Here is a 1,045,181-nt window from a genome sequence, read left to right on the forward strand (position 1 = left end):
AAAAAAAAAGTATCCAAACAGTTGGGCGCCCATTCCTTTTTTAAAGGAATTTTTATCTCATCTACAGATAAATCTGTTATAAATAATCCCATTTTTAAGGTTAGTACATGTAGGCTACTTAGTAGGAAGGGTTTAGTGTCAAACTTCAGAATTTTGGACCAATTTGAATAAACTTTTCTTGCCATTATTTAAAGGACATACGAGGGGGTATCCAAAAGTTTTTGACATCACCCAGAAGGAAAAGAGCTATATTGATGAAATTTTGTCAGTGTAATCACTGGTCCTTATGTACATTATGGTCCAAATTAAAATGGTCTCATAAGTATGTTTAATTTTTTACAGGTGGCGCTATGATGGGCAATAGGCGCATAACCTTTTCATGATAAGATCCTCCACTTTTTTGAGTTTCTTCACTGTGGCCGCATCATCCGTAAATGATTGACGTCCACTTCTTGGCTCATCTGTAAGGGACATGCGGCCAGTTTGGAAATTCCTCTTTCAAAAAGCAACAGTGCCATATGATGGGCAATCATCACCGCAGTTTCATTTCATCATAGATTTTCTGAGCATTGTAGGCCTAACCCTCCAAATGCAGGAACTTAATCAATCTGCGTGCCTCAATTTTCACCATCTTACAGGTTATGCGCCTACTGCCCATCTAGCCCCACCTGTAAAGAAAGTAAACATACTTAGGAGACCATTTTTAGACCATAATGTACATAAGGACCAGTGATTACACTGACAAAATTTCATCAATATAGCTCTTTTCCTTCTGTGTGATGTCAAAAACTTTTGGATACCCCTCGTACATATTGCTCGGACAACATCATTGGCTAGCTAATATTACGAGGACAATGAAAAAATGACTCCTTTTTTGAGAAAATAAGTTGTTTAAAATTGATATTCCGCAAAAACAAACTGTAAGCAGTAAGTTACTTATAGAACAAGACAGATTTGACCTAGAAACTACAGTGATGTAAAAATATGAAAATGGCCAGCTTTGAGAGAATGGACTGTCAACACTCTCAATGCACAGAACTATACAGTTTTTGTTATCAGAAAAAACTCTTGAATCAATAATAGGGTACCTGCAGGGAATATGGGACCATTAAGGACGTTTAGCTTATTTGCATAAAAACTAAAGAAGATATGCCCACAAGAGATTGTTATGATGAACAACCTGTCCTTTAAGATTAATAAAACAGGCAATGTTACCTTGTTTTTATGTTTGTTTGGACGCTATGACGTCAAAATGACGTCATCGTCAAGTGTCCCCATTACCTGCATGTGCAGGTAATATGGGACACTGTGTTATCTCTATGGTGAAAATCAAAAAGTTCAGAAAATCACTCTTTTGTTCTAAAAACATTTTTGTTACATGATTTTGAATGTTAAATGCAAATTTCTACAAGAAAATTCAATTTTCTAAATAGTTTTGCTTTTCGCATTGACAATGCACACAATTTCCTATGTGTCCCATATTACCTGCACCCATTCAGTTGAAAATCAGAGAAAATAATCATTTATAAAGGAAAGTGCCACTTGTCAGTGGAATTTTACCTGCTGATAAGCTTAACCCATCACCTAAAGATCATAAAATGACAAATGCCCCCTCAGTACCAGAGTTTTTGGATACACAATCATAAAATGTGACGTCATTGATTTTATATCAGGCCAAAAAAACGACATAATTTTTTGGGCAATTTCACTCTTTTTGGCATTGATTTCCAAGAGTTTGATACACAGACTCCAAAACTGCATTTCTAGAAGCACAATTGATGTCTCTAAACACTTAACAAATCAACTTAAAGTGTTTACCTTCTCTAAGCTACTTTTTGTTAAAATGAAAACAGGTGTCCCATACTGTCCCATATTACCTGCAGCTACCCTAATATTATTCTCTTCGAATGGAGTTAAACTTGTTTTTGCAATAGATATGTGAAAATTGTGATAACATCTACAAATTATTAACACTGCAAGAATCAAAGTACATGTAGATGGAAAAAATCGCCCCTCCCCCCTATACAGACCTCAACAATTTCAGGGCCCCCCTTTTTGACATGAAAATTATGGGTCAACCCCATAGAAAAGCATATAAACTCAATTTTTCCAGGAAAATGTGTGGTCATTTTTTTCAGAGCCCCCCCCCTTAGGAGGGTCAACAATTTTAAGCCCCCCTTTTTGCATCAGGCCCCCTAACAAGTGTTTGTGAACGCCTGAACGGTCCCTAGGCTAATCCCCGGGCTAATCACTGTACATAGCATGCCAAAAATGTTTTAAAAAACTCTGACCATTCGTGTTAAATTTAAACGAAATTTTTTACTATTGGTATACCAAATTTCTTGAAAAATTGATATAGTGAGGGGTCTACTTTCGTATTCTCAGCGGCACCCTGCTGCTTTCCCCTTCCCAAACTGGGAAAGTGTCTCAATTTTCCTGCCCAAACCAAATTTGAGTACCCCACTTTACGCCCAAGACTAAAATTGAAATTGTTACGATCTGGTATCGCCCATCACTATTTTGGACAGATCGTGTCATCGTGAACAGAATTTCACCACAGTTTGCAACTTATGTCATATTCAATACATAATTTGCACATTTTGTCAAGGTAAGACTAGAATATACAAACCTAAGAAACTGTCTATCGCATTGCTGTATATGCTGAAAACTAAAACTTGATGTAAACACCATTCGAATCTTCATCCACGTCGTAATGTCACGCTGCAAGGCTGCCGAATTTTGAACCCATTCACGCTTCCGTAGGCGAGGCAGCTGGCAGTACTTGGTACTTGGTACTTGGTGGTTGTCCTCTCTAGTACTCCGCAAGGAAGTCTGACGAAGAGGCCCTGGATGAGTGGCGCTAAATCTTGCTTCTAAATTGGTTGTGGTTGGGGGCGCTAATAACTTCCTGCGATAATTTGTTCCACTTTCTCACTGTTCTTGGCAAAAATGACTGAGTGAATGTAAATGTTGGTTTTTGCTGTTATTTCATTGAACTGTGTGTTGTTACCCCTGGGTTGGATGACATCCGGTTTGAACTGTGTGTTGTTACCCCTGGGTTGGATGACATCCGGTTTAATATGAACAATGTTGTTGATGATTTTATAGAAATAAGTGAGTTGGTTTGATTCTATATCCAGGCTGGACTAGACTCGCTTGCCAGTCCTATATACGCCGTACCTATGTATATTAAGGACTGGCTTATGCCATTTTGGATGTCTATGGGAAATACACACTTAACGATTTGCGCCGGTTAGAAACTTGAAAAAAAATCTTTAAAATTTCATCAATGTATATAAAAGTGGTACCAACCTTATTGTGCTTGCTAATTTAAGACTCGGTTGAAACAAAATTAAGGATCGAATGCATTTTAGTGTCCAAAAGGCAAAATTATCGTCAAAGTTCTGTCGAAATCGGCACCCTTGCGAAGGGTTCAGAATTGAATCGGGAACGAAAATATCCGATTTTTGCGATCAAAAACACAAAATTACAACTTTAAACATACTATTGGCAAAAGACATTATTACCAAACAATATAGAATAGAAAATTTGACATCATTTTCTCAAAATATTGAAAAAATTTGCTCACTAGACATCGAAAAAGTACGCAATCCAATTCCCGTTCAAACGCGTGGGGAACTGGAAAGTGCATAATCGTGACTAGGCTGGACACATCACACTACCGTGTGATGTGTCCAGTTCGTCGCCGAACTTACATATAAGATGGAGAGCTTAGCATAACGGCCTGCCTATTTACGCTTCCTGAAAACACTCTTGCACATAACATACAAAACCACAAATTCACTAACTTCAACTTGCACTACCGACACCATGAAAAATATTTTAATTATTACCGATCCTTCAGAATACTTGCAAATATTGGCAGTTTCATAAAATCCTGCTGCTGAAAATCGTAAATTCCACAATCTTCTGTCAGATCCAGGTCAGTAATCACAGGTGGGCGAATCTACCAGCGTGACAAGACCAGAGATAATAAAAAGGATGAGAGGCCACGCCGCACAAATAGCTAGCCTGATTGGCAAGCGCCGTCAGCTGGCCAGATCTTCTACGGTCGTGTATGAGTAGAGACCATAGAGCCCTATATAGGGCTCTGTGGAAGAAACGGTTCCTAATTTTGAAGCCATGGATAATATATTCATTTATACGAGAACCATATTTTTGTACCAATCACAGAACAGAATTTCACTTACTCACAGCTGTCAATCATTCTTGTGAAACGAAGCTCCGCCTAGTATCAAGGTCTTCTTCTGCGCATTGGTTGTGCGCATTAACTAGCCTCCAGCACAAATCCTGTGCACACGATCAGGTTGGATGGGCGGTTTACGCCTGGTTTACACAACAGGAACTGCGATGCATCCTAAACTGGCTCGCTTCCGTGTATTCGCATTGCATGGTGGGTAATCGCCTGCCAATTTGCGTAGCTCCACGTTCACAACAGTTTAAAATCAACACAGGTAAATCCATATAAAAATTAACATGGACACAAAATTGACATAGCTTATGTTATTCAAATGATAAAATAATAAAATGTAATATTATCATGATAGATGCACGTTTTATTAAAACTTGAAAAGATTATTAAGTCCAATAATTTGTTTGTGTTAGCTTGCACGAGTCACAAAATGGCGACCCATCACGCATTTTCTGCATGTGCCGACATTAGTAACTCATAGTGACTGTCCTCAAACTAGCGCCAGTGTGTCTCAGGCCTGATAACGACCCCAGGTAATTTTATGCAGAAAGTTTTCTTGCGAACAGCTGCAGGTGACAATTAAACAATGAACACGGCTTGTTTATGTACATGCGTGGCGAGGGTTGTACGTCAGCTGACGTGTTTTGGACATGTTCCGGCGTAAAAAAGTGTCGTTTTTCTTCATGAAAAATACCAGCGATGACCAGTTTTTTGTGGGCTATTTGATTTACAGGTATGTCGGTTCGTCATAGGGTAGAAATGATAGCTGTACAATTTGTATTTAACATACAGTTTAACATAGGCCTAAACATTTATGGGCACAAATCGACCTTCCGTATTATGCACAAGTATGTGGAAGTGGCAGGCATAGTTTGATTCCCTCCTGTCTTCAAGGGACGTCCATCCCAGGTCAAATAACATTTTGGAGACACTACTCTTCCTCTTGAAGTCTCCGCAAACAAAGCGGGCAGCTCGTCGCTGGACTCTTTCCAGAGACGAAGTGTTCTTAGAAGTATATGGGTTCCATGCAACACTCCCATACTCAAGGTGAGGTCTCACCAGTGTTGAGTATAATTTCTCTTTGACTGTTTTTGATGCTGGGTAGAAGTTACGCATAATGAAATTGAGAATGCGTGTAGCTTTGAAGGCTGCATGTTCAGTCTGGCGGTTCCAGCTCAAATTATTCTGGATGATGATGCCAAGATATGTGATTTCAGATTTCTCTTCCAAGTTGACACCTTGCATGGTGTAGTTCGTCTTCCCTGGGTTTCTCTTTCTGGAGATTCTCATGATGTTACATTTACTGGGATTAAATTTCATCCCCCAGGTATCTGCCCAGTCTGCGAGGGTGTCCAGATCTTGCCCGAGATCATTATATTGTTCAAAATTGCTCAATCCATCGTCTGTTATCAATGGCCAGGATTACGTATGGACTTTTCAATCAGTGTTATTTGGAAAGCAAGGTCGAATCATGGAATGTGAAATATCGAGTGTACATTCTGTAGGTATGCTAGGTGAATTCAAATTTGCCATCAAACCATTGAAACTGCATCATTTTATATATCAAATTAAAGCCCTTGAGTAAACAAAGCCAAAACTGAAAACCTTTTTTTTTCATAGCACTTTCCGTAGCAAAGTTACATCTTGTCAAAGATTGACTTTCATCAAAAAGATTCAGCTAGCAAAATTCCCCAAAACGGCATTTCGGGGTGTTTCTAGATCTTATTCTTGGTCTCATATTATGATAGCAGCTTTTTTTAATGGAACTGCTATCAAAATCCCTCTAAAATTCCATGAGCGATTGTCTTATCACCATAAAAAATCATATATTTGGGTCAAGTGAAGTACTTATAGAAAACATATTTATGTAGGTTTCCTTCTTCGGCCAGTTGTTTTAAATTTCTATGTAAATATGCATTGACATTTTCGGCGAATTTGGCTGACTAGCAAATGTGTTAACTAAGGTTTGCCTCGGATACCTACATTCTGTCATGTAGGTAACTATTAGCCCGAAAGCGAAACATCATCATGATGGCCCTGTTCCTTCCTCACTAGGGCCATGAGTGCCATACGTACGTAAAAACGGGGCACCGTGAACTCACGTCGCGGTGATGACGTCACACTGACGGCATCTATTTATAGGAAGAAAACACAGCAACGATATTAAACAGTCACACTCACAAGTTAGGTATGCTAGGTGTCGGTGAATTCAAATTTGCCATCAAACTGCATCATTTTATACATCAAATTAAAGCCCTTGAGTAAACAAAGCCAAAACTGAAAACCTTTTTTTCATAGCACTTTCCGTAGCAAAGTTACATCTTGTCAAAGATTGACTTTCATCACAAAGATTCAGCTAGCAAAATTCCCCAAAACGGCATTTTGGGGGTGTTTCTAGATCTTAGTCTCATTATGATTGCAGCTTTTTTTAATGGAACTGAGTATCAAAATCCCTCTAAAATTCCATGTGCGATTGTCTTGTCACCATAAAAAATCATATATTTGGGTCAAGTGAAGTATAGAAAACATATTTATGTAGGTTTCCTTGACCAGCCTGTTCTTTTAAATTTCTATGTAAAATATGTATTGAGTTCTAGGCGAATTTGTTTGATTAGCAAATGTGTTAACTAAGGTTTGCCTGGCATACCTACACAAGTCTGGTCTTTTACATCCTCAAATGTGCTCAAGATATGAACATGCACCAAATATGTTTTGCGTTTAAGTCTCATCTTCACGTGAGGAATGGTAGGAAGTGGTATTTTATGTGTACCCTGGACCTAGTCCGAATAATCAGACCCAGAACAAAATATTAATTTCTGACATGATCGTGTACTGGGTCTGAACTGTTTCCATATGAAATCTTGATGGCAAATTGGACAATAGAAGCACATGGTTCTACGTGACAGCTTTTTAATCCCTATTCAGGTTACGTGAATCACGCTATTGTGGACCATCCTTCTGATACTTGAGTGTTTGGACAAGTGGAACAGTTTTTTGTCTACCTCTCTGTTTGTAAACAAACCAGGAGGTCGAAATCGTCCTCCTCGCCGAATACGAAAGTCAGCGTAATAGTACGGCACTGCCCTGGACCAGATATGCTCAGGAGTCTCAGACCTTCGTACAGAGAAGGCCAGTGGAAATCGTAGTGACGGAGGTGTGAGTACCTCGGGCTATGTGCCAGGCAACACATTTGCTAGTCAGTAGGTATGAGAGGGAAACGTCAGTTAACACATTTGCTAGTCAGCCAAAATGGCCTAAAACCCCCCAATATTTTTCTTGCCCCCCCCCCCCCCCACTTTTGAGGCCAAACCCCCCAAATCATGTAAATTTCCACTAGGATGGTGTAGTTGCCATATGCATATCCCAGAGAAGTGGAAATGCGGCTCAATGCCAGGGCCTGGAAATGGCTAACTGACAGAATATGACTGGGGATGGCAATCTGTTCCAAAATAGTATGAAGAAAGAAGGAATAACGGTAGGTGTTGACCCTCGGTTGTATGGCTTGGTAGCTCAAGATTTTGGATGCTCTACCCTTACAAACAGTTGGTACATGTAGTACCATTGAAGGAAAAGAATATTAACCAGCCCATGAGGCCATGATGTATCTAGAACATTGTACTCTTGTTGAGTAGACGTCTGGTAGCTAGGGAGTCCCACTTGAAATCGTTAACACCAATAATGCATTGAAAATGAAGTAATTGTAATTTGTATAGTAAATACAATGAATGATAGTTTTGCTTTTCTGTTCTTGTTGTAGCTAGCATTGTGCAACTGAGCTATTAAAAACCATCATGCCTCCCAAAAAGAAGGTAGTAGAAGAGAAGAAGCCAGGCCTTATGGGTCGAGTTGGCACCTCACTTAAGTGTGGAATTGTGGGATTGCCAAATGTTGGGTGAGTAAGCATTTTTTTTTTCTGGCTTTGTACATGTAATCAAACAGCACAATTAAGGGGTGGGGTATGAACGTTTGGACAGTATTTATTGTGGGACAATAGAGCACATCAGGCATATCGAATTGCATTCTGAATACGAAGAATGTCCTGATGATATCAAATAATTTTGATTTTTTGAAATTCGCAATGTAATACACATTTTATGGTAAATGATTAAAAATTGATATATTTGATATTTAACAGTACGGTACTCGAAGTAAACTTTATAAATCTGATGATTTATTCTTAAAGTGTATGTAGGTGGGATAAAAAGCCGACGATCACTTGAAAATTTTGACCTTTCGTATTGAAGATATGAATTTTTTTCCCAAAACACACAAAAAAATTAGGTCTTTTGGGGAACAAAATCCATATCTTCAATATGAAAGGTCAAAATTTTCAATTGATCGTCGATTTTTCCTCCCAGCTACATACACTTTAAGAATACATCATTAGATTTATCAAATTTACTTCGAGGACTGTTATAAAATGTGAAAAATATCAAATTTTAATAATTTGTCATAAAATTTGTATTATAACGTGAATTTCAAAAAATGAAAATTTGTATTCAGAATGCAATTCGATATGTCTAATGTGCTCTCATGTCTCACAAAAAATACTGTCAAAACGCTCATTTCAGATCCCTTAAGGTGATAAATTAAACTTTTTACCATTTTTTTTTCAAATCGTGGTGCTGACACATGTCAACAGTCTCAACACCCAACCTGACTGCAACAATTTCACTCTAAGACAGCCAAATTTTATGGAAAAGCACAATTTCTCTCCAAACCCCTGAAACTTCCTGAAATGAGTTTCCTGGATTACATACTTTTTCCAGGCCTATGCAGGTGTGTTGCATTTGACATAACAGGGCCAAAGATGTGAATAACAATGTATATTCATACATGAATTCCTCCCCCACCTGAAATGGATCAATAGTGTTGCTCCTTAAGGGCGTACTACACCCATATATTGGTTTGATTGGTCTAAATAAATATTTTTTCATTTATAGCTAGGCGATATATGCACGGATCATGTGAAATAAAAAAAAAATATGAAAAAAAGAAGAAAAAAAGTGCTTTTAAACAATTGTAGTAAGTCATTTTAGCCCTATATATATTTTGTTTACTGTATCCTAGTTACTCAGATGCGTGTTTCATAACAAACCATGATTTATTCTATTCAGCATGTTCAAGTAGGGTACATGAATAGAATACATTAAATCCTTTGTTATACTCTCTATAGAAAATCTAGTGGTGCATGCAAAATATATAAACACTTACACAATGGATGTATAGTCATTAGTCAATAATATTATAATGTGTTGTTAGGAGAAGAAAAGGCTATTAGGTCACCGTATGTCAGGTTATAGGTCAATTGGTTCAGGTCAAATTTAAGCATCAATTTTGAATACACATGTGAGAGTTTGTGATATCATAATGAGGAATAATTTTGATATTCTGTCTTTAACTGGATATATATCGAGAAGTGCAAGGTGGATATACTAATATACCTTGGGATGTAAATGGTGAGTACAATTAAGAATGCCTAGTTGAGATGGATTTCACAAATAAATATAAAATAGTTACTAAAATCACAAAAGCTAAGCTTACGGAAAACTACCCAATATGGTGGTATAGGTGACAAGAAATACCATTTTTTTCAACATTGCTGTAGTATGGTTGTGGTAACCTGTTACCTGTGGCTTAATTAAGTTTCAGTGAAATAATGTCGCAAGTTAAAAATACAAAATATAGCTCAACATTGAAAATAGAAGCATTTTAACCAGTTCCTTTTTGATAGTTGTGGAGCACCAAGTTCATGAAGTCATAAAAGAAATCAGGAACCACTTATTCCCATTTTACATATCAACTTTATTTCCCTAATGTGTTAGCAACACATATCCAAAATTTTAACGAAATCCGTTGATAGTAAGCTTTCCAAAATATAGTGAATTTAAATCATCAGTGATGTACCACCTTTTGGCTTCTACTTTTAAAAGCATGTAAGCTACGTTGATACCGATGCCACCAATAAAACGAGAAGATTTGCCCTTCATTTTGCATACCACTTTGTCCAATTTTTTTTGTAATTTCTTCACAAAATGCAAAAAATGCAAAAAAAAAATCAATGGGTGTAGTACCCCCTTAAGGGAAAATAACATATTATCGATATCAACAACTGTCTTGAATTATGAGCACCCCTGAAATGGTCAAAGTCATTTCAAGGGGTATCGGAATAAACTGTATGTCCACATTGCCATGAAATTACACAAATCTTAAGTGGCTATTTTGACTGCTGTTGTTAGCTAAGATGTTTAAGTTGACCTATGAAATATTTGCTATAGACCCCCAGGTAAATTAGAGATAATAACAAGATTTGTTTTTATTACTTTGTTATTTTGTTATCCAGGAAATCAACTTTCTTCAATGTGTTAACCAAAAGTCAAGCATCAGCTGAAAACTTTCCATTCTGCACAATTGGTAAACTATCAACTTACTTCTCTTGTTTTTGACTTTACACTTGTCTTAAGGACTGGCACTTTGGCCAGACTCAAACTTACACAAATGTAGTTGCAATCAATTTAATTATTTAAAAGTTCAAGAGCGTGTTCATAATTCAAAATCCATCATTTCAATGATGACTGGACAGACTGGGTCATCGTAATTCATTTGAAATAAATACATAGCCTACACATGAATCAGATTGCCGATGTATTGCACAACTTATTTATAAATTGCATGTGATGCAATCAGACATATCTTATCATAAAGATATGGCTGTCATTAAAAACAACCAAGAAAAAGTTACGGAGAACTTCAGTTTTAATCAAATCGATCACATATGTCAGTTTCAATCAAATTTAAGCTAAAGTTCCAATTTAAAACAAATTGCAGGCATTGAACTTTAACATCACTTTTCCATTGCTAATATATGTTTTGTTTCTCTTTTTCTTTTTCCTTTTCATATCTCTGCTGTGTACATTCTGCTGCTGCTGATGACAGATCCTAATGAAAATAAGTATTTTTTTATTATTATTGATTTTGTTGGTGTTGTTCTTGATATCTTTTATTAATTTAATTTTGTTTTGTTATATATGTGAAAGTTTAAACTCACTTTTATTATTCCCTACATTGTATATTTTGGAGAAACCCTTCTCCGTCATCAGTGGGTGGTAGCTGAATGTTGACTGGTTGATCCTCTACCCAATCTGGGCATTGTGATATGTCCTAGTTTAGGTTGGGCTTGGTTTCCTTCTTCATGAAAAAAGCCTCACTCACTTTGCACTGAACAACTTTGTTCTGTGTCCTGTATATCTGTTGTGTTATGCAATAGCTGAGGTCAAGGTCTTAGCCAGCCATGCGTCCACCCGTCTTAAGACGGGCTAATCTAATTTTAGACGGGTGGATTTAATGGATTTTACAGATGTGATTACTCTAAAACAGATGATTTTAAGGTTATATGAACTTGAAAATAATTCAGAGTGACATGTAAAGGCCAAATCAGGACATATATTTGACCCCAGTGACCCTTCCATGGGTATAGACAGACAAGTTGTTTTATATTTGAAGGTCAAATTTTGGTATCTGCTTGGACAGGTGGTTTCTGATTTCTGGCTAAGACTCTGGCTGAGGTGTTACTCGCCTTTCTGGCAGTATGTTCCGTCTCTCACCCAGGGTCCAGCTACCACCCGCCGATGGCAGAGAAGGCTTACTCCAAAATATATGGAACAGAAAAGTGACCGTTGAAGACTTACAGGTTTTAAACTTTTACATGTCTATTACCAACACGTATAAGAGCATTCATTCCAGACTAATTATTTTTGTTGCTGTTTGGTGTAGTTGTTGAATTTATTGTCAGTTATGTGCCTGTATAATAGCCATTTCAATGTTGACAACAACAAAAGGTTATAAATGATTATTATCTTTCTTGTTTACCAACTACATGTACCAAATTTATGGTCACAAAATAGTCTTTCCTCAGTCTGAGTTGTCAAGTTCATCTCTTTTGCTTCATTATAACAAAATTTCTTGGTGTAGTCAATATTTTGCTTTGCTTGATCTTCTCACATTATTTGTAAATAGATATTTCATATAAATATTCTGCTTCCTTTCCTATATACGTAGAGTCCCAGTTCCGGATGAGAGATTTGAATATTTATGTGAGGAGTACAAACCAGCAAGGTATGTATAACCTGAATGGCTGTATTAATCACATCAGCAAGGGTACTACACCTGGCCAATTTGTGCCTATTTTTGCATTTTCTCAAAAATTATAGCGCATTAGTGACAAGTAAGATATGTATGTTATAGGGGCAAGGACTACAACTACTGCACTGAAAATTCAGCAACTCAAGGCAAGTAGTTATTGATTTATTGATCAAATATTGGGTTTCCCTCATTTTTGACTGTAACTCCACAACTTTTGTCTGTGCTGAAATAAAATTTCCAGTGCAGTAGTTGTAGTCCTTGCCCCTATAATATACATATCTTACTTGTCCCCAATGCGCTATAATTTTTGAGAAAAATACAAAAATAGGCACAAAATTGGGCAGGGGTGTAGTACCCCCTTAAAGGTATATCCCGTCATGCTAAATGCAGTTCCATATGACTGTATTCGTCCAAGTATAGTCCCACCTCTTTTTTAGATGAAAAATTTCCAAAATTGGGGTGTGGGATTATACTCAAATTTGTAAAAAAATCAGATTTGGAGTGTCCCTGGAGCTAGAGCTAAATGCGGGATCATTCATGGTTGACCTAAAAAAATTTAAAAAAAAAAACATTTTGTGGCTTCAATATGTAAAGTTATAATTTGTATTCATGTCATAGTCTATTAAGGAATCGGATAGCAACGTTTGCACAGTATTTTTGTGGGACCTGAGAGCACATCAGACATATCGAATTGCATTCTGAATACGAGGAATGTCCTGATAGATGTAGAATATAATACGGTTAATACCAGTGTTCAGTTCCACATGAACATCAGGGCACTAATTAGTAGTTACCAGATTTTCATCATGTTACAAAAATAAACTTATTTCATATGCATTATTACAATAATAACTCAACTTTCACAAGTATTGAATCAGTTGATCAGATTGTTTCACATATGGTAACTGTAACATAATATACACATTTACTTCATCTATATACCTGTTTCATGTGTGTATTTGTATTTGATTTACATGTACAGCAAGGTACCAGCCTTTCTGCATGTGACTGACATAGCTGGACTTGTCCAGGGAGCCCATGAAGGACAGGGACTCGGCAATGCTTTTCTTTCACACATCAGGGCGTGTGATGCCATGTTCCATTTATCAAGTAAATATTCTGATTCACAAGTAACACATTGGAAAGGGGTAATTATGGGAAAGGGCATTATTCTAGCCAAAGTGCATTCAAGAAAAGTCTCAAAACACACCTTTTTAATTTAACTTAATTTGTTTGTGACTTTTTATCATGGACACAATAACGGGGAATGCTTTTCTTTGTTTTCGCATGTACACAGATGGTTCACTGTGTTGTAAAAACTTGTGTTCCAAATAAATCTCAGTGATATTAAATTAAGCCATAAGAGCAATGTATGATGTTAATTTCCTTCCCTTCCTTTCCTTCAATTATACTTGAGCCTTGGATCATGCAAATGCTCAAACTGTTCCTGTTCCATGCACCCATACTGTGATAGTACACCTGGACATACATACAGTGTCCCAATCCCCCGTGTTTCTGCCTTCTGCTTGTTGGTAGGTATTATCAGAGCCAGATAAAAAAAACTAGTTTGTGTGTGACGATCAACTCCTCACAGCCCATGATTGGTTAGTAGCGTGTAAAGGGAATGTTGATTCATCTGGTGCCTTCATCAGAGAAAGGAATCGCAGAAAATAGTGAAAAATGTTGCAAAACGCAACTTTTTCTAGGCATTGTTGAAATGGTGCCTTCAGAAAAGGAAGTTACCTATTACCAAGACTTAGACAGTTTGTATGTTTGAAGGTGCACAATTAACCATATTAGTAAGGCACACTGTTTTACCGCTGCATTCAGAAATTTCAATCATCACAACAAATCGTAAACAAGTTTCCGAGTTTGATTGACAGATGACGTCAGACACAAACTACACTCTGATCAGCTCGTAATAGGTGGGACTCATAACATCGTGGATTGATATAGAATGATGTACACACAGCTGGGCGCAGCACCTACGCGAACTGCGCTTTGCGTATTGCGTGAATGATGCACGCTTTTATGAATTTACGTGAGCATAAGTTAGGACTTTATTGACTCACGCAGTAACAAAAACCGAATTATTCCGCCTATTACGAGCTGATCATAGTATAGTGTTTTTAATTCAGTCTCAGATTATAGGTACTTGTATGCTACAGTAGTTGTGACCTAACACTTGCTTGCATTTTGCCAATTTTCAGGGGCATTTGAAGATGATGATGTGACTCACGTGGAGGGAGATGTTAATCCAGTACGTGACATGGGTATTATCTTTGAGGAGTTGAGGCTCAAAGATTTGGAGTATCTGCTAGCCAGGGTAGATGACTTAGACAAGAAAGTCACCAGAGGTGGAGACAAGAAAATGAAGCCAGAATATGTAAGTGATGTGTTGTTTTCAGACCTACAGGCAATTTTTCACGGCCGTCAATCATGTGACTACTTTACCCATTGCTTGGGTGTACAAGCAAACATGGCAGAACATAGATAGATTGGAAATTCGAATGTATGTGTGCTGTAAAAAGGACAGCTATTTTTGTTGCCATGATCAATCAACAGCTATTTGAAGCACCTTATTCAGACCTGCCAACTGTCCCTCATTTTGAGGCACTGTCCCTCATTTGGGGTTTACCAAAGTGAAAATGAGGGACAGTCCTGTTTTCTGAAGATTTCAGTGATGCCAAATTTAAATGAAAGAACAGCAGAAAATGATGAAAATGTCACTTTAAAATTTGCTATAGCATTCTCTTTAGTCTATTGTGATAAATTCAGACCTGCAAAACCTTCTCTGAATTCTGAAAGTATTGCACACCTCAAGTCTTTGAATTTGACAGTACCTGGTTTGTGTACATACAAGGTTTTGGTCTCAATGTCCCTCCTTCTGACTTCGGTAGGTTGGCAGGTCTGCTTATTTATTATTTTTAAATGCACTCCAGGCTTGGTGCTCAGCAAATACATGTAGTTCTGAAGGGTTTTGAAAATGACTGAACTCCTTTTAAAAGAGAAAGAAAGTGCACAAAGTGCTGAAGGAAAATATCGTCAGCCTGCTACAACAATTGCCAAAGTCATGTTTTGTAATTTTGAGAACAAAGTACAAAATATGGTTCAAGCATGCATTTAAACATATTTATTCACCAATCTTTGCACAAGAACAAATGATAATGAGATCAATTAAAGGGAATAATTAAAAATAATAATTAGGGTGATTACGTAACTGATGCATGCTTGAACCATATTTTGTAAAAATGACTTGGGCAATTATTGAAGCAGGGTGACAATACCCTCCTTGATTGGTTCAAAAAAAGACAAAAATATTCATTTTGGCCAATTGGCAGATAGTTCTCATGGGGTTAATACCAGCGTAATGTCATCATTACATTAATTTATGTTGTTTTTAATATTTCAGGACACAATTACAAAAGTACTTAAGTTTGTCCAAGAAGAGAAGAAGCCTATACGCCACCATGAATGGAACAATAACGAGGTGAGAAAATCCATGTCTTACAATCTTTGTTGTAGAAATAGTTTGCTTTTGGGCCAAGTTTAAAATTGCATCGTGCACACTATCCCAAGAACAAAGACGAATGTTACTCTTAATGTTTGATTGAGGAGGTCGGGCAGTATTACATATTTGATATTTTCCATGTTAAAATGGTCAAGTATGTGCTTAAAGTTAGTCAGAAACATGCATTTGCATAACATTGGGCAATGTTTGCATGAACCCTCTACCCTCATCGAATATTGGGAAATATTTATCCCAGGATTTACGCTATAATGCATTTCCCCCAATCTGTTATGTATTTTCTCTATTCAAGCTGAAAGTAGTTTTTAATATTATTTTTCTTCCCATTTGATAACACAGCTAGAGATCTTAAATAAGCACCTGTTGATAACAGCCAAACCAATGATCTATCTAGTGAATCTATCAGAAAGAGATTACATTAGGAAAAAGAACAAATGGTACGTACTTTATGTCATTGTATCTGTAATGAGTTTATTCAGGGTTCTTGCGGTCCTTGAAAGTCCTTGAATTTGAAAATACCTTTTCAAGGCCTTGAAAGTCCTGGAAATTTGCACAAGCTCCTTGAAAGTCCTTGAAAATTGTAATTTTACCTAACAAGGTGCAGGAACCCTGTTTATTTCACAAATCTTTCTAAGCAATAATGTGGAATTTGCATTAAAATAGATTTTTCTGTTGTCCCCAAATATTGTTAGTTTAAACTGTCAGTTATGTCCTCTTTTAATGATGGGCTGAACAATTGAGGTGAAACAGAAAATTGTTATTTCATTCCAGCGCCTATATCGTCCAGTATGTACGTCATTTACGCGTGCACAAGATATTTCAGCCATCACTAATATTGCGATTGGTGAACATTGTGAATAAAAACCGGACTCCCCTGTTAATTATAAAAACTCTAAAACTTTTACTGTAATTAAAGCAATTCAAGCTTAGGCCTGTATTGTAGTACACCTTTGGGCATAACAATCATGCAAAAAGTAGAAATTCAAGAGGGCGTGTCATTGGAGCAAATCACACATGGCTTTATATACATTAGTGGGTATTACAATCATGAAAAAGTTGAAATTCAAGAAAATGGAGGGTATTGCTGTGAACAAATTTCACATAAAAAGGTGTGGTAGCTGTAGCAGCTTTACCATGTGTCAATCTTAATTCTTATCAACTTCTTTATGAATGCACTTCATAATTAGTTATTACTTGAAGTATGGTATGCCTTTTTCAAGGTATTGTAAAGTGTTGGTCTAATCCACAGTTCTATGTGACCTGCCATTGAACAGAGACATCTACACATAATGTTGGGATTACGATTTGACCAAATTTGATAGTAGATATTGGTTGAATGTGCCTGTACCAAGTTGTTATAAGAAGAAGTAACAGATGTGATCATCATAACATAGTGTTATTGTTTATTCTCGTGTAGGTTGGTGAAGATCAAGGAATGGGTTGACACAAACGACCCCGGTGCTACTCTTATACCATTCAGCGCTGCATATGAACTCAAAGTATTTGATATGGATGATGAAGAGAAGAAAAAATTCTTTGAAGAAACCAAATCTTCCAGGTACAGTTTGCAACAAATTATATATTTTTGTCTCACCAGATAAGAAAGAGACTCTATAGTCACCATTTCTATCTCTATGTGTAATTGTGTATTTAGGGGTGTGTATGCATGTTGTGCTAATTTTGGTAAAAAATATGCCATACCAAAAGTATCACTACTAGTGAAATCAAACTTAGTAGCAATGATCATTGGGGTGAGTGACTTACTACACAAGATAGCATGAAAATATCGGCATTTTTGAAACATCTTGGTTGAAAAAAGTGGTGGGGGGCGTTTATTTGAGGGGGGCGACTATTTGACGAAATACGGTATGCACAAATACTAAAAAACTTGGAAGGAATAGATTATTACAAGGTTGGTCAAAAATACTTCCCATTTGAAGGGACAGGTGGAGGATCAAAGGTCACCCAGGGATCATCAACACAATATATATGAAATTTATGAAATGGCTCTGATTGGGCAAATTCTTGCTGGTAATAAATTATAAGGTGGGTTATATGTGTTAAAACAACAACCAGAGATCCTCCCAAGGACAAAGGGTGTTTTTTTTTCAATTTTGGAATTCTTGGGTGTAGGCGAGTAATTTGATATTTGATGTTAAAGTGAAATTGAGCAATTTAAATTTTGGACCACTTTATAACCCATAACCCTATGTGGTCATTTGGGGGTCATTTCAAAATGGTCAAGGTGTGCCATGGTAGAATCACACAAATTGTGTAGGTCTCAGAGATATAGGAAACACCAAAAACACAATAGTCATTTCCATGCACCTGTATATTATGAGTCAATAATGCTTAAATTGTTGATTATTATTCCAAGTAATTTAGCGAGAGCAGGTGATACATAAAAATGGTTTGAAAACTGCCTTGATATTATTTGTATGAATACTCAACTAATTTTCTTTATATTATTTTCCCCAGTGCCTTGGAGAAAATCATAGTGACTGGTTACAAAGGGCTTCAGCTTCAGTACTTCTTTACAGTGGGCAAGGATGAAGTCAAAGCATGGACAATACAGGTATGTATGTCCCCCTCATTATTAGGGCCTATTTTGTTTACAAAAAGTCAATACACAGGGATGTAAATCTTCTGGAAATTTGGCCATAAATAAAAATTCGGAAATGTAAAAAAAATAAAAAATAAAAAGAGCCGAAAAAACTTTTTAGGAGGGGGTGATACCTGCAGCGTATTCCCCTGACAAACCCCCTAAATGTTCCATTCTGCGCGCAAGCCCATGTCCACCTGTCCAAGGACCAGATGGATTTTCAGGAAATGGATATGTTGCCCATTTATATCCCTGAATACATCAAAATAATTGGAGCCCGTTAGTTTAGCATGACTCATTTCTAATATAACATTGGATCCACTGAAATGATCGCAAATGTTTTAAGATTCATTGCCTGAAACTGTAAATAGTGTATACTTGCAAATGTAAATAACACCTAATGTTAGAGCTGAGAAACATTCACTATTTAAGTTTAGATATTCTGTGAGTCGGTAGCACGCAAGGCTCCCGCTGGACGCGAATTCTTGCGTCCAGACGCATTTTTGCATTGCTGGACGCAATGTTCAACAAATTTCATCATCCCGTTGCGTTCAGTCGGACGCAAGTTGATTCAGCCCAAAAATTAGTGATTATAAGCTTACCAACTTCATCATCATAAAAATTGTGAAAATTACGTTGACTGATCACTCCTAATTCTCCTAATAAAGCTTAATTAATATTAATAACCAATGGACCAATCAGTAAACGAGTTATTGACCTTTTAACCACTCCCATTTTGCAACACTTCCGGGTTGAGGTCACCAGTCAATGAATGAAAATTCTTACGGCAGTGAAACGTGATAAGCTTTTGAAAATACAACTTTCTAAACTATCGTACATTGTCAGCAAGTTTGCATTCACGTAATTTGTTATTGACAATAATATTTGTACACAAATCTTTAAAATCTCATCAGGAATCTGAAAGGAAATAATCAAATATTTGCATCAAACTGCGATGCAATACCGGGAATCGGGGGCTTTGTAAAATTGTATTCCCTGTTGCCCAACACATTAACATACATGTACGGACGCACAAAATTTTTGTGGGACGCACATTTCCCGACCAGGTTTTACAGTTGTGCGTCCGATCGGACGCAGAGTTTTTGAAGGCTAGCGGGAGCCTTGGTAGCACATCACTTCTGGTTGATGATGTGACTCACGGTTGAGTGAAACAAGTCCTCGATTCGATTTGTTGTTGATGATTGCTGTTGTCGGTGTTGTGTACATTTGTGTACCCGCTAGCCACCGTCACAGCCGGTTACTGTCATTCATAACAAACCGTGAGCCACATGCAGTTTGGGCCCGAGACTAGAAATAGCCCAGATGTCGGACCGAAAGAATAAATTTGTAACAACTTAACCTAAAACAATGGAAGTGATGTATAGTTTCAATTAATGTGCTACATATGAAGAGCTTATTTCCAAACCGTGTTAAGTCCACAAGATTCACTTTGAAGAAAATCAGGAATTTTCTTTATGGCAATGAAATAATGGTCGATTTATATAAAATTACTGTGAAGTGAAGGTGACATATATAGGACCATAAATACATGTTAAGTTAAAATCTAGAGACTTTTGATTTTTTTTAATGAATTAATTTATTTTAAAAATAGCATGGACTTAACACGTTTTGACACAAAATGCAATTTCTGGCATGGACTTAACACATTTTGACACAAAACATAGCATCTGTAACACAGAACTAACCATATTTTTCTCAAACTAGTCTTAAAAGATAACAAATTTATTATAAACATACAAAATGTGATTCTCTCTACTATAAAACACAATTTTGCCACAAAACATTTTGCATCTAGAACCCCCTCCTCGAAACCATTTTTTACCAAAATTTGATGTTTAAAATAGTTCAAAATTCAAAACTGAGTTGTATTGCATTTCTCAGAATTGAATAAACATCATTTCACTGACAATAAGTGATGACCCGAAATACCCACTTGTTTTATCACATTATCACAATTCCCCCCTCCCTCATACTGCCACCCTAATCTCATATTGACAGCCGTAAGTTTTTAAGTCTTTTTAAAGACAAAAAAGTCTTTAAGTCCTAAGTTTTTTTTTATACCTTTAACTTTAAAATAATACCTTGAATTTAGTAGCACATTTTGATAATCATACAAAATAATAATATCAAAAACTAACTCTACCACCATCCTCTAACATTAATTCTACCATCACAACCTCTCCCTCTCCCCCTTCCCACCCTTTTCATGTCTTTCTGGGGGTATCTATCAAATATTTAAGAAATCCCATACAAACTAGGCCTACTATTAAAAAAAAACCAACAGCAACAACTTTTTATGCAGACCAAATTCAGGTATACTAGTCTCAGGACCAAACAAGAACGAAGACGCAAAGCAAGGCAATGTTATCAATAGAACTTAACGATTGACTATTGGAAGCCCTATGCCGTGCTACTTGCCTACAAGCTGCCCACAAGGGCATTGTTCGTGGATGGACTTAACACAGTTTGCTACCAAACTGGATTGGACTTAACACGTTTTGGGAAAAAATCGATACTTTGTGTGTCAATATTTTGGGACTTGACTAATTTTGGAAAAAAACACACACATTGCTGGATAGCCCTAGTTACTCATTACCCATTTTCATCAAAATCTCAATTTTGAAGGTGGGTGGACTTAACACGGTTTGGAAATAAGCTCTTCATATATTGTGTACATTACAGAAAGGAATGAAGGCTCCTCAAGCTGCAGGCAAGATCCATGGTGACTTTGAGAAAGGATTCATTATGGCGGAGGTCATGAAATATGTTGATTTTAAAGAACATGAAGGCAATGAAACAGCTGTAAAGGTATGTTGTATTGGGCTGTTATTGAGAGGGGGATAGTGGGTAGGGTGAGTTTGAGGGGGAGACAGGAAGATGGATGAAAAGAGGAGTTGACACTTCTCCAAGGCTAAAAATTTTTTTGTTTGTCCTCCATCCACTGCCCACAGTAAATTTTGAAAACTGGAAAATAGTTTATTTGTAGGCCTACCAAAGAACACCTATCCTGATTTGCAAAATTCCAGGAAAAGGTTTTTTTGTTTCAAAAATTTTCACATTTTGTGATATATTTGAGTTGTTAAAACTGTTTGTTCACAACTTGCCCCATTTATACCTTATTAGGTTTCATTGGTAAGTGTGAAAGTGTAAATCCACCAGTATTACCCCATAAAAGTTGTGAGCCAAACAATATCCCCCTTATTTCTGGGCCTAATGAAATGAATGTGATTAAATCCGAGACGAATATAACTAAGAGATATGAAGCAATGCGCAGCCCTATTGTTATCACATATTAATCATATTTCAAGGTTTTCAACAGCAGCTTCTACCCGCAACTAAATGTGAGTCAATTTGTGCATCAATATGCAGCTTTATGGATAAATGTAAAAATATCTAATCTTCTGATAGTTAGTATTTGTAATTTGGTTTGTGCATTCAGTTACATGTAGTTCTTTTTACACGACCGGCGAATACTGTAAACAACTTTCTGACCCCAGTGTATTGAACCCGGAAGTAAAGCTGTGTAATTGATTTGAGCGTGCGCAGTAAGCAGGCAAGAGTAGAGCTAGTGTGATTTGCATAACAATATCCGTGGGAGACTTGGATGGCTGCATAAGGTATGAATGAATGGGGCTTCGTATATCTTTAGTTATATTCGTCTCTGATTAAATCAAGTACTTGATTGATGAAATTGAATGATTAAGTTAGTGGCTGATGGAATGATTGTTTATTTTGATAGCATGATTGAATTAATTTCGTTCTCTTTCTCCATCTTGATTTCAGAGTGCAGGCAAGTACAGGCAACAGGGAAGAAACTATATAGTAGATGATGGTGATATCATCTTATTCAAATTCAATGCTGGAGCTGGGCTAAGTGAGAAAAAGAAGTAGACTATAAAATGATTTTTATGAATGAAATAATTTATGAAGTATTTTCGCAAGGTGGAGTGATGCCCGGGGGGGGGGGTCTTCGAAAAATTTTGTACGGGGGTGTGCCACACAGACTTTCGGATGCTGACTTTCTCTATACCTACTTTTTGCTGTTTTTGCTACCCATCAGTATACCAATTTTTGTCTCGCCTGAACTTTGTTCAGGATGGGACTTAGTAATCACTATTTCTGTCTGTCCGTGTGTGTGGATGGATGTGTGTGTGGATGTATGTATGTATGTATGTATGTGTGTCCGTCCGGAGCTGTATCTGGGGAACCGTAAGACTTATGGCGACGCTACTTGGTGGGAGGAAGGGTATCCAAGTTTGCTCCGTAACCGTATGTTTTCGGTGAAAAATATGCAAATTAACATAGCTAATTTGCATAATTATAATGCGAAAATCAGCGCAAATTGATAGCGGAGTTTGTGGACAGACTATCTCAAGATCCGTCGGGCGCATGGTAACGAAACCTGGTGACAGGAATGATACACACCTGCTGATCACCTGATTAGTTTTTCGGCATTTAGTTGTTAATTTGCATAATTTATGCGGAACGATTCTACAAATATGGTTGGAAATCTGAAGAAATCCGCCTTATGGAGCTGTATCTGGGGATCCGTAAGATCCATAAGCCCTATGATGATGAAACGTGGTAGGGGGTAGTATGACCAGAGGATCTCAACCCGATTCGATTTTCAGCGCAAAATATGGTAATTAAGTACCTAATTTGCATAATTTATGCATAAAATGCAAAAACCTATTTTCTCGGAGACTAGGGTGCATACGTTCTTCAAACTTGGTGGGTGGGTGCATCTTCACCCCAGACAGAACAAGTTTGTATTAGTTAGTGCGCGTCAAGGTCACCTGAGGTCATCCAGGGGTCATCTGAGGTCAAATGACTAAAACTGTCGTATGGGCACGAAACTTGGTGGGTACGGTCAACATAACGTGGTAGGGGTAGTATGACCAGAGGATCTCAACCCGATTTGATTTTCACGCAAACTATGGTAATTAAGTACCTAAGTTGCATAATTTATGCGTATTTGATGCGTATCAAGCAAAAAAACCTTGTGAACAGCTTATCTGGAGATCCGTATGGGGTACAGTGACGTAACTTGGTGAGGAGTAGTGGGGCCAGAGGTTCTTGACCTGATTAGATTTTGAGCGTAAATTATGGTATTAAGTACCTAATTTGCATAATATATGCGTAATAAGCAAAATACCTTGTGAACAGATTATCTGGAGATCCGTATGGGGTACAGTGACGTAACTTGGCAGGGAGTTGCGTGGCCAGTGGTACTCGACCTAATTAGATTTTCAGCGCAACATACTTTATCCAATTTCGTGAGGTCAAAGGTCACATACAAGGTCAAAGGTCACATACAAGGTCAAAGGTCAACTGAGGTCACCAAATCTTTTAATAACTAATTTTCAACTGTGCATCACATATCCAACTAACAGCTTGATCGATCATGTAATTAAGGAAATATGACGACTTTAAGATAGTCGCTTTCCATGTAAAGTATAGCAAAGTAGCACTTTCAATGAGTGATAACTCGTAAAGGAAGCATCTTTCTGTTTTGATTTATTTCATGAAATAGTTCTTTGGTATTGCCAAATTTTATTTTTCAGCGCAACACTTTATCCAATTTTGTGAGGTCAAAGGTCACATACAAGGTCAAAGGTCAACTGAGGTCACCAAATCTTTTAATAATTAATTTTGAACTGTGCATCACATATCCAAATAACAGCTTGATCGATCATGTAATTAAGGAAATATGACGACTTTAAGATAGTCGCTTTCCATGTAAAGTATAGCAAAGTAGCACTTTCAATGAGTGATAACTCGTAAAGGAAGCATCTTTCTGTTTTGATTTATTTCATGAAATAGTTCTTTGGTATTGCCAAATTTGATTTTTCAGCGGAACATACTTTATCCAATTTCGTGAGGTCAAAGGTCACATACAAGGTCAAAGGTCAACTGAGGTCACCAAATCTTTTAATAATTAATTTTCAACTGTGCATCACATATCCAATTAACAGCTTGATCGGTCATGTAATTAAGGAAATATGAGGACTTTAAGATAGTCGCTTTCCATGTAAACTATAGCAAAGTAGCACTTTCAATGAGTGATAACTCGTAAAGGAAGCATCTTTCTGTTTTGATTTATTACTTTGATGAAATAGTTCTTTGGTTTTGCCAAATTTTTGGAAGGTCATTACGGGGTCATCCGAGGTCACTCAGGGGTCATCTGAGGTCAAGTTATTAAAAACTGTCGTATGGGCATGAAACTTGATGGGTACAGTCAACATTTCAAGCCAAATTTTTGGAAGTTCATTTTGGGGTCACCAGGGGTCATCTGAGGTCAAATTAGTAGAAACTGTCATATGGGCATGAAACTTGGTGGGTACAGTCAACATTTAAAGCCAAATTTTTGGAAGGTCATTTTGGGGTCACCAGGGGTCATCTGAGGTCAAATTAGTGAAAACTGTCGTATGGGCATGAAACTTGGTGGGTACAGTCAACATTTAAAGCCAAATTTTAGAAGGTCATTTCAGGGCCACCTGGGGTCATCTGAGGTCATATTAGTAAAAACTGTTGCATGGGCATGAAACTTGGTGGGTACAGTACAGTTACCATCAGCCAGATAATCGTGCCCAGCCGATAACAGCCAAATTCATTTACCTCTCTACCAACAGTTATCGCAAAAGCAGGCGGTCACAAAAGCAGGCGGTCACAAAAGCAGGCGAGACTCGTGGTTCGAGAACCGCCTTGTTAAAAAAAAGCACCCAAATTTGCCATAATTGGGCGCTTTAATGGCATTTTTGCCCAAATGCGCCCAATTGGGCGCATTGGTATCCACTGAAACCCCACCCATCGATATACCAAAATCGCTGAAAAGGTACCCCAAAACCGTGGCACATCCCGTATACCTTCAACCAGGAAGGACCCCGGGAGTGATGGTTAAGGCAGTCAGAGTTCTAATCAGATTATTGTCCACTGGTCCATAGTGTGAATAAGATCCAAATGCTGCTACCTGATAAAGGGCCACACAATAAAAGCCACTGAATATTGTTGAAATTGAAAACAAAGCAAAATAAAATATTGCAGACCCCACCTAGGTTTCATTATCATTGAGGTATAGGACTTTTTATTTTTTTGGAGAAGAGCAGGTAGGGCAACCACTTGATTATATTTCTACATGTTCATACTACATACTCTGAAAACTTTAGAAAATTCGTACGAGGGCAGTTTTTTTAAAATCACATTTTTGTTCCTAAAATGGGGGTTATAGCGCCCTCAACGGGCACTCTCTCCATAGGGCTACATGTAAAGACCAGTTATAGACAAATGGCCCTAAAATAAAATGGCCTTGTTCAATGTTCATCTTTCCTCAAATTTTACATATGATGTAGATTTAACATCTGGAATGTAATGCAGGTGGTGTCGTTGCTGCTCTTCTAAATTCATTTTTAAAATGTCCGCCCCAGACCAAGGTGACCCCCCCCCCAAAAAAAAGATAACAAGCATAATTAAATTGGAAACAAGTGGTCTCTCATGAATAGTCATATTTAATTGCAAGTATTGCAACGAAAGTTGGTCATAGCTGCACTCCTTGAACGTTAACGCAATGGTGGTATTCACTACCCATATCTTCAGATGACCTACATGGGACCACCATCCCTATTTTTGTATTATATCAAATGCAATATTATTTGAAATGATTTTCATTTAGGTAGTTTTATTTTATTTGATCATGGGAATGCCTTTTTTGTTGGTTTACCATTTTGTTTGAAACACTTTCTTTTACTTATTCTTATTCAAAATCAGAACTGATGAGGCCAAAAACTGGGCCAATTTTGAATCTACCAATGTGATTGCACTCAACAGTAGTATAGCTGTAGTCTGGTGAAAAAATATAGTGGCAAATGCAAGTCAACTCAATTTGAAATTCATTGATTGTAAATAAGTGCTTAGGGCCATCAAAAGGACGTAATTCTACTGTGGTGTTGTAGCATGCATGTGTACTCTACCTAATCCCTTTTGCAGCGTGTTTGTACAGAGCAACATTTTTTTCTGATTTGGCATAAATAATAACTAGATCTTCATTGTGACGTGTGCACATTCAGTCTGTCTCTCACTTGACTCCATCAGGAGTGTTGGGATGTAACAAACCAGAGCCAGAATACAATTCAATTCAACGTATAGTTTATTCACATATGCTTTGCCATCTTACATAGCAACAAGGCACATGATAACAATCAGGCCTGTATGCAGGATTTCATTTGGGGGTGCTGATTTTGAAAAAGTGGACCTTTTTCCATGGGGGGGGCAATTTGGTAAAAAGTGGACAAAATTTTGACCTTTTTTGTCCAAAAAAGCATTAAAAACCTGGGACTTTTTATATACTTTTCCAAATTTGGGGGGGCACCCCCCTGCATCTGGGCCTGATAACAATATAATAGTAAATGAATAATAAATAAGATACAGTAGCATAAATGAAAACACAATATACTTTGTAAGATTGCATTTTAAGCAGGTACACTCAATATGAGGTAGATAATACACTATTATTAATACAAAATGTATTTTATATCAGTATATGTAAATGAAAAATAAACAAGTGAAAAATAAATACATTTAGACAGGTACCATCAATATGAGTTGAATATAAGTGAAATATAAATATCAACAGTAATAATATTATTTTAGGGGTTCATTCATAAAATGGTTGTTTATGCCCCATTTTCCCTACCCCGCGATAGCACATCCGGGACACCAGGCATTAACAATGTTTATGCCCGGCTCTCGACCAGTCATGCACGCTGTTATATAGCGCCTATGTATGAAATATTAATAATAATATGTTAAAATATGTTGTTCTATATTAACATTCTACATGTAGGTTATTGTACAATTTGTATATTGTTAAATACATTCGGGTTTAGATAGTATGAATAGCATGGTAAGTTGTGTTTGTTGTGTAAGGGAAAAACTCGACCGGCGGTTGAACCACCTCATTGTTTAGAACAATAGACCTTTTCATACTGAGTAATTCCGATAAAACCCGAAGCATGAAATAATTTCCCCTGTCGCGCGCGTCTAAAAGTACCTCTTCAGCATCATGTACAGTGCGAAGTTCCAATGTGTAACAGGCATCATAACTACGATGAACTTTCGATGGTCAATTTAGGGACGAGAGAGGTACTTTTGCCAAGGATACTCAACGTGCAATTAAGCGTGTGGTGGTAGCGTTGTGTAAGAGACTGACTATGCAGAGGATGTTTAAAGACATTCCCACAACCCAATGGGGTTTCTGACCTTGTATGTCTGGCTTTTGTACACGTGTGGTATAGTTGATCATGCCTTGCATTGGGATTGTGTGCAAATATCTGGTGTTTTCATCCTATTATTTAACATTCAAAACATCGAGACTTAGGAATAAAATTAATGCAGCGGGACAATATGAATGTTTCCTGTAAGAAAATCAAATATCGTTCCTAAGTCTCAACTATTAGCTCGTTGGCTGCAGTTTTAAAATTACCATTTTGTGTGTGTGGCAATGGGGACTTTGCCTTTAAAATTAGGTTATATTGATCAAATTTCCCAATCATAGTGCATTGTAGGAATGCCTTTAAGCCTCCTCTGCTGACTATGGAAGAGGTGATGAACGTAAACAAACACGTTCTGTAAAAAAAATTTAACTGACGAAAAATGACGGACATTATCCATTTCTTTCCATTAGTATCTTATTGTGAAAAACCAAGTAGCTGAGGTGTTAGCTTAATATGCTAGGTAAATATTTCTCATAATGACCCCATGTTCACATTGGCTTAATAAGCTGTATTTTCGCATAAAAGGGTGTCGTAATTCATGACATTTCTTGTCTGCCAGTTTGGGTACAATTTGACCCCCTAGCTTACTAAATAAATATCGCGGTTTTCCGAACTTTTCCGATCTTGATATGAAAAGGTCTATATAAAAGGTTTTAATCCTAGTCTATTAAAGGGCTCAAAAAACTTTTTGTGTGTTTTGCACTGTTGACAAGGCAACATTTTTCTGCTGCAGCAAAAAGCAGCAATAAAACATCACAATGATGAACTAATCCCTGATTGAAGCTAATCATTACAGAGAATAACCAAAAACCATCGCTGACAACTTCAATGCAGAATGCAGTGTTATGTCTCGTAACAAAAAAACCTGTGGAAAAATGTCTGTCTATATACTAGCCCCACGAATAAAGGATACCACCCATTGCATAAATCCTAACCCTTATGCATATCTCAAAACCAAAATCTCAATTCTGGCCCTCATATTTGTGTTCATCTCTATCCTAACACAGAATGTAAAGCCAAAAAAAAAAAAAAAAGGTTTGTCTCAAAGCTCACAAGTTGATTGAAAACAAATGCGAAATGCAATTTTTTTTTTTTTTTATTCCCGACTTTTTTATGGTATTTTGAGAAAAAAAAAAAAATTTCAGGAATTTTTCTGGAAAAAAAAAAAAATTTGAAATAAAAAAAATTTTCCGCATTTCTTTTTTGTCAAATCGTGCGATTTTACAAATGCGCGCGCGAGCTTTGAGACAAACGTGTTTTTTTTTTGCCTAACCAATAGACCCTTTTTAGCGACTGATCAGAAATCTTCGGAAATTAAATGAGAAAAATATCATGTATGGGATAACAAAAACATCACTACTAATCACACACTGGTTAAATGAGCATGTGCCGTGATATGATTGTTCACTCATACTTGATGCAGTGCATTGAACGCGGTGCCCACTCGCCTCGCTGCATGCATTCAAATCGCCAGAGAGGTCTATTATAGCATACCTACTGAAAAGGTCTATGGCACACCCACCAGGGTGTAAAGAGGTGACTTGGACAACACCTCCCCTCCCCATCTACTAAAACCAATGCATGTGGTATATATCTTTCAGGTCTGTTGTAAGACCAAAATTCAGCACATTATGGGCCAAATTTGTGTAAAAATGGCAAATTGTGTGTACTTTGCAATTATTGGCCTATTATAAATGATGATGATTTTGAGAGTGGATTAGGGGTAACTGTATGTATGACCTTGCAATTTATGGGGGAGGGATGCTCTCCGATGCCACTTTAAAAGTTTAAGCCTGGATTCAGATTTTTTTTTAATTTCAAATTTGATCTATTTTCAGCCCATTTTGGGATGCTTTACCCCAAATTTATGCCATGATGACAGGATTTTTTACCAGTTTCAGGGTTTTTTGAGGTAATACTTGTGTAACGGTAATGTGGCATCTCTGTAGAGACCCCTCCCAAGAAAATTGAGACGACTTAACATCTAAGCTTGGTATAGTGATCCCTGATACTCTTGCCAAGATTTAGCAGGGTTTGCATTTAATCGGCACATTATTACTGGGATAAACAATGTAATGAGAGCTGTATAAAGACTTTGAATAGTGTGAAGACATGTACAATCTGCAATTAATATGAATGAGACTTCCATGTTTTGTTTTTACAACTTCTTTTTATGATTGCTAAGTATGAGATAAAGCATAGTGGTGTATCTTTCAATATGCTGATAATAAAATCATGCGAGGTAAATTATGACAAGTTACTTCTGTGTGTGTATTTTAGTATATACATGTACTTAAGGTTTGACACTATTTTAAGGGCTGGGGTATGAACGTTTGGACAGTATTTATTGTGGGACATTAGAGCACATCAGACGTGTCGAATTGCATTCTGAATACTGAAGAATGTCTTTCTGATATCAAATAATTTTGATTTTTTGAAATTGCAATGTAATACACATTTTATTGCAAATGATTAAAAATTGATATTTTTGATATTTAACAGTACTCGAAGTAAACTTTATAAATCTGATGATTTATACTTAAAGTGTATGTGGGTGGGATGAAAAGCCGATGATCAATTGAAAATTTGTATTATATCGTGAATTTCAAAAATTGAAAATTACTTGATATCAGAAAGACATTCTTCGTATTCAGAATGCAATTCGATATGTCTGATGTGCTCTCATGTCCCACAAAAAATACTGTCAAAACGTTCATTCCAGATCCCTTAAAGTGATGCGATTTGGTAGTTGACAGCATCTTGCGAATGGTAGTCAGCTTTGGCAAAAATCGCATTGCTCATTTCCTAGCGAGCGTGTAGAAGAATTCAAATATCACAGATAATACTTTTGTAGGTCCTGTGGTTCTTGAGTTATATTGTAGGAGGGCTGAAACGCCTGCAACACTTACATAAACGTGTACATAACTCATTAACAACGATAAATCAAGCAAGGTTTGAAAGTATATGGTTTGTAGAATGAACTTTTGCAAAACATTAAGGTGTTATTTTTCAATAATATATTGATTTACATAATGAAAATCAATATTTTTTGGCTCCGACCAACAGTACCTTGTCTACCCTTAAGGTGCTACTACACCCCTTTATAAATTTGTGACTAATTTTTCATTTTGTGACTAATTTTTCACTGGTAACAAAAGTTATCAGTGACTCAAGATGATAAGAAAAGAGGTACCGCTAGAATGTACCTCATTTCTTAACATCTATATAATAATACTGGTAGTCTGTGACTCTGTGCCTCTGTCTGTGACTCTGTCTGTCTGTCCGCCTATTTTCTCGGAGACTAAGGGTGCATACGTTCCTCAAACTTGGTGGGTGGGTGCAGCTTGACCCCACACAGAACAAGTTTGTATTGGTTAGTGGGTCAAGGTCACCCGAGGTCATCCAGGGTCAAATTAGTAAAAACTGTTTTTCTAAGAGACCGGGGGTCGCATGTTCCTCAAACTTGATGGGTGGGTGCGTCTTGACCCGGGACAGAACAAGTTTGTATTGGTTAGTGGGTCAAGGTCACCAGAGGTCATCTAGGGGTCAAATTAGTAAAAACTGTCATATGGGCATGCAACTTGGTGGGTAGGTGCATCTTGACCTAAGACGGAATAAGTTTGTATTGGTTAGTGGGTCAAGGTCACCCAGGGGTCATCTGAGGTCAAATTAGTAAAAACTGTTTTCCGCCTATTTTCTTTGAGACTAGGGGTCACACGTTCCTCAAACTTGGTGGGTGGGTGCATCTGGACCTCAGACAGAACAAGTTTGTTTCGGTAAGTGGGCCAAGATCACCCGAGGTCATCCAGGGGTCATCTGAGGTCAAATTAGTAACAACTGTCGTATGGGCTTGAAACTTGGTGGGTACAGTCAACTTTTAGAGTCACATTTTTGACGGGTCATTTTGGGGTCATCCAAGGTCAAATTACTAAAACTGTCGTATGGGCATGAAACGTGGTGGGTACAGTCAATATTTAGAGACAAATTTTGGAAGGTCATTTCGAGGTCACAAGGGGTCATCTGAGGTCAAATGAGTAAAAACTGTCCTATGGGCATAAAACTTGGGTGGGTACAGTCACCATCAGCCAGGTAATCGCGACAGCCGAGAACCGCCAAATACGGGTAACCGCCTAGTATATAATGAACTACTTGTCTTGAATAACTGAAATTTCAGTGAAGTAATTGGATTCTTTTAAATCCTTGCCCCTATAATATACATAACTTTTACCATTGTGTAGTTATTTTTTGAGAAAAATGCGAAATTAGTCACAAAATTTATCAGGCGGTGTAGTACCACCTTAAATGGGAAATAATTCCAAATAGGTGAATTTTGTACTGACTTGATTGTCAAAATAGTTAAAATATTGAAGGTCACAGAATGACAGAAACATGGAAATTACTATTAATAGTGTATGAGCCACACCCCAATGGGGTACACTACACAAAAATGCATGATAGCAATTGAATCAGAATAGCTTACAACTATAGCTTACAACTCAACAACGGTATGTCACAGATTGGTCAAACTGTACTTTTTCTGAATCCTTGTGAAAACAAAATTTAAGCAAGTATAAAATTTACCCCTGTGTTGACCTTTAATTGACCCCTATGCTCATACCCAGATTAATGGCAAACAAGCAGATTATGATAACTGAGGACCCTGGGGATGTTTTCATATTAGCCCATGTACTACCAGTGGCAGCGCCACGGGGGGCATGAGGGGCAAATTCCCCCAGTCAGAACTATTGTCCCCTGTTTCACCCCAGTAAAAACCTAAAATTATGAAAATTTCACCTTTTGTGGTAATTTTGCACAAAATTTGTTGATTTTGCCTCCCCCTGAAATTCACTTTTCCCCCTCGAAAAAAATTCCTGGCGCTGCCACTGTGTACTACACTACAAGATTCCTATTGGGCCCACCTGCACAGGTGCTTTGCCGTTAGGTTAAGGTACAATGATGTACTTGGACAGTACCAGGGAGTACCAATGTACCACTGCTGGTGGGTCCTGTACAGAATAGCATTGGTACTTTGTGTGCACTAGAATATGTACCTTTGTGACGGTGTACCTGCGCAGGCTGCCGCAATAAGAATCTTGTAGTGTATATACAGTCCCCAAATTGTGTGTGTGGCTGGTTTATAGTTGTAGCTTTTCAAAATTGTTGCAATTTTTCATGTGTTTTGTCTGATTAGCATGAAAAAGCTTGAAAACTGGGTACACTGAAATTACTGAATGATTGTAGAGTGGCAAAGAATATGGGCTACAAATCAAAGGTCATGCTTAATTTGTGTTAAGTATTTGATTGCCTCACTTGAGCAGTTTATATCACATTGTAAAACAGCATACCTGTATTTGCAAATTGATTCCAAGTTTCAAGCCATTTGGATCCAAATTTATAGCCATTTGGATCCTATTTTGTGCTTACAGATTGGTGGGAAATGCATTGGGTGTTCAATTTTTATGATCAGGTGTGGTTGTGAGTTTTGACTGAAATCAAATTTTGGCCGAAAAAAATCACTTTTGACCAAAAATTGAATTTGACCAAAAATCACATTTGATTTCTGACTTGCAAGATTTTGAAAAAAAGCAGGGGTGGTTTTTTTTGTACTTAGTTCAAAAAACATTCTGAAAACATAATGATAAAATTAGTTGGATTTATCAGCAACAACAAAATCACCAATTTGTTTAAATATTAAAGAATTAGAGGTGTACACCACACGATTAGCTCCGATTACACCCCACCTCCACAAGTGGTGACCCTGTTGGCGACCAAAAAGGTATATTAGTTTTCAATAATGTTCCCCTGAATTTTCCGCCCATTTTTTATTAATATTTCTTCTTGTCCCCCCCTTCTGCCCCCCTTTTTCTTCTTGCTGTTGCTGCCCCTTCATATTATCCTGGGGCTCGCGCCCCCACAGCCCCCTCCCAAAAAAAAAATATGTGCATGGACACAGTAACACCCATAAAGAGCTTTTATGGGCTATCATTTTCTTCGGAAGGGGGAGTCCCAAGATATACAGGGGTCATACATTTTTGGAAAGAAAAATAGGGGGGTCATACACCGTAAGGGTGGGGCACCAGTAAAAGGGGGTCTTTTGGAGCTGCGAACAAGTAAAATGGGGACTTTTGGAGCTGCAAACAGTCAAAATCAAGGGTATTGCTTGGCTTTTTGGTGAAAATTGCCTGAAAAAAACACAGAAATATGAGGAATGAGCAATTTAGAATGAGTTTTTTAGAGCTGAAATTGTCTAAATCATGTGGCGTAGCTGCAGGGGGGGCAATTGCCTATTTGGGCCCGCCCCCTAGTGCCAAAAGAGGAAAAAGGAGGAGAAAGAAAAAAGAGGGGAGAAGAGGGCAGAGAGATGGAGAATCCATACGATATGCAATACCATACGATTATTATCAATAAGCGTTAAGCCTGGCAAAAAATGTCTATTTGAGCCCCCGTCCCCTCCCCCCCCCCCCAAGTGCAGGGAAATTTGGTGGATTTCGGCCCCCGCCGCATACAGGCTTGCCCCCCCCCCCAAATCCCAGCTACGCCGCTGTCTAAATCAAGGGTCTTTCGGAGCTCTATTTTGGTCAAATATAAGGGGATCTTTCGGTGCTGCGAAATCCAAAAAGGGGGGTCTTTCAGGGGGAACATACCCGTATGGTCATTTGTGTTAAAGTGCCCCCCTCCGGGGTCATACAATTTTATTGACGCCGACTTTTTGTAAATTTGGGACCCCTTCCGAAGAAAATGATAGCCCCCCTAATTAATAGGTGACACCACACAATGACACGGCAATGACACTACCTCGTCCCATCAGTCTCTGAAAGTCTGATTGTACCCACAACACCACGTGTACACCAACAAAATAAACACCTTCCCCACCCCATACTCCCTCCCCTTGGGCTTGGTTATTTATTTCTTTACTGACGTGCCCCGCCTGTTCCAGTGGTCCATGTCAGAATTCTAGGGCAAAGGCCACCGCCTCCTATTCAATAGTGCCCATACAGCGATCCATTGAAAGAACTGGGTTGTTTACAAAATGGGCAGGGCAATGGGCTGGGCCAAAATATAACTGGACACTCACATCCGTGCTTGTATTCAGAAGACACAAAACAGTCAAGTGTCATATGTACATGCTGAGACGAAAAGACTCATCGAGGGTCTCATCAGTGATTTTTTGTTTGTTGAGATATTTAATTTAATTTATATGAACTTGAATAAAAGGTCAATATATTTAAATACGGGAAGCAAGGGCCTATTTATTCGAATGTTGTTGCCAACTACTTGCACCAAAAATACTAGCCCGGACGGACAATTTTCCCAAAATCATGTTCATATTTTTATTTATTCCGATCAGATTTTTTTTTCTTTCTTTTTTTCTTAACTAAGCTTCCCCGGATCACTTCTTTTTTTTCCGGTCTATGCTTTCTTCCATGCTCAGATCTACATATGTTTCTGCGTCTTCTGTTATTTATACTTCCATGGTTCAGCTTGGCAATCTCGACCTCGGTTTCTAGCTTTGTGCAGACCGAAATGTGAATATTAAAATGTGATGTGATCAGAAATATTTATTATTGTCTGACCATTTTCATTGGCTGCCCGCGATGCGTCTTTCTTGAATTATAATATTTCTTAGGAATCATCAAAGAAAAGACGACGTGCCCGTTAACCCACTTGTAATCGAGATGAGTTATTGTATAATTGATTGTTTGTTGACAAACTAAATCCGTCAATTGATATCGTTTCAAGACCCTCCATGTTCACCAATATATTTTGTTTTACAAGTAAATGAATTGAAATAACGTGAAAACAACTCGTGTAAGTCGTGTTGTCTGAATGAATTTCAAAAAATCATAAAAGATTAGTCTATTTCTGTTGTAAAACATTTTTACGAGCACAAAAATGAATTTTGGGTCGTCTTGAAACCAATGCGGCAAGCCTTTGATGTATGACCTGCTTGACGCCCCTGTCAATTATAAAACATCTGAAGAAGCCGATTGCCGGACAACGTTGCTGTTTTTGTGGATTTTCATACAAAATGTAGTTCTGAAATATGTTCTCATTAACATCTATAATCATATTTGTCCAATAAGAAAAAGTAAATAACGTATTTATTGGTATTGGATGTATTAGAATATTAAAATATGTTGACTATTTTATGAAAATGAGTCTTTTTGTGTCAATGCGTAGTGATATGTTTTGCTAATGAGTGTGAATGGGCCGATTGGAGGCGCAGCTGTCCTTGTGGAGGCCGAGCTGCTATGATTTTTATTCATGTCTGGGCAGGGCATTTTCATCGCCCGAAAAATCGTTCTACACCTAAAATACTGCCCAAGATGGCCAAAGCTGCCATCAACAGGCAAAAACCGAATATATTCAACCCTCTAGCATGTCCCAGGTAAGTGTAGAATCATTTTTGTTGCCTCTTTTATGGTATATTCTGTAATTTACATGCCGTTGTACACACATGTCTGGTACTGGTTCGTGATTTCGTTCACAACTTCCTTACGTTACGTTGAGCCATGTTTTTGATATCATCACACCCACTTGTCTAACCTCAAATCCCGCCCCTTTTGCAGGACAATCAGCCATCTCCTCTAGCTCTACTGGCCGCTACTTGTAGTAAAATAGGATCATCACCTGAAGATACCGCTCACACCACTACAACTCATACTACAGCCGTACAATTAGTTGGACAAAATCAGTTAGTCGCTGCGAACGGGATCGCTGCGAACGGGATCATCGCAGCCCTGCCGGGACAACAACAACAATACCAAACCATTTCTGCCCTACCAGTACAAATAGCCACCGCGCTGGACGGGAACATTCAATATTCGCCGGTTCAAGCGGCAAACATAGTGACCAACGTGAACGGTCAGCAAGTCTTTCAACCAGCCCAGGTTGTCGCCAACGCTGGGTTGAACTTGCAGTACAACGTTCTCCCCCAGTTTCAGTTAGACGCAGATGGGAACATCGTTGCTGCCACACAGATTCCTGCGAGTGCAAGTCAAACAAATCAACAACAATTCATTCAAGCTGCAGCAGCTCCAGTGATTTCCACCGGAAACGTAGTCAATTTTGGCGGTCTTGCTCTTCAGCCTGGTGGTCAGCTTGTCCAGCAGAATGGTCAAGTCGTTCAACTTGCAGGCAATGGATCCCAGGCATACGCAGTGCAGCTTGCTCCAACAGCAGTTGTGTCCATGGCCAACTCTGGTGGAGATCAGACCACTCCAACTCAAGTTTACAGTATTGTACCATCCACACAAGCACAACCTATCCAAATGGTACAACAACCAACAAGTGGAAATGATTCAGGTAAGAAAACCATTTTACACATTCTCACAACAGCAACTTTTTTATTATTATTATTTTTTTGGGGGGGTATGTTAAAAAGTCCCTGGTCTAGTGAAATCTCAAATATCAGGGCAGCCAGCACTCAAACTCCTTGTTTCCATAGAAGCTGGAGGGGAATTTTTTTAACACAAATGACCTATGTTCCCCCGGAAAGTCCCCTTTTTGGATTTTGCAGCTCCGAAAGACCCCCCCCTAAATTTGGCCAAAATAGAGCTCCGAAAGACCCTTAATTGTTAAAGTTCCAGTTCTTAAAAGGATCCCTTAATCATTTCACCGAATAGGCACCTTACCAAAGAATCGCCCTCCCACTAAAAATTTATGATGTGCCCCTAAGTTAAGCCCCTGCCCCCACCCCGGGGTTTCCATCCTGGGAAGATATGTGCATATTGTCATCATTATTTGAGGCATAGTTCTTATTCTCGGCACTATGGTATTGAAGAATAGAACAGCCAGTGCAAGGAATGAGATGGGGGGAAAAAACATCCTATCCTGCATTTGGGAAGAAGCCATCTCCCAATGCAACAATGAGCGTGTTTGGGAGTTGACTTGTAAATTGGGAGGCTTGGTCAAGCACATTACTGGGAATATTGTTACTGGGAATATTGACATGAAATTGCCATTTTTGAAGGAACATATTGTTGAAAATGGGATCTAGTATAATAAATGCTTCTCCATGTGCTGGTCAAGTTTGGGCCAAACATGAAATGGTAAGTGAAACATATATTTGGGAGAAAATTACAGCTGTACACTTGTATGTGGCATGTTTTGGTACTCCATGGGGAAAGTTAGTTAGTATGATCTTCCGAGCATAATAGTAGCCTACATAATACAACCATTAATTTGATTATTATTTTATCTTTTTTGATCGTCATGAACTCATGATACTGTTTTAATTTTCGTAAAGTTGCAGGCCAGAGCGCTAGTAACGTGACTCCCGATGCCATGCAAACACAGACCTACAACATGGTGACTATCAATGGCCAGACTGTGTTACAGGCAGTACCCCAGCAGATATTCACAGCAGGATCTCAGATGGTCCCTGTGGCTATCCAGCAAGCACAACAGGTGCAACAGCAGCAGATACAGCCTCAACAGATTCAACAACAGCAGCAACAGCAAAGGCAACAGACCATTGTACAGCAACAGCAGGCCCAACAAACAATGCAGGTTCAGCAACCACAGCAGATGCAGATACAACAGGTACGGTATATAACTATAAATTTTAACGCTAAACATAGTTTTTAAGGTATCGGAAAGGAAGGAAGGAACAAAAAAGGAGAGAAGATGAACAAAGAAGCCGGAACTTGAACCTTGGACCCCTTGGGTGCCAAGCACAAGATCACCGACCGGTAGCCACAGAGGTTTTGCTGGCCCGGTCAGCAATTCCATATATGAAAAGCTCAATGAGCTGATGGCATCACATGCATGCGCAGTGGTTTTCTTCGTAAGATTTTACAGAGTTAGGATTAATATAGTCGGGCAGAACTGTCTTTAAATGACTAGAAGTTAGGTAGGTAGGTAGGACAAAAATATTATTGTTCATTTTGTTTTTACATGTATGTGTAGGGGCAAACTGCTCCCCTTTGGCAATCATTCAATCAGAGAATTCCAAGGTCACAATTTACATGTGCAAATGATTGTGAAATGTCTCATCTTGCATTTTACTAACAACTTAAATAAGGGTTTATCTTTCACTACCTAGTATGTTTGGTCACTGAACAGATTCACCAGGTTTGTAGATAAATAGATTAAAACAATTTCATGTAAACAAAACAAAATTTTACTATTTTGATGGTTTCGCTTTTCATGGACGAAAAGTAATGTTTGGTCACCCTAGAACTGGCTTCGTTCTTGGATTGTGAATTTAATGCATTATATCCTCTGCTCTGCTAACTGGCCAGTATTATATTGATATTGCAGGTTCAACAACAGCAGACAGTTGTATCTGGTCAGCAGCAGACAATTCAACCTCAACAAGTCTACACATCGGTAGCATCCCTGCAACAAGGGCAACAAACTACGCTGATACATCAAGGACAGCAACAACAGCAGCAGCACCAACAACAACAGAATGCGGTATTGCAGCAACAACAACAAAATGTGGTGCAACATCAGCAAACTCAACAGCAGAATGTGGTACAAACTCAAGTACAGCCACAGCCAGTTATGATCCAGCCGGCACAGCAGCAGCAACAGCAAGGTTTTGCTGTGCAGCAAGTACCGCAGACATTCACCCTGCAGCAACCCGGCGGTGGACAACAGACTTTTATGGTGCAAGCTGCGCAGACCATTCCAGCAGGGTCGGTTAATAATATCATGGTACAGCAACAGCAGCAGCAGCAACAGCAAAGTGCAGCTGCTGTTCAGACTTTGCAGCAAGGGCAGACGGCTATAATAGGAGGAAACCAATACATCATTCGGAGTGCAGGCCCAGGACTTCCCATGCAGGCAGTACCGGTTCAGAGTGCCACGCAGTCGTCACAGCAGATTATTGCAGCGGCAGCATCGGCAAGTTCGATTGCAGGAGCTGTACCTAATGCTGCGACGGTTGCTAATACAGGTAACAACCAGCAACTGACTGCCATTGCCATAGCACCTGCAACAGGTAAGTGATGTCTGTCTGTCGGAGTTTGTCTCCAAGTTACCAAGGTTTACTCCCAATTTAATTCCAGAAAAATACAAAATATTAGCCTATTTTGCTGCTTTTGCAAAATAAAACATTGCTAAATCCTAATCCATTAGTTAGTTGTAACTGGCAATAAAAGTCACAATTTATATTTGGAAAATTAGGGCCAAAAATATATGTTTTTAATGTGTTTTTCGTGACAATCAAGCCCAAAGACTTGAACTAAGACTTATTTCAGGTGGTGCATTCTTCTTTGTGGAAAATGCATTTTCTAATATATTTTATTTAACCAGTTATTATCAAAATTAACATAAAATATTAAATTTATGAGCAAACTCGGAGCTACAAATTTTGCATGAATTAAATAATATTGACATTATAATAAAAGATCAGTTACTTCCGGTATTGGATCATCAGCTGTTGTAATTGTAAATGTGTGCATAATGTGCTTTTGCTTTGACCACAGAGATTGAATTCTTGCAGCTGTGAAATTTGCTTTGATGATATTAAAATCTGCAGTCAACAGTCCCATTATTTCAAAATTGAACTTGGCTCGCTTTCATTTTTTGTCAGTTGGTTATTTGTAATACATGTATGTCCAAATTTAGAAAATCAAAGCTCAATTGTAAGGGGCATACAATGATACATTGTATCATATGTATACATGTACTGTGTATAATGCGTAGCGTACCTGTTTTCCACTAAGGATTGTTGATTTCATGGTACATTAATTATGTAGTTATATGGAAATAGCTTCAGAATGGGGTTCTTTCCTAGGAAAGAGGAACAAGGAAACGCTGGGTTGATTACCAGATTCCATTTAACCGTTACTATTATATGCAACATGCAGGCTTCACAGCATATGAAACAATGCTAACAATAGTATGAGTCGAGGAAAGACACAGCAGCGCAAACGCCGCAAAGGTCTATCCCATTATGCTTTGTGGACCATTCTATAACTGCACTTGCCATAAAAAAATGTACACGAAATCCCTCACTTCAACTTTCAATTACTCTCTTAAAATCAGGGGTGCTTAGACTTTTGTTTGAAAAAATATCACCTCTAAGTTACTGTGAATATATCCATAGCTATCAATATGCGGTAGCTACTAATTTTTTGTACATGTTTACAGTATACATTTGCTATGGAACTGGCAGATAGTTACACTGCGATGCATGATGGGATACTCCCTTCAGCTGCCGTGGAGGGATGATACTAGTTCAACTGTATAATGAAAATGTGTTTTTATTGATGTCATATTTTTCAGGTGTTCAACAGGTTGATGATGATGAAAGCAAGAAATGGCATGTTGTTGGTACAAATGATTCCTCTAATATTGTGACAAGTACACAGCAGTATGGAGGAGGCATGAGTGGATCAGATGAAACTACTCAAGCTCAGCCTGGGAAGAGATTAAGGAGGGTGGCCTGCACGTGTCCTAATTGCAAGGATGGAGACAGGTAAGCAGGGGTAGCACTAGGTTTTAAAACCAGGGGTTCTCAGAACCCCTGAACCCCCTGAAAGTGTTAAAAATATGCGCTCAAATCCTAAAATGAGGGGTTCTCTAGTTAAGTATTGAATGCCCGTTTCAATATATCAGTATCAGATTTTGTGATTTTGGTTATGTATGATGTGTAAATAGTTAAGGCCTGGCAAAAACACGATCTCCCTTTCACACCGCGATTCTCGCTATTAACCAACTATCTTTTATAGAAAATTCCCACGCAGTGTAGCCCTACTTGCTATGAAAATGTTGCTTTATGCAATAAAAGTTCGCCGAATTCCATAAAATGCAGTTCCACTTCGGCAAAGTGCAGAATTCAACAGCATTGCAAGTCACATGGACGAGTGAAAAAGCCATGATTTACTCAATAAAAAATGACATTTCATTGCAAATGAGTTCAAGTTTAGGCCAAATATCATGATATTTATTGAATTACTGGAGTATTTTGACTATAAAACATAATTCAAGGGCAAATTTTTGTCACTTTTTTCTTCTACGGCCTCAGATTTCACCGCTGGCATATCTCTACACACCACCCTTGAAGCATTTCTTACCGATCCCTAGAATTAGAAATTATCAACTCATGTACGTGTCGTCATTCAATACTGCAATAAAACTCATCCGTGATTCTAGACAATATCACAATCTGTGTTAAATTACGCTGGCGGTGTGTATTTTATTTTTATTTCTAAATTATGTTACAATGCTACGGCGACTTCACTTCAACATTTATGTTATTGCATTTTATGTTACATAATTTCTGGACAGGTCGTAAATATTGGAGATCGAAGCTTTTATTTTTCTTTCACATGTTTTCATTTTTCTGCGCGCATGAGAACCCCTGAACTAGTATGCAAAAATGAATAGATGTGCTCAAACTTTAAAATATGCGCTGTACGCGCAGAAACGCAGGTTAGCGCGACCCCTGCAGGTAAGAAATACTGATCTGCAAGAGTCATAAAAACTTTTTTTTAATCTGTGATCTTGGCTCACATTTAACTCAAGTAAGGGAAGGGTTGTGACCAAAAATTGAAGGTACATCCAGGCAAGATGTGTCAGGCCTGGAAATTGTATACACATGTACAAGCTTACATATTGTGCAATTCATTATTTTGGAGGAGGTAGCTTTGTAAGGCAGAGTAGCAATGGCTTAATGTAGGGTGGCCACAATGCTAGCTATTGTGTGTACCCCTGCCTACATTATACACAAATGTATGGTGGAAATGTAACAGATTTGGCAGCAGTTGGAATACTTTTGGGCATATTGAATTCCATATAATTTGTCTCTTAGTAACTTCTGTGCAAACCCGACTACCTAATTAAATAGAAAATATTCTGCTCGTAATGAAGGTGAATATAGCATTTTGTACGGTCACACATAAAAAGTTACGCACAAAATAATTTTTGTCATCAAATAAAACTATTTTCCCAAAGATATACAATTATGCTATATTGAGTTTTACAATCTAGACCCTCAGAGCAAACTCCTGTGCAAAAATCAGATAATTTGGTTGTGTAGTTTAGGAAATACATGCCTTTGAAGGTCATAATTGGCACATAATAGCGCCCTCAATGGTGAAAATCACACATATTTACCTTAAAAGTCCTGGCAAAAGAGTTATTTTTGTGATTTCAGCCATTTTAAAAATGTTGTAAAGAAGCAAATATAGCAATTATGACCCTGGATTTTTAATATTTGCATAAATGAACATTAAATAAACAAAAACAATACATCTCATGCCTTCTTTGGCTTTAATCTCATAATTATCGCTCCGTGAATATGCAAATTTATGACAAAATCAGGATTTTCCTAAAAATGGGGTAAAAATTGCCAATTTTGTGAATCTTTAAAAGGCTGTATCTTCGCAACGGATTGTCCGATTGAGTTGATGCAAAAGGTGTTTTAAATCATTTTGCTGAAGGAACAATCCTGACAGAAAAAGTAATTCCAGGGGTGGGTTTGAAATTTTCATGTGACCACCCTACTTAATGATATTCCTCGTGATTATAGTAATTTCTAATTTGAATTATATGAGACGATAGATGCACGACAGCGGCTAAAAACAATACCTTTATTCTAATTCTTAAACTCTTCAATTCAAATAAAAATATAAGTATTACAAAATTTAATCAAATCAAATCCTACAATTTACAAGGAATTACCTTGGGGTTTAATACGAACAGTCCCGTTGTTGCTATGCGGTTCAAGTAGCGACGCGCATTGCATCGATGCACACATGCTGACCCGTGTTATATGATGTATCGGGTCATATCACACGGGTATGAACCAATAAGATTGCAGGAACGTTCTCAAGTGTCTAAGAATGTACAACAACTCACCACATGAATCACATTTTTTTGCATTTCTCTGTCCAGAAAAATTTAAATCCAGCTACATGTATGTTGTTGTCATTTTAATGGGCCCATTTTCAAAAGTTGAATCAGTTCAATATTATGTGTTGAAAACAGAGAGCTAATAGTTGCATTCTTCATTGTTTTGTTATCCATTATTTTAGGAATGCCGAGGCAGGTAAGAAGAAGCAGCACATATGTCACATCCAGGGATGCGGCAAGGTGTACGGTAAAACATCCCATTTGAGAGCTCATCTGAGGTGGCACACAGGAGAGAGGCCATTTGTTTGCAGCTGGTTATTCTGTGGTAAAAGGTTTACAAGGTCAGATGAATTACAGAGGCACAGGAGGACACATACTGGTATGTAGATTATATCCTATTCGCTGTAGAAATGACGTAATAATCGGATTAACTACCATAGCAATAGATGAATACAATTTTTGACTATATGGCCCTGCACTACAAGCAGGTTCCACTCATCACCTGTGTATGTCTGCAATCATAGATTGAATACAATACTGCATGATCAGCATGATATGGTTCAATGCATAGGTACCACGTGAACATTATAGTGCAGGGCGATATATATAGTCAAATATTGTATTCATCTATCGCTATGGTAGCCTTACGTCACTTCTACAGCGAATTATATGTGGATAGGATCCTGGGTTTTTCTGCTGGAAGTCAGTTTGACAGACATTCCTTCCTACAATACAAGCTGCGCACTGCATAAGAAAGGAGATGGGTTAACGCTAAAGTTGCATCTATTGTTACGCAATATACGCCTATTACCTTGTGGTTAGGAATTTCGATCAAGCTAACTTCCGAAAGAGATACCCAGGTTTGAGGATGCCACAAATCTTTTAACCCGTATCTTAAAGTTGGAAAGTACCAGTTGTAACTTGATGATGGGGTTTGATTTGGTGCATTATTGTAACCAAATAACTGGAAGCAAGTCACCACTGACATTTTGCAGTTTAAAAGTGGGAAAGGACTGAAATCCTAGTTCTCAAACTTGTATTCTTTCAAAGGGTTTGAATGTGGGATTGAAATATCTTTTGTTAAAGGAAGCAGGCCTCAAAGAACTGATATTATGATTCAATCGGCTAATCAGAACCCCACTTCAGTGTTTATATTGTGTATGCACTAAAGTTGCAACAAAGTGCCAAACTTGTAATACAGAATTTAAATATTCATAACGGGGAAGTACTGTGACACCAAAAAGATTTCACAAAAAAGCAATGCTTGACATGCATGTTTATTGTTAGCTTGATACCCTCAATGTCAAGAAAGGTAAATAAACATTACGTACTTGGCGAAAAAGTTTAGGAATCCCTGCAAAAAAGGGAATGCTGAATGCACAGGTCAACAGATTTGACTAGAGTCAATAAAGGAAGAAATGTGGAACGATTTAAAATATAATCTAATGATGTGACCACTTATCTAATTTTTTCTTCCAGGTGAGAAAAAATTTGCATGTCCCGAGTGTGGTAAGAGGTTTATGCGAAGTGATCATCTGTCAAAACACATCAAAACGCACACAACAAAAACAAGACCCAATGGCAACGGCGGCAAGGTGGTTGTGACGACAGCAGATCTCGACGGCGAAATGAGCAGCTCTGACAACCAGGTGGGTCTGGACGAGAACAGTGGTGATATTGATGCATCGCTGGTTGCCATGACGGTCATAGAGGGTAATACCCTGCCAGTCAAGATCAGGGGAATGTCAACTGATGGTAACTAGTTAGCGTATAATAAATGTGTGCAAATGTGACAAATAAATTTTGATTATGGAGAAGAAGAAAAAAGGTAATATATTTATGTGTCTGTACCTGTTTACCAATAGGGTTTAGGCATTGTATGTACTGAAATAATGAAATAGTTTATCACTTGATGAAGTGTATTTACTGTTTTGCATTCTGCTAAGTGATGTACTTGAATGTTGGTATTTGCAAAACAGGAAGAGACAAGCAACTGAGATGTATTGAAAACATTGTGATAGATTGTTTGATTGATACGGTGATTCACAATTGACTTTTTCAGTAAATCCCTTAATTCCTTGCGTTAGACCCAAGATGTCGTCATTTGACGTCCCGTCAACTTGCCATGTGCAGTAGCGATTTTCACTAAACGATGTGCACGCATCGGCTTGGTGTCAAGTGACGACATCGGAGGACTAACCGCAAGGAAGTGTGAGATGTAACGAAAAGGTCAATACAGTGTTGTAACTTAAGTGTGATTTTATCACAGTTAACATCTTCAAAGTGAAATGGACTGTGCTGTCACCAACACCTCTTAAAAGACATTCCATCTGAGTAAGTGTTGTAATAACATCTCTGGCACAATGTCAACCACACTTCACTACATTTTAAATCAAGTATGTCAGAAGAGAACTTGACAACTTCAATTAAAAAAATTGAACATCGTCACTGGACGGCAAAAATCTCATGTACTTTTTGCCCTTGAATATGGATGAAGCAAAGCATGAATCAATACAAGGCTTTATCCATTTTCAAGGGCCGAAAGTAAATATGAGATGTTTCCTGCATGTACTTTTGGCCCTTGAACATGGATAAAGCAACCTCTTCAATATAAAGTCTACACCTACAAGGCTTTTAGCCATGTTCAAGGGCCAAAAGTACTTATGAGGGTTTCCCGCCCTGTGACGACATGAAAGTTGAACTATCATCTTTAGCAATTCAACACTGATCATTTTGCAGAAGCACAACATTACATGTATGGTATATTTTTTCCTGTTGCCTAGCTTTGTTTGCACAATAAAAGTATAATTGTCAGCTGCTGTTGCCAAAGAGCATTGTTATTACAAGGTAAATTGAATTCAAGTCCCTTATTACATACAAATTTATATTAGGGGATGAAATCCAAACTCAACCGCCGGTTTTGTCCGGTTTCCATTGTTCTAACTATGGGAACCGGCTGTCAAACGCTGGTCGAGTTTTGATTTCATCCCTAAGAACGTTTCATTGATAAGTTTGTTACCTGCATACAGTATTTTCACTTGGCAGTTCAGAAACTTGGGACATTTGAAATTTAACAAGTTTTGGCTATTTAAAACAAAAATGTCTTCCCAATTTAAACTGAAATTATTAGACCCAAAGAGTACCCACTCAAAATTGCCCTGTGTATATGTTGTGGTATATGTGACCATCCAGCACAACTGAGCCCTGAAGTTGCCAATCATCATTTTTGAGATATTCAACCAAAATATTCTGCTTGAAATTAGCTTTAAAATGATGTATATCATGTCTATAGTACTTGACATTTACTTGACAATCCGGGCTCGGTTGTGGTGGATGGTCACATATTTGCCTTATTGGTTTGTCACTCATGGGGTGTAAAATAGTGTACAGTACATATACCTCTGTGTGCATTTTTTGGCACAACTTGTTACATGCAGATTGCAAACAATATGGCACTTTGAATCTATTTGCACATGATGAAATAGTCCAGAGGTACATTATTTTGTCTCCACATGAGCAACACACAAACGTGATGTAGTAGGTACTCTTGGTTTTACCTCGTTGGTATTTACACGTAATTAATTACCTTTAAAATTTGTTGGAATGAAATGTTAAGTCTTAATCTTATATACGTCCAAATAAAGGAGAAATTTTAATTCTCACGACGATCAGCGGTCAGTTTGTAATCCATGGTGGCTGCCATATTGATACCTGATGTATTTTTTATTATGCTGTAACGGTACCCGATTTTGAAACCAGCGAAATCCGTACACAAGCCTCGTCCCTCGTGAACTTGGGTGACACAAAGTGAATACTACCAAAGTTCAGATTCAACATTCGTTCAAAAGAAAACGCGACAATTTTTACCCATAAAACTACAGAAGAACATAAAAAAATGTATTTTAAGTAATATTTATGATCAACAATGTCTTTTGCGAAACGAAAAGTGTAAAAACAGCACTAAAACTAAAATTCGCTGTGGGGTTCGCAAATGCCACACAGCAACACACGCTCGCCGAAGGTAGCAGAGGGTCTGTGTGAAAGGTTACACTACCGCTTGTGGCAGAAAGGATTCGCAAGCAGCTATCATGGCGGCTTCCTTGAATCGCAGAAACGAAGGATTAATTTTCTTTGTTAGGAATATTCCGAAATTCATATAGACCGTCTGGTATGTTTAATTTAGGAGTATATAACTATATTAGCCATTGATTAGTTTATGGAACATATTTCCTTTAAGCTTGAAAATGATTCACTGGAAAGTTGTGTGAAAATCATCTGGTTAGAGCAATACTCAAAACATCACAACAGGGAAAATCAAAATGTAATTTTGTTATAAATCCTAATTGACCATTTCTGTATTATCCTGAAAGCCTTCGTAAATGAAGCCAGAACTATTAACTGCTCAGTGCCAAAAGTGGGTTAGTGTAATAGCTGCCCTGCGAACATTTGACAATTTACACAGTATATATTGTAATCATCTGCACATGCCAGCTATTGCACTTACCCACCTGGCACTGAGCAGTCGCTATGTCATTGTTTCATTGTTGATGCACAGATGATTATTATTACAAAGGATTCTGGGAGGGGAATTGGTTACTGATACTGTTAGTGTTTACAATATAAGTATACAATTTTAAGTACCGGTATATATAATAAGGGAATCCTTTACATTACATTCATACTCTCTTAGCGAGAACCAATCAGAGCAAGTGTTAGAAAAATCCAAACCATGCATTGATTGTGTCTAATTGCACTCGCATTACTACGCGCCAATTAGTGCTTTCAAGGCTGCTGCTCGCTCTCGTAGGCTTGATTCATTTTTCGGGCAGGTTGATGCATTTATATTTGGTTCTATTTTCCAATATTTTTAGTGACAATTTTGTTATAAAAACAGCAAATATCACATGTTTTTTCTTCTTGTGTATGAATAGGTTAATGAACTTGTAATGTATTACTTGTTGCTGGAGAAATTAGACGCATCAACATCGGCGTGCGTGCATTATTTTGTCTAATTTCTCGAGCAACAAGTAATACGCGTTCATTAACCTATAAATAAGGTGCTAATAATAATATAAAGCGCAATATTTTGCTGCCTGATATTTGTTGATGGGTACTCTGTGTTGCTATATTTTACCTCTTACTGGTTCAAAAGGTACAAAATGTGTTCAGTAATTGCTTGAATATGTTGCTACCCTCAGTGTTATTTGAGAATAACCATCAGTGTTATTTTCAGGTGCTTTAACTTATTATATTGCTCATTACTGGCATAAGGCCTGTATCAAAATGTTTGACACAATGTAACCTACAGTCCACCTAATTTTTGACTGCTCAGTGCCAGAAGTGGGTAAGTGCAATAGCTGCCCTGTGCACATTTGGCAATTTACACACAGTCTATTATACTCATCTTCACATGGCAGCTATTGCAATTCCCCGCATCTGGTACTGAGCAGTCGATTTGTAGATGAATGTTACAAAATGTCACAAATTGTGTTTGCTCATGAATGTAGATTAATATAGCACCGTAAATGCAGATTTCCCTTCGTCAACAATGTCACAATCATAATGTTACGTTTTAAATTGCATTCATGTTCCAATATAGTAATATAATTATTTTGATACAAACTGAATTATTATTACAATGAAATTGAAAAACAAATGATCATAATAATTATGAAAGATGAGTAACTTGTTACTATTTAAAGGGTTATTCTTAAATAGCTGATCAAGATAAGTAGCTGAATGATGCTGATCATGATATTACATTAATTTCAAAGAATTTTATCACAAAAAGCTGATTGCATTGTTGCAAGAAATATTTTATTTTATCAAATTATTTGAAAAAGTCAACTCAAGTTTTGATTACATTATTTTGTCAGCTGTTTTTTGTTATTACCATTAAATCAACAGGTCAGAGTCAAAAGGCTGTAAGTACTAAAACGATATAGTAATGATACAGGCGTTTTTGTACTTCGGGCCTTCTGGCTCTCACACATTTCGTGCATACTGTTGCACCGTCTTATAGGGCTTAACATTTTCGCAGATTACAGTTATTGTGGCTGTAGCTTGATTATGGCTATACAATTATAAGGTGCCTGGTTTTGCAAGGATTATTTTGGTACCAAAATCTCATTTTGGTCAAAATACAAAGGGTCTTTTGGCTCTGACCCCTCAAAATTGACCATGCAGAATATAATAGAGTATAAAGGACACCAAACACAGCCACAGACTGCTACAGACTGTCCATCCACAGTCACAAGTCCCTGTGCTTTGTATGCTATGAAATCTCGCATATTCATGAGGGCCGATCATTCATTTGTGTGTGTCAAACAATCATGCTAGCATTGCATGCCTTAGCGTATATACACGATAAGAGCGTTGCGCATTGTTTACGTGAAATGCGGTGTGTGCGCATAGCAGTTTTGTTAGTCGCACTTCGTGGAATGATCAGCCCTCATTATCAGCTGATGCCGAGACTTTTGACTGGTTGTGGTTAGTCCAGTAGTCTGTAACACCAAAGCTGTGTTACATCAGGGACGGTGTATGAACACACGGTCCCTGGTTACATGTTTCTCTGCAACAGGAGGGCCTTTTCATCAGGTCAAGTTGATGGGGTAACCTTTCCCTCAGATAATTCCAGAGATTGGATCTGTGGAATTCAGTTGCTTGGGAAAAGCTATGGCAGCATATGCTGTGCTATTAGTTATTGCCAACTGTGGAAGCTAGATCCCCATTTCTGCTTCATGAATGTGCACAATTTTAGCAAAGATGTTTCAAATAAAAATATGTTATTAATGTTTGCCAGTTCTGTGAAAGCTAATCACCACACTTTCCACTTCATGCATGAATGTGCAGATTTTAGCAAAGAAGGCATTTCGAATAACACTTCTTCAGAAAGGCTTTCACCCCCCGGCACTCAACACAAACGACCATACGGGTATGCTCCCTGAAAGACCCCCTTTTGGGTTTTCAGCAGTCTCGAAAAGACCCTATATTTGACCAAAATAAAGTCTCGAAAAGACCCTTGATTTTGCTCATTCCTCATATTTCTTGTTTTGCAGGCAATTTTAACCAAAAAGCCAAGAAAGACCCTTGATTTTGACTTTTCGCAGCTCCAAAAGACCCCATTTTACTTGTTCACAGCCCGGTTCGCAGCTCCGAAAGACCCCCTTTTACCGGTACGCCGTCAGCTCCCAAAGACCCACCACCTCAAAATTCCGGGGGAGCATACCCACCAAAATTTTTTGATGTGCCCCCCCAGGCTTTCACCAAAAACACTACCTTTAAAATATATTCAACCAATCAATATGTGGTGATTAGAATGCTTTTTTTACTACACAGTGGACAATCATGTACCACATTACTTCTACTTGATGTAGCGCATTGAACATGGTGTCCAGTAAGAGCAAAGCAGTGATGAACAACCATACCATGCCACGTTTGTCGTATGTGCTGTGGCCAGTATGTGATTGATTGGTTGTGGTGTTGTTTAGAATTCAAAACTTGACCGGCAGTTGACAGCCGGTTCCGTGCGGTTTCTATTGTTCTAAACAATGGGAACCGGCAGTCAACTGCCAGTTTTGATTTCATGATTTGATTTTCTGAACTAATTTGAAGATTTCAGATCAGGTACTGAAAAGGATTAGTGTAGAAATCCTAGGATGCCAAACCTCCTTGCAGGCATTATTTTTGCATTTTTGTTTTTTTACCTAGCAGCTAATATATTTTTATTGCAAATTTGTACAGTACAAACAACTTAAATTATTTTCTTTTTTATCTACAGCTGTATGTATTGTAAATGAATATTGTAAATACCCTCCTGCTTTAATTTGCTTAGATTTTGTACAATAAATACCGTCAATAATGTGTAGAAGCTATACATATGATATTAACCCCCTCACTGCTATATGTATGTGTTTTGAATATACCATGTCATGGTAAATAAAACAAGTCAATATGAACAACATAAATGTGTGGAAGTTGTTTTTGTTTCCATGTGGAAGATCTGTGTGAAGTTTAGTGTCAAAGATTAAATTGTTTGACTTGATTACTGGGGATTACTTTGCATATTTTGATGGTGACACAAGCAGGTGGAATTTATTTCCATCATCATTTTGTGCATCTGAACTCTTGCTTCAAATCGTCTTCATTGGTCTCCTCTCGAGTGATGTCAGTGTGTGTAGTATTCAATTGCTTTGCGTTGACTCTTAAGAACTGGCGTGTTTACGCCTATCAAAAGCAGTACATCATAAAGTACTGACATTGCTCTCTCAAGGAAGCCAAATGGACCATAGATATGTGCATTTATCAGCCAACAGAGAAACAGGCCTGGTATTTCATTAAATATGGACCATTTCCATAATTGGCACCTTTCTGACGTATGCGGACAAGGTCAAGAATGGTAGCATGTGATTTCTTGACCTTATAGTATGTGATATCAATGTTCACCCCATCAACTGTAGGTCCCAATTACATGAATGGTCTATGTAGATGTCCCATATTTGCAAGTTGCCAGCTATGAACTTCAAACCAGAGCTACTTTTTGTCCCAAACTAAAATGCAACAAGCATTTCCACTATAGCTATCCACAAATAATGAGGTGGTACGAACAGGGAACGACCCAACAAATTGATGCACATAAACCATAACTAGTTTCATTTCATATCCAACTCCAGTCTGTAACAAAACATGAAGTGGGTCAAAATAAAGTTTTTAGGACAATATTGATTGTTCCCTTCATGCCTATGGATTGTAAATTCATGATTGCCAAGACAGAATGATGCATTTTTCAAATCATGTGGCCAACTCAAGTTACCTTTTGCTATAACAGCTTATAACATGTCATGAATTGCATACATGATTTTCAGTGTTGATAGCTGAAGAATTTTGACACTGGGCTAATCTAGCCAAGATGTGCTGATATTCACCATGTAACAGCATCAGGTATTCACTCCCACAAAAGAAACTATCATCAACTGCTATTATAGGCAAAATATCTAATTCTCAACCTTCTACGTACTGTTGCATCAGCATGCTTTTCATGGAACAACACGGTCGCGCAATCCAAGATCGTGATTGGTCAATTCTCAAAAGCTCTGCTTCCTCCGAAAGTGTGTGGTCTTTGCATAGTACGCTCAACTCAAATATCTGTGCATACCCAAGTTGGCTCTCATTATTAAGAATTAGATATTTTGCCTACAGCTGAATTTATTGTGGAAAAACAGGCTACATTTCTTTTTTCATTATGCAAAATATTTTCTGACTTGATAAAAAAAACAAGGCTTGACAACATTTCAGTTCATAGTTATATTTATTTCAAGTAAATAAATTGACATAATAATGTAAAAACTACTTGGAAATAGATGTACATTGTATTTCTCAAAATATCAGTCTTCCAGAAGACTATACAGAAATGCCCCCAAAGATCACTACTTCCTTGAAACTTTCAAAGATCAACCATTAACAGGATGTTTGATGTCAGTCTAATAAGGCAAAAACAAAAGTTGTACTGCCTGTTAAGCTCCAAAATCAAAGGTTTTTCCCCTCATTGTTTTGGAAATTGGAATACTGGTATTTAATATTGGGATTTAGACAGTGGCATAGCGTCATAGGGGCACGAGGGGGGGGTATGTTACCCCCCAATCGATTGCAAAATTAAAAAAATCCCATAGGAAAATTGCCAAAAATGACCTTATGCCCCCAATCAGACCCGGTGCCCCCCCCCCAATCATGGTCGGTGCCCCCCCCCCCCAATCGGATGACCCACGCTACGCCACTGGGTTTACAACACTACAAAGGGTGTTTTTGACTGATTGGTACTGGACTTTCAGCTAGGTACAAATAACCATATGACATCTTAGGTACTCAAAAATATAGTCTAGTCAACAATATCCTTTTTAAAACAGATTTTTGTCCATGGATCACTAACCCACAAATCACCCTGACCCACAAGTTTTTTAAAGCTCCCTACATGCTTAATCATCGATGGACAAGAACCAGCATCATTAATTTTGGGCAAATCCTTGTATTTGCTGAACAAAATAAGTAAATATGATGATTTAAAAAGGACACTATTGGTAAAACTTCATAACTAAAAGTTCCAATTTGGATATATCCTTGCACGTAAGCAAAGGAAACAAAACTAGCTCTAGTACCAGTCTTACAGAAACACCCTGTACTGATTTGAGATGTAAGATTGACTGCAAGTACCCCCTCAATCAATATTAAGCTCTGCAGATACTTGGTTGAACACACCGCCATCACATGAGGTGTAGTTTCCATTGCTATCTGTATGTTGCATACGTAAGTTATACACTACAAGATCATTCTGTGACAAAATGTGTCAAATGTTTTTGTAGCAGCTTAAGTCCTATTTTCAGTTTTTGTAGCAGCTGTAAATCCTATTTGCTTAATAGTGGGTATAGATGAACTTGATGTCCACATACGTGTACAAGCTACCATCCAGGGATTCAGATTCAATGGGGACTTAATTCAGTATCATAGTTATGTTACTATCACTATGTCAACAGGATCACACACATGAGTAATGAACCACAATCGAAATGATCACCACACAAAGTATGGCACTCGAAGGCATACCAAAATAGCGTGATACGGTAACCAAGAGAATTACGTAACCACTTTGATGCTGAATTCTCACAACGATTCCCCTTGGTTTGCAATTCTCCTAAAATCAAACCCAATGCACATTCAGCAAGTACAGACAATCAATGAATTCTTGCTTGATTCTTGCCAAATCGGTTTGTGTTTGTGAGAATCAATTTGAATTTACATAAAGCAAGACAAAATTGAGTCTCTGCATCCATGTCTCTCCCATCTATGCGCCCATCGATGAAATTGAGTCCTTGCATCCATCCACATGTCTCTACCATCTATGTGCCAATCAATTTTCCAGTCTTGGAAGCCGAATTGCTACTATAACTCCATCTTTTGATCTGTGAAAAGATAATAAGAACATTCAAAATTTGCATTGTACAAGTCATACATTATTTAATACAATGAGACTTTACTTCACTATATGATATTGATATGGTGTTGCATTTCAAGTACTGTTGCACTGGTTCATATATTTTGTACCTTAAAAAAACTAAACTAAAACTGGCCTAAATTGCTCATTGATTTGCAGCCAATGATAATTCAAACACTTATGAAGATGGAAATTATGCCAAGAACTGAAATACAGTAATAAGCTTTATTTTCTACAGATTGATTTTGATTTTTAACTAAAACATCATGGATTTGCTTCCTGGAGCTTTGCCCAGGCAAATTTCTCTAAATTTTGAACGTTTTAATGTCAAGCTCTGTGAATTTGCTGTAGTCTAAGGGGGCAGTCACTATTTACACCAGGGGGGGGGATGGAGGTTCGCAGCTCCGAAAGACCCCCTTTTACCGGTACGCCGTCAGCTCCCAAAGACACACCACCTCAAAATTCCGGGGGAGCATACCCACCAAAATTGTTTGATGTGCCCCCCCCAGGCTTTCACCAAAAACACTACCTTTAAAATATATTCAACCAATCAATATGTGGTGATTAGAATGCTTTTTTTACTACACAGTGGACAATCATGTACCACATTACTTCTACTTGATGTAGCGCATTGAACATGGTGTCCAGTAAGAGCAAAGCAGTGATGAACAACCATACCATGCCACGTTTGTCGTATGTGCTGTGGCCAGTATGTGATTGATTGGTTGTGGTGTTGTTTAGAATTCAAAACTTGACCGGCAGTTGACAGCCGGTTCCGGCGGTTTCTATTGTTCTAAACAATGGGAACCGGCAGTCAACTGCCAGTTTTGATTTCATGATTTGATTTTCTGAACTAATTTGAAGATTTCAGATCAGGTACTGAAAAGGATTAGTGTAGAAATCCTAGGATGCCAAACCTCCTTGCAGGCATTATTTTTGCATTTTTGTTTTTTTACCTAGCAGCTAATATATTTTTATTGCAAATTTGTACAGTACAAACAACTTAAATTATTTTCTTTTGTATCTACAGCTGTATGTATTGTAAATGAATATTGTAAATACCCTCCTGCTTTAATTTGCTTAGATTTTGTACAATAAATACCGTCAATAATGTGTAGAAGCTATACATATGATATTAACCCCACTCACTGCTATATGTATGTGTTTTGAATATACCATGTCATGGTAAATAAAACAAGTCAATATGAACAACATAAATGTGTGGAAGTTGTTTTTGTTTCCATGTGGAAGATCTGTGTGAAGTTTAGTGTCAAAGATTAAATTGTTTGACTTGATTACTGGGGATTACTTTGCATATTTTGATGGTGACACAAGCAGGTGGAATTTATTTCCATCATCATTTTGTGCATCTGAACTCTTGCTTCAAATCGTCTTCATTGGTCTCCTCTCGAGTGATGTCAGTGTGTGTAGTATTCAATTGCTTGCGTTGACTCTTAAGAACTGGCGTGTTTACGCTCTATCAAAAGCAGTACATCGCAAAGTACTGACATTGCTCTCTCAAGGAAGCCAAATGGACCATAGATATGTGCATTTATCAGCCAACAGAGAAACAGGCCTGGTATTTCATTAAATATGGACCATTTCCATAATTGGCACCTTTCTGACGTGCGGACAAGGTCAAGAATGGTAGCATGTGATTTCTTGACCTTATAGTATGTGATATCAATGTTCACCCCATCAACTGTAGGTCCCAATTACATGAATGGTCTATGTAGATGTCCCATATTTGCAAGTTGCCAGCTATGAACTTCAAACCAGAGCTACTTTTTGTCCCAAACTAAAATGCAACAAGCATTTCCACTCTAGCTATCCACAAATAATGAGGTGGTACAAACAGGGAACCCCCCGAAAGATTGATGCACATAAACCGCAACTAGTTTAATTTCATAGCCGACTCCAGCCTGTAACAAAACAGGAAGTGGGTCAAAATAACATGTTTTTAGGACATAATTGATTGTTCCCTATGGATTGCAAATATTCATTATTACCAAGACAGAATGATGCATTTTTCAAATCATGTGGCCAAGTTACGTTACCTTTTGCTGTAACATCTCATAAATTGTATACATGATTTTCACTTTGGGCTACATGTAGCTAAGATGTGCTGCAAATTCACCATGTAGTAGCATCAGTTTTTTCACTCTCGCAAAATAACTAGATCGTCAACTCCTATTATCAACAAAATATCCAATTCTTGATCATGAGAGGATGTACCTTCTGCATCTGCATACTTTCCATGGAACAACACGATCACACGACCTAAGATCATTATTGGTCAATTTTCAAAAGCTGTGCTTGCTCCGTAAGCTTGTGGGCTTTGTGTATTAAATATCTGTGCGTACCCAAGTTGGCTCTCGGATCGAGAATTAGATATTTTGCCTATAGCTGAATTTATTGTGGAAAACAGGCTTTTTCATCATGCAAAATGGTTTTCACTGACAAACAAGGCTTGACAACATTTCAGTTCATAGTTATATTTATTTCAAGTAAATAAATTGACATAATAATGTAAAAACTAATGGAAAATAGATGGACATCTCAAAATATCAGTTCCCCAGAAATGACCACCAAAGGTCAATGATACTTTCTTTCAACTACCAACATGATATTGATGTCCATCATATAAAGTTTGATATCTGTCTCATAAGGCAAAAAAAAAAAAGTTGTACTGCCCTTACAGCTCTAAAATCAGAGGTCAATCCCCTAAAGAATTTTCACATTGGGCCTCATCTAGCCAAGATGTGCTGCAATTCCCCCAGCAAGTTCTCTGCAAAATATGACGTTAACAATGCTTTATATGGTTTGACATGCTGGAAAACAGGAAAACATGTGGATTTTACACTAAAAATGGGCAAAAACAGTATCCTTTTTAAAACATCAAATTTGCTTATGGCTTAGAAAATACAGCATTACCCCCAAAATGCATGCAAAAGATTTTTGTCCATGGATCACTAACCCACAAATCACCCGGACCCAGTTTTAAAAGCTCACTACATAATGCTTTATCATCCATGGGCAAAAACCAGCATCATTTTGGGCAAATCCCTGTATTTCTTGAACAAAATAAGTAAATTTGATGGTTTGAAAAGGATACTATTGGTAAAATCTCATACTTGAAGTTTCTGAGTTCCAATTTGGATATATCCTTGCAAGTAAGCAGAGGAAACCAAACTAGCTCTGATACCAATCTTTCAGAAACACCCTGTACTGGTTTAAGATGTAAAATTGACTGCAAGTACCCCCTCAATCAATGTTAAGCTCTGCAGATACTTGGTTGCACACACCGCCATCAGACGAGGTGCAGTTTCCGTTGCCTTTTGTATGTAACCCTGCACATAAGTTACACAATACAAGTTCATTCTGTGAGAAAATGTGCAAATTTTTTTTTTGTAGCAGCTGTATGTCCTATTTGCTTTATAGTGTGTATAGATGGACTTGATGTCTACATCCATGTACAATCTACCATCCAGGGATTCAGATTCAATATGAAATGGGGACTCAATTCTTACAATGATTCTGGTATAAGCTTGGTTTGCAAAAAACAAAATTCATTCTCCTAAATTCAAACCCAGTGGACATTCAGCAAGTACACAAAATCAATGAATTCTTACTTGATTCTCACCAGATCGGTTTGTACTTGGGTGAATCAATTTTAATTTACGTAAAATGCGACAAAATTAAGTCTCTGCATCCACATGTCTCAACCATCTATGTGCCCATCAATAAAATAGAGTCCCTGCATCCACATGTCTCTATACCATTTTTCACTCCGAGGTAGCTTTTTCGTGTGCTGGTGTTTTTGCGCAGCACGCCAGCACTTTGGGCTTAACGCTAGCAATTTAAAGTTGCGCCCAATGAAATTTGCATTGATGTTACTGCCACATCAGGGTGGAAAATGGTATACCATCTATGTGCCCATCGATGAAATAGAGTCTCTGCATACACATGTCTCAACCATCTATGTGCCCATCAATGAAATTGAGTCCTTGCATCCACATGTCTCTACCATCTATGTGCCCATCAATTTTTCGAGTCCTGGAAGCTGAATCAATATTATAACTCCATCTTTTGATCTGTGAAAAGATAACAAAAACATTATCAAAAAAATGTGCATAGTACAAAAACTTTAAAACTGGCCTAAATTGATTTGCAGCCAATATTAATGCAAGCACTATATTTTGGTTCATCTCAAGTTTGGTAGTGACGTATGTGCGTATTTTGCTCGCCTCAGTATCGAATCGTGCGCGGCAAGTTAAACACGCTGAGTGTACACACACACGTACAGAGGCGGTTTGTTGGCACGCCTGCAGCGCAACCGCGAAAAAGCATTGACGTCACTTCCGAACTTGAGGTGAACCAAATTATAATAAAGATATAAAATATGCTAAGAACTAAATTACAGTAATTCTGTTACATTTTCTACAGATTTATTTGGATTTCTATAAATAATTAATTTCAACACATCATGGACTTGTTTCCTGGAGCTTGGCCCATGCAACCTTCTCTAAATTTTCCTAAGTTTTTATGTCAAGCTCTGTGAATTTGCTCTAGTCTATATGCAAATACCAACAGCATAAGAATGTGAAAATATCAAATTTGCACATTAACTATATCATGCTTACAAACAAGTGTAGGATTTAGTATCAAGCAGGTTGTAAATTTCATCTATCAGTGCAGTGTGTGTTTTTAACCATAAAATTTATAATATTAATTTTGTTACCTTTGTATACATGCTTTTAATGATTGTAAAGTACTTAGATATGTTATGTGACTACAACAATGACATTTTGCAATATATAAGAATTAAATGTTATTAATATAACATTTTTGGCATATCATTGTATTTTGTGCCACATTGTGTTATATCAAGTGCAAAATTTTGCGCATTAGCTCTCTGCAGGAAACCAAAAAGAACATACACAAGCTAACTTACCACTTTGTTCCAGAAGTTTGCCTTTCCATGTCTTCTCAAGATTAGTTACAAATGTCTCAAATACTTCAACACTAAGACGCATGCTAGTTTTCTTGTAATCTGGGTAGTAAATGAAAGAACATTTAGATAAATACACATCCTGCTTATCAGTCAGAATAGTAATATGATTATTTCATTGATTTCATAAAACAGCATCAGCAGGGTGCTGTTTTAAGTAAAAGAGATCTAGTATGAAACAGTTAAGTTCAAGAACATTTCCTGTGTACATCTGAATTCAACAAAGTTCATATTACAATTACTGCATGTGACTATGGTCAAAACTCATGAATATTAAGTAGCTGATTAACATATTTTTGTTTTAAGTCACGCTTGACGTAACTGAAAGATTGGAAAGATTTTAGCCAATAAAAAAGCATTTGTGATGCTGTTATTGGCAGATGGTTTGTTTTTGAAAAAAGACCCAAGTGGAATCATACTGGCAGTGCAGGAGTCTATACAAGAAAGGAGGGACACATGATTAAGCTGGCAAATATGACCTATGACCTGTATAATTAGCTTACCACTGAGTCTCTTCTTGTTTGGAGGTTGGTTCTCATCATTGCTTGCAGTGTGTGTTCTATCGTACTCATCAATTTCTCTGCATAATTGACTGAAAAAAGAATACATATCTGGAATTTATGAAATATTTGTATCATTCGATGCTCAACATTATATGGGTGACAAGTAATAATTGTTCTTGAAATAATTTCAACTTTTGCTCATGATTTCTTCAAATTTCCAATGTTCTCATACCCAGTGTGCTTGGATTGGATAGACAGAGGCAGAGATGGCTAAAATGCAGATTACTTATATTATACATCGCCTGCTAATAAACTACAAATGAGCACATCAGACAATGTCACAAGAAAGAAGCACCAGCCATTATCAAGTCTAATAAAAGCAGCACTTTCAACTCGCAAATTATAGATATCAGGCAAACAAGTGTTTAATTCCTGTGTCATAGCTTTAAGTTTATTTGGAATATCCACTTGTCTCTGATAATAAGTTGGATAAAATTGCATACATGCAAATAATATAAGGCAATAGATAATAATTGGCTCTTGACCAATAGAGGTTTATATCATATCAGTAGAACATTATTTTCAGCCATCTGGTGGGTGAATCAATATAATATCTTCAACTACTAAAGAAAATCACATGATAACCTAGAGAAGATTACACAGATTCCCACCCATGACAATATTGGGAATGCAATCATATCGATTTACCAGCGAGATGGTGAAAGGCTGACAACCTCTACAGGATTAAAAAAAGTATTCACATATCTACAAAATGATAAAGCACAACTCTTCTTTAGACCAACCAATCATCAATATCCTGCTTAAATACATTACATAATCAATCACCCACCTGATATCAGGTACAATCATTGGATCAAAGTCATCGGCATTATTAGGATCAATAGGTACACACACTCTTCCAGTCTTTGGATGGATACAGAATGGACTCTTGAGTAAATGGTTGACTCCTGTGCTCACGTTGACATCAAGGCGAGGGTAGCAGTACTGAAACATCACTTCTGTTACTAGATGTTTGCACTTTGCAGCGTGACCCTTGAAAGATAAAAAATAACATCTTGTATGGTTTATGAATATCAATCAGGGCTACAAGAAAAATTCTGAAAAATATAGGAATTTTGAAGAAAATAATATAGGATTGAAGAAGAAAATTATTAGTATAATACATGATGTTTAGGATTTTTACAGCCATATTTTAATCTTTTCATACTTCATCATCATCGCATGCCAGTATATACCATAAAAACTCGATAGTTAGCATATGTGCTTACTATCGAGCGCTTTTGAAAACATGAAATTGTACTAAAGTCTGTCGCTTTACCAACTGAGCTAATAGGGTTCCACATTGCAGGTTTACTTAATTGTTCGTATAACTATGTGTATCGAAAGATTTGCTCAAAACCCTTTACACTTTTGTGGATGGAGCTCTTCATGTTTGCATGTTTTAAAAGTGCTCGATAGTACGCATATATGCTAACTATCAAGTTTTTATGGTATTCTTTGTAAAATTGTTTGTTTCTTTGTTAGGGTAAAACAAAAGATAACTTGACTAATTACCCTGTTCAGTTCTGAAGTCACCCAATTCTTAAATCGCTCCCATTTCTGTTCTGGTGTCCTCTTGTCCGGTTTTGACAACTCTTCATCAAGAATTTCTTTCAGCTGTAAATAATCTATTAAGGAATTCTCAACTACCTTAGTTCATACCAGTTAATCCAACGAAAGGAAAAAAACGATTGAATCTAGTACCCAAACTGTGGGTCGCGACCCTTTTGGCAAGAGGCTAGTTATATCGTTGACCATACTGTGATGCACCATTAGCAATCCTTGTATACTGCCTTCTTTTGATTACTTATTACGGTGTTATCATCGGATCTCCATTAAAAATTGATATGCTGCCCTCTATTATGTAAAGCATTGATCCTTTATCGATTTAAATTTGGTCAAATTGATCCAAACTTATAAAACATATATTCGAAATTGGAATATTTTCATCTGTGTTTTACCAAAAAGGATATTTTCATCTGGAACCAATGATAAAGTTTGTCTCTTTCTTCCTTGCTTCCCACAAGTCCTTGGTTTATCAGAGCATATTGCTTAAAGTACTCTTCAACTATTCCTTGTGCTCGCCTGCAAATAAAAAAATGGAAGTATAAATTGAATATGACTGACTAAGTAGATTAAGTATACGAGGCATATTCATATCTTTGTATATACTTGGTCACTTTACAAGGTGCTATACCCCATTCGAATAATTGGCACCTTCCTAACATTGATTGGGTTAACATCGATATCACATACCGGTACTATAAAACAACAAAAGCAAAGTCAAGAAGTTTCACTACTCTATAATACATAATATCGAACCGATGCTCACCCCTTCAACTGCAGGTATGTACACTACCAATTATTATAAGCATCGTCTATTATACAACTTGGATAGCTCACATAATAAACTAAGGTTTACAGATGTATGTTATGTGATCTGACTTGACAACAAACAAGTTGTGATGTGAATAAAGGAGCAATCCAATGCCAAGGCAAAGTCCATTTGCTCACTATCCAAAAGTTATCAACAAAATTTATTTTCCAAAACATGCCTAATCAATTTTATATGACTGATTCATTTGCCCTTTAAATTTTCAGCTAAGTTACGAGTTTGATGTAAATGGTATCAAGCGTAGTTACTAAACTGGCCAAATCTATCTTGAATGATGTTTACCATATATCAAAACAATTGCCACCCTCCTACTCATCTCATAACATATTGCTTTTGTAATAATCATATAAAGATAAACTTACTCTATCGATGGATGCAACTGCTGTGGTAGATTGACTTTTTTAGTTTGGTTTTCACCACCCTATGGAACAGAAACAAATTGAGAATCTATCTGCATAATAAATAGAAGTTGAGTGGTATACTTATATGAAATACCATGTCTAAAATTTGTGATAGTACCGTATTCGCCCGAGTATAGTCCCACTCGAAAAAATTCCAGAAATTGTACAAAAAAAAATTTTAAGTTTTTTTTTCGGTTTTGGAGTGTCCCTGGACCTAGACCTAGATGCTAGGATCATTCATGGTTGACCTAAAAAAATTTAAAAAATAAAAATTTCAAGATGTTTTGTATTTTTAATATGAAAATTGATAATTTGTATTCATGTCATACTCTATTAATGATTTCAAGATGCATTCAAATTCAATGCATTTTGAAATCATTAATAGAGTATGACATGAATACAAATTATCAATTTTCATATTAAAAATAAAACATCTTGAATTTTTTTTAGGTCAACCATGAATGATCCTAGCATCTAGGTGTAGGTCCAAGGACACTCCAAAACCAAAAAAAAAACCTAAAAACTGGTTTTGAAATTCGAGTATAATCCCCCCCCCCCCCCCAATTGTGAACAAATTTCACCTAAAAAACGGGTGGGACTATACTCGGACCAATACGGTAATTTGTCTTGATTGTGTAATGAATACTAAGTACTGTGGAAGGATCACCCTGAGAATGAAGATTAAGCCACCAACATCGGGCCCCCTAAGTCCAGAGACAAATTTGAAGTCTAATCCACAATGAGAGAATATACAGTTTAAGGAACTTTTCCCAGGCCTCCTTCACAGAGTAATTATAATGGAGTGCTCATCTTATTATGGGTGAAATAAGGCACTGAAAGTGACTACGCTGGTGTACAAATATTGACTGCTATGAAGGGCATGGTTAAAATTATAGGCCTGCGATATGTAAAAAGCATGCTATGATCCGAGGCGCTTTCATTATATGGTTTGAGATCAAGAAGGGCCTATCATTTTATCTGTGCCTCTCATACAAAGCAGCCATTATTTGTTTTATATACTGTACTACCAGTTGTAGATAAAGATTCACAACTAAGATTCTTGTCATTCGACAGCATTGGGCATAACAACAGCTTGAAGTAATAATGGATGTACGCCTTCTCGAGGAAGCCAAATGGACTAGTTGTACATTTTGAGCTTTGCTAAGGAGTTTCACTTAGGGATTCAATCATGTTTCACCGTTGTTCATCACCGTTTAACAACGATGCGGACGCCGTCTGCGTGGTTTACCACGCAGACGCGCCGGACGCAGTTGTTAAACTGTGATGAACAACGGTAGCAGTGAAACATGATTGAATCGATTTCAACAACGTAAAAGAAGCTAAATATCGTATAATTCACAATTATTTTACGAGGAATGTCAGTTCATCATTGCCACTCAGCCTTACAAAAGCTTCGATGATTTTTCTTTTGATATCAGCAATAAAACTACAAAATAAAACGGCAATGTTTAGCCGCTACCTGAAAAATACTGAATTCAACTTGTAATAGCTGGCATACGCACAAAGCTTCCAGGCATGACGAATTTTACGCGCTCTCGCGTATCGCGTAGTTTCGCTCGCGTTCGCGTATATGCTACATTAAAAGTGTGGGTTCATCACGGTTTAACAACGGTTGGCTCCTGTACAAAGGTATAGGAAGAGTTGTTGAAATAAAGACACTCATTACAGAAAACTAAAATGATCATACACTGGTCTAAACACAGTTCAAATGCAAGTGGATAGAACAGTTTAAAAACATGAGTTCTGTTTTACATTTATCTTGATCCCAGGACCAACAAACCATCTAAAATCTTTAAGGTTTAAAAAAATATATAAACACAAAGAGTGCTTTTCTATTACCACTGGAAACATACCTTGACTAGACTGAGATACTCAGCAACAGCAGTACGTGCAGCCTGTGATAGCTTCCTTGCTGATTCATCAGCAATCCAACAATGTACACCACGTCTACCTGAGTACACCCATAGTAAGTGTTCAAAACCAAAGTCATCTGAAATGAAAAACACATGAGTGAGAAGAAACATACACAACCAGATTCCTATTGTGGCCAAGTCACTAGGTACTTGCTGGTACTGTATAGTACCAGAAGATAACCAGTGCAGTACCACTGCTGGTGGGTCCTGTGCAGTAGAAGTATATGTTTGTACTCTGTGTGCACCAGTCAGGTACCCAACAAAGAGCGCACTACCTCATTGGCAATCGCTCAGTGATGGAGTATAAATTCAGCTTTACATTTCTATCAAGACATGAATCAGTTTTCCTTCTAATGTTCATTAGTAAAAACTCACCTCTTAATGCAGTATCCATGACTTTGATAGCTATGGTCATCAATGGCCAACATTTATTGCATATATCGGCACCTCTGAAAATGATAGTACAAAGAAAATTATTTTCAAAATCAAATGATTGGAATAGTTGAGCTTATGGGTATTCCCCAGTGCGTATGATCAGCTTGATAACTGAAAATCTAAATTGACATTTTTCCCATGCCTTCAATATATGGAAACATTGAATAGTCCAGTGGGTATGGGAGTATGGGACATCATAGAACAAAGAGGTTTTAGTTTCAGTACAAAGTAAACAATATGCAACACACAACAAATTCCTGAATTCTAGTGCATTGTTTGCGGGATTGTTTGTAAGTATTGTGCTCCAAAATAACATTGAATACACAAGTACACACACCCCAAAACACTACTTACTGGCAGCATGTCCTCACTTCGTCGTAATCTGTCATATCAATATCAAAGACAAGTTCCTTCTCTTGCGCTTGAAATGCGGTAGCTTTAACTGTCTTGTGGTCTTTTGGCTGCAAGAAAAATTTGTAAATTATACTTTTTTAAGGATGATGATTCAAAGCAAGTTCAGTTTCATGATTACCGTATTCAAGTATATTAGCGATAGCCACGTGTCAATTTCTCTGATATACCATGGTTGATTTAATTAAGTCTTTAGATGTCCTAGATTTCAATGCATTGCACTTTTTAACATGATGTACCGTACAAAATGTAAATACATCCACTTTGGTTGTTGTTTATAAAGCCTGGTTTTTTTCCAAGCAACTGCTCTCACATGATATAATTAAAGTCTCATTCAGTGATTTAGTGCACCAGAACACTCAAAAAATTCAAAACGGTAACAAACGGCAAACATGAAAGCGAACTGATAAAGACAAGATGAAGCATAGTATTACTACCATTTTTTTCCTAATCGCAGGACAAGGCTGTCAAATTCGACATGATTCAGCACTAACGGAAGATACTAAGTGGATAATTTACATGTACATATTTTATGCAATAGACATGAGACAAAATCTTATTTTTATACAGAAAATCTCTAAATAGGCGTACCAGTGCAGTACCATCAATTCTTACCATGAAATTGGCTAAGGAAAGACAAAAATTCAATTTTGATCAGAATTTAAGCCTGGAATACATATATCTGGGTCTCTGTGGATTGCTCTACCTCCCATAAAACACAATGATTAGCTAAAATAAAATCACAGGTTGGACTTCAGCCATTTCCACAAGAAACATCAGAGCTAACAACATCAGCTGATGACGAAAAAGTTCCTCAAGAGTGCTCCTACTAAGCGAAATGACCCCTTACGGTACTGTTGAAGTCTAATTTTAAATTATTCTTTTTTTATTACCACAACGTTTGAATCTGCAATAAAAAAAAAACATATTTGTACCTTGTGAGTGAAAACTGCACCAATATCAATCTTGTAAGGACATCGCTTCTGAATTTCCTTTTCCATTTCTTGTTGATCGGCAAATGATTGGTATCGGATGTAAATATCATCTTTCAGTGTGAAAGAGAATTCGCGATTATGGAAGTATGATTTGGTCACTGGAAAAACAAAGATAATGCATTCATAATCATATGAAATGATGAATAAGTTACCAACATGCTATAGGCCGTATAAAATTAATGTTTTGGTTCTCGTCCAGAGGATTTTCATGAATTGATGAGGGAGGGAGGTGTTTGTTTTTTTTTGTTTTTGTTTTTTTCAATGTAAAATTAGCATTGTCAGTAGTTTTCGGTCTTCTCCAACAGTGCTCGAGGAAGCGATGAGGCCCTTTTTTTTTTTTTTCAAATGTGAGATTCTGAGGATAAACCCCTAGAGTACCACAAAAAGACTTGGAAGTGATGCTTGTTCTCTAATAAACTTATTTATATGTATGAAGATTTCATAAATCATTCAAGTCTAAAAAATTGAAAATCTAAAAAAAAAAAAAAATCTGACAAATCCCAGAAATTGAGGAGGAGGGGACGAGAACCAAAATATTAATTTTACACGGCCATATATATACTGATGTCTTAATTTTAAATTGAATAGGCGACCACAAAAATCTCCTGTTCTACGGGTGGACGAATGGGCCTTCCAAGAAGGATGGATCGGTTAAGCCTCAAATCTGTACAAACATTTTGCAATTTTTTGAAATAACAACAAAAAGGGTACGCTGTGTACGAAATAACAACAAAAAGGGTATGCTGGGTACGCTGTGTACCATGTACATTTTTCTGTAAAAATAACTACAGCAGAGAGGAGGGTACTGTTACAAAAATCTTGGCTGAACTAGAGTGGCAACCATTAGAGACCCAACGAAAGATCAAGAAAGTATCCATGCTTTACATTTTACAAGATCCGGCATGGGCTAGTCGACATTTCACTGGGAAGTCGCCTTGTTCACCAAACCAGAGAAACCAGGGGGCACAACAAAAAGTTTCGCCAGATCCGTTACAAAACAAGACGCTATGGGTATACATTTTTTCCATCTACCATCCCTATATGGAACAACTTGTCTGCAGCAACTGTAAATGCCGCTACCATTGAAGCCTTCAAGAACCAAGTCAACAAAGAATTATGCAACTAAAAAATTTTCAATTTAACCTGCACGTCCATCCAAGTCATGCTCTTTACAGGTTGGCGATGTTGCCTCTAAAATAGTCCGAATAATCAGACCCAGAACAAAATATTAATTTCTGACATGATCGTGTACTGGGTCTGAACTGTTTCCATATGAAATCTTGAATGGCAAATTGGACAATAGAAGCACATGGTTCTACGTGACAGCTTTTTAATCCCTATTCAGGTTACGTGAATCACGCTATTGTGGACCATCCTTCTGATACTTGAGTGTTTGGACAAGCGGAGCGGTTTTTGTCTACCTCTCTGTTTGTAAACAAACCAGGAGGTCGAAATCGTCCTCCTCGCCGAATACGAAAGTCAGCGTAAGCTAATTCTGTTGGTCGGACATCCGGGCTATCTCTAGTCTCGGGCCCAAACTGCATGTGGCTCACGGTTTGTTGTGAACAACAGAAACCGGCTGTGAAGGAGGCTACATAGCGATGTTGCTGGAGTGACCCTCAATTTCGGAGAAAACGACACTCGACCATTGAATTTAATTTTAAGTCTGTCAGTATATAAACAGTAAAACAAGTAAGTTTCTTCCACTCTGAAGACTTAGAAACGGTTGTTTGATTCCACTGACTATTTGCGATCGAAATTTACATAACACCAATGACAGAAATCATCAACAAAAATCGAATGTTTTCACTCGACCGTGAGTCGCATCATCAACCGGAAGTGACGTGGCACGGACCGACAGAATAGTACGGCACTACCTCTACAAGAGGAGATTCTGCTGACGACGACAGATACAGATATTAGATGTACGCTCTCAAAACAAGAAAATGTAAGTGCCGTTCTTCTTTTCAGATTGAGATTCTTTGCTTGGCAAAAACTGTGTAACTTAACCAGTGACATTCATGGCAATCATGCATTGACTAAATTACTATTTTGTATTATTAAAAATTAAGCTTATCCAATATCTCGACTCGAACTACACCATGACTACTTTTAATTACTAAACTAAAACTGTACGCTTACCACCACCATAATTTAGCCATCGATAATACAACGCATATGGAAATAATCGTCTGTAATAAACTGGCAAAAGATCGGGTAATTCATCTTGACTGTAAGTTGATTTTCATCAACACTGACATTGTTTTGATTCTGCACTTCAGTCGCCATTTCTAAAATATGGCGCGAAAATATCTAGGATTTAACGCCAGAGGGCAGTACAATCGTGTCTTATCATGTCAGGCGGTGGAGGCCAGATGCGGTGTGTACTAGATTTTAATAGGAATCAGAAAATTAGAATGCATGAATTGAAATTAAACTTCATACAAGTCACAGCATGTGAAAAACACCTTCAACTTTCATGTTTTTAGGAAACAGGCCTATTATAAATAAATGTATGAACAAACATGTAGGCCTATAATTGTGACTGAGTTTGCACAAATGGAGTAGCTCCTTGGAAAGGGGGGGGGTCAAAAAAGTTTTATAGGCCTATGTCTAAAGAGGGGGGTCTGTCTGTCTGTCTGTCTGTCTGTCTTGCTTTGACGTATTCATTGTTTAGTTTTGGAGATATGGCCGAAACAAAGGTCAACGACGCGACCGTTGCATTGGGGTTAAATTTTTCCATCGTGGTTAAAAATACACTTTTTAGAAAGAAAATCCATGCAAGGATTCCAACTTAGCCTAGGCCAGGTGGTGGCCGCATTGCATTCTCTAAATTCAGTAAATTTTCATCGTCAACCGTGTAATTGAATGGGATTATTTTGAAATTTTAAAACGCTTGAAATATCACAAACAAATAGGCCTATGTTGATAAATAATATAAATACAAGCTAAAACCGTTGGGGTTGAACCCCACAAAACTAACCGACTATTGAAAAATGCCATACTATACGGCCGGGCGGTTTCACAAGTTGCCGGCTCGATCATGTCATCCGCCGCCTGGCCTAGGCCTATACTAATTCTACGGTGTACCATAAGGGACACGCAAACTTAAAAAATAATTTTTGCAAACTTAAAATAACTTTTTACAATCTCAAAATAATAATCTTTACAAACTCAAATAATTTTTACAAACTCAAATAATATTTTACAAACTCAAATAATTTTTCACAAACTCAAATAATTTTTGCATTTATTATGCACTGAGCACCTGGGCGGCGAAGCCCAGACGCATAATTTTTTTTTCTGCAAAAAGTAACGGAACGCGAAATTTTATTAAATCCTAACCCTATCACTTACCCTAACCCTAACACTTTAACCCTATAGCCCTATTATAGGCCTAACCCTAACCATTTCCTGACTCATATGGGTTATAAAATGTTTGCGTCCTGTATACGCGTTAATATGGTTGCAGAAAAAGATCCCCCTGAGCTGAAAGGCGAAACAAGCGACCCAGAAAGTGTTCATGAGTACACCTCCACCCCGGGTCACATCAAAAATTTTGGTGGGTAAAAAAATGGGTAGGCCTATGTTCCTTCCGGAATTTTGAGGTCGGTGGGTCTTTGGGAGCCTGCGGCGCACCGGTTAAAGGGGGTCTTTTGAAGTTGTGAACAAGTAAAAATGGGGACTTTTGGAGCTGCGAACAATCAAAATCAAGGGTCTCTCCGGGGGGTCTCTCTTGGCTTTCTGGTTGAAAATTGCCTGAAACTGAAATGAACCAGAAAATGAGGAATGAGCACTAGGGTCGTTCAGAGCTCTATTTTGGTCAAATATAGGGGGTCTTTCGGGGCGGCGAAACCCAAAAAGGGGGGTCTTTCTGGGGGGGCATACCCGTATGGTCATTTGTGTTAAGTGCCCCCCCCTTAGTTTAGCCAACTTCACCCCTGCCCTCCCCGTCGATGGATTATAACATGTGCTTCGTGGCGCTTATGGCGTGCCATATATTTTTGCTGTGACCATTAGATTCGTCGACTTTTTATAGGGTAGAATCTTTGAAGTTTCACGTGCTTGTAAAAACACGTGCTTTTGATGGGAAGAATCAACAACTAAAATATTTATTCGGTTGACGATTATATACTCTCAGTTGAAAAAATTCTACTCTTTCCCCATTAAAACACTAAATGTTAATAGTTGTTACCTAAGATGAAACAATATATATTTTTATAATTAAAACAACCAACATTGGTAATGTTTTGATTTCATTAATTCCCCTCAACGCAGTCTATAATCTGCACAATAATGGCATATTCCTACGGCACGTGTACAGAACGTATGTTTTTGTTTTGCCCTTTACACTAACGAATGTACTGTACATTGATTGTACATGTACATGGTTGACCTAAATATAGAATGAACTCACGTTTTGGTGACCGATCGGACACACGAGTAAATAAGAAATGGTCAGCATATTCAAACAGTGGATGTCAGATCAATGGGCGAACGAAATTTGATAGGAATTTTGATATCTTTTTGAAGAGCAGCAATCACAGGTTTGTCTCTGTTATTGTAACAACTAAAACATAGAATTTGTGGTAAAGATTTGCACCGTGACTTCATCAAGTTGTTGGAAATCTTCCAAATCTTCCAAAACATCTCACGATTTGAGACTCATCCAGGCCTTGCATCCAGGCATTGCTACTTGTCCCGGGCTTCTTGTTTCCTGCAACTGCAAGCACGTTCTGGAACTTCTGGTCCCGGGCTTCTGGTAAGTACGTCGATGCATTTTACCGTGCATCCACTCTCTCAGTTGCACTTTTCTTGTATATTTGTAGCTTTCGTATTCCTCCACCGGCCTGACCTTCTTCACTAGTTCACCTCGTAAACTTGTATGGCTCAAAATTCGGACCGCAGATAGTATCAGTTTGTGAATGAGGACAATGTATAAGTTCCTTAACGCTGTGGCGTAGCCAGCACTTTTTCACTTTTTAAATTTGGTCAGAAATACAAAAAAGTCTTAAATGTCGGGGCGGTCACCATCCCACAGGGGGGGGCAAGACTTTTCACAGCTCCCCTTGGCTACGCCACAGGTTCCTTGTACTACTTCTTCACTATGGCTGTTGACGTCACTTTGCACATTTAATCCACCATTAAATACATCCTAGTTTAGCTAGCTTAACCCTAACCCTACCCGTGTTTTTTTGGCTATCGGAAGGGAAAGAAGGAGCGAAAAGGAGAGAAGATGAAGAAGAAAGTCACTTGGCACCCCGGGATTGAACCTCGGACCCCTCGCATGCCACGCATGAAGATCCCCAGCATGTAGCTACCGGGTAGCTACACAGGTGACGTTAGCCCGGCCAACAATTCCCTGGGTATACATGTATATGACTTGGTCTGATTGCATCATCAAGTCCCGAGGAATGCATGCACGCAGAGTGGTTTTAATAGTGAGCTTTAGTGAGTCCTAGTTGGGTTAGGGTTAAGGAGGCATATAGGAAAAACATGCATGGTCACTAACCCTAACCCTACCCATGGTTTTTGGCTATCGGAAGGGAAAGAAGGAGCGAAAAAGGAGAGAAGATGAAGAAGAAAGTCACTTGGCACCCCGAGATTCAAACCTCGGACCCCTCGCATGCCACGCAGAAGATCCCCAGCATGTAGCTACACAGGTGGCGTTGGCCCGCCAGCGATTCCCTGGGTATATATGACTTGGTCTGATTGCGTCATCAAGTCCCGTGGAATGCATGCATGCACGCAGAGTGGTTTTAATAGTGAGCTTTAGTGAGTCCTAGTTGGGTTAGGGTTATAAGGATTTTAGGGGTCGTGAATTCTCAGAATGGTCTGCCAAAAATCACTTCTGGTTTTATCAATCCCAAAGCTGGCCAATGAAACTTACAAGAGCTGCACTTTGTACTACTTAACTCTGACATGCACCATTGAAAGAAAGGAAAAGAAAGTGGCAGGCTAGCTGTCTTAGAGGGAAAAATAGCAGAAAACAAGTTCAGTTCTATTTACAGTCAACAATGTAAGATATTATTCAATGGACACATGTCTTGATTGTCTGATTGATAATAAATGGTGAGAAACCACAGGGAAATGCATGGTTGAGAAAAGTTCATCGAACAACGAACATCCATGCAGAAAAGTGTTGAATCTGAATTAGAACTGCTCCGGGGAACTGCTCTCATGAAGATGGAGAGCTATTATCCAGATTCATCCATGCAGTAAGACCAGGATCTAGGGACTGCAGAAGGGTCCCTGCAAGGTCCAGGGACACTTAATTTGGGGCATGAAGTCATGGATGAGTGAATTCATGGTTTCAGACCATTTTGGTATGGTTTTGATGTATATCAACATTTTGAAAGAACTTTTGAATCATTTTAGGATTCTGAGGTAGTATAGTCTGTATACCTTTCTCGAGTCAGTAATTAAGATATTGTTTTTTATTGTATCTCTAAATGTTATAATAAGTGAGAAGTATATGAAAGTATACATTTTCAGAAAGGAAATGATGCAAGGAATCCAACTAGCATTTAACAGCTACTACGGCGAATTGAAGTCCTTTTATTCACAATCTCAGATTTTATGACAACAACATATAAAATAAACTATTACGGTACCTGGTAGGCCTAATATATAAAAGCCTTGATTTTGCAGGGTATCCTGTTAGTTTATTAATGTACTGATGTACATTACAATAAAAAAAGTAAAGATTATTTTTAATGAAATAACACATGATTTACCCTAGAACCCAATTTATTTATTTATTCTATTTTTGTGGTTTAATATTTGCATTTAATTGATGTCACCACAGTAGCAAATTAGCAATGCATCAGCGGGGGATGATCAGCCTTGTAAATGAACTGAAGTGGCACCAAAACACTCAATATCCAATAGGGCAAATATGATGAACAACAGAGGCTGCGCTAGCTGTCATGATGATAAAAAGAAGTTCAATTTGCATCCAGCCATTGATCATCAAGCCAGCCAGCATAGTTACCATTGCATCATTATACTTTGTTATAAATTTGTTAGGATTCTCTGGCTATATATCCTGCATGGAAACTAGCTCATAATCCCCAAGCAGCTATAGCTCTAGAGCGCCAAAAGGTCAGCGTGTGCTCTACTTTTCTGGTTTTATCAATCCCAAAGCTGGCCAATGAAACTTACAAGAGCTGCACTTTGTACTACTTAACTCTGACATGCACCATTGAAAGAAAGGAAAAGAAAGTTGCAGGCTAGCTGTCTTAGAGGGAAAAATAGCAGAAAACAAGTTCAGTTCTATTTACAGTCAACAATGTAAGATATTATTCAATGGACACATGTCTTGATTGTCTGATTGATAATAAATGGTGAGAAACCACAGGAAATGCATGGTTGAGAAAAGTTCATCGAACAACGAACATCCATGCAGAAAAGTGTTGAATCTGAATTAGAACTGCTCCGGGGAACTGCTCTCATGAAGATGGAGAGCTATTATCCAGATTCATCCATGCAGTAAGACCAGGATCTAGGGACTGTAAAGGGTCCCTACACAGTCCAGGGACACTTAATTTGGGGCATAAAGTCATGGATGAGTGAATTCATGGTTTTCGACCATTTTGGTATGGTTTTGATGTATATCAACATTTTGAAAGAACTTTTGAATCATTTTAGGATCCTGAGATAATAGTCCACAGGTACACCTTTCACGAGTCAGTAATTAAGATATTGTTTTTTATTGTATCTCTAAATGTAATAACGAGAAGTATATAAAAGTATACATTTTCAGAAAGGAAATGATGCAAGGAATCCAACTACTATGGTGAATTGAAGTCCTTTTATTCACAATCTCAAATTTTATGACAACAACACATAAAATAAAGCCTTGATTATTGCAGGGTATTATGTTAGTTTTATTTAAAATGTACATTACAGTCGAAAAAGTAAAGATTATTTTTAAGGGGGTACTACACCCATTGATTTTTTTTTGCATTTTTTGCATTTTGTGAAGAAATTACAAAAAAAATTGGACAAAATGGTATGCAAAATGAAGGGCAAATCTTCTCGTTTTATTGGTGGCATCGGTATCAACGTAGCTTACATGCTTTTAAAAGTAGAAGCCAAAAGGTGGTACATCACTGATGATTTAAATTCACTTCATTTTGGAAAGCTTAATATCAACGGATTTCGTTAAAATTTTGGATATGTGTTGCTAACACGTTAGGGAAATAAAGTTGATATGTAAAATGGGAATAAGTGGTTCCTGATTTCTTTAATGACTTCATGAACTTGGTGCTCCACAACTATCAAAAAAGGAACTGGTTAAAATGCTTCTATTTTCAATGTTGAGCTATATTTTGTATTTTTAACTTGCGACATTATTTCACTGAAACTTAATTAAGCCATAGGTAACAGGTTACCACAACCATACTACAGCAATGTTGAAAAAAATTGTATTTCTTGTCACCTATACCACCATATTGGGTAGTTTTCCGTAAGCTTAGCTTTTGTGATTTTGGTAACTATTTTATATTTATTTGTGAAATCCATCTCAACTAGGCATTCTAAATTGTACTCACCATTTACATCCCAAGGTATATTAGTATATCCACCTTGCACTTCTCGATATATATCCAGTTAAAGACAGAATATCAAAATTATTCCTCATTATGATACATTTTGTATCACAGACTCTCACATGTGTATTCAAAATTGATGCTTAAATTTGACCTGAACCAATTGACCTATAACCTGACATACGGTGACCTAATAGCCTTTTCTTCTCCTAACAACACATCAATAACAACATCAATATCAAATTGACTAATGACTATGCATCTATTGTGTAAGTGTTTATTTAATTTATTCAGTGTTATATATTTTGCAAGCACCACTAGATTTTCTATAGAGAGTATAACAAAGGATTTAATGTATTCTATTCATGTACCCTACTTGAACATGTTGAAAAGAATAAATTATGGTTTGTTATGAAACACGCATCTGAGTTACCAGGATACGGTAAACAAAAAATATATAGGGCTAAAATGACTTACTATACAATGGTTTAAAAACACCTTTTTTATTTATTTGTTTTTATTTTTTTTTTATTTCACATGATCCGTGCATATATCGCCTCGCTATAAATGAAAAAATATTTTTTTAGACCAATCAAACCAATATATGGGTGTAGTACGCCCTTAATGAAATAAAACATGATTTACTCTAGAACCCAATTTATTTTATTTTTTCTTGGTTTAATATTTGCATTTAATTGATGTCACCGCAGTAGCAAAGCATCAGCCTTGTAAACAATGGTAAATGAACTGAAGTGGCACCAAAACACTCAATATCCAATAGGGCAAATATGATGAACAACAGAGGCTGTGCGAGCTGTCATGATGATAAAAAGGAGTTCAATTTGCATCCAGCCATCGATCAGCAGCCAGTCAGCATTGCATCATTATACTTTGTTGTAAATTTGTTAGGATTCTCTGACTATTATATCCTGGATGCAAACTAGCTCATAATCCCCAAGCAGCTATAGCTCTAGAGCGCTAAAAGGTCAGCGTGTGCTCTACTTTTCTGGTTTTATCAATCCCAAAGCTGGCCAATGAAACTTACAAGAGCTGCACTTTGTACTACTTAACTCTGACATGCACCATTGAAAGAAAGGAAAAGAAAGTGGCAGGCTAGCTGTCTTAGAGGGAAAAGTTAGCAGAAAACAAGTTCAATTCTATTTACAGTCAACAATGTAAGATATTGTTCAATGGACATGTCTTGATTGTCTGATTGGTAATAAATGGTGAGAAACCAGAGGGGAAATGCATGGTTGAGAAAAGTTCACCAAATGCAGAAAAAGTGTTGAATCTGAATTAGAACTGCTCTATCCGGGGAACTGCTGATACTGCTCTCATGAAGATGGAGAGCTAATTCCATATTCATCCATGCAGTAAGACCAGGATCTAGGGACTGCATAAGGGTCCCTACAAGGTCCAGAGACACTTAATTTGGGGAGTGAAGTCATGGGAGAATGAATTCATAGATTTATTCCATTTTGGTGTAGTTTTGATGTATCTCAACATTTTGAATGATCATTTTATAGGATCCTGATTAGGTAGTAGATGCATGCAGATGTGTATGTACTTATCATATGAATATCCAGAGTGATGAAGTTGTCATCCGTGCTGCCTGAGACATTAGGTTACAGGTGGATCAGTAGCTGGACCAGGACTGCCTTTGATGACATCTCACCCTCTGTCCTCATTTGCAGCTTTTATACCAAAAATGTTGTGACTGTCTTGAAGGAGATCTTATGCACTATGTATTGTTGGAACCCTATAACATCTGAACTGCCAGTGACATGGCACCATAGGGGAAGGGTGACACATGCCCCCTGTGTGCCCCCCCGATTTGAAAATTTAGAAAATCCCACAGGAATATTGTCAAAAAATGACTTGTCCGTCCCCCAGGCCCGGTGCCCCCTCATCATTTTGGTGCCCCCATAGCATGACTCATGCTACGCCATGGTGGGCTGCTGTACTTGTCTTACTAAAACTAACAGAACTTGCAAATACTGAAGGCCTGTTGCATTAGAATTGAATTTTCAGTGAAAAAAGAATTGGCGATGGAAATAGGAAAAATCATTCACGTCATTGTACCACATGGAACATGTTATTTTCACAATAAATAAAACAAAATTGCATCAGTAAGTGCATCATAAAAACAAGAATCTGATGAGATTAGTGAAATTAGGCAACATGGAACTGGATCCTGGGCATCAAACCCTGGGAGGGGGCAGGGGGAACGTGTCCCCTACTTTTACTCACTTTTTGACAATTTTGGCCGATTATCTCCACCCCCACACATTTCAAGCCGGTTTGGCGCTAATAACCTGGATGATGGCCGTTTGAGTCATAATAGCTTTATACACAATTTAAATTTCTTTTATACTTTCGATCGCTGGGATCACTGAATGGGACTTTGTAAATTAAAAAGTATGAAACTTTGAAAGTTTGATATATAATAATATTGTTTATCTACATGTATGCTTTTATATAATTATCTGAAAGTGTGCTTGGATTACTAACCCATGGCTTCAAAAGTTTCAATTTTTGCACATCATCCAGTCAGTGGCCAAAGGCAAAAGACTTCTCACAGGCGGACAAGGACTCGCTCGGGGAGGCATGGGGACACTTCCCCCTTTAAGCTGACCCCCTTGGCTATGCCATTTTCCATCACATCCAATTTGTTTGGGAACAATTGGATTAAAAATAAACCCTTTTGTTCCATTTATTTTATGCATGTGGAAAAACCTTTAAATGGAATCAAACTTCAAAGTAAAATATTCTTTGGGAAAAAAATGCCTGCAAACAAAATAGAATGCCATGCAGGCATGATGATCAATCCAGAGTGGCAGTACAGTGGCATAGCATCATAGGGGCACGGGTGGTGTGGGGGTTGAACGGGGTGGGGTGGCACATGCCCCCAATGATCCCCAATCGATTGCAAAATTTAGAAAATCCCATTGGAAAATTGCCAAAAAATGGCTTGAAGTTGTGCCCTCCCCATTAGACCCGGTGCTCCACAATAATGGTCGGTGTCCCCCATGATGACCCATCACGCTACACCACTGTGACAGCACCATGGGAGAGCATCTAGCAGGGATGTGAGAGTTCCTCTTTTCAGCTGATTTCCTCTTTTTTTGTTACCAAAATTTACGTGTTTTTCTTTTATTTTCAGCCCATATTTGGCGTTTTTACCCTGATTTTACGCTGTTTTTAGTGATTTTCCTCGTTTTTGGTCTGTGGCCTCTCACACCCCTGATCTAGGGAAAATTCCCCCAGGCAGAACTCTTGACCCCATTCCCAGGTTGTTGATTATTACCCCCCCCCTGATTTCCCCCCCCAACAAATTTCTGGTGTCGCCACTGGTTCAATCTAATATTCACTTCAGCATGTTTGTTCTAATTTAGCAAATTGCCTCCTGAACCACATGTATATGATTCATGATGTTTGGGTTCTTGTGCAGTCTAGAAGATTACATAATTGAGTTATTTTCGATTCTGACAATTACTAAGATAGGAAGCGATGTCACTCGCGCACAGCTCCTGGGATTGCTCTTTTTAATTTCCTTGGAGAAAGAGGCAGATTATTTGGTGGGAGTTGAATTCCCCACCCATGCCAATTGATCTTTTGATTCACCAATTAAGTTGTTGGCATCGTACATAATCAGGCGGCCATATAATGTGGCAGACTACATAGTCTTCAGATTACAGCTTCTCCTTAGCAATATCAGCACGCCAAGACTTCCCCCACTAGAGTTGAACCCTTATAAGTCCAACTTGTGAGATTCTTTTTTCAGATTGTGTAATAATATTGTATTGTGTAGTACCTGGTTGAATGCGTGCCTTGTGGTAACTCTGTAGACCAATTGATGACCAGCCTGGAGAGTCAGTTGCACTGGTTTATCATGAAAAAGGTTGGTAAGGGATATGTTTATACTCTTTACATGATGCATCATATATGATGCGATGCCATATCAGGCAAAATGAGTCACAACACAGGCATGTACGCGCTTGTACATAGGAATATTTGTGGGGGAGGGGTGCAGAACTTCCCAAATGGAGACCTTAAGTTGCCCCTCAACAAATCACTTCCATGCAAAAAGTGGACTGAAACTAACAGTTTAATTTCAGGGGTTGTTTTGTTAATTTTTCATCTAATGTTGACCTTCTTGTTGTACATTTTTACCCCCAAAAGTGGGCTTTTTCCAGAGGTTCTTTTATGACAACCCCCTCCTGCATATGGGCCGAAGTTGGTCCAACAGGATATTGTGTTCATTTTATCGTTACAATGTAGGCTGATATAACATTACAGTACAGTTTGGGCCCTAAAACAAGAAAATTTGAACACTACATCTAAAGTAATATTGTTGGTCATTCTGCACCAGTGGTGAGGGAACTCATTGGGGTGGAGGTGGGAGCAGCTCTAAAGTCTCAAGAGTCCTGGAACTTGCTGGACAGAAAGTATTAGTACATGTATGTATCTAATGAATATTCTGCATCGATTGACACAATTGTGCACCTTTAGGGCCCATTCATGTGCAGTTTGGAATTTTCAGTACAGTTTGGGCCCTAAAACAAGAAAATTTGAACACTTATAGTAATTTGTTGGTCATTCTGCACCAGTGGTGAAGGAACTCATTGGGTTGGAGGTGGGAAAGCAGCTCTAAGTCTCAAGAGTCCTGGAACTTGCTGAATGGAAAGAATATGTATCCATGAATATTCTGCATTAATTGACACAATTGTGCACCTTTAGGGGCCCATCCACAACATGTGAAGTTTGGAATTTTCTGTATCCTGGACTATGCGGTAATCTTAATTAGATGACCAGTCATGGTTAAAAGTTGATGTCGATATATCTTCTTCCTTCATTTTGTAGATCAGACATATGCAATTTTACCAAATTATTAATATTTGACTTTTAGGGGAGATACTAAGGAACCAATATGGTAGCAAATAGTGAAGTCAAGTTTGAATGAATGTGACCCCCATTCGTGAAGAGCTAGCATAGATAGTGACTCTTTTAATAGTGGTAATCAGGTTGGACTATAGCAAAGCTCCACCAAGAGCTAGATTCTTAGTAGAATTAGGTCAGTATCATGATATCTAATATGGCCAGGGCTGCCATAAGTAGGCCAGGTACATCGGCAGGGCACGTGTGAGGTGGCGGTCGGGCGCTGGCTGTGTAAGCAGGCGGGTACATAGGTAGGTAGGTGGATAGAGAGGCAACCAAGCCCAGCCAGGCTAAACACAAGTTACCTACTCTAGGCTAGGAGTAAAAAGTTACATCCTTACTGGTGAGCTATACAGGTATTGCCATAGCCATATTTCGGCACGATTTTTGACAGACAAACGGCTCCAATTATTCTAATGTGGTTCTTGAGGCATAGCTCGGTATCATCTTAATTAAAGGAGCGAGGGAGGAAGAGCTAGGAGCTGAAAGTAGATTTTGACATTCGATATAAGGAGGAGATTGCACTTTTGGGGGAACTCAACTGGGATTGTTTGGAACTTTTCGATTGTGCATAAAGGACTTTGTTTTTCGACTAATTAAAATTACAAGGTAAGATATTTAAATTGTATTTACTGTGTAAACCAGCTCAGTTTATCAGTGCATGCTCTATCATGAACAATACCACAAGGTTTGTCATCAAAAATGTTTGTTTGTTGTTTTTACAGAACCAAAAAGAAATCTTAATCCTCATTAGGGTCGCTATAGAGAATCCAAAAGGAATTCAAATCCAGAAAAACTTTTATCATGTAACTTTGTGGCAGAGATCCATGCATGGGACTAGTTATCCTGTACCAATTGAAGCTCTAAATAGGTGGATGGTGTCCTCCAAAGACCCTTATTTTTCAATTTTGATTTGTCGCTAAGTTAAAGCCCCTTATTTTTCCATTTGAACATCAACTTTCATATCACTGATTTTGTTACTAATTTTGAAAAATCAAACCAAAGCTATAATTATTAGGAATTGAGGCCATTTAGAACTAGAAATTCAATGTTTGAGGCTTCTTTAGGAATCGGTGTTTTGTCTCTCACCCAAAGACCCCATTTAAATAAGGGTAATGTTCTCAATTCTCACTCAACGCCCCCACCTAAATTTAGATCTAAGTGGACCATCCCTCACTCAATGACCCCATATATTTGTTACATTTGCTCTTACTCCATATTTTTACACCTTGCTCTCACCAAATGCCCAAAGGTAGGAGAGGACAAATGGTAAATGGTAATGTAATGAGTTTGATCACACTTCAACAACGCGGTTGCCGCCTTGCTTGCGTTCAAGATACCGGTACTCATCATTAACTCATGAATATAAACAAAATACAGACATCAATTTTCAGTATCCTGAATCAAGGAAGCAAAAAGTTAAAACAAAATAACACACAATCAAGCCTCAAAATAAGCAGATCTGGACTAAGAGCCACACATTTGGAAAAGGCAGCTCCTGGTCCTGTGCTTACATCCAGTGAACCAGGAGCCATTTTTAAAGAGCTAAGAGTCATTAAAATTTGAATTGTACACATTAAATACAAAACCTGCTTTAACAACCAGGCTCTATTTTTTTTTAATGTAGTAGAGCCTGGCTCATATGATTTTGGTCATGATAGACTCGGAGCCAAAATGTTTGACCATTGGGTAAATGGCACATGCCCCCCACTTTTGTTGGTCATTCGGGGGAAATCAGTCATTCCGCTCGTTTACACTCCTAATCAGACTCCATTCGGGGGAACTGAACAACCTGCCCCCCCCCACTTTCAATGTGCTGCGCACGCCACTGTAAATGGCTCCTGGGTGCCTGCTTATTTTGAGGCTTGCACACAATCATGGACCAGCCCACACAGTATGCTTATTGTTAAGAAAGCTTGATCATTTTGCTTGAGCCTTGTCCCAGTGGCGTAGCATGCTGTACTGGGGGCAGGGGCAGCACATCTCCCAATCGAAAATTGAGAGAATCCCATAGGAAAATTGCAGAAAATTGGCTTGTGCCTGCCCAATCAGGTTCCCCCCTCATGGTCACTGGTCAGTGCCCCCCTCCCCCAATATGATGCCCCCCCCCAATATGATGACTCATACCACACCACTGCCTCACACCCATTAGGACCCAAGTGTGTGCCATCCTGATCCTGGACTGACAGGTTAAACAGACACACAGATAGTTAATGTATGTGAAATTACAAACTGGAACACCAACTTTTAATGTGAGTACCGGGTATAGAATATATGAGCAAGAAGGAGTGGCATGATAGGTAGGTGTAAATTATTGCAAGAGTTGGCTGATCTGTAATTAATATATGCCTTTATACGGTTGTAGCATTTCATTGTAGTGTTACCTATAAAAATGAAGGATTTATATATTATTGGAATCAAAATCTAATGTGAAAATTTCAGGTAATATTAAGAATTGGCAACTTGGGACACTCTGTATAACATATCATATTTTATGCATCAATAATCAATCAATCAATCAAATTTTGAAGTTAAAAAAGAACAATTGCACCTTATTTTGGTACCAGTGATGGTAACTCCTTAAAAAATTGGTAGCCTGCCTCAGTTCATTAAAACATGGTAAGTACACTTGAAGTGACCCCATTAAATGTTATTATTGATCAAGTTTTCTGCTTTCCCTGTGTTATCCACATCCTGGCTTTTGATTGTTAACACATTTTTTATTAATACATGAACTGATATAATCACAGAAACCGAGATGAGATAAAGTGAACAAAAATTACTAAAGTCTGCATCCTGAATAGAAGAGAATGACCTAGTTTTAGTTTCCTCATGTTTTGCCATTTTAGTTTCCACACACATATTGCCATATTATTTTTAATAGCAGGGGGTGTTTCATTATACTATGGCCCAATTTCATGCTTGCTCTTCTTCTTCGTTTCTCAGCAATTGTAACAAAATTCACAATGAGGTTGATCATTGAATGGGCTGCTGTGTTTAAATATCTTGCATGCATGGATGTGCCCTGATTCACTTTGTATATAATGGCAAAGTAAACATTTCAGTCACTATCAGTTAATTTTCAATTGTGACCCACATTTCTGACCTGTATTTATATCACTCTCACTACAAACACATATAGAGCAAGGAACTAGGTTGCAAATTGGGTGCGAAATGATGTCAACCTGGCAACCTGCTTACTTTTTCATTCTGGCCAAAACAAGCAGAAAACTAGGTCACCATAGAACACACTGTGATGTGTGTACAGTGCTCAGTTTGCGGCACGTGCATGTTAAATGTGTCAGAGGACGCAGCCGAAAAGGTTGCCGTTTTTTGTCCCTCTTGTTTGGTTAGCTTGTATCACTCAGGAGCCGCTGTCAAACTGGCAAGGAGCAGCAAGGAATTGGCAGGTAAGCTGATGATCACTTCATTTTTCTCAAATTTTATGTCAAATTGGTTTTAGGTTACTTTTTTTCAGCAAATCAATAATATTAGTTATACTAGTTTGGGTTTTTTTCTGCAAACATGTTTCTAACATGAATTCAGATGTGAAGAAAATTGTGTCACAGGCAGACATACTGGGTGTCTGTATCAGTTTGGTATCAAATCATGCAGCGATGATCATCGACCAAGTCTGAGCTGGTGTAATTAATTGATCTGTCATCGTTATAGGACAGTAAAATGGAATTAAATTGCAGGAAAATGATGCTATATAGCAACAAGAACTAGGTTAATCTATTAATCTACTTTTCTGGAACCAGATCTAGTGAAATTCAAAGAAATATCATTGTTTTGTTTGTATGCTGCTGGAAATGAGTCAAGATAGGTGCTTAATTTCTTAAATTGTTTGTTTAGATTTATCAAGTTTATGCTCTTTTACCGCAACAGTTCTGTATTATTTGTGTTTTTTAGATATTAAAGCGATATCCTACAAGGATTTTTTTAATATATGTTTCTTTTTAGGTCTATATTAGGAATTTACTCAATTTACTTCCAAGGATCAAATTTTCTATGTGGGAAGTTATTTCCCTATTTTATCAGACATGTTAACATTATTTTCAAGATGAAAAGTGTAAAAATTGTGAAAAATTATTTAGAAATTATGGTTGACTCCCGGGGGTTGACTGTGAGTGCCACAGATATATGCAGCAACAATTTGTTTTTACAATACAGGTATTACAACCCAAATCTTGCAATGAATATATGTACTTGTATTTGATTTTAAGAAGTTTATAATTTTCAGGAATGCACGTAATACACTCGGTCAAGCTCTATTTAACACAATATTTGAGTGACCTGTAGCGGCCTGGTTTTCGTTGTTTGTTGGCTGCCCAATATATTGATTCAAATTCAAGAAAAACCAGGTCTTACTCATTGGACTACCATGATAACCCACATAAGTGCAAGTTAACTTCCCTTGACTTACTTTTCACAAAACTATTGTGAAATTTACTTTTGGTATCTTGTCACTTGACAGTGTGGTTAATAACCCATTCGACCTTATAAAAATAACCTTGCTTTTATACAAAAGTTTGCACTTTGTGTGCAACTTGTAAAAATATATGCTTGTGTATGAGTTGAAAATGTAGTTTTATTATGGCAACTAAGGCCAAAAAAAAAGGTTTGTCTCAAAGCTCGCGCGCGCATTTGTAAAATCACACGATTTGACAAAAAAGAAATGCAGAAATTTTTTTTTATTTCAAAAAAAAAAATTTTTAAGTTTTTTCCAGAAAAATTGGGCAAAAATCAGACTTTTTTCTCAAAATACCATAAAAAAAGTCAGGAATAAAAAAAGAAATTTAAAAAAAATGGCATTTCGCATATGTTTTCAAACCACTCGTGAGCTTTGAGACAAACCTTTTTTTTTTTGGCCTGAGCAAATTTTAAAAAGCTTCAAAACACATGACTGGATGTTCACAAGAATATTAATAACTTTCCACACACCACAGTTAATTAGTGATGTACTAATAATAGACACAATGTGGTCAGCCTGAAAGTCCACAAATTCTGAGGAGACCATTTCTAAAATTTAGGATGAATGGGGGAGGGGCACCAAGCAGGCAAATTCAAAGCTTGAAAGCGTACCATTTTACTAAGCATTCCTTGATTGTGTCTTTATTCAACCTGCCCTGTTTATGTTGTATTAAAAAATGCTACTATTCTGATTTTTACTGATTGTAATATGCTTTGATGACTAAAATGCAAAAGGCAAGACCTTAGGTGTTGTATTTTGACAAAATCTTGAAATTTTAAAATAAATCTTTGTATCCCATGATTAAATCAGTCAATAAGACTCACTACATACATTTGTGATTTAGGTGATTATGGAAAGAAATATTTATATTAAAAATACATATTCAAACTATTTTTATTTTGGTTTATTCTACCTCATTAGTGTGGGTCAAAATTAAACATATCTCATTTATCATTTTGTGAGGGACAAATATCAATTTGTCAGAAAGCTTACAATAATGTTTCAATAAATTATAATGATTTTTTTAATTAAAGATTTCGTTGAATTTCCTGAATTTACCATATTTTCAAGGAAATGGAATCCTGCTTCAGTTGCAGATGTATGGTTTTCCTAGCTGTATTTAATTAAATATATTGGTGCTTCTTGCATGTTCTGTTCAGTTATTTTTGACCAGTCTAAACTATTTTTTATGGTTTTCTAGATTTTGGGGCAAGTAATTATTTATTTAAATAAATTAAAAGTTAGGGGACTTTGCTTTGATTTTCAAAGAATTGTTGATTTGCAACAGGAAAAGTTTTCAAGATGTTTAACCCCCTGAGCACTACCTGCCAACCTATCATTGCCTAAGATTGGTCAATTACATGATATCTTCTCTTTAATCACCAATCAGAATGGAGCTTTGCAAATAATTCACCCCATTTTTTTTTTGCATTGTGAAATTATTCTAACAGTGTTACTGATTGGGCCAATTGATAATGTAAACTTCTTTTTGGCCAATCGGCAGGTAGTTCTCATGGGGTTAAAAATGTGTCAAAGTAAGTGCTCATCATGGCATATTCGTAGAAAAGATAATAGTCTGCAGGTGATTGGCTTTAAAACAATTCTGCATTACTAAACAGCATTTATAGCCTTTCACAATCCCATATATAATCAGTCCGGTCCACTTTTAGGGTCTTACAGCCAGCCACCCCAGCCCAAAACACAGATAATCATCAGGGAAACTTTTAAGGCAGTCAATTTATTTATGCCATTAGTACTAGTTCAAAAAGAAGCAAATTTCAAAATTGTGAAAGTAAGTAAGCTTATTTTTGTTAGCTTTTGTTTACCAGTACCTTTTGTGTACATTGAGAGAAATGACTGGATTATACTTCTTATTTTGACCTATATTTGAATGTATATATTTTTATTATCGATCAAATTTACATTGTCATTATATATCACCGTTATAATTGTCTGTCACACGCCAGATGTGTGAATTCCACAAATCTAATTAGTTGACCGTCCATCCTCCTAGATTCTATCTAATCCCCTGCCCTAGATAAAATGAAACACTATGGACAACAATAGCCTCATCCCAATGGCTTAGTCCAATAACCTCAATTACATAATCATAGTGCAAAATTTGACCTCAAGTTGCAGAGTATGAGTTTTTGTACCCAAATTTTCAAAGGTCATTCAATGAATGTACAAATGTATTGGGTTTAAGAACTGTGCCCCTGATAGATGAGCATGTTGTGGATCCTAGTGACGATGCAATCATATGTCATCGTTCCCCTCAATCATGACATCTATTTGTACTATAGTTATACTGAGAAATAAAATTAAAATACTATTCCTCGTATCTGCACATCCTTGTTTATACATACTCCGTGTCTGAGCCTTCATCAATGAAGTTGACACTATTTCGGAAGAAGAGAAGAAGAAGAAGAAGAAGAAGACATAATTTCCTGGGAGAGGAAACCTCATTTGTTGAATTTTTCACTTCTGTCTAGTCTTTGTAATTAATACAGGTTCAACTTTAAAAGTGTGATATTTCATTCTAGATCAATGTGTCACTGCTCTTTCCACCCACTTTCAAAAAGTTTTCTTTTTATAATCCCAAAACTGTAGGAATAAGAGTTAAGGAACAAAAATGAGTTGGAGTCACTGAAGTGTGAAATATTATTCTTCAAAATAAAACCCGGGGACTTTGAGTTGTATAAATAGGCCGATCATCCCATCCCGCATCTACCTCTGCCTCACTGAAATAGGCTATTCCATTAAAAATCCACCCCTGTGGAAGATTGTGGAAATATCTTCCACAGAGGGAGTATGTTTTTCAAATGTAATTGGTCAGGGTAATCATTTTGATACACATACTCCCACTGTATTATGGCTTTACCTATACCTTCCACAACTGGAGTGAGTATTTCAAATGTAAGCTATTCTATTCAAAACTCATACTCCCCCTGTGGATGATATTTCCAAAATCTTCCACAGGGGTTGTATATTTTAAATGGAAAAGCCCAATGAGGCTTGCATGGTGCTAATTCAAGAAGTAGGTCATAGGTATATGATGTCAGACTTATCCAGTCTATAATAAGGACCCAAATGTCACTATGTTACTCCCTACTGACATACATTCTGCCCAAGACTTTATTGTGATAGAGCTGGTATCATTAGAAATGGACTTCTGGCTGCCCTCTTGATCATGTTGATAGGATTGCAAGTGGCTGTTCCAGTTGAATTCAATACACCCCCTATGGAAGACATGACCTTAATCTCCCACACAGAGGGTGTGAATTTTAAATGGAGTTACCTGAATGGGTGACTCCATTTGAAAGCTACACCCCCTGTGTGGGAGAATAAGGTTGTGTCTTCTGTAGGGGGTGTATGGATTTCAACTGGAATAGCCCAATATATTAACCCGCAGGAGGAAATTGTGCAGAAAAAACATGTAAAAGTATCATATTTACCGGCATATATTTGTAATCGGACATTTACATAACCCCATTTCAGAGATCTGTTTGAAAAGTGCAGTTTGATTTAACAAATATGCATACTGTACTGGTACATACATGTATGTATTTTGAGGTTTTCTTGATATTTTTGTAAAGAGGAACAAGTGTTGAGGATGATTGTGGAAGGGCTGCAGGGATGCATTAACCTTCAGGCTGCTAAGAGACTTCACTGCATGTATAATTGTGATGACTGCCAACTCAACCATGATGAGTTTTTATTATTTAATTGTACTGACTGACAAGGGAGTATGAATTTAATGCAGTCATGAAATCTAACTGTCAAATATCATCAAAGAGTATAATAGTTATCAGGAGACCCATTTGATTTGCAATCATTATAGGGTCATCTGAATCAGATGAATAATTTCAGTTTGACTAAAGACACAATATAGTTATCATGTAAGTGACCAATGGTAGTAAAGGTTTACTTTAAAATCTCTATCCAGTAGATTGTGTAGGTATCACAAAAGGGGACATGCCCCCACTTTTGCAGCAGCGTAGCCAGCTTTTTAGTGTGAGGGGGGTGGCAAAGCCAAATTTTGATCGTCATCTGTCAATTTTTCATCCCATTTTTGCCATTTTAATGACACTTTTTTCTTTGCCATCCCCATTTTTATCCCTGAAAATTTCTGTGGGGGAAAAATTGCCCCCTCGCCCTGGCTACACCACTGCACTTTTGTCAGTCAATCAGGGGACCCAGTCAGGGGGAGAGGATATTATGAGGCTACCAATGTGTAAAGGATTTGGGGGGATGGAGACCCTTGCACGGTTGCACCTCACGCCAAACCAAGAACTCCAAACCTGTGAATGCAATAGGTAGATATCCAAATTGAACTACAATGTCATCATTCCATTTATTAAAGCAGAGGAATAAATAAACAAAAATATATCAGGAAAAATGCAAACTTAACTTTAAATGCTAAAATTGTATAATAATTATATTAGCAAATAGGCCAACATTTACTGTTTGTTAACTCCAGAATAATTTCATTTCAGTGACCAATATTGAACATGATGAATATCGGCATGAATGTTCAATGAAACAAATAAATGTTTCACATGGTTAAGTGATTCTCGAGTTTAACTCTCTTCACGCGGGAGTCGAATGCAGACGACAAGTTTTAAAAAAAATTCAAAAATGTCAGAAATTTTCATGACCATATTTGGAATCAGTATGAAAAATGCATTAAAATGAGTACAAACAAGCCTAGTATTGATTCAGTAGTTCTTAAGATAGCTCTTGATATTTTGAGAAAATATTTCAAAACTTGAACTTTCCATTGAAGCGCATGGCTAGCACGCAGAGCTTTAATATTTATTGCTCATGGTTTCACATGGTTAAGTGATTCTTGAGTTTAATATTTACTGCTCATGGTTTAAAAGGGAATATATCCAAATCAGAGCCCAGAGTTGAGCTAGGATGCGGTGTTTAGAAGTAGGTCATAGGGCAGTGCATCAAACAGGCAGCGGCAGACATGGTAGTTGGATAACAACCTATATTTGTCTGCACTTCCACATTTCATATCTTGGGTTTTGATAGAATGAAGACTGACTAGTTAAGTTGCAGAGCAAGTTAGGAAATAATATACTAGAATAGAAAAAAGTGTGTTTCTAGTCATGGTGATGTGTGCCAGCAATTAGGTTAGGACCACTCTCTATAGACCCATTACCTGCCATTCCTGCCAATAATAGATTGAAGTTAGAAAGATGAGAACTTTATTTTCTTCAGTTCTGAATAAGATCAGGATTTTTACATTAGAGGAGAACTAGAAGTGAATATTAAAAAAGGTGTTTGTTCTTGAGAGAGATGAATGCAATTGATTTTGGTTACTTTTGAGTGAAGTCAACAATCTAATTCTAGGAAAAGGTGTGGACAATGATGCGTGTTACACTTTTGAACTGTCATACTCGTACTGTAATCATGTATGCGTGTTTAATATGAAGGCAACATCCAATCCCTGCATCCAATGGGGAAATAGAATAGTTCAACCTAAATGTATCTTAGAAGCATACAACTTTTTTTTTAGAGGGACAAGTTTACAAAACCTCATTTCCTTTTATAATGTTTTGTTTGGTTTGTTGAGAGTTGTAAAAAGCTCCTTCCTTGAAGAATCCTGGCATTTACTGTTTAATAGAGAGATGTGAAATATTTTTGGAAATGTGGACCATAAGCTATATGGTTGATCCATTGATTATCCTTTTCTGGTGCATTGTAGGATAGAAAAGGGGTAAAATTAGCTATCAATTTCCCCCCTTTTCTATCCCACAATGCACCAGAAAAGGTAATCAATGGATCAGCAATATAGCCTATCCTCTAAAACTTAAAAAGTTTTTATTTGAATTTGATTGATGTAGCAACTACTAGCAAGTAGCTAATTTAAGGGTGGTAGGAAAATACAATATGCAGATCAGATCATTCCTAACATGATCCAGTTGACAAGAATAGGGAGAGGAGTCTTACAAGATATTCAGGTTTAAGATTTTGATGAGGAATTTCTCATTGTGTGTAGCGTTGTGATATCTTGAACTTATAAATTAAAATATAATTTGATCACTGAGACTGCCCTAGTTTGATTTAGTTTCTTACTATTAGGTTACTAATGTTATCTCCTACCTTGGAATTTGTCCCAATATATCTTTCCTTTCCTTTTATAGACAGATAGATGGGACCTGCACAGATTAATTCAAAATGTGAAAAGTGTGTCACATTTTCAGAGTTAGTTTGTGACAGGCAGTTGCTTGACAGCAAGCTCCTCTCTGATTGGTTCAGTCTGGAGTTTGTCATAAGCAAGTTCCCATCTGATTGGTTCAACCTGGAGTCTGTCATACACAGGAATCAGTTCAGCCCACCTTTCCTGTACAGATGTGCTGCTGGTGTTTGTGTATGAATAAACATATGTTGGGATGGGTGTAAACGTGACCTACATTAGCATACACACAGTGAGATCGTGGACACACCTGCAACCGTGGACGTCCACGGTTGCTGGCTATAATCGGGACAATGCAAATGATATAAAAATGTGACCCATCACATAAAAACCGACCACTTCATGGCTGGCTTCATTGGCAGATAACAATGAAAGAAGATGAGAAAATTTAAAGAAAATAAACTAAAAGACATTTGAGCTTGCATTTCCTTATAAAACATTTTTACTAGATCTGATTTCAACAAGTAAGGTGTCATTTTAAACCTAAAAAACAGCAGTTCATCGTGTTTGTTTCTTTGGTTAGATAGGATTAAATCATATGCAGAATGTGGTCCTCGCTTGCAGGTACATTGTACATGTATTAGGGTGTGTGTGTGTGCGATGCACATATATTTTGTATGTGGAGCTCTAGCATGTGTGGGGATTAGGGTTTTTCCCTAATTGGCTATGTCAGAAAAAAAGGAGAACATATGTTGGAAAAATCAATATTGAAAGAGCAATCATGACCAGTGATTATAAGCTGAAATATTGCAAATGTGACCTACTTAATTTCGCACTCATTCCAGCAATATATCCCTAACCCTATTGAAACTCACAGGCTAACGCTCACTATAAAAAGCACTGCGCATGCATGCATTCTGTGATGCCATGATGCAATCAGCGTAAGTCATACCAGGGAATCATTGGCCAGGCCAGCGTAACCCCCATGGCTACAGGCCGGTGATCTTCCTCGTGGCATGCAAGGGGTCGGAGGTTCGAATCCTGGGGTACCAAGTGACCTTTTTGTTCAATTTCTCTCCTTTTTTGTTTCTTCTTTCCCTTCTAATAGCAAAAAAAGCATGGATATGGGTTAGGGATACAGTACCTTTCAAGTATCAATAGTGAATTTTAAGTTTCAATACACTGGTATAAATCATCTTTGGTTTGGGGTTGTAAAAGTATGAAATAGTTATACATGTACATTTGTATTGGAGCACATCCACAATGTGAGGGGACCCCTTAACTAGAAACCCTCTTGGTCACAGTGCCTTCAGCTGTAGAAGATTATCAAAATTTAACATTTTTCATCAGCATAGTAATACTCAGTGGCTTAGCATCATAGGGGCATGGGAGGCATGTGCCCCCCCCCCCCCCACCAATGATCTGGAATTTTAGAAAATCCCATAGGAAAACTGCCTCAATCAGACCCGTGCCCTCCCCCAAAAAAAAAATCATGGTCAGCGCCGCCCCCCCATTATGGTGACCCACGCTACTCCACTGGTAATACTGTAAACTGTTAGGAAAACTTTTTTTAATAAGGAGTTTTGGAACTTTTCAGCTTTATCACTGCAGCAGGCCATTGTGACTCTGCTCAGCAATGTAGTTAATGTAACTGAACAGTTTAGTTGCCCAACTTTTGAGATGTCATATTGGTATTGAGTTCAGACATAAAATTTTTTTTTTTAATTATAAAAAGTCCAGAAAATATGTAGGACTGTGGATGAAAACCAACAGCAAAATCTCTTTAACTACAAACAGGTCAGATCAATTTTGCCAGAAAATGTCAAATGGATTGTGACAATTGTCCTTCCCCATACTGATCTCCTCATGTTTATTTCATAAATCATTATTGAAAGTAAAGTAAATAAATTGTTGCCCTTTTCCCCTCATCATGTATGGAAGTCAAAAGGAGTGATTTGTTTTCACTAAGTGAAATTAACCATGGATCTCAGTGGCAACACTGCCAATGCCTGCTGCCTGATAGCTAGCCCGCCTACCCACATGCAGCGCACCTAAGAAATGTAGGTCTGTGTCAGGTTTGCTTTGCAACATCCAGAGGCGCAGCAGAACTGGGTCAAGTCATGGTGCTTTTGCTCATAGTGACTTGAGCTATGGTGAGAGAGAGGGAGAGAGAGAGAAGGAGAGCAAGAGAGATGGGAGCTAGAGAGAGAGTCAGGCAATGGTGTCAGGCTTCTCAAGAGCTTCAGAGGAAGTGGGCATTGATTGAATTTGAAGAAGTGGGATGGTGCTTGAAATAAATGGGCAGAAATGAGGCAATACCGACCCCAGGGATATCGGATCCCGGCTTGGTTGACTGGCTAGACTAAGTTCAAGTCTCTGCCTGGTTATCAGGTTGTCCATTTCAGATGAGGTGTGATAGAATTCCCATTGGGCTAATAAAGAAAATGGCCACTTATGTAGGATGGTATAAGGTGCTTCCTTGCTGACTACTGAAGATCGCAAATAATCTAGCAGTAGCTTTGTGGCAGTTAGTAACTCTGTGTTAAGGTAGAATGGATCAATTCAATCTTGCCAGGCAAGTGCTGTGTAATTGTGACCCATTTTCTAGCAAATATGCCAGCTGTCGGTCTAAGAATTCACTAAAATAAACACAATTCTTATATCATTTTCGAACCTTTTTGTTTCAAAAATGTAAATACAAGAAAATGACATTCATATCCTTACTCCTTATCCTCTTTATATGATAAGATATGTATTTTTTGACGAAAGTGGAAGAGCAGCGAATGAATTATATACTTTCTCAATCCCTTAAAACCATCGAAATGTTTGTAAAAATCACACATAGGTCAGGACTTTATGTCAACAAAGCCGCAGGCATCAAACTTGAGTGCTGGTAAGTGAGAGCCAAAATAGTCACCAAGATTGTCTGTGAGCAGTCTACCTATTTATTAGTGGATGAAAGTGTCTGTCATGTGCAAGCGAGATTATGGTTATGAATTGAGGGGCATTTAAACATGCTTTAATGTTACCTCCCTAAAGGCTAAGCCACTTCTCTTTTTAGTCTGCAGAACCGTAAAACCCTTGTCAGCTACTCCTGTGAACAAAGTGTGCACCCATGTTTTCATGCCACAAACAATGGCAGAGTACAAGCATTTTCACCCAGGAGTTTGCCCTTTTTTGCCGGCTGAAATTCAACAAGAATGTTATTTGCTGTGTACGAACTAATTCAGGTGATAAAAGTGCAATGCGTATTTACATCAAATACGATGAGGATCTCTTTTATTCAAGTATGCTGTAAAAAAAGTATGACCTGTATTTCTCCTCCTTTCTTTTCTTTAGTTTCGATTTCAGAAATAGTTTTCATCTATATTCCTTTTGATTTGTTTATGTAGTATCCGATTCCATGTTGGCTTGGATTATTGGAAGAAGTTTAATACATGACTGCAGGATTTTGGAGTTTGTACATGATAGTGATTGAGCGCTTCATTGTAGATCATTGATGTACATGATTATATATATGTCAGGTCACAGTAATGACAAACATTGCTCAAGTTGTTACCCAGACCATGTAGACAAACAACAAAATACTAGTCTCTACCACAGTCTCGCTGCATGATCAGAACAACATGCCATATTGTTTCTCCAGATAAGGCTAGGTATTTAGGTCGGCGAGCACTCCACGTTCTGCTTCGCTTTTCTTGTGTTAGTAATAATGAGAATCAGATTTTGTGAGAGTAAAATAAAAGATGACTTCAGAATGAATGTTGCATGCGGTACATAAAAATGGAGTCGAATTACAAGTAGGGCAATTATCCCCAGAAGAGTGAATACACAGGGTTTTATTACATTACCATTAATGTTGCAGACTTCCTCGTACATGTAGGTCAGAACAAGATCAAGTTTTTAATGTTTAAATCAGGAAATATGAAGAGAAAAAATGAGCAAGCCGCTGCTTGGAATATGTGGACCAACGGTGTTATTAATTTTTTAAATGCTGCATGGCAGGAGGATCTAAAGAAAAGTCTTATGCACAGAATAGTATCCAGGTTATAGTCTAAGGCTCTTTTGCGGTAGACTTTTTTTGTAGATATAGTGCGCTTTTCTTCTAGCTAGTGATGTCCACACAGTCTGAGGCAAATCTTGTGCAAGGCAGATTGTGAATATTAATGACATGCACTATTATACTGATCGACTTCAAGGAATCCTAACACTTTACACTATTCTTGCATGTATTCTGCGCTAATCCTAAACCTTAGCCCTAACCGTAAAGCTCTGCACACTTCCCCTCCAAAGGATGGAATACTATCATGGTTTGGTATAAAATTCAAACCTTAACCTAAACCATAAAACCTTTTAGTGGACAACTGACACTTTGTTTTCTTCAAAATCCTGCCTCTTGAAGCAGCTCATGGGTGATGGCACTGAACTTTGGGTCTAATGGGCTCATCTCTGTGTTCATTGCGGGCCTGGCCATAACACATCAAAAGGTCCGACTAAGTCACGATCGAAGGAGTGGCATGCATTAGCGACATCTTTGCTTGAATTAAATTGCCATTTTCTTTGCTTTATCTCAGTTGTCGGGCTCAAAATTAAAAGGGGACATATCTGACATTAAAACTAACATTTTATGCGGGAAAAGAAACCCAATCTATTTTTATGGAAATTTTACAGTATGGCTTTAATGAGGACGTCATATATTGCATGCAACAGAAAAATGTTACAACATTATGTGTGGGGGTGGAAAAGGATTGATGTCACCCCAAGCCAGGTTTACCTGAAATATTGAACCAAAATATTAAGTTCTTATCAGTGAGTGCCACAAGCTGAAAGTGATACTAAAAATCTTAGATTATGGGGAGTCAACCCATATCATATTGCATGTTAATGTATGAGCAACAGATCACTTTATCTAGGACACCAAATTGTTGCTGAAAGCGATCATGTTGGGAGGGCTGTAAAGGGAAATGTGTGAAATGAAACAATCACAACTTGTTTTTGTGGATTGTATGGGAGACTAAGTGAAAAATAACATTAAGATCATCATTTTGGGGTTTTATACAGGGACTGTCTTTTGGAATTTGCAGGGGAGCATTAAATAGCTCTTCTGGAGCTGTTTAGAGCATTTACAATAGAATGCAAGGAGAGAATGGTCAACTAAGCAGCCCTCGAATTAAGGATCTGAAGGGGCATGGCAACTTTTTTAGGGCAAGTTGATAATTGCCTTTTCACTGAAAAGGGAAGGCAGCACGGCAGTTTGTAATATTTCAACAGGGCATCATGGCAACTGTTTAAAATTTGAGAAGGGCACCAAGGCAATTTCTCAAAAGCAAAGAAAACACACACAAACAGTCTGATAGATGATTTTATAATGAAGTGGCAGGGCTGGGGCACCGACGGCAACTTCATTAGAGGGCACGGCAAGTGACTGCCCTCGGTAAAGGACATATTTTGAGGGCATTACAGCATGCAGTGGGGATGGGCACCCACGGCATTATGCCATGGGTTAATTCGAGGGCTGCAACTAAGGAGAGCTAAAAATCACTCTCAGATTTAAGGAGAGCAGTAGAGAACCTCTCATTGTCATGTATTCTTGATGTTTTAACTTAAATGTCTATTTTCATTTATACATGTATGTAAATATGTATGTATGTTCAAGATCCATGCTCAGCCATCAAATAATTGAAAAACATGTACCCAGCCCTAGTTTTTTCTCAACCAAATCTGTAACTGATTATGTATGCACTTCCTATCCACAGACAACATCATGTGCTTCATATAAATATTTGATTCAACTTTCTGGTTCCAGATAAGTTTCCTCCAGGCTCAAACTAAACTTGCTCATCAAAAAGCAGTGCAGCAGCTTGTTTTAACACATTATTCAGAATGTAGTCCCTCCAGTCTAATGATAGGAGATAAACTAAACATGTTTGACATTATTCTGCATAATTTGCACATAGTTTTACATAAACGATACTAGTGGTGTGGCAAAGTGACCAATCTCTAGGCGGCTTTCTCTTTACTTTGAGTAGAGCGGCTGGCTCACTGGCTAGAAGTATTGGCATTTGCCTTACAAGCTCACAAGATTTCATTGTCGGCATATAATGTCTTGCCCTCTACGTTTCCTGCCCTAGTTATATGACATTCAAGCCAGATGACCTACTTTTTTCACCAACAAGCCTTTTGGCTGCGAGTGCTAACTATACCCTCAATATCCCCATGGGTTATTTTTGTTTACGGCCATCATTTCTATAAAGCAAGACTTCCCTTATGGCCAGATAGGAGGATTTTGCTTTTATGAAATTGGAAATCAATTTGATTGTTTGTTGATTTGTTTCTTTGTTGCTATGATTTTGATTTGTTTTGTCAGCTCCTCCCTTCCTTCTTCTTTTTCCTTTAGGAATGATGGGCATGAATTAAGCTGATGAATTTGTCACCAATCACAATTTGTCCACTTATTGGCGCATTTATATAACAGCTAACACTGAAATGAGATTTCTGAAAAAGTAAAAAAAAAAAGGAATAAGAAAAGTAGGCCTATCTTTGACCCTCTTTTTGGCTTTCCTGAGTCATGGCTTAGTTAGTCATGGTATGTTACCAGTTTTGTAGATTAAAACATCATGCTTACTAAAAGCAGACTGTCTTTTTGCCATGTTTGCTGTGGACAATTTGAGCTAATTTGATCACATCAATTTTTCATTTGTTTGTTTATAAAGATCAGAAAGAAATAAGAAATAATTAAAATTTTCAGTAGTAAATCATGGGAAAAAACTTAAAACAAATTAGGATAAAAACTTGTGCCTTCCTAAATACCTTCAGGTCATCTGTGATGTTGATTGTGGTCACTCTACAACCAAAGTCAAGTTGTGTTGTGCTTATACGGATTTATCATTAACATAAAACCGTGATTGTCCTGTAGATTATCGGCAAAGAAGCCTTTAATCTAGCGGTATTTGCCACTCATTTTGGGTGGCAATTGTAAATGAGTTGAGAACCCGAGGACTTAGCTGCTACTAGATGTGTGAATTGGGTTGCTAGATGACATACATTTTCAGCACACACTGTCACACATGGGTTGCATATTGATTGAACTCTCTGTCAGTTGTATGGCTATTTGTAGCCATCATCTGTGGCGTGTTGCACCTGTGTGTTTTTTTGTGGGGGGCAGTGGCGTAGCCAGGGTGGAATGGGAAATGCTGTCCCCTGTGTGAAATCTTGCCCCTGTTCCCTCCCCTCTTGCTCCCTGTGGGATGCTGGCCACCCTGATATGTAAGATTTTGATTCCTTAGGGGGGGTACTTTTTATCCCATTTTTGACCATTGTCATCAAATTTTGCCCTTACCCCCCCCCCTGAAAGTTGCCTTGCTGCCCCTTTGCCCCCCTCCCCTTTGCCCACCCTCTAAAACGTCCTGGCTATGCCACTGGTGTGAAGGTGGGTATGTGGGACAGTGGCACAGCCAGCACTTTTTTAGAGGGTGGGCAAAGGGGGGCAAGGCAACTTTCATGGCAGCAAACTTTTACCAAAATGGGCTAAAAGGTACCAAAAAAGCCTCAAAATCTTAAATATCAGGGCACCCAGCATCCCACAGGGGGGCAAGACTTCTCATGGGGGGGCAGCTGCCCTTGCCCCCTTGGCTATGCCACTGGAGGGGTAGGGAGGACAGTTGTTTTATAGGTTTGTGCCCGGGGGTTTGTGATGTTTCCCTGGTACTACATGTATTTATGCATAGGCCATAGTATTTTCACATTATGCATGGATAGCTTGGATCAACTTTTGCCTGTAAGAAAATATAGCCAGCCAGACTCATTTTGTTGAGAATTTATCAAAAAACTTGGCCATATTTTGATACACTACATTAAATATACATCAACTAGGTGTGTCTGGCAGAGTAGGCAAAGATTGATAAAGGATCAAGGGATCAGGTAAACCAGAGTTGGCCTAAAATTGTGCAAGTTTGACATAGGCCCTACATGTCATCTGTGGTATTAGGAATAAGTAGGACAAAGTTGATAGGTCTCCTTTATCAGACCTTCATTGATTGGGTGATGTCTCAAAATATATAGATCGCCACATGTGGGCACTGTATCTCAATTAGAATACCACGTAATGTAGGACAAAGTTGGAATAGGTCCTTATATTATGTAGGCCTTAGTTATAATAATTGTTCCAAAATGTAGATCTCCGTGGGCATTGTTTTTCAATTAGGCGGATTCACTGAGAAGTCATCATTCATCAGCGGGATGATATTTCACCTGTCCTGGTCGATGTAGTTTGATGAATTGATCTAATCATCTTTGTCAGTATTAGTTCCCATTTCAACTCATCAACTGGAAACCGAGTATATTTCTTATATATTTGAGATGTGAATGTGATGATTATGATAAATTTGTCTGGTTTTATTGTCTGTTGATCATGTTTGTGACCCTATTTTTGTACTTCAGGTTGTATGGGATTTCACTATAATAGCTTGCAGATATTTTCATGTTTGCAAGTTACAAAAGTGCATGGAATGGAATGATCCAGGCCTAGAAAATATGTTAAATATGGTTTTTTTCCCAGCAAAAGATATAAATTTCCTTCCAAATTTAATAGCAGGATTTTTCACCATTTCTTACATGTATGTGTCTTTTTATCCAAAAAAGTAAAATTTCCCTCCAAATGACCAAATTTCCGACAAGGAGATTGCCGGAAGAAGGCCTGGAAATCACATGGTTGACTTTGTGTAGTCAAGGTCTGAGGGTGGCACACTAAATGGGTATTTTAACATTGTACTATAACTTAAAGCAGTGGCAGCACTCAGGGTGATATTCCCCTTAACTATTGTAGGCATTTCCCCTGATGCCCCGCTGAATATAAAATCATTAAAATGAGAAAATCTCTCAAGTCACAGTCAGTTTCAATGCAGAGAAATGCAATTTCCCAACCAATTTCTGCCAGCAAATTCGTTTACCACTTATTTTATATCACTATAAATGGCCAATCAATTTGCTGCTGCTGATGGCTTCATTTTCAGGTATGATAGCTCCGTCATTTTGGTCACAGATAAATGGGACTCACTTCATGAATAGTTTAGTATGAAATTCAAATTGCCAACAACTAAAAGGCATGGTGGGTTATGTAATATATTGCTCCATCTATGATTTATGAAACTCATATTTGCTGCAAACTGTATACAGGTATAGCAGCATCATCAAGTGATTGACCAAAATGAGTCACTCGTCGTGCAAACCCTATTTCTTTTAATTTTGAAGCATTTTTGTCAAAAATGATAAGTTACAATATTCTGAAACAACCATCAAAATTGGAGCAAAGGTTACTAAGATAAAACTATTTTTACATTGTTTAACGGTAATCAAATACAAAAGAATTTGCCCTCTTCTTTTGGCTCTAACTCAAAATGACTTTATCCGACATGCGCCTCATTTTCCCGTGGTCTTGTCACATATATTGACCTACTTCCATGATGAGGAAGACACTGATGAGACTACAAGAAACCATTCATGAAATTGAAGTCAATCAAGTGTCATCAATTGGTTTCAATCATCACACTATTTAGTTCATTATGTATTGACTTGCAATGTAGCACTAGGGGCACATTACACCGGTGATGGATAAAGTAATATATCAACAGCAACACAACTCAAACTGATCTGAGTAAAAGAGTCACGGTTTCAAAGTGTTAAAGAAATGTCCCCCTTTTCAAATCAAATCCAGCCAGCAGTGGCGTAGCAAAAGGGGCAGCTTTGAGAAGTCTTAACCCCTTCCCCCCTCTCCTTGGATGCTAGCCACCCTGATATTTAAGATTTTCAGGGTTTAGTACTTTATAACCCATTTTCATCAAAGTTTTCCCCCTGGATATTTGTCTTTGCACCCCCCCCAAAAAAGTTCTGACAACCCCACTGCCAACCAGAAGCATAACCTTAAGTCTTTTAACAACAAGAATCAGAGGGAGGGTAGACAACAGATAGTGATCAGGCCCGTAACCAGGGGGCTGGTTACGGGCCTGAGAGTGATTAGATATAGAGTATGAATCAACAGTTGGTATTTTGATAAATGTTTGGGTTTTTTCCTCCAAATTGTAGCCTTACAGAAATTACAGCTACCGGTACTTTGAATATTAGCAAAAATCAAATGTGCAAAATAATAAATTGAGGCTATTCTTCTTCCAAAATAACATTGCTAGTTTTGAATATAGAAAAAAGTACAACCACTATTGTACAGAAATCACAATATCCTACCTCCAAAGTGGAATTGTCATATTACATTGTTCTGTTGAAATGGGTCAATATTTCACCTCCTATTTATTAGGAACTTGTTCCATCCTTGTGCACCATTTGTCACACAAGTTTGAAAATAATGTGATACTCAAGTATTTGCCATGTAACAGGATTAATTTCCATGGCAAAAAGGTTTTTGAATGTATTGCCCTGCACTATAAGTAGGCTGCACTTATTGCCTGTCATTTCTTTGTATGTGTGCAATCATAGATTGAATACAATACCGCTCTTTTCAAAGACACTAATCATACAGGTGCGAGTGAAACGTACAGGGACTCTGCATAAATGTGAAATTTCCATAGAATTACTATCCTTCCAGGTCTTTATGCCTATTCTTTGATAATCATTGGTGCAATGCAGAGTTACAGTCTAGTGCAGGGCAATATAATTTATTCAAAAATTGTTTTCACCTATCGCTATGGTAATGAATCCTGTTACATCAGTACTTATATGGTGAATTATAGCAAAATATTGGCAAGTTTTTGTATTCTAGTAACCATGGTAACTTAGTGATCATTTTTGTTTATTTTACAAATTCAAAAGAAAACACACAAAAAGTATTGTTGAGACCATGACCATACGGGAACGTTCTTCTAAAATGGACACTTTACTCTTTGCCATCCCCATTTTATCCCTGAAAGATTTCGGAGGGATTCAGCTGGAGGAGAAGCAGGACAGTTTGCAAATGAATTGTCACCTTTTACTGAATTGATTGACTTGTTGCTTTGTTTCAAAAAGATGATAAAATTTTAATATCAAGTCTGTTTTTGTTTTGTCCTTTTCTTGCTGCAGGTTATCAACTGAGATATAAATATTCATCATCATGAGCGTCTTGACAGCACTTAATGGTTACGCAGTGCTGTGCCGTGTCTGCGGGGACAAAGCATCAGGATTTCACTATGGGGTACATGCGTGCGAAGGATGTAAGGTGAGCGAGCTATATTACCGTCGTTTTTTGAAGATCCTGTACTTGCATTAAGTACAAGGCTGGAAATGTGGCATGTCTGGTTACTCTCAGTTGATAGGGTTGCCAAACTTGCGATTTTGTAGCTCAATTTGGTGACTTTTGACGATGTCCCCACAAATTTTGACATTTTCCTGTCCCATAGAAACCAAAATAGGGTGACACTATATAACATTGGCTCCCACAACCTTATGTAATTTCCTGTCTGATAGAAACCAATGGTTAAGAGAAAAATTGAGCGACTTTTTTTCGATTATTTGACCCGCAGTTCAGACTGCATTTTTTTGGCAACCCTGTCAGTTGATAGGTGTGTTTAGAAGAAGGTAGAAAACAAGATATTTTTTGCACGGTTCTTCGATGTTTAGTAGGGCACTATGCGGGGTCAAGTGAAAGCATCACTAGATACTCTCTGTCACAAAGATCTGGGTGAGAATCTTGAACCTTGGTAATTGGCCGCTATTCCGCGATCATATCAGCACATTATGTAATCTGAAACTAGCATATCTCTTGACTTTTAAAGGTACATATACATGTTTCATCCAGGTGTTGAACCTGTTTTTGACAGTATTGTATTTCACAAGCAGCAATGGAAAACATTAGTTATTTAATCGAGAATTCACAAGAGCTGCCTGTATAAAAAATAAAACAATTGAACGATAATAATTGGAATTTTATGTCTTTTTACACAGAATGGTTATGGTTGTAATTGTGAAGCTATCCAAAAATAGATAAAACAATCTATCTAAAGTTTTATAGCATTACTGCATTAGATCATTAAAAAGACAGCTGAGAATGAATCAGGAATTCAGAAAATAAATTAGCACATTAGGCAATGAAATAAAACCCTGTTCTATGGGCAGACAGACTTGCCAGAAAGAGTTGGTCCGTCAGGATTTTTTTTCTTCTTTCTTGACAGATTAAATGAACCTAAAAAATCGGAAAAAGCTTGAAATTGTCTTTTTAATTTCAGTCCAAATCAATTTTTCAGCCAAAAAATGGCTGTTTTTAATTGCATACATATAATTTTTTTTAAAAGTTTTGTTTTTCGTCACCTTATAAAGGATTGTAATCAATCCAGCATTTCCTTAAATTAACAACCCCTACTCAGGACAAAATGCCTTCCTTCCTTCCTTTTCTATGATCTCTATGTCCTCCAGGTAGTTATTAAGAAAAGGGAGTGATAAATATATATAACATTATATTGCATCTATTTGCAACTCTCCCTGTCAATAATATAGAGGCTTTGTTTACACGACCAAGAGCCCTGTTTCTTTCCAATTGCTAATTTGCGAGAGAAAAGGAGGTCACATAACTAGGACAGGTTCAAACGCATGCGGCTAAGCGAAATCTTGTAAAGCCTCATTTGGCGCTGCTATATTGATGAATTTCACTCACACTTTGGCTAGAAATTATAGACTCACTACTTGTAACCAGGCATCTTTGTTAATACGTGGAGAATGTACAGGGTGATCTGTAAATAACACGGGAAAGAGTTTGAGTAGGAAATTGGTTAAGAGGAAGTGGGTTAATAGAAAGGGAGGATAAGTGTTCAAGTGGGCGCTTTGTATTACCCTTTTCCCATTCTTAACCCTCGCACTGCAATTAGAGAGTGAATTCACAATGGGAAAACATGTTAGGCCTATATTAAATGTGTGAAACATTCCAGATGTAATTTTGAAAAATGTTTCAAAACAGTATTGTGCAGAGATTGTGTTCAGGTGATGATGCACAGAATGGCTGTTGCTTCAGTGGTGTTTAGCATTTGTGACATTTGATATGAATCAGTACCTCCAACCTCCATACAACTAACCCCCCTAAAAAAAAATGTTTCTAGTCACAAATGAAGAGTGCAAAAAAATTGTCCTTTTTGTTTTTAACAAAATCCAGGATTTTGAAAAAGTGGATTTTTTTTCAGAATTTAGACCATTTTTGACCAAAAAAAGGCATAAAAACCTCTATTTGTTTCACCCGCTACATTCGCAAATGGGATTCTTTGGACCTTTGGTAATTTTTTTTTGGGGGGGGGTGTCTGGTTACGGGAGTGGATGCTGGCCACCCTGATATTGAAGATGTTTAGACTTTTTTTTGTACTTTTTTCATTTTAGCCCATTTTGGTCAAATTTGCCGCCTTGAAAGTTGCCTTGCCCCCCCCTTGCCCACCCTCTGACAAAGTACTGGCTATACCACGGGTAACAAAGCATAAAAAAGTGCATTAATAAGTAGGCCTAACGGTGACCGAGCTGTCAGACACAACTTTGCATGAGTTCATTCATGAGCAGGAAAGACAAACATCCTTGACTGATTTGTTGTATTAATTGATCTATGAACAGACTAAACAAATTCACAATTAGGTCACTGTAACCATTGCAAAGTATAAATATTACTAAAATGTAACTTGTGATTTTGAGGTGAAGGTTCATTTTGTCATTGTGGCAAACAATTTCCTGTGACATCTCTGAACTGGGTGGGGTCTCTCCGTGACACGCTAGGAGGGTCTTTAATGTAGATGATTGTAGAGATAAATTATGTCTTCTCAATGACAGAAATTGTCTTGAGTATGTTGAGTAAAAAAAATTTCAACGCTTATACTTTTGATTGCAAATACAAGCAACTGTCATAGATATTTCATTGACAAAAAGGTTATTCCTTCATGTAATTTTACACAAAATGATGGTTAGGGTTAGTTTAGGGTAAGGATTAGGATTAGGGTTATGATTAGGATTAGGGTAAGGGTTAGGATTAGCTTACCCAAAATAATTACTTGAAGGATCAATCAAGAAAAAAGACATATTTAGGTAACAGAAGTGTCAAAAGTTCTGACTTAAGTGTCACTTTAAGTTTACCTTTAAAGAGCCTGCCCTTCTTCCTGGGAATCCTGCCCTATTTGAAATGGTTAGTTATATAGTGCCAAATGCCTAGAGACCAATGTGGATATGGTCTAATTGGTCCCGAGTAGTTTTTCAATTGCCAATATAAAATGTATAGGCCTGTAGGCCCTAAAGTAAATGGGGCTAGGCATAGACCTGATGTGTTAAAATGTACACACAAAAACTAGGACTGTGTCTATGACAATAGGTCTGTTACCCAGTTTCGCTTTCAAAATTAGTCACAAGTGACAATACCATGTTTTCATGAACAAACAATTTGGGTTAACAGCACTATAGTGTAGTGACCCATTTAACTCAAAATCATGTCAAATTTGCTATCACAATGTTCACTTCTCAGTTGCCATTCTAGATTCAGGCTGTGCACATAGTTTGCATGTGGCCTAATTAACCTTTTAGATGCTGTACAACAAGACCATATTGTATGTGGAAAAGTGACGTGGTTAAAATGGGATTAAAATGAGGTTAACGATGATGTGGGTGATATAATTAATTGCAACTAGAATTTGATTGTTATAACTGTAAAATGGCATGTCATGTGGGCGTGATGTGATGACTTTTAAGGTCTCTATTATAATGAGCTAATGAGGCATGACAAATGTGTTAACGCATATTTGTTAGGGTTTTTAAAAACCAGGTCATCGTTTTATTAAACTAAACCATGTCACCCATGACCTACCTGTACTGCTTTGCATTGTGTGAGACTTGTGAGGTTCAAAAAACATATCGCAAAATGACAAATTGCATTCTTTGAATGGAAAATAACTATATATATAGCATGATTGTGCTCAGTTTTGTTACGGTGTCCAATGCAATTATGAAATTTGAAAAATTACTTTTTAATTACATTTCAGAATCAATGTTGTATTCAATATCAGAGTAGAAAAGGCTGTATTCACTGAGAGAAATGTCAGTCATCAGATTCTAAATTTCTTCTTTTTTTTTTTTTGATATCCTTTGGCAAAATCATTGTATGATGATGATGCAAATGATTGACTGACACCAAAAAGTAGGCCAATAAGTTGTGATGAAACATCTGTTTAAATTTATACATAATACATTGTGTGTGCACTAGATGTTGCATCGAATTATGAACTTAACACTGTAAATTTTCTATCGCTTATCAATCTGGCGCCTATCAAATGTTGTTTGAATGAAAGATGCTAAGAAATCATGTTGATTGTATAAATGACGTGCATGAGTAACAGAATTAACGGTTGGTGGAAAGCGGTTGCGCCCTACATCACTCGGAGCAGACGACATCCCAGCAAGTAGTAACTATTGTTATCCGGGGATAATTTAATCAGCCTACATTTTACTCCACCTAAGAGTAGATTTGGCAAAATCGTCATCATCTCCTCGAGATTGACACTCGATACGAGACACATGATTTCTTCCTTTAATTCTATCAGGCAGCAACTGTTGTTAACATCTCACCGGTATACTGCCGTTTTGAGATTTTACCGGTGACGTCGGGAAGGTGTTAATCTAGGCAAAGGTGGAGCAAATGACCTATATTCCTATGTTTCAAAACCATATGGTGGCCGGGCTAGACAATGTACTATCATTGAGCGTCATCATGCAACATAAGAACGCCTTTGATGCAGCACTAGGCTGCATGTCTTGCCAATTATACAGGGGTTTTAATGGGTTGGGTACTTGTTCTGCACATCATCTTCAAATTATTGAGGGCTGCGTTGGGTAAGGTACGTGGTGTGCTAAAGCAGGCTGCGTTCATTGCACGGTGTGGAGTTTCAACTCTAAGAGTGATTTCCCTTTGAAGAGGAATTTACACATTGCTTGTTGATAATGCCCTACTTACATGACTAGGGGAATTTATTTACTGGTTCTTAAAATAAAATGGAAAAGTGTATAATCATCCTCATGGAGAGAAAAGATTTCAATTAGATAAAATCAATAATGGAAGGTTTCAAGTTTGGAAATGTATTTAAATGTGATGTTTTAATAATTGCATATATTAAACAGCACCCGTCATGTCCGAGGGAAAAAATGATGCCCCCATTATACTTCAAAATGGACCCGGTACTGATGTTGGAGTCAACATTTGAGTTCTCCAATTATATTTCCCAGACATTGATGGCATGTAATCCAAGTCAATTAAATTAGTTGTCAAAGTTACAATTAAACAATTACAAAAGCATGTTCTATCATTGTGCATGTGATATGTACAGCACGCATCCTCATCAAGAGGACTCATGATAACTGATGGAGTTGTATGTCCTTCTCTCGACCTTTGATGTCCTTTCTGTTGAAATATGATCAATAAACATGGTATTGAGATATGATCAATAAACATGGTATTGAAATATGATCAATAAACATGATGAAAAGGACATTAAAAGGTCGGGAGGACATGCAGCTCCATCAGCTCATCATTGGAGTCCTCCTGATGACGATGTTGTACATCAAAATATTGAGGTAAAATATCTTGTTTTTAATAAAAGTTTAAGAAGTCATATCACACTGTTACGAACTGATAAGATCGCTGGACCTTTGTCAAGTGTTTAAGAATATTAAGCAGATAAAAGAAAAAACAAACAAAACAAAGGTATTATGCAAATGTATTCAGGCCCGTATGCAGCAGGGGGTGCGGCGACAACCCCCTCCCAAATTTGCAAAAGTATATAAAAAAAGTCCCAAAATGTCACAATTTGCAAGCGTAGCATGCAAAACAATCTGGTTATTTTATGCTTTTTTGGTCAAAAAAGTTCAAATTTTGGGAAGAAAGTCCACTTTTCACAAAATTGCCCCCCCCTTGGAAAAAGGTCCACTTTTTCAAAATCAGCACCCTCCCTCCCCCCAAAAAAATCCTGCATATGGGCCTGAATGTATTATTCCCTGTATTATCTCTATATCTCAAAAGTACACATAACTTTGTGTTGTATGTTTGAAATCATGAAATGACATGTTTGCATTGTAAAGGAAGCTTGAAGAAAATGACAGGTTCTCCATCCAGCCACATGATACCTGAGCCTACTGCATAGTTCCCGACTTAGCATTTGTATAAACATTAATGTCAAAACAATAACTTGGGATGAAACGGAGATTCCTATAAAATCTCCTGCAAAGCCAGGGCAAATGCTAAATATAATATAAACATGTTCCTGCGGCATGGCTTAAATTATATCCTACTTCTAAAAATTGCCCAACATTTTTTTTATTTTCTCTGCAGGGATTTTTCCGTCAGTAGCATTCAGCATAATGTCAAGTATCGTGTGTGTAATAAGGGTGATGAGTGCCTCATCATGCGCATCAATAGGAATCGATGTCAGTATTGTCGGCTCAGAAAATGCCTGGCTGTCGGCATGTCAAAGGATGGTAAGTACAACAAGGACAGCTGACTGTAAACACATTAGTAAACAATACATCCCAGAGTCCGTCCACTAAAATTGGATCCGGTATAATTTAATAAAACGTTTTGCTTTTGATCTGAAACAATTTCATTTGTTAACAACATGAAAAAGATATGTCTCCCATCCACCAGTCATTTATGGATGGGGAGTTTTGCTCCTGAAATGGGCAAAATTCTGAATTAAATTAAATTTATAGCTGTTGCAAAAGTTTATTTGACTCAGAAATATACCATATTCCTAAAATGAAGTTCATTTAAACTCATTAGATCCTCAGTAGACTGCTGAAGCTCAGTTAATTGAAATGGATGGACAATTGCATTCAAATGACAGACGGGTATCATTTTCTAGCTAAAACCCCATATTAATGAGACCTGTACCCAGAAAATGAGCAGAAAGTTGCCAGAGATTCTATATATAGGGGATTATACATAAAACAATTACAAATCAGTAAAAAAAGAAATGAAATATCCACTTTTGAACACCAAGTGAGAAATAAACACTGACATATCCTATCATTTTAAAGCAAATGATCTTGAGAATATAAATTTGGCCATAATTTGGAAATAAAATTTTCCTCTCATTTCATGGGAACAGGAACATTTAGCAATTGATATGGTCCTTGAAACTTGATTTCCTATTTCACATCCCCCACACACGTAATATGAAATTGTCACACGTGTGTTATGAAATTCCACCCGCATTTGTTAACTAAGAATCTTAAAAAATTCATTATTTGGTCAAATTGTACTTTAGAATATTCTTTCTAAATATATTAGTGTTCTCCAAAGTGAGAACTGGTTGCAAAATCATTTTGGAAACAGGGAATAAACAATTCAGTCTCTGGTGATTTGGGCTTACATTTGTACATGTGTGGGTGGTGCCAAAAGGATTAATTTTTGTGAGAAATGGAAATCGCCAAAATAATGAATAATGAAAAACTTGCAAGCCTTATGAGCTGGAAAGTGACGGGGAAACAGCAAAGTTTCAAGGGCCTAATGATGGAAAAACATCATTATAAATGATGATTGATGTAGCATTGATGATGGCTGTGAGGAAGGGTAAAAAAAATCCAACTTTCAACTCAATTCTTACTGTTAAAATGAACCAAATACATCCAGAGACAGCTTGACTCCTATGTCATTATGGTCCCATTGCAAACTACATAAAAGCATTCTCTTCCCTTCATAATTTTGTATTGATATCATATTTTGAATCACTGTGTAGAGTTTTCTTCATAGTTCCTGAATTGGTTAAAAACAAGTATCCAATCAAACACTCTATCCTGTCAATGACTTCTCTTGTTTTAATGTGTTTCTGTGATCAAACTAGTCATGACTTTGCACATTTTTGATATGATGACAATGTCGGATGTGTCATGACTTAAACATATAGATTCCTTCATATGCTGAGTATTTTAACCCCATGTACCAACCATCATCAGCATCTAAGAACTATTTTGATTGGTTACAAAGATACCGATATCATATATTGAACTAGAGATATGGTAAGAAAGGGGATTAAGCTTCAATGTGCTAAGAGATCTAAATGCTCTATATTGATTGGTTAATCGGATGATGATATCATATAATTAACCAATCAGAGACACTGTAAGAAAGACAGTAGTGCACATGGGGATAAACAGGGCTGCAATACTATGTGTACCTGTGTGCTACTTTTGATGTACCTCAGGGGTACCAGCTGTGGTACTAAGCATGTTTGCAGATACATGTACTGCATTGTCATAGGTGACACTATTGGGTGTGTCAAGAGTAGAGAACAGTTTACCTTTACACATCAAGTACCTCATATAAATGGAATCTGACTGTCTATTTTCTAGTCAATAATCTTCAAACTATCACACCCTGTTTTTATTCTTTCTTTTAATGACAGCGGTGAGACTGGGCAGATGTCCCAAAAAATGCAAGCCACAGGGTACACCAATTCCATCTCCACCCAGATCACCATCCAGTGACAGCAATTGCAGTATAGAGGACTGTCAGATGAAAATGGAACAACTCATATTAAGTATACATGAAGCACAGAAGAAAACTCTATGGGATGGTGGAGTCTTTGATAGCTGGAATGAGAACTTCCTCTCTCAGGTACGGTGGCTAACTTTAGTGCTTTTAGTGCAGTGCAGTCAGTGACTTGAACGCATCAAGACAACTGTTTAGCGCACATATCTTTATAGCATCTTTAAATGTTTGTATGTGCAAGCCAGTGAATGCTCACTATCTGAAGCTGCGCCCAATGAACATTTCACTGCTGTCAGTTACTGCACTTGAATAAAAGCATTTGTCATATAGAACTGAATATGTCACATTAAAATGGACCAATTTGACATGAACTTGTATTTCATTTTACCAGTGATTCTTGACAACTCACCTGCACTTGCATCTTGTTGGATCATTATTTTAGTAATAATGATGGCACAGCATTACTGTATAGTGGAAAATTGACATAATGTTTTTATTTTTGTGCTTTTTGTGGCTAAGTAAAGTTAAAATATTTTCTACCTAAGAAATATAAGAAATTGCAAACCTGCTCCAAACAGTTCATGACTTTGACCAAAAGGTTGTGGGTGTGAACCTCAAATGTGCCATCATGTCGCTCACTTTGGTAAGGCTCTTCTTCATATCCTCTGTTGTTTTGAGGTGGTATCTCATAATTGCGTGGGGAGTAGGAGTGGTGGCCTCTCCTGCAAAAACTATTGGTTCATGTACTAAGGAAACCAGAAGGTTACTGTGAATGTTGAGCATAATTGTTTATTGTATTAAAAATAATATCTTTTGGTAGTCTCCCTTGATGTACAACCATGTGAAATCTTTGCATTTCCATTTAGCCTAGCTGCAATGGATACAGTATTGATTTCAATGGTTTCTATATAGTGCCAGATCTGACTTCAACCATCCATGTTGACTGAAGTTTAAACTGCAGTAATAATTGTAAATGAAGTCACAGAATTATTAGTTATGTTTTTCTTCTTTCATTTTCTTTACTTTCTTCAGATTGATGGGAACAACAACAGCATGGCGGATCGCTCACGGATAATCAGCGACATCATAAGAAACAACTTCACTCCTGCCATTACTCGTATTATAAGCTTTGCGAAAATGATCCCCGGTTTTCTAGCCCTGGACAAAGACGACCAAATCACGCTACTCAAAGCAAGCTCATTAGAAGTGCTCCTGGTGCGACTCGCTCACGTAATAAACGTTAGGGAGCGAAAATTTGCAGCATTTGCACATTACCAGGCTATGTTCAACCCTAATGAAGTACAGCCAACACCCTTGTATGAGATAGCGACAGAGGTCGTGAACTTTGCTGGCAAGTTGAAGCCACTACAGCTCACCAATTGTGAGGTTGCTCTGTTCTCTGCAGCCATCATTCTCTGTGGAGGTAAGAATAGATGATGTGTTAAGTAGGTCTTTATTGCAATGGGCTATTCCATTTAAAATCCACACAAGATTTTAGAAATGTCTGCCACATGGGGAGTATGAATTTCAAATGGAATGAACACATTAGGCAGCTCCATTTGAATTTCATAAATCCTCTGAGAAAGATTCAACCTGAATCTTCCCCTCTTCCCCTGAGGGAGAGTGAGTTTCAAATGGAACTGCTAATGTGTTAATTTCATTTAAAATTCATACTCCCCCTGTAGAGGATATTTTCAAAGTCTTCCACAGGGGTGGTGTGGATTTCAAATGGAATAGCCCAACAGTAGAATAAATGATAGAAAATGAGCGCAAGTTATTGCCCCGTCAGAGTTATTGCTTTCAAACAAGTAAAATTGTTGTCAACAATTGCTTTTTTCTTGCAAACCTACACTATAGATCATGATTTTTGACGATCTATGCACACAAAAGAGATTGAAGCATAAGAATTGTGATGGCTATATAATTATGGATTCAGGCATGAATATTTGCAGGCTTTTGCCTGAATTCAGGCAGTTTTGTTGTTTTGTTTTGGGTCTTTTAATGCCGATTTCATACGCTTTTTCATGCAGTTTTCAAAAAAGCCATTCTCATGCCTGTGGATTTCAACAACGGTAGCTTTCTTTTAGAAACACATTCCATAAAACATTGATGTCCAGGTGAATAGTTAAGTCAGAGAAAACATCTGTCATTTTGCTTGGCTATTTAAACATAGATCACTCTGATCTCGTGATTCAGTCTGTGTAGCAGGTCTTCGTTTACTTTAAGCCAACTTAAGATCAATAATTCAGTATTATAAGAACTGGCCAGGTACCTTTGTGGTCTATGCATGTATAAATCAGCATCAGTGGGCAGAAAAAGGCAAAATAGGAAAGCAAAAAAACAAAAAAGTGTATGTGCAAACGTAAGAAATTTTTTTCAATATAAAAGCTGATAACTTTGCAACCAAGTATGCTAGGATGCAAGGTTTTCAGCAATAACACACTTGATAACCATGAAAGGTGATGATGACAATAATGACCCTTTTTTAGTAGGATTATTAAATAACCAAATGGGCTGCATGTTTTGAGAGCTTGCACATTCGATCTATTTCAAATAATATAGGAGTGAGGATCATAGCTTTGCATTATACTATGCATTGGAATGTCATATGGGGACTTAAGCTTTGGCAAGAAGAAAACCTGATATTTTAGAACCCTCCCCCACCCCATCCAAAGTTCCAAAATGTGAGAGAAAATGACAAAAATCCTTTTCATACGAAAAAGGTCCCCTTTTTTGAAGTCCCGCCCCCCCCCCCAAAAAAAAACCACAATAATGATATTAAATCCTGCATAAATGGGCCTGCATATGCAAGAATCTCCCTGGGGATTTTCCCCAAGATTGTGTATCATGACCCAATTATCACTAGTGTTTGTACGTTAGTCATTCTATTGACTTGCAAGTCATGACTGGTGTTCAGATAGTATCTAGTCTATAGCAGGATATTTTTGCAATCTTAATTTTCCATAATTTTATATTTTTTTGAACAGTTTTGAGGTTTCTGTTTTGCTTATGACATTAAAGCCTGAAGGTTAAACATATTTTCTCTGGCTTATAAATTTGCAGTTCTAACATTAAACGCAAAAGTGCAAAAATAAAAACTGTGTAAAAATCTCGACCTATACAGAATAGTGTCATTATAGGGCGGGATTTTCACCCCAGCTGTCTTGTCTGTCTGTCTGGATTGAAGATGACGGCATCAATGTGTTGTCACAAAGTTTATTTGGATCAAACATATGTCAGGGAATGTAATGAGGACATCACTTTGTCAATTTTAATAATATCAGTAATGGGAAGACCCGAAGATCTCGAAGTATGGCTAGTGGTCAGGCTTCCTAAGCCACAGGCTAGCCCTACCAATGTGGAGTACATTTCATTGATTTATCTTTCTAGGTGTACGATGTGAAATTGTAAGCACTGGTATATAATATGACGAATTGGATTTAAGCCTGATGGCTTAGGAAGCCTGTCCACTAGCCATGCTTTGAGAAACCTGCCCATAAAGGCAACTGGTGCATTTCACATAATACACTACTTAAAAATGTTCAACTCCAACATTATGTCTAGTCCTACTAGGCGCTGATTAGCCCTACTAGGCATATTCTTTATACTATGGCCTCTAAAATTGAATATCACCCCAGAACTGCACCGACCCAGAAAAAGGCCTTTATCTAGGTCAGGATGCAGTAACCATAATCTAGATATTTTCTGGAATGTGGTACTAATGAGGGTGAAAGATTTATAGAGTACATGATGAGCTTCATCATGCTTATTTGTGTACATCCATAATTCCATATCAAAACGATGCACTTGTCGGCTGCTACATGTGTCTCTTGTTACTTAATAGCTAGGAATAAATACCAGACTCATCCCAAGTGGAGGTCAATTCAAATCATCTCAAAGTCACATGGTTTAAGAAAACAGAGAACAGTCCTTAACCATGAGACTTCAGGGATGATTTGAATAGATTTCCACTTGAAATGAGTCTGGTATGTACTTCTAGATAAGTAGATATTATGTGACATGAGACACATGTAGCAGCCGACAAGTGCATCGTTTTGATATAGATGTAGACATTTATAATTGCTATTCACATACATGATTGTAATATCTTGTGTATTTCTTGATCTCATTCCAGACCGCCCGGGTCTTAAGTGCCCTGGACCTATTGAGACACTTCAACTTCAAGTCGTCCAAGCTCTGCATTCACAGATTGCCCTTAACCATCCAGATGACCGCTCCGCATTCCCTCAACTCTTGACCAAACTAGCCGATGTGCGACAGTTCAGCATCGTCAACTCAGATCGCATGCTTAATGTACTAGATAGAAGCTAAGTTGTAGGTGTTTTAGGTCCAGTTTCTCAAAGATTTTGCTAAGTATATTGTATGTGCTGTAACCCATCATAAGTCTTCAAACCACACACTACTATGGATTTGCAAACTTCTTGTGTGTTAGCTTGTGTTCAAGCATTACTGTAAAAGTGGGCATTTTAGTGCGTGTAATTTTTCACGCTTTGCTAATTAACACTGTGTATACTTTCAGTCATCTGGGATTTGATCAATTAGTGGATAATTAAATCTGGTCAACCAGAAAAACTCACATTTGGTCAGATGGAATCACCGGCGTTTGCCAAAACCTTTGGCCTTCTGGAGTGGATGATTTAGGGTCATCCGAGGTCAATCGATGAGGAAGTTGCTTGATGACCCGATCAACCATGTGACAGATTCACTCTAACGCCCCGCTCCTGTTGGTGTGGTTGTTCGCTTGCATTACCCACACTGCTTCTTTGACTCCCGTTCGCATTCAACGGGTTCACGATCCAAAATGACAACGCCGCCAGTTGGTACGAACGGGAGTCAAAGAAGCAGTGTGGGTACGAGGCGAACAACCGCCACTCAACAGGAGCGGGCGTTAGAGTGAATCTGTCACATGGTTGGGATCGGGTCCTCAAGCAACTTCCTCATCGATTGACCCCGGTCGGCCCTAAATCATCCACCCAGCTGAAGGCCAAAGGTTTTGGCCGAAACGTCGGTGATTCCATCTGACCAAAATGTGAGTTTTTCTGGTTGACCAGATTTAATTATCCACTAATTAATTTGCTAATTAACCTTTTTCAGTAAATCCCACAAGCCTTTGCGAGTAGACCTGCGATGTCATCAGTTGATGTCACGCCAATGCACACATCGTTTAGCAAACAACGTTTCTGCACATTTCAAAGCCATGAAGTGCACAGTAACTATGTGCACATCGGTGTGACGACATCACAGGTCTACCCGCAAAGAATCATGGGATTTACTGATAAGGTCAATTTGAACTGTTTCGCTTGTTCTGAAATTTGCAGATGCTAAGCTTCAATACATTGAACTATAGAGGGCCTACACAAATATATTCACACATTGCAATTTTCGCGATAGCTGCTTGGAATTCAAAAACAAATACTGTAAAAATTCAATAGTTAGCATATGTGCTTACTATCGAGTGCTTTTAAAACATGCAAACATGTGTAAAGGGTTTTGAGCAAATCATCGATACACATAGTTATATATGAACAAGTAAACCTGCAAATGTGTGGCTCAACCCCATTAGCTCAGTTGGTAAAGCACCGGACTTTGGTACAATTTTATGTTTTCAAAAGCCCTCAATAGTAAGCACATATATGCTAACTATCAAGTTTTTACGGTATAGCACACAAATTTTCCACTTTAAACAGTATTTTATTTGATGAGTTGCAAGTCTGAAATCGGTGCCTGTACACAGACAGGGTTTGTACTAATGTATCATTATTGTTCAAATAAAAACAAATCGGAGATAATTATATATTGTTATTATGATATATTTGTGAAATAAGTTGTTTTTGACCAAATGTTTTGTTTGCGTTATGAAATCATGAATCCATAGTTTTAATAGTTTTGTTTGTTGCGTGCAGATTTATTCACGTGCTAAGGACATCGTATCTACACAAAATATATTGTTATTATGATATATTTGTGAAATAAGTTGTTTTTGACCAAATGTTTTGTCATCATTATGAAATCATGAATCCATAGTTTTAATAGTTTTGTTTGTTGCGTGCAGATTTATTCACATGCTAAGGACATCTTATCTAAACAAAAGAACTGTACACCAATTAACTGTATTTGGTAAACTCTAGTCATTAAATGTTTAAAAGAGACCCTTAATGACTGTTATCATAATTATTGTTGATGTGTTTTTCCTGTAATATGACCTTCAATTGTGTTGATTTCACTGGTGCCTCCCCTTGATATAGAATGGGTGTTTTGATGTCGGAATGTGATTTATATACCACGTGTAAGAGGCAAACACAAATTAAAGACCAGTCCCAAACATTAATTAGGATATGGCCTCTTTTCATTACATAGTAGAAGATGATTCCAGGTAAACATGAAAATCCAAGGCCTTATTAGGCTTCCCAGTATAATCAGTGCATTTTACAATGATTTGACAATTTTAGGAGATGCCCTTAATTGTATGCGCTACAAATTGATGTGGCAGTTTATCATACTTCTCATCAGCGTTCGAAATAGGGCCGGTCAGCCGGCCATTGGCCTGTAACTTTTTGGCCTGGCCGGTAACTTTTCTGACTGGCATCTAGTTGCCGACCCGGCTGGCCGGTAACATTTTATGGTCAAGCCCGGCTGGCCTGTAACTTTTGAGGCATATTTCGAACACTGCTTCTCATGTCCTTAATCCAGTGAAAGAAAGAACAAATTCAATCATTTATGGAAGAAAGTGTTATATTATCAATCAATTTTGATCCACGATTGTTGTTTTTTTCATCCAATCCATCACCATTTCGTGTAAGCCTCTTTGTTAAAATTGATGATTTTCACCTTATTGTATTTGGATCCAATATACACCAGGCACAAAAAGAAACTCGTCAGTTATATTCATCCTTGCTGTTCAATAATTTGATAATTTTGGATTATTCTGAAATATACATTTTGTTAATTGGACTTTTCTGTCTCATTTGACACCCTGTTCATGAACATTGAGCAAGAATTGACCAAGATATGCGCCTCCAAACTCTCAAACCCCAAAATGAAAAGTTGCAATTTTAACGATTCAATTGTGCCTGTTACACTGTGTGTTTTATTGATTGGCCCGTGGTGCTTGTGTGCAATACAACGATGCGTTCCCATTGAAAATCGTTGAAAATGCAACTTTTGATTTTGTGGTTTGAGGCTTTGGAGGCAAATATCTTGGTCAATTATTGTTCGTTTTCAACGAACAGGGTGTCAAATTAGAAAGCAAAGTCCAATTAACAAAATGTATATTTCAAAATAATCCAAAATTATCAAGTTTTTGAACAGCAAGGATGAATATAACTGACGAGTTTCTTTTTGTGCCTGGTGTAGTTTGATAGCACCATTGTTTTGTAATGTAGGTGAATTCAACTTTTTGATGGTAGCACCAGATGACTGTATTTCTTTTGTTTGCTCATCCATGCACCTCTAACTTATTCATACGTGGCATAGGCCTATATAGTCCAGACATTTTGCCTCCCTGAGACAGTATTATGTGCCATCAAAGGTGGTGCATCTGTAGGATACAGTCACTTTTGCGCTGCATTGCGCGCTACTAATGCACTGCCTTTTGTGCAAGATGTTTAATGAGTGAATCCATTTGAATGTTTTATTCAGGAATGAAACAAAACAATTGAATTCTAATAACATATAGATGAATGATAATAAAGTATCATAATTAACGAGTCTATGATGTATTCTTTCTAATTAACACCCGTGGGCATTAATTAATTAAGTTAATTAAAAGTCTTTCTTTCTTACAATGATAATTCCTAAATTGAAAACATAGCTAGTACTATCTGGCAGTGCTCCACAAACAGTCAGCATTTATGGAAGTTTGGTTGAAAAAAATATGGGATCATTTATTAGAGGGAGGCTTAGGGAATATATGCTGCGAATAAGCAAAATCAGTCGGAACTTGGAAATATTACATTTTCAGTTTTTTTATAAGATAGTAAAAAACATTTACAAAGCTGGATTTTGCAGAAAAGCCCATTGAAATTGAACAAAAGGTACTGATTTTGCTTGATCGCATCACATATGGTGTATTATTATTTGCTGTTTATGGTATACCGTCATTGAAACTATGTATGTAACATCTACAAAATTACATCCTATACTAAATTAGATGGTAAAAACCACAAGGGATGACATGGTGATTGTATAACCCCAATATTTTGTGACAATGGTGTATATTTGTTGGTGCCAGTATTTCAGTGGAAGACACAAGTAAGAAATGAACCTGCACTCAAACTTTGTAGTTCTCTTAATCAATGTTTCTTATGTTTAAATGGTGGAAGCAAGCAACAAATATTGAATGTTTATGAGAGCATGCAATGGTAGGAATATTCTTACAAGGTGAAATATGGACTGTTCCAGTCAACAAGGCTTTGCGAAGTTGAATGGAACCGTCCATATTATAGTTTATACCGAATGAAAATATTCTTTCCATTGAACGAATAAAAACATTGAATATTTGTTTTATATAACTCATTTATAAATTCCTTTTCTTCTACTTAATTGTAGGGAAACAAAATATATTTTAAAATATATATTTAAAATATATTTATTTTAGAAGCAACTGAACACGGCACGTGCTATACGTTCACATTTTAAATCGTCTTTGTGCAGCTGATGCTAAAAATAGCAAAAATAATCAATAATAATTGGCCAATCAAATGACAAGCATCTTTGTATGAGTTATATAAATGAAAATGCAGAATCATATCATTTTACTGTGACAAATATTTTGGTAATGCTGTTTGAATAATTGGTATTCAAAATTGTATATTTTAAGTGTTCACAAAACAAAACAGACTTGGACAAAAATAACAATGAACAAAAACAGTGTAAATATATATAAAACAATGAGCAGTTTGTGTGGCAATTATGTAGTAGCTATAAATGTAATGGATAGAATTTTTGAAGAAAAAATGTTTTGCTTCTTGTATTTATGTTCTGATGTTTTCAGTTTTGGAGGGACCATCCACTATTGGCTGTTATGTTTCATGTCATTTTTGATAACTTTGATATCACAAGAATATGAGGGACAAGACTTGGGACATAAAAAAGCGCAGTGATTTATAGTGCACAGGCACAACGCCTAGACGTTGATCCACAAGCCTCAGCACACTTTACAACTGCCATATTCTCAATGCCCCGGGCATTGTATTTTCCAAACGGGGAGAGTGTTAATTAGAGCTTTTTTACAATGATAACATCACTATAGTTCCATCTGGCAGTGCTCCACAAACAATAAGGAATTTCTACAATACTGCAAGCACCCAAGCACTGTCGATTACTATGGTGGATATTGTGAAATTGGCCATTGTATGTTCGAATGTATGGGTACTGTATGGTATTTGACAGCATTTATGGAGCAGTTTGGTTGAAAAAATGGTGGGGCATTTATTAGAGGGAGCTTTAATTTGAGGGAATATGGTGTATCAGAAGCCTTCAGGCTGTTAACTAAGATTAAGTGGCACAACTAAGGAAGCAATTTAAAACAAAATGGACTGGAAACATAAAAATGAAAGGGAAAAATGATCTTTTATGTTTGTAAACAAAACTGTTAACTTTTCAATGCATGTTGGTATAAGAAATTAGTAATACATGTTACCTTAAAAATTGTTAGGTGGTAAGCAAACTGGTTTGGAAGCTTTGTTACTTATTTGTTTTGACCAACAAGAAACTATTATATAGGAGGATTATGTACTCCGCAATGTTAAAATTGGTTCCCATGTGCTTGGTTGCTAATCTTTGTTTTTAAGTAGTGTTGGCTGAACCCGGTCCCGATTCAGATCTAAAAGGTAATTATACATCTCTGATAATAAAGGGTCAGCAGTCTATTTTTAGTAACACTTTTGCTAATGGTAGTGCTGTTTTGCCCATCTTAAAAAAGGAAGTTGACAATCTATTTTAAGTTACATGGCTATCTGAAAAATTACTGTAAATCACAATCGATAGTGCCGCTAATGCATACAATTTCATGAAGTTAATAGATGACGAGTGCTTTCTCACTTATAGATGTGAGCTATTAACTTAAGCTTTTAACTAAGACAGAATATTTGTATTTCTAAATTTTTTGCTGTATTTTAGTGTGGTTTTCATTTAACTGAGGGTTTCATCGATCTGTAAGTGGATCAGTGGCTTGATCCCAATTTTCCTTGATCCCAATTCAAGGACCGACTCAGCCCAATTTCTTACTTGCCGATCTGAATCAGCCAACACTAGGTTTAAGTGAATCTTCCCCAAAGTTTTGATGCCATTAAAATAGCTTGTAATTTAATCTTACTCACAGAGTAATCTTACTCATAGAGTAATATTGTAAGAGTCATCCTGCTCCTTTGAAATTCCTTACTGACCAATTATATATTAAATGGGCTATTCCATTAAAATCCACACTACCTCTGTGAAAGATTTCAGAAATATCTGCCACAGGGGGAGTATGAATTTCAAGTGGAATAGCACATTAGGCAGCTCCATTTGAATTTCATGCACCCTCTGAGAAAGATTCAATCTGAATCTTCACCTGAGGGAGAGTGAGTTTCAAATGGAACTGCTAATGTGTTAATTCCATTTGAAATTCATCCTCCCTCTGTGGAAGATATTTCTAAAATCTTCCACAGGGGTAGTGTGGATTTTAAATGGAATAGCCCAATCGAAACCACGCAAGAAGCACAATACTTCAACATTTCTCTCCATCACTCAGCATACTATAATTTGTAAAAGTTCTATATTTTGTAAATACAATTATAAATATATATAAATATATATATATGTGTGTGTGTACATTTTTGTATAAAGTCACAAAATGTAATTTTTTTATTTATATTACACCAAATGAGATTTATTAAAATTTAAAGCTTTATTAAAGCATGTTAAGTATTTACCCATAACTAAAAATGCCTTGGCATAAGTCAAACCATAATGCAGAGCACCATGTTAGCCCCACCAATTATTACTACATTTGACATAATTAGTACACCAGGAGGGCATGTAGGGCAAATTCCCCTCCCCCAGGCAAAAATCATATCAAGGGGGACGGCTATAGAGTAAAACAGTCATAGAGCAATTGAAAAGATCTGCATTGAAATTGGTGGTTTTGTGATGCTAGTTTTGGCAATTAAAAGGTCAATTAAAAAATAGGGATATTGTTCCTTTTTTACTTCTTCTTTCTTTTTAAAAATCTGGTGTGAAAATGATTTGAACTATCCTGGAAATATAGAGGTTTTTATGAATGTTGAGAATGATCATGATCATGTGTCTCAACTTTAAGAGTTAATTGACCCACCCGGTGCTACCTGAGGTCAAAGACCCTGTGGTTACGTCATTAGCGCCAATCCGGTTTGAAATGGGGGGCAATCGGCCTGAATTGTCAAAAAGTAGCTGAAAAGAGCAAAAAATGGGTCATTTTGCCAAAAGGTGGGGGCCCGTCTCGCTGTCCCCCCGGATTGATGCCCATGGGTTACGTACTACATTCTCTCATCAAATCAAATCCAGGAAGTAACATTGAATTACAATGGTGCAGCTCCATACCTTAAATATATAATTGTAATCAAAGAAACAAAGCAAAAATGTTTCACTTCAGTACAGTAAACTAAGATCTATACCAGTCACAAGTCGTCTGCAAGATGTCAACCCTAGAGAAGTGCAGAACAGCTTTAAACAAATGTGATACATCAAGCAATGGTCTGATGTCGATCAAAATCAAAATTCAGCTTTCAATATTATTACATGAGCCATTCTCAGAGCTTTATTTTGTTGAAAACTCCATCATAATTTAAAGTTTGTTCGGCTTATATAAGGCAGAAAAAATAAGAATTATAACATTGTGTATAGATATATAATGGCATGCACGCAGTTGGATGCAATGCTTGCGCTAGTTTTGCTTTGCATAATGTGTGACTGGCGCACGTTTATGTGAATTTACACAAGGGTGAGTTGGGACTTAATTGACTCGAGCAGTAACAAAAGCGGAATAATTTCAGCCTTATATAAGCCAAACAAACTTTAGGCTAATGCGGTTACAGAGATATGGCCATTAATAATAGTATTGCCCAGAACAATAAAATACAAAGGAAGCGGAATGCTATTAATATTCCGGACATCTCATTTTGCTTGATTGAATCACATATTCAATGTCATGCAATGTTCCTGTATTACATAGAAATTGCTTTTATATAAAATCTCAAACTTTCATAATGTAATTTTTTTTTTCATGGAAAAACGGTAGTTAATAGAGTTATTTTTGGCAAATATTACCAAACTGCTGCTGCTCTTGAAATAGGGCTGCAAGTTGTGACTAATTTAGTTCGAAAATAACCGAGTGAAGCATTTATGTCATATAACAAATGAAAATGTATACTTGTATTGCTTATTTTGTCAGTTTATTTCTTGTTCTATGTATTATAAAATGATGTAATGAATAAATGCAACATCAATATAATTTGAAAAGCAATCCAGGCTTGTCGGTTTTATTTGTGCAATAATCACTGTGTTGTGGGGCGACCTCCACGTATAAATGCCCCCCCCTTACAAGGAAATTATCTATGCCTGCGTGCAACGGGCATAGATATTGTATTCGTTAGGCGCTTAGTTTTCTCCTTCTTCGCTTTCTTCTCCTTCTCCTTAAGACCAGTCCTTTGCACCCCTCTAGCTTAAGAACTAAAGTAGCCTCGGGGCCCGTACTTGGTATAATGATGGCCCATGACCCCTAGAAATTTCCTGGGGTAGCCTCGACCCCAGAGGTCAAAGGTCATGGGCTACAAGGGGCAATATGTGTAAAATTTGAAGCATCTCTAGCTCAAGAACTGTAGCGCCTCTGGGTTCATACTTAGTATAATGATGGCCTATGACCCCTAGAAATAAATTATGGTGGCCACGACCCCAGAGGTCAAAGGTCACAGGCTACAGGGAGCAATATGTGTAAACTTTTAAAACAGCTATTGCTCAAGAACTATAGCGCCCTCAGGGTTCATACTTGGTACAACGATGGTCCATGACCCTTAGATATTTTCTGCAGTAACATCGACCCCAGAGGTCAAAGGTCATGGGCTACAGGGGGCAATATGTGTAAAATTTCAAATAACTCTAGCTCTGGAACTACAGCGCCCCCAGCGTTCATACTTAGTACAATGATGACCCATGACCCTTAGATATTTTCTGCAGTAACATCGACCCCAGAGGTCAAAAGTCATGGGCTACAGGGAGCAATATGTGTAAAATTTCAAACATCTCCAGCTCAAGAACTACAGCGCCCTCAGGGTTCATACTTGGTACAATGATGGCCCATAACCCTAGATGTATTCTGTGGTAGCCGCAACCCCAGAGGGTAAAGTTCAAAGGCTTTAAACTGCAAATTAGGTACTAACTATTAACACAGTGTAGCTTAATAGGCCGCATTTTGTTAGCTACCTGTATTTGCAATGATAACGGCCTGAATCGTACGTCAAGGAAACTGATCACTTGACAAAAACTCCCTTAAAAGGGAATGTGTAGGCATTTTGATTTTGGTTCCTTGATAGGTTGTCATGATGGGACAAGGAGTGTGGTTGGTTAAGGGGTGGGGTATAAGAGAAAGTGTGGTCAAGTCTGGTGGTGTTTAAGAGAGAGTGAGGGTCTGATGGGGTATAAGAGAGAGTGAAGGCTTAGTAGTGTATTAGAGAGAGTGTGGGCCAGTCTGGTGGTGTTTTAGAGAGATTGATGGTCTAATGGGGTATAAGAGAGAGTGAAGGCTTGGCAGGGTATAAGAGAGAGTGTGGGCCAGTCTGGTGGTGTTTTAGAGAGAGTGAGTATAGTGGAGTATAAGAGAGAGTGAAGGCTTGGTGGGGTATTAGAGAGAGTATGGGTCAGCCTGGTGGTGTTTTAGAGTGAGTGAGTTTCTGGTGGAGTATACATGTAAGAGAGAGTGAGGGTCTGGTGGGGTATCAGAGAGAGCGGTGGTCCAGTCTGGGGGTGTTTTAGAGAGAGTGAGGGTCTGGTGGGGTATAAATGAGAGTGAGGGCTTGGTAGGGTATTAGAGAGAGTGTGGGCCAGTCTAGTGTTATGAGCATTACATGTATATCAAATGAAAGTTTAAAACAAGGGGTTTCACATGGTGCTCACCAAGTTTTCGTTTGTGAATAGGGGAAGGGGGTTAGGTGTGGTCATCACGGGCATAGATATTCGTGTTTGGTCAAACACAACTGTGGTTTCTAGTTTGGCTTTGTATTTCTTTGTTTTTTAATTTTCAACCCTCCCCTGTGAAATTTAATATACACTGGTGGTGTCAAGTGAGGTTTTTGATATGAAACCAGATACTCAAGATGTATCATGGCTGGGTAAACTATACTGTGTCTGGTCTTAAGTTGAGAGTAACACCATGTTGGATTTCACAGTGGCAGATTCGAGCAGTGGCGTAGATTTCTTTTTGACATTGGGGGGGTGGGGCTGGAAAAAATTTCTTGAAATAGCTTTTTGTTGACATAAGTTTATTGTACAAATGCGCGCAAACATTTTTGACATAATGAAGCTAAAGTGGTGAAGTGTGATGCAAAAGTGGAATAAATTTGCACGAAGCACGAAAAAATTGGCACTTTTTAGGCTAAAATGACCAAATACTGGGATTAATTTGGTTAGAAACTCTCATACAGGCATCAACATTGGGTGTCTGGGTGATTCCCTATCAAAATATTGGGGGGATTTATCCCCCATCCCCCGGATCTACACCTATGGATTGCACCGATTAGAATCTGCCATTGCAAAATCCAACATGGGATTACTCTCAACTGGCCCATACAATCATCCCCCCCCCAATGTTGACACCTGTACGTGGGTTTCTCTGACCAAATTAACCTCATATTTGGCCATTTTAGCCGAAAAAGTGCTAATTTTTGTGTGCATTAATTCCACTCTCATACCATATTTCACCAGTTCAGCTTCAATATGGCAAAATCTTTTTGTCGCCAAAAAGGTGATGGATTCACTATGCTTCAAGAATTTTTTTCCAACCACACCCTCCATGTCAAAAACAAACCTATGCCACTGAACTTGAGACAAGACTTGATCCACAGACCAGTAGCCAAGGCATTTGGGCTCACCTTATTTTTTTGACCATTTGCCAAATACATTTAAGTCCACTTTGTTGTGTGCGAGTTGTTAAATTGGTCAGCCACTAGCTATTATCATACCCAGGCAGGCCCACAGAATGAAGCAATTAAGAATTTCACCTCGCTATTTCTCTTTCTTTTTATTTTCCTTGCTTTCTTTTCATAATTCGAGGGGGCAGAGCCAAAAGGCCCTAAATGCATTTTTGGCCAAAATGAGATTTTGGTACCAAAATAATCCTTAAAACATTGAGCATGCACCTTATGATTGTACACCATAAACAAGTTCTAGCCACAGAAACTGTTATCAGCGGAAATGTAAAGCCATAAGTGCAACACTATGCATGAAATGTGTGAGAGGCAAGAAGACCTGAGTACAAAAACATACTGTTGTTTTTGTACTTGGGGCCTTTTGGCTCTGACCCTTCGATTTACTTTTTTTTATTTACTCCTCAAAAATGATGATACAACTGCCTCACTTGCTTGGCGCCAAATTTGTAGCTTTGGCCCAAGAATTATGTATAGCTATGAGCTGTCTATAGATACCATGCATATTTGCATTAGCTATTGTGAGTGTTTTCTTGATTAGTGTCCTCCAGATTTTCTCCTGGATTGATCAGCTCTATGCAGTAGCTTAAATGTTTTCCTCGTAGTCTGCTGTAGCTGTTGTCAAATTTCACAAAATCTGAAAAGAAAAAAAAAAAAAAAAGATTTTGTAAGATATATTGTGGTGTGAATGGAGAATAATTGTACTAAATTAACTTGGTTCCATGAAAAGGAACTTAATTTGCATGTGTGTGATAGCCCAAGTTTGTATTTTGGTGTAACTGGAGGATAATTATACTAAAATTAACTTTGTTCCATGAAAATGAAATTAATGTGCATACCCCAAGTTCATATTGTGTTATAAATGGAGAATAATCGTACTAAATTAACTTTGTTCCACGAAAAGGAAATTAATGTGCATGTGTAGCCCCAAGTTTGTACACATGCACAAACAATATGTGACCCAATCTGATCCATTCAGGAAATTTCGAAAAGTCGGAATATTCGAAAATTGAATTACTAGTCTAAAGCTCAATACATACAATTACTGATGTTGAATCCCCAGATCACTTGAATACTTGGTTGCAATATGATGAACCTTTTATTTGTCCATTTTCGTATGTTTTTTATTGGGGGGTTTTTCTCCTCCCTTTTTGGCTATTATCTCAGTTTCATTATTGCCGACTTTAGCCTGATTGGACCAGATCTGGTCACATATAAGGCAAAAAAGTATGTCTCTGAAGAAAATGGGAAAAGCATGCAGTAGGGAAAAAGCATGCAGTAGGGAAAAAGCATGCAGTAGGGAAAAGCATGCAGTAGGGAAAAAGCATGCAGTAGGGAAAAGCATGCAGTAGGGAAAAGCATGCAGTAGGGAAAAAGCATGCAGTGGGGAAAAAGCATGCAGTAGGGAAAAGCATGCAGTAGGGAAAAAGCATGCAGTAGGGAAAAGCATGCAGTAGGGAAAAAGCATGCACTAAGGAAAAAGCATGCAGTAGGGAAAAGCATGCAGTAGGGAAAAAGCATGCAGTAGGGAAAAGGCATGCAGTAAGGAAAAGGCATGCAGTAGGGAAAAAGTATGCAGAAGAATTTCTTGAAGTTGTAGTGTAGGGTATATTTTGAATATATCGCACATAGCCTAGAAACAGCCCAATTGAAAAGTGGGGTTTCTTTCACTTTATCTTGTTATTTCGGATTAAAATCGACAGAAACCTATCCTACCAGTTATTACTAGTAATATTATTTCAGCATTTTGAGTAAAGAATAACAAAATTAAAATTTGATGGAAATCTATGGCATTAAGAACACCTACATGTTCCTGGTTGCTCCAAAGTAATGTGCCCATCCTCCGGGACCATCTGACAATTATATCGCTGTTTCTCCAAAATCTCATCTATACTTCCATCATCATTTTGCTTCCAAACTGAGAACCCTAGATCATAATGTTTAGTGCGAAACTCATATCTGCAAAGCAAAAAAATTGATAAAACAATGCTTGAACTTATGGGAATAAAGAAACCTTTCCCTTTATAAGTTGAAATTATCATCTGATGTACGCCTAAATAAGTTAATATATATGTCATGCATGCACTCCCACACACACTCACTTCTACAGGCGTTCGCCTCCAATTGTGGACAAAGTTTAGGACTATGCAAATGCGGACATCTGAAACCGCATTCAATCAACAAACCAAGGACGTTTTTCACCATTTTTTGTGTATATGTGTATGAGATGCAATTTTACCTAGCAACTGCGGACGGTATATAATAAGGCAGGGTCACGTGACACAAAAGTTCGGACGCTCTGACAGGCTGTATATCAATCTTCTGTCACAGTTCCATAACAGGGATTAAAGAGTGAAGTGAAAGCAGCAGGCGGAGTTGGGTGTATGAGGCTATTATTGTCCAAGTGTCCAATATTCCAATATAGTTTGTTTATTTCTTTATCATGTAGGCCTACTTGTACACGAAATTAGGGTCAGGGTTAGGATTAGGGTTATGAGTAGCATTAGGGTTAGGGTTTGGGTTCGGGAGGGAAATCATTTACATGAAGTATCAGCTTAGAATTTGTTTTCGTTTTTTTTTTTTTTTTTTTTTTTAAGTTATTAAGCATATATAAAGATCTTATAAAACGATTTTGAACCAATTTTTTTTCTTGAGAAAAAGGCAGTTTTGTGATTTTTCTTCCATAGATGACAATGTTAAAACTATTTTTGCTGTTATCCGTTTGTCAAAATGGAAACTCGGATGGCTTTCAAAATACAATACCACGTGCCACGGATATGATGATTGATATAAAAAGTTTGAAATTTACCATCAAAATCCGTAATAGTTTTCATTTTATACCAAGAGAGATTTTCCAATTCAGAACAAAATATTTGAGCCTCATTTTACTTAAAAATGTCATTTTTAAGTTGTTGAAATTCAAAACGGAAACAAATTTCGCTCCTTCAGGTTGCAAGAGATACGATGTGCATAGAAATGATCAAAGAGTGTGCTTTTATAGCACTTTGGAGAAAATCATTTTTCCAAATTAATGCAGATATCCCGTTTTGGCGCTTGTGTAGGGCCTATACATTTTAAAACATTGAATATGGATAAACTAATGATTGATTATCAATAATCGATAATTGATTATCGATAATCGATAATCAATAATCAATTATCGATTACCCTCACCCCCCCCAGGAGATCATCCTTAGCAATTCCTAGTTTTGTCGGTTGCGGAGGCCGATACATTTTTCAACAATGAATATGGATAAATTAGTGATTGAGTATCGATAAATGATAATTGGTTATCGATAATCAATAATCAATTATCGATTATCAATTCCCCTCACCCCCCCCATGCCCAGAAGGAGATCATCCTTAGCGATTCCTAGTTTTGTCGGTTGCGGAGGCCTATACATTTTTCAACAATGAATATGGATAAATTAATGATTGATTATCGATAAATGATAATTGATTATCGATAATCGATAATCAATAATCAATTATCGATTATCAATTCCCCTCACCCCCCCATGCCCAGAAGGAGATCATCCTTAGCGATTCCTAGTTTTGTCGGTTGCGGAGGCCTATACATTTTTTAACAATGAATATGGATAAACTAATGATTGATTATGGATAATTAATCATCGATAATCGATAATCGATAGTCAATAATCAATTATCGACTATCGATTCCGCCTCACCCACCCACGCCCCCCCCTCCTACCCAGAAGCAAATCATTCTTAGCGATTCCTTGATCATCATTTGCGTGTTTGGGTTTAACTGAACGCTTATAACTGATTGATCATTGATTATCGATTATCGACTATCTGTAATTATATATTCTCCCCCACCGCACCAACTCTAGCACTACTTTACAATGGCATCTACTAGCGTGGTGGGAAAAGCTTCTGATTATGAAGTTGGGGGGGGGGGCAGACCGTGGGCTATTCCAGAAATTAACGGCACCTACCCTAAAGAAGACATGGGATTCCCAATAAGTTTGCGCTTTCCCATGTCTTCTTTAGGGGTAAAAAGCCGTCCTCAGCAATTGCTACCACCAACATGCGAGGGGGGTATACCCCCCCCCCCCAAACCCACACACACACATTTGAACATGAGAGTCCGTGATCATTATTTTTAGAATCCAATTAAATATTCATAGCTGATTGATCATTGATTATCGGTTATCGACTATCGATTAACACCATCTCAAACGCTGCTTACCAGCGTGCTAAGGTAAGACTGTGATGAAATCCGTAGGCATGATACTCTATGCACTACTGCTGGCTATGATCTGACCTCATTGTTTACGAGGTCAGATCTTAAAAAATATTAAGATTTTCCCATGTCTTCTTTACGGGGGTGAGCCAAAAATATCTGGATGCGCCCATTTAATGCACGATAGAGGTCGTATCTCGCAAATGCATTATACATGCAATTGTGGTCGTTTGCAGACCTCCAAAACCGAGGACATCAGTCCCCTTTGCAGAGTGGTCCAGTTTAAATGTAAAATATCATGTGCATGTCCTTGTTTGTCGGTAAACACACCTCCACACAAAACCCACAGGCACCCCTACACACCCTAACATATACCGATGGGGGTATGTTCAACCACTTTTTGTTCTTTTCAGCAGTTAGGCTAAACACCCCCCCCACACACACACACACACACACACCCACACCCCCACACACTTTTCAAGACATATTGATGCCCCCACACACTTTTCAGGATGTTGCTGGTGCATATACCTTAGTATGGTTCCTGGGTTGCATACATGATACTGTAACTTGAGTGAGCTGCCTCTAGATATGTCATGGGTAATACAGTGTTTACTACTTAGTTCCTTTGTTGTCATATAGTAACTTGATGGGACTTTGGTACCATGGCCCTCTCCTATCTGTGGGTGATAAAGTAAACATGTATTGATTGATTGATTGATTGATTGATTGATTGATTGATTGATTGATTGATTGATTGATTGATTGATTGATTGATTGATTGATAATATGCCTTACACATCCATATGCATAGCAAGTACTACTGTTTGCAAAGACCTTTTGCACTGGCCAACCAATCATGAAATTCCACACCCACGCAGATTTTAAAGCAATCCAAATACTAATATTGATTATTATATCAGCCTTCTGAGTAATACAATAAATCTGCATATTGCATATGTCTACAAAGTACCTGGATGACTAAACTCAACCCAGAAAGTATCGAAATGATTATAGATGGTCAGATATATCGGAAACTGGAATATATAGCAAAAACTTATTTAATGTATATAAAGCGCAGCTTTCTCCTGTGCATTTTGATACCTCTTTTGTTGCTCTACAATATCATTTGGTCGAGTTATGGGCGCTTGAGTGGCTTCAAGTCGGATTTTGAAAGTTGCACTTAGCCCCTATTCAAGCCAAATGCATTGTACGTACTGTACACACGCAGCCATTGTACTGTACACACGCATAAACAGTATGAGGCGGAGGTGCTTGGCAGTTTAATATTCAGGCAGAAGGAACCACACCCGATATTAACTGATATGAAAGTGAACATTACAACAACAGTTTCAAGAGACATTTGTAAAAACCATTAAATCACATGAGTTTAAAACTGAAAATGACAATGTGTGTATAATGATATCTGAGTGTTTTGGTATTGTTGTAAGTGCAACTTTCAAATCTGGACCTCACTACATTAAACTGACCGGTGTTTTATTGTTTTCTGGGCTATCGATAAATGAGGTGTCAAAATGCGCAGAAATAAATTCTGCTTCCAACGCATTTTACAGATTTGTAATACAATAGTCCATTTTTGAATAATGGACATTATTTAAGGGGGGTTAATTACTTTTTTTTGAGATGTTTATCTGACCATCTATAATCGTTTTGATACTTTCTGGGTTGAGTTTACCATATTTACAAAAAATATTGCATCAGCAGTACTTGATAGAAACATATTGCACTTATCTGCAACTTGTACAATATTCTTGTATCACACTCAAAGCCACTCAATATTATTAACATATCCTGGTGCTCTATATTTTATTCATCTCCAAAGAATATCAAATTTATCAAAATAGAGATTCTTGACAAAATGATTGATATACATATGTAAATGACGGATGAACTTAGACAGTCCCGTGTTACAAACATGTGACAAGTAATTGCTTGCATTTATAACTTTGTATTTTTGGCATTTTAATATCATCTATGAACATTATGTGGTGTGATCAAGCAAAATCAGTCTAAAGTCGGGCATATTCTATTTTCAGTTTTTTTGCACAATTGTATAATTTTGCAGAAAACCCCATTGAAATTGAACATTTAGTTCCAAAGATATATTGAAGTGTTTCCAAAACAATTGCAACAAAAGAAATCATTGTCTTTGTTTGGCTATATCTGAAAATTAACTTCTTTTTTTTTAAATTTGTTTATTGTCTCATTTCAGGGTTTTGTTTGTTTGTCTGATTTTGTTTTTCTTTTGTGGTAAGTATTGCTTCAAAGCTAAAGACCTTTTGTTTACAATGGTTCTTTTTCATTTAACAATTAGGCTATTTCTTTTATTCAAAAAAACTTCCTCTTTCGTGAGAAACAAACAAATTAATTACTCTTGTACTGAGAATGAGTAAGGCCACGTGAAAAAAATGTGTTATGCTTCTTTTTCTTTGAACAAGGCATTTTAATTTTAACTGTGTATTTTGTTCATTATAAAACTAAGGTGATTTACTCACGCTTAAAAAAAAAATGTTTAGCTTCATTTTTCTTTGAATACATGCATAAATAATGTTGATTTCAACTGTTAGGTTTGTTCATTATGAAAAGAAGGTGATTTACTCACATTTAAAAAAATAACAACATGTTTAGCTTTTTTTTCTATGAACAAGTGCATTAGGTATGTTGATTTTAACTGTGAATTTTGTTCTTTATGAAACGAAGGTGATTAAATCACATTTTAGTGACATTTCACCCTGGGGTTTCACCACTACACTAATGGTTTCATCCAGGGATAATGCAAGCTCAAAATGTTAAAGGGTCCAATTGACTTTTATGCACATTTTAAGCCCTACAAAACACAAATTTAAGGGACTAATGACAATTTTAAGGGGTCCAAAGTTCTGAACTTTGAAAATGGTCAAATACTCCATAAGTTTTTTGTGTCATAATTGGTTCCTTTTTGTATCAGCAATGACAAAATTTTATTATGAGCAACTCGGCAAGGGATTTATATAATTTAAGCTTCTGTGCATCGTAAAATTTAAAGGGTCCATGCAGTTTTGATCGGACTAATTGGTTAATTTCAACTTGTAATTTAAGTGGTCCAAACCATCCAAAACAAAAAAATAAAGGGGTCCCAGGACGTGTAGATGCGCAAGAATGTGACCTGGCTTCACAAGACTGATAAATTCATCATCACATATATCTGCTATTACTGATCATGTGGCCTCTAGAAATCACTCCCATCAATTGGGAGGACTCTAAAGTCATTGATAGTGATGCTGATAAGACTACCTTTCCTTTCCTTTCCTTTCTAGTACTTCCTATAGCAGCTCATTTGAGCTAAACTGGAAGTCCTCTGGAACTTAGAGGAGGTGATTATACAGAGATCAGAACCGGGGATGGTCCCCCTTCTCTTTTCGAAAAGCTCTGACACTTAACGTGCACAGGATTTGGCTCTTCCTGTACACAGGACCAACAGCTTTACGTGACTTTCCGAACCACAAGACACCGTTCATACACTACATATATCTGCATGTGCTACGTAGTGTATGGGGGCGAGAAGGAATTCTACAATTATATTCTATACTGCTTTGAAGCAGAGACTGCTTCACACTTTCAGAGAAAATATCTCTGATACACTACCTCACAGCCGGCTGAAAGAAGCCTTTTGGATCCGCAGCCATCCACATGCAGGAAAGGACATGACACTTTGAACAAGGATGAGGGAGCCTACTACACATTCAACAACTTAACCAACTCATCACACCCTCTAAAGTGCTTCCTGATGTGATGAGTCAATAGTCTGGTGAAACATTACTTAAACATGAGTAAATCACCTTTGTTTTTAGTTGGAATTGTTCATAATGAAAAAAATTCACAACATGTATCCAGCCTTTTTGAAAAGGAAGGAGGCCTTTTTTACAATGCAAAAATGGCCATTTTATTAGTGTAACTGAAACTTGAAGAGGAGAAGGCTATTATAAAATGATTAACACCAAACCTGCTTTAAAATGCTTATTTGGCTATTCCAATTAAAATCCACACTACCCCCATAGATTTTGGAAATATCTTCCACAGGGGGAGTATGAATTTCAAATGTAATTGGCCAGGGTTGATCATTTTGAAAATCCCCCTGTATTAATAGGTTTGCACATATCATCCAGTGAGTATTTCAAATGGATGTTACCCAATTGTCTATTCTAATTGAAACACATACTCCCACTGTGGAAGACTTTAGCTAAATCTTCCACAGGGGTAGTATGGATTTTAAATGGAATAGCCAATTGGACAGAAGAAAATCTATTGCCAATCCAATATGATAATAACTTCTGAAACATTTTTTACAAAAAAGTTATGTCTGAAATAAAAGAAAAAAAGCAGGATCCCAAAAGAAGTGGGTGAGGATGCTAAACATGGTTTTCTTTTAGTTGGCCTAGTTTGGTTTGCTACATCCCTGGCTCTCATGTCAAATGGGTTATTCTATTTAAAATTCACCCTCCCCCTGTGGAAGATTTTGGAAATATTTTCTACAGGAGTGTGGATTTTAAATGGAATGAGCATATTAACCAACTCTATTTGAAACCCACACTCCCTCTGTGGACGAATCAGGTTGAATCTTTTTTAGAGGGTGTATGAATTTCAAATAGAGATGCCTAATGTGTTCATTCTGTTTAAAATTCATACTCCCCCTGTGGAAGATTTTTCAAAAATCTTCCACAGGGGTAGTGTGGATTTTAAATGGAATAGTGCAATACAATACTTACAATATGCAGACATTTAGGATCACCATCAGGGCCAGTTTGAGTTCCTCCCCAGTGTACAGGTAGCTGATCAGCATCAATATACTGTAAAATTTCTTCTTTCCAATTACCTGCAAGTTTGAATCACAAAATATATCAGCCCAAAACATTACACTACAAAATGAGCGTACTTTATCATTATCACAATAGGCATGATAATAGGCATTGGGCTCTTCCATTTAAACTCCACACTACCCCTGTGGAAGATTTAGCTAAAGTCTTCCACAGAGGGAGTATGAGTTTCAAATAGAATAGACAACTGGGTAGCTTCCATTTGAAATACTCACTCCAGTTGTGGAAGATAAAGCTAAAACCATAATAGAGGGGAGTATGAGTTTCAAAATGATTAACCCTGACCAATTACATTTGAAAAACATACTCCCCCTATGGAACATATTTCCAAAATCTTCTACAGGTGTAGTGTGGATTTCAACTGGAACAGCCCATTTCATACACCATCACAAAATTTTAACAATCTAGTCGCCAAAAGGCCCGGCACCCCAATATTACAAATTTTCCGGAGCCTCTGGAGAGTGAACACTGATCTGATCTAAAAAAGTGGTGGCACCAGGAATCTCCTTTTTATGGGGGAGTGATTGGGCAAAGTCATTTTCGGGGGCAAATCAACCAATTCTGGGCAAAATCGCTGCAAAAATTGGAAAAATTGGAGTGATTGGGCAAAGTCATTTTCAGGGGGGCAAATCAACCAATTCTGGGCAAAATCGCTGCAAAAATTGGAAAAATTCGTAATTTTGAGTTTTTACTGGAGGAACTGGGGGAAAGAGTTCTGACTGGGGGTATTTGCCCGTCCATGCCCTCCCTCCCATGGTGCCTACTGCTGTCCACAAACATTAATGTGATAACTTTTTTTAAACAAACAAGCACAGGTCTAATATATAATAAGTCTGACTTACCACTTAATACTTTAAGTTTTTGCCTTACTTCTTCCTTGAGTATGAACTTAGCCAAGGGGTATATATGATGAAATATTCCAGGTACGTTAACCAATAAACATGTCTTCATTGTTTCAGGGTAATTTTGTTCGAAATCTGCTGAAGCCTTCAATTTAAAAGAAGCACACAAACAGGTTAATTATAAAATAATTACGAACAAAGAAATCACAAATTGGTTGAATTTTGTTTGTTTGTTTTTATGTTTTTAAATGGTGTGGGTATTCACTGTTGCACATACATGCACTCCATGCCACCCTTACCCCACACATGCGGCAACATACCAACCCATATCTCTCTGTAACCCCTCTCCATCCATACCCCCAATCACACATCCACCATGAGGGTACGGTGGCTCAGTGGTTACGGCCTTGGACTCATAATCTAAGAGCTTGCTTGATGTGCATGGGTTCGAGTCCCCGTCCCACCACCGTGTTGCGCCCTTGGACAAGGCGCTTTGCCTCGCTTGCCTCACCCCACCCAGGTGCAATGGGAAGCTGTTAGGGGTTGTCACAGTTGTTGTGCTGATGAACCCTGCACCAATATTGCAGGCTACAAACATATTCTAATGACGGCGGAATAAATGTGAAGCGCTTTGAGGCTGTTTATGGCATAAAGCGCTATATAAATATCTACATTTATTTTTTTATGACCATCACCACCCCCTACACACCTCCACACACATATGCACCCCAACCCACCCACATATGCAAACAGGCTTTTCATACGCCATCCCAAACAATCTACACCTGCATGTATTACTACTATACTCTAGTCCACACCATCTCACCCAACACCACCATTACTCACAGAAAAAAGCATACCTACGCCGCTGCAGAAAGTTGTTGGTAAACTTGCATGCTGATTGTAAGTATTTTGTATTCATGTACCGTATTCATTCCAATAAGCGCCCATACCCCAATAAGCGCCCACCCAGGGTATTTTCAATTTGCTAAAGGGTACCATTAATGTTGAAGTGACTGATAGACGTTGATACAGTGAAATAGCTTGAGGATATTGAAGTCCTGTGTAAACTTGCAATACATTTACTGCATCAGAAAAGCTACTAGAACGGGACCCTATTATAACATAGGTAGGCCTAAATACGTCTCTAATAAAAGGCTCTTACGAAAAAATTAGGTAAACCAGGTTAAAAATAAGTGCCCACCCAAAATGACATTGTAAAGTTCCCCTGGGCGCTTATTGGAATGAATGCGGTATATGCATTTAATCACAATTTAAATCACTAAAGGGTACTTACTGATTTTTGATATTCGAGTCCCGGTCGCCACAAAAAGTGTGGTCCCATACCCTCTAAGTCTGCTATCATGGTAATTTGTTCAACTCGTCGACCAAGCTAGGCATTAAAGAGAAATACGATATACTAAGTATATATATTATATAAAATATTATATTATATTATTATGTTTTTCATACCACTAGATAATACTTTGCTATAATAAAGAAAAGTTATCAATAACCAGCATGATCAGTTATATATATGATCAATACCAAAAGGCAATGCTCCTATCAGCCAGGTGCATCGGCAGATATAGCTATATAATGTCATCAATGTCAACATTATTATTATATAAGCAGTAGGTATAGTTATTTATCAATGTCATCATCAGCTGTAGATAACACCTCAATGCTGTCATCAATAGTAGGCTTAAATAGCTATGTCATCAATGCCAACATCAGCAGTAGATGTCATCAATACTGACATCAGCAGTATAGATAGCTATGTCATCAATACCAACATCGGCAGTAGATGTCATCAATACTGACATCAGCAGTATAGATAGCTATGTCATCATTACCAACATCGGCAGTAGATGTCATCAATACTGACATCAGCAGTAGATAGCTATGTCATCAATGCCAACATCGGCAGTAGATATAGCTATGTCATCAATGCCAACATCAGCAGTAGATAGCTATGTCATCAATGTTAATATCAACAATAGATAGCTATGTCATCAATGCCAACATCACCAGTAGATAGCTATGTCATCAATGCCAACATCAGCAGTAGATAGCTGTGCCATCAATATCAATATCAGCAGTAGATATCTATGTCATCAATGTCAATATCAGCAGTAGATAGCTATGTCATCAATGCCAACATCAGCATTAGCTAGCTGTCATTAATGCCAACATCAGCAGTGGATAGCTATTTCATTAATGCCAACATCAGTAGTAGATAGCTATGTCGTCAATGCAAATATCAGGGATATGTCATCAATGCCGACATCGGCAGTAGATAGCTATGTCATCAATGCCAACATCACCAGTAGATAGCTATGTCATTAATACCAACATCAGCAGTAGATGTAGCTATGTCATCGATACCAACATCAGCAGTAGATAACTATGTCATCAATGCCAACATTAGCAGTATATACCGATGTCATCAATGTCAACATCAGCAGTAGATAGCTGTCATTAATGCCAACATCAGCAGTGGATAGCTATTTCATTAATGCCAACATCAGTAGTAGATAGCTATGTCATCAATGCCAGCATCAGCAGTAGATAGCTATGTAATCAACGCCCACATCAGCAGTAGATAGCTATGTCATCAATACCAACATCAGCAGTATATAGCGATGTCATCAATGCCAACATCATCAGTAGATAGCTATGTCATCAATGCCAACATCATCAGTAGATAGCTATATAATCAACACCAACATCAGCAGTAGATATCTATGTCATCAATGCCAACATCACCAGTAGATAGCTATGTCATGAATACCAACATCAGCAGTAGATGTAGCTATGTCATCAATACCAACATCAGCAGTATATACCTATGTCATCAATGTCAACATCAGCAGTATATAGCTGTCATCAACCCCAACATCAACAGTAGATAGCTATGTCATCAATACCAACATCAGCAGTAGATAGCTATGTCATCAATACCAACATCAGTATAGTAGATAGCTATGTCATCAATGCCAACATCAGCAGTAGATAGCTATGTCGTCAATGCAAATATCAGCAGTTGATAGCTATGTCATCAATGCCAACATCAGCAGTAGATAGATATGTCATCAATACCAACATCAGCAGTAGCTAGCTATCAGCAGTAGATAGATATGTCACCAATTCCAACATCAGCAGTAGATAGATATGTCATCAATGCCAACATCATCAATAGATAGCTATATCATCAACATCAGCAGTAGATAGCTATGTCATCAATACCAACATCGGCAGTAGATAGCTATGTCATCAATACCAACATCAGCAGTAGATAGATATGTCACCAATGCCAACATCAGCAGTAGATAGCTATGTCATCAATGCCAACATCATCAGTAGATAGCTATATCATCAACATCAGCAGTAGATAGCTATGTCATCAACATCAGCAGTAGATAGCTATGTCATCAATGTCAGCATCAGCAGTAGATAGCTATGTCATCAACACCAACATCAGCAGTAGATAGCTATGTCATCAATACCAACATCAGCAGTAGATAGCTACGGTATGTCATCAATACCAACATCAGCAGTATATAGCTATGGCATCAATGCCAACATCAGCAGTAGATAGCTATGTCATCAATACCAGCATCAGCAGTATAGCTATGTCATCAATGCCAACATCGGCAGTAGATAGCTATGTTATCAATGCCAATATCAGCACTAGATAGCTATGTCATCAACGCCAACATCACTCAGTAGATAGCTATGTCACCAATGCCAACATCACCAGTATAGTCATTTCATCAGTATAGTAGATAGTTATGTTACCAATTATAACATCAGCAGTTAGACATCAACTTCTTACTGCAAACTGAAGCAAATTAATGTAGACTATCTATACAATCATGACAACCAAACATGTTCAATGTCGTAGTATTTTGTGTTTACTTGTATGCATCGTGTTATAATCTATTTCCTATATTATGTCATAATGTAAAACTCGAATAGGTTATAACGGACGGCTTAAACATGTTAAATGCTAATTTCATTTGCTTCAAATGATATATGATTTAATGTATTGTTACACATTTTTACTGACCCTTTAAACTCTTTGAATGGTACAAACCTTTAAGAAAAACATTTCTATGGCCTTTATTAAAACTCAACTTGTTCCTTGTTAAACATGTGTACTTTGATCAGCTCGTAATCGGCGGAAATTATTAGACTTTTACCACTACTCCTAAAAAGTAGATCCACGATATAGGTTGATCTGCCTGGTCTATATTTTTCTTATTAAAGAACGTAGACAAAATATATGACTTCAATTTATAATTTGTAGTCCTTCTGGTGAGATGTCACAAGACAATTCTCGAAACAAAATATATTGATATTAATCCGCGATGTTATAAGGCCCGCCGATTACGAGTTGATGAACTGTTAGTACGTAGTAATGTTCTAGCCATTGCCGAATAAAATAATACCTCGAATGAGCAATTTAGATAGAGCTACTAGAGTAACAGTTGACGGACGAAGGAGTGGCTCAAAACAGATTGCAAGAAGAATGAGAGAAGCGGCTAAATGAATCCGAAACTTACTATAATTATAAGTATGAAGTTAGGAATTAAATCAAAATTCTGGACTTACTATTTTTAACAAAGCTACGTTGCGTGTGATACCATCACACTTCATCAGGCAACTGACCCGCTAAAAATAGTAAGTCCAGTATTTTGATTTAATTCCTAACTTCATATAGGCCTAATACAACTGGATGACTGAAAACATTCATCACTAAGTATGTTTTGAAATGTGTGAAACCTAAATATGGAAAATGTTAACTTGAGAGGACAAATATATTGGTACCAAAAGCGCGTGTAGCGCGCATAAATTTGGTATGTTCTTGTTCTTTTGGTATTTTCTTGTTAAAAACTTGTTTGACCCCTTCTATAAGAAGCAAAAACTTTTTGACCCCCTTTTTGGAGACCTAAACCTTTTGCGCCCCCCCCAGTATTTATGAACACTCCCTTAAATGTTTCCTTTCTTCCTGGAATGCTGCTGAAGTTAGTATGCATGCGGTGTAGAATAATATTCATGTAGGCCTATTCCCCGGTTTTTGGGTGGGTGCGGCGTGCCGCACCCACCCTGTATTCTCTGACTATTGACCTACTTTTTCACATGCCGCAGTGTTGAGAAAATATTCGTGCCGGTTATATCCCAAACACCCACAGAGGTGATAGTTTACGGCGAGTTTTGTAATTATTACTTGATTTTGATATGTAAGTAATACGATAAAGTCGTCATAGGCAGTAATGTGTTTGTATTAAAAGAAATAACAAAAATAATTATTTAAGTAATAGAAATACTATTTGGAAATTGCAGCAAGATTTGCAGATGTTTTTATTTGAACAGTACCAGTTCACCAGTTTTGCTAGTTTTCCTTATCTTTGGGCTAAATTAATAGCATCGTGAAGGTCATATATATCATTTTATACTGACAGCTTCAGCATGTAGGCCTATACTCTGGTTGCTCTACCAAAAAGGAATTACTATCAAACCCACAAATTTATCCAATTACCCCCTGCTGATGCCCAATTATAGAGCTATCAAAATGGTGTAAAAATATCCCATAATACCATTATTACATAACAATTTTCTATCTTTTGGCTTGTCTACTGTGGTTTATCATTGGGGTGCCCTAGTCTAGCCTTGAGTGAATTTGGCTGAAGGGGATAATTACATTTGAACTAGTAATTGGTCCTGGATAAACATCCCTTTTCATAGAGCAAGAGGACTATACTTAAATACAGCTTGTATGTGCATTGTGTTCAGTGTGTACATAGGCTATTTACTTTTCAAATCTAGTGACAAATAGTGCTTGTATAAGGTATTATAGACAAATTATTGCATGTGCACCAGTAGAAATATGAATGAATATTTTATTCCCTGGATTATTTTTGTTGGGAGAAAATAATGATATAGTTTGACGCTTTGAAATACAGTTATGTTAATCATAATAAAGTTACAAAGTTCAAAAATAATATCGAAATATTGTAAAATCAAACATTTCCCCTCATAAGTTGCAATACAACATATTGAGGAAATTGATATGACAGATTTTTAAACTTTGATATGGAAAGATACCCCAGCCCTGTTGTCTCACCAGAGAAGATGAGCAGAATGCTTTCTATCTGATGATAAAAAAAAACTCTAGGTATGATTACGAAAATGTTTTAAATAACTATTATCTACAAAAGTTTTATAACCATGTTTTATATAAAATGTTAACATAAAACGTCTTGTGTTATGACGTGAAGGGTTAATATAAAAACATGGAAAATCTGTTCCAACTGACCAGCAGAGAACAAAGGATAAGCAATAGATCAAATTAAAATCAGGGGAAAATATGACACAACCTCCAATGGGGAATAACAAACGTATAAACGTATAAAGTTAAAAACTCTTTTAACTTTGTTTTATACGTTTTGTGTTATTCCCTATTGGAAATCGATGTTGTGTCATATTTCCTGTTTTTAATTGTGAACTTGACTTACTCATTCTTTCATTTCTCTTGACAATTTTTCATTTGCCCACCCTATTCCTTTTAAAGGAATTTTTATTAGATTTAAGTGCAACTTGGTCAGCTGGCATCCCAGCATACACAAAAATGTTTTCAAAACGTTTAAAACATGTTATAGTTTGGGTTTTGATTTAGATAAAATCGTTTTAATAACATTAAATGTTGGGTTATATAAAGGTCATACAAACGTTTTAAAACGTTTTGTATGAAAACACACTACAGCAATATTTAAAAAATGTTTTTAAAATGTTAGTATGTTTTTGAATGTTATGAAAACGTTTTATACCCTATATGTTCTTTATATAACCCGACATTTAAATGTTTTCTGGCAATTTTTTCTAACCTTTTGCGAATGATATCGAAAACGTTTTGTGTTTGCTGGGATGTTATCAATTCAATTTGACCTTTTCATACACAAGGAGTAGGCCAGGATGCTTTGAACGACCGATTTTAGCAATTGCGACTGCGTCATTTGCACAGCCCGGTCTAATCAGGACTCATGCGTGTCTCCGCATAAATGGAGGATTAGCGCCTGGATAGTGATCGTTTAAACAAATAAGGAACTCTGGATGTAGCCTCCAACGTGTTGATTTCACACGTGTTTTTACGAGTACTGAACCATATGAACGCTGCACGCGATAACAAAATTACGTAAAAATTGGATAAAAGCTACGCATGATACACTACTCACATGGTACGTCCACACGCGACGTTGACATGAAGTCAACGTGAGTGTTTGTCAAGTCTTGACAATTATTAAATTTACCATCACGGATATCGTTGATGTTGTCATAATATGTGGACGGAACAGTAGGGGAGGAAGAGAAGGAGAAGGAGAGGAATAAAAATAAGACTGAGAGGAGGAGGAAGAGAAGTTGAGAGTTATTTTCAAACAACAAGATTTATTTGCAGGTCAGACTGACGTACATAGTCAACTTGCCCCTTAATAGCGTGTATCAGTTTTCTATCAAACAATCATAAACTGATTTTCTTATTATATACATGTATGTAAATTTGTTTTATAACATCTACTATAAATGGATTATGTGCAGTGCAATAACTTTTGTTGTTATAATATTTATAGTGTATTTAATGTGAATAAAAGGCATTTTGCCTGACATACTATGTCAAAAGATAAAAAAACGCAGAGAAATGTTTACAGAACGTTAAACACAGAGAAAACAGAACGCTATGTGCGTATAGAGGCTTATTATAATTATGTAAATGTTACTCCAGAACAGTGTAGGGCTTATTTACCAAATTATGTAAAAAAAAGTAATTAGTAAAATTAACTAACGTTTATATAATTTGGTATATATTACTGTGAAATATACCAAATTATATAAACTTATGGCATAGATATGAACTGGTAAATTTGACTTAATTATTATTATGAGGTTCTATAAACATATACAATACATGCTGTTGTCTTTTTAAAGGCGTGACAAATATTTATTGTCAAATTAGTTGTAAAAATAAATATCTATACTGCTAATGTCGGTGTTGGTGACATAACTATCTACCGGGATACTGGTAACATATGGCTATCTACTGCTGATGTTGGCATTGATGACATAGCCATCTACTGCTGGTGGTGGCATTGATGACACAGCTATCTACTGCTGGTGGTGACATTGATAACATAGCTATATACTGCTGATGTTGGCATTGATGACATGCAGCTATCTACTGCTGGTGGTGGCATTGATGACACAGCTATCGCCTGCTGATGTTAGCATTGATGACATAGCTATCTACTGCTGATGTTGGCATTGATACTGCTGATGTTGGCATTGATGACATAGCTATCTACTGCTGATGTTGGCATTGATGACATAGCTATCTACTGCTGACGTTGGCATTGGTAACATGACTATCTACTGCTGATGTTGGCATTGATGACATAGCTATCTACTGCTGATGTTGGCATTGATGACATAGCTATCTACTGGTGATGTTGGCATTGATGACATACCCAGCAAACATAAAACGTTTTCGACATTATTCGCAAAAGGTTATAAAAGGTTGTCAGAAAACGTTTAAATGTCGGGTTATATAAAGGGTATATTAAGAGTATAAAACGTTTTTATAACCTTACAAAACATTTTTTGATAATCTACTGCTCAGCAAACAAAAATGTTTTACAGAAAACGTTTAAATGTCAGGTTATATAAAAGGTATAAAAACGTTTTAATAACATTCCAAAAACATTCTTGAAAACTTGATACAAAACATTCTAAACAGAATGTTATTTTGGGAGTTGAAAAAATATTTTGCGAAAAATGTTTGCCCAAAATATTTGCAATAACGTTAAAAAAACGTTTTGATGACCTTTATATAACCCGACATTTAAATGTTATTAAAAGGTTTTGAAAAAACATTTTAAGAACATTTCTGTGTTTGCTGGGTTAAAATATTTTAACATAATGTTATTTAGGTATTGACAAAATATTTGGCAACAATGTTTGCAAAAATAGTTTAAAATAACATTTTTTGAAAACATTAGAAAAATATTGTTGTAGTGTGTTTTCATACAAAACGTTTTAAAACGTTATCATGACCTTTATATAACCCGACATTTTAATGTTATTAAAACGTTTTACCTAAACCAAAAGCCAAAATATAACTTATTTAAAACGTTTTTAAAACGTTTTGTGTGTTTGCTGGGTAGCTATCTACTGCTGGTGGCGGCATTGATAACATAGCTATCTACTGATGGTGTTGGCATTGGTAACATGACTATCTACTGCTGATGTTGACATTGATAACATAGCTATTTACTGCTGATGTTGACATTGATAACATAGCTATCTACTGCTGATGTTGGCATTGATGACATAGCTATCTACTGCTGATGTTGACATTGATAACATAGCTATTTACTGCTGATGTTGACATTGAGAACATAGCTATCTACTGCTGATGTTGGTATTGATAACATAGCTATCTACTGCTGATGTTGACATTGATGACATAGCTATCTACTGCTGATGTTGGCAATGATAACATAGCTATCTACTGATGATGTTGGCATTGATAACATAGCTATCTACTGCTGTTGGCATTGATAACATAGCTATCTACTGCTGATGTTGACATTGATAACATAGCTATATACTGCTGATGTTGGCATTGATAACATAGCTATCTACTGCTGTTGGCATTGATAACATAGCTATATACTGCTGATGTTGACATTGATAACATAGCTATATACTGCTGATGTTGGCATTGATGACATAGCTATCTACTGCTGGTGGTGGCATTGATAACATAGCTATCTACTGCTGGTGGTGGCATTGATAACATAGCTATATACTGCTGATGTTAGCATTGATGACATATCTACTGCTGGTGGTGGCATTGATAACATAGCTATCTACTGCTGATGTTGGCATTGATAACATAGCTATCTACTGCTGGTGGTGGCATTGATAACATAGCTATCTACTGCTGATGTTGGCATTGATGACATAGCTATATACTGCTGATATTGGCATTGATGACATAGCCATCTACTGCTGATATTGGCATTGATGACATAGCCATCTACTGCTGATGTTGGCATTGATAACATAGCTATTTACTGCTGATATTGGCATTGATGACATAGCCATCTACTGGTGATGTTGGCATTGATGACATAGCTATCTACTGCTGATGTTGGCATTGATAACATAGCTATCTACTGCTGATGTTGGCATTGATAAAATAGCTATCTACTGCTGGTGGTGGCATTGATAACATAGCTATATACTGTTGATGTTGACATTGATAACATAGCTATCTACTGGTGATGTTGGCATTGATAACATAGCTATCTACTGATGATGTTGGCATTGGTAACATGACTATCTACTGCTGATGTTGGCATTGATGACATAGCTATCCACTGGTGATGTTGGCATTGATAACATAGCTATCTACTGCTGATGTTGGCATTGATGACATAGCTATCTACTGCTGGTGGTGGCATTGATGACATAGCTATCCACTGCTGATGTTGGCATTGGTAACATGACTATCTACTGCTGATGTTGACATTGATAACAGCTATTTACTGCTGATGTTGACATTGATAACATAGCTATCTACTGCTGGTGGTGGCATTGATAACATAGCTATATACTGCTGATGTTGACATTGATAACATAGCTATATACTGCTGATGTTGGCATTGATGACATATCTATCTACTGCTGGTGGTGGCATTGATAACATAGCTATCTACTGATGATGTTGGCATTGGTAACATGACTATCTACTGCTGATGTTGGCATTGATGACATAGCTATCTACTGCTGATATTGGCATTGATAACATAGCTATCTACTGGTGATGTTGGCATTGATAACATAGCTATCTACTGCTGATGTTGACATTGATGACATAGCTATCTACTGCTGGTGGTGGCATTGATGACATAGCTATCTACTGCTGATGTTGGCATTGATAACATAGCTATCCACTGCTGATGTTGGCATTGGTAACATGACTATCTACTGCTGATGTTGACATTGATAACAGCTATTTACTGCTGATGTTGACATTGATAACATAGCTATCTACTGCTGGTGGTGGCATTGATAACATAGCTATATACTGCTGATGTTGACATTGATAACATAGCTATATACTGCTGATGTTGGCATTGATGACATAGCTATCTACTGGTGGTGGTGGCATTGATAACATAGCTATCTACTGCTGGTGGTGGCATTGATAACATAGCTATATACTGCTGATGTTAGCATTGATGACATATCTACTGCTGGTGGTGGCATTGATAACATAGCTATCTACTGCTGATGTTGGCATTGATAACATAGCTATCTACTGCTGATGTTGGCATTGATAACATAGCTATCTACTGCTGATGTTGGCATTGATAACATAGCTATCTACTGCTGGTGGTGGCATTGATAACATAGCTATCTACTGCTGATGTTGGCATTGATGACATAGCTATATACTGCTGATATTGGCATTGATGACATAGCCATCTACTGCTGATATTGGCATTGATGACATAGCCATCTACTGCTGATGTTGGCATTGATAACATAGCTATTTACTGCTGATATTGGCATTGATGACATAGCCATCTACTGGTGATGTTGGCATTGATGACATAGCTATCTACTGCTGATGTTGGCATTGATAACATACCGTAAACGTTCGCCTAATGGCGCTCTGGAGTTCATGGAAATGAGAGAGCGCCATCCCTGTAAAAGCCGACTATTATCACTGAGCATTAAGGGTACGTGTAGTTAAAGGGTGAAACCTATCGACACATACAATTATGAACAAGATCGAACAAACTTGTTCATGATAATGCGGTAATCATTCACCTGATACGTTGTGGCCCAGCGAGCAGAGCATTAGACTATAGTGCGAGGATAAAGATAACTTGTGGAGAAGATGGTTCGAATCTCATGCAGTAATTTCTGACAGATGTCTGTCAATGTTTTTTTTTCTGATTTGAGGAAATTTTATTTTCTATTTTCTTGATTTTATCTTTAACATTGTTTATATGATTTTATTATTTTATCTTGTATTGTCTTTTTTTCATGTTTCATTTTAGAGTAACTCAATCCATTCAATCAAATGTTGTAATGAACCTATTTGATTGTATAAGCATTTTGTTATGTGTGTGAGACGAACTGTCGCGTGCGACAAGTCTTTCAATTCGCGTGAGTGTCCTTGCCTATGCATCAGTGGTCATAAGAGGTATATCATTTTATTCGAAAGGGGGGGGTCCCAAATATACGGGGGTCATAAAGTCTTGGAAAGAATAATAGGATGGGGTCATCAAATGTTTTATGACCAAAATTAGGGAGTCACACGATGACCATAGAAAGTGTGTTGTTTTATTCAAAAAGACTGATTTCAATACCATTTTGGGGTTTGGGATCATAAAATTTTTGTTGCCGAAATAGGGGGTGCGCAATTTTATTGACGCAGACTTTTTGTAAATTTGGGACCCCCCTTTCGAAAAAAATGATAGCCCTCTAAGAGGATTCAAAAGATAACCTCTGCCCCAATAATCCCTAGCTATATTTGTTTGAAACTGTTCCACGGAGGATGTATCATAATAGGCTCAGTCTTCAAATGATATAATGAGTGAACGAACAAAATCATACAACGACCAACTGAATAGAGGCTGTGCATATGACGTATCATCCCGTAAATACTACTCAAATGCATTCAACAAAAGCATGATTGCATCTACCGCGACAGTTCGTCTCACACACATAACAAAACGCACTACGATCAAATAGGTTGATGACAACATTTGATTGAATGGACTGCACTATGGGGGCTATTCCTGTAAACCGGTTCAAATCCTTTGTTTGGAGCCAATCGATAAACGCAAGGCTATCATTGAATACTGGCTAGGATTCCACAACACAATAAGGCGCTTTGGAAGGCACACCATACCCTAATGGCTTTCCATATTATGTGCACTCAACAACTATTCAGTATCGAAGCCCGGTATTGAAGTTACGTAATGTTACTATGTCAACGGGATCACGCGCTTAAGTAATGAACCACGATCGAAAGAATCAAAAAAAAAAAAGGCACACCACTCCACGCCATACATAAATTCTCCCAGTCACATTTCCTCAATATGAAATTTAAAAAAGTAAAATTTAAATTTTGCTTCCTTTAAAATTTGGCAGAGGGGTTCGAACTCACGGCGCCGCTTATAATGCTCTATGAGCCTAGCGCCTTAGACCACTCGACCACTTGTCTTCATGGAATTCATTTGAAACTTATTTGAAGATATAATCGCAACTTCAATATAGGCATACCACGTGACAAGCAAAAGCAGAAAACGTACCATATTTTGGAATTTTATTTGCCTAAATACATTAATGTGTATTAATAGCGCTCAATTGTTGTTAATCCGACCATAAACATGATAAATGCGCGTCTATATGGACAATACATGATATCGATTTTGACACGTGCTCTCACGGTGTCAGTACATTTCCATGGTCAGTAAAATACTATAGAGGAACCTACCATTTTTCTTGTATACACGTTCGATGTTTTTATCAATTACATAAAAATTCCATTTTAGACCCCAAATGTTTTTTCAGGAAATAAAAGATTAGATTACCATAAAAACGAAACAGTAATCTTTTGCCGGGTCTAATGTAATATTCACATAGGATTTTCAACGTTTTTTCTATCCTTATTCTTGCTCAATTAAAAAAATTTTTTGGCGTATATAAAATTGAAATAAAATTCTCTGCCTCTTAAACGGCATCAAATGCGCCATAATTGGGTATCACGAATCGTTATATATGATGTGCAGTTAATATTCATATTTTCTTTTATACAGAGGATGCTTCAGTTTTGACAGGAAAAATTTTTTCTTGAAAACCCTCTCACTCGGTTATTTTAAAAGGTAACCACGCTTCCCTAGAATGTGCAATAAATTAGCATTAAAATTTTTCTTATTCTAACAGCAAGCGTTTCTAGAATGTATTTTGGCGAAATGTGGTGTGCAAAAAAGGCATACCAAAATAGCGTGATCGTAATGATCGCCATACAAACAGTGCTTGGTTCCGATACCATCACGGAGTTACGTAACTACTTCGTGGTCTGATGATCAATGGTCTGATCTACTTGGGTTCGATCCTTTTAAGAAAAGAAAAAAATAGCTGATCATTTATAATGCATAAATGAATAAAGTAATGTAGTTACACAATTTGAAACATTGAGGCCGTTCTATTTTTTAAAGGTCATTTAACTGTTAAATGTAGTGGAATATATCACGCATTGCTAGGTAGCAGGTGGAGCAAATTTTGTCGACGGTTTTTGTTGCCGTTTGTTCGCAGTGCCTATTTATCTTTTTAAAAAATAAGAAAATTAAAATTAAATTTAAAAAAAATTCACAATACTCGTTCGTAAAATGGGGACAAAATCCAAAAACATTTCTTGACCCTTCTTCACATAAAAGTGGGAGCAGAAATCAAGATTCGAACAAGTATCATTCACCATTCAAGGCACCCTCTACCGACTGAGCTAACGGGTCAGACAATAGAAGGGTGTAATTTTGAACTGAAGAATATTAAAAAATATGAAGAAATTACAATGTTATAAAAAGATTTACCAAAATAAGTTAGGTATAACGTATTAATCGATTTACAAATTAAGTCCAATGGCACTTTGAGAAAGAATACCTGAAGAAACCCCAAAACATTTGCTGCTCTAGCAACTAACCTAGTGACCTAAAGTATTGGGTCATGTCACGATATTTTTCTGAGGCATTATGTCCAGGTTGCTCAATTTAACATACACGTATCCTTAATGCTGTTGAGATTTTACAAGGATGGCGCTCTCACATTTCTAAGAATCCAAAAGCGCCATTAGGCGAACGTTTACGGTAGCTATCTACTGCTGATATTGGCATTGATGACATAGCTATCTACTGCTGATGTTGGCATTGATGACATAGCTATATACTGCTGATATTGGCATTGATGACATAGCCATCTACTGCTGATATTGGCATTGATGACATAGCCATCTACTGCTGATGTTGGCATTGATAACATAGCTATTTACTGCTGATATTGGCATTGATGACATAGCCATCTACTGGTGATGTTGGCATTGATGACATAGCTATCTACTGCTGATGTTGGCATTGATAACATAGCTATCTACTGCTGGTGGTGGCATTGATAACATAGCTATATACTGTTGATATTGACATTGATAACATAGCTATCTACTGTTGGTGGTGGCATTGATGACATAGCTATCTACTGCTGATGTTGGCATTGATAACATAGCTATCCACTGCTGATGTTGGCATTGGTAACATGACTATCTACTGCTGATGTTGACATTGATAACAGCTATTTACTGCTGATGTTGACATTGATAAGCTATCTACTGCTGGTGGTGGCATTGATAACATAGCTATATACTGCTGATGTTGACATTGATAACATAGCTATATACTGCTGATGTTGGCATTGATGACATAGCTATCTACTGGTGGTGGTGGCATTGATAACATAGCTATCTACTGCTGGTGGTGGCATTGATAACATAGCTATATACTGCTGATGTTAGCATTGATGACATATCTACTGCTGGTGGTGGCATTGATAACATAGCTATCTACTGCTGATGTTGGCATTGATAACATAGCTATCTACTGCTGATGTTGGCATTGATAACATAGCTATCTACTGCTGGTGGTGGCATTGATAACATAGCTATCTACTGCTGATGTTGGCATTGATGACATAGCTATATACTGCTGATATTGGCATTGATGACATAGCCATCTACTGCTGATATTGGCATTGATGACATAGCCATCTACTGCTGATGTTGGCATTGATAACATAGCTATTTACTGCTGATATTGGCATTGATGACATAGCCATCTACTGGTGATGTTGGCATTGATGACATAGCTATCTACTGCTGATGTTGGCATTGATAACATAGCTATCTACTGCCAATGTTGGCATTGATGACATAGCTATCTACTGCCAATGTTGGCATTGATGACATAGCTATCTACTGCCAATGTTGGCATTGATGACATAGCTATCTACTGCTGATGTTGGCATTGAAAACATAGCTATCTACTCAGTGGCGTAGCTGCCGGGGGGCAGGGGGGCAATTGCCCCCCCTGGCAAAATTTGCCTATTTGGGCCCCGCCCTAGTGCCAGGAGAGAGAGGGGAGAGAGGGAGAAGAGGGGCAGAGAGATGGAGAATCCATACGATATGCAATACCATACGATTATTATCAATAAGCCTGGCAAAAATTGTCTATTTGGGCCCCCGCCCCCCCCCCCCCCCAAGTGCAGGGAAATTTAGTGGATTTGGGCCCCCGCCCCATACAGGCCCCCCCCCCCCCTTGGAAAAAATCCCAGCTACGCCGCTGTATCTACTACTGCTGATGTTGGCATTGATAACATAGCTATCTACTGCTGATGTTGGCATTGATAACATAGCTATCTACTGCTGATGTTGGCATTGATAACATAGCTATCCACGGTGAAAAGATAAGTGAAAGGAAAAGCAATGGACAAAGGCGAAAGAAGAGAGAGAAAGGGTGAAGGGAAAATTGCACTTAAGTGAGTACACTCTTGCCGCAAAGCCGGGTTGATCGTAAGATCAGCAGTCGCTACTCAACCACTTAATATAATGTTATTTGAGTGCAAAAGATGTGTCAAAACCATAGGCCAATACATGTTAATTTTTATCAAGTAAATATCAGAGATGCGGCGGCCGCTTTGGCGTCTGGTTTGCACATCTGTTCACCCTTTGTTTGTATAAAACAATATGCCTAATGGCAATAATATTGCAGAAATGCACCAAAATTATTGGCTTTAATTAGGGCTTTATAGTTCTTTATTTAAAAAAAAATCCAACTTTTGAGGGGGTACATACACGGCACACGTCACACACCCATGTGTAACATAATCGCCGCCCGTGTCGCGTGTCGCTTCGCGGCCTTAGGGACGCACCATTAGACTTCAAGGGGGGCTAGGAAGTTTTGAAAAGACATTGATAACAATTTCATAGCCACTGCTACAGTCTTGGACAAAAGAATATTTTGTTTTCATTTTCCTTTTGGCAACATATAAACATACGTAATGTCGTTTATTTGCTCTCAGATGAAAGCTAAAATAGTGTTCAATGATTTACATAACACAATGTGAAAATTAAATAGGCCTAGCTTTACGTAAAGTGCTTCCTAAGGAAGTCCATTTAAATGGAATAACCAAACATTGGCGACATTCTTTACGAATGAAAATTTAATGCAATATCTAGTAAGATCTGAACAAAATGGTAACACTGATGTTGGCATTAGCTTTCTACTGCTGACGTTGCCATTGATGACATAACAATCTATTATAGGCATATACTGGTGATGTTGACATTGATTATAATCTATGTTGACATTAATGACTCTACTATACTATAAATAATGTCAGCATTTGTGACATAAATATTATACTGCTGATGGTGGCATTGATAACAGCAAAAACAAAAACGTTATTGACGTGTTATAAACACGTTTTGGCTTTGTTCAAAACATTTTAACAATATTCAAAAGTAGGGTTAAATAAAAGTCATAAAAACATCTTTTTAAACATTTTCAAAAAGTTTTTGGAACGTTATTTATACCGTTTATATAACACGACAATATTATTTTTTTGTTTTTTTAATAGGTATATACTGCTGGTATGATTTTGACATTGATGACATATATAATTTAGCTATATCTACGCTGATGTTGGTATTGATGACATAGCTATCTACTGCTGATGTTGGCATTGATAACATAGCTATATACTGCTGATGTTGGCATTGATGACATAGATATCTACTGCTGGTGGTGGCATTGATGACATAGCTATCTACTGCTGGTGGTGGCATTGATAACATAGCTATATACTGCTGATGTTAGCATTGATGACATAGCTCTGATGTTGAAATTGATATAACATAGCTATCTACTGCTGATATAGACATTGATGACATAGCTATCTAGTCTACTTCTGATGTTAACATTGATTAACATGGCTATCTGATGTTGGCATTGATGACATAGCTATCTACTGCTGATGTTGGCATTGATGACATAGCCATCTACTGCTGATGTTGGCATTGATGACATAGCTATCTACTGCTGATGTTGTCATTGGCATAGCTACCTACCGCTGATACTGGCATTGATAACCAAAACTATTTACTTCCGATGTTGGCATTGATAACACTGCTAATGTTGGTGTTTGTAACATAATTATTATGAATTATGAATTATGCAGCTAATTTACTAGCAAATGTAACCATTTGAACATACCTTTTTAGATTGTTCCTCAAGCACCACCTTGATTTTTTCCATGTTCCAAATGCTATGCCGCATAAGATCACTCCCTTTAACTGAGTACAACAAACCTGGAAGTAACACATAGGACCCTAACTTTTAGTTCTTCCTTATGTGAAAACAAAATAAGTATAGCTACCAGATAGATGATAGCTACTATTAGAGCTTAAAGGTTGAAGGTCAATGCGATATTTCAAATTAAGAGAGGTGGATTAATTGAAACAAGAAACCATTTTTTTCACTGACTATCAATTGTGTTCAAACAGAGGCGCGTACTGACCGGGCGACAGTGGCAACTGGTCGTCTCCCCATGGTTGCCCGGCTCGAAATTGACCTTTTCGGTAAATCCCATAACCCTTTGCGAGTACACCTGAGAACTCGTCATTTGACGTCACGGCGACTTGCAATGCGCAGTAACGATGTTCGATAAACGATGTGCGCATCGGCGTGACGCGAAATGACGATTTCTCAGGTGTACTCGCAAAGGCTTATGGGATTTACCGAAAAGGTCAATTATGAGAAAAAAATGACCAAAAGTTGTAATGTTCATCTTCCTTTGGCCCAATTTTAGGCCATTGTCTTAATTTTGACCAATGTTAACGTTAAAATTGCCCATTTTTGCGCGCGTTTGTCCCGATAAAGTCAGCATACATAGTGTAGCCGGTCAGTAGGACGATTTGACCCCCCACCGGGGCTCGGTGGCCTCGGTACGCCCCTGTGCTCAAAATTTGATATATGCATATGGCCGAGCGGGTTAAGAAAGTATGACAATTGCATGATATGAGAACATGTGAGTAAACATTTCTTCTTAATTATTCTGCATTGTAGGTCTAGGCCTACCCTTAATTCCCGCACTATAGACCTACGCTCAATTCCCCGTGTTGTCATTAATACACTGTATAGGCCTATATATTTCGAAACAAACTTCATTATACGTGTAGTTCCTAGCTCGAATATCATTTTTCTTTTTTGTATTTCCTAATTATTTTGACATGGTGAATAAAATACCTTTCCAATCCCGATGTCCAGCTGGATCCAGAAGAACGGGATCTCCATCTTTATCATATCCTACAATGCCGCCTCCATAGTACATATCTAGAACCTTGCAAATTAAAAAAGCGCAGTTATTTATAGTGTGCTATACACACAGGCTAGGTACAGCGCCCCCGGGACAGCGCCTAGACGTTGATCCACAAGCCTCAGCACACTTTAATAAACCATTTAACAATAACTCGGAGACTTTGCAGCTTCAAGAGCGCACACCCTAGACATTCCACAATGGACCTTCGCAACCAGAATTAGCTCCCCGAGTTTTGTACGGGTTACAACGAGACAACTAAGTTCATTGTCCAGAGGAATTTCAAGCTAACTCAATTTTTCCACGCCGGAGAGCATACTAAACTACCGCGAGGGTTCGAACCCGCAACCTCTCGCATCATAGTCGAACGCCTATCGATTGAGCTAACTTGACTCCTAATTATTCATGTAGGCCTATATGTTATCTAATGTTTATTTGTCTAAGTTTTTAAAAATAATCACGTTGGATATAATATGTCAATGCTCAGAGGAAAAAACGGTCGCAAAAAGACAGAAAATAATGATAATAACTAAAAATAAAAGGATCATACATTGTTCTCACCTTAGGCGGTGTGTAATCTTGTAGTACAGCGTCTACTTTCCACCTCCTTTGCCATTCTAAATTCTGATGATACAAAATGAATGCAAGGTACTTTATAATCTTCTTTTTTTTTTTCGTATAGGATTTATCCCGGTGTTCTTTAAAAACATTTGTACGGGGATGTGCCACGCAGACTTTCGGACACTGGCTTTCTCTAGCCTATACCAACTTTTTGCTGATTTTGCATCCCATCAGTATACCAAATTTTCACCAAAATACACTCAAACAGCACCCAAATTGCCCAAATGTGCCTAATCGTGCGGCGCATTGGTCTTCACTGAAAACCCACCCATATACCAAATCGCTGAAGAGGAATCACCCCGTACACCTTCAACGATAAACGGTGGAGTCCCTCCGTGGATTGACCAATCACCGGTTTCGACAAGTTTTAGATACTTCTATTACTGGTGTACAGGGGGTTCTTCGATATTTCCATTTTCCATTTATTATGAAATGTGCATTAATGCGCATGTGAATGACCTTTTGAAGAAATGAAACTAGCTTGCTTCCCTCCCCCCCCCCTCCCTCCGTCCCTTCCTAACGAAATTTGTTTCGTTCCTGTCTTTATTATTATCCCGGGGGCCACTCACATAATTGGTCTGTACGCATGCGTGACCAAAAAACAAGGAAAAGGGGTGTTTTTTTTTAGGCAAGGCGAGTTAGGCGAGTTACGCGAGTGACGCATTTAGGGTCTAAAAAACACTGATTTTCAAGAATAAGGGTAGTTTTCTGAAACTGAACAACTTGTTTAGGGTACCTTTTCACATTTTTGGTAAATTACGAGTCCGAAAAGGGTACATTTTTTCTTTTTTATTAGCCAAAAAACTCATTAGGAGTTAAATTCTATATTAAATTACCTTATTAAGGGGCTAAATTTGCTCGTAGGGTAAAACTCGTTTAGGGGGTGTTTGAAAACAATTTGGTCACGCATGCGTATAATGTCATATTTGATTATTATTAATCATTTGGTTTGTTGGCCCTACCTTGCGAAACATATCCGATGATTTCTTCGTGTCGAAATTCCTCGCTATAAATTAATAAAACCAAAAAGGAAGATTAACAATGTCGATGTAAGCATGGAAATACCGGTAGTAGATAATCTTATCTACTATTTCCATGATGCAAGTACGTTTAAAACATGAAAATGGTTAAGCATAGACCTATTTATACTTTAGTGGTATATTTTGGATACAGAATGCAAATGTTTATAACTGTTTAAAATTCCAATCGCATTTCAAAGTTCCGACATGTATGTTTACAGAAGTATATTATTTATTTCTAACCTCGCAAAAACTGCAGCAACACCGCATCTTCGTGATGAGTCTCCAAAACATCATGTAAAAGTTCCTTAAACTATTATGTAACAGTAAAGAAAACAATCATTAGTTCAGTCCACACTACATAAACAATGCACTACAAATTAATTGATTGATTGATTGATTGATTGATGGATGGATGGATGGATCGATTGATTAATTGATTGATTGATTGATTGATTGATGAATGTTTTAATGTTGGTGTTTGTTTGTTTGTTGTGTACAGCTAGGGTGTGTCAAAATGATTGTACCCATCAGTTTCCAGTGATTTATATGGACAAGACTGCCACATAAAAATGCAACATAGGAGCTACCTTATTTATGAATGTTATGAAAGGTCTTAAAACTATCAATCCTGCCAGAAGATCCATATCGTCATTTTGAAGAAGCAGGCTTGACAATAAACACCAAAAAACTGATGGGAATAAACACTTTGATACAGCCTGTATGGTATAATATGCACTTTGCTTTTTCAATTCTTGGATTTCTTGTCTTTGTATAATTTCTGTTGCAATATTGGTTGGTTGGTTGATTGAATCTCACCTGCTGTAGCTGTTGCTGCTGATGTAAACTCAAGTTGCCTAATCGGCCGCTCATTCTGTCAATGATTAAATGCCGAGTTGTTCAGAAAACGGATGATGTTGACGCTCACGGTCCAATAGGCCTACCTGATATCATTGGAAACTATGTTAAATTATGTTATCGATCATCATCGTCATCTTCATCATCATCTTCAATCTTCATCATCTTCAATCTTCATCATCATCATCATCTTCATAAATAGTTCCAAATAAACAAGGCCCTTGCCTTGTCCATGCTATTAAACCCAGTCGTTTTATTTAGGGGAGCAGAAAACCATAGAGTCTATGAGAAAACACAAAATTTTTGTTTTATGATCTTTGACATTCTTTTGTCACGAGCAACAAGCAACAAGCATCGAGCTATTCAACAAGTCTTTCAATTTGAGTGTCCTTGACACTGAATGCTTGTCATGAAAAATTAAAAAGATACTCCTCTGCCCTAATACTCTAATAATCCCAAGTTATTGTCTAAAAACCTCGGAAGATGTATCAATAAATATAAAAAAATCTGTCTTCAAATGATAAACATATTACAATGTAACTATATAGCATATATAGGCCCTATTTAAAACTGATACGAGTTCCCCATCGTAATCTATCTATTCTACACAGCAAAAAGAAATAGAACATTACATAAATTATACTTACACTTACATATTCGACAATCTATACATGCATGATACGTAGCAGACGTATACTAACTAAACGTATTATAAGCTTACTCACTACTCAGTGAATCTCTGGTAAGTCAGCTGATCAGTATTGCTTGTGTGCCTGTAATACATGTACACATTAGTTGCTTAATGGTTTCCTGTAAGTCAGGCCTACTATGTAATACTGATGACAGAATATGATGCGAATCAAGTGCTTTTTCGTATTTACTTGAAAGCCCATTTCACAAAAATAATTCATACAAGGCTGCACTGATCTTCCATTCTTTTATCATTCATGTATTCATTGTATAAATATAGGCATGATATAGGTCTTTCAGGTCTATAAATAACACAGACCTCTGACCTCGAGCTATATATAATATTGATTCATGCTTTCTTATTTCTCAGTGGCTGTGATCAGGTGGTACGATCATAGTGCGATAAAATATACACTCGCCGCATTCTTTGCAACTCATATTTTCATAGCAAATCATATCTACATAAAAATACGACCACCAAATTACTATATGGTGTTGTTATACAGTTTGACTAAATTCTTTAAGTTTATTCCACAAAAAACTTGGTACAGTACAATTCTCAACCCCGTACTCAACACTGGATAACGGGAACGCGAAATTAATTTAGGACAAAAATTCATAACATTGGGTATACAATTATGCGTTTGGCTGATGTACATGTATGTTAACAACATAGGGGCCTATCATCAGCAGTGAGCGGTTATCGGCAGCAGTCGCAGTGAGGGGAGGGGGTACTGGTGTTCAGTGAGCTTAATGAAAATAATAGCTTAATGAACCCTGCAAACACAAAAAGTTTTCGACATTATTCGCAGCAAAGGTTAAAGATCCATTCAGTGATCCCAGCGCAAGTGTAAAAATTAAAAATTGTTTATAAATTGCTTAAAAGTGAAGGATATTAGTCATTCACATTGTCATTTGATGTTTCTGAAATTGGCCAAAAAAACGACAGCAGTATTGACGAAGTTGAAGCTAGGTAATCTATATAGGCCTACTGTCAGTATATAAATTACATGTGCCATTTAAATGCCTTAATTATTTTGTCTTAAAATTTCGGCTGAACCACTAGCAGGCTATGTTAGCACATCTATGACAATGCCAAAATATAAAGGGTATAAAACATTCTCATAACATTCAAAAACATTTTTTGAAAACTTATTGCAAAATATTCGAACATTGACGAAATATTTGGCAGAAAATGTTTACAAAAAATTTACAATATAATTTTAACAACATTTTAAAAACATTGTTGTACTGTGATTTAAACGTTTTCATAACCCTTAGGCCAAAAAAAAAAAAAGGTTTGTCTCAAGCTCACGAGAAATTTAAAAACAAATGCGAAATGCGATTTTTTTTTTTTTATTCCCTACTTTTTTTCATGGTATTTTGAGAAAAAAGTCTGATTTTCGCCGATTTTTTTGAAAAAACTATAAAAAATTTTTTTTTTTTGAAATAAAAAAAATTTCCGCATTTGTTTTTTGTCAAATCGTGGGATTTTACAAACGCGCGCGCAAGCTTTGAGACGAACCTTTTTTTTTGGCCTTATAACTCGACATTTAATGAGTTATTTTTTCCAATGTTCGCCTGATGTTCGTGATTATCCTAGTGTACTATCTTGTAATCCTCAATCACGCGAGTTCATCATAGCCGCTAATTATGTTGTCAATGTCAACGTCACGGTCAGGCAGCAGCAATGCTATCAGCAGTAGACAGTTAGGTGACTGGGATTATGTTATACAGATAGGCCTAGTAGTGATATGCCTATGCCCAGATAGTGTTACTATTATTATTATTATTATTATTATTATTATTATTCAAGGTTTATTACAACAATGCATATGGCAGCCAAAAGGCTGAATTACATACATGCTACAAAGAAATTGGCAACAACAAAACACAAAATATATCTTACATCAGCATGAAATCCAAAACGAAATCACATACAAACTAAATATAACTGCAAACAAGCTAGCAAGAAATTATTGACCTGCTCCTGAAGCATCCTTGTTCCACAGCTGAACCATGTATGGGATGGGACTACGCGCGTATCTTTGAGTGCGCACCTTGGGTAAAGACAGGTGGTTAGCGTTACGCAACACCAGCACTTATCAACAATACCAACAACAGCAGTTGTTAAATCAATATAGCGTCTCAGTGCAATGATAGGTGTCAACATCGGTGTCACCGTAGCTTTATATTGTACATGTTGTATCATCACTTCCAACATAAAGCAGAGTTGCTTACCTAGGCCTATGTTATCACTACAACGTCAGCAGAAGATTTTGTTTATCCAATACCAACATTAGTAGATAAATATATCGTAAATGCAGCAGCAAATAATAGTGCCATTAATCATGTTAATACCAGCAACAGCAGTAAACTTGGTAAATCAATACAGATACATGTGTCCGCAAGACCAATGTCTGCAGGAGATAGCTGAGACTCAGACAGCTATGTCATCAATACCAACACCAGCAGTAGATATATAGCTATGTCATCAATGCCAAACATCAGCAGTTAGATAGCCAAGTTACCCGGGGGGTCACTCCCATTGTGGCCTGTACACCATCCGCGATAATCAACTTTTGAAAAGCACGCTAAACAAGGATTTAACCCTTGGCTAAAACGACACCCTAAACCGGGATTTCATTCCTAACATCAAATTTCATACCCTAAATTTCATTTCCGCGTATTTAGCAATTGCAATTTTGCTACCCTTTTTCCAATTTTTCATGTTTTGACACCCTAAACGCGATACGCGCGTATCGTGCCTACCCACGAAAAACGACCCTTTTACGCGTTTTCATTATCGCGGATGGTGTACAGGCCACAATGGGAGTGACCCCCGGGCCAAGTTATCAATGCCAACATCAGCAGTAGATAGTTAAGTCAGCAATGTCAACATCAGCAGTAGATAGCCATGTCATCAATACCAACATCAGCAAATGATAGCTATGTCATCAATGCCAACATCACCAGTAGATAGCTATGTCATCAATACCAACATCAGCAAATGATAGCTATGTCATCAATGCCAACATCACCAGTAGATAGCTGTTAATAATGCCTGCATCAACAGTATATAGCTATGTCATTAATACCAACATCAGCAGTACTAGCTATGTCATCAATGCCAACATCAGCAGTAGATAGCTATGTCATCAATGCCAACATCAGCAGTACTAGCTATGTCATCAATGCCAACATCAGCAGTAGATACCTATGTCATTAATTTTTTTTTAATCTTTTATTTTATTTGCTTCGTTGATTTCATCACATTATATATTTACATAACTCATTTGTTCTCACTTAACTAATTTCTGACTTTGCTAATTTCTACAATTTTTACTACATAAGCTTTCTGATTCTTAATTCAGAATGTAATAGACTGATCAAATCGGGATATTTCCGTAACGATATTTACTAATTGACAGTTTACTAACACTTATTATTTTATTGATTGTAGTATTACATTTTCCTGCATGGTAGTAACCAAAGATAACATCTGCTTGTGTGGTTTTAATTTTAACATTGTAGTGTTGCAAAATTATTTTGTCCACTTCGCTCCATATCTTTTATTTTGTTTGCAACCAAAAAAAAGTGTTCAATATAATCTACTTCGTTACAAATTTCACATACATTACTTTGTTCTTTTCCTATTTTGTTAAGAAAGACTTTTGTTGCATAAATATTACTGGTTATTTTCCAATTCAATGTCATTAGCCTAGGTTCTTTTGTTGGCAGAATATTTTTCCAAATTTTGCTCCAATTGAATTTCATATTTTTGAATTTATTTTCCCAAAAGGTTTGACATATTGGTTTAGTCGAAATCTTTGATAACATAGCTTTCCTATATAATTGTGTGGTGCAATTCATTAATGCAACAAAAGTTTTTCCATCATAAAAGTATATGTCCTTGTTAATAGCATTCTGCTGTTTATTTTTGCATGTCTTTAAAATTGCTTGTTTTAGAGCTAAATATTGTATACAAACACTGGCTGGCTGTGGAAACCTACTTTTGATTTCGTCTAGTGAATGAAAAAGACACCGTTTTGATCATACAAGTCTGAAATACATATTATACCTCTTTTAGCCCATTCCTTGTAATAAAAGTCTTACCTCTGCTAATTATACAAATATTGTTCCAAATAACTTCATCTCCCCAGTTTTGCACTTGGTTTTTGTCTTGAGTACTTTTTGTTGACAACCATACCTTGATTAGATTTCGGTAAAACATGGGCATCTCATTTATTATATATCTTACAACTGCATTGATATTTTCAAAATTACAGTTGCACTTAAAAATATGTACGCCTAACTGGGTTTTATTAATAATAATATATATAAAGGAATATTTTTCCACGTGCTGATTTCTGACGATGCCAACTTTTTTATCCATAACAACTTCAATGAGTCCAGAAATATTTTAAAATTGAACATTTTTTTTTTTTTTTTTTCGTACTCGTTTACTAGTGTTGTTCTTTTAACCTTTTCCGAACCTCCCCATACAAACTTAAAAAACATACTATTTACTTTATTTACAAAACATTGTGGTAAGTCTATTATTGAACCTATATATGAAAATTTTGATGCCATCAAATTTTTTACTATGAGTATTTTACCAACCATTGATAGGTTTCTCATTGTCCAAGCTCTTATGGACTTTTCTATTGAGACCATTTTCGGTTCCCAATTTGCAGACAACTCTTCAATATTAATTGATGGGTTAACTACTACTCCTAATAATTTGACACTGTTATTTGGTTCGAATTTCCAATTGATGTCACCGACCTTCTTTTTCAAACTTTTGCTTGCGCCAATCCAAACTGCGTCACTTTTGGTTTTATTAAGATGTAGACCTGAAATTTCTGTAAAACGGTCAAGGATTTCTATAACTCTATGTATTGACTTTTCATCCCTCACAAAGATTGTAGTGTCGTCGGCAAATTGAGTTATTTTAACTTCACCTTCCCCATAGTCTTTAAGGGGTAATTCAATACCCCGTATATCATTTGTTTGTCTTATCTTACTAGACATAATTTCTGACGCTATAAGAAATAATAAAGGAGATAAATTACAACCTTGTCTTAAACCTTCTTCTTGAAAGAAGAAATTTGACAAATGACCATTGTGTAATATACAACTTACAGTGTTCTTAAACATAGTGGTTATCCATTTTTTCAATTGCATACCAAAATTTAATTTCTCAAGTGCAAATAAAATCAAATCTCTGTTTATCGTATCGAATGCTTTTCGAAAATCAATGCAAATCATAGCCCCTTTTACATTTTCCTTTTCTGTATATCTCAAAACATCTTCAACAAGGCGTATGTTTAAAGCTGCACCACGTTTTCTTAAAAAGCCATTTTGGTCTGTGTTAATTACGTTGGGTAAAACCTGATTTATTCTTGAGGCGAGCACTTTTGCTGCAATCTTGTAATCTATATTCAGTAATGTTATCGGTCTCCAATTATCCAATTTGTTTCTATTAAGTCCCTTCCCTTTGTGAATTAATATAATAATACCTCTTTTATGCGATGCTGCGAGTTCGCCAGCTTCATGTGCTTCATTAAACGAATTTACAATCAATTGTCCTACCACTCTCCAGTGACATTAAAAAATTCTGAAGTTAATCCATCAATCCCGGGGCTCTTACAATTGGCCATTGTTTTAAGAGCCTTTTCACATTCATCATTAGTAAGTAAACTCTCACATGACTCTTTATCTTCCTCAGATAACTGTTCAGAGTTCATATTTTCAACGAAATTATCAAACATAAGTTTTGTCGTTTGCCCCCTTTTTTTGTACAATTCTTTGTAATAATCAACTTGCACTTTAATAATGTCTTCCTGATTACTTACATCATTTCCACCTGTATCAGTCAGATAAGTGATAGTTTTATTACTTACATTTCTTTTTCAAGATTCATAAAATATTTTGTACATCTTTCCCCTTCTTCTGTCCATTTTGCTTTGCTTCTTATGATAAGTCCCTTCATGTGATGGTGATACAGTAATTCATATTCTAGTTTTACCTTGTCATATTCATGTACAAAACAATCATTATTTGGATCATCAGTTATCTTTTCAAATAACAGTTTCATTTTCTTCTCCAAATTTCTCATTTTAACTTCTTTATCTTTTTTACTACCTTTTGCAAAGTTAATAGAAAAAGTTCTTATTCTATTTTTGCAAAGATCCCACAATTGTCTGGCATTCAATATATTTTGACATTCCTGTGTAGTACCATTAACAAGTTTTTCTATACCCTCATTATATTCTTGGTCTTGCAGTAGGCTATTATTTAGCTTCCAGTAACCAAGCCCTCTTTCTTGTTTTTGTAAAAGTAATTCCATTTCTACCGCCATATGGTCCGACCCAAAGCCCGGTATAATATCAATTTTTTCTGCATAGCTTTCAAAAGTACACGGTATCAACCAATAATCTAAAGTTGATTTAACCTTTGATGATTTTCTGCTCCATGTAAACCTTTTTTATTTCCGTTTTTTCTTCTCCATATATCGATGAGATTTAAAGTTTCAAAAATCTCTTTAATTTGTTTACACACTCGGATTTATAATATGAGTTGCTTCCAGTACCTAACATATCAAGATCTGGGTCAAATACAGTATTAAAATCCCCGCCTAATACATTGTGCTCGTTTAGTCCCCTCCATGCTTCAAAATACTTTGCTTAAGAAACTCAAAGAACCTCTTTCTGACTTGCAGCTCATTTGGAGCATATATATTCCATATATTAAGATTAACATTATCCATTTCAACTTTGACTCGAGAAGTCTTCCTCATTATCTGCAAAAACTGATTTGCCTCAATATTACTTTGTGGATTTATAAGAGTAAGTACACCTTTACTTCTATTTGTTCCATAGTTACCAAATATTTGACCTTCCCACTCTTTTGACCATTCAGAAATGTCATTTGTATTACAGTATACTTCTTGTAATATGGCAATATCATATTTATTACGCTTTAACCAGTCAAAGACAATAGCACGCTTTTTCTTGTTCCGAAGTCCCGATACATTAAAGCTAATTAAGAAAAGACGCTCCATGATCATTGGTGGTTATTCGTCTCGCACATAATGTCTTCATTTGAAGATAGGACACATATACATAATACAATTCTTTTTTTTTTTTTTTTTTTTTTTTTTCCATCAACTGGTCTAACTGTTTTATGGAGGGTCCTCATATGGTGTTTCATCCGAGGATGCCGACTTCATGGATTCATACTCTGACATACTGGCATACGGCGATGCATGTTCTGTTACATTTGGTGACGCTTGGCGTCCTTTCTTCTTTTCTTTTTGATCTCTTGGTGAAGTAGATATTTTTCTCTTCTTCTTGTCTTTCTTCTTTTGGCTGCTTCTGCTTTCCGCGTGACTAGTATCTTGGGCGAGATTGGAGCCGGCTCCTTGCAAATGCGACCTAATGTCCGTTTGTTTTGTCAGCGTTTTGATTTGTTTCTCAGTCTCAGGTACAGGGTCTCTCTGATCAGTTTTTCTTCATTGCGATTTTGTCTAGGTTCAGATTGACTTTTCTGCGGTGATGCGGCTGATATTAACAAATCTTCTACTTTTTTTAGGATCTCTGGTGATGTGGGGCCTGATGCTGGTTGAATGCATTTGTCCAACAGTTCATGCAGGATCCTATGTCATTAATACCAACATCATACCGCCATGTCAGCAGTAGACAGATAACCAACATCAGCATAGCAGTAGATATCTATGTCATCATACCAACATCAGCAGTAGATAGCTATGTCATCAATGCCAACATCAGCAGTAGATAGATATGTCATCAATACCAACATCAGCAGTAGATAGCTATGTCATCAATGCCAACATCAGCAGTACTAGCTATGTCATCAATGCCAACATCAGCAGTAGATACCTATGTCATTAATACCAACATCAGCCATGTCAGCAGTAGACAGATAACCAACATCAGCATAGCAGTAGATATCTATGTCATCATACCAACATCAGCAGTAGATAGCTATGTCATCAATGCCAACATCAGCAGTAGATAGATATGTCATCAATACCAACATCAGCAGTAGATATCTATGTCATCATACCAACATCAGCAGTAGATAGCTATGTCATCAATGCCAACATCAGCAGTAGATAGATATGTCATCAATACCAACATCAGCAGTAGATATCTATGTCATCATACCAACATCAGCAGTAGATATCTATGTCATCATACCAACATCAGCAGTAGATAGCTATGTCATCATACCAACATCAGCAGTAGATAGATGTCATCAATGCCAACATCAGCAGTAGATACATATGTCATCAATGCCAACATCAGCAGTAGATAGCTATGTCATCAATACCAACAGCAGTAGATAGCTACTTCATCAATACCAACATCAGCAGTAGATAGATATGTCATCAATACCAACATCAGCAGTAGATATCTATGTCATCATACCAACATCAGCAGTAGATATCTATGTCATCATACCAACATCAGCAGTAGATAGCTATGTCATCATACCAACATCAGCAGTAGATACATATGTCATCAATGCCAACATCAGCAGTAGATAGCTATGCCATCAATGCCAACATCAGCAGTAGATAGCTATGTTATCAATACCAACATCAGCAGTAGATAGCTATGTTATCAATACCAACATCAGCAGTAGATAGCTATGTCATCAATACCAACAGCAGTAGATAGCTACTTCATCAATACCAACATCAGCAGTAGATAGATATGTCATCAATACCAACATCAGCAGTAGATATCTATGTCATCATACCAACATCAGCAGTAGATATCTATGTCATCATACCAACATCAGCAGTATATATCTATGTCATCATACCAACATCAGCAGTAGATAGCTATGTCATCAATACCAACATCAGCAGTAGATAGCTATGTCATCAATACCAACATCAGCAGTAGATACATATGTCATCAATGCCAACATCAGCAGTATATACCTATGTCATTAAGGCCAACATCAGCAATATATAGCTATGTCATCAATGCCAACATCAGCAGTAGATAGCTATGTCATCAATACCAACAGCAGTAGATAGCTATGTTATCAATGCCAACATCAGCAGTAGATAGCTATGTTATCAATGCCAACATCAGCAGTAGATAGCTATGTTATCAATGCCAACATCAGCAATAGATACCTATGTCATCAATGCCAACATCAGCAATAGATAGCTATGTCATCAATGCCAACATCAGCAGTAGATAGCTATGTCATCAATACCAACAGCAGTAGATAGCTATGTTATCAATGCCAACATCAGCAGTAGATCGCTATGTTATCAATGCCAACATCAGCAGTAGGTAACTATGTTAGCAATGCCATCATCATCAGTAGATAGCTATGTCATCAATGCTAACATCAGCAGTAGATAGCTATGTCATCAATGCCAACATCAGCAGTACTATGTCATCAATGCCAACAGCAGTAGATAGCTATGTTATCAATGCAAACAGCAGTAGATAGCTATGTTATCAATGTCAACATCACCAGTAGATAGCTATGTTATCAATGCCAACATCGGCAGTAGATAGCCGTTATCAATGTCAACATCAGCAGTAGATAGCTGACATCAATGCCAACATCAGCGATAGCTATGTCATCAATGCCAACATCAGCAGTAGATAGTTATGTCATCAATGCCAACAGCAGTAGATAGCTATGTTATCAATGTCAACATCAGCAGTAGATAGCTATGTTATCAATGCCAACATCAGCAGTAGATAGCTATGTTATCAATACCAACATCAGCAGTAGATAGCTATGTTATCAATGCCAACATCAGCAGTAGATAGCTGTGTTATCAATGCCAACGTCAGCAGTAGATAGCTATGTTATCAATGCCAACATCAGCAATAGATAGCTATGTTATTACTGCCACTATCAATAGTAGATAGCTATGTCATCAATACCAACATCAGTAGTCATAGTAGTAGATATGCCATCAATGCCAACATCAGCAGTAAATATAGAACTAGCTATACTATACCAACATCATCATTATGTAGTTATGATCAATGCCAACGTCAGCAGTCACAGTGAGATTGTTCTCAAGATCAGCTAAACTTTTTCTTGGTCTCAAGTCTCTGACTTGCTGGTCTTGGTCTTCGATGCCGGCTCAATACCAGCAAAATTGCACAATCTAATTAATCATCTTTGACAGCCAGCCCAAACTTTCACTTGCGATTTAATTCTTTGCAGTAATTAACCTAAAACAAAACCCACAAGAACAGCAGTAGATACATATGTCATCAATGCCAACATCAGCAGTATATACCTATGTCATTAAGGCCAACATCAGCAATATATAGCTATGTCATCAATGCCAACATCAGCAGTAGATAGCTATGTCATCAATACCAACAGCAGTAGATAGCTATGTTATCAATGCCAACATCAGCAGTAGATAGCTATGTTATCAATGCCAACATCAGCAGTAGATAGCTATGTTATCAATGCCAACATCAGCAATAGATACCTATGTCATCAATGCCAACATCAGCAATAGATAGCTATGTCATCAATGCCAACATCAGCAGTAGATAGCTATGTCATCAATACCAACAGCAGTAGATAGCTATGTTATCAATGCCAACATCAGCAGTAGATCGCTATGTTATCAATGCCAACATCAGCAGTAGGTAACTATGTTAGCAATGCCATCATCATCAGTAGATAGCTATGTCATCAATGCTAACATCAGCAGTAGATAGCTATGTCATCAATGCCAACATCAGCAGTACTATGTCATCAATGACAACAGCAGTAGATAGCTATGTTATCAATGCAAACAGCAGTAGATAGCTATGTTATCAATGTCAACATCACCAGTAGATAGCTATGTCATCAATGCCAACATCAGCAGTAGATAGTTATGTCATCAATGCCAACAGCAGTAGATAGCTATGTTATCAATGTCAACATCAGCAGTAGATAGCTATGTTATCAATGCCAACATCAGCAGTAGATAGCTATGTTATCAATACCAACATCAGCAGTAGATAGCTATGTTATCAATGCCAACATCAGCAGTAGATAGCTGTGTTATCAATGCCAACGTCAGCAGTAGATAGCTATGTTATCAATGCCAACATCAGCAATAGATAGCTATGTTATTACTGCCACTATCAATAGTAGATAGCTATGTCATCAATACCAACATCAGTAGTCATAGTAGTAGATATGCCATCAATGCCAACATCAGCAGTAAATATAGAACTAGCTATACTATACCAACATCATCATTATGTAGTTATGATCAATGCCAACGTCAGCAGTCACAGTGAGATTGTTCTCAAGATCAGCTAAACTTTTTCTTGGTCTCAAGTCTCTGACTTGCTGGTCTTGGTCTTCGATGCCGGCTCAATACCAGCAAAATTGCACAATCTAATTAATCATCTTTGACAGCCAGCCCAAACTTTCACTTGCGATTTAATTCTTTGCAGTAATTAACCTAAAACAAAACCCACAAGAACATTTTTATTCTTTATTCTTACCTTTCCCATTTATTTCATGAAAAATGATTTGTTTTCATTTTTCTCAATATTGTAACTCCATCTCCACAATCAATCACTTACAGGATCAAATTTGGTAGGCAACACACTCTTTAAAACCAGAGGCCCATGAAGTGAATCACATAATTGATATCCAAGGTTATAAACTTTTTCACTGTAAAAAGCTACCAGTATTATATTAATTCACAAAATGCAATTATATCATTTTGAACACCTGTTGAAAATAATTATTATTGATTTTTAATTTTTTAATTTTACAAAAGGATTTTCCTTTTAATTACTCCATGCATGGCTCATCAGTCGCTGAGATATTAATAGAAAAATAGACATTACATCCAAGCCTGGTCTCAGTCTCGGAGCTACTGGTCTCAAGCTAAGACCAGACAGTCTCAAACTGCCCAGTTTCGGTGTTTTCTTGGATAGGCTGGTATTGACTACAACTCTTGATAGATAGCTAGATAATATTATCACTAGCAACATCAGTAGTAGATGGATGTCATAGAGCCTTTCATGGAAATACATACAACATTAGCCCATTTATATAGTAAGATACAAAAGACAAGGCAGGTTACAGGCATGAGAATGGCTTTTTTGAAAACTGTCTGAAAAAGTGTGTGAATTCAGGCTTAAAAGGCCCAAAACAGGCTGCAAAAAAAAAAAAAATAATGCGCAAGTTTGGACAACAAAACTGCCTGAATTCAGGCAAAGGCTTAAAAATTCTCATGCCTGAGGTTAATGGCATTGTGCCCACGTCTCTGATTCGTGTTTTGTGGTAAAATGCTGGTAAATGGGCTCCTGCATCATTTGTTCCACTGGTAATCATTTTAAATGACATTCAATGACATGCTATTATGTTTTACAAGGTTCACATTTATTAAATATTCAATACAAAACACATCAGACACAGATACATAACAGTATTAAAGTTTCACATTGCATTTATACAAATGAAGGAAACATTTATACAATCTTTGTATACATAAATAAAAATGTCAAAATACTATGCTGTGCATCATGACTGTTGTATTTCCATTTATTTTATTTTTGTCAATCAGAAATGCTAGGGATTTAACAAAGCTGCGGCTGTTATTTGTCTACGTAACTGGAATTCAATCTGGGAATAACATGTTCCACCATATTTTGCCTCGTATCTGACTTGCTACCTGCTATAGTTTATTTAGCTTCCTTGAGAGAGTGACGTCAGTACTTTGACACAGTTCCTTCGCATGTATAAACACGCCAGTGATTTAATATCACATGCACTGGATCACGCATTAGTGTCACTCTCTCAAATATACCAAATAGACTATAGACTTGCATGTACTTCTTAATTGTCACTGACCCACAAACAAAAAAGGTGTGCATTGGCCAGAGCAGCCCTGTATCCGATACTGCAAATTTCAAAGCCAACACATATTTAAGATAACTAATTGGTCCACAGGTATAGAAAATGTGGAATGAATTTTTGGCAAGGTGACAGCATTTTTGGGAGTTAAACTTAAGAGTAATATCTTACAGAAGTTTAAATGACTCATTTTGAATTTATTGAAATAATGACTTTTTCTGCCTACAACAGATAATGATGGAGTTACCAAAGATAAGACCATTGAAATCACAATAATTAGATTATGAGTCAAATTTCATACCAAGGAACCCAGACATGATTGCTACTAACAGGCAACTATATTTTGAACTCAGTTGGAATGTCTTCACATTAAAAGTTCACAAGGCTGTTTGAACTTGACTGAAAACACATAACAGCCCACTGTTACTTCCATATTTAATTATTAAAAGATCCAAGGTGTCATTTGACACATTTTCCTTCAGAAGTGCCCAAGTTGGTACTTCTTGCTGACACACACAAAGAAATAGATCAAAATAATAAAATTTAGTGACAATTTTCAGTTTGTCTCATCATATCAGTGTGTTTTCGAATTCAAGTCCAGCCCAGTTTAGACTATGTCTGTTTCTTCTCAGACTTGAACTCAAGACCCCCTTGCTCCAATGGTCTCATTTAGGAATGCAACAGTGATTAGGGCAAATAAAGAAACAAGTTTGTTTCCAGTAGCTCGCGCGCATTGTTTTCTGGGAGCAGTTTTTTGCACATTGCTTTAAAAAAAATTATATTTGTGTTCAAAAATCATCAAAAACAGAAGAAAAAGAAACAAGCTGGATATCAATGGTGTTATTTATGTGTTTTTGGGTTTTTTTCTTGTATTTTTTTTAAAATACTACATTGTGCATTGCAGTTTTTGTATTCACTTTTCAGACCTGCTACAAACTTGTTTCTTTTTTTGGCTTTATAAACAATATATACATACAGCAATCAAGGTTGCTAAACATAGTACTGTATATTACAAAAAGTGACTTGTCACTTTAACAGGTTTTTGGCTGGAAATGAATACAATGTGCATACAATATTCTCCTGGAAGTTAGATTAGGCCAGCAGCATTCTGTAGTAAATGTCTATACCGATTGGAGCAACTCTTTTGTCACCGGTCAGGTATGTATGTGAACAACAGTGAACAATACAAAATGGGATGTGAAAAATAGCGTCCTCTACTATCAGAGCACGTTTTTGAACACATGGTCGATTCACCTTTTAAGACATGACACTGTCCTCAACTTTGCAATCTGAGTGTCGCCCAGTGGCGCCGCCACAAATTTTTTCGGAGGGGGGGGCATTGGTTTTTTCTTTAGGGTGGGGCAAAATCAACCAATTTTGCGCAAAATTGCCACAAAAAAAACTGGGGCAAAAGAAAAATATTGGGGGAAATGCCCCTTGCCCTCCCCAACCCGTAGTACCGCCACTGGTGTCGCCTCTCATATTTAGTGCCCTCAGGTTGGATCCAGTATAAATAATATATTTTATGCGCAATAGGACAAGTCATCACAAACTGCATATTACTACATTTAGTACTACTTTTCCTTATACGTCATCATTTATCACTGGTGGATATCACAAAAAGTTACAAAGCATCATCACAACTGCTTAGTGCCATAAGTGGTAAGTGCAATAACTGCCATGTGTAGCTGCCATGCATAGATGAGTACAATATGATGTGTGTAAATTGCCAAATGTTGACAGGGCAGCTATTACGCTTACCCACTGGCACTGAGCAGTCGATAATTCCTCAACCCATTGCAATCCATGGGATTTCATATTAAAGGGCATTTCGTGATCCACAGCCTCATCCCCACTTTTCTCAAAAAAAGTTGAGATTTTTATATCACTGGAATACTCTGGCTACATAATGTTTATGTACAAAATATTTCTTGCAGATTAATTCATTTAGCAAAGATATCGCTGAAATTTGAATTTCGTTCTGGTGCACCAGAACGAAATTACAACGTATTGTCTATGGAGCAGTGTAATACACATAATCATGCATAACTCGCATACGCATAATCGGAATCAACTGAAATTTTGGGAATATGCTTTTTTCGTGGATATGTACTGAAAAATGTCATAAAAAGAGGATGCTAGGATCACGAAATACTCCTTTAAGACTTAAGATGGATTTGGACACACATTGGGGTACTGGACTTTATGATGCGTCGCAACTCTCTCTTCTTTACCCTTTCCTCCATTTTCATTCTTTATCTCTATTCTGGATAAATTGAGCATGTAATATGTTATCAAATATACTTAGAGCCAACCGCTTGCAATTTCAATGCCTTTGGCTCAGAAGCAGAAGTGGAAACTTTTGCCAATTTTCTCATGAACATTTTTTAAATGTTCTCGAAACATTTACTGTAAAACACTTTAATTTCGCTGGGTACTTTATTTCATAATCGCTTATACTCACGCCATTTTCGCGAGTACTTAATTTCGCGAATCCAGGATTTTGTATTTCACGTCAAAGTTTACAAATTCTTATTCTCTGCATGGCCAGAAGCTTAAGTGAAAATTAGCCTTACTTTGTTGGGTATTTCTGCCTTACCTTCCCTAAATTGAATGTTGGGATATCTCTCAAATGAAATATGGCCATTTTTTGCAGGAAATTACATGCAAGTTATGATAAAATTACGAAATACTTTTGCCCAATCAACCAACGCCATTATTATAGCCCATCATGGGGGCGGCCATTTTGTTTCACAAACTTTCATTTCTGTCTCATAATATTTTATTAAAATTACTTCTAAACAATTTAAAATATCTTTTTAAATCATAGAAACAAATGAAAATAATATTTTGGAGCATTGTTTAGTGCGTTATAACGTGAGAAAACAAAGTTCAAAACAAAAATAAAATAATCTGATTGAACGAGGACGGCATAATTGATTGATTGATTGATTGATAAATTGGTCATTATTTTCTATGCAGCAAATGGATAAACAAATATCAATTTCGCGATTTTCTAGCGAGTTTTATGTGGAGGTTCAATGCTTTGTGGAATTTATATGATCCATATACTAGTAATAATATATGAGGATATTTTGATGATGTTTCAAGGTAAATAAATAATCTACTAATGAAATTATGTCACATAGTCACTCGCAAAATAACTTTGAGGTGAATTCTGTAATGGAAGTTGCTTGAGTTGGGTTGTCAAATTCGGAACCAGTGTGCAAATTGTCTGTGATAAAATTCGCGAGTATTTAATTTCGCGAATCAAAAGCCCTCGCGAAATTCGCGAAATTAAATACCTCGCGAAATTAAGTGGTTTTACAAGTATATTGCACTTGACACTTCCATTAGTCTCACATTTAGAGACATGGTCACAGGTGTTCATTTTTGACACTTATTAACTTTTACTTAAAGAATCATCTGATCTTCTTACATTTATACATGCTCAACTCCCTGGTATGGATACTAGAGCTTTCAATCTGGATTTTAAAATCCCTGAATTTACAAGAAACTGTTTTAAAAACTTTATAAAAGCTGCCAACAATTCGAATATGAATAACTTTTGTTTTTCTCCAATAATTTGAACAATTCAACTGATTGAAGCAGCTTTCAAGATGTCTGCAGCAAGTGATGACAATGCGATGTCAGCGTGGGAGCTAGCTGTCTGATGAAGACGCTGTAAGACTTGAATCAGGTCACTTCCTTTCTCACGCAACATCTCAGCATGTTGAGGCTCTGTGGAGACCTAGATACAGAAAACAAACATTTCAAAGTGTCATTTCCAGTTCTGTATTCAAGCAAAGTTAAAGATTCTTGAATGGAAATAAACAAATTGAATCAGCTGAAATAAAATAAAAACAGTTTCTCATAATAAGGTGTGTGTGGGGGGGGTGTCAGTCTGTATATTGAGCATTTGTTACTTGGGAGTGGATATGAGCAAGCAACATGCTACTGTAAAGCAGTGCAGTTAACTCAATCGGTACAGTGCTAGATTTCTGTTCTCATGGTAAAATTGAACTAACTTGAAATTCCCTAGAGAAAGGAACGTACTGATAATTGTCTGGTCTACTTGCTTGAAACTCGGGGAGCAGATCATAGCTGCAATGGTTAGCATAATTATATGTAAGCTGACTAGGGTTCTGTGCATGAATAGAGCTGCTTACCTGAATGTTGCTAAATGGTGGTTTATTAGGTGTGTGTGTAATTGAACTATATACATCTGTACGTTTTATTTTACTTTGTCTCTGTGTAGTTGGTTCAGGACCCCTGGGAGGGTACTCAATACAAATAACCATATAGACAGGCTCAGGGACGTGCCGCAAACATGGGTAGCATTTTCAGTCTTTTGGTAAACAAATGGCCACTTTTTCTAAGCTCATTTTTGTAAAGGGATGGGTCCTTTTTTCAAAATGTTAAAAAAAAAACCAATTTTGCCTCATGACTGCAGCTAAAACTTTGGAAATTTGGAGATAAAGTAGTAAAACTAAGACAATTTATGTTGAATTTGACTGAATTTTTTTTTGACTTTTGGTATATCGATGGGTCCAAATTTCTTGAAAGATTGGTATACTGATGGGTCCACTTTCAAATTCTCAGCAGCACACCTCTACCCAAACCAGACTTGAGTACCCCCTGGGGGGTGGGGGTCAGGACTACAACATGTTATGTGACCCATCTATGTACTTACCATACGTTTAATGAATCTCATCACCACCTTCTGTCTCTTGGGTTCAGCTTGCATGAGTGCATTGGCCATACACTGCATATTGGATTCACTCATTGTGTCTGGGTATTCACCACCATAAAGCTGTCCAACTAATGACAGGCACTCTGTGGCTGCAAACTGGACGTCTTGGTCTGGATACAGTAACTGAAGAGGAAAATATACAAAATTATTATGTGGTAATGAAAAGAAGGAAATCAGCAGGAAAGAGGAGTTCCTGTATCAATATTGTATAGGTATAATAGACACAAAGAAATTCAATTGTTCAGTGAAATCAACATCAAGCAAATAATTTCAAATTTTCACTTTAATACCATGCAGTTTTATTCACAAAGTAATGCTGAAACCTTGTCCATTGGGTAGCACACTTTAAATAACCATTTTTTTTTTATTGTTGTTGTTCTTGTTTGCTTTTCAGCACGACAGTCTCCACTCACATGAGCTTAATGTTTTCAACTGTTGTGAAAAGCATATAAATAATTATTATCATTGTATGCGCACATAAAGACGTCATTTCATAGAGCACACGATCTGGTACATGGAGGCATTTTTGAAAATTGAGTTACTATAATCATTACATTATACAGATATTAGGCAATCATAATACTGTAAACAAAAGATGGACATACATACTTGGTTCTAAAGTTATCAAGTTTCATGATGTCCATTTTCTTATTTATTGTATTGTTTTTTTACTCCATATTTTTGCCTTTATTTCAATTTCAAATTTGCTGGACCAGATCCTGTCACACATATGTTAATGATCAAAATATTGACTTACAAGCTTCATGATACCATCCATGAGTTCTACTATGGGTTTATTGGCAAGCAGTAGAGCCTCAGCACCACGAGTGTCTGCAGCACCACCGGCTTTCTTAGCCTACATATCAAATATATAGAAAACAAAATATTATACCAACAAAAGGGTAAAAGGTAAAGGATGCCCATCTCTCTTTCATTGGCGACTGGGCCAGACTCCTCCATGTAATGTTGCTGTAGGGGAATCGCTACACCTCCTCTACAGCGAGTCTGTTACCTTCCCTGCATTAAAAAATGCCGGTACCCATTTATACACCTGGGTGGAGAGGAGTAATCGAGATAAAGTACCTTACTCAAGGGCACAACACGATGGCGTCGCCGGGGCTCGAACCCACAACCTTCCGATTATGAGTCGGAGCCCGTTCCACTCGGCCACCGTGCTCCCTTAACAATACCAACAAACTCGTTCAAAAAACAAGCAGTCTTGTAGTTTTACAGAAACCAGATATTACACTAACAATTCATCAGGTATGTTTCTTCTTTGTCTGTTCAATATTACAAAACTATGTCATAATATCACTGTTCACAATACACCTAAATTGAAACATAATATTGGCAGCACCATTCTATGTACATTAGGTATGCAATATTTAAGCTCTATGAACATTGGCTGTAATCATCCTAAAATGACCTCATTTTAAATGTGCCACAGAGGGGAAACAGGTGCTACAACAGTGTGTCTCGTCTGAAGTTGAGAGTAGCGCCATGTTGGATTTCGCAGTGGCAGATTTGAATCAATGGGTGTTTGTGGTCTCCAGCCTACAGACAAATCGCCCTTCTATGTATGTGTATAGGCCCCGCAGGATAAGGTTAAGCTTGTGCGATTCAAATCTGCCACTGCAAAATCCAACACAACATTACTCTCAACTTCAGACCAGACAAACTGTATAAACACAGTAATATCAGTTAAGTCTATTATTGTGATTACCATATAGTGGTGACAAATACCTGATACACTGTCCCTATATATTACAAGTGCAAAAACACAAAGACTTGATATCCCTTCTACAGTCTCTTTAATACAAAGGGATGGTTTATTATAGTGATCTGTGTTTACAAAAAGATGACACTGGGCTATTCCAGTTGAAATCCATACACCCCCTGTGGAAGACATGACCTTAATCTTCCACACAGGGGTGTAGATTTCAAATGGAGTCACCCATTCAGGTAACCCCATTTGAAATTCACACTCCCTATGTGGAAGATTAAGGTAATATCTACTACAGAGGGTATACGGATTTCAACTGCAATAGCCCCAATATGATACATGGGTACCTTGTAGAAGTGACAGGCAATACTTGACACTAACCTGCAGCACTTGTTTCACTGTTGCTGCTACAAATTTCAACAGCGTTAAAATGACTTCCATTAGGGTGACCAGCAGTAGTGTGGTAGCTTTATTCTGCTCGGTTTTACCAGTTTCATCCGGCCTATTTAAACGCATCACATCTTGGAATACTATACAGATATGCTCAACTAAGCCTGCAATAAAAAAGGGAGGAAAGCAATTACTTCTGCAAACTTATGTATATTTCGTATTTCAAAATACAACATGAGCGAACAACCTTGCATACTTAAAGAAAATGCTAACCAATCACGAGCGAGTTGGATTTACTTCCACGTTATGCACACTCAGGCATTCATCACATAGTGTACGTAGACAACTGTCATGCTGTTGGCAGCAGTGTTCATTCAAATGAAATGTTTACAATAAGCACTGTTTGTCATGAAGAATGAACATATGATTGCTCACAAGCTTTCACTTGAGTAGGTTGAGTTACAACAAGTCTTCAGCACTCAATGAATTTTACTCCACACATTTTAGAGCAATCATACTCCATCTTCAATGGATTGAAATGGATAGAGGACTTTTTTCTTAACTTGATGTATGTTTTCGCCAGCACAAAGCAGACTACTTTCATGAAGCTTTTATTTATTTCAATGACCTTGATCCCACCTGTGGTGGTTCGCAGGGCTACAATTTCTTTTGATATAAAGAGGAAAAATGTTACGAGGAGGTGCAGTAATATGGTCCCTCAAAGAATTAATCTGGATTCGCAAGAGATCCTACCACCATGAACAGAGACGAAAGGGCCTACCATTTAAGTTACGAGTATAACTGTCTCCTCAAGACCACACCAGCTCAGGATGGAACTATGTTACCACCAGCAAAGAGGATGATGAGATACCAATCACTCTGAAGAAGTATGTCATCTATGACATATGAAACTGTCAGGTCAGTGTCAAAATAATTTTATTTTTTTACGACGTATCCTCCAAAATAAAACAAAATGATTTACTTGGTCCCATACAATATAAAACATCTTTACAACTTACAATTAAAGTCATTTCCAGTTAAAACCTTTTAGTAGCGACATTACTTCTAATAAACATAAAACACTAACAGGTGCCAATCATCCAGATTATTCAGGTCATTGCGATATTGCGATATATAGCATGCATACTCACCATGTCCATAAAGTCCCTGCATATGTGTTCCCTCATAACCTGCCATACAATTGATAATACCAAGTACATGGCGTACCACGCTACCAGTTGGTGAGTTATGGTGCTCGTCAAGAACTTGGAATAGAATACCAACTATATCTAGTTGCTCCATTTGTCTACAAGTAAAGAAAAAACAATAGTTACCATTCAAACTTATTCTGTAGCATTTAGTCATTTATTATTATTAAATCATAATGATGTTATTCTATACTAAAAGCAGTGAGCCATTCAGTACCGCCGATTATGGGGGTAAGGAGAATCGGTCAGTCAGCATGATGTCACTTGCGATGAAACGCTTCCATCGCATTGGTTGTTTTTGCCGAGATTCAGTTGTCCCATCTCGCACTCTCAGACATGAAGGGGACACTAACTGTTGCACTCGATGGGAGAAATCACAAAACTTGTCATAAAATAAATACCTCTTGGTGAAACAATTCAAAATGTTTGATTTCTGATCAGGGGAATAAACTCTGAATAATTACAAAAGAAGAGGCAATTTGTTATTTTCCTATGCAGAGAAAATTGGCTGGAACTGAAAGGCTCCGTAAATACGCAACAGGGATTTTGTAAGGCTGTCCCCTTTGACAGACATGCGAAATGGGTAAGTGCAATAGATGGAACGACCCCGACCAAGAGAATGCTGATTGGGGGTTAAGGGAATGCATTACTCCTGGGTCTTGGGGAGCCTGTAAAAAGTAAAGAAAACATAACTTAATGGGCCTGTCAAAAGTAAGAAAACACAACTTAATGGGCCCATAAAAGCAAAGAAAAGAGGCCTTAGGGGGGCTCGTAAAAACAATAACAATATAGATTAACTAGTTACAAAAGAGAAGAGATAAATTCTAGAAAATGTTCTTCACCCCCCCCCTTCCAATGTTATGACAGCTTTAACAGTGTAAGTCTTACTTTGTATATGCTGGATTCCTTTCTATAAGTGGCAATAATAACTTGAGAGCATAAAGAGGCAATGGGTCTGGATCCAATAAGATCTGTTGACAATGAGGCAAGAACTCTGAGGCAACAAGGTCCTGGAACACTTTGCTATCTGCCATGTGTTGCTCATCTTCTGTCAGATCGTCGTGGGTGACATATAATGCCGTAATCTCGGTGAAGAGTCTTAAACAGAACATACGAGTTTCACCTATTCACAGGGAAGAAAAATAAACCAATATGTTGTCAGCTAGAAAGCCAATACAAATGACAAATTTAGTATTCTTCTTTCAGAAAATCAAATTGGGCAAGCATCCACTGCTTTTCTCACATTCTTTTTTGATGTCATATCCAAAACATATGCTTTCTACATGTATAATTTATGAAACCTAGCAGATTTGACCATGGCAGAATATAAACTTTTTTGTTTTCCAAACTTACTTACTTTTTATAACACAAGTATGTTAATTCTCTGGGATGTCAAAAACATCAACAAAAGAGTTCCGATGCAAAAAGTGATATATCCATTTTTCTTGATTTGAGATACAGGCAAATATAAGTCGTCAAATATAAAGAATATAATGAGAAAATATGTGTTGTTTTCGATCATACTTTCAATAATACAGATTGGATTTTTAGGAGGGTGTCAATTTAAAGCTAGCATAGGGCAGATGTTAGTGGCCTTTAACTCAAAAAGTTTGAAAATGGCCAATATCCCATTTTGCATCTTAACTCTTTGAATCCTGCTGTAAACTGTAAGATATTAGGAAATACTTTTAGATTAGTATGAGTTGATTGGTCTGTGACTTGATTTGTCAATATACATTTTAACATGTTGCTGACCCATACCTGGTTCCAATTAGGATTGGAAATGTTTATAACATGACACACAATGGCCCTACAGAGAAACTGTTTTCCTTTGTTTGCAATGAATAATTATTAGCAACACTGTAAAATTGTAGTGCCCTTAATATGTGTAATTTCTGAAAGTGTATGTTTCTATCGAATACTTGCCATTTTGACTAGAAATAAGACCGGCCAGAGAAGGTAATATACTTTCCACAATGACGCTGTGAAACTGCATCAATATAGCTGGATGTTGTGTAACAGCTTCTACAATGGACAGCACCGTGTTGATAAACTCAATGGTACCATTCTCACCTGTGGGGTACACATCATTCAAAGTTTGAATGTTTGTCACAATTCATACAACTAATCCTAATAAAATTCCATTTACATGCAGATATTTCGAAAACTGACCGTTTTCTTTATTGATGCTAATTGTTGCAATGGTGGTCTGTAAATAGCTAATGTTTTCTGCTCCGTTGCATGGAAGCATGGAAGTGGAATTTTATTGGACTAGTTGTCAGGCATGAGACTGCACTTTCCTAAAAAAAACTGAAAAAGTGCATGAAATTGAGCAAAAAGTATTTAAAAAAAATTCTGAAATTAAATAAAGTTGCAGAAATTATGACTTAAAAAAAAATGAATTCAGTTTAAAAACTGAAAATTCTCATGCCTGAGTTGTATGAATTTACAAATAACAATCTATCATGTACATTCCTGAATATGTTCAAGAAAGTTTGAATGTGAAGTTTCATCTGACAAAGGTGGGGGTGTGTTTGTTAAGTGTACAGAGGTGATTCGGAGTGTTTGATTGTGCATGTTTTTAACACAATACATTATGAAACTCACAAATATGGAATATGGAAGCTACAACCATGGCCAAAATGTGTTGGGACACTTATGGAAAACGTACATTATATTATGGCCTTATTTCCGTTATTATTAACGTGATAAAGTGGAGGTCTCTTTGGTGTCAAGCTTAAACCCTTTCCTAACACCCCAACCCTCCCCCTTCCCCACCAATCAATGTTGGGTGCCACTAGGCGCGTATGACCAAAAAAAGTAGGATTCAACATTGATCGGGGGAGTGGGGGGCTTATTTACATTACCCTATCAAACCGTCCCAACACTTATGGCCAGCATTATAGATCTCATAACATATATCCTGCATATAGAAATTGAAACATCAATACTTCTTGGTTGCCCTATTACTGGTCTAAACACAACAACTAATACATTTTACCACATATACTATGGTGGCTTTCTGTAGATTTTCAAAAACAATGTATAACTATGCTATACCACTCACAAAGGAGCTGCATTTTTCTTTTCATCAAACTATAATGATTGGATTTTCTGAATGCTCTATGTGTCTTTGAATCATTCACAGATACTGTGCCTCAGATGGTATTGGAAAGTTAGCATTCATATTAGTTTGTTATGTGTCTAGGTCAGAGTTAAATGTATATTTGTTTTGTGTTTTTTGTTGTTACATATATACTTCAAACAGGTGTCAACACTTACTCAAAGCTGATTCAATATTAGTCTCTCCTGAATCTAGTGATCTTACATGGGTTAACAACTCTCCAATATCACCAAGAAACTGCTCATTTACAACCTGTGATCTCAGACTCTGAAACATACATAAATAGTGTTCATTAATGAGTAACAAATATATACTTTATTGAGTTTAAGCTGAAAATGAATGACCAGTAATGAATGGATGAGATCTGACCATTGAGATGGAGAGTATTTTGTAGCTTTGAAAAAGAACAGAAGAGTTCATTGACCACACATTAACCACTCACTGTTAGCCACTGAAATATACATTTAGCCTATCAGGTTAGTAAGTCAAGTCAAGTCAAGTTAAACTTTATTAATCCATTTCTGGAAATTACATGCACATGAGATCATAATAAAATACATTAGAGAACAAGCATAATACAAAAACAGGTATTATATAAAGCACAATGAAATTCAAAGGCACTCCCTAGAAATGGTATGAAAACATAAATTAACGACGGTACTTGGAGTTATGATACAAAATAGCTTGAGGGACAAATGAGTTCAGGTATCTGTCTGTATTTGCACGCGGCAGTTGCATACGACCAGTTTTTGAGTTATGATGATATGACAAGCGATGGTGGAGTGGATGTTGGGGATGTAAGGGAATAAACAAAAGAAACATCTCTCACTACACCCTAAAATGCTATGGTAATATCAGACTCATTAATTGACAAATCTACAAATTATGCTCAAAGTTACAATATCCCAAGATTTTTTGTACCATTAGTAGAATTAGCACAAGTAGGGAATTCAGCAATCTCATACTGTAAGGGCATTTTGGTATTTGGAGAGAGAAATCTTTACTTTAACAACATTATTCAATACATTGGATGGGTGGGAAATAAATTTTTAATCCTAAGTAAAGGTATGGTATTCCAGGTTCATGTACCTTTTTCTACCTGCTTCTTTAACAAATTTGTTTACAAAACATTGGAAAGCTAAAATAAAGATTTCTATCGACTTACTAAGCTTGTAACCATGTGTAAAGCAACAGGTACTAGTGGTATATTAGTCTTCAATTGCTTGGCTTGGATGGATGATGGGTGTTTACGACCAGACACAGCAGCTAATGAGTTGACTGCATCACCTACAACAACAAGATTCAAAATACTGAGAAACTAGTCTACATAATGTGAAAGACAAGATAAGATAATTGATAAGGTACCCTGTTCGCATTGTGCTATCATTTGTCATTAGAAATTGATAGCGCTATGCAATCTTCAGGGCACAGCGCTATCATCCCTATATCTTTGTGTCAAAAATTGCCGGGATAGTAGTGCGAATCCACTAGTTCTTCAACAGCAACGCATGGTGATTTTGTTCGAGATAGGCCGAGCGACCTAAGCTGAGCACATCAGATAGATAGATAGAAAGATGTTATTACCTTTGATTTCCAAAACCATAACACTTTCCAAGATATGTTCAACTTGATGTAAACTTACCTAATAACTGTGGCATTACTTGTATGAGATACTCAGTGAGTAGGTGAAGACATTTGTTTAGGTATTCCCATTGGGCCTGGTTATCTGGTTTAGTACTTGCAGCTGCTTGACGTCTACTATCACGTTCAATATACATAACCAACCTAGATTTATATTGCAAAAACATGAACAATTCATAAGCACAAAATCAAAGATCTCATGTAATTAGAGACATACAGTTTAATGTAGAGGAGTAAACTTAGAGATGCAATCATTAAGCTGCCCAAGCAAAGTAAACCATGCAGACGTAAGTTGTGAATCGGTGATGAACAACAGTGAAACATGATTGAATCCCTTTCAACAATGACAACAAGCTAAAGATCATCTAATTCACAGGATTATTTCATGAGGTATGTCTAGTTTAGTCATTGCCACTCAACATTACAAGAAGATCAATGATTTTTCTATTGATATCAGCAGTAGAACTACAAAATAAAACAGCGGTGTTTAGCCGTTTCCTCCAAAATAATGAATTCAACATGTAAGCACACACAAGTTCCAGGCATGGGAAATTGTACGCGTTAACACGTAACGCATATATACCTTTCCATTAACTTGCATTTACGTATGTGCTACTGGCAAAGTGTGGATTCATCAAAGATTAAAGATAGTACAAAGGTATAGGAAGAGTTGTTGAAATAAGGTTTAAATTATTTGAATGAATAAAACATGAATGTTTACCTGGCTTGACATGTGACTGGTAGCATTTCTAGATTGTTTTCCACCACATGTAAAACTGTGAGGCATCCTTTAGCCCTGATCACCAATGATGGACTCTCAAGAAGCTTCATAACTTTTGTACAAAATCCTGAAAGTAAATAAGCAAAATTGGTAAGTATGTTGAACTCTGCTGCAATTAATAGAGTCGTACCACTCCCTGTATTTAACTCTGATTTATAAACATGTTGCAATGTACCATGATTAAAAAGAAATGCAATAATCAACAGAGACACAGTGCTGAAGTACTCATGCCCTGATTTCAAAATGTATATGTCACTAGTGTACCACTGGACTAAATAGTTGTTTTTCACTTTGCTCTTACGAAGTCGGAGTGACCTTTGTTTAATCTTTCAGTGCGACTAGATGCTAGTCTTTTTAAATTTCACACATTGCACAGTCAAGCCCTTGTTGATCTTGTTTCAAACTTTCAGTTAAAAAACATCTTTATTTAGGCCTTGGATTTTATGGTGAGTTGAAGCAATTTCTCACCTGGAACCAGGAAACTTTTCATAATAAGAATGATACTATTTATAGCTTGCTTTCTGAACCATCCTGAGGCAAACAATGTGCAGCTTAACAACATTTCATAGCTTAAAGTCATTATGGTATCTGACAAATTTTTTTGTTGGTTGCCAGTTTACCATTTACCAATGTTTAACACGTTTTGTAAGTGTCACCCTGTTGCACACTTGTTTCTATAGTTTCTATATAGACTGCTCAGTGCCAGAAGTGGGTAAGTGCAATAGCTGCCCTATGAACATTTGGCAATTGACACACAGTAAATTGTACTCATCTACACATGGCAGCTACATGTGGCAGCTATTGCACTGGCACTGAGCAGTCGATATTTGAATGAACACAGATGCCAACAGCTGTACGCAATCAGACTACGATCATGTATCGCATATTTCAGAATACAAGCGCAAACACACGTTCTTGGATACAATGATGAAAATACTAACCAATCACGAGTGAGTTGGTAAGGTTGGGTTCACTTCCGCATTACGCACATGCGGGTGTTCATCACACAGTGTAACACGGACATTCGGACAATGGTCATGCTGTTGAGTGTTGGTAGCTGCGTTCATTCAAATGAAATTTCTACTATAGTACTAATTGGAACAGCAATGTTATGTAAATTATTATAAATACCTGTGTGACCTGAATACAGCACAGCATAAGCAGATTGGTGTGTGAATAAGTAGGTAGGTAGGCAGCATTCATATGGTTAGCATGCAGGCAAATGAACAGCTAGCAGTTAATATTATATTCATAACCAGCAGTAGAGCTCAGTAGGGTCTTTTAAGTGAACAGATAGCAACGTTTTCACAGTATTTTTTGTGGGATATGGGAGCACATCAGAACTATCGAATTGCAATTGCATTGCTAAAAGTTTTAGGTCTTTGGGGGGAAAATGTATATCTTCAATAAGAAATGTCAAAATTTTAAAATGATGGACGGCTTTTCCTCCCAGCTACATACACCGATACATTGATATCAGATCCTCGTATTCAGAATGCAATTTGATATGTCTGATGTACTCTCATGTCTCACAAATACTGTGCAAACACTGCTATATGTTCCCTAAAAAGAAAGATCTCGGGGAATTTGAGTTTGTGCAACATTGTGTATTTCAAATTAATTTTAAATACATAACAATGTACCTTCTTTGCGCTAAATGTTGGCAGAGGCTTTTTGTCCTATCTATTACTTTAGCCATCTTATCTCAATATAATAGCCCCCTTTCTATACATCAATTTTCAAAATTACCCAAGCATTTTGTATATGACCCATCATGATTTACATTGTGTTTACCAATAGAATGACACTTTATAATACCTGCCATGCAGTACATCCAATGGTATGATCATGCATATACATCACATGTTTTTTAAAGGGATGTCCTGAAATCTTTACATTTAAGTTTACAGGACATTTTAATAATAATTTTCATGGTTCTGTAAAAATGATATTTAGGCTATGCCTATTCCCCATATGGAAGAAATGACCTTAACCTCCCAAACAGGGAGTTTGAAATTCATTCGGTTCTCTGAATGGGTGACTCCATTTGAAATCTATGCCTCCTGTGTGGGAGATTGAGGTCATGTCATACATGTATCTTTCATAGGGGATGTATGGATTTCAACTGGAAAATAGCCCATTGTTGCATTTCCTTTGATGGGATCATACCGCGGAAACATGGCATGTTGCCTCAGGGGATCGGCGCTAAGTCAGGTACGCGTGAGCAAACTCAAAATAAGCGCAAACAGCGCGGCGTACAAAAAGAAACTTCTCGCGAAGAAAGCGATGTCGCCAGGTCTGCACGCTGTACCGGCGTCAGCGGAATTCGGGTACGCTTAGAGCGCACAGGCATGGAAAATTCCAATCTGTGTATTAATAATCTAAGGATGGGATATCATGGCAGCTCATGATTCTTAAATTTCATGTTAGTGTCACACTCAACCAAGTATCATACAAGCAGACAGTTTGCCTGTCAGGAGTGTAACTCAACTGTGTTAACAAAGGAAAACAAACAAGAATAACAAACAAAACAAGCAAAACAGAAAAATAACAACAATTACAGTCCAACCTCTTTTATCCGCAGATGTGATGGACCAAGCATTGACGGGATAAGTGAAAAATCAGTAGAAGTGAGTTATATGTACTTTTGCATTGAATGTCTGAAGTGCTAACATTGAGGCAGCAAAATAATTACTCAAACCGATATATAGTCATGTCCTTCTAAATGCTTTAATGCATGGAATCATGGTCTCAAAGCATTAAAAACAGGTTTTTCTATGAAGATCACATGTCTAGATAACAGAGTGAACCGCATAAAAGAGATCCAGATAAGGGGGTTGGACTGCATAAAATTACACTATGTTAAACAAAGTATAACGACAAATTTCAAAATCAGCTAAAACATTTCCAGTATGTTATCATCCCATTACCTTATCCTGTATAAGTCTATGTAGATGTGATCCTTCATTGAGTGTAGCTGCTAACATGGTAAGCATAGCTTGTTGTACACGACTGATATGAACACCCAATGCTTCCAGTACTGACGGTAAACCTATCTTGTCTATCACACCCTGAAATATGCTCACGGAATGCTGAGTGATGCGACATAATGCCTGAAAAATAAACAAGTACAGAAAAATGTATTGTTGTAAACTACTAGAGACCTTGTGGGCTTGGCATAAAGTAATTTTTTTAATTCTTCTGTGGTCTGGGTACACATTGGTGATCGGTGATGGCGTAGAAGAGGCGAGGTATACTCCCCTTCTATGCGTCAATGACTAATGGGTCAACCATCTTGTTGATCAGCCAATCAGTGTGATTGTTTATCACTTCTGCTTTCAAGCTGGTATACGCTCGATGCACAGCACACCACAGAATAATCAAAAAATTTATTTTAACATGTTAAGGACTATAAATCATAATTATAAAGTTTGTCTTTTATGCTGGTTTCATACTTTCATGCCGTTTGCACTTTGTGATGTGATGCCCACACATTTCACACCAACAGACCCAATCAAGGCTTTTCATTGATTGATTATGCCATGCCGATTGTCGCTGCAGCATTTAAGTCTGACAGGGTCATTATATTATTGTTATAGAGAGACAGGATCTCTCAGCCATAATTTATTAAATCTCAACAAATCAATAACGTAAATGTTTTAAGGAAGCTGTGTAGCATACACATCTATGCATGGTCTCTACATATGTATGTGCGTATCTCAGCACTTTTAGCAAACAGCCAGACTCCCCATACTTTGTATGCTGTGAATTTTCGCATGAGGGCCAATCATTCGATCGTGCATGTCTAACAAATCACACCAGCGTTGCGTGCCTTCACATTTACACAAAGGACCGTTAAAATATGCGGCATGCACATAACAGTTTAGTTTGTCACACTTCGTGGAACAATCAGCCCTCATTAACAGGTGATACTGGGACTTGACTTGTTTGCGACTAGTCTGTGGTATAGTCTGTAGCAACAACATAATGTAACTTACCGAGATAGCAGAGACTTTGAGTGAATCAGCTGAGTGTGTAAACAGATGCCATAGCAAGTGTCCATTCTCATTGGTTGATAGTTTACTGCTATGTCTTCCCATTGTTAACTTACCGAGATAGCAGAGACTTTGAGTGAATCAGCTGAGTGTGTAAACAGATGCCATAGCAGGTGTCCATTCTCATTAGTTGATAGTTTGTTACTATGTCTTCCCATTGTTGTTGCTACATTGTCAATAGTCTTGGCTGCACAATGCTGGACAACTGCATCTTCCTGAAATTTGATTAGAATTACACACAAAAAGAAAAGGTAAACAGGTGATCAAGTTTAGATATATATTTAAAATCCATGGGTAAGAATTGCTCTCTAATTACTAAACTAAAAACAAAATCTACTAGTTGCAACATGAAGGTACCATTGAACTTTTCAAGTGTAGGGTTGCAATGAAAGTGGAGTGTAACATGGATATAAAGTGAAACTGAGTGCAATATTAAGAATTTAAATACCTTGACTGACAACCATGGACCTTATCTATGAATTGGATATTTTCAACAAGTCAATTGTGAGTTGGCACGTCACCTTACATGTATGATGGTCTGCTAAAGTTTGTCCAGCCTATAATAGGCGAAAATTATTTGGCTTTTGTTATTGCATGCATCAATAAAGTCCCAACTCACGCTCGCGTAAATTCACATAATCGTGCGCCAGTCACGCATTACTCGACACACAAATCATGTAAGCACTGCATCCAACTGCGTGCACATGCAATACATGTTATGAGTCTTATTTTTTCACCTTAAATAAGCAGAAGACACTTTAGAAAGGCAATACTAATTAATCATATCTGCAAATAAGCAGAAGACACTTTAGAAAGGCAATACTAATTAATCATATCTTCAAATGTATTCACATATCGAGGGTTGTGAACCAGAAAGCCTAAACTCATGTGAGTTTATAATAAGGCTGCCTGGTTCTTAACCCTCGATATAAACTTACCGCTTCCCTTAGACATCTAGAGAGTATTGTATATGTTAAGGAAGGAACACTCCAACTATCAACACTATCTGGTCTCTGTTCCTCTTGTACAGCCACTAAATACAATAATTCACCTAAAGCTGGCAACACTGCTTGCTTTAACTTGGCATTTCTTGTGCTGTCTCTTATTACTTCTGATAACAACATGAAGATCTGCAAAATAAAAAGCAATATTGAATATTCTCTTGAAGACATTTAAAAAACACCTCTCACCTCTCTCACAGAACAATTCAATTCACTTTGGTTACACTCAGTTCAGTTCAGTTTGTTTGCATATTCATGTTTCCTTTGGATACTCAATTTTATGGTTCATTTCATTTCATTTCATTTCATTTCATTTCATTTCATTTCATTTCATTTCATTTCATTTCATTTCAGTTCAGTTCAGTTCAGTTCAGTTCATTTCATTTCAGTTCAGTCCAGTCCAGTCCAGTCTGGTTAAACTTGGTTCAGTTCAGTTTATGTTCCCTTCAGATTTGGTTGACTAGAGCATAATATGTCTTTCATTGCTATGCAGCATACCTTGCATATAATGCCCAAACAGACAACATGGCCCATGTATTTCAATTAAATCTGTTGGCAAATCTTTACATTTGCTCATGAATCTATTGAGGTAAATGCTATCAGTAGGTTATCTTACCTCTGTGAGTTGTACATCTTCTGGCAGATCTATGATATTGAGAGCCATTAGACCTAGCACTCTACAGCATTTACACCGTCTGAAATACAACAAGACAAAGGTTATGTGAAGACGCTGTGAATGAGTCAAGGACAAATCATGTTTATTTTTCTTATCATTTGTTTCCTAATCTCTATAAACATGAAACACAACATGCTTTTCATAATATATCTACCTAGTTACAGATTTTGAGTGATATCATACTTAGGCTCCTGACTCAATCAAACTTTGGAACTCTATACTCATACTCATTACTCAATTAAACTAAACCCTGGGTCTCTGTACTCATACCTATACTCATGGACTGACACTTGCGGACTACTCTTGTCACAACAAGCCAGCTACAACATTGTAATTTTAAAGTAACCCTTGAAAAAACTAACAGTTGTAATATCAGAGCAGCTTTTGAAAAGTGGTCGCCACCCCAATCATAGACCTAATCCTAGTGTCTTTACCATAAGCCTAGTTATAATCCTAATACTAATCCTGACCCTAAAACCCAACTATAATCCTAACCCTAAATGTTACCCTTATCCTAATCTCTTTGGGGTAATTGGAGTAGTAGTGGCAGTTAATCAAGTTTTGCTGCAATCATACTTACATTTCTAGTGGTTGTGTACTCTTTATGGTGGATGTCAATGCTGTCATCTGAAAACAACAGATAAAACAGTGGGTTGATTTCCTATCATGGCATAACCTGTCAAATCTATGAAGTATGATAGTCACATCCAGGGAAACTCAATAGAAAATTGGGGTCAGTTGTTAGAATCCAAATAACGGACCATACTCAAACCATAATCAAGATTACATCCAGTAAAAGCTAGTAGAGGCCTACACTCTGATCAGCTCGTAATAGACGGGACTCATAATATCGTGGATTGATCCAGAATTGCGTACACACAACTGAGTGCAGCAAATATGCACGCTTTGTGTATTTTGTGAATTTATGCGGGCTCAAGCAGTAACAAAAACCGAACTGATCATAGTATCGTTCATATATTGACTAGCACTTCAATGGTATCAGAGCTCAGCGTGTGATGGTAAAGGTTAAATTAGATTTATTTTTTTAATATTCAGCTGAATATCAGCTGAAATCTAGGAGATAACGCTGACGAAACTTCGGCCAGGCACAAGTGACCTGGTGAAACGAAGGAGGTCACCGTAGATGGCTGGTCGGGGTATTTTTACAGGACAGGCAAGTGTAGCTGACAATCAGGCGTTACCCTGATTGGAACCGCCTGTAAACGAGGTCTTTATCATCTGCCCTGCCATTACCAGATGAACCACAGGGAGAGCGTTTTTTTTTGTCCTGCAGGGAATTGAACCCGGGACCAAAGGCAAAGACCTTAACCGGTGTGCCACGCTGCTCCCAGCAGAAATAAAGTCACATTCAACTTACCAGTTTACTTTGTAACAGAGCAGGTCCTACAGCAGGGCTGCTACACACACTAGCAAGGTAAGTCAGTATTTGAAGCTTATTTCTTTGATTGGTTGCTGACTTGACGGCCATCTTGGATATTACATCAGCTATGTTGTCCAGGTGTTGTATTATCTGCCTCTCCTGCATTGAGTCTAGTTTCTCTTCACTATGAGCTGTGAAGGACAGACACTTTGCATCAAATTTCAGGGAAGCAGGCTTCTGAATCTGTTAAAACAATGAAATCCCAATTTTATTAAGATACATATAATTACTACAGAAGAATTTCCTTTTTATATACTTTGTTTGTGGTATATTTGGTAAAAAGAATGACTTTTAATGCGTACTGATATAAAGTCTGCACAAAAAGTAACTCAGCTGTTATAAACACGCCTAAAACTTCAGAACTAATAATTATTTTCACAATATTTCAACATAAAAAGAAGGATAATTTATTTACGCGCATTTTGATACCCTATTTGTCCAGTTTTGTTCATTATTATGTTTTGATGGATCCAAGTTGTGATAATATTGGATCCAACACATAATAATGATAAAATTGGATGCTTTACGCCCAATATTTATTGGTCTAGCTATGAGTTTTAAAATATTGGACTCGACTACGTCTCGTCAATATTTTAAAACTCATATAGACCAATAAATATGGGCTTAATCGATCCAATTTTATATCAATATTAATAATACAGCAGTGTTTTGAAACAAAGATACCCGAATTTAAAAGTTGCAGTTATTTGTATTGATTTGAAGTAAGCGCGGAAATAATGGCGTGCTTTACGTGCTACAGTGCTGGCATAATAAACAATTGATCGCTGTAAACTGCAACTTTTAAATTCGAGTATTTTTCATTAAAAGCACCACTGCGTTGTTAATCTTGAACGACATTTGACAAATGTGGTATCAAAATGCGAGTAAATAAATTATCCTTCTCTGTATGTTGAAATATTATGAAAACAATTACTAGTTCTGAAGCTATAGGCGTATTTATAACAGCTGAGTTACTTTTTGTGCAGACTTTAGAATAGCATGGACGCAGATGGGCACAGCATTTATGCTAGTTGCGAGTTGCATGTGTGACTGGTACACACAAAAAAATGCATAAGTTTTGCCAATTATAAGCCAAACAAAGTATAGATTGAATCACAAAAAACCTAGTAAGCAATACAACATTTAATAGTATGACAGAGAGAAAATGTTTATTGTACTTTCTGTTTTTAATGAATATGACCCCTTTACTTTGAAATCAAATATCATCGATAGCAAAGTAAAGAGACAAAAGAACATATTTCAATTCAAAAATAAATAAATGGGAGCACACCGGGTGCTTGGACAAACAGCTTTATGGAAAGGTAAAATGCAAGGGAAAATGTAAATACTGTTGAAGAAGTTTAATTGTTAATTTCAAACTCCAATTCAAAGAGAAAAAATTCTATTTTACGATAGGAAAATTGCTAAGCCAGCACCTTCGCGCGTAGCAATACGAGGGCGTACGGCCCAGCTGCAACATTTTTAGAACTGACCAATCGCATTTGTGGAATAACACGCATTCGTGTACTATGCTGTACACGCCATGTGTATGCGGTGAGAAAGTTTTACGATGAACACAAATGAACTAATTTTCCTGTAGTATGCAAAATTATGCTACCATCAACTCTCTTGTATAGGATTGTGTCAGCTTACCTTTGGATTATCCTGAACAGGAGATACACTTAGATCCCACACAGTATAGATCATCTGTGCTCTGCTACTTTTATCTCCTTCCCCCATCTGTGGGACAGTTCTCTCAGAAGGATACTGCACTTTTTCTTTCCCATTACCCCCATCACCTTTACCGGTTTTCTTTGTAGCCGATTTTTTGCGAGGAGGTTTCTTCGTTTGTGGAACAGGAATTGCAGTTTCTTCTGATGGTTCATGTGCTGGTGACATGCCAGGTCTTGAGCTTATAAATAAATAAATAAATAAAATACATGCCTTATTTGAAATGCATACATGAACATCCATTCTAATTAATAAAAAGAAGCTTCACCATTGAGATTGACTTTTTTAATCCTCCAAAAATATGCGCTGGAAATTTGAGACTGGCTTTGTTTGTTTAAGATAAATAATATAACATCAATGTCGCAGTGGCAGAAAGACTGCTCCCACAAAAGGAGCATAAAAGTCGCCAGGGCTCTACAGAAGACATAGTCCATTAAATATGCCAAAATTCAATACAAAACAAAAGAAATTCTGGGGGATATTGATTTTTGAAGACCAAGGCAAGGGGCCATCCTAACATGTTTGGTATGATTTTAAAGGGTATGAAATAAGGAATTAAAATCTGGAATATCTCCGAAAGTTATTTTGTTAATTTTGCGCACATTTTATGACAGCAGGTCACATTATGTCCATTTGCTGCTGTATGTATGGTTGCTAGTGATATGCCTGAGTTCACTCAATCATGGTGCATGCTACACACCATGCTTAAGTGGACTCAAGTATGGTGCATGCACTCATGCCCTCCTACATACAGGGAATGCTCTATGTATTGAGGGACTCATCCATAACACATGCAATCAAAGGAGCTTAACGCATGTAAGTCGTTCTGCCACTAAAGTCATCGATATGTTAAAAGTCATTGACATGTCAAATACTTTTCCTTACCTGAGAGTAAACTGTGCATCTTTGCCAGTCTGTGATACATCTGGAGATGTCTGTGGTCTGACGTTACTCATTGCACTAGAGAGTAATGAAGCCCTCAGTAGATGATGTTGACTTGATGCTCTCAAACTTGACACTGGTTTCCCATCTGCAGAGATCTCTACCAAGTTGTATTCCTGTAGTGAAAGTTATATCATATTAGTTGATACTTAATTGCTATCTTAAAATTGATTATTGAAATACTGTCAGTTTTCACAAGTAGCTTGAGACCTGTATTTAACCTTAATTCCAATACTGGAGTGGAGTTCCCTAAAATCTCTCTTTCAAATGAATATGGTTACTTTACGTACGTTTTGGAAAAAAAAAGTTATATCTAACTAGACCAGGCCTTCTCAACTGGCAGCGCGCCTTGGAGTCAGTCGAAGTGGCGCATGGTAAGTTTTGTTTCACATGAATCTAGAACAAAAAAGGGGTGAAAATACCCAATCTGAGCCTTTAAAAAGCCCTAAAATCTTCCGGGGGCGCTGCCACCTGGACCCCCGATAAAGCACCACTGCACATTACCCGCTATGCATACTCGCTACCTAGCAGAGTCCTCCCTTGATATGTTGGCAATTCATGGTCACTAAAGTTTTCCAGTTGGCACTTCAAATAAACTAGTTAAGAAGGCCTGAACTAGACAATGACAAAACACAACCTGAGTTATCAATACTATGTCGGTACCAATTTATAAGCAACAAACCTTGATATTGGCTGGTGTTTTAGTCAGTGCTTCTAAGCTGCTGTTGGTATCATCTCCTTCTAGTTGTATTGTTGGGATTTGCAGCTCTGTATCAGAGTCTCCAGGGTGCTGTACAGATAACTCTCCTTGCCAAAATGAGTGCTCTACAAGGTCATGCCAACTCAATCTGTAATAAACAGAGATGTAAGTGAGGTAATGATCCACTTCCTGAAAATCATGTGAGCCAAAGGCGAGGCGTGCAACCAGGGGCCATCCCCTCACAGATATATTTTTTGCTCTTTTTATGACAAATTATCATCATCCAATTCCGAAAATGTAAAATATTTTTGTTTTTTGACAATTTTTTGTTTTTTGCCACATTTCCGGAATTCCGGAAATTTCCGGAAGTCTTAATATTTCTGAATACAGCATAAAATAAATGCAGTGGTTTATAGTGCGCTACACACAGGCACAACGCCTAGATGTTGATGATCCACAAGCCTCAGCACACTTTAAAGGTTGTCACTGACCACTACGGCCCCACATCATTCCAAAAACCATTTAACAACAACTCGGGGACTTTGCTGCTTGAAACCCACACCCTAGACATTCCACAATTGATCTTTGCAGCCAGGATCAGCTCCCCAAGTTTTGTACGGGTTACAACGAGACAATTAGCAGCAAGTTCCTTGTCCACTGGAATTTCAAGCTAACTCAATTTTTCCACAAGAACATGCTAAAACCACCCATCGCGGTTTAGAACCTGCAACCTCTTGTACCATAGTTGAACGCCTTATCGATTGAGCTAACTTGACTGCTCGATTACAATAGCCAATATCAATCAAGTTTTCAAATGTCATAAAGACACCACAAGGATTATTGACTGTTATTTTAAAAATAGATCATATCATTTTGATTTACTTTTACTCCATGATACATTCAGAAACATATCACCTTGGCAGGCCCATATGCAGGATTTACTTTGGAGAGATGCTGTTCTTCCAAAAGGTGGACCTGTTTTGAAAGAGTGCACTATCGCAGATTTTTTTGTAAAAAGTGGATCGAACTCCCCTAAAAATTGCACCTGTTTGGACTTTTCAATGCCTTATCACCAAAAGGTGTACCGTTTAACAATTTTCTCCCCTATTTGGACCTTTATTGGAAAAACAGCGAAAGTGGACCTTTGTGGATGGGGGGGCATCCCCCCCACGCAACTTGGAAAGAGGAAACAAATATCAAGTGATAACTGGGATAACAATGGGAAGCCTAAATGTACCAAACACCATATTTATATCTTTAGCAATATTCAAAGTTCATTCTTTTAAGACAGAGAGGGATAAAAGAGAAAGATGACCAGAGAGACTAAGATGGACAAACTGACAGAGAGAGAAGAGAGAGAAGAGAGAGATAGCAATTCAGGCCATGTGAATACTTATAAGCAAGCACTTACCTATCATCAGGGTTCTTCTGTAATAATCCATTCAGAAGATTGCACAAATCAGGAGATGGTTTAGATGAAAACCTTGAACCTGTAAGATAAATGAAGGACTACATCATATAACAGTGTCGACACAATTTTTGGTTACCACATAGATGAAGGGGACATGTTAAACATCAATCTCACCCCTTGCATTTTTTATGAAGATAAGTGGGAAAAATAACAAATATAAATATGACCAAACAGTTCATGAAAATTATGTTACTGTTGAAGTTGTAGTTTATAAAAATGAATGATTCACAAATTTATTGATAACGGTATAAAATTGATGACATATATTTTATTATTTGGATTTGCACTTAGTGGCATTGCTAAAATATTTGTTAATATTAAAGGAGGATTTTGTGATTCTAGCATCCTCTTTTTATGACATTTATCTATAGATAACCACGAAAAAAAGCTTATTCGCAAAATTTTAGTTGATTTCGATTTTTGCGTTAGCGAAGTTATGCATGATTACGTGTATTATACTGCTCCCTAGGCCACTACTGTAATTTCGTTCTGAAAACAAAATTCAAATTTGGCGATATTTTTGCTAAGCGAATTAATCTGCAAGAAATTTTTAGTACATAAACAATTAAACATTATGTAGCCAGAGGTTTCCAGTGGTATAAAAATCTCAACTTTTTTGGAGAAAAGGGGGGGGGGATGAGGCTGTGGATCACGAAATGCCCTTTTAACTGACTGCAAAGATATTATTCTCATAAATTAACATTGACTTACCTTTGACCTTTGGCACAGGCATATCCGAGGTCATAATCTTCTCTACTAATTCAGGAAATGTGTTGCCTTGAAATGGTACATGCCCTGAAATAGATTTATAAAGAACTTGTCATCACTCAACTTTCTCTTGCTTTCTTGATATACAGCCTATATCAGGCTTGCCTACACTCAATAGTATTGACAAAAGGCATATGCCAGGACTTGGTTTGTCAGAGATGTGTACGTTTGTCTCTCTCCATCCCTTTATACATTTTTGTTCTACAAAGCAAACTAAGAAACATAAATAAACAAACCAAACACATGACACCAAATTAAATAATTCAAGTTCAAGTTCAAGTTAAGGGGTAAACAAGGGGTAAAAAAGTGTGTCTCAGAGATGTCTCACACATTTGTTTTGCGGTACACATTTCTGTGAGAAATTGGCTAATTTTATTTTATATAAAACAAAAACAAAATATTTTATCATGTGCATAATGTAAATAATATAAATAAATTTTGGATTTTTATAGTGCCTTTTTCCAGATCTTAGAGGACTAAAAACGCTGGAATTTTGCTGCCATGGTGAATTATCACAATCAGATCGCATCAACTAGGCGCAGCCGGTTGCAGCGCAACCCTATCTGCACTTAGATTGTAATATCCACCAAGTAACTGTGCAGCTCCCCAAATTCCATTGGGTGAAGGAAGTTTTGATAACCAAATAGCAAAAAAACACAAAAAACGCACTGCATTTAAAATCTTCGCCAGCTCTGAGACACACTTTTTATTTCGCCTAACTTAACCAAACAAACCTACCTGTAAAAAGTTGATACAGCAAACATCCCAATGCCCATAAATCACTTGCTAAGCTGTAGGGTTTGCCCTGCAAAACTTCAGGTGCCATATAGTTAGGGTTACCTATGGAGTAAACAATAATTTGTGGGATATGCTTTTACGACGGGAATTCATAACAATTAGTTACTCCTGACGAAAGCTTGACAGTTCTAAAACTTGTCCGACGGCGAACCCGCTAAAAACCCACTAGTTGTAAACAATAATGCTTATTGAAATTGGTGATATCATTGAGAGCAAATTAGACTGGTCACATAGTTTCAGCATATTATATATGAATTCTTCATAAACTGAAATCACCAGAACTGCTTTTATAGTATATTTTATTAAAAACTATCAATGGTTCATTGAATTAAAATCAATGCAGTCCTTGTACATGTATGTGATACACAATCCAATAAAATAAGACATTTATTGAGCAAACAAATTTCCAATTCTTCAAAGCATCTTTTTGTACCGTGGAAGGTAGGACTTTTGAATGTTGTGTCATGGTTTTCCATAATGAAACAGGTATTAAACGCATCCATAACAAGAAAGAAAATGGAATGTTTCGCTTATTTTTGCTTGGTGTCTTTACACTGAATTGTGCAAGCAAGATGGTAATTTTTACACTAAGAAAAGCTTAAAAGTCTCTAAGATACAGCTTCATTAATACAACCAGGAATGTGGATATAAAAGTAATTTTGGTAAGTAAGCCTAGATTCATATAACTTCTTATATTAAATACAAGAATTGGTGTCATTTACTCTTAAATATGTGTGAGGTGTAATAAGACAAATACTACATGGTTTTTTCAGTGTCAATCATGGGTCACTATTTCCCTTCAAACCATGCAGTATTTGTATACTATCAACAACATCTTTTGGGAGAAAACCACAATATTGTGGAGATAACTACCCAGTGTTTTCCTTGACCGTGGGCTACTGTTACTCTGTTCTGTACTGTCAGCGCTACTTCCCGATTCTCCAGTCATTTCAAAGAGATCGTCAAGATCTTCACCTTCAACCCTTGCTAAACAGAAGTCATCATACTTGAGTTGTCCTGGTCCATCTAGAAGAATCTAGAAACAAATAAGAAGGTATCATTAGATGTTTCAAAGACAGGCACAATTCTTCAAATCCAAAGCAAGTTCAAATGTGAACTTGCTTACATTCACTTTAGTGCATACATGCACTTTCAATAGCCTCGTTTCATAGAATCAAAGCACATTACTAAAATCTCAGATATTAAACTTGTTCCCGTGTACAGGTTATTTTGGTTTCACTGGGAATTATTTTGTCAGCATGTTTGGACTGTCACTTTGTTTTCAATACAGTGAGACAGATACATATGATAATGCCTATGGTTGCCTCTCCTCTCTGCTAAAAGTTTTGAATCAATGGCGGCAGCAGGAATTTTTTTTGGGGGGAAGTGAATTTCAGAGTGGAAAAATCAAAAATTTCATAATTTTGGATTTTTACTGGGGGACAAGAGTTTTGACTGGGGCATTTGCACTACTTAATAAATGACAGAAAATGCAGAAGGCTTGACTGGTAACTAAACTTTATTTGTTTCATTCAAAACAAGAAGTAACAAAGACTTTCATCATCTTTGAAAATACACATTTATTGCAAATTGATATTTGATAATGATTTCTCTGTGCTTTAAAGATTAAGATTCCCCCACACCCAAATATAAAATTTGAGTGACAATAAAACTTAAATTAGGTCCTAATTGCAATATGAACAGGCTTTAAGATCTCTGTGTTTTGATCACAAGTAGACCTGTAACATAATATCACATTTTGGTTTTACTCACAGAATTAGAGGAGAACTCAGACTCCCTATACTATACCGCCATGTACAATAGCACCGTCAGCTATGGGGAGAAAATTGGGGGTATTCGGGTCCTTGCCGACGGTGCACGGAGACGAATGAAAACAATTCATCTGAAACGTCCTGGTACTCGCGTGCAGGTCGCATCAAGTGCGTCTCTCAAATGCACCCATCATCCATGTCGCACTTTTATGACAACAATTACCTCGAGTGAATTGCAATGGAAACCGAATACCCTCAATTTTTGCTCCATGCCTGTATCAAGATGCATCGAGTCCTCTGTGTATCGAGATGCATCAATATGGCGGTCGAGTCCTTGTTCTCCTTCTCTAATTCTGTGGTTTTACTCCAAATGCATATAATGTACTTTGTTTGGATACCTTTACAGCATACAAGTATCACCAACCTTACCTTTGAGGGTTGTATATCACAATAAAGAATACCCAAGGAATGTAAGTAGTGTAGCCCCTGACAAGGTCTAATCCAAATTTCATCACAGAGCTCTCTGGGAGATGATGGTCTTGTTCAAGGACAACTTGTAATTGACCACCTGAAATGTAGAGAAGATCAAAATGTATTTACAAATGGGAACACAATTGTGTAGAGTTGTTGGAATGCAAAAACAAATGATCCAATAGCAAACAAACAAACACCAAACACAAGACAAAACAAAACACACACACCCTGGACACCCCCATACACAGCGTTTGCATTCAATTTTCAAATGTGGACCATGTTCATTACCTTAGCGATGCCAAATTCTCATGTGTGTGTATGTAACTGCCAGTTTGCAAAGTGAAAATGCACACACCCATATGTACACTACAAGATTCCTATTGAGGCCACCTGCAAGTACACCATCGCCAAGGTACCCGACTAGTATGCACATAGTATCTACACAGTACATGTACCAATGCTGCTACTGCACAGGACCCACGAGCAGTGGTACTGCACTGGTACTACCCTTTTACAGAATGGTACCAGCCAAGTACCATAACAATGGTGTACCTGTGACGGTGGCCCCAATAGGAATCTTGTAGTGTATATTATACATGTACAACATATCAAATGAGGAATAGTAATATGTATTAAATATACATAATATGACATGATCAAGAGGAAAGAGTCATTTATTATGTTTCTAAAGAGGACATTTGGAGCTTTAGAAATTGAAAACCCCATGTTGATATGACTTTTCTTTGCGAAATTCCGTCAATTTATCAATCCTGGAAAACAATATAAAACAAAATAATTTTAAAACTTCCTTTGTATCAATATCTCAAAATCAATATTAGCGACATCTGACCCACTTTGTCACATATGAGCGGCTTACCTGTACAAAGTTCCACAATAAGCCACAGATGATTGGTGGTCTCGTACCATTCCAAAAACTGAACCACATTGGGGTGTTCCAATTCATGAGTTAATCTAACACGGTTTGTTACCTCTGGACGTCTGCTCTTGTCAATACAGTGGATGGCTACAAAATTGATTGAACCTGCAGATAATAATGGTTTACAGTGGATAAGCTCAATATTTATACCATGTTATAGTTGGTATGAGGCAGGGTTCAAATTACATGGGAGCTACAGGAAACATGGGCAACAGGAAAAACCCTGTTCACTATGGGCAGATGTACCTTTCAAGTTGGGCCAGTTATTTGGGTTTTTTTGCAAATGACCCTTCATAAAATCACCAAATAAGTAAAAATTGTTTAATTTTCATATTAGGGGGAAAGGGAAATCTAATAAACATTAACAATTATTATTGGTCTTTTCTTAACTCAATAGAATTACTGCATAGTGTGGAGTCAATGAGCTCCTCCGGGGAGTCCCCCAATTGATAATTAATAACAAACAAAACAGATAGAGTGAATGTGGAATATGAATTGATTGATTTCCTTCTTGTGCTCCATTCAAATCTAGTGATGCTATACTAAGTTCTATGAAAGACATACTGATCACAGCTCATAGAGTGAGTATGGGGCAATTTAACCTCAAGTCTTCTAAAATAGCCACTGTAAAATAAGTAACACTCAATGGACAGGGCAATTTTCTGAAGAAAATTGATAAAATAACACCCAATAAACTTTTAACCCTTGGTAACTCAAGCAACCATTCGTAAAGATACGATACCTAATAATACTAGACATAACTGTAGTAAATGCCTATTACTTTATGTTTTGTGAAATGGAACTTACGACTCGACACAATCTACAAATGATTTTGAAACTTACAAAGCTTCGCAAAGTTTACTGAAATGGACTCCGGATATTGACTGACTTGACATGTCAATTTTAAAGCTATTTTAGTTTTACCTTTGCGTCTTCCTTTGTATGTGATGGTTGAATCACCCCTTGACAACTCATCATATAGAATGTAGTTCTCCATCGTTCAGTGCCACTAATCACAATGTATCTTGACCAGTGTGAAGGAAGGTACATTTAAAATGGTACAATAAGGGTCTACATTTCTCTGACAAAACACTCCTGGATGCTTTACACCTGGAGATTAAAGCAATAAATATGCAGGTTAGTGTGTATGTGATAGACAGGCCATTCTTAATATTATTTTACATTTGCCTGTACTGCAATAAATAGCTGAATTTAAATGCAATACCTACAATTGAAGTACTGTATTGCCACTTTGGCAAAATTGAGTTACTGGCAGTTTTGAAGTCTTTGGGGTCATAATAATTCACCTTTTTGGCAAATGCTGATAATGACATAAAGGTGCTGGAACTGACAATAGTCATAATTGACATAAATATCAAAGAATAGCAACACTGACTGCTAATCTTCAATTAGTCTGAATTTTGTGTTTATTGTGAAACTTTCAGTGCAGCTGCAACACCAAAAATTTTAAAACTGACCAATCCTGTTTGTGCAATAACACACGTTTGCATCTGCATCCCACGCTGTCTTTTTTATCGCCACATGTAAGCGGTGGGAAAGTTCTATGATGAACACAGATTAAATAATTTTCCTATAATAGTCATGATACTTGATTGTCATGATAAGCAAATGGCGACACTTTTTTACGTAAAATCCTTCATGTTGCCCAATAAAGCACAGCAGTACAGAGTGGAATTGCCATGCTTGAGTATCCACTATTCAAAGGACTGAAGGATCTACAGTTTCTGCCAAAGAAGAACAGCACACTACAATCATTTTGAGAGCGTGCACATTGCACAGCGTAAACACGGAAGTGGGGTATTGATTGGCAGATTGCAATCATCTGACAATCATAACAACAGACACAGTAATCTGATTGGCTGATTATGCGTCAAAAAGTTTGTCGGCTCAGCGTATGTCGCTCATTAATATTATAATATTAAGTATATTAACAGGGTTGATTAATTAACATTTACTGAATACTGATTGCAATCGTCTGACAATCATATAGGTATACTAGGTGAATTCAAATTTGCCATCAAACTGCATCATTTTATATATCAAATTAAAGCCCTTGAGTAAACAAAGCCAAAACTGAAAACCCATTTTTCATAGCACTTTCCGTCGCAAAGTTACATCTTGTCAAAGATTGACTTTCATCAAGGAGCTTCAGCTAGCAAAATTCCCCAAAGCGGCATTTCGGGGTGTTTCTAGATCTTAGTCTTATTATGATAGCAGCTTTTTTTTAATGGAACTGCTATCAAAATCCCTCTAAAATTCCATGTGCGATTGTCTTATCACCATAAAAAATCATATATTTGGGTCAAGTGAAGTATAGAAAACATATTTATGTAGGTTTCCTTCTTCGGCCAGTTATTTTAAATTTCTATGAAAATTTGCATTGACATTTTCGGCGAATTTGGCTGACAAGCAAATGTGTTAACTAAGGTTTGCCTGGGATAGGCTACCTATCATAACAACAGACACAGTATAATACCTGATTGGACGATTACGTGTCGGCGTCAAAACGTTTCATCATGGTTTGTCGGCACCTTAGATTATTAATACACAGATTGGAATTTTCCATGCCTGTACCCTCTAAGCGTACTCGAATTCAGCTGACGCCGGTACAGCGTACAGACCTGGCGACATCGCTTATTTTACGCGCAAAGTTTCTTTTGTGTACGCTCGCGCTGTTTGCGCTATTTTTGAGTTTGCTCACGCGGTACCTGACTTAGCGTCGATCCCCTGAGGCAACATGCCATGTTTCCGCGGTATGGTCGGCACAAACAAAGCAAGCTCCGCATCCATGCATCGGGCTCCGCATCGGGCTCCACATATTCATGCACTCATGTCGCTCATTCATTATTTACAGGGCGGGCGCTCGCGCTCGCGGCCATCGCGTAAATCTGGGCAAGGGACTACTGCCATTCTTCTCTGAAACCGAGTGTAGTTACTTTAGCTCGGGATACCCTATCTAAAATACAGGTTTACAAATTATATTTAGTATTTACATAAACTCAAAACTGCAACTGTACATCCATGGCATGATGGGTGGAATGCTGGACGGTTCGCACCCTTTCAATTTCGGACCCGTGCACTTTCGCCCCCTTTTTATACGGGTATTGTGTTGATGTTGATTGATGCACGATCGATTGCTTGAACTCGGCGGTGCGGCGTAGTATGTTTATAGTGCTGGGGCCGTCGGGCATGCACTTATTAAGTCATGATAAACCGGGAAGGAAGGAAAGAAAGGATATTTTATAACAAAATAGAGGAACGATTTTTTTTTTCTCAGTATATATTACAGGCCAGATATTTTAGCAGCAGGCTTACCCAAAATAATGAAATAATTAGAATTCAATAATAAAAATAGTAATAATAATAAATAGTAATAATAAATTTATATTTAATTATTAATTATAATATGTATAAAAACAGTGAAAATTTGTTCCAACTGGCGACCAAAGGATGGATCCAAAAGGATACAAGTGTCAACAAGCAATGGATAAAATTAAAAACAATGAAAGTATGACACAACATCCAATGGGGGAGTAACACAAAACATATAAACAAAGTTAATTTAATAATATAATATGATGATAATAATAATAATATGATAATAATATATTAATAATAATAATAATAATAACAATGTTAATAATATAAACAAAGTTTATTTAATAATATAATATAATGATAATAATATGATAATAATAATAATAAGAAGAAGAAGAAGAATAACAATGATATGAGGATGAATGCAGATTATTTTATCATATTCATTTATTATAAATTTTTGTCTCTTAGTGAAATATTGTATTAGTCTATGTACATTTTTGCATTATAATTATCTTTTAACAAACTTTTATATTTTATATTTTAGTAATGTTTTAATATCCACACGGACATGTGGAAGATCAATATTGTATTGAACATGTGTTACCGTGTATAAATAAAGTTATTATTATTATTATTATTATTATTATTATTATTATCCCTCACTTTTCTCAAAAAGATTTTTATACCACTGGAAACCTCTGGCTACATAATGTTTATGTCCAAAAATAATTCTTGCAGATTTAATTAAGTCTAGCAAAAATATCGTCAATTTTGAATTACGTTCTGGTGTACCAGAACGAAATTACAACAGTGGCCTATGGAGCAGTGTAATACACATAGTCATGCATAACTTCGCATAATGCAAAATCGGAATCAACTGACATTTTGGGAATAAGATTTTTTCAAGCATATCTACCATGTCTACTAAAAAATGTCATAAAAACATGATTCTAGGATCACGAAATACTCCTTTAAGATAGATGTCATTTAGGACGCGGACCCCTATAGCCTGAACAAGAAAAAAAAAAAAGAAAGAAAGGAAATAAAGAAAGAAAGGGAAAGAAAAAGCGAAATCCAAAGAAATTAAGATGAACTGAACAAATCTAATTGATAGAAATAAATTGATTGTTTAAAACTGTTTATTATGTGCAGCAACATCCAAAAACAAAACAGGGTTCAAAAGACAAAGCAGCTTTCTTGATTAAAAAAAAGAAGAAAAAAGGCACTATAAAAACAAAAAAAAAAGGAAAAAGAAAAGAAAAATAAAGAAAGAAATTCATCTCCTTTACACGATCTTTATTTCATATCATTATTGACATCTTCGAGTTCAAACATCCCGCCTTAAAATTGTCGGCATATTTAGCAGATTAAGATATAAGATGTGCCGTGGTGTTAATAAAGCATCGTCATAATGAGTCCGTGATTGACAGGCCAGTAAACAAAATGAATCATGAACACATAAATGTCAATCATTTACAATACAGAATTGGATACAATGGATAGCATTTTTTCCACAAATTTGTTTATTTACTTTATGTTATTTATTAAAACCATATTTATACAGGGCTACCTTTCAGATAAATCTGCTATTACAGGGGCTCTGTGTCATAAAAATAATATACATAACAATTTGTAGAATTATACATAAGCCCTATATATGTAAGAATTTTTTAAAAACATAAAAATGCATAAACATCAAAAAATCATACATCAAATATATCAAAATTCATTAAAAGTATTTACATTTCTTTGTTTTATACAATTTACGTATTGTAGAAATATATTAAATTAATTAAGAACACAGACAAAATACATCATTCATTAAAAGACATAAAAGTTAAAACATTTGGTTCATTATTTACATTTCTCATTAAAGCGAACAGAAAACTTTCCTGATTAATAATATTTTACGATCGTCGTCAAGAGGCATATGGCACTTTTGCGTGTCTGTTTACGGTACCCCACCATTGATTGGACCCACACCATACCCGGCGCTTTCGCGTAAGTCATTCATTACATAATGGGTTGAAGGAGTCACACTTTATACAATCACGCGTCGCGCGGGCCGGAGACTAATCGATCCGATGCGGGTGTGTTCTGGGACGAATATATGCGTGCTACTGCCTAGTCACCGTGAGGCTACCATTGCATTGATTGAACCCATGTCACGCCCGGCGCTTCGGCGTACTAGTGGCAGCTAATACTCGCATGTGAAGAAAGGTGGTGAAAGTCGGCACAGCATTATCGCAAAGCTGCTGCAGGCATTTGTTTTGCTTGTGCGCATTTGTCTTTGAGAAATTTGCTAAATATTTTTTTCCATTAGTGTCATGTCAAAGAAGATCAATTCGGCAACATAAAGATGGGATAAAATTATAAATTATAAGCCATCATATTTTTGGCCATATCAATATTAGGCCCTATAAATTTTATACTTTATAGGCCATAAATAATTGAATAGGCCCTACTAAATTATATAGCCTATTATAAAGTACTAATAAGGTAACATAATTCTAATAACAATAATATAATAATAATTAATATAATAATAATAATAATAATAATAATAATAATAATAATAATAATAATAATAATAATAATAATAATAATAATAATATAATAATAAAAATAATTAATAGGCTTAAAATAAAATAAAATAGAAATGAAATGAAATAAAATAAAATAGGCCTAAGTAAAACAAAATAACAAATCAAAAACATAATGAATACCAATCTTTAGTCGAAGCACATTTAATATATCGTAATAATATAGGCCTATTAAATTCAATCGAACCGGAGAGTCCATCAACATACTATTTGCTTTTGTACACGCTGGACCCAGTACCGGTACTGCAAACACAGACAATCAACACTCAAAAGTCAACCAATAATATACATACAACAACCCCACTGTACCGCCGGGAGTTGAAGCGATCGATCGTGCATCATCAATCAACAGCAGCACATTACCCGCGGTTTAAATGGGGGCGAAAGTGCACGGGTGCGAAATTGAAAGGGGGCGAAAGTGCACGGGTCCGAAATTGAAAGGGTGCGAACCGTCCTGTCATGCTGTCGAATTCAACAATAAAAAAAAGTTGAGGTTTAAATTCATTTAAAATTTTTCTTTCGTACAATAGGACATCATCATGTATAAATACAAGCAATATTATATCAAAGTAGTTGTAAAACAGTCTCTTTGTACATTTGAATATTTAAATTTACCTTGTTTTTCGGTATTTTTCTAGCGTCCCTAACACCGAGCTTGTATCCAACTCTGCTTAGTCTGCTATGAAAATTTAAATATTAAACACGTGACGTCATTAAACAAAAGTCTTTAAACAAGAACTGTCTTTAAAAAGGATTATGCCAAGAATATCATGTTTGCAACCTTAGTTATAAACTGGGTTTGCAATGAAGTGCCTGCCCTGAAATGCTAGTAGGCCTAATTTGATTTGTGTGTGGAACCTGGGGTGTGAAATAATTAAACGAAACGGGTGAGAAATAATTTGAAATACTCAAGAAGTCACTTCAAGCTGTGTGTGTTACTAAGCCCCGGGTGAGTACGGTAGGCCTACCCCCCGATACCGGGTAGCCTAATGAGGGAATTCAGGGCCGCTGGACATGCGATGCTGCATGCATGTCACATCATCCATGCAGGACGCATTTCTATATAAGCTTATAGCTGTAGAACTGTAGGCCTAGGCTCTCACTACTAGAAGCCTACTAGTACTATTAAATCTCTTTTTCAGTGAAAGAAGTACCGGGGTAAGTAATCATATGTTTTAATTTGTCGTTTTTATTTGCCATATATACAAATTACCGAGTTGCAAAACTTTTCGTGATAAAAACTCGAACGGTGGTGATGCAACTGCAAATTTCACTTTTGCAAACCTAATCATTCACCTAGTTATGCTGCATATTCACCTCATTTTTTTCAATCTTAGTTACTAAATTTTAAAAATGAGCAAAAAATACCTTTAAAAATATCCAGGGACCTCAAAATAGTGAGCATCATATGTCCGCCTAACAACTACTGTAGGCCTACCGGTACCGGTACATCGCGTCAAGCGTCTTCACGACACATACCGTATCAACACGCTGCGTCAAACAAAGTCATCTTACAACATCGTGTATCAACACACTGCCTCTAACTCCTAAAATGAATAAATAATATTATAACAGATTTTAGAAGACCCCCTCCCCTTCCCTCCTAGGGGTGGGGTGTTGACATTCTTTTTTAAAAACAATTCTTGTTTTAGGCCGACTTTTATATCTCTTTCTCATGTTGCAATAGATTCACTGGTGACTGGAACATTTTACGTGGTTAGCGATTGTTTGAACCTGTATCAGTGGCTGTAACCACGTGACTCGTCCTTTTCTCACCAAATTGCCATCATGGGTCGCATGCACGCACCAGGGTAAGCGGAAATACCACGGAATTTAGACTATATAACATTATTATTTTCTTTTGACAAGCAATCGTCAGTATCAAATGAGTATAAAGAACAATATTTTATAACTTATTTGTAATTTAGTATGAAATTAGCTTGGAAAAAGGAAGGTTTTCTGAAGTGGATTTCAACATGTATTAATATCAATACTGTTGAATTCTGCTCTCACTGAGAGGCTAGCAGCTCCCATCTCTATCGCATGTCTTAGAATTGCAATACAAGGTATACAACGGAATTTAAAATTGTTCAAAATATACAACCTTTGCGCTGAAAGATACAATTATTGACTCATCAAATTAGACTGCGGAACTCAGTCCTCAATGATAGTCAGTCACGTATCTTTTGGTCGTTATATTATGACTATCATTTGTTGAGCCTTGAGGACTGAGTTGTTACCATACATCTTCTGAGGTGCAGTTTCAGACAATAGCTTTGGATTATTGGGGCAGAGGTTATCTTTTGAATTTTTCATGACCACTGAAGCATAGTCAAGCCTGTCAAGGACACTCAGCGTGAATTGAAAGACCATGTCCCTCGCCACAAAAGAATGTCAAAGGTCATACGACACCAATTTGGTGTCTCTCCGCGCCTCGAAATATGATGCTTAAAGTCTGTGTCTGTCATTAAGTCTAAATTATGCAAGAGTATGACATCATCACTTCAAGAAATGCCCTGGAAGTAGAGTAAATAAGCAAGGATGATGCCATGCATGGGTAAGCAAGTAAATCATCCAAGATGGCCGCGCCTAGTGCCGTACTATTACGCTGACTTTCGTATTCGGCGAGGAGGACGATTTCGACCTCCTGGTTTGTTTACAAACAGAGAGGTAGACAAAAAGCCGTTACGCTCGCAGGCCTCGAAATAATTTATTTTTTTTTTTTTTTATTTATTAGACTCTATACACTGGAGATTGCACAATATCATAATAACAGTTAAATATAAAATAGCAAAATACATTCTGAAAAGATTACAATAATATACATGTTTAAAATACGAATTAATACCAGTGCAGAGAATGGGACGAACAGGTGCGTATCACCTCTAAGACCATCCCACCTCAAGACCAAAAATAAGCCGCCCATGCCCAGTCCCCTCCCCCCTTTAAGTAGACCTGCACATAGTGCAGCTACATGAAGAAAACCACGTGCACGTACTGTTGGCTTCGAAATTTGAATCAAATTTTGAGTTTAAAAAAAGAACCGCATTAGTTTTAAAAATAGAAAAAGATAAAGAAGACCTAGTACTAGGAGGAAGCCGATTCCACAAAGATACAATGCGGTTGATAGAAGATGACTTGACTGCCTCAGTGCTACAAAAAGGAACCTTAAGAAGAAGAGGAGCAGTAGATGATCTAGTGGTGGGATGCCCTTGTCCAGACCCAGAGTTGCAAAATTTGACATATTTGTCAATGTCCAGGTCATACACACCTGTAATACACTTAAAAAACAATGAAAGGTCAAGCTGTTCCCTACGCATTGTAAGAGGGAGCAAGTTCAATTGGCACAAGCGCTCCCGATAGTCCAGATCAGGATAGTGCATAATGAATTTGGTAGCTTCCAGTGGAACATTCAAACTAGGATTTTCTGCTCTTTGCATGGTTTAATTTTTACGGGTCACGCGGACCCGTACCCTAGAAATGTGCTTGGTCCGTGCCTACTTTCACGGGTATTTGGCGCAAGGACGCGCCTTATTTCGAAAGCGCTATGTACGCTCGTCCAAACACTCAAGTATCAGAAGGATGGTCCACAATAGCGTGATTCACGTAACCTGAATAGGGATTAAAAAGCTGTCACGTAGAACCATGTGCTTCTATTGTCCAATTTGCCATCAAGATTTCATATGGAAACAGTTCAGACCCAGTACATGATCATGTCAGAAATTAATATTTTGTTCTGGGTCTGATTATTCGGACTAGGCCGCGCCCAGCCCAGGGGACGTGTGATGGCAAGCATGAGAAAAGAGCTGTATATTTATAATTTTTTTTAGCTAATTTCCACTAAATTTTTGACAGAAAAAAGGACATATTATATAAGATACATATCTAATATAACAGCCCTCGAATTAAGGATCTGAAGGGGCACGGCAACTTTTTTAGGGCAAGTTGATAATTGCCTTGGATTTTCACTGAAAAGGCAAGGCAGCACGGCAATTTGTAATATTTCAAAAGGGCATCAAGGCAACTGTTGAAAATTTGAGAGGGGCACCAAGGCAATTTTTCAAAAGCGAATAGATGCATTGCTGTCAGCTGAATTCGACACCAAAGTAAAATTTGACTCTCAACTTTACACTAAAACTAACCTGCTTGCTCAAAAAACCTGCTTAAATAATACAAAGCAATCAAAAATCAACAGTTTAATTTACTTAAATTTTGCGATCCCTAGTTCTGAGCTGCAAAACTGACTCGAAACAGCTGTAACTTTGGTAATAATATTGATCAAATTCGCCGGGATAAAAACTATTTCGTGCAAAACATATCTAGAGATGGGCTCACATGTACAAGATAAGACGATACGGAAGGGGATCGCCATCGGTTTGCAATGGGAAGTCAATGTTTGCTAATCGAGAGATCAATATTGATTTGCCCAGCGCTCGGATTTTGTTCACGACACAGGAAGCTTTAACAGTTACTAACAGCGTTTCCGATTGGTCGATAGTACGTTGAAGGTATTTCTCTGACCAATCGGGAAAATGAAGTCAGATTTCTAGCAACCAGATTAGGCCGTATAAAATTAATGTTTTGGTTCTCGTCCAGAGGATTTTCATGAATTGATGAGGGAGGGAGGTGTTTTTTTTTTTTTTTTTTTTTTTTTTTTTTTTTTTTTTTTTTTTTTTTTTTTGTTTTTTTTTTTCAATGTAAATTTTTTTGTCAGTTGTTTTTTGGTTTTTTTTTTTTTGTTTTTGAGGAAACGATGAGGCCTTTTTTTTTTTTTTTCAAATGTGAGATTCTGAGGGATAAACCCCTAGAGTACCACAAAAAGACTTGGAAGTGATGCTTGTTCTCTAATAAACTTATTTATATGTATGCGATTTCATAAATCATTCCAAAATCTAAAAAAACAAAAAAAATCTGACAAATCCCAGAAATTGAGGAGGGAGGGGACGAGAACCAAAATATTAATTTTACACGGCCTTATAAATAATAATGTATAAAAGCCGATGTGATTGGCTGAATATGTAAGCTTACGTAGGGGTAATGAATATTAATTGACAACAAACTATGATTGATAGCTGGGTTACGATGCTCAAAATAGCGATCGTATGTTCAAGATTTTCGATTTGATTTTCCACAATTTTTCGGGGTTTTAACCAGTACTTGTTAATTATTTTATAATGAAGGGGCAAGGCTAGCCGGCTAGGGCACCCACGGCAACTTCATTTAGGGGCACGGCAACTGACTGCCGTCGGTAAAGGACATATTTTGAGGGCATTGCGGCAATGGGGGTGGGCACCCACGGCAATATGCCGTCGGTGCCGTGGGTTAATTCGAGGGCTGTCTATTAAGCTGCAAGATTTTTTTATTTTCATGATTTTTAAATTGTTTGTGCCTTTTTTTTGTGGGCAAGTTACTTTTGGGCAGTTTTTTTCAGCAATGTAACCGGAAACCAAAGATTATTTTTGTTAGGCGATAGTACGCTGAAGGTATTTCTCTGACCAATCAGAAAAATGAAGTCAGATTTCTAGCAACCAGATAATGTATAAAAGCCGATGTGATTGGTGGAATATGTAAGCTTATATAGGGTAACGTAATGAATATTAATTCACAATAAACTATTGTTTATACTGTGATTAATAGCTGGGTTACGATGCTCAAAATAGCGATCGTGTTCAAGATTTTCGATTTAATTTTCTACAATTTTTTTTGGTTTTAACTATGTAGTACTTGTTAATAATTTATAATTGAAGGGGCAGGGCTGCGCACCGAAAGCAACTTCATTAGAGGGCAAGGCAAGTGACTGCTGTCGGTAAAGGACATATTTTGAGGGCGTTACGGCAGTGGGGATGGGCACCCACGGCAATATGCTGTCAGTGCCGTGGGTTAATTTGAGGGCTGGTGGATGTGGCTAGACTTCTCGAGCAATATCCGTATTGTTGCATGGGGGTCAGTCCATATGAAATCAAGGAGGTCCCCCACCTGACCCCCTCAGATTTGCTTTATATTTTAGTCATATGTTGTACCTGTTAAAATATTAAAAACCTGCAAATCTGAGGTCTGTAGCTCTTACGGATTTTCTGTGGCAGCCATTTCAAGTTGGAGTAGGGTGGTCTAAAATTAGACTCAAAAGTTGCCCTTTAAATAAATTTCATCTTTGGGAGTCTGTGACTTCTTTACAAACAGAGAGAGAGGTCTGAAACCTTGTATACACACTAACTGCATGCCCAATTTGTCAAAAAGTAAAAGATAAAAAAAATCTGTAATTGCTTGCGTTGTGTCACGGGGTCATTAAATATGCAAGAAAAAATGTAATGTTTTGTAAACTGGCAAGTTTAGCCCCCCTAAATTCACATTTTTTGTCAAATTAATTATTTTTTGTTGTTACTGATGCTAAATATAGGATAAATACAATACATATCCAAAAAATTGAGCTCACAATTCATTTACATTTCGAACAGCGCCCTCACAAAGATGAAATTTATTGCAAATTCAACATTTTCAGGGGACCCAAAGTCGATGTGGTCCACCTTCAAAATTTATAAAACATCACTTTTATATGACTACTAGTCTTAAATTACAACTTAGGTAAGTCCCAGTAATTGTCTAGGTTGACTTCATATAAAACGACAAGCCCAAAGTTGACCATTTTCTTATGATTGCATGTACTGCAAATGTGCCGAATTCGGTAGGTAGGAAAAAATTTTTATTTTGAAAAACATTTTGATCCATGAATGCAGACTATTATAGCCCTCTAACCCACCCCAACCTACAACATGAATAACTACTATACAAACCCACCCAAGCCCAACCAACCTTTAACCTAACCCAAAACCCTTGCCCTTTTTTTAAAAAATTTAATAACCATTCATGGTTGACCTAAAAAAAAAATTCAAGATGTTTTGTATTTTTAATATGAAAATTGATAATTTGTATCTAATTTGTATCCCGTTCATACATACCGAACATTCTGAACATGCTTAGCAATTCAATACAGATGAAAATAATAAGGGTTTACAATCAAATAACATTTCCACACCGTTTTCCTTCAAAAATTGGGAGAAAATGAGTAGGCCTACTTGTCGGAAGCAGCTCGGCTCACGAGGTCAACGGCTGGGAGTCAACGTGGGATGGGCGCAGGGTTCACAGTTTATCGCGTTTTCGCGTCCAGGACGCTTTTTGAACTCACTGGACCCGGAAAAAGTAAGATTATGTAACCTGAATGGGTCCAGCAGTCTGTGTTTGGACCCGGAAAAAATCCCATCCAAGAAATAGAAAATATCATCATAGATCGTCATTGCGCGATAACCCAGCTCAATCGGCTCACAGCACATTCATGACATTTTTAAACAACTTTTCATCCCGGCTTTTCATTCATAAATTACATACAATTATATAAAAATCGCTGCAACATGATACACACCTTATCGCTATTTCATGCACAGATATTTGATCAGAGATACGAGGGAAACTGTGAAAGAGGTTGACTTGCGATTTTTTTCGGATCGTGCAAATATTATGTTACAATAATGTAAATATGTCAACAAAACACGGTCAATTCCTGGAGACATATTGTAACGGGACCGAGCTTGCCCCTAATGTTTTGGTAAACGACTGATGGAGAAGACTAGCCTTATAAACATACAAGTGGTAGCGTAATACCCAAGACTAGAATTCTCCCCAAGATAGGTGGAATCAGTGATGCATGAAAGGAGAAGTAACAGGTAAAAAATGAGACTTGACAATTCTGTTTTATATTTGCTTCTTTTGTTATATCTTGTATTGTTATTTTGCTTTCATATTTGTATATCACATCACAATTCATAAATACAAGTAAACATTGGTAAATACACAATCTCTGTTGATGATCATGACGATATTTCCTTATTTCTCTCTTTTAAATCCAAATAAATTACCAATAAATGCTGCCGAACAGTACATACTATCTGCTTGAATAATCGAGAAGCATAAAAATACAATTTAATCAACAGAATCTCCCATCACATGACATAGTCATAGGCTAGGCCAAGGCCTAGTAGGCCTACTACAGAGTATCCATGCCTGTACACCAAATACGAGCTTGCCATGCAACAATGAATGCACATAAATACAGTGCATAATTTTCCATTGGATTTGTGCATGTGTGATGCGGCAAGTCACTTGCCCAAATTAGGCATAGGCGCTAGGCCAAATCACCGGAGTGCATAACACCCTGGTGTCGCCACTATTGTGGTAGCCAAGCTGCCCCTAGCTCAATCTGAGCTCCTGAGTAGGCGATTTGCTTTGGTTGGCAGTGCTTACCCTGTGGTTTCCCTTTCAGGGTTCGTGGGTGGACTAATTGTCCACCAAGCAATCTGATTAATTTGCGTCGTGCACGGCCTTTATATACTCTCCTGAACGCGATCATGGAACCTTTTGGCGGCTGCGTTCAACGCGTAAGCTCCGTTACTATGGATATCGCGCAGTCACTCCGCGTCAGGCGCTCACTTTCGAAAAGATTTTGAGCATGACGAAATCAACAATTTAATAACTAGAACAATTGCTAAAGTGTTTTTAAATCAGGAATCAAACTGATGACCCCCTTTTTGACCATGTAAAACGTGAAAATACTCAAAATTATCTTAAAATTCTACATCCTTAAACAATTACATCTTAAATAATCCAAAGTTTGATCAATAAAAGTCGTTTTAAGGAAATTTACAATTTTAGGAAAAACTTGTTTACGTTCAGACGATTGATGGCCGGGAAGTTTCAAAATGACAAATCTAAAATTCTTTGAAACAACACATGAAAAACCTGAATTTTGTCCTCAATATTTACTCATAGACGGTATGTAATACCTTATTTTGTTCCTGACAAAATTATTTACACAATATTATAAGATCTCTGCACAACTTCTAGCAGAATAGTGAAATTTTGAAGCCAAATTCGCACGTACGACATGACAAATTTTCTCTGCCGTATTTTCAACCCACGGCAAAAACTGACGATCGACAGGTAAACAAATCCAAATATTTACAAAAATATACCTTGTGCAGAGCCATGCAATCATTTTTAAATGCATAATAACAATCAAAAACTACCACGAACACGTGAGCATCGTCACTGTTCTCTAAATATGAATTTGACAAGAGCTAAACTTTCGTATTTCTGCAATGGACAAACACACAGGAGGTAAGCTTAAAAACAGGCCAAAAATCTGAAATCGCATTTTGGCTCTCCGTTTCACTACCCCCTCTTCGAGACTATTTCGTCCCGAAATGTAACATGTATAATTATTTAACTTAATTACAGTACAAAAAAAAATCAGAGCATTTTCTTGACAAACTTTAGTAGTAACAACGGTAAATTCACTCAATCATTGTTTGGTGACAGGCTGACAATAACATTGTCGTGACCTCGTGACCTCAAAAGTTTTCCAAAATTAATTGGCTATTTGGCAGATTTACAACTACATACATTATAAAAACAATTTCATTTTATATACAACTCTATTTCACATGCAAATTATATTATTAATAGGTTTACAAGTTTTATACAATTATTTCACAGCATCATTATATACTTATCACCTGGTTTTTATGCATACTCTTCTTTACCAATGAAATATTAATTTACAAGAACCATTTAATTCACCTTGGTGCACGTTTCCATCAATTTCATTTTCAAATGAACAATACCAGTTTTAATCTTGACTTTCGAGCTAATGAACAGAAGTCTGTCTCTGCATCAAGTTACACAAAACATCAGTTTAACATTTTACATTTTTGCCATCAATTAATGATCAATATATAAGTTCAGATATTATAAAAGTTCTATATTCCTCAGCGTCCTTTCTTCTGATGGACCTTGTCTTCAGTTCGATATCTTCAACATCTGAGAATCTACATTATCATACCTCTTTCGCAACTCTCATGAGAAACTGCCAGATTGGTTCACCGTCGATCATGAGAGAGGAAATGTTGACTCTTGCGCCGCCCTTACATCAATTATGCAAGGTGTAAAGAAACCATACATCATCGAATAAAACATTTGACCTGGTAAAGAATAACCATTGACTAGTCAAATATCACTTTCGCCATTCACTCTTGCACCTGAGTTCTAAAAAGTCCTTGAAGACTTTCTCAGTTGGTAATCCACCCAAGAGCGAAACTTGATTCTCTGTTACCGATGCGCCTACATAGTCTGACATTGCTCTGAAAACATCATGACTGCAATCAGCGAGTCACCGTCGCACCAACCAGAGTTCCAAAATCAAAAGATCTGCATAACCGGCCCGTGGTGATGCCTCAACAGTATCAGAAAGAAATAAGATGAGATCTAGTTGATTTTCATTCGTTAATCTTCTTAAGAGCACATGCCGTATACGACGAACTTAGCTATCTTCAGTAGATAGCACGTACAGATCGAATGGCTTCAAGGAAGCAACCATTATTGTAGGCTTCAAGTCGATGTCTGTTATTTAACTGTAGCTATCTCCGTCTCCATTTTGTTTTTCTTCATCTGTCTTCGTATCTGCAATATCTGACATTCAATTCAGAATTATGGCATGAAATCTCATGTAAAACAACATGAGTGCCCGACAGTCAACACTGTCCATTTTTTTTCATGGTGATGTCTCCATGCATATCCATCATTCCAAATGATATTAAGACGAGTTGTCTCGTTACAAAGTTAGGTGTCTTTCACTTTATCTAAATTAAGAAATCCAGAATATTGTTCTTTTAAAAGAACAAGAATTTCCCTAAAGACAAAACTTGATCAAAAGATTGTCATGTCAATACCGCTGCAGTCAGTAAAGTCATATCAAACTTCTAATCACGTTTTGACTGAAATAAAATTTCATTTATGAAGTTCTTTTTATTGGAGGCTGTTCCTCCCAAAGTTGAGTTATTATAATTACATAATAACAATAATGAGAACAATTATATACAGGGTCTACATGGAGAGTAGACAATCCGCTATGAAACACGTCTATATGATGATGATGTCGGCAAGGCCTATACCTGACTTCAACTTCATAAAACAGTAATTTCATATTTTAGCGGCAAGGAGTTGTGAGCAGGCAGTGCAAGACGTCGGTGAGCCCTTTTCCGGACTTCATACACCACAAGGATCAGTGACTATACGGCGAGGGCTTTTCCGCATATCATTATCCCATAAACACGATAGCTTTTGTCTCCCTGAATCTTCCTCGTAAACATGGTAAAACTATTTACAAATTATATACCATCAGACATCATTGCATAATGTCATGTAGGCCCTATGTCTGCACGATAACTGGTCACTCTTCCAGAATCATTCTGATGATGGCAAGTCTCCTGGTGCCAATGAGTTGGTGCATAGGCCCGATCGTGCCTATACCATCATGACCGTCATCAAGTAGCATAGCTGACTTCTTCCAAAGACTCATCTGCGATTACAACTTTCTTAAAGTGTCGGCGTATTGGCCAGCCAGATGAATTCCATTCACCCACGCCTATACGGTCAACTAATACCGTGTGATCACTTGGGGTACCTGCTAGTTGGCAGTCTTCCCCATTTATCAAGGGAGTGTCCTGACCACCAGTTAACTGTCTCCTTACAGCTAATCGTCTCCTGGCTCGCCTTCTAGATGATGGAGACTTTCGTGTCTTTCTCCCTTTCTTCTTGGAACTGCTTGAGCATGCCATCTGGCAGGGTAGATCATCACAGTCTTTCCCAATTAAGGGAGCATGCGGCCTGGCTAACTTTTTCTGGATCTTTAAGAAAGCTAACCTTCTCCTGGCTCGCATTTGTGATGAGGGAGACTTCCGGTTCTTTCTGGATGATCGCCCAGTCTTCTTTTCCACGTCTTTAAATTGCCCTTCAGCAATTCCATCTGCACCATCTACAGATGCATCATATTGATGCTTTCTGTACTTCTCAGCTTTGTAAACAGCTTCTGTTTCCACTGCAAACTTGATTGCATCATCAAAAGTAGCAGGTTTTGCACGCAGGATGTTTAACCGCAACTCGCTTTCTCTGATAGCACTTATGAAGTATTTCTTTGCTATCTCCTGTGAGAAAGGACTTGGTATTGTTGGTAAAGCTAGCTTGACTAACTTCCTGATGTTGTGAGCTAGGTCAGGCAATGACTCTTTTGGGTGCCTTACTCTGTTATTGAGTTTCACCCAGAATAGCTCTTCCTGATTTTCGGTTCCAAACCTCAGGTTCAAACAGGCCACAAGTGAGTGGTAATCATGCCGTTCAGTCGAATCCAAATATCCCAGTACACTCTGAGCAACACCTCTTATACTAGTTGCTAAACAAATGGCTTTGGTATAATCATTCCATTTATTCCATTCAGCAACAATTTCGAATTGTATCAAATAGTCTGACCAGGAAGTGGTCCCATCGTAAGTTTGAGGCTTTATTTTTTACTCCAGGCTGAGTGTCATTGCTAGAAAGTTTAGGCCTACTTCTCACTGACTCATCACTTTCATGAACATTAAATTCATCACCAGCTAATAATTCTGAGCTGGTATCGGTTGGAGAAGTATCAACACTATCTTCAGTCGCTGCCATAATAAATCGTGAGCCAAAATTTGTTAAAATTTTGAATTATCCTACCGCCAGACACCAGTTGTAACGGGACCGAGCTTGCCCCTAATGTTTTGGTAAACGACTGATGGAGAAGACTAGCCTTATAAACATACAAGTGGTAGCGTAATACCCAAGACTAGAATTCTCCCCAAGATAGGTGGAATCAGTGATGCATGAAAGGAGAAGTAACAGGTAAAAAATGAGACTTGACAATTCTGTTTTATATTTGCTTCTTTTGTTATATCTTGTATTGTTATTTTGCTTTCATATTTGTATATCACATCACAATTCATAAATACAAGTAAACATTGGTAAATACACAATCTCTGTTGATGATCATGACGATATTTCCTTATTTCTCTCTTTTAAATCCAAATAAATTACCAATAAATGCTGCCGAACAGTACATACTATCTGCTTGAATAATCGAGAAGCATAAAAATACAATTTAATCAACAGAATCTCCCATCACATGACATAGTCATAGGCTAGGCCAAGGCCTAGTAGGCCTACTACAGAGTATCCATGCCTGTACACCAAATACGAGCTTGCCATGCAACAATGAATGCACATAAATACAGTGCATAATTTTCCATTGGATTTGTGCATGTGTGATGCGGCAAGTCACTTGCCCAAATTAGGCATAGGCGCTAGGCCAAATCACCGGAGTGCATAACACCCTGGTGTCGCCACTATTGTGGTAGCCAAGCTGCCCCTAGCTCAATCTGAGCTCCTGAGTAGGGCGTATTTGCTTTGGTTGGCAGTGCTTACCCTGTGGTTTCCCTTTCAGGGTTCGTGGGTGGACTAATTGTCCACCAAGCAATCTGATTAATTTGCGTGCGTGCACGGCCTTTATATACTCTCCTGAACGCGTTCATGTAACCTTTTGGCGGCTGCGTTCAACGCGTAAGCTCCGTTACTATGGATATCGCTCAGTCACTCCGCGTCAGGCGCTCACTTTCGAAAAGATTTTGAGCATGACGAAATCAACAATTTAATAACTAGAACAATTGCTAAAGTGTTTTTAAATCAGGAATCAAACTGATGACCCCCTTTTTGCCCATGTAAATCTTTAAATTACTCAAAAACAGCTTAAAACTCTACATCCTTAAACAATTACATCTTAAATAATCCAAAGTTTGATCAATAAAAGTCGTTTTTAAGGAAATTTACAATTTTTAGGAAAAACTTGTTTACGTTCAGACGATTGATGGCCGGGAAGTTTCAAAATGACAAATCTAAAATTCTTTGAAACAACACATGAAAAACCTGAATTTTGTCCTCAATATTTACTAGTAGACGGTATGTAATACCGTATTTTGTTCCTGTCAAAATTATTTACACAATATTATAAGATCTCTGCACAACTTCTAGCAGAATAGTGAAATTTTGAAGCCAAATTCGCACGTACGACATGACAAATTTTCTCTGCCGTATTTTCAACCCACGGCAAAAACTGACGATCGACAGGTAAACAAATCCAAATATTTACAAAAATATACCTTGTGCAGAGCCATGCAATCATTTTTAAATGCATAATAACAATCAAAAACTACCACGAACACGTGAGCATCGTCACTGTTCTCTAAATATGAATTTGACAAGAGCTAAACTTTCGTATTTCTGCAATGGACAAACACACAGGAGGTAAGCTTAAAAACAGGCCAAAAATCTGAAATCGCATTTTGGCTCTCCGTTTCAATATCGCGAAAACACGTTTTTGCGGTAGTTGTATTTTAACCGAGTAAATATTACAAAATAACCAAATAATTAAATGATTAAAGTAGAGCATGTTATTAGGTAGTAATTGTAGTTCTTTTATGAGAAAGTCGGCCGATCGCAGCAAGTCGTCTATTACCCAGTAATTTGACTAGACTTTGGTAGGTTTTGGGTGCCGAATTCGGCATACTTTAATATTTATCGTTTGCGCCAGTACTGAAAATACATTTCGGTGTTTCTGAAGTTTCGTACATTTGGACCCACAAGAATCGATTTGGGACCCGCAAATTTCAACTAAATGGGATCTGAATGGGTCCAGCATAAAAAAGTGGACCCGGTTATTTGAGAGCAAACTGTGAACCCTGGATGGGCGCGGTGACATGCGCATGTACGCAACACTAACAAATCGTGGATAGTGTTAATTGGGTTCCAACGATTGTTATATGCCCTGCGTACTGGTCATAAACAGAATTTATGACCAGAAAAAATGGGTCTAAATCCAATCAGAAACGTTGATATATTGTATGTATGAACATGAGGTCATCGCAGATAATATTTCCCTAGCATATATTGAGCTAACTTCTCAGCCACTTGGTTTTTCACAATATGATGGAAAAAACAACCAAATGTTTGTTGGTTTTCGCAATTTAAATTTTTTTGAAACGATGACGTAAACATGCGTCATCTCTTCCACAAGTGATACACAGCGCAAGCCATCACATGCAGTCATGCATGAATGTGTGACTGACTTCATTTGCGCAAACGAGTGGCTTATCCTATAGTATTGGTACTCGAGAATCCTTGGTATCGTCTTATCTTGTACATGTGAGCCCATCTCTAGATATGTTTTGAACGAAATAGTTTTTATCTCGGCGAATTTGATAAATATTATTACCAAAGTTACAGCTGTTTCATCACTGTTTCGAGTCAAGTTTTGCAGCTCAGAACTAGGGGTTGCAAAATTACTCTGTTGATTTTTGATTGCTTTGTATTATAGACCACTTGACATCACTGTTTATCAACAAAGGTGAGGGACTCGTCTATCGATATGCTTGAAAGAGCCGCTACACTGTTCAATGGCTTTCTTGTACAATATGAAATGTGGCGGGCGATTTAAAATGCACATGCCCTTAGCAAACTACGATGCGTCACGCACACTGCAGGGCAAAGAACAATGGAAATTGTCATAATTTGCGCGCATACTGCCGGGCAATGACGTCACATGCCAAGTGGTCTATATAACCCTTACTGAACTAGATCTTGAAAGTCACCAATTGCAATCTGAAAGCTTACTGCAATTTGCAATTAAATGAAAAACAAACAAATATTGAAAAACCTGCAAAATATGCATCTAAAAATTACTCTGTTCTGATGTCGATGATATTCTTCACAGATTACTACGATGAATTATGAATAATTGCGTACCGGTACTAATTTTTTTATGAATGAAGATTTTTTATGAATGAAGTAATGAATAATAAATATTCATAGAAAATTTGTCTCATTGTTGTGCTTATGAACCATACAAAATATCCATTCCTGCCCCCACACTGTACCGACAGGACACATAAATTTAGTAATGAGAATATGAGATGTGAATTCTTGAATCATGGCGGACAGTTGAAAACAATCGCATGTGGGAAACAGAATCACCACCGTTGGTGGCGTATCGAGTACCTATGGCTGTATTTACAATAGACTGCGCTGCATTCCTTTTTTTTTTTTTTTTTTTTTTTGGATAAACTCATACGTTTCCATGCATGAAACCATTTTAAAAAAATCTATGACGAAACACATCACATCTCTAGTGACTGCCCTGCCCAGAGAAAAAAGGACTGCGGTAGTTGGATATGACCTGTGTGACCCACCATATCTTAACACATAGACTCAACCTCTTTCATCTCGAATCTGAGATGAATGTTAATGAAGTAAAAATCAATGTGGGTGGTAAATCTTAACCAATAACAAATAGGCAAGCATACATGTTTATGCATTAGCCCAACCCACTGTGTTCACTGAACCCAACCCACGTGGGGTAGCTCTATTCAGATTTCATTTGACAGCTTAACCATCGGCGTATCGTCTTGTGACGTCAAGCGTACTATACATTGTATTGGACCTTGTGCAAATAATACTGGCGCTGGACGGCTATTCAAACGGCTTAATTGGTAAAAACCACAGGATATGTGCATAAAAAGCCAAGACTGCATTTTTAATGAGGTAACATCATACCCACCCACTATAGAGTGCATAGTTCATTGTATATTCGAAATACAGTAGACCAGTTTTCTCATGGATATCTGAGCTGTTGAATCGGAACAGGAATGATGACTTTTCCATGGTCAGGTCAGAGAGATTAATTTAGGGAATGATAAATTAAACTGGTCTACTACAGTAGACTATATTTACAATGACAATAAACATGTCATGTTGTGCAAGATCTGTGTAGAAGCCAGGTGCATTTTCTGTTAACCATTGAAAAACCACTCGCCCATTTTGAGAAGCAAATTCAGTAAGTGTTAGTGTTTGCATTTTCTTGTCAAAACCGAACGCATTGCGTTAGTGCTATAAATTGGCATTTTACGGTCATTTAAACATGAAACGTGTAAACGTAGACACCCTTACTATTAACCCTCCTATCCTTGCGCGTCCTATCCTGACCATGTCTTGGCTCGTGGGATTTGTCTATAGGACCAGGACGAGCCATCTTTGGGAACAGGAGCTCATTTTAGCTCCTGGTCCAGGCCTGGCTACATGGACAGATTCATTTCTTAATCTCCAAACATTTAAAAAAATTATATTTTCTGCCAAAATAGGTGCACAGAAAACATCCTTGCATAAGCTTATTCTAGTATATTGAAATATTTGTTGGTAGATCGGTATGAAGATCGGCAACATAGGGGATTTTCCCCGATTCAGATTCAAGACTGATTCAGTCCCAGATCAGCGTATCTACCGATTCTGGATCGGCCAACACTAAGCACTATGTTACTGACTCTGTGTTCTCGGACAGAAGATTTAAGCTTAATGCTTCCTTCTCGGCACAATCTTGTGATGTAAATAATGCAATAAAAAGTGCAAGTGACTTCTGAACCTGATTACATGTATCTTTCATTCGCATAATTTCTCCAACTCCTGAAATTTCTTGAGGCAATCATTGCCATAGTCATTTCAGAGAATTCTGTACATGTGGTATGTTTATCCATTGTGATTAACTCCATGAATGAAAGAAAAGTTTAAACCAAAGACTTAACAAACACTTCATTTATTTATATTGTTTTGTTTTTGTTTGTTTTTTCAGAAAGGGTATCTCAGCCTCGGCTCTCCCTTACAGGAGGAGTGTACCAACAGTAAGTTGTTGACTTTGATGCCATTATGACATTGACATCCTTGCACTGAAGATTTGATATTTTGATGAGGTCCAAAGGAAAGAACTGAATTTAATTTATCTTGACCCAGTTTGATTATCACAAATTGTATACAATTTACACAGGACTTGAGTCCACTTGACAAGCTTTTCAATCTTATCTACCTTGAGCCAGGGCTGAAAATCTTTTTGATAACAAGTACTATACCATGTAACTTTTACATACCTAACTGACATTTCCCATTTTGATTCATCGTGAGAAAGGAATAAAACTAAGACATGAATTTATTACTAATTCTGTCATTAATATATTAATATTGTTTAATTGCAGTGGTTGAAACTCTCATCAGATGATGTCAAAGAACAGATTTACAAATTGGCCAAGAAAGGTCTAACTCCATCCCAGATTGGTAAGTTCTACTCTTAACCCTAACCCAACATGCAAATTGCAAATTTAATAAAAAAATTGTAACACAGTAAATGTTCAATCACTTTTTAAAATAATTTAAATGGTCCCAAACAGTTGTTTGTTTGTGTGTAGCAATGATATTTATATTGAAAACATTATACCTACATCTGGCAAAATGATTAGTGTAAATAAGTTAAACAATAGTTTTGTTTGACATTGAACTTGTCGTGTGAATTTTGTGGCTCATTGGTGCCTTTCAGACAAACTTTTCGCACAAAGTAGATTTGTAAATATTATGACCTTTGGGTAACCCGCACCAGAAATTCCAAATCGGGCACCTTCGGGACAGATGGGTACCTGAGAGCTCAGCCCGCCCAAATATCCCAGCTTTACTATTCATCCCCAAGAGAGATTTCACTCCCAAGTCCCAAGTGCTTGATTACAGGTCTTGTGTTTAATTGACGTAAATTCAGGGTCAGAAGTTCATGGAGAGCTGTGAGAATCCATTTATATTCTTGCAACACAATTCTGCGAGAATCTACAGATTCTCCTGCATTTGATTTGTGTAGAAACTAGAAATGTTTGCAAGAATCTACTTGGATTCTTGCAGTTCTGTTTAGGAGAATCTTTGCGAGAATGGATTCTCGCCAAGCTTCTGACCCTGTGTAATGAGAAATTTAAGGTGTAACCTCTGTCCTGTTATCTGTACCACTTGCAGGTGTTATTCTCCGAGATTCTCACGGTGTAGCTCAAGTGCGTTTTGTAACTGGCAACAAGATTCTGCGCATCTTGAAAGCAAAGGGTCTAGCACCATCTCTGCCAGAGGATCTGTACCATCTCATCAAGAAAGCAGTGTCTGTCCGCAAACATCTGGAGAGGAATCGCAAGGTATGTACATGTTGGCGAGGCTTTACATGGAGGGGCAAGCATTTTGTATTAATATTCCCATTTGTAAGGCCATCAAAACAAAATAATTTATCATTTCCCTGAACCATTCTTGTACATTAACAATGGTGAACAATTTATACAATATGCTGATATTTTCATGATTCTTAACATTGCCTCAGACATAAACAAGGGACCTCCGTGTTGTCAGCATAAATATTATTTGCATCGGTAATATGTTGGGCATTGTGAAAAATCTTTAACTTTTTGCTTTGGACCTCGGAATATCCGGTTCCAAAGGCAAAATGTTTAGGTTTTTCACAGTGCCCTCTAAATAAGCGATGCACAGTTATTAACCTATAATCGTTTTAAGGATTATGGACATGTATTATAAGAAACATAAAATAATTTAAAAATTATGTTTCTCATAATACATGTCCATGTAAATGTTAATTCAATGATCTTTTGGTGTAAATATATTACTCAATTGTCAAGCTAACCCATTATAATAATAATTGGTGAGAAAACATGCACAAGATGATGTAAGAAAAGACATACAGCCTACAAGTTGGTAATGTTTAAATTATGTATTTAATCAGTTCCATTTCTAACTGTTTTGTTTTGTTTTTGTTTTTTTCAGGACAAGGATTCCAAGTTTAGGCTTATTCTGATCGAGAGCAGAATCCACAGGTTAGCTCGTTACTACAAATCAAAGCGTGTTCTGCCACCTAATTGGAAATAGTAAGTAGTCGTCTTATCATGCATTAAAAAGGAATTTCACTTGGTTTCATTCTTTCCGATTTCTGGAGATGATCGGGAAAGTTGCATAATTTCCGATATGTTTTGATGCTAAAAACCATTTGGAAAATATTTTTTCCTGAATATCATCATTTTTAATACTCAATCTTTTGTTTTATAATGTAAATTCATTGCACATAGGGTGCTATTGTTTAAACAGCCTGGTTGATTATGTAATGTGCATTTTACATTGTTCCCCTAAAAGTATTGATGTATTCAAACTACCAGTATTCCTATTGCACTCCGTCATTGACAGGCAGGCCCGTAGCCAGGATTTATTTTTGGGTGTGCTGATTTTGAAAAAGCAAATGGGACTTTTTTGGCGTGTTTGAGCAAACTTCCACATTTATGGTGTAACTAAAAATTACTGTTTCTCTGAATTTTAGTAGGATGTGCAAGATCATGTCCAAAATAATGGGAAAATTATTTCATGAATTAATATAACCCGCCACTAAACCATATTACTCTTGTATTGTCTCTTTGCAGTGAATCAGCCACAGCCTCTGCATTGGTAGCATAGAATGGGATCAACATACATGTATCTATCCTGAAGAAATGGCCTATGGTTAAGAACAATGGGGTATTATAGATAAATTGATATGAAAGACTTACAATAAATCTATACATACCGTCTAAAGGCAACAAAAAAAAATTGCTGTGTCCAGATGTGTATTATTTTTGAAGGTGTTTTAAGAAGTTTTAAATGTGACAAATAAGATGACTATGCAAAGTTTTGAAGAGTTCACAATGATATATCCCTCCCCCCTTGCATGATTCTGCCATATTGGGTAGGGCCTTGAACTGCCAACACACCTGAAAGGAAAAATTACATTACTTTACTTGTTATTTTACTGGTTCAAATCCAATTCATGTCTGTTTCCAGTTCAAGGCTCTCCCTTCAAACTTGTGCAAGGAGCAAATAGACAGGATTTGAATGTGCATTCTAAGTAAAACTGCTGATTCTGGCCATGTAAGACCTGTCCAAATTGCAATTAGTAAACACGACCCTTTTTCACACAATATACAAAGGTTGGAACAATTTCAACCTCATTTCTGAGTGTAACAGGATAACGGTGGGTGTTTTCAATACTTAAAAATTGTTACCTCCATTTAAAGGAGGATGTTCCGATCACTAACCTCATCCCAACTTTTTCTCCATTCATTTTCATGATATGCTCCAAAGAAACATTCAGTGGTTCCTTACAAGCCACATTCAAATAATACAGACTTGACATTAATTACAGAATGTTTCTTCACGAAGTGCTAGACCAGTCTGGAAGTGGTCTGCATATGTCGGGAGATGGTGTAAAGTAATTGTTTGATAGAAAACATGCTTTCCATGAGTTTACATTATGGTGCTCATAATGTAGCGCATTTGCCCAAAATGGCGTATTTTAAGGAGGCTGAATTTGAGCTTTGTGGGGGACACAATTTCGGACTTGTGTGCAGGCCTGTAGCCAGGATTAATTTGAGGGGGGTGCGGGACCTCGAAAAGTGGACCTTTTTTGGATCTAACCCTCCTACAAAAACCTCATTGGCCCACTTTATGACAAAAAGTGGACCTTTTTAGCACTTTTGGCAAATTTGGGTGGGTGCGTTGCACCCCTCTTGGCTACGGGCCTGCTTATGCAACATTGTTCTGTTATCCAATTGATTAGGATTTGAGGTGATATTTCCTTAACTTCGTCAGCAATTGGCATTTGTCACAGAGCTGAAATGCACTTGCAATGTACCTTTTTTTTAATGGGAGGAGCTTAAAATATGGCTCGTAAATGTGGTACGTACTCAAACAATTTGAATGCCCCCACTGTGGTTAAATGTTACAAACTTGCGGTTCAAAAACAATTACTGAACTCGCACTGTTTATTTGTGTACAGTTAGTTGGCCCCAGGGGGCCATTCAAACTTTCTGGGTACGTACCACTTTTAAGAGCTTTTTTTTTTCAAAAGCTCCTCCCACATTCAAAAGTGGTACGTTACAAATGCATTTCAGTTCTGATCAACACTTATTGGTATATATCACCTCAAACTTCAATAAATATGATAATATCGGAACAATGTTCAGAAATTTTACCCCTCACAAAACGCATATTCAGTCCTTAAAAACTCGTATTCAGTTTCCTTAAAACCAATGATGATTCAGTACGCAAGAAATTATCTTTTGTCTTATATAAACCCGCCGTAACTGCTATCTTCAGTAGATGGTCAAAATAATAAATCATTAAACAAAGAAAATATATATATAAAGAGTTTGGTTCCAAAAGTCCAAAGGCTGCTTTGGAATTTTTTATTTGAAGATATTCCTAAGAGAACAAAAACCAACCTTGCCAATCTAATAACATTAGAGCAATAGAAAAGTTATACCAATTTTTTTTTGGTTACCTTTAAAAAAAGTAATTGCAAATCTCTTTAACCTCCCTTGTGCGAAAGCACTTATATAGCAGATATTAATCAGCATTATACATTGTATCAATGTGCCATCTACTGCTGATAGCATCATAACAATGGACTATCTATCGCTGATGGCATGATCAATGTGCTTTATATTACTGATAGCATCATCATTGTGCTATCTATTGCTGATAACATCGTATTAATGTGCTTCTGCTGTCTACTGCTGATGGCATCATATCAATGTGCTATCTACTGCTGATAACATCGTATCAATGGACTATCTATCGCTGACAGAATCATCAATATGCTATCTACTGCTGATAACACCATATCAGTGTGCTATCAACTGCCTTGTAGCATCATATCAGTGTGCTATCTACTGTTGATAACATATCAATGTGCTATCCACTGCTGATAACACCGTATCAATGTGCTATCTACTGCCTTGTAGCATCATATCAGTGTGCTATCTACTGTTGATAACATTAATGTGTTATCTACTGCTGATAACACCACATAAATGTGCTATCTATTGCCTTGTAGCGTCATATAAGTGTGCTATCTACTACTAATATCATATCAATGTGCTGTCTACTGCTGATAGCATCATCAATGTGCTATCTACTGCTGATAGCATTATATCAATGTGCTATCTACCACTGATAGCATCATATCAATGTGCTATCTACTGCTGATAGCATATCAATGTGCCATCTACTGCTGATAACATATCAATGTGCTATCTACTGCTGATAGCATCGTATCAATGTGCTATCTACTGCTGATAGCAGCATATCAATGTGCTATATCTACTGCTGATAGCATCATCAATGAGCTATCTACTGCTGATAGCATTATATCAATGTGCTGTGTACCGTCGATAGCATTATATCAATGTGCCATCTGCTGCTGATAACATCATATCAATGTACCATCTACTGCTGATAACATCATAACAATGTGCTATCTACTGCTGAATCATGGGTAGCGTTAACCCCGATCGGGGGTGAATGACCCCCTAAATTTAAAAATTATTAATTTTTCACCCTCTATATTGGGAATATGTGCAAGCTCGGGGTGAACTCTGACCCTCTACTTTTGGACCTTACTCCTACCCCTGTCTACACGGCATAATATTTTTCACCCCCGAGATTTAATTTTCACCCCATGTATTTGGATTTTCTGCAAGCGCGGGAGTGAAAAACACAGGAAAACAACCCCCGACTTTTGGGCCTTAATGCTACCCCCTGCTGCTGATAGCATCATATCAATGTGCTGTCTACTGCTGATAGCATCATATCAATGTGCTATCTACTGCTGATAGCATCGTATCAATGTGCTATCTACTGCTGATAACATCATTTAAATGTGCTATCTGATGTTGATAGCATCATATCAATGTGCTGTCTACTGCTGATAGCATCGTATCAATGGACTATCTATCGCTGATAGCATCATATCAATGTGCTATATACTGCTGATAGCAGCATATCAATGTGCTATCTACTGCTGATAGCATCATATCAATGTGCTATCTACTGCAGATAACATCGTATCAATGTGCTATCTACTACTGATAGCATCATTCAGTGTTGCCAGTCTTCAGGAAATTTCCTGATTTCAGGAAATTTTACTCTGATGATCCTGTACAAATGTATGGGCAAAGTACATTTTTCAAGAATTTTTTTTGCCATTTCAGGATTTTTTGACAACACTGACTGGGATCTCTGGCATCATTTCAATGTGCTATATACTGCTGATAGCATATATCAATGTGCTATCTACTGCAGATAACATCGTATCAATGTGCTATTCCCAGCAAACACAAAACGGTTTACAGAAAACGTTTAAATGTTGGATTGTATAAAGGGTATAAAACATTTTAATAACATTTAGAAAATAATTTTATAAACTTTATCAAAAACATTCTAACACTTTGACAAAATATAAATGTTTGCCAAAAATATTTTCAATAACATTTCGACAACATTATAAAATGTTGTTATAGTTTACTTTCATTATACAATGTTTTTAAAATGTTTTCATGATCTTTATACCCGTAACATTTAAATGTTATTAAACATGTATAAAAACAACAACACCAAAACGTTTATAACGTTTTAAAAACATTTTTGTGTTTGCTGAGTTATTTACTGCTGTAACATATAAACATGATAAATGTGTTATGTTTATAGCATCATTATGATTCATATCCATCTGATATTTACGGTTGATAGCATTAATTATACATGTAACAGCATATTAACAAGCTAACTACTGTTAATAGAATCCATAGATCAAATTGTGTGCGGTCTTCCGCTGATAGCATCATATCAATGTGCTATAGCATCATATCAATGGACTATCTACTGCTGATACTATCAGTACAGGGTGGTCCAAAAACAACTTAACCCAATTTCAGAGCGGGTTGATTTCTCAAAATTGAAAAGTCCGTTTCTTAATTGTTGTTGCATATTCTGAAGGACCGTTTAACAAAGAGTAGGCCTATTGGTGAAAATATTAATGAACCAGAATTTTAATTAAACATGTGGCGACAGTGTTAAGTCAAAACAAAACTAAGTTTATCCACACGTAAGCCTACGGCTGCTGCGTCACATCGCTTACATTAAGAGTGTTTGTGTCCCACTGACGTCTACGCATGTACGTTAGAATTTTCACATAGAATTCAGGAACGGGCGTAAAATGCGTGTGAAATTATATGGCCTTTCAGAAGTGCTGCAAATATCTTCAAAACAAGAAGTTCCTCGAAAGCGCTCCCGGTTAGCGAAACGGTCTAAATTAATAACTTCAAGACAGCCAAAAAGAAATGTTTTGGACCACCCTGTAGGCCCTATGCTGTCTAAAGCAGCATATCAACATGCTAATAGCATCATATGAAACATGCTATATGTCGCTGATATCAACTTAAAAGGGCATTTCGTGATCCACAGCCTCATCCGCCCACTTTTCTCAAAAAAAGTTGAGATTTTTATATCACTGGAAACATATGGCTACATAATGTTTATATACAAAATAGTTCTGGCAGATTATTTCGTTTAGCAAAGATATCGTGAAATTACCACACATTGTCTATGGAGCAGTGTAATACACATAATCATTCATAACTCGCAAACGCAAAATCGGAAACAACTGAAATTTTGGGAATAAGCTTTTTTTCGTGGATATCTACTGACAAATGTCATAAAAAGAGGATACTAGGATCACGAAATACTCCTTTAAGTGCTACCTTCTGCTGATAAGAGTCGATGGCTGCTCTTTCTATTATAATGAAAGACATAGGCATATTCCTAGATGTACCTTTGCGTTGTGATTTTGGTATAATTGCGCCCAGAACGGCACCGTTTAAAATTGATATGCTGCCTTTAGAGCCAAAGAACTTGGTCTTGAGAACTGATTTCTTACATTTTTGGGGCAAATTTTAACTACAGAGTACTGATCGAAAATTTCAAGAGTTAATTGGGTCACATTTTCAGTAGGCCTAGTATTTTCTTTTGAAGTGGAGGTCTTAAGAACTGAACCATGCTCTAACTGATGGTCTTAAATATTAAGGTTACGCGAAGAAACGTATAAAAAACGTATAAAAGACGTATAAAGTTGTTCTCTAAGGCCGCGTTTTCTCAGCAATCAAATATCGCAGTGAGTCAAATGTTGGTGCATGGATGTATCTTTACATTATTTTTGTGTGTTTATAAAAAATTTTAGAATCCGTTTGAAAATCCTTCGTTTAAATCATTTTTACGCACCATGTTCACAAGATCAAAAACACGTTCCATGCAGTTTTTTTCAAATGTTCGCTCCGTATAAAACCACGCCGAGTGATTGTTTTATCCTTTTTTGTATTGTACTACAAATCGATTAAAGAAATAATGTTGCCATGGGGAAGAACCAAATACAGTACCGATCAAATTTAAAAAGCCCGTTTTTGGGGAACATTTTCGAGAATCTTGTCTGAGAAAAAACTGTTTTGTGAAATTATCGATATCTTGATAACGGGGCGTTAATTAAGACATCTGAATACCTACATTATTTCTCAACATTCTGCCAATTGCTATCCCATTTGATTTTCACTCCAAATTGAACCTAGTATTGCAAAAAACGAGTTTTTTCCTCCATCAGTTCGTTCAAAATTTCAGCGCCGGCATGCGTGTTTATTCTAAGAGCCATTGTGCGGACGCGATTGTAATCAAGTAATTACATCAAATCATAGTTACATATCCGCTTCGAGAATAAGAAATTGCGTAAGCTGATGTATGGTCCAGTGGATAGAGCGTTGGACTGGGAATCTATTATGAACAATTTTTGTGGGTTCGAGTTTTCTTTCCTTTTTTCTCTCTTTTCGGTGATTTTGGTATAATTGCGCCCAGAACGGCACCGTTTAAAATTGATATGCTGCCTTTAGAGCCAAAGAACTTGGTCTTGAGAACTGATTTCTTACATTTTTGGGGCAAATTTTAACTACAGAGTACTGATCGAAAATTTCAAGAGTTAATTGGGTCACATTTTCAGTAGGCCTAGTATTTTCTTTTGAAGTGGAGGTCTTAAGAACTGAACCATGCTCTAACTGATGGTCTTAAATATTAAGGTTACGCGAAGAAACGTATAAAAACGTATAAAAGACGTATAAAGTTGTTCTCTAAAACCGCGTTTTCTCAGCAATCAAATATCGCAGTGAGTCAAATGTTGGTGCATGGATGTATCTTTACATTATTTTTGTGTGTTTATAAAAATTTTAGAATCCGTTTGAAAATCCTTCGTTTAAATCATTTTTACGCACCATGTTCACAAGATCAAAAACACGTTCCATGCAGTTTTTTTCAAATGTTCGCTCCGTATAAAACCACGCCGAGTGATTGTTTTATCCTTTTTGTATTGTACTACAAATCGATTAAAGAAATAATGTTGCCATGGGGAAGAACCAAATACAGTACCGATCAAATTTAAAAAGCCCGTTTTTGGGGAACATTTTCGAGAATCTTGTCTGAGAAAAAACTGTTTTGTGAAATTATCGATATCTTGATAACGGGGCGTTAATTAAGACATCTGAATACCTACATTATTTCTCAACATTCTGCCAATTGCTATCCCATTTGATTTTCACTCCAAATTGAACCTAGTATTGCAAAAAACGAGTTTTTCCTCCATCAGTTCGTTCAAAATTTCAGCGCCGACATGCGTGTTTATTCTAAGAGCCATTGTGCGGACGCGATTGTAATCAAGTAATTACATCAAATCATAGTTACATATCCGCTTCGAGAATAAGAAATTGCGTAAGCTGATGTATGGTCCAGTGGATAGAGCGTTGGACTGGGAATCTATTATGAACAATTTTTGTGGGTTCGAGTTTTCTTTCCTTTTTTCTCTCTTTTCTCATTTTTACTTCCTTTCTTTCCTCTTTTCTTTCTCTTTTTTCATTTTTTTTTTCATTTTTTTCTTTCTTTCTTCCTTTCTTTTTCTTTCTTACTTTCTTTTTTGTTTTTTTTTTTTCTCTCTCTCTCTTTCTTTCTCTTTTCACTATTTCTTTATTCTTTCTTGCTCCTTTCTTTTTAGTTTTATTTGATTGATTCGCTGACTGCAGTGAATCGTGATTGATTGTTTTTCACTTTATATAATTCAGAAATTTGTAGGCCTGCTAAGTCTGTCTTTGTGAATATTCTTCCCAAATTCGTTTTGCAAATAATTGCTTTTTGATATTGTTGTTGAGGTTATTGTTGTACCCTATTACATTGTAATCAGGGGAATAGCAGCATTGATTTATTTCATCAAAGATATCAAGGCTATAAATTCAAAATCAACACATTTTCCAGGGCGTAGCTTGACGAAGTGCCCCAATCAATTTTAAAATTTATAAAATCCTTATGAAAATTGCCGAAAATGGCTTGTACCCCTCCCCCGGCATCCGACCCGGCATGTCGCCCCTCATGTAACCCCCGCCCGCCCCCGACTCACGAGCTCCGGGCACGAGCTAAGCCAAGTTTCATGTCTTGACCGTGGATCAATATTCTATTGTAAGTAGGCCTACGTCCCAGTACGCTTGTTCATTTTCTGCATGGCTGTTTCTGTTATGAACTTACGCCCCTCTGAAATCAAGCGCATGAAAAACTCTCGGCTAACCTTAAGCACAAAAGATCAGTGCCACCCATGCCCATAGACCAAACAATTGTCAAAAGTGTATAAAGAAGTAGTATTTTGATTTATTTACTAGCTTTTTAATACAGGATTGCATGTTCATCGAGTCCTTATGGGAAATATTAAACCGGAGCTGGATCTCATGGTGTTGATGACATTTTAAATTGACGGACTATCATTGAATGCTCATAGCTCCAACTGAGACGTGTTATGTGCATATCAATTTTACTGAGGTTTCAATTATTTTGGGCCGAGGACGTTCAACATGTCTGGTCACCAGTCTGGTGAAACAAATCTAAACGAAATTCAGGAAGCAACGACCTTCCTCTTATGTACATCATGTTTATGACGTAATTTGCATTTGTGTCAGTTTAGTTGTCAAAAATTGCTGTTTCAATGGACTATTTTTAGTAACACGTGACTCAGACTTCTTAAAATAATAAGCTCACTTAACTTTTTTAAAGTAAACTTACTGCACTAAACCTCTTGGAATAAGAATGATGGGCGTGAAGGATGATGCGAGTGACGTGACATCACCAGTAAAAGTATTCTCATGCAAATATTTATGTCCGTTATGGATTCCGTTGCTAATACTGGTTATAACCTATTGATTGATCAAATGGAGTGCGGAAATGATATCTTGGCGACGTAAGTGGGTGCATTTTAACACCCAATGTGCGGAAATTTCATCTTGGCGAGATCTACTAACACGCTCGCAACATACATCTAGACCATTTAAGGTTTGCAATTTGGGATCCCAAAATTGGGCATGTTCAAGGGGGGGCAACGACTTTTGCCGGGCCGAGAGGGGGAAAGCGATTTTTGCCGGGCAGAGAGGGCGGGGGGAAAGCGATTTTTGGCGAGCCGTTTGGACATTTTACTCATAATTATTGCACAGCCCCTAAGTTGGAAATGTTCTTAAGGTAACGGACAGCAACGTTTGTGGGACATAATACAAATTTTGTTGGCAAATTATTAAAAAATTGTATTTTTTTAATTTTTGATATTATAACAGACCTCGAAGTCAACTTTTATCATGAATCTAATGATATGTACTTAAAGTGTATGTAGCTGGGAGGAAAAGCTGTCCATCATTTGAAAATTTTGACCTTCCGTATTGACGATATACACATGTTTTTCCCCCAAAACACCTGGCGTTCCAATTTTAAAGCCTACATGTTTCTGTTTATCTCCACCAACGAATTTTAAAAATCTGTCACCAAATAGGCCTATAAACAATTAACAATAAATACAAATTAATAAAAATCAATAAATATTGAAAGATAAAACATTAATGCAAATTAATCTTAATATTATATTAAAATGCAGAATTTCTGCAATGATTAGTTTTCATTGTTTTTGGCCACAATTTTGTTTTGAGAAGTTATTGTTGTTGTTGTTTTTCTTTCTTTCTTTTTTTTCTTCTTTTTTGTTGTTGTTTGTTTGTTTGTTTGTTTGTTTGTTTGTTTCTGGATACTGAATTGGATACCAGAAAGAACACTTGATACACCTGAGACGTTTCCGTCTCGGTTATGCACCACGGTAAAAAAAACTCAAATGCCAATTGTTGCTTAGTGAATCGAAAGGGTTAAAAATTTTATGTTTGAGAGGTTGATTTGGTGATTAAAGAAACTAATTACTTAATTACGTGCGTGACGTGACACGCTCATTATACTGCTAATGACAATTGGGTGTTTTTTGGGTGTTTTTGTCTGGTACCTGTTGCATAACAAGAGCATGTACGTCATATGCAGCGAGTAGGTATTGTATTTGTTCACGCTATTGATTATTGCTCACTGCACTGTCTCATAACAATACATCAATTGATGAATTTGAATTGATGAAATAATACGACATAGAATTGAAATATTTTAAACCGCACATCGTAAGGATAACTGACAATCAAGAGTGCAATTTATTCGAAAATTTCAAAGCAGAAGCTGAGAAGCATTACTATTTTCACAACGACAAGTCTGTTTTGTATATTTTATCCCCGGAATTCTACCAGTTTCTGTATATTTGTTGACATCACAAAAAAGGTAAGCAAAGAAAGTATTCTGATTTAATAATACGTTGAATTCTGAAAGTGACCATAGCTACGCATGGTCTTTCGATTGCAATGGTTACCGTTTGGACAGTCCTGATGGACACGCTTATGCTTACTCGGTAAAGTGCTGTGTGTGGAATTTGCTTTATAATAATAATTATTAGGCTAAGTAAAAAATAAAACATGTTTCACGTCCGGGTTTTTGAAAAAAAAAGGAGGAAGAGGGGCTTTTTATTTTCTATTTTTATCGCAAAATTGGTGTAAATACCCATACTTAGAGCTGTTTTAGCGTACAATCCGTACATACAATAATAATGCCTGGAAAAAGGAGGAGGCCCTTTTTTATTTGTTGTTCTGAGAGTTACACCCCCTCTAATGATCACAAAACCTTCCTAAATTGTTTCTTGTATCTTCACAAGGCTATAGAAAGCATCCCAACTTCCTAGACATATTTTTTGAAAAGTTATAACTGAATTTCAAAAAATAAAAATTTATTTGAGAAAACCTCAAAAAAGGAAGCGGGAGGGGACGTGAAACATGTTTATTTTTTTATTTGGCCTTATATACACGGTAAATAAATACAATTAAATATAATACATGTAGAGCCTATGATGTATATGAACGTGCATGGTGTCGTTTATTTTAAAGCGCCATAAAAAGTAATTAGGTATATATATTGTTTTCCCCTCATTTTTGACTGTAAGTCCACAACTGTAACAGTTGTCTGTGCTGAAATAAAATTTTCAGTGCAGTAGTTGTAGTCCTTTTTTTGCCCCAATAAGTATAATATACATATCTTAATTGTCACCAATGCGCTTTTTGAGAAACATGCAAAAATAGGCACAAAATTGGCCAGGGGTGTAGTACTACCATGGTACTACCTTAAACAGTCCTCGAAGTAAACTTTACATGTTTTTTTTTGGGGGGGGGGTGTATCTTCAATACGAATGGTCAAAATATTTTTTTCTAAAGCCATAGATAATTTAATAGGCTACGTTAAGAGATATATGTTATACGGAATATTATTTTGCATCATTAACCACATGCACACTATAATATTATTTTTATGCATTGCGCATTACCAGCTGCAGCTGTGTGAAATAATATTAAGGTGTCGATCATCCACCTTTGCACAGTATTTTTGTGGGACCTGAGAGCACATCAGATACACCAAATAGCATTCTGAATACGAGAAATGCCCTGATATCAAATAATTTTGATTTTTTTTAAAGTCGTGCATGTTATATAATTATAATACAAATTTAGTGGCAAATTATTAAAAATTTACATGTTTGATATTTAAAAGTCTTCGAAGTAAACTTTATGAATCTTATATGTAGGCCTACTTAAAGTCTATAGCTGGGAGGAAAAGCCGTCCATCATACATGTATAGGTTTTACCTTTCGTATTGAAGATATACATTTTCCCCAAAAAGACCTAAAATATTTAGGTTTTTCGGAAAAATGTATCGCTTCAATACGAATGGTCAAATTTTCATAATTATGATGGACGGATTAAACTGCCAGCGCTATATAGATTTTAAGTACGTATCATTATATTGATACAATTTACTTCGAGGACCGTTAAAATGTCAATTTTTAATATTTTGCCATAAAGTTTGTTTTATACAGCGAATTTCAAAAAATAAAAAATTATTTGATATCGGACAACTTGAATGTCCTCGTATTCAAAATGCAATTTGGTGTGTCTGATGTGTTCTCAGGTCCCACAAAAATTATGTGAAAACGTCGCTATCTGAGGCCTTAAATTTGTTCTGATAAGTATTTTGTAATACATTTATACAAAACAAAGATCACAAGATGTACTAAAATTGAAAATAAAATATAATTCGGTTAGAATCGCATTAAAATATTTAATATATAAGCATGATAATGTACGGTGCATTTATTTATTTTAATTTGATCTAGGCCTGTTGTTTATATATTTTGATGTGGTACATAACATGACATATCCCAATATCTTAGTCCAAAATCGAGAAAAATATGAATGAAGAACAAGTTATACTTTCCGATGATGATTGGGGACATGCGCCCCTCCCCCACACTCCAAGCAAGTATTTTTTAAACAAACATTTTTGATTGAATAAAGTTTACTTTAATATTAAATTTTCAATTTAGACCTAATACATGAATATAAAGAATGAAATGGTTATGACAGGTGTCAATCAGCAAGATGAAATTGAATTAAATTCTTTAGACCTATAATTTCTTAAAGTATAGTATTAATCTCATAGAAAAAAAATCAATATAGTTGAGTTAAAGTTTAAGTTTGTTCTGGCAACACCCTCCTAGTTGCCATAGTGCTGAGCCTAATGATCTTGAATTTCTTAAGCCCCCCTCCCCCCCCCTCCTTCTTCAAAAAGACAAAAGTCTACTTTTCAGGGGAAAGTGATAGAAATGTACAAAAGGTAGGTCCAATTCATAAATAAAAACAAAAACTAACAAAGGGACCACTTCTTCATGTTAAACGGCAATGTTCATAATAGCCAAAACGTCATTTTTTTTGGATAAATACACTCTTTGCAAATTTATTTTGGAAAAAGTCCACATTTGGGAGATTCCGTAACAATCACCACGTGATGAATAATTATACCATTTCATTTTCATATTATTTTGATACTTTCATTGTTACAGGTACACACCTAATATTTCACCATGGGGAGAGTCGAAGGATGCGCTGCCTGCGCCAAGTATCTTCTTATTGTCTTTAATATCATTTTCTTTGTAAGTACACTATAGGGGAGAGCGGGGAGTGTTCGCCCTAGGGGCAAGTTCGCCCACCCCTTGTTTCTCAGCACTAGGGCTATCGGGGGATTTGGTGATGGCAAAATTAGGTGACACTAGTCATTATAAACTTCTCATATTAGCTCACGCGACATATAGGGACGTGTTCATCGAACTGCAGCAAAAAAAAAAAAAAATACACCAAAACGTAATTTTTTCTTGCATTAATAATGTTGTATTATCATTGATACATAAATACAGATGGTTTTAGTGGAAATCTGTATTGGGAACATATGGGATTTGTCAAAGATTTAATGCAGTTATAAACTCCTTATTCGATTTGTATTTTGCATACCCTAAAGAAAATACAAAAATGTGTTCAAGGGGCACGTTCGCCCTTTTGAGGATGGGGCATGTTCGCCCTATATCTTCCCCGGGCGGACTTACCCCAAGCTGCAGGGCGGACCTGCCCCATCAGCGTATTATGCAAAATATTGATAATTATACCATTAAACAAGGTAAAACTGCTGAAAAGCATGTTTTTAAAGTTATGTGGTATCAGTATTATTCATACCACCGTTTATGTCCTAATCAATAATCCCCTGAAGTTGTAAACACGATACGTTAAAGCTCACTTTGGACCGCTACGTCTTCCCCTGACCCGTCCCCTCCTACCCATTTAGTGGTTCCCCAGAAGAAAATGAATGCCCTTTATACTCTTGCTAAATGTTTGCATTGAATATGTTATTGTTAGGCAATGTTTAAACCTTTTTTTTTTTGTGATTAGGGTGAACTTACCCCACCATATGGGCGAACCTGCCCCAATATGGGGCAAGTTCGCCAATTTGCAAAACTTTTTTGTTTGCTCTATCCTGTTGCTATTGTAAGGCCTATAGTTCTGGGATTGTGGTCGTATATAGCTAAGACATAGGGCTTTCACATGGGCTAATCAGGTCATCCCTAACCTTAAAATTGACATCGCTAGGCTGGTCAGAAAAAAATAGGGCGAACACTCCCCGCTCTCCCCTACCCTCGATTCCATATGATAAATAGGGGAGACCGGGGCAAGTCCGCCCTCGGGGCAAGTCCGCCCACCCCGTGTTTCTGATCTCGTGACTGCTGGAAAAGTACAATAATGATGTAATTAGCTGGCACACGTCATAGCTAAGTACCCAAGAAAACAAAACAGGCCGACACATCTCGCCACAGAAATTATCGTCAAAAAACGTTTTTGAGTCAAGGAAGTTTACATTTTTAAAATTAGTAATATTGTAATAATCTCAAGACCTTGCAGAGATGGTTTTTGTTCTTATATTTATTTGGAAGGTGAACGTTTTGCCCAAGATATTATGCAATTAAATGATCGACATATTGTGTTTAGTAGGCATAACACGAGGTAAAGAAAAAAAGTACCGTTGGGGCAAGTCCGCCCTGTATGTGAAGGGGCAAGTCCGCCCTGTGTTTTCCCAAGGCGAACTCCCGGGGCGGATTCGCCCCATCGGCGTATTATGTAAAATATTGATAATAATACCTTTAAAAAAAGGTAAAACTACATGCAAGCGTATCAGTATTAGGGGAGAGCGGGGAGTGTTCGCCCTATTTTTTTCTGACCAGCCTAGCGGTGTCAATTTTAAGATTAGGGATGACCTGATTAGCCCATGTGAAAGCCCTATGTCTTAGCTATAAACGGCCACAATCCCAGAACTATAGGCCTTACCGTAGCAACAGGATAGAGCAAACAAAAAAGTTTTTCAAAGTGGCGAACTTGCCCCATATTGGGGCAGGTTCGCCCATATGGTGGGGTAAGTTCAACCCAATGACAAAAAAAGGTTTAAACATTGCATAACAATAACATAATTCAATGCAAACATTCAGCAAGAGTATACAGGGCATTCATTCTCTTCTGGGGAGTCCCTAAATTTGTTGCAGGGGTCGGGTCAGGGTAAAATGTAGGGGTCCAAAGTGAGCTTAAACGTATCATGTTTACAACTTCGGGGAGATTATGGATTAGGACATAAACGGTGGTATGAGTAATACTGATACCATATAACTTTAAAAAACATGCTTTTCAGTAGTTTTACCTTGTTTAATGGTATAATTATCAATATCTTGCATAATACGCTGATGGGGCAGGTCCGCCCTCCAGTTTGGGGCAAGTCCGCCCGGGGAAGATATAGGGCGAACATGCCCCATCCACAAAAGGGCGAACGTGCCCCTTGTGCACATTTTTGTATTTTCTTCAGGGTATGCAAAATACAAATCGAATAAGGAGTTTATAACTGCATTAAATCTTTAACAAATCCCATATGTTCCCAATACAGATTTCCATTAAAGCCATATGTATTTATGTATCAATGATAATACAACATTATGAATGCAAGAAAAAATTACGTTTTGGTGTAATTTTTTGTTTTGGCTGCAGTTCGATGAACACGTCCCTATATGTCGCGTAACTAATGTGAGAAGTTTATTATGACCTATTTTACCTAATTTTGCCATCACCAAATTCCCCGATAGCCGTAGTGCTGAGAAACAAGGGATGGGCGAACCTGCCCCTAGGGCGAACACTCCCCGCTCTCCCCTACTCATACCACCGTTTATGCCCTAAACCCATAAATGCCGAAGTTGTCAGGCATGAGAATTTTCTAGTCAAAATTTCCGCAACTTTATTTAATTTCAGCCTGTTTTGGGTACTTTTTGCCCAATTTCACGCGCATTTTCAGTTTTTTCAGTTTTTTTTAGGAAAGTGCAGTCTCATGCCTGAGTTGTAAATAAAGGTTTTGCTCATTTTGGACCCCTACATTTATTAGCTTACATTATACCCCTCCAATAAATTTAGTAGACTCTTTGGAAGAGAGTGAGTGCCTAATGTACCATTTACTAAACGTTTGCATTAAATTTATTAGTGTTATGCAATACTATAACCTTTTCTTTTTATCAGGGCGAACTTACCCCACCATAGGGGCGGACTTGCCCCAGCACGGGGCAAGTCCGCCCTGTCATCGTGATTGTTATTCTCCCTTCTCCTGCCGTTACTGAAAGCTCAATGTCCTTACAAATGTGGTAGTATTTAGCTACAGTATACAGCTTAAATATGTAAAAACTATAGCCTTCTAACATGAGAATTGCCGTCTCTAGGTGAGATTGAAGAAAATAGGGCGGACACGCCCCGGTCTCCCCTATTATATAAATCGAGTTGTCAACGATCATTAATATAATGATATGGCTATTTAGGGGCTGTGCAATAATTACAAGCGTTTGAACGTTTCTATAATGATAAGTGTTTTCCTAAGCCTTTTTAGAGTGTGCCATTTAAATGGTGCCCCGTAAATGTGTGCCAATAATTGCTTGCCCCTGGCCTCATCGGCCTGCCAAAAATCCCCCTTCGACCGGCCTTGCCCCTCCCCAATGTTACCCTCCCCCAATGTTCACAATTATTGCACAGCCCTTATTACATTAAAAAAAAAAAAATTGTGCTACAAGTAAACAAATCCTAGTAATTAGGGGTAATTATTAGTGATCAATTCAACTGACCGTGAGAGTTTAATTGTTTTATTGGAAACCATATTGTTCTTTAAAATGTCACGAAAAACAAACCTTTTATATTCTGTAAATTGACTAATTTTTGATTACATTTTGGTATAATGTATACATGCATTCAAATTTAGTGTTCTTTTGCTAGAAATGATAGGTACTACGATACAAAAAGACGATTCTTTTCATAATTTTAAAGACATGCACGGGATCCAAATACCAATATTGATTCATATTTTTGCTACAATACACGCATATCCACAAACAATTGAACAAAATAATTAAACTCATCACGTTTCACGACAGTGTAATAACAAAAATAAAATGCACGTAATGCACGGGTATCACATGATTAAGCAAAATAATTGTACATGATCGAATATTGGTTAACATTTGGTGCAAAATATTTGTAATACTAAATTATGATGTCAAATTATGCGAATTCAATAATCATAATGTACATTGTAAAGCTATTTTATTATTAGCCCTATAAAAAGATTGGATCGTTATAAGCAGGCGACTATAAAAACGATTTATTCATTCGCATAATAATTATGATAACAAAACGATTTATTCATAACAAGTTCAACAGATTGTGAATAAAAATTTCTTTAAAAAGGAATAGGATGAGCAACTGAGAAATCATCACGAGGAATATATTGAATTGGGATTTTATAACTTTAGGTAGGTATTTATTATTCGATGGGAGGATATGGGTGGGCCCTCGGAGTCAGACAATTTTGGAAAGTACTAGGTCACAAACACCCATTTTCCCTCGACATTTGTATTTGCCCCGGTATTTGCCTATTTTAGTGTTGGTGCAATGCTTCTTACAGGAAAGTGCATTTCTACTAAGATGAATTTGTGGCTAAACTTGTCAAAATACTCGTTATTCTTGTTCAAAGAGAAGCTATAGCATAGTAGCTAGCATTTTCATCAAAAGCCCATAACGACTCTTACTAATTCCATTTCTACACCTTCTCTTCTGCGACAGTTGGTTGGTGCTGGTCTGTTAGCGGTTGGTCTTTGGGTTCTTCTGAGTCCATATAAAATAGACATTCTTGCCGTTTTGGACAACAGTATCATTACGACCGGTGTATATTTCATCATTGCTCTTGGTGCGTTCATCTTCATCGTTGGGTTCTTAGGTTGCTGCGGGGCTTGCTGTGAGAGCAAACTCTTACTTGTGCTGGTAAGGATAAAATAATACGAAATTGTCAAAATTAAATATAAATGTACAAATAATAATGTTTCGAGGATAATATAGTAACATTCATTGGCAAAATTGTGTATATAAACACAAAACTACACTCTTAGAAAAAATGGTTCTAAGTAGAACATATATAAAGTGGTTCTTGAGCTGTCCTGTATGTTGAACCTTAAATGATGCTACAAAACAAACAGAAAAGGGTTCTAGAAAGGTAAGAAAGAACGATTTTAGACCTGAAAAGGGTTCTGGAATGGTCAGAAAGAATCATGGTTCTTTAAATTGTCAAGAACCCTTTTCTCTTGAGGGTTCTACATGCAGGACAGCCAAGTACCCTTTTTTCTAAGAGTGTATAGTTTTCCTAAAACGGTTGCAAATTATATATTCACTATAGTAGGCCCTATATTGAAACTAACAATCATAACGTATTATTATATTATAACGAATATTATTTTTTTTATTAAATCTAGTATTTCATCATCGTTCTCATCGTATTCCTGGCACAAATAGCAATATGTGCAGCCGTCGTTGCCTTCAAAGACGAGGTAAGAGCAAATCACAAATTTGGGTTATTCCATTTAAAACCCGCACTAACCCTGTGGAAGATTTTGGAAACTTCCACAGGGGGAGTATGTTTTTCAAATATAATTGGTCAGGGTTAATCATTTTGAAACCCATACACCCTCTGTATTATGGCTTTACCTATATCTTCCACAACTGGAGTGAGTATTTCAAATAGAAGTTACACAGCTGTCTATTCTATTCGAAACTCATACTCCCTCTGTGGAAGACTTACTAAATTTTCCGCAGGGGGAGCTTGGATTTCAAATGGAATTGCCCAATACTCCTAACTGTTATTTTATAGCAACCACAGACACTGCAAAAGGTAATCGTACCCTGTATATCCAACAAAGACAAATATGTGAAAATTAAAACAAAATACCCGTATCCTTTAGCTTTGATTTAAGAGTTTTTGTTGAAATTGGTTCAGTATTAAACAAACGGTGTTCGAAACCTAAGGCAGGAACGAAATCAAAAGTTGCAAACAGTTATGAATGTTCTAATCAAAGGAAAGCACGGCAGTAGTTTTCTTGTTCAAGAACGCTTTAATTGGAGCGATGCACATTTTGAATTTGCATCTTCCTTTGGGAGTTAGACCCAGGATTTTGATCATATCTTAATTTATTTTTTTATTTTTTTCAACGAATGAGGTCTTATAAATCGGAGCTAAAAGATGCAGCTATATTGGCTGCTGGTTCTAATTATGACATACCGTTAAGATTGAGCTATTCCGCTTGAAATCCACACTCCTCCCGTGACAGATTATGGAACTGAATATCTTCAACAGGGGGGAGTATGTTTTTTCAAATGTAACTGGTCTGGGTTAATCATTTTGAAACCCATACTCCCCCTGTATTTTTGCTTTACCTTTATCGTCCACAACTGGAGTGAGTATTTCAAATTACCCAATTGTCTGTTCTATTCAAAATTCATACTCCCTCTGTGGAAGACTTTATCTAAATCTTCCACAGGGGTAGTGTGGATTTTTAATCGAATAGCCCATTCGCCTATGGCGTACTTGGGCTTCTTTGCCTTATAGAGTACATTTCATGTGCAAATAGAGACCTCTGAAATCCCAACAAGGATTAAGGTTTCGTGCCCTTATGCTGCTGAGAATTTTGCGGGAGTCTGCTTTTAGTTTGTGCCTAAAATTCCACTTATGTCAAGTGACCCCATAGCGCCATTAGGCGAATCTGTACGGTATCTGTCAGGACATACAGGGGTGAAGATAACGGGCACCTTAATTCTTTTCGCTGTATATACACACGCTTATATATCATGGATAATAGGCATACATATTACATTAGATATAGTGCTTGTTATTTGATTCAAGACGTCTATAGTTTCTGCATTTGTCAGATTACTATTACTAACGTCGTGTCACTTGTATAATTCAAAGCAAAGCACATCATGTGTATATTATGTTAATGAGCTTTTTTATATAGGCCTAATATAGCGGAATGAAATAATTCATCTGCGATAACACGGCAGCTGTTTAGGGACATGATGTATACCAAATGACCTTCACATTGAATTTCATAATAGAACACCTTCCATTTGGCAGATGATAATGTTTCTTTTGTTATGTTACAATAGGTTGATGACTTTATAACAAACCAGCTAAACGAAACCATGGATGAGTACGAATCGCTTGACTCGGAGAACACGTTTAGTGTCGGATGGAATGCTATCCAACTTGTGGTAAGCATTTTAACACAAATTTTCTTGTTATCATATTTACATGATATTGATTAAATTAAGTTTTTCTTCTTTTCTACAAACTTAACCAAACATTGCAATATACATGTACATCAAAATGATCGTTCTCAATCCCTTATCGGTTTTCGGTGTTTTTGAAATGCCTGTCTCTTCCAAACGTACCATTGAATCCACACCCAGACCTTTACATATGAAGTAGGGCTGTTGTCGACAAGGCATATTGTCAACAAAGCAATTTCCCCGATTGTCGACAAGCATGCACTAATTGACGACAAAGACTAGTCATTGACAATTTTAGAGATAAGCTTAGATAACAATTATTTACCATGAAATAAAAAAAAAAGTAATAATTGAGCACAAGATGACAATGATATAGGGTGCATGGATTAATAGACTTCATTTTGTAATGGTAAGATACCGATATGATTGGCTATTATGTAAATTGACAGTAATAATTTTGATGTAAATAAACGACGCATAACGTGGGTCTCTGAACTTAAATATTTGGACTTTATTGATGTATTGCTTTGTCGACAACTTGCCGACGTCGGATCTTGAAATTTGACGATTCTCGACTATGAAAATTCTGCTCGACAACAGCCCTAAATGATGTCGGAAGTTTAAAGTCTTGTCATTTCAAGTGGTTCAAATGGTGCATTTGCAAAAGGCATACCAGGCTTTTTTTTTTCAATAACATCAAAAAACGGACGAACAACAATAGTTTTGATAGGGCATATACCGTATACTTCCGAATGATTTACGCGGAAAATTGAAAAAGGAAAAATAGCTACGTCGTTTTCATTAATAATTGAGCCTATATGTGTTTTTAAATTAAATTACACCAGAAAACAACAACGTAACCATCATAACAGTAATTATCTTAAATATCAACGTGAACAATTGATTTGATTAAAACTCGAGGGATTCTTCGTCACGGTAGCATAATTCTCACTGGTAATGGGCCTGCATATTATTTAACATGTTATTTTTCCTCCATACCTTTTATTCCACACAGCTCAAATGTTGTGGTCACAGTGGATATCAAAATTGGGCGGATTCAGCTTGGGCTGGAACAGAGACATATACTATTGACGGTCAAACGGTTACCCTTGAATTCCCTGTAACATGCTGCAAGGTGAGATTAATATTTGGCTATTTCATTTAAAATCCATACTACCCCTGTGGAAGATTTAGCTAAAGTCTTCCACAGGGGGAGTATGGGTTTCAAATAGAATAGACAATTGGGTAACTTCCATTTGAAATACTCACTCCAGTTGTGGAAGATATAGGTAAAGCCATAATACAGGGGGAATATCATTATGGGAATCAAAATGATTAACCCTGACCAATTACATTTGAAAAACATACTCTTCTGTGGAAGGTGTTTCCAAAATCTTCTACAGGGGTAGTGTGGATTTCAACTGGAATAGCCCATTGTTTCTTAGTTTTTTCTTTGAACAACATACCAGCAATGTCGTTTTTCCACGCCATGGTTAACCGCAACAGTTGTGTATACTGAATACTGGTATTTGCACTGCCTTGGTCGAACGTGAGCCTGTTTAATTATAGACAGTTGTGTTACTGTATGCATGCTGTACTCCAGAGGCTGGCTATACTTAGTCTTTTTCCTTTATTATTCCGGTCCGCCTAGGCTGATCAAAAATACAAACTTATATTCACTTTTTGTAATTTTTATTTTCCAGGTTGATGATCCATACGCAATTGTAAATGGTGACTATCCAGATCCACTTAACGTCACTGCGTGTGTCATGGAGAAGGACAGTAATTTCCTAAACGAAGGAGTAAGTTACAGACGATATCGTGGGATAATCTAACCATAAACCATATAAAAAGGCGCGAAAAGAAAGGCATAGGCCTACGTGTAAAAAATAAAGCCATACATTTTCCGTTTTACCGTTAAAGAAAGCAGAATTCGGTGTTTTGGTGGAAAACGAATTTATTTCATAACTTCTTGGAGAAGACTTTGTCAGACTATTCAATGTAATTTCAAGCATTGCTTTGACTTAAGAAGGTACTATACACCCCTGTGGTAAATTTGTGACTATTTTTGCAAAAAAAAAAAAAAAATAATAACACACTGGTAACAAAAGTTATGTAGATTGTTGGGGCAAGGATCCCAATGAAATTTCAGTGACTCAAGACAAGCGGTTCAGTATGTATGATCGGAAATGAGGTACATCCTAGCGGTACCTAATTTTTTATCATAAATAACGAACCGCTTGTCTTGGGTCACTGAAATTCCAGTGTAGTAATTGGATTCCTTGCCCTATAATATATTTTTTGTTTTTTTTTGGTTTTTTTGTAGACAGCTGTCTTTATTAAAAGTTTCTTAATACATAGTACTGTCATTTAATCAGTGACCTTAAATACATTAACGTGCATTTTATTTATTAATATTAGTGACATAGTCATTTCAAGAGAGTTATAAGAGGATTGAAAAAACAAGCAACAAAAATAAGGGAAAGAGCAACAGAATGAGCGAATAGAACTAACTGCTGATTATTTTGTACTCAAATTGAGTAGAAAACAAACAATCAACAATGAGCTCCACCCGACCCACCCCGCCGACCCTCTCCATCACACATTGAGCATGTTGAGCATATTTTACTTTCTTTACTATGGATTAAAAATACACAGGAATGAAAAATTATATCATAACATTAATAGTTGCCAGGATTGCCACTCATTATTAAACTTTTGTAACTTTAGGCTACATACTGCTTGGTATTTCAAAACATTATAATAACATTTAAGTTCCTTTTAAAACATCTAAGTTTGGTCGTTTCTCTGTCATCTTTACTCTATACAAATGTAATTTTGCAATAGTCAAAATCAATGTTAGAATTAAATCATATTTAGATCCAAAAAGAATTAACTGAGGGTCATAGCTAGATCTATACTGATCTTGTCTTTTATCCAGTCTTTGAGATCTTCCCAAAAATTTCTAGAAAAGGGCAATCCACAAAGAGATGCTTGATTGTTTCTGGATTTATCTTACAAAAAGTACATAAGTCATCATCACTTATGTTCATTTTTAACAACAATGTATTTGTGCCTATGATACTCTGATTAATTCTGTATTGAAACCATCTCAGTTTAATATCGGTGGAAAATTTGAAATTTAAGGTACATATTTTTTTCCAATCATCATTCTCCATTCCAAATTCCATTTGCCACTTTGACTTACTCATTGTATTCTTCATCTTTGATTCAATAGAAATATCATAGAACATTTTGCACCCTTTTCGTTGCTTAAAAAGTAGTTCCATATTATACGGCTGAAAAGGGGAGGCTAGTTTGGAGCCTATAGTACCATTGTAATTAAAATTTGACTGAATTGCCCTAATAATACCATTGTATTCTAAGAAATTGGTCTTCACTTTATAAAGTTTTGTAAATTCGACAATCGACAAAAAGGATCCGTTTGCATTTAAGAGATCATTTATAAACAGCACACCTCCTTTTTTCCAATGGGCATAACAAACTGATTTACCACCAATCTTTATTTTATCGTTCCACCACAAATATTGTTTTGCAATACGGTTGAAATCCAGATTATTATTATTTACAATGTTTATAAGTGAGGACCAAGAAAACAGAGTATCATACCAGAACTTATTATCTATCATGTTTTTCATGTCATTAAAACGATACATACCAAGGCAACAAATATCATCACTTATTACATTAAAACAAAGACGAAATAGCTTAACCCATTTTTGATCACCACAGGCAACCCTCCGAATCCAATTTACCTTTAAAGCATTTATATGCATTTCTACATTTGGCATCTTTACTCCACCATTCTCATAATTTTGCACAAATTGTGTTCTTTTAACTCGATCTGGCTTGCCGTTCCAAATATATTTATATATCTCATCATTTACCATTTTGATAAATTCCTTGCTTGGGTTTGGTAGCATTTGAGCAATATAACTTATTTTTGGCAAAGCCAATGATTTCACAACTACAACCCGTCCCAACACCGTTAAATTTTTTTTTCCAACTTGATAACAGTTTTCGTATCAAATGAAGTGCTTTATCATAATTATCATTTACCATTTGAGCAAGGTTTGTACTAAAAGAAATGCCTAGAAACTCAAAGCTACCATTGAAATTCCATTGTATTTTTAAATTTTTACTAATTATAGTATTTCTGAATTTTGAGACCCAATCCATACTGCAACCGTTTTATCAATATTAATTTTCAAACCAGACATCTCATAAAATGATTGCAATGTTTTAAAGGCACTTTCCAGTGATTTTTCTGTACCATCAAGAATTAATGTAGTGTCATCTGCATACTGTGTAATTTTAAAATTCATATCATTGATGCAAATTCCTGTTATATCCTTATTTTGTCTAATCATTGTAGATAATACCTCCGCACATAAAACGAAGATATATGGCGACAGAGGATCGCCTTGTCTACAACTGCGCTGAATTTGGAACGGTTTAGATATATTTCCATTTATGATTACGGAAGAAGATGCGTTCTTATACAAAGCCATAAACCATCTGCAAATGTCTGATCCGAAATTAAATACCCTTAAAGTTTCAAGAATAAAATCATGCGAAACCGTGTCAAAAGCTTTTTCAAAATCTATTAGTAAAAGCATCCCCGGAATTTCATTTACCTCTGTGTAACTTAACAAATCATAAATAAGGCGAATACTTTCACCAATGAATCTATTTGGGACAAAACCTGTTTGATCTTCTGAAATTAAATATGGCAAAACCGATTTTATACGGTTTGCAATACATGCAGAGGCCAATTTATAAGAAACATTTAGAAGCGAAATAGGCCTCCAGTTTTTAAGAACTGACGGGGTTTATCTCCTTTTGGCAGAAGAGTAACGTGACCCCTTTTTTGAACTTGAGTAAGAGACCCAATTCTAAAACCTTCATTTAAAGATCGGAGGAGAAAACAAGATATTTCCAACCAGAAGCATTTGTAAAATTCCGCTGTAAAACCATCAGGTCCGGGTGTCTTGTTGTTTTTCATGTTTTTCAAAGCATATGTGAGCTCAGAAAGAGTAATTTCACCCTCTAACGTATTTGATTGCATTTGCGTTAATTTGTTTATGGAAGCATAATCATCAATTTTAACATTATTATTTCCACCTTTTTCTTTATACAGATTTTCATAAAAAGATACTACCTCCTTCTCAATCTCATCTTGAGATGTTGCTTCTGTGTTGTTACCTCTCACAATTCTAACCATTTGTTTGTTTACAAAGTTTCTTTTTTCAAGATTAAGAAAATATTTGGTGGGTTTCTCTCCTCCTCTATCCATCGGACCTTTGTTCGAATAAAACATCCTTTAATCTTTCTACTACGAATATCCTCAAGTTCATGTTTAGCATTATCTAACTCATTCTTTAAAATTTCAACATTAGGGCTGTTTTTCAATGATGCCTCCTCGTATGACGTATTTAAGTTTTCTATCAATTTGTCAAGTACTTCTTCAGACTTGTCCATCTCTCTCTTTCTTTTTGAGGAGTATGCTATAGTCTAGTAGCGCCTCTGATTTCCAAAAGCAGTGCTTCAAAAAACAGTTGGTCATTAATAGTTAGTTCTAACTCATTTGGATCAATATTGTTTATATTTTCTCTGTCATACGGCGAAGCAGCATAGATTTGTTTTACTTTAGTTATCGAATCCTTAACTACTTTTACATATTCATCATCTTCAATTAAATCGTTATTCAACTTCCACGAACCTCGTCCCCTTTGTATATTATTACTCTTACTTAGGCCAATGACTACCATGGAATGGTCAGTCCTATATCCTGGTAGAATGTCTGTTTGACCAATTATATTCAAAATTTCAGAAGAAATCAAGAAAAAATCCAGCCTAGCTTGTTTTATGGGATTGTTTCTTCTCCAGGTAAAACGTTTTATATCTGGGTTCATAATTCTCCAAGGGTCACACAGACTCAAATCTTCTTTTATTTTTAGAACAGCTTCTTTTGCCTTTGGATTATTAATATTCAAATAATTAAATGTATCTAAATTTTGATCCTGGACTAAGTTAAAATCACCACATACAATACAATGTGGGTTACCAACGTTTTCGATAACATTTTTAACACGATTATAAAAATCTGGATTATCCTCATTTGGACCATACAGACAAACTATCGTGATATCCATTGACATCATCGTAATATCAAGTACAATCCAATTACCTGTTTGATCCCGCTGAATATTACGCACTTTGAAGTCAAAATTGTTATTCATTAACACTGCCACGCCCCTGGCATTTGTCTTATAACCTGCTGTATAACATTCATATCCCCATTCTGATCTGATCATATTTTCCCATTTCTGGTCCCAGTGTACATCCTGAAGGCAATAAATTGAACATTTCTTTTTCCTTAAATAATTTAAAACATCTCTTCTCTTAGATTTATCACTCAATCCTCTACAGTTTACAGAACATATATTTATAGTACTATCCATATTCTTTAACCATGTAAACATGTTTAACAGAAACCTTCATTTGGTTTTTGATTACAACATACATAACTTGATTCACAGCTGTCTTTTTATGAAAAATATAATACATACCACACACAAAAATATATAAAAGAAAAAGAAAAAAGAAAGTAAAAAAAAAAAAAAAAGCAAGAAAGAGAAAAAAAATCCAACCACCGAGCCCACCAAGAAGATAAATTTTTGGGAAAAATTATGATTTTTACCTTCAAAGATTTATAAATCATCAAGCATGTCAAAAACTTTTTGTCACATATTAATTTCCACTGTATGTTTTACTATTCATAAATGTGCAAGCAAGCAAATAAATGATACAAAACATTTTTATACAATGAATTCTCAAAGCAACTTGTTGTTTCATTTATACTGATATTTTTTATTATAGAGATGCACATTTTTACTGTTAACGAGAACTTTAATAAGGGGATTTTCACACCTCCTTGATATTTAAATTTTATCTGTTCAATTGTTCATAATTGCATTTAAATCGTTCACATTTTGGAGTTTATAACCTTTCATGTATTTTAGTGCTAAACGGGCAAGGATCCCAATGAAATTTCAGTGACTCAAGACAAGAGGTTCAGTATGTATGATCGGAAATGAGGTACATCCTAGCGGTACCTAATTTTTTATCATAAATAACGAACCGCTTGTCTTGGGTCACTGAAATTCCAGTGTAGTAATTGGATTCCTTGCCCCTATAATATACATAACTTTTATTACCACTGGGTTATTAGTTTTTGAGAAAATATAGACACAAATTTAACGAGGGGTGTAGTACCCCCTTAAGCACTCCACAAATACATGCTAACAAGAGTGGTCTGCTTATGACGAGGGTGCAATTGTGCGAAACTGTGGGAAACTGGTGTTGCTATTCACGAAAATGGAATTTGCCTTTTAGTGGAAACTTATGGCTTTAATGTAGCAAGAATGGAAGCTAATGTTATTAAGAATGTCCCGTTCTTTTCATGCATTAAAATAATAATTGGGACCATTGCTGATTGAATACGCGCTTGCGGATATCTATTTTGGATTTACAAAAAATGTGCCTTGAGCTAGGCGGTTGTTATCAGCGATTCGCCAAATCAGATTTTTAAAATCATCAAAAATCAGATTTTGCATAATTTATTGTGAAGAGTATAGGTGTGCTAACATACTAATGGATTGATTTGGACCAAAATATTTGGAGAAAATTAAAATATATCTACAATAAGATGCATTTATATGGGTCTAGGCTATTTAGAGAATCATAATTTTTATTTTATAACATGGATACTTATTTCTTTTGCTCCTACTCAGGGATGTTACGAAAGTCTCCAGGATTACGTCATTGATCAGGCTATCTATGTCGGCGCTGTCGGTATTGGTCTAACTGTGTTTGAGGTAGGTTTACATTCTGACTTGTGATTTTAAAATTGATACCACAACTAAACATACTTTTTGACATTACTGCGAATTGTAATTTGTCATCGAAATCATTATTTTATGAATTATTTTTTCTTCTATTTTCCCCCGGTTTTTTTCTAATTTACGCAAACATTTATCCTATACATAATCGCCGACACATACTTTCAATCGGATATGAGGATAATTCTACACTTGATAAGTAATACTATATTTCTTTTTTTTTCTTTACAGATTTTCTGCATGATCTTTGCCCTGTGTGTATGCAGAGGAATCAGTAAAGCAGCTGATGTGGTGTGATTTGTGCAATCTTTTTAAGTGAAAACTGTCTTTCCAAACCTCAGGATACTAAGTCTTTTGAATGGGTTATCTACATGACGGGAATGCATGGTTCCAGATGGAGCCGATAACCGCTTGGTGAACATTATTATTGCACGGGTACCACTGAGAGATGAACCATAATACAGAATTAACCCCGGGTACAGAACATGCATGCATGCATAAATCGTTACAACAAAAACTATGGATAAGGAAATATAAGCACACTTCATGCCTTCCAAATAGAAGCGGATTGAATCATCAGGCATGTAGATCTGGCCCCGAAAACTTGGTAGATAACCCGCATTTTTTGTTTGTTATGAAACTTCCCATGTGCCTGGATACATCATAATCACGAGCTTCTCGCTAGTGGACCCCAGAAAAGCTATACTGTGAAAATAACTATATTTTGCTATACCAATTGCAATTATCCAAGTGACGCCAAATTGTATCAAAATGACGTGTACCCAATTTTGTAATTTATAAAATTTCTTGTGATATGCTGTAAAAACTCGATAGTTAGTGCTTACTATCCAGCGCTTTTGAAAACATGAAAATGTACCAAAGTCCGGCGCTTTACCAACTGAGCTAATGGGGTTGCGACACACATTTGCAGGTTACTTGTTCGTATGTTATCCGGGTACGGTATGTTATATACAACGATGGTTTGCTCAAAACCCTTTACACTTTGATGGGGCACTTCATGTTTGCATGTTTTAAAAGCGCTCGATAGTAAGCACATATACTAACTATCGAGTTTTTACGGTACCGGTATATCAAGGTTTTTAAAAACTTCTTAAGCTACGGATCAAGTATTACTTGTGTGGATGAGAGCCATGTGACGATCCTTTCCATATTTTTTGGTTTTTACAATCATTTTGATGCAGACTGTAAAACTTATATTCATAATGATCAGTATTTTAACAAATATGGGTTTACCGTTCAGTAATTATAGCAATCATTTCAAAAATGTATATTATGAAACTATTTTATCACAAATTGTTGACTACATTCCGGTATGCACTGTCTTATTAGTTTCAGTTTCTGAATGTTAAACGTTTTTATACCTTTCCAGGGTGTTTTCAGTTTTCTTTGTAGCACAATTTTTAAAAAGCATTTGTATTATAAACAGTTCATTTGCAAGAACACTCCTATCAACCAAAACTATTACACATACAAAGAAATGGCAGTAAGCCTATACACGTGTAAAGGTTCGTGTTGATGTCCTGTATTCTTGCATTATCATGATTATGCAGTCACTTGAAATCTTCCCAGAAAACTTCTATATCACTTGTTATGCATATTTAAAGTGGACTAACTTGCCTTTTAATATTGCAGTCATTATTGATAACATACAGCAAACTATTGTATCTGGTATTGCATAACTTTCTGTTTTAATCTTTTTTAACTCTGATTTCCTCGTGCCTTATATGCAGAGCTACATGTATGTACCTGGCTATTACTGTATTTGTATATATTGGTAATATAAAAATGTATGAAGTCATCACAAGTCTGTAAGGCTATATTATTAAATAAACTCCAAACAAATTACATTCCTTCATTAATCAACAACGTTAGTGTTAACGGCGCAATGAACTGGTGTAAGGGTGGGGTACAGGGGTGGGTACGTGTGAGAGTTGCGTGTGAGTAATTGGGTGGGGGGTGTGTTGGGGGGGGTCAGGGGGTTACGAGCAGGTGGGTACGAGTGCACCCCTGCCGCGAGTTTCGTTTATGTATGTCAGTTCATAGACATTGCCCATGCAGGGTCTCTATATGGTCAGCAGATAGACTCTATAGTTAAAGGCATTACGAAACATTGTCAGTGAGCGCTTTTGATACATTCCCACTGAGTGAATGTTATACCAAAGCAAAGATACTTTAGTATCTTTGGTTATACCGTATGGAAACGGAGTTGCTTTAATTGTATAATATATATATTTGTATTAATAAAGTTTCAAAATAATCAGTAAACTTGAACACTTTTTGTTTTCTTTTTATTTGTCGGATAGCCTTTATGTGATATAATCAAAACAAATAAACGAACACCACCTATACATTAAGGGATCCAAAATGAGCGTTTATTGCGTTTCGACAGTATTTTTTGTGGGACATGAGAGCACCTCAGACCTATCGAATTGCATTCTGAATACGAAGCATGTCTTTCTGATATCAAATAATTTTCATTTCTTAAAAATCACAATATAATACAAATTTTATGACAAATTATAAAATTTGATATTTTTCAAATTTTGATATATAACAGTCCTCGAAGTAAATTATATAAATCTAATGATATATTCTTAAAGTGTATGTAGCAGGGAGGAAAAGCCGACGGTCAATTGAAAATTTTGACCTTTCATATTGAAGATATGGATTTTTTCCCAAAAGACCTAATTTTTTTGGTGTTTTGGGAAAAAAATCCATATCTTCAATACGAAAGGTCAAAATTTTCAATTGATCGTCGGCTTTTCATCCCACCTACATACACTTTAAGTATAAATCATCAGATTTATACATTTTACTTCAAGTACTGTTAAATATCAAAAATATCAATTTTTAATGATTTGCCATAAAATGTGTATTAAATTGCGAATTTCAAAAATCAAAATTATTTGATATCAGAATGACATTCTTCGTATTCAGAATGCAATTCGATATGTCTGATGTGCTCTAATGTCCCAAAATAAATACTGTCCAAACGTTCATACCCCAGCCCTTAATGATTTATTGGTAATCTAAAAAAGGATTAAATTGATCCACTCCCTTGCTCATTGAGGAACGATTCGAGGACACTCCATTGTGGATGTGGTTCTTTCTAAGTTTCCTTTAAAAGTGGATGAACGTATAGGATGAACGATGTCAATTGCATTATAATTAAAGACCGAATTAAAAAGACTACTGTCTGTTCAATTAGCTTAGATTCTTGAATTTTTAAGATATTTGAAAAATTAAAAATTGTGGTCAAAGTCATCAAAGAAAAGTGTTAGCACAGCCTTAGACCTAACGTGATTTATACTTTTCAAATTCTAAAGTTCAATTTAAAACCCCATTTCTTTTCAATTTTGGTCTTTTCCGCGATATTTTTATAAAAAGCCGTAGAACGTCGGGTACCATAAACTTTTGGAATCAATCCATTTAGAGCAATGGGGACGAATGTCACAATGCGCAAAGATTGGTTTATTCGACCATCCGCATCAGGAAGTATTGTCCAGCAAAATATTTGCCAGTATGCCTAATTTGTGTTGAAACCCTACTGTCGAAACATTACGTTAATATTTATGGGAACTAAGGTTTTCTAAAATAGGCCCAGCTTATATAAATACATTCCTTGTGTATTTATTTATTTATTTATTTATTTATTTATTTATTTATTTATTGTGCAAATGGGTCTGAGAATGGGTCTGAGAAGGTGTAGGCCTATAGGCCTATTATAAAACTACACATTTATTTTCAATTTGTTATTTCGTTTTGTTTGTTGAATACAAACTGAAAAAACTGTGAAACAAAAGAACTTTTATACAAGAAAATATTATTTAAAACAATCAGGTTACAGTTACAGAAAACATTTCTTACAAAGTTACTGTATCTGAAAATGTCAAGCGAATGCTGATATTCTTAAGGGAAGGAATGGTGGTATTAAACAAAACTCAATTTACATTGTAAACCAGTTGAAATGAGAACGAAATCCATAATTTTAATGTCCTTGTTTAGGAAAAAATAATGCTCAGAATAATGTTATGCATAAAACGTACTCGCGCCATATAATTTCGTGTAACAAAAACCGGTGGACCATGCATCATCACCTATAGAACCTATCCAATAACCGGAACGGTATAACAATTGAAATGGCAGGACAGATTGGTGGACAGACTGTTTTGCTAAATTGGATAGGGTCTATGCCCTAAGTTGAGAATGGACCGTCCCACTCAATTTGTAAAAAGGTCGCGAACCCTTTCGGTGGACCCAAGTAACTGCCCAAAATGAGGCAAAATTGAAAAGAAATGGGGTTTTAAATTGAACTTGGGAATTTGAAAAGTATAAATCACGTTAGGTCTAAGGCTGTACTAACACTTTTCTTTGATGACTTCGGCCACAAGTTTTTATTTTTTCAAATATCTTAAAAATTCAAGAATCTAAGCTAATTGAACAGACAGTAGTTTGCGTATGACGTCCTGCTGTCAACCAGATCAAAAATGTCATACTGGGCAGGTCAGCAACCAATCACGTCGAGCCTTTGCCCTGACGTCCGACGCAAACTAGTCTCTTTAATTCGGTCTTCAATTATAAAAGCATGTGACCCGATTGACAGCCTCGACCCCATCTTTTTTTGGAATCGAAAGAAAAGCTCAATTTTTTCTCAATGATATCCCAGAATTATAGGCCTGAGATACAATGTATAGGCATATTTCCTTTAGACGGTATGAATAAATAAAGGAGTGTTTATACCATACATATACTGTTTCATATGGGTCATTGTGAATTGCGATATACACGTTTTTAGGGAGGACCTCCCTGAAGCACGTATCTCAAACCTTGGAAGCAGATTATTTTGCTGATTGGCCTCAAAATAAGGTAGAGAACATAATCACCATTAAGCACTATATGAAAAGAATCGGATCGTTTCTGATTTAAAACGAAAATATACGACTGATGGTTCATGTTTTTTAAATACCAAATTGATTTTAACATTGCTATCTACTGAAGATAGCTTACTTCAGATTGATTTGAATGCTTCTGAAGATAGGCCTAAACTTAATGTTGTTTTTATGTTGCACAAGCACGCAGCACCCAGTGGCGGTGCCAAGGAGGGGTGGCATTCCCCAACTTGAGCTTTGTCATCCTCCGTGAAGAGCAAAAAAATGTGTAGGGCCTAGTCCCATTTTTCATGTATTTTTCATAATTCTTCCGCGCTTTTTTCTTTAATAATTCATTTTGACGCCCTTCTTCGTCCGCCCTCCCCGTGCTTTTACCCCGGGGGCTCATGCCCCCGAGGGCTTGGGTTATATAGAGTAGGGTAGGGTAGTTATTAGGGTAGGTGAAGGCTTTAGGGTTAAGCAAGGTACAGATGTGTTGGGTTTTCGGAATGACCCTTCGGAATATCTGAATACCTGTAATCAGGGGCGTAGCCAGCTTTCTTGGTCAGAGGGGGCAAAATAAACTTTCAGGGGCACAGACGAAAAAAAATTGCAGTTGCATCATACAATACATATATAGGCCCCTATACCGGTTTTGTTTTTAGAGAGACTGTACATGTCTCCGAGCTTCAGTAAAAAGGCTTTATTGAAACGCACAAAAATTTTGTGCTTTAAAGTATTTCCGCCCATGATCGGTATGAAAAGGAGCTAAAAGGGCTTTATTGTGACAATTTACGTGCACAGCTCGCAAAAAAAATTGAATTTTACACTATTTTGGCCCATGATCGGGGTGTATTTTGGTGGAAAAGGTGCTCCTTGCCCCCTGTTCTTTTCCTTTGCCTTCCATATTTGTGACACGATCTGGTCCATGGGGGCCAAAGGCGGCAAACATGAAATTGAGATAAAGGCAAACATATGGAGTAAAAAACAATAAAACACATAAGAAAATGTACATCACAATACCTCATAACTTTAGAACCAAGTATGCTAGACCTTTGGTGTTTTCGGTATATGATAGCATAATGTTACTACAAGGTAATAATTATAGTAACTAAATTTTCAAAATTGCCTCCTTTAGCCCCCATGGAGCAGATCGTGTCACATTTTCTCTTTCATTTTTTTGTCAGAGGGGCACTTACTGCCTGTAATCGTTTCAACAATAACGACGGCATTGCGTTGAAATCATTTCAGACATTCGTTATTTTGTCTCGCTGTGCAGTGTAATTTAATGTGGGTAATTCGTTTAGTTTTGTTTCAGATCGTATTATTTAGGACCGTATAATTTCTGTTTCATCCCGGGATTTCATCCATAAATTATTGTTGTAGCATGTATAAGATACTTTTCGTCGTATTTATAACAAGCCAGTTTTCAACATAGGCGTAAATCCCGGCTAAGGGGATGGTCCATACAATCATCCCCTAATGTTGACGCCTGTATGTGAGGGTTATGACCAAATTAATCTCATATTTGGCCATTTTAGCCCCAAAAGTGCCAATTTTGTCGTGTTTCGCGCCAATTCATTCCATTTTTGCACCATATTTCATCAGTTTAGCTTCAATATGGCAAATTTTAACAATAAACTTATAGGCCTACTGGATTCACAATACTTCCAAGATATTTTTCCAACCTCACACCCCCACACCATTTAAAGAAGAAATCTACGCCACTGGTTTCAATAAAAAAAAATGAATTGTCAAAATTAAGAATGGACTACACAATAATGGGTGACGTCATGAAGCAACCACATGATTCCGCGTTGCAAAATATTGACATAGATACGTATAAATGGGAATTCCAATGTAAATAATATACCGGTATAGGCCAAACGGAAATATTGTTATGTTGCTATGAATGTTGCTATGTTGCCATGAATTTTGCATTTAATTGTTTAAGTTATGAATTATGTCGTTCGTTAAATTGGACAAGAATGTTATTGATTTACTTGATTGATTGATTGATTGATTGATTGATTGATTGATTCACCGATAGATCGGTCGACTAATCTATTGATTGATTGGTGATTTATTTATTTATTTAAAAAAAATTTAATTAATTAATTAATTAATTTATTTATTTATTTATTTATTTATTTATTTATTTATTTATTTATTTATTTATTTATTTATTTATTTATTTATTTATTTATTTATTTATTTATTTATTTATTTATTTATTTATTTATTTATTTATTTTGATCGATTGACTAATTGATTTAAATCTGGGATGCAATTTGTTTAATAATCATACGATTTTGAGTGCTTTTCCGACTTCCTTCGATTGGTTGCTTTTTGTTGGTGTAATACTTGAGTATGTTTGTTTTGTATATTTTTGTGTATACAAGAGTAGGTCGCTGAAGGGCAACAAGTTATTTTTGTCTGCAGGCCGTATGGGAATTTTTGGATTCCCTATTATAGGCCTATATGATATCATGGGTTATTCCCGGGCTTATTTCAGACAACCAACAAATAACATGATTAAAGTAAAATACTGAAGCTTGTTTAATCGGTCCAATTTCATCTGTGATCTTTCATAAATTTGTAAGTATTTTTGTTTTCTAATGGTTTTCGCTTATATTTCGTTATGACAAAAATATCGCCAAGCACATCGAGCTGTATCACAAGCGTTCAACCTTTGAGCTCGTGTTATATAGGCCTACATAACGATCAAAGGTTTCACATTAGCTATAGATTTGTGGATGCCCCTGAGCTAAAATGAAGGCAACCAGAACCAAAATACGTGTAGGCCGGTATGTATGTGGGAGCGGGGGGGTACATGATGTGATGTATAAAATGAGCTTAAATACAGGGTGTCCCAGAATGATTTATACCGAGAAAGATGGATTAGGTATGAACGGCATTTCTATTGGTCATATTGTTTTGCATTTTAAGCTCTACATATATTTAGCTTTCTCAGATTTTTTAGAGAGTTAGAGAGGATTGCGTAAAAATGATGAATTCCAAGTTTTGACAAAGCAACCTATTTTGAAAATCTGTAAAATTACTAACCGTTGAACACAAAATAATGTTATGCAGTAGGCCTATATTGCTGTGTTCTGTTCTTACTTCTACTAATATAGTTGATATCTATCGTTTATTGTCTCGCCTGAATGTTCAGGGAGAGACTTTAATAGTAATCACTATGGTGGTGGTGTGTCGGGGGTGTGTGTGTGGGGGGTGGTGTTCGGAAAAAGCTTGTGAACGCGTTATCTTGAGAACCGTAAGTGCTATATGATGATGAAACTTTATAGGGGGTAGCATGACCAAAGGGTGTCGACCTCATGCGCGTATTTTTTTTGGGGGGGGGGGGGGTTTGGGGGGGCCCGTCCCCCGGGGTCAAAGTAGGGGCGGCAAAAACGAAGGGAGCGGCAAAAGGAATTATAAAAGAAAAAGGGCGCAAAAAATTGAAAAAGCATGAAAAATTTGGGAAAAAAGTTGCTTTTAGGGCGCTAACGACCGTGAAAAAAATTGGGTCAACCTTTTCGGGCTGTTAAGGAAGGGGCGGCAAAATTGTTTCTTCTTCAGCCCCCCGGGGTTGGAGCGGCCACGGTACGCCACTGGACCTGATTAGATTTTGAGCGCAAAATATGGTAATTAAGTACCTAATTTGCATAATTTATGCGTAATAAGCAAAATACCTTGTGAACAGATTATCTGGAGATCCGTATGGGGTACAGTGACGTAACTTGGTGGGGAGTAGCGTGGCCAGATGTTCTCGACCTGATTAGATTTTCAGCGCAAAATATGCTAATTAAGTACCTAATTTGCATAATTTATGCGTATTTGATGCGTATCAAGCAAAAAAACCTTGTGAACAGCTTATCTGGAGATCCGTATGGGGTACAGTGACGTAACTTGGTGGGGAGTAGCGTGGCCAGATGTTCTCGACCTGATTAGATTTTCAGCGCAAAATATGCTAATTAAGTACCTAATTTGCATAATTTATGCGTATTTGATGCGTATCAAGCAAAAAACCCTTGTGAACAGCTTATCTGGAGATCCGTATGGGGTACAGTGACTTAACTTGGTGGGGAGTAGCGTGGCCAGATGTTCTCGACCTGATTAGATTTTCAGCGCAAAATATGCTAATTAAGTACCTTTATGCGTATTTGATGCGTATCAAGCAAAAAACCCTTGTGAACAGCTTATCTGGAGATCCGTATGGGGTACAGTGACGTAACTTGGTGTGGAGTAGCGTGGCCAGATGTTCTCGACCTGATTAGATTTTCAGCGCAAAATATGCTAATTAAGTACCTTTATGCGTATATGCTAATTAAGTACCTAATTTGCATAATTTATGCGTATTTGATGCGTATCAAGCAAAAAAAACCTTGTGAACAGCTTATCTGGAGATCCGTATGGGGTACAGTGACGTAACTTGGTGTGGAGTAGCGTGGCCAGATGTTCTCGACCTGATTAGATTTTCAGCGCAAAATATGCTAATTAAGTACCTTTATGCGTATTTGATGCGTATCAAGCAAAAAACCCTTGTGAACAGATTATCTGGAGATCCGTATGGGGTACAGTGACGTAACTTGGTGGGGAGTTGCGTGGCCAGAGGTACTCGACCTGATTAGATTTTCATGAGGTCAAAGGTCACATACAAGGTCCAAAGGTCAACTGAGGTCACCAAGTCTTTTAATAATTAATTTTTAACTGTGCATCACATATCCAAATAACAGCTTGATCGGTCATGTAATTAAGGAAATATGACGACTTTAAGATAGTCGCTTTCCATGTAAAGTATAGCAAAGTAGCACTTTCAATGAGTGATAACTCGGAAAAGGAAGCATCTTTCTGTTTTGATTTATTTGATGAAATAGTTCTTTGGTATTGCCAAATTTGATTTTTCAGCGCAACATACTTTATCCAATTTCGTGAGGTCAAAGGTCACATACAAGGTCAAAGGTCAACTGAGGTCACCAAATCTTTTAATAATTAAGTTTCAACTGTGCATCACATATCCAAATAACAGCTTGATCGGTCATGTAATTAAGGAAATATGACGACTTTAAGATAGTATTCGCCACTTGCACAGTTCCGCCATTATGCACTATATGCGGGAGAGCCTCGAACTGGCAGCATACATGAAAGGAAGAATTACGTAACCTTACACAGAATGTTATATGACTGGTTCAATTCCCATTCATGTATGCTGCCAGTTCGAGGCTCTCCCGCACATAGTGCATAATGGCGGAACCGTGCAAGTGGCGAATAGCAAAGTAGCACTTTCAATGAGTGATAACTCGTAAAGGAAGCATCTTTCTGTTTTGATTTATTACTTTGATGAAATAGTTCTTTGGTTTTGCCAAATTTTTGGAAGGTCATTACGGGGTCATCCGAGGTCACTCAGGGGTCATCTGAGGTCAAGTTATTAAAAACTGTCGTATGGGCATGAAACTTGATGGGTACAGTCAACATTTCAAGGCAAATTTTGGAAGTTCATTTTGGGGTCACCAGGGGTCATCTGAGGTCAAATTAGTAAAAACTGTCGTATGGGCATGAAACTTGGTGGGTACAGTCATCATTTAAAGCCAAATTTTTGGAAGGTCATTTTGGGGTTAACAGGGGTCATCTGAGGTCAAATTAGTAAAAACTCGGATGGGCATGAAACTTGGTGGGTAACAGTCAACATTTCAAGCCAAATTTTTGGAAGGTCATTTCGGGGTCATCTGAGGTCAAATTAGTAAAAAGCGTTGGATGGGCATGAAACTTGGTGGGTACAGTCAACATTTAAAGCCAAATTTTTGGAAGGTCATTTCGGGGTCACCAGGGGTCATCTGAGGTCAAATTAGTAAGAACTGTCGTATGGTCATGCAACGTGGTGGGTACAGTCAACATTTAAAACCAAATATTTGGAAGGTAATTTCGGAGTCACCAGGGGTCATCTGAGGACAAATTAGTAAAAACTGTCGTATGGGCATGAAACTTGATGGGTACAGTCAACATTTAAAGCCACATTTTTGGAAAATAATACGCTAATGGGGCAGGTCCTCCCTCCAGTTTGGGGTAAGTCCGCCCGGGGAAGATATAGGGCGAACATGCCCCATCCTCAAAAGGGCGAACGTGCCCTTGTGCACATTTTTGTATTTTCTTCAGGGTATGCAAAATACAAATCGAATAAGGAGTTTATAACTGCATTAAATCTTTAACAAATCCCATATGTTCCAAATACAGGTTTCCATTAAAACCATCTGTATTTATGTATCAATGATAATACAAAATTATTAATGCAAGAAAAAATTACGTTTTGGTGTAATCTTTTTGTTTTGGCTGCAGTTCGATGAACACGTCCCTCTATGTCGCGTAGCTAATATGAGAAGTTTATAATGACCTATGTCACCTAATTTTGCCATCACCAAAGTCCCCGATAGCCGTAGTGCTGAGAAACAAGGGGTGGGCGAACCTGCCCCTAGGGCGAACACTCCCCGCTCTCCCCTAAGCATCATACCAATGTGCCAATGTGATATCTACTGCTGATAGCATCATATCAATGTGCTATCTACTGTTGATAGCATCATATCAATATGCTATCTACTGTTGATAGCATCATATCAATGTGCTATCTACTCCTGATATCATCATATCAATGTGCTATCTACTGTTGATAGCATCATATCAATGTGCTATCTACTGTTGATAGTACCTTATTAATATGCATTCTACTGGTGATAGCATCATATCAATGTGCGTTCTACTGTTGAGAGCATCATCAATGTGCTATCTATAGGCCTACTGATGATAGTACCTTATTAATATGCTGTCTACTGGTGATAGCATCATACCAATGTGCCAATGTGCTATCTACTGCTGATAGCATCATATCAATGTGCTATCTACTGTTGATAGTAGGCCTATATTCTCAATGTGATATCTACTGTTGATAGCATCATATCAATGTGCTATCTACTACTGATAGTATCATTTCAATGGGCTATCTACTGCTGATAACATCAATGTGTTATATACCACTGATAGCATCATATCAATGTGCTATCTACTGTCGATATAGTATCTTCTCAATGTGCTATCTACTGCTGATAGCATCATATCAATGTGCGTTCTACTGTTGAGAGCATCATATCAATGTGCTATCTACTGCTGATAGCATCATCCATACGATATCTACTGTTGATAGCATCATCAATGTGCTATCTATTGTTGATAGCATCTTCTCGATATGCTATCAACTGTTGAGCATCACATCAATGTCCGTTCTACTGTTGATAACATTATATCAATGTAATGTGCTATCTAGTGCTGCATAGCATCATTTCAATGTGCTATCTACTGCTGATAACATCATAGCAATGTGCTATATACCGCCGATAACATCATATCAAAGTGCTCTCTACTGTTGATAGCATATTATCAATGTGCTATCTACTGCTGATAGCATCATATCAATGTGCTATCTACTGTTGATAGTAGGCCTATATTCTCAATGTGATATCTACTGTTGATAGCATCATATCAATGTGCTATCTACTGCTGATAGCATCATTTCAAGGCGCTATCTACTGCTGATAACATCATATCAATGTGTTATATGCCACTGATAGCATCATATCAATGTGCTATCTACTGCTGATAGCATCATCAATACATTCATTCATTCATTCATTCATATTCATTCATATTTTATTCATCAAACAATATGGTATCTACTGTTGATAGCATCATCAATGTGCTATCTATTGTTGATAGCATCTTCTCGATATGCTATCTACTGTTGAGCATCACATCAATATGATATCTACTGTTGATAACATTATATCAATATGATATCTACTGCTGATAGCATCATTTCAATGTGCTATCTACTGTTGATAGCATCATATCAATGTGCTATCTACTGTTGTTAACATCATTTCAATGTGCTATCTACTGCTGATAGCATCATATCAATATGATATCTACTGCTGATAGCATCATAATATATATACCAATGTGCTATCTACTGCTGATAGCATCATATCAATGTAGTATATACCACTTAGCGTCATATCAATGTGTTACATCCGATAGCATTATATACACTTTTCAAACAAATTAAAGAATCGAACTATTTATTATCATTTTTCATTTTGTACTGTTCAGCAACAGAAAATGTTTGCACTACCAAGCACTGAAGTAATTTTTTTGTGTTTGTGGGGATATCAATTGCTAATAGCATCAAATCAATGTGCTATCTAGTATCTTCTGGTAGCATGACATGCAGTGGTAGCATGATCAAATTATGTGATGTACAGACTGTTATTTTAGCAGCCTTAATATGTTTTTAGTTTGTTTTTTTAAATAAGAAAGGTTCTGCAAAACGCGGGATTCTGTGTTTTAGTCCACTTTTTAGGCTATACGTGGCAAAACAGATTTCTATAAAGAGCCATATGCGCGAATTTGACAGAAAACCCTTTAAGGGGTACTACACCCCTGTGGTAAATTTGTGACTATTTTTGCATTTTTCTCAAAAAATAATAACACACTGGTAACAAAAGTTATGTAGATTATTGGGGCAAGGATCCCAATTACTACACTGAATTTTCAGTGACTCAAGGCAAGCGGTTCAGTATAAAAATTATATGATCGGAAATGAGGTACATCCTAGCGGTACCTAATTTCTTATCATTAATAACGAACCGCTTGTCTTGAGTCACTGAAATTTCAGTGTAGTAATTGGGATTCCTTGCCCCAATAATCTACATAACTTTTGTTACCACTGTGTTATTAGTTTTTGAGAAAAATACAAAAATAGACACAAATTTATCGAGGGGTGTAGTACCCCCTTAACTTTTTGAACCGTTTATCGATATGTTTGCACTTCTTAGCCACTGATGAACTATTAATGCCAACCTTTGCTTGGCGTACACACTAGGAAAGCGCCGCGGCCGCACGACTGTTGAATTTGCCGGATTTTTAATGATCAAATTAATAACCTATTATTCCTCCATGCAGACTTTGAGGTACGAAGTATGGCAGCTGGGCAATGGGACTCCTATATCAAATCTAACATAAGCAAGGTATAAAATTCATAATTTCGATTCGATTACTTTAAATGCGATTAAATGCAAATCCGGGATGCAAATTATCTTTAAAAATAGATCAATCAATCAATCAATATATCAATCAATATATCAAATAATCAATCAACCTTATCAATTAATTACAGTATCGTCATAAAGATACGACGCAAAAAGATGTGTCGTTGGTGTTCAAAATGTTCAGAGATTTGCGACCGAAAATGGATTCATACAGTGAGTAACTATACTATACGATAAGACAGGCCTATATTTAGCCATGGGAATGTCGGTGTTATATCTGAAAATTGATTTTCAAAATTTCTCTATTTTAAAAAAATAATCATAAAATTTACGTCACAACTATACTGCTTGCAATCTCACACTCATAATTTTTCAACGTAACTACTTTTTTTTTCAACCTCACAATCACCATGATCACATCATCCCTTTAACAAATCTCAAAGTCACAACGATTATTTTCAATTATATTAATTTTTCAGCTTTCAACGACGGTTCACGACGAGAACTTTTGTGCATCGAAGGAACAATACCTGTGTATTATAAAGGTAATTAGAAGTATACTATTTGGTCACTATAATATAGTTATTTACATTTAAACTTAGGGATAACTCTTTAATCTTCAACATCGAATAAAACAAAAAAAATAATAATAAATAATATCGATGATATTAAAATAAAGTCAAAAAGATATTAAGACCCGACCCCTAAAATTGTCAAAAACGGCAAATTATTTGTTTGAACTAATTTTAATTTAGCTTATGGTAACTTTGGGTGGATCAGGGCCAGGACGCTGAGAAATTACGTGTTTCCTCGCGTATCGTGCGTACGTTCTCGTGCATGAGTAGGCCTATACGTTCGTGTCGCTGAATTTTTCATTTGTCTAAAGTTTAACTCTGTGTTCTACTTTCACCCTAGGTAATACGTATAACATCCCAGTTGTTATTTGGCTGATGGACACACATCCTGATAATCCACCGCTATGTTTTGTCAAACCTACCCCGGATATGCTGATCAAACCGAGCAAATATGTCGACGCGAATGGAAGAATTTATCTACCGTATTTGAAAGATTGGCAATACGTGAGTGGCTTGTCAACTTGGTAATGACGTAATTAAATACCGTCGCAGCCAGCCTGACACACCCCTATACTCAAACCCCATATTCCCACCCTACACCCTCGGGATAGAACACCACATCACCCCCACACATACATTTAAGGTTGAGGCCCTGTAATATCAGGCTTAAATCAGACTATGAGACATCCCCATGCAGGATATGGAGGTTCTCCTATATACAAGGTGTCCCAAAAAAAGAGGCCCCTCATTGCGCCCTCTTTTTCTCCTATTTCTGAAAAGTTGATCAAATATATTTTGGTATGTAAAGAAACCTTGAGTCGTTAGCTTAGATAAACCAAAACAATTATATCAATCGGCTCTCAACTTTTGAAGATATGCTCTTTTAAAGAAATGTACCCGTTTTTCACTCTGTCCACGGAGAAGGTTTCGCTACTTCAAAGATTGAAAAGGAGTACACATACCATGCATGATTATCAAACATTCCTCAATGATAACTTAATGAAATAACTTTATTTATGGAATGGGCTTTACCGGTAGGTTTATGGGCAATGGATTTTGTTAATAGTGTCATTAATTTGTGGGTAAAATGGATGCCGAATGGGACTTATTTTGCTTTACTTGCAATTACTTATTTTTTCTTGGTTATTTATGCCTTTTTGGGTTTTTTTTACAACATAAGTCATTTCTCTTTTTAGGATAAAAGGTAGCCATAAAAGGCTGTTTGGTTTGTCTTTAGTTCTTCTGAAGTGAGTTTACTGTGCTGCTCTGCCCTCTACCTGGTTGCCTCCTTGGCGAATACAGGTTTCAGCCCTGGTCCTCATAATTGCATCAATTGCCGGATACTTGCGAATGCATTCAGTAGTACGTTTGCGAAGATCTTGGATATTGCCACAAAGGAAAAAAATCAAGTGATGTGAGGTCTGGTGATCGTGCAGGCCACTCCACCGCATGAGCCATCCCAACCACTCTGTTTGCTATCAGTGTACAGAGTGACAAACGGGTACTTTTATTCAAAAGAGCATATCTTCAAAAGTTGTGAGCCGATTGAAATAATTGTTTTGGTTTATTAAAGCTAACGATTGAAGGTTTCTTTACATACCAAAATATATTTAATCAACTTTTCAGAAATAGAAGAAAAAGAGGGCGCAATGAGGGGCCTTTTTTTTTTTGGGACACCCTGTAGTACAGGGCCCTATTGGGTGATTTTTGAGTTAGCATCTAGTTTTTCTACATTAGTGGAACCAATGTTGGGATCTTAATTACACCTTAAAGGATAAAACTAGAATTGGTTCAATTTTTTTCTATGCCCCCTATACTTCCCACGAGGGGTCGAAGGTCATAATGGTGCCAAAAGTTAATATCTGTTCTATCATGCTGTAATATATCTCAAATTGTTCCTCTAATTGCTACTATGCTAGGGATTAAAAAAAAGTCATTTGTCATATTGCACTAGGTGGTTAGTTGAGGTCAAATGTCAACAATCTCATGCACAGAAGCCAAATTTTCAAAATGCACCGATTCAATCGAAATGTGTCTTAAATTACTCCTCTCGGCAAACCAAATAGGAAAATAATTTATTTGAGAAATGTATATCCTCAGAATCGGAAGAAATTATGGGTCAAATGTTATGCTTGTACATGCATATTTCTATTATAGACTTTGGCTGCATGAACTCAAGGGGGACACGACAATACAAAAATGCACTTAAATTGTGAATTAAGTACCGGTAGGCCCTATATGTTAGAGATTTCTTATGTTAAGGGGAGTAATTTGAGACCAGTTTCGATAAAATCGGACCATTTTTTTTTACCTCTGTGTATGACATTTTTGACATTTGACTTATTCGACCTTATAACTCCTGAACTAAGCACCGTAGAAAAATATGAAAATTGACTTTTTTTATTCCATGTGATAAGAGGAACAATTTGAGATACATGACAACGTGATGGGACTATTTTGAAGTTTTGCCCACAACGTGACCTTCGACCCCTCGTGGGAACCACAGGGGACATAGAAAAAGATGGAACCAATCAAATTGTTATCATTTCAGATTTAAAGATGCCAAAAAACATTGGTTCCACTAATGTAGGAATATGAAATCCCAAACCCATAGTGTTCTGTACTACCACATGTACGGTGCATAATGTGCACTTTCCTGTTACCGGGTACTCAAGCAAAATAATTACAACAGCTTTATTATGGAATGAGCGTTTTGAGCATTTCGACAGTATTTTTTGTGGGACATGAGAGCACATCAGACATATCGAATAGCATTCTGAATACGAAGAATGTCTTTCTGATATCAAATAATTTTCATTTTTTGAAATTCACGATATAATACAAATTTTACGACAAATTATTAAAATTTGATATTTTTCACATATTTAATATATAACAGTCCTCGAAGTAAATTTTATAAATCTAATGACATATTCTTAAAGTGTATGTAGCTGGGAGGAAAAGCCGACGATCAATTGAAAATTTTGACCTTTCATATTGAAGATATGGATTTTTTCCCCAAAAGACCTACTTTTTGGGGTGTTTTGGGAAAAAATCCATATCTTCAATACGAAAGGTTAAAATTTTCAATTGATCGTCGACTTTTCATCCCACCTACATACACCTTAAGTATAAATCATCAGATTTATAAAGTTTACTTCAAGTAGGGCAGGCCTACTGTTAAATATCAAAGATGTCAATTTTTAATGATTTGCCATAAAATGTGTATTACATTGCGAATTTCAAAAAATCAAAATTATTTGATATCAGAAGGACATTCTTCGTATTCAGAATGCAATTCGATATGTCTGATGTGTTCTAATGTCCCACAATAAATACTGTTCAAAGGTGCATACCCCACCCCTTATGCCGATTGAAGATTAGATAATTATAGGTATTGCCTCACTCATTTCATAAATTGGAAACCAGGGCTCAACTTCCTCATGCACTGCCCTACATTGTATAGGGCCTACCAGTTGAGTTGCCATGGTTTACGAATGGTCTTCACGCGTGTGTTCAATCTTATATTATTTCCGAAGAATTACAAAACGTGAGCCCTGTTTCAAACACATTATTAATATATTTCATCTCGTTTGACTATTTTTTCAATATTTTTTGTATGAACTTGAAGCCTTCTTCAGATTTGATAGGCTTAATACAAGTCATGAGTGCTGTGTTCGGAGAAAACTCACCATTATTTGCAAGAGGTTCACAGCCACGGCCTTCGCCAATGCCAGGAAAAAACATGCCAATGCCGCAACCTACGCCAGGGTTTTCCGAATTACCATTAGCCCAACAAGGTAAAACTCTCATTTGTTTATGAAATTCACACAGTGGCATAGCTATAGGGATTGTGACGTCCAGGGCTAAAGATACATAATGGCGCTTGATAATAATACTTCACAAATTGCGAGGTTGAGATAACCAAGCCATCTAACAGAACAACATAAAGATATTTGACAACGTTTTGCTATTTTGTTCCCAGCTTTATTGCGCATTCATTTAACTCGGTATACTTGTGCAGACATTTTTTCAACTTTCCTGACTTGTGCAATCATCAATCATAGGCTAAGAGCTAGCTATAGTGACAATTATATCAACATGATCAATAGCATTTTATTTCTGCTACAGATAATGGTAGTTTGAATGAAACTGCACTTTTGCAAACCGAGGTTACAGATCTTCGTAGTCGCTTACGAGCCATGGAGCTCAAATTTGAGGATCCAACTGAATGTGGAGCCGACAATGGATCAGACGGAGATGTCTGTCAAATCTGCCACAATCCAAATCAAGTGAAGTTCCAATGTGGACATGGAGCATGTAAACGATGTGGAGAACTACTGAAAAAATGTCCTATGTGTAAAACACCGATTATGCAGGTAACTTTGATGAAGGTATTATAACGATAGAACATTAACGTTTTACGTATATTTTATTAATGTGTCGCGTTTCCTTAAAGACATAATCAGTGATTTGCTCATCCAGATCGAGGATCGTAAAAATCATCAAAATCCAGATTTTGGCACCTCTGTTAGTGTCATAAATGTGCAAACATGCTAGTGGTTAAGCTGAAAGCCGTGCATGAAAGACAAAATTACACGACTATGTAACTTAGGCCTAGACAAATAAGCAACCAGTATTTGAATGAGGTTTCAACTTTGTCAACACTGCTGTTTTCCTCGATTTTTGCCAAATTTTTCATTTCAAAAATAGCTAATGACACTATTAATGATTTATCCTTCACTTTTAGGCGATTTATGCAAAAACGTTTGTATTTTTTAACACTTTTGCTGTGATCAAAAAGTTCAAACAACCATAATCTTTATACATGTACTTAAAAATTATTTTTATCATATATTTATATTCTTTAAAAAGAAATCTGATGTTACTCATTGTAATTCATCCTTTTGCCGGTACATCCCTTTTAAAGGGATTTTTATTAATTCAAGATTGTGAGACAATAATAATGGAGAATCATAATCGTTATTTTCCTTCTTCAGATTTTCTGTTATTACAAAGAATTTTAAATGTAACCTAGGGTAGGCTACTGAGCTATAGCAAAGTGGCATATCAATCAGGCCCACTGAAACTGATCATAATATAATATTAATCATCATGTTTTGATAAAGTTGTCTTCGTTGAACGCTGCACCAAAATCTCCAGACGGACCGAATACCCTGCGAAAGGTTGAAAACTCTGATGCCATTTATGACGCAATGAGCAATGAGGATAAGGATTTCGTGATGAAGATCGTTGCTCTTGGTTTTTCTAAATCTCAAACAGCAAGGACGGTAAAAAGACATGGAAGAAACGTTAGATTGGTGAGTTTTTGGTCGGTCATGATTTTGAGCTTTTCTGATTCGGATTCGCGTTTATGATGATTCGATCTAAATAAATAACTATTTGCCTTAATTTCAATTGAAATTAAAACAAAATCTTGTTTGCTGCACCACTGTAATATTAAATTATGACGCCCATCTTAATTAGTAGGTTGGGAACGCCGAGCTTGACTGAGGGAGCACCGACCGGCCGTTTTGTGGCAATTTTCAATGGACATTTTCACTCGTCCACTTCGATTCTAGGCATGTGCCCTTCCCCATACCCCTAAACTGTTAGAACACAGGGTAAAAAAAACCCGGTTGGGTAATAATTTTACCCAACATTGGGTAAATTTTGGTTAAATTTTACCCAACATGGGGTTATTTTCAGTTGGTAAATTAGTGAAAATAACCGAAGGTGGGTAAAATTTATCCAATGATTGGTAAAAATTTCACCCAACCGGTTTTTACGCAGTATTCTAAGAGTGTATGACGCGTTGTCACTGGCCAAATAGAAGGTTAACAGGTATAACAAGATTTCATAGTTATAGTTCAATGAATCAGTACTCACTGTGGATGTTTCAAAGTCTTGCAGACTCCTTTTTCAACATTGTTGATGTTGTGACGATCTTCTGCATGTTTACAGCAAAGATCGTCACAACATCAACAGTGTTGAAAAAGGAGTCTGTAAGACTTCGAAACGTCCACAGTGAGTAGGCCTACTGTTTCATTGGACTAGAACTATGAAATATCGTTATAATTTTCAATAACAGTCCTGATGAACATGTTCAAGAAAGTTGACAGATATTAGAGATTTTTTTGAAAAGATTCATCAGGAATACAATATTCAGATTACAAAGTTTTTCATAGTATAATTCCAAGAAAAAAAACTCACTTTTTTTCCATACAGTTTCGACAATCCACTCTGTTGCCTTTCTCAATGGTGTCTGAGATATTAGAGATGTTTTATTATTAGAGATAGTTAGAATGTCCTAACGGACGTATATGATGAGACAAAGACCCTGGAAAGGGAAGCACAGTTCCAGGGGAAAATTGCAGCATTAATATTTCAACGTGGTTGCCATTCTATCATTCTACTTTGAATAATAGGTTTTGATATATAGGCTTATGCCTACTTTATAACTTCCTGAATAAAGAACTTAAATTTAACATTTTAGAAAAGAGAAAATTTATTGTTTCCACTGGTCTTGTCGCAAAACTACGATGTTCATCCCGATTTCTTCTACTCGTATATGCACAGGTAGTTGAGTTCTTGTCTGCACTAGACGCCATATGCAGCGAAGGTTTCTCCGAGGACAGGGCTGAAGAAGCACTCCAACTACATGACAACGACCAAAAAAGTGTAAGGGTATTATTTTGTCTATCAATATTCTTTTAAGTTCCTACATTTTTAAACCATAAAAATGTTGTTAAAAATCACGGAATGTATTTATTACATGCTTATTATTTTCATGAACATTATATTTTGTTCTTATTGTCCAGTACATGCAAAGATGACACATGTCGTATGAACTTAAAGCCATAATGTACGACCTTTATAAAAATTAAATTTCGTTAATTGTATTTCAAATCTGATGTTACAAAGTTTACACGATGTTCCTTTGTTCCAACTTACCCCTAATTGTAATCACGCAAATTCGTTGTGTTTGTAGGGAAAACAGTGATTTTGTATAGTATTACGATAATAATTCCAACTGTAGAGCTCCATATTAAATGGTTATGTCAAGATTGTGTTATTTCTTTCATTTGACCCCATTACTTCGACTTAACCGTAGACGAGGTATTGTTGGTCGAAGCAACCTAAAAATCGATTTTCATTATCTAGATCAATATATTATTGAAAATTATCACCTTGATGTTTTGCAAAAGTTCATTCTACAAATCGTATACTCTGCAAACTTGCTTAATTTATTGCTGTTAATTAGTTATGTACGTTTTACTAAAGTGTTGTTGTTTCAGCCCTCTTCACAACGTAACTCAAGAACCGCAGCACCTATAAAATTATCTGTGATATTATAATTCTTCTACACGCTCGCTATGAATTGAGCAATGCAATTTTTGCCAAAGCTCACTACCATTCGTAAGATGCTGTGAACTACCAAATCACAACAGTTTAAAATAATTAATAACCTTAAAATGGATAGAAAACCTTCCTGACAGTTATTAAGTTGTTTGTTATTATTTAAACATTTTGTGAATAAATAACAACATTAAAATTATTTGACCGAAGTCGACTTAGGCAATTATCGTAGCAGGCTGACGTTATTTCCCTTGTTGGACTTCTCCCACACAAAGTTCGTAAAAAAACATTGTGATTATTCTACACTTTATCTTTTCTATGACTACAGGCCCACGATTTCCTGAAACTATGGAGTCATTTTGAACAATTTGGCTTCAAAGAAAACGACATCAAAAGAGAACTGATCGTACACGGTAACGCTGAAGAGAAAGTCTTGGCTGCTCTAACAAAGGGAAAGTGAATGATTGGGTTTCATTATCTGGAAATAGGCTGTAGGAAATACATTGTGGTATAAACTCTGAACGCCAGCCCTGGACGCTTTCTTGATATCAGGACCATGAGCAGTATCATCGTTGCATCCAGCTTGATTTGCTTTATGTATTTTTTGTGTATAATCCGTTTTATACTATATACTTACATATATACTGTACAAAACATTTTGAAATCATGGTATGATCCTAGAGATATCGAAATTGTACACGTAAATAATTGTTCCTCATCATGTTGAAGATGTACTGATTAGGTCATGCAAACTTGATCAGATTCTTAAAATGTACGATTTTGATGATTTTGGTGGATCCACAAGGGGTGAAGCCTTATTGGATCCTTCTTGGGTGAAACCGGTGTGGATCCTTTGGGGTGAAGCCCTGATGGATCCTTCAGGGTGACACCCTTTTGGATCATTCGGGGATGAAGCCCTGGTGGATACTTCGGGTGAAAACCTGCTGGATCCTTCAAGGGTGAAGCTCAGGTGGATCCCTGGTGAAGCCCTGGTGTATCCTTCAGGGGCGAAGCCCTGGTGAATCCTTTGGATCCTGCAGGAATGAAGCACTTGTGGATCCGTCGGGGATGAAGCCCTGGTGTATCCTTCAGGAATATAAGGTGGATCCTTGGGGGATGAAGCCCTGATTAATCCTTCAAGCTAAAGCCCTGGTAGATCCTCTAGGAGGTGAAGCCTTTTTGGATCCTTCTCGGGTGAAGTCGGCGTGGATCCTTCAGGGTGAAGGGTGAAGCCCTTGAGGATCCTTCAGGAGTGATGCCTTGTTGGATCCTTTGCAGATAAAGCCCTGATTGATCCTTCGGGGTGAAGCCTTGTTGTATCCTTTGGGTGTGAAAGCCTGGTGAATCCTTCGGGGTGAAGCCCTGCTGTAATCATCGGGGTGAAGCCCTGATAGATCCTGAAGGATGCGCTAGTGGATAAAGACCTGCTATATTATTTAGGGGTGAAGCCCTGGTGGATCCTTTGGGGTGAAGCCCTGCTGTAATCTTCGAAGTGAAGCCCTGGTGAATTCTCAAGGGGTAATGCGCTAGCGGATCCTTTGGGGTGAAGCCCTGCTAGATCATTCAGGGCTGAAGCCCTGGACCCAGGTGGATCCTTCAGGGTGACGCCCTGTTGTAATATTTGGGGTGAAGCCCTGGTGGCTCTTCAAGGGGTGATGCGCTAGTGAATCTAGCTGGATCCTCTAGTGGATCCTTTGGGGTGAAGCCCTGCTAGATTTTTCAGGGTGAAGCCCTGCTGGATCCTTCGGACGTGAAGCTCTGGTGGATCTTTTATGGATGAAGATCATTTATTATTAAGTTATTATTGTGTCGACATACCGTTGCGTCGAGATAAAGCAAATTAGTTACTTTTTAGTCATTTTATAGTTTGATGTCATCTCTTTGACACCCGCTTGACGCCTGTTAATTTTTAGACGTATAAATACCCAAAAACTGAATCAACACAAGACCAAGTTTACGTCATACTTTGAACCCGGCGGAAATGGGCTAATGTTGGTCAGTTGTCATGGTTACATGTCCCTTCGTCTTGTTCTTGGAGCAAATCGCAGTTGCAATTTGACTTTATGAAATAAGACTCTTGTACAAACTTATTTATAAATACTAGTAACCTCCGCGCTCATGGAGTAGTTTGCAGGTGATATTTAGCTGGAAGGTTCTTAATTGGGACCCTGCTGAGATCAACTACAGAGTGCTGTCTGACGTCACATTGTGGAATCTGATTTGCGATGGGCGTTTTAAGGGCAAATTATGCGATATTTAATAATTATTTGTATTATGTGTTTAAAATCATCAAGTACCAAGTGGGTAAAATATCAGACTTCACATAAACAGTGAAGAAACTTTTTATTTTATCTATCTATGGTCTTCAACTTTAACAATGACACCCAAATACGACTAAATGTATTAAATGCATACTGCAATGATGTACCACTATTTTATATGTTCTAATTATTTCTGAGTTTCATGAGGATTCAGAGTGCTTTAAGTGAAGTTCATCATTATTTTCTTGGATTGCTACCGTGCGGAGACACGCTCTTCATCAGGCTCAAACAAAATACTCCAACCAGACTTAAAAGCCCACAAAGGAGAGAAGCATATTTGAAGACAAAGATCATGGAAAAGAAGGCTCCCAACAAAATTAAGTTTAGACTCTCAAACCCAATCAGACCCCAGTCTCAACTGCCACCCTTCGCGCCTGCAAGATAACAGGTCGCATCAGAGACTTGCGATCGCACCAAATATATTACATCATAGATCTTAGCTTAACATATAATACAGGCCTATAGATCCTAAAAATAAATATTGTTAGATTACATTTACTCTTGTGGGTGTCCCATAAGTAGGCGACGGAAGCTGGGGATGAGGGGACGAGGTCCCCTAAGTTTTTCCATGGGGACGGGGCGTCGCCCCTAAAAATCCTAATAGAAGAAAAGGAAATAATTGCATCTTCCTTACAACAGTGTTTTGGGCCAATAGGGTCAAATTGTCAATTTTGCGCGCTTCGCGCAAACTGGCCTATCAATTAGCAGAATTCACCTTCATTTGGGGCTAAAATAGTCTGAAATTTAACATTTTTGCTCGCGCAGTAATATCAGAACAATGGTCTGTCTCCCTTAACGCTTCCACAGTCAGGGGGGGGGGTCCAAATTTCGCTCCTCAGATCCTACATGCGTTTGAAATGCACTCTCCTTATCGTTTTAATAGGAAAGTCACTTGACCGAGTTATTGACCAAAATATTTAATAATAATAATAATAAATCCTGCGTACCCTTAATTCTGATCTGCAACTGATCCGATGGCTGACCGTGTTCAGGTCATGGAAAGCCGGCCTTGTTATGTTATTCTTTGCAAGCAGGGTGGGGGAGCTTTCTTATCACGTCACAAGAAAGTGACTCAATGTTGCTTAAAATAGGCTGATTTGACCAATCTTTCATTGCCTATTCTTATTACCATCATTGTATGTATCATTATATTTCTTGCATCACGACAAGGAACATCAGAATCAAATTGTTTTCACAATGGCGGCAGAATGGGATGCGTTTGTGAAGCGATCAATCAGCAAGGTATGTAATCAAAATGGCACCTGCACGTGCAGGGGTAAGCAAGTGTGAAATATTTTGCGGTTTTATCATTTTTATATAATAAATATATACATCGTCGTCATACTTATTCATTTTACCAAGTCTATTATAGCTTATTATTAGGAATATCCCGAACATAATTCTTGTTAATGCTCTCACAAATTTGTTACTTTTAACTAGACAATGAACGGCGCGCAAGAACAATATTTGTCTTAATTTTATGATGTATACATGTAAAGAGTAAGACCGGATGTAAGATCACCACGACTTCGTTCCACAACAATTCCAAGCGAATGTAAAAACTAATATCATACAGAAAGTACGAGTAAAGTTGAAGGGAGACCCGAAGGGAGACAACAATCGGTGAACGTATGTCAACTTTCCCGGTCACGGCTCGCCCCGGAAGACTGCGCCATGTTGAAAAATCACTGATTATTAGGCAGTAAACGATACGGATTTACAAATGCGCCAGCATTGTTCAATACCAAAATGACTCGTTAACTATAAACTTAACAATATTTCACTCTGTTGGAATTGACTTAAATGTGTTTGGTTTGGAAATAATTATAACCATGATAACTAAGAGTAAATTATTACCAATTTTTTCAAATGTGACAATAACAAAAGAAGTTTATTTTTTCCTATCCTTTGATATACATTAATAAATAAATTTAGTTTATTTACAAAGTATTTTTAAAGTTCATCATTACAATAGCTTTTCAGTGACTGACCTCAGATTATATAGGCCGAAATATTAAAATGAGAGAAAATGTAATAAATCGAGACGGAAAGCAGAAAATGAATATTGTGATTTGTGTTTTTTACAGTACCGTCATAGAGACAAGACGAAGAAAGACGTGTTGATGGTGCTAAAAGGTTACAAAGGACTTAGACCAAAGGTGGATTTCTACAGTAAGTATCAAAAAGATAATCGACATTTTAATAGTAAGGAGTATGTAGGGGTGTACAAGGATCTAAATGAAAGCAACAAAGTATAGGATAGACGCGGGGTTCCGGGATTGAAGACACTTGCTAGTAAAGATAGTATGTATGATTGAAACTCAAATCCATAATTCCATCATGTTTATATGACAATATTTCATGAAATAGTCTTCATAAAAACTTGTTTGTATTTCAGCCTTTAATGACGGTACTAGGAAGGAATTATTATGTTTAGAAGGAACAATACCAATTCAATTTAAAGGTAAGTGTCCATCTAATCGTTGTTCTCTTTAGTCTCTTATCACTGAATATACAACCAATTCCTCTGGATTCATATAAATCCACACGCAAAAGATTTATAAAGTTATATCATGCAAACGAAACGTTTCTCTTCCGCATTTTCATTTGAATTCATCCAACACATAACAAGATACATGTATATAAGATAAGTAGTTAAAGACCCATTCAGTGATCCTAACGAGAGTGTAAAAAAAAATCGTTTATAAATTGCTTAATAGTGAAGGATAAGTCATTCAAATTGTCATTTGGTATTTTGGAAATGAAAAATTTGGCAAAAAACGAAGAAAACGGCAATTGACGAAGTTGAAGCCCCATTCAAATACATGTAGCTAATTTAATAAATTACAGATTCATGTAAATTCCTTATTTTGTCTTAAATACACGGCTTTCGGCTGAACCACTATCAGGTTATGTTAACACATTAATGACAATGACAAAGGTACCAAAATCTGAATTTTGATTATTTTTACGATCGTTCGGATGAGCAAATCACTGAATGGGCCTTTAATACGCCACCAAATTATAGATACAGAATGTGTAGAATTATAAGTAAGATTTTAATGTTTAAAAAATAACCGTTTCCATTAACGGTACTTTACGAAGCATACATCATATGATCAAAAAGGTACAATTTGGTTACTTTATTCCAATCTATATGAGCTTATATGCAAAAGCCGTCTCACATTTTACCCGTATTTCTATCGCAGGTAATACGTATAACATCCCGATCCATGCTTGGTTAATGGACACACATCCAGACAATGCCCCGTTGTGTTTTGTGGTCCCTACGCCAGATATGTTGATAAAACCATCCGTCAATGTCGACGGTAATGGAAGGATTTACTTACCATACCTACAAGACTGGAGACATGTAAGTGTGTATATTATAAATGTAGAAATGAAATTGATTATGCTATGGTTAACTGATATATAAAATAAAAACCCTTTCCAGAAAATGTACAAGTATGAAAAAGGAGCAATCATCATAATGAGAACACGCACTAATATTGATGGCAGTGTACGTTTTCCTGTTTTTGGGTGTACTGTACACAAAAAGAACTCTGAATTTATGATGTCAAATGATGATTACACTCTCAGAAAAAAAGGTGCAACTTGGAACCTTTTTTTGTCCCGTATACATCACTCTAAGCAATGGTTAAGTTCTAAGCGGAAACCTGAAAAGTTAAAGATTAAAAGGCCTAGGAACTTTCCAATCCATTAATTCAGTGCCTCATCACAAAGTTAAGAAAAGTGAAAAGGAGTGTTAACATTTTTGGTTCAAAAATCATTTTCTTGGCTAAACAATCTTTTTTTTCTGTTCTGTTCTACTTAGGACCCTTTAAGGTTTAATATTTAAGTTTCTTAATGGTTCCTCAAAGGTTCTTCAAGCTAAGGATTCTATAAAGAACCATTTTCTTGGCTAAAGAACTTTCTTTGGTTCTGCAAAAAACCCTATTGGTTTTCCATGGGGGTCTTAACCAAAAAAGTTCTTTTCTAAGAGTGTAGGTTGCTGTTGATTACTCATATTTCCAAGTATTTTAAAGCAAGACATTAACAAATTTAATAATACATGTATGACTAATGATTTTCTGGTAAAATCTTACATTTTTTTTCAATTTCTTGCAGCCTTCATCGGATTTGACAGGCCTAGTACAAGTATTGGGTGCAGTGTTTAGTGAAAAATCACCTTTATACGCCAAGTCCGTTGGTTCTAACCCAGCCTATTCACCAGGGGCATCAAAGCGAGTTGCACCAACAAGTAAGTCAAAGCATTGGGCTATTCCATTTAAAATCCACACTACCCCTGTGGAAAATTTAGCTAAAGTCTTCCACATAGGGTGTATAAGTTTTGAATAGAATAGAAAATTTGAAATACTCACTCCAGTTGTGAAAGATAGGTAAAACCATAATACAGGGGGAGTATGGGTATCAAAATGATTAACTCTGACCAATTACATTTGAAAAACTTACTCCCCCTGTGGAAGGTATTTCCAAAATCTTCCACAGGAGTAGTGTGGACTTCAACTGGAATAACCTATTAAATTACTTCTTACACTTAAGGGCTGGGGTATGAACGTTTGGACAGTATTTATTTTGGGACATTAGAGCACATCAGACATATCGAATTGCATTCTGAATACGAAGAATGTCATTCTGATATCAAATAATTTTGATTTTTGAAATTCGCAATTTAATACACATTTTATGGCAAATCATTAAAATTGATATTTTTGATATTTAACAGTACTTGAAGTAAACTTTATAAATCTGATGATTTATACTTAAAGGCGTATGTAGGTGGGATGAAAAGCCGACGATCAATTGAAAATTTTGACCTTTTATATTGAAGATATGGATTTTTTTTCCAAAAACACCAAAAAAAAATAGGTCTTTTGGGAAAAAATCCATATCTTCAATATGAAAGGTCAAAATTTTCAATTGACCGTCGGCTTTTCTCCCTGCTACATACACTTTAAGAATATATCATTAGATTTATATAATTTACTTCGAGGACTGTTATATATCAAAAATTTGAAAAATATCAAATTTGTATAATTTGTCATAAAATTTGTATTATATTGTGATTTTAAAAAATGAAAATTATTTGATATCAGAAAGACATGCTTCAGTATTCAGAATGCAATTCGATAGGTCTGAGGTGCTCTCATGTCCCACAAAAAATACTGTCGAAACGCAATAAACGCTCATTTTGGATCCCTTAACTGTTGAAAGTTATTATTTTAGTGGAAAATGTTCATATGATCTGTTAAACCTAAGAATATTCAATGGTGTCAAATTATTTTGTAATTATGAAAAGCAAACCCTTTGAAATACAATTTCTTGTAATGTATAACCACACTAGTGAAGGATCAGCTTTTTTTAACCACATGAAGTTATACTTAACACCACCAGAATGATATCAATTATTTTCACATAAAGGACTCACTGCAGATTTAAACATTAAGACATTTTTCTTGTCTGCAAGGCAATTTACAATTTGTATATATAATTGAACTGGGCAAATGGATAAAGGTCATAATTGAATATGATATTGTTCTGCATGATCGCATTTCTTAAAAAGTTTTCTGTTTGAAAACAAATACTCAGAAAACAAATTCCTTTTCCATCTTCCTACATTGATTTATATCAAATTACTTTCATACTGAACTTTTTACCCACATCACATGGCCAAGATACCAAGATTTTGTGACAAGGGCTTGTGTTAATATTCTTGGAAGGGTTTAAGAACCAAAGATGAAATATTATTAAAGATTCTTGGCTCTCTGTCATATCGAGATTGAGGGATGAATGTGGTAAAGGCTCCCAAGTGTAATGTTAATGATAAACATGATTGCATTTATACTCAATGTTACACAGGGGAGCTATTGGAGATGGGTCTTTGTTGCACTGAGCCTTTGATATGTTAAACTATAAACTTAGATGTAACGAAGCCATGACAGCTACAATATAGTTGTACTCACTTATGAAAATATAATATCTTTACAGGTCTAGCTGTACCGTTACCATCCTACATGGACACCAGCAGCTCACCCTCAACAGAAGTGCTTCAGTTACAATCAGAGCTACGTTCTCTCAAAGATAAACTTCGCATTATGGAGGTCAGAGATTCATCTTCCAGTTCATATTATGAGACTAAATTCAAAGATAAGAAGTCACCAGACGAACCAAGTTCAGAGGTTTGCAAGCTGTGTATGGCAAGACGGAGGACCACTGTGTTCTTGTGTGGTCACAGTGCTTGCAAGGAATGCGCTGAATCGTTAATAAACTGTCTTAAATGCAAACAACGTATAACCAAAAAGATTGTACTCAAAGACTATTAAACTTTGTTATCAAGTATTTATATACAATTGTACATATACATATTCATGTACCTTACTATTAGTCGTAATACAAGCTTATAGTAACCGAACTCCTTTCAAAAAATTAAATGGACAAAACAAGTGCAGAATGAGTACGTAAAATAGGAAAGCATGAAAATGATATATGACAGCAAAATTATCTAAAATGCCATACAAAATGTATGTAAACCAGTTATCCATTCCATTTTTGATAGGGAATATGTGGTATTTCCCAGCAAACACAAAATGGTTTTGTTGTGATAAAACCAAAACAAATCAAAATTAACAATTTTCACTGCAATTTTGCAGAAATTCATGATATTTAGCCCCTGAAATGCACTTCCCACATGCCCCTGGAAAATACACTCTGGTGCTACCACTGAAAGTGAGGCAGTGGCAATGTCATCTACTATGTGATTATTATATGCTGCATTATATGAAGAGGTATGTATTACACTACACTACACTACATTACATACGTACCTAATATAATTGTGATAATTAGTATTACTGTACCAAATTTAAGAGGTGATATGAAAAGTGTTGTGAAAAATCAACAATTTTACTTAAAATATCCTCTTATTTGAAAACAAAATACTAGATTTGAAATAGGCAACACATTTTACTATATTGCTTACACTACCAGCAGACTTCATGAGGCATCTATTTAACAGTGAAGAAGGCTGTCATGATTGGCAGTTTTCCATTTTCCTTCCACTCTTTCCCAGATGCCTCCCCTATCAGGTAAACACAAAACATGTTAACATAACATTGGACAAGTAATGACAACATTAAAAAAATGTTGCTGATTGTTTTTTCATATAAAACATTTTAAAACTGTTTTCATGAGCTTTATATAACCCAACAATAAATGTTATCAAAACGTTTTGACCAAAACCAAAATGTGTTTGAAGTCATGTGTGGCAGTGGATCCAGCACAGCAAATGAAGTTACAACTTTTCTTTCCAGTATTGCCTGTGCCAAGGTGCTGGGAATCAGCATAATTAAAACATCTGATGTATTTCTTGTATACCTAATAGTAACAAGTAATAATTTAATAGTGTCAATGAGCAGGCCTAAACTTATATTTCTGTTGCAATTTAACCAAATATATTACATTTCAAAAAGGAGTCAACACCCATTTGCAAAGACCTTTTGCAGTGTTTGATTTAATTGGCGCAATTTATGGCGTAAATATGAAGTTGGGTTCTTATTGGCTAATTGAATTACGTCATAATCACATCAGCACCTCATTCGCCGATCAATCTGTGTAGTAGCATATGACGCAGGCGTGACCTAGTTCTTTTTACACGGTCAGTCGGCAGCAGTGTGAAAGTCTTTGCAAAAGACTGTAAGAACTGCAAATAATTCTCGCTATTCACAATAAGGGTGCCGCCAGCGGTTTGCGATGTAATCGTGATGTATCATGGGAAAAGGTCGACATCCAAGTCGCGCAATACGAATATTACCATGCTATTACATAGGAACATGTGACAATATTTTTAGTTTGTCAATATAACGGTATTATTACACGCAAATCGATAGAGAAAAAATTAATTGTGCACATTTCAAATCACATTATTAAGTATTATTGAGTATCGATTCGCGTGTAACACCTTTATTTTGACAAACTAAAAAAATATTGTCACGTATGTAATAGCATGGTAATATTCGTATGTAATAGCATGGTAATATTCGTATTGCGCGGACTTGGATGTCGACCTTTTCCCATGATACATCACAATTACATCGCAAACCGCTGGCGGCGCCCTTATTGTGAATAGCGAGAATTTGTGTATTAGTTGTGCAGTAGGCCCTACTTATTTCATAGAAACAATACATTCATAAGCATGTTATTTACATCTGTGTTATTTACCAACTGTGTTACCATCAAACAATTTGCAGGTATCAAACTAGGCCCTTCACACTTGATTCAGAGTTTCCCTTCACATATTTTCAGAAAACAGATGTAACTTTTTCATTATTTATAATTAATTATTCCAAATTTTCATTATCAGTCAAAATGTGGCACAAGCTTAAATGTATTGAAGAAATGTGTTACTCTATTTAAAATTCACACTACCCATGTAGAAGATTTTGGAAATATCTCCAACAGGGGGAGTATGAATTTCAAATGGAATTAACACATTAGCAGCTCTATTTGAAGCTCATTCTCCCTCAGGGAAAGAGTCAGGTTGAATCTTTCTCAGAGGGTGATGCCTAATGTGCTAATTCCATTTGAAATTCATACTCCCCCTGTGGAAGATATTTCCAAAATCTTCCACATGGGTAGTGTGATTTTTAAATGGTATTGCCCATTGGATGATTTACTTTGCTCCAGCAGGTGTTGTATGTGAAGTGAATTCAGATTGAATACAGAGTAAACAAAAGTGCACAAATTAAGGATTTTTCACTGCTAAAACAGACTTTTGATCATTTTAATTTATGAAAAATTGCAATGAAGAATTAAAACACAGGTATGAATTTCAAATGCGGGTGAGTGATGGAAAACTCGGAATCAAGTGCAAAGGGCCTTATCATTCAACCTTTTGATCAGTACTGAGTAGTTCAGAGCTTGAATGATTATAGCAGAGTGCATATTCATTATGACAGTTTTGAAACAAATTATTCCTTCCATTATTACCTCAAACAAACATACACCAATCATTTTATATGCTAATAGTAAGATCTACAAAATATGGCACACGATCAAGGGAAATGAGTTGGATTTTTCATTGATTGACAAATTAACATAACTTTGCAAACAAAGGTTGAATCAGCATGGGGTTTTCAGTTTCTGAAAGCTCTACATGTCCTCTTTAAAAACATATGTAAAACACGTTTTCAACCAGGGTCAACATGCAACTCATTCCCCTTGATCATGTCACATACGTTACTAAAATATAAAAAATCAAACATATTCCCATATTTCTGTCCCTCTTTGAGCATTTTGTTTGATTGGACAAGAAAAACAAGCATGTCTAACATAAAATAGTCAAACATTTCATCAAAGTTTACTGAAATGTTTACCAAAATGTACATTGAATTTCTGAATACTGCATTTTTATCCATGTTCATGCAATAAATTGCAATTGTATCTTTTACTTTAAAAGTATACCCATTTATTTCTAAAAGCTTTATAGATGCTTATGTTCTTTGTTTGTTCATGTTTTATGTTTCTTTTATAATAATGTGCTTTGACAAATTGTGAAATACAGGGTGTCCCAGAAAAAATTACCGAGCGAATAAAATTGAACGTAAGTCGAGAAATAGACATCAGAATCATAATATTTAATATATAACGCATAGCTTATTTTGTTATGCATCACATACGAAAATTTTATTTAATTTGTTTGACTGGTTGCGAAGAAATGAACGATAGCATAATCGTGCATCAATGCAGTTCATTCCAAGTTTGATCAAAAGCGCTTTTTTTCATACTCGCTCACTGCTTCCTTAAGTTTGTGTATCTCATTAAATTTAGTCCACATTATCTATTTTATAATCAGACGGTGTTATGTCATTCATGCTTTTACTGAAGATTAATAACAGTTTGTCCGAGAAAACTTTGATTGCTGCAAATGGAAGCTTTCCAACTTTAATTCTTTATGTTGCGCAAACGGCAAATATGTTGTATTTTAACTTTCCAAAGAACATTTGAGCCAAGAATGACAATGATCAAGTGCTTACAGCTTTATGTGTGATTTTTGATATCATGCAACATTAATGTTGAATTTTTAAAAGATTTAAACTTTGCATTACAATTTCTTGGAAATATTCCAAAAACATTAATGTGTGTGAGAATTTTTTTAAGCCAGCTGGAATTCTTTATACAATAATTCTTTATGCAACATTTATATCAACATTAACGAACAAATATATTTACAAGTACCGAGCATCATCTTACATGCAAGCTTTCATTTTCAATATCGTGCAGGTTTTCAAATTTGAACAAAACCTAATTAAATGTTTTGCAAGAAACAGATTGTTTAAAAAGAATGAAAAGGATTTCACAGAACAAAATATGAAGCCCATTGACAGTTAACCACTAGTGCGCATTGTGTTGAATGATCTTTCTTTCAAACTTGGAACGAAGTGAATTGACGCATGTGTTATGTAATCGCTCATTTCTTCGCGATTAGTCAACCGATTCAAGTAAAATTGACATATAAGATGCAAAATAAGATGAGCTACACGCTGATGTTTAGTTTTTGGGATTCTGATGTCCATTTCTCGACTTACGTCCAAATTCATTCGCCCGGTAATTTTTTATGGGACACCCTGTATGCAATATAAATGCTTATAATAATAATAATAATAATACATGAAAATATTACTTTCTTTCTCACATAGTGCCCCCAATATTTCTAACTGTAATTTACACTGGAATAAAGCAAATACTAAGTGTGTTTACCCACCCCGTAATTTAAGTGGCATACACAGCTTTTCAAAAGTATGGGGAGGGCAGGTCTTGATCCCCCGACTGCTTCTCTTGCTTCTCTCATCATCATTGGTAGCCCAAAAAATTTCCCCAGACTGGGTACATTTATCCGATGACTGACAAATGTGGGGGATGGCCCTTGTCCTCTCTGCACATAATCTCGTATGAGAATTATGAACGATTTACAGTTTTACTATTAGCAATATATATTCAGAACTTATAAACCATAACTCCAAAGTACTATCCAATAAAATGACAGTACAACTGAATTATCAAATATAAACATTCTTTAGTCTCATTGTAGTTGTCTTATTGTATAACATATCTTTTAATATACATTTCATCTTGTCAAGTTTACAATCCTCTTCTGGGCTCTAGTGCTCCTTCTGTTGGTGTACAGAGGTTGGCTTGACAAACATCACTCTTAAGATAGCTATCACCCATGATGGTTGAAACTGTCAAATCAGTAAATGAGTTTTGGTTTTGACAAGATGAAATGTATATAAAGCCATCTTAATTTACTAATATGCAAAAAATGCATTCTGCATTAGCTTTCAATTTGGGTAGGGCTTTGAGATGAACTATTAAATTAAGATGGCCTTATGAGTTTCTACAAACCTAATGAACCTCTTCATGAATCTGTAACATATCATTCACTTGTTTTGCTGTAAATTTGTTACCCTACAATGTAGAGTCTGCATACATCATGAGAGGGAATGCGAAAATGATAAGTAAGTGGTCCCTTTTTGTCTGTAAACTGTTCCATTTTGTCTGGATAGCACTGTAGATCACCAATGTCAAAGCCTAATATTGCTGAATTATCAATTCAGAAAATGCCAGTGGTAGGTGTGGTTACAAGCACTTGAGCTACCCTGCCTGTGTCTACACGATCAGATATGCAAATTCTTATGCAAAATTCTTACATGTATGATAAAACTACATGTTGGGTCTTGAGATGGCCATGTGAGAGTACCAGGGCCGGTTTCTCAAAGCATAGCTAGTGGTCAGGCTTCCTAAGCCACCAGGTTTAAGCCCAATTAGTCATATAACAGTGATCCAATTTCACATCTATATCACCTAGAAAGATAAATCAATGAAATGGATCCACATTGGTAGGGCTAGCCTGCTGGCTTAGGAAGCCTGACCACTAACTAGCCAAGCTTCAAGAAATATGACCTTTAAGTCTTACCATGACCTTAAAAGTCTTACCACTCTTGCATCCAATGATACCAGATCCTCTACTGTAGATTATAGGATGTCACCTTCCACCAATCACAAAGCAGTTTTCTTCAGCATCATCTTCATTATCATCTTTCTCATCTTCACTTTCACTCTTGCTGTCAGAATCATCTCCTGTTTGAAATATGGAAACAGAAATAAGATTGAGAGAGGAGCAAGATGGAAATAAAGGAGAGAAAGGGAAGCATATTATAGATAATATTGAGGCCTACCATTAAAACAATGTTTCCAATTGTTGAGTTGCATTGCTCCAGCGGTTTTAATATGAGAAGCAAAAATATGTAAACAATGCCCCATAGGATAGTATATACACTTTCGGTGTGGTTACCTCAAATTACTACAAATGAAAATAATCTTGGGCATTAAATTTCACTTGGATAAAGAGAAAAATATGAGCGTAATCATGATTGCCACGGCAATTGATGTAATGATGCTTGATATGGTAGTTCCTATCCTGGCATATTTTACCATTCACTTACCTTCTCCTTCTTCTTGTAACTTTTGTTTCTTCTTTTCCTGCATCTTCTGTTTCTTCTTTTGTCTGGTATCAATAAAAGAGAAAAGAAATATTGACAAAAATACAATATTAAAGACATCTCAAAATGCTTAATACCATACAGTCCATCACTTTTTACAAACATTATTACATTTGAAAACTATATTTGGTATGGAATCATTATGAGATCATTGCTTTTCTTTATCATGGCTAACCAAATCCACCACTTGATACCCAATTGGCTGATTTATGAAATATTTTACCTAGATTCTTACTGTGTCTTGTTTTATAGTAACCAATGGTTACTAGTATGATTGGGTGACTTTTCAGTGATCTGGGCTAAAAAGTTGTGTCAATCCTGTTCTTTATTCTTTCAAGGTTGCCAAACCTGTCATTTGGTAACTTTATACTAGATGACTATCATCCTTCAACTAAAAATGGCCACCCCAAATCGGCAACCTTTGGGCAACTTCAGAGCTTTAGCTTTTTTCTTTGGCTAAATTTGCTACAAACACAACAAAGTGAGATTTTTTAAAATTTTTTCTGGATAAAATTCACAATAAATCGTACATTGTTCTTAAAAATTGGACTCAAAATAACCTGTAACACTGATTTCTGACCTCTAACAAATTATATTTTGGGTGTATTTTGAATTTTTATTCAACCTCTAATGTAACACCTGCAAAATGAGCTGGATTTCTCTAATTTATGGGAAATAGAAAGCATCTCATACAATACCTTTTTGCTCTCTTTTTAGCAGTTTTGTTGTCTGCCTTTTTCTGGTTTTCTTCTAACTTCTTATGGAACTCTTCATTCTTAGTTTCCTGAAATAAATAACATTTTAATTATCTTATTTAATGATACCTAGTGTAGATAATGACTCATTAATTCAAGATACTGTGACAATAGTAGTATTTCAAATCTAAAACAATGATCAAGGCTCCCGCTAGCCTTCAAAACTCTGCGTCCGATTGGACGCACAACTGTAAAACCCCCCGATTCCCGGTATTGCATCGCAGTTTGATGCAAATATTTGACTATTTCCTTTCAGAGATTTTAAAGATTTGTGTAAATATTATTGTCAATAACAAATTACGTGAATGCAAACTTGCTGACAATGTACGATTGTTTAGAAAGTTGTATTTTCAAAAGCTTATCACGTCTCACTGCCGTAAGAGTTTTCATTCATTTCATTGACTGGTGACAGGTCAATAACTCGTTTACTGATTGGTCCATTGGTTATGAATATTAATTAAGCTTTATTAGGAGAATTAGGAGTGATCAGTAAACGTAAGTTTCACGATTTTTATGATGATGAAGTTGGTAAGCTTATAATCACTAATTTTTGGGCTGTATCAACTTGCGTCCGACTGGACGCAACGGGTTGATGAAATTTGTTGAACATTGCGTCCAGCAATGCAAAAATGCATCTGGACGCAAGAATTCGCGTCCAGCGGGAGCCTTGACAATGATAACAATTTCTCAAATAGCGGCAAGTGGTGCGTGGCAGGGTTCTGAGTGGCGCGTGAACTCACTTTAAATAATAATGATAGTAAAAAATTCATTCACTCTGCAACCAGCATAATACCTGTAATACCATTGGTATGATTTATCAGAGACATGTTGATGTTGACGTATAATTATGACTGCATGTAATAAAACTTGGTTAAATTTATCAATGATCAAGTTCTACTCTTACAAGTATTATAAACCCTAACCCTTTAATACCCAAACCCTACCCTTCACCCTAACCTAATTTAACTAAGCCCTAATCCTAACCCTAACTTTGACCCTAATCCTAGCTTAACCCTATCCCTAACACTAACGTAACCCTAACCTAAAATGCCCTAAACCCTAATTTTAACAATTTTTGGACTAATGATCCTTCAGACTAATTATGGCCATTCCCCAAGCCATTCCCAGTTCTACAGATTATACCTGTTACATGAACAGAAACATCATCTCTAAAAACAACAACTGTATACTTCATACATACATGTAAACACAACAACGTTTGATTCTGAAACAGTCAGAGATATATCCCATGTCTTCATCAAACAAATAAAAATATCCAATTCACTTACAACTTCTCCAACACCTTGTATGAACATCTGTCTAGCATATTCCCTTCTTCTGAAACCTCTGTATACATGGAATTCTCCACTGCCAGCTCCAGCACTGGAACCTTTGTAAATAAGAAAACTTTTAAGTAAGACTCACCATACAATGCAATTTGTACACATTAAAAGAGTACATTCCCATATTTGACCCAATTACCAGTCCAGTCAGTCATGCTCAGGGGCTTATTAAAATTATGATATGAAAGTTACAAATAGGAATTTACATATGCATGAACATTCAAAATACAGTGCCTGATGAAGTCAAAATCATCATAATCCTATTGTGGAAGGTAAAAGGTAATTTAATTTAAGATAATATAATAGGATTTAGTGCCACCAAAAGGGGTTATTCCTTCATGTAATTTTACACGAAATTAGGGTTAGGGTTAGGGTTATGGTTAGGGTTAGTTTAGGGTTAGGATTAGGGTTAGGATTAGGGTTAGGGTTAGGATTAGGGTTATGATTAGGATTAGGCTTAGGGTTAGGGTTAGGATTAGGGTTAGAGTTAGGATTAGCTTACACGAAATAATTACATGAAGGATCGACCAAAAAAGGAGGTGCTCAGACAGATGTCACTTGCAAACATTCTGAAGGGGTGCTTCTTAGGGGAGGAGCACTAATTACACTGTAGGTCCAGTGCGGTAAGTATATTAATTTACATACATAACATGAAGGAAAATCAGTGATATTGAACCAGACCAACAAAGCGATTTATCGCGAGTGATATCATGCCGACCGAGAGAATTTTGGTACTTTGTATTGTGTTTGTTAATAAACTGTATGTGTAGAGTCATGTTTGGCAAAAGCCAACATCTGGGTTTGCAGATCAATCTAAGAAGGAGTCCAGCTTTGTATTTAATAGTCTACTCACCCATTACATCTCTCACAAATTCTGGGGGTGCCCTTGGTTTCCAATCCTTGGGTCTATCAGGTATATAAACATCTTTTTCCTGCATGATAAAAAGAGTACATGGCCAAATTGGACATTTTTAAAATCCTAATGTTTGGGTATGGACATTTGCTATATGGGTCTGTACTCTGATATGATTTCAAATATTTCTTCTTGCAATTTGAATCATTTCATTCTTTATATCTTTCACACATGCTTTCTTACGTTCATGTTTCTGATGTACTGAAACAGTGTTTTCATTTGCTTATTTCTAATCCTACAATAGAGAGTACTATAAAAACAAGTCACTTCTTGTCTCTGGAGAGTTGTCTGATAATCATAGGATAGCAATTTATTAGATCTATCATATATCATATTTAGGCCCCGCAAAAACGCAATTTTGAAGTAAAAAACGAGATCCAGAATTTTGAAAAGCGAGATTTTCCCCGAAAAACGGCACAAAAACGCCCGAAAATGCGAAAGATCTTCCAGTAATTCAATAAATATAATGATATTTGGCCTAAACTCATTTGAAATGAAATGTCAGTTTTTATTGAGTAAATGATGGCTTTTTCACTCGACCTTGTGCTTGCAATGCTGTTGAATTCTGCACTTTGGCGAAGTTGGAACTGCATTTTAATGGAATTTGGCGAACTTTTATGGCATAAAGCAACATTTTGTGCACTGCTTGGAAACTTTTTTAAAAAGCGAGATAATTGGTTAATAGCGAGAATCACGGCGTGAAAAGCGAGATTGCGTTTTTTGCCGGGCCTTATACTTAAGCTTCCAGAAAAGATGGTAAAACTAAAAGATATTTTTATTTGTGACATGATCAAGGGGAATGAGTCACATGTCGACCCTGGTCGAAAATGAGGTTTACATATGTTTCTAAAGAGGACAATTAGAGCTTTCAGAAACTGAAAACCCCATGTTGATAGTTTGATACGACTTTTCTTTACGTCAATTTATCAATCGCTGAAAACAATATAAAACAAAAGAATTTTAACACTTTCTTTGCCAATATCTCTAAATCAATAATAGCGACATGTGACTAATTTCCCTTGATCGTGTCACATTTGTTTACAACAACTGTACACCATCCATAGTTCATACCATTTAAGTCACTGCTATTACACTGTCCAGCTCTTGCACAAGGTTCTGCTATAGTATTACACTGTCTTCAGGTTTTGACTTTTTAGTAATCTCATGTTGTTTATGTAATCATTTGGTGATGCAGTTCTGACAATAGATTTTGTACCTGAAAACTATCCCTTTAAAATGCAGTATATGTGCTGCCCAAGTCGAGCATGTTGTGCCTGTACATGTATGTCTAAAATCAGGCAATGTGCAACTTTTTTGAGGTTCTGTATTTAGCAGATCATTGTGTCACACTAGAATATTTTGAGTTTGATGATGCGTGAGATTTTACAACTTTGGTAGCTCTTGGCGTGAGATTTTAATATCTTGGCGTGAGGGCACGACAAAGTGCCCAAAGGCGTGAGTCTCATGCTCAGTGCATGAGTCTATGAGATAGGTATCACAGGGAAACCTCAGTTAACACATTTGTTAGTCAGTCAAAATGGCCTAAACCGGCAATACAAATTTACATTGAAATTAAAAAGAAGCTTTTTAAGAAGGAAACCTTCATAAATATGTTGTCTATACTTCACTTGACCCAAATATATGATTTTTTTTGGTGATGAGAGACTCGCACATGGAATTTCAGAGAGATTTTGATAGCAGTTCCATTAAAAAAAGGTGCTATCGTCAAGAGACTAAGATCTAGATACACCCCCGTAATGCTGTTTTGGGGAATTTTGCTAGCAGAATCTTTTTGATGAAAGTCAATCTTTGACAAGATGTAACTTTGCTACGGAAAGTGCTATGACAAAAAGGTTTTCAGTGTTGGCTTTCTTTACTCAAGGGCTTTAATTTGATATATAAAATGATGCAGTTTGATGGCAAATTTGAATTCACCTGGCATACCTATATGAGAGTTGCATTGAAAGCTAAATTACCGGAAGGCGGAATACCGGTTCCGCGGTTATACATTTTGTACAAAACTAACTGTGAAAGCACACACATTTTTGTAATAGCCCTACAATGTATACATAAATTTATGTAGACGTTTGTTCCTTTCAAAATACCCTGGCGGTATCCTATGGGCACTGCACATACCGAGATATTGTGTTAAGCTTAAATTTGATAAATAAGCTTACCTGATTTCTCATCAATTTCTCTATTTGCATTCGTTGCTTATCGGCAGCAGTCTTTGGAAGAACAAGCGGCTGGTCCTTCTTTGGTTGATAGCGTTTCTTTTTATCTTGTTTTTCATCACTTTCGTCACCCATTATCTTTCAAATTGAGAAATATTCTGTGCTAAAATAAATGTGAATTCAGATCAATCGTTGAAAATTGAACGGGAGACGCGCTGCTGCATGCTTGAAACCGTTAACCACAGCTGTAATCATAACAAAACAGGGTCGGGTCATGTTTTAGGATGATCATGAAATTGATGTTCCTTACAAAAATTACCCTTTTCAGGTCATTTTATTGAGACAACCTTTGAATTGTGATCATGTTTGTGCACCTACACGCTAGTGGCACAATCCAAAGTATAATTCATTTTGGACAGTGCTCAAATCTGTGCATAACTCACTGCTGAATTATATAACTTGTAAGCTTATTGAACAGTGCACTGACTGTGATGTGGTCGTGAGGAGAGAAAAGCAAATCTGAATCTGAATCTGAATGTATACTGCATAACACTCCTGGTGGAGTTATACACGCAGGATGAGGTGTGCGCATGAAATTTACTAGTCTTGTTGGTTGAGGTGGCTTATGACGGCTGTTTTAAATTGCTTGGTGTCTTCTATGGTGGTTACTGAGTAGGGAAGTGAGTTCCAATCTTTGACTGTTTGGGGGAAAAAACTGTATTTGTGACAGTTCTTGTTTGATGTGATGATTTGATAGCAGTTGGGATGTTGGTGCCGTGACAGACGTCTGACCGGCAGAAGGAGGTCATTCACCGGCAGGGCGAGGAGGTTTTGTCTTGACTTCTGGAGAACTGATAATCTGCTTACTGTCCTTCTGTTCTTGAGTGAGTTCCATTGAAGGTTGTTGAGAATTTCAGTAACACTGCTGTGTCTGGAGTAGTCATTGACGACAAACCTTATGGCTCTGGCGCTGAATTTTTCTAATTTGTTAATAAGATCCTGTGTATGGGGGTCCCAAACTGAAGATGAGTACTCCAAGAGTGGGCGAACTAAGGTGAAATATGCATTTTCTTTGATGGATTTGTTGCAAGAGTAAAGGTTCCTTTTAATAAAGCCAAGTGATCTATTTGCAGAAGATGTAATACGATTGATGTGTTTATTCCAGGTTAGGTTGTTAGTAATATCAACTCCAAGATAAGCGTGACACGCCGTGGAATGACGTTTTGGGTTAACTCAGCTCACTCTCACTTCATTTAGCTTAAACTGTACAACCATTTCTTTCTGGTAAGTCATTAAAAAAGGAAATTTAAGAATTCCTAAAAAAAGAAGCGGGTAGGGACGCTAAACTAAAACATAAATTTTCATTTTTAACTTGGTGAAATTACAAATTCTTTTGTTATTGTTTTCAGCAGTATAAACCATATGGTACAGCCACTGTTTTCCTAATTTACTGTATTGTTCCATAATTAGCGCTGGGCACTTGCGTCAGTCACTTTGGAGGCGCTTATTAAAATAATGAAATGCAAATCAAAATTTACTTACACACGTCATGATCAATAAAAACATTGGAATTGAGGCAAAATCATCAATAAATATAAGCTGGAAAGGTAAAATGGTAATTGTATGTTGACATTAGGTCAATTTCTTAACACACATGTTATTGAGGTGAGGACAAGAAAAAAAAATTGTTTGCTTGCCCTCAATTGAATTTTAACAATTGGGTCGGTCGGTCGGGATTTCTTTTTTTTTTCTTCTTTTTTTAAAAAAATTACTAACCAACTCTACTGTTTGTAATTAATTAAGGCTCAAAATATGAAAAATCAGACAATTTTGGTCTCAAAATGAATCAACTAACATTACAAAACAACTAAAATGTTGAACAAAAACTCTAAAATACATTTTTTTACATCTTCAGAATGCAAAAATTTGAAAAGAAAAAAAAAACTTTTTCAGGAATTTCCAAAATTAGGGTCGGTATTCTTTTGTACAGTAAATAGAAAAAAAAAACTTTTTTCTGATTTCCAAAATTAGGGTCGGTCGGTTGAGGGCAAGCAAACAACTTTTTTTTTTTGCCTGATGAGGCAATGGCCAAGATAGGGTTCAATTATTTTAATAATTTCTAGAGTTTCTTTACACTGGTTGTGGGTTTAAAATTTAAAAACCCACAACCTTGCGATCATGAGTCCAATACTCTACATGTAGCTACTGCACCCAGGGCCGGATTTACCATAGGGCCAGATGGGCCCAGGCCCAGGGCCCCAAATTTTGGGGCCCCAGCTTCAATTCAGACTAAAATAGTCAAAATAGAAATTTTTTTTGCACGCCAGGCAAGAAATGTCCTAATAAAATCTCAAAACTTGGCCACTTGAGTGCACATGCCTTCCTCTCGCTACGTTGGGGGCCTCCAAATTTTGGCCTGGCCCAGGGCCCCAAAAAAGGTAAATCCGTCCCTGACTGGACCACAGGACCCACTACTTTACTGCATTCTAATTTTACATGGCCATATTAGCAAATTGTTGATTTTCATATGCCGTTTGCTCTGCTTCTTTCAAAACAGATTTGAAGTCTGCAAGTGAAAGTACACAATGGCTTCCAGGCCTTCATGTTCCACAGGAATCCCAATCAGTCATCAGCATTCATACAACCAAATGTTACATCTTGGGAAAAGACTGTATGGGTTTCAAAATGAAGACACCTTCTGTGATGTCACCATCAAGTTCCCAAACAAAGTCTTCAAAGCACACAAAGTTATTCTTGCTGCTGGCAGTGATTTCTTCAAGGGAATGTTCAGCAGTAACTTTCAAGAACAAACATCCGATGAAGTAAATCTTGAATATGGGGACATTGAAATTTTCGAGCCACTTCTAGAGTTTCTTTACACCGGGAATTTTACTGTCAATCCAGAGGATTCCCTCGATGTCCTGGAAATGGCCAATTTCTTGCAAGTCCCTTATGCCTTCAGTGCTTGTGCTGATTATTTGGCAGAAAACCTCACCGAACAAAGCTGCAAAGATCCCAATCATGTGATGGATTTAGAAGAATTGGACAGAATTATTTCACTGGCTTCTAACGGTGCTTATAAGCATAGAAAGCTTTCTACAGCTGCCCATGAGTATATCAAAGCAAACTTGAACCACATTCTCCAGGGAGGAATAGGGCCGAATATACCAGTAGATGTACTGTATGAGATACTATGCCAAGGGGAAGAACTTGCTCTCTTGTATTCAGAAGAAGAGGTAATTTGTACCTTTTTGCTTTTTTAGGATAATCAAATTAATACACCATAAAATATATGCTATCAGCATAAACTTAAAACTGGCTTTCGACACCTTTGTCACTGACCTTTATATTAATGAAAATCCCAATTTGAATTTGCTTCCTAGTCACTTTTTTAAAACCAGCTAGATTTGGAAGTGTTTTTATCTTGATCACCGCCCCAATCTTTCTCCCACCTGTAACTCTCTGCTGTCAGCTGACCTGTCTCTTTTTTCTCTCATACAAATCCTTCTAAATTGTCATCTCATAACATCACCCAAAATATTTAAAGAAATAATTACAGATATTTTTGGAACCTATGCATTTGTCAATAATAAAAAAAGGTCATTAATGACCTTTCGATGACAGATAAGAACAGTCTTCTCTGCACTTATAATGGCACCCCAACCATATTTTCATGTGGATTCTGTACTTATAGTTTAGTTTCATTGTTTCAAGCACAGATTGAATGTTAATACATGTGGCTTTCTTTTAAATTTCCGTACAACAGCTACTTTCAATGTTAATGGAATGGTTGACTCATGACTGGATAAATCGCAGGAGACATGCCACCCACCTGCTGAAGAAGATACGTTTAGGAGTGGTGCCCCACAGCAGGCTAAAGAGCATCTCCGAAGGTACCATCACAGAGATACCTGAGTGCAGAGATATCTTTAACACAGTTTTTGATCTCCGCAGCAGACAGTCTGCTCCTCCTGGAGTGGTTCTAAGCTACAGCCATCCAGAGCTGTTTGCACCAAGAAGTACTGTAATGGTAGGTTGCAAATTTTATAATTTTTGGAAAATTAAATCGCTATATTTTGTAGGGAATGTATGACTGATTTCATTAAGGGATGTCCTTGTTAAAAATGTTTTGTCAATTTATTTCCAAATTACAGAAGTTTCATCATATCATATCAACTACTTGTAGAAAATGAGCTTATTGACTGTTCAGTGCTACAAGTGGGTAAGTGCAATAGCTGCCTTGTGAACATTTGGCAATTGGCACACAGTATACTGTACTCATACACATGGCAGCTACACGACCGCGCTATAATTGCACTTACCCTCTTCTGGCACTGAGTAGTTGTTATATTCTTGTCTGTATATTTGTGCTTTCTTTTGAATCTTAAATATGCCTCAAAAAGTTAGGATGAATGTTGCAGCTCATTCATATCAAAGGCAACTTATGATTTGAAACCTTACTTTGAGGCAATTTGTATCAGAAATCATAACAATTAAAGTGTCATAATTTCTTTGCTCAAAATGTTGACTACCCTGGCAATATTTGCATAAATGTACCTAAGGCAGGTTCTTTAGGTGTGAACAAAAATATGAATAATATATGTTTTACTTCAGCCAAATTGTCCTAATTGTACTAATTGACCAATATTTAAAAAATTATGTCTTAATGTTTGTGATGTTTTAAAATGTAAGACTGATGTACTAAAGATCTGTTTACCCACATTTCTCTTTTTACACATAGGCTTTGATTGGAATTGGAGGATATGAAGACCAATCGGAATCTTTTGTGCAATATTTTGATTCGGGAGAAGACAGGTGGATACCGTTACATCAATTTGCAAGATTACCATATGCAGAATTAACAGACCACAGCACCATTGTTGTAGATGGTAAACTCTTCGTAGCAGGTGGTAAAACCTGGGACTTGACACCAGCACAGAAAAGCGCATCAGCAGGAAAGAACTTCCACTGTTATTGTGAGAATACAAATACATGGATCGAGCTTCCATCAATGCATACTGCAAGAGAGCAGTTTTCACTGGTTCATCTAGACAGATACATCTATGCTATTGGAGGACAGCAAGAGGATGTGGATCTGTTGTTCAATCCATGGGTGAATATAGAAAGATTCAATCTTGATACAATGCAATGGGAAGTGATGCCTCATCAACCCTGGGGTAGCTTCAAACCATGCGCAGTTGTATACAAAGACAAGATATTGGTGTATGGACCCGATGAGTATGATGATTCACCCGGCGAGCGCTCTACCTACTATCTTATGGCGTACTATCCAGATATCGACACCTGGAAGACTGTGTGGAAAGACCATCGTGTGTCGGGGTATAGACAGTCTATTCTTACAGTCGTCGACGATGTTTGTTACGAAATACGGTTCGTTTTTGAACAACGAAATATACCAGTTGTCAGAGAAGTGATATTGGACTTGGAATCGGATCCTCCGACGATGGAGCTTGGTGGCTGTGAGGATCAATCATCCATTGAATGCAATGAGGTGTGCATCAAGGAGCAACTTTATACCATCATCACATTCCCAGGATATGTGAACAAGAAACCAACCAATGAAGGATCATGGTTTCATTCTAGTAGCGTTGATGGCGCCGCCGCCAGTGTGATTTGTTTTACATTTGATAAATTGCGCCTCATGTAAGATTTCCACATTATCCATATAATGTAGCCTGCAAGAGATGAAGCATGGTTCTTATGTCAATAGACCATTCCTAGAATTGGCACTTTCCTGTCATTGATGGGGTAAACATCGATATCACATATTATAGAATAACGAAAGCAAAGTCAACAAGGGTATCCACAAGATTAGCAAATAACGAGATAATCACTTGATACCCTTCTTGACCCTGTTTTCATTATTTTATAATACATGATATTGATGTTCACCCCATCAACGACAGAAAAGGGCCAATTATAGAAATGGTCTATAGTATAAGTACAGTTTGTGTGGTGCAGTTGGATGACCTCTGGACTAGAAATCTTTATTGTGCTGGTTTGATGCCACCAATTCTGATTATTCTGCACTATCAATTTATTGTGTGTCAGTTACCTGAGCTTCCTCTTGTGCTTTTAAATATAATAGAATATATTTAATGAACTTTATTGTCTAGAATGATTTATAAAATATAGCATTTCTTTACATTCCAATTCCATATCTATTGATATATTCATTATGACCAGGTACTATTAATTGTAGTGGTTGTTGAATCTTAAAATTTAACAGACAATCAGTGACTTGTTGAATCAAAACACCATAAAATTCATAAATATGCAGATTTTGGCATATAACAAGAGTTAATATAGTAATTAAGGCAGCTGTGTACTCTAGACATTGTTTCTTGCGCAAAATTGAGTTTTTTTGATATGATTGTACTTTGTTATGTTTTTTATAAATACAAGGAATGAAAATCCAGATTTGTAAGCTCCAACTGCAATATTTTAAGGATTTTATTTAGAAAAAACTATTCCACTCGTGTTTGCAATTGAAAAGGAAAGAAAATCTTTGTTATACCAGCAGGGTACACGCTGCGCAACAACGCATCGCGTTGCGTGTCATCGCGCAATTTGTTAACGCACAAATACGCTACGATACGCGACGCTTATCTGCATGCGCGGCGCATCTTATGGAAACACCACAGAAGCACAAAAACCTAGTGGTCAAATGGCTCTGTTTTAGCTGATAAAATGTGGGTTTTTCCAAGTTCTTTCCGCCGATTTAAATATCAAGTTATGAATGGATTTCGCTCAAACTTCTTAAGGGGCCGTGGATTTACCCGGTGTTTATGTAATGTAAGGTAGAAAAATAAAACTGCCGCATTCTCCTGCGAGATTCGATGAAAGTGCAAAATGTGACCACTTTAATCTTCAACGGCCATTATTTCAATGTTCATTTTCTCGGTAAAATGACGATTTAGGTACACGATAACTCAATAAATACAGCATCTATAGGTAAGCAAATATGATCATCGTAAAAAGCATGATCGACTCATTTTTTTATATTTTGGTCTTTTTCCAATTTTAGGCATCATTTTGTGCAAATAGGCGTTTGTGAATTTTAAAAGTTCAATTTGATGCCTTATATGGTCAATATCTCAAAAAATAAGGCCAATATCAAAAAAAATAAAAAATAAACGTTTATGGAATGGAGCCTCAAGATTGAGCTAAAAAACAAAAGAAAATATTTTGGAAAGAGTGTTTTTTTTTTTTGATGTACATAACAAATATTGCCAAAATCTCACTTTTTGTGATTTTCTTCATAATTGTTGTTTTTACCCCAAATCTGTATTTATATTAAGATTTATTGATGTCTTGCCTTCATAAAAATGTATACTTTTATATGTCTTCTTGAATAATTACAAAGTTATTGCACTTTTACTACATGTATGTCTGAGAGTACACAGCCTCCTTAACAAACCAAGCAAATGACCAAGCTGAAAGCAATATTAAATAAAGCCAACATCTGATATATGTGTACATCCATAGGATGCACCTCTCGGCTACTACATGTAAGTGTGTCTGTTTTACATAATAGCTAGAAATAAATACCAGACGCATCTCAAGTGGAGGTCATTTTAAATCATCCCAAAGTCACATGGTTTTGGAATACAAAGACCATGCTTAAACCATGTAACTTGGAGATGATTTGAAATGACCTCCACTTGAAATGAGTCTGGCTAGGAAATTCCTAGCTATCATGTAAAAAGAGACACACATAGCTGCCGTCAAGCGCATCCTTTTGATATGGATGTACACATAATATATTACAGTTTTGTAACATAAAGTTAAGATAAAACTAAGTATGTACATTTAGTTACCAGGCCTGTAGCCAGGGGTGCAGGGGTACTACACACCCCCATAAATCAGCAAAGGGTCTGCTTTGTCTATAAAAATTATCAAAATCAGGCCAAAAATGTCAAAATTTTAAATCATGAACTTTCTCAGAAATTTGTTCTAAAATACAGGCTCCAAAAATCAATTGTATAGGGGGTTAAAGTCTGGATTTGCATGGGTAAGAATGAAGATTTCTCATGAAAGGGTCTCAGTTGGAGCTGTCACCCCCCCCCTAAGATATCCTGGCTACGGGCCTGATAATCACTATTGTAGAAATTGTGGTTAAGATACAAACACTATGAATTTACATTGGAGATATGCATAACACTAACAGAACAAGTTCTTTGCAATGTGTATTCAACAACTCTTTCTATACCTTTGTACAGGAGCCAACCGTTGTTAAACCGTGATGAACCCACACTTTTACTTACGCGCGACCGCGTAAAATTCGTCATGCCTGGAACATTTGTGCGTATGCCAGCTTACAAGTTGAATTAAGTATTTTTCAGGTAGCGGCTAAACATTGCCGTTTTATTCTGTAGTTTTACTGCTGATATCAAAAGAGAAATCATCGAAGTTTTTGCAAGGCTGAGTGGCAATGTTGAACTGACATTCCTCGTAAAATAATCGTGAATTATACGATATTTAGCTTCTTTTCGTTGTTGAAAGGATTCAATCATGTTTCACGTTGTTCATCACCGTTTAACAACTCGCGTTCAGCGTCTGCATTAGCTTACTTAGCTCGGGCAGCTAAAGCTGCCCTCATGAAGTAAACCACGCAGGCAACGCGGACGCATCGGTGATGAACAACGGTGAAACATGATTGAATCCCTAAATGAAATAAGCTTTGGGTTTAGTCCAGGTGGATATTATGTGTACAATGTACTGAGATCAGGTCTGAAATTGTATTTGTGTATACCAGCCTTAGCAATTGTTTCTACCATATACAGAACGAGCTACGACATAAATAAAGCTTTATTAATTATATTACAGAAATATAATAATTAACTTGTATAATGATTATGTAATAGATGAAATATGTAATAATACATTTTTTTGGTATTTATTGTGCAATATATTTATTTTAGTGCAATGGGCCCCAGGCCTAAAATCAACATGTGTAAATAAAACTTAACATAATGGAGAACTGAAATACACTGTGATTGTTTTCCTTATGGGGCCGTCCATAATTTTCGCCATTTTAAGTTATGCACAAAGCGCATGTAAGAGGGGGAGGGGTAAAAATTTGGTCATGTGTGCATAAGAAAAATGGCGATTTGTTTGAGCAATAAAAAAATATGAAAGTGTAAAATAATGGTATTTTCCCAACATTTTATTCATACATGTAGTTAATAACCTAAGAAAATTTTAATGAAATTAATTAACAAATTCTATAATATACCAATAGTGATATTTTCTTTAACGTTTTATTTCGAGTCTATTATGCACAGTGGTCCTATAAACGTTTTGCATGCAATAAGGAATGAATGGTGTTAAACTTTATCCGAAAGTTTATCTGATATGAAGAAAGAAAATAAAATTGCAAGGAGACCTTCACACCATTCCTACAGTTTAATTTTGATTTTATAGTGGGTACTCCTGCACCAAAGTTGCATCGTATATGCCCGCACTAAGGTATCCACATAGTATTTGGATCAGTAGTAGGCCCCTACTCATGCAACATTTTCGCCATTTTATTTGTGCATAACTCGAGGGGGGGAGGGGGGTAAAAAGTTATGCACGCTTTGTGCGTAAGTGAAAATGGCGAAAATTATGGATGGCCCCTATACCTAAGTCTCATAAACCCTTTGACATTAATGCTTTAATTTCTTAAATTAGATACCCAGGCGAGTTTGGACATACTGGGCAATAGTATAGACTAGTGTTTGTTTTTCCTACTCCAGGGTACACAAATATATGGAATCTTTCCTACATCAGGTACTCACAACCATTGCATATTATTGGGCACCCAGGTGTAGGAAAGATAACACTACCCTCTATCATTGCACATTATTGGGCATCCAGGTGAAGGAAAGATAACACTACTCTCTACAATTGCATATTATTGAGCATCCAGGTATAGGAAAGATAACACTACTCTCTACCATTGCATATTATTGGGCATCCAGGTGTTGGAAAGATAACACTACTCTCTACAGCTAATTAAAGTTCTTTGTCAAGACCATAGGAAAAACTTACGTTTTTCTGCTGACAGTTTCGCCAGAAACCTTCTGGCTTTCTCAAAGCGATTGATGTTGTTATTGATCCATCTGCTTGGAGCGGGAATCCCGGCCGGATGTTATTGTTTTACCGGAAGTACTCCTGTCTCCAACGTTGGTCTTGAGCAGAGGATCAAAGATGTGGCTCAGAAAGAATGTCCCCTCGTCTCTGTTCATGGTGTTACATACATATATCGATTTATATTGCGCCTATACAATTTTAGCTCTAGGCGCATTACAATTAGAGAAAACAAAGAAAGAAATAGCAATAACAAGAAATGGATCAAATTGGAAAAAGATGGGTTTTTAAAAGCTTTTTGAAGCTGGCCAGTGTTTGGGCCTCCCTGATGTTGCATGGGAGGTTGTTCCAAATTCGAGGACCAAAGGAAGTGAAGGCGTTATCACCAGCTAATTTGATTGTGGGAGGAATGGAGAGCCGAGTAGTATCCATGGAAGAGCGTAAATGACGAGATGTGGTGTAGGAATGAATTCCAGATTGAAGGTAGAGTGGAGCTATGTCATTGACACATTGATATATGATGGTGAGGATCTTGAAATTGACACGCTCCCTGATGGGCAACCAATGTAAGTCCTTGATGTATGGGGTTATGTGGTCACGACGTTTGAGGCCGTAGATGAGACGCACTGCCCTATTTTGAATACGCTGCAGTTTGGATAAATTGATGTTGGTGGTGCCAGCAAGGAGAGAGTTGCCGTAGTCGAGGCGAGATAATATGAGTGCACGGATGATGTGATGGCATGAGTCTGTATCAAGGAAGCGCCTGACTCGAGCAATATTGCGAAGTTGGAAGTTAAGAGTTTGGCAGAGTCCAGATACATGGTCATTCATGGATAGAGGTGAGTCAAGTTTAACGCCAAGGTTACGAACTGAAGTGGCAGGTTTAATAACAGTATCGCCAACCATAAGATGAAGTGAAGAGGAGACGAGATTGATATTGTGTGGTGAGCCAAATACAATGAACTCGGTCTTGTCCATGTTTAGTTTCAAGTTATTAGATTTCATCCAGTTGCTTAATTCAAGAATGCAGTTTTGTAGACGATCAACAGCCAGCTGAGAATGGGATGCAATTTTTGGATTAAAAGATGTATACACTTGCGTGTCATCAGCATATATGTGGTACATCAGGCTATGATTACGGATAATGCTGCCAATTGGGTAGATGTAAACAGTGAATTGAAGAGGTCCCATGATGGATCCTTGGGGGGTACCACAGTCCAAATCGGTATTATCCGAAAAACAGTTTCCAATGCACACACGGCTATGACGATCAGTAATATATGATTTAAACCAGTCTAAAGGCGGACCAGAAACATTAAACGTGGTTTGAAGACGACTGATGAGGGTGGTATGGCTTATCGTATCGAACGCCGCCGTCAGATCGAGCATGGCCATGACGACGACATGATTTTTATCCAGCTCACATAGAATGTCACTTTTAACTTTAAGTAAAGCAGTTTCTGTACTGTGGCCAGTTCGGTAAGCCGACTGATGGTCTTCATACATATGATGTTCATTTAGATAGTCTTTGAATCTGTTGTCTCCTCTCTTGCGAATCCATATTGATTCCTTGACCCATCGTGCCCTGCGGTTTTCTTCCCTATCAAGGATTGATGAGCTGTCCCAGTCTATTAAATGATTGGCCCTTGACACGTGATCTGTGATGGCTGACTTGTTAATTTCGGTAAGCGATTCCTTCCTCTTGGATCGTGTGTACTTAAGTTGGCTAGCTTTCTCCGCTTCCCTTTTGTGTTCATTCATGCGGACACCGAACTGTCTTTTTGTCTCACCAATATATGATTGGGGGCAGTTTTTGCATGGTATTTCATATACACAGTTCGCTGTTTTTTCTTTGCCTTGTTTGTCCTTTGGATGAACGAGCACATTTCTAATGGTGGTATGGGGTTTCATGGCCGTAGAGACGTTGTGTTTTCTCATAATACGACTAATCTTTTCAGAGACTCCCGCCACGTAAGGAATTACAATGCTACCTTTGCTCTTGTCCGTAACAATAACATCCGGCCGGGATTCCCGCTCCAAGCAGATGGATCAATAACAACATCAATCGCTTTGAGAAAGCCAGAAGGTTTCTGGCGAAACTGTCAGCAGAAAAACGTAAGTTTTTCCTTTGGTCTTGACAAAGAACTTTAATTAGCTGTTTAATCAACAGACCTGATGAACCTCTTCAGTCACTACTCTCTACAATTGCATATTATTGGGCACCCAGGTATAGGAAAGATAACACTACTCTCTATCATTGCATATTATTGGGCATCCAGGTGTTGGAAAGATAACACTACTCTCTACAATTGCATATTATTGTGCACCCAGGTACAGGAAAGATAACACCACTCTCTATCATTGCACATTATTGGGGGTCCAGGTGTAGGAAAGATAACACTTCTCTCTATCATTGCATATTATTGGGCATTCAGGTGGAGGAAAGATAACACCACTCTCTATCATTGCACATTATTGGGGTGTCCAGGTGTTGGAAAGATAACACTACTCTCTACAATTACATATTATTGGGCACCCAGGTGTTGGAAAGATAATACTACTCTCTACCATTGTATATTATTGGGCATCCATGTGTAGCAAAGATAACACTACTCTCTATCATTGCATGTTATTTGGGTACCCAGGTGTTGGAAAGATAACACTACTCTTTACAATTGCATGATATTGGGCATCCAGGTGAAGGAAAGATAACACTACTCTCTACCATTGCATATCATTGGGCATCAAGGTGATGGAAAGATAACACGTACTCTCTATCATTGCATATTACATGTATTGGGCATCCAGGTGTAGGAAAGATAACACTACTCTCCACCATTGCATATTATTGGGCATCCAGGTGTAGGAAAGATAACACTACTCTCTACAATTGAATACATGAAATACAAAACCCACCCAAGTCCATGGGAAGTGATTTTGAGAGAAGAACATGTGTATCATTTTAATTCCTTAAGTTAGATTTACCTGGTCAATATGGTAGGTTTTACGTGCAAATGAGTGGATTAAACTGTATAAAGTATGGCGATTAGCATTTCAGGGACTTTGTAGGGTTCATTTTAAATTTTGGACTTGAGTGTTTTTTTTAATCATATACAAAGACAACAACTTTAGAATGAGATTACCACTAGTAAGATAATACAAAATAAAGCACACAGGTATGTATAATGTTGATAAGCATTCTGCCATGTAATATAAACCACACACGTTCCTTTATTAAACCCTTTTTTTTTTCAAAAGTCACTCTCCAGCAATGAATGTGTTACAAGTGGACTTTTATACATACTGGATTTCAATCAATGTGTTACAAGACTCAAATCACGGCATTTGGTGGTTCTTTCATACATGCTATTTCTCACATGCTCAATAGACACAGATGATGAATTTGAGTTGTTCTTTCATACATATGACAGGCCTATGTATAGCAAGAATGTCCCATGCTTAACTTAATTTGGCCAACGTATGGACTTGGGTGGGTTTTGTATTCATATATTCAATTGCATATTATTGGGCATCCAGGTATAGGAAAGATAACACTACTCTCTATCAGTATCTCTATAGTAGTGTTATCTTTTCTACACCTGGATGCCCAATAATATGCAATGGTAGAGAGTAGTGTTATCTTTCCTACACCTGAATGCCCAATAATATGCAATGGTAGAGAGTAGTGTTATTTTCCCCACACCTGGATGCCCAATAATATTCAATGGTAGCGAGTAGTGTTATCTTTCCTACACCTGGATGCCCAATAACATACAATGGTAGAGAGTAGGGTTATCTTTCCTACACCTAGCTAGATGTCCAATAATATGCAATGGTAGACAGTAGTGTTATCTTTCCTACACCTGAATGCCCAATAACATGCAATGATAGAGGGTAGTGTTATCTATCCCACACCTGGATGCCTAAGAATATGCAATCGTAGAGAGAAGTGTTATTTTTCCTTCACCTATGTCCCAATAATATGTATTATTATGTTTTGATGAATCCAAGTGTGTGAAAATATTGGATCCGAAACATAATAATGATAAAATTGAATATTTATTTATAGGCTCAATCGGTCCAATGTTATATCAATAGTAGAGAGTGGTGTTATCTATCCCACACCTGGATGCCTAAGAATATGCAATCGTAGAGAGAAGTGTTATTTTTCCTACACCTGGATGCCCAGCTTCTCAGCGTGGTGATCGCAAGATCGAAAAAAGTATGAAAGTCACACATAAAAGATTTTATCCCGATGTTTTCTTTACCATTTCGAAATATTTTTATCATATTATATTGATGTATGTACAGGGTGTCCCAAAAAAAAGAGGCCCCACATTGCGCCCTCTTTTTCTCCTATTTCTGAAACGTTGATCAAATATATTTTGGTATGTAAAGAAACCCTAAATCGTTAGCTTTAATAAACCAAAACAATTCTTTCAATCGGCTCACAATTTTTGAAGATATGCCCTCTTTAATAATGTACAAGTTTTTCACTCTGTCCACGGATGAGGTTTGGCTACATCAAAGATTTAAACGAAACACACGGTTAATGACTTGGATAGATAATTACATTAGTCTTGGGAAAGCATTCACTATAAGCGAGGATCACCAGCTAGCTTCAAACATCTTCGCAACCCCGTATTACTGCTGCATTCGCAAGTATCCGGCGCACAATGCCTTAAGGATGGTAGGGGAGAGCGGGGAGTGTTCGCCCTAGGGGCAGGTTCGCCCACCCCTTGTTTCTCAGCACTACGGCTATCGGGGAATTTGGTGATGGCAAAACTAGGTGACATAGGTCATTATAAACTTCTCATATTAACTACGCGACATATAGGGACGTGTTCATCGAACTGCAGCCAAAACAAAAAAATTACACCAAAACGTAATTTTTTCTTGCATTCATAATGTTGTATTATCATTGATACATAAATACAGATGGTTTTAATGGAAATCTGTATTGGGAACATATGGGATTTGTCAAAGATTTAATGCAGTTATAAACTCCTTATTCGATTTGTATTTTGCATACCTGAAGAAAATATAAAAATGTGCACTGGGGGCACGTTCGCCCTTTCGAGGATGGGGCATATTCGCCCTATAGCTTCCCCGGGCGGACTTACCCCAAACTGGAGGGCGGACCTGCCCCATCAGCGTATTATGCAAAATATCGATAATTATACCATTTAACAAGGTAAAACTACTGAAAAGCATGTTTTTTAAAGTTATGTGGTATCAGTATTACTCATACCACCGTTTATGTCCTAATCCATAATCTCCCTGAAGTTGTAAACATGATACGTTTAAGCTCACTTTGGACCCCTGCATTTTACCCTGAACCGACCCCTGCAAACAAATTTAGTGACACCCCAGAAGAGAATGAATGCCCTGTTTACTCTTGCTAAATGTTTGCATTGAATATGTTATTGTTATGCAATGTTTAAACCTTTTTTGTGATTAGGTGAACTTACCCCACCATATGGGCGAACCTGCCCCAATATGGGGCAAGTTCGCCACTTTGCAAAACTTTTTTGTTTGCTCTATCCTGTTGTTATTGTAAGGCCTATAGTTCTGGGATTGTGGTCGTATATAGCTAAGGGCGTGATCACATCAGGCACTTTTGATATAGGGACGTGGAGTCGACCCTACATCGAAACCACTTCCCAGTGTAGTGTGAACACAAAGTAAGTGGATTCGACCCTACATCAACAATGTGGATCGAAACTACCTGGTTGAGGTAGTTTCGACCCTAGGAGGTGGGTTAAATTTTGTAATGTGAACACGATAATGTGGAGTCGATCCACATATATACCGGAAGTGGTTGTGGTCGTACGGGCCGAAATGGTGAACGTCAATGGAACAAAACGAACTGAAGACGTCACCAATCAATCGATATTGGGGTCCAGCATTCGAGTCATCCGCACCCAAACGCAATTACCGCGCCGGCTCGCGCGATCAACTTTGCGCCACGCTAGGCGTCCTGCGCGGAATTGCCAGCTCGCAGTACGCGTGTAGTTCTTTACGGTGTAAAAAGTAAACAAAATTGTGAAACAAAATAAAGATTGAATTTTAAATAGCATCGCTGTTTTTCCGTATATATCTTTTGTATTTTATGGCATCAAAACAAACTGGAACAAAGGTAACTAGTATACAGTTCCCGTTTAAACAATTATTTTATGGAAGCTAAAGTAAAATATGACAAAACAGAGGAGAAAATACGCTGTATTTGGTATTTTTACACCGTGGACACGTTTGAAACGCACGTGTTGTTTGTTTACATCTCAGACCCCAATATCGATAGGTGACATCATCAGAAAAAGGTCTATAAATCGCTTCTGAGGTGATGGCTTTACGAAATTTGGTATCTATGCTGCGTGGTACTACATGTGGTCGTTCTACATGTAACATCCGGGTATGTGGATTCGCTCCACTTACGTCATAACCCACTTTCGATGTAGATTAGCTTGCTAGTGTGAACGCGAACTCAATGTGGATTCGATGTGGATCGACACCACTTCACTACCTAGGTACGAACCCACATTGTGTAATGTGAACACGCCCTAAGACATAGGGCTTTCACATGAGCTAATCAGGTCATCCCTAACCTTAAAATTGGCATCGCTAGGCTGGTCAGAAAAAAATAGGGCGAACACTCCCCGCTCTCCCCTACGCAACGCTATTAATGCAATGAGAATTAGGGCTGAAACCTGTATTCGTCACGGAGGCAACCAGGTAGAGGGCAGAGCAGCACAGTAAACTCACTTCAACCAAAGACAAACTAAACAGCCCTTTTCAGAGCTACCTTTTATTCCAAGAAGAGAAATGACTTATGTTGTCAATAAAAAGAAAGCAAGAAACGAGAAAAACATAAGTAATTGCAAGCATAGCAAAAGAAGTCCCATCCCACTTCAATTTCGCCCAAATTAATGACACTTAACCAAATCCATAACCCATAAGTCCACCGGTAAAGCCCATTCCCTTAAATAAAGTTGTTATTTTATAAAGTTATCATCGAGGAATGTTTTATATTCATGCATGGTATATGCACTTTTCAATCTTTGAAGTAGCCAAACCTCCTCCGTGGACAGAGTGAAAAACGCATACATTTCTTTAACAGGACATATCTTCAAAAGTTATGAGCCGATTGAAATAATTGTTTTGGTTTCTTTACATACCAACATATATTTGATCAACTTTTCAGAAATAGGAGAAAAAGAGGGCGCAATGTGGGGCCTCTTTTTTTTGGGACACCCTGTATGAACATAAAATAATGTTCCAAATTATTTTACCTTTGGAACATACTATAATATTATGTTATGTATTATTATACAAAATATGTTATTCTTTAACAATTCTCAAATTCTATTGTCTACAAAACAATAGGAACCATTATTTGGGTACATCAACATGCCGATTACTGTCAAAGGACATGATTAGTAGACTCATGCTAACTAGCTAAATAATGTTCATTCTGATGAATCAGTGGGTGACAATATTCGAGGTTCTTGAACCTAAACCAAAACAATTATTTTGTTTAGTTTGAATAGTCGATTAAACAATCTGTTTGTGTACTGTGTAGCAATTGAATATCATTAATTTTACCAGTGAGGATATTAATAAAGTCTTCGCACGCACTACAGATTTTTATCGTTAAATAAAAAAAAATAATAAAACTAAAATTTCCCAAGTTTCTAAACGGAACTCAAAAAGAAATTTATACTTTTTCACAAGGTCATATTTTAAAATCTTGCCCATCAAAACGAATACTCTACTCTTAAACACATGTCAAACCAAGCAGTTGTCCAACTGACACAACAGCAAAATACACTGACATGGAACAGCTTCCTGGACCACATTTACAGCCCTATAATTGTCGTCGCCCAGCACAAGAAATCTGTAAGAATTCGTACAAGATCATTGCACAGATGATAATTTCCAAAACGGTGCTGCTTTGTGCTTTTCACGCACTTTCTTCAAGAAACAGGTCTTGTTCCACAATATTCCACTCACTCTTTGGGAATTTTAAGTTCAGTTTATATGCTATACTATGCAAGTAATTGATTTTTTCATTTAAATTTCAAATATAATAAAAATATTTAACAAAAATATAATAATTTTGCATGCATCTTTTAAACGGCATGATGAAAATGTTTAACAATAATATCATTTTGCATACCTCTTATTCACGTATGATACCTGAGGCTCCAGACTGAGATTGTTTATTTACTATTTACCAAACACAATCTAATACAATTCATGACGCTGTATCTATATACTTTCAATGTAAATAAGAAATTCCTTCTTGACTCGGCAGCGATTGTCTGAATAATTGTGTATTATCATAAGATTTTAATTGAAACTCCCCGTAGCTTTATTATCTAACTGCCGGGTCCATATTCTCAAAAGCAGACTAAAAGCATTTTTGGTGGTTTCTTTTGTAAAACAAATACTCAAAATAACAAATACTCCCAGCATCATTTTCTTATTTTATATGTTACGTTCGCTGCCGGCTTATCTTCTTAATAAAACTATGAAATCACACCATCAGGCGAAGTTTTACCATAATTCTTAGACTAGTTAGAGTCCTTTTATTCCTCTCTCCATCCTCTCTCCTCTTTTCTCCCATTCCATAGTTTTACGACATCACGGTCGGACATTACATTTAAAAGTCCATTACAATAATAAAATACATTCGCAATCATGGCGCTACGCAAATCTGCGGACATAGCGCGCCACGCCGCGTACTAGTTTGAGCGCATATTGCAATTAATCGCGCATTGATAATATTACTACATGACACTCCCCGAACTCCTATATGATTGTGTCAATCATCTCAAAAATGCACATTTAAATCGCGTTAAATTTACATCTTTTTGTGTGCATAAATATAATTTCATGCATACATTTGTTTTTAATGCACGTTTTAATTCATTTTATAAAATATTCTCCAAACATACATTTGCCATAAATACAAATAAAATTTATGTGATAAATTTCTTCTCCAATGATAATCTCACACAAGTTTCCATCTCTCCAAAACATAATGAATTAAGTTATACATGTCCATGTTTATATGGAAATGTCGCTTGACTAATTGCGCACTATAGCTGCAATACCAAACGCTTGTCCAGAAATTTAAATTCATCATGAAATCCTGATCAATACGCACATTTTGTGATAAAATCTTATTTTAAACACAACAGTTTTTTGACGACCATATTATATTACTTTATCCCTTCATTTCAATTTTAAAGAAATGTCGACTCGATTGACTTGCGCACTACTGCTGCAATCCCAAACGCTCGTCGCTTATTACAACAATCCAATAAAAAATCTTACACACATTTTTGTACTCTGGCTGGAGTTTTTGCATGTGAAATAATGCACATATTTGTCCATGTGCATGATAATACTAAATTAAAACAATATAATGTTTCATTGCTGTTTATCTTTGTTTTTAAACGCAATTATGCTTTACACAACAAAACATTTTTGAATGCCACAAAGATTGACGTGCATTATGTAAGCTTAGGCCTACATCTCTACTAAACATGATGTATACAACATTTAATTTTGATATGTGCATACACATTTCGTTGTACGTACCTTTCATTTGTGCACGTACATTTGCAATATTTATAATACTTGCTTCACTATCGCACAATCTTCATTTAAATTTTATAATATATTACTGATCATTTTCATCTGTGAAAATATGAACATCTCTTGATTGTCTTCAAGTAAAAGGCCAACAGTCAAAATATCATACCAAATGTCTGGTCATTTAGCAAGGAATCCAAGCAGGCTAGAACCTGAAGACAGCCTCTCGTAATCCATTTTCCACATCACTCTGCCACACCGATGCGTAGATCATGTAGACAACACTGCCACTGATGAAAACACGATTCACCTGTCTTTTTCCAGAAGAACACAAATCAGCAATATATTCCAACGATGAAAATGTATTAATGTGCATCAAATCTCACAGTTCTGGTATTTGAACGGAATTGATGATGATACAGTCACGAAGCTACTCTGTTTTCTTCTCTTCTTTCTTCTGTAGCGAAGCTATCTGTGACGCTCTCTTCTTTCTTCCAATCCGCGGGCTTCCAATACAACAGTTAATCAGTTCTGCGTCCTCTTCTTTCTTCTTATGGCTAGCTCACTGACGGTTTCTTCTTCAAAGCTGAACTAGTCTTTAGCGACTTTGAGACCTTCTTTGTCGATTTTCAAGTTTCTTTCTTCGAAAACTTTGTTGATGTTTTCTTTGGTAATTTTCCAGTTTCTTTCTTCGAAAACTTCGTTGATGTTTTCTTGGTGATTTCTTTGAGTCTTTCTTAGGCTATTTCTTGGAAATGGCGTACCTGTAGATTTACTTTTTCCGCTGCCACCATGTTACGTTCGCTGCCGGCTTATCTTCTTAATAAAAACTATGAAATCACACCATCAGGCGAAGTTTTACCATAATTCTTAGACTAGTTAGAGTCCTTTTATTCCTCTCTCCATCCTCTCTCCTCTTTTCTCCCATTCCATAGTTTTACGACATCACGGTCGGACATTACATTTAAAAGTCCATTACAATAATAAAATACATTCGCAATCATGGCGCTACGCAAATCTGCGGACATAGCGCGCCACGCCGCGTACTAGTTTGAGCGCATATTGCAATTAATCGCGCATTGATAATATTACTACATTTTATACGTTTATTGTTTCTCAATCAACATATTTTTTCTGGATGTTAAAGGCCCATTCAGTGATTTGCTCATCCGGACGATCGTAAAAATCATCAAAATTCAGATTTTGGTACCTTTGTAATTGGCATAGATGTGCTAACATAGCCTGCTAGTGGTTCGGTCGAAAGCCGTGTATTTTAGACAAAATAAAGCATTTGCATGATTCTGGACTTTTGATACTGACAGTACAAAAAGTCCGACTCGAGATCGAAAGAAGCTCACTCTCCACGTACCAACACGCGTTGCGTATTGTTTCTACTACTTATTACATCAGTAGCTACTATTTTAAACAAAATACACAATTTTAACAGCTTTTAACTGTTTTTCATATTTGAATTGACCGTTAGTTTGCCTCGGTGACCTTTAATTGCTGATTTTGTTTTCTACTACAAAAATTAAGCATCTGTTTTAAATCAATTTAGACTCTACTTCCCCGTGTTAGAAACACTTGACTAGGAAGTTTTTCCAGTCGATTGGTGGCGCACTGTACGAAAATCTCGATTTTCTCGAGTCGATCTGAGTTGAAGTAGAAAACCTGTCGAAAACTTCTGTTTTTAGACTAATTTGTCGATGTATTCAGGGGAAAAGTGGTTTAATGAAATTCTGTAGACTTATTCTTTATTTCTAAGCAACTCTGACAAATTTCCATTTTTTTAATGTTCCTGTGAAATCACTGAAAGGGCCTTTAATTATTGGTATGTAGGCCTACTTCCGCTGATCATCAGAAATCGTTATGTTAGATCCCAGGGTGAGATTATAGAATAATTATAAGTTAAAACTGAACCTGAATGAGTGTGCGACCGTGAGACGAGTGTGTGAATATACTTTGATTGAACATAATTAACATCGTATGCAAGCCTTACGGCCTATATTTTATTTAGGGAAGTTTCAAAAAACATATTTAAATAGGTTGCGATACTTTATGCCTTGCTGCCTATGCTTATCACCTTAAGGCCCGGTCACACTATGACGGACGATAAGCAACGAAAGGTGACGAACGTGAAAATCACAAAATGTTGACGGCAAAGCGACGACAAAAAGAGGAAAAACAAGATTCGCTGACGAGTGGGAACGACCTTTAGCGACAACACGACGGCAAGGGACGAAAGGCTGCGGCAGGAAACGGAGACTAGCGACCAAAACCGGACGTTGTCTGGGCGGTGAGTGACGAAGTCTTGACGGAGCCCGACAACAAGCAACGAGGTCAGACGGCTGGCAGCGGATTTGCTTGCGGCAAGGAACGACAGCTGACGGTGGATTGCGGTGATGATGACGTGACTCAGCAGCCGATATCAAAGCCTGTGTGTGTGCGGGTCGTATAGACCCCTTTGACGTTCCCACTCTTCACAACGTTCTGATCATCCACTCAAAAATATCAATATCAATAATAATCAAAAATATTAACATCAATATCAACAATAATCAAAAATGGTAAAATCGATATCAATAATAATCCAAACTATTAATATCTATATCAATAATAATCAGGATTATTAACATCAATATCAATAATAATCAAAAATATTACACATATCAATAATAATCAAAAATAGTAAAATTAATATCAATAATAATCCAAACTATTAATATCTATATCAATAATATATCAATAATAAAATATTAACATAAATATCAATTATTATAATCAAAGATATTAATATCAATATCAATAATAATAACAAAATACTACACATATCAAAAATAATAAAAAAAATTAATATAAATATCAATAGGAATCAAAATATTAAAATCAATATTAATAATAATCCAAACTATTATATCAATATCAATATATCAATAATTATCAAAAAATATTATCATCAATATCAATAATAATAAAAAAATGTTAATATCAGTATCAATAATAATCACAAATATTAACATCAATATCACTAACAATATCAATAATAATCAGAAATATTAATATTTTTGATTATTATTGATATTATTTTCTTTTTATATGAAATTTTAAAATTGCATCGTGCCGGGTAGTCTATTGCAATCGAACTGACGTCAATAAAACGTCAAACATCGCACAAAAAGACTTGATTAGAATTTACAGTCACTCATCGTGAGTTGCCGTTAGTTGTCGCTGAGAATCCGTTAGCGACCGCAGACGGCCGAAATTATTCGTCGGGAAATTTTCAACATGTTGAAAATTTTGTGACGACAAAAAAGTAGTTGTGATTCCGTTCAAATTTCGTTGGAGACCGCAACCCTCATTTCTTTGACGTTTCCATACCGTGCGAAGCCGTCTCTAGTCGTTTTGAGGTCGTCACAATTTCGTTGGTAGTCGTTGTCAACGACCATAAAAAAGACTTGATTAATTTCTACAATCCTACAAATGCATATATCTATTTCATGAATCGCACAAAAAGTTTAAAATCGTTGACCATCGTTTAAAAATCGTAACCCATCGCAGACCACCGTTTCAATGCCGCAGGTACTCGCAAACGATGCTCGCAAACAATATCCGTCACTCTCCGGACAAAAAGTCACTGTCGCACCAAGATCGTTACAATTTCGTTACTTGCCGCAACGTGTCGTCAGGGTTCGAGATGTGACGTCGCTTGCCATTGTTTATTCGTCAATGGTCGTTGACAACGACTACCAACGAAATTGTGACGACCTCAAAACGACTAGAGACGGCTTCGCACGGTATGGAAACGTCAAAGAAATGAGGGTTGCGGTCTCCACCGAAACTTGAACGGAATCACAACTATACCTTTTTGTCGTCACAAAATTTTCAACATGTTGAAAATTTCCCGACGAATAATTTCGGCCGTCTGCGGTCGCTGACGGATTCGTCAGCGACAACTAACGGCAACCCACGATGAGTGGCGGTAAATTCAAAATTGCAATTCGCAGCTTAACGTCGCTTGCCGTTCACCCCTATTCGTCACAGTGTGACCGGGCCTTTAGTCTGGGGCGGACATTTTATAAATGAATTTAAAAGAGCAGCAACGACACCACTTGCATTACATTCCAGATGTTAAATCTACATCATATGCAAAATTTGAACGAGTCAGTTTTATTTTAGGGCTATTTGTCTATAACTGATCTTAACATGTAGCCCTATGGAGAGAGTGTCCGTTGAGGGCGCTATAACCCCCATTTTAGGAACAAAAATGTGATTTTTAAAAACTGACCCGTGCGAATTTTCTAAAATTTTCAGAGTATGTAGTATAAACAATGTAGAAATATAATCAAGTAGTTGTCCTACCTGCTCTTCTCCGAAAAAAAAAGTCCTATACCTCAATGATAATGAAACCTGGGTGTTATCAATTCAAAATCACATCACAGGAGAGAGTGATTCTGAATTGTTGGACGGGCGTAAGCATCAAGGCGTAAGCAATCGCAACCTGATAATTAAGCATGCCTTGCTTTGTGAATACGGGCCCTGTTGTTGATGGATGACGAAACGACCGTACTCATTAGTAACGATGTGAGATACAGATTAATAACTTTCAGTCTGCTGCAGTTTCTTCATCATTTTCGATCCTATCTTAGTTGATCGCTTAGGAAGGTGGAACATTTAAACTACTCCATGCACACCGCTCATATATAGAGTATTATAATAAGACTTCAGTAAATTGTTTTTAGCGGCAATATTCATTTGAGCATGCTGTACCACTCTGAGAATAAAAAGAGACTCTCGTGTCTCCGTGGAAGCCAATATCTCCTGTCTTTATGTATTCTGGTGATTATATTTGCCGGTACGTATGTGATGAGAAACTGGGAGGGTTTTTATTACATCCTAGTAACTGTGAAACTTAGATGAAAACATAATAATTTCTAATAAATTGAGATTGGTTATATTTAACTGGCATAATATGAATTCAAATCATTGTCCTGATTTATAAATTGTTGACTAAATTGAAAGTCCACCCTTTGTCGTTGCTAAAGTCTAGTCTGTTTTTGTCAGCTTTAACTTCTGGTGTATTTTCGCCGTGTTAAAAATATAGGCAAATTTTCATCAAATGTTCGTTTGTCTTAGAATTATTAATAATAATTAATCACGGAAATCTCTTATGAAATTTACAGGTAGATCTACTAATGGTTCCTTCTCTGGATCACCAGACCAAAATGACGGTAAGAATGCGTAAATGACTTTACTCTGAAAAGACATAAAAGCCAAAATATAGTCCGAAGTTTTTGCGGGCGTTTTTCCGTTGCGTGAGACGTGACGTTTTCCTTTCCCCGCAGAGATTTTCTGTTGTCCATCGCAACCCTCAGTTCTTTTTGCTCAAGTGGTCAGCTTTGTACGGGCTTTGTTTGATTTTTCGACGTTTTTGCAGCAGTAGACGCTACGGCTGCAGCGACAGACGCTATATATAATTAGCCGCTATACGCCTATCGCAACGGTAAAACGCCCGCAAGACGTCCGACTATTTTTACCATCAAATGATCAGCTTTGTTTGGGACTTTGTTTGTCTTCTTGACGTCTTCCACAGCGGAAGATGCTGCTACAAATTGTACCCGAAGCGGTAGACGCATGATACTTCTGAATTCTGATTTTAAAGGTATTGATGACAACGCATAATATAATAGGCTAGCGCAATTGTGTAAAACGACAGTTATAAGATGTATAATTAAGCCTATAAGCCGATAACTTGATGAGATGCTGATATTTAGAATGAAAATGGAAAAAAATATATATCGAGACGAATTGAGGACAGGCTGTTATAATCTGCGGCGTCTTTGCTGGTGATTTTCGGATGCGACAGACGCCGTATGTTCAGTTCTCCGCAGCGCAGTTCCCCGATCTGACTTTAACCTGTCTCCTCTTCTATATCTTTTTAAATATAATTGAAGTATAAATTGTTCATTTGTATGAAACTTTTTTATAATCATTTTATCGAAACAGAGTCACCATGTGGAGTTCTACCAGACTCGAAGGACGGACACTTCAGCTGCAATAGAGGCAATTCACATGGTAGCACATGCACGTTCTATTGTAGCAAGAGTGGCTATTCAGTATGTACTAATTCAAAACCGAAATGGAAATGCGAAAATGGTGACTGGAATGTCAAGGAATTACCAGAATGTTGTGGTAAGTCACGTTTGTTGTATTAGAAGAGATACTTTATGATTTTATTGCCGTGACAACCATCGAAACACGTATGAACAACAACAGACGATGGTTTTATGAGATAACTGGTACTCTATCACGGTTGGTTGATGTGATCATTTATTAATTTTCTAACAAAACATTAATGTTCAATTCTAGACCTGGACAATACCAACAATTATCACACTGATATACACATACTTTTAGCATAGATTTTCGTTTCTATATCAATTTTTTTCCTGCTTTTGGTCGCAATTTTTATTCTATAAACTGTACATTTGTGTGAAAACTGAGGGCGCTATTTACATTTATTTTAAATTTAGATATGCCAATTATATTATTATAATTATATTATTTGCCAGTTATTCCCTACATTTAAATGATACAAGTTGTTTTGAAAATTTGCTTGCCATTTGTTATTCCTTTTTTCTGATGTTCTTATACCATTGTACAATTGTCTACCCCTTGTAAAGATGCAAACAAGATTTAAGATAAATAGCATCATCATTGTTCACTTTTACTTAAAAATGACAGTTTAGAGAAGAGAAGAGAAGAGAAGAGAAGAGAAGAGAAGAGAAGAGAAGAGAAGAGAAGAGAAGAGAAGAGAAGAAAAGAGAAGAGAAGAGAAGAGAAGAGAAGAGAAGAGAAGAGAAGAGAAGAGAAGAGAAGAGAAGAGAGAGAAGAGAGAGAAGAGGGGAGAAGAGAAGAGAAGAGAGAAGAGAAGAGAAGAGAAGAGAAGAGAAGAGAAGAGAAGAGAAGAGAAGAGAAGAGTGAGGTGAGAAGAGGTGAGGTGAGGTGAGGTGGAGAGGAGGTGAGAGGAGGTGAGGGAGAGGAGAGGAGAGGAGAGGAGAGGAGAGGAGAGGAGAGAGGGAGGAGGAGGACAGAGTATAGAGTAGAGTTGAGTAGACGACAGGGTAGAGTAGAATATAGTAGACAACAGAGTAGTAGAGCAGAGTAGAGTAGACTAGAGTAGAGTAGATGTGAGTAAAAACACTTATCTTTCGATAATGTCAAAAATGTTGCTCGGTGTCGAGAGTAAAACAACACATTTCATGCATAAGTAAGTCGTTGTTATATTTTGTATCCTTGTGTGTTCGCTGTACTTCCTTTGTATCCATTATGCAAACAGATACAACGGCGCCATTAGTGAAGTGCCCACGTTCAGTTACGAAGATTGCTGCCGACAATGAGATGTCAGCAACTACGTCATGGAAGACGCCCAAGGTATTACATAAATTGATAGTTATTATATATGCTGTGTGGTTCAACGAATAATTGAATTATAAGCATTACATTTTGTTGAAAGCGATTTATGAATCGTGTTCTTATCTCCTACACATGGATTTCAAACAATGTGCTTATAATGGCCCAATAATGTGCAGTGCTAGTGGTGGAGAGTAGTGTTATCTTTCCATCTGTGTCTAATAATGTGGCACGATAGTGACTAGTGTTACATTTCCTACACCTGGATGCCCAATAACATGCAATGGTAGAGAGTGGTGTAACATGCAATGACAGAGAGTGGTGTTACCATTCCTACACCTGGATGCCCAATAATATGCAATAGTAGAGAGTAGTGTTATCTTTACCACCTGGGTGCCCAATAATATGCAATGGTAAAGAGTATATTGTTTTTCTGCACCTGGATGCCCAATAACATTTAATGGTAGAGAGTAGTGTTATATTTCCTACACCTGGATGCCCATTAATATGCAACGGTAGAGAGTTGTGTTATCTTTCTACACCTGGATGCCCAATAACATGGAATGGTAGAGAGTAGTGCTATCTTCCCTGCCCATGGGAGCCCAATAATATGCAACGGTAGAGAGTTGTGTTATCTTTTCTACACCTGGATGCCCAATAATGTGCAATGGTAGAGAGTAGTGTTATCTTTCCTACACCTGGATGCCCAATAATATGCAATGGTGGAGAGTAGTGTTATCTTTCCTACACCTGGGTGCCCAATAACATGCAATGGTAGAGAGTAGTGTTATCTTTCCTACACCTGGATGCCCAACAATGTGCAATAGTAACGAGTGGTGTTATCTTCCTTGCCCATGGGAGCCCAATAATATACGATGGCAGAGAGTAGTATTATTTTGCTTCTTGAACAACAATGAAACAGAAGAAATAGCCGTATCTAAATTTCCCGAATTTTTGGTCGAACGCATTTTAAAATGAGTTATTTTTCTACCTTTTATGAGTGAAGTTGTATGTAAATCATTGCTTTGAAGATGCGATTAACATATGCTCTAATAGTTTATACATCTCTATTTTACCACAGGCTGCAGACAATTCTAACGTGAGAATCGAGGTTGTGCTCAAGTCTGGACTTCCTTCTGGATCCTGGTTCCAAGAAGGACAGAATGTTATTGAATATGAAGCCAGAGATTCAGCAGGCAATGTGGCAACCTGTTCATTTAATGTCATTGTTGAAGGTAATGGGAATGTAACAAATCATTTGTTTGAGCTATATGAGGTAGCATTAGATATTCCATTCTGTGAAAGACACAAAGTAAATTGTGCACTCCTCGATGGGATTGACCTCCAATTCTATATTCACCTAATTTCCATTCTATTCTTCTGTTCGGAGGGAAAAGGTCATTTTTGGGAAAGGACACACTTTAAATTAGTACCCAACAGGAGTGGACATGACAATAGATAGACAAAAAGAATCATGGAGTGGCAACCAAGAACGGGAAAGCGTAGAAGAGGAAGGCAAAGACGAAGATGAAGAGAGGACTTAACAACATATAGAGGCACCACTTGGGCAAGGGATGCGCAAGGTGGGGTGAGGAGTGGACATGACTTTAACACAAAGTTTAATAGGATCTATATAACAAAGACTGATTTTTCTATTTTCGTTAACAGTAAGAAGATGTCCACGTCTATTGCCAAATGAAGGTCAGTTAATGTCTTGCAATGATTTTGTTTACGGCTCAACATGTCTATTTAGTTGCGAAGTAGGCTGGTGTCTACATGGCTCTACATCCATGACCTGCGGTACAAGTTCTCTTGATCCCGATGCAATTGATTGGACTAATGAACAGCCGACATGTGAAGGTAATTTTAACTAATTTTTATTGTCTACATAAATTCACCACCTGTATAGTTCGTTTTATGTTCATTCCTTTACCATGTCATTATAGCCCAGCAATTGTTAATCAGATTCACATTCAGGTTCAACGAACAAACCTGTTTGCCATTTTACTCTGAAAAAAGGAAAACAAGGAAGTGGGTGATGGGAAAACAGATAATAGAAATAAATAATTGCAATTATTTCTCGATATACAGTAGTCTTTGTCCACCTTTGGAGCACAGTCCAGCTAACAGTTACGTCGTCAATACCTGTTCCAATACCATTGGTAGTCAATGCGAGTTTAGGTGCAATTCTGGATATGAAATGGACGGAGGAAATCTGGAAACCATATACGTATGTACACAGGAGGATGCTTCTTCGTGTGTTGGGTACTGGGCTGGTGGTGAATCACAAGAAGAATGCAAAGGTACCATAATAGTTTGGCAGTCTTGCACATTTCGTATTTATATAATTGTCGCTCCACAGGCCATTTCGTATTGGTTGATATGCCGAACACAGGATTTGTTTAAATGCTTGCTATCTACAAAAACAGTCTTGCAACACTTTCGTGTCAAAAACGGAAAGCCGTCATCCCCTCTCCCCGTGTAATGTTGAGAAATGCCCGGAGAAATGCCAATGTCTTGAGCAGTTTTCCAGTGTGTTCCAACATTGATTGGTGGGGAGAGGGGGAGATTAAATCATTGTTGTAGATGATCTGTTCACCATGTTCACTCCAAACACAATATACGTTATTTCCATGATCATGAAGTGTCCTATACTTGCAAGTATTTTTTCCAAGGTTCCAGTTACTATAATATCCCTTGTGTGACCTGAAAACGTTGGTAAAAAGGATTTATATACTTTGCTGCCTGATTGGCACTTCAATCTCCACGTTTAATATGTTAATTTTTGTTTATTAATGTAGGGCTATACAAGATTCGAAGCTTGTCCGAACAACAAATTCCCTATAATCCAATATAGTTATATTGTTAAAAAAGAAACATTACATATTGTCGATCATAATTGAGGTTGTTGAAGTTGCTGTTGTTGTTGTTGTTGTTGTTATTGGTTGTTGTTGTTGTTGTTGTTGTTGTTGCGGCAATTTAAAACACAATACAGGCTGATAATCACCGATTTTCTTTTTCTGTAAGATACCACGCCGCCAATAATTTCGGGTCCCGAAGTAGTAACAGTCATTGGACAACCAGGAGAAGCAGAAGTGTCTTTGGGATATGACTGGGAACCTATTACTGTAAGTCCATTTTGTTTATTCCATTGGCCAGTTGCCTAAAGACCTGCGCCTGGGATACATTTTGTAAGATGAAACAATTCTGTCGTCGAATCAATTAAATATCTTTAAGTAAAATTATAACATAATAATGGGCACTTTATATTTAAACACGTGTTTGTGATACTTTCCTTCCCTTCAGGCAAATGACACAGCAGATTCAGATGTTATCGTTGCAACTCTTGTCAACGTTGACGGAATACCCTTACCAGACGGTGTCAAACCAACACACGTTTCGGCAGGTATCCACACACTTGTGTATGAGGCTCAGGACGCGGCTGGCAATAAAGCTTCAATGACACTTGAAATCACAGCCATAGGTAACGATGTTTGTTTTAATTAGGTAACGGTGTGTGGTATCCCACAAGGTTTCAATATGGGACCCTTTAACCATTTTGCACATTATGCCGGCTGTAGTCACAGTGGGTTGTAGTATAATATAAACGTCCTTCACAGGCACGGGCATTCTCCCCCATGAACGCGGTGAGTAAACGAAGCATACTAACAACACTTTAATCTGACTATTTTGTTAATTCTTACACAAAGTACGCTGATGTTAACTGCCCGGTCCACCCATGATCATCAAAGCTATACTTGATCCAGATTCTTCGTATAAAAATCGTTACGTCGGCTACTGCAGGATATATTTTGAACAAGATTATGAATTATACGAGAGTAGAGATGAAATGTGTCAATTGGACGCCGAAACTTATCAAACTTATCTTAAGTGGGATACGGGGCCTCGAGGGTAAACTCAGTGTCGGGGAGGGCAAATCTAGTTTATATCAACATGATAAGGGGTAAGGGTTCTGGCTTCATCATTCAATAATTAATAAAGCTATGTTATTTTTTATAGAGGCTTTGACGTGCAAATCTTTGCCGGCTCCTGAGAATGGATTCTACTCCTGCTTAGGAAACGTCTGCGATCTGACATGCCAGCAAGGATATGATATACCTCAACATCTCAATAGAGTATTTACTTGTATCAATGACGAATGGAGACCTAATGATCAACAAGTACCACAGTGCCAGCGTGAGTTTACTGAAATGAAACTAAACAGTCGTTTTACGTATGACCTTATGGTTATATCGGAATCTATTAATAATAATGTTGAAATAAATGGCCGCAGTGTAGATGGCCTCGTTAAATAATAATTGAGCTATAAACTGGTCAAGGAACTAACCCGTACGGTGAGCTGGTACATCCTGGCTGCGATGGTTTCTTGTGGTATGTAGCCTAGGGTGTGTGCCTCTTAGCTGCAAGTTCCTGTTTGATTCCTAAATGGTCTGTGATGTATCTTGGGCCATTAGTGGGTTCCTGTAAAGTATGCTGAGGCTTGTTGGTTTATGTCTGTTCCGCAGCGCACTATAAACCACTGTTTGATTTTATTTTTGGCGCGTCTTTATCTTTTTGAATATCACGCTGCATTATGTGCATGTTGTTTACCGCGTTGCGTTATCTGCTTGTGTTCACCGCGAGTAAGTTTTTAGTTAGTCTTCCCTGTGAAGTGGATGCAGATCTTGGAATAGAGTTTTAGAGATGACATCAAAACTCGACCGACGGGCGACCGCCGGTTCCGGGCGGTTCCGTCCGGTTGGAGCCGGTTTCTATAGTTCTAAACAATAGAAACCGGCGGTCGAGTTTTGATTTCATTCCTTAGCCTTCTCAGTCGTCATCGACTGGTGTTCTTTGTCATTTTCCCAGTTTGCAAGTACTTTTTTTCTACATATAACTCGTTTCAGTTACCCATAACCCTGTCGGACTCAAGACTACCACCAATGTTATCTTCAACACCACAATGGATTGTACCACAGGCAGAGTGAAACAACGAGTACAACAAGAAATGCAAAATTTTGTTACATCTGCCATGGCTAGTGAATCTTGTTGTGAAATACAGGATGAAATTGATATAAATTGCGAGGAAGCGCCTACGATGTTCCTGCGCCAAAAGAGGGACGAAAACAAGGAATATGACATGGATGTACAAATCACCTTCACAACTGGCAGCAACAATCCTACCAGTGAAGAGATCATCCGAGAAGAACAGGCCTTGGATTCATTGATCAACAAGATCGCAGAATTTGAGCATAAGTGCAAGGACGCGCAAGTGAAGTATATAAAGGCAGGCGATATAGTGCCGATATGTACTCATGGATTGACTCAAGCTTCTATCAATCAGTTGGGATGCAGTAAGTAATATAGAATTACTGTGTACATTTGAGAAACAACTATATTTGTAAGAACATAATTGTGATTGAAATATAGAATTTAGAAAATATTATTTGTGTTCACCCAATTGAACATGGAAATATGTGTTTGATTCAGTCATGCAACACGGGTGCCATAATTATATCAAGAAGGGATGAAACAAAAACTCGACAGGTGGTTGACTGCCGGTTCTGTCCGGTTTCAATTGTTCTAAACATTGGAAACCGGACGGAACCGAGCGGAACCGGTGGGCAACCGCCGGTCGAGTTTTGATTCCAACATTGTCTTCTTTCAATGCTTTTATGAGTCGGACCACTTTTATTTTTTATGCGTTTTACTTTTTTATCTGTCTAGCTTCCTGTGAAGCTGGAAGCTTCGAAGAAGACGGTAAATGTCGCCGATGTCCCGTGGTCGAAGTCAAACCTGGGGAGACAGCTAAGAATCAGATATCTTGCGGACAATCACCTTCACAGTAAAAATTTACCTAAGTGTATTTCGATCGTAGGAATCTTCTCTGGAACTCCGATGTTAAGATTAAAAGACCGACTGCTTTAACCCGGTATTTTAAGCAATTAAAACATATAAATCCGAGTGGACTCAACTTATATTTATCATTTCTCCTGTGATTGTATAACAACAGCGATCGTATACTATGTTATTTGAAATTCGAGTAAAAGTAGGCTAGATACTCTTTTTATTTCAATTTATTTGTCCCAATGCAATGTGATAAAGTTCGATAAAAATATAAAACATATTTCGTACTACAATAATTTCTTCAACCAAACATAATATAGTGGAAAATACTGCGAATCCATATCTTCTACTCCATAAGCTCCCCGCAATACCTTGGTATATAGGAAAGTCATCTAACGATATTCACGAGATTAATCTGTCCTACCACCAATGGGCTATTCCATTTAAAATCTACACTACCCCTGTGGAAGATTTTCGAAACATCTACCACGAGAGGAGAGCGTGGCCTAGCGGTTAAGGCATAGGACTGTGAATCCAAGGGTCAAGGGTTCGAATTCCAGGTCCGGCTCTTTGTGTCGGAGTATGAATTTCAAATGAAATGAACACATTAGCAGCTCCATTTGAAGATTCGGGTTGAATCTTTCTCAGAGGGTGTATGAAATTCAAATAGAGCTACCAAATGCGTTCATTCCATTTGAAATTTATACTCCCCCCGTGGAAGATATTTCCCAAATCATCCACAGGGGTAGTGTGGATTTTAAATGGAATAGCCATTATGGGTGCTACAGGAGAAGCACGCCCATTTGCAGGATGCTAGCTCATTACACCTACATTTATTTTGAGTTGTTCAAATCTTTCCTTTACAAACTCGTAAAACTTATACTCCATGTCCAGTCTTTCTCGCATTATCTTTCGAACTTCTGGAGAAGGTGGAGATAATTTAATTGATTTTGTTGATTCCGTTTTATTTTGACCTAAAAATGAAAAGGAAAAAGAGAGAGAATGAAATTAAGTTTAACGTTTAAGGTAAGCAACTAATTTAAACTGTTGCAATTTGGTAGTTCACAGCATCTTGCTAATGGTTGTGAGCTTTGGCAAAAATTGCATTGATCATTTCATAGCGATTGTGAAGAAGAATTCAAACATCACAGTTATACTTTTGTAAAGCGGGCTGAAATAACAACACTTTTGTAAAACGTACATAGCTCATTAACAACAATAAATCAAACAAGTTTTATACGATTTGAAGAATGATCTTTTACAAAACATCGAACTGTTATTTTTCAATAATATATTGATTTAGATAATGAAAATCCGGGCCGAACACAGGTACTGACACCTTGCAATTTACGCATCACCCGTACATTATTATTACCGTATACTCTTACACCACAACACAACCAAAGACCCTTTTCACATTTCATCTAGTTCATATTGGTTAAGGTACTTACCTTCACTTTGCATTTGATATTTTGCTGCAATTCCATCAAATAAATCAGGCATTAATTTCTCCAGGACTGAAAGAAATCCGCTATAATCTTCAGCAACACCAACCACCGTATAATCTTCGTCCACTTTCCTCTTAGCTTCTGCTAAAGTCCATGCTGACGGTATACTGCCAATTCAAAACAAGAGTATATGCATTTGAACATATAGCTTACCAATCTATGTCACGCTATTTGACTTATTTGTTTTCATGAAAATGACATAGGCCTACATCAAAAGCTTTGTCTTAGTGAAGTTAGTGTATAGTTAATCACTCTCACCCGCACACACTCCACCCCAACACCAGGCACTATAATTAGCGTAATCATCGGTAAATAATACCATACCTGCAATTCGGATGAATGCCACAAAAGAATGAAGTTTGGAAGGAAGTTATCCTGGGGTTAGAACATTCTGTACGGTCTGATAGAACACAGTCGTTGAATGTCTGAAATTGAAATAAAAATACATGACTATGAAGTGGATTTTAAGATTCTCTCTCGAATTCCTAACCAGATATGGAATATTGTAAATCATTTGGAAAAAAAAAGCAGGTTCACCGTCGGACAAGTTTAGAACTGTCAAGCTTTCGTCAGGAGTAGCTCTGACTTCTTCAGGACAAAGTACTTAAGAATGAGACAATATGTAGGCCGCCCTTGCCTACTGATACTGGTGGCTCTGAAAAGAGCCGCCCACATAAGACTGTCCCTTGTCAACAGATAACACGCATATCTCGCTTTTTTGCGTGGCTTTGGTGGCTCTGAAAAGAGCCGTTCACTGAAGACTGCCCATTGTCAACAAAGAACAAGCAGACAGGCGAATTATCAAATTAGCTATCAGTTATGCGTTGACGAATTAAAGAAAATTTAGTCTTCGTTTCGCACGATATGTGATGTTTTGACTGAGCTTCGTTGAAGGATTTTTGGGAAACGGACTTATTCAGGGCTGAGCGATATTAACAGAATTCAAGATTAGAAGACCTTGGAAATTAGAAGTCTATGTCCTTACCTGATTTAAATATTCCGAATCTATCACTCTGTTGAGTTCTTTCTTCAAGAACCTGTCACTAGTTTGTCCATCTCCAAATCGACGATAGTAGTATTGAGATACCATGCGATCCAGTGGCTCACGTATGATGTTTATATAGATAGGATTCTTTAATCTGTAAATGTAAACGTGTAGACAATAAAATGGTGGCGAAGTGAAGCGAGAGATAAATACAAGGCGATTTAGAGAGAGAAAGTCAAAAAGAGCAAGTTAGAGAGAAAGATTTAATTTTGTTGCAAGAAACTCATAGTACAGAGACATGCAGTTGAAACTCAATGGCAGCATGAATGGGGTGGCAAGATCCTTTTTTCCCATGGTACAAATAATAGCAAAGGAGTCGCAATTATCTTTCGTAATGGTAGTAATGTTGATGTGATTGACATTTGTAAAGATAACGATGGGAGACTTTTGGTTATAAATTTTAGTAAAGATGACCTGAATTTTACCTTGGTGAATATATATGCTCCTAACATTGAGAATATGCAAATAAATTTTTATTCTGAGCTGAAGAATTTCTTTATGGAAAAGAATTTTGAAGAGAAGGAGAAAATAATTATTGGTGGTGACTTTAATTGTATCTTGAATGCTAAGCTTGATAAGAAAGGTGGTATTGAAAAAATTAAGGAGAGCGTTGTTGATAAAATATGTGATGTTATGGATAATTGCGATTTAATTGATATATGGAGAGTTTTAAATCCAAATACAATTAGATTCACATGGCGTCAAACAAATCCTCTTGTTCAGTGTAGGCTTGATTATTTTTTAATAAGTAATACTTTGATGGAAAATGTTACAAATGCAGACATTATACCAGGGATAAGAACTGATCACTCTGCTGTTGTTATTAATGTGCAGTTGCAAAAAGAGCCGTGTCGTGGTCCAGGACATTGGAAATTTAACAACTCTTATCTTAATGAAGACGAGTATGTGAACGAAATGAACAACAATTTAGCTACTTGGTTAGATGATTCTTCTATAAGTGACCCTCAGATAAAATGGGAGTGGATCAAATTTAAGGTTAGGGATACAACAATTAAGTATGCTAAGAAGAAAGGCCTGTATAAGAAAGATAAGGTAAAGGAGCTTAATAATAAGCTTAATGTGCTGGAGCAATCTTTAGCAAATAATCCCTCAGACAACATTCTGGAGGAGATCCAAATCGTAAAGAATGATCTTGAAGAGTTGGATAGCAAAATTATTGATGGTGTAATTGTGCGTTCAAGAATTAGATGGGCAGAAAAAGGTGAAAAGAGCAATAAATATTTTTTGGGCCTAGAAAAGAGGAATTGTAGAAAGAAACAATGTAAGAAATTGATTCTTGATGATGGTACTGAAATTGTAAATCCAAATGTAATTTTGAAAAAACAGAGTGATTTTTACAAAGATTTGTATGATTCGAAGGTTGACGCTGATGTTTCAAGAAATAATGCTTTTTTGCATGGTAACAATGTAACCACCCTAGACGATGTAGAGAAGTCTAAATGTGAAGGGAAGCTTACAAAGGTGGAATGTTTTAATGTGCTTAACAAAATGTCAAAAAACAAAAGCCCAGGTAATGATGGGTTATCATGTGAGTGGTATCTTCAGTTCTGGAACAAAATTGGTTCATACCTAGTGGATGTTTTGAACAGAGGTTTAAATAAAGGTGAAATGTCATCCTCCCAAAGGCAGGCTGTTATTACATTGATTGAAAAAGAGGGTAAAGATAGATGTCAATTAAAAAACTGGAGACCCATATCTTTACTTAACGTGGATTATAAAATAGCATCTAAAGTCCTTGCAATGAGGGTGGAAAGTGTCATACCTAAGTTAGTGCACATCGACCAAAGCGGTTTTGTTAAAGGGAGAAATATAAGCGAATCTATTCGTACTATACAAGATATTATGGATTATACTATGTATAAAAATGCTCCTGGATTATTGCTATTTTTAGATTTTGAAAAAGCCTATGATTCACTTGAGTGGAATTTTTTATTTGAAGCCTTAAAAAGTAGGAACTTTGGTCCAGATTTTGTAAAGTATGTGAAAACTTTGTACACAAATATTAGTAGTTGTATTTTAAATAATGGGCTTACATCGCAATACTTCTCTGTAAAAAGAGGTGTTCGTCAAGGGGACCCTTTGAGTTCTTACTTATTTATTTTGGCTCTGGAATTGCTATCATGTTCTATTCGGGAAAATCCGTCTATATCTGGTATTTTTGTTAATGATATAGAACTCAAATTGGTTCAATATGCTAATGACACAACATGTATTTTAGATGGGGAGCAATCTGCAAAAAATGTTTTGAAAGTTCTGGCTTTTTTCTGAAGTGTCTGGTTTAAAGCTAAATGTTAATAAATCTCAGGGTCTATGGATTGGTGCAAAAAGACATTGTAATGAAAAGCCTTTTAATATAGACTGGCCAACAGATCCAATTAAAGCTTTAGGTGTGTACTTCTCATATGATGAGAGTGCTGCTGAGAATATGAACTTTACCTTAAAGATTAAGCAGATCAAAACTCTCCTAAATATTTGGAAGTCAAGAAGACTTACATTGTCTGGTAAAATTCTTTTAAAAAAACTTTTGCTTTGTCTAAGTTCATTTTTTTAGCATCGGTAATTCATATTCCGGACTATGTTATTAATCAGATTGATAAAGTCATTTATAATTTCCTTTGTAATGGTGGTAAAGGTTTTATTAAGAAAACTTCTATTATTGGTGACATTGATGAAGGAGGATTGAAGATGGTGGATGTTAAATCAATTTTTCGAGCACAAAAAATCAAGTGGGCAAATAAATATAACACTTCCCTATCAGGTTGGAAGATTCTTTTTGATGATTTTATCTCTCCTTTTGGTGGAAATTTGATTTTCTATTGTAATATTACTCCAAAACAAATTCAAAGTTGGAAAAAAGTGCCCATCTTCTATAAAGACATGCTAAAATCATACTTTAACTTTATTAATCCAGATAATGTGAATCCCTTTCATCAATGTATTTGGAATAATCAGCACATCAGTATTAATAAAAGGCCATGTTATTATAAACATTTCTTTAACAGTGGTTTAAAATTAGTTAGTGATTTATTTTATACCAATGGAAATATTATCCCTTTTGATATTTGGTGTGAGAGAGGGATTCCACGCAAGTTTTTTATGCAGTGGAGGAGTTTGGTTGATGCAGTTCCACTTCCTTGGAAACAAATTTTGAAGCAGGGTTTCGAAAGAGAAATGTGTAATCCAAAAGGCTTTTTTCTAATGAATAATGGTGTTGAAACTCCTATGAAGAACATGACATCTAAAATTATTTACCGTATTTTGATTCAAAGGATTCAAAAACCCCAACATCGCAGAAAAGGTTCAGGGATGAATTAGATGTCAATGACGATGAATGGAGGGACATATACCTCATGCCTTTTAAGTCATCATACGATGTGAGAACAAGAATGTTTCAGTATAAAATCAATTTAAACTGTGGATAGTGAAATTTGTACACATTGTAAAAAATTTCCTGAGACTTATAGGCATCTTTTCTGGAATTGTAACCATGCTGTAAAGATGTGGGATGATTTTAAAGTATGGTATGAAGTAAATTTTCAAAATAATGTTGAAAATTTGGATTATAGCAAAATTCTGTTTGGTGTTGGTCTTAAAGAGCCTGACAGGTTGATTAATTTATGTCTTATTTTGATGAAAAAGTTATCTATGACAGCAGATTCAGGAACCAAACTCCTTCTATAATCTCCTTTAAGAACTTGATAAAATTTCATTATAATTTAGAAAAGCAGATTGCTAGGAGTAAAAATAACATGTCAAACTTTATAAACAAGTGGGGTGTCTTGGAAACCTTTTGTACCGAATAGTACATAGTATATGTTAGCATGTATAATGTAAACTATACCTTTTTGTATTTCATCAATATATTTACTTGATCAATGTAATGTAAAACAATTTCATGTGATGTATGGTTTTGTCTTTGTTGTATTATATGTATGTTTTTTTTTCCTCTTTGAGCACAGGGAAATAAAAGCCCCGTTTGGGGCATGAAAGATAAAAAAAAAAAAGTTAGAGAGAAAGAGAGAGCTGTCAAAATCTCAAGATCCAACCTGGTCAGCCACCAGAGGTCATTCCTTCCATCCTCAGCTCACCTTTGGAATGCTCTACCTGGTCCAATTACCTCTAACCAGAATCGGCTGAACTTCAAACGGGAGGTTAACAACTATCTTGGCGCCAATCCATCAGCGCTATCATACCGATAGCAGCTGTTAATGTCTTGCATAGTTCAGACATAAAACAAGAGTGATAGAGAAAAAAGAGGAAGGGAGTGAGAGGAGGAGAGAAAGGTGAGAGTTGAGAAACGTATCCTTGGAAGACGGAAAAAGCAAGAATTGTGGATTTTGACTTTGTTAAGATCTGCTTTACCTGTCGACTGAATGGAATCTGAAGTGGCCTTCAATAGCCGATGGAAGATGTTTAATTTGGTCTATCGCCTGATTAATACGATCTTTTAAAGCCCTCTGACCCTGTATAAAATAATATATAAGTTACAATAATAAATGCCATTAATCTTTGCATTTCATTCGACCATAATACATCACCACCAAATAAATTACATAGGCTATCACTTCACAGCCGCAAATAATTAAATATATTTTGTTGATTTCTTTAAGCAAAATGATGTCAACGCTTATTTCCCAAGTTTTCTTTCCATACTCACACCAGCAAAGCCAAGGTCACGAGGTACGTGAAATCCCTGTGTTGAGATTACTGTAGCCAAACGTTTTTCGTTCTTGAGTTGTTCAAATAAAGCCAGCAATGTCCTGCTTCCACATTTAGGTACTCTGTTGTAAACAATCAGGTGGTCCTTCAAAATAGAAATAATGAGGTTATTGGTTGCTAAATATATGTGAAACACACAAAAAAGTTATAAGAATGATTAGTTTGACGTATGTAACTCATAATAGGAGTACTATAATAAATCATTATTTTGACTGTTTCCAAGCTCCGATGCTACATTCCGTTTAGTTCATTGTTCCGAACATTTTTGCTATTATTCGAACAGCATCTTCAGAACTCATCATACCGGTTATTATGGAGAAGGTTCAACACCATGAATGAGATAACTGACGAACTTGCCACCGGGCTTGCCAATCTACATATAGGCAGACGAAAGACCAGTTGCTGATGAAATCCACATGGAAAATCACCTTCAACATCTCCAATGAGGACAGGAGATCAGGTAAATAACCATCAACTGCAATCCACAGCCACCAGTCCAAGTAAATGGAGAACCCATCAACAACATCACCAATTATGAATATCTGTGTTCCATGATGGATTCTATAGTAGCCTTCTACAATATCCCACTTCATGGTAAAAGGAGACATGACCGCTTGGTTTACCTCCTAAACAGAAGCGACTGGGGGACACCGACTTTCTTACAACCAGGTGCCATTAATACATTGGCCATAAATAACTCGTAGTGTATAGAGAATCTTTTGTGGTCACCTGCTCCACAGCCGAATGAAAGAAAGAAAAGTGAAAACATTTTAAAATTTAAATGGGCTTACCTTTCCTGTAATTGGTCTGCCATATTTTGCTTTGGTATAGTTTGAAGCCCATATTTGCCCATTTGTCACACTGTTAACATCTTCCGCCATGGCTCTGCTTTCTGTTCCACGTTAGATAAGCAGGAGAGAATGTAACGACAGTACAACTAATTAATATATGTGTTATTTGAATCATCATTACAGACTTTACAATAAGCAATGGATTGCTTCTGATTTTCGCTTTTTCGTTTATATTCTATTTGCTTGAGACTAAAATGATTAAATAAAATGAAATGAAAGCAAATTAATGCAATTTGATGAGGGGAATCACCCGGCATGAAAATAAATTGGACTATAGTTGTAAACTTTACCACAAACAGTATTTTAATGCTACTACAGCCATTAACTCAAGCAATGGATTTACACAGCCCATATGCAGAAGCGCTCAAAATACACGTGTGGTTCATTTAGGAGACTATTCCTGAGATGTGAAGAGCTTTTATGCTAATTAAAATTAGTGTTATTATATTATATTATATTATATTATATTATATTATATTATATTATATTATATTATATTATATTATATTATATTATGCTGTGGACGTAGTTGTTTACTCTTTACATACATAAGCTAATCAAAATTAGTGTTATTATATTACATTACATTATATTATATTATATTATATTATATTATATTATATTATATTATATTATATTATATTATATTATATTATATTATAGTACATTATATTATATTATATTATATTATGCTGCGGACGTAGTTGTTTACTCTTTACATACATAGGCCTACTTTCTCTTACCTTTCATATTACGTTCATCAGCAAAAATTCGCGTTATTAAAATATGCGGTAGTGAGCCTTTCAAAATAACAAACATTGATGCTGATATCAGAATAATTAGAAGTATTAGATTAGAACACTTCACTCGACGTCTCCAATACATTTTGACTTGAAGATCTGAAATGTCCCTCTCGAATGTTTCCACAGCATGGTATCAGCTTGTCGTCTTCTGTCAAAGTGGAGACTCGGCTGAATAGGCCTACGTTTAAAATGACATAGGCTATATTATCAGCCTAAAGGTCCAATAAAACTGAGCTCGAAAATAAAACTACTTCAATCGATTTCAGAGGTATATAGCTTCTTCAAATTGGAATTCGATGCGTTGCCGCTTTAAAGTAAAGTCCAGTCAATGAATTATTGACTGATTATCCCAGTACAGTACACAGCTCAGTGTCATCGCCCCGATATCTTCATGGCAGAAATCGCCATGGTAAGTTGAATCCACAGTCACGCATGATGGTCATTTTGTTCCGACCTGTTTAATACGCATAATGGGCCGAGGGACATCCGACTAAACCTTGACAATAGCTTGGTGACTGACCTCTGTACGGACAGTGAGCATGGTATACGTCATGAGGTCAATGTCATCTGCTTTTAGGCTCCACGAGTGGCCTACGCTGCGCTATAGTTCGGCACATATAAAATCAGAATTTTTGTCAGTTTTTGAGCTCAATACGCACGGTTCTTTCTCAATACGCAAGCTAACGACTATCATATCCTTTCAACACATATATTCAAGTGCAAGCATAAAAATATGGCTTCTTTAGAATAAAAAAAAAATACGGGATATATTCATCATTTTCTACCCCGGCATCCAAAGATTTATCGTCTGAATATCAAATCGTGCATAGCACATTCACGTGTATCGATCCCGGGTATATTAATTTTAGTCTCTGTGCTGTAGTCTGTGTTACAGACCATGTACCTGTATTATCCATAGGGAGAGAAACTACTGGGAACCACACACTCTCGAAAACCATAGTGGGTGAGCGAAAAATAGTGTAGTGTTGAAGTTAAACTCTTTAAAGGCACATATAAAATTAACAGATGTGGAAATAGGAGATAAAGTGACCAGTAGATACCAGTTGTAGTCCTACTAATTCATGGGATATTGGATGGCCTAGGGAAAGTTTTATTGTGAAAGATGTATGGAGGGTGTGTGTTGAGAGCGTGAGAGAGGAGTGCATGTGAGAGTGTGACTGTATGAGGAAGAATGCAGGGTTACTATTTTATTTATTATATATATTTTGTCTTTTAGGAAAAGATCGTATTAATTTTAGTTTTTAGTCTATGTACACTAATGTATTATATTTTAAATTAACTTATTAACGAAAAATAGTGTAGTGTTGAAGTTAAACTCTTTAAAGGCACATATAAAATTAACAGATGTGGAAATAGGAGATAAAGTGACCAGTAGATACCAGTTGTAGTCCTACTAATTCATGGGATATTGGATGGCCTAGGGGAAAGTTTTATTGTGAAAGATGTATGGAGGGTGTGTGTTGAGAGCGTGAGAGAGGAGTGCATGTGAGAGTGTGACTGTATGAGGAAGAATGCAGGGTTACTATTTTATTTATTATATATATTTTGTCTTTTAGGAAAAGATCGTATTAATTTCAGTTTTTAGTCTATGTACACTAATGTATTATATTTTAAATTAACTTGTATTTGTTAGTAGTATTTTTAATATCCACACGGACATTTGGAAGAACAATACTGTATTGAACATGTTTTTACCGTGTATAAATAAAGCTATTATTATTATTATTATTATTATTATTATTATTATTATTATTATTATTATTATTATTATTATTATTATTATTATTATTATTATTATTATTATTATTATTATTATTAGCCCATATTAGCAAGACTATGCCTTCAAGGTGAAACAAACCTACTCATGTTACCCTCTGGCCATGGGCTGGCCTGGTGTCAGATCTTACCCAGGGAAAGATGACATTCCAATATATGCCTTTAATCAGGATAATATTTTGTTTAATCCTAAAAATTTAGTGCTGTATTTTTCTGGAATGGGGAGTATAACAGTTGGAAGGATTGGTCCTAAGCCTAATAACTTAAGTATCCTGACATTTAGCCGAATTTCGAAAACTGCATTTTGCATATTTGACTGAAATTTCATTTATCAAGGGTAACACCTAAAATGCATCGGTGAACTGGTTTATTGGGGAGGCGATCATAGTGAGCGACTCCTCGATTAGCAATTTAGAATGCTAAAATTTTAAGCTTCCTTTAAATTCTATCAATTGATAATGACAGAATACAATTTGAAGATTCGTGTCGGACAGAGAGAGGGGGGATCAAGCAAACACAAAACGATTTACATAAAACATTTAAATGTCGGCTTATATAACGCTAGGGTATAAAACGTTATAACATTCAGAAAACATTTTTGAAAACTAATGCTGTTTGCCAAAATATTTTGCCAAAATATTTCTCAACAAATAATTTGTAATAACATTTTGACAACATTTGAAAAGCGATGTTTGAAGAATGTTTTCATACCCTTTATATAACCCGACATTTAAATGTTATTAAAACATTTTGACCAAAACCAACACGCTTGTAACGGTTTAAAAACATTTGTTGTGTTTGATGGGGATGTATCGGTGCAGGTAGTTATATTTGTCATTTGTGCATGGGCATTTTAGACTTGATTTCATGACATTTCTTAGTGCGTGGAGCACCGTAAGCTGGAAAGTTAACATTGGATGTTTAAGGGGTACTACACCCATTGCATTTTTTTGCATTTTTTGCATTTTGTGAAGAAATGAGAAAAAGAAATTGGACAAAGTGGTATGCAAAATGAAGGGGCAAATCTTCTCGTTCAATTGGTGGCATCAGTATCAATGACGCGTACATACTTCTAATGGTATAAGCCAAAAAGTGGTACATCACTGATGTTTTAAATTCACTTCATTTTGGAAAGCTTACTATCAACGGATTTCGTTAAAATTTTGGATATGTGTTGATAACACATTAGGGAAATAATGTTGATATGTAAAATGGGAATAAGTGGTCCCTGATTTCTTTTATGACTTCATGAACTTGGTGCTCCACAACTATCAAAAAACGAACCGGTTAAAATGCTTCTATTTTCAATGTTGAGCTATATTTTGTATTTTGAACTTGCGACACTATTTCACTGAAACTTAATTAAGCCATAGGTAACAGGTTACCACAACCACACTACAGCAATGTTGAAAAAGATTGTATTTTTGTCACCTATACCACCATATTAGGTAGTTTTCCGTAAGCTTCATTTTTGTGATTTTGGTAACTATTTTATATTTATTTGCCCAATCCATCTCAACTAGGCAATCTAAATTGTACTCACCATTTACATCCCAAGGTATTTTAGTATATCCACCTCACACATTTCCATTATATATCCAGTAACAGACAAAATATCAAAATTGATGCCTCATTATGACATGTATGATATCACAGACTATCACATGTATTCAGTATAACAAAGGATTTAATGTATTCTATTCATGTATTCTACTTGGACATGTTCAATAGAATAAATTATGGATTGTTATGAAACACACATCTCAGTCACTAGGATACAGTAAACAAAAAATATATAGGGCTAAAATGACTTACTAAAATAGTTTAAAAACACTTTGTATGTAGATATATTTTATAAGTTCATGACATGAGGTGATGAACATATAAATGTACTTTATAAATTTGCAAGAAAAAAAAGAAGAGGGGTACTGATGAAAATCAGGGTATTATTCCCCCTTAATGCAGCTATTAAAAACGCTTTCCACCACAAGGTGAGGGTTTATTGTCTTAGTTTATCATATATATAGGCCCTACAAGCAGCAATTAATTAATTAATCAAATAAATAAATAAACAAATACAATAAATAAATAAATAAATAAATAAATAAATAAATAAATAAATAAATAAATAAATAAATAAATAATACTAATGAAATTATTTATACTAATGAAATTTTAACACATAGCAATACAAATTATTTATGTATTTATTTATTTATTTATTTATTTATTTATTTATTTATTTATTTATTTATTTATCTATTTATTTATTTATTTATTTATTTATTTATTTATTTATTTATTTATTTATTTATTTATTTATTTATACACTGCTTGATTGATTTAATTCTTACTCATTTATTCTCTCGAACTAATCAATTTGTACTTTTTGTGAGAAAGGAGAGAAAATGAGAGGAGATGTATAGGGTCAAGAATATAGATACTCCTTCGGAGGCGAAGGAGCATTGCGATTTCAATGGTCAAAAAGTTATTTGATAAACACAGCATAGAACTTTCGATATCTTGAGCCTTGATTTCGTGTATATAATTTCCATGTGCGCGGAGCACTGTAAGCTGGAAAGTCAACATTATTATTTCATATTTAATGCAACAATGCTTCAGCTTTACACCACAAGACCCAATGCTTTCAATTTTCATTTCAAAATGAGACCAAAATGATTGATTGATTGATTCATTAATTGTTATAAATATTGTTAACATGACAGAATACTTTGTAATATTAATATATTAATACATTAATATTACATTATAGGTATTGTTATAAAAACGAATGTTTTATGCGTGTTTTCCACCTCCGGAGAAAAATCATGCTCATAGCGCGGAACTGACTATCAAGCACTGAGATCTCAATATCTATACCGAACCATTCATTTTGTGTGCCAGCTTTTTTGTGCCAGCTCAAAACGTAAATAACTAGCTGTTAGGCGACGAAAAACCCTGTTCTAGGAGCTCGATTGCCCGACCTACCCACAATTTGTGTTTTGGAGAATTTTATTGTAAATTTGGATAAAATCATGTAAAATTTGGGACCAAAATTTATTAATTTTTGCTGAACATTTTGTAGAAAATATATTTGCAACAACAGATTTTCGCCAATCAAACAATTTTTTAGGCCTAATAAAAAAACTTTTAACTCTGCACCGAAACATTGCTCAGCTGATTAAATGAATTGACCCACAGGTGCATGCACCTTATGCACCTGTACTGCCGCATTCATGACATTCCATTCTCCGTCGGCGTTCGGTCGCTTCACCAAAATGAAACTTTATATTCGTGTTATTGCGCGCACACAAATGAGTGCCTCGACTAAAACTGGGATGTTGGATGAGCATTGAATTAAAAGTCATTATTACCTATCTATATAGCAGCTGGTAAGTATCGCAAGTGAAGTGTAAAAAGAACTTTTTAATTTAATTTTGTATTTATCTATTAATTAATTAATTAATTTGTTTGTAAACTTTCTGTTCATATCATTACGCGCGCAGACGACACGACGTGATTTGGCAGCAGTTTTAATTTACGAATCGGCTGCGTGGCCTGGTAAAAAGTATCTTTTATGTTTGCTCATTTTTGGTCTATATTGTTGTAGAATATTAGCAAATCAAGACATAATCAAGAGAAGTCGCAGGCTGGACAATATAGAAGATGTGGTATAAAACGTAAGTATTATATATTTGTCTTTTATCGTTTCAAATTTGCAAATGTCTAGGCACTTGTTGATGTATATACGAAGACACCCGAGACAGAGGGCCTAGGATGAAATGCATATGGCCTGCATGGTTGACTTGCGAAAACAAACATTTTAGTTAATTGACTTAAATTTGCTTTAGACCAGCGGTATAGCCAGTCTAGTAGTAGGGGGGGGGGGGGAAAGACAAATTTTTGTCTCATTTTTCAAGTTTCCGTCCCATTTTTAGTCATTTTAGTGACATTATTAAACATTATACTCTTTGCAGCCCCCATTTTACCCCTGAAAAAATACGTGGGGGAGGTTTTTCCCCTCCCGGCTAGTGGCTACGCCACTGCTTACCCTGAGGGTATTATTCAGTATTGTTTTACCAAAGATGGTTTTACTTACTTTATGTAGTCCGGGATGTAGTAACGCCGTTTAAAACATGATAAGAAGATTGACAAATTAGGCCCATTCAGATGGGCTTCAACTTCGTCAATACTATTGTTTTCTTTTAAATTCGTTTTTTGCCAAATTTTTCATTTAAAAAATACTAAAAATAAAATAATGACAATTTGAATGACTTATCATTCACTTTCGTTTTGATCACTGAATGGGTCTTTAATGTAGCACGACTCGACATGCTTGTGTCTGTTATAAATTTTGTATTTTGCATTCCCTATTGTCAGGCCCGTACGCAGGATTTTATTTGGGGTGCTGATTTGGAAAAAGTGAACCTTTTTCCATGGGGGGGCATTTTGTGAAAAGAAGACAAAATTCAGGCAAAATTTGGACCTGTTCAAAAAAGCGTAAAAAACCTGATTTTATTGCTCGCTACGCTCGCAAATTCTGAAATGTTGGGACTTTTGTATACTTTTCCAAATTTGGGGGGGGGGGGGGGGGCCGTCGTACGCCCCGCACCCCCTGCGTACGTGCCTGCCTATTGTTATACAAACCGAAGCATACAACGACAGAATTGATAAAAAAAACTCAAAAGTTTTGCAAGTGCAAGGTGAATCGTGCTTCATTACAAATTAGGGATATTACTTTCCAAAGTGCGTTCAGAAATTAAAAGAAGACAATTATTGAATAGAGTGCATTTTGTTCTTTATTTCAGCTGGACCTACTATTTGCAAAAGGAGGCCTACACAGAAGAAATATATTGAATCAGCATGGATAGGACCCCCTTCCCCCCATCGGGAAGAAAAGGTAAGGCGTATGACAAAGAAAGAATTCAAAAATATTTACCATGTTTTACGTGGAACTTATGGTGATGCAAGAAAATGTACAGTCAGCTCCGCGTGATTGCAACTCAAATCAAGAGCAAACTAGCTGAATCTTGCTTGCATCGGTTCTAGTTTGAATGTGCAATCGGTCCGGATGTAAAAACGTATGTTGGTGATTTGTTCTTCATATTTTATACATTTTAAAACTACATTTTAATTATGAAATGAAACAAAACGAAACATCAAACATATAGGTATTTAAAGTATGGCCTACATTTAGGCCTACTTGTAGTTAAGTATTAGGCCTTGACCTTTCGACTTGTTTTTCCGGTGCAAAGCAGGCGCGTAGGCCTACAGAACTTCAGCAACCGGGGGGGGGGATTTCTTGGTGAGCTAAGAAAGGACCACGAAACGTGTAATAAAACTATTGAAGCTTAAATGGAACAACCTCACGCGAAGCGCGCCTAAATTTGCCTTTTTCAAACCTGAAATGGTCAAATATGATATTAATTTCGTGAAAATCACATCCGCACAGACTTGTCTCTTCTCTTTTTCTTCAATTTCTCTTCTCTTTTAAACCTGAGGAGAGGCGCCCGTTTAAAATGGGCTGTATAGGCCCACGCTACTGCAAAGGTGCAAGCTATTAATACATTTATCTTTACAGGCCTACTTGTAGTTAGGTTATGTAGGCTTTACATAGGCCTATACAAATCTGTTTTTTTTCTATCAACAGTAAGGGGCGAATATCCTAATCCATAGTCAGCCAGACATTTAGGTGCTAGTATGAAGGGCAAAAGAATATGCAGCATGCATTTTAAGAGTGAAATTTTAATATGTCAGAAATATAAGTAAGCTAAGTAAGTCGAAGAACTATTTGATTGGTTATAACTTAGTAAGGTGTATATTGCTGATATCAGCATTTTCATTTGATAAATCAGTTAGGCTGATATGTTGCACTATTTGACTCATTATAAGTAAGCTATCTACTGCTGATATCGGCGTTGATGAAGTAGTTTTCATTTGATAAATCAGCTAGGCTGATATAGGTGTTGAAGAACTATTTGATTGATTTTAAGTAAGCTATCTACTGCTGATATCAGCGTTGATGAAGTAGTTTTCTTTTGATAAATCAGCTAGGCTGATATAGGTGTTGAAGAACTATTTGATTGATTTTAAGTAAGCTATCTACTGCTGATATCAGCGTTGATGAGGTAGTTTTCTTTTGATAAATCAGCTAGGCTGATATAGGTGTTGAAGAACTATTTGATTTATTTTAAGTAAGCTATCTACTACTGATATCGGCGTTGATGAAGTATAGTTTTCATTTCATAAATCAATCAGCAAGGCTGATATAGGTGTTGAATTATTTTAATGATTATACCTTAGCAAGCAGCTGATATCAGCGTTGATGAAGTAGTTTTATTTGATAAATCAGCTACGATGATGTCGATGTTGAGCTATTTCGTTGATTATCAGTAAGCTACAGGGTGTCCCAGAATGATCTATACCGGGAAAGATGGAATTTTTTAGGTATGAAGAACATGTTGAATGGTCATATTGTTTTAGATTTTCAGTTCTACATATAGTTAGCTTTCTCAGATTTTTTAGTTTTTAAAAATTGGACGTTTCTAGTAGAAGTTATAGAAGATTGCGTAAAAATGGTGAATTCTAAGTTTTGACAACGCAACCTATTTTGAAAATCTGTAACATTACTAACCGTCCAGCACAAAGTTATTTGGAAAAAGTTATGCAGGTATTTTAGTTGTGCCCTGTTCATATTTCCACTAAATAGCCGATATCTATCTATTATTTATGACGTTACGAAGCAATCATTATATGGAATTAAGGATTTGTGGCCTAATCCCATTCTCTCTTTGGCGGTAGTTTTAAATATAGTTATTGTGGTGTGAGGTCCATGTCATTTGAAATGCTTGCAGAGATCGAACTGGTTGTGGTACAGAAAAGTCGGCTCGTCAATTTACTGTACAGCAGCGTGGATTTCATTCAAAAACTTACTGGCAAACCGGCAGCTATGTTGAGACGCAAAGAAGATTCATTAGACGATAGTGTATAACGTAAAGAAGTTTGACGAGCACGGAACTGTCAGGAATCGGCAGAGTGAAGCTTCAGGTGCTCGTAAGACTGTAAGAACTAGAGCGAACATTGCAGCTGTCCGGCAAGCTTTAAGGCGCAACCCCAACAGTAGTTGTCGTCGAAATGCTGTGCCAAACATCCCACGTTCTTCATTTAATCGTATACGTGCCATTTTTCAAAGGTATGCGAGTCGTTTTTCATCGATTTTACATTATTGCATGCCACGCCAAAACAAATAAAGGTAGCGTGCTGAAATTAACAGAATAAGTAGGAGACATATCCAACATTATAATGCTGGTATCAAAAATAGATACACTGCCCGTCTTCTATTTTTAGTTATTTTTGCAAACACGGTACAAATCATTCTGGGACACCCTGTATTATGCCTACTGCTGATATCAGCGTTGATGAAGTAGTTTTTATTTGACAAACCAGCTAAGCTGAAGTCGGTGTTAAGAAAGTAGTTGGTTCGTAATAAGTAATGTATCTACTGCTGATATCAGCGTTGACGAAATAGTTTTCATTTGAAAAATTAAGTATGATGATATTGGTGTTAAGGAACTATTTGATTGATTATAAGTAAGCCATATCTACCATGTCTACTGTAATTATCGGCGTAAATGAAGTAGCTTTCATTTGATGAATCAGGTATGATGATACCGTATTTGTTTTGAAGAACTATTTGAGTGATTATAAGTAAGCTATCTACTGCTGATATCGGCGTTTATGAAGTAGTTTTTATTTGATAAATCGATTTGATAGAATGGCAACTTTTTAACATTCATACGCATGCAGGGAGTATAATGAGGGGATATGCCCCCTTAGAAGTTACAAAAGTTTTGAAAATGAAGGCACTTTCGAAGTCATTTGGTGCACCATTTTATATTATTGTTATTAATTGCTTAAACTAAAAAAGTGTACAGTTACCCAAATCACGAAAACATACCATATTTTTTTAAATATTCATTGTAGTTACGACTGAGTGAAGAAAATTTAATTTTGGGTATACAATTTAACACTTGCGATCCTGTGTGCATTTTTAATATATTTAACAATATTTTGTATGATAGTCCTGATGTGAGTTGAATCTAGTCGGACCTATCATCGCCCTATGACTGTAATCGCAATACTTGAAGTTTATAACGAAACATTATCTTTTCTGATTGCATTCGTCCATAAACAGATAACTTTAAAACAAATGTAAAAATTCAGAATGAAACACTTCCAAAAAAACTGCATAAAAGCCCTATACTTCTTCGATCTGATGAGCTTTCATGCAAATGACTAAACATATTAATGTACACCCTCAAAAGGCAAGTTAAGAATTCACCGGGTAAAACATTTCCTCTCCCCAACATAGGTAACATTTAACCGGTTTTGCTTTGTATAATTATAGACCAACATTTGACCAACATTGGGTAACACATTTTTAACCAACCATTGTGTCGTTATCTTGTCATCAGTACATTTTATGCTAGTGTTTGAGACATGATTTTTCCGCTTGATATTTAGTCTGATCCTGTAGCAGGAGGTGGCCAAAGTTGCTGTCCATGTCTTTTGATAACACCCAGGATTCACAGCCATAAAGAATCGTCAAAATAATGTAACATGGAATAACTTTTGCAGAGACGAATAGCACACATGAAAATAGGCCTATCAAGCGAATATCAAAGTAAAGTTGCTAAAAGCAGCATCTCTACAGTAGCTTGCACAGACTTTCCCTCTTCCAAAAAGCACAGATGCTAACTCCCTAACGAATTGCATCTTTTAAGGTCGCTTGCAGCATGTCATTTTGGAGCCAAAAAGTGAATAGTCTCTCGGTCCATCTCTCGAGACGATTGACAGAACAAAATGTCCGTGTGTAGCTGTTTAAGGAATGGTGGAAAGAAAGGAGGGCAGTGGCTAGCTATTTTCCAAATATTACTATTAATTTCTGGAAATCTAGGTCATTTGTTTTTAATTGCAAACGCATTTCAATTACTTCGTATAAAAAAGGTCTTTTAAAGGTGACCCTTCGTATTTCCCCAAAAGTTTATTCCAAGTAAAGCAAGTCCAAAAGTGCATTGCTTACATTTATTAATAGAGGTTATCCACTTTACTCATGTGTGACTTCTAACAAAAGGCGCTGGTTCCCGTAATATCCCTCATTCAAACCAATTCAATGCACGACCTCGGAGTTACCTGCATGACTTTGGCGGACTATTTTGAAACAGTGAGGGTTGCACATGCAGGTACTTCTTTTGAAAGTCCTAAACAAGGAATAGCAGTCGAAGATATGATATGCAGCTTATAGAACACGGATAACCTCTATAGACGAATCCAATTTCACGCCGTTCCTATAGTATACCTCAATGGCTGCCAAACATGATGCAGTCATGTCTACAGTAGAATTCATCTCGACCTTTGCAGGACTTAACCCCATTAAAAGCTATTAAACCAAGATAACACTCATTGAAACAGCTCAACTGATTAAATCGGATCTTCTCTGGTTGTGCACAAGTGACTGTTTTCATGTGCGATATCGCAATAAAGATGGTATTCATAGCTTCAGTTGGGTAACCGATTATAAAGGAAACGAAAGGAAACAATGTTATGTGTGGCTTTGTTCACGAAATCAGACAATGTCGTGCTTTTTGTAAACCAGCATTCTTGAAAATGAGCAACATAATGATTTTTGACTTAACACGGTTTAGAAATAATTTCTTCATATTTTTGGTGTTATCTGTCGTTTACATATCCTTCCTAAAACACCAAAGTACGAGTATTTCCAAACATCTAAATTTGCTAAAAATTTAGGACATGTTACAAAACTATATTGTCTAGAATTTTAGAAGAGTACTTTTAATATTGGCCGGTTATTTTTCACACAGCGACGTTAACTAGGCAATGTACTATTACCTATAACATTAACTAAAACACCAAAGTACGAATATTTCCAAACATCTAAATTAGCTAAAAATTTAGGACATGTTAAAAACTATATTTTCTAGAACTTTAGAAGAGTACTTTTAATATTGGCCGGTTATTTTTCACACAGCGACGTTAACTAGTCATATCCCCATACTGTTAACGTAGGGCTATTTGTAAAGGTCACGCGTCAATGGGAAAGAGCACTGTGTATTGTGTATAGGAAAACGGACAGTAACTGCAGTATGAGTTGGGTCCCCGTCGGCTCAATGTCACCTAAAATGTGAAATAATGCGGCCTTGGAGGGCATTTTAAACTGCATTCTATCACCCGTGTTACACGTAGACAAAAGAATGATGACAGTTTACAACACAAAAGAATCTACATCGATTTTTAAGCGGCTTTTTGCCTAAATACTGTGATTTTGACGCATTTTGACACAATTGAACCATTGTAGTGTGCTATAGGAATTAATTTGTTTTAAACTATTTTTGGAATCAATGGAAGACTTACCAAACACAGAAAACGTTTTTTTATGTCAGCAACAACCACTGTTGAATGTTTTTTGCCACTTTTTGAAGCGTTTATAGTTACCGTTAAGTGTTTTCCATTGGTTCCAAAATTTAATACAAAAGTATGTCCTAGATACATTACATTGCCGATTTTGTAAAAGATGTCGAAAAAAAATCGCAAATTTTGAGCCAAATAACTCCAAAATGATTGAAAACGATATTTGTATTTTTGGCAACACCACATTCCATACAGAGTGATATATGGGGAAATGTTTCCGACGAGTTGTCAGATTCTAACAAAAAATACCGACAACATGTATAATTTGATTAAATGGCCATCCATCTATGATGATCTATTCGAAAATAAACTCTTAATTAACCTTTTACTAAAAAAAAACAACAACAGCGAAAAAAAACGAGGGAAAAATTTCAGACGCATTTCAATTATTTCGTAAAAAAAGTCTTTTAAAGGTGCAGACCCTTCGTATTTTCCCAAAAGTTTATTCCAAGTAAAGCAAGTCCAAAAGTGCATTGCTTACATTTATTAATAGAGGTTATCCACTTTACCTGTTTACTCATCTGTGACTTCTAACAAAAGGCGCTGGTTCCCGTAGTATCCCTCATTCAAACCAATTCAATGCACGACCTCGGAGTTACCTGCATGACTTTGGCGGACTATTTTGAAACAGTGAGGGTTGCTCATGCAGGTACTTCTTTTGAAAGTCCTAAACAAGGTATAGCAGTCGAAGATAGGATATGCAGCTTATAGAACACGGATAACCTCTATAGACGAATCCAATTTCACGCCGTTCGTAGAGTATACCTCAATGGCTGCCAAAGTTGGGTCCCCGTCGGCTCAATGTCACCTAAAATGTGAAATAATGCGGCCTTGGAGGGCATTTTAAACTGCATTCTATCACCCGTGTTACACGTAGATAAAAGAATGATGACAGTTTACAACACAAAAGAATCTACATCGATTTTTAAGCGGCTTTTTGGTGTTGCGGGGACCCAAAGATGGCCGACCAAATCCTGACCATGACTTAGCTCGTTGGATTCGTCTATAGATGGATGGCCTTTGGAATGAAATGTGGTCAGAAAAAATTTCTTCGGCATTTTTTTGTTAGAAGCTGGCAACCACTCAGAACTTTCTCCCCATATATTACTCTGTATGAAATGGGGTGTTGCCAAAAATACACATTTCATTTGCAGTTAATTTTTGATCAATTTGCCTAAATACTGTGATTTGACGCATTTTGACACAATTGAACCATTGTAGTGTGCTTTATAGGAATTAATTTGTTTTAAACTATTTTTGGAATCAATGAAAGACTTACCAGACACAGAAAACTTTTTTATGTCAGCAACAACCACTGTTGAATGTTTTTTGCCACTTTTTGAAGCGTTTATAGTTTCCGTTAAGTGTTTTCCATTGGTTCCAAAATTTAATACAAAAGTATGTCCTAGATACATTACATTGCCGATTTTGTAAAAGATGTCGAAAAAAAATCGCAAATTTTGAGCCAAATAACTCCAAAATGATTGAAAACGATATTTGTATTTTTGGCAACACCCCATTCCATACAGAGTGATATATGGGGAAATGTTTCCGACGAGTTGTCAGATTCTAACAAAAAATACCGACAACATGTATAATTTGATTAAATGGCCATCCATCTATGATGATCTATTCGAAAATAAACTCTTAATTAACCTTTTACTAAAAAAAACAACAACAGCGAAAAAAAACGAGGGAAAAATTTCAGACGCATTTCAATTATTTCGTAAAAAAGTCTTTTAAAGGTGCAGACCCTTCGTATTTCCCCAAAAGTTTATTCCAAGTAAAGCAAGTCCAAAAGTGCATTGCTTACATTTATTAATAGAGGTTAACCACTTTACTCATGTGTGACTTCTAACAAAAGGCGCTGGTTCCCGTAATATCCCTCATTCAAACCAATTCAATGCACGACCTCGGAGTTACCTGCATGACTTTGTCGGACTATTTTGAAACAGTGAGGGTTGCACATGCAGGTACTTCTTTTGAAAGTCCTAAACAAGGTATAGCAGTCGAAGATAGGATATGCAGCTTATAGAACACGGATAACCTCTATAGACGAATCCAATTTCACGCCGTTCCTATAGTATACCTCAATGGCTGCCAAAGTTGGGTCCCCGTCGGCTCAATGTCACCTAAAATGTGAAATAATGCGGCCTTGGAGGGCATTTTAAACTGCATTCTATCACCCGTGTTACACGTAGATAAAAGAATGATGACAGTTTACAACACAAAAGAATCTACATCGATTTTTAAGCGGCTTTTTGGTGTTGCGGGGACCCAAAGATGGCCGACCAAATCCTGACCATGACTTGGCTCGTTGGATTCGTCTATAGATGGATGGCCTTTGGAATGAAATGTGGTCAGAAAAAATTTCTTCGGCATTTTTTTGTTAGAAGCTGGCAACCACTCAGAACTTTCTCCCCATATATTACTCTGTATGAAATGGGGTGTTGCCAAAAATACACATTTCATTTGCAGTTAATTTTTGATCAATTTGCCTAAATACTGTGATTTGACGCATTTTGACACAATTGAACCATTGTAGTGTGCTTTATAGGAATTAATTTGTTTTAAACTATTTTTGGAATCAATGGAAGACTTACCAGACACAGAAAACTTTTTTTATGTCAGCAACAACCACTGTTGAATGTTTTTTGCCACTTTTTGAAGCGTTTATAGTTTCCGTTAAGTGTTTTCCATTGGTTCCAAAATTTAATACAAAAGTATGTCCTAGATACATTACATTGCCGATTTTGTAAAAGATGTCGAAAAAAAATCGCAAATTTTGAGCCAAATAACTCCAAAATGATTGAAAACGATATTTGTATTTTGGCAACACCACATTCCATACAGAGTGATATATGGGGAAATGTTTCCGACGAGTTGTCAGATTCTAACAAAAAATACCGACAACATGTATAATTTGATTAAATGGCCATCCATCTATGATGATCTATTCGAAAATAAACTCTTAATTAACCTTTTACTAAAAAAAAAAAAACAACAGCGAAAAAAACCGAGGGAAAAATTTCAGACGCATTTCAATTATTTCGTAAAAAAGTCTTTTAAAGGTGCAGACCCTTCGTATTTCCCCAAAAGTTTATTCCAAGTAAAGCAAGTCCAAAAGTGCATTGCTTACATTTATTAATAGAGGTTATCCACTTTACTCATGTGTGACTTCTAACAAAAGGCGCTGGTTCCCGTAGTATCCCTCATTCAAACCAATTCAATGCACGACCTCGGAGTTACCTGCATGACTTTGTCGGACTATTTTGAAACAGTGAGGGTTGCACATGCAGGTACTTCTTTTGAAAGTCCTAAACAAGGTATAGCAGTCGAAGATAGGATATGCAGCTTATAGAACACGGATAACCTCTATAGACGAATCCAATTTCACGCCGTTCCTATAGTATACCTCAATGGCTGCCAAAGTTGGGTCCCCGTCGGCTCAATGTCACCTAAAATGTGAAATAATGCGGCCTTGGAGGGCATTTTAAACTGCATTCTATCACCCGTGTTACACGTAGACAAAAGAATGATGACAGTTTACAACACAAAAGAATCTACATCGATTTTAAGCGGCTTTTTGGTGTTGCGGGGACCCAAAGATGGCCGACCAAATCCTGACCATGACTTGGCTCGTTGGATTCGTCTATAGATGGATGGCCTTTGGAATGAAATGTGGTCAGAAAAAATTTCTTCGGCATTTTTTTGTTAGAAGCTGGCAACCACTCAGAACTTTCTCCCCATATATTACTCTGTATGAAATGGGGTGTTGCCAAAAATACACATTTCATTTGCAGTTAATTTTTGATCAATTTGCCTAAATACTGTGATTTTGACGCATTTTGACACAATTGAACCATTGTAGTGTGCTTTATAGGAATTAATTTGTTTTAAACTATTTTTGGAATCAATGGAAGACTTACCAGACACAGAAAACGTTTTTTTTTATGTCAGCAACAACCACTGTTGAATGTTTTTTGCCACTTTTTGAAGCGTTTATAGTTTCCGTTAAGTGTTTTCCATTGGTTCCAAAATTTAATACAAAAGTATGTCCTAGATACATTACATTGCCGATTTTGTAAAAGATATCAAAAAAAAATCGCAAATTTTGAGCCAAATAACTCCAAAATGATTGAAAACGATATTTGTATTTTTGGCAACACCCCATTCCATACAGAGTGATATATGGGGAAATGTTTCCGACGAGTTGTCAGATTCTAACAAAAAATACCGACAACATGTATAATTTGATTAAATGGCCATTCATCTATGATGATCTATTCGAAAATAAACTCTTAATTAACCTTTTACTAAAAAAAACAACAACAGCGAAAAAAACCGAGGGGAAAATTTCAGACGCATTTCAATTATTTCGTAAAAAAGTCTTTTAAAGGTGCAGACCCTTCGTATTTTCCCAAAAGTTTATTCCAAGTAAAGCAAGTCCAAAGGTGCATTGCTTACATTTATTTGTATGGAATGGGGTGTTGCCAAAAATACAAATTTCATTTTCAGTAAATTTTTAGTCAATTTGCCTAAATAATGTGATTTTACCGCATTTTGACACAATTGAACCATTGTAGTGTGTTTTATAGGAATCAATTTGTTTTAAACTATTTTTGGAATCAATGGAAGACTTAACGGACACCAGTACACGTTTTTATTAGGTCAGCGACAACCACTGTTGAATGTTTTTTGCCATGTAGAAGCGTATATAGTTTCCGTTATAAATGTTTGTATTCTATTGGTTCCAAAACTTAATACAAAAGTCATGTCCTAGATATACATTACATTGCTGATTTTGTAAAAATTGTCGAAAAAATAAAATTAACATAAAATTAACTCGTGATTTGGGTAACTGTACACTTTTTAGTTTAAGCAATGTTATAATATAAATTTTGCACCAAATGACTTCGAATTTGCCTTCATTTTCAAAACATTTATAAAGGGGCATGTCCCTCATTATACTCCCCTGCATGCGTATGAATGTTAAAAAGTTGTCATTTTATCAAATCGATTTATCAAATAAAAACTACTTCATAAACGCCAATATCAGCAGTATATAGCTTACTTATAATCAATCAAATAGTTCTTCAAGACAAACTACCTCATCAACACCGATATCAGTAGTTGATAGCTTACTTATAATCAATCAAATAGTTCTTCAATACCTATATCACCCTAGCTGATTCATCAACTGAAAACTACTTCATCAACGCCGATATCAGCAGTAGGCCTATAGCTTACTTATAATCAACCAAATAATTCTTTAACACCAACATCAGCTTAGCTGATTTATCGAATAAAAACTACTTCACTTACGCCGATATCAACAGTAGATAGCTTACTTATAATCAATCAAAATAGTGCAACATCAGCCTAGCTATTTTATCAAATGGAAACTACTTCATCAATGCTGATAGCGTACTTATAATAAACCAAATTGTTCTTCAACACCGACATCAGCCTAGTTGATTTATCAAAAGCAAACTACTTCACCAACGCTGATATTAGCCTAGCGGATTTAACAAATGAAAACTACTTCGTCAACGCTAAAATCAGCAGTAGATAGCTTACGTATAACGAACCAAATATTTCATCAACACCCGGTATCAGCCTAGCTGATTTATGAAATGAAAACTACTTCATCAACACCGATATCAGTAGTTGATAGCTTACTTATAATCAATCAAATAGTTCTTCAATACCTAGATCACCCTAGGTGATTTATCAACTGAAAACTACTTCATCAACGCCGATATCAGCAGTAGGCTTATAGCTTACTTATAATCAACCAAATAATTCCTCAACACCAATATCAGCTTAGCTGATTTATCAACTGAAAACTACTTCATCAACGCCGATATTCAATTTTATGTTAAAACAAATGTAAAAATTCAGAATGAAACACTTCCAAAAAATTGCATAAAAGCCCTATTTCTTCGATTTGATGAGCTTTCATCTAAACATGACTTAAAAATTCACCGGGTAAAACATTTCCCCTCCCCAACATAGGCAACATTTAACCGGTTTTGTTTTGTATAATTATAGACCAACATTTGACCAACATTGGGTAACACATTTTTAACCAACCATTGTGTCGTTATCTTGTCATCAGTACATTTTATGCTAGTGTTTGAGACATGATTTTTGCGCTTGATATTTAGTCTGATCCTGTAGCAGGAGGTGGCGAAAGTTGCTGTCCATGTCTTGTGATAACACCCAGGATTCACAGCCATAAAGGATAATAATTGATAATGTCAAGTAAAACAAAAACTGTTTCTCGTCATTCCTTTTGTCGGAAAGAAAGGAAGGCAGGGGCTGGCTATTATCCAAATGTTACTATTGATTTCAGGAAATCTAGGTCATTTGTTTTTAATTGCAGACGCATTTCAATTACTTCGTAAAAAGTCTTTTAAAGGTGACCCTTCGTAGTTTCCCAAAAGTTTATTCCAAGTAAAGCAAGTCCAAAAGTGCATTGCTTACATTTATTAATAGATGGATGGCCTTTGGAATGAAATGTAATGTGGTCAGAAAAAAAATCTTTGGCATTTTTGTTGTTGTTAGAAGCTGGCAACCACTCAGAACTTTCTCCCCATATATTACTCTGTATGGAATGGGGTGTTGCCAAAAATACAAATTTCATTTTCAGTTAATTTTTGATCAATTTGCCTAAATACTGTGATTTTGACGCATTTTGACACAATTGAACCATTGCAGTGTGCTATATAGGAATTAATTTGTTTTAAACTGTTTTTGGAATCAGTGGACTTAACAGACACCAGAAAACGGTTTTTAGGTCAGCAACAACCACTGTTGAATGTTTTTTGCCACTTTTTGAAGCGTTTATAGTTTCCGTTAAAGCAATATTATAACATTTTCATTCCAAATAGATAAGTATTTCTTTGCCATAAAATGTTGGCTTTTATTATCAGATATGTCCCCTTTTAATTTTGAGCCAAACAACCAAAGTAAAGCAAAGAAAATTGGAATTTACTACCAGCGCCGATGTCGCCAATGTGTATCACTCCGTCGGTTGTGTTACGGTACTATCCTTTGATGTGTATATCCGTCCCGCACGCAATGCACGTACTGTGTTGTCAATATCGTGTACGCGTTCGACTAATATTTCCATCGTAATAATAAAAGGCTGAATCAGCGTTTTATTCAAAATCTCGGATTATGACAAAACTACAGCACCTATAGTCTTGATTTTTTCAAGGTATGTTAGTTTAATAAAGTACAATATAATCATGTAAAAAACAGAATTTTGAAAAACTATTGAGGGCGTTCTCCTCAGCAAATGTTATAATATGGCTTTAAGTGTTTTCTATTGGTTCCAAAACTTAATACAAAAGTATGTCCTAGATACATTACATTGCTGATTTTGTAAAAGATGTCTAAAAATCGCACATTTTGAGCCAAATAACCAAAAAATGATTGAAAGCGATATTTGTATATTTGGCAACACCCAATTCCACAGAGTGATATATGGGAAAATGTTTCCCAAGAGACAATGGCAGCCAGGACTATTTTTTTTGCATTTTTTCTAAGCATGTTTACTATTGGATTGAGCCATCACATGATTATAATAGGCTTTACTGATTGGTGGGTATATAAGGTCAATGCTATTATTTATTTTGTGATAAGGATGTGCATATTAGGCCCTACTGCATATATGAAATATACACTGCATATTTTGATACAGGCGATTTACTCAATTACTTCCAACTGACGAAATTCAGCTCCTGGTATCTACCCAGTGATGTTTGCTTATCTTAATTGGAACCCTGATAAATTATTGGGGCAAGGTTATTATCTGCATGGTATGATTGAATTTCAATTCGCCACTTGCACAGTTCCGCCATTATGCACTATGTGCGGGAGAGCCTCGAACTGGCAGCATACATGAATGGGAATTGAACCAGTCATATAACATTCTGTGTAAGGTTACGTAATTCGTCCTTTCATGGATGTTGCCAGTTCGAGGCTCTCCCCGCATATAGTGCATAATGGCGGAACCGTGCAAGTGGCGAATAGTGTATTGATTTGAAAGTTTGTATTTCAATGAGCCGTTTCTTGCTGGAGAGTTATATAAGCCAGAGTCATGATGTAGGTATCATTTAGTCCGACAAGGCCCGTAGAGCTGGCAAAGTATTTGCTCGCGGGCAACTCAACCCAAACCTCCACGTGGTGTCGGATGGATAACGCTAACTTGGGCTCTGGGGACCAGGCTTGGATGCGAGGAAGTCAAGCTAGCGTAGGTTCATGCAAAGTAATTTGACCACGTTTTAGCCCTTTCTCGGCTGACTCAGCCTGGGGTGGCTCTGAAGAGACACCGTTTGGTTTTTTACCACGTCGACAAGGAAACAAATTCGGATTCATCGTACGAGCATACAGCAAGAGATTTACAACGAGCTAGGCATGAAGAAGATAGAAATAACAAAGGTGCAGTGAAGCAGATAATTATGTATTGTGACTGAATGGAGTTATACAGGTGCAACTTGACAAAGGAGTGAGTACTGGCGCAAATAACCGCAGTAGTTGAAAGCGCCATACAAATCAACCAAAAACAAAAAAAAAACAAAAAAATAGGTATCATTTATGCCTCAAGATCAGTGCAGAGAACAGTTAGAGTTAGTGCAGAGTAGGTTTGATATGAAAATGGAAAGTTGGAACAAATTACTATGCAGTATATGCACCTGATCCGTGAACTGTGTCTATTTGAAAGACACTTCTTGTTAATTTTTTTTTAAATTTTGTTAAAGAAATTGGCTAAATACTGAAATTTTAGGATTAAGATTGGGATATGCTTCGTTTGGAAAAAATAGGATAATATTGTTTAAATCCCAACAAATTAGTGGTTTTTTTCTGAAATCAGGAATACCGTAAGTAAATACACACTGGAGAAAATAACGCTTGGATGTCTCGGAACATTTTGAAGGAAAAGAAACAGCATGCAATAGGCCTACACTTGAGTATTTCTAACATAAATTAATTTATTTACACATTTCATAGAATAATTATATATTCAAAAAATAAAGCCTAGCTTATTACAAATCATTACAATATGGTAATTAATATAGGCCTATATATGGCATCCTAAGATATGTTAGAGAAAATGGCATACTTTTACGTATTTACAATTACTGAGAAACTATTGTAAAATAAATAATTAAAACAAATCGGATGCAGGTCAATATGATAGGACATAATTTTACAGGAAAATATCGCCTCGAAAAAGCATGTTCTATGGGCTAACCGACGAACATCTGAAAAGTCCCCTCCCCTAGAAGAGGATCTCTTTCGTTTCTGTTTTTTGGGGTGTTTGTTCTTGTTTTTATACGATATTTTTCTTCAACTTAAAGGGCATATCTATTGCAAAAACAAGTTTAACTCCATTCGAAGAGAATAATTATTACATTACAAGTTGACACTCGTTGCAATTTTTTTATTCGTATTTCTCCTGAAAAAAGTGAAAATTGTTTTGGTAAAATGCTGCCTCGTACGGACCGTCCCCGTTTATATATGTGTAAAAACCATTAAATTTGTAATACTTGATTCAGATTTTTTTTTCTGATAACAAAAACAGTATACGTTCTGTGCAATGAGAGTGTCGACAGTCCATTCTCTCAAAGCTGGCACACTTCATTTCATGACATCACACTATTTTCTAGGTCAACTCTGTCTCGTTCGAAGGAACTGACCGCTTACAGTTGGTTTTTGCGGAATATCAATTTTAAACGACTTATTTTCTCAAAAAAAGGAGTTATTTTCATTGTCCTCATAATATTATCTTGCCAATGATATGATGTTGTCCGAGCAATATACAGGGTGTCCCAAAAAAGAGGCCCCTCATTGCGCCCTCTTTTTCTCCTATTTCTGAAAATCTAATCAAATATATTTTGGTATGTAAAAAAAACGTTGAGTCGTTAGCTTTAATAAACCAAAACAATTTTATCAATCGGTTCACAACTTTTGAAGATATGTTCTTTTAAAGAAATGTACCCGTTTTTCACTCTGTCCACGAGAAGGTTTGGCTACTTCAAAGATTGAAAACGAGTACACATACCATGCGTGAATATCAAACATTCCTCAATGATAACTTTATAAAATAAATGGAATGGGCTTTACCGGTGGGTTTTGGGCAATGGATTTTGTTAATAGTGTAATTAATTTGTGGGTAAAATGGATGCCGAATGGGACTTCTTTTGCTTTACTTGCAATTACTTATTTTTTCTTGGTTATTTATGCCTTTTTTGTTTTATTATGTTTCTTACTTTCTTACTTTGTTGTTTCTTGATTTCTTTTTTATTTACAGCATAAGTCATTTCTCTTTTTAGGATAAAAGGTAGCCCTAAAGGAGTTTGGTTTGTCTTTGGTTCTTCTGAACTGAGTTTACTGTGCTGCTCTGTCCTCTACCTGGTTGCCTCCTGGCCTTGGCGAATACAGGTTTCAGCCCTGGTCCTCATTACGTCAATTGCGTTGCGTACCATCCTTTTGCGCCGGATACTTGCGAATGCATTCAGTAATACGTTTGGGAAAATCTTAGATTTTGCCACAAAGGAAAAAAAGTGGTGTGAGGTCTGGTGATCGTGCAGGCCACTCCACAGCATGAGCCACCCCAACCACTCTGTTTGCTATCCGTGGACAGAGTGAAAAACGGGTACCTTTATTCAAAAGGGCATATCTTCAAAAGTTGTGAGCCGATTGAAATAATTGTTTTGGTTTATTAAAGCTAACGATTAAAGGTTTCTTTACATACCAAAATATATTTAATCAACTTTTCAGAAATAGGAGAAAAAGAGGGCGCAATGAGGGGCCTCTTTTTTGGGGGGACACCCTGTATAATGCCCTTTAAATAGATTTGACTCGTATAATTTATACTGTTTTTTAAACATAAATTCAATTTAATATATAATTAATATATAAGTATAATTATAATTTCGTATTTTTGTATTATATATATACAGTATTATATAATAGCATAGCTATAGATGAAGTAAGTGATAAGTGTATGTTATAATAATATAGGCCTATTAAGGTATCGTTTTTGTTCAAATTCAGAGCCTTAGATACTAACGATAGCAATCTATAATATATCGACTGTACCAATTCATTTTGAATTAAGATGGACTTTGTAAGCAGTATGAGCTCGTCTTACATCGATATCTAAGTAACAAAAACTTTGAAAACTAAGACATGTAACAACCCAAAACTCCCATTTACACCTTCCTCTGAGAGAAACGTCTGAATCACCTGCAATTTACAGTAAGATCATATCATAGGAGAAATTCGTCTCAATCACCTGCAATTTACAGTACACTGTAATACACTGGGTAAAAAAAACCAGTTGGGTAAATTCTACCCAACATCGGGTCATTTTCAGTAATTTACCCGACGTAGGGTAAAATGTTATCCAACATTGGAAATTTTACCTAACTTGGTTAATACCTACCCAAGTTGGGTAAAATTACAATTTTACACAACCGCCGGGTACCATATGAACAACCCTCGTGGGTTGGGTAAGGATTGTTGTCCAATATTTGGTAACATTTTCCCAACGTTGGGTAAGTTACTGAAATAACCCGATGTTGGGTAAAATTTACCCAATCTTGGGTAAAACCTTACCAACCCCGGTTTTTACCCAGTGTTCTAACAGTGTAAATCATGATATCATGAGAGAAACTCTAGAGTCTCAACCACCAGCAATTTACAGTAAGATCATGTTATCATGATCAACATGTACTTTGACGAACATGGTGTCGTCACGAATATAATCTAATGTCTTCAATGTGTTGAGTGGCACAAACTTCTGTGTCCCAAAACTGGCATTTCGTTCACCAAGCGGTCGTCCAAGGAATGGTTTGTTTTCCTTGCATACGTTAGGTTTGATTGTGTAAGAGACGTTTCGACGTGCCGATGGATCTTGACACTGGTCGATCAAAGTGAAGGTACAGCGATGGCAAAATGGCCAGGGTAAGAGAGCATCGTATTCTCCTCGACAGATGCAGATGAAAATGGACATGAAGTGGCCCTTTGCTGTAAATAGAATAAATTGATTATTTAATTAATTGGCCAGAAAGGTGCAAAGAAAGAAGGAAAGTCAATTTAGTGAAATTTGACTTCAACAGTTGAAGGAAAGACAATGTATTTAGAGAGTGACAAATAACACACCAAGAAAATGAAATAAAAACTAAGATAGCACGAATACTAGTATACGAAATCCAAAAAAGATCTCATTAATATCGCAGGTGTTCCGCATGGGTCATTCCTCGGCCCTGCAGTGACGGACGGCAGTTAACCATTCAGTGTACCTATCACTATTATCGTTACATTTAGTCGTTGCACTTAACTTGATGTACCAAACTTAATTACCTTTTCCATCACCATTAAGACAAAGTGATACGGCCAACTTGTAGCCATGTCTGCTTGTCATAAATGGCGGGCTAAATATGGTAATTTTCTTGCCGGTTCTCGCTTCTTGCATCCTCTCGGCGTATCTGTCAATCTTCCAGACGAGTTGTGATCCGTAAAGCTTCTCAAGATCGAGCACTTTCTGTACGCATTTATTCAAAGAATCCTGGAAAGAAATCAAAATGTTTTACACTATGTTACCATATGCAAATTAAGTTCGTTAGAGTTTAAAGAGTTTGAATTTATTGTTAGATGTGAGGTATTTATCGCCACGTATATCAAGTTATGTATTGCACATGCCCCCATTGGCCAGCCCATTTAGATCTCGCATCATGCTCGGGACCATGTCCCACATAACCTTGAAGCCTCTCTGGGGCACTCTCTTCTGCTATACTCTTTGATTTTGGTAGACTATCCTGGATTCTATTAGTAGAACGTAGAACAGCTCAATGAGAAATATTGAGACAAACAAAAAAAGAAGCTAAAATGACCCAAAGGAGTATGCTTTATGCTTCAGAATAGGTTCATATGCCCATATTCCAATTTCAAACGTTGATGTGCTAGTTACCGACCTTGTTGTTGACCAATGTTTCGTGATGTTTATCAATCAGCGTTCGTTGTTTTCCAATGTAACTGCATAAGTGGTTAAGATGATCAACTGGCTCATCCTGTGTGTGCTTCGTCATCCGGTGTCGCTCGCACTGAAATCAGGAGAAAAATCGTTGAATACATTCGGCCTTTTATTTTTACAAATATCATAATATCATCTGATGAGGTTGCTGCTTACAATAATTCATAATCACACTCATACGTTTATACATTTCACTATAGTATCATTGCGTTCTAGCTAAAAAGTCGTCAATAACCCCAGACTATGACTAAAATACTCAGTCATGGTAGGGGGGGGGGGTCTTGGGTTACGGGAAGCATTGCCACGCAGACTTTGGATGCTGACTTTCTGACTTATAGGTCTACCTGTCTTCAATAATAACCCCCACCCACCAATATACCAAAATCGCTGAAAAGGTACCCCCCCCAAAAAAAACCCACGTGGCATGCACATCCGCGATTCCCCGTACACCTTCAACATGTGACAACCAAATACCTCAGACAAGGGCACTTCCTGGAAAGCTGGACTGCACCAGATGACACATCTGGGTCAAGATTGCCTATGGCTCTATATGAGGGGTACTAAAGTGTTCATGTTCAGCGACAGGGAAAGAATTCATGGAGAACTAAAACTGTCAAGAACAATTTCTGAAAACTTAAGAAGACCTGTAGCCTAATTTATTTTATATAAATATGATCAATTCAATTTCAGTTCATCATTTTACCTTGTATTCGCATCCCATTTCATTGAAAGGGCATGGAATCTTTGCTTTCGGACATTCTGTGTCAATATGAAGTTTCACCTGCAACAAATAATATAAAATGTCATTATCTTCACTTCACTTCACTTCATCGTAAAAAGAGAAACATTTTGATACTTAAAGAATTTCAACTTCAATGTATTTATCTCTTGAACTTCGCTCACATTGCACCGCTACGATATTAAATTAAAGGGGCATTTCGTGATCCACAGCCTCATCCCCCCTCCCCACTTTTCACAAAAGAGTTGAGATTTTTATACCACTGGAAACCTTTGACTACATTAATGTTTATGTTCAAACAATTTCTTGCAGATTAATTCGTTTAGCAAAAATCGTTAAATTTGTATTTCGTTCTGGTACACCAGAGTACACCCGAACGAAATTACAACACATCAGCTTATTGAAGCAGTGTAATACACATAATCATGCATAACTCGCAAACGCAAAATCGGAATCAACTGAAATTTGGGAATAAGCTTTTTCGTGGATAAGTACTGAAAATGTCATAAAAAGAGGATGGTAAGATCACGAAAATACTCTTTTGAGCAGATATGCACTAAAAGTGCAGACGAGACGCAAGAGTAAATTTAGATTACGAATTGGCACTTTCGAGTGCATTCTTTGGTAGAATCATAGTGAATCAAACGAATAGTATTATAGGCCTAGAGAGGCCTATCAATCAATTCATTAGTATCTATATTATAGTACCCACCTCTCCACGCGGTATTTCAGTCAATTTGCAGCCATTAGGACAAGGCACTGGGAACTTCTTACAGGCATTCATGTGCGCAATCTCATCTTTATAAAACACCGTCTCAGTACAGAACTCACACGTGACCATTCGTTTCGTACAGTCTTCGCTGGTATGTTGCTTCAGAAAACGTCTTTCAAATTTGGCGCCACAAAGGTTGGGACATTCCAATTCTAAGAAGGTACAGTTCTCTTGATGGTCCTGTGTGAATGTGAAAATGGAAATGGTTAGTATTGACGACGATAGTTTCGTTAAATGGCAGTGTTGGAGGACTCGGGACTCGGACTCGCTCGGACTCGAGTCCGGACTCGAGTCCTTTTTTCAAGGACTCGGACTCGGACTTGGACTCGGGAGCTAAGGACTTGGACTCGGACTCGGACCCCAAGGACTCGGGGACTCGGCTCCGAGTCCTCCTCGAGTCCGGCAAAATAGGGTCTTTTTAGGTCTTTTATTTTTGTTCATTGTAAACTTCCACTTGATCAATGATCACATCACATGATTAATCTAAGTAATTTTGCATGCAAATAAATTCAGTTTGTAAATAAATGTACAACCAAAAAGCAAGATTGTTTTCAGTTATAGGCCTATCTTTAATTGGTTAAATGGATTTTAATCATGATCATTTGTTTTGATATGACTGCTTTGTTAGATGCAAATCTAGAATGTATATAAAAACCTTGGGGCACTCAAGTTAAGTTTTGGTAGGTGTGTGTGTCCGGTGCCAAACTTGGGAGCTAAGAACTGATTTGGGGGAAAATACGGGCTTGATGAACTGAAATTTCAACATTTTTGTGGAGGTCTGTGAACTAAAATTGGGCGAAATTATAGGCTTTGGAGCTAACAAATTCAAAATGTTTCCAAATTTGAGCTGAAGAGCTACAATTTTCAGAGTGTTAGTCTTAATGAACTGGAGCATGATGCAAATGGGGATCTTAAGGAACTGCAGGAGAGTTTGGAAAAGGGACTCTTGACCGCCGCACATACCCGTACCACCTTTACACAGTGGCGTAGCGTCATGGGGGCACGGGGTCGATGGCAAAATTTCGAAAATCCCATAGTAAAAGTGCCAAAAAATGGCTTGTGCCCCCCCCCCTCTCCATCAGACCCGGTGCCCCGGCCCCCTCCTCAATATGATGACCCACGCTACGCCACTGCCTTTACATGTTAGTCCCTCACCCCCGGAATAATACTGCATAGGCCTACAGCCAGAACCAACACCCCTTCGTTTGGCACCTGAAGTTTGGTAGTGATGTCATATTGCATCTTTTGCCTCTTTAAAACACAAGCCTAATAAGTTAACTGTGAGTCTGTGATACTCTGTTTCCAAGGTATGCTATCTAAGGGGCTGAGCAAAAATTGTGATCATGGGGGGAAGGGAAAATTGGGGGGAAGAATTTTTCTGGCCGGGTGGAACTAATATTTGGCAAACCGAGAGGGGGGACAAATAATTTTTGGCACATATGGGGCACCTTTCAAAGAAAACGCTTATAGAAAACAGTACAGAAACGTTTACATATATGCAAATTTTCCTGCTCGCTGCGCTCGCATTATATATCTAAACTACAGGATCTCAAAAAATGGCATGTGCAAAGATTTATGGCAGGCCGGGGGGAAGCAATTTTTGGCAGGGCGAGAGGGGATAAGCATTTTTTTGCTAATTCATCCCTCCCCAGGCTCTGCATAATTAGTGCACAGCCCCAAAACAATTCTAGGCATGCTAGGTGGGACAAGCAAATTATGTATTTACAAGAAAATAATATAGAACTAAAATCCTGGTTAAGTATAGGCCTATGTTGATAAAGTATTGGTGAAAACCCAGATGCTTGAATTTGATACATAAGGACTCGGACTCGGACTCGGACTCGAACGTTCAGGACTCGGACTCGGACTCGGACATCAGAAATTGGCAGGGACTCGGACTCGGACTTGGACTCAGACACCAAGGACTCGGACTCGGACTCGGACTCGGATGACGAGGACTCGACTACAACACTGTTAAATGGTCGATGGCGAACATGGAAGATTTCAGAAAGTATGCAGAATCTTTTAATAGACCTCTGTGGCAGAATCACGGATGTTTTAATGGACCTCTGTGGCAGAATCACGGATGTTTTAATGGACCTCTGTAGCAGAATCACAGATCTTTTAATGGACCTCTATGGTAGAATCACAGATCTTTTAATGGACCTCTGTGGCAGAATCACAGATCTTTTAATAGACCTCTGTGGCAGAATCACAGATCCTTTAATGGACCTCTGTGGCAGAATCACAGATCTTTTAATGGACCTCTGTGGCAGTATCACAGATCTTTTAATAGACCTCTGTGGCAGAATCACAGATCTTTTAAAGGACCTCTGTGGCAGAATCACAGATCTTTTAATGGACCTCTATGGTAGAATCACAGACCTTTTAATGGACCTCTGTGGCAGAATCACAGATCTTTTAATAGACCTCTGTGGCAGAATCACAGATCCTTTAATGGACCTCTGTGGCAGAATCACAGATCTTTTAATGGACCTCTGTGGCAGTATCACAGATCTTTTAATAGACCTCTGTGGCAGAATCACAGATCTTTTAATGGACCTCCGTGGCAGAATCACAGATCTTTTAATAGACCTCTGTGGCAGTATTACAGATCTTTTAATGGACCTCTGTGGCAGTATCACAGATCTTTTAATGGACCTCTGTGGCAGTATCACAGATCTTTTAATAGACCTCTGTGGCAGAATCACAGATCTTTTAATGGACCTCTGTGGCAGTATCACAGATCTTTTAATAGACCTCTGTGGCAGAATCACAGATCTTTTAATGGACCTCCGTGGCAGAATCACAGATCTTTTAATAGACCTCTGTGGCAGTATTACAGATCTTTTAATGGACCTCTGTGGCAGTATCACAGATCTTTTAATCAAGTTCAAGTTCAAGTTCAAGTTTATTTCACCATCATATCATAATAATATTATATACAGTAACAAAAGGTTGAGAAAACGATGGTAGGACAATCACAAGAGCAAAGCTCGAAAGACGTGATTGCCCTCAGTGACAAAAACAAAAAGACGCCTCCAGACAACAGACAAGGACGGGGGTGAAAAACGACAGACTGACAGGACTAGTGCAGACAGACAAAGACGTTGGCAATGACAATCATGACATATAAAAAGTCAATGAGAAATGTAAAAGTAAGTGTCTTAACTTACAGTACAATGATACAATTTTATGATAAATGACATTATTGAATACAATAAATTTATGAGTATAAACAAATCAAGTAATCTTTGTAACTGCGTTTAAAAGAATTAGGAGACAAGGCAATTTTGATATCATCGGGGATGGCATTCCAGAGCAATGGACCTTGCCTTCTAATGGTATTTCTAGCCAAATCATATTTGAATATTGAAGGACGAAACAAACTCGATGAACGAGTGGAATAATTGTGGATGGCCATATTTTTAACAAAATAATTGGCAAAATTACAAGGCATGTTGTTAATACTGAAATTATACATAAATAAAGCTTTGATAAGTTTATGAATATCAAAAATATTCAAGGTATTTAGCTGAGAAAATAAAGGTGATGTGTGGGCCAGCCACGTAGAGTTGGTACATAATCTGATAATTCTCTTTTGTTTAACAAAAATAGAGTTCAAATTACAGTTGTTAGGATCTGCCCAAATTATATTGCAGTAGTTTAAATGAGGTAGAACTAATGTATTGTACAAGGTAAATAACGTATTACACGAAAGAATATGCTTAAGACGATACAGAATTCCACTATACCTTGAAACAATATTGGTAACATAAGAATTATGATCATACCAAGTCAGAGATTCGTCAAGAATAACACCCAAAAATTTAGTACGAGTTACTTTCATAAGTTCATTGGCATCAATAAATATATGTGTATTGTGATATGTGCGATTGCTATGACGGTTTTAAACATAATATAATTCGTTTTTGAACATTAAGGGACAACTTGTTAGCTTTGAACCAGACAGAAATATTAATTAATTCATTATTAACAGAACAGATAAGTTCATCAAGGTTCGGATTGGACATAATAGCATTTGTATCATCTGCATAGATAAAAAAAGACAAATCTTTCGAAGAATATACAATATCATTGAGGAAAATAATAAAAGAAGGGGACCCAATACAGAACCTTGGGGAACACCGCAATGAACAGTACTTAAATGAGATTTACAATTATTGAACACAACATATTGTTTTCTGTTTGTAAGGTAACTCATGAACCACTCCAAGGCCTTTCCACGTACTCCATAATGGCGAAGTTTCTCAATGAGAATATCATGATTGATCGTATCGAAAGCCTTGGAGAGGTCCAGGAATATACCCAATGTATGGTGACCTTTATCAAGATGAGAAACGATCATATTGTATGCCTCTAAGACAGCCATGTAGGAAGAATAATTTGTTCTAAAACCAAATTGACTTTGATGAAGTAATAAATGATATGTTAGAAAATTATAAAGTCTCTTATGAATAATACGCTCAAATATCTTTGAAAACACAGGAAGGATTGAAATTGGGCGATAATTGTTACATAAATTGGAGTCGCCAGCTTTAAAAATAGGACCACTTTAGCGTGCTTAAGCTCATCTGGAAAAATTCCAGTAGAAATGGACAAATTAAATATGTGAACCAACGGAGAAGCAATCAGGTGCTTAACAGCTTTAACAATATCAGGTCTAATTTCATCATAGCCAGGACTAGCACCAGATCTAAGAGAAGCACAGATTTTGATAACTTCATTTGTATCCGTAGGTGTGAGAAATAGTGAATTCTGTGGAGAAGGAATTTTATTCAAAAATTGATCAAAAGGAACGTGTGTAGAAGGAATATTTTAGCTAACTTAGGACCAATGTTGGTGAAGAAATCATTAAAACCATTGGCAATCATGCTAGGATCAGTTGTTGGAATGTTATTTATATTAAAACAATCTGGAAAAGGTTGCTTACGCTTCCTTCCTAAAAGATCATTTAAAATTTTCCAGGTTTGTTTGAGATCATGCTTGTGGTCACTGAGTAGATTACAATAATACATTTTCTTAGAATTACGAATTAGACTGGTAAGAGTATTTCTATAATTTACTAGTAAACGCTTATTAGCATCTGTTGGAGAAGATTTGAATTTACGATACAGCTTGTCCTTACGTTTGATGGATGTTAAAATAGCAGTTGTGATCCATGGACCTCTGTGGCAGAATCACAGATCTTTTAATGGACCTCCGTGGCAGAATCACAGATCTTTTAATGGACCTCCGTGGCAGAATCACATGCACAGATGTTTTAATGGACCTCCGTGGCAGAATCACAGATCTTTTAATTGACCTCCGTGGCAGAATCACAGATCTTTTAATGGACCTCCGTGGCAGATTCACAGATCTTTTAATGGACCTCTGTGGCAGAATCACAGATCTTTTAATGGACATCTGTGGCAGAATCACAGATCTTTTAATGGAACTCTGTGGCAGAATCACAGATACAAAAGCAATGTGTTTTTATACAACTTGTAGGACACCGCGCTGTTAGTATAATTATTCAGAACAGCTGAATAGTTGATTCCACAGGGTTCTACTCTCTTAAATTGCCCGATTGAATATTCAATCAAAAAGATTGAATATTTAAAAATATAGGTTTTCCCGTCCAATTTCAAACTTTGGTCGTTCAGTTTAGTATAAGTGTCATTCGTTTTCGCGCAAGATTGAATGATCGCAACGAATCCCGATTTCTTTTTCGCATTATTAGCAATCGATTTCATTTTAGTTCAATGAAATTAATGTATGATCAGAACAATTCATTATTGTGAATTCAGTTTCGTTCTTGAATGTTTCAATTTCACCATTAGACGTCGAATTTAAAGAAATATGCAATCTATTTCGCCATAGATGCATGAGGGACTGCAAAATGTTGTTAATTCGATTTTCAATTTCATGCATTGACAATCTAATTAGCGAAAAGGAATTCAATTTGAAATTATGCGGATTTTTAAGTATATTGACATAGGCCTATATATACGTCTACGTTGCAGCCGAGCAGAAACAAGGTGAGTAGTCCTATGTAACACAGAATAAACACACAAATGTTTTAATGGGTATTGCTTGTAATGAGAAGTATACTTCAGTATTCATTTATATAAACGCATTAATGCTTGCAACTACGAATACGAATGTAACATGTTAATATTGTTTTAACACCCGAATGTGTTAAGCGATATTTTAACGCTTAACACATTCGGGTGTTAAAAATATTATAACACTTTAACATGTTAATCTTCACGTTTCCGGAACGTTTCCAGGATTTCCGCTTAACACATTCGGGTGTTAAAAATATTATAACACTTCAACATGTTAATCTTCACGTTTCCGGCACGTTTCCAGGATTTCATGTGTTTATGATTGAACACTCACTATTCACCTTCATTGCATAAGTTATTAACATGTTCAAATGTATTTGCAGACACCGAAAAAAAAATTAATAAAAATGTTATATATACTATAGGCCTATATATAAATTTTCACACAATGAAATGGACAAGAAATGCATGGGTCTATATTAATTAATCAAACAGGTTGTGATGTGAAGGATATGTTTACAAGTCGACTGCAAAATATGCTTAGCTATTTAATTTCTGGATGTTGTTTTGATTGTGTTCATTCAGTTTTTATTCTACATTACATTTTATACAATTAAAAATACAAAGATTTAAAAAGACCGATCGTAGGAAGTAGCATTAACTTAAAGGAAGAGTTTTATATATTTTATATGATTTACGAGGCCTATATCCATCAGGTAATTTAAGCATAATATACTTTAAACTATGTTTTTCCTTCACATTTAATATAGCAACATGCTTGTTTGCACAATGTTGACGTACATTTAATATTAAAAATACGAAGATTTAAAAAAGATCTATCGTAAGAAAAAGTAGCATTAACTTAAAGGAAAAGTTTCATTATATTTTTATAATTTATATGATTAACTAGACTGAGCTTGATTGAACTATGGGACATACATCACTTTATGGTTTCTGATCTAAACCGGGAAAATGCTTTTAAATATTATGATTATTTATAATTCATTTTTCATTCGTTTTACTAGGCCTATGCATACGGCAATTTTAAACATTACTTAAAAATATGTTTTCCCTTCACATTTAATATAGCAACGTGCTTGTTTGAACAATGTTGACGATACATGTATCTAATGTTCAATATAAACACGATAAATAGCATTTTATATTTGAACCATTGTAAAATATTTAAGAACTTCTGGATTTGATTTTGCACTTTGCGAATTCGATTGAACATTTTTCCATTTTGTTTCCGCATATATGAATTTGTATTTCCAAATAGGCTCTGAATTCAAGGCCACGTGAATTTGGCTGCACAATTTGTGAAATTTGCTGCACAATGTGCGAAATTGGGTGCACTATTTAGAATTTTGAATGCGTATTAAATGAAATAGATTGCACATTTGCTAAATTGAAATCGAGAATGTAAGCGTTCATTCAATTTCGCGCGAAAAGGAATGACACTTATACTAAACTGAACGACCAAAGTTTGAAATTGGACGGGAAAACCTATATTTTGCCGTCCCGAATTAGGAACAAATCGTTTTCGACAGTATTTCAGTCGGTGATTTGAATTTCCACACTTTTTTTTCAATCAGAAGTGATTCTCAATCTTTTAGAGTGGTTAAAGTTAGGTGCAAATCTTTTTCGATTGAATTGTCAATAGAAAGGATTGATTTTCATTGTCTAATAATCTTTTACCGTCCCGAATTAGGGGCAAATCCTTAAGTGCGCTTCAGACTCGAGTATTGTACGTACAATATTGTATGTACAATATGTACGTTATTTAATCTATTGCCATTCTATTTCCAGTAATGTTTAAGTTCTAACGAATGTTTGATGACGAAAAATCGATTAATATGTTACAAAAAAAGATTATTCACTCTAAAAAGGTTGAAATCTCATTCATAACATATGCCATTTGGCAGTACATAATTTATAAGTAACACATTGGATAGTGAAATCAGTCTACAAAAAAAAATTAAAAAGAGAGTCAAACCAAAAAACGTTTCAATCTATTTTTCACTCTATTTAGATTGATTCCTACATCATCAATCGTTACAAGATTCAAATATTTCAATCGGCCAATTAAAGGGAGTATAAAATGTTAAAAATAAAAAAACATGTACTGGATTACATTCTTTATTTACTTGCTTTTCATTATAAACAAAGGAAAGTAAGCAAACAAAGAAAAACTCGAAAATAAGAAAAATGGAAAGAAATAAGATTTAACTGAGTGTCATTTTGGGCGGTTGGCGATGCCTTTATAGTGTCATAATAATTATTGGTAATTTCTAGAAATCGTTTGCATTGTTTCAAGGTGCTGTCACTTAATTGTTCCCATTTTACCTTGTTTTCGTTGAGAATGCCTTCCCATTCGCAGCCTTTCTTGTGATTTGGACAACATATTGCAATTTGACCGATCTCGTTGCCAAATGCCGTGTCTACGTACACCTGTAAGATATAACATAAAACGTGATTTACATTTTTATACAGTAAAATCAATTCCTTTTATCATTGTTATTATCATCATCATCTGATCATCATCATCATTATCGTCATCATAGTTATCATCATTTTGTCACCATTATCATCGTCATCATCATCATCATTATTGACATCGTCAACATCAACAACATTATAATTATCGTGTAAATTCTGGAGTGATTTTTATGAGCAACCCCAGGATGAGGTAAACTCACTATACCATCAATGAATTGGCAAGTGGCCGGTGTGGTCGGTGGTTCCATGAAATAATCTCAAACGACGAGTTACAAAATGAATTGTTAATCTTACCTTGTCTCTCGACACTGGAGCATTTGGACACAAGGGACATCGTGGTGATACCCTAGGAAGAAATTGTATGAACAAAAATTAATATGTTGTGAATAGCCGCTATTTGAAGCTAAGAGTAAGAAAAGAATGAAATTTAACTACGATTTCTGTACCTTGGTTCAAACTATACCATCTTCTCTCTATTGTGTAATTTCATCCGCACTTGTTCTTACACGTAGTTGATATTTGACATATTGCTTTGGTGAACATATCCCGGATTCATATTGTTATATCCGATTTTAGACAGGTCCTTCTTTTTTTCCTCAAATTGATCAACAATTAAAAGATGGTTATTGGTTTTAGATTTAGAGCCAAAATGTGTTTTTCTTTTTAAGGTTTACTAAGTTTAGAACCGTCTGTGTTTATTGATCAATTCGTGGAATGGAAAGCAAATGTACAAAATATTTCAGTCTCTGAATAGTGTGACTTTAAAATTACCTTAAATTGTTCCACTACAAAGCAGTATTTATTACTTAGTTTTGCTCTTTAAAAAATATTAATTAAAGTAAGAGCTTCAAAGTTTGAAATCCACTATCTCCAATTATCTTGTTCCAGTGTATAACCATAATTTATACTCATTACTTACGTTTCACTAGTATGTAGGCCTAATCATATTGAATCATGTTTATACCTCGTAATTACGGTAATTACTCATCATCATACTTTAGTTAATCTTCAAATTACATAGCCATACTCCTCATTACTTTTAAGTTTTTTACGTTTTTTCTTTCTTAATCATTATTGACATCGTCAACAAAGTGTGATTACTTAAGAAAGAAAACATAACTGAAAATAAAGACCGCGTGCAAAGTTTTTAAATGTCGCAATTTTGAGCATTATTTTTTCATCTAAAAATGTGCAAATACGGTTTTGTTGTTGTTGTTGTTGTTGGTCTGCTTTGTATTATTACTTTATTCCTTCCACCTTTTTTCTCCTTCCCGTATTACGTCCCCTGCAGGTACAGGTCTGGAGCGCGATCCTTACACATCGCGTCCTCTACATGTGTGGGTCTCTGTGGGTCTGCGTAAATGCTGAATAGGAACCAATCACATTTTCACCGTTTTTTAAGCATCTTAATTAACCCATTGCCGATTTTGGCGAAATAATTTTCGTAGGCCTATATCATGTTTCGTTATGTTATAGAAAATGCCTTTTTGATGTTCATATGTAATACAGAAATAAATCCATAACATTTCGCAAATTATAGAAGGCCTGTAAGGTAATTGTCATCCTCTTATCTTAGACAAACAAGTAGGCCTACCGTCGGATCCGTAGCGGTCGCTGCGGGACAAGGAATTCAATTTTGCAGTGTTGGTGTCTTTGAAGCAGGTTCAAGCTTCAAGTTTGACCCCTATTTTGACCTGTAACCCCTCTGTGAGCTTAACCTTTGAGGGCACTCAAAAGGGTATTTCCATCCACACCAAAAAAATCAAAATTTGAAAAATTGTGTTCGGAAACCAATTTTGGACACTTTTGATGTCCAAACGATTTTCGGGAAAAACGCGTCATGACATCGAAATTGTTTGGACACCGATTCCGGACACTTGATGTCCAAACGATTTTCGGGAAAAAAGCAGCTTGACATCAAAAGTGTTCGGAAACCGATTTCGGACACTTTTGATGTCCAAACGATTTTCGGGAAAAAAGCGTCTTGACATCAAAAGTGTTCGGAAACCGATTTCGGACACGTTTGATGTCCAAACGATTTTCGGGAAGAAAGCGTCTTGACATCGAAAGTGTTCGGAAACCGATTTCGGACACTTTTGATGTCCAAACGATTTTCGGAAAAAAAGCGTCTTGACATCAAAAGTGTTCGGAAACCGATTTCGTACACTTTTCATGTCCAAACGATTTTCGGAAAAAAGCGTCTTGACATCGAAAGTGTTCGGAAACCGATTTCGACACTTTTGATGTCCACACGATTTTCGGAAAAAAGCGCCTTGACATCAAGTGTTAAATCCCTAATTTCCTTAATTCTTGTCAATTTCCTTAATTCACCAGAATTTCCCTTAATTATCTTCAATTCCCTTAACTTCCTCAATGTTCCCAATTTCCCCTCAATTTCCCCTCATTTTCCCAAATTTCCCTTAAATTCCCTCTATTTTCCCAAATTTCCCTTAATTCACCTGAATTTCCCTGAATTTCCCTTACTTCTCCTCAATTTTCCCAAATTTCCCTTAATTCCCTCAATTTTCCCCAATTTCCTTAATTGCCCACAAAATCAATTAATTCACCTGAATTTCCCTTAATTCCCCCAAAATTGCCCTTAATTTCCCCCATTCCCCTCAATTTCCCTCATGTTCCCCACTTTTCCCAAATTTCCCTTAATTGCCTTATAGGCCCTCTCCCTCACCAAGTAGTACCATAGCCATGCGACAAACGATGTTGACGTAACAGCATTTTTTAGAAATTGTTGAAAATCGTGTATATGCCCCTTTAATGACCTAATTAGCATATTTCGGGACGAAACTCTTTTCCAGTATAGGGCCGGTACTTGTCTTCCCCCTCACCAAGTACCATAGCCATGCAACAAACGATGTTGACGTAACAGCATTTTTAGAAATTGTTGAAAATCGTGTATAGGCCTATGCCCCTTTAATGACCTAATTAGCATATTTCGGGACGAAACTCTTTTCCAGTATAGGGCCGGTACCTGGCTTCCCCCTCACCAAGTACCATAGCCATGCGACAAACGATGTTGACATAACAGCATTTTTTAGAAATTGTTGAAAATCGTGTAATGCCCCTTTAATGACCTAATTAGCATATTTCGGGACGAAACTCTTTTCCAGTATGGGGCCGGTACCTGGCTTCCCCCTCACCAAGTACCATAGCCATGCGACAAACGATGTTGACGTAACAGCATTTTTTAGAAATTGTTGAAAATCGTGTAATGCCCCTTTAATGACCTACATGTAATTAGCATATTTCGGGACGAAACTCTTTTCCAGTATGGGGCCGGTATAGGCCCTCCCCCTCACCAAGTAGGTACCATAGCCAATAGCCATGCGACAAACGATGTTGACGTAACAGCACCTTTTAGCGTTTGTTACTAACGGACTAACGGACGGACTAACGGACGCACGGACTAACGGAGAGACATGGTGACTTATAGAGCTGCTACCCGCAGCTAAAAAGATATATTAGGAAATTTTATATTAAACATTTTCTGGAAGCGGGAGGATATGCCTAAGTCTGGCTTTCACAATTTTTTTTGACTGATGATGATGAAAGTTCTTCCATAATTAGCGTATTACATGGTGCTTGTTGCTAAACTGACAAAATAACATATTTAGATGGTACAAAAACGTATTTATTAACATGTACCACATTCGCAACTATAGTAACTTTTTCCTACTATCGTTTTTTACTCTAAAAACCTGTTTAAAACATGCATGGTTAATTTATGATGGCAGACCGGATCTCTACTGGAGACGTTTTGACCAAACTCTTCTTGTGAATCGAATGCTTTTGCATATTTTATCAATTACCATAGCTACTAATGTATTTTATCATTTGATGCGAATAACGCCATCTGTGCAATGAAACAATTTCTCTCAGTATTCTTATTTCTTATTCATACTATATCGTCACAATGACCATAACAACATTGTTCATTGGTTTAGTGATCTACTCCCAATTCCAGAAAAAACAGCACTTTTGGGATTCAAAAATATTATCAAGTTCTGCCAAATGAAACATAGCTCAAGTCTAATCATTAAGTTAATACTAACTGGAGATAAAAAAAAGTTCACAATTTTAATAATAAAAAAACCCAAAAACATGCATTTTCAGTATGTTTTCTGACAATCGAGTCACAAAAATCAAAGACTTGGAACAAGGCTATTAAGGGGTACTACACCCATTGATTTTTTTTGCATTTTTTTGCATTTTGTGAAGAAATTACAAAACAAAATTGGACAAAGTGGTATGCAAAATGAAGGGGCAAATCTTCTCGTTTTATTGGTGGCATCGGTATCAATGTAGCTTACATGCTTTTGAAGATAGAAGCCAAAAGGAGGTACATCACTGATGATTTAAATTCACTTCATTTTGGAAAGCTTACTATCAACGGATTTCGTTAAAATTTTGGATATGTGTTGTTAACACATTAGGGAAATAATGTTGATATGTAAAATGGGAATAAGTGGTCCCTGATTTCTTTTATGAATTCCTGAACTTGGTGCTCCACAACTATCAAAAAACGAACCGGTTAAAATGCTTCTATTTTCAATGTCGAGCTATATTTTGTATTTTGAACTTGCGACACTATGTCACTGAAACTTAATTAAGCCATAGGTAACAGGTTACCAAAACCACACTACAGCAATGTTGAAAAAGATTGTATTTTTTGTCACCTATACCACCATATTAGGTAGTTTCCCGTAAGCTTCATTTTTGTGATTTTGGTAACTATTTTATATTTATTTGCCCAATCCAACTCAACTAGGCAATCTAAATTGTACTCACCATTTACATCCCAAGGTATTTTAGTATATCCACCTCACACATTTCCATTATATATCCAGTAACAGACAAAATATCAAAATTGATGCCTCATTATGACATGTATGATATCCACAGACTATCACATGTATTCAAAATGGATGCCTGAATTTGACCTGAACCAATTGACCTATAACCTGACCTTTGGTGACCTTATAGCCTTTTTTAATCTCTTTTCCTAACAACATATTCAGTGATATTATAGAAGATACATACACGGTGTAGTATTGAATTGTCTATGTGGAAGAGATTAGGCCTATTTAATTTATTCAGTGTTATAATCAGTGAGTAGGCCTACATTTCTATAGATAGTATAACAAAGGATTTAATGTATTCTATTCATGTATTCTACTTGGACATGTTCAATAGAATAAATTAAATGGTTTGTTATGAAACACACATCTCAGTTACCAGGATACAGTAAAAAAAAAAAAATATATAGGGCTAAAATGATTTTCTAAAATGCTTTAAAACCACTTTTTATGTAGAGATATTTTATAAGTTCAGGACATGAGATGATGAACATATTTATATACTTCATAAATTTGCAACAAAAAAAAGAAGATGGGTACTGATGAAAATCAGGGTATTAAATCGCCTTAAGTATTCAAAATTCTGAGGTTATGCCGAAATTTTGCTCTAATTGTTCACTTGTTTTGTGTTACTTTAATTAAATGATTTGTTATAAGAAACATGTCTTTTACAAAAATTGAATAAATTGCATAAATTGAAATTAGACTTCATACAAGTCTTTAGTCTTGATTGTCATAGCATGTGAAAAACACCTAAAATGCAAGTTTTTGGTCCTTAATTCATAATTGGCCAATTAGTGAAATTTAACATTTATTGCCAATGAATAATTAGGATTAATCTGGGTTTCATTTGGCAACAGTTGATAGTATTTTTTAAAACTGATAGGCCTAAATAAAATAATTTGCGATAAGAAGAATGAATATAGGCTAAACTTCCTATGCAAAAACAGAAATGTTATACTTCTTATAATCTTTCTCACGTGAAAATAATGCAAATAATTGATTGATTAGCAAAAAATAAAAAAATCTGGTGTACTCTTGAGATTTCCTTGAAATAGTTTGTAAGAAATCGTCAGTTTAATATTTGATCAAATGCATGGTTCGAACTTTTGAATTGAATGAAGATGATGGATTTCGATTTGATCTGCCCCTTTTCTATGGTGTACATGACGGATAGACTCCGTCTATTCTATGAAGGAGTACCTTGCTAAATCGTCTTTAAATATTTTGGTGTGCACTTTTAAAAAGGTCTGTAGTCAAAGTTGACAAGATTCCTAGTAAGATTAAGAATAAGATCTCTCCTAGTTCCAGAAATCACGTCAAATTTGACTAAATCCCTGTCAAATTCGACACTATTCGGGTCACATTTGACTCAATTTGAATTATTTCTGATCAAATTTCACAAGAAATCTCTTATTTGACTATGAATCTAATGATATTGACTAGACCTTAGCTTACCTGAGTAAATCTGATAAACATGATGAGCAGCATCTGTGTCCACACTCTTCAAACTGCACAGGATAACGCAGAACCTGGTTACACACCACACACAGGTACTTATCATCAACTGCTTCATCCCAAAAGATAACCTCCAAACCTGAAAATGTAAACTTGGGTTCTGCGTTCTCGGCTGCGGTACCCGAACCGTTGCTGGCACTAGATCGCTGAGAGGTTCCGGATCCCTTTCTTGATGTTGTTTCTGGATGAAGTTCTTCTTCTCCACCTTCCTCTTCTAGTTCTTCATCCTCCCTTCCATCTTCTTCCAGAGGTGCAATGTCGTTAAGGGCTTCTTCGTACTCATCGTATTCATCATATTCTTCTTTTTCAGGCATCTTGGTAAGTTTGATAAAGCGCAGTCAATGTACAGAATATTACAAACTGGCAATAAATGGTCGATATGTTCTTGAAGTACAATTGAAAAACAACCATGAGGCTACATTGTACGACTGTAGAGAAGACCTGCTATACAATGACGCATGTTGAGACGAACAATTAAAACACGGCAAGCTATGATATATGTTTGGTAATCAGCTAAAATTACTGAATAAAATCCTGCAAATCGTTGAAGACTCGAATAAGAGGTAGAAATATATTTTTTCCAACTGCCTTTCACACAATTTTCCTTTGGTATGCGACTGAGAATACGTGTTGCCGTCACTGATGTTATTTATTTTTCAACTCCCTTCCACGGTAACTTCTGGAAGGTTTTGTTCCACGCATCTTACAATCAATATTATACCACCATTTCTTTTATTGTCACTTATAAATAACATATGACTATCGATATGAATACATATATGAAATTATTATGCAAACCTAAATTTGACCAATAAATCGATTGTTTTAACTGTTTCTACACGACTCACAAGCCGGGCTCACAAGCGTCTAAATTGGAAGGTCGGAAAAGGAGCTCTTGAGTTTGTTTCGAATAAAATCATCATGTGATAATTAGTTTATTAACATTTTGGGCATAATGTTGTGATTGCCGGAGACTTCCTTGAAACTAATGCAAACTACGTCGGAGCATTTTTAATTTTTAAAAAGGTTCGTTTCTCAATGGAATTTGTATTTTATGAAGGTTGAATAAAATAAAACAAAATTTTTTAAAAAGCCCCATGCCCCTCACGAAAATATGGGGTAAACTCCAGGAGGGGGTAAATCCATAATCAGAGATCCATAATACAGGGGACAAATGCTTGGATTACTGTAAAATGTATATCAAACTATCCGTCATGTCACGGATCAAACAAATGTATAGTTGCTACTATCTACGACTTATGGTCTATACGGAGATAAGACAAAATGTGTCAAATGTCAAATATCAATCACACAGGGTCAAAAATTAAAAATGCTCCGACGTAGTTTACATTAGTTTCAAGGAAGTCTCAGGCAATCACAACATTATGCCTAAAATGTTAGAAAACTAATTACCACATGATGATTTTATTTGAAACAAACTCATATTAACCATAAAAACGAATAAAAACAGCCGCTCTTAACACGCGATATTCAAAATTCCCACGCCGTCATGTTTATTATTTTGTGCTCAATTGTGAATTATCCTTTAAACACACTTCCCTTTTATTCTGAAATCGACCAAGTAATAATGACACACAAACAATTCTAAAACAACAACTTTTGCACAGAATTCAATGAGATTTGAAAAGTAAAGTGACAGTTGAAACTCTAGTGATAACACTTTTGCAGTGCATGATGGGGCTTCCTTAAATCATCCTCTGACTGGCACGTCATTGCACCAGACAATTTCGGCGCCCGGGAATTTTGAATATCGCGTGTTATGGCTGTTTTATGGTCAATATCAGTTTGCTTTAAATAAAACCACGTGATTCGTGCTTGATAATTATTTTTCTAACATGCAAGACATAATGTTGTGATTGTCGGAGACTTCCTTTATTAATTAACAGCACAAAAGTCGAAGTATAAAAAAAAAATACATGTTTAGCGTCCTCTGCTTTTTTTGACGATTTTTAAATTTTATTATCTAAAATTTCAGTTGTAACTTTTTAACGGAAATGTTTCAGAAGTTGAAACACATTCTATAGCCTTGTAAATACATAGCCTATGTAAAGCACCTTTGTTCAGTAGAGGGGCCTATCCTATGCCAGAACAATAAAATAAAACAAGCCTCCTACTTTTTTTCAGGCATCGATGTCAGACACTGTGTGTACTTAAAAAATGGCTATATATGGGGTTTTGCACCCATTTTTCGATAACAAAATAAGAAGCACCCCTCCTCCTTCATTTAAAAAAAAAATCCGGACACTAAACATGTATGTTTTTTAATCGGCCGAAATGACCTTTGCCCTGTACCTCGATAACTAAATCCAAGAGGCATTTTTTGTTTCAATCCTGTGATTAGGTGAAACATTTGAGCCTTTTTTGAAAGAAATTGGAGCATTGACCTTAGACACATTTTGTCTTAAACCATAGATACGTTTTGTCTTAAACCGTAAGTCGTAAATAGTCAAAACTATAGGCCTAAAGGTTTTAATCGTTGTGACAAGACGGGTCATGCATTTTACAGTGTTCCCCGGCAGTAATTCAAGCATTTTTCATATTATCGTTGTATTATGGTTATGGATTTACCATGGTGGAGGGGGGGGTGGCTAAATTGTTTATTTAACCTTCCTACTGTGAAGACAAATCCACTGAGAAATGAACCTTCCATTTCCACGGTCACGAAATTGCTGTAGATGACCCTACTAACTAGCACACAATCATCACACCCCAATCACACACACCCCATCCCATGCAAAATAATCTTCCTGTTCCCAGGCTTGCCCCACGGCTGTGCAATAATTACGAGCCATGGGTGAGGGAAAACGTGTACCAAAAATTTCTTTACCTCTCCGCATGCCAAGGAATCCTAGACTTGGCATATTTAAACGTTTCCATTATAAGCTTTTTTAGAGCGCTAACCACCCCTGTCCCCACCCATGTCAAAAAATGCCCCCCCCCCCCTCGACTTTCGACCTGCCAAAACTTGCTTGCATATGTTTTATCATGGGGTCCATATTCAATTTACTTTTTTCTAGCAACTTTGGGGATTTCCATAAAACCAGACTTAACTTGATTAACAGTAGATTGTAGTATTTTTGGTAAGCTAATATTAAATTACAATTTAAAAAACATGGATATGTTGGTTAATATCTGTAATAGAAATAATGGATATATCCATAAATATATAATAACCAATGTCAATCATGCTAAAACTGAGTATAAAGCCACAGTAACACAGTAGAATAACAGATATAAACCTGAGACTTAAGTATATCATTTAGTCAAAGGTATGAACAAACAAAATAACACACATATTGAAAATCTTAATACACACAACAAAAAAAAAAAAAAAAAGTACTTCTTTAATTCTTTCAGTTATCTTCAACATGAATGAAAATGAAATTATTTGATGGTTCAAACATACATCTCCAGTGAGCAATTTCCGTGTGCATTTTGTTTTCCTCTTTGTTTTTGCTTCTTTTGTACCCCTCAGAATTGTAAATACGTACACACCACAGAGATCTCATTAGAGACATGTTTGAATAAATCGGGGTTAAACCCATTTTGAAAGTCCTTAATTTATTTAACTCTTATAATTATGTTTTGTTTGTTTTTTCTATAACCTTTTATACTGTTTACTTTAAGGAGTGGCAAATAAATTCAGGCATTTGTAGTCAGGAGTTGTAAAATGGTCAAATTACCAGGGGCTGATAATTGGCTCAAATAAATAAATTTGTTTTTGTTTTCCTCCATATTTGCTTGGGGTTGTGCCCGCTGACCCCCTTTGCTTCTCCTCTGGTAACACATAAACAAGCTGTATCATCACTGATCATTTTGTCGTACACAATGGACTACTTTATCATTAATCAGTTCTTTTCCACAATAAAGTAACATTATTTTAAACACTCTGGTATTTTTGGACCATCTTTGTCACCTTAATAAAGGTAAATCTAAACAAATTCCACAAATAAATTAAATTTCTTTGTTCTATTAAGGGATCCAAAATGAGCGTTTATTGCGTTTAGACAGTATTTTTTGTGGGACATGAGAGCACCGCAGACCTATCGAATTGCATTCTGAATACGAAGCATGTCTTTCTGATATCAAATAATTTTCATTTTTTTAAATCACAATATAATACAAATTTTATGACAAATTATAAAATTTGATATTTTTCAAATTTTTGATATATAACAGTCCTCGAAGTAAATTATATAAATCTAATGATATATTCTTAAAGTGTATGTAGCAGGAGGAAAAGCCGACAGTCAATTGAAAATTTTGACCTTTCATATTGAAGATATGGATTTTTTTCCCAAAAAGACCTAATTGTTTTTGGTGTTTTGGGAAAAAAATCCATATCTTCAATCTGAAAGGTCAAAATTTTCAATTGATCGTCGGCTTTTCATCCCACCTACATACACTTTAAGTATAAATCATCAGATTTATAAAGTTTACTTCAAGTACTATTAAATATCAAAAATATCAATTTTTAATGATTTGCCATAAAATGTGTATTAAATTGCGAATTTCAAAAAATCAAAATGATTTGATATCAGAATGACATTCTTCATATTCAGAATGCAATTCGATATGTCTGATGTGCTCTAATGTCCCAAAATAAATACTGTCCAAACGTTCATACCCCAGCCCTTAAGAAAATCCTTTAAGAAATGCTATTTCTGGAATTCATCTTCAGAATCAGTCAAGTTATTTGTCTTGAGTTCAAGACTGGCTAATTGTTCACTGTACACAGTTTCTAACTCATCCAATTCATCAGGATCAGACCTGTTGCCAGATGAATTCATGCTACAGTTTCTGGAATTTGGAGTCTCATTGTTTGGAAGCCCAATAGATGAATCAAAACTCTTTGAATATCCACTTGTGTTAACCTTACTGTTTTTAGTTTCATCCACTAGTTTTCTATCAGATTTCTTAGCAGTCACTCCTGACAATGCTTTAACATTTGGTTTATGCTTCTTAGTAGGCGTTTCCTCATTACTGTTCTTTGATCTTTCATCATCTTCTTTCCGCTTACCAAGTATGCTCTTTTTCCTACTTGCATCCTTATTTAATTTATGACTGATACCATGTTGTGGCTGTGCTTTTTCTTGGTCATTTCTTTTGCTTTGTCATGATTTTTCTGCAAGGAATTTGCAGATTTCTTCACTGACCTTTCAGAAGTTTTACCCAAGTTATCTCCACCACCGATATCGTCCTCATCCTCATCACACACAATACACTCATCATCATCATCATCCTCAATCCTGCTGGAATTTCGCATCTTAACCTTCCTCTTTTGCCTCACCACATCTTCATCACTACTTTCATCAGATAAATCAATTACAACAACACCATTTCTATCTTTTCCACCATCGTCCTCTCTTCCACTGCCAGTCTTCATCCCATCCACAGGTCTTTTCACATGTGCTTTCTTTGATCCAGGAGATATGCTTGCTGACTTGTTTTTCTTTGATTCTAGAGATGTGCCTGATGTCTTGCGATTCTTTGATCCTTGAGCTTGAGATGTGCTTTCTAGAGATGTACTTGCTAATTTGCTTTTCTTTGATTCTTGAGATGTGTTTGCTGTCTTCCTATTCTTTGATTCTTGAGATGTGCTTGATGACGCAGCCACCTTCTTTAGTTTAGGATCAGCTGTTTTAAGTATGATGGGGTGATCCTGAGATGCATTGACACGAGCTGATCTTGGTCCTGGTATGAGATAACTGATAGTACTGTATGGAGTAAAGTGAAAGTCTTCCTTCAGATATCCTTCCAGAATCAAATGAGCTATGATTTGCTCCATAAGGCTACGAGGTATCTTTGCTGAGTTCTTTGAACCTGAAATAAGGTCAACCAAAATACATCAGAATAAAATATGGTAAAAAAAAGTAAGAAATCCTGCAATTAAAGGAAATCTGGCATCCCTGAAGAAACAAATTTATCCAGCTTTTTGCATTTTCATCTGTATTAAATTGTGATAATACATTGATATTATTTTTTTGCATGTTTTCTTAAAATTGTCACAACATGTACTCACTTTACACAAGTGTGACCATTAAATGTCTCCTGTATTTGGGCAATTCCAAACACATCATTCCATAACGCATAGTTTGCATTTGAAGTTCGTTTTAATACAGCAGCCAAACATGTAGGTAAATAGCATAATGGAAACTATTTTTGGAAGTTGAATGATTAATGTATGAGAAACTTTTCCAACCCACCCTAATTTTGTAATTTGCATATGCAAACTTTGCATTGTTGAATGATGCACTTGGAATTGTCCACTAATATTAAAATATATTCCTTTATTGGGCACTAAGGGAAGACATGGAAGTTATTTTTGTACAATCTTTATGTTTGATTATTTTAACATACAAAAATATGTTACACTGTTTTTAATTATATACTGCTTAGAAAGGACTGTCTAAGCAAATTAATCAGACATCTTTCAAATTATTTGGTCAAACGCCTTTCTCATTCTCCAGAGAAATACTGCACCACATGAAAACAACATGAATAACAACACAAACCTTTGAGTTGCATTCCAGAGACAGTTTTGCCTTGCATGATGTCGGCAATTTTGTTGGCAGTCAGTCGTTGCTCTTTAGTTCCAGCCTGAGACAAGATATCATAAATAGCTCTGCAGTCACTCTGAATGTCAGTCCTACGAGCTAAAAAGAAATGGACAAATTACAATCAATAGTTTCAAGCAGAGAAGATATTTTACACTTCCCACAATGCATTTCTTCCATTTCATTTTTCTGTACTGATTTGCTATCTAGTGCAACATGGGCCAATAGTGACAACAAGTACTTTATGAACAGAGCACATCCAGATTTGGCAAAATATGTTTATTTCTTGACTATCAACCCATGCTTTGCCAGTCTATTCTCGACATGAAAACAATGGGAATCTGTACAAAGTAATAGGAGTGTCATTTGATGCTATGAGGTGATGCATCATGCAGCAAAGGATTCTGGGAAGGGTAAGATATGTTCTCTGTGTTTCAGGTGCATTTTGAATATCAACCACTATTTAGCAAATTCTTTTTAATGTGCATTTTTCACACTTGTTTCAAATTTCACAAAAGTTCTGGTCGATCCTTCATGTAATTATTTCGAGCAAGCTAATCCTAACCCTAACCCTAATCCTAATCGTAACCCTAATCCTAACCCTAAACTAACCCTAACCCCAACCCTAATTTTGTGTATAATTACATGAAGGAGTAACCCAAGTTCTTATGTTGCATTCTTGTGTTAAAAGATGGACAAATTCATTGTAACAAATTAAATTTCCTGTCGTCCACTTTGTTATTAAATCTGTCTGGTTCCAACACAGACAGAAAATGCCACAACAAAATGTAATTACTCGTCTGTGCAAGAATGGTTATATATCATTATGAGTTTGACTGCCTACCGAATTTGAAATTGTCTCCTTGTTAAATTCATATGCGTTCTCTTCAATTAGCCAACAGGGGATCAATGCTTTAGATCCAGAGGGCAGCACATCAATATTTGAACAGTGATCGATCAGCGTGATAAGTGAGCTGCCAAAGAGGGCGGCATACAGAGTAAGTTAATGGTGCTTGATCCTGTTTGCTAAACGTAAAATGAGTAAAATGAATTTAACAAAGAGACAAATCCAGTCTACTAAAAATAATATAATTATACACACAAATTGTATACAATATGTAAATTCTAACTACTAACCTTGTGCATTGTTGCTACAATTGTCACACATAGCATTGCACGCCACTTTGCCATCCCAACGTTCACCAAAATGAGATCCAAGCAGACTACGACGACATCTGACAAGAACAAAATCAATCCTCACATTACAAAATAACCAACATTGGCCCATGGTGACATTGGCTATGAAACCTGTTTTCTATTAGTTTTTCCCCTCATGAAGGTACAACTTTCAATCAAAATCACTTTCTTATCCAGAGTCTGATCGTAATATAAATACATCAAGTACAATTTTGACCATTTCTGGCTGAAAAGTGAACTTGTCTATTACCTGCATTCAATATAAACAGCCAAAAAAGAAAGTCTCCAGTAGTTCCATCCCCATTTAATCAGATTCGGATGAGTTTATGGCATAATAATTTATATAATAATCCTGCGAAGATTGATACCAAATTTGATCTCAAAAGTTTAATTATCATGAGCAAAGGAGCCGTTGTTTGGAAATTCGTGCAATTTTAAAAATGACAAATTACGAATTGACCACGCATAAAAATCAATGCATGGTATCAGCTTATTATGTGGCCTGAAGCATGCCCGTACAGGAATCATTTTACCCTTGCCTGCGCACACTTGAAAGAGCGGGGTATTTGATTTGCATTTTGACATGCATGGGCAAACCTTTAACCTGCCGGCCTATTCAGGCGACGTAATTCTTGCCACTCACGCTAGCTCTGCAACGTGATACAATTCCCTATGTCATTTTTAAAATTGCACGAATTTCCAAACAGATGTTTCTATGCTCACGATGATTAAACTTTTGATATCAAATTTGGTATCAATCTTCGCAGGAGTGTGTATAGAAAATTATTATATAAATTATTTTGCCATAAACTCATCAGAATCTGATTAAATGGGGATGGAACTACTGGAGACTTTCTTTTTTGGCTGTGTTTATATGTCTTTTGCTACATTAATGTTGTATAATATGCCTGTGGATGTTTGAGGCCTGGACACTGTACCTCCTCAACCCATCTATCTGACCTCATCTGTTGTCCTTTTCAATATATTGACTGCTCAGTGCCAGAAGTGGATAAGTGCAATAGCTGTCATTTGTAGCTATCATGTATAGATAAGTACAAAGTACAGTGTGTACCTTGCCAAATGTTCACAAGGCAGCTATTACACTTACCCACTTCTGGCCTGAGAAGTCGATACATATCTTTTTATGTAGACAGCTTTATTATATTCCATTAAGCTGTATGACCACTGTCTGTGTAAAAGGTAATGCCACTAAATTGAAATGATGAAATAAAAATAATAATATAATGTGAAAGGTATTATTACATAATATTAATCATTCTTAGTCAGTGGGAGTGGTCTAGTTCGTAGACACGTTTCTGATTGGACAATCGCATGATTTCGGGTGCCGTCTATCAGGCCGTAGAGCGACCCCACGTCATCATGCGTCATGATAATGCGTAACACGCGTGTAGAGGTGCGTATGTATCGCGCTGGATGCGTGACTAGTGCGGAATACGCAAGCGCGCTAGCAGTACGCCGCAACAGAATACGTGAAGTTGTAAACAAGTTTCGTTCATTTTATAATGAGGGAGTTTTTTATGACGGTAACTTAGTTTTTGCTTTAAAACAATTGTTTACAGTTATTAAAATAATATTAAACTGACTAAGAATCGTAGTGGATACCGGCTGCGCCGGCATCCACTACTCAAAATATTGGACCTGCCTGTCGTCTATCACACGGTAGAGGATAGGCAAAATAAAAATTCCTATCGTTTATTCTCTAATTCCTTATTATATCCATTACTGTCTACAATTGAAAATTGGTCCATATCCTAACCCAGATTGAAAGATGTTTTGAAGTAGTGCTACTTACTTGACCTGACTGATGCAATATGCTACCATGTTGTATAGTTTCTCCACACCAGTCTGTTCAACAACTACCATGCTACTCTGTCTAAACATATCACTGACTTGAAAGAATACTATACACTCTGCTCGCTTATTGTCACGACCTGTAATAAAGGTGAAAATAATCAAACTGAGGAAATGTATATAAATGTCACTGTCCTAATTTTTATACTTACTAACTTTTAACATTATGGCATTTGTCCAGGCCAATGCCACCCTTGACTATATAAAATTTTTCCGCATCTATGTATTCATCCGCAACCAATACTAGCATATACCCATTTATTTTCTATGATGACCTATGCAGAAATATCCTTGTGTTTTTTCATTTACTTAATTACTTATTATTATCAGGCATGAGAGTGGCTTTGTGCTGTTGGATGCATGCATGTATACGCAGTGGCTTTGTGCTGTTGGATTTTGTTGGATGCATGCATAGTTGCATACATAGTGGCTTTGTGCTGTTGGATTTTGCTGGTGCATGTCTATGTAGTGGCTTTGTGCTGTTAGATTTGGTTGGATGCATACTTACACAGTGACTTTGTGCTGTTGGATTTTGTTGGATGCGTACTTACACAGTGACTTTGTGCTGTTGGATTTTGTTGGATGCATACATACGCAGTGGCTTTGTGCTGTTGGATTTTGTTGGATGCATACATACACAGTGACTTTGTGCTGTTGGATTTTGTTGGATGCATACATACACAGTGGCTTTGTGCTGTTGGATTTTGTTGGATCCGTACTTACACAGCGACTTTGTGCTGTTGGATTTTGTTGGATGCGTATTTACACAGTGACTTTGTGATGTTGGATTTTGTTGGATGCGTACTTACACAGTAGCTTTGTGCTGTTGGATTTTGTTGGATGCATACTTACTCAGTGACTTTGTGCTGTTGGATTTTGTTGGATGCGTATTTACACAGTGACTTTGTGATGTTGGATTTTGTTGGATGCGTACTTACTCAGTGACTTTGTGCTGTTGGATTTTGTTGGATGCGTACTTACACAGTAGCTTTGTGCTGTTGGATTTTGTTGGATGCATACTTACACAGTGACTTTGTGCTGTTGGATTTTGTTGGATGCGTACTTACACAGTGGCTTTGTGCTGTTGGATTTTGTTGGATGCGTACTTACTCAGTGACTTTGTGCTGTTGGATTTTGTTGGATGCGTACTTACACAGTGACTTTGTGCTGTTGGATTTTGTTGGATGCGTATTTACTCAGTCTCTTTGTGCTGTTGGATTTTGTTGGATGCGTACTTACTCAGTGACTTTGTGCTGTTGGATTTTGTTGGATGCGTACTTACTCAGTGACTTTGTGCTGTTGGATTTTGTTGGATGCGTACTTACACAGTGACTTTGTGCTGTTGGATTTTGTTGGATGCGTACTTACTCAGTGACTTTGTGCTGTTGGATTTTGTTGGATGCGTACTTACTCAGTGACTTTGTGCTGTTGGATTTTGTTGGATGCGTACTTACACAGTGACTTTGTGCTGTTGGATTTTGTTGGATGCGTACTTACACAGTAGCTTTGTGCTGTTGGATTTTGTTGGATCCGTACTTACACAGTGGCTTTGTGCTGTTGGATTTTGTTGGATGCGTACTTACTCAGTGACTTTGTGCTGTTGGATTTTGTTGGATGCGTACTTACACAGTGACTTTGTGCTGTTGGATTTTGTTGGATGCGTACTTACACAGTAGCTTTGTGCTGTTGGATTTTGTTGGATGCGTACTTACACAGCGGCTTTGTGCTGTTGGATTTTGTTGGATGCATACTTACACAGTAGCTTTGTGCTGTTGGATTTTGTTGGATGCATACATACACAGTGACTTTGTGCTGTTGGATTTTGTTGGATGCATACTTACACAGCGGCTTTGTGCTGTTGGATTTTGTTGGATGCGTACTTTTACTCAGTGACTTTGTGCTGTTGGATTTTGTTGGATGCGTACTTACACAGTGACTTTGTGCTGTTGGATTTTGTTGGATGCGTACTTACACAGTAGCTTTGTGCTGTTGGATTTTGTTGGATGCGTACTTACACAGCGGCTTTGTGCTGTTGGATTTTGTTGGATGCATACTTACACAGTAGCTTTGTGCTGTTGGATTTTGTTGGATGCATACATACACAGTGACTTTGTGCTGTTGGATTTTGTTGGATGCATACTTACACAGCGGCTTTGTGCTGTTGGATTTTGTTGGATGCGTACTTACTCAGTGACTTTGTGCTGTTGGATTTTGTTGGATGCGTACTTACACAGTGACTTTGTGCTGTTGGATTTTGTTGGATGCGTATTTACACAGTGACTTTGTGATGTTGGATTTTGTTGGATGCATACATACACAGTGACTTTAAGCTGTTGGATTTTGTTGGATGCATACATACACAGTGACTTTGTGCTGTTGGATTTTGTTGGATGCATACATACACAGTGGCTTTGTGCTGTTGGATTTTGTTGGATGCGTACTTACTCAGTGACTTTGTGCTGTTGGATTTTGTTGGATGCGTACTTACACAGTGACTTTGTGCTGTTGGATTTTGTTGGATGCGTACTTACACAGTGACTTTGTGCTGTTGGATTTTGTTGGATGCGTACTTACACAGTAGCTTTGTGCTGTTGGATTTTGTTGGATGCATACTTACTCAGTGACTTTGTGCTGTTGGATTTTGTTGGATGCGTATTTACACAGTGACTTTGTGATGTTGGATTTTGTTGGATGCGTACTTACACAGTGACTTTGTGCTGTTGGATTTTGTTGGATGCATACTTACACAGTGACTTTGTGCTGTTGGATTTTGTTGGATGCATACATACACAGTGACTTTGTGCTGTTGGATTTTGTTGGATGCGTACTTACTCAGTGACTTTGTGCTGTTGGATTTTGTTGGATGCGTACTTACTCAGTGACTTTGTGCTGTTGGATTTTGTTGGATGCGTACATACACAGTAGCTTTGTGCTGTTGGATTTTGTTGGATGCATACTTACACAGTAGCTTTGTGCTGTTGGATTTTGTTGGATGCGTACATACACAGTGACTTTGTGCTGTTGGATTTTGTTGGATGCATACATACACAGTGACTTTAAGCTGTTGGATTTTGTTGGATGCATGTATACGTAGTGGCTTGCGCTGTTGGATTTTGTTAGATGTGTACTTACACAGTGGCTTTGTGCTGTTGGATTTTGTTGGATGCGTACTTACACAGTGACTTTGTGCTGTTGGATTTTGTTGGATGCATACTTACACAGTGACTTTGTGCTGTTGGATTTTGTTGGATGCATACATACACAGTGACTTTGTGCTGTTGGATTTTGTTGGATGCGTACATACTCAGTGACTTTGTGCTGTTGGATTTTGTTGGATGCGTACATACACAGTAGCTTTGTGCTGTTGGATTTTGTTGGATGCGTACTTACACAGTAGCTTTGTGCTGTTGGATTTTGTTGGATGCATACATACACAGTAGCTTTGTGCTGTTGGATTTTGTTGGATGTGTACTTACACAGTGACTTTGTGCTGTTGGATTTTGTTGGATGCGTACATACACAGTAGCTTTGTGCTGTTGGATTTTGTTGGATGCGTACTTACACAGTAGCTTTGTGCTGTTGGATTTTGTTGGATGCATACATACACAGTAGCTTTGTGCTGTTGGATTTTGTTGGATGCGTACTTACACAGTGACTTTGTGCTGTTGTATTTTGTTGGATGCGTACATACACAGTGACTTTGTGCTGTTGGATTTTGTTGGATGCGTACTTACACAGTGACTTTGTGCTGTTGGATTTTGTTGGATGCATACTTACACAGTGACTTTGTGCTGTTGGATTTTGTTGGATGCGTACTTACACAGTGACTTTGTGCTGTTGGATTTTGTTGGATGCGTACTTACACAGTGACTTTGTGCTATTGGATTTTGTTGCATGCATACATACGCAGTGGCTTTGTGCTGTTGGATTTTGTTGGATGCGTATTTACACAGTGACTTTGTGATGTTGGATTTTGTTGGATGCGTACTTACACAGTGGTTTTGTGATGTTGGATTTTGTTGGATGCATACTTACACAGTGGCTTTGTGCTGTTGGATTTTGTTGGATGCGTACATACACAGTGACTTTGTGCTGTTGGATTTTGTTGGATGCGTACTTACACAGTGACTTTGTGCTGTTGGATTTTGTTGGATGCGTACTTACACAGTGACTTTGTGCTGTTGGATTTTGTTGGATGCATACTTACACAGTGACTTTGTGCTGTTGGATTTTGTTGGATGCGTACTTACACAGTGACTTTGTGCTATTGGATTTTGTTGCATGCATACATACGCAGTGGCTTTGTGCTGTTGGATTTTGTTGGATGCGTATTTACACAGTGACTTTGTGATGTTGGATTTTGTTGGATGCGTACTTACACAGTGGTTTTGTGATGTTGGATTTTGTTGGATGCATACTTACACAGTGGCTTTGTGCTGTTGGATTTTGTTGGATGCGTACATACACAGTGACTTTGTGCTGTTGGATTTTGTTGGATGCGTACATACACAGTGACTTTGTGATGTTGGATTTTGTTGGATGCATACTTACACAGTGGCTTTGTGCTGTTGGATTTTGTTGGATGCATACTTACACAGTGACTTTGTGCTGTTGGATTTTGTTGGATGCATACTTACACAGTGACTTTGTGCTGTTGGATTTTGTTGGATGCGTACTTACACAGTTGTTTTGTGATGTTGGATTTTGTTGGATGTGTACTTACACAGTAGCTTTGTGCTGTTGGATTTTGTTGGATGCGTACATACACAGTGGCTTTGTGCTGTTGGATTTTGTTGGATGCGTACTTACACAGTAGCTTTGTGCTGTTGGATTTTGTTGGATGCGTACATACACAGTGACTTTGTGCTGTTGGATTTTGTTGGATGCGTACATACACAGTGGCTTTGTGCTGTTGGATTTTGTTGGATGCGTACTTACACAGTGGATATGGGATGAAATTACTTTGTTTAAAAGGACAAGGTCCTGGCTGGCTCATTATAGTGTCAGGATGCAAAAAACTCCTTCTCCAGGACAGAGACTGACAGAAATACAGCATCAGACTGTGCCTTCCATTAACAAATATCATACATCAGGACTTGAACTGGATAATGATTATACAGGAAAGATTTCTGATATCGACCAGGAAAGATGTCACCTGTTATCAGGGGCCTGCATCATTATCTTAAGGGAAGGGGTATGAACGTTTGGACAGTATTTATTGTGGGACATTAGAGTACATCAGACATATCGAATTGCATTCTGAATACGACGAATGTCCTTCTGATATCAAATAATTTTGATTTTTTGAAATTTGCAATGTAATACACATTTTATGGTAAATTATTAAAAATTGATATTTTTGATATTTAACAGTACTTGAAGTAAACTTTATAAATCTGATGATTTATACTTAAAGTGTATGTGGGTGAGATGAAAAACCGACGATCAATTGAAAATTTTGACCTTTCGTATTGAAGATATGGATTTTTTTTCCCAAAACACCAAAAAAAATAGGTCTTTTTGGGGAAAAATCCATATCTTCAATATAAAAGGTCAAAATGTTCAATTGATTGTAAACTTTTCCTCCCAGCTACATACACTTTAAGAATATATCATTAGATTTATAAAATTTATTTCGAGGACTGTTATATATCAAAAATTTGAAAAATATCAAATTTTAATAATTTGTCATAAAATTTGTAATATATCGTGAATTTCAAAAAATGAAAATTATTTGATATCAGAAAGACATGCTTCGTATTCAGAATGCAATTCGATACGTCTGAGTGAGGTGCTCTCATGTCCCACAAAAAATCCTGTCGAAGCGCCATAACGCTCATGCTAGATCCCTTAAACTGAAGGAAAATATTGTGATGAATCAGGTGGTGACTGATGCTCCTCACATATTGCCCTGATATCAAATGGGCTATTCCATTTAAAGTCCACACTACCCCTGTGGAAAATTTAGCTAAAGTCTTCCACAGAAGGAGTATGGGTTTTGAATAGAACAGACAGTTGGGTAACTTCTATTTGAAATACTGAAGATATAAGTAAAGCAATAATACAGGTGGAGTACGGGTTTCAAAATGATTAACCCTGTCCAATTACATTTGAAAAGCATACTCCCCTTTGGAAGATATTTCCAAAATCTTCCACAGGGGTAACTAGTGTGGATTTTAAATGGAATAGCCCAATGCAACAACAAACCCTGAAAACTACCCTGAAAACTACCAACAGGTAGAAGCATTGAACATGACTTCAGGCATCTACAGGGTGTCCCCCAAAAAAGAGGCCCCTCATTAAATTGCGCCCTCTTTTTCTCCTATTTCTGAAAAATTGATCAAATATATTTTGGTATGTAAAGAAAGCGTGAGTCGTTAGCTTAAATAAACCAAAACAATTATATCAATCGGCTCACAAGTTTTGAAGATATGCTCTTTTAAAGAAATGTACCTGTTTTTCACTCTGTCCACGGAGAAGGTTTCGCTACTTCAAAGATTGAAAAGGAGTACACATACCATGCATGAATATCAAACATTCTTCAATGATAACTTTATTTATGGAATGGGCTTTACCGGTGGGTTTATGGGCAATGGATTAATTTGTGGGTAAAATGGATGCCGAATGGGACTTCATTTGCTTTACTTGCAATTACTTATTTTTTTCTTGGTTATTTATGTCTTTTCATGTTTCTTACTTTGTTGTTTCTTGCTTTCTTATTTTTATTTACGACATAAGTCATTTCTCTTTTAGGATAAAAGGTAGCCCTAAAAGGCTGTTTGGTTTGTGTTTAGTTCTTCTGAAGTGAGTTTACTGTGCTGCTCTGCCCTCTACCTGGTTGCCTCCTTGGCGAATACAGGTTTCAGCCCTGGTCCTCATTGCATCAATTGCGTTGCTATGTACCATCCTTGTGCGCCGGATACTTGTGAATGCATTCAGTAATACGTTTGCAAAAGATCTTGGATTTTGCTACAAAGGAAAAAAAGTGGTGTGAGGTCTGGTGATCGTGCAGACCACTCCACAGCATGAGCCATCCCAACCACTCTGTTTGCTATCCGTGGACAGAGTGAAAAACTGGTACTTTTATTCAAAAGGGCATATCTTCAAAAGTTGTGAGCCGATTGAAATATTTGTTTTGGTTTATTAAAGCTAATGATTAAAGGTTTCTTTACATACCAAAATATATTTTATCAACTTTTCAGAAATAGGAGAAAAAGAGGGCGCAATTAGGGGCCTCTTTTTTTTTGGGACACCCTGTATGAGGCATTGCAAGCAATAGCAGACTGTGTGACATATATTACTGCTAGATCTTACAATGGCTAGGAGATGCATTGTTTTGTCGCAGATGAATTTAAAAAGAAAGCTGAACCGACTGAATGCTTAGTTACAAAGTTACAATATTATAAAATACTCATTTTCTTTTGCTTTCATATTACAATGTGTAATATGATTAAACACTAAAAACAATCACTTTCTGACCTACCTGCTCTTCCGCTCTCCTGGTAATAGTTTTCAATAGATTTACTCAGGGAATGATGAATGACAAATCTCACATCAGGTTTATCAATACCCATGCCAAAAGCTACTGTAGCTACTACCACCTGTATGAACAAATAACAAACAAGATTTATAAATATTTTGTCATTGCTGATCTCAACCTCTTCCCTAACTATGACCAACTTTTTGTTGTGCAGGTCCAGTCCTTTCGTACTGTTTTGCCCAAGCTGTCTTAATTCACAGCATTTTAAAAAAAATGAAACCATTATGAACACTGTTCAGTTTAATGTACCATTGTAAATGTTGTTAACATTGCTTTCTCTCACTATATTATGCCAGTTCACCCGAGCTTTTTTAACAGTTACTATTATGTATTTATGCTGTTGACATATTTTTTGTGATCATTGCATGTTTTTTTGTGTGTGTCTAGCATTGTCTTACACCCTACCAGAGTGAAGCATATGCATTCTCTTATGAAATATTCAATGAAACACGTCTGTGAATGACAAATGGCCCATCTGCAGTGGATGTTCATATTTGTAAAATTAATTCTGAAACCAAACCATTATTTTCCTCTTTGGATTTATATCCAAACTTTGTACTCAATCACAGCTATTTTAAATTTTTAAATTTATAACTTAAATCCCCCTCTCCCTAATGATCAGTGTTGCCAAGTTTGAGTTTCCTAGTAATGATACTTTTAGAAATCTTATTTTACAAAACTCTAACCAAATTGATAATATATTTCAAATATTTTATTAGATAACTGCAATCATATACAAAATATAGAGAACGCCACATAAAGCTCGCAGAGCAGGCGGCAAATTCAAAATCTAATTACAAGCAAAAATTGAGAAACCATGGAAAACACATGAAAAGCAAAAACTTTAAACTATGGCGAAGAGCAAACCCATAGCCAAGCAAATGACAACCAGAAGGGCGACAACAAACTAGCGCTGTGCATTGACCGCGCCTACACGCATTTGCCACACAATTTTTGAGCCAATGGCAGTGCTGATGCTCAAATACAGGGCGAGTCAAAAAAAAGTGCAATAGAGAAAAGAATCCACTTTTATTTAAGAACCGATTTGAACCTTTTAGGTTTTAAAACATTTTATAAATGATATATCCATTAGTGACCTTGTGTGAAAAAACCAAGGAATTAGCATTTACCGTTTTGTTTTTATGACATATTTTATAGCAATACCTAATTTTAATATTTGTCCAAGAAACATCTAAAATTTGAATGTCAGCCCACTCTGTGTAAGGTAGATTTGGAACAACTGCTGTTTTCTTAACCTCATTGGCATTGAAATAAAATGGAGCACCCAAATTGTTATTTTCCTTGTTCTTGTTTAAGGAAAAGAAACATTATGTGTTGATATTTTCATTTTACCTTTACTTTAAAGATGTTTATTGTCTATCAAAAACATACACATTTGTAAGCGGATTTTTTCAACTGTCGAAATGAAATGCGCGCAAATTGAAGTGGAGTGAATTATAAAATATCCAGTAAGTTGGACATATTGGGATTAAAAAAAACTGGAATTGAAGTCGAGTGAGGTATGAAGGACTTAAAGTAATGTTAGAAAGTTTGTTTGAATAGAAAAAAGAAATTGAAATAACGCAAAATTCAACCTTATTTAAGTTAAAGTCAGTTTCAGAGCTGGTGCCTTTATCGTGCATTGTGTGCTCTCATTCAAAATACATGGTACCTCGTGGACAAATAATGAAATTGGGTATCGTAGCAAAAGGACTCATAAAAATTAAACGGTAGATGTGATTGACTTCATTTTTTCACAACTGGTGCGTATTGAGTGTGGCATTTATATAAACTTTCAATAAATGAAAATTCAACGTGGTTCTTACATAAATATCGATTCTTTGCTCTATTGCACTTTTTTTGACTCACCCTGTACTTAGCAATGGCTTTGCTCCTCCGGGTGTCAAACCCAAGTATTTTTAACCCAGGCACCACGTTTTTGTGGACACACCCTGTAGAACCAATGATGATGATGACGATTTTGCATGAGTAATTCGTGTCGAGAGAGATCAGTTCACACAAAGGACTGTAATACATAAATTTGGTATTATAGCATTGATCAATAAAAGCATCATATGGAGATGAAACTTCAACTATATATGCCCTTTTCAACTGTTCATCAAGGATGAGTAAGTCCTCATCGACCCAAACCGATTTAGGCCAATTAACCGCACATTGCTTAACCAATCTACCGTTTTCATCAGTACAATAGCCAGCAAATGAAGATTCAACACATACATACACCTCCCTACACATACAGACAGTCAGGCAAGACAAAATGTGCTATTCTTAATAAACCATACCTACCTGTATTTTGTTACTTTTCCATCTTCTATGGACTGCACTACGAGAAGCCACTTCTATATCAGCATGGTACGGTTCAGCTTTGATACCTAAAGCTTGAAGATCAAATGCTACTTTTTCTGATTCTCTTCTTGAAAAACAGTAGATAATTCCTGCAAGAAAGGTGAAAAATCATTATTATTAAAATTCATATATTATGTGAGCTGCTCCCACCATCCACATGAGTGTAAAGTTGCTGGAGCACTAATGGTGCAATTCAACAGAAAACAAGGAATTTTTGGAGAAAATATTGACCTTTGAAGACTAAACCAGTTTCATGAATCACACCATATCACTGTTACATAAGTATTCCCAATGTATGTTACCCCCTGTAATATGAGAACATTTTGATTGCTGCTGTCAAAGTTCACTGGCTGAAAACCCTTAATCACTAATTGGGAAAGACTGTGCATTTGGTGCTATACAGCTTGAGTGATTATTACTGTTAAACATACTAATTCTGCAAACAAATTGTACAAATTTGACTAATAAAATCATTCTATTATTGGTGAACAAGAAAAACCATTACAGACTGATAATTTCTAGTTTTTTACTTACTTCCGTGTTGAACCCGACACTGACATTTTGCCGAAGAGGGGAATTTCTAACAATCAATCTAACAGATTTCCAATTCAAAGTGCATCAAATATCTGATGATTTAAAATTTTCCATGCTTCAATGCCCATCCAATGTGATTGGCCGAAAATGCACCCTTAAAGTTGATAATTTGCAGTGTGGAAAAGAGGCAAACAGAGCTTACGTCCAGGCCCACCTCTGACAGATATTACAGTGCACAAATCTATGTGCTCCAAGGACGAGGCGCATTGTTTTACTGACTTCATGTTCTTGGATTAAATGTCAACTGTAAAAATGTGTAGTTTTAAATTTTTTTTAAAAATATATCTGTAAATTCTGCAAGTAAAGGTTAAGATGTATGGTAATATAGAAATTCAATGTAATTAAGGTACAATTACCGAATAGGGTGCAACTTGCTAGACTTGAGCCAGTCCTCGTTTACGGAGGTTAGGGTTAGGGTTTAGGGTTGGGGTAGGGCAGTCTTGTAATAAGACTAGCAGAGTTGCACCCTATTCGGCAATCGCTACAGCATTAACTCCAGAGGATAAGGCTTGTGATCTTCAATTACACCTGTTAAACTGACCTGACTGATTTTTGAATTTTCCATTCAGCAACTTCACTATCTCCTCAATACAAGCAGTATGTTTGCTGGGCTTTGCCACTACCTGCAAGATCAGGAAATAAATAAGGCTTATGTAATGGCAATCTTTACAAGCATATTTTAAAGTAACATGAATGTACAAATGTACATGGTTCATGTACATCCACTGTTACACATAGATTTCCCATGGGTGTGGGTGTGTGTCCTTCAATCAACCATTTGCCAATGTCTACCTATGTGTACACCCACCCTCATACATCCCCTTACACATACAGAGTGAGTTAAGAGCAACAAAAAGCAGACTGGTACAAGCTAGCTTTCTTAAATACTAACATGATGGTACATTCCAGAATATATGCTGGCAAAAAGAAATATTTAATAAATGAGGTTCTTTTGATAATTTTCCAAAATTATGGCTGAAAAGTCTCAGCAAACCTGATTTCTGAAAGCTGCACAGTCCAGTTACCTGGATATATGTACATGTAACATACATAGATTAGTTCAAGCTCTATATATCAAAAGTTGTTTCATTTGTCATGAGGCCTTTCCTCACCTGATAATACAAGTTAGCTCTGTTATAGGATGCTCTGTACACCACACATCCTTGTATATTCAGAATTTTCTTGACATCCTCTAGTACACTGTTGGTAGCAGTTGCAGTTAAACCCATGATGGGGGTGTCTGGAAACTGTCGCTTAAGAAGACCAAGTATCTTGTAATCTGTAACAAAATGAGTAATAATTAAAATGATTACAATGCTGGTTTTGTGGTCTCAAAATTGGGCATACAATGACTGGAAATTTTATAGATGTGATTTATAGAGGGACCAACCACAACCTGACACGATCTTTAACCCATCTGTACCAAACATCAAAAAACCTCAATTCACAAGGCATCTGCAAGCGCAGGTATCCCCATGATGCGACCTCTGTGGCAAGGTATGGTTGTGTGCATGTCTGGCACCCGAGGGGTCCCTAATTCAAAACCGCACAACCCGAGAAAAAAAGTCTTCTTCTTTTTTCTTTCTTCCTTCCTTCTTTCCTTCCCCCTCACCGGAATAGGCCTGGGGCATTAGGGTTAAGGATCAGGATCTAATTGCAACAAATAAAGCAGAGTCTTCGACCCTCACAAGTCCAGCAAAAATTGGTAGTCTTTGAGATGAGGTGTCTCCGCTCCATACTTGGTATCATTGAGACATAGGATGAGAAATGTGGAGATTTGTGCCCAGCTTAATATGACAACAACTATAACAGAAGCTGTGTCCAAATAACATCTCAATTGGTTTGGCCATACATGTTGTCAGGATGCCTGACAATAGATTACCAAACCAAGTCTAACACCAAGATTTCACACAACCAAGAGGAAGAGGCCATCCACCACTGCATTAGAAGGACCAAAAATACAACAGGATTCCCAGCTCCCAGTCAGCAAAGCAGAACATCCAGCTTGCAAACAACAGACAGGAAAAGAGGTAGGTTTCTCACAGGAAAACCAAGGAACAGCAAGTTCTACGCACATAGGTCAAGTCAAGTAAGTCAAACCAATACCTTGCATCTTCAGGCTGACTGAAGTTCAAAATCTTGCTTGAGATATTAAAATCACTACTATTTGCTTTAAGACATAGAGGTGATATCAAATTTGCTGTGTATCTCAAAGAAACCATGTCAGGATTTCAAAATCAAGGCAAAAGTCTCAAAAAGGATATCATCAGGTACAACTTTCCTTCTGCAAAGATCCAGAAGGGTAATAATATGTATCTCTTATTACAAAATGTACTAAAACTGATCATGTACTAAAATTAATCTTGTTTACTTTGTGTCCCATACCTGGTCTAAAGTCATGTCCCCACTGACTGCAACAGTGCACTTCATCAATAGCGATCCTACCCAACCGGCCTTTCTTGTAAGCTTTCTCTAGCTGCGCCATGAAGCGCTTACTCTTGGCTATTTTCTCTGGTGTCACATAGATAAGCTTCATCTCTGAGTTTGGATCAATCATAGCCTGATGAACTAGCTTGACACGATCCTATAATGACAACAAGAAACATGCATAAAAAGTCACAAAGCAGCTAAAATCACAATGTTATTCTACATGGATGCAAATCATATTCCCAGACCATATTACTGTTATTTAAGGAGGCACACAGGATCACTAATTATCCATTATTATTCACCTCATAACTCGAAAACTATTTATGTAAAGTATATAAAAGTATACATTTTTTGAAAGGAAATGAGCTCATAAATCCATTTAAAATGTCAGCTTTGGGTCAAAAACTACAATTTTCGAGAAAATCCCCAAAAACGGCTTTTTTGACCAAAAATTTTTGGTCCGCCATAAAAAAATTATTTGAAAATCAAAAACTGTAAAACATGAATTTTATTAATTTAGACAAATAAATCTAGAAAGTGTTTTTTATTTTTTGAAATTTTGCTTAGTTTTTAAAATATAGGCAAAAAATCAGTAAAAGCGTGTGACCCGTGTTCAAATTTTTGAATCATGGGTGATAAAAAAAGTTCTAGGCCCTAATTTAAGAAAATGAAAAAACACTATCTAGATTTTGGCCATATCTAAACGTTCGACTTAAAAACTTACCTCAGTGTTGCTTCATTTAGAGGCTATGGCGGTCCAAAAATGGTTAAAAGTGGTCAAAAGTGAACTTGCCGAAAATCGCGATTTAGAAAAATACAGCGGATTTTAGGTCCATTTTTGAAGATTATTCCATAAATATATAATCCGGTGACTTGTGACGTTTGGTCAAGTTAGAAAATGAGAAGGGGCGTCCAATTGCAGCAGATTGGCATTTTTATGGTGATTTAGACGGTAAAATATACAATATGACAAAATTATCCGTGCACATTCGCAGATGTTTATCCACATGGAGCAGCCATTTTATTTACTGCAGTATTGTTACCATGGTGCAGCAGAGCGTCCGGCAAAGCCGCGGCGTCGCGTTGGCGTTTGAGGAGCGACAGGGCGCGCGGACAGACAGACATGTTACGCGAATAAATTGCACAGTGCATGGTCGTGTTGCCGTGAACGAAACCATGATTATTTAAGCATAATTTTGTCCTGTTCCGTATTAAAAAAAAGATCATGCTCTGTATTAAAATTTGCGGACATCAGAACATTAAAAGTAGCATAGAATAACTGACAAGCAATTATTTTAGCAGATAATCAGGAAGTTTTATGTCATGAAGAATAAATTGAGACATAATCATGATAATTGCGATTTCTGTTTTGTCCTAATTTTCATAATTTTGCTTTAAAAATGCAATGTTTTTAATTGATCGTTTTTGGTGATTTTTTTTTTCGTGTTGACAAATATTGCATTTTTATGTTCATTGTCCTTTTCTGAACCGCAAACATGATGTTGTTACTTCTAGTTGCCTTTTCTTTTTAGTTGGTGCTTGAGAGGCACCACAGCGGCCCGTCCGCGACAAAGATAGGCATTTTAACGCCCGTTATAGCTAGGCCTACACCACAGGAATCCCAAGTAAAATTTTAAAAGATTCTGATGTGTCATTACTCAATATTCCGCTTTTTGTTATTGTAATTGTTTGTTGTTATCATATTTTATTTTTAACTTTTTACGGAATATCAAACACGTAAAAAAGTCATAGGCCTATTATAGGCCTAAAGCCACAATAAAGTTGTAAAATATTTTGTACCGCATAAAAAGTGAATACATACAACTACAAAAATTTAAAAAAAGTGTATCTGTTGTTGTTTTCAATCAAATAAACGTGTAAAAAGTGGGGTAAAAGTTGTAATATGTCTTGAATAAACTTCTTGTAAAACGGACAAAAAGTATGCCTAGGCCTATATATAATGTTAAACGGGCAAAACACGGAGAGGTCACAAGAAAACTGAAAAACACGGAAATTGACATAGCCTAACAAAACCGAATTTCAAAAGTAGAAAACGGAACACTTATGGCTTTAAATTAGATTGTGGTTTATGTAGTAGGCCTACCGTAGGATATAGGCATCATGCTATAAAGAGCGTTTTAAAACACTGCATGAAAACATTCACGAAAAATGCTTTAAAGCAGTTTACCTTTTAAAGTTGGCAGAAAACATTATAAACGTGTAAGTTGAAAGCCAGACAAACATTGCAAATAAAAAGGCATTCGGCCAAAACATTCGCAAAAAGTGTTGTAAAACCAAAAGCTTTTATCGCAATCATGGCATATGGTAGACCTAATAGGCCTACTAATGGAAATGTAGTTAAAATGGGTTTGCGTTTTCGATTATATTTCTCGTTTGAAATTATTATTTAGCATTAAAACATTCATGAAAATGCTTTCATAAACGCGTGCTCGCTATGCCGATTTCAAATATAGACATTTTTGACATAGAGTTGTAGGCCTATGCCTAGATGGTCGATATGATGTATTGAAATGTCAACGTTTTTGACATTGCGTTAATGGTCATGAAATGAATGAATGAATGAATGAATGAATGAATGAATGAATAAAATAAAACAAATTTTAAACATAAAATAATAAGCCTAATGATGTACTATAGGCCTACGGGCTAAGTCTCAGGGGTGTGATTTTTCCGGATTTTCCGGATTTCCGGATTTTGGGATTAAAAAAAATCCGGATTTTCAAAAAAAAAAAATTTTTTTTTTTAATTTTTTTTTTTTTTTTTGGCCCTGGACCAAGAGCTAAATGCTTAACAGAGATGTCACATTTCCGGAATTTTCAGTTTCCAGGATATGAGAAAATCTCCAATTTTAAAATGAAAATTCCTTAGAACCCTGACTGGATGATTTATAGACACACTGTACTGTGCAAAATGGTGATGCAATTTCTCATGTGTATGTGAATGATATGATACTGGAAGTATGTATTCACAGATAATAAATGTTTTTATACTATAAAGTGAAGTATTTTAGCAGTTTTTCATTTTTGTATTTTACCCATGAAATTGCATCTCCAGTGGTGCTCAAGTGTGTAAAACCCCTCTGGCTTCGGGGGGCTTCGCCCCCTCGACCCCCACCGGGGCGTTGCCCCTGGACCCCACCAGGGGCCCTTAAGCGGGCCCCTGGACCCCCGGCCGCAACAGGCGAGAGCTCCGCTTCCGCTTCGCAATTTCATTGCCTTGGGGTTTTTTTCAAAAAGCACCAATCACACCCCTGAAGTCTAGCCTACTAGCAAAATATTTAGGGCCTACGTTTTCTATCGTATCTACCAGATTGCGTCATCATTACAGGGCTTCTTACGGGTAACTACTTCTTATAGATAAATTTCATCTTTTCAAGTTGAGAATGAAACTTGAAAAACAAAACAAAAACAAACAAAAAATTCACTATTATGTTCATATAAAAAAGAGACTAATTTATACCACTATACCAGCACTTTTTGGCGAAATTTATCGAGTAGGCCTACTGATTCTGGGACGGGGCAGGTGGTGGTCTGTCGGCCCACAGTTTCGCAATGCAATGGTGCAAGCTTTAACTACCTTGGAAGAGATCAATACGATAACATACGGTAGTGATCGCGATTGGCGACTCCAGCGCCTCAATCAGCAATCACCTCGCCCATCCAGTTTACCATGTGTGCGTGTCTTTGCTAGATGTACGCCGCAGTACGAGTTACGAGAACGCGATCTATTGCGGAAAAACAATGATTTATTTGCTTTTGCATTTTGACGAATTTTTAATGAAAAGGGATCTTTAAAATAGCTTTTCTTATGGTTCAAATGTTAAGATTTCTTTAAAATCTATTAATGATAAAATACGGTTTGAAGATGACATTAGTGATGAAAACTCAATTTTGGCCATGTAACACTTCAGTGATCCTGTGTGCATCCTTCAGGAGTGTTTCATGATCTGAGCGTTCTCTTTTTATGACACTTTTCAACAGATATCTACGAAAAAAGCTTATTCCCAAAATTTCAGGGCACTTGCTATCTGGCTCAATGTGTTACTCCCCACCCATCCCCATCTCATGTAACCTAGATTTGCTTTGATTATGATCATAGGACTCACAGTGCAGTGGGATTCATGAGTGGGAAGTGAGTAGATCTACTCTGACTCTCACTTTCCTGCATGCATTTAGTCATGTACTGTGTGGTACCCATACCCATGGGTATGGGTCAGTGTTGTAGGTCTCGAGACCAGGTCTCGGTCTCGAGACCATCTCGAGACCTTTTTTGTAGTGTCTCGGTCTCGGATATCAAGGTCTCGGTCTCGAACTCAAAAGATCTCGGTCTCGGACCTCAAAAGTCTCGGTCTCAAACGTTTTTTTGTTCGAGACCTGTCGAGACCTGAAGAAAAAGATATGATTTTCTTTTGTTGTTCATTATTTATTCCTTACCCTAAATTTCAATGAATGTTGAAGAAATTGTTAAGAATAAAGATATAAAAATCATTTTATAAAGTTATAAAAGTATAAATGAATCATAAGTGAGCTTGTTCGGATGTGAGCTTCCAATTTCAGTTCATGATTAAACATAGGGAGGTGGGCAGGTGGTGAAAGCGAGGATCCCACTTAACTTTTGCAAGGGGAACATTCTCCACAAAAGCAAAATAGATGAACAAATAGAAATAGTTGCCCTGTGCAGTGTGCATCTTCTTTTCAGCACGAAAACAAGTGTGTTTTGTGCCCAAATATGGTAAAATCGCTCAATTTTGTGCGCTTTGCGCACTGGTGTTTCTGACCCTGCACACACTGGCCTAATTTTGCCTCCACTATCGCCAACATTTTTGAAATTTTCCCAAAATTTGGAGAAAAAAAATTAAGACAAAAAGTGTTAACTGCAGGTCCAAAAAACAGTTGGTACAATTATGAGTTCCCTTTCAAATTCTCAGCGGCACACCCCTACCCAAACCAAACTTGAGTACCCAGGGATTAAACCAAGGTCTCGGTCTCGGTCTTGGTCTCGGAACTTAGAGCTCTCGGTCTCGGAAGGGGTGGTCTTGGTCGCGGAAGGTGGTCTCGGTCTCGGTCTCGGTCTCGATCTCGGACGGGCAGGTCTTGGTCTCGGTCTCGGTCTCGGACATAGAGGTCTTGACTACAACACTGGTATGGGTACAAGTCCTGTGCCATGAGTACAGGTATGGGTACGGGTCCCAGTCCATGAGTACGGGTACGAGTCTGAAGCCATGAGTACGGGTACGGGTCCCAGTCTATGAGTACGGGTACAGGTCCGAAGCCATAAGTACGGGTACGGGTATAGGTCCCAGTCCATGAGTATGGGTACGGGTCTGAAGTCAAAATAAGGCATGAGTACGGGTACGGGTACGGAGTCATGGGTACGGAAATTGGGACTCGAGTACGGGTACTACAAGTCTGATTTACAGGGGAAACAAAAAATGAACTATACATCAAATGATTTTTATGATGTCTGACCCAAGAACCCTGAACATTTATTATATGACTACTATATACCTGTGGTACGCCAGCATTAAGAAGTACAGCATTGATACCAAGTTGCTCCAAGCTCATGGTTTGGTCTTCCATTAGAGAAACCAGGGGTGATACTACCAAAGTAAAGCCTACAGGGTGATTAGAAATAAACAGCAATACTTTTGTAAATATGTTAACATAGTGCAGCATGTTTCTGTTGGTCCTACGAGCAGCATCATTCTGGTGTAAGGAGCAAGCTAACAATGTCCATTGGAGATAATGTATTAATGACTGGTTTTCAAAGGCCAGAGGAGAGATTCTGACCATTTTCAATATTACTTTTGAGATTTTCAGTGTCAAAGTTTCATACCTTAACTACAATCCAATACAATACAATACAATACAATACAATACAAATTTGCACCATTTCCATGAGGCTCAGAGCGCTTACAAAATACCTTAATACTACCACTTAAACTACATTCGAAGGTACATCTTAAATTACAAAGTACAATACCAATAAGAACATGATACTACAAAATACTACAGCTGAATGCCATTGTGCATGCATCCATCCAATGTGTTGTGATGACGCAATCACCCTATTAAGTCATACATATATACTCACAGATTTGTTGGGTGGGCCAGCAAAACACCTACTGGTGGGCAACCTAGTGTTTAGCATGCAAGGGGTCTTGGGTTTGAATCCCACACCCAAACAAGCAACATCTTTGTTCATCTTCTTTCTTTATTCATTCCTTCTTTCCCTTCCACTCACCAAAGAGCATTTCGAGAGTTAGGCATAATGTATTACCTTTATTGATGAGAGCTGGTAGCTGATAACATAGACTCTTGCCTCCTCCTGTTGGCATCACAAGGATACAATCTTGACCAGACAGAGTAGCGTTCATTGTCTGCTCTTGTAATTGACGGAATTCATCTATACCAAATGTGGTCTTCTTCAATGTGTGGAGCTTCTTTGACCAGGGGAAATCTAGTTAAACATTGAGGTAGTAAGTAAATAACATGTGTAGGGTTAGGATTTGAGAAACTTCCTTTAGTTATAGCATAAAGTACACTATCGGCCTATTCTAAGGGTCTTTGTTCAATCAAATTTCAAAGTCCAGTATTCTATTAGAGTATGAATCTGCTGTTTCGGCTAACCAGTTTTCCAAATATCAAATTCTCATTTTTATACTACGAAAACCGACTTTTATTTTTACAGATCTGTTTAATAATTGGACCAATAGAGTGGCCCCCCTCCAGAATAGCAACCTGTCGTTAGCACAAGATGCAAGGTATTTGCTTGCTTTACAAAAAGAAACTTTTAATACTTCTACATGCTTCTACATCAGAATACACCTAAATAGAGGAACCACAAGATCCTGCATATACCTGACTTTGTGACATCTGGTCTCTCTCTTTGACACTCTGCTTGTAGGCGATAAGCTGTGGATTCCAGGTCTTTCTTTCGTTCCACAAGCCACTGTTGATGCTGTAGTAGACGGTCTATCTCACTTTGTACTTTATCTAGCTGTTTACTCACATCTTCCAGACCAGCAAGAGTTTCTGTAACATTGAACCAAATGAATGCATTGTTCGTTATACAAAGCCTTATTGATTGGGTGTTCAATCAAAATCTAAAACCATAGCCCCCCCGAATTAGGCACACACACACAGTCTATGCTATAGAATATGACAGTTTGACTTATTTCAATTTGTTTTTGCTTTTTTAAGTTGGTAAGATGCAACAGGAAGGTACACATGTATTTGTTTACCCATACATGAAACACACATTTGACCACCTGTTGTGTCATGAAATAGGTAGGCTCACACACCCCTATGCAAACCCAGCTGATTCTGTAGAGAATTAATAACTGTTTTCTTTATTAAGACAAGCCTTGGTTTTATTTAGTTCTACTTGCAATTCAGAAATTGAATGAACAAGTTTTTGTTATAGTATAGCAGCAGGGTTCACAGTTTATTTGCGTTTTCGCGTCCAGGACGCTTTTTGAACTCACTGGACCCGGAAAAAGTAAGATCATGTAACCTGAATGAGTCCAGCAGGTTGTGCTTGGACCCGGAAAAAATCCCATCAAAGAAATATCATATATCATCATAGATCATCATTGTGCGATAACCCAGCTCAATTGGCTCACTTTTCATTCATAAATTACATACAATTACAAAAATCGCTGCAACATGATACCATGGAGGTATATAAATTTTGATACACACCTCATCGCTATTTCATGCACAGATATTTGATCAGCGATACGAGGGGAACTGTGGAAGAGGTTGACTTGCGATTTTTTTTTCGGATCGTGCAAATATTATGTAACAATAAAAATGTCAACAAAACACGGCCATTTCCTGGTGACATCGCGAAAACACATTTTTGCGGTAGTTCACCGAGCAAATATAACAAAATAACCAAATAATTAGATGATTAAAGTAGTGCATGTTATTATGAGTAATATTGTAGTTCTTTATGAGAAAGTCGGCCGATCGCGGCAAGGCGTCTTTTACCCAGTAATTTGACTCGACTTTGGTAAGTTTTGGGTACCGAATTCAGCATACTTTAATTGATCGTTTATGCCAGTACTGAAAATACATTTCGGTGTTTCTGAAGTTTCAGTACATAAGTACAATTTGGACCCACAAAAACCCGCAAATTCCAACTAAATGGGATCTGAATGGGTCCAGCATAAAAAAGTGGACCCGGTTATTTGAGAGCAAACTGTGAACCCTGTATAGCAGGTGACTAACCAGCCTCTTGTTCACCCAGACAATGCAACATTAAATATCATCCCCTTCATGTTCAATTATAAAAATACTCAAGCATTGGGAATTTAAGCAGGCCTCAAAATACTTTTAAAATTGTCAGGGCTACTATTGACAAAAATCGCTCCCGTCATTTAACTTTCGGGGCTACTTTCAGGATTTCAGGGGCTAAAAACACTAAATCCCCATTAACGTTGAATCACCAGCCTCAGAATAGTTTCCTTTCAGGGGCTACTTTCTATTAAAAATCGGACCCGTAATTTAATTTTGAGCGCTGCCTATAAGACATGAAGACAAACATTTCTATGTATTTTTACCATCATAAATTGTCCTCTTTTTTTTTTTTCAAAAGTAGAACTTTTCCCCACTAACAGATCAACACTGTGGCTGCAAAGGAGTCACTATTTGTTCATTATTTTTCTTTTCACTCTTAAGTCAGAATTTAGGTATAATACATACCGTGAAGTTGGGCTTGGACTGTCATTGTAGTTATCTGTTACTTCCAATAAACTTTGCCTCCAACAATCTTGACAGCAGCTTTATTTCTAATCACAGCCTGTCTCCCAAATTCACTGCCACATTTTGGGCAGATACCTGAGCTTGACAAAATTCTTCTTGATGCTCCAAGAAACACTTGACAAGAGAGCCTGATCCTCGTTTCTGATAAGTCAACAGTAGGGTTTGACACTTCAAACCATAAACCTGTCATGAAATGGAAAAATTATAAATGGGTTCAATTTATACACAAATTAGAATTAGAATTTAAATTACAAATTAAAAGGGCATTTTGTGATCCACAGCCTCATCCCCCCACTTTTCTCAAAAAAAGTTGAGATTTTTTTATCACTGGAAACCTCTAGCTACATAATGTTTATGTACAAAATATTTCTGAAATATGTACTGAAAAATGTCATAAAAAGAGGATGCTAGGATCACGAAATACTCCTTTAACTTATGACATTAACAATAACAAGTAACATAAATTAACAGATCCCAACTATGGGTATTTTATGCCAAGGTGGGATGAACCTATTTTATCCACGTATTGTACTAAGCGCATATGCAGTGTCAGGCGTGTGCATGCAATCTTCCGCACCATGTGATTATCATGGAGCCAGAGGTGCCAAGTATCTGCATCTGGTTGCTACTGCGTAAACACCTGTCAGGTTATCTCACACAGAATTTAGCGCGTCAAGGAGTCGGAGGGCTAATTTTTGCTACTAGAAACTCGATTGGCTTTTGAGATGGCATGATTGATGTGGTTATCCCATTTAAGATTATTTGTTATTTGAATACCCAGATATGAGTGTGAGTCCGTTTCTTGCAACACAGACTGCCCTAGTTTGTACTGATGGGTAGTCTTACTTCTAGAATGTGACAATTTAAGTGTGAAACACCTACTGGCGTTAAATTGCATTTGCCAGTTGTTTTGCCACATATGCAAGGTATCAAGATCAGTTTGAGGGCGAGAAACATCAGAGTTGTCGTGGATGGGGCGATATATTACACAGTCATCAGCAAATAAACGAACCTCCGACGAGATGTTACCAGGGAGGTCGTTTATATATGCTAAGAACAATAAGGGCCCGAGGACAGTGCCTTGGGGAACGCCTGATCTAACTGGCACCCACTGTGAATGATCACCATCCACGACAACTCTCTGTTTCCGCTGTGTTAAAAAATATTTTACCCATGTATGAGTCCTGTCGGTTATACCATATTTTTCTAACTTGTAAAGCAGCCTCTGGTGAGGAACCGTGTCGAACGCCTTGCTGAAGTCCATGATTACCATATCGACAGATGTTTTGGAATCAAGGGCTTCAGCAAGGTCGTTGACAGTAAGGATTAATTGGCTCTCACACGAGTGACCACGGCGGAAGCCGTGTTGCCTGTCCGATAGGACATTGAAATTATTAAAGTGGTGCATAATTTGGCTATGAAGTATGTGTTCTAACAGTTTGCAACAAATAGGTGTCAAAGACACAGGCCTGTAATTTGATGCAGTGGATCTGTCCCCTTTTTTAAAAATTGGGGTGATGTTAGCTGTGAGCCAGTCTGAAGGAAGGGACCCTGTGTCTAAAGACTTCCTGAAAATGTGTGTCAACGCCGGTGTGAGTTCTTTGGCAAAAGATTTCAGGATTTTTGCTGGGATGCCGTCCGGCCCTGGGGCCTTGTTAACTTCCAAATCATTCAGTAATTTGAATACCCCCTCCTGGGATATTTAAAATCAGGCATTGGTGGATAACACTGTTGTTTAGGCAGGTTATCGGTAGGGTTTTCATTGGTAAAGACCGATTCAAACTGGTGATTTAGGATTTCAGCTTTTCCAACACTATCACTAATAAGTGAGCCATTGCTTCTAAGAGCAGGAATGCCCACACTATCGCGCGTAACTTCTTCAATGAAGCTCCAGAATTGCTTAGGGACTCAATGCATGAGGATCTTACCCATCTCCAGTACGGTATGCCACCTTAGTGTCTTTTTGTACTTCTTTACGGATGTTTCTGAAATTTTGTTTGTCAGTTTCATTACCAGATTTTCTAGCTTTGTTAAAGATTCTTTGCTTTTTCCTCAACTTCCTACGGATGCTCGGTGAGATCCATGGGGTATTATTCTTTTTGAAGAATAATTTGAGGAATGTGTGTCCATTGCCTGAAATATACCTTCTTTAAACAATTTCCAATCATCCTCAACAGTGGAAGAATTTGAGGCCAAAATTTTGGAGCTGAGATTGATAAAATCTTTCTTCAACCCTTCATTATTGGCTTTTTGGTATTTGTACACTTTTCTAGGCTTAGATTTCAAAAGCTTAGGAGATGTTGCCATGTCAATCATGGGGATTCCGTCATGGTCGCTAATCCCCGGGTTGGTCATAACATTGTTGACCAAAGTTGGATTGGAGGTAAGAAAGAGGTCTAAAATCTTATCCTCCCTTGTTGGCTCAGTTACCATTTGGGTTAGGTTAAATTGACTCTCATGCATGTCATGCTGAAACATTTAGCTTTGTTAAAACCCATTATGCCGATTGACAGAATGCCAAAATAACAGGGTGGAGAGGGTGGGTGGTAAGCTTACAGACTAAAATACAGATCATGTTGACGTTTAGTCCGAGGTGCTCTGACGATAACACTCCGATCGCCAGGCAATCTACGTTAAGCTGAATTTATACTCGATCGCTTTTGCAGAAAAGCGATTTTCACGCATGCTCAATGTTTACTTACATTTCCAGAGCGTCAAGCCGATCAATCGATTCAAATCGCGGAGGCAAAACGACGTCGCTTTTGCAAGTTGAAGAAATCTCAACTTCCCAGCGATATCGCTTGACACGTGAATGCGTCAACCACTCATATACAACTCAACTGGATCTATTATTTGGCTAATTAATTTACCTTTCTCGATTTTTAACTTTTGGTGATGAATTAATTCAAAGCAATAATTATTGACAGCAACTGCTGTTTTAAAAATGTATTTTGTGGCATTTAGAATATTTTATTTGTTGTCTGCAATCGCTATCGCCGTGATAAGTATAAATGCAAAAGCGACGGGCGATGCATCGCAAAATTCGGCGATTGCAAATCGCTTTTTCAAAAGCGATTAATCGCATCGCTCGGCGATCGAGTATAAATTCAGCTTTAGTAAGGCCAGTGGGACAACGAAAACGCTACGTGAACGAGCTAGTTGACGTTCATCACGTTGACGTGCATGATTTTAAGCTTAGATGAACGTAAACTTAGGTAGGGACAGGCACATCTGTGTGAGGGCTTATTTATTTTACTTGATAATAAAGCCCTATGTAAATCTGTGCCATTTTGTGCCACTGAAAACACCATTTTGGAGAAAATGATGAATAAAACCAAAATTAATCTGTTTCAGATGCTCTAGTTTGCATTGACAACAGATTCAAAGCTTTAGGAAGCAGAATGCAACATTGTCTTCACTTTTGAATATTTGTTTCTGTGAGATATGCCTTGGTGAAAATCACCGTTTTGGTCAAAAAAGGGGTCAAAAAGGGCCATTTTTGGGGAAAAATTCTATTTTGACCCAAAATTCATCTTCTGACAAAAGGGAAACATGGTTTGACAAAAACTTTCATCCTTTTCACATAACAATTCCAGTTTACTTATTTGCTGGGAGAAAGCACTTTTTTTTTTTTTTTTTGGGAAAATCATTGTTTTTGCCTAAAATGGGCCCAAAATGGCCGAAAAATGGCAAAATTTGACCAAAATTAGCACAAAAATCACTTTTTTACCACCTTAAAATTTGAATTTTCATCATACAAAATTTCACAGATGTGTTGAAAATGATAACATACATAATATTCAACAAAAATTAGGGGGTCGTGTGGCGCAATGGTTAGAGCATTGGACTCATGATCGTAAGGTTGTGGGTTCGAACCCCATCTCCGCCATTGCTTCTACTCAACAGACCCTAGAGTAATCATTGTACCGTCCAAAAATGGACCATCAGGCTATGATGTTTCCAAATAGACGTAAAAGTTTGTAGAAATTGACCCTGTGTCAGCTTGGTGAAATGGCGATGAAAATCGCCCCTGCCGAGTTCCTCCGGGAGTTTCCAATAAGACAGACAGACAGACAGACAGACAGATTAAATTACAGTGAAAACAAAAAATTGACAGGGGGGCACAAAAATTATCAAGTGCCCCCATGCACTCCTATGGTAAGTCTTATCAGAGAAAATGGCCCAATGTTCCGACAGTAATTTCGTCATAACTTCACTTAGCAATACAGTAGAAGATTGGTTTTGGTGTCAAATTGTTTCTGAGAAGTTCTCTCTTCCAATAAACAACAATTCATGTTAATAGAATTAATTTGAAATTTTTATGCCTGTCCCTAACTTAGGCAGCTGCTGTCCAATCATGCAATTCAGTAACTTAGCGTTTGGAACCTGGTTTGAAATTCTTACTTTGATTATCCTCGCTGCGATAGGCAACATAATATCGGTGTACGTGTATTCACACAATCAGACACATAATGACATAATTATTTTCATAAAATTTAGGCTGCTCTTAATTTCAAGCTAGCCAATCCGACCATCCGACCAGATCCGACTTTTTTCTTGTCGATTCATCGATTATCAATTATAAACGCGGATCGGCATTTTGGGCGGAATTTGGGCGCTCGGCATAAAAGTTATCACCCGAGCAAAATGAGATGAATAAAAAACATTAGAAATTAATTTTTTTGCGATTAAAAGAAACATAGTTAAATCCTAATTCTTTAGTTAGTTCTAACTGGCAATAAAAGTAAAACTTTTAATATATGGCCAATTTTGGAAATAAGGGCAAAAAAATGAAAAATTGTAGGCCTAATTGTAAGAAATCATTTGCATGCTTTTGCCCATTTCACCTCAAATTCAGTGCGAAAAATAAAATTTGACTTTAATTGCCAGAACTTTAGAACTAGCTAAGCTTTTGTCAAGTATTTGAGAAAACGGGATAATACGTGTTTTTGTATCCCAAAACATTAGTACTGTAGGCCTATTCATGGGGAGGGGAGTAAGAAGTTCTGTTTTATACACAACGCCATCCCTATAAAACGCATCCGAATGATATAGTGTCATCAAGTCACTAGCATAGCATCCATTTCCATGACTTTATGGTATCTTCGTAAGTTATTTTCTTAATTATTTCTTACACTAAAAAGGGGCTTATATGCCTATATTAGCCCGGGTATATACCGTACATGTATATTAGTAAATATACAAGTGTGATCACATCAAAACACATAATCGCGCCCCCCCCCCCACCCCTAGCTCCCCAGCAAACACAGAACGTTTTCGACCGTCATTCGCAAAAGGTTATAAAAGGTTGTCAGAAAACGTTTAAATGTCGGGTTATATAAAGGGTACATTAATGGTATAAAACGTTTTCATAACCTTAAATAACATTTGTTGGTAATTTACTGCACAGCAAACACAAATGTTTTACAGAAAACATAAATGTCGGGTTATATATTAAAGGGTATAAAACGTTTTAATAACATTCCAAAAACATTTTGAAAACTTGGTACAAATCATTCTAAACAGAATGTTATTTTAGTTGAAAAATATTTTGCAAAAAATGTTTGCCCAAAATATTTACAATAACGTTTTTAAAATGTTTTCACGACCTTTATATAACCCGACATTTAAATGTTATTAGAACGTTTTGTAAAAACATTTTAAGAACATTTCTGTGTTTGCTGGGTGCAAATATTTTAACATAATGTTATTTAAGTGTTGACAAAATATTTGGCCAAAAATGTTTGCAAAAATAGTTTACATTCACATTGACATTTCGAAAACATTTTTTAAATATTGTTGTAGTGTGTTTTCATACAAAACGTTTTAAAACGATTTCATGACCTTTATATAACCCGACATTTTAATGTTATTAAAACGTTTTAACCTAAACCAAACCCCAAAATATAACTTATTTAAAACGTTTTAAAAACGTTTTTGTGTTTGCTGGGTCAGGCTGGAATTCCTGGAAAAAATTTACTTTTTCAAATCCACACCAGCCCGTCAAACAAAGTCCTGCGTACGGGCCTGGGCCGCTACTGTAGTACATTTTTGCCCTCTGAAAAACTAACATAAATTAGTTCAAAAAAAAAAAAAAAAAAATCAGGGAGCTCTTAAAACAGCCATTTTCGTGAAAAAGGTTCGTTTAATTTTATTGAACTTGGTTACTTAAGGACTTACTTATGGTAGGCCTATACTTTTTCATACAAATGGCCTTATGGCAAATTAATCTTGCCCAGTCTGCTTGGATCAACTGGGTGAAACTTGGTGGAGGACATTCTTCCCAAAATTTTGATCTTTTTTCATCAAAAGAAAAAAACTATTTTTTTCCTCGCTCGCGCAAATTTGAGATTAAAAAAAAAACTTTTACAAACTGGACCAAAAAGGTACAACTTTTGTCCGAATTATAGCACCCTTAGCCTAAGTGTCTGCAAAGAACCTTTAAAAGTTCTATAAAGTTTAGCAATGCTCAAGTTCTTTGTAGAACCTTAGCTTAAGAAACCCTTAATAAAGGCACGGCCCTTCAACTTTAGGTTCTTTCATTAGCTTTTATTGAATAGAAAAAAAATTCTTCAGCCAAGAAAATGGTTTTGTAGAACGGCTCACACCACTTTTCACATTATGCGACGAGTCCCGGTTAATTAATTAGAAACGGGGTGATCTTTTACCTGGGGGAGGCTTCTCCTTGGGTTGCTAATATATCACGGGACACTTAAGTTGCGCCTTTCTGAGCTTTTTTTGTAACTCGAGTATAATGCACCTTCAATGAAGTTCAAGTTTTAAAAGGGTCCTTAGAAAAGGGTCCTTTGTATAACAGGGCATGAATCATGATCAGGTCGACCGTCGACCAAAAAGTATACACTAAACGACCAACAAAAACTAAAAAGCTCATTGGACTAATATTTGTGTCTCATTGTAAACTTATTTCGCACTAGTTATTTTGTACCAGTCACCACCACTCTGCGCCAGGCACCGAGTGAAGCTGATGAATGAAAGGTGACGTCATCATGCTGCCTGTGGGACGGTACGAGCTGATACGGCGCAGTTCAATCAAGGGAAAGGATTGTAGTACCATGATTATCAGCACATCTGGGGATGAGGAAACAAGAACGGATCGATAGTGGTGTGTAACAAGTAAAATTCTAAAAAGGAATGGTCGCCGACATGTAATATACCGTTTGAGACTAGGCAAAATTCTAATCATATTAAAAGATCTTGTTAATTTCTCTGTACCGGGGGGTATACTATGTTTTCATGAAATCCATTTTCTTTGAAAAGAAAAGACCCCGTGAATAGAGTTCCAAGGATAGTTCAAGTTGTGTTGAAAAAAGTGCCCAGCTATTAATGAGTTAATACCCCCGCAAATTTCTCCTATATAGCCCTGTACATGCCAAATACATATAGGCCCCTACACTCCAAACTGGGGGTTAGTCATTGTGGAATACATTCTTGGCTTCACTTTGTATAGCCTACATGTTTATCAATCTAAGAAATACAAGTTCTAAATGGTTTTTAAGTTGTTTTCTCAGGAGAACCCTTTCTCTAAAGAACCATGGTTCCAAAACTGTCAAACATTGCCCCAAAAATGTGATACAGAACCGTTTTTGGTTCTTTAGAGAACCTTTATGGGCTCTCCAAAATTAAAGAACCTTTTTGAGAGGTTCAAGAGGGAGGGTTCTCCTGAGAGGACAAAAGGGTTCTACTTAGAACCGCAGTATTTCTTAGAGTATATAAACTCAGCCTTGGGTATAGGCCATCAAATTCCTCAAACGTCAATGTTAAATGCCCATTATATCCATCTATTTTGAATAGCATATAAATTTATAGTATTTTAAACACATTTTCAAAGTGAAGGCAATAATGTGTTTAGAAAAATGTTTAAATGCTAAACACTAAAGCCGGCAATGTGTGCTCATTATTTTTATTGCATCACATCAACACTCAAGACAAAGAACTTAATGAGTAGGCCCAGCCCGTACGCAGGGGTGTGGGGGTGCAGGGGGGTGCACCGGCGACCGCACCTCCCCAAATTTGCAAAAGTATACAAAAAGTCCCAAAATTTAAGAACGTAGCGAGCAAAAAATCAGGTTTTTTGGTCAAAAAAGGTCCAAATTTTTTGGGAAAAGTCCACTTTTCTCATAATCGCCCTCCCCCTTTGGAAAAAAGTCCACTTTTTCAAAATCAGCACCCCCAAATAAAATCCTGCGTACGGGCCTGGTAGGCCCTATATATACCTCCAAGTTCACAGAAACGATTCAGTCTGTAGGCCTTTAACGTCAACCTGTCTTTTTGAACATGGTCTTGAAGTGTGTGTGTGTGTGTGGGGGGGGGGGACAAGCACGACAACGGGCGACTTGAATTGTGCTGAAAAGAACAAAAACGGGTCGGAAGGTAGGCCTATGTGTGGTATACCACAATTTAATAGGGATGAGGCTATCACATTCTCGTTCCTTTATAGGCCTACATCTAAACGGAATATATTTTAGGCCTAACATTTCACCGGGATTATGAGACAAACAAATATGAGCTTTCTTCCGATGCCAAAATCTCCCGGGATGAGGCTGTCGATCAGGTTACCCACTATTAATATTTTAATAATTGCTTGTTTGGAACTAGCTAATGAACTTGATCTTTTTTTTTTTTAATTTGTCCCTGGGGTGGGAGAAGAGAGCCTGGGCAAGATGGTTCCATCTCAGTACACCACTGCCCTGTTCCCGATACCCGTATAGGCCTATAGTGAAAACCTGACTATGCGGCACTGGAGGTAGGCCTAGGCCTACGTGATTTTCATAATTATGTTTTCACAAAAACTACTTTTAGTATATAATATAGGCCTATACCGTAAAATGGGGTAACTTTGGGCACTTTCCAGAGTTTTTAAACCACTGCTTCTAAACAAAACCAATTATATTTCTAATTAACTCTTTTTTTATGACATTAGGGGTCCCTTCTACAAACAATAATTTTGTAAGGGTGCCCTATAGGGGTTAAAAATAGCCTGATCAAAGTTACCCCGCATTTGGGGCAACTTTGGTCAGAGTATGAAATCAAAAAAAGCTAAAAAATTGATCTTCGCTGTATACGGGCAAGTTATTGTTTTTTGTGACATTTGACCCCTTTCAAAATTAATCAAGCATACATCCTTGCTCACAAATATCGATTTTTAATTTTTCTGAAAAAAATGTGAAAAAAATGCTCATTTGTGGTCAAAAATCCTGGTTTTTTCCACAAATTTCGTGGAAATTGGACATGATCGACTATTATTTCTTCTAAATATATTTCTTAACAAATTGACACCAAATATGACTAAAAACAATATTGCTGTACGAAACTAATATGACCATTTAAAAAAAAAAGATATTTGACCGATCAAAGTTACGCCGCTGACCGAAGTTACCCCATTTTAACGGTACCAAATAAAAGCAATTATGGACTCTTTAAGGGATCCAAAATGAGCGTTTATTGCGTTTCGACAGTATTTTTTGTGGGACATGAGAGCACCTCAGACCTATCGAATTGCATTCTGAATACGAAGCATGTCTTTATGATATCAAATAATTTTCATTTTTTAAAATCACAATATAATACAAATTTTATGACAAATTATAAAATTTGATATTTTTCAAATTTTTGATATATAACAGTCCTCGAAGTAAATTATATAAATCTAATGATATATTTTAAAATGTATGTAGCATGGAGGAAAAGCCGACGGTCAATTCAAAATTTTGACCTTTCATATTGAAGATATGGATTTTTTCCCAAAAAGACCTAATTTTTTTTTGGTGTTTTGGGAAAAAAAATCCATATCTTCAATACGAAAGGTCCAAATTTTCAATTGATCGTCGGCTTTTCATCCCACCTACATACACTTTAAGTATATATCATCACATTTATAAAGTTTACTTCAAGTACTGTTAAATATCAAAAATATCAATTTTTAATGATTTGCCATAAAATGTGTATTTAATTGCGAATTTCAAAAAATCAAAATTATTTGATATCAGAATGACATTCTTCATATTCAGAATGCAATTCGATATGTCTCATGTGCTCTAATGTCCCAAAATAAATACTGTCCAAACGTTCATACCCCAGCCCTTAATAAAACTGAAAATCAAGGCCAATGCAATGAAAAAGCTTGATTTGCGTGATTCCTGGAGCATGATTGAGTAATTTCTCCTTGGTTAATTTGTTCATGGCATTCATAGAGGAAGGAATGATAAGTTGGAGATTGAAAAACAAAGGGGTAGGCCTGTAGGCCTATTCCGAAATTGTTCGTAATTTTTCTTTCAAAACTCTTTTCAAGCTTACAATTTTAACTTAATTTTTTAATCTTAGATCTATTTGCATAATGTCGATGTAAGCTGATGTACAGCATCGAGATTCAAAATAATGTAAGCAAGGAGGAAAATAGTTTTGATATGATTTGTTAAACTCAGTCACAAGTAAAGATCCAAGACTGCTTTTGGGGCTGGCTGCCGTGAAAAGTGATAGACGCCGCCGCACCTGCCTCGCCGAGTGAATTTACTTTGCCGATGACGTTAGTCGATAAATCGATATTTTATGTAAATTGATTGAGACAACATTATTCAAGATGGCGACTGAGAGTTTTCGGAATGTTGTTAAACTATCGTAACTAATAGTTTATCATGTTTATGTGTTGTTTATGTAGAAAATAGAAATGACATGCGGATTTCTTTCTTGATCTAATTCTATAGGATCCATTCATGGATGTACTTAATGAAAATGAGGCGCTTCGACAATTTTTCGGTGAGTAAAACAGCCAATCCAATGATGCCAATGGCACTAGCGATCACTCCCAATACATTTACATGTACTGCAGTGCATACCAACAACATGCATCAGTGAGTAACAGTAACACTGTACGTACAATAACACATGACACTGTAATGATGACGGTCACCCCCATACACTGCTTAGCACGTGTAGATATAGGTAGTGACCTATATCCAGGCTGGACACATCACACTACCGTGTGATGTGTCCAGTTCGTCGCCGAACTTGCATATAACATGGAGAGCTTAGCATAACGGCCTGCCTATTTACGCTTCCTGAAAACACTCTTGCACATAACATACAAAACCACAAATTCACTAACTTCAACTTGCACTACCGACACCATGAAAAATATTTTAATTATTACCGATCCTTCAGAATACTTGCAAATATTGGCAGTTTCATAAAATCCTGCTGCTGAAAATCGTAAATTCCACAATCTTCTGTCAGATCCAGGTCAGTAATCACAGGTGGGCGAATCTACCAGCGTGACAAGACCAGAGATAATAAAAAGGATGAGAGGCCACGCCGCACAAATAGTTAGCCTGATTGGCAAGCGGCGTCGCTGGCCAGATCTTCTACGGTCGTGTATGATGAGTAGAGACCATAGAGCCCTATGGCTCTGTGGAAGTAACGGTTCCTAATTTTGAAACCATGGATAATATATTCATTTATACGAGAACCATATTTGTGTACCAATCACAGAACAGAATTTCACTTACTCACAGCTGTCAATCATTCTTGTGAAACGTAAGCTCCGCCTAGTATCAAGGTCTTCTTCTGCGCATTGGTTGTGCGCATTAACTAGCCTCCAGCACAAATCCTGTGCACATCAGGTTGGATGGGCGGTTTACGCCTGGTTTACACAACAGGAACTGCGATGCATCCTCAACTGGATCGTTTCCGTGTATTCGCATTGCATGGTGGGTAATCGCCTGCCAATTTGCGTAGCTCCACGTTCACAACAGTTTAAAATCAACACAGGTAAATCCATATAAAAATTAACATGGACACAAAATTGACATATCCTATGTAATTCAAATAATAAAATAATAAAATATAATATTATCATGATAGATGCACGTTTTATTAAAACTTGAAAAGATTATTAAGTCCAATAATTTGTTTGTGTTAGTTTGCACGAGTCACAAAATGGCGACCCATCACGCATTTTCTGCATGTGCCGACATTAGTAACTCATAGTGACTGTCCTCAAACTAGCGCCAGTGTGTCTCAGGCCTGATAACGACCCCAGGTAATTTTATGCAGAAAGTTTTCTTGCGTAACAGCTGCAGGTGACAATTAAACAATGAACACGGCTTGTTTATGTACATGCGTGGGGAGGCTTGTACGTCAGCTGACGTGTTTTGGACATGTTCGCGTAAAAAGTGTCGTTTTTCTTCATGAAAAATACCAGCGATGACCAGTTTTTGTGGGCTATTTGATTTACAGGTATGTCGGTTCGTCATAGGGTAGAAATGATAGCTGTACAATTTGTATAACATACAGTTTAACATAGGCCTAAACATTTATGGGCACAAATCGACCTTCCGTATTACGCACAAGTATGTGGAAGTGGCAGGCATAGTAGTGACCAGTGTTAGTGTATTGTGCGACGTTGCGTCTCGTGGTTCAGAACTTCGGAAGTCACTCAACAAACCCTGGCCTGACTAGCTCGAGACGAGATACTCTAGCTAAAATACAGGTTTACATTTACTATCTTACATTATCTTGCTGTATTTCAGCTAGAGCTCTAAACGACAAGCTTTCGGGTTTTTTTGGAGAACAATACTGTTACGTAAGATGAAGAAGAAACCCGCCTCGGAGCCCGCCCTACTAATTATTACATTGTACTTATTGCAATTTGCCTCCACACATTACGTAATCAACACAAAGCTTTTGTGAGAATTAGTGAGTGGATAAGAAATTGACAGCGGAGGATACGAAGGACACGCCGATTGCTAGTTGTCAATCATGAATTGCCGCAACGTTTTAATATTTTACTGCATGGCATTCCGCAAGCACCAAGACAAATTATGCCGTATTTTTCCAAAGATCATCTCATATGAAGTAAGCTGAATGCGATCTGTACTTTTGTAACATTCCGATCGCTTTTGATCACCTATTATCGGCGAATTTGCTTGAAAACATGTGAGTTCATGTTGTGTAAACATAATTAGCATAGACACAAATGAAATTACGATGCAATACAATGTAATTTGAATGCGCAGCAGGTCTATAGAAATAAGGCTGCCCGGTTTTATGCAGAATTATACCCCGTCTGGGCCTGACTGAGGCTGTGCATGTCAGCATGTGTGCACGTTAAAACTTAATAAAATCAAGTTTATTGAAGTTAATGTAGAATGTTGGTTTCATACTTTCTGCCGCTTGCGGCTGAACGGCGTGACGCGTCATCATGCCACTTGCACTTGTCTGCAAGCGGGGCTAGTCCTGCCAGCAAGATTTCAGTCTTTCATAAACATAATGTAATGACATAGTCTCATAGATCTACGGAGACTACGGAGTCGGACCTGTCCTGAAGTCTTGCAGCGGTACATAGGGATGCACTGTACGTTTAAGAAATCCAAACTTCAAGCATCAAGAAATATACCTTGTGAAGTTGTATTTGTCAGTTTTACCTCAGAGATGCTGTAGACCTTCTCTACACAGTGTAGAAACATCACAAGTAGTATGCTGCTCACATGCTCAATATGATAAATCCAAATCATGAAAATTAAGATATTTTGCAGAGCAATATTTTGACCACTTTTGCACTAAGTAAATTACTCCCATGAAGATTGCAGGTTTTGCCAACTCAGGGAATTTTGAACCCACCCAAAAGATGAGTGGACTAATACAGTGGGATTAAAATCATCCACGGCTTCCACGCACGCCAGGGTCAGAAATCCGCAACCAAGTGCGAGAATCCTTTTAGATTCTCCCAGTGGAATTTTACAAGAATCCATGGATTCTCGCCATATAACTTTGTATGATAAATTGAAATATTTACGAGAATCCATTTAGATTCTTGCAATTTTGTTGACGAGAATCTTTGCGAGAATGGATTCTCGGATTCTCGCCGAATTTCTGACCCTGCACGCCCAAACCCTGGTACAATGGGATTAAAATCATCAGTGCATGCCCAAACTGTCCTTGAGAGAGTTCCTCAGCAGGGTTCGAATTCAGTCAATTTTTTTGCATCACAGTTTGTGCTATGCAAAACACATGTTTGCATAGCAGTATAGCACTTTTAGCTGTGCATTTTGGAAAAGTGCATAGCAGTTGATGGAAATTGCATCGCATTTTGCGATGCGATACCGTCAAATTGGATCGCTGTTCCTCAGCAACATCCTCAGAGCCCAAAATGAGCCCACATATTGTGATGTTTCTTATTTGTGGAACAAATGTCAATATACCGATCTGTAACTCAGTAATCAGATAATGTCATAATGATAAAGATTACTGAGTTACAGTTACTGGAACTACAAGCGGAGCGGCACACAGTTGAGCAGCATGACTCTGAAAGCCACCCTGGCCTTGCCGCTCAGCACCACTCCAAAATCGTATTCCTGAAAATTTGAGCTTCATACTCCATTTCGTTTTGAAAAGTATGTATCCTGGGGTACTTATTTGTGTATAATTCAAATCTGGCATCAGAAAACGTGTAACTCCTTTACTTTAAAAGATATAGGGCCCTTAAAATACAACTTCGTCCATCCAGGACCAACTTCGGGGGGTCAGAACTCCAAAAGTAAAAATAATTTTACCGTCCATTTTTTTACCAGTCAGAGCCCTTTGGTAGGACATTACTCTTACATCCAATATTGAGTCTATTAGAATACTTTTAGCTGAGATATTACCCATGCAAAACCCCAGTTGTACATTTTTTGTACATTTTGACCCCCCTGAAAACCAATGTCAGACATTTTGCCCCACCATCAACTTCAGGTATGTTGAAGATATGTTCTTGGACAACATTTCTGAGAGATATTGGCTTGGGGTCTTGATGGCTTCAACACATCAGTTAGGTTTGCTTACTCCATGGAGTTGTACACATTTTTGATTTCACATGTATACTGACTTTTTTTTATATGTTTCTTTGTGTTTCTTTCTTTTCAACACCCCTTGATAAATTTGTGACTATTTTTGCACTTTCTCAAAAAATAATAACACACTGGTAACAAAAGTTATGTCTATTATAGGGACAACGAATCCAGTTACTACACTGTAATTTCAGTGACTCAAGACAAGCGGTATGTTATTTATGATAAGAAAAGAGGTACCGCTAGAATGTACCTCAATTTCTTAACATTTTAATAATGAACCACTTGTCTTGAATCTCTGAAATTACAGTGAAGTGATTGGATTCGTTGCCCCTATAATATACATACATAACTTTTGTTACCAGTGTGTAGTTATTTTTTGAGAAAAATGCAAAATTAGTCACAAAATTTATCAGGGGGTAGTACCACCTTAAAAGATCAATATACTAATATAGGTTCGAATAGTAAATAAAGTAAATACCATACTGACGCGAGTATAGTCCCACCTTCGAGTTAAGTCCCACCCCCAAATTTTCGACCTAAAGCTACATGTAAATGCTAGGATGGCACAGAACAGTCCATTCAATCAAATGTTGTCATCAGCCTATTTTATCGTAGTGTATTTGTTGTGTGTGAGCTGAACTGTCGCGGTAGATTGCAATCATGCTTTTGTTGAATGCATTTGGGTAGTCCGCCATAAGGCTAAAAAAAATATGTTTGGTTGCCATCAACCGACCGACCCAAAAATTTGAAAATCTTGGGTCATTTTTTTTTTTCAATCACATTTTTAGAAGAAACATTAAATTTAGATAGAATCAAGGACTTTTATAATACTTGTTATTCACTCATTTTATTTATTAAATCCATATTTGATTGAAAACAAGAAGTATTTCCATTTAAATCCAGTCCAAAAACACACTATTTTTTTTACCATAATATGATCAAGCATTTGTCAATACTAGCCTTTTCAAAATGGAGGGGAAATCAAGGAAGAGTACATGAAAAAAAAAAAAGGATCAACCTACCGACCCTCATAATTTTTATCTCGGAAGGGCAACCAAACAACTATTTGTTTTGGCCTAATAAGGGAGGATATGTCATATGCACAACCTCTATTGTGTGCATTTTTATTTAGTCTTTTTGAATAGTGTTGTGTTATGATGAAATAAATACATTAACTATACGCTGCAGTTACGTAATAATCAGATTAAGTACCATAGCAATAGATGAGTACAATTTTTGAATATATCGCTCTGCACTACAAGCAGGTTTTTTGCATCACCTGTGTATGTCTGCAATCATAGATTGAATACAATACCACTCTTTTCAAAGATACTAATCTTACAGGTGCAAGTGATCATTTGTTTGACATCTATGGTTCAATGCATAGATACTGCGTGAACGTTGTAGTTAAGGCTGGCATTTTCGGGCGGGCATGCGGGTACCTGCCCGAGATAACATTACTAGGGTATTTCCTGCCCGGGTACCCGAAATTCAAAAAAAAAAAAAAAAAATTCAATGCATTTTGATATCATTTATAGAGTATGACATGAAAACAAAGTATCAATTTTCATATTAAAAACACAAAACAATTCAATTTTTTTTTTTTTTAGGTCAACCATGAATGATCCTAGCATTTAGGTCTAGGTCCAACGACACTACAAAACCGGAAAAATAAATTTTTTTTTTTTTTTTTGCAATTTGGTACCAGTTACCCGCCCAAAAATGCGCTGGTACCCGGGTACAAAATTACCCGAAAATGCCAGGCCTACTTGTAGTACAGGGCGATCTATTCAAAAATTGTATTCGTCTATTGCTATGGTAGTTAATCCTGTTATATCATCACTTCGACAGCGATATATATATAGGGGCCTACGTGAATTAAAAATGCAAAAATACAACATGCTGCTATGACCGTAAATATTACTCAAATGCATTCAATAAAAGCATGATTGCAATCTACCACGACAGTTCGTCTCACACACATAACAAATGCACTACGATCAAATAGGTTGATGACAACATTTGATTGAATGGACTGCACTGTGCCATGATTACGGTGAAGGACATCGGTTCAAATCCTTTGGCACCAATCAATAATTTCACACACAACCTCTATTGTATCATTTCGCGCACACTAAAGAAATCAGCAAATTTAAGCAGGGCTTACACATTGCTGATCAATATCATTTTCCACTGCATGACTTCCATTTTAATCGCCCTAACGTTGAAATGGACTTCCCTGTAAATTGGGAATAATTCTTTGGTCCCGATATATTGTCGAAATATAGTTATAAATGAATAAAAGTCGGCATTGAAGACAAACATATCAAAATGTTACCAACAAATCTTGTTAGGTCCGGGGTCCACTAGAACATTTTCTTTCATGACTTTTTTCTAACCTACCGTATATATAATTAAACATTTTGCTAGGCAAATCCAATAAAAAGAAACTCACTTCTTTAGCTTTTGCCATCTGGTCTGATGGCTTGATCACAAGTGTCTTGGTCCACTGCTTTTCCCGCGAAACGGCTTGTTGACATTTCCCGGAAGTGATGTTGTTTTTGTTTGGAGCAGTGGATCGTATACGTGATCGAGAGAGACGATACCTTCGTCGCGGTTGATTGCTTTTGGCCCCTTTTGCGGATTTGAATGGCTTCCCTTATTCTTCTGGTGAATGCGTTTGAGTCCCTGTCAAGTACTTTTGCCCTTCCCATTCAATGACGTGGTTTTCCTGAGCGATGTGGTCAGTAATGGCTGATTTGTGTTGTTCAGAAGTTGATTCTTTTCGGTTTGCTCTTGTGAATTTTCTTTCGGCTATTGTTTCGGCTAGCGCTAGCAGAGTGTGGCTATCCAAAATGGTCTTTGGATAGAGTTAAACAGCAAATGAAGGACAAGCAACCGAAAGCGAGAGAGAAAAAGAAGGACGACACTCCATCAAAAGGAATGGTGGTCATACCCTACGGCAGGCGTGGCAGAGAGGCTGCAAAGAATTTTAAAAACATAACATCTCCACGGCGATGCGACCTACCAACACGCTAAAAAGCCTTTTAGTCCACCCTAAGGACAAGAAGGACATAGAGCAGACAAGGACGTTGTCTACAATATCCCGTGTAAAGGGTGTGACAAGTCCCACGAGGGGAGACAGGAAGACAGTTTGGGACAAGACTCAAAGAACACAAGAAAGACTCTGAAACAATAGCCGAAAGAAAATTCACAAGAGCAAACCGAAAAGAATCAACTTCTGAACAACACAAATCAGCCATTACTGACCACATCGCTCAGGAAAACCACGTCATTGAATGGGAAGGGGCAAAAGTACTTGACAGGGACTCAAACGCATTCACCAGCAGAATAAGGAAGCCATTCAAATCCGCAAAAGGGGGCCAAAGCAATCAACCGCGACGAAGGTATCGTCTCTCTCGATCACGTATACGATCCACTGCTCCAAACAAAAACAACATCACTTCCGGAAATGTCAACAAGCCGTTTCAAGGAAAAGCAGTGGACCAAGACACTTGTGATCAAGCCATCAGACCAGATGGCTAAAGCTAAAGAAGTGAGTTTCTTTTGATTGGAGTTGCCTAGCAAAATGTTTAATTATTTAATCTACAATCCTACAAAATGCATCTATTTACTACCGTATATATATTTTTTCAAATGAATAATAAAAACCGAGTGTCTAAGTTATAGACCTTTTCAAATCAAGATCGGAAAAGTTCGAAAAACTGCGCTATTTATTCAGTAAGCTAGGGGGTCAAATTGTACCCAAACTGGCGGACAAGAAATGTCATGAATTACGACACCCTTTTGCACGAAAATACAGCTTATTGAGCCAATGTGAACATGGGGTCATCGTGAGAAATATTTCCCTAGCATATTGAGCTAACACCTCAGCTACTTAGTTTTTCGCAATAAGATACTATAAATGGAAGAGATGGACAAATGTTCGTAATTTTTCGTCAGTTAAATTTTTTTACAGAACATTTTGTTTATGTGCATTACCTCTTCCACAGTCAGTCTCTTATGCAACGCTACCACCACACACTTGATTGCACATTGAGTATCCTTGGCAAAAGTACCTCTCTCGTCCCTATATTGACCGTCGAAAGTTCATGATGCCTGTTACACATTGAAACTTCTCACTGTACATGATGCTGAAGAGGTACTTTTATGCACGCGCGATTGGGGAAATTATTTCATGCTTCGGGTTTTATCGGAATTACTCAGTATAAGGTCTATAGTTAATTGGACAGACAGTAGTGTGCCAGTCCCAGTTACATAACAGATGCGGTTAAATGATAGCTAATGATGGGCGGAATTACATATTTGTGACCATCCACCACAACTGAGCCCGGATGTCTCCAGTGCCACTATTGAGATATGCTCCATTGAACTTTAAAACAATAAACAATAGGAAACAAAGGATTTATTGACTGTTTTATTGATTTTTCACTACTTAAAAATCAAGTACTATAGACATGATATGATATACCGTAAAATTCCGTCTACAAGCATATATATGCCTCTAAACGAGGTTTTTTTGACACAAGAGACAAGAGGCAGACACTCTCAACAAAAACGTTATTTGGAGTTTGAACAACTATATTACTGATAAAGGCGGCTGTACAAACATGTATATTTGTAAGACCAATCTATTGCAATGTTTTTGAGAAGGGTATTGGCCTTTCATATCTTTCGTTAAAAAACCCTCGCTTAGAGGCATATATATGCTTCTAGACGAATTTCTACGGTACATCATTTTAAAGCTAATTTCAAGCAGAATATTTTGGTAAAATATATAAAAAATGATGATTGGCGACTTCAGGACTCAGTTGTGCTGGATGGTCACATTTGGAGTCATTAAGTTGTCATCAACTGGGTTGGTAAAGGTCAACGATTATGATAATTTGAGTGCGCTGCTGGGGGTAGAGAACGAATCTAGCAGGACTCACGTCTGTCGGATGTGCACGGTCAGGTAATCACCGATATCAAATTCATTTTCTTGCTTCTAGACAAAGGTATAGGGCCCTCAAAATGGCCAAAATGAACCATACTCTGGGGCTTCTGCCCAGAAATAAAAAATATTTTTGGAATTGGTAGATAATATGAGCTCAATTAGCTACTCTGGGGCTGATCAAAAATGACAATTTATTATTTCAGTCATAACTTGATCCCCCCCTGAAAATCAATGTCACCCATTAAGCCCCAACTTTTACTTCAGGTATGGTTTAGATTGGTCCCAGATGAACTCCTATGATAGATTCACGCAACTGCATTTTTACACGGTTCACAAAAATAGCGACTGAGTCCTTAGTAATGGTCACACGACAGTGATTTTACAGGTGTGGGAGGAGAAGATGTTGTTTCAACTATCAACTAAATTATTTTGACCAAATACCTCATATTTTTTAATCTAATTCTAGTGGCATTTTTTAAACTGTATACTTTATTTTGATACACCCTGTACAATGGTGGTGTTCAGGGTGACTTAGGTCAACTTGTTAGGAATTGTTCAAAGGTAACATGAAAGTAATAACGCTTTTGTATGTTGGTAAATTGCCATTTTAGCAGGCCCATTTGCAGTCCTTTTTCTTTTACAGGGAAGCGAGGGTTGTGAAATTTCCAAAATGTGGACCTTACCCCCCCCAAATAGCTTTCATGCAAAAGTGGATTTTGCTCCCCCTAATTTGGACCTTTATAGACATTGTTACCCTGTTTTTAGACATTGTTACCCAGAAAAGTGGACATTATATTGGCTGCACTTTTTTTGTTTGTGCGGACAGTGGAGTTCACCCTTCCCTCTCCTGCGCATGGGCCTGATATATAGGAAACAATAATAAAAAATAAGATAATTTCTATCAACCTAAAAATTGTTGCTTTCCCAAATCCCAACATTGCATCTGACTTTTCATTGTTAATCAATACTACATGTCAAAGCATATGTCCACCTTGTGACAAAAATACCACATTCAACCACTGCCCTTAGCTAATTATGTCTATTGAACTGTACCTCTTAATTGAATAAAAACATCAAGCAATGAATAATGTTAATTAGAAATAAGAAGCTCTGCTAATTACAAAATAAACCAGCATCTTCTGGCCAAATTGCAATATTTTTTGTGAGTGTAATTTGCATTTACACAGGCCTTCACATTTAGAATTTGGTGGAGCTCCATCAATATAATCATACTCCTGGTTTAGTTGGGGAACTTGACTGAGCTTCTCAAAATCACTCTCCTGCGATTTTTGAGAAGCTCAATTTGATGAAAGGTGCTAAAATGTTTGGTTTGCTGAGTGAATTCACTCAGTGGCTAAGTAGTCATTATGGAATCCAAGAGACGATAATGTTATATATGGGTGGTTTTTAACATCTCTAGAAAGGGCAACAATTAGTCCTTTAAGTTTAAATCTCACTTGTTTTAACAATGTTTACTGTGCAGTTAGAATTTCCACAGCAATAACTGTACCCAGCCATTAGTACATTGACCAATCTTCAAAACACGCACACAAATTGAAAACAAAATGGTTGTATGTGCATTCCCCGAACCATGCCTACGAGCATTGTCTATCGTTCTAGTGGAGAGACGAACTTCGCACTTGTATTTTCGGAATGATGAGATGACCCGATATAACTTGTTATATTAGTCTCAAGTCAGTTGTCGTGCTATTTCGTTCGCAGAGCCTTTACTAGTTACTTACCATGCTGTTTCAACAGATTGGTATTGATTGATGTGATACAGTTCTTGGAGTATTTATTTTTGACATTTTGTCTGAAATAAGCGTAATTTGTTTTTTGCTCAGTAAATAAATAATCTCTTCAAACAATTCCAAATAAAGAGCGCTGTTATTAATGCTCACGAGCTATGCTCTGAGGTGCACTGTAGGAGCGCCTGCGCTCCTCAAAAACCAACTGCTGTTTACAGATCACCATTGTATTGATTGGTTTGGAACAGAATTTCAGTATTTTTTTAGTGTTCATGTAATCATTACCTCCTCCGAAAATGTGTAAGAGGAAACAGGGAATCAGCTTTCATTAGCTGCAAGACATGTATCTTGTACTTTTTTTGCTTGTCTTCAACAATTTATTGCCTTGAACATGTTAAAAAGTAGGTACCAAGTGCAAAAGATCTATTCAAAATAGATTAGATTAGTAATATGTGTCCTTTATTTGTTAACTTGAATGTAGGTCTCCTCCCTTGGGACCTGCAAAATGTTTTATTACTTTATTTTTGTCTATAGGCTATTTTACAAAACAAAACCATAAGCATAGTTTATAACACACTTTGTGCACCCAATCTGTGTTATTAGTAACAACATGTAAAAATCTTTTAGGTGGACCCATGGGTATGTTTTGCAGTATCACTAAAAATGTGATTTATGATTCCGAGTATCGTTTTTCAGGAGTTAAGTTGTAGGGGTATTTCCTTGGAACCTCCCAAACATCCTCGAGGCCAGGGCCTTACCCATGTATGTTCTAATAGCATGGAAGCTTTGCTGTTTTGCCATGCTACCCTGCTTGATCTGCGCTCTCCATGCCTGATATGGAGATTGATCAGCTGGAACGATGAGTGCACCCTAATGCGAGTTATAATGTGCATAGAGTTACTAAGGCTTAGTGATTTGATAAATCAAACCTTAGTTTAAATTCTACTTATCAAAGGTACTTACGGCTCGGAAAGTGACTTTTGCACAGTATTTTTGTGGGACCTGAGAGCACATCAGACACACCAAATTGTATTCTAAATACAAGGAATCCTTCTGATATCTAATAATTTTGATTTTTGAAATTTGTTACATATGAAAAATTATTAAAAAATGGCATTTTTGACATAACAGTCCGCAAAGTAAACCTGATTTATGTAATGATATTGATAATTGATATGTACTTATTTGTATGTAGCTGGGATGAAAAACTGTCCATCATATGAAAATTATGATCTTTCGTATTTAGTAAAGATATACATTTTTTCCCAATAAGACCCTAAAGTTGTCAGATATTATTATTAGGTGTATTTTGTAAAGTACATGTATGGGTATTGGGGTACAAAGTAAATTTTATGTAATCTTCAAGCTCATTATCAAATCTTTACCTTGATATTATAAAGCTCACAAGTGAAATTGTGTCATGTTCTTGTTTAGTGGGAATGTAACCATGGTAACACCATTACTGGTCACTAGGTTCCATTTTTGATGGCTAGTGATGAGTAAAAATTGGCTCGTTTCCAGTCAATTGGATCACACTTACTAATTTGCAAGTAAACTAGGCCCGCAGGCAATGTATCATCAATTTACTGCGTACTACAATTTATACTGGCATCGTGTAATTTGTACTATACTCGCGCATCACATCCTCTACTTCCATGTATCCTATCATGTTATCAGGGGTGTATGGAATCCCACCATAGTTTTAGGATGTTGGTGAACTGGGACTGTTATGGCCCTAGGGACAGTCGTAGGTAGGCTGAATCTCCCTATTGACAAAATGGGTTGGTGATGACTTTGTCATCTATTGACTTAATCATTTAGATTTAGTAATAATAGTATTTGATTTATAAATGATATCCTTCCCCTATGTAGATCCTTTCAACTGTGCAGTGTGTTACATGTATGTTCTGTGGCTGAGGTGTACAGTACTCCATGTTCTGCCATTTTTTTAAGTTCACCAGACCCATTCCATGTCAACTCCAGGGATGTGCACCGCAGCACCTCTTCAATTTTTTTTTCTTTTTCTGTGTGGTGGTAGATATTGATGAGAAAGTAAAATCCGAAAATTTGAGCTTCATACTACATTTCGTTTTCCCGTGGCATCAATTTGAAATTTAGGTGGGTCAGCGTAAAAAATGTGTCGCAACACGAAAGACGATGTTTGGAGGTCCATAAATGTATAAAGGGAACCATTTACAACTTTGAAAAGTATGTATCCTGGGGTACTTATTTGTGTATAATTCAAATCTGGCATCAGAAAACGTGTAACTCCTTTACTTTAAAAGATATAGGGCCCTCAAAATGCAACTTCGTCCATCCAGGACCAACTTTGGGGGGTCAAAACTCCAAAAGTAAAAATAATTTTATTGTCCATTTTTTGCTAGCCAGAGCCCTGTGGTAGGACATTACTCTTAACCAATATTGAGCCTATTAGAATATTTTTAGCTGAGATATTACCCATGCAAAACCCCAATTGTACATTTTTTGTACATTTTGACCCCCCTGAAAACCAATGTCAGACATTTTTCACCACCATCAACTTCAGGTATGTTGAAAATATGTCCTTGGATAACATTTCTGAGAGATATTGGCTTGGGGTCTCGATGGCTTCAATACATCAGTAAGGTTTGCATTCTCCATATAGAGTTGTACACATTTTTGATTTCGCATGTATAATGACTTAATGACTAAATTTCAAATTGATGCCACGGGAAAACGAAATAGCGTGTGAAGCTCAAATTTTCGGAATTTTACTTTCTCATCAATATCTACCACCACACAGAAAAAGAAAAAAATTGAAGAGGTGCTGCTGTGCACATCCCTGGAGTTGACATGGAATGGGTCACCATGGTTTTTGACCATATTAGTATGCTGTCCCATAAAGCCAGTCATTAATCAAAATAGGTGGTAAATTTTTTGAGCCTTGGTTTTATTTTTGCAAATTTCTTGAATGGAGTTTTAAATGCGAAATTAACACCTCACGAATATATGACATAATGTATTACAAGTAGGCCCCTTTTAGATAGGTCCGGACTGGGCAATGGCGAAAATCTCTCTCTGACTCCAAATCACGAAAAATAACAGTGCACTAAAATTACCACTTATGTATAATGTAATTTAAATACCTTAAGCAGCTTACATAATTTTGGCTGTTTCCAAACTAGTTCAAGAAATAGAGGGATTTTTGGATGATTTGAACCATCATGAGCTGACAATTTTTGTCAGTCATGTCACGTTCAGGGAATGGTACTCCTTTGTGTAGAGCTTTGTCAAAGTGGTTAAGTTTGTGGTGAAATTTCAGATACCGGTAGGTATTTCTTGTTTTGATACAACAACAACAACATTCATATTTGTTGATTCTAATACAACATTGATGTTTTGTGTGTGTGAGTATTTCAAATCAACAGTGGATGTGTGTGTGGGTGGGGGGGGGGGGAGGTTGTGTCACCTGTGATTGAACTATTTTATTGAACATTTGTAGGATTTTAATCCTTCCCTAGGGAAGTCCTTTTCAGAGGATACTTCCTGTCCATCACTTTGACATGTCCTCTTGACAGTTCCCCTAGTGTATATAAGGCAGATCATCCTGTTTATTTAGTTACTCTGAAGATGGCACTCGCTAGAGTACCGCTTGAATACCGAAAGATCAGCCCTCTGAAAAGACATCTCTAGGGAAAGATTGAATTCTACTCATGTTTACCGACCTAGAGTACCAATTCAAGTAATGTCAAATCATTTATTGAATATTTTTACTCCTGAATTATTCAGGAAACACAAATCAATTTTTATAACATTCACATTTAGTAAATTTTACCTAATCTTCAGTCATTTTGAAATTATATATTAATTAAAAAGGTGCAGGAAGGAAGGGATAGCCAATATTTGATCAATAAATCAATAACTACTTGCTTTGAGTTGCTGAATTTTCAGTACAGTAGTTGTAGTCCTTGCCCCTATAATATATTACTTGTTTCCAATGTGCTATAATTTTTGAGAAAAATGCAAAAATAGGCACAAAATTGGCCAGGGGTGTAGTACTCCATTAAATAAGACAACAAATAAACACAAATCCCACCGGCACACAACCCACCTTGTAAAAAGAGCAAGGGAATGTGCCGATCACTAGACGGACGGGATTTGTGTTTATTTGTTGTCTTGTTTAATTGTAACACTTTGGGTTGGTAAACTGTTCTTTCTTTCTTTTTCTTTCTTTCTTTCTTTCTTTCTTTTTTTTTCTTTCTTTCTTTCTTTCTTTCTTTCTTTCTTTCTTTCTTTCTTTCTTTCTTTCTTTCTTTCTTTCTTTCTTTCTTTCTTTCTTTCTTTCTTTCTTTCTTTCTTTCTTTCTTTCTTTCTTTCTTTCTTTCTTTCTTTCTTTTCTTTCTTTCTTTCTTTCTTACATTCAGTTTCCTCTTGTAGTGAGCAATCATTCCCCATTGTCTTTATATGTTCTTGTCATCTTGTGCAGGATGCGTAGCCCCATTACCTTATATCCTATAAAAGGTACATGCATGTGTATTTTTGTTAAGAGTTTTCACTTTTTCACCCCCTTTCTTTTAATACGTCCCTAACTCCATATTATAAAACTGTTACTTTACAGACTAGATTTGACTGATAAATTGCCTGTCAATAACATTATTTTTAGAGTTTAAGTACCATTTATTTTGATTTAATCGTGTTTGTTGTGCACAACGTGGACTTTGATCATGACATGATGATAATTTCACATATACACCTGTACCTGTTACATATACCGCGTAACAATAATAATGAAGGGCATGTTTGACCTCAATGCTCTCATTAGTAGTTACTGATGGCATTGTTATTGATAATCTATTATTTGATAACATTAATAATGATCTGCATTTGTGTGCGGAGTCAGAAAACTTTATTGGATTCGTTGTACTATGCATTTATTCTCATCAAATATAATACTAAACTAAAGTAACACAATTTGAAATAGAGTTTTGCCATCTTACAAACCTAGATTTTGTATAAATTATGCAGCTTGAGAACTCATTAATTGAGGAGTCTTAATACTCTTGTCTTTCTGTCTACAGCGGATTCCCCAGACGACGATACATTGGATTTGGATTTGGATTTCCAACAGTTAGAACAATTTATCACTCAGGATGAAAATGATTTGTAAGTATTCATGAGTATTTTGCCTGTCTGCACCCAATAACCTGTGTGTGTGAGTACACACTTATGCTGTCTAGGAATGATTAGATTTTGTATATTTTGTAACCAAATCAATAAAGCTCTGCATGTTAGCCGTAGGCTTCAACATAAAAAGTCCAAGTTTTGAGATGTTTTCTCAAAATATCAAGAGCTATCTTAAGAACCACTAAACCAATACTAGGCTTCAGTAAATAGATGCTAGGCTAGACTTGTTTGTACTCATTGTAATGCATTTTTCATGCTTATTCCAAATATGGTCATGAAATTGAAAATGTATTCAGAATTTTTTGAATTATCAAAAATATTTAAACTTGTTGTCTGCAGTTGACACCCGCGTGGAGAGGGTTAAAGTCAGCCAGAGTTGGAAAAAAACTGCATTTATTTAAGTTGTTTTAAAAAATCTTATTTTTTTGTTATATATATATTGCATCTATGTTAGTTTGAAATCATATTAATATTATAATTATCAACACTACATGTTCTTACATGAATCGCCCTAGAAATTTGTTTGAACACATGGCTAGTGGAAACTCATACATGGTGAAAACAAGTGGGAGCCATGAGCCATTCCTATGAAAAATATGGCTCCTGGTTGCTTTCAACCAACATGAACCAGGAGACACGTTTTGGTAGAAAAGTGGCTCGTGGCTGTGATCCTCCACAATTGTCCCCCATGATTTCAACAACTTGAAATTATGAAAGATTTGGAACTAAACTTCCCCTTCGATAAAGGTAAGTACTGTAATTTTAAAATATGGTTTGTGCCACTTTTGTTAATTTTAAATTGGACTAGCCTTTTTTTGGGCTTATAGTAGCTCCTAGTTCAATGAAGTGGCTCCTGGTGGAGACATACTTACTAATTAACACCCTTGTCTAAGGGAACAACCCAAAAGTTCGATGAAGCCCTATAAACGAAAGTCCTTTTCGTTAGGGAGGGAGGGGGGTCAAAAAGTCTGATTACGTTTGTAAAGAAGTAGTTAAAACATCGGTCAAAGTTTATCTTTTTTTAAAGATTTAATATATAATTGTAAAATTTTAGTATTTTCTGAAGTATGATATTAACATTTTACAGTGGTTGCTTCAAAATGATTTCAAATAAATATAGAGTGCAGTACTCGCAACCTGCAACTTGTAAGTTCATTTTTAAAGCAGCTGTACCGCACTTTGATTCTTTTTTATTTGAAAATCCAGCAAGTCCTCATTTTTTATGAAGAAAAATATTTCAAAATAAAATAGAATTATTGTTTCTTAAACGTGATCAATATACTAGCAATGTCGCACCCCTCCATAGCGACGGCCCTGTGGCCAATAAATACGGGTTGGAATTTTTGATATTTGGCACTTATGTTAGAGGGGAGGGGGAGGGAGTTAGCCTTCTAACGAAAGGACTTTTGTTTATTGGGCTTCATCGAACTTTTGGGTTGTTCCCTAAGAGGGAGAGTCTTAATTACCAGTTTCTAAAAAATGAAAACAATAGCAGCAACAAAAACACCTGACCAAAATAAACAACACTAATTAATCACTAATCTCTAAAATAAAAACACCAAGAAATTACTAATATGTAATGGACACTTCTCCAAACCCTCAGCTTGCAAAGTTGGTGATCTGGGATGATGAGGTGCCCTTACAAATGTATTTACACTGCCTTTCAGAAAAGAATGGCACTCTTGCTCTGATCCACACAAGTAGATGAGTGATATACGCAGAGTGTTGTGTTCCTTCATGAACGCCAACGTTTCGATACATAATTTAATTGTTATGATTGTGAGACAATTGAATCAGAACCCCACACCTGTTTTTGCGCTGTGTACACTCTCAAAATGTAAACAAGTTGCATTTTTCCGTGCCATCAAGTTAGTTGGATAGCTCTTGTACACAATTACTGATTTGATCAAAAACAAGAACCATTATATTAATGATTTCTTTTTTTTTTCTGGTAATATAAATACATGTAATTAGGATGCACATTCTCATCAAGACTGTAAATATATTTCTTTTCCAAGAAAGTAATCAAGATTTGTCTGAAATGTCTCAGAAGTCCACAATTCCTTCCTATTAAAATTTCCCAGTTTCCATACAAGGAGCTGGCTGACAGTCCCAGTCTTGGAGATTTCTGGATCAATGTCGAAATGCACCTCTAGGCTACAACAAAGTTGTGTACCATTGTATATAGAACATGTTAAAACATGATCACCTCGTCAGGTACAGGGATGAAAAAATATTCTATACAATATACTCTGTACCAGGTACAGAGGAGGATGGCAGGCACCAGGGGAAATCATTAGGAATGAAAAATTTAACATGTATTAGGGATTGGGACACTTACAAAGCTTACCATTTTCATCGGGATAGCCCAATCAGCTATTTATATAGAGAGCTCGACATGAACGGTTGTGATGTTTTGATATGTTGAAAATTATTTATGTTACAATGTTTGGTTTTACAAATTCAAGTGGTCAGTGGTATACATTTCATGAAAACACACATTTTTTAATTGGTCACACTCGGTGAATGATCCCGGAATGGGCATTGAAAATGTGTTTACCGATTCCTTGGTAATATACTCGAGCCGTGCTCTACAAAAGTGTGATTCTGTATCCAGTGGCCATGTCCTTTCAAAGTTTCTTCACTTAGTGAGCAACAGTACTCACAAACATTCAGTCAGTCCCTGGGTTGCCTTGTACACAACTCAATACACATGTGTAAGTAAAGTAACCTCTTATACCCTGTTTATATAGGCCAAAACACTGCATGCATATGAAGGGTTACAGTGCCCAGAAAATCTATGATGAAAGGAAGGTTGTCTACGGTGATGATTGTCCATCATATGGCACTGCTTTTTGGAAAAGGAATTGTCAAACTGGCCACATGTCCCTCACAGATGAGCAAAGAAGGTGACGTCCATCATCACTTACGGACAATGTGGCCAGTTTAGAAATTCCTTTTCCAAAAAGCAACAGTATCATATGACGGTCAATCATCACCATAAGCTACCGTAGACAGAAAGTAGACATATTTTTAAGATGTGACAATTTTTGCACCATAATGTACATAAGGACCAGTGATTATACAGACAAAATTTCATTGATATAGCTCCTTCACTTCTGGGTGATTTCAAAAACTTTTTGATACCCCCTCGTAGTAATTTAGCCCACAGTACTCCATCCATGAGCACTGATAGCAACTTTAGTCGGCATTCAATTGTCTATTTTCATGCATCATTTACATTTTTTCATGCACATATATCTAAACAAGTGAAAAACTCTTTAAAATGTGAAAAATCGTATACAATTCAGTTATTACATATTAAACACCACTTACATGTAGAATGTAAAGCGGTACTTATCATATATATTGATGTACATATCACAAGCAATATAATTCCAATAAAGGAAAGCCCAATTTCCTTCAAGTTTGACAATTATTATTGCACGCATCGCAACTTTTTCCTCGCAACATTTGATTTACCTGTCATTACTAAAGTGACCTTGAAGTTGAGGCAACTACAAGGGACTCACAGGCTACTTAAGTAATCCCTAGGGATTGAGAGGAAAGGGCATTTCTAGGGAGGGGGTTGTCAGAATACGAGCATGACTTGGTAAAAATTTTGAGTGTTACAGCTGTTTGGAGATGAAGGATGTTGATCACTGATTGGAGATGGCTACCATTAGCTCTTCTCTTCCTTTATCACTCATTCTGTTTCTTTCTCTGACCGATGTTATTAAAGTGTTAATTACACCACCCGAAAAATGGTGCACTGTAATTTGTTTGTTTGTAGGGGGAGGGATCTCAAAAAGTATGGTAAACAAGTGTTTGTGTCAAACTGAAAATGAACCCTATAATCAAGCTTTAGTTCCATCAATTTCTTACCCAAAACAAGTAATCACTTCTTTTACACCCCTAAGCAAGAAAATTTGGTTTGATGTACTTTGTTGTTGGCCATTCAATTCATCTTGGGTATTTGTTTAAATTCTTTGAAGATGTCCATTGTCAAATTGACTGCCTCCCAGCCCTCGAATTAAGGATCTGAAGGGGCACAGCAACTTTTTTAGGGCAAGTTGATAATTGCCTTGGATTTTTTGAAAAGGCAAGGCAACACGGCAATTTGTAATATTTCAAAAGGGCATCACGGCAACTGTTGAAAATTTGAGAAGGGCACCAAGGCAATTTTTCAAAAGCGAATAGATGCATTGCTGTCACTGTCAGCTGAATTCGACACCAAAGTAAAATTCGACTCTCAACTTTACACTAAAACTAACCTAATTGCTCAAAAAACCTGCTTAAATAATACAAAGCAATCAAAAATCAACATGCAGTTTAATTCACTTAAATTTTGCGATCTCTAGTTCTGAGCTGCAAAACTGACTCGAAACAGCGATGAAACAGCTGTAGGCCTAACTTCGGTAATGATATTGATCAAATTCGCCGGGATAAAAACTATTTTGTTAAAAACATATCTAGAGATGGGCTCACATATACAAGATAAGACGATACCGGAAGGGTGTTGCCATCGATTTGCAATGGGAAGTCAATGTTTGCTAATCGAGAGATCAATTGATTTGCCCAGCGCCGGATTTTGTTCATTACACGAGGAAGCTTAGCTTAGTTACTAACAGCGCTTCTGATTGGTCGATAGTACGCTGAAGGTATTTCTCTGACCAATCGAAAAAATGAAGTCTGATTTCTAGCAACCAGATAATGTATAAAAGCCGATGTGATTGGCTGAATATGTAAGCTTACGTAGGGGTAATGAATATTAATTCACAACAAACTATTGTGTATACTGTGATTGATAGCTGGGTTACGATGCTCAAAATAGCGCTCGTGTTCAAGATTTTCGATATAATTTTCCACAATTTTTCGGGGTTTTAACCAGTACTTGTTAATGATTTATAATGAAGGGGCAGGGCTAGGGCACCAACGGCAACTTCATTAGAGGGCACGGCAAGTGACTGCCGTCGGTAAAGGACATATTTTGAGGGCATTACGGCAGTGGGGGTGGGCACCCACGGCAATATGCCGTCGGTGCCGTGGGTTAATTCGAGGGCTGCTGCCTCCCCCCACCCACCCTCTTAATATGCAACTATTTTATACGAATCATTTTCATGGAGATTTGATATTAAAGTTGATAAAAAAATCATGATGATGATATCCATAGTTGTGTAACATGAAGGAATTCTAAATACATTTTCATTTAGTGCCTGTGGTTAGCATTATCCGTGAAGTAATTTTTTCAGACAAACCGTCGCAAAATGGATGCCCTAAGAAACTCTTTTTAAGAAACTTTAAAAACAACAAACCTAGGGAGCATGTTATTATAATTTGCCAAATATTCAGTTGCCATCGCTGTACACAATCGAAGTAACTCAATGTATTACATTGTATGTACATACATATTAAAGTTGAGATTTCTATTATTTGATGTATAATCAGGCAGAGTGCGTAGAGTGATGTGTATGTTTACATTGCCAATTCAGAGCATTGGAAGGGTATTGTATCTGGCCTAGTTCAGCACCCCCACACAATTAACTTAATTATCTGAAAGAGAGCCTGTTATTCACCAAGTTATGAATGTCTATTTGAACAGTTTCATGCAAAACATTTTTTTTATTTCAAAACAATATCATTTATGTCTGACACACATGTTATCCCTATCACATTGCCAAATGATTTTACTGTGATTTAACTGTTGATCAACAGTATATACTTTACCCTATTTTCATTTTTAGTTCTTGAAATTTTACCTTTCTGATATGAAAATGTGACTCAAAATAACATTGAAAAACGGGACAAATTGAGATAACATGGTAATATAACTCTCGCTATAACCGATATTCATATTACCCATATTGGGAGCTAGTATAACCAATTAGTGTCTACTGTGTGATAGACCTACATGTAGCTGCAAAAGTTGAAATAGCATGATACATCATTTATAACCTCATACGCAATACATGCGTTCCAAACGCAAACACGGTTACTAATATTCAACAGTGGACCTCTGCTGCGTCAGCGTAAATATTAGTAACCTCCGCGCGCCGTGTTGTGTGTCAAACAAATTGCGAGAGCGATGGCCACCGTATTTGGATTGTGCGCTACCATATTTGCACAAATTGTGATTCGCACTTCTGTTATTGGTCGTTCTGTTTTAGCGTGATCGATTTTTGGAACTTAGGCAAAATGTAAAACTTATTGAGGAAAATAGTATGTTATTTTGTAAAGTGAAGAGCTGAAAGTGACGGTTATGAATGAGGTTAATAACTTTGCATCGGTAATATGTCTGGCATTATGAAAAATCTAAGAATTTTGTTTTGGACCTTGGAATTCCCTCGATTTCAAAGGCAAAATGTTTGGATTTTTCATAATGCCCTACAAATAACCAATGCGCAGTTATTAACCTCTAAATGTTGTCTTGCGATAATTTACTAATTGTTTTTTTGTTTCTTTGCTTTTATTGTAACAGGGTGCTACCAGAGAGTCAGCAACAGCAGCTACCACAAACTCCTCAACATACCTCTGTCACATCAACACAAGGGGGGCTACCCCTAGTCAACAGTACCCCTATACCTCCAGTTACTCCTTCCACCAGTACCCCTGTTAGATATTGTCCAATACAGCAATCACCAGCGCACTCAGTTACCAAAGTCTCATGTACTCCCATCAAGACCAGTACTGCTGTTGGGACACCGCTGCCAGTACCGAAAAACCTCCAGAACAGCACTGACTTTTGTAATTCAACAACAACTAACATCAGTACCAATACTGGCGGATTGCCACTCAGGTAATTGTATGATCTGTATTATTAATACATTCCTAAAACAAGAGTAGCAAATCAGGATGGAAGAGAAAATATATGGAGTCTATTGATTGCACTCTCCGTGCTACATGCAGTGTTGCATAACAAGTGCACATCGAGCAAGTGATGAAAATCAGACATGCTGAACCAAACGAGATGTAGGCACAAAAATATGCAAGGTTCAATGGCCAAAATGACTGATTTCAGAGCCCATAGAAGTTTCAGGTAAACAATACAAAAATTTTTTGTAAGTTGTGAATACTCTCAATCATCTGGGAACAGAAGCGAGAGACAAGATTAATCTAGTCAACCAGATAAACATATTTGAGCAACTAACGCTATGTTAGAAGCACTGACCTTCAGCAACCCAGCTGAAGGTCAGTGGTTCTGGCTGCAACATTGGTTGCTCCAAGGTATGTTTATCTGGTTGACTAGATTTAATCTTGTCTCTCGAATACAAAAATATATATAAACTGGAACAAGAGATGAAAGTCACTGTGCAATAAGCAGATAAATTAAACAAAAACGGACAGAAGAAACAACGGCCGTCTCAAGCAGATAAACTGCTCTTCTTCAGGGTCAAGTAACAAAATATAAAATAAAACTGCAAAAAATAAAAGTAAAAATTGCAGCAAGTTCAAATTGAGCTCAGTAGCAAACAAGACAACAAGCTTGAGCAAAATAAGCCGGGTCTTCACTCAATGAAAGCAAGTTCACTACAGTTCACTCATATGATTATGGCCATCTGAAAAAAACCTTGCTGCACTTGCCAATGTCAAGTAAGGATAACATGTACAGAGGGCTTCTAAGATACTTGACCAACTTGGCTGAATCCGGCCAATAACATGCCAACGGGGATGACCCTTTTCAATCGGTCATTTGTGTATGGAGCCCATCTGTTTTAGAAGCCTGCTTCCATATTATGCATTCACATTCTTCCTCTTTTGGGAGACAGTATGCATGAGATGCATACGATGGTAGTTTGAAATCTGAGTGTACAGTCCAATTTCCTTTATTCAAACCTCTTTTTTCAGGAATCTCTCTGTTATCTGGCTGTATGAACATACATATGTTTAATGCTTTGACACCGTAATTTCTTACTTTGAAGCATTACCGTTCACTATAAGATAGCACATGACTTTTGGAAAATGTACACAGATCCCACAGGGGAGACAAAGGTCAAATGGCAGGCCCTCGAAATCATGTAACGCGCCGCCAAAAATTTTTTTGTTGTTTTTTTTTTGATTTTTTCTAAGTTTTTTTTAAATGTTTTCCTACACACCCACAAACCTTACTGCATGTATTCAAACCACCCAAGCCCAACTAACCTTTAACATAACCCCAAACCCTTGCCCTTACCCCCAAAAGGGAATTAGGGTAGACATTGATTTCACCTGAAAATGACAGAAAATCTGACCTATATTTAATGTTTTTATATGCATTGCATGAATATGTTTATAATTACTTTAAATTTGCCTAAATGCCTCATTTCAATTTTCATGGAAATTGTTAGTTTTATTGCTAACAAAATAAAAGAGAAAGAAACCTTTCACATAATTTTGGAAATTTGAAAAAATTTCTAAAATTCTGTAAATACAAAAAAAATACATTTAAGTGCAAAAGCTTTTTTTCTTCTGGGTAAGAACTTTTTTCTTACATGCAACAGCTTTTTTATTGCAGGGTAGAAATTTGATAAATAGGTCATCATATACAAAATGCATGCATGGACCTATTTATCAAATTTCTAACCTGCAAGAAAAAGACTGTTGCATGCAAGAAAAAAATTCTTACCCAGAAGAAAAAAGCTTATGCACTTAAATGTATTTTTTTTGTATTTTCAGAATTTTAGATTTTTTTTTAAATTTCCAAAATTATGTGAAAGCTTTCTCCTTCCTATAAAAAGCCATAAAAATAGCTATTTTGATGAGATGAGGCTAAATTAAGTAATTGAAACTTTATATATTCATGCATTTAATAATACTAAACAATTTTAGTATACATGTAGGTCCGATTTTGGGGTGAAATCAATTTCATCCCTAATTCTCTTTTGAGGGTTAGACAAGGGTGTTAGGCTTGGTTGGGTTTGTATATTTATAGTAAGGTTTGTGAGATGGGTTAGAGTTTGTGTAAGGCCAGGAAAAACATGTTATTAAAATTAATGATATAATTACTTGACCATGTCGGAAATGAATCCCACAAGATAATTCTGAAGATGAGGAAGTCCAACGCTCTACTCTTGTTCATTGTTGTATTGTAGAGCATAAAATGTAGCGTATTTTACACATTACTCTTATCGTACAATGCATTCTTCATGCACATTAGTACCCCCCCCCCCTGCATGGGGGCCCCCTCCCCCACATACCTGAAGAGGGGGTGTAAATTTTTTTATGAATCATCGTTTTTATATTGTGCATTATATATCAATTTCAGCCATGTAGGCCATGTTATTAGGCAAAGAAAAGACTTTGAAGAAAGCCTCTCATGTACAAAAGTATAGGAAACTGAACATTTAAAACCACTTTTTTAGGACGAAGGAAGCATTTCTTTCAAAAACGTCTGAAACAGGCCAAGAAATTACTTTAACATAGATCTATGCATTTTTATGTCACAAATGGCCTCTTTTGGGGTGCTAAATCTGCTAAAATCGCCTGGGCTCGACCCCTGCGGGGGGCTCGACCCCCATAGGGGCTCTGCCTCCTCGACCCACATGGATAATATTTCAGAGTTTTTTATGAAAGCCCACTCTCATGCCTGAATTAGAGCCTCGGAATACGATTTCTTACTTTAAATCCATGAGCTTTTTAGGCTTTTTGAGCCCCTGGACCCCAATCATAGGGCGAGCGACAAGGCGCCGCAATTTCACAGAAAATTTAAAGCAACATAGTTTAAGTTCCCAGACAGGAAATATTTTTCCTATGCCCTGTCAAATGGTATGAAATTTTTTGAAATTGTGCGGTAGCTTTAGTGAATATTGCTACAACTTGAACATGTGCTTTCATGATATAAAATTATGTGGAAAACAAACATGGTTGTATGCCATCTTTTACTTAACAGTGTTATTACACTATAATGAGAACCTTCTGTTGTCCTAATTATTTTATCACATTCAATGCAGAAATACTTAATGCATAAATCATTTATTTACGCATTCCGTACCCTTTAAAATGTAAAATGAATAGTGCATAACGTATCTTGTAAACGTACGCATCCAGATGTTCAATGAGTTGAAATAGAAAACCCTGATATTTTCATCTGGTAGTGATAGACATACAAATATACATTTCTTGTTACAAATGTATGTGAATGAGCCTTGGGATTATTGCAGACATTAATCAGTATAGTATATATTGAAAAAAAAAAGAGACATGCGTCCTAACGAAAAACATTTGGTCAACAACAATTCAGTGAAATTGAGGCACACATTGTTAAATTTTTTTTTAAATACCCTTTGGGCAATGTTTTATACCCCTTCAGATGAAAAATTTACATTTGAAAGGGTACAAAAAAATGGAATTACTTCTGCAGCAAAATGCTTAAAGATATAACACTGATCCTAACCAATGTGTGGTTCCATCATGGCGGGATAAAAGAGGTTGGCTGCAAAATGCTGGCAATCTGTTTTTTTGTTATGCAGCATATGCGGCATAATACAAAAGAAGACATTGATTGACTTGAATGATAATGTTGTTACCTCATATGTAAAAGTGATAATATATTGAAAGCCCTACCGCTAAAGTCAGCAGATTTCACATAAGGATCAATCGTAAGTACCCTGCAAGGAACAGATTCCATACATCATAATTTTGATAAAATATGCATACTCTGCATTGAAAACTTGCATTGCAAATATTTAAAAATGCAAATTTGGATGTGTGCAGACAATGATTCACCAAACTGTATCTTGTTTGCATTATTAGAAGCATGTGTCTCCATTCAATGTTTGAAACAAGCATTCCTATGGTAATTTTGAAGACTGGACAGTGATGAGATTTGCTTTGGTCATTTTCAAAACATACCTCTTTTACTATTTCCTCATATTATTGTAAACATGGGATAGATAATTAGATAATAGATATAGAAGTATTGCAACTTGGGAATACCAAGAACTCCAACAATAATCAGTTTAGATTTTTAGGAATTGGACCTGGAACTCAAATGTTCCTTATCTGGAGTTACAAAAATAGTAACAGGTAGAACTTTGAATGACGTACCATTGCGGTGATTAAATTTTAGATGCAGCATAGGAAATCCAACCACATATTAGGTTCAACTGCAGTTGCCACTTCTCCTTATACAAACTTTCACTTCCTATGGTAGAAAAACATTTCATGTATATATATGTGGGTTGGTGATTACCCAGCCTTTCCAATGTGGAACAAGTTGACAAAGATTGGGGATCTTCCTTATGACTCGAGCTATATGACGGAAGTCAACACAATTGTTATTTCACATTGGGTATTTAGGGACATCTTAACACTTCCAGTGCTCAGATTATCAACAGGTGCACCATCACATGTCATATATCTAAGTAAATCTTTATGCCATCACCCTTAGATGCTGATGCCATACCATTTGTATGCAGTGAGATTTGAGAGGTCCATTTGTTGAAGATCTCTAGTATCTCTGTCTAGCTGTCATTAGCATTTTTTGTTGACATACTAATAATCCTGACCGGAAGAAAGTAGCCCTGGCCCGTTATAACTTGGCTCCATCCGTCACAACCCAGCAATATTCTCCCTGAATCGCACCGGGCAGTTGGTCTTTATATTTGTAATGCTGATCCGGTTTGGGTCTGATTTGGTTCAGGGAATTTTTAATTTTCTGTAATGTGTTACTTTTTGCCACATTATATATAAGTTTTTTCTTTTCATTTACACATGCAAATCTAACAGGTGAATTAAAGTTAATCAAATGGTTGCAATTCGACAATCGCACGGTCATCTCAAAACGAGATCCTACCCGCAAAGTGTGTGCTATGTGTGCATACGCAAAAGCCATCTTGCATGTTGCTAGAAGAGTGCGCGAAACAAAATGCATAAATCATGATTTAAATCAACATGATTTGAATCAAGCAACCCTGTTTTGTACCTTTTAATATACAATGTATGCTGTTTTATTTAAATAAAAGTAAATAAAACGCAAACGGTTTTCCGCCCACAGAAACAATCCCTGTATCTGCTTGTGAAATTATTATGTGTTCCAAAGTTAATATCAAGTTTATATAAAACTTACAGTAAGAGAAATACAAGGTCAGCACAGGTAATGCAGTGGAAATCAGGCAAGCACAATAACAAATAGCATTATTTGCTCTTAATGCCTCGGAAACAAAAAAAAATTGTTCTTTTGAGTTAGTATATCTCCTGTAAAGTGCTCTTTTTTCAGCCAGGGGAAAATGGAATTGGCATAGCATATTGACAGGTTGTATCAGTAATTAGATAAAGCGTAATATGCAGAGGCGTAATGAGCACTGCGGTGTACGGAGCATTACGAGGCATTTGTTGGCAGATGCAGAGAAACTTGGTTGCTTTTCTTGGCAAGGTTAACATGGTTAATTGATGATGCTAACAGGATTAGAGCAGGCCATTGGGCTATTCCAGTTGAAATCCATACACCCTCTATGGAAGACATGACCTTAATCGTCCACAAAGGGAGTGTGAATTTCAAATGGGGCTACCTGAATGGGTGGCTCCATTTGAAATCTACACTCCCTATGTGGGAGGTTAAGATCATGTCTTCCATAGGAGGTGTATGGATTTCAACTGGAATAGCCCAATATTGATAAATAAATACAAAGCCTTGAAACTGATTGTGAACATAGGGTAATTCAGTATTCAGTAGGAAAAGGTTATTTATTTTATGAAATATGTTATATTTTAATGCAAATAGGCTTAAGGAGAAATATAGTTTGTCTCAACTCAATGTTGATGCATGCATTTGTAATATTCCTATTTCTCTGGTTTTATTTTTTATTTCTAAAAATCCATAAAATGGAACTGACTTTCCAAATATTTCACTAAACCGCTGAGAAACTTGTAGGATATACATTGAAAAGTTGTTTAAAAACTTAATTAAAATTAATGACCCGATTCCAATAAAACTTTACAGAATGATGTAACAAATGACCAATATAATTATAATACTGCCATCAACATTGTAAATTTGTGAATATTTTTGAAGTTACACGTGGCAACTTTACAGGTTAAAAAATAAATACTGTAGAATTCCATCTATAAACATATGCCTCTAAAATGAGGGGTTTTTTTATGAAAGAGACAAAAGGCAGACACCCTTCACAAAATAATAAAATAAAATAATATTACATGTTCGTATAACCACCGGTATCAATAATATAATTACTCAAACTCCATATAATGTTTTTGTAGAGGTATCTGCCTTTAGTCTCATACAGGGGATCTTGTAAACTGCCTGGTTCAGCAATGTACATGTATGTGCTGCTTTGCAAGCGAGGGGTCCTGGGGTAAAAACCCAGGGATACTAAGCAACTTCTTTATTTATCTTCTGGGGCCCCCGCACTTTGTTAAAATCATGTAAAATCAGTCGTTTTTCGGCGATTTTATCCATTAAGCCCCCCGCATAACTCTGAAAGCCCCTCTGAGCCCCCGCAGGAACAGATCCTGAACACGCTGGTGGTTAATAATTATTTTGATAATTGGGGTACAACCCCCAGATGGACTTATTTATTGGGACACCCTGTACTTTAACTTTGTATCAGAAGATTCAAAATAGTCTATCACTAGGATCCACAACATGCTCATCTATCAGGGGAACAGTTCTTAAACCCCAATACATTTTGTACATTCATTGATTGACCTTTAAAGATTTGGGTACACAAACTCATACTCTGCAACTTGAGGTCAAATTTTGCTCTATGATTATGTAATTGAGGTTATTGGACTATGCCATTGGGATGAGCCTCTTGTGGTCCATAGTGTATGTTGAGACAGTGGCTGTTGCAAGTGTGTTGGTTTTTCCATGAAGTTCAGCTTTTTAGGTCACATGTACTATCTGAAGGTGGATAAGATGCTTACAAAGTGAAGCAAGTAAACAAGTTGGACCGAGCAATGTACACACTTTTGAGGAGAAAGGGAAAGGACTCTATATGTGTTTGCCAGTTGCTTCGTTTGAACCAATATGAGCAGTTTAGCGACCAAGTGTGGAGAAAAACACACAGACACACTAACACGTTTTCACCGACAAATATGGATCCTTTGTGGTTAAGAGCGTAACTGTACGCACTGACATTTCACTATTGAAAGCATGGACTTTTGTAGTAAGATATGATATTTAAATAACACCTACGATGGAGGACCTATTATAATACCCACACTCTGTGCGATTATCTTTACGCCTGTGATTACACCTGTGATAAGCTCTTGAAGGCACTACCAAACTTTTGGTTAACCAAAGTATAGTAAACCTATGCAGGCCCATATGCAGGGGGGTGCAAAGTATACAAAAAGTCCCAAAATATCACAATTTGCGAGTGTAGCGAGCAAAAAATCAGGTTTTTATGTTTTTTTGGTAAAAAAAGTCCAAATTTTGGGAAAAAGTCCACATTTCACAAAATCACCCCCTTTGAAAAAAAGTCCACTTTTCACAAAATTGCCCCCTTTGAAAAAAAGTCCACTTTTTCAAAATCAGCTCCCCCCAAAAAAATCCTGTGTATGGGCCTGAACCTATGATATCCATTATTCCTGTACATCAATACTACCCCTTCCAAAATAGGGCTATATTATGTGAACAAACAAACTACTGCTCAATGCAGGTACAGTACCTATGCAATAAAAGTGTGATTTGTCTGCACAAAGACAGCGAAATCGGCATCCATATATTTCATGTCTTGGGAGATCGCAAACTAGTATAAGCCCGGGGGGGGGGGTCACTCCCATTGTGGCCTGTACACCATCCACGATAATCAACTTTTGAAAAGCACCCTAAACAAGGATTTAACCCTTGGCTAAAACAATACCCTAAACAGGGATTTTATTCCTTGCATCAAATTTCATGTTTTTGACACCCTAAACGTAGTTACTGCTGCAGATCGTGCTTACCCACTAAAAACTACCCTTTTACGCGTTTTCATTATCGCGGATGGTGTACAGGCCACAATGGGAGTGACCCCGGGAGTATAAGCCAACTTGTAGAAGACATGGAGATTTATTTTAAGGCTAAGCAAGCATGCTTTATTCCCATTAGTTATGGCTTGTCTACTGTGAATTTGATTTTACATGTGAAACTGTTGAAGGTATTTTCTGATATTAATATTATCCCCTGCAATGCATTACAAGGAAAAACGATGGAAAAAGACTCAATTTTCATTTTTCGTTGAATTTCTTCTGATGTTTTTGATGAGGACACATTTTTGACATAACTGGTACTGTGAATTTGCTCTGTGAGTAATGGGTAGGGGGAAATGTTTTATTGATTTCCAAGACAGCTAGCAATTCATCATGGCAATTCACTCACATAACAAAATGAGAGTGGCTACCATAAAACATTAGTAGGTTGTTGTTGTTGTTGCCTTTATATTTATTATATCATATTTAATCTTAGCACTTTCAGGGGGTACTTATTAAATGAAATAAAAGTCAAAATTGGGAATTAACCAATTAACTTTTAGAAAAAATAGTGTATATGAAGTCAAAATCCTAAGCCAGAAGATACTGCTTATATATTTTATATAGATATTTGATGGACTTTAATTGTACATTTGCGTTGAAGACAGTTATAATCACTAGAAAATTCCACAAGGGGCGCTATAAGGGGAGAGGCATAAATGCAGATGAATACAGTAGATGTAAAGAAGTCTACTGCATTTCATTTCTAATTTGATAAATTAATACAGGATCAAAATATCATCAGCCTCAGTACAATAATTGCCCAAGTCTTTTTTGTAATTTTGAGAACAAAGTACAAAAGATGGTTCAAGCATGCATCAGTTATGTAATCACACTAATTATTTCTGTATTCTCTTTCATATGTGTCATCATTTGTTCTTGTGCAAAGATTGGTGAATATGCATGCTTGAACCATAGGCCTATTTTGTACTTTGTTCTCAAAATGCCTAAAAATGACTAAGGCAATTAAGGCTGACGATATATTTTTATGCACAACATGTCCTAGAAATTATTTGCATGTTTTTGCGATAGTTTGTTTGCATGTGAGATGAAATCAAACCCCTTATTAAAAACCAATGTGTTTTTGTGTGTGTTCTTTGTTGTTATTATTTTTTTTGACATAGTTGGTTATGGGGTGAGAGGTAAATATCACTCAGAGTAATTCTTCAGCTTCAAATTGGTGTAATATTATTATCTGCTATATCCTGTTGGTGTCAACTGACCTATTTTCAGTTCCTTTTTCAACATCAGTTGAACTTTGTTACCACATAAATGTATGTAATAATACTATGATATTGCAACAACTTACAATGAGAGGGTTGTAATGTGTGTTTGCGAAAGGAAAAAAAGGTTGTTTGGCCTAGAAACCATATCAACAAGAAAATAAAGTTCTTTTGTTTATTTATTTTAGAGTAAAATTTCAATAATTTAAACTTCAGAATAAAGGTTGATGTTTAAAGAATATTTAAGATGTCACAATGACAAAAGATTACTGCATGTGGACAAATGTCAAAGCATGCCAGATCGAAATGGAACATTATTTCAGGCCTAAAATGTCACCACAATGGGATTATAAGAAAAGTATAGCTTTCAATTGATGCCAAAATCTTCATTTTGATAGGGAAAATGGGGATGAGGATGTTGATCTGGTCAAAGGTCTCAGATTTTATTTATCCAGGTCAATGTCCCAGCAACCTTTTTACTGCCAGGAATTGAACCAGGGACCTTGTGCGAGAACTCTAACCACCAAGCATAGCCTTACTATAGGGCCTTTTGACTGGCCATCCCTAAAAACGCCATACCCTGAGAACTGTCAAAAGCCACCCCCCGCCCAGAAAAAAAGTAGAGCAGTTACTGGTTTTTAGCGGTTCTCAGGGTATAGCGTGTTTGATAGTTAGTAGGGCTATTCTCAGCATCCATGGATGCTCTATTAGTGTATGGGTGGGACAGTGAGGAGGAAATCCATGCAACAACTGGCCCACTGACTTGCATGATTTCAGCACTTTCTTTCCTCATGATCATTTATCATCATTATTGATTTCAGAAGAAATTCATGATAATTATTGTTGACTCTTGATGGTGTTGCTGTTTTTGGGGTGAGTGTGTGTGCGGTCTGGGGCGTAACCAGACCTGACCTTCCGAAGGGGGGGGGGGGAGAATATTTATGTGCGACAACAGGTAGGGTCCACGGGGGTGGGGGTGTGTGTGTGAGGTTACTATTCCTCTTCTGTGCATATTTATTTGTGTATGTTTATTTGTGTAAATGTGTATGTACACTAGGTATGTGCATATAAAAACAGGAAAATTGAAGGTGGGTTTTTTTTCTGAAAAATATGATGCATTATCAGTTTTTCCTGAACCTGTTCCCGAAGTATTCTTTTCCTCCGATTTTTAGACGGTGCTATTTAGGTAGCCCCCTATTTTGATTATTTTGCTGTTCACGCCGAGATATTTACGTTGTAGAATGATCATGCTTACCCACTATAGAATTAATTGGGTGAGGAGACTGGGGTTTCATATTATCTATGTGCAGTGATATAGGAAGACATATTTGCATTGTGAAATAAGAAGGAAACTCACACAAATCATTCTCAGCAGTCCATAACACCTTGGGGTGTTGTTATCTATACATCCAGATTTGCAGGGATTCATATACTACTTAAAATTATGAAAACCAATATTAATTTTGTGTAGTCCGTAGTAAATCATATTGAATTACTCCAAAAAGAAAGAAAATATTCCCCACCTACAGTTTCCTTTTCCTCTTTTGTCATTATTTCCTGCTTGGTGGAAGACATCGTGACTAAAGTTTCATGGCAGTGTTGTTAAATCTAGGCTGTAAATGCGACTTAGAAATTTATGTGTTAAGCACTCACTTGAAATTTCAATTAAATCACTTAAGATAATAATTATGTACATGATTAACACAATACTTATGGCCATTTTAATATGTCCTAGATCACATTTATAATTTATTAAATATGCAGAATTTTTAAATTCCCTTTAGCTTGAAGTTATAGTGGCTTGTATCCTAGTCTACTTTAGTAGACCCTTTTAATTTATCATCCCTGAAATCCTTCTCACCATGGAAATGGATAGATCGTTTTTTGAACCAACAGATAAATCTCACTCCTAAAACTGCTGCCCCCCCAGTAGACCCCCTGGGTAGACCCTAGACCCTTCTATTTTCTCATCCCTGAAATCCTTCTGACCATGGAAATGGATAGATCCTTTTTTGATCCAACAGATAAATCTCACTCCAAAAATCGCTGCCCCCAGTAGACCCCCTGGGTAGACCCTAGACCCTTCTAATTTCTCATCCCTGAAATCCTTCTGACCATGGAAATGGATAGATCCTGTTCTGATCCAACAGCTTTAAATCTCACTCCAAAAACAGCTGCCACCGAGAACTGTGTCACATGAAAAAAGGATTTCAGGCATGATAAATTAAAAGGGTTTACTTAAGTAGACTAATGGGCAATGCATTGTCACAGTTTTGGGACAAAGTGCCAATACCTGTACAGGGCCATACAAAGAAGACATTACTATTATGCCTCTAAAACTGGTAACCACCACACCAAGTCATCAAAGGTTTGATATCAGACTTGCGAAAGCCAAATGAAGGCATTTCAAAAAATGCAATTTCATGCCCTGCAGTACTGGTAAAGGAAAGTGCATTTCTAGTACAGCTTTCCGATTGTCAAGGTACATAAGACCTTCCCTCTGTTGTTAAGATCTTGTCAACTTGAAGCGCCCAAAAACTTTGTGAAGGTATGAAATGCCTGATGGCGATTATAGTATTGTCAGTCTCACTAGTAGCATTTAAGACTTCGTTATAATCATAGTAATTTCCTCCAGATTTCCTGAGTATGCTTATTTGTACCACTTAGCTAAGTTAATAACTCACAACTTTTTTTTGTTTCATAGGTGATAGAGTAGTGAACTGCCAGTAGTTATTTAAAGTTAAGTTTAAGCCCCTCCCTTTTGTTCCCTTCTTGGTCACTGATTACGGAACCACCAATTGTGATTGACAGCAAGAAGGGGTTGTGCGGACTTAAAAAGTTGCTTAACCTGTTGATGGGAACTGTGAAATAATGGATACCACTTGTGCGTGATAATTATAGGATATATACTACTTGAACTTGAAACATTGCAAAGTTTTACTGTGGCTGATTATAGTGCACATAGCTAGTCACTTAGTTTTTGGGTTGGTCTAATTTATACTCATGATTTCTCCATGGAAGCATAACAACAAGCCCTCAGGTGATGCTGATTTGTTAAAAGAAAAATCAAGAGAGGAAGTTACATGGAGAAATATTTCACCTATAACTTACAAAGTTGTGTTATGACATCATGTGATCAATTTCTGGTAGCTTGTTGTGTCGGTGTAAGATAAGGAGTGAAAAGAATCGTAATCACTAAACTTTGTCCGCTGGGTATCGTCACCGCAACCTTCGTTTGGATTTGATTGACTCCCTGGCTGGCTGTTTGGGCAGGCAGGCGCACCAGTTCTTTACAGTGGAGTAGTTCAGAATGCACGCTCCTTACAGTCTTGGAGCATCCACACCACAAGCAAACAGTTGTTATTGGGCTAGCCCGCCGATTCCGCCACGTTACGAACTTCACAATACCAGACCACTGCAGTAAGTTTTTGTTTGTTTGTTTGTTTGTTTGTGTTGTTTACAAGCTTGATTCATAGGAGATTCACCAAAATGGGATCAGCTAGTAAAGCTATCCAGTCCAAAGACCAAGGAGAGAGAACCATGTGAAGGATCTTACTTTTGTTTTCTCATTGAAGAAAGAACTTTGCAAGAACTGGCTCAGTTCTTATGATCATGATGCCCTTGAATAATGCGCGGAGCGTGCATGGCTGATGGCTGGATGAAGCAGCCACCAAGTCTTGCAATTCGATATTGCCAGAGATGGTTTGTCTATGTTTTCACTACTAATCCTGGCCAGCTATATAGATTATTGGAAGTGTAGGAAACTTTACAATTATTGATTTGTTGTATCTGTCCATTTCATCAGGGAAGATTCTTAATAATAAGCAAAAGGAGTTGAAATCACTGCTCTGGGAAGATTTGTAATAACGAAAGGAAGGCGCAATAATGGATATAATGCAAAATGTTGCAGAAACCAGGATTGTAATGTTTTGGATGTGTCTATTATGATTCTTCAGATGCATTTTTGTGATAACTTATTTGCTTTGCTCCTGAAGACCCCAGTCAATTTTAGCTGTATGTCTGTTTGTGTATATGGGATGCTTGTACTTTTTTGGCTGTGGTGTTCCTTGGTGAAGGCAAGTGAGGGCATGTGCCCTGGGTGCCATCTTAGGGGGGCACCGAATTGGCCAATTCAGTGCCCCCTAGATTAATTTTGCACCCCCTCTAAACAGTGAAAGTCAAAATTTTCACAGGCATTTCAAGATAAATAGTTTGAAAGTCCATTTTAAGACCAAAATTCAACTTGATTGTTATGCCCATGGGGGCACAGTGGCTCAGTGGTACGAGCCTCAGCCATTGTGTTGTGCATTTGGGCGTGGCAATTTACTTCATTTGCCTCTCTTTACCCAGGGGTGAAATGGGGAGCTGTTATGAACTTTGTCCATTGAGCGCGTCACTCAAAGGTATGAGCATGCTTTAGTTGCAGGATGTAAAGTGCAACAAAATGGTATGGGAGCTGGATGGGTAAAGTTGTACCAGAGTATAGGTTGGACTCCAAAAATTCATTTATAGAAGGCTTACCATTGCAAGCTGCTACGCTTTTTGCCTAAGACATTTTTTGTAATTTTGAGAACAAAGTACAAAATATGGAAATTTGGTTCAAGCATGCATTTAAACATATTTATTCACCAATCTTTGCACATGAACAAATGGTAATGAAACAAATGAAAGGGAATAATACGAAATAATTAGGGTGATTACGTAACTGATGCATGCTTGAACCACATTTTGTTCTTTGTTCTCAAAATTACAACAAATGACCTAGGCAATTAGCGTAGAAGAGAAGGGTGACGATATTTTGAAGCTTGAGAGTATTCGCCACTTGCACGGTTCCGCCATTATGCACTATATGCGGGGAGAGCCTCGAACTGGCAGCATACATGAAAGGAAGAATTACGTAACCTTACACAGAATGTTATATGACTGGTTCAATTCCCATTCATGTATGCTGCCAGTTCGAGGCTCTCCCGCACATAGTGCATAATGGCGGAACCGTGCAAGTGGCTAATAGGGGCCTATATGAGAAATTTGGAATGCTAAGATTGTGGCTCTGAATTATTACAAGCCTCGTTCGCAAACCATGGCACCCCTTGAATGGCTCAAAGAAATCAAGCTGAACTTGTTGGTCATCTCTGAGGGTACTATGGCATTGTGCTGGTGCTGCTCTGATTCTGAAGTTAGATACCTTCAATCGGGTAGATGCCTTCATTTTAGTCTCTATGTCAATTTTCTAATACATGTTGTATTAGCATAATCTTACTGTCTTCAATTGAATGTGTTTGGCAGATGTTACATCAACATGAAGCAACTTTATGGTGTAAAGAACAAGTAGGTCAAGAGGGATCCACAACATGCTCACCCATCAGGGCACAGTTCTTTAACCCCAATATATTTGTACATTCATTGAATGACCTTTGAAAATTTGGGGACAAAAACTCATACTCTGTAACTTAAGGTCAAATTTTGCACTATGGTTGTTTAATTGAGGTTATTGAACTATGCCATTGGGATGATGCCATTGTGGTCCATAGTGAGATGATGTAAAATGGTGAGCATTAAGCAAAACAATGTTTTTTCCTGGCATAAGTTATATCCTTCTTATATATCCCATCAAGAGATGTTAAGCAATATTCATACACTCTTAGATAGCGAGAACCAATCAGAGTTAGAAAAATGCGAACCGTGCATTGATTGTGTATAATTCACAGATGCTTACTGCGTGCAATGCTTTCAGATGCAGTAATTTCTCTTGTGGATTGAACTTGATGCATTTATATTTGCTCGCATTTCCCAACATTTTTAGTGACAATTTTGTGATAAAATAGCAAAAATCACAGGATTTTTTTCTCCTGTATGAAATAGGTTAATAAATGCATATCACTTGTTACTTGAGAAATTGTACTTGAGAAAATAATGCATATTGTATCATATGTTGATGCATCTAATACACACTGCTTGCCGGGCTTATGTATTAGAATATCAACACAGGCCTGTTAGAACCGCTGGGGCAGATGTTGCCATGGCCGCACCAATTTTCAGCCAAAAAAAACACAACAAAACAATATTATAAACAAAATCTGATTTTTAATGTCATAGTTTTGCAGTTTAGTTCTATTAAGGGGTGGGGTATGAACGTTTGGACAGTATTTATTGTGGGACATCAGAGCACATCAGACATATCGAATTGCATTCTGAATACGAAGAATGTCCTTCTGGTATCAAATAATTTTGATTTTTTGAAATTTGCAATGTAATACACATTTTATGGCAAATGATTAAAATTTGATATTTTTATATTTAACAGTACTCGAAGTAAACTATAAATCTGATGGTTTATACAAGTGTATGTAGATGGGATGAAAAGCCGACGATCAATTGGAAATTTAGACCTTTCGCATTGAAGATATGGGTTTTTTTTCCCAAACACCCAAAATAATTAGGTCTTTTGGGGAAAAAATCCATATCTTCAATATGACAGGGCAAAATATTCAATTGATCGTCGGCTTTTCCTCCCAGCTCCATACACTTTAAGAATATATCATTAGATTTATAAAATTTACTTCGAGGACTGTTAGTGTTATACATGTATATCAAAAATGTGAAAAATATCAAATTTTAATAATTTGTCATAAAATTTGTATTATATCGTGAATTTCAAAAAATGAAAATTATTTGATATCAGAAAGACATTCTTTGTATTCAGAATGCAATTCGATAGGTCTGATGTGCTCTCATGTCCAACAAAAAATACTGTCGAAACACTCATTCCAGTTCCCTTAACTTACATGAAATTGTACATTCAGTTTCAAAAGTGCTCAGGCTTTTAATGGGGCTTTGCCACTTTATACCCCCATGTGGGGCTCTGCCCCTTCAAACCTTGCTGGGCTGTTCCCCAGACCCCCACTTTCGGCCACACCACTTTCTAATTCGTTCCAACAGCCTGCATCAACATCTTGGTATGTGTGCATTATTTTGTAAAATTTCACTCCTAAGCAACATTTATTTTAACCGATATTCGTTTGAAGAAAAATGAGATGTTGTTGTACTACAGATATTGGAACATCTGTGGTTGTACGTACAGCAAAATCTAGAGCAAAAGTGCTTTCAAGAGAGTAGTTTGAATGAAAAACATTAACACTAATATGAAAATGCAGCTGTCATAACTCCATGGATAGGCTAATAATCACTGATGCAGTGCAAATACCGGGGCAGACAAGAGTTAATGTTCCCATTTAACATGTTCGACATTGCATTGCTGTCAGGGGTTTGAGGTAAAGTAATTATTTTCTTGATCAAGACTACCTGTAGAGCATTTTACATCATTCATTATGTTGTCATTGATAGTATAGTAGTCAAGCTTCCAAAATATGACAAAATAAAGCTCAAAATGGGCAAGTTTAATTTAATTCATAGTTGTCATGTTTTACATCATAATCGTGATTGAGTTTGAAGAATTTTTAGGGAGGAATAAGAAATTGATCTAGTCCAATCCTGTGCATGATACGGAAAATATGCCTTACTGAATTACATGTATCATAGATTGGAGCTAAACTTAAGTGTTGTTTTAGCCAAAATTGAATTTTAATGCATAAGTAAACAACAACACATGATATCTTTAAATATGCTGAAACTGAATGCAGCTAGGCGCTTGGGCAAATGGTTTTACTATTTTGAAATGTTCCCTTGTTGCATTCAATCACAGATATTGGAACACAAATATCTGTGATTCTATTCATTGATTGAGTCTAGTTGCCATTTTTGTAGCAAGGTTCAGTCAAGAATTTGTCAAATTTACCAAATCTAACACTTATTTTCAAAGAATGCATATATATTTTTATGTTAATATTTTGCAAATTCTGAGATATTTAAGTTACAAAACAACAGTGAGTTTTGTGAAAACTATCATCAACAACAAAGCCTACCAGAGGAGTGGGAGATGAAGAGGAAGAGAGTGTAAAATAGTGAGAGGATAGACACTTGAAAGCTGGTTTAAATCTGAATTCTCAGTAGTACATATCGACTGCTCAGTGCCAGAAGTGGGTAAGTACAATAGCTGCCCTGTGAATATTTGGCAACTTTAATACACACAGTATATTGTACTCATATACACATGCCAGCTACCATGTAGCTATTGCACTTACCCACTTCTGGCACTGAGCAGTTGATATTTGATAAGATCAAACCATGCTACAGAGATTACTTTTTCACCTGCTTCACTTCTGCATCACTTGTGGTGACAAGATGACTTAATATTCAGCGAGTTGACGAAACGTAAACTGGCATTTCTGGCGTCATCTTCGCTATTGGGATAAGTCATGATTATGAAGGGTTGGAAGCACACTGACAAGACAGAATTCAGACAGTCTTATATTTGTTCCATTATCAAGAAAAAAACTGCTTGTGCAAGAGTTATTTATAAATACTTTTTAAAATGATGGTGTGATATTTTGCCAGAATGGATGCATCAGTAGCAGCGGTGGTGCCAGGATTTTTTTTGATCAGTAGTAGTAAACTGCAAAGAGTACTAAACAGCACATGATCTATAATTTCACTAACTTAATTAATGCTAATTAACATAATGTTGGAAGATTCAATTTTGCGGATGCATTCAGTAAATATGCAAATTAGTATGACAAGCGATTCCTCAGAGACAAGAGGGCAATATGAACAATAGGTTGACATTTCAGTGCAAAAATGATATTAAAACTTACATATGTTGTGAAATGTCACTCATCATAAAATATGTGGAATTCACACTTGAGAAAGTTTCTGTAATCTTATTGGTTCTTAGCTGTGTGATATTACATGATATAACACTGTTTAGCAGGTGTGGTTGAAGCGATTATATGAGTATATGCTATTTGAACCAATCTGCGTCGCATAGCAACAATGGGACTGATGGATTCTAAACCAAATTCCTTTGTAAAATGTAGGATTTAATTTGATTAAAATTTGGTACACTTAAATGCTTTATATCTTTTATTTGAATTAAAGAGTTTAAGAATGAGAATAAAGGTATTGTTTTAGGCTCTGTCGTGCATCTATTGTCTCGACTCATATAACACAGGCAACATCATTATTTTAAGTAAAACAAGGCAAAAGAAACAATACCTTTATTCTCTAATTTGAGTTCGGATTAGAGAATCGGCACATGGTTATTTTAGGAGTAGATTATGGTTGTACACAGTGCATTTAAGGTAGAGTCCGAAGTTTACCGCTTTCTAAAATCCATTTTCTGTGTTGTAATCCGTGTTGTAAAATTTGTAAATCTGTGTCATGAATAAAGGCAGCTTAAAATGTATAAACAATGATATTAATGTCACAATAAAGTGTTCAATATCGCGATCAATATGCTCTGATTGGAATATTCTCATGATAATAGGCCGACTATTACGATGTTTGGAGGGATATAGGGGGTTCATGCCTTTATTTCGGTATTATTAAACATTATTTTTACCATAAAAATTGACATACACAACTCATGATTGTTTTTAACATTTATTTTTCTTATCTTTTAACAATTTTTGTCACATCATACAAAAATGTCATTTTCCGTGTTGTACCTCCAATTCCGTGATTTTCTTCCGTTTTCCGTAAAACGGAAAATTTCGGACTCTAATTTAAGGAAGTAGTGTATTCCACCCTTAAGTACCATTGTCTCTACAAAGTCCCGTGCAGCTTTTAATATTACCTTTTTAGCACATTTCTTCCCCCAAACATGTTTTTGAGGATTGTTTTTATTGTCAAGTCGTATATATCACTTGTTCACTGATAGTCAAATTTCATGTGATGATGTCATACATTTTGTATGGTTACTTGAATAGATTCAGAGATCTTAAATAGTGAACATAATCAGACACGACAGAAGTCTAAATGGCATTTGAGACTTGTTGTTCTTGAATCCATTATAACCATAAGTGTACACAGTCATACAGACATTTTTTAGTGTAAATTTTAACAAATTTACACAAGCAAGCAAAATATACGTGAAATTTTGTGGTTCATCCAAGCATCACTTCTGCAGCACTGGTGGTTCCTGGTACTTGACACTTTGTTTACATCCCAATCTAAATGCTTATTTATTTGTGGCATCATTATTAACTGAAGTGTCCTGAAGGGAGCTTGATCGGAGGTGCTCCCAGCCCCCGCCACCCATCAGCTGAAGGGGAGGTACCCAGCTGTAGGAATTTGTAGAATTCAGTGATTAATGGTAGGGATAATGATTTAAAAATTTAGGCTTGCTGCTTTTGATAAGCTTAATCTTAATCATAAGTATAATATTTGCAAAATTCAAATGCTTGTAAAACCAAAGATCCTAAAAATTAATTTTATTTATTTTTAGGATCTTTGGTAAAACTGAATTTATGGTAAATTATATGACCTAGTACAAATCTGTTCCAAATAAACCATTGCAATAAAATGACAGTAAAAAATCAAATACAATTCAATGACCAGGTGATAGGCATTTTTGATCTTAAAAATTAAAATATTGGGCCCATTTTATTCAACCAGTGGGCTGCTGAATAAAATATGCTGTGATAATAGAATTACAACATTTCCTTCTCCTGATTTATTTATTGCAAAAAATACATATTAATGAACCTTTTCAGTCATTTTAGCTCATTAACTATATTGATTATTGAAAAATACAAACAATAAGATATGAAGAAAATATAAATTGATATATTATAAAAACGGTATGTTCGATTAGTTAAAAATAAAAGGCATATTGATCAGTGTTCTTTGCTTTGCTCGATTAATCTGTTTAGAACATGATTGTATAGAGCACTTTTAAAATGCCTCTGATACCACCTTAACTGTGTGAGCCTAGTGCAAAATAGATAGAGAAATTTTGTTCTTTTGGTTATCATCTAAAGGGGTAATTTTCCTAAAATGTCGATGGTAACTGCAAAAATTCATTAACCCTAACACCCTAGACTACCCCGTAGTCCACTTGCCCATTGTGCATACTCTGGATATTGTATTTAAGCTTAAAACTCTGATTTAATTAATGTGTGCACAATTGATAGATTTTCACATCTGATCAGTCACCCTACTCCCTCTGTTTGTTAGCTTCCCAAGTGGACTACTGACATTGCCTTGCGGTTAAGATTTTTAACACGGGACTCTATGGAGAGTTAGGCCAATTTCTGGCCTAACTAAAATTGTCCATGATGTAATGCATCTTTAAATGGATCTGCCTTGTTATTGGTCGCCCATACCTCGCTATGGTTTAAATCGTCTGGGCCCGCGCCATTACCATTAACTACACCGTAAACAACTGTCTGTGGTATTTGCGGCGCTTTTGTGTTGACGCCGAAAGTTAATCTCTCATCAAACATCTAGCGCGTCGGCTTAGTACTTGTGGTTAATGGACTGATAGACAAGTATGCTTGACAGTGTGTTTTTAGAGAGCATAGTCCAGGGGGTAAAGTTCTGCTTACAATTCAAAGTTCATAGTCGAAATTTCGGGGTTCGCTATCAATAAACTGGTAGATTCCAAAATCAGAATTGTTCAGTATTAAAGCGAGCCGTTATAATTATGCAAGATAATGTTGCATTCAATTACTTTTATTGTCACTAATAGTCTGATATTTTTAACTCTTTATGACCATTTTACTATTGAATATTTTAATTTTAATAAACATCAGTATATTTTTTAGTTAAACGAAATAATGACTAATAATAACAGATTTTTAATAAGATTCGACTATGGCATAGTCTACTAACACCCAGGAGCTTTTTTACGGCAAGGGGGAAGGAAAGAAGGAAGGAAGAAAGAAAGAAGAAGAGAAAACTTTTTGAGAAAACTTTTTTTCTCAGTGTGGTTTTGAACCTTGGACATCCTCGGGTGCCAGACACACAAACGGGGATAGCCAAGCTTTCCGTGCCCATATGTGCTTTTGCATGATGACACAATCACATCACATAGGTACTTGCATTTGCAGAATTTTGCTTTGTGCATTGAGGTTTTTTGATGTTTTAATAATTCCATTACTGTTTTAGTATAAAAGTATATCTATTTCAGATGTCTGTCATTCTCAGAAATTTTTTGGTTAGCATGCTTAGAATAGTTTTCAAATTGATCAGTAAAGTGTAAAAATATTGATTGATGGCGTACCTGACCGACCTTGTTGTTATTACCTTTCCAGAAGAAAACAAACTCGTCCTCGCCCCGTGTTAAATCCACCCACCTTTTTAAAACAAATTAATTCATTAAAAAAAAATCAAAAGTCTCCAGATTTTAACATGTTTTTATGGTCATATGTCACTTTCACTTCACAATAATTTGATAGAAATCTAGCTATTTTTCATTGCCATAATTCCTTTTTTTTTTTTTCAAATTGAATCTTGTGGACTTGTGGAAATAGAGCAGGTGATAGAGCAAATGGATGAACTATCGTTAATTTAAAATTAAAATGCAATTTCACAAATAGAAATTTGCTGATAACACTACATAGTGTTTCATACTCGGTTTCATATCCATTACAACCAACACCTTTTCAACCATTATTTTGTTCATTTTGATATTTCATATTTTGTAGTGTCATAATTAATACTTACTAAATACAAACAAAAGTGTGAAATGCCTTCACTCCTTCACCTTTGTATTGATGCCTTCACCTTTGTATTATAAATTTGAATGCATTTCACACCTTTGTTGATATTTTAGTTACATTGTAATCAGGGTAGTAATACATAACAGTGTTAGTACAGCGAAGTGTCAATTTTCACGAAAATGATCCAGACAATTACACAGCTGCAATAATGTTATTATGCATCATTGCACTAGACACGTTCTTATCATGATTATTGGCATGTTGCGACGGTCATAGAATTCCCTAGGATAAGCGTCCTTGAGAATTGCGATTCCCTTAGTCAATTCCCAACTGCGTGTCCACCTGAATTCTTGAGTTTTGCGATGCCTGATGATGTAAGCTTTGGAATTACTTGAATGAGACGCGATACTGGCGCTATCAAAAATAGTAAGGCTCATATTGAAATTCCCTTACACAGGAAGGTGTGCGCCATCCTGCAGCTTTCCTGTGCTAGCCGCCTTTTGTTAAAATCCTGGGCAGGGTGTATCACTGATGCATATAATCCATCCGCTTTATGATCGAGCTTTCCTGAGGCACGCGCTTAGCGAGGGGAATCCTGCCTTCTTTCTGTGTGAAAACGTGGTAGGGTATTTCAATATGAGCCCTAAGTCCAGATGAACAGATTTGATATTCATTTTAGTATTAAAAAAACCTAGGTCATAAGTGAAACTCAGCACTTGAGGATCGCTAAATAGCTTGTTCACACGCCAGCAGCACTTAAGGAGCATTCGGGTTGGGAATATCGCACATTTTCATAGATATCTTGGGGATAAATTTGAGGATAATCATACACTTTGGGACAGAACGTGTTGCTTAAATGCTCTGCATGCTAGCCATAGGCATCAACATAAAAAGTCCAAATTTTGGATATTTTCTCAAAATATCAAGAGCTATCTTAAGAACCACTGAACACATACTAGGCTTGTTTGTACTCATTGTAATGCATTTTTATGCCTCCACCGGAGGTATTATGTTTCCTGGTTGTCCGTCTGTCTGTCTGTCTCTCTGTCTCTCTGTCCGTCCGAGCTTGCGAGTGCAATTTCTCAGAACTGGTAAGACTTACAGTGATGCAAGTTGGTGGAGGGATGGTCATTGGGGGTCTTTAAATTATAGGAGGTTTTCGTCACAAAATATGGTAATTAAGTACCTAATTTGCATAATTTATGCGTAATAGCAAAATACCTTATGATCTCAGAGACTAGGGGTCGCACGTTCCTCAAACTTGGTGGGTGGGTGCATCTTGACCCTAGACAGAACAAGTTTGTATTGGTCAGTGGGTCAAGGTCACCCGAGGTCATGCAGGGGTCATCTGAGATCAAATTAGCAAAAACTGCCATATGGGCATGAAACTGGGTGAGTACAGTCAACATTTAGAGCCAATTTTTTGAAGGTCATTTCGGGGTCAGCCAAGGTCACCCAGGGGTCATCTGAGGTCAAATTACTAAAAATTGTCATATGGGCATAAAACTTGGTGGGTACAGTCAACATTTAGAGCCAAAATTTTGGAAGGTCATTTTGGGGTCATCTGAGGTCAAGGTACTAAAAACTGTCGTATGGGCATGAAACTTGGTGGGTACAGTCAACATTTAGAGTCAAATTTTTAGAAAGTCATTCCAGGGTTATCCAAGGTCACCCAGGGGTCATCACCGGTTAAAATTATACGCCTCAAGGTGGAGGCATTATGGCCGACGCTTATGCCGAGAACCGCTGCAAGTCGAGAACCGCCTAGTTTATGCTGATTCCAAATATGGTCTTAAAAATTTACAATTCAAACAATTTTTAAATTAAAAAAAAATCTGAAACTTGTCGTCTGCAGTCGTAAGCAAAAAGCCCTCAGTGTGGACATACCTTATGTTTACTAACAATGTGATATGTTTGAATCAATTTTTTTAAATTTGCCCTGACACCTGGACACCTCAAAATAAATTAATAATTGATTGTTGAATTCTGATAATAAATATGCATTTATTTTGGTTTAGGTATTTGGAGCACGATAAGGTGTATTGGTCTCAACTGATTACAAACAACAAATGGTAAAATTGCAGATACAAAAAGCTTCATATATATTATCACTCACATCACCCCTCATTTACCTTCATCCGATCTGGACATACCTTATGTTTACTAACAATGTGATATGTTTGAATCAATTTTTTTTAATTTGCCCTGACACCTGGACACCTCAAAATAAATTAATAATTGATTGTTGAATTCTGATAATAAATATGCATTTATTTTGGTTTAGGTATTTGGAGCACGATAAGGTGTATTGGTCTCAACTGATTACAAACAACAAATGGTAAAATTGCAGATACAAAAAGCTTCATATATATTATCACTCACATCACCCCTCATTTACCTTCATCCGATCTGTTTCCACTGGGGCTGTTACCACATATTTCTCGCATCACCCCAACTTAACTCAAATTTACCAGCAGCCATTAGATCAGTAGAAACACGCTGAATGTTTTTTGTTGGAAATTCTGAAGCAAGCAAAATCACAACCAACTAAATCAAAACATGTGTCAGGAGTATTAGCACTAATGAAATTTATCTTTTGCCTGAATTACTTTCCAAAGGTTATTTCAAAATATATCTTCCCGTTTTATGAAGTATGATATGGACAACCTGTTAAGTCCCGTTTATACATTTGCTATTTGTATATTTATAAGAATTTTGCATAATTCTAGAAGCTGTCTATATGGACAAACATGCTTTCAGGCATGAATGTTCTGAAAATATATGTTTCTTAGAATTATAACAGGTAGAACATCTCAGTCGGACTTAGTGTATCTGTAGGATTGTAGAATGCACTACGGAGTGGTGATCCCATTACGGAATACACCCTATTCTGTTGCCCTGTAGCATGAGTCAACCATGTAGATTAAAAGCCATTAGATTTCGCTATGTGCCGAAGTAAACCAAGTCAATATTTCCCATTTCAGCGATATATTGATGCCTTGGAGAGCTGTTGGAAGAGGTACTTGTTGTAGAAGTATATTGAAGTTGATTTGATATGGGCGTTTAACAGAGCTAGGGATGGATTGTGATTGCAAGTGTCCTTCATGGTTTAATAGTAGTGTAACTGAGATGGAAAAGTGACATACCACGATACATTTGGAAAAGATGAGAAACTTTGAAATTTGAGTCCTTCAATAAGATGTTTTCCAAAACATAATCTTTCATATGATGAAAATCTCGCTTTTAAGTCTCTGTAGGATACTAGTATTACGTTGCTATATTGCAACATTTACATGGGAGGAGGATTTAATGTTTCTGTTGCTGCATTGTAGATTATGTGATTGGATTATACAAAGATACAAGGCTAAATTTGGATATTCCAATTGAAATCCATACCCCTTATGGAAGACATGACCTTAATCTTCCACAAAGGGAGTTTGAAATTCAAATGGAGTTACCTAAAATGGGTGAATACATTTGAAATGTTTCTGTTACTGCATTGTAGATTATGAGATTGGATTATACAAAGACCCTGTTCACATTATAAAATTTCTTCATTCGACGAAGATAAGTTAATCTTGATTAACTAATTAAGCATCCGCACACATTACGCTGAACGAAGACCGAACGAAGACATTGCACTGTACACATTTCATGAAAATTAACGAAGCTGGAACGAAGCTATTAACGCCAGGCTATTATTAAAGCCGGCGAAGGTCACTTGTCACATGATCACTTTCCTTCGTTGAACGAACCAAGCGTACACATTACAAGATTAGCTTTGTCGAACGAAGTATTCCTTCGTCGAAACAACCTTTTTAGCTTTGTTGAACGAAGCAATTTTAATCTTCGTCGAACGAAGAAAAGTATGTGTTTTATACACATTAGGAAAAAACGATTTTTAATCTTTGTTCGAGGTTCGTTGAAAGAAGAAAATTTTCTAATGTGAACAGGATCAAAGATGCAAGGCTAAATTTGGATATTCCAGTTGAAATCCATACCCCTTATGGAAGACATGACCTTAATCTCTCACAAAGGGAGTTTGAAATTCAAATGGAGTTACCTAAAATGGGTGAATCCATTTGAAATCTACACACCTTGAGATTAAGGTCATGTCTTCCATAGAGGGGTGTATGAATTTCAACTGGAATAGCCCAATATTTGTGATACAATTTTATACATAATCACTGAATGTACATACATGGATTTGTATTTGAAACCTAAAACCTACTAGTGGGAATGTGATAGAAAACCCATGTAGTGTCCTATTGTAAAATGTTGAATACTGATTATGTTTTGATATCTGCATGATTGGTCGTAACTCAAGAACTGCAAGACCAATGCAGATTATTGGCTTCCTCAAATCATTTTGTATATATTTAAGATCAATTTATTAATATTAAGAAGTACACTGCAGTTTTATAGTTAAATGGCTAAAATTTGGAAAATATGCTCCTGCCATCCCACTAAAATGTTAAATACTGCTGTGTAAGAGAAAGAGAAGATATACCCCGGGAGATATACATTCTTGTTTTCATACAATAAGGAATTGAGAATTGAAACTTGAAAGTGATTATATGTCTTAATTGGGTGTGGTACATTTATACCATTGAGGATTATCTGTACATCAGTTACATAGTGCATTTGTGTATTGGGGAAAAGACAACGCATAAAGTATCATAAAACTTTACTAATTAATCTGTATCTCTTTGTTTTCCTTTACAGTCACTTGCCTGAGTCTCCTCCAGACTCTGAGCCTTACTCACCCCCAGAAACCAAACCTACACTCAGCATGCTACATCATCAGCACTCACATCCACACCAGCACCCTGGACAACATATGGGCAATGTACCACCAGGGCTTCATCCCCATCAGCCTCCAACAGTGCCACCACATATGAACCCACAACATGGGCCACATCAGGGACCAGGAGTCATGTCAGTATCCGCCCAAGTACCGCAGCAAATGACGCATCAACTCAGCAACTATCTAAATGGGGAAGCTCCTAGACTTTCACATCTACCTACTACAGAGGCTCAACAAGGGGCTACATTACAGCAACAAGAGAGGTATGTATCCTGAAAGAGCACTATGGAGTAGACAAAAAGGGTTATTGTGTTAGATGCGAGTTGGGGGAAGGAGGGTCAGTCATGTACCATCACGAGGCATCACATGTTGTCTTCCTTCAGCATGTCCAACCTAAAACAATGAACTACTTCAAGTTCATAACCAACCTTAATTACTGACATTTCTTGAAAACTGTTTTGTATAAAAAGAATTTTGTTGGTGGGTGGGTGAAATATTGGGTGAATGGCCAAGAATTAAAGAGTTGAATACAGCCCTATCAATGAAATGCCTATTCGAAATAAGAGTGATTTGCAGGTGCATTAGCCTACCCTTTATAGCAAATGCTCCTGAAATTGGGCCCTTAAATGCGGTCTGTGACATTTGGTGAAGTCACTACCCATTCCCACAAATTTGTGCTGGAGGATGTTTATTGGTGACACATAGGGTTTTAGTGCCCTCCTCCTCGGGGTAGAAGATGTTGTAGTATAACATTTATATTCACATTGAATGTAACTGCAAGATATTTAACACTGTAACCTGTTTCTATGGTGCACCCTGTATTACTTTGGGAGTGTTCATAAATACTTTGGTTGGGGGGGACTGGAAAATATGTAGGGGGTCATAAAATTTTAGGAGTTCTGAATAGGGGGGGGTAAAAAAGTTTTGGGTGTATGAACAGGGGGGGTTAAAAAGTTTTTGGCCACGGGGGGGGGGGGGGTAAAAACTTTAGCAACATTAGTCCTGAAGCAAAAAATATAAAATAGCCTGAAAATTTTTCGTTCATTCCAGATATGGGTATTTGATCAGGTCCTTTATGTATTTTGACAAGTCATTCAATAGTCAAAGATATATATAAGTATGAAGTGTTAAAAATTGTCTTGTTGTCTATAACTTAATTTTGCGGCTTGTGTCAGTTCCTTCTGGCTGGTCTGCTCTTTAAATCACTAAAAAGCTGCAATATCTTTGCTCTTCTTTAGTGTTGACAATTTTTACAATAATGTTTCGTGCAGTACAGATTATTAATTTATTATCACTAAAATATACCAACTAAATCATGTTGCATTACAATCATAGGTGGAGGAAGCTTGGAGAACCGGGGTACACGTTTCCACCCCCTAATTATTCCATGGGGGACATCTCCCTCAAAATCCTAGTAGGAGAAAAAAAAAATTTGCCCTATGCAACTTTTTTAGCACATCGAAAAGCACTGTGTTTTGGGCCCAAATAGGGTAGAATTGCAAAATTTTGCGCTTCGCGATCACGCGAACTGGCCCATCAAATAGCAAAACACACCATTTCGGCAGTAGCGTAGCCAGGGGGGAAAGTGTCCCCATGACAAAGATGAAAGAAAATGTTCCCCTGACAAAAAATGAAAGATCAAATCTGGAGGGCAAAGAAAAAGAAAAGGGGCAAGGAGCCTCTTTTCCACCCAAATTCACCCCGATCATGGGCCAAAATAGTTTAATGTTTGCGCGCTGTGTGCGCACATTGTCACAATAAAGGCATTTTCATCCCCATCATGGGCGAAATAGTGTAAAACAAAAAATTTTTGCACGCTACGCGCACACATCATCCCAATAATGCCTTTTTTGGAAGCTCAAATACATGAAATGCTCAAATACAGCCTCTTTAAAAGACTTCTAAAAACAAAACCGGTATATGTATTTGCAACTGCACTTTTTTTGTCCACTGTGCCCCCGAAATTTTATTTTGCCAACCCCCCCAAGTTCTGGTAAAACCAGAACAAAATATACTCGTCCCCAACCCCCTAAATTTCAATGCTTCCATTGCCACTGATTCCAATCATAAATGAATGTTTTTTTAATAGTGGGTTGCATAAAACATACATGAGCTACTTGATAAAATGATAAAACATTTCCACAATTTCACGTATTTTATATCAATGACATGGATGTACAATTGCATTGCACTAAACAGATTTTAGTATCATTAATATATCCTTTGATGTAGAATGGTACATTAAAATGAGGGGGGGTCAAAATAGTTTTGAACCTAATATATAGGGGGGGTCAAAAAGTTTTAGGTCCATTAAGAGGGGGGTCAAAAAGTTTTGGTTTCACGAAGAGGGGGGGGTTAAAAAATTTGCGACATGAAAAAAAAAAAATTCCAGCCCCCCCCACCAAAGTATTTATGAACACTCCCTTTGTATTCATCAAGCATCATTCTGTAGGAGGTATCAGCTCACAGGTATCCTTCTTGCCTCGGCTGTTTTTCCATTCACTGCTACAATTTTCTGGTCTGTATTTTTTCGCCGTACACAATGAAAATATGGCACACCTGTCACATCTTTTGAGCATCAAAAGCTCCCTCGGCTATTGTAGAGCAATTTTTCCTGACTCATTTCAAGCTTATGAAATAGCGATTTTAACGGCATATGTTGCCATGCATTGCATGCTTTTGAAATGTTGGATTTATTTAGTGCCAGGTTCTACAATAAATACCACCCTCAAAGAGATTGCAAGTGAAATCAGCCGGATGAAGACTTGTGGAACAAGTACCTAGTTGTTAAGAAATATTTCTATTAAAACCAAAATGATTCATTTTTCCCAATTTTAAGTTTAAGCCCTCATGTTTTCAAACATATTTGTAGGCATCAATCAAAATGACACATTGTTAGAATTATGTAACAACCCTTTCTGGAAGAATTTGTTCCATAGTCTGTCTCATCTCAAGTTGAGAGTAACGCCATGTTGGATTTCGCAGAGGCAGATATGAATTAGTGTGTTTACGCTTTTGCTTTACCAGCGTACAAATTGTCCTTCTATGCGGTTTATATAGGCCCTATGGGATTAGGTTAGCACACAAGATTTGAATCTGCCACTGCGAAATCCAACATGGCGTTACTCTCAACTTGATATGAGACAGACTATGGAACAAATTCTTCCAGAAAGGGTTGTTACATAATTTGAAATATAAAAGGATGGGACAAGTAACTTACAACCTAAGCAGGTAACTTTCCAACCTAGCCTCCTGTTTAATATCTTGGTGGATTTTTCTGAATTTCTCTTAGAGCAAGTGTGCCCAGTGATTATTGAAGATGTTCTAGTGTGGGTTTCCTGAATCTTGTCCTCATGTTATCATTCCATGTGCAATGTGTGTATGCTTGCTATTCAATATAGACTTGAATATGACAAATCGATAGGGCAATGATTTCTCTCATGGTTGATCTATATAGTAATGCAGCGTGTGTAGCATATCTAGAGATTGTAGACATCGCTTTTGAACTAGGTTTTACATCACTGAAATATAAATTGAAGTAGCATGTTACCATGGAAACAAGTGAAGTGAAGTTTCACTGTGGATGCGGAGAAGAATCGACATGGAGCAACATCAGCTATCATCATGCAGCTTAACTTTTATATAAGTGTTTTCTTTTGTTGTTAGTTTATGTGTGTAGTCAGCTTGAATGCAAGTACTCCCAATATTTATCCATGACTGGTGACTTAAAGCATACATGTAGGCGTCAATTCAAATTAATCAGGAATTGGCAATTTTGACAATGATTAACTGAAAATGTCATTTTCAGTGAATCAATAATGATTCTGCTAGAATCGCACATATGCAACCCACAAAAATCAACCAAGTTTCAGAGACTGTCTTTTGGAAGAGCTTTTTAGAGCATATACAATAGAATATAAGGAGAGAATGGTTAACTAAGGAGAGCTAAAAATCGCTCTCATATATCAGAGTTAAGGAGATCAGTAGAGATGGATTGCGATGCCCTGGAAAAGCGCACAGAGCCCACCACACCTACACACTCCCTTACACACCCCATACATGGTCACCCCCACCTTCACCACTTTTGTATTGACAGAAAAATTAATATTCTGTTTGTTTGTTCCAATATTCCATTGTAAATCAAAATATAAATTTGGGACAGAAAGTTTCTTGTTACTGACAGACAGAATGTATAAATGATCGTTACCCTTTGTTCAAATCTCAGAACCTACTGCCCTTGACAAAATTAACAGGATAGCCCTCTAAATTGACAAAAGCGTTCACATTTTAGGGTAAAAATGTTAAAATGTACCTAAGAATTTGCACATTAAAAAAAATAGCAGTGAACCACTTTTTCATGTCATTTTTTGTTTTGTTTTTGCATCTAGCATATTTTGAGAGGAAAAAGGTCCCCATTTTGGAATTTCTGCATTCCTCACAGAAAAATCCTACGGGTGTGGTCATTTCTACATCACTTTAGTAATCATAACAAAAGGCTTGCTTATAATTACATGTATTCTATCCGTGCACCTTTTAAACTCTTGTGGTGGCATCTGATACGATAGAAGAAACTGCTGACTGGTGTTCTCATTAGATGATCTATAATTCATGAAACTTGAAGTCCGTAGCATGGATAAGCAAACATATTGTAAGTGGTGCCCTAGAGCCAAGATTTGCTTTCTGCATGTACAGTGTGTGTAACTTGTAAGCCTCATAGGATTGCTACTGTAATCTAAATGGAAATTATTTGGTTTGAATAAACCGCTTTCGTTAACAACATGAGATGGATTTGACCCGTTCAAACGTCTGCATTGGGAAGGCATTCATTCAATCTTGCTTATACTTTGATTTTAAGCAATGATTTTTAAGCAAATTGTCTAAGTTTTTCTCAAAAATTTTGGCTGGATTGAGGCAAAATTGGGCTATTTTTCAAAAGAAATTGAGAAAAATTTGAAAAAGGACTCATCCATATACCAAAACTGGCGTAGAAAAGGGGTCATTGATATACCAAAAGGCTGAAAATGCTACCCATATTTGCGGCACATCCCGATATGGTCATTTGTACTGAGTACCCCCGGGGATTAATAATAGTATGTTAGGAAAGTCATCCAGAAATGTGAACATTGCTAATTTTTATTATTTGTTCACCAAAAGACAAAACACACTACATGTTTTGACCACTTCATAGAATCTTTGGGATCTGATTTGTTTTGGAGTGTAAGACTCAGGAAACTCTGCAGAATGCCACCGGAAGTTGCTTTCCAGGTGTGGCTAAAACAATTATGCATGTTCTCAATTGTTCAAGCAATACTATAAATTTATTAAGCACAATGTTAGTGTTTACAATATGAAAGTGTAATCAAAATGAACTTTGGATCTGACCTTGGCATTAGGCTTTCACCGCATTCAAATTTCACAAACATACATCTCCTCCCCTAAAGACCAATAGAAAGAAGATATATTGAAACAATTGAAAATTTCACAAATTAACTCCACTTGCAAAAATTGTCATGCACACATTAAACACTTCATACTTTCAATATTTGTTGATGGCATCATGTACATGTATGATTGATCAGAACTGATTAAAATTGTTACTCCCTCTTCATAACTCGCAAATTTGGAGTCAATCATGACAAATTGCCGGATCACATTACGCTAGTCATCTCCATGAAAATATTTGATGAATATTGAATAATGGTGTTAAAAATGAATCGAGCTTGCATCTTATTGTTAATCATGATGTATTACATGAAAAGGGATTGAGTGATGACACTTTTTAATTTGATTGCAAAATGTTCAAGAAGTGTATAGCTCATTTAATACTGAAGGATGTCAGTTTTCCTGTAACTGTAGGATTTGAAGCACTTGGATCATGTTTCACTGCAGTAACTTCCTGCAATTGTGTCAGAGATTATTAGTATTGACAATTTTCAGGCATGATACGTAAAATGCCACAACTTAATATCGCTGCACTAGTAATTAGTATTTTACTATTACCATTATTCTAAATATGCCCATTTTTTCCCTGTTAACCCTAACTTAATGCAGGCTTTTTGGTGAAGGGGAATGAAAAATGGAAGGAAAAAAGAAGACAAAAAAGTTATTTTCTCTGGTCCTACACATGACTGGGGATAGCACACCACAAGTATGTACCTTTGCCGACTAGGCTTTTTGTGCCTATCAGGGTATATGTGTGTTCGGATGATTTTGCAATACTTACGCTTACATCCATCCATACATTTAATAAGGTGCCTTTCCAACTTGATCAAAGCACCATAAAAAACAAATCAAACTAGTGGCAAATGGTGGTCATAGACCACAAACCTAGCTGGGGCGTGTTGGTGTTGTGGAGGTATCTGACACCTGCAAAATGTCCCAAAAATGTTCCCCTGGTCATGAGGTTTGTTGTCACCGAGTTTGAGTCCCGTACCCCTTACAGATGTCCAGAAAATGCAATTCTAAGATCTTACCCCAGATAACCTTTGACCTGACCCCTGCAAAATGTTCCGAAAATGTTCCCCTGGTCATCAAGTTGGTTGTCACCAAGTTTGAGCCCGTACCCTTTACAGGTGTAAAAACAGATGAAAATACATTTCTAAGATTTGACCTCTGCATGACCTTTGACCTGACCCCTGCAAAATGTTCCCCTGGTCATGAGATTTGTTGTCACTGAGTGTGAGTCCCATACCCCTTACAAATATCCAGAAAATAAAATTATAAGATTTGACCCCAAATAACCTTTGACCTGACCCTTCTAAAGTTTTCCAACATATTCCCCTGATCATTAAGTTTGTTGTCACCATGTTTGAGATCCGTACCCCTTACAGATGTCCAGGAAATGCATTTCTAAAATTTGACCTTTGCATGACCTTTGACCTGACCCCTGCAAAATCTTCCCTTGGTCATGAGATTTGTTGTCACCGAGTTTGAGCCCCATACCCCATACAGATGTCCAGATAATGCCATTGTAAGATGTTACCCCTTTAATGACCTTTGACCCCAATTCTGTATGCACGTTATAGGCGTGTGGTATAGCCGATGCATATATGCAAATGACATCATTGGTCTATATAATGTGTGACAGAAGAAGCATTTTGAAGGTATTTGGTTAAATACTGGAAATGCCCCCTTAATGACCTTTGATCCCAATTCTGTTTAGACAATATGGGCACTGGATATAGCCGATACATATGTGCAAGTTACGTAATTGTAGGGTGTATCGTGTAGGAGGAGTAGCATTTTTAAGTTTGTTGCCAGAAGAAGAAAGAAAGAAAGAAGAATCGGATAGAAAAACAGTACCTAGCTCGGGGGGTTGAAAACCCCCCAGCTAGGTAAAACAAAAACAGAGTCAATAAGATGGATAGAAATGAGACTTCAAAACCTTCTTGAAACTAGGCAGTGTACATGCCTCCCTGATGATTCTTGGGAGATTGTTCCACAGTGTGGGAGCAGAAACATAAAACGATTGATCTCCAATGTAATTTTTCCCGACATAAGCAGTGAGAAGAGTATCAGAAGATTAACTAGTGGCAAATGGTGGTCATAGACCACAAACCTAGCTGGGGCATGTTGGTGTTTTGGAGGTATCTGACCCCAGCAAAATGTTCCAAAAATGTTCCCCTGGTCATCGAGGTTTATTTTCACCAAATTTGAGCCCCGTACTCTTTACAGATGTCCAGAAAATGCAATTCTAAGATTGGACCCCAGATAACCTTTGACCTGACCCCTGCACAGTAGTCCAAAATGTTCCCCTAGTCATTAAGTTTGTGGGCAAAGAGTTTGAGCCCTGTACCCTTACAGATACCCAGAAAATGCGTTTCGAAAAATTTGACCTCTGCATGAGCTTTGACCTGACCCCTGAAAAATGTTTCCCTGGTCATGAGATTTGTTGTCAATAGTGCGTTTGAGCCCCATACCCCTTACCAAGGGTGAAAATAAGAGAGCTTGTACCAGGGGCCACTTTGGCAAAAAATGGTCCCTGGTTCACCAAGATTGGAAGGATCCAGGGGCCATTTCCACTTAAGATGGTCAATAAAAATAAAGATGTCCTGGATGAGTAAAATTAAGCACTTGTTGCTTTGAATTTAGTTCACTATCCAGGGGGCTAGTTTTGTGAGAAAAGTGTCCCCTGGTCAACTACAATTGAGATAGAACCAGGGGCCATTTCAGAGCTTCTGGGGGCCAAACGGCTCCCATCACCCACTTAATTTCACCCTTGCCCCTTACAGATATCCAGAAAATCAAATTATGAGATTTGACCCCAGATAACCTTTGAACTGGCCCCTGCAAAGTGTTCCAAAATGTTCCCCTGATCATTAAGTTTGTTCTCACCAAGTTTGAACCCTGTACCCCCTACAGATGTCCAGGAAATATACTTTTAGATAGCAAACATATAGGCCTAAATGTATCAATGTGGCCAAAATCTTGTGGCCACATGTGGATAAATACTACATGATGAAACATGAGGACACAGACACTCACAGGTTTGTTATTATATCAGCTAAATATTTTTTTTTCTTTCTTCATTTAAAGGGTTAATATTATGCAATCACCAGCACAAAAGTTTATAAAGCCCCAGCTGATAGGATACTGTTTCACCCCGCTGACCCCATATGACCTTCGACCCCAGTTGACCTGTTGGATGACCTTTGACATTAATTAATTACTGGTAATTAATTTAATTAATTTATTTATATATTTATTTATTTTACTGACTACTCTTTCTTTCTTCTTTCATTTAATGGGTTAATATAACCCTCCCCCAAGCCATTGGATTCATAGAGCAAGTGTAATTTACCCTACTCATACATACAACATTAGCAAAGTTATAGTTAGACTGCTTTGCATTCCCTTTTAAATAAAAGTTCACACTCCTATGCCATTCCATGCATAAAACACATCCCCCACTGAGTGATTGCTCTGCCCAGAGAAAAAAAGGCGTTTTTCTCGGTGGCGTCAACTCTCAGGGACAGCGGTTTTCGGAGTGGGCTACCAAGATTTATAGCTGTTGGATCAGAAGAGAATACAGGGATGATAAATTAAAAAGGTCTACTAAAGTAGACAAAGTTATAATCAATGAACTTTCAGATAGGAAACATAACTAAATATCCATTTGGCCAATACTATAATAACTATAAAGACCAACTGGCACTTTGGATACATGATAACAGGTGTTTTACTACTAAAGGCACATTCAAGAATTAATTTTCGCTATTTAATAACTGCACTGTCCATACCAAGCTTAAATTAGCATGACCGGCCAACATGAAATAAGTACAGCTTGTCTGTACGCAGTACGATAATACTCAAACATATGAGGCCAGCACTAATAAGGAAGAAGAATTTACCACAACCATTTTGTCTCAGCATTTTGTACCACATTTTCCACCCCCCTCCAAGTATTTAATTTATCATATTTATCAAATTGTTTGTTACCAACATTCTTTTTATGTACAATTGTACATGACTCAAGTATAATAATGTAAATACACTTTAATATCATCCTTATCATCCTTTATACCCGGGCTTTAATATAATACACAAGTTTTAGCAATGATATGTTAAAACTTCAGCAAGTTATAACTGTGCCTTTAATGAAACCACTTCTCTGAAGTGTCAAGGGTTAGCCATCTAACAGGTGATAAGAGATTTACTATGACATGTGATGTAGTACACAAAAGCATAATTCTGGGGTTGATAGCCAGAAATGCTCCCACAAAATGAGCACAAACTCGCCAGGGCACGATCCATTATTAATTACAAAACACATTGTGGAGGAAATATATTTTGAAGACCAAAGCAAGGAGCCAACTTTATGCTCATTTTGTGAGAGCTGGTCATACTGAGTTACAACTTTCTGGTTCTGAACCCTCAATATGAAAGTTTAGATTACCCAAGTTTGTCCCTTGCATGTGGAAAGCTATGATTCCTATCTACAAGGTGTCCTGAGGTGTCACAAAAAAAATTGCAGTAAGCAAAAAACGGATAAATGCTTCAAATACTGTCTTTAACAAGTGGCTATTGAAAAATTTAGCCTTTGACCACAAACACTGGCCAGTGACCATGCATCAGTGCAAGTTGTTATCAACATACTATGTTGCATGTAGCAGATATAAATTTTTAAAGCTTTTTTAAACTCTGACCGGAAATGACCCCTTAACGAACTTTAACCCCAATTCTGTGTGCACCCTTTAGACACTGGGTATAGCCGATACATATATGCAGGTGACGTCATTGTGCTATGTAATTTGTGGCACAAGAAGCATTTTACAGGTATTTGGTTTTATACCAGTAATGCCCTCTTAATGACCTTTGACCTCAATTCTGTGTGCACCCTATAAACACTGGATATAGCCGATTCTTATGTGCAAGTGACGTCATTGTAGGATGTTGTATGTAGGAAGAAAAAACAATTTTAGCTCAATTCACATTTTTGGCTTATTTGACCCCTCAGTGACATTTAACCCATTAAAAGTCAGGTGACATGTATGGTTGTGGTCAATGATGCTTGTGACCAAGTTAGGTCAAAATCGGCTCAAGCATGTCTGAGCTAGAGCAAAAAATGTGCATTTTGTTGCCAGAAAGAAGAATCGGATAGCATAAGAATACCTAGCGGCGGGGTGTAAACCCCCCCAGCTAGGTAATGGTCGCTTTGTGCTGTACCATTTAGTAGCCCCTTGTAAAGTTTGTTCGGTTTATAAAAGGCGGAAAAAATAAGACTCATAACACCATGTATTGATATAGAATGGCATGCACACAGTTGGGCACAATGCTTATGCTAGTTGTGCTTTGCGTAATGCGTGACTGGCGCACGCCTATGTGAATTTATGCGAGTGTGCGTTGGGACTTTATTGACCCACCCAGTAACAAAAGCCGAATAATTTCCGCCTTATATAAACCAAACAAACTTTAGCTTTAATATCATTAGTGGATTCCTCATTGAAGGGAATGAACATTTCACGAAACTTTTCACCCTTTGTAACTCAAGTAACCATTTGTAAAGGTACGAATAGCTAATACTAGGAAGTAACTTTACAAAGGGTAAAAGTAAATGTATATTACTTACGAAATGTACTGTTCGTAAGTAAATTAAGTGAAATGGAACTTACGACTTGTATGAACGATTTTGAGACTTACGAATCTTCGTAAAGTTTAGTGAAATGGACCCCAGGTTTGTTAACCCTAAAGTACTGAAGGATTTTAGGCAAAGGGGAAGGAAAGAAGGAAGGAAGGAAAAAAGAAAATGAAGAAAAAAGTTGTTTTCTCTGGTCCGCTTTTGAACCACAGACCTGTCGGGTGCCAGGCACATGACTGGAGATAGCACTCCATGTGTGTGTACCTTGGCCAGCCAAGCTTTTTTGTGTCTATATGTGTGTTCGGATTATGCAATCAGATCACATGGGGTCTTTTGGAATTTGCAGGAGAGCATTAAATAGCTCTTCTGGAGCCTTCAAGTAGAGCTGTTTACAGCATTTACAATAGAATGTAAGGAAAGAATGGTCAACTAAGGAGAGCTAAAATCACTCTCCTAAATCAGATTTAAGGAGAGCTGTAGAGAGTGATTGCTCTCGCTCTCCTCAAAAGGCAGTCCCTGCCTTTTGCCACAAAACAAACAAAACAGTTTTGATCAAGAAAACTTACTCACCATCAGATATTTACAGTAATTGCTTTTTGTTTGTACAACATGTCTTCGTATCATCATGCAATATTTATTCATTCTCCATTTTTGTCTTTATCTTTTTTGAGAAATATAATAACCGACTGGTAGCAAGAAGTCCTTGAAACCATGCAACCACCCGCCCACCTGTTATGAATTACTGGGACAATAAGTAACAAGACAAACACAGAGTATTTTCGTATTGAATTATCGGTACACATTTTTTATTAAACCCTAGACTGCGTTTTACAGTCTATGATTAAATCGTACCTTTTTACTAAACCCGTATCGCTATCATATAATCTCTGTAGAAATCATATGGGCAATGGATACCTGTAATACTAGTGATGACCCCAGCAGATTAATATTATATAAAAGCAGAATATAGCGTCAATCAACAAGCATCATGAAGCATATTCTTTATATTATTATGCATGGGTGATTTGTTATGCCTCTAGCAAAAGATTGCTGCTTTCTGCTTGCTCTATCTCCTTGTCTCTCTGTCTCCATCTCAAAAACAACATTTTCCCTAGCATTAGGGACCGTTCACAAACACTTCTTAGAGGGGGCCTGATGTAAAAAGAAAAAATCACATATTTTTTTCAGGGCCTCCTTTCGGACCTGGAATCATTTTAAGCCCCCCCCCCTTTTGACCGTAAAAAATGTCAACCCCATCAAAAATAGTGTGAACCCAAGTTCTACGAGAAAAATTAAGGTGATTCTTTTAAAGCCTCCCCCTGCCTTCAGAGAGATAAAAAAATTCAGGGCCCCCTTTTTGCATCAGGCCCCCCTTTACATGTGTTTGTGAACGGTCCCTTATTTTACAATAATATTAAATTTGTCTGACAGGTGTGGCGTTAATGGCAACTGTAATCATTTGTATAGGGCAAGTAATGTTCATGAAGCATATTTAATATGACTACCGATAATCACTTCTCGGAATAGCTGGTGGGTTATTTGATTGAGCAAATTATAATCAGTGATAATCGGTAGCAAAATTTGTGAATAACATGCCCCACAAATTGTATTGTTTCACAGTATTAAGTGCTTTGCTTTGATAGATACTTCAACCTGGGGCTTTGGATGCCATGTATTTAGGTCATTCCAATATTATGCCAGCAAGCAGTAAACATACTCATGTGCAAAAAAAGATGTCTGTATTTGTCTTTTATCATTTATTTGGTGGAAACAAGTCAAATAAAGCACAAATACATCCAGTTACAAATTGATTCCAGCCCGATTTGCTTGTAAAACTTTGAATAAAGTAATGATTAAGTCCGTCAGAGCTAAGGGGGAAATTTATGAACCAAGGTATGAATTTTCATGCTTGGAGGATTTTAAAAATAATCATGTTGCTTAAAATATACACGTGTTTCTTCGTGTAAAAAATGCTTACTGGCTGATTTTTCATTCTTCTTTAGTTTTACTCTAGTGGGGGAACTTTTATTTCATCAAATTAATATTTGCACCTTCACTATCACATTACATCACAGGTTTCTTTTTCAATACTAAAGTATGTCTACTTTTCAAACATCAGAAGACAAGATAGCCAGAAACATTTCCAGAAAAATGTAGCTCGGAACAATGTGGTGTAAAGTAGGATTTGTGTACAGGTTTTGAGCATGTTTGAATAATTTATTTTTCTGGGAAGCAATTCAAGGCATGGATGTGAGGAGATGTTTTCGCCTACGTAAAACTGACTGCTACATGTGTGTCGTTGTAGGTTGGTAGCATTGGGAAGGTCAATCTTGCATTTCTTTATGGGCATGTTGTCTTGAGTAAAATTTAACTGTTGAAAAAGCCAATTAAATATTACAAATTATCACAAATAAAAAAGAACAAGGCAGTTACATTTAGAAACTTTTGAGCTTCATCTTCTTCCTCTAATGTACTCTATCCTTAACTTCCCATTGATTTGGAGACCCAGGGAATATAAAGAGTTTCCAAGACAAAAGGAAACAAAGGTAAATATTACCTTTGTTTAGCTATATCCCAAAATCAATATTTTCGAAGTTCCAACTGATGTTGCTTGATCGCATCACATGTATGGAATGTAAATTTGCAACATTTCACTTTCCCTCACATTTGGTGACAGCAAAATGTTGGCAAAAAACAACAACAACAACAACAAGCAAACAAACACCTTATTTATGTAGAAGATTACTAAAGCATCAATGTTGATAATCATTTTTAGCAGTGACAACAGCAAGAAAAAAAAGCGGCCTGTATGAAGCTGCTGGAGTAGAGATAAAAGGAAGTGACACACCAGCGAGGCAAAATTTTAAGGGTCTAGTTATAGAGCTGTGTAATCAGTCTTGGCATTACACAAAATGAACCTGGTTATTAGATAGAAAAACCTGTCATCAATATTGGGTGTAGCACACAGAGGAAACTTAAAGCGTATCCAGTGATTGCCCGCTTTATTAACGCCCCAGTGAGACGCATCGATAAGGGGCATTGGCGTGACGACAGGTGATCAAACCACCTCGCATCAATTTCTCTTTGTGTTAGATTTCAGTGTTGTTGCATGGCTAGGGATATTAATGCCATGCATGCCATTAATACTTGTGTGTTTTGTGTGCGAGTAGTTGTAAGGGAAATTTACAACTATTTTCCGATGCTTTGTGCAAGGTGTTGGACTTAGGTATAAATGACTGGTCAAATTTTATAATGGTAAACCGGCCAAGTTCAAGGTTCTTCATTATGAGAGTAGAACTTTGGCTAATATTACCGCTTAATAAAATTATGCATTTTTGTACATATATTTTTAAAGCTAATATTTGTAACAAGATAATTATGAAACATACATGTATGATTTATATTTACATCATTATTTTTAAAGATCTCTTCCAACAACAAAAAGTTGAACTTTTCTACATGTACATCTGTCTTGCATACATAATTGATTGCAAGCATTATAAATAATTTCAGTCTACTTGGGTGTAAGCGTGTGCTAACACTTTTTTTTAGACTTGGACCAAAAATTTCTATTCTGACGAATATCTTTAAAAAACACCTGGCTAAGGTAATTGAATGGACAGTAGGTTGGTTATTTTTAGGGGAAAATGCTTCTCATTGTTTTACGCTTTTAAAGCATTTAACCATTTAGAAGTAAAAATCACCAGGTAAAAATTATCTTATGAAGCACAAAAATTTAAAGCATCAAGGTCACAGTCAGCACGTTTTTACTTTGCTATTTATTTGGATTTCTAAAAAGCTATTTAATCTAATCATCCTTTTAAAAACTGCTATTTACCACAGAGGAATGCACTGGGGATCTCTCACAGGGCTGTCAAGTGCAGATCCGTCGGAACACGCTTTTCAGTACGGAATAAATGCTAACCTCACCGTCATCCAAGCAGCAAAGTTCATTTCCCATTGAAAAAGCGTAATCCGACTGATCTGCAGTCCACCATTCTGCTAATACTAAAAGTGTTTCACTCACAATTTAGACATGCTCAGACAGTCACAGATTTCTCGAAAATCGGTGTACTCGAGAATTGCGATTCGTAAGTCAATCCCCGACTGCATGTCCACACGACTCTATTGAAGACTTGGACTCCTCAAGTTTTGCGATACCTGATGACATCAGCTTTGGAATTATTGCCAGAAGGTTACTTTAACTTATCTAGTGGCGCATCGAATTGAACCATATTAAACTCAGCAGTGCTCATGAATCGCAAAATGACTTGCTCGCACGGCAGTAGCACTCGAGGATCACTCAGGAATATCATGAAATCCCTTACATTTCTTGGGAATAAATTTTTTTGGGGACAAACAGTTAACACACAGAAGATTTCCTGAAATTTTTGCTAGAGAACCATGTTGTGTTTACAAGCAAAAAGCTCTATGCTGTGAACGTACCTACTATAAACCTGTCTCATAGCTCTCGAGCTTTCATAAGAAAAATATGTGCTACAAGTTTTCCTATCTTGATGTACTAGTATGTGTGTCGAATCATGCCCTGTTGAATGCAGTATGTGATTCAATCGGGGTGGGGAGGGCACTCCCTATCTGAAGTGGCAGGGATGTGCCTCGGCCATGTTAAAATTAGGGGGCTTTCTGGTAACATGTAGCCTACATTTAGAAACATATTAGATCATTCAGTACACAACCTGAATAAAAAATAGCGTCATTCAGTACAAAACTTTAAAAAAGGGTTCCCATTGGGGTAACAAACTATACAAATGTGGTCATTGGGAAAAATACTGCTTAAATAGCTCTAGCGGTTCTGATATAAGAAGTGTGTAAAATAAATTATGCTCCATAGGATAGTACATATTACAGGTGGTGGTTACCACAGACCTGCCAACTTTCCCTCATTTTGAGTGACTGTCCCTCATTTGGGGTTTTCCAAAGTGAAAAAGAGGGATAGTCCTGCTTTCTGACAATTTTAGTGATGGCAAATTTAAGTGTAAAAACAACAGAAAATGATGCAAATTTCACTTTAAATTTTTGCTATTTCATTCTCTTTAGTCTATTGTGATAAATTTAGACCTGCAAAACCTTCTTTGAATTCTGAAAGTATTGCACACCTCAAGTCTTTGCCTTTGTTGGTACCTGGGTTGTGTACATACAAGGTATTAGCCTCAATGTCCCTCGTTCTGACTTTGGTAGTTTGACAGGTCTGTTACCACTGTGTACCATGTTCTTGCTTACACCATCTAGAGAAACATTTAAATTTTTCTGGGGTGATGAGATTGATATGAGCTTTCTTCTGTTACCATGGTTACCAAAATGTTTGTTTTGATGAGGAATGATGTTGCCGATCTGGTCAAACACCTTAATAAGAAGAAGAAATGATGAAGCTCTACTTGCCAGCTTGATTTATCCAGGTGGGAAAGTTGCATTGTAGTCCTGATTAGGGAAAGAATGATTTCTTTCTTTGTAGTCTCCAAACATTAGTGTCACTCTTTGTGAATTGCCAAAGTTAGCTTGTGAACGTGACACATGCTAGCTGCAGCGCATGGTAACTGGCCTAGAATATTTATAGCCAGCAGGATAAATGAGATAGGTACATGTACATTCTCTGCATGCAGATGGAATTTTTCAAGTAGCTAGAGGACGAAGGGAATATAAGAATTCTTTTTATTTACTTATTTATTTGTTTGTTTATTTTTATTTCATTCATTCCATTCCATTCCATTCCATTCCATTCCATTCCATTCCTTCATTCATTTATTACTTTTTTTAAATTTTATTCATTCATTCCATTCCATTCCATTCCATTCCATTCCATTCCATTCCATTCCATTCCATTCATTCATTCATTACTATTTTTTTCATCTCTTTTTGTTTCTCTCCCTTTGTCATGGCATGTAGCCCCTCATTTCCTTAATAAAATGACTAAAATCTATGATTCAGTTTCATGTTTTCATGCTTCTCAGGACTTGTTCATGGCATACTCCATGTGCAGGTTAGAGTGAACATTAGGAGCTTGAGCCTTTTTAGTCACACTGTGGGCTCTGGGTTCCCAGCCCCCAGCATCAAAGGTTTTAATGTTTCTCAGTACTATCTCATGGTCATAGAGCCAATTTGCCCCAAAAGAGTTTCCCTGTGAAAAATGTTTGTCAATATAGCTAACATTTTTCAACCTTGCTCTAAGGGCCCTGCCAAAAGTATGTATGCAAGGGTTGTCACCTTTTGGGCTCATAGTATATTGTTATCTTCTATCCAGAGAATGAGCGAAGGGGACTCATGCCCCATGCCTGCCAAGTCCACATACCTAACAAACTGGCAGGGGCTATTTTTCATAGAATCTGCCCTGTATGACCACCTCTAGATCCAGGGAGGGGGATTCACATGTAAAGGTGGTACGGGTATGTGCAGCGGTTTTTCAGGCTCTCCCAGAGTTCTTTAAGACCCACATTTGGATCTGCTCCAGTTCTTTGAGTTTGAGCCTCAAACTCTGACAATTGTAGCTCTTTAAGCTCAAATTTTGGGGGAAAATTGGAATTTTTTAGCTCCACAGCCTATAATTTGAGCTAATTTGGCCCTAATTTCAGTTCTTCAAGCCCCTATTTGCCTGAAAATCAGTTCTTAGTTACCAAAGTCTAGTGCTCCACCCCGCACACTCCTACCATATCCCTGCTCCTACCAAAATTAGCTTGGTAAGTGATTGTGTTCCCCAATTACATTTGGATAGGACTCTTATTGTAACTAAAAGTAATTCACATTTAATAAAGCTAACAGAGGATGGCAAAATCTGTTATAAGCCTCTGCCTGCCCGGCGTATTTCCACCCCATAACCCATATACGCAAGGCTCATCTTTCACCACTTATGGGTGCAAACTAAGGAAATCCTTATGCTATCATATTGAGCAATTATTGAGGGATACTTGAACACCTTGTTCACAGAGTGACAGCTACCTGGCTTTAAGTTTTCATCGGTCTCACCATGTGCAGTGATTGGGCACTTATTCTTATGCTTCGGCTATTAAGACTAGATTATTCAAAGGTTATGATATAATCAACATTGTTGGTAAACTATCAGTCCTATTATAACTGTTGGCAGATGGCATACTGACCTAGATTTATTTTATGCCTACTCAAATGTCAAATGTCCATCTTTTAATGCTTGTAAAATTCACCCATATAATTCGGTATGCAGTAAAGCACATAATATTGGACTGGCTTACATTTCCAGATACTAGTATTGTAAAATGGTATGTGGGTAGTATCCAGTAGTAGCCCCAGGAATTTTTTTCAGGGGAATGGGAAGTGGGGGGGGGGTGTGGAAATCAACCAATTTTGCAAAAACTTTCCCCAAAAAGTAGAAATTTTCATAAATGTTTGGTTTTTACTGGGGGATTGAGGGAGAAAAATAGAAACACCATCACAAAGTCAACATCTAGAATCACTAGAGAATCGTCAGTCTGTCTACCAACAGCATTACACAGCTGATGACGGAGAATCGTTTCTCAGAATTATTTGTGACTTGACCAGTTTTAAAATATACCTTTGGTGTCTACAGGGTGTAACAATAAAAGTTATACAATTACATTTTGACTTCTCAGGAAAAAACTAAAAGAGTTATGGCACACATGTTATATGCAATACAATCAGTAATATCTTGGCTAAAAGAAGACGTTTAGTTGGTTTCTTTACTATCTTGGGTTTAAAAGTTATGTCCGATTAATTAAATCATCCAGGAAACGTGTTGGGCCACTTTTGCCATGTTTGCGCATATCAAGTTTGAACCGCGTAGATATGCTTATCGTGCATTAAACATCAAAGAACTGACACAAAATATAAAGTGGTGTTTCTTCGTATAATTATCATGAACTTAATAATAATATGATATTTCTTTAAAATCTATAAATGAAGTCATGAAATTTCTTTCAAATTATCTTTTAAATAAAGTAATTTCTCATATCCCTGAAATATCATCGGTAAATCTGAGAACAGTTTTTGCATCCATAGGTACAAAACAATAGAATTTTGAAATTAAGTTCAGTTGGGCTTCTAGCTGTTCTGGGTGACCACTATTGCCAGCATTTCTGTTAACAAATTCTACATACTTCTCATAGTTATATGTAATTGTATGCCTTGATGGAAGACGTGAGTTTGGAAAACTCCATATGCTACAGCACATGTCACAACCATAAAAATACGCTCTTCCAACATGAATTGGGGTTGAGGTTGTTGAGCTGCAGCCACGATTTCTAGTAAATGAGGTTGTTATGTTAGTGCTTTAGTTGTGACTTTCAAAAACTCAAGGAGATATTCTATTATCTAATCATTTCTACCACCTTGAATACCCCATTGTTTAAAGCTACCTATCATAAGAACACCGTCCAACTGGTCCATGGTTCATCTCTATTCAGTCACCTTTGTAACACTTAAGACAAAAGTGGCCCAAGCGGTTTTAAGACTAGGTTACATAATTGGCCATATCTTCATTTGTATACCATCGATTTTATTGGAACAAAGCTTATCTGGTGTTTAAAGAAATTATCTTGATAAACATATAAATATCAAATCAAAAACTAAGCGGCATACTTGTGTCATTCTATTTTCAAAATTGTACAAATTTTATTGTTACACCCTGTATAAAGCAAAAATTAAGTTACTGTCATGAAAACTCACTTATTCTAAAACTAAACAAAACTTGTTTACAACGTCACATCTTCAGTTGCACTCTATGCGAGTGCAATAGTCAAATAGCACTCGCTGTAACCACCACACTTGCCAATTTAGGTGTTGCTTCGAAAATGAATATAGTTCAGACATTTTTGGTCCCCACACATATGTGGGGCTTACCTAGAGTCCGAAGTTTACCGTTTTCTAAAATCCATTTTCTGTGTTGTAATCCGTGTTGTGAAATTTGTAAATCAGTGTTTTATGAATAAAGCTTATAATGTATAAACAATGATTATGAATGATATTAATGTCACAATAAAGTGTTCAATATCGCGATCAATATGCTCTGATTGGAATATGTTCACGATAATAGGCCAACTGTTACGATGTTTGGATGGATAGGGGGTTTGTGCCTTGGTAATACCTTTATTTCTGTATTATTAAACAGTATTTTTATCATAAAAATTGACACACAGAACTCCAGATTGTTTTTAACATTTATTTCTCTTATCTTTTAACAATTTTTGTCACGTCATACAAAAATGTCATTTTCCGTGTTGTACCTCCGATTCCGTGATTTTTTTCCGTAAAACGGAAAACTTCGGACTCTAGGCTTACCTTACCATCCAAATGGTTGTCTGTTTGGCTAGCTGCCTGGCTGTTTGCATATTTTACTTACATTTTCATTAATCCACTCTGTAGCTTAATCGCAAAAACAGATGAACTTTAAAGCTTGGTATAGGGATTAGGTATGGTGGCCTGATGTGCTGTATAGTTTTGTGTTGTGTTATTTGCATATTTATGAATATTAATGAGCTCATTTGCAATCTGCAGCTCAAACGCAATAACAGATCCACTTCAAACTTGATTCATTCGCGATATTTTATTTTTATAAAACCAACCTATTTTGCATCCCCTCCCAGAGAAAGAGAATAACTTAAATTTTGAATTAATATTGTGGCTATTTTGCTGCAGGTGCCTAGTATCAGCAGCACCATTAGTAGCGAACAACCACTATTCTTACATGCAAGTGCCTAACATATGAGTATAAATCTATTTAAAGGGCCATTTTACTAATTGATCTACAACTGTCTCTCTGTACACAGATTATAGAAGTCTTTGCTCAGTAACATTATGCTAGGTCATTTCATTATTAGCACACAAATGTCACTGAACCAAATCTCCAGTAGAGGCGTTTAATTACAAATGACACCAACAATTCCATGTTTCCACAGCAGGAATTGATAGATCCAATTGGCTTTGAATGCATCGTTCCGTTTTGAGGTGTATTGTCAGCTGCGTGACATCACTATTCTATGAGTGTCTAATTGCTCTTGATATAAACACCCATCTGTACCACCTTTTCTTAGGAAGGTGTTAGCTTCTTCATTCCCGCTAATAGCATGATGCATTAGTCGGCAGAAATTTCAGTATGCACAGAGGAACTTGAATAAGATCAGTTTTCGTTTCACTCGGTGCTTTTTATATGTTTTTTTTTAATGGAAACAAATTTTGTTAAGGATTTGAACACTAATTGTTCAAGGGAAAATTCAAGGATTTAGATGATTTTTAAGAATTTGATCATTTGATTGATGTGTAGGTGTGATCGCTTGTGAGAATCGTTGTAATTGGATTCAAAATATTCAAAGAAGCACTTGTTGGTTTCATGCGATCCTTTCCTCCTTGAGAAGTGACTACAAAATGGCAGAGATTATGAAGTATCCAACATATATGGTACAAAAACATTTTTATATTTAATATACATTAAAGCAACCTTTTGTCTTCCCAAGAATGTAATCCCTTTGTTTTTGTGATGACTTATTCGATGTAGAATACTTGATGTAACATATCTATGTTATTTAATCTCTTCCCATGGCCATTCTATTCCCAGTAATGTTTAAGTTCTAACTAATGTTTGATGACTTAAAATCAATAATATGACGTTAAGTAGGATATCTGGTAGAAATATGACATTACTGGAAATAGAATGGGAATATATTAAATAACGTAGATATGTAACATCGAATATTCTACATCTGCTAAAAAGTCTGTAGGGTCCTTAGCTTACCAAAAGGTGATAGAAGCAAAGGTTTTTCAGTGAAATCAATCTAAAAATTAATTGACATCAACATCAGACTCATCCCATAAGGGGGTAGGGATGCAAGTGGACTAAGACGTGGGGTGGCACGTCTTAGCCTCACTATTATTAATCTTTTGTATAATCCCCCTTTTACCTTATTCCAGTGGCGTAGCGTCATCGTGCCCCCCCCCCCAATCGATTGCAAAATTTAGAAAATCCCATAGGAAAATTGCCAAAAATGGCTTGTGCCCCCCCATCAGACCCGGTGCCCCCAATCATAGTCGGTGCCCCCCAATCGAATGACCTGCACTACGCCACTGCCTTATTCCTGTTCAGGTGTTGAGAGTTATGCATCGTGCGTACGTATATGGGCATGAAATCAGAAATGATAAACAATCACGCTGATCAGCAAACACGACAACAAGATGGTTGAGCAATATGTTCATTGAGCATCGTGGCTGACAACCTTCGTGTCCATCTAGGTAACAACAATCTCTTATCATTAAGTCAACATGGCTTTAAGCCTGGTTTATCATGCTGTACACTATTACTTGATAAAACAAATGAACTCTTGGAATTAATGGACAGTAAATCTACTCAAGTTGACCTCATTTCTCTAGACTACAGCAAAGCATTTGACTGTATATCACATAACATTCTAATTTCTAAACTTGAAAAACTTATGGTATCAGAGGTCAACTGCTTGCCTGGATCAGTTCCTTTGTCTTAGGTCGTGTTCAGAGGGTTACTTTTAGAGGGCAGAGTGCTGATTGGGTCTCGGTCCTTTCTGGAATTCCTCAGGGCTCTGTTCTTGGCCCCTGCTCTTCACCATTTATGCCAATGATCTAGGCCAGCACTTGACCTCTGGTATCGGGCAATTTGCTGATGATACATTTCTTTATCGTGCTATTTACAATGCTAATGATGTAAGGGATTTACAAATGGATCTTGACAAGCTTTCAGTATGGTCGTCTCGTAATTCACTTCAATTGAATCCTACCAAATGTAAATTTATATCTATCACTCGTAAACGTACTTCATATCCATCAGTGTATAGTATTAACAACATCAATCTTGATCAGGTAAATAATCTTCCCCTCTTGGGTGTCATCATCTCAGATAAGCTTCATTGGGATGCTCATGTTAAGGATGTTATAGCAAGAAGCAACAAACTTCTTGGTTTTATTAGCCATGTGGCGGGGAATCTCCCCAGAGGTTCTCCTCCAATTATATCGGACCATGGTCTTGCCCATCCTCGATTATTGCTCCCCTGTCTGGATGCCCCACACAAAGCGTCTCAAAAATGCTCTTGAACGCGTTCAAAGGACAGCCACCAGGGCTATTCTCCATCAGAAGCGCCGCGAGGAGGAGTACAATGTTCGTTTGGCGCGTCTTGACCTCAGTTATTTGTCCCAAAGACGTGAATACATGTCCATTTCACTTGTTTCCAAATGCCTCCTCAATGTTGACTGCTGCGATGCTATGCCTGCTTTAAATAAAATCCGTCCAAATAGTAGGCATCCCGATCACCTTATTTTTCACCATCTCAAAGCCAAAACTGATGCTTTTCTTTATCATTCCATCCAACGCTTCCCCAAAAAATGGTCTGACCTCCCCCGTCACATCACTGATATTTATTTGTGCAATAGCTTTAACTGCTTCAAATCCCACTTGAGAGACTACTTTCAGTCAATTCAAGAAATGTAATCCTTGGTGCCATCTATGTTTTGTTGTGGTGATAGGTGGGAGGGGGGGCATTATCTCATTATGTTGTGGTGTGCTTTTTCCTGCTTGGATAAGTGCAATATATTGTGTCTCTTGTATCTTGGGGCTTCATGCTTCTAGTTTTAACATAGTGCTGTTCTTAAAAAATGTTTGTACTTTTAATGTGTTAATAATCTTTGTAATTTTTATGTGTATTTATAGTGCAATACTTTGTTTATTTTCATGACCAGCTTGCAAGGGTGGGGTCCACTCATCTTTTAGATGTCAGTGCTTTATTTGCCACTTTTGTTGGGCCCTGGCAGCCCTTGCTTGCTGGTCTAATTTTGCTGTATATTTTTGTTGAAATGCCTAATGAATAATAAATAAATAAATAAAAGTATGTAGTAGGAGCGTAGATTTCGCCTCTTCTATGTGCTTAATCCATGATCGCCATTACGTACCCAGAACTGTTAACAATTAGGAAATTTATAGAAGTGCCCCCTAAAAATCTTGGTATGGAAAAATTCAAACCTGTAGGTTAAGTAAATGGACAAATGTTAAGATGCACATATCTAGAGGATCAGCGTGGGCAAGTTGCCAGTACCTTTCACAATCTATGATGGCAACATTCTTGAGCACCAATGAATCAGCAGTTTGGATGTGTTACCAACAAGACTGTTATGGATTAACAGTTTTCTTTGCATTATGTTTGTCTGTTAGCTACTCATCAATTTTTGCCTTGTAAGAGTGAGGCAGGGGTGTGCTAATATAGATGCGCACCTGTAAAGGATGTTCCTTAGCTCATAGATAGATGACGACGACAGGTGGGAAGAGAGAGGAATACGCCCCATGATTCCTTAGCTTTTCCAACACCTGCTGGAGAAGTGTAACTACAAGATAATGGTGTGAACAGACAGATTCTTAATTTCTTCAACATTTAATCCAGTGAAGTGGTTATATCACAGTAATTATATTGAGCTGTTGGAGGGTACGTGGGCTGGTTGCGTTCATATGAATTGTGAGCACGTATTTAGTCAGCAAAGTAGCTGGCTCTCTGCATTATATGTGGGGCATTGGCATTAGTCAACACTTGAGACACGATTACTTGCTGTTAACAAATATGTTAACTCTTGACATTAACCAATCTAAGTACCTTAACAATAATTTTCAATCAAAGAACCTGATGGTATATGATCTGATTATTAAGATATCAGGTGTTCATATTGTGTGTGATACATATATTGAGTTAGCACTGAGCTTAAAAGTTCAATCCAGAAAGGCAAATTTTGGGATTCCACTACCAGGAACCATTCACCGCATAATTTATGAAAAAACATGTTCATATTGTGCCTGATACATGTATAAGAGTTTAGCCCAGAAAGGCAAATTTTGGGATTCCACTACCATACCAGGAACAATTCACCACATAATGAAAAAAACATGTGCATATTTGCAAAATTGCATTGCAACTTTCCTCCCACTCGATTACACAGAGTTACAAAATATTAGATTGTGTTGGCCCTTATATGTGAAAAAGTTACTGCAGAAATTATTGATAACCCAAGATTGGAACCGGGCACTGGTGGAACCGGACGCTGGTTCAATTAAAGAATAAAAGTATTGCTTTGAGACCCAGTTGTGTATCAATTGCTTGTTATAACATGGTAGATACCATTATAAGGGGAACAATGAGGCAGAATGCAAAATTATTCCACATGAAAATAATGGTATCTACCGTGTTATATCAGGCGATAGATATGCACGGCTGAATCTGAAAACAATACTTGTCATTCTTAAACAGATCAACATTATAATTATGTTTGGATGTAGTTTTGTGACTATTTTGATCAAATTCACTTCTGTTTGCATGAAGTTGGGGAATCCACCAAGTCCTTATTCATGCACACAAATGCAAAATACCGCGCCGGCGCTTTTGATCACTGCTGCGTTATGCGTATAATCTTGCGCGTAGTTGTCCCGTACTCTGTGCATATCTATTGCGAGATATGACACACAAGATAAGCTAATCAGATTGACAAGATTATTATCTAGCTGATTTTCTTATAAACTTTTTCATATAAGCAGAGGATTTTATCCTCTGTAACTTGACTTCTCTGTAATGTTACTTTTGTTTTCTTGTTAAATATATGGTGACATTTATTCCCTCATAAAACAATTTCTCAAAATTGCATTTTCTCTCACCTGAAAGAAGATACCAAAGGTGTGTTCAATTCCCAATGGGTATGATCAAGTAAGCTTAATGTATCATGTCGAAATCAAGCTCATCATTAATTCACTATCATAAGTGTCATACAAATTACCGGCTACAGTTTCTTATTTAAGAAGACAAGGATTCATTTCATGATAGATTGAATTGTTTTTATACAACTTTTCACCAAATTATTGAATTTGTTTCTTTTGAATAGCATTGTTTTATGAATAGCTTACATCGTAATTGACATTTCTTTTTAATATGTACCGTTCTACAGTATTTTGTTTGTGATTTTTTATAAAATGAACTGACATATTTTTTTTGCCGTTTTCCCCGACAGTTTTATTGGACACCAAAGCAAGAAAAGGAAACACTCCATAAGTCCAGATAATTCAGTGGGCAGAAATGTAGGAGAATCATTAGCCATGCAAATTAAACAGGAACCTGGTACGTAAATGCACACATATTTTTTGTATGTTTGTTTGTTTGTTTGTTTGTTTGTTTCCTTGCATGGAAAACACGACTCATTACAAGCAGTAGTAGTGCTATGCCACATACATGTATCGTCTTGGAGAGGCAGTGACATTAATGCTTTGAGGCATCTGCGGCATCTTTAAATATTTGATTTGAGGGAACACTCGCAAATTGAAGCTGTGCCCAATGATATACGCACTGATGTCACTGCCTCGTCAAGTTGGAAATGTGGTATAGTCTGAAACCTGGGGGTCAGCAGATGTACAGTTATATAGTAAGTCCAATATTTTGGGTCCATGATGTGAAATAAGGTGAGCGAGTGGCCCTGGTCTCCTAAATGCAAGCCAGCACCAATCCGATAACAAGGTATGCCATCTATGTCTGTGCAATGTAGTGTAGATCTATACTCGACAACCTAACCCTAACCCTCAAGCCAACAAAACCTAACAGCCTGTGTGGTTCTCCTTCAGATGGTGGGGGATACATGTATATTGCACCTCCAATCAAACCACTCAGAGTTAATCATGTCCAAGTGACGCCAGCAAATTTAACCCAAAACACTACAGAACATATATGTATAAATGAGGTGACATGTAACGTCATACCAAACATTTGCATGGCAGTTGTCATTATTCACTGCCTGGCAGACTACACGAGCATCTTATTTTGTTTACACCTGTGCTATTTAAAACTGCACCAAACCTGCAGTATAATTGATAGACTGGTCTCTTGTTGTCACCTCATATATATTGTGTAGAAGTCCGGGGTTCTCAAGGTTTTGGTAGGGGTGTGCCGCTGCAAATTTGAAAGTGGGCCCATCAATATACTAATTTGTCAAGAAGTTTGGACCCATTGATATACCAAAAGTCATCATTTTCAGCAGAATTTAACCCAAATTGTCTTAGTTTTTACAAATTTTCCGCCAGAAATTTGGAAAATTTCAAAAAATGTGGCTAGATTGAGACAAAATTAGGCTATTTTCCAAACAAATTGGGCTATTTAAAAAAAAAAAGTAATTTTTTTAAAAAGGACCCATCGGTATATCTAAATTGGCTTAGAACAAGGGGTCATTGATATACCAACAAATGTTCATGTTTGTGGCACGTCCCCGTATTACTTGTACTGAGTACTTCCCCCAGATGTAGAAGATTGGTTCACATTTCAAATAACACTTATTATTATTAAACGCTCACACTAAAGAAGAAATATTTATACTAAAATGATGCTTTCCAAAATAGCATAAAACATTACAAGTAAGGCAGTACATGACATTTTGCTCAGTACTGAACCTTTAAAATAGAGCCCCATTTGTATGGTGCATGCAGTATCAGGTTTGGAGGGCAATTTAAAAGCATTTGAAGTTTCAAGTGTAATCACCTTCAAAATATGGATACCCACTTGTTTTCACTGTGGATGATCAATGATCTATTCAACTGTGATGGACGGGATACATTATGAAATGCAATCCACATACAGGTGTGCAGTTTTTGTGTAGTGTTAGATTTCATTGTATATCGTGTAAAAATCACGGTATACTGTGGATCCTTGCATATTCTTGCTCTCAAATAGTGGATAGAAGCATGTGTCGGGGTAGGGGCGCTTGTTTTCACCTACAAACTTGGACTTTGAGTACACACTTATGTAGTGAAAAACCATAAACTGTGAAACGTGGACGTCCACGGTCGTAGGACAGCGGCAGAGGGTGCTATACAGCATAACTTTGCATATGGGGTAGGGTCCTCTATGCTAGGTGTAATACCAGGACCACGGTTAGCGGTGAAATATCAAAGAAGTCCACGTTTGGATTATGATATGTCTGTGTGTGTGGGTCCACAGTTTCACTGTTAACAACCAAAATAAGGGTCCACGGTTGTCGGTGAAGGCGAGTATGAGGGGGTGTGTGTGTGTAGCAACATCAGAATAACCTTTATAGTGCCTTGCTTTATGCCCTAGCTATAACCCTAACACTAGTAACCCTAAATCCTAGGCAGCATGTGGACAGTAAATAATGTTCGTAAACATTCAATATTCACGAGGTAATGAACCAAAAGGAGAGGGTATTTGATTTATAAGCGCTTTTCTACCACGATTACAATGCACTCCCCATTCCAGGGTCGTGAATTGATCTGTGAAAAATAGAACTGGCACATGAATTTATCTGTAAAAAATAATACGGGCACATGAATTGATCTGTGAAAAATAAAACAGGCACGTGATTGACATTAAATGTCAACAAAATCGTATCCAATTGTTAACATCTAAAACTAGGTCTATGGAGTAATCTTGTACTTATTTAATAAAACATATTTATCGCTTTATGTAGTAGTATCTGTAGCTGAAGTGATGCAGCCAGTCTATGAGCATGAACATTCTGTGTATAGACAACTTTACATTATTGTTTATCAACAAAGGCGAGGGATTGGTCTGTCGATATGCCCGAACGAGCCGCTTCACTGTTCAATGGCTTTCTTGTACTATAGGAAATGTGGTGGGAGATTTAAAATACACATGCCCTGAGCAGACTACGATGCGCGCTTACGCACACTGCAGGGCAAAGAACAATGGAAAATACCATAATGCGTGCGCATACTGCCGGGCAATGACGTCACATGTCAAGTGGTCTATATGTACAATGAAGTGTTTGCAAGTTATTCAAACTGTTCATACACTGTAGTACTTAACACAGAAGAGTTACCACTCACAGATACTAGTATTTTAAAATGCATAATTTCAAATACAAAGTGTATATAATTTGTCTGCATATCAAACTTGATGAGCTATACATAAAATAATTGTAATTTTTTCTGACAATAGAATTAATGAACTATATATATAACAGTGAAAACTGACACTAAAACATACAAATACTTGGCTAATTTGCATATAAAATAGGGATATAAGAGAATCGTTAATGACTGATTAAATCAGTTTTATGTAAAACACCTGTTACTTAATGCTCTGCATGCTAGCCATAGGCTTCAACATAAGAAGTCCCAAGTTTTGAGATATTTTTTTCAAAATATCAAGAGCTATCTCAAGAACCACTGAACCAATACTAGGCTTGTTTGTACTTGTTTTAATGCATTTTTGATGTTGATTCCAAATATGGTCATAAAAATTCACATATCTGAAATTTTTGACTTAAAAAAAAAAATTGAAACTTGTTGTCTGCAGTTGACACCGCGTGAAGAGAGTGTAGTTTATGTTGTCACTCACAAAATAGCTACTGTTTGTGTATTCTTTCTTTATTGAGGGTAAAACAGCGTCAGTGGCAATCTTCATGAACTACTTTCCAAGCAGGCCTCATACAAAGTACATACATTAACATCATAATATATAGTTAATCAAAACAGCTGAAGATAGTGCTCGATACTATTAGATAGTAGAGCGTGTAATAAAATACATAAAACAACGTAATTATGTTATAACAGCATGATTTATTACTCGGAGTTTCACGCCTAAAACGGCGATCATCAGATAAATAGCTGAACACTGAACTGTAACTCCAAAACAAAACAAATAAATTCACAGCGTTGAAAGCGTACGCGTCTTCACTAGAAAATCATGACAGCTCGCGCATATTTAAAAACGAATGACACAGTATACGCACGCATGTTTAGCGAAAAACGCGATGGGCGCAGCAACTACGCATGCAATGAAGTGCGTAATTATTTCTTTTTCATACACGCACGCACGCAATTTTGAAATGCGAAAAACAAATGTACGCATGTTTAGCGAAAAACGCAATAGGCGCAGCATATACGCATGTAATGAAGTGCGCAAATTATTTCTTTAAAATGCGGAAGGCGCAGTAGGCGTAGCAACTACGCAAGTAATGAAGTGCGCAATTTAACATCATAAATATTTAAAAATTGACACAATATATGTAATGCTATCAAGCAAAATCAGTTCGGATTACAACACAGAAAATGGATTTTAGAAAATGGTAAACTTCGGACTCTACTCTAATGACAGCGGAATAAATGTAAAGCACTTTGAGGCTGTTTACGGCTTAATGTGCTATGAAAAATATCTACATGAAATAATTATTCTCCAACTCTGCTCTAACTACCAGAGATAAATTATTCCATGCATAGGCTGCCCTAACATGAAATGTGCATTTTAACTTTAAGTAAGATATTTTTATCTCCTACCCCTTGTATGAGTCTCAAAATCATTGCTTACAAACCAATTTAATGCATATCGCGAAAAAATTTATCACATGTGACCTTGCAGCTTGCGACACTTGAAGCTGTATAAAAATATTTTGGGCAGGCAGATTTGGAACCACAGAGTTATGCCTGGTTCATACTCCACTTTGAGCACACATATTTTTTATCTTGAGGTGTATTTTGTATGATTTCTGTGATAAAAAAATCCTTTCACGCAATAAATTTGCTTGAGTTAGATTTCAAGCAATTATTCAACATGATAAACATTTCTGATCGGTTGTTTGGCAGGCAAGGCCAAGAAAATGACTTCTTCAGAAAAAGATATAATACACTGAAAGAAAATCTCTCAAGCCATAATCTGTGGTCATTGACTTCCAAAGAACCATAGCAACCGATGGAAAATATTGATCACCGCCATACTAACTTTCCCAATTTATATATAGCATTACTGGTATTTTGCAAGAATAATACCAGGAAATCAAAGAGTTGGCAAAGAACAAAATTATCACAATTTAGGCCTTTACACACAAATGTCGTTCATTTCAGACCTATAGAACCTTTTAACAAATGAGATGGTCAGATGGAACATGAAAAGCAAGAGAATTATGATGTTGATCAGGGTTAGCCAGGGTGCGATGCACCCCCCCAAAAAAATTGCAAAAGTATAATGTACTAAAAGTCCAAAAATTTAAGAATTTGCAAGTGTAGCGACCAAAAAATCAGATTTTTTTTAAAGCTCTTTTGGTCAAAAAAGGTCCAAATTTGGGGAAGAAAGTCAACTTTTCACAAAATTGCCGCCTCCCTTGGGAAAAAAGTCAACTTTTTCAAAATCAGCACCCCCCACAAAAAATCCTGGCTACGGGCCTGATGTTGATCAAAATATCTTGCATATTCCAACAAGACTTTATTTATTTTAGTCACATTCATGACATTGATGCTTCTAATTTGTTCTTGCAAACGGCATTGCCCACCTCTTGAATTTCCAATATGGGCAACGCTTTTGAAAATGAGGGTTGGGAGAAAATTGTTCTTCCCAAATATTGCAAGCTCCCCATTTGCCTCCAACAGAAATATAGATCAGTTCAGTTTCATTATCATAATCATATAAAGTTCACAGATAGGGCTCGAGTTTTCTTTCCTTCATTTCTCCTGTATTGTTACTAGTAAAGAAAATCATCACCACTAACCACATGTTATCTGACTCGTTGTCTTTGTTGTTTTCCCTGAAGCATAACAATTTGAATGCAATATCTAGTTTGACACCCAAAAAGCTTTGTTTCCTCAAATGTCGTAAAGTCTTGTTTGATTAATTGCATGTATTTGAGGGTTTAATCCTGCAAAAATTCTCAGGAGTATTCAAATCCATCATAATGATTCTTGTTTTGAAAAATGATTATTAAATCATTAAGATAGTAACAAGTACCTCACTATGGACCGCAATGGCCTCATCCCAATGACATAGTTCAATAACCTCAATTACACACTGGTAGTGCAAAATTTGACCTCAATTTGCAGTGTATGAGTTTTTGTACCCAAATTTTCAAAGGTCATTCAATGAATGTACAAATATATTGGGGTTAAAGAACTGTGCCCTGATAGATGAACATGTTGTGGATTCTAGTGCATGTACTCGTTTGAATTCTCTGAAATTGATTGCCAAATTAGTTATTTGTTGTACATATAGTTGTATCTCAATATTATTGTTTTTAAATTATTTAGTGCTTTACGTAGTTGTTCTTCAAGCAAGTGGTACAAGTCAATTTAATCTAGTAGCTAGGATCTTGTTGATCATGTTGATTTGTCAATGCGTACTGTTCGTTCGCAAAATATGAGTAGCCGCCTGTCAAACTAGACAACTGATACACATTTGTTTGGTTATGCTTCAGGTGCTGACCCATGTTCTCAAGGATCTGATCTTGACATAGGGATAGATAATGGTGAGTGAGGACTGGCCAGTCAGGACAGAGTCTGTTCAATCATCTAGTACTTCCATGGTTCAATCAAATACACACCTCATATCATTTCTATCCCATGGCTATTATTCACTAGGGTCACAAACAATCTAATCTTTGAGGACAAAGTTCCTGAACCCCACATAGACGTGAGCACGTTTTGAACGACCTGTGAAAACTTTCGGTACAAAACTCAATTTGTCACAATTTGGGGTCATTTTTTTTAGCTATGATTGTTGAATCAAGGTTGTTAAATTATGCTATTGGAAATGAAATCATTTTGGGTCATAGTGACTATTAATCAATTCCTGTTCAATAACAAGTAGCACCATTTGCATTACAAGATTGTTTTGTCTTGGGAAAAATCTGGAAATGTAAAAAAAATAACAAAATAATTTTTTAGCATCCGAATTGGATGATGATGATATAAAATTGGATCGGTTGAGCCCATATTTATTGAGTCGAGCTATGAGTTTTAAAATATTGGGACGAGACGTAGTCGAGTCCAATATTTTACAACTCATAGCGAGACCAATAAATATTAGGCGTAAAGCATCAATTTTATCATTATTATGTTTTGGATCCAATATTATCACAACTTGGATCCATCAAAACATAATAATGTAAGTAATTGGATGATAAATGGTCGCATGTCATAAGTTGGGTACAATTTCCATTACATGGTCAAAAATGACAAAAAATGTATTTTTTGATATGTTGTATATATTGACAACCTCTAACAATTACCACCACTTTTAACCTTAGCACATGCTTAATTTTTGAAATAATGCTTAATTACTAATTAATTAATACACAGGCGTCTATGTAAATCTCAATTTTCAAATGCATTTTTCTCAAATCGGACCTCAATTACAAAAATGACTGTAAATTTTTTATTTTATGCAAGAATGTCATCAGATTTGGAGGATATGTTCTCAATACATTAATGCTTGAAATGAACTATTTAAAATAATTGTACGTATGTTAATTACATTGTGGAGGTCAATGACCTTTTTACGAGTAATTAGTGAGATGGTTATTCTATTATTGAGGTAATGAATATCAAGAAGAGAAATGTACATTAGCATATTGCTAAAAATACTGAAATTCAACTAAGGTTTCATTAAAAAGGAAAAAATGGAACATATAACCCTTTAAGGTGGTACTACACCCCTTGATAAATTTGTGAATATTTTTGCATTTTTCTCACAAAATAATATCACACTGGTAACAAAAGTATATTATAGGGGTAAGGAATGCAGTTACTATCACTGGAATTTCAGTGACTCAAGACAAGCGGTACGTTATTTATGATAAGAAAAGAGGTACCGCTAGAATGCACCTCATTTCTTAACATATAATGAACCCCTTGTCTTGAATCATTGAAATTTCAGTGAAGTAATTGGATTCCGTGCCCCTATATAATATACATAACTTTTGTTACCAGTGTGTAGTTACTTATTTGAGAAAAATGCAAAATTAGTCACAAAATTTATCAGGGGGTGTAGTACCACCTTAAGTAGTCAGTAATTGTTTTAGTTGTACAAATTCAACATTCAGAGCTGTCAATACATCATACCCTCACTAGATTTGAAAAAGTAACCAGTAGTTTTGACATGCTGACATGTGAATTTTCACATAGGCCCTATTGCACACTCCCGCATCCGCCTGCTCCACATCCGCCTGCTCCTCCACCCCTGGCATTTTTCATTTCAACTGATGTGATTTTTTTACTGAATGATGTATAATTATATGCTTCAGTAGACTGAAAGAGTATAACATTAGGCTTAAAATGAGGTATCAGTCACTGCTGTAGGATATGGGGTTACGGAAAGCCAATCCAATTTGTATCACAATTTTCAGAAAAGTGTAGTCAGTACACCGGTCGATCTTACCGTTTCCGATGTTGATTAAGATACTTCTTGCATCGATCCCGAGATGCGGAAAAACCAAAAGTCATTTTGTCCCACATAAATGAATAAATAACAACAACCCCCCCGATCCCCCGGTGGACTCACCCAAAAGGTGACGTCACACCATATGATCGTCCCTTATCCTCCTTGGTCTCCGACTGACACAGACGCGTGCCTATCGATTGTTCATAGCACTGTGTATCAATTTCTCGACCACGGCGAGATATACGGTTGTAGTTTCACACCTTAGGTAAAACCAAACCGGTATTGTTCGGCTGAGGATAGTTTTGACGGCATTTTCTGGCGAAAAAGTGACAAAACGATCCAAAACTTAGCTACATATCGTGCCTCCGTTTGTATACGGGACACACGAGCAATTCAAAATGGCCGCTCGTTGACGCCATTCATTTTGTTTCCCACGTAAAACAACCATTGCAGCCTGTAAGTTACAATAGATGTTTGTACATACACATTGTATTTCATGTACGGTAGGTTATTGTTGCTATGTTAGGGTGATTACTCTATCGTTATGTCTTCATTACCGCCCAATAAAGACGAGTTAATCAGATATTCATACGGTGGGGATTGGTAGGGACCCGTCTGACATTTTAGTAATAAAGTTAGCCAGTCCTTACTTTACCACTAACGTTAGCGACCAGCCTCCGTGCTCAGGTTTGCTTACTGGGCTTGAGTCGCGTGTTGGGGGGGGTAGTGCCCCCCTCCCTTTCTCCTCGCCTCGGCCCTGTCGGGCTTGCCCTTCCCTGGTGACGGAGCGGGACCCACACCCGCTCTGTTTCACCCACAGGAGTGCTCACGATCTTCTAGATGTCTTTCTTTTGCTTAGGACTCTCCGAGTTCCAGCTTGACGATTGGGATAGGCTCCGCCATCGCCATAAGACGAAGAAGAAATCTACCAAGGGCACTGGTAAGGTCGACACGGTGGATTCTGCTGTGACAGCCCCTATGGGTCATGGCAGGTCTGCTTAAGGGGGCTCCGGTCCCGGACAAGCAGGCGGTTCCTTCGGGACTGCTAAGCGCGTCAAAGGCTCAGCAGCCAGCGAAAGCACTGACTATACGTCGGAGCAAAGTAGCAGGCAGCAGAGCGGTAACCACCAGCGAAAACCCTAGCGGGTTTTGCAGCAGGAGGATACCAGTCGACACGGTAGATTCTGCTGTGACAGCCCCTATGGGTCATAGCAGGTCTGCTTAAGGGGCTCCGGTCCCCGGACAAGCAAGGCGGTTCCTTCGGGACTGCTAAGCGCCCAAAGGCTCAGCAGCCAGCGAAAGCACTGACTATACGTCGGAGCAAAGTAGCAGGCAGCAGAGCGGTAACCACCAGCGAAAACCCTAGCGGGTTTTGTAGCAGGAGGATACCAGTCCTCAGCGAAAATCCTCACGGGTTTTTAGCAGGAGGACACCCGTCTGTTGCAGGCATATCTACGGGCTCAAACAGCCACAGTAGTAGCCAGCGACGGGCAGCATGCAAGGGTACCCCGGGCGTGCCTGGGTTGAACCCTAGCATGCATGGGTTCAGCAGAGACGATACCGCTGCTAACGCTGTGGGTGTAGTCTTAGCAGAACCAACTGGGGTTGTCACACGGCAGCGTTCCATGGCGGGACCGCCGAGTGATACCCTGGGCCCTAGAATAGCTGCTGGCTGTCCACAGGGACTGGCTGGCGATTATTCAGGGGTTGGGCTCGCAGTCTCTCACGGGACAGCGACCCAGGTGCATTCGGTGGCAGCTACAAAGACGAAGCTACGGCTTGACTTCAGTGGTAGCCGCTATGCACCCGCCCATAGCTGCCGTGAGTGGTCCGCCACACACAGCGACCTTGGGCGAAGCTCTAGAGGGTACAGTAAGTAGCTTGAACAGCCTAGCTGATCAACAACCCACTTATGTCCTCGAGAGCCAGCGGAGCGTGGGTGATCCATTACCGTCAATGGGTCAATTACCCTCTCTTGATCGATCACTGTCAAATCAACAGGGCATAGCTCCATTGATTGACGCTGCCTATTCAGGTGGCGAGGTGATTGATCGGGGTATGCACGCAGCTCAGCTACCCGTGGTACTAGGCAAGCTCCCTCTAGCCAAGGGACAGCCGGTATAAGGGTACCCATACACACGCGGCTTGATCCCCTTGCGGGGAACGCAGTGAGGCATGGGTACAGTGGTACACAGCCGGGAGCCCTCACGGGCACCTACGCTGGAACCACGCATACAGCGGTACACAACCGGGAACCCTCACGGGTACCCATGCTAGTACCGCGCCGGTACCACGCCAGCACACAGCTTGATCCCCAAACAGGGAACGCAGTGTGTGGAGGGTACAGCGGTCCACAGTTGGGAACCCTCACGGTACGCACGCTGATACCGCACGGTACCGCAGCACCCGCTTTAGTCGCCACAGTCTCTGTGGCAACAAGGGGGAGGCGGTGCTGGTACTGCAGTACCATGGGGTTACCCTGGTGGCGGATCCTTTCAGGGTCAGCTGCCGGCTGGGTATGCCCGTGGTACCCGCCGCAGGGTGTTTCTTCCACGGCCCAGCACCGTGGCCAGTGTCGCCTAGCGATGGCCACGCAGTACCAACATCAGCTGTTGACCAGGCCAGCCGGCATGGGGCTAACCCAGATCTTGATCAGGGTAGGCCCGTGCTGCTAGCGCTTAGGACGACGGCTGCGAGAGCATGCGGACCCAGTGGTGCCATGGCGGATACCTCAGGGTCTTGCGGGAGTACTCCCTCTTCTGCTGGCAGGTAGTCGGCGAGCCACACAGTGGTTATGCCTTCTTACTATACCCGCTTTCAGATGCCCGTCCTCAGTTACCGTCATCATCGGAGCATGATACGGATACTGTGGGCGAGGGAAAGGAGTCGGAAGCTGAGTCCGGTAGTGACATCACTACAATCTCCTTCCCCCGCTGCCCCGCAAGGGGAGCAGCACTGATCTTCCTCCGGACACCCCTAAGGGGAGTCCATGGAGGAGGACCAGGGATCCTTTCAGTAGGATGCTCAGCTGCTGCTTCCTCACAGGGGACGCCTGCACTCTCATTCCCGCAAACCTCACGGGTAGATATCGTGGGGCTGTCGAGCTCAGTAGAGCTATGACGCCGCGTGCTTGCACGCTTCCTCTGCGTGTAACGCGGGAGGACCACGGGACCTACCTGAGGGGATCCGAGAGGGACCCAGATGTCGTCAAGCGTATCACGCTCAGACAACATCTGAGCTCTTCCATGAGGTGAGCCTATTAGCGGTGCTAACAGCTAGCCTCAACGAGAGCTCCATGGGCCTAGCCCATAGGGTGTCCACTCAGCGCCTGGGGAGGGGCCTGCCACTCCAATCGCTCAACGCGATGGAAAGGCAGGGTCCTTTTTCTCTTTGGATGCTTCTGCGCTACGGTAGAGGACCGTGCAAAGAAGCTACCAACGGGAGCACTCTGAAGAGGTCAGAAACTGCCCTTACCATGGGTAGGAGCTCCGACTTCAGCAGGCCGTGCACCACCAACAGTACCCGAGCCCACTACCTCTGCAGCACCCATTTCTGGGAGGCGCAAGGGTAGCACAGGAACAGCTGGCAAGCCCAAAGAAGAGCAAGCGCTCTTCCAAGGGAAGCTAGGCAGAGCATTCCTGGGGGGGCTCAGCGGTTTTTCCACAGGGGGTTCTCCCAGTGGACGGCCGCTTATGGCTTTCACCCAGAGGTGGGAAACCATCTCTTTGAGCGCCTGGGTATGGTCAGTGGTGAGTGGGGGTTACAGACTGGCAACCCAGTCTCCCCACATTCGTCTGCACATTTCAGAGGTCCACAGTAGTGCGTCAGCCAGGCGGCCCCCAGCGTCGGGCACTACTGACAGGGATCACACAGCTTCTCACGAAGCGGGCGATTGTCCCGGTCTACCCCCGTTCTACGGGTGATCTTGGAGCCATTGGCTCCAAGGAAGACCGGCGACGGAACCCCATCCGGAACCGCAGGCTGTTGAACACGTTCTTCAGGCCCAAGAGGTTCAGAATGGGGACTCTCGCCTCGGTGCTAGCCTGCCCCATCAGGGGCATGGGAACAGCATCGCTAGATCTCTCGGACGCCTATCTGCATATGCCAATCGCCTCTCAAGATCGGAGGCATCTGCGCTTCTAGGTACAGGATCAAAATTACCAGTTTTGATACCGCCATCCGCCTGTCCATCTCTCCCAGGGTGTTTAACACTCTTGGTCAGAGCGGTGGCAGCGCACCTGAAGCACAGGGGTGTCAACATCAGTTGCTACCTGGACGTTTGGCTCATATACGGACGCACTCCACTGAAGACTACGGGTCTCATGGGGTTGATAGTCCGGGGTGCGGGACCCTGGATTTTTTGATCAGCTCAAAAAAAGTCCAGCGTGGTCCCGACGCTTGAACACCACTATTTGTAGGGGCCCAGATCACCCTCACGGAGGGGTTCGCGGTGCTCTCACCCGAGCGGGTGACGAACATGGTGCGGTGTGCCTGACTCCTGGCCGAGTCTCGGGCAAAACCCGCTGTGGCATGCATGAAGGTGGTAGGCCTAATGGCCAGTATGGTAGACCTCGTGACTGTACTGCCGTTTCTACGTTAGGCTTACCCAACTACACCTTCTAGCCTGCTTGCAGGCCCAGTCGTCACCAATATCCCTCGCGGTTCCGTTGTCGGAGATCGCGCGAGAGGAACTCTGGTGGTGGACCCATCAGCCCAATTTGACCCAGGGTGTCAGGTTTCCTGCACCCCGGTATGTCACGTAGTGACGACCATAGCGTCAAAAGCGGGCTGGGGGTCCACATCCACGGAGACTCCGTCTCGGGCCTATGGGGGCCATAGAGACAGAGTTTCACATCAACCTCCCTCGCCACGAGGAGGTGATCGTGGAATCACATACCGTTGTCCTGACGGATAACACAACCGTGGTAGCCTACCCCAACAGACAAGGGGACTCCGGGCCACCACGATTGAGCCTGCATGCACGACACCTGATAGGGTGGTGCAAGTTCAGGCAGATTACGATGAGAGCGATACACATCGCGGGCGTCACCAGCATCCTCGCGCACAATCTGTCACGAGGAAGGGTGTCGGGACCAGCAGAATGGTCCCTTGCTCGCGCAGGTCGCTCAGACGATCTTCAAGGGATGTACCACCCTCGAAAGATCTGTTCGCATCTCATCGCAATCATCCACTGCCGTGTACTGCTCAAGGGTCGCGGACCCCCAAGCATTCACCGCGGACGCCCTGTCCATAGACTGGGGAGGGATGACAGCTTATGCAGTCCCTCCGATCTCACTACTCATGAGGGTGGTGGCCAAGATCAGGTGGGAAGACTGCATTGTCATTCTGCTAGCGGCAAGGCCGCTGGCACTCCCCGAGGTACCAGATCTACTCCGGATGCCCGGAGCGGAGGTACCCAGTCTATCACTAGAGCACCTGCAGTTAGCTGCATGGCCCTTACCAGGGAACACGAGCGGAGGGATACTTTTCATCAGAAGCTGTTTTTCTCATCGCCGGGCTAGACGGAAGTCTACCCTGCGTACGTATAGCCAGAGTCTGGCTCCATGCTACGCTTGGTACAATGAGACAACTAGCCCTCCCGCGAGAGCCTCTGTGCTGCTAGTTCCGGAGGTTCTGACAGAAAAGTTCCAAGCAAGACTTCAGCGGGCCACTGGGGCCAGCTATAAGTCAGCTGTCCTCTCCATTCACCGAGGTTTCGAGACGGTCGACTATCATAGCCGATGGTTACCTTATTAGTCTCACGCCTCGACGGTATGTTCAACGAGGGTCTACCAAAAAGGTAAGTGATCCTCCTAAGGGATCCCAACACAGTCTTAGATTACTTTAGGGTCACCCTTTTGACCTTCCGTCAAAAGCGACGCTTAAATACGTAACTCTCAAGATGGCTTTCCGGTTTGGCGTTGGCTTCGGGACGGCGGTGCTGAGTTGCACACGGTCTCGAGGTTAGCTTCCGTGTTCACAAACACTGGAGCGACACTGTTTCGGGCGCTCTGTTCTCGTGACTACTGAACGGCGCGGTGCATACCGACATTCGTCCCTCTCCAATCCCCAGGGTTGGGCAAGGTTCGGCTGAAGCCAAAGATAGGCTGGGGTGTCCGATAAGGCGCTGCAGCACTATTTCTTCCGAACACAAGCCTTGCGAGGGACTCACGACCGCATTCATCGCCCTTACAGAGCCTTTCGGTCCAGCCGCTGTCGCAATGGCTGGTCCAGGTGTTGGTGGGGTCCGGGGATCGCGAAGGTTTCGCCCCACGACCCACTCGACGACTGAAAGCTATCTCATCATCTTGGGTATACCGTTCGGTTGCCCCTTGAGGAGATCTAGCAGGCGGTGTCCCGGAAGCCACCTTCGCCCTTCTCTACGATACTTCCGTTTACGTTAGTAATCAGAGACGGGGCGGGAGGTTTACCGGGACATTGTTCGGGCGATCATAATACGGTGGTGTACGGGTACCAGGTTTTCAGACTATACAGAATACTCAGCATGGTAAGAACCAGTGTCGCTATTCTTAACCACCAAACTTATTAAGTAAGGAGGTTTATGTCTGTGATCGCGTGGTCTTTTTGTTTCCCGACCGTTGGGGAAAATATTTTCTGACCTCGCGAAAACCATCGTTACCGCTCCCGATCCCTGATCAGATGCTGACCAATCTTGTACCTCCATCCGTCGGTTACTTGCTAGATCGATCTTTCAGATGTTGATGCAAGAAGTATCTTAATCAACATCGAAGCGGTAAGATCGACCGGTGTACTGAGTCTAGTCCCAAACAGAAATGTTTGGTAGACTCATAAGCGGTGCGATCTTGCCTTTCCGATGTTGATTATCCCGGACCCGCCACCCCTACAAGTTTGGTCCGAGTAGGGGATCCCAAGTCGGATAAGGGACGATCATATGGTGTGACGTCACCTTTTGGGTGAGTCCACCGGGGGATCGGGGGTTTTTGTTATTTATTCATTTATGTGGGACAAAATGACTTTTGGTTTTTCCGCATCTCGGGATCGATGCAAGAAGTATCTTAATCAACATCGGAAAGGTAAGATCGCACCGGTTATGAGTCTACCAAACATTTCTGTTTGGGACTAATCCCTCCACCCTTTTTGCATACCCAACTTATGACATGCGACCAAATGTAAGTGATAATTATGCAGTCATGTGTTTTATTTAGAAATTTACAAGTGGATATTTGTACGTAGTTGTAGATAAAATGATTAAAATTATAAACCACCTGCTGAAGACACAAGTTGATCTAGTGAAAACATTCTAGGTGAGAGAGAAAAATAGTGTAGTGTTGAAGTTAATTAGGAAATTGAAGTATACAGAGTATAACAAGAGTTCACTCATTTAAAGAAAGTTATTTGTCCAATCCAATTTCAACAAATGCAAGAAATAGGATGTATTACTATACGTGTTCATTGATCCTTCAATCAGGATTCAGGTCACAGTATATATGTTTCAAAGCATATTTGATTTCCGGTATTAAGCAAATACGTGAATAGGAATATGAAAGTTAACACTTTTCAGCATTGCAATTATCTTATGTTGTCAAAGACTCACTTAACAAGCCTTGAAATAAGCGGGCGCGGGGAGCAAATTTGCTCTCGTAAATCCACCAATTGCTCCTGGTCCTTGTAAAATTCACATGAACCAGGAGCAATTTTAAAAACAAATTGCTCCTGGTTCCAGTTTTGCACTTATGCAGTAGTGCTGGTATTGTATGCAGAAAAGGATTACTATTTGAAAATTGCTCCTATTTCTTCAGAAATTGCTCCTGGTTCTTGTAAAATCACAGTGAACCAGGAGCAATGTTCAAAAACAAATTGCTCCTGGTTCCAGTCTGCTTATTTCAAGGCTTACTCACTCAAAGAGATCTTTCTTCCCTGCCCCAGTATTGCTACAACACGTATCTGCTGGCTGCACAATTGGGCTGTTTTCTTTGATGGCCATTTGTACAATGTATTTTGTTTTTAGTCCATATAAAGTATGCTGAAAATTAACCTGAAATTTGATCAAAAATGGTGAAAAAGATCCCTTCGTCACAAAACCTAAAGATGAAACGGGAGACATATTGGGCTATTACATTTTAGCACACACTATCCCTGTGGAAGATTAGCTATTATGGAAGATATAGGTAAAGCATAATACAGGGGGAGTATAGGTTTCAAAATGATTTACCCTGACCAATTACATTTGAAAAACATACTCCTTCTGTGGAAGATATTTCCAAAATCTGTCACAGGGGCAGTGTTGATTTCAACTGAAATAGCCCAATTTTCCTACACTTTCTTTGCAGAAAGATATTTGGCCTTTTTTCAAACGTTGATACCCTTCTATAGATTTCTTCAAGATGTACAGTAGAAAAGAAAAAGAAACTGGAAGATCTTTGCTGTGTGATCTAATCCCAGAGTATGAATAATGTATCTTCGTAGTGAAGAAGTTTAAATTTAAAGAATTATAAATAGTATGGTATTGTCGGGTTGATACATTAAAGCATACAGTTTTCAGAATGTTTTACTTAAGACACAACACTGGATTCACTAGCATTTAACCAGATATGGAGTCAGGCTAGCCACTTAAACTCATAAACTGCCACTTTTCTGTGTGATATACTTTGCGCCTACAGCCTAATGGCAACCGGTATCAACCATTCATATGATAATAGTTTAGGGTATGATTTTATTGCACCATTGGGTGGGATAGCATTTCTCTGGTTATTTCCCCTGTTTCATATAGGGAAGGATATGGAGTGTGTAGTTTCTACTCTAATCATGACAACCAGGTGCAAAGGTTGTGTCTTTATTTATTGCTTTAATTAGTTAGCTTATTGATTAGTTTTGGCAAAATGTCAGGCAGGGTGCATGATATAGGCAGATTGGGCTGTTCCGTTTAAAATCCACACTACCCCTGTGGAAGATTTTGGAAATATCTTCCACAGAGGGAGTACCGTATGAATTTCAAATGGAATTAACACATTAGCAGCTCCATTTGAAACTCACTCTCCCTCAGGGGAAGATTCAGGTTGAATCTTTCTCAGAGGGTGTATGAAATTCAAACGGAGCTGCCTAATGTGCTCATTCCATTTGAAATTCAAATTCCCCATGTGGCAGATATTTCCAAAATCTTCCACAGGGGTAGTGTGGATTTTAAATGGAATAGCCCATTACTTAAATTAAAAGGGATGGGTGCATGGTATGAATGCATGGTATCGATAGATTGCGTAAAACGTTAAACGGGAAGACATCCCGTGATTTTTACTAGTTATAGAAAGTTTTCTCCAGAAGTGTTCAAGGAAAATACAAGCAAATATAAGTGCGTCAAGGGAAAATGAGTCAATTCTGTGCAACTAGGATGTGTCTGGGGCACACAAGTGTGCTTGAACAGTCCACGGTAAGGCCAATCAAACATATCTGGGCCCCGGGATCTGGGCCTACTTATCGAGAGTATGGCAAATAAAACTCAAAAGTGGTACATCACTGTCCCTGGTTCATGTTTGTTTGCAGATACAGTTGGGGCGGTGTACAAAGAAAGTTTTGTCACATAGCGCTCAATATATTAGTGACAAAAAGGCATTGCTGGTAAAAGTATGTACCTTTGACACAGTTGTATATTGATAGAGACAGGGCGTACTTCATAGGTATACAATATATTACATTGGAGCATGGGGAGAAGGTTAGAAAGCATAAACCCTAATTCCCCAGCTGCTTTTTGATAAGGGGAAGGAAAGAAACAAAAAAGAAGAAGAGAAAACCTTTTTTCTGGGGTGCGGTTTTGAACCCCCGACCCTTCGGGTGCCACACCTGTGCACAGGCCTACCTTGTCACAGGGGTCTAGCTTGCCCGGCCAAGCTTTCCATTGCCATATGACTGTTCGCACAATGACGCAATGGCATCACATGGGATACCTGCTTGTGCCTACGCTTTCTGAATTGAGGTTTTTTGATGTTTGGTACGGTTAGGGTTAATATATTGGACTTCAACCATTGCCCGATATAGGTAACAGAATTGAGTATTAATTGATCATCCTCCTAACTGCAGTGAGCATGTCAGTTGATTATGCCAAAAAAGGTGGGTTTTTTTCAAAGTGGAAATGTAGCCTTTTTAAACATTTTGATGGAGTTCTCAGCACTACACAGTTTTTGTACACTTATGTTGGGATCACTGAATGGGCATCTACAATGTAAGCTAACAATATCAATCTTCATACCAAAATCACCGAATTCTGATACAAATGCTCTGCTAATTCCAACTTTAATCCAAACATGACCCATGACCGTCATCCAAATTCTAAAATCTACCCTTGATCCCAACCCGGGATCCCAACGCCTTGGCGGGCAACTCTTTTTAAGCTTGTCAAAACTTTTGGGTTCGCTTATATTCAAAAATTCCAACTTTAATCCAAACATGACCCATGACCGTCATCCAAATTCTAAAAGCTACCCTTGATCCCAACCCGGGATCCCAACGCCTTGGCGGGCAACTCTTTTTAAGCTTGTCAAAACTTTTGGGTGGCTATATTCAAAATTCACATGAAAAGAAGCAGTTCAAAAGTATTCCAACAAAAACCAAATAATTCACTTGTATCGGTTGGGATGAATTAATACTGAAAATTATTATGTGGCCTCTACACTAATCTACATCAATTTTTTTTAAATAATGTAACCACTTCTATAAGATGGTGGACTCAACAGTTTTACACCATTGGTCTTTTCATGGTTTCGCTATTGCACTAATACTCTGTAACCATGGTAACATACAAGTATACCATCTTCATCATTGAAATACTGTAAGAACTGTCATCAACAAAATACTGACTTTTTACTGTGATAATAATCAGGTGTTATCATAGTAGGATTGTCTGTAACTTGATATTGAAGAGCACTCTGCTTTTTTGTGCTTCAATATTGAGGATACAGTCAGCTTAGGCTAGGAAAAGAACAGTAATTATGTTTGTCCAGGGTAGAGTCAGACAGATGTATTTTTGTCAAGATTTGTTTGTCAAGACATGCAAAGATTTGTTTGTCAAGACATGCAAAGATTTGTTTGTCAAGACATGCAAAGATTTGTTTGTCAAGACATGCAAAGATTTGTTTGTCAAGACATGCAAAGATTTGTATGTCAAGACATGCAAAGATTTGTTTGTCAAGACATGCAAAGATTTGTATGTCAAAACATGAAAAGATTTGTATGTCAAAATAGTATGTTTCTAACTCAACAAATTGATCACTAAAAATCACACTTTGTGGTTTGAAATTGCTGCTCTGGTAAACATAGGCATGAGAATTTTCAGTTTTAAAACTGAATTCAGTTTTATTTAGTCAAAATTTCTGCAAAGTGAATTTCAGGAGGGCTAAAACAACAAAATTTGACAGAAAAAGTGAGAATTTGGGTAATTTTGGTGTTTTGCCTTAAAAGTAGGGGGAAAGAAAATATTGGGGTGGGGGGAAGGGGAATTCCACCTCCACCCCACTTCCCCCACCTCCTCACCCCCACCCCGCGTGTGGTGCCACTAATTTAAATGCCACAGTTAAATGCAGAACTTGACTGCATATATTTCTGTATTATAAACTAATATCATACAAAGATTCTTGTCATTTGATTGGCTGATTACTAGTGCTTATTTGTGCGTCAGCTACAAAATGACTCGTTGTGAGTACAATATAGTCAATAAATTTTCCATTGCACTCACACAGATCTGCCATGCAGGGCCGTCGCTAGAGGGGGTATGGGGGGGGGGGGGTGACACCCCCCAATACCCAATTTTGTCGGCAAAATTTGACTGCCGTCGGCAAAACCATGTAACTGTCGGCAAATGTAGTCAAAGGTATGTGTGATTGTCGGCAAATTGTGAGAGCCATATAACAGATTAATGTGTTACGAAATTGTGTTGTTGTAATGTAATAGACATACTGACATACTGTGAATGGTATAGTTGTTACTAGTTTTTAAAAAAAATTTTTGACTCCAACCACCCCCCCCCCACTTTTTATTTCTGAGCGCCGTCCTGGCTAAAAAAAAATTTGGGTCAACAAATTACAAAAAATTTCCGTCGGCAAACCATACTGTACACCCCCCGAATCATATTGGTCTAGCGACGCCCCTGCTGCCATGACAACAAATGCGAGTGTATAGGGCGTGGTGACCGCCTTGACTTTAATTTGTTTTGTTTTCCTGTGATTTATAAAATTAGGTGGAAGAACAGGAATTCATATGAGTTATGAGACAAGCGTTTAATGTTTTTATTCGTTCAACGGAAAGATTATTTTCATGAGGTGAAATATGAACTGTTCCATTCAACTCGGCTTGCACCTCATGAAAATATTCTCACCATTGTCCATATATATTGATGCACTTGAAGTTCAAGACATCAGTCTTATAATGAAACACATTGATGGAAAAGCCATTTATTTTGTGTCAAAAGGATTGTTTACTTCCATACATGTGATAGTCTGCAGCAAAAAAAGACAAGACTGAGCTATTTAATGATACTTTAAACTGTTGAATTTGCTGTAACAGCGAAGGAACATAACTGCTTTTTCTCCTCAAAGGCATATGATTTTTTGCATTTTAACATATTAACTACTGAAATGTAGAAGTAATGCTATTCAGCATTGATTTGAAATTAACGTTTTAGTTTACGTCATGTTGTGATCAATTTAGCTGGTATTCACTTTGTTTGTTTTCATATATTTTCAAGCCAAATTACATCTATTTCTCAGAACTTGCGGAAGCAGCTAAAGATTTGAAGTGATCAATATGTATAATGTGTAAATGGGTTTAGTTGTATAGTCTTTATTCTGAATACAACACACAAAGTAGAGTGTTCGTAAACTCGGGTAGAGTTACTGAATGCTGTGCCTTATAATTAGCCTATGGATTCACCACCCATCCTAGTTAAAAGGAGGTAACATACACCGGTACCATGGTTAGAAGTGCTTCCGCGTAGTGGGTGGAGGGAGGCCTTGAGAAGCACAACAATTTCTCTTGAGCCATCTGGTTTCTTGAATATCAATATAGATAATTAAAATGAAGTATTGGGAAAAGTAACTAAATTTTGAAAATGAAAATGAGGTAGGTTTTGTGAAGTAGTCCCCTCCTATCTGGATATACCATACTTGAATAGTATATTACCCAGGATACATCAGTACTTGGGTAGAGAGCAGAGAAGATATCTAACACTTCCCATAATGCACTTCTCCCATTTCAATTTTCTGTACTGATTTGCTATCTGGTGCAACATTAGTTGATATTGTGGGATAGTCGAAACATACCTCAGTGAATAGACTACCCGTAGTCCACTTGCCCATTGTGCATACTCTGGATATTGTATTTAAGCTTAAAACTCTGATTTAATTAATGTGTGCACAATTGATAGATTTTCACATCTGATCAGTCACCCTACTCCCTCTGTTTGTTAGCTTCCCAAGTGGACTACTGACATTGCCTTGCGGTTAAGATTTTTAACACGGGACTCTATGGAGAGTTAGGCCAATTTCTGGCCTAACTAAAATTGGCAATGATGTAATGCATCTTTAAATGGATCTGCCTTGTGATTGGTCGCCCATACCTCGCTATTGTTTAAATCGTCTGGGCCCGCGCCATTACCATTAACTACACCGTATACAACTGTCTGTGGTATTTGCGGCCCTTTTGTGTTGACGCGAAAGTTAATCTCTCATCAAACATCTAGCGCGTACTTGTGGTTAATGGACTGATAAACAAGTATGCTTGACAGTGTGTTTTTAGAGAGCAAAGTCCAGGGGGTAAAGTTCTGCGTACAATTCAAAGTTCATGGTCGAAATTTCGGGTTCGCTATCAATAAACTGGTAGATTCCAAAATCAGAATTGTTCAGTATTAAAGTGAGCCGTTATAATTATGCAAGATAATGTTGCATTCAATTACTTTTATTGTCACTAATCGCCTGATATTTTTAACTCTTTGTGACCATTTTACTATTGAATACTTTAATGTTAATAGACATCAGTAGAATGTTGAGTTCAACGAAGTGGGTGCATCATGACTAATAATAACATATTTTTAATAAAATTCGACTATGGCATAGTCTACTCAGTGAACAGAGCACATCCAGATCTTGCAAAGTATGTTTATTTCTTGACTATCAACCTATGTTGAGCCAATATATTCTGAAAATGAAAACAAAGGGAACCTGTAGAAAGTAATGGGAGTGTCATTTGATGAAATGAAGTGATATATTATGTTGCAAAGGATTCTGGGAAGGGTAAGATATATCTTCTCTGGGTAGAGAGTATATAGGTCAAAAGCTTGATATTCAGGGATGATTTGATGTTAAGTATAAAATTATGAGGAAAAACTACTTGATCACTGTTATACAGAAAATTAACAGGCAATTCTTGCTCTACGGTAGATGTTGCTGTATTGATATACTGTGAGAGAATCAATGCAAGTACGTAAATACACATTTCAAAATCATAATGATATTAAACAATTAATAATAATCAAATTAGATATGATTGGATAAGAGTAATTAATTTCTAGTTTACGTATGTATAACTACAATGAGCATCTTGCAAGGGGGAGAAAGGCCTGGATTTAATACCAGTTATGTAACAAATTTATGTGTGCTAAGTAAAGTTTGTTTGGCTTATATAAGGCAGAAATTATTTGGCTTTTGTTACTGTGCGCGTCAATAAAGTCCCAACTCACGCTCGCGTAAATTCACATAAGCTTGCGTCAGTCACACATTACGCAATGCACAACTAGCGTAAGCATTGCACCCAACTGCGTGTATGCCATTCTATATCAATATTTTTTCCGCCTTATATAAACCAAACAAACTTGGTTTAGGTGCAGGTGCTATGAACCTAGGGTCCTGGGTTAGGTTACTAGGATACTGTTTTACTGTTACAATGATGATACTATTTAAATTTAAACCTAAAAATATATCATTTTGAAGTTGAAAACAGGTTATATAAATGAGATGGTATTCAAGGTATTGTGTACATAGATATACCACTATTGTCAAATCAGTTTGAACTCCATTACTTATGTAACTAAATTCTTATTCGCTTGATTTTATTTCTTACTGCAGGTTTATTTAACGAGTATAGTATGTCCGAATATGATTGCGCTACCGGTGATGGCATGCCGTATACAGACACAGCATACCAGTCCCTAAAGTGGCAACCATATCAAGCCAATAAATGGCATACGCTGGTGGATGCCAATGGACATGATTTGTAAGTATATTTGGTGGAATTGACCACGTTCGCAAACCGCGACTGCCCTCCAATAGCACAAGCAAAGCGAGCAGCGAGATTCAGCTACGCTAGTTGGTCATTTCAGAAGGTATCAGATGACTCTGTGCTAGTATATTCGCCGTAGAAGTGATGATGTTCAGGATTAAGTACCATAGCAATTAAGGTCAAAACAATTTTTGAATACATCGCCCTGCACTACAAGCAGGTTGCACTCACCACCTGTGTATGCCTACAATCATAGATTGAATACAATACTGCTCTTTTCAAGGATACAAATATATACATGTAGGTGCGAGTGATCAGCATGATATGAATATTCTATAGGATTACGATCCAGGTCTGTTCTTTGACATCTATGGTTCAATGCAGAGGTACCGCATGAACGTACTAGTGCAGTGCGATATATTTCAAAATTGTTTTGACCTACAACTATGGTACTTAATACTGTTACATCATCACTTCTATGGCGAATTACTACCAATTTTTACCGCACGTACAGCATTAATTTGTTTACAGCTCCTGATCTACAAGTTTGATCTGATCAAGCACAATGTGGTATAAATTAAAAAAGTACATTTTTTTGGTTTTATGCATAAGAAAGCCAAGTACAGTTGAACCCAAGCAGTATTAAAACAATAAGGAACATGAAGATTTGAGCAGTAAATCAGCTCATATAACTCATGAACTTTGGTGATATTGGGCTATTCCATTTAAAATCCACACTACCCCTGTGGAAGATTTAGCTAAAGTCTTCCTCCACAGAGGGAGTATAAGTTTTGAATAGAATAGACAATTGGGTAACTTCCATTTGAAATACTCTCTCCAGTTGTAATACAGGGGGAGTATGGGTTTCAAAATGATTAATCCTGACTAATTACATTTAAAAATATACTCCCCTTGTGGAAGTGCACTACACACAGGCACAATGCCTTGACGTTGATCCACAAGCCTCAGCACACTTAACACGTTGTCGCTGACCACTATTATTTTTAAGTCTCCTGAAGTACAATGTGTATGCTCATCTTACTTTAAAAAAAGGTTGACTGAACAAGTCAGACTGCTTGACCGGGACACTTGTGTCTAGTATGTAAAGATACAAACTATGATAAAACAAATGGTGCACAGTTGACACACTTTTTTTCCATTCCATTATTGAACACCGAGTATAAATAAATAAAATACTCTTTGAAGATGTACTGGTGCCAAGTCGTACAAACATTATTAATATTTGATTTTATATGTCTTGTACAAAGACAAAACAAATGGCATACATTTAACACACTTTTCTCCATTGAACAGAGAGTGTAAATAAATAAAATACTCTTTAAGGTGTCCTGATGTACTGGTACCAAGTTGTATGAACATTGTATTAATAGTTGAAGAGGTATGATCACCATCATACAGTACAAAATTGTGCTTTGACCCCTTGGACACTACTGGTCATCTAATAACATTTCTGATTGGTTGATAACTTGAAATGCTCATTTCAATTGCCAATTACGACTAGGCTTTAAATTATTTATGGTCAAACTTTCATTTGCAGATGATCTCATTAATACCCTCCTTGATTGGTTCAAAATTGCACTCAATATTCATTTTGGCCAATCAGCAGGTAGTTTTCATGGGGTTAAACTCGGAAGTATACTTTTCGAGATATGGTCAAAAGTATCACATATTTTCTTATTATTTTATTTTAGCAGCTTAAGTGTCACCCCACCTAATTAACATACATAGTTGGCCAAGGTCAAAAATTTTTTATCGTGTTGGTCGAAAGGGCTTTGGGTGTAGATTGTAAAAATCCACTTTGCTCACTCATATGTTACCCGTTGCCATGGTAACGACCCGGAATGTATTGTAGGCGATTTTAGCTCATTTCAGGCTGAAAAATGCTGAAATTTGCCTAATAAAGAACGGACCATAGCTCCAATATTCTAGAAGGTAGAAGAAATTTTGATTATATCCTTACAATGGACCATCTTTCTACTTTCCAACAAAAAATAAAATTATTCATGAGGTGTTCGTTTGTATCTTTTTTAGACCTGGCAACACTTATAGTTTTGCCATTTTGAAAAAGTGGCAATTTTGACCTATTTTTGAGGTGCAAAAAACTATTGGCCATGACTCCCAGAATATTGTAATTGTGGTTGTGAACAAAGCAGACCATGCCCCATTCAAAATTGATATAAATGGCTTGGGGATTATATCAGTAAAGCGGAGTGTTGCCAGAAAATAACACATTTATTGAAAAAGGCTAAATTTGACATGGAGTGTTTTTCCCCTGTATTTAGGTAATACTAAACATTTTTTTTATGTTTGTGCATCATGATATCTCACAATTGAATACTTTTGATCAAGATATTAAATATTAAATGAATTCAGTTCCTTTTTTGATATTTAAAGTGTTGCCAGTCTTCAAAAACAGTGTTTTAATGTATTTTAGTCAAATAACTACATGTAGTTAGTAATTGGAACATATTTAAAAGTCTAAAACCAAATGATAAAAGTATAATCACTTGGACTATACGTCTAGATATTGATTTTGCAGCCTAGCAGGCCTTACGTCATTCAACAATAAGCTATGGCAACTGCAGTGTTGCCATAAAATAAGCAAATTTAGTACTTGGTCACATTTTTTAAGTTGGTACCCCATTAGTGCACATTTGGAAATTTGGTTGAAATCACCTCTTTTTTGCACCTTTTTGGTCATATCTCAAATGTAGTTCAAGAAAAGTATGCAAACCCATACATTTCTGGAAAGCTTATGCTTCAAAGATGGCCAAATGTTACATTACCTAGCATTTGAATATACAGGGTGATCGATAGGTAATATAGGGAGAAACAAAATAATTCCACACAAAAAGTTGAATAGTATTATGCCAATCTCATCTAACTGAAATTCGTTTTTTTTTTAAAAGAAAGTACACAGTTTGCCCTTTCTAAAACTACAATCACTATACAGGGTGTGCAAAAAAAACCGAACATAATTTATTCGGAAACTATATGATAATATAGAATCCCATTGAAGTAGCTCAATATCCTAAGATTACTGACTAAAATCTCAGTTTTGATGCTGCATATACTTGTGCTGCATATATATTAGTAGGGATGACCAATGAACCATCAACTTGATTAGAGCACTCCCATAGACATGCAGGGAGCTCAACTGTGCACTGCTTGCACATACATTTCTAAATTGATCTCATTCTTTTATTTTTCAATATTTTTCTGTAAAATTTGAGGAAGTTACTGCCAATTATATTTTGTAACTATCTTGCAAATTACAGCAACATAACTTATTTTGTTTTTCTGTAAGTGCGAGTCAAAATTGGTCCATCGCCACAGTGCGCTTAATTGCCAGTGGCTGAGTTTAGCACTGCTCAAGAATGGCACAAAATATTGAAATCAGTAAGATCAGGTGAAAAACGTGGCCTACTGAGCTGTAATTTGGCAGAGTTGCCAGTAATACCTCTATCATACCCTCTGTAAAAAGGTTAAAAAATTGAACAAGTAGATCTCGAGTTACAAATTAAATCACCAGCTTCCCTTTGGAATTTTTATATTCCTTTCAAATCATGTTAAGAAGACACCTTTCTGAACATAAATGTGAAGTTTCGTGCTCATTCGATGTATTGTTCACCTGATCTTAACCCTAAACGTTTTCTTATATTTAGGCCTATAACATCTACAACTTGCTGCTGGCTATACCTTGTTTAGGACTTTCAAAAGAAGTACCTGAATGTGCAACCATAACTGTTTCAAAATAGCCCGCGATAGTCATGCAGGTAACTCCGAGGTCAAGCATTGAATTGGTTTGAACAAAGATACTCATAATGTATTGAGTGCTACTTTGGTTTGAATGAGGAATACTACAGGAATACACATGAGCATGATGAGGATAATCTCTATTGTTGTGAATGAGTCAATGACCTTCAAAACTTAAGATTTTGTTTACATACACCTACTAATTGGTCATATTAAACCCAATAACATTGAAATTCTTGGTTGTGAAAAAAAAGTTCACCTACTTAGTGCAATTTTGATTTTGTGCCATATCGGCTATCTTGGATGATTTTTGGCAAATGTCCTCTAAATGCATGATTTCAATGCCTTGGTTTGAAAAAATAAGTTATGCCAGTGACTAGTTAAGTGCCATTTCATAAGAAACCCCTTTGATACTTTCACAATATGCTTGTTTCATGTTTGCAAATATGTTAAAATAAAGAAATATATAAAGGTAAATATATGCTTATGCCAATTTTGCTCCCAACTGCTATTTTTGGACCTTGTCATTTTATTTCGCTCCAATGACCGGTCAGAATGGGAAACTTTGATAATTCATAATTCGCAAAGTTTTTGACCGATTTTGACCATTTAACCACCAAAATACTTCTGTTGATTAGTTCTACTCAGAAAACAATCTTTTGTAGCAATAGGGTCAACATGAAATTTTGATGGTTATCCCTAATATTAGTCTGAAAACAGAATGATTTCATATGCCATGAAACTACTAAAATGATTGCTTATCTTATTTTACAGGTTGTGCCAAATTTTACCGTAGTGAAATGCTATTATTGAGTGGCCAAATTCCCAGCAGAAATGTTGACAGTTAAATCTACTACTCGAAATGTTGTTTTTGCATTGTTTATTGTATTCAATTCGATTCCACAGATTTCATGTGCATTACAAATGAATAGAACATTATAGGGTGTGTCAAAATTATTTTACTAACTAAATATAGCATGCATGTTAGGCCTGACATGTACAAAGCATGTCAATGTTCAAGTACACTTTTATAAATTCTAGGATAATTGTAAGAATTGCAGAAAATTCTTTTTTCATTTTACAATTACACCATTTTTATTCCATTTTTATGGTCCAATGTTCAAGCCAACACAATCAATTGGCAACTTGTCTTCCTCATTATTTTATTAATTAAAACAGAATTAGGAATTAACAAGAAGGGTCAGTCCATGTCAAAACAGACTGAGTGTACACCCACCCTCTTGGATTATGCTCTCCATTGGCTCAGGGGTACCTTTCATGGACCCCTAGGTGAGGTCACAAGAAAAAATTCAAATTCACTTTCGTTTCCGAATGGCGGGCCATCTAAGTTTGGCGACCTTGACCAAAATTGGGAATTTAAGGTGTCCAAATGACAAAGCGCTCTCTTTAAGAGGCATTTTCTTCTTAATTAAATCAGTTGTGACCCTCTTTTTGAATGTGGTCACTCACTGGCTGTGTCTGAAATGCCTAATGCCAAAAAAGATTGATTTGAATTTCGATTTGGGATTTCAGAGGGGTCAAAATCAGCACTTCATACTGTTCAATCAAATTATCTTTGATTTTGAAGGACCCATGATAATGCCACAGTGCACTTATAGGTCCTAATTATGTTCAGAATGGATTAACCATGTGCCAATGTCTATGAGCAATTCAAAAAGAGAAATTTCTAGACCCCTACAGAATTTTAGGCCCCCTAAAGTGGTTCAGCCACAAATGGCGCTTAAAATCGGCAAATTTTGACACCTAATAACTTTAGGTGTACACCAGATATGAATTTCTAGTCTTTTGCATCTGAAAGAATGTAGTCTGATGTTACTAGGAACATAAGATTTGTGTTGTATTTTTTGTGTTTTGATACTTTCAAAAAGGTCGTTGACCTATGAACATTTTTCGTCATAGCGCCCTCCTGAAAGGTCTGACACATAACAAACTATACATTTTTGGAATCCTTATGACCATACGAGTAATTTGATATATTACTTGACATAATTGGGAGCATTCTGACAATTTGACCCCCATAACCTGTACTTTGCATGTGCATCGTTGCCAGGAAGTGCATTTTTGACCCCCTTAAAAATCCATACAGAGGATTAGAAAATAGTTTTTTCTTATTACTTGACTCAAGAGCAACTTGAAATATCAGGATAAATAATACAAATGGCTATAAAGTGATCAAAAATATAAAAAAATATCATACTAAAATTGGCATTTTGTACCGTATCCTGTATGCATGGTATGTTAGGCAAAAATGACTATTTTTGAAAGCGTCAACTTAATACTAAAACACAAAAAATACAAAACAAATCTTATGTTCCTAGTAACATTAAACTACATTCTTTCAGATGCAAAAGACTAGAAATTCATATCTGGTGTACACCTAAAGTTATTAGGGGTCAAAATTTGCCGACTTTAAGTGCCATTTGTGGCTGAACCACTTTAGGGGTGGCCTAAAATTCTGTAGGGTCTAGAAATTTCTCTCTTTTTTTAATTGCTCATAGACATTGGCATATGGTTAATCCATTCTGAACATAATTAGGACCTATAAGTGCACTGTGACATTATCATGGGTCCTTCAAAATCAAGATAATTTGATTGAACAGTACGAAGTGCTGATTTTGACCCCCTCTGAAATCCCAACGAAATTTCAAATCTATCTTTTTGGCATTAGGTATTTCAGACACAGCCAGTGAGTGACCACATTCAAAAAGAGGATCACAACTGATTCAATTAAGAAGAAAGTGCCCTCAAAGAGAGCACTTTGTCATTTGGACCCTTAAATTCACAATTTTGGTCGAGGTCGCCAAACTTTGATTGCCCGTCATTCGCAAACGAAATGGAATTTGAATTTTTTCTCAGACCTCACCTAGGGATCCATGAAAGGTACCCTGAGCCAAAGGAGAGCAAAACCCAAGAGGGTGGGTGTACACTCAATCTGTTTCGACATGGACTAACCCAGAAGCTAGAAATTACTTTAAATAAATGATTTTGCAATAAAACTTTTAAGATTCAGCAGCACTTTTCTTTAATACATTGTAGCTAGTCCTGGTGCAAGTAGACCTATTGGATTTCTTAAAAATTTCAAACATACGCTACATAGAAGAAATGCCACGTCCACCCTGACTAATTAGCTGCTGCAATTAATTGGACAAATAGGCTCTCATTTAAGCCCAAGTGTACATCCCTGCTATGCTGATGACATCTTTTATGAGGGGAACCTTCAACACAAGTCACCGAAAATGTGACAAATCCGCCTTTTCTGGGTACGAACTAAAACAATATGACCACTTTCTTTCTACAGACTACATTGTCAGGCACTGATTTGTCTTCACATCTATATGGTATTTCACAAAATTGTTGCTTGATATCCTTATAGGCCTAAGTTTGGATCTATTGCAAACAAAGTGTTTTGTGTTATAATGTACTATATACACCAGTGTTAAAAGAAAAAGACACACTTCTGCATTGCAAACATTACAAATAATGTGAATTTTTTTATCACAAAATATCAAAATTTCTGCCTTATTTCTCATAACAAGAGTTATTTAACAAGCTTCAAATTTTCAATGATATCTGCTCAGTGGCATAGCTCAGAGGGCAAGGTGTGTGTGTGCCGGGGGGTGGCTTCCCCAATTTTGGACAAGTTTGCACCCCCCCCTCTGAACATGTCCTGTTTATGTTACTGTATCTGCTGGACAAAGGTGGGATAGAGGGCAATGATACATTGATAATCATGTTACTCTTATTTTCTCTAAATGTTCATGATATTCGCAATTTTTTCTTTGTTGCATGATTTTGCATAGGTTTTCAATAGGCCTATATTTCAAGGGTTCTATTTAGCACTAATTTTAAGCTGCAGTTTATTGGTTATTTTTTCTTCAACATTTTCTTACTATATTTGTATAACGGTGTTTTGATGTCTTCAGACTATCGTTTTTTTCCTAGTAATATATATGTTTTCCTGGTGTAAAAAGAGTTCATTTGAACTTGTTTTTCTTCAAAGTTGGAATGTTTACTACCGTTCTTAATATCGGGTTTTTTTTTCATTTAAAAGAAATACATAAGTGTTTAAAATTTGTTAGGGAAATTTCTATATAGCATGTGCTGCACACCGACATCGCCTGGCTAATAATTACTTGGTACACAAGAGATACTAAAATCAATACCCGGAATCGATACACGTGAATGTCCTATGCACGATTTTGATATTCAGACGAAAATCTTTGGATACCGGGTAGAAAATGATGAATATCTCCCGTAAATGATTTAGTATAAAGAAACCAGATGTGGTTCCTTGCACTTGAACATACGTGTTGAACAGATATGATAGTCGTTAGCTCACGTATTGAGATAGAAGCTTGCGTCTTGAACTCAAAAACTGACAATAATTCAGATTTTATATGTGCCGAACACCGAGCACTACTATATAGCGCAGTGTATAGGTCAATCGTAGAGGTAGTCTAAAAGCAGTGACCTATGGCGGCCATGCTATAACACACACACAGCGAAGTCAGTCACCTTGCAATTGTCAGTAGCCTTAGTCAGATGTCCTTCGGCCCATTATGCCCTTCAAAACTATTAAACAGGTCGGAACAAAATGGTCATGCGTGGCGGTGGATTCACCCTACCATGGCGATTTCTGCCATGAAGATATCGGGGCGATGACACTCTGTGCTGTGTTTTAACCAAATATACTCACATATTATATAAACATCAATATATAGAGGGCCAATAAAATACAGCATATTAAGCGGAATGATGCAAAACTCATTTTACAGTCGGCAGTGTTATCAAATCCGCGCTTGGGCAACTTTTGATGCTTTCCACCTTTGGACAATTCTTTGTTCAATAGTGGCATCAAAATAAAACTATGTGGTTATGCACCGACTAAAACACAGGGTCAACATTTTGTTCTGCTTGCAGTAGCGTAGCTAGGGGTGGGGGACGGAAGAAGAGTGCCCCCGACAAAAAATGAAAGAAGAGAAGAGAAGAGAAGAGAAGAGAAGAGAAGAGAAGAGAAGAGAAAGAAGAGAAGAGAAGAGAAGAGAAGAGAAGAGAAGAGAAGAGAAGAGAAGAGAAGAGAAGAGAAGAGAAGAAGAAGAGAAGAGAAGAGAAGAGAAGAGAAGAGAAGAGAAGAGAAGAGAAGAGAAGAGAAGAGAAGAGAAGAGAAGAGAAGAAAAGAAAAGAAAAGAAAAGAAAAGAAAAGAAAAGAAAAGAAAAGAAAAGAAAAGAAAAGAAAAGAAAAGAAAAGAAAAGAAAAGAAAAAAAGGAAAAAAAAAAAAAGGAAAAGAAAAGGTTTTCCACCAAAATTCACCCTGATCATGAGCATGTTAAGGGGTACTACACCCTGACCAATTTTGTGCCTATATTTGCATTTTTCTCAAAATGATAGCGCATTGGGGACAAGTAAGATGTGTATATAGGGGCAAGGACTACAACTACTGCACTGAAAATTCAGCAACTTAAGGCAAGTAGTTAATTGATTTATTGATCAAATATTGGTTTTCCCTCATTTTTGACTGTAACTCCACAACTGGTTTGTGTGCTGAAATAAAATTTCAGTGCAGTAGTTGTAGTTATTGCCCCTAATATACATACCTTACTTGTCACCAATGCGCTCTAATTTTTGAGAAAAAGTCAAAAATAGGCGCAAAATTGGGCAGGGTGTAATACCCCCTTAAATAACTCTTGTTAGAGAAATAAGGCAGAAAAATTCATGTTATCATCAGTTTGTAATGTTTGCAATGCAGAATTGTGTCTTTTTTCTGTTAACACAGGTGTATATAGTACATCATAACATAATACACTTTGTTTAGAATTGAATTCTCAAATTCCCCAAAATCAGTACATATAACAATGTAGTCTGTAGAAAGAAAGTACTAAATTTGCTTACTTTATGGCAACACTGCAGTTGAAATCCCTAGCTTATTGCTGAATGATGTAAGGCCTGCTAGCTACATCAATATTCAGAAGTATAGTCCAAGTGATTATACTTTTATCATTTGCTTTTAGACTTTTAAATATGTGCCAATTTCTAGTCATTTGACTAAAATACCTTAAAATGCCGTTTTTTGAATACTGGCAACACTTTAAATATCAAAATAGAAATTGAATTCGTTTAATATTTAATATCTAGATCAAAAACATTCAATTGTGAGATAACATGATGCACAAACATAAAAAATATGTTTAGTAATACCTAAATACAGGGGAAAAACACTCCAAGTCAAATTGGGCTCTTTTCAACAAATGTGTTATTTTCTGGCAACACTCTGCTTTACTGATATAATCCCCCAAGCCATTTATATCAATTTTGAATGGGGCAAGGTCTGCTTTGTTCACAACCACAATTACAATATTCTGGGAGTCATGGCCAATAGTTTTTTTGCACCTCAAAAATAGGTCAAAATTGCCACTTTTTCTAAATGGCAAAACCGTAAGTGTTGCCAGGTCAAAAAAAGATACAAACGAGCACCTCATGAATAATTGTATTTTTTTGTTGAAAAGTAGAAAAATGGTCCATTGTAAGGATATAATCAAATTTCTTCTATCTTCTAGAATATTGGAGCTATGGCCTGTTCTTTATTAGACAAATTTCAGCATTTTCAGCCTGAAATGAGCTAAAATCGCCTAAAATACATTCCGGGTCGTTACCATGGCAACGGGTAACATATGAGCGTCCAAAGTGGATTTTTACAATCTACACCCAAAGCCCTTTCGACCAACACGATAAAAAATTTTTGACCTTGGCCATCTATGTATGTTAATTAGGTGGGGTGACACTTAAGGGATCTAAAATGAGCGTTTATTGCGTTTCGACAGTATTTTTTGTGGAACATGAGAGCACCTCAGACCTATCGAATTGCATTCTGAATACGAAGCATGTCTTTCTGATATCAAATAATTTTCATTTTTTGAAAATCACAATATAATACAAATTTTATGACAAATTATAAAAATTTGATATTTTTCAAATTTTTGATATATAACAGTCCTCGAAGTTAATTATATAAATCTAATGACATATTCTTAAAGTGTACGTAGCAGGGAGGAAAAGCCGACACTCAATTGAAAATTATGCCCTTTCATATTGAAGATATGGATTTTTTCCCAAAAAGACCTAATTTTTTTTGTGTGTTTTGGGGAAAAAATCCATATCTTCAATACTGAAAAGGGCAAAATTTTCAATTGATCGTCGGCTTTTCATCCCACCTACATACACTTTAAGTATAAATCATCAGATTTATAAAGTTTACTTCAAGTACTGTTAAATATCAAAAATATCAATTTTAATGATTTGCCATAAAATGTGTATTAAATTGCTAATTTCAAAAAATCAAAATTATTTGATATCAGAATGACATTCTTCGTATTCAGAATGCAATTCGATATGTCTGATGTGCTCTGATGTCCCAAAATAAATACTGTCCAAACGTTCATACCCCAGCCCTTAATTTATGTATATCTCAAATTGGTAAAAATGGATATATGGCATTTTGCGAAAAAAACTCTTCATTTAATTTGATACAACTCATACTAAGATTCTCGTCATTTGATTAGCCAATTGCTGTTGATTATTTTGGCTATTTTAGCATCAGCTTCAAAAAGACCATTGCAATCTGCATAAGTGCAATATTCAATTTTCCTTTGCACCCATGGGGAGCTACCATAGCAAGACTAATAAATGCGAGAGCTTAATAGTTCTTGAGATGACCACCTCGACTCCCCAATTATAGGTGTGGGTGTTACTTCAAAAAATAAATATGGTTTCTATATCATTTAATATATTTTGTTTTCCCGGTGATTTATAAAATTAAGTAGAAGAAAAGGAATTTTTATAAATGTGTACTGTTATGAAACAAATATTAAATGTACTGGAAAGAATATTTTCATTGAATGAAATATGAACTGCCCGTTATTACCATTGTACTCACATTTTAACATTCAATATTTGTACAGTCAGGTGTCCTGGTATATTCTGTGTATTGGATTGATTAATTAATGAACATTTGATTTACAGATCAAATACCCTAGAAAATTATTCATGCAGTCTGATTATACTAAGTCACTTGCATGCAGATGGGTTATTAAGCTGAAAAGAAATAATGCTATGTCCCAAAGCTCTTGGCAATTTCAGAAACGAATTGGAATGCTGTTTTTTTAACAATGTTTCTTTTGAATGATTTTATAAACTTTATTTTGAATTAGATGTCATTTGTGAGTATTCAAAAGTACACAGCATAAAATCATGGTTCATTTACACAATTGAAGTACAAATATAAATTGTTTTATATCTAAACAATGTTAGTATCGAATCAAGTAAATTTTCTGCTAAATTAAGTAAATATTTCTCGGAATTGCATGAATTTGCAGCCAAAAAATAGAACAAAAAAGAAATGAAAAAACAAATTTGCTGTTTTATCTAAAATGGACAAGCTAAGAAAAACGAACACGCTTGGGCGCTTTTGAGAAATAACTATTTTTTAGCCTCACACAAATTCCATCACCGCCCATTGAAGATATATAAAACCTGGATTTTAGGGAGAATTCACATATTTCATTTTCAACACCAAAATTTCGAGCAGAGACAGCAATCGAGATTTTGACAGAATTTGTTAGATTTGGTCAATTTATTTACACTCCTGTATTTTGTTGGTTGACTCAGATTTTGTCTATTGTTGTATATCCAAAAATGATGTTGATTTGAACAAATGGCCTTTGAGTTGTTTATTCACTTTTTGCCAAGCACAGCTTGTTCCTGCATGGGTAGGGCATGCTCCTGCTACATGCATATTGGCATGCATTTGACAGAAACAGTCAAGAAGAATCCTGAAAAACTTGCCGGTTTGCTGTAATTTGCTCAAGTTTTCAAAATATGGCTCTTTAAAAAATGTTGGAAATCTTACTAAAGTAAATGACTATGTGATAAAATTAGCAGCTATAGTTTCATCAGCTTGTAATCAGCGGGCCTTATAACATAATAATATGTTGTATCTCGAGAACTGTCATATGACACCTCACCAGAAGGGCACCAGAAGCATACGTGTTATTAATTCAAGTCAAATGCTTTTGTCTACTTTCTTTAACACGCAAAATATAGACCAGACAGGTGAACTATATCACTCTTAAGGTTCTACTTTTCGGCGTTAAAGCCTGATAATTTCCGCCGATTATGAGCTGATCAAACTATATAATTATTACAACTTGATAATGCCATTTGTTTTGCTCATCATCATCATCATCATCATTAGCATTATCTACCAGGGAGGAACACAGCTGGAATGGGTGTTAATATTACCTAATCACAGTTGGCTCATCATCATCCATCCATTCGTCCATTAGACTTCTCCGTAGTACATTTGCCCATAGTGCATACTCTAGTTAATAGTTATTACATTTGTAATAATTTGTGCACAATTTAAAAGTTTGTCTCAAAGCTCCCTCACACATTAAAAAATGTGTGTGTTAGTCATGCCTGAAACAATTTTATTTTTTTACTTCTTACCAATGAAAACAAGAAATAAAGCTGTGATATGCAGTTGACAGATAAAATGTCTTTGCTGTGTTTTTAACAGCAAATCAAGTCAGGTGATTTATATGTCCCAACAGTATTAACCCCCTGAGCACACTACCTGCCGATCTAACATTGCCTCTAATTGGTCAATTACATGATATCTTCATTTTAATCACCAATCAGAATGGAGCTTTGCAAATAATTCACTCCCAATTTTTTTGCATAGTGAAATTATTCTAACAATGTTACTGATTGGTCCAATTGATAATGAAAACTTCTTTTTGACCAATCAGCAGGTAGGTCTCATGGGGTTAAATAAAAACACAAGACTCATATCATACAAGACATACATTTTGTATCTGTGTGATCATTGTGATCTATTTTTGTGTAAAATTATGTGCAATATTTCAAGAAAAACGGGTTTCCATCAGCCGTATTTCAAGTGTATCTAAAATAACAATAGAAATGTATTTGTAACCTGCATTCCACAGTAGATTTTGAATGTCATAGGAGCTTTGAGACAAACCTTTGAATGAATGAGGCCTAAGGGGATATTTTGCTCATCTTTCATACTCTCCAAAGAGGAGGCTCTTATAGAAGTCTGTTGGAATTGAGGTGTTTGTTGAAATTAAGATATTCTAACTAGATTTGCTGTATGCCTTCTACATGTATGTAATAGGGGTTGACCTTGTTCCAGGAACTCATTTGCAATAACTCAAGTGTGTTGCAAATGTAAGAAAGATGGCGTATTATGATATATATCTAACCATTTTTTTTATTCATTGTTTTCCACATCATTTTCATAAAATTCATATTTTGGTGTCAAATTCTGAACAACTTCATAATTTTTAAATTAAATCCATTTCAGTTTTCAAACAATTTTGAGCATACGTAACTAGAAACGTTTGTCACAAAGTAGGTCTCTAAGATAAGACGACAGTCAGTAATATCACAACAGTTGATATTGCTTCCAATATCTGGTCCTGGTATTTGATTAAGTCAATCTAAATTTAATTATTTCAGTAATACTTTCAATTATATTCATCATGCAGTATTTTAATTTAATCTAGACTAAGTTCATAAAATATAAATCCCATCTCAATATTTTGCAATGGTATTTTTGAGAGCAGGCAGTTTCTTAATAATAACTGCAGTTTCTTAATAATAACTGGGCGTAAGAAGAGTTTAATATATGGATGTAGAAATTGTGTGGTTTTTAATTGTTAAAAAAAAATTAATACATGAAAGTAACAATTTTGTGTGTGCTTTTATAATCTTACATTTTCATTGATCCAACAAACATCACCTCATATTTCAAAAGTGAAACTAACTGAAACTGAAGCTGCCCGCAAGTGACACCATGGGGTGACTTCCACCATAAAAAGGAAATGTTTTGTGTATATGAAACAATAACAGTGTTATTAATAGAACAACTTGATCACAATCAAATTGATTTTAAACTGATCAAGCAAATCAAATTGACAGTGACTTCAATTCAACATTTTGCGTTGATTTCATTGTTTTCTTACAATTGTAGCTAGGCACAGAATTCAAAGACTTCGCACAAGTCTAAACATTGAATATTGGCTAAGAAATAGTTTTAATATTTTGTTTTATTTTTGTGTTTTACAAAAATTCGGGAAAAGGCTATAACTTGATATAGTCTTTGTACAAGTCTTTGAGCTTGATTGTTACAACATACAAAAAATGCCCTAAAAATGCACAATTTTGGTCCTTATTTACAAAATTTGACCAAATATTAAAATTTGACTTCAGAAATTTGGGTGCAGCTATATTTTATGTGGCGAAACAAGATAATTTTTTTATTCCAAAAAATGTTTTGCTTTATTTTTCTGGAATAGGTTGTAAGTTCACAGACTTTGAAGTCTAAAAAATAGAGAAAGTTAAATTTAACAAGATAATTTAGCATCTGTTGATGTACTACAGCATGACATTTCAAATTTGCACAAAGTAGAATTCATTATGATTAATTTTTCATTCAATATGACTAACTAAAAATATTTCCCTAATTAGTGATTCAAAATATATTCAAAAGACACATTTTTTCCAGCCCATAGATAAACTGACTTTATTAACCAAGTGTTTTTATTTTTTCACTTTCACCAGACCTGGAGGAATCACATACAGAGTGGAAGCAGACAAAGGTTTCAACTTTTCCATCCCGGACGACGCTTTTGTCTGTCAGAAAAAGAACCATTTTCAGGTGACAACTCATATCGGCTGCGGTGTGATGCCAAAATATGTCAAGACAGACCAGGGACTGAAACCAATTGATGCGTTTACCGTCAGTTTACACGGCATCAAAGTAGAGGCTTTAAACTCGTACATAAGGGTGGAGCAATCGCAGGCTGACCGTAGCAAGAAACAGTTCAACCCCATTAGGTATGAATTAATTTTTGCCATGCTAAATGGGGCTTGCAAACTTCCTCTGTGTTATTAAAGCAGACAAATGAGAAATGGGTTGATGTGTTGGTTAATATACACACCTTAATGGGCTATTCCAGAAATTTTCCACACACCCCCCAAAGGTGACAAAGTTCAATTTAAAACAAAATGTGGGATTTCCCATGAATGATTTTGCAAAATTATATGCGATTTCCCGAGCCACCCATGAGATAACAATGGGATTTCCCAGCCAAGTATTTAGAGTGTACATTTGGGACTTGGGATTTACATGCATTTACACCAAAAAGTGATCGGAATTCCCAATTTTTCACATACCAATGTGCATCTGGACGGGAAATGGGATGTTCTTTTGACATTTCATGATAGGAATTCCCAAGCAATATAGAGGGGGAAAGCTGTGGGAAATCCCAATGTCACCTTTGGGGGGTGTGTGGAAAATTTCTGGAATAGCCCAATGTAGCTTGATTCCTGAGATGTTTTGCATGGCCCATTATGCATAAGAGAATATTTGCTGTAGAATGAATCACTTAGTTTATTGATTAAATATAATTGTGTTAACATTATTTTAAGTTTCAGGTGATTTTGATTGAACAATCTACCATTCATTTGGGCTATTCCATTTAAAATCCACACTACCCCTGTGGAAGATTTTGGAAATATCTTCCACAGAGGTAGTATGAATTTCAAATGGGATTAACACATTAGCAGCTCCATATGAAACTCACCTCCCGCTGGAGAAGATTCAGGTTGAATCTTTCTCAGAGGGTGTATGAAATTCAAACGGACCTACCTGATGTGCTCATTCCATTTGAAATTCATACTCCCCCTGTGGCAGATGTTTCCAAAATCTACCACAGGGGTAGTGTGGATTTTAAATGGAATAGCCCATTTTGCCTGCGATGTGATCTGATCCGATCAAGCCAAAAGTGGCAATTGTGAAATTTAGATGGTTGCAAAAATAGGAGCAGGAAACAATAAAATATATACATTAGAATACATTGCCAAGTGTAATAGAGATACAACAATATCATTCATATGAACTTTCTTTACTCAGGATAGATCTTTCAATGTTCAAACACTTATTTCCAAGGAGGCGTGCATTTACACAGATATATTGTGAACAAGAAATATAAATATACACAGTAATATAAACAAATATTATAAATGGTACATGAAATTGTGAACAAATATATGGAATTAAATGTAAATGCATATTACATAAGTTTGTAACAAAAAATGCCCAGATCCTTTTTTTTACAACACATATTGGGGCCATGGCTGGCTGTCTGTTATATAACAAATATTAAAGCAGCATTAATTATAGTCGATCACAAGAATTCAAGAGCTAACAAATTTGGCTCTAATGCCAAACTATAAATCAAATATTGGGCTATTCCATTTCAAATCCACACTCCCCCGTGGACAATTTTGGAAATATCTTCCACAGGGGCAGTATAAATTTCAAATGGAATTAGCACATTAGGCAGCTCCAATTGAATTTCATACATCCTCTTGAGAAAGATTCAACCTAAATTTTCCACAAAGGGAGGGTGAGTTTCAAATGGAGCTGCCTAATGTGTTCATTCCATTTGAAATGCATACTCCCCCTGTGGAAGATATTTGCAAAATCTGCCACAGGGGGAAATGTGGATTTTAATAGAATAGCCCATTTGTGGGATAAAAGTTGGGTTTGTCTTATTGATTTTTTAAAAGTATACAAAGTTGTAGGTGTTTTCCCCTTTCAAATTTTAATCTCTATCTCAATCTTATAGTTTTTGAAATTGAAATGATTTTCTTGTATTTCCATTCATTTCTTTTCAGAATAAACATTCATGTTGATCAGATCACCAAAGCTACTATTGGTAGATTACACTTCAGCGAGACCACATCAAATAATATGCGTAAGAAAGGCAAACCAAATCCTGACCAGAGATACTTCATGCTGGTGGTTGCTCTTAATGCTAATGTTGCTGACACATCGTATACAGTGGCATCACATGTATCGGAGAGGATCATTGTCAGGGTATGAATTTTATACATTTCACTCACTTTGTGCCGAGGGACTGCCTTTTGAGGAGAGTGAGAGCAATCATTCTCTACTGCTCTCCTTAAATCTGATATGGAAGAGTGATTTTAGCTCTCTTTAGTTGACCATTCTCTCCTTACATTCTATTGTAAATGATATAAACAGCTCTCCTTGAAGGCTCCAGGAGAGCTATTTAATGCTCTCCTGCAAATTTCAAAAGAGAGTCTCTGCAGTGCCCTTTAGATAGCCTTTTACTGTCCAACCATACATAAAGTTGCTCAATCTATGAGCAATATGTTTTCTTGTTGTAGTTTTAACAACTTCTGACATTAAAAAATACAATTCCCTGTTTTTGGTATTTAATAAAGATAATAGCACTTTGCTTTAGTGATAGGATGCAATGCATTTTTTTCTGATCTGCAAGTAGTTTGGAAAGGACTATCTTTACACTAAAGGGATGGAAGTTATAAGTGAAGAAATCTATGCATGATGATTATACCTCAAATTTGCAGTACCTAACTCAGTACAGTAATTTTATCACAAATGATATAGAGCAACTTGGGGGGGGGATGGGAATTCAGTTGGTGGGGGAAAAAAGACAATTAGTAAGTTTTTAGCGGGTTTGCCATCGGTCAAGTTTAGAACTGTCAAGCTTTCGTCAGTCAGGAGTAGCTCTGACTTCTTCAGGACAAAGTACCTAAGTTTGAGACATGTAGGCCGCCCCTTGCCTACTGATGGCTCTAAAAAGAGCTATTCACTGAAGACTGCCCTTTGTGAACAGTGAGTAAGCAGACCTCATCTATCTGCTAATGTAAAGGTTTTTGGTGACTCTGAAAAGAGCCGTTTACTGAAACAGAAAAAGTAGTTCCTTCTTTAAGCACATCATATTGAGTGAACCCCTGTATTACACATTTTCCTTATGAACCATTAACTACAGTATAATTTATAATAGGAGCATATATCTAAACTGCATATTTGTTTATTTTTAGGCATCAAATCCTGGACAATTTGAGAGTGATGTAGATGTAATTTGGCAGAAAGGACAAACACAGGATTCTATTTGCCATGCTGTAAGTACATACTGTTATTCATGTGTGCTACATGATATCAGCCACAATTATAAATGCAAGTTAGCTTAAGGGTATGGTGTCAAACTGAGGTGGTAGCAGCAGCCTTAAAGTGGGATAACCCTATTGGTTTAGAATAAGGATTTTCAACAAACTTCAATGTCAGATCGTCGGCAGAGTGCTACACTATTGTAAGTGCAGTTTGGACAGGTTTACAAAAGGAGCATATTTGTGTTTTGCGTAGCCGTTTGTTTCCAAGTAGCCATAAAATGACATGGGAATGTAAAGCAATTTGATTTTAATAATATAAACTATATAAATGGTGTTAAAATTAATAAATCGATGAATTATTAACTGATATTTTAGTGCAACACTGTCGTATGTGCCACATACGATAGTGTTGCACTAAAATAGAAATAAGTGTAGAGTGCAACATTATCGTATGTGCCACATACGATAGTGTAGCATTCATTGCTAAATTAGGATATGCATTATATCGGCTCAAATGTCCAATATTTTGTCATTTTATGTTTCTTAACAAATGTTAATTTATTTTGGCACATGATATTTACATTAGCAAGGCACCTTTTGCCGTACTGTTTTCTCTCAAGATTTATTACCGAATCTAAAAATAAAAACATCGGGTTTATCGTCTCTATTACAAGTCATGGGAGCTATGAACTTAGCCGGCATGATGACAATGCATACAGCCGTCAGCGTCACAGCCAGTGATGTGTTAGAGACTGTTTTGCACTTACGATGGTGTAGCATTCCATGATTTTGTTGTTTAGGCCCAATAAAGTAGCGTATGTGGCACATACGATGGTCTTGCAGCAAATGAAAAACAAAATTAGCGTGCAAGACTATCGTAAGTGGCACATAGGATAGTCTTGCCTATTTTATTTTATTACTTAAAAAATAATTAAGCAATTTTGGAACATCAAATTTGCAGGATATAGGATCTATTATATGATGCCAAAATTTCATCAACAATGTGGTAAATCAGGGAGATGAGGCTGTCAATTGGGTCAAGGACCTTTAAATAATGGTGTATTGATAGTGCATATAAGAAACTATAAATATTACTGCAAAATAGCAGACTCACTGTGTAGGATTTGTATCGGTACATGCTTAACACAAACACCGGCATGTACATGTTGACACCACCAAACGAGAACATCAGATTTCCTAAAGTCAATCAATATACTGTGGACAAATATGAAATCACACTACATTACCATGTAGAATATCAGCTCTAAATAAACATCATGCATGCATCAAGTGTATGCCAATTCAGTTATAATTTGGGACCAAATTAGTTGCTATGAGCATGGTCATTCCAACGGATGCCTTTGGTTTGTTGTGTCCACAATTGTAATACTATATGTGTCCATATCAAAACGATGCACTTGTCAGCTGCTACATGTGTCTCATTTCACATAATGGCCAGGAATAAATACCAGACTCATCTCAAGTGGAGGTCACTTCAAATCATCCCCAAGTCACATGGTTATGGAATGTTCTCTGTATTCCTAAACCATGTGACTTGGCGATGATTTGAAACTACCTCCACTTGAGATGAATCTGGTATTCATTCCTAGCCATTTTGTAAAAAGAGACACATGTAGCAGGCGACAAGTGCATCATTTTGATATGGACGGACACATATATTGGGTGTCCTTGTTAAGAGATTACATACAGACACACATACTCACCCCAACACCCCCCCTGTTACTATGTATTTACATGTAGAGTATGGTTTGGTTAGAGAAACTTACAATTTGTTGGAAAGTGTTTAAATAATGTTTTATCCCATTCCCCTGTAATGTAGGGTCGAGTTGGAATCAACACAGATAGACCAGAAGATGCATTAACTGTACATGGAAATATCAGAGTGACGGGACATGTGGTGCAACCATCTGATCAGAGAGCCAAAGAAAATGTGAAAGAGGTGAGAGCCAACACTTAACATAAAGTTAACCCCCTGAGCACTACCTGCCGATCTAACATTGCCTCTGATTGGTCAATTACATGATATATTTACTTTAATCACCAATCAGAATGGAGCTTTGCAAATAATTCACCCCAATTTTTTTGCGTGGTGAAATTATTCTAACAATGTTGCTGATTGGTCCAATTGATAATGAAAAACTTTTGGCCAATCGGCAGGTAGTTCTCATGGGGTTAAGGGCAGAGTAATGGGAGAGAACATGGACCTTTTCGAGCATCATTATTTTTGAATTGTATGTCTAAAGTATATAAAACTATACATTTTTGGAAAGGAAATGAGTCAAAGAATCCCATGGTTACGTCAGATTTGTTCAAAAATCTTGAAAATCACAAAAATGCACTTTTTACCCCAATTTTTTGTGACAACTTAAAAAAATTCGTTCGAGTAAAAAAATTTAGTTACTTTTTCATGGAGAAGAGACATGAACTTAGGGAAGGTTTTTTTTATTTTTTTGAAATTCGTCTTATTTTTGAAATATTGCAAAAACATGTGAAAAAAGCAATTTTCTCACTCTATTAAGCTAAAAATTGCACATAATGGTGTATATTTTTGTTTAAAACAAATATTTTGAAAAAATGAGAAAACCTTCCCTAGACTTTGATTTGCTCTAAACGATAGTGCAAAAAGTTTACCTTTTTCTTTCATATTTTTCGAGTTAGCTTGTCACAAAAATCGTACAAAATTGTCAAAAATGAACTCTGAGAAATCGACGTTTTAGTAAAAAAATGTCAAATTTATGCACAAAACGTCCTTATATTTTTAAACGGCAAGACTTTCACGCTTGTAAAAGCTGTATCTTGTGCGTGGTCTAAATATGCATCTTTTTGCACCAATGAATCTATAATGTCTGCTTTTAGTGCGCCTAAATCCAAAATAATTAAAAAATCTAAGTGGCTTTTTCACTGCAAATTTTTGTTTTGTTTACATCACATTTGCTGGCGTTAACAACATACCGAATGCGCCTTGACTGCGTTGGACATACGCGCGAGAGTTGCGCCGCAGATCACGCTTGACGTGAATCGCGCGTAATCACAATATTTCGCATTCGCGCATTTCTGACTCATTATTTCCCGCCAATTTACTAAGCTGTTTTGAGCCATGTGACTTTTTAGAGTTAAAAAGAGTGAAATAAACTCAAGCAAAAATACGAATAAATATTAGCAAGTTGTATTTTATCAGTTTCAAGTGAAAGAATACATCTTAGTGTTGATAAATATCGAGAAATCTCAAATTCGGGCGTGGACGAATGTGTCTTCCATTACTCTGGCCTTAAGATGATATCAGTACACAATGCTTAAAAGTGTCTCTTTGGTGGGAAATTGTTATAGTTTATGGAATGATTAGGACCTTGTAATGTGTGCAACCTTGTGGGTTTGCAACACCCTGTAAAGGTCACCCTGAGGTTGGATCACATGCAATATATGGCGATCAATAAGTCCAATAATTTATTTATTTATTTTATTTAAGGGAAAAGACAACACTGATTTATTTGAACTGTTTGTTTATTGTACTTACAATTTTGTTGTAGCTTTGAGCTTTTTCTGTGCAATATATACACTATAATAAGATTCCCAAATGACCTTGGGAGGATTGGGCTAAGTGAAAGGGCATTGGACCTCGACTATTGCCTGAAATATGGAACAGAATTTGGATAGGTGTTCCATCACACAATGGAAGTAATGCATAGTGTGGAGTTATTGAACCCCTCAAATTGATCATTACACCTCTACAGGTTACTCCTTATTATTATAAAACAAAATATCACCACTGTTCTGTCAAAACCTCATAACTCCAATAGCTGCTATGTGTTAAACATGTACAATACAATATATTGTATTGTACATATTTAACACCTAGCAGCTATTTACGAAGTTTTGACAGAACAGCGACGATATCATTTACAACCAGGGATTTTTTCCACAGAACTACAAGCTTCTGTCATTGCATCTTAAAAAAAGAATGAAAAATCACACACAAAAAAAAAAACATTTTACAAGAAAAAAGACAAAAAGGTCATAAATTACCCTCAGAACAGCAGACAGAAGAACATTACATGACAACCTGTAGGATTAAACTCTCCACAAATTACAGTGCAATGTTGCCCCATCTGCTGTTCTATTATATAGAAATGTGTTGTTCCCAAAAGCAATTTGTCTCACAGTTTCCCGGCAAACTTTCAGTACAGTGATGAAAGCGGAGATGTTAGGTTTCACCTTTGTGCACCTAGCTCTAAAAATGAAATGCTTAGCCTGAAGATAAACAAATTTAAAATTCTGGTTGTATGGGCATCAAGAATACCCAATAATACATATTTCATACTAAGATTAATCAGGATTCTATTGTCTGTATGCCTCCCACGAGGCACTAATTTAGATATTGTTTTTCATTATATCTCTAAGCGTAATGATGATAAGTATATAAAAATACATTTTCAGAAAGGAAATGACGCAGGGAATCCAACTAGCATAATGGATTCCTGCAAAAATGAGCAGTTTTTGAGAAAGTCAAGAAATGTGATTAACTTGGCTGCTTCGAGGATGTCATACGAACTATAGAATGAATAGCCTGCTAAAATGTTCAATATCTTAAACCATGTTATTACAAAAGGTGCATAAATTGGAGTCAATAATACCCATTTGCTGCACCAATTTATTAACGCCCAGAAATCTGTGCAAAAGCTTGACTTAGAATTATCGTTGTCTGGTGGATAAGGATGACTGAAAAGGAATGGAATGAATTTGAACCCAAACAAGATCCATGTCATCAAAGAGGATCGCCCACTTAAGTTTACAACTAGACGTTTTAGAATGTTTCCAAGCAATGATATTATGGACCAGCTTACAGATTTTATTAGTCTTCTTGATATTGATGTGAAGCTCATCCTGAGGGTTATCATTAGTGCCAATCGGGTGACTTTTGGAGAATTACACTGCCACTTTTGATTGTTAGAAACCAATGGTTAATAAAAAAAATTGGGCTACTTTCCACATACGCCCCCATGACTTCTAGTATTTTCCTGTCCCATTGAAATCAATGGTTAGGAGAAAAATTAGGTGAATTTTCTATTTTCTGAACATTGTTAGTAGTGCTGTTCATAACAGGGTAATTGTATGCCAATATACTATGTACAATTCCTCCTCCTTCTCCTCTTCCTCCTCCTCTTCCTCCTCTTCCTCCTCCTCCTCCTCCTCTGTCTTTCCTATAATGAAAGACAGAGACAAAAAAACTAAATCGCGTCTGACGTCAGGGCAAAGGCACGCCGTGATTAGTTGCCAACCTGCGCAGTACAGCATTTTCTGTCTAGTTGTCAGAATTTCAGTCGCAAACTAGTCTTTTTATCTCTGTCTTTCATTATAATCCCTTGTAGTTCATCTACCCCTTTCAAATTGTCAATATGAAGTGAATGAATAGATAATTGCAGCAAATGAAACATTAATTGCTTGACAAAGCATGTTTTACATATCCAATCATACATTTTTGGATGCTATCATCAGTAAATTCCATCCCACATATTCTTACCTCCAATTTGACCAAATTTTGTTTATGATATTTTTCTCTTACTAGGTGGATTCCAAGGAACAACTTGAGAATATCGGCAAAATGCGAATTGTGAAGTACAATTACACACCTGAATTCTGTGAAGTGGCTGGGTTGCCCGAGTGCGACCAGGTTGAGACCGGTATCATTGCACAAGAAGTCCGTACAATATTGCCAGATGCTGTCCAAGAAACTGGGGATGTTGTTCTTGGTGAAGGCTTGGCTATTGATAACTTTTTGGTAGTTAATAAAGATAGGATTTACATGGAGAATGTAGGTGCAGTGAAAGAACTCTGTCGTTTAACGGACAATTTGGAAACGAGAATAGACGAGCTGGAAAAAATGAATCGCAAATTAGCAAAATTAAAGAGGCTGGATAGTCTAAAATCAACATCAAGTGGTGGCACATTTAGGTAAGAAATGGATCATATTTAAAATTGTACTCCCTTGATTACAATGTCATTTTATTGCAATCCACTTTGTCTTTTGGATTAGATAGAGTTGGTATTTTTCTGACTTGAGGAATAGGTAGCTTTCTACGCATTGTTTCAAAAATTAGGTGACATGACCAAACAGATTGTGAGCAGTGATCATTGTTCCCCAGCATTTTGCTTGCGCATCATGTTTTATTTATCACCCTCGGTCTCTAGAGTAACAAAGCTATTGAACAGTTAAGGGGTCGTAGGATGTGGTCCTGCCTAAGCTTGTCAACAGAGAAGTTCCAAACCTGTGCTTATAAACACTTTAATCACCTTATCTATAGATGAGTTGACTTGTGCTGTCATTGCCAGGTAGTTTGTCGGCAATTCCCATTATTCCTTGCCCGGCAATATGTGTGCGCATCATATTTTGTTCAGGACCTGTACTTTTAACTCCCGCCACATCACAATAAGGCTATTTGACTGTGTTGTGGTTGTATGCAGTTCACTCAAACATATCGATATACCAGTCCCTTGGCTTTGTTTATAAACATTGTGGTCAATTCATCTATAGCTTTGATGTTTCTTAAAGGGAAGTGCACAGGTGAGAAATTAAAGCAAATGATAACTCATACCATGACCTACAAAAAAAACCACAAATCAAAAGACCATCTCGGATGCGCATACAGGATTTAAAAAAAAAGTGATTGCTTGATCTCATGATAACATTGACTTTGCGTTTTGTATGTGCAGTCGGGCAGGTAGCAATCGTTCCACAGTGAGCACACAGTCAACGGCAAAGAGGAAAGATTATCGCAGTAGTCGTGATAACAAGAAACCAAGAAGAGGCTATCCTCCTGAGGACGATGTATGTTTGTCACCAAGAAGCATGCAGATTATAATCATTATTCTAGTTCTCATCATGATGTTTTGGTAAGTTAAATGAAATAAATGGAGGCTTGAAGAGATCGGTGCATTCAGAAACACACTTGAGGCCTAACAGGACCATTCTATACTTTGCGTGGCTTATAATTGGTGAAAATTAGTCGGTTTTTGTTACTGAGTGGCGTAGCGTCATAGGGGCACGGGGAGGAGGGCACATGCCCCCCCCATCTGAAATTTTTAAAAATCCCATAGGAAATTTGCCGAAAAACGGCTTGTGCCCCCAATCAGATCCGGTGCCCCCCCCCCCCCCAATCATGGTCGGTGCTCCCCCCAATGTGATGACCCAAGCTCCATTCATGCATTGCGCAATACACACTTGGCATAGGTACTGCGACCAACTATGTGCACACCATTGTAATTATTCTTACTCTTCCCCAATTATTCATTTCATTTCATTTCATTGACTGCAACAAGCACCCAGCATCAATATCCATAAGGCAATAGCAACTGGTTGTAAATTATTGTTGGTAATGGTATCCCCATATATGAATAAGATAGCTTGTCCTTTGTTGCCCTGGTTCTCTTTTTCCCACAGGGCTCCTCCACTGGCATCCTCAGGATATGTCCGAGGCAGCGAATTTGACGATGCCTTTAGGTTGATGAGCCAATGATAAGTCAAACAAATGTATAAGGGAATTTGCACAAATATATAGTTTTACTATTTAGATAATAAAATCGATAGTGAGATTGTGACAACAGAACTGGAGGTAACAGAAAGAAATGGGCTGTTCCATTTAAAATCCACACTACCCCTGTGGAATATTTAGCTAATGTCTTTCACAGAGGGAGTATGAGTTTTGAATAAAATAGACAATTGGGTAACTTCCATTTGAAATACTCACTCCAGTTGTGGGAGATATAGGTAAATTCATAATACAGGGGGAGTATGAGTTTCAAAATGATTAACGCTGAGCAGTTACATTTGAGAAACATACTCCCCCTGTGAAAGATATTTCCAAAATCCTCCACAGGAGTGTGGTGTGAATTCAACTGGAATATTCCAATGCACTCTTCACTAATAAAGTGAATAATGCTTCTGTTGTCTTTGGGAGAAAAGGAAGGAGTAATTCAAATCCCAATGGTTTCTTATAAAATGGTTTTAATTAGTTTGAATTTGTTGTCATGATGTAGTAGTTGTGCATGTAATTGTCATAGAAATTCTATCATGATGGGTTAGCAGAACCTAACACTCTCTTTATTGTGTGCTTTGTTTTTACAGTGTTGCTGCAATGATAACATTGTATATTCTACAAAGACAAGAAAATGCATTGGGGTAAGGTGCCGTCAGTTTACAATTCAAATGTAATAAAGTTAAGTCAACATTTGCATACACAGACAGCATGTCAGCAGGGACACAGAAATGCAATGTATTATTGATGATGCAACTTACTACTCCCTATTCCAGAAAAATACAGCACTGATTTTTGGGAAAAAAAAAATATTATCCTGTTTTACCAAATGAAACATAGATAAATCCTAATCCTTTAGTTAGTCCTAACTAGCAATAAAAGTCTAATTTTAATATTTGGCCAATTTTTGGAAATAAGGGCCAAAACATGCGTTTTTAGGGTGTTTTTCATTATGCTGTGACAATCAAGCCCAAAGACTTGTACTAAGACTAATTTCAGTTTATGCATTCTAATTTTTGGAAAATACATGTTTCATTCTTATAACCAACCATTTAATTGAAGTAATACATAAAAGTGAAAATTAGATCAAAATTTCGGCATATACACAATATTTTGAATGCTTAGACTTGTTCCAAGTCTGTGATTTTGGTGACTCAATTGTCAGAAAACATGCCAAAAATGCATGTTTTTGGCTCTTTTTTCAAGAAATTAGTAAAATAGTAAACTTTTTCTTTTATCTCCAGTTAGGACTAAATGAATGATTAGGATTGAGCTATGTTTCATTTGGCAGAACTTGATAATATTTTTTAATCCCAAAAAATTAGTGCTGTATTTTTCTGGAATGGGGAGTAGTGAAAGCTAGCACAGTATGTGTGTGTGTGCATAATGTTCATAATGTTTGTAAAAGTGTTTTTACAGGGGGGTCACTCAAGTGTAGAAGTGACAGATATGCACCTACAGGTTTCGGGAAGTCAGCCTATCGCCAATAAATGCCTAAAAATTTTGTTTAATAAACAAGGGGGTCATCGGATATGAAGAAATGAAAAAGGAAAATCTCATTAGTTGTAAAATTTAGAAACAAGGGGTCATTTGGTATTAAAGTAAGAAAAAAGAGGTCATCGGGTAAAAAATTTTGAACAAAAATTGAGAATTTTATTTTAATGCCAAATTTACAATGCAAATTTAGTGAAATAAGAGAATTTGAAAGTGTCTGCATTATTTTATGGTATTTTAAGGGGAATTCTTGTGGGTGGTTACTCATTTATATAAGGTATACAGGGATGTGCCGCTTTAATGGGTCGCATTTTTGCAAGAAAAACCTAAAAATGGGTCCTGATTTGAGAATAATTCCAGAGAGTTCAGACCACCCATAACTGAGAGCAAGCAACAGTAAGTAATATCATGAATATTTTTCTTTCTTCTTTTTTTGTCATGGGGATGAACAGAAGTGAGACGAATACACCACCCATTCAGTCTAGCGAATTCCCATCTAATGTTAGCTGGTCACCTCCCACAGGCTACACACCCCCTGGTTTTATAGGTAAGTCTTTGTCTAATACCGTAAAAACTTGATAGTTAGCATATGTGCTTACTATCAAGCGCTTTTAAAACATGCAAACATGAAGAGCCCCATCCACAAAAGTCTAAAGGATTTTGAGCAAATCATTGATTCACATAGTTATATACAAATAAGTAAACCTACAAATGTGTGTCTCAACCCATTAGCTCAGTTGGTAAATCGCCGGACTTTGGTACAATTTCATGTTTTCAAAAGCGCTCGATAGTAATAAGCACATATGCTAACTATCAAGTTTTTACAGTACATCTTTTCTACTTTTTCAAAGGAACAATTTAATTTTAAACTTTTGCATTCATGTGAGAAATCTGCCTTGCATTCCACTAGGTCTTGTAATTCTTGAGAACAGTGCTAACTTATTTTTCACATCCCCGATGTCTCAGAATCATCAAAATCTGTCAAATTGATAGTAAAAATTGCAATATCTTAGGTCTTTTTTTTCTCCTTTTTTCTTTCCACTCTTTACTCTAAAATCAGCTGTTTTTAGTCCAAAAGTGGATTGAGTTTGACGGAATTGTGGTATACATGTAAAATCAGCTGATTTGGGCAAAAATTGCAATACTAGACAATGCTCATTTACATATGTGACCCATCACATCAGAACAGACCACCTTGCGGCAGAAATGAAAATGGAGATTTAAACACTATGATAAACAGCTGTTTTTTAGCTTTAAAATGACACCTTACTTGTTAAAATCAGATACAGTAAAAATGTTTTATAAGGCAAAACAAGCTCACATTTCTTTTTATTTTCTTTATATTTTTTCATCTTCTTTCATTGTTATCTGCTAATGAAGCCAGCCGGGAAGTGGTTGGTTTTGATGTGATGGGCCACATATGTATAAATTATTTAATTAGGGAATAAAGTATGCAAAAAGATAATATGCACTTCATATTGTTGGTTTGTTTGTTTTTGTGGCCTGACTGACAATTGTTGCTCACTTAGCATAATAGTTATTCAGTCAGTCAGTTAATAAAACTTGACCATTTTGGTGTTTTTGAGGCCTTGCTGACATTTTTTCTCTTAGTCTGTCTGCTATTTCTGATTATCGCGTAAAAAGAACTAGGGTCACACAACGCTACACAGCTTGACCAGTCAGTGAATGAGGTGCTGATGTGATGATGACGTGATTCAACTAGTCGATCAGAACCAAACTTCTGTGTTTACGCCATAAACAGCACCAAATTGGCAGACCGCTGAAGAACCTTGCTGAAAACTATAGTCAGTTAAATTGGGCCATTCCATTTAAAATCCACACTACCCCTGTGGAAGATTTTGGAAATATCTTCCACAGGGGGAGTATGAATTTCAGATGGAATGAACACATCAGCAGCTCCATTTGAAACTCACCCTCCCTCAGGGGATGATTCAGGTTGAATCTTTAACAGAGGGTGTATGAAATTCAAATGGAGCTGCCTAATGTGCTCATTCCATCTGAAATTCATACTTACCCTGTGAAAGATATTTCCAAAATCTTCCACAGGGGGAGTGTGGATTTTAAATGGAATAGCCCAGTGGAACTGTCAATGAACTGTGCTGCATAATTTCTCAGTTTGCTTTAAATCAAATCTCATTATCTCATGACAGGTTCAACAAAATCTCCCACACCTGTGCAACCTTCGGTTTGCAGAGGGGAGGGCTGTCCAATGGTTTGTTGCAAAGTTGCACACACATCACCAGTACCTGTAATTTCAACTCCGTCTCCAAACATGCCACTGACTCAAAATATCAGTTTTGCAGACCCAGTGGGTAAGTGTCACGCCTCAATTTTCACATTTTGACTGCTCAGTGCCAGAAGTGAATACCGTATTGTTTGTATTAAACGCCCCTTCTAATAAATGCCCCCTCCCCATTTTTTCAATGAAAAACGGACAAAAATGCAAAAATTTCCATGCAATATTGTGTGAGTAAGCTTAAAACATACATCAGCATGTCAGTGACGATTGCTAAATTGCACGGACAAAACCTATTATGACTCAAACTTCCCTCCAGTTCATTGATTAATTATGGTAGAATTTCACTAAGTAAATCATATTTTTGCTTAATATGCACTTACAGATGTAATTTCGTAGTATTTGTACCGCAATAATATCGTATTCGATACGAGGCGCCATCTTGGATTTCAACCCGGAAATGAACGGAAGTATTAGTATAGGCTTAAATTCCTCCTTTCTACAGGAGCACCATTGGGAATTTAAACCCGATTTTGAAGTTTTCTCACTGACAATTGACTTCTAATAAACGCCCCCCTTTTGGAAAAATGCAAGGCCCCGGGGCATTAATTACAAACAATATGGTAAGTGCAGAAGCTACCCTGTGAACACAATTTGTGTTGCTTTGCGTTTTATGATGCCTGGGGAAAGGAACATATTTATTTTTCTGAGTTTTCGTATGGTATTTCACTATCCACAACGACTCTGATTTTACAAGCACTTCCACAGTCAATGCAATAGAGTATTTATTGGGAGGGTGCAGTGCTTCTAAAATATGGACCTAAAAGTGTGATTGTGCCGATTTTGGGTAAAAATTGGACTAATAGAGGGTATGCAATACGACGTCACTCATAACAGAGTCATCCTCATTTAAATAACATTCTGTCCTCCATAAGGTACCACGGGAAAATTCGCATGATAATACAATAAAACGTGTGATAGGTATGAATGGTTGTGGAATCGATCTAGAGACCTGTCCCTCTGTCATCTTAAGTTATCGTACAACTGTCCTCCAGCATGGCTGCCATTTCAATTGTTATACCGTTCCGGTTGATTTATTGCATACAGTGCCCCTTGTTTGGACTTTCTGAACACTCTATCACCAAAAGTGGACCTAGAAATGTTCGGCAAAAACATTCCAGAGCAGCACAGCTGTGGGTTGCAATAATAATAGTTTATCATCCTAAATTTCTTGCCCGCCCGCCTCAAAAATTACCTGCCCGATAGCAAAGTCACCCACTCCTGGCGTTCGGGTGGGTGTTAAAGTACATCCCTGTGTGGGAGCACATAATGGTAATGAGTTTGATATATGGTTTCAGATGGGACTACATCACCTGGTGATCATTCAAGTAGTGTCACCACAGGCCCAGAGGAAGGTGAACCTATGGTAAGACCACCAAGGTCTGATGACAAAGACTTCGTCAGGAGAAGAAGAGGCTTGCATAGATTTAAACGAAATACACCGCCAGGTGAGTGTAAATTAGCAGACGGATGTTAACTGTCAAGTTGAAGTGTGAAAGAAGCTGAATTTTTTGTACATTCCTACAAGCAAATTTGCTAACCTCCCTGATTCAAGGTTTTGTACCTATTAGGTTGAATGTAATTCTGAAAACCTCCCTTAATTTTTGTGTGAAACAGCCCTCGAATTAACCCACGGCACCGACGGCATATTGCCGTGGGTGCCCACCCCCACTGCCGTAATGCCCTCAAAATATGTCCTTTACCGACGGCAGTCACTTGCCGTGCCCTCTAAAGAAGTTGCCGTCGGTGCCCTACACCTCAAAGGACACTTTGCCGACCACTCCTTTGAAGAGTTCTAAGGTTCTTGCCGACTGTTATTTACATTGATTTCCCCTTCTATGACCTTTTGAAGGGACACCTATGCTAAGCTCAAAGCTTATCTCAGAAGACAGTTTTGCCGACAACCCCTTTGTGCACTCCTTTGTGATGAGTCTTGCCGACTTCTATTTACATTTATTTCCCCTTCTATGACCTTTTGAAGGACACCTATGTTAAGCTCAAGGTCACTTTTGCCGACAACCCCTTTGTGCACTCCTTTGTGATGAGTCTTGCCGACTTCTATTTACATTAATTTCCCCTGCTATGACCTTTTGAAGGGACACCTATTCTAAGCTCAAGGTGCATACGGAAGCTTGTGCATACGGACTTGGTACAGGTACCTGACATCATCTTAAGCTGTGATCTTTTGTATTTGCTTTTTTCTTGCAGCATATGTAGTAACCACTTTAAGGCTATTACATGAAGAGAGAAACTTTGATTTGAGTGAATACGAGCACTGTGAAAAACCTTGTGGGTACGTATTAAAGTACATGTATCATGTTCTCATTTTAATCACATCCTTAGGGTTCAGAAAGTAGCACATTTTTAAAGTTTGGGTAACGATTCTGGAGTATGGTATAGTGGGAAATAGTTAAGAAATAAAGGGTGCAGCATTATCCTTTACACGCAAATAATGTGTCCTCGGCAGTAAAAACGTTTAAATAATGGGTTCGGCTGCGCCTCACCCATTATTTACGTTTTTACTGCCTCGGCAGTAAAAACGTTTAAACCGGGTTCGATTCCCGGCAGGTACTGTTTTGAGGATTTTTCTGAAAAAATAACTTATAAATTAAACATTTCAAATTTGGTATTAAGTCCACGAGGCTATATATAGTATTCCCAGCTTAAAGATGAGACTGTTCTCAGCAGCAAGACGATCTAGGCGCCTCTAGATGTTATGACCAGGGACAAATGATTTGGCGCGAAAAAAAAATAGCTAATTGTGCGGAACTTTTTTCAGTGCAAATCATGTATCTCTGCCCATAGGAAAAAAAAGTTCCACGCAAATCACTTGTCCCTGGTTATGACGCCGCCAACTGGATGTCAAAATAGTGCATATAGATAGTGCACATAAATAAAAGTTTGCTGCGGTAAATGCAGAGTTTAAAAAAAAATATATATATATGCTGAAATTATAAATTAATTAAACATTTCAAATTTGGTATTAAGTCCTTGTGGCTGTAGTGTTCCCAGCTTAAAGATGAGACAGTTCTCAGCAGCAAGACGATCTTGGTTGGAGCCTCTAGATGCAATAACGCCGCCAACTTTGATGTCAGCAATGGTGCACATCTTGCATCTCGTGCACATGATAACGTAAACTACGTTGGTGGTGACACATGTGAAATGGCTTGTGATGTCAAACATGCCATGGGGTCCCTCTATGTGTGTGAGATCTAACAATACATATATATATATATATATATTTTAGAATCAAGAAATCACTTAAGGCAAAAAGTGTGCAAATGAATTAATATTGATTCTCTATTGTTGAATTGTCATTGCAGAGGGGACAATTGGAATTTCACCTACATTGTTTACGTCCCTCAATTTCTTCCTATCGACGTATCTACAGTGCTGGAACTCAAGTAAGTTACAGCATTTAATGAGTCATAAAAAGTTTTTGCACCATTTTCATGGAAAATCTCCCCAGTATTCTGTGGCATGTGTAATATAACAGTTAATGTATATGCCATAAAAGTGCCCTGAAGGATTATAGGTTGGCACATTTTGCCACCGGGGTAATTTTGGCATAAGGAACTCAGTCTGGGCACTTCATTGGACTGAAATTGGGCTATTCTCAGTTGTAATCCACACTACCCCTGTGGAAGATTAGTTAAAGTCTTCCACAAAGGGAGTATGAGTTTTGAATAGAATAAACAATTTGGTAACTTCCATTTGAAATACTCACTCCAGCTGTGGAAGATACAGGTAAATCCATAATACCAGTGGAGTATGGGTTTCAAAATGATTAACTCTAACCAAATACATTTGAAAAACAAACTACCCCTTTGGAAGATATTTCACAAATCTTTTACATGGGTGACTGAGTGTGGATTTCAACTGGAATAGCCCATTGCTATCATTGCCATGACCATGACAAATGACCATTGCCAGGTGAGATATTAAAGTATTATTCAGATTTCCTTTTACAAATTAAGCGTACTGCTAGCCGTCCAGCGCGTATTATTTTGCACATGGTCCAATGCACACGCTTGACGTCGCGCACGTATACGCGATGGTTAATTTGTAAAAGGAAATCTGAATAATACTTTAAGTGCAATGATGATAGGAACTTATAATAATAATGAGCCATTGTAATAGAACACAACTAAGTCTGATATTGTAAATTGGATCAGGTAGGTAAAAACAAAATTAGCTACCAATAACCTTTACCAATTTTGGATTTTGTCAACAGCCTTTTCTTATGCTGGTTTCATACTTTCCTGCCGCTTGCCGCTTTGCCACTCTGAAGATGATTTTGCTTCACTGTGCAGTCGCACCAGAAACGCTAGCCGTGACCAGCGGCAAGCCGATATATTGATCACTCCCATCGCTTTGCCCAAGAGGCAGCATCGCTGGGAGTTGAATTCAAGTCAACTCGGAGCGGTGCTGCTCTGACGTATGAGAACAAAATACATTTTTGGAGCGGTGTTGAGCGGCAACATGGATTTCAGAGTCATGCCGCTGCTGCTCCGCTTGTAGACAAGGGCAAGTGGCATGATGAAGTGTCACAACACTCAGTAGCAAGCGGCAGAAAGTATGAACCCAGCATTATTTTCTGTATAAATATTTTTGGGGGAGGGGCTTAGAAAGTCTTATATTACATCTTGGGACACATAGGATGTATGTAACGATTGCAAATCAGTGTGATCAATATAAGTGGCAGTTGATTTAATCTTTCCCTAGAGAAGATTAAATCCTTCTCATGTTTACCGACCTAGATACACATTATTTTATTCACCTGTTTATCCATTTCTAATTCACAGTACATCTGTAGTATCGACTGCATATACATGCGGCTCCAGCTTCAGCACTGAATGTGAACAAGGCAACGAAGGTCAAGCACCTGATATGGGAATACCAAGTGTGGTAAGTGGATAAACTGAATAGCTTGCGTAGTTAATAAAAAGGAGAGGAAATATATCTTGCAAAAGCTACGTCACTGGGATTTAAACCCAGGACCTCAGAAGCCATACCCCTGACCACTAGACCTGCTATAAGGTGTGTCTTGAGCCATTACATAGTGATCAGCGACTTTCTGTAGCACAATGATCAGAAGCCATACCCCTGACCACTAGACCTGCTATAAGGTGTGTCTTGAGCCATTACATAGTGATCAGCGACTTTCTGTAGCACAATGATCAGAAGCCATACCCCTGACCACTAGACCTGCTATAAGGTGTGTCTTGAGCCATTACATAGTGATCAGCGACTTTCTGTAGCACAATGATCGTATGTACTTATGCTGTTCTTTCTTTTTTTCTTTTCTCGGTATATCCAGATGACTTCCACTTTATCAATACATGTAGGCGCTTCTAATGTCATTTTTTTCTACTTTTCTAATTTTCTTTTCAGAATACATCGCATACCTACAGACTCTCAGTTGGATATTATGTCAGTAATGTGTTTACATTCCGACTCATGGCTGAAACAGGAGTAAGTACATTGATGTCATTGGGCAATTTCATTTAAAATCCACACTACCCCTGTGGACAATTTTCCAAATTCCACAGGGGGAGTATGAATTTCAAATGGAATAAGCGCATTAGCAGCTCCATTTGAAACTCGCCCTCCCTCAGTGGAAGAGTCAGGTTGAATCTTTCTCAGAGGGTGTGTGCAATTCAAATGGAGCTGCCTAATGTATTCATTCCATTTGAAATTTATGCTCCCCTGTGGAAGATATTTCCAAAATCTTCCACAGGGGTAGTGTGGATTTTAAATGGAATAGCCCATTCAAGGCAAAACTATACTTTAAGAACTACCAAAAGATGTTAGACATACTGTTGAACTGTCAGGTGAATACCTAAAGTTGATAATGCTCAAAGATCAACAAAAGGTAAAATGGTGCTGTTGAATAAGCTTTGTATTGGTAGTTTTACAGTTTTGTACTCTTATTACCCCTACCCCTCTTACAAAATAATGAGGTAGAACCAAAGAGTACTGACTCTGCCATGTTTGCTTGTCGCTCATGGATGGCAAAGTAGTGTACCTCTGAAAGGTTTTGCTGTGCGTGTGGCAAACTTGACACAAAATTATTAAAGAGTTTAACCTCAACCCTTCACTATTCTCACCTGGAAAGTTTTCACTAGTTTGACTAGCGTCTTCAGCAGATGGTGATGCTGTGATGATATCTTGTCTCCAATCAGGGTATTCTTCACTGATGACATTATATGATTGACAGAATGATGTCATAGTATGTTACAATGTAGTGCCCCCCCGGCAACTGCAAGGTATCCTAGATAAGATCTACTCCTTTTGGGGGTCGCAGCCTTTTTCAAAATGGGTCGCAGGACTTGCTGGAAATATTATTTTTAAATATATCTCCATCCATTTAAAAGTGCAGAGTGTCACATATTGGTTATGTAGCCCATTTTGACCCACTTCAGCATTAAAATGGCAAATTTTTGCAAGCTTCATGCACATTTGTCCCAGTATTGTCATTCCAGGAACCAGTCATCGGGACAACTTGGAAATTTGGGACAACTGTAATTATTCTGAACATATTATTTTTTTGCTATTCTTATCATAATATTCAGAATAAAGGAAAGGAATGTGACAGATAATAGACAATTTTACCTTTTCTATACATTTGCAACTGAAATAAATATTCAGAGTAAAGTAAAGGAGTCATATGGTTGGACTTCACAGCTTTCAGAGAAGAACAGCACTCTCCTGTCCATAATTAGTGTACAGAGCGTAAATACGGAAGTGGGGTTATGATTGGCTAAATCAATAATCCTACAAAGATAACATCAGACCGGTAATCTGATTGGCCAATTATTGGCTTCGTTTGATGCTCACAAAGGGGGGAATAACAAAGCCACCTATGTCACTCATTAACAGAGCACACATGTCAATCTGAGCAAAGGAGTGCCATTCTTTTCTGAAAGCTAGTGTAGCACCACTTTTTAAGGCCAAGATAAAGAATAAAAATAACAATTCCGTAAAAACTTAGCATATGTGCTTACTATCGAGCGCTTTTAAAACATGCAAACATGATGAACCCCATCCACAAAAGTGTAAAGGGTTTTGAGCAAAATCATCGATACACATAGTTATATTCGAACAAGTAAACCCGCAAATTTGTGTCTCAACCCCATTAGCTCAGTTGGTAAAGCGACAGACTATGGTACAATTTCATGTTTTCAAAAGCGCTTGATAGTAAGCACATATGCTAACTATCAAGTTTTTTACGGTAAAACGATGTATATATATAAGTACATGTAGTAATGATTAGATGTTCATTGCATTTTCAATTCTTCTCTTTTGCACAGGACGCTAACTGCGAGTCTGGAAATAACTTGTTAGGCGTGGACTACATAGAATACAACTTCCGATTCCTTCGCAACATGACTTCTTGTGCAGGCACAGCAGGTCTCTTTTGAATACTTTAACACTGGATAATTTGAGCTTCGTAAAAATATGTTGTGTGATGTCTTTTGTGCGAGTGCAGTACACTTTTTGTGTTCTTTCTGTATATATGATGCTGCAGTTGCTGCGTAATAAGTTTGTCTCTGTTGTTTTAAACAATACTATAGGATGTTGAATCCTATAATTTTTATGTTTTATCAGGATTAGAATAAAAATCATGAGGCTTAATGCAAGAATATGGTAATTGGTAATTAAATACAAAGGCATTGGGCTATTCGAATTGGAATACATACACCCCTTATGGTGTGAATTGCAAATGGGGTTACCGGAATGGGTGGACTCTTTTTGAAATCTATACACTCTGTATAGAAGATTAAGGTCATGTCTTCCATAGGGGGTGTGTGGATTTCAACTACAACAGCCCATATACAATGTTCTTGCATTCTCCTCATATACCGTACATACAAAGTTCATGAAGCCGATTCAAAATGAATGAGTACTGCAAAAAGTTTATTTGTTAGATTTGTTAAGTACTACTTAATATGGAACTAGAGGTTGGTGTCTGCTGGATTGTCACACATGAGGCTAAAATGGTGTACCATACGCATTTTATGATGACGCCAGAGAATGATCTTCATGACTGTTAAAACCAATAACAAACACCGGGAAGAATGCTAGCTATGTGTCTTTAGTACCTAAGTCCTTTGCTCTATGGTCATGTTTTTTATACTGGGCACCTAAAAAGGGTGGCTCTGTTGCATTCTTACTCATCAATACATGTTAACATGCATGTCGTTTATTTATTTGATGTTTATTATGAGCTTGTCTAGTACTATTTTGTTCCTTAGACATTGGCCTTTCAATTTCTGAAACAAAAATTTATGATTTTCATTTGTACTAATTACTGCAACTCGTTAAGTCTAATTAGTCAGGGGTGGCTCATGTGATGGAGGATCATGTGGTGGAGGATCACAATGCTGTACAATGGCGATCCTCCGCCACATGATCTTCAATAAACATTATTGATGGATTTCTATTTTCTACTTGTTTCTGTACTTGATCTCGGCTAAATGATATCATGTTTAGCATTCATTGCATCAGTATTTGTTAATTAGACAATTAAAATTTACTAATTACTTGTTGCTACACTAATAAAGTTCATTGACCTCTATGCATTTGAATAGGGATTTAATGTAGGGAACATTCAAAAGGGTGCTACGGGCAAACAAAACATGATAAAAGGCTCAAATTTCTTAAGCAGACCTTGGTTGTGATCCTCTTTACTTTAGTAAACTAAAAACTAGTAAAACATAGAAGGTTTGCGACAAATCTAAAAGAGCGCCCTCACACTCAATTTTGGTCCAAAAAGTCAATTTTTACAAAAACGCCTTGTCGAATTCTCTTTTAACTTTCAAAACTGGATTGTTGAGCTTATTTTACATCTAGTTACATCCCTCAATCATGAAAATTTGCATTTCCAGTGCCAAATAAGGTGTGTTTTGAAGAAATTTATATAATTATAGATATATTTTTGACAACCCTGTATCTACATTTTGAATTACTTGACCGCCATAAGTTCCATATGACTGGGTGGGCAATTAAGTTAGCTATTTTAAACATTTGTCAAATTTTTACATTATCGATGTACGTCGGGGTGACACCCTAACTGAATTAATATTTTCATCCTTATTTTGCTTGTTACACCCTGTATATTTTATGGGCCACCCTGTATAATGACTCCCATTGTTTCGTTTCTGAAATCATCCAGTATATGCTCTCAGAATATATACTTTAATTGGGTTCTAATGTAAACTTTTGAAGTTATAGTACCAAACCTGTAAAAACATGTGATTCGCTTGAAAAATACACATGCAACGCAATTGGTGCCCAACATAAAAAACATGACCCTATGTAATGATGAAGATAATCAATACATTGTTGTATACTCTTGTTTTGTGTCCGACTTCGTGATCTTTTATCCATTGTAAGGATCATTCATATAGCAATATCAAAAATGTTACATTCTGATAGTGTATGCTTTTAGAGTGATCTTCATCTTGATTGGGATTAACAACCCATATCAAATGCCAAATCAGGTTTTTACACTTTTTTGGACAAAAAAGGTCCAAATTTTGGGAAGAAAGTCCACTTTTCACAGAATCGCCCCCCTTTGAAAGAAAGTCCAGTTTTTCAAAATCAGCACCCCCAATGAAATCCTGCGTACGGGCCTGAATGCCAACCTTGTGAATAGTCATGTCTTGGTCACAAAAGCTTGTATTTTTCTTTCAATCTCATTTCGATGAATGAAAGTCTTTTAAGAATTGTGTTGAAATTAGAATGATTTGATATTGTGCTGCAATTAGGTAGTTATTACCACGAGATGTATATAATAATTATAAAAACCGCAGATTTATTCATTGGAAGTCAGTGGGACTTTTTTTGCTGTATCAACACATGTGACAAACTTAGTGCTCAGTAAGAGTATTAACATGTATATTTAAACTTATGTTTTAGTATTGTACTGATACTCAAATTGCAAATCTACACCAAGATGCAAGTACCTGTACTTGAAGCCATGTAGGCCTACTGCTGTACTTATTGACAGGCTTGTATACTTGTGGTGGAGAAATTCTGCCTGGTTTCGGTACCCAATTACCCCAATGTTTTATCCCATGAGTAAACCAAATAGGGCTATTCCAGTTGAAATCCATACACTCTCTATGGAAAACAACACCTTAATCTCCTACACAGGGGGTATAGACTTTAAATGGAATCACCCATCAGGGTAATCCCATTTTAAATGCAAACTCCCTGTGTGGGAGATTAAGGTTGTGTCTTCCATAGGGGGTGGATGGATTTCAACTGGAATAATGTCTGCTTCAATCTAAATCTGTTGTTCTAAACCTGTCTGTAGGATTTATGTGATTATGCCTTGTCTTTGTAAAAGAAAATTATATATATATAAAACTCTATCTTGAAATAGAATCTATAATAGCTGTACATTCTCTAGGGGGTATTTTTTGAATTACGGATGGTAAATGTATGTAACATAAAAGTGTTTATTTTTTATAACTAACTTTGACACTAAAGTCATGTGAAATGGGATAATTATCATAGATATAGGATCATGACATTTACACCGAGTAGTCTGTTGCCTTCGACAGCGGGACGCATTTTTACATTTCTCTCTTCCCGTTTCTCTTCCGTGATCTATTACTTTCTTAACCGTTCCTACCATTTTTGAGATGAGATGAGATTTTTAATCATCCATTTAAAGCGACTTTGAACTTGTTTAAATAAAATTCTAACATATGAATGATTGCATTCTTTTAGATGTAAATAAACTGAATCTGGATTGCAAGTCTAAATTATTTTAACCTCAATCAATTATTATCGAAAAGACTATATATCGTACAAATGCCAGAATTTTTTTTAAATTCCTAATATGAGAAATGTCAAATCACCTTCTGTCAGTTTGACAGGTTAGTATGTAGGTATAAAGGTATTGTTTTTAGCTTCTGTCATGTATCTGTCATCAGAAATAACACTGGCCATGAGGAAGCCCTGCCAGAGCAGTGCTTCTAGGGTGAACCAAACCTGCCTGGTTATCAAATTAATCAGTGACAAGGTTATCTCTGAATTTGACAGGTGCTAATTGATGTTTTAATGTTATTGCATCAGTTAGCACCTGTCAAATCAGCATTAGCTGGCATTAGAGCTTAAATACAGAACTTATTTGTTCATAGCACAATATTGTATGCAAAATGATGTACAGTATTTTCTTTTCTATGTGTTTCCACTTTCATTCATTGAGTGTGTTCACAAATTATGACCCGTCCCCGGATAGTGAACCCGAACAGTCTTTAAGCTTGTTTTTGATTTGTTTGTTTTTGTTTTGGATAATTTGTGGCTCTAGCTGTCTTCTTGTACAAAAAAAAACGAACCTAGTAAAATATTAAGATAATGAATACAAAGCTCAGGGTTACTGTAATATTGGAGTGTAATCCTAGCTCTATCTCGTTCTATTTTATACTTGGAATTGTAAACATTGTCTCTATGTCAAGTAGCAAGTGTAGAATAATTAATGCAATAAGAAACATGCTGGCTGCAGTGTAGTATTTCATACTGATATTTTGTCATGGTGACAATGATAATAGTTGGTAATCACTGTAGTATCTATTAGATTAATCGTTCTCCTATACGCTGGCGAAGTTACGTAATTAATCGGATTAATTACCATAGCAATAGGTGAAAACAATTTTGACCATATCGTGCTGCACTACAAGCAGGTTACACTCGCCTGTGTATGCCTGCAATCATAGATTGAATACAATACTGGTCTTTTCAAAGATACTAATCTTACAGGTGCAAGTAATCAGCATGATATGGTTCAATGAAGGGGTACCGCGTGAACGTATCAGTGCAGCGCGGTATATTCAAAAATTGTTTTCACCTATTGCTATGGTAGTTAATCCGATTATTATGCAACTTCGCCAGCGTATTATATGGTAGTTTCTGTCTGAGCAAAAATGTTGATGACCAGGCTTTGAATCTACACATGAAACAAAATGGCCTTTTAAAATTGACCTATTTTGTGAGTGCCATGGATTTGCAAATTTTTATGCTGGCAAATTTGTCTTTTTCCCCATAGGCCTTTATGAGATGTATCAATTACGCAAAAAATTACACGCCACAAAAATGGAGTTCCTTTTCAAACTGACACAATATCTGAAAGCACCTCTGAGAACCTTCTTCTTCATTATCTCAGAGATCCCAAATTTATTTAGATTTCTGAATTTTAATAAATTCCCAAAAAATTTCTGAATTTTTGATCATTTAAGGGGGTACTACACCCCTTCCCAAATGTGTGCCTATTTTTGCATTTTTCTTAACAATTATAGCGCATTGGGGACAAGTAAGATATGTATATTATAGGGGCAAGGACTACAACTAATGCACTGTAAATTTTATTTCAGCACAGACAACAGTTGTGGGGTTACAGTCAAAAATGAGGAAAACCAATATTTGATCAATAAATCAATAACTACTTGCTTTGAGTTGCTGAATTTTCAGTACAGTAGTTGTAGTCCTTGCCCCTATAATATACATAACTTACTTGCCACCAATGTGCTATAATTTTTGAGAAAAATGCAAAAATAGGCATAAAATTGGCCAGGGGTGTAGTACCCCCTTAAAAAAAAAAGGAATTTGGATTTTGAGAGTCTCTAAAAGGGACTTCCAGCCATGAGGTGCTGCACTCTGGGCACTACGCTCCGTATGGCTCACATTGTCCAGATTTTTTTCAGATTTTTTTGGGCAAGTCACTGGCATCTTTGTTATCTGCTAAATTGTTGTTAATGGAGGTGACAAAGTGGACAAGATTCAACAAAGATTGATGTAGGGAAATGATTGAATGAAATATTTGTTTAACAAGATTTATCTGCATCTAATTCATCTTTGTTATGAATTTTAAGATTGATTTGTAAATATGGTTTAAGAATTCAAATTTTCTGTAATATTGCTTAGCAAGAGTATCTATGTGTAGAAATATAGTATCCTATCATGTGTACATAAACTTATTACTTTGCAATGTCCAATGTACAGTATACCGGCTGGGCATATGTTTTTGTACAGTATGTAAAATGTTAAAAGTATATTTTTACCCGTTCCAAATTAAATCTTTATCTTTCAAGTGAATTGTGTATAATTCAAGAATCCTATTTTTCTGATATCCCTAGCAGCTATGTATGATACAAGCAGATTAGTTTAATTAAAACCAAATGTACACAAGCAGATGTGATTATTATTAAACCCAAGTATATGTAAGCCGCTTTGATTAGTTCTACACCCAAATACTGTTTCATTTAACCGCAAATATACAAAAACGCATTTGATTGGATTAAAACATGTTTTCAACCCACGTTTAATTACTTCCACAATGAAAACTAAGTGTATATTTCCAATTGCTCAAGTGCCAAAAGTGGGAAAGTGCAATAGCTGCCATGAGAAACTGCCATGCGGATGAGTACAATATACTGTGTGCGACTTACCAAATGTTCACAGGGCAGCTATTGCACTTACCCACTTCTGGCATTGAGCAGATTATTTGTAGATTGTTATAACCTTTAAAATTGGCAAACATTTTCAATTTTGTATTAGAGAGAGGTTGAGAAAAGTTTTCTTTTATCTTAGTAATCTAAAGTCTGCCCAAAAAGTAACGCACCTGTTATAAATACGCCTATAGCTTCAGAACTAATAATTGTAACATAGAAATATTGCAACATAGAAAGAAGGATGATTTATTTATGCGCATTTTGATACCCCATTTGTCAAATGTCGTTCAATGTTAACAACACAGTAGTGCTTTTAAAGAAAAACACCCGAATTTAAAAGTTGTAGTTTACAGCGCACAGCGATCAATGGTTATATGCAAAATTGGACAAACAGGGTATCAAAATGCGTGTAAATAAATCATCCTTCTTTTTATGTTGAAATATTTTGCAAATAATTATTAGTTTTGAAGCTATAGGCGTATTTATAACAGCTGCGTTACTTTTTGTACAGACTTTAGTACACTGGAATGAGCAGCACAATAAATGAACAGTTGATAATGCTCGCCAACCTGATAATGGTAGTGATTGGGCCATTCCAGTTAAATTCAATATACCCTCTATTGAAGACATGACCTTAATCTTCCACACAGGGAGTGTGAATTTTATATGGGATTACCTGAATGGGTGACTCCTTTTGAAATCTACACTCCCTGTGGGAGATTAAAGTCATGTCGTCTATAGCTGATGTGTGGATTTTAACCGGAATACCCCATTGCACTCTTCAGTCATGCAAATTGTTAAGAGGTTTACATACATAGACAAACAAAGTTGTAGAAATGGATTCTTATAATTTGCAGTTAATGATTTGCTATGAAGCACGCTGATAGATTAGGGGTGTAGCAGGCAGGCAGTTACTGAATCAGTAGGTAGAATATGTAGATGGCTTTAAGGTCAAACACAATTTGTTACAGTGTGTGATAAACCAATGATCAGGAAATTTTTGTAAAATGGTATATGTAACATGATTGTCAATGGAATACACTAGAGATAGAATGGGAGTTAACCCCATGAGAACTACCTGCCGATTAGCCAAAAAGAAGTTTTCATTATCAATTGGACCAATCAGCAACATTGTTAGAATAATTTCACCACACAAAAAAATTGGGGTGAATTATTTGCAAAGCTCCATTCTGATTGGTGATTAAAGTGAAGATAATCATGTAATTGACCAATCAGAGGCAATGTTAGATCGGCAGGTAGTGCTCAGGGGGTTAAGCAAGTATAAAAATTAAATTAAGAAACTAGCGGTTATATAGTCATCAATATATAAAAACTAATCAATATATAACTGTTGATGGTATGGTAAAAATCATGGGGTGTACAGATATGACTAGAATAAGTAAGTAGGCTTTGTCGATGGGAATTCATTAAAAGTTCTGGTATTTCTACGAGTACGTTGTTGGTTATCATAGCATTGGCGCTGCCAGTCACTGTGCAAGTGGTTGAGCTTTCGATAGATGTGTCTCGACTTCATCAGGTACATCTGCCGAAAGCTTGATTACTCGCACAGGGACTGGCTGCACCGGTACTGTGATAACCGACGGTGTACTTGTAGAAATACTATAACTTACTTCTTTGTGATGTATATCCTACTTTATATGATCATGTTGTGATTTTTGAAAGAAATCTAATTCTGAACATTTATAGTCAACAAATGACCCACCAAAATATCTTAGATTGTATAAAATAACATGTGCATTGCTGCTGCTCTTGTAATATTATGTGTTAAGTGCCAACTGCAGCCAGTAAGCATATTTGTAAGTTATCCTGGTAAACCTTGTCAAGGGGAGAAGTACTCATTAAAGTGGTGTATCCAAAAATGCCCAAAATAAAAGATCAGTATAATGGGATGTTAAATGAATGTAAATCCCATATGTACTCATAAAAAATGCACATTGTTAAGTGCAACCTTCAAAGCAACTGCAGACTGTGTAAATATTTTAAAAACAATATATTCCGTATATATATAGAGATATATATACACCACAATGAGGGTTGAAACAGATTTTAAATATGACAAGAAATTTTTAATTATGAATAGATTATAAATTGTAAATACATAATTGAAAAGAGTCTTATTTTGTACAGCTATATTTCTGAAGGTGAGATTGTGTAAAAAAGGAGATGTGTTTCTATTTGAGCTATTCCAGTTGAAGTCCACACTACCCCTGTTTAAGATTTTGGAAATACCTTCCACAGGGGGAGTAAGTTTTTCAAATGTAATTGGTCAGAGTTGATCATTTTGATACCCTATATTATGGTTTTACCTATATCTTTCACAAGTGGAGTAAGTATTTCAAATGGAAGTTACCCAATTGGGTATTCAATTCATAACTTATACTCCCTATGTGGAAGACTTGAGCTAAATCTTCCACAGGGGTAGTGTGGTTTATAAATGGAATAGCCCAATTTTAATTGGCTCCTACTTTTCTAGCAAATGCAGTGTCTATTTGTGTGTCCCTAAGTTTACCTTGTTTTGACCATATGTGGCAAGTTATCCATGTTGGTATTAATGTATGCTGAGAATCAGTATTTGGAGTAATTTGAGGCAGCTGTCTTGTAAGATGACAAAAAGTCAAATTGTTTTGTCTTATCAAGCAAGGTGGCCACCTTTATTGTTAATATTAAACTTTTTCTACCATTATAATGTTCTCTGTAGATACATGTGTAATTACCCCGGATTATGTGTTCGTTTAACAGAACTGCATAGAATTTGTTTTGTCTTGTTGATTGAATTTTGTCATTTTGTTTTTAGAGTAACGATAACCGAGACTCAACTATCGGTTTATGTAAAAAGTTTCTTATGGTTTTCGAATTTCTCAACAAATTATATCGTTTGTACAAGAAAGTGAAATTGACACAATTGTTTTCCATTTAAGGCAATTTAAGTTTTGCAGTGCATTGATTTTATGGAAGTGTTTACCGTGCAAATGAAAATGAAATTGAAATGTGAAATAAGGACTTAACATAGAATTTCTATTTGTAGAGATTTTAACATGTACTTAACCCTATTTAGGCAACATAAAATCTATACCATTGACTTTGGTTTAATATTTGTTGAGAAGTAAGAAACATGCATAAGATGTTTTGGGAACAACTTGTATATGGCTAACTGCTGATTTTTTTGTACAAAGCATTGATATCCTTGAAGCTTTTTTGTCAATAAAAAATAACAATGCTCCACAGTATGACTTTTGACAGAATGTTTATTGCCTTGTAATTGGTGTCTCTATACTGTGTCTCATGTCAAGTTGAGAGTGACATCGGCGTGCAGACAAACCATCCGTCTACGTCACATGGGATTAGGTTAGGGTGTGCATAAATCGAAACTTGTCACTGAAGTACACACATGAATTTAGTAGGAAATGGGTCTACGCATCCTGCAGAAGAAAATATAAGCACTATTAAGCTACTTGCGGTTCCGCCATTATGCACTATGTGCGGGGAGAGCCTCGAACTGGCAGCATACATGAATGGGAATTGAACTAGTCATAACGTTCTGTGTAAGGTTACATAATTCTTCCTTTCATGTATGCTGCCAGTTCGAGGCTCTCCCCACATAGTGCATAATGGCATGAACCGCAAGTAGCTTAATGGGGAACGATTGCTCACTACAAGAGGAAACTGAATATAATTAATAAGAATTATTGTATACAGTGGGAGCTGGTAGCCTATTCCCATGCCGGCACATTCCCTTGCTTTTTTTCAAGTTGGGTTGTGTGCCGGTCGGGATTTGTGTTTATTTGTTGTCATGTTTAATTGTAACACTTTGGGTTGGTAAACTGTTCATTCTTTCTTAAAGAAAGAACAGTTTTTCTTTCTTACTAATTATATTCAGTTTCCTCTTGTAGCGAGCAATCGTTTCCCATTGTTTATATGGTCTTGTGCAGGATGCATAGCGCCATTACCTACTTTATTAGCATTATGCTGGGGAAACGATTAAGCATCAGTATTGATCTCCTGTACTTGTGTACTTGCGTAATATTTGTTTGTGTGTATTGTATACTTCGACTGCTCACATTAGACCCAGTTTTAACCACTGTTTATCAGTGGGGGCTGGTAGCCTAATAGATAGAGCGTCCGTCTGCATGTAATCGGAAGGTCGTGAATTTGAATCCCATGCCGGCACATTCCCTTGCTTTTTTTCAAGTTTGGTTGTGTGCCGGTCGGGATTTGTGTTTATTTGTTGTCTTGTTTAATTGTAACACTTTGGGTTGGTAAACTGTTCTTTCTTTCTTACCCACATGAAGTCATTCTCAACTAGAGACGAGACATGCTATAGGCCTATAGCATAATCTTGCTCCATTTTTGGGTAAGGCAAGCTGTGTAAGATGTTTTTAAATACCAGGTAACACAACAGAAGTGTTCTATTAACATATCCAGGACTTTTCCGAAGAGGAATTCAGGGGGGACTTTAACGAAAATGGTCAGAATGGTGTAAGGGAACAAGACTTCTCATTGGGGAGCTCCCCCCCCCTCCCCCAGCTTAATTTTTTTGCGCACTGTATATTGAAGTCTGTCTAAACACCAAAACAAGAAAATCAGAGACAACTCAATTTGATCTCAACACACCTGACCAGTTTGGTCAAAGATATAATGCCAAATAATTGTTCTCTACAATGTAGTATATCTTCAAAGAAGAAGCCTTTCCTTTGCAGATAGGCCAGGCGTTCTAGATCATAACACGCATATATCTTGAATACAAATGAATTTGGTGGATTCTTCACATCATTTACCATTGTTCGTTGTTGTTTTTCGTAGTTACTTTGTTGAGCATCAAGAAATTCTATTTTGGCACTACCTCAATGTTATTTTACATACCGGTCACCAGCAATCCTTTCCAAAATTTGAAAGCTAATGCTGATCTCAAGATGAAGATCACTTATTTCTGATCCTGTTCTTTCTGCTAGTTACCTATCCTACCCATAGTTGGATAGATTCATTAATTTTGGGGTCACAATGGACCCCTGACCCCAATCGATATAAGCAACAGAATTGGCATATCTTTGTTGATCAATTATTATTACATTGGCACCCTTTCTGCAATCCCAGAATTCCAAAATCAAAGTTATACAGGAGCCACGGTTCCAAACTGCTCAAATTTATTCAAAAATATTCCTCTGGTCATGAGGATGAAATATTCACTCCCTTCAACCTTTTGCTAATAGCTCCAGACTGATCCTTATTATAACCAGAGGAATATTGGGCTATTCCATTTAAAATCCACATTCCCCCTGTGGAAGATTTTGGAAATATCTTCCACAGGGGGAGTATGAATTTCAAATGGAGTTAACATATTAGCAGTTCCATTTCAAACTCACTCTCCCTCAGTGGTAGATTCAGGTTGAATCTTTCTCAAAGGGTGTATGAAATTCATATGGAGCTGCCTAATGTGTTCATTCCATTTGAAATTCATACTCCCCTGTGACAGATATTAAAAAATCTTCCACAGAGGGAGTGTGGATTTTAAACGGAAGAGCCCATTTTGTTTGTGAATATCATGAACGGTGAGAGTATTTACATCAGCAAATAAGGGTGGGATATGTTTCCCCAAATTATATTGCAACATTTGACATGATGAGCCTGAGGTAAAACAACATTTAACATGAGGTAAAACAACAATCTATCAAAACAAGATGTTCAAGGTGCAAAAGATCTGTCACGCTATTTATGTTTTGATTTTGGTTCATAGAGAAGCGATTTTGACTTTGAGACTATATTATAAAGTGAAATAATAGACGTATCAATAGATAAACAAATACCAATGTATTTTGAAACAATATCAGAGACAGTGCTTCCATGTAAGACGATCATCCATTATGACACCAACGAAGTTTGTATTATTTTATTAGAAACATGTGCTATGTTTAAGTTATCAATTGGAATATTACAATTCAATGTTTAATATTGTGCTTATATTTATATAACAAAGTTTGTTTTATTCAAGTTAAGTGATAACATTTCGTGATTCTAGCATCCTTTTCTTACAACATTTTTCAGTAGATATTCACGAAAAAAGCTTATTCCCAAAATTTCGGTTGATTCCGATTTTGCATTATATATGTGTATTACACTGCTCCATAGACAATGTGTTGTAATTTTGTTTTGGTATGCCAGAACATAATTCAAATTTTATCACGATATTTTTGCTAAACGAATTAATCTGCAATTTTTTTTTGTATATAAACATTATGTAGCCCCAGAGGTTTCCAGTGGTATAAAAATCTCAACTTTGAGAAAAGTGGGGGATGATGCTGTGGATAACGAAATGCCCTTTTAACTACCTACCTACCAGTCGGCATCATGTATTTCTGCACTGCTGCCTGGTTCATGAGATGCTTCCAAGTCATACGGTCCAGAGCTGCGACTTCAGCCTCCTCTACAGTCCACCTGAAGCCCATGCAGCCTTGAGATGTGTCTTTAAGGAGAGATGACATCTCTCCATGCGTCTCTCGTGGGTTGGCTTCCAAAGGTAGAGCATTCACGTCACTGCAGGTGGCCAAACCAATGTCGTTGGCCTTCGGGGTGACTGATTGGGGCTGTTTGGTCTTAGATCGTATATAGCTATTTGATATATGTTGTGACTGTACCACTCGAAGAATTTTGCGTTCACACATGTCAAAGGCATCCAGCCTAACTGCATCCCTCACTGTGAGTGTCCAGCATTCCACGGCATAAAGGAGTATAATGGACAGAACCCAAGCATTGGTCTCCAGGTTGATGTTACGATCCTACCACACTTTGTCCAGCTCTCTGAAGGCTCATGTGGCTCTGCCAGTTCGGTTGTTCAGCTCTTTTACATTTGAGTTATAACATTTGCTCTAAACCACGATGAATCATAATAAAGTTAATGATTAACAGAGTTGATTAAAGTATTGAATTTCGTGTGTGGTGCCAGCATATTTGTATAATCGGCAAACACGAAAAAAGAAAATAATTTTGAGTATAGGCAATGTCATTCAAGTACAAAATAAAAAGTAAAGGTCCTAATATAGAGCCCTGAGGCACATCACAATGAAAATGAACATTTGTGCTTATCATACCAGGTAAGCTAGCCTATTATCTATTTGTCAGATAACTCTGAACCACGTAAGGCAATGCGTAACGCTAACTGTATTTTACGATGTCATCCATCGTCTTTTCTACACTGCTCCCTCTCCTTCTGACATGTACTCTAGGGGTTTCAGTCTGTTATCTTGATATGCATGTTGAGTTGTGCCTTCTGCTCTTCACGGATTTGTAGTTCATGAGAGTTATGACTGAGAAGCAGGATGTCATCTGCAAACATTGAGGGGAGTCCGATGTTCGACATCAATTACAATTCCCGTTAATTAATTGATAATATACAATGATATTGGTTCTTGGAGATATCCTCCAGGGATATCCTCCAAGGCTGCAGTGAAGAGATTTAGGGAATTGGGATCACCCAGTCTCACACGTTTTAAAACTCTAAGTTGTAGTGCTCTCTATGGATCTGGGATCTGGGCACTGGGATCTGGGATCTGGGCACTGGGATCTGGGATCTGGGCACTGGGATCTGGGCACTGGGATCTGGTGTGTCATGGATGTGCTGAATCCTGTTGGAAAGCCTGCTTGTTCTCATTGTTGGTTTTCATCCAGTTGTTTCTCCTCCATGCGAGGATGCCTCTAGTGAATACTTTATACATACGAGGCAACAAACTGATGGGTCTGTAGTTTTTGATATCTTTCATGTCCCCTTATTTTAACAGTATGTCTTTCGGTTGTTCCACTGATGGGTATTGTTCCAATTACGATTTGTTGGAGTCTATGGTGATTTCTGCTCACAATTTCAGTATATCAGCAGTGAGCTGAGCTTCCCCACGAGCCTTTCCTTTCTGTATTTTGATGTAAAGCACACTCTACTTCTGTCTAAATTAGGTATTATACTTATGAAGATAACCTTTGAAAAAAATTACAACATCAGATTTAATATCATCAAAAACAGAACTGGGTGCCGGATTTGTTTATTTTGGTTAATTTTGTTATTCTTTGTAACAAATTTTGTTAGGCTTTACCAACATTTATGAAGTAATATTTGTAATATCGGCCACGAATGTGTTCTGGTCATAAGCTGATACGATGAGGTAAAATGAAACGAATCCACTTACTATTCGCCGTAGAAGTGACCTAATAATCGACCATATAGCAATAGATGAATACAATTTTTGAATATATAGCTCTGCACAACAAGCATGTTGCACTCATCACCATAGGCGTGGAGGGGGGGGGGGGTAAATACCCCCACAATATTTTGCTAGGGAGGTGGTCCATACAATCATCACCCAATGTTGACGCCTGTATGTGTGTTTTTGACCAAATTAACCTCATATTTGGCCATTTTAACCTAAAAACCCAATTTTTGCGAGCTTCGCGTGCATTTATTACATTTTGTACCATAGTTCACCAGTTTAGCTTCAATATGCCACAATTTCCCCGCGCTTCGCGCGCATTTGTACCGTAATCTTATTTTTTTCTCCAAAAGGTGCTGGATTCACTATACTTACAAAAAATACGATAAAAAATTCCAAGTCAACCCCCCCCCCGTGTCAAAAAGAAATCTACGCCACTGCTCATCACCTGTGTCTGTCTGCAATTATAGATTGAATATAATACCACTCTTTTCAAAGATATCTTACATGTGCGAGTGGTCACCTGATATGAATATTCTATAGTATTACGATCCAGGTCTTTATCCCTGTTCTTTGACATCTATGGTTCAATGCATCGGTACCGCGTGAACGTTGTAGTGCAGGGCGATATATTCAAAATTGTATTCATCTATTGCTATGGTGGTTAATCCGATTAATTACGACACTTCTATGCCGAATTAAGACGTAATTTCGATACTACAGCAGTACTCGCCATACGCCAAGTGTTTCTAGAATGCTGCTAAAATTTTTAATGCTAATTTATTGCACATTCTAGGAAAGCGTGGTTACCTTTTTGAAATCGCCGAGTAGGAGGGGTTTCAATGAAATATTTTTTGTGTAAAAACTGAAGCATCCTATGTATAAAAGAATATATGAATATTAACTGCACATCATATATTACGATTCGTGATACCCAATCGTGCTAAAATTTATGTGGTTTAGGAGGCAGAGAATTTTATTTCAATTTGATATACGCCAAAATATTTTCTGAATTTAGTCGAAATTAACTCTGAATTGATGGTGAAAATTTTATGTAAATTCTACGTAGGTCCCGACTAAAGATTACTGTTTCGTGTTTATGGGAATCTAATCTTTTAATATCGGAAAAAACTATGGGGTCCTTTGTGGACTTTTCCTATAAATTGCAAAAATTCAGAAGATAAATGGTAGGCTGATGACTGGGCTCCATACCTCGCAACCGACGCGATGTCCTGAGCAGTGCATGTGGCCGAAATCAAAATCGATTTATGTATTGTGTATGTATCATCTGTATGCGCATACATTAATGTTTTTAAGCAGATAAAATTCCAAAATATGGTACGTTTTCTGTCTTTGCTTGTCACGTGGTATGTTGAAGTAATGAAGCGGCAATACTGTTCAAATTTTCAAAATGGCACCAAGAAGTCAGATGGTCGAGCGGTGAAGGCGCTGGTAATATGTCGATACAGTATAGGCCTACATGATAGCGGCACAGTGCAGCGTGGGTTCGAGTCCCACCTCTGCCGAACTAAATTTCCTTTTTTTTAAAATTCTATATTATGTTAGGGAAATGTTGCTGGGAGAATTTATGTATGACGAAGAGTGGTGTGTTGTGATACATTACAAACGCAACAAATTGACTGATTCCCATTATAAAGTTTAAGTTTAAGACATGTGTTAACGTTAGAAATATGCCAACAAATCAGATTTGAACAACATTAACCCAATTTAGTGAAAAGATCGTGTATTATGGCTTTAAGAGATTTACAAATGCAAATGGAAATAATCCATGTGCATCTAACGGGGAAAATAAAATAGAAACTAGTGGTTGATCAGAATTGCTCAGAAAATGTTGATAAGAAATATCAGACGGAGAAATACCTTGTACAAGAGATTACAACCATCATTTGCAAATACGAGGGGCGGTCAATAAGTTCGTAGAACAAGGTACATGAAAGCGTAGGCCTACTTGCCAAATTCTTTGTATCGTACTCTTGAACATGGTCACTAAATACCGTAATGCACCGGTCTCATTTTTTCTTGAAACCTTCTATGTTAACAAAATGGAAGTCCTCCGATTGCTCCATGAGCCACTCTTCCGTAAAGGCTCACCAGCATTGATCACCGGCCAGCAAACCTGATATTATGAAGCCGACATAAAATTCGGAAATGCGTTTCGCTAACTGGAAGCCATGCCTGGAACACAATGTGGTTGCTTTAGTTATCTGACCCCTCTGCCATGAATGGCAGCTTGACAAACTGAGAATAGTACGGGACACAATCCGAGAACAGTCATAATCCTACCCGGATGGCTTGTCTCAATTTTGCCATCAAACTTGTATGGTTTTCATGCCTATGATTGTACTTTCATTTGACAAATAATCTGTCATCAAGACTCTTGGAATCTCAGAAAACAGTGATGAAGACCATGACCTATACTGAGCGAGTGATGATCTTCTTAGGGGTGGGAGATCCAGGTGCTTCCACTGAATGGACTCATAATTTCAATGATTAGTGTATGTCTTATCACCTTTTGGCAAGTACAGATGAAACTTGTCTCGGTCATTCAAACTAGTGTTTAGGAGGCGTGGACCTGATTATGTCAACTGGTATACATTTCGTGCACTAAGATACTGGGACCCCCATCTAGAAGACACCATGGAATACCCGAATGTAAAAGGATTTATGTTGAAAACACTTTCATCAGAATTGTTATATTTTGTGGCTATCTCATCTTTCTTGTTTGGTTCTTTATTCAATATCAATACCACTGTACCCGCGCCGCACGTACATGTATATTTAGCGGTGACGTCAGCAAGTCTTTTGGACCTTGGATGATCTTCAAGGACGCCCATTCCATCCTCGAACTCGAAGGACCATTTCGTTGCTGTTGAATATCAACTTCAAGGACTTCATCACCATTTACAGCACCTCCGTCGGGAGCAAATTACATGATGACCATGTGTTCACTTTTGGTAGTACCTGTGAAATCAAGGAAGTAGGCTTCCTCTGCATGGTGTCCTCACCATAATTATACAGTGATCGAATAATTTTGCAATGATGTTTTGAAGGAAAAAGCTTTCAAATGAGACCAAATTCATTACCGTGCGACAAAGAAGCATACCTTGTTCTACGAACTTTTTGACCGCCCCTCGTAAGTATCAACACTATTGGCCATTGTTTGGGGATCAATATAGCCTACTCCGGATTTAAGGGATCTAAAATGAGCGTTTATTGCGTTTCGACAGTATTTTTTATGGGACATGAGAGCACCTCAGACCTATCGAATTGCATTCTGAATACGAAGCATGTCTTTCTGATATCAAATAATTTTCATTTTTTGAAAAACACAATATAATACAAATTTTATGACAAATTATAAAAATTTGATATTTTTCAAATTTTGATATATAACAGTCCTCGAAGTAAATTATATAAATCTAATGATATATTCTTAAAGTGTATGTAGCAGGGAGGAAAAGCCGACGGTCAATTGAAAATTTTGACCTTTCATATTGAAGATATGGATTTTTTTCCCAAAAGACCTATTTTTTTGGGTGTTTTTGGAAAAAAATCCATATCTCCAATACGAAAGGTCAAAATTTTCAATTGATCGTCGGCTTTTCATCCCACCTACATACACTTTAAGTATAAATCATCAGATTTATAAAGTTTACTTCGAGTACTGTTTTAACAGTATCAAAAATATCAAAAATATCAATTTTTAATGATTTGCCATAAAATGTGTATTAAATTGCGAATTTCAAAAAATCGAAATTATTTGATATCAGAATGACATTCTTCGTATTCAGAATGCGATTCGATATGTCTGATGTGCTCTAATGTCCCAAAATAAATACTGTCCAAACGTTCATACCCCAGCCCTTAAGAACTGCTTCTTCGACCGAAGATTCCATCAGCAGATCAGTAATATTCTATTTTTGTTTAGGGTTATGTCCCGGGTTATGTTTTGTTGATCTAATTTTGTTACATACACATTTATCTTATATTTTTACAGTGAGTTTATATCTGTGTAATATGTGAGGAGATTTGTTTATAACATTCGGGTTTGAAATGGATTTTTGTCAAGTTTTTCCTTACGGTGCATTGCTTTTAAATTGCACGAGTGATCCATTGTTTCTGTAAGATGCGACGACGACTACTTCAAGATTTAGTTCACTTATGAGTTTAATTGGGAAATTATGATCATTGAAATTATTCGGTGTCGGGACAATTTATTTCGGTAATAGAGGTCCAGATTACAAGATATTAATTATTGCGAAAGTGTCGTAGAGTATTTAATCATTAAGGGTAACGCCGGGGGCACTCGACTGAAATTTTGGCAGGTGTGTAAAGAGGGCTGAAACAACAACACTTTTGTAAAACGTACATAACTCATTAACAACAATAAATCAAGCAAGTTTTCAAAGTATATATGATTTGTAGCATGAACTTTTGAAAAAGATCAAAGTATTATTTTTCAATAATATATTGATTTAGATAATGAAAATCGATTTTTGACAGCTTTGACCAATAGTATAGCATGTACCCTTAATTGGGAAATTATGATCATTAGATTTCAGTGAACTTATTCCAAATTGTGTTACATGCTGTGCCTGGACAATTTATTTCGTTAATAAAATTCAAATTTACAGAATATTTTGTGGAATATTTGAATTAATAGAACGTGATTTACAAATCAAATACCACAATTGCTTTTGTGTTCAATGACATGTAAACTATTTTGTCAAGTATAATACACTCTAAATAAAAAATTGCAAAAATTACTCAACGTTAAGAAAAAGGGAACAGCAACACTGACAAAATGAGTCAATTAAGGGATCTGGAATGAGCGTTTTGAGCGTTTCGACAGTATTTTTTGTGGGACATGAGAGCCCCTCAGACGTATCGAATTGCATTCTGAATACGAAGCATGTCTTTCTGATATCAAATAATTTTCATTTTTTGAAATTCACGATATAATACATATTTTATGACAAAATATAAAAATTTGATATTTTTCAAATTTTTGATATATAGGCCTAACAGTCCTCGAAATAAATTTTATAAATCTAATGATATATTCTTAAAGTGTATGTAGCTGGGAGGAAAAGCCGACGATCAATTGAAAATGTTGCCCTTTTATTTTGAAGATGTGGATTTTTTCCCAAAGAGACCTATTTTTTTGTGTTTTGGGAAAAAATCCATATCTTCAATACGAAAGGTCAAAATTTTCAATTGATCGTCGGCTTTTCATCCCACCTACATACACTTTAAGTATAAATCATCAGATTTATAAAGTTTACTTCAAGTACTGTTAAATATCAAAATATCAATTTTTAATGATTTGCCATAAAATGTGTATTACATTGCGAATTTCAAAAATCAAAATTATTTGATATCAGAATGACATTCTTCGTATTCAGAATGCAATTCGATATGTCTGATGTGCTCTAATGTTCCACAATAAATACTGTCCAAACGTTCATACCCCTTCCCTTAATGGATCTCAATTTTTGTTAAATTTGTACTCCTCAATTTAAGTATAACACACTTAAAAATACGGGGCACCGACTAAAAATAAATTGACCCCGTTTCATTGCAAACAACCACTTTTAGGGTTCATTTTGGCCCCGTGCGGGGTCACATTTGACCCCGGGGGTGCCAGTTGAACCGTCAATGAAGTCATCACCGACCAAAATTTCGCGGTAAAAGGGTATCTTTTAAGCATAGGCCACGTCCCGCGCGGGACGCGAAAAGGGTCTCAATTTTGGTGTTTTCTGGAAAAAAGGGTACCTTTTTACAATAGATATGTCGGCGTTTTGGGTTCATGAAAAATCAAAGTCCAGCATTTGACGTCAGCCGCTGTTTTCGTTCCTGATTGTAAACAACTTCTTACTTCCGGGTCTGTAAGTGTAATATATTAGTCTTGTGCCCGGTCTTGTTTGTTGTGTATGACCACAATTTTGTGCTAAGGGTGATATTCCAGGCTATTTCATATTATAACAGAAATTGTATGTAAAGGGATTGGAAATACACTAGGTAAATATTGCTTTCTACATTCGTCAGTGAAAAGGGTCATTGGGACATGTAAGGTCAGTGATATGGGTACCTTTGTTTGCACCATGGCTGTGGTCAGTGATTTGGGTATCCTTTTTTCATAGCAGGTCAGTGGTAAGGGTTACCTTTCAGCCCTTGGGCATGTCAGTGTTTTGGGTGAAAAATAAAAGTGTCTGGTCAGTGATGACAACATGCAATGGTATATGAGTGGCACCCCCGGGCATTTGACTACAAAAGTGGTTGTTTGCAATGAAACGGGGTCAATTTATTTTTAGTCGGTGCATATTTGACCCCGTATTTTTAATAGTGTCCGGTTTAATCAGCACTGAGTTCTATTCACTCATTTGGTTGATCTGTTCCCTATTTACTCAATATTGAGTAAGTTTTATTTAGAGTGTAGCATATCTCAAAGTAATTAGTATCTCTATTATAGGCATGGACGAAAAAGATAATTATAGGAACAATGTATATGATTATAAGAGTGTTAAATATAATGTTAAGGGGTTTGTCACCCACCTTTGCACAGTATTTTTGTAGGACTTGAGAGCACATCAGACACACCAAATTGCATTCTGAAATACGAGAAATGTCATGATGATATCAAATAATTTTGATTTTTTTTTAAATACGATATAATGAGATATAATACAAATTTTATGGCCAATTATTAAAAATTGAAATTTTGGGCATTTCTAACAGTCATCGAAGTAAACTTTATCAATCTAATGATATGTAGGCCTACTTAAAGTGTATGTAGCTGGTATGAAAACCCGTCCATCAATTAAAAATGTTCAAGTTGACCTTTTGTATTGGAGATATACATTTTCCCCCCAAAAGTCGTACAAATTTTAGGGTGTTTTTGGTGGATGGCTTTTCATCCCAGCTACATACGCTTTAGGTACATGTCGTTAGATATGCAATTTACTCCGAGGAATGTTGAATGTCAAAATGTCAGTTTTTAAAAATCAAAATGATTTGATATTAGAAGAATATTCTTCGTATTCAATATGCAATTTGGTGTGCACAAAAATACTGTGCAAACGTCGCTATCTGAACCCTTAAAACCCAAGTTAAAACATTTCTCCGTTAAATGGAGGGCTATGCGTTCGTACAGTAAAATGAACGTCAGGGCCCCCCTTTTAACGGGCACCCTGAGATCTCTCTTTTCGTTGCTTTATGGGCCCATTAAGGTATGTTTTCTTTGTTTTTTACGGGCCCCTAGAACCCCGGTCCCGGAGGTAACGCACCCCATTAACCCCCTTGTCGCAATTGTTGCCAATTGGAGGAGGGGTTGTGAGTGCTCTATAAGTTTCCCCACAAACGGCTCTGTAGATTCCTCACCTAAGCCTTCTCCAGAAAGTGGCTTCCTTCGCCCTGTAATATTTGTTTGAAGTCTTTAGGAATGCATTGAACGTTCCTTAAGGGTAGACAAGGTACGGTTGGTCGAAGCAGCCAAAAAATATAGATTTTCATTATGTAAATCAATATATTATGATAAGGATAATGAACTGAGTGCAATGCATTCGTCAAGATAATCGCACGCGCCGTGGAGTTATTGCATTTAGCTCGAGAGCCGATAGGCTCAAGAGCTAAATGCAATAACTCCATGGCAAGTGCAATTATCTTGACGAATGCATTTGCACGAGTACATTATCCGTCATACACTTTGAGTGTAGGCCTATTAAAACAATAGGCAATATTAAGTGCTGCATTCATTATATTAGTTTTAATATTAGGGAAAATATCTTACATTTTAAAAACACCGTCAGGACATTGACCAGCTACGTAGCATTTAACTGGTAACGAAAATCAATCCATGTATAAGTTAGCTATCAATGGTATCGATTGCGCCATACGTCATACTTTAGTAACTTATTCACGCATGGTTTGTAACCAATTGACTTTATGTTGTGATCATTTGGAGCACTGAACCACTGACCAGTTCAACTGGAAACGATCGATTTAGATGCCCGACTAGTACTACGGTGAATATCAACTGGACTTTATAGCTCTATAATTTGAACTTTAATATCTACTTATATTAAAACACACGACATTGGGATTTAACAATTTGTTCAGTATTATCATAGGCCTTCAAACACATGTGTTTGAAGGCCTATGGTATTATAAAGCATGATCATGCTATTATGCGCTAGTGTGTGTTTCCAGGGCCCGGCTATGTTATTTTAGATATAGGCCTACATGTATTTCATTTGTAAAATGCTGAATATTTTGCAATGGTGTCATCTTGTATAATTATGATCCACCTGTTTTTGGCCCTTTTAATTAATAGAAGCTCGATTATTCTCATTTGATGTTTGATTTATTTGAGGTCATTAATCATAATTTATGACAATGATATTTGCACGAGCGATTGCCGAATAGGGTGCAACTCTACTAGTCTTATTACAAGACTGCCCTACCCCAACCCTAAACCCTAACCCTAAACTCCGTAAACGAGGACTGGACTCAAGTCTAGCGAGTTGCACCCTATTCGGTAATTGTACCCTATTCTAGAACACCGTTTGTAACTATACCATTTTAACACCACAGAATGTATATTCGTACTTTTTTGTTGGTATATATATCGAACAGACAATTATATAGTTATGTGACCTCTGTGTCGAAAGCGTCACCTAACTCTACTATATGGTTATGTGAAAGTAGTATTTCTAGTATTTGAGCGTGCACGTATTATCTAGAATCTATTGTTTAGCGTGCAGGTTTTAGATAATGCATTGTTTAGCGTGCAGGTTTATATAATTTGGGCTGTGAAGGGTAGTTCGCGAAAATAATGCACGGGAGAAGAATACATAACGATGAATAGAAACGGGCACTAGAAGTGTATTGAAAAATAACACTTTGATGTTTTGCAAAAGTTCATTCTTCAAACCATATACTTTCAAACCTTGCTTGATTTATCGTTGTTAATGAGTTTTATGTACGATTATGTAAGTGTTGCAAGTCTTTCAGCCCTCCTACAACATAACTCAAGAACCACAGGACCTACAAAAGTATATCTGTGATATTTGAATTCTTCTACACACTCGCTATAGAATGAGCAATGCGATTTTTGCCAAAGCTGACTACCATTCGCAAGATGCTGTGAACTACAAAATCGCAACACATTAAAATAGTGTCAAGCCTTAATAAATCAAGATACAAGGCTATTTTCATGATTGTATGCGGCGCTTCTCTCTGCTTGTAAAGAAATTCATGCTTGCTTTATTCCACTTTGGATGAGCAGTACCACAAGAAGTTGGAATATGTAACTTGTCAGGCCTTGCGTAAAACTGGAAATTAATTGCTACGATGACACCGTTATTTAAAAATAATAATAAAACATTCTTGACGAAAAGGCGAAGGTGAAATTGCCACGTGAAATTAATAGCTACAATTACAGCATTATTTTAAACATACTCGACGAAAAGCGGGAGTGAAATTGCGAAGGACTCATCATTTCTTCAAGTGTTTATTTAATTTCCTAATGACAATGTAACCAAAACCACATTTTGTTGATACTTTATTGTTAATAACACCAATATATCTGTCCCAAGATGTAAATGGAACATTAATCTATCTTTAATGAGACCGAGCTGATAGATCAACTAATTGTGAAGTTAAAGTCATACACAGTGCAAGCGTGGATAAAATGACAGTTCAATTTTGACCATTATCTGGTCTTTTCCCCTCCATTATAGCTTACATGCAGGAGATATAAATGAGCTTCGGTATAAGTTACACACTTGCTACTTGAAAAGCCATTATCTCGAGTTCCTGCGACCGCGCCAGTACCCAATCGGTATATTTGCCGTGTGATTTATTCTTCCCAAACACTTTAAGAAAGGTACTGTAACTATACAGGCCCATTACAAAAGCCCTGACAACTGCGGCAAAAATGTCGGCATAAATCGTGACTAAAATGACAAATGTTTTGCTCATTTCCCAAGTACAAACAAGCAGCGTGGATGGTGTTTAATCTTGATTTACAAGTAAGTGATCTTTGGAATACTTGACGTCAGCTTTGTAAGCCTTGTTGAAAACTAGGCAGCGCGTGCATGGCAGAAAAAAGAGAGAACTTTATACTATAACCACGCTGCGTTAAGGTAGTACTACTATACCGATCCGTTCAGTGTTAAATTTTGTTAACTAAAACATCGTGGTTTTCATTTCAAAGTTCAGGTTGCAGACACTCATCTTATATAATATGCGGTACTCTTTATTCATTAAAAATACAAAGAATGGAAACATGAAACTCAGGATAGGGTTTGGGAAGACCCAAACCCATGCAGAATATACATTAAAAACAGCAAAAAGTACAATTAAAACACAATTCATCATTAAAAAAAAAACAAGTTTATGTTTAAAGTAAAAAAATTCATCGAGCTTTGTGGTTTTTAAATCTAAAACCTGATGAAGACAAATGTTGCCATACTTGAAGAACAAATTTTAGGCCTATTTTGATATAAAATTGGATCGGTTGAGCTCATATTTATTGGTCGAGCTATGAGTTTTAAAATATTTTAAGTATTTTACAACTCATAGCGAGACCAATCAATATTGGGCGAAAAGCATCCAATTTTCAATTCTCAAAATATTTAGATTTTTAACCCATCATTAACCTAGGACCACATCACGATTGTATGCGTAAGCTTTCTTGCAGATTCGGTCGTTTGACAAAGGTATTGTCTAATTCGTATTATCGGACAGTCCAAAATTACACCACAGTAGCCTATATAATATAAGGCGTTGCAATACGTGTAACTATACGCAACTCGCAAATTGAGTATCTGAATGAACTGACTTTTTTAAAACATGCTTTTCCGTGGGTATCTATTGAATCATCACACCCTTAAAAGAGTGTGTTAAAATCGCGAAATACCCCCTTAATCAAACATACTTTTTATGTGCACGTATATATTCTTTTTAAATTTCATGCTGAAATATATCATTCCGATGTCTAATCGTGTAATTCGTTAAAACGCATGGTAGTGGAAAGTCTGTGAACATCGTTTAACCACCCCCTTAAAAATATTATTTTCTAATCAAAATTTGGCTAAACGCCTAATGTGTGTAAAAGTGTTACAGCCAAGGATTTACAGTGTACAGCACCTTTGGTAAACTTCGTACAGCACTGTTATCTACAGAAAATAACACCGTTGATAAACTACGTACAGCAGTGCTATCTACTGAAGATAACACCGTTGATAAAGTACGTACAGCAGTGCTATCTACTGAAGATAACACCGTTGATAAACTACGTACAGCAGTGCTATCTACTCAAGATAACACCGTTGATAAACTACGTACAGCAGTGCTATCTACTCAAGATAACATCATTGATGGACTACGTACAGCAGTGCTATCTACTGAAGATAACACTTTAATAAACTACGTACAGTAGTAGTACTATCTACAGAAGATAACACCATTGATAAACTACATACATCAGTGCTATTTACAAAAGATAACACCATTGATAAACTATGTACAACAGTGCTATCTACTGAAGATAACACCGTTGATAAACTACGTACAGCATTGATATCTACAGAAGATAACACCATTGATAAACTACGTGCAGCAGTACTATCTACAGAAGATAGTACCTTTGGCAAACTTCTTACAGCAATGTTGTCTACAGACGATAACAACGTTTATATACTACGTACAGCACTCCCCAGCAGTGCTATCTACAGAAGATAATACTTTTAATAAACTACGTACAGCAGTGCTATCTATAGAAAACAGCACCAGCTACTTACATCACATTAGTGCGATTTACAGACTGAAGATAGCACCATTGATAAACTACGTACAGCAAAGATACGTATCTACAGAAAATAACAAAAATAATTTGACAACATTTAAAAAATGTCGTTGCAGTCTTTTTCATACAAAACGTTTTTATAACTCGACATTTAAATATTATTAAAACAAACGTTTTGACCAAAACCAAAACATGTATATAATGCATGTAATATTATAGCTGTGCTGGTGCGGATAGCGTGGTACAGTCACAGCTTTTCACCAAGAGTGTCACTTATGGAATCATGTAACCCCAAACCCTAACCATACGGTCTCATTGCTTTACACGTTACTCATTTTGACACTCGCCCGTGGTGAGTGGAGAGGGTATCAAATTGTCTGTAATTTAGATGCAATCCCGCGCAGCTTATCAAAGTAATTCTTAAATAAATTTAAAAAAAAGGGTGTTTAAAAATTCTTCCTGAGAACTATTCCGTTTAAAGATGATAATAATGGTCTTTTGGTGATCTTTAGGTCCATCATCGGGCTCATTTCATCATTTTTCAGTCCCGTACATCACTTTTGTCAACCTTGGCATGAGCATTTTGACCCATACCGTACAATTTCTACCTAGAAACAAATGTTCATTTCCCGACGTAATTTGCGAATTGAGTGCCTAATTTTACATGCCTAATTTCATACAATATAGTTAATAATTCACTAGCACACTGTCTTTCGGACTCGGGTAACCATGGTTACCTAACAATTAACCAACGGTCACTTTTCAAATACAAGCTGAATAAATGGACACACACCAAGTCAATAATGGCCGAACACCGTACGTATATCAATTATATTGGGTGGTCAAAATTTAGGTCGATCATCAAACATCAGTTTCAAAGATTGTCATCAGCAATCAAAACCACAGCTAGCTTACCGGTTATTTACAGGATTCTTTGTGTACACGCTATTTCCGTGCATGCCTTTACGAGGTATTTGAATTTTAAAATGCAGCAATGAGCGTCTGCTAGCAGCTTTTTCGTTGAAAAAGACCCAAGAAAAACATGTCGTATACTGCCCGGCACCCATGACAATGCATAACTGATCCTTCGTTAAAATCGGGGTCTGGCCCTATCTACCCGCAGGGACAACTCCTAAATCATGAAGTTACCTTTATCGAAATGCACATAGCAGTTGAGTATTTGTCCTTGTCAGTATGGTTTTTATCCAACCTAATACAATAACGTCTGAATGAAATGTAGAAATGTATCGCAAGACCAGAAATTTCGACCAGTGCTATAACAGACGATACGATCTTTGGTAAACTAGGTACAGCAGTGTTATCTACAGAAGATAACACCGTTGATAAACTATGCACAGGAATGCCATATACAGGAGATAACATCATTGAAAAACTAGGTACATTGGTGGTAGCTATCTGCAATAGATAAGACAATTGGTAAAGATATCACCACTGGTAAACTACGTACAATGGTGCTAACTACTGAAGACAGCACTATACATGATGAAATACGCACTGCAATGCAATGTACAGAAGATAAGACCATTGATAACCTACGTATATCAGTATCATCTCTAGACGATAAGACCATTGCTAAAGTACGTACGGCAGTGCTATCTACAGAAGATAAGATCATTGATAAACTACGTACAGCAGTGCAATCTACAGAATATAAGACCATTGATAACCTACGTATATCAGTATCATCTCTAGACGATAAGACCATTGCTAAAGTATGCACAGCAGTGCTATCTGCAAAAGATAAGATCATTGATAAACTACGTTCATCAATGGTGTTAACTTCTGAAGATAGCACTGTTACACGTAGTTCATCAATGGTGTTATCTTCTGAAGATAGCACTGTTACACGTAGTTCATCAATGGTGTTATCATCTGAAGATAGCACTGTTACACGTAGTTCATCAATGGTGTTATCATCTGAAGATAGCACTGTTACACGTAGTTCATCAATGGTGTTATCTTCTGAAGATAGCACTGTTACACGTAGTTCATCAATGGTGTTATCTTCTGAAGATAGCACTGTTACACGTAGTTCATCAATGGTGTTATCTTCTGAAGATAGCACTGTTACACGTAGTTCATCAATGGTGTTATCATCTATATTTTGCGTGTTAAAGAAAGTTTACAAAGTATAAGACTTCAATTAATAATTTGTAATACTTCTGGCGAGATGTCACAAGACAATTCTCCAAATAAAATATATTGATATTAATCCGCGATGCATTACGAGCTGATCAAACTATATAGCTTTACACTATAGTAATATGCCTGTTGTTGAAACCAACAGTTCATCAGTTACTATTCCGTTCTACGGTTAATGTAGGTATGTCAACTTCTGTATCAATGGGTCTAGAAAACAAAATACCCTCCGACTAGTACAAATCGACATCTTATTCAACCATTATCTGCGATTTATCTGAAAAAATACTTTTTGAAATCGATCCGCGTAATCAGCAACAGGTGAAACAGCCAATTCAATTTTATCTTAATATGCTATCTTGTGCACTTTTTAGAGTTACGTTAATATGCCATTATCAGTCATTTCTGTTATAATTTTGTTTGTTTGAACAAATACATGGTGTGTTGAGTAGGTGCAACCTGCTGCTATAAAATCAATACGAAAATAGTAAAGTGAATATAGCAGGAAGACATAACAACTTGGCAGCATAAAGTGTCGAATAAAAGTGTGTATTTATGAATAATAATAAGAAGAACTATGACAATATAAAAGCATTTACTATGTCGGTAAATTGAATATAATTGAAGAAAAAATGTGATAGAAAATCTTCTGATAAGGCAATTAATGCCTTATCATCTCCAGCTATATACTCATCACGGCTTGTTTAAACATTACTTGCAGTTTATTATTTGTTTTATCTCTGTACTGCTGTACGTATATTATCAATGGTGCTGTCCTGTGTGTAGTTTATCAATGGTATATAAATTATTATCTTCTGTAGATAGTATTGCTGTGCGTCGTTTATCAATGGTCTTATCTTCGGTAAATAGCACTGATGTACATAGTTTATCAATGGTGTTATCTTCTATAGATAGCACTGCTATGTGTAGTTATCAATGGTACGTATTATCTTCTGTAGATAGTATTGCTGTGTGTCGTTTTTCAATGGTCTTATCTTCTGTAGATAGCACTAATGTACGTTATTGATCAAAGGCCTTATCTTTTGTAGAGAGCACTGCTCTACGTAGTTTATCAATGGTGTCTTCTTCTGTAGATAGCACTGCTATATGTAGTTTTATCAAGTGTCTTAAATGTTATAGTTTATCAACGGTGTTGTCATCTGTAGATATCATTGATCTACACAGTTGGCAATATTTTTAGTATTAGAATTAAGATACCGTTCAAAAATCAAATATGTCGGTACGCTTAACTCAAAGTTCACAAGACTTTCTGAAACGTACTCTAAATTTCTGTTTTTTAATACATGTACATTTCATTCAGACCTTTCTCTACTGAATTAGATATTAAACAACCCTTAACGGATATACTCAGCTTTTTATGTAAAATCAATTTCGAAAAAGGTAAATTGGCGATTTGGAGAGAGGGATTAAATCGGGGTTGGTTGTGCAAGTGGGTCAGATTCCAGTTTCTCTTGGTAACTGAATTTAACAAAGGATCACTTTTGTATTGTCATGAGTGCAGTTATACTACATGGGGTTTTTTTTCAACAAAAGCAGCTAGCGGACTTCCGCCTACTACATCTTTAAATTCAAATACCTTGTAAAAGCGTGCACGGAAATAGTGTGTACACAAGGAATTCCTGTAAATAATCGGAAAGCAAGCTGCGGTTTTGATTGCTGATGACTATCTTTGAAATTGATGTTTGATGATCGACCTCAATTTTGACCACCCAATATAATTGATATACATACGGTGTTCTGCCACTATTTGACCTGGTGTGTGTCCATTTATTCAGCTTGTATTTGAGTTTGTCCATTAGAAAAGTGACCATTGGTTAATTGTTAGGTAACCATGGTTACCTGAGTCCACAGGGCAGTGTGCTGGAGAATTATTAACCATATGGTAAGATTGAAATGCCTTAAATCTGCTTTTAACATGTAAAATTAGGCACTCAAATCGCATATTATGGCCGGAAATGAAAATTTGCTTCTCGGTGGAAATTGTACGGCATTATAGTTAATTGGAACGAGCATGATGACCCAAATTTAACCTATGGTTTATAAATTTCTTTGAGCCCCGCCCTTGTCTTGTTCCGTAGCTGTACTATTTGGCTTTGTTTTTGTTTTTTAAATATTTTTTGTTTGTTTTTGTTTTGTTTTTGTTAAAAGTGCTCAAAAGAGACACCATTTATCACCTTTTTATAACGGAATATTCGCAGGAAAAAGTTTTAAAAACTATTAAAAAAAAAAAAAATTTAAGAATGATTTTAATACACTACGCGGGATTTCGTCAAAATTTACAGTAAATTTGATACCGTTTCCGCACACAACGGGCGAGTACGAATGTCAAAATGAGTTACGTGTAAATCAATGGGAACGTGTGTTAGGGTTTATTGTTTAGAGTTACACGATGCGACAAGAGACACCCTTGGTGAAAAGCTATGACTTTGATACCCACTCCGAAATGCTCTATAGAATTACCCTATCCGCACGAGCACAGCAATATACACGTATACATGTGTTTTTGGTTTTGGTCAAGACGTTTTGTAACATTTAAAAGTTTTGTATGAAAAACACTACAACAATACTTTAATTGTTGTCAAAACAACCACTATAGTTTATCAATGGTGTTATCTGCTATAGATAACATTGGTGTACGAAGTTTACCAAAGGTGTTTTCTTCTGTAGATAGCATTGCTGTGCGTAGTTTATCAATGGGGTTATCTTCTGTAAATAGCACTGCTGTACGTAGTTTATCAACGGTGTTATCTTCTGTAGATAACATTGCTGTGCGTAGTTTAACAATGGGTTATCTTTTGTAGATAGCATTGTTGTACGTAGTTTAACAATGGGGTTATCTTCTGTAGATAGCATTGCTGTGCATAGTTTAACAATGGGGTTATCTTCTGTAGATAGCATTGCTGTGCGTGGTTTAACAATGGGGTTATCTTATGTAGATAGTATTGTTGTGCGTAGTTTAACAATGGGGTTATCTGCTGTAGACAGCATTGCTGTGTATAGTTTAACAATGGGGTTATCTTCTGTAGATAGCATTGCTGTGTATACTTTAACAATGGGGTTATCTTCTGTAGATAACATTGTTGTACAAAGTTTACCAAATCTTCTGTGGATAGCATTGATGTGCGTAGTTTAACAACGGGGTTATCTTCTGTGGATAGCATTTTTGTGCGTAGTTTAACAATGAGGTTATCTTCTGTAGATAGCATTTTTGTGCGTAGTTTAACAACGGGGTTATCTTCTGTAGATAGCATTGTTGTGCGTAGTTTATAAATGGTGTTATCGCGATATCGTCTGTATATCGCACTTATGCACACGTAGTAATTATTAATAATAGTAATAATAATAGATTGATAATAGTAATTTCAGTTCTCCCAGCATCTTACATATAATCTGTATATATTATTTAAACATTCTTTTTCAATTGAACATTGTGTTAGGTTCCTAAAACGGCAATTGTGGTCCTCTTTTTGTAATTTGCGGATAATTGGCCATAAATTACGTATTGAAATGGGTCGATATTCCTTGCAAAGATTACCTCCAGAAGAGAGAGAGTATGTACACAATGTAAAAAAGTGTAATTGAGGATGAGTTTCATTTTGTTATGAAGTCCACTTTATATAATTAATTGAGATGTACTTTGTTTTGTATTATTAATGAAACATTTTGATATTGGCAATCTTAATGATAAGTTTATATTCATTATGAGCAATTAGGAGAATGATGCTATCACTGCTCTTCCATAATATGTTGAATTCTCTGGTGTATTTTGTATTTCTATATAATGTCTTTGTATCTGTCTTTTGACTTATACCTGCTTTGTTTGGGAGATTGTCAACAAACTTCTGATTCTGATTATATAGTTGGTGCTATCTTCTGTAGATAGCACTGATGTACGTAGTTTATCAATGGTTATATCGTCTGTAGATAGCACTGATGTACGTAGTTTATCAATGGTGTTATCTTCTGTAGATAGCACTGATGTACGTAGTTTATCAACGGTGTTATCTTCTTTTAATATATAGCATTGCTTTACGTAGTTTGTCAATTGTCGTATCTTCTGTGGATAATACTGATGTACAAAAGATAAGGCCTTTGATAAATTACGTACATTAGTGCTATCTACAGAAGATAAGACCATTGAAAAACGACACACAGCAATACTATCTACAGAAGATAATAGATACCATTGATAAACTACACATAGCAGTGCTATCTATAGAAGATAACACCATTGATAAACTATGTACATCAGTGCTATCTACCGAAGATAAGACCATTGATAAATGACGCACGGCAATACTATCTACAGAAGATAATATATACCATTGATAAACTACACACAGGAGTGCTATCATTAGAAGATAGCACCATTGCTAATATACCTACAGCAGTACTATCTACAGAGATAAAACAATTAATAAACTACATACATCATTGCTATCTACAAATGACAATGATAATACCATTACGCACATCAATGCTTTTTGCAAAAGAAAAGACCATTGATAAGCTGCGCGCAACTTCGCTATCTACATAAATGTTATAATAAATAAATGTTGGTATTTATACAGCGCCTTTCACATGTGAACATGTACCAAAGCGCTTTACATTTATTCCGCCGTCATTAGAATATGTCAGCTGCCATACAATGCCCAAGGCATGCTCATACCTTTGGGCGGCGCTCAATGGACAGTATTCATAACAGCTCCCCATTTCACACCTGGGTGGAGAGGAGTAATCGAGATAAAGTGCCTTACTCAAGGGCACAACACGATGGCGTCGCCGGGGCTCGAACCCGCAACCTTCCGATTATGAGTCCTAGCCCGTTCCGCTCGGCCACCGTGCTCCCAGGATAAGATAATAACATTGATAAACTACGCATAGCAATACGATCTACAGAAGATAACACCATTGATGAACTACCTCGAAATCTACAAAAGTTAACACTATTGATAAACTACAGACAACAGTGCTATCTATAGCACTATTGATAAAGATATCAAGCATAGCAGTAGTTTTGTGAAATCCATTTTGCAAGTAAGGTTTAAACGAGCCGTGATGAGTATATAGCTGGAGACGATAAAGCACTAAGTGACTCAAATATAAGCCTATTTCAGAAGATTTTCTATCACATTTTTTCTTCAATTATATTCAATTTACCGACATAGTAAATGCTTTTATATTGTCATAGTTCTTCTTCTTATTATTCATAAATACACACTTTTATTCGACACTTTATGCTGCCAAGTTGTTATGTCTTCCTGCTATATTCACTTTACTATTTTCGTATTGATTTTATAGCAGCAGGTTGCACCTACTCAACACACCATGTATTTGTTCAAACAAACAAAATTATAACAGAAATGACTGATAATGGACATATTAACGTAACCCTAAAAGTGCACAAGATAGCATATTAATATAAAATTGAATTGGCTGTTTCACCTGTTGCTGATTACGCGGATCGATTTCAAAAAGTATTTTTTCAGATAAATCGCAGATAATGGTTGAATAAGATGTCGATTTGTACTAGTCGGAGGGTATTTTGTTTTCTAGACTCATTGATACAGATGTTGATATACCTACATTAACCGTAGAACGGAATAGTTACTGATGAACTGTTGGTTTCAACAACAGGCATATTACTATAGCGTAAAGCTATATAGTTTGATCACCTCGTAATGCATCGCGGATTAATATCAATATATTTTATTTGGAGAATTGTCTTGTGACATCTCGCCAGAAGTATTACAAATTATTAATTGAAGTCATATACTTTGTCAACTTTCTTTAACACGCAAAATATAGATGATAACACCATTGATGAACTACATGTAACAGTGCTATCTTCAGAAGATAACACCATTGATGAACTACGTGTAACAGTGCTATCTTCAGAAGATAACACCATTGATGAACTACGTGTAACAGTGCTATCTTCAGAAGATAACACCATTGATGAACTACGTGTAACAGTGCTATCTTCAGAAGATAACGCCATTGATGAACTACGTGTAACAGTGCTATCTTCAGAAGATAACTCAATTGATGAACTATATACGTGTAACAGTGCTATCTTCAGAAGATAACGCCATTGATGAACTACAGAAGATACCACCATTGGTAAACTACGTGTAACAGTGCTATCTTCAGAAGATAACACCATTGATGAACTACAGAAGATAACACCATTGATGAACTACAGGAGATAACACCATTGATGAACTACGTGTAACAGTGCTATCTTCAGAAGATAACAACATTGATCAACTACGTGTAACAGTGCTATCTTCAGAAGATAACAACATTGATGAACTACGTGAAACAGTGCTATCTTCAGAAGATAACACCATTGACGAATTACGTGTAACAGTCCTATCTACAGAAGATAACACCATAATGTGAACTACGTGTAACAGCGCTATCTTCAGAAGATAACACCATTGATGAACTACATGTAACATTGCTACTTTCAGGCGATAACACCATTGATAAACTACGTGTAACAGTGCTATCTTCAGAAGATAACACCATTGATGAACTACGTGTAGCAGTGCTATCTTCAGAAGATAACACCATTGACGAACTACGTGTAACAGTGCTATCTTCAGAAGATAACAACATTGATGAACTACGTGTAACAGTGGTGCTATCTTCAGAAGATAACACCATTGACGAACTACGTGTAACAGTGCTATCTTCAGAAGATAACAACATTGATGAACTACGTGTAACAGTGCTATCTTCAGAAGATGACACCATTGATGAGCTACGTGTAACATTGCTATCTTCAGAAGATAACAACATTGATAAAAATAGACGTGCAGTGGTGCTATTACAGAATATAAGACCATTGATAAATCACTTACAGCATTGCCACCTACAATTGAGCAGTGCTATACCGATGATAGCACTATTTGGGTCACGATTCTTGAGATACGGGTTACGGGTCCCAAAGTAATGTTACTCTCATGTAGTATAATGTTTGGATGTAACTCAATATCCCAAAGATAACCTTTAAAAAGGATGTTATATTTGAATAAAACAACATTGGAATAATATTATTTTTATTGTCAAGTCGTGGCCCGTAGGCCAAATTACACACAACAACTAACATACAAAAATACAAATAAGAACAATAATTGATTTGAATATTTAAGCAATCTTGCACTAAAGATATAAAACACACAAAAAAATACAGTGTGAAATAACATTCAGAAAATTGAGTATAAAAGATAAAAATAATCGTTTGAAACGTTGCACTTAAAACATGTATATATAAAATGAAATAAATTATATGCAGAACATGAGGTCAGTCATTTAATACTAAAATTGACCGGTTTTTTACTCCCACTGGTATGAAATTGGGATTTGTTACCCACATACTGTTACAGTCCCGAATAGCAAAGTTATTCTATTGGCGACAAAATATTATGAATTGTCATCGTCCTATGAGATGAAAGCCATATGTCCAGATGTAAGGTAATGTATTTTCAATTAATATCCAAGTTTATAACAACATCTTACATAATGATTGCCAATAGATCAAAGGATCAACTAGGAAGTTATGTAATAGAGACTACTGAATTTAAATGAGGAGATATCCGTTAGGATGTTATTTATTTTACACGAAATCGTCAAAAAATCTAAGATCCTCGTCATGCATTTATGCAGTATTTATGCGTGTATAATATAATAAGATCAAATGCAACGACGAATTTGAGAGAACAGTTATTTCAAGCGTTATCGTTTATATAATAGGGTGTCTCAACGTTTCTTTATGCTATTTTGAATCACGTCTCTTACAAATGGACTTAAGGATTAATACAATTATTATGTGGCTAAATGTTTACTGTTTTTTAGAAGTGATGATGTAACAGGATTAATTACCATAGCTATAAATGAATATAATTTTTGAATTTATCGCCCTTCACTACAAGCAGGTTGCACTCATCACCTGTGTATGTCTCCAATAATTGATTGAATACAATATCGCTCTTTTCAAAGATACTAACCATTCTATATAATTACGATCCAGGTCAAGGAGGATATAACGTGGAGAAGCAATAGATTACGTAACGCCTTGTTCATTTGTGCCGATTTGATTTCAATGCTGGTACCGCGTGAACGTGACATAGCGCATGGCGATATATTACAAAAATTATTAATCATTTATTCATCTATTGCTACGGTAGTTAATCCGAATAATGGTGATAAAATTGTTCGAGTTGTGATAATTCTACAAGTTTTCTTTTTTTAATAATGCATTTGATACTGTTTTAATGTTGATATGCAGTGGGTCAAGATACTTTCGTGACACCCTGTATAATGTTTTTGTTGTTGGATGTTTATCATTGCCAAATTGATTTCTTCGAGCATTATCTTACATATTATTTCGAATTGTTGAATCATTTTTGATTGTGAAATCAGATAAATGATTCCTCTTCAAAAATCACACATTTTGTTGTCTCTTACAAAAACACTTCTCTGTATTTATGTTGTTTTGCTTTCCCTGTCCATTTTACAGTATTTTTTAGAGCATTTCATGGGAATACCATGCATAACGAAATGTTTCATTACATAAGTGGCACAATTTAGTGTAAAGGAGCCTTCTTAATATGTCAATACGTTATATATAATAGAAAACTTTCTAAATTCGTTAATCAAATTGGCCTACAATTTCATATTTCATCACTTTAATGCTCTGCATGCTGGCCATAGACTTCAATGTTCTCAAAATGTCACGAGCTATCTTAAGAACCACTGAACCAATACCATGCTTGTTGGTACTCAATGCAATGCATTTTTCATGCTGATTCCAAATATGGTCATGAAAATGTACAATTCTGAAATGTTTTGAATTTTGATGGGCTTTTTTTTACAACTTATCGTCTGCATTCGACACCCACGTGGCATGAAGACTCTTAATGCATGAATGTTTTACCATGAACAAGTTTGATGGGATCACCTTCTGAATCACAATGTGACGCGCATACCACAAATAAGATAAAACGGGGTCAAGATATTATAACTTTGAATCGTCTACATTTTTGGAGACTGCCCATCAACACTTAATTCTGTCACAGGTCGCCAAGGATGTACAGAAACTTAGTTTTTTAGATACTTGAAATGGCTCGTTTGCGTCACTTATAAAGCTCTTCATAGTGTCAAGTGTTAGTAGGAGGTGAATCGTACCTAGAATATGCATATCGTCCTTAATATGATGTGAAAGCGGAAGGATGCATACGTGTATTGTTTGATCGTCTCTTTCATATACATTCAAGAACATAATTAAGCTTTTAAGTATACTAAATAATCATAAGTAATGAACAATATATTACAAATGATTTCAATGATAATAATAAAATAATCTAAAACACTATAAACTCAAGTCAAATCACTATAAGAAGCAACACGAAACTTAAGCAACATATCGGCATTATGATCAATAGTTAGATGTTACTTTAAGGTTAGCAACTATTTTAAACTGTTGCGATTTGGTAGTTCACAGCATCTTGCCAATGGTAGTGAGCTTTGGCAAAAATTGCATTGATCATTTCACAGCGAGCGTGTAGAAGAATTCAAATATCACATGTATACTTTTGAGGTTCTTGAGTTATGTTGTAAAGAGGGTTGGAACAACAACACTTTTGTAAACGTACATAACTCATTAACAACAATAAATCAAGCAAATTTTCAAAGTCTACTATGATTTGTAGAATGAACTTTTGCAAAATATCAAAGTGTTATTTTTCAGTTATTAATTTACATAATGAAATTTTTTTTATTGCTTCGACCAACTATATTCCTAGTCTATGGTACAATTAGTATAAGAAGCATATTTTGTGCTAACATAGTCCTACTCTGCAATGAATGATAAGACCGAAATGGACTAAGGATCTATAAGGCCCGCTGTATACTTTTTTTCTACGTAGACTATAAATATTCGACCCAACAAGTCTTCGTTATTTAATATATTCCCATTCCAGTCATGTTTAACTTCTAACGAATGTTTGATGACGTAATATTTCCGGCAGACATTCGACATTAAATAAAATTGAGTTTTGTCAACAAACATTCGTTAGAAGATAAAAATGAATTGAAATAGATTGAATAACGAATACTTGTTGAACGAATATTCTACGTCGAATATTTGGAGTATTATGGTCCAAGATCAATTGACATCAATGTTGTCGGCGTCTCTCTGTTACAGCAACATGCAAATGCGTGAATGTATAGTTTCACTGCAATGTCGTTTCTTCTTTTCTGTCATTGTCATATTATGAAAAACTATTTATGACTATACACTTATCTTTCACTTTCATAAGTTGCAAATATTTGACGCTTTCGTTGGGAGGATCAATGATGGTGCATTTGAGTCTTCTGTGAAAATAACCATGCCGTATAAAGGTCATAATATAGGTCCCATTGGGCTATTCCATTTAAAACCCACACTCCCTCTGTGGAAGAATTTGGAAATATCTTCCACAGGGGGAGTATGTTTTTCAAATGTCAGGGTTAATCATTTTGAAACCCATACTCCCCCTTTACTGTGGTTATACCAAAGATCTTTATATTATATAGAATTCTGTGGGATACCTATCTTCTGGAGTGAGTATTTCAAATGGAAGTTACTCAATTGTCTATTCTATTTAAAACTCATAGGCCTACTCCCTCTGTGAAGGGCTTTAGCTAAATCTTCCACGGGGGGGTGTGGATTTTAAAGGAATAACCCATTGGCCATATAACCGTTTCTGTTGATTTCTGTTTGATTGCGTTACACGCAGACTAGAGTATAGCAACACTTTCTAATTTCTCTATTTTATTTGTGTTACAGTTAACAGTAGACAATTCTATATTTACAAATACACCGTGATACTTGAGTTGTTTGGTGTGTAAATTGTTAAATGTAGTTTTCAAGAAATCAAAGAGCTAAATAAATATGTTTAATATGTTTATACTGTTATATAGCAAAGAAGCAAGGATCTTTTGGATACTACAGTAAATAAACAGCTAACAAACCGTGTCACCGGTTTATTTTGATATGATTTTAAGTTACGGTCGTGATGTATAATATAGAGTGAAGGCAATCAGCATTTTTATGAAATTTATAAAAACTTGAAAACAAGAAATTATGTCATCATGGACTGTGGACCAATTGTAAGATTGATTTAAGAAATAAAGGGTAATGCATGATCCTTTACACGAAAATAATGTGTCCGAGGCAGTAAAAACGTAAATAATGGGTGAGGCGCAGCGCCCTGACTATTATCACTATCAACTATTGTGAGATATTATACACCAGAAAACCAATCAAATTACGTGAATTCTTTACAAGACGCACCCATTGAATAAGAATTATCTTTCTAGGTGATGTATATACGATGTAGTTCACAGCATCTTGCGAATGGTAGTAAGCTTGAGCAAAAATTGCATTCCTCAATTCATAGCTAGCGTGTAGAAGAATTCAAATATCACAGGTATACTTTTGTAGGTCCTGTGGTTCTTGAATTATGTTGTAAAAGGGGCTGAAACAACAACACTTTTGTAAAACGTACATAACTCATTAACAACAATAAATTAAGCAAGTTTTCAAAGTATATGATTTGTAGAATGAACTTTTGCAAAACACCAAAGTGTTATTTTTCAATAATATATTGATTCAGATAATGAAAATCGATTTTTTGGCTGCTTCGACCAACAATACCTCGTATAACCTTAATTTGAGTACATACATAAAATAATGATATGACCCAAATCACATCACTGCACGAGCTTTCGAAATATATGCCAAATTTGTGCGCAATATAAGAGAGAAGGCATGTTTTTCGACCGAGATACCAGGTTTCTCGATCGAAAATCACGTTTTTTTCGAATCCAGAAACTAGGTTTATTGATTCAAATAGCACAGTTTTTGAAAAACTTGGTTTCTTGGCTTTATTGGAAAAACTTAGTTTCTGGGACAAAATTCGATGGTTTCTTTATTAGAAAAACATGGTTTCTCAATTGTTGCTAAACCTAGTTTTTTGAGCGAGAAACCAGGTTTCTCGGTGTAAACCATGTTTTCGATCGAGAAACCATATGTTTCGATCGAGAACCCATGTTGTTCTCCTTTAGTGTGCATAATACTTGCCGCGGCCACGACCCAAGTCACATCATTGCATGAGTTGGGCAGCGTGGACATGTTCACTTGAAGCCAAAGTCAAAGTATCTTGTTTAATCCTAAATCAAAATATCATTTATGGAAGGTTCATTTAGTTCTCCACTTCAAGTTTGAGATGTCAAACAATAATTTGATTACTAAGGTATTTTATACAGTTTCTTCTTGTGTGTATACGGTAGTATACTATTATATGAAATAAAGTTGATCAAAGAAAGTTAATGTCTCACGTGGTTATACAGTCAGTCGGGAATAACGTACTCCCATATGCAAGAAAGCACATCGACCATTGTGTTGGCCTGGGTCCAAACAGAACATGATTACGTATTCCGATCACGTACATCGTTCAACTTGTGATCTCTTCAAATTGACTACTTTATAATCGTTGTTTTCCTGTAAAAATCACCTCAAACTAAAGACTATGGCATATTGATCGGACTCTTACTTAGTCAACATGTCTTTACATAGTTTGCTGCTATTTTTGTTTCTACGAAAGAAGGCTTTTGGTTGAGATCTTAAGGCGTGATGGGACTTAAAATGATGCAAAAAACTACTTAAAATAACCTCGCCCGAAATAATGACCACATTATGTTCTATCTACTCGGCTTGGTATATGGAACTCGCACGTACTTGTTTATTGCACTTAATGTTCTTGAACGTATGTTATTTGTCTTCAAAATATCACATTATTGCCTCTACAGAGCATGCACTTGTTTAACATGCATTAAGCATTTGTTTTGCTACAGAATCGTTCTTACAAGTTAATCAATCCCAAAAGCAACGCCAAATGAAATGTAATGTAAATGTAACAAAAACATTTTTACTATAGTTTTCATATTTCCATCCTTCAAAGATTTACCAAATCAGTTTTATCTTAGATAACACTCATTGACACACTACGTATATTAATGTTTTTTGTAAAAGATAGGATCATTGATAAACTACATACAGCAGTGATATCTACAGAAGATAAAACAATTGATATACTACGTACATCAAATGCCATCTACAGAAGATAACAAAATTGATAAAGTACGTACAGCAGTGTTATCTACTGAAGATAACACAATTGATAAACTACGTACAGCAAATGCTATCTACAGAAGATAACACAATTGATAAAGTACGTACAGCAGTGCTATCTACTGAAGATAACACCATTGATAAAGTACGTACAGCAATGCTATCTACAGAAGATAACACAATTGATAAAGTACGTACAGCAGTGTTATCTACTGAAGATAACACCATTGATAAACTACGTACAGCAAATGCTATCTACAGAAGATAACACAATTGATAAAGTACGTACAGCAGTGCTATCTACTGAAGATAACACCATTGATAAACTACGTATAGCAATGCTATCTACAGACGATAACATAATTGATAAAGTACGTACAGCAGTGTTATCTACTGAAGATAACACCATTGATAAACTACGTACAGCAGTGCAATTTAATGAAGATAACACCATTGATAAACCACGTACAGCAGTGCTATCTACTGAAGATAACACAATTGATAAAGTACGTACAGCAGTGCTATCTACTGAAGATAACACAATTGATAAAGTACGTACAGCAGTGCTATCTACTGAAGATAACACCATTGATAAACTACGTGCAGCAGTGCTATCTACTGAAGATAACACCATTGATAAACTACGTACAGCAGTGCTATCTACTGAAGATAACACCATTGATAAACTACGTGCAGCAGTGCTATCTACTGAAGATAACACCATTGATAAATTACGTACAGCAATGCTATCTACTGAAGATAACACCATTGATTACCTACGTACAGCAGTGTTATCTACTGAAGATAACACCATTGATAAACTACGTACAGCAAATGCTATCTACAGAAGATAACACAATTGATAAAGTACGTACAGCAGTGCTATCTACTGAAGATAACACCATTGATAAAGTACGTACAGCAATGCTATCTACAGAAGATAACACAATTGATAAAGTACGTACAGCAGTGTTATCTACTGAAGATAACACCATTGATAAACTACGTACAGCAAATGCTATCTACAGAAGATAACACAATTGATAAAGTACGTACAGCAGTGCTATCTACTGAAGATAACACCATTGATAAACTACGTATAGCAATGCTATCTACAGAAGATAACATAATTGATAAAGTACGTACAGCAGTGTTATCTACTGAAGATAACACCATTGATAAACTACGTACAGCAGTGCAATTTAATGAAGATAACACCATTGATAAACCACGTACAGCAGTGCTATCTACTGAAGATAACACAATTGATAAAGTACGTACAGCAGTGCTATCTACTGAAGATAACACAATTGATAAAGTACGTACAGCAGTGCTATCTACTGAAGATAACACCATTGATAAACTACGTGCAGCAGTGCTATCTACTGAAGATAACACCATTGATAAACTACGTACAGCAGTGCTATCTACTGAAGATAACACCATTGATAAACTACGTGCAGCAGTGCTATCTACTGAAGATAACACCATTGATAAACTACGTACAGCAATGCTATCTACTGAAGATAACACCATTGATTACCTACGTACAGCAGTGTTATCTACTGAAGATAACACCATTGATAAACTACGTACAGCAAACGCTATCTACAGAAGAGAACACCATTGATAAAGTACGTACAGCAGTGCTATCTACTGAAGATAACACCATTGATAAACTACGTATAGCAATGCTATCTACAGAAGATAACACAATTGATAAAGTACGTACAGCAGTGTTATCTACTGAAGATAACACCATTGATAAAGTACGTACAGCAGTGCAATTAAATGAAGATAACACCATTGATAAACCACGTACAGCAGTGCTATCTACTGAAGATAACACAATTGATAAAGTACGTACAGCAGTGCTATCTACTGAAGATAACACAATTGATAAAGTACGTACAGCAGTGCTATCTACTGAAGATAACACCATTGATAAACTACGTGCAACAGTGCTATCTACTGAAGATAACACCATTGATAAACTACGTACAGCAGTGCTATCTACTGAAGATAACACCATTGATAAACTACGTGCAGCAGTGCTATCTACTGAAGATAACACCATTGATAAACTACGTACAGCAATGCTATCTACTGAAGATAACACCATTGATAAACTACGTACAGCAGTGTTATCTACTGAAGATAACACCATTGATAAACTACGTACAGCAAACGCTATCTACAGAAGATAACACAATTGATAAAGTACGCACAGCAGTGCTATCTACTGAAGATAACACCATTGATAAACTACGTACAGCAATGTTATCTACAGAAGATAACACAATTGATAAAGTACGTACAGCAGTGTTATCTGCTGAAGATAACACCATCGATAAAGTACGTACAGCAGTGCTATCTACTGAAGATAAAACCATTGATAAACTACGTACAGCAGTGCTATCTACTGAAGATAACACCTATAAGACCACTGACAAACTACATATACATTGGTACTATCTACACCATTTATAAACTACGCACAGCAACGCTACCTACAGAAGATAGCACCATTCACAAACTACGTACAGCAATGCTATCAACTTTTTCAAGTTTCATCTATTTCACCATGCTTGGTACTGATACAAGAATGAAAAGAAAAAAGTGATTACATGGCGGGTAAAACCAAAAGGAACAGAGCTCAAAACATTGGTTACCTTCAAAGTGAAGAACTTATGGGACAAGATACAAGCGAAGAAGACGAGACAGTGTAGGAGTGCAAGACAGATGACTGACAAGACAGGCGCATAAGGACACAACGGTGGTATTATTCACATAATAAGTACCATAATTGGAACTTATATACTATAAGTAACATTTAAAAGAGCATCGCTAATAAAATATTTTTGATGAGATTAAGCATAAGGTGTTAGGTTAACTATATACGTTTGAATGTGTATGATATTTGGCATTCCCTAAATGAATACCAATTGAGTTCCATAATAATGGGTTGTCTTCTAACAGCGTTTCTGATTAAAATGAAAGTTGTGAGAACGATACAATTGAGACATGCGGGTAGAGTAGCCGTGAATTGATCTGTTTAGAATAAGATAATCGGTAAAAATGTGGGCGAGAGAATTGAATGTATAAAATTGTCCATGAATATGAAAAACGGCCAAAGTATTGCTGTTCTTGAATAAAGGAGGATTATGAGCAAACTAGTGGGAGTTTGGTAATTATTTTCTGTTTGAGATTCATGGACTGCAAATTGGTATTATTTTAGTCAGCTTAAACTATATTACAGTACGATAAATGAGGCAGGACTTAAATATTCAGGTTTTGTGCAGAAAAATATATTTTGAGGCAAAACAGAATACCGGAGTATTTGGAAATAATATTTAATACATGAGATGTGTGATTAGACCAAGTTTAAAAAAAACATCAAAGGTTACGCCGAGTAATTTGGTAAAAGTAACATTAGAGATTTTGACACGATCCATACATATATTCAAATTACAATAAACACGCGGATACTGTTACGATTTTTGAATATCATGTAATTGGTCTTACCAATATCTAAATATAACTTACTGACAAGTAGAAATGTTATTAACATTGGTAATAAGATTGAGATTTGAGACAATGACATTCGTATCATCAACATAAGTAAATAAGCTGAAAGTATCGGATGAAAACAAGATATCATTTTAAAATAACATAAACATTAAAAACCTAAAGCCGATCCTTGTGGAACACCACATAGAATAGAATAAATTGAAGATTTATAGTCATTATAAATACCAAATTGACCATCGATAAACTACGCACAGCAGTGCTGTTTACAAAAGATAAGACCATTGATAAATTACATACATCAGATACACCATTTATAAACGTACAGAAACGCTCTTCAGAAGGTAACATCATTCATAAACCACGCTCTCTACAGAACACAAGACCATTGACAAACTACGTACAGTAGTATTATCTACAGATGATGACACCATTAATAAATTTCGTAGCCTACAACAGTCCTATCTACAGAATATAGCGTCATTCATAAACTACGTACATCAGTGATATCTACTGAAGATAACACTGTTGATAAGCTACGTACAGCAGTGCTATCTACTGAAGATAACACCGTTGATAAACTAAGTACAGCAGTGCTATCTACTCACAATAACACCGTTGATAAACTACGTACAGCAGTGTTATCTACTGAAGGTAACACCGTTGATAAACTACGTACAGCAGTGCTATCTACAGAAGATAACACCGCTGATAAACTACGTACAGCAGTGCTATCTACATAATATAACACCGCTGATAAACTACGTACAGCAGTGCTATCTATAGAAGAAAACACCGTTGATAAACAACGTACAGCAGTGCTATCTACAGAAGATAACATCGTTGATAAACTACGTACAGCAGTGCTATCTACTGAAGATAACACCGTTGATAAACTACGTACAGCAGTGCTATCTACTGAAGATAACACCGTTGATAAACCGCGTACAGCAGTTATATCTTCAGAAGATAACACCACTGATAAACTACGTATTAATAGCAGTGCTATCTACAGAAGATAACACCGTTGGTAAACTACGCAGTGTAATGCCATCTACAGATGATATCAACACAAGTGATAAACTACGTACAACAATACAGGCAAAGTACCGTAAAATTGGGTAACTTTGGCATGCATAGGTATACCTTTGGCAGGTCCTCTTACAAATCCAACTCTATACAAATAAATCTTTTACATTTTTTAAATCTTTTAACGTTTTCAGAACATGTTTTTGTTTGTTACAAAGAACATAGCTGTACAATCTACGGATGGACGTAACACGGGTGACTCGACTACCCTGTATACCTGTTGATTTCCATACTAATAATCTTTGTTTTCATTTGAGAGGCAAATTTATTCTATATATCAATAAACAGGTTACCTAAGCTGGACAAATGAAGCATATTTTGTAATATATTAAAATAATTACAGACAAGGACTGTATTAGCGTTCCTTTCTCTTCATTTTCGTCACTGAAATCGTTCAATCGTTGATCGGTTTTCGGAACGACTGCGTGGTTGTCAGTCTGTAAAACAAATTGTACTTTTAACTTGATTGATAACATGGATAATGTTACAATTGTGCGCCTTAATTGTGTCAATTAATGATTAACGGACTATCAAAGGAGATTGCAACGTGAGTTTGCTACGCTCTGGCCAGTCAATTGAGTGCGTTGGCAGGTCAAACCTTGTTTAGCCAATGGTGGTTTTAATACTCTACGTGCTAGTATATAGGCTAGGCTTCAACATAAATAGTCCCAAGTTTTGAGATATTTTCTCAAAGTGCTATCTCAAGAACCACTGACCCAATACTAGGCTTGTTTGTACTCATGTTAATGCATTTTCATGCTGATTCTAAATATGGACATGAAAATGTACAATTCTGACATTTTTTAATTTTGAAAAAAAAAAAATGAAACTTGTCGTCTGCAGTATCGTGGTGAGAGTTAGTTTCTAGGTGAAAGTTCCGTATTACCAGGACGAACTTGATTAAATATATACCGCATTATAAGGATTACATTTCCGAGATTAAGTAAGAATTGTGACTGTGGAATTTACAATGTCCTGATTGAATTAAATCCCTTTTCGTTAGTCTGTGAATGAAAGTTTTTTATGCAAGCATCTGCAGCAGATTGTATCTTTCCCATCTTATTTATCAATTGTGGCAAAAATATTAGGTTATCAAAAGCAGAACAAGCGCAGCTAAAATTAGTTATCACGCAATATCCAGGAGCATAGTACGTATCTAAATATCGTATAGCTAATTAGTCAATGCAAATGTTAGGTAATAGTCTTGTGGCATTGGTCTATTTTTTGCTACCACGTCAAATGTAGGCCTACATTGTCCACGTTTGCATAGGCACACCCCCGTTTGAAGGTGAAAGAGGTGGACTGTGTGGGGGTGGGCTAAGTGGGTGTTTGCGCTTCAGGGGTCTTTCTTATATAAACTCAGGTTATTTAATCATTATTTTAATGCATTTTTTATGTGTGTGCACCTTGATCCTTGAAAACCGACTTGCAAGATCAAAATTAATATGGCGACGAGGTGCGTGAGCAGAAAGTCGCGAAGATGTGGGTATGTGTCCGCACGCATTTTATCTTTCCATGAGTGCAGTTTTTCTTGTTTCAAACATAGTTTGTTACTTTGATTCACTTATTCTATATGATTGTGAAAGAGCAAATTTTAATTTTTCCCCAGAGTAGCCAGTGCACATAAACGTTGAAAAAAAACCCAGTGCATCCAGCCGGATTCGAACCGGCGACCTTCGTAATTCTAGAACGACGCTCCAACCAACCGAGCCAAAGAGGCACATTGTAGAAGAGCAGTAGACATAAATCTATAGGTATTAGGTTCGAATGGTGTTCGTCGCATTCCTAGCGCGGGAAGGCGTCAGAACTACATAATTTATATAATAAACAAATTCTGGAAGGTCTGTTCTTAATTTTTATACGCTCTCCCTTTTGGGATTGAGCACTTTATTCTAACTATGAGTAAAATGTTGTTATTTATATAGTAAATATTAAAGTCACATAAGTATGAAAAGTTCTTATAGTACTTAGTTCTCTGGGTTAATAGGATGAACATATTTTAATCTTTCCCCATAGTAGCCAGTGCACATAAACGTTGAAAATAAAACCCCAGTGCATCCGGCCGGATTCGAACCGGCGACCTTCGTAATCCTAGAACGACGCTCCAATCAACCGAGCCAAAGAGGCACGTTGGAGAAGAGCAGAGGAAGAAGATATAAATATATAGGTATTAGGTTCGAATAGTGTTCGTCGCATTCCTAGCGGAATGCATCAGAACTACACATTTATATAATAAATATTAAAGTCACATAAGTATGAAAAGTTATTATACTTAGTTCTCTGGGTTAATAGGATGAACACATTTTAATCTTTCCCCATAGTAGCCAGTGCACATAAACATTGAACGGTTTTTTTTTATATATGATTGTGCACCCTTCTGCTGGAAAGTCGACACTATTATCAACATTGCCAACAAAATTGTGTTAAGATGCATTAACGAGGTTACATGCGTACTGGCATGATTGGGGTGCACAAGCCGTTTTTGGCAATTTTTCGATGGGATTTTCTAAATTTTCAAATCGATAGGGGAACGTTCCCCCGTGCCCACTGACGCTACGCCACTAATCGTTCCAATTGAAGATTTAGAGACCGGACAGTAATGTATTCGTAAAACCTGTTTGGTGCATAATAAAACTATAGGTATAGTAAGCAAACTCGTATATGACGCCGAAAATATGTACATATATAATTTGTCTACACCGGCTTTTTAATTTGAAGTAATTGTCTATAATTGGCGTGACGTAAATTTAATTCATTTACAATTCGTTTAGCATGATAACTGTTTTGATACATATCCCCTACGCCAAACACGTGACACTGGGTGTTTATTTTGTTTAAATCTGTATAATAATTGATTCCGGCATAACAAAGCTGATGTATAGATGAACGCGTACTTTTTCACGCCCCCTCGCCCAACCATGCCAACTGTCCTATTGACGTTATTTGTCGTTGATATTTTCTACAAATTTAGAAATTGTTTATAATTATAAACTATATTTACCTTATATTGTGTATCACAGAGTCTGCTGTCAAATAACTTACATTATTTGCTGTTTAGTTATATTACTGAGTTTATTTTTATTTACAATCATCAAACAAGGGTCAAAATGAAAAAGGCCTTTCATAATTACATGATTTAAATACGATTATGTCTGTAAACGTAATATCTGATTAAATTATCTGGTTCATTGTTTGACTAATTCCTAATAATTGTAACAATATACAATTTATGTGTACTTTTTCCTTTTCACACCAGTCACGGTGTATTTCGAAGAAAAGTAGGGACCTAATAGGTGCAGTTGACGAATAAAGGGCATTCTTTTAGTGTACCACTATAAGTTTCAATGAGGGCTTCTAAAAAACGTATCACTTGTGCATATCAAACTAGGATCTTTTAAAAGACATGCTTTTTAAACGAATGCTTTCAAATTCTAGTATTCTATTTTGATAAATTATTTGAAATAAACATAGGCTACAAGCAAATTATGCTAGAACCGTTTGCAATGTAATGAGGTTTCGGTCGAAGATGTTTGATTTTAGGATAACGCAGATTCTGGTAATTTGAATACGGCGTAGCCGCGGTGTTAACGCTTCGGACATTAAAGTAGTTTTTCCATACCCGGGATACACGAAAAGTAACAACTTTGATATAGTGTTTATATCCACAATGCATGGACATGTCGAAAGATTCCCCGCTTTTTCTGTCGTATTTATTACTATTAGCTGATGTTGTTTTGTGATATATTATACTGGGGTGTAGTTTAGTTAAAGGGTTTAAAGGAAGTGAACAACACAGTGTGATTTGGCGTGTGTGTGCGTTAAGCTTTGTAAGGAGAGTAGATTTCAGGGTAAGCAGGCAGATAGTTCAAAAGCGATATGAAATTTAACACTGATTCCCGCAAGGGTGTTTAGAAATCATCCCAATATGACAAAAATATGTATAGAGTAAGAGATCAGCGAAATAATACTAGGTCATTATTATGGGTCCTAATGATTACAATCATGGCCCATTTCGTCATCTGAATTGTAAACTTGATGGCGTCAGAGCTACGTCAGGAAATAAATCTAAAATATTGAAGCGGAAATGTAAGATTTGAAACACCTATACAAAACAAAAACAAGAACGCCACATTAATATACTGTTATTGTCATCACAACGTGTTATTTCTGGTAGCTGATTACGCGCTATTGGTCTGGCGTTTTAAGAGCACAACCGTATGGTGGCGCATACCGATATTTTTTTCGTCAACGTATAGAAGCAGAGATGTTAACGGTATAAATACCATGTAATTGTAGTCTTCTTGCCAGTCGATAAGATCAAGCTAGCCAACGTGAGAATATACCTTGACATCACAGGGGAAGGAAGGTAGGAACATTATCAAGACTTGGATTGGACAAGACTCCCCTGGGATCATTGCACATTTGTGCACCATTAGAACCAAAGGTAAGACAGTAATATCTGATTTACCATCTATAGATCATCTCAATTAAGTTGTAGACTTGTAGTTCAGCTGTCAAATGATCGCAACGTGCATCGAAGACTGGATATTTCAAGATTAATCTTCAATGTGGAAATTAAGATTCGGATTATAAGGTTATGCGGTAAGTTTTTTACAATCAAGTTTGATGGTTTGAAATCTCGGTGTTTAAAACTACGTACGGAGAAACGAAATTTGACTTAAACATCGTCAAAAAAGAGTTTTGCTCGAGAATCAGAAACTACCAGAATGTTTGCCAAAATTGTGATTACAAGATTTAAGTTGAAAGTGGGGTTGAGGGATAAGTGCCAAATTAGTCCGACGATTTTACGAGCCTTTTGTAGGTTGCGACGAACGCAGTGCCGTTCGCCTCTGCGATTTTTTGTTCTTCGATTTTTGACCCAAGTTTATTTGGGGGCTGTGTTTCTCAACGTTTTGTCGCTGGTGCACAATTTTAACTTGGACAATTATCGCTGCGTTTGTGACATAACGGCAAAACGCACGCAAAACATGCTGGCCTTAATGAACCCTGATGTACTCTTCACTTTCTCTACCTCTCACTCCCTCTCCCTCCTCCCCCCTCTCTCTCCCTCTTTCTCTGTCTCCTTCTATATCTTTCTTCTTCGTATTTTTTTGTTCCTTCCTCGCTCTCTCTTTTCTACGCTTTCTCATATCAATGGAGTTCTGCATGTACATCAAATTAACGAAACTTATCTGAGAAAAACCATCGTCTCTTGCCACCTCAATGCGACAAGGAAGTTGTATATCAACAGGTGTACCTTAAGCTCGCCTTGCCTGATTAATGATAAAATTATGCCGAATACGAACAAACTCTTGCTACTTGTGACAACGTTATAAATCAAACTTTTAAAATATTATTCAGACAGTGCATAGGGCTAAAGTAGGGATGAGCGTAAAGTATGTGAGAACTCTAGTTTATAGTGACTCTCTGGCTTTATGATAAGCCACGGAACATGTATAAATGGTTTCAAATCCGGGTTTCAAATAGGCAACAGAAAAAAACAGTACCAGACTGTAATTTTAACGGCAATAGGTATAGAGCAATGATACACAGCACAGGAGATGTGGGAGTGGCCCATCAGTGCTGGAAACTTATTCCATTAGGCCTATATTATATCGTGAGAGTACTGTAAATCTACCGGAAAAATCTTCATTTGGTTGAACGAATGCAGATTATATGATAAAAGTACAGGGTGGTTAAAAATGTCTTAGAATGCACATCGCTCTTCGTTAGTTGCATGATGTTTTAAAAATCACGGTTATCAACAAAAATGTTGAGTCTGAACTATGCTATTAACAACAGTTTGTTTGTCTATCAAATAACATGCGCTTTGTTCAAAAAATATAAAATGTTTGCCGAATGCGACTCAAACAGACTTGGTTCGATTTCACTTGGACATATTGGTTAATTGTAATTCAGTATAGAAATGAGAAATGTTCTGATACTAAGTTTTATCAATCATAAGAAACACGGAGATAGGTTTAAGAAGACAATAATGTAAAATTTCAATGAGTTTTTTTAATGAGCAACAAGTTATAAAGCAACAAAAGAAACATGCATGCATAAGGTTTCCCACCAACCATTCACATGCCCTTATTTGGTATTACAATACAACTGCCTCCTCTATTTTGTTATATAAGCTTATATATAGGTGTGGTTGCTCAAAACCATTTGATTCTGTTAAGGTTTTTTTTTCTATTTTAGGGTTCCAAGTTTTAGAATTTTTTTTAAAGATAATAAAGAAAGAAATGCGATATATGAAGCATGTACGCTACATTGAAAAACAATTTCAAGGTCATATTAGAGATACGATGGCAAAATAAAAGTCTACAAAAGATACTTGCAATATTCACCGAAATATTCATTCAAAATAAAATAGATTATCTTGATAACAAATAAACAAAAGCAAATACTAATTGCATACATACTGAGTGCTGATTGTAGAATAAATGCTTACTGTCATCAATAGTTTTATGACTTCCATGGAAGCCTTTAAAGTTTTGAATAGTCACACCCATAATTACCTTCTTCGTGAAATAGCATTAGAACCAGTAAAGTAAAAATATTGTTAATAGTTTATTGGTTCTTACAAGAGGTCTCCTGCGAAAATAACGATTATACGTTTACAAAAAGGACATCTGCAAACGGATGACAATCGTCATTTTACCGCCACCTGATTCCCCTTCTATCAAGTATTTTTTCAAGCATGCGTGCTTATATTTGAGAGCCACGTGCGAGCATGTCTCTATTTCTCTCTTTCTCGCTCTCTCTCCCTTTCTCTACTTCTCTGAATATTTAGGGAAAATTGCATTACTGTGGCTACAACTATTCAAACAAATTGTTTTCCTATATGACATAGCACTTTCATAGCTACAATTTGTGCTCTCTATTCGGATGTTAGTTTTAGCAATTCGTCAGGCATAATGAGTCGTTTATTAGATTAGTATTCCAGCAAACAATACCTTGACAACGGTGACATTTATTTTTTTATCTTCCACTCTATTCGATACCACAGAAGAATGCGAGTGCTAAGGTAACTATCGTACGCTATTCCATTTTGAGACAATGCATATTATCTGTACCTAAATGCGAATTAGTGTATCGGCATGATCTTGCCATTTCACGCCCATAAATAATTCTACATGCACGATGCTATACTGCAAATTTCACAGAACATGTCAAATCTAACACCTTTTGAACACCTCCATAATTGACGCGTTCATAATTTTGTACTTGTGTTTTGGATATATTTCTTAATACTTGTGGTACTTGTTTCACCAGTATTTAATGTTACCAAAAAATAGAGACAAAGTTACAATTGTCCAATTTACACACATGTCAAAACCAGAATTTTTATTGAGATCATCTTTTAGAACATGTGAACATTTGTGTTTATGACAAGTCGGAGGTATTCAACTTTGACATCGTGAACACATGACACTTGGAATTTTCAACACTCGAACACCTCGGACGCATCACAATTATATAGGCCGGCCTTCAAGGTGTTCTTTAACTGATAAAATAATATCGATGTCACTGAGGTCCCGGGTTCAAGCCTCGGCCATGCCCAAGGACTGTATGTGCATTTGGTTTATCCCAATTCCATGCTTGTTCTCGCTGATTTTCTCCGGGATCTCCGGTTTCCTCCTGATTAGTTGTGTAGTTATCAAAGACTTCCTTCACCCAATGGAATTTGGGGAGCTGCACAGAAAATTGGTGGATGTTACAATCTAAGCGCGGATAGGTTCAGCTGCAACTGGCCTAGTTGATGCGTTCTGATTGTGATGATTCACCATTGCAGCGAAATTTACAGCGCTTTGTTTGATTTCTTTAAGATCTTGAAAAAGGCGCTATATGAATCCAAAATTTATTTGTTTAAATAAATTAAATGAATTATAAATAAAATAACTTTGTTGACATACACGTGTCGGGTGTTCAAAAGGTGTATGAACGCGTCCGAGTTGTTCTGTGACATGCAGTGTAGTGATATTTCGTAATGTGAAAGACGGGAATGTTCTAAGATCTTTTTAGGCTACCATTTTAGATTAGACAATAGCAGTTGATGAATATTCATCACAGTTTAACATTTAACCCACTAAACTTCAGATGGGAATTTGAATATTTCACTTTAAAAGGCATGAAATGGTGCATTTATATTCCAATTTATTCTAAATGTAATGCGCCGGTATTAAACTTCAAGCCACAATCATTTTCCTGCAAACAAAAAGTTAAGATGTACATGAATTATACTCTTTCGTTTAGTCGAGTCTTTATATATATTCAAAATAGGTGGCTTACAATTAGACCTATGTATCCAAACCACTGGTAACCCCAGATTAGGGTAATCTAGATGAAATCCACACACCCCCTTAGTATGGACGACATGACCTTAATATTCCACACAGACAGTGTGAATTTCAAATGGGATTACCTGAATGGGTGACTCCATTAAATCTACACCCACATAAAGATTAAGGTAATGTCTTCCATGGATTCAATTGGAATAGCCCATTAGGCCGATACCAAACTGAACCAGTACTGCACTTTTGAAGAAAAGAACGAACAAAGCACAGTGAAAGATCTAATATGTGACCGTACGCCACGGATGAGCCGTAAAGTCGGGCCCCGGTCAATTTTGTGTTATTTCGTGTTTAGAAAATATATTTCATAAGCTTTATAACGATATATCATTTGACTCCAAATGATATCCAGAAGCGGAGTTCATCAAAAGGGTACCTTATTTTGGTGCTACATATGTCTCTTTTTCTACATTGCTGGTAATAAATATCAAACGGTCATAACTGGCGGTCACTTCAAATCATCCCCAAGTCAACGAGGTCCAGGAAATTCCTCTCATTGTTAATACATACCTAAACAAAATACAATGCTTTGTATTCCAACACTTGAACAAGATTTAGCCAATGCAAACAAAGACTAGAGCTATACATAGGTAGCAGCTTTTTATCCTCTTCAACAATTGGATTAATGATTGGTTAAAAGGTGTTTGACTGGCACTACCAGTACTACATGTATCATCAACTAGAGGTGCCTGTGAATAGAACCTTTATGCACATTTTGCACTGTAACTCAAAATACAATTTGCCAAATTCACGGCTCATTCGTGGCATACGGTCACATATTTGTTATAGATAAATAACTGCATTTTGAGGTAAAAATTGTGCGTGTATGTCGGGGTGTCATTTTTTCATATTGGAATTTTCTGCGGTCTTACAAGTATTTATTTAGGGAGCATGGTGGCCTAGCGGGACGGGCACTGACTCATAATCTTAAGGTTGCGGGTTCGAGCCCCGGCGACGCCATCGTGTTGTGCCCTTGAGTAAAGCACTTTATCTCGATTACTCCTCTCCACGCAGGTGTATAAATGGGTACCGGCATTCTTAAATGCTGGGAAGGTAACAGACTCGCTGTGGAGGAGGTGTAGCGATCCCCCTATGCATGGCATCATTACATAGAGGAGTCTGGCCCAATCGCCAATGAAAGAGAGATGGGCACTCCGATCACTGTTTATACAGGATCGTCTCCTTTACCTTACAAGTATCTGACTTGTGTTTATAAATCAAAAGTGAATTCAAACAAAACGTGATCCTTTCCGATCATAAAGGTAGCCTATTGTTGGTCGAAGCAACCAAAAATTCGATTTTCATTATCTAAATTTACATAGAAAAATAACACTTTTGTGTTTTGCAAAAGTTCATTCTACAGATCATATATTTTGAAAACTTGCCTCATTTATTGTTGTGAATAAGTTATGTACTTTTTACAAAAATGAAATGATCAATGTAATTTTTGCCAAAGCTCACTCCCATTCGCAAGATGCTGTGAACTACCAAATCGTAACAGTTGAAAATAGTTGCTAAACCTTAAGCATTACAATTGTTGTTTGCTATGAACATGATAAATGCATGGAAGAAAGAGATGAGAAGGAACCACAACGACTTCGATCGGCCAAGTTTTAATCCGCTTATCCATTGACGCATGAAAAGAAAAGCTATCAATGGTACTTACTTTCATGTATGATCCATTTACCGCGATCGATGCTTGGCGAAATCATTACTGAAAAAAACTATAACAAACCCATCCAAGAACAAACAAACGCTACCCAGAAGTAAGATTATGGAATTTCACTGATGCTCTGAACATGTATAGTAGCTTTGTTTTGGGATCTACAGTCAAACTGTTTTCTTGATCGTGTTGTGTAGAAAATGTCCTTTAACACATCGAAAAGGTCATCAAAATCGGCCGTTTATTTGCTGAGTTTCATCTTTAGCAAATAAGGTAAGATTTTGGTGACTTTTTCGATGAAAAATAGATGCAAAATGTTCTTAAATAATGCACAATGTTCCGGTTGAGTCCGGTACATGAAACCTGTTTAATTTAATAGTTTATATGTGTATAATCGTAACTAGCTAACTCGTTTCAGTGCCAAAGACTGCCAACTCTGAGAAAAAAGTCATCAAAGTTCGGGAAAATTGGGCGAAATGGAAGAAAAAGATGTAGGCCATCAATGACCGATGATCACGTCACCAGAGAAATCCTATAGAGTGCTTGCACGGAAGGTCATTAGTTCAAATCATCCTTCAGACACGCTCCAGAAGACATGCAAATACATAGAGTACAATACCAATCACCTATTTAACGCGGGGTATTGATCAAAGTAAATCCTCATGAATAACAATGTCAATTAAATGTCGGTAAAGGGAGTGGACAAAGTGAATGTGTTCGTTGTGGTTCCTTCTTATCTCTTTCTTCCATGATAAATGGAAGTATAGCTACCTTATATGTGACTCCTCGCCACAACTGAGCCCGGATGTCGCCAGTGCCACTATTGAGATATGCTCCATCGAACTTAACAATAAACAATAGGAAAGAAAGGATTTATTGACTGTTTTATTGATTTTTCACTACTTAAATGTCAAGTACTATAGACATGATATTACATCATTTTAAAGCTAATTTCAAGCAGAATATTTTGGTCGAATATCTCAAAAATGATGATTGGCGACATCCGGGCTCAGTTGTGGCGAGGAGTCACATATGATCATTTTGATTCAATATTAATATTGCTACTTTTGACAATTTAAAGGTAAATTAACTGATTTTGACGTTGGCGTATAAAAATGACGACATCACCGATGAATATTTAGTTACTTTCGATGTGATATTGAATATGCACAAAACACACTTTATATGATTAAATTAACGCTTGATTTGTTTCTCCTTAAATCTAATATTTCAATACATTTGATAAAGCCACAATAGCAGCGTCAACGAGTCAAAAATAGAACTGATATTTTTGGAGCAGATTTTCTTTATTATGTTCGATGAACTTATAATATTATCAGGGTGACGCAAACCAAGTAATTGCATTATTTCTTTATTGATAAAGGTTAGAAATGAAAAGAGTGATTCATTTATGAGGTTTTCTTTGGTTTCTTCCTGTTTATACGCTCGTACATTGCTTGCGTTTCGTTGTTTGTCTGGATGGTGTTTGTTGTTTTACTAACCTCAACATATTTGTTTTATAAATAAAATAGGGACAACCCAAACTTGAACACAAAGCAAGGTTCAGTAACACAGTAATTGTGCTCCATATTATTAATAATTATTACGGTTTGAAATAAATTATTACAAACAATGATTTCTACATATTTGGCTGTTACCTGCATGGGTGTGCTTCTTCCTCGATTTTTTCTGGTATATTATCACATTTTCCACACGAATGGATCGGCATTGCTGCCATAATAAGATAGTATTAATTACAAATACATAAAAGGGATTGGGAGCAGGGAGATCTAGAATCAAAACAAAAGCAAATGAGTGTCTGTATCACAATAGAAGTATAAAAAGCCATGATTTATGCTTTCCGAATTGTGAAAAAAAACACACCCAAAAAACAAACAAAAACGCACGTCAAGTTAAAAAACAAAACAATAAACGCACGTCGAGTTAATAAAAAACAAACAAAAAAAGCACATCGAGGTTTGAAAAATCACGCCGATTTTTAAAAAATTACGTCGAATTTTAAAAAAGAACATTTAGTTTTAAAAATGTCATCGATTTTTTTTTTTAAAGGACTAAAAAAAGTTATAAAAAGGACATCGACATTTAAAAATACGACGTCGAGAAGCGCTACCCAGAGTTTCTGTTACTGTTAGACCACGGACAAGCGTTATTTAACCAGTAAATCCTCAAACAATTTTATTCAATAACCATTTAGTCCAATAATCATTTAATATAATAACCATGAGGACCAAGAAACATTTAGATGTAGTCTAATATAACTAATAAGTCTAAATCCATTTAGTCTAATAACAATTTGTTTAAATACCACCGTTGTCTAACCATTAAGTTTATCTTCATTTGGTCTAACCCACTTAGTCTACAATTCATTTGGTCTAACAACCATATAATCTATTCATACACTCCTATATCAAAGCAGCCAATCAGAAAAGCTGTTAGAAAAGTACGAAACATGCATTGATTGTGTATATTGTGCACTCCGCGTACTACGCGCATTGCTTCGCGCGCGTTCGCGTCGCGTAGGATTGATTCATTTTTCGGGCGGGTTGATGCATTTAAATTTGGTTATATTATCCAACTTTTTTAGTGATAAAATCACGTGTTTTTATCTTCTCGTGTATGAAATAGATTAATAAACTTGTATTACTTATTGCTCGAGAAATTAGACAAAATAATTCACTTGCGCTGATGTTGACGCGTCTAATGCACTCCCCCCAGGGCTTGTGCATTAGACGCATCAACATCAGCGCACGTGCATTATTTTGTCTAATTTCTCTCCCAATAAGTAATACGCGTTCATTAACCTATAACTAACCAATTGATCTACTAACCAATTGGTCTAAAGGCGCGCGTTAAGAATCGTTCAAATCATTCGGTCTAACAACCATAGTCTGCTAACCGATTGGTCTACTATAACCAATTGGTCTAAAGGCGCGTGTTAAGAGTCGTTCGACGTGGACTGCTAAATGTTGGTTTATTTATAGGTAGTATTTTGGTTTGTCCTGGATCTGCTATTTTATTTATAAAACAAATGTGTTGAGTTAGGTAAGAAAATCGAAAAGATTTGAAATTTGGGTGAAAATCAGGTTTTTTTATGATTTCTTTTGAAAATTTAGCATTTTTTGACCATTTTTGGTGCAAATTTCTCAAAGTTGGTCAAAATAAAAAACTAAAATAAAAAACGGGTCCTATATATTTTTATCTGGTTTAAAAACATTAATACAACAATCTTTTTGGCACGACAATTTTTTTGTTATGTTGAACGAAAAAATGTGCCTCCCCCAAAAAACGGGTTGGGATTTTCTCCAAATATGAGCATTTTGGCCCAAATTCATCAAGTCATAGCCATTCTAAAAATGTATACTTTTTTATTCTTTAGACCAATAATTTAGCAGTAATGAGGCCCGAAAGTGTCCATAATTCCAGGGTTAAGACCACCAAACAGGTATAAATAGGAGGAACCCAAAGAAACCCTCATTAATGAATCGTTCGCTTCATTTCAAACCTGTTATCAATAAAGAAATAATGTAATTACTTGCTTTGCGTCACCCTGATAATAATTATTATAATACAATAAATGAAATCTGCTTCATAATAACATTTCTATTTCGCTACTGTGGTTTTATCAAAATGCATTGAGATATTAGATTTACGAAGAAATATAATAAACCAAAGCATTAATTTGATCATATAAAAAGTGTGTTTTGTTCATATTTAACATCACACAGAAAGAACTAGATACGCCAACGTCAAAATCAGTTAATTTACCTTAAAATTGTCAAAAGTGCCAATATTTTATATTGAATCAAAATGATCGTATAACCTAATTTTACTTTCATTTATCATGTTCATAGCAAGCAATAATTGGCTGCTTATTAAGATCAGAAAAGATCACGTTTGTTGAGATTTGTTTGAAGTAACTTTTGTTGTATCATTGTAACAAAAACTTGCACAATTACGAAGAAAACGATCTAGGATCATAAGTAAACTGTAAGAATTTGCAGCGAATTGTCAAATTATGAAAAATATTTTGCCTCAAACTGCAGTCATCATTTATCTATAACAAATATCTAGCGGCTACTGTGTGTTTTGTTCATCAAAAATATGAACCAATACTGATGGTCAGTAACTTGTCTCTTCACATTTGATTTAGATGGCGACATATTTTGAGACATTCAGTTTAATTTCAGATTCTCACTCTAATGACAACGACCACAGTAAAAATACTTTTAAATGAGATACATTATTTGTCATACCTATAGGAGTAAGTTTTGTATTTTAATACTTTCTGCATAATAGAATTCACCCATGCTGTAGGCTTATGCACCATTCATGAAACATTTTTGCCATAGGAATGGTTGAAAATGCGCATCATCCCTTTACGTAATCCATGTTACTAGCAAAATTAGAGGCATATCGCATTCCGTAATTCATGAATTTCGGTGCAAATATTATGAAGGAAGAAAGACATATCAGACTTCCTTATGGTAGTAATGTTTTGACAGCCACATTCAAATTCAATGTATATACATATTTTTTTGTTAAATGTATATGAATTTATTTAAGAGATGCATTTGTTTTAAAATATCGCGCTGTGGAGGCATCTCATGATTGTTGTTGGAATTAGAAAGCAGTATAATCATTTGTACCTGCTATTTATAATTTAACACAGCTTCAATGATTAAGCCACATCCTGCATGTGTCAAACTTTCATCGTTCCAAATTACACTTTCGACTCCTTTTCTGCGCTTTGATGACCTCTTCACTTGGTTAGGGAAGTGTTGTTTTTATTTGTGGGTTTCCTGAACATTGCTGAACGAGCTAAAGGATGGATGAAGCATTAATTATAATCAACGAAGTCTTTCAATGATCATTCCTGTGGCGGGAAAAACAAAGTAAGTTTTACTTTAAGAAAATTAAGTTCTGGCATAGTAAGGTAATATAGCTCCCTACAAACTGGGTCCGCAGTAGTGATGGTAGTATCATTTCTTTTCCCACCACAAGAATGGTCATTGAAAGTCTTCCTTGATTACTTTCATCCATCCTTTAGTTCGTTCAGCTATGTTTAGGAAACCCATAAATGAAAACAACACTTCCCTAACCAAAGTGAAGAGGTCATCAAAGCGCAGAAAAGGAGTCGAAAGTGTATTTTAAAACGATGAAAGTCGTGGGCCTGAATATAGACAAACCAAAACCACTTTAAATACCTCGTAATCATTGAAGATGTGCATATTTTAATACAACTAGCAGTAATTCCAACAACAATCATGAGATACCTCCGCAGCGTGATATTCCATGCATCTCTTAAATAAATTTATATACATGTCATACATTTAACAACAAATATGCATGTTAAATTTGAATGTGGCTGTCAAAGCAAAAGCATTACTACCATAAGGAAGTCTGATGTGTCTTTATTCCTTCCTATTATTTGCGCCGAAATTCATGAATTACGGAATTGCGATATGCCTGTAATTTTGCTAGTACCATGGATTACGGGTGATGCGCATTTTCAACCATTCATATGGCAAAAATGTTTCATGAATGGTGCATAGGGTGGATTCATGTATGTAGAAAGTGTTAAAATACAAAACATACTCCTATAGGTATGACAAATAATGTACCTCATTTAAAAGTATTTTGTTTCAACAGTTGTAATTCCCATTGGAGTGAGAATCTTAATGCTATGCGTTTCAACATAAAAAGTTTTGAGATATTTTGTCAAAATATCAAGAGCTATCTTAAGAACCACTGAACCAATACTAGGCTTGTTTGTACTCATTTTATTGCATTTTTCATGCTGGTTCCAGATATGGTCATGGATATTTACAATTCTGAAATTTTTTGAATTTTGAATTATTTTTTAAATTGTCGTCTGCAGTCGACATTTTTACTTTTTGAATCTCTTGTATAATAATAAATAATAATAAATCAGTAGGTCTGTTAATGTTAATGATAACACTGTGCATCTCCGTGTTTATCATGTGCTCTCACAATAAACAATAAATAGAATTGAAATTCACAGGTGGACCAAATCTCCTTTAAAGTAACAATCCTCAATATCCGTCAAGTTACAGTGTAAGCAAGCAGACGTTATTACAGCCAAACCTGCAATCGTGTGCTTTCTGCTAGCAGTCTCTTTGTTATTCACAATGCATCACGTTCTTCAATTGCTCTTAGATTATACAACCATTAACCACGAACATGGAATTTACCTTTTCTTTATTTAAATACTATTTCGACGAATGTAAAGAACTTGCTTTTTCCTCACCACCCCAGTATCTTCTGGTCAGAAAGATTTCTTTACTGAATGCGGAAGTTTGTTTTTTGAAAGAAAGCTTTGATTTGTGTATTTTGTATATAAAATAGGTACATTTTGACTTCATTGGCACGTAATCCAGGGCAGTAATTGTTCATCTTCCGGTATTCGTTGTTTTGTTGGTTTACCCTTTTCTCAGTTTAGTCCGAAACATTGCTTAAACATAAAACTACGAAGGGGGAAGATTTTTCATCCCTCATAAAAATAAAATGCGCGTTTTTACGCCCAAATGACTTAAGCTAGTCGTAGATACATCCTTTGCGCTCATTTTAGTGATACAATTGAATACCTGAGTGGAAGAAGGGCCCAACTCCAATTTTTTACAAAAATGAGTTAGACCCAGCATTTTATTGCCAGCAGACTGTTCTTCCTTGTGTGTGAAAGATGAGCCAAAATTCACTCTCTAAATAGTCTTCCACGTAAACTTAATCATGATTTTCATGGAAGAAAGGCCCAACTCCATGGAGTTGGGCCCTTCTTCCACAAATATTGGATTAAAGAGGAATTTTGTTCATCCATGAAATCTGCTTTTCACTACAATAAACTTTCTTGTTAACATATTACATGCTTCTACTTGTGCAATTAATGGATAATTACCTAATTTCTGTAGCTATTTATAACACATCTGCTTACGGAACTGGCACTTGCAAGTATATTAGTGGAAGAAGGGCCCAACTCCAGCTCGTATTAAGACCTGTACCGTTGCCATGGAAACATCATATATAATTTCGAATGTATGTAATATTGTATGTTCATGTATTAAAGGTTCCCTGAAGATGAAAACATTCTGTCTATAAAACTTTTCCAAATAAACTCCTCAACAAAAGTTTGGAAAGTTTTTTCAAGCATCTGTATCTCCAATTATTTGTGACATATTCATATCGTGTTGTATATCACTGGATAGCTAAATTACTCCCCTTTACAATGATACCCCATTTGAAACAATAACATTATTCTCGGCTGAGTACGCGCCTTGTGAATGTAGTGGGGTCTCAAACAGAATTTGCCAAATTGACCATTATTCTGTTTTAAAACAACGCTAGCCACTAACCTCAATAGCGGTGGAAAAACCACAGGCAGCCACAATAGTCAGGCACCTTCTCCTCATGCTGCTCACCGACCTGATTACACGTTACTGTGGGATGGAATTCCATTCTTCAACAAGGATTCGTCGCAGGTCATTCAACGTGGTTGCATGTTGGCTTCTCTGGCACGCACAGCACGATCAAGCTGGTCCCACAAGTGTTCAATCGGGTTGAGGTCTGGCCCCCGGGTCTGGCCTGTTGGCAGGCCATTTTGACTCTACTCCCATATTCTGTAGTCGTTGACTACCGTGGCTATGTGGGGTGAGCGGTGTCATCTTGGAGGATTGCATTAGGTCCCAGATTATGAAGTTATGGGATTGCAGCTTGCTGCACAGAATAATGATCAATTTGGCAAATTCTTTTTGAGACCCACTACATTCACAAGGCGTGTACTCAGCCGTGAAAAATGTTATTACTTCAAATGGGGTGTCATTGTAAAGGGGAGTATTGTAGCAATCCATTGATATGCAAAACGATATGAATATGTCACAAATAATTTGAGATACAGATGCTTGAAAAAACTTTCCAAACTTTTGTTGAGGAGTTTATTAAGTTTTTTCTTAATATCTCAAAAACAGTTTTGATGGAGTTGGGCCCTTCTTCCACTCAGGTATTCAATTGTAATCGACCATAGTGAACAACTAGGGGGTTGGTAAAGCCCACCACGGTTTCTACAGTAAAATCCATGATTTTCATTTCCCTCTTGTAAAATTATTTCAAGAGATATCGACTTCTTACTTGTTTATTAGTTCAAAAGGGTCATTTCCTTTTATATTTGGGAGAAAATTTAGTGAAAATCGCATGTTCGTTGCAGTTTTAGCCAAAAATCAATTTTGCCTATGTACATAGCCAGAATGTCCTAATTCTGTGAAAGAGCACATAGAAAGGGTCACAATAATAATACAATAAGGAATTACATAATTATGATAATGTAGTATCAATATCAACTGATGTTATCCATTTAAGCATAAAATGTATAAATGTTGTAATTATAATCTGCCACAGAAGAAATCTAAATAAACAGTGACAGAAATTATTCGGTTCATCTCACTATTACTGATTGCTACTTTTTGTTGTCTCTAACGAGTACAATTCGCCGTAGAAGTGACGTAGTTAATCGGATTATCTACCACAGCAATAGAGGAATACAATTTTGACTATATCGCCCTGCACTACAACGCTCACGCGGTACCGATGCATTGAACCACAGATGTCAAAGAAAGGATGATTACTCACACCTGTAAAATTAGTATCTTTGAAAAGAGCGGTATTGTATTCAATCTATGTTTGCTGATATATACAGGTGATTAGTGCAATCTGCTTGTAGTGCAGGGCGATATATTCAAAAATTTTATTCCTCTATTGATATGGTAGTTAATCCGATTATGACATCACTTCTACGGCGAATAGCACAGTGGAAAAGATTTGCTTTCATACATTATTCTGATTGGTTGAAGCTATCATATCTGAATCAATAGGCAATCTTTGCCTGTTCAATATGTTTGTTTGTATTTATTTCAAATCTATTTCTGTGAACTAAATACAGGAAGTCTTTTCAAGAGATGAAACACACATTATTAGCCCATCTATTTGCTAAGTACACTTTGGATTGCACCTGTGACTACCTCCTTCAGGGTATGCATTGAAAAGTACGAACCATAGTTTTAGGTTCGGCAATTTCAGGTCAGGTTGTATAACTGTGAAGTATTTTTGAATTTATCCAACAGTCATTTGTGTGTTTGTATTATGAAATATCTTTTAGTTGATCGAAGTGCTATTTTGGAAAACTTGCATTGTCTTATAATACTAGTATCATGTAAATCATTAATAGCTATATTGAGGGAAGCTAATGGAACAGAGCTCAAAGTTAACTATTTTTCTTTCATGTTGGCCATTGGCAGATTGGCCCAATCGTTACTAAGTTACACAGCATCAACTATATATAGCTCGAATATTCTGATTAAGTGTATATTAATTCCATATTTTTTTCCTTCAAATAAGTGCCTTCCGGTACGATTTTTTTCGCCATCCATGAGGTATATAACAAGGAATTTACGCTTAAATTTTGGTGTACTGTATCTTGGGTCAAATCTCTGTCATGTAAAATTACAAATATATAGATTGTGTTTACTAGAATTGGTTTTTATGCGTGAAAGAAACGATTTTTAAAAATTGTAATATTAATTTCGACACTACGAACCCGAACTGAGTGCTATGCCGTGACGAACTTGGGCTACGAGTACACAAGTTGGCAGTTGTTTCTACGGCGATGGGTTACACAATTTTAAATTTACACCCTCGAATTGCAATGTAATTTTTTAAATAGCAATTTAACTTTGGCCGCTAGATTGAACATTCGTCCGGGACGTTTAATGAAGAAAATATATTCAAGGTCAGGTCAAGGTCATTTAAAGTCAAATGAGTATAGATTGTTGGATTGTTAAACTGTTCAAAGTCGTGTCGAGGTTAACTGAGTGCAATTGTCGGATTGTCCTAAAACTGGGTGGATATGATTACCCTTGAGCAACGAAAACTTTCAAGGTTATTTCAAGATCATCTGATTGCCGATTATTAGATTGTCGTGAACTTGATAGATGTGATTTCCATTGAACTTCTTGTTACAAATATGAATTAAGTATAATAGTCCTATCTAACACACATTTTTCAATTCAGCTTTCAACATGAAAATTCTTTGAATATTTCACGGTATTTCCCAGTAAGACATTAGTGATGATAGATAGCGGTACTTCCCACTCGGTTAATTATCCCACACACAAACATTAATAGCATTCTAGGTGATTATCAATGCAAAATCATGAAACATGATCTTCATCCATCAGTACGACGGCAACTTCATCACCTCTTTTGTTCGATAGAAAATTATTACGGGTTGGTGAGCACGGTGTTAGGTAACACAATGTTGAAAATTTAGCCAGCAAACGTGTTTTTATCAAATTTGCTCCAGATATGGACGATACGGGCCGTTTACTAGTAATTCTTTTAAAGAGATGAAACACACATTAGTAGCTCATCTATCTGCTAAGTACACTTTGGATTGCACCTGTGACTACCTCCTTCAGGGTATGCATTGAAAAGTACGAACCATAGTTTTGGGTTCGGCAATTTCAGGTCAGGTTGTATAACTGTCAAGTATTTTTGAATTTATCAATCAGTCATTTGTGTGTTTGTATCATGAAATGTCTTTTAGTTGATCGATGTGAAAGTGCTATTTTGGAAAACTTGCATTGTCTTATAATACTAGTATCATGTAAATTATTAATAGCCATATTGAGAGGAGCTAATGGAACAGAGCTGGCCATTGGCATATTTGCCCAATCGTTACTAAGTCATTAACGCACAAAGTTGTAGTGCAGACGTATGTAAATTTTACATGTTTTAGGCTGAGCGTTACTACGGTAGTGTATTTTACCTAGCAACTGTCAATCAAACTGCAGTTAAGTGACTTTACTTCAGGGGCGTAGCAAGCTTTCTTGGTCAGAGGGGGCAAAATAAAATTTTGGGGCACAGACGAAAAAAATTACAGTTGCATCATACAATACATAGAGACTGTATGTCTTCGAGCTTCCCGAAAAGGGCCTTATTGGGATGATGTGCGCGCGTACCGCGAAAAATGGTATTTTACACTATTTTCGCCAATTATCCGGCTAAAAAAGGGCTTTATTGTTACAATGTGCTCGCGTAGCGCGGAAAAGTTTTGTATTTTACACTATTTTGGCCTTGAATTTTGCTAGAAAAGGGGCTCCTCTTTTCCTTTGCCCTCCTGATTTTCTCTTTCATTTTTTGTCAGAGAGGCACTTTTTCTTTCATTTTTTTGTTGAATACAAGTGTCTCGGCTCTGGTTATATTGTACACAATTTTCTTGAAATGTATGAGTGATATAAAAATGATATTAACTGTAAAAATTCGTGTAATGGTCGAAACTAATCACTGGGGAAAGATGTATTGTTCCATTCCGCAAGCCGTTCCGGCTCATGGAATGGAACAATACATTTTTCACATAATGGTTTATATATTTCGACCATCACATTCATGGACAGTTAATATTTTGTATAATATAACAGTATTTTAAAATAAACCAATGAAATTGTCTCAAGTTAATATTTCCAAGAATATCAAACAAAAAAAAACAAAAAATATTTCCAAGAATATCTAATACAACAACGATTATTTTTAGGGACTTAAATTTTGAAACATTTTGATAGGTTTATGTAAAGATAGGCTTACGTGAAAATACATACAAGCAAAACTGGTGTTGGATCATTTGTCTTGAGACGGTGCTTGGAAATTAGTGAGGAATCACGTATAGCACGTGTGCTGATGGGTGGGTGGACAGCAAAAGTTATCAACTGTCATAGTTCATTATGTGAATCTCACATTGGCGCCACATTCATTTTGTTTTATGATCGTCTTGGATACTTTACCACTACAAATACTTTGGAAAGACTTTTCATAATCATTGAACTATATCAGAATATCGTTTTTATTATATCTATTCATTTTCCTATTTTATAGAAAAAACAATAAAACAAAATAATACTCATTATTTTTTATGATATTCTTTGATCTAAAGGGAAATGTCTATCTGAATCTAGATCTATAACATTTCTTTATGGCCTACTAAAAGCTACTAAATTTTGGTTAAACTTCGTTGATATATTCTTGCTCATAGTGTGAAACAGAATGAGCCTTCTGGGAGGAAATTTCACAATTTATATGTAAATATTGGTGTCCTTGAATATAGATAGGTAAATGGATACTTTCAATCTTTTAGACAGAAATATATCTGTAAATCCATCTTTAAATCTCGAGTGTAATGCCATATAGATGTCCACACATTATAAATCCATCTTTAAGTCTCGTGTGTAATGCCATATAGATGTCCACACATTATAAATCCATCTTTAAGTCTCGAGTGTAATGCCATATAGATGTCCACACATTATAAATCCATCTTTAAGTCTCGAGTGTAATGCCATATAGATGTCCACACATTATTAATCCATCTTTAAGTCTCGAGTGTAATGCCATATAGATGTCCACACATTATTAATCCATCTTTAAGTCTCGAGTGTAATGCCATATAGATGTCCACACATTATTAATCCATCTTTAAGTCTCGAGTGTAATGACATATAGATGTCCACACATTATAAATCCATCTTTAAGTCTCGAGTGTAATGCCATATAGATGTCCACACATTATAAATCCATCTTTAAGTCTCGAGTGTAATGCCATATAGATGTCCACACATTATAAATCCATCTTTAAGTCTCGAGTGTAATGCCATATAGATGTCCACACATTATAAATCCATCTTTAAGTCTCGAGTGTAATGCCATATAGATGTCCACACATTATAAATCCATCTTTAAGTATCGAGTGTAATGCCATATAGATGGCCACACATTATAAATCCATCTTTAAGTCTCGATTGTAATGCCACATAGATGTCCACACATTATAAATCCATCTTTAAGTCTCGATTGTAATGCCATATAGATGGCCACACATTATAAATCCATCTTTAAGTCTCGAGTGTAATGCCATATAGATGGCCACACATTATAAATCCATCTTTAAGTCTCGAGTGTAATGCCATATAGATGGCCACACATTATAAATCCATCTTTAAGTCTCGAGTGTAATGCCATATAGATGTCCACACATTATAAATCCATCTTTAAGTCTCGAGTGTAATGCCATATAGATGTCCACACATTATAAATCCATCTTTAAGTCTCGAGTGTAATGCCATATAGATGTCCACACACTATAAATCCATCTTTAAGTCTCGAGTGTAATGCCATATAGATCTCCACACATTATTTGACTGTCAGCACTATACAGCACGTCCCAAAGGAGAAATGGTGCAACCAGTGTAACCAGTGTAACCACAAAAAAAGCGGCTGATTTGTAAAAGCTGTTTGTATAATCCCAATTGATATTTTTAAAATTCTTGAAAAATGTAATTGACTTTATGTATGAGTGATATAAAACAAATAGTATCAGTCTTAAATTTATGTAATGGTCAATTACTTAGGTTTCCAACTTGTTGTTTTATTAAATTCAGTGGTGTCGTTGGTGATATTTGTAAAATAATTTTTTGAAATCGTCCATTTTGTGAAATCGTTTTGCCACTTCGTTTTGCACATTCATAAACTTAACCGTAATACAATTGCACACTCATAACCTTAACCCCAATACGATCACACATTCATAAACTTAACCTCAATGCGATCGCACACTCATAGCCTCAACCGTAATTCGATTACACACTCATAACCTTATCCTCAATACGATTACACACTCATAAACTTAACCTCAATGCGATCGCACACTCATAGCCTCAACCGTAATTCGATTGCACATCCATAACCTTATCCTCAATACGATTACACACTAATAACCTTAACTCCAATCATGATTGCACATTCATAATCTTAACCCCAATACAAGTGCACACTCATAACATAAATACACTGTATGTGTTTACAATCTAAACACTAAGTCGTGTACTTGTTTATTCACGAATATAAGTATTTATTGCTACATTTATGTGTTTTATTTAGTGTTTATGTGTTTAGCAAAGAATAAAACTTTCTTGGCATTCACTGTGCAATTGCAAATAAAACACATGTGTGTTACAAGTTTAACAAATCACTTAAACACCCTAGCGTGTTCTGCCATATTTACACTGAATTTGAAATATTCATTAGTCTAAATATACACAACTTGACCCCGTATAGTTAATGAGAGTTACGAAAGCTTCGCTTCGGAAAGGAATTTGCATGATCAACGTGCTTGATTCTCCTCTCACTTCCCTGATCAAAGATGGCAGTGATAGTTTAAATACTAGTAGTATTAAGTGGCGAGAACGAAAACCCTTAGCCCCACATGTTGATTGATAAATTGTTAGTTTTGTTTGCATACAATCCGGAAATGTGCAACTTTGAAGTAAACATCCAGCTCGTTGAAAATGCATCTATAAAATGTAAGTTGGGTAAGGATAAATAAGGCAGTGAAGGTGAAGAATTTACTAATTAGTGTTGTGCATGGGATTAATAGCCCCTGCAATAACCACATTTTATTAGTATACATTGTGGTCAGAGGAATAGATATAATGATGAGTCTTTACATAAATGGTATTTCCGTGGCATTAGTCGTCGTCATATTTAATGACGTTGTTCCATCCAGGAGTTCTGTCGAATGAGATATAACAATATGAAGTGTTGTTCATGTCTTTGTATGACGTTCTGTTCCGTAGTTGTTAAAGCCATCATGAATGATTTCGGAATATTAGTACTGTCAAATTGATTTCTGATAAATAGGTCCTATTAACTTACCTTATACCAACATTCAATAATTAATTGTCATTTATTTTAATTCCCCAGCCTGAATTTTGTTTTATTCACCAGTCTAAAGTGTTAGTTTTCCGCCACGCAACTTTGTTACCTTTGTCCACATTTAGCATTACAAAGACATCCATTTGCAAATGTAATTGTAGGGCCACCTATGTCCACATTTAGCATTGCAAAGACATCCATTTGCAAATGTAATTGTAGGGCCACCTATGTCCACATTTAGCATTGCAAAGACATCCATATGCAAATGTAATTGTATGGCCACATATGTCCACATTTAGCATTGCAAAGACATCCATTTGCAATGTAATTGTAGGGCCACCTATGTCCAAATGTAGCATTGCAAAGACATCCATTTGCAATGTAATTGTAGGGCCACATATGTCCACATTTAGCATTGCAAAGACATCCATTTGCAATGTAATTGTAGGGCCACCTATGTCCAAATGTAGCATTGTAAAGACATCAATTTGCAAATGTAATTATTGGGCCACCTATGTCCACATTTAGCATTGCAAAGACATCCATTTGCAAATGTAATTGTAGGACCACCTATGTCCAAATTTAGCATTGTAAGGACATCCATTTGCAAATGTAATTGTAGGGCCACCTATGTCCACATTTAGCATTGTAAAGACATCCATTTGCAAATGTAATTGTAGGGCCACATATGTCCACATTAAACATTGTAAAGACATCCATTTGCAAATGTAATTGTAGGGCCACCTATGTCCACATTTAGCATTGCAAAGACATCCATTTGCAATGTAATTGTAGGGCCACCTATGTCCAAATGTAGCATTGTAAAGACATCCATTTGCAAATGTAATTGTTGGGCCACCTATGTCCACATTTAGCATTGCAAAGACATCCATTTGCAAATGTAATTGTAGGACCACCTATGTCCAAATTTAGCATTGTAAGGACATCCATTTGCAAATGTAATTGTAGGGCCACCTATGTCCACATTAAACATTGTAAAGACATCCATTTGCAAATGTAATTGTAGGGACACCTATGCCTTACTTAGCATTGCAAAGACATCTATTTGCACATGTAATTGTAGGGCCACATGATGTCCACATTTAGCATTGTAAAGACATACATTTCTTTTGTAAATGTAATTGTAGGGCCACCTATGTCCACATTTAGCATTGTAAAGACTTCCATTTGTAAATGTAATTGTAGGGCCACCCATGTCCATATTTAGCATTGCAAAGACATCCATTTGTAAATGTAATAGGGCCACTTGAAATGAGCACAGCGGCAACCATAACCTAAATATTTAATTTTGATTGAATCCAATAGTTGACAATGTGAGTCTTTGTAATTGATATTGTGAATAGATATTTCAAGCTATGTTCGTTCCAATCATTTTGTATTATCAGACGTGGACATTGAAGAGAACATGTAGAAAGGAAAGAAGAGGTGAAAGAGCATCCTTGAGTACATAATACGTTAGTTATATCCATCCCTTATTCCAATGTACCTTCCATATTGTTTTCTTCATTTGTTGGTCTTGGTTGCCTATATATAGCTTTACTTGTTGTACTTATTCAGTTGTCATATATTTTTGCAGGTTTAAGCTTCTGCGGGTTTTCAAATTCGTGACATTTTGACAAGCGAAATTTACCTACTTCTGGGGACCCCTGCATTTTATACTTGTTAATTTCCCTGTCTGTGTTGGTTTTACGTGAATGTTCACATCCTGTTGGCATGCATTGCTCTTTCAATCTAGTTCTTACAAATTCAAGGTATCGCTTGTATCATTTAGTGATCCTTGATGTCCTTTGTGTCCTCGTCCGTTGGACTCACATAGTCGCATTACCATGATCACATAATTATACTGCATGGAAGCCCTCGAAAGTGTTTCGCTCAAGATTGTTGGAAAATCAAAAGGCCCCCATTGTCGACTTGTTAGCCCTGGACAAAATTCTGTGGACGGTTTTCCGAAAGGTGTTAGAATTGAGTTAGCTTGAAATTCCCCTGGACAAGAAACTTACTGCTGATTGTCTCGTTGTAACCCGTACGAAACTCGGGGAGCTGATCCTGGTTGCGAAGGTTATTTGTGGAATGTCTAGGGTGTGCGGTCTTGTAGCAGCAAAGTCCCTGAATTGTTGTTAAATGGTTTATGGAATGATGTGGGCCATAGTGGTCAGCGACAACCTGTAAAGGCTTGTGGATCAACGTCTAGGCGTTGTGCCTGTGCGATTGGGTCTTTGAATCAACCCAAAAGTTTAAACATGACAAACCAAAAGTTTAAACATGACAAAATTTCACTGTCATCCAAGTTTCACTAATATGTTTGAAATCTGTAATATAATAAATTAGATGTCTGTTTGAAATTTATGGTTAATATAAGAAATCAAATGTGTGGTAATATTAGTAAAGTGGTTCTAGTCTTATGATCAGAAGTTTGGACTGGAAGAAAAATTAAATTGGTACATTAACATAATTTTGTAAAACTCTATGGCTATATTGTAATGACAAAGCATGTTTGATGAACTCTATGGCTGCATTGGGAGACGAACAAAGTGGCGGCTCAGTTATAATAGTTGATTCTCATAAAATCTTTTTATCACCCGAGTTTCAGTTTGCATCCAAATTCAAAGAAATTTATTTATGTAAATTTGATATTAATCTTGACAAGCAATTTGAGAAACGTTTTCCTATTTTATGTATTTATCTAGTTCATCTTAATTGGATTTTACTTTTGCTGTCGACCTTATGACAGAAGCGAGTCACTACAAACCCATATAACTCGATATTCTTTTCAGCTCTTTTCATAGCACAGGTTTAATTCCACGAGTAAACAGATTCAATATGTATGAAGGAATCTCCTAATAATATCACAAAATAATTGTGATTTATTTCAATAACTCCACCTAAGGAATTGAATCACATACATTGTGGCATACTAAAATTAAATAATATAGGTCCGTGTGAACGCTCGTCACTAGAATGCGATGTTTGAATCATTATTATACATCAACTTCAATAGCATAAGTGACCTATGTGAACTAAGGAATATGGGAAAATCCCAAAGCGCAATGAAGGTGTTAGAATAGACTTAGCAGGATCAACTGTATGAATTAAACAAGTTGCCGCCATGAATATAGATGATAGAATCTGTGCTGAAGTAAGATAGGGCGGTGTTAAGGGAATACTTGTTAAGCTTCCTTAAGATTACTCCCATGAGAATGAGCCCTTAACCGAGGTGTGACGCAAACGACTTGAGACAATTGTTCAACAAGTGCATTACATCGTCGTTTAAGAGTTTATCTATTGCAGACACAGGATACTAAAGTTCTGATGTGAATGATGCTGTGTCGCATCCGGGTTAAAGTAGATCAAGTGTTGTAGTCTTTATGAAGTTGATTAACAAAATTAACATACCTATGGAATCATACAGCAGTAGAAGAAGCATAGTTAACGTGCTTGAATTATATTAAAAATGCATTATTGCATTGATTTGCAGACAGTTTTAAATAGCTATTAATTAATCTATAGATTATAAAATAATTTCTGAGTCTGCACATTATGCACAATAGTAAACACATTATTTAATTTTCTCCATAGAAAGAAAGGGATGAAATGTTTGGAAAGAGCGCGAATTTTAAAAGGCTTTTTATTTTTAAATGTGGGTTAGTTCTTTATTTCGTCCCGATATTAAACTAGTTTTTATACATTATTTTAACCATTGCTTGCATAATGGTTAATTTGTTACAAGAACAGTTCAAGATAGCACTTCGTATATTTATGGATTAAATATTATCTTGAAAACGAGAATAAGTTGATTCAATAGCTTGAAATCTATTCTGTTTATATCAATCATATCTTTTACTTCAAATGTTATATTTACAGATGTAGTCCCCATATAATTCACACGAGACCATCCCATTGCGTCCACAAACCTCTAATAGATTAATTCTGTTACATTGTTTAAATGTGACCTGTTTACTCATGTCTTCGACAAGACCTAGTTTTCTTCACAGGATTGATTTCAGTGAATAACGCACCATATCACACCACTGAAGTAAATAGATATAAAATCCCATTTAATGCCAAGAAATCAAATGACGGACAAATAATGCTTATACGTTTTGCAACGGGTTTGTTGACTTGTTGAGGTGTTGAGAACTATTTGATGGTGTATTGCTTGATTCTATGTTGATGCGATAAATTGCGTTGGTGATTGGATTTGGTGTTAATATTATCATATCTAATGTTTCACATCGACCCGTAATTTATTGTAATTTTGTATCGAAACATTAGATACTAAATGTTTACACATTTCATCCAGTCACTTAGCTACAAAATAAATAAAATGCTAGAGCTCCAAATACTTGGGATACTTTAAACATGTTCCTCATAATCTGGATGATCTAAAAAAAGGTTCCAGTGCATCCAAAAGCTAGTGTACCTGGCTATTGTACTAAACTACAGACTTTGCTGTGTATTCTGGTTATATAATTCATTACTTATAATATAAAACAATAAGATGTGTAAAACTAAATTTCTAAAGGTGACAATCAATGATGATACAATCTGTAGTAGTTACACCCAAAAAAAAACCAGTTTTCAACCTAACGAACGAGAATTCTTAATTCTCAAGGTCAACATATTGAGCAGCAGATATTTGCCGTAGAAGTGGCGTAATAAGAGGATTAACTGCCTTAACAATAGATGAATACAATTTTTGAATATATCGCACTGCACTACAGGCCAGTTGCACCACCAGCTGTATATATGTCTGCACACTCATAACCTTAACCCCAATACGATTGCACACTTATAATCTTAATCCCAATACGATTGCACACTCAAATCATTCATCCCAATACGATTGCACACTCATAACCTTAACCCCGATACGATTGCATTTGCACACTCATAACCTTAACCCCAATACGATCGCACACTCATAATCTTAAACCCAATACGATTGCACACCCATGAACAGTTATAACCTTGCACTCCTAATCTTATCCCCAATACTATTGCATACTCATGACACGTGTACTTACAATCTAAGCACTTGTACTTGTTGATTCACGACTGTAAATTTTTATTGCCGTATTTAGGTGTTTAGAAAAGAATAAAACTTCCTTGACATTTACTGTGCAATTGGAAATAAAACATGTGTATGTGTTAAAAGTTTAAAAAATCACTTAATTAAACACCATAGCGTGTCCTGCCATATTCACCCTGAATTTGAAATATTCATTAGTCTAAATATACACAACTTGACCCCGCATTACGAAAGCTTTGCTTCGGAAAGGAATTTACATGATCAACGCGCTTGATTCTCCTCTCACTTCCCTTATCAAAGACCGCAGTGATAGTTTAAATACTAGTAGTATTAATTGGCGAGAACGAAAACCCTTAGCCCCACATGTTGATTGATAAATAGTTAGTTTTGTTTGCATAAAATCCGGAAATTTGCAACTTTGAAGTAAACATCCAGCTCATTGAAAATGCATCTATAAAATGTAAGTTGGGTCAGGATGAATAAGGCTGTGAAGGTGAAGGATTTTTTTGTGCATGGGATTAATAGCCCCTGCAATAACCACATTTTATTAGTATACATTGTGGTCAGAGGAATAGATATAATGATGAGTCTTTACATAAATGGTATTTCCGTGGCATTAGTCGTCGTCATATTTAATGACGTTGTTCCATCCAGGAGTTCTGTCGAATGAGATATAACAATATGAAGTGTTGTTCATGTCTTTGTATGACGTTCTGTTCCGTAGTTGTTAAAGCCATCATGAATGATTTCGGAATATTAAGTAACAACTGTCAAGGAGGTTTTCTGATAAATAGGTCCTATTACCTTATACCAACATTCAATAATTAATTGTCATTTATTCTAATTCCCCAGTCTGAATTTGGTTTTATTCACCAGTCTAAAGTGTTAGTTTTCCGTCACGAAATTTAAAAACTTTGTCCACATTAAGCATTGCAAAGACATCCATTTGCAAATGTAATTGTAGGGCCACTTATGTCCAAATTTAGCATTGTAAGGACATCCATTTTCAAACGTAATTGTAGGGCCACCTATGTCCACATTTAGCATTGCAAAGATATCCATTTGTAAATGTAATTGCAGGGCCACCTATGTCCACATTTAGCATGGCAAAGACATCCATTTGTAAATGTAATTGTAGGGCCACCTATGTCCACATTTAGCATTGCAAAGATATCCATTTGTAAATGTAATTGCAGGGCCACCTATGTCCACATTTAGCATTGCAAAGACATCCATTTGTAAATGTAATTGTAGGGCCACCTATGTCCACATTTAGCATTGCAAAGACATCCATTTGTAAATGTAATTGCAGGGCCACCTATGTCCACATTTAGCATTGCAAAGACATCCATTTGTAAATATAATTGTAGGACCACCTATGTCCAAATTTAGCATTGTAAGGACATCCATTTGCAAATGTAATTGTATGGCCACCTATGTCCATATTTAGCATTGTAAAGACATCCATTTGCAAATGTAATTGTAGGGACACATATGTCCACATTAAACATTGTAAAGACATCCATTTGCAAATGTAATTGTAGGGACACCTATGCCTTACTTAGCATTGCAAAGACATCTATTTGCAAATGTAATTGTAGGGCCACATGATGTCCACATTTAGCATTGTAAAGACATACATTTCTTTTGTAAATGTAATTGTAGGGCCACCTATGTCCACATTTAGCATTGTAAAGACATCCATTTGTAAATGTAATTGTAGGGCCACCCATGTCCATATTTAGCATTGCAAAGACATCCATTTGTAAATGTAATTGTAGGGCCACTTGAAATGAGCACAACGGCAACCATAACCTAAATATTTAATTTTGATTGAATCCAATAGTTGACAATGTGAGTCTTTGTAATTGATACTGTGAATAGATATTTCAAGCTATGTTCGTTACAATCATTTTGTATTATCAGACGTGGACATTGAAGAGAACATGTAGAAAGGAAAGAAGATGTGAAAGAGCATCCTTGAGTACATAATACGTTAGTTATATCCATCCCTTATTCCAGTGTACCTTCCATATTGTTTTCTTCATTTGTTGGTCTTGGTTGCCTATAATAGCTTTACTTGTTGTACTTATTCAGTTGTCATATATTTGTGCAGGTTTAAGCTTCTGCGGGTTTTCAAATTCGTGACATTTTGACAAGCGAAAGTTACCTACTTCTGGGGACCCCTGCATTTTATACTTGTTAATTTCCCTGTCTGTGTTGGTTTTACGTGAATGTTCACATCCTGTTGGCATGCATTGCTCTTTCAATCTAGTTCTTACAAATTCAAGGTATCGCTTGTATCATTTAGTGATCCTTGATGTCCTTTGTGTCCTCGTCCGTTGGACTCACATAGTCGCATTACCATGATCACATAATTATACTGCATGGAAGCCCTCGAAAGTGTTTCGCTCAAGATTGTTGGAAAATCAAAAGGCCCCCATTGTCGACTTGTTAGCCCTGGACAAAATTCTGTGGACGGTTTTCCGAAAGGTGTTAGAATTGAGTTAGCTTGAAATTCCCCTGGACAAGAAACTTACTGCTGATTGTCTCGTTGTAACCCGTACGAAACTCGGGGAGCTGATCCTGGTTGCGAAGGTTATTTGTAGAATGTCTAGGGTGTGCGGTCTTGTAGCAGCAAAGTCCCTGAATTGTTGTTAAATGGTTTATGGAATGATGTGGGCCATAGTGGTCAGCGACAACCTGTAAAGGCTTGTGGATCAACGTCTAGGCGTTGTGCCTGTGCGATTGGGTCTTTGAATCAACCCAAAAGTTTAAACATGACAAACCAAAAGTTTAAACATGACAAAATTTCACTGTCATCCAAGTTTCACTAATATGTTTGAAATCTGTAATATAATAAATTAGATGTCTGTTTGAAATTTAGGGTTAATATAAGAAATCAAATGTGTGGTAATATTAGTAAAGTGGTTCTAGTCTTATGATCAGAAGTTTGGACTGGAAGAAAAATTAAATTGGTACATTAACATAATTTTGTAAAACTCTATGGCTATATTGTAATGACAAAGCATGTTTGATGAACTCTATGGCTGCAGTGGGAGACGAACAAAGTGGCGGCTCAGTTATAATAGTTGATTCTCATAAAATCTTTTTATCACCCGAGTTTCAGTTTGCATCCAAATTCAAAGAAATTTATTTATGTAAATTTGATATTAATCTTGACAAGCAATTTGAGAAACGTTTTCCTATTTCATGTATTTATCTAGTTCATCTTAATTGGATTTTACTTTTGCTGTCGACCTTTTGACAGAAGCGAGTCACTACAAACCCATATAACTCGATATTCTTTTCAGCTCTTTTCATAGCACAGGTTTAATTCCACGAGTAAACAGATTCAATATGTATGAAGGGAATCTCCTAATAATATCACAAAATAATTGTGATTTATTTCAATAACTCCACCTAAGGAATTGAATCACATACATTGTGGCATACTAAAATTAAATAATATAGGTCCGTGCGAACGCTCGTCACTAGAGTGCGATGTTTGAATCATTATTATACATCAACTTCAATAGCATAAGTGACCTATGTGAACCAAGGAATATGGGAAAATCCCAAAGCGCAATGAAGGTGTTAGAATAGACTTAGCAGGATCAACTGTATGAATTAAACAAGTTGCCGCCATGAATATAGATGATAGAATCTGTGCTGAAGTAAGATATGGCGGTGTTAAGGGAATACTTGTTAAGCTTCCTTAAGATTACTCCCATGAGAATGAGCCCTTAACCGAGGTGTGACGCAAACGACTTGAGACAATTGTTCAACAAGTGCATTACATCGTCGTTTAAGAGTTTATCTATTGCAGACACAGGATACTAAAGTTCTGATGTGAATGATGCTGTGTCGCATCCGGGTTAAAGTAGATCAAGTGTTGTAGTCTTTATGAAGTTGATTAACAAAATTAACATACCTATGGAATCATACAGCAGTAGAAGAAGCATAGTTAACGTGCTTGAATTATATTAAAATGTATTATTGCATTGATTTGCAGACAGTTTTAAATAGCTATTAATTAATGCACAATAGTAAACACATTATTTAATTTTCTCCATAGAAAGAAAGGGATGAAATGTTTGGAAAGAGCGCGAATTTTAAAAGGCTTTTATTTTTAAATGTGGGTTAGTTCTTTATTTCGTCCCGATATTAAACTAGTTTTTATACATTATTTTAACCATTGCTTGCATAATGGTTAATTTGTTACAAGTACAGTTCAAGATAGCACTTCGTATATTTATGGATTAAATATTATCTTGAAAACGAGAATAAGTTGATTCAATAGCTTGAAATCTATTCTGTTTATATCAATCATATCTTTTACTTCAAATGTTATATTTACAGATGTAGTCCCCATATAATTCACACGAGACCATCCCATTGCGTCCACAAACCTCTAATAGATTAATTCTGTTACATTGTTTAAATGTGACCTGTTTACTCATGTCTTCGACAAGACCTAGTTTTCTTCACAGGATTGATTTCAGTGAATAACGCACCATATCACACCACTGAAGTAAATAGATATAAAATCCATTTAATGCCAAGAAATCAAATGACGGACAAATAATGCTTATACGTTTTGCAACGGGTTTGTTGACTTGTTGAGGTGTTGAGAACTATTTGATGGTGTATTGCTTGATTCTATGTTGATGCGATAAATTGCGTTGGTGATTGGATTTGGTGTTAATATTATCATATCTAATGTTTCACATCGACCCGTAATTTATTGTAATTTTGTATCGAAACATTAGATACTAAATGTTTACACATTTCATCCAGTCACTTAGCTACAAAATAAATAAAATGCTAGAGCTCCAAATACTTGGGATACTTTAAACATGTTCCTCATAATCTGGATGATCTAAAAAAAGGTTCCAGTGCATCCAAAAGCTAGTGTACCTGGCTATTGTACTAAACTACAGACTTTGCTGTGTATTCTGTTTATATAATTCACTACTTATAATATAAAACCATAAGATGTGTAAAACTAAATTTCTAAAGGTGACAATTAATGATGATACAATCTGTAGTAGTTACACCCAAAAAAAACACCCAGTTTTCAACCTAACGAACGAGAATTCTTAATTCTCAAGGTCAACATATTGAGCAGCAGATATTTGCCGTAGAAGTGACGTAATAAGAGGATTAACTGCCTTAACAATAGATGAATACAATTTTTTAATATATCGCACTGCACTACAGGCCAGTTGCATGCACCACCAGCTGTATATATGTCTGCACACTCATAACCTTAACCCCAATACGATTGCACACTTATAATCTTAATCCCAATACGATTGCACACTCATAACCTTAACCGCAATACGATCGCACACTCAAATCATTCATCCCAATACGATTGCACATTCATAACCTTAACCCCGATACGATTGCATTTGCACACTCATAACCTTAACCCCAATACGATGGCACACTCATAATCTTAAACCCAATACGATTGCACACCCATGAACAGTAAAATAACCTTACACTCCTAATCTTATCCCCAATACAATTGCATACTCATGACACGTGTGCTTACAATCTAAGCACTTGTACTTGTTGATTCACGAATTTAAGTCTTTATTGCCGTATTTAGGTGTTTAGAAAAGAATAAAACTTCCTTGACATTCACTGTGCAATTACAAATAAAATATGTGTATGTGTTAAAAGTTGCCATATTCGCCCTGAATTTGAAATATTCATTAGTCTAAATATACAAAACTTGACCCCGTATAGTTAATGAGAGTTAAGAAAGCTTCGCTTTAGAAAGGAATTTACATGATCAACGTGCACAAAGATCGCAGTGATAGTTTAAATACTAGTAGTATTAAGTGGCGAGAACGAAAACCCTTAGCCCCACATGTTGATTGATAAATAGTTAGTTTTGTTTGCATAAAATCCGGAAATTTGCAACTTTGAAGTAAACATCCAGCTCATTGAAAATGCATCTATAAAATGTAAGTTGGGTCAGGATGAATAAGGCTGTGAAGGTGAAGGATTTTTTTGAGCATGGGATTAATAGCCCCCGCAATAACCACATCTTATTAGTATACATTGTTGTCAGTGGAATGGATATCATGATGAGGCTTTACATCCGTGGCATTTTTCAGAAAAGACCCCTTTCCCCTATCTTTTGACAGAATATTTATTTCATTATTGAAAAAAGTTATCCATACTAATGTATCAAATGGGATTTGTAAAATATGACACTATTAATTGGGACTTTCTGACTGGGCTTTGTAATCATTTAACATAATCTGGATTTTTAAAAACCAATTTGTTCTATTTTCTTTTATGTACTGGACTTCTAAATTATGTTTGTGTGTGTGTGGGGGGTGCTTAAGGATATGATTTAGTCAAACTTGACAAAAAATATATTTTATACCAACTGTTTGACAATTATACCAATTTCAGAGTTAATAATTTATCACCATTTTCTCGGTTAAGGTTACCCGCTTTATCAAAATTTTGCAAATGTATGAAAAGGCAGTAACATATCGACTGTTCAGTGCCAGAAGTGGGTAAGTGCAATAGCTGCCTGTGAACATTTATACCAATTATAAGAGTCAAGAGTTTATCACCATTTCAACTCGGGTTAAATGTTTATCAGAATTTTGAAAATGTACCAAAAAGCAGGCGCATTATATCCGCACATATTCAGCGATATTAGGAGACTTCCTGTTTTATGCGCTATTATGTTTCACAAGTTTTAGCTATAGGTAAAGCTCTCCGGCCCTTGTTTCGCAGAACGAACTGATTATACTAAGTCCCAAATCTAGGTAATATTGTATACAGATCTCTTCATGTATATGAAACTGCTATCGTAATTCGACATAAGTAAGGGTCAGCCACAGTAAAGTACTATATACTATCATGACTATATAGCACATACGCTCAATACGTTGAAACACATTGAGATATTTGAATAAATTTCCATCAATGTTGGATTTGCAGTTTGTATACAAATCCCGTAACCTGAAGAATGCAATCACTCAAATTTATAACAGCAGGAAAGAAATTTTGTTTAACAGTTGAATAAATGGACAAATTCAAGGATGAACGTCCAATTAAAGTTTACCAAATAATATATCCAGCGAAAGAGTGCCAATCGTCTTCGTCCATCCAGGAGTTCTGTCGAATGAGATATAACAATATGAAGGTTTTTTGTTTTTTTGTTTTTTTTCTTTGAAAAGTGAAAAAGACCAAGTAGACCAAATAAAAAGGCGCAAAATAAGCCTTCAAAAACGTAACGCGCGGGCTACAGGAAACAAACTTGTTTTTTCCTAAACCTGCAAACTTGTATCTCAACCCCATTAGCTCAACTGGTAAAGCGCCGGACTTTGGTACAATTTCATGTTTCAAATGCGCTGGATAGTAAGCACATATGGTAACTATCGAGTTTTTACGGTAGATATTTCAAGCTGTTGGGAACAAAGGGAACAAATATGTTCGTTCCAATTATTTTGTATTACCAGACGTACACATTGAAGAGAACATGGTAGAAAGGAAAGAAGAAGAGAAAGAGCATCCGCGAGTACATATATACGTTAATTAGTTCATCCCTTGTTCCATTATAATGTACCTTTCATATTATATACTTCATACGTTGGTCCCTGTTGCTAGTTATATCTGTACTAGACTATGCCATAGTCGGATTTTGATTTAAAAAAAATGTTATTATTAATCATGATGAACGCATTCCGTTGAACTCAAAATTATACTGAGGTTTATTAGAATCAAAGTGTTCAATAGTAGATAATTAGATAATTAGTGACAATAAAAGTTATATTAAATGCAACATATCTAATTGCATAATTATTGATCACTTAAGGGGGTACTACACCCCTGCCAAATTTTGTGCCTATTTTTGCATTTTTCTCAAAAATTATAGCGCATTGGGGACAAGTAAGATATGTATATTATAGGGGCAAGGACTGCACTGGAAATTTTATTTCAGCACAGACAACAGTTGTGGAGTTACAGTCAAAAATGAGGGAAAACCAATATTTGATCAATAAATCAATAACTACTTGCTTTGAGTTGCTGAATTTTCAGTACAGTAATTGTAGTCCTTGCCCCTATAATATACATATCTTACTTGTCACCAATGTGCTATAATTCTGAGAAAAATGCAAAAATAGGCACAAAATTGGCTAGGGGTGTAGTACCCCCTTAATATTGAGCAATTCTGATTTTGGAATCTACCAGTTTATTGATCGCGAAAGCCCGAGTAAAAAACCCATTTGGGAAGCTAACAAACAGAGGGAGTAAGGTGACTGAAAATATCAGATGTGAAAATCTATCAATTGCACACAATAAATACAAATCAGCGTTTTATGCTTAACCGTAATAGCCAGAGTATGCAAAATGGGCAAGTGGACTACGGAGAAGTCTATTATATTTACTTGTTGTACTTATTCAGTTGTCATATATTTTTGCAACTTTAAGCTTCTGCGGGTTTTCAAATGCGTGACATTTAGCAAGCGAAATTTACCTACTTTTGGGGACCCCTTCATTTTATACTTGTTAATTTCCCTGTCTGTGTTGGTTTTACGTGAATGTTCACATCCTGTTGGTATGCATTGCTCTTTCATTCTAGTTCTTATAAATTCAAGGTATCCCTTGTATCATTTATTGATCTTTGATGTGCTTTGTGTCCTCGTCCTTTGGACTCACCATTACCATGATTACACATTGAAGCCATCATAAGTGTGTCTTACAAGATTACAGGGAAATCAAAACGCCCTCATTGTCGACTTATTATAGCCCTGGACAACATTATGTCAACTACTAACAAGACCTGGACGGCTTTCCGAAATTTCACTATTATGTTTGAAATCTGAAATATAATAAATTAAATGTTTGTTTGAAATTCATGGTTAATATTGTGTAAGAATTCAAATGTGTTCAATATTAGTACACTACTGTGACTCTTATGATCAGACGTTTGGGCTGGAAGAAAAATTAAATTGGTACATAAACTTTGAAATCTCTTTGGCTATATTGTAATATCAAAACATGTTTGATAAACTCTATGGCTACATTGGGAGACGAACAGATTGGCGGCTCAGCTATAATAGTTGTTTCTCATAAAATCTTTTTATAACCCGAGTTTCATTTTGTATCCAATTCAAATAATGATCTTATTTATGTAAATTTGATATTAATCTTGACAAGCGATTAGAAAAACGTTTTCCTATTTTATGTATTTATCTAGTTCATCTTAATTGGATTTTACTTTTGCTGTCGACCTTTTGACAGAAGCGAGTCACTACAAAACCATATAACTCGATATTCTTTTCAGCTCATAGCATCAGTTTAATTCCACGAGTAAACAGATTCAATATGTATGAAGGGAATCTCCTAATAATATCATAAAATAATTATGATTTAATTCAATAACTCCACCAAAGGAATTGAATCATATACATTATGGCATACTAAAATTAAATAATATAGGTCCGTGCGAACGCTCGTCACTAGAGTGCGATGTTTGAATCATTATTATACATCAACTTCAATAGCATAAGTGACCTATGTGAACTAAGGAATATGGGAAAATCCCACAGCGCAATGAAAGTGTTAGAATAGACTTAGCAGGATCAACTGTGTGAATTAAACAAGTTGCCGCCATGAATATAGATGATAGAATATGTGCTGAAGTAAGATAGGACGGTGTAAAGGGAATACTTGTTAAGCTTCCTTAAGATTACCCCCATGAGAATGAGCCCTTAACTGAGGAGTGACGCAAACGACTTGAGACAATTGTTCAACAAGTGCATGACATCGTCATTTAAGAGTTTATCTATTGCAGACACAGGATACTAAAGTTCTGATGTGAATGATGCTGTGTCGCATCCGGGTTAAAGTAGATCAAGTGTTGTAGTCTTTATGAAGTTGATTAACAAAATTAACATACCTATGGAATCATACAGCAGTAGAGGAAGCATAGTTAACGTGCTTGAATTATATTAAAATGTATTATTGCATTGATTTGCAGACAGTTTTAAATAGCTATTAATTAATCTATAGATTATAAAATAATTTCTGAGTCTGCACATTATGCACAATAGTAAACACATTATTTAATTTTCTCCATAGAAAGAAAGGGATGAAATGTTTGGAAAGAGCGCGAATTTTAAAAGGCTTTTATTTTTAAATGTGGGTTAGTTCTTTATTTCGTCCCGATATTAAACTAGTTTTTATACATTATTTTAACCATTGCTTGCATAATGGTTAATTTGTTACAAGAACAGTTAAAGATAGCACTTCGTATATTTATGGATTAAATATTATCTTGAAAACGAGAATAAGTTGATTCAATAGCTTGAAATCTATTCTGCTTATATCAATCATATCTTTTACTTCAAATGTTATATTTACAGATGTAGTCCCCATATAATTCACACGAGACCATCCCATTGCGTCCACAAACCTCTAATAGATTAATTCTGTTACATTGTTTAAATGTGACCTGTTTACTCATGTCTTCGACAAGACCTAGTTTTCTTCACAGGATTGATTTCAGTGAATAACGCACCATATCACACCACTGAAGTAAATAGATATAAAATCCATTTAATGCCAAGAAATCAAATGACGGACAAATAATGCTTATACGTTTTGCAACGGGTTTGTTGACTTGTTGAGGTGTTGAGAACTATTTGATGGTGTATTGCTTGATTCTATGTTGATGCGATAAATTGCGTTGGTGATTGGATTTGGTGTTAATATTATCATATCTAATGTTTCACATCGACCCGTAATTTATTGTAATTTTGTATCGAAACATTGGATACTAAATGTTTACACATTTCATCCAGTCACTTAGCTACAAAATGAATAAAATGCTAGAGCTCAAAACACTTGGGATACTTTAAACATGTTCCTCATATCTGGATGATCTAAAAAAGGTTCCAGTGCATCCAAAAGCTAGTGTCCCTGGCTAGTGTACTAAACTACAGACTTTGCTGTGTATCCTGGTTATATAATTCATTACTTATAATATAAAACAATAAGATGTGTAAAACTAAATTTCTAAAGGTGACAATTAATGATGATACAATCTGTAGTAGTTACACCCAAAAAAAAACAGTTTTCAACCTAACGAACGAGAATTTTAATTCTCAAGGTCAACATATTGAGCAGCAGATATTTGCCGTAGAAGTGACGTAATAAGAGGATTAACTGCCTTAACAATAGATGAATACAATTTTTGTTTTTATCGCACTGCACTACAGGCCAGTTGCACCACCAGCTGTATATATGTCTGCACACTCATAACCTTAACCCCAATACGATTGCACACTTATAATCTTAATCCCAATACGATTGCACACTCATAACCTTAACCGCAATACGATCGCACACTCAAATCATTCATCCCAATACGATTGCACACTCATAACCTTAACCCCGATATGATTGCATTTGCACACTCATAACCTTAACCCCAATACGATCGCACACTCATAATCTTAAACCCAATACGATTGCACACCCATGAACAGTAAACTAACCTTACACTCCTAATCTTATCCCCAATACAATTGCTTACTTATGACACGTGTGCTTACAATCTAAGCACTTGTACTTGTTGATTCACGAATGTAAGTCTTTATTGCCGTATTTAGGTGTTTAGAAAAGAATAAAACTTCCTTGACATTCACTGTGCAATTACAAATAAAATATGTGTATGTGTTAAAAGTTGCCATATTCGCCCTGAATTTGAAATATTCATTAGTCTAAATATACAAAACTTGACCCCGTATAGTTAATGAGAGTTAAGAAAGCTTCGCTTTAGAAAGGAATTTACATGATCAACGTGCACAAAGATCGCAGTGATAGTTTAAATACTAGTAGTATTAAGTGGCGAGAACGAAAACCCTTAGCCCCACATGTTGATTGATAAATAGTTAGTTTTGTTTGCATAAAATCCGAAAATTTGCAACTTTGAAGTAAACATCCAGCTCATTGAAAATACATCTATAAAATGTATGTTGGGTCAGGATGAATAAGGCTGTGAAGGTGAAGGATTTTTTTGAGCATGGGATTAATAGCCCCCGCAATAACCACATCTTATTAGTATACATTGTTGTCAGTGGAATGGATATCATGATGAGGCTTTACATCCGTGGCATTTTTCAGAAAAGACCCCTTTCCCCTATCTTTTGACAGAATATTTATTTCATTATTGAAAAAAGTTATCCATACTAATGTATCAAATGGGATTTGTAAAATATGACACTATTAATTGGGACTTTCTGACTGGGCTTTGTAATCATTTAACATAATCTGGATTTTTAAAAACCAATTTGTTCTATTTTCTTTTATATACTGGACTTCTAAATTATGTTTGTGTGTGTGTGTGTGGGGGGGGGGGGTGCTTAAGGATATGATTTAGTCAAACTTGACAAAAAATATATTTTATACCAACTGTTTGACAATTATACCAATTTCAGAGTTAATAATTTATCACCATTTTCTCGGTTAAGGTTACCCGCTTTATCAAAATTTTGCAAATGTATGAAAAGGCAGTAACATATCGACTGTTCAGTGCCAGAAGTGGGTAAGTGCAATAGCTGCCTGTGAACATTTGGCAATTTATACCAATTATAAGAGTCAAGAGTTTATCACCATTTCAACTCGGGTTAAATGTTTATCAGAATTTTGAAAATGTACCAAAAAGCAGGCGCATTATATCCGCACATATTCAGCGATATTAGGAGACTTCCTGTTTTATGCGCTATTATGTTTCACAAGTTTTAGCTATAGGTAAAGCTCTCCGGCCCTTGTTTCGCAGAACGAACTGATTATACTAAGTCCCAAATCTAGGTAATATTGTATACAGATCTCTTCATGTATATGAAACTGCTATCGTAATTCGACATAAGTAAGGGTCAGCCACAGTAAAGTACTATATACTATCATGACTATATAGCACATACGCTCAATACGTTGAAACACATTGAGATATTTGAATAAGTTTCCATCAATGTTGGATTTGCAGTTTGTATACAAATCCCGTAACCTGAAGAATGCAATCACTCAAATTTATAACAGCAGGAAAGAAATTTTGTTTAACAGTTGAATAAATGGACAAATTCAAGGATGAACGTCCAATTAAAGTTTACCAAATAATATATCCAGCGAAAGAGTGCCAATCGTCTTCGTCCATCCAGGAGTTCTGTCGAATGAGATATAACAATATGAAGGTTTTTTGTTTTTTTGTTTTTTTTTCTTTGAAAAGTGAAAAAGACCAAGTAGACGAAATAAAAAGGCGCAAAATAAGCCTTCAAAAACGTAACGCGCGGGCTACAGGAAACAAACTTGTTTTTTCCTAAACCTGCAAACTTGTATCTCAACCCCATTAGCTCAACTGGTAAAGCGCCGGACTTTGGTACAATTTCATGTTTCAAATGCGCTGGATAGTAAGCACATATGGTAACTATCGAGTTTTTACGGTAGATATTTCAAGATGTTGGGAACAAAGGGAACAAATATGTTCTATCCAATTATTTTGTATTACCAGACGTACACATTGAAGAGAACATGGTAGAAAGGAAAGAAGAAGAGAAAGAGCATCCGCGAGTACATATATACGTTAATTAGTTCATCCCTTGTTCCATTATAATGTACCTTTCATATTATATACTTCATACGTTGGTCCCTGTTGCTAGTTATATCTGTACTAGACTATGCCATAGTCGGATTTTGATTTAAAAAAAATGTTATTATTAATCATGATGAACGCATTCCGTTGAACTCAAAATTATACTGAGGTTTATTAGAATCAAAGTGTTCAATAGTAGATAATTAGATAATTAGTGACAATAAAAGTTATATTAAATGCAACATATCTAATTGCATAATTATTGCTCACTTAAGGGGGTACTACACCCCTGCCAAATTTTGTGCCTATTTTTGCATTTTTCTCAAAAATTATAGCGCATTGGGGACAAGTAAGATATGTATATTATAGGGGCAAGGACTGCACTGGAAATTTTATTTCAGCACAGACAACAGTTGTGGAGTTACAGTCAAAAATGAGGGAAAACCAATATTTGATCAATAAATCAATAACTACTTGCTTTGAGTTGCTGAATTTTCAGTACAGTAATTGTAACCTTGCCCCTATAATATACATATCTTACTTGTCACCAATGTGCTATAATTCTGAGAAAAATGCAAAAATAGGCACAAAATTGGCTAGGGGTGTAGTACCCCCTTAATATTGAGCAATTCTGATTTTGGAATATACCAGTTTATTGATCGCGAAAGCCCGAGTAAAAAACCCATTTGGGAAGCTAACAAACAGAGGGAGTAAGGTGACTGAAAATATCAGATGTGAAAATCTATCAATTGCACACAATAAATACAAATCAGCGTTTTATGCTTAACTGTAATAGCCAGAGTATGCAAAATGGGCAAGTGGACTACGGAGAAGTCTATTATATTTACTTGTTGTACTTATTCAGTTGTCATATATTTGTGCAACTTTAATCTTCTGCGGGTTTTCAAATGCGTGACATTTAGCAAGCGAAATTTACCTACTTCTGGTGACACCTTCATTTTATACTTGTTAATTTCCCTGTCTGTGTTGGTTTCACGTGAATGTTCACATCCTGTTGGTATGCATTGCTCTTTCATTCTAGTTCTTATAAATTCAAGGTATCCCTTGTATCATTTATTGATCTTTGATGTGCTTTGTGTCCTCGCCCGTTGGACATTGCCATGATTACACAATTATACTGCATTGAAGCCATCAAAAGTGTGTCTTACAAGATTACAGGGAAATCAAAATGACCTCATTGTAGACTTGTTAGCCCTGGACAACATTATGTCAACTACTAACAAGACCTGGACGGCTTTCCGAAATTTCACTATTATGTTTGAAATCTGAAATATAATAAATTAAATGTTTGTTTGAAATTCATGGTTAATATTGTGTAAGAATTCAAATGTGTTCAATATTAGTACACTACTGTGACTTTTATGATCAGACGTTTGGGCTGGAAGAAAAATTAAATTGGTACATAAACTTTGACATCTCTATGGCTATATTGTAATATCAAAACATGTTTGATAAACTCTATGGCTACATTGGGAGACGAACAGATTGGCGGCTCAGCTATAATAGTCGTTTCTCATAAAATCTTTTTATAACCCGAGTTTCATTTTGTATCCAATTCAAATAATTATCTTATTTATGTAAATTTGATATTAATCTTGACAAGCGATTAGAAAAACGTTTTCCTATTTTATGTATTTATCTAGTTCATCTTAATTGGATTTTACTTTTGCTGTCGACCTTTTGACAGAAGCGAGTCACTACAAAACCATATAACTCGATATTCTTTTCAGCTCATAGCATCAGTTTAATTCCACGAGTAAACAGATTCAATATGTATGAAGGAAATCTCCTAATAATATCATAAAATAACTATGATTTAATTCAATAACTCCACCAAAGGAATTGAATCACATACATTAAAAAATAAAATAAAAAATAAAATTAAATAATATAGGTCCGTGCGAACGCTCGTCACTAGAGTGCGATGTTTGAATCAATATTATACATCAACTTCAATAGCATAAGTGACCTATGTGAACTAAGGAATATGGGAAAATCCCAAAGCGCAATGAAGGTGTTAGAATAGACTTATCAGGATCAACTGTGAGAATTAAACAAGTTGCCGCCATGAATATAGATGATAGAATCTGTGCTGAAGTAAGATATGGCGGTGTTAAGGGAATACTTGTTAAGCTTCCTTAAGATTACTCCCATGAGAATGAGCCCTTAACTGAGGTGTGACGCAAACGACTTGAGACAATTGTTCAACAAGTGCATTACATCGTCGTTTAAGAGTTTATCTATTGCAGACACAGGATACTAAAGTTCTGATTTGAATGATGCTGTGTCGCATCCGGGTTGAAGTAGACCAAGTGTTGTAGTCTTTATGATGTTGATTAACAAAATTAACATACCTATGGAATCATACAGCAGTAGAGGAAGCATAGTTAACGTGCTTGAATTATATTAAAATGTATTATTGCATTGATTTGCAGACAGTTTTAAATAGCTATTAATTACTCTATAGGCTAGATGATAAAATAATTCCTGAGTCTGCGCATTATGCACACTAGTAAACACATTATTTCATTTTCTCCATAGAAAGAAAGGGATGAAATGTTTGGAAACAGCGCGAATTTTAAAAGGCTTTTATTTTAAAATGTGGGTTAATTCTTTATTTTGTCCCGATATGAAACTACTATTTATGATCCTGCGTCATATACTGGGGTACCCAAAAAAGTGGTTTTGTTACATTTTGATGTGTAGGTTGGATTTCAAAACACTGTCTCTTGAGTATTCCTTCACTTAGAAGATTCAATTAGGTCTTAAATTGAGGCTAATTTATTCTATATTACTCATGTTTTTATCCTGTTTTAAAATAATTTTTAATTATTTTCTTATGACGTGTGGCATGAAATGTGCCAAGGGTGGTTGTGGATTAGGGGGAGGTGGATTAGGGGGAGAGATTCATATCGTAAATTTGATCTAAAACCCCAAAAATGAATCCCCAGACATCTAAACCAAGTAAATAAATACAGAAGGTCATTTAAAAGACTAATACTTGCTCAGAATGATTGTAAATGTGGAAAAAAAGAGGTGGGGTTAAATTGTGATTGTTTTTGCCCGTATGAAAAAAAGGTGGCAAAATGCTGAGGAGGATGAACCACTTCAAATGAGACGTGTAGGTAACACAAAAGTACCCCAGTTTGTGACACAAGACCTTATACATTTTTCTTAACCATTGCTTGTATAATGGTTAATTTGTTACAAGAACGGTTGAAGACAGCACATCGTATATTTATGGATTAAAGATTATCTTGAAAACGGGAATAGATTGATTCAATAGCTTGAAATCTATTCTATTTATGTCCTTCTGTGACTCATGCAAAATCAATCATATCTATTACTTCAAATGTTATATTTACAGATGTAGTCCCCATATAATTCACACGAGACCATCCCATTGCGTCCACAAACCTCTAATTGATTAATTCTGTTACATTGTTCAAATGTGACCTGTTTACTCATGTCTTCGACAAGACCTAGTTTTTTGCACAGGATTGATTTCAGTGAATAACGCACCATATCACACCACTGAAGTAAATAGATATAAAATCCATTTAATGCCAAGAAATCAAATGACGGACAAATAATGCTTATACGTTTTACAACGGGTTTGTTGACATGTTAAGGTGTTGAGAACTATTTGATGGTTTATTGCTTGATTCTATGTTGATGCGATTGCGATGGTGGATGGAGTTGGTGTGTTATATCATATCTAATGTTTCACATCGATCCGTAATTTATTGTAATTTTGTATCGTAAACATTGGATACTAAATGTTTACACATTTCATCTACCATCTACCATCGCTTAGCTACATAATAAATAAAAGTTCAAGACATAAGTTAACACTTGGGATACTTTAAACATGTTCCTCATATCTGGATGATTGAGTAAAAAAACAGGTTCCAGTGCATCCAAAAGCTAGTGTACTAAAATGCAGACTTTGCTGTGTATTCTGGTTATATAATTCATTACTTATAAAACAATAAGATGTGTAAAACTAAATTTCTTCAAGGTGACAATTAATGATGATACAATCTGTAGTAGTTAAAAAAAAACCAAAACAAAACAAAACAAAAGAAAAAAAGGAAAAACAGTTTTCAACCTAACGAATGAGCATTCTTAATTCTCAAGGTCAACATATTGAGCAGCATTTTATATGTTTGTGGCACAAGCATAATTATTACAAGCTTTTCTGTCCGGCCTTTAAAGTGGCGACACTGGCTGTCAAATAGTTAAAAATAGAATTGATACCAGACTTAACACATTTGTGCATAAAGTTGTTGTGATGATGTAACAAAGTATTTCAACTTATAATCGCTCCAATTTGCAACTCGGTATACGATTGGTTATGATATATCATTGGTTATGAAGCTTTGCAGTACTAAAACAAATCCACCCTAATCCATTATCTTCTTTGTTTCCTGTATTTAATAAACATTTATTTGTTATTTATTTATCTATACAATTAGTGCTCAGAGGCTAAAAGGATATATCAACCGAATACGACGGAGCAGAGATATGGGAAGACTTTTCACTTCTGGCATTAATGTTTTGTTTTTACTTTGTTGCTTATCCTGTCTATATTGATCTCAATATTTTATCTTGTTGTTTATGTTGCAAAGTGTTTTGTTCTATAATAATCGCGCCATATGAAACATTAATACAATGCAACAGCCATATAAAAGTGTCACTACTTATTTAAACTTTCAGGTAGAAGATTCTAAGTATAATCTTCTCACAAATAAGCTGAAGGTTATTCGGCAGTCATGTGTTTTATTTGCAAAAGAAGATTATATTGCACAAAATACAAATTATAATACCGTATTTAATTTGGTTTTATGTGGTTCCTCTTTGAGATGAGCAACACCTCAATAAAAACATGTTGACGCAATTTTAGCCTTTTCAATTACATTCTCCTTTCTAGATCATGTAATGTTCGGTTACAGGTTAAGAATTGTTCGATTTTCGCCATTGGCTTGTGTGTATCTTGGCGACGTGCAGGGGTTTCCCTGGCCGTGATAAATGACCCATACAGTTTAGGGGTACTACACCTCAATAAATTTGTGACTATTTTTGCATTTTCTCAAAACCTAATAACACAGTGGTAACACGAGTTATGTATATTAAAGGGGCAAGGAATCCAATTACTACACTGGAATTTTAGTGACCCAAGACAAGCGGTTCGATACTTATGATAGAAAATGAGATACCGCTAGGATGTACCACATTTCCTATCATATTTACTGAACCGCTTGTCTTGAGTCACTGAAATTTCAGTGTAGTAATTGGATTCCTTGCCCCAATAATAAATATAACTTTTGTTACCAGTGTGTTATTTATTTTTGAGAAAAATGCAAAAATAGTCACAAATTTACCACAGGGGTGTAGTACCCCCTTAAGGATGTGGTGTTTGCTTCATTGGTTTTGTCAAGTGATTTGCATATTCTTGGATCTTCCCAGCAGCATTGTGGCAAACATAGCAAACATTATTGAGTTAACAGATCTTCATCGTCGTTTCACAATTTGTAATAAATAGTTGAAATGTTCATGATAAGCTATGAGCAGTACGGAAATGAACCACAAGATGTGACACGCGTATCCGTGTAGACTATGCCATAGTCGAATTTTGATTTAAATAACAATATGTTATTATTAATCATGATGAACGCGCCCTGTTGGAACTCAAAATTATACTGATTTATATAATTAGTGATAGTAAAAGTAAGTATAGCCTACTTATGTTATTGAATGCAATATATCTTGCATAATAGCTCACTTTAATACTGAACAATTCTGATTTTGGAATCTACCAGTTTATTTGCGAAAGCCCGAGTAAAAAATCCACTTGGGAAGCTAACAAACAGAGGGAGTACGGTGACTGAAAAGATAAGATGTGAAAATCTATCAATTGCACACAAATTAATACAAATCAGAGTTTTATGCTTAAATGTAATAACCAGAGTATGCAAAATGGGCATGTGAACTACGGAGAAGTCTAGTATCCGCGCGGATGTTAAGCTCAAAATTTGATTACAATTGGGAGAATAAATGGTATTGATGTGTTTATGGCTATACTTTACTAATATGGGTTTTTTTTAGAGGATTTTACATGATCATAAAAATATCAAACTTTCAAACTTTATCCGCCTTATTTTGTCATATTGTATGGAAACAACTTTAACGTCGGTTCTAATTCCTAACACTAGTTAAAACTGTTATCTACTCTTTTAATTGAAATGTATACGAGTTGTAAATATTTTCATCTGATCGTTCAATGCACTAAAAAGTCTTTCCTGGTGTTCTCATGTGTTTGACATTTCCATCATACATTATGTTCGTTTACCTTCCTCTCTTAATCATGTTGGTTAGTACGTGATTTTATTCCATTTATACCGTAGTATACCACCACCAAAATTGCAAGATATGTGACTAAAACAACATATGTTCATGTTCTGGCAAGTATTTGAATGTGTTCATTGTACATGTAACGTGGACATCAAATAATAAATGCAAAGCTGACATGATCTTTATGCACTTGTTATGTGATAAAAATGTCAAATCATGATAATAGAATTACGAACTGTTTGGGGGATTGGAGTAGATTAGCAATAGACCTTTATGAGCTTGCAGCCCAGATACACTGTAAAATGGAAAATCATCAGCCTACAATATTAATCTGCAAATAAAAACGAAGTATAAACCATTTAAAAACTTTGTTTTAACATTACAAACTTTAAAACCAATAGAAATACTGTGTCAATTTATATAACAGTGTCTCGTCTCAAGTTGCGAGTAACGCCATGCAATGCAATGGCAGATTAGAATCAGTGCGAAATATCGTATTAATTTAGTTGAATCCCAATTCCCATCATTAATTTGTTTGTAACCATAAATGGCACAAATACATAACAAAAACTGTTTCTCCAAATCTGCCTAGTAAAATTATTCATATCGACATAACGCAGCATTATTTTGTAATTTGATTCATCATTGTTGCATCTATTTAACTTCAATGCATGTCTTTATTCTAATAAATTAATAATAAATACATTTTGGATTTATATAACGCATGTTTGCAGAGGATTCAAAGCGCTGTAATTTCGCTTCCACTGGTGAACCATCATAATCAGATCGTATCAACTAACCTAAGTTAGACATTTCTTAATAATTAATGGGGTATTACACCTCGATAAATTTGTGTCTATTTTAGAATTTTTCTCAAAACTAATCACACACTGGTAACAAAAGTTATATATATTATTGGGGCAAGGAATCCAATTAATACACTGGAATTTCAGTGACCCAAGGCAAGCGATTCGTTATTTATGATCCGAAATAAGGTACCGCTAGGGTGTACCTCATTTCTTATCATATATACGGAACCGCTTGTCTTGAGTCACTGAAATTTCAGTGTAGAAATTGGATTCCTTGCCCCAATAATATACATAACTTTTGTTACCATTGTGTTATTATTTTTTGAGAAAAATGCAAAAATAGTCACAAATTTACCACAGGGGTGTAGTACCCCCTTAACGCATCTAGAGAGGGGTTATGGATGTGTCACTGCATCTCCCAAGGAAGTTAAATCAAGGAACAGTTATAGATCTTGTGTTTCCTCATCTTCGTAAAAACATCAACAACTCTTCTTGTCTGTACGCATCAGGTTAAACCAAGGACGAACGTTCAACCTTGCAAAATGATCTCCTCGACAGTCTGCAAGAATGTTATGACAGGTGGAAAGTGCAATTAAATCTGTCCAAATGCAATCATGCAAATCACCAACAAACGGAAAACTCACCTACGACTTCTGTGGGAGATATATTAGAGGATCTGTGATTAGAGGAAGATGTAGTCACCCGTATTTGGAAGGGGAATTTACCAACTGCCTGCAATGGAAGACTAAAATTAACTTAAAATCATCCAGCATCCCCAAACGATATCGATTTTTCATGGAAAAAAGAAAAACCTCTTTCCACATTAAAACACTAAAGCTACTGCATAGGACCCAGTGGAATTAACATATACCCAGTCTGTACACATGGGACCATTTACCAAGAAAGACATCGACATACGACAGGTGACAGGCGACAAGCTATTCAGAGAAGAGCAGCCAAGTTTGCTGTTACAGATTAGCAGGTGGGTCAGTACAGTGATGGGTCAGGTAGTCTGCCAGCCATAGGACACACTCTAGGCAGGCAATATCCAAAATAACCACGCGGGAATCAACCCAGACATGTACCTGCAGAAGAGAAAAACAAACAAACAAGTATACTTGACTGGAACCAAAGCAACAAATATGGCTGGCTAGTATCACACCATCAAAAAGGATGTTTACATTCTTGCACAAACACCGGGCCGACATCCTGATCTCGATCATTGTCACGAATTCTATGATTACTTGTTAGATTATGTAAAGACTTCCTGATTTACATCAGATATCATTCATTACTTCCATACCACTATGTATTTATTCTAATTTTTCCTTATTTTTCTTATTTCTTCTACATAAAGACGAAATTTACGGGCAAAGTTCGGCATACTTCATACCTGTAGTTATATATAATTTACCCAGAATATTGACTAACATACTGATTGCAGCCTTCACGTATAATGTTCAATTCAACAGCAAAAAAGTTCAGAATATTTATGACGTTTTCTGCAACTAGCATTTGGTCAACTATAGTGCACTTCATATTGTAACTATCATCAAACATGCCAAATACATTGGCAACAATAAAGCAAAACCAAACAATGTCAATACAACAATACGGTTTACTATTTTAATTTGTATAACACGAATCAGTTTGTGTATAACTTGGGACCACATTGTGTAGAAAATAATAACAAAACTGTTTGTCCACAATCTACCTATTATTCACACTGACGTCGAGGCCTTTGTAATTTGATTAATCGTTCAAATTAATGATGGATCTACGTGTAATGTATATATGTATTTGTTTGACCACGAAGTCTGTTTACAAAATGTATGCATCAATTTGTTTCATTACGATATCTGTTTACGAAACAACATATTCAAAGTAATTTCAAAATTTATCGAAGGTGTGTCTTATTTTGAGTTTTCAAATCAAGGTTGATGTTTGCCGATAATTAATTCAGATGACTGTTGCCTAGATTTGTCGGCAAAGTAACTATCCGGCTGTCAACACAGAATAAATTGTACATGCCTTTTTATTTCCTGTTCAATCTGAGGTCTGATTGTTAAACAGTACAGAAGATTTGTTGAGATCAAAGATTGTTTGAAATAAAGGATTATGTTATACAGAGGTCAATCTATTCCAAGCTGCGCAGGCGTTATTATCAACTCGATGTCACGAGCCTTGTAATCCACTGCCATTTACTGTAAGTCTGCTACACCAGTGGTTATACTACATTTGTGGTATAATCACAACTTTAGGCCATTTTTAAACACATTATACTTGCCTTTTGAAGGACAACATTAGCAGACAAAGTTCAATGCACCAATACTCGTATTCTGGGGAATATACAGGGTGTCCCAGAAAAAATTACCGAGCAAATAAAATTGAACGTAAGTCGAGAAATAGACATCAGAATCAAAAAATTTAAAATGTATCGCATAGCTTATTTTGTTGTGCATCACATACGAAAATTTTATTTGATTCAGTTGACTGGTTGCGAAGAAATGAACGATTACATAATGTGTGCATCAATTCAGTTCATTCCAAGTTTGATCAACAGACGCTTTTTTCATACTCGCTCACCGCTGCCTAAAGTGGGTGTAGCTCATTAAATTTAGTCCATATAATCTATTTTATAATCGGACGGTGTTATGTGATCCATGCTTTCACTGAAGATGAATAACAGTTTGTCCGTAAAACTTTGATTTCTGCAATTGAAAGCTTTTCAACTTCAATTCTTCATGTTGTGCAAATGTGTTATATTTTAACTTTCCAAAGAACACTTCAGACAAGAATAACAATGATCAAGTGCTAACAACTTTACGTGTGATTTTTGAAACCAGCATCATTACTGTCAAAGTTTTAAAAGATTTAAATTTTGCATTACAATTTCTTGGAAATATAATAAAAACATTTATGTGTGTGAGAAATTTTTATGCAATAATTCTTTATGCAACATTAACGAAAAATATATATTTACAAGAATCGAGCATCATCTTACATGCAAGCTTTCATTTTCAATATCGTGCAGGTTTTCAAATTTGAACAAAACCTAATTAAATGTTTTGCAAGAAACAGATTGTTTAAAAAGAACGAGGATTTCACAGAAGAAAATATGAAGCCCATTGACAGTTAACAACTAGTGTGCATTATGTTGAATGATCTTTCTTTCAAACTTGGAATGAAGTGAATTGACACATGCGTTATGTAATCGCTCATTTCTTCGCGATCAGTCAACCGATTCCAGCGAAATTAGCGTATGAGATGCAGAATCAGATGGGGCTGATGTTTAGATTTTTGGATTCTGATGTCTATTTCTCGACTTACGATCAAATTTGTTGGCCCGGTAATTTTTTCTGGGACACCCTGTATACACCAGCGCTGAGTTGGAGAGCCGAATTTTGGGAACTAAGAACTGATTTTTGGCCAAATAGGGGCTTGATGAACTGAAATGTCAACATTTTTGATGGGTCTTGTGAACTAAAATTGGGCCAAATTATAGGCTTTGGAGCTAAAAATTCCAAACTTTTCCAAATTTGAGTTGGGGTAGGGCAGTCTTGTAATAAGACTAGTAGAGTTGCACCATATTCGGAAATCGTTCCCAAAGTAATTGTATATTAAAGTCAATCATTATATAATCTCCACTATCCTGGGCTACTATACTATCATGCATTGTTGTAGTTCTACTAAAAATCTCTTCAAATCAAACTTAAAATTCAGTTCAAACAAGTCAATGATTGGATTTCAGTTGAATAGCGCTGAAAAAGAACAATGTCAACACAAAGTGATCTGTTGCGGCTTAGACGAACTTAACCTGAGCATCATCATAGGTCAGCTATTGCTCCACTACTTTCATGAGTGGATTTATCACCATTTTGGATTGTATTAATTTAGTCCACAGCTCTCGTGATCGCTAGACAGCCAAATGAACACCGTATGTGCATTCGCGATGAATTTTCTCACATCTCTCACACCTGCACGCTACTCAGAATTGCATTTGATGTGAGTGTTTCGCCGCGTAACGATACAGGTTTCAAAAAACAGATCCTAAAACGGATTGACTTCGCGACAGGTGACCTAAGATGAATGATACAATTACCTAGACTCTCAAGAGGTTTTGTTGATACCCAATTGAAATTGCATGTTTGATTAACAGGTATATTATCTTACCTGTTTTTGCCACTATTGTTTTATTGAATGTTTTAAATATCATTGAAAAGGTTCCCAATCATTAAAACAACACTGTTCTATAGCTTCTAATCTAAACGGTTACTCATTATTTTACCACTTTTAAGATCAATGGGTTTCTGTTTTGTGAAAGTAAAAGAATGGCGGGAAAGTACAGAGAAGGCTTGAAAATATACGTGATCCCTTGTTCGACGAATCTGTAATCGCCTCTAAAGACTAGACCTGGTTGGTAAGCAAATTTTTTTATATGTGACCTTGAAATCCAGATTTTCAGAGTAATATTGATCACAAATTGATTCAAATGTCTTTCGGATTGCATACGCGATGTTTTGGGATTCATTTCCAGCATGTTGTTGACTGGAGTATTTATTACCCTCGTGTGGGCGGCTACCTCATGTAGTAGCAGTATGTCTAGACTTACTCCCGATTCCAGAAAAAAGCAGCACTAACTATTTGGGATAAATAAATTATCATGATTTGCCAAATAAAACATAGACCCAACCTTTGGATAGAACTCTGACGTTAAACTAAAATTGTCTATATTATATTAGGGTTGTTTCAGAGAAAAGTGGCAAAAACATGCAATTTTGCACGTTTTCCTACAAATGTAGTCAATTGCAGAATGTTGAGTTAAGGCTTATCCTAATAATATTAATCTTACTAGTTCATATTAATGTTTGATAACTAGTTATAAAAGGAATAGAATAGGCATTTGCTTAGACTTTGTACAAGTATACAAAATACCCTAAAATCGCATGTTTTGGCACTTATTTCCAAAAACTGGCAACATATTAAATGTGTGACTTTTAGTGCCTGTTATTTACCAATAAATAATTAGGATTGAACCATGTTTTATCTCGAAAAACATAGTCATATTTTATTAATCCCACAAAATGAGTACTATATTTTTTCTGTTTTGTGGCTCGGAAATCTGGAGTAATTCAAATCCAAAAACTAGTTTAAATATCATGGAAAACAGTCGTATGATGGGAATGAAATATAACTAGTTAAAATCTGAGGTAAATCCTAAACTAAAGCTAGACTAATCCCTGGGACTAATCACACATCGAGGTAATTACGGGCAATACGAAATCATTGGCCCCATTTGTAGGCTGCTGTCTCCACACCTCAACTCAGCGCCTGAATTATATACTGCTCCAAGAAAGTATCCTTACACTTGGAAAAATAATCACAATTTCAAAATGAACTATATTGGGGTAGCTTTGTTTTTTTTAATAGATGCGCTATCTAACCCGGCACATTTTGACACCCCATTGAAACCAATGTGACTTCAAGAAGCAAAGTTACAAGCATTTGATTAGACGAAGGTCCGGTTTTAAAAGTGACACACTTGCCTATTCAAAATTCCACGGACTAGACATCTGGTTTGATAGTGGTAAATGGCTAATTTGTGTGTGCATTCAATTTAAAACAAAAGAGTTGACAAATAAAATTCAAGTTATGAAACGTACAGAGAAGTAAAAACTGAAATAAATACTGCTTTAAATAAGGCTTCATTGAAGAAACTGTGCCGTTTCTTTGTTGCGCTTGTTGGAATCTTTTTGCGCCTTGTATAGCGCCCAATTTGTCACTTTTAAAACTGGACCTTCGCCTATTCAATTGCTTGTACTAGCTTTACTTCTTGAGGGCATACTGGATTCAATGTGGTGTCATAATGTGCAGGATTAGATAGTGCATCTATTACAAAATTTACCCCTATATGGTTTAGTTTTGAAATTGTGATTTTTTTTCCAAGTGTAAGGATACTTTCTTGGCGCAGTATAATTGAAATACGAGCTGGCTAAATGAGCTGTTGGATCGACGACGCGCTAAATGAACCTGAAATACCGACACACGAATGAATTTCTTTTCATTTCAGATTCTACATAAAAACTACGAAATGTTTCCTGGAATCTCACATAATCTAGCTCAAGACCCATTCGTCAAACCATGTCATGTGATATAACATATATCTATCATAATATCATGATCTTTTTTACGCTTACAGTTCTTGACCCATAAAGCAATTATGATGCATTACTATCATATTCCACTGCACCCATCGTCATGTTTACACTGCCAACAGGTGGAAGGCACTTAACAATGTAACAAGACGCAAAATGTATCACGAAATTGACTCAAAATCGCTCGCAAATACAGCTTCTACTAGATCACTAGGAGCACGTAAATGCATTGTGGACCATTTTCATGATTTTAGGGCGCATTGAGAAAGTAAGTTTCAAGCTTTCTTTAAATCTATGCCTGTGGATGGATTATCTGCTGTATATGATATATTCTACATCGGTACCTTGCTAGAATGGGGTATTAGGAATCAAGTACAATAGTAACCGGGTGATCCGACTTCTGATGGTATTTGCTTTTTTTACTCACTTTAAAATTGCCATTAAAGTTTAGTAACGTGGTACTACACCTCTTGATAAATTTGTGACTATATATGTGATGTCATTGACATTAGAAGTCATTAGTGTAGGTGATTGTATGTAAATTTTGTTATAAATTAGGTAGTATATCGTCTAAACGTTATTGTCGTTACTATCCATTAACTCTTTCTTCAGGTGGTACTACACCCCTTGATAAATTTGTGACTATTTTTGCATTTTTCTCAAAAAATAATAACACACTGGTAACAAAAGTTATGTATATTATAGGGGCAAAGAATCCAGTTACTACACTGGAATGTCAGTGACTCAAAACAAGCGGTACGTTATTTATGATAAGAAAAGAGCTACCGCTAGAATGCACCTCATTTCTTAACATATATAATGAACCACTTGTCTTGAATCACTGAAATTTCAGTGAAGTAATTGGATTCCTTGTCCCTATAATATACATAACTTTTGTTACCAGTGTGAAGTTATTTTGTGATAAAATGCAAAATTAGTCACAAAATTTATCAGGGGTGTAGTACCACCTTAAATTATTTAACATTAAGGAAGAGTTAGAAGATAGTAAGGACGATAAATTTAAGACGATATTCTACTTAATTTACAACAAAATTTACATACAATCACCTACGCTTATGACTTCTAATGTCATTTCATGACATGACATATATCTTGACACCATGTTACCAAATGAAGCATACATCACACATAGACATATATTCCATATTTTCAAATGAAAATTAGGAGGCTTCAAATGCCTTGCCAAGATTAGATCGCTTAGATTCCTCTTGACATAAAGTCAACGACTATTTTAACGGGGTAGACGTGATCATGAAACTGAAAAAACAATTATACTTTGTCATAAAGACATAATCAAATGAGTGTAACTCATATTGCTGTGATGAGAGTAATTTGGATTGTTTTAATGCTAAGAATAGATATCCATTAATTTAAATTGACAGTGTAGCATTTTCATGGTTTTGGGGGCGCAAGTTTCAAGCTTTCTTTATATCTATGCCTATGGACGGATTATCTGCTGTATAAGATATAGTCTACATTGGTACTTTGCTAGAATGGGGTATTAGGAATCAAGTACAAGAATGGGGTATTAGGAATCAAGTACAATAGTAACCGGGTGCAACGACCTCTGCTGGTATTTGCCTTTTTGACTCACTTTAAAATTGCCATTTAAAGTTTATTAAATCATTTAACATTAAGGAAGAGTTAGTGCATAGTAACGACAATAAAATTAAGACGATATCATGATATTCTACCTAATTTATAACGAAATTTACATACAATCACCTACACTAATGACTTCTAATGTCATTTCATGACATGATATATCTTGACACCATGTTACCAAATGTGTTACCAAATCAAGCATTTGAAGTTGAGAATGTCTGGCATAACGAAACAGCGTTTTAATTCTCAAGGTCAGCATATCGAGCAGCAAGATTTGTTTGTGGTGCAAGCGGATTTTGTTCTGCCCGGGCTAAAGCAACGTCACTGGCTGTCCGTTAGAAAGAAAAAAACAAGCTATGAATTGACTCAACATATTATGCATAAAGTTGTTATAATGATGCACCGACATATTTCAAGAATATTAATAAAATCACAACATTGGCGCACCAATTTGCAACTTCGTATAGCAATATGGAGCTTGAAGTAACGGAAACAAAAAGAATCCACCCTGATATATCATAATCTTTTTCGTTTCCTGTATTTAATTAACATTTGCAAACTGAAGACTTTCCATTTCCCACATGATTTTTCGTTGCTCATTTCTTTTTCCATATTGCTAAGATTCTCAAACATAATCTTCTCACAAATCTTCTGCACCAAAATACAAATTGTACTACCGTATTTGATTTGATTTTATGTAGTTCCTCTTTAAGATGAGGAACACCTCAATGTCACGTTGGCGCAATTTTTCAGCCTTTTCAATTACATTCTCCTTTCTAGACTATGTAATTTGCAGACACAGGTCAAGAATCGTTCGATTTTCACCATTGTGTTTTATATATCGTGGCGACATGCATTGCAAAGATTTTGTAACTTAGCCGTGGGAAAATGATTCATATAGCTTAAGGATATAGATTATAAGTCCTGAATGTGTTTGCTTCACTGGGTTTGTCATGTGAAATTTCTCGGAACTTCCCAGCAGTGTTGTGACAAACGTATCAAACATTACTGAGTTAGCAGATGTTCATCGTCGTGAAATAAAGAGTTAAAACATTCAAATTCATAACTATAAGATAACTGAAATGAGCCACAAAATGTAAACACACGTATACGTAAGGAAACAATTGGGAATTTGCATTTTGGTAAACACGTTATGGATGAGTTTATGGCTACTTATCTCAGTACTATGGTTTTTGCTTTTGTTTTGCATAGCATACATCACATATAAACGTATATTTTTTAAAGAAAATTAAGATGGCTTAAAATGCCTAGATTATGTCAAATGACTTCGAATGACTTATATCATTCATCGCTTAGATTCATAGTCAACGACTATGTTAACGGGGTAGACGTGATCATGAAACCGAAAAAAAAATTATACTTATCATAAAGACATATAATTAAATAAGTGTAAATCAAATTGCTGTCTACACAAATACCGACACTGTGATAAGAATCATTTGGATTGTTTTAATGCCAAGAATACATCTCTTTTACATTTACTTTAAAGTGACACTGCGTCCCAAATACAATCAGAAAACAAAGGCAATCATGTTAAAAATTAACAGTAAATTAGCGCCCCAAAATATATCAGCAGACAAATGACCTGCATTAAACATGGGAAGTAATAGAGCGATGTTCTTTTCTTAAAATGTTGTAATAGATAAACGTTCAAAACAGACCAATACCAGAAATATAAATGGACGTGCTGTTCAGGACTGGTGAGATGTTATTTAGTTTGAGGTTAAGACCCCGATTTGCCGATTTGGGTCGATGCCAAACTATAATTTCTTTAATTGAAAATACTGCCAAATCAACGCAGGTTGATTCCTGGTGACCAGACAAATCAACGGCAGCTTGATTGACTGGGTACCGCCGGACCAGTCAAATCAACGGCAGCTTGATTGACTGGGTACCACCGACCAGTCAAACCAACGCAGGTTGATTCCTAGTACTACCGGACCAGTCAAATCAACGCAGGTTGATTCCTGGTACTACCGGACCAGACAAATCAACGGCAGCTTGATTGACTGGGTACCACCGGACCAGTCAAATCAACGCAGGTTGATTCCTGGTACTACCGGACCAGACAAATCAACGGCAGCTTGATTGACTGGGTACCACCGGACCAGTCAAATCAACGCAGGTTGATTCCTGGTACTACCGGACCAGACAAATCAACGCAGGTTGATTCCTGGGTACCACCGGACCAGACAAATTAACGGCAGGTTGATTGACTGGGTACCACCGGACCAGTCAAATCAACGCAGGTTGATTCCTGGGTACCACCGGACCAGACAAATCAACGGCAGCTTGATTGACTGGGTACCGCCGGACCAGTCAAATCAACGCAGGTTGATTCCTGGGTACCACCGGACCAGACAAATCAACGCAGGTTGATTGACTGGGTACCACCGGACCAGACAAATCAACGCAGGTTGATTCCTGGGTACCACCGGACCAGACAAATCAACGCAGGTTGATTGACTGGGTACCACCGGATCAGTCAAATCAACGCAGGTAGATTGACTGGGTACCACAGGACCAGACAAATCAACGGCAGGTTGATTGACTGGGTACCGCCGGACAAATCAAATCAACGCAGGTTGATTCCTGGTACTACCGGACCAGACAAATCAACGCAGGTTGATTCCTGGGTACCACCGGACCAGACAAATCAACGGCAGGTTGATTGACTGGGTACCACCGGATCAGTCAAATCAACGCAGGTAGATTGACTGGGTACTACCGGACCAGACAAATCAACGGCAGCTTGATTGACTGGGTACCGCCGGACCAGACAAATCAACGCAGGTTGATTCCTGGGTACCACCTGACCAGACAAATCAACGCAGGTTGATTGACTGGGTACCACCGACCAGACAAATCAACGCAGGTTGATTCCTGGGTACCACCGGACCAGACAAATCAACGCAGGTTGATTGACTGGGTACCACCGGATCAGTCAAATCAACGCAGGTAGATTGACTGGGTACCACAGGACCAGACAAATCAACGGCAGGTTGATTGACTGGGTACCGCCGGACCAGTCAAATCAACGCAGGTTGATTCCTGGTACTACCGGACCAGACAAATCAACGCAGGTTGATTCCTGGGTACCACCGGACCAGACAAATCAACGGCAGGTTGATTGACGGGGTACCACCGGATCAGACAAATCAACGCAGGTAGATTGACTGGGTACCACAGGATCAGTCAAATCAACGCAGGTAGATTGACTGGGTACTACCGGACCAGACAAATCAACGGCAGGTTGATTGACTGGGTACCACCGGACCAGTCAAACCAACGCAGGTTGATTCCTAGTACTACCGGACCAGACAAATCAACGCAGGTTGATTCCTGGTACCACCGGACCAGACAAATTAACGGCAGGTTGATTGACTGGGTACCACCGGACCAGTCAAATCAACGCAGGTTGATTCCAGGTACCACCGGACCAACAAAATCAACGCGCAGGTTTATTCCTGGTACCACCGGACCAGACGAATCAACACATGTTGATTCCTAGGTACCATTGGACCAAACAAATTAACGCAGGTTGATTCCTGGGTGATCAGACAAATAAACGCAGTTTGATTCCTGGGTACCACCGGACCAGACAAATCAACGTAGGTTTATTCCTGGTACCACCGGACCAGACGAATCAACACATGTTGATTCCTAGGTACCATTGGACCAAACAAATTAACGCAGGTTGTTTCCTGGGTGACCAGACAAATCAACGCAGGTTGATTCCTGGGTACCACCGGGCCCGTCCTAGATAATAACATACATTTACAGATCCAGTTACCAATATAATTCACACGAGACCATCCCATTGCGTCCACAACTCTGATATTAATTATGTTAAATAATGTGACCTGTTTACTCATGTCTTTGACAGACTCAGCTTTCTTCACATGATTGATTTCATTGAATAACGTGCCATATAATATGGTAATTTACACCACTGAAGTTAATAGATATATGTTAAATTCCATTTAATACCAAGAAATCAATTAACGGACAAATAATTCAGCGGATTTTTTGAACGTGTTTGTTGAAATATATATTTTTCCATGTGTACATTGAATATGAACTTTTACACATTTCATCTACTCTCACTTAGCTACATAATAAACAAAATGCTAGAATACAAGATATAAGGTGACACTTGGGAAGTTTGGATACTGTCATGTTCCTTATAATTATTTAAACAAAATCAAGGCTCCAGCACATTAAAAAGCTTGTGTACCAAACTGCAGACGCAACAGACTCTTCTGTGTATTGTGGTAACAAATTTATTCAAGGTGACAAACGCAAAAAAATAATACAAACTGTAATACTAAACAGAAAGCGATATTGACCATAAAAAAGAGCGTTCTAAATTCTCAAGGTCAACATATCGAGCAACAAGAGTTGTTTGTGGTGCAAGCGAATAAATATTGTTTCTGTCTAAAGCGCCCGGGCTAAAGCGACGTCACTGGTCCGTTAGAAAAAAGAGAAGCAAAGAATTTATATCAGACTCAACATATTATGCATAAAGTTGTTATAATGATGCACCGACGTATTTCAAGAATACTTGTAAAATCACAACATTGTGTGCTCCAATTTGCAACTTGGTATACCATTGGTTATGAAGCTTGAAGTAACTGAAACAAAAAGAATCCAACCTAATAAGCTCTAATAAATCATAATCCTTTTCCTTTCCTCTATTTAATTAACATTTGCAACTGAAGAATTTCCATTTCACACCAGATTTTTAAAAAAATGTTTGATCATTTCTTTTTCCATATTGCTAAGATCCTTAAACATAATCTTCCCACAAATAAGCCGAAGGTTAATTGCGCTGTCGTGTGTGTTTTATTTGCAAAATGTTTGATTATATTGCATCAAATACAAATTGTGTGATTTTTTGTGTGGATCCTCTTTAAGATGAGGAACACTTCAATGTCATGTTGACGCAATGTCAGCCTTTTCAATCACATTCTCCTTTCCAGACCATAAAATTAATTATTTGCAGACACAGGTCAAGAATCGTTCGATTTTCACCACTGTGTTTTGTGTAACTTGGCGACATGCATTGCAAGGATTTTGTAACTAGCCGTGGGTAAATGATTCATTATAGCTTAAGGATACATGAGCCTTGTCTCACTCAACCTAAAGGTGAAGGTGTTTGCTTCATTGGTTTTGTTTTCTTGGAACTACCCAGCAAATTGTGCCAAACGTACCGATATCAAATATTACTGAGTTAGATGAGATCCAAACTCGACCGGCTGTCAATCGCCGGTTCCGGGCTGTTCCGCCCGGTTTCCATTGTTTTAAACAATATTGTTCTAAGCAATGGAAACCAGACGGAACCGCCCGGAACCGGCGGTTGACCGCCGGTCGAGTTTGGATTTCATCCCTTAACATATGCTCGTCATTGTTTCAGAAGTGGTAATAATGGTTGAAACGTTCAAAGTTATAACTATAAGAGAGTATCGAAAAATGAGCCACAACATGTAGTACACGTATCCACACGTAATTCTAGCATCCTCCTTTTATGGTATGTTTCAGTAGATATCCACGGAAAAGGATTTCAGTTGATTCCGATTTTGCATGATTATGTTTATTACGTAGGCCAGTGTCTTGTAAAAAACAAAAACAGAAATATGTGAATAAAATTTGAATTGAATTGAATTAAATTTTGTAATTTCACTCTGTTCACAAAACCTAAATACCAATTTGACGATATTTTTGCCAACGGAATGAATCTGGAGAAAATATCAACCTTTTTATTTTTAGAACAGTGGGGTTGAGATGAACCTGTGGATCACGAAATGGAGCTACTGGATGTATAATGAGTTGGAAATATTTTCATCTGACCGTTCAATGCACTAAGAAGTCTTTCCTGGTGTTCGCATGTGTTTAATATTTCCATCATACATTCTGTCAAATATACATTCAGTAAAATATATTATGGTCTCCTCTTTAGCGTCAATATTTGAAATGTATAATGGGTTGGAAATATTTTCATCTGAACCTTCAATGCACTAACAGGTCTTTCTTGGTGTTTTCTTATATCATGTGTTTGACATTTCCATCATACATTATATTCGTTTACCTTCCTCTCTTAATCATGTTGGTTAGTACGTGATTTTATTCCATTTATACCGTAGTATACCACCACCTAAATAAATAGACACTACATGTAATTGGCGGTCTGGTGGAAGATATGTGACTAAAACAACAAATAATCATGTTCCGGCAAAGCATTTTTACTTTTAAAAACGTGTTCATTGTACCTATGACGTGGATATTAAATTATTCATTCAAAGCTGACAACATTGTAATGATCGTGTTCTATGATAAAAATTTAAAATCATGACTGGTTTTAGTATTGGGGTGGATTAGCAATGGGCCTTTTGGCACCTACAGCACAGACGCGCTGAAATATAGAAAATCAGTAGTCCAGAAGCTAAAAGTAAGTACAAAGTATATTAAAAACTTTAAAACCAATAGATATACCGTGTCAATTTAGTCGAACTGATAGAAACAAGAAATAAATAAATAAGATTAACCATCACAAATCAATAACAAAACTGTTTCTCCACAACCTACCTATGTAAAATTATCCACGCGAGTATTATATTATTATTGTAAAGGGGCATGTATATATAATTTGATTCATCATTCAAATATTGGTGCATCTAAGTTCAGTGCATGAATTTGTTTGACCGCGATATCTGCTTACGAAACAACAGTATTTGAAGAAAGTTTCAAAATATCTGAGCTCAATCTATTTCATTCAAACAACATTCAATGAAAACCCTTACCATACAATACAGGCTTCTGACAAAATACCTCACGAAGACTTCTGAAGAAGCTGCATACAGCTGAATAAGATGTTTCCTCACATCCTCGTTTAGACACTTCTTAATAATCAACGCATCTAGAGAGTGGTTATGGATGTATCTACCAAGGAAGTTAAATCAAGCGTTCCGCAAGGACCACTTATAGATCTTGTGTTTTCTCATCTTTATAAAGATCTTCCATGGAACATCGTCAACAATAAACGTCTTCTTTTGTCTATACATCAAAATAGACGAAGGATGCTCTTCCAACCTTACAGAATGACCTCGACAGTCTGCAAGAATGTTAGAACAGATGAAAAGTGAAATTCAATCTATCCAAATGCAATATCATGCAGATCACCAATAAACGGAAAGTTCATCCACGACCTCTGAGGCCCGTTCTCTGAGGGTAAACATTAGGGGAAGTTGCAAGTCACCCGTATTTGGTAGGGGAACTTACCATATAGACTACATGCAATGGAATACTCATATTGATCACCCATCATCCACAGCGATATCGAGTTCGTGTTTATTGATTGAAACCTCTGACCACATACAACATCAAAGCTACTGCATAGGATCCAGTGGGACCAACAATTGAATACCCAATCTGTACATAAAACCATTTCGACAGGGTGGAAGCTAATCAGTGAAGAGCAGCCAGGTCAAAGAGGGGACAGGTAGCATGGCAGTCATGATGGGTGATCTTGAATGAAACACAATCCAAGCAAGACATGAAATCATGTACAATATCCAAAATGACAACGCGAGAATCAATCCAGGTACCTGCAGAAAAAAACCCAAGTAAACCAGCATCAAAGCAACAAGTATAGCAAGTTACAAAAACATCACCACCATGTGTACAGAATATTCTTGTTTGGCAGAGACAATTGCCGGGTCGCCTTAACGATATCCAGATGCAGGTACATATCAACTCAATGTTACGAACATATGATTACCTGTAAGTGATTTACTCATCCGGACGATCGTAAAAATGATCAAAATTCAGATTTTGGTACCTTTGTTATTGTCATAGATGTGCTAACATAGCCTGCTTAGTGACTCAGCCGAAAGGCATATATTTAAGGCAAAATGAGGAATTTACATAAATCTGTAATTTATATACTGACAGTATATAAATAAGCTACAGGTATTTGAATGGGGCTTTTTCATATCATAAAATACCAAATGACAATTTGAATGACTTATCCTTCACTTTTAAGCAATTTATAAACAGTGTTATTTTTTTACACTTGCGCTGGGATCACTGAATGGGACGTTAGGTCTTATTTCCTGTCATTTATTCCACATAAAGACGTTCCCTTTCAAAGGAAACCTGACAGGCAAAATTCCATATTCCCTGAAAAGGTCGGAATAGTTCAGTTCAGTTCAGTTTATTTCATCCATTCAAAATACATGCTAACATAATACAGAATAATATTTTCTTTTATAACATAGTGCGGAACATTTTAAATTATATGACAAAAGTATGAGAAACAGAGGATGAGGATGCCACCAAACGCACAGCGTGATGTTGTGGCACCCTATAGTAATGTTCCAATTTTACAATAAGCAAAACAAAATTTAATACATTAGGAAAAAAAAACGAACAAAGACAAACAAGCCTTGTAAGTAGAGAAAATACAGGATTTATCAATGCAAAATTCAAAGTATACAATGCATATTAAATAAGAAATAATTTTACAACCAGTAGGCATAGGCATATCTAGAATATTAAGTCATTTTAAGCAATTTCCAAAATATTACATGAAAAAGATGTATTGTAAATGTAACAGTATTGGATATAGTTATAACACTTTGTGCAACCAGGATTTGGTAAACTATACTCTCTAAATGTACACCGAGTGGAAAGAGTAGAAAAAAGAGTGAGGGAGTGAAACGAAGACAACCCCTTTTTGAGTGAAAAAATTTCACTCTAAAATGATTGAAAAAAGGAGTCTGTATACTATCAAAAGAGTAAATATTGCCTAAAGTAAACGCACTTTCTCTCATTTTAGAGTATTTTTCACTCCAAAGCGGGTTGTCCCTCGTTCAACTCCTTGAAATAGAGGAATTCACTCTTTTACATTAAGAGAGTACCTACAGGCTGTATCAAAATGATTGGTACTCATTAATATTGATGTTTATTGAAAAGCATGCCTCCTCCAAATGCAACATTGGATACTCTCGAAATGTCCAGAATTTACGGTTGATGTACAGTCAGTCTACAAATTATTTGGACCTTATGTTGAATTTTGATATGGCAGACTGATCCATTATTAATGATAACTGATGGGTACCAATCATTTTGATACAGCTTGTATTGCAAGTAACTGGAAATCATGTAAGTATCACCAAACATGCCAAATCCACTGTAAACAATAAAAACAAACCAAGTCGATAAACTAACACGGTTTACAATTTCAATTAGTATAACATGAATCCTCCGCTAACAAAACGGTTTCTTCACAATAAACATGATAACATTATTCATACGGACGTCAATGGCTTTGTAATTTAATTAATCGTTCAAATTATTGACGCGTCCACGTATAATCTATGCACCTGTTTGCCCAAGATGTCTGTTTACAAAACAACATATTCAAAGTAAGTTCAAAATTTATCGAAGGTGTGCCTTATTTTGAGTTTTCAAATCAAGGTTGACATTTGCCGATGATTAATTCAGATGAGTGTTGCCTATATTTGTTGGTAAAGTAACTGTCCGGCTGTCAACACAAAATAAATTGCAAATGTCTGCCTTATTATCTCTTGTTCAATCTGAGGTCTGATTGTTAAACAGTACAGAAGATTTGTTGAGATCAGAGATTGCTTGAAATAAGGACTATGTTACACAGAAGGTCAATCTATTCGAAGCGTTCATATCAACTCGATGTCACGAATCCTATGATCACCTGTTACAGTTGTAAGCTTACTGATTTTCATCTGATATACGGTACGTCATTGGCTTAGGAAGATTTTCAACATTTGGGGGCCAGAGGAGGGGTTTTCCCCCCTGAGTCAGACAAGTTTGCAAAATATAGGTCACAAACACCCTTTTCCCCTCTATTTTGTCACAATTTGTTAACTTCATCTAAAATTATTGGGGGGGGGGGGGGCGGGGCTGAAAGATATTCCAGCCTCGCACCAAGCCCCTGGTTCCTAAGTCTATGCACGTATACTATACCAGTGCTTTTAGGTATGTGGTTTAATCACAACTTTAGGTGTAATTTTTTCTCATTTTTTCCACATTATACTTGCCTTCGCGAATAGATCTAAATTATGATTATAACAACAAGACTTGGAATAAACATTGTTTTTACATCCATGATTTGAAAAACTACTCCATAGCAAATATTGTCAAACACATTGGCAATGTCGTATTGCTATGATTTGCATTAATTCAATATGTGGAGGTGATGTGTGTGTCGGGGGGGGGAGGGGGTATGTGTGAGTGGAATGTGTAGGCTTCAATTGTGTTGTACTGAGTTACAATGTTTGTTAATTGCGCTGCAGTTTACGTATCAACTGTTGCTGAATAATTGAAAATTACATAACAGCGATTTATGTGACTTTATTCAAGAAAAATAAATCCTATCATTGAATTTAAATGAGCAACCAAAATGATTAATCTCTACCTAAAGTAACTGTATCAGTCATCCATTATCAAATGTAATCTCCACTATCAATGACTTTCCCGTACTACTATCATGCATTGTTACCACTCTGTTGCAAATCTCTTCAAATCAAACTTGAGATTCAGTTCAAACAATTCAATGATTGTATTTCAGTTGTATAGGGTTGAATAAAATGATCAGTTGGAGCTTTGACGAACTTAACCTGAGCGTCATGGGTCAGCTGTTTCATGAATTTATAGGATAACATACTGTCGTTGACTATCTTATGTGTCACAGTTTTGGATTGTATTCATTTGGTCCATAGATCGCTAGCCCGGATTCGCTAGACGACCAAATTGGACTATATTAAAATGAGCATATATGTGCATTCGCGACGATTGCTCCCATCACCCACATCTCTCACATTTGCACACCACTCAGAATTCCGTGCACCTGCTGCGTAACTGCGTTCGGAAAATAGATCCCAAACGGATTGACTTCGTGACAGGTGATCTAAGATAGATGATTTAATTATCTATTGTCCAGAGGTGTTGTAGATACTCCATTCAAATTGATAAGATATATCAATTACACATTGTCAAAAATGTTTATCTTTACTATTATTAAGCTTCGAAATGAATTGTTTAAACTGGGTTTAGGATTTACCTAAGTCTTATTTTGCAAAACAGGGTAATATTTTTTAATCTCACAAAATCTGTATTTTTTCTGGAATCTGGAGTAATTCAAATACAAATACTAGTTAAAATCTGAAGTAAATCCTAAACCAAACCCAGACACAAGTACCTGGGACTAATCACACATCGAGCTATTTTCGGGCGATATAGAGTACCGAAGTGATGACGTCACAGAAAACTTCTTTTGCATTTCAGCGTTTTGAATACCATGTATCGGTGGAGCATGATGAAAAACATCCACAGTCCAAATTTGGTGGGAATCGGATCAGGAGGGCCCGAGATATGACCCCATGAATACCTAATTAGCCCCATTGAAATCAGTGTAAATTGGCCTGGTTCCAAACATTATGAACCAGGCCAATTTACACTGATTTCAATGGGGCAAATTAGGTATTCATGCGGCTATATCTCGGGCCCTCATGATTCGATTCCCACCAAATTTGGACTGTGGATATTTTTCATCATGTTCTACTGAAATATGGTCATGAAAATGCTGAAATGCAAAAAAGAAAATTTTATGACGTCACACTTCGGTACTCTATGATATCATCGGCCTAATTTGTCTTCATACCTCATCTCAAAAGCATAGTAAAATGTACGATTGTTTTTGCTATTATGCTAAATGCAACTCGCTGTACCGTTGGATATGTAGCTTTGAAATAACTGAAACGAAAATAAACCATCCGAATATATCATAATCTTCTTCATTTCCTGTATCTATCAGATTTGAAGACTTTCCATTTTCCAAACGGACGTTTAGTTGCTTATTTCTTTTCCATATTGCTTTAGATAATCAATTTTGTTGCTTAAGTTGCAAAACGTTTGGTGAAATATGTAACAGCCATATAAAAAGACCACTACCTATGACAAGTAAACATCTTCTTTAAACTTTCAGGCAGAATATTCTCAAACACAATCTTATCACAAATTAGCTGAAGGTTTACTGGGCTGTGGGTGTGTTGCTTTCATATGCAAAATGTTTCAGCATATTGCACACGAATACAAAGAGTAGTACCTTATATGATTATGTGGTCCCACTTTAAAATTAGGAACACCTCAATAAAGACACTATGTTGAAGCAATTTCAGCCTTTTTAATTACATTTTCCTTTCTAGAGCATGTAATGTTTAAACACAGGTTAAGAATTGTTCGATTATCGCCATTGGGTTGCGTCTTGGCGACATGTGTTGCAAGGGTTTTTCCTTGGCCGTTGTAAATGAGTCATAAATATGATAAGGATCTACGAACCCTGTCGCATTCAACTTAAGGTTATTAATTATTTTAAACTGTTGTGATTTGGTAGTTCACAGCATCTTACGAATGGTAGTGAGCTTTGGCAAAAACTGTATTGCTCAATTCATAACGAGTGTGTAGAAGAATTAAAATATCACAGATATACTTTTATAGGTGCTGCGGTTCTTGAGTTACGTTGTAAAGAGGGCTGAAACAACAACACTTTTGTAAAACGTACATTACTCATTAAAAACAATAAATTAAGCAAGTTTGCAAAGTATATGATTTGCAGAATGAACTTTTGCAAAACATCAAGGTGTTATTTTTCAATAATATATTGATCTAGTCTAATGAAAATCGATTTTTAGGTTGCTTCGACCAACAATACCTCGTCTACCCTTAAAGCTGAAGGTATTTGCTTCATTGGTTTTGTCAAGTGATTGGCATATTTCGTGGAATTTCCAGCAGTATTCGCCAGCGAAGTGGTTACATAACTCTCTGGTAACTGGATCACGCACCTTTTGACATTGGTACTGCATACCATAGACTTTGTGTTGCGATCATCTAGATCGTGGTGCAGAACTCAAAAAGCGTGATCCAGATGACATAGTGATAATCGGATTACACGTAACACTTCGCTGGCGAATTGTGAAAAACATATCAAACAGATGATCATCATCTTTTCACAATTTGTGGTTTTCGCAATTAATGGTTGAAACGTTCAAAGTCATAACTATAATATAAATAACTATAACTATGGTCAGTACTCCGAGTCACAAGATGTGATACACTCATGATGTGAAGCTCAAAATATTAATCGATGTGTTTATGGCCATACCCTATCTCAATACTATGCTTTTTGTTTTTATTTTGTGGAGGATTTTTCATATGATCATAAAAATATCGGATTATTATTGCAGTTTTTAAAAGCTTTATCCGCCTAATAAAAGTAGTGAGCTTAACATTGGTGACATCGTCAAAGCGGACAGCTTGGAGAGTAGTCTACTCCATAGTCCACTTGCCCATTGTGTATACTCTGGATATTGTACTTAAGCTTAAAACTCTGATTTAATTAATGGGTCTATTGCCATTTGGTCTAATACCATTTAGTCTAATTCCCGTTTAGTCTATATTCAATTGGTCTATTACCAGAAAGGCTAATTACCACTTAGTCTAATAATCATATAGTCTAATAGCCATTTAGTCTAATTTTGTTTGGTCTAATAACCAGTATGTCTACTAACCATATAGTCTAATAACCATTTGGTCTAATATTTCTTTAATAACCATTTGGTCTAATAACCGTTTGGTCTAATAATCGTCAGGTCTAATACTCGTATGGTCTAATAACCGATTAGTCTAATACCATTTCGTCTATTTCTTAATAAACTAAATGCTTGTAAGACTAAATGGTTTATAGACCAAATGGGTATTAGACCAAATAGCTATTAGACATATTGGTTATAGACCAAATGGGTATTAGACTAAATGGTTGTTAGACTAAATGGTTTTAGCCTTATTGATTATTAGACTAAATGGTTATTGGACCAAATGGTTATCGGACCAAATGGTTAAAGGACCAAATGATTATTGGACGTAGTGGTTATAGACCTAATGGGTTTAGACGTAATGGATGTAGACGAACTGGATATTAGCCCAAATGGTATTAGACCAAATGGCAAATCCCCAATTAATGTATGCACAATTGATAGATTTTCACAACTGACCTTTTCAGTTACCGTACCCCCTCTGTTTGTTAGCTTCCCAAGTGCGACTCGTAGATTGTAAAATCAGAATTGTTCAGTATTGAAGTGCCAATATAATTATGACATTATGATATGTTGCATTCAATAATATAAGCATACGTACACTTTACTTTTACTGTCACTAATATAATTATATAAACTTTTTCTTCACAATTTTATACTAGTATTTTGATGTAATAAATATCAGTATAATTTCAGCATGAGTTCAACTGAATGCTTTCATCATGATTAATAACATGCTTTTATTTATCAAAAATCGACTATGGCATAGTCTACCTGAAGAGTAGAGTTCTCCGTAGTCCACTTGCACATTGTGCATACTCTTGCTATTACATTTAATCATAAAACTCTGATTTGTATTCATTTGTGTACAATTGATAGATTTTCACATCTGATCATTTCAGTCACCATACTCCCTCTGTTTGTTAGCTTCCCAAGTAATTTTTGACTCGGTCTTTCGCAATCAATAAACTGCAATCCCGGACATAAATAGTTCGAACACTTGTTTCAAAGTATTACTGTTTGAAACCGTATTTCAGTTATACGAGGGTTGGTCAATAATATCCTGCAACCATTATTTATCTCCGCTCATGCATGACTTAGATGACTGTTACTTACGATCAATAAAGTTTGTACTTTTGTCTTTCAAAACGCACAACAATTAGTATCAGAGTACCTTTAATTACGTAATCTCATTTGCATAAAGTCATTGCTATATGTACACTGCCAATTGTCAACATTGGCAAGAAATTTGAATTGGCTTTGAGGAACGTGTAATAAAAAGAAGCAGAAGTAAGGACCAAAGCAGTTTACAAGCCTTATTTTTGGTATGAGGTAATCTGAGTATATTCGATTGATAATTGTGAAAGAAGAAATGTATCCGTCAACAGATGAGGAAAGGGACCATCTTTGAACTTCACCAAAAATAGGCCTATAACAACAAGCAAAAAAATGGTGTGAAAATCGCGAAAAAGAGCCCACACGGCAGAAGAAAGAATCCAAATTATCTCCAAAATAAAACAAAACCAAATATGGTTATTGGTATGGTATTAGAGATCATAGTCAGGACAATAGAATTTGTTGCAACAAAAATAGAAATATGCGCATGCGTTGATGGTATGCATGATTGAAAGTACCAAAAATGTATGAAAAAAGTAAAATTCATCAAAAACGCGCTAAAAATATGACTAATACAAGGTTTGCGGAACAGTAGCTGTGTGAGTGAATTGCTATACCAAGTCTAATGCTAAACAAGACCTTTTGAAATTAAGGGTTCATTAAGAAAGAAATGTTTATGGTATTACCACTGGGACCTCCCTTTTTTAATAATCAGTAGATACCCAATCAAACCAGGTACCATTGGTTAAATTTTGTCATCGATTAATCTTTCTATCTCTTATTATGTAAAGAACAATGGGTGATAAAGCCTACTCAAAATTGGAGATATTCAACACGATTTCTTTTCTTTAATAAAAATGGTATATGTCTAAAAAGAGTCCAGCATCATGCCTATGTTATCGGTTTATAAAGCTGCAAAAACCGTGCCAGATTCTATACCTCAATTTGGCGCGAGATTTTCTTGACTACTTTTCACCATAAATCAGGCAGTGCCCATACGCTATTGTGTTTATGCTAATGTCATTACGTAATCAAGCATTCAGCATCGCTAATACATATTCGTTTTGAAAGACAAAAGTACAAACTTGAATTTAGCGTAAGTAACAGCCATCCAAGTCATGCATGAGCGGAGATACACCATAGTTGCGGGAACTTATTGACCAGCCCTAGTACTTGACATATTAAAATTTCACTTTCTTTGTTGTGAAGTCTGAACCATTTCCTACTACTACAACCCTTCCCTGCCCCACGAATCAATGTTGGATGTTCCTAGGGGTACATGACCAAACAACAACTAACAACATTGATCGGGGGAATGTGGGCATATTTGAAGTACCCATGTTAAAGTGTTCGAACAATTATGACCGGGATTGTGGTAGATTCCAAAATCAGAGTTGTTCAGTATTGAAGTGGGCCAGTATAAATATATAAGATAAAGATATGTTGCATTCAATAACATAGGCATTATTTAAACTTTTATGACCATTTATAGTCGAAAATTTATAATTATGATAAACATCAGTATAATTTTGAGTTCAACGGAATGCATTCATCACATATTGTGAGCTTAACATTGGTGACATCGTCAAAGCGGACAGCCTCCTCAAGAGTGGGCAACATTCTGTCATATACCGTAGAAACCCGTCTATTAGGAATAGAAGCGACTGTGATGATAGCATATTTCACGCTAGCGCCCTCCACAATATTATATCATTATAGAATTTGAGCAAATCATTTACCGACACAAGCAGGTATACAATGTATTATTTTATCTTTATTTCGCATCTCACGAGCATAGCTCACTTGGCAAGGCATAAGACTTTGGTTCTTTAGATCGGAAGATGGTGAGTTCGAGCCTCATCACGGTCACACAAACTTTTATAAACAAAATATTGTTCAAACTTTTCATTTATATTTTCTTGCATTTTCTAAAGACTCCTTTCGTGATCATTTTTTTCATATTTAGTTTAATTTATTCTATTGTTTTTCTTTTATTGTTTCTTTTCTTTGTCTTTTTTTCTTGTTTAATTTTATTTTTTCTTTATTTTTCTTTGATTCATATAATATTGGCAGGATAAGGAGAGGAGGAACTAAAGACCCATTCAGTGATTTGCTCATCCGGACGATCGTAAAAATCATCAAAATTCACCTTTGTCATTGTCATAGATGTGGTAACATAGCCTGCTAGTGGTTCAGCAGAAAACCGTGTGACACATAATATACATTTGGCTACATTTTATTATACGATAAATACGAATTTATTAAACATGGTAACAAATATTCTCTAGCAGATCGGTTATACGATGGAACTGGTAGGCATAGGCCTATTATAAATTCGGGATATTAAATATCTTCCTGACAAGACAGATCTGCGCATGTGGTCAAAGACGATTCCTTACTAGCCACAGACCGTCCGCTGGAATTAGTTGAATCGCTATGGCTGTTGGTCGGACCTCTCATCTCTCCACATCGATTGTGACCTATCCCCGACATTGCCCTTATGAACTCACATCCTCCTGTTTTATTTCAATACGCTGGCGAAGTTACGTAATAATCGGATTAACTACCATAGCAATAGGTGAAAACAATTTTGAATATACCGCGTTATACACTGATACGTTCAGGCGGTACCTCTTCATTGAACCATATCATGCTGCACCTGTAAGATCTTTGAAAAGACCAGTATTGTATTCAATCTATGATTGCAGACATACACAGTACAGGTGATGAGTGTAACCTGCTTGTAGCGCAGCGCGATATGTTCAAAATTGTTTTCACCTATTGCTATGGTAATTAATCCGATTAATTACGCAACTTCACCAGCGTATAATGGCCGAATAAATTCTGACCATCACTTGGCTTGTTGGATTCGTCTATACTACAATTCGCTGTCGAAGTGACGTAATAATCGCAATAACTACCATCAAGCAGATTGCACTAATCACCCGCGTATGTCACCAAACATAGATTGAATACCACTCTTTTCATAAATACTAATCTTACATGGCGAGTGATTAGCATTTCTTTGACAACTATGGTTTAATGCATAGGTGCCACGTGAACGATGAAGTGCAGGGCTATATATTCGAAATTGTATTCATCAATTGCTATGGTAGTTAATCCGATTAATTACGTCACATCGACAGCGAATAGCCTATAGTATGGGTTCAAGTGGAACAAAAAATAGTGTATGTCCATTGCTAGCTATGGTAATTAATCATGTTAGTGTTTACATCACTACTTCGGTGAAGACAAGAGAAGTGTGCCTTCTCTACCAACGCCTGTGATATAACAGGTGCAAGCGAAACAAAATTGAATGACCAGAATAGTTTCCTTTGTCAGATGAATTGATTGAAGTTTTTGAAGACACTCTATTCTTGATGGGACAATAGATTCAAATATGGAATAATTATTATTCCTCATCTATTTTTTTTATTGAAAAAACTGCAATTGTGGCAACAGAACAATATTTATTTTGATTTCATTTCAAGTAGAAACAAAATCGTGCTTAAGCCAAAAACGCACCCTACCTCAAGAATTGGGATGGCACAAAGGTGCAACATAGGTTTTTATTGCAAAGACGAGGACAGACAAGTAGTTACAACACATCTGTCTAACCGTGGGTTTCGCTATTATTTAGAATAAATGCTTTTACTAGTTTCTATAAAACCACAAAATTACTAAAAAAACTATAAAAAACTATTAAAAAAAAAAAAAAAAAACCCACCTAAAATTAAAAGTAGAAAGGTAGATTTGAAGAAAGATAAAAAGGACATGTCAAAAAGTTAAAATTAAACGAGAATGAAAAAACGGAACCGGTGCCCGGACCATGCTCTCTTCAGCATGTCTTCAGTTCCAAAGTCTGACGCTCTATCAATTGAGCTATACGATCCTGATATACGAAACAGTCGTTATTATGTCAATACAATTGATTGGTGTTACAACATACTTAGATGGAATGCATAGCCACCCAGTGCCAGTATATATTTGCTCAAACTCCAAATACAACAAGCAACCAATTTTATTGAGGGCGTTTCTTAGGTATATCCTTGTAGACGGGGTTTTACGGTATATTATTATGGTCTCCTCTTTAACGTTAATATTTGAAATGTATAATGGGTTGGAAATATTTTCATCTGAACCTTCAATGCACTAAGGTCTTTCTTGGTGTTTTATTATATCATGAGTTTGACATTTCCATCATACATAATGTTCGTTCACCTTTCAATCTTAATCATGTTGGTTAGTACGTGATTTTATTCCATTTATACTGTAGTATACCACCACCAAAATAAATAGACACGACATGTAATTGGCGGTCTGGTTCAAGATATGTGACTAAAACAACAAATATTCATGTTCCGACAAAGTATTTAAACGTGTTCATTGCACCTGTAACGTGGACATCAAATAACCAATTTAAAGCTGACAGGATTTAATGCTCTGTTATGTGATAAAAATGTAAAATCATGATAATAGACTGGTTTTGGTATTGGTGTAGATTATTCATACTGGAAAGATTAATCTTATCAAGTTGTGCTCAATATCCAAGTAACAACACCCCGCATTTATAACTTGAGAAAATTTGCTAACATCCACTCATGAACTTCCGCTATCCAAGCCTCAATTCTACAAACTACATCAACAACGCCACTGGGTGTGACTGGGCACAAAGAAATATAAATTTGAGTAACATCAGCTTTCATTTGGAGCTCCATACCATGCTTTCGAATGATGTTACCTAGCGGAAGCATACAAAAAAAAAGTTGTGGACCAAGACTCGATCCTTGGGGGAACACCATAACAGAGGTCTTAGAGAGTGGACAACTGCCCTCAATATGAACTCTTTGTGTCCTTACTGCCAATAGGATTTGAACCACCGGAGTGCCACATCGTGAATTCCAAGCAAAAGTTCCATGCGGGTGAAAAGGATAACATGATCGACAACTTCAAAAGCAGCACTCAAAAGATCAAGAAGGATGAGGATGGTAATGCCGTCTTCTCCGTATTCCACATAATGTCATTGTAAACCTTCAGCAGAGTTATTTCGGTGTGTGGAAACGCTTGTAACCTGCTTGATGTTACACCCCTTTCAAGTATCTTTGACAGGTTAGACAAATTGCTTACTGGTCGATAGTTTTTCAGCACATTACGCACACCCCCACACACCCCCACCCACCCACACACACACCCCCACCCCCACACATTGAAGTAACATGTGATTCCAGAAGACGCATGTCATAAAACAACATTGTCAATGTCTTTGGCATGTTTGATAATACACAGTGGAAGAGAATTCTGTCTGTGGTTTGACAATAGTTGTAATTGAGTAGTAAATCACTAGGAGCCACAACATGCTCATCTATCAGGGTTACAGTTCTTTATCCTCAATACATTTGCACATTCATCGAACGACCGATGAAAATTTGGGTACAAAAACTCATACTCTACAACTTGAGGTCAAATTTTGCACTATGATTGTTTAATTGAGGTTATTGAACTATACCAGTGGAAGGAGGTCATTGTGGTCCATAGTGAATCCTGAATGGAGAACAATGTTGTGATTATTTCCAACTATTTTGCTGTTGTAGTAGACCTGGGGTGGAGTTGAGTGGTAGATGGGGGTGTGTTATGATGAGAAACAATGTTTATTATAAATTGAGCTCTAGTTTATGACGTAAATTCTATAAATTTGAATAACATATTCTTCTGAAAATAGACGGGTTGAACATAATCTTACACCAATAACTGGGACACGTATGTGAAAGATACAAAAAGCGATTTTGGTGATTTTGTTCAAGAAAAAGAAAGCTTATTACTAAATTTAAAGGTACAGCAGAAATGACAAATCCCTCTGTAAAGTAACTGTTTAAGTCTTTCATTATCAAATCTAATCCCCACTAACCTGGACTACCATCATGCATCGTTGCCTCTCTGCTAAAAATCTCTTCAAATCAAACTTAAGATTCAGTTCAAACAACGCAATGATTGGATTTCAGTTGTATAGCGTTGAATAAAGAATAGGGTCAACACAAAGTGATCAGTTGGGGCTTAGTCGAACTTAACCTGAGCATCATGGGTCAGCCATTGCTATTTCATGCATTTATAGGGTAACATACTGTGGTTGACTATTTTATGTGTCTCCGTTTTGGATTGTATTCATTTGATGCAAAGATTGCTAGACGACTAAATTGGACTGTATTAAAGTGAGCACCGAATGTGCATTCGCGACGATTGCTCCCACATCTTTTACATTTGCACGCCACTCAGAATTCCGTGCACCTGATGTTAGTGTTCTGCTGCGTAACTGCGTTCTGAAAATAGATCTCAAGCTCATTGATTTCGTGACAGGTGACCTAAGATTGATGATTTAATTATCTATTATGTCCAGAGGTGTTGTAGATACCCCATTAAAATTGATAAGATAATCAATTATAGATTGTTAAAAATATATATCTTTACTTTTATCAAGCTTCTGATGTTTGATTAACACATATACCGTACATGTTTGATTAACACATATACCGCATCTGACTTTTTTTTTGCAACTATTGTTTTCTTAAAATACGGTTCTACAGCCAATTATCTAAAATAAATGTTACTCATTATACTAGCACTTTTAAGATCAATGTTTGTTTTTGCTGAGGGAAAGGGAATCGTGGGAAAGGCTGGCTATAGATAGCTATTGAAGGCTTGGAAATATGTGATCCCTTGGTTGGCGTAGGCCTATATGTAATCAGCTCTATAGACTAGACATGGCAATGTATTGGCAACTATTAAGCTTTTTATAATGTGACCCCAGCAAACACAAAACGTTTTCGACATCATTCACAAAAGGTTGTCAGAAACGTTTAAATGTCGGGTTATAGAAAGGGTATATTAGGAGTATAAAACGTTTTCATAACCTTAAAAAAACATTTTTTGATAATCTACTGCTCAGCAAAATGTCGGGTTATATAAAGGTTATAAAAACGTTTTAATAACATTCCAAAAACATTCTTGAAAACTTGATACAAAACATTCTAAACAGAATGTTATTTTGGGGTTGAAAAAATATTTTGCGAAAAATGTTTGGCCAAAATATTTTCAATAACGTTTTAAAAACGTTTTCATGACCTTTATATAACCCGACATTTAAATGTTATTAAAAGGTTTTGAAACAAACATTTTAAGAACATTTCTGTGTTTGCTGGGTTCAAATATTTTAACATAATGTTATTTAAGTATTGACAAAATATTTGGCAAAAATGTTTGCAAAAATAGTTCAAAATAACATTTTTTGAAAACATTTAAAAAATAGTGTTGTAATGTGTTTTCATACAAAACGTTTTAAAACGTTATCATGACCTTTATATAACCCGACATTTTAATGTTATTAAAACGTTTTTACCTAAACCAAAAGCCAAAATATAACTTATTTAAAACGTTTGCAAACTAGATATTCAGAGTAATGTAGGGACAATATTTATCACAAATGGTTTCCAACTAGGGTCTCTCAGATTGCGTACGCGTTATTTTAGGATTCATTTTACATAGGATGTTGTTGGCGGGAATATTTATTACCTCATGTGCGAGGGTACCTCAGGTAGAAGAGATCTGTCCTCATTTATATATAGTATGCCTGAACCAAATTCAAATCCAAAAACTATTTCAATGTTCAATGTTCAATGTTTAAAGGGGCATTTCGTGATCCACAGCCTCATCCCCCCACTTTTCCCCAAAAAAGTTGAGATTTTTTACACCACTGGATACCTCTGGCTACATAATGTTGATGTACCAAATATTTCTTGCAGATTAATTCGTTTAGCAAAAATATCGCCAAATTTAAATTTCGTTCTGGTGCACCAGAACGAAATTACAATACATTGTCTGTGGAGCAGTATAATACACATAATCATGCATAACTCGCAAACGCAAAATCGGAATCAACTGAAATTTTGGAAATAAGCTTTTTCGTGGATATCTACTGAAAAATGTCATAAAAAGAGGATGCTAGGATCACGAAATCCTCCTTTAACTAGTTAAAATCTGAAGCAAATCTCCGAGTAAAATCCCAAACCAAAGCTAGACCAATCACACGTCGAGCACGATACGAAATCATTGGCCTCATTTGTGTGCTACTATGCTGTCTTCACATCTTCTCTCAGCGCCTGAATCATACAAAATATATGAATGGGCTGGCTACGAAACATGCTAAATTAGCTGTTGGATTGACCACGCACTAAGGGTTAGTGTAGTGGTTTACTCACTCGCTTCTCACCATTGCGGCCCGGGTTCAATTCCACGCGTTGCCAATTGTGAGTTTGGCTGCCAATCCATGCTCGTCCTCGTATGTTTTTCTCCTGGTGCTCCAGTTTTCCTCGTGCTTTTAAAATCGAACCTCTTCCTATATCCCTGCCGCGTCATATTCGGTTGGCATCCCAGTTATAAGTAAAACTAAATGAACATGAATTTCTTTCATTTCTGATTCTCCACAAACTCTATGAAATATGTACTGGAATCTCACAAAGTCTAGCTTAAGACCCATTCGTCAAACCGTCTCATGTGATATAACATATATCTATCATAATAACATGACCTTATTTAAGCTTACAGTTCTTGACCCATAAAGCAATTATGATGCATTACTATCATATTGCACTAGCTGCACCCATCGTCATGTTTACTCTGCCAACAGGTGGAAGGCACTTAACAATGTAACAAGACGCAATATGTATCACGAAATTGACTCAAAATCGCTAGCAAATACAGCTTCTACTAGATCACTAGGAGCACGTAAATGCATTGTGTACCATTTCAGGGTGCACGGAGAAAGCAAGTTTCAAGTTTCCTTTAAACTTATGTCTGTGAATAGATTATCTGTTGTATCATCGGTATGCTACTCTGCTAGAATTGTGTATTAGGAATCAATTGCAGTAGTAACCTGGTGCACCAACAACGTATTCTGGTAATTTGCTTTGCTTTTTTGCCCAATTTAAGTTAGCCATTAAAAGTTTATTTTAAAATCATTAAACACTAAGGAAGAGTTAGTGGATAGTATCGACAACAAATTTAAAGACAACATAGTAATATTGATTTTATCTAATTTATAGGCAAACTCGATACGGTCTTAATGCTCTGCATGCTAGGCATAGGTTTGGACATAAAAGACCAAGTTTTAAGGCATTTTCTCAAAATATTAAGAGCTATCTCAAGAACCACTGAGGCTTGTTTGTACTCATTTTAATGCATTTTTTCATGCTGATTTCAAATATGTTCATAAAAATTTACATTTTTGAAAAAAAATTGAAACTTGTTGTATGCAGTCGACACCCGCTTGGAAAGAGTTAAATGTTAGCTCCACCAGGGACAGCCCATCAACTACACTAACATGACTAATGACTTCTAATGTCATTTCACGACATAACATAGATCTTGACGCCATGCCTTTGTGTTACCAAATGACGCATATCTTCGAGTATAATATAACCTTATCATTTTTACAAGAAAATTAAGATGCTCAATTGTCTAGATATACAGTCTGATGATTTGTATCATTGTGTCACTTAGATTTCACTTGACGTAAAGACGATGATTATGTTTACAGGGTGAACGTGATCATGAAGCCGAAAACACAATTACGCTTTATCATAAAGACACATAATCAAATAAGTGTAACTCAAATTGTTTCTACAATGTCGACACGATGATAAAGAGTCATTTGGATTGTTCTTAAGGGATCTAGAATTAGCGTTTATGGCGTTTCGATAGTATTTTTTGCGGGACATGAGAGCACCTCAGACCTATCGAATTGCATTCTGAATACGAAGCATGTCTTTCTGATATCAAATAATTTTCATTTTTTGAAAATCACAATATAATACAAATTTTATGACAAATTATAAAAATTTGATATTTTTCAAATTTTTGATATATAACAGTCCTCGAAGTAAATTATATAAATCTAATGACATATTCTTAAAGTGTATGTAGCAGGGAGGAAAAAGCCGACGGTCAATTGAAAATTTAGACCTTTCATATTGAAGATATGGATTTTTTTCCCCAAAAGACCTAATTTTATTTTGTGTTTTGGGGAAAAAATCCATATCTTCAATACGAAAGGTCAAAATTTTCAATTGATCGTCGGCTTTTCATCCCACCTACATACACTTTAAGTATAAATCATCAGATTTATAAAGTTTACTTCAAGTACTGTTAAATATCAAAATATCAATTTTAATGATTTGCCATAAAATGTGTATTAAATTGCGAATTTCAAAAATCAAAATTATTTGATATCAGAATGACATTCTTCATATTCCGAATGCAATTCGATATGTCTGATGTGCTCTAATGTCCCACAATAAATACTGTCCAAACGTTCATACCCCAGCCCTTAATGTCAGGATCTCCATTTCTTAAAGTGGCACTGCGTGCAAATGACAATCAGAAAACCAAGGTAACTACGGGCTCTAAAATATCATGACAATATAAGTAAAAACAGTCTTCCTGTACAATGAATAAGTAAAAATAAACAAAACTACTAAGAGGGGTTGTTGTAACCCCCACTTTTCTATTATTAACGTTATACCGCTATGGGTCTCTCTTATCCAGTGATACCAAAATAAAAACAAAAATCCCACATATCGCAATGATATCGTAAAGTGAGCACACCTTCACATAATTAGGCAATTCCGGCTGTGAATAAAAGTATAGGCAACATGATTTTTTTGCTAGAAACTCTACGAACATGCGATTTTCATCGGATTTTCTACTGAATATGAAAGGAAATGTATATTTTAAGTAAAATGTCGATATTTCTTGTAAGAATTTTGCTATAGAAACATATTAAAATGATGGGCCTCGCTACCCTGGTCCTTTTTATGGTCCGTCATTATATCACCAAAATGAGCGCAGAGGAGGGCTTTACGATTAGCTCAAGTCGTTTGGGCGTAAATATGTTCGTTTTTGTATGCCGGTTGGAAAACCTTAGGGCTTTGGCCAGTAGCGTAGCCAGTGGGGGAGGGTGCAGAATGCCCCCCCCCCCCGGAAAAAAATGAAAGAGAAAATCGGGAAGGCAAAGGAAAAGAAAAGGGGCAAGCAGTCCATTTTCCACCAAAATTCACCCCCGATCATGGGCAAAATTTCGAAGCCCATCTTTTGGAAGCTCGAAGACTTTACATGTACAGTCTCTCTAAAAACGGTATTTGTATATGTGGCCATTCAATTAATATATAAATCTAATACATGTTATTCTAAATACAATGAATCTTCTTATCGTAAGAATTTAATGTTTGATGTATATTCATGATATTGGAGGTAAAAACGAAAGAGCAGGAAAGGTGGTTTCTAACAGACTTCATATATTCTGACATATTATCATTACCGACTGTAACAACAATCATGGCAACAATATTATGGCATAACAGTGGAATCAGTAATATGTTGGCTAACAGAAACACTTTTTGCCCATTTTGCATATCAAGTTTGTACCGCGTAAAATTAACTTCAGAAACTAAGTAAAGTTTTTCTGTTAGCCAAGATAATTACTGATTCCATTTATCATGCTTATCGTCAAAGATCTCAGAACAAAAGCAACAGGGTGTCCCAGAAAAAAAATACCGAGCTAATGAATTTGGACGTAAGTCGAGAAATAAACATCAAACTCCAAACATCTAAAAATCAGCGTGTAGCCCGTCTTATTCTGCATCTTATACACACATTTTACTGGAATCGATTGTCTGATTGCGAAGAAATGAGTAATTACACAACGCATACGTCAATATACTTCATTCCAAGTTTGAAAGAAACATCATTCAACACAATGCGCACTAGTAGGTAACTGTCAATTTGTTAGGTGAAATCCTTAACGTTTTTTTTAAACAATCTCTTTCTTGCAAAACATTTAATTAAGTTTTGCTCAAATTTGAAAACCTGCACGATATTGAAAATGAAAGCTTACATGTAAGATGATGCTCGGTATCTTTTTTCGTTAATGTTGACATAAATGTTGCATAAAGAATTCCAGCTGGCTTTAAAAATTTATCACATACATTAATATTTTTGGAATATTCCAAGAAATTGTAAATGCAAAATTTAAATCTTTTAAAACTTCAACATTAATGTTGCATGGAATCAAAAATCACACGTAAAGCTGTAAGTACTTGATCATTGTCATTCTTGGCTCAAATGTTCGTTGTAAAGTTAAATTATATCATAATTATTTGCACAACCTAAAGAATTCGGTTGGAAAGCTTCCAACAGAAATCAAAGTTTTCTCGGACAACCGGTAATTCATCTTCAGTGAAAGCATGAATAACACGACACCGTCGGATTATAAAATAGATAATGTGGACTAAATTTGATAAGATACACAAAGTTTAGGAAGCGGTGAGGGAGTATGAAAAAAGCGCCGGTTGATCAAACTTGGAATGAACTGCATTGATGCGTGCATTATGTAATCGTTGATTTTTTTGATTCTGGTGCCTATTGCTTGACTTACGTTCAGTTTTATTCACACGGTATTCTTTTCTGGGACACCCTGTATTTCTTTCACTTAATTGTCATTAGTAAATAATAATATGATATTTATTTCAAAATTATAAGTTAAAATATCACTTCAAATGTCCCATTGTTTAAAATTACCCATCTTAAGAGAACCGACCAGATGGTTCATGATTCAACTCAATTCAGTCACTTTTGATACACAAAGACAAGCAAGTGGTCCAAGCTGTTTTAGGACTACTTTAGACAATTGGTCATATCTCCGCTTGTAGACCACCGATTTTATTCAAACAAAGCTTATGTAGTAGCTTAATAAATTATCTTGACGACCAAGTAAAATTCATATTTGCCTTTTCTAAATTTTCTGTTTTTCCTCCCTCTCTCAATTTTTTTCTTTCAGGTGTAAACTAGTAATTAATTTCAAGATGCATGCAACATTATTATTCTCGTCAGCCATCCTAGTGGTGCTTCTTGGTCTAGCTGCTTCCTCCTCAGATGATTTACCGTAAGTATATACACTCATAAATATAATATCACATACGCACCCCCCCCCATACAAACACCACCTATGATCCCCCAGCACACACAAGCACGGAGGTTCAGTTTCTGATGAAACAAACATGCAGATATAACAACTTTTACCATGTACCGTAAAAACTCGATAGTTAGCATATGTGCTTACTATCGAGCGCTTTTAAAACATGCAAACATGAAGAGCCCCATCCACAAAATGTGTAAAGGGATAAGCATGGCTATATACGAACAGGTAAACGTACAAATGTGTGTCTCAACCCCATTAGCTCAGTTGGTAAAGCGCCGAACTTTGGTACAATTTCATGTTTTTAAAAGCGCTCGATAGTGCACATGTGCTAACTATCGAGTTTTTACTGTATACCAATTCTTCCGGCAGAGTCATTTTCCACAACCTTGTTACACTAGTTATAGGGAGTCTCGCTATTCAGTTCATCAAACCCGTGACACGTAAAATTTAACTACCATCATTATCCTATCCGTACACACATTTTACTTTATCGTAATACATGATGGTTAATAAGTTACACAAGACGAACATTACATACATTTGCACTTCGTGGAAGTGTATTAAAGGGGGGTAACCCTGTCGGTTTAGGATATGGATTCTCTTCAAACTTACATACAATGTCAAAAATTGTCCCCTTTATCCATCTATGTGAGAAAACGGGAACAATTTCAGCATAAATGTGAATAATTAGCATATTAGCAAGCCAATACACTGGTACGCGTGAATTGCATTCTGGTCAGGCATCCCGAAACAACGGCCGAGCGCATGTCCCGGTGGAAACAGGAAGTGTTCGCCTTGGCACTGAAAACCGGCTCGCCCCTGTACACTTTCATACCCTCTATTCATACTGATTAATCTTAAAAAACATTACATATCACTGCGCTCATTATTATTCTTGACAAGATAGCCCATGCTGTATTTACTTCGCTTAATTATTTCTTTATTTTTAGCTATATGATGCACATTTTCACATATTTATGATTTTTCTTTGTTTTATTTTTTAACTAATTTTTTTAATGGGGGGAGGTGCTCTCATAATTTTTTTCATATTCCTCGTATCATGTTTGATAATATAGGTCATGTTTCCTTATCTATTTCGCCTCTTATGTATTTCTTTATTTTTGTTTTTTGTTTTATATCATTATAGCGCCATCTATAGTTTGACATTAGGGGCATATTTGATGTATTTTGCGGACGAATTGGTACTGGGGTGAAGTCTTCCGAATCTATTCCGATTTCATTCTATGACTATACCCAAAACTCCCGTGTCGTGTAAAATGCGAACAACTGGTAACCTGTAAAAACCGCTGTGTTTCATGATTTCTCCGAAAATACATCGACTTGGAGCGTCAAATTTCAGGATAGTAATGAGAAAAATAGTATCTATTATGTGATACCAAAACCTCATCAACAATGAAAAAAATCGGGGGGATGATGCTGTCGATCGGGTTACGGACCTTTAAGTCGGTTATCATTATGGCAAATGAGAGCATACCAGCATATGCAAGTACATAACCTTGAATCCTGTGTTATTCCAGGATTGAACGGTCCCTGGTTATTCCCTGGGTTATTCTCCCGAGAATTCTTCCAAGGTCATAAGGGGTGGTGCAATAATGCTGTGTGTGCCCGGGGAGGTGAATTCTCAAAATGGTCTGCCAAAATCGCTTGCCCCCCCTCTGGCCGTGCCAAAAATCTTTGCCCCCCCTTTCGACGTGCCAAAAACCTTCGCCCCCCCCTTTTGATGTGCCAAAAAATCTTTACCCCCCCCCTTACACATGCAAGATTTTGGGGAACCCGAATTTAAAACCTTAAATTGTCTTATCATATAGTGTGAGCGCAGCGAGCAGGAAATTTTGCATATTTGAACGTGTTCCTAACGTTTTCCTACGCCTTTTTAGGGCGTAATATAGAAACGGTGCCCAAAATATCTGTGCCAAAAATTGCTTGCCCCCCCCCCTTTCGACCTGCCAAAATCGCTTGACCCCCCTTTTAACCTGCCAAAAATGCTTGCCCCCCCTTTTGGCCTGCCAAAAATCTTTGCCCCCCTATAATTCACCCCGGGGGTACACATAATTATTGCACCACCCCTAACCAGTGACTTGAATTGCATCTTTGCTTGAATTTATATGACCATCACATTTATCTACGATTTTTTTCCCGATGGAGATGTCCCAGGACTGGTGTTAATACATTACATTAAAAATCACGGTAATGATTAAAAAAAGCTTCAATTTGGCTATAGAGTAGAGAGCTTTATGCAAAATTAAAGCAGTTTGTACTGACAAATTTGGATTTAGACGAGGTAACATGAAAGAAAATAGGTATTTCATTCCAGTGCCCAATTTAGGAATGCGTGCATTTGGATTGACCCATTATATCTCAGGATTTATTTAAACAGCTCAAAATTTATTCAACTGCACCGTTTGCCTTGTTTGTTGCAGTATTCTAGTACAGATATTGGAATGCACACCACTGACTATTATCAAGTACCCTTGCATCTGAACTCCTGCCTCCACCCATTTTGTTGCTGACAGTTCTTACAAGATGTTTGTAAGATTAAAGGAGTATTCGTAATCCTAGCATCCACTTGTTTATGATGCTAGTTAATCAAAAGTACATTCGAGAAAAATGTTGGGTCTCAAGATCCTAGGCAAATCTAACAAATATTGTTTTAAAGGGGCTCTTTCTTGCAGATTCATTTCCTTTGCAAAAATGTCGTCAAATGTGTATGGTCTGTTAACAGAATGAAATTACAACTCGCAAACAAAAAATCGAAATAATGGGGCCAAAAGTTAATATTGTTCTATCATGATGTAATATACCTCAAATTGTTGCTCTCATTGCTAGGAATTAAAAAAAAAGTCAGTTGTCATGTTGCAATAGGTGCTTAAGTAAGCAGTTATAGAGTAAATAAGGTCAAATGTCAAATATCTCATGCACAGAAGCCATATTTTCAAAATGCACCAATTCAATAGAAATTTGTCTTAAATTATTCCTCTCGGCAAACCAAATAGGAAAATAAGTTATTTAAGAAATTTATAACCTCATAATCGGATGAAATTATGGGTCAAATGTTATGCTTGTACATTTTTCTATTGGACTTTGGCTGCATGAACTCTGAAGGGGACATGACAATATAAAAAATGTACTTACATTGTGAATTAAGTATATGTTTGAGATTTCTTATGTTAAGGGGAGTAATTTGAGACCAGCTTCGATGAAATCGGACCATTTTTTAATTTTGACCTCTCTGTATGAAATTGTTGACATTTGAGCTATTCGACCTGAATTCCTGAACTAAGCACCGTAGAAAAATATGACAATTGATTTTTTAATTCCGTGTGATAAGAGGAATACATTACAACATGGTGGGACTATTTTTAAGTTTCGTCCCCACTGTGACTTTAGACCCCTAGATGGAACCACAGGGACATAGAAAAATGGAACCAATCAAATCATTTTTGGTTTAAGGATGCCAAAAAACATTGGTTCCACTATTGTAGGAATATAAAACCCCAAACCCATAGCGGCCAGCGCCCTGTACTATTACGAAATATTCCTTTAATCTTGCAAACATCTTGTATGAACCGTCAGCAACAAAATGTGTGGAGGCAGGAGTTCAGATGCCAGGGTACTTGGTAATCATGGTAATAGTCAGTGTTATTAGACAAATCATTGTGCGTCTCATCGGGCAAGTTTAGGGCAAGGATTATGTCACTTTATGCGTAAAATCGGGGGAAACTATATCAGTATTAGTTTGAATAAATAGAAATCGTTTCTTCGATCCACAGGTGCAACCACTTATACTTTTAAGCATGTTTATTGGCTTCAGGGCGTCCTCAATAATTATCCTTAAGACAATTTGAATAAACCTCGAGCAATTGTGACGATTTTCAAACAATCTGCATGGTTTATTGACGATTGCTTCATTAACGCCCACTCATAGCAGATCTAAAACACTAATTACTAAAATAGTCGTTAGTTTGTGGCGCTTTCAAATTTGTTTCATTTATGGCTTTATCGTTTGTCTCCTTTCTTTGCGTTTAATTTTCAAAAACAATTGCATTTAACATTACCATATAATTGCCTAACAATTGCCAGGATGAACAAGGGGAATTTTAACAAATTGATTTATATCGATCTGGGGTAAAATGAAATAACATCAAAATTCAAGGCCAAAAGTATACTTGTGAAAGTTAAAGGTTTGCGGCGTTTTAAGGACGGTAGTTCCGTGGGCTGTGAATTAACAGAATAAAGCCATTTAGATAATTTGAAAGGAAAAAAATAAAACAACCAGAGAATTGGCATACGACACGTGAAAATCCGAAGCAGTTAAGGGGCCAAATAATGTGAAAAAAGTCGAGAAAAAAATCAACATTTCTACCTACAGGGTGTGCACTTTTATATATTTATTTCCAGGAACCGTAGTATTTTAACAGTGAACTAATTGAAAACTTAAAAGGGAATCTGAGTGGAATGTTAACAAATCAATATAATCGTTATTCTTCTTGAAATAATTTTTCTTCACTTCCTACTTGGATAAGCCACAAGAAAAGCTGAAATATTTAGACGAGCATTGGATTTAAGTGACACCTGCTCTTTGAGATACCTACGTATGTTACACGTATAACATACGTAGTCTTAACAACATTGAACTTTGATATCAAACAATATAATGTATTTTACATACATAATTAAGAAACATCTTATTTGTATAAAATGAATAATGGCGTGTTGAAGATGTGCATGAATCAGCAAAGGATATGTTTGAGATACATTGAAGTCATTATTGGGGACTGATCAGAGTTCGGTCTGATTCATCAAATACATTATTCTCAAATGTTTACCAATGGCATGATGAGTCAGGCGGCAAATTCAATGTTTCTAGATAAACTCACGATGTCCGAAAGCACGAGTGACTGGCTTAAAGTAAAGCTAGATATTTGACTTTGAATTAAGGTTGGCAACTTTTTTAAACTGTTGCGATTTAGTAGTTCACGTCATCTTGCGAATGGTAGTGAACTTTGGCAAAAAATGGCATTGATCATTTTATAGCGAGTGTGTAGAATAATTCAAATATCACAGATATATTTGTGTAGGTCCTGTGGTTCAAAATATTAAAGTGTTATTTTTTAATAATATATTGATTAAGATAATGAAAATTGAATTTTTGGCTGCTTCGACCAACAATACGTCGTGTACCCTTAACGGCTAATTTTTGTGCAATTTCGGAAAATGATATGCACAGGCAAAGCTTTGTGGATTAGCACATTTTCACAGCCGTTTGCTATCGAAAAGTTTCGCGTCGTTCCCCTTTCGTTTTATTCAAATGTTTCGTGTTCACCCCTCAAATGTGTCTACTTTTAAAATGTTTTATTCCTCCTTTTTCTTGAGAACTAAATCGGATCCCTTCTTGCTATCATTAATGCAATCACTCACTCAATCATTTATAGTTTTTACGTACCTTTTGATATAATGTTAACTCAATCAAGTAGATATGAAAGTTTACCCAGACAACTTGACAATACAAAAGTGAACATTGTCGACACGAAATGGACATTATTATACAAATATATGATTACCATTTTAATATTTCTTTACATATAAAATAAATATTAAATAGTGTTTTACATAACACAATTGGTTTTCCATGTAACCATCAGTCTAGACGGATTCTTCATTGGTTGACGTAAGTTTATGTCGTTGTTTAGTAAATGACAATAATTATTCTAACACTGACTCCGTCACCACTTAGTGCTTCATTACAGTGGCTTCACATTATAGTTTCATACAAGATATTATGTGACCTGCTACCACAAAATGAGCGTAAAGTCGCCAGTTGGTAGTTTCGAAACGCCCTGCCTACTGCGTTGGTATTGTTTGTTTCTCGCACCTGTTCAAGGCAGTAGTACTACTGGCTTGTACATTAACAAAGAACATGAACTCAGTCAGCCAGGATGTCTTGAAACTACAAACTTGCGACTTTAAGCTCATTTCGTGGTAGCAGGTCACATATGTTATTAATTAAAGGGCCAATTAGTGATTGGCTACACCCCAACACTCTCAAATTATTAGATTAAATATTATATTAATTTCATTTTGAAACAAGCTTAAATGTATAGCAATAAACGAAGCAAAAGGTAAATTTATTAATTGTAGAGACCAAAATCTGATATTTGACATGAAGATTGGATACGAGTAGCATACATACTCCAGGTCTGACATACTCTATTTGGTAAAGATATGGCTAATTTTTTCATTTTAAATCGCCAGAGATGGGCGATTATTTCTGTAGTGAGACGTCAAAAATATATAAGCAGGAAAAACAAAATAAATCCATTAATTGAAATTAGATAGGGGAAAAGAAATTTGAAACTCACATCAGGTTAGCTTCAGATTTAAGATTTGAGTTCGTGTTTATTTGATTAGATGCTACTTATTGATTGCCTAGGTTGAAATGTCATGTTCAAATGTATTTGCATACACTATCAAAACTGTGTGTAGCAATTAAACACTTTCCAAACACATAAATCTAAACTGAACTGAACTGGACATCCTTGCTATTACGTGGTATAAAATAAGATTTTAATCTTGTTTTCTACTCACCCCAAAAAACTGAATGTAAAATGTTTCGCAAATGAATATTGTTGTTTAGGCTATTATTTGACAACTACAATGTTTAGCTTCTAAACATATTTACAACATTTGAGCAAGAATGTGTTATTGCTCAACACAATTTTTGCAGTGCGACTACTTGGTATCAACAAGTTTCAAGATACTTGCATCACAAGAGCCGTTCCATACAGACTTGCACGTAGCCAAAAAGTCTAATACAGTTCCATCGTTTGTTTTATATATCGTGTTACTGATTTTAATCGTTTTTATAATAATATTGAGGTTGACCTAACCACTTTAGCATGTTTAATAAGCAAATACTATTTCCAAATCTCTCGTGAATGTAGGATGTGATCATATTCCTCTTTCCAGCTAAATTCAACAAAAGTATGTAATAAATGTATGAAAAATAACGTCTTGCATTAACCGCGCTACATTGGGCGTAATGGATGTTTGGAATCATGATAATATTGCTATTGTGTTAAGGACTCGGTCACCCACCTTTGCACAGTATTTTTGTGGGCCTGATATCGAGAGCACAGGCACACCAAATTGCATTCTGAATACGAATGTCCTCCTGATATCAAATAATTTTGATTTTTTTAATTCGCGATATAATACAAATTTTATGGCAAATTATTAAAAATTGATACTTTTCATATTTTTGATATTTAACAGTTCTCAAAATAAATTTTATAAATCTAATGTTATGTACTTAAAGTGTATGTAGCTATGATGAAAAGCCGTCCATCGTATGAGAATTTTGACACTACGCATTAAAGATAAACATTTTTCCCAAAACACCCAAAACTTTTTGGTCTTTTCATATAATGGACGGCTTTTTTTTATCCCAGCTACATACACTTTAGGTACATATCATTAGATTTATAAAGTTTACTTCGAAGAATGTTATATTTCAAATATATAAATTTTTAATAATTTGCAATACAATTTGTATTATATCGTGAATTTCAAAAAATCAAAATTATTTGATTTCAGAAGGACATTCCTCGTATTCAGAATGCGTTTTGATATGTCGGATGTGCTCTCATGTCCCACTAAAAATATTGTGCAAACATTGACATCCGATTCCTTAATGCAATGCAAAGTGTTGATGTAAAACAAATGGGAGCATATGCACCACTGTTGATTTGAAATGAAACAGGAAAAGCATGGTTGCTTATTACTAAAGGTTCAAGGAACTTTAAACATTAATATTTTTACATACAATGAATATCAAATGTATTCTATTAAGTCATCTCGATCTTGAAATAATGATAATTAGGTATCGATATATATGTGCCAACGCGCGTGTTATTTGACTCTTTCCTAATTCTCTTTAATAATAATTTCAAAAAGAAGATATCGTATTAAAGTAAGTCTAGTTTTTGCTGTTGCAGTTTTCCTGTTCTAAACCATCGTAAGCGGGGCTTACAATGGTCTTATGCGCTCAACGAAAAATGAGTGTTGAGTGCAAGACTATATCGTAAGTGTCACTTACGATTGTCTTGCAAAAATATGCATTTACGACATCTAAATTTAATAATAACTCTTTTATTTATTAAACTTTATTTGCAACAATCATAGAAATAATTTTTCTGAATATTCAAATAAAACCATGCAATCTTTTCTGGGGAATGAACAGCTTCGTAAAAATGATGTTTCTGCAAAACCCATACAAATATGCACTTACGATGTCTTGCACTCTGCTCACGAAATATAAACACCTGTGTGTGGATAGAACATGTGTGTGGATAGAACATTCAATTATGTGTTCTTTATAAAACAATGCTTTAAAAAGTATATTTGAAATTTGTACCAGTTTGAAGCAATTCAGTTCCATACAATGCATGTGTAACGCATACATGTGTGCAGCATAATTTGTGTACCTAAATTATAAAGAGGGTGATGGTAATCGCCGCAAGGAGCGTGACAAATATCATGATGTAGCTGAGTACCTCGGGATGTATAACCTTAAAAATAATATCCTTCTATTCAATTCTATTAACTTGATATTTCCCCCTTTTCACGGCAAATAAGGCAGAGTTTTTCTAAAATGTGGGTGAAAGGTTATACACATATGGATTAATTATTCATGATCAATTTTTCCTGATTTTATTGATTTGATTAATTCAATTTGAACATGATTTCAAGGCATGATTTTTCATTGCTTTAAACTGAATTTTACGTAGCGACGAAATAATAGTAATCATATCGATAAATAGTCTTGAATCATCTGACAGTATTACAGTTTCGGGTTATTTTCATGACTTTAATACAGTTTATGAAAGATATACGTATTAAGTATTTATTTTTATATTCTGGAACAAAAATTAGTCCGAAGGGTTATTAGTCCGAAAAAGTTTAATTTAGGGTTTAGTACATTTTGGGTTAGAAGGGATAAGGTTAGGGTTAGGGTTAGCATTGTGGTTGTGGGTTAAGGTTAGCATTATGGTTGGGGTCAGGGTTAGAGTTAGGGTTAGTGTTAGGGATAGGGGTAGTGTCAGAGTTAGGGTTAGTGTTAAGGATAGGGTTAGGGTTAGGGATAAGGGTAGGGTAAGAGTTAGGGTTAGTGTTATGGATAGGGTTAGGGTTAGGGATAAGGGTAGGGTAAGAGTTAGGGTTAGTGTTAGGGATAGGGTTAGTGTTAGGGATATGGGTAGGGTTAGAGTCAGGGATAGGGTTAGGGTTAGGGTTACTGTTAGTGTTAGGGATGGGTTAGGGTGACGTTTAGGGTTAGTGTTAGGGATGGGGTTAGGGTTAGAGTTAGGGTTAGTGTTACGGATAGGGTTTGGGTTAGGGATTAGGGTTAGGGATAGGGTTAGGTTACGGTTACGGTTAGAGTTAGGATTAGAGTCAGGGTTACGTTTAGGCTTTAGGGTTACGTTTAGAGTTAGGATAAGGGTATAGGTTATACAGGGTTAGGGTGACGTTTAGGGTTAGGTAAGGATACAATTTAAAACTAAGTTAATGGCTTTTTCTACTACTAACCCTTCGGACTATCGACCTGTCGCAGGTAAAATGGATGAAAATGGAGGTAAAAGGAAAAAATAGAAATGAACGTGAAAATTGTCATCCGAAATATTTTGGAATATCCTCACATCCTGGTGTTCATCGATCGCTCCTATATATGTCTCTCAAATCTTGATCAGATCCATGCCCTAGTATTGGTTGTAATTTAAGGGCATTTGTTACACTTGTAATTTACCAAGCCCTTGAGGTGTGATGCGTTTATTAAACGGTTAAATTCGTGTAATTCCTAGACGTAGAAGACAGCGAAACGCCTCCAGACATTTAACAATAATATGCTTGTTATCTGTTATCTTCTATTGTTTTAGTGGGTTATCTATTATAAAAATAACGTCAATGCACTCGGTTATTGATCAACTATTCAAAAAGTTCAGAACCCAAAATTGAGCAATTGATGTGATTTAAAAATAGGCTCCTTCCCACTCAGGCTCCGTATTCGTTGTAATCGATGTTCATTGTTGAAACAGCTATCATTTACTTCTATTACCTTTGCTACATAGTGTTTGCTTTTGAATGTTAAGCAAATTACAGAATGATGCAATATATATTTGTGCTATATAGAGATAATTTGATGGGGCATTTTATTTTTTGAACCCCTCTTTTTTCGTTTGCTTTGTCTCTCTATAAAACTACGGTATAGCCTATATCCGTTGGTACTGTTCAATCGAGGATATAATATAATGATCACACGGTATATTGTCAGCATTCCCTGCACGCGAGGAACAAGTTAGAACATAATGTTACCAACATAAGCTATTTTACGTAAAATAAATCTACCGAAGAAAAGTAAATAGACGTCAAACATGATATGATGTATTATCTACAAATAATTATGACACTATTTACTTACATCTTATATTAAGCACATTTGACTTATATCTATATATTGAAACAATTTAATCTAAAAGAATCAATAAATATGCAGTAACTACTTAACTACATTGGATATAATACTTAACCAAGTTGATTGAAGATTATGATAACTTTACTTTGATTGATTTATCTGAAATTAATTAACCTATATATTATTATATTGTTACAGAGACAAAAGAATAGCAGATAATGATTTTGCTCAGATGAGGAGTCAAGCAGACAGAGACTTTGAAGTTGTTGCTTTCAAAAACCTACTTAAAGAATATTTAAGAACATATGGAAAGCGAGATGTGTAAGTACATACCAGTCACGTGACTTCAGTATGCAAGAAAATCTAATTAGTTCTAATTCATGAATTGGTAGAGTTCTAGGGAAGCAAGTCTTCTGCAAAACTAGAATATGAGACCTTTTTGGTTATATACTAGAAAAATAATTAATAAAACATGAAATTTGACAGCTTTTACTTATCATAGGTATTGTATACGTGCCAAAAATACAATCAAATCATGATGTATCGAGCAGAGTTGTGTCCAAAGTTCCATAAAATGTATTAAGCTGCAATATGGGTGTGTTGTATAATGTCATTTAATGTTCTTGATGTTCTGACTAATGTGAATAACCCGTATATCAAAGAGCATGTTGGTAATTAAGTACACAATTGTACACAAATGGGAAGTTGTCGTTCGCTGTTAGCGGTTAATATGCCATGTTTGTTTTGAAAATCAGTCACTGTCGATTGATTTCTAAGATATCTTTTTTCTGCAAGGGTAAACCGTGATTTGTTAATCATAGGAGCAATTTCTAAATCACAGATACCTATCGTACCAATTATTTTGCTTACGTTCATAAATCATTATAATTTCAGAGAAAAGAGATTGTCACAGAATGATTTTTCACAGCTTCGAAGTAATCTTCTTGATGAGGAATTGACGAAGCAGTTGATTGCTAAGTTTCTTCATCAAGCAGGTCGTCGCTGAAAACAGCCCCGCCACAGTCCAATAAGGTAAGAGATTGATGCGAGTTCCACATGTACTAGGATCCACAACATGCTCATCTATTAGGGGCACGGTTCTTTAACCCCAATACATATGCACATTCATTGAATGACCTTTGAACATTTGGGTATAAAAACTCATACTCTGGAACTTGAGGTCAAATTTTGCACTATGATTGTTTAATTGAGTTTATTGAACTATGTTATTGGGATGAGGCTATTGTGGGCCATAGTGATACATAGACAAACAATGTAAACCACAATAGGCTAAAGTTTATGTTGCATACGACTGTCCGGATACGGTATAGCTCTATTTTGAATCACAACATTTTGTTTAATAAAAAGTATACCCAGACATCGCTAATCCAATATTCAAAGGAACTCAATCAAGTACTCTATCACAGTGAACAGAAAAACACACATACTACAACGCAGAACACGATCAATTATTTTATAAGGAGGGATCGAGCAAACAAATCAGTTTTGCACAAAATTACGAGTATTTACAACATTTAATTATGTTCCACACCTTTGTAATAACGATAGCAATATTGGTTAAGGAACGATTCTTTTATATTTTCAATGTATTCAGTTATTTTCACATTTTACATGTATGCCATAACTAAATATCTTTATTTTATTGTAAATTTGTGATGTGAGCCTTGTGCAATCTTGCTGCAAATGGTTTGAATAAATACGAATGTGAATGTGAGACGCTCAGCTAAATAAAATCGCAAATACAATACTTATTGCAGAACTACTCGTAAGAGCATTGACCAAATCATGGAAAAAATACAAAATGAAATTAAAGTGACAAATAGCACTGGTCAGATGGTACTTTTGCTAGTAACTGTTAATTTTCAAAGTTTTAGTTAAAGAAACCTTTGAAACTGCCCGGGAGAATTGCCCACGTTAACTTCAATGGACAGGAAACTAACCACAATAGGAAACCTGCATGAATGGGGACTAATACTAGAAGCAAGTATCATTGTAACGTCCGTTTAGCACTCACACGCGTAATTAGCGGGCCACTCCTTCAAATAAAACTACCGAACATTTACATAATACACATTGCAATAATATGAAGCATTATGTTTTGGGGTAAGCAAAATAGCGGATAGAAATGCATGCTAAAATGTTTACTAATGGCCTAAACGCATTCGGTGGCAAATTAAGCAACATGTCGTTTGTCGTGGTAGTTTGTCATGGAATGTTAGATAAGAACATATCTATTATTTCTATGGATGTAGTAAAATACCACTCCCAAGAGATATATGTGACCTGCTACCACGAAATGAGCGCAAAGTCGCAAGTTTGTAGTAACGAGACATTCATGATGACTGAGTTGATGCTCTTTGTTTGCCACACAAATGTGCAAGCCAGTAGTATGTCCTCCGAGAATGGCCCATTGTGCCTCCATTCACAAAAGACATACTACTAGGCTTGAACAGGTGCGTAAGAAACAAACAAAACCAACGCAGTAGCCAGGGCGTCTCGAAACTACCAACTGCCGACTTTACGCTCATTCTGTGGTAGCAGGTCACATATAGCTCCAATCTCCACATGATTTAACGAGATGTTGAGATGTTATTATTTCCAGTTTATTTTTTGAAAAATCAATAGAGTAAACCAATAGATTCAGTCAATATTATACAAAGGTATATAAGCACTCGTCAACAAATTGGGAGAACAAATTTCATGCATATTTAAAAAAGCATATAAATGAAAATTTGTTTTCAGACTTGAAGTCTTCTTTCTTTTTTCGGTTTGCACTTTCCTCTTAACAATTTTACATTCCGAGTAAACAAATACATCATGTTGCGCGCCAAAATGACACATTTGGAGAGCTTTTGCGTGCGTAATTCCGAGACAGTTTTCTTAAGTCTTTCTTGTCACAATTTGGTTTATTTAAGTATTTTTCAATTGCTTAAAAACCAGACAAATGAATAGAATTCATGAAATGCGACTTGTACACATTCACTGACCCAAAATATTTGAATTTCATTGACTTTTTAGTCATCTACTTGAACAAAGCAGAAGATTCTTAATGTAATTAGTGTAATTTAAAAGAACAAAATGGTTGCTTGTGGAGTTGTGGCGTCAATTTGCATATACGTTCAAATAATTGCATACACAATTACTGAATAATTGTTTTCAAATTGTACCAATACGAATGATAATAATTCCCCCACATCTTGCTTCATTCTATGGGTCAGTTTCATCCAATTATTTGTCCAAAAAAGACAAAATAGAACAAAGGTTCGATTTACGTCTCAATTAGACCCAATTATTGTCTTTTTACAGAAAGATATTTACTTACTAATTTCCCGAGAGAAATACGAGTTCGCCATAAAAACTGAATAATTGATTTTTTCTTCTGCCTATTTTAGCTATAGTCTAGGAGAATATAGGTGGTCGGCTTTAAATGGGTGTCTGTAGCGTATCGGTTACACAGTTTGTACGCAAATTGATGATCCGTACATTACGATGAAAGCAGTCCCCAGAGATTGACCACAATTTTGGATATTAATGGCACAGAAGCTCAAGAATCAAGCACCTGAGGTGTTGTGATTGACCACGATGTCACAATCGCCATATCAGCTGAAATTCACGCCAAAATTTATGCTGTTTCTCTTGGGTGTCTGCAAGCAGATAATTTATACTATAGACAATAGCGATTAATTTGAATTTGGAGCAATAATCTTGATGGTTCGATGGTTATAAAGCAGCAAGAAACGAAGTTATTGAGTGGCCAGGTTGAGTGGCCATATCTTGATACTTCTCCGTATTCCACTTGCCCATTGTGCATACTCTGGCTATAGCATTGAAGCTTAAAACTCTGATTTAATTAATTTGTGCACAATTGATAGATTTTCACATCTGATCTTTTCAGTCACCGTACTCCCTCTGTTTGTTGGCTTCCCAAGTGATTTTGAACTCGGGCTTTTGCGATTATTAAACTGATAGATTCTAAAATCAGAATTGTTCAGTATTGATGTGCCATTATAATTATGCCATTATAATATCTTGCATATTTACTGTCACTAATATAATTATATAAACTTTTTCATAAAAAAGTATTTACTAGTATTTTGATGTTCAACTGAATGCGTTCATCATGGTTAATAACATATTTTTATTTATCAAAAATCGACTATGGCATAGTCTAGATGGCTCTCAATCGCTGATATGATCGTATTCTTTTGAGTCATTGCAAAAAAAAAAAAAGCATTGGATCAGGTCACATCAGGTTATGAAAGCAAAATGTCCTGGTTTTCATATGTGATGCGATCAAGCAAAATCAGTCGGAACTCGGAAATATTAAATTTTCAGTTTCTTATAGGATAGTGAAAAACATTCACAAAGCTTGATTTTGCAGAAAACCCCATTGAAATTGAACAACTAGTTCCAAAGATATGAGCAATTTAAGAGTTTCCAAAACAATAGGAAACAAAGGGTAATGTTTTCTTTGTTTGACTATATATATCTCTAAATCAATATTTCCAAGTTCCGACTGATTTTGCTTGATCGCGTCACATATTTGTTTCACAATTATTTGACAACTGCTCAAGCTATATGCAAAACCTTCCAGTGGGTATCAAGTTAACATCAGCTTAATATTTAATATTTTAGAAAGGATTTTAAGTCAAAATCTACAAGTCTATCATATTACTAGATTTGATTATTTGAAGGCGCAGAAAAAAGCACTTTTCGTTATTCTTAGAATCTGCACAGAGTTCATTAATTTAAAGGACCTTGTATCTCTACAAGGTCAAATGAAGGACAATTAATTGGAGCAATTTCAAAGTGCAAGAAAAAAAAGCCTGTCCATTTTAATTGAAATTGTCTGTGAATGGAGAAAACCTATGAATTTAATTAATTCAACCACTATCGTCACTGTAACGAATAAGTTTGTTAATGACTGTGAAATTAACATGATTTTAAAAGCCATCGGATTTTCATATTCGCTTGTTTTGCATGAAGGATTTTCTTATTCCACAGGAAAAAACAAACTGTCATTATAGTATTGACTTGTTGTTGTTGTTTTTTCCGTATATAGCTGTTATTTTGTTTTCTCAACTGTGATATGATACGTCAAACGCATAGAATGGGCATACCTTATACAGTAATGGTTTAAAGTGCTACTCTGGGATGCATGTATTTGACTGTCTACAAGAAAATAAGCACAATAGCTTATACGTTTAAATAGACGTGCAAAGCCTTCATAATACCATTAAAAGTTGACACTTAATGATTCTTTCAACTGATTGATTGTAACGAGTACCTTTAGAATAGAAAAAAAACCACACTTTGTATTACGCGCCAACCAAAAGATTTTAGCTACATCAGTAGCAATCCTTAATTTACATTGTAGGAAATTGTTTACGTATCTTTAAAAACTTACGCAGTATAATGAAATCAAAAATGGTGTCAAAAACACTGAGGGCGAAACAACTTTACCCAAATTGCTGTACATTTCATCAGAACAGTAAATAGGTTTTAGGTTAAACAGCATTCTCTGTTGTATAAATGCATTAAATTGTATTATAAATTACAGTAGTTGGTATGTGGATTTGTATCACATGTTTAAAATGAGCATCGCAAAATAACTTGTTGTCCAGGTATTTAGTGTTGATTGACGTAATGATCAGACGTGTTTTTGAAATGAGGCGACTTTTGGTTGTTATAAACATGCATTAATTTGGAATAGGTTTAGAATCGCATTTTAACATGGAGAAACTTGCAACCTCCTTGTTTCTTTTATTCATTGAAGTGCTCTTGGCATTTAAAAACAAAACTTAATCCAGAAATAAAACTTGAATGATTGTGATTACTATTAATAGGGACCTACTGACATAAATACATGTAACACATAATTATAATACATGTAAGTTTAATGAACCAAGTGGTTCCTAGAAGTGGGTCGTTGTTGTTATCGAAGGAGAAAATTGTAGCCACCCAGTGCTAACCATTACCGCGTACATTGTGTCAAGATTGCTTCCTTTGTGGCAGTGCGATACCGGGTAAACTTACTTTACAACAAAACTTGCTTCCCAATCGGTTGCCTATTATTCCTATTGTTTAATGAAAACTCGTTTTGCATACAACTTAAGCAAATATAGTCATAATACTTCTGTGTGATGTATTAATATATCTTCTCAATCGTTTTATAATCCGTGGTTTCAAAACATTTGTGTAAATTTCCAGCGTAATATTTATTGATGAATATCGTGTCTTTTGCCCAGTCGATGCGGTGATTTATGAAATTGAAAACCGCTGATAACAGTCGAAATCAAGGCCGCTTCTAAACGGGGAGGGGGGGGGGGTGCTGGAGCAAAGGTGAATTTTGCTGCCACCTCCATCATCAGCCCGAAAAGATTGACCTAATATCTTATGGATTGTTTGAAAAAGTGAAGAGCAAAAAACATTTTTGACAATTTGTCCGCCCTTTTTTCTTTAATAATTATTTTTTCCGCCCTTTTTTCTTCTGCTGCCCCTTCCTTTTTGCCCCTGCTTTTACTCCGGGGGACTCGTGCCTCAAAGCCCCCTCAATATACGCGCATGCTGTAACACATGTCAAACTGCAGTTCATTCCAAGTTTGTCTACAAATATATTCATACGCGCCCATTCTTAGTTTAGTTAATTAATGTTATATAATATTCGTTCTTCATGAATATTCGCTGTAGAAGTGATGATGTAACAGGACTAACTACCATAGTAATAGGTTAAAAACAATTTTTGAATATACCGCCCTGCACTACAAGCAGGTTCCACTCGTCACCTGTGTATGTCTGCAATCATAGATTGAATACAATACCGCTTTTTAAAGTTACTAATCTTACAGGTGCGTACAAATAAGTTATAACCAAAATTAGAAATGGGAAAACCTTTAGATATTGCACTATACTAACTGCAGCACAATCAGCGTGATAGTTTTAAGTTAATAAAACTTTTACTCTATGTACCTCGGTGAGGTAGAATTTATCTTTGTGATGCAATCAGATATTTTCTCATTATTATACAACACTCGTCGTCATTTTCAGGTGGAAGTGTTGGTAGTCTGAATACTGAACAAGTGCTTGACAATAGAAGAAATTAATTGATGTGAGGCATTATATAGTGATGCATTATTTAACTTTTTCCAAAGTGGGACTTCATTGAATATGTTTACCAATTATGTTAGAGCTGTGGGAATAAGACAACACAAATCAATTAATGGAGTGCGTCATAGCCAATTTTTTATATATTTTCTAGGAATATCAAGAGCTATCTTAAGAACCACTGAACCAATACTAGGCTTGTTTGTACTCATTTTCATTTTAATGCATTTTCCATGCTAATTCCAATTATGGTCATGACAATTTACAATTATGAAATTTTTGAATTTTTAACAAAATTATGAAACTTGTCGTCTGAAGTCGACACCCGACTCGAGAGAGTTAAAATATCTCAATACGAAAAACAGAATGCCAAGATGATCTCAAGAAAGGAATAAAGAGTTTAATATAAATTAGGTAAAAATCGACGGCATCAAACAGTCTGATCAGAATGTGAGTATGGAGAAACTCAAGGTCAAACTTGGAATGAACTGCATTTTTGAAAATAATGTTATCGAATAAAAATGTCCTTTTCATGGCATATTCTCTATGTAACTTCTACTAGTACCACTGTGAATGTCAAGTACACAACTCTTAAGTTAAGTTGCTTTAAAGTTACGGTGTTGAAACTTAGCAGACAATTACAAAAGGATAACTAAATAATATCTGAAAAATTGACATTGTTTTGTTAATTTGTTGTACCATCAGAAAATGCAATTCATTTTCTACATGTAACCTTTTGATTGGATACATTGTAGTCATTCGTTCCTTTTCAAATCTTATAATTTCAGTAAAATAAAAGCACCTGGTAATTTTTATTGGGGCACACTGGTATACTTAGGCCTAGCAGAGTTTATAGTCACTTTCAAGGCCACTTCAAAACTGGATCTAAGTCTCTCAATTTTGTTGCTATAGCAGTTTACTTAAGGCAGCTGTGTACTCTCAGACATGCATGTAGTAAAAGTGCCATAACTTTGCAATTATTCACGCAAAACATATAAACGTATACATTTTTATAAAGGCAAGACATCAATGAATCTCAATATAAATACAGATTTGGTGTAAAAACAACAATTATGAAGAAAATCACAAAAAAGTGAATTTTTGGCACTTTTTGTTAGGTACATCATAACAAAAAAACACTCTTTCCAAAAAATTTTGTTTTGCTTTTTCGTAGTCTTGAGGCACCATTCCAAAAACAGTTTTTTAGTTTTTGATATTGGCCTTATTTTTTGAGTTATTGACCATATAAGGCATCAAAATGAACTTTTTAAAATTCACAAACGCCTATTTGCACAAAATGATGCCTAAAATCGGAAATAGACCAAAATATAAGAAAATGAGAAAACCGTTTCTGAAGTCGATCCTGCTTTTTATGATGATCATAATTGCTTACCTATAGATGCTGTATTTATTGAGTTATCGTGTACCTAAATCGTCATTTTACCGAGAAAATGAACATTGAAATAAAGGCCTTTGAAGTTTAAAGTGGTCAAATTTTGCACTTTGATTAAAGCTCACAGGAGAATGCGTCATTTGGGCGAAATCTATTTATATCTTGATGTTTAAATCGGGGGAAAGAACTTGAAAAATTTTAAATTTTATCAGCTAAAACGGAGCCATTTGACCGCTAGGTTTTTGTGAAATCAGTGCTTCCGTGGTGCTTCCATAAGATGCGCCGCGCATGCAGATAAGCGTTGCGTATGCGTAGCGTATCTGTGCGTTAAGAAATTACGCGACTACAAAACGCGACGCGTTGTTGCGCGCGTGTACCCCGATGGTACAACAAAGATTTTCTTTCCTTTTAAATTGCGGAAACGAGTGAAATAGTGAAATAAAATCCAAAAAATAGAGCAGTTTGAGTTTACAAATCTGGATTTTCTTTCCTTGTATTTATAAAAAACATAACAAAGTAAATGCATTTCAAAAAAGCTCAATTTCGCGAAAGAAACAATGTCTAGAGTACACAGCCGCGTTAAGAAATAAAGGGTAATGCATGATCCTTTACACGCAAATAATGTGTTCGAGGCAGTAAAACGTAAATAATGGGTGAGGCGCAGCCGAACCCATTATTTAAACGTTTTACTGCCGAGGACACATTATTTGCGTGTAAAGGATAATGCTGCACCCTTTAATTCTTCTATTAACACAAAATAGTGTGATTTAAAGAGAAAATATCAATTTTTTGCCCAAATATTTCAAGTTGTTTACCTCAAGGTGGAGCGCATACGCGCAGCCAAAGCGTATGCACATTCCAATAACACAACCTAACATTCCATTCTCCCCTATAAGCAGGTATGCACATACAATAACACACCTCTGGCATTCCATTCTCCCCTACATAAGCAGGTGTGATGTGCGCTTTGCTGTGCGCTGTGATGATATAAGAACATAAAGTTCGTTGCCCTTGACACTTTATCGCTAATTAATTGTCTGTCACGTGGCGCGTTTCAACAAATCACAGTGCGCGATTTTGAATAATGGGCCGTGGGGGTAATAGAATTGCCATTATTCTCCAAATAAAGGATTTATGTTAAACAACATGCACAATTTATTCAAGTCTTTATATACTTTTTATACGGAATAAACAGTTCTCTGGAATCAGGAGCAAATAGGGAGAATTATTCAAGTAATACGTATATTACGTTACCCGCTCCCACGCGACGCGTTAGACAAGAAGGTTCAATGTCATCTCATCCCTCGCAGTTAAGAAGCGATTATTCAATGTTAAATCTTGAAAGTGTTTACAATCTGAATTTAATTTAAAATGAATAGATCCTAGATACTTTCATTGCTTGATTTTGAACAAAATGTATTGATGTTTTAAGCTAAGCGAAAACATATGACAGGGTACAACATAGAACACGATGGACGCAAGAGAAAACACTAAAACAATAGCAAGTTAAGAAACTATAACATAATGGGCTATTAAGTTTAAAATCCATATTTTGAGGCAACTTCATTTGAAACTCACCTCTCTCTAGTGAAGATTCATGTTGAATCTTTCTCAGAGAGTGTATGAAATTCAAATGTAGCTGCCTAATGTGTTCATTCCGTTTATAATTCACCAGCCCCTGTGGAAGACATTTCCAAACTCTTCCACAGGGGTAGTGTGGATTTTAAATGGAATAGCTCAATTCTCGTAATAACCCATCAACTATTGTTTCGCACCTACAAGATTGTATAGGCTATACAAGATGATCTTTATTTTGCGATACAAATCAGAATATAATTCTGAAGCTGCTTAATTAACCGTAGAATTCATTCCCGGAATTCATTAATTGCTCTAAAGGGATTCAATGCTTTCACTTGGTCGTTATCCTAAGAAAGTTGAAGATTGGTGCAATAATGAGTGGTAGTCCGTTGAGACTAGACAGAATCTCTTAATGTTTCAGCAAACTGGCCAATGTATGCAACATGCATAAACAACATTATAATATTTTTCAAGTACTCTTTACCACGATTTGGGACAAATTCCCTAATGTTTTCAGTAATCAGTTACTTGAAACCAACATTCAAGAAATAGACCATCTGACTAATAATATATATGTATTGTTTTATACAAACCTCTTCGCTTGTTCTCAAGTTACTCGAAAACGAATAATTACATTGCTCGGGTTACGTAAGTGTGGTGGAACCTACCGGTGATGTAATTTTGATGGTGTACTTTACTTTATAGCGTAGAATGATAATACCAAAGCAAATAAATTTCATCCTATTTATCATTTTTTTCTTCTTTATTACAGAAAACCGGACCTGACGGATTTGACTTTACACTACGGACCATTAGACGTGTATAGCTCAAGAAAACTCTCAAAGCCAACACGATTGCAACTTATTATGTAGTCAACGAGGAAACTCATTTTACAATGGTCTGTGTGTAATGCCATGTGCGCTAGGCCGAGTGATGCCTTATTATTGTCGAACTGATGTGTAAGACCATTCAATAGTGAGATCAGCTTTCATACATATATTTTTATTTGATACATGATTCAAATTGTATATAGAAAGAGAAAAAAAACACATAGTATAATGGTCTGATTTACAGAGGAAGATGTTGTTTTTGTATTTTGAATCCAAGCCTTAGTTATTTAAAACAGGGAATTACCAGAAAATATTTGAGATTATTAATGATTATCCCTTGATTTATATGTAGACTAATATGAATTTATGCGAGAAAAATATTTGTGTTATGATAGCAAATGTGCACTTACCGGATACAATTAGAGTACTTGTAAAAGTATTTCGTAGTAAATAAAAGCATTTTAATATCTTTCACAATGGGGACATTTATATTTGAGTCATAAACTGCATAGTTACTCTAAATACAAGTTTTATTCGACAGAAAAGGAACACTATTGTAGATAATGTATATTGTTGCATTTTAATTGAATAATTCTCCAACATTTTTAAAGAATAATTCGCTGAAAGAAAGAGTCGACTCCACACGAAGTAGATACACTAGAATACACTCTTAAAGAATTGGTTAACGTCTTGGAGGTAAATATTCTTGGCTCTTAATGTTGATGATCTGCACTATTGCATTTAGAAGATAGGGTGGGTCCATTCCAAATAGTACAATCTATTCAACTACATGAAATATGTGTTAGCTTACACTTCCAGATTCCTCTTGCTGCCGCCCCAGAGGTACACTACTACCCAGCTATTTCATTGGTACTCTAGAGTACCCGTGTGGGTTCTTTAAAGTACACACATCACATACGCACAGTATAACTGGTACAGGATTGGTATTGCACTGGTACGTAGTCACAAAGTAGACTACTCTAGTCGGCAGTAATAGGAATCTGGAAGTGTCTTTTAATCAGGTGTGTTTGCCCATGCGTTGTAATGTTATTACATTTAAGTTTTAAATCCTACAACCCTTAGAATAGAATCAATTATAATAGGGTTAGCGCACCTTACAATTTGTTAGTCTAATCGATCAATTCATCAAGACAGTGCGCATTTGTTCTTATTCCTGAAATAGAAAACCTCTAAGCCTGAATTTGTGTATACGTGAATGCGAGTCTTCAACGTAAACGAGTGTGAACTTTATTTTACAAAATGTAACTGATTAAATCTTAGTACCCGGTACCGACAATCAATTGGAAACGAGTTGGTAAATTTGGACAGATCTCATTTGTCTGATTTCTCGTAGTATGTACGTGTGAGACACAGCCCTTTTACGTTTGTAAAAAGATGTGCAATATCTGTATAATTTGAAAGTGCTGTAAAAGGCATAAAGTTGACATTGTTGCGTAATAATTTGGTAATGAATTACTATATACAAATTAATTTAATCCTCGAATATCCACAAGTGTAATTAATTCCTGTTTAAGTGTAGTTTTTCCGCCTCTGCGCACGATTTCTCACCATTAAACAAAGTTGTAACAAATCCAAACCAAACTCAATTAAATGATTGACTTTGGTTGTAAAATAACTTTTTTCTAAACACTTGGAATAATGTTCACAATTTAATAAGTGAAAAAGGGGTTGGTGGACAGATAATTTGTACTCTGTTTGATTGGAGTCATTAAAACCAAGTTCATTGTTGTTGTGTTTAGAGTACTTGCGACTGTATTCGTGTAATGTTTAACTACAAAATAAATTGAATAATGTTTTCACGAGTGACTACGCCACACGACTCGCTGCACTATTTTGTCGTCGTAATTTGATAGAGAAATTGAACCCGCCGATTTTTTAGCAGTCAACGTGATATAACATATGTTGCTTCTTACGAGGCATGCAGTCCATCTGGTAAACGTACATTAGACATAGATACTTGCTAGGTAGGTAGTCTACCTAAATAATGTCCTTTCTTTGTTGGCTGGGTAATATCAGTAAGCTTCATTAAGAGGTAAACGTAGATGTCTTTAGTGTTAGGTTGGTCTATTTATTTGTAACTAGCACGTTCTGGTTCCTTCCAAAACCCAGCAGTGGTAGCAACCTATCAGAAGTGTTTTCTTTCTCACTTGTTGCATTTAAGTTGAATTAAGAACAGTGTATTCACCTTTAGAAACACACGCTAATAAGAAATAACTTCATTTTGTTGTGTAATCGAGCTTGTTATATCATCAAAATGAGCTCATTAAATTAATTAGCTTCTTCAAATAAATAATTGATATACTAATTAAGTACATAATTTGCATTTACGCAATTATCACGAATTTATGACAGAAAACATAATTATTGGTATAGTAATTCAATAACATATTACAGGTTATGCAATCACAGCCATAAGCTGCCATAACTAGAAACAATGTAGCTGTACAAATGTATATTTTAATATTTCAAATAAAGAAAAAACATTCAAGGACACTGCAAAAAGAAATTATTTTCGTGATGAAACAATAAAAATGACAAATTTTGTAAACTAATAAATCTACAATCGTTGAAATATTAACTTGTTTGAATTCATGAACACGTGAAACAGTTGTATTGTAATTTTATTGCGTACTTGATCCATTGAAGCAACATTAAAACCCACGTTCACATTTCCGCCTTTATGATGAACATGATGAAAGCATGGATCGACCTTTATTTGACATATCTGAAGGTTTACGTGGATACATTTTAAGTGGTAAATCATCAATGTCTAGTTTAAAATTGACAATAAATCAGTAAGAATGCGTGGCGTTGAATTTTAGTAAATCAATAACTCTAAAAGAAGATTTTGAAATATTAACGATAGATGTATCATGCGAAACAATGCCCTTCAAATAACATAGTACATTGCGGTCCTTAGAGACAGTTGGGCTTAAGTTTAAAATGCTGACAAGTGATTTCATCATAGTATTATTTTATGATAAAACTTATAAATTTTCATTTAAAAAAAAAAATGCAATTAACAGCTTATTACAGTCATTATCACGGAGATAGTTTAGAATGTGAAGGGCAAATTCAATGTCAATTCTGACGTCGTGTTGACTGTAGTTAATGGCCGCATGTCTAGCTACTTAATGTTTGAATTCTTTATTTATCTAATTCTGAGAAATTCTTCGCTTCCTGGACAAGTAAGAATTTTGTGAAGTTCCCTGAATGTACTGACGCTGCCATGCAGCACATTGTTTCAAACTCATGACACATTATTTGTACAAATTGTGTGTATGTACTTTAACCCACGAATCGATATTAAATCAGACTCGGAAAGAAAACAGAGATTGTAATCATTGTAGTCTTCTTTGGTCTTTTACTGCAGCTGTATAAATAATGATATTCTAAGAATGAAAGATGAACTGCACAGAATATGACCTAGAACTATATATTTATTGCTTCATACAAGCCCGTATGCTAAGGAAGGGCGCCCCAGATCTCAACTCACCAAATTCTAATTATTAATTGAGGCTTCATGTTCAAAAACTTCTGAGGATCCCATGCGCCGCAGAAGAGCTGCGCGCTGACGTGCCAAAGTCCACTTAAAAAATATTCGACCCCACATAAATAATTCCTGGCTACGAGACTGGCTGATGTGGTGCTTATCAGCCAGCCACTCCCCTTAGTATTGGAGGTGACGCGTAAATTCCTAAGATTAAAAGTTATTCTATTCGATTGCGATGAGGAACAAATCTAAGCTTAGATTAAAAATTCTTAATCTAACATATTAAAATTGAGCTAATCTGAATTAGATTACCATTTTTAATCCAAAAGATTGGAATTCAAACCCATTAGGATTATTCTTGGATTAGTGTTTATGTTAATCCAAGACTAATCCATGCTTAAATCAAATATAAAAAGTCAATCTTATGGATTTTAATTTTAATCTATAACATTAAAAATGGTAATCTAAGTTAGATTAATTCAATTTTAATTTATGTGATTAAGAACTTTTAATCTAAGCCTGGATTTGTCCATCATCGCAATTGAATAGATTAACTCTTAGGAATTAAAGATATGTTGGGCTGTTATTAAGGGCACCCTTATCACTGTAGCCAAAACTGAAAGGTCCATATTTTGTGATAAACACACAAAGACCACATAATTCCCCTTACTTAATTCTGGCGATTCACAATACGATGCGTCGACAGCGGTTGCTCTTGCTAGTCCAATCTTTGACCTCCACTGTCGACATCGCCGTTCTAGCCACCATCACGCGAGTGTGATAATAATAATGTTGAAAACAGCTCCACGGATTCCGTTTGATTAGATAGAAAATGGATCTAATAATAATATAATTGTAAATTACTGTTTTACTGCACATTTCTCGTGTAACATCATTATATTAACATTTAAACACACAATGACATTATGTTCCTGTGTTCTATTCGTATTACGCGGGCTTTGGATGTTGACATGTTCCCATTATATACTGCGTATTTTGGCCTCTCCGCAGCAAACGTTGGAGGCGCATCGGATTATGAATCGACCGAATTGTTTTTAAATATTAAAAAGCCATTTGAAACAATATAATTTCTGTGGGTCGTTTCTGATTAGTGTTCTCGCCCGATTACCCATATCATTGAAATTAGGTCCAAATGTTCACCTCTCACTGTGCCTCCCATAAGTTTTTAAATTTTTCTATTACTAAAAGCCCCCTTTCTTCGAAAATGGCATACACTGTAAGAACAGTTGGGTAAAAATTGACCCAACCCTGGATGCCATATGAACAACCCTTTTGTTGGTAAACTATCACTCTTGTTGGGTGATATTATATATTTTAGCTTATTCTTGTGTAAAGTTGACCAAAGAATAAGCTAAAATATTATTTTATTTAATAATAATATTTTTACTAGGGCAAGCACGTTTTGGATAAAAACATTCAAATTATGTCAGTGTCCTACTTCCATCACTATCAGTATCACATCAGGCAAAAGGTTTGAAACTTGCAGAGTTTCCACAAATTTAGCATATGCAAAAGGGTTGCATGGGCAAGGAATGCTTGTACGTCAAAGGCCCGGCAAACATTTTTGTTTGGAAACTGAAGGTGGCGATTTGGCGGATGATTTCGGAAATTCACCACTGGCGCACGTAAGTATTTGTATTTGTATCCAGGGGCGTAACTAGAGAGAAGCAGGAAGGGCAAACTGCCCCTCGAAAAATTTTCAGGGATAAAATGAGGACGGTAAAGAGTAAAGTGTCCTTAAAATGACTAAAATGGGACAACAAAAAATGAGCATTGCCCTAAACGTCACACCATTAAAACTTGTATATTAATGATTTGTTGAACTGATTGATTATAATGATACCTGTTGAACAGAAAAAAACCACTTTGTATTACGAGTCATCCAAAGGCGCCAACCAAAGGATTTGAGCTACATCAATGGCAATCCTTAATTTACATTAATATAGTAAATTGTTTACGTATCTTTAAAAACTTACGCAGTATAATGAAACCCAAAATGTTGTCAAAAACACTTTACCCAAATTGCTGTACATTTCATCAGAACAGTAAATAGGTTTTAGGTTAAACAGCATGCTCTGTTGTATAAATGCATTAAATTGTATTATAAATTACAGTAGTTGGTATGTGGATTTGTATCACATGTATAAAATGAGCATCACAAAATAACATGTTGTCCAGGTATTTAGTGTTGATTGACGTAATGATCAGACGTGTTTTTGAAATGAGGCGACTTTTGGTTGTTATAAACATGCATTAATTTGGAATAGGTTTAGAATAGCATTTTAACATAGAGAAATATGCAACCTCCTTGTTTCATTTATTTACTGAAGTGCTCTTGGCATTTAAGCAAAAAACTTGATCCAGAAATAAAACTTGAATGATTGTGATTATTATTAATAGGGGCCTACTGACACGTAATACATACATGTAACACATACATGTAAGTTTAATTAACCAAGTGGTTCCTAGAAATGGGTCGTTGTTGTTTATCGATGGAGAAAATTGTAGCCACCCAGTGCTATAACCACTTACTGCGTCAAGATGTCAGTGACACACACGACTTGCTTCCTTCGTGGCTGTTAGATACCGGGTAAACTTACTTTACAACAAAACTTGCTTCCCAATCGGTTGCCTATTATTCCTATTGTTTAATGAAAACTCGTTTTGCCATACAACTGAAGCAAATATAGTCATAATATATCATAGAATAATTCACGATTAAAAGAGCTATGAAATATAATACTTTATATACATTCTCAAATGGAAAGTCTATGTGATGTATTAATATATCTTCTAAATTGTTTTATAATCCGTGGTTTCAAAACATTTGTGTAAATTTCCAGCGTAATATTTATTAATGAATATCGTGTCTTTTGCCAAGTCGATGAGGTGATTTATGTAATTGAAAACCGCTGATAACAGTCGAAATCATTATTCCAAAACAAAGCCGCGCAAGCTGAGTAAACAATGAGAATGTAAGAGACATTACTTGAAAAAGAGATGATTTATATTCTTCGGAATAGGGTGATTTGGAGGTCGATTAGGTTTTGTAGGAATAAATGTTCACACAAGAGACGGACATTTTGTTGCGCAGAAAAAGTGTGAAATTGTTAAGAGGAAAAGTGCCGCATTGTATTATCATTCAGGCAATTTTCTAAAAAATCAAAAGGTTTTCGGTTCAGTGGTTACAAGGAAACAGATGATTATATATAGTGGCGTACCCAGGCCGCTCCTACCCGGGAGCTGGAGAAAAGGTGAATTTTGCCGCCCCTTCATCAACAGACCGTAAAGGTTGACCCAAGGGTCACGGTGGCTCAGTGATTACGGCCTTTGACTCATAATCAGAGAGCTTGCTCGACGTGCGTGGGTTCGATTCCCCGTCCCACCACCGTGTTGCGCCCTTGGGCAAAGCGCTTTGCCTTGCTTGCCTCACCCCACCCAGGTGCAATGGGAAGCTGTTAGGGGTAGTCACAGTGGTTGTACTGATGGACCCTGCGCCACTTGTACGCTGCAAACGTGGTTCCGACATATTCTAATGACGGCGGAATAAATGTAAAGCGCTTTGAGGCTGTTTACGGCATAAAGCGCTATATAAATATCTCCATATTTTTTTTAAAAATATCGTTTTGGAAAAAACATTTTTGACTTTTACTGTATGTACCTCAATGACGTAGAATCTATCTCATTGATGCAATCAGACATTATCTCATTATAATACAACACTCGTCGTCATTTTCAGGTGGAAGGGTTGGTAGTCTGAATACTGAAATGTGCTTGACAATAGAAGAAATTAATTGATGTGAAGCATTATAATTATAGTGATGCATTATTTAACATTCTCCAAAGTGGCACTTCATCGAATATGTTTACCAATTATGTTAGAGCTGTGGGAATAAGACAACACAAATCAATTAATGCACTGCGTCTTAGCCAAATTTTTATATATTTTCTCAAAATATCAAGAGCTATCTTAAGAACCACTGAACCAATACTATGCTTGTTTGTACTCATTTTAATGCATTTTCTTTGCTAATTCCAATTATGGTCATGACAATTTACAATTCTGAAATTTTTGAATTTTTAACAAAATTATGAAACTTGTCGTCTGAAGTCGACACCCGACCCGAGAGAGTTAAAATATCTCAATACGAAAAACAGAATGCCAAGATGATCTTTAGAAACGAATAAAGAGTTTAATATAGGTAAAAATTGACAGCATCAAACAGTCTGATCAGAATGTGAGTATGGAGAAACTCAAGGTTGAACTTGGAAAGAACTGCATTTTTGAAAATATTCTAAGTTCATTTTATCGAATATAAATGTCCTTTTCATGGCATATTCTCTATGTACCTTCTACTAGTACCACTGTGAATGTCAAGTTCACAATTACGTTAAGTTGCTTTAAAGATACGGTGTTGAAACTTAGCAAACAATTACGAGAAGGATAACTAAATAATATCTGAAAATTTGACATTGTTTTGTTAATTTGTTGAACCATCAGAAAATGCGATTCATTTTCTACATAAAACCTTTTTATGGGATACATTGTAGTCATTCGTTCCTTTTCAAATTTTGTGATTTCAGTAAAATAAAAGCACCTGGTAATTTTTATTGCGACACACTGGTATACTTTTTCAGGCCTAGCAAAGTTTATAGTCACTTTCAAGGCCACTTCAAAACTGGATCTAAGTCTCTCAATTTTGTTGCTACATAGCAGTTTACTTGCCATTATTCTCCAAATAAAGGATTTATGTTAAACAACATGCACAATTTATTCAAGTCTTTATATACTTTTTATACGGAATAAACAGTTATCTGGAATCAGGAGCAAATATGGAGAATTATTCAAGTGCGTATATTACGTATATTACGTTACCCGCTCCCACGCGACGCGTTAGACACGAAGGTTCAATGTCATCTCATCCGTCGCAGTTAAGAAGCGATTATTCAATGCTAAATCTTGAAAGTGTTTACAATCTGAATTAAATTTAAATGACGTGTTTTACTGAAGAGATCCTAGATACTTTCATTGATTGATTTTGAACAAAATATATTGATGTTTTAAGCTAAGAGAAAACATATGACAGGGTGGTCACCATAGATCAGGATGGACGTGTTCGACAACACTAAAACAATAGCAAATCACATGAAACTATAACAAAATGGGCAATTCCGTTTAAAATCCACATTCCCCCTGTGGAAGATTTTGGATATATCAGGGGCGTAGCCAGCTTTCTTGGTTAGAGGGGTAAAATAATTTTCGGGGGGGGGCACAGACAAAAAAAATATTGCAGTTACATCATACAATACATAATGATTTTGTTTTTTAGAGTGACTGTACTCTTCGAGCTTCCAACTAAGGCTTTATTGTGACGATGTGCGCGCGAAGCTAGCAAAAAAATTGTATTTTACACTATTTTGGCCCATGATCGGGGTGAATTTTGGTGGAAAAGGGGCTCCATGCCCCTTTTCTTTTCCTTTGCCCTCCAGATTTTCTCTTTCATTTTTTGTCAGAAGGGCACTTTTTTCTTTGGCACTCTGCCCCCCTTGCCACCCCGCTGGCTACGCTACTGGGGTATATCTTCTACAGGAGGAAAATGAATTCAGATGGAATGAAAACTTTAGGCAGCTTCGTTTAAAACTTATCCTCCCTTTGTTGAAGATTCAGATTGAATCTTTCTCAGATGTTGTATGAAATTCAAATGCAGCTGCCTAATGTGATCATTCCATTTCATACGCCCCCTGTGGAAGATATTTCCAAAATATTCCACAGGGGTAGTGTGGATTTTAAATGGAATAGCCCAATTCTCGCAATTACTCATCATCTACACTTTCACACATACAAGTTTGTATAGCCTATACAAGATGATCCTTATTTTACTATACAAATCAGAATACATTTCTGAAACTGCTTAATTAACCGTAGAGTTCATTTAATTGTTCTAAAGGGTTTCATAATGCATTCACTTAGTCGTTATTTCTAAGAAAGTTGAATGTTGGTGTAATAATGAGTGGTAGTCCGTTGAGATTAGCAGAACCTCTAATGTTTCAGCAAACTGCCCAATGTATGCAACATGCATAAACAACATTATAATATTTGCAAGTAATCTTTACCAGGATTTGAGACAGATTCCCTAATGTTTTCAGTAATCTATTACTTTTAACCAACATTCAAGAAATAGACCATCTAACCAATAATATACATATATGTATTGATTTATATAAACCTCTTCGCTTCTTCTCAAGTTACTCAATAATGAAAAATTACATTGCTCGGGTCACGTAAGTGTAGTGGAACTTACCGGTAATGTATTTTTATGGTGTACTTTACTTTGTAGCGTAGGATGATAATACCAAAGCAAATAAATTTCATCCCATTTATCTGTTTTTTCTTCTTTATAACAGAAAACCGGACCTGACGGATTTGACTTTACACTACGGGCCATTAGACGTGTATAGCTCAAGAAAACTCTCAAAGCCAACACGATTGCAACTTATTATGTAGTCAACGAGGAAACTCATTTTACAATGGTCTGTGTGTAATGCCATGTGCGCTAGGCCGAATGATGCCTTATTATTGTCGAACTGATGTGTAAGACCATTCAATAGTGAGATCAGCTTTCATACATATATTTTTATTTGATACATGATTCAAATTGTATATAGAAAGAGAAAAAAAACACATAGTATAATGGTCTGATTTACAGAGGAGGATGTTGTTTTTGTATTTTGAATCCAAGCCTTAGTTATTCAAAACAGGGAATTACCAGAAAATATTTGAGAACATTAATGATTATCCCTTGATTTATATGTAGGCTAATATGAATTTATGCGAGAAAAATATTTGTGTTATGATAGCAAATGTGCACTTACCGGATACAATTATAGTTCTTGTAAAGTATTTCGTAGTAAATAAAAGCATTTTAATATATTTCGCAATAGGGACATTTATATTTGAGTCATAAACTGCATAGTTACTCTAAATACAAGTTTTATTGGACAAAAAAGGAACACTTCTTAGTGTAGATAATGTATATTGTCGCATTTTAATTGAATAACTTTCCAACATTTTAAAAGAATAATTCGCTGAAAGAAAGAGTCGACTCCACACGAAGTAGATACACTAGAATACACTCTTAAAGAATTGGTTAACATCTTGGAGGTAAATATTCTAGGCTCTTAGTGTTGATGATCTGCATTATTGCACTTAGAAGATAGGGTGGTTCCATTCCAAATAGTACAATCAATTCAACTACATGAAATATGTGTTAGCTTACACTTCCAGATTCCTCTTGCTGCCGCCCCAGAGGTACACTACTACCCAGCTATTTCATTGGTACTCTAGAGTACCCGTGTGGGTACTTTAAAGTACACATATCACATACGCACAGTATAACTGGTACAGGATTGGTATTGCACGGGTACTCTAGAGTAGTCACAAAGTAGACTACTCTAGTCGGCAGTAATAGGAATCTGGTTGTGTATTTTAATCAGGTGTGTTTGCCCATGCGTTGTAATGTTATTACATTTAAGTTTTAAATCCTACAACCCTTAGAATAGAATCAATTATAATAGGGTTAGCGCACCTTACAATTTGTTAGTCTAATCGATCAATTCATCAAGACAGTGCGCATTTGTTCTTTAGTTTTATTCCTGAAATAGAAAACCTCTAAGCCTGAATTTGTGTATACGTGAATGCGAGTCTTTAAAGTAAACGAGTGTGAACTTTATTTTACAAAATGTAACTGATTAAATCTCAGTACCCAGTACCGACAATCAATTGGAAACGAGTTGGTAAATTTGGACAGATCTCAATTGTCTGATTTCTTGTAGTATGTACGTGTGAGACACATCCCTTTTGCGCTTGTAAAAAGATGTGCAATATCTGTATAATTTAAAAGTGCTGTAAAAGGCATAAAGTTGACATTGTTTCGTAATAATTTGGTAATGAATTACTATGTACAAATTAATTTAATCCTCGAATATCCACGCGGGTAATTAATTCCTGTTTAAGTGTAGTTTTCCGCCTCTGCGCACAATTTCTCGCCATTAAACAAAGTTGTAACAAATCCAAACCAAACTCAATTAAATGGTTGGCTTTGGTTGTAAAATTGCTTTTTTAAAACACTTGGAATAATGTTCACAATTTAATAAGTGAAAAAAAGGAGGGGTGGTCAGATAATTTGTACTCTTTTTGATTGGGGTCATTAAAACCAAGTTCATTGTTGTTGTGTTTAGAATACTTGTGACTGTATTCGTGTGATGTTTAACTACAAAATAAATTGAATAATGTTTTCACGAGTGACTACGCCACACGACTCGCTGCACTATTTTGTCATCGTAATTTGATAGAGAAATTGAACCCGCCGATTTTTTAGCAGTCAACGTGATATAACATGTTGCTTCTTACGAGGCATGCAGTCCATCTGGTAAACGTACATTAGACATAGATACTTGCTAGGTAGGTAGTCTACCTAAATAATGGCTTTTCTTTGTTGGCTGGGTAATATCAGTAAGCTTCATTAAGAGGTAAACGTAGATGTCTTTAGTGTTAGGTTGGTCTATTTATTTGTAACTAGCACGTTCTGGTTCCTTCCAAAACCCAGCAGTGGTAGCAATCTATCAGAAGTGTTTTCTTTCTCACTTGTTGCATTTAAGTTGTGAAATAAACGACATTACGCGTCTTTCTGTCAATTATTTTCGACAAAAGTTGAATTAAGAACAGTGTATTCACCTTTAAAAACACACGCTAATAAGAAATAACTTCATTTTGTTGTGTAATCGAGCTTGTTATGTCATCTAAATGAGCTCATTAAATTAATTAGCTTCTTCAAATAAATAATTGATATACTAATTAAGTACATAATTTGCATTTACGCAATTATCACGCATTTATGACAGAAAACATAATTATTGGTATAGTGATTTAATAACATATTACAGGTTATAGCTGTCCAAATGTGAATTTTAATATTTCAAATAAAGGAAAAACATTCAAGGACACTGCGAGAAGAAATTATTTACGTGATAAAACAATAAAAATGACAAATGTTGTTAACTAATAAATCTACAATCGTTGAAATATTACCTTGTTTGAATTCATGAACACATAAGACGTGAAACAGTTGCATTGTAAGTTTATTGCGTATTTGATCCATGTTTATATAAAGCAACATTAAACATTATAACCCACGTTCACATTTCCGCCTTTATAATGAACATGATGAAAGCATGGATCGACCTTTATTTTGGCATATCTGAAGGTTTACATGGATACATTTAAGTGGTAAATCATCAATGTCTAGTTTAAAATTGACAATAAATCAGTAAGAATGCGTGGCGTTGAATTTTAGTAAATCAATAACTCTAAAAGAAGATTTCGAAACATTAACTATTAGATGTATCATGCGGAACAATGCCTTCAAATAACATATTACATTGTACGCTACACATTACCTGGGCTTAAGTTTAAAATGCTGACAAGTGATTTCATCATATTATTATTTTTACGATATAACTTATAAATTTCCATTTACCAAAAAAAAGAAGCAATTAACAGCTTATTACAGTCATTATCACAGAGATGTCAATTTCAATTCTGACGTCGTGTTGACTGTAGTTAATGGCCGCATGTCTAGCTACTTAATGTTTGAATTCTTTATTTTTCTAATTCTGAGAAATTCTTCTCTTCCTGGACAAGTAAGAATTGTGTGAAGTTCCCTGAATGTACTGACGTTGCCACGCAGCACATTGTTTCAAACTCATGACACATTATTTGTACAAATTGTGTGTATGTACTTTAACCCACGAATCGATATTAAATCAGACTCGGAAAGAAAACAGAGATTGTAATTATGTGGTCTTCTTTGGTCTTTTATTGCAGCTGTATAAATAATGCTATTCTAAGAATGAAAAATGAACTCCTCAGAACATGACCTAGAACTATATACCGTAAAATTCCGTCTACAAGCATAGCCTATATATGCCCCAAAACGAGGTTTTTTTGACACAAGAGACAAGAGGCAGACACTCTCAACAAAAATGTTATTTGGAGTTTGAACAACTATATTACTGATAAAGGCGGCTGCACAAACATGTATATTTGTAAGACCAATCTATTGCAATGTTTTTGAGAAGGGTTTTGGCCTTTCATATCTTTCGTTAAAAAACCCCTCGTTTAGAGGCATGCTTCTAGACGGAATTCTACGGTATTCCTTCATACAGGCCCGTATGCTAAGGAAGGGGCGCCGCAGATCCTAACTCACCAAAAACTCCATCTCGGATTAGTGTTTATTTTAATCCAAGATTAATCCATATTTAAATCAAATCTAAAAAGGCAATCTTATGCATTTTGATTTTAATCTATAACATTAAAAAAATGGTAATCCAATTTAGATTAGTTAAATTTTAATTTATTTGATTAAGAACTTTTAATCTAAGCTTGGATATGTCCATCATCGCAATTGAATAGATTAACGCTTAGGAACTAAAGATATGTTGGGCTGTTGTTAAGGGTACCCTTATCACTGTAGCCAAAACTGAAAGGTCCATATTTTGTGATAAACACACAAAGACCACATATATTTCCCCTTACTTAATTCTGGCGATTCACAATACGATGCGTCGACAGCGGTTGCTCTTGCTAGTCCAATTTTTGATCTCCACTGTCGACATCGCCGTTCTAGCCACCATCACGCGAGTGTGATAATAGTAATGTTGAAAACAGCTCCACGGATTCCGTTTGATTAGATAGAAAATGGATCTAATAATTACTGTTTTACTGCACATTTCTCGTGTAACATCATTATATTAACATTTAAACACACAATGACATTATGTTCCTGTGTTCTATTCGTATTACGGGGGCTTTGGATGTTGACATGTTCCCATTATATACTGCGTATTTTGGCCTCTCCCGCAGCAAACGTTGGAGGCGCATCGGATTATGATTCGACCGAATTGTTTTTAAATATTAAAAAAGCCATTTGAAACAATATAATTTCTGTGGGTCGTTTCTGATTAGTGTTCTCGCCCGATTACCCATATCATTGAAATTAGGTCCAAATGTTCACCTCTCACTGTGCCTCCCATAAGTTTTTAAATCTTCGAAAATGGCATACACTGTAAGAACAGTTGGGTAAAAATTGACCCAACCCTGGATGCCATATGAACAACCCTTTTGTTGGTAAACTATCACTCTTGTTGGGTGATATTAAATATTTTAGCTTATTCTTGTGTAAAGTTGACCAAAGAATAAGCTAAAATATTATTTAATAATAATATTTTTACTAGGGCAAGCACGTTTTGGATAAAAACATTCAAATTATGTCAGTGTCCTACTTCCATCACTATCAGTATCACATCAGGCAAAAGGTTTGAAACTTGCAGAGTTTCCACAAATTTAGCATATGCAAAAGGGTTGCATGGGCAAGGAATGCTTGTACGTCAAAGGCCCGGCAAACATTTTTGTTTGGAAACTGAAGGTGGCGATTTGGCGGATGATTTCGGAAATTCACCACTGGCGCACGTAAGTATTTGTATTTGTATCACCAGGGGCGTAGCTAGAGAGAAGCAGGAAGGGCAAACTGCCCCTCGAAAAATTTTCAGGGATAAAATGAGGACGGTAAAGAGTAAAGTGTCCTTAAAATGACTAAAATGGGACAACAAAAAATGAGCATTGACCTAAACGTTCGAATAGACGTGTATAGCCTTCATAACACCATTAAAACTTGTATAATAATGATTTGTTGAACTGATTGATTATAATGATACCTTTCGAACAGAAAAAAACACTTTGTATTACGAGTCATCCAAAGGCGCCAACCAAAAGATTTTAACTGCATCAGTGGCAATCCTTAATTTACATTATAGGAAATTGTTTACGTATCTTTAAAAACTTACGCAGTATAATGAAACCCAAAATATTGTCAAAAACACTGAGGGCGAAACAACTTTACCCAAATTGCTGTACATTTCATCAGAACAGTAAATAGGTTTTAGGTTAAACAGTATTCTCTGTTGTATAAATGCATTAAATTGTATTATAAATTACAGTAGTTGGTATGTGGATTTGTATCACATGTTTTAAAATGAGCATCGCAAAATAACCTGTTGTCCAGGTATTTAGTGTTGATTGACGTAATGATCAGACGTGTTTTTGAAATGAGGCGACTTTTGGTTGTTATAAACATGCATTAATTTGGAATAGGTTTAGAATCGCATTTTAACATGGAGAAACCTGCAACCTCCTTGTTTCTTTTATTCATTGAAGTGCTCTTGGCATTTAAAAACAAAACTTAATCCAGAAATAAAACTTGAATGATTGTGATTACTATTAATAGGGACCTACTGACATAAATACATGTAACACATATATACATATAAGTTTAATGAACCAAGTGGTTCCTAGAAATGGGTCGTTGTTGTTATCGAAGGAGAAAAATTGTAGCCACCCAGTGCTAACCATTACCGCGTACATTGTGTCAAGATGTCAGTGACACACACGGCTTGCTTCCTTTGTGGCAGTGCGATACCGGGTAAACTTACTTTACAACCAAACTTGCTTCCCAATCGGTTGCCTATTATTCCTATTGTTTAATGACAACTCGTTTTGCCATACAACTGAAGCAAATATAGTCATGATACATCCTAATCATATATTGATCCAAAGATATGACAAAATATCTCTAAAATATAATACTCTATATACATTTCAAATGGATATTCTATGTGATGTATTAGAATATCTCCTCAATTGTTTTATAATCAGTGGTTTCAAAACATTTGTGTAAATTTCCAGCGTAATATTTATCGATGAATATCGTGTCTTTTGCCCAGTCGATGCGGTGATTTATGTAATTGAAAACCACTGATAACAGTCGAAATCATTATTCCAAAATGTGCTGCGCAAGCTGAGTAAACAATGAGAATGTAAGAGACATTGCTTGAAAAAGAGATGATTTATATTCTTCGGAATAGGGTGATTTGGAGGTCGATTAGGTTTTGTAGGAATAAATGTTCACACAAGAGACGGACATTTTGTTGCGCAGAAAAAAGTGTGAAATTGTTAAGAGGAAAAGTGCCGCATTGTATTATCATTCAGGCAATTTTCTAAAAATTCAAAAGGTTTTCGGTTCAGTGGTTACAAGGAAACAGATGATTATGTATAGTGGCGTACCCAGGCCGCTCCTACCCGGGAGCTGGAGAAAAGGTGAATTTTGCCGCCCCTTCATCAACAGCCCGTAAAGGTTGACCCAAGGGTCACGGTGGTTCAGTGATTACGGCCTTGGACCCATAATCTGAGAGCTTGCTCGACGTGCGTGGGTTCGATTCCCCGTCCCACCACCGTGTTGCGCCCTTGGGCAAGGCGCTTTGCCTCGCTTGCCCCACCACACCCAGGTGCAATGGGAAGCTGTTAGGGGTAGTCACAGTCGTTGTACTGATGGACCCTGCGCCACTTGTACGCTGCAAACGTGGTTCCGACATATTCTAATGACGGCGGAATAAATGTAAAGCGCTTAGAGGCTGTTTACGGCATAAAGCGCTATATAAATATCTACATTTTTTTTTTAAATATCGTTTTGGAAAAAACATTTTTGACTTTTACTGTATGTACCTCAATGACGTAGAATCTATCTCTTTGATGCAATCAGACATTATCTCATTATAATACAACACTCGTCATCATTTTCAGGTGGAAGGGTTGGTAGTCTGAATACTGAAATGTGCTTGACAATAGAAGAAATTAATTGATGTGAAGCATTATAATTATAGTGATGCATTATTTAACATTCTCCAAAGTGGCACTTCATCGAATATGTTTACCAATTATGTTACAGCTGTGGGAATAAGACAACACAAATCAATTAATGCACTGCGTCTTAGCCACATTTTTATATATTTTCTCAAAATATCAAGAGCTATCTTAAGAACCACTGAACCAATACTATGCTTGTTTGTACTCATTTTAATTTTAATGCATTTTCTTTGCGAATTCCAATTATGGTCATGACAATTTACAATTCTGAAATTTTTGAATTTTTAACAAAATTATGAAACTTTTCGTCTGAAGTCGACACCCGACCCGAGAGAGTTAAAATATCTCAATACGAAAAACAGAATGCTTGAAGATGATCTTTAGAAAAGAATAAAGAGTTTAATATAGGTAAGAATTGACAGCATCAAACAGTCTGGTCAGAATGTGAGTATGGAGAAATTCAAGGTTGAACTTGGAAAGAACTGCATTTTTGAAAATATTCTAAGTTCATTTTATCGAATATAAATGTCCTTTTCATGGCATATTCTCTGTGTACCTTCTACTAGTACCACTGTGAATGTCAAGTTCACAATTACGTTAAGTTGCTTTAAAGATACGGTGTTGAAACTTAGCAAACAATTACGAGAAGGATAACTAAATAATATCTGAACATTTGACATTGTTTTGTTAATTTGTTGTACCATCAGAAAATGCGATTCATTTTCTACATAAAAACTTTTTATGGGATACATTTGTAGTCATTCGTTCCTTTTCAAATTTTGTGATTTCAGTAAAATAAAAGCACCTGGTAATTTTTATTGCGACACACTGGTATACTTTTTCAGACCTAGCAAAGTTTATAGTCACTTTCAAGGCCACTTCAAAACTGGATCTAAGTCTCTCAATTTTGTTGCTACATAGCAGTTTACTTGCCAATATTCTCCAAATAAAGGATTTATGTTAAACAACATGCACAATTTATTCAAGTCTTTATATACTTTTTATACGGAATAAACAGTTCTCTGGAATCAGGAGCAAATATGGAGAATTATTCAAGTGCGTATATTACGTATATAACGTTACTCGCTCCCACGCGACGCGTTGGACAAGAAGGTTCAATGTCATCTCATCCCTCGCAGTTAAGAAGCGATTATTCAATGCTAAATCTTGAAAGTGTTTACAATCTGAATTTAACTTAAAATGAATAGATCCTAGATACCTTCATTGCTTGATTTTGAACAAAATGTATTGATGTTTTAAGCTAAGCGAAAACATATGACAGGGTGGTCACCATAGAACACGATGGGCGCAAGAGACAACACTAAAATAATAGCAATTCAAGAAACTATAACATAATGGGCTATTCCGTTTAAAATTCATATTTTCCCCTACAGGGGAGAATGAATTTCAGATGGAATGAACACTTGAGGCGACTTCATTTGAAACTCATCCTCCCTCTAGTGAAGATTCAGGTGAATCTTTCGCAGAGGTTAGGGACCGTTCACAAACACTTGTTAGGGGGGCCTTATGCAAAAAAAAAAATTCATCGCAAACATTTTTCGCCCCCCCCCTCCCCTTTTCAGATCTCAAAAATGTCAGGCCCCCCCCCCTTTTTGACATAAAAATCATGGGTCAACCCCATAGAAAAGCATATAAACTCAATTTTCCCAGGAAAATTTGTGGTCATTTTTCAGGGCCCTTCCTTAGGAGGGCCCCCTTTTGCATCAGGTCTCCCTAACAAGTGTTTGTGAACGGTCCCTTATATGAAATTCAAATGGAGCTGCCTAATGTGTTCATTCCGTTTGAAATTCATCAGCCCCCTGCGGAAGACATTTCCAAACTCTTCCACAGGGGTAGTGTGGATTTTAAATGGAATAGCCCAATTCTCGCAATTACTCATCATCTACTCTTTCACTCATACAAGTTTCTATAGCCTATACAAAATGATCTTTGTTTTGCGATACAAATCAGAATACAATTCTGAAGCTGCTTAATTAGCCGTAGAATTCATTCCCGGAATTCAGTAATTGCTCTAAAGGGTTTCAATGCTTTCACTTGGTCATTATCATAAGAAAATTGAAGGTTGATGCAATAATGAGTGGTAGTCCGTTGAGACTAGACAAAACCTTCTAAATGTTTCAACAAACTGCCCAATGTATGCAACATGCATAAACAACATTATAATCTTTTTCAAGTACTCTAATTCCCTTATGTTTTTATTCATCAGTTACTTTAAACCAACATTCAAGAAACAGACCATCTGACTAATAATATATAATGTATTGTTTTATACAAACCTCTTCGCTTGTTCTCAAGTTACTCGAAAACCAATTGCTCGGGTTACGTAAGTGTGGTGGAACCTACCGGTGATGTAATTTTGATGGTGTACTTTACTTTGTAGCGTAGGATGATAATACCAAAGCATAATACCAAAGCAAATAGATTTCATCACATTTATCTTTTCTTTTTTTTCTTTATTACAGAAAACCGGACCTGACGGATTTGACTTTACACTACGGACCATTAGACGTGTATAGCTCAAGAAAACTCTCAAAGCCAAGACGATTGCAACTTATTATGTAGTCAACGAGGAAACTCATTTTACAATGGTCTGTGTGTAATGCCATGTGCGCTAGGCCGAGTGATGCCTTATTATTGTCGAACTGATGTGTAAGACCATTCAATAGTGAGATCAGCTTTCATACATATATTTTTATTTGATACATGATTCAAATTGTATATAGAAAGAGAAAAACCACATAGTATAATGGTCTGATTTACAGAGGAGGATGTTGTTTTTGTATTTTGAATCCAAGCCTTAGTTATTCAAAACAGGGAATTACCAGAAAATATTTGAGATCATTAATGATTATCCCTTGATTTATATGTAGACTAATATGAATTTATGCGAGAAAAATATTTGTGTTATGATAGCAAATGTGCATGCACTTACCGGATACAATTAGAGTACTTGTAAAGTATTTCGTAGTAAATAAAAGCATTTTAATATCGTTCACAAAGGGACATTTATATTTTAGTCATAAATTGCATAGTTACTCTAAATACAAGTTTTATTGGACAGAAAAGCAACACTTCTTAGTGTAGATAATGTATATTGTCGCATTTTAATTGAATAACTTTCCAACATTTTAAAAGAATAATTCGCTGAAAGAAAGAGTCAACTCCACACGAAGTAGATACACTAGCATACACTCTTAAAGAATTGGTTAACATCTTGGAGGTAAATATTCTAGGCTCTTAGTGTTGATGATCTGCATTATTGCACTTAGAAGATAGGGTGGTTCCATTCCAAATAGTACAATCAATTCAACTACATGAAATATGTGTTAGCTTACACTTCCAGATTCCTCTTGCTGCCACCCCAGAGGTACACTACTACCCAGCTATTTCATTGGTACTCTAGAGTACCCGTGTGGGTACTTTAAAGTACACACATCACATACGCACAGTATAACTGGTACAGGATTGGTATTGCACGGGTACGTAGTCACAAAGTAGACTACTCTAGTCGGCAGTAATAGGAATCTGGAAGTGTCCTTTAATCAGGTGTGTTTGCCCATGCGTTGTAATGTTATTACATTTAAGTTTTAAATCCTACAACCCTTAGAATAGAATCAATTATAATAGGGTTAGCGCACCTTACAATTTGTTAGTCTAATCGATCAATTCATCAAGACAGTGCACATTTGTTCTTATTCCTGAAATAGAAAACCTCTAAGCCTGAATTTGTGTATACGTGAATGCGAGTCTTCAACGTAAACGAGTGTGAACTTTTACAAAATGTAACTGATTAAATCTTAGTACCCGGTACCGACAATCAATTGGAAACGAGTTGGTAAATTTGGACAGATCTCATTTGTCTGATTTCTCGTAGTATGTACGTGTGAGACACAGCCCTTTTACGTTTGTAAAAAAGATGTGCAATATCTGTATAATTTGAAAGTGCTGTAAAAGGCATAAAGTTGACATTGTTGCGTAATAATTTGGTAATGAATTACTATATACAAATTAATTTAATCCTCGAATATCCACAAGTGTAATTAATTCCTGTTTAAGTGTAGTTTTTCCGCCTCTGCGCACGATTTCTCACCATTAAACAAAGTTGTAACAAATCCAAACCAAACTCAATTAAATGATTGACTTTGGTTGTAAAATAACTTTTTTCTAAACACTTGGAATAATGTTCACAATTTAATAAGTGAAAAAGGGGGGTTGGTGGACAGATAATTTGTACTCTGTTTGATTGGAGTCATTAAAACCAAGTTCATTGTTGTTGTGTTTAGAGTACTTGCGACTGTATTCGTGTAATGTTTAACTACAAAATAAATTGAATAATGTTTTCACGAGTGACTACGCCACACGACTCGCTGCACTATTTTGTCGTCGTAATTTGATAGAGAAATTGAACCCGCCGATTTTTAGCAGTCAACGTGATATAACATGTTGCTTCTTACGAGGCATGCAGTCCATCTGGTAAACGTACATTAGACATAGATACTTGCTAGGTAGGTAGTCTACCTAAATAATGTCCTTTCTTTGTTGGCTGGGTAATATCAGTAAGCTTCATTAAGAGGTAAACGTAGATGTCTTTAGTGTTAGGTTGGTCTATTTATTTGTAACTAGCACGTTCTGGTTCCTTCCAAAACCCAGCAGTGGTAGCAACCTATCAGAAGTGTTTTCTTTCTCACTTGTTGCATTTAAGTTGAATTAAGAACAGTGTATTCACCTTTAGAAACACACGCTAATAAGAAATAACTTCATTTTGTTGTGTAATCGAGCTTGTTATATCATCAAAATGAGCTCATTAAATTAATTAGCTTCTTCAAATAAATAATTGATATACTAATTAAGTACATAATTTGCATTTACGCAATTATCACGAATTTATGACAGAAAACATAATTATTGGTATAGTAATTCAATAACATATTACAGGTTATGCAATCACAGCCATAAGCTGCCATAACTAGAAACAATGTAGCTGTACAAATGTATATTTTAATATTTCAAATAAAGAAAAACATTCAAGGACACTGCAAAAAGAAATTATTTTCGTGATGAAACAATAAAAATGACAAATTTTGTAAACTAATAAATCTACAATCGTTGAAATATTAACTTGTTTGAATTCATGAACACGTGAAACAGTTGTATTGTAATTTTATTGCGTACTTGATCCATTGAAGCAACATTAAAACCCACGTTCACATTTCCGCCTTTATGATGAACATGATGAAAGCATGGATCGACCTTTATTTGACATATCTGAAGGTTTATGTGGATACATTTTAAGTGGTAAATCATCAATGTCTAGTTTAAAATTGACAATAAATCAGTAAGAATGCGTGGCGTTGAATTTTAGTAAATCAATAACTCTAAAAGAAGATTTTGAAATATTAACGATAGATGTATCATGCGAAACAATGCCCTTCAAATAACATAGTACATTGCGGTCCTTAGAGACAGTTGGGCTTAAGTTTAAAATGCTGACAAGTGATTTCATCATAGTATTATTTTATGATAAAACTTATAAATTTTCATTTACCAAAAAAAAATGCAATTAACAGCTTATTACAGTCATTATCACGGAGATAGTTAAGAATGTGAAGGACAAATTCAATGTCAATTCTGACGTCGTGTTGACTGTAGTTAATGGCCGCATGTCTAGCTACTTAATGTTTGAATTCTTTATTTATCTAATTCTGAGAAATTCTTCGCTTCCTGGACAAGTAAGAATTTTGTGAAGTTCCCTGAATGTACTGACGCTGCCATGCAGCACATTGTTTCAAACTCATGACACATTATTTGTACAAATTGTGTGTATGTACTTTAACCCACGAATCGATATTAAATCAGACTCGGAAAGAAAACAGATTGTAATTATGTGGTCTTCTTTGGTCTTTTATTGCAGCTGTATAAATAATGATATTCTAAGAATGAAAGATGAACTGCACAGAATATGACCTAGAACTATATATTTATTGCTTCATACAAGCCCGTATGCTAAGGAAGGGGCGCCCCAGATCTCAACTCACCAAATTCTAATTATTAATTGAGGCTTCATGTTCAAAAACTTCTGAGGGTCCCATGCGCCGCAGAAGAGCTGCGCGCTGACGTGCCAAAGTCCACTTAAAAAATATTCGCCCCCACATAAATAATTCCTGGCTACGAGACTGGCTGATGTGGTGCTTATCAGCCAGCCACTCCCTTAGTATTGAGGTGACGCGTAAATTCCTAAGATTAAAAGTTATTCTATTCGATTGCGATGAGGAACAAATCTAAGCTTAGATTAAAATTCTTAATCTAACATATTAAAATTGAGCTAATCTGAATTAGATTACCATTTTTAATCCAAAAGATTGGAATTCAAACCCATTAGGATTATTCTTGGATTAGTGTTTATGTTAATCCAAGACTAATCCATGCTTAAATCAAATATAAAAAGTCAATCTTATGGATTTTAATTTTAATCTATAACATTAAAAAATGGTAATCTAAGTTAGATTAATTCAATTTTAATTTATGTGATTAAGAACTTTTAATCTAAGCCTGGATTTGTCCATCATCGCAATTGAATAGATTAACTCTTAGGAATTAAAGATATGTTGGGCTGTTATTAAGGGCACCCTTATCACTGTAGCCAAAACTGAAAGGTCCATATTTTGTGATAAACACACAAAGACCACATAATTCCCCTTACTTAATTCTGGCGATTCACAATACGATGCGTCGACAGCGGTTGCTCTTGCTAGTCCAATTTTTGACCTCCACTGTCGACATCGCCGTTCTAGCCACCATCACGCGAGTATGATAATAATAATGTTGAAAACAGCTCCACGGATTCCGTTTGATTAGATAGAAAATGGATCTAATAATAATATAATTGTAAATTACTGTTTTACTGCACATTTCTCGTGTAACATCATTATATTAACATTTAAACACACAATGACATTATGTTCCTGTGTTCTATTCGTATTACGCGGGCTTTGGATGTTGACATGTTCCCATTATATACTGCGTATTTTGGCCTCTCCCGCAGCAAACGTTGGAGGCGCATCGGATTATGAATCGACCGAATTGTTTTTAAATATTAAAAAAGCCATTTGAAACAATATAATTTCTGTGGGTCGTTTCTGATTAGTGTTCTCGCCCGATTACACATATCATTGAAATTAGGTCCAAATGTTCACCTCTCACTGTGCCTCCCATAAGTTTTTAAATTTTTCTATTACTAAAAGCCCCCTTTCTTCGAAAATGGCATACACTGTAAGAACAGTTGGGTAAAAATTGACCCAACCCTGGATGCCATATGAACAACCCTTTTGTTGGTAAACTATCACTCTTGTTGGGTGATATTATATATTTGAGCTTATTCTTGTGTAAAGTTGACCAAAGAATAAGCTAAAATATTATTTTATTTAATAATAATATTTTTACTAGGGCAAGCACGTTTTGGATAAAAACATTCAAATTATGTCAGTGTCCTACTTCCATCACTATCAGTATCACATCAGGCAAAAGGTTTGAAACTTGCAGAGTTTCCACAAATTTAGCATAATAATTATGCAAAAGGGTTGCATGGGCAAGGAATGCTTGTACGTCAAAGGCCCGGCAAACATTTTTGTTTGGAAACTGAAGGTGGCGATTTGGCGGATGATTTCGGAAATTCACCACTGGCGCACGTAAGTATTTGTATTTGTATCCAGGGGCGTAACTAGAGAGAAGCAGGAAGGGCAAACTGCCCCTCGAAAATTTTTCAGGGATAAAATGAGGACGGTAAAGAGTAAAGTGTCCTTAAAATGACTAAAATGGGACAACAAAAAATGAGCATTGACCTAAACGTTCGAATAGACGTGTATAGCCTTCATAACACCATTAAAACTTGTATATTAATGATTTGTTGAACTGATTGATTATAATGATACCATTCGAACAGAAAAAAACACTTTGTATTACGAGTCATCCAAAGGCGCCAACCAAAGGATTTGAGCTACATCAATGGCAATCCTTAATTTACATTAATATAGGAAATTGTTTACGTATCTTTAAAAACTTACGCAGTATAATGAAACCCAAAATGTTGTCAAAAACACTGAGGGCGAAACAACTTTACCCAAATTGCTGTACATTTCATCAGAACAGTAAATAGGTTTTAGGTTAAACAGCATTCTCTGTTGTATAAATGCATTAAATTATATTATAAATTACAGTAGTTGGTATGTGGATTTGTATCACATGTTTAAAATGAGCATCGAAAAATAACATGTTGTCCAGGTATTTAGTGTTGATTGACGTAATGATCAGACGTGTTTTGGAAATGAGGCGACTTTTGGTTGTTATAAACATGCATTAATTTGGAATAGGTTTAGAATAGCATTTTAACATAGAGAAATATGCAACCTCCTTGTTTCATTTATTTACTGAAGTGCTCTTGGCATTTAAGCAAAAACTTGATCCAGAAATAAAACTTGAATGATTGTGATTATTATTAATAGGGGCCTACTGACACGTAATACATACATGTAACACATACATGTAAGTTTAATTAACCAAGTGGTTCCTAGAAATGGGTCGTTGTTGTTTATCGATGGAGAAAATTGTAGCCACCCAGTGCTATAACCACTTACTGCGTCAAGATGTCAGTGACACACACGACTTGCTTCCTTCGTGGCTGTTAGATACCGGGTAAACTTACTTTACAACAAAACTTGCTTCCCAATCGGTTGCCTATTATTCCTATTGTTTAATGAAAACTCGTTTTGCCATACAACTGAAGCAAATATAGTCATAATATATCATAGAATAATTCACGATTAAAAGAGCTATGAAATATAATACTTTATATACATTCTCAAATGGAAAGTCTATGTGATGTATTAATATATCTTCTAAATTGTTTTATAATCCGTGGTTTCAAAACATTTGTGTAAATTTCCAGCGTAATATTTATTAATGAATATCGTGTCTTTTGCCAAGTCGATGAGGTGATTTATGTAATTGAAAACCGCTGATAACAGTCGAAATCATTATTCCAAAATGTGCCGCGCAAGCTGAGTAAACAATGAGAATGTAAGAGACATTGCTTGAAAAAGAGATGATTTATAATCTTCGGAATAGGGTGATTTGGAGGTCGATTAGGTTTTGTAGGAATAAATGTTCACACAAGAGACGGACATTTTGTTGCGCAGAAAAAAGTGTGAAATTGTTAAGAGGAAAAGTGCCGCATTGTATTATCATTCAGGCAATTTTCTAAAAAATCAAAAGGTTTTCGGTTCAGTGGTTACAAGGAAACAGATGATTATATAATGGCGTACCCAGGCCGCTCCTACCCGGGAGCTGGAGAAAAGGTGAATTTTGCCGCCCCTTCATCAACAGCCCGTAAAGGTTGACCCAAGGGTCACGGTGGCTCAGTGATTACGGCCTTGGACTCATAATATGAGAGCTTGCTCGACGTGCGTGGGTTCGATTCCCCGTTCCACCACCGTGTTGCGCCCTTGTGCAAGGCGCTTTGCCTCGCTTGCCTCACCCCACCCAGGTGCAATGGGAAGCTGTTAGGGGTAGTCACAGTCATTGTACTGATGGACCCTGCGCCACTTGTACGCTGCAAACGTGGTTCCGACATATTCTAATGACGGCGGAATAAATGTAAAGCGCTTTGAGGCTGTTTACGGCATAAAGCGCTATATAAATATCCACATTTTTTTTAAAATATCGTTTTGGAAAAAACATTTTTGACTTTTACTGTATGTACCTCAATGACGTAGAATCTATCTCTTTGATGCAATCAGACATTATCTCATTATAATACAACACTCGTCGTCATTTTCAGGTGGAAGGGTTGGTAGTCTGAATACTGAAATGTGCTTGACAATAGAAGAAATTAATTGATGTGAGGCATTATAATTATAGTGATGCATTATTTAACATTCTCCAAAGTGGCACTTCATCGAATATGTTTACCAATTATGTTAGAGCTGTAGGAATAAGACAACACAAATCAATTAATGCACTGCGTCTTAGCCAAATTTTTATATATTTTCTCAAAATATCAAGAGCTATCTTAAGAACCACTGAACCAATACTATGCTTGTTTGTACTCATTTTAATTTTAATGCATTTTCTTTGCTAATTCCAATTATGGTCATGACAATTTACAATTCTGAAATTTTTGAATTTTTAACAAAATTATGAAACTTGTCGTCTGCAGTCGACACCTGACCTGAGAGAGTTAAAATATCTCAATACGAAAAACAGAATGCCAAGATGATCTTTAGAAACGAATAAAGAGTTTAATATAGGTAAAAATTGACAGCATCAAACAGTCTGATCAGAATGTGAGTATGGAGAAACTCAAGGTTGAACTTGGAAAGAACTGCATTTTTGAAAATATTCTAACTTCATTTTATCGAATATAAATGTCCTTTTCATGGCATATTCTCTATGTACCTTCTACTAGTACCACTGTGAATGTCAACTTTACAATTACGTTAAGTTGCTTTAAAGATACGGTGTTGAAACTTAGCAAACAATTACGAGAAGGATAACTAAATAATATCTACAAATTTGACATTGTTTTGTTAATTTGTTGTACCATCAGAAAATGCAATTCATTTTCTACATAAAACCTTTTTATGGGATACATTGTAGTCATTCGTTCCTTTTCAAATTGTGTGATTTCAGTAAAATAAAAGCACCTGGTAATTTTTATTGCGACACACTGGTATACTTTTTCAGGCCTAGCAAAGTTTATAGTCACTTTCAAGGCCACTTCAAAACTGGATCTAAGTCTCTCAATTTTGTTGCTACATAGCAGATTACTTGCCATTATTCTCCAAATAAAGGATTTATGTTAAACAACATGCACAATTTATTCAAGTCTTTATATACTTTTTATACGGAATAAACAGTTCTCTGGAATCAGGAGCAAATATGGAGAATTATTCAAGTGCGTATATTACGTATATAACGTTACTCGCTCCCACGCGACGCGTTGGACAAGAAGGTTCAATGTAATCTCATCCCTCGCAGTTAAGAAGCGATTATTCAATGCTAAATCTTGAAAGTGTTTACAATCTGAATTTAATTTAAAATGAATAGATCCTAGATACCTTCATTGCTTGATTTTGAACAAAATGTATTGATGTTTTAAGCTAAGCGAAAACATATGACAGGGTGGTCACCATAGAACACGATCGGCGCAAGAGACAACACTAAAATAATAGCAATTCAAGAAACTATAACATAATGGGCTATTCCGTTTAAAATCCATATTTTCCCCTACAGGGGAGAATGAATTTCAGATGGAATGAACACTTGAGGCGACTTCATTTGAAACTCATCCTCCCTCTAGTGAAGATTCAGGTGAATCTTTCGCAGAGGTTAGAGACCGTTCACAAACACTTGTTAGGGGGGCCTTATGCAAAAAAAAAAATTTCATCGCAAACATTTTTCACCCCCCCCCTTTAAAGAAAAAAAAATGTCAGGCCCCCCCTTTTTGACATAAAAATCATGGGTCAACCCCATAGAAAAGCATATAAACTCAATTTTCCCAGGAAAATTTGTGGTCATTTTTTCAGGGCCCTTCCTTAGGAGGGCCCCCTTTTTGCATCAGGTCGCCCCTAACAAGGGTTTGGGAACGGCCCCTTATATGAAATTCAAATGGAGCTGCCTAATGTGTTCATTCCGTTTGAATTCATCAGCCCCTGTGGAAGACATTTCCAAACTCTTCCACAGGGGTAGTGTGGATTTTAAATGGAATAGCTCAATTCTCGTAATTACCCATCAACTATTGTTTCGCATCTACAAGTTTGGATAGCCTATACAAAATGATCTTTGTTTTGCGATACAAATCAGAATACAATTCTGAAGCTGCTTAATTAGCCGTAGAATTCATTCCCGGAATTCAGTAATTGCTCTAAAGGGTTTCAATGCTTTCACTTGGTCATCTAAGAAAGTTGAAGGTTGATGCAATAATGAGTGGTAGTCCGTTGAGACTAGACAGAACCTCTAAATGTTTCAACAAACTGCCCAATGTATGCAACATGCATAAACAACATTATAATCTTTTTCAAGTACTCTAATTCCCTAATGTTTTTAGTAATCAGTTACTTTAAATCAACATTCAAGAAACAGACCATCTGACTAATAATATATAATGTATTGTTTTATACAAACCTCTTCGCTTGTTCTCAAGTTACTCGAAAACGAATTGCTCGGGTTACGTAAGTGTGGTGGAACCTACCGGTAATGTAATTTTGATGGTCTACTTTACTTTGTAGCGTAGGATGATAATACCAAAGCAAATAGATTTCATCCCATTTATCTTTCTTCTTTTTTTTTCTTCTTTATTACAGAAAACCGGACCTGACGGATTTGACTTTATACTACGGACCATTAGACGTGTATAGCTCAAGAAAACTCTCAAAGCCAACACGATTGCAACTTATTATGTAGTCAACGAGGAAACTCATTTTACAATGGTCTGTGTGTAATGCCATGTGCGCTAGGCCGAGTGATGCCTTATTATTGTCGAACTGATGTGTAAGACCATTCAATAGTGAGATCAGCTTTCATACATATATTTTTATTTGATACATGATTCAAATTGTATATAGAAAGAGAAAAAAAACACATAGTATAATGGTCTGATTTACAGAGGAGGATGTTGTTTTTGTATTTTGAATCCAAGCCTTAGTTATTCAAAACAGGGAATTACCAGAAAATATTTGAGATCATTAATGATTATCCCTTGATTTATATGTAGGCTAATATGAATTTATGCGAGAAAAATATTTGTGTTATGATAGCAAATGTGCACTTACCGGATACAATTATAGTTCTTGTAAAATATTTCGTAGTAAATAAAAGCATTTTAATATCTTTCGTAATGGGGACATTTATATTTGAGTCATAAACTGCATAGTTATTCTAAATACAAGTTTTATTGGACAGAAAAGCAACACTTCTTAGTGTAGATAATGTGTATTGTCGCCTTTTAATTGAATAACTTTCCAACATTTTAAAAGAATAATTCGCTGAAAGAAAGAGTCGACTCCACACGAAGTAGATACACTAGAATACACTCTTAAAGAATTGGTTAACATCTTGGAGGTAAATATTCTAGGCTCTTAGTGTTGATGATCTGCATTATTGCACTTAGAAGATAGGGTGGTTCCATTCCAAATAGTATAATCAATTCAACTATGAAATATGTGTTAGCTTACACTTCCAGATTCCTCTTGCTGCCGCCCCAGAGGTACACTACTACCCAGCTATTTCATTGGTACTCTAGAGTACCTGTGTGGGTACTTTAAAGTACACATATCACATACGCACAGTATAACTGGTACAGGATTGGTATTGCATTGGTACTCTAGAGTAGTCACAAAGTAGACTACTCTAGTCGGCAGTAATAGGAATCTGGTAGTGTATTTTAATCAGGTGTGTTTGCCCATGCGTTGTAATGTTATTACATTTAAGTTTTAAATCCTACAACCCTTAGAATAGAATCAATTATAATAGGGTTAGCGCACCTTACAATTTCCAGGTAATTGTTAGTCTAATCGTTCAATTCATCAACACAGTGCGCATTTGTTCTTTAGTTTTATTCCTGAAATAGAAAACCTCTAAGCCTGAATTTGTGTATACGTGAATGCGAGTCTTCAACGTAAACGAGTGTGAACTTTATTTTACAAAATGTAACTGATTAAATCTTAGTACCTGGTACCGACAATCAATTGGAAACGAGTTGGTAAATTTGGACAGATCTCATTTGTCTGATTTCTCGTAGTATGTACGTGTGAGACACAGCCCTTTTACGTTTGTAAAAAGATGTGCAATATCTGTATAATTTAAAAGTGCTGTAATAGGCATAAAGTTGACATTGTTGCGTAATAATTTGGTAATGAATTACTATGTACATATTAATTTAATCCTCAAATATACACAAGTGTATTAATTCCTGTTTAAGTGTAGTTTTTCCGCCTCTGCGCACGATTTCTCACCATTAAACAAAGTTGTAACAAATCCAAACCAAACTCAATTAAATGATTGACTTTGGTTGTAAAATAACTTTTTTCTAAACACTTGGAATAATGTTCACAATTTAATAAGTGAAAAAGGGGGGTTGGTGGACAGATAATTTGTACTCTGTTTGATTGGAGTCATTAAAACCAAGTTCATTGTTGTTGTGTTTAGAGTACTTGCGACTGTATTCGTGTAATGTTTAACTACAAAATAAATTGAATACTGTTTTCACGAGTGACTACGCCACACGACTCGCTGCACTATTTTGTCGTCGTAATTTGATAGAGAAATTGAACCCGCCGATTTTTTAGCAGTCAACGTGATATAACATGTTGCTTCTTACGAGGCATGCAGTCCATCTGGTAAACGTACATTAGACATAGATACTTGTTAGGTAGGTAGTCTACCTAAATAATGTCCTTTCTTTGTTGGCTGGGTAATATCAGTAAGCTTCATTAAGAGGTAAACGTAGATGTCTTTAGTGTTAGGTTGGTCTATTTATTTGTAACTAGCACGTTCTGGTTCCTTCCAAAACCCAGCAGTGGTAGCAACCTATCAGAAGTGTTTTCTTTCTCACTTGTTGCATTTAAGTTGAATTAAGAACAGTGTATTCACCTTTAGAAACACACGCTAATAAGAAATAACTTCATTTTGTTGTGTAATCGAGCTTGTTATATCATCAAAATGAGCTCATTAAATTAATTAGCTTCTTTAAATAAATAATTGATATTACTAATTAAGTACATAATTTGCATTTACGCAATTATCACGAATTTATGACAGAAAAGATAATTATTGGTATAGTAATTCAATAACATATTACAGGTTATGCAATCACAGCCATAAGCTGCCATAACTAGAAACAATGTAGCTGTACAAATGTATATTTTAATATTTCAAATAAAGAAAAAAACATTCAAGGACACTGCAAAAAGAAATTATTTTCGTGATGAAACAATAAAAATGACAAATTTTGAAAACTAATAAATCTACAATCGTTGAAATATTATCTTGTTTGCATTCATGAACACGTGAAACAGTTGCATTGTTATTTTATTGCTTATTTTATCCATGTTTCTATAAAGCAACATTATAACCCACGTTCACATTTACGCCTTTATAATGAACATTATTAAAGCATGGATCGACCTTTATTTTGGCATATCCGAAGGTTTACGTGGATACATTTTAAGTGGTAAATCATCAATGTCTCGTTTAAAATTGACAATAAATCAGTAAGAATGCGTGGCGTTGAATTTTTGTAAATCAATAACTCTAAAAGAAGATTTCGAAATATTAACGAAAGATGTATCATGCGGAACAATGCCCTTCAAAAAATAACATAGTACATAAAGGGACATAACGCACATAACTTGGGCTTAAATTTAAAATGCTGACAATTGATTTCATTATAGTATTATTTTATGATATAACTTGTGCATTTTTATTTACAAAAAGCAATTAACAGCTTATTTCAGTCATAATCACGGAGATAGTTAAGAATGTGAAGGGCAAATTCAATGTCAATTCTGACGTCGTGTTGACTGTACTTAATGGCCGCATGTCTAGCTACTTAATGTTTGAATTCTTTATTTATCTAATTCTGAGAAATTCTTCGCTTCCTGGACAAGTAAGAATTTTGTGAAGTTCCCTGAATGTACTGACGCTGCCATGCAGCACATTGTTTCAAACTCATGACACATTATTTGTACAAATTGTGTATGTACTTTAACCCACGAATCGATATTAAATCAGACTCGGAAAGAAAACAGAGATTGTAATTATGTGGTCTTCTTTGGTCTTTTATTGCAGCTGTATAAATAATGATATTCTAAGAATAAAAGATGAACTCCTCAGAACATGACCTAGAACTATATTTTCCTCCATGCAGGCCCTATGCTAAGGAAAGGGCGCCACAGATCCTAACTCACCAAAAACTACATCTTGCTGGTTCACCAAATGGCTTTAATTAATTGAGGCTTTATGTTCAAAAACGTCTGAAGGCCTCATGCGCCGCAGAAGCGCTGCGCGCTGATTACGAACGTGCCAAAGCCCACTTAAAAAATATTCTTAGTCAGTGGGAGTGGTCTGTTACGTAGACACATAACTGATTGGACAATCGCGTGATTTTGGGTGTCGTCTATCAGGCGGTAGACGACCCCACGTCATCATAACGTGTAACACGCTGCGCGTATGTATCGCGTTGTACGCGTAGACGCAGTGCGGAATACTCGCACGCGCTAGCAGTACGCGCAACAAAAGATGAGAAGTTGTAAACAAGTTTCGTTCATTTTAGAAAAAGGGGAGTTTTTATGACGGTAACTTAATTTTTGCTTTAAAAAGTAGTTTACAGTTATTAAAATAATATTTAAAGGGGCATTTCGTGATCCACAGCCTCATCCCCCCACTTTTCTCAAAAAAAGTTGAGATTTTTATATCACTGGAAACCTCTGGCTACATAATGTTTATCTACAAAATATTTCTTGCAGATTAATTCGTTTTGCAAAGATATCATGAAATTTGAATTTCGTTCTGGGGCACCAGAACGAAATTACAACGCATTGTCTATGGAGCAGTGTAATACACATAATCATGCATAACTCGAAAACGCAAAATCGGAATCAACTGAAATTTTGGGAATATGCTTTTTTTTTTTTTTTGTACTGAAAAATGTCATAAAAAGAGGATGCTAGGATCACGAAATACTCCTTTAACTGACTAAGAATGAGAATAAACGATAGGAATTTTTATTTTGACTATCCTCTACCTATGATAGACGACAGGCAGGTCCAATATTTTTTATCGTAGTGTGCGCCGGCATCCACTACTCAAAATATTGGACCTGCCTGTCGTCTATCACACGGTAGAGGATAGTCAAAATAAAAATTCCTATCGTTTATTCTCTAATTGACCCCCCCCCCATAAATAAGTCCTGGCTTCATGTGGTGCTTAAGAGCCAGCTACTCCCCTTAGTATTGGAGGTGACACGTAAATTTCTAAGATTAAAAAGTTAATCTATTCGATTGCGATGAGGAACAAATCTAAGCTTAGATTAAAAATTCTTAATCTAATATATTTAATCCAGTAGACTGAAATTCACACCCATTGGATTAAATTTTAAATCTTAATTTGGATTCTTCTTGGATTAGTGTTTATTGTAATCCAAAATCCATCCTAATCAATCAATCAATCTGATTTGTCCATCATCGCAGTCGAATAGATCAGCTCTTAGGAATTTAAAGATGTATTAGGCTGTAAGGACACCCTTATCACTGTGACTGAAAGGTTCAAATTTGTGATAAGCACACAAAGATCACTTATTTCCCCTTAGTTAATTGTTTTCAAATATTATACAAAGCCATTTGTGTTCTCGCCCAATTATCCCATATCATTGAAATTAGGTCCAAAGGTTCACCTTTCACTGTGCTTCTCACCCAAAGCCCGTAGGGTTTTTTTTTTACATTTTTCTCTCACTAAAAGCCCCTTTCTTCAAAGTGGGTCATACACTGTTAGAACAGTTGGGTAAAAATTTAGCCAACCCTGGATGCCATATGTATAACCCTTTTGTTGGTAAAATATCACTCTTTTGTTGGGTGATATTAAATATTTTAGCTTATTCTTGTGTATAGTTGACAAAAAAATAAGCCAAAATATTAATACCCCGGGGGTTTTACTGGGACAAGCACGTTTTGGATGAAAACGTTCAAATTGTGTCCTGCTTCCATCACTATCAGTATAATTGAAGACCGAATTAAAAAAAAACTAGTTTGCATCTGACGTCAGGGCAAAGGCACAGCGTGATTGGTTGTTGACCTACGCAGTATGACATTTTTGATCTGGTTGACAGGACGTGATGCGCAAACTAGTCATTATTAATTCGGTCTTCTTATATCACATCAGGCAAAAGGAAATTGTGCAAAAGGGTTGTGTGGACAAGGAATGCTTGTACGTCAAAGGCTGAAACTGAAGGTGGCGATTTGGCGGATGATTTTGGAAATTCACCACTGTCACACGTAAGTATTTGTATTTGTATCACCAGGGGCATAGCCAGGGGGAAGCAGGAAGGGCAAACTGCCCCTCACCCCCGAAAATTGTCAGGGAAAAATGAGAACGGCAAAGAATAAAGTGTCTTTAAAATGACTAAAACTGGGACAACAAAAATGAGCATTCAAAGCCTTCATAACACCATTAAAAGTTGACACTTGTATAATAATGATTCTTTGAACCACTCTGAACCAATCTTCTCTGATTATAATGAGTACCTTTAGAACAGAAAAAAAAAACACTTTGTATTACGTGTCATTCAAAGGCACCAACCAAAAGATTTTAGCTGCATCAGTGGCAATCCTTAATTTACATTATAGGAAATTGTTTACGTATCTTTAAAAACTTACGCAGTATAATTAAACCCAAAATGGTGTCAAAAATACTGAAGGCGAAACAACTTTACCCAAATTGCTGTACATTTCATCAGAACAGTAAATAGGTTTTAGGTTAAACAGCTTTCTCTGTTGTATAAATGCATTAAATTGTATCATAAATTACAGTAGTTGGTATGTGGATTTGTATCACATGTTTAAAATGAGCATCGCAAAATAACATGTTGTCCAGGTATTTAGTGTTGATTGACGTAATGATCAGACGTGTTTTTGAAATGAGGCGACTTTTGCTTGTTATAAACATGCATTAATTTGGAATAGGTTTAGAATCGCATTTTAACATAGAGAAATATGCAACCTCTTTGTTTCTTTTATTTATTGAAGTGCTCTTGGCATTTAAAAAAAACTTGATCCAGAAATAAAACTTGACTGATTGTGATTATTATCAAGTGGTTCCTAGAAATGGGTCGTTGTCGTTATCGATGGAGAAATTTGTAGCCACCCAGTGCTAACCATTATCCCGCGTACATTGTGTCAAGATGTCAGTGACACACACGACTTGCTTCCTTTGTGGCAGTGCGATACCGGGTAAACGTACTTGACAACTAAACTTGCTTCCCAATCGGTTGCCTATTATTCCTATTGTTTAATGATAACTCGTTTTGCCATACAACTGAAGCAAATATAGTCATAATACTTCTATGTGATGTATTAATATATCTTCTCAATCGTTTTATAATCCGTGGTTTCAAAACATTTGTATAAATTTCCAGCGTAATATTTATTGATGAATATCGTATTTTTGCCCAGTCGATGCGGTGATTTATGAAATTGAAAACCGCTGATAACAGTCGAAATCATTATTCCAAAATGTACCGCGCAAGCTGAGTAAACAATGAGAATGTAAGAGACAATGCCTCATTTCAAATATTGAGTTTTAGTTTTGGTTTTGGTTTTGGTCACGTGGTTTTCTATTGTCCTGCCTAACCACTTGAATCACAAGATATCGAACTCATTGTTTCTACCTTTTGTTTAAAACTAAACATTTGTGACAGGTAGTTTCGGTTTTGGTTTCAGTTTCTTATAAGTGGTGTGACGAATAAAATTACAGGATTTTCGAGTTAAGTATCTAAGTATACAAAAGAAATGTTTAAATTTCGCAGTGCAATATTCACGAGCAGAGAAGTCAAACAAAGCAGTCTACATTTGAAAGCATTGATTTAGTTTGAAAGCATTGACTTGAGACTACGAAATAGCCTAAGCTGATTTCACTGTGAAAATATATAGACCATCGAAATATTTGCATTCGACATTACAAAAGGGGCCACTATTGTAATTGTATAGGTGCTATAAACAAAATCGATTCATGTCCTTAATCCCATGTACCAGAATCGATGGAAGGCCATTATATGACCTCTAATAACCTAATGACTTTTACTGAAGCAATTTTTACTGCAAAAAGTAGAAGATAGAGGGGAGAAGAGATTGTGTGATGTGTGTGTGTGTGGGGGGGGGGGGTGGAGGGCAAGGGGGATATGGGCCGGGAGAGAGAGAGAAACATATGAGAGAGAGCATTGGAAGTGAAAGAGAAGGGGAGGAGAGCTCGAGATGAAGATATCGAATGTAGGGGAGGAGGAGGGGAAGGGGTAATTTAGGGAAGATGTGGTTATGTAGAGAGGGGAGCCCCCTCTTAAAGAGGTATGGGTTGTGCTTCCCGGGGATGATAAACTAATTCATAATCAAATCATCTCCATGCATCGTTTATGTTTCATACAGGGTGTCCCAGAATGATCTGTACCGGGAAAGATGGAATTTTTTAGGTATGAAGGGCATGTTGAATGGTCATATTGTTTTGCATTTTAAGTTCTACATATAGTTAGCTTTCTCAGATTTTTAGTTTTTAAAAATTTGACGTTTCTAGTAGAAGTTATAGAAGATTGCGTAAAAATGATGAATTTTAAGTTTTGACAACGCAACCTATTTTGAAAATCTGTAACATTACTAACCGTTCAGCACAAAGTTATTTGGAAAAAGTTATGCAGGTATTTTAGTTGTGCCCTGTTCATATTTCCACTAAATAGCCGATATCTATCTATTATTTATGACGTTACGAAGCAATCATTATATGGAATTAAGGATTTGTGGCCTAATCCAATTCTCTCTTTGGCGGTAGTTTTAAATATAGTTATTGTGGTGTGAGGTCCATGTCATTTGAAATGCTTGCAGAGATCGAGAATTGGTTGTGGTACAGAAAAGTCGGCTCCTCAATTTACTGTACAGCAGCGTGGATTTCTTTCAAAAACTTACTGGCAAACCGGCAGCTTTATAAATCCAAAATTTATTGATAGCTATGTTGAGACGCAAAGAAGATTCATTAGACGATAGTGTATAACGTAAAGAAGTTTGACGAGCACGGAACTGTCAGGAATCGGCAGAGTGAAGCTTCAGGTGCTCGTAAGACTGTAAGAACTAGAGCGAACATTGCAGCTGTCCGGCAAGCTTTAAGGCGCAACCCCAACAGTAGTTGTCGTCGAAATGCTGTGCCAAACATCCCACGTTCTTCATTTCATCGTATCGTGCCATTTTTCAAAGGTATGCGAGTCGTTTTTCATCGATTTTACATTATTGCATGCCACGCCAAAACAAATAAAGGTAGCGTGCTGAAATTAACAGAATAGGTAGGAGACATATCCAACATTATAATGCTGGTATCAAAAATAGATACACTGCCCGTCTTCTATTTTTAGTTATTTTTGCAAACACGGTACAAATCATTCTGGGACACCCTGTACAAACAAACAAATCCCCCCACCCCACCCCCATCCTTCAATATACGCGCATGTATATGATTTCTAGGCCTAGAACTCGTGAGTGTAATATGCCACCTACCGTCGACAGAGAGCATCAACTGTCGTCCGCGGGATAGATTTCCGATATCAATCATGATAATAATTATGTTAGCACAATAGGCTATTGTATACTTCTGGTTATATACCCTATACTGTGTCCTCCCAGCATAATAGTGTTATGATTGCAGACCTGATCAGCTCTACTTTTTAATCCCTTGAGTTTTGGTTTCTGAACAAAAGAGACACCAAAACTATATATTTGAAATGAGGGATTGCTTGAAAAGGAGATGATTTATATTCTTCGGAATAAGGTGAGTTGGAGGTCGACTAGGTTTTGTAGGAATAAATGGTCATACAATAGACCGTCATTTCTTTGCTCAGAAATGTAATCTTCTCATAAAAGAATAAAGTGCGGTATTTTATTAACATTCAGGCAATTTGTAAAGAATCAAATGGTTTTATTACCGTGACACAACAAGGACAACGAGGAAGAACAATCCGTTCCTGATTCCAGAATATTGGTATAGGATTAGGGTTTAGGGTTCGGGTTAGGGTTAGGAATATAGACATTTCTTGATGCTTACATGAAGGTAATAGCAGAAAATTACAAAACAGTTTACTAAAATTTCTGACGTAATTGCATTCCTTTATCAAGCTTACTGGGATTTTACCGTGTGGCCCAATAAAAATTACAGGATGCCTTTAGTTTATTGTAACTCCAATAGCTTTTGGACTTGTACACCGGAATTATTAAAGAAGGAACATAATAAACTGAGCTCAAAAAGAAACTCATAATTTTTCACAAGGTCATATCTTAAAATTCTGTCTATCAATATGAACCAAAATTAACACAGGATTACTTCAATACTCTACTCTAAACACGTCCGTAACCAAACAATTGCCCAAGTGACACAACAGCAAAATGCACTGATATGGAACATCTTCCTGGACCACATGTCACAGCCCTATAATTGGCACCCAGCAAAAGAGATCTGTGAGATTACGTATAAAATCCTTGCACCGATGATAATTTCCAAAACGGTGCTGCTTTCTGCTTTTCATGCACTTTCTTCAGGAAACAGGTCTTGTTCCACACTATTCCACTTACTTTTTTGGAAGTATCGTCTATGCAAGATTTCTTGTGCTGGGTGCCAATTATTGGGCTGTGACATATGGTCCAGGAAGCTGTTTCATGTCAGTGCATTTTGCTGTTGTGTCAGTTGGGCAACTGCATGGTTACTGCATGGAAATAGTATGGTTACTGGCATGTGTAATCTTGTGTGTAATTTTGGTTTTAACCGATTTATTACGTCACGTCGTGTCGCCAGCGTATCGAGATTTATCTGTTCGAAGTCCAGTGATGCACCTCTTGCACATTGTCCGGGGTATGATTAGGTCTATGTTCCCTGGAGGGGCATGAAAACTAGCACAACAGCCATGTTATACTTTTTATTTTTATTTGAGTGAAATGATAATACCTTTTTATAACAATACGTCCAAAGGTCTAGTAAAACTAGTGAGGCGTCACTAAACTGGAATATATCATATTTTGTTGTACAAATAAGTTTTACTCAATCAACCAAAAATTAGAAATGGAAAACTTTTAGATATTTTAGATATTAGATATATCAAGTTAATAACAAAAACTTTACTGTGTGTACCTCAATGTGGTAGAATCTATTTCTTTGATGCAATCAGACATTATCTCATTATTATACAACACTCGTCGTCATTTTGGACGGGTTGGTAGTCTGAACACTGAAAAAGTGCTTGACAATAGGATAAATTAATTGATGTGAAGCATTATATAGTGATGCATTATTTAACATTCTCCAAAGTGGCACTTCGTCGAATATATTTACGAATTATGTTAGAGCTGTGGGAATAAGACAACATAAATCAATTATGCTCTGCGTCCTAGCAATAGGCTTCACATAAAAAGTCCAAGTTTTTAGATATTTTCTCAAAAAATATCAAGACTATGTTAAGAACCAATGAAACAATACTAGGCTTGTTTGTACTCATTTTAATGCATTTTCTATGCTAATTCCAATTATGGTCATGATAATTTACAATTCTGAAATTTTTGAATTTTAAACAAAATTGTGAAACTTGTCGTCTGCAGTCGACACCCACGTGGATAGAGTTGAGCTATCTCAATACGAAAAGCAGAATGCCAAGATGACACGAATAAAGAGTTAAATATAGGAACAAATTTGACGACATCTAATGTCAGAATGTGCGTATGAAGAGACTCAAGGTCAAACTTGGAATGAACTGCATTTTTGAAAATAATCTAAATTAATGTTATCGAATATAAATATTCTTTTCATGGCATAATCTATGTAGGCTACTCTCTACTAGTACCCCTGTGAATGTCACGTTCACAACGTCCGTATTTAGCCCGCATTCCCCGCCGCATTCCAGGCATTCCTGTTCACGTGACACAATGCAACACTAGGTTCATCACTTCGTCTCAGCCACCGTGCATTCGAAGCGGGTCATTTCAGTAGACCCCGTCATAGCATGGCAGATGCAGTATTTATTCTGATCAACAGAGAATAAAACTTGTTCAGTTTTTTTTCAAGAGTTCCGTCAGAAATGTACAATATTCTTACAGAATCAGCAGCTATTTCAACACAATAAAACCCAACCAAAGCCTAAATGCAAAAGATTGTTATTAATTTCACTATGTTGATGACAGAAGCATGCAGAAACGCATTCACTGAAAATTTGTTCGTGTCTAATCACCCTCTTCCTTTATTTGTCATGTTTGTTACCAAGCTCTAAAACTAATTATTTTCAGTGTACAATATTTAATTTTTAACATGTTTCTTTTGTACAATATAAGTTCAACCATGAAAAAAAATAAGAGAAAAACAAAAAGTAATAAAGAAAAAATATGAAAACAAACGTGCGCTTGAGTTCATTCATTTATTCATTGATTTATTTTTTCACTCATCATATAACAATAATAGAATACATGAATATAAATCATAATACAATATAAGAGAGTGAGGGAATCATAGGAAATTTCAAGAAGAGGCTAAAGTCTTTGATCCCTTGTTTGGTTAATTCGTCATTGGACATGACAGCAGATTGTCAGTTCAATGAATGAATAACAACAAACTGCCATATGAATTAACCTAAATAAATAGCAAAATATCAATATTTTCAAATTTTGTTGTACGCTATTTTGATGGTTAGCCACTCTTGACATCGCTGTCATCTTGCGCTCATAAGTTAAGTTGCTGTTAAGATACGTGTTGAAACTTAGCAGACAATTACAAGAAGGATGAATAAATAATGTCTGAAAAATTGACATTGTTTTGTTGTACCATCAGCAAATCCCGCAGAAAATGCAATTGATTTTCTACATGTAATCTTTTATGGGACACCTTGTAGAGTCATTCGTTTCTTTGTAACCACTGAATCTAATCAAATGCAAATTGCACTGGCATGTAAGAAACACATGGTGCTACGAGTTCCTTTTCAAATTTTGAGATTTCAACAAAATAAAAGCACCTGGTAATTTTTATTGCGACACACTGGTATACTTTTTCAGGCCTAGCAAAGTTTAGTCACTTTCAAGGCCACTTCAAAACTGGCGTCTCTCAATTTTGTTGTTACATACCAGTTTACTTCCCATTATCTCCAAATAAAGTATTCATTTAAAACAACACGCACAATTTATTCAAGTCTTTATATACTTTTTTCCGGAATAAATAGTTTTCTGGAATCAGGAGCAAAAAGTCACATGAAACTATAACACAATTGGCTATTCCGTTTAAAATCCACATTCCCCCTGCGGAAGATTTTGGAAATATCTTCCACAGAGGGAGAATGAATATCAGATGAAATGAACACATTAGGCAGCTTCATTTGAAACTCATCCTCCCTCTGTTGAAGATTCAGGTTGAGTCAATCTCAGAAGTTGTATGAAATTCAAATGGAGCTGCTAGCTCATAATGTGTTCATTCCATTTGAAATTCACACTACCCCTGTGGAAGATATTTCCAAAATCTTCCACAGGGGTAATGTGTATTTTAAATGTAATTACTCATATTTTATTCATCTACTCCTTTGGATCCTTATTTGGCTATACAAATCAGAATACATTTCTGAAGCTGCTTAATTAGAGTTCATTAATTGCTCTAAAGGGTTTCAATGCTTTCACTTGGTCGTTTTCCCAAGAAAGTTGGTGCAATAATAAGTGGTAATCCGTTGACTGGTTGAGACACGACAGAATAAAGTACTCTTTACCACGATTTGGGACAGATTCCCTAATGTTTTCAGTAATCAGTTACTTTAAACCAACATTCAAGAAATAGACCATCTAAGCAACAATACATACATATATGTATTGTTTTATACAATTGTTTTATACAAACCCGTTCGCTTGTCCTCAAGTTACTCGATAACGAATAATTACACTGCTCGGGTTACGGTGGAACTTACCGGTTATGTAATTTTGATGGTGTACTTTACTTTGTAGCGTAGGATGATAATACCAAAGCAAATAAATTTCATTCCATTTTATCTTTTTTTTTCTTCTTTATTACAGAAAACCGGACCTGACGGATTTGACTTTACACTACGGACCATTAGACGTGTATAGTTCAAGAAAACTCTCAAAGCCAACACGATTGCAACTTATTATGTAGTCAACGAGGAAACTCATTTTACAATGGTCTGTGTGTAATGCCATGTGCGCTAGGCCGAGTGATGCCTTATTATTGTCGAACTGATGTGTAAGACCATTCAATAGTGAGATCAGCTTTCATACATATATTTTTATTTGATACATGATTCAAATTGTATATAGAAAGAGAAAAAAAAAAAACACATAGTATAATGGTCTGATTTACAGAGGAGGATGTTGTTTTTGTATTTTGAATCCAAGCCTTAGTTATTCAAAACAGGGAATTACCAGAAAATATTTGAGATTATTAATGATTATCCCTTGATTTATATGTAGACTAATATGAATTTATGCGAGAAAAATATTTGTGTTATGATAGCAAATGTGCACTTACCGGATACAATTATAGTACTTGTAAAGTATTTCGTAGTAAATAAAAGCATTTTAGTATCGTTCACAATGGGGACATTTATATTTGAGCCATAAACTGCATAGTTACTCTAAATACTAGTTTTATTGGATAAAAAGCAACACTTCTTAGTGTAGATAATGTATATTGTCGCATTTTAATTGAATAACTTTCCAACATTTTAAAAGAATAATTCGCTGAAAGAAAGAGTCAACTCCACACGAAGTAGATACACTAGAATACATTCTTAAAGAATCGGTTAACATCTTGGAAGTAAATATTCTAGGCTCTAAGTGTTGATGATCTGCACTTGCATTTAGAAGATAGGGTGGGTCCATTCCAAATAGTACAATCTATTCATCTACATGAAATATGTGTTAGCTTACACTTCCCAATTCCTCTTGCTGCCGCCCCAGAGGTACACTACTACCCAGCTATTTCATTGGTACTCTAGAGTACCTGTGTGGGTACTTTAAAGTACAAACATCACATACGCACAGTATAACTGGTACAGGGTTTGTATTGCACTGGTACTCTAGAGTAGCCCCAAAGTAGCTAGCAGCAGTTTACCTCTGGGTCGGCAGCAATAGGATTTTGGAAGTGTCTTTTAATCAGGAGTGTTTGCCCATGCGTTGTAATGTTATTACATTTAAGTTTTAAATCCTACAAACCATAGAATAGAATCAATTATAATAGGGTTAACGCACCTTACAATTTCCTGGTAATTGTTAGTCTAATCGTTCAATTCATCAAGACGCTGCACATTTGTTCTCTAGTTTTATTCCTGAAATAGAAAACTCTAAGCCTGAATTTGTGTATACGTGAATGCGAGTCTTTAACGTAAACGAGTGTGAACTTTATTTTACAAAATGTAACTGATTAAATCTCAGTACCCAGTACCGACAATCAATTGGAAACGAGTTGGTAAATTTGGACAGATCTCATTTGTCAGATTTCTCGTAGTATGTACGTGTGAGACACAGCCCTTTGCGCTAACTTGTACAAAAATGTGCAATATCTGTATAGTTTAAAAGTGCTGTAATAGGCATAAAGTTGTAATAATTTGGTAATGAATTATTATGTACAAATTAATTTAATCCTCGAATATCCACAAGTGTAATTAATTCCTGTTTAAGTGTAATTTTTCCGCCTCTGCACACGATTTCTCACCATTAAACAAAGTAGTAAGAAATCCAAACCAAATTCAATTAAATGATTGGCTTTAGTTGTAAAATTGCTTTTTTAAAACATATGGAATAATGTTCACCATTGGGGTGTGGTGGTCAGATAATTTGTACTCTGTTTGATTGGGGGTCATTAAAACCAAGTTCATTGTTGTTGTGTTTAGAATACTTGTGACTGTATTCGTGTGATGTTTAACTACAAAATAAATTGAATGTTTTCACGAGTGACTACGCCACACGACTCGCTGCACTATTTTGTCATCGTAATTTGATAGAGAAATTGAACCCGCCGATTTTTTAGCAATCAACGTGATGTAACATGTTGCTTCGTACGAGGCGTGCAGTCCATCTGGTAAACGTACATTAGACATAGATACTTGCTAGGTAGTCTACCTAAATAATGGCCATTCTTTGTTGGCTGGGTAATATCAGTAAGCTTCATTAAGAAGTAAACGTAGATGTCTTTAGTGTTAGGTTGGTCTATTTATTTGTAACTAACACGTTTTGGTTTCTTCCAAAACCCAGTAGTGGTAGCAACCTATCAGAAGTGTTTTCTTTCTCACTAGTTGCATTTAAGTTGTGAAATAAGCGACATTACGCGTCTTTCTGTCAATTATTTTCGACAAAAGTCTAATTAAGAACAGTGTATTCACCTTTAGAAACACACGCTAATAAGAAATAACTTCATTTTGTTGTGTAATCGAGCTTGAGCTCATTAAATTAATTAGCTTCTTCAAATAAATAATTGATATACCAATAAAGTACATCATTTGCATTTACACAATTATTACGCATTTATGACAGAAAACATAATTGGTATACTATTATAGTAATTCGATTTTCAATAACATATTACAGGGTTATGCAATTACAGCCATAACTAAAACAATGTAGCTGTACAAATGTATATTTTAATATTTCAAATAAAGGAAAAACATTCAAGGTCACTGCAAAAAGAAATTATGACTCCACACGAAGTAGATACACTAGAATACACTCTTAAAGAATGGGTTAACATCTTGGAAGTAAATATTCTAGGCTCTTAGTGTTGATGGTCTGCACTATTGCATTTAGAAGATAGGGTGGGTCCATTCCAAATAGTACAATCAATTCATCTACATGAAATATGTGTTAGCTTACACTTCCAGATTCCTCTTGCTGCCGCTCCAGAGGTACACTACTACCCAGCTATTTCATTGGTACTCTAGAGTACCCGTGTGGGTACTTTAAAGTACACATATCACATACGCACAGTATAACTGGTACAGGGTTTGTATTACACTGGTACTCTAGAGTAGCCACAAAGTAGCTAGCAGCAGTTTACCTCTGGTTTACCTCGGCAGCAATAGGAATTTGGAAGTGTCTTTTAATCAGGTGTGTTTGCCCATGTGTTGTAATGTTATTACATTAAGTTTTAAATCCTACAAACCGTAGAATAGAATCAATTATAATAGGGTTAGCGCACCTTACAGGTAATTGTTAGTCTAATCATTCAATTCATCAAGACGCTGCACATTTGTTCTTTAGTTTTATTCCTGAAATAGACAACTCTATGCCTGAATTTGTGTATACGTGAATGCGAGTCTTTAACGTAAACGAGTGTGAACTTTATTTTACAAAATGTAACTGAAAATCTTAGTACCCAGTACCGACAATCAATTGGAAACGAGTTGGTAAATTTGGACAGATCTCATTTGTCATATTTCTCGTAGTATGTAGGTGTGAGACACAGCCCTTTTGCGCTAACTTGTAAAAAAATGTGCAATATCTGTATAGTTTAAAAGTGCTGTAAAAGGCATAAAGTTGACATTGTTGTGGGGATTTGGGCTCCTTGCACAAAGTCCACACAAACAGATGTCTCATGTGTTTCTTGTATACAAAAAAGCAGACAAACGAAGTATTTTTTTTTCAGTGACACTTTCAGGATATGTCAAGTGTGTGCTAATGATGAAACCTATTAAATTTGAATGGTAGTCGACATCTACAAAAAGAATAACGAAGTATTCAGAATTGTACTAATTTAGTTGGACGTTCACAAAGTCACCCAATATTATACCTTATTAATCTGCATTGGCAACTCTGTATTCCGTGCGATCCAACCAGAGGTTGGTCCATATAGTCGTGCACATAGTCGTGCATAGCCGGTTTTGCCTACCGTTGCCATTGGTTACGAATTTATACTTCTATCTCAGACTGGCTGAGGGCCAATCAAGTGGAAGTTGCCCAATAGTCATGATAGTATATCCCCATTGACTCGGTCGCTTTTAGAGTCGTAACGATGTGGTATAGACTTGCCAGTCTCGTGTACGCCGTTTGTACACAGAGACTGGCTTATGCCACTGTGTGTGTCATTGGGATCTATACAAACGTAGCAACATTTTTTTTGCAATTGAGTCAATTTATATAAAATTGGTACTCACATATCTGATTTCTAAATCATAATTATCCTGTTTAATGTATCCAAGTACCTTACACTTGGAATTTGTGATACTTCAAAGTTCATTTTTGAGCCATCGACCTTACGAGATGAAACAATGCAAGTCACAAGATCTCGCGAGATTCTCGCGAGATGACTCACCTCTTTTACAGCCGGTTTCTGTCTTCAAGTCATGTTCGCGATACAGCCACGTTGCAATCTGGGGTCGCGACTAATCAGTTACGTCGTTAACAACGAGTAACTTAATGGCTGGGAGGCTGAGAAAATTGTGTCCATAAAAATGTTTGAGCGTGACGATCAGAAACCTCAAAAAATTACTTCTATCTCAGACTGGCTGAGGGCCAATCAAGTGGAAGTTGCCCAATAGTCATGATAGTATATCCCCCATTGACTCGGTCGCTTTTAGAGTCGTAACGATGTGGTATAGACTTGCCAGTCTCGTGTACGCCGTTTGTACACAGAGACTGGCTTATGCCACTGTGTGTGTCATTGGGATCTATACAAACGTAGCAACATTTTTTTGCAATTGAGTCAATATATATAAAATTGGTACTCACATATCTGATTTCTAAATCATAATTATCCTGTTTAATGTATCCAAGTACCTTACACTTGGAATTTGTGATACTTCAAAGATAATTTTTGAGCCATCGACCTTACGAGATGAAACAATGCAAGTCACAAGATCTCGCGAGATTCTCGCGAGATGACCCACCCCTTTTACAGCCGGTTTCTGTCTTCAAGTCATGTTCGCGATACAGCCACGTTGCAATCTGGGGTCGCGACTAATCAGTTACGTCGTTAACAACGAGTAACTTAATGGCTGGGAGGCTGAGAAAATTGTGTCCATAAAAATGTTTGAGCGTGACGATCAGAAACCTAAAAAAATTATTTTTGTTGAGCCACCCTTGATATGCTAAAGATGTACAGGTACATTGTAGGATATAAATTGGATGGTAAATAAGCCAAATATTGCAAGAAATCTACTCGCTAAAATCCTACCGACCACGCAAAAAATGACCGTCCATGTGAATGTAATATTGGAAACGTAAAATCCCTACTAGTAATAGCTCTACTTGTCACTAATCGTGACGCGTGATCAATTCGTGATAAGAAGGTCAAAGTGGCTGATCAATGTGTGGGCAAATGTTCAAGTGCCTTTTGCCCAATCGCCTTTCTAGCAGTAAAATATGGGGACCAATCAGGTTTGCAAACACATCAAGGAAATTGGTACTTGACTTCATGAATGACTCATCCGTGTTGGGCGAATTGATGATGATGATAGCGATTACGTAACGCTATGACAGAAGATTTTGTACATTGAAACGCCTACAATGTTATAGCATCGGTAAATAATTAATTGAAATGATGTTGCGCACACCTATGCTATATTCCATCGTTTTTGTTTACACCACGCCAAGGAAAGCGTCACTTCGCTTCAAAGTATCCACTGCAGACAGACGTGAAATTCATTCGGTCTCATTCATCAACATCTGCTTCCAGGCTTTTTCCAAAATTTCGAGAAACTTGTTCTTCTGTTATTTATCCAGCGTGATATTAAAATCAGAAGCTGGCTTGCATGCATGCAATTGTGGCTATTTTATTATGATTTTGGGATGTGTCTTTGTTTCAGTTTCAGCGTCAAAACTTCGTGCATGTTAAAATTTACCATCGCTTAAGAATTGCGTTGAACTTTTTCAAACTCCGTGTAAATTTTACAAAATTCATCAAGTACAAATTGTTTAAAACTTTTTCAAACTACGTATTGACTTTACGCTTGTTGCATGTTAAAATTGACCATCCCTTAAGAATTGCGTTGAACTTTTTTCAAACTCCGTGTAAATTTTACAAAATTGTATAAAACTTTTTCAAACTACGTATTGACTTTACGCTTGTTGCATGTTAAAATTGACCATCCCTTAAGAATTGCGTTGAACTTTTTTCAAACTCCGTGTAAATTTTACAAAATTCATCAAGCAAAAATTGTTTAAAACTTTTTCAAACTACGATATTGACTTTACGCTTGTTACAGTTGCAATTTGGAAATCGGTTGTTCTGTTTCAACTTTGTGCAAGTTGTTAAAAACTTTTTCAAACTTTGGTTAACTTTACAAAATCATGTGAAGGTTAAAACTTGCCATCGCTTGAAGTTAAAATGGGTTTTTCTTACTTGTTTATTTAAAACTTCGTGCATGTTAAAATTCACCATCACGCATCGCTTAAGAAATGGGTTAATACTCCGGGTCGATTTGACGAAATCATGTAAAGGTTACAAATTCAAAATTGCCATATGAGATTTACAAAAATGGGTTGAACTTGTTTAACTTATTTCAGTTTCAACTTTAAAATCGTACCCGTTTTAACTTAAAAAACTTTATAGGCTGTAACATGTTACAATTCGCCATCATGCATTGCTCAAGAAATGGGTAAAAGTAGAACGTTCCCAAACTCCGTGTCGAGTCAACTGTAAACTTTTAAAACTTTGTGTGTAGGTTAAAACTTGCTATCGCTGGAAGATAAAGCGAGATAAAATGTTAGATCAAATAAATTTACTATTTCCCAGAATCTTATTAGGATATTTTAGTTGAATGTCTTAAATTGGGAGTTGTATTTAATAGCGACAGCATATTCGCGGACACGCAAGTAGAATTTCAAATTGCTATTGCTTCAAAATAAAGTGTAACGTAGTAAAATGTCACATTTCAGTAACACAAAACAAAAAAATTTTGGTGATCTGATCGTCGTTTCGTTGTTTTAATGTTTTAGGAATAGGCCTATGTTTCTTTGAACTGAAATTATATATGTTAAATTTGAAGTTTTTATTTTGTATAGCGATGGCCTGTTTGAAGAAAGAAGTTCACGTAATTATTTTGTATTCGCTTGCATCCCCGTTTACTGTCCGCTCCCACTTGATTGGGTAAGCATCGGTTCTCACCTGAAAAAGGAATTGATCTAAAGTTGGCAGGAGTAATACTATGGATGCGCCCTTGATCGTCGCCCGGTTGGCAATGCCAGCATGTTTGTTAGAATATGTCGATATAAAATGCATTGGGTAATTTGTATTCACCCATTTCTGACCGAAAAAAGATTATTTTGTTGAGCCGTAAGTATCACGTGCTATTTCCACTTAAAAATCTGGGTAATTTCTCCAAATTTTAGGGTAGCCCATAATTTCTGATTACAAATGGATTATATAAAACGCGATTTCTAAAAATCAAATTTGCCGTTTTCAATTGCATGCAAAGCCTTTCAAATCTATTCCGGCGGCCATGACCACTCTATCTACTGTGTGTACATGCCGAATAATTGTTATTGTAATTAGTGGTAGTCATGATCGTATTAAACTAAGTTAAAATCAGTTTAGTTATTTTAGCATTGCCATTCCTTGTAGGGTGTAGACATATGGAAACCTTGCGGTGGAACTATGGTGAGAATGTTTTCAATCTAAATGGTGTATACTCTCATTATGTAACATCAGTATGTCTCTTCAATTCTCCAATGTATGCATGTTTATCACAGGCAGCACTATACTAAAAAGCAGTAAACCTCTGACGAGCGTGTATACATAAGCCCTTTCGCAATTTTTTCAAAATTGCAACTGCGCATGCTCAGACATCGTCACACAGTTCTTCAACGAGAGATAAACACGAGGAGGCTGCAGTGCGTTTGCAATGCGGTGAACTGTGCCGTTTGCATACAAACAATTTGTACTGAAATTATGCCGATTATTTTGTCTTTATTTCTTCATGATACATTGTTTGATTAAAGGAGGATTTCGTGATCTTAGCATCCTCTTTTTATGACATGTTTCAGTACATATCCACGAAAAAGCCTATTCCCAAAATTTCAGTTGATTCCGATTTTGCGTTTGCGAGTTATGCATGATTATACACATGTCACTTGTATGACCCACCCTAGGACCCCGGGGATGTGCGCCATGGTTGGGTCATTTACCAACCAATAAGTGATGCAGGGTACGGTCATTTACTCAAATTAATCTTCAAGAAATATTTTGTACATAAACATTATTTAGCCAGAGGTTTCCAGTGATATAACAATCTCAACTTTTTTGAGAACAGTTGGGGATGAGGCTGTGGATCACAAAATACCCCTTTAATAACCAAAGTTACAGGCGGCGGATGACATGATCGAGCCGGCAACTCGTGAAACCGCCCGGCCGTATGGCATTTTCCATATACTCGGTTAGTTTTGTGGGGTTCATTATCGAACCCCAACGGTTTTAGCTTGTATTTATATTATTTATCAACATAGGCCTATTTGTTTGTGATATTTCAAGCGCTTTTAAAATTTCAAAATAAACCCATTCAATTACACGGTTGACGATGAAAATTTACTGAATTTAGGGACTGCACGTCATACACCACCTGCAAAGTTAAGCATTCTAAACTAATAATTGCCCTTTCAGACAACCACTCATTTCATGATTCAATCCTACATTTTACAATAGTTACAAGGCCCTTATAATCAATCAATCCATTTTGCTTCGATCCACCTCCAATTCAGTATCGAAGTTACGTAATGTTACTATGTCAACGGGATCACGCGCTTGAGTTATGAACCACGATCGAAACAATCACCACACAAAGTATATGGCACTTGAAGGCATATCAAAATAGCGTGATCCGGTAACCAAGAGAATTACGTAACCACTTCGATGCTGAATTGGTTCAAATAGAATGTACTGAACACGCACCCACTAAAGTGTGTGATATCATGTCATGTCATAGTCTCAGTCCCAGCTTGCCAAATAAGGCAAGTAGGTAAACAGCAATGCAGTGTTATGAATCCTCGTATTAATCAACACAATGTATGCGAAGTATCGCGCTATGAGTCGCTGACATGAAAGGCGATATCAGACGATTGACACCTCAGTGGCTACAAGCTTGCTAGTCTCCACAGCAGCCAGTTTGGTTCCGCTCCCTCCACACAAACAGTCTGCCAATGGTCACGAACTGGTCCTTTTTGATTCGCTAACGGTTTTCTGCCGACGTCATCCAGCTTGACGTCAAACAAAGCTTTCAATTGGTCGATCGGCTATACGGCTACTTTATTATTCATGAGCAAGTTTGACCCGCCATCTCGCCATATAGACTGAGGTCAATCAAGTTCCCGTATGTACAGCTCTATGGCTACTTACGTGTAGCCAATCAGAAACGGCGTTATAAGTGGCCATTGGCAGACTGTTTGTGTGGAGGGAGCGTAACCAAACTGGCTGCGGAGGAGACTACAAGCTTTGCGTACGTATTGCGCTTGCAGTATCTACAAATACAATGTATGTGTCACTTACACGAGTCACGCCATAATAAATCAGCCATAGCCAATAGAGGCCTTGCATGTGACGTATCATCCCGTAAATATGGCGGACTACTCAAATGCATTCAACAAAAGCATGATTGCAATCTACCGTGACAGTTCACTCACACACATAACCCTGCACTACCATGACTAAGATCAAATAGGTTGATGACAACATTTGATTGAATGGACTGCACTCCGCCATAACTACGGTGAAGGACACCGGCTCAAATCCTTTGTTTGGAGCCAATCGATAATTTCATGCAGGGCCTCTATTGAACACCTTTTTCTTTGGACATTCATTAACCAACCCTGGGCAATCACCAATCATCATTTCAAGGTTGGCCCAGACGGTTTGTTTAGTGATGGAGAACACAAACCAGCTGGGACCAAGACAAGTCATGTCATTATTAAAGAACAAATAAAGGTCCATTCATACTACCACCGCATTTGCAATGCTTTAATTGCTTTGCAATGCATTGCCGCAATGCATCGTACTGCAAACTACTCCATTGCAAATATCGCCATAATTAAATAGAAGCCTATATTTTAACTTGAAATCAATCACTTGACTTGCATAGCTGCAAAAGTTATCGATATATCGACATCGCAAAACAATTATGCATCGCAAATGCAATGGTAGTATATACCAACCTTTAGAACCAGTGCCTAACCAGGATTTCAAAACATAGCAAATGGAGCACATGTCAATGTACTTTAAAAAACAATTGGCCACACAACTTATGAATTGTTGACCCCAACTTTTTTTCACCCAGTGCAGTCCTCCCAATCTATAAAGGGGGGATGACAGTTAAAGCTAAAATTTAAATACAATTTTCACAGCGTTTTAACATTTATCAAATTTATAGGGCCTATATCAATACCCTTCAATGTCCTAACATCAACAACCAAAAGGAAGCATCATATCCCAAATTTCAATAATTCCAGCAACTAATCTTTGCTTCTTTAACATGTAAAACACAATCGTCTATTGTTAACCCCCACTTAAGTTTTAACACTAACCCATCATCTACCAACAGCCTATGCACCAATAACCAGGAAGACACCGCAACCCAGCCCGCCCACAATGGCTACACCACTATCAAAAACTATCATAATTAGATTGTCTAATGGCAAATGTTTCAACATTACACACACATTCTATTCACCAACAATTTCACCAGGCCAAGTGTCCATGCTCCTATGTTTTCCCTTCAACCATACCCCTACTGTCTACCTCATTTTAAACCTCTACCCTCTCATTTTACCTTCTTACAAACATTTAACTAATTACCCCCACCCATCGACTCCAAATCCCCACAAGGTTCTGAACAGAAACAAAACATACATCACCGACCTAAACCAATCAATCACAAACACCATGAATGATCACCACCAAAACACATGTACCAAAACAAACCACCCAAGCAGAAAACCGCGAAGCCCGAGAACTGCTCTAGTTTCGTAATAATTTGGTAATGAATTACTATGTACAAATTATTTTAATCCTCGAATATCCACGAGTATAATTAATTCCTGTTTAAGTGTAGTTTTTCCGCCTCTGCGCACGATTTTTCACCATTAAACAAAGTTGTAACAAATCCAAACCAAACTCAATTAAATGGTTGACTTTGGTTGTAAAATTACTTTTTTAAAACACTTGGGGAATAATGTTCATAATTTAATAAGTGAAGAAAGGAGGAGGGGTGGTCAGATAATTTGTACTTTTTTTGATTGGGGTCATTAAAACCAAGTTCATTGTTGTTGTGTTTAGAATACTTGTGACTGTATTCGTGTAATGTTTAACTACAAAATAAATTGAATAATGTTTTCACGAAAGTGACTACGCCATACCACTCGCTGCACTATTTTGTCGTCAGTAATTTGATAGAGAAATTGAACCCGCCGATTTTTTAGCAGTCAACGTGATGTAACACGTTGCTTCGTACGAGACATGCAGTCCATCTGGTAAACGTACATTAGCCATAGATATACACCACATTTCGCCATAATATATTCTAGAAACGCTTGCTGTTAGAATAAGAAAAATTTTAATTGTAATTGTTGCACAGGTCACGGCGACCCTGTGACCTTTCCGGAAAAAGCCGAGTGGCAGGTTTTTCAAATAAATATTTTCTGTGTAAAAACTGTACCATCAGATAGGTAATGGAATATATGAATATTAACTGTACATCTATCACAACAATTTTTGATAACAACTTGCGTCACAATTGATCTAGTATAGAAGGTAGAGAATTTATTTCAATCTTATATACGCCATTTTTTTTTTGGAATTAAGTGAAAATTAATTCTGTAAAAACTGCATTTTTTTAATGTAATTTTCACATTAGACCCGACAAAAGATTACCGTTTTGTTGTTATGATAATCTAATCTTTTGATTTTGTCAATAAAATTAGGGGTCTAATGTGGATTTAGGATGCAAACTGGAACAATCCAATGCCTTGTCAAAATCATTTGCTTCAAAATGGAGTTCGGATGCACTTCAGTAATACAACTTCCGCCATCATGGGAAACCACATGCACAGCAGAGCACATGGCCGATATCAAAATCGATTTTATGTATTGTGTATGTAGGCCTATTCATAGGACCCTCGTATTAATTGTCTCTATGCGCTTGAGAATTCAACAATATAAATAATGGTAGCTTTATTATAATACACATTAATGTTTAAGCAGATAAAATTCCAAAATATGATGCAGTAATGAAGTTGCGATTTATTAATATTATAGGTATAAATTTTCACGATGACACTATGAAGTTCTTCGTGGTCGAGCGGTCTAAGGCGCTGGACGTATGGTATACGTGATACTAGCCAAAGCGGTGATCCGTGAGTTCGAACCCCGCCTCTGCCAAACTTTAAAAGAATTAAAATTAAAATTTTACTTTTTAAAAATTTCATATTGGGGAAATGTGACTGGGAGAATTTATGTATGGCGTGGAGTGGTGTGCCATAGATACTTGCTAGGTAGTCTACCTAAATAATGTCCTTTCTTTGTTGGCTGGGTAATATCAGTAAGCTTCATTAAGAGGTAAACGTAGATGTCTTTAGTGATAGGTTGGTCTATTTATTTGTAACTAGCACGTTCTGGATCCTTCCAAAACCCAGCAGTGGTAGCAACCTATCAGAAGTGTTTTGTTTCTCACTAGTTGCATGTAAGCTGTGAAATAAGCGACGTTACGCGTCTTTCTGTCAATTATTCCCGACAAAAGTTGAATTAAGAACAGTGTATTCACCTTTAGAAACGCATGCTAATAAGAAATAACTTCATTTTGTTGTGTAATCGAGCTTGTTATATCAATGAGCTCATTAAATTAATTAGCTTCTCCAAATAAATAATTGATATACTAATTAAGTACATAATTTGCATTTACGCAATTATCACGCATTTATGACAGAAAAGATAATTATTGGTATAGTAATTCAATAACATATTACAGGTTATGCAATCACAGCCATAGAAACAATATAGCTGTACAAATGTGAATTTTAATATTTCAAATAAAGGAAAAACATTCAAGGACACTGCGAGAAGAAATTATTTACGTGATAAAACAATAAAAAATGACAAATGTTGTTAACTAATAAATCTACAATCGTTGAAATATTACCTTGTTTGAATTCATGAACACGTGAAACAGTTGCATTGTAAGTTTACTGCGTATTTGATCCATGTTTATATAAAGCAACATTATAACCCACGTGCACATTTCCGCCTTTATGATGAACATGATGAAAGCATGGATCGACCTTTATTTGACATATCTGAAGGTTTATGTGGATACGTCTTAAGTGGTAAATCATCAATGTCTAGTTTAAAATTGACAATAAATCAGTAAGAATGCGTGGCGTTGAATTTTAGTAAATCAATAACTCTAAAAGACGCTTTCGAAACATTAACTATTAGATGTATCATGCTAAACAATGCCCTTCAAATAACATAGTACATTGCGGTCCTTAGAGATAGCGGGATGTTACGCACATAACTTGGGCTTAAAATGCTGACAATTGATTTCATCAGAATATTATTTTATGATATAACTTGTGAATTTTCATTTACAAAAAGCAATTAACAGCTTATTGCAATCATTATCACGAGATAGTTAGGATTGTAAAGGGCAAATTCAATGTCAATTCTGGACGTCGTGTTGGCTGTAGTTAATGGCCGCATGTCTAGCTACTTAATGTTTGAATTCTTTATTTATATAATTCTGAGAAATTCTTTGCTTCCTGGACAAGTAAGAATTTTGTGAAGTTCCCTGAATGTACTGACGCTGTCACGCAGCATATTGTTTCAAACTCATGACATATTATTTGTACAAATTGTGTGTACGTACTTTAACCCACGAATCGATATTAAATCAGACTCAGAAAGAAAATAGAGATTGTAATATTTATTATGTGGTCTTCTTTTGGTCTTTTACTGCAGCTGTATAAATAATGATATTCTAAGAATGAAAGATGAACTCCACAGAACATGACCTAGAACTATATATTGCGAAGGGCGCCCCAGATCTCAACTCACCAAAACGTCCATCTCGCTGGTGCACCAAATGGCTCTAATTAATTGAGGCTTCATGTTCAAAAACTTCTGAGAGCCTTATGAGCTCTTATGCGCCGCAGAAGCGCTGCTCGCTGACGTTCTAAAGTCCGCTTAAATATATATTCGACCCCCCCCCCCATAAATAAGTCCTGGCTTTATTAACCGCTCCCCTTAGTATTGGAGGTTACGCGTAAATTCCTAAGATTAAAAAGTTAATCTATTCGGTTGCGATGAGGAACAAATCTAAGCTTAGATTTGAAATTCTTAAGCTAATAGATTAAAATTGAGCTAATCTGAATAAGACCTAAGCTTAGATTAAAAATTCTTAATCTAATAGATTAAAATTGAGCTGATCTGAATAAGATTACCGTTTTTAATCCAATACCGTAGATTGAAATTCAAATCAATTAGATTGAATTTTAATCTTAATTTAAATTAGAGTTTATATTAATCTAAGATTAATCCTTGCTAAGATTTAAAAAGTCAATCTTATGCATTTGAATTTAAATCTATAGGTATAACATTAAAAATTGGTAATTTAGATTAGTTAAATTTTAATCTATTCGATTAAGAATTTTTAATCTAAGCTTGGATTTGGCCCTCATCGAAATCGAATAGGTATACTTTTTAATCTCAGGAAGTTGGAGATAATTATTATGTTGGGCTGTTATTAAGGGCACCCAAACCCGCATATTAATTTTCTCCATGAATCTATCAACTACCTTCCATTTATTACTTAAAGCTATATGTAACAATTGCTGAGGAGGACGCCCTCAAGGTTTGTCAAATGCTGTACACGATTGTAATGTAAATTTACATCAATGAACTAACATACCCTGTACCTGCACCAATCTTGTCTTTAGGTGCTATATTTGTGACAAAATTCAAGATTTTTAACAACACGATTGAAACAATAGGCGAACCCATGTATGCGTAAATGTTGATACCACTGTACGTACATGGCGACGGGATGGTCATAATACGTCAAAGAACCAACCCGCAGAACAATCGACGGAGTACACGATTGGCGACATCGGGCGCTGGAATGAAATTGCAATTTTCTTTGCTTTACCTCAGCTGTCGCGGTAGATTGCAATCATGCTTTTGATGATTGCATTTGAGAAGTCCGCCATATTTACGGTATGATACGTCATATGCACAACCTCTATATTAAATATTTGAGCTTATTCTTGTGTAAAGTTGACTAAAGAATAAGCTAAGATATTTAATACCCGAGGTTTTTATTGGGACAGGCACGCGTTTAGGATGAAAACGCTCAAATTATGTCAGTATCCTGCTTCCATCATTATCAGTATCACACTATCAGGTAAAAGGTCTGAAACTTGCAGAGTTTCCGTAAATTTAGCATATGCAAAGGAGTTGTTGTATACGCAAGAAATGCTTGTACGACAAAGGCATGGCAAAGATATTTGTTTTGAAACCGAAGCTAAGGTGACGATCCGGGCGGATAATTTCAAAAATTCACCACTGGCACACGTAAGTATTTGTATCACCAGGGGCGTAGCCAGGGGGAAGCCGGGAGGGCACAAACTGCCCCTCCCATTTTTTTCAGGGATGAAATAAGAACGGCAAAGAGTAAAGTGACTAAAAATGGGACGACAAATTGACAAATGAGGACGAAAATTTGGCTTTGTCCCCTCACACTAAAATCCTGGCTACGCTACTGGGCTCTACTGTCTATCGCCTATTTTACTTACAATAAGATATTTTTAAAACCAACGTTTAACATTCCGTAATGTATGCTCATCATGCTACGAATGATGTTAATGATGCAGAAATCAACAGCCTAAAAAACAGCAACAAATAAAATGAACAAATAAAAATTGAAATGTAACACAACCTGTTAGACGGATGTTTTAGCTTCATTTCTCCTTTTAGACGCATATACCTATTTGAATTCGGCATATATGAGCACTTTTTAGTTAATTAATGGGGGTTATGGACTAAAAGTACATTTAACATGTACTGTTAGTTCATTTAGATTAATAACTACATTAATCAATAGTTAAAACAATAACATGCACAGAAATACAGGATGAGTAAAAAAGTGCAATAAGGCAAAGATGCCATAATAATTTGGAACCAAGTTGAATTTCTCAGAAACTTTATATAAATGCTATATTCAATAGTCACTAAGGTCCGATTTCTGGACGCTGGCTAGTGGTCCGCTTCCTAAGCCATCAGGCTAGCCCTATATTTTATTGATTTATCTTTCTAGATGATGTACGATGTGAACTTGTAAGAATTGGTATATGTGACCGTAGGCCACGAATGAGCCGTAAATTCGGCAAATTGTATTCTGATTACAGTGCAAAATGTGACAAAGGTTCTATTCAAGTTGATGTTACATGTATCTTATTTTTGGTAATGCCAGTCAAACACCAATCATTAATCATATTGTTGAATAGGATAATAAGCTGCTACCTATGTATAGAAATCTTAAATAGCTCTAGTCTTTGTTTGCATTGGCTAAATCCTGTTCAAATGGTGGGATACAAAGCATTGTATTTTTGCTTAGGTATGTATTAACAATGAGGGGACATTCCTGGACCTCGTTGACTTGGGAATGATTTGAAGTGACCGCCAATTATGACCGTTTGATATTTATTACCAGCGAAGTGGAAAAAGAGACATATGTAGCAATCGAAATAAGGTACGCTTTTGCTGAAGGAGCAAAGTTAAATAAACCACAACTCCGCTTCTGGATATCGCTTGGAGTGACAATGATATATCATTTTAAAGCTTATGATATAATTATATTTTCTAAACAATAAATAAAACAAAATTAATCAGAGGCCGACTTTACGCCTCATTCGTGGCGTACGGTCACATATGGGATTAATTGGGCTTAAGCCTGATGGCTTAATAAGAAGCCTGACCACTAGTTATGCTTCGAGAAACTAGCCATGTGTCACATAACAAGGTGAATCGCATTCTACACTTTGATTTTATGAGCCTTTTTAGTGCGACACAGCGCGCTTTCAATTTTTATCCTCATCTGTGCATATATCTACATTCTGAATGAGAGCACACAGTGCGCAACAAACAATCCATATCCAAAACGGATTTCAACTTAATTCAAACTTGATATTTTTTTACCTTCTGTCACATCATGTTTATATTCAAATAAAGTCTCTCACACTTCTCTTTTTTAGTCTTCTCAAGGCTCTCTATATCCTCGCCAACTTACTGAATAGTTCATAAATGAACTCCACTTTATTTCGTATCACGGATTTCGTTTCGACATTTGATAAACCCGCCCACCATCCTTCACCTTCTATCCGTTTCTTGATTCTGTTACCATGGTTACTGAAACTAAACATTAATTTAAAGAATATTTATTTCAAGACCAGGGTCATTAAATATGTAATACTTCAGTCAGGTAAAAGGACATGGAAATTCTTCCATCTATAGATGAGTTATCCTCAATGTTTATCAACAAAGACAAGGGACTGGTATATCGATATGCTTGAGCGAATTGCATACAGCCACTACATTGTTGAAAAAAAGCACGGGCCCTGAACAAAATATGATGGGTATCGCAGTAACAATATTCATAAAAATCAAACGGTAAAGCTTTATTTTACACCAGGTGACGAAGGAGTAGGCTATAGCAATAATAGAAAAAATCAAGAACTGAAAAATTCAAATTGGTTTTCAAATAAATATATACGACTTCTTTGCATTCTTATTGCCTTACCACCCTCCGCTTAGAAATTAAAAATTGACATATTATGGTAAACGTAACTAAATTAAACTGTGGATATTAATTTTCTCTATATTTCTATTTTAAAACAAAGATCAGAATATTTTCATACAAATTTGAATTATTTGATTTGAACAAAAATAAAAGAAAATTAACGGCTCGGTCACCCACATTTGCACAGTATATTTGGGGGATCTGAGAGCACACCATACATACCAAATTGCATTATGAATACGAGGAATGTCCTTCTGATATCAAATAGTTTAGATTTTTTTAAATTAGCGATATAATACCGTACAAATTTTATGGCAAACAATTAAAAATTGACATTTTGACATTTAACTGGCCTCAAGGTAGGTAGAGTGGTAGACTTTATAAATCTAATGCTAGGTACTTAACTTGGATGAAAAACCGTCCATGTCCATCATATGAAAATTGGGACCTTTTGTATTGAAGGAAGTTTCCCAACAGACCTAAAATTTTAGGTCTTTTGGGGCACTTCTTGTATATCTTCAATAAATCTTCAAAAAATCTTTCCAATAAATTTTGATTTATTCCTTATTTAATTTTGAAAAGCGGGAGAAAATGTACAAGAATGATATACGAAAACAAATATCGCGGCCCGGCTGCCCCATTCCCGGCCCACACTCCCGGGCCCACACTGCGCTTGCCTATTAAGTATATTACTGCGATTTGTAAATCACTAATAAATTTTCATGCCTTCAGGAATATACACTAAGCCAAAAAAGAAACTTATAATTTTTCACAAGGTCATATCTTAAAATCCTGTCCATCAAAATTAACTAAAATTGCACACAGGATTGCCTCAATACTCTACTCTAAGCACATGTCAGTAACCAATTAGTTGGCCAACTGACACAACCACAAAACGCACTGATATGGAACAACTTCCTGCACCACATTCACAATCACAGCCCTATTGGCACCCAACAAAAGAAATCGGTGAGAATGGCATCTTGAATCACAGGTCACAGCCAACAATTTTAACAACATTAAGTTAAAAACATTAAAGAGAGTCAAAACAAACTTACCAGTTAAATGTCACATGCCCAAACAAATAATGAAGTCCTTTAGTAACAGGAAGCATGGGACAATCTTCCCCAGGATATCATCAGGAACTTGGTTGGAAGCATGAGAAACAGGTGCACAGCATGCGTGCAAGCGCACGGTGGACATACCCGTTACTAAAGGACTTCATTATTTGTTTGGACATGTGATATGATGATCCTGGGAAGTTTGTGATCTGTTTGTATCTGTTGGTAAGTTTGCGACATGTGATTCAAGATGCCGTTCTCACAGATTTCGTTTGCTGGGTGCCAATAGGTCTGTGAATGTGGTCCTGGAAGCTGTTCCATATCAGTGCATTTTGCTATTGTGTCAGTTGGACAACTGCTTGGTTACTGACATGTGTTTAGAGTAGAGTATTGAGGCAATCCTGTGTAATTTTGGTTAATTTTGATGGACAGGATTTTAAGATACGACCTTGTGAAAAATTATAAGTTTCTTTTTTGGCTCTACCCGGTTTTAATGTGCATCCCCCCAGGACTCTACCAAACCAACTTTTTTAGCTTCCTTTTATGGTCCTATAACACATTCAAGATGTTAATAAAAAATACTTCCCGGCACTCCGGCCATATTCAAGGTTAAAGGTCAACACAGTGGTCAAATTTCAAAGTTGCTCAAATCTGGTTAACAAGCACACCAAATTATTCCTCTCAAAGCAAGGATTCAAAAAAAGTATAGTTTGACCTACCTGTGACATACCGTTCTTGAGTTATAAGCAACAAGGCCAAATTTTGGGCGGTGGTCAGTTTTTTTGGCCACACAGGAGCCAAAAATTAAAAATGCTCCGATTTCAACGCAAAAAAGGAATCGTTTGCACTGTCTAAAATTGGCCATAAAGGTCAATCCCCCATTACAGCCTATTGACCACAACCTATATTATGATGTTTCCCAGGTAACGAAACATCCTACATGGTTACAACTATTCCTTATTTGACTTATTTTTACATAACAAGCAATTTGAGACCAATTTCGTTCAATATCGGAGCATTTTTAATTTTTGGCCCCTGTGTGGCCAAAAAAACTGACCAGCGCCCAAAATTTGACCTTTTTGCTTATAACTCAAGAACTGTAGGCCTATGTCGTAGGTAGGTCAAACTATACTTTTTCTGAATCCTTGCAATGAGAGGAATAATTTGGTGTGCTTGTTAACCAGATTTGAGCAACTTTGAAATTTGACCAATGTGTTGACCTTTAACCTTGAATATGGCCGAGTGCCGGGAAATATTTTTGTTAACATCTTGAATGTGTTATAGGACCATAAAAGGAAGCTAAAAAGTTGGTTTGGTAGAGTCCTGGGGATGCACATTAAAACCTGGTAGATACCCGAACAATTTCTATCCAATTTTGATTTTGTTATTCTTTACTCAAAATGCTGAAAAATATTAGTAATATATAGGTTTCTGTCCATTTTAAGGGGGTATAATACCCTGATTTTCATCAGTACCCATCTTCTTCTTTTTTTTTGTTGCAAATTTTTGAAGTATATAAATATGTTCATTACCTCATGTCCTGAACTTATAAAATATCTCTACATACAAAGTGCTTTTAAACCATTTTAGAAAATCATTTTAGCCCTATATATTTTTTTTGTTTACTGTATCCTAGTAACTGAGATGAGTGTTTCATAACAAACCATAATTTATTCTATTGAACATGTCCAAGTAGAATACATGAATTATAGAATACATTAAATCCTTTGTTATACTATCTATAGAAATGTACTGATTATAACACTGAATAAATTAAATAGGCCTAATCTCTTCCACATAGACAATTTAATACTATACCTTCTATAATGTGTTGTTAGGAAAAGAGATTAAAAAAGGCTATAAGGTCATCAAAGGTCAGATTATAGGTCAATTGGTTCAGGTCAAATTCAGGCATCAATTTTGAATACATGTGATAGTCTGTGATATCATACATGTCATAATGAGGCATCAATTTTGATATTTTGTCTGTTACTGGATATATAATGGAAATGTGTGAGGTGGATATACTAAAATACCTTATATTGGGATGTAAATGGTGAGTACAATTTAGATTGCCTAGTTGAGATAGATTGGGCAAATAAATATAAAATAGTTACCAAAATCACAAAAATGAAGCTTACGGAAAACTACCTAATATGGTGGTATAGGTGACAAAAATACAATCTTTTTCAACATTGCTGTAGTGTGGTTGTTACCTATGGCTTAATTAAGTTTCAGTGAAATAGTGTCGCAAGTTCAAAATACAAAATATAGCTCAACATTGAAAATAGAAGCATTTTAACCGGTTCGCTTTTTTTGATAGTTGTGGAGCACCAAGTTCATGAAGTCATAAAAGAAATCAGGGACCACTTATTCCCATTTTACATATCAACATTATTTCCCTAATGTGTTAGCAACACATATCCAAAATTTTAACGTAATCCGTTGATAGTAAGCTTTCCAAAATGAAGTGAATTTAAAACATCAGTGATGTACCACTTTTTGGCTTATACCATTAGAAGCATGTACGCTTCATTGATACTGATGCCACCAATTGAACGAGAAGATTTGCCCCTTCATTTTGCATACCACTTTGTCCAATTTCTTTTCTCATTTCTTCACAAAATGCAAAAAATGCAAAAAAAAAAAAAATGCAATGGGTGTAGTACCCCTTAAGTCGAAATAACAAGGTAAAGTGAAAGAAGCCTCGCTGGCTATTTTTGCCGTTTTAACGTCTTATGAGGGACTACAGCATTATGACAAAATTACTCTGTTGACTTGAAACTCACTTGCCTGATTCCATTTAGGTGTAAGTTGGGACATAGGCCACAAAATCAGATTTGAAAATTTCCCATTATAAGATCGTACATTATGGCTTTAACAAAAACTATGGAATGCTGTTCTTTTTTAGTCATGGTTGTGCCCTGGCTGAGACCATAATACCTAAAGGTATTATGGTCTCAGGTTGTGCCACACCCTCACTCCAAGTGATTTGGAGAGGTTTACAAGCTGGCAAACCATCCCCAACAAATGAGGGGGCTGTTAACGGTATTCAACAAGGTTCAGGCAGTGTAACTTTGTTGTATTTCGCCTAGCAAATATTGCAATATTCATAATAAATGTAAGGATCAAAAGAAGATATGAAAATATTATTAACCAGTGAAGTTGCTTTGGTGGGGGGGGGGGCCTAGGGGAGGGGGCTTTGGTCATTTGGGCCCGCACCCACCTGTCCATGCCATTGTAGATAATAATCAAAAATCAGTGGTGTAGCCAAGGGGATGGGGGGGGGGCAAGGGGACAAATGAACTCCCATGCGACGTCTTTCCCCCCGCCCCCCAAAAAAAAAGTCCTGGCTACGCTACTGCCAGGAAGAGTACTTCCATGGTATGATTACAGCACACTCACTTAGTGGTGTAGCTAGGGTTTTTGTCAGTGGGAGGGGGTATGGCAAGATTGTATTAAGGGGCACGGACCAACTTAGCGGGGCCCAAATTGCAAATTTTCATAAGGGGAAGTCACCCCTGCCTGGGGAGCTATACCACTGCATACACCCACCAAGTTCTTCAAAGCATCTGATCAAATGATCAAAGAATTTCTTTTCTGAAAAGACAAGACTCAACTCCTTTGGTACAATACAAATCATTTCTTTTTTTATTATTTCATAGGGAGATACTGCTCCATCCAGGGTTCGCAGGTTTTTGCCGCAAGTGGTAAAAACCGCGGTTTTAACCGCGGTTTTTCCACTTGGCAAAAACAGTTTTAGAAGGCAAAAATGGCAAAAACTAAAAAAGAGATTTACAGTTCAGTTTTTTCATTTCAAAACAAATTATTAAGTTACAGAAATAAGTTCCCGAGTGTAACAAGGCCAGATTTTGTAATTATAAGCAAAAAATAGGAAATTAAAGGCATGCGTTTTCATTGCTCATCAAGTGCATTTAACTGAAATGTGGCATGCATAAAATTAAAAACTTTTTCATTTCAAGGACTTGATGAGACAAAAAATATGTTGAATGATTCATTAAAAGTTGTGTATTACTGTTCATGAGCTTTCTGTGCCACTTTTAAATATTTGAGTGACTATATGTGAGTTTTTGCCATTTTTGCCGGTTTAAACCAGGCAAAAACTGGCAAAAACAGTTTTTGCCAGGTTTTTGCCACTTTGCCGGCAAAAACAGGTTTTTGCCGGCAAAAACCGAACCCTGGCTCCATCATTACAATAGATCCAATGTACATATCAAAATAAAGATGTCATTTACAAGAGTAATACAATGGAAAAAATACATCTGTAATATTATGTGTATCTTCACATTAACATTTCGTTGTACGCATCACATGCTGTCATATCTCAAAAGGCTGCCTTGTGTGATTTTTATTATCATTGTTGTATTATATTCTTATTTTAAGACAGCATGCTTCTGTCATTTATGAATGGATATGATATTGTAATATTTTTGTGATAATACATCAAAATTAAAATATATAATAAATTTACAGTGTATCTCATTACAATTTAGATGACATAATAAAAAAAGTCACTCAAGGCAGCCTTTTGAGATACAACAGTATGTGAAGCAGACTACGAGTTTTGGTTCATATTTACATCATATTAATCTAGTACTATCTATTTTGGTGAGTTATTCAATGAAGGAAGAAAAGTACCGTATTGTCTGTAATAAACGCTCCCCTTTAATAAACGCTCTAATAAAAGTTCATGAAGTCATAAAAGAAATCAGGGACCACTTATTCCCATTTTACATATCAACATTATTTCCCTAATGTGTTAGCAACACATATCCAAAATTTTAACGAAATCCGTTGATAGTAAGCTTTCCAAAATGAAGTGAATTTAAAACATCAGTGATGTACCACTTTTTGGCTTATACATGTACCATTAGAAGCATGTACGCTTCATTGATACTGATGCCACCAATTGAACGAGAAGATTTGCCCCTTCATTTTGCATACCACTTTGTCCAATTTCTTTTTCTCATTTCTTCACAAAATGCAAAAAAATGCAAAAAAATGCAATGGGTGTAGTACCCCCTTAAGCCGAAATAACAAGGTAAAGTGAAAGAAGCCTCGCTGGCTATTTTTGCCGTTTTAACGTCTTATGAGGGACTACAGCATTATGACAAAATTACTCTGTTGACTTGAAACTCACTTGCCTGATTCCATTTAGGTGTAAGTTGGGACATAGGCCACAAAATCAGATTTGAAAATTTCCCATTATAAGATCGTACATTATGGCTTTAACAAAAACTGTGGAATGCTGTTCTTTTTCAGTCATGGTTGTGCCCTGAGACCATAATACCTAAAGGTATTATGGTCTCAGGTTGTGCCACACCCTCACTCCAAGTGATTTGGAGAGGTTTATTTTTATTAAAAATTTTTTTTTTTTAAACAAATGAGGGGGCTGTTAACGGTATTCAACAAGGTTCAGGCAGTGTAACTTTGTTGTATTTCGCCTAGCAAATATTGCAATATTCATAATAAATGTAAGGATCAAAAGAAGATATGAAAATATTATTAACCAGTGAAGTTGCTTTGGTGAGGGGGGGGGCCTAGGGGAGGGGGCTTTGGTCATTTGGGCCCGCACCCACCTGTCCATGCCATTGTAGATAATAATCAAAAATCAGTGGTGTAGCCAAGGGGATGGGGGGGGCAAGGGACAAATGAACTCCCATGCGACGTCTTTCCCCCCTCCCCCCAAAAAAGTCCTGGCTACGCTACTGCCAGGAAGAGTACTTCCATGGTATGATTACAGCACACTCACTTAGTGGTGTAGCTAGGGTTTTTGTCAGTGGGAGGGGGTATGGCAAGATTGTATTAAGGGGCACGGACCAACTTAGCGGGGCCCAAATTGCAAATTTTCATAAGGGGAAGTCACCCCTGCCTGGGGAGCTATACCACTGCATACACCCACCAAGTTCTTCAAAGCATCTGATCAAATGATCAAAGAATTTCTTTTCTGAAAAGACAAGACTCAACTCCTTTGGTACAAAACAAATCATTTCTTTTTTTATTATTTCATAGGGAGATACTGCTCCATCATTACAATAGATCCAATGTACATATCAAAATAAAGATGTCATTTACAAGAGTAATACAATGGAAAAAATACATCTGTAATATTATGTGTATCTTCACATTAACATTTCGTTGTCTGCATCACATGCTGTCATATCTCAAAAGGCTGCCTTGTGTGATTTTTATTATCATTGTTGTATTATATTCTTATTTTATATTTCAACATGCTTCTTTCGTTTGGACATGATATTGTAATAATCTTGTGATAATACCTCAAAATTAATATATAAAATAAATTTACAGTGTATCTCATCACAATTTAGATGATAATAACAAAATCACTCAAGGCAGCCTTTTGCGATATGACCGTAAGTGAAGCAGACAACGATTTTTGGTTCATATTTACATCTCATTAATCTAGTACTATCTATTTTGGTGAGTTATTCAATGAAGGAAACAGTGACGGCACAGTGGGGGGCAAAGGGGGTATTCCCCCATATTTTTCTTGCCTCCCCCCTAAACTTTTAACCAAAATTACAAAAAATTTCACTTTTTTCAGCAATTTGGTTGATTCCCCTCCCCCCCTCCTGAAATTCACTTTGCGCCCCAATAAAAGATTCCTGGCGCCGCCACTGGAAGCAAACTATGTGCCATCATATGGGGCAAAACACAAATATGTGGGGAAAACACACACAAAAAACACCACCCTTATACATTGGATGAGATTTGAATGTTACCAACAAGGCACACCCATGTAGGCAGATTGGGCACCGAAACAAGACAGGTTTGAGGGCTTCAACTTACTTTTTAGAGAACACATTACAGACATACCACATGATATTGTGCATATAAAATATGTTCATTGCTTATTCTAAGAACAATATTTTCTCAGCAGCAGTAGACACAGTCAAATTATTATTATTCATTAGCAAATTATTTCAATACAGTGATTATTCCTGTACATTTGCAAAGTATTTCTAAGGAAGATATTTCAAATATTGTATAAAGGGTGCAGGATACTTCATCCATTACTTGTATATCAGAATTGAAGTAAGCAGTCTACTATTGCTATTATACACAACCAAGTTTGTGGTTTGTTGGTGGTTTCAAGACCTTCCAATTGTTAGGTTGCTGTTCTTTGTTTGAAGACCCCTGTATAGTCAGTGGTATGTCCTTTGTGAATGGGGACATAATATGCTGTACTCTGTTTTCAATTCTGCCCCGTTCACAAAGGACCTACTACTGCCAATACAGGTGTGTTCAAGCAAAGAACATCAACTCAACTGTTGGAACATCTTGAAACTCCCAACTTACGACGTAACGCTCGGGAGCAGGTCACAATTTGTGGTGCTCTTGACCTAGTATTTGAGTATGAGATATGAAATGCCCCTTGTAAGTACATCCCACTGAAATGATGTGGACAAGTACAATTTATTTTGTCCCAAACCTTGTTCTTCAGGCCATATTTTGCTGGCATCGGCTCTGATTGGTAATGTCAAATATAAAATAAATAATAATTAAAATTAAAAAAAGAAATAACGACAAAAATCACAAATTTGTGTGAAAATTCAAATAAAAATTAGTACAGTTCGTCTCAGTACTATATAATTTATTACATTTTCTGTAAGTACTATGTTATATTAGTACTTGGTTAAAAAATAAAATCACATGAACAAATTCTTCGTCTGCATCACATACTGTCATATCTCAAAAGGCTGACTTGTGCGATTTATTTTATAATCATCTAAATTGTGATATATGAATATATTGTTTAATTTGATGTATCAATTTTGAGGTAATATCACACTATAACAATATCATGTCCTTTCATCAAAGAAAGGAGCAGACTGAAACATAACAATATGAAATACAACAAGAATAATAAAAATCCCACAAGGCAGCCATTTGAGATATGACAGTATGTGATGCAGACGACGAATTCATGAGTACAACAAAGGTGAATCGGCAGTAGCTGCCTCTTCGTATGGTAGTCAAAAATATACACAATATTGAACATTTAACATTATTACTCAGGGCAAACGAAGTTGTGGCAGGCACTAATTCTCAATTACAATATCAATTGTAAAAAAAACTGCATGAATTTCTTATTGTAAAATTGCATAAAATTTGAACGCAAATAATGAAAAATTAGAGACAATAAAAGCAATATTGTAAGCTTCAAAAGTTCATATAATAAATGTTTGCAAACTTAGCTGTAAAATTGATTTAGTTTTCAACATCAAATTTCATTATTTGACACAATTTCATTGTCTTTGTTACACCAATGTTGCTGATATTGAAGTTGATGGTCATACAACATTTAAATTACTGACATTATGATGAATTGGTAAATTTGAATCTAATTAATATGCAAAACACTAACCAATTTTGTTACTTCCTGCAAGTAATTCTATTCGTATTTAATTACACTAACTACTGGTCCAATTGTCATTTTAAGTTTCAATAATCATATATAACTATATAAAATGTGAAACATTTTGTTAACATTATAACATTTTGTTGACATTATGATGAATTGGTAAATTTGAATCTAATTAATATGCAAAACACTAACCAATTTTGTTACTTCCTGCAAGTAATTCTATTCGTATTTAATTACACTAACTACTGGTCCAATTGTCATTTTAAGTTTCAATAATCATATATAACTATATAAAATGTGAAACATTTTGTTAACATTATTTTACTTGAAATTCACAATATCATATTGAAGACATAAATCTGACCCTATGATATGTCAAATACATAGAAAAATTAGCACATTAGAAAAGTATAAAAATAATATTATTTTATTCAAGCATTGTTTATAATTGGCACCAAATCAAGTACATGACATGACATAAAAATGACCATGAAATGCAAAATTAATTAATAAAATGGGCTAATCCATTTAAAATCCACACTACCCCTGTGGAAGATTTTGGAAATAACTTCCACAGAGGGAGTATGAATTTCAAATGGAATAAACACATTAGCAGCTCCATTTGAAACCCCCCCCTCCCTCAGTGGAAGATTCAGGTTGAATCTTTCTCAGAGGGTGTATGAAATTCAAATGGAGCTATCTAATGTGCTCATTCCATTTCAAATTTGTACTCCCCCTGTGGAAGATATTTCCAAAATCTTCCACAGGGGTAGTGAGGGTTTTAAATGGAATAGCCCAATATAACACCTAGGGCACCACAGAAATGCTGTATATTCACTGACCAAATTGTCACAAAAAATACTACTTGCACCTTGTAATCACAACTGAAAAATATCGTCATGAAATTAAACCTCTACACTAATCATTAGCATTAATCACTTGACTCACCAGGAGTGCTTAATTGGGATTCCAGGTAAAAACCACATGTGCCTGCTCACGGTCAAAAAATTTTTATTGCATGAGGCGAAGGGGCTTTGGTAGTAGGTTACAAAAGTCACATCAAAATTCCTCCGGAGCTTGTTGCCATAGCAACGGCAGATTTTATGATTTTAGCGGTTCTTGCTTATTTTGGGGTGAAAATAAGAGAAAATATACACTTTTCTGAATTGCTCTTGACTTAAAATTTGAGGTCAAAATAAAAAAGCAACCTTATCACCATAAAGTACCATCTTTGCACTTTTCACAGGTGTAAAAAATATTTCAATAATATTTCCCCATGTGCAATTTTAGGGATGGGCAACATTGACATTTTCGCACTTTTGAAAAAATGACATTTTTACCCTATCTTTGACGTCAAAAAACTAATTTTGCTTGAGCACCCAGAATTATTTTCTCTTTGGTGGTACTTGAGTAGATATTGCCCCTCCAAATCTGGTAAAAAAAACTCTGGGGCTATTTGTCCTGTAAAGCCAGTGTTGCCAGAAAGTTTGCCAACTTTAAAAAAAAATGCATTTTTGAAATAATGCATTTTCTACATATTTTCTCATATAACTTTTTATACGACCAACTTAATTGAAATATTGACCCTTTGCGTACAAGATTTGACACACAACTGCTTCCGGAAGCAACACTTAGAGGTTGCAGAAGAGTCGTGTTCTGCAAAAACCGGTATTGCCAGAAAATCCGACTTTTTAAATCTATAGATATTTCCAATAAGCGCATTTACTACAGGCTCTAGGGAGGAGTTCGTGTACATGACTCTTTTACATGAGCATTTTCATGTTATATAAATTATGCAAAGACCTTCAAAAATTTTGAGTAAGAAAATCAGATCAAGTGCAATCAAAAATGGCGTCCAAAATGGCCGCCAAATAGGGATTTTCCATTAAAACACACTATAGCAACATACAAATGATCTAATGATGAAAAAATATTGATACAATATGATTCTAATCAACGGAAATACATATATGCCCATTTTGTTTTATTCGGATATTTAAAATTCAAATTGGCGTCCAAAATGGCCGCCGGAATAGCATATTTCCAATGAAATACACTAGAGCAACATGAAGTTGATATAATAATAAAGTATTCTCAGTGGAATTAATTTTTATAACCAAAGGAAATAAATATGCACACAATTTGTTTCATTGGTATCTCTCAAATTCCAGTGTTGCCAGAAAGTTTCCCAATTTTTAAAACTGCATTTTTCAAAATAATGCATTTTCTACATAGGCCTATTTACTCATAACTTTTTACGACCAACTTAATTGGAATATTTACCCTTTGCATACAAGATTTGACACACAACTGCATCCGGAAGCAACACCTAAAGGCTGCAGAAGAGTCGTATTCTGCAAAAACCGGTATTGCCAGAAAAGGTGACTTTTTAAATCTATTTCCAATAAGTGCATTTTACATAATTAAATTTATTTAATTATTTTAACTGTTACCGTTATTTTATCTAGCTTTATCTGTACATTTGCTAGCACGATCTCATACAGGTTTTGAAACTTGGGCTTGGTGTTGCCAGATAGTATGAAAAACTGCTGTCACCCAAAGGCCCCTTAATTTTTCATTTGAACAGCTAGCAACCAGTCACCTATCACTGATTTTGTTACTTCTTTTGAAATAACAAAGCCATCAAAACCATTTGAAGCCATTTAGAACTAGTTTTTTACATTTAATTTGACTTTTTCTTTTGTCTTTTCAGTTCGGTGAAAAGTATGGAGAGTGCAGAGGTGTAGCCTAGTCAACTTCCGTAGCATAGCTGTATAGTCTAGTCAAAGTTCCTATACCGTAAAACCTCGTTTACAAGCATATAGAGTGATTTTGATAACGGCTATATTAAAACGAAGCAGCCATAAATATCCCAATGCAATAGATTGGTCTTACAATAGTAATTGTTTGTATATGCTTGTATCGGTAATTTATTTGCTAAAACTCCATAACGTTCTAATTTTGCCGCTGGATGGCGCCTGGATTAATTAGCTTTCATCAAAAGCACTCTATATGCTTGTAGACGAGGTTTTACGGTATAGCCTTTCCTAGTTAACTTCCCTAGTTAACTTTATAGCTATAGCCTAGTTAACTTTTTCAACATAGCTGTAGCCTATTAAACTTTTGTAACGTAACTGTAGCCGAGTCCACTTTCCTAACATATTATTACTAGTAGTACTTACAATCGTTTTGCAAGGATGGATTATGTATTACTAATAAAGCCATGACCATGCATGTTACCAAGAAGCTGGTTGATGAAGACACGTTATCATGTGACTAATCAATGTCATAAGAAGTATACCATGAAATCCATTCTAGAAATAATATCAAAACGGCATCCTAAGACTCAAGACCAAAAAGCATCTCTGTAGAACAACATAGGTGTTACAAAACCCAGTTATCCGACATCCGCCTAGAACAGTTTAATTGTCTCTAGACATTGCTAGAATGGATTTTAGGCTATTATTTCTGATAACATTGATTAGTCACATGATAAAATAAATGTGTCTCAATCAACTAGCATTGGCCTCTTGGTAACATGGTAATTATGTATTTCACCGACTCTCGCATTCTTTTACCATTGCTGGTACTTGTACCATTGCTGGTTCTTAGTGTTACCACCAGTTACCCCATAAAAAACCCTGTATTTGGACATAGACCCTATAAACCCATATCTAGGGTCTATGGTGTGGACTCGCAGCTCGAAAAACACATGCATTTTATTTAAAGTAGAGTTCGAAAAGACTCCTGATTTTTATAATTTCAGCTGTAAAAGACCCTAAATTGGTCATTTCTAGTTATCTAGGTTATTCCAGACGATTTTCAACCAGAAAGTTAAGAAAGACCCTTGATTCTAACCGTTTGCAGGTCCGAAAGGCCCCTTTTACCGGTTCGCCGTCAGCTCCCAAAGACCCACCATCTCCAAATTCCAGTGGAGCATACCGACCCGGTGGGGGCACTTTATCTCATCAAGCGAAACATCGTGGGAAGTGGGATTGCTTTATTAGCCAGAATCCATCCTTGCAAACAGATTTTAGGTATTAGCACTCAGAAGTTAAGAAAATTGACTCTGCTACATACCAGCTACGTTACGAAAGTTGAATAGGCTACAGCTATGTTGAGAAAAGTTAACTATAGGCTACAGCTATAATAGGAACGTTGACTAGACTACAACTACTAAAGTTCACTATGCTACAGCTTTGTACTCTCCAAATAAGTAATCATGGCATCACACTGCTTATTCCATTTGGCTCATGAATCGGAAATATGAATTCTATTTGTATTTAATTATTACTAGGACAGTTAATTGGAAATATCCTAATTTGGCGACCATGTTGGATTCCATCTTGAATTGCAGAGATTCAAATGAAACAAATTGTGTGCATATTTATTTCTTTTAGTTATAAAAATTAACTCCATTGAAAATACTTTATTGTTATATCAATTTCATGTTGCTATAGTGTATTTCAATGGAAATATGCTATTCTGGCGGCCATTTTGGACGCCATTTTGAATTTTAAAAATCCGAATGAAACAAAATGGGCACATATTTATTTCCGTTGATTAGAAAACATCAATTGCGTCGATATTTTTTCATCATTAGATTATTTGCATGTTGCTATATTGTGTTTTAATGTAAACCTCTATTTGGTGGCCATTTTGGACGCCATCTTTAATTGCACTTGATCTGATCTTCTTACCCAAACTTTTTTTGAAGGTCTTTGCATATATAACATGAAAATGCAAGGTAAATTTCTGAAAGAGTCATGTACACAAACTCCCCTATATAGATTTAAAAGTCAGATTTTCTGGCAATACCGGTTTTGCAGAACACGACTCTTCTGCAGCCTTTCAGTGTTGCTTCCGGAAGCAGTTGTGTGTCAAATCTTGTATGCATAAAGGGTCAATATTTCAATTAAGTTGGCCGTATAAAAAGTTATATGAGTAAATATGTAGAAAATGCATTATTTGAAAAATGCATTTTTTGAAAATTGGCAAACTTTCTGGCAACACTGGCTTTACAGGACAAATAGCCCCAGAGTTTTTTCACCAGATTTGGAAGGGGCAATGTCTGCTCAAGTACCACCAAAGAGAAAATAATTCTGAGTGCTCAAGCAAAATTAGTTTTTTGACTTCAAAGATAGGGTAAAAATGAAATTTTTTCAAAAGTGCTAAATTGTCAATGTTGCCCATCCCTAAAATTGCACATGGGGAAATATTATTGAAATATTTTTTGCACCTGGGAAAAGTGCAAAGATGGTACTTTATGGTGATAAGGTTGCTTTTTTGATGTGACCTCAAATTTTAAGTCAAGAGCAATTCAGAAAAGTGTATATTTTCTCTTAGTTTCACCCCAAAATAAGCAAAAACCACTAAAATCATAAAATCTGCCGTTGCTATGGCAACAAGCTCCGGAGGAATTTTTGATGTGACTTTTTGTAACCTACTACCAAAGCCCTTTCGCCTCATGCAATAAAAAATTTTTGACCGTGAGCAGACACATGTGGTTTTTACCTGGAATCCCAATTAAATATTTTCTTGAGCTATATGGAGCAAATGGTACTCAAAATATTGGACCTGCCTATCCTTGTATGGCCCAATAGTAGATATTAAAATAAAATAATTCCTATCTTTTATTCTCTACACATAAGCAGCAGGCTTCTGTTGTCTGATTTCACCCAAGTTGTGATGATATCCGATTGCCATGCCATATGCCAGGGCAACATCATCAATAAGTTCTGAATATGCCACTGATGATGTCCACATTCACTCGCACAGATCATTTTAATGTGCCTGGACATGTACACATGTGCACACACATGCAGAATACAAATTCTATCTAGAAATCAACACTAAAGTGTGCACATTACTACAATTATTGAATACAATATGCATGATTCCTTAGGCATTACTCTACATACATCCCCCATCGCAGCAAAATAAAACATAAACATAGGAAAAAAACCCTACAAATGCTGTTGGTTACAATATACGATTTACGATGGTTTCAACCACTGGTCACATATATGTTGAGGATTTACCTGCATCCCATGATGCATAGTGCTAGGAATGAAACCAAGATATTTTTTCTTCATGCATGCGATCACCTGACATCATTTGATTATTTTAAGAATGATGCATCATACCTATAATAAAGCTCATGGGTAAAGCCGCAGCCAGGGGGATGCAGCTCCCAAAATGCCAATACAAATAAAAAAGTCCATTCTAGCACTATGTATTAAAGGAGAATGGGCCACTGGTCAATCAAGCTAAATAAGCTCCCATCTTTTTGCAAACTTAAAACACAACATTATCTTTTAATTTGGGGAAAACACAGAATAAAACACCAAACAAAAGCTAAACTTGCCAAAAATGCTATTTGAAATTGGAATGTCACAAAATATAAAAAGTTTGCAAAATTAGCTTCTTAACAACATTATTAAAATCTATTACTGATTTTTAAATTATATTTGACCTCGATATTAAAAGACCAAAGTAATAAAAATAAAAGTAATTTGGTTGTAAGTGGGTGCAGTAAAATGTCTGAAATTAACTTTCATATTATCTAGTTCTAAAGTGCATCTCAAATTCTGCAATTACAGGTAGACTCATACCCTTAAAAACTGATAAATTGCTTATAATATGAATAAGAAATATTTAATATGAATTCAGCGATGTTATTACAAAATATAACATATTACAAGATAAATTAAAATGTGTTCTTGTGGAAATTCATAAACATACTATTTATGTTATGTCTTCTGTTACTTTAATAACAAATAAATTTGTGCAATTATGAAATTATAACTTCATATATCAATTAATACAAAAATATTATCCTGTGATCGCAATAATGGTGCATCTGCAAAAGCTGCTATTTTACCCTAAGTGACCCAACCCAACCGTCCACCACAAATTGACTGCAAAAGTCTGCATTTTTATTTTTAAGATATTGAACAGGCAAACTCTCCTCAAAATTGGTCATACTTTTTGTTACAAATAACAATGACAATTTCAAATATGAACCTCATTTTTTCCTACACATTAACCACTAAACAATTTCCCATAATTCATAAGTATGAATTTAAAACTACGTCATAAAATGCCACTGCGCATGCTCAAACATGGTGGCATTGTGTGACCATGTTTGCATCCGCCGAAACATCAAACAATTTAATGCAGGAATAGAAAATGTTTGGAATTAGCAAATGGCCTATCATCATAAAAAGGCAGTTAAAATGATTTCAAAGTGGTTCAGCTGAGCAAGTCAGCAATTTATGACATACATCTTCGGTTCTCTTAATGGTATTTAAGTATAAAACAGCGAATCCAGATACATCTTGACTGCAATCCATTAAGCTTATCAATCTAAGCTTATTAGGATTAAACATAAAAAATACACACATAATATCAATATCGATAAATACACAGAAACAGGTGCAAAAGTTCATATATACACTACACACATTTCATAGACTTTGACATATTATACATAATTGGTAAATTTATACAAAAATGAACATAGATAACAACGTAATAATATTAACAATAGTACATTTCAAAGTTTTATCAAACACAAAAATTTTCATCAATTAAATAAGACAAGGTTTGGTCTCATTATATTCGCTTGATAGAATGACATTCAATTCATTTGATTGAATTCTAATTCATTTTTTATTGCTTTCTATTGTTTGTAATTACAAACAATGAGCTAATTCAAAGTGGCATATTCAATTACATTTTTGTTCCCACAAAATAGGAATAACATCATGTACTGTGAATGAAATGAATAAGGTGCTTTAATAATTTTGTTCTCAAGGTGCTTTAATAATTTTGTTCCCAAACTTAACAAACATTCCATAACCTATTCTGGCTTTAGGGATCGGATAGCAACGTTTGCACAGTACTTTTTGTGGGACATGAGAGCACATCAGACACATCAAATTTGGAATACGAGGAATGTCCTTCTGATATCAAATAATTTAGATTTTTTAAATTCATGATATAATAAAAATTTGATATTTTTAAAACATATTTTTAAAACATAAAACATATTTTTTAAATTTGATATATTGTTAAAACAGTCCTCGAAGTAAACTTTATAAATCTAACAACATTTAGGTGTTTTGGGGGGAAATGTATATCTTCTATACAAAAGGTCTAAATTTTAAATGATGGATGGCTTTTCCTCCCAGCTATGATATCGCAAATTTCAAAAAAATAAAAAATTATTTGATATCAGAAGAACATTCCTCAAATTTAGAATGCAATTTGAGTGCCTGATGTGCTCTCAGGTCCCATAAAAATTATGTATGTCGCTATCCGAGCCCTTAACAAACTTTCCAAACTTATTCTGACTTAACCATATTAATTTACATTCCACAATTATTGCACTCTATTTTCATTATGAAATAAAGATTGTGTAGTCTGTGTAGATGAGAGCCACAAATAAATTATTTACATACTCGCATTGGCGAAATACTGTAAAAATGGAAATGTTCACGGCACATTATTTTTTGCGCTTCACACAGCGATCATGAATATAAGAACATGTGAATATGTTCGGTTTAGGGTTGTGATACGTATTCCATTTAGTTGACTCCTCGACTAGATATAATCTGTATCATCCCTAAACCTCGCCTAATAACTAAAAGCATACACATGTTGTGTAGTTGTAGTTGTTGCATTGGGAAATAAGCACACCCTTTCTTCATCAATACATGAGGTAATTCCTAATTCCTGGTTAACAAGGCTGAATTGTAATTTCTTAGTTTGGATAATGACAAAAGGCAATACCAAACTGTAATTCATCATCATTATAATTTACACAAAATTGCATACAAATACCCTGATAAAGGCAAGGGAATAGTTACGATAACAAAAACATTGCAAAATACTGATGTTGTTGTGCATAAGCAACCAACTTCAAGGCACACAGTTGTTTGTTCTGCAATAGTATCCATACTCGGTGAAAACAGAGTTCTCAATTATTATCCTCGATTTATCAAAATTCACAAAAAATACGGTACAAAATTTTTGGGCACCATCACAAAATTGCAGGTCAAAAAGGGATTTTTCTGCTTAAAAATCCTACCAAACAAGTCAGGTTGTTACATTTTGTTGAAAAAGTAAAGGTTCACATAAAAGATTTGGTAGTTTCAAGGTGGTGTTATTAGGAGTTGCTGGGTGAAGGTTCATAGTAATTGGGCTACAAAAATACATTGTTTCAATACATCAACACCACTCAAGTTTGCTCAAAAGTGATGCCAGATTATGTAATCATCAATTTACCCTTTCAGTAAATCCCATAAGCCTTTTCGGGTAGACCTGTGATGTCATCACGCCGATGCGCACATCATTACTGCGCACTACACAGCTTTGAAATGCAGAGTAACGATGTTCGCTAAATGATGTGCGCGACGTGACGTCAACTGACGATATCTCGGGTCTATCCACAAAGGCTCATGGGATGTACTGAAAAGGTCAATCCTACCTACATTAGCCCAAGAAATTTGTTTTATAATTTGATTACGGAAACAGAGTCTACTGACTGACTGACTGACTGACTGACTGACTGACTGACTGATTGATTGATTGATTGATTGATGCACATAAATATTGAGAACTATATCTTCACCTTTCATAAATCCAGATGACAAACTGACATCTTCCATCTCATGTGTGGTCATTGGCATACAGCAGAACCATGCATCCATAAAAGTCACTCTCTTCTAGACATCATATTTTTTGCAAGATTCACAATAATTCACATCAAATGCAGTAAACTTCACAATTGCATTGTCTTTGTGCTGCTAATGTGTGACAAACTATTCCCTGTGTTCAACGAAAATCGTCATTGTAGTCTAGTTTCTTCTCGTCAAACTCGTAGGTTTTTTCGTCAAAATCATAATTATTCTCGTCAAAGTTTCTTTCTGGTAAGGCGCAGGCACCTTCCACTTCGGCATCTGCATCAACATTTAGAGGCTTCTTTGGTGGATCATAATCCAGTTTATTATTGTCCTGTTTCTGAAGAAGATCCCCATCAGAGAAGCAAGCACCAGCAACTGGTGGCAACATACGTGATGCTTCCTCCACATTGTTCAGCTTCACTACTAAGTTGACATTTGTGATGTTGTCTGGTGTCTGTGCAAATCAGAAAAAACAAAACCCTTCCAGTTAGATTCCAATAATATGCCATTCTATGAATAGCATTTTGGCTTTCGATAAAGATTTTTGAATGACTCCACCTTCTTGGTAAATTATGTAATACTAGGTCTCTCAAAATAGACAAGCTTGTGTCAGTTACTCAAGCCTGTAACTTTGACTTTGAATATTTTAGAGGAAGATTATTCAGCCTGTAACGTTGATATTAAATCTTTTAATTAAAGGTAGATGGTCAAATCAACCTCATTTTTTCAGAATTTTTCCTCAGATTTTGATATCAGTGGAAAGCCCATATTTTTACATTGATCTGATGCAATGTTAAGGCTGAAAGATGTTTTACTCAGATTCTCTGATTTTGTAAGTCAAAATGAGTTTAAAGTGGTTTAATACATTTGTATTCAAACGGTATTCTATGGGCCATCAAAATGGATATTTCTTGCTCTTTTATCTTAAGGGATTGGTATACCAGCAACTCTCTAGGTAAGAAGTGGTGGGGGAGGGCGTCAATGTCATTCAACCATATTGAAAACAGCATTTGATGATGCGACTTCCCCTCCCCCAATCCATTGCATCATTTTGGTGTTGACCTTACCTGTTTATCATAGTACTGCCATGGTCTTGTTTGACATCGAGGTAAGATAGTAACTTCATTTGTTATGTGATTATATCTTGGCAGGCCATACGCCAATGTTGGGTCTTGGCTGCAACGATCTCTTGTTCTGCAACAATAAAATGTGCAAGAGAATGGATCAGCAATCATAGAACAATTTTTTTCACCAGACATTTGTTGTTGTTTTATAAAAGTAACAAAAATTAAAAATACAGAGAAACAATCAAGCACAGAAATACCATAAAATGTAACATTTTCAAAGCTATGCACTGTGCATACCGAGATGAACTGTAAAAAAAAATTAAGACATAAACAAAACAAAATTAATAACATTATATTTTATTGATCGATTACAACTTTGTAGGGACACAAAGTGTTTAGTCTCAAAACTGTAACACTAATGTTGTAAGACCTTATTTTTGATCAATTGAAATTAAACATAAAACCTTTCATCTTTGGGGTATGGCGGCGCAGCGGTACGGGCTCTGCCCAGCAGTGCCATCGTGTTGTGCTCTTGGGCAAGGTACTTTACCTTACTAGCCTCTCTCTACCCAGGGATGAAATGGGGAGCTGTTATGACTATTGACAATTGAGCAACGCCAAAGGTATGAGCATGCCTTGGGCATTGTACGGTAGCAGACATATTCTAACAACAGGGGAATAGATGTAAAGCGCTTTGATACATGTGCAAATGTGAAAGGCATGGTATAAATACCAATATTTATTTTTTTTGAGCAGCACACTTACTGGTGTCTTCTCCATACAATAAACAGAAGCAGCAGTAGAAACAATACAAGGAGTACAACGATTCCGATAATGACAAACATATAGATGCCTTTGTCTGGGTTCCGTTTGCTAGGCTCAGCAATGCGCTGACATAAACCACCTTCCTCCATTTCAAGTGTACATCTACAAAGTAAAATGAAGATAAATTTGCATGTTTATACACATTTAACATATGCAGCAAATAAGACAATGAAAAATATAAATGAACGAAAGAAAGAAGAAAATCCTGAGATTTGCAGAACTTATTTAGGCCATATGTAGAGCAATAATGAGGAAGATAGATGGCGAGAAGATAAATACTTTGATTTGTCATCAGAGAAAACATTTTCCAGTAAAACATACATTTTTTGGACAAATTAAAGGATTTTATTTATCAATTTGATTTTCACATACAACTACACCAAACAATAACAACATAACTTGATATTAGAAATTCCAACATCTATCCAAAATGGGACAACACCTGCCACTATGGGCCTGATCAAGCACAAAGTATGCATGGCATGGATCTACTCACATAGCATTGCCAACTTCATTCTGCTGATCTGTATTGGATGAAATCTTAGTTGTCCGCCACCCATCTTCAGGGATGACATTTGGATGTTTGGTAGTCACATCCTTTTCTGCAGTGGTTGTGGCAGCTTCAGTTATGACGGTAGTGGGATGGTCTGTAGACACTGCCAAGGAGGTAGGAGGTGACTTGGTTGTGGTTGTAGTTGAGATCAGATCACCACCGCCAGGTGCTGAAATTAGATACGCACAATATATATATCAATTAGTTAAAATGTGACAAGTTTCATACTTATCAAATCAAATGCTATTCTAATTGAAATCCATACTCCCCTTGTGGAAAATTTAGACGAAGTCGTCCACAGAGGGAGCATGGGTTTTAAATTGGATCGACAAATGGGTAACTCCATTTGAAATACTCACTCCAGTTGGGGAAGATGTAAGTCAAGTCAGATATAGAGGGAGTGTGGGTTTCAAACGAATTCATCCTAGCCATTTTAATTTGAAAAACATATTCCCTCTGTCAAAGACTTTTCTTAAATCTTCAACAGGGGGGTATGGAAGAGTTCAAATAGAAATTCCCGATGCGTTAAGGGGGTACTACACCCCTGTGGCAAATTTGTGACTATTTTTGCATTTTTCTCAAAAAATAATATCACACTGGTAACAAAAGTTATGTATATTATTGGGGCAAGGAATACAATTACTACACTGAAATTTCAGTGACTCAAGACAAGCGATTCAGTATATATGATAGGAAATGAGGTACATGCTAGCGGTACCTTATTTCTTATCATAAATAATGAACCGCTTGTCTTCGGTCACTGAAATTCCAGTGTAGTAATTGGATTCCTTGCCCCTATAATATACGTAACTTTTGTTACCACTGTGTTATTAGTTTTTGAGAAAAATGCAAAAATAGACATCAATTTATCGAGGGGTGTAGTACCCCCTTAATTTGGGAAAAAATCAACAAGTGACATATTCCACAAACTAAAACTTATTGATGAAATAAGATGGTAAATACACATTTAAACAATACTTAGGATATGACTTCTGATGCCATAACCTTCATTCTGTGTAATAATTTTTTTTTTCATATTGTGATTCCTGATTTGAAGCAACCTATTCATGCACCAGCAGTACTGAGCAGATGTGCACATGCTAATTACAAGGAATAGACCTTTTCAAATCAACATCAGAAATGTTCAGAAAACCAGGTCACATGGGTCACAGGTGCGTATGTAGCGTAATAAAGTGTACGCGAGCATCCTTATGTTTGCGTAAATTCACATAACTGCTCAACAGTGACATGCATTACCCAACTAGCGTAACTGGTGCACCCAATAGCTGTATAATGAACCAGAGTATTATTATAAACTGGGCAATCATAAACAAATAGCAGTTGTCTTCGAAAATTTTTAATTTGAAAATGTCTATTCTTTTCAGGGTCAGCAGAAGGTTTGTTTTGATGCATAATATATGAGCCAACACCAATTGTGTCCATGCCACATCAAGATGGCTGTATCAGGCAGTAGGCATATCACCCTACACATTGATAATAACAACTATAAATATTCTTACTTGAGGAACATGGTCTTTCATCGGGTTCATCAGGGCATGCACAGATATAGCCTTCTGGTCTAGCTAGGCAAAGATGTGTACACAGACCATTCTCAACCGTACATGGATTACTCCCTGTGTGTATAACAACAAACATGAAAATAGGTAAATGGAATGTTATTTCATTGTCCAAACAATTGGACTTATTATTAGTTTCATTTGGTTTATATTGTTATTGTTTCTCATTTTGCTGAACCTCAGACAACTATGGAAAGTCCTTATCGACTGCTCAGTGGCAGAAGTGCAATAGCTGCCATGTGTAGCTGCCATGTGTAGATGAGTATAATATACTGTGTGTAAATTGTTAAATGTTCACAGGGCAGCTATTGCACTTACACACTTCTGGCACTGAGCAGTCGTTATGCATTGTACTGTCTGTAAAGGGCGACATCAAATCCTTCTTGTAAGGGTCTTGCAAAGTGTGTGTACGTACGCCTGTCAAATGAATGCTTTAATTACCACTGGCGTGTTGCTAGAAAAGCGTGAGAAACAAAAATGCACTTATTGCACATGCTTTTGCAGGGAGAACCTCGTTTTGGTAGCAAGATGGCAGATCCATGCAAAGGACAAACGGGGCTTTGCCTTACCTAATTGTCTATTTGGTGATACCATACTGATACCCATCAAACCTTCCACCATGTTGCTTTGTATCGTCTGAGCATCCACTCCTGTCAGTTTGTGCACTGATTCTATGGATTGCGTTGACCAGTCTGTCCAGTACAGTCTATAACCGTACTACAAAGAAACAATATAATGAAGCTGGTTATTTATATGTGTCATAACTGATTATAAAATGTGTTTACTGTATTGTTTGTTTTATATGTCCCAGTGAGTTCAATCCACACTACCCCTGTTGAAGATTTTGGACATTCTTCCACAGGGGGAGTATGTTTTTCAAATGTAAGTGGTCAGAGTTATGCCCAGAGAGTGATGACTGTAAGACTGCAAGGACATCCTTTAAATATTTCTATCATACAAGTGCCCATTCTTCCTTTCCTCCATAGCTTTATCTTCTACAACTGGAGTGAGTATTTCAAATGGAAGTTACCCAATTGTCTATTCTATTTGAAACTTATACTCCTGCTGTGGAAAACTTCAGCTAAATCTCCCACAGGGGTAGTGTTGATTTTAAATGGAATAGCCCAATTTTATTAAAGGGGGTGTTTATTTGAACTGTTTAATACAGAATCAGTTTGTGGTGTAAACTAGTATTTTTATCTCTGACTCTGATTATAGTTGGACAGCATATCAATACTTGTTTTGATAAATAGACCATCAACAAAGTCTTCAGCGAAACAAGTACATTTGTATCATGGATGTATATCATCGTTGTTCTGGAAAAACCTTGTCACTACAATAGCTGCTAGGTGTTAAATATGTTAAATTATATTATACTGTATTGTACATGTTTAACACATAGCAGCTATTGGAGTTTTGAGGTTTTGCCAGAACAGCGATGATATTACTTATCATGTTTTAGTTAGGTGTGTTTAACCCCCTGCCGATCTAACATTGCCTCTGATTGGTCAGTTACATGATATCTTCACTTTGATCACCAATCAGAAGTGAGCTTTGAAAATAATTCACCCCAATTTTTTTGTGTGGTGAAATTATTCTAACAATGTTGCTGATTGGTCCCATTGATAATGAAAACTTCTTTTTGACCAATAGGTAGGTAGTTCTCATGGGGTTAATACCTACCAGTGTCAAACCAAATGAGTGGTGTGTGTTAAGACTGCTGAGTAACTGTCGATTTTTTCCATCCAGGTTGGCCGTCTCAATCTTATCCATGTGGGCATCTGTCCAGTAAATCATCTGTGAGGCGTAATCTACGGTGAGACCATTTGGCCACATCAAATTTGAGCTTACAAGTGTCTTTCTGTTTGTACCATCAAAGTAGGATCTCTCTATCTTAGGATTATGACCCCAGTCACTCCAAAATAGGTATCTAGAGAAGCAAACAAAAATATATCTCAACTATTATCGTATGCATACTCCTTGTCAAGTGATATACAAAAGTACTTTCTGCAAGCCGTAATACAGACTTTTGCATTTGTAGCACCCAGGGTGCAAATGTGGATGTGAGTTCCTGCTTGGCTGAGTGAATTATGCAATGTGTGACATGATCTGGTCTATGGGGGCCAAAGGCGGCAAATTTGAAACTGAGATAAACGTAACAATATGGAGTAAAAAACAATAAAATACATAAGAAAATAGACATCAAAAAACTTTAGAACCAGGTATGCTAGACCTTTGTTGTTTTCAGTAAATGATAGCCTATTGTATGCGTTATGTAATAATTACAGTAACTTAATTTTCAAAAATGCCTCCTTTGGAGTTTGGACCCCATGGACCAGATCGTGTCACATATATGATGCAATTACATTTTGCATAATACAAATAATATGGGGTCCTGACTGAATTATGAATTGTGATGCCATCCAGCAAGAGTGAATCATAAGTTGTGATAATGATTATCCAAGCAAATCAAATGATTTGTAGAAATATTGTTCAATTTTGTAAATGACCATAAAAACATATAGAAAAGTAACAATTAGATATGGCTGTCTCATTTTGCTTGATGGCAATACATACTATAAACATCCCATTGGGATGATTATAGATCCAGGTGAGTGCATTGTCAACTGCATACGATTCTATACCCTGCATTATGTTGATTTATGTGCAGATGAATCCACAATGAATTCACTGCCAACATTTCACTTAACATAAATTTACAGAAACCATTTGTGGAAAAACCAATTAGAATTTGTATTGCCAATTGAACCCAACTCACCCCGATGCTGGAAATAGAGCAATAGCCCTAGGTTCATCCAAATTGTTCTCAATAATCGTCTTCCTGGCAGCTCCATCAAGCCGAGCCACCTCAATCTTATTATTGTCAGTATCTGTCCAATACAAGTTTTTTGCCATCCAATCTATAGCAATACCATCTGATGTACCAAGTTTAGATACTACTGTCTCAACATTGCTGCCATTGTAGTTAGCACGTCTGCAAAAAAAATAAGCAAAATTCAATAAATGTACCGACTTATATTCAGCATTTTTCAGCATTGTTACTTGTCAAGAAAGGAATTTGATCATTAGTACCCCTCCAAAAAACCAAACATCAACAACACCAACACCAACACCAACACCAACAACAACAACAACAACAACAAAAATAGCCAAAATAACTATCTATTAAACTATCTAAAAAAAGAGGATGCTATAATCACAAAATGGCCCTCTGAAACATTGATGATGGATATGGAGAGTAAAATAACTTTGAACTTGTCCATTGTGGGCATAGCCACACTCAGGGGTGTGGGGATGCATCCCTCCCCAAAAAGCTATCTGACAAAAAGCCCACTTTCTTCTGTAAATTCTTTTGAAAGTCAGCCCTTTTTTGAAGGAAAACTTCATTTAAGGTCCACATATATTTGGTAAATTTTTTGAAATCATCCCTATTTTGAATGAAAAATTCACAAAAGGTCCGCATTTTTGCGCCTCGCATCCCCCAAAACACATCCTGGCTTCAGGCCTGATTGTGGATGTGTTTGTCTGTCACATTCACTTACCTGATTTCATCATGGTAAACATCAGTGAAATAAATTTTCTCTTCTGCGCTATAAAAGTCTACAGCGACAGCATTCTGAATATCAGTGATAGGCAACACCACATCCTGGTAGTCCTCTGTTTCCATGGAGATACGATGCATGTATTTCTGACTTGCAAATAACAGGAAGCTTTTTGGATCTGTAAAATCAGACAATATAATACATGATTTATGAAAATGGTTACCATGGGAATAAATAATATCAGTGTCTTATCTATAGTAGAAAATTCAATTGAATGAGCATGATCGGACATAGCGTGACAATTTTTTACATACACTGTGCGATGTACGCCAGTGTGTACGACTGTGCGTGAGTTATGCAGAAGCGAATCCAACCATGCCAATGCATTCGCGACTGGTTAGTATTGTATCCAAGGTCGTGTGTTCATGTTGTAGTTTGAAATACGCTATATACGATCGCGGTTGGATCGAGTACAGCTGTTGAAAGCTGTGTTCATTCAATTCCTATTATAGACACTAATCCACCCATCATGTCAGACAGGTAGCTTAATTCAGGTGGAAAAAATCAATGCATTTGACAGATATGATAAATTATAAAAGGAATGGTTTAAAAGTTCTACAAAAACAAGGTAAATGCAAGAAATCAGACCACATCAAGTCATATTAGAGTTTACTCTATGGTATTACCATTGGTAATTCCTAGAAAAGACCCTTGCATATTAATTACATTATTTAGATCGGTTCCACAACCCAACTTGATTGATTACTTTACTTTATTGTGGCTCTTGGTAAAAAAATCGTGAAAAATTCCCATTTACATTTTATGTTTCTAAAGTTGGGACTCGTTTCAATATTTCTTTTTTTAATTTTGGGAAAAAAGAAAGAAAAGCGCAGTGATTTATAGTGTGCTATGCACATGCACAACGCCTAGACGTTGATCCACAAGCCCCAGGACACTTTACAGGACATATTTTGAACAGCCAATAAGCTAAATTTGTCTATAAAATGACTGGAACATTACATTTACGCAGTATTCTTGAATGCCAATACATATCATACAATTCTTCTAAACACATCCCTTGCAATGAGCACCACCTCCTGAATCCCCCCTTTTACCACCCATAGGTATGACTGACTTACACTTTGGGCATGTCCTGCCATCCTCATTGAGTCTAATACCAGTAGGGCAAGCACAGCGAGTACCTTCTGGTGTGGGCAGACACAGGTCACTACATCCTCCATTATTGGTACCACACATATTCTCCTCTGATATAAGAAAATAAATAGGAAATAAAGCGTATTACATTGTTAACCAATGACATGAAATCTAGGTAACAAGTTGAATATAAAATAATTAGGCTATAAAACTAAATGTAATATTGCATTCCCTATGTAGCAAATATTAGTTTGAGCAGTACAGCCAATGATTAAAAAAAATTGTAATTCAGTCTGATCTGCAGAGATTTTCTTTGTAATATGCTGAGTGTATTCAAACAATCTTTATGCAGGGTATGTTAGTTTGTTCAAGTACATTACAATCATGTAAAAATCTGAATTTTGAAAAACATTGAGCGCTTCGTCCTTAGCAAACGCTACATTGCTTTAATAGTTGCATTATATTATGCATAAAAGGACCACTATTGAAGTTACGAATGAGTGACATATTGATGTTTTTCTCAACGTAGGGAATCACATGCACTAACTAATCCTAGCGGGTTGCATACATCCACATAGATGCACGGTTTGTCTGCACGCTGATGACACAACGTCATAAACACACTGACAGTATTTTCTCAACTTGAGACGAGACAGAATATAGAGCACACCTACCTCTGCGAGACATATTGATAGCATGTATTGCCATTAATCCATCCAAGTTATCTGCTATAGTTACCACACCACCACCCGTATCTTTCCTGGCTCTCTTAATTGTCTTCTGTTGCCAATCAGTCCAGTACACATAGTTGTTTGATAACGTCAGACCGTATGGATGCGGTACATCTTTGCGGATGAGAATGTTGCGGTTCTGTCCATCCAGGTCGGCCATTTCAATTCGCTGCAATATTGGGAGTGAAGGATGTTAGTCACTATTATATCACTCATGCATAAATTCTAGACAGTTCATTGGTTGATTGCCATTTATCATTTTTACCATCAGCCTCTCCGTGTGATAGTTTTTACCATCATAGTGCTGCGCCGTACTGCGCCTGCACCAGACCATGCGCGGACTCTTAGACTCGCCGAATTTAGTTATGGGGTGGACACCAAAATGCTATGTATGTCACGGCAAAACATGGTGTTATGTTGATGAAAAAAAGTATTCCCTATCTTAAATAGTATTTTTGAGCAACAGAATTTATGTATGAGTGATATAAAACAAATATTAACTGTCTTAAATTCGTATAATGGTCGAAATATAATCACTCGGTGTCCATTCCACTCGCCGTTCTGACTCGTGGAATGGAACAATCCATCTTTCACCTCGTGATTATATTTCGACCATCACACTCATAGACAGTTAATATTTGTATATTAGTTATTGTGTTAGGGAGAGCTATAATAGATATGTGCTACACCCATCTTTGTGGAACGCATTAGACGTTTCATGGCAAATACAACACCACCAATAAAGAACAGTATGGGAAACTGTTGCCACTCCCTGAGAAACTCAGAATTAGGCGAAGAGGAAGCAGCATAAATGATTCTTATGTGGCAGCCCAAACACGGAAAGAGAGCATGAAGCCCCCTAAAAAGGATTACATCAAGATTTTGGTAGATGATACAGGACTAACAGGATCCGACATCCATAACTGTATGCTGGATAGAGTGGTTTGGAGAGCCATTACAGAAGTCCGACTACAAGAGTCACCCAAATAAGCAAACAAGCAAGTTAATGTTTTCCTCACCATTTGAACCAAATTGCCTATCTAAATTTGACCTTAAAAACATACCAGACTTGAACAGTCTGTTGGGATATGTTACTACATAGGAATTTGAATTGAATAAAACTATTTCAACAGCTATAAATATATGAATCATTAATACTGTAGCATGTCAATCATTGCAGGATAGCAGAATTTATCTACCCAAATTATAATACAATATCTTGCTTGTTTCTTTGTCAATGGTGGACACCATTTGGCCAGCCTAGTGTTGTGTCCTTACCTTAGTGAGTGCATCATTCCAGTATATCTTACTTGTTTCCTTGTCAATGGTGATACTATTTGGCCAGCCTAGTGCTGTGTCTATGATTGTATTCTTACCTTAGTGAGTGCATCATTCCAGTATATCTTGCTTGTTTCCTTGTCAATGGTGATACTATTTGGCCAGCCTAGTGTTGTGTCTGTGATTGTTTTCTTACCTTAGTGAGTGCATCATTCCAGTATATCTTGCTTGTTTCTCTGTCAATGGTGATACTATTTGGCCAGCCTAGTCCTGTATCTATGATTGTTTCTCTTCCTTCACCATTCATCCAGGCACGTTCAATTTTTGGAGTATCACCCCAATCTGACCAATACATCCATCTAAAAAAGAGGCAGAAGACACTATGGATATACATGTATAACATTTGTGATCTTGTGCAGTCAGAGTGTTTTCCAGTAATGAATCATGTGCGGACTCTGATTTAAATATGTGCTCAGATATGGCACATTTGGTATTTGCATGTACCATATTTGTTCCATTAAGTTAAGGCATTTTACATGGACGGTTATTTTTTTACATTGTTTTCTAAATTTACATGTAAAAATGCTTAAAAAACTAGTCCATCATTTTAGTGCAGTGCAGTGTTCCAATTAATATTGGTGTTGAAATTGATGAAATAAATTGGCTGATACATACCACGTTAACTTGAGGTATCTGATACCATTCTATCTTAACTGACATTGTAAAGGTCTGTTCATACCATGCCATAATTGCTTTGCAGCGTGGTGCGTTGCCGATATATAGATTACTTTTTGCTGCAACTCATGGCATAAGTTAAAATGTATTGAACTTTATTGCGATACCGCAATGCAGTATTTTGCAGTATGATACAGTGCGGCAACGCAACGCAAAGCAATTGCGGCGTAGTATGAACAGAACTTAACTCCTGTCATAACTAATCAAGAATCCAATTATCTTACCCTTGTTGATGATGTAATTCAATGTCTCTCGGACTATCCAAATCCTCCCATATCAACACCTTCCGCTGTGTGCCATCCAGATTAGCTACTTCAATCCTATGTTTCCCTGTGTCTGTCCAGTACATCTTGCGGCCAGCTATATCAATAGCGAGTCCATCGGTGACATTTACATTGGTGGTGATCACCCCTTCCACGTTGGACCCATTCAGATTGGCCCGTTGGATTTTCTTTTCAAGACTGTCAGTCCAATACACCTTGCCTACAATGAAAATGAAATATGCAATTAAATTAACAGGTAGAACATGTAGTTTTTCAACTCTAGCAGACTATCAGGCTCATTACCACGATCAATTCAGTACTAAATCAGCCTTGGATCTATATAAAGAAGAAACAAGGCGGTTCTCGAACCACGAGTCTCGCCTGCTTTCGCAACCGCCTGCTTTTGTGATTACTTTTGGTAGAGGTAAATGAATTTGGCGGTTATAGGCTAGGCATGATTATCTGGCTGATGGTGACTGTGCCCACCAAGTTTCATGCCCATACAACAGTTTTTACTAATTTGTCCCCTGGTGACCCTGAAATGACCTTCCAAAACTTAGGCTCTAAATGTTGACTGCATCCACTAAGTTTCATACCCACACAACAGTTTTTACTAATTTGACCTCAGATGACCCCTGGTGGCCTCGAAATGATCTTCCAAAAATTTGGCTTTAAATGTTGACTGTACCCACCAAGTTTCATGTCCATCGACAGTTTTTACTAATTTGACCTCAGATGACCCCTGGTGACCTTGAAATGACCTTCCAAAAATTTGGCTTTTAAATGTTGACTGTACCCACCAAGTTTCATGCACATCCGATAGTTTTACTAATTTGACCTCAGATGACCCCTGGTGACCCCGAAATGACCTTCCAAAAATTTGGCTTTAAATGTTGACTGTACCCACCAAGTTTCATGCCCATCCGACAGTTTTACTAATTTGACCTCAGATGACCCCTGGTGACCTTGACATGACCTTCAAATATTTGGCTTGAAATGTTGACTGTACCTACCAAGTGTCATGCCCATACGACAGTTTTTACTAATTTGACCTCAGATGACCCCTGGTGACCTTGAAATGACCTTCAAAAATTTGGCTTGAGATGTTGTCTGTACCTACTAAGTTTCATGCCCATACGACAGTTTTTACTAATTTGACCTCAGATGACCTCTAGAGGTCCTCAGTGACCTTGACCCACTAACCAATACAAACCGGTTTTGTCTCGGGTCAAGATGCACCCACCCACCAAGTTTGAGAAACGTGCGACTCCTAGTCTCCGAGAAAATAGGCGAAAACCAAAACTTTAATCAAATTTGTCACACACACACACACACCCCCGCACGCACGCACACACACCCCCACACACATACATACGGAAAAGTGATTATATAGTCTCCTGCCTTATCAGGCGAGACAATAAAACAAACAAACAAAATATATGTAACACAAATACTTCCAGATTAGGTACATATTTTTTGATGTATTTAAAAATATGTGTGATGCAGAAGGTCTAGCTTGTACATATTTCAAATTACCAACTTTTCCCTCCAAAAATTGCTAACAAATTGTGCTATGCAATTTATATGAGTAAAAGCAATACACTGTGTGGTATTTCTTTTATATTATGTTTTTTTGCCCATTTTTACTGTTATCGTAGTAAATATGGACATTTCAACATGGACCAATTATCACCTATATCTATGCATGAAGGTTTCTAGAAGTGTGTACGTTATTAACCCAAGGTAGCTATATTGAGTGGCGGCTCCAGGGGGGAGGGCAAACTGAATTTCAGGGGGGAAATCCACAAATTTTGAAAAAAATTACCGCAAGGGGAAATTTGTGTAATTTGACATGTTGGGCTTTTTGCCTTAAATTTGGGAGGGGGGAAAACCGGGGGGACTAGAAAAAGTTTTTTGGGAAAATGCTCCCCCTCCCTCAGTTGTACCACCACTGACAAGGTCTTAGCCAACCATACGTCTGCCCATCTTTAAGACGGGCTAATCTAATTTTAGACGGGTAAATTTAATGGATTTTACAGATGTGATAGCTCTAAAACAGATGATTTTAAGGGTATATGAACTTGGGACTAATTTAAAGTGACATGTAAAGGCCAAATCAGGACATATTTGAACCCAGTGACCCTTCCATGGGTACATACACAAGTTGTTTTATATTTGAGGGTCACATTTTGGTATAGATTGGACAGGTGATTTCTGGCTAAGACTCTGACCACTGATTACATTCCTTACCTTCAATAACATCCACATCCACAGCAATGGCATTTTGAAGTTCTCCAAGTGGAATAACGACATCAGCTTTGTAATCAACATCCAGGGAGATGGTACGGATATCCATCCGTCTAGCAAAAATCAAGAAATTCTGCATTCCTGGTTTGCAAGTTCTTCTGTCTTCGCTCAAAACAACACCGGTAGGACAGGCACAGCTGTAGCGCCGAGTCGTGTAAGTCATCAAACAGAGATGGCTGCAGCCACCATTGTTATTTTGACATGGGGACCATGCTAAGTAAAAGAGATTCAAGACTTGGAATTACTACTTCACAACAATTATGAAAATATATTTGAATTTATTTATATGATCTTGAATTTCAAATGTGTCCGTTAGAGTGTGATTTCTTTTCACTGCTTTTCGGATGGACACATTGGAAATCTTTGCCAGTACTTGTTACCTTTGGTATGTAAATCTGTACAACCAATCCCAAGAGATAATAGACAAAATTTTCACCAGGTTAGCTAAAGCAGGACCTAAAGTTTACAAGACTGGTAATTACTTGGTCTAGGAAGTTTCATGATTAAGCAGGTTGTAATTCAAACCTACAAGCAGTCACTTAATCTTATCTCTTCCCTGCAAATAACCAATAGCAGCAAGGGCCTAATTAGGAATAAATTGCCACCCTCCCTCACCATAGAGGAAATATAACATATATTACCTTATCACAGTACGGTGCAAACGGTCCCTGTATGACTGGTCAAGCCATCATCAGATATCTCTGACTTCATCAGGACTAAAGACAGACAGTTGAAACTTTTCTTTTCAGTCCTGATAAAGTCAGAGAACCTAACGAAAGCTCATCCACTCACACAAAGTACTGTGAAAATCGACAACATACTTGTAGAAATACTAAAACTTCACAATTTAAATCACACAAATAATACGCAAAAATGTCTTGTATCAAGGATTGAATTCTATTATTTGGGTGACTTACTTTCAGTTCTGTTCCTGTGGAATACATGGATGTCCATCAAGTTTTCTAGTTCTGATGCTATCACTTCACGTTCCAGACCAGTAATTTTGTTGGCACTCTCAATTTTCTTGGTATCCCAGTCGGTCCAGTATATTCGATTCCCACTGACTATCAGTCCAAATGGATGGTTTACATCGTTCAATATGGCCTGAAAAAAAAAAATACAGGGGATGTATTTTCTCATGTATACTTTGAACCATGTACCTTACCTTGCATATGTGCCCATCCACCATAAACTGGTCGTAAAGTTGGCATTATTTTTGGCGTAAAACAACACAGCGTCACCTTGTTGTTTTACTTAAAATAATAATGCTGCCTGTGTTATATAAGACGATAGATGCAAAACAGCGGCTAAAAATATACCTTTATTCTCAAACTAGTAAACCAGCTGAACTACCTACCATTCTATGATGAGTATCCAAATTAAACCTTTCAATTTTCTTGGTACCAGCATCAGTCCAATAAAGAAAATGTACATCCATCTTCTCTCCCTCCTTCGTCACATCCAGGGCCAGACCATTAGGCCATGTCAGGTCATCTGTCACTAGAATATGGCGATTACTACCATCCATTCCGGCACATTCTATCTTTGGAATTTGACCCCAGTCTGTCCAATACATATATCTGTTTGATATGAGAAAATGAAAACTAGTAATTATGATACAAGACATTCCATTTAAAATCCACACTACCCCTGTGGAAGATTTTGGAAATATCTCCCACAGAGGGAGTATGAATTTCAAATGGAATGAACACAGCTCCATTTGAAACTCACCCTCCCTCAGTAGAAGATTCAGGTTGAATCTTTCTCAGAGGGTGTATGAAATTCAAATGGACCCACCTAATGTGTTCATTCCATTTGAAATTCATACTCCCCTGTAGAAGATATTTCCAAAATCTTCCACAGGGGTAGTGTGGATTTTAAATGGAATAACCCAATGTATTAGACGTGTCCCCCACCTTTTGGCGAAATGGCCCATTTTTTGTTCTTTTCAGCCACTTTTTGACAATTCAGGCTGATTGCCCCCCCACATTTCAAGCCAGATTGGTGCTAATGCTTACCATGCTTACATGCTATGGCATGGACATTTCTATAAACGGTAATTTTTATCACAAAAACCACGGGGGTGTTTTTTAGATTAGGGCTTTAATTAAAGAATAGATGTACATTTCAAAACATTACGTTATAAAATGCATAAAATCTTACACAAATGGTTACTTTTAACCACATAATTTCACACATATCACATAATTTCTTACCCTGACAAAGGGTCTACTATAATATCTCTAGGCCTGTCTAAATGTTTCCATAGTAAGATGGACCTCATGCTGCCATCCAAGTTGGACACCTCTATGTGGTCGGCACCAGCCTCTGTCCAATATAACTTATGGGTGAACCAGTCTACGGCCAAGCCAGCCGGACTCTGAAGGCCACTACTCACTATAACCTGTGCAAAGCAGTAAAGAGTATGTCACAAAAGTTAGTTTTCACTGATCTTGATCAAACCTTCTGATTGCGGATTAGAAATGTGATTAGAAAAGGCGACAACCGATCACCAAATTTAGCATTTTGAGATTTTTTTAAATCTTGCTAAAATCATGTAAAAGCAGCCATTTTTATTTGGCCAAAATTGATTGATTTTAACTGAAAATTTATGAAAAATATTCAGAACATGTTTAAAACATGTTTGTAAATTTTTTTTTTCCAGATTTTGTAAGTTTTTTAGGGTCATTTTAGCCTCCTGAAAAAATACCTGACCGACCGCATGACCCTACAGGAAAAGTCTTTCCAGCCGTAAAACAAGGGTTTTTTTTTCGTCACCTAACTCATACCATAAAACAAAATGGGGATGCAAATATAATGCTTACTAAACACACTGTTGGAATATTGTGGGGGAAATGGCTGTTGACAAACACAATGTGTGATTTTCATTCACAAATGAATAGAATAGATTCAGTGGTGTAAGAAAAGCAACTACAGTACATGGAGTCAATATCTGTTATTCTCTTAATTCACATAAAGCAATTAATGACTAATTAATAAGTGAACAAAGCATTCAGTGCAATTAACCACAGCAAACTTATTATAACTTTGAACATCATTAGAAGACAATTAGTGCATTCAAAACATACATTATGATACAGACATTTTTAAAACATGTGTTTCCATTGACTCATTTAACGAAAATACAATATATAAAAATTTATACTGAAGTAAAAAATACAATCAAAATACTGAGTAAATGCTTCATGCATGAAAATGATATCTTAAAAATATGTTGCTCTCAGTAACCCAGCACATATGAAAAATAAACTAGCATAATTGGAATTAACAACTTTGTTGGCAGAACTTGGATATTGGGCATCACTGACATAAAGTTAAAAAAGTTAAATCCTTCCCAAGCCTTTCGGCCCATTGGGCGGCGCCTATCTCCGTTTCATAACCCTAGGCCACATGTCTGCAAGCAGAAAAGCTACAGCAGGGGGTTAGTCCACTGGTAGCCATGTGTTTAACTTTCCCTACTCCATTCTTTCAATGCCGAACGCCTGGCAAGAAGGCAGTAGGTACCATTTTTAAAGCCTTTGGTATGACCCGGCCGGGGTTTGAACCAGCGACCTCCCGATCGTGAGGCGGACGCTCTAACCACTAGGCCACCATGCCACGCCATGTCATAGCTTTATCAGATCAATATCTTGCCTAGGATTCAACAGACGTCTCACAACAAATAACAATGGTAGGCATGAGGTATATGGCTCGCAGAATGGCTTGCCCAGCTGCCAGGGATAACCGAAATTTGAGGCCAGGCAACCAAAAACACAGTGACATGCCCGGTGGTTATCTCGGAGCCGGGCAAGCCATTCTGCGAGCCATGCTATGTCTTGTCTGGTGACTACTGAAATAACTATTGTAAATTTGTGAGGTTTACACACAAAAAATTAAGTGAGGTATCAAAAGGGTGCTCAATACAAAAGTGCTTATGAAGACGTTGTGAAGCCAATATGCACTTATTTTTTCTGTTTTGATGGTATGCACATTTTAGCGGTCCGACATCCAGGCAAGTTATGCACAATATTTGAAGCCCATACATAACCAGCTGAACAAAGGGTAAACAGAGACAAAATTACATACTGGTTTATGTGCAGTTTTTCCCTTTGTGTGATATCAGCCCTACCAAGAGAAAGGTTGCAAATCCAACACATGGAAATAGTTTGCAACTTAAGCTTCATTTTGAACCAAATCATTGTAAAATCCAAACCATTGGTGTATTTTTGGTTTCCTTTTTGTTTTAGTCAAATTAAGTCATCATTGAAAATCCAAACCATTGGTGTATTTTTGGTTTCCTTTTGTTTTAGTCAAATTTAGTCATCATTGTAAAATCCAAACCATTGGTGTATTTTTGGGTTTCCTTTTGTTTTAGTCAAATTAAGTCATCATTGAAAAGCCAAACCATTGGTGTATTTTTGGTTTCCTTATTGTTTTAGTCAAATTATGTCACCATTGAAAAGCCAAACCATTGGTGTATTTTTGGGTTTCCTTTTTGTTTTAGTCAAATTAAGTCATCATTGAAAAGCCAAACCATTGGTGTATTTTTGGTTTCCTTATTGTTTTAGTCAAATTATGTCACCATTGAAAAGCCAAACCATTGGTGTATTTTTGGTTTCCTTATTGTTTTAGTCAAATTAAGTCATCATTGAAAAGCCAAACCATTGGTGTATTTTTGGGTTCCTTTTTGTTTTAGTAAAATTAAGTATTCATTGCTAAGTCAAACCATTGGTGTATTTTTGGGTTTCCTTATTGTTTTAGTCAAATTAAGTCATCATTGAAAAGCCAAACCATTGGTGTATTTTTGGTTTCCTTTTTGTTTTAGTCAAATTAAGTCATCATTGAAAATCCAAACCATTGGTGTATTTTTGGGTTTCCTTATTGTTTTAGTCAACTTCAGTTTTCACTGTCAGTTTTCAGAATCAAAATATTTTGGCATCCCATAGTTTTAGAGCCTCCCTCCCTCTTCACCAAGCAAATATGTTTATACTAGCTGTAATTTAGCAAAGTTGCTTAAAAGTTTAACATGGGAGGGTGAGCATACATGGGTGACACGATCAAGCAACAAGAGTCGGGTGAAGCAGCAATATAAAGTAACTGAATTTATAGTAATATTCCCGAAGAAATTACAAATTCTTTGATGCTGAAAATTATTAAAATAAATAGGTTTAACTTTCTGTTAGCCATATCTCAATTTTACCAACACATTAAAATGCATTTCACTTGATCACATCACATAAAACACAAATACTAGATTCTTTATATACTGTGATAATTCAATAAACTGTGTTCACAACTGAAATCAAAAACACAGGTTGGCTCACAGCAACATTTATGTGGGTACATATTAGGCACACGGGTGGGGGGGGGGCTGTAAATCTGGAGACAATTACGGTAAAACTATGACACAAATGTGTTATTATTTTCGGAAATTTAGGCATCAATACTGGGTCACTTTGCAAAAACTATAGCAGACAATCTCTCCATCTAACATTATCAGGATTTGAGTAGCACACAAGTTGCCGAATTCTACATACACTTACCTCTCATCACTAACCACGTAATGGCATCTAACATGCAAGCATGGAATTATAAGCAGGCAATAAGTCCAATAATGGAGACCGTGTTAGTTTCTAAATGCACATGCTTTGTATCTACTCTATATTTCACATTTTTTCTACTTGAAAGAGTTTGGTTTTAGAATTCTACTGGCATATAGGCTATGTGAAATGAAAACTAGCACTGGCTAAGTGCTGTCTCGTACCCCACTGAGAAGAAGTGCTTGCTCGCTGGCCACTGGCACTTTGCACTATAGTCTGTCTCGTCTTAAGCTGAGACTAACGCCATGTTAGATTTCGTAGTGGCAGATTCAAATCACCCACGCTAACCTCATCCCGCGGGGCATATACACACATGTAGAATGGCGAATTATCCGTACGCTGGTGGCGCAACCGCGTCAACACACTGATTCCAGTCTACCACTACAAATCCAACATGGTGTTACTCTCAACTTTAGATGAGACATAGTGTACGTAGCTAGTATAGCTAATCAATGGGTATAATAATTTGTGAATCGAGCCAGTTCTAATGAAAGCATGGTAATAAAAACCCTTTACAACGCTTGCTACCATGCAGTCATGCACTATTCTGGGAAGTGACCTGCGTCATTCGTCTTATCCATGTCTGAGGACAAGAATGATGCTGCTGCATATCATGAGAGGGCATCTAGAATAGTGCATGTTGGGAGGGACAGAGAGAAATCTATACAAATTTTGCCATCAATTTCAGTATATAGTAAAAGCTAGGGATAAAGAAACTAGTTTGTGTCTGACGATCAACTCCCCGCAGCCTGTGGTTGGTTAGTACTGTGAAAAAGGAAGGTTGATTCATCTGGTGCCATCATTGGGGAAAAGGAATCGCAGAAAATGGTGAACAATGTCAGTACTTTTACAAGGCAAAAATCAACTTTTCTAGGCATTGTTGACATGGTGTCTGTCTTCAGGAAAGAAAGTTTCCTATTAATAAGACTTTTTCCATGTTTGTAAGCGAAAAACTAATCATAAAACACGCTGTGATCCTCTGCGTTCAGATATTTCAATCAATAAAAAGCCTTAAGACACCTGTGCCTGAACCATTTTGCCACAGTAGTTTTATGATAGTCAACTCAAATCAAATATATATTAAGACTTAGCCTTTGTTCTTTTCCCAACATCCTATAGTCTGCCTCGTCTCAAGTTGAGAGTAACTCAATGTTAGATTTCACACTGGCAGATTCGAATCGCGCACGCTAACTTAATCCCACAGGGCATATACATATACGTAGAAGATCGACTTGTTCCTATGCTGGTGCGGCAAAAGCGTAAACGCACTGATTAGAATCTACTACTACAATATCCAACATTGGCATTTCTCTCAACTTGAGACGATACACAATCTAGGCCTAGATCTTGGGTGAGAAACAATATCAATGCCCCTATCTTTGATGTAGAGGAACAATGTAACTTATAATGCCAGCATTATTCCATTAATGCCAGCTATTATTCAATTATTCCATTAGGAAATTGAAATGAGAAAACTCACTTCCTGTTCTGATCCATCCCACTTGGCTCTGCTGATTGTATCCATCACTGTATCAGTCCAGAAGATATGGTCTGCATTGCTGTCCCAGTCTAATGCTACTGCATCTTTCAGATCAGTAAGAGGAATGACCATATCTGTCATGTCTGGAGTATCAAATGAGATGCGACGAATATCGGTGCCTTTGGTGAAGACTAGGAAATTGTCAATTGCTGGTGGCAAAAAAAAAAGACACATAACAACACAATTTTAAAATTATGTAACATGTCATATATTTTGGATTTTTAAACTTCTTCAGTCACAGGGGAATCAATGCCAGTCAGCTGGTTGTCATTTAAAGGTGTGATTCTGGGAGGGAGTTTTCAGGCAAGGTACACAGACTCATAATTAGGCAAAATTAATTTCAAACAAACTTATTTTTATAAAGTCATCTTCTCATACATTTCTGATTAAGATGCATGGTGCCTATACATCTATACAAATCACACACAAAGGAAAGAGGAAGATATCACTAAATTTACTAAAATTGATATTTGTGTTTTGTAAATACTTCCATTATATCCCTCTATATTCATTTTATATTTACTATACAGTAGATATAAAACTATCACATATCAGTACTTATGTGATACAATCTGGTCCATGGAGCCAAAGGCGGCAAATTTGAAATTGAGATAAGTACATAAACAATAAAATACATAAGAAAATAGCCGTCAACAAACTTCATAACTTTAGAACCAGACCTTTGATGTTTACAGTATATAATAGCATATGTTTATAAATGTAATAACTATAATAACTCAATTTTTAAAAATGCCTCCTTTGTCCTCCATGGACCAGATCGTGTTACATGTAGAAATTTATGAACATATTGTGTCATGAAGAAACAAGTCTTAAAAAAATTTCACCAGTTGGTTAAGTCTATATAAAAAATCAACAGGCCTAGTACCCCTTAAAATTTCAGTTGCCCAACCTTTGTTCAATAATTTACTTGTTCAATAATTCACATATCTACAAGCTTGTTGGGCTGACAACAAAATGTTTATAGGTTGGGCTGACATATCAGCGTTTTTGGTAGCTTGACGTAATAATATGGTTCTCCCGGAATATCGGGTGGCCAATTTTACTAATCCTGTGAGGGAAACTTCTGAATCACCTGACAGAACTAGATTTAAAATTGACTGTTAAGATTATTTTCCATGTGTGTTTTTTCACAGATTTATGGTTAGGCCTAAAAAAATTGTTTGATCGGCGTAACATAAAAAAAATTAGGGTAGGTGGGTCGGCCTTTTTAAAAAAACAATGTTTTACACACATTTTAAGCTGTAAATCGCAAATGATAAAGGCTTTGGAACTTTTTTTTTTAATTTAAAAAAAAATAAGAAAAAAGTCAAAGGTGGGCCTATTTTTAGGGTCGGTCGGGTTACGCCAATCAAACAATTTTTTTAGGCCTTACTAAAAAATAAATATGATATTGTTTTATACATACTTTGTGCACATGTTGTTTGATTGACTTTTCTGTATCCTGTAGGGCAAGCACACGTGTAGGCATCAATGTTGAGTAGACACAGGTGGCTACATCCTCCATTGTTATCACCGCACCTATTCACAACTGTATGCAATCAAACAAAAACACATATGTCAATTCACAATCACACTAATATGCAGTACATGTAATAAGATTTTTTAACTCTTCAGAGAATGTGTCCGAGACAGAATAAAACAAAAACATGTGGTTCAATTCACTATGACACTATAATGCAGTAAATAAGATTTTTTTGTTAGAAAAAGAAAAACAACCTAAAAATGTTAGGTCTTTTGGGGGAAAAATGTATATCTTCAAATGAAATATCAAGATTTTCAAATGATGGACAGCTTTTCGTCCCAGCTACATACACGTTAAGTACATATCATTAGATTTATAAATTTTACCAAAAATATCATGTTTTAATAATTTGCCATAACATTTGAATTATATCGCAAGTTTCAAAAAATCTAAATTATTTGATATCAGAAAGATATTCCCCGTATTCCGAATGTAATTTGGTGTGTCTGATGTGCTCCCAGGTTCCATACAAAAATACTGTGCAAACATTGCTATCCGAGCACTTAACTTCTATATTTTTCTGATATGTGCAAACATGAAGGTTGAGAATTCAGATATGGTTCACCAATCATGGTTCATCCTCAAAATGAACTGTGACAGTGTTACACCTGAATGCAAGAAACAAGGGTGTTATTATACATGTAGTAACTTTGGGCAAGCAGAGCATATAAATAAAAATCGCAGTGACTTATAGTGTGCTACGGACAGGCACAATGCTTGAACGTTGATCCACAAGCCTCATCAGCTCACTTTACAGGTTGTCGCTGATCACTACAGTCCCATATCATTCCATAAACCATTTAACAACAACTGAGAGACTTTGCAGCTTCAAGAGTGCACACCCTAGACATTTCACAATGGACCATTGCAACCAGGATCAGCTCCCCGAGTTTCATACAGGTTACATCGAGACAATTAGCAGTAAGTTCCTTGTCCAGGGGAGTTTCAAGCTAACTCAATTTAGAGAGCGTACTAAACCACCGCAAGGGTTCAAACCCACAACGTCTCGCACCATAGTCGAATGCCTTATCGATTGAGCTAACTTGACTGCTATATTCAAGTTTGGTGAGATTTATCTAATACATACCATTGGGTTGCCTCTGAGGGTGGAATGAGTGAATATCCATAGGAAAATGAAGTTGACTTTGGATGGTTTCCAAGTTATTCCCTGTAAACTTATTTGCCATGCTGATGCTCTTTGTATGCCAGTCTGTCCAGTAGATGGAATCCTCAAACACGGTTATGGCAAATGGGTGCGGAAGACCTGATGAAAAAAAATGGATGAAAATTTGTGACTTGCAACATCAAGAACTTCACATTTTGGCATGTTTGGAATAAGCTTAAAATAAATGAACCATGCATATGGCAAATATGAAAGCGATTTAATACAATTGACTTTTTCGGTAAATCCCAGAATAATGTAACACAATTTATTGCAAATTGAGTAAAAGTATATAACTGAAGGCTATAAATGAAAACAAACGTTTTACCTGTGATTTTAGAAAATGGAACTAATAATCTAGATTCTCAATCTAATTTACTTGCTTGTCCTTTGACATAGATCCCATGTCAGTTACATTTCTGTTATCTCATATAGCTGCATAAAAGCTTTGCATGACTGAAGACAATGCATAGTATTTGAAGCTTACCTTGGCTTATGACTGCCTTACGCCTTGACCCATCCAAGTTGGCACTTTCTATGATATGATGTTTAGCATCCACCCAATACAGCTTGTTATTTGTATAATCTAGGGTCAAACCATTAGGCCAGTACAGACGAGTATCGGCGATGACTTGCCGCCTTTTCCCATCCATGGCAGCGCTCTCAATCTTGGGTGTGCTGCCCCAGTCAGTCCAGTACATGGTTCTGTACAAAATAAAGTAATGAAAGTTTCTTTTATTATACTTGTACTACTAAGTTACATAATTAATACAGAGACACATTTTGTGTGTGTAGTAAAAACACCATTGAGGAATGATACAACTTACTAAATAAAGCTGTATAATCCTTTAATAGTAGATTTCTGTGCTAGGCTTATTCTGTGCAGTTTCTCACAAAGGATCACCAAAACTTTTGAAGCTTAAAATGCACTGTACAGGTGCTATTTCTGCTTTTACCACAATATTTGGAGGCTTTTCATCCCTTAGCACAGAATCAGAGGAGAACCGGGACTCGACCGCTATCTTGATACAGGCATGGAGCAAAAATTGGGGGTATTCGGTTTCCATCAGAATGCCCTTGAGGCAATCATGCAAGAGCGACATGGATGATGGATGCATTTGAGAGATGCACTTGATGCAACCTGCATGTGATACCAAGACGCTAAACATGACATGTAAAATTGTTTTCGTTTGTCTCCACGCACCGTCGGCAAGGACCCAAATACCTCCATTTATCTACCCATAGCTGACGGCGCGATTGAACATGGCGGTGTAGGGAGTCCCGGTCCTCCTTCTCAAATTCTGTATCCCTTAGCAGCCAATGGTTCATGAAAAGATTCAAGAAAATGTTTAATTTCCTATTGGCGTACATGGTCTGATTTGTCATCAACCCAGATTTTCAGATTATCATATTATTTTCATACCATACTGGATATGTCTCTGCTCAGGAATAACATGTACTCACCCTTTGCTAGGATGTACCACTAAAGCCCTTGGTCTTTCCAGGTTTTTCCAAATAAGCACTGAACGCATACTGCCATCCAGATTAGCTACTTCTATCCTCGATGTACCTGAGTCTGTCCAATATAATTTATGAGTAACCCAGTCCACAGCAAGCCCACCTGAAAACAAAAATGGATCTCATGAAAACAACTCTTATCATGATCATTTGTTCCGAGTCTTACATGCAAACATAAAACCACAATATAATATACATTCACTTGTTTTGTATGTCAGTAGTATTACACATTATGGTAACTGTTGTGCAAATTAGATTGCATTCACTGCTTATAGTACAAAGCTTATTAAGAGTATTTAAAAGAGTTCATGAAGGTAAATGCAAGTCCATGAAGGAAATTAGAAGTAAGTAAAATGAAAAAGAAGGAATATTATTTTACAGTGTTGAAGCTTTCCCAAGAAAAACAGACAAACACACAAACTTTACTCCTGTTAAGGTAGGCAACAACAATTGACCTCACAAAAATGCAGTGACAACTTGTGTTACACTCTATACTAATAAGGATGTAAATCTTAACCATGATGATATCTTTGATTGGTGCATTATACTGAAGTGATTGCTTGTGACCTATACAATTAAGCACAAAAGTAATTGCCATATATATCTCTCTAATTGGTACTTAGATGTCTGTTTGTTACCTATGATTTATTAGTTGAATAGTTGACTTTTCCACTTAACCATTGTGACCATGACTCACAAACAGTTAAAGCAAAATATCTATGTGTATGGGAGATTTATGTCTGAGCTTTTAAATTGAATGCACTTTCTTTGAAATTTCTATCTTGATATTTACAGGCCAAAATACACAAAGCGATTTCAACTGCAAGGTTCACTAATCAGTGGCTGATTTATGTTCCAACTGACTGACAGACATAACAACACATTCGTGTGCACTACTCATTCACAATACAATACTTAACATAGGATTGCAAGGTGTGATCTCCAAAAGTAGAGCATATCTCTTACTTTTTGCATGGTGCTCAGAGTACCAATTTCACCTTGCAATTTCAAAATACACAGAGAAATTCTGTTACAAGGTGCTCTGAGGTGGTCTACAGCAAGAAATTGTACTGAAAATTGCCTTGTGTAATGTTACTTTGTATTCTATTTTGTCCTTATCATTTAAAGGAAGACTCCGGCAATCACAACATTATGCCTTTATATTAGAAAAATAATTATCAAGCATGAATCATGTAGTTTTATCTAAAACAAACTCATATTGACCATAAAAACATATAAAACAGCCGTCTCTCACCACGCGATATTCAAATTTCCCAGGCACCAAAATTGCTTGTGGCAATGACGTCCCAGTAACACAATGAAGGCTGATGACAATTGATCACAAATAACCATGACGTCATTGCCACAGGCAATTTTGGTGCAGGCATTTTGAATATTGCGTGTTGAGAGCTGGCTGATTATATTTTTATTGTCAATATGAGTTTGTTTAAAAAAAAACACATGTGATTTCTGCTTGATAATTGTTTTTCTAACAGATAAAGCATAATCTTGTGATTGTCAGAGTGTTCCTTTAAATTGGTCATATATCACATTGCAGGACCAATTTGCTTGCTTAAACACAGTCCCTTTAGATGTCAAATTTGTTTTTCCCATAAGTCAACCAATCAATATAAATCCCACTTCTCCATGGAATAATCAATTGTCATCATTTCTTCTTTCCTTAAACCAAAATCCAAATCACAGTCAATAAATACCCATTCAATTTGGTAGCAACATTTGACACCCACAAACTCACCAGGACTTTCTAGACCAGTGTTAACGACATCCAAGACAGCAGACTCATTGAGATGCACTCTCTTGATAATGTCCAGTGTCACGTCTGACCAGAAGACAAGCTGCTCACCAATATGGTAATCTAAAGCAATGGCATTCTCTAAATCCTTCAGAATTGCGGAGTTTTTAGGATGTGTTGGCTCAATACGTCGAATGTCAATCCGATTAGCAAATAAAAGATATGGTTCTGGACCTAAAAACAAAGAAATAAACAAAAAGTTGCAGTCAGGTTGTTTATTGTTAACAGAAACATTTCAATTTTACCAGTGAAAGCTTCCCACACAATCTGATGGGGAATGTTTTTTATTTTTTTAAATTTAGAAAATACAAATTCATGTTACATGTGCAGTATTGTATCAAAATTGGCTATTCATGAGCCGAGGTCGCATCAATATACGGAAACAATGTGATGCAATCAAGCAAAGAGCTTTATTTTGATGAAAATCCCATCATAATTACACTTGCAATTCCAGAGATATGGTCATTTCAGGGTGCTCAGAACAGTAAAATACAAAGGAAGTTGAATACTATTACTGGCTAATCTCAAAATTTATATTCCTGACATCTGACTCATGTTGCTTGATCACATCACATATGTGGGGTTGTTTTTATACAACAATTTTGGGAGGTTTATTCAAAATTATGTTCTGCATTATGCGTAGAGCTAATATTAATATTTCAAAACCAATTTTAACAGTGAATAAATATTAAAAAGACACTGAAACATTTTGGCAATCAAAAAAACCTTTCAGCCGTAGCTTATTTAATTGTTATTAAAACTCAAGATTTTTTATTTATGTAACTTTGTTGGCAAAGTGTCATTTCCAAATCTAAACCACTATGATGAGGGCCAAAAAAATCTCAATAATTTGACGAAAGAGGTGACCTATAAGCTTACCTTTTTGCTTTGCAAGTCAGACCATCAGGTCTCAATAGATAGCCCTCTACACATGAGCACTTGAAAGAGCCTGGTGTATTCCTACAATCTTGACTACATATACCTTCCACCTGACATTCATCAATATCTACAGTAACAGAACAAAACAAAGAATTATATAAGCATAATTTCAGGTTATACCTATATATAGTTTCATGAAGCATAATAACATAACAATATCAAGCACAAGCAAGTTATCACTGATTACCCAACAATGAGCACAGCCAGTGCCATCATCAGTAAATATCTTCTCACAGATGTTTCAACTTGAACATGAACATCGAACTCCTGGTTCAAGATCTATTCATACCGGGCAACTCATGCCATAGTTCAAACCCATCATTACATGAACATCTAACTCCTGGTTCAGGATCTATACATACCTAGGCAACTAGTGCCATTAGCTTGTAGTTGATACCCATCATTACATGAATATTAAACTCTTGGTTCAGGATCTATATACATACCTAGGCAACTAGTGCCATTAGCTTGTAGTTGATACCCATTATTACATGAACATCTAACTCCTGGCTCAGGATTAAGATCTTCACATATCTGATCACATCCTCCATTTTCTTCTTCACAACTTTCAACAAGAGGATCATAAATATCTACAAAGAAAAAAAGATACCACAAAATTAATCAATTGCCGACTTTTGTTTTCAACGCCCAGCCTATTTGCAGTTTAGCTCTCTTCACACGGGTGTCGACTGCAGACGACATGTTTAAAAAAAATTCAAAAATTTCAGAAATATAAATTTTCATGACCATATTTGGAATGAGCATGAAAAATGCATTATAATGAGTGCAGACAATCCTAGTATTGGTTCAGTAGTTCTTAAGATAGCTCTTGATATTATGAGAAATTATTTCAAAACTTAAAACTTTTTCCGTTGAAACAAAGGACTAGCACGCAGAGCATTAGGCTCATCTGACAGGTGGAACATCAAACATCTACCGTTTATTTCACTTCAAGAGGGTGATGTCATTGCATGCACCAGTACACGTAGTGTAAAATCACGCTTATTGACTCAACAAAGATCTGGCATGTTTACATGATCAAAGGCGATACATCTGTTCATGCGAAGTAACTTGGACAAAATACTGATGTCACTCTTCCAAATCATCTATAGCACGTTACTTTTTGATTATCTGCCTTGCCTAGTCCAGTAAATCCAAATATATAACTTTCTACATCATATGCAATGTCATTATCTAAGCTTCCTTTAATTGTGAGTGATATACTTTATTTTCAGTATCATGAACGATGTCTGCTGACCTGCCAACCTACCAAAGTCAGAAAGAGGGACATTGAGGCCAAAACCTTGTTCAAGTACATAAACCAGGAACAGAGATCAAAGAGTCGAGATGTGTGATACTTTCAGCATTCAGGGAATGGTTTGCAGGCCTTAATATATCATAATAGACTGAAGATAATGCTACAGCAAAATTATAAAGTGAAATTTGTACAATTTTCTGCTGTTCTTACATTTAAATTTGCCATCACTGAAATTTTCAGAAAGAAGGACTGTCCCTCTTTTTCATTTTGGAAAACCCCAAAAGAGGGACAGTGAAACACCCATGGATACCTGGCACTCCTTTGCATGCAAGGGTTCCTGGGGTACTAAGCAACTTCTTTGTTCATCTTCTCGCCCTTTTTTGTTACTTCTTGCATTTCCGATAGCAAAAAACCCTTGGAGGGTTAGGGTTAATCATCATCATCATTCCGCAGGCGACTACAGCTTTCTCCAACTAATGCGATCTTGGGCAAGCGAAACAATTTTGTTTGGCTGCAACATCCCTTCAGTATCTCCCAGGAGGTGCTGGACATACTGTAAGTACAGTGTGCGTGGCCGTCCCGGTTTCCTCTTCCCATGTGGTGGAATATAAAGCGCATATTCTTTCACAGGCTCGCCATCTTCAAGACGCAGTATATGGCCGAGAAATTTGAGTTGATGAATCTTGACTATGGGTTAATAAAGAACAATGGTGTGAAACAATATAAGATTAAATCAAACTTACTGCATTCATTTTTTGGTAATTCATCACTGCCATCTCCGCAGTCGTCCTGGCTATTGCATACTTTTTGTACTCCTATACATAGAGAGTTGGCACATTGAAACTGATTGGCCGAGCAATTTTTCTCTGAAAATGAAAAGCAAGATGATAACTATGATATGTTGGTACAAACTGATTTGCTGATTAATTCCATTCTAAAAACAATTCAGCCCTCAAATTAAGAACAAGGCAACTAGGCAATTAATTACATGCTTTTGAATGGCCTGAAAACAGACAGAAATGTAGGGCACCAAGAAAACAATAGGGCACCTAGGCAACACTAGTGCACATAGGCAAGAATAGGGCACCTAGGCAACACTAGTGCACATAGGCAAGACTAGGACACCTAGGCAACAAAAGGGCACCTTTGTTATTTTGAGGCCTGTACTGCATAATATCCCATAAAGTCTTTTCACTAATGTGGAAGTTGGTATTATAAAGTGTTTATTCTGAGGTAGCTCATTAATATAGGTTTATACTGTGACTATCAACATGATTAATAGCCTTGTCAATATTCAATGTAAGTTTTGTTTCTCATCAGATAAGACAATACCAACTTATAGAGGACCTAGAACAGATCCCAGTGGGATTCCACTCACCACAGCCTTTCTCATCACTGTGATCAGTGCAGTCATTTTCACCATCACATCTCCATTCTCTACTAATACATCTCCCCGAGGCACATTGGAATTGGGTTACCAAACACATTTTGTCCGCTGCAAAAACAAAGTGACATGGCAACTATGTTAACAAATGTGGCTTTGGCAACGAAAAAAAAACCCTGTTTCATGGCTAAAATAGCCTGTAATATCACCGAAAAATCTGGAAAAAATTTGATGATTTTTCGCAAGGATATTTTGAAAATGTTCTGAATTTTTTATTAAATGTTCAGTCCAGATCAATAAATTTGGTCAAATAGCTGACTTTACATGATTTTAGCAAAATGATAAAATTATGAAAAAAAAGAAATGCAAAATCTGGATCGGTCGGTCAGTAAAACATGGTGGGTTTTTTTCCATCGCCTTAGTGGTATTATTCAATTTCTGAAGATGTACATGTTTGGTATATGACCAAATGCTGTCTGTACTACTACTTTATCTGTTCCAGGTTCTGTGACACCTCATTAACTTAATAAAATCAACCCCTCCGGCACGAGGTGTCAATATATCTGGGACAGCAAATAGTTAATGATAACAAGATTGACCATAAAATGTTACCGCATTGTAGATAATTATAAAAATCAAGTCACGGCACGATAGAAAGCGTCATCAGTGTCTGCCTGTTGCTGATAACATCACAGGACCAAGACCAATTCCTAATAACTTACGACAATCAACTTCATCTGTGCTGTCTTCACAGTCGTATTCCCCATCACATTGCCATCCTATATCAATACATGTGTAGTCACCACACTGGAATTCATCATCTCTGCAAGTTTCCTTGGCTGTTAATAATAAAAAAAATATGAGTACAGAATTCAAATCTTATACAAGTCGCTCAATGAATGCCAGCTACTGAAAATTCACCTTTTCAGTACTTCCCATAAGCCTTTGCATTTGGACATAATGATGTTGTCATGCCGATAGGCACATGCCAAAGATGTGCGCACCGACATGGCGTATGTAGGGTCCAAATGCAAAGGCTCATGGGATGTAATGAAAAGGTGAATCTAGTAACCATCAAATGGCATGATATACTTTACTAAATGTTTTTGCTGGTCCCACACCATGGTACTTTACAGGTAGCCCCAACTGATAACAATAATTTCTAATTAATATGCAGGGATGTAAATGGGCAACAGGTATTAAACATTTAGGGGTGTGTCTGGGGAATAGGCTGCAGGGTATCACCCCAATCCTAAAAAAGTTTTCCATTTACATTCCTGAATATGGATGGCAACAATTTTCTAAAGAAAAGATCTGGTCAGAATTGAATGTAAGGTATTTGTGTGCATGTTGATTATATAAAAGCATCATGAACATCAAAGGGTGGAATAAATGAATCAACAAGTACTGCCAGGGACATAGCCAGCATTTTACTGTGCAAAGTCAAAGTCAAATTGTCGTCCCCATTTGTCAATTTTTTGTGCCATTATGGGGAGGGGAAAGCCAAATTTTCATCCCTATTTCTCAATTTTTTGTCCCATTTTAGTCATTTTAATGACACTTTAATCTTTGTCGTCCCCATTTTATCCTTGAAAAAATGTCGGGGGGCTCCCCCACTGAGTAGGGCATGATGAACAAGTGTATTACATAACCACCAGAAGTGTAGTCCCCAGTAAACATACTTTTAAGACGCTTTTCATTTGTCTAACCACAGCTTACCACAAAAGTCTTCATCACTCGTATCCTTGGGGCAGTCAGGTTCACCATCGCATACGTAGTGTAATAATATGCAGTTACCCATTGTGCATTGGTACTGGCCATGTAGGCACACAGTTGGTACATGAGCTGTATCAAAACAAAATGAAATTATATGATATTATATTTGTTATGCAATATCTCTAACCCTGAAACCCTCCTGAAGGACAATTTAACCAACCATATCCAGACCTGTTTAATACAAATTGCTATGTTACCTTGCAGAATGATCTTCTAAAGGAAACATGTCTTTAATATCACAGCACCTAATTTTCATGCTCTGAAGCAGTGTAAAATGTCATGACTTGTTTTTCAATGGGTGAAAGGGCCTCTTCTTCCATAACTTCCTTACATGCTTATTTTGTCCAATCCAAAAAGTAGGGAATTATCAAGTTTATATATCCCTGTTTCTGTGTCCGGTTTTGTACGCAGCAAGCTTTTTCCATCAGAGTCATTGCATTCAAGCAAGCCCCTCCTTTCTCACCTTTAGATGTGTCTACTAACGACAACATATTTCATTTGAGCCATCTTTAGTCTCTTACTTTTGTTTAACCCCTGGACACTACTGGGCATCTAACAGCATTTCTGATTGGTTGATAACTGGAAATGCTCATTTCAATTGCCAATTATGACTAGGCTTTTAAACTATTTATGGTCAAACTTGCATAATTTGCAGATGATATTATTAATATCCTACTTACAACAGTCGATTTCATCGGAGCCATCTTGACAGTCCCTATCACCATCGCATTTCCATTCCATAGGCAAGCATGCACCTCCTCCATCACAAGTAAACTCCGCTGGTGTACATGTCGTGTCTGATGGAAAACACAAAGAAATACAATAACTCATCAAACAAATATTTTGTTCAAGATGTCGGCAAAACTAAAAAGCTGCATTTGCTTTTTCTATTACAATGTTATTGAAACAGTTCATCAACTTCAAGTTACACATCTAGTCCCTCGCACTTCATTTGCGGGTGAATTCTCGGCCTTAAACTTGAAAAATGTTTCACATCTCATTTTGCGAAGTTTTCAGGCAAACAAAAATACATTTCTATCAAGCTCATAATCTTTTTGCCTGTGTAAAACAGTACCCTTTTTCTGCTAAAATGCAAAAGATGTTCTAAAGATGAATTTCTTTTCTTCTCTACCAGCTCTGCCAGCTTTAATAACCATCATTTCTTGTTTTTAACTAAATGTGTGTTTTGACAACCGATTTGATAACCGAGCAGGTTTTTTTGTTTCATAACACCTGAAAAAAATTCTGAAGCCTATAAATTACCTGCAAACACCCCATGGATCACAGGATTATACAGTACTTCACATTTTGAGTTACTGCAGGCAGCTTGACAGTGGTGGCACCAGAATTTTTTTCCGGGGGAGGGGGGGGGCAAAGTGAATGAAACGAACTTAAGGCAGCATAAGAACCCTACGTCACATGCTTTTAGCTGGTTTAGGTATACAATTTATTCCATGCAAGCAAATAACCTGGGGTTAATATGCCAAATAAGGACTGAATCTTGCACTGCCTTTAGTAATGTAGCCCCGGGAATGTAGACATGTTCAAAGTGAATTTTAGGGGTGTCAAAAACCATTACATTTCCATGACAGTTTTTTTTGTTTTTATTAGGGCAACTGGGAAGGGTGTAAGTTCTCTGTCTTGGGGCATCCCCGATACCCCTGTGGGACAACAACTGTAGATTGATAAACAGTTCTGCTAATGGAGAAGAACAAAACAATATTTTCATGTTTTATTGATTACTGCACCAAACTGCCTCTGCTAGTGCTATAGTGCTCTACCACATTGCACACAATTTGGCTCAAGTCATATTTTAGTACCGATTTATAAATTTAAAAATGACGCATCGGCATATCATGGAGGAATGATTATGACACCTGTCAATCTTATACTAATCTAATAATAAATGCAATACTTTCTGTCTATGGTCTAAATACCTGTCATGCAGACATAGTCTAAACACGGCAAATTTCACTTCAATCTCTGCTGCCATGTTTAGATTAGAACCAATTTATTATTTATGTTATTAATTCCAATTCTGAAATGTCATCTGAGTCATCATCATTATCATCAAAAAATCCATCTTGTGTGAACTGAATTTATTTGAAATCGTAGTGCCAACCTACGTTTTATGAGAGAGTACCTTGATATTTGTCAAAAAATGGGTTTTTTTTACAGTTTTATACTATGTACATGTTCCAACTTGCAACCAAATGGCAGAAGTCACACTCATAGTGTTTATAAACTCAAATGATTTTCACACTATAGCTGCACCATGACCCAGGACTATAGCACTTTAGGCAGTATACGGAGCGGAGCGCTTATGGGGTAGCTCTAATGTAATTTAAATGAATTCATTTGGAAATGTGGTTGAAATTTTCTCTGTATTATGCTGCATGAGTGACGGGAGCAAAAACCTAAAGGCTATATATGATCAAGATCAAAAGGGGTTCAAAAAGATGTAGTAATGCAAAAAGATGCAATACATGTAGGTGTTATAACACCCTTTTTAAAACTTTGTTATCAACAATATTTTGTGATGCTCCACTGATTTAGTGCAATATCAACTATTATGTCTATAAATATATCAGACATGTTTGCATGCAGAAGCAAAACATGTTGATGTTGTGCATGACCAACCACAACAGAGTAAATTATTAAGTGATGAGTTGTTGGTTGGTATTAAGAGAAGGGGTATGAGCGTTTGGACAGTATTTATTGTGGGACATTAGAGCACATCAGACATATCGAATTGCATTCTGAATCGAAGAATGTCCTTCTGATATCAAATAATTTTGATTTTTGAAATTACATAATGTAATACACATTTTATGGCAAATCATTAAAATTGATATTTTTGATATTTAACAGTACTTGAAGTAAACTTTATAAATCTGATGATTTATACTTAAAGTGTATGTAGGTGGGATGAAAAGCCGACGATCAATTGAAAATTTTGACCTTTCATTATTGAAGATATGGATTTTTTTCCCCAAAACACCAAAAAAAAATAGGTCTTTTTTGGAAAAAAATCCATATCTTCAATATAAAAGGTCAACATTTTCAATTGATTGTCGGCTTTTCCTCCCAGCTACATACACTTTAAGAATATATCATTAGATTTATAAAATTTATTTCGAGGACTGTTATATATCAAAAATTTGAAAAATATCAAATCTTAATAATTTGTCATAAAATTTGTATTATATTGTGAATTTCAAAAATGAAAATTATTTGATATCAGAAAGACATGCTTCAGATTCAGAATGCAATTCGACACGCCTGAGGTGCTCTCATGTCCCACAAAAATACTGTTGAAACGCCATAAACGCTCATTCTAGATCCCTTAAGGTGTATGGTTGGTCATGCAAAATATTAGAAGATGTTCTGCCACAACATCTTGATCTCTTCTAGCCTTTTCTCTTGAATGATCACAGCTGCTAACAGCGTAACGATCGTGCAGCTACACTGCGTGATTATTACTCGCATGTGCGTAACGCTGAAGTGAACCAACTCACTCTTGATTGGTTAGTATCTTCATTAAAGAGGAAGCCCTGCCAGAGCAGTTCTTCTGGGGTGAACCAAACCTGCCTGGTTATCAAATTAATCAGTGACAAGGTTATCTCTGAATTGACAGGTGCTAAATAATGCAATAACATTAAAACATTAATTTGCATCCGTCAAATTCAGAGATAACCTTGTCACTGATTAATTTGATAACCAGGCAGGTTTGGTTCTCCCAGAAGAACTGCTCTGGTGGGGCTTCCTCTTTAAGTACGCAATTTCGTGCATTCACTTTGTATTTTGAAATACAATGGCACTCTGATCGCATACCGAAGTTGGCAGATGTGTTCATTCAGATGAAATTTTTACTATTGTTGGCTGAGGAAGCTAGTGTTTTTGGCAATTTGATTACATTTTATTGTAAGAAAATAGTTTGTAAGACATGACTTACCACAATTTTCATCGGACCCATCGCCACAGTCGTCATCTCCATCACAAACCCACTGCTCACGGACACATTTGTTGTTTGCGCAATTGAAATATTGATCCTCGCATTCTTCTACAGCTGTAAATAAATGCAACAATAATAAAAATCAAAACCTTGAAGTTTTCTTAGGATGAATTTTGTATACATGTGCTTAATCATATTATGATGTCCCAGTGTGTCAATGTTTTGTATTTTACAACTTGGTGTTTACCCAGATGGATGACAGTTGCAGAGGCAAATGGAAGCAAACTTACAAAGTCATCTCGCTGATTGAGCTACTACAGCTTATATACTTGATCGGGACAGATGCAATCCATCATGAAGTGATTTGAGTCAGAATCATCCTGACTATATGAAATTGCCTCAATATTCCATGAAGAGGTAAATAGAGGTATTACCATACCGAAAAGACTTGATGACAGTCTTAACATTAACACAATTGATTTACATCCATTCAGGACAACCATTAAGCCTATCCTACTTACGGCATCCAGATTCATCAGTAGAATCCCCGCAATCATTATCAGTGTCGCAAACCCAGGTAGTTGGAATACATTTGCCGTTGCCACATGCAAACTGTTCTGGTGTACAAGTTGGAAGTTCTGTCAATGAAATATAAATTAAAAAGAAAAGAAAACACAAAGAAAAATAATATTAAGTACAAGATCAAATAGTTACAACTTATATGTGCAGAGAGTTGAAACTTGCAGGAGAAAGCACAGGCAGTAAAGTACATGTATAATGATGTTAAATGTTCCATGGGGGAAAGCATTTTTTTAGTCCAAGGGTCATGTGGGGGAACAATGAGCTATTCCAAATTGAAATCCATCCCCCCTGAAAGTCATTACCTTAATCTTCTACGCTGGGAGTGTCGATTTCAAATTATGGAAATCACCCATTCAGATAACTCCATTTGAAATTCACACTCCCTGTGAGTAAGATACGTCTTCCATATGGGGTGTGTGGATTTTAACTGGAATTGCACAAACTACTCTGCAGGCCATATGTGTAACATTTACTTATGCTTTGAGCATGAAATAGAACTTTCTACAGTGGTGTCACCTTAAACTTACTATATCTCGTGAATTTTCGGGGACAGACCTTTGACAGGGGAAACTCTGTTAAGAAAACCGGGATGAATGAAAAGTGGTGCAGACCTGCCAAACTACCGAAGTCAGAAAGAGGGACATTGAGGGCAATACTTTCAGAATTCAGGAAAGGTTTTGTAGGTCTAAATATATCACAATAGACTAAAGAGAATGCCATAGCAATACATTTAAATTTGCCACCACTGATATTTTCAGAAAGCAAGACTATCCCTCTTTTTCACTTTGGAAAACCCCAAATGAGGGACAGTTGGCAGGTCTGAGTGGTGGGAATTGGCTAAAATTGAGTAAACCATCACTATAACACCCTACACTTTCAAAACGCTTTCAAATTAACTCACCGCATCCTTCTTCATCTGCGTTACCATTGCAATCCCCATCACCATCACAGTGCCATTGGAATGGTATACACAGCCCGCATTCCCCGGTCACCTCACGTGGACATTGATATTCATTAACACGACACTGACATTCGGCTGGGTCCGATATATTCCCATAACAACCTGTCGATGAAAACAGAAAGAACTTTCTTTAAAACATTCTATTTCACTTACTGAAATGACAGATAATGATGAAAATTACATTAGAAAATTTGATAAATATTTCTAGTCAATTTTACTGAGATTTTGTACTATGCTATAGCTTGTTTGGCTTATAATTGGTGAAAATTATTTGTTTTTTGCTCCTTCGCACACATAAATTCACATATATTAAGCGTCACACATTACATAACGTGCAATTACTGTAGCATAAAGTGCTGCACCCAACTGTGTACATGCCTTTATATATCAATACACAATGTTATATGTCGCATTTTTTTCACCAAATACCGAAAACCCCGTCTACAAGAATATAGAGTGCTTCTGATGAAAGCTAAATTAATCCAAGCGCCATTATGGAGTTTGAGCAAATAAATTACAGATCCAAGCATATACAAACAAGTATTATTGTAAGACCAGTCTATTGTATTGGCATATTTATGCTTGGTTGGTATTTCTTTCATTAAAAATACTATAGGCCTATGCTTGTAGACGACGTTTTAGGGTATAACTTAACAAACTATATATTATTAAACAACAATCATATGAAAGGAACAGTGGCATCATTGAGGGAGGGGGGTTCAAGTGGGGGAGACCCTCGGATTAAGGAGAGGGATAGTAAACTCCAGAGTAAACTGCCCAAGCAATGCAATGTTATAAGTTTCAGTTCTCATCTTATTTTCATACCAGTTCAAATCTTTAATATTTACAGACAGTTTACATGTAGCTATATGGGACAAGGGCTGGTGCAGCCTTTAAATAAAAGTTAAACAGCTGCCACAGCGACATGTTTTCTTTTTTCTCCACATTTTCCTGTAGCTCTATAAAATAGTTGTCAAAATTCAACAATTATGTACCCTTCATAATCATGTTTTAACCTCTGGCAAGAATTAAGATATACGCCATAGTTTTCTGAAGCAAATACAAGATCAGAATTCAAAACTTTACATAATATTCCTTTGACCATAATTTTCCTATTTTAAATCTCAGAGTGGTGTGAATTCAGCTGTTGTTATCCTTCCAATGGTTTAGGTTCACCAGGTCACAATTAATAGTAAAGGTTCAGTGTGCTCAGTGCTGCAGGTTGCTGCTAGTTCACAGCACTTTTCCCATGTTGTATTTTGGCATGTCTGAGGTGAGAAACATTTATAAATTCAGCCATATAATGTGGACATTATGACATCCCTAAAGTTGCATTGAAATATATAGCCTATACTTCAATGGTCTATGGTTAAATATGCTGCAACAACCATGCCAAGAAAATAATTTTTCAATTATTTATTATTATTTGATATTATTAAAGTGGTAATTTCGAACTGTAAAATCTTTTCATAAATTTAGCTAAATCAATGTAACAATCTAATTAGTAACATACACTAATATAGGCTGATACCATTTCATGGTTCAGCAAAAATGTAAAATGATTGATTCTACTATGCCTTTCTCTATTGCATATTTTCTTCACAAGCTTCAAATATTTCAGATCCATGTCACATTTCCTCTTTTGGCAAACCCAAGAAATCTCTTCCATGCAAGGCCAAAATCACACCCACTGCTCCCAGTTCTTTTATATTTTCAGGAAATATTTAAATGTATTCTGGCAGTACTAAGAATAAAGGTCAAGCAAAATAAATATTATCTGAGGAATCATTCAAGCATGGGTTTGGGTCACACCAGGTATTAAAATGAAGGAATTGTTGTTCATCTATACACTATGTAAGGCTACCTCCATTACTGGATTCAAAATATTTAGGTCTATATTCATTCTCAGCACAAAGTGTCCAAATTCCTGCCAATTGACTATCTTCTTTTCTTCTTAAATGTTTACCCAACTCTCACTTGCTGTAAATGATAGAATTTCAACAACAGCCTACTAACATGATTACATTAAACAAACACACAAACTAACAAGACAGCAATTTCCTTGAATTCATGATTTAACCATGGAGACATGGATGCAATGTCAAACAAACTGAAATTCTAGTAGTAACAGTACATGCAATTAGTACCGCAAACACGCACCACTCTTTATTTAACAGAAAGTATTTTGTATTTGTAATGTTCCATAAAACCAGAAACATGGCAATGTTTTATGCACACAAAGTAAGGAGACTTCTTTAGATATTGGTGACAATGTAAGTCAAAAAATGGTAATGTGATGAATATTTCCAACTGCACAGCATCAAGAGGCAATTGTTGATTAAATTGTTTTCTTTTTCTTTTGTATCATATCCCTGGTTGGAGGGGAGCATGACCTGCAATGTAGCTGTGTTTGCACTCAAATATGGAGACAAATAAAGCTGACACACAAGAGGAATGGTATGGGTCTATAGGAGATCCCAAAGCTTGATAATTTCCACTCCATGTGCATGACTTATCTCGGGAGGGGAAACAAGCCCAAAACTTTTGTGTGAATATATTATTGGCCTTAACACAAGAACCGCTAGATCTACAGAAATACAAAATGCCCTTTTTGGCTTCCTTGACTTATTTTCTATAAAATTAATGTATTAATATAAAAGAAGTACCCGTATTCATTCCAATAAGCGCCCAGGGCGCTTAACAAAGTCATTTTGGGTGGGCGCTTATTTTTTTACCTGGTTTACCTAATTTTTTGTGAGGGACGATTATTAGAGATGAATTTATGTGTGTTATAAAAGGGTCCTGAGACGTTCTAGTGGCTTTTTTGATGTAGAAAATGTATTGCAAGTTTACACCGGATGTGTAGTCCTGCAGCTATTTCACTATATCAACATCTATCTGTCACTTCAACATTAATGGTACCCTTTAGCAAATTGAATATACCCTGGGTGGGTGCTTATTGGGGCATGGGCGCTTATTGGAATGAATACGGTACCCTGTATTATTTTTTTAGTTAAACTGGCTAAAACTGGAAAAGTATGGCTCCTACCATTCCAATCACCTTAATAATTGTGAGTTTTTATGAACTTTTAATTCTACATCTAAATAAACCCTGGGAAATAAACTCATAAACTCATAATTCTATTTAAAAAATTACTGCATTAATGGTACACATCTTATCTATGCGTGCATGGCATGATAAGTGCACATGTTGCAGGTTTATAGCCGAACATCTCACATTTCTGTAGTTGATACTATTTCAACCAACTTTTGTAAGTCATCTCATGGCTGACTTGTACACCCAGAACAAATATTGACTCATTATTGACTCGCATACACTTTCCTCATGAATCTCAGGATTATTCCATGCACTGTGTTCCATGTAATGCCATATTTAGCCCTGTATTTCAAAGCCATGGTCACTTTATGTGGGGAAGAAATAAGGAAGATAGGATGCTGCCAAGAGCAAATGAATATTGCCAGATACTATATACTGAAATGTTGGAATATAAAGTAATTAATGTAAAATCACATATGAATAGCCTGGTACAGAAAAACTTGTACATGTAGCAGTTCATGCGCCCATGTGATAACCTTAGGACACAACCGTTGTCTATAAAATCATGCAAAATCCACCTCTTTGGACACATATCAGCCACTCAACCCCCCCCCCCCTCCCGTAGGCTCCTAGTCCCCTCCCCATCACTTGACAGCTTTCTGGACACACCCCAAAAGACCCAGGCCTAAAGACAGTCACAAATAACAAGATACATGTATGCTATAGAATATGATATTTAAAATAATTGCATCAGGTCTGCAAGAAAAAGCGTAGGCTTATGTTAAAGACCTCTTTGAACAAGAACTTGAAATACTTCTCCACACAACTATTCCAGAAACTACAATCTCCAACAGAGCTAGCCAATTGCATCAATTTACAGCGTATGTAATTCAATCTTTCTGATCACACCTCACACAGGTGAACAGACATTGAGGATTTGACAAGTGACAAGAAAATCGCTAATTAACTCAGGCAAAACTGTTGGAAGTTTGGTGTTAACGAGTTAAAAAACGTGAGTTTTTGCGGTTTCCGTCTTCAAGGACATCTGAATCATCTGATCAACTCTAATTTGCCCTTCTAGTAAAACAATGGGTGACTCTTAGATGTTGGAATTGCGAAGAAAATTGTTCAGTCAGTTCCTAGAAATGAATCATTCAGAGTTTGTTCATCCCTGGTTCATGCAAGTTTATGGATTATAACTTATGGTAGAATTACAAACCGTAGCAGTACACAGACAATAAATGGACAAGCACATGACAAAATTACCAAAAGGTGACAAAAAGGATCAAAATTTCAACATAGTTATCCACTATAAATCCACTCCCACATTGACTTAACATGAACAAAGGTGTGCAAAAATGTGCAATTTCACACATATTAAGCATAGATGGTACAAAAGTTTATGTAACTTTTCTCAAACTTATTTACAGAAATGAAGTTTCCTGAAACCTAGTAGAATTTTGTCCTCCAAGGTAATAAAAATAAACCCGTTCTATGGGTAGACGGACCTTTCAAGTCAGTCCCTTTACTGACCCTGAAGAATCGTCAAAATTTAAAGAAATCTGTTAAAAAAATTCACTTTCTCCGCTCCTGTGTTTGAGTCAAAATCGATTCACAAATGCAAAATCTGGGTCGGTCAGGCTTGAACAATAGGTTTTGTTGTGTCACCTATCAATATAAATCAACATCATCCACACAAAAGAGTTGTTTAGTATGGCATGAATTGAAATACTTAATTTTGCAGGTTCTTCATTTTCATGATTAACTTATGACCAGCATCCACATATTATTTATAACCCGGTCAGAACAAAACAATTCGATACATTCACAGATGAATCAGGATTCCTTGCCAAAATTAAATACCTTGCACAATTTCAGTAGTTGAGTAATTTGTGTCAATGATTCACAATTGTGAAATATGGGGCCTGATGAGCACTCTTGCATTGACCATGTTGATCGCTAGCGACAGAGCATGGCAATATCTACTATTTCCATGGACAGAGTCATCAAGGCATGAAATATGATTTGAATCATGTTACGTGTGTAAATATTTACTGTATGGATATCAATTGTATGTTAAACAGTAAAATGAATAATAATGCCAGTAGATACTTCATGTAATCTAATAGCAAGTATAGGCCTATCTATCTCACACATACATCATTCTTGACATGTATGTCATTGGTTGATTGTGTTATTCAATATTTTTTACCATCACCAATTTATAAGTTATTACCATTTCAAGTTCAATACCATTCCAACTATACTTATAGTGCCCAAAAGTTATAGTAATATTTGCACCATACCCAGATGATGTACTTCAGCGTGTTTCTATTGAGTAAACTGTTGCCGTTGAATTCTAAGTTAATTCGGGGTGATGAAAGGAATATGTGGAAAAGGCCCAGTAGAAACAGATTTGGTGAAGGTGAATGCGGAGCGATGCAAGTGAACCTCACCGTCAACCACCTTTTGAGGTGGTTAATAGGGGAGAATATGTTGTATCGGTCACATTAGAAACAGTTCGGGTAACAATTTGCGGGCGACTCTAGAAGTTAGCCTACTACAATACAGCGCAAGCAGTCAAAATCTGACCTTGAAAATAATGAAAAATATTTTCTGGACTTTCACCATACTCACTAAATACACGAGTAGTGAATTGATACCCTGCATTTGCAGCGCAGCAACTCGATGGTGAGAGGATTAAAATTTGGGTGAAGGTGAGCGAGCGGAAATGCAAGGTGCTCAGTAGAAACACTCTTTGTTATTTGTTTCTACAGCAGCCTCATGTATTGGGTATTACCTCTTGGACACACCAATTTAGTGTGTTTGTTTCTTTTAAATGATCTTCTCATAGATACTTGGCAATCACCCCTAATTGGAGAGGGTTACATCATCTCAATGGTTACATCATGGAAGTATGTACTATGCTCATTTTTTATTTGGCCTCATTTACAGCAAAATGTTATCAAAGAAGATGTAATAAATAGAACTTGAAGCTACTTGACTGTAAATATCTAAAAAATCTATAAGATGAGAATCTTAAAGATTAATATTACTACCCATTCAAATTATATTACAACTTGACAAAGGAATAGTCCTTGACCACAGACAAAAGAAAGCTATGGGACTCTGCCTTTCCCTCATATTATCTGTAATTATCTGTTCAACTATTCCTTTTTGGAGTGTGCCAAGTTTTGTGCTCAATTGTAAACCTATGGAGCATGGTGAAGTGGTGCACATGTACACTGGGATCCAGAGTCAATGCCAATTGTCAGCAAGTGTGTTTTAACTGAACTATTGAACTAGTGAAATCTGTTTAGAAACAATTCAGTCAACCATTTCTAGCTTTCTGGTGTCTTTGCATATTATTGTCATTGTCTGGCCTTGTGGCTGTGTATTTTGCCATATTTTCAATTTATGAGTAATAAAGTTAATCAACTGGAAAGTCAAAGTTAGATAGACCCTGGAAACTGAGGAAAAATCCTGGACAAAAGAATAACACAGAACAGTGCTGGTTAAAAATAATGGTGTTATCTATTTAGAGTGTGTTAAGCTTGATGTATATACTCCATACAGGAGGCAAAGAAATTTGAGCTGAATTTTGCAACTTCCTCAAAGGAATTTCCTTCGCGCGCAGCATGTTTTTTCGCATCGCGGCGAGTTGGATTTGGTTCAACTTGGTGTAGGCCAGCGAAGTTTTTATCAGAAAGCACATGAGGGGGGGCAACAATTCTTTGCGATGCTCAGCGATATTTTGATGAAAGTATGTTTATCAATGCCTTAACGCAAACCTGCACATTTATTTTGAAGCGGAGTATACATCAAGCTTTAAAGAGCGACAGGGCTATAATGCCATTTTGAGAAATGACGAGGCAATATGAATTTAATTTCTTTACTTATTGATGCATTTTCGTCTTCATTTTTTCTCTTTTTGGTAAATATTCTTTAGGGCCTTGCTGCTAAAAGAGGATGAGACAATTGTCTGTCTGAATGTACTACCCTGAAGTCAAAATTAGTATGCATGGATAAGACTCTGCCATGCATCACTGCACCAAGTTCATGTTCGGCTCTTTCTGTTCTATTAAATTGCTTGACTATTAGGACTGACAAGCTGAATTCCCATCAGTGATAACAGCCCCAGATGGATCACACATGTGTTCATAGCGCTTGGTGTGTGGTACCTCCAGCACTTATACACACCCAGTCAAAGCCAAATTCATGGCCATGGTTGCTAGTTCAACATGGAAACATGTATCTTTGTTTGACATGGACTATTCGAGTTTGTAAGGTGATCCAGGGAACCAAGAAAATTGAATGAATTAATGAATGAAAGGAATGAAACAAAAGGAAGGAAGGATGGAAGGAAAAGGAAAGATGGAAAGATTGCAAAGAAAGGACCATCAATGTCAGGATTTTTAAAAATCCAATATATTTAGCAAATTCTTTTCTGTGTCCATTATCTTCGATTCTGTTCTTTCTATACAGACAGCATGCATATTGCTTAGCCTTGCTTGAGTGTTTTGCTTGAGTCTGGTCAAACCAGGATCCTCTTTTTTCTGGTCCCAAGTGTCACCAGAACTTAAGTGTAACTCTGCTTGGAGCGACTTTTGAAACAAACAAACAAACATACAAACAACTTTCCACATGAATTATTTCTAATTTTCCATCTGATAGCTCTTGGCCTTGTTCCAGCCCAATCTAAAAAATAATCACCTTTTTCTTTGAAAGGTAAAGAAGACACTGAAGAAGATAATGATCCCCCATATATATCATTCCAACACACACAAACAAACCATAAATTCTCAGCATTGAATTTGTCATATCATGATCCCCATGTCACAGACATCATGATAAATGTTATGTCACTATCACTATGGACCACAATGGCCTCAACCCAGTGGCATAGTCCAATAACCTCAATTAAACAATCATATGCAACATTTGACCTCAAGTTGCCGAGTATGAGTTTTTGTACTCAACTTTTTCAAAGGTCATTCAATGAATGTGCAAATGTATTGGGGTTAAAGAACTGTGCCCTGATAGATGAGCATGTTGTGGATCCTCGCGTATCAAAACTTACAGTTCATAATTCATTGTGAAAACAATAAAGCATGATCCAGCTAGCTTCAATAGTTGAACAAATAAATATCCATCATTATATTTATTTATTTTGTGCAGTAGATTATGGCAGCTTGTCGCTTGCTTTGATCCTTTCATAACTTGGGTTATTTGCGATTCATTTTGCTTTTGTTGGAGTCATTTTGCATTATTATTACCTTTACTGTACAATGTATGGTAAAAGGTACTTTCCATTGAAACGTGCTCATCAGAATTCTATCTCAGCAAGTTTGCGGTTCCAATGGTTACCTCAACCCCAATTTAATTGGCCACATACATCTTTCATTATCACTGAGAATATGGTGAATACAATGACAAGCATGCTCATCGGTACATTTTTATAAGCATTTTAAGTATAAAATCACCTGTGGCGAACAGGAAACAAACTTTCCTCAAATTTAATTTTGATTCTATAAATACCCACACAACAACACAAAACCCATGGCAGACCAAATTACATGTAAATGTATGTCAATGTGCTCCTCTGGGATGTCACCGATATTGATAAATTATACTATTAGATCATGACGGTCTATGGGATAACGCCTGTGGAAATTTATTAAAGGTGGAAGTCCTTTATGCAGGAATTAAAGGGAATCTTGACTCTACCCTCCTTTAACCCTAACCCGCCCGTATACTACAAAATACTACTTGATAAATGCACTGTTCGTGCGTGCATCTCACATGGTGTGATGATGCAATCACCCTATGTGATATATAGGCACCGTTTCGCTGGCCAGCGAATCCCAAGACCTGTGGCAAAGTGTCGCAGATCCTGTGATTGGCATGCGAGGGGTCTCGGGTTCGAATCCCACGCAGAGCAAACAACTTCTTTCTTTCTTTTCTCTCTTTACTCCTTCCTTCTTTCCCTTCCCGTCGCCAAAAAGCCCCTGGCGGGTTAGGGTTAATACGACTTCACCATTTTGTTGGTGAAAATGCATCAAATCTTATAAATTAACCTTGCTGGATAAAACCATAGGAAGGATCTTGAGCCAATGAGTTTTCAGATTCAGTGAATCTTCAACCAAACAAATTATCCCATAAGTTAATCTTTGCCCTTACAGAGCAGGTGAATCTTGACAAATATTTGTTTTTGTGGTGATTTTTGAACTAATATTTTTGGACAGAAGATGAATCTTTGCCTAAAACTATTTTGTGAATCAATGCCTGCATTAAATTAAAAGAAGGACCACTGCTAAGGGGGAAGGCTCGGCAAAGCCCAGCGAGGCCAAAGGCCAAAGGTTCAGCTTCGCTTTATAAAGTTATTATTACACCTACATGTAGGCTTAGAGGATAGTGTTTTTGAAGGACTTATTTTTCTTCCTTGTGACATTTTGCATTGAATGCCACTTTTTTATGAATGACAAATGTTGCTCACTACACTCACTGCAGTACAAATAACACTGTATATCACAATTCAATTTCAAATATATCTCCAAACTTTCCCATGCTATTTGAAATGCAATTCTGAGCAACAAAAATATAGTTTCCACACACCAAACACTTTGGTAAAATAGTTTCATGTTCATAACAAACTATATATTGTTATATAAACTTTTGTATGATCACAATCTGGGAAACATTTGGTGTTTTTGCCAAGTCTGCACTGACCATGTGAACCGCATCATAGATAGGCAGATCGAGGCAAAAGGTATTTGATTTTCTGACACCAAATGACGCCCATTTTTTAAACGAGGGCACATCAAAATATCAATATCATTCATGATCATGATGATACCATACAATATTTGTTTCATTACCTAGCTGGGGGGTTTACACCCCCCAGCTAGGTACTGTAATGCTCTCCGATTCTTCTTTACCTAGCTGGGGGGTTTTCACCCTCCAGCTAGGTACTGTAATGCTATCCGATTCTTCTTTCTTCTTCTGGCAACAAATTTCAAAATGCTTCTCCTCCTACATGTTACACCCTACAATTACGTAACTTGCACATATGTATCGTCTATATCCAGTGCCCATATGGTGCAAACAGAATTGGGATCAAAGGTCATTAAAGGGGCATTTTCGGTATATAACCAAATATCTTCAAAATGCTTCTTCTGCCACATATTACATAGCACAATGACGTCACTTACACATGTGTATCAGCTTTACCCAGTGCCCATACCTTGCACACAGAATTGGGGTCAAAGGTCATTAAGGGGTAAAATCTTACAATTGCATTATCTGGACATCTGTAAGGAGTATGGGGCTCAAACTCGATACAATAAATCTCATGACCAGGGGAACATTTTGCGGGGGCCAGGTCAAAGGTCATGCAGAGGTCAAATTTTAGAAACGCATTTCCTGGACATCTGTAAGGGGTATGGGGCTCAAACTTGGTGACAACAAACTTAATGATCAGGGGAACATGTTGGAACACTTTGCAGGGGTCAGGTCAAAGGTTATCTGGGGTCAAATCTTTATAACTTCATTTTCTGGATATCTGCAAGGGGTATGGGGCTCAAACTCAGTGACAACAAATCTCATGACCAGGGGAACATTTTGCAGGGGTCAGGTCAAAGGTCATGTAGAGGTCAAATTTTCTAAATGCATTTTCTGGACATCTGTTAGGGGTACGGGCTCAAACTCCACAACAACAAACTTACTGACCTGGGGAACATTTTGGAACACTGTGCAAGGGTCATGTCAAAGGTCATCTGGGGTCAAATCATAGAATTTCATTTTCTGGAGATCTGTAAGAAGTACGGGACTCAAACATGGTGACAACAAACCTCAAGACCAGGGGAACATTATGGAACATCATGCATAGTTCAGGTCAAAGGTCATCTGGGGTCAAATCTTAGAATTGAATTTTTGGACATCTGTTAGAGTACGGGACTCAAACTCGGTGAAAACAAACCCCGTGACCAGGGGAGCATTTTTGGAACATTTTGTAGGGGTCAGATACCTCCACAACACCAACATGCCCCAGCTAGGTTTGTGGTCTATGACCACCATTTGCCACTAGTTCTTTCTTACCTAGCTGGGGGGTTTACACCCCCCAGCTAGGTACTGTAATGCTCTCCGATTCTTCTTTCTTTCTTTCTTTCTTCTGGCAACAAACTTCGAAATGCTTCTCCTCCTACATGTTACACCCTACAATTACGTAACTTGCACATATGTACCGCCCATATCCAGTGCCCATATGGTGCAAACAGAATTGGGATCAAAGGTCATTAAAGGGGCATTTTCGGTATATAACCAAATATCTTCAAAATGCTTCTTCTGCCACATATTACATAGCACAATGACGTCACTTACACATGTGCATCGGCTTTACCCATTGCCCATATTTTGCACACAGAATTGGGGTCAAAGGTCATTAAGGGGGTAAAATCTTACAATTGCATTATCTGGACATCTGTAAGGAGTATGGGGCTCAAACTCGATACAATAAATCTCATGACCAGGGAACATTTTATGGGGTCAGGTCAAAGGTCATGCAGAGGTCAAATTTTAGAAACGCATTTCCTGGACATCTGTAAGGGGTATGGGACTCAAACTTGGTGACAACAAACTTAATGATCAGGGGAACATGTTGGAACACTTTGCAGGGGTCAGGTCAAAGGATATCTGGGGTCAAATCTTTATAACTTCATTTGCTGGATATCTGCAAGGGGTATGGGGCTCAAACTCAGTGACAACAAATCTCATGACCAGGGGAACATTTTGCAGGGGTCAGGTCAAAGGTCATGTAGAGGTCAAATTTTCTAAATGCATTTTCTGGACATCTGTTAGGGGTACGGGGCTCAAAGTCCACAACAACAAACTTACTGACCTGGGGAACATTTTGGAACACTGCAAGGGTCATGTCAAAGGTCATCTGGGGTCAAATCGTAGAAATTTTTTTTCTGGATATCTGTAAGAGGTACGGGGCTCAAACATGGTGACAACAAACCTCAAGACCAGGGGAACATTATGGAACATCATGCATAGGTCAGGTCAAAGGTCATCTGGGGTCAAATCTTAGAATTGAATTTTTGGGACATCTGTTAGGAGTACGGGACTCAAACTCGGTGAAAACAAACCCCATGACCAGGGGAGCATTTTCGGAACATTTTGTAGGGGTCAGATACCTCCACAACACCAACATGCCCCAGCTAGGTTTGTGGTCTATGACCACCATTTGCCACTAGTTCTTCTTCTTCTTCTTCTGGCAACAAACTTCAAAATGCTTCTCCTCCTACATGTTACACCCTACAATTACGTAACTTGCACATATGTATCGCCTATATCCAGTGCCCATATGGTGCAAACAGAATTGGGATCAAAGGTCATTAAAGGGTCATTTTCGGTATATAACCAAATATCTTCAAAATGCTTCTTCTGCCACATATTACATAGCACAATGACGTCACTTACACATGTGCATCGGCTTTACCCAGTGCCCATACCTTGCACACAAAATTGGGGTCAAAGGTCATTAAGGGGGTAAAATCTTACAATTGCATTATCTGGACATCTGTAAGGAGTATGGGGCTCAAACTCGATACAATAAATCTCATGACCAGTGGAACATTTTATGAGGGTCAGGTCAAAGGTCATGCAGAGGTCAAATTTTAGAAACGCATTTCCTGGATATCTGTAAGGGGTGCGGGCTCAAACTTGGTGACAACAAACTTAATGATCAGGGGAACATGTTGGAACACTTTGCAGGGGTTAGGTCAAAGGTTATCTGGGGTCAAATCTTTATAACTTCATTTTCTGGATATCTGCAAGGGGTATGGGGCTCAAACTCAGTGACAACAAATCTCATGACCAGGGGAACATTTTGCAGGGGTCAGGTCAAAGGTCATGTAGAGGTCAAATTTTCTAAATGCATTTTCTGGACATCTGTTAGGGGTACGGGCTCAAACTCCACAACAACAAACTTACTGACCTGGGGAACATTTTGGAACACTGTGCAAGGGTCATGTCAAAGGTCATCTGGGGTCAAATCGTAGAATTTCATTTTCTGGATATCTGTAAGAGGTACGGGCTCAAACGTGGTGACAACAAACCTCAAGACCAGGGGAACATTATGGAACATCATGCATAGGTCAGGTCAAAGGTCATCTGGGGTCAAATCTTAGAATTGAATTTTTTGGACATCTGTTAGGAGTACGGGACTCAAACTCGGTGAAAACAAAGCATTTTTGGAACATTTTGTTGGGGTCAGATACCTCCACAACACCAACATGCCCCAGCTAGGTTTGTGGTCTATGACCACCATTTGCCACTAGTTGTTACTTGTAAGCCCACTCTTTTTTTCTTTCTTTCTTCAAATCTGTTTGCTTATATAGGCTTTTTAGCCTGGCTTGAGCATTTTGTTTGAGCCTTGTCCCATCAGGACCCAAGCATGTCTTCACACCGAGCGACCGTTTAAACATACAAACAAGCAAATATTTGTAATGTTTTGTAACACATGCATGATTGCATGCCCATACAACCAAACACATCTAGAGGGAAAACACCAGTTTATGTGTAGGCCTGTATTAAAACAGCACAAAATGCCAATGTACTCGATTACACACAAGCATACCCATCACCCCATCATGCATACACATTTCTTCCAAAAATATCCACCCCTCCCTTTGTACCAGAGATAACGATTTACATCTTCTATGGTTGAACTTGCATGCATGTCTTCATGCATATTAAACCATAAATATCTCACACATATTGATGACATTGCACATGGTACTGTAGACAGTATGACATCTTTTAGCACTTGATGCCTGTCCTCAATTGAGGACAAGGGTTGTCAGATGCATAGCACCACCAGGGGGTTGATTGTATGATACTTATTATCAATTGATTGATGGCTTATTAACAGATTCCCACAAGACATCATGCTGTCTATCATTGGTGGTATAATGTGTAAACTACAAAGGCAAGTGTGCTGGTTGTATAGAACCATACAAGCTATTACAATTTCATTACTGAATCAATAAAATTTGTCTCCCAAAACCCAACAAAATCAAACACCAACAATTGTCCAACATGACCAATATAAATGAGATGTCTCCCTTTCAGAGGACAAAGGGAGCTGCCCAATGTCTGCAATAAGTGCGTAGCAGTAGCAAAATGCTAAACAATTTTGGAACGTGTAGCAATTTTGTACCATTCATAAGCATTCGCTCCCAAATTTGGTGAGCATTTTTGCTACACAAATAAAATTGCTTAATGCAGACCCTCAGCTGCCCAATATTGGTCATGAACAATTGGGGCAGCAAAAAACAAGATTTTGTGTCCAAATTACTATGGGTATAAAGAATTATATTATTAGGCCTACTGGCATGACAAACAGAACTGGGGCAGCCATGAATGCCCCAGTTGCTATAAATGCACTGTATAAAGAACCCAATGCAAACCAAAAAGTATTCACTGGATAGGCCATTTGATTGTGATCACTTCCATTGACATGATTGATCTTCGAATCCAGCTCATAAACTGTTGTGTTGGCTTCACAGGGAGGGCCTACGTGTAGTACATGGTAAGAATATTGTTGCATACCGTGTGCAAGAATCCAAAAGAATCATTGTTCTGGTGTATGATCCTAGTTTAATATCATTAATAATAGATTCTCTCAAATTAACCCACCATTTCACATTGATGCAGACTTCAAGGGCTGTGCAATAATTATGTGTACCTTTGGGGTGGTGAATTATGGGGGACAAAGATTTGTTGGCACGTCAAAAGGGGGAGACAAAGGGTTTTAGGCACGTCAAATGGGGTGGGCAAAGGTTTTTAGGCACGGCCGGGGGAGGGGGGGGGGCAAGTGATTTTTGGCAGACAATTTTGAGAATTCACCACCCAAGGGTTACACATAATTATTGCACAGCCCTTCAATCATAGACCCTGGAAGAAAACTGAAGCAATGATGGTATAGAATTCAACATCATCTCTGGTCAACATCACAGTTTTATCTGTGCACACTGTGCATTGCTGATGATAATTGAACAGACATAGACCTTTAATAAGGGGCTCAACTGATGGGTCATCTTGAGGTTAAATATCCAATGGAACTCATTATGGTGCTCCATTGGCATTGACAATGATAACAAGATTGCCTTCTGTTTGTAGGTCACTTTTTAATTCCATAAATGTTTTGTTGCTATGTGTGGTTGTGGTGTGTTTCTGTTAAAACTGTTATTTTGCAGACAAAAGCTTAGATTAACTTCTAGACAGACACTTCCATGCTTTACCCTCAATGCAAACTACTTGACTATCGCCGCCTGGTCTCTGTTCATAAAATAATTTGCAATGCACTCTTGGAAAAACAAGCTCACATTTTGTACACAACAAAACTTCTAACTTTGGACTCTCTGCAAGTGTGCTCTCACTCTCAGGTCTCTTTAGGCCAGGAACCAGGAGCGTTATTCCCTTCTAGTATTACATGGGCCCACATGATGGCAGGCCTAATATGCAATTACCACACATGATATTAAAGAAGGCCCTTTTATATTACCATGAAAGAATAGTTCTAAAATATGCTAACCAACTCATTCACCACAAAACCTAGCAACAGTGTTTCTTCAACAAATCAATATTTATGTAAAGTAACTGAAAGAATTTCAGAGTTGCAGTTCAATAAGTTGGGCAACTGCCTCTCAGCTGATATGCTAAAATGATGCCTAATAATACGCTATTTATTGATAAATTTGTTATGTTTTTCTTTATATCTTTATTTCAATTTGGGGATATATATTTGCATTTTGGCTGCGGCACAATTGTGATGGCCTCCCCATATTTTCCAACCTTGCTACAGCCCTGTATGGAGATATTCCTTTCCTCCTTTTTCCTCTGCCTATTTGCCAGGTTTCTCACCCTTTCTGAATAAGTCCCGTTACCATGGTAACATGGTATATAAAATACACCAGTTTGATTTGATTTAATACATATCCAGTTTGAGTTAATATATTCATGATTACAGCACAGGAAGTGCACAAGCAGGTAGCCTGGCATTTGAATCAGATACCAACAAACAACTTTCACTAAAATCAAGAAACTTTGTATTTTGATAAGAGATGTAATAGGAACTTGTTAACACCGGGAGGTTCTTAGTACGATATTCAAATACGAAGGATATCATTTCACCTTGCCACACTCCATGGCTTTGGTCTGCGCCCGATATGAACCCAACAGGCAAGAATATGATAGTCGCAAGCCGCCGGCAATGGAAATGGGATGAGAACTGCTCAAAATCATTCACAGTAAAAATCTTCCACTTTTGGGCAAATAAGTAAAAAGATTGCAGTTTTGAATACCCAAACTACACTATCAAAACATTTTATAAAACTGCTAAATGACATCAAAATATGCAGAATTAAGCTGCCAAGTAGCACCATGTTTCTATTTGCAAAACATGCTAACGTGAAGATTTGGGTGGTGGTATAATGTACGGGCCTACATGTGCACCTGCGTTGTACACCCATAAACATGATAAAGTGTAGTCCACTTTAGACGCTCAATGCATAAAATTCATCAACAATTAATTAAAACTGGACACAACAGCAGTAATAGCAGCAGCAAAAAGAGACCAAAACAGGCAAATTTTACTCAAGGTGTGAAAGGTTTTGGAGGCATGTCATCAAATTGGGCCCTAACATTATGGCACTGGAAACCCTACCTTTTATTTTGTGAATTTGTGAATGTGTTTTTTTCTCATCACCAGGGCATACACCTACCATGCCTACCTCAGGGATAGCAGTGGTAGTAGCATAGCATTCAATTGACCATGGAATACAAACCATTATTGGAATCACAACTTTGGATTTACTTATCTTTCAGCATGGTGTTTCAAGTACTGGGTGTCAGAGATTTTAAACAGATTTAACACTGAACCCTGCCATGTCTGCTCACACAACAATCAGACAAGTAATGCATGCAAAAAAGTCAACATTCAGGGTTGGAAATTACAATGATTCTCTGAAACTTGGTTTGTGGGAATCAAATTCAATTTGACTCTTTGAAGCCCAATCTGCATGAACAACAGGGCGGATTTAGAGGGGGCGCACCCGGCGCGCGCCCCCTCTACTGAAAATTCCTGGATCCGCCCCTGAACAAGATACAACAATCACTTAATGATTCTCAATTCAATCAAATTTGCAACAGAATGAAGCCCCTAAAATTGACAATTTAGTCTGGGCCAAACAGGTTTCTGATCCAAACAACTGTGTTGGGATCAAGCAAATGTTTTGTTTGAAGCTCTTGATGTTGGGATAGAACAGGAAAAAAAAGACTTCTTTAAAATCTCATTGTTGTCTGCAACATGAAAATATAGGCCCCTAATTGATTTTGCATGGAAAATATCACTGAATCTGCTTCATCATGCCACATTATTTTCATTTGTTCCAGTGCTTTGTAACCACAGTTCAGTAGTTTATTTTTACCATTTTAACTAAATCCTCGGTCCCGCCTCCGACTGCATCCGCGGGTATTCATGCTTGTCGGTGAACTTTAAAACACCCCTTTTGCATCTCATTTCGCAGCAGTTTTTAGAGGAAAAACGCCCCCCCTTTTTTAGCGATTTCGCGAATTATTTGCCCTTCGACATACCCCTATTTCCCCTAAAACGCAAACGATATTTCTAATATACCCTTTTCTGGCGGAAACGCCTATAGGCTGCTCGATGAAAATACCCTTTTTTCAATTTAGCGAACATGTGGTTTGAAAAACACCTCTTTTTTGTGTGTTTCGCGAATCGTGTTTTATTCATCTGAAAACACCCCTTATTTCGCGAAATTTTCGACGAGCATGAATACCCACGGATGCACGGAGTGCGGGGACCGGGACTAAATCGCTCATGGCAAATTTCTCAGCCAGTAGCTGCATGTGGACCACAGTTCTAGTTCTTATAACCTAAATGTTTGAACTAAACCACCTTACCTCACCTGTAGAGCTCAAAATTATATTTGGTATCAATATGCATAACCTCAACCCTAAGGTTAATCTAAGGATCAAGCCCAATATAGATAGTTCAACATTTTAATACTCTAGAAAAGGTTGTTCCAACTACTGTAATTTTTACCAGTGTGGTTCAATTTTGTTCATTGCCACTTGGGGAGAAATAATATTGTTCTTGGATGATTGTTTGGGAGAACCCTTAATGAACAGATAAAATTGGGGAGTTTAGGAATTAGGCAAGGTTGTTTGAAGTACAGTGTTTGACCTAATTTATAGTGCTCCAGCCTGGCCCCCAGATATAAAAGTTACTCTTGATCATTTATACCAAGATTATAGTATATTTGAAAGTCAAATGGGATTTTTTCAATATGCATGGGGATTTTTGTTATACAATTCTGAATTGAGATATAGGCCTACTTAGCACACATTTTAAGAGTAAATTTATATTTCCTATATATCCTTGGTGGTATTTACCAATAAATACCCATGTGTCCCATCCGGAAATTAATTTACACATAAAACAAATTACCAGCATATCATGGACTATCAATGCAAATTATGAAACATGGTCTTCATCCGTGGCATTGTCTTTTTAAAGACATTTCTTGTTTCAATTCAAAATGTTGTCATTTCATATTTCCATGTTTGTACCTACATCATTACATGTACATGTGTATGCCCATGCTTTTCTCTACCTATTGCAATTTCATTCAATTTCACAATTCCCTAAAGGATTTGGCTAAACATTGAGTTCAAGTGCAATAACCTTAAAACCAACTCCCATCATCAATCAATCAACAAAATAGACCATTTGAAAAGACACAAGGGCAGAAATATGCTATAAAATATGACACTGTACTGCCAGTCTTCCATAGGCCTCTTTGCCTCTCTACAGTACCATTATGATAGGGCTGCTAAGAATACGCAATTGCGTTATTTGCGCCGCAATTTGCGTATTTTGGCTCCAATTGCGTTTTTGACATTTTGAAAAAATCTATAAAAAAAAAAAATAAATAAAAAAAATTTTTGTTGCGATTTTTAATTTTTTTTTCGCGGATTTGGAGAGTCCCTGGACCTAACATCAAGTGCTACCATCATTTAAAAAAAATTTAAAAAAAAAAAAAAATTGGAAAAAAGATACAAACAAATTACAAATTTGTATCCAAATGGGACCAATTTGTAACTTGTGTTCACTTCAAAATCTATCTAAGATATAGACTTGTGTACAAAACCAATGCATTTTTATATCTTCAATAGACTATGCAGTGAACACAAGTTACAAATCGGTCCCATTTTTTTTAAAATGATGGTAGCACTTGATGTTAGGCCCAGGAACTCTCCAAATCATGCTAAAAAAAATTAAAAATCAAAAAAAATTTTTGGAAAATCGAGTGCGTTTTTGGCCTCCAAAATCGCGTATTCTTAGCAGGCCCACATTATGATTACTACATGTAGTATTTAACCAGAGTCACAAGGTTTAATGAATTCCTGAAATTAAACTTCCTAATAATTTATACTTCTTCAGGTTGATGATTCAGACTCCTCCTAGTTGGAGCAGTCCAATTCATACTCCCACCATATTCCTAGAGTAACAGGTCCCATTCTCACTCCTTTTGGAACCCAAGGCACTGTGTTTGAAATGGCATATCCACTTTCACCAATGAGGTGAATAAACTCGGAGCTATATTTACACAACATGTTTATTTCACTATTTGTACAAGTAATAGCAAGTGACATTAAATTCATAACAATTCCACATTCCACAATATATCAAATTTAAAGTTATATAAAATATACCACATTTTTTGTACATATTGCTCAATTGAGTCTATAGGAAATGGGATGTGCAAACTGAACCATGCATGAAAAGGTTTTGGTACACATTTTCTTCATATTGAAAAATCCTGAAAGTGATAGTTTGAAATCTTTTTTTACCATGTTTAGGGCATGAGACCTGAGCAGAGATTTAATATCATGGTTAGTTTACTTTTCAGGATCAAAACTGAGATTTATGACAGATGGTATATGCACTCAGAGACACATGAGGAGCAAACACAAATACCAGTGACTTTATCAATTAATATCATTGCCTCCTGTTCCTGAGTGGTTCTAAATGACAGTACCAGACTACTTCAACTTGAACTACTTCCCATGAACTATTTCCTGTAGAGTATTAAAAGCCAACAAACAATTGACCACAAAAATTACAACAATAATTGCTTCCTAAACTGTCAAATTTGGAGGGAAATGTCAAAATAATTTTGATCCAGTTTGTTGAAATGAATTAACTAACATAAGATTTGTTTTGAACTAAACCAAACTTGCAACAAGGGCATTTCGTGATCCACAGCCTCATCACCCCCCCACTTTTCTCAAAAAAAGTTGAGATTTTTATACCACTGGATTCCTCTGGCTACATAATGTTTATGTACCAAAAATTTCTTGCAGATTAATTCATTTAGCAAAAATATCACAATTTTGAATTTCGTTCTGGTATATGGAGCAGTGTATTGTTACACATAATCATGCATAACTCGCAAACGCAAAATCGGAATCAACTGAAATTTAGGGAATAAGCTTTTTTCGTGGATATCTACTGAAAAATGCCATAAAAAGAGGATGCTAGGATCACAAAATCCTTCTTTAATCAACCATTTTATGGACCGCTTTTGGCAAATGTATAATGCATATTTAAAATTTTAAAAAACTGTAAGCCTATCTGTCAATATTAAACATTTAAACATTTAACAATGTTTAAATATCTGGGAGCCGTTTTTAATTAAATGTTTAGAAAAATCACTAAACATGAAAACGTAGTAAATTTTTTTGGCCATAAAAACAAACTATTGGAAGTTCAAATCAAGTCAAAAATTTGATTTGGTATGTGTGAAATAGGCCTACTGACTTGCCTTATTTCCAAATAGCATAATTATCTCATGTATGGCTGAATATCACATATCAGATTCTACACTGGTTTGACTTGTATCTCATCTGACTTATTGGTGACCTTATAATAATCAAATAGAAATAGCTTGAAGGCACTGAAGGCAGATAGGATGATCTGACACCAGGATTATAACATGGACCTTCCACTGTAAATAGGCTATTCCATTTAAAATCCACACTACCCCTGTGGAAGATTTTGGAAATATCTTCCACAGGGGGAGTATGAATTTCAAATGGAATTAGCACATTAATTAACTCTATTTGAAATCCATCCGCCTTCTGTAGAAGATTCAGGTTGAATTTTTCTCAGACTAGGGTGTATGGAAATCAAATTGAGCTGCCTAATGTGCTAATTCCATTTGAAATTCATGCTCCCCCTGTGGTCCCTATTTCCAAAATCTTCCACATAGGGGTAGTGGGGAATTTAAATGGAATAGCACAATAGTACTCCATCTCATAATTTACAAGATGTCCAGAGTCCTTCTTTAGACTGGAATGTGTTTTTGTCTTACACAGAAAATCAACTTTCTGGATAATTTTTAAAACAATTACGATAATATGATTTCTGTAAAAACAAAATATGTTTATTTTTAAATTTATGTATAAATTTGCAAAAACAAAATGCAAAACCAAAACTGTTTCCTTCCGTTCACCTTTCTTCCAAATTAGAAATCAATGTGTTACTTGGCTATATCTCACTCACATGGCCACAATGGCCTCATCTCAATGGCATAGTTCAATAACTTCAATCAAACAATCAAATTACACAATTTGACCTCAAGTTGCAGAGTATGAGTTTTTGTACCCAAATTATCATAGGTCATTCAATGAATGTACAAATGTATTGGAGTTGAAGAACTGTGCCCTGATAGATGAGCATGTTGTGGATCCTAGTGACTTCCCACATCATGCATCAACACACATGCAGCTGTGGGTTACATATTTTGCACAATTTCTCACAAAATTTTACAGCAATATAGCAAGGGCCACTGCACCAATACAGTACACATTGTAGTGTACAATGTTCTGATTTAGAATCTTGTCAAGTCAATTGCAACCAGGGTATGCGGATGGCAAATTTGATATTTTGAAAATGGATATTTTTCCAAAATTGCGCTCAAGTGGTGCATAATGATGTACTCTTTTATATCAGTAACGTTGTTCGACCCTTAATAATACAATAAGATTTTCAAGGTGGAGGGAATATTAATATTGATGTTTATTCCATGTGATACCTTACCAGAGAGGCTATGAACTTGATAGTCCAACCAGTATGTTAGCCCACTTTCTACCTGGTCCATAATCCCGGTTAAAATCACGATATTAAATGGAAGTATATTGGGGAATAGAAAAGCAAATTTGGGAAGCTGAAGAAATGAAAGAGGGGAAGCATCTTTTGGGACATCTTTTCAATATGGTGCAATAATTATGTGTAACCCAGCATGGTGAGTTACAGGGGGGGCAAATGAGGGGGGAAGGCATTATTTGGCAGGTAGAAAGGTGGGACAAGCAATTTTTGGCAAGTGGAAATGGGGGAAGCAATTTTTGGTACAGATATTTTGGGCATCAGTTCTATATTACGCCCTAAAAAGGTGTAGGAAAACATTAAAATGTGCAAAATTTCTGAGATATCAGAGCTCATTTGTGCAAAATGGAAGTGCCTATGTATGACCATGAATTTGGAGACCTGAATTTGTACACAACAACACTGCACAATTCACACAATTTCCATTAGCTACAAATGTGTATCAGATCAAAATACAACCTGTAAATACAAAGGACTATGGATGCATAATTATGTAAACATGGTATATTGGTTTTTGATCTAATCAGATTGATTTCAACCTGTGTACAGTACACATTGGAATTATTCATGTTGAATGAGATTATGCAATAAAGAAATCAAATTACCTGTTACCAGATAAGTCATTGTCATGCACTGAAGAGTTCAATGCTTTTCAGAACAATGGGATAACCTAGCATTCCCATGAAAATCTGTAATGGTGTTTTTTTTTGACATTTTGTCCAAATTTCCGACTGAGACATGATTATAATAAATGAATGATGAGAGCGTTCACACAGTCAGCACCTTGTCATCGTGTCGTAATCACTTCTGGCTTTTAACACGCCATACAGCAATTACCGTTATTGAGTAAACATGGGGCAATACAAAGACAAAATGCGTACACATGGATAATTTTCATGGGTAATTTAATATACGACAAGATCATTCTTTCAACCAACCGGCCCATTGATGGAAACTGTCATCATTTGCGGAAGATGACACAATTTGTAGTAGGCCTATGTGGACATTGAGGGCATTCGTTTTGTAATACGACTGTAATATAATCTTAATCGACAGGGGAAAAATGTGTGGACCAGGTCTTATTTCCCCACCAAACGGGCCACCATTTTAAAATTGCCAAGTTGATATTTTCAAAGTGCAGAATTTTATCAAAATCTTTGCTGCACATCATATTTTAACTTTAAAGGATCTGGTATTGTCAGCGTACATATTTTTTTTTTTAGACAGGGAGTATTAGGCCTATTTCTTTTTTAAACTCAACTATTTTGTTCAACAAACGCTATCAAAAAAAAATCAGCAGTCAAAAACCAGTTGATATCCATGTAATAAAGGGCTTTCTGGCATTGTACTGGCTTGTTTTTGTCAAGAAACGTCTCTGTACCACAATAGTGTTTTGGTGTTTTGGAGTGTTTTGTGTATTACCTTCACCTGAGGGGTATCGCACAGGCCATGGGTGAACCAGACACAATGCCACTCACTTGCCTAATGATTGTATTGCTTGGCTAATGAACGCCAGTGTAGTACCCGAGTGCGATCATGCGTACGTAACATAGTGATAGCATTCATACCTATACACTTGAAAATTAGTTATGTGCATGATTTGGGTACTAAAGCCAAAATGAAAGACTTTAAATCAACATTTGAAAAAATATTTTTATTAGCAAACTTGCTTGTGGTACATACTGTAGGCATGGTTTGAAAGCATTGTGTTTAAGCATCGATGGTTTAAGCTAGACATTAACCAGCAATATTCAGGTATGGGACGGTATATGGTACCGGTACATGTACAACTGGTGGTAAATTGCACAATTAAATCAAATTGGTGCAGCAGATTGTAAACGAGGCATTTATTCCACCAAACAATTTCAAACATAATTTGCTTTATTCATGAATTAAGCCACTGTAAAAAACAAACACAGAGACTTCTTACCTCTCTGAAAAGGGGGAGACTTAATTCCCCCTCCAATGCAAATTTACTGGTTGAAATTGAATCAGAAAACTTGTAAAATGTCTTTACATTTTAATGTTCTGAGGTTGAGGGACAAATTTAAGAAATCCTAAATGAAGCGTGGGGTGCTAATAAAACATATCTCTCTTGCGGAAAATAAACATATATTCCAGGCCTGCTAAACATTTTCTTTTTTCATTTTCCAATTCAAATTATGGATTACTTGCTTTTGTCATGTACATGTATAAGAAATATAAAGTGTGTAAATGTACTGATATTTCATTACTTTTTGTAGTTTGCAAGTAATTCAAATTAATATTATATTTAATATTATATTAATTATTATGGTGTGCTAGTAGGCTGACATACACCGGGTGTATACATCATTACATGTTTTGCCTGCACCTCATTTTGGTTGGGTACATCAATTTGTTCAATTTCAGCGTTTTCAATCGGTATTACAGTATTATTCCGGAGGAAAAGCAAACTGGAAAATAGTCGCTGAATGTGTTTTCTTCTGTGATCAAATACCAGGGAAATGCTCAACACTTCCATACATTGTGTATTCATCGGGGTGCGCACTGATGCGGTTTTGGCTTTATTAACCCCTGCTTTAACCAGCTTTTTCCTCCTGCAGTATCCTACTCTTTGAACGATAAATTCCAAAGAAATACCAAAGGAAGATTAGTTGGTACTAAACAGGTAAATGCAGGGGGACAGCTTTTTCTACTGGGCTTTTTTAATCCGTAAACCGGCGTATTCCGTTTTTTTTACCAAAATTATAGAAAAATGTGTGTCTAATTTTTAAAACAAAATTGATTGAACATGAATTACATCAAAGCATCTACAAACAGCATGTCTGATCTGCATTTAATCCTATGACTGTTCTGTGTACTCAATCCTGGCTTGAGTATGAGCACAGAGTGCTTTGATCCCATTCACCAATTTGTTCTATTTACAAAGCTAGGCAATGCTGGCTTAAGCTGCCATTCCCACCTTTTGTTATTCATTGTTTGACAGCAATATATGCATCAAAAGACATGGAAAGGTTTACAGTCAGCTTTTCAGTTGAACTAAGATTTGACCTGGCAATAATGGCTCTATTTTCCACTTTGATGAACAAGGGTCACTTTATTATCCCAAATCAATACAATCAATATTCAAATTTTGCATTTTCTTCTTCCTAAACTTCAGGAACTTTAAACCTGCACAATTATATCCCTAGTGGTTGGGATCATACATGGGAGCAACTCGAAGCATAATATTTTTAATTAATTATTTTTCCAACTGAAGATTAGGGCATGTAGAACTGATCAGTTCCCACGAATCGTGATGTCCAAACAGCGTACATGTTAGCGTAAGACTTACCGTCAACATAAGAACATACATTTACATGTTCTGCCCAGTGCCCACCACCACGTCACAGACATGTGGATAGTGCAAAGCAGTGGCATGCTCAAAGGGGGGAGGCACAGCCCCCCAGTTTGATTTATCAGTCGGGGGGGGGGGAATAGTCATTCAGGGGAAATGGTCATTCAGGGGTGTGGTCACTGTGAGCTTCACTTTTTCAAACCATCTAAAAAACAGTTGGGTCAACCTTTTTGGGCGCAGCCATTCCGGGGAACAGGATTGTGTGGCCCCTCCCCCTTGTCCACACGACTCCACTGCGCACACCACTGGTGCAAAGGCTCTTTCGAAGAGCTATAATCCTGGACAAATGTGTTGGGACACTTGCTGCATCATGCTCATTGTTTTCCTTGTTATTCACATATTTTTACCCCTGTGCGTTCAGTCTTCACTGATGATGTGTACGCATGATGGTTCCAATTAGGGGTACTTTTCAAGAAATGTCCGCGGAATTTTCAAGGACACGATTGTCCAAATTAGGGGTGTTTTGGAGCAAAATTGTCCTTGAAATGAAAAATAGGGTGTATTTCTAGGACTTTCGTCCACGTTTTACCGCTACAGTTTTCATTTTTTGTATTTTTTCTGTCCGTTTTTTACTAGTTCTACACAAAAATTGATAGGTTATTTTTTCCCATAAAAATTATCCTTATTTCCCTGTGAAATAGGGGGAAAAATTCAAAAGCATCCTTGAAATGATAAAAATATGGGTATTTATTTCGGAAAAATGTCCTCGATTCCTCGTGATAAGGGGGTGTAATGAAAATGCGTCCTCAAAATGATAAAAATAGGGGAGGTATATATGGGGGAAAATTTGCCTTGATTTCGCGCAAAATAGGGGAAAAATTGCTGGTCATTTTCAAATCCTGGAACGGTCATATGTCCTACCTTTAAATACAAACTGAACCCACCGGGATTTTTACTTGGGTGTTTTTCAAACATATTGTGCAAGTAGCTTGAACCCTCCTTGAAGCCATATTCCTCCCCACCCCCACCAACCAATGTTGATAGGCCCAACAATGCAGCTGACGCTATGACTCCAATCAACATTGTACAAGGGGGACAGGTGGCAAGTGTCCCAAGACTTTTTTTCAGGATTGTCCGAGATCCCATCAATATTACCCTTCTTGCTTTGCATAATTTCTAAACGGGTGTATTGATTTCAATAAAATTTTAAGCATATAAAGCAAGTATTAGAGGAAATCTCAATATTCTTAGAGCAAACAACTTTTAAAATACAGTGCATAGTTTTAGGGCATGGTCACTTTAATTTACACCACTGCCATTTTTTACAGTGTTTTGGTCCAATCTTTGACACATTTTAAGATGTAATTTTTGTATAATAAAGCTGACAAAGAAATCGTTTAACTTCTTCATGTCAATAACATACTATTCAAATATAATATCTTTAAAGTGAACGATCTTTCACACAAATATTAGGGAATGGTCAGAATTAATCCACATGAAGGTCAACATATTTTGGACATTTATGATAATTTCATGTAAATTTGTCACATTTTCAATGAAATGACAAGTAATTGTGCAAAAATGCACCAACCCACCAACACCCACTCCACCCTCACTCCAACAAATACCTGTACCCCCCCCATATACACACTGCACGACATACGCCAAAGTGGTTATAACAACAACAAAACAAATGATCATTCATGGTCATGGCTGGCTCTTGTCGAGGAGCTCTTCAAATCCACAAAAAAGATTCAATTTCTAAATTATTTTGCCCAAATGTCAAACTTATTTGGCACCAAAATACACAATTTGCACCATAAGAAACACTCCAAATGCATATTTCCATGTGCCTGGTTTAGTGAGGATCTATTTTTTAACATGACAAGTTTTTTAAACAAAAGTTAACACTTCAGACCTTTTTCTGATTTAAAGGGGTTTACACCTGCTCAATTTTGTGCCTATTTTTGCATTTTTCTCAAAAATTATAGCGCATTGGTGACAAGTAAGATATGTATATTATAGGGGCAAGGACTACATTGCTATACTGAAATTTTTTATTTCAGGACAGACAACAGTTGTGGAGTTACAGTCAAAAATGAGGGAAAACAAATATTTGATCAATAAATCAATAACTGCTTGCCTTGAGTTGCTGAATTTTCAGTGCAGTAGTTGTAGTCCTATAATATACTTCTCTTACTTGTCAGTGCACCAATGCACTATAATTTTTGGGGAAAATGCAAAAATAAGCAAAAAATTGGCCAGGGGTGTAGTACCCCCTTAATACAACAATAAGCCTCTTTATATTCATATACATTCCTGAGGCTGTAGGCCTTCTTCAACCATTTTCTTTAACTTTTATTAAAATCTGAAAATGTCAGTAATTATAACAAATTTTACATTGGGGGAATACCATGATGTGTCACCTCTTTTTATATGCAGATTTGTTTTCTTTATGAAACTGGTATTAAAACCAAAGAGATTGATTTTTCTGATATATATCAGTGGAATTTTTTTCTTTCCTAATCTGCCTATTGTATTCTTAGAAAGAGTCCAGATAAAGGTTGAATTGTCCAGTATTTAATGGATGCATTTTGATCCTTTCAAATAATGGAAATTCTTTCGTTTTATGATTGCCTATGACAAGATAACAAAAGATAATCATGTCACAGGCATGAATGACAATAAACAGGCTTTAAAATGATTATCAAATTCTTCATATCAATTGGATGAGTCTGCAGAATCACTTTTCAGAATTCACTTATAATAGATTTCATAATAAGTATTGGAGTGTTCAGTGTTGAGAAAAGGTTAAAGGGCATTGGACCTCGACTATTGTCCGAAATAGGTAACAGGATTAAGGTTAAAGGGCATTGGATCTCGACTATTGTCCGAAATAGGTAACAGAATTAAGTATTATTGATCTCCTCCTTTATTGCATTTATGTGGAGTCAGTGAGCAGTCAATCTACTAGTACCGTAACGACTCGGGTATAAGCCCATCCCCCTAGATGGGCAATTTCACTTCAAAAATGGGGGTGGGCTTATAACCGAGGAGGGGCTAGTAGTTGAATTTAAAAATAAGAAAAATCTTCCCCATTTGTATATGCCAAATGTATCAGTAATTTCTATCATCTTTGTCTATTTAAAAAAATTTTTAAGTATGGAATGTTAATTTTTAACTGATATTTTTTAATATTTGTTCTTAAATGTGAAAGAAAAGCATTGATTTGATTTAAAAATTTAGCCAAAATGACTACTGGGCTTATACCCGAGTGCACCCTTGTTTTCATGAATGGTTTGAAAAATAGGGGGTGGACTTGGGCCCTGTATCCATAGGCTGTTCCCTTGTGGCGTGTGCCCTTGTTCCGTGTTCACGTGTTCACTTGTTCCCATGTGACCTGCCACACAGACAACGAACCTTTGTTTTGCTTATAATAGCCGAAGGTGGGCTTATACCCGAATGGTTACGGTATATGCAACCTCTGTCTGTGTGTCTCTGTCTGTCCACTATTTTCTCAGAGACTATGGTCGCATGTTCCTCAAACTTGGTGGGTGAGTGCATCTTGACCCCAGACAGAACAATTGGTTAGTGGGTCAAGGTCATCTGGGGTCAAGGTCATATGAGGTCAACCAGGGGTCATCTGAGGTCAAATTGGTAAAAACTGTTGGATGGGAATGAAACTTGGTGGGTACAGCCAGGTAATTGTGACAGCCGAGAACTGTTAAATATGGGTGACCGCCTAATTGATAATAATACCTGTACAAAAATAAAGGCTATTCATATACATGTAGATGACTGTGTTCAGATGGTCATAGAATTCTCAAGGATCAGCGTACCTGTTACTTGAGAATTACGATTCCTAAGTCAATCCCTGACCGTGACCGTCTGTCCACACAACTCCATTGAAGCCTGGAATCCTTGAGTTTTTGTGATGCCTGATGATGTCAGCTTTTGAATAACAGCCGGAAGTAATACTGTTACCCATCTTGTGGCACACCAAATTGAATCATATTAACTAATAACCCAGGTCATAGGTTAAAGCCTTAATGTACGATCTTTTTAAATTTTTAGTTTTTTCTTTTTTTATTCTAAAATGATAATATGCAATCATTATGAAAGTTCCCAATTGATACATTTGGACGCAAAAAACATTGGGAATTTGCAAAGAAACAACATCATAAACTTCACCTCTATCACGGCTCGAAACATCTCGCACTATTTGGATTAGGACAGCGAGTGCGGCCTCAGAGTTAGTCTCCTACACGGCCAGTTTAGTTACGCTACGCCCTCCACATGTGGAGGGAGCGTAACTCAAGCTAGTTTTGTACTGAGACTACGGTTTGCGATCGTGGCCGACATAAAGTCATAATCTAAAAATTATGACTTTATGTCGGACCAACAGAAAATCGCCCTGTTTTACTACAAATAGGACGAATTTGACAGTTTGCTCATAGATTTAAGTTAGAACATGTGTAAGTATTACAAATATGTCAAAAAATCGGTTTTGAAAAAAATAAAGGTAAATTCTGAAAAAGATTGTACATTATGACTTTAAGCACAGCACTTAAGGATTGCAAAATGGCTTGTTTACATGGCAGTAGCACTTGAGGACCGTTTGAGGATTACTCTGGGAAATTGCAAAATCCAAATTTCTTGGGGATAACCAACAAATTTGGGATCAAATTTAGGGATTGGAATCCCTAAGAGTAAGAGAGTTCACACAGCAGATTTCGCTCAGTTTTGGCTCAAGAACCATGTTGCTTAATTGCTTTAAAAAGCCTTAACCAGGGCTATTAATTAACTTTTACCATAAGCCTTAGTGTTTGAAGGCATATGCTGCCAGTGTTTGAAGGCCAATGCTGCCAGTGTTTGAAGGCATATGCTACCAGTGTTTGAAGAGGCTATGCTCAATGATGCCAGTGTTTGAAAGCCTATGCTGCCAGTGCCAGTGTTTGAAGGCCTATGCTGCCAGTGTTTGAAATTGAAGGCATATACTGCCAGTGTTTGAAGGTTTATGATGCCAGTGTTTGAATGCCTATGCTGTCAGTGTTTGAATGCCTATGCTGCCAGTGTTTGAAGGCCTATAAGGCCTAGGCTACATGTATGATGCCAGTGTTTAAAGGCATATGCTGCCAGGCCTTGTGCGTGCGTTGTACTTCAGAATACATAACATACGATCGCAGTCAGATCACGTACAGCTGTTGGCAGAGCCGTGTTCATTCAAATGAAATTTTTACTATAGTATTAACCCACTTTGTGTTTTACAGGACTACAATGTACATTGCCGACCATCAAAATGAAACATCCAAGTCACAGATGAATTTACCAATATCATTCATCAATGTTTAATCATGTGTCATCAATTTAAACGATGACTCAATGATGACATACATGATAGGACACTCTTTAAATTGGACTTATTCATCACAGATTTTCTGCACAGGATGAAAATTCTCACCATTTCATGGTTCACCCCAATGAACAAATAAATACTTTTCACAATTCACAGGCAATTATGGACACTGGCAGACATGGCAGGTGGGACAAAATTGCACCATTTTCGCTTTCAATTACTTCCAGGGTCAGTGTGAATTAGAAATGGTGATTGTACTGTACATGCATGACATGTATGTAGAATTTAATGTGTTTATTTTGATAATAGATGTGCAAAATGTAATAATAATGAAACAAGCCAAATGTAAAGAATTTTACAAAAGCGAGTCCTTGGATGAATTGTTAAAATCATTTGTAAAGCAAAGGACTACAGTGTCTGTATATCATACAGAATTCAATGGCCTTAAAAAATAAGTGTGATATAAGCACTGACCAGGGGTGTGAGAGGCCACAAACCAAAAACGAGGAAAAACGCTGAAAAACAGCGTAAAATCAGGGTAAAATGTCAAATATGGGCTGATAATAAAAGAAAAAGGCGTAAATTTTGGCAACAAAAAACGAGGAAATCAGCTGAAAAGAGGAACTCTCACATCCCTGACTGACACATAACAACTACACTAGAGGCTGCCCATGTCATTGAAATATGTTTTCGCAAACACAAAATTTTGTTTTGCTAACTTCAAAAGAAGAAATCTTGTTATTGGCAAAACAATGGCGGCCAGTTATTCTGTCTGCTTCTGGATCCATCATGCATGAGCAGTTTTCATGGTATTCCAGTCAAGCAGTTGCCAGCTATTAATCACCAGGGCGTAACCAGGGGGGTAAGATGCCCCCTCAGATATATGGTAAAATCAGGATGGAGCCGAAAAATTTTGAGCAGTCAGAGGAATCAAGGGGGGAATCAAGACCTAACCCACCCTCCTTTTGAAAACTTGCCCATGTCACCAATTCAGATCTTTTTGAATCGATATCATCTTTCCCTTTTAGTTATAGTACCGTATCATTAAAATCCGGACCGAATTCTCAGTGACGGGGCTTTTGCTTTTGTCTTGAACCATGAAAGAAAGCTCTCTCTCCCTCTATAAAGTAATATCATAATATTATACCCCTTCCATCATCAGGCCCATTTATCCTTCTCTCAATGCAGTAATGCTGACCAGCTTAAAATTAAAGCCTTTTACCTAAATCTGTAATCAATAATCAATATGCCCAAATATATCTGGTCAGCTTGGGTTGAAAGTAAAAATCAATAATGTACAAAAGATTTCCAATATATTAAATCAAATAGAATCTTGCCATTTAACTTCATTTAGTTTGGTGGTTTTAGAAGATGAGAAAGATTTCTTCTCTGGTATAACTAAAGCTCCATACCAGCTCGATGTGTATTTGTACTCTACTTTGCTAGCCTGATTATTTTAGCAGCTCATCAGAGGAGCTTTGTGCAGAAACTTTGCTGTACCCCCCCCCCCAAGTTGAACCAAATCCAACTCTCGCAAGTTGTAAAATTTCAGCTCAAATTTCACTGGGGCCGGCAAAATTGATACTTTGTTTTCATGTCATACTCTATTAATGATATCAAAATGCATTCATATTCAATGCAGCCGAAAAAATTACCCGAAAATGACACCCCTAGTGGAAAGCTATCATTCTCAGTTCCAAGTTATGCTGGGAAAGCTCTTGTTTTTCTATGCCAATCTTCTAAAATTACAAAACATGTGCCTTGTTTGGAATACCATTTGGGTTTCCAATTCAAACAAAACTTGATAGTTTGGAAATGGAAATACAGCCAAGTTTGTAACACATAAATACTAAAGCATTGAATAATAACAACAAAACTTTTTAGGACTACCAGGCAAAATCTACACTTTGTCCCGGGACTTTGTCCTAGTGACTTGCTCCTACAATATGTCATATACCGTACCTAAGGAGACCTCTAACATGCTAAGGCGCGTGAAAGTTGATTCCGATTTTACCGTCCCCGCCTGCGTCACTTTTTGGAAACCAAAAATACCCCCATCAAATTTTCAAAAATGCCAAATAATTCATTATTTTCAAAGCATCAGTGTTTTCACCAGTTTCAGCAATTGGAAACATATTTTGTTTGTAAAACATAAATATCCATAACTTGGAAGCAAGCAAAACCAGGCTCTTTTCTAACTTTTCTAGTCCCTACCTTTCATGAAAATTTCTTCGTCGCATTTATTTCCATTTTGCTTTAAATCAACACGCATTTTAGGTCAATAATGAAATCTGATGAAATAATGAAAAATGGAAAAGTCACCTCACCAACCTGGAAAAAAAAGTGACGATAAACTCGGAATTGACTTTCATGGGCCTTGTAGAACAGGATTGATAAAATACACAATGCCAATTTTAATGCTAAAATGGCAAAAAAGAGAGAGCTAATTTTAGTTAATTATAACAGGTGGTTTTGCAGCAGCGGATCAAAAATGTGACAAAGAAAGAATGTTCATGATGTTGTCTCATCCTTTATCCATCTTGCTCTTCTGAGTGACTCATGATATGAGTTCCATTTTTGGCGAAAATGAAATATCAAGTCATGTTTCCCCGCTCCAAAGCAAATGGATCAAATACAACATCAACTGCTTGCGAAAGCCAAGAAAACTGGTCTTGACTCTTGAAAAGCATATCAACCCTGAATAATTAACCAACCTTGTGAACCTTTTCAATCATCATTAATTCTAGAATCTGTGACAGAACTAAAAGACTAGTTTGAATCTGATGTCAATCAAACTCCCTATACGACCTTTGAATGGTTAGTACTAGTAGTAGCACATAAAAGGAAGCTTGATTCAGGTGGTGCCTTCAATCATTGGAGAAAAAAAAGGATTTTGCAGAAAATGGTGAAAAAAATTGCACTATTACTTTTGGTTTAAAATAAAGTTGAATTTCGATCTTTCAAATTGTTCTTTCAAATGATTACTTGTGCTGAAATATGTGTGGAAATTTTGACTTTCATCCCTTGGATGGGGAGCAGAATTGATGCTGAATTGGTCAATTATGGCGTTTATACCGGTACTGCTAAGGTCGAGTTTGAAGTTGATAAAAGTCGTTGTTGAAAGTTCTTTCTGAAGTTGAGTTCAAAACACGACAACCCTGTTTACAGAAAAATTACAAATAAAGTCAAGTTCAAATTTGACTAAAGTCGACTTCAGGCTATGACTACATGTATGTGTACGGGGTCCAAGTTTAGATCAGTTAATTATCCCTGAATATTTATGAGTCTTACTTTAATTTTGTAATTGTATTTCAGCCCCAAACAGATGTAGATGTAAACACAAATTTGAGTACATAATAATAATACACATGGAGTTAGAAACATCTAGAAAGCAAAACCTCTAGCAAAACAAATACTTGCAAAATCCATGTCCTGGCACTCTCAAACAAAATTTATATAAATTTTAAAAACAGTGAAGGGTTTACTACTAGTAAAAATACAATATAGGCACAAAACGGTGATTACCATGAATCTTGATCCACAATAGTGACAACATGCATAGCTAGGTCTCAAATAAGCAAAACATTTCCAGAATCCAGTAATATTTAGCGATAAAAGTATTTCATTCATGAATGTCATTCTTGACTTCAGTCAGTGGTAGTACATGTACAAAAAAATGTGTAGTGGTCTGAATTGATTGTTTGATTTTTGTCACTCTTGAATCTTGATCAATAAGCAAACTTAAATCGCACAATCCTTATCATGTACTCTACAATGTTTGGAGACATAATTTAAAAATTGCAATGTATGCCATTTATAAGGCTGCAAAAAAACAAACGAGAGTCGTGTACCCAAATCCTATAGTACAACACCAGTACTATGAATATGAGCTGTTGCTGCTCCTCTTGCTAGTCCCATTTCATAAACAAATTTGATCGAAAACTTACCTAAAATAACGCTCAGTAAGAAGATCGACACCTCTTTCAAAGCCCTCATGTCGCTAGATTATTCATTATTAATTCCAAATAAAGTTAATTTCCATGGGTTTACAATCCAATTTTCGGTTCCCGTAGTATAATCGTTCAAGAAGTTGTGTTGTGTTTACACCTCATCTAGGCACCATTGATGTCCTCCTATACCATACGTACTGTACACCTGTATGGGGACTTACTTGCCACTGGATTTACGCATAAATTTGCATTGGTGCCCATGCAATCCCCTTTGGGTTGGTTCATTATTGGTAAGAGGGGTGAGAATGAATATGTTTCTTATTCCCTCGTCACTTTTAGGCCTACTAGGCCCTAGTAGTGCCAAAAATCATGGGGGCTGGCGTAAAACGGGGAGGGGGAAAAGGATGGGGTGCGACAAGAATTTTTTTGGCCAGCTTAAGGGGAGGGGGGTTGGTACACATTCATGATACTTTAAAAAAATATGATACTTAAAGGCCCATTCAGTGATTTGCTCATCCGGACGATCGTAAAAATCATCAAAATTCAGATTTTGGTACCTTTGTAATTGGCATAGATGTGCTAACATAGCCTGCTAGTGGTTCGGTCGAAAGCCGTGTATTTTAGACAAAATAAAGCATTTGCATGATACTGGACTTTTGATACTGACAGTACAAAAAGTCCGACTCGAGATCGAAAGAAGCTCACTCTCCACGTACCAACACGCGTTGCGTATTGTTTCTACTACTTATTACATCAGTAGCTACTATTTTAAACAAAATACACAATTTTAACTGTTTTTCATATTTGAATTGACCGTTAGTTTGCCTCGGTGACCTAACTGACCTTTAATTGCTTATTTTGTTTTCTACTACAAAAATTAAACGTCTGTTTTAAATCAATTTAGACTCTACTTCCCCGTGTTAGAAACACTGGACTAGGAAGTTTTTCCAGTCGATTGGTGGCGCACTGTACGAAAATCTCGATTTTCTCGAGTCGATCTGAGTTGAAGTAGAAAACCTTTCTAAAACTTCTGTTTTTTGACTAATTTGTCGATGTATTCAGGGGAAAAGTGGTTTAATGAAATTCTGTAGACTTATTCTTTATTTCTAAGCAACTCTGACAAATTTCCATTTTTTTTTATGTTCCTGTGAAATCACTGAAAGGGCCTTTAAAGGAGTATTTCGTGATCCTAGCATCCTCTTTTTATGACATTTTTCAGTACATATCCACGAAAAAAGCATATTCCTAAAATTTCAGTTGATTCCGATATTGCGTTTGCGAGTTATGTATAATTATGTGTATTTATACACTGCGCCATAGACAATACGGTGTAATTTCGTTCTGGTGCAACAAAACGAAATTCAAATTTCACGATATCTCTGCTAAACGAATTAATCTGCAAGAAATATTTTGTACATAAACATTATGTAGCCAAAGGTTTCCAGTGATATCAAAATCTCAACTTTTTTTGAGAAAAGTGGGGGGATGAGGCTGTGGATCACGAAATGCCCTTTAAAAAAACCCGCGTAGGCCTATAATAGGCCCTATAGTCCTATAGCGTATAGCCTAGGCTAACTACCATAGTTTGCAAAATAATTCAGATCCCAAAAATTTGTCATAGGGACTATGTGCAGACTGGGCAAAGACCTGTTGGCAGACCGAAGCCTGCAAGCGATTTTTGGGGAGGCCGAGAGAACTTCAGCTTGCCTCCGGCATTGTAGTTTTGCTGTGAATGGCTTTGTTGGTGAATCATTAGGCCTATGCAGCAATAAAAGCTAGGATACATTAAGGAAACTTAATGCAAATTGTTGAAAAAGGGGGTCATTGGGTGGCAGATTTGAAAAAAAAAGCGGTCATTGGTTGTAAGCTGATGAAAAAGGTCTATTGACAGGCACATGACGCGTACCAATATATGGGAGTGCCCCCCGGAGTGCAGTGCCCCAGTTCATTCTTGCCCCTCCCAGCCTCCCTGGTTCGAAACTATATATTTCTCTAGACGATTAACCAAAATTTGTAACCCCGGTTGTAACGTATTGGCTTATAACGTGCATCTGGCCCGGATTTATTTGGTCCTTTTTTTAAAAAAATTTTAGCATTAAAATAGCAAATTTATCCCGGTGAAATCATTCGAGTAGCGGGTAAGTGCACGGGACGGTTTTGAAATTTGCATAACCTGTCAAGAAAAATAGGCCTACTTAAGATGTAGGTCCTAGGGGGCCAATACATTTCATATTTTTCTTAAATCTATACATCGTACTATATTTTTGAAATTTAGTTGAACATCCCTAAAACGAAATGAACTTGTCCGATAAACTTAATCTTCTTTAAAGATGGCGCTGTTTACATTTAAATCCAGCCCTGTCCAGGTCCAGGCCAGGCTCGCTGTGTAAATCAGACCGTATAGGCCTACTTGTATCACTGGGGGATGGATGATCCCCGGCTGGATCTTGATCTGGAAATTCAGGACTGGATATCTCTTCTCGGGAACGACGCGTCGCAATTGACCAGAAATTAGCCCGGGACACACCGACATCGCCTGGCTAATAATTATTTGGCACACCAGAGATACTAAAATCAATACCCGGGATCGATACACGTGAATGTGATATGCACTATTTTGATATTCAGACGAAAATCTTTCACCGGGGTAGAAAATGATGCCTATCTCCCGCAAAACGATTTCGTCTAAAGAAACCAGATGTGGTTCCTTGCACTTGAATATATGTGTTGAACAGATATGATAGTCGTTAGCTTGCGTCTTGAGAAAGAAGCGAAGTTGCGTCTTGAACTCAAAAACTGACAATAATTCTGATTTTATATGTGCCGAACTATATAGCGCAGTATATAGGCCAATCGAGTGTGGTAGTCTAAAAGCATATGACCATGCTCGACTCACACACAGCGAGGTCATTCCCCGGGCAATTGTCAGTAGCCTTAGTCAGATGTCCTTCGGCCCATTATGCGTCTTAAAACTATTAAACAGGTCGGAACAAAATGGTCATGCGTGGCGGTGGATTCAACCTACCATGGCGATTTCTGCCATGAAGATGTCGGGGCGATGACACTGTGCGGGATGTAGGCCAATGGAATGGATTACATAAATCATGGATCGACGTGGCCACACTGAAAAAAAAAACCCAATCATTTTCAGGCGGCTCTTTCGGATTAGATCTTAGTGGAAATTTGGAAAATTAAAAAAAAGTGGTTTAGATTAGAAGATCGGGTGCTTTTTGAGAATTAGGCCTACTACCTGAAAATTGTTAATTTTTATCTTTAGGTCTCTTTCTCGTCAAATCTGGATTATTTTGGGATGAAATTTACTGGGTCCCCCAGCCGAAACTTGAGTTTCCTGCCTGACTTCAGTAGCATCTCAGTCATGTTTTTCTTTGGCACCCCGAAGTTGTTCAAGTTTCTCAAGTTGGCTCTTCGATGACTCGTAGGCCTATTAAAGTCAGTGTCGTAGTGCCATCCGGGGGACCATGGTGGGGGGGCTGGACACCGGGCCTGGAGGATGGGGCACAGCGGTCGTTTTCCGGCAATTTTCCTTTTGGATTTTCTAAATTTTCAAATCAATGGGGGGGGGGGGGTACCGGGTACGCAGTGCCACCGAACTTGTACGAGGAATGTCCTTCTGATAAGCCTAATGTTTTAATTTTTTCAAAATTTGGTGAAGGCCCTTATTATTTGTTAGTAAGTTGTTACAAATTTACCATTCATTTGTGTAAAACTAAAATTTTATTTCCTCAAAGCCCCATCACCCCTAGCATGAAGAAGGGGTTTGCAATGTTTTTACAAAATGATAACCAAGAACTTCTCATCAGTGCAGAGTAACCGTGACCTGATTGACAGCATCACTCCTCCACATGAAAATGTAGATTTTGATAGGCCCTATCACTATCAGGTGAAAGCTCATATTTTTCTCATTAACATTAGGCGTTCCGAAGAAATCATCAAAAACTGTGAAATCTTCTGAAATACACCGATTTAGAACTCCTAATTTTAATAATGAGAAAAATAGGATCGTTCATTTCATATTAGTTTATTTACAGGATCATGTTTGTTATACTGTAGACTACCAGTATCACGCTGTATAAAAAAGGAATTAGTCAATACAAGGAACATTTACGTGTTCTTTTTTATGTGAATTGAAGGGACGACATTTAAAAGGGCATTTCGTGATCCACAGCCTCATCCCCCCACTTTTCTCAAAAAAAGTTGAGATTTTTATACCACTTGATACCTTTGGCTACATAATGTTTATGTACCAAAAATTTCTTGCAGATTAATTCGTTTAGCAAAAATATCACCAAGTTTGAATTTCGTTCTGGAATAAGCTTTTTTCGTGGATATCTACTGAAAAATTTCATAAAAAGAGGATGCTAGGATCACAAAATCCAAATATATCAGGTCACTTCTCTTTAGCATGTCTTTTCATCGCAACAATTTTAGAAACAAAGTAAGGGAGCAAATAAGGAAAATAACAAACATATTTCAAAATCTCCAATTCGGCGAGGGCAGGGACGCGACGATAGCCTATACGGGCCTGCATGTTATTTATTTTTCTTGTCCTTATGGAAGATAGGCATGAAGTTAAAAAGATGTGGGCCTACATGAGCTTACATGACGTTTCCCAGACCTACAATGTTGGAAAACTTCATATCTTCAACACGAAAAGTCAACATTTTCATATTATGATGGTCGCGGTCGGCTTTTCACCCCAGCTGTAAGCCTACATACTATACCGCTTTAAGGAACCGGAATAGAGCTGGATAGCAACGTTTGCACAGTATTTTTGTGGGACATATATAAGAGCACATCAAACACATCAAATTGCATTCTGAAAATTTTGACCTTTCGAATTATGAAAGTTCAAAAATTTTAAAGGATGGTCGGCTTTTCCTCCCAGCTATAGGCCTATTCACTTTAAGTATACGGTATATCATTAGAATTATAAAGTTTACCGCTTTGAGGACTGTGTAGGGCAGGCAAACACGTAAACGTTTAAAAAAAGTTTTAAACAGGTTATATTTTGGGTTTTGGTTTAGATAAAAACGTTTTAATAATATTAAATGTCACTGAGATTATATAAAAGTTAAAAAAACGTTTTAAAAGTTCTATGAAAACACAATACAACACTCATTTTGTTAGAATATTTGCAGTAGGTTATCAACAAATGTTTTTGAATTTATGAAAACAATTTATACCATTTATATGCCTTAGGCCTATAAACCCGACATTTAACGTTTTTTTTGGCAACCTTTTCTCCCGGCCTTTTCTATAAACCTTTTGCGAATGATGTCCAAAACGTATTGTGCTGGGTCAAAAATGTCAATTTTGTTAAACAATTTGACCTAAAATTTATATTATATCGGGAATTTCAAAAAATCAAAATGATTTGATATCAGAAGGACATTCCTCGTATTCAGATTTTGGTGAGGCAGGTTCCACAAAAACTGGAACTTCTATTGAAAACCTTCAAAAACTGCGGCAGAAAATCCACTGTAAAAATTACGAAATGTCGCCCTCTAGTGGTCACAATAAGCCTCGTCGCGTCACCATTGTCACGTGACCATTTGCATGCTATTTTTTGCACGCGTCGCCCATTTTTCATCAGAACAGAACACACATCATGGCAGATTCACGTAAGTTTATGATCATTTTTACCTGTAATAATGGCTTTTTTTAAATACAAGATTAAAACGTTTACTGAAATTGAATTTTTGACATTCCATTGAGCTAATTTGTTGAATTTTAGATCATTTAAAACCACCTAATATGCCGGTTTCAAGTGGCGAGTTTTGTAGTGAACATGCATGCATGATGAATTTTGAGAAATGTATGCATGGCCATGATGGCGTCATAATTGATTGGGCCAGATGGCTAGATTTTAATCCATAAAATAGAGATTTAAAATCATTTGGGGTCTTTTAACCCGTACCTTTCAGTTCCTGCTTTGTATATCCATGAAACCAGGTACTTTTAATCGCACCAAACGTGATTATTTATTGTGAAATTATGTTTTAATTTGGCAATTTCAAATTTCTTTGTTGTTTTGGCAAATGTTTGGTCATTGACATTGTCTATATTGACTGTTCATGTGTTGGTGCATGGGCGATTTTGACTTTTACGTTACCACCAATATGCAAAAGGTTGTCAACACTTTGGAGTCAAGGTTTAATGTATTGGAAGGAGGGCAGGGCTTCAATAAATGAGGGAAATTATGCATTGAATGGGGTAAATAAAAAACCATGAAACAAGGTCAAAACAACTTTTTGAAAACAAGTGAAAGAAAGTCATTTGATTTGGTCATTTTCCATCGGGAGTTTTTGTCTATTTTGACTCGAAAAATAATTTTAAAATTATCCAAGGAAGAAATGTGTTTATAAAATCAGCATCACTTCTGTCACATGAAAAGATTAAATCAGATTTGAGTGAAAAAGTTGTAGGAAATATGGGAATTTTCTCCGAAAATACATCACGTTTTTTGAGAAATTCACCATCTTGAATAAATGCAGAATTGCATCACGCAGTAAAAAGATGTCAATGGCGCTTGAAAAAGCATGATTAGCTAGCGGAAATTACTGTCAAAATGCGCGTACATCATGCCCTCGTACTAAAACTTCGCGGAGCTGGTATCACCTGTTTTGCTCAAAGCTCTCAACATCAAAAATAGCTAAAAAACATGAATTTTGGAACAAAATATAATTAAAGCTTGTTTGACAGAATAAAAGGTACATGTACATGTATGTTTGTACAGTTGAAAGCAAGTTTAACTTTAAGTTGAGTGTTGAGAAAGTTTGATTTAAAAAGTAGTAGGTTAATTGCAGTGCTGTACGGTGCAAAAACTGATTGAGGAGCCAATGGCTCCTAACTTTATCAATTTAGGCGCCCAAATTTTGCTCCCAAGTAAAAAACAATTTTAAGTTTTTTAGGCTTATGTACTTCCATTTCCAGTTCCGGGTTCTACTAGGTTCATTAAAAGTATCAACTGCTGTTGGATTCCCTGATTTAATTGTTTCATCGTCATCCTTCTTGTTTCCCAAAAGCTTTATTTAGGTATGCTAGGTGAATTCAAATTTGCCATCAAACTGCATCATTTTACATATCAAATTAAAGCCCTTGAGTAAAGAAAGCCAAAACTGAAAACATTTTTGTCATAGCACTTTCCGTAACAAAGTTACATCTTGTCAAAGATTGACTTTCATCAAAAAGATTCTGCTAACAAAATTCTCCAAAACGGCATTTAGGGGTGTTTCTAGATCTTAATCTCATGGCGATAGCAGCTTTTTTTTTTAATGGAACTGCTATCAAAATCCTCTAAAATTCCATGTGCGACTTGATTATCACCATAAAAATCATATATTTGGGTCAAGTAAAGTATAGAAAACATATTTATGTAGGTTTCCTTCACCGACCTATCCTCGAAAAAAATTCAAATTTCTATGTAAATATGCATTGTGTTTGAGCCCGGTCTCGGCGAATTTCGCTGACTAGCAAATGTGTTAACTAAGGCGTGCCTGGGATACCTACTTTATTTTGATTTTGACGCCATCTTGAGTGCTTAAAAACAATCAAAACTTTTGACCTATCCTATATTGTCATCCATATAAATTTGCGTTTTGCATTTGCTGGCGATTAAAAGCTTCAGCAGTTGGTCGCCATTGGCGCCATGGATTGAAGGTTTAGTCGTATCAGAAAAAATCTAGTCGCCAATGCGCCTAAAATGGTCGCACCGTACAGCACTGGTTAATTGTCATAGCTTTGGTAGGTTCGATTTATACCTGATCTCATGTACCAATACCTTGTGTATTGGTACATGATTCGGCGGGTATACTTCAGCAATAGCGAATAAGTGGTCGCTTTTTACTCTTTTCAAAACGCCACATGTACACCAAATACAGCCCCGAAATGGTCTACTTTTAGCGTGCCTTAACTCGAAACAGTTTAGTCAAAGTTAAAAATGCGATCCACAACACTTTGCTTACCTGTGCCGAATTTGCAGTATTTTCCGCTAGCTCCGTGTTGAAAAATGTCCGGTACTTGCCCGGTACAAACGTAGAAATGGCCACATTTGCTTCAGTCCTGGTATGAATATTTCTTCCGTAATCCAATGGTTCCAACGTGGGCATCACGATGATAGTCTCCTACACAACCAGATTGTGTCGGCCTGACGCTCGTCGATCCTAAAAGTGAGGACAGCGTGAGCTCTTACCTGCGTAAAAGTCTGTTCGACAAAGGCAATAAGGATGATTGACAGCGCCGCTCATTGGGTGGAGCCATTATATTACGCCATGACAGCAGACAGGTTGCGCTGTTCTCTGACCTTGACTGTTCGTCACGTAGACATACCGTGACCTGGGTACATACAAAGCTGGGGGATGCGACTGCGGCCGCCATTTTGACACGCGGTATCTTCTCTTCAGAAAAATTACTTTTGGTGGCGTTTTATATCAAACAATTTTCGATAACGGATTTCTACTAGGATTTCAATTTTTATTAATGAAGGTGCATGTAGTTTTGAGGAATAACACGGGATGTTTCGAAGTTTTATTTCAACTGGTGGTGTAGGAAGGTGAGTGAATTCGTGAATGAGGCAGGGGATTGAGGTTTTGTTGTTTCAACGATCCGATAGTAGGATACGAAACGTAGGCTAAAAATGTCTAATGACACCATGTTTACATGAAAACATTAGCTGTTGCGAGGTCAGTGTCATTGAATTAAGTTACCTAAATTCCTTTCAGGATATTCTGATTTCACTTATTTATGATGTGTACGAAAATTCACCATATAAACTCAAAAGTGTGAATGCAAGCTGTTATTGCTGACAATAGAAACATTGTTGCAAAGTCATTAAAAACAGGTATGTATTACAGACGTACTTTGGCCGAAACGAGATACAGGCCAGTTAGGCAGTCTAGGTTCGATTTACTTGCATAAATATTAATAAGCAATTTTTAGCAAAAATATTATTTAGGTGATGTTCTTATAATATTAGCATATGTTTACATTGTAAAATATTGCAATACAAGCTGATATTTGTGTAACAGGTTGTCTAAAATGCGGAGCATTTTGCTCCACGACACAAGTTAAATCGAACCCTGTTAGTCAGGATTGCCATGTCGGCGATGTCAATGAGTTTCTCTAGCCTTTTCGACCACTCTGTGATACATTGAAAAATCCAACTTTTGGTTGGCAATAGACCCGAGAAGAAAGCTTATAGCCTTATAATAATAAGTTGCTAAACATGCATTCATGCATTGCATGCTAACGAAATCTGCTCACATGCTGAACTGTTTTACTTTTTGGCATGTTTGGTATGCATCAATTCTATAAATTATCCCGTTGAGTGCGCTCCATCTTTCCAGCTTCGGCTTGTATTCTGCCGCCCTTGCTTTCAAATGAACATGTCGTGTCTGGTGTAATGTGTGGCTGGATTGAATCAAAGAGAAAGAGTTGTCTTGTGTTAAGTTATGTATGTGTTTCTTATCCTTTCTTTTTTTGTTATTATTTTCCTTTGCAGAATACGCAGCATACGGTGCTCAGCAGGGTGCTGCCCAGCAGCAAGGGTAAGAGTTCTAACTGATCAACATGACTTTCATTGTACTCTGCTCCCACAATGAGCATGAAGTTGCTAGGGCACAAGATAAGCGGTGTGCCGCTCCGCTTGCAGAAAAGTACAAGCGGCATGATGAAGCGTCAAGCGGCAGAAAGTATGAAACCAGCTTAAGAGTAATTTAAATGTTAATTGTACAAATTTTTAAAATACAAAACCCGCTTTAACTAACAGGCTCTATTCTATTCTATTCTTTAAAAAAATGTAGATTGTAGAGCCTGGTTCACAAGATTTTGGTGTGGACCAGGAGCCAAAATGTTATGACAATTAGGTAAATGGCTCCTGGGTGCCTGCTTATTTCGAGGCTAGTTGTACAGTCCATAAAACATGAAAAAATTCAGTACAATTTAAAATATATTGATTTTTGATAACCAAAGCAAGGAGCCAAAAGGATCTATGTGGAATCTGGAAAAGTTATTTTTATTTTTTTCAACTTTATTTTGGTGTTGTAAATAAGAGTCATAATTTCTGAAAGTTTTTTGATTGTCATTTATATTTCTGCATACTGGTAAAGTAAACAATAACATCAGTGGTTTTACAAGTTCATTTAAAGTTATTACTTTTTATTTATTATTATCAAGAATGATCACTGTATACAACCGAAAGACCATTTTCTTAAACTGTGACTTTGAAGACTTAAAAACTGCAGATGAAAGAATTCTATTTCTTGGGATACCAGCATATAATACTGGTTTATGAAAACATTTATTTTCGCAATTTGCTATTATATGGTTTTGATTGGTAGCCTGTTCTCGGCATCATTTCCACTGCTTGCTAGAATCTTAATATTATTGTTACTGTTTATCCTGCAGGTACGGTGCCTATGGTGCCAATGCTGGATACGGTCAAGCACAAACAGCTCAACCAGCAGCCACAGCAGCTGCTTACGGATCATATGGACAGGTGAATATTTAACATAGTAGGTCCATCTGGGGCCAGTTTCACAAAGACTTAACGATCAATCTTACGATAGATTTAATAGGGGATTATGTGTGGTTGATCAATCATAAAGATTAATTGCAAGGTTTTGTGAAATGGGGCCCAGATGTGATCCATTAAAATGATGAGAATTTCAATGTTGCACAAGTTGTTTTTCACTGCATATTCAAACCATGATATTTTATCATTTCCATGGCAGGTCACATCATGATGGAAGTTGGATCAAACTATCAACGAATAAAGTGTTCTTTGCCAAAGTGCCAACATTTCAGAAGTGAAACTTGCATCGTTACAAATTTGTTTATAAGAATATTATTAGGGACTGAGTTTTGAGGTGTGCGAGTGCGATCGCACGCCATCGCACGCCTAAAATTATGCTGAGAAGTGCGATTAATCGCACACCTAAATTTTGGTTGAATTAAATGTTTCAAATCAACAACAATCAGGCTAAATAATAACGAAAATATGATCGTCTTACGTCGTAAGATTGTCCATTTCGTTCGTTGCAAAATGGTGATTAAATATTCATGACTGAATGATGTCATCGTCTCGCTAATTTCGTATGTTTTCGCCGACTGTACATGCACTTTTATGAATGAAGTTTGTAGTTTACTACGTCCGGATTCTGTCGAAGATTAGCGAGTCAACCGCCTTCGTGGGTATTTCCCTATTACGTGACCCTTGACCGATTGATAAAGTATCCGCGACTGTGACATTTCCAAAGTAAAATTTCAACGCTCAGTTGCTGTTAAGCAATGAGTGAGATTTCCTTTCGTGCGTAATTGTAGACCGAATTAAAAAGACTACTTTGCGTCTGACGTCAAGGCAAAGGCGCGATGTGATTGGTTGCAGACCTGCGCAGTACAGCATTTTTGGTCTGGTTGACAGGATGTCATACGCAAACTAGTCTTTTTAATTCGGTCTTCAAGGTTGTTTACTCTTTGTTGACATCCACCAACAGCACGATATATTATAATAACAAAATTTGGACATGTGCCTTTGCCGTGGGCTATAATTGCGTGAGTACTGACAGGCTGAGCGAATAGAATTCATTGAAAGTTTTAATTTCACCCGGGAATTTCACATTGTCGCTTTACTGTAACAAAATGCCAAACGCAGTGAAACTAAAGACTTTTAAAGATTGGAACCTCTCCCATGTTTATGGGTATGCTACTGTCACTAGGGATGGCATCGCGATGGTTGAAAAGATTTGGTGCAAGGTGTGCAGGAAACACTGATGTTGTGATTGCCAAATTTTGGCTTAAAATGAACCAACTTAGACAAAGCACACCTCGGCTTATTGAGGTGTGCAGTTTGCAGCACACCAAAAGCACACCTCAGCTTAACCAGGTGTGCAGTTTACAGCACACCAGGTTTTTTCAAAACTCAGTCCCTGTATTATTATATGTGATTGTGAAGAACATCTTTGATTCATACGATGTTGTAGTGTGTCAATTGCAACATATTTTGATGTCCTGTGCTTTCCCATTATTTTCCAGCAAACGACGGCTTATGGTTCACAAGCTGGAGCTCCAGCATCCACAGGTTACGACTACAGTCAAGCACAGAGTGGTCAGACAAGCTATAATAATGGTGCGGGTGCGGCTCAAACGCACGGCCAGCCAGCAGCCACCGCAGACAGCCTGCATACAGCTCATATGGTCAAGCAGCAGCCACAACAGATTCTACATATGGTCAAAGTAAGTGGAGCAGGCATGATGTTGTAAAATTAATTGATGCTTTCTGACAACAGCTTTGCTTAAAATTTTGTGTGTGTAAAGGAACACTTAATCACTCAAGTCACTCGATACTTTACTATGGTACGTCGTCTTGGCAAATCGGCAAATTCATTTTTAATATGGGCAAAGTTTAATGTAGGCCTTTTTAAACCCCAACCAGAAATAGATTGAATTTCGTCTTTGTAAAAGGAACATTCTGCATTTAAGTATGTACACACATAAAAGTTGTTGCTGTTGCATGCCCATTCAAATCACATTTTTGACACAGAATTTTGCACATTCACAACTAGCCAACTAGTTAATTTATAGTGAAGAGATGACATTCCTTTATGTATTATGGTTTGACTTTTTGCCCACAGCACAACCAAGCGGGTATGGTGGACAGACAACAAGTGCACCTAGCTATGGTCAAACACAATCCACAGGTCAAGCCGCTGGTAGCTATGGCCAACAACCACCGTCAGGGAGCTACGGTCAAAGTGCTCCTCCAGCTGGTGGACAGAGCTATGGTCAAGGCAGCTACGGATCACAGGGTGCTTCACAAGGTATGTAGGGATTCTTTAGAATCGAATGTGTTATAGTAATGTGAATGAAATTTTCTTCAAGGTTGCAAATAATTGAAAATGTTCATACTCTGGTCATAAAAGGCTGTGATACAAACCGGGTACAGGGTCAGAAATTTGCAACCAAGTGCAAGAATCCTTTTGGATTCTCCCAGTGGAATTTTGTAAGAATCCATGGATTCTCGCCATATAACTTTGTATGATAAATTGAAATATTTACAAGAATCCATTCCATTTAGATTCTTGCAATTTGTTGACAAGAATCTTTGTGAGAATGGATTCTCGGATTCTCGCCAAATTTCTGACCCTGGGGTATCCATCTGTAAGATCTGTTCCAAGCTTACCTGGGTCAGAATTCTAGTTACGAGTTGCCAGAAAAGTCACTCTTCCATAGTTTGCAACTGCCATTTCGCCTGTATGAAATCTGCCCGAGAATTCCATCGGATACCGGTACCCGAATACCTAATTATCCATTATTAGGGCACAACAATTTTGCAAGTCATACAGCTCTGCTATGCCAAACTCTTATGCCCTACATAACAAAGGGCTAAAAATGTACTCATATTATGTGTTTGAAGATTTACTCTATGAATTTTTGCATCTCAGAATTTCTTATCATGCTAACACTAACTGCTAACACAAACTGCTAACACAAACTATCAATATAGCTATGCCCAGAAGGAAATGGATCCATGCATAAACATGTATCTGTGAACGTATATTTGCCACTAATTGGAAATTGCTGTAGATTATGATAGGATGCTGATTTTCTCCCACTTGACTCTTCCTGTGTGAATTGTTGTGATACTCCCAGTATCAGGGGTCAGTTTTTGCCAATCATGGTTGAGTTACTTGAGTACAAACTGCTTCTTCATTTTCTTTGTCAGAATCTGTATAAATACATTCTGATGATTTCATTCTGATGATAATGCACATAATTCCAACCACTCTTGCAACACAAACTGAGATGCTGAAGTGCTGCTTCCTTGGGCTGAGGATATTGTTGGCTAGTTAGTAATAGACCGATATTTGTTTTGAAACCAGGCCAGGGAAGGCTGCTCTGTGGCAGTCGGGATATGTGTCCATGGTATTGGGCAAGGGTTCTCGGCAGTTTGAAATACACTTGCGGGCCGCCTGTTGAGAACCCCTGGTATTGGGAATACAATTCGCATCTAGGTCTTTCTAATATCATTAGTTGCTTTGCATTAGCTAATTTATTGTATACATGTAGCTCTAAATCTGCTTTCTTCTTCCTTACATGTAGTATGTACACTTGTACCCTAGGTTAGGTCAAATGGACAAGCAGCTTAGTAACTCTTCAGACCATTATGAATTGGTTGCAAAGAGATCTACTGATCAATCCCCCCCCCCCCCCATTTATTTATTAGCATTGATTCTCACAATCCTTTGCAACAAAATATATTGCCTTATTTAATCCAATGACACTTGCATTTCTTTGTACAGGTTCCCTTTGAGAATAGACTGGTTAAACATGGGTCAATAATAGTCCAAAACTAAATATATTTTGCAAGATATGCTCTGTTCATTGAGATGCATTTCATCACTATCACCCCATGCTGCTGATGGATAGTACATCTTGCCAAGTAGGATTGGCCGGTCATAATTTTTTTTTCAGAAAGGGGCTAAATCTCATAAAGTGTTAAAAAAATAACCATTTGTTGCAAACATATTTTGACGGAAAAAATGAATTAAAAAATGGTTTTAATTGCATGCTGTTCAAAAGATGTAACCCAAAATGCAAAAACAGGGTCAGCTGGGCCTGTAGTATAGTTTGGCTTTTTTTGGTCGCCTTGGAGGGCTAAAACAGGATTTTAAAAAAGACTACAGTTGTGTTTAGTAAGGTTGGGACTGAGTCCCGGGAATTCGAGTCCCGACCGGGTAGCCTAGTAGTACCCGGGCAGGAAATTCCATGCCCGAGTACCCGAAATTCCAACCAAAAAAAATGATCCTAGTATTTATTTTCCGGCTTTGTAGTGTCCCTGGACCTAGACCTAAATGCTAGGATCATTCATGGTTGACCTAAACAAACAAACAAAAAAACGTGATGTTTTGTGTTTTTAATATGAAAATTGATAGTTTGTATTTTTTTTTTTTTTTGGTCTTTTAGGTCATTTAGATCTAGGTCCAGGGTCACTACAAAACTGGGAAAAAAAAATCTTAAAAATTTTTTTTTTTGTTGCAATTTCGGGTACCCGCCCGGAAAATAAACGGGTACCCGGGGACAAAATTACCCGAAAATCCCAACCCTAGTGTTTAGTCACCATAGAAAAATTACTGGGGTAGGTCTAGTTTGATATTGTGGTATGAGGGAAATTGTGACTGTTGATGAAGATATTCTCCATCGAGGCTAGATTAAAATCTGTACTTTTAGAATGTTGAATTTCTGACTTAAATTTTGACACTTTCTTTCCAGTCATCAAACAATGTAGCAGAAATAGAGAGAATATGATCGGGCCCTCTTCGAAGAAATGATATAGGAGAACAAATCAGAGGGTTACGTTGTTTTGATACATGTTTTGTTTGTTGCTCTCTTCTTTCAGGTTCGTACGGTCAGAGTCAACCGGCAGGGTATAATTCCAGCACCACCCCGTACAGTGAGTTGGTTGTCATTGTTATATGTTCATCCTTGCTTTCAGAAAACTAGAGCAAGCAAGCACATTGTATTGACTTTTGTGTGCATGTGATGCACATATTAGTTAGCGAGTTGGATAGCTAGTGTGGGCAGTCAGCAGAGAGCAATTTCATTTGAAAATATTAATGCTAACACATGTAACTTATTTCCAGCGAGGTAGAGTCAAAGAGTACCAACTCTGCCATGTTTGTGTTTCGCTCATGGAGGTAACTTAATGTATTTCTGGATTATTTCACTATGTGCCTGGTAAACCTTGAGTGTGTGGTTGTTTGCGTTCTGTGTGTAACACGCTGTGCCAAAAACATGCACCAAGCGATGTGTATGCAATCCTTTCTAACCGGCAAGAGTGAAGGTGCCAAAAACACATGTTAAGTGCTGTCTATGCAAAATATTTAGTGCTCAAGCTTTGAGGCAAATCATTCGACTTTGGGCTCTTGTCGATGAATGCCAGAGGTACATTATCTGCACTCCATGAGCGACAAACTAAGATGGTGGGTTTACCATAGCTTAAAGAGGAAGCCCCCGCTTTTGTTTGCTTAGGGAATTACTTAAATTTTGTTCTGTCTAACATCAAAGCTACAGGTGTAAGTCAGTTCCTCTGTGGCCAACTGGTCAAGCGGGCTTCCTCTTTAACGTATGTGCAATTGTGTGTTAGTAATCTTTAGTTATATAATATCTTTGATTATTTCAAAGAGATAACAGGTGTGATTTCTATGTAAAACAAATTTCTGATCAAGGAGGATGTAAACCAACTAGCATCACCTGCAAAATGAAATTGCTCTCTTGTGTATGTCTTCTAGTATTATGCCATACTCCACAACTTTCCTCTTGCAGAAAATTGATGCAAAGAGAACAAAACTTATGACATGTCTTGATCAATGATTTTCTTGTAGCTATATCTAAATTTATAGTAGTGAAGTGAAGAAGAAACTCCTGTGGACTAGGGTATCATATCTGGGTTTCATTCTGGAAGTAATTAAGAGTCTTTGTTTCTTTTTTTTCTCTCAAAGGTGGCGGCGGATACAGCCAACCACCTCCTGCACAGAGTAAGTTGACAATATCTTTATAATAGATCTATCCTCCATGAATTTCTTTCCTTGAAGCGTGAGAAAAGATTATAAAGAATTTTGTAAAAATTTATGCAATGCGTTTCAATTATCATGTATTTTGCTTGCTTATACTCTGATCAGCTCATAATAGGGGGACTCATAACATCGTGGATTAATATAAAATGGTGTACACACAGCTAGATGGGACGCGAACTGTGCTCTGCGTATTGTGTGACTGATGCACGCTTTTGTGAATTAACACAAGCGTAAGTTGAGACTTTATTGACTTGCGCAAATGTGCAATCACAAAAATCGAATAATTCTCACCTATTACGAGCTGATCATAGTATTTAAATCCATGTGAGGGAACTTGAACTTGATACAAAAAAGTGTCGGTGAGAGGGAAGTAGTGTTCTTTTTAAACTCTTAATTCGGGTGTCTGTTAACAGGTGGAGGTGGAAGTGGTGGTGGATACCAATCTGGAGGAGGTGGCGGCGGTGGTGGTGGAGGTGGTGGTGGTGGCTATGGAGGCCGCTCAGGTATATTAATATTGTTTGCTTCTCATATCATGGCAACTCTGCCATCAAGCTTCTTAGATTTCCCGATTTACTGATTCAGTTTTATTGTAAAGTCATGAATGAGCAATTCATGGTGGCTTAAAAGAGGTTGGGGGAACGGCATGTGATAAATACTTCATTCGGACAACTAACATACTTGGGCGATAACAAAAAGACACTTTTCATTGCCTTGGCATGTTTCAATTCTTATATAATATTGACCTTTGATCAATTTGCATTAATTTAGTATGTAAGCTAATGTAGTTTGGCTTATTTTGGAAGATCAGTTTTATCATTAGTAAATAAATTTTAAGCAGTGTGTAATTTTAAGTTGTTGATTAATGGTTTTACAGGAGGCGGTGGTTATGGTGGTGATTCAGGCGGACGTGATGGTGGTGGTGGTGGTGGTTACAGAGGTCGCGGAGGTGGCCGTGGAGGTGGATTCAGGTGAGAAATTGTTTTTAAACAAATAATAATTTGACCTTCTGGGAAGAGAAATTATATTTTTTCAATCTCCATCTGTTCCATTTAAAACTTAAACAAAGAAACAAGCACATGCAGCACTTGTGTGAATTTAATAGAATGGGGATAGATTTAAATACTGGTGCTAGTGAACTTTGGTATTCAAATCATCTATGTTTTGAAGAGCATGAGGAAAGTTTTTTTTATTCACCATTGTAGTAAGTACATAATTTATTTGACTTATATAGTCACAATAGCCATTGGAATGGTGCAAATATGGTAATGGAAGTGACAAAATATTTGCAGGATATGGGATTTTGAACTTCAATTAAATGCTGGTATTTTTACATCTTTATGTTGCAACTTGAAAAGATGTGGTTATTGGTTTTGAGAAAGTCTACATATCAAATGCCACTTACGATATAACCCCTTTATAATTGCAGGGCTTCACACATCCCTATATTTCCTACATTTACTTGTACCCTCTCCTACACCATTCAGACCTTCCTAATGCCCACAATCCCTAGATGTTTTGGCAAAATTGCCCCATGGAGCCATTTCCTCAAGTAAAAAGATTTCACTGTTTTTTTGATGGTAACAAAACTACAAACGTGTTAGCTGCTATAGAACAATCATGGAATCTTGTCTACTTTGCAAAACATCAAATTGAGTGGGAGGTGGGTATCTGTTCCAACTGACCAGCAGTGAACCAAAGGATGGACCCAAAAGTATACAACTGTGTCACACTTGTAATGGAGAAAAGTAAAAATGGGGAAAATGTGATGCAACATCTAATGGGGTAATAACACAACAAAAGGTAAAAGCAAATACTTGCACACAAAGCAATCATTAGAAATCCTGTGGTCAGCCTGGTACCTAATCAAAGCTTATTATTGCTGCTTGTAGACTGATGAGTGGGTGTGCACATGAATGCCTGCTATAGATGTTCTTTCAAATTTGTTATCACTTTAGCTCTACATTTGTCCATTTACATAATTTTATTCTCTCAGAATGCCCTATTTTTAGCCCTATATTTTTTTGAAAGCTTGTGTGAAGCCCTGTAATAGTGGCAAACAAATTTCTGCATGTGCCTTCGTAGATTTATGCTAACCACAGGTTCCCAATTAAAATAAATCTGTGTTTATAAACTACGGGAAAACAAACAAATTGAAATTGTATTTTTATTATTTTTTTATATCAGAATATAATTGGATATTAAAAGGTTGATGGGAAACTGAGTAAATTACAAATGCATGCTTACTTATTCTGATATTTTATGTGTTTAATGCTGAACAGTATTCTGTGTCAAAAGTTTCTTTGTTTCAGCTACCAAGGATGTAGAGTAGTTAATGTATGATTTAAGTTAAGACCATAGGAAAGTAACAAAATAATATTAATAGTAAAATAGAAAGTTTTGGAAATTGGAATTGATGGTGGTACAAATTGCATTAGATAAAGGGAAGCATAAATTTATGGGGCATATTATAATTTATTGTCAAGTACTATTTGCTCTAATGTAAAACATTTGTGTAATTATTTCGTACCCATTACCAGACATGCCAACTACTACAGTTTTGCTATATTTTGTATGGAAAATACAGTAAAATATGGGCGTACGGTTTTCTTGCGCCTGCTGCTAAAAGTAATGCGAAAATAAAGCTACCGCAATAATAATAATAGCATTAGCTTCACTTGGTTGACCCTCGTCTTGCTTCAGCATATCATCGATGTTGCTAACATAGGTGTCGGCTATAAATAGGAATTTGGACGGTTTCTTGAAGATTTTGCACGAATGAAAAGTATGTTGTGCACCAAGAGGAACCCGGAAGATGTGGTACCAGTCAAACACAAGTGATATTCATGCTTACAACAAAACAAGTCGCGTGGCATGGCTGATTTTTCGTTCGTGTGTGACACCAAAAAATGTAGATAATGGCATCCAAAGATGGGAAAAACCTGGAAGAAAACACTGTTTTAAAGATAAATGCGCTGCTAAATTGGGAGTTTTATTGTAAATAGTAGGAAAAACATTTAGAGCGCAAGAATCGCGGCAAGATGCACAAAGTGTGATTTATAGAAAAGTTAAAAATTTAAATTCCTAAAAATACGGTTTTGGGGTGCAAAATACGGTTTCTTGGTCTTCTGAATATGGAAAAATGGATTTCAAAGTTGGCATGTCTACATTACACCCATTATTTATGCCATGTCATTTATGTAAAACTTACGTAGAGTAAAAGAAAAACAACATAAAGAGAAGTGTACATGTGTACATATTTCGAGAGGAATCGCTTTTAGTTCCATGAAAGCGTATGTATGTGTGATCCGTATGTAAAAAACTTTTGATATCTCGATACAGAATGTTTTTTATGTTTATTGTATATAAAGGTCGCAATTTTTTATGTACATTGGGAAATTTTTTGAATTTTTTTATGTTAAGTAATTATGATAACAAATAATATTATTGTAAGACATTGAAACGTCTGAAAATAACATCTAGGTAAAGAGTGATCATAAATTGAAATTTCGAATTGTGAGAGATTGGCCATAAGTATGACACAAACACATATGTTGGTTTGTGATGATGGGCTTTCTGCACACCATATCTTAAGTTCTGTTATACATTTGGTGTTCTACTAGTTAAGTCATTTATCACTTTTGGAGCTAACTATGCAAATAATGTTTACACAACTTTAAAATATATACATTTGGAAATTACAAGAGCATGTAAGCTTTGCATGTTATCGCTGGGGAAAATACTAGAAAAAAGTTTTGATGTCGAGTAAAGGTAATCAAGGAAAATGAGATGGTCCAAATGGTTATGGAACTTGGAAGATAAAAATAATGTTGAAAGAACAAAGAAGGTACCATCACTGACTGCATCCCATTCAATGTACCATTCAATGTAATCTCAATCAAAAAGGAAGCAAGAATCGAATAGAAACAAATATGGGGATTTATAATCAGTGATGACTGATTCAATAAATGGATCTTACGGTGCTGTAGTGAAGGACATGCAGCTATAAAAAAAAAACCAAGGAGAATCCGATGAGACTGGACGAGAATGATTTTAAATGCAGGAGGAAAATGAGGAACCAGGGAAAAGCCTGTTTGGACAGTCATGAATTGACAACCATGCCCTGGGGCCGGGGGTACTACATACTTTTGGAGGACATGGGATCTCAAAACTATTTTCAGACATGGATGAAGAGGCTGACTCTGTAACATCAGTACATGTAGGAGTATAGATGAACATCAAATGCCTTATCTTAAAAGTCTGCAAAGTTTATGTGCAAGAAGTTCAAGATGTTTCAAGAGTAATCTCAGTCTTACTTTTTAATACGACATATTAGTCAACTGATGGATGTAAAAGAAGGTACAGGAATAAGGAATATCACAAGTGAAAGAAACTTTAGTGAGCTCAGTAGAAACATATCACTACCAGGCCAAGGAAAGGAAAGAGAACTGTAGAACAGGCATTGACATGGGTCACTACCAATTTGTCTATGAGTATGGAAAAGAAAATGTTTAATACCTCACCTCATCAGGCTACTAGCAATAAATATGTCCATCAACTTGTCCCTCACTTAAAATCTAGAAGCTATACATTCTGCCAGTCAAAGCACTTGGCAACTCTTCTTTAATCTAAAATTCTTGTCTACTTATTCTTCTCATAGCTCATGACGTTATTTGTTTTCTACATGTACCCAGTTATCCTTTGCCTGCATCATATCAAAGTTCATATGGTAATATTTAAAGTACCATGTGAGGATATGTTGAACTACACACCCATGAATAACTGGTTGCATTGTGTGACCTTTGATTCTTATCCTTGCAAGATGCATTCAAAACTAAGCTACTGGATGTATTGCTTTAAACTATTGGGATGCTCAATTTGTAGCAATATAATGGACTAATGGAGGCTCATGAATTTCACTTCTTTCAATATTCAACATCCAAAGGTTGCTGTTGCTTACTAGCCTACATTAAGGCCCTGGGGACCATGACCCTTGACCTATGTGGCTCAAATGTCAGTAAGAAATCAATGGGGTCAGGTGCTGTCATTACATGAAGTCTGATATCATCATGAAGTCGGGTTCCTGAGGCAACTGAAATTGTTCCTAAAGGTACTCCATGCCAACAAAAAATCAAAATCGTAACAAAGAAACAACAGCACATAAACACAACAAGGTTTGAACACGGTATTAGAACTTTATATATGGTCCAATAAAGGAGGGTGAATTTGAGCAACTTGATCCATCTTGTAACATGAGAAATTTTAAAATGTAGCAAACTGGGTGTAAGTAAGTTGGGATAATTGATATGTATTTATCAGTGGTACTATATCTTCTAGCGCTAAATAGGGCTGTACCAAAGACTTAGTAAAATTGTTTGGTAAGGTCCTAGTACTCTGCGACACATCATCCAGCTGTTGTTTCCGACTTTACTCATAGTCCTTAACATCAGCTGTCTTGTTAATGCAACTACTTTCTACTTAGTGTTGGCCCTCCATGATTTTTCAAGGTACGAGGTCAAATGAAAATGTTAACCACTCTAAGTACTAAATTATACTACAAGGTTGTCGGGGGTCGTCTGAGGTCAAAAGTTAAGGTTGTTGGATTTTATGCAAGGTAACGTTGTGACTTCACATTGGTGGCATGATACATCATTTATGATACAGTAGTCCATCAGTGCAGTTGCTGCACAGTAATAACACATGCACTGTAATGTGTTATTCCTCCAACTTGGCCCCATTTTCTATTTGTACAATATTATAAGCTACAATTTGCGCATCATCTTGGCCTGTGTTATCATCTGTAATCTAGAAGTTATTACATATGTACACTTCATTGTGATGTCATTGTGTGTATGATTGGCGATCTTTGAAATTGTGATACTGTACTGTTAAAGATGACAACTTAACAAATTAGTGGTGTATTTCATTTGATGTTGATATTGAGTGCAGTGCAAGAAAACAAGGACTAATCACAAATTTACAAAATAGATTATGTAATTTTCAGCAAATTGTTTAAAACTGTAAAATTAAGTGTCCATGTCCAACTCTTTGATAGAGTAAGGTGGTTCGGTGATGTGATACCAAGTAGTAAAACCAAATCAAGTAGTGTATTATTCTCAAGTAGCAAACTAGTAATTTTTTTTTAATGAGGTAGTGTTAAGAAACCAATGTATGTATGCTATGTGCTTGCTTTTTACACCCAAAAGCAGGGTATTGTAAAAGAAGTGTTGGTAAACATCACGAAAGAGACAAAGCCAAGTCTATGGGGAAAAGTGAGCAAAACAGCAAAGAGACGTTCCTTCCAGTGGGGATATTGTTAGCTTACAGTGAGTCAGGGGAGCAACCTAGCTCCACCTGATTCCTAAGCAGCAAAGTCACATACTATACTACTAATTCCTTTCTAGTGACCGTGGTGGCGGCAGAGGTGGCTTCAATAAATTTGGTGGTAAGTGGGCCTTCCTCCACATCAATGGTGGGTTGGTGCTTTTCTTCTGTGGTGTTTATTTCTGTGCATATCACAATCCACATATTCTCGTGCAATAGGAGGGTGGTGTATGTTAAGTGCGAGTTTTAAGTGTATGCTAGTGTGGGTAAGGTTTGACAGAAATTTTTTGCTCAACATCTGGATTCCATTATACAAAGCACAGCAAACGGATTTCCAAGAGCATTATGGGTAATGTGAACAAGCAAATTTTCATTTATAATGCTCTCGAGTGTTTTGGTATTTTGCAGAGAAAAAACAACTGTTCGAGTTCACAACTTTACAATGCTTTTTAAGAGATTCAGGTACTTCTATTTTATGATTTATGAAGGTGGGAAAAATGTATCAAAAATATTACAAGGTAATGCTTGGCTATCAACTGATTTGAAACAAAGTTTTTTATGAATCAAATTGAGGGAAAACAAAACAAAAAGGGAGAAAAGCTTATGAATTGGTGGTAAGTGTGTGTCTTAATCCTGCACCAGTGGTAACATGTAATATTTATTCCACAGGTTATAAAATTGCAGATGTACCAGGAAGCAGCTAACTATAAAGGCTGTCCATGTGTACATATTTCATGGGTCCAGTGTTAATAAATTTCAAAACTTAACAGAAACATCGTAAGTTTCGAAGTAGAAACTGTTTAATATTAAATATTCACTTTGTTCTCAAGAGCATCTGACCTGAATAACAAGATATGACCATGTCAGTTTCATTTTTGCCCCTTACAAAATTATTGCATCCTGTTGCACCGTTTCCTAGACCATTTCTCTCCTTGTGTTCAGAAAAAATGGACCTCTCATCAAATTTCATTTTGTACTACTGCAATACTGCATAATATGTTAAAATATACTGCAATATGAGTAATACACAATTGGCAGCCTTATACACTACTAGATTCCTATTGCTGCCAACCCCATAGGTACCAATGAAGTAGCTGAGTAGCACTCCAGTGTTCCTCTGGAGGCAACAGGAATTTGGTAGTGTATATCAATTCATTTTATTTTTATTTTCTTACTAACAATAACCAGAAGTGCTTAATATAATAAGCAAACAAAATTGAATCAACATTATGGAACTTGCAGGAAACCAAATTTAGCAATTAAAAATCAAGAAGTAAAAAGTTACCTAGTCTAAACCACATGATCATTTAGATCATGTGGTTTAGATTTTCACTGAAAAGTCAGGCATTTTAGGCAAGTTCGGTTTACAGATATTGGAGGCTATACATAATTATGTATGTCTTAAGAATGTTGTATTAATAATGAAAGATAAATAGGCACAAAATGGGAAAGTGTAGGTTTTGTGTGGTGCATATAATTCACAAATATGGGATGTTGAAGTGAAATTGTAGGAATTGGTGCTAAATGCCGTCGTGGTTTGTTTTCCAATACTTGCCATGTGGGTTTATTTGTAGATAATGGTTCTTACTCTTTAAGTTGTAAATCCTTGGGGAACCCGGAAATTGTATTGTCTGTTAAATAAGAAAGTTTGATTCCCCCTTCCAAAGCATGGGTCATTGTTATGATATAACTTTTTCAGCCCATTGTGTTCAAAGTTTCATATATGAAATGTTTATAACTAAATAACCTTGAAGAAAAGTATAACCCCAATGCAAAACTATTATTAAGTGCTAGTAAGATTCTATGGTTAAATTTGCAGTCAGTAGTCAAGCACCCAAAAGTGTGTTTTGTTAACCCCAAACAAGGGCACACCTGGGCATCACAGTATTTTTAAAGAAAATTTGAACTTTTCCTCAATTTATAAATATCGCTTTTTATGAAAAAAGGGTGTTTTTTTTAAGAATATGAACTTCATACATCATTATGTTTTTGGTTCTTAACTTGCAAAAAGTTAGTCAAGAACACAAAAGTTTGTACAAGTCAACCAAAGCTACAAAAAACTCTCCAATGTTACATTTGCGTACTACCTTGCTATATATTTAGCATTTCAAAGAGGGGTGCTGCCGCTCAGCTAACATACATAATGTGCGCTGCTATAATTAAGTGTACAATAAGAACAGTGGAATGTTGGTTAAAAGTAACTTTTTTTTTTACATACATTGATTCTCATAACATGTCTTATCCACTTGTGCAATACAATAAGCAAGTCAAGAATATGCACATGGTTTACATTTTTTCAAGGATTTATTAGAAATATCAATTTTCGGAAACTATCATTTTCTTGAGCAATATGCCTCAATGTTCATTTCAATATCATTGCTGATGTTAACATTGTCCCTTCCTCAACAATTTTTTAATTAGAGCAGGCTAACAATTTTGTGTCCTAAGTGCGAAAGGTTGAGACCAGTATTATTGAGGTAAAATTGATTTGGCAAACAATAATGCTGAATGTTGGCAACTGACATTTTACAAATTGACTTCCAACATTAAACTTGAATGTGGCATACTGCTTTCAATATTTGTAGATATCTCAGGGTAAGAGGAAGCAAGGTGCCAAGTCTTTATATACCTGCACAATAAATGCATAACACAACAGGTATTCAATCAACTTGTTAACAATTAGTACTCTTGAAAGTTTTTTTCAGAATATTTAACGTCTTGTCTTAAAGAGGAAGTGTCTGGTATTGTTAAAATGAAGCTCAGTGTCTTATTTTCTCATGTGGGATTATGTTAAACCACACAAAGGCCTGTATCCTCTGTGTAAATGACAGCTGTGGAACTAGTGGTGTTTTAGTTGTGGTATAAGTATGCCACTCCAGCCTCTCGGTTAACAATTTGTTATAAACGGAAAATTGTGTGAACATAAAAATAGTATAAACATATACAGGTTAATTATGCTTTTAGCTATAGTCATCAATATTCCAAACTGTCATGGTATAAAAAAGTTTAATGTCAACGGTATTCATTGCTCTCACAATGTCGTAAGTGTGATGCACATAACTGCTCTCCATTTCTCAGTTTTGCGATGAAATACTTAACACAGGATAATCAAAGAAGTTGCATATTGCAGGTCCTGATTTATTGGTTCAACAGTTTGGGATATGGGTAGCGTGCTGTATGCAGATCAGCTAAGCGCTTAAACATATATGTGAAGAGGTACTTAGCAATAGTGACGATCAAAAGGTGTAGTTTTTTGTATATTCGCACAATCATTTTAAACTCTATTTCGGGCTTGTAGCTCAAGTGTAAATGCTAGGTGTGTCACAAAGGGCATTGTACTTAACAGTATAGCTCTGTACAGCCCCGGGTGTCTTATGGTTAAGTATAAAAAAATACTCAGGTCCTAGATCTTGGCTCGAATGAGCAGGTAGTGGTACAATTAAACTCTTTGCTGTCTTAACCCCACCCCCTGGATTGTGTGATGAACATAAAATACATGTGGCAACTCAAGTGAGAAATCTAGATCTTCAAATCGGGCAAAAGGTATACAATAACAGCTATTACTAAATCATATCAAGTAAATGATCATAAAAGTGATAATAGCTAAATGAAAAATGTGACATAACACAAGGTGAAAAAGATTTTGCTCTTATGGTAAAATTTAAAAAATTAAAACAAAGTGTATCAAAATGTAATTCTAGGTCTGCCATTGTAACGAGGCAAAATATCAAGAGTGGAATTCAGTTGTGGACAATGAGTACTTAGTATATTTTCTGTCGGCAATAAGTTGCCAGAAAATATGGAGCAAGCAGTGAGTTACGTAAATATGTTAGGTGAAGTGTAACCGCAGTACAGGGCGAAAACAAAATGTTGGAAAATGGTCTGGTTTGCTCTAGCTTCAAAGTTAGTATCACATCTGCGAAGTACTATCAATTAAAATTGCATATCAGAATGCATAATTTTGTAAATAGTATAAGGAGAAACATCAATTCACTAGTGGTTCAAGGTAGACCTCAATATCTTGAATTAATTATGTAAAGGCTGTGTTTTAAGTCTGTAAAATTGTAAGGTGTAAAAATTGAATGGGAAACACATTTCCTTTGGGATTTAATCACCAATGGTAGTGGAAATGATTGATAATGTTTCTTTTTTCTTCTGGAGGAAATGGGAGAAAGTTTTAAATATACCGGTATACATAAGACTCATTCCTGGAAATATGTATTTCATAAGAACAACCTGGTCGAGTGCCAGTCTCTCAAACATCTTTTCAGACTAGAGCAAAATATTTATAAATGAAAAGGTTCTCAATCTCACACAAAAGGAGAGGAAAAAGATGTATGCACACATTAATACAAAGGAAAATATTGGAAGTAAAGATCTGTAAATGTCTAAAATATATGGGGAAATTTAAGAAAAGTGTAATGAAAGGAATGCAATTGCTAGATTATTGCAAAGTCAATAAGTGAAAATGATTACAATGGGGAATATAACAGAAGCATATTTAAATGGTTAGAAATTGACAACACATCGAAACATAGTGGAACATTATAACATAATTCTAGTGTGTTAAAAGCAAGAAATATCAAGCAGTATATTTTCTCTGGGAAATTCAAGTAGTGAATTCTTTTAATTATTATATCAGCCAATACGCATTTCATGTTCAATGACATGCATGACTGGCTTGTTTATTATCAGACAAATTGTGTGTATCATCATACCTGGTTTTATCATCAAGCTGAAAACAACTGAAATGAGTTGGTACAGTGCTATAAATTTGATATCTTAAAGTGCGACTTCCGTCTTGGGTTTGCAAATTCTACTTGGTATAATACAAAATAGAATAACTAGAAAAGGGTGGTATGATGTTATTAATTGTGTTGAGTCTTAGTGTGCATAGGTGCACCTGCCCAATTATTAATTGAATCGGGAGAAATCTAAATAATCATAATTTTATCCACAGGATTGCTATCTACCAAGGAGCTGCAATATTTCCTGCTATACACTGGTTTAAAATGTTATAATTATTGCTTCTCTTCAACATCTTTGCATACTGATCAATAACACAAGCAGACATATGATGCCAAGTTGAGTGGATGAAATGATCAATGTGTGTCTTTGGGATAATATTCTTGGTGGAAAATCATTTAATCCATTCAACTGCTTGTGCTATTTATGAGGATGCTAGAGCTACTCTTACTGTGTAACATGCTATGCTTCATTAGGAAGGAAGAACACAACTTTGTTATAACTAATGTTGAAATACTATCTGATAAAGATATTACATGTGAAATTAGCTGTAGAATATCAGAATGCTTTCAAAATATAACTACCATCTTCCATTTTGTTTAATATGTGTTACTGGTTCTTTGTAGAAAATGCTCTGACAGACCGGTATTTGATTTCAAAGTTGTAAAACTGCCAAATTTTGAGGGAAATTTTGTTAATTGGTTTATAAATCTAAATTTCTTGGAGAAAACAACAACAACAAAATGTCCATATTTTTAAGTAAAAATCTACATCATCTTGCTTGGTACCAGTCATAGTTTGAAGCATTTCATGGTATTCTATTTACGGGCATGGTAATGTTTTTTTGTACATCTGCCCCATGTCATCTGGTTTTAGTTTTAACTTGTTGACATCATTGTGTATAATGATAATAAATCGCTTGATTAATTTAAAGGAAGGATATTTTAAGCAAAATAAATAACACCAGGTCTAACTGATCTAACTAAATTTCAAGTAAGAACATATCGGATAATATCAGTGAGAGAGCAACAGTTTCATTTTACATCAACAATGGTGTATTCAAGTGATAGATCTAAGACCAGAGATACAGCAGATAATGTACAATGTGTATTATCCTTACTTTATTGCTGCACTTGTCCCTGTTCACATAGTTCATTCAATTAGAAACTAACACTCTATTCTTTCTTATTTGCTTCCACAGATGACACACGTGGAGGTAAGAGACTTTTGATTTGCATTTGAGATGGTACTAACCAGTTCATTTGTTTCGAGTAAATTTGACAGAGTTTGCAGTATTTTACTGTGCGCAAAGTTCAGTTTTTGGAGAATTCTGGTCCCAATTGTGTATCATATTGTCCGACACCCTTCTAGGGTGAAGCATATGCCATGTATGAGTCGCATCTTTACTTCATTATCTTTGGAGAATTGAGACATGTGAATTGTTGTCATGGACATATCACAGAGACAGCTTGCCATGTAAACTTAGAATATACTATTCTATTCTGTCAAAGACATGCATCAGTCATTATGAATCAAAATTGTTCATTTTGAACACAGAAATGCTTCTTTGCAAACAACTGAACTGGTCAGCATCATTGTTATTAGTGGTAATCGAAAATCTTGCATGCAACTGATAAAAGCCATATTGCAACATTTGCTGAGGAGGATGCCCTCAATGTTGTTTAAAAATTTTGATAACATGGTTGTAATGTGGTAATTAAGTAAATTTACATACCCTGAAAAATCAAGGCTCAAAGTGTTGCAGTTGTGATAAAATGTGAGGTTTTATATAATGCAACCGAGTATGTCATTTCATTTATGACCGAAATATTAGTTGAACGTGTACATTGTAGTACATGGCGTGTGGGTAGGTCATAACACATCAAAAGGACCAAACACTGTCAGAAACGGTCACAATCGACAAAGTGACATTGGCGATGTATGCTATGCACCAGTATTAAAAAACAAGTCTTTGGTTTTACCTAATCTGTTCAGATCAAAATTAAAATGGGACATCTCTGACAGTGAAATCTTAACATTTTGTGGGGGAAAATCTATTTTTATGGAAATGTTACAACATGGCTTTAAGTATCAATCAAGCTGTTGAAATAATTGCTTTGCCTACTATGTTTTGATGATCTTTGAAACTGCCCTGCGCGACTAATTTGGCAATATTGAGAAAGATTTTACACAAATTAGTTGTTTTCATCATACAGAATGTGATTGATTGAATTTTTGTACATAAACATTATGTAGCCAGAAGTTCAAAGTGGTATAAACATCTTAACCATTTTTGAGGAAAGTTTTTTTTTGGGGGGGGGGGGTTGAGGCTGTGAATCATGAAATGCCCCTTCAAAAGGTAAAATATACACAACTTTGTAGCTGTTTAGAAGAATGAATCTCCACCTGTTCAATGACAATTATTCCTGTTTTGTTTCAGACCAACGTGACAGTGGTGGCTACCAGCTACAAGAAGACACTATCTTCATCAGCGGTATGGGACAGAATGTAAATGATCAGAATGTAGTAGACTTCTTTGGAGCAATTGGCGTGATCAAAGTAAGAACAGCTCAACAAAATCGACAAATTATTGACTGTGGGAAGTTGTAATTTAGCAGTATGTAGAGCTGCTTAGAATTTGAGGTTTGCATGTGGGGGTCCATCTTTCTTTACTCAAGAACTCTAGCTTCAAATTTGGACATGATGTTACACATTCGATGCTTGTATATTGCTATTTTATTTATTTTGTTAATATTGAAATTTGGATTTTGAGTAATGATTGCCTATTTTGAACAATCTAAAATTTAGTTGGAAGTGCAATTTTAGCAACATTTTTGATGTGATCGGCTGTGCTTACTTCTGAACTTCCATTGCTTTACACGGTGTCATGCTTCAATGAAACCGAAACGGTCTCTAGCCCCGAATCTAAAGCTCATCGGTGAGCAAATATGTGGCTAAACTTCTAAAGCAAATCTGTCTTAAATCTTAACACTGGTAAATACCACAAAATAACAGCACAAAGCACACCTGAGGGGTCGGTGGTTCGTAACTGCTTCACTTCTGTGTCTTTTTCTTGCTTTACTTTCCCTCCGCTTAAAAAAATTAAAATTATGTAGTCCAAACTTCCAAATCTGAAAGCTGGATTTATGAAACTAAATTTGTGGGCATGTTAATTTTCAGACCGACAAGAGGTTAAACAAACCAAAGATCTGGATCTACAAGGATAAGATATCAGGTGAACCTAAAGGAGAGGCCACAGTGACATACGATGACCCTCCAACAGCAGAGGCTGCAATTAAGTGGTTTGATGGTAAGTATATGCCATACAATACAATCAAGACAACTTGTGAACAGAATTTGTTGAGTATCCACAGTAATCAAAGTGCTTCTGTGCTAGTGGATATGGCAAAGGTTTTGAGCTCAATACATGGGTGGGATTATTTATAATCTCTGTCAATCAAATATTATGATTTGGGAACTTTAAGGGGGTACTACACCCCTGTGGTAAATTTGTGACTAGTTTTACATTTTTCTCAAAAAATAATAACACACTGGTAATAAAAATTATGTATATTATTGGGGCAAGGAATCCAATTACTACACTGAAATTTCAGTGACTCAAGACAAGCAGTTCAGTATATATGATAGGAAACGAGGTACATGCTAGCGGTACCTTATTTCTTATCATAAATAACAAACCACTTGTCTTGGGTCACTGAAATTCCAGTGTAGTAATTGGATTCCTTGCCCCTTTTGTTACCACTGTGTTATTAGTTTTTGAGAAAAATGCAAAAATAGACACAAACAGTGTTTACTCTCTCTGGAAATTGAGTGCGCCAAATGAAGCATTTCTCCCCAAAATTGACTCAATTTTGTCTCAGTAATTCCTCAAATTGACTAATTGTAATACAGCATTGCAAATTGTTGTGGGCCAAATATAATTTTCACTGGGCCAAATTTGAGACATACAGCCTCTGAGTAAACACTGGACACAAATTTATCGAGGGGTGTAGTACCCCCTTAACAGTGTTCATACATATTAGAGGAATAGAAGTTGTGTAGATTAAAGAAGTAAACTGCGTAATTGTTTGGCTCAAAAGTGAATTCCTAAGGGCTTTGAGAAATTAAGTAAATCCATAAAATAAAAGAAACGTGCCTGCAAAAAACGATTACGGAGTTCAAAACCCAGTAAGCATGGTAAGACCACCATTGACCATGCCCGTAAGGGGGTTCGAACGATGTTTCTGGAAAACAAAAACTGAATTTAGAACCATTTGAATAGATTGAATAAGTTAAGCTAAATACACTGAGCAAAATAGTTTTTGTTTGAAGGAAATCGGACGTACGGCTGTCAAGATATACATGTTTTTAGTTTCTTTGTATTCTATTGTTTTGCCAATATATTGATGAAGTTAATGAGGAAAATTGGCATAATGTGCTCATGAATATTCATGTTTGCCAATATTATACCAATATCTTATGAATAAACCTTCATACTATTATTTTATATGATTTTGACATGAAACTTTGCCAATGGGTTTCTATGGCCTAAAACATTAACATGTGATTTTCCCGCCCATCTAATTTGCATATTTGCATAATTAATTAGCATTATACTTAAAGCTAATTAATTATGCAAATATGCAAATTAGATGTATGGAAAATCACATGTTAAAGGTTTAGGTCATAGAGACACATTGGCAAAGTTTCAGGTCAAAATGGTTACAAGGTAAAAGTAGTATGAAGGGTTATTCATAAAATATTGGGAAAATATTGGCAAAAATTAATATTAGGGCTATTGGCCCATTTCACGGTTAGGCGCCACTTTTTGATTTTCAACGTATCTGGCCTGGTGTGTAAAAAATAATGGGGTTACAGAATTGACTGTTGGTGATTTTTCATTGTCTCTGTATAGCCTACCTCCACTAGCTTAATCAGCCTTTCTGCTTTTATCTTTCAGAGCGCACAGGGGTCAGAAGTGGTCAAAAACCACATTTTACTAGCAACCTAAAAACAGACATTTATTTTCCAATGCTGCCACTTTTAACTATGTTGAGCCTACCAGCTGCTTTTGTTGTTTTTATGTAATGAACAAGTTGCACTATACAGCCATACATGAACAAAGTAGTAGTTGTCAGTTAAACTAGCATGAGAACCATTTAAATTTCTGAATTTGGATGTGACATTTTCCGTTCACATCAATGTACCTTATTCAATGTGGAATAGATCGACTAATACTTAACATGAATGGCAAACTAGTGTGTTTTAGTAAAGTTCAGAGTCTTGTTACTATTTGTTGAACAAATTACACTTGTTGCTCTTAATACGTAGATACAGCGATATTTTGAATTTTTGCCAACAAATTCCGTTCACAATTTTGTCACATCCGATTAATTTTCCAAATAGTATAATTTATTAACAAATAAGTGGCAGAATTTGTTCTCCTTGATTTTTAAAAATCTCCTGCTATGAGCTATCTAATGACACCATTTAATGAAAACTCCTTCATCAACTTAGCTTGCAGATGTCATTTCAAAGTTTCCGTTCACATGTGTCACATCCATGGTACCTGTCACATCCAAAATAGTTTCTTCAAAGAACTAAGACAGGTATGGGACTAGGATGCCAGTTTGAAGTTATTTCATTACAAGTTTGTGGGGGCTCAAAAGGCACAATAAGTTTTTAATTCAGCATGCCTTCTTTAATTGTGACAGGAGATTCAAAAAGCTTCAATTTCCGTTCACATGTCACATCCTCAAAATTAGTAGTTTTAGGCCAAAATACTTAAACAACATGATATTTGACTTTCTAAAATAGGTTTATTATTTCATACATGTCACATATGATTATTTCATGGCTTTGTTGTTGTCTTTTAGGGGACAGTTTTGTATGCAATTTACAGAAGCGGATGTGACATCTTCAAATGTGAACGGAATATTTCAGTATTATAAACATTTTGCTTGGCAAAAATATAAAGGGTCAGGAAAAACATTTTAGCATTGCTCAATTCAATAGAATCTATCAAAATATATGTGTTAGAAGTGCTTTAAAGCTTATATTTTGACAAGCAAACTGTTTATAGTAATGAAATATTCTGTTCACAATTAAAAATGTCACATCCACCTCTATAAATTGTAAACAATGTTTTAAAATGAACACTTACACAGGTTAATATGTGTCAATATATCCCATTTAATTTACTGAGTGTGTGAAAACTCTTTGAATCATTATTTTCTGAAACATACTCTGCTTTACAATGTGTGGTTTCCGTTCACATTGACATCTGTCACATCCAAAATTGCACAAACATAAGAATCTTGAATTTGACCTGTGCTTTCAAACTGGCTGATATTATTTGTGAACATTACCCATATTATGACCATCAAAGCTGTGAAATATCAGAGTCATTCATTGATTATTAAAATTGTTGAGTAAACCTTTTCATGTCAATTTCCCTTTTTACCACAAAATTACATGTAAGTGGCCATAAATTTGTCATTACACAACAAAATTTGCCCAAATTTGGTCAGAAGAGAGCCTATGACATACTTGTTTATTTTAAATATCTATTATATATGTATTGGACAGTAAAAGTATAAATATTCACTACTCAATATTTATCAAATTTGTTAAAAATTACATAACATGAGATAATAAATTATAATTTTCTTCAAGAAGTAGAGAGATTTAAGCTGGGAAATGATATTTTTATGAAAATCTGGTCTTATGTGGAAAAGAAAACCCCAATTAAATGAAATTTAATCCATTTTGAAAATTTCAAGTTTTTTTCACCAAAAGTGGCGCCTAACCGTGAATAATGAGCACATTTTGCCAATTTTCCTCATTAACTTCATCAATATATTGGCAAAAACAATAGAATACAAAGAATCTTTCAACAGCAATATCTCAATAACCGTTTGTCCGATTTGGCTCAAATTTTGGAATTAAGATTATTTTGCATATCTCTCTGCAACAAGTCTATTTTAATCTCAATCAGAGCAACTTGATTTTGCCTTTCGTACCACCTTAACCCAAAAAGGGCTAAGATGCAAAAAGAGATCCCACTCCATTCCGAGTTCTGCTGTTCATACTGCTTTAAGAATGTACACTAGATATTTGGAGAACTACCTTGCAGCCACTGTTGCTGTATATATATTCTCGGACAAAGTTGTATGTGCCTGGTGTTGTGCCAATGTGTATGCATACTTTGTAGAAGCTCCAACCTTTGCAAGCAGAGTCAAGTGCTTTTGGCAACAAACCTTAGGAAATTATTTATCAATGCCTGTAATGCTTATGATTGAACTGTTGTAAAATTGCATTCACTCAAGCATTTAAATACTGTTCAATAATTTACATACTGTTAAATAATTTAAATTTGCATCACTTTTCAGGCAAGGATTTCCATGGCAACAAGATCAAAGTAGAGTTAGCAAGAGCACCTGCTGGAGCCATGGGATTCAGAGGCAGAGGTAAGACTACTGAAAAAATATGTAATAGGATATAAAGGGAAAATACCCATGAAATCAATTATTCAAATCATGGTTGCAGTTCTGAATTTGCCCATTTCAACATGATCACAATGACCAAGATATGCTTATCAGTTACAGAATCCATGGAAGATCAGACCTCAAATTTCAGAGAGGCCACCTAGGCCATGGTCTCGGATGCCGGACGTTGTCTTGATGTCCCTCGATTCGGTATATAGTTGCCTTCATACCCTTTGGTCACTGGCCTTAAAAATTTTCGAGAGCCCTTGAAAAAATGGAATTTCAAAGCCTGATCCATGAATCCCCACAAGTTTTGGCAACAGGTTTCCATGCTTCATTTAGTCCAACATAGAATACTCGGAAGGGTTAAATAACTCTCAGAAAGAACCACCGCAAGCAAATCTAGAACATTTTTTGTTAAATACTACCGTGGCAATACTGGCAAATCATATTTAGGTTTTGATCCATTTCATCTCTCTTTCCTCGTCATTGGAAACATTTTGTTTATTTATTTGTAACTAATATTTTTACCAGGTCGTGGTGGTGGACGTGGTGGCATGGATCGTGGTCGTGGACGAGGTGGACCTCGTGAAGGTGGACGTGATCGTGGTGGTATGGGCGGTGGCTCACAAGGTGGTGCCCCAGAGAGGGAGACTGGAATTGCCCCAACCCGTAAGTATTTCAAGAACTAGGTCTGGAATCTGTTAAATTGCTGCGTTTCTTTGCCATATTTGGTATCTGCAGGTTTCTCAAAATAGCTGTGGGCTCTCAAGTGGGTGGAGGGGGGACTTGGCATAATTTAATCATAGATATCTTCACATACAAGGGACTGTCAAATCTATTAAAGATGCATATTGATTATAAATGTCCTTTGTCAAATTGTTGGTGTTGACAACGGTGTCAACAACAGCCGTCTTTACAACAGCACTAAAAACAAGTCTTACTATAAAAAAGGCATAAAATAATAGTATGTCTAAAAGCTTGTGACAATTTTAAATCCAATGCGGAATGCAAACTGAAATCAAAGGCTCACATTATACACATAACAAAATATTTTCACTGATTTGAAGTGGTAATCAAACATTCTCGCTGAGAAAAGCGTGTGGCAGCTTCGGAACACAACTTTATTTATTGGCCTAAGCTATGCGGAAGGTTTATTAACTGTGCCCTAAATCATTTTTGGCAAAATCGAATATTTTATCTATACAAAGGATTCCTGTAGGTGCTAGTGTTAGTCATTAAAGTAGTTTTCTGTTTGATAGGTTGAACCAATGCTGCTAACAACACATGAGCAGTAATCTTGTTCTATTCAAAATGCATGTCTAAACCGTCAGCATTCTTTATTTTGTAGGGACTGTGGAAACAACAACTTTGGATGGCGCCAGAATTGTAATAGATGTCAAGCAGCTAAACCAGGCGGTGATGGTGGTGAGTAGAGGAATATTTGTTGAAGTATATCAGTAACATTTACATTGAAGGTCACTTACAACAGTTTTGTAATTAGTAATGGACAAGCTGTCTGTCACAACTGTGAAAAGATGATTTTCCTCATCAAGAGGATTTAGCATGAACCGATTCATCTCTAATAAGGACCTCTCTCGGTCGAACTTACTGCATGCCATGGACATGATTGCGAGCACAAATAAGTGTTGAGAAGCTGACCATTATGTGACATGATCAAGAGGAATGAGTCGGATGTTGCTAATATTGTTTTTGAGATATTGGTAAAAACAGTTCAAATTCTTTTGTTTTACGTTGTTTTCAGCCATTGATAAATTGCTCATAACTCTGTAACCAGATATCCAATTTTGCTAGGGTTTGCATCAAAATGAAGCATTCATAAACTGCCAGAAAATGATGCAAAAAATTTCTAATTGAAAATTGCAACATGCGACTCATTCCCCTTGATCATGTCACATATGTGTTTATTGCTGTATGAAACTTCCTTTTTGCAGTCGGATACATTGATTCAATATCAACCAACATCGATTACTGTATTCAAGTATGGTTTTGTGTTTGTAGTTGAACATTTATGCAAATTGTGTCATGGGCAGTGGCTAGAAGGCAGGCACAGATTTCTAAAATATTTTATATTAGCATGATGTAGTCCTGTAGGTCTTGTAGCTGATTTGCAACCTAGGGGTCTCATACAGTTATTTACTGCTGGCAAGAAAACTAGTTCAGAGAAAAGTATTTAAAAAAAACCAGTAATTAAAAGTGATGTTTTGTTCATTTTGTCCAGGTGGTGGAGGAGGATTTGAGCGTCGTGGAGGATTCCGTGGTGGACGTGGTGGTTTTGATCGTGGACGTGGTGGTGGATTCCGTGGCCGTGGAGGAATGGACAGAGGACGTGGCGGTTTCGGACCACCCCGTGGACGTGGTGGCCCAGGAGGCCCAGGCAAGATGGACCAACGCGGAGACATGCGACGGGATAGACGAGGTGGCAGACCGTACTAAAATAAGAAGACAGCAGTTGTATATAGGCAAGACTGTGGGTGGGCTGATGAAAGGCATGCAAGAGATATCCCATTACAACTAAAATCATGCTGAGGATGTTGGGAATGGGTTTCCATGCAAAAAAATACAATCCTTGGATAACATCTGCCTAGATTGCAAGAGTTTTTAAGTATTCAGCTAGATATTACCGTTTTTTAAAAAGAAATATTCCACTGTATACATCATGGTCAACTATACCATAAGTTTTATGTAATTGCATGGTCATTTGAAACCCAACTTGATACATTCTGAAAAATTCAGCTGTCGTGCTGGATACTTTGTGACTTTGTATAAAAGTAACCATGTTTTAATGTGTTTTGTATTTCAGTTTCAATTGTTGGTTTATATATGTGTAGGGAAGATTATTTACAGCGAAAAATGTCATAAGGTCACAGACCAGAATGCAGTTACTATCAGTGATTTACCAAAACATAATCCAAAATCAAGATTTTTCTGTTCCAAGTACTGTTTTACATGAGAATTTTATAGACGTGTCATTCACTTTGAAGCTATTCATTCAAATTTTAAATATTTCTGTTCTTTCGCAAGAATCATTGATAGTGCTTTTAATATTGAACAATGGTTCTTGAATTGTTGAACAATGTTAATCGCCTGTATTCGCCCGTCTTCTCTGGGTCTTGGGAGAGGGAAAAGATGTCCCTCATTGTCAGCATTCTTTAATTTTCAGGTGTGTAAGTCATTACATATAAAATGAACTGAAAACAGCAAAAAGCTGTGACTTGAAAAGATCATTCACTCCTGAATTTTATCATGGTAACCCAAGAAGATTTGTTGTATGCTGAGCAGACATTATTTATACTGCTGTAAATATGTGTTTGTATAAGTTTAAGTAATTGTATGAAATATGGTTTTGTCAAGTAAGTCTGTACAGATGTGAATAAAACAGTTGACTTGATGAAAAACACAGTACTCTTTTGTGAAAATATTGAGCATTCTTTTGTCACAATTAGCCAAGTCATAACCACAACAGGGCTTCAAGAATGCGGGTCAAGGGGCAATTCATCCCATTATTTTCTGTTAATTGTAATATCCCCAATAAAATGTCAAGACTATTGACAAGGGGGATTTTTCGCAAGAAAATTGATAAAATTATGTGCTAATCACAATGTGGCTTGTAGGATATACAGTTAATGAACTGGCACCTTAAAGCCTCCAGCATACTTTCCTGCCGCTGCGGCAAGCGGCAGGGCGTTTCAACTAATGACAAGCCTTGATTGTGTCCGTTTGTCTGCGATGCACCACGCCGCTCAGCGGCAAGCGGCAGGGTAGTATGAAACCAGCATAAGTGGCAGCACATAAAAAAAACATGAGACTGGGAACAAATCCCATTTTTGACATTGTAGTTTTGGTACAGAAGAAATGCCCTCACTTAAAATGTTTAAAAATATGAGGGGTTCTTGGTACTTTCACTTGTTAAAAATTCATGCCAATTATTTTTTTATTAAAAATTCATTGGATTCTCATTCATTTGAATGTAAATGGACTCATCTTGTTTTTAATGTAAAGCTTGTAGATGAAAACATTCTGTTTTGTGAGAATTCAATGGCTCACACCAGTTGCATCAAGTACCTTGTTCCAAGATTAAAGTTCGCAAACTGAAGAAAACCGACATGTTCCTTTATTTTCCAAATGTTGGATATTTAATTGAAAAACTGGGTGTAAATTTGTTTGCCAAAGGTATGAAGTGCCAATCTCATAAATGTTGATGCTTATGAAGGGGAGGAGGGATGGGACAGATACCGGGAAATGCAGTACTATGCAATGTGATGAACCTGAACGAGTTAAAATTCAGTTTGCGATTTCTTTGCATGTGCAATTAGTAGAGCTTAATTTCAATGAAAACTCCACCACAATAAATGGACTTTCGGTTCTTAAGTCATTACCTAGGGAGCCAAGCCATTTGACATGTTATTAAAGGTTGGCCTATACGCTGGCGAAGTTACGTAATTAATCGGATTAATTACCATAGCAATAGGTGAAAACAATTTTGAACATATAGTGCAGCACTACACGTAGGGTTACACTCATCACCTGTGTATGTCTGCAATCATAGATTGAATACAATACTGGTCTTTTCAAAGATACTAATCTTACAGGTGCAAGTAATCAGCATGATATGGTTCAATGAAGAGGTACCGCGTGAACGTATCAGTGCAGCGCGGTATATTCAAAAATTGTTTTCACCTATTGCTATGGTAGTTAATCTGATTATTACGTAACTTCGCCAGCGATAGGCATTTTCTATGGATCAAAAAGGCAATAACTTTGGGGTGACAAACTAAATCAATCTTCTACAGGGGGATCCCAGCATGGGGTCAAAGGTCATATGGGTTAAATGTCAAAATTGCTTGAATATTGTTTTAATTCCTCGGGTGGGTCATAAGGATTCAGAAATAGTATAGTTTGACCTACCTAGGATGTATGGCCCTTGAGTGATATATTAGCAAAAGGTCAAAGTTTGATCTCAACAGGGGTCAACATCTAAGACATCTTAAAAATGCTCTACACCAAAAATGTATCAAATTGTTCCTCATACAAAACCATTTAAAATAAAGAATTTGCATATCCAAATATGTCACAAGGTGGTTGACCTCTCACCCCGTTTACCCGTTACATACAATGTAGCTAACAAGACATTTGAGATGGCAAATTTCTTTATTTTGAAATGGTTCAATTTACAGAGGAACAATTTGAGACATCTTTGGTTAAAATCGGAGCATGTTACAATGAATCCTTATGACCAGAGGAATACTTCTGTGGGGTTTAAAATTGGACCCAATGTAACCTTTGACCCCATGCTGGGATCCCCTGTAGAGCATTGGTTTAGTTTGCCACCAAGAAGTTACTGCCCATGACCTATAGTATACAAATATTGACTTGCAATGAGGGGCATGGTTAAGATTATAGGCCCAAGGTGATCTCAAAACCATGCTATGACCCGAGGCGCATGGTTTTGAGATCACCTTGGGCCTATAATCTTAACCATGCCCGAATATAGCAGTCAATATTTGTTTTATATACCGAATGGATACGTGGATGCTGCGATTGCGCAGTTTGATCGGGACGCACGTGACCGGTCCATAGTTCATTTCCATGGACCGGTCCATAGTTCATTTTGCGGGCATAGTTAATTCAATGACTGCACTTGCAACCAATCAGATGACAGGAATCTATAATTTATGAGGTATATAATAAATACTATAGGCCCAACTTTTTATAACTCAACATGTCACTTGCTTCAAAGTATATTCAAGTATTGCTCAGAAAAAAAATAAAAGGTTGAGAATTCTATTATAAGCTATATCTCAAAATTTGTATTAACCCTAACACCCAACTCTGCTTTTTGCTATCGGAAGTTAAAGAAACAATAAAGGAGAGAAGATTAATGAAGAAGTCACTTGGCACCCCGGTATTCGAACCTTGGACACCTCGCATGCCAAGCACTGGACTTCTCCGTAGTCCACTTGCCCATTTTGCATACTCTGGCTATTACATTTTTAAGCATAAAATGGTGATTTGTATTAACTTGTGTGCAATTGATAAATTTTCACATCTGATATTTTCAGTCACCGTACTCCTCTGTTTGTTAGCTTCCTAAGTGGATTTACTTACTTGGGGTTGCGGTTAAGATTCTTAACACGGAACTCTATGGAGAACTAAAATTGGCCATGATGTAATGCATCTTTAAATGGATCTGGCTTGTGATTGGTAGCCCAGATCTCGCTATGGTTTAAATCCCCCGGGCAAGTGACCATTATATGGAATTTGCGGCACGTTTGATCTGGCGCGAAAGTTAAACGAATAAACTCTCAGTGGTGTGTGTGGACGTACATTTAGCGCGTCTTACTACCATGCTTGGTACTTACGGTTAAATTGGATTGATAAACAAGTATGATTGACAGTGTATTTTAGAGACCAAAGTCCCGGGGTAAAGTTCTGCTTAAAAGTGAAAGTACATAGTCGGATTTTCTACTCGGGCTTTCGCGATCAATAAACTGGTCGATTCCAAAATCAGAAATGCTCAATATTAAAGTGAGCAATTATAATTATGCAAGATATGTTGAATTCAATATAACTTTTATTGTCACTAATCATCTAAACTCTTTATGACCATTTTACTATTGAACACTTTAAATCTAATAAACATCAGTGTAATTTTGAGTTCAACGGAATGTGTTCATAATGATTAATAATAACATATTTTTTATCAAAATTCGACTATGGCATAGTCTAGCCAAGCACACGATCACCGATTGGTAGCCATGCGGATTACGCTGCCCCAGGCAGCGATTCCGTGAGCATATAATCCTTAGGGTGATTGCGTCATCACAGATCATGGTATTTTGTGGTATTTATGGGTGTTGAGGACAAACTTCTCATTTAGCTTGATTACATCACTTTAAATGGATGTTGGAAATGAATGAAGCTAAAACCTTATGACCAGAAAAAGGTCAAGGGTCAAAGTTTGACCTCAACAGGGGTCAACATCTTAAAAATGCTCTAGACATCAAAAGGTATCAAATTGTTCCTTGTACAAAACCGTTTAAAATAAAGAAGTTTAATACATAGCCCAATATGTCAAGGTCAATAGAGCTCACAAGATAGTTGATCTCTCACCCTGTTACATAACCAGCGTTCAAAATTTTGGTTGCCCGGGACAACTAAAAAAGTCGCCGGACAACCAAAAATACTGATTCGGTTGTCCGCCGGACAACCATAAATCTAGCCAAAAGTCACATTTGTAGGCCTACGGACAACCAAAAACTTAGACGGACAACCAGAAATTGTAATCTGGTTGTCCATGGGACAACCATTTTTTTTCTCCTAAATTCGAACACTGTACATAACAAAACATTTGAGATGGCAAACTTTTCTTTATTTTGAAATGGTTTTTACAGAGGAACAATTTAAGACATATTTGGTTTAAATCGGAGCATGTTACGATGTTGACACTGTGGAGGTCACAATTTGACCTATAGATGACCTTTTTGCTAGTAACCAAATGTCACAGGTAGGCCAAACTATACTTTTTCCGAATCCTTTTTTGTGATTTTTGAAGCCTCTGGTATAGTTTTTGTACAAATGTATGTTTTAGTACCTGATAACACAAAATCCTGATACATAAACCAAGACCTGTGCCGGGACCTGTGGCCCAATAGATTCTGTGATAAAGAGGTTCCACTGTATTATGTATTAAAACTGATTGGTTTCCCAGGCTCCCAGATGTACAAGAAGTACACTTGTATGTATTTTTTTATTAAACCAAATAATGTCAATACAAAAATGAGACATGAATAGTGGACAGGCTGGTACAAACTGCAAGGCCTTAACTTTTGTAGTATTTAATACCATGATAATACATTCTTGAAATGGTGCTACATGTAATATAAATTTGATCATACAGGTTTGTTCTGTGAAACTTTGTTACATGTATACAATTTGTGCAAGATATAATTTTGCATTAGGCCTAAAAAATTGTATTGCCCTTAGTAGAGGTTTTTTTGCCACATACAATATGAAGAAATGCTTCTGAAGGGTTGGTCTTTTTCATTAGGCGGAGATGCCCAATAATAGCGTTAGCTTTGGATATTTAATTATTTTCTTTATTTTCCACCCGACTTACCCAGGTGTAAAATCAATATAAAATAATGTCCAAAGCTAACGGGGTAATGCTACCGCCTAATGTTGCAGTATTTTGCCAGTAATGAAGCATTCTAGGCAGTGCAAACTATTCTTTTTCTTACTTTTTACAAACAATTGGACAAGTTTCGTTGAAATCAGAGTTTCTGAATTCTGACCCTGTGTAAACCCTACAATTCCTTGTTTTGAAAATGGTATATCACAGGTCAAATCAGACTTTTTGGCCGGCTAGTTGACCTCGGCATTTGACTTTAGACACCACACATGTTGCATTTTCACATCGCCACATGTTTAGGTACATTTTGTATACGTACATGTAAAATTTGCCATAAACATTTAAGCATATTTTCAAAAATTATAAATAATATTACAACTTTTATCATTACTATATACTAGATAAAAAATAATTTAAAATAATACTTTAATGAAATTCAGTACTGACAAGTGATTGTTTTACAATATAAAGTAGGATTTTTTAAAGAGAAAAATAATACACACTTAACAACAAGTTTTACAATATTGGCCTACAACAGTCTTTGAAGAAAAACACAATAATTTACCTTGCAAGTGGTGAAATATGCACACATACAACTTGACACCATAATGATACAGATATTAAAAGATCGGACTATACTGTCTATAAATAGCTTGTTTCTTGTACAATGTAGGTGGTCCAAACACCATTACACAAGATTTTGTGTGTTAAGATTTATTGTAAGGGACGCACCATTTGATACTCAGGGGGGGTAGGAAGTTGGGGTCGGGGAAAGATTTTTTTTTTATTTCATGCATTTATACACAGTTAGGTGGGGAAGGTTTTTTTTTGTGTGTGTGTTGGTGGGGAAAGTTTTTTTTTTGCTCATGAAGTGGGTGAAGTTTTTTTTGTGAAAAACTTCCTACCCCCACCCTGAGAATCTAATGGTGCGTCCCTAAAATATGCTTCAAATCCGAAATACATATCTAATTTCAATTCAAATTGACAGGTTTTAACCTTTACATCTTTTAAAAAGATGTAATAAAATGGTTTTATCTCACTTGTAAACAAACCACATTATTTAAAATATTGTTCTTTTAAAAAGCAAAAAGCAATATTGTAACATTTGCTGAGGTCCATAAAATGGACCTCATTAATAATGACCAATGCATTTGTAGTAGTGGTCGGTTAAAAAATCTTGATGCTTCAAATTTCTTAGGGAACAGGCTTATTTGATGCAGTATGATCTCCTGAGCATTTTGACACCATTTTCATCCACATCGGCCAAAAAATGAGTTGGTGCCGGCCAAAACAAGTATTTGGACAGGGGGGGGGTCTGAAAATCAATATTTTTGACAATAATCATTATTTTATGCCTAATTCTGTTAAAGTTGGTGCTGATTTGTATGTAATTGATGTCTAGAATTCCATTTATGAAAGTTGCATAAAAATTGGAGTTGTCGTTTTTCTTAAAATGGCTGTTTACGTCCAAATATGGATGTGAGGGCGCTTTGCATAAAACACGCAAATGATCTTTCAAACAGAAATTTCAATGATGTATGTATGAAGACAATCATAGTTAGTATGTGTTCAAGAAATTTGAGCGGTTTTCATAGTACGGTTTGATTTTGGGAGCCATTTGAATATTTCATAGAATGCTCCCATTTAACTGTACAGGGGTCAATGCACTTTAAAACGTGTACGTTTCAATGGAAGGCTTCCTGAGAATACGAAAAATAGTACCACGGTCAAACGAAAAGCAATATACTGCCCAGAATTTCAATGGAAGGCTTCCTGAGAATACGAAAAATAGTACCACGGTCAAACGAAAAGCAATATACTGCCCAAATTTCTTGAGGATATGCCACATGTGATTATCTTCAAACTGGCATCATTAAAATTTCTTGTAAAAAGAACATGCGCGTGTTTTATGCAAAGCGCCCTCACATCCATATTTGGACGTAAAACAGCCATTTTAAGAAAACGACAAATTTTTATGCAACTTTCATAAATGGAATTCTAGACATCAATTACATACAAATCAGCACCAACTTTAACAGAATTAGGCATATAATAGTGATTATTGTCAAAATATTGATTTTCAGACCCCCACAGGGACCCCTGTCCAAATACTTGTTTTGGCCGGCACCAACTCATTTTTTGGCCGATTTGGATGAAAATGGTGTCAAAATGCTCAGGAGATCATACTGCATCAAATAAGCCTGTTCCCTAAGAAATATGAAGCATCACCCTTTTTAAAAGGCTGTTTAACCTACCCCTATTTGTAGCGATTTTCTTTGTTTTACTTCATATGTTTGGTTCAAAATTAAAGGGTAATATTTTCTGGTAGTGAAAACTAACATTTTGTGGAATGTTTTTTCAAATATCTGTTACAAAAAAATGTATGGAGATGTTACAATATTGTTTTTTTAAAAGCATTTCATGCATATTATATTTTCTCTTCTGGATTTTTTGAATAAAACAAATATCAAAGGTGTAAATTGCTCCTCATAAACAAAATGCAAATAGCCTACAGAAAACAATCTGTAATTAAATAAGGCTACAGTATATCATGTGTGATACTAGACGTAACATTAAATTGCAGGACACCGAAGGATCCAATAGTGATCAACATTAAACACAGATGAGAAGTGAGATCAATCAAGATTCACGAAATTCAATTTGAGGCTTCATAGTGCGAGAGCTCAACCCCTCAAATGGGTGGGGGGGGTATGGGGAAAATTCTTATGACTAGAGGAATACATTGTTATTTTTTTTAAACACAATTTGAGCAAGTTTCAAATTTGACCCTGTACAATTTTGTACCAAAAGCACTGGGCAAAAGCCAAGTACTCAGTCAGGCGCGCTAGTCGATTGTGCAACAGAAGCAGCTTACGAAATCTAACGGTCTCAAACTGACTACATGATCAATAGTGCATGCAGGCTGTTATGATAAACAAGCGCATTCCTCCGCAAAGTCGGACGATCGATGTGAAAAAACTTGTTTTTGTAAAAGTAGCTTTAGGAATAATGTTGGTAGTTAGATGTCAAAATTAACATTCCACAATCAAGATATCGATAATTTCTCAAGCAAGATTCTCGAAAATGTTCCCTAAAAATGGGCTTTTACAATTTAATCGGTACTGTATTTGGTTCTTCCCCATGGCAACATTATTTCTTTGATCGATTTGTAGTACAATACAAAAAAGAAGAAAACAATCACTCGGCGTGGTTTTATACAGGGCGCACATTTGAAAAAAACGTCATGGAACGTGTTTTTGATCTTGTGAACATGGTGCGAAAAAAGGCTTTAAACGAATGATTTTCAAATTTATTCTAAAAATTTGTATAAACACACAAACTGTTAAGCTACATCCAATGCACCAACATTTCACTCGCTGTGATATCTGGTTACTGAGAAAACTCTGTTTTAGAGAACAACTTTATACGTCTTTTATAGGTTTCTTAGTGTAACCTTAAGGGGGTACTACACCCATGCCCAATTTTGTGCCTATTTTTGGATTTTTTTCAAAAATTATTGCGCATTGGGGACAATTAAGATATGCCCAGGGATGTAAGTTTTCAGGATTTTTACAGAATTCAGGTTTTTTTGTAGTCCAGATTTACGCAATTTCTTTTATTTTCAGCCTGTTTGGGGCTTTTTAGCCCGAATTTACACGCTTTTCCCCAATTTTCAGTTTTTTTTCTTCTGGCTTACTTACATCCCTGTATGTATATTATACCTAGGGCAAGGACTACAACTACTGCACTGGAAATTTTATTTCTGTACAGAGTTATAGTCAAAAATGAGGGAAAACCAATATTTGATCAATAAATCAATAACTACTTGCTTTGAGGTGCTGAATTTGCAATATACATGTACATATCTTACTTGTCACCAATGTGTTATAATTTTGGAGCAAAATGCAAAAAGAGGCACAAAATAGGCCAGGGGTGTAGTACCTCCTAAAAATAGTAGGCATCTAATATAATACATGTAAATACTATCAGTTACATAATACATGTACAAAAACAACAAGAACAGTGGGACTATTAAGTAGTCTATAAAAGACATCTACTATGAAACATCCAGTGTTCGAAATTTTGGTTGTCCGTTCGCCCAGGACAACTGAAAAAGTCGCCGGACAACCAAAAATACTGATTTGGTTGTCCGCCGGACAACCATAAATCTGTAGCCAAAAGTCACCTTTGTAGGCCTACGGACAACCAGAAATTGTAATTTGGTTGTCCATGGGACAACCATTTATTTTTCCTCAATTCGAACACTGGAAACATCAAATTAGCGTTTACTTAATTTCTAGAAATAAAGTGCACCAAATGAAGCATTTTTCCCAAATTGACCCAATGTTGGCATAGAAATTCCTCAAATTGACTCAATTGTACAAAATTGCAAATGTGTCATGTTTGTGTGCCAAATCAAATTTTCACTGGGCCAAAATTGTGTCTACTGGTGCACAGAACTTTAAAGGCCCACTCACTGGTCATTTTATCATCAACCGTACCTGTCAAAGGGAAGTTTAAAATGGGTAGAAACTAAGCACCTGGAATGTTTTGTCAATCTTTTGTGAACAATATGAATGAATTGAACAATATGAATAGGTTCACGAGCAGGGTCTTTGGCAGGAATCGAAGGTTTGGGTGTGTAAATTCAAAAACTGGGTGTGTAAATTTATGATTTGTGTAAAGTATAGGGCCATGTGGGCAAAAGCAAAAACTGGGTGTGTATTTACAATTTTGGGTGTGTAAAACACTCCTTACACGGCTGGCTGCCTAAGCCCTTGTTCATGAGTAAATATAGCATGAATTTTTAAGACAATTTGGTAGTGTCACAGACAGATTTTTTTTAGTGATTCAGAATACCAGTTTGTACAATATTTCCTCACACTTGTCAAGTGTAAATGCAACATGTGCATTGTGCAGTGGAGTGAACCAGCAGAAGCCACATTTTAAGGGAGACAGCTGAATACGTAGATCTGTGATCCCCGGGTGTGATAGCACACTAAATGTGAGTGTATGTTGATGTTACATTCAACAACTAGCAACTGTGCAAAGTTAATCTTGTAATGGACCATGTTTTATGGTTTGTGAGTTGGGTATTTAAACTATTTCAGAATATAAACAACCATACATATCCTGCGCACTAGTTAAATTGATTTAAAATTTGCACATGGAGTAGATTTTTGTAGTCTTGTGCTTACCAACACATTCTTGTGTTAAAACACATTCTTGTGTTAGAGCTACTTGCATATAATCTAAATGTCATCAAAGTCAGTCAGCTACCCTCCCAGTTGTATCTCAAACATCTTGCAAATTCCTTGGTCCATCTAGCTGACCTGCCATAGATTCAAGCTCCTCTATAACTTTGGTTGACCGCTCATATTTATGTGCCACAAGTTTGCGATAAAAATGAATTCCAAATACAAACAGAATAACCAAAACTGGTGTTGCTATAGCTGTAGCAGCGATTGCGGCATTGTGGTATTTCCAGAATTTCACCCAACAAAGAAGAATGATTTCCAGAAGAAATAGTGCAATGCGAGCACGGTGGAAAATGCCCAGGATATCTCGATATACATGCTGAGGCTAATATGAGGTGATTCATTGACAGCGTTCACATTGTGTACATTACTAACAGCCTCTATATTGGGTAGGATGCAAGTACTGATGAGTAGTGCAAAAAGGTGCACAACAACAAGGACAGTGGTGCATATAGTGAAGGCTATCAGAAGACCCTCTGGGATGTCACTTCCATCAGTACAGTCCAGTTGAACTTCTACCATGGCAACCTGCATACAAAATAACAGACAATATTAATATCATTATTCTACACGAAATTTTTTCTTCATAAACATTACATGTATGTAGCCAGAGTTCTAGTGGAATAAAAATCTCAACTTTTTTCGAGAAAAGTGGGGATATGACTTTTAGAGGCTGTGGATCATGCAATGCCCATTTAAGGGGGTACTACACCCCTGCCCAAATATGTGCCTATTTTTGCAATTTTCTTAAAAATGGTAGCACATTGGGGACAAGTAAGATATGTATATTATAGGGGCAAGGACTACAAGTACTGCACTGTAAATTTTATTTCAGCACAGACAACAGTTGTGGGGTTACAGTCAAAAATGAGGGAAAACCAATATTTGATCAATAAATCAATAACTACTTGCTTTGAGTTGCTGAATTTTCAGTACAGTAGTTGTAGTCCTTGCCCCTATAATATATACGTATCTTACTTATCACCAATGTGCTATAATTTTAGAGAAAAATGCAAAAATAGGCATAAAATCGGCCAGGGTTGTAGTACCCCCTTAAGCAAATTGCACTAGTCCCAAGACCTTTAGTCTTTGGCATTGTGACAAAGAACCAATGATGGACAATTTGGAAACCTTGTCGAAAAAATCCTTGAAACCCAATTGGGGAGTGAACTTCAGTAGTAAACATGGTAAAAGAAACAAAGAATTTGAGCCTGTCTGCATTAACTCGAGATATGATTAGAAACACATATAATTTGTACATTTATGAGGCACTAATTAAATCCAATACTACTTTATAAACTGCTTTGAAATCTACAGTGTAATAATTTCATTATCATATTCATATTTACCATAGCAAAACCTGCCAGTAGTGCAGATGTCCTACTAGAAGCCTTCAGCTTTGAGCGGCTCAGATACAGCTTACGCCAGGACAATGCCTGGACTGAATGTTGGTTAGACATCTCATTCACATAGGCACGATAAATCCAGTCAGAATAGCTTCTCCCCTGTGGTGAATGAATTTTGGCGAATGGATGGTGCCAAATGCAGAGAAATCACTACCCTTAGGCTAATTACAATACTATAATTAACTATGACCTATGTCAACGTTGCTGTGGGAATTTGCTGTTTAAGAAGTATCAACTAAAATAATTGAGAAAGCAAGATCCAATCCAAATAGCTAAATTAATGTAAATCATGCGCAATCAACTTTCACTTAGTCACTTTATAGTCTATGGCGGATTGGCGTGTTGAAATCTGATGGAATAAGATGATCAGAATTGCAGAAATGGCATGCCTGCAGCAGTGAATGCAGCTTTTTTATTTTCATGTAGATGTTTGTAGTACAGTACAACCCCGGAGTATAACTAGTACAAGGAAGGTTCAGCAGAGCTCAAGGAATGCATACAAGCTGTCCATCAATTATGTCCATGTGATGTGTCCCTTCATCATTCATGTTTTACCACAGCACAGCACAGGTCGAGGTCCAGGTTGAGATTTTCGTTTCGTTGTCGCTGACGGAATCAATAGATTTCTTGAAGCCTGTCTTGTTGAAAACACCAAACAATATTACCATCAGTAGACTATAATGTTTCGTTACATAGAAATATTAACTATGGAATCATTCCATGTCATAGTTGTCTGTAAAAGTTAATTAATTTTGTCAGTAGCATTTGATCGCCTTCTGCATTTGTTTACGTTTACTTCCGCTTTGGCAGCTTTTGCTGCTTCGTCGTTGATGGTATATAATGGCATGAAAGTTAAAATTATCAGAGTCAATTATAGACCATTATTTGTTAAAAGAAATAAACCATATTATATAATTAAAATATTAATACCAAAAAATATTGCTTTGTGTGACCTATCAGCATTATTATGAGAATTGTAAATACTTAAGCCCGTTCTCTTTAAGAAAAATGTTAATTGATTGCTATTCACACGTACATGTATTTATTGCACCAGGCACTGATCCTGTTTGTCACGACTCCGTGTTAAAAAAAAAAGTATAGTGCGGGCCATTATGTCACTTTGTGCACTGCGCTCAAAATGTTTTTAAGCTGGCTTAATTTTTTTTTTTTTGGCCTGCTGACATTTTCTTCGGGATGGGGTCATGAATCTACTGGGGGGAGGGTCATAGAATACCAAAATGGGGGGGTGTACCACTGGGATTGTCTGAGAAGTCTGTCCTGCTAGGAGACAGCCCCCCCCCGCATGTTGAAAGTTCCAGCCACACACGGTATTCTGAAGTCCAGCCCTGGATGCAAGAGAGATTTTTGGCAAGTCAAGGATGAAATTTTGGCACACACATTCATGAGTATACCTAATTTTACGAAAACAGTAAGAAGTTCTTACCTGCTCGCTAGCTCTATATGACTGTAACAATAAAAAATTATACAATTGCAATTTCGCTTTTTAGGAAAAATAAGAGATTGTGGCAAAAATGTTATATGCAGTGAAATAAGTAACATCTTGGCTACTAACATAAAACTTAAAGTTGGTTTCATACGGCGTAGATCCGGGGCGGGATAACCCCCAATATTTTGCAAGGAGCTTGGAGGATATGGTCCATACAATCATCGCCCCTCCCAATGTTGACGCCTGTAAGTGGGTTTCTGACCAAATCAATCTCATATTTGGTTATTTTTTGCCAATTTTTTGCGCGCTACGCGCAAATATATTCCACTTTTGTGCCAGTATTTCATCATTTTAGCTTCAATATGGCAAATATTTTCGCGCACATGATACCATAAACTTATTTGGTCACCAAAAGGTGCTGGATTCAATAAATTGAATTGTTTTCCAATCCCATCTCCCCCAATGTCAAAAAGAAATCTACGTCACTGGCTCAAACGCTATATGATCAATTAACTAAATTATCCAGAAAACATTAGTTGGGCCACTTTTGACATACCATAAACTTATTTGGTCACCAAAAGGTGCTGGATTCAATAAATTGAATTGTTTTCCAATCCCATCTCCCCCAATGTCAAAAAGAAATCTACGTCACTGGCTCAAACGCTATATGATCAATTAACTATATCATCCAGAAAACATTAGTTGGGCCACTTTTGACATACCATAAACTTATTTGGTCACCAAAAGGTGCTGGATTCAATAAATTGAATTGTTTTCCAATCCCATCTCCCCCAATGTCAAAAAGAAATCTACGTCACTGGCTCAAACGCTATATGATCAATTAACTATATCATCCAGAAAACATTAGTTGGGCCACTTTTGACATACCATAAACTTATTTGGTCACCAAAAGGTGCTGGATTCAATAAATTGAATTGTTTTCCAATCCCATCTCCCCCAATGTCAAAAAGAAATCTACGTCACTGGCTCAAACGCTATATGATCAATTAACTATATCATCCAGAAAACATTAGTTGGGCCACTTTTGACATCTTCATAAATATATTGCATCGCGTTAAAACGACTTTCATAAGAAACAAATGAAAAGGGTCGTGACGTAAATGTGATACTAGGCCTATGCAGTAGATGAGTAGAATCAGTAGAATCTTGGCTAACAGAAAAACTATTTCAGGCGGAAGTTCAGGCTCAAGAGATGCCCGATTTTACTTAATCGCCCGAGTTGGTCCACTTTTTGCCATGTTCGCACATATCAAGTTTGTACCGCGTTAAATGAACTCGGATTACTAGTTTATCGTCAACAAAAAGCAAATGTTTTTCACGTTTTTATTTACATAATTGAAATAAATAATATGATATTTATTTATAAATTTATTGAAGAATAGACCTCAAATGCCCTCATTGTTTAAAATTACACAAATTACCCAGATGGTTCACTATTTAACTCAATTCAGTTACTTTTGCTACACGAAAGTGGCCCAAGCTGTTTTGGGACTACTTAACACATTAAATTTTGGTCATATCTTCGCTTGCAGACCACCGATTTTATTGAAACAAAGCTCCTTGACGGCCAAGTAATAAAATTCATGAAGTGACATGTTTGCCTAATAACTATTTTCTTAATTGTATAGGCCTAATTTTTTGTTACAACCTGTAGATCTCGCACTGTATAGGCCTAGCCTTTCTAGACCATTTTTTCACTTGTGAAACTTTCGCCACTGTAAAAAATAATTGGTCAAAAAAGGGTCTAATTCGACAAATTGAAATTACTAGTAGCCATATTGTTATTCAAGATAATAATAATGCTAAAATGATGTATTTGTGGTGCTAATAGCAATAGCATTCCGATTAATTTACATAATTTCAACATAATTTTCTTATAATTGACTTATAATAATTATTCAATTTGTAAAGAATAAGAAATAACATGACTATATATATATATATATAGTTATAAAAATGGCGAATTTTAAAGCTTTTTAATAAATGACTTCGTTTACGCGAATTACTAATTGATCACTAATTGAATGGCTAATCATTATTATCTAATTATTAATCGAAATTAGATTTCCCATTAATAATTAGTCATTCGAGGCGCGAAAAAATTGCAATTTAAAAGCTAAAACGGTCAAATAGAGGTCAATTTTCTTTCACTAACAATTTTTTCCATCCTGACATCACTAAGAACTTTTTTAGGTACTGAGGTGGAGATTTTTTTTTTGGTCTGAGTGGGAAATTTTCGCCGCCCGTATGGCTAAATGACACCCTAATTCTAACTTTTAAAAAATACTTACACCCCACCCAAAGATACAGAATGAAGTAAAATTTCGGGAAAAATTTGCGTTTAACAAAATTAATATTCTGCACGATATTTTTAAACATACCTACCTTGACTACATGTACTTGGGCGTTTGTCGCAGGAACCTTGCCCTGTGACTAACTAGTGCTCATTAGCTTGTCTTTGGAGGTCATGCTTTCTACATTTTGCCCTTGTTTTTCATCGATACATTTGTCCTGAACACTAATTAAATTGCACGAACTATGCAATTATTTAAACAAAATTTCCAGATGAAGCCTCGAAGAACATGCACATTTTGCTTTTGATGCAGCCCAAAATCCCGGGGGATCACTCGCATACCAAAGTGGTATGCATGCTCGTCCCAGCACCTCAAAAATGGACCCTAAATGGCGTAATCAGTGTGGAAAAATTTCACCCCTTATTGGCGTAAGGCTCTGTAAATCTTACCCCTAAAATATGGCGTAATTTGGCGTAAGAAACTAAAATGGACCCCTAAATGGCGTAAATTCTAAAACAAACCCACTGAAAATGAAAAATATACCTAAACGTCGAAACTTTACCTGAAAAGCACCCTTTTTTCTAAAAACGTCGACGCAGCCACAAGGCCAAAAATCAACCCTTTTTCGACGTTTTTGGGGACGAGCATGCGTACCACTTTGGTATGCGAGTGACCCCCCCGGGCCCAAAATACGATCTTGGCGATACTATGAAAATGTCATGACCTTTATGTAAATTAGTGACGTAGCAACTCCCGAGCCTGCTCTCTTTGCCGATCGATTGTCGATTGTGGAAAAATGAATACAAAATTTTACTGTCGTGCTCTTTATGGCCTGTTAAAATTTTGCAATTATTTTCGACAGTTGTAGATTTGTACCTGAATGTAGGACATTCCAACGTATCGTGATGGCTAGCGAGACAAATAGCGGCCGATGCTTGGTGCGTAATTTTCCAATTTAAAGTGAAATAGTGATAGAAATCGTAGGGTAAATTGATGTGGTTTTGTCGAGACCGTGTAGGTTTTCTATGGGGATGCCCATTGCACGTAGTCCTTTGAAAGATTCGCAAATTGCGAGTGAATATTTTACCCATTTTTCATTCCCAAAGTAATCTAGACGCTTATATTTATAAATTTAAGTAGTATTTGTATTGTTCTATTATGAAATACCTTCTTTTATATGTTTGATGCAGTTTTTCACGTACTTACGGTAAGTTTTTAGTTTGCTTTTCGTACCAGTCGTGAGGTGTACGTGTGTGTGTGTGTGGTGCCGTAAAGTGGCGTAGCCCGATGTAAACCTAATTTAAAATTTCCGCGTTTTTCCATCAGCTGATCGCTTTTATTTAGGGTCTCACTGAAGTGCACCTTAGAAAGTACTAGCGGAGGTTTTCCCTTAACCAGATCATGAGATATATGTAAAACAAAACACTTTTCTGCCATTTTCCTTTGTTCTCAGCCGCGCTCAATGGTGTCAACAACTTACAACAAGACTCCAGATGAAACGACATGTTTGCTATGCTACATGTTATCATGCCAGAAATTTGAAATGATTCCATAATTATAAAAGGACGATTTTCCCAATAACTGTTAAAATATCTTGAAACAAAGTGCACTTCCACTCCAGACCGTTCATTCTTTGACAGAATTTGAGATGCCATGTTAAAGTTTCATGCTCTCTGTGCGGTCTCTATCATGTCGGATCGTGCATACATGGCATGGCTCCGAATCAACCACGCACGGTGCCAGTCGGGGGTGCAGTCCTAGGCCGTGCCGCCGCCCAACATGAAACAACATATAAATCGCGGGACACGAGCAGCTCGGGCCAGTAAAAATCAATGGGCATGCAGGCCGTAGTCAAATTAAAACTGGGAACTGATGCAGGTGACTGGGGCTGCCCAAATAATGGAGACATTGTCACCCTACACGTGCATGATGACTTTAACTTTAAGTTACGGAGATATTAAAGAAGGCCTGAGTCTAGTCTGATATTCAGTCCGCTGGAACCCGAATGCAGTCAATGTTGGAGCCCAGAGTGGTTGGAGCCAAGGCTCTGTCAGTCTGTGCTTGTGTTGATGTCACCTGCAAAGCCAAGGCTTTGACTCTGTGAAGGTCCCTCAAGGTCCAGGCTGAGGCCAAGGCCATCTATTAGCTTCTATTGTAATTGTAAATACAAAAAAAAAATGAATAACGTAAAATTTACCCCATTGCAATCGGACAATATGAGTGAACTGAACTTGGTTTCACACGATATGGGCGTGATCTGATTGAAAACAAAGATCGTGGGCCTATATTACCGTATACATTAATGCATTTTATAAGAAGTTACTTTTTGAATCCTTAAATTCCCTTTTGAAATGTTTTTATTTTTTCCTTTTTAAATGTATTTTACTGTCCGGTATATTTTCTTGTACACGGTATTTAGACATGAATGTTTTATGTATTGTTCAAGCTTTAACATTGCCTAAGCTAAGGATAAATATGGGGATGGCGTTAATCTGTCTTCTGCATGCATATAGTCTGGATTGCGCACATTAGTATTATATTGTCGATCTTACGTATAAAATGTAATGTATGTTTTTAATGATTGCAATAAAAATAGATATTTCCAACCAAAGTATTCATTGATTTTAAAGATTTCATTGATTTTTCAAGTTATGCGAGCATGATCGTGTTTCAGGCCGGGGTTTCAGATCAAATTATTTCATGTTCCAATGCACTTCATGTTTATAAAAACTGTTTTCATCTACTCCATTTATGTCTTTACTTTTGGATATCTGGCATATATTTGGCAAAATGCACCCTCTTCCTATTGAAACAATTGCACGCGGGCGTGCGAAAATGTGCATAAATAGCCTAGATCAAACTTGAAGTTGAATTTCGGTCTTTCAAATGAAATTTTTTGTTGGAATGCGCGAGAAGCGTGCGAAAATTTTGTGTTGAAGGGGGCACCCAAATGAAGAGTAATTGTTATTCTATGCAAGGTTTCCAAGTTCTTTCCCTATATAACAATGATTAATATCGTGTCGATATCCTGGTCCTGGGTGCCCGGGGGGGGGGGGTACTCAAGTTTGGTTTTGGTAGGGACGTGCCGCTGAGATTTTGGAAGTGGACCCATAAATATACCAAAAGTCAAAATTTTCGGCCGAATTTAACCAAAATTTTCTTAGTTTTTACAAATTTTGGGAAAATTTTGGCTAGATTATGGAAAAATTGGGCTGTTTTCCGAAAAAATTGAGACAATTTTGAAAAAAGGACCCATTCATATACCAAAATAGGCTTTGAAAAGGGGTCATTGATATGCCAGAAGGCCGAAAATGCTACCCATGTTTGCGGCACGTCCCCGTATGGTCATTTGTACTGAGTACCCCCGGGCCCCTTGCCCAGGGCGCGGCCAGAGTGCACTGGAACAGAATACAACAAGGTTAGTCGTATTATAGACTGCCTATATTATAAGATCGTACATTTAGGCCTATGGCTTTAATAATAATACAACATCAAAACATGAAACAGTTTCTTGGAAAATGACAACACTGCGTAAAGGGGGCCATTATTTCATACTGCGGAAGTCCGATGATAAACTCCAAATTTTTTGAAGAAATGGTTTAAAGAACAAACAACATGAAAATTTTCGAATCTGCTGAGGGGCTGTGACAAAAGGTGCGCACCCTTCGGCCCTCTCCGGCTCCCCTCCTCCTGGTGTGCCACTCTCCATGTGCAAACTAACCCTTTCCGCTTCGAGCACATGTCAACATTTTAATGGAATCTAAATTGCGAGCGTAGGCCCCCATGGTTTATGTGTATAGCGATTTTTGATGTTCTTGTATTATATATTGGGTTTTTCTACACTTTTTAGCATGTTTAGAGTAGGCCTTATTTTAGGCTAGACTATGCCATAGCAGTGGCGTAGCAAGCGGGTGTATCTGCATGGGTGTGGAGTGTGGACGAAGTCATGGGCCCGAGGGTTCGGGGCCCCATGCAAAAGCAAAAATGAAATAGGACTGATAAAGGAGACGTGAAAAGGGCCCCGCATGCTCCTTGTATATGGGCCCCGAGGTTCTGTTACGCCCTGGTTACGCCACCGTGCCATAGTCGAATTGTAAAATAAAATATGTTATTATAACATTTGCTGAGGAGAACGCCCTCAATTTTTTTTTTTTAATTCTGGTTTTCACACGATTGTAATCTACTTTAGTCAATAAAGATACTCTGCAAAAATCAAGACTTTAGGTGCTGTAGTTTTGTCAAAATCCGAGATTTTGAAAACGATGGAATCGGCGTTTTATTACGATGGAAATATTAGTCGAACACGTATGCACAGTAGGCTACGTACACGGCGTGCGGGATACACACACACACCCCGAGGATCGTACCGTATTTACAACCGCGGGAGTAACATGCATGGTAGTCTTTGGTAGACTGCATTGCATTCCTTTTTTAAACAATTCATACCATTCCATGCATAAAACACAACACATCCACATCCCCAGTGACTGCCCTGCCTTTCTCATGGATAGATAGCTGTTGGATCAGAACAGGATTAGTGGATTTTCCATGGTGGGATTAGAGGGATGATAAATTTTAATGGTCTACTACAGTAGACTACATGCATGGGCGCTAGTAGTAAATTCCAATTTGATATGCTTTACCTCACTTGTTCGGCTCAAAATTAAAAGGGACATATCTGACGGTAAAAGCTAACATTTTATGGAAAATAAATACTAATCTACTTTTTACAGAAATGTTATAATGGCTTTAATCATGATGAACGCATTCCGTTGAAATCAAAATTATACTGATGTTTATTAAAATGAAAGTGTTCAATAATAGTACAATGGTCATAAAGAGTTTATATAGTTAGTCACAATAAAAGTTTATATTGAATGCAACAAATCTTGTATAATTATAATGGTTCACTTCAATACTGAACAATTCTGATATCGGAATCTACCAGTTTTATTGATCGCGAAAGCCCCAGTAAAAAATCCGACTATTTGGATTTTAAGCAGAACTTTACCCCAGGACTTTGTCTCTAACACACACTGTCAATCAATATTCATATAGTTTCAATCCAATTCAACAGCAAGCACAAAGCGGGGGGGGGCTCCTGCCCCTCTGTGGGATATGTTGTCCCTCCCCTCTGGATGCTGACCGCCGTGTGAGATTTCCGATTTTGGGGCCTTGACCTTTAAATTTTATACTTAAAGGTAGGTGATCAGATCAGATGCAATAACCGGTTTTGATAGAAGTAAAAACGTGTTTCACAATGGTCCATAGAACGTGTGGTAGGCCTATACCACATTTGGGGATGAGGCTATCACTTTTTCGCTCATATAGTCCTAAAATTTCACCGGGATTATGAGAAAAGTATCTTCTGATGCTAAAATCTTCATTTTGATAAGAAAAAGTGGGGAGGGGGGATGAGATTGTCGATCCGGTCACTGCCCATTTCGGCATATGTTTTCCCCTCGGAATTATAGGCCTACCATATAAGGGCCGCGCTATGTATTTTGTATAATTTGTATGGTAACTTATTTTGTGTATACATGTAGGCCTATAGATCCACTTGTAATAATTAAAAAAATAGACCTACATTTTCTTCAATTTTTTGACAAAAGCCTTGAACTTGGAAAAACACAGGCATCCACTATCCTGCCAATTCTGTCAGTGGTCTTTGTCCTTTTTTCTCTCTTAAGGGGGGGGGGGTATTTTAACGTGATCAGTGACGTCAGTTGTCCGAGGGTGCAAAGATAATAACATATTTCCCGGTGGGTTTCATTTTGACCCTGTGTTTTATACTGCGACATTGGGCCCAATCGCTCCAAAATGTTCAATGTTACACTGAATATTTTGCCCCCAAATGCGAAATTTTATGTTTGGCGACAAAAAAACCCACTCTGTTCTATGGGCCCGCCCCGACCGACCCGCCCAGAATTTGCGTTTGGGAGATTTATTTGGATAAAATCACTGAGTGGCGTAGCTAAGGGAGGGGGGCACGGCCACCCGGGGGTTGGGGGTGCCGAATTGCCGTCTTAGGGTGCGCCGAATCGACACTGGTTAAAACATTTGTCAACAATTTTGTGTGTATGATATAGGCCTAATTATATTGCCAATATTTGCGATTTGCTTGCTTTCCTTTTGTATGTTTGCATGAAAATGAACAAGATTTGGCCACATTGAAGGATTAATATTGCTACAAATACGTGCAAATACGCCACCACCACCACGTTTTACGAGCGCCCTGCACACAAAAAAATGAGGTCAATAATTAACAATTTCAATAAAATTACAAGTTAGTGACGCCATTCTGCGGGCGCCACAACCCCTAGCTATATGCCACTTGCTAAAATCAGTCGTTTTGGTGACAAAATTTATTAATTTTGGTTGAACATCTTTTCAGATTTTTTTCGGACTTATGTGAAATTTCAGGGTAAATTTACCCTCCAGAAAACGCCCGAACGACCGGCCATCATGACCATATGAAAGGTCCTGCTCTCCCCCCGGGGGTCCGTTCGCCCGTAGAACAGGTCCTTTTGACTGTGGTGATCCAAAACCATGCTATATCATAAAACCTGGCTATATCCAGAGAACTGCTAAACCCTGTGACTGCTATTCGCCAGTTTCGGGTGGAGCCGGCGGTTTGTGGGTTTTAGCGGTTCTCGGATACAGTGTGTTTAAAAGGCCCTATAGTTTAGGGCTACGTTCGGGTAGCGTTCGCGAACTCAAAAATAGAGGTTTTTCCTCTATGATTTAAATTATATATTTTTTTACCCATAGCGGCGGTTTAAATGTAGTTAAAGGGGCATTTCGTGATCCACAGCCTCATCCCCCCACATTTCCCAAAAAAAGTTGAGATTTTTACACCACTGGATACATCTGGCTACATAATGTTTATGTACCAAATATTTCTTGCAGATTAATTCGTTTAGCAAAAATATCGCCAAATTTGAATTTCGTTCTGGTGCACCAGAACGAAATTACAACACATTGTCTATGGAGCAGTGTAATACACATAATCATGCATAACTCACAAACGCAAAATCGGAATCAATTGAAATTTTGGAAATAAGCTTTTTTCGTGGATATCCACTGAAAAATGTCATAAAAAGAGGATGCTAGGATCACGAAATCCTCCTTTAAATGCTATTGGTCAAGGGCGTCAATCCGAAGTTGATCGGGGTGGGGTGGGCATAACACAAAACTTCGGACGCTCTGACAGGTTGCATATCAATCTTCTGTCACAGTTCAATAACAGAGATTCGAGAGTGATGCTAAAGCAGCAGGCAGAGTTGGGGGTATGAGGCTATTATTGAGTTAGTTTCCAATATTCTAATAAGGTTTGGTTATTTCTTCATCATATAGGCCTTAATTTAGACGAAATTAGGATTAGGGTTAGGGTTATTAGAAGGATAATGGTTAGGTTTGGGTTCGGATTAGCGTATACGAAATCATTTAGGCCTACGTGGAGTATCAACTTAGATTTTTTTTTCCTTTTTTTTATTTGATTTTTTTATATTTTTTTTTTAAAATTATTAAGCATATAAAAGATTTTAAAAAACGAGTTTGAAGAAAATTTATCTTAGAGTCCCAATTTTTTTTCTTGAGAAAAAGGCAGTTTTGTGATTTTTCTTCCATAGATGACAATGTTAAAACTATTTTTGTTTTTATCCGTTTGTCAAAATGGAGACTCGGATGGCTTTCAAAATAGAGTACCACGTGCCCACGGATATGATGATTGATATAAAAAAGTTTGAAATTGACAACCAAAATCAGAAATATTTTTCATTTTATACCAAGAGAGATTTTCCAATTCAGAACAAAATATTTGATGTGCATTTTAAAAAAATGTCAATTTTAAGCTGTTGAAATCCAAAACGGAAACAAATTTCGTTCCTTCAGGTTGCAAAAGATACGATGTGCATAGAAATGGTCAAAGAGTGTGCTTTTCTAGCACTTTGGAGAAAATCATATTTTCAAATTAATGCAGATATCCCGTTTTGTCGGTTGCGTAGGTCTATACATTTTTAAACATTGGATATTGATAAACTAATGATTGATGATCGATAATTGATTATCGATAATCGATAATTGATTATCGATAATCGATAAATAATTAGCCATAATTAATTCCACGCACAACCCCCCCCCCCCATACCCAGAAGGAAATCATCCTTAGCGATTCCCAGTTTTGTCGGTTGCGTAGGCCTATACATTGAATAATTGTTAAATGATTGATTATCGATTATTGATTATCTATAATCGATAATTGATTATAGATAATTATCGATAATCGATAATTAATTAGCCATAATTAATTCCACGCACAAACCCCCCATACCCAGAAGGAAATCATCCTTAGCGATTCCCAGTTTTGTCGGTTGCGTAGGCCTATACATTTTTGTTAAATGATTGATTATCGATTATTGATTATCTATAATCAATAATTGATTATCGATAATCAATGCCCCTCACCCCCCAGTATCCACAAGGATATCATCCTTAGCCATTTGAACATGAGAGTCTGTTTCATCATTTGCGTGTTAGGGTTTAGAATTTAACTGAACGTTGATAACTGATTGATCATTGATTATCGGTTATCGACTATCTATAATTATATCTCCTCCCCCACCCACACCAACTCAAACACTACTTAACTTTGGCATCTACTAGCGTGGTCGGAAATGGTTCTGCATTATGAAAAAAATTTTGGGGGGATAATGGGCTATTCCAGAAATTAACGGCACCTACCCTATAGAAGACTTGGGATTCCCAAAATAAAATATTTTTTGATTTACGAGGTCAGATGTGTCAAATTTGTCTTCTATAGGGTATGTACCTTATTTCTGTAATAGCCCAATATAACGCGATGCAGAGGGTGTCTAAGGGGGTTGTGCCATTGAAATCGCAATGCTCCTTCACCTCGATCCGAAGGAATGTGCCCCTGGATCGTTTGAAAATTGTACAAAATGAGCGCCAAATAAAAGCATTTCGTGAACACCTATTACTGCAGTGTGTAAAATGTAAATGTTATAGTTCGAAAAACTTAAGGGCCAATTGAAGCAGTTTGCAGTTTATTTCTGTGGCGTGCTAGGGGGGAGTGAGCATAATTCTGGCCCGATTTTGGTTTGATATCTAGGCCTATATGCGAGCGCAGCGCGCGAAAATTGTCAGTTTAATACAATTTTACGTGAAAGTTGATACACATTGGGTTCATTTTGCGCGAAGTGCGCAAAATTGGCTATTTTACACTATTTATAAGGGCATTTCGTGATCCACAGCATCATGATCATCCCTCCACCTTTCTCAAAAAAAGTTGAGATTTTATTTTTTATACCACTGGAATCCTCTTACCTTATGCATAATTCTGACAGATTAATTCGTTTAGCAAAAATATTGTGAAATTCGGAATCAACTGAAATTTTGAGAATAAGCTTTTTTCGTGGATACTGAAAAATGTCATAAAAAGAGGATATTAGGATCACGAAATAGTCCTTTAATTAGGTGTTTACCGAATGTGTGCGCATTTCAACATTTAACTAAGAATATTTTTTTTAGCTGGGGGGCAATCAAAGAAAGAACTAATAGAACATTGGTTAAGAAATTTTAGTCCTGATTTTTTTAAGCCGCGTCTTTGTCATGTGTATCTATACGTCTTGTTCAGTTTCTTCAATCCTTCTACTTCCGTATTTTTCCTCGTTTATTTACCAGAGAGGCTACCAGGAGTATGCCATCAAGCTGAGACAAGAGTTTTTTTACCTGTCAAGTTTATGGCGAAAACTGCGTTTAATGTTCACGTGAAACATACTATTTTAGCCCCCAATCAATGTTAATTTGAATGTAGGTTATAGGATGAAGTACGCACGGGGCACGAGAAAAAATTAAAATTTCAGACTGTTTTAACCCTAGAACTACGAATGAAGGGGGGTTGGGGCAACCCTCCCTAAGATTTTGTATCCGTCATAAAAAAAAATCGGGCGTTTACGCCCAAACGACCTTAGAAGCTAATCGTAGATCCATCCTTTGTGCTCATTTTATTGATAAAATTTTTACCCCAGCACCTTACCGAGGGTAGGGACGCGACGGCCATCAAAAATGGCAAGGGCGGGGTACAAAAGTATAGGTAAAATTGATTTTCGGCTAAAGATTCTACGAAAATGCGATTTTGACCAAATTGTCTCCTAAGTATAAAAGGAAATGTCTATTTCAAGCTAACTAAGAAGTAAAATGTCACCAACTCTTGGAATTATTTTACAAGAGCGAAATGAAAATATGGTGGGCCTCACCCCATATAGCCAGAATCAATTCCCAAAATTTGTTTGGACGCCCTCACATTATGACGTCATAGCGATATTATGGGGAATGTTTTACTTATTTTGGTATCACTGGATAGAGGAGACCCATAGCTAGCTATACATTTGATATAATGGTATATGACGTTTAAAATATGGGGTTCTCCCCCAACCCCGCCCTCTTGGTAATCCATGTTACAAAATATGGCTAAGTAGGCCTAGTATATAGGGGGTAGGGTTAATACCGAATATTGTCTGTATTTTTACACTAAGTCTACTTAGAAAAACGGAAGTATTTGCCGAAACGTGGAGGGGACATTTGATGTGTCCGCCCATTGCAAAATGTGGAGGGGACAAGAATGGTCAAAAAGGCCAAAAAATGGCAGCCGGGGGGTGCGTGACATAGCTGGGGGAAGCAACTTGCCCACCCTGGACAATTTTGCGGGATATTTAGCAGGGCAAAGAGGACAAAAGAGGAATGTAAGGGAAAGAAAGCCAAGAGAAAGGAAACGAGGATGAATAAAAAACAAAACGGAACTAGATAAAAACAAAAGGGAAGCATAAAGACTGAAGAGGGATGGGAAGGAAAAAGCGATGGTCAACAAAAGTAAAAAAGAGTGGGAAAGGGCAATTTGAGTAAAACAAACCACACACATTTAGAGCTATTTAATTTATATAGGGTGAATTTGAATGTGTACAGAGGATGAAGTACGAGCGGAGCGCGAGACAATTTTAAATTTCTTACTTAAGCCAAAAATCAAGGTATAATAATACCGAATGTAACCCGTGTTTTTACAGTCAACCTACATGTACTTAGAAAAGGGATTTGCCGAAACGCGGAGGGACATTTGATATTGCCCCCCCATCCCAAAATGTGGAGGGACATGCCCCCCGATTGACGCCCATGCTATTGGTACAGGTTTGAGCATTTTATTGGAATGGCATTTATTTGCACTACTAATGTATATGTAAGCCTACACCAAAATTGATATGTCGGCAATAGATGTATCTGTAATAGGAATGTTTTGTGACCATTTGGCATATTTGCAGAGGTGATTAATTCAAAGATGGCACGTAGTGAACTATAAACTGTTGTTTGCATCATTTGTTCATGCAGTGTGTGAAATATTAATATTCTACAGGGCTTGAAAATATATGTATGCCCTTTCGAAAACAGGCGTGTGGTGGGTGGGGTAGGGATGGGGTGTGGTAGGTTAGGTGGGAGGGACGGTAGGGGTCATGGGTGGGGTGGGGTTAGGGTTGTGGTACCTGGATGGGTAGGGTAAGAAGTGAGGTGGGTTGGTATGGATGGGTTGGTATGGTGGGGCTGGGGCTTGGGTGAAGTTGGGTTAGGATGAGCCCAGGAGATCAGTGAGGTAGGGGTGGTTGTGACTGTGGGCAAACTGGGGGAGGGTGAAGTTGGGTTAGGATGAGGTAGGGGTGGTAATATGGTTGGGGTGTGGGAACACTGTGGGGTTAGGGTATGAGTGGTTAAGGATAGTAGAGGTGAGGTTGGGGATGATTGGGTAAGGTTAAGGTAGGATAGAGATGGATTGGGTGAGGGTAGGGATGGAGGTGGGGTAGGTTGCAGGAGTAGGCCTAGTGGGAAGGGATAGGGTAGGTTATGAGTGGAAGTGGTGGGGGTAGGGTGATGTTGGGGATGGGTGATTTGGGTAGGATGTGTGATTGGGGATGGGTGGGGAAAGGGGTGAGGTGGGGTAATAGGGTGAGGTTAGGGTTGAGGTCAGGATAGAAGTTGGTACGTGGGTTAGGGTGAGAGAGTAGTGATGGGTAGGGGTAGGTTGCAGGTAGGTTGGGGTAGAGACGGAGTAGCCTACTGTTGGGTAAGGGTGGGGTGTTGCGGTAAGGGGTGAGGGGGACTGAGGTTTGGGATGAGTGGGGTAAGGTTGAGTTGGGATGAGGAGGATTGGGGTAGGTAGTGTGGCAGTGGAGGTGGGGTAGAGTGAGGTTGGGGGTAGGATAAATTAGATTGGTGGGGTAGAGGGATAAGGGTATGGATGGGTTCAGTGCTGGGTGTGTTTGGAGATAGGTGGGGTAAGATAGGAAGGTAATCCAAAAGCAGGCAGTTGTGAAAGGAGGCGAGACTTTTGGTTTTTGCGAGTTACCAATGAGGTAGGGCGCAATTTGTTGTGTTAGTGGGGAAAGCATGCCACCGTACTGGTAAATAACCAATTGCTTGTCACTGAGCTACTGAATGTAAATTCATCTTTAAAACATGCGAAATCAAGATCTCTAGATTGAGAATAATTGATTTTGTACCATCAATATTTGTTTATTTTGTAGAGGACCAAGGCAAGACGTCATTATAATGAAGGAGAACACCAAGATGACGAAATAGAAGGCCGGCGTATGTTTACACTAGAGGACAAAATTGATGCAGAAAAATACAGTGATGATCTGGTGAAATCTATGGAAGGCCATGGTAAATGAATTATTTCTACTGTTTTTTTTATCTTAGATTAAGGCCTACCATTAAAACAATGTGATTTCAAATTTTGAGTTGCTGAGCTCCTGAGCTTTTGATATCAGAGGCAAAACCATGTAAAAGAATGTGCCATTGGATAGTATGTACTTCCGGTTGTGGTTACCATAATTCACCACATTTTTGTTCACATCACCTAAACAAAACATATCTTGGGTGTCAAATTTTACTGGGGTAATGAGAAAAATATGAGCTTTCTCTGATTTCAAAATCTCAGTTTTGATTTTTTTTGGCCCCCACACACATGTAGGGCTAATGTTATCATCCAAATGGTTGCCTGGTTGGTTCTTTCTTTCTTTCTTTCTTTAATTGTTTGACTGTCCGGGTGGAAGCAAATTCATTAATCCACTGTGCAGCTCCAACACAATAACTGATCAACTTCAAACTTGGTATGGTGATGGGATATGGTGGCCTGATGTGCTGTATAGTTTTGTGCCATGTTATTTGCATATGTATGAATGTGAATGAGCTTATTTGCATATTGCATATTATTTGTATTTACAAACCTTTGTTGTTAATATTTACACACCATTGTGTGAGGCCACCTTAATTATGGACCACATAATTCTAGTTTAAAGACTTTTAGAAAGTAATTGTTACGAGTAGTAGTTGCCTGGTAGGTTTAAGATCCAACATTGCTTAGAAAATTCCTTTGAAGGACAATTTAAATTTTGTGGCATGTTGTTCAAACTATGAAATACATTATTATTATTATTATTATTATTATTATTATTATTATTATTATTATTATTATTATTATTATTATTATTATTATTATTATTTTATTATTATTATTATTATTATTATTTTATTATTGTTATTATTATTATTGTTCTTTTTCTAGAGCTGACATTTAAGTTTTTTCAAGAGCATGGTTTTGAGACTCCTATGGTTTTTCGAGAGCCAGATGGACTAGGATTAAGGTAAGTGATGATCAATGCTTGACATAATTAACACTATAAGTCATTTACAATGTTTAAAAGAAATAAGCATGAACTATGATGATACAATTGGCCATTTTATGCATGGAAAAACAGTGGCATGATCGACAGGAATTCTGTATAATAAACATAATTTTTCAACAGGTTCTCCATCACAAATAATAGAGGAGACAAGTAGAAAAAGTGATCCTGTTTGGGAATCGAACCCAGGAGCTTAGGTATATGAGACCTGTGCCTTAACCACTCGGCCACAGGAGCTTCATGATTACTATGGGCTATTAGCAGGAGGAGATAAGTTTTAAGTGACTGTTTATTGATAAATGATTCAAATTTCGATCAGCTTACTCATGAAGCACCTGTGACCGCGAGGTGAAGGCACAGGTCTCATGAATGTATTGCCGGGATCACTTTTCTACTTGCCTCCTTTATTATTTGCGATGGCAAACCTGGTGAAAAATAATGTTTATTACATTTCATGCTTATTATTGATCATTTGGTTGAACTGAACGAGGCAAAATATTTTGTACAGCAATTCTCTGATGGCCAGTCCTTTTAACCCTACTTAAAATCTTGATGTTATGTTAAGCCTTGCTCTTTACCCCAGCATCAACAACTGTATTAATCAGTATGTTTATTTTATATCATCTGTGTAGAATGCCAGATAAAGACTTTGGAGTCGATGATGTAAAACATTTCGTAGGTAAGTTCTTTTTTCTATAATCCAGTAAGGCTTATCTTTTGTTCATTGATTTTGCCCCCCTAAAAAAACCCACATCTAGCTACATCTGAAACTGTTTCAAGCAATCAACTATCAGCTCACAGTGGCGGGGGTGGGGCAAATTTTGCACAAACTTGCTGCAAAAAGTGGAAATGTTTATAATTTTGGGGGTTTTGCTTTAAACCTGGGAGGGGGCAAGAAAAAAAATGGGGGAGATTCCTTCATCCCCCAGTAGTACCGCCACTGTCAACTCAATAAAATAAAGAGCTCCAATGCTGGAGACAAGTCAGTAGTGGATCAAGAGATGGGAGTTTTGGGGACATGGGCCCATCCCTAGCACACCTTGAACAACAATCATGTATGATTATTCCAATTCACCTTAAAAGGGTGCAAAGTAATTTAAATCCATTAGCCTGACCTGAGCCAAGTCTGGATCCAGGCATCAACCATATAATTACAAAACCCCAAATTACTCTCAGCACTGAATGCTTGACAGGTTATGTTATGATTATTCTGCAAAATATGAATATTGAAATCATAATTCCCCCGGCAAAAATTGCCTATTTGGGCCCCCGCCCCCTAGTGCAAGGAAACAGGAGGGAGAGAGAGGGGTAAAAGAGATAAGAGAGAGGGGGAGAGAGGGAGAGGAGGGAAAGAGATATTGGAATCCATGCAATATGCAATACCATACGATTATTATCAATAAGCCTGGCAAAATTGTCTATTTGGGCCCCCGCCCCATACAGGCTTGCCCCCCCCCCCCTGGAAAAAATCCCAGCTACGCTGCTGCTAATATCTCATTTGTTCCAGGTGCAAGAAGAGTTGTGGATTGTATGGATGTAACCACACAGAAAGCCGAGACAATGACAATGGCACAGTTTGCTAAATACTTTTCTGAAACAGATCGACAGAGGCTACTTAATGTGATTAGTTTGGAATTCAGCCACACAAAGCTAGATGATTTAGTTCATCCACCGTCAGTGGTAAGCATGAGTGTTCAGTGTGGCATACCAGCCAGGATTTTCTAGGGGGGCAGACAAAGGGCAAGGTGATATTTTTGGAGGGGGGTGCCAAAATGGTCAGAAAAGGCCTCAACATTTAAAATATCACGATGGCCAGTATCTGGAGGCAGAATAAGATGTTCCACAGGAGGCAGCTGCCCTCTGGCTACACCACTGTGTGTGTTACATTGACATTCTGAATTAAAGTAAAAAATCCAGAAAATCTGATGTGAAAATTTGCCAACATGTAAAAGTGAAATAACCTGTGTTGGATATAGAATGTATTAAAATACTTGTGTGCAAACTTGGTTTTTAGGTGAAGCAGATTGACTGGGTGGATACAGTGTGGCCAAGGCATTTGAAGAAGACCCAGAGAGAAAGCACAAATGTCATTGCTGATATGAAGTATCCTAAAGTTCGAAAGTAAGTATTTTGAAGTATTTTTACTCTTTCAGCCTTCAGATCTTAAAAGGAGCAACAGAGTAAAACGGATATTGGGTCAGCTATTCAGCACATAGATTGCCAACATGATTTAGTGCAGTTATAGTCAGTCCAAGATGGGCTATGATGGGCTAAAATGTGGACCTATCACAATACCAAAAGGCATAATTTTTGGCCAAATTTAATACAAATTTTGAAAGTTTTTACAAGTTTCCCAAAAATGTTTGTCAAATTTGAACAATTTTTGCTACAGTGAAAATTTGGAAAAATGACCCATCCCATGCACATACCAAAATTGGCCTAGAGAAAGGGTTTATTGATATACCAAATGGCGGAAAATGCAACCCATGTTTGCAGCACATCCCTGTATGGTCATTTGTATTGAGTATCCCCTGGGTGAATTAATGTTAACAAAGAAGGTAATAGTGAATAAACCACACCCCATTCTTGATTTAAGTATCTTGTGTTGTAATCTTTTACTTTAAGGTACTGTTTAATGAGTGTTGGAGGCTGCTACACAGATTTTCATGTGGACTTTGGTGGAACATCAGTATGGTATCACTTATTACATGGTGAAAAGGTACTGCCGTTATTTTATTTTACTTATATCTGCAATATCTAGAAACCAAGAAACAAACAAACGAAATGATTCTGTGATTAAGAGGGTACTACACCCATGTGGTAAATTTGTGACTATTTTTGCATTTTTCTCAAAAAATAATTACACACTGGTAACAAAAGTTATGTATATTATTGGGGCAAGGAATCCGATTACTACACTGAAATTTCAGTGACTCAAGACAAGCGGTTCAGTATATATGATAGAAAACGAGGTACATCCTAGCGGTACCTTATTTCTGGTCATAAATAACAAACTGCTTGTCTTGGGTCACTGAAATTCCAGTGTAGTAATTGTATTCCTTGCCCCTATAATATACATAACTTTTGTTACCACTGTGTTATTAGTTTTTGAGAAAAATGCAAAAATAGACACAAATTTATCAAGGGGTGTAGTACCCCCTTAGGGTGTGTGCATGCACACAAATGTTTGATTACAGTGACAGACAAATCTGGATATTTATGAAAAACAACAGCAGTTTTGCTAAAGATATTATATACATTACAATTTTATAAATAAGATATATATATATTAATGACAGACCTGTAGTTATGTCACAAATATGTCGCAAGTCATTAATTGAATTGAGATAAAGGCAAACATATGGAGTAAAAAACAATAAAATACATAAGAAAATACACATACACAAACTTCAGAACTTTCCAACCAAGTATGCTAGACCTTTGGTATTTTCAGTATATGATAGCCTCCTGTGGCCCCCATGGATAAATGTGTATTAAATAATTGAATCATTTTGAAGCCAAACTATTTAAAATCATTGCTGTTGTTAGAGTGAAGATGCAATTCATGACTCCACTAGACGTTGATCCACAAGCCTCAGCACACTTTACATAATATTGCAAGCTTCCTGTCCCTTCAGTTTGAATATTATTTACTTACAGTTGATGATAGGCATAAAATGCAGGTACACATTCCTTTCACAGTGAGACGAAATGAAGTTATCGTCATACTAAATTGTCAAATTCAGATTAAAAAATTCTTCAAATCCCAAGTATGATAACAATAACAATAAATTTTTTCACATTCAACTAAAATTTTGGTAAAAATTTACATATTATTTACAGACAGTGTACCAAATTTGAGTAGCGTAGAAGTATAATTTTGCTTTCTATTTACAGAGAATTTATGCAAACCCACAATATTTTTGTTGCAGATCTTTTGGTTGATCCCTCCAACACAAAAGAATCTTGACATGTACCAGGCCTGGGTTCTATCTGGGAAGCAAGGTGAAATCTTCCTGGGTGACAAAGTTACTGAGTGCAGTATGGTTCATCTGTTAGCAGGCAATACATTCATGATACCTAGTGGTAAGTTACTGATAGCAGGCAATACATTCATGATACCTAGTGGTAAGTTACTGGTAGCAGGCAATATATTCATGATACCTAGTAGTAAGTTACTGATAGCAGGCAATACTTCCATGTTACCTAGTGGTAAGTTACTGATAGCAGGCAATACATTCATGATACCTAGTAGTAAGTTACTGATAGCAGGCAATACATTCATGATACCTAGTGGTAAGTTACTGATAGCAGGCAATACTTCCATGTTACCTAGTAGTAAGTTACTGGTAGCAGGCAATACATTCATGATACCTAGTGGTAAGTTACTGATAGCAGGCAATACATTCATGATACCTAGTGGTAAGTTACTGATAGCAGGCAATACTTCCATGTTACCTAATGGTAAGTTACTGATAGCAGGCAATACATACATGCTACCTAGTAGTAAGTTACTGATAGCAGGCAATATATTCATGATACCTAGTGGTAAGTTACTGATAGCAGGCAATACATTCATGATACCTAGTAGTAAGTTACTGATAGCAGGCAATACATTCATGATACCTAGTGGTAAGTTACTGGTAGCAGGCAATACATTCATGATACCTAGTAGTAAGTTACTGATAGCAGGCAATACATTCATGATACCTAGTGCTAAGTTACTGGTAGCAGGCAATACATTCATGATACCTAGTGGTAAGTTACTGATAGAAGGCAATACATTCATGATACCTAGTGGTAAGTTACTGCTAGCAGGCAATACATTCATGATACCTAGTAGTAAGTTACTGATAGCAGGCAATACATTCATGATACCTAGTGGTAAGTTACTGATAGCAGGCAATACATTCATGATACCTAGTGGTAAGTTACTGATAGCAGGCAATACATTCATGATACCTAGTGGTAAGTTACTGATAGCAGGCAATACATTCATGATACCTAGTGGTAAGTTACTGATAGCAGGCAATATATTCATGATACCTAGTGGTAAGTTACTGATAGCAGGCAATACATTCATGATACCTAGTAGTAAGTTACTGATAGCAGGCAATACATTCATGATACCTAGTGGTAAGTTACTGATAGCAGGCAATACATTCATGATACCTAGTAGTAAGTTACTGATAGCAGGCAATACATTCATGATACCTAGTGGTAAGTTACTGATAGCAGGCAATACATTCATGATACCTAGTGGTAAGTTACTGATAGCAGGCAATACATTCATGATACCTAGTGGTAAGTTACTGATAGCAGGCAATATATTCATGATACCTAGTGGTAAGTTACTGATAGCAGGCAATACATTCATGATACCTAGTGGTAAGTTACTGATAGCAGGCAATACATTCATGATACCTAGTAGTAAGTTACTGATAGCAGGCAATACATTCATGATACCTAGTGGTAAGTTACTGATAGCAGGCAATACATTCATGATACCTAGTAGTAAGTTACTGATAGCAGGCAATACTTCCATGATACCTAGTGCTAAGTTACTGATAGCAGGCAATACATTCATGATACCTAGTGGTAAGTTACTGATAGCAGGCAATACATTCATGATACCTAGTGGTAAGTTACTGCTAGCAGGCAATATATTCATGATACCTAGTGGAAAGTTACTGATAGCAGGCAATACATTCATGATACCTAGTGCTAAGTTACTGATAGCAGGCAATACATTCATGATACCTAGTGCTAAGTTACTGGTAGCAGGCAATACATTCATGATACCTAGTGGTAAGTTACTGATAGCAGGCAATACATTCATGATACCTAGTAGTAAGTTACTGATAGCAGGCAATACATTCATGATACCTAGTAGTAAGTTACTGATAGCAGGCAATACTTCCATGATACCTAGTGCTAAGTTACTGATAGCAGGCAATACATTCATGATACCTAGTGGTAAGTTACTGATAGCAGGCAATACATTCATGATACCTAGTGGTAAGTTACTGCTAGCAGGCAATATATTCATGATACCTAGTGGAAAGTTACTGATAGCAGGCAATACATTCATGATACCTAGTGCTAAGTTACTGATAGCAGGCAATACATTCATGATACCTAGTGCTAAGTTACTGGTAGCAGGCAATACATTCATGATACCTAGTGGTAAGTTACTGATAGCAGGCAATACATTCATGATACCTAGTGGTAAGTTACTGGTAGCAGGCAGTATATTCATGATACCTAGTGGTAAGTTACTGATAGCAGGCAATACATTCATGATACCTAGTGCTAAGTTACTGGTAGCAGGCAATACATTCATGATACCTAGTGGTAAGTTACTGATAGCAGGCAATACATTCATGATACCTAGTGGTAAGTTACTGCTAGCAGGCAATACATTCATGATACCTAGTAGTAAGTTACTGATAGCAGGCAATACATTCATGATACCTAGTGGTAAGTTACTGATAGCAGGCAATACATTCATGATACCTAGTGGTAAGTTACTGATAGCAGGCAATATATTCATGATACCTAGTGGTAAGTTACTGATAGCAGGCAATACATTCATGATACCTAGTAGTAAGTTACTGATAGCAGGCAATACCTAGTGTAAGTAAGCAATACATTCATGATACCTAGTGGTAAGTTACTGATAGCAGGCAATACATTCATGATACCTAGTGGTAAGTTACTGATAGCAGGCAATATATTCATGATACCTAGTGGTAAGTTACTGATAGCAGGCAATACATTCATGATACCTAGTGGTAAGTTACTGATAGCAGGCAATACATTCATGATACCTAGTGGTAAGTTACTGATAGCAGGCAATACATTCATGATACCTAGTGGTAAGTTACTGATAGCAGGCAATACATTCATGATACCTAGTGGTAAGTTACTGATAGCAGGCAATACATTCATGATACCTAGTGCTAAGTTACTGATAGCAGGCAATACATTCATGATACCTAGTGCTAAGTTACTGATAGCAGGCAATACATTCATGATACCTAGTGGTAAGTTACTGATAGCAGGCAATACATTCATGATACCTAGTGGTAAGTTACTGGTAGCAGGCAATACATTCATGATACCTAGTGGTAAGTTACTGATAGCAGGCAATACATTCATGATACCTAGTGGTAAGTTACTGATAGCAGGCAATACATTCATGATACCTAGTGGTAAGTTAAGTTACTGATAGCAGGCAGGCAATATTCATGATACCTAGTGGTAAGTTATAGCAGGCAATACATTCATGATACCTAGGTAAGTTACTGATAGCAGGCAAGTTACTGATAGCATTCATGATACCTAGTGGTAAGTTACTGATAGCAGGCAATATATTCATGATACCTAGTGGTAAGTTACTGATAGCAGGCAATACATTCATGATACCTAGTGGTAAGTTACTGATAGCAGGCAATACATTCATGATACCTAGTGGTAAGTTACTGATAGCAGGCAATATATTCATGATACCTAGTGGTAAGTTACTGATAGCAGGCAATACATTCATGATACCTAGTAGAAAGTTACTGATAGCAGGCAATACATTCATGATACCTAGTGGTAAGTTACTGATAGCAGGCAATACATTCATGATACCTAGTGGTAAGTTACTGATAGCAGGCAATACATTCATGATACCTAGTGGTAAGTTACTGATAGCAGGCAATACATACATGATACCTAGTAGTAAGTTACTGATAGCAGGCAATACATTCATGATACCTAGTGGTAAGTTACTGATAGCAGGCAATACATTCATGATACCTAGTGGTAAGTTACTGATTACTGATAGCAGGCAATACATTCATGATACCTAGTGGTAAGTTACTGATAGCAGGCAATACATTCATGATACATAGTGGTAAGTTACTGATAGCAGGCAATACATTCATGATACCTAGTGGTAAGTTACTGATAGCAGGCAATACATTCATGATACCTAGTGGTAAGTTACTGATAGCAGGCAATACATTCATGATACCTAGTGGTAAGTTACTGATAGCAGGCAATACATTCATGATACCTAGTGGTAAGTTACTGATAGCAGGCAATACATTCATGATACCTAGTGGTAAGTTACTGATAGCAGGCAATACATTCATGATACCTAGTGGTAAGTTACTGATAGCAGGCAATACATTCATGATACCTAGTGGTAAGTTACTGATAGCAGGCAATATATTCATGATACCTAGTGGTAAGTTACTGATAGCAGGCAATACATACATGATACCTAGTAGTAAGTTACTGATAGCAGGCAATACATTCATGATACCTAGTGGTAAGTTACTGATAGCAGGCAATACATACATGATACCTAGTAGTAAGTTACTGATAGCAGGCAATACATTCATGATACCTAGTGCTAAGTTACTGATAGCAGGCAATGCATTCATGATACCTAGTGGTAAGTTACTGATAGCAGGCAATACATTCATGATACCTAGTGATAAGTTACTGGTAGCAGGCAATACATTCATGATACCTAGTAGTAAGTTACTGATAGCAGGCAATACATTCATGATACCTAGTGGTAAGTTACTGATAGCAGGCAATACATTCATGATACCTAGTGGTAAGTTACTGATAGCAGGCAATACATTCATGATACATAGTGGTAAGTTACTGATAGCAGGCAATACATTCATGATACCTAGTGGTAAGTTACTGATAGCAGGCAATACATTCATGATACCTAGTGGTAAGTTACTGATAGCAGGCAATACATTCATGATACCTAGTGGTAAGTTACTGATAGCAGGCAATACATTCATGATACCTAGTGGTAAGTTACTGATAGCAGGCAATACATTCATGATACCTAGTGGTAAGTTACTGGTAGCAGGCAATACATACATGATACCTAGTAGTAAGTTACTGATAGCAGGCAATACATTCATGATACCTAGTGGTATGTTACTGGTAACAGGCAATATATTCATGATACCTAGTGGTAAGTTACTGATAACAGGCAATACATTCATGATACCTAGTGGTAAGTTACTGATAGCAGGCAATGCATTCATAATACCTAGTGGTAAGTTACTGATAGCAGGCAATACATTCATGATACCTAGTGGTAAGTTACTTGTAGCAGGCAATACATTCATGATACCTAGTGGTAAGTTACTGATAGCAGGCAATACATTCATGATACCTAGTGGTAAGTTACTGATAACAGGCAATATATTCATGATTCCTAGTGGTAAGTTACTGTTAGCAGGCAATACATTCATGATACCTAGTGGTAAGTTACTGATAACAGGCAATACATTCATGATACCTAGTGGTAAGTTACTTGTAGCAGGCAATACATTCATGATACCTAGTGGTAAGTTACTGGTAGCAGGCAATACATTCATGATACCTAGTGGTAAGTTACTGATAACAGGCAATATATTCATGATACCTAGTGGTAAGTTACTGGTAGCAGGCAAAACATTCATGATACCTAGTGGTAAGTTACTGATAGCAGGTAATACATTCATGATACCTAGTGGTAAGTTACTGATAGCAGGCAATACATTCATGATACCTAGTGGTAAGTTACCGATAGCAGGCAATACATTCATGATATCTAGTGGTAAGTTACTGTTAGCAGGCAATACATTCATGATACCTAGTGGTAAGTTACTGATAACAGGCAATATATTTAATATACCTAGTGGTAAGTTACTGATAGCAGGTAATACATTCATGATTCCTAGTGGTAAGTTACTGATAGCAGGCAATACGTTCATGATACCTAGTGGTAAGGTACTGGTAGCAGGCAATACATTCATGATACCTAGTGGTAAGTTACTGGTAGCAGGCAATACATTCATGATTCCTAGTGGTAAGTTACTGATAGCAGGCAATACATTCATGATACCTAGTGGTAAGTTACTTGTAGCAGGCAATACATTCATGACACCTAGTGGTAAGTTACTGGTAGCAGGCAATACATTCATGATACCTAGTGGTAAGTTACTGTTAGCAGGCAATACTTCCATGATACCTAGTGGTAAGTTACTGATAGCAGGCAATACATTCATGATACCTAGTGGTAAGTTACTGATAGCAGGCAATACATTCATGATTCCTAGTGGAAAGGTAATGTTAGCAGGCAATACATTCATGATACCTAGTGGTAAGTTACTGATAACAGGCAATATATTCATGATTCCTAGTGGTAAGTTACTGATAGCAGGCAATGCATTCATGATACCTAGTGGTAAGTTACTGATAGCAGGTAATACATTCATGATTCCTAGTGGAAAGGTACTGTTAGCAGGCAATACATTCATGATACCTAGTGGTAAGTTACTGATAACTGGCAATATATTTAATATACCTAGTGGTAAGTTACTGATAGCAGGCAATACATTCATGATACCTAGTGGTAAGTTACTGATAACAGGCAATATATTTAATATACCTAGTGGTAAGTTACTGTTAGCAGGCAATACATTCATGATACCTAGGATACCTAGTGATAAGTTACTGATAGCAGGCAATATATTCATAATACCTAGTGGTAAGTTACTGATAGCAGGCAATACATTCATGATACCTAGTGGTAAGTTACTGATAGCAGGCAATACATTCATGATACCTAGTGGTAAGTTACTGATAGCAGGCAATACTTCCATGATACCTAGTGGTAAGTTACTGATAGCAGGCAATACATTCATGATACCTAGTGGTAAGTTACTGATAGCAGGCAATACATTCATGATACCTAGTGGTAAGTTACTGATAGCAGGCAATACATTCATGATACCTAGTGGTAAGTTACTGATAGCAAGCAAAACATTCATGATACCTAGTAGTAAGTTACTGATAGCAGGCAATACATTCATGATACCTAGTAGTAAGTTACTGATAGCAGGCAATACATTCATGATACCTAGTGCTAAGTTACTGATAGCAAGCAATACATTCATGATACCTAGTAGTAAGTTACTGATAGCAGGCAATACATTCATGATACCTAGTAGTAAGTTACTGATAGCAGGCAATACATTCATGATACCTAGTGGTAAGTTACTGATAGCAGGCAATACATTCATGATACCTAGTGGTAAGTTACTGCTAGCAGGCAATACATTCATGATACCTAGTAGTAAGTTACTGATAGCAGGCAATATATTCATGATACCTAGTGGTAAGTTACTGATAGCAGGCAATACATTCATGATACCTAGTGGTAAGTTACTGATAGCAGGCAATACATTCATGATACCTAGTGGTAAGTTACTGATAGCAAGCAAAACATTCATGATACCTAGTAGTAAGTTACTGATAGCAGGTAATACTGACTATATTATGACATGTTATGTAGTTAAGACTAGTACATTTAAGTTACTCCATAGAACTTTCACTTGTACACAGTGTCTACACAGTGAGGTTTTTTTCTATCATTTGGATACTGTTTTCTGTCCTAATTTGACCTTAAAAGAACAAGACAGACTACTGCCTTTTGGGATTTCAAAAGAGTTCAAGTATTGCTTCAGCCTTATTTTGTAAATCTGATCTACTGAAAACTTCCTCAAATGTAATTAAGTGGCATTAATTGTGCAATTGCCAAGATGCGAGCTACTTGTACATCTTGAAGATTGAAACATGCAGATGTTTCAGAATTACTAATCTGGAAAGTATTGCTCTTTTTTTCTGTCCTGTAGGTTGGATTCATGCTGTCTATACACCCAAAGATTCCTTAGTGTTTGGTGGCAATATACTACATAGTTTTGCTATAGACAGACAGATCAAAGTCACAGCCATGGAAGACAGTACACATGTAAGTTTTGTTTGTCTCACTGAAATTTAGTGAAGCAATTCTTAGATCTTGCTCAAAATTGAAAGCATGTCGATGTAAGCAATCTCCTCATATAGGCTGTTAAATAAGGTTATGATGGAATACAGCACATATTTGTTCCCTATAAGCTGTCATATTACCGACATGTGTGAGGATACTGCTGCGACATCTTTATACCTAACATAGAAAAAATTATAGAAAAAAAATGCAGACCCTGGGATGCCGACACCACAGCCCTTTTGTGGTGGACGGTCACATATTTGTCAGGAAACAATCTTTTGATTTGACTCAAATTTTCATACAAGGATTAACATTATCAACTTATTTTCAGCACAAACTTTCAAAAAACTGTTAAAAACAAACCTTTTTCTCACTTAATAAATAATTTCTCCTTTCCTTTTGTTTGTTTCTCATCCTGCCTTGGCAGTAGTTTGTAAAGGCACTTTAACCTGTTAGATTAAGTGCGGGATAAATTGTTCATGTATAAATGTATGATATATAACTAGATCAACACTAAATGATATTTCTCCTTGTATGCCTAGGTTCCACCCAAATTCAGATACCCATTTTTCTGGGAGATCAACTGGTACTGCTTAGAAAGATATGTACACACATTAATGGGCAAGACCTACCTCAAACCACACCCTACCGGAAGAAGTCATGACGACGATGATGACGATGATGCTTCACAGGACCAGGAGAACATCCTGCCATCTGGTAGCAAGATAGAAAGGAAAGACAGTACTGATTCAGAAAGGACAATTGATGTTGGTATCAAGCAGGAAAGTGTCAAGGATGAAGAGGAGGAGGATGTGGATGTTGACGACGACAGGTCAAGTACATATGATGACCCTGACACGCCAAAGACTGACCACAGTAGGTCAAGTACACCCACAAAATCATTGTATTTTTCACACGGGCAAAACGGACACAGTACTGAGCATGTCGAGGACTCAACATCGCAAGATACCAAATCGGACATTGCTAAAGATGAAGGAGAATCAAGTCAAGGGTCAAAGGTTAAAAGCTGCTTGTGTAGTTTTGAGAAGAAAGGACTCAGTGAGATGGTGAGAGCTTTAGCGGGCTTTCCAGTGAACAAGAGAAATGTGCCCGATTTGATTACTGATGCAGATTCATTACTGCAGGATGCAAGAGTAAGTACTAGCATAGCATACACTGTGCACAACTTCTAAGTTCCCCCTAATATTTTTTAAAATAAGTTGAAAAATATTTTACGAAATGTAAAAATGTAAAAAGATATGTATAAACCTATTTATTTTTAACCCTGTGGACCAATTTTTAGCATCACACATCATTGCGTTCAGTCACAATGTAAGAAAAGATGCCATTTTAAAAGTTGCACCTGAGCCCATAGCAGTTAGGTTTTCTTTAACAAATGCATGAATAGGCCTGGCCTGCTGTATTGTTTGAGAGTTGACTCCTATGGACTCATATGCAATTTTTAACACAGTTTAAAACAGTCTCTTTTTTTACATAATGAACCATTGTGACTGAACACAATGATGTGTGATGCTATAATTTGTTCCATAGGTGTAAAACAAATAAGGCTATACATGTCTTTTTACAAGTTTGCATTCATCAACTTATAAGTTGTGTACCCTGTATAGGACAGTGTGTCAATTTGGGGAGGGCAGTAGGTAAATGCCTAAACTAGCTTTCAGAGAAGAATGTACCGCTCTTGCTCTGATTGACACAACATAGGTGATGCTACGTATTCTCTTCATAAGGGCTGCTCTGTTGCCAAACAAAGCTTTAACGTGTAGTCAAATCAGTGAAATTGTTGGATGATCGAATCAGCCAATTAATTAGAATCCCATCGCCATGTTTACGCTGGAAACATAAATAATCTTGTTTAACCAGGCCTGTACGCCATTTTTTTTGGACGGTGCAGATTTTGAAAAAGTTTTTCTGGGGGGGAGGGGCTATTTTGTGAAAAGTGGACCTTCTTCCCTCCCAAAATTTGGGCCTTTTTGGAAAAAAAAAGCATAAAATAAAATAAAAATTGAGAGGTGCAGTCAGACTCTGCACCCCTGTGTATGTGCCTGTGTATATCTAAAGTAATTTTAGCATATGAAATATTTTTGCCCAAATTAGATTGCTGTTGTTCTAAACAATGGCAACCGGACAGAACCGCCGGTCAACCACCGGTCGAGTTTTGATTTCATCCCTTACTTGTGACATGAACTGCTTTGACCAATCATTGCTATCAACTGTTTGGATTTATTATGTTGCTACTTAATTATTTTCTTTTCACGATCATCAGCTTCAAGAAGTGAATTAATTAATAATTATTAACATCAATAAATGTTCTAAAAATATCTACTTTTGTTTTAATAAAATAAAGTTGTCTACAAAATAAATGAATGAATGAATGAATATTAATATTGATTTATTTTCTTATTTTGGCACTTTCAAATTATTCAAAATATTTAATTTTTCCTGAATGGAACTGATCATGTCAAATGTATTTTTTATGATCTTCAGGAGATGATGAAGATCCATGAAGGCGATGATCCTTTAGCAGCTCTAACGGGTGAACCAATGCTGAAATGGCCAAGGACACCAGGAAGAAGGGTAAAGTTTTCTTGCATCTTTAAATCATTTAATGAATTTATATTTACAGAGAAATGACATGGTCTAACCATAACACTACTAGACCTTACAAAACAATATAGCACAAAGCGACTGCAAGCAAGTGCATCCCACATGATCTGATTGCACAATCCTCCGAGAACACAACATTACATTTTGTTACATGGAGAGATTTGATCATGTCTCACCTCCTTTTTCAACCAAACCGACGGTAATAAGTAACTCTTGTAGTGAGGGATCAACATTGAACCACAAATTGCCTCAGGCAAAACTCACTTCCTGGGAACTCAATAACACACAAGGTCATTTTTATGTAACTCATTGACCCATTTGTGTTATATACTGCCTCTAGCTATAATGACATCCTTGTGATCTGGTCAACTCATTGACAGATATGAACCTCGGGAAGGAATTCAATTTTTGATCAATTCTCTCCAGGTAGTGAAACGTAATGAAAATCGCTGCCTGGGCAGGGTTAACAATCATTGCATGCTATCTCCGGTCTTGTCCCTGGGACTTTCAAATTCATCTTTTTTCTTCTGTCCTTTTTTTTTTAAACAGAAAGGGAATTAGGGTTAAGAATGAGAAGCAATATAAGTGGGCTCTATGAGCCAGGATAATGACTGAAACATTTTCAATTGAAGCCACATAAATGTACGATTTCGGTCAAATTTTAATTTCGTTACTCGTTTCCAAAAATTATGAAATATCATTTGTAACAACAGTCAAGGAGGTTTTCTAGTCATTTTAAGCCAAAATATTGATGTAAAATGAATGAAAGCCCACTTGCCGCTTAACTGAAGAGCTCTATGGGGTAATTTGGTGAAATAAACTGGGGGGTGGACAGCCACAGGTACCTTACGGTAACAAACCGCTGTATTTTTGGATATGTACTGAAATGATTTTTTTTCCTTAAATTTATGTATAATTTTGATAAACTAGTGAGTAATAACTGTATCTGTATGAATTCCTTTTATATTGTACCATACAGAAAGACAAAATGTCCAGAGGGGGCAAAGTATCATTAGCTTCTAGACCACCTTCAAAGACAAAGAAAGCATCAAGCAGCTTAAGAAAACGACGGACGAAATGTCGCAAATGTGATAATTGTCTGCGGGATGATTGCCGAGAATGCAATTTTGCAGAGATATGAAGAATATATGCTCAGGGAAGATGAAACAGAGTTGTAAAATGAAGAGGTGTTCCAATGTAAGTAGCAATGGGATATTCCAGTCGAAATACATACACCCCCTATGGAAGATATGACCTTAATCTCACACACAGGGGGTGTAGATTTCAAATGGTTTTACCTGGATGGGTGACTCCATTTGAAATCTACACTCCCCTGTTTTGGAGACTAAGGTCATGTCTTCCATAAGGGGTGTATGGATTTCAACTGGAATTAGCATAATACAGTTATATTGGCATGACAATTTATTGAAAAAAATATCAAAGGAAAAATTGTACATTCTTTTCACCAGTGAATTAAAATTCAGTAGAAGGAATAAGGTCACTTAACTTAAAAGAAACCAGATATAGGAGAATTGCTCTACCACATACAGGAAACATATTTTAAGTTTTAGGAGAAAAGATAAGACGTAAGTGCATTTTGTGAATATACCCACAGAAACCCACAAGAAAGTTAGACCAGAGTGAGTGGTGAATATAATTGTAGTACTTGGTTTTCTGAACCGATCAACTCACAGTATTTAACTCAAACTACATCCAAAAAACAATGCATTCTTCAAGTAAGATCTTAAGGCAACAAAAAAAAACACCCTGTTCTACAGGCCAGACCGACCCAGATTGTGTGTTTTGGTGGATTATTTTAGCTGTATGAAATTTAAAAAAGCTTGGCTGTAGTGGATTGATTTTGACAAAACAATTTTGAACAAAGTTTTCAAAATATGTTTGCAAAAAAAAATTTTTTTTCAAGATTGCGGTGATTTTTAGGGTCATTTAGCCTCTTCCAAAAAGGAAAAAAATCCACAGCTTTAGCCTGTCTGTCCATCCCCCCTCCCCATAGACCATTCAACAAGTGGTGTTTTATTTTTTCGTTGCCTAAACCTTACTAATTTTTTTTATTGCTCACATCTGTCTAAAACACTTACCTAAAAATGTTCCTTACAGCCACAACTTCCAAGCAACTGTGAATGTTACATCTGTGGGAGTGATGATAGATCAGACTTAAACAACACATTAATGGAATGTCACCAGTGCAACCTGGTGACACACCCAGAATGTTTGAGAAGTGAAGGATATCTAGGCGAAGGCGTCATTAATGATGAGATGGGCAATAGCTGGGAATGTCCGAAATGTTGTGCAGGAGAAAGTGTTGAACAGGTGAGTGTTTATATTAATAATAATGACAACTTTACATTGCATTAATGAACTGATGGCAATCTCTTGCATGTGCGACAAAGTTGGTAACTAGCAGCTCTGTCAGTCAGTCATAGATGTATGTCCTGGGAGGAGCTTTAATCCTCCCCAAGATGGGGGGATGAATCCCCAAATATTTTGGAAAGGGAATGGGAGATTTTAGCCTAACAATTTAGCACACAAATTTGTACCATAAACTTATTCTGCTGCCAAAAGGTGTTGGATTACATGTATACTTTAAGAATTTTTTCCAAGCATTATTTTATACACCAAATACAAGGCCTAATTTGTGTATTCACACCTATTTTTTCAAAAATCAAAATGGCCCTCATCCTCCTTTTTCTTGAAAACCTGGATGAGAAACATGTTTTAATTTTTACTTTTTATGTAAATGTGTGAATGTACTTTTATTCTATCTTAGTGTCAGATTCTGTTTTTATCAGATCGTGTTCACATTTACCATTTGTCCACTTGCTTGTTCCAAAAATGAAAAAAGAGTTTTGATGAATTTTAGGGTGTTGCTGTTTAGGCTGGTAGCCTAATGGATAGGGTATCCGTCCATAGATCTGAAGGTTGTGGGTTTGAATCCCATGACAAAACAATCTCTTGCTTTTTTTCAAGTTGGGTAGTGTAAATAATTCTTCCATGTTCCTGTTTGGCAAATCACTGATTAGCACTTTAAAAATTTGCACACAGCTCCCAAAAATTTGCACACAGCTCCAAAATATTTGCACACAGCTCCAAAAATTTACCGACCCCCACATTACATCATCAAAGTTGTTTGAGTTTGGTTCCTTTAATACTTTTCCAGTACCTTTTTTATTTATTTTCCTTCTTTCTTCTTTATTCACTTTGCTCACACATAAAAAGTTGTAACAACTCAAGCCAGCATGAATGAAATACATATGTGACACGCATCAAGGGAATGAGTCGGATGTCACTAATATTGATTTTGAGATATTGGCAAAAAATGTGTTAAAATTCTTTTGTTTTATAATGTTTTCAGCAATTGATAAATTGACATAACTTGGCAAAGAAAAATCGTATCAACATGGGGTTTTCAGTTTCTGAAAGCTCCAAATGTTGACCAGGGTCGACATGTGACTCATTCCCCTTAATCATGTCACATATATTGAAAGATTTGTAATCCTTTTTTTTTAGAAACTTAATCATCCATGCAATAGATAGTATTAAATGTAGGTCATGCAAAATGCCAGAAATAAACTTTGCCAAGAATGTGAACAATATCTATTGTTGGCTACCCACCAAGGAATGTGTGTACAGTGTGTGAAACAGTCATTTCAGGAAACAGAACTATTAAATGTGCATGAGGAAATGACATTGGACTATTCCGGTTCACATCCATATACCCCCTATTGCAGACATGGCCTTAATCTCCTCATTTGAGATTCACACTCCCTGTGTAGAAGATTAGGTTATGTCTTCCATAGGGGGTAAGGATTTCAACTGGAATAGACCATTAAAATAAAGTTAAATGGCATTGGGCTATCCCAGTTGAAATCCAAACACCTATGGCAGACATGGCCTTATTTTCCTGTAGATTTCAAATGGGATGACCCATTTAGGTAACCCCATTTGACGCTCACACTCCCTGTGTAAGGTTATTCTTCCATAGGGGTGGATGAATTTCAACTGGAATATCCCATGAAAATAAAGTTGATAGAGGCATTGAATTCAATGGATCTGTTTGTGTTGTTTATTACAGGACAAAAAAGGTGGAGCAGGTGACGGGTTGAATGAATCTCTTGTTAAAAGATCAGTACTGAAGAGAAAACAGGTGGGTGCTTTAGGCCAATGAAATAATAACATTTACTTTGTATTTGCTTAAAAATCTATTTAAAGGCCTGTCCGGTAGACCAGGCAAACTTGTTGGGAAAGTTGTAACACAATATACTTACCATGCAGTGCACTGCAAGGAATATCTAAATCCTGATGATCCTATCATGCAGTGGGACTTTGAATGATATTTTGCAAAATGTAAACACCATCTGCACCTGAAGGTTAATCAATTTGCATTTTGGGATGCGGTCCAGTCAATCCCATGTCTAGCCTCTAATATGCCCTCATAAAAGTAATACCAATGGATCAAATGGACATAAAAATGGTAAAATTTCAGATATTTAGGCTTTAAAACAATATTGTTACAGTTGCTGAAGAGGATTTTCCCAATGTTTTCCAAAATTCTGATTTTTACATGATGGTACTGTACTGAGTAATGAGGCTGCTATTGTCCGAATTTTGTAGCCCCCTTTATTTACTGTCGGTTTTAGGTCGTCTGAAGTTTGAAGGAGAGATGTTATGGCGGCATAAGTCGTGTGTCAGTGTATCAAGGTGTATCTGTGTGTCAACAATATGTTAGACTTTTGGTTAAAATTTGGTCTCCTGAACAATTCACATCCTATTACAACCATTGTTATGTTTTGATGAATCCAAGTGTGTGACATTATTGGATCCGAAGCATAATAATGATAAAATTGGATGCTATATGCCCAATATTAATTGGTCTCTCTATGAGTTTTAAAATATTGGGACTCTAATATTTTAGAACTCACAGCTCAACGAATAAATATGGGCTCAGTTGTTTCAATTTTATAATACACTTGGGTCATACTTGCACTGTGGGAACCGTCAGTTAGTTGTGTTGTTAAGGTCACATATCAAGGTCAAAAGTCATTTGGGGGTCAACTTGCAAAATAGGCTGATAGTTAAAACAAACGGTCTAACACGAAAATTCAAATCCAATTGCATACCAAACTTTTGTCATACTGCAGTATGTATGTTGTTCACTACCCATATCTTCATAGTATTTCCAATACTATGTATACAGTACTTCTATAGTTCTACTATTTGAAATATTTGTATTTAAAAGAAAGTGTATTGGACATCTTATGTGTGAAAGGCCTTTTCAGTAAAAACTGTTTCATCATATTTGTTACTGTTTCATGCTTTTTTATAGATGTCTCCAGAGCCTGAATCCGACACCGAGATAGATATCAAGCCAGCACCTAAAAAGAGGGTAAGTTTATTTGCTATGATTATGTAAAAAGTATTATACAATGTTTGTATAAAATGCAAAAGTTGGTGTTTAGGAAAGGAGATATTATACAGGTGTGCGTTTACGTAGGCAGGCAAACGAGGACGCACACAAGGATACACACATGTCAAATGAGGACACCCGGTGACCGTGGAGGTCCTCGGTGTTTTAAATATATCCAAGACATCGCAAATAACGTAAAAATGCATTTAAAACGGGTCCACCTATGGGTGGTATAGGACGGTCCACGGTTGGATGGTACGTTGTCTGGTGTGTGTGAGTGAGGTCCACGGTATGGCGATGTGTGAGTCCTCGGTTAGTATGTTTTAAATCAAGTGAAAAATTAGGTCCTCGTTTTCCTGCCTACGCGAGTGAGGGGTGTGTGTGTGTGGGGGGGTTGCAATTGAGGTGATTTATAATCGCATGCAAATTGAGACATTGGTGTGATACCCTACATTCCAACGGAACTGTCATATTTTGATAAATATGTGCAATGCAATGTACCCTATCAGTAATCCAACCATATGTCCCCATGTGATAGGTTAAATGTCATCAAATCCCTGGTTAACTTTTGAAATGCAGAAAGTAACATTTGCTTATTAGTCCTAAACAGCGTCCCGTTTGGGGGTGGTTTCACATTGGGGTGTGTGTGTGGGTGGTGTATTGGTTTTCCTATATATACAGCATGTTTTACTCACAACTTGTTAGACTTGTCAACAAACTTTTAATGGCCATTTGTTCTCAAGTGATTTAATGATGATTGAAACACAAAGCCTTCATTTTATGTCACCTTCACAGGGTCGTCCACCTGCATCCAGACGTGCTAATAAATACAATTACCCTCACAAGAATGGAAGAAGTCTTTACGATGATGACGACGACGACGATGAAATTGATGATGATGACGATGAAGATGAGCTGGTCGACTCCCCTGATCCGGTAAGGACAATAGTCACATCGGTGTCAATAAATGGACCAGGAATAACACAAGTACATGTTGATCAACTTTCTGAAATGTCAAATAGTATAGATATGTCCCCTTATCATGGTTATGGAAATGAGGATGATGATGATAGTGGACGTGAGTCACCAGAGGCTACAAATGCAATGGATTTACTCAATGGTATTTTTAATAGTATGGTGTAGATCAAGGATGATGTGTTTTCTCCAAAAGCATTCTTTCTTTTTTTGTCTCATGAAAAACAAATGTTATGTTAAAACATGCCTATGTCAAAATAGGTTTACATCTCACAAACTGAAATGAATGTAGGTATATATGAGAGTGTTACTGATAAAACAATATATTGTTTTCCTGATCCTTTTGTAATAACCTAAAAACTGTTGAGGGAGGAGTTAAGAGATGTTTAACACCCTGTCTAGATATTACTTTGATGACCTAATGCAGTCCCACCTTTTTGCATCATGATTTGCTGCATAGTTATTTGACAGCAGTTTTGTCCAAAGAAAAGCAGGCAAGTGATAAAGTGCTAGCCATTCATTGCAAATGTGTTCCAAAAAAGGTTGTTAAATGTCAAAAAAGACAAGCAGACAGTGACATCATAATGAGGCAGTTGTGCAAAATGGTTATGAACTACAGAAATCTAGAATGAAAATGTATACAAGCATGATACCATTCTGGCCTCCATAGTATTATGGTAGTTATTCTTGATTGTGTGATGTTAATCTGAGAATATTTAACAACATTACGCTTATGTGAAACATCGCGGCAGATAGAAATGGGCAAATTAAAAAATTTGAATGGCTAGTTGTGGAAGTGATGTTGATGATCAGAAATGCAGTAAATGCATTTGTACACAGAAAACTATTGTCTCCCTGCGGTGTCTCAGAAATTGTTTGGTTTTCGTTCAAATTCCTTTTCTATGATATAATCCTAGCATGGCTAAATGGTGTGCTCTTCATTGGATTATTCTGTTTAAAATCCACAAACTCACTCTCCAGGAGAAGTTTCAGGTTGAATCTTTCTCAGAGGGTGTATGAAATTCAAATGGAGCTGCCTAATGTGCTAATTCCATTTGAAATTCATACTCCTCCTGTGGAAGATATACCACTGTGGAAGATATTCCAAAATCTTCCACAGGGGGAGTGTGGATTTTAGATTGAATAGCCCATTACCGAGAGAGTCATCCATAATGGGCTGTTTCAGTTGAAATTCATTCACCCCCTATGGAAGACAGTATTGTGTGTGGGTTTTAACTATAATAGCCCAATGCACTCAATATCTGTTTTATGAAATTAGCTTGAACACATTTTGTCAAGGTCCTACACCTTGGGTCCTCAAGGTCATATATCTTATGTTTTAGGTCCTCAAGGTCCTACATGATGTCTTTAATTAGAATTCACAAGTTTTTGTACAAGTCTTGTTAGTTTGATTAGAAGCAAAAACATAGAAAATATGAGCCTGATCATTCCAAAATCTCTTATGTGTGCTTGCTTGACTCCATGGTATTAGGCCCTATATAACCTTCACGGCCTATTTTATAGATATTATGGTATGTTTCTAAAATGTTTTTAACAAAGGATTTCAAATCTTCACCTTTTTGTTATCTTTTATTTCCTGCTTGAGATACAATGTGTCACTTATGATACTGAAACTAAAATAGCAGACAGTTTTGTTTGATCAAGGTCAGAAACCAGCATTAATTTAAAGCCAAATATTTGCTTTGAATTATTAAGTCTTTCTTTTGATCAACAGTGGTTGATTAAGTTATGCATGATTGTTAGCAATACAAAAAACCCAACCTCTTCTACATTAAAATGCAGTCATTTATTCTAGAAGTTTATAACATGTGATTTTGATCAAAAGATCATTGATTATCTTTATTTATTGAGATATTTGTTTACTTAGATTTCTTTTATGTACCAAATTAACAATTCAGTTTTTTTACAGAAAAAAAAATGATTACTTTGATATTTGAAATCAGCACAATGTTGACAGCAAAACTTTCTAATTCTGATATCTTTGAGAGTGAAGTAATCGTTTTTGCCGGAAGCCCTAACCCGTTCCGGCAAACATGGTCACCTCTCTACTGCATTTTAGACATTCGAATGGTTATTATTATACACAGCTGTTCTTGGACAAACTGGCAAATGCATAAATTTATATGATATAAATTTATGCATTTGCCAGTTGGGGATCATTTATATCTTTTAATATCATCAATTATCATAATCACTGATTTTAATATTAAATTGATGTGTAATTTTGATATTTATATGATTCTGTTGAGACAATTTGCTGTTGTTATAAATTCTCATAAAATAATTCTACTTGGGAAAATTACAAGCAATTTAAGAAGAAATCAATAACAGGAGTGATGACTAGCTGGGCTCTGAGATGACTAGTACTGTGAGGAAGAAACAGTGAAATAAAAAGAAAAAAGTTAATCATATAATATATTTCCGAATAGAAGCTAGGCAACCAAAAAAAACCACCCTGTCCTATGGGCCTGACCAACCCAGATTTTGTATTTTGGGGAATTTTTTTAGCTGTATAAATTTAAAAACAACAGATTTTTTTGCGGATTTTTAAAGCTTTCAATGATTTTATAGGGTCATTTCTAGCCTCTCCCCCCTCCCAAAAAAACAAACGACAAACCGTCAAACGGACCCTACTTGGCAAATCAGTCCGCCCGCAGATCAAAGGGGTTTTTTTTGTTGCCTTACCACTAACTCTTCTTGTAAGTAATATGTCTCAAAGGTATTTGCAGGAGGATTCTGTACTGCTCATCCCACCAGACATCTTCATACATTCTGCTGTATTCACTTTGCTTGGAATGAGGTAGGAGGTAGTATTCAAGCAGGTATGTTTCTTATACGGTTGTGGAATTCTTATCAGTCACCAAATTTACAAAAGGAGCATCACATACCAAGATTGTTATGTTACAAAAGACATAGTATTCACCGATTGCATGGTTATCTCAAAACGATATTCTACCTGCAAAGTATGTGCTGTGTGCCGGGGCTGTGTATGCATATGCTTGTCAAACGCATACTTTAATTACCGCATACTCTTTGCAAAAAGCCTTCTGGCACGTTGCTAGAAAAGCGCGAGAAACGAAAATACACATTTTGCACATGCGTTTTCAGGGAGAACCTTGTTTTGGTAGCAAGATGGCGGATCCATGCAAAGGGTGAATACATGACACATCCTTGCTGTTATGCTTTTGGCTGTTTTATGCAAAATACACTCCTACTGTGGAAGATCTTAATTCCAGGTGCATCAAAAGTCCATTCCAACTTTTGCTAATTTTATGGGAAAATGGTGAATTCTCTTTGGATTTAATTCACCTATCCTCAAATGTGAAAATTTGCTTGGAATTCCTCAATCTTGCATCATGTGACACAGGCCGAAGTGGAATCATAGTAAGAATGCATGAAGAATTCTGGAGTTGGAGAGCTGAGTAATTTGTGTATAAATTATCTTGGTTTGTATATAATTGAATCTCTTTCACAATAACATGTTTCTAATTAAAGCATCATTTGCTGACATTCACCAAATCAATTGTTTGATTAAAGTTGCCAAACAGGTCCAATACCATTAGTTTGCTATTTTGAAAAGCATAGCATTTCCCCAAATTTGGACAAAAGATTTAGTTGTAGAACATTTTGTTGTGAAAGGGATACCTATATTGTAACTGGGAAACAGTACATTGTCCAAATTGACTATCTTGAGTTAGAAGTACATTGTAAGCCAACAGTAATTGCCATTCCAAAATGCACATCCAAATTGAACAGAACTATGCAGTAGCACTGAATGATACCTTTTTTTAATTGGTTAAACTGGAAATAAAAATGGAAACATCAATATTGAGTCCATACTTCCATTTTTGCATATTGTTTTTTTCCAAAACAATCATTTGTGGGCACTGTGGGTTAGTTATTAATTATTATTTTGATGAAACAAAAATTATAAATAAACTACCTTAGAAGGAAACCGAGTTTGGAACAAGAAACATTGAGTACCAAACAAGTTTTCTGTTATGTTATAAAAAGCAGTAAAAAAGCGCAGTGATCTATAGTGCACTATGCACAAGCACAACACCTAGGCGTTGATCCACAAGCCTCAGCACACTTTACAGGTGAAGAAAGGCTGAATATATGAGACAAGGGGAATAAAATTGCCATCATGAGCCATTTTCCCCTTGGTTTATAGCACACTGGGTGTTTTTTTTTCAACAAAGTTGTTGGGAACATGCACATGTATTGCACAGTTTTGTGGTTTTTGCTGAGCATTAATGTAAAAACAAACACGCAAACAAACATGAACCTATGTACATTCATCCATTAAATAGGTTACACTTTGGAATTGAAAGCCAGGATCGAAACCCAATTCAGGGCATTGTTACAAGTTCCTTTTCATAAGTTCATTATTTTGGAATTCAGGAATTTGGAAAATGTACAGTATCCCAAAAAGTTAAGATAAGTTGTTCTTAAAAAACATTATGTGTAATTCCATTGAGATAAGTTTCTTGATCAAATGTGAATTATACCGGTCAAATCTTGTATCATAGTTGCTTGAATGCAGATGTTGAAAAAATATAGCTTATTTATTGACCGAACATAACAATTATGTTCTCAAAAATGTTGAAAGATACTTTCATAAATAGTAAGGATCTTTGTTTGTAAATAATGTTTTCATGCGAGGTGGCACTGTTTGAATGCCTGTTGATTTTGTTTTTGGAATAAAACAATGCTTTCATACAATGACTTGTTTCCCAGTTGCATTCTTTGTGTTTAATAAAATAGTGGTATGGGAGTAGATTTAAGAGTGAATGGTGACAGTCAGAGAAGATATATAACCCTTCCCAGAATCCTTTGGAACATGTTGTACCACTAACATAATGGTGTGGAAGTAGATTTAAGAATAGATGGTGACAGTCAGAGAAGATATATAACCCTTCCCAGAATCCCTTGCAACATGCTACACCTACACCGCCTCATGCAATCAATTTCTTTGCACAGGTGGTTCCCTTTAAAACATGCCTTTGTCATGTTGAGAATAAACTGAAGTGTTAGTCAATAAAGTACCATAATTTGAAAGATTAAGATCTGTAAGGTGTTGCGATATTTCAATGTATTGAAAAAAATCAATGTTGTTCTAACATTGAGTTATCAATGTTAACAACATTGAAATCTTCAAATTGTCAATGTTCTTGACATGAAAAGAGAATTAAATAGTACTTTTCTAACAGTAACACTTCATACTTTCTTGATTAATAAAAGGGACAAAATTACAACAAAATCAATGAAACCACAGTATATGTCACTGCTAAAAGTGACTGGTATATGATTTTGAAGTTTTGAGATGTCAAATATATTGTATCTCAAATAGCCATTTTGTTGACTTTGTGCTCATTATGTTTATGGAGCAGGTCACAAATATTCAATGTAGTCGATGTTTTCAATGCTTTTATTTCAATGGTCAATGTTTTTGAACATCGCAACAGCTTAAGGATCTGCTCTGTTCATTGAGGTACCTTAAAACTCTTGTTTTGAACTGATATAGCTTACAAGCACAGAAAACTGAATATAAAAAATTTCATTGTGGGAAGTATAATATATCTTCTTGGTGTATCAGGTACCATAAATAGTGATTAGAATCCCATCATAACTCTTTGGGAAATTTGGCACAAGTCGGTGACGTCAGTTCCGCATTTCATCAGGCGCAGCTTAAAATTGCCAGCATTTGCTCAAACTGCTGGCTTACGTAAGCATTAATTTATAGATGCAGCATGTATATGAACATGAAACAGCTGCCTCAAGTCACTCGGTAACATCACTGACTTGCTTTGAGCAAAAAATGATATAGGAACAATATCAAATGATCAATTAGTAGTCCTTCAAACTAAGCATACGTACAAGATTGATTACTTTCTGCATTACCTTTCATTTTCCTGCAGAGAAAACAATCCCCTCAAAGTTTCATCTTTTCCTTATCTTGATATCCTCTCTCAGCCTAGCCATCTGGCTTTTGAAACCTTACCTCCAGCCAGTGACAGGAATGTTTTTTCGTGGGGAAGGAGGCAACGTGAATTTAAGGGGGGGTAATCAACCAATTTTGGGCAAAATTACTGCAAAAAAGCTGCCCCCCCGTGCTGCCATTGCCTCTAGTCAAGCTTCAAGAACACAGGCCCTCTAGGTCTTATAGGTTTGATTCTTTTCTCAAATATATATCAAGACCAACATTTTAAAGTTGGTGTAACTGTTCTTTTAAAAGCGATTTTGACCTTGAAATGTGCATAAATTGTACAACAAAATGTGCAAGAATGATTTCTTCTGTGAAGGAACTCTAAACAAGTGTTCATTCACCACTACTCAAAAAGGATAATTTGGCATCAGAGAAGATATTTTACCCTTCCCAGAATCCTTTGCAATATCTCATTTCATCAAATGACACTTCCATTACTTTTGTACAGGTTCCCTTTGTTTTCATTGTGAGAAAAGACTAGTTAAACATGAGTCGATAGTCAAGAAATAAACATATTTTACAAGATCCGGATATGTTCTGTTCATTGAGGTACATTTCGTTACTATGGACTCATGTCGCACTATATAGATAGCAAGTCAGTACAAGAAATTAAAATGGGAGAAATGCATTATGGGAAGTGTAAGATATCTTCTCTGATTTGGCAAGCTCAACATAAGATTTGGTGTTTGTGTTCAGGGAATGCCAAATGATGACACCAAGCTTTAATAGATAACAAGCTTACATGGATAACAAAATGTTTCAAAATCTACTCCACCCTCCCACCATGGGTAAAAAAAAAACTTCCTCTTGGTCAGGTCATATCATAAAATCCTGTCCATTAAAAGTGCCCAAAATTACACACAGGATTGCCTCAATACTCTACTCTAAACACAAGTCAGTAACCAGACAGTTGTCCAACGGACACAACAGCAAAATGCACCGATATGGAACAGCTTCCTGGACCACATTCACAGCCCAATAATTGGCACCCAGCACCGGGCCCAGCACAAGAAATCTGAGAATCGTTGAACAGATGATAATTTACTAAACGATGCTGCTTCTGCTTTTCACACACTTTCTTTAAGAAACAGGTCTTGTTCCACACTATTCCACTTACTTTTTGGGAATTATCATTTGTGCAAGGCGTCACATTCTCACAGATTTCTTGTGCTGGGTGCCAATTATTGGATTGTGAATGTGGTCCAGGAAGCTGTTCCATGTCAGTGCATTTTGTTGTTGTGTCAGTTGGACAACTGCTTGGTTACTGACATATGTTTAGAGTAGAGTATTAAGGTAATCCTGTGTGTAATTTTGGTTCATTTTGATGGACAAGATTTTAAGATATGACCTTGTGAAAATGACAAATTCAACTGAACAACTTTTAAAAAGTCGTAATGGTCGCCTTGACCGCCAAAATGCATAAAATCGACATATTTTGAATTTGTAAGGTCAAAGCGATCATTTAGATATTTTTATGGTGTTCAATTGAAATTGTCTAAAACCATAAACGAATCACAAGAAATAAGTCCCCCTCTCAACATTTCGCCATAACACCGTATGGTAAAATTTGAAATAAAACCAACTTAGATTATATGATTGTTTACTAAGTTTTTTTGTGAAAATGACAGATGACCATGACCCAAATAGGACAGATTATACTTTTTGGATTCCTTATGTCCAGGGGAGTAATTTGGTATACTTTTTTCAATCTACCAAGAATGCCTGACACTTTGAAGAGGGCAGCCCAAGACAGATTCGTTCAGTGATTTTCAGGCATACCAAAAACACTTTCAAACCTTTGTTCCAATATTTGGTCACGAATCATTAGCATTCTTCTACTAAACATGCTAAATGGGACCGCAACCAAGCAAGATCCAAGAACAAGAACACCTTCAATAGGTCTGCTCTTCAGTTCTGAAACATAGACATTTACCCTACAAATATACATATACAACAATAACCATTAACAGTCAGTGGTGTAATGACATATGAGGGCAGGGAGGATGGGGTGTAAAATCCATGAAGCCGAGCGAAAGTAACGCCTTTCGCTCCCGAAATCGATACACGCGAAAATTGTCATTTCCATGTGCAATGCTATGCTAAAATGTAAATGCCAAAGTATGAGCCAAGGTCAGAAACATGCATTTGTAATACGGGTGTGGGGTGATTACATGGACTCTCTTCCCTTGTCGATTATTTAGGGGTCGCCAATCATTTCCCGGCATTGTCTTTGCCCGGTGGTTGTCATTGTACAAAATGTACTTTGTCCGACAGTATGCGCATCCCATTTTGTTGAAGACCCATGCTTTTAAAACTCGCGCCAAAAAGGGCAAAAGACCATTGAAACTGAAATGGACGTATGTTGTTTAATACATCCTGTGTGGAGCGATTACCGAATAGGGTGCAACTCTACCAGTCTTATTACAAGACTGCCCCACCCAAACCCTAACCCTAAACTCCGTATACGAGGACTGGAATCAAGTATTTAAGATTTTAGACCTTTTTTGTACTTTTTAGACCATTTTGTTTTATCATTTTCGTCAAAGTCTACCCCTGGAAAGTTGCCTGAACCCCCCCTTGCCTACCCCTGAGAAAGTGCTGGCTACGCCACTCGCCATCAGAACTGTGATTGACCTCACTCTTAAAATCCTCATACAAAAAACCAACTACTAGTTTGGTAAACAGACAGACGTACCTCCCCAAATCCCACCAAAACAATATCACGTCTCGCTACACTAAAATCCCTCAGAATACGAGTTTGTCTGTAACTTTCTCAATCAATTATATTACTATTTACAGAAACCTTTACCTAAAAGAGGGTTTAGAAGAAATCGTGGCAGATTTGGCTTCAGACGTATGGGACGAGCAAAAATGGTTTCTTACCATCAACAACGTATTGCTAAACAAAAGGTGCAACAAGCAAAATACCACTCCATACGCGGTGCTCGACGTAAAGGTAGAAGTCTGAGAATGCGTGCAAAACCGAGACTTAATTTGAAGAAAAGAAACTCCAAAGATATAGTGGCAGCGCCAGAGCCATCAGTACCTGGTCAGTCATTGCAAGAAGATCAAGAAGGCCAATCTAATGCGGATGTTATAGTCAGTAGTCCTCAACCAAAACTGACCCCACTATCAATTCCAGCTCTGGAGCCTGAAGTTGTATTGATGGAAAAAGCTAAACCAACTGTCATCCCTTTCTATGTGGTACGTCCAGCGCCGATCTCTCCTCCTCCTTCCACATTTATGCTTGAAGATGAAACACCACATCAAATAACCCATGACACATGGATGAAGGTTTTTCAATATCTTCCGCAAAAAGATGTGTGTCGTTGTATGAGGGTTTGCAAGATATGGAATCGTTGGTGTTGTGACCCATCGTTATGGCGATGTATCAGTATAGCTCGTATGATCCCTATACCAGCAACTGCTCTTCGTGGATTAGTACTTCGTCAACCCAGGTCACTTGATTTGAACTGGACTAACATCAGCAAGCAGCACATAATGTGGCTTTTAGCCAGATTACCTGGTTTACGAGCTCTTTACCTCCAAGGCAGCTCATGGGATGCCGTATCAGCATTGTGTTCATCAATATGCCCTCCTCTTCGTCTTCTGGATCTGCACTGGGTAAGTGGCATCAAAGACTCCTCTCTGACTGCACTCCTATCACGAATCACAAATCATCGACCTGGCATGGTTGACGACAAATGTCATTTACGCTTCTTGACAGATTTAAGATTGACGGGAACCGACATCACCGATGCTTCCATGTTGACTCTCAGAGAATGTGCGCCATTGTTGGCCAAACTTGATCTTCAGCATTGCAGAAAGATAACTGACGAAGGGGTTAGGTTCTTGGCTACTGAGAAGTCCCCAATACGACTCACATTGAGAGGTATGTATTCAAGTTCCTCTTCGTGATTTTTTTTTAATTATAAACCAATGTACTCACCAAACAAGTTCAGGATATGACATTGACTAAAAACGAGCTCAAAGGTCAAAATGTTAGTCCTTTTCTTAAATCTGCTAATCCACAAATCTTATATATTGAAACCAAAATCGGTCAATTCCGTGAGAGCGTGCATATAGACGTTTTAGAGAAGGGAGTATAAATTTGGAAAAGTAGTATAGGTAACAACCTCTAGCTCTGAGTCTGAGCATAACGCTAATCCCATCTTCCGGACCTTTGGACTTTTGTTTTCAGATGACTTAAATCAGACGTCAAAGACGAACGATGCTATCAGGCTCGCGTCAGACTTATAAATCGTAAAGACGATACCTAAATGTAGCGTACAATATGTGCAAGTTGGAATATAGGATAATAATAATAATAATAATAATAAACCATGCTTATATAGCGCTTTACACCAAAGTCCCTAAGCGCTTAAATAAATTATACATAGACAAAAACATAACAAATAAACATTAGTATGCAATTTTAAATAAATAAGTTTTCAGAGATGTTTTAAACTGATTAACAGTCTGAGAGTTTTTCACATGTAATGGTAAACTGTTCCAAAGTTCAGAGGCAGCAATAGAAAATGAGCGATGACCATACTGAGTAGAATATGATGAGCTAGTTAGACGAAATTGTGTTGACGATCGAAGACTACGTGGAGGCGTGTAATGCTGTATGAGTTCTTGTAGATAGACAGGTGCAAGATCATTAATACATTTATAAGTGAGGAGGAGAACTTTGTATATAATGCGGTATTTCACAGGTAGCCAATGTAAATCATGAAGGATTGGAGTAATGTGATCACGTTTCTTAGTAAGCGAAATTAATCTGGCAGCCGAGTTTTGAATTCGTTGGAGTTTGGAGATCTGTGAGTCGGGTAAACCATAAAGAAGACTATTGCATTGGTCAAGGCGACATGTAATAAAAGCGTGAACAAGCATTTCAGTACAATTTTTATCAAGATATTTTCTGATCTGGCCAATTTTATACAGAGCAAAAGATGCTGAGCGACAAAGGATCTGTATTATGAAAGTTTTTTGTTTCTAATTTTTCAGAACTCAACATTGCCAACAATAATAACATCTCGGATGCATGTATTCTCAGTTTGAGACGCTTGACTGGACTTCAACGGGTAGCGGTTCACTCTTGTCCAGAAATCAACAAAGACTCCTGGACATTCTATGGCAATGAATCTGGTGTCGAGGTGATCCTTGTCAGACCCCCAAGACCAGCAAGGACTGCACCGTCATATTCATCCATGCTTTAATATGGTGAACAGTGGCGTACCGACCGGGTGCTGAAGGGGTTCTTGGAAATATGTGATTTGTACTTTCCTTTAGCCATATTTCAGACAAACATTTTAAACCAATTTAGTGTTAAAATGGCAAATTTCCGTGGGCTTGGCGCGCATTTGTCATTGTGCAAGCAAGTTAGCGGGACAATTTTGCCGCCTCCTGGAAATTTTGCCCGGTACGCCACTGATGATGAAGTCATCTACAAAGTGACAACTCAAGTGTAGATACGAATAAGCTTTTCCTACAGAATAAGTATAATATAAATGACAAAGCTGTACTCATATTTAGCTCCGACTTCTTCAGGACGTTGTAATATTATGAGCCATGCAATTATACTACCTCCTGGCAGCTGGGGTTAGGACCTGGGCATAGAGTATAGACGGTTAATGTAGACTTCCCCTGGCCTACTAGACATGGCTGGAGATATGCGTGGCAGCTCTGAAAAGTCGTTCAAAGTACACTGCCCTTGTGTATTATAGTGAAGAGGCTCTTTTCTTTTCTTTCTTTTTTATTTATTTGTTATATATTATTTGAAAAATAGTCGTGGTAATTTATTTTGAGGTCAGCAAAAGTAAATAGAAAATTATATTGTTCTTGATTTGACAAGAACGTTAACCTTTGCTGATTTATTCAAATATCGCATAAGGCATAACATGAAAACTTAACACACTGTACTCCTACCTGTATTGCCGGGCTTCAAAACATGTGTGCGGCATTAACGGCTATGGGTTCCCTCTATTTTGACTAAAACAGTCATCAAAAGGTATCGAAGAACGAATTCATTCCGCATCCTCCTTTGCTATCCACTGCCGACAAGTGTACCCTAGCATTAGTATATTTAAACTTGGCGGAGATTTGGGCTTTTTGGTACTGATTTGGGTCGCAAATGGTTTAGAGATGGGGTGGGGTGTTTCCAAAATATTCTCCAAAAAATTGGGAAATGTGCAGATTCATTGTTGAATTTTAGCAAAATGTGCGAATATTGTCCAGAATTGGGCAATTTTACCGTGAATGAATGTGAACAGAAATAATAACAACAACAATTAAATCTTTTTCGTCAAATTTGGTCATTTATGGGTATGTTTGCGGATTCTCAGTCGGCCTGCCACACGTCCATTCCCTACCCTACCCGAGACGCTTTGAAAGTCCGTTTGGCGTTCTTGAACATATAGACTGTCTAGAGAAATCCAAATGGACTATTGAAGGTTCTTTAGGGCAGGAAGGCTTGACTTGTGACTGGGGCGCAAAACCTCTGACCTGTGACTGCCCCATCCTATGACGCAAGTCCTCTGACATGTCTGATGGCCAAAGTTCAGTGACCGCCGCCCAGGTGAGACATGTTTAGTACACCACAGAGACGGTAGGTTATGGTTTTAAGATAATAGAGAGATTGCGATTTCCAAACGTACGTATCGAACGTACTTGGAATCTATTCAAAATCACTCTCCTGTGACGGGATTTTGAATAGATTCCACGTACGTTCGATGCTACGTTTGGAAATCGCAATCTATCTAATAACTTTAAATACTGAGGACTCATAGGGACTCAGAATCGGAGTTAGTTCTGCTGTGTATAATCTTGTGCGTAAGTTCAAGTAATACTATAATATAGGCTGATTTTAAAATCGTCCAAATCATTAAAACACCATTTGAATTCCCTATGCACATTTTCAATGGATAAAATAACAGGGAACAAGATTCGATCGTTTGAGATTCCAAACTTGAGCTGTTATATAAATGTATTATAGCCTATAGAACTCCATTCATTGCTTTGAGAATTTCATTTTGTTGATAAAAGAATGATTACCCCGGGTTATTTGCGCTCCAAAATTTGCCTATTATAAGATCGGCTCTCGAGAATCGGCACCGTGTTCATTTGTATAAAAAGCATTTTGTATAGGCCCATATAAATGTCTCAAATTCAAAGACAGTGTTTGCTGTATGTTCAAATTAAACAAGGCAAGGCACATTGATAATATATTTTGTACATAACTAAATGTAACATTATTTGACCTGTGGTGCCGGGAACACGATAAAAAGATGTATATTCAGGCTGTGGACCTATATTGTATTTTTCGCTGTAGATTTATGTATTGTTTTCTTTTGTGTTTACCAGCACGTTTAATAGTTTAATATATTGTTTTCTTTTGTGTTTACTATAGCACGACTAGTAGTTTCACTAGCGCTGTCACCGATAACTAATTCTGACAACAAATATTCGGTTTACAGTGCGGTATGTGCGTACGAAGTATCCGTACGAACGGCTCCAAGGAACGGCCGTAAGGCGCAATGCGCATGTAACATCGCAACCTCTATAAGCAACATTGATATGAGCAACGACCGTCTATTATATACGTATGTGTTTTGTTGTTTTCGAGGACGGTTTTTAATTTAGACAAGAACCGTCTTTAAAAAAGTTTCGGATATACATAATGATGATCATCTCCAAATCCAGCATCTAGCTATTTGGCTTGATTAATAACAACGAATCACAGACACTGTGCAGTGTGTATATAGGTCCTAGTGTGCCCAGAACGGACCTGTTCATCATACATTATATGAACTTATATTGTATAGGCGCCACTATTGTATAATGTACGAAACATGGACAGTATAAGAACATTTAGGATATGAACATTAGACTGGGAAAAAGAATTATCGTAAAGTTCATCAGAATCATATCCGACACCGCCCTGTCAGTCTTTTTTAAAAGACAGCTCTTGTTTTGCTTCTAGTACGGTGCTAGCATGAGTGATTTAAAGTAGAATAAAACCATGAACAAATAAAGACCATGCACCCACCATTTATTAAGGGTGAAGTTTACGTTTATTCAAAATATTATTTTGTAAATCTTGCCTTAGGCCCTTCTCCATTATACGAAAACACGGTGAACAGCTGCAGAAGCTAGTGCCAGATGGTATGGGAGTGCAGCATCATGTACAAATACTAAAATGGTATTATAGGCCCTATGTTGTTGTTTTTTTCTTCGAAGTGAGCGGACGTAAATAAGGCAACTATTTGATTATATTTCTACATACTGTTAAAATTTCAGAAAAAAAGGACTAATAATAGCGGGAATAATAGCAGCGGTCATTTTAAAGAAATTGGATATAAATTTTTACAAAAGGGTGAGGTTATAGCACCCTCAACGGGCACACTCAATATACATTATAGATATAAATAACAGTTTATATTGAAATATGGCCCTAAAATAAAATCGTCTCCTTTTGTACCCAAATTCGACATCTGGAATGAAATGCAAGGAATATCGAAAACTGAGCATTTTTGCACAAATTTGACCTCAGATGGATTCATCAAGCCTTTGTCATTCTAAATATGTATACTGGTTTAAGTTATATACTTAAGAGCAACAATTTAGCAGTTATGAGGCCCAAAAGATTCCAGTGTTAAGGCCAACCTGAAATGTACAGCTTAAGGCATTTACATTCAAACAATAATAATTCTGCAAGCTTTCAGAAGGGCATGAAATGATCATGTAGTAACGAGACTTCATGACAACTCATGTATGTGAGATATAAGAATCGTCGATTATAATTGAAACAGTCAAATAAAGAATCGTATGATGCACGAATGGTCTGCTGTATTTTATTTTATAAATGTATTTCATAACTTGCAATTATCATTTATTTAATTACTACCACGTGTTATAATCTTTTATTTGATTTGCGTATATAGAAAGTTCAAGCACCGTTCAAAGATATGAATGAATGACAGATATTCAGTTTCACATGTCAAAATGTCATCTATTATTATGTGATGTGTATGCGGATATGTATTCATTTTGATTAAAACATACAGACACTTTAATATCAGATTCCAGCCATTTGAAATCGACAAGACTGCGCTAAGTCAAAATGCAACATAAAAACCACTTATTTAGAGGTTCATTATAGAATTCAGGTCCTGATCACTTGTTACAACGAACAGTTCGGTGACCGTATTAACAAAACCATTTGAAATAAGGATTTTCCTTTTCTTTATTCATACAACATTTGCGCACAATTGCCGCACCGCAAAAGTGGAAATGTACGTAATGTTGGGTTTTAACTGGGCATATCTGAGATATGCCCCCCGTGGTCCCGCAACTGGATAAAGCGTATGTATGAAGTATAAACAGGAAATAAATTGAAGTAAAAATGTTACAAAACTATCATTGTGGTCATTTCAACAAGATCTATTGAAATGTTACTTTTTTTTTTACCTACGCAGTATGATCTGCCAATCTTTACCCGTTTACAACAAATCTAGCAGTATGCATAAACAATCTTTGCCCGTTTACAACAAATCGAGCATAGCAGGCACAACGCAAAAAGCTACAAAAAGAAACTCCGCACTTACATAACCTGTCATAAATCTAAACCTGCTCATATTATGACAATTTTATTGGTACAGACGTGTGCAGCATCTTATTCGCTCCAATTTGATACCGCATTCACTACCAAAAGTTCTAAATTGACAAAGATTAAAGGGGTACTACACCCCTGCCCAATTTTGTGCCTATTTTTGCATTTTTCTCAAAAAATATTGCGCATTGGTGACAAGTAAGATATGTATATTATAGGGGCAAGGACTACCACTACTGCACTGGAAATTTTATTTCAGCACAGATAACAGTTGTGGAGTTACAGTCAAAAATGAGGGAAAACCAGTATTTGATCAATAAATCAATAACTACTTGCCTTGAGTTGCTGAATTTTCATTGCAGTAGTTGTAGTTCTTACCCCTATAATATACATATCTTACTATAATTTTTGAGAAAAATTCAAAAATAGGCACAAAATTGGCCAGGGGTGTAGTACCCCCTTAATACCAGTATATGAAATTCGGTGCTTTTTGCAAATCAAAATGATCACGCAGTTAGAACTCTATGCATGGCTAAGCTCGCTTTCCCGCGAACAGCCCCTGTTGACTATCCCAAGTGCCCAGTTTATTCACTTGTTAATTTATAACACAGGGATTTTGTAGCCGCAGTCTGTGGCCCTCACGGACTTAGCGAGCGCGTCGCAACCTCTCTGGATAGTATACTAATAGCAACAGAGCCCGAAAGTAGTGCTAGGATTTTGTCACAATGCTTTTCTGATGAATACTATAAGGCGAGATCAATATGACCTGGCGGTTGTTTTAGGAAGACCCTCATTTCAAATATTGAATTTTGGTTTTGGTCACGTGGTTTCCTATTATCCTGCCTAAGCTCTTGACTGACATGATTATCGACATCTTTGTTTCTACCCTTTGTTAGAAACTTAAAATTTGTAGCAAGGAGATTTGGTTTTCATTTCAGTTTGTTATATAATCGTGTGAAGAAGATAATCACTTGGTTTGAAGTTACCTGATCTAAGTATATATTTAAATTTTGTAGTGCAATATTCACGAGCAAAGAATTCGAACAAGTCAATCTACATCATCACGTATCATTTATGTTTCATACAAACAAAGCACCCCCCCCCCCCTCCTCAATATACGCGCATGATTTCTAGGCCTCGGGGCCGTAGAACTCGGGGTGTAATTATACGGTGACATGAAAATATGCCACCTACGTCAGAGAACATCAACAATAGGCCATTATATACATATGGTTATATACCCTACTGTGTCATCCCAGCATAATAGTGTTATGATTGCAGACCAGATCTGCTCCACGTTTTAATCCCTTGCTTTTTGTTTCCTGGACAAAAGCGAAACCATAACTTTAAATGAGGGAATGTCAATGGTCGCGCTCTGCAATTATCTACAGCTCTGCGTGCTCTTTTTAAAACATTTTATATTGTACAATGCACCAAATTTCTGGTATCAATCTTTGTCAATTTAGAGGTTTTGGTAGCAAATGTGGTATCAAATTAGAGTTAACAACTGTAACAAGATGCTGCACACGACCGTGTCAATCAAATCGTCTCATCATAAGCAGGTTTAGATTTATCTATATTTAAGTGGCCAGTCAGGCTTGTTCTATAGCTAGAGACCAATAACTTATTATCTTCGTGATAATACAAACTAGTCCTCTGTATTTAGAGTATCTTTCTGGCCAAGTTCACACATTGGACTAGAATAAGGCCCGAGATATAGTAACCGGGATCGTACCGGCTCTCTGGTATCGGCTTTGGTCGCAAATTGGTATTCAGGTACGCAAATATCGTCAGCTGGGATAAATTGACAGGTACACTGGTCTATATTGCCGGGCTATATTGGATTTGCATAGCTTCATGCATCGAGATAAAATAGTAGCTCGATGCTTCATGTTTATAGTTTTAGAACACTTATTTCCCTTAGTGTAAACAAAGAAATTCCTCGAAATTACTCCCAATTCTAGAAAAATACAGCACTAATATTTTGTTGGGATTTTAAAAAAATTTGCCAAATGAAACAAAGCTAAATCCTAATCCTTTTGTTAGTTCTAACCTGGCAATAAAAGTCAAATTCTAATATTTGGCCAATTTTGGAAATAAGGGCGTTTTTGGGTGTTTTTGTTTGCTGTGAACCTATGACAATCAAGCCCAAAAACTTGTATTAAAGGCCCATTCAGTGATTTGCTCATCCGGACGATCGTAAAAATCATCAAAATTCAGATTTTGGTACCTTTGTAATTGGCATAGATGTGCTAACATAGCCTGCTAGTGGTTCGGTCGAAAGCCGTGTATTTTAGACAAAATAAAGCATTTGCATGATTCTGGACTTTTGATACTGACAGTACAAAAAGTCCGACTCGAGATCGAAAGAAGCTCACTCTCCACGTACCAACACGCGTTGCGTATTGTTTCTACTACTTATTACATCAGTAGCTACTATTTTAAACAAAATACACAATTTTAACTGTTTTTCATATTTAAATTTACCGTTAGTTTGCCTCGGTGACCTTTAACATGTTTAATTGCTTATTTTGTTTTCTACTACAAAAATTAAGCGTCTGTTTTAAATCAATTTAGACTCTACTTCCCCGTGTTAGAAACACTGGACTAGGAAGTTTTTCCAGTCGATTGGTGGCGCACTGTACGAAAATCTCGATTTTCTCGAGTCGATCTGAGTTGAAGTAGAAAACCTTTCTAAAACTTCTGTTTTTGACTAATTTGTCGATGTATTCAGGGAAAAGTGGTTTAATGAAATTCTGTAGACTTATTCTTTATTTCTAAGCAACTCTGACAAATTTCCATTTTTTTAATGTTCCTGTGAAATCACTGAAAGGGCCTTTTAAGATTAATTTCAAGTTATGCATTCTAATTTTGGAAAACACATTTTCCCATATCTTTTATAACCAATTATCAAAATTAACATGAAATATTAAATTTATGAGCTAACTCAACTCAACTCAAGTCTATACTTGGACTTGTGCCAAGTCTTTGAATTTTGTGTTTGCAATTGTAAGAACTCGTGCAAATTACGTGTTATTTAGGTCTATTTCCACTCAAATTGCAAATTAACTACTAAAATTGGACTTTTATTGCCAGTTGAATCTAACTATTGTAAGGGAACAACACTAAAAAAGATTAGGATTTAGCTATGTTTCATTTGGCACAACATCCCAGCAAACACAAAAACGTTTTTAAAACGTTTTAAATAAGTTATATTTTGGGGTTTGGTTTAGGTAAAAACGTTTTACCAACATTAAAATGTCGGGTTATATAAAGGTCATGAAATCGTTTTGAAACGTTTTGTATGAAAACACACTACAACAATATTTTAAAAATGTTTTCGAAATGTCATTGTAAACTATTTTTGCAAACATTTTTGGCCAAATATTTTGTCAACACTTAAATAACATTAGGCCTATGTTAAAATATTTGCACCCAGCAAACACAGAAATGTTCTTAAAATGTTTTTTACAAAACGTTTTAATAACATTTAAATGTCGGGTTATATAAAGGTCGTGAAAACATTTTAAAACGTTATTGTAAATATTTTGGGCAAACATTTTTGCAAAATATTTTTCAACCCCAAAATAACATTCTGTTTAGAATGACTTGCACCAAGTTTTCAAAAATGTTTTTGGAATGTTATTAAAACGTTTTTATACCCTTTATATCACCCGACATTTAAATGTTTTCTGTATAACATTTGTGTTTGCTGTGCAGTAAATTACCAACAAATGTTTTTAATGTTATGAAAACGTTTTATACCATTAATGTACCCTTTATATAACCCGACATTTAAACGTTTTCTGACAACCTTTTATATCCTTTTGCGAATGATGTCGAAAACGTTTTGTGTTTGCTGGGATATTAATATTTTTTTAATCCCAAAAAATGTGTCTGGAATCGGGAGTAGGTCTATGATAATAATCTAGCATGCTTTACACAGTCATGATGCTAATGGAATGATGGTATAAAGCTTAAATCATACCACAGATATCTGTGATCATACACAATCAAACGCCTCAACCTATAATTATTCGCCACCTCACAGGACCAAGAAGGGGATGATCTATTAGGGCGGACTATGTGTCATCACGCCTGGCCTGAACAACCCTTTTCGCATTAAAAAAAATAATTTAAAAAAACCGACCCTGATACAGCGTAAACATGGTAAAGGCAAGGTTATATGCCGACATCTTGCTAGCGTTTTGCCGTTGCGACATTCGCAGCGGCTGATTTCCCGCCAGCGTCTTCCGCAGCGGCTATCTTTTCCACTGCATCGTCTTCCGCTGTAGAGACGGCGATTAAGCGAACAAAGACCCGAACAAAGCTAATCATCAGAGCAAAAGCGCGCAGCGGACAACCAAATGTAGGCCGATTGTGAGTTTTGGGTCGTCAATTTAGAATATCTGATTTTGTTAGTGCAATTCCTGTTCTGTTTGTTTAACCTGCTGGACAGTTTTAGTCGAAAGGGGACTGATCTTTATTGACATCTGCAGACGAATCATTTGTTCATCATAATGAGAATAAAAAACAAAAGGTGAAGATATGATTGGCCATACCTACAGCTGCACGTCAAGTAAACCCCGCGGGAGAACCATACCTATATGTGGTAGTCCTACACCATAGTAAATAATTATAAAAGTGCTCATAAGATGCGTCGTAGGACACGGAACACCGGAATTTTCGGCTTGTGAAGAAGGGTCTGCATGCATTATCACCATATTGTGATAGTGCCAAATGAGTTCAAAGGAGCAGAATTGTTTGTTCGCTAATGAAAACAAAGCCAAGTTGTTTACACTGAACTCTCAACTCCTGTCACTCTGGAGTATGCTGAAGATGAGGTTTTAAGACGGATTCTATCCCATGAAAATAACGCATAGCCTACTGCTGCCCCAGTTACGATGGATGAGATAAACCATACATTGAAGGACATAATAACTAACATCAAAAGATAGCCGAATATCACTTGACACACGTGTATTATACATACTAAACTGTGCATCGCCAATCTGAAAAGTAAAAAATAAAATTATTTATTTAAAAAATCATGACAAGATGAAGGGTTAACGAACAGAAAGAATGTTGAAATACAACTTGGAAGGTGCAATTGTCTTCCCGTAATTTAAAGCCTGAAACCCTGGTGACCCCCGGGGCCAGGACAGTTTGCTAAATCTCGGATTGACCAGGCCTCCAGGTACTAACAGGTCACCTTTAGCAGTTTGGTACGATCCCCCTTTCATCATTCATGTTAAATTCTGACCATTACAAAAGGATCTAATGTTAATGTTACATTTGGAAGAAGCAGGCCTTTCAATATCATTAAACTAATACGTGGCATTCATTTTGATACAGCCTGTAACTTGATCAGTGTCCTCTCATCAGTCTGCGCTGATTTATTCCCTTTAGAATAATTTTTGTATAATATTATACACGAAAACAAAATGCAAAACCACTATCATCGTACCTTTTAAAGCGTAATCTGTTTCTCTCAGGCACAGAAACAAGTTTGAGTTTGTCTTGATGCGACGTAGATTGATGCAACCCATCTGAAGGTCCGTCGTATCTATTGATACCCATATCTAAAGAATAGTTCCTTTTCAAATTCTTCGCTGGTGTCATCTGTGAGCTTGTTGGTTCTGTAACCTCAACCTCTTCGTCGTGTGACAGATTGTCATTTGTGTTTACACTCAATTGCAGAAACCCATCTTGGTTCATTCTCCAAACTTTATCCACCTTTGATGTTCGATAATGACTGGGTTTATTTGACATTTCGTTGGTAGTTTCATTATTTGTAGATTGTGAAGCTCTATTAGAGTCATTAGCATCGTCAGCTGCTTGAGAAGGATCGTTGTCACTTGGCAGAAGTGGGGTGATGGTTACTGCATTAACGGTAGAGACGCTTTTACTATTTAATTGTGTGTCAATTTCAAGGATTTTCTTGGTTACTTCACGTGTTATCCTTCGCCCAGCTTCCATGAATACTGCTACAAAGAAGAGACAGAGTAAGACCAAAATGAACTCTGAAAAGAAGAAAAGAAACTTACTATTTTAGAAAGTATCTGCTTGTGTTACCCTTTAATTTCGGATTTGAGTAACCCCGTTTTTTACGGAAGTAGCCTACCACTTACTTAACATTCTTCCTATAATAGCTACTGGATGGTATTGGTGTGGTGGTTGTCAATGACTCGATATACATTTTACCAATTTGTATGCCAAGCACTTTGCACAAAAGGGTGGTGCTATAGTGTCCAATAATCATTGACCACCGCCCAAACGACTTGACCAGTTAACATGGCTTGCACTTTGTTCGAGACTTCGAGCATGCAAGTAGTAGATAAGAAGGAACTTCGATGAACAGCTATGTTCTTTGTTCAATCAGTTTGCGCAGTTACTTTGTGGAGTCACTTTTGCGTATGGGGTTTAATAACAGAGAAGTACGCCATGGATGGATAATACGTTATGTGCTTGCACCGGTTACGGTTCGCTATCTCTAAGGTTCGCTATCTCTAAGGTTCGCTATCACTAATTTTAAATAAGGTCCGCTATCTCTAATTTTAAATAAGGTTCGCTATCTCTAATTTTAAATAAGGTTCGCTATCCCTAATTTCAAATAAGGTTCGCTATAGCGGTCCTTATTTAAAATTAGAGATAGCGGACCTTATTTGAAATTAGAGATAGCGGACCTTATTTAAAATTAGAGATAGTGGACCTTATTTAAGATTAGTGATAACGAACCTTAGGTATAGCGAACCTTAATCGAAATTAGTGATAACGAACCTTAGAAATAACGAACCTTAATTAATTAGGGATAGCGAACCTGAAACAAAATTAGTGATAGCGAACCTTAGGTATAGCGGACCTTTATTGGAATTAGTGATAACGAACCTTAGAGATAGCGAACCTTCAATAAATTAGTGATAGCGGACCTTATTCAAAATTAGTGATAGCGAACCTTATTTTAAATTAGTGATAGCGAACCTTATTTATAATTAGTATCGAACCTTAGAACTAGCGAACCTTATTCTAAATTAGTGATATCGAACCTTAGAAGTAGCGGACCTTTTTTTAGGTATAGCGAACCCTTTTCTCTATTAGAGATAGCGGGATTCTGATCTCCATAGACTTTGCACGTTAGTAATAGCGAACCTTAGAGATAGCGAACCTTAGAGATAGCGGACCTTAGAGATAGCGGGATGTCACCCTTGCACCAACAGGATTGTCAGCTGATGAGTGCCACTTTCTTCAAAAGTTTCGGCCTTTTGAAACGCAGTACTCTGCTGTTGGTGAGCTAATATCATCACACAATGCTTATTCAGTCCATACTCTCCTGTGGGCCAGGAGCTGTTGGTCTTATCTGGACAACCAACGTGCCAAGGAAGGCAACAGATGATAGAAGGTGCCATTTAAGGTACCGGTACTAGGTAAGACTGGTTAACAGGATCCGAATTTAATTCAACCGTCATAAAAAGTACTTCATCTACTCAAACGAACCTTCACGTTCCATGGTAAGCCCTCTATCTCTACAGCTATTACATGTGGCACAACCATATCTAAGATGAACTAACAGCCGTTTCTGTCACATTCTTCTCACGCTAAACTGCTTCTGCTGAATCCCATGTCGAGCAACCAAGATGTTATGCTACTTTCTATTCTTGTCGTCACACTCTGATCTTGGCTCTGTATAAAAAAATGTACTCGTGGATGTTGTCCTCCCAAGGAACAATTAGCTTTCATACAACCACTTGTCGTTTCAACATTGACCAAGTGACAATGTATGGTCTGAGATTGTAATTGAAATCTCTATCGGAAAGCCACCACGACTACCGGTACCACCATAGACCCTCCCTCGGGTCCGTGGAGAACGACTGGTAATGTAGATTACATAGCATTAAAAATCAACCCAGCGCTCAATGGACTTTCGCGTTCACTTATAATACGAGTATATTTCTATATTGCTGCATGGTTGACTGTGGTGGGTGTAATTAGTGGCGTCGATTTGTGGATGAAGAGGAATGGGTTTTTGGGATTGATGAAAATAAGGGGGGGGGAGTTGGCATTTTTTTTTCATAAGGCATTACGTAATTATTTATTGTTACATTATCCAGAGATGGAACCGAACCGAGACTGGGGGCCAGTCTAGTACCACCACCACTTTTCAGTGCTGCTGTTGCCTTTCAGTCATTTGAGCTATAGGCCTAGACAAAATAGTACCTCTCTTCTTTGTGACCTTTCATCTGACCTGAAGACCAATGGCTTTTCCGGGGCGATACACTTGAGCTGGCGCGATATATGCTCTTCTCCTACTGCAGATGTTATTGAGAAACACACTTTGGTAAGGTGAATGGCTTTGATCATGATGATAGTATAAAACGCCTTGCTACGAGTAATGGTGCCAACGGAAAAACAATGCCAAATTTTACCGCACCGGAAAAAGTTCCTACTATCACTGCTTTTGCCATCTACCTGATCCCTATGAAACTTGATATCTTATCCCTCCATCTGACTTTCTGTCTGCCTTTTGTGTCTTGAGCCCAGCCAAGGCCTCCATTCTGTTGAGCTTGCAAGATGGCCAGCCCAATGCCACTTCTTCGTCTTTATTGTGTGGATTATGTCTGTAACTTCTGTTTGGCTCCTGATCCATACCACTGTTTTCCTGTCCCTTTTGTTGAAGCCCAGCATGCACCTTTCCATGCTATGCTGTGCAGTTTTCAGGTTTTGCTCCATCCTCTTAGTAAGTGACCATGTTTCAACCCCGGGTTTCAACTCCATAATTATGTCATGGCTGGTACACATTGGTTGAAAACCTTTCGTTTCAGACTAATTGCAAAAGCCATCATTCCGCTGCAAAAGAAAGTCGATCTATCTCTCATGAGTAGATATATCTCACTCATGTCTATTGCCGCAAAGATCACGAACAAAATCCTTTTGAACAGGATTCCACCTCATATTAATCCTATGCTGAGAGGCAACCAACAGGCTGTGCTCAGCAAATACATAATTTATTCTGAAGAGAAACATGAAGGCTTCAAGGAATATCAACTTCATTCGACTTAAAGAACGCATTCATTTCCACCAACAGATCAGTTAACTTTTCTGCTGTACTGCGACATGACATCCCCGAATCCCCATCCAAGTGTTCTACGCCAACTCAAGCAGTGCTTTCATAGTAGCGCGTTTCCAAGTAACAACTGGAGTTATATCTAGGGTGACGTACTGGTAATCATCGTAGACTGCCTACTGAAGAGATCCTCTTCTGGAGTCGAGTTCGGAGTAGGCCTACACGCGTGCACAAGTGTTAAGAAGATATCCAGCTAAGATCTTAAATGACTTGGATGTCATTTACAATTAATACTTTGGAAATAGACCATGATGCGGTATAACACTGAAATGGCAGCCATGTTGCAGGACAGATGGCAAAGGGCCGTCTCTAGATGGATTTAACCACAACCTACTACTACTACGTGTTAAAAGTCCTGTTTTATTCAGTGTACATTATCATGGGAATTCCTTGGAGATCCCCTTTAGGGCAGAAATTTTTGATTATTCGATACGTTCCACTTGAGTGATAGGGATTTTAGGTCCATTCACCCCCTATACACATTTAGTTGATACCTCAAAACCCTTCAAGTGGAACTGCTGGGTGCAGTATTAGAATAGATGATAAATGAGTCTGCATACCCTCTATTGTCCAATTTTGTGAGATACATTGAAAGACATATCTGTCGAACAAATTCCAAATGTTGAGTTTCCACTCGCAAGAGTGGTAAATACCATGGATCCTTCCTGTCAAAACTTTGCAAAATTTGACCAGACAAGCCATGAATAACATTCCACAATATAGAACTCTGACCTCTTTGGCCAAAGCAAGTAAGTTTGAATTGAAAGTAACCCATAACATACTTACGATTGTCCGTCACCACTGTCCATCCCTGAATTAGTAGATGTGTTGTGCGTTTGGAGAAGAAGAACGAATCCTTGAATATAAAATAAGTACAAAACCAATGCTTATGTCAAACTTGTCGTTTTGAAAATGTTGACATAATTTTATTTTTGTATACTTTCCATGATCTGTGGTCCGCCCGTCTGTATAATGTGACAGATTGTCGACACTACTTTTATCCCATTGTTTCGATATGGATTTCAATGGGACTTGACACAATGACACAATGACCCTTGGGTACATTAACATATGTGTGATGTCAATAGATGTCAGGTCAAAGGTGATCTAGGGGTCATTATTAGAGGTCATTTTACAAAATATGTTCAAAAGTTGACATGGAATGATCCTTTGGTCTAAACCTTTGGTTAGAGGCAATGCAGGGTGGTATGGAATCTGAGGTCAAAGGTCATTCAGGGATCAAGTGACGTAATTGCTGATTTATGGTACCATTAAACGTTGTCATTACTCCCCACATGCTATGATGGATTTCAATAGAAAACTGGAGGCCATGCCTGGACCACAATATGGTTGCTTTATTTATCTGACACCTCTGTCGTGAATGGCAGCTTGACAAACTGAGAATAGGATACAGGGCATAATCCGGGAACAACCCCACCTCTGCATCTTGCTATCAACCTTCTTTACTTATGGCTTGCCTCAATTTTGCTATCAAAATTGTATGGTATTGTACTTTCATTTGGCAAATGATCTGTCAATCAAGACTCTCCTTGAATCTCAGAAAACAGCGATGAAGATCGTTCACTACGGTGACCGAGTGATGATCTTTGTCGGGGTGCATGGGAGATCCAGGTGCTTCCGCTGAATGGACTCATAATTTCAGTGATTATGTATGTCTTATCACCTGTAGCCAAATATGGTCCTCAATAGGAGGTGTGGAATTTTGTGCATGAAAATTCTGGGACCCCATCTAAAAGACGCCCTAGAATGCTCAAATGTTAATAGATTTATGTTGAAAACACCTTCATCAGAGTTGTCATATCTTTCTTGTTTGGTAGTACTTGTGAATTCACTGGAGGTAAGTAGGCCTGCAGACATGCAGGCATGAGACTGCACTTTCCTAAAATAACTGAAAATGCGCATGAAATTGGGCCAAAAGTACCCTAAACAGGCTGGAATTAAATAAAGTTGCGGCAATTTTGACTTTAAAAAATTGAATTCCGTTTTAAAACTGAAAATTCTCATGCCTGGACATGGACCGGGGACATGGACCATCCTGTTTCCATGCATCAGAAGACATATACTATATTCGTCCTGCGAAGGTTCTTTAGTACACGGTGTCAAAATGGTATACACCGACTTACGAAGCCTCGGAAAACCATAATTTGCTAGATTTGTGTTCCAAAATGGAAGAAAGTTAATAAAATCAGCCTATCATGTGGGATAACGATTTACTGGCGATTGTGTACATGCACTGAATCTTCAACAAGAGAGTGTTTGATTGCACGCACGTGTCAGATGCCTGTACATTTATACACATTATAGGATACCATTATTCCAATATACGTGTTTATTATTATTATTATAATGCCACTCATAAAATTGAGGCATCATTCACGATCGAACATACCCTGGGAACATACCTTCATACTATGGCCAAGCTCCATCTCCATCTTCATCATCGAGTCCTGCTCAATCATAACGTTACTGTTTTCATAACGGTGAACAGCGCAGAAATGTCAACAGCTTACAACGGGTCCACTACATAATATTACCTATTTTTGCTTGCTGTATATAAATTTAATACATCGAAATTATTCAGTTACGTGTAATTTATCATTTTTATTTCCATCATTATACTGCAGTCGATACGCATGCATGACTGCGCATTCTCTGTGGTGCAACTCATGCGTGAAGGACAAGGATTTAGAGACCATTTTCACTTCATTATTATTGCTCTTGCAGTATTTCTGGCTCCTGCCCTCTTTCTTTCTGTCGTCCTCACTTCCAGCTGAGCTTCCTCTCACCTAATCACTCAATCTTGGCACAATTTTTGATTTGAAAATGTTTAAGGTTTACATGTCGGATATAACATTCATAAAACATTTTTGAAAACGTTATTTAAGAGTACTACACCCTGCCCAATTTTGCCTATTTTTCCATTTTCTCAAAATTATAGCGCATTGGGGACAAGTAAGATATGTATATTATAGGGGCAAGGACTACAACTACTGCACTGGAAATTTTATTTCAGCACAGACAATAGTTGTGGAGTTACAGTCAAAAATGAGGGAAACCAATATTTGATCAATAAATCAATAACTACTTGCTTTGAGTTGCTGCATTTTCAGTACAGTAGTTATAGTCCTTGCTCCTATAATATACATATCTTACTTGTCACCAATGTGCTATAATTTTTGAGAAAAATGCAAAAATAGGCACAAAATTGGCCAGGGGTGTAGTACCCCCTTAACTGTTGACAAAACATTTTGCAAAACTGTTTGCCCAAAAGATTTTACAATAACGTTTTAAAAATGTATTCATATTTATATAACCCGACATTTAAATGTTATTTTAATGTTATTTTTTAAAAAAACGTTTTAAATACACATTTTAAGAAAATTTAAATAAAATTTTTAAGAAAATCACCAAACCTGATGAACCTGTTGCAATGTGGGTAGGGATAAGAAATACTTTGGTTGGGTGCTGGAAAATATATTTTTCATATTTAAAAAAATGTTACCTTCCTCCCTCTTCGTGTTCCCCTCTTAATGGACCTCAAAGTTTTTGACCTCCTCATATCAGGTATAACACACGTTTTGACACCCCCCCCCCTATAATGTACCATTCTACATCACAGGACAAAGAAAACATAAGACTGGTATTCATGTACAATGAAATTGTACCCATATTGATATAAAAAGATGTGGGAAATGTTTTGTCATTTTTATCAATTAAGTATGCTTGTAAGTAAAATGCAACCAATTAATAAACGACCCATTTTATACTTGGAATCAGTGGCGGTAGAAACATTAAAATTTAGTGGTTGAGGGATGAGCATATTTTGTTCCGGTGTTACTGGGACTTTTTTAGATGCGAATGGAGGTATTTGCTAATTGACGGATCAGTGCGCGCGAAGCGCAAAATTGTGCAATTTTACCCTATTTTGAGCCCAAAACATGGTTTTTTCGTGCTAAAAAGGAAGATGCACAGGGCATTTATTACTATATTTTTTTCTTCTATTGGGATTTTTAGGAGGACGGTCCCATGAAAAAATAGGGGGAGGCCAAAACTTTTTAATCCCCCTACTCAGAACTGCAAAACAATTGTGACATATTTTCCAGCCCCCAGGTATTTCTGAATACTCCCCATTAAAGGTCTACTAAATCTTACCCGTTTTCAAATACTAAAAGACAGCGATACACGCAGGATACATGAGACGGTTATAAAAATATGCATTACCGTATTTTCTTTATTTTTAGCATCGTTTAACTTCAAACGGTCATAAACAACTTGTTCCAATTTTAGAGCATTTATTGTCCATAAGTGACCTTTTCTTTTCCTCGCTCAAAATGAATAAAACTTTATAAAACAGTTTTGGCCAATCAAAGTTGGCAAATTGTGGCACAAAAGTAGTCGACATTCGCTCTGAAGATGGCACTCGCTAGAGTTCCGACAGCTCAGCCTTCTGAAAAAGGAATTTCTCTAGGGAGAGATTAAATCTTACTCAGTAGTCGACATTGTTTAAAATCAGTGAAGAAAAATATCCTTTTCGACACTCGACAGTTCATTTCCAACAAAAGAGGTTATTTGGTGTACCGCCGAAATTTACATCATTTTTGGCAAGATTATTTGTCGATTTGCCGTCATTTTAATTCGGAAGAGATCTGTATAGCCGCTATTTCGGCACTTGCCGAAACGAAGCATTGCTGGCATTGTTTTCGCCACTTTGTTAATGCATGCTTAATGTGCATTCGTAATTCCCGTTGCTCTTTGCCTCGGCCTGCATGTCATACATCTCGACAGTCAGAGATATGTGTACTTATTATCTGCCCAAGGAAGCTCAATGATTTTTATCTTACATTCTTATGCCAAAAATCCTGTGACACCTTTTTATTAAAGGCGTCCAAAAATTGTGTGCCAACATTTGCTCGGGCACCTGCTTGGCCGAACATTTTTGGCTGTTCTCTCCCCAGTCTACTGGCAGACAGAGCAAATAATTACATAAGTATAGGCCTAATAAGGAATAGCGTGACAATTTGTCTTTGTGAGTTGTGGTAAATGAGGAGCCATGTGTAATTGACTAGTAATTGACTAGAGGCTACTAGAGCAAGCAGTGTAATAATAAGAGGTAATATCGTACTGTTTTGATAAAACAAATATAGCAACAAAAATTTAACATTTTTTTATGTAGCACCTTGTTTATTTTACATTGAAAGCATTCTATAAATCTGTTTCTTTGGAATTCTGAAACCTTTCAGTAAATTCCGATTGTGAGATAATATCTGCTTGTAAATTAATACGTATGTCAACTTTGCCAAATCCAGGATCCGAGGAATATTTCGGTGGATTTTCTGGCCCACTCTTCCACAACGTCCCAGACTCCTTGTTTTCTTGTGTCGCATCTTCTTCAACCAACGAATATCCATTGTGCGTTTCAATCACATCACATGAACCGTCTTGACTCTGCAGGCACACTCTTTCATTCAATTCAAGTTCGTCTTCTAAAGTAGATTTGGCAACAATATCTGGTGGCAAAGTTGAGGATGCAATTTGATCCAGGGTGTTAATGTGACCCCAGCCGAAAAATAGATATCCAATCGCAGAACCAGATAAAATGACAATCAAAATCCACCAATTGTACGTCATGATAGAGAGCATTAAGAAGTAGCCAAGAAGAACACGAATTACGTGCAGAAATGTGAGTAGCAAACGGTACTGCAAACTGAACAGAGAATGAAAGATACGAAAATATGTGAGTCAGAATCTGGGAGATCGAGAGGGGGGAGAAAGGCCCAAGTATCATAAATGAAGATGAGAATGAAGGAACGAAAGAGATGAAAGAGCAAGCAAGCAGATTTGAGAATATAAGGATATTTATAAAGCAATATAACGATGAGAAAAAATCGCCGAGATAGCGAGAGATTATCAAAATACATGCATGTAAAGACGTTAAAATGATATTATCATCCATATTCCTGAACTTTCTCAGTTATATTTTGCCTAGGAAATATTATATGTTATTATCTTTTAAATATAGACCTAACCCCTTAACCTGATCCTTTTTAGAGTGACATGTATCTAACTGAGTTTGTGCACTAAGTGACGAATGCACTTGCACGAACGTGATTATCCATCATATACCTTGTGCGTAATAAGAGTGCATTAGATATCATGGTTATCATAAAGTGCTTGAACACACTTCTCTCTCATGTGATTCTGTGAATTTTTGTAATTGATCGATCTTTCTATGAGCCAATATTTCATGCATGGCTCAAGCTATTTTTCGTAAAAATTGAAGGAAGGTTAACTTTTGCTGTATCTGTAGGCCTATAGTTTGATCAGCTCGTAATCGGCGAGCCTTATAACATCACGGATTAATATCTATCTTATTTCGAGAATTATCTCGTGGCATCTCACAAGAAGCATCACGAATTATTCAGCCAAGTCCTAACACTCACAATAGAGACCAGATAGGTCAACTGTCTTAACGTTGGTCTACTTTTTTGGCGTATCCCGCAGATTACGAGCTGATCAAACTGTAGTGGACATGTTTATTCAAAACGTATTATGCACTTTCATAATTCTACAGGGTATGGGGAAGTTCAGCTATTATCATAATTGTGACTATTGAGTGTTGACTATCCTTAGAAACCTACCATTGAGGCAATGTTAAAGGTACATCTGTTTCTGTCGTTATTGTTTTCTTTACATCTTTGTTCTTATTCTCATCAGTATTCAACAATGTCATTTCAACTTCAGGTGCTGCCTCATCATGATCATTGTCTTGTTTAGATTTCATCCCAGCCACCTTGTCATTTTGTCCTGTATCGATGTTTGTTGATAGCTTCCGATAGTTACTCTTCATTTTCTTTACACATTCGGAAGTTTTCAGATTCTTTTTAGCCATGAAGCAGAGTGTCTTGCTTGAGGCACGTTTTGTAAGTCTGGTGATACTTTCCATAAATATAGCGATAAGACAGAGTCCAAGAAGAGACACAACGAGTTCTGAAGGGAAAAAAAAGAACATTGAATAAATAATTAGGCTTTATGAATGAAGATGATTGGATATCAAGAATATAGCATTGTCCGTGATCAGGAGCAGGCCAAGTAAAATGACAAGATATTGACAAGTACACTACAACGACTGTATGCGCTACAAATAATTGTGTAAATCTCTGATTATAAGATTAATGGAAACCTCTCAACAAACTCATTTATAGCAGAGGAGGGTATGAAAGGTTCATGTGGCAAGATCTTTGGTGCAGTTGCAACTCATGCTGACCAGGCGTTTTTCACCTTGTGAGACCCAGACAAACGAGTGGTATGTCTATGTTGTGAGACGATTGTGCGTCATCGCGCGTCAATGATTGTCGTGTCATAATGGCGCCTTTATGGACGCGAACGCGTGCGCATAAACTGCGCGTTAATAATGCTTTCGTAACTTAGCAAAATTTTACCAACGACACAAGAAGACATTTTTGATGTTCTCTGACACGGTTTTTGGTCATAAATGATGTGAAACTTGGATACAGACTAAGATGGATCCTCATCATCAGGTAAGCATTGGGCTATTCTATTTAAAATCCACACTCCCCCTGTGCCTGTGGAAGATTTTGGAAATCTTCCTTCATTCCATTTGAAATTCAGTGCACCACCTGTGGAAGATATTTCCCAAATCTTCCACGGGGGTAGTGTGGATTGTAAGTGGAACATTAACAGCCCATTATAAACTCAATGTTTGTGAGCAGATCTTTGACGCAATATTGCCGCGGTCCTTAACTTTTAGCAGTCTGAAAGATTTGATATCAGTCAGTCACTGGTAAACCTCCTTTCGTCATTCGTAGTGTCCGGAAAGTTGACCAACCAATATTCTCAAAAACGATCAATCTTCTTGCATCATTCATATCTCGGTCGGACATCCGGGAACATTGTCCCCTTCGTCCCCTTTGCACAAGCGCGCGCATAGCAACCAGCTCGAAAAAGGGGAACTGCACATGCGTACACTGGTTTTTACAAGGCTATTTCCCCTTTATGACGTCAGCCCGACCAAGAGAATCTATTATATACCTTATATATAGATTCCTCTCATCTGATTGGTTAAAAGTGGAGTCAATAAATATAGTTGTGCCCCCTTTTTATGTCTCAAGATGACGTCATAAGCAACTATGCCCGGGGCATGGATTCAACTGTGCCCGATAAATAATTGAATAGTCGCAACCCCGAATACATAATTCGCTCGTATACATTACGCACCCACTATACGGTCAGCGTTGATTACCGTGTTGTAAAAGAGACTATAGTGGTCACAGTTCGCGATGAATTTGACCATGCAGATGACGACCTGAAGACTCGGCAGTGTATGGTGTTAGCACAGAAACGGTAGGGTTTTAGATATGAAATCGGTAGATATCGGTCCAAATTCTGCACCCTTGCTCTTGCATGCACTGCATTTAAGCTTAAGGCAGCTGTGTACTCTCAGACATGCATGTAGTAAAAGTGCCATAACTTTGTAATTATTCACGCAAGACATATAGCCTAAATGTATGCATTTTTTATAAAGGCAATACATCAATGAATCTTAATATAAATACAGATTTGGCGTAAAAACAACAATTATGAAGAAAATCACAAAAAAGTGAGTTTTTGGCAATTTTTGTTCGGTACATCATAACAAAAAAACACTCTTTCCAAAAATATTTGTTTTGTTTTTTTCTTAATCTTGATACACCATTCCAAAAACGATTTTTTTAGATTTTTGATATTGCCCTTATTTTTTGAGATATTATGAACTTTTTAAAATTCATAAACGCCTATTTGCACAAAATGATGCCTAAAATCGGAAATAGACCAAAATATAAAAAAATGAGAAAACCGTTTCTTAAGTCGATCATGCTTTTTATGATGAGCATAATTGCTTACCTATAGATGCTGTATTTATTGAGTTATCGTGTACCTAAATCGTCATTTTACCGAGAAAACGAACATTGAAATAAAGGCCGTTGAAGTTTAAAGTGGTCACATTTTGCACTTTGATCGAAGCTCACTGGAGAATGCGGCAGTTCTCGTTTTTCTACCTTACATTACGTGAACATCGGGTAAATGCACAGCCCCTTGAGAAGTTTGGGCGAAATCTATTCATATCTTGATGTTTAAATCGGGGGAAAGAACTTGAAAAAAATCACATTTTATCAGCTAAAACGGAGCCATTTGACCGCTAGGTTTTTATGAAATCAGCGCTTCCATAAGATGCGCCGCGCATGCAGATAAGCGTTGCGTATGCGTAGCGTATCTGTGCGTTAACAAATTGCGCGTCTACAAAACGCGATGCGTTGTTGCGCGCGTATACTCCGATGGTACAACAAAGATTTTCTTTCCTTTTAAATTGCGGAAACGAGTGAAATAGTGAAATAAAATCCATAAAATAGAGCAGTTGGAGTTAACAAATCTGGATTTTCTTTCCTTGTATTTATAAAAAACATAAAGTAAATACATTTCAAAAAAGCTCAATTTCGCGAAAGAAACAATGTCTAGAGTACACGGCCGCGTTAAAGGCGTAGGCCTATGCAATTGAAAACTTGTAGGCCTTGTCAGCTCAGGAAATCTTTTAACCAATCAAATGAGAAGAATCTATATTATTCGGTATATAAAACAAATATTGACTGCTTAATATTCGGGGCACAGTTTAAAATTATAGGCCCTCGGTGATGTCAAAACCATGACTATGCCTCAGGCCTAGGCCTTTATCCTCCGAACCGGAGACCATTAAAAAACCCAATTTCCTAGGAGTGTGGGCGATTGGATTGCACTTCCTGGCAATAGTTCCAATTTTCCACCACTCTCTGGCTGAAGAAGTATTTTCTTGTGTCTAGTCTTGGTCTTGCTTTGGCCAATTTCTGTGAATGTCCTCTGCTCTGGTGTCCTGGTTGTCAGCTTTTCGAAACAGGGTGTCTGGATTGATCCTGTTAATTTGGTTCATAATCCTGTATGTTTGAATGATGTCCCCTCTTTCTCTTCTTTTTCATGTGGTAAGGTTTAGTCTCTCTATATAGACGCTCTTCATATGTGAGATCCCGGAATACCTCTTATAGAAAAGGTTTAAATGTCGGGTTATAGGCCTATAAAGGGTATAAATGCGTTTTAATAACATTCATAAAGCATTTTGGAAAACGTGATACAAAACATTCTAACAAAATGTTATTTAACTGTTGACAAATATGTTTTACAATAACGTTTTAAAAACGTTTTCATGATCTTTATATAACCCAAATAACATGTAATTGTTATTCAAACGATTTGTATAAACGTTTTAAAACAGTTTCGTGTTTGCTGGGTTGGTTGCTCTTCCTTGAACTTTTCCAATGAGCTTTTTGTCATTTTCCATGTGCGGATTCTATGCTTGCATTAGCATAATCCAGGTAAGGTCTAACCAGAGTCTTGTAAAGTTCAAGTTCAGGATTATAGTTCGGCTTCCGTATAGATGAGGTGACCTCAATGTTTATCAACAAAGGCAAGGGACTGGTATCATCTTTATGCTTGAATGAACCCCATGCAACCACTACACTCTTAATAGTCTTATTGTGATGTGGCGGGAGTTTTAAAAACACGAGCCCTGAACAAAATATGATGCGCGCGCATATTGCCAGGCAAAAAACAATGGAAATTGTGATGATGCGTGCGCATACTGTTAGGCATTGACGTCAGAAGTCACATCATCTATAGGCAAAGTTCCATTGAAATCTTGGTGAGGATTATCTTATATATAGCAGCCAGATTAAGTTACGCAATTTATTCTGATAATAAAGAGAAAAGTCATGGACCACATGTTTTAATATGAGCATTATGTTTGCATTTATTAGCGAGATCGAGAAACAGAAGAAAGCAGAAGACAACTGCCTTCCATATGTGATACGTACAGTGCTACTGTTACAGGACATTCGGCCGCATTGGCAAGTCTGCATACTGCTCCAAAAATACACCATCGCAAAGTAAGTTTGATTTAGGCATAAGTTTGATTTAGCATGCAAAAAAGAGGGGTTATTCTCATGGACCAATTATAACATGGAGAAGCAATATATTATCTGGATCTGGACAATACTCCCAACGCTTCCTGATTGAAGCCAGACGAGAGGGATGGGTGTGCGCATGTGCTATTTAATCTTGTTGGTTGCTTGATGCAGTAGACGGTGAGATGAAGTTTGTCACTACTGACTTGAAAAGTAGTGTGTCGTTGATATTGACGTTGTGTTCGGGGAGTGAGTTCCAGTCGTTTATGGTGTGTGGAAAATATGATTGAAGATAGTAGTCACTTCTGCGGGTTGGTTTGATGTAACTGTGTGTATGATTTAAACGGCTTGATGAACGGCGTGATGAGCCCGGTTGTAGGAACGATCCTGCCGGGATGGCTACCTGACCCTGACGAATCTTCTGGAGAGCATTGATGTTACGCTGCTGGTCTTTCTATAGTCCTTGTAGAAAAAACGGGCGCCTCTGCGCTGTATGGATTCAATTTTATGCACTAGGTCTCCAACATGAGGGTCCCACACCGTCGAACAATACTCGAGGTGGGGACGTACAAGGGCCTTGAAGGCTGAAGCTTTCAAGTCACGGGTACAGGAATGTAGATTGCGTCTGATGAAACCCAAAACCTTGTTAGCCTTGGCAGTAGTTTTATTGATATGATTGGTCCATCTAAGATCGCGGGAAAGCTCTACCCCTAGGTACGTGTGAGAATTGGTCTCTTGGAGTGTTCTGTTACTAAGTTTGTATTTATGTTGTTTGGGTGTTTTGGAACGAATGACTTTGAGAGTGAAACATTTGTCAGTGTTGAATGTCATTTGCCAGTTGTCTTGCCATTTGGTGAGTGTGTCAAGGTCGTGTTGTAAGGTCTGTGCATCGGAGTCATTTTTGATGGTGTGGTACATGACGCAGTCATCTGCGAACAGTCTGACTGTGGATGAGATGCCGTGAGGGAGGTCGTTGATGTAGAGCAAAAAGAGGAGTGGGCCTAAAACTGTGCCCTGTGGCACGCCCGAACGAACATTGGTCCAGTCTGAGTGTTCTCCATCAACGACCACCCTCTGTTTACGTTTGGTGAGGAAGTTTGAAATCCATGTATGTAAGTTGCCAGTGATGCCGTATTTGTCGAGTTTGTATAAGAGTCTGCTGTGGGGTACCGTGTCAAAATCTTTACTAAAGTCCATGATTATTATGGTGCAAGTCTGTGTGTTGTTGTCAAGTGAGCGTAACAGGTCGTGTGTGGTGAGGAACAGTTGAGATTCACATGAGTGTTTTGTACGAAAGCCGTGTTGTTTGTCTGTGTGTATGATGTGTTCCATGATTTTGGAGCAAATGGAGGTCAGGGATACGGGTCTATAATTACCAGGGGTGGTCTTGTCGCCTTTCTTATATATGGGGGAGATATTCGCGGTCAACCAGTCGTCAGGTACAAGTCTGGTGGAGATGGATTTATTGAAGATGAGAGCGAGGGAAGGAGCTATTTCATCGGCTGCGAGTCTGAGAAGTCTACCTGGGATTCCGTCCGGTCCAGTAGCTTTGTTAGGCTGAAGATCTTTCAGGAGTTTTGCAACTCCCTGAGGCGTGATGTTGAAGCCTGGCATACCTGGATGATGCATCAGGGTCATCGATCTTGGACATGGACTCTTTCTCGGTGAAAACCGACTCAAACTGTCTGTTTAGGACGTTAGCCTTGGTGGTACTATCTGATAAGAGCTTCCCGTTCTCTCTGAGGCTTTGGATGCCACAAGTGTCATTCTTCAGCCGTTTGATAAAACCCCAGAACTGCTTTGGAGATTCGAGGCAGGTGTTGCGGACGTAACTCCAATAAGCCCTTTTGGTGTCTTTCTGGACTTCCTTCCTAACTGTTCTGAACTTCTCCCAGTCGGAGTCTTTGTTGGAATCTCTAGCCCGGTTATACGCGCGTTGTTTGCGGCGTAAGCCACTCCTAACAGTGGAGTTTATCCATGGTGTTTGGTCTCTCTTCTTGATGATCTTAGTTGGGATGTGATCGTCCATCGCTTTAAAGACACCATCTTTGAATTTGTTCCATAGGCTGGTGGATGTAGTCTCGGAGTTGTCACGGTTGGTCATAGTCTCAGTCAGGTTCCTAAGGTCTTGCTTGATGCTCTCGTTGTTGGCTTTGTGGAATTGGTAGATCTTTCTTGGTGGAGGTCTGTTAACTTTTGGTTTGGTGCTGAGGTCGATCATTGGTATGCCGTCATGGTCGCTGATTCCAGGCGTCATTGTAACTTTGTTAACAAGAGTGGGGTGGGTGGTAAGGAAAAGGTCCAGTATGTTGCGTCCTCTAGTGGGTTCAGTAACTAGTTGCTCCAACGAGTGGTCCTGGATGATCTCTATGAACCTTCTGGAGACATTTGGGTACTTAGCTCTTTTTTTCAAGGAAAGAGTATCCCAAAGGATGTCTGGAAAATTAAAGTCTCCAGCTAAGCAGGCAACAGTTCCTTTGTCCAACTTCATGCGAGATAATGACAACTCCAGCTGGTCTATGAACCTTGTATGAGGCGTACTTGGAGGCTGATAAAAAGCCCCAAGGAGGATGTTCTTACACTTAGCAAGCTGAACGCTCACCCAGATGGATTCACAATCGCTATCAAGGTCTGTCACCTGGGTGCCAATGAGGTCACTTCTGAGGGCGATGAATACTCCTCCACGACCATCCTTTGTATTACGATCCTTGCGGAAGGCTGTGAAGTTGGATGGAAAGACTTCGTAATGCATTGTTCCTTTGTGCTGATTTGATTTGCCGGCAAGCTATTCATCGAGAGGTACCTTTTGTTCAGGACAAAAGGGTTCCGCCATTAAATCGGTAACTGGCCCGACAGCGTATTAACACTTTACCAGGCAGGCTACTGTCAATAAGAGGGGAGGGAGAAGGGGAGAGAGGGAGAAGGAGAGCGAGTGAGTGGCGGGCCCCTAATGTGTATAAAAAGAATAATGCAGAGAAAGGAAAAGAAAGGAATGAATAAAGAATATAATAATAATTATTTTTATAGAAACTAAACACATAACAACACTAGGCAGCCATTAATTAAATAATGCCAAAACCAGTCAGATGTATTTCACACCATGCCAAACATAAGTCACCCAATTTCGAAAACTGGACGTTGAATGTACACTCTCATGAATAATGATTGGCAACATTTTCCAATATGTCAGCGCTCTAATCAGACACAATAAAACAATAAACCCTGCCCTCCCCTGCCTCCCTTTTCAGCTCCTTTTTAGATAACGTCAAGTCTCCCCCTCATGACATCACACCCCACACGCTTTTCAAAACGGCTTGACACCGCTGATCGGCGCAAATCTCGTGTTCGAATCCCCGTATGGGATCACTTTTCCTGTTTCCAAATATATACGAAATTTCATTAGACTGGTAAAACAGTATCTTTAGTTACAACAGTTTACATTGACGTGGAAAGGATACTCAAGCCTTTTGCATCAAGATTATGTTCTCTGTCAATCATTTCAGCTATTTCAATCTATGTTAACGTCGAATTTCCGTGTTAATTATTTTAGTCTCGTTTTATTCGCTTTGTCCAGAAAACCAATAATGACTTCTATAAGCCAGAGAAGACAACTTCAAATGAAGAACAGTCAGAACACAATCGTGCGATATCTACGAGTCCTGAGCGGCCTACCTCAGGTCCATTTGGTGATTTGCGTCATGATGAACTAGACACTGAATATAACGCGCCGCCTCCACGGCCGAGAGCGTTGAAGAAAATTCATAGAAGACCTACTAGTGAGAAGAAGAAACCTCCTGGTGAACATGGGACGACATCAACTGATGGCGTGCCTCATAGAAGACCTACTAGCGAGATGAGGAAACCTCCTACAGAGCCTGTGACAATATCAAATGACGGTATGCCTCCATGGCGGCCAGCCGGTCTCGCTATTGGAAGACCGCATCCTCGTCAGCTAGTCTTTGACACCGCACCACGACTGTACCGTCGACGTGATCGTATCCCGGCTTTGGACCCCATACCACCGATTAAACATAATCGAAATAAACCTGAACACGGTGTTACAAGACTCGGCACAGCTAGTGGTACGTACATCAACAAGAATAGGCATCAGGGATGCATGGCAATCGCGGATACGTGGAAAAGTGATTTCGATATTCGAAACCATAAAACTGGTTTAGAGAAGGAAGCGCAGATAAGAAGTAATAAAGATGGGGCTCATAAAGCAACCAAGGTATGTCCACGAATTGCACGAAATAAACTCATGGAAAGCGATTCCAATGGTTTGCTAGCTTCTTGTCAAAAGCTCCTGAAGGAAGCTGAAAAAGTTTCCAATAGTCAGAACAAAGACACCGGGGAGTTAAAGGTTAAAGGTCGTCCAATACCAAAATCGGCAACCATGCGAAATAACCGTACTGTGGGAGAAGATACAGTTGTAGACATTTGTGCCAGAAACGAAGATGGCGATGAAGGAAACCCACATCTTTGGCAAAGCATCAGTGTTTCTGGACATGATTGTCCGTGTTGGAAGGATTTCGTGCATCCGGTTAATGATAATGAAAGAGCCATGCCGCCAAAATCGACTTGGACAAGCCAAAGCAAGTCAAATGACAACGTAACTCGGTCCCACTATCGCGTACACTGTACCAATGGAATTCAACATGACGACGCACATCAAAGGACAGAATCGCATGTCACTGGTACCCAAGAAAACAACAGCAACCACATACGTACTTCGTTATCATATACATCACAAGTAGCTGGAAATTTACCTTACACCAGTCCTGAAGACAACAGTAATGAAAGTAAACAAGAATACGATTCTTCGATAGACAATGAAGTGGTTGCAAAGGTGGCTCAAAGAAATGGGGTCAACATGGTCAAAGAACTGGAGGAAACTCCGAGTGCTAGTGATAAACAACAGCCTGCAGTCGTCAATGGAACGAGTTTACCGGGAAGCTCTGGCAGCGTTACTTCACTGACCAGACCGAACTCTGTTTGCATGAGCAAGGAAGAGGAAAGTATTCAGTATCACGTTGAATCGATAGACGTAATGAGTCAGAACAATGCAAGTAGAATTGAAGATTCCACGAGAATTTATGAAATCCCGACTAAAGTGGCCTCAGGAATAAGCGACGAAATCATTGACTGTTATGAAGATCAAGATGAGACTTTGCTCCCGGCAGAACAAGGCACTTGTACATCTAGAAGCCATGCCGCACATCAAGACTCCACTCCAGACAAAATCGGAGATGAAACACGATCAGATGATGGATGCATCTCGTCACCCAACATCAGCAGCCATTCAACTGATGACAATGATGTTGACAAGACTTCTTCACACACGTCAATTTTGACAGCTAAAGAAACAACCATTGATATAGAGGAAAGTTATACTTTTGTTGATGTAGATGCCACCAGAGTCAGTAAGTCACAAAATGTTGACAACACACATTGTCAAGAGGTTGCTGAGATAGCTGCATTAAATGATTCGTTGCCAATTGTCAACAACATGGAAGATAATGCTAAGAATAACATAGAAGATAATGCTCAGCAAGCAGATCTCGAAGATGCAGAAAACTGCAAGTCTATTATTATGAACTCGGAAGATGACCTGTGTGAAGATGTGATAGATGGAGATGCGACAAGTGAACATATAAGTAGTTCCGCGTGTGACACAACAGCTTTGGATCCACAAAGAAGTAAGAGATGCTCTGCCAATGACATGAGTGGGGATAATGACGACGATGTCAATGAAGATCCAAGTCCTGCTGACAACGATGATGATATTGACGGATTAGCAAAAATAGATAGCAGTTTGGAAATAGAAGAAAGGCGATTGAAGTTTGATATGGAGCCTACGGTATTGAGTGACGATGCGGATGAGGATGGGAAGGACGTTCCATACGTAGATGTTGGCAATCAACACTGTGCGGAGCACACAAGTTGTGAGACTGAAAGCAAACAACGCCACAAAGCCGTTGTCGAATCAAATGACGCTAACAAGGTATCAGATGACGCTAACGAGGTATCAGATGGAGATGCTTCGCAAGATGATCTTCAATGTAGTAATCATCAAGATAATGAAGAGGCGATCTCAATCGTAGCTTGCGAAAGACCTGTTGAAATCATCGAAAAAGATAACCATGTGTCGTTGTCGACACCTCATTCGCGTCCAACTCGAAATGAAAACGGAAGTGTCTCGGTAAATAGGGAAACTAGGAGCCGTACTACTGGTAAGCAACCTTCAAATGTTCTCGTCGGACGGCCTAACTCTGTGGCAGGTGTGGCCTTCACAGACGATGTTAAAATAGTCCCGTGTTGGTCAACTTTTGACTTCTGGAAGAAACGACCAAATTCAGCACCGGTTAAAGCCGGTAAGATCCACAACTATTATCACGATTATCATTATTACGCACGGTCTGTAAAACCACAAAACGACGAGTCACGGCATGATATGTTCACTCTAAATCGGAAATTAAGTGCAGCTTACAAAGGTGCAGAAATGCCACCGCCTAGTTTGACCTCCCAAGATTTGCATTGTTCACCAGAATCTACTCAGCCTGATGAGGTCGCCACAACTACGGATACGTCTCCAACATGGGCCGTCCCTCGTACGGAAACCTTGGAGCCTCCTTTGCGAAGGCCTGACGCAATCTCTTCTTTTCCTCCGGAGACGGGCTATACACAATTTGACTGTGCATTCCAATGCATTAACGTCATCAATTACTACTCCAATCTAATGGCTCGTTACACGTACAGATCTCAAAACACGATCCGTGCTGCTCTTGAGCAGATGCCTACCGACAATGACGAAATGCATCTGCACGCCACAATGTGTCAGCAGGCTACAAATTGTGCACAGGAGGTGCAGAAGTACCTCAAAGATTATGAAGAACTTTTTCTGCAATTCTATAAGGTTGAAGAGGCACAAGAGGAATTCTGTCGGTACGTGAGTGATATTCGTAACTTTGATAGGTGGAGGAGCAACAATGCGACCGAAAATCAAGCCACGCCAGCACAAAGTCTACACGACAGTCACGTCGTGGAGTCAAATCAAGCTATGCCATCGCAAAGTCTAATGGACAGTCACGTCGTGGAGTCAAATCAAGCTATGCCATCGCAAAGTCTAACGGACAGTCACGTCGTGGAGTCAAATCAAGCTATGCCATCGCAAAGTCTAACGGACGGTCACGTCGTGGAGTCAAATCAAGCTATGCCATCGCAAAGTCTAACGGACAGTCACGTCGTGGAGTCAAATCAAGCTATGCCATCGCAAAGTCTAACGGACAGGCACGTCGTGAAGTCCAACAACACAGAGGACGTATCTCTATCGGAAAGTCTACCGAACAGTCAAGTCGCGGAGTCAAACTACACAGAAGAAAGTACAAGATCTCCTGTGACGTACCAATCGTCGACACCAAATTCATGTGGCAAAAAGATGCCTAAAACTGATGGAGATCATTGAGGATTGTGTGTGGATCACTGGATGGAGATCGCTCTGTCTTCATGAGGAACTTAATTGAGAAAAAGAAATTGACATTCGGGAACTTCACGCATTATACAACAGAATAAAGTGCTTTTATAATGAGCATGTTGAGTGTTCATTTGCTTTTGATACATGCACGCTTTTGTTAAATAAATGTATATTATTGTTTCCTTTAATTTAAAGTTCATTTGTTTCGTTGAATTTTATTATTTGGGTTATTTAAGAGGGTTTTGTAGAAAACACTCCCCTTTAGAAAACACTCCTGCTTTTTAGAAAACACTCTGCTTTATTATCAACTAGCGGGATACCCCTTGCGCTTCGCGCGGGTCCCCGCTAGATGAGTAAATGGGAGCGATCACTAAAACAGGAGGAATTACTGAAAAGGTAGAATCATTGAAAAGGTAAATTTTATTTTTCTAAACCTGTTCCTTCTTGCATTTCCATTTAGCTTCTTTCTTTCTTTCTTTTCAGTTTCTTTTACATGGGTCTAGTTTGTTCCCATTAAAAAATTGCTATTTAGCTTGGGATTTTCCGTTTCCATGTTATTTATTTATTTAGGCCTAACCACATTCCCATTATTTTCTAAATCTGTCCTTTCTTACGTTTCCCTTTTAGCTTCTTTTTTTTTATGCTGCTTAGCTTGTGATTTCCCGTTATTTATGTTAATATATTTAATTCTGTTTTCATTATTTTGGCTTCATTTTTCTTATATTTTCTGATTAGTTTTTTATTTTAGCTTTTTTTTTTTTTCTTACGTTTCCTGATTAGTTTCTTTTTCTTTCCTTCTTTATTTTGCTCCCGTTTCATTTAGTAACCTGTATAATACCCGTATCTTTTTTGTCTTCCCTTTCTTTTCTTTTTTTTATTCATTTTATTCTTTCTTTCTTTTCAGTTTCTTCTACATAAATCTATTTTGTTCCAATAGATATATGCTGCTTAGCTTGTGATTTTCCGTTCCCATGTTATTTATTTATTGAACCCCGTTCATATGTATTATTTTATAAATCTACCCTTACTTAGATTTGTCCTTTTAGCTTTAGGTTTTTTTTTCTATTATTTTGTTCCCATTTTTCATATTTCCTGCTTATAAGTTATAGCTTGTGATTTCCCGTTTGTATTTAATTCTGTTCTCATTATTTTAGCTTCCTTTTTTCATGAATTATTTATTTATTTATTTATTCTTTCATTTTTAGGTTCCTTCCTGCCTCCCGTATCCTTACGATTTTTATCATTTTGGTAATCTCTTAACCAAACCCATTACCCTTTTTGTCCTACTTTCTTTTCTTTTCTGGTACGGAAAGTTGGCCTATGCATATGCGTCTTTTTGTCCTACTTTCTTTTCTTTTCTGGTACGGAAAGTTGGCCTATGCATATGCGTCTTCCTTTTATTTATATAGATTTATTTATTTATTTACTCTAATCCACAACCCTGTACCCATAACCCATCCATAGTAGGCCTACCTTTTCAGTTTTGTCCTACTTTCTTTTCTTTTCTATTTCTCTGGCACGGAAAGTTGGCCTATGCATATGCGACCCGTGCGTGCGAGTCACATCCCTTGTACGCCAACGCACCAACACCAACGCGCTGCCAGTTAGTTACGGTACGCGCTACCACTGAGTTTTGACCACAGAGGTCGGTATAAACAAGAGCCGAACTACTGTACATGTTCATGTAACCGCCTGAACTCATTTGCATAGGTTTGGAGGTGGGCTGATCGTATTCCGATTCGTCGAATACCTAATTTGCATAGGTTTGGAGGTTTCCATATTTGGGTTTACCTGATTAATTATTAATGACCCGGACGTTGTTTACATCATGACGTCATTAGAGCTGGTCACTTCGTCAAACATCCGACGAACGAACGTTTGCAGTTTTCTTTTTATTACTGTTATATCGTGAAATACCATATAGCTGACGTGTTAGTCCAATATGATAGGAAAATATTATAACCGATGACCCCATGTTCACATTGGCTAAAGAAACTGTATTTTCGCTGGAAAGGGGCCGGGACGAGTCGGCCATTTTGTTTGCAAAAGGCATGTTCTTCTCCCGCGTTACCCAGAAGTGGCAGCACCAGAACAAATGACGTCATTTCTGGATTTCAACCGGAACGGTTACGTTCACTGCCGTGCATCAGTATAGGCATCATCGTATCTAGGTTTTACTAAAGTAAAACATCTTTGGTTTTGACAATAAAAAGGCCCGGGAAAAAAATTCCGGTTTCTTTAATTTTGTTGACCGTTTTCAACCAAATAAAGTGCAATGCATTTCCCGTATATATTCCTCAATCTCCGGACGATTCATAGGCCTAGAATAAATAATGAAATTGTACACTGACTGTCTGCACCGGGTCTCCACGCAGGCACTATCACCACTCTAGACTACCAGACCACTGTTTCCTACGTTACCTTAGTGATGACGCAAAGACCTGATTCACGCGTCGTAGCCTTAATTTCTTGGCTGCCAACCTTGATGCAGTGGCGGTAAATGGGGCGCGTAGATCTGCGTAGAGACGAAAAGCTCGTAAGATCATTTCAACCAAATAAAGTGCAATGCATTTCCCGTATATATTCCTCAATCTCCGGACGATTCATAGGCCTAGAATAAATAATGAAATTGTACACTGACTGTCTGCACCCCGAGTCTCCACGCAGGCACTATCACCACTCTAGACTACCAGACCACTGTTTCCTACGTTACCTTAGTGATGACGCAAAGACCTGATTCACGCGTCGTAGCCTTAATTTCTTGGCTGCCAACCTTGATGCAGTGGCGGTAAATGGGGCGCGTAGATCTGCGTAGGGACGAAAAGCTCGTAAGATCATTATTAAATTATGCGCTGTTGTGCATCTAGATAGCCTGAATCATTTCTTGGCCACCTCGCAGTTGGCAGAAAACGGGGCAATGTTGCTCTGCGTATGGTTTTTTAATGGAAATATTATTACGCGGTTCACACTGTCCTTATTACCCACCGTAAGCCACTGCGATCGATTTTGCATAGCAACACGACAGTTTTTTATGTTATTCTCTTAGTTACCACCAATTTTTGCAAAAATGAACCTCAGATGGTTTAATGGCAATATGTACCCTATCAATGTACCAATAAATCAGAGCTGAAAGTGAAATCATCTCTGAGTCTATTCGCGCACAAGATTTAGCGACTTCCTTTTATTTATATAGATTTATTACAATACTATATATAGTTCCCGGTGCTAGTTTAGACGGAAAGTAAACCTTAATGCATGAAAAAAGTTCAGCTTTATAAAAGATCTACTCTAAATCGAATTTCTCTTTGAGTGTGTTTTTGAAGGGAAAACTGGTGTTAGTAGGTTTCAAACACCTTGAATTGTCCAAGTATTTGAATTTGTGTTATTCTTTGCTTCTTCCATTTAATGCCTGACTGTGTAGATTGACACGTCCATGCAATTTGCCTTTGGAGTTCAAATAAGTTCATTGTACGAATTCATTGTACCATTTTTACGCTATTTTATCATGTGTGCTCAAGATAAAATAAGGTCGGCGTGTGTATATCTTTTTACATTGAAGGATTTTCGTGCTAATAAACTATTAGTGAGTATTACTAACAAGTTGGTTTTTTTTATATTCCTGTGAATGAGATTAAATCATTCTGAGCCCAGGGCCATGTCGAACTTATCGTTGGGAAATACAGTCATATTGACCTGGAAAAACTACATTACAGCCGATTTTATCTGGTTCCTGGCCGGGGTTCCTGGGACTCTTTTTACAGCCATTTCATCCGGACCACGTAGGTCTACTTTTTGTTCTTCCACCATAAAAATGGTTGAATTAGTGTAGCTTTAATACTCCCATGATTAAGTAAAACGTCCATGAAGTCCGCTGTGAGTTGTTATATCATCTTTGGATAATTGCACCTCTCGCTGCGAATATTTGAGAACGTGATTTAATGTATTTCTAATAGGCATATATAATTGCCATCGTGCAGGTTTAATGTTATAGCTAATGTTTATACGACCTTTTCCCCTTAACTGTGTGTGAGTTGGCGATATGAAAGCTGATATTGGACAATCGAATTCTTGAAAACTTATAGGCCTATTGCATAAAATGTCGCCTCTTTCAAGCAAAGATTCATGCAAAAAGAACATGTAAATGTTTCTTGTAAATGTGACTAATTTCTTATGCAATTATCCCTTTTCGCCAACTCGAAGATGCATGGAAAAAAATGATACTCAAAAACATGAGTCAGACAAGTCAACAAAGCCAAAGTCAACAAATCATGTCAATAGCAACAGGACACCAATTTGTCTACTATTTGTAAATGCCAGAAATGATTTAGACGTGTAGATGAGAAGATCGCACCTAAACATGTCAGTTCGCCAAATACAAAATATGAAATGGCAACTGCAATATTGGAAAATATATAGTTTTGAACAATGCGAGAACATAACGAATGATAATCTTAACATAACATAACATAACATAACATAACATAACATAACATAACATAACATAACATAACATAACATAACATAACATAACATAACATAACATAACATAACATAAAGACCGTAACATAGCATAACATATACAGCATAACGTAACTTAACACATACGTGACGTAAGGTAACATAATATATATGCTCATAACTGAGAAAGGTCTCAAAACAAAGAAAGGTCTCATAATCAAAGAAAGGTCTCAAAACAGAGAAAGGTCTCAAAAACAGAGAAAGGTCACAAAAACAGCGAAAATAAAAACAGCGAAAATAAGGTCAAGGTCTCAAAAACAGAGAAAGGTCTCGGAGACCTTTTGGCCACGAAGCGCGGGTGTCCCGCTAGTGATAATAAAACGCATTAACAATATGTGACCGTATAGCACGAATGAGCCGTAAATGTCCTAAATCTGAGTTACAGTGTAAAATGTTCATGAAGGTTGTATTCATCGTTGGCGCGACATGTATCTCATTTTAAACCAATCAATAATCCTATTGTTGAAGAGGGCAATATTAATAAGCTTCTACCTTAGATGTATATAGAATTCTTAATAGCTCTCGTCTTTGTTTGCTTTGGCTAAATCCTGTTCAAGTGGTGGGTTATAAAAGCATTGTATTTTGTCTATATAGGTAGGCCCTATGTATAACCAATAATTAACAATGAGAGGATATTCCTGAACCTCGTTGACTTGTGGATGATTTGAAATGACCGCCAATTATGACTGTTTGATATTTATGACCAGCAATGTGGAAAAAGAGACACATGTAGAAGCAAAAAAACTATCATTTTGTTGAAGGAGCAAAGTTCAACAAACCATAACTCCGCTTCTGGGTATCGTTTACAGTCAATTGATATACCATTTTAAAGCTTATGATATATTTTCTAAACACGAAATAAAACGGCTCATTCGTCGTGGACGGTCACATATAATAACTTTCAGCATAGCATTATATCAAAGGTCTGCGCTGGTTCACGGAATAGGCTACATGCAGTAAAGGCATGGTAAATAGGATGATTCTCTACATTTACAATAAATATATTTCCTAGTACAAACAAACACTTGATTTTTTTAAAAATGACCGTGTTTATCCACGTGGCATATAAACTACCCAGGACAATTTCACAAACAACTTGAATGAGTCAGAGGTTCAAAGTTTAAGTTCTTTAAATATTAGACAGGTCTATTTAATATAATACTAAATTTATATTTACGTTAGATAGATTAGTTATACTTGGACCTTGACTGAACCCTGTTGTCTAGCTCTTATTTTGTAATGCAATCAACTTGAATTAAGAAAATGAAATGTAGGCCTACTGAATGTAGTAAAAAAACACCTCAGTGCAAAAAGCTTGAGATATATCGTCACTGTAATTTTGTTATCGGGGGGGGCAAAGTGAATTTCAGGGGGGCAAAATCGACAGATTTTCCGCAAAATTGCCGCAAAAGCTTGAAATTTGCGTAATTTTGGGTTTTTTGCATCAAAAAGGGGGGCAACTGGGGGGGGGGGTAAGAAAATTATTTGGGGGCCCCCGTAACGCCGCCACTGAAAGTATATAGTTATGATACACCAAGGAAGAAAATCCTATCATAATGGATCTGAGAGGATTTCCAAGTTGAAATAGCTTTATATTAATCACACGTACCAACAATAGAAGTCACTGTCCATCCCTCCAAAACAAGCACTCTTGGAAAACCAAATGAGAAGTACATATTATGTGTACCATCATGATGCATCATGTCCATATCATGCGAAGAATTACCCATCCCCATCATGTCATGCGAAGAATGATCCATCATATCATGCGAAGAATGGTCCATCATCATATGATCATGTGAATCATGCTCTATGGTTGGCATCACATGATGATCATGATGTTGACCAGGGGGATTCATTGTATGGTTTAGCATATCATGCATCATGCTGTTGTTCATATGATGACCAACGTCGTTAGAAGCGTCTGACATGCTATCCATCATATGATCCGATGCAGAACTTGTAGGCACTACGTTAAAACGTTAACGGCAATGTAAGAGCCAACATATATAAATTTGTATAAAATAATCCTGTTGATATATAAGTGCATGGATAGGTTTGACAGCTGCTGCATTTACCACCGTCCAGAATATTATTATCAGTTCAAAATTATTTCCCGTTTGCCATGCGTAATAATAGTCACCAAGAAGCTCCAAGATAACTCTACCACAGATAATCCATGTGTGGTCCAGGATTATCTATTTAGTTCCCGTTATCATGGTTATCGTTCAGGTATGCTTCAGGTTATCACTGTCTAAAAGTCTACTCGCTTAAATTACTTGGCTATTTCTTAGCTTTTCTTACTCCTTGCATTGCAGTCTAAAGAGCCGAACGACAGGTGTAAAAACAGAATATAGCCTATTGAATGTAAAAGTGCGGTAATGTTAAGTTTTGTCTGTGAATTTGCCTCTTAGAAAAGCGAGCCGTTTAAGTTGCACTGAAAACTTTTGTCATGTAAAAAAGTACGAATGAGCTCGAATGGTCCCGGCGAATGCATGGTTCACCACAGTCCAATATCTGTGGGTTCACTCTGTAGCTCTGCTTTCGGTCTCTAGGTAACACTAAAGGCATGGTTCAACCAAAGTTTTCTAGCCAAGTTCAACTTTCATGTTCCAGACGTCGGATGTTGTCGACGCTAATGTAAATTACTAGTCTATGTCATGTACATATACCACAGGAAAAGTTGGAGCCTAAAATGATGTTCACCTTTGATAAGCGGCAATATGAGAGCTAAAATTTGATTCAGATTATATTGACCCTCCGCAATTTTGATTCAAAACACTCTATAGCAGTTCGAGTTTGAGTGCATGTACTATTAAATCGGAATGTCAACAAATGCAACGAACTGCAATATTGACACTGAAAGAAAAAAACACACACACAAATGAAGCGGATCGTGAAATAGTTCAACCATTTCAAAGCCTGTGCATTTTGTCACTTTTTTGTACCGTATATGTTGCATTTCAATTTATTATCTTTATATTGAAGTTCCCAAAATCTCACTTTTTTTTTAAATTGCAAAAGAAAAATGGGCTTTTATGTGCATGTAGGCCTATAGCGTAAGTTTGAATTTCAACAATTGACACGTATCAGTTACATTGTGTTTCAGCCTTGAGTTGAACATAATTTTCACAACACCTGACGTCAAATCGACTATTATAAGAATGCTTCAGATTGAATTTTGCTCACAATTATTTTAACATAGACCTTATTTCACCATGTTCACATTATCATAGAATAGAAGATAATTGTATATTAATGCAGAAATAAAAATGCCTTTAAAAATGAACGGTGCGCCCAATGGGAGCTTTGATGTGATGTGCTGAGCCGTTTGGATAACAATTACTCCTTTAAAACAATAATGTAACATATGCATAGTAAACAAAGAAAGATTTTGAAATGCAAGGCATTATATTGCAATGAAAGAGGTGTAAAATAAAGCTTAAACAAATCGGTTAGGCCCTATTGTTAGGCAATCATAGTATATAATGTTGGGGGGGGGGGTGGGTACCGGGGAGGTTGTTGGAGCAGAATTATTCTATTTTATATTATATTTAGAATATAGCTTTGCATATTTAATTCTTATGGATGGTCAGGTTTTTCTTCTTTTTTTTCAGGTTTTTCTATTTTTGGCCGTGGGTTAAAAATTAAAAATGGTCATTTTCATGATGATCATGCATGCATGCTGCAGTTTATCGCTTATCCTTTAAAGACTAAATTAGTATTTTTGATGATGCATAAATCAAACAATCTACTTTTATTTCTTGCCAAATTTTTTATGAATTCAGTTTTGCAAGTTTTCTCTGAGATACCCCATCATTATTTCTATTTTTCTTTTAAATAAAAGCTGGCTTCAACTGAGCTGAAGGCGAGATGGCGCTGTTGAACATGTTTAGAATATAAAACCCTGCGCTATCATTAAGGCTATACATGTACGCGATGTCGAAGCAGCCAAAAAAACGATTTCGTTATTAAAAAATAACACTTTGAAGTTCATTCTACAAATCATATACTTTCAAAACTTGCATGATTTTTGTTGTTAATGAGTTATGCGTTTTACAAACGTGTTGTTGTTTCAGCCCTCTTTACAACATAACTCAAGAGCCACAGGGCCATCAAAAGTATGATGTGATATTTGAATTCTTCTACACACTTGCTATGAAATGATCAACGCAAATTTTGCCAAAGCTCACTATCATTGCAAGATGCTGCGAAATATACCAAATCGCAACAGTTTAAAATAGTTGCTAACCTTAATCCTGCTTGTTTTACTGCATGCAGTTACTGCATAGATTATAAATAACAGATGATACCAGATGATAGGCCTAATCTATGATTATTATTATACTGATCTTATGTTTAATACTGCACATTACATGCATCTTGGTTTTACCTATAGCTTACTTGATTGTTTTAATAGGTTATGGTTAAATTGTGGTGCACATGAATGATTATTTTCGTAAAATATCGTCCTGAAAAGGTCTATACTGAATACACTATCCAAAATGATCACGTTATCCAAATGAATACACTGCTATTACAGTTTTAATTAGTTTAACCAAGTGTCAAAACAAAACCAAATATCCTAATTTCAATTATTCATAAGGTGATATTTATTTGCAAAGTTTTCCATTTCTAATAGAACAAAATGTGAAAACGTATTTTAACCTGTCGCGCAGTACGTTAGCGATGGTTAACAGATATTATTGAAGTATTGAATACTGACACATTTGTCATAAAATATTTTACTCACGCATGTGAATTATTTTGTCAAGGGTATGAAAGCAGATGAATTTAAACTCTTTTAGATTCTTCTTCCCAGAAGGATAAAACATGAATAGCCAAAAAGCATTTGTGCGCGAGAAACAATTAGGTCGGGCTGTTGACCTTTTGTTTTGGGTATCAGGAGTCAATCTATTTGATTTCCCCTTTTGGAAACTACACATCCTGAGGATGTTTTCTTTGATGCTGTCTTCAGTAGATAGCAGCTATAAGTGATACATTATACTGCATTAGTTCAATATGTCTATTTTTTACCAAAAATCAAAACAATTTTGTAACAGGTGTTTATTATGTGTCTTATAGGCAACTTTCTAAGAATTTCAAAAATGGCATTCAAATTTTGACAATCATTCAATATATGTGAAAGCCACATCGTTTAGCTATATACCATCATTTACAAGAAAAATGATAAAATATGAAGAAAAAAATACAAATTATTCTGTATATTTGCCTCTTAGTATACATTAAACACCGTGTTTTGGGCCCAATAGACTACAATTGCAAAATTTTGCAAGTTCTCGTGCGAACTGGCCCATAAAATAGCAAAACACACCTCATTTGGGGCTGAAAACGCTTTTTGAAAGAAATTGTCATTATTCCTTTTTTCATGGTAGGGCAGTAAAGTGCGAAGAACGTGGCTTGAATTTTGTTGCGATGAATGCGTGCTTTTTAAGAACTATTAAAAAAGCTTTAAATATGGTTCCGTTGTGGTAATTAAAATCAAATTTGTGAGGACTGACGTGTTCGTTATGCCACCAAAAGATTTATTAAACCTTAAAGTACCGCTGCATCATCAAACACAACGAATCGCTACAGCTATTTGTCAACATTTCACTGTTAATAAATTTTATATGACATCATATAGTATGTAGCATGACTGAGTTTTTTGTGTGTGCCCTCATTTTGGAACAAACATGTTAGATAGAACAAACATGTTATAGGTAGTGTCTGGGCAGCGATATGCTGGGAGATGTATATTTCTTTTGGTATTGCTATCTTCCGTAGATAACAGTAAAATGAAGAAATAATGATAGATAATACTGTCTAGATAGCAAAATAAATAATTACGGACGTTCTATATAATTATGTTGCCAAAGAAAAAAAAATTGCTCCGATTTTGTTGAAATACTGTCATAGTAGATAGCAAAATATATAATAACCGACGTTCTCTATATAATGTTGCCAAGAGTTTCCTTAAACATTAAAGCTACCGCTCCATCAGCAAACACAATGAATCGCGCCAGCTCTTGTCAGCATTAATCATTTCGGTATGATATCATAATACGTATTCTCAACACAAACAGGTTGATTGTTTGTTTATTGCCCTCATACTGTCAACACGCAGGTGGATTACATAGAGCGATACGCGATATGGAGTGAGATTTTTTTTGTTTTTTTGTATTGCTGTCTTCCGTAGATAGCAGTGAAATTAAGATATAATGATAATGATCATACCAAAACTGTGTCAGTAGATTGCAAACTTTAATGTCCTGTAAAGATATTGATGTATTTTTAGATTATGCTACAGGGTGTATCAAAATGATTGGTATTCAACAATTTTGATGTTTACTGAAAAGACTGCCTCTTCCAAATGCAACATTGGATACTCTCGAAATGTCCAGAATGCATAGTTTATGACTTATTATACAATTAATCTACAAATTATTCGGATCTCATTTCGATGTGTCAGACTCATCCTTTATCAAGAAGAAACTGATGAGTAGCAGTCATTTTGATACAGCTTGTATATGTGAAGAAATAGCAGTACGAACGGATGTTTTTATTTTCTTCTTTAGTTGATTGTCTTAGTATTGCTATCTACTGAAGATAGTATTTTTCTGACAATTTTTCGCACATATTGTTTTCTACTAAAGACAGCATTTTCTTTCACCTTATCTATTCAAAACAGTTAACAGCTAATACTGATTCATCTAATACCCATTGTTCTATAATTGCTATCTACTGAAGACATAATACCGTTTTATATTAGGCCTATACTGTTTTATCATAAGGCATCCGCATCCCAAAAATACAAATATCAACTCTTCAGGTTCTGACGTCCAAAAAAGTCTACATATGACCACACCTTTGATGATGACATGCAAAATGCTCACTAAAACACTTTTAAAAGTTTTAAATGTTTGTTTTTGTTGATGTGGAGGGGAGCCTTATAAAATTTACAAAAACATCGGTCGGTACTCTGGCCATCGGTGGGCATAAAATACCGGTAATATTTATATTGAATACTAAACAGATATCGGTATGTGTATTCATACTCTTTATTAGAGCGAAACAAATTACAGCAGTGTGGATAAATAACACTTAATCATGATAATGCTATCTTCAGAAGATAGCATTAAAAAGAAAACTACAAAGAATGTTAGAAATGTCAATCATGTCGGTTGTGAGAATCAAATTAATAAATAAAAATTTTGTAGGTGAAATAATTAGTATAACAGTGTGGATGAATAACACTTAATCATGATAATGCTATCTTCAGTAGATAGCATTAAAAAGAAAACTACAAAGAATGCTAGAGATGCCAATGATGTCGGTCGTGAGCCTAAAATGTTATAGGTGAAGACGCAGAACAGTGTGGATAAATAACACTTAATCATCTTAATCATCTTCAGTAGATAGTATTAAAAAAATACAAAGAATGAGACTAAAAATTTCATTGGTGCAGTAGTATAGCAATGTGGATAAGTAACACTTAATCATGATAATGCTATCTTCAGTAGATAGCATTGAAAAGAAAACTACAAAGAATGCTAGAGATGTCAATGATGTCGGTCGTGAGGCTAGACGGTGGATATATGAAAGATTTAGGGGGAAGTTGTCTCAATATAAACGACAGTGATATAATATTCTCCCATCAGTAGGCCGCTATAGCATTATATAGAACAAGTGTTTTATATAGTAGGCTATAGATGGATCATTTAGAGAGCAGTATAATGCAATGATGAAATGCGTGTCAGAGATCTTAAATGTTTTCGGACAGCAATATGGATTTGAGGTGGCATAGGGGGATTTATTTGATGTGATATAGTGCAAAAAAAGTGGCTTGACTTTTGCTGCGACGATGTCAGATTCAGCGTGGGTATGGGTTTATATATAGCTATTAGGAAAAACTTTCAAATATAGTTGTGGTATAATAAAACTCAATTTGTGAGGACTGACGTGTTCGTTATATTATGCCACCAAAAGATTTATTAAACCTAAAAGTACCGCAGCATCATCAAACACAACGAATCGCTACAGCTATTGTCAAAATTTCACTATCAATAAATTCTATATGACATCATACTATGTATCATGATTGAGTTTTTTGTGTGTGTCCTCATTTTATTACAAAGATGTTAGGTAGTGTGTTGGTAGCGATATGCTGTGACATTTTTGTTTCTTTCTTTTTGTATTGCTATCTTCCGTAGATAGCAGTAAAATGAAGACATAATGATACGAATACTATCTTAGATATAGCAAAAATATTGACGTTCTCTATTATATTTGTTGCCAAAAGTTTCCTTAAACATTAAGGTACCGCTCCATCAGCAAACACAATGATTTTTTGTTTATTGCCCTCATACTGTCATATGGAACAAACAGGTGGATTGTATAAAGCGATATGGAGTGAGGTTTTTGTTTCTTTATTACTTTCTTCCGTAGATAGCAGTAAAATGAAAAAATAATTATACAAAAACTGTGTCAGTAGATTGCAAACTAAGATGAATCGCGCCAGTTCTTGTTAGGATTTCACAATTAATCATTTCTGAATGATATCATAATAAATATTTTCAACACGAACAGGTTGATTCTTTGTTTATTGTCCTCATACTGTCGTATAGAACAAGCAGGGGGGATTGCATTTTATATTGCTGTCTTCCGTAGATAGCAGTGAAATTAAGATATAATGATCATGATAATAGAAAAACTGTGTCAGTAGGTCGCAAACTATAGGCTAATGTCTTGTAAAGATATTGATGTATATATAATATTGTTGTATTGTTAGATATGATATTTGAAAATATATTGTCTGAGTATTGCTATCTACAGAAGATAGCATTTTCTAACAATTTTCTGCATTTATTGTTTTCTATTAAATACAGCATTTTTTCACATTATTTATTTTAAACCGTTAAAGGTGTACTCAGTGATCACAGTGAAAGTGTACAGAAATTAAAGTTGTTTATTAATTATTGTATAAAAGTAAAGTGAAGGATATGTCATTAAAATTGTCAATAGGTGTTTTTGAAATGAAAAAATTGGCAACAAAAAAAAAGCAAACAAAACAATTCCCCCAAAACAGGAAAAACAGCAGTTGAAGCCCATTCAAAAACAATGTAGCTAATTTCTCTACTTTAGAGAAATTACAGATTCATGTAAAAAAATTTATTTTGTCTTTAATATTCGGTTTTTGGCTTAACCACTTACAGTCTATGTTAACACATCTATCAATGACGATAAAATAGATGCCAAATTTTTTAACTTTTATGATTTTACTATCCTCCAGATGAGCAAATCACTGAATCACCTATAACACTCATTGTTCTATAATTGCTATCTACTGAAGACATCATTTTATCGTTTTGAATTTTAAAAAATACAAAAGGATCCAATTTTCAGGTGCTGGCGTCCAAAACAGTCTACATGTGACCACACCTTTGATGATGACATGTAAAATGCTCACTAAAACGCTTTTCAAAGTTTTAAAGGTTGAAATCATTTTTGTTTTTGTTGATGTGGAGGAGGAACCTTATAAAATTTACAAAAAACATCGGTCGGAACTTTGGGCCATCGGTGGGCATGAAATACCGGTAATATTTATATTGAATACTAAATAGATATCGGTATTGTATTTATAGATATTGTCTTTATAGAACAAAAAATATATAAGTGAAGTAGTATAGCAGAGTGGATAAATAACAATTCATCATAATAATGCTATCTTCAGAAGATAGCATTAAAATGAAAAATATAAAGAATACTAGAGATGTCAAAATGTCGGTTGTGAGACTAAAAATTTTATAGGTGAAGAAGTAAGAAGTATAATGATAAATAACACTTAATCATGACAATGCTATCTTCAGAAGATAGCATTAAAATGAAAACTACAAAGAATACTAGAGATGTCAAAATGTCGGCTGTGAGACTAAAAATTTTATAGGTGAAGAAGTAAGAAGTATATGATAAATAACACTTAATCATGATAATGCTATCTTCAGTGGATAGCATTAAAAAGAAAAATATAAAGAATGCTGGAGGTGTCAATGATGTCGGTTGTGAGACTTAACATTTTATAGGTGACGTAAGTAAAGCAGTGTGGATAAATAACACTTGATCATGATAATGCTATCTTCAGTAGATAGCATTAAAAAGAAAACGACAAAAAATGCTGGAGGTGTCAATGATGTCGGTTGTGAGACTAAAAATTTTATAGGTGACGTAAGTAAAGTATTGTGGATAAATAACACTTTATCATAATAATGCTATCTTCAGTAGATAGCATTAAAAGAAAAAACAAAAAATGACAGAGATGTCAACATTTTGTAGTATAAATAACACTTTATCATAATAATGCTATCTTCAGTAGATAGCATTAAAAAGAAAACTTCAAAGAATGCTAGAGATGTCAAAATGTCGGTTGTGAGACTAAAAATGTTATAGGTGAAGTAGTATAGCAGTGTGGATAAATAACACTTAATCATGATAATGCTATCTTCAGTAGATAGCATTAAAAAGAAAACGACAAAAAATGCTAGAGATGTCAAAATGTCGGTTGTGAGACTAAAAATGTTATAGGTGAAGTAGTAAAGCAGTGTGGATAAATAATACTTAATCATGATAATGCTATCTTCAGTAGATAGCATTAAAAAGAAAACTACAGAGAATGCTATAGATGTCAAAATCTCGGTGACTAGACGGTGGATATATGAAAGATTTAGGGGGAAGTTGTCTCAATATAACCGACAGTGATATAATATTCTCCCATCCGTAGGCCGCTATATCATTATATAGAACAAGTGTTTTATATAGTAGGCTATAGATGGATCATTTAGAGAGCAGATAATGCAATGATGAAGTGCGTGTCAGAGATCGTATGTTTTTGGACAGCGATATGGATTTCAGGTGGCACAGGGGGATTTATTTGATAGTGGTGGCATTAAAGATAAAGGTGATATTGCCTTTTAAGGAATTTTGCCTTTGAAGTGGAGCAATGTAAGAAGAAGCCCGAGGTGAGGAAACTGCGAAAAGATAGGTATCATGTAAAAGACGTGAACGCTATGATGCGCTGATGAAAATATTTATAGCGCCTTTAAAAGCAATGATAAAGATAATGGGCTATTCTTAGGGCCAAAGTTTTTATTTGTCAAAACATATAATCTTTTAAATGAAAATCAATTACCTTCAATTAGTGTTTTGTTTTTGGAGCCACTTGCAGATTTAAATAGTAACGCCCTGGTAACGCCGCCGCCTGGATATTTTAAACAGCGCCATTCCGAGTTGATCAATATTAAATTGTAACCGCGGAACCAACCAGAGCAACTGAAAGCCGTTTACCAGCTTTTATCGCGTCGATGAGGAACTGAAACTTCGTCAATACATTATCATCTCTGTTGGCCCAACAAACGTATCGATTTACTTTGATGTAAGAATTGTGCTCAATGAAATTGATCGTTTATTGAGTCCAAAACCTGCCAGCAAACTCAATTCGATTGATTTTATAAATGACTGTATAAGGTACCCATAAAATATTCATTTTTTTTACGTATGCGAGGAATGAATATAACATTGCAACTGTATCATCATCTTTGAATCAAAGCGGCGTGGTGAGCTTCAAACAGAGGTAAGCTTTCAAGTTCTTAAATAATAAGTGTTTAATTAAAAGCAAATAGTCATAATATACAGTACTCAAGTTGCATCTAATATGATAGCTATGTGCTTTAATTAACTTGTCATTTTTTCTGAGTGAGATGTTCTCAAGATATATGATGTTTGATTTTGGCACAAAATTACAATATAATTTATTTATTCAAATTGTGCTTCAGTGGAATTCATTCTCAAAGATTTTAACATCGGAACACAAAATAATGATCACATGATTTGTTGAATTTTGTGTTTAATTGCAAATGTATTTTTCTCACGTTATTTTCTCATCTTAAAATTAAAAGAATGGTCAACCTATCCTTGTTAATGAAAATGGAGAGTATTGTATTTGTGGAAAACTGTGTATTCTCATATTATAATTAAAGGAGTATTTCGTGATCCTAGCATCCTCTTTTTATGTCATTTTTCAGTAGATATCCACGAGAAAAGCTTATTCCCAAAATTTCAGTTGATTCCGATTTTGCGTTTGCGAGTTATGCATGATTATGTGTATTACACTGCTCCATAGACAATGCGTTGTAATTTCGTTCTGGTGCACCAGAACGAAATTCAAATTTCACGATATCTTTGCTAAACGAATTAATTTGCAAGAAACATTATGTAGTCAGAGATTTCCAGTGATATAAAAATCTCAACTTTTTTTGAGAAAAGTAGGGGGATGAGGCTGTGGATTACGAAATGCCCTTTTAATAAGCACTGAAAAATGTTTGATTTTGATTTCAAAAGCCAACATGTATCTAAGGTTAACCCATTAATTATTTACACAGTACAGTACCGTATTCTATAATGCATCAAATGCACATTTCTGGCTTTAAAAGGAAAATGGATTGAAATACCAGCATAAAACGACATACCGGTATATATATTTGTGCCAATTTGGGAGTGGGTAAGGTTGTTTAACCAATACAAGGTGGGAAAACGTGTTATAAAATCAAACCATGCATCAACCAATCATCTTTAAAGGTGGGTGGTCAGATTTGTACATATATATTTTCTATCTTACATTGAGGACTATAAAAACAATCTGTTTTCAAATTTGAGTTGCAGACTATTGGTCCAGTGGTTTGATATCAGGGTTGTAGCTAGGACATTTTTGGGTGGCATTTGATGAAAATCTTGCATATTTGGCCATGTGTTGTCAAAATTGATCAAATTCTTGACTAATTCAACAAAATTGTGCAATTTTGGACTTTGAGTGGTGGGCTCCAGTGCTAAAATTGCAGGTGAGTGGTGGGTTCCAAAACTGAGTGGTGGGCTCTGCCGCCCACCACCACCCACTGTAGCTACAACCCTGTTTGATATATAAAGCAAAAATGTGAGTGGTTACCATTTTTTCCATCTAAATGAAACATATCATGAGTATTAAATTTTACTGGGGTAATGGGGTAATTATGAAAAAATGGAGCTTTCTTATGACACCAAAAATACCAAAATGGTTTTGATGAGGAAAAATGAGGATGAGTGGTGATGTTGGTAGCTACACAATACAGTAATTCATTACCTATGCACTACTCACTAGGGTCCACAACATGCTCATCTATCAGGGGAACAGTTCTTAAACCCCAATGTACATTCATTGAATGACCTTTGAAGATTTGGGTACAAAAACTCATATTCTGCAACTATGATTATGTAATTGAGGTTATTAGACTATGCCATTGGGATGAGGCTCTTGTGGTCCATAGTGACTATCTGGCCCAGTTTTGTGTAAGTGAAATGACCTTGTTTATGACAATTCAATTTTGATGACCAACAAACATAATGTTCATTTCTTGTCTGTTGTATCATTTTTATGTTTTTATTTGATTCAGTATTAACTTACTGATTGTATCTCTAAAATTACCAATTCAATTTTATTATGGTTTCAGCAAAATGTTTTATTAATAGAAATTGAGGCCTGATGAGAAAAAATTAGAATGATGAATATCCAACTCTCAGGAATTGGATTAATTTATGAAACACATGGTGTATCATTAACTTTCAGTCATGTCTCGCAGTACAGTACTAATAATGGAAATAACAAGCATTATAACATGTATAATGTATATTAGACATTTCAAGAGAATCATGAGTGAATGCAATTTGTAAAATTTATATGAGACCAAATATGTTATACAAACCATAAGAACATGATGGGACTTCACTTCAAAGCTCTAAACTATTTACATACATAAATAAAATAAATAAAATAAAATGTAAGTGTTCCAACACAGTTATCATTTCACATCACAAATGCACTCATCTTTTGCATTAAAATATTCTGACATTTTTTTATATAACAAAGAGTGTTGCAAACAAAGCCTGCTTCATTCAGCTCCATTTATCTATCACGTTTGCATTCAAATTGCGTGTCTTGAACAATAAATGTCATCACACAAGTTGCAATATAAATACACAATAAAACTGACAAATAAAATTTGTAAAATAAAATGAATTTGTCACTCCAGGCTATAGACCAAGATGTAATAAAAATAAATGATTGAAAAATAGGAAAATAACACAAACAGGATGTTGAAATAACAGTTTTCTTGATTGAGAGTACCAAAATTTACCTCAAAAGTAATTATTTGTCATGAGTCACCCCTTTTCAGATCCTACAGTCGGTTCAGCATGTGTGTTTTACATAACACCCCTCATTAAAACTTATGAAAAGTAATTAAGTCTAAATTCTGTGTACGTGTGTAGCATCAAATTTGATTTTGACAGTCTTGAAACATGTTTTTTTGCTATTAATAACGTAAATATGAATTTAATAACCGCCAGCAGCAACATACAGCAATTTATTCTGAATTTCTGCTTAATTGTATCGATGAAGTGTTTGATCTGTAATCGGTATATAGAGTTCCCTCGGTGGTACGGAGGTGTGAGTTTATGAATATTTGAAAAGCAAATTGGACAGTGTACACCTGTGTCTTATCAATTTATTTGTTGTTACAATGCAGCCAAGAGACACATCATAAATAATGCTTCATATAAGGTGGTATACTTATCCACACTTCATTTTGTCCTTTGGGTAAACTACAAGAAATAGAAGAACTAGTCAGAGGAAAAGGCTACAAGCATGCATTAGCGCCAATCCGGCTTGAAATTTAGGGGGACAATAGGACTGAATTGTCAAAAAGTGGTTGAAAAGAACAAAAATTGGGTCATTTTTGCCAAAAGTGTGGGAGGGGGGGCACGTCACCCCTGTCCACCTGGGATTGATGCCATGCATGCAAACATGGATGTGCATTTTATTGAGGACCTAAAAAAGGGAGAAATTTTGAGAAATATTTTATGTATGATGATTTACCATTGTATTTTCAGTTCTAACATAAGCAATTATCATTATTATTATGCTAAATTTTTAAATATTTGTACAAAATGAGTCCCAAATTATTATTATAGACAAAGATGTGCAAATTTTGACAATTCCCCTCTACTTAATATTCTTCTTGCTTTTACTCCCATTAATACTTAATTGTCTATCTCAGTTGCAGTAATCTCTGCTCCCCTCCCCCTCTTTCTCTCTGGGTATGTGGGGGTGTGTGTGTGTGTGTGTGGTAGGGGTGTTTATGTGGAGTTGTTTTTGTGTATATGCTTAATTATACATGTATGTGTTTCTCTATTCTATAGCACTGCCTGTCTCTCTTGTTTTTCTATGTTATCTTAAATTGTTCTTTTCTCTTTCTCTAAATCCTTGTGTTTCTCAATCTGCCGTGTCTTACACCCTCTGGCTACACTGCTCTATTTTGATTTAAAGTGCATTTCACTATTTCAATTCCGTTCTTTTATTCCCTGTATAATACAAACACATCAAAAAGGACTCACACAGAAAACAAATATTATGGAAGAGATGGCCGGAAGGCCAGTCAGGCCAGGTAGAGTCACCCTGTGATACAAAAGGATCAGAAACAGCAAAATGATTAAGTCCTGACACCGGCCACCACCAGACTAGGAAAATGATATTGTTAAATTGAATTTTTGATTTGTGCGTAGTTCAATGTTCAAATTAAATATACAAGCTACAGTAACATATACATATTAGATCAGATTTTCTCACAGAATGGGACAAAAATAGTATGCACTTTCTCTAATTACCACTTCAACTGATATTCCTTTGGTCATAAAATGTAATTGTCTTCTGTAGTGTAAAATATGTGAAAATAAATTCCTAATGTGTTTGTGAACATACAGAGGTTGCTCCTTTAAATCTGATCAGTTTATTGTGTCTTGTCTGTGAGATGGACCCGAGGCTTAATCCAAGAACATGTTCCCTTCAGAGAAACAAGTGCATCCATCATTTACGTAAATACTAGAGCCGGCAAAATGTCTTGGGAAACAAAAAAGAGTCAATAAATTTCAATTCTTGGAACATTATATGTCTCTGGTGTCTCCTCCGAAGTGAGTGGGTAATTTAAGTCCGCACAAAAAGGGTAACTTTGCCCGTGACTTTGATGGTTTGCCACCTCCGGTGATACGTTTGGGCAATTCACACACGTTTGTGCTGCCAAAAAGCATGTGTGTTGATATTAAAAATCCATCACTTTGGCTGATCATAGTTTGGTAGGATGATTCGTGTTGTGTAAAGTAGGTCTAGGATACATGTTGTCAATATAATAAAGCTACGCTGAAGCACAAGAGACAAGAATTGACCAATATGAGGCCAACATATAAAAAACGCAGAGTGTTATGAGGCCTTGACTACACACTTTATGTTTAATAATGTATTCAAAAAGGTTTTGATTAAATATTAATATTGCTAACATTAGCCATATGAGCTTACATGCATTATTTGTTAAGAATACTAATATTGCCAACATTAGCCATATGAGCTTACATGCATTATTTGTTAAGTTATTTTTGTGGCTGTGGTATTGCTGTGACTTTATACTCAGGCATGAAAATTGTCAGCATTTTAGCAGATTTCAGCATTTTTTGTTATTGTTTTCAGTGTTTTCATCCTATTTCTGAATCAAATTTGCAGAAAATGGTAAATAAACATGGTTTTCAGTGGGTTTTTTTCAAGACCCTTTCATGCCTGTATATTCTAAAAGATAGCAGACTACACTAGATTCTGACCATGTTTATTGTGAGACTTGATTTGATCCAACCAAGCTAAAAGAGACAATTATAAGGTTATTAGGCCATTTTGATTTAATAGTTCATCTCAAAGCCCCCGCACGCATTAATAAAGTGACCCGCTTTTTGCATGTTATTCCCGCAGGATTGAGTAAATTGCAGTTTTTTCCCCCGCTGTATTATTTATTTTTTCAAAATCCACACACAAAAATATCACGTCTAATATCGTCAGGCAGACATCATCATAGCCTAAATCGTAAATCTCAATAAAATTCTTCATCTTGACCACAGTGAAACCTCCTTGAGAGGTGAAAAGGTGGTCTATTGTCAAAAGCTTGTCCCACAAATTAAAAAACAAATTCAAGTAAAACAAAAATAACCCTAAAAAAACCTGCATTCCGCATTAGGTTTTCAAATTGGGAAGCGCTTTGGAGACAAACCATTAAATTAAGATGGCCTTATCACCGTCAACCCAGTTATTATCATCATCAATCCAGTTATTATCATCATCAACACACTTATCATCGTCAACCCAGTTATTATCATTGTCAACCCAGTTATTATCATCGGCGTCAGCACAGTTACCAAGTAAACAGATAGCAGGCTATGGTAGATGACCAGATGCTGACCATTATTGATCTTCTCAATATCCTTTGTTTTGCTTCTCCTTAACATCTTATGTTTTTAATATACACTCCTTCTTAACATCCTTTGTTTTGGACATTGCTTCTTCTCAACATCCTTTGATTTTGACATTTGCTTCTCTCAACATCCATTTGTTTTGGACATTGCATCTCCTCAACATCCTTTGTTTTAAACATTGCTTCTCCTTAACATTCTTTGTTTTGGATGTTTTCTTCTCCTTAACATCCTTTGATTTTGACATTTGCACAACATCCCTTGTTTGGGTATTGCTTCTTTTTGAACATTGCTTCTTTGTTTTGGACATTGCTTCTCTTTAACATCCTTCGTTTTGGACACTACTTCTCAACAACATCCTTTGTTTTCGACATTGCTCTTCAACATCCTTTGTTTTGGAAAATGCTTCTCCTCAACATGCTATGTTTTTGGACATGCTACTCCTCAACATCCTTTGTTTGGACATGCTACTCCTCAACATCCTTTGTTTTGAACATTGCTTCTCCTCAGTGTGTAATGGACATTACTAGATCAACAACTTGCTATCTTATACCCCTTTGACTTGTCCCTCATGAGTATAGAGATGTTCATATGATGGGAAACATTAACCCAAGTCACACACACGTCTACTCTATCAATTTATTACTCACGGGGTGCGTTGACCAACCATTAATACAACACATTCATCAATGAGGCTATGCTATCACTAAAAATGCCAACACACTGGCCAGCATTTAAGAAAACAACACAGAAAATGTGTGTGTTTCCCATCTTTGAAGCCTTTTATAAGTTGCACCCCTACAGTGAGAATTGCCTCATTTGTCACTATATCAGCACTAGCTATATAATAAGTAACTTGAAAGGAGAAGAAAAGGTTAAAGGATTAGTGGCTAATGTGTGAGGCTCATGTGGTCAAGTAGGTTATGTAGAGCCCTTGTAAACCAGAGGTCCTGGGTTTGATTAACTCTTCCAATTTTCTATTTATAAATATACATAAATTCACTGACATTTACAGATTGTCCTTTTAAGCTGATTAACACTTTAGATTAATCTATAAATGTCGTAAGGTTGGTCGTAACCCTGGAATTATGGAAACTTTTGGGCCTCTAACTGCTAAATTGTTGGGCTAAAGCATATAAAAGTATACATATTTACACTTGCAAAGACATGACAAATCCATCTGTAAAGTCAAATTTGGGTAACAATTTTCAGTTTTGCAGAAAATACCAAAAAAAACCTGGTTTTTTTAACCAAACTTTTGGGAAACGTTACAAAAATATTCTTGAGTAAATATATTTTTTATTAATTTTTAATAACTAGATATAAATAAATATCTAGGACTAGTTTTTTTTTTTTAATTCTGATCAACTTCACCAAAAACTTTGAAATTTGGGCAAAAATCATATATTTTTATGACATTTTGGCAAAATTGAGCATTTTTCAACCATATTATGGTGAAAATTTCTCAAAGTTGGTCAAAATTAAAAAAAAACACCTTAAGGTCCCAGATATTTATATCTACTTTTTCAAAATTAATAAAAAAATTTTACTCAAGATTTTTTTGTTAGGTCCCCCCCCCAAAAAAAATATTGGGGGGGGGGGTATTTTCTCCAAAACTAAGCATTTTTGCCATAATTTGACCTCACAGATGGATTCATCAAGTCTTTGCCATGCTAAATACTATATACTTTAGACCAAAATTGAGCAGTTATGAGGCCCAAAAGTTTCCATAATAAACTATTTATTAACACAGCATTTACAAATGTGTGCTTTTGGTTTAATTTCAATAATGTAACTCTAGATATCCAAAATAAATAAAATAATCATATTAAGTATAGAAATGTAAAATAATAAGTCGCAAATATGCACACTCATGTCCAGACCATCACAAGTGAAGCTGAACACCTGACTCACTATATTCACTGCTGATGAGTAAAGCTTTCATCAAATTGATATTAGAATTTATTTTTAGGTTCATATATTACATATCTATAATTCATAACTTAATTCACATGAATGGGATGGAAGGATATTAAGGAGTGAAATTATGATTAAAATGTCAGTACACCGCTATATATATCATGGGAATCCTATATTGAATATTTGAAAGCACTGCTCAATAGTCTAATGTTTGAATGGTCTATTCTTTATAACCACGCACCTGTACACCTGTGCCGGAACCTAGCGTAATTTGTATTTAATTATTTCCCTTCTTGGTAAAAAAATGATAGCTGCTGTCAAGAAATCGTATTCAAAATGATGACATTATGGTGATGGTAAATACTGAATTTATCATTTCAATATTTTGTTGTTTTAAAAACAGTTTTTAATTTAAGAGTCTCATACCGAAAAATGGAAGTGCAATACCCAGTGAAACACAAAAACCTTTTTAAAATGTTTTTAAATATTTTATTGGGTTTGGTCAAATTGTTTTAATACCACTAAATGTCAGGTTTATATAAAGGTCATAGATATGTTTTAAAAGGTTTTTAAAGGAGAAAAAACACTACAGTAACATTTAAAAAAATGTTGTCAAAGTATTATTGTAAAATATTTTGGGCAAACATTTTTACAAAATATATTCCCGATGCTAAAATACTTTTCAAAACAAAACAAAAAACGTTTTAGAATGTTATTAAAACATTTTATTTCCTTTAAATAACCCCACAGTCAAATGTTATTTGACAATTATCCCTAACCTTCTGCAAATGTTTTTGAAAACATTTTGTGTTTGCTGGGAACCTTTTACCGCTGAGACAATGTTGTTTTATAAGAAGTGTATTTATTCAACCATACTTTAACATCAAAATACCAATATTAAAGGAAACATAAGGTGCCTGCTATATTTGAGCCACTAACAACTGAAAAGCACCCTCTTCAAGTCTTGTTTTTTAACAATTGAAGCTTTCACGTTCTTTTCACTCTAGAAGTGTGTGTATGTAAGATTTCGTAGCAAATTTTAAAGCTTATTCTCCAATGGCTTAACTTTTGACTCTACCCTAAGCGAGAAAGCTAGAATTGATACCTGGAGCAAAATATTGGGTAATAATTTCATTCTACTTAAATTTTCATTGGAAATTGTTCTTTTGTGATACAGCTTATGCTACACATTTTCAACTAACCCATATATGAGGCTTATCGGGATATATCCTGGCTGCATGATTTTATACATAGGACTCACCACATAAGCCTACGTTATGAACTCTCATTATTTTGCAGTCACTGTTTAGAATCCCTTTCTTCATTGTTTTTTAACTTCTGATTCACTGTCACATAGTGATTGTGCATTTTCTGCTTAATAAAAAAATCAATTATGTGAAGCGAAATGAGTGATTTTGTTGAAATTGATTTTGGGATATATGACCAAACAAGAGATCAATAAGCTATTCCGCTTGAAATCCATACACCCCTTACAGAAGACATGGTTTTAATCTCCCACACATTGGATTGTGAATTTCAATCATATTGGTGACTCCATTTGAAATTTACACCCCCTGTGTGGGAGATCAAAGTCGTGTCGTCCATAGGGGGTGTGTGGATTTCAACTGAAATAGCGCAATTTCTGTTGAGGATTATTGTTTCTGTAGTATGATAATCCATCACAATGTAACATGGCAGCCTTAATTTAAAGATAGTAATGAAAATGTGTATAAGATAAAATTGCTATCTTCAGTAGATAGCACTATTTTACATCCAGCATCAATGGAGAGGGGCTCTGTAATAAAATTGTTAAGTTCATTTTCCCCAGTCATTTTCAGACAACAGCAGTTTTTGATGTGATTATTAGTCACTTACATGAGGCCTTGTGTTGTGAACTGGGGTACCCAATGGGGTTGTGATATTTTATCTTGATGTAAAATATTACATTGTAATTGTAATTTTAAGTGAACAACTTAAGGCTTGTTTCTGTGCTATTAAATTTACATTCAATTTAAAACCTAGAAAGTACTCTTTCATTTGATACTAAGATTAATGTATGTTCTGAGAGTTTAAATTGAAAAAGTGGCAAGTAATTAAGTAAACAAAGATACAGGGTGGTGAAGTAGAATGGAGATTAGGATATGGTTCACATGTAAAGGATATGGGAGAACATTGTGCACTCAGTTCAACAGTGAATTAAAGAATCATTCATTATCTTACATTGAAACACTCATAATTAACAAACTGTATAGACCTTATCATATCAAAATCTATACATTTCCTGAAAGGAAAATATCTAATCTTTCCAAAAATGGCATCTAAATTTGAGCCCATGTCTTATTTCACTTGGGCATTCACCATACTGAAGCCTGCTAAATAGGCAAGAACATTATGAAATATGAAAAACAATTTGCTCCCACAAACAGCTCATTTTACTTCATTATGTCACACACAACTCTTTAAAACTATTTTATTTACAAGAAAATTTCAAACCATTTTGCTATATTTTGACCCATCTTGGGCCACCTAAGGAAGTCAGTTATTACCTTCATTCCCTATGCCTTTACCTTTGTAGCATGTCAATGTGTAGACAGTTATTGGATTGACTATGATTAGAGGGAACACCTGCTGTTTTCAATATAGTTTTTCTTTTAAACTATGACATTGATTTTGTAAATATGCCCCCATGCCTCTATAACACAGAGTCAATGTCACTTCTTATATTTATGTGCATTTTTTGTAAGGCACTACACAAAAATATGTCTCAAAGGCAACACAATATAACAAATTTATTTCCTGTAGGCTGTGCAAATTTCATTCTTGGGACAATTTTATCGCATTTGTTTTTAAATTCTTGATAAATACAAAGATTAATAAATACATTTTTATACATAAAATGCCTAAGAAAAATATTTTTTTAATATTTTTGTCTTACAATTTAATAATACATAAGATGCCTTTATTCCTAAAGGAAAAATATTTTTCTAAATATTTTTGTCATACAGTTTGTTTACAAGCCAGATGAAAACAATAACATACAACAAAAACAAAAATCAATCTACAGCTTATCTAAGTTATTTTTTTTACATCTAACCAATTTGATAGAAGATCCACTATACATAGAAGAGTCACATTACCACAGTTGGTTTATTTTCTTTATTCTGTTATTTATTTTCTTTATTCTATTATAATCATTATTATTTAAAGCCTGCATAACACAAATATTCAAAATAGATCTTGCATATTGGTTTATTTAGCACCAACGGCAGGAAACAAACATGTGTTTCTAATGTCTCTTATACCACCAGATAATTTGACTGCAAACTTTCAGTGTTATTTACATTGGGTGTTATATGAGTAGTTCCAATACAAACTTCTTGTGAGGAAAATGTATTAAAGCATTTCCTTAATTGCAACTTGAAACATTACCATGAGGTTGTTTTTATCAAAATGAATAAAGAGAGTGATATTTTATTTAATATTTTCATTTTCCAAACTACGTGGCTTGCTGTTATGATACCTTGCATGATTGATCAAGTGCTGTAAATGAAACCGCAATCCATAGAACTAATTGCTTTACCAGGAACACAACAACATTCCTTTATCAGTGATGCCTGTTAACCCATTCCCTCCCTGTGCATGTGATGTACATGTACACTCTCAGAAATTTTTGGCTTAAAATAGACAAAAACCTTTTTTGACAGTTTATTACTAATATTATTTCTTCATTTTGACAAGAAAAAGAAATTTTTAAAGAATAACAAAATTAAAATTGGATGGAAATCATACATTGTGGATTTAATACAGGTGGGTACTGCACAGGTATTGAGAGGTATCTATGAGTTTGTGAAAGAGAGAGAGGAGGACTCTTGCTGTGTATTAATAATTTTAAATATTTCTACAAAAATGCAACATGCTCTTTAAAATGCTTTGGCCAAATGAGCTTGTTGTTCTTAATAATGAAGTAGTGTGAGACAGGGTTGAAATAGTACAAAAGGCCACTACCAACATTGAATGTAAACCAATGCTGTTGTCACTTTAAAGCAGGTCAGAGGAGAACCTGTTTGAACTCAAATATTGAGACAATGCTGACATGGTTCCATAAAGGAGATCGCAAGGCTTGATATAAGGAGTATCATTCCCACTTGATGTGCGTGATTTTTCTCGGGAGGGGGGAAATGCCCAAAATGTTTGTTTTGATATTTTGTATTTGATAACTCAAGAACCCCAAGACCTATGGAAATATAAATGCAAATATTAAAATGTGTAGGTCTTTTGGGGAAAAAATGTTATCTTCAATATGCAAGGTCAAAATTTTCAAATGATGGATGGCTTTTCCTCCCAGCTACATACACGATAAGTACATATCATTTTGATTTATAAAGTTTACTTTGAGAAAATATGAATTTTTAATAATTTGCCATAAAATTTGTATTGTATCACAAATTTCAAAAAATCTAAATTATTTGATATCAAAAGGACATTTCTTGTATTTCAGAATGTAATTTGTTGTGTCTGATGTGCTCTCAGGCCCCACAAAAATACTGTGCAAACGTTGCAAATAACCTTCAAGTATTATAAAACTAGATCAGTTCCCCAGGCTTCAATGTGATTCAGATGATCATAGTGTTATTTAATTTTATCAAGTGTCAGTATGACGTTGGGGTGGGTAGGTGTTTGCCAGCAAACAAGGACACACACTCACACTTCACATTCAAAAGTGGACCACTCTGCAATGGGGGACCGTCCTCTGTTTTTGGAGGTCTGCAAACGACCACAAATACATGTATAATGTATTTGCGAAATACGACTTCTATCATTATGTAAGCATGGTATGAGATAATGTCTGCAGTTACTAGATTAAATTCCATACCCACAAAAATGCACACAAAAAATGGCAAAAGACGCCCTTGGTATGTTGATCGAGTACGGATTCAGATGACCATGTTTGCATAGTCCTCAACAATGTCCACGTTTGGAGGCGATTACACGTGTAGGCGTGGAGGTGTGTTCGAACCAACATATCTCAATCTATCTGATTTGTGTAGCTGTCAGACTATATCTTGATGGTTTCTTTAAATGTCCAATCAGTTCCTGTTGAAATATTAATTACCTAGAAGTAGCCAGACTGCAGCTTGTAGTGCCCTTCCTGTCATACAGTAAGATGGATTTTTAAACAGTAAAGTAATTTAGCAAATGGATTTGATATTTCAAGTCCGGTTAAGAATTGATATACAATAGCGGCAGGTAATATAGTCTTTCTAAAGTGTTTTTTCTTCGTTACTAAAAATGGATGTGAAGGGTACTTAAATGGAATTGTGATATTATTATTATTATTATTTCATCTCTCTCAAAGAGTAAAGAGAAAGTCAGTGGAGTGCAACAGAATTCAATTAACCCTATCATATTCACATAATGCTGGAAAATATTAAGCAAATAGAAAAAGATGGAAGAAAGTAGGTTTAACATTTCATTTTTTTTTAAATTTCAAAATGAAACTACATTAATACCATCAAATTTACATGTAATGTGAAGCAGGAAGTATACACTTAACTAAAGTGAAAATGCTAAATCCTTTCTGTGTTTTAATGAAATATGGTAGGTGAAGGGATTCAAATATTCAAAATAAAACTAAGAAATTTGCTTGGATTAAAAAAGATACAGGTTTGTACATCCCAAAACTTTTGTAATTTGTAAAAATTTTCATCATTATTTTTTTTAAATCACTGACCTCTTAAGCTAGTTTTCTAACTGGGTAAAATATGAATAATTACCGTATCACTGTTGGCTGGTTTGAGCTTTCGTGGTTAAAACAAAATTCTGCTAATAATGTGTTATTCTTCTCCAGGCAAAATCACATGTGATGTGATCAAGCAAAATTAGTTGGAAGTCGGATCTATTAATTTTCAGATACAGCCAAATAAAGACAATAATTTCTTTTGTTGTATATTCTTTTGGAAACACTTCAACTGTTCATATCTTTGAAACTAAGTGTTCAATTCCAATGGAGTGTTCTGCAAAATGTAACTTTGCAAATGTTTTATACAATCATGTAAAAAACTTAAAATTGAATATGCCCAACTTCAAACTGATTTTGCTCGATCACACCACATATTACCAACAGCCTACAGACCTGGTATACTTTTACTGTAAACTGCAGAAAGTCTTGAAAAACACAAAGAAGCTCAAAGACATAGGGATTCAACAGCACATCAAATATTCATAGAATATATAGCACGATTTATAAGAATCATTAAAGCTAAGCATGATCTAAAACTAAAAAGCAGACCAACTGGGAATAAAGAATAACATAGAATCTTGTTTTCATCTGAGTATTAACAACCTAAAGCAAGGGACATGAGGAAAACACATCTAAATTGAATTGAATACAGACTGTATCAACAAGCAATTCCGTAGTCAGGATGTACGTTGTGAGGGCATTTTCGGCAAGTAGCGTGTTATTAATAAAATATAATTGACGTTTGAGGAGAACTGTTGTTTCTGACTACCTTTGCAATTAAGATTAATTTGTTACATGAGGCTGCTCTTCTGGTGTAATGAACAATCAAAACATGTTGTAAGTCGGTCCAGAGACTGTTGTGCATTTAATGAATTGGTCTGGTTTTACTCTGTTTATACAATTGATGTTGGCCAAGCTGTAAAATCTATCAAAGCTGCAATAAATTTGTTAGATGGTAGTGTCAGAGCTACTATTTACTATAGATATGGAGCAGTTTGCATGGTCTGAGAGTACTTTAGTGAACAAAAACATACATTAAAATCAAACACTGTCTGCTCTAAAACTGTTGAATAATAAAATAATTATACTGAAGATAATGGTAAATGATAACTAAAGCATAATATATCGAAGACAGCAAAAACAAATATATAGAAGTGCTATCAACTGAACATACTGAAGCCAGCAATAAATGAGTACTAAAATAACTACCGGTATCTACTGAAGATAGCAATATTAAATAAGTACAAAAATAAAATGTCTCCCACTAAAGATAGGATTAATAAATAAAACCTAAAATTACTATAAGATAGCAATAATAAATAAGACCTAAAATTACTATCTACTGAAGATAGCAATAATAAATAAGTACTTAAATTACTATCTATCCACTAAAGGTAACAGTAATAAATAAGACCAACAATTAATACTATCTGCTGAAGATAGCAATAGTAAGTAAGTACACTAAAAATAACTATGTACTGAAGATAGCAATAATAAAGAAGCATTCCCACAAAAGATAGGAACAATAAATAAGACCTAAAATTACTATCTACTGAAGATAACAAAAGTAAATAAGTATAAATTACTATCTATTCACTGAAGATAACAGTAATAAATAAGACCAATAATTAATAGGCCTATACATTAGTAAGTAAGTATACTAAAAATAAAATATAATGTACTTAAGATAGCAATAATAAAAGAGTATTACAATTACTTTCTACTGAAGATGATACATGCATTCTGAAGCATTATCTAATTAAAACAATAATTGTGGATACCAATGAAATTGCTACCAACTGAAGATAGTAATTAATATAAATTACTACCAACTGAAGATAGCAAGTATAGAAAAATTAAAACTCTACTGAAAAATGCAATAACAATTGTTACTAAGCTACTATCTACTGAAGATAGCAATAAATGTGTATCAAAGCTCCTTCAAACTACTATCTACTGAAGATAGCAATAAATGTGTATCAAAGCTCCTTCAAACTACTATCTACTGAAGATAACAATAAATGTATATCAAAGCTCCTTCAAACTACTATCTACTGAAGATAGCAATAAATGTGCATCAAAGCTCCTTCAAACTACTATCTACTGAAGATAACAATAAATGTGCATCAAAGCTCCTTCAAACTACTATCTACTGAAGATAGCAATAAATGTGCATCAAAGCTCCTTCAAGCTACTATCTACTGATGATAGTAATAAATGTGCATCAAAGCTCCTTCAAACTACTATCTACTGAAGATAGCTATAAATGTGCATCAAAGCTCCTTCAAACTACTATCTACTGAAGATAGTAATAAATGTAAGTCAAAGCTCCTTCAAACTAGTATCTACTGAAGATAGCAATAAATGTGCATAAAAGCTCCTTCAAACTACTATCTACTGAAGATAGCAATAAATGTATATCAAAGCTCCTTCAAACTACTATCTACTGAAGATAGCAATAAATGTATATCAAAGCTCCTTTACATACTTAATATACTATTCTACTCAAAAATGCATTATATACCGTTTTAGATGTATAGGCCTACTGTTACATAGATATTTCTCATGTTTGTCCTTATTTGCCAGTGTTTGTAAACACTCCTACCCATCCACCCACACTTGTGTATTAATGCAAATGCACACACGTTTTTATTAAATCTAAATGTTGATCAATATACATTGGCAAGCATTGCTGAAGCATATTACAAGCATAATTTTGATTCATTATATCAGAGATAATACCTGAAAGCCTAGCAGGCAAACATGACACCATTCCCTATTTAATACATGTATGTGATCTCTGCATATGTTTTATCAAGCATGCACTGAAAAATAAATCACACCGCCAAAACTAGGGGAGAAATTGACCCTGAAAGACAATTGGCTATTCTATTTAGAATCCACACTACCCCTGTGGAAGAATTAGATAAAGTCTTCCACAGAGGGAGTATGAGTTTTGAATAGAAGAGACAATTAGGTAACTTCCATTTGAAATACTCACTCCAGTTGTGGAAGACATAGGTAAAGCCATAATACAGGGGGAGTATGGGATTCAAAATGATTAGCCCAGACCAATTACATTTGAAAAACATTCTCCCTCTGAGGTAGATATTTCCAAAATCTTCCACAGGGGTAGTGTGGATTTTAAATGGAATAGCCCAATTGCTCAATACTTCACAGAATTTACTGTAATTGCCGTCAAATGCAAACACACCGCAAGACAAAGTGCATTCACTGTAAATATGGATTGATTCAATCAAGGAGACCGTGGAAAGTGATAATAATTTATTGGTATTGTCTAGGTTGGCAATATATAACTGGTATCCAGCAAGATTAATTGTCACCTGGAACACATTAGGGTCATTATCAATATGACGGTGTGTTTCATGTAAAAATGGGGTATCTTGTTTTCAAGTATGATGCTCATTTTGTTAAATAACTGATATGCATGATGAATTATTACTTCATAATGAAACTATAACGTGGAAAAGTGCATATCACATTCTTTTGTAGATGGTAGTTTTGGTATTAATTTATTGCTATCACACTTGCTCATTGATATCTTTAGAGAGATACTTTTTATTTGCTATCTTCAGTAGATAGCACCATGAGCATTTGGATATTGCTATCTTCAGTGGATAGCACATATATAGATACATGTTTATTGCTATCTCTAGTAGATAGACATGTATATAGGTATATGTTTATTGCTATCTTCAGTAGATAGCACATGTGTAGATACTTGTTTAGTGCTATCTCTAGTAGATATCACATTTAAAGATACTTGTTTATTGCTATCTTCAGTAGATAGTACATCTATAGATACATGTTTATTGCTATCTCTAGTAGATAGACATGTATATATACTTGTTTATTGCTGTCTTCAGTAGATAGCACATCTACAGATATGTGTTTGTTGCTATCTTCAGTAGATAGCACAATTAACTAAATTACTTTCTATTTTTCCTGACAATTACTTAAGCTTTAACTATATTAGTACAAATGCTCAATTGCTATCTGCAGTAAATAGTGATAGTCAGTCACTTAAGCATTATTAGTTCATTGCTATCTTCAGGTGATTGTAACTAAATCACTTTTTGTACCTTAAGCATCATCATAAGAAAGTAACTTTTACGTTAAAATCCTAAAGCATCCATCTCTTGTTATATATAATATAGGTAAATAGCTATAAAGGTAGTAAGGTATATACTCATTTATTAATGTCCTCAGTACATCTTTACTTAAACACCGATTGCCATCATTGATCAAGAATACATACAGAACCCATTGACACTAAACATGCTCAAGCATAGCATTTGATATGGCAAGTGTTAAACTTTAAATAGATAAAACATGATCTTATTCAACAAGCCTCAACAAGGCAATTGAAAATTGGGTTTTAGCATCAACTTGCCCAGTCACCATGGGTACTAACAGGTGATATATTGGCATTCCTATAGCATAGTTATAAAGTTGTTATTTGAATCCAATTTTCTTACGTATTTTATTGTTTTTGCTACCTCTTTATTCCCGTATCTCAGTTTCATGTGGACGTGGCTTAATTGTATCAGATTACATCAGTGTGTACAGTTTGATCAACATTGAGTTGACTTGAATTGTTTATATCTTTGACATTACATATGCCTACGGGCTAAGAATAGGACAAAAGTAAATTGACAGTAATATATTGTGTTATTGGCAGGCACTGAACAGTTACAAGGAGGTTCATCACAAATTAGCACTCTGTATCAGACGTACTGTAGTATTTTGACTTAATTGGTAGCAGGTGGACTATGGGTGACGTATTGGGCTATTCAACAGTGTACTTTGGTTATATATATAAATGGGCTTTTATAAATACGCATGTGACCACCTCCGCGCTGCCATAACAGCTTATAGACAGTAAGTCTCAAGTGACCTTCACATAGCGAGTGGTCTTTCTAAACATTTGAATGGAAACACGGAACAACATGAGACTGCTGTGCAGCAAAATTGTCTATTTTGTTCAACTTTGTGATTATATTGCAAACGTTTCCGTCGTTGAATATTTTTTCCGTCATCAAATACTTTCAAAATGTTGTTTTTGATAACATATTACAAATTCGGAATTGCAAAATGTATAATAATTTTGCAATTCAATTAATGCTTAAATTTGATGATAAGATAAGATTTGGTCACGTTTGCTGGTCTTGGTATGTCATGCCCATGGGTCACGTGGGTATTTATAAAAGCGCATTTATAGATATAACTGAAGTACACAGTTCAAGTTGAAATCTATACACTTCCTACATTCTTAATCTTGCACACAGGGAGTGTTAATTTCAAATGGGGTTACCTGAATGGGTGACTCCTTTTGAAATCTACACCTCCTGTGTGGGAGATTAAGATCATCTCCATCCATAGAGTGTGTATGGCTTGCAACTGGAATAGCACATTGCAAAGGTATATAGTACATGTAGTGATGAACCTGAAAACATAATGAAGACACTGCAGGAGTGCAAGCTATATCTTCACAGAGTTCACTAGCAGTCACTTTTAAAAGCACTAATTTATTGATGGCCCCTAAGTGCTACCATCTACTACAAAAAAACTATGTGTACAAGCAATTTATCTGTATTAGTTTCATTTGAAAGATGTTTTCTTGACAAAGAAGATACCTTCCTCTCTCACCTCTATAACCCCTGTTCCATTTCCTTGGTGTCGGAAATGCGCTTGTTTCTGATCTATATTTGTCCTTGCTTCCATTAGCGCCAATCCGGCTTGATATGTGTGGGGAGGACAATCGGCCTGGATTGTCAAAAGGGGGCTGAAAAGAACTAAAAATCAGTCATTTTGCCAAAAGGTAGGGAGGACATGTCCCCCTGTCCCTTTGAGATTGACGCCCATGTTTGCTTCTAGAATTGGACCTTTTCCCACGATTCTGTGCTGTCTTTACTTGCCAGTGTATGTTCAACTTCAGGACTAATTGAGTTGTATTTTTAGTTGTTGTTTAATTTATTATTTATATGGACATTTTGCACCTGTCTTTCATGACATATTATGTTTTATTAGCTGATGGAACTGTGCTTATGGTCACCACCCCATCAATCTAAGCAACCTTATAGTTCTTGTCTTTAGTTGAAAATGCAGTATTTTAATTCATTGGAAATGCTGCAGTTAGATCATGTAATGTTAGGTATATGAAAAAGTAGCAATTTTGAGCAAGGAATCAATTACAATGGAGCACATCAATCCCAGCAAACACAAAAATGTTCTTAAAATGTTTATTCAAAATGGTTTTCAAATAACATTTAAATGTTGGGTTTTATATAGGTCATCAAAGCATTTTTAAAACATTATTGTAAAATATTTGGGTAAACATTGTTGCAAACCATTTTGTGTTTTTGTCAACACTTGAATATAAACATTCTGTTTAAAATGTTTGCGTAATGTTTTTTGAATGTTATTAAACCGTCTTTATACCCTTTATATAACAAGACATTTCAATGTTTTCTGTAAAACGTTTTGTGTTTGCTGGGTACACATACCCCCTCACTGCAGCCAGCCTATGTTTGATTCCCTGCATTGCTGTATCATACCTGTTTGCACAGGTTTTTCCAGGCATTCTTGTCTTTTTACATAAATCTACAACTTCACAACTTATCCATAATAATGCTATACCATATTATCCAGTTCTAACTAGCCTTTTTAGGAAATCTGTTCATGAATTTTAAAAGAAAAATAGCAGTGGCACTACCGTTAAAATTTCATCATGCTCAGCTGTGCCTGAAAAGAGTTTGCAATATTTAAACTTTTACCATCACTATCATACAAGATGAACTTGATGTAAAAAGGCATATTTTTTATTTAAAAGTCTGATTAAATCTTGCACTGTTTTATGGGGTGATGATAATTTTTCCGCTGATTGGATCTAGGTGTATTGAGTGATAGAAAGTACAGATCAGACTGCCATGAAATCGGTTAAATCGGAGTGTAAGTGGTTTGTGATGGTGTTAAGTTGGACTGAGTCACTGTGTAGCTGAGGCTAATTGAAGAAGAAGGTCATAAGTGAAGATCAGAGGGGGGTTGATGGGTCTTCCCATGATGCACTACAAAATACTAGGCCAAAACAATATTAAAGCATCAGCTTTTTTTAAAGAAATAAATGTAAAGTTGTGTTTCAACTGCTCAATAGCAACATAAGTTCTGCACCATCTCTAAAGCAAGTGCTGACCAAATAAAAAGGGCGATGACATTGTCGTAAATTAAAAGGAAAAACATAATTTTAAGTGGATTATTACAAAGCATTGTGGGTAATTGTTAACTTTTCATCTAAGTGACATTAGAATTTGTTCAAAGGTACCCGAATCCATGTTTTGAATAACTTAGAAAGCTGTGTATACTTTGTGAAGACTTGTTTTTTAAACAGGTAGTTTAGATAACCTGAATCAAATTGTACCTTCTTAGCTTTTCTGAACAGTGACATAGCAAGGCTGAAATTTGGGTCTGGTCCATTGGTAATTGAGAGTTGTAAAAATGTGAGGCAAGTTGTTACATGGCCATTAGCGACACGAGGAATTTTTATCAGGGTGAATTGCAGGGGGGGGGGGAATCAACAAATTTTGCTCAAAGTTGCCCCCCCCCCAAATGGAAAATTTCCTAATTTTGGGTTTTTATTGGGAGTCACCTAGGGGAGCAAGAGTTCTGATTGGGGCACCCCATGCCTGACAATACATGCATTGTAGGTGCTGGAATAAAATAGCAGTTATCTTCATTTTATCTCATTTGTTTGGCTTGAAATTTAAAGGGGACAATGTGATCAGTGAAAACTATCATTTAAATAGGAATCCAATGATGTTGATGCTTTAATGATGGGAAGCACAGTGGCCTAATGGTTAGGGCGCGAGCTTCATAATAGAAAGGTTGCAGGCTTGAGCCCCACCTCGGCTGGTGTATTGCGTCCTTGAGCAAGATAGCTTAATTCCCAATTGCTTCATTACACCCAGGTGTAAAATGGGGAGCTGCTGGGGGTAATCGCAATCTAAGTCGATGAGTGTACCTGCACATCAGTTGCAGACTTGGTAAAGTGGAAATGATTCTGATATATCCTAATGGCAGCAGAATATTGTTGAAGTGTACTGATACTTAGGTCATGCTTAGGTGAAAGGCACGTTAAATCACCAACATTAAAAAAAAAAAATTGTGTCAATTTAGTGTTGACTCTCCTTCTCCTACATTGTTGCATTACACACTATAAATGCTGTATTTTGCTGAAACCAAATTCAGAAATTGAATCCTATCTTTTTGAAACATATTGATGTTGCTCAAACATTTTAAAAACAAAGGAATTTGATACAGAAACCTTTCATGGTTGTATCATCAAATCTATTTCACAACATCTGAGTCATTTTGTTTAATGGCATCATCACAGTTGAATACACAGTGATGGATGGATGTACACATGGATGCTCAAAGAAAACCAATAAACCTGTTTGTACTGCCCTTGTTTTAATATCCAAGATGTATCTATAACCTTGAATAGGCTATTCCATTTAAAATCCACACACACCATGTGGAAGAGTTCACTGTCATCTCAATTATGGTTACACTCGTTATGGTTAATCTATCTGGAAATTTTGGCTAGTTTTATGTAAAATTCCAGCTGAGAATTGTTGAAATTTATAAAATCCCATTGAATTTTGCACAATTTTGCCTAAATTTAGACAATTTTGTTTAGAATTCCAAAATATTAAGCACCTTTTTCACTTTTTAAAAATGGCTGAATTTGGAATAATTTAAACTGTTTATGGTTGGAGTTCCAAAAGCTTCTACAGTGGGGATATGGTTTTCAATTGGAATAGTCTAAAGAATGAACACTTTGTGCTTCTTCTTGCTGTAAATTCTTGTAGTCGTTCCTGGGTAGTCATTTAGTGTTTTGAATAACCAAATTCTCCACATATCAAACATAATTCTTTTGTTTAAAATATTGCATTTATAGAAGGATTTCAAAACATTTTATCTTATGTATATGGTCAATTCCAGCGAAAGCGGACAAAATTCTCTCTATGTTAACTTTCCACTTTAAAATGTCATTAATAAAGGAAATCACGTTATTGATGGAGCATATCATGTCACGTCCAATGTGCTCTCTTTGTGCATATAGGCCTTTACTAGCAAGTCATACCAGGGGACAAGTTATGATAGCTTAAATGAATTGACGTTACCCATGAATTCAACAATAAAGCACCATATATGTCATTGAATGTCCTTCAATCAAAATGAAATTATTACCGTTAGAAAGAGCGTTTGCATGATCTCTCATCATATGTAAAGCGATTGAATTCCACCAAAGTTTGTGGACTCTAGAGGCCATTAAGTCAATTTGGCTAATAATTTTGTTACCAGCGTATCAAAAATAAAATGATCGTTCTGAAAAATGTTAAGTGAATATGCCATAAATGACTATATCATGAAACGAAGTTTCGTTCTATAATTCTGAGGTCCAAGTGATTATTTTAAGCAAAAATACGTTTTACCCATAAAATTCCATAAAATAAAATTTGACGTTACCCACGTATCAACTGTTACCCACGAGTCCAGCAAATATAATTGCCATAACTTAAATTAACATTTAATGACTTTGGACACTGAATTTAGTTTGACAAGCGCTTAAAATTGTAAATCGTAAAAATCGTTCACCACTTTAAAAAAGAATCTCGACGGCTTAAACTTTTGTTACCCACGAATCCCGAATAGATGCTAACCTTGAAAAATAAGGAGATTGTTTATTTTAAGTTTAAATCAGCACATATTCAAGCCATGGGTATGCTATAATTTTGACAGTACTTACAGTTTATACACCTAAGAAACATAAACCCCAAAGCGGTACTATAGTACTTATAGCTTTACCCACAAATTCGGGCGTTACCCACGAATCCAAGGATTTACTAAAGTAAATTATATGTTTCTTATGCATCTTAACATTTTGAAAACATGCGAAATAGGTTCCAAAACAGTCCTGTTTAATAGCGTCCTCTTGAAGGTATACTGAAGCTGTATCATGAAGTTTTGATTGATTATCCTAAATTACCATTTTTTGGGTAAATGCAATTGGTTAGAGAAACGGGAATCATTGAAACACAATGGAGTAATAACCGCATGGTGGTTTCCAACCTTCTGTAATATTTTCTATTTTGCCGCTTACCAATACATACCTTCAAATATGTGTTACCCACGAACATTTTGGTTACCCACGAATCCCTACTTAAATTATAGTTAACAATGTATTGATAGTGTTTTAGTTCATAGGAACTGTCAAACACGAGTTAATAGAATATTGCTGCATGAAAATATGGAATGATTTTACTAAAATAATAATATAAAACTGTTTGCTCTGTCTATTTGAATTTGGCAACTTCATTTTTCTCAAAATTTTATACCCAAAATGCCATAATGATCCATTCTAAATATTCCATATAGTCTGTATTTTGATTAAAATTAATTTTAGTGCCATTGCAGCCTGAATTATTGACATACGGAAAAGTATTTTCTATTTTTATTTAAAAAATTAACAGGAATTCCTATTGTCCAAGCGCTGTTACCCACGAAGCCATCCGAGATCCTCATCCTGCGACGAGATACAAAATCTAACTTTATATTTATATGAAGCATTTATTCTAATCTTTCGAAATAATACAGTAATGTTAAATGACAGCCACTTTGGAAAGAGTTAGAAGAATTGACACAATCTTAACTGTACACCTGGTTCTTTCTTAAAATTTTAATAACCAAAATATTTCTTTGTAGATATATGTAATAAAATTCCATTTTACGTTCAAAGTCTTCACCGATTTCTAGTGTATATGAGTACCACATAAAATATTGAAAGATATTAAAGAAAGTGAAATTTTATGGCGTACAACAGGTGAAAAATGCTTGAATTGTGGGTAACATGCATATGCGCATTTAACACTTTATTTGGTCTAGCAAGAAAAGTTATTTTTCAATCCGATGGCACTTCCACCTGATGATTCACTAGACATGATCGTCTCATTTGATAAGTCTAGAATTGAAAAGGAAAACATTTTCAAAATGGCCCCCAGAGAGAATTTTGGCCCGCTTTGGCTGGAATTGACCATATATGTTTATTTAAAAACAAGAGTTACTGTATTTGAAATAACTGCTGCAAGAGCACACAAACTATATTGGACTATTCCAGTTGAAATCCATACCAACTACGGAAGACATGACCTTAATCTCCTACACAGGGGGTGTAGATTTCAAATGTATTCACCTATTCAGGTAACCCTATTTGAAATTTGCACTCCCTGTGTGGAAGATTAAGGTTACATCTTCCATTGTGGGTATGTCCTATATGAATTTCCACCGGAATATCCAATTTTCACTGTCACAACTAAGCCCAAAATCACACGATATAAAAGTATATGATACAAAAGAATGAAAGACACCAACACAAAGAATAAGCAGCATGTGTTGAAGACATAAACCTAACTAATCTACTTCACAAGTGTTGCCATAGAATGTTTTCATGTCATGGTATAACAAGATACTTAGTACCCCAAAACTACCTCAGCAAATTAAACCGCTGAATAATTGAACACCAGGATTGACACCTTACTTTGCTTCATTAGCGTTTACTGACGTTTACTGACAATGCTGTCTATACTGTATTTTTTGCAGATTAATTGAAAGGAAAAACTATGCGACAGAATGTAATTGGCATTCACACTTGATGGATTACCAATGCTTTTATTTCCTGCTACAAAATCATGCATACACGCCAGCATCATCGTTGTCGACCAAGTGCAATTACGTTGTTGCAACGACCAAGGCTGACTGATTGACTTGCACCATTTACCGCTAGCTTCTGTTAAATATTAGATGAACAAAGCAAATATAATATATATGAAATCATTATTTGCCTTTTCATCCCAACTGCAATGACTTTACATTTGCTTATATAGACAATACTCTGTGCAATACTGCAGTGCTAATATCTTGCCACAATGAAAGCTAGACGGAGATACAATTCAGGTCATAATAAAGTGGATAGTGGGAACAATAATAAAGAAAGCCAAACGAATGCCAACAGAGGAACACACCAAGATGATTTATACTGCTACCAACATCAGGTGTCCACTGACAGTATTGAGGAAGAGAATGATCCATCAGATGATAAAAGTGGCTTATGGATCCCAGACTTAAATTTTATACCACCAGTGCATTTTTATGTTTGGATAGTTGCAGCGTCGTTGTATTGTTATGCAAATAGCATAAGTGGAGATTTGGTACATGACGATATATATGCTATTAAGAACAACCAAGATATTTTACCAGAGACACCATTGAGTAATATATTTATCCATGATTATTGGGGAAAACCGTTGAGTGATCCAACGAGTCACAAGTCTTATAGACCACTTACAACACTCACTTTCAGGTAAGTCTGTCAAAATGTGTGTGTATGCATCTTTTTGCCATTTTTTATACCCTCTCATATTTTCAGCTATTTCACTTGAGATTCTTGTGTGTGAAAAGAAAGCTTTTGAACTACCACTTAATGCATTTTATATCAACATTTCCTTCAGTCTCACTTAAAATGAGGCTCTTTAGTCAACTGCTATATGCTATGTTCTTGCACAAAAGTTTGAGTTGTAGTAGTTTCAATTTCTCACCAGTTTTAGTATACATGTGGTGTGATCAAGCAAAATCAGTCTGAAGTTGGACATATTCAATTTTCAGTTTCTTATAGGATTGTAAGCATCATTATATCATTAGCTACATTTGCAGAAAACCCTGTTGAATTTAGACAACCAGTTCAAAAGATGTGAGGAGTTAAAGAGTTTCCAAAACAATAGGAAACAAAAGGAAATACTTTCTTTGTTTGGCTATATTTCAAAATAAATATTTCTGACTTCTGACTAATTTTGCTTGATCACATATATAAACATGTTACATAAAGTAATTACTCCCTTCATTATGAAATGATAATTCCAAATATATGCATCAAATATTAAAACTGAAATAGCAAAAGAAACTCGATTTTGTCCTGCAAATTTTGATGACTCATTTGTCTTACTAGCCCTAAATGTGTTGCCATGGTTACCCTTTGAATGAAAAAGATGCAGATTCAAAGGTTGCACCTAAATCTATTGATGATGTTGCTTTTGATGCGGCTTGGTCATTATCAATGGTCCACGCAGGTCATCCTTGACCAGTCATGTACAGAATGTAATGGTACACTGACTTGAGTAGCTTGTAGTGCAAGACTGACATGAGTAGCTTTTGGTGCAAATTGGCTACAAATTTTAATGAGGCATCAAAATTTGCTTAGTAGGGGCATGTTGGCACAGCGGTACGGGCTCTGCCTTGTAATCGGTGGATTGTGAGTTCAAGCCCCGGTGGTGCCATTGTGTTGTGCTCTTGGGCAAGGTGCTTTACCTTACTTGCTTCTCTCTACTCAGGGATGAAATGGGGAGCTGTTATGAATATTGTCATTGAGCGCCACCCAAAGGTATGAGCATGCCATGACAGCTGACATATTCTAACAACAGCGGAATAAATGTAAAGCGCTTTTGTACATGTTCACATGTGAGAGACGCTGTATAAATACCAACATTGATTATTTTTATTCCACTAAATGGGTTTCTTTTTGCTATTTCAGTTTTAAAATTTAATGTGTAGATTTTAAATTATTGTCTCGTATTATAAAAGGTAATTACTTTTTGTGATGTGTTATGTACATATTATAAAGGAAATCCCTTCCACATAAATGAAACATGACATCTTGTAAAACTTCAATTGAAAATGCACTGATTAAATGTCAATCTTTCACTGGTTAAAAACAATACAATGTTGAAAGTGGGAATTCAATACTGATCAATGCGGCATATTGCAATTCAATATTCACAATTAAGTCTGACAAAATAGCAATAGAGTTTTTAATTTCCTGAAATCATCTTCTATAAGATATGTACATTAATGTACCACATGCTTGTTATTTCCTCGTGAGTTTAATTGAAGTATATGCAATCCCAGAGGGGGTTGGATGGACAGATAATTAAAAAACCAACTCCAGGAAACTTTTTTGACCTAATAAGAACTACCTGCCAATTGGCCAAAAAGCAGTTTTCATTATCAATTAGACCAATCAGCAACATTGTTAGAATAATTTCACCACACAAAAAAAATGGGGTGAATTATTTGCAAAGCTCCATTCTGATTGGTGATTAAAGTGAAGATATCACGTAATTGACCAATCAGAGACAATGTTAGATCAGCAGGTAGTGCTCAGGGGGTTAAATACAAGTAAGTTGAAGTAGACAGGTAAGTGTAATATTTGAAATTTAAAAACAAAACAAACAAGAAAGAAAAGAAACATCCGGTCCTTCTTAATTGCTATACCAATAATAGGGATGCCCACTCTCAATACAGTTTCCACTAGAACGATTTTTCATTTACTGTGTGCGTGCACTCACACACGTATTGTCTATGGAGAAACTGATCGATACAAGAAATCCCAGGCATGTTAAATGGCGTACATACTTGTTTTGATCCAAATGTAGGCCTATATCAGGGTGTTTCAAGAAATTCCTGATTCCACCAGAAAACATTCACCAAACTTTTTCCTGTTTGGTCAGTAAATAGAGAGGACCTTCCTGCATGAAGAGATCAACTTTTTTAATGAAAAATTTAATGAGATGAGAACTACAACAGGTTGAAGTGACACCATTCCGTGCATCAGGTGTTCAAACGCAATTATCTCCGAATTTGGAGTGAATCAGACAAGCAAACTTACATACTCATAAAATTTAACTATTTATGAAGACAAAATGTGTAGGATGTTAAGAAATTTAAGAATGTTTAAGCCTACATGGCCCATCTCAAATCATGCACTTCCCGTGCACTTCTCACTACCATGTCCATTTCATAGGGAGTATAAAAACCGGGGACCATCATGGCTTCCATGCACACAGTGTATTGCTCAATGTAGTAAAGATAACCTTTGAGTTGGAGCAAATTTCTCAAAATTGGTAGTGATTAATGTTACCAAACTTATGCCATGATGAAATATAATAATTTTTGAAGATAAAATGTGCTGACCTTAAAAGATTGAACAATGTTTAAGACTACCGCTTTTCATTTGAAATAATGCACTTATTGTTCATCTCCTCTATGGAGATATTTTCCATGGCGGCCATCTATGATCATGCTTGAGGTTTCAACAAACAAACCATGGGTTTTGAGGTCTTATAGTTTTTGTTGTATGTCAACAAAATCGATTAAATTTTCAGGATGATCTTATTTTCATGTTGTTATAAGCAAATATAATGTTCCAGATAAGATAGTTAATAAATACATTAAGAAAAAGTACCTTAAAGTTGCACTTTCTGTTAGTATTCCTTTTTGGACTTTAACTTTTTAACATGTTCTAGCAGCCCTATATAAAACCGTGACACTCGAAAGGCCATATCTCTGGAATGAAACGTCCGATTAAGATTATTTAAACGCCAAAATGTTTCTTTCATCAATTCCCATCCAATAAGTTAGGTCTGAATCAATTTAAAAGTACTTCAATTTTTAGTGGACATGCCTACCAATAAAGCTTGACAATATCTTCATTTAGCTTTCATTTTTCCTTACTCAGAATATCTTCAACACATTTGATTAACTTGTTGGTACAGTGAAACCCACAGGTGCTCTGTTCTTTTGTTCCACATCAAAAACAAAAAACTGGTCCTTTGTCTCCTCATCAAAAAACAAAAAACACCAAAAACCAAAACAAAGCAAAACATTCATAGACCAGTTGGGGTGGGTAAAAACTGCTTGGAGTTCAAATCAAAATCAATAAATGCCAATACTCCAGAAAATCCTCCAATTTAGATAATTCTTTTTTAATCTGCATATATCCATTGTTATGCACCAGATATGAATGGTATTGGTAGTTCACATTATGCGATGTGTGTTATCTTAGTAAACATAATCGTAAACAAGGTAGCCATCAAACTTAAGTTAGATAACTTTTAATAAAATAACTTTGATTAAATCCAAAGAATTGCACCATAACTTTGCAACATAAACCTGTGACAAAATGGTTCAGTCTGTATGACAACTCTTGACATAACACTTAGCAACCCAGCAAACACAAAAACGCTTTTAAAAACGTTTTAAATAAGTTATATTTTGGCTTTTGGTTTAGGTAAAACGTTTTAATAACATTAAAATGTCGGGTTATATAAAGGTCATGATAACGTTTTAAAACGTTTTGTATGAAAACACACTACAACAATATTTTTAAATGTTTTCAAAAAATGTTATTGTAAACTATTTTTGCAAACATTTTTGCCAAATATTGTGTCAATACTTAAATAATATTATGTTAAAATATTTGAACCCAGCAAGCACAGAAATGTTCTTAACATGTTTTTTTCAAAACCTTTTAATAACATTTAAATGTCGGGTTATATAAAGGTCATGAAACGTCATTAAAACGTTTTTATACCCTTTATATAACCCGACATTTAAACGTTTTCTGTAAAACATTTTTGTTTGCTGAGCATTAGATTATCAAAATTATGTTTCCGGAGGTTATGAAAACGTTTTATACTCTTAATATACCCTTTATATAACCCGACATTTAAACGTTTTCTGACAACCTTTTATAACCTTTTACGAATGATGTCGAAAACATTTGTGTTTGCTGGGAACATACCTGTGACAAAATGGTTCAGTCTGTGTGACAACTCTTACCATAACACTTTGCAACATACCTATGACAAAATGGTTCAGTCTGTGTGACAACTCTTGCCATAACACTGCACTTTTGTTCTTTTTTTTAATTTGCCATGGAGATGCATCTTAGTGCAAATTCTTTTTGGTTTTCGGCACTCATTAAATGTCAGTGATTGATTGATCAACTCAAATTAACTCTTCACTGGGTATTTTTTTCCAAATGTTAAAGATGCAGATAAATTTCTTCCATCAATCCTTTCCAAAAATATATACTTCCACATAGTTGTGTTTATTACATGAAATAGATATAATGAAAATAAAGTCAAAACCTTTCCCATCGAACATGATTCTCCGTGCCATGCACCATTAAAAACAGCCAAATGAATGAATGAATGATACAGTATGTGCACGTAATTCACAAGATCACTTTAGTAATACCATGTAGGTTACCATGAACCCATTATACTCATTTAGAATTCTTCAATTTAGTCTGACAATAGCTTTCGCTCTATTGTAGTTTTAGTCAATAATTGCGGCCAGACGTCTTTGAATGAATACAAAATTAATGTGATCTGGAGGCCAATAACGCAGACCAGTGAAAATGTCATCCCATTAATTTTGTAAGTTGTCATGACAACCAAGCACTTTCGCTTCCATTTGGTGGTATAATGTAGGGCATTGTTATTATCATCATCACAAGGATTATATATGTCTTCGTTTTCAGTGGTATCGCTTTGATGCCGATTTGGTAGTAATAGCACTTTTCATATATGTGACCATCCACCACAACTTAGCCCGGATGTCGCCAGTGCCACTATTGAGATATGCTCCATTGAACTTAACAATAAACAATAGGAAAC

At 36.5% G+C, this 1,045,181-nt stretch overlaps 24 protein-coding genes and 1 long non-coding RNA gene across 41 annotated transcripts in view; 14 read left to right on the plus strand and 11 right to left on the minus strand.

Moving 5' to 3' along the window:
• The first annotated feature begins 2,495 nt into the window (after nucleotides 1-2,495).
• LOC140155285 (obg-like ATPase 1) lies at nucleotides 2,496-22,580 on the plus strand. The gene is made up of 13 exons (XM_072178055.1): nucleotides 2,496-2,608; nucleotides 7,971-8,105; nucleotides 10,557-10,627; nucleotides 11,150-11,165; nucleotides 12,272-12,328; nucleotides 13,338-13,465; nucleotides 14,566-14,741; nucleotides 15,768-15,845; nucleotides 16,224-16,321; nucleotides 17,302-17,442; nucleotides 18,363-18,459; nucleotides 21,190-21,315; nucleotides 22,291-22,580. Exons 2-13 carry the CDS (start codon nucleotides 8,005-8,007, stop codon nucleotides 22,396-22,398), a joined length of 1,197 nt encoding a protein of 398 aa, XP_072034156.1. The 5' UTR covers nucleotides 2,496-2,608; nucleotides 7,971-8,004; the 3' UTR covers nucleotides 22,399-22,580.
• A 13,414-nt stretch (nucleotides 22,581-35,994) lies between these two features.
• On the plus strand, nucleotides 35,995-48,350 carry LOC140155286 (uncharacterized). Its single transcript, XM_072178056.1, has 7 exons — nucleotides 35,995-36,165; nucleotides 36,347-37,082; nucleotides 38,026-38,321; nucleotides 39,042-39,726; nucleotides 41,016-41,208; nucleotides 43,769-43,965; nucleotides 45,066-48,350. Exons 1-7 carry the CDS (start codon nucleotides 36,157-36,159, stop codon nucleotides 45,347-45,349), a joined length of 2,400 nt encoding a protein of 799 aa, XP_072034157.1. The 5' UTR covers nucleotides 35,995-36,156; the 3' UTR covers nucleotides 45,350-48,350.
• An 8,685-nt stretch (nucleotides 48,351-57,035) lies between these two features.
• Nucleotides 57,036-68,960, minus strand: LOC140154469 (DNA primase small subunit-like; the record flags this gene model as incomplete). The annotated part of the gene is given in 13 exon segments (XM_072177036.1): nucleotides 57,036-58,664; nucleotides 59,525-59,623; nucleotides 60,085-60,173; nucleotides 60,935-61,137; nucleotides 61,660-61,762; nucleotides 62,117-62,141; nucleotides 62,144-62,229; nucleotides 62,902-62,960; nucleotides 64,815-64,951; nucleotides 65,250-65,323; nucleotides 65,664-65,770; nucleotides 66,656-66,813; nucleotides 68,858-68,960. Coding segments are annotated over 13 exon segments (1,263 nt in total), but the record flags the coding sequence as incomplete, so codon positions are not given.
• A 2,147-nt stretch (nucleotides 68,961-71,107) lies between these two features.
• Nucleotides 71,108-114,818, plus strand: LOC140155287 (nuclear hormone receptor E75-like). 3 transcript variants are annotated; one of them, XM_072178057.1, is made up of 6 exons: nucleotides 71,108-71,477; nucleotides 101,895-102,030; nucleotides 108,145-108,290; nucleotides 110,216-110,427; nucleotides 111,334-111,724; nucleotides 114,437-114,818. In XM_072178057.1, exons 2-6 carry the CDS (start codon nucleotides 101,948-101,950, stop codon nucleotides 114,631-114,633), a joined length of 1,029 nt encoding a protein of 342 aa, XP_072034158.1. In that variant the 5' UTR covers nucleotides 71,108-71,477; nucleotides 101,895-101,947; the 3' UTR covers nucleotides 114,634-114,818. The 3 variants fall into 3 exon arrangements, with proteins under 3 accessions (XP_072034158.1, XP_072034160.1, XP_072034159.1); XM_072178059.1 differs by having other exon boundaries at nucleotides 71,108-71,463; XM_072178058.1 differs by lacking the exon at nucleotides 71,108-71,477 and adding an exon at nucleotides 83,512-83,615.
• Nucleotides 114,819-123,012: 8,194 nt separating this feature from the next.
• Nucleotides 123,013-158,415, minus strand: LOC140155288 (SEC14-like protein 4). Of its 5 annotated transcripts, none has more exons than XM_072178064.1 (13): nucleotides 158,127-158,415; nucleotides 157,360-157,484; nucleotides 156,784-156,853; nucleotides 156,484-156,527; nucleotides 155,462-155,524; nucleotides 154,831-154,924; nucleotides 153,799-153,893; nucleotides 136,698-136,793; nucleotides 135,401-135,545; nucleotides 134,451-134,557; nucleotides 130,216-130,364; nucleotides 127,285-127,436; nucleotides 123,013-126,114 (listed from the first exon to the last, which is right to left on the minus strand). In XM_072178064.1, exons 2-13 carry the CDS (start codon nucleotides 157,411-157,413, stop codon nucleotides 125,990-125,992), a joined length of 1,194 nt encoding a protein of 397 aa, XP_072034165.1. In that variant the 5' UTR covers nucleotides 157,414-157,484; nucleotides 158,127-158,415; the 3' UTR covers nucleotides 123,013-125,989. The 5 variants fall into 5 exon arrangements, with proteins under 5 accessions (XP_072034165.1, XP_072034164.1, XP_072034163.1 ...); XM_072178063.1 differs by having other exon boundaries at nucleotides 158,124-158,415; XM_072178062.1 differs by having other exon boundaries at nucleotides 158,052-158,415.
• A 15,716-nt stretch (nucleotides 158,416-174,131) lies between these two features.
• On the minus strand, nucleotides 174,132-204,177 carry LOC140154470 (serine/threonine-protein kinase ULK4-like). Its single transcript, XM_072177038.1, is given in 29 exon segments — nucleotides 174,132-174,736; nucleotides 175,679-175,861; nucleotides 176,496-176,594; nucleotides 177,843-178,015; nucleotides 179,003-179,157; nucleotides 179,948-180,182; nucleotides 180,986-181,132; nucleotides 182,342-182,450; nucleotides 183,349-183,470; nucleotides 183,826-183,968; nucleotides 184,546-184,931; nucleotides 187,527-187,718; nucleotides 188,717-188,875; nucleotides 189,599-189,790; nucleotides 190,278-190,356; nucleotides 190,918-190,964; nucleotides 191,716-191,961; nucleotides 193,432-193,690; nucleotides 194,395-194,567; nucleotides 195,134-195,299; nucleotides 196,563-196,641; nucleotides 197,334-197,417; nucleotides 198,129-198,230; nucleotides 199,062-199,224; nucleotides 200,390-200,448; nucleotides 200,451-200,528; nucleotides 201,312-201,476; nucleotides 202,296-202,481; nucleotides 203,869-204,177. Coding segments are annotated over 28 exon segments (4,224 nt in total). The 5' UTR covers nucleotides 202,369-202,481; nucleotides 203,869-204,177; the 3' UTR covers nucleotides 174,132-174,580.
• Nucleotides 204,178-209,019: 4,842 nt separating this feature from the next.
• LOC140155290 (small ribosomal subunit protein uS15) lies at nucleotides 209,020-227,713 on the plus strand. The gene is made up of 6 exons (XM_072178065.1): nucleotides 209,020-209,127; nucleotides 224,895-224,943; nucleotides 225,292-225,370; nucleotides 226,088-226,257; nucleotides 226,895-226,995; nucleotides 227,539-227,713. Exons 1-6 carry the CDS (start codon nucleotides 209,105-209,107, stop codon nucleotides 227,570-227,572), a joined length of 456 nt encoding a protein of 151 aa, XP_072034166.1. The 5' UTR covers nucleotides 209,020-209,104; the 3' UTR covers nucleotides 227,573-227,713.
• Nucleotides 227,714-240,305: 12,592 nt separating this feature from the next.
• On the plus strand, nucleotides 240,306-255,674 carry LOC140155291 (tetraspanin-18-like). The gene is made up of 8 exons (XM_072178067.1): nucleotides 240,306-240,383; nucleotides 244,912-245,109; nucleotides 245,595-245,669; nucleotides 247,282-247,386; nucleotides 248,420-248,539; nucleotides 249,108-249,206; nucleotides 255,222-255,305; nucleotides 255,561-255,674. Exons 1-8 carry the CDS (start codon nucleotides 240,315-240,317, stop codon nucleotides 255,624-255,626), a joined length of 816 nt encoding a protein of 271 aa, XP_072034168.1. The 5' UTR covers nucleotides 240,306-240,314; the 3' UTR covers nucleotides 255,627-255,674.
• A 7,007-nt stretch (nucleotides 255,675-262,681) lies between these two features.
• Nucleotides 262,682-278,822, plus strand: LOC140155292 (uncharacterized). The gene is made up of 10 exons (XM_072178068.1): nucleotides 262,682-262,816; nucleotides 269,228-269,292; nucleotides 269,442-269,526; nucleotides 269,793-269,858; nucleotides 270,229-270,392; nucleotides 273,520-273,688; nucleotides 274,020-274,267; nucleotides 275,018-275,209; nucleotides 276,468-276,569; nucleotides 277,576-278,822. The coding sequence occupies exons 2-10, from the start codon at nucleotides 269,245-269,247 to the stop codon at nucleotides 277,705-277,707; spliced, it is 1,206 nt and encodes a 401-aa protein (XP_072034169.1). The 5' UTR covers nucleotides 262,682-262,816; nucleotides 269,228-269,244; the 3' UTR covers nucleotides 277,708-278,822.
• Nucleotides 278,823-280,495: 1,673 nt separating this feature from the next.
• Nucleotides 280,496-286,384, plus strand: LOC140155293 (tumor susceptibility gene 101 protein-like). Its single transcript, XM_072178069.1, has 6 exons — nucleotides 280,496-280,810; nucleotides 281,656-281,740; nucleotides 281,967-282,032; nucleotides 282,778-282,941; nucleotides 283,697-283,829; nucleotides 285,578-286,384. Exons 1-6 carry the CDS (start codon nucleotides 280,766-280,768, stop codon nucleotides 285,910-285,912), a joined length of 828 nt encoding a protein of 275 aa, XP_072034170.1. The 5' UTR covers nucleotides 280,496-280,765; the 3' UTR covers nucleotides 285,913-286,384.
• A 3,836-nt stretch (nucleotides 286,385-290,220) lies between these two features.
• On the minus strand, nucleotides 290,221-297,544 carry LOC140155294 (PRKR-interacting protein 1 homolog). Its single transcript, XM_072178070.1, has 6 exons — nucleotides 297,335-297,544; nucleotides 295,098-295,176; nucleotides 294,191-294,291; nucleotides 292,845-292,930; nucleotides 292,090-292,151; nucleotides 290,221-291,724 (listed from the first exon to the last, which is right to left on the minus strand). The coding sequence occupies exons 1-6, from the start codon at nucleotides 297,464-297,466 to the stop codon at nucleotides 291,630-291,632; spliced, it is 555 nt and encodes a 184-aa protein (XP_072034171.1). The 5' UTR covers nucleotides 297,467-297,544; the 3' UTR covers nucleotides 290,221-291,629.
• Nucleotides 297,545-298,540: 996 nt separating this feature from the next.
• On the plus strand, nucleotides 298,541-303,507 carry LOC140155295 (kelch-like protein 38). The gene is made up of 4 exons (XM_072178071.1): nucleotides 298,541-298,615; nucleotides 299,889-300,567; nucleotides 301,098-301,361; nucleotides 302,073-303,507. The coding sequence occupies exons 2-4, from the start codon at nucleotides 299,917-299,919 to the stop codon at nucleotides 302,997-302,999; spliced, it is 1,842 nt and encodes a 613-aa protein (XP_072034172.1). The 5' UTR covers nucleotides 298,541-298,615; nucleotides 299,889-299,916; the 3' UTR covers nucleotides 303,000-303,507.
• Nucleotides 303,508-321,653: 18,146 nt separating this feature from the next.
• On the plus strand, nucleotides 321,654-330,428 carry LOC140154471 (uncharacterized). The gene is made up of 12 exons (XM_072177039.1): nucleotides 321,654-321,878; nucleotides 322,207-322,254; nucleotides 323,030-323,215; nucleotides 324,363-324,457; nucleotides 325,518-325,671; nucleotides 326,105-326,296; nucleotides 326,383-326,739; nucleotides 327,464-327,564; nucleotides 327,743-327,920; nucleotides 328,457-328,633; nucleotides 329,344-329,790; nucleotides 330,164-330,428. The coding sequence occupies exons 1-12, from the start codon at nucleotides 321,785-321,787 to the stop codon at nucleotides 330,283-330,285; spliced, it is 2,151 nt and encodes a 716-aa protein (XP_072033140.1). The 5' UTR covers nucleotides 321,654-321,784; the 3' UTR covers nucleotides 330,286-330,428.
• Nucleotides 330,429-330,868: 440 nt separating this feature from the next.
• On the minus strand, nucleotides 330,869-339,477 carry LOC140154247 (uronyl 2-sulfotransferase-like). The gene is made up of 8 exons (XM_072176835.1): nucleotides 339,171-339,477; nucleotides 338,368-338,468; nucleotides 337,515-337,661; nucleotides 337,220-337,320; nucleotides 332,777-332,930; nucleotides 332,116-332,216; nucleotides 331,735-331,898; nucleotides 330,869-331,257 (listed from the first exon to the last, which is right to left on the minus strand). Exons 1-8 carry the CDS (start codon nucleotides 339,310-339,312, stop codon nucleotides 331,097-331,099), a joined length of 1,071 nt encoding a protein of 356 aa, XP_072032936.1. The 5' UTR covers nucleotides 339,313-339,477; the 3' UTR covers nucleotides 330,869-331,096.
• A 23,084-nt stretch (nucleotides 339,478-362,561) lies between these two features.
• Nucleotides 362,562-381,859, minus strand: LOC140155296 (TNF receptor-associated factor 4-like). Its single transcript, XM_072178072.1, has 8 exons — nucleotides 380,977-381,859; nucleotides 374,942-374,993; nucleotides 374,495-374,599; nucleotides 366,018-366,257; nucleotides 365,270-365,347; nucleotides 364,508-364,636; nucleotides 363,897-364,101; nucleotides 362,562-363,560 (listed from the first exon to the last, which is right to left on the minus strand). The coding sequence occupies exons 1-8, from the start codon at nucleotides 381,348-381,350 to the stop codon at nucleotides 363,232-363,234; spliced, it is 1,512 nt and encodes a 503-aa protein (XP_072034173.1). The 5' UTR covers nucleotides 381,351-381,859; the 3' UTR covers nucleotides 362,562-363,231.
• A 3,577-nt stretch (nucleotides 381,860-385,436) lies between these two features.
• Nucleotides 385,437-412,484, minus strand: LOC140155297 (ATP-dependent DNA helicase Q1-like). The gene is made up of 13 exons (XM_072178073.1): nucleotides 412,344-412,484; nucleotides 410,496-410,669; nucleotides 409,915-410,094; nucleotides 409,143-409,249; nucleotides 403,570-403,768; nucleotides 402,297-402,463; nucleotides 401,726-401,807; nucleotides 400,531-400,679; nucleotides 398,167-398,284; nucleotides 390,625-390,763; nucleotides 388,752-388,849; nucleotides 387,573-387,713; nucleotides 385,437-386,880 (listed from the first exon to the last, which is right to left on the minus strand). The coding sequence occupies exons 1-13, from the start codon at nucleotides 412,366-412,368 to the stop codon at nucleotides 386,111-386,113; spliced, it is 2,349 nt and encodes a 782-aa protein (XP_072034174.1). The 5' UTR covers nucleotides 412,369-412,484; the 3' UTR covers nucleotides 385,437-386,110.
• Nucleotides 412,485-422,992: 10,508 nt separating this feature from the next.
• Nucleotides 422,993-560,018, plus strand: LOC140155301 (myelin regulatory factor-like). Of its 3 annotated transcripts, XM_072178076.1 has the most exons (22): nucleotides 422,993-423,176; nucleotides 439,012-439,096; nucleotides 445,596-445,913; nucleotides 472,575-472,919; nucleotides 498,734-498,840; nucleotides 504,926-504,976; nucleotides 521,976-522,123; nucleotides 537,566-537,841; nucleotides 539,687-539,888; nucleotides 540,881-540,961; nucleotides 542,790-542,909; nucleotides 546,534-546,919; nucleotides 547,679-547,858; nucleotides 549,090-549,143; nucleotides 550,446-550,540; nucleotides 552,165-552,326; nucleotides 553,609-553,758; nucleotides 554,519-554,603; nucleotides 555,634-555,714; nucleotides 557,116-557,218; nucleotides 557,705-557,785; nucleotides 559,624-560,018. In XM_072178076.1, exons 1-22 carry the CDS (start codon nucleotides 423,134-423,136, stop codon nucleotides 559,732-559,734), a joined length of 3,264 nt encoding a protein of 1,087 aa, XP_072034177.1. In that variant the 5' UTR covers nucleotides 422,993-423,133; the 3' UTR covers nucleotides 559,735-560,018. The 3 variants fall into 3 exon arrangements, with proteins under 3 accessions (XP_072034177.1, XP_072034179.1, XP_072034180.1); XM_072178078.1 differs by lacking the exon at nucleotides 504,926-504,976; XM_072178079.1 differs by lacking the exons at nucleotides 422,993-423,176; nucleotides 439,012-439,096; nucleotides 445,596-445,913 and adding an exon at nucleotides 458,536-458,709.
• On the minus strand, nucleotides 544,121-910,934 carry LOC140155304 (uncharacterized). Its single transcript, XR_011859369.1, has 2 exons — nucleotides 908,547-910,934; nucleotides 544,121-544,237 (listed from the first exon to the last, which is right to left on the minus strand). It is a non-coding gene; the product is annotated as an uncharacterized lncRNA (long non-coding RNA).
• Nucleotides 610,081-714,783, plus strand: LOC140155299 (uncharacterized). The gene is made up of 5 exons (XM_072178074.1): nucleotides 610,081-610,238; nucleotides 691,904-692,008; nucleotides 702,732-702,854; nucleotides 703,428-703,565; nucleotides 713,402-714,783. Exons 2-4 carry the CDS (start codon nucleotides 691,929-691,931, stop codon nucleotides 703,537-703,539), a joined length of 315 nt encoding a protein of 104 aa, XP_072034175.1. The 5' UTR covers nucleotides 610,081-610,238; nucleotides 691,904-691,928; the 3' UTR covers nucleotides 703,540-703,565; nucleotides 713,402-714,783.
• LOC140155300 (low-density lipoprotein receptor-related protein 4-like) lies at nucleotides 790,986-866,696 on the minus strand. Its single transcript, XM_072178075.1, has 34 exons — nucleotides 866,483-866,696; nucleotides 831,485-831,646; nucleotides 830,523-830,639; nucleotides 830,002-830,115; nucleotides 826,727-826,843; nucleotides 825,990-826,115; nucleotides 824,993-825,109; nucleotides 824,265-824,381; nucleotides 823,630-823,752; nucleotides 822,075-822,218; nucleotides 821,572-821,695; nucleotides 820,633-820,865; nucleotides 818,823-818,979; nucleotides 817,846-818,063; nucleotides 817,284-817,460; nucleotides 816,080-816,202; nucleotides 814,594-814,802; nucleotides 809,730-809,917; nucleotides 808,871-809,093; nucleotides 808,431-808,617; nucleotides 807,457-807,726; nucleotides 805,168-805,426; nucleotides 804,405-804,567; nucleotides 802,874-803,099; nucleotides 802,184-802,309; nucleotides 801,045-801,222; nucleotides 800,261-800,476; nucleotides 799,165-799,411; nucleotides 798,051-798,198; nucleotides 797,425-797,538; nucleotides 795,848-796,073; nucleotides 795,292-795,453; nucleotides 794,527-794,653; nucleotides 790,986-793,913 (listed from the first exon to the last, which is right to left on the minus strand). The coding sequence occupies exons 1-34, from the start codon at nucleotides 866,529-866,531 to the stop codon at nucleotides 793,611-793,613; spliced, it is 5,790 nt and encodes a 1,929-aa protein (XP_072034176.1). The 5' UTR covers nucleotides 866,532-866,696; the 3' UTR covers nucleotides 790,986-793,610.
• LOC140155302 (uncharacterized) lies at nucleotides 872,020-897,459 on the plus strand. 8 transcript variants are annotated; one of them, XM_072178081.1, is made up of 13 exons: nucleotides 872,020-872,127; nucleotides 876,006-876,051; nucleotides 876,911-877,001; nucleotides 878,537-878,737; nucleotides 879,136-879,321; nucleotides 881,901-881,956; nucleotides 883,008-883,038; nucleotides 883,491-883,580; nucleotides 883,952-884,045; nucleotides 889,479-889,519; nucleotides 895,346-895,360; nucleotides 896,585-896,703; nucleotides 897,325-897,459. In XM_072178081.1, the coding sequence occupies exons 1-12, from the start codon at nucleotides 872,115-872,117 to the stop codon at nucleotides 896,654-896,656; spliced, it is 936 nt and encodes a 311-aa protein (XP_072034182.1). In that variant the 5' UTR covers nucleotides 872,020-872,114; the 3' UTR covers nucleotides 896,657-896,703; nucleotides 897,325-897,459. The 8 variants fall into 8 exon arrangements, with proteins under 8 accessions (XP_072034182.1, XP_072034181.1, XP_072034184.1 ...); XM_072178080.1 differs by having other exon boundaries at nucleotides 881,901-881,954; nucleotides 883,003-883,038; XM_072178083.1 differs by lacking the exon at nucleotides 881,901-881,956 and having other exon boundaries at nucleotides 879,136-879,323.
• Nucleotides 910,935-912,762: 1,828 nt separating the features above from the next.
• Nucleotides 912,763-917,279, minus strand: LOC140155305 (protein orai-2-like). The gene is given in 3 exon segments (XM_072178089.1): nucleotides 912,763-915,320; nucleotides 915,323-915,569; nucleotides 916,391-917,279. Coding segments are annotated over 3 exon segments (600 nt in total). The 5' UTR covers nucleotides 916,502-917,279; the 3' UTR covers nucleotides 912,763-915,078.
• A 3,682-nt stretch (nucleotides 917,280-920,961) lies between these two features.
• Nucleotides 920,962-969,668, plus strand: LOC140155306 (lysine-specific demethylase 2B-like). The gene is given in 19 exon segments (XM_072178090.1): nucleotides 920,962-921,147; nucleotides 932,797-932,935; nucleotides 933,840-933,918; nucleotides 934,590-934,636; nucleotides 935,465-935,637; nucleotides 935,972-936,078; nucleotides 936,583-936,676; nucleotides 937,890-938,043; nucleotides 945,663-945,778; nucleotides 946,339-946,950; nucleotides 948,302-948,391; nucleotides 949,401-949,545; nucleotides 949,548-949,618; nucleotides 950,540-950,752; nucleotides 952,515-952,586; nucleotides 953,766-953,825; nucleotides 954,642-954,782; nucleotides 963,631-964,723; nucleotides 965,842-969,668. Coding segments are annotated over 19 exon segments (3,651 nt in total). The 5' UTR covers nucleotides 920,962-921,114; the 3' UTR covers nucleotides 966,054-969,668.
• Nucleotides 969,669-984,724: 15,056 nt separating this feature from the next.
• On the minus strand, nucleotides 984,725-1,004,529 carry LOC140155307 (uncharacterized). Its single transcript, XM_072178092.1, has 3 exons — nucleotides 1,004,173-1,004,529; nucleotides 986,225-986,573; nucleotides 984,725-985,290 (listed from the first exon to the last, which is right to left on the minus strand). Exons 1-3 carry the CDS (start codon nucleotides 1,004,504-1,004,506, stop codon nucleotides 984,789-984,791), a joined length of 1,185 nt encoding a protein of 394 aa, XP_072034193.1. The 5' UTR covers nucleotides 1,004,507-1,004,529; the 3' UTR covers nucleotides 984,725-984,788.
• Nucleotides 1,004,530-1,013,902: 9,373 nt separating this feature from the next.
• Nucleotides 1,013,903-1,045,181, plus strand: part of LOC140155308 (protein O-mannosyl-transferase TMTC1-like) — an 89,230-nt gene continuing 57,951 nt past the window's right edge. For both annotated transcript variants that reach the window (XM_072178093.1, XM_072178094.1), the window contains exons 1-2: nucleotides 1,013,903-1,014,189; nucleotides 1,039,270-1,040,029. In XM_072178093.1, the coding sequence (XP_072034194.1) occupies nucleotides 1,039,596-1,040,029 (434 nt within the window). In that variant the 5' untranslated portion in view covers nucleotides 1,013,903-1,014,189; nucleotides 1,039,270-1,039,595. The remainder of the gene's footprint in view (nucleotides 1,014,190-1,039,269; nucleotides 1,040,030-1,045,181) is intronic.

The sequence above is a fragment of the Amphiura filiformis genome, chromosome 6 (genome assembly GCF_039555335.1).
Source record: "Amphiura filiformis chromosome 6, Afil_fr2py, whole genome shotgun sequence".
In the NCBI taxonomy this organism is placed as follows: Eukaryota; Metazoa; Echinodermata; class Ophiuroidea; order Amphilepidida; family Amphiuridae; genus Amphiura; species Amphiura filiformis.

Coding starts and splice junctions, on each gene's coding strand:
- LOC140155292 (XM_072178068.1), top strand. CDS start 269,245: ATGGCAGCTGGGCAATGGGACTCCTATATCAAATCTAACATAAGCAAG. Junction 269,293..269,441: donor TCAAATCTAACATAAGCAAG/GTATAAAATTCA, acceptor AATTAATTACAG/TATCGTCATAAAGATACGAC. Junction 273,689..274,019: donor ATTACCATTAGCCCAACAAG/GTAAAACTCTCA, acceptor TTTCTGCTACAG/ATAATGGTAGTTTGAATGAA.
- LOC140155294 (XM_072178070.1), bottom strand. CDS start 297,466: ATGGGTGACGAAAGTGATGAAAAACAAGATAAAAAGAAACGCTATCAA. Junction 295,177..297,334: donor AGAAATTGATGAGAAATCAG/GTAAGCTTATTT, acceptor TTTATCATGCAG/GAAAAAGATGTTTATATACC. Junction 291,725..292,089: donor GTTACAAGAAGAAGGAGAAG/GTAAGTGAATGG, acceptor TATTTCAAACAG/GAGATGATTCTGACAGCAAG.
- LOC140155295 (XM_072178071.1), top strand. CDS start 299,917: ATGGCTTCCAGGCCTTCATGTTCCACAGGAATCCCAATCAGTCATCAG. Junction 300,568..301,097: donor TCTTGTATTCAGAAGAAGAG/GTAATTTGTACC, acceptor TCCGTACAACAG/CTACTTTCAATGTTAATGGA. Junction 301,362..302,072: donor CACCAAGAAGTACTGTAATG/GTAGGTTGCAAA, acceptor TTTTACACATAG/GCTTTGATTGGAATTGGAGG.
- LOC140155302 (XM_072178080.1), top strand. Junction 876,052..876,910: donor GGTGCTGCCCAGCAGCAAGG/GTAAGAGTTCTA, acceptor TTTATCCTGCAG/GTACGGTGCCTATGGTGCCA. Junction 877,002..878,536: donor CTTACGGATCATATGGACAG/GTGAATATTTAA, acceptor ATTATTTTCCAG/CAAACGACGGCTTATGGTTC.
- LOC140155287 (XM_072178057.1), top strand. CDS start 101,948: ATGGTTACGCAGTGCTGTGCCGTGTCTGCGGGGACAAAGCATCAGGAT. Junction 108,291..110,215: donor TGTCGGCATGTCAAAGGATG/GTAAGTACAACA, acceptor TTTTAATGACAG/CGGTGAGACTGGGCAGATGT. Junction 110,428..111,333: donor ATGAGAACTTCCTCTCTCAG/GTACGGTGGCTA, acceptor TACTTTCTTCAG/ATTGATGGGAACAACAACAG.
- LOC140155286 (XM_072178056.1), top strand. Junction 39,727..41,015: donor TGCCATAGCACCTGCAACAG/GTAAGTGATGTC, acceptor CATATTTTTCAG/GTGTTCAACAGGTTGATGAT. Junction 41,209..43,768: donor AATTGCAAGGATGGAGACAG/GTAAGCAGGGGT, acceptor CCATTATTTTAG/GAATGCCGAGGCAGGTAAGA.
- LOC140154471 (XM_072177039.1), top strand. CDS start 321,785: ATGCTGTACCACTCTGAGAATAAAAAGAGACTCTCGTGTCTCCGTGGA. Junction 325,672..326,104: donor ATTTAATGTCATTGTTGAAG/GTAATGGGAATG, acceptor TTTCGTTAACAG/TAAGAAGATGTCCACGTCTA. Junction 329,791..330,163: donor TATCAATCAGTTGGGATGCA/GTAAGTAATATA, acceptor TTATCTGTCTAG/CTTCCTGTGAAGCTGGAAGC.
- LOC140154247 (XM_072176835.1), bottom strand. CDS start 339,312: ATGTATTGGAGACGTCGAGTGAAGTGTTCTAATCTAATACTTCTAATT. Junction 332,217..332,776: donor ATTCGGAATATTTAAATCAG/GTAAGGACATAG, acceptor TTTCAATTTCAG/ACATTCAACGACTGTGTTCT. Junction 331,258..331,734: donor ATATCAAATGCAAAGTGAAG/GTAAGTACCTTA, acceptor TTTCATTTTTAG/GTCAAAATAAAACGGAATCA.
- LOC140155299 (XM_072178074.1), top strand. CDS start 691,929: ATGCATGCAACATTATTATTCTCGTCAGCCATCCTAGTGGTGCTTCTT. Junction 692,009..702,731: donor TCCTCCTCAGATGATTTACC/GTAAGTATATAC, acceptor ATATTGTTACAG/AGACAAAAGAATAGCAGATA. Junction 702,855..703,427: donor ACATATGGAAAGCGAGATGT/GTAAGTACATAC, acceptor TTATAATTTCAG/AGAAAAGAGATTGTCACAGA.
- LOC140155293 (XM_072178069.1), top strand. CDS start 280,766: ATGGCGGCAGAATGGGATGCGTTTGTGAAGCGATCAATCAGCAAG. Junction 280,811..281,655: donor TGAAGCGATCAATCAGCAAG/GTATGTAATCAA, acceptor TGTTTTTTACAG/TACCGTCATAGAGACAAGAC. Junction 281,741..281,966: donor ACCAAAGGTGGATTTCTACA/GTAAGTATCAAA, acceptor TTTGTATTTCAG/CCTTTAATGACGGTACTAGG.
- LOC140155288 (XM_072178064.1), bottom strand. CDS start 157,413: ATGAGCGGCCGATTAGGCAACTTGAGTTTACATCAGCAGCAACAGCTA. Junction 156,854..157,359: donor AGCAGCAACAGCTACAGCAG/GTGAGATTCAAT, acceptor GTTACATAATAG/TTTAAGGAACTTTTACATGA. Junction 136,794..153,798: donor TTGAGGAACAATCTAAAAAG/GTATGTTCAAAT, acceptor TTTAATGCCTAG/CTTGGTCGACGAGTTGAACA.
- LOC140155300 (XM_072178075.1), bottom strand. CDS start 866,531: ATGAGGGCTTTGAAAGAGGTGTCGATCTTCTTACTGAGCGTTATTTTA. Junction 821,696..822,074: donor TAATGGCACTAGTTGCCTAG/GTATGTATATAG, acceptor CTGTTACTGTAG/ATATTGATGAATGTCAGGTG. Junction 809,094..809,729: donor ATAGTAGACCCTTTGTCAGG/GTAAGAAATTAT, acceptor CATATCAAACAG/ATATATGTATTGGACAGACT.
- LOC140155291 (XM_072178067.1), top strand. CDS start 240,315: ATGGGGAGAGTCGAAGGATGCGCTGCCTGCGCCAAGTATCTTCTTATT. Junction 247,387..248,419: donor GGAATGCTATCCAACTTGTG/GTAAGCATTTTA, acceptor TATTCCACACAG/CTCAAATGTTGTGGTCACAG. Junction 248,540..249,107: donor TCCCTGTAACATGCTGCAAG/GTGAGATTAATA, acceptor TTTATTTTCCAG/GTTGATGATCCATACGCAAT.
- LOC140155290 (XM_072178065.1), top strand. CDS start 209,105: ATGGGTCGCATGCACGCACCAGG. Junction 225,371..226,087: donor TCTAACTCCATCCCAGATTG/GTAAGTTCTACT, acceptor TACCACTTGCAG/GTGTTATTCTCCGAGATTCT. Junction 226,996..227,538: donor CTGCCACCTAATTGGAAATA/GTAAGTAGTCGT, acceptor GTCTCTTTGCAG/TGAATCAGCCACAGCCTCTG.
- LOC140155301 (XM_072178076.1), top strand. CDS start 423,134: ATGGATGTACTTAATGAAAATGAGGCGCTTCGACAATTTTTCG. Junction 540,962..542,789: donor AGGATTCTATTTGCCATGCT/GTAAGTACATAC, acceptor CCTGTAATGTAG/GGTCGAGTTGGAATCAACAC. Junction 550,541..552,164: donor CACACCCCCTGGTTTTATAG/GTAAGTCTTTGT, acceptor ATCTCATGACAG/GTTCAACAAAATCTCCCACA.
- LOC140155296 (XM_072178072.1), bottom strand. CDS start 381,350: ATGCCTGAAAAAGAAGAATATGATGAATACGATGAGTACGAAGAAGCC. Junction 374,994..380,976: donor TGTTTATCAGATTTACTCAG/GTAAGCTAAGGT, acceptor ATTTCTTCCTAG/GGTATCACCACGATGTCCCT. Junction 365,348..366,017: donor CTGAAATACCGCGTGGAGAG/GTGGGTACTATA, acceptor TATTTGTTGCAG/GTGAAACTTCATATTGACAC.
- LOC140155285 (XM_072178055.1), top strand. CDS start 8,005: ATGCCTCCCAAAAAGAAGGTAGTAGAAGAGAAGAAGCCAGGCCTTATG. Junction 13,466..14,565: donor TGCCATGTTCCATTTATCAA/GTAAATATTCTG, acceptor GCCAATTTTCAG/GGGCATTTGAAGATGATGAT. Junction 14,742..15,767: donor AGAAAATGAAGCCAGAATAT/GTAAGTGATGTG, acceptor TTAATATTTCAG/GACACAATTACAAAAGTACT.
- LOC140155307 (XM_072178092.1), bottom strand. CDS start 1,004,506: ATGATGGATAGCATGTCAGACGCTTCTAACGACGTTGGTCATCATATG. Junction 986,574..1,004,172: donor GACAGTGACTTCTATTGTTG/GTACGTGTGATT, acceptor TTTTCCCTTCAG/AACTCGTTGTGTCTCTTCTT. Junction 985,291..986,224: donor CCTTTAACATTGCCTCAATG/GTAGGTTTCTAA, acceptor TTCTCTGTTCAG/TTTGCAGTACCGTTTGCTAC.
- LOC140155297 (XM_072178073.1), bottom strand. CDS start 412,368: ATGACAGTCCAAGCCCAACTTCACG. Junction 390,764..398,166: donor CCAGGAGAGCGGAAGAGCAG/GTAGGTCAGAAA, acceptor CCTTTATTACAG/GTCGTGACAATAAGCGAGCA. Junction 386,881..387,572: donor CTCTGGAATGCAACTCAAAG/GTTTGTGTTGTT, acceptor ACCTTATTTCAG/GTTCAAAGAACTCAGCAAAG.